Genomic DNA, 1,091,749 nt, shown 5'->3' with positions numbered 1-1,091,749 from the left:
CACTTGAAATGCCAAGAAAAATTAATTATGTTGTGTAAATTATGATTACAATATTCTTTGTCACTTATGTATACTGTATACAAGAATGTATATAACGAGTAAGATCATTTTTTTGTGAATTAATAGTAAAAAAAAAAAGATTTTTCAGTAAAAATTTTAAAATATAAATATTAAAATTTTAGAAATAAATATTTTTAATAAAGTCAATGTTCGATGATATTTTATAATCTTTAAAATTACAAAAAAAACTATGTAATTACGAAATTGAAGAATTCGACTTCATCAGCAAAGTGACATCTATTATATAATTCTTTATTAGACCAATAATAGCACATAAAAAATAAGGAATAAGTCCTGATTGAGACGATAACAAAAAATAAAATGTAAAATAAATTTAAATTACACAAAATAAACATTCACACTATAAAAATCGTTAAACAAGCAATAAATATAAACCACACACATACCATATTATTACGGATACTCAACATGTTAACCAACATCGCAACAAAACTCCTAATAGTTTTCACATCCTTAGATGAGAAAACCTTCAACCAAAATGACCCCTGGTCTTCATTGTCATTTAGTTCTGGGAAATGCTCCAATTTAGTTTGTGAATATTTTCGACAATCAACAAGAAAATGTTTAAAATCCTCACGCCGCGAATTACAAAATAAGCAGAGTTCTTTATTTGGTAATAAATATCTCCTCTTACGATGATAAAAATATTTGGAGTAATTGTTAAAATGGCGGATGCAAGCGAAAGATCTTTTAGTCTCCAAGTCAAGTCTAACAGTAAGATAAGATTGAGCTCCACTATTAAGCGAAAGAAATGGCCAAACCTGAAGACTACTCGACCGCGCTCTAGCCAGAAAATCCCTTTCCATCCGGTGATTACTATAAGTATGTAAAATAACATCTGTATTGTCTGAAAGATCCACAAGAGAAGAGGAAGACCACAAATCACTCCGGCCACATTCATCAAAAAAGTATTTTAACTTATGAAACCAATTTAAAGACGAGTGAACGCTTTCCACTCTCGCCACTTCTATAAGACGAAGAAGGCATACCTTGGGATATCGAGAGTCAGACATGGCATTAATTTTATTAATCCATGACAAAACCCTCTCTAATATCAGGTAAGAGAGAGACAACGTGCCCGTTTCAAGACGAACAGCGTATCCAGGAGTCATTTGTGGTAAAAATAGTAAACTCTTAAAAAAGGACTGCAAAATCTTTTCAAGAACTTCCAAATGACTAATTCCTCAAATTTCAATCGCATACTGAATCGAGCTTTTTACTAAACTTGTTAAAAGTTTCATATAAGTCGACCAGGAGTCACTTTTAGTACAATATATTATTCTCATTGTCGCACCAATCGCTGAGTTAGCTGAGCTGACAAAATTCTGGCATGCTTCCGAAAAAGAACAACGGTTAGAGAAGTTAACACCTAGGTAAACATATCCCTTAACGACTTCGATTCTACTGTTATCAACTCGAAACGATTTAAAGCGATTGACAGAGTTATTCCCACCCTTATGAAAAATTACAATCTTAGTTTTATTAATGTTTACAGTAAGTTGATTCTGTTTACAATATTTCCACAATGCTTTTACTTTCTGCTTAATTCAACGGGAGTATCAGCTTAATACTAACTCCCAACTTATTTAATTTATACCAAAGAATGTTATGGGCAACGGAAGGAAATGCACTCTTAAAGTCAATAAATGCAGCGTAAACAACCCTTCTGGAATCCAGATTGAAACTCAGGCAAAATATTGTTAAATATTGTTATCTTGTCAAACGCTCCGAAATAATCTGTGTAAAATTTTTTGCCATACAATTTTTTAAAGAAATAGGCCTATAGTTATCAACGCTTGCTGGATCACCTTTCTTTAACAACATACATGTAGTTATGTAGTTAACCCCAGTTTGTAGATACTGTTTCAGTGGTTAATATTTTATTAAATAAGTCTTCTAAATATATAAATACAAATATATAAATACAAATATATAAATACAATATAAATAAATATAAATACATGTATTACAATTATATTTCACATTTTAATTTGATTCCCATTCGATAAAAAAATTGAATTTCGATAAGACAAATTTTAAAATAATTTTTCAGTAACTTGAAACGTAACTTATGTTACTTTGTAAGTAACTGTAACGAGTTACTTTTTTATAAAAGTAACTGTAACAGTAACTAGTTACTTTTTTTCATTAAGTAACTTAAATGTAACGAGTTACTTAAAAGAAAGTAACTTACCCAACACTGGTAAAAGCATTGCGGAAAATTAGAATAGTCGGAGGTGGCGTTCGTAACGGGAAAAACCTGAAATTACCCATTTTAAGAAGTGCAATTGTAACGTGTGTACGTTTTTGCGGGAAAATAATTTTGTTATTTTTTTCTAATTTAATAGTGTTTAAAAATAGTGCTTTAAATTTGTTATATTGTTTTATAAATAAAGAATATTTTTTTAATATCATTTGATATATTTAAATTATTTTGTTACTGTTTTGGATATTTTCTATAATTAAGAAGGTAAGTAAACGGTTAATGTATTTTCAGTACACTATAATAAATGAAATGAAAGTTCATTTTGTAAACATTTATATTACAATGTACATTAAAGGGTTATACAAAATTAAAAATTAACATTTTATATATAATTATTTACTTGAATAAAATAATCTTTAGTAAAATATTCAATCAATGACTTATCTGAAGTTTTTGCAGCAACATTAATACCCTTGTCCAATGTCCATACGTAAATTTTTGTTTGCATAGTCTCTCTTGTTACAGTGTTTTGTTTTTATTTTTGTTTTTGGTGAATGTGGTACACTGAGTGTCTTGTGGTGATCGTTGGATACTTTCCTTGCACTCTTGAGTACTTTTTTATTTTTTTTATTTATTTTTGTACCATGGAAACGAAAATCGAGAAAACATTGGAGAGTCTTTCAGTGGCTATTAAATCCCTGACTGAATCCCATGAGCAGCTTAAGAATGAAATGAGAGCTTCCTGCAAGGCATCTGAGGAGGCTACTAATAGCATTAAGACTTTTTCTAAAAACATTGCATCAATTACTGAAGATGATGGTTTTCTAAATCGCGCAGAGAGAAATAGCAATATTTTAATTTTCAATCTGGAGGAAAAGGCTAAGAATGAGTCAGATCTGTTATCTAAGGTGTCTGCTGTCTTTCAGAAAGTAAATATTGTTATTCCCGATCTTGCCATCGCCGATGTTTACAGGATTGGAAAATCAACTGTCAACCGACCGATAATGGTGAAATTCATAGCGCCTCGGTGGGTTAAAGTGGTATTTTCAAAAATTAAAGAATTTAACAATATTGGTCTGGCCGTTTCCAACGATCGCTCACCACAGAAGACAAAGATTAGAAAAGAGCTTCTCGTTTATGCAAAGACTTTGAGAGAAAAAGGCTTTGAGGTTAAATTAAAGAATGATTTTTTATTAGTGAATGACGAAAAAGTCAATCTTAACAATCTCGAGCGTTTCATCTCTCGTTTGGGAAAATCGTCTTCTCGGACCCCACCCCCTATGGACGAGGATGTTTTCATCACTCCCACTCCAGCATCGAGAAAAGGCAAGAGAGGCCGACCTACCAAATTGGAACTGGATTCGAGAAATAGTAAGAGAGGTACAGGCTTGGACGAATTTCTGCTGAGTGGGGATACACCTCGTGCTTTGCCACTCACTCGCTCAACACAGGAAACGTCAAAGGCATAGCATGTGCTTTCGCAGGTAGTATCCCCGTCATTATCCACTTCAGGCCGCCTGGCTTCAATTCCGTTAAATCTTCAGAGAAAGGATTGAGGTGTTATTAAGGATTTCTTCTGGAATGTACATGGCCGTTTTAACATCGTTGACATTAAGGATCATTTTAAGCACAGAGACATCCTTTGCATCTGCGAAACATGGTCAACGTCTGCACACGCGCTCAACGCATTCTTTTTGAAGGACTTCATGATTTTTCACTCCAAGGGCGTAAAAAGCGCTGCAAGGGGCAGAGCTAGTGGTGGCCTGGCTGTGGTTATAAATAGAAAACATTATTCTGCGAAACTTTTGTTCAGCTCAAGTGAGTTAATTATAGTAAATTTAAAATCTCAATTTTTATCCTTCTTAGTTTATCTAGTTTATCTTACCCCGTCAATGGACATGACGCAATTTTTATGTACTTTTGGTCCAATCTTATCTTCGACCCGCGCAACTTATCCTCATCTGCCATTTTTTATAGGAGGGGATTTTAATTGTAGGATAGGAGATTTTAATAAATTGGATGTTAATATTTTTAATAATAAGGTGAACCTATAAAATTTAAGAATTTCACAAGATAAAGTTTGTAGTAGTAAAGGTCGTCAACTGGTGAGTTTTATGGAACAGAACGATTTTTTTTGTTTGTAATGGCAGATCAACATCGGATTCTCCGGCGAATTTTACTTATAATGGTCTAAATGGGAAAAGTGTGATCGATTTGGTTTGGTGTTCTTTGGGTTGTGCTGATTTAATATTGGATTTTGGGGTTTACCCTCTGTCGACTTTGTCCGATCATTTGCCAGTGTATATTTCTCTTCGGGGGTCATCACGGTAGCCTCTAATAACCCTAAAGTTAAACGCGACACTAAACTTGTTTTTAATTTAGATAGAATTGAGATCTTTAAAGATCATATAAGATGGAGGGATGAAATCGCATTGGAGACACTAGATGTTGACCTTTTAAATGATAATTTAATCTCAGTAATTAAAAATGCCTCTCATGATTTAAATTTTGAAAAAACCAATTACATTAGAACAGGCATCATCGAGAGAGGAAATCCCTGGTTTGATACGGATTATTACCTTGCGAAAAAGAGTCTTAAAATTTGCTACCACAGATTAAAATTGAACAACTTTACTGTCCCAGATACAAATTCTTATAGAGTTCAATTAAGTTCTTACAAAAAACTACTTAAAGAGAAAAAAATGTCATGAAACGAGAATTGTAAACGAACTGTCTAATTCAAATGATTCGAAAAGTTTCTGGAGCATTGTAGGTAGATTTCGAAAAAAACATTTAAGGGAGCGTTCACAAATTACGTAACGTTTTTTTTTATTAATTTTGACCCCCCCTCCACATGTAACACGTTATTGCATACATTAGCGCCATTTTTTCTGCTGTCCGTAACAAAGTTCTTGACCCCCCCCTCCCCCAAAAAATGTTACGTTATTTTTGAACGCTCCCTAATAACAACGCAATTGACACCCATGCATGGTACGTTTATCTCACGGATTGTTTTCCTCGTGTAACATCACAAAACCATTTGCTCCCGAATTCTTTCAACCCTTGGTTGGACGGTTATATTTCGCGGGAGGAATTGCTGCGTAATTTAAAAAAATGTAAATCTTCGAAAGCTGCGGGATTTGATGGGGTTGATTACAGTTTTTGAAATGTTTACCGAAGAACTGGTTAATCTATGTCGACGATTTGTTTAATAAACTTTTAACAAACGAAGTAGTATCAAAATGTTGGGGTCAATTAACCACGGTTATGTTATTTAAAAAGGGTGATCCCTCTACTGTCGACAACTACAGACCCATCTCGTTAATAAATTGTGTTGCAAAGATCTTTACCCAGATTATTTCGGACCATTTAACCACGTGGGTTGAAAAAAATAATATTATTCGGGAGTTTCAGTCGGTCTTTAGACGTGGCAGGGGATGCATCGACAACCTTTTTTCTCTTGAAGCAGCGATTGAATTGCATCTCAGACACCCAAGAAGGGCTGTCTACGCTGCATTAGTAGATTTTAAGTCAGCATTTCCGTCAGTCTCCCACGAGCTTTTATGGCATAAAATAAGTAAACTCAGTGTTAGCAGTAAATTAATTAATTAATACCCCAACTGAACTCTCCAGAAAATTAAATGCGCTGTGGCTCTATTGTAAGAAAAATCAGCTAACTATTAACATAGAAAAAACTAAAATTGTTATCTTTCATAAAGGCGGGAACAATTCGGTTAAGCGTTTTAAGTCATTTAAAGTAGAAGACAGTTACATTGAAGTTGTTAACAGTTATGTTTATCTTGGAGTTAAGTTTTCAAACAATTGTTCATTTTGGGAAGCATCCCAGTGTTTTGTCAGTGCGGCAAACTCCGCGATTGGAGCGACTATGAGCATTATTTACGGCACCAAGTCCGATTCCTGGTCGACCTTTACAAAACTTTTCACGGGTTTGGTCGAAAGCGCCCTGTTTTACGCAATTCAGATCTGGGGGGTCGGATATGCGGAGGATATTGAGAAGGTTTTACAAGCCTTTTTTAAGGGCTTACTTTTCTTACCGCAAGATACACCCGCGTATGCCGTCCGACTTGAGACAGGCAAACTCGCTCTTTCATACGTGATTTTGAAGAGAACTTTGGCTTGGATAAATAAAATTCTAAACATGGGGGAATCTCGGTACCCTAAGCTTTGTCTTCTTCGTCTAATGGAGGAGGCTAGGATGAGGCGGAATCGTTTCTCTCTGAATTGGTTTGTCAAAATAAAATATTTTTTTGATGTGTGTAAGTTGAGAGAGTTATGGTCCCTCGCTAGCTTAGAAGACCTCTCAACCAGTTCGCGGTTGATCTTGGATTCCTACGAGAACTACCTAATAGACAGGGATATCTCCGCCAGGAGTCAATCGAGCAGTCTCCGAGTTTGGCATGTTTTTTGATTTCCTACGGGAAGATTTGCATCACTTTTTAGCCGAAAATTGCCCGAAATATTCAGTGTTAAAATTAGAATACTTTCCAGACTTAAAAGATATAATCGACCAGGAATCGTACTGGATAAATATTTTGGAGTCTCACGAGGTTTTTTATTTTTATTTTATTTAAATTATAATTTTCTTAATGATTAACAAGAAATTAAAAATTATTATTTTTAAAAAAATTTTTTAATAGAAAAATTTTGTAGATACCGTTTTGTTTTGTAAATAATTGTAATTCTTCTTATTATCGGAACAAAAAAGAAGTCAACCCAGAGATGAAGAGATGTTTTTTTCATGCAACGGTTTCTTAAAAAAATTATTAAATTTAAATATACTTTTTTTAAATTTTTTTTTGTGCAAATAATATTAACTAACTTATAGGACGACATGCTACAGACATGGAGAGATGCAACCCCTTGGGGGACATAAACTTGAAAAAAAATGTTTGCGATCTTCACTTCTCTAAAAATAATGTTATAAGACATTATATATCTGATGTAGAAGATCCGAAACTTAAGATTACAGCATTGCGATCTACATTAGTAAAAGGATCAATTCCTTCAATTTTCCCTACGAACAAAAATAATGAAGAAAAAGAATCTAAAAAAATTATAGACATATTCAGTCAACCACGTGGAATTAAAAATTTTAATTTATAAAGTAACTTTAAAATCATTTTCAAAAACTGTGAAAGCGTTAAATTACCAAATGAATTTTGGATTGTTCAACGTTTCGAAAGTAGCATTATGTGGACCAATTGGACGGAGAATAAAACTGAATTGAGAAATAAAGTTGTATTAAATTCTGATATGTCAATAAAGGTACATTAACATGCTTATAAGTTAAAAACTTAAATATATTATTTATTTAAACTCATTTAAAATAAAAGTGTGAAAATTGTTTAATTACTTCCAAAAACTGTAAATTAACGCGGGCATCACACTTAATTTCACTTACAATTCTATCACTTTTACTTTACCTTTATTTCCATAAAATTCCATAATTTCGCTAATGGGCGAACCATCAGATTATTGTTCACCGGTTAGAATAAACTAAGAGTTAAACTATCACTTTTCTTTTCTTTACTTTACATAAAATGACACTCGGGGTTAAGTCCCCGATTTCACAATTCTCGGGTCGATCATCGACTTAAACATCCTTGAAGGAAGACATCAAGGGAAGTATTTTCTGGCATATATAATTGGACGTGAGTCCCAATTATTCAACATTGCCAGGAAAACGAAGATCCACTTTTAACCCCTTCGGTGTGTAGCTAAAATATAACAAAATGGTCCTAAAGTGTGTAAGACCTTCCCGCTAATAAATTTTTATGACACTCAGTACTAAGGGATTTTTTATGTCGCTGGTTACGAATTCGATATTAGTTTATAAAATTCAAAATGGCGGATCCAAAATGGCGTTCAAGTTTCAGAAAAATTAATTTTATTCGGCTAAAAATTGTTGCTCGGGGGTTTTTGCGGTCTCTGATTATGAATTCGATGTTAGTTTTTTAAAATTCAAAATGTCGGATCCAAAATGGCGGTCAAGTTTTAGAAAAATTCATTTGCTTCGGTTAAAAATTGTTGCTCGGGGGGTTTTGGGATCTCTGATTACGAAGTCGGTATTAGTTTTTTAAAATTCAAAATGGCGGATCCAAAATGGCGGTCAAGTTTTAGAAAAAATCATTTGATTTGGTTGAAAATTGTTGCTTGGCGGTTTTTGTGGTTGCTGATTACGCGCGCTATTGGATAAAAAAAATGCATTTTGAAAATCTGACTTCAGAATCCCCCAAAACCCCCTAGTAAGAATTTCTGCGATTATTCATTAAGTTGTTTTCTTGTTTGGGCCATGACGTGTGTACACGTCATCCACACTTTGGGCCACTTTTTTTCATGACGTGTATACAAAAAAATTAAAGAAAAACCAGTAGCTCCAAATAATGTTAAGAAAGATTCAGACTCAGCCATCAATAAATTAATTAACATGTTTAGTGCAATGTCCGAACAGATTGAGAATATCTCAAAAGGAAATCAAAATTCTCCTTCAGATTCAAATGCAAAGAAACAAAATAACTCGGGCAAAAAGAATCATGAAAATAAAAATCCGAATAAAAATAACGGTAAACCTAAGCGTACGGAATTTCGCGAGGAAGTTAAACAACAAGTTTTAATTGTCAAGGAAATGACCATCCGTGGAAAGAATGTAAAATAACTTGGAAGAAATTCTGCTACATTTGCGGTAAAGCAGGATTTACGAAATGTAACTGCGACTCTGACTATTGTTAGGGAAACTAGTGGTGGAGAGCAGACTTAGGGTCAATGCCCCTCCTTGTCCTACACTTTTGACCCTCACTGATCATAAACTAAAAGCAAATTTAAATCTTGACCTAAATTCAACATCATTATCGCCCAATTCAAGTAATTCTTTAATGGAACGTGAAAATAACAGGGACTGACACGGAAACGAAACAAAACGCCAAATCAATTTTGTGTAGTATCGTGTTCAATCACAAACACATTTAATAATTTATAATGTTTTCGTGTCCTGACCGGACACTTTTAAAAAAATTAAATGTTTTCGTGTCCGGACACGACACTTTTGAAATTTTAAAATGTTTTCGTGTCCGGACACGACACTTTTAGAATAATTAAATGTTTTCGTGTCCTGACCGGACACTTTTGATAAAATTAAATGTATTCGTGTCCAGACACGCCACTTTTAAAATAATTAAATGTTTTCGTGTCCTGACCGGACACTTTTGAAAAAATTAAATGTTTTCGTGTCAGGATCGGACACGACACTATTAAATTTTTTAAATGTTTTCGTGTCCGGATATAACCCACTTTCTCATTGTAAAATATTCTCATGAACAAATTTACTTGTTACGCCATATTAGATCCGCTACTCTGATTGACCGCCATCTTCTTTTGTTATAAATTAAATAATATTAAGTAATTTTTGTCAAAAATCGCGTTTGCGTATAACTTTCTCCTTTCAGTGACTAAACATAAAACATTAAGAAAGAATTATGTCTCGTGTTTAAACACGAAACGTTATTTAACACGAAAACATTTCTTTATATCAAAAGTGTCAGATACAAACACGAAACGATATTCGATGAGAAAATGTGTCGTGTTCTGACACGAAAACATTTATTTATTTCAAAAGTGTCGGGTCTGGACACGAAACATTATTTGACGAGAAAATGTGTCGTGTCCAAACACGAAACGATAATCAATGTAGAAATGTGTCGTGTCAGGACACGAAACATTATTCGATGAGAAAATGTGTCGTGTCAGGACTCAACACATTAGTCAATAGGGAAATGTTTCGTGTCAGGACACAACACATTAGTTAATGTATAAATGTGTTGTGTACACAACAGAAACGGAAACGACACGAATGATTCGGGCAGGTCCCTGGAAAATAACATTTTAAATAACGACTCAAGTAAGAGATTAGTTGAGCCACCAGTAAATCAATCGGAATCGAGCTTAACTGATTCAGAAATAACTTGTAAACTTTTGATTGACACGGTAAATGTTCAGGAGAAAGATACAAATAACTTGACCCAAGATTCGACACACTTAACGGGCCACGAGTCTGGTATTAACCTTGATAAATTGTGTGGAATTGGGCCTCACTCGAGACCATACATTAAATTGTTAATTGGTGGTGCTGAAGTTCAGGCACTGATTGACACTGGCTCTTCTAAAACTTACTTGAATTCTATTGGTAAATCAATCGGCGAGTTAAATGGTAATAAAATAAAGGATATTGAATCGGGTCACGTAATGTTGGCTAACGGAACTATTGAAACCATAGTAGGCGAGGCTACTCTGCCGGTCACTATCGCTGGAGTAACTCGCGACTTAGAAATTTAAGTAATCCCCGACTTAACCGATCAATGCGTGTTAGGAGTAGATTTTTTGACTAAATTCGGAGTAGTAATTGATACTAGTATCCAACGGCTGTGGATGGCTGAGAAACCTATTATTAGGATCGCGTTCTGTAAACCCAATAAACCAATTAACTTCGAAGAATGCGCAGGTCTCATGGAACTTTCCTCTGATGAACAAGCGGATGTTGACTCGCTAATTAAACAGTTAGTTCCCCCTCTTCAAGATAAATTACCAGCCGTCACGCTTGTGGAACACGGAGGATCATCCGCCCATCCGTCAAAAAAATCATCGAATGTCGCCGAAAGTTTGCGAATATTTCATTAAAATTTCAGAGAATCTTAAACGTCAGGGATTAATTGAACCATATAATGGTGAGTGGTGCAACCCGGTGTGTATGGTCAAACAGACGGATGGCACTTATCGCCAATGCTTGGATGTGCGTAAGGTAAATGACGTCACAGTTAAAGACGCTTATCCCATACCGTTCATGGCCGATATTCTTGATAAACTAAACGGGGCTCATTATATCTCCAAGATTGACTTGAAATTAGCTTACCACCAAATTCCCCTTAGTGCGAAAAGTAAAGCTAAAACGGCTTTTTTCGTACCGGGGAAGGGGTTGATGCAATACACTAGAATGCCATTCGGGCTGTGTGGAGCACCAGCCACCTTCCAACGGTTAATGGACAAAATTATAACAGTTAAAATGAAGCCCTATGTGTGCGCTCACTTAAACGACATAATAATTGTCACGCGAACGTTCAATGAGCACATGGAATGGCTGGAGTACGTAATTAAACTCCTTCTCGAGGCTGGATTTACCATCAGCGCTGCGAAAAGCCAATTCTGTGTCCCCGAAGTAAAATATTTAGGGTTTACCGTCAATACAAATGGACTATCTATCGATAATGACAAAGTCCGAACAATCTTAGATTTCCCACAACCTAAGAACCTCCGTCAACTCCGTCGTTTTATTGTTTCGACTTCGTGGTACCGACGGTTTATCCACGACTACGCTAAAACTTGCGAACCTTTAACTCGTCTTTTAAAGAAAAATCATCCGGTTAAATGGACTGATGAACAGGAAAACGCAATTTCAACCCTAAAGAAAGCTTTAACTTCTGCGCCGATTCTCGGTTATCCGGATTTTAATATCGAGTTTCACGTTCAAACTGACGCAAGTAACTGTGCTATCGGCGCCGTACTAACGCAAATTCAAAACGGCAGGGAACGAGTGATCTCCTATGCCAGCCGTGTACTCTCAAATGCCGAACGTAATTACTCTGTAACAGAGAGAGAGTGCTTGGCTGCATTTGGGCGATCAAAAAGTTCCGTTGCTACATGGAAGGTTATCACTTTAAAGTGATAACCGACCATAGCTGCTTCAAGTAGTTGAATAACTTGCGTAACCCGACTGGCTGGTTAGCCCATTGGTCACTTGAATTGTTGGAATATAACTACGAAATTTTGCATAGAAAGGGGTCAATGCACCACGTATGCATTGTCCCGCATGTTCGAAGACGAGACTGAGAACAAAATCGCCGCGCTAGAATTGACTAACGATGAATGGTACGAAATTCGTAAACAAAACGTGATTAATGACCCACGCAAGTATCATAACTGGAAAGTTACTGACGATCGACTCTATTACTATCGGAGTAACCCCCTGTTGGAAGATCTTTTAGAAGATCTTTCAGTATGGAAATTAGTAGTCCTCTTAGGAGACCGCTTAAAAATTATGAGAGAGGCCCATGAACATACCCAGGCCGGTCACTTAGGTGGCCAAAAGACTTACGATCGTGCATCAATCCAATACTATTGGCCAGGCCAGCCAATTAAATAAAACGGAATAAGCCAAACCGCGTGGTTTAATGACTCAACATATAGTACTTGAACCGTGGAGTGTAGTGGCCACGGACGTAATGGGCCCATTCCCTAAAAGCTCGAGAGGATTCGAATACCTAATTGTATTCCAAGACCTGTTTACTAAATGGGTGGAGTTGGCCCCACTTAAATCAGCGAATGCAAACACTGTTATTAACTCGTTTCGTGAACTTGTTATAAACCGCTGGGGTACTCCCCAGGTGTTGCACAGTGACAGCGGCACAGAATATAATAATAACGCGATAAAAGAATTAACCACCGCTTATCATATCCACCACTCGTTCAACCCATTATACCACCCACAAGCGAACCCAGTCGAGAGGACCAATCGAGTCCTCAAGACAATGATTGGTTCATTTATCGGCGATAACCACCGTAATTGGGACATTTTCATCTGCGACTTTCGTTTTGAATATAATACAGCGCTTCACAATACAAATCGAGTCACCCCGGCGTTCCTCAATATGGTGAGAGAACCCGTCCCATTAATATCGTTTTGTCGGCTTGTGGAGGGGGGAGTCGAGTTGTCACCTCCTGACGTCAATGAGTGGACAACTCGAATGTCTAGATTGAAAGACCTGAGAGAAAATATAATTAAAAACAAAGACAAAGCTTTTCTCCGTCAGGCTAAATACTATAACCGCCGTTATCGGGACTAACGTTTTGAAATCGGAGACTTGGTTAAGAAACCACTCCACGTCCTCTCAAATAAACGCGACAATATAGCAAGCAAGTTGGCCCCTGCATTTCATGGCCCCTTTATGGTAGTCAAAGTCATATCTTCAAATATTTATGAACTGGCGTCATTAGAAGGTCGTCTCGCAGGGAGATATCACGCATCTCACCTTCAACCGTATCATGCGGAAGACATTAGTAGCGATTCGAATGACTCGGAAGGAGGTGTAGGTAGTACACCAAAGAAATAAGACTTTAACTTTTCTTTGACAGAGGAAATATTATTGCGTCCAAGACAACACTTGGATGTGGCGGATCCTGACGTGGATCCAGATGTGTTGGTGGCTGCACGCCACCTACTTACCTGAGGGCGATTCCAATCCCAGGCCTCCCTTTTTACAGAGGATGATGGGATTCCTTTTAGCAACGGCGCTAAGTAGCGCATTGCATTAATTAGCACTAAAAAATTAATTTTTTTTTACAGACTTATTGTATATGATAATCAAGATCAACTCCCGTTTGAATTTTGTCAAAAAAATTAATTAGTGGCGTGTAAGATAAAAAACAAAGTCTATCGGCGCTACGAGTTAGCGAATTGGTCAAGATTTTGTTCCAAATCGCTACGGTGTAATCGCTTCGGAGCGTAGCGCAAAGTCACTAGCTATAACACAAATTCAAATTCAAAAAATCAAAATTTTTTTTAGTTTTCGTTACCATAATTATTTAAGATGGCGGTAAAAATTGTTTACAATGTATCCAAGGGTTATAAAAGGGTTAAAATAAAGTGGTTAACCCCTTGCCTGTTGAAAAGGCAAATTATTATTTCTCAAATGAGACTTGAGATTTGTCTCAATTGACGAGTTTTAAGTCACAATTGAGACAAATCTCAAGTCTTAATTAAGACAATTCTCAATTGAGACATGAGACTAGTCGCAATTGAGACTTGAGACTCGTGTCAATTGAGACATGAGACTTGTTGCAATTGAGACATGAGACTAGTCGCAATTGAGACTTGAGACTTCTCTCAATTGAGACATAAGACTCGTCTCAATTGAGACATGAGACTAGTCGCAATTGAGACTTAGGACTCGTCTCAATTGAGACATGAGACTTGTCGCAATTGAGGCTTGAGACTTCTCTCAATTGAGACATGAGACTCGTCGACACCCAACAACCACCTGTTGGGATCTCCTAGATGTTGTTGATTACCCTAGCAACGGTTGCTATGGAAACGGTTACCATAGCAACCGTTGTTATGGAGGTGGTTTAAAATAAATGTTTATGTTAAGCATGGAGATGATTGTTCGTTTTTTAGGGTTTCGTGGCCCATGGCCGAAAGCCTTATAGTTTCACTTTGGCGTCCGTCTGTCCGTAGTATAAACCCATTAGTTAACATGCCCCTATAATTGACATGTCCCAGTAGTTGACCTGTCTCAGTAATTGACATGTCCCAATAGTTGAAATGTCCCAATAGTTGACATGTCCCAATAGTTGACATGTCCCTATAGTTGACATGTCTCAGTAGTTGACATGTCCCTATAGTTGACATGTCTCTATAGTTGACATGTCCAAGAGTTGACATGTCCCTATAGTTGACATGTCTCTATAGTTGACATGTCCAAGAGTTGACATGTCTTAATAGAGGACATTATCGAATGGACATTTTACCTAATGTTTTTGTTTGTGAATCAAAAAAGATAAATGATAGAAGAAAGAACTCCACTCCACAGCCACTCTTTCTTTTTTCTTGACATGTCTTAGTTGACATGTCTTAATAGTGGACATTAAATTTAAAGCGCCACGAAACCCTAGATGTAGGCGCAATTGCGCCTAGTTCTTTTCCTATTTTTTTAAATTGTAATATAAGCCGCGAAACCCTGTGATAGAGGCGCTATGCGCTTGCTTCTCTTATATTTTTAAAATTCAAAATGGCGGATCCAATACGGCAGACGAGATTTTGAAAATTTAATGCATTTAGCTTGAAAATCGTTACTTGGGGGTTTTCGGGTGCGCTGATTACGAATTTTAGGTCCGTTTTTCAAAATTTAAAATAACGGATCCAATGTGGCAAAAATTTTTTTAAATTTATTGAATTTGATTAAAACTTGTCACTTGGGGGATTTCTGAGTTGCTGATTACGAATACGAGGTCCGTTTTGCAAAATTCAAAATGGTTGACTCAATACGGCGGACGATTTTTTTAAAAGGGAGAATTCACAAATGATGTCACGCTCTGGGAGGAGGGTTCTTCACCAAACGTGACAAAATATGACATGGGAAGGCAGGGGTCATCTTAAGTGTGACATCACTTTTATAAAGATTGCTAACTGAAAAATAAAAATGGCTTAAATGGTAATACATTGTATTAAATATTCATTTTTTTTATTATCCCTAAAAAAATTAAAATAAAAAATTAGGGGGAGTCATGAAATGTGACGTCCATTGAGGGGGTAGGGGTTTACTTGTATGTGACAGAGCGTGACAGGAGGGGGGTAGGGGTAAGAAATCTCGAAAAATTGCGTGACATCATTTGTGAACGCTCCAAAAGTTGATCCAATTTGCTTGAAAATCGTAACTCGGGGATTTTCAGGGTCGCTGATTCTAAATCCGGGGTCCATTTTTAAAAATTCAAAATGTTTTTTCTGACAATAATAATGTTAAAATAAAATTTTTTTTTGTACTGTACTGTGTTGTGTTGTGTTGTGTTGTACTACCCTGTTTTTAAGTTGTTCTTTAATTAGAAGAATCCGTAGCGTAGCTAAGCGAAGCGTAGCGTAGCACTACTTAGCGCCGTTGCTAAACGGAATCCCATCTGGAAAGTATCCGCCAAGCTATTGGTCGGGCTCAGCCCCTTAAATTGACGCCGGAGGAGGAACGGTACCTTCCGAGGGTTGAAAGTCTGGAGCCAATTCCCGATCAAGCAGCGGGGGTAGATCCCGTTGCCCCAGTACCAACAAATAAATGGACCCTGCACGTTGTAGTGCCGCAGTACTCTCAAGCCAGGAAGGCTAAATTCTGGGTGGCCGATAAGGCCCGTTAAATGAATATAAAATGTTGTTAAGAACCAAATTTGGGTGATAAATTATCTGACGGAAGTGACTCCTTGGGGAGAGCTCATCGGTTCGCCACGCCCCCCTTCCTTGGCTCACCCTTGGCAGGAGGGAGTTTTAACGCGGCATTTTATTGCCTGCGTTCAATATAAATAAATAGTATTATTTTAAAGTCAAATTAACGCCAGAGCGGGAATCACACTTAATTTCACTTACAATTCTATCACTTTTACTTTACCTTTATTTCCATAAAATTCCATAATTTCGCTAATGGGCGAACCGTCAGATTATTGTTCACCGGTTAGAATAAACTAAGAGTTAAACTAACACTTTTCTTTACTTTACATAAAATGACACTCGGGGTTAAGTCCCCGATTTCACAATTCTCGGGTCGATCATCGACTTAAACATCCTTGAAGGAAGACATCAAGGGAACCCAGCAAACACTGTTACATGTCAGTTATAGAGCTGTTACAAATTTTTTAAGAACATGTTCTGTAACTTGTTAAGAACCTGTGAGTCACTGGTTACGCAAAATGTCATACTCAGCGGATATGTAAGATTATGTAACAGATCTAAAACATGGTTACAAATGTATTTGTAACAGTTCTGGAACTGTTTTGTAATAACTATAAAATGGTATATAATTACTATTGCAAGATTATTACCTAAAAATACATGCAAAATATTTTTTATTCTTAATAAAAATATTAAAACTTGATGTAATAGAAAAAGGAAACTCTAAAATAAACATAGTTAGAACAGTGCCAAATTTCAAATGTTCTATAACAAGATCGCTCCACAGGCTAATACTCTAACCATTCCGCTACCCTCGCATGGGGATATAAATACAAAATTGATTTGATAACTTGAGACTGAGGAGGATTTAAAAACTGTATTGCTTATATAAAGAAAAAAAAACAAAACTATGTGATATATAAAAATTTTAGAGTTTTTAAATGTAACTACATACTTAAGTAAAATGAACTATTTATTTATTAATTCCATAGAAAATAGTTAAGGTACTTATGAACACTTCAAAATTTTTAATCTCAGGTACAAATATATTCCAGGAATGAACTTCATTAAAATTTTAGAACAGTTACATATCATTGTTCCGATATATTTCTAGATATGTGATGGAACATTAGTTACAGAAAATTTGTGACTGTAATGTTATAGAAATGTTATGTAACACTGTTGCAGAATTGTTCCGATTTGTAGGTACAAATGTCAACCAGAATTAATGTGCAACAAAATTTTAAAACAGCTACATAAAATTTTTTAGATACAGTTCTAGAACTATGTTGGAACGTCAGTTACAGATCATTTGTGATGATTGTGTTACAAAAATGTTACATTACATTGTTACTGAACTGTGAAGTTAGCATAATATAGAACAGATCGATAACTCCCTTGTAACAATGTTCTAGAATTCTGTTACAATAAGGTTATATAACAGATTCATAACCAGATTGTAACAAATGTTCTATAAAACTGGGTCCTTACTGTTATATAACATTTATAGAACGTGTTTGCTGGGAAGTATTTTCTGGCATATATAATTGGATGTGAGTCCCAATTATTCAACATTGCCAGGAAAACGAAGATCCACTTTTAATAACAGAGACCTGTCAAAACACTGGTCATCGCCATCTTCCAGACACATGTTATTGTGCAGCGTCCCTATCGGCGATTTATCGAACTTTCTTTCGACCGTCGATAATTAATGAAGTTACTATCTGACGCGCATCGATTACCATTTGTGGATCTTTTGTAACTCGGGCGAGACTTACCATGTAGACGATGTGTGACGAACGGTCGCGATCACGCTGACGAACAGTCATTTTATTCATTCTCGTTTTGGCGTTCGCAACAAAGGCAGTAGTCCCTATAGTTACGTATTAAAATTTGTGGTGCCAAGTGCAATTTAAATTATTAAAAAGAACATGAGACGAGGACTGTTAAGAGGGCGTCGGCGTATCTCCGGTGAGTCTCTCGTCCATTAAGTGTTAACTTTCGGCGGATTTGATCGCCTGAGAGGTTAATTTATAAAATTTTGTTCTCCGAAAATTTGTGTGTTTTCACAGGTCCCTTCAGGACATGTTTCAAATTATAATTAATGTGTTGTTTAAAAATTATTTTGGTGATTTTCCTTACCCACCCGCTCTCCTTGTTAACAGCTGGACTAGCATATTAAATTTATTAAATAATTGGTTTGGTTATTTTCCACAAAATAACCTGGCGTCTCGGGCAATAAATTAAAATAAACCAAATATAGCGGGTATTTTGCTTAAATCCACCATTAAATTAATTAATTAACATTAAAAATTTCAGTAAATTCAAATAAATAAATAAAAATACACGTTATAATATATACATACGACTTATTTAAATTCAGAATTTTGTCAATTACTTTATAAGAATTGGAATAGTTTTTACTTTGAATGTTTTAAATTATTGAATTTTATTTGAGTTTGATTAAAAAAATTTTATTATTATAATTATAGAATGTATCTAAACAATATTGAAAAGAACTTTTATAATTTTAAATTAATTTTTAAAGAAGTTTATTATAATGAATAAAATTAATTTTTAAAGAAGTTTATTAAAATGAATAAAATTAATTAATTTGTGATTGACTTGTTAGGTACAAATTATCATAATAAATTAATATTTATTCAATGTCTTAACTTCTTTAAAATATAAAATTTTTAATTTTATAATAATACTTTTCCTCATACAAGATTATTATGTTTAATGTATTTTACTATAAATTTATTCAAATTAATTATTTTCAGATTTTTTCAAAAAATAAAGAAATTTTTTTAGAACAGTGGCAATATGTTACAGATTTAAAGAGTATTATAGATATGTTGAACTATGTATCAGAGCTTTTACCTTGCGCAGAAAGCAATTTTGTAAGGTAAAAATAATGCTTGAATGTAAAATTTACAATTATAAATATTGTATAAGAATAAAAAAAATAAATTTTTTTAGATCTGTACAATGTCGTTGTTTTGTACTTCCCAAAAAAAATGGAACACTAGGAAAACAGCAGCAATTTTGTTTTCAATGTATGAAATCAAAAATTTCCCAAAATAAAAAATTAAAAAGAAATTATATGAATCTTAAACAGATTAATAATAATTTGTTAAGAGAAAAATTGATAGGAATAAATAAGAAAAATAAAAGACTGCAGGAGAAGCTAATTTTAATACTGATATAAGAAAAACAAATTTAACTTTGAAAGTATTAAGGCAATTGTATTTTAAAAATCTAATTTTCGTTCATTTTCATAAAAATTTATTTTGATATTTTCAATAAAATTTATTAAATTATTAGGTACAAAAGCTGAAAAAAAATATAGAATTATTGAGAGAAGAATGTTCAAAATCAGAAGAAGACATTTTGAACAAACGTTTTGCCCATCTATCTGAAAATGAACAGAATACTGGCCGAGCTATACTTTCAGCTTCAAAAGTAAAAAATTCTAGAGGAAGAAGGTACCAACTGCAGTGGATTTATAAATGCATCGTTCATCGCATTTAGAGTAAAAAAAAAATTTTACCTTTATCGTCTCTCCAAACTTTAGACAGATATACGAAGTTCATGAAAAGTCAATATGGCTTTCAAAGTAATGTTTTTTCTGGAATTAAAGAAAAAACAAAACACATGAAATCTGATGAACTTCACGGTAAATAAATTTTACGTATTTTTTATTAAACATTACACAGCCCCACAAAAAAAAGTGTCGTGCGCGGCAGACCAGACTAGTCATTTCCTATGTATTTTGACGCGCTGAACACGAATCCGAAGTCCGTTTTGCTCCATCACGTCAGGATTTTTTTCTAACCTCCAAAAACCTGTCGGATTTTGAGAGGTAGGCTATTTTTTTTAAAATTGATGGATTTACTTCAAAATTGGTATTTGGGGGTTTTTTGGGTCGCTGCTGACGAATTTGAAGTTAGATTTTCAAAATTCAAAATGGCGGCTCCAATATGGCGGACGAATTTTGTAAAAATTGATGGATTTACTTCAAACTTGGTATCTAGGGGTTTTTTGGGTCGCTGATTACGAATCTAAAGTTAGATTTTCAAAATTTAAAATGGCGGCTCCAATATGGCGGACGAATTTTGTAAAAACTGATAGATTTACTTCAAACTTGGTATCTAGGGGTTTTTTGGGTCGCTGATTACGAATCTGAAGTTAGATTTTCAAAACTAGAAATGGAAATTCTTATATACATAAGTAAAGTATTCACGTCTTTTTATGGTAGCGCACACTTTTGTCCTCAAAGGATCTGTGTAATGGTTTTCTTTTCAAATTGGTGCCTCCAGGTATAATATCCCTTTTCAGCATCCAACAGTAGTCGGCCATCATATTTATATCCCATCTTCCTTGATAACGACGCTCAAATTCTTTCAGATCTTGATGGAATCGTTCTCCTTGTTCTTCACTGTAATCTCCAAAATTTTCAGGGAATTGATCCCGATGCGTGTCTAAGTAATGCAACTTTATGCTCATTAAGCATCCTAACTTACCAAAGTTTTTAATCATATCACTAACTATTTGCTCCCAATTTTCACTCTTGTGATTACCCAGAAAATTTTCGACAACTGCTTTGAAAAAAAAAATCCTGACGTGATGGAGCAAAACGGACTTCGGATTCGTGTTCAGCGCGTCAAAATACATAGGAAATGACTAGTATGGTCTGCCGCGCACGACACTTTTTTTTGTGGGGCTGTGTTATTAAATGAAGAAATTTTGAAAATAAAGAACAAAATATAAATCCTCTTTTTATTATTAAATAAAAAAAATTATTTCTTATTCAAATTTAACAAATTAATAAATTTACCATATTCACTATACTACTTTAAATTATATCATGTTTATAACAGAATAATATAAAAATAATGTTATTAATTTTCACCTCAAAATTTGCAGGATGTTTGTTAATTGATGAAATGCAATTAACAAAATCTATTCATTTCAATAGAACATCATTAAAAATGGAGGGATTTACGAATCTGGGTGATCATACTCCAGAGCATCAAAAAGGTGAAGCTGGAGATCACGCTCTGGTCATAATGTTTCAGCCATTTAAAGGAAAATGGATTCAAACATTGGGGTGCTTTTTAAGCAAGAGAAGTGCGACGGGAACTGTCCTTCATAAAATAATTGTTGAAGCAATTATTTTAAATATGAAAATGCAGGACTTTACATTGATGTGGTTACGACAGATAAAGCGACCTGGAACCGTAATATGTGGAAGCAGTTTGGAATAACTGCTGAAAATATAAGTGTACAACATATTTGCGACCCACATAGAAGGCTCTGGTTTATCTCAGATTTTCCTCATCTAATAAAGTGCATAAGAAATTTTTTTATTAAACATGGTCTGCGTGAAGGAATTTGGGTATATAATTACTTTAAAAAATAATAACTATTTTTAACGACATTATAAAATTTTACTTACAATTTTCAGACACCCGATGGCATTGTAGCATTGCTTTTCTGGTACGCACTTTTAGAAGTGGAAAATCCAGAATGTTACAATGTCAAAGTTAATTTTAAATTAACTAAAGATCATTTAGAACCGAAGTTCTTTCAAAAAATGAATGTTGCTCTAGCCTTCCAGGTAAATGTTCAGTATAAAGTATACGCAAGTGAAACTTTGTTCCACCTCGTATGATAACTGAGAAAAAATCCAAATTCATTCTACTAAATTATTATAAAATTGTATCATTTCAGTTTTTTAGTGTAGCTGATGTTTTTTAAGTCTTCAAAAATAAACATTCGGAATTAGAAGACTGTGAACCGGCTATACAATTTTGCAAAATTAATACACCTTTTCATTAATTATAAAAAAATATGATGGTTTTTTATGTCTTAAAATACAATCGAACAAGTGGTTCCTTCTCATGTTGTTCTCCATTTTATATAATTATGAATATTTATTTACAGTTTACTTAAATATACAAATTTTTTTTAGATTGTTAAAGATTTCATAAAATATTTGGAAGAATGGCAGCTTCATGCTAAAATAGAGAATTACAATTTCTTATCTGAAAGTTCGTTCTACGGCTTGACAGTGACGCTGAAAGCGACTTTAGAAATTTGTAATTATCTCACAAGCTAATGTGGGTTCTCCCTCCTGATGACATCTCGTTTAAATCAAGATTCATTAGAAGTAAATACATTTATTTTAAATAGTATGTTTTTACAGTTTATTTTACTTCTATATATATATGTATATATATATTTTTAGAGATTTTTTGGCATGATGCGCGATGCTTGAAGTTCTAATGACCATCCTGAAGCGCAATTATTTATTCAAATGTATCGCCTTATTTCCACCTACTCTTTAATTCAACCACCAAAAGGGTCAAATATTAAAAGTGATGAAATTTTTGAAGTTTTATTAAAAATTAAAGATATTGAGAATGAAGAAGAAAGAAAGGAGCAGTGGGAAGCTCAAATTGATACAATTCTCGATCCTGGTTGTCAATCGGATGCTTTGACTGAAGCTACTGCTATACTTGAAGACCATAGGTATACAGAATCAGAAGCTTCTAAATTTGCAAATTCTTACATAGCTGGATATATAGCTAGAAAAGCATCCAGTAGATTTGCTAAATTTATTGAGAATAAAAAAAATTTATTGCAATGAATGTAAGACGAGTTTGGTATTATCTAAAGATGTTAATATTCCTGAACGATATAAATTAATTTCTGTAAGGACAAAAGGATACCTCCTGTATCCTTCATTGCATCTTTGTTCTTTAATTGACCATTTAGAACAAATAGTCATGGAAGTTGTTGGAGACGCAAAGGTTGAAGCTGACATTTTATTTGACATTACTAAAAAATTAGAAGAATTGACAATAATACCATATGTTGGATGTTAAAAACATTTTAAACAATTGACACATACTATCACAACATTTTACCTCACGACGCGAATGTTTTTTATTTCCAAACAATGGAATAAAAACAATAAAGATAGATTAAAAACAAAAGAGAAAAGAAAGTTATCAAAGATAACTAGTCAGAATGTTGACAAAGAACCCGCAGTACATATCAAAAAAAGCAAATACTAAAAAATAAATACGGCTTTTAAAATTAATAAACAAATAAAAATTTAATACAAAGATATAAAAAAATATACAATAATTTCATGTTTTATATTTTTTATCACTTTAAGTACAATACGAATTTATTAAAAAAATATTTTTTTCAATAAATCATAAATATCTCATTCTTCCCTTCTTATTTTTTTATTCTAAGGATACATTAAATAATGTATATAAAATTTCATAACAGAATTCAAATAATTATGTATTATAACTTGAAAAATATTCATTTTTATTATGAAATTTAAAAATAGTTTAATATATATAAAAATGTTACATTAAGAGTGTTCGACGGTCTGGTAAACTTTTAAACTAACACACTCTAACCTTATGTACATGTGAGGGGCCCCTTGAGATTTTATCAAAAATATACGGCACTGATAGGGAAAATGTCACTGTTTTAAGAAATGCAAATGTTTGAATAATTGTAGAAAAAAATGTAGAGCATTTTGAAAAAATCGGCGAACTTACCTTAATGTGGAATATATTAAACTGCTTGTGTGTTAAATTTGGTTTAATTTAATTTAGAAATGTTTCTTCAAAACTGGAAATACTAAAAAGAAATTTACGAGTTGAAATAAAAATGGCTGTAATTTGTCCAGTTCATTGTTTTTATTACCATGCGGGTGCGAGATATGAGGCGCACGCGAGTTGGTTACCATTGTGGTTGTGAGTGTTGTTATGATTCGACGGTGAGAGTGCAGCACTGTGAAATGGACAAGTGTCAAAATATGTGAAACGCATGAAAAATAAATTGAACCGGTGTTTGATCTTCAGGAAGATGTCTGGTAAGTACGAATTTATATTTATTTATATATATGTAATTTGTAAATAACAGAAAAATTTTTCCTAAAACAATGTTGTGAATTTTAATTGTTGTTTTTATTATTATTACTTTGTTTTAAAAAATCTATTACATGATTAATCGCATGAGCAAGTATTTTTATTTTTTGAGGAAAGATTTTTCTTGTCAAAATATAAAGAATTAGTTTATATTTGAAAAATTGTTTGTTTGTCGTTAGGATATTCTTATAAGTCTGTTTTTTTCAAATGAAAATGTATGTTTTTTATTTTTCATAATATGTTTTTGTCTGTTCTAATTTAATTATTGTCTGGTTTGTATATTTTGCCACGTGCTTTTTGTGTGAATTTCGCCTTTTTTTTATTTATTTCTTTTTTTTCATCATTAAATTTCTATGTTTTAATTTTATATTGAATTTTGGTTATTTAATAAACACCTTATTATAATCAAAATGACATTTTTAGATTTATTAATAATTTTTTTATTTGTCAACAGCAAGAAGAAGCAAATGTGGTGATCGTTGTGCAGGCGCGAGAGAGCCGAAGCCTACAAAAATGCTGTCGAAGCTGAAAAAGGTACATATAATTTATAACAACACAGAATAATCATAATAATAATTTTTATTATAGCAAAGGTGAGATGTCAGTTTTTAATTTTCAATATTAAAAATTAAATGATATGAATAATATCATTTGCTTCTTTCGACAGGAAACTCCTGTCGTTATATAGTGTCCAGTTGAAATATTAGTATAGATGTTAATGTTTTTAATTGTATAATACTATATTGTATAATACTACAATTTAAAAAATCCAAAAAAATTAACATCTATACTAATTTTTATTATATATATTACAAAGTACAATGTTTTGTCAATTATTAGATAACCAACGTGCAAAAGAAAATGGTGGAGAATTTTTGTATTTTTTTAAATGTATAGTTATCTGCTTTTCAATAAAAAGTGAAAATTTTTCAATTACAATGAAATTTCATGAAATCCATTTTTTAATTTTTAAGAAATTTTTCTTACTAGATCAGACATTTGAAAAAAAGTTATAGGTACTGCCCTTTGAGAAATAAAAATAGTTTTCTAAATTATAACTTTTGGGTGAAAAAATGTTTTAAAAAAAGTTATAATCTAAAAAATTATTTATTTGTGAAGACTTAAATTATAAAACTGCTTTGTCATATAGCCATAATAAGAATATATAAAAAATGCAAATTTTGCTTACTGTAGATTATTATAACTTTACTTTATATATATATATATATTATATTATCATCATATATAACGTTACTATTTTCAGATGATGTTGATGTGGTCGTAAATCCTCTTTTTAAGAAGAAACAAAAGGAAAAACGTCATAGTTAAAAATGCCTTATATTTTATATTTATCAGGAATGTTAACTAAAAAATTTATTCAGAATCTACAAACGCAAATGATTATTTTGTGATAAAAAGTCAGAAAGTTTAATTAAAAGCTAAATAACTTTTTAGAATTTCTATTTAAACTGAAGAACTTTTTGTTTCAAAAATTAATTAATTTTTTTTAAATTGGAGACGTAGTTGTTTTTGTTATTTTATTGTATTAATGTGTTGGTTTCTGACAAAATAATACAAAAAATTAATATGGTCTATACTAATATTCTGCATTATTTTGTCAGAAACTAGTATATTTATACGATTAAATAACAGAACAATAACGATGTTCTTAGTTTAAAATACATTATATTGATTTTTAAAACGTAAAGTCTTTCAGTGTAAGACAAAGTTTATCATCATAATAAATAAAACGTTTTTTATTATCTTTAAGAACTTTAATATTTGAATACCTTTCATTATTTTAATATTAAATATTTTTTATAAAAAGGTAATATGAATGTAGGTTAAGATTTCTGAAACGAATTACTAAAAATTTTCAAAGAAAATTAATTTTTAGAGTAAAATCATGAAAATTAGCCTCTGAAAATCAATAGACAAAGAATGTTAAAGTTATTCTGATTCTTAGTCATTCTTAGAGTAAGTATGTAATTTACAATAACTTGAAAATTTTCCAAAGAACGTGAAGAACACTGTTTTTATAAATTTGTTATAAATAAAATTTATAAAATAAAAATTTTGTGCCACGCATTATTTTTCAAATCGAAAAATCTCTTTTTTGTTTTCAAATTGGTCAATTGAAACCCGAGAGTAAAATTCTTTCATTTTAACAGTAATTAATAACTTTTGCAAAATCATTTTTTTAGACTTATAATTTCAGAAACTTATTTTGATCACATAAGGGGTAGGAAAACAATTTTACTTTGAAAATAAAATTTTTTAATTTTCTAGCCAGTTTTCAAAAATTTCATCTTCAATAAAAATTTTTTTTATTTGCTCAATTTAAGTGTATATATATATATATATATATATATATATATATATATAATAAATCATGTTCCTTATGTCAAGACGAATCGATTGGTATATATAAAGCATAGATTTGATTTAAATTAAAAAAAATTAATAAAAAATCAAAAATTCACATTTTAGCTAAAATCTTTTGTCATTATATAAATTTAATTAAATGTAAAATATTTATTATTTACTTACTTACTTACAATTTAATAGGAATATCAAAAGAAATTACAAATTTTTACTTTAAAAATATAAAATAATTTATTTCATTTATTATTTTTTATTTATTAGGGATGGTGAAAATGCAGAGCCTGCATCGAAAAAAAAATATATAGAAGAAAGAGATGTGTTGCAAAGAGGAAGAGGATCAGGAAATAAAAGAGGAGATATGAGGGAAAAGGAAAAAAGTTTAGCAAATGAAAGAGGACTTACGGAACAAAGAGGAAATGATGGACAAAGAAGAACAGGATCAGAAAATGAAAGAGAAAATACTGTCCAAAAAAGGAAAGAATCAGAACATGTGAGAGAAGATGTAGGACAAAAAAGAACAGGATATAAAAGAGGGGATGTGGGGCAACGGGATAAAGTAACAGGATATGGAAGAGGAGGTGTAGGACAAAGGGAAAGAGGAAATGTGGGACAAAGAGGAAGAGAAACAGGATATAGAAGAGAAGATATGAGACAAAGGGAAAGGGAGAGAGGATATGAAAGAGAAGATGTCGGACAAAGAGGGAAAGAATCAGGATATGGTAAAGGAGATATGAGATTAAAGAGTATAGAGGTAGATAATAGAAGAGGTGGTGGACAAAGTAGTAGAGGTAATGGAATGAACAGGGACGGGGGGGTGAAATATAAAACAGGGCATAATAAATTATATAACGTGTAAAAATGTTTTTATAACTAAAATAATAATTAATAAAATTTTAATAAAGTTAAGAAATAAAATTGTAAAATAAAATAAAATTTTTATTTTTGACCGTAAATATTCCTTTTTTCGCATAGTTGCATCTATATATAGTATAGAATTTAAAAATGAATTATAGAAAATGTTTTGAAGAAATAGGACAGCAATAATTGTAGTTTATGATTTTCAAGGATTATATAAATAAATTGTTAATTTGTAATTGTAAAACTGAACATTTTTCAGTGAAGAAAATGAAATTTTTATATTACAAAGAACTAAAAACTTTTACATGTTAAAAAAAATAAAAATTTTCATATTTTGAAAAACTGAAAAAATTTCCTGATTAAGGAAATAGACAAAAAATTTGTAAGTTAAAGAAGTTAAAAATGTAACATTTTAATTTTAACAAAAGATATTAGCTATTTAATGTTACAATTTTTTGTTTTTACAATGGTAACACAACAATTGGAGTTGCCTCGACAATTGGTTCCTTTACTCTATAATATGATTTTAAATATTTAGGACACCCTATACACAAATGTTTTCATCACTCTCCGGCACGCGTGGTTTTGTACAGTTGGTTTGTATGTCTTCCTAAACTATCAAAGCAAGGGTCGAAGATTCTTGAACACTTGCCGTTAATCCTGACCTGCACAATAAAACAGGTAACAGAAACGAGAAAAGTAAATTACCTATTATTTGAAATTCTTTATTATCAATACCGTATAAGAAGAGGTAATGATTATGATAATAAAATGATTTTTAAATTTCTTGGTAAAATTAATAATAAATAATTAATTGTGATTGTAATTTATTATTTTCTTCATAAAAGTAACTACTAGAAAAAAATTTTTATGTAAAATTATTTATTCTCTTTATATAACTTTATTATAATTAATTTACTTTTTTCTCTTTTAATATCTATATAATTATTTAATGTTTCGTAATTTTATTATTAACCCTCCGTTAGTCGCATCAAATTTTTTTCGCGGTCGGTCGCAGTTCAGGAAACTCCTCATCTTCACAATTCAGTAATATGATCTCGTAAAATTAAAATTTTTGTTGTCAGTTTAGATTGGAGATTATATACTTTTAATTTAGAGGTAAATTAAAATTTCTTATTATTTATTATGAAAATAAAAAATTATTAAAAAGTAAAATTGACCGATCGCGGTTGGCTGCATGGTGAGAAGATTGCTCACTATAATTCAAAAATTCATGACATTTGTTACTTTTAAATTGAATGACATGAAAATAATGCAACCAAAAAATATTAAAAACTATTTAAATATATAAAAGAAAATGTTTATGAAATATACTGAAATTATGAATTTTTATTATTATATATTTGAAGAGAAATTGAAAAAATATGAAGTGGGTGAGGAGTTTTCTCACCATGTAATTGACGGAGGATTAATAATATCATCGCATTTCTCAAATTATTTTACGTGTTATAACATTATTTTGAAAGAAACGGTAGTTTATTAAATATTTTTAACAATGATAATGTTACACAAATTATAACAATTATTTTATAGTTCTTGAAAAAAAATATTCTCAATTTTATTTTTTTTCTCCTTTGTGAAACATACGAAAATGAGATAAGTAAAACAAATTTGACAAATTTACGTTTATTTATATTTTTTAAAAATATTTTTAAAATATTAAATTTGATAGGATGATTTCAAAAATAGTAATGTAGGTAAAGAAGATTACCATATTAAAAAGATTATAATTCTAAGCGGCAGGGGGTAATTTTTTTGTTACTGTTGCAAATAGTGTGATCAGATCCATTTTTTCGAGATTTATACGTTGCAATATTATTGAAAATGGAAAATGAGAATAATGTAAAAACTACTTCTACCCAAGTCTTATCATTTATTTCCAAACGAAAGTCTAAAAGACGTAAAATGGCAAGAATGACTTAAGTAATTTCTATAATGTTTATTAAAAACTTTATGAGGTTAGGTTAAAAAAACGACATTTGATATATTTATTTCTTCTAAAGTTATATTAGACATAAAAAAATTACAGTTGAACAAAATTGACAAAAAAATTTGGTATCTTATTAAAATATTGCAATTTTTCACGTGTTGATTCTCACTCTTTATATATATATATATATATATATATAAAACATTGCATAAAAGTTATTTATTTCGGTTTCTAGTAAAGATAAAAAAGTAAACAACGGCTTATTTTAAAGCTTATATCCTCTAATTTAACAATATCCAAAAAAAGTATTGAGAATAAAACTTCTTTATTGTCTAATTGCATTTCTAAATGGACAAAATTTTCCATTTTTTAGTCAATTTCATTCTAATACATTTTGTATAGAAATCACTTTTAATACGCATATTTTGAAATTTTATTGTGATAATTTTTAACAAAGGTATGGTCAATTATTTTAAAAAAACATCCCTTTTTTAATTCTTAAAAACTTAAGAACGGTTAGTTTTTGAAAAAACAATTATCAGGTAAAATAGTCCTTTTTATATATAAAATTAGCCAGAGAAATATTTAACAATTTAAATCATATGTTAAAAAAAGTTTTTCCAAACAATTGTTAAATATTTGTTTGGTAATTCTATAAATAACAACAAAATATAATCTGATAATTTTTTTTTTCAAAAACCAACCGTTCTTAATTTTTTAAAAATTAAAAAACGGGTGCTTTTTTAAACCAAATGACTATTCATTTGTTAAAAATTATCGCAAAGAAATTTCAACATACGCGTATTAAAAGTGATAAAATTAGCTTTCAAATGCGTTGCTTGAAATTAACGTGTGATAATTTGTTTAAAATATACATTAGATTGAAATTGACAATAAAAATAGAAAATTTTATTTATTTAGAAATAAAATTGAACAATAAGAAAATTTTTTTCAATCCACTTTTTGAATTTTTTCAAAGCAGGGGATCGTAAAAATGTTTTTAGCAATGCAGAGAAAATTAATACAAGTAGAAAAGCGATTATTTTTTCATAACAACGTTTTGTTGACAGATTTTTTAATAAAAAATTTTTAAAATTAATTTTGGACACAGAATTGTTAATTAGTGACCTAATCCCCCAAAAACATTATTTGAATTTCATCAATCAAAAATTGTGCTAATCCAAGTGAAGAATAATAGGGTAAAGCACGTATCAACTATCTCTCTAAAAATTGTATCAACCGTCCCTTAGGTACATTTTATTACAATTTATTACTTTGTTAAAATACTTTTCACTAGATTTGAATACTTTTGATCATAAAAAACCAATGTGTACATGAAAACTGAAAATTTTTCCTGTTGGACCCCTTCTTTTGTATCAAACGTCCTGAGTTTCCCCTAGTAGTTACCCGAGTAGAAATATAGGCCCTGTTTTAAAGACAGAGCTACCAAATAGAACCTACTTTCATACTGTAAAACCTTTAGCACCTTTTTAACATCCATTTAGCCCTGAAAGTCGAACTTGGTTCCCAAGATATGTAAACTAGATCCTACTTTCATTCTTTTTAATCTATAAGACCCTACTTTAAATCTTTTTATTCTAAATTTATAAAATCTACCAGAACCTATTTTCAATCTTTTAATTGTACATTTATAAATTGACTCCATTTAAATTTTCAAAACCCTACATTCAATCTTTGTACTCTTTTCGTTTCATTCAATTGCAATTATTTATAATATATTAATAATTTTAATGAATATATGAAGGGTAGAATGACAAAAGGGGTCAAGCGCCAATTCACTGTTTTTACAGGAAGTAAAAAAAAAAAAAAATTTTGCAGGTCATTTAAAAAAAAACTGAGAAAACCGTTACGATATATTAGTATGTTTTAATAAATAAACAACAATTTGTTGAAATAAACCTACATATTAACGATAAAATTAAAAAAAACTGTGGTTCCTTGAGGTTATATCAACTGCGCACATTTTCTTTAACCATTAATTATAAAAAAAATATACAGTTTAAAGAAAAACTGGAAAATTAGTTTCTTTCTATGGAATCGACGAAATGAATAGAAAAAAAAATTCCTTTAAAAAATTGTTTGTTTTCAAGAAAATTACGAATTAATTGCTTGCTTTGGAATTGAGCAATACTTTCATCTTTAAATTCAATTGTTCACTTAGTATAACCATAAAAATATTTAAAAATTAATAACAAAATGATTTTAAAATTGTTTAAAATTGAAAATACATTATTATTATTATTAATTTTATTAATTAAAATATTATTAAAATAAAATTAAAATAAAATATTAAAATAAAACCTAAAAAAATAATATTTTTTTTTTATTTTGATAATATTATTGACTCATCACTTTCTTTTGTTTTTCAATCAGGTTGCAATAAAGTAAATTTGAGGCTATTTTATTAATTTAATTTTTATTAAAAACTGATTTAAATACGCAATAAAAAAGGAAATCCTTCTACAGAAATGTGTAAATGAATTTTCTTGATTTTTTTATGCAAAAACCTCATTTTCGATAAATTGGCGCTTGACCCCTTTTGTCATTCTACCCTTCATATCTTTGAAGAAATTAAATATATAATTATATTTAGTAATTATACATCATTTTATATTATTTTTCATAGCTAATAACATCAGAAATTAAAAAATTATTGTTCAACTTGTAACGTAGCGTTACATCATTTTTCAAAACGAAGGATTTCGGAAAAACAATCAAAGTATTGAAGCCATTGGAGCGAATCACTTTTTATAAAATAAATTTTTAAAAACTAATTTTCGAACCCAAGTGTAAAGGTAAAATATTTTTTATTTATTGAAATCTATTTTTAAAAACAATAAAACCAAAAAATTAATTTTATTGTTTTAAAAAATAGATTTCGATAAATAAAAAATATTTTATCATCACACTTGGGTTCAAAAATTAGTTTCTAAAAAGTTTTTAAAAAATTGATTCGCTCCAAAGACTTTAATGCATTGATTATCTCTCCGAAATTTTCTTATTTGAAAAATGACGTAACGATACATAACAAGCAAGACTACCTTATAGAATCAGTAGGTTGAAAGTAGGTTACACGAGGATTCAATATATAAGGTTTAGGAGCATGAAAGTAGAGTTCACGAAGTGTAAAACTAGACCCTACTTTAACGCTTTAAATGGAAAATTGGGAAATTTATGCTATCTTTTGGAGTGTAGAAAATTTATCTGGCGCTGACGTGCTGCTAGCTAGAATGTCCATTTTTCACTCTAGTAGCTGTTTAGAAAGTCTAGACTGCGGCTGAACAGAAGTGTAACGATAGGGCACGCTAGACTGTGAATAGATAAGCTAGATAGACAGAGTGACTTGTCGCTGGTCCGCTGCTAGTCAGAAATTTAATAAGCTAGCTGCTACTACTACAAAACGTGAATGACTATAAATTTAGACACAGTTTTTAATGGTACATGCACATCTTAAAGAATAATCAGTTAAAAATTTGGGTGAACGGTGGATATGATCATTAATATTATTATTTCTGAACGCTAACTAAGTGCTTTAATTAAAACAATAAAAAAATGTTAAAAAGAATCGCCATGAAGATATACAAATTGTTATAAGCTTTAGTATAGACTTCATTTGTTTTTCAATGTGAATTATGAATTCTTGACAAATAATATTTTGCAAACGTTTTTTAATTTAAATTCTTTCATCTTTTAAGAATAAATGGTTCACTCAAAAAAATTGTAGTTCCTGGATATATTTCTAAAATATATACCCATAAATAAAATGTGAGCTTGCAATTTAAAAATTTATATAATTAAATCGTAAGATTCCGTAGATTCGCCCATGTTTATACAAAAAATTGAAGCCGCCTGAAAATAAATTATTTAAACAAATTTTAAAAATTAAAAAGTCGTGGCTTTGAGAAGTCGTAATCTTAATGAGTCAATGTTTTAAAGAATTGACTACTGTCATAATCAAAGTATAAATCCTACACTGAGGAAACAATCTATTTAACTTTAAAGGAATCCTTTTATCTTAAGCTGATTTTCCTTTTAATATTTATTTGAAAGGAATTACTTTTAGGAGAAAAGGAAAGTCTTTTAAAGTATATCCTTTAACTATTAAAAGAATTTAGTTTACTATTAAAATGAAACGTTTTTAAAACAAAAATAAATAAATAGATTAAGTTTTAATTAATTATTCATTAGCATTATTAACAATTAATTAATTGTCATTATATATTAATTTAAAATAAATAATAAAATTATTAATTTAAATTGGTTACAATTATTAATTATTTATATTTCATATTATTATTAAGTAGTACTTAAATAATTTTTTAAATAAAACTCAAAATTTTCGAAAAAATAAAATTCTGTAATAAAAATGATAAACGAATAAAAATTTTTTATGTAATTTAATCATAATAAAATATGAAAGTATTTATTTAACTTTTTATTTGAAATTATTATTTTCCTATGTTTAAAACCCGAACAAAAACGATGAAAAGAAAATTTTTTAGGTTTTTATTCATTTTCGCAAGTCGTAAAACATTTAATATATCAATTTATATAAAATGACAATCCTTTTGTCATAAAAGGATTTCATTTAAAAAAAAAGAAATCTTTTTTTCTTTAAATTTTTTTTGTTTTGTCAATAAAAGTCTAACATTTTTAAATTTAAAAGATTCCTTTAACAATAAAACTAATTCTCTTAACCATTAAAGGAATCGATTTAAAAGGAAATTAGTTTTATGTTTAATAGATCATTTTTCTCAGTGTAGATGCTAAAATCCTGACTATAAACGATACTATTTTGGAATAATTTTAGAGTAGTCTGGAATCAGGACAAAATTTTAACTAGAAACTATATCACTGTTATTGAATACTCAAAATCAAGAATTATTTCCCTTGTCGATTTTTTCCAACTGTATTATGTATTTATGTAAACCTTTTTATATAAACTTATTATTGTATAATATATATATATTATTATTGTATACTTTTAATCACATAGTGCCGCAAGAACAAAGAAGAAAAACCTCTGTTCTATAATGTTAGACAATCAGGACGAAATGAATGAACGAGCAAAGTTGAACAACAGTTTTTCTTCAGCGAATGATTGTTGTGAAACTAAAGATAAGGTAGTCTTTTGTTTTGATGAGTGGATGGCGGAATTGAAGGAGTAAAGAATTCTGATTTCAAAAAATTAGAATTTAAAAATCAGAAATTGGATAAAGAGAGTGAAGAAAAAGAAGAAGAGAAGAGAGAAGAGGAGTTAATGATTAAAGATGCACAGGTTATGAGAGAAGAAGATAAAACAGGGGGGAAATATGAATGCAGGACAGAAATGAATTTTAAAATTATAAGAGGGCATTTTCACCAAGCCAATATTGAAAAATTCCCAGGATATAGCAATGGTAAACAATGCACAGCTAATGCTGCGGTAGCAATAGTGAAATGCAGCATTAAGGATCCAGATTTGTGGGTAGCAAATGATGTCAATAATGTGCTAATAATTGGAGATGAAATTTACATGGAAAGTATAAAAAATCGTCCACAGGTAAGTATGGAAGAGCGTAATCGGATGTATCTTAATGCACAAGAAGTAACAACGACAATTACTATTGGAGCGTCGAAAAGAAACATTCAATTAGAACCAGCTAAACTTGGACATCTAATGAAAAATATGTTTGATTGTATGAAGTTGGAAGATAGGCTACAAGACTTCCTCAAATGTGATGGATCAGCCATTCTTACATCGAATAGCATTTCGATAGCTATTGGAAGAAAAGATGATAAAATATGGATGTTTGATTCCCACTCCAGAGATAAATTTGGTAGACTAAATGCCGATCAATTTTATTTTGATGATGAAGATTGCGGTGCAGCGTGTCTGACACTATTTCCAGATGTCAATTCACTATTAAAAGTTATAAGTCATAACATTCCGTACATAATTGAAAATGAAGATGAAAATAATTGGTTTGAACTCCATCCTGTAAAAGTCTTTATCTCATTTCGCAATGACAATATGAAAATTAGTAATGTAAGTGCCCAAGATATTATTGAATATAAAGAACGCAAAATGAATATTACTTACAAGAATTCAATATTGAAAAAAGATATTTTGCAGCATGAAAATGTTCATGATTCGAAAATATTTGCTGAAACAAGTAAAACAGACAGTGGAATTAATGGAGATAGTGATTGTAAAGAAGTAAAAACACAAAAATTTAGAAAAACAATAAAGGCTAGAAATAAGAAGTTAGTTCAAGAAAATAATGAAGTGAGATCGAAAAATATGTTTAATGTTCTTGATAATGATAGTTCTGATGACAATTTTAAGAACATGATTTACATGGATGAAAAAATATTGCAAGAAAACCATTGTAATATCTCTGATGAGGATAGAGAAAGTCTCCATGAAATTGAGGACAGAAAGGAAGAAAGCACGGAAATTTTTCTTGACGAAAACAACGATAATTGCGATGACAATTTTGTAAATGAAGAACAGGAAAACAGTACCCAAAAAAAAGTGTTTAAAAGAATTGAAGACATGGATAGCACAGAAGTGTTGCTTTGTAATATGTTAACAATGTGGGACCAGCTGACTGTTAGGTTAGCTACTCATACAACTCCAGGTTGTTTAATTACTGATGTAAAGTTACGTAATCAAATGCGTGAAGGAAATCGAGTCTGTGTCACTTATGGTTGTGAAAAATGTATATGGATTACAAAAATTTGGACTATGGAAAAATGTGAAGAAACTTTAAATATTAATGAAGCTTTGGTATTAGGTGAAATCAACAGTGGAACAGGATACACCCAAATGAAAAAATTATTTGCTGCAGCTGGTATAAAATGCATGAACAACGAAACTTACAGAAATTACCGGAATCGTGCATACAAAATATTAAGGACTGCGATTACAGAAAGTATGAAGAATGCTGGTAAAGAGGAGTTTCAAATTGCCACAGAAAAAGGAAATGTTATAAATGGAAAAGGTTTAATAGCCGTAATGGCTGATGGTAGTTGGATGAAGCGGTCTTATAGGACAGGAAGTTATAATTCCCCAGCTGGATTAGTTTACATAATTGGCCAGGAAACTGGTAAAATTTTATGGTTAGAAGTAAAGAATATGTATTGTTCAGTTTGTGACAGCCCACAGAGCAGAAAGAAAAGCAAAAGATCACGAATGTTTTAAGAATTGGAATAGAGAAGATAGTTCTACTAGCATGGAAAGTATAGCTATTGGAGAAGGCTTTATGAAAAGTGAGGAAGATCACAATTTAATTTTCAGTACACTTATTTCGGACGGAGATAGTAGTGTCTATAACAGAATACTACAGTTGGACCCCTATTCTGAACATAGCATCGTTGTTGAGAAACTAGAATGTGTGAAACACTTGCGACGAACGTTTCAGAACACAATAAAAATAAAAGGAAAAAGTAAACCTGGTTACATAGGTAAACCAAGAAAAATTTTTGAAGAAAGTGGACCGAAATGTGTTAATGAATTGAATCGACTTTTAAAATACTATTGGAATGATGATCGGGAATACGACGACAACATGTGTGAAGAAGTGGGTAAAGCTATTGAGATTTTACCAAGACATGTTCTTGGAGATCACAGTGAATGTGCTGATTTTTACCCATTGTGTAATGGTATTTCTGAGGATAACGAAGAAAATCACATTCCTAGTTTGCGAAAATGGGAATTCCTAAAAATTCTTGATGATGCTACAATGCGATGGAGTGATAAAACATATAGTTTACTCATGAATTATGACACGAATCTAGTAGAATCTGCTAATGCAATAGTTGCAGAAAAAATTGGAGGAAAGCGAATTAATTACGCTTATCGTGAAGCGTATCTTACACGCGTCTTGGCTGCAGCATTGCAATTTAACACTCGGGAGGTTACTATAACTTATTACAAAGAAGCTGATAAAATAATTCCAAAAGTAACAGAATCAGTTGAAAAGGAAAGTAATATAGCTCATGAAAGAAGAAAACAAAATTATGGGAAACAGCCACGAAGAAGAAGAGCTAAAAGATATACCGACAAGGATTACGGGGTAAAATGCTTGAAGCCTTACAAAAAAAATATGGATACTGATACCTACGCTCTAAAATTGGAGCAACATAAAGAAAAAATGAAAACATTTATGTCAAATCGAGATGAGATTGAAAAAGAAACCCGAAATCAAGCAAACAGTGAAAAATGGTACAAGTACAGACAGAATTTTGTAACAGCTTCTTATAGTCGTAGAATATGTCGTAAAAGAGAAAATACTTCTTGTGGTAACATTGTACGAGATATCAGAATTCCAAAAGCAATAAGGACACCTGCTATTGAATGGGGTTTGACTAAAGAGCGTGTAGCAAAATTGCAACTGGAGAAAATATTAAAAGACAAAATTTTAAATATCAGCTTAGTTATTCATCCTTTTATCCCTGGATTAGCAGCAAGTCCAGATGGTGTATTGGAGAAAAGTGGAGATCTTGTTGAAATAAAATGTCCTTTTTCAGCTGTCCCCTACAAAACACTCGAAGAGGCTTATTTAAGTAAAGAAAAATCAATCTATGAGTTATTTGCCAATAGCAAATGTATGGAAATAGAAATGACACATGATTACTATTATCAAGTTCAAATGCAGTTACAAGTAACTGAAAAATATAAATGTTATTTTATGGTTTGGACTCCAACTGATTTTAAAATCATTCAGATAGAAAAAAATGACGCTTTTTGGAATTCTAAAATGTTACCACATTTAACAAAATTTTTTAATACTTGCTTACAACCAGAACTAGTTGATAGTTGACTTAGACGAGACATGCCGGTAAGAGATCCATCTCCTGTTGTTCAGGCGATGGCGGTACAAAAGAAATTAAAATTGCAAAAAAAAACAAAAAAGGAGAAAACTATGACTGTTAAAGAAAGTGTAAATGCAATTAATGAGATAAATATAGAAAATTATGAATATGCAGACAGTATGATTGAAGAGAGTGATACACACTGTTCGCTAGTAGACGAGATAAATAACGACGTTGTATATCAACCGATTAAAAAACGTAAAAACGTAAAAAAAATTACATAAAAAGAATTTAAGCAATGCCAACAAAGTGAGTCAAATGACGAAGAAAATATTTTTTTTAATAGCAATTCTGTCATAAATGACAATATACCAATGACAGGTAGACCAATTCGTCAGAAAAAGAATCCTTATTGGTTAAAAGATTACATAAATTATACAGAATAAGAAATTTTTTTACATCATTTTAGAAAGATCGCAAATACTAACAAATAATAGTTCAAACCAGCGCAAAACAAAGCTCTTTCAGTCATATCTTAAAAGTATAACTTGCGTTGAAAACAGCGCAAAACCCAACTTATTTAGTGATAGCCAAAAAGTATAATCTTGCGTTGAAATAATCCGAAAACTGAGCTTATTTAATGATAGCCAAAAAGTATATCTTGTGTTAAAAAGCGCCAAACCGAGCTCTTTCAGTGATAGCCAAAAATTATGTTTTAAATTGTAAACAGCGCAAAAGCGAGCTTATTTAGCGATAGCAAAAAAAGTATATCTTGCGTTGAAAACAGCGCAAAACCCAACTTATTTAGTGATAGCAAAAAAGTATATCTTGCGTTGAAAAAAGCGCAAAACCAAACTTATTTAGTGATAGCCAAAAAGTATAATCTTGCGTTAAAAAAAGCCGAAGACCGAGCTTATTTAATGATAGCCAAAAAGTATATATTGCGTTGCAGAAAGCGCAAAAACTGTGCTCTTTCAGTCATATCTTAAAAGTATAACTTGCATTGAAAACAGCGCAAAACCCAACTTATTTAGTGATAGCAAAAAAATATATCTTGCGTTGAAAAAATCCGAAAACCAAGCTTATTTAATGAAAGCCAAAAAGTATATCTTGCGTTGAAGAAAGCGCAAAACTGAACTCTTTTAGTAATAACCAAAAATTATGTTTTAAATTAAATTAAGCGCAAAAGCGAGCTTATTTAGTGATAGCAAAAAAGTACATCTTGCGTTAAAAACAGCGCAAAACCCAACTTATTTAGTGATAGCAAAAAAAAATATCTTGCGTTGAAAAAATCCAAAAACCGAGCTTATTTAATGATAGCCAAAAAGTATATCTTTCGTTGAAGAAAGCGCAAAACTGAGCTCTTTTAGTGATAGCCAAAAATTATGTTTAAAATTATATACAGCGCAAAAGCGAGCTTATTTAGTGATAGCAAAAAAGTATATCTTGCGTTGAAAACAGCGCAAAACTAAAAAAAACATATGGGGTGTAATATAGATCGCCTCCCCGTTGGTGCACCCTGGGTTACGCCAAATGATCTTTGTTCAATATAACACATTTTCGAGTCACGATAAGTGAACAAGTTATAATTCTCTGACGCTCAAATTCATTGAATTTTAAGTAAAAAATTTTTTTGATTAATTTTAGTTTTTTATGAGTATATTCCTAAATAATATAGTCAAAAAAAGGTGAAATTTAAAATTAATTTTCTCAAGACTGGACCAAATAATTCAAGATGCAGAAAATTTAAACCGGTTCTTTGATCGTGACCTTCAATTAAAATATCTATGTGATTTTTTATGTATTGATAAGGTTTCTATAAAATATTTAACTCCCAAACTTTGAAAAACCTATTAATATTCACTGCAAAATAAAACAATTTAAAAATTATATTCTGGATAGCTGCAGATCAAAGAAAAAAGTCATTAGAAGTTTATTAAATTTTTTATTTAAATTTTAAGATTCATAAATTATATATTGTAGGTTGACCTCTTTTTTAAAACAGACTAAATTTTTTTCTAATAAAAAATATTTTTATTTAATTAATAATTGTCAATTTATGTTTTTTAACATTTTTTAGTGAATGAGTTTCTTACAGTATTTTTACTAAACAAAGAAACAATTTTTTCAGAAATTTTAAAATCATATTAATGTTTTAAACTTAAATATTTATTATGAAACTTAAACTAGCATCCAGTTATCAGCACCACGTTCATTTTTGTAAATGTTTAGGTAAACAATAAACAAAAACAAAAGAACATCTATTTTATTTGAAACATAACATAGATAAAATAAAAATCAAATTAATAAATTTTCTCATTTTTCATTAATAAATGGCCTGAAAAACCAGAATGGTCGCGTCCCGCACTTATAAATTTTTTTACCACTCTCTTATTACCTAAAAAACGTCCTGAAATTCCAGGACGCATTTAATTATATTCAAGGAAAAAGTTAGGAATTTTTTTCCTAATTTTTTCGCTATTTTGGGAAAAAATTGCTAAAAAAACAAAAAAGGTCCCGTCCCGTGCTTTTTTATTTTATTTCTAATCTCTTAGTACGCAAAAATCGTCCTGATATTCATAGGAATTCTTTTCCTACATTTTTTGCTATTTTGGGAAAAAAATTGGCATAAAAACCAAGAAAGGTCGCGTCCCGTGCTTTTTTATTTTTTTTTCTAATCTCTTAGTACGCAAAAATTGTCCTGATATTCTTAGGAATTCTTTTCCTACATTTTTCGCTATTTTGGGCAAAGAATTGCCATAAAAAACAAAAATGGTTCTTTTCCTACATTTTTCGTTATTTTGGAAAAAAATTACCATAAAAACCAAAAATGGTCGCGTCCTGCGCTTCAATTTTTTTTGTCTAATCTGTGAGTACCTAAAAAATGTCCTAAAATTGCAGTACTCAGTTAATTTTATTCAAAGGAAAAATTAGGAATTTTTTTCTTAATTTTTCCGCTATTTTGGGCAAATAATTGCCATAAAAACCAAAAATGGTCGCGTCCCATGCTTTAATATATTTTGTCCAATATGTTACTTCCTAAAAAACGTCCTAAAGTTCTAGCATCCAGTTAATTTTATTCAAGGGAAAAATAAGGAATTTTTTAAAAACTTTTCCGCTATTTTGGGCAAAAAATTGCCATAAAAAACAAAAATGGTCATTCCTAAACTCTAATATTTTATGTTCAATCTGCTAGTACCTAAAAAACATCCTAAAATTTCAGAACATATTAAATTTTTTTTAAGGAAAAATTTAGAAACTTTTTTCCTACTTTTTCCGCTATTTTGTGCAAAAAATTTGCCATAAAAGTCAGAAAAGGTCGCGATCCGCGCACTTATATTTTTACATTATCTGTTAGTACCTAAAAAACGTCCTGAAAATCTAGCATCAAATTAATTTCATTCAAGGAAAAAGTTGGAAATTTTTTAAAAAATTTTTTAGCAAATTTGAGGAATAAATGGCTATATAAACCAAAAATGGTCGCGTCTCACGCTTTAATATTTCTTGTCCAATATGTTAGTACCTAAAAAACGTTCGAAAGTTCTACCACCCAGTTAATTTTATTTAAGGGAAAAATAAGGAATTTTTAAAAAACTTGTCCGCTATTTTGGGCAAACAATTGCAATAAAAACCAAGAATGGTCATTCCTGCGCTCTAATATTTTATGTTCAATCTGCTAGTACCTAAAAAATGTCCTAAAATTTCAGCACCTATTCAATTTTATTTAAGGAAAAAGTTAGGAATTTTTTTCCTAATTTTTTCGCTATTTTGGGAAAAAATTTCCAAAAAGCCAAAAATGGTCGCGTCCCGTTCTATTTTATTTTTATCCTAATCTATTAGTACTAAAAAATTGTCCTGAAATTCTTAGGAATTCTTTTCCTACATTTTTCGCTATTTTTGGAAAAAAATTATCATAAAAACCAAAAATGGTTGCGTTCCGCGCTCTAATTTTTTTTGTCCAATCTGTGAGTACCTAAAAAAAGTCCTTAAATTGCAGTACCCAGTTAATTTTATTCAAGGGAAAATTCAGGAATTTTTTTCTTAATTTTTCCGCTATTTTGGGCAAATAATTGTTATAACAACAAAAAATTGTCGCGTCCCGCGCTTTAATATTTTTTCTTAATCTGTTAGTACATAAAAAACGTGTTGAAATTGCAGCATCCACTTAATTTTATTCAGAGAAAAAGTAAGGGATTTTTTTCCCAATTTTTCGCATTTTTGATGAATAAATGGCCATAAAAACCAAAAATGTTGGCTTTCCGCGATCTACTATTTTTTCCTACTCTCTAATTACCTAGAAAGGTCTAAAAATTCTAGCACCCAGTTAATTTTCTATAAAGATAAAGTTAGGAATTTTTTTCCTAATTTTTCCGCTATTTTGTGCAAAAAATTGCCATAAAAATCAAGGAAGGTCGCATCCCGCGCACTTATGTTTTTTTCCAAATCTATTAGTACCTAAAAAACGTCCTGAAATTCCAGCACCCAGTTAATTTTTTTCAAAGAAAAAGTTAGGATTTTTTTCCTAATTTTTCCGCTATTTTGGGCAAAAAATTGTCATAAAAGTCAAAAAAGGTCATGTCCTGCGCACTTATGTTTTTTGTCTAATTTGTTATTACCTAAAAAAACGTTTTGAAATTGCAGCATCAAGTTGATTTTATTTAGAGAAAAAGTCAGGAATTTTTTCCCAATTTTTTTGCATTTTTAAGGAATAAACAGCCATAAAAACCAAAAATTTTGGCGTCACGCGCTCTAATATTTTTTTCTCACTCTCTTATAACCTAAAAAGTTCTGAAATTCCAGCACCAAGCAATTTTTTCGCAAGGAAAAAGTTAGGAATTTTTTTTCTCGACTTTTCTGATTTATTTTAATAAAATGAAATTCAAAACTTTTACATAAAATTAAATTAATTTTTTATAAATCACACTTTAAAAATTTAAAAACCTCATCCTTTTTACTTTAAATTTTGCATTATTATTCAATATTATTTTTAATTTTTATTAAAAAATAGAACATTATTTTTCAAAAACATACCACAACTGTAAAATACTTCCTCCTCTTCACTGGCACTATGTCCATCATCTGAAAATTAACGAAACGATATATTTATCATTATATTTATTATTTATTTAAAATATCATATTTAACTATTTATAAATACAAACCACAACTTAAATATTCGTCTTCCTCGCCTGCACAACGATCACCACATTTGCTTCTTCTTGCTGTTGACAAATAAAAAAATTATTAATAAAACTAAAAATGTCATTTTGATTATAATAAGGTGTTTATTAAATAACCAAAATTCAATATAGAATTAAAACATAGAAATTTAATGATGAAAAAAAAGAAATAAATAAAAAAAAAAGGCGAAATTCACACAAAAAGCACGTGGCAAAATATACAAACCAGACAATAATTAAATTAGAACAGACAAAAACATATTATGAAAAATAAAAAACATACATTTTCATTTGAAAAAAACAGACTTATAAGAATATCCTAACGACAAACAAACAATTTTTCAAATATAAACTAATTCTTTATATTTTGACAAGAAAAATCTTTCCTCAAAAAATAAAAATACTTGCTCATACGATTAATCATGTAATAGATTTTTTAAAACAAAGTAATAATAATAAAAACAACAATTAAAATTCACAACATTTTTTTAGGAAAAATTTTTCTGTTATTTACAAATTACATATATATAAATAAATATAAATTCGTACTTACCAGACATCTTCCTGAAGATCAAACACCGGTTCAATTTATTTTTCATGCGTTTCACATATTTTGACACTTGTCCATTTCACAGTGCTGCACTCTCACCGTCGAATCATAACAACACTCACAACCACGATGGTAACCAACTCGCGTGCGCCTCATATCTCGCACCCGCATGGTAATAAAAACAATGAACTGGACAAATTACAGCCATTTTTATTTCTACTCGTAAATTTCTTTTTAGTATTTCCAGTTTTGAAGAAACATTTCTAAATTAAATTAAACCAAATTTAACACACAAGCAGTTTAATATATTCCACATTAAGGTAAGTTCGCCGATTTTTTAAAAATTCTCTACATTTTTTTCTACAATTATTCAAACATTTGCATTTCTTAAAACAGTGACATTTTCCCTATCAGTGCCGTATATTTTTGATAAAATCTCAAGGGGCCCCTCACATGTACATAAGGTTAGAGTGTGTTAGTTTAAAAGTTTACCAGACCGTCGAACACTCTTAATAAATGTATTAATAAAGAAATTTTAAAATGTTTACATTTAAAATAAGATAATTGAAAGTACAATGCAATTCAATAATTAAGTTACTAATTACTTTAAAGTCCTATTTCTAATTCATCAATAATTTTCAAAAGATCACTTAATTCTTTTATGGTTGATATTTTTGTAAATTGTGGAAATGACATTATTTTATCATCAACATAATCATTTACCTTCATATTACTAAAAACTGCAACCCTTTTTCTTATGTCATAATTATCTTCAACTCTTTGAAGTCCAAAAAAAGAAGTATTTCCTCTAGTAAAACCCCACTTATCAAAAGGAAGTATTATGTGGTCCAAATGATTTTTTAGTTCCGAAAAAGTTATTTTCTTTTCCACATTATTTAAATTGTAGCATTCTGCGTTTACCTATATAAAAGAGATTGAATAATAATTATTATATAATGAAAGTCTTAAATTTATATTACTCTGTTTACTGTAATTCATATCTTTAAGTAGTTAAAATTATAGGTTAACATTCACTTAAAAAAAATTATAAATACTTACTGTGGTAATATTCTTATACATTATTGCGATTATTTTCTTTAAAATCAAACACTATATTTTCAAATATAATTTTTTATTACAATATAAATGCTTTTAATCAGAAACTTCGTGAACTTAAGTTAATTATATAAAAAATAATATTAAGACAACATGACACTACAACAACATAGCAGACGACTTTCCATAGGAATATCAAAAGTTTCAGGTTTTTCCCGTTACGAACGCCACCTCCGACTATTCTAATTTTCCGGAATGCTTTTACCATAATTGGGGACATTTTTCATCCAATCGACACATGGAGTGAAGACTCCTTATTCATACATCGTGTTTTGAATATAGAAAAGACTTAAATATCATTGGTTTGCATTAAAATTTAATCCACTTTGTGTATTTTCATTTCAAAATAACAAAATATAACCTATAGCTTCTAAGGTCCCTTTCTTCGCGACACGTCACATATATATATTTTTTTTATCACACATGCTCAAAAAACTCGCTTTTTTGCGAGGGGGAATTTACTCTGGTAGTCAAGTGTACACTTGCCTGGTAATACTCGGTAATACCTGTAATATCTGTAATATTTTGTAATGTCTTGTAATAATAAGTATTATTGTGTAATATCATGTCCCAGATAACAAAATGTGCGCATGTTAACTGCGTATAAGCCGGACCACGTGCAGATTGATGGAACTAACGTGCCGGCATTTGAGTAGCGCAATGTAAGTGCCATTGCTGGCGATATCACCCGCACGGTGGTCCGGCGCACGTTAGGGCGCCCGATGGTCCGATGCATATCTGCCTACATTTATTATACCAAAATGGTAAATAACTAAATTTATAAATTGTAAAAATAAAACAAATATATGGAAAAATATTTATTTTTTACTTATTTTGTATAATACTGAACACACTTAAAATTAAACATAAAAGTATTAATAAAATTAAATATAAGTTAAAAAAATAAAAGTAATTTAACACTTAATGTTACACAAATCTCTCGACAATTTTTTCTTTAACTTTTTTATACAAATTATTCTTGCATGTCCATGTCCTCATCATCATAGTTTCCATCATCTTCGTCACCGTCATATTGCTCGCTGTTATCATCTTCATCACCGTCATTACTGCTATTATCGTCTTCTACTTCATTTTGTCTTGGTAGTTGTAAACTTTTTTTAATTTTATTTCTGTATCGCTGCTTCGTGCTTTTTAGTACGTCTAACATAGATAACTTGTAAACCTCTTTATTGGCAGGCCCTTCGAATAAAGAACATTTACAAGCAGCTCCTATAAAGACATAAGAAAATTGTGTTTTTCATTATGCAAGAAAGTAACAATTTTTTATAAACAATGATTATTTTTTACATTTGAACTAAATTTTTAATACAATTTTTTATTTATGCACGCTTAGAAATTTTTTAATTATGTTTTAGAAAGTTTCGAAATAGATCTGATGAGATTTTTTATTTAACTGACTTTTTTTAGTAATACCTATATAATAAGAAATATGGTTTAAAAAATTTTTAAACCAAAAGTATTTTAGTTTGATTTTCTGCGAAAAACCAGACTTATATTTTACTTTTCTAAAAAGCTCATTTAAACATCAGTCTCATAAGGCTCACTGAAATTTTTTGCAATAAATTATTAATATTTTTGGGAATGTATAAAAGGAAAACTTACAAAAATCAGGGTAAAAAGTTCATTTGTTTATAAACATTTTTTAAATTAAAAAAAGTAATAATCATTAAGTATCAGTCTAAAAAGCTACATAAAAAGCCATTTCATGTAAAATTTTAAGTCGACATTCAAAATTTTTTTTCTTTTTAGAAAAATATAAAATTTTCTATATCTCATAAGCACGCAAAATTCGTTATTTTACACATCTAAAGATTGGATCTAAAGTTATTCATTTTTTGACCGAACGAATACGACGTTTTTTCGCACGAAAAATAGCTTTCACCAAACCCTGACTTCAGATTTAAGAAATTGCTACATTAGTATCTTTGGCTTTTAATGTTAACAAAGAAGATGTTTAAATACTCACGGTAAAATATGTTAGACACTTTAGTGTCTCCGAATTTTTCTGTTTCACTTGTTTTGTTCCAAGTAAACTTGGTTACCAGTTGGTCCGCCATTACCTCTTTGAGAGCGCAGCTCAAAAATTCTTTTAATTTAGATCCACCAAGTCTCACCAGGTGATCGTGCTGAAAAATGTAATGAAGATATATGCATGTTTTAAGGTATTGAATTCAATGATCATTTATTAAAATGCTTACTACTTTTTGGCGAATCTCTTTATTCTCATCAGCTTCTAAAGCTTGAAACTCTTCTACCGTTTTAATAGGGAAACCTATCAAAGGTTGATACAATGTCTCCTCTACAACTCGGTCAGAATCTGAACGCAACTGCAGTAAGTGGAGAATTTCTGCATTCTGATTCTCTAAATTGCTGTTCCCAAAAAATGATGGAAAAACATTAATAAAATTCTATATATAGCATTGCCTATGGAAGACAAACTCTTATTAACACTAACAAATTTTTAACTTTCTTTTTTAAGATTTTCTTGAAGATAATTTATATATTTTAGAAAAAATGTCCCTTTACAAAAAAATTTCCGAAAAATTTTAATTTTTATGCAAAGTTTTTAATATAAAAAATAATAAAATTACAATTTTTTATTGAATAAATCATTACATTTTTGAGTTACAAGTTACGAAGAAAATAACAAAAGTGTTCATTAATCGTTTGCTAAGTCTAAAAAATGTGAAATAAAAATTTTTCATTCTTGAAAAATAAATGTTTTGAGATTTTCTGTCGCTTCGATGAAAAAAAATATTTAAACATTTTTTCGTGATTAGAAAGTTGCACACTTTTTATATTTGTCTAGCGACTTCAAATCATATTTTTTTAAAAAAAATCGATTTCCTCTCTTTTACGCTTTTTAAATAAAAAATAAAATTTATTAATAAAAAATTTCAAATTGTTGTTTAAATAATTTTTTCAAAAAATTAACTCATTTTCTGGAAAGTTTTCCAAATGAACATTTTTCTTGAAATTGATAATTTAGCTGTTAAAAAGCTGTGGGTAAAAGAAAGATTTTCCAAACTTTCAATTATTATTAACATTGAAATTTTCTTGATTTATAAATAAACTCTTACAACATAACATTGAGGATATAATATGTTATAATTTTGCTACATATGTGTAAAGAAAATTTCAGATTTCGACTATCCCTTCCATAGGAAACGCCCTATAAAAATATTTTTATAATAAAATATTCCACTCACTCGAATCTCCGCAACACTTCATTTTTGAACTCCAAAAAATCGTTTTTAAACTTCAAATAATCGTTTTTGAACTCCAAAAATTCGTTTTCACCGCCATCTTGATTATTATTATCAAACATATTAGACGTTGAATCAGACAAAAATACTCTGAAAAATATTTTTAATTATGTGGAAAATATTTCTGTAAAATATTTTATCTATTTTTTAATAAATTTTAATAAAAAATTGAAAATATTAAATAAGTCTTGAATGTTGAGTAGAAAAAAAAGTGAAATAAATATCCATACTTTTTGTCACTCTGTAACTTATTTTGTAATAATTAAGATTTTTAACTTTGATGACCACCTATTAAAATTGGAAATTTATTGAGTGAGTGAACTCACTTCTGTAATTTAGTTTTACTTTCCTGTTTAAAAATTTGTGTATACTCTAATTTTGATTTATGTTGGAATTATCTATTTCTTAAACGATATACACATTTTAAAAAATTAATACTTACAATTCTGTAAGACCACCACTGTCATTAACTATTTGCATGGAATTTGGAGACATGGGCAGTGCGTTCTGTCTTAATGAGGTCACACTTCTGTTGGAAAATAATAAGTATGGTAATATATTTCACGTGAAAATCAAAAACAAACTGAAATGTGTTAGATATTCCACAAAGTTTTGATTTACAAATTTGAAAGAGGGATTTTCTGCTTTGGTTGGTATAAGCTCTGATATGCACCTAGCTGTATGCTTCCAGAATTTGATGTTCCTGCATTCTGATTTCCTGAATGCTGTACTTTGTCCGTCCTAGAATATAATTTATTACTGTTATTATTAAAATTATTTTTCGAAACAAATTAAAAAGTTTTATTGTAGATATTTCACAAAATTTTTACTCACTTTGAAAGATCAATTTTCTGGATTTGCTGAGTTGTGGTCTGATGTGCACCAACTTGCAAGCTTCCAGAATTTGATACTCCTGACTTCTGAACTTCTGAATGCTGCTGTTGGTCTCTTCTAAAAATAGTTAAAATGAAATTGTTTCTTAATTTATTATTATATTTAGTATATTATATTTATTCATTATTAAAAAAAGTTATTATCAACATTATTTATTAAGAAACACTACAGAATTTTCCTTACTGCTTATCAGTTTCTAGGTTTAAACTTATCGCCAGTTTTTTCAAGTTTTTTAAGCTTCCGGTGACAGTTTTTGCTTTTTTGGATATTTTCGGGATAGTCTCTTCGTCAGAAGTGCTTAAAATGTTCTTAGGTGTTGTAATTTTTCTCCCTGTACTGGATACTCTTAGGGTATTTTTAATAAACATTTTGTTTACTGTTTTTGATGCAACTTTTGCTCCTTTGGCTTTCTCGATTGCCTACAAAAAAATTTAATAACTTGTTAATCGTGTATCAAAAATTTTAATCTTGTTTTAATGCACACTGTATCATTTTGTCATGATTTAAATGACACACAATTTCATGAAAGTGGTAGTTTTGTTTTTAATTGTGAATACAGGGTTGCTATGTTTTGCCTCGAACAAAATTCCCTGACTTTTCCACGAAGCTAAACTACGCAACGTTTGCAAAGAAATTTTTTATTTTAAAGCTAAACATTTGGTTAACGTTTAAAATTACAAATACGTAATCTCGGCGAAATATTTAACTTATGAGGAACATTTTTCAGTTAAATATTGAGCCTAGATTACGTATACGTGTAATCTAAGCGTAATATTTAACTTAAAAAAAATTTTTTCGTTGATAAACGTTCCGTACTTCAGCTTCATACTTTTTCCTCGATTTCCAGGGCTCAAGTAATATTTTTCTATAATCTGTTGAATTAATTAATTTAACATTCCTTCGTTGACAATAAAGTTAGTTTAATTGAAATTTAAACTCTTTTGACAACATATATTTATATTAATAATTATTTTTTGCGTTAAAGTTGATAAAAAAAGTCTCCAGTTGTTTTAAAACTGAGAAATAAGACTTATTTTTTAAAAAAAGTTGCTAAAGTTTATTATTTCTTAAAATACCCTTAAAAAGATAAAAAAAAGAACGTGTCCAATTAGGTCAAAAATGAAAAATAAAACTTAAGAGGAAGGACCAACCATTCAAAATTTACATTGTTTTACATGCGTAAATTTTTTCTTGCATTGTTTAGGATCTGAAATTATGTAATTCAAAAAGCGTAGCAACCCTGGAATATTAATACAAAATTTAATTAAGTTAGCAGTTTCATATTACTTTTTTCAACTTAAAATGTAAAAAAAATTTCACTATTCAACTTTTCTTATTCCGATAATATATAGATAAATTAAATTGTATAGTTTTAAAAGTTTTGCGAAGAAACAGTATGTTTTCAAAGACTTGACCATATTGGTATAAAAGCATTGCGTTTCTGCATCGTGTGTCTTGTAATTGCTCAAAATTTTAAGAATAAATTCTTACAGTATTTTTAAGGGACATCTTTTTGACCGCATTAGGAGGTGCGTCTTTCTCTCTCATATTTTCCATGGCCTGTAAAGTAATTATACAATTTTTAAAACCATAGTTTTTATACTTTACTATATGTAAAAGTGTAATAATTAATAATATAAGTAAAATAAGTAATAACAAAAGCATAGAAAATGATTGAGTTTTTTATACACGGAAGTTGGTGATACATTAGTTACAAAAATTTTGTTTAACTTAATTTGAAATTTAACATTTTATAACTCATGAAATGTATTATTTTGTAATATTTTTGTTGCAATAATAGATACTTCTGCTTATTGAATTATTGCGTAACAAAAATTTACTTTTAGTATTAATTAAAAATTATGGCAAAATTTTTTTACTCACATGATATTATGTAGCATACAAGCTTTTCAAATGCTTCTACATAAGATATTAAATTTGAGGAATTTCTTGTTGACTGCATAGTACTGAACATACCCAGTCATTTTCTATTACATTTTCTTCTTGTCCTAGTGCAGTACTCCAACAAGGCATTCTGTAACATTTGTCTTTCACTTGATTGAGTGAAACTACTTCCATTGAATTCGACAAGTTTGTACACTTAAATACCCCAGCAACTTCAGATGATATTCCAATGTCGTATACACCATTCTTTGTTCGATAGGCTTGAAAAATGAGAGAGAATTCGTCTTCTACCTGCACAATGTTCTTTATTAATCCAATTCTTCCATCTTGGAGTTGGATACAGCAGTCACGTAAATTTTTAGCAAGTGTAATCTTTCCAATTATCAATTTCTGAAACTGTTGGCATGAATTATCTAGAATTTCTTGAGGAAGAGGACCTTCGGCATGAGGCAATGAAGGTTGTATGCGAATGGCATTATCAACCGGCACTGAATTCAAATGATTTAATTCCTTAATTATTTTATAATACTGTTGAAGAAGATGATTAGGCTTGCGTATTAACTTGCGAAATTCTGGCATGTTATTTTCGTATCCGAAAGAACTGTGAGAATCCAAATCACTAAGCTCTTGAACATCAGAGACTATGTGACACGCCGCATGAACATTATAAGACATGAATTGCAGTCCATAAAGTTCTTTGTAAAGATTTACGTAAGTTTCCATAGCTTCCTGACAAAATTTCAAGAGTTCTTGAGATATATTTTTGCGTACCAGAAGACGCAAAACACCGTTCAATATTAAAAAATGATTATAACATTCCTCTTCAAAAATACCTTTTAATAGAGATGGCATTGTGTATAATGCAATTTGCCTGAATTCTGTCGCTTTAAAACAATGAAAAGCAGACAATTTGTTTGGCCTTCGATTAAATTCTGTAGGACAATACTCTCGTAGCTGCATCATTCTACTATTAGCGATGTCTATTTTCCTGCCGGATAACCTTTGAATATTAAATTTTCCTTCTACGTTCGCTACTATTATTTTTTTGACATTTCCTATCCACATACTGTGCAGTGATTCAAAGGGTACTTGTTTTACTAAATTTATTAATCCTGATAATGGACTTCTTCCTTCATGATGATTCTCATCAGTCATATTTCTATATTCTTCACCAGTGCGCAGTGTGTGATTGACTCCCTCGTAAGTCATTCTATTCATAAAATGGACACCTTCTATTTTACATTTCGAGCAAGGTTTAGCCGAGTTGTGAGAGGAATGAGCTAAAATCATGGCCCGTGCAGGAGCGTCTGCAATGAAGCAATGAATTCTTAGAAAAGTTAGTTTATTGTTGATGATAATTTCATCTCTGCAAATTTGAGTGACTTCGTGAACAAATTCCTCAAAAAAGTCAAATGCATTTCCTGGCTTTCCATCACCTACAAAAACACCTGCAATTAGTGGTTTTCTATCTCCTATATTAAGAATTCGATACTGAATGGGCCAAAACTGCTTCGTACTCTTATTAACTTTGGCACCATCAGTGCTAAAGTCTATTAAAATTATTTCAGGCAACATATTTGCTGGGATATTTTTTAGCTTCTTCTCAAGAGTCGATCGGAAACCAATATGTAGGTATTCACCACCAGCCATGGGTCGAAGCAAACCAGTTACAATAACAGTAGGAGTCTGGAGAATTGTTCTACTATCTTTTGGAAGAAAATTTAAATTCAAAGGAAATTCTCGGAAACATTTTAGAAGGATGTTACACTGACTATGCTTTAAGTTGGCAGACAAAAATGCGTTTCTTATTGATCTTTTCTTTAATTCAGCTAAATTAATGAGAGGAACATCTTCATCTTCTGAAATAACTTCTCTAGCATTATCATCATGTTCTGAAAGCTCCTCAGATCTATCAGTAAATGTTTCGCTATCACTGTCGTTTTGACCTGAACTTTGACTTTCTTGATCATCATCACCCTGATCGTAATCTCCATTGCCATCTCTATCATTTTCCCCATTGCCATCATCGTTAACGTCATGTAAATAGTTCACTAGATGCAAGTCGTTATTTTCAGCTTCATTATTGTCATCTGAATAATTTTCGCTTTCTGTTGTGGAACCAGAATCGTCAATATTTTGTATGGAATCAGAAGCATCATTATTTCGACAACGCATAATACGTAATCGCTTTCTTTTTTGATTTGTACTAAGGTCAAGAAATCTCTTATTTTTATCTTTTTCCATAATTTTTCCCTCTCGATTTTACGAAATCTATGTGGTAGAAAAAATTGTTGTGTTAATCTCGTATTACTTAGAAAAATTATAAGTAAAGCAACTTAAACAAAATAATTTCATGCCTTGTACCACTTATTTAATGGATAATTTCAAGATACTTGTGAAATTTTCGAAATTTAATTGAGATAAAATTACTTAATATTTTATAAGACTTGAAGTGCAATTCAAAATTTTCGAAAAACATAATCAAAAGTTTTACAAGAAATCATTCCACATCATGGCTGATAAAAATCATAATTTTTTTAAAAGAAATAATAACATTGATAAAATAATCTCAATACATAAACAAAATAAACTATTTCGAGAAACTGAAATGAAATAAATATATTTTAAAATCAAATTACTTTCATGCAAATTTTAAAAAAGTAACACTTAAAGAATCAAAGATATTATACAAAATACCACAATACCAAAATTAATTGAACCAATACATCACCAAATTCCTAAAGACTATACGGATACTAGAGTAATATATGCATTTCCAACTCATACTACATTATACAGCAGTTTATTTTAGACTATCAATAAATTATAGCCAAAATTTCATTAACAAAAATTGTCCTTCTAGTTCTGAAAATTAATTAATTCTGAAAGTACAGAATAATTTTAAATCGATTTTCACAGAAGTACATCAAATAATAAGAGATGATTTTTTTATTATCTATTTCACAAAAAAGTTAATAAGTTTTATACCTACTTAAATAGGAAAGAGGCGTTTCACATAAAAAAGATTTATATGAATTATAAGCATGCGTTCCAAATTACTCTAAAATAATTAATTACTTAAAAATAAAATATTTTACGCTAATAAAAATATCCCAAAAGATACATGAAAATCACACTAAGTATTAGTTTTATATGTGCAAAGAGAAGAGTTACCACTATTTCAGATCTATATTATTTCAATAATTTTATCAAAGTTCCAAGTCATAAAAATGAAAATAACATTTTTATTTAGAATAATTTTTCGTCCACCACGAAACATTCTTTTATTCCCCTTTCCACGAAAAATAAAAAAATAATACGTTATTTTATGTCATGATGTATTATAGAAAGAAAGATTTCAAAAAAATGAAATAAACAGAAATAAACACAAATTATGTTTAAAAAATATAAAATTACATCAAAAAATAAAAAAACGTTACTAATTATTATTACATTTTACATTATACATTACCATTATTTTCAAAAATAAGAATTTTAATGAAAATTAATAAATGAAAATAATAAATTAAACAATTGATTTGATATATATCAGGATTGCCACAAAAATTTGATTATTATTTGATTCCCTGATTTCCAGACATAATTTTGAACTTTTTCCTTACCCTGATGAAAGACGTTCAAGAGGTGTTCAATTAAAAAAACAATTTTAATTATTATTAATTAAATCTAAAATATGTAATAAAAACTGATTTTATTGTTAAACAATTAAAAAAAACGTTTAATCAATGTAAAAGTGACATTAACATAACCTTATAATTATTAGCTTCTTAGGTCCCCTTTTTTTTGCGTGGCGTCACATATTTATAGAGTACAAGAAGGAAAAAAGACAAAATTTCTGTATACAAAAAAATATACACTATAAATAAATGAAATCTTAAAGCAAAATTAATAGTAGACCGCATGGCCACGCATGTCGGTCGCTAGAAGAAGAAAAACTATACAATTAATCTTAACATACTCACTTAATCCGAATTTAATTCTTCTGTAATAATCAGCACTGCACTACAAAATTAAAAAAACAAAATTCACCTCAAACTCAACCACTTGATGCATATATATCACATATAAATAAACTTGCAATAGTTGCAATTCGCGTTGTAACGAAGACGTTAACCTTTATGAAAATGGCGTGTACAAATGGTCGAAACCAACGTCGAAACTGAAAAAGACTGCGCAGCACAGAGGGAATAAAGGCCAACGCACAATAGGTTCGCGAAAGTCGTTCGCGACCGGCACAATGCGGCACGGAGAAAAATGGAAAAACGAATAAAGTAACTTTTACTACTTTAAAAGTAAAATTGGACCTGTCCGAAGTTTCTGCGCATCTCTGGCAACTTTTACTCGAAAAATAGTAAAATTGACTATTTCTGTAGTAAATTTTACTGTTTCCGTAGTAATTTTTACTATTTCTGAAGTAAATTTTACTATTTTTGGAGTAAAAGTTGCCAGAGATGCGCAGAAACTTCGGACAGGTCCAATTTTACTTTTAAAGTAGTAAAAGTTACTTTTTCTTTTTTTCCGTGGGGTAACTTTTGGTCGCGTTAAATTTTGAGCGGCACGAAACATGCTTAATAACATGCACCATGTCTGGCGACCGTCGGGCGGCTAACGTGCCTGGCACGTTTGTTATCTGGGTGTAATACTGTGTAATACTTGTAATATTGTGGTATTTTGGTGTAATACCTTAAAAATTTTTAAGAAAATCAAACCAAAAAATGTTAATAGAAGTAAAAATTTTAAACACTAATTCAAATGTAGCGCGGGAGTTGATGCTGAAGTATAACAACTTTGCCATAGGTGGCGGTATCGAATGTTTACAGAATCAAATCAGAAGATGGTTCTTTAGTAATTGGCCGAATTTTAGCTTTTAGCTACCTAACTGGAATAAGTAGAAAAAATCGAGTACAGTAAGATATCTGCTTCTGTAATTATACCGAAACAAAATGGACGAGGCTTAGGTAGTTTGTGTTCGTGGTTTAAGATAGCAAAAAACCAAATATTAAACGTTATAAACATGGATGCTCACGGATAAAATAATATAGAAAATTATATTTGTTCAGTTCCTCGTCCAAAAATAAAAACAAATAAGTTATATTTATCGTGTTCTTTAAAAGAAATTTCAAAATATTTGAAATAATAGTTATTTACATTTTAAAAAAGACAAAATTTATTATTTTCTTTTATAAGTAGGGTAAATGCACTAATTGCGGTGCGATTCGAGTCAAAACACCTTTGAAATAGAAAATTCGACATTTCTATTGTATAAACTCAATTTAAGACTTATTAAACTCAAATGTTATGTTATTTAGATGTTAAAAAAATGTTTAACTTTATAAAAATCGATTATTTAAACAAATATGAGAAATTAAAAATAATACCGTAATTTTCTATTGCGGCGCGTTTGTATATCAATGTCGGAGATCAAAATTACGTGTATTTTGAAAATACTTTACCCGCCGAAATTAGAGCCAATGGAAACATTAAACAAGGAGGGGGCCCTTTATGTTTATTTCATAAACATTTTGCTTCCTCATTGTGTGAAGCAAAAAATTTGCTTCCTTGTGGATTAATACAATAAATTTCTCCGATCCAATTGATTGATTTAAAAAATTTCGAGTTGAAAACTTTTTCAAATTAATTAAATTTTTTGAAAAATTAAGAAAATTTTAATTCATTTTGGGTGTAACATATACTTTATATATACGAATGTGAATTTTTGATTTTTTAACTTTCATTAATTCTATTAATTTCAATCAAATCTATACTTTATATATAAAATTTTTTTTGGGGGGTATTTTTACCCTACTGAAAATCCCTGTATAAGATCTTGTACAACTTCCTGTACAGGATCAGCAACTGAACTTGTACAAGTTCTGACCAGTTCCTGTACAGGAAAATGCATACGAATTTGGAACAAGTTCATGTGTGAGATCTTGTACAAGATCTGGTGCAAGATCTTGTACAAGAAAGATACTTGTACAAGAAAATGTACATGATCTTGTACAATTTTATGTATAAGTACTTGTACATGAACACGTTCATGTTCTTGCACATGAAATAGTTGTAAAATTTTTTTTTTTAATAAAATTTGAGATTTTGATAATTTTTAACCACTAAGATTCGTAACTCATGCATGCTAAAAACTATTGCGCAGCTGTAAAGGTAAAAGTAAACTATTGCGCAGCCTTTAAAGTTTTTAATTTTTAGTAAAGAAAAACATGAATTAACATGTGCAAGAACATGGACGTGTTCATGTACAAGTACTTATACATGAAATTGTACATGAACATTTTCTTGTGCAAGCATCTTTCTTGTACAAGATCTTGCACCAGATCTTGTACAAGATCTCACACATGAACTTGTTCCAATTTCGTATGCATTTTCCTGTACAGGAACTGGTCAGAACTTGTACAAGTTCAGTTGCTGATCCTGTACAGGAAGTTGTACAAGATCTTATACAAGGATTTTCAGTAGGGTAAAAATCCTCTCGTCATTTTTGAGAGATAAATGTGATAAATAAGCCTACCAATTTTACCCAAATCCATTAAAACCTGTTAAAGATATCGTGTTTACAAAACTGATCCACACACACAAACATCCGGACAATTCATCAGGATCTCATATAACATGTTTCTATATGGACAAATCTCTAGAACCTTTAACATTTGAATTAAAATTTAAAAAAATAAATTTTTGTGAGCACACATTTGATATTTATTGTACTGCATCTTTAACCGGAATAGATTTCATTTTTATTATAGTACAATCATTTTTCAGTTGCCCCCTACTTAAAAATATCACTTTTTTGAAATGAAAAATTGTAAGGTTATCTAAATTTCCAATGTAATAGGAAATTTGCAATTAATATGAAAAATTGTATTTTTACATGATAAAATTATAATAAATTGTGGAGTATAATATAATATGATAAATATAATAAATTAATATAAAATATATAATAAAATATCATGAAATGTATTATAAAACATTATAAAAATGATACAAATATCATATAATTCAATAAATATATATTTATTATATAAATGATTTAATAAAAAAATATAAATATAATTAAAGGAAATAAGAAAACAATAATTATTCACTTTTTATACAATTTATATTTTTCAGTCACCTGCTTGAATACATTATCAGAAAATGAAAATGTTGAATTTTTTTCTGGTGGATCGATAATTTTACATTAAATTGTACAAAACTCAATTGCTGGCAAGGTTTTAACACGCGGCCATCTAAATTTTTTACCTACACGAGACATACAATTGACTTTCAAAAAATCGTCTGAGCATTTTTGAATAGTTTCCACGTACCACTTTTCTTCTTTTACAAATGCAATCCATTCATTTTTTTTGTATTTGTACGAACAATTTTCTGCGCTTTTGTCATTATTACTAACATTAATTTTCTCTGTAAAATTAAAACAGTTTGGATTTAAATTATAGTGTTTGCACGGTGGTGAATATATACATTTGTTACACGACAGGTAAGATAGATAAAAAGATTGCGCTTCTTTGTTGCTCCAAGTAAGTTGAAAAATTTTTTTTGTTTGCGGTGCAGCTTTTAAATTATCAGGAATCATTTTATCGTGAAATTCAATATCTTTTTCGGAAATCGAGAACATTTTAACCTTTTCTGATTAGGTATTCACAAGAATTTTTGATGATTAATGCAATTTTATTGAAACCTTGTGAATATGTTCCTTTATTTGTACAGAATGAAAGCCCACAAACAATTTTTCAAAATTTTTTGAGATATCTCTAATTAAAAATTTATGTCATTTTTTTAAAAAAACATGTAACTTTTTTCTTGTTATTCAAATGAGATCAATTTTTTTCAAATTTCTCACAAAAAGATGCTATTTTAAGAAAAAAATAGTTCATGAAAAAAAAATTTTTTTTGCCCTGAAAAAAGTCAAGAAAAAATTTTGAATTCATTTTTTGAAAAAACTACCTCTTCGATTTAAATATTTTTTTTCTGCTTAATGCCTATGATGTTAAGAATAACTTCTCTAATTTTCATAATGGGACAGCAAGAACTTTGCGAAAAAATAATTAAAACGTCACGTGCGGCGCGACGGGACGCGCGCATCTTAGTTTTCACGTCCATTATATAGTATGGAAACATGCAAATATCTCGAAAAGTACGAATTTTCGTAAAAAATGTTTAATACAAAAGTTGTTCCAAACAAAAAGATCTACATATTTGAGACCAAAAAATTGGGCCGGGGTCCAATGTTAGGACAGAATTTCATAACGCTTACGAAATGAATGGAAACTAATTTTTTTACTCTGGGTCTCACATTGGGCCCCCAAAGATAAGATTTTTAAAAATTTATTTATTTATTTGTCAAAAAATGTTGGAACCAATCTCAGACATTGGGACCAATATTTTGGGCACTTATAAAACATGTCTGAACGCAGAATTTCATAGGGATTACGAACTTGATACTGAAAATTAGTGATCTTATTTATGAAAACCACTTTTTTCATTGTATGGCCCAACATTGGGCCCACGCCCAATTTTTTGGTCTCAAATATGTAGATCTTTTTGTTTGGAACAACTTTTGTATTAAACATTTTTTACGAAAATTCATACTTTTCAAGATATTTGTAAGTTTCCATACTATATAATGGACGTGAAAACTAAGATGTGCGCGTCCCGTCGCGCCGCACGTGATGTTTTAATTTTTTTCTCGCAAAGTTCTTGCTGTCCCATTATGAAAATTAGAGAAGTTATTCTTAACATCATAGGCATTAAGCAGAAAAAAAAATATTTAAATCGAAGAGGTAGTTTTTTCAAAAAATGAATTCAAAATTTTTTCTTGACTTTTTTCACAAGGTTTCAATAAAATTGCATTAATCATCAAAAATTCTTGTGATCACATCCCATGGAATTGCTCAAATGTTGTTTTGAGAGAAACGCGTTTAAAGTTTTCTTAACAGCTTGGTCGTAATTAACAATGATTAAATTAAAAATGTCCTATAATCAGCTACGCCGGGTCCATATAGCATATCATTTCTATGCCTATAAGGTGTACTTTAAGCAAACAAATTTTTTTCTGGTTTTTTAAAAATTTCAAAGTGGTGTAACCCCTTAATTATTTTCACCAATATTGTTGATAAAAATTAATTTTTAAATCAAAAATATTGATAAAGAAAAAAAAATTAAGTATTAAAAATATTCTTGAAAAAAGATTAACTTTTAAAGGAAATATTGGTTAAAAAATGAATTATTTAATCAAAAATAGTGAAGAAAATAATTTTTTTTATTACCCCTCCAAGTAGCACGATATATCAACCAGATGTCACGGTGATATCACCGGGGAATGTCACCGTGACATCAGGAAAATGTCCGGCTTACGGTGATATCACACGGTAACATCGAGGTGATATCAAGGTGATATCACAGTCATATCACAGTGATATCACCGTGATATCACGGTGATATCATGTTGATATTTTACAGGGATTTAAAATTTTTAAAAAATTATTATTTTTTTTTATTTATTATTATTTTTTAAAGTATTAAAAATTTTAAATCCCTGTAAAATATCAACATGATATCACCGTGATATGACTGTGATATCACTGTGATATCACCTCGATGTCACCGTGTGATATCACCGTAAGGCGGACATTTTGACATTTTCCTGATGTCAAGGTGACTTTTCCCGGTGATATCACCGTGACATCTGGTTGATATATCGTGCTACTTGGGCAAGTAAAAAATTCGGTAATATTGCAGAATAATTCTTTTTCTATAATATTACCAAATTTTATTTACGACCTAGATAAGAAATTATACATAAGACTTATGTTATAGTTCACTGAAAGAAATAATAATTCGTTGGTGCAGCTACATGGAAAAACATTTTATATTAAAATACAATAAAAATGATAATATATTTTGACATACTCGATATGAAAAGGAGGCTATTCACGGTTCGCTAAGAGTTATCCATAATGTTATTTGAATATTTGAAATTACGATATGGATACTTACTAGTGAAAGAAAATAACATTTAATATAGTATATTAAAAAAATTAATTTTTGTCGATATTAAATTTAAGACAAGTAATTTTTAATAGGGAACATAATGAAGAAATGTAACTGAAAATAACAAGAATTAAAATAATAGTTTGGGAATTTTAACATACTAAATATGAAAAAATCTTAAAACCATAGCCGCAGGTATATCGATGTGAAAAATTAAAATTTTTGCTTTAGAAGTTTAATATCGACCACTATTGATTATTTGCGGGCCCTAGCTTCGTAGATGATCGATAATATTGACGAATTTACTCGAATGAAGAATGAGCTTGCCGCGCGGGAACAACCTAACCAGACCTCTGTGCCAACCTCGTGGACACAAAGAAATGACATTGGCAAAAATGACTAAAAATGTGTAGTTAAAAAAAATCAGTTAAAAGTACCATATTCAGAACCATTTTAACTAAACTTAGACAGTTGGTGGTACTAAATTTTAGTAGTCAATTTCACTTAGTTAAAATTACTAATATTTGTAGTTGAAATAACTGTCATGTGATTTTAAATGGCTTTACAACACTTTAGTAGTTAAAACTACTGTTAAAAATCGTTATTTTTAGGATTTGTGTAGTTGAAAGAAGCATTTCTTATTAGTTGAAGAAAAAAATTAAACTTACTATTTTCATGTAGTTAAAATAAGTGTTAAAAATAGTTATTTTTATGATTTATGTAGTTGAAAAACCAATTTTTCATAGTTGCAGAAAAACAAGTAAACTTAATGTTTTTATGTAGTTAAAATAAGTGTTGAAAATAGTTATTTTTATGATTTGTGTACTTGAAAGAACCATTTATTTCTAAATGGAGAAAAACAATAAGACTTACTGTTTTCATGTAGTCACTATTAATGTGAAGACTGTCGTTCAAGTCTAACATATAATTTTTGTTGTAGAGTTAACTGTTATTTTGTAGTAAGTATTACTATTTTTATCAGTTGAAAAAGTTTATATGTAAAGTTTAAGAATTATTAATTAAAAGAAGATAATAACTATTAAAAGTAGTAAATTTGACTGCATTGGATAGTAAAATTAACTGCATAGTGACAAGAATGTCCTCAAATATCACGTAAGTCATCCTAGCGTGAGTGGTTAGTTGGTTAAGTTGTCGGCTTACGAATGTTTGGGTCGTGCGTTCAATCCTCAGCGTTTCGGGATTTTTCTCTGTTAGGTATATAGAAATTAATTATTATAAGGCATGTATAAACGGAAGTAGTAGGGTAGAGGATGAAAAAATGGATCTCAATACTAATATTAATAATAATAATTTTACTACTTTCAATAGTTTTTTTTACTAAATTTTATAGTTCATTTAACCGTTTTTACATAGTTGTCTCAACTACTTTTTGTTAATAGTCGCCTCCTGGAACAATGAAAATTAGTAACTGCAACCTAATGAAACAGTTAATGTGACTGACAAAAAACCATTGAAATAACTTCTTTATTTGGTTAAATTTATTGTAAAAGTGGTAATTTTTACTATACTTTACAGTTATTCTGACAATTTTTACATAGTTGTTTCAACTACTGTATGTTCATAGGCGCCTCCTAAAACTAGGAGAAATAGTTAAAATTTAGTAAAATTTACCATAAATTTTTTTTGAGTGTGGCGTTGTTATACATCGTCTTCATATTTTACTAAAATAAAAGATGTAAGCTTTATGATTGATTCTCTCAAAAAGGGCAAATCAAAACGTGCACAATTTTAGACGGTGTTTATGTTCAAAAACAATAAAATTAATTTCAATTAATAAAAATCTGCCACCTATACGATAAGATTTAACAATTTTCAATCGGATCACTAATGAAAATTTTAAAAAATATAATTGTTTAAGTGAGATAATTATATAATCATCGTTTCTTACAAGCGCAGAAAAATTCTGCCGTTTAGTATATAAGGAAAATTCTGCTTCACCTCTCAGCGTACTTGCGAGCGAGCGTTTATGTGTATTATGCGTATTTAGGTGTATAGGTACCGTAAAATGGGGTAAAGTCGGCGTTTGGGGGTAAAGTCGGCCGGCGCTTTAAATCATTTTAAAGTTTAACTATTACTTTTTTCCAGAAGAAATCCGAGTTTTATTAAAAATGTAGTTAGAATTAATGTAAATTAATAAATGAAATACAATATTTAAGTGTTTAAAGCGCCGGCCGACTTTACCCGCAAACGCCGACTTTACCCCATTTTACGGTAGTTTTAAGTTAGGCTGTTAGGTAGGGATGAATGTATAAATTGTGTGTCTCAATGTATTCGAGTTCTCCATCTCACTCAAAACCTCAATAAATCTGTCGTTCTTTCCTTCTTCATTTCCCCATTTTTATTCTTTTATGCATGACTTACCAATTTTTAACAGTGCCGATATTAAAATTCACTTTTTCGAAATAACTGTTAAATATTAGTATAAACTTTGTTGACTATGAATACTGTATATGTGAATTTTAGAATTATTGTGAATTGATTTACAGAATTAACAGTGACTATAGTGATTTACAATATTGTCCATGAATAGCCGCACTTTACTATAGTATAATTTTAAATTATGCTTCCAGTTTTATTGTTTTCTAATATAAAATGTTTTTCCGTGTAGAATTATTTCTAGTTTTCCCATAATGTATTGGTAAACAGCTATTTGGATACTGTCATATATAACGCTAATTTAGATGATTAGAAATATTAAGTAATAATGATAATAGATTCAAAATCTCGTACTTAAATTACGTATGATTTCTCTGCACAATATACCTTTCCACTATTTGTACTTACGATACACTCACTCGTTGAGATAATCCGCTGGAACAAACGCTGTTCAGTGCGACTCGAGTCAATAAATAAATAAGAAATGCACAATTAATCAAACTTAACTATTTATTAAAGATATATTTTACGTTACACATTAATCCTAAATTGATAATAGATTAAAAATCTCGTACTTAAATTACGTATGATTTCTCTACACAATATACCTTTCCACTATTTGTACTTACGATACACTCACTCGTTGAGATAATCCGCTGGAACAAACGCTGTTCAGTGCGACTCGAGTCAATAAATAAATAAGAAATGCACAATTAATCAAACTTAACTATTCATTAAAGATATATTTTACGTTACACACTAATCCTAAATTAATACTTTGATATTATATTGTTATACATCCCGAGTCGCCAACACACGTGCACTCGCAACGACAGCCCGAATTGATCTGCTAATTGATTACTGCGCGCCCTCTTCCTTCCTTCCCGCTGGTGCTTGATCGGTGACAATCCGGAAATATCTGGATTTCCTATTTCTTTGACTGGACAAACGAATCAACTATATTAAGGAAAACCGCTGACACGCAAATCACTCACACATAGGATCAAATCACACCTATGAGATTCTCGAAGCTGATACTAAATAACACGTGTAAATTCACGACCTAATAAATATTCTAAAGACTATTTATTATAACGAAATCTTCCATATACATATATTATATAGGCAGTTTAGCCATACACTACCGTCCGAAATTAATCAATCAATCATAAATAAAATAATTATACAATTAAAGTTTTGTAAAAATTAAAATATATTTATAATCATTAAACAATTTATTATTAAGAATCAAAAACCTCGTTGGTCAAATTGAATTTTTTAATAATGAAATATATAAGTTTTATTACATTTATTTAATTTTAATAACTGTATAATTAATTTATAACACAATTATGATATCTTTCGCGTTATACAAATAATTTATGTTCACAAAAAGGCAAAAATAATTAAATTAATGGTGCCCGGAAAGCGCCTAATCAAAATCCTCTGTTTCGGCCCTGGCGCACGAACGAAAGAGGCAGCGAGACGGGAAAATCGAGCGATTGACGGTCGAATTTTTTTTCGTGCACGCTCGTTCTTTTTTTCAATTACTGGCCAACCCGTCAACATTTTTTATTGTTTTTGGAATCAATGGAAAGCTTAGATTTCAAGGAATAATTATGTTAAAGGACAATTTTTTTCGTCGATTTTCCTGGACCATGCAAGAGGTTAAAGTCAAGGTAGGTAATAAGCAAAAAATTACAACTATTTTTTCAACTTTGTAACATGATATATTTAAACCTATTTAAGCAATCTCATTCAAATAGGTATCATTTTTTTCGAAATTTAATAAGCTTTCCAACGCTATAAGGGAAAAGTCTCTACGTTAATTTCTCTCAGAGTTATCTTTATTTTCACGCGAGTATGTTTTTCAATGACTCGCGGTGTAAGCGTTCGCACAATTTCGGACGGTAGTGTACATATTGGCGTTCTATATGTATAGATGTTTAAGTCAATAAAAAAGTGTGTAACATAACCTAACCTTTTCGCCAGTTCAAAACAAAACACCAGCCATATTTATTTGTCAGTTCCCCCCAAAGCATTCCTTTCAATGTTAAACCTTTTACATTGTGATTCATTTTTATTTTCAACAACAAATTAACAAACAAATACATAGTTTGGAAACTTGTACTAGTGAAAATTTAAATTAAAATATTATCCATTGTCTTTGATAGTTTTAGTTACACTAGTTAACTCTTATTGTTAACTGCTTTGTCTACCGTATCCAGTGAAGCCAATGCACCATCACCAGAAAAATGAAATTCTATTTCCATATAGTATAAACACATTGCAAGTTGTTGTGATGGTGTAAATTGATGATTCCTGTAGTTTCTATATTTATTCCGAATGTAGCTTACAGTTTTCTCTATCTTGGACCTGATAATAAAACAATAATATTATCATGTCACATGAAAGCTTTATGAATTTATCAAATATATTTAAAAGTGTAATTATTACTGTAGAAGGAGAAATTTAAGATCTGCAATCATCTTTGTTAATAGAAGTGTTAAAATTTATATTACAGCTAATTTGAGGCAAATTTACTGGAAAGTTTGAACAAAAATTGTATTTATTTATAAATTTCTAATATGCATATTGAATAAGTAGTGTGAAAATTTAATTGTAGAGCTTTACCCAAGCAGAAATTTTCCTAGCTTTGCTCAACATAAAGTGGTGAACCTTACATGGAAGCCATTTATAGTATATCATGAAGTCTCCTTCCACCAAAATCCATTGATTACGTCGAAAAGCAAGCATCTAAGTCAGTCTGTTCAATAGATTTAAATAAAGACTGCAATCTTAAAAGTCCGTATTTAAAATTGTATGCAGGGACCTTCATGAAAGTCGATTAATTTTCATTTTGTTTCGATATTTGTAACGAAACAAAAGTAGAATGTACTTTTAAGGACGTTTATCCACGGAAATGCAGACCTCCAGAAAAAAATTAATTAACATTTAAATAATTAAAATAATATTATTAATTGTACTTTCTGACATACATATACAAAAAAAAATTTTTCATGAAAAAAATTTAAAACCTTCAAAATTTATTTGTTCAAACAATTTGCATAGAACAAAAATTTTCTGTCATATTACTTCTACAGAATTTTTTAAAAATGTTTCAATTTCAATGTAATATGGCTTATTTTCTCCGGAAAATGATTCTCTATAACTTCCCCCTGAGAATTTACAAATAAGCAAGCCCTTTGGAAAATATGACTGTTTATTTTAAAAAATCCAAATTTTCCTTTTAAACAAATAGCCATATTTTCAAACGGCTTGTTTGTATAAAAATCCACACGGTGAATTTGTAGAGAATAATTTTCTGCAGAAAATATGCCATATTACATTGAAATGGAATCATTTTTAAAAAATTCTATAGAAACTATATGACAGAAAATTTCTATCCTATGTAAATTGTATAAACAACTAAATTTTTTAGGTTAAAAATTTTTTTTTTTTAAATTGATATTTCTTCTTTCAGAAAGTACAATTAATAACATTATTTTAAATATTTAAATGTCAATTAATTATTCTTTTTTTTGGAAACCTGCATTTTCGTGATTAACGTCCTTAATTCAGTTTGGTATACGAAATGAAAGTCGAATAGACTTTTAATTCGGTTCGGTTAACAAAACGAAAGTGAAATGTACTTTCGATTCGGTTTGCTAAATCGAAACGAAAATAAAATATTGACTTTTGATTCCGATAGTATCCGTCGCTATGTGACTCTAAACTTGAGACTTGAAACGTAAGGCTTAAGACGTAATAAATTAAGACATTTGATTTGATTCAGTTAGAGAACCGAAAGTAATCTGATAAACTTTCGTTTCGTTTAAAAAACGAAATCAGAAGTATACTCTACATTCGTTTCGTTCACTAAAACGAATCGAAACTAAGTTAACGTCTGATTTCGCAATTACATCCGAACAAACTTGACTTTTGATTCTGTTTTCGGAATCAAAACTTAAATGAACTAGATTTTTGATTCAAGTACCAGAATCAAAACTGAATATAGCTGACTTTTGATTCTAATTTCGGAATCAAAACTAAATAGAGCTGACTTTTGATTCTAATTTCGGAATCAAAACTGAACAAACATGATTTCTGACTTGGATATCCTAATCAGAAACAAAACAAAAGTGTTTTTGAATTTTATTTTGATTCCTTAAAGGTCACTGATTATATGTGACCGTCCACAACAAAACAAGGCTTAGCTCCCAAAAGTAAATTTCATAGGGCAAGCGATTGAAGTAGAAGCAGAAACAAGGAACACGCTTGACATGCCCGTCTTTAGAACGTTATAAAGTCAAAAGTAATTGACATAAACAATTTCTGACTTTTGCATGTGAAAGAGCAACTTAAAATCTATCGATTAGCATCAAAAACTCAAAATTTATTTTTTGGGAGCTAAGCCTTGTTTTGTTGTGGACGGTCACATATGTCGTTTCCATGATATTGATCCAAAAGGAAAATATTTTTTATTAGCTTCATTTAGAGCAGAAATGACAATTGCTCGGTTTATTATTCTGAAATCAGAGATGATATAATTAAGTTTGAAAAAATTGTTCTGCATATCAATCAAGTCTCTATTATTTTCTAAGTTTCTTTTGACAAAGAATCAAACCACATTGAAACATAAATTATTACTATTATCACATATTTCTTCCATACAAATTCCTTACAAAAATGAGCTGATTTGTTGTAAAGACACAGTGGTAATAAAACCATCTTTGTCTTTAAAATGTTCCCAAAATGTTTTCATAGAATGTATTATGTCTGCCAAATAACGAACTAAGAACGTTCAATGTTTTTAAAACGATTGAACAATATTAAATATGGACTTTTAAGATGGCAGTCTTTATTTAAATCTATTCAAATAAAAGCCTCAGATGCTTGCTTTTTGTCGTAATTAATGAAGTTTGGTGGAAGGAAAAAATTTTTCATTTATTTTTTCAAAATCGAAAAAATGGCTATTCTACATCAGTTAAGTACATAAAAATTTAGGGAAAAAAGTCTCAAATCTCTCTCATGTTAAAGTTACATACTTTAGAGGTAAATATTATATTTAAATTAATAATTCTATAAGGTTATTGTTTATTAAAAATAAATTATAAAGTGAATTGTGCTAACTCATAAGTGTATTCCCACCTATATTGCTTATAAAAATAACTACAATGGAGACAATGTCAACCAGTGAAAATAATTCGATTTATTCAGGTGATTTTCATGATCCAGAAGATGACAATCTTGGCAAGAATCCAAATGTGTTGCGTGGCCAGCATAATGGACGTGAACCAATAGTGATGAATGTCGAAGATTTAATTGCTGTGTCAGTAATGACAGCAATGGGAGGAATGAATTGGAACCCGGATGGTGAGAGACAACAATTACGACAGCCGGGACAGAATAGAGACATAGCACCTGGTATTAGTTTTCGGGATATTGCATCCTTGATTCCACCTTACAGAAGAGAGGAGGACGATGATGTGGAGCGTTGGATTAATCGTGTCAATGACATCAAAGCCTCTTATCGAGTTCCAGACGAGATTATTAAACCATATGCAACCCAACAGCTCAAGGGTAAAGTTTTTGACTGGTACAATGATTATCCAGGAATCATCGCTCGAACATGGGACGAATTGAAAATTGAGCTTACAAATATGTTTAAATGTCGGGATAATTCTCTTATAGGAACAAAGAAAATGGAAGCTAGGATATGAAAAGTTGGAGAAAAATTTTCTGTGTACTTCCAGGAAAAATTGAAGCTCATAAATAAATTGGGTTTGGCCGAAGAGAGTTATCTATTGAATATGTAATAGAAGGAATACCGGATTATATTTTAAAATCGCATGGTAATTATCAAAGGCTGGTTACTTTGTTGGAGGTAATGCAGCTTATCACTAAAAACGAACCTCAAAGAGACTTTAAAAAAGAGAAAAAATTACTAACGGAGAAATGAGCTGTCAAAGACGTCAAATCGGGAGACCTGTCAACTGTGAGGTGAAATGCGTGTCATGAGTTTAGACATTATTCCAGCGAATGTATAAATCAACCCAATTAAACTAAAGTTAAATTTAAATTCAATTCAATTATTACAGGATGAAATTTTTGAAGTAACTTTTGCAGTGGTGCCTAAAAATTCTATTTCTTATGATGGATTACTAGGTCGTGATTTTATTCGCAATACACCGGGTTTGACTGTTAATTTTTCATCTGAAATTTCTTTTACTTACGAGAAACCGATTTCGGAAAATTTTATTAATTGACGCAATCACCGAGTTTAGTAAAAATGTTAATTGTCGATAAAATACCTTTTAAAAAGATTGAGACATTAAAGGAAATTGTAGATCAATATTATGTATTATTACAGAATGCAGAGCGGATTGTTTACGAAATGGAAATAAATTTCATTTCGAACGAACCTTTTCATTTTTCACCGAAAAGACTGTCATGGAGCGAAAGACAGGAATTAAAAAAGGCAATTGACGATTTATTGAGACGTAAAGTATTTAGACAAAGCAACTCAAAATATTGCAAAAATTTTTGCATGGAATTTTTGAAAAGCTCAGTTAGAAATACACATTTTGAAAAAAATCTTAAAATTGATGCATTTTTAAGAAAGTTATGAGTATTCAAAAATAAAAATTATTTGGTTCAAGTAAATATTTATTTGATAATAGTCAAGTATCTCTTCAATTTTGAGAAAAATCACTTTGCAGATTTAATTGTAATTTTTTAGATGCTTCCCTAATAGTTACGTTAATTTTTATTTCATATTTAAAATATTGAAGATACATCGAACAAATTTCATATATAATATTATATTTTTCAGTTATTAGAACAGAGAATAACGCATTTCAAAAGTACTCTCCTTCTCACAACGTCAAACTTTAAAAAATAATAACTTTCATAATTTTTATCAAATAAAAAAATACGTATTTTTTTTTATTTTTCATGAAAATCTTGAAAAAAATTTTCAAGTAAAAATTAATTTTTTAATGAAAATCTCACGTAGAATGTCCTATATATTGTTTTTTATCTGTTAGTAGGACAGAGAAAAACGCATTATAAAATTAAATTAATAATTGTTTAAAAAACGTTAAATACAAATCATTTACGAATAAACAAATCACTTATTTGTAAATCATTTGTACTACCTCCTCCATTACATACTGCTCGTGAACATGTAAGAGATAGACCATTATAATACCAAAGTGTGGCGCTATTTTCAGTCGCTTTCACTGTGAACACGCTGCGCTGAGGACAGGGTATAAGAGATATTGTTGTTTTAAAAAAATTACTTATTAAATTATAAATAAGTTACTTTTGAAATAAAAATTTTATATTAACAAAAATTATTTTTAAATTTAGAAAAAATAGTATTTTTAAATAAAAAAATGTTAATTCAATTTTCTTAATTTATTAAATATTATTTTTATCTTTTTTGAAATAAATAATAATAATAATAATATAAAATAATATAATATAATAATAGAAAAACATGTTTACCATATTGGATACGCCATTTAAAATTTTGAAAAACTAACACCAGATTCGTAATCAGCGACCCCAAAAACCCCTGAGTAACGTGTTTCATGCAAATCTCGAATTTAGAAAAATATGTCCGCCATTTTGAATTTAAAAAAACTAATATTAGATTCGTAATAAGCGACCACAAAAACCAAAGTGCACACAGTTTCAAAAATTTTAGTGTTAAAAAAGTTTCTTAACATTTTGGACCCACATTTAAGATTTTGCTCTTCACAGCGAAACATATGTGTAGGGTATTCTCTGCCAAACGGACACATCCTATTGCCCAAAATTGGTTTGGTATTAAAAAATCATTCGATACATAAAATTGTAGCTTAAGATTTAAGATGTATAGTTTTATTTGCTGTTCGGTGTTTTTGAAAATATAAAGATGGACGATAAATATGGCGTCTGGAAAAAATGCAAACAAAATAAATATAATTGTTGTTGTAGAAGCTTCAAAAATTATTTGAATTATTCAGACACGCCATATTAAGGGCTTCTGGGGGTCACTTCTACGATTTTTTAGAACTTTATCAGATTTGACTGAAACTTTTTACTTAAGGTTAAATAAATAAAATTAATAACAAACGTATATTATTTTAAAATTATAGTTGCTATATTGGATTCACCATTTTAAATTTTAATAAACCAACTTCAAATTCGTAATCAGCGACCCCAAACAAACCAATTTTCGGCAGTAGGGAATGTCCGTTTGGCAGAGAATGACCTACGTCAAAATTTTTTTCATCTACTTATGTAATATTTACAATTTTTAGTTAATTAATTAGTGTTAATAAAAAATAATATATTTTATAAACAAATAAAGTTATCATAATTCTGACATTACTAAATGAAAGTTGACATAATTTCGCATGCAATGAGCCCTATATGAAGTAATTTGGATCAGTGGATTGTTAATAAACAATTGGCTAACATTGCAATTGTTTACAAAAAATCCTCTAATCCAAAATTGTTCATGTAGTGCTGGTTGGATGCGGAATTACGTCAGCTTTCAATTGGTAGCTTCAGAATTGCAATAACTTTATTATTTGTAAAATATTTGATTTTTTATTAACATTAATTAATTGATTAATTTATATCTCGAAAATAACAAAAAAGGACATCTTAATATTTTTGTGGTGAAAATACACATTTTCAGCTTTCAAAAAAAAAAATTACAAAAGACCGATCTTAAAAAAAAATTCGAAAAAATGTTTAATTTTTTAAAAAAAGTTTTTCATCATTCGAAAGAACAGGAAAATACCTTTCGAAAACATATAGGACAAATTTTTTTCTTCTTTCTGTTTAAAAATTACAAGTCTACAAAAATTCACTGTTTAATTTTTTTAAAAAAAATTCACCCCCCTCCCTCTCCGATAGTTTTTGAAAAAACCTAACAATACTTCGTGGTTAAAGTATTAACTCCTAGGGCTAAACTATGTGGTTTAACCCCTTAAACTTACAATTCTAGAAATTTATTTAGTTATCAGTTACTTTTTATTTAGTAATTACTTACACTGGAACGCCGGTTATTAGGACACTGGATTATTTGGAAAGCTTAGGCGCTAAAACAAGGTGAGGAGAAAAAGGGAAGTATCTCTGCACGCAGTAGCGCATCTATTAAAGAGTCCGTTCCCCGCCTTGAATTAATGTATTATTTTGAAATTATTTATTGGTGTTATATGAATATGATAAAAATTAATAATCTGTGTGACAATTTGCTAAGTAAAATTTGTTTTATTTCTAAAAAACAATTAATTTTTCTCACTTAATTAATATTTTCTTTTCTCATGTCTCATGCGCCTAACCTCAAAATTGTTGTTTAACTGTCAAACTTTGGTTATGTATTTCAATCGAAGGCAAAAAAACTTCTTACGGCCCTGTAAGTTTATGCTTTTTCGTCAAGGTGACCTTTCCAGATTATTCGGACACACACCCGAGTTGTCCTAATAACCGGCGTTCCAGTGTATTTGTAATTCTGTCAGTTCAAAATGACTTACTAATATTTAGATTTTTAGATTTTTAAGCAATTGGACATTCATACTTTGGTATTAAATCAAACTGATGCTTCTCACAATCAGTTCAGTTATCAGAAATTATTGATTTATACATTTATACTTAAACAAAAAATCTGAATTTCAATTTATATAAATCATAAATTTTTTATAAAGTTATTCTGTAGTAATAACAACAATAAATTACTATTGGTACTTTTTGTAGTTAGAGAATTTAACAAAGGTTATTGAGAATTAAATCTGGATAACCTGATTCTGCATATGATTTGTGAGTATTTAATATTTATATTTTAATTTGCAAAAAAGGAAATAAAAACTATTTACTTCTAGGCTTTAAAGATAAATTTTTTTTATTAAAAAAATATTTCATTACTTAACTTCTGGAAGTTAACAGTAAATGTAAATTTGAATCTTGCAAATTAACGAAGCGCCTTAATCAGGTCCTGGAACTCATCCCTTAATAATTATGTCTATACTCTAATGCATAGAAGTAAAAGATTCAGTTTTCTATAAAAAATTGTATAAATCTGAAGCTTAAATATTAATAGAGAAATCACTTTGTTTTATAATTATCACACTATACTGAATGTTTTACTCCTACTTTAAATTTTTAATGCATTTAGCATAATTAAAGAAAGAAGTTTTCTCAGACTACAGCAAATATTTATAAGGCAACATATTATTATTATTTTACCACACGGGGCACAAACTTTTTTCCTGCTCGTACCATGAGAACATTTATCTCGAAAGCTCATATTGAGCAAAAGTCTACTTGATTGACCAAGTATAGATTCTAGGAAAAATTGTTATTTCAATGTAAGTGGTGACTTTGCTTAGAAGTATACATGTAGTAGTACAAGGAGACCGAACGACGTATATTAAAAGTACTATCGGTTCAAAATGTAAAGACCTCTGTCTTTGAAAGCTCATAACTTGGATAAAAAAAATCGTACGTTATTAATACAACATGGAATAAGTAGCTATACTATTCCTACGTTTCCATACAGAATTGCAAATAACCAAAAAAATTTTTGTAAATGTTACAGATTTTTAAAGATTAAAAATACCTGGTTTTTTGCATGGTTTTGACAAAGGGCAACTTTGAAAGCTTGTAGCTCATTCAATTTATATGATATCCTTAAGCCCATTTTTTTAATAATATTTGATTCCTTCTTAAAGATATTGTATAAATAAAAAGTCATTATTTTATTAACTTTTCGCTGTTAATTAAAACAAAGATAAAAAGCTATCTCTATCAAAAATAAACGCACAGGTTTGAGACAAAATTTAAATTATGTAAAATATGAAATTGGTTTAAAAACAATAAAAAAAATATTGAAAAAAATTTTTTTCAAAGAATTATTTATAAAAATATTTTCAGTTTTTTGCTTTATTACCTCATTAAAGCAAGGTGCAGGCCGTCATAAATCTATTTCTCACAGGCGTAGAAGTTTAAAATTTTGAGCAACCCATTTTTTTAGAACCTACGCAGGTATACCACAGAAAAACCTCCATGTTAGTTTTCATCCATGAGTAAGAGGGAGACAGACTTATACGAAAAGCATACTTCCTATAACTTACCATGGAGGTTTTACCAAAATAGAATTCACGCTCAATTTGTTCTTTTCAATAAAAAGTGAAGAAAAAAATTAACATAACCTATTATTATAGTTATTATGTTATTATCGTAACATTTATATAAAAATGTGAAAAAATTTTGACCTACATATGGGGCATTCTATTTTAAAATTATACCCTTAGTAAACAATTGACAATATAAGACATTTTTTAAATAATTATTTCTCCCATTTAATTAAATCAAATTACTTTTGCAATGAGTGGTTTCGAAAGAGAAATTTCTAAACTCTACAATTGTAAAAAAATTTTTTCAAAAAAACATTTAAATAGTATAAAAAATTTAGTTTAAAGGTTAAACTTGTAAATATCTCAAAACACGTTGTCTCCGATTTTGACAAAATCTGTGCTTAAATATTCTATTTTTTATTTCCGTAAAGTTTATAATGGACATTTTCGAGAATTTCCAGAAATTAATTAAAATTCTCAGACGTTTCGGAGGTTAAAAAGGATTGAAATTTGTATGAATGGAGAACCATTTCTTTAAGAGCGGATTTTGTTTTTTAAATTTAATTTCCATTAACCTTACATTATTACATCACTTGACATTAGAGAAAAAAAATATTGTAAACAATAAATATATTGATCTTTAGCTATTTGCAATTAAAAATTTTTCAAATTTAAAAAAATTATTAAGATTAAAATTGAAGTTTTAAAATTTATTTATTTAAAAATTTCGTAAAAACAAATGCCGCTGTATTTGAACAGAGGTTCTCTATTCATGCAAATTTCAACCCTTTTTAACCTTTGAAACGTCTGAGAATTTTAATTAATTTCTCGAAATCCTCGAAAATGTCTATTATAAACTTTACGGAAATAAAAAATAGAATATTTAAGCTTTCTTTTGACACAGATTTTGTCAAAATCGGAGACAACGTGTTTTGAGATATTTATAAGTTTAACCTTCAAACTAAATTTTTTATGCTAATTAAACGTTTTTTTAAAAAAATTTTTTTACAATAATAAAGTTTAGAAATTTCTCTTTCGAAACCACTCATTGCAAAAGTAATTTGACTCAATTAAATATGAGAATTAATTATTTAAAAAATGTCTTATATTGTCAATTGTTTACTAGGGGTATAATTTTAAAATAGAATGCCCCATATATATTTTCAAAAAGATCTTTCGAAAAGTGCAAAAATTTTTTTAAATTTAAAATTTACTTTTTTTTTAAATCAAAAATAATGTTGACTTTTTTTTGTTTTTTCTACCTCTTAAAATAAAAGTAAAAATCTATACTTTTAATAAGCGTACCCAAGTAGCACGTAATATTACCGGATAATATTACAGGTTAATATTGCTGTAATATTACAGTAATATTACTGCAATATTACTGAATGTTACTGTAATATTACCATGAGGCGGACATTTTAATATTACAGTGCTATTACGTGCTAAATTGTAAAAAAAAGTACTAAAACAATACAGAAAAGTACTAAAACAGTACCGATTTTAAGTATCCAAATAGAACCAAATTAAGATTTAGTACCTGAAGTCAGTATTAAATTAATACCTTTCTTTTTACAGTGTACTTGGGTATAAAATAAAATGCCGTTTTCGTTGTTTTTGAGATATTAGTTAATTAATTAGTTAATATTAATAAAAGATAAAATATTTTATAAACAAATAAATTTACCGTAATTATGATCTTACCCATTGAAAGCCTATGTAATTCCGCATTTTAATACGGAATAACATTTTAATGACTTATTGCCAGCTATAATAAAGAACTACATTTAAATTACTTATTCCTAGCTATAACACAATTTTGAAAATTAGTTTTAAATGACTTTTTAAGAAGTTCAATTTCTTTGAAAGACGATTTTGTGAGAAATATGTTTTCGCAGATTGTACAATTTTAAGAATCTTAGTTTAGTTAGTTTCGAAATGTGGTTCATGAAACTGTGTTTATGTGCTGGAAATATAAAGTGACAATAGTTCATTGTCGAATTAAATTTTTTAGGAAGTTATTTTTATTTATAATTATATATAACCTTTAAATATGACTGGAAAAATAACAATTGAAAATCGTGATTTTTTTGTGACTGACGCCGGAAGTAATGGTGATTGTTTGTTTAGATGTATCGCTAAATATTATAAAGATAAAAATTATGCTAAGTATCGTCGAGACATTGTTAATTACGTTGTTTTTAATTGGGAAGAATTCAGTGAAGAAGCCAAACATGTATTAAATGTGAATACTCCACGATCATACAAAACTAAAATGGGACTTGCAGGATGTTACGGATCTATGTTAGAATGTTTTGATGTTTTTGATGATGCAAATATATATAAGATAAATATTAGCGTAATGCGCATGAATCAAGACGGTACTTTTTATGCGCTTTCATTTGATAACAATAGTGCTAGAAACAAACTTTATCTACTATTTACTGGACAATATCAGGTACAAGATCGGGATGGACATTTTCAACTTTTAACTCCATGCATGAATGAAACATCAGATTTAATGGAAATAGATGAAATAAATGAAGATATATTGAATATTATACATTTTGAAGATCCAATATTTGACAGAATAAATTTAATAGAAATGAATGGAGATTTGGTGAATTGTAAGAATTTCCAAGATTTAACAATTGAACAAAATAATGCACAAGGAGTAAATATAGTAATGTTGAATGAAATAAATGTTGAAAATAATGGAAATGTCCCAATGCTTTCAAATTCATCCAACTCAGAGTTCTCTAACAGTACTGACGATTTAATAATAACCAACGAGCTAGAAAAAATTAATTTAAATAAATGTTATAATGAACAAAATGAAAAATCTAAACACTATTTTTGAGAAGAAGAGAAAAAACTTATTCTTTGACGAAACATGGTGCGGAGCAAATCACTCAAGAAAGTTTGGTTGGGTTGAAAATTTGGTTTCAAGTGAAAATAATAATTTTGATTATTATCGCAATCACGTACAAGAAGTTTTCGGTCAACGAGGAGGATTCATAACTCCATCTGGATCAGGACAGCGAATTATTATTCTTCATATTGGTGGAAAAGATGGTTTTGTGCCGGGTTGCTCAAAATGTTTTATTGGTAAAAAAGGTACTAATGATTATCATGGTGAAATGAATGCAAAACACTATGAAGAATGGTTCCGACATGTATTAACAGTTTTACCGCCAAAATCAGTCATTGTTCTAGATCAAGCACCTTACCATACAATGCTTGATCCAGTATTTCGAAATCCTACAGCGGAATGATTAAAAGCTAAAATTATTGAGTGGTTACATAAACGTGGGGTACCAATACCTGATTTTGCAGAGGACTTTAACGATTTAACAAAACAATCACTATTAGAATTATCACGAAGTTATCGCTATCCTAAACAATATTTACTTGAAAAAATAACAAGAGATATTCGCAGCAATGAAGTTCAATTATTGTGGTTGCCTGTCGCCCATTGCGAATATAATCCAATTGAACTTATATGGGCATACGTAAAAAATTATGTTGCAAAACCTAATAAAGATCACAAAATTCATAATGTTCATAAGTTGTGCTCAGAGGCATTGGACCATGTGACACCATTACTGTGGTCAAATTGTGTTAGACATGCAGAAGCAGAAGAAGAGAAATCAAGAAAAACAGACCAATGTGTTGAAACGCAAATTGAATCCTTCATAATTAGCACTGGAAATGACAGTGATGATGAAGATAATAATAGAATCTATAGTAATTCAGAAGAGGAAATGTAAATAGGCAAGTAACAACTATTTTTAATCACAGAATGTATATAAATTTTTTCTTTTCTGAATATCCTATAGATATCTAATAATATTCATGGGACATCCAAAGGATATCCATAGGATGTCCGAAGAACAACCGAAATATGACATACAAGCATATGTCTGGAATTTATAAAAATATCATTCAGGCATCGCTAGGATATCCTTTACGGCGATAGTTTGAAGTTTTAAGGAAATCCCAGGATATTCTTGGAAGGTCCTGATGATATCTTGGGTATATATGTAGGATATCCTTTATGGAGATACTTTGAATTTTTTTAAGGATATCCTAGGATATCCTTGGAATGTCCTGACGATATCTTAGGTATATATGTAGGATATCCTTTATGGAGATAGTTTGAAGTTTTAAGGATATCCTTATAATGTCCTGAAGATATCTTGGGTATATATGTAGGATATCCTTTATGAAGATAGTTTGAAGTTTTAAGGATATCCTAAGATATTCTTGGAAGGTCCTGAGGATATCTTGGGTATATATGTAGGATATCCTTTATGGAGATAGTTTGAATTTTTTTAAGGATATCCTAGGATATCCTTAGAAGGTCCTGAGGATATCTTGGGTATATATGAAGAATATCCTTAATGGACATAGTTTGAATTTCTTAAGGATATCCTTCGAATGTCTTGAGGATATTTTGGGTACATATGTAGGATATCCTTTATGGACATTGTTTGAATTTCTTAAGGATATCCTAGAATATCCTGTATCATGTGAAGATATTCTGAGGATATCTTAAAGATATACTTTTGTAATTATTGTTTTTTTCACAGGTACTTGATATTTTATTATTTCTTGAACATTGACTGACGCTTTCATTGTAAGTTTGGACTAATATATGTTACTACAAGTATGCAGAAACACTTTCTAGTTTTACAATACTTTATTTATAATTTATTTATCTACAACTTCGAAATATGTATATAAATATGTAAATTAAGACAATAATAAATAATAATTTTTCAAACTGGAGACTCCATCCAATGTGACTCCATCCATTGGACACGTTGGTGGCGCGGCGCGGTAAAACGTCGGAGGGGGAAAAGTGGGCGTGACTAAACTTAGAAAATAATATTCAGTAGCGTCTGTTTAAAGTGTATCATTGACAAGTCCAAAGTCAAAATGGTCAATAAAATAAAAAAATTATTGTTGACGTTTCAACAGCACTGCTGTCCTCATCAGAAGCTAAAATATTTATTAATGGAATAAAAAATATTTATTAATAAATAAAATTTATTAATATTTTACGGTATCAGTGAAAGACCCCATCTTTTTTATTGGTAGTACAGCCCTGAATATTTACGGTTTTCGGCGTAGAGGTTGCGTCAAGTACGAACTCCATCGACTGGACTAAGACTCGAGCCCTCCAGTGGATGGAGTCTCCAGTGTAAAGTTTATTTTATTTACTTACTTTTTAATTGAAAGTTATAGGTTTGAGAGTAATGTCCTTCTGTCAGGTAAGGTTGACAAAAATATGCTTTACTCTCTACCCAATTATAATACAGTGGATAACAAAGAATCACAATAAAATTAAGGGAGGTCAGGTATACGGACTCGATGGTATGAGTTGAAATGCGATGAACGCATCTGCCCGAGTAGTGAGAGGAAGAGAGACAGAAGGTATGAAAATAAATGAAAAACTTCATAAAGCTGTAGCAAACTTTTCTCAAGTACATTTTGTCTACAATATTTTTAGTAAATTCAAAATATTTCAAGTTTTGAAATTTTTTTACCTACACCCTTGAAGAAACATTCGAAAAAACTCTTTTAAAGTTGTAAATAAATGGTAAGAATAGAAAAAAGTCAAGAAAAAGGTACGGTAGTACAATAATGTTACCGTGGTGTCTGCCGATGACAAAAGGGTTCAAGATGACCCGCACCTTGCTTTAATGGAGGTAATAAAGCAAAAAATTGAAAATATTTTTATAAATAATTCTTTAAAAAATTTTTTTTTAATATTTCCTTAATTGTTTTTTAAACAATTTCATATTTTACATAATTTAAATTTTGTCTCAAACCTGTGCGTTTATTTTTGATAGAGATAGCTTTTTATCTTTGTTTTAATTAACAGAGAAAAGTTAATAAAATAATGATTTTTTATTTATACAATATGATTAAGAAGGAATCAAATATTATTAAAAAAAATTGGCTTAAAGATATCATATAAATTGAATGAGCTACAAGCTTTCAAAGTTGCCCTTTGTCAAAACCATGCAAAAAACCATGTATTTTTAATCTTTAAAAATCTGTAACATTTACAAAAAATTTTTTGGTTATTTGCAATTCTGTATAGAAACGTAGGAATAGTGTAGCTACTTATTCCATGTTGTCTTAATAACGTACGATTTCTTTTACCCAAGTTATAAGCTTTCAAAGACAGGGGTCTATACTTTTTGGACCGATAAGTAGACAAAATTTCGGTACCCGCTTAGTTTCATGAAAATACGGAATAGAACACAAGCGCTCTCGTGGGAAGTATGTAAACAGTGGGAAAAATTGGAAGTACGTTGAACATAACCCAAAAATATATTGCTCCTTACTTTTAAAACTTTTTTTTGAGGTTTAGCGGGTAACGAAAAGTGGTCTACTTTTAACGCAGATTTAGCAAGGTCGTTCGGTCTCCTTATACTACTCCATGGAAGTATAGTAGGAAGACGCATCAATGACAAACCTGCCATTTATAAAGTATCAAGAAAAAGACAAAAAATTCAAACGAAGAGTGAAATAGAGCTAATAATAAATCTTTGAAGTATAAAAGTGTAAGCAATTTTTATTTCTTTGTTACTTAGTGTAATCTATTATCTACATATTAATATCTAGATCAACATGAATGATTCTGTTGGAGGTTTTATAGTTGAGATTTCTTTAGAGTATCATGAAAATTCTAGACTGCTATGGTAAGGGGTTAGGAAAACAGAAATCTCATTAAGAGGGGTTTCTTATAAAAAAATTGATTTTTTAAATTTACTCCTTAATATGTCAAAAAGTAACCTCCTAAAATTTTAAGTCGATCCGAGTGATAGTTTTTGAGATAGATCTCCCACTATAACTATAGTGGGTGTCGCAACCACTGTAACGTATAGCGCTATCGTGGCTTTAAACGTGTTTTTCTCAAAATCATGTTTTTTACGGTAGACACGCTTCAGAAAACACGAAGAAAGATATTGCCTTTAATTTTTTTTGCATATTGTTTGGCACACCTTTCCGCAGTTACTAAACTAGGATGAACTGAATCGGTAACCCCCCCACCTCCCCCGCTAGATTTAAGTACGAAATAACGTTGTTTTTTCCAATTTTTGATTCAAAAGTCCGCCATTTTTTTATTTTTTGATTTTCAGTAAAACCCCTAGGTTAGAAAGTCACCACATATGTATATTTTAAGAATCTTTTTGATTTTTTAATTTCCAGTGATTCAAAATGGCGGAATCGTGTCTACCGCAAAATGCTTTTTTTGGAGTCAACTTCACCACACTATAACAAACGTTTAATTCAATAATTTAAATGTAAAAAAAAATTTTTTTGTTTTAAAAATACTTTAATTTTAATATGTAATAAGATTTAGACCGATATTTTAAGAAATAAAAAAAATATTGCAAAAAAATAATAATGTTCATTTTTCGCCTTTTTCATGAGAAACCCCCCTTAATAAACTGAAAGAATTTTAAAATCTTACGCGATTGAAGTTTTCACGCATGGGCCATAGATACATCCAGGCATCAATCTCTACTTGGGTATTTAAACATTTTAAGTTAAATGCATCTAAAGATGCATGTAACATAAAAACTGAATAGATTGCAAAAGGTTAAAGTTCATCTTTATTGTCACTGTGTTTAATTTATAAAGTAGGAGCTAATTATTTTTCTGTTACATTACCTTTGATATAAAATGATGTGTATATTACTGCAAATAGCACCTGCAGTAAAATGGCCTCTTAAATATTGCAAGGAAGAAAACATTTGGCCCAAATCGATACGCGACCAATTTGGATTCTTTTTAAGTTCTGCGATTAAAGCTGGTCCTTGATTCAAAAATTCATTATCTAAGAATTTTGTTCGATTTATAGCATCGGTTTTATTATTTTTCTGAATTCTGAAAAAGTAAAAAAACTGTAAGTACTGTATAAATATTGAGTAAGTCAAATAGAAAATAAATTTAATTTATACTTATTGGGTTTGTATGTTGGGGCTATAATATCTTTCCATTTTATTGACATATTATTTGATTTTAAATGTGCTATTCTTTTTTCTAAATCATGATTTACATATAATAAATGTAAAAATCTAGGATGATTTCGAAAAAGCATTAAAGTTGGATTTTTCAATATCTTCTCTAACTTATTTATAGCTTCAATAGGATTTAATGTCAGAACTTCTAAACAATTTGTTATTAAAGACTCGTATAATTGATTTTTATGAAACCAAGTTAAAAATTGTTTAATATTATTCACGGGCTGAAGTGTTATTTTCGGACATGTACGAAGAACTTCTTGTATTGTTATTTGACCAATATTTTTTATTTCGTAACATATTCTTCTGACATTATTTATATCACATTGTACGGCATACTCATAGTCTGTCTGAAATAAATGTAAAATTACATATATTATAGTAGATTCTCTCAGCACTTCTTCAAGTGGACATATTGCTTAACCCTCTACCTGCTCTGGGTTATCCCCACTCCAACACTATAAAAACTGGCCAGGCAGAGGTTTAAGAGGGGAGTCTAGTCTATCCGCATGGTTGTCAGCTTCTTGCGGACTTTCAGCTTGAATACGTTGATATACACTTACACAGATCTTAAGAATTGACAATTTTCGCATAACAAGTAAAAATGAATTTAAAAGCAACGAATGAAAACAAAAATTGTTGATGATATACAAAATAGTTCGAAATTTACCTGACTTAGTTTAATAATATTTTAAATTATTATTAAATGATTTAATTGAAATTGCCTTAAAACAAATCCATTAATTAAAAAAATTATTAATAATTAACAATAATACTTATTATTAAATTCTTTTAATGATAGAGAACACGGAAAAACAGATTATTTAAAAGTCTCAAGGCGATATAATTTCTTAAATAAGAAATCTTAAAGATAAATAAAAAATAAATTAAAGATAAATAAGAATCTTAAATTAAAAACAAATTTTTAAAATAAATATGTTTCCAAGTGCATAATAAGCAGAACTCTATTTTAGAAAACTAATTAAAATTTTAATTTAATTTTAGTTTAATTAAAAGTACTTACAATTTTACTTGTGTAGCCAATATTGTTTCTCAAATAGTCAACTTTTTTGTTAACCAAGTGCCAGCTTCTAAGTAATAACAGGTTCCAAAGTTTTGAGTCCTCTTTAAATATGTTTGAATCAATGCCAAATTTCCAATATACATAGTGTGGTAATAGTAAAGAACGTAATTCAAAAACAGTCATATCTTCATTCAGCTTTGAAAAAATTGAAGATTTGTAAGATTTCGAAAACACTTTTTCGTAAATTTCTTTTACTATCTTCACTTCTTTTGGAATATTTAAAACTTCCTTAAAGGAATTAATTTTCAACTTCATCAAGCAGTTCAATCTACTGAAAAAATATATCTTTAATTTTAAAAAATTAAAATTAAAAAATGCATTTGGTACACTTTTTTTACATAGTATTGACTAGTGATTGAATGAAGAATTTTTTCTGTTGATTACAACCGATTTTATATGGTCTAAATGGTCCCAAAAATCGTAATTTGTGACAAAAAACTTCCAAAAATTCAAATTTTAATTTTTTTAAAAACTCTTCGTTCAATCACGAGCTATACTCATCTACTAATAGAAAATATTTGTTTTTTTTATAAAGCAGTCATAAGAAATATCGTGGTGAAATGGTATTTCAATAGTCAAAAAAAATTTTATTATAAATAATTATAAATTATTTGGAAATTATAAATTAATAAATATTAAAAATAAAATTACAATAAGAAATGGAATTAAAACTAGACAAATTTAATTTCTGAAAATAATAGAAAGAGAGAGAAGATATCTATAGATAACACAATGAAAATATAAACAGCAAAAATAATAGAAAGAGAAGGTAGATACAAATACGAATTAAGAGAATTATTAATTTAATTTAAATTAAAAATTTTTTTTTTATAAATAAAGTATTTTTACAGATTATTATAAAGAATAAATTTATTTTATATATATTTTTTAAAATATTTAGAAAATAAAAAAATAAAAATTATTTTAAAAATTGCTGAAATTAATAATAATTAAATAAAATTATATGTTATATTAAAGTAAAAATTATTTAAAAATTAATGGTAAAAGTTAAATAATTTTAAAATTATTATTTTTTGAGAAATTAAAGATTTTAGAAAATGAAAATCAGTTAGAGGAAAATGATTGACAGGTAGACAATGGCATTGTTCTTGTCGAGCGTTAGAAACGAAATTAGAGAGAGAGAAAAATAACTCTGTCCTTAGAAAATAATTTAAATGTAATTGGCTATCCGAAAATAGACGCCGCGAAAAATCCAAATAGAGGCAGAAATTGGCGGTAAGAAATACATGGGAGAATCGCCCTGCGTAAAGTGGTGAGGGAAACTCGCGGATTTTTGCTTAATGAATTTAAAATTTCTTACTCACACACTCGCACATTTTGAATTTTACTTACCACAGAAAATTAAGGGTAGGGACGCAACTATATAAGCCAAGTAAATGCACGTTACTGTCTCTTTGGTCTGAACAGTTTAATACTGGTAACAGCTTTCTTTTATATTTTAATATAAGGAAATCTTCAGAATAACAAAATCTACAAAGTCAAGTCTTTCAAACATGCGAAGTGCAGATTGTTGGGGGCTGTCTAACGATCTCTACCTAAACGATCTGCATCTCTGGGCGAGAAAGATATCAAAGATTAAATCGTAATTAAAAATAAAATTTATTTAAAAAATTGTTAATTTTAAGAGACCAATTGTTAACGATTTCTACCAGTACGATTGGTTCTTCTTAAATTAACAATTATAAATTGTCGAAGAGGAAAGTCTGTTGTCAGGAGCTTTCAAAAGATTTCTACCAACACAACTGACTTTCCAAATCTGCAATAAAATAAATTATTATTTAACAAAACGACAAAAAAATACCAACAAACAAATCTTCAAAGTCAAGCCACGGATAATTGAGGCACCCAATCGAACAATCGGTCGCGAGCTCAAGCCGGACGCTCGGAAGCCAGTCAGCGTACGAAAATGTCAATAAAATTGAAATTCAAAATTTTAATATTTTAAATATATTACCTTATAGAAAATTAAAAGGCGCATCTTTTTTTCCTTTAACTTTTTTTTGCATAATGATTTTTATTCAATTTTTAAATATAAATCGTCATTTCTTCGACAAATATTGGTGAATTTACTTGGAACTTGATATACACATGCATTTGGGTCTAGAGAAGATAATAGGATAATGAAAAAGTTAAAAATCATCATTTGTTAATTTATTTGTTAGTGTAAATGGTAATCGCGTGTTTTCACTTTCTATTAGAAAAAGTCTGCAGGGAATTTTAACTTTAAAAATTTTCAGTGAAACATTTTTGTTCCTCACATATCCAAAAAACTTCTTTGATATGTGAGGAACAAAAATGTTTCACTGGAAATTTTTAAAGTTAAAATTCCCTGCAGACTTTTTCTAATAGAAAGTGAAAACACGCGATTTTCGACAAGTCACCATTTACACTAACAAATAATTTAACAAATGATGATTTTTAACTTTTTCATTATCCTATTATCTTCTCTAGACCCAAATGCGTGTGTATATCAAGTTCCAAGTAAATTCATCAATATTTGTCGAAGAAATGACGATTTATATTTAAAAATTGAATAAAAATCAAGAATTTAAATCTTTCATTTTTTTGCCATTATTATCCAAGATACAGAATTATACAAAAAAAAGTTAAGCAAAAAAAGATGCGCCTTTTAATTTTCTATATGGTAATATATTTAAAAAATTAAAATTTTGAATTTCAATTTTATTGACATTTTCGTACGCTGACTGGCTTCCGAGCGTCCGGCCCGAACTCGCAACCGATTGTTCGATTGGGTGCCTCAATTAATGTCCAGGGGCTTTCTAACGATCTCTACCAACACTGTTGATTGTCTAAAAGTGGTAAAAAATGAAATCGTAATTCTTGTTTAATATTCATATATGCCATGTGCATTGCAATAGGCGATCCACATGACAATTTGAAAGATTAAACTATAGAGATGTTCCTGATAAACCCAAAATTTTACCAGAATAGGATATAATTAATTTACTCAAATTAATTATCTAGTAGGGTTTTACAGAGATAAATCTATTGAAGTTTAATGTAAGTGTTATAGTTTAACAATATATTGTTAAACTATGATGACTCATTAAAGTTTAATTTTTTATACCAAGAATAACAAAAATAGAATAGAGTTAGAAGAAACTAACCCTTTAAAGTTTTGTTAGGTAAAGTCTTATAATATTGTTAAAATAATTTATTTCATATTTTTTTGTAGATTTTCAAAAAAACATATAACAAATATTGCAAAATCGATTTACTAGTGATATTATCACAAAATCAAGGTGTGTTCATATTTATTTTTATTTGCTTATAAATATAAATATATAAATTATGCTTATAAATATAATATAAATATAAATATAAATATATATAAATAAATATAAATACTAAAACCAAATTTTGATTACTTAAATAAAAATTACTAATTCTTTTATTTATTATCATTATTTTCTTTAGCATCAAATTCTTTGAAACGAGAAACAATCAATTGTTTAAACAAGTAAAAGAATTTTGAAAAGTTAATAACAAAAGCTAAAAAACCAAATAATTATTGGAAAGATTCCTCTAATTTAGTTTCATTATATTGAATAATAGAAATTAAGGATATAATTTCCCTTTAAATTTTAACAATACTATTGTTTCTTTTATATTAGAGATAATAGAATGTGGGTGATACTTCCATAAACATTTATGTTTATAGTTTATCAGCCACATGTTTGAACTCATTTGCTTCTCAGAATCGACGGGTCACGTAAACTTAATGAAATAAGAATAAGAAATTATATAATATATTAATAATCCCCGATTATTTTCGCGAATAATAAAATATATAATTTCTTATTGATTAAATTAAATGACAGAGTAGATACCAGTATAAATATAAACAAAAGAGTTTGCGAAAATGTTAGACTTAATGTCGACTAGACTATAGATAATGTTTTGAAAACAATTGAAAATATTGAAAAAAAGTTAACTATATACACTTGAGTACAGAAGAAAATTTTATAATGGTAACAGATAATGAATTAAAAATTAAAAATATAACAGAAAATCAAAATAAAATTGAACAAAAAGTTAATAAAATTAAAAGTAATGATTCAGCATCCAGAAGTTTATGGATGAAAGATGTACCATTACCTAAATTTTCTGTCAGTACTCAAAAACGCCCGATGACGTATTTGTTCGAGTTAGAGGATTATATGAACTTTAATGATATAAATGATGTTAAATTTAAGTATTTTATTCAAGCTAGTTTAGAAGGAATTTCTAAAGAATGACACTTTTAAATAGAAAAGAGTTTGTCGAATCTTTACCTTCTAATTTACGCGAAGAATTATTGGAAGAACAAAAAGTAAATATTCATGATTCATTTCAGAAAATTTTTATGAAAAAAATATTAAAGTATTTGATGTCACGAACCAAAAATTATTAATTATAAAAATTATTATTTCCTATGTCCTGGAGGTACCAAGCTGCCGAAATTAAAAAAAATTCCGTTTATTTTTATGGGATCGTGTATCCTATTTTAAAAGAAACTGCCAAGTTACGTTACTCGAAAATGAATTAAAGGGATAAACACAATAAAACAATTAAGACCCTTTTATACATTTATTTTATAAAAAGAAATCTCGACTTTAAAAAGAATGCACTTACGGGTCCACCGAATCTAAACAGCGCAGGCACCACACGTGCGGACTGGCCGGTCAAAAAGACAAAAATTCAATAATTTAATTTTATTTAAATTATTGGATTTTTATTAAACACGACTTCCGTTGGACTTCATCGGCGTGAAGTATTCACTTTAAATTTTCGTCCGTCAAATTTTAATCACTATCTATGTAGTGGATTGTAAAAATTGAAAATCCGACTCACGGACGGGCTTAGTCCCGGCGTCTCAAAATCGTTTTTATGCCTCTGAAAAATTTCAGAGCTGACTCGCGAAAGAGAGTTGTACTGCAATTAATTGACTTCCGCGATGTTCTTTTATATGAACGTTAAGAGACTTCAGGTGGGAAAATTCTGTGGACTAAGGGTTTTTAACACGTGATAAAGGCGTGAGCTCTGGGCCTGTTACTATGCCAATAATGCTGAGTTTCTATTTTCTTTCAATGGTATAGCCAAATATAATAATATGCACTTGATAAAATCAAGCACGAGTTATATTGAAAAGCTTGTTTTCTCTTGGGTCTATTTTATGAATTTTCCTTATTGGAAAATGTTTTGGTTTTAGGTACATTTACCCTTTTTTTCCATTTGTAACAATTACAACTTTGATGTTGCATTGTCATAGGCATGTAAAATTGTTAGGCCCAGAATACGTAATAAAATAGTGCAGAAGAAGATGGGAGCTGAAGAATTTTTGTTCACTGAAAAGCTCATCGCGTAGATTTTATTTTAAGTATTATTTTTATTCAAAATTTTTATTTTATCTTGTATAATTTTTTTTTCTTTTTCCGCGAGAAGTCCAATTTTTAATGTGGTTCCTATGCCTATTTATAGGGGAGGATGGGGCAAGGATAGTTAGGTAAGATATTTTTGGATCTAGCCGTGAAATTTAAACTGGCATCGGAAAAAGAATAGTATCGTTGGAAAGCCTGTTTATTTAGCTACAATTTTGCTATACATTGTTTTCTTGTAGATTGCAATGCCTTCGAGATAATATTGGAAAAGTAAAAAAAAATTGTTAACTATCCTTGCCCCACTAGTGGGGCAAAGATAGTTGAAAATTTGTTTTTACTAAGAATGATACAAAAAATCATGAAATTTGATTTTCCATTGTTTCAAGGTATCGAATTATATTTGTCAAGAAATAACAATAAAAATTATTGTTCTAATTAAATCGAATCATGTTTAATACAACTTAGCAGTTAAGGATGATCATTTTTATCAAAAAAAACATGTTTTTTGTGAATTTTTTGAAAAACAAAAAAATTATTAAATCGCGATCCATAAAAAGCAATTAGCATTTCGTTTGCAATTAAAAAATTGTGTTAGCCAGACATTACCTTGTCATAAGTATTACAACAAGGCACTAACTAGTTTTGCCCCGTGAGCGCTTTTTTCGAATTATCACAAATTTTTAGTACAAAAAAAATTTTTTTTTAAAAAACGAATATGATATTCGTTTTCAGCACAAAATTTTACACCAGAAAACATTTACGCAACCAAATATATTTAATAAATTATATCCGCAAAAATAAGATTGAATAATAAAAATAAGGTGAAAATATTTTAGCAAAACTGAGATGTAACACAAATGGGCACGTAGCTTCTACAAATAGTGTCCCCGCAAGCTCAAATTTTTACTGTCATCTTTTGGTGTTAAGACGAGTGTACATGATAAATGACCCGTTTTTTTGACGAGCCGTTTCTGTATTAGAGCCACTAACTATCCTTGCCCCTTAACTATCCTTGCCCCATCCTCCCCTACTCATTTCGGACCTACAAGTGATAATAGCGTGCCTCACAAAATAAGGTATCTATTGTTATCATTTGCAATCAATAATTCCTGTAAATTTTAAATTATGAACATTGCCGCAACGTCCAACACATGCAGGGCGCTGCTGCAATGTTCGTTAACGCACTCGCAACATTCGCAATATTGCCGTTCGCTACTTTCTTCAATTTTAAGTGGGGAACATTGCCGCAACGTTTGATGCGCTCAGAACGCTGCCGCATTGTTCATTAACACATACGTAGCATTTACAGCACTAAAATTAAAGATTTTCAATTAACTATGTGAATATAATTTTTATTTTCCAATGTAAGTCCAAAAACACCTAGAGTTTTGAGAAATTAAACAAATTCTTTTTTTTTTGTTTTTTTTTTAATAATAACATTTTTGATAAAATCAAATCCATAAATAATACTTTTAATGAAAATTTTAAAGATCTTGAATAATTACATTTTTAATAAAAATGTTGAAAAATTATATTTTTGATAAAATCTTGAAAAATAATAATTTAAAAAGAAATGTTGAAGAATTATATTTTTAATAAAATTTTAAATGATAACACTTTTGATAAAAATCAAATCCATAAATAATACTTTTAATGAAAATTTTATTTAAGATTTATTTATTTATTTATTTAGTTAACAAGACCAGCCATTTCGTACATAGGTACTCTTAAAACTAAGTATGTTTACAATTTAGTAATATTAAGATAATTAATTTATAGCTAGATAGGAACATTATTAATATGATTCAATATTAATCTACGCAATAATAAGATGAATCTGGAATACCTGTCATCAAAAAAATCAATATCATTTGCAACTAAATTTGCCTCTCTACTAAGCCTTGAATAATTACATTTTTAATAAAAATGTTGAAAAATAATATTTTTGATAAAATTGTTGTCGCCGTAAGAAACAACTAATAATATTATTTTTGTGAGTTAGTTACTCAACTGAGAACAAACTCTACTTTATTTATTTAACAAGCAAAGTACAAAAACTTGGAGATAATCAATCCTTCCAAAGCTTCACTGAGTCTTTTTGGAAGACAATTTACTAACCGTGCTATCACTTTGAGTAGCGACTAATTAATCTGACCACACCTGCTTATGCATTAGTTTTAAAGGACTGTGCAATAGTCCCCACTCTTTACAATACACACTCATACTTATACTGTCGACAAAATCTTGAAAAATAATAATTTTAAAAGAAATGTTGAAGAATTCTTTTTTTAATAAAATGTTGAAAGATGACATTTTTGATAAAAATCAAATCCATAAATAATACTTTTAATGAAAATTTTATTACAGATCTTGAATAATTCCATTTTTAATAAAAATGTTGAAAAATTATATTTTTGATAAAATCTTGAAGAATAATAATTTAAAAAGAAATGTTGAAGAATTATATTTTTAATAAAATTTTGAATGATAAAATTTTTGATAAAATCAAATCCATAAATAATACTTTTAATGAAAATTTTATTAAAGATCTTAAATCATTCCATTTCTAATAAAAATGTTGAAAAATAATAATTTTAAAAGAAATGTTGAAGAATTCTATTTTTAATAAAATGTTAAAAGATGACATTTTTGATAAAAATCAAATCTAAAAATAATTCTTTTAATGTAAATTTTATTACAGATCTTGAATAATTCCATTTCTAATAAAAATATTGAAAAATTATATTTTTGATAAAATCTTGAAAAATAGTAATTTTAAAAGAAATGTTGAAGAATTCTATTTTTAATAAAATGTTAAAAGATGACATTTTTGATAAAAATCAAATCTAAAAATAATTCTTTTAATGAAAATTTTAAAGATCTTGAATAATTACATTTTTAATAAAAAAATTTTAAAAATTTTATTTTTGATAAAATCTTGAAAAATAATAATTTAAAAAGAAATGTTGAAGAATTCTATTTTCAATAAAATTTTGAGAAAATAGCATTCTTTTACAAAAAAATTTAAAAAAAAAAACATTTTTGTTTAAAAAAAATTTTGAGAAATAATAATTTTAATAAAATTTTGAAAAATAACTAATTTTAATAAAAATGTTGAAGAATTTTATTGTTAACAAAATTTTGAAAAATAAAAATTTTTTTTTTAGATTTTTTGTTGAATTTGATAAGTGGAGAGTGGCGCCCGACCGGGAAGACGATCGGGTGCCATGGCGATTGGACCCGATCCTAAGGAGTAGTAGCCCCCGAAAGCGATATACCCGGTGTCAGTGGTACCAGGAGTATTCCTAATGCGAGAAAAACCGGGTTTACATCTGTCGAGGTTTTTGGGCGCCTGTGAGTATTAATCGAGTTGTTAAGTTAAAAAAAAATATTGATAAAGAGAGAAAAACATATATATATGTAAAATTTTATTTATTTATTTAAAATTTTTTTTTTTAGCCTGGGTTTGCCGATTTCTCGGTTGTAAGGGATGCAGCGGGAGACCTGAAAGTTCTTTAGGGCTCGTGGGAGGCAGACAGGAGTCACCCAATATGGTGAGTATACAAAAGAACTATCTTTAATTATTCAATTAATATTCTTAAAATTTAACTCAAAAAGTTTAATTTTTATAAATACAATTTTTCATTACATCAATTTTATTACTGATTAAAAAAGTATTTTTTTGAAAGTCTTTATTCCAGCATGACAAAGGATAAACGTGTATAAATTTTTTTTTTTGGGAGAATCACCCATACAGAGTTCAAAATAGAGTCATAATTCTCTGTAATTTTGAAGGTGCAGAAGGAACTCTCTTCCCTTTTTGTTTACTTCAGAAGGTTCGGATCCCTCTAAGGAGGATTTGGCAGGAGGTTGGTCCAGAGCAAATGGCCATTTGCTAGATCCGACTGTCTAGCCTGCAGTTAACCTTCGGACCAGGGAGCCATCTTTCACCTCTTAGCGCATGAAAAAAAATAAAAATCTCTCTTTTTTTTAGTTTTTTATTTTAATCTGTAATCTTTCCTATCTATCTTTTCTTTGAAAATAAAATATTCGTCATAAGAATTTCCCTTTCTTTTTTTCATATCTTCTTAATTTCAGAAATACGAGCGATACTTGTTCCCCCTCCCCTTTAATAGAGAAATAATTAGATTTAAAACAATCAAACATTATGATAAATAAATCGGAACCTTAATCTTTTATAAACACAAAAGGGGGGGGGACCTTCAACGTTGGTGCTTCGATGCAAGGTACGTGGAAAGTGTTCTTTTCTCTTGTGTCTTTTATTTTTAAATTGTAATGATATGTATAATAATTGCTAAAGATAACAATAATTATATTAATATCGGGTGAAATTCGCCCGATAACACTATCAATTATCTTTACATGATTTTCCACGACCGATTTCTTCATCAACCAGGCACTGACCCAAAACTCCCACAAATCATTAGACAGGTGATGATGTCTCGTTAGAGCACATTTGCACCCAGTCCTTTAACAACGTGGTAGGATAGGATGTCTGGCAAAATATTGAGGGCGGCCCAAGTGTCAGTTCGGCGGTCAGACCATGTAAGCCTCCCTCTACAAGAGTTTTCTGTTCTTTTACATGAGAATGTGCTGAAATTGATTAAGGAAATCGATCGTTGGTTTTCATGTATATAAAAAAATAAAACAAGGCAAAACTAAACAAATAAAATAAAAAAAATTAACCAAACAACAAAAAAAAACTTTAGTCATATATATATGGGGCATTCTTTCTCAGTTTTACATCTATGCTGCCCACTATAAATTTAATCCAAAAAGGTTCAAATACCCCTTAAAATTTTCAGAAAAATGTAAGCTTTCGAATGGTGAGTGGCAAAATTTTTGAATTTTATATTATTATTAACAAAATTCAAAAAAACTAAAAAAAATTCAAAAAAATTGTAAATATTTAATTTTAGCAATTATTTATTGGGCCATATCGTCTTCTTATTAACGCAGTATTGTATTGACTACAATTTTGACGTTCTCACTAAAAAATTTAAAGTGATGGACCTAATATAAATCCTGAAAAAGAGGCAGCAGATTAAAAAAGTCAATTAAACACAAAATTACCGATAAACGGAAGGAAAAACTCTTAAAAGGTAGAGCTGAACAAATTATTATAAAATATTAATTGGTCCAGCAACTATCTTTAAAGAGAAAACCTGAAAATTTATTAAATTATTCTAAAGATACTATTCATTCTCATACTACGAACTTTACATATTTTAGGCACGTATACACACTATTCTATCATAATATTATTAAGTATCATACACATCATACACGCATTTACAAATAAACATACCTTCGTAATCACAAATATTAGTTATAATTAATTGTTGTTAAAATATTATTTATATAATTATTAATATTGTTAATATTAATACTATTAATTAAAACATGTTTTGTGGCTTGTTCACTTCACTTCACATAACAGTCACAAGTTACACTATTGACAATCTGGAATTAACGATATTGTTAAAAAATTTGTTACCAAAAAGTCGTATAGTGTCCAAGAAATTACAAAAATCATATTTGATTTATTACCTTCTGACTTTTTTATATTCTTATAAGAAAGAGTCGAAATATCCGAAGCATTTGAAAATCTTTTTATTATCAATTCGTTTTTATTTGGAATGAAACAGTGACTTCTTAGAATTTCTGGAACTGGTGGAGCTACAGCAAATCTTGCGTTTAAGAACCTTTTCGTTCTGTTATGATCTTTTTCATTATAAGACATAATTTCAGTCTTCTGTGAATTTCTCTTAGCCCAGTCAACAAGTTTTTCAAATGTTATGATGGAATCATGTGGTTTGCAAAGAAGACTTGCATGCATAGCATCCCTTTTGAAAACTGCTCCTACACCGTCTGAAGGTCCTTTACCGTGCGCAGTTGCGTAACAATTCCATTCCGCTGCAACGCCAAAATCTTCTTCGTGGTGCATAAGATTCAACATCTGGTATTTGTTTTTGAAGTGCTGCTTTGCTCCATCGCTAAAATAAATTATTTTTTCCAGCTGAGGAATGATTTTTCGTAATTTAGGAACCAGCATTTTCTGTGCAGTATATACAGCAGCTGTGTCATGAGTAGTGCTATTTGACAGGAAAATGAAACTTTTGTGTTCAAGTTTCGACTCAAATTTATAATAACATACAACTGGTAAAACGGTACATTGTGAATCATGATTTTTAGTTAAAAAAGTTTTTGTAACCTATTTGGATTAACAATTTTTAAACAAAAAATGTGTGAGCAAAATTTTTTTTATAATTTACTAAGTAAAAAATATTTCTATTTCAATCGTTGATCATAAACGTTGTGCACTTCACTTCACTTCAACAAAAAAAGAACATTTTCAATTTTATATTTTCATTTTGTTAAAAATCTTTAAAACAAAAAATTCAATAAACCTTTTTAAATTCTATTTGTAGTTTTTCTTTCTTCTTTTTCTCTATTTAAATACAAAATTCCACAATTTGCAATCAAATTATTTTTCAGCAGTTAGATATTCCTTTTTATTCGATCAATATAACCATTTAATGATGTCAAGAATTCAAAACTGTTGATTCTGATAGATCTAAAATGTTTTGAAAATTAATTTTGACGTTTAAAAAATTGACAATCATCGTCAGATCGTCTATTGCGATAGAATCAACAGGTGTCAATTATTATTTTAAATATTTAATAATTTATAAATATTTCTTTTTTATTACCGGTTTATTTAAAAAATTTATGTACTTAAGTCCAAAAAATTCACAAATAAATCTCAAAAAACTATTTTTAATTCTCTGTAGAGGACATCATATTTCTATTTGGTGACACAAAATATTTCAATTAAATTTTGCAAAATTCCGATAATTAGATTAATTTAATAATTTTTTAAATAAAATATTTTATTCACAATACGGTTTTAATCATAAAAGAATGTGAAAATACATAAATGACAATACTGCGTTAAAAAAAGGAAGATATAGCCCAATAAATAATTGCTAAGATTAAATATTTGACAATTTTTTGAATTTTTTTTGTTTTTTTCGAATTTTGATGTTGATAATATTAAATTCGAAAATTTTGCCACACACCATTCGAAAGCTTACATTTTTCTGAAAATTTTAAGGGGTATTTGAACCTTTTTGGATTGAATATAAAGTGGGCAGCATGGGTGTAAAACTGAGAAAGAATGCCCCATATATATGGGTGCAATGTGTACATAGCACACTCTTTTGTTTCTCAACTAAACTGGTTGAAGTTCTTGTATGGGTAATACGATTACCCTTTTTAGGCAGCTTTTCGCTGGTAAAATGACGCTAATAGCGGATGGTGATGATGTTGCTGATGATGTTTCCAAAATTCCGAAATCTTTGGAATTTAGTTGTCAGGATCCGGTTGTTGATGTAGCATTTTCAAGCGTTTCATGAGTCGATGGTTGCTGGCGTGACACAAGTTCATTGATTGTCGAGATCATTTCCAGGAATTCTACTCCTTGTTTCGAATTTACTGATGTTGATGGGATTTCCTTAGATCTCTGAACACTTGAGTATACGTCTTGATTCCTTAAATTGTGGCCTGTTTTCGGAAGGTGGTCGATCTCATCCCTTTTTAGTCTATTTCTACTAGTGATGATGTTGATCTTTTTGGCGATTGAGTCTCGGTACAGGAGAAGAAAGGTAATAATTCTGAGAAGAATCAATCCTCCATACGATCCGTAGACTAGGATTGACTGGTGGTTTTTCCATTTTCGCTGCATCGCAAAATTCTCCAATTCTTATTCCAATTGTTCCAGGGTTTTGGAGTTGGTATCGAAACTGGAAGTCTTCAATTTTGTTCGGACATTCTCTTCAACTTTCATCGTAGTTGTTAAATGGGAATAGGTAGAAAATATACTTGAAATCCGTTTTAAATCCAGGTGTAACTCGGGTTCATATAGGATCTCCGTTTGGCCTATCTGAGTTGCTGTTGCTGGGATGGTTATATCTTTTGTTTTTGCTGAACATCCTGGGGCTAACCTTATTATCCCAGTACCTGTGACATTTATTTTGATCGGATAAGCAGAGTGGCAGATTATCAGTAACACTTCCGGCTTGGCCAAGGAATAAAGCCAGGCTACTAAGGTCCGCAAGGGTTTCCAAAAAGATTGTAGACTTGAAGTAATTCTGATATCACAGGTTCTTAATACTTCGTTCGTGGGATTGGTCATCAGCGATACCTCACAGATTGGTCTATTCTGATGGTCGTAAATGGGTGATCCTTTCAGACATGCATGGAACGATGTCGTTGTTCTACAATTTTCCCAATCTTCATTTTTAATCAGGAGATAGGTTCTTTGCTCTTTGTCAACGATTAAGTAGTCGTATGTAGGATTCATGTATGCCCTAGCGGATCCGTTTCCAAGTTCACCTTGAAGGGTCAGCAGTGGATGTAGTTTGTATGCTGCATATTTATCTTGTTCCAGGAGAGGAATGTCTACCAAATTTTGATTTTGTGGTCCTCGCATAGAATACTGGTTGTGGCTACTTGAATCAATTCGTCAACGCTGACCTTGGGTCCAGGTATGGGGAAAATAACATCAGTGGCGTTATTTCTAATATCGTTGAGAATAGGTCCCAATTGTTCTGAAGATAAAATTCCAGGATGAAGATGTCCTCTTCTAGCATCGTGAACTGCGTCTAGCATTGTTGTCGTCGTTCGGATGTTGTGATCAAGTCCCAACTTTATGGCAGCCAAAGTTTTGTCCAGGAGTTTGGAGTATTCTAGGAATTCGGAATGTTTAAATTGTCCATTTAATTCCTTATTTAGGGCGTAAAAAGCATGGTGTAGTTCCTGCAGGACTTCGTCGTGATGCACCTGACTATGCAGACTTTCTAATTGAGACCTAACCACATGTGTCTGCTTTCCAACAAGGTGTGATAAGTTTGCTTGTGCTTTATTTAATTCTTGCATAACTGCTTCGTAATGTTCACCATCTTCGTAGTTTAGTACACCAGCGATGGGTCCTGCAATCTTTCCAAGGAATCCAAAAAGGGGAACACTGCGCCGAGCTCGAAATTGTGATGATACCAATATAAGAAGATTCTGGCGTGTTCTTTCTAGTTCACTTGTTTGCCGATGTCCAGGAAGATGCTGATCCTCCAATTACTGACTGACCTTCTTACTTCTCCCGAATATTCGTAATATATCCCACTACTTATGTCAAGTGGGGTAATCTGGTATCCGGGGCCGTCAATTGGTCCTATTGGGATTGGATTGATCTGCGCCTTCACGATTAGTGAGTTGGAGAGGTGCAAAATGACTAAGTATTGTGCCAAGTACATCTTTTCTTCAAAAAATTATAATGTATGTTAATAGCAAATTTTTGTGAAGGTGATGGTTAGAGATAGGTAACCATCACCTTGTCTTTGTGTTTGGCGAATCTTTCGCCATTGTCATCTTCTAAAATGACATTATTATTTTGGGTTAACCCTACAACAGTGTACGGACCATTAGCTTGATTGTCGAACTTGTTCGTCCTAACCGCTTTATAGGTATAGACTTGGTCGCCAACCTTGACCTTCGATGGCCTTGACTTTCGGTCATAAAATTCTTTGGAGCGTTGTTTTGCTCCTTTAAGTTTGTCGGCTGCCAGATTCTGAAGTTCGTGCAATCGGACCACGAGATCCTTTAGGTATGAACCATAGGTTTCTAATTCTGGTCCAAGTGGTAGGGAAGAAGGGATCCGGGCTACTCGTCCAAAAACTAACTCGAATGGGGTTAGGTTAGTAGCTTCATGAACTGACGTGTTATAATTGAGCATTGCAAAAGGAAGTAGACGATCCCAATCGTCAAAATCTTGAGCGTAGTGCTTAATATAATCCGGTTTCTTTCCAACGCTCCGTTAGTTTGAGGGCGGTATCCGGATTTCGTAAGTTGTTTTACCCCAAAGATGCTTTCAAGTTTCCGCATTAGGGAGCTTATAAAGCTACCTCCTCTATCTGTGAGGACGCATCGAGGCGATATACAGAAAAGAGGTTTGCTGCTATGGCATGGGCAATGGTGGTTGTTTTTGTGTCTGGTATGGGGACCGCAATGCTGAAATTGTCCTGCATTGTTAGTATGTGTCTATTGCCGTTGGGAGTAGTTGGAAGTTTTCCCACGGTATCTAGGGACACTTTGTCAAAGGGTTGCGCAGGGGTATCTGTTATTAGCATAGGTTCACGAGTTCGAGCCCTGGCGAGTTTATTCTCAGAGCAACTTTTGCATTTGCGAATCCGTCATTTTATTTTGAGGGAGTGCTCCTAGAAGGTCACCCGAATTGGCCATTCGGCAATGTTTCTGATTGTCTAAGGTCATAGCATGTCTGAAGTTTGTTAGCCCAGTAATTACGTCATTCCAATTGATTTCGTCAAAATGTCGCTTTTTTACAATATTTGAGTATACCTTATAGCGTCCACAGATAGTGACGTACACCTGTCCTTTAATTGGTTTACTGTCTCTGATGTCCTGTAAGTCGATCTTTTCGGTTGCCACTAAAAGTTTCACAATGGGGTCAACGGGTTCACAGTCTTCGGAAATAAAGTGGGCGTAGTTGTCTCGTTTGTAAGTTAAAGGTTCTGCCCATTGATGTAAAATGTTTGGTGGGTTTAAATGAGCACAATTGTTAGGGTTATCTTCTTCATTACCTGAGGAATCAGGGGAGGAGGAAGAATCACAATAGGGAAGGTTTAGGTCCATTAAGAGGTTCCTTTTTGTCTTACTTCCGAACTCACTTGTAGGGGTTAATCTACGGGGCGTGATTTGTGTTTTTCTTCGCACCTTTTCCTCTTGTTTTCCTTTATTGTAATCCGAAAACCTCAAAAATGGGGTGGAGTGTGCTTCGGGGATTGTTACCCGACCAGGAGTGAATGATGGCAAACTTGCGGCAAGGTTATGATCGATGTTAGGGGTTTCAAAAACTTCGTGGATGTCTTTAAAGCGGACTATACTCCTTTTTCGTGTGGGGGAGGGATTACTCGTTAGTGGGGTATCCATTGTGGTGGTGGGGAGAAGTTCAAGTTCCGGTAAAGGGGGTTTCTCACTTTCTTGAGTTTCAACGCGGCTCTTGTCTAGCTGTTCTAAAAAATTTTTTAGTCTTTCCTTAAATTGTGCATCATCATTCTCTTGACAAGGGTCCAGGGTTTTCAGATATTCCAAGTACTCATGATCACTATCTCCATCAGAAACGTAGAACTTCTTTCGAGGGGTCCTATCCATCCCTTCATGATCCCATGTTAAGGTTTGGTTAGTTTGATCTGAACGATTCTTTATGATTTCGTTGAACCTTTTGACCGATCGATCTAGGCTAGTTTCTGTCTCACACACTTATTCTTCGGCGAGAGAATGGAAACTTTCTTCACTGTCATGTCCAGGAACATGTTCCCAGATGACGTCCATATGTTTTAATGCATTGATTAGTTTCTTGTATACTCTTTGATTTTTTACAGGCTTGTTATCGTTGGTTTTCCAATTATTGGTTTGCCATTTTGGAACCCATCCTGTTATTCCTTGGACGAGAACCTTTGAGTCAGTTTTAATTCTTAATCTGTTTATGCGGCCATTCTTTGCTTGTCGGTTGGCGGTGGCTGCCGCTCCGATTTCGGATGCGTTGTTTGTTTGTCTACCTCTATATCTTCGTGAAACGTTGAGGGGATGATCCGGGCCGAACCAAACTCCTATACCTGCGCGGGGTCGTACACCGCCATTGTCACAGCACGCACCATCCACATAAACGTTCGTATACGAGTCTAACAACGGTGGTGTCCATGGACTTGGGGGTGAAACTGGTTTTGGGACGTTTTCGGGGGTAGGGTTGTTTGTTTTCACAATATTAGGTGGGAGGCTGGGAAAGGCGCTACTGCTTGATCGAAACACTGGGGGATCCGAACTTTCTTCATAATCACTGTCAGGAAAATTTTCTTCGGATGATGAACTGTCTTCTTTTCCGCCAGAAGGATTGTTGTTCGATTTCATTTTACGTTTCTTCAGTCGCTTCGCCACGCAGCTGACATCCAAGTCTATCAGATCAACTTTCAGAGGGGGAACATAGGGTTCGTCTCCATTTGGATCCTTTGTTTATGAGGATCCTCTAGGTCTTCCTCTTGGTCTCAAAGGAGGTTGTGAGGATGGTCCTGGGGTGGGGGAATTAACTGTACCTTGTGGCCCTGATGTAGATGGTACTTCTGACGGCCTCCGAAAAATAGTCTTGGGTTGCACTTGAGGGCCTATTGAAGGTTTAGGTTTACTGGGGCCACCTAAGGTTTTAATGGATGGTGGTACTAGGGGCGCCTTAGGGTCATATTTGGAAGGAACCGTGAAATTTGGGGTTGGCCTCAAGGAGGGTCGTTGCTCTAAGGAGTTTGATGATCTGGTCCTTGGATTCGTTACTTCCTGTGAGTTGCCTTTCTTACTTTTCCTTTCAGGGTTCGTTTGTACATTGTCCTTGCCCTTATTTTTGAAAGAGGACCGTGTGGTAATAGGGAGTGCCCTGAATCGTTCTGTTTTGAGTTCCGGATGCGAGGTATCATCTTCTGGATCTGATTCTTTAGTATCATCGGTCCAATCTGAGTCCGAAGAGGAAGTTGCATCCATTTTTGTTTCACTTCTTTGAAGGGGGTTATTGGAAAGTGACCCAAAAATTCTGTTGATCTTGCCTGGCTTGTATTCGAATTTATATTGATAGTCCTGGAGTATGAGTCACCAACGCATGAGTCTTGCTCCAGGATTCTCAACATAAGACATCCAGTGAACTGGTTCAAAATCACATGCTAGAGTAAATTCTCGACCGCATAGATAGGGTCGGAAATTTTCTACAGCATACAAAATTGCCAGACATTCTTTTTCGGCCTTAGGATATTTTCGTTCATTTTCATTCAATGTTTTTGAAAAATATGCGACGGGTAGATCGATCCCATCCTTTTTCTGGGTGAGTATTGCACCGATTGCGTACTCCGAGGCGTCAGTTGTCAATTTGAACCTTCCGGCGAAATTTGGTTATTGCAGAATAGGTTTGCGACACAGGTATTTTCTAAGCTTTAAAAAACTTTTCTTTTGGGGTTCGTTCCATTCCCACTTGCTGTCTTTTTTCAGTAGGTCAGATAGGGGTTTGGCTAATTTAGCATAATCTTTAATAAACCGGCGATCCTATCCACAAAGTCCTAAAAAGCTTCGAATTTCTTTTTGGGTCTTGGTATGTGGAAAATTCTTAATAGCTTCGATCTTATCCGGGTTTGGTTTTATGCCGTTCTCGCTTATTATATGGCCGAGATATGCTACTTCTGTTTTTAGAAATTCACACTTGTCGGTATGTAATTTTAAATTAGCTTCTCGAAGTTTGGAAAAGAGTCTTCGTGCTCTCTTATCATGTTCTTCGAGTGTATCCGAGTAAATTATAATGTCGTCGAAATACACGAATGCTTCCGTGTCGAGCATTGTACTTAGGACATTATTGAGTAGTCGCTGGAAAGTGGGGGGTGCATTTTTGATGCCCATAGGCATTCTTCGATACTCGAAATGTCCATTGCGTGAGGAAAATGCAGTTTTGTGTCTGTCATCCGGGTGTGTTTTAAACTGGTGAAAACCGCTCGCAAGGTCGAACACCGTGAAGTACCTAGCTTTACCGAGACGGTCAAAGATGGCGCTGATGTTGGGGAGGGGGAAAGCATCACCTATGACCTTTTCATTTAGGGCCCTATAATCGATAATAACCCTCCACTTTTTCTCGCCAGAGGCGTCAAGTTTTATAGGTACTATTAAAAGTGGAGAATTGTAATTTGAATTAGAATTCCCGATTATACCGCTATTAAATTGTTTAAGGAGCTGAGTGTCTATTTGCTCTAGGGCTTCATTAGGGGAGCGATATTGTTTTCTTCGAATAACCTGTTCATCAATTGTCGGGATTCTGTGTTGGATCAGATGGGTGCACGAAAGCATTTCTCCATTTAAATGAAAGATATCCGCGAAGTCCTCTGCCCATCGATTCACAAAGTCTTTTCTTCCGGGGTCAAATGGGACACATGTAGGGCATTTTTCACTTTCACTACGCGATCGGAGTACTCGGTTTCGGAATCGATTAAGAGACTTTCCGTATCGGAATCTGAAAATTCTTCTCCTGGAAATTTACAAAAATCAAAAGGAATTATTTCTTGCGGGGTAATATGTACATCAACGTCTTCCTCGGTAGTGTTGATTGCCATTGCATGGCAAACATTGTCTTTGTTAGATACCAAGGTATCCTTCACATTGTTCGGGGTGAGTAGTGTCTATTGCCGCGGGTCTTCTTGTCCTTGCTTTTAAACTAAGGACTCTGGCAAAAGGTTTTATTTGTGGTTTTAGAATCTCTTTCGCTTCCAGTGATTCTCTATCTATAAAAGGGATAGGGGTCACTGGTTTAGAGATAGTGACAAGAGCATTATGCCTAAATGAAATTTGGGCCTGCTCTAATCGAAGGTAGGGCCTTCCTAGAATTCCATGTGTAGAAATAGGAAAAATATTTCTAACTATGTGAAATTCTACACGAATGTCGAAGAGTGTGAGTTCGACAGTGCCCAATGTTTTCACGGTGTGATTCGTGATTCCAGTGATCTCAGCACATTTCCTTGTGTAAATGTGAGGTCAAGACTCAATACAAACACTTTAGTCAAATTTGTGTCGGATCCAGGATCCACCAGAAAGTTGACCTTGGGTATCCTGAATTCAGGTGCAGATAACTGCCCTAATGGGGAGTCTTCGGCTTGGGATCCTGCTCTAAAGACCTTATTTGGTTGTCCGCAAAGTGGACGCTCCGTTGACGCTGGGGAGTGGGACTTGCTGCCGCGTCTAAGCGTCGAGTCGGCTGAAAGTTTAAATTTCCTTGTGGAGAATTTGAACTTCCTTGCGGACCAGGGGATACCGAACGGGGTGAGGTGGCACTTGGTTTAAATCCTTAGTGCTGTCGGTTGTAGTTAGGTTGGTATCCCATTGCCTGTCCAGGGGTAGGTTGGTAGACTATGGGCTGCATAGGAGGGGATTGGAACGCCATCGGTTGAAGAGGAGGTTGGTAATTCATAGGTGGAATGAATGGAGGCATCATCGTCCTGTAGAAGGCCGCTAGTTGCTCAGGGGTAAACTGGGGTGTCTCATTATTTGATCCTCGTGATGATCTCAGAATCGAGGTTTCCTTTTCGCCATCGGATTTCCGTTTGTCCGAAGATGGTTTCTCGGCTTGTCTAGAATAAGAGCTGGGGGACCTTGGTCGTTCCTCGGATCTAGTAATGTGATACGAAGATGCCCTGGTTTTATCCGAGTATTTTTGGCGCTCTTCTGCGTGAAGGGTATGTTCGCAGGCCTCTTCTAAGTCTACGGGATTTCTAGTGTGAACGAAAATTGACATTTCTTCTGGTAGTCCCCGAATGAAAGATTCGAGGGCACAGTCTATAATCGGTTGTATTAGGAGTTCACTTTCAGGAAACACACGAGTACGCGCGTTGGGGACATTGGCTTCGCGAAATCGTCTATTATACTTTGCTTCGAGGACATGTTTTGTACCACTTAGAAGTCCGCGCAACCTATCGTTATAGTCCCGCACAGTTTCGGATTGTTTCATCCTTATTGTCATAATATTTTCGAAATACCATTGGTATTGTTTTGTAGATGCAAATCGTTTTTGCAAATGAGCGACAAGCTCGTCCACTCTATTGAAATGTTTATCTCTATCACTTTCCCTAGCCGCGCCCTTTAACTTACTAAGGACTGCTTTAAGGTGACCCGGTTCTGTGGCGTCGGTGGTGAATACGACACCATTTGCTACATCTTGTAGAAATTCTCTTAAGGGTGGATTCTTTCCATCAAAGAAAGGGATGTGGTATGTACTCTGTTGTAGGGTCATACATTCGAGGACAGATGCCATGGCGGCCGTAGTATCCTGATTGATTTGTCGAAGGGTCATATTGGCATGTTCTGCCTCTAATAGGGAGTGATTATTCCCGCCCCTTGCGCCGGGGTTATCTTCGAGATGGTCCGGCATTTTTGCCAAAAGGGTATTTATTTCAGAAATTTTATTTACCATTGCGATATTGTATCTCCAAAATCATGTGTAAGTATGTAATAATGTATGCTATTGGAATATTTAAACTGTCAATAAATTGAAGTAATTATTAAAAGAATAATGGAGCCATAGTAATTACAAACATGTTATTTATTATGTATGTCATCACAACACACATGGAAGACTTGAGAAATATACGTCAGCCAGATCTCACTCGCACACATTTTGCGGGAGAAAGAGACAGCATATGGCTAATGCGCATGCTCAGCTACTTTGGTGGTTGAGTACAATGCACTGAACCTGGCACTTATCGTACATGTTTTTCTAACATTTTCAGAAGCGCTACTACAGCAAGATCGGTCTCCTTACTATTCCTCCGTGGGTGATGATATGCGTGTTTAAATATATATATATATGTATATGCCTACGAACACATACACATATATTTGTGTGCTCTTTTATACGCAAACTTGGCAGTCTCTTCTTTTCGAGAGGGGAACAAACTATCTTTCCTATTTTCTTTTCTCTTACGCCACCGCGGAATATTCCTGCAAACTTGCTTCAAGGAAATTGAGCATGCGGAAATTCATAATCTATCGCGTTGGCTGATTTTGTTTGTGTCGCAAATGATGATACTTGATATGAAATTTTTGATTAGTTGAGCATAGTCGATGTAAAATCGGTTATTCGCTTTCTTAAAAACCAGTACTGAGGGGATGTTACAAGGCGACATCGACGTAGGTGTTAAATCTTTGAGTATTTTTTCAGTCAGAATAGGTGAAACCATTTTAGAAAAATTATTAATTATTTTCAATCCAAAATCATTACGTCACTGTCATATGCCGTAGTCTCGTCAGAGTCGTTTGAACTATCGTCTAAGTGTTGTTGTAAGAGTTCTATTCTGCGACAAGCCAATTCCTCCTCTCTTTCAAGGTCAATTACTCGAGCTTGTGGAGGAGGAACCTGGTGGTTACTTGGACCTGCTATAGGGAGGACAACTGGGGACAAAGGTTTCACTTTATTAATGGGTCTGATTTTTAATGTCGGTTCGGTGAGGTTATAATAAATTTCCGAACTCGGAACTCTTGTCGCTGGTTGTTTTTCTGTAATTGTGGGTGCACTCTTTTTGCCTGCAATTTTTCCCCACCTCTTTCCTGCTCTTTTTCCTCTAGGGTTTTTATTGGGAGAAAATCCGTTTATACTGGACGACATTTTGAAATATCCATTATCGAAAATTTTCCTTTCTTTTCACTGATTTTCATTAATTCCACGCCAGGAATTCGTTACATTTATATCAACTCAGCAAGTAAAACTTTCCTCACAGATAGATCGTACTAAGACCAGCGCTTCTGAATATGACGAGGTACAAAAGAAAATTGTATTTTCTTTCTATCTCGCTTTTCCTTATGGAAAACTATTCAGATGCAGCATAGGAATTTCCGATCTCGCGGTATCGTACCGGCAACAGCAATGGAGAGTAACTGGTTTTATAATGAATTTAATGATTTTAAAACTTCGTTCTGCCACAATTCTCCTAAAGGGAAAACCTCAAGTAGAAAAATTTTTAAAAGAAAATTTTAAACAGTATTTATAAATTTTGGAATGATAGTAATCCCAATTCAATGGCGCTTTGTCTGCCAATTATTCCCGTTGTAATCTGACAATCTTGCGAGAAGAAAGAGTCCACTACACAAAAACAGATCTCGATTCCATTTACTGGTAGAAAAACAATGCCTAAGATTTCTGCATATTCGTCGTTTATGCAGTCTCCCGACGGGAAACCAAGAATCGCGCAGTCTGTCTTAAGTTGTGTCTCACAAATATAATTAAGTTTAGTATCGTTATTGACAGGGATTTCTAAACTATTCCAGAGGTGTTCCTTATGTACTGTCACAGTTTGTGCACTGTTATATTGTACTCGAATAGTCATGGTAATTTAGTCATGACAAAAAAATATTTGTTTATGATAAAATTATTTTTCCGTTCAGTCTTTTAAACGAGAAACTGACCGTTTCTATTCTTCGAACTCTAAGGTCTTGTTTAGTCGTATAAGTAAGCACGTCAGCTGATCCAACAAGTGTGAGTGAGAGTCTCTGTAATTCTCGTCGGTTAACAATGCCTCCGTGGTGAAGTGGATGTTTTGGGTTATGTGTCACAAAATAATCTAATTTAATTTGTGATTCTGGTTTAATTCGTCTATTCAAGGGATGAAATTGATATTCTGATTTTACCGAAACTTGATTTTCCTTAACAATTTCGTTTTTAGCGAGGGTAGTCTCTATTTTCTTATCTGAATTTTCCGATTTGTTTTGAATACTTTTATTGCGTGAGTTAATTCGTTTTTTTGAGCGACCGCCACGGGGCCTAATTTTATTTGGCATAATTTGAATGATTCATAGCAAAAAAAAATGAAAAATCAATAGTTTTCAATTACTTCTTTAACAGAGTAAAGTGGCCCTTAAACAGAAAAGTTGAAATAAGATTCCTAATAATTTCGTAATTAGAGAGTGCGAAAAGGTGCCGATAGGTAACACGAAAGGCAATAAAACAAAAATTTCTACTAAAGACATGTTAAGTATAGAAGAAAAAAATAGGTTTCTTTTTTTTGCAGTGAGAATTTTTCTTATTTCAAAATGAAACAAATTTTTAGGACTTCGCTGTTATGAATTTTGATTAGTCATCATCAACGACATAGTTGGAGAGCCAGAATCAAAAATTGAGAATGAGTCATCATCAATGACCAAGGTCAGAGAGCCAAATTCACAATTTTTCGCAATTCAAACAGGTTGTCACTTAAATCTTTGAATACATTAGGAAATTGAAAATTTTCCTTTTGAAAAATTTTCTCTTCTGAATTCTCAAAGTAAAGTATGGGATCGTGTATCCTATTTTAAAAGAAACTGCCAAGTTACGTTACTCGAAAATGAATTTAAGGGATAAACACAATAAAACAATTAAGACCCTTTTATACATTTATTTTATAAAAAGAAATCTCGACTTTAAAATATTGAAATAATACAGTAAGATAAGAAGATGGAACGATACATGTTTTAAAGACTTACTCTACTGCTTATTATACCGTCGCAAGCTAACGAGGGCGAGGCGTCGAGCTGCTATCCGACGGGCGGAAAAATATACACACTTATCGAAGCGCGAAAATGTCAATTGGTAGCGCACAAGAATGCACTTACGGGTCCACCGAATCTAAACAGCGCAGGCACCACACGTGCGGACTGGCCGGTCAAAAAGACAAAAATTCAATAATTTAATTTTATTTAAATTATTGGATTTTTATTAAACACGACTTTCGTTGGACTTCGTCGGCGTGAAGTATTCACTTTAAATTTTCGTCAGTCCAATTTTAATCACTATCTATGTAGTGGATTGTAAAAATTGAAAATCCGACTCACGGACGGGCTTAGTCCCGGTGTCTCAAAATCGTTTTTATGCCTCTGAAAAATTTCAGAGCTGACTCTCGAAAGAGGGTTATACTGCAATTAATTGACTTCCGCGATGTTCTTTTATAGGAACGTTTAGAGACTTCAGGTGGGAAAATTTTGTGGACTAAGGGTATTTAACACGTGATAAAGGCGTGAGCTCTGGGCCTGTTACTTTGCCAATAATGCTGAGTTTCTATTTTCTTTTAATGGTATAGCCAAATATAATAATATGCACTTGATAAAATCAAGCACGAGTTATATTGAAAAGCTTGTTTTCTCTTGGGTCTATTTTATGAATTTTCCTTGTTGGAAAATTTTTTGGTTTTAGGTATATTTACCCTTTTTTCCATTTGTAACAATTACAACTTTGATGTTGCATTGTCATAGGCATGTAAAATTGTTAGGCCCAGAATACGTAATAAAATAGTGCAGAAGAAGATGGGAGCTGAAGAATTTTTGTTCACTGAAAAGCTCATCGCGTAGATTTTATTTTAAGTATTATTTTTAATCCAAATTTTTATTTTATCTTGTATAATTTTTTTTCTTTTTCCGCGAGAAGTCCAATTTTTAATGTGGTTCCTATGCCTATTTATACTCATTTTGGACCTACAAGTGATAATAGCGTGCCTCACAAAATAAGGTATCTATTGTTATCATTTGCAATCAATAATTCCTGTAAATTTTAAATTATGAACATTGCCGTAACGTCCAACGCATTCAGGGCGCTGCCGCAATGTTCGTTAACGCACTCGCAACATTCGCAACATTACCGTTCGCTACTTTCTTTAATTTTACGTGGGTAACATTGCCGCAACGTTTAATGCGCTCAGAACGCTGCCGCAATGTTCATTAACACATTCGTAGCATTTACAGCACTAAAATTAAAGATTTTAAATTAACTATGTGAATATAATTTTTATTTTTCAATGTTATATTCAATTATGAATGCTCGTAGAAATAATATTAGAATATATGCACATATTTTTATTGGTGATATTTATGACATTTTTTTTAGATATTTGTAATAATAATAATATGTGCATATATGACATTTCAAGAATAAAGCCCGAGTCCGTTCTCGTCGCATTATGCTGAGAAGTGAATTCTATTATCAATGTATTGTATTAAAATTTACGAGAAGTAAATTTCACTACAACACAAGGAGAAAAAAAATTCAAATTTTTATGTACCATCGTGACATTTGAAAATTGCCAAAAACTACCAGTAGTAGGTATGAGTATAGTAGGTGCAACCGGAGCACGTCCAGTTAAACTTAAACTTCAAATATTAGCAAAATTCAAAATGGGAGATTGGTTAGGACAATTTGTTTTTATTATTGTACCTAAATTAAATTGCGATTGTATTATCGGTTCAGATATGTTAAAAATATTAAAAAACTAAAATTGATTTTAAAAATGATGTAATTGTTCTAATGAAAGGGAAGGAGGAATTGTCTATGGTAATGCTAAAAGAAAGAATAAATAAAATGAAAATAATATATGATTAAAATGTATCAGAAAAAGAAATTGAAAATAAAATTCAAAATGAAAATAAAATTATAAATAATTATAATGATAATAACATTCATTTTAATCAATTTGTAAATTTATAAAATGAAAATCCGGGCGTAATTAATGACGTTTTTTCTATAAAAATATATGATGATCCCCATTCTGAATTTGAGCTAACTGAAGAAGAAATAAATGAAAAAATAATTGAATGTACTTTATTAGATATAGAACAAAAAGAAAGATTTTACAAACTTATATCGCGTTATAAAAACGTATTTTTGAAAAAACCGGGTAGAATAAATATATACGAACATGAATTAGAAGTGAAAGATGACAAACCATTTTTTAAGAAAACATATCCAATACCAATTAAATTGAAAGATAGAGTAAATCAAGAATTAGAAAAATTATTAAAATTAAATGTTATAAAAAGAATGAATACAAGATTTATAAGTCTAATTTGTACTGCGTTAAAAAAGGATGGAACGATAAGATTTTGTCCAGACGAGAGAAAATTAAATGGAATTTTAGTTGAAGAATTCGAGCGTGCGGAAACTACCAAAGTTTTATTTCAACGTTGTAGTAGAGTGAAAGTGATGTCTTCATTAGATTTAGTCAGTAGTTTCTGTCAAATTCCGTTGGCTGAAGATAGTAAAAAATACACGGAATTGGATTAATATAAAAGAAACTTGTTTTAATGAAACACACCATGAAACAACCGACTTTACGCCAGTCGAATTACACCTTAACAAAAAACCTAAAAGAGCATGGGAAAATTGGTTTAACTTTCCACCGATTCCGAAAAATATGGATTATGATAGGAAATTAGAATTAGCATACGATAATATTTGTAAGAAAGGTAAAAGAAGAGCTGAAAAATTTAACCATTTCGCATAAATTAACTGAATTTAAAGTTGGTGAAAAAGTCCTTATTAAATTATTAAATAGGTCGGATAAAGAAAATAAAATCATAGCTAAATTCGTACAAATATATGTAGGTCCTTACGAAATAAAAAAAGTAGTAAAACCGGGAACATATATTTTATGGAATTCTGAAACTAAAATAGAAAAAGGAATGTACCATAGTCAAGACTTAAAAAAATACATAGAAAGACTATAATAAATAAAATAAAAACGTGTTAAGTGCAGTAAATAATAATATAAAAACATATATATAAATAAATTAAATATAATAAACATTAAATAAGTGAACAATAAACAAATTAAAATTACTTATTATATAAAATGGTTTTAAAAACAATGTGTTTAAAATACTAAAAATAGTGCAAAAGAAAACAGTCATTAAAATAAAAGTGAATAACGTGATAAGTAGTTGTATATTTCAAATCAAAAGAAGAATGAAGAGGAAATATATAAGTGATAGAGACACTAAGATTTAATTCCCTTTATTCATGTGTTAAATATAATTGTGACAATTACAATAACAATAATAAATATAATACAAGTGCGAGTTACACTCGCACTGAAATCGAGGGTTCCGTACTCGAAGCGAACTTATTTGGTATAAAAACAAATGTTTAAAAAATATGTGTTGTATGTTAAATAATATATGTGATACAAAAAGGAACAATTAAAAAAAAATTTAAGAAAATTGTTCCTCCTTTGGAATAAAAACAAAAAAAAATTTTAAATATGTGTTGTATTTCAAATAATATAAGTGATACAAAAAGGAACAATTTTGTAAAATTTAAGAAAATTGTTCCTTTTGGTATCACTTATATTACTTGAAATACAACACATATTTAAAATTTTTTTTTGTTTTTATACCAAAGGAGGAACAATTTTCTTAAATTTTTTTTTAATTGTTCCTTTTTGTATCACATATATTATTTAACATACAACACATATTTTTTGAACATTTGTTTTTATACCAAATAAGTTCGCTTCGAGTACGGAACCCTCGATTTCAGTGCGAGTGTAACTCGCACTTGTCCGATTTTATTTTATAAAAAATATTTTACTAAAAAAATATAAGAAACATAATTTTATTTCAACTCGCAATATTTTTATTGTATTTACATTTTGCGTTTTAATTGAATTTAAATCACTTAAATGAGTTAAAGAAATTTATTGATTTCTCCGCGAGGAACCCAAATTTTTATAAAATGAACATAAAGATCCCCCTATTTTATTTTAGAGTTATAATGACAAAAGAAATAAACTTAAGCAAAAAGTCCACTGTTTCCACTTCTTATCATGTTTATTAAATTATTTCTATAATCTACACATAAAAATACGTAAAAATAGTAAATTTAAAGCCCTTTAGATAAAATTTTTACCGTTATTGGGAGAAAATTCATGATTTTTTCTACAATTATCAGTTTTTTCTTGACAGCTCCAGAAAAATCAACTCCAATCATTTTCGCTATATTTTTTTTGTAATTTACACGTAAAAATACGTCAAAATATATAAATTTGAATCACTTTAGATAAACTTTTTTCGTTTTTTGCGGAAAAATACATATTTTTCTTCAAAAATTTGATAAAAATTGATCTTCAACTCCAATCGCGCTTACATTTTTTCCCTGTATTTTTCACGCAAAAATACAGTTTTACAGCAAATATGAACAGTTTGGGTTGAATATTGTGTGCGCTAGGGAGAATAAATCATTTTTTTTGAAATTTTTTATTTTTCCTTGACAACGCTATGTAAATTGATCCGAATCAAGTTCGCTATATTTTTCCTGTAATTTTAACGAAAAGATACGTAAGTGTACCAAATTTGAGCTCTGTATGTCAAAAGATGTGGCCGCTAGGTGGGGGTACATAGTCATTTTTAGGCATTTTTCGTAAAAATTCATGGTTTTTCCTTGACAACGCTATGATAATCAATTCCTATCAGGTTCTCTATATTTTTCCTGTAATCTACACGCAAAAATACATATGTGTACCAAATTTCAGCCCTCCAGATAAATTCGTGTGGCCGCTAGGGGGGGGGTACACGATTTCAAAAAAACCGCTATTAATAGGGTTCCGAACCGAGTACGGAACCTTAAAAAAAATATCAATAAAAATAATTGTTACTAATAAAAAAAATATAATAAATAAATAAATATAAAAAAAAGATATATATGGGTGATTCCACGTCAGATTTTAGTTCAAATTTTAAATTCGTCCAAAACTATTTTTTTTCATTCTTCATAGTAAAAAAACGTATACGTATACGTATTTTTTTTTTTGTGCCCAAATTTTTGAGTTATGAATTTTCAAAATTTTGGTTTTTGAAAAGTAGACCTATTTTCAACGACCTACAACTTGAAGACTATTGAATTTAGAAAAATTTCATTAAGAGAAAAAAGTTTCGATTTTTTGTCGACTTTTTAATAATGTCAAAAAAAATTATTTTTGAATTTTTATTAAAAAAAATAATAATTTTTTATAAACAAATTCATTTTTTTTCAATTTGGACATTTTTTTTTTTAATTTTTTTTTTCATTAGATACCTGAAAATAATAAAAAACGTTTGCACAAAGTTTTGGAGTGGGCCTGATGAGTTTAATAGGTGAAAATGAATTTTTAAACTCTGCGTGCAAGTTGAGCGCGCGACGTACAATCCGAATTTTGCTAGTTTAAGTAGGAGTGTTTTTTTAAAGTTAGTTTTTAATTTGTTTTTTTTATTTTATAACATATCTATTACAATTAATACTTTAAAATAATAATACTGATAATATAATTATTATTTTGTTATATATATTCAGTTTATGTTTTACGTTGAGATTTAGTACGGAACGTCGCGCTTAACTTGCACGCAGAGTTTAAAAATTCATTTTCACCCATTAAACTCATCAGGCCCACTCCAAAACTTTGTACAAACGTTTTTTATTATTTTCAGGTATCTAATGAAAAAAAAAATTAAAAAAAATGTCCAAATTGAAAAAAAATTAATTTGTTTATAAAAAATTATTATTTTTTTAATAAAAATTCAAAAATAATTTTTTTTTGACATTATTAAAAAGTCGACAAAAAATCGAAACTTTTTTCTCTTAATGAAATTTTTCTAAATTCAATAGTTTTCAAGTTGTAGGTCGTTGAAAATAGGTCTACTTTTCAAAAACCAAAATTTTGAAAATTCATAACTCAAAAATTTGGGCACCAAAAAAAAAAAAAAAAATACGTATACGTTTTTTTACTATGAAGAATGAAAAAAAATAGTTTTGGACGAATTTAAAATTTGAACTAAAATCTGACGTGGAATCACCCATATATATAATAATTCTATATTTTCAAATTTGAAACAAATAGTGCCAAAATCAAATAAATAATATAATTGGTCAATTATCTAATTATAATGGAAACCAATTATATTAACACATTAAAAATAATCAAACGAAAATAGAAATATTAAAATTAAGTAAGAAAATATAAATTTATAAAATAGTAGTGTATAAACTGTCATTTATTTGATAACATTTTGATTATTTTGAATTACTTTTGAAATTGAAGATTCGAAAAAACCCGCGTTCAATTAATATCCAATGTCGGTAAGGTAGAAAACCATATTTTCCGAATTACAAGGTAAAATTACAAACAAAACACTGTTTTCACAATATTTTTAATGCAGACGTAAGAATTAGTAAGAATAATTGTTTTTTGTTTAAATGTACGTTTCTTTAATAAATAATCATTTATTTTTGCTTTTAATTTAATTTCCCATCGTTTATGCATCCATTTAATTGCTTTTTCTTGATTAAAATCCCTACAAAAGTCGTTCGTTTCAGTGCATTTATAAGCTTATGAGCATTTCGGATACCGAAAAGTGCTTGTATCCGAGATTCTCATGGATTAGTTTACCAGATATTGATCTTGTAACCGGAATCCGCAGTTTTTGAATCTTTTATTTTTTACTGGGTGGTGTCGATCAGTGTCGGTCGTTTTGAAACTTAATGTAATAACAAGATTATTTAAGAAAACGAAAATTTTTTACTGGTGTCGATTATTGTGAAAATTAGTGTAATAAAAATAAATATCTAAGAAAACGAATATTTTGTAGTGGTGTCGGTCGTTCTGGAACTTAATGTAATAAGAAGATGTATTTAAGAAAATGAACATTTTGTAGTGGCGTCGGTCGTTCTGGAACTTAATGTAAAGACAAGATTTATTTAAGAAATCGAACATTTTGTAGTGGTGTCGGTCGAAGTCGGTCGTTCTGGAACTTAATGTAATAAGAAGATGTATTTAAGAAAATGAATATTTTGTGGTGGTGTCGGGTCTTTCTGGAACTTAATGTAATAACAAGATTATTTAAGGAATCGAAAATTTTGTACTGGTGTCGGTTGTTGTGGAAATTAGTGTAATAACAAAATATATTTAAGAAAACGTAAATTCTGTAGTCGTGTCGGTCGTTCTGGAACTCAATGTAATAAGAATATGTATTTAAGAAAAAATTTTGTGGTGATGTCGGTCGTTGTGGAAATTAGTGTAAATTGTGTAAAGATATAAATGTCCCAATTAAATAATTATTCAGGAACGTTTCGCGCTAAACATTTATTTAGGTGGGACATTTAAATCTTTGCACAATTTTCAGTAAACATTGCAATTAAATATTCTGAACATTTCAAATAAAGTTTTAGGAAAGTTTCGGTGCTGTGGGGGGAAAGGATAGTTTACCATAGTCCACATAGAGTTAGGCCAATGAACAACAAACCATCGATCAACTGAAGATTTTATGAATATTTAAGTATTTTTAATTTTTAGAAGATTATGGTTTAAAACGGCCCTTAAGCAGTCGAAACGCCATTTATTTCAAATATTTTTAATATGTCTACAAAGTATTTTTCTAATATTAAAAAAATGAAAATTAATTATGCAACAATTTTATAGATTTTTAGAAAAATTAAACAACTCGTTTTTTTGTCTAAGTACTAAACACCAACGAAAAAGGCGCGCGCAGTCTACGTCTAGTGTGTACTAAATTGCAGTTCTTATCATATACAAAAATGTAGAAGTTAAGTTTGCAATTTTTTCGAAAAAAAGACCGATTTCTTTCCTTTCTAGTTCGTAACCATCAAATCCAATCGGACTCGCTATATTTTTCCTGTAATCTACACTTGAAAATACATGTTCGTACCAAATTTCAGCATTCTATGTCAAATACTGTAGCGGAAAGGAGGAGGGACACGTAGCTGGGATGGACGCAAGAGAAACAATCTTAAACATTTTTTAACATATTTCAGGAACTACAAAACATTTTTTTAGTTTCAAAAAAGCAAATTAAAGCTCAGATTTTAAAGATTGAGATAAAAATTTGAAAACTTAAAAAATGTTCAGTTGTTCCTGAAATATGTTAAAAAATGTTCGAGCATTTTTTTCTACAACCTAGCAGCGAGGCGGCGAAAACTGATGATCGACGGCTGAGTTGTAGAAAAACATGCTAAGACCTTAAATATTGTTTTTAAAATTGTCAAATATTCCCTTATATTATTCTAGAATATGCACGCACGTCAGGCGTACGGACAATTTCTGTCGGTAGTGTATGTTTTGAATAGAAATTATTTTTAATATTCAACATCTGATGTCATTCATTAATAATTTTAGAAAAATATTTTATTGAATGTTAAGTAATAATCACTATTTTAATTTATTGAATCATGCTTGATAGATAAATAGAGACAGGAATTTTATGCTTTTAATAAAGAAAATTTATGCCTGCAAAAAACTTGCATTTAAGCTCTAATCATGCTTCAAATAATGTAAATTATGCTATAATTGTACTATTAAGAGCGCTAACTTATGCTTTAATTATGCTTTTGGTGATAATAAATTTTAACTTATGCTTAATTTGACTAAATATACGTAATACATTTTTAATTGAGTTATTAAAACAAAAAAGTATCTACAATTTTAGATTACAATAAGGAAATGGAATGCATGGAAGTGAATGTTTATAAAACAAAAAATTTTAATCTGTTAAAGACGTTTACTCTTTATAAAAAAAATTAAGTTAGATACATTTAGTTATAGTCTTATAATTCACAAACAGTCTTGAAAATATAAACTTTTTGTAATTTAACATTATAAGTATTATTTAAGACGCACTTATTTAGGATCATTGAAGTAAAGAGAAAACATCAATTCTCCATTTCCTTCTAATAGTCTGCACTGCTTTTGAGAACCAACGTCATTATATGACGAGAAACCACGTTTTAGTTTCTTCAGCTAGTACAGACTTATCATCCGTCGCCGTTTTTACAACCTTGAAATAAGCATACAATTCTCTAATCTCTGCGTAGAATCGGTGAGCGGTTGGATATTTTGATCCCTCAAGTAATAACACTAAATCGTCAACTGGAACTGTTAGTCCTTAACAAATGTTGCTTCTGCTTAAATAATCGAAATATCTTTTGTACTAAGACGCTTAAAATAATTCATGGCCTCTATTTCCCCACTTAGAGTTTTTGCGTAAGCTGACACATCTACTACATATTCGCATACGTAAACAGCAGCATGTTTCCACGAGCTACACCTTGTGATAACTGGAAGTGGGAAAAAGTTTGGTACCTTTTCTTAGGTAAAACGGTACTTATCTTTCAGATAGTTCATGTACATATTTTTTCGCTTTCTTGAATTTTTGAACATTTCTTTGACATTTTTACACATTCATTGAGTCGTGACAACTTATTACTATTTTTACAAATCTTATCCAACTTATGGTCCTAATATTGAATGTGTTCAAATGAAGTGTTTAAGAGTTCCTTAAGCAAACGCACACAAAGGTTCATATAAGGTGCACTGTCAGTTGAAATTGCAATCACGTTTTCAAAATTAACATCATACTTATTAAGAGCCTGCAAAAAATCAAAACTATAAATAAAAACATATAAATGATTATTTTTAAATGTTAATTAAGTCTAATGAAAAAATGTTTTCAGTTTTAAAATTATTAACTTACCTGTATAATTGGTTTAGAACACGAATCGTCTGTGCAAATTTGTAAGACATTTACTGCAGCTACAACATTCAGAGGTTCAACGTGTGTCCCAGAAAGCAAAATGCGAAACAGAATTTGAAATACGGCTTCACATTTTCGATTAGTGGTTTCATCACATAGTATAACGATTTGCTTTTCCTTTAATAATTTTGTAATTTCGTGGTCACACTTTATCTTTACTTGCAGTAAATATTTTTCCCTTTGCCACTTTGCACTTACAATATTTCCACCTCCTATCACGTACAAAAGTATGAATTTATCATTGTAATTACGAGATTTAAGATTATAAACTTACAAAACAAAACATTCGAAATTAAATATAAAACGAAAATTACAAAAATATTTTACAATGTTAATCTAGCCTACCTTTTACATTTTCATTTAACCATTCTCGGAAAGCAGGGTGATCCAGTTTTTCAAGAGGAATATTAGTTTTTAACAAAGCATGAACAGTATTCATGTTGAGGTAATGTTTGAAGTCGTCATTTTCTTTGCTTGATCGAAACTGTCGTCCAATATCACTTGAAGCTGAATATTATTATTATTTGAAACACTTTTTTCAGAGTGGCATTTTGAATTGCAATGATTAATTATTGTAGATCTTTTGTCCCAAATAATAGTTCAGTTACAATATTTACACATCATTATCAAAGATTTCGAGACAGAAACATAGAGTCCTTCTTGTTTAAACTCACCCGCACGATCATAAATTGAAACTTTTTTTACTTCTTTTAGCACTCATTGCTGTCGTAGGCTTAGTTTTAGGTAACACACACCAGAAACGTGAAAAAGTTAAATTAATAATTGCAGTTGAAGTATTCACAAAATGCTGACTTTTGGGAAACACATAGTCTAAGATCCGAATAGGAACCGTTCTAAAAACTAAAATAGCGATCAGTTTTATAAATATTGGTAAAATGTAATATACATCAATCGATTCGTTTTCATGCCGGGAATACAGTTTTGACAAAGTTTATTAAAAATTTTCATGAAGAAAAAAGTTTTTTCAAAACATACAAAAATTTTTTTTTTCAAAAATTAAAAAATTTATTGATTTTAAGTAAAATATAGACTTTAAATAGGTTAATCAATTCGTTTTAATGCGAGAAATCTGTTTTTTGAACAAAAAAATTATTTTTACAGTGTTAAGAAATTTTTGGTTAAAAAACGTATTTTCGAATTTTCGAAAAAGTGTCATAAAAAAATTATCTGGATATTTTTGGAAATCCTTGTGTCTGATTTTAAATATTGATGACTGCAATAAGCCTACAAAATTTCAGAACAATCCATCGAAGAGTGTTGGAGATAATGTGTACACAAGATTTTGTGACATATACACACACATATTCATATGGACATTTGTTTAAAACTTCAAATATATGGATTCTAGATAAAAATAAGCCCATGCAACCCATTTTTAAAAAATCGAAAATCGTCACGAATACAAAGCTTCCTCGAGAGGAGAGGAAGCTAAAAGGAATAACTGCACTTTTAAATTTCAGTAAGAAAAATATGTTACAGTTTTAACCTCCTTTTCAAAAATGACAGTATATTATCTTGTCCAGAGGTCTAAGAGTTTTTTTTCGCGATATCACAAAAACAACTATATGTATATTTGTCCATGCATCTGTCAGAGTGCCTACTTTATTTTCCTATTCAAATTCCCGGATATTCGATTTCAAAATATTTAAATTTCATTTACTAACAAATGAATTATTAAACAACAATGCCTTTGACTTTAATTTAATTTTAATGTAGGGGAGACTGGGGCAAAGCGGCCATGTTAACAGTTTTAAGGCTCTAGTAACTAAAGAAACTAATGAAAAACCTTTTATAATAGTTTCTTGGAAAGGTCATCTAATTGCACAACTTTTTCCTAGAGACACATGTACCTTAAAATGTATTGTTTAGCTGCTGCATCAATTTTAATAAAATTTGCAAACTGGCTGGTTTGCCCTACTCCTAAGGTAAATCGTCCACCCTTCTGGGGCAAACCGGTCAGTTTATTTATTTTTGTTTGTTTAGAGAATTAATTGTAAGGAAAACGTCACTAAATATAAAAAATCAATAAACAATCTACCGTTACTCTGCAAGCAGTTTTATTGGCTTATTAATTACTAAATTTAAAAAATAAATATTAATTATAAAATGACAACTTACAATACTTTATTATAAAAACAACACAGAAAAAAAATGGTAAAAAGTGATTGTGGGTAGAGGGTAAAATGCGTTTAGGTACAGGGTAAAAGGTAATATTGTGATGGGTAAAAATGTTACCAAAATATTACTAGAAAGATGGATGCAATTTTTCAATCTGACTAATTGAAACATAAAATACGTGTTTTCATGGATTTATAACTTAATGAAAAACTTACAAAATGTATTTTTAAGATGAAAAATCCTGAAAATGTTGTAAATTTAATAAATTTAATTATTTTTGTAAAGAAAATGTGTTTGCCAACAATGCCAGCTGACACTTGTAAACAAACAGGTTTGGGAAGCAAGTGTTCAAAACCAGAGTTGGGAACGATAAAAAACTTGTCCAACAATAATTTTCGTAAAGCATATTATTAAATATATTGTTTTACAAAAACAAAAATCTTATAGATAAATAAAAAATGTTATAAATAAATAAATATTTTTAGGTTCATTAATTAAATTTATTAGATAAACCATAAAAGATAATCAATTACTACAAATTTTCTCAGGAATGCACAAAAAGATGCGCACAGATATATGGCGCGAAATTCAAATAATGTCAATTTAAAAAATCAATAATTTAATTTTTTCTCCATTTTTAATTCTTAGATTTTTTATAAAACAATATATTTAATAATATGCTTTACGAAAATTATTGTTGAACAAGTTTTTTATCGTTCCCAACTCTGGTTTTGAAGACTTGCTTCCCAAACCTGTTTGTTTACAAGTGTCAGCTGGCATTGTTGGCAAACACATTTTCTTTACAAAAATAATTAAATTTATTAAATTTACAACATTTTCAGGATTTTTCATCTTAAAAACACATTTTGTAAGTTTTTCATTAAGTTATAAATCCATGAAAACACGTATTTTATGTTTCAATTAGTCAGATTGAAAAATTGCATCCATCTTTCTAGTAATATTTTGGTAACATTTTTACCCATCACAATATTACCTTTTACCCTGTACCTAAACGCATTTTACCCTCTACCCACAATCACTTTTTACCATTTTTTTTTCTGTGAAAATTCATTAATATTTATAACAATATGTACAATGTATTCTGCTAATAGCACCAGTAATTCATTGTACGGCCCTGAGTGTTTATAGTATTCCCCGTCAAGGAAGTTTTTCCGTAGAGCGGACTAAGACTAATGCCGTACACTCTTGGAAGTTTCCAGTGTACATAATTATAAAAACATTTATATAGAAGATTTCCAAATCTCACGTTTACCTTGTAATAGAGCGTCCCACTTCCATAACTCGTTCGACGCTCGGACGCACACTCTACTGGTTGTCGGGTAGCATCAAGTGAGCCATTGACGCTCGCTGCTACCCGACTGCCAATAGAGCGTGCGTCTGAGCGTCGAACAAGTTATAGAATTGGGACGCTCAATTATGGTTCTTACAAAACTGGAAACAATGTAATATAAAAATATATTTCGCCAACGATAAAATTATCCGTACTTATTGACAGGAATGAAACGAAACAGTAATTTACATATTACGTCAACTTTCGTTTTGAACCTTTAACTAAAATGTAATTTACATATTCAGCACGGTGAGCTTGGACAAAGTTCATCCCAAAAGTTCTTGCTCATTTAATTTTTTTTCTCATATCGTTTGAGTGATGCCAAGCGATAAATTTAAGACTAAAACGAAAAAACTTTATCCATAAAATTTTAAATAAAATCATTTTTTTTATTTTTTTATGATTATTGTATGCAGTTTTATCAAATTAAGATCTACAAATTTCAGTTTGCCTTCAGATCTTCGTATTGACATTGAGGAAAACATGCTCGAACCTTTTTAACATATTTCAGGAATCACAAAACATTTTTTAAGTTTCAAAAATGCAAATTAAAGATAAGACCTTAAAGATTATGTTGTAAAATTGTCAAATTTTTCCATACATTATTCTAGATTATGGCGGGAGTCAAAAACATTAGTACGAAAGTAAGAAAATTGCATAATTTTTTCTTGAAATCTTTTCGGTGTTAAAAATACCAAAAAAAATGAAAAAAATTTTCTTGGTGTACATTCAGAAGCAGAATTATATCAGCTTTCCAACCATTTAAGTTAGAAGTTTCTAACTTTTTTCTAACTTAAAATATCTTGCTTTAAAGTCAGCACTAAATTTCCACTCCACGCATGTCAGCCGTACCGAAAATTTCCGACGGAAGTGTATTTATAAAGCATACATTGTACTTGCAAAAAGTACGCTCCATGAGCGCGTGACTTTTATATTGTACCCCGTTTTTTGATATGTTACCAAAGTTTCCAACCAAAATAATACTTTCCATAGCATTTCTACATACATCTACTACAAGAATATGCAGTTTTTAGAAAATCGATTTTTTTGAAAAAATATGTGGTACTAACCCCTTAAATAGATAAATATAAATTCTTGTTAATCGGCCTTCTGACACTTTTATAAAATTTAACTTTTCTAAATTGAAGTGAATATTAATCAATAGTGTTATTGTTAAATTCTGTCTAATTAATCACAGTAGTCCTCAAGCATCGCCAGGTCTTACTAAAATGGATCCAAAAATTTACTGAACAAGCTTTTAGAGGACTGTTCCTAGATGTAAAAACTGTTTTTTTATAAAATCCTAGCTGATCGTTTTTTCGAAAAAACTCAAAATTATGTTTTATGATTCTTAATATTAATATTTTGATTTATTCTTTAGAATAATCGGCCACTATATCTATAATATAATTATAATACCACCTTTAGCTTACCCCAGGACCAACGACGTGGATGTAGTGGTATAATAGTCACATTTTTCTTTTAAGTTTTTTTGTTTTTTTTTTTTGTCTTTTTTTATAAATGAACCTTCTAAACCTTAATTTAAATATGCATTGATGAAAACTCGACAACTGCCTTCTTCAGCCTCAATGAATAGGAAGAGTCAGTAATAATATTAATCTTGTACCTCTCCCAGAATTTTAAAAACTCGCGGTGGATTAATTCACCTGCTTGCTCAGACCATGTGCATAGCCAAGTATTATTTAAAAACTGCAATGAGTCTTTTAAATGTGCCAAGAGTACATGAATTTTTAACGTCTCTGAAATTTGTAAGCTCAATGGAAATTTTTCATCATTTAAATTAAAACTATTGTTGATAATTTTTTTAATTAGATTAGTTAACTTTTCGTTTTTGGTTTTAGTTTTTTTGGTTTAGTTATTTTCCATAAAATAATAATTAATATTTAATAATGATCAAAATTCTCCAACAAATGAGAAGGAATCTGATGTTTCTGTCGAGGATCCAATAGCCTAACTAAAAATTGGATTATTTGTTTACAAAATGACATGTTTTAAACATTTTCAATGTCAGCGTCTTAGCAAACACAATTAGGTGTTTTTTAGTCTAATATAGAGTTACATTCAAAATTTTATTACGTTAAATTTTTAATGCGTATTTTCTACTATTATTTATTTTAAATAATATTGGGATTTAGCGATTTTCAATACTAGAATAATTTTTTAAGAATACATAAATTTAAGTATTGTGTTTTAGTGAATTTAAGTAACATTTAAAATGTTATTCCGTTCTATTTTCAGTAGAAAATCATTCCAAAAATACTTAATGTAAATCATTTCATGCAATGTAAAGCTATATTTATATTTTTGATCCCTGGGATATCCTTTTGTTGTGTGGGAAATGACATGTTACAAAAATGTCATTTGACATAAATGACATTTATGAAAATTGTCATTTGACAATAATGTATAATACAATAATAATAATGTATAATGTACTGAATATAAATATTGAAGATAAAAATCAAATAAATGATATATATATATTTTTCTATATTATCTCAATTTCTATTCATTTTAGAATAACCATGCACGAACCAATTGGTTCTAATACAATTTCGTGGCCGAAGTCCCCCTTACGATCTGGCAGATTATGAATCTCTAACAATAGTTATACAATTTTCTGAGCAAGGTATAGTTGATAAATAGCATTTGATAAAAACAAAATTTATTGACATATGTCAATAATATTTAAAAAAAGAGTAATAAAACTTTACCTTACTACATTGTAATCGTTGAGGTCAACTGATCCACACTCTTGGAGTATACTGATATTATGCTGTAATCTTAATGGCGGCAAGGATAACAATCTCGCAGTATAATTTGGGGACATAAAGTTTATCTTGGACTCCTGAAAAATATTTTATATGCTAAAAAAAACCGAATATATTAAAATTAAATGAACTTTTAACATTTTAACAGTAATATTTCTGTCAAATCTTTTCAGAGTGTTCCTAGCAGCAGAAAATTCAAATTTAATCAAGTCAAGTGATGACAAAAATTAATTAACTAAAGAAATTTTTATTAATGGGAGATTACAGTGATTTTTTTCAAAAAGTCGAAATATTTTTTTTCATTTTTGGTTACTATGACTATATAAGAACACGGAAAAAATAGTTTAAAGTATTTCCATGGTCTAGAACTGATATAAATTGAGAATCAATATGCAACAACTCACCGAACGAGCGAACGCACGCGTTTATTCCTGTTGCGTAGCAGTAAACGGCTCAGAGGCACTCACTGCTACTTGACTGGCAATAGATTACTTGAAAATGATATTTTAGAAGCCAAAGAAGGATCTATGTATATAGCCAGTATCGCCAATTAAGTAAGAATCACTTTTTTGCTTAATTTCTACTTAAAAAACTTTAAATTGGGTTTTTCTCAAAACTGCATATTTTCAACTTTGTCACACTCTCATTTTAAAAATTATTCAACCAATTTCGGCAGCCATTTTTTATTAGATTGTTTATACAAAAAAAGAAACAAAAATTGTTTTCGACTTTTTAAAATGTATATTTTATCATAAGAAAATTGTAACTAATAAATATTTTTTTTACTATAAAAAAAATCTTTGAAAAAAACCTCAAAATCACCGTAATCTCCCCTTGATTAATACTTCAGTTTAATGAGCAGGACAGACAAATTCCCTTTTAAATTTAATTACCCTATACGTTTAGTGTGAAAGTGCAGGCAACAAAAACAAACCTTAAAAAACAAAAAAAGTTGTCATTTCTTTCAAAATTTTAGCAGCTTTTAGGAAACTAAAAGAAAAACAATTTCCATTTTTTAAATTTATTAACAATATTCAGTATTAAAATGACTCTGTGGGGAAAATCATGAGATTAGAAATGATGAGATTAGAAATGATGAGTGATGGAAAGAGTGATAAGAAGGGGGTTAGTCTCCACTGAGCCATGTAAGAAGGAAGATTCCACGGAAGATTTATTTCTGTTTTAATAAATGTAATTGCTTAGTAAATTATATTTGAACGTAGATTTTATTTGTGACACTTCATATAGCTCACTTGTTTAAATTCAAATGTTTGTCTTTCAAGATTGTTTAATTTTTTAGATACAGAACCTTCAAGAGTTTTTAACAGCACATTACCGTTGCCAGTATCCAATAAATGTTTTTTTCAAGATTTTTCATTTTATTTTCGAAAGCTCTCAAACCAGCATCGATTTCACCAATAATTTCTACGTTTCTATATGATAAATTTTGATTTATTTGTCTTTCAAGATATTTTAATTTTTCTCCCATAGAGTCTTCAAGATTTTATAAAAACACATTACCGTTATCAATATCTAGAAAATTTTGATTTTTTTGTTTCTTCAGATTTTGTAGTTTATCTTTTACAGAAGATTCAAGAATTTTTAATAATACGTTATTGTTTTCAATATCTAATCTTTGATTGTTCCCATTTCCCAATATAGAGTGCGCTAATATGTATGATCCCGCCCTTTCGTATTAGTATTCGCTTGCCAGATACACATGCAACTCCTCTCTCATTCCCTCTGAATTAAACTCCTCCTCTGAATATACATTGTTTCATTTATTTACGACATTACAATTTTGGCGACGAGTATGCACCTATCGTTATCGAACTGAAAGAACTTGCTGCTTCTGCAGACTGTGCTCTCCGTGCAGCTATTGACTGAAAACTAGGGTATTCATACATATGTCTCTCTACTTTTCGCCGTGACAGGTTAGCAAAATGATTGAAGAAGAATTCAAAGATAAACTTGCCGAGGTCACCCAAAGGCAGGCAAAACTGGTGGCAACGTCCACTAAAAGGGAAACCTCTTGATCAGGGTCGGAAGTGACTCGGACAAGGTAGCTTTTACCGCCGAGGTGATCAAAACTGTTGGCAGCATGGGTAAGGTGCAGATGGTGGATTGGAAGGTTACACTCGAGATCCGCGACCTGGATTCCTTACCCATGAAGCAGAAGTCCAGGAATCGCTGGAACGAGAATTCGGAAAGTCAGGAAACAGGAAGGTGACGGTCTTAGGACCCAACAAGCGAGGGATGACGCTCGCAGTTGTTGACACCGACCAAGAATAGGCTGCCAGACTGGATGAATTGGGGAGCATAAAGATTGGCTTTATGTGCTGCCAAATAAGAAACAGACCCATGGTCCTCTGGTGTTACCGATGCCTGGGTTACGGCCATCTAGCGAGAAGCTGCAAGGAAGCAGACAGATCGACTGCGTGCTTTAAGTGCGGGGAAGCCGATCATAAGTTTGCAGATTGCAAAAGCAGCCCCAGTTGCTTCTTGTGCAAAGCACACTTCCACGGCGCTGGAAGTGGAGCATGCAGAGTCTTAAGTTCAGCCCTCGAGGAAGCCAAGCAGACTCTCGCATAACCAAAGCCAAGTAGGTCAGTAAGATCGGCAACGGCAAGGGTCGCGATAGCGAGATCCCAGGGACCTTCACCTACGAAGTTTAAAGCTTGACGGTAGCTCCGTAATGTGAGGATTAGTCCAGCCAAAGAGTTCGGTTTTTAATGGCTCAACTAGAACAAAAACGGTCATCCCCACATAACCTCGCAGCACCGGGCTCCAGATATCTGCCTTGGATACCAAGGGTTATGCAGATTTTCCACTTCCCTCGTAAAAAAATTCAAATGTTTGTACCTAACAATAATTTTAACTAACGGTTTATAAAAAAAAGTATTCAAATAAATTACAAAAAGTGTTACTAAAACTTTTGAAATAACCCAAAATTCCTTCCAGCACTTGGCGTATAAATTATCTACATAGTGTGTAGACTAAATGCAGAAAAGATTTTATATAAATAAAACAATTAAAAACATTTTTTAGTATTTTTTATAAAAAAAACCAACTTTCATGACTCATGAGTATAATAGCCCCAAACAACGGGGATAATATACCCCCCTATTGAATCTCTGAATTTTTTAAGAATTTTTATAGGATGCCATATAAATACTTATAGGAAAATGAAATAGGATTGAATATAGGAAATGACTTAGGAATTATCATATATGTAACGCTCCGCAACAAAGTTACCTAAGCTCCTAAAAATATTTGGGCCGAAACGTTTACTATAATTGAGCATTAATTATTTGGACCCTCAAGCCTATTCAACAAAATCCTACTATTTATTTTTTTTACTATATGGGGCACAATCTTTTTCCCTATTCTCATCATAAGAACATTTATTTCGAAAGCTCATATTGAGCAAAAGTCTACTTGATTCGCCAAGTATAGATTCTAGAAAAAATTGTTATTTCAATGTAAGTGGTGACTTTGCTTAGAAGTATAGTAAGGAGACGCATCAATGACAACCCTACTACTTATGAATAGAGACTGAAACTTTATGCTTCAGCATAGAAGCATAAATTTCGAAAATGTTATCTAATATTAAAATTTACATTAAAAAGTATTAATTGACAATAATAATTTCAATTTGCAAAAGCATTGAAAAGCATAAATTAGACTTTAAAGCAGCATAATCAAGTCTGAGCATATATGCCGCATAATTTAGTCATTTTTTTCTTTTTTTTCTGCACAATATCAAACTCACTATCAGAAATAATATAATATTCACAGAATATTGAAGTATTTTTATAATATTGTATTTCAAAATATTTTACTTATGAAAATTGAAAATTTAACTTTTTCACGTTTCTGGTGTGTGTTACCTAAAACTAAGACTACGACAGCAATAAGTGCTAATAGAAGTAAAAAAGTTTCAATTTATGATCGCGCGGGTGAGTTTAAACAAGAAGAACTCTATGTTTCTGACTCGAAATCTTTGATAATGATGTGTAAATATTGTAACTGTACTATTACTTGGGATAAAAGATCTACAATAATTAATCGTTGCAATTCAAAATCCCACTCTGGTAAAAAGTATTGCAAATAATAATAATGTTCAGCTTCAAGTGATATTGGAAGACAGTTTCGATCAAGCAAAGAAAATGACGACTTCAAACATTACCTCAACATGAATACTGTTCAAGCTTTTTTAAAAACTAATATTCCTCTTGAAAAACTGGATCACCCCGCTTTCCGAGAATGGTTAAATGAAAATGTAAAAGGTAGGCTAGAGTAAAATTGTAAAATATTCTTGTAATTTTCGTGTCACATTTAATTTCGAATGTTTTGTTTTGTAAGTTTACAATCTTAAATTTCTTAATTACAATGGTAAATTTATACTTTTGTACGTGATAGGAGGTAAAAATATTGTAAATACAAAGAGGCAAAGGGAAAAATATTTACTGCAAGTAAAGAAAAAGTATGACCATGAAATTACAGAATTATTAAAGGAAAAGCAAATCGTTATACTATGTCATGAAACCACTATTCGAAAGGGTGAAGTCGTATTTCAGCTGCAGTAAATGTCTTACAAAGTTGCACAGGCGATTCGTGTTCTAAAGCAATTAAACAGGTATGTTAATAATTTTAAAACTGAAAAAATTTTTCCATTAAACTTTATTAACATTTAAAAATAGTCATTTATATGTTTCTTTTTAAAATTTTGATTTTTTGTAGGCTCTTAATAAGTATGATGTTAATTTTGAAAATGTGATTTCAATTTCAACTGACAGTGAATAATAGTATAGCAAGGCCGGTTTTGGGACAGGTTCTGATCTTCACAAATCTTCACAAAAGTACCAGCAGTCGGTAACTGATCAGTCGATAATGCAGATTTCTACTTTATCAGCAGTCGGTAAGGTAGGAATCTGACAAAACATTTCGACTTGGCCGATAAGGCAGGAAACTGTTTTACCGACCAAACATTGAAGTTAGTTTAACGACCACTCAATAGATGGAAATTGAAATCATCTAAATTTAATACATTTTGTGTATAGCTTTCTAGCCATTTTTGTTTCTCTAAACCTTTTACATAAACTGTTCGTGTACCCATTCATATTTCATTCAGAATTGGTTGTAAATCTTCATAGGGTATGTCACCAGCATTCCAATCAATACCATGATAATTAAATGCAGTCCATCGATTTTGACTCTTGCATCTTCTCGGTAGGCGGCTCCAGGCATATGGCGGCTCGAAGCGGAACACCAATGGATGAGCATCTTCTTGAAGTGGGATGATTGCTAGCTCTTTTATGATAAACTCGTTATAGGGTCTTTTGAAGCACTGGAAATCTACGACGTACGCCATGGTATGTATAACAGATGAATGACTTTAGCCTCTAAGAGTTGCTCTATTTATACTCTTTTACCCCCACCCTTTACGATGCTTTCTTCACAACATTACTGATGGGTGTGTATTGAATAATTCGATCATGAATAATTAAACAATAAGCTTCTGTATTGTCTGGGAAATTTTCACTAGATTCAAATTCTAGTTTCACATCCACAGAAGCTTGTTTAAGAAATTCATTTTGCTTGGAGCAATCTATGACAGCTAATGGTGCATAATCTTTAAATTCATTCCTGGACAGTAAAGGCTCAGGATCTTTATTATAGTATGATGATTGAAAATTACAATACATCTCATAGAGAATTGAAAATTGATTTTGATTAAAATTTAAATTACTATAAGGATAGTATTGTAAATTTAAAAACAGTTTTACATTTATGAGATTACAGCTATCAAAAGTATTTGCATATCTTCCAGGATGATCTTTTTAATTTATTTGTAATCCAAGGATTACATATCGAGGTTTCTCAACCTGCGTTGAAGTTTTTACAGGCCATACATGTTTTTGAGTAGTAGGTTACAGAGGGTATTCATACATATCCCACGATCTGAAGCGAATAGATATAAGAGGATCTTTTTCCACAAATTTTAATAATTCAATTTTTTGACGATCTCCAAGGAATAGATATGGTATCAACCATTTCACTTTATTAATTATAATCTTAAATTGCTCATGCTCTTCAGTTGCCGTAATATCAACTATAGCATTAAGATCTGTACGAGATCTTGTGAGGATAAGTTCATGTTTTGCATTAACAACAATCTTTCGATAGTTTTTGGCAAATCCAAAAATCATGTTTAATAGTATGTTTACATCAAAATAACCATTCGGATTGGTTATTCTAAGATCATCATCGAATTCAAGATATCCAGCATTTTCATCATAAATTAATTGATTGGGTGTATGAGAAACATAGGCTTTCATAGTGGTTGTGAGACCAACATTTTTACAGCGATCAATTTCCACTCCACTCAATTCATAACGAATCTCATTGAATAAAAAACTAACGCTATTACTAATTAACTTTGTATTAGTTACATTAGTAATATTAGCTTTTACTAATCTTTCTGTTACGTGTAATGTACTTTTTGAGGGTAGAATGTATTGATCTTGATTTTAAACTGGAATTCGAATTTCATCACCATTATTATATGCTGGTGAATTGTAGGGTTAGTGAAAATGAATCTCATAGCGTGCTAGAGAATCATCAAATTTAAGTGGTCTAAGAATGTTTACAATATCTTCCATTTCTTTTATAGAAACAACAGCAAATAAAAAATATATTTTTATGATTAGTTTTCTTTTCTTCGTTTGTTTTCTTGCTAAACTCGTAGACCGAGCTACTTTAGGAAACGTATGTTCTGAGGTGTTAGCCTCTTGCGAATTGATTGAAGACTGATTGCTTTTTGACATGGTAGCTCGTTTATATAGCTTCTACCAGTTTTTCTGTGACATACTATACCCATTACGTTGACTTAACGTGTAATCTAATTGTTATAGTTTCACCACGAAAATTTATTAAATTTCCTTCTTGATCAACTATTCGCACTTGAATATTATGTACTGTCTTCACGGCGATTGGAAGATAAATTACTTGAGATGGTACTTCCACGATCTTATATCCAGCTGAAACAATTGGAAAAAATTCATGAATTGTATGTACGTTTTTATTGTTAATATATGCACCAGTTCTAATGCTACATTCAATTCTAACAGCATTTACATTGAGAATGGAAACTGTGAAATCTGACGTATGAATTGCATTATCTTCGAGAATGTGTGCAGTGAATCCCAATAATTCACCAATTGAATCTTTATGTGTAAAAACAATTTCACTTTTAGTCATAACTTCACAGCGTAAGGTATTATTATTTGGTTTAATACTTATTATTTGCGATCCTTGCTGAATGGAATTTTAAATATATTTTTTAATATCTGCAATTTCATAGCTAACAGTAGGTATAGTAATCACATCATTACGAAGATAAAATTTATTTTTTCCTACATCAACCTTAGGAATTGAATTAAAAGTTAAAAGTTGAACAAGACCAAGAGCATAATTTTTATTTGGAAATAGTTCTATTGGTAGAAAATATTCTGCTTCAAGGATAGATGATTTACCTGAAATAGTTACACGGGGAAAAGAGAAACGTTGATTTAACAAACTGGGCCTACTTCACAGCGTTGGCATTGAATTGGCACAGGTCGCGCAGTTAAATCAACATACCACGATTCTGCTCTATTAGCAGACGTCTGTCGCTTTGCGCATGCGCAATACTCGAGTAAATATGGATGATCAGCTGCATTGACTATAGAAATATAGATATTGCGTTATTGATACAAAATTTTTTTGCATCATGGATAATATTGAGCATTCAAGCGAAAATAATAATCCAACGAGTCATTCGTCAAGTGATTGTTTAAATTTAAGAATTCAAGAAGAATTGAAAAGTGAGTGTTTCCGTTTTTAACTATTCTCTTAATCACGCGAATAATTAAAAATGCGAGTCAATTAATTACCTCGCAAATTCATCTTGAATTATTGTATATTAAAATATAGACTCCGAATATTGGAAAAAAGTGTTTGATCGTTTGGAGGGAAGAAAAGCGTTAGCTTTGAAACAAGCAAATCAGCCTCAGTGGCGAGATCATCTTGTCGGCGTTATAATACCAGTTGAGTTAGAGTCAAATTCAGATTATAGGTAAGTTCATATGTACGTATTAAAATTTTTTTCCAATTTTAATATTTATTATTAAGATACAAGTTATTTTCAGTATTTCGAAAATTCGATTTGAACAATTAAGAAACGAGATTTTGATTGTTTTTCCGAATGAATCTACTGTAGAAAATCTCGAATATGAATGTGACGGTGGTCTTTGGTACACACCTTGCAATGGATTATTAAAAGCTCGCGGAAAATTAAATAATAAATATATAAATGAGCGAAGAGATTTAATTAAATGCGGACTTATTAATTTAGTTAAAAATACTAATGTTGATCAAACAATTAATAACGTTTACATATGTATTTCAACATAACCTCAAACTTAAACATAATTTTTAACTTTTCAAAAAATATAAGCCTATATTACTAATTTTAATAAATTTTATAAAATCAAATTTTACAACCTTTAGAGATAACCTTTTTTGTTGAAATTTTTTATATGGATTTCAATTAAAATTTTGGAACTAAGTTCTTAAAGTTGAATATAAAAATAATAAATTTCCGAAGTGTTTTCAATTTAATATTTATTTCTAAAAAAATCACTATATTTACAATATATTCCAGCTGGAATCGAGAAATTGAAATTTTTTAAACACAATGTTGAGCCATTTGAAACTATTTCGGCAAAATGGAACGCGACATATGATATTAGAGAACGTGTAGGAAAAGATTGGAACATTCATGAAAAATTTTCTAATTTCAAGGCTCTTTCTCAGCCTAGAGGTTATTTGCTGGTATGTTTATATTTTGTTTTGCTTTAAAATATTCGTGATAATTATAATATAAATTTGTTTCTTACAGCTAGAGCATGACTTTTTTTTAAACATCCTATTGAACAGGATATTCTCTACAGTAAGTGGCCCACGATTTCTTCCAAAATAATTGCTCTTAGCAATTGTAGAAAGAAAGAAGCAAAAATTAAGAAATTCTTAAAAGATCATGAAAATCTGTTGAAAACAGGTATGAATATTAACGGTAAATACAAATACAAATTTCTTTTCCTTATAATAATAGCTTTTAACACTGTTTTATTTAATTCAGATTGTCGAGAAATTGTATCTCTATTTCTCATACCAATTTTACTTCGACCAAGTACAGCAAAAGTAAAATGTAATGGAAAACACTGGAAACCAAAATTAGAGGATTCACAAGAAACGTTCATTAAGATCGTAAAGGCAATTACTATTATTATTATTCAAAATTGTTAATAATAATTATTGTTTAATTAATAAATTAAATTATTTTCTCTTATTTTTTATTTCAGTCTGAAGAGGAATTGCAGGATTTTTTGAAAAATAAAAGAGAATTCTACAATCAATGCAACACATTTCTAGGACCACTCGCTTTCGTCGTTAGATCTCTTGATGAAATTTTGGATTGTTACGTCGCCGTTGATAAAACGATGTACCTTTGTAGTACGCCTCTAAACGCTATCGACGTTTGTTTTAAAACAACTCTAGCTCTCTGAAGTGAGTATCCTTTAGAAGGCCGTTATCCTTGGATTTTTTTAGAAAAATCTGTGTACGGCTTGTCTAATACCAAAGTTGTTCCCACTAAGGTTACAGCCTTAATTGCTGATTTAAATACTCAAAATTCAGAGGAATAAATTAAATTAGCAATAAGGCTTCGTTAAGCGAAGAGCAATTTACCAAAGAAAAAGCAAAATTCGCGAACTCTGTATATGGCCAAACTGATATTCCTCGAAATGCCATACAGAAAATTGTTGTTTTATTTTCTGCATTCATTACAACTGTATTTATTTCGTACTTAAAGGTTCAGTTTAATAATGCTTGTGATAGCATGGATACAAAGAGTTTGCAATTTGAAAAAATTTGTGAAGTTTTAGATGCTAATTCTAACCCTCTACATGATATCGTTTCAGAGTACAGAAGATTTAATCTTTTGGCAAAATTTAAAATGTCTTTCAATCCGAAAGAATACATTATAGGGAAAAAGTTTCAAACTATTGTAAAAGAAGGTTGAACGGTTAATTTATTCGAATCGGCCAAAGCTCATTGGATTCCTCTAAAAGAAACGATAGTGAGAGTTTTCAGCAATGCTGAATTTTTTAAATCTGTAAAAAGTTATGTAAAACAATTATTAGACGAAACAACAGTTTTAAGCAATTTTATTAAGGGGGAATATTGGCGGGAGAAATTAAAACAATACAACGATAAAGTTTTGCCACTAATTTTATATCACGATGATTTTGAGTCTGCAAATGCCCTAGGTTCTCATTGCGGAACAAATTCAATTGGAGTTCTTTATGCATTTATTCCTTGCTTACCACCTCAGTTTGCTGCACTCCTCGATCATATTTACACTGTTTTAATATTTAGAGCTCAAGACAGGAAACAATTTGGCAATTATAATACTTTTCGACACGCAATTGATGAAATTAACGACATAACTAGTAATGGTATAGAAGTTAAACACGAAGGGAAAAAACAAAAAATATTTTTTGAAATAGGCTTGATCACTGGTGATAACTTAGGACTAAATAGCATATTTGAATTTGTTGAGAGTTTAATACCTGATAAAAATGAATATTGGATTCTATATCTAAAACTTCGCGAAATCGTCGAAATCGTTACGTCTCAACAAATTTTACACGCGCACGTCAGTTATTTAAAAGTTTTAATCGAGGAACATAATTTTCTTTATATAAAATTAATTGGTCATTTGAAGCTGAAGATGCATTTCATTTTACATTATCACAGGATCATACGTAATTTTGGGCCACTGACACAGTATTGGACCATGCGTTTTGAGTCTAAACATCGCGATTTAAAACGTGTGACCAAAAATCTCGCTGGTTCATTAAATATTACAAAATCAATAGCTATTTCGCAGTGCTTTAAATTAAATCATCATGCTTCGAATATAGATGCATCAACAGAGGCACTAGGTTCTAAAGCTCCTCGTTCATTGCAATTATTAATACACCGACAGTACGTTTGCCCGGAAACCGAATACTTTAACTGGGTTGTCATCATAGGCACTAAATACAACTTAGGAAAAGTTGTCTTACTTGAAATGCTTGACGAATTGCCAAAATTTGGAAAAATTAAAGTAATTTTCAAATTTAATGGTTCATTAACCCCTTCGCAGTCCAGTTAAAAATCGCTGGTGGGCCTAAAACGGTCCGAAAAAAAAGTTTCCAAAAAAATATGACTTCATCATATTTAAGGTTTTTGTGGTCGCTGAATTCGAATTTGAGGTCAGTTTTTCAAAATTCAAAATGGCGGATCCAATATGGCGGACAAATTTTTAAAAAATCAATCCAATTTGCCTGAAATTTGTTACTCGGGGGTATTTGGGGTCGCTAAATTCAAATTTGAGGTCAGTTTTTCAAAATTCAAAATGGCGGATCCAATATGGCGGACAAATTTTTAAAAAATCAAACCGATTTGCCTGAAATTTGTTACTTAGGGGTTTTTGTGGTCGCTGAATTTGAATTTGAGGTCAGTTTTTCAAAATTCAAAATGGCGGATCCAATATGGCGGACAAATTTTTAAAAAATTTTTTTTATAAATTTGTCCGCCATATTGGATCCGCTATTTTGAATTTCAAAAAACCGACCTCAAATTCGAATTCAGCGATCCCAAAAACCCCCGAGTAACAAATTTCAGACAAATCGGATTGATTTTTTAAAAATTTGTCCGCCATATTGGATCCGCCATTTTGAATTTTGAAAAACTGACCTCAAATTCGAATTCAGCGACTACGAAAACCCCCGAGTAACAATTTGTGGTCAAAACGCATTAATTTTTAAATTATCCGCCATATTGGGTTGCCATATTGGATCCGCCATTTTGAATTTTGAAAAACCGACCTCAGATTCGTAATCAGAGACCCCGAAAACCCCTGAGCAACGAGTTTCATGTAAATCTGATAAATTTTAAATTTTCATGGTCGCCATTTTGGGTCCGCCATTTTGTTTTTTTGAAATCTGACTTCAAATTTGGATTCAGCGACCCCAAAAACCTCCGAGTAACAAATTTCAGGCGAATCAAATTAAATTTAGTATTATTTTTTTGCGATGGCCATATATGGCCACTTGCACAAAGGTGTCACGACTTTTACTGGACACATATGGGCCCTGGACTGTCAAGGGGTTAATGTTTGCTTTTCAACCTTTTTTCACTGAATGTTTTCACGAAAAGTACAACGCGTATGAGATCGAGAACGAGAACCTTCCTAATGATTATATTGTATCTTCCGAAAATTTTAATTGTTCGCCAATATTCCCACATTTTTATAAAGATGAAAAACTGTTTGTTCTCCAACGACACATGTGAGTTTATATTTCCTACACGGATAATGTATGATTTAAAGTAATGTTAAAATTTTAACTTAATAAATTATTGTTAATAATTATTATTTCATTCTAGTTTTATTTATATCTTCAACCCTCGTCTTCAATAAATTAAAATATCTATTTTAAAAAATAGAAACATTAAAAGATTTAAAAATTAATTAAATTTATTTATAAATTATAATTATAAAAAAATATTTATTTAATATTTATTTTTAATTTAATAAAATATAATTTTATTTTCCTTAAATTAATTAATTAATTAATTAAAATTAAATAAATCAAAAAAAAATTTTAATTAAAAAATTCAGAAAATATAAACTAAACATTACATAATTATGTATTAATTAATCAGTTTTAATGTTATATTATATATAAAATTTAATTTTAAATTAAAATTTTTTATAATTATATAATTTAAATAATTTTTTTCTAAAAAAGTAGTCATTTCTTGAAATATAAGTATGAATTAATTTGATTTAAAAGGGATTGATTGATCATTAATTTGATTGATCTTAAAAGGGCATCTTCATCAACCGATATACATTGCGCATTTGCCCTTTTAAAATCAGGAACTTCAATTATGCGATGTGGTATGTTGATTCAACTTCGTTTGGTGATATGAATCAACATACTCTCGCCTAACGGCAACTTTAGGATTTAATTTAACTTACAAGGTGAGATTAAAGCAACATGCATTATACTACAGAGGTCGCCTCTGTTGGACCATTACCGAAAAACTGTTCATCCAATCGGAAATCGGTATTAGACCAACGTTTCTCTTTTCCCCGTGTAGAGTAAATAATTCATCCATGATGATGACTTTTTATAGACTGATTGCTCACATATGATGACATGTATTTATAGAGGTTATATTTGTTAGAGAATTTAAGTTGATCGCTTAAAAATTTAAGACATAAATGTCCACAATGAAAAGTATCATATCTTTGACAACTGTCATCATTATATAGTATCAAGGTATTATAGCCTAAATAACTGATAAGCTCAAAAGTTAGTTGAAGGTTACCAAAGCTGTCAAAGTATAATGCTCTATCTTGAAGCTTTTTATAAGCAACCCAATGTGTTCCGGGACCATCCTTATTATCGAGATTAATAATGTCAGATTCATTTTTTCGAGGTCCTTCTATTGGCAACTCATTTCGCATGTATACTCCTCGAAAATGAGGGATTTTTAACTCTTTAGCGTATTTGAGCAAATCATAGTTAGTTAATGCTCGTTGAGGAAGTTTTATGAGAACTTTTTTTTAAACCTAAAGAAACATCTTCCATTACTCTATTGCGAAGATGAGCTTCTTTCAACTGTTTTTTTGCTGCATTAGCTTGTTGTTTACTGCTTTCGCTATACTTGCTGTTCCACCAGCAAGAGCTCCAAGAGCTCTGAGTCTGGCAAAAATTGGAATTAATGGAAAGAGACCATCAACTTTTGAAGGTACTGGTAGAATGCGAGGTGTTAAAATCTTACTTCTACCACCTGCTATTCTAATAGCTTTTCAAGCACTTTCAACTGCAGCTTTGATTGTAGATTGAGTATCATTTCCCGGAATAATGGAATGTCTAGCAGCATCAACAATTTTTCTTAATACTGCTTGTCTCTGCTTCTTCTTATTTTTAGATGTCTTTTTTCTTCTCATTCCCATACCTAATTTTGATTTGACCGTCATTGTACCAGATATAGCTAAAGAAGCAGCTTTTTCACCTACACTGGAATCGCCAGCTAAAACTCGTTGCCACGCCTTATCAGCTAAAATCCTATCAGCAGCGTTTCTTGCTTAAACGTTATTACAATTTTCTGAATTTGCAATATCGTGCTCTTTGCAAGCTTCGTCTAATAGATTTATACCTGTATCACCTCGTGCTAAACGCTTTATCAATTTAGTATCTGGACCGCAGTACTAATAACCAGGTGTGTGTAATTCAAATGGTAACTTATTTATAAGACTGTTAACTAAACCTTTACCTCGGGAGCGGTGGTGTATAATCATACCTCACTGTATGAAAGTTAAAAGTAGAATGACTCGTAAGGTATATAAGGGCTGTTTTTATACCTTTTGCGGCAGTCTATTTTAGAATGCGTTCAAGCAACAACAGCTTCCGGTCGTGAATCTGGATGTGATTGTAATACATCACGATAAGAAACAAGTGAAGCGTCATGGTAGTTTGTTATCTGGTAGTATTCGAGCAATTTTTTGTGGACCATCAAATTGTGGTAAAACAAATATACTACTTTTTCAAATTTTACATTCAAATGGTCTGAGATTTAATAATATTTATCTCTACTAAAAATCTCTCCACCAACCAAAGTACAAATTTTTGGAAAAAGTTATAGGTAGAGTTAAGGGAATTGAATATTTACCATTTAGCGAGCATGAGGATGTAATTTCCCCAAAAAGTACAAGGCCAAATTCTATTTTTATATTTGATGACGTAGCTTGTAAAAAGCAAGATAATATAAGAGTTTTCTTCTGCATGGGTAGACATGTCATTGTTAATTGCTTTTATCTCTGTCAGACATATGCGAAAATTCCCAAACATTTAGTAAGAGATAATGTTAATTTATTAGTTCTTTTTCGTCAGGATGAAACAAATTTAAAACATGTGTATGATGAATATGTTAATACAGACATGACATTTACCAAGTTTTGTGAAGTTTGTTCAGCATGTTGGAACTCTAATAAATATGGCTTCGTAGTCGTTGATAAAGACTGCAATCTAAAAGAGATTAGATATAGGAAAGGTTTTGAATGCTTCATAACACTATAAATAGAAGGTGATTGGTTGCGTGAGTATTAGTCTAGTGTACGTCTATCAACTAACATGTTTTGTAAGGAGAAAGAGTATCTCCGCCAAATTGCCAAAGCTAGTGAGGCTATTAGACTGAAACGTCGCATGTTAAAAATTGGAAAAGAAGCTGTTGAAAATGTGTTGAATGAAACTTTTAAACCAATAGTTCAACCCTTAGAGAAAATTGTTAACCTCTCTGATGTTAAACATGAAAATCATAAGATAGAAAAGAAGGAGGAGGTAATTAAAAGTAAAGATGAATTAGATGATGGAATAAATTTTATAAGTGCTGATGAAGATGAAACATCAGTAATTCAAGGCTTTGAATATGATAAAGTAGTTAATAAATATATATACTTGCTAGATTGTAATAGAAAGCGATGTTTAGATATGTTGTACGGAGTATATAAGGTTAAAAATGGTTCTCTCAAGATTGGTGATGAGCCAATAAATTTTAAAGATCACTTTATAAATGTTGATGATAAACGTTTTAATATTACTTCCGGTTTATTGGAACTGTTATTTAAAAATATACCTGAAATGTCCTACATTAGCGATGATGATATGAATAATTATAAACAAATTCTCATCATCTCCAATGCCCACAGAAAAAATTATAGTTCTTCTGAACCTATACGTAGTAGTAAAACTTTTAAATATGTCAATATTATTTTAAAACTTTTTCTTCATAATGAAACACCAAAAAGACGGTCGAAAACTGGCACTTCACTACCACATTTTATGATTGCAAAAAAAAGTTTTTAACCAGACTATATCTATTGGGATGATCCTAATGAATTGGTTGACCGTTTTCGATTGCTCATGGCATCTCAAGCAGCTGGGAATCCCAGTCACAATAATGAAATTATGTCAATCGTAGAATAATTACGTGAAGCGCAAATTATATATTGTAAATTATTTTTTCATTTAGTCAGGCTCAAGAAAAGTATATAAGGTGGTGTTCCATCAACTTTCTCTTAGTTTTAAGATGAGCATTGACGTGTTCGGACATCCTCTTAATGAAAGAGGACTTCCAGGTACACCTGGAATTGGTTTTAAAATTAACTCAGAAGGTCACTTCGACTTACAGGAGAGAAAAATTTCCAATGTTGCTGATGCAAAAGAAAAAACTGACGTAGTTAATTTACAAGTTGCACATCGTTTAGTCAAAAACAAGTTAAGACTAATATATTAAGTAACGTCTTCACTACGAAAAGAAATTGACAATAGCTATATATTATTAAAAATTTTCGAAGAGAATGGAATTGGCTGCACTACTTCTTCTTCATTCTGCACTCTTTTAAAATTAGCAGTCAAAACACCGTATACGATAATGGGACCATTTTGATTTAAGGCATCTAGAATGTGCTCTTGAAACAAAATGGCCGCATAGTTCAAAAACGGACCTATATATACATGCATAATATTTAATATGACATATGTGTACAATCGGTACTCAAACGCTGACTCACACATAGCCCAACGCACGCGATTATTATTAATGTTCTGGCAACGTATACAAAAATAATAACCAAAAAAAGAACAATAAATACAGTACGAAAAAAAGAAAAAATGAAAAATAAATAAATTAGTAAAGAAAGAACAATAAATAAATTTTTTGTTTTCTAAATATTCACTTCTATGCATTCCATTTCCTTATTGTAATCTAAAATAAATAAATAAATCCTTAAAGTTTTGATATACTTGATAAAACCAAATATATATTTAAAACACAAAAATGTTGATTTCTCGAAAAAGGAAGCAGTTACCATTTCAAATTTTGCCTATTTTGAACATCTAGAAAAACCCTTTACAACCTGATTTTTAATCCATTTTCATTACATTTCTTTTTCCTTTAAGACCACAGTGTAGGAGCGCGAAGGATAATTGTCCCGCTTCGTGGTCCAGCGGGCATTAAGTGACTATACACCGGAGTGAGAAGTGAAACATTCTCATGCGAAAGTGGGGATAAGGTGAGAAACTTTTCTCCTCTATGAGTGAGTAAAATAAAGCTTGACAACGCAGTGGAATTTCGTTAAGCGACGGCGCTACGAAGCGCTGATCTATTATAGCGCTGACTGCATAAGAGCGTCCGTGTCGCACTCGTGGATTGACTCATAGTTTAATTTTCTTATTATATATTATAAATATATAATATATACTAGGGGTCCTCGCCCCCCTGCGCGCTTCGCGCGCCAACCTCCTTTTTAAATAATAACAGAACATCTAATTATAATTTTTAAAAATTTACATTGAACTTTGTGATCGACGCTAAAAAAACCCCCGATAGGGGGCCATTCATTAATTATGTAAGGACGATTTTGGCTAATTTTGACCCCCCCTACCCCCATGTAAGGATGCATAAGATTTTTCGGACTCCCCTCCCCTTCTTACGTAAGTTTTTAACAATATTAATGTATTTAAAAAATTAATTACAACAATACAAATGGAAAATACTTGGCAAAATCTTACGTAAGATTAGCTTCTACCCCTACCCCCCGACGTAATACCATGTAGAGATTTTATAAACCGCCATATTAGGTAAACCATTTAAAATTTTTAAAATATGACTTTATATTGGTAATCAACTATCTCAAGAACACCCAAGTAACTAATTTCAAGTGAATCCGATTTTTTTACAAGTTACGTCCACGATATTGAACTAAGAAACATGTAGTACACGTGTGACATTTATAAGATAGAGGGGGATCTTGCTATCCTTACCATGAAATCAGTTGATAAACTGAATATAGAAAATTCCATCCACCACTACCTGAGTAATAATAATAATGTTATTTCATTCCCTCTAACAGAGGGAGATAGAAACTTCGCAATACCCGAATTTTTGAGCGTGAACCCTTAATGAAAAAGGTAAGGAGGGTTGTCGAAAGTTTTACAACTCTTATTTAATAAAGGTAATAAAAGTTTCTTCAAAACCTATCACATGCGTTATAAGACATAGACAGTCTTTAAACTTTTTAGCAAAATTCAAATGGTAAATAATTCTAAATATCCTTCACAACAAATGTCAACAAAAAAAATTTAGAATTTTTGGTCCACATAGCGCTAAATATAGAGCAGCGATATGTAGCGCCGGCACTTAACGAAATTCAACTAAAATGTTGGTAAGGTAGTTACTAAATTGTTTTCCTGCAACCCTTTTTTCAAAGTTTATGAAATTATTAAATTAGTTGAGGTAAGTATTATTTATTTCTTAAATATTAGTTTTTTTAAGTAATAATACATTTTTTTTATTTCAATTTAAAGAGATTTTATTTAACTAGTGAAAGAAAAAATAACATGAAAGGTAAATTGAGGTTAAGTTACTAATATCTATAAAGATTTTTAAAAATTAAAGACAAAAGTTAGTTCTTTAATTCTGTTGCTTACATTAATTTTTTTCAAACAATTTAATTTATTCTTTTGGAATGAAAAAAAGTAATCTAATTAAGGGGGATATTGCTGATCTGAATATGGTCAAACTTGTATGTTGACAGTACACTGTTTTTGAATTAATACCGAAGTGATACGCGTATTTTTTAGAAACACTGAGCATAATGAAAATATCTTGAAAAAATGAAGAAAAATGTGATTTTCTACTTTTTTTCCAAGTGTGTTCAATAGGTGTAAATTATTAAAAAAAAAGGTGAAAGCAATTTTTTTTGTCCACTGTTTACATAATATTTTGTGGTTTTATTTTTGAATTTGACCAAAAAATAAAAACTACACAAATTGTTGGTCTTTGTTTTAAAAAAAGGTGCATGTTCCGGTTGTGGGCATCCTTGTTTTTTTCAATTATTGTATACATTTAATTAATCTTTTAACACCGAAGAAATATTGATAGTAGGTATAAACTAATTAAACACCATACTAGGTGTTTTCAAAATCGCTGATTATAAATTTCATGTCAAATTGACAATTCGACAGTTGACAGCTGTTAATGCAACATTCGAAGTTTCTAAAAAATAATTATATTTAACAAAATTGACGTTATATGGGTTTTCGGGGTCGCTCATTACGATTATGATGTCAAATTGACCGTTGGCAGCTGTCAATTAAACTGTCAACTTTTCTAAACAAGTTGTATATTCAGATGTTCATTACATGAACATTTTGCTTCCTCGTGGAGAAAGCATTAACATTGAAATAAACATATAAAAATAGTATAATAATATAAACATTAGAGTACCTATACATTTGAGTAAAATTTAAAGAATTAATGGAAGTTAAAAAATCAAAAATTCATATTTTAACCGAAATTTCTAAATATCAATGAAAAATATTATATAATTTATAATTATTTACAATTATATCGATTCGTTTTAATGCAATGATCACAATTATTTTATATTTAAACTTGAATATAAATAAATATAAAATTTTTCAGCTAAAATGTGTATTTTCTATTTTTTAACTTTCATTAATTTATTAAATTTACCTCAAATGTAAATTTTATATCCAAAATTTTGAGTGTTATTCTCAACATGCATTATATGCTTTGGTTCCTGAGGACGTTTAACATCCTTGTTTGTCAATTTCTGCCAATGTGATTTCGAGTCATAATTTCGATCCTTACAATTTTATAGCTAACACAAATGTTTCTATTATAAACTATAACTTTCGCAGGGCACAGATGTCTGATTTATATACTTACCTCTCAGATATTGATTGGTCGAATCTTTATGATTGTAGGAATGTTAATGACGCGTATGATATTTTCAACACAATTATAAATAACGGCTTTCATCTTTTTGTACCGGTTTATAACATCGCAAAAAGTAGAACTCGTAAGTACCCTTTATGGTTTACTAAAGCCATTATTCATGATACTAATTGTAAGAATTATATGTTGAAAAAGAAGCGCAGGTTTCAGACCTGTTCATATGATAACGATATTAAACTTTTGAGTTCTATTATACATAAAAACATCAGACATGAGTATAAGAATTATATTATAAATACAGAAAAAAATATTCATTCAAACACCAAATTGTTTTGGAGATTTGTTAATAGGGTCAAAAAGGATTCTGTTCTTCCTGATGTTATGTATTTTGAGAATGATGTTATGAATGGACCTCAAGCAATTGTTGATGCGCTTTCGGATCTTTTTGCGAAGCATTGTACATCACATGATTTATATGCGTCTGGCTCTGTTTAGGAGCAGTCGATTATCAGCCTTGAAAGTAACTTTTTTATTCTTTCAGAGGATATTGTGTATCGAGCGGCGAGATCCCTCAAGCCATCCTTTACATCGGGCCTTGATGGTGTGCCGAGTTTCATTGTCAAGGATTGCGCTTCTGTATTAGCTGTACCGTTAACTATAATTTTTAATCTTGCCTTGGACTGTGGACAATTCCCCACATCCTGGAAAACTGCAAAAGTTATTCCTGTTTACAAGTCCGGAGATAAATCTATTATTAACAATTACAGACCGATATCACTGATTTCAAATTTTGCTAAAGTTTTCGAGTTTTCAGTAGTTAATGTCCTAAAATCATGTATGAAGCCAGTGATTTCTGCTGACCAGCATGGTGGTATGCCTATGAGATCAACGGTTACAAATCTTGCGTGTTTTTTTACATTTTATTAATGGTTGCTTGCAGAAGGGCATTCAGGTTGATGCGGTATACATGGATGCCTTTGATAGTATCGATCATCCTATTTTGGCTGATAAGCTCGACACACTTGATTTGCCTGTTAATTTGAAGCATACTATTTTGGATTACCTTCGAGAGAGGTCGCACCATTTTTCAGGACTACCAGTTGGCATAATTCCAAAATCGTTAATTTAAACTACAATCAGTTCTTTTCGGAAATACCAGTTTGCATAATTCTAAATCAGTGGCTAGATACATCCCCCCCAGTTGAAAATTCCGACCACGTTTACGACGACGTATTCTAAGTAGTTTGCGACGTAGTAAACGACGTAGTAAACGACGTAGAAAACGACATAGTAAACGACGTCATAAATGAAAGCGGAATTTGGGATAGCAAACTACGTCGTTTACTACGTCGTTTACGATGTTGCAAAAATTATTTTAATATTATTTATTTAGTAATTTAGTAAGTCCAATATCCAATATTAAAAATTTTAATAATAATTTTAAAAAAAATTTATTTTTATTATTTTTTAATAGTTATTATTATTATTTTATTTTTAATATTTTAATTAAAATAAAAAAATGGTCATCAAAATATTAGTGAAACCATTTCTTCCAAAAAAGAATTTGTCTCAAATCCAATAAAGGAGAGACATCGGGCAGAAAAAGATTTCGACAAAAAAAAAATTTTCGATCACTGCTTATATACCAATCTAATAGCACCTCAACTGCGAGAAACAGTTATGATGTTCGCCCTCCCTGTGGCGTTGAGCGAACTTAAGTCCAGAGCTGAGCCATCAGCGCAGCGCGGAAACATTTGAAAAATTTGATTTTATTAGATATTTTATTTTATTTTAAATATGACAAATAATTAACTTAATAAATAATTAATGTCATAAATAATTATTAATAACATAATGTCATACTTAATAATTCGTTAATTAATTATTTTTAACGAAAATTTGACAAAAAAAAAAAATTTGTTGGCCAAAAAAAATATTACCATTAAAAAATAATTTTTTTGTTAAATTTTCGTAGTAATAAAAATTTTTTTAAGACAATTATTTGTGACCTAAAAAAATATCACGATGAGAATATAATTAACAAAAAAAATTACTCGTAGAACAGAAAAAATTTCACCATGAGAAAATAATTTTTTTAAAATTTTATTTGTAAAAAATTTATTGGTAGCTCAAAAAAAATATCACGATGAGAAAATAATTTTTTGTCAAATTTTCTCTGTAAATAAATTAATTAACTAAATAACGTACCGTAAAACGGGGTTATTTCGCTCATTGCGGGTAAATTCGCTCACCCACTTTTATGCTTTATTTCAGCTTTAAAATAAAGTTTAATACCTTTATTAGCAGGTAAAAATGTTAAATTTGTTAATAGAAATACTAAATTTTAGTTTTTAATCAAATTTAAAGCAAAAAAATGGGTGAGCGACTTTACCCGCACTGAGCGAAATAACCCTGTTTTACGGTAATTATTAGTTACTTAATTTTTTACTACGAAAATGTAACAAAAAAATATTTGTAGTACAAAAATAATATCAAGATGAGAATTTTAATTATTTTTAAATTTTCTCTGTAAAAAAAATATTTTGTGGCCTAAAAAAATTATCACGATAAGAAAATAACTTTTTTGTCAAATTTTCTCTCCAAAACAATTAATTCACTAAATACCGTAATAAATCGTTGTTTTTTTTACTACGAAAATTTACCAAAAATTTATTCGTAGCACAAAAGAATATCACAATGATAAAATAATAATTTTTTTTCAAATTTTCTTTGAAAAAAAAAATTCGTGTTTTTAAAAAAAATCACGATGAAAAATAATTTTGTTGTAAAAATTTCTCTGTAAAAAAATTTAACAAAAAAATTGTACGTAGCACAAAAAAATATTACGATGAGAAATTTACTTATTTTAAAATTTTCTCAGGAAAAAAATTATTTGTGGCCCAAATAAAATATTACCATTAAAAAATAATTTTTTTTGTCAAAATTTCTCTGTAAAAAAAATTAATTAAATAATTATATAATAATAAAATGTTTGGTCTGTCTTTCTGTCCTAACTTGAAGTTGGCCTTTTCTGATTTCACGTGTTTTTTTGAATAGTAATCTTATGACGTGTCAAATTTTGACAATTCTTTTTCTCATTTTTGCCAAAGTTGTATAATTGTGTTTCCAAATTTCTTTAAAATAAAATAATAAAATAAGTTTCTTTAAAATTCCAAATTCGAAAATTCAATTCACGAAGCTGAAGTACACAACGTTTACCAACGAAATTTTTTTTAAAGTTGTATATTAATTTAAAAATTGTATATTGATTCAAAAATTGTATACAAATACAAAAAATTTATGATGAGAAAAAAGATGCGCCAGGAAATTTCGTACAAGATAGTAATTTGAAAAAAATTTATTTTTAAGGTACCAGGGGCCAACGATTACCTATTAAATATTAATTATAAAAACACAGGCCTCGAATCAACTTAAAGACACAAAACAGTCGTTTTAGTCGATTTATATTCCAAAAAAAAGTGGATTTGTTTTTCATTTTAACAAAAATATTTTACAGATTTTTAAATAAAACTTTTTTTTTTTTAATAATAATCCTTTTCGAAGGGTTAAAGTTGAAATTTTTAGAAATAATTAAATTTCAAAAGATATTGTTAATTTTCAAACAATTATTAAATTTTACAGAACTAAAAATAATTTATCAAACAATTTTTGGAAAACATTTTTTAAATTTAATTGAATTTTCAAAGATTTAAAATTGAGATTTTTGAAATTAATTGAAACTTTAAGTGTTTTGTAATTAAAATTTTAGATGATTTCACTAAAAATTTATTAGAAAATGCGGACAAAATACAATAATTTGAAAATCATTTTTAATTGAAAAATGGTTTCACATAGTTGAATTTTCAAAGAATATTATTAAAATAGTTAAAAATAATTGAATTTCCTTAGAGTTATAATTAAAAGTATTAAATTTCAAAAAAAAAAAATTTCGATGGAAAATTTTAGAAATTTTAGATGCTTTTAAATTCAAATTATTGAAAATTCAATTAATTTTGAATTCAAATTTTTGAGAATAATTAAATTTTATTTGATTTTAAATTTGGAAAATAATTGAATTTCAATTCATTTTGAATTGAAAATTTTGGGAAATAATTGAATTTTAATTGAAATTTTGGATAATAATTTAATTTAAGTTCATTTTTGATTGAAAATTTGGATAATTAATTTTGAATAGAAATTTTAGAAAATAATTGAATTTTATTTCATTTTAAATTGAAAACTTGGTAAATAATTAAATTTTAAATTGAAAATTTTGGATAATTATTGAATTTTAATTGATTTTGAATTAAAATTTCGGGTAATAATTGAATTTTAGTTTATTTTGAATTGAAATTTTTAAAAAATAATTCAATTTTATTGTGATATATTTTTTAAATTATAAACAATTGTTAAATTTCATAAAAATTTTAATTAAAAAATAATTTTGATATAATTGAATTTGTGATGTATTTAATTAAAATTATTAAAAATAATTAATTTAGTGAAGAATCATTTTAGTTCATTTGTTAAATAATTGAATTGAAGAAGATCTGAAGAAGATCTACATTTTATACAAAAAAAAATGTATTTTATTTACATTTCTTTCAAATGTAAAAAAAATGTCGCATTTTATTAAAATAAGTCGATAAAAGTCGTATTTTTGAAAAAAGTCGGAAAAAGTCGTATAATCCGAGGCCTGTAAACATATAATTTTCATTATTATCATTTAATATGTTATAATATTCTAATAAATTAAATTATTATTAATAATATTAATCTTTAATTTCTTTATAACAAATAATTAAGTTCTCAATTTGGCGCGCTTCCGCGCGTTTAATTTTGCTAGTTAGCTTGATAATTAGTTAATTAATTTTTTTACTACGAAAATTTAACCGGGTAATAAATGTATTAAACTTTATTTTAAAGCAGAAATAAACCATAAAAGTGGGTGAGCGAATTTACCCGCAATGAGCGAAATAACCCCGTTTTACGGTACGTTATTTAGTTAATTAATTTATTTACAGAGAAAATTTGACAAAAAATTATTTTCTCATCGTGATATTTTTTTTGAGCTACCAATAAATTTTTTACAAAAAAAATTTAAAAAAAATTATTTTCTCATGGTGAAATTTTTTCTGTTCTACGAGTAATTTTTTTTGTTAATTATATTCTCATCGTGATATTTTTTTAGGTCACAAATAATTGTCTTAAAAAAATTTTTTTTACAGAGAAATTTTGACAAAAAAAATTATTTTTTAATGGTAATATTTTATTTGGGCCACAAATAATTTTTTTCCTGAGAAAATTTTAAAATAAGTAAATTTCTCATCGTAATATTTTTTTGTGCTACGTACAATTTTTTTGTTAAATTTTTTTACAGAGAAATTTTTACAACAAAATTATTTTTCATCGTGATTTTTTTTAAAAACACGAATTTTTTTTTTCAAAGAAAATTTGAAAAAAAATTATTATTTTATCATTGTGATATTCTTTTGTGCTACGAATAAATTTTTGGTAAATTTTCGTAGTAAAAAAAACAACGATTTATTACGGTATTTAGTGAATTAATTGTTTTGGAGAGAAAATTTGACAAAAAAGTTATTTTCTTATCGTGATAATTTTTTTAGGCCACAAAATATTTTTTTTACAGAGAAAATTTAAAAATAATTAAAATTCTCATCTTGATATTATTTTTGTACTACAAATATTTTTTTGTTACATTTTCGTAGTAAAAAATTAAGTAACTAATAATTACCGTAAAACAGGGTTATTTCGCTCAGTGCGGGTAAAGTCGCTCACCCATTTTTTTGCTTTAAATTTGATTAAAAACTAAAATTTAGTATTTCTATTAACAAATTTAACATTTTTACCTGCTAATAAAGGTATTAAACTTTATTTTAAAGCTGAAATAAAGCATAAAAGTGGGTGAGCGAATTTACCCGCAATGAGCGAAATAACCCCGTTTTACGGTACGTTATTTAGTTAATTAATTTATTTACAGAGAAAATTTGACAAAAAATTATTTTCTCATCGTGATATTTTTTTTGAGCTACCAATAAATTTTTTACAAATAAAATTTTAAAAAAATTATTTTCTCATGGTGAAATTTTTTCTGTTCTACGAGTAATTTTTTTTGTTAATTATATTCTCATCGTGATATTTTTTTAGGTCACAAATAATTGTCTTAAAAAAATTTTTTTTACTACGAAAATTTAACAAAAAAATTATTTTTTAATGGTAATATTTTTTTTGGCCAACAAATTTTTTTTTTTTGTCAAATTTTCGTTAAAAATAATTAATTAACGAATTATTAAGTATGACATTATGTTATTAATAATTATTTATGACATTAATTATTTATTAAGTTAATTATTTGTCATATTTAAAATAAAATAAAATATCTAATAAAATCAAATTTTTCAAATGTTTCCGCGCTGCGCTGATGGCTCAGCTCTGGACTTAAGTTCACTCAACGCCACAGGGAGGGCGAACATCATAACTGTTTCTCGCAGTTGAGGTGCTATTAGATTGGTATATAAGCAGTGATCGAAAATTTTTTTTTTGTCGAAATTTTTTTCTGCCCGATGTCTCTCCTTTATTGGATTTGAGACAAATTCTTTTTTGGAAGAAATGGTTTCACTAATATTTTGATGACCATTTTTTTATTTTAATTAAAATATTAAAAATAAAATAATAATAATAACTATTAAAAAATAATAAAAATAAATTTTTTTTAAAATTATTATTAAAATTTTTAATATTGGATATTGGACTTACTAAATTACTAAATAAATAATATTAAAATAATTTTTGCAACATCGTAAACGACGTAGTAAACGACGTAGTTTGCTATCCCAAATTCCGCTTTCATTTATGACGTCGTTTACTATGTCGTTTTCTACGTCGTTTACTACGTCGTTTACTACGTCGTTTACTACGTCGCAAACTACTTAGAATACGACGTCGTAAACGTGGTCGGAATTTTCAACTGGGCCTAGAATAGAGTTTTAATCAATTTCAAGCGTTTTTAAAAATTTTGTCCGCCATTTTGGAATTTATTTTATATTTGCTTATTTAATAAAAATAACTTTAAATTCGTAATCAGCGACCAGGAAAGCCCACTAGAATAGAGTTTCAATGAATTTCGAGAGTTTTTAAAAAAATTTGTCCGCCATTTTGAATTTGCCAGTTTGGAATTTATTTAATTTTTGCTTATTTATTAAAAATAACTATAAATTCGTAATTAGCGTCCAGGAAAACCTTCTAGAATAGAGTTTCAATTAATTTCGAGCGTTTTTAAAAAATTTTGTCCGCCGTTTTGGATCCGCCGTTTAAAATTTAATTTATTTTTGCTTATTTATAAAAAATAACTTTAAATTCATAATAAGCGACCCAAAAAACCCCTGAGAAATAAGTTTCAAGCCATTTTGATCGATTTTTAAAATTTTACCGCCATTTTGAATCCGCCATTTTCAATTTTGGAAAACTAACATCATATTTGCATTTAGCGACCCCAAAAACTGTTGTATGATGTGTTTTAGATTGAATGGAATTCTTTCAGACGTTTAATTCACGAATTTATTTTAAAATTTTCGAACTTACTGCGATTTATGCGCCATATTGGAGCCGCCATTTAAAATTTTGAAAAACGCCACTCGGCATTCGAAAGTATAGAAATTTACGAATTTTTTAAGCCCTAGAGCATTGAAATCCGTCAAAACCATTTTTGGGCAGAAGCCTGTCCTTGTTGACGTGGAACATATATATAGCGCGACCAACAATTAAAAATTTTTATTTCGGTAATTTACGGAAATTTTCGAGGTAATTTATGGAAATTGATGCGGTAATTTATAAAATTTTTGTCTAAAATTAATAAAAATATGTAAAGCATAAATCAGAATTAAATATTATAATTTTGGTAATTACGGAAATTTTCGCAGTAATTCACAAAAACAGATATAGCGCGAACGACAATTAAAAATTTTATTTCGGTAATTTATGGAAATTTATACGGTAATTTATAAAAATTTTGGCTACAATTCAAATAAATATGTAAAGCATAAATCGCAATTAAAAATTTTAATTTCGGTAATTTATAAAATTTTCGCGGTAATATACAAAAATACATATAGTGCGAACGACAATTAAAAATTTTATTTTGGTAACTAGCTAAAACAAAACCCGCGTGTTTTTCTTTTCCCACATAGCATGACTTCTTGCTGTGAAGTTACTGTAAGGATATGAATAGGGTTTGTTAGGTTACCGTGTAAGCCTACAGTAAACTTGAGGTCATCTTAAAACTTCCGCCATTACAGTAAGTTTACACAGTAAAACTAAGATAAGCTTACTCAATAAGGTCGTGGTAAGTTTACATGGTAAGCTAATACGGTAAGGTTGTTGTAAGCTTACTGTAAGGTTACTATTACAGTCATATTAAAATATTGACCTCATGTTAATCTTACGGGTTAATATTACACGCTTATTTGGAATACACAAAATTTTAAAACTTTTTATGATAAACAGGCTTCGCACTCATTAGTCAATAAAAAAATAATAGCAAAAAGTAGCCTGAAAAGTAAAAAAAGTAGAAAAAAGTAGCCTACGGAAAAAATTAATAATATGTGTAGTTTATATATTAAATTGTATTTAATTTAAAAAAATTAAATTTCAACACTTAATTTACATAATAATTTGCATAATACTTTGTTTTTAGGGTATAAAAAATTAAAATTGTACCATAAAAGTAAAGAATTTTCGAACATTTAAATGGGAAAAGAGGTAATTACAAATTTTTGGCTCAATCCATTATATTTTATATCAAAAGTCGTTAAGGCCATTTTTAGGGTTCCGTACTCGGTTCGGAACCCTATTAATATCGGTTTTTTTGAAATCGTGTACCCCCCCCCTAGCGGCCACATAAATTTATCTGGAGGGCTGAAAATTAGTACACATATGTATTTTCGCGTGTAGATTACAGGAAAATTATAGCGAACTTGATTGGAATTGATTAACATAGCGTTGTCAAGGAAAAACCATGAATTTTTACGAAAAATGCCTAAAAATGACTATGTACCCCCCCCCTAGCGGCCACATCTTTTGACATAAAGAGCTCAAATTTGACACACTTACGTATTTTTACGTGAAAATTACAGGAAAATTATAGCGAACTTGATTCAGATCAATTTACATAGCGTTGTCAAGGAAAAATCAAAAATTTCGAAAAAAATAATTTATTCTCCCTAGCGCACACAATATTCAACCCAGACAGATCATATTTAGTATACAAATGTATTTTTACGGGAAAAATACAGGGGAAAAAAGCGGTCACGATTAGAGTTGATGATTAACTTTTTATCAAGTTTTTCAAGAAAAAATGACAATTTTAGGAAAAAAATGTATTTTTCCACCAAAAACGAACAAAATTTTATTTAAAGGAAATTAAATTTATATATTTTAACGTATTTTTACGTGTAGATTACAAAAAAAATATAGCGAGCATGATTGGAGTTGATTATCATAGCGTTGTCAAGGAAAAACCATGAATTTTTACGAAAAATACCTAAAAATGAGTATGTACCCCCCCCCTAGCGGCCACATCTTTTGACATAAAGAGCTCAAATTTGACACACTTACGTATTTCTACGTGAAAATTACAGGAAAATTATAGCGAACTTGATTCGGATTAATTTACATAGCGTTGTCAAGGAAAAATCAAAAATTTCGAAAAAAATGATTTATTCTCCCTAGCGCACACAATATTCAATCCAGACTGTTCATACTTGCTGTAAAACTCAATTTTTGCGTGAAAAATACAGGGAAAAAATGTAAGCGCGATTGGAGTTGATGATCAATTTTTATCAAATTTTTGAAGAAAAATGATAAATTTCAGAAAAAAATGTATTTTTCCTCAAAAAACGAAAAAAGTTTTTCTACAGTGATTCAAATTTATATATTTTGACGTATTTTTACGTGTAGATTACAAAAAAAATATAGCGAGGATGATTGGAGTTGATTTTTCTGGAATTAATAAACAAATTTTATTTTTTAGATAACTTTCGATTTTTCCTTGACAAGCAGCTACTAGCCTTATATCAATATCTTAAGTTTTATCTCTTTTTGACTTAGAAAGATAAAATTTAATATTTAATATATTTTTAAAATGTAAATACAATAAAAATATTGCGAGTTGAAATAAAATTATGTTTCTTATATTTTTTTAGTAAAATATTTTTTAAAAAATAAAATCGGACAAGTGCGAGTTACACTCGCACTGAAATCGAGGGTTCCGTACTCGAAGCGAACTTATTTGGTATAAAAACAAATGTTTAAAAAATATGTGTTGTATGACAACTAATATAAGTGATACGAAGAGGAACAATTTTCTTAAATTTTACAAAATTGTTCCTCTTCGTATCACTTATATTAGTTGTCATACAACACATATTTTTTAAACATTTGTTTTTATACCAAATAAGTTCGCTTCGAGTACGGAACCCTCGATTTCAGTGCGAGTGTAACTCGCACTTGTCCGATTTTATTTAAAAAAGAATAGATACTTTCCGAAATGATTCTGGATGATATTTAGACAACGAAATAAAAACAATTAAGTCAAAATTTTTATTATTTATCTTGAAATATGAGTTTAAAATGGAGAAGATATGGAAAACTCACTTTTTCAGCAATTAGAAAGATTATTAAAAATATTGACAACTCTTTTAAAATGTACAATGTATTTTACTGTCTCTTGTTCAGAATTAATTAATTTATTATCTTTTATTGACTACACAGCCTCAGAAAAAAAATTAATTTTGTCCTGCGAAATAGAATAGTCATTGTTACGAGGGGGAATTTACTCCGGTAGTCAAGTGTACACTTGCCTAGTAATACTTGGTAATACCTGTGATATCTGTAATATTTTGTAATGTTTTGTAATAATAAGTATTATTGTGTAATATCATGTAATACTGTGTAATACTTGTAATATTGTGGTATTATGGTGTAATACCTTAAAAAATTTAAAGAAAATCAAACCAAAAAATGTTAATATAAGTAAAAATTTTAAACACTTATTCAAATGTAGCGCGGGAGTTGATGCTGAAGTATAACAACTTTGCCATAGGTGGCGGTATCGAATGTTTACAGAATCAAATCAGAAGATGGTTCTTTACACGGAGGAATAGTAAGGAGACCGATCTTGCTATAGTAGCGCTTCTGAAAATGTCAGAAAAACATGAACGGTAAGTGCCAGTTTCACTGCATTCTACTCAACCACCAAAGTAGTTGAGCATGCGCATTAGCCATGTGCTGTCTCTTTCTCTCGCAAAAAGTGTGCGAGTGAGATCTGGCTGACGTATATTTCTCAAGTCTTCCATGCGTGTTGTGATGAAGGGGTTATGTGTTATTATTGTTATTATTTTAATAATTATTATTAATGTTTACCTTAAAATGTCGTACTGTGTGCCAGAATGTAAGAAAAATCTTTTTCATGACATACATAATAAATAACCCACATAGCACGACTTCTTTCTGTGAGGTTACTGTAAGGATATCTGTAGGGTTTGTAAGGTTACTGTGTAAGCATGCAGTAAACTTGAGGTCATCTTAAAACTTCCGCCTTACAGTAAGCTTACACAGTAAAGCTAAGGTAAGCTTACACAGTAAGGTCATGGTAAGTTTACATGGTAAGGTTGTGGTAAGCTTACACGGTAAGGTAGTTGTAAGCTTCCTTTAAAGTTACTGTAAGGTTGATGTAAGGTTACTGTTAATATAAAATAATATGAAAATATATTAAAAATAATTATATTATAATATATATTATATTATAAATTTTTTTGTATAAAAAATTATATATTTGGTAAAGTACTTTATGAACCCCAATAGGGTTTGTCAAATAAAAGTTACTGCGCAGCCGTATGTGCCATAGAAAACTACTGCGCATAAATATTAATAAATTTTATTTATTAACAACATTCTATGTTTACAGTAACCTTACATCAACCTTACAGTAACCTTAAAGGAAGCTTACAACTACCTTACCGTGTAAGCTTATCACAACCTTACCATGTAAACTTACCACGACCTTACTGTGTAAGCTTACCTTAGCTTTACTGTGTAAGCTTACTGTAAGGCGGAAGTTTTAAGATGACCTCAAGTTTACTGCAGGCTTACACAGTAACCTTACAAACCCTACAGATATCCTTACAGTAACCTCACAGCAAGAAGTCGTGCTATGTGGGAATATGTTTGTAATTACTATGGCTCCATTATTCTTTTAATAATTACTTCAATTTATTGACACTTTAAATATTCCAATAGCATACATTATTAAATACTTACACATGATTTTGGAGATACAATATCGCAATGGTAAATAAAATTTCTAAAATAAACACTGAACACTAAGATTTTTTGTGACATATATGTATATCGCATAACCACATTTTCATCTGTCAAAATTGAGGTCCAATGCGCATGCTCAACTACTTTGGCCAGTTGAGTACAATGCACTGAACCTGGCACTTATCGTACATGTTTTTCTGACATTTTCAAACGCAGAGATCGGTCTCCTTACTATTCCTCCATGGTTCTTTAGTAATTGGATGAATTTTAGCTTTTAGCTACCTTACCGGAATAAGTAAAAAAAATCGAATACAGTAAGATATCTGCTCCTGTAATTACACCGAAACAAAATGCACGAGGCTTAGGTAGTTTGTGTTCGTGATTTAAGATAGAAAAAACCAAATATTAAACGTTATAAACATGGATGCTTACGGATATTATAATATAGAAAATTATATTTGTTCAGTTCCTCGTCCAAAAATAAAAACAAATAAGTTATATTGATCGTGTTCTTTAAAAGAAATTTCAAAACATTTGAAATAATAGATATTTACGTTTTAAAAAAGAGAAATTTATTATTTTCTTTTATAAGTAGGTTAAATGCACTAATTGCGGTGCGATTCGAGTCAAAACACCTTTGAAATAGAAAATTCGACATTTCTATTGTATAGGGGAGGATGGGGCAAGGATAGTTAAGGGGCAAGGATAGTTAGTGGCTCTAATACAGAAACGGCTCGTCAAAAAAACGGGTCATTTATCATGTACACTCGTCTTAACACCAAAAGATGACAGTAAAAATTTGAGCTTGCAGGGACACTATTTGTAGAAGCTACGTGCCCATTTGTGTTACATCTCAGTTTTGCTAAAATATTTTCACCTTATTTTTATTATTCAATCTTATTTTTGCGGATATAATTTATTAAATATATTTGGTTGCGTAAATGTTTTCTGGTGTAAAATTTTGTGCTGAAAACGAATATCATATTCGTTTTTTAAAAAAAAATTTTTTTTGTACTAAAAATTTGTGATAATTCTAAAAAAGCGCTCACGGGGCAAAACTAGTTAGTGCCTTGTTGTAATACTTATGACAAGGTAATGTCTGGCTAACACAATTTTTTAATTGCAAACGAAATGCTAATTGCTTTTTATGGATCGCGATTTAATAATTTTTTTGTTTTTCAAAAAATTCACAAAAAACATGTTTTTTTTGATAAAAATGATCATCCTTAACTGCTAAGTTGTATTAAACATGATTCGATTTAATTAGAACAATAATTTTTATTGTTATTTCTTGACAAATATAATTCGATACCTTGAAACAATGGAAAATCAAATTTCATGATTTTTTGTATCATTCTTAGTAAAAACAAATTTTCAACTATCTTTGCCCCACTAGTGGGGCAAGGATAGTTAAGAATTTTTTTTTACTTTTCCAATATTATCTCGAAGGCATTGCAATCTACAAGAAAACAATGTATAGCAAAATTGTAGCTAAATAAACAGGCTTTCCAACGATACTATTCTTTTTCCGATGCCAGTTTAAATTTCACGGCTAGATCCAAAAATATCTTACCTAACTATCCTTGCCCCATCCTACCCTAAACTCAATTTAAGACTTATTAAACTAAAAGGCTATGTTATTTAGATGTTAAAAAAATGTTTAACTCTATAAAAATCGATTATTTAAACAAATATGAGAAATTAAAACTAATAACGTAATTTTCTATTGCGACGCGTTTGTATCAGTTTCGGTGTATCAATTTCGGTGACCAAAATTACGTGTATTTTGAAGATACTTTGCCCGCCGAAATTAGAGACAATGGAAATATTAAAAATGTTTCAATTACGGCGAGGGAAAAAATTTGATCTCAAATAATTTAATTAATAATTGTTTAAATGTGCATCTTCATTAGTAATTGTATCAAAAAAAGATTAAAATAATTTTTTTAATCATTTTGCAACAGTTATATTAAATATAATAGTAATAATAGTTATTTTTTATGAACGCGCCGTAATTGATGCACTTACCCTAATATTTAAAAATATTTAATTATTTATTTCTCTATTTCTTCTTTTAAAGTTTTGCTCTTAAATAATAATTTTAAGTGATTCCATTGAAAGTCCTATGTATAAGAAAGTGCTGTTTGACGTGTAATATTTTTTGTAATAAAGGGTAATACTCAGTAATATATGTGTAATACTTTGTAATACAGTAATATTTTGGTAGTAGTATGTAATACTTGTAAAAATTGTAATACTAAGGTAATAATGATAATATGTGTAGTTGTAGTCAAGTGTACACAATTTTTACTAGTAAATTCCCCCTCGTCATTGTTACGTCTTAGTTCTTAGAGATAATCGCAAAAATCTGATAAAAATCCTGAATTAGGGACACAGAAAATAGCTGGTGTTATTTTTGTTGCGGGTAATTTTCTCCAATGCTAAAACCCATAAGATTTAACCCAGATTTAGGGTAAAATTTGTAGCGTGTTATTTTAACACCAATTCTGGTGTTAAAATAACACTTTGTTTTTCCTGTCGACAAAGATAATTTTTTGCCGAAACACTACGATATTGTATTTCCATGTACATTGTACTTCTTTCCACTGAATTCGAATTCGAAATCAGAATTGAGAGATAAGCTTAAATTTTGGAGATAATGCCAAAAAACTGATTTTGAGTTTTTTTTAATTTTTGTTTATTGAGTTTTTTGCAATTATCTCAAAACATTTCAGCAAATCTAACAATTCTAACTTTGGATTCGGAATCAGTGACTAAAAATACATGGGATTACACTATCGCAGTGTCATACAAAAATTTTTTCACTTTTTGATTTTTTTTCTTTTTTAAGCAGTTTTTTGAGTTTATCTTAAAAATAAGAACCAACTTTTAAATTCTGACCCCGGATTCGGATTCAGTGACCCAAAATACGTAAGAATGACTAGTCTATTTTGCCGGACAAAATTTTTTTTGTGGGGGTTTGTTAATTAAGTGAATAAATGAAAATAATAGATAAAATATGTTTTCAAAGTTGGTCTGTGAAATTAAGTAAGTTTAAACCGCACACAAAAAAGACACAAAAATTAGATCTATAAGGTGCTAAATATCTTGCGATTACTTTAACCTAGCGCATTAACATTTATGTAAAACTGTGAAAAATATCCTGTTATCTATATATATTTCGGTGGTGGGGATAAATCACTCTATTTTCTTAATTTCTAGTTTTTTTATTTATATAGTTTATTTTTATTTAGATATTTATTTTTATCTAGTTTTTTATTTTCTTCTAATTTCTAGAAAATTTTAAAATCTTTAAGTTTTTTATTAATATTTATTTAGGCATATTTGAAATTTAAAGAACTGATTTAATACCAATTTTTCACAGTTTTTCATAAATTTAAATGGGTTAAAGTAACTGCAAGATATTCAGCACTTTATAGATCCAATTTTTGTGTGCTATTTAAAATTACTTAAGGGGGGAACACCAGTTGTAACTTTCGAAAAATCAATTTTTTTTTTTGTGCATTTTCTTAAAGTATACATATTTAGAAATGTGTCTGTAAATTTCAAAGTTGATCCGATGAAAAATAAATGAGATATACAGAACACTCCATCGGCGCGTCCCGTGGCTTCATACAAGGTGGCCAGCCATACCTGACCCTAACGACAGATGGCCTTTTCCTATGATTTAGAAACGGCAACCACTGCGGAAGAGTTATTATATGGTCCAGGAATCGATGACTCTTTGTAACTTGGAAACAAAATTTCTTCTGAACAAAAAAAAGTAAGTTGAAACTTTGAATGCGTTTTTCTCAAAATGACATTTTCCAAGTCGGTGACCACGATTACTCGAATACCATTAAACCGATTTATTTAAAATTTAGTGTGCTTCATTTACACATATAAGTCTAGTTCGTGATCGAAGGATTTTTTTTTTTAATCAAAACTTTTTTTTATATAGCTGAAAATCGACCGTATTTTTTTAACGAAAATCATACTTTTGACTTTGACAGGTCGCCATTTTGTCAAATTTTTTTTTTTTTTTAAATCCTTCGATCACGAACTAGATAATCTTATAATAAATGTAAATCAATTTCATTTTTGTATTTCAGACGAAGTATACTTGCAGAATGCTGGTCACCGCAATTCGCCTTTTTTCTTAAGACGCCACTTCAATGGCTCATATCTCCAAAAGTTTTTGTTAAAAAAATTTTTTTTTTCTTTTAAATTACAGCTTTTTACATGTACTTTTAACTAATAAATAGTATTCTTTAAAAAGATTCATTGTTCTTTTGGAAAATATTCTTGAAAAAAGCATTATTTTTTGAGTTACAACTGGTGTTCCCCCCTTAAAACCATATACAGGTTTTGAACTCATTAGTCAGTAAAAAAGTAACAAAAAGTTGTTTAAATAGTAAAAAAGTAGCCAAAAAGTAGCCAACCATCAAAAAAGTAGCAAATAGTAGCTTTTAGTCGAAGAGTGCGAAGCCTGGATAAAGCAAAAAAAGATAATAATTAATCAGTCAAATATTTTTAAATGGAGTTTGACTTTTTTGTAATATTACAATAATATTACGTGTTACATAGACATTTTCAAAGGTACACATATGTGACCGGGTCTGAGAAAACGGTGCTATCGACCAAAATCAACTTTTCGAGAAAAACTCGTTTAAAGTTTTACTACTAATTAAAATAGATTTCTTAAAACATTTTATATTTCAAAGGGTCTAGATAAGTGTTCCTTATGTATTTATTTATGCTGAACAAGATTTTTATAGTTTAATAATTTTTTGAACATCAGTGTTATTGTTATAAACAATATGTTTTGCAAAATTCAAAATATGAAATTTAAAAATTTAATTTAACCGACTTGCTGATGTCCTAAAGTACTGAAATTTTTTATGCACATTCAGAACTGACAACCACACAATAATCCATGGTTAGTTTTTACCTACAGAACTAGGTTGCCTATGATGGGTATACTTTAGGATCATTACCGAGAATTTAGCTCCAATTTTTTTTAATGGTTTTGGCATTCATATTTAAGGTTTGAGAAAATATCCTTAACACTTAGACAACCAGGTCGTCGATAACGGATATACCTGGAGATCATCTTCGAGGATTTAGGTAGAATTTTTCGTTAATTTTGGAAAATTTATAAATTTTTATTTTAAACAAAAATACCAAAAGTGATTTTTATCTTAGAATTACTTATATTTTAATTTAAAAAATTTGTCGAAATTTTTTTTTTTAATTTGTTTAAACAAATAAAATTTTTTTTTAATATTCAAGGCTAGTTGAATTGTATTTTTAGGACCTTAAACAATAAGAAACCATTATAGAAAAAATTGATTTTTTGGTCGATAACACCGTTTGCTCAGACCCGGTCACATATATATTTTCGCGTGTAGATTACAGGAAAAATATAGCGAACCTGATTAGAATTGATTATAATAGCTTTGACAAGAAAAAACCATGAATTTTTACGAAAAATGCCTATGTACCCCCCCCCCTAGCGGTCACATCTTTTGACATAAAGAGCTTGAATTTGGTACACTAACGTATTTTTACGTAAAAATTAAGGAAAAGTATAGCGAACTTGATTCGGATCAATTTACATAGCGTTGTCAAGGAAAAATCAAAAATTTCGAAAAAATGGTTTAATCTCCCTAGCTTACAAAATGTAGCAAAAACGATTGGAATTTATTTTTCTGGTGCTATAAAAAAAACTGTTTATATTAGAAAAAATCATGAATTTTCTCTTCCAATAAAGAAGAAAGGGCTTCAAATTTATACATTTTTACGTATTTTTATGTGTAGATTATAGAAATAATTTAATAAACATGATAAGAAGTGGAAAAGGAGACTTTTTCCTTAAGTTTATTTCTTCAGTCGTTATAACTCTAAAATAAAAAAATCGGATACGTGCTAGTTACACTCGCACCGAAATTGAGGGTTCCGTACACGAAGCGAACTTATTTGGCATAAAAACAAATGTTTAAAAAATATGTGATGTATATCAAATAATATATGTGATACGAAGAGGAACAATTTTCTTAAATTTTTTTCAAAAGTTTAACAATTATTAATCATTTCTGGATGAAAAATATGTAGAAATATTTACTAACAATATTAAAAAAAAATGTTATTAATTAATCATGATTGATTAATAATTAATAATTAATGTAAAAAATAATAAAAAATAACAAATTTATTAAATAAATTGGATAGGGATTTAAATCTTGTAACTTTACTTTTCCCTTATGACAACAACTACTAAATAATCTATCTGACGGTCTTCCACACAGAAAATGTAACGCATTATAAAACTTACATTCTGCATTCATCAAATCTAAATAATTCTGTGGAACTTTACTTTCATCGAAATCTTTAAAAGACATTATTGCAACTCCTACACTTCTTTTTTTATTCCGATTATCGTTTTTACATGCGAAATTCTTTTCTTGACGCACTTTCTTTTCAGCTTCCGTTTCAGTAAAAAATTTGTTCTTCTTACATGACAAATTATTTTCTTGACGCAGTTTCTTTTCATCTTGAGTTTCCATTGAAATTTTTCTTTTCCTACATGCTAAATTTTAATAATTAATTCCTATTATAAGACGTTCTTACTGCCGGAAAATGATTTAAGCGATTATTTTAAAACATTGACTTTAAATAGTTTCTCATTCTGTTATTATCAGTTTCATAATTTAAGCTGTTTGGCATTACGTTAAAAAATATACATGTTGCAAATGCTATTGCATATACTTCACACTCAACACAACCAAAAGGTTGTTGATCAACAGCTACAAAAACTACTGTAGGTTTAAAAGGGAACAATCTAATTAAATATTGTATTTAATGCACATTTAAACACACCTCATTAAGACTATCAAAAATATAAAGCCTTACTCCATCGTAATAGACACAAATCCAATGACCATAATTGAGGGGCCGGAAACAATAACAACCAGTACGCTCGGCCGGTCGCTTTGAAGCCAATCAACACCTCAAAATTGAAACTCAAAATTCGGATTTTTCAGAAGCACTACTTTATAGAAGATAAAAAAACATATCTTTTTTCTCTTAGAAACTTTTTTTTAAATCCAATATTTTTGATAATAAAAGCAAAAAGCCCAAAAAAAATTTTATCAAATGTAATGAAATTTTAAAATGTAAACGATTATTTTTTTCACAAATAGTATAATAAATTTGTTTACAACTTGGTATACATACTAAATTAGGTCTAATAAAGCCATTAAAACATTAGAAAAGGCAAAAAAAATTATTGTTTTATTATTTTTAATTAAAAATTGAAAGAGGTCGATATTCACATTTTCTAACTTTTGACGATAAAATGTCTGCAGGGAATTTCAAAACTGTAAGAACTTCTCTTATAATATTTATATTATTTATATTTATTTATATTATATTTATAATATGCGTATTTTAAATATTTACAAAATATCAAGTATGAATTATAAATGTTACTAATATTAATATTGTTAACAATTCTAATACTAATGTACATACATATAAGATACTGATCACAAAAAATAAACATAACTTTCTTCTTATTTCACTAATTTCTTATTATTCGAGCCGAAATAATTTCACATACTTCAAGAAAGAGTCTCCAGCGGGTTAAGTGAACGCGATGGGCTATCCGCTTTTTCTTGAAAATTAATTTTTTTAAAAACTATAACAGGAATTGATTTGGAATTTTGCAGAAAACTTCCTGAAATAGTAGTGAATAAATATTATAAGAGAAGTTCTTACAGTTTTGAAATTCCCTGCAGACATTTTATCGTCAAAAGTTAGAAAATGTGAATATCGACCTCTTTCAATTTTTAATTAAAAATAATAAAACAATAATTTTTTTTGCCTTTTCTAATGTTTTAATGGCGTTATTAGACCTAATTTAGTATGTATACCAAGTTGTAAACAAATTTATTACTATTTGTGAAAGAAATGATCGTTTATATTTCAAAATTTAATTAAATTTGAGAAAATTTTTTTTTGGGTTTTTTGCTTTTATTATCAAAAATATTGGATTTAGAAAAAAATTTCTGAGAGAAAAAAGATGCATTTTTTATCTTCTATAAAGTGAAGCTTTTGAAGAATCCGAATTTTGAGTTTCAATTTTTTCACCTTTTTGACGTGTTGACTGGCTTCAAAGCGACCGGCCGAGCGTACTGGTTGTTATTGTTTCCAGCCCCTCAATTGTTATTATCGATAAAAAGTATTTAAATATTTTTATCACCTTATCTAATTCGGACAATAAAATCAAGCATTTGTACAAACAAAGTACTTTGCATATTGAAAAAAGAATTTGAATCTTTTCTTAATAAATCTTCAAATTAGTACATAATTATGCATGTCATGTAACAATTCATTTCTATTTTCAATAATTTTGAAATCTTTATTACTTAAAATAACATCCTCTTTTATGTTGGCCATAGTATACTTCGTTTAATTTTTTTTTGATTCATGAAAATCTAAATACATTTAACCCTCTCTCTCACTTTCTCCAACATAACCAATTTTGCCTTTTATCCAATACAACAAATTTTTCCTTTAATCAAATATAACCAATTTTGCCTTTTATCCAATACAACAAATTTTGCCTTTAATCAAATATAACCAATTTTGCCTTTTATCCAAAATACTCCATTTTACCTTTAATCCAATATAACCATTTTTACTTTTTATCCAATATAACCAATTTTGCCTTTTATCCAATATAACAAATTTTGCCTTTTATTAAATATAACCAATTTTGTCTTTTATCAAATATAGCCAATTTTACCTATTATCAAATATAACCAATTTCTAATTTATTTTTTAATATAAATATCAATCAATTCGATTTTTTTCAATAGTAAATTGTTCAAGTAATTAATTTACAAAATGAGGTAAAGAATCAGATTAAAAATGTAACAGTACTTATTATATTACTTACTTAATATATTCACGAAGTTGACTTTATATTCACTACGAAGTTCACTTTATATACACAAGAGTCACAATATATACATTAAGTTTTCTTTACATTCACTCACATACAGTGAGTGAATTTATATATTAATTCAATGAATTAAAAATTAATGCACTGTAATACTGTATTTTTGAATCGAAAATATTCTACAAAATGCAATGTGAAGAACTTGAACTCGTCAGAAGGTGGACTTTTTATATACAAAGATGTACCAACCCTTGGACATTAGAACTTTTGTTAATGAGGATTAAGTCTGAGGACCCAGGTAATAATTTCTATTCTCCTACTTATTACATGCAAAAATAAAGATATACCAACCCTTGGACAATAGAACCTTTACTAATGAGGTAACGCTTCAGGTAACGTTTTTGATATCGCTTCAGGTAACGTTTTTGATATCGCTTCAGGTAACGCTTTTATTAACGCTTGAGGTAATGCATATCTTTCCTTCTTTCACCAAGGAATATAACTTATGAACTTTTTTTTTGTTTAATATTGCATTTCTCTATCTAGAGAATTTAAAATTTACATAAAAATATCTTCGTCTAAAAAAATCTTACTCTTCTTTCTTTCTGTTTTCAAAATAAAATAAATATACATATGCCTGCATATACCTGTATTAGACCCTCATAATAATTACCACAAACAATACCAACCCTTGGAGAATAGACCCTTTGTGAGTTTGTTAATGAGTATTAACCCTGAGGACCCAGGTAATAATTTAAAATTTTTTTAAATAAAATTTTGTGGGGCTCTAATACAGATATATATTTATTTTTATTTTCAAAACAAAAAGGAAGAAGATTAAGATTTTAGACGAAGATATTCTTATGCCATTTCGAATTATCTAGATAAAGAAACGAAATATTCAACGAAGAAGTGCCTATTATGTTATATTCCTTGGTATAAGAAATAAAGATATGCGTTACCCTATTCAGTTTTAGACTTTCTTTATAACTTTCTTCCACGTGATAAAGGGAGTAAGAAATTATTACCTGGGTGCTTAGAGTTATTATTTAATCCTCTTTAACAGATTGCAGGTCAAGCGAACCATCATTTGCAAAATAAAGATATATCTTTCTCTCTCCATAACTTGTTCTTCTCTCTGTCACCAAAAACACAGCACGGGTGCGGAAAGAATGAATGAATTGGCAAATTATTATATATAATTTATAGAAATTTAAAAAAAGGATAACTCAATTAGAAAATTGATTACTTTCTTCATGGATCAACTTAAGGAATATAACTTTTGCTGTTACTGAAGTAAAACTATATTAACATTTGACTTTTATATAAATAATTCAATGTTTAATAATAAAACGCAAAATAACACACAAAAATGCAGTCAAGTATAAATAGCAAAAAAAAAATAATTTTTTTTTTGATCAAACGTTTTTTTTATTCAATTCGACTACAATATACAATACAAAAATAGCAACAGAAATTGTATTTATTAGTGCACATTGCTAAAAATATTAACTTTTTTGTTTAAACATCCTATGGGGACAGGTCAAATTTTGACGTTTTCAGCCTTGAAAAACACTTTTCACGAAAAATTATAATGTTAAATACAAAAGTAACTTGGTTTTTATTTGTAATCACACAAATTACCTTTTTACATTGGAATCGAAATATTATGTGAACATTATTTGTGATTTTTCTTTCACAACATGAAATAAGCAAGTTTTGCGCTACGCAGAGAATCACCCATAAAGGAAATTATAATTGTGATAAAAATAACAAAAGAGGAAATAATAGGACAGAACAATACTATGCGAATTTATACGATTATGATGATTAAAATTTTACACAGAAGAAGAACTCGTTACAACAAAAAGAAAATTTCTATTTTAAAGAAAAATCATGGTGTGATTCATCCTTTAATCGAAAAAGAACTCCAATTAGGAAGAGATGAATATTCTAACCAAGAGAGAGCACCGAATAGAAGAGAAACTGAATATGCCATCACAGAAAAAGAAACAATAGTATGTGTCACTACACCCATAAGAAGTTCAGATGAAGAAAATGAAATTGAAGGTGAAAGAACTCTAACAAATGAAAAAGAATTATCAGAAAGTAAGACGAAAGAAAATATATTACCAGAAAGAGATTTTCAACAAGACATACTGAAAAGAGAGCTAGAATCTCTAAGAAAAAAAGATGCGTTAATGCTAGATGAACATTCTTATTTTGTGGACGAACACATGTTTGGAGAAATCGAAAATATGGAAAATATTGAGACAATAGAAGAACTAGATGCAGAAGAATTTCAAAAAGGTAAATATTGGGACGATAAACAAGACCCAAGATCAATGGGTGAAATAATCAAGGAGCCGCAAAATATGGATAACATGATACAAGGCTTCTCCTTTATACCAGAAGAAGAAGGAATAGATAAAGAAAAAGGAATATTTTCAGAAGATAGATCCAATAATCCACTTACGGCTATTGAAAAAGAAAATAAACCACGACTAGATATAGAAAATTGTAAAAAACATGTTGTACTGAGAAAAATAATAAACAAAGTAATAAAACACAAAAGACAAGAGAAAAAAGGAAACCCTCAAGGAAAATCAAAATAAAACTGACAGAAGTAGATGAAGATAATCGACCAATTGCTATACGATTAAAACTTTTTAACAACAATACAGAAAAATCAAGAAAACAAAAGAAGAAAAAAATTATTTTCTAACCGAACAAGCAACATCAGTGAAGAACTCAATACTAAAAAGGAAGATGTTTTTGAAAATAGTTTCAAGAAAGAAGAGAATAGAACAAATAAATTTTCACTATACCGTCGCAGCCTTTATAAAGTTACGAAAATAAATGAAAAAAATAACTTGAATTTAAGTGATGCAGCAAAAAAAAATTCCGCCAAAGCAAAGATCAAGTCAAACGAACGTATTCATGACAAAACAAAGATGAAGATTTTTTAAATGAATACAGAAGGATTAATCCACATCTATACCGATGGCAAACGTAAAAATTTAAAAATATCAGCAAAAAGGCACAGAATAATTATTAAACTGGTTGCTAAAACGGAAAAATAACGCCACATACGCGAAATACGTAATAATATTAATTTGAAAAAAGTAAGCAATATTAAAAAGGAATTAATAGTAGAATTAACTTTAAAAAAACCCGGTTACAATGGGATAGTAGGAAATAAAGAAGCAAAAACTAGAAAATTTAGCGTTAGTGTTAGAAATATTAAAAATGAATAAATAAAATAACTTATATACAGGTCGATAATCGGATATAACTATCATATCAATAAATAAATGTATAACAATATACAATATATTAGATATTTAAGACTATCTGCCCATTAGGTAAACTAGATGAGGGTTTTAATGATTACTAAAAAGGTATAAGATAATATTTTAAAAAAAGGGACTAGTAACGAATTGAATCATAAAATTTTTTTTTAAAAGTAATAGGGTTAAGAAAACTAAGGTTAAAGAAAAATAGAAAATAAAATAGAAAAATTGAATCAAATATGTATATACTGTAAAAACTGATTAAATATAAAATATGCCTTGAAATTATTTTATTCACTGGGAACTAAGGCTTAAAAAAAATAATTCATTCAAAAATTCAAAAAATATAACTTGATGATGTTGTAGATTAAAATTGAAAAAAATGAAAATAGAAAAGACGATATTTTTAATAATTGCATAAAAAATAATATAATACATATAAGGATAATAAAAAGTAAATAAATAAAGTAACAAATCACGATATATTATAATTTATAGAATAATAAGAAAATATTATGTACTTTAAAACTCATACAAAGTTCATTTAGTTAATAAAAAACAAATTTAATAGAAATCAAACAAAAAAGGGACTGATGAAAATTATATTATTAAAATATATAAAATATAACATCCAACATATGCTATTAACAACAGTAAACTATGTAAATCTACTCAAATTTGTTAAAATTTAGATTATATGTTCAAAAAAATTAAAGATTCTTTAAAACATTGTAAAAATATCTTAATAAGAATATTTCAGAAATAAAGAAAGAAGTACAGACTGTCAAGGGACGACAGCCCATGAAAAGAGTGGGGGGTATGAAGTACCACATTTATAAATATTTTTTTTGGTATTTCACAAAAAAAAATTTTATTGTATTTTTTTAAAAAAATTGAGACTTGGAAATTTCAGAAACTTATACTTTTTTTTTTGCTTAGGGACTATTGGGAAATTTGTATACAGATACCTTGGCTTCCGCATGCCAAGGTTATGTGGGGTTGGTAAAAAAAAGGAGAACACTAAACAAAATAAGCTGGCGAACTACTACCAGCCCCGATCCACTAAAAACCCGTCAACCCTTCTTGGGAGCCATTTTATTTTATACATGTTTAAAATTTTGATAAACAAATTTGTCTCAGACATATATACCAACAAAAAAATTAAAAATTTTTTTATTATTGTTTTTATGCACTTACTTCTTTTTATATATTATTTTGCTTTTTTTAATCTTGGAACTCTCTCCCTTTACTTCTGTTGTAATTTCAAGGGTAATAATTAAACGAGAATTCCAAATGTTAACCAAATTATTTACAAAAAATTAAGAATTGTAAGACATAATGCCAAAGAGGAAACAGAAAACACCAACAACATTCTGGAAAATAATACAAGACTAAAACGACAAAATTAATGTAATCAAGAGAATTTTATGCAATTTTTTTAAACAACTATTATAAAATACTGTCAAGGGACGACAGCGCGTAGAAGGGAGTATTTGTACATATGAATTTCGTAACGTCTTATTAATAAATTATTAATATTATTAATAATTCCATAATACAATACTTAAACATGAGAACACATTATGAAATACAAAAAACCAATAACACATAAGAAATGCCTTTAGAATTTCTTAGAGCTGTTCAAATAATTATATATTAAATGTTAACATTAAATTAATAACCTGAATTTTAAAGAAGACCTATTTAATTTTCATGATAAACTTGAGAAAATAAGTGATTTAATTTAATACAAGAAACAAAGGATGATGCAATAAAGACTGCTGCATCCGTGGTATGTCCATTCAAACTGAACTAGAATACTACCCCAATATTGCAAGGTTGCAATAAAATCATTGACAACAATAAAATTGTTAAATAAAATATACTTTTCCCCACCAAAAGTCAACTTAATAAAATCCGTTGACAAACGAAGATCGATTTGAGTTGATATTATTTGACAAAAGAGTATTTAATTTTGAGTTTAAGATTTGGTTTAAGAGTATTTAATTTTGAGATTTCAAAGAGTGAATAATTGAAGTTTTTGAATAAAGAGAATTTGTTTTAGAGTTTGATTAAAGAGTATAAAATTGGGTTTTTGAGATCACTTAGTTTTGATTTGAGATTGAAAAATGAATAGTAATTGAGAAATAATGTTTTAAGTTTTATATTGAGTTTGAAATTGTCATGATTGTTTGAGAAAAAGAGAATAGAAAATAACTATAATAAATTGGAGGTTTAATTTAATATATGAAATGTATTTATAATCGAGTGTATTTGAAGAAACAAATCTGAGGAATTCCAGAGGTAAATATCATAAGAGTCAAGAGACTCTAATAAATTTCACACACAACATTCTTACACATACAATACATTTCACACGTTTAAATTGTATTTGAATATAGAATACTTTACTATTGTATCACTTGTCTTTCTTTCTCAATATATATGGGGCATTCTATGGGGAATTTTCATTGAAAATTTTTTTTTGTCCGAAACATTTTTTTTCGAAATCTATATGAAAAATAAGGAAATACGTATTTTTTTATTTTTTTATTTGATGAAAATGAAGGAAGTTATGATTTTTTGAAATTTAACGTCAACAAAGAAAGTGTGTTTTTGGAACATTTTTTAATCTATTGTACTAAGAAATTAAAAATTATGCTATATATGAAATTTGTTCATTTTTTCTCAAATTTTTCAAATATGTGCTCAAAAATAACGTACCTATAACAGAAGCAACAAAAAAGTTGAAATTAAACTTATAAAGTAAATTTTCTCAAATGAGACACTTTCGATTTTTAATTTTTTTTTTGCATTACAATCTCTGATGATTGAAGAATTTTTTCCCCTACCTGCGAAAGTGGTACTTTTAGTTTTTAAATTACTATTTACAATTTTTAAGCTTGACGCAACGATTTTTAGTATGTTTTTATAAAAATTAAAAAAAACCAAATGAATGTTAATGGAAAAAGGTTATATTTGTAGAAAAAATGCTTAAATTCTGTGAGCCGTACTAAAAAAATTATAAATAGTAATTTAAAAACTAAAAATACCACTTTCGCAGATAGGGGAAAAAATTCTTCAATCATCAGAGATTGTAATGCAAAAAAAAAATTAAAAATCGAAAGTGTCTCTTTTGAGAAAACTCACTTTATAAGTTTAATTTCAACTTTTTTGTTGCTTCTGTTATAGGTACGTTATTTTTGAGCACATATTTGAAGAATTTAAGAAAAAATGAACAAATTTCATATATAGCATAATTTTTAATTCCTTAGTACAATAGATTAAAAAATGTTCCAAAAACACACTTTCTTCGTTGACGTTAAATTTCAAAAAATCATAACTTCCTTCATTTTCATCAAATAAAAAAATAAAAAAATACGTATTTCCTTATTTTTCATATAGATTTCGAAAAAAAATGTTTCGAACAAAAAAAATTTTCAATGAAAATTTCCCATAGAATGCCCCATCTTTATATACAACTATTTAAATATTTGTTTCACCTTTTCTTTTAAATATTCCTAAAACCAATGTTCTATTAATATGGAATCTCAACCAACTCACTGAATAATAGTGAGGTAAGGAGGGATCCACTACATATACAATTTATTTGTCGGAAGGGCAACGCGAGTTAAAGAATTAAGATCTTTTTTTGAGTATATTATGCTATATATGAAATTTGTTAATTTTTTCTTAAATTTTTCAAATATGTGCTCAAAAATTACGTACCTATAACGAAAGCAAAAAAAAAAGTTGAAATTAAACTTAATAAGTGAGTTTTCTCAAAGAGAGATTTTCAATTTTTCATTTTTTTTGCATTACAATCTCTGATGACTGAAGAATTTTTTCCCCTATCTGCAAAAGGGACACTTTTAGTTTTTAAATTACTATTTTTAATTTTCTTAGTTATATGTAAATTATATTTTAAATTATTTTTAGATTTTGTAATCTCTTGAAAAGGATGGTGGCTACCATCGAAACTTTGAGATAATAAATATAATTTGGAGTTAACAAAGGGTATAGGGGGTTAAGGATACAAAAAGTGCCGTTGCAGGTATTCTGTTCAAATTGACACCATATATTGCTACCCCTATGAATATAAAATTCGGCAAGTATGAACCCATAATTCGAATTTATCAACAGATAAATAAATTTTAGAAAATCGCATCTTGGAGGGATTTTGAGATCAAAGGATTAGAAATTGAGAATAGAGCCCGATGTAAGATTCTGCAGCCCAATGTGAGGGCCCAATATTTTTGGAATTTGTACCACAAGTCTATGCCCAGAATTTCATAACGATTACGAAATAGAAGAAAACTAACTTTTTTCTGCCTCACATTGGGCTGCGAAATCTTACATTGGGCTCTGTGCCCAATTTGAAAAGTAGCTTCGAATTTCTAATCCTATGACCCCAAAAACTACTAAAGATGCGACTTTTTAAATTTATTTATTTAACGAAAAATGTTGGGCCTAATCCCAGACATTGGGCCCAATATTTTTGTCATTTTTACTACAAGTCAAACCCAAGAAATTCATGGGGATTACGAATTGGATACTGAAAATTAATGGGTTTTATTCAAGACAACTAATTTTTTTTACCGTGGGCCTCACATTGGGCGGCGGAATCTTACATTGGGCTCTATGCCCAATTTGAAAATTAGCTTCCAATTTCTAATCCTGTGATCTCAAAATCCCTCCAAGACGCGATTTTTTAAAATTTATTTATCTGTTGATAAATTTTGAACCCAATATCTTGGATTGGGCCCAATATTTTGGGCACTTATACCACATGTCTGAACGCAGAATTTCATGGGGATTACGAATTTGATACTGAAAATTAGTGGTCTCATTTAAGAAAACCACTTTTTTCATTATAGGGACCAACATTGGGCTCCGGGCCCAATTTTTTGATTTCAAAGATGTAAATCTTTTTGTTTGGAACAACTTTTGTCTTGAACATTTTTTACAAAAATTCGTACTTTTCGAGATATTTGAAAGTTTCCATACTTTTGGAACACTCTGTATACTGCATCAGCACACTGTGCGCGCTGCGTCATGTAGCGCGACGATTGTTTTCGTTAAATTATTCAAAAACTACATTTTTTAAAAATCTGAAAAAAATATATGTTAAAGGGGATATTATAAGGTAACTTTTTAAAAAAAATTAAAGTGGTCACTTCAAAAAATCACCCCAAAAAAAATTTTTGAAAATTCCAAAATTAATTTTTTTTGACTTTTTTTCAAAAAAAAATTTTGAGATTTTTTTTTTTAGAATTGTCTTAGCGACATGTATAACATATTCAAAACTCATTAAAATCGGTTCATTAGTTTTCGAGAAAAATGGATTTCTTTATTTTCCTTTCCCCCACCATAACTCCCCCAAAAATTCGAATTATGGGTTCATACTTGCAGAATTTTATATTCATACGGGTAGCAATATATGGTGTCAATTTGAACAGAATACCTGCAAGGGCACTTTTTGTATCCTTAACCCCCTATACCCTTTCTTGATGTGCTAACCTTTTTTAAAAAATATTTGGATTTCCGACTAAAAATAAAATTATATTAAAATAATTTCAAAATCCAAAAACTTAACAATTTAAAAAAAAATTAATTAATTATTATTATATAATATTTATAAATATACAGTATTAATATTAAATATTTTTTCCTTCCATTATTCTGATATTAGAAATTGAGTTTTTTTCAATTAATGGAAGTATGAAATGAAACATTAAATCACTTGTTTGGCAACGTTTCGGTGTCTTGGTTTGATACCATCATCAGGCCACTTTATTAAACAAAATTAAAATAAATTAATCACTCACAAACTACATAGAACCTCTTATAAAAAATAAAAAAATATTAAAAATTACAAAATACTTATTTTTATATAAATAAATAATTATCTAGTTAAATTAATTTTAATTAGTTACATTAGTAACACGTCTAATTATTTGTCAAAAATAAAAACAAATTTTGAAGGCGAGGTATCACCCATGGAGTAGTATAAGGAGACCGAACGACCATGAAAATGTCGATTTGAAAGTGGACCAAATTTTGGTAACCGCTTAGTTTCAGGAAAATACGTAATGAAACAATAGCGCTGCTCGCGGGAAAATTCTTAACTATATACAAATATCATGATTATAACTGAAATCATGATCATTATTGATCATTGTAGATATGTTATTAAAGTGTTAACCACGTATGGAATAATTAAATATAATAAAAAATGTTTTTATTATCTTTTATTATATTATAACATTGTGTATTAATTTGTGAATACTAAAATGCAATGTTGTGGACAAGTGCCTTTCTTCAAATTTCATTTATCGAGAAAAAATTTCTTTTTTTTCCGCAAAAGTAAATTTTTATTTTTTAAACAGAAAATGTAATTTATTTATTGTTATAAAATGAGAAAGCTGATATTTTAATTTAAAAATATATCTTAATAACAAATTTAAAATTATTTTATTTCTGACATTAAAAAAAATAAATATACATTTTTTGAATTTTGGAAACCGTTACATTTTACTTATAATCAGTATTTATTAATAATTAATTTTTTAAAATATGCATTTAAATTGAATTTCATTGAAAATAATTGTATCTAATTATTTTGAAATTATATATAATTTTAAAATTTAATTGTAGTATAATTTGTTTTTGTAATATTATTTTAAATAGCAACGGTTTTATTGATATATTTTGTTTTGTTTACAAGTTTTGATATTGAACTAGACAAAATGAATAACAGAAATCGTTATAATTTAAATTAATATTTAACGTAAATTTTTTCCCAGTTTCTAAAATTGAAAAATTTTTTTAATCCCTTAAAGTAAATAATTTTAATTTTTTTAAATAATTTTTTATTTTGTAAGAAAATTTTAATTAATTAAATTTTTCTGAATTATATTTGCGCAGGATGAGAAGACATTAGAAGTATGGAGAAAAGTTGTTCCGACAAAAAAAACATTACAAAAAAGAAATGTAATTTGTGAAATGCACTTTAAAGAAAGTGAAATTGAAAAAAGTTATTTCACAACTATTAATGGGATTCTTTATGAAATACCTAAAAGAATAGCAACTCAGAAAGATGGAGCTATTCCATTATTTTTGTTCACTGAAAATAGTCAAAATGACATTAATGTGAATGAAATTGTTGATGAAAAAATATTTTTTTCAGATATTTTAACAAAAAAACCAGAAGTACCATTACCTTCTAAAAATAGTCTTTTGTTTGCGCACCAAATTTCATTGTATATTTAAATTGGACAGACAACAAAATGTTTAATAGTAAACGCATAATTTTATATCCGGATTTGAAAGTTAAGGTAATTAATTTTCTAACTTATTTTAAAATAAAAAATAATTAATTTATTAAATTAATGTATATTAAAAAATTAATAATAATTAAAATTTTTTTTTAATTATTTTAGGTGTATGTTAGTAAATATGAAGTAAAATTAGATATTCAAGAGGTACAGCATATTAGTGGTATGACTGCACTGTTTAAATTAATAGATAAGTTTATTCCATGTGGCAGTGTTGATTCTAACAAGTAATTTAAATAATGTTTCTTATTCATAAAAAATATTCATATAAAAAAATTAAAAATTCATAAAAAAATAAATGTTTCTTTAAAATATTTTTCAAATTTTTTCTTCAATTTTTTTTACAGATCTAAAACGTGTAAAGAGTATGTCGTGAAAAAAAATGTAAAATTAAGAGGTCGACAAATCATGTTCAGTTCCTCTTGTATAAAATTAAGGAGGAAAATAAATAGAGAGAAAAAAAACAAATAAAATGAAAGAGAGTAAAAATAAATTAATAAAACGTTTTAAAACCACTGATCGGCAATGTTCAAGACTTAAAAAAAAGGTATGAAAGTATAATTAAACATTCAATTACTATTCTGCAAATTCCTGATATTTCTTATATACTTTTTATTATTCTTTTTTTAAATAATAATTATATTTATTTTATTTTTGTAAGTTGACAACCTTAAAGAGCATATACAGACAATTAAAAAAGCGTGTTCTGAAAGTAAAGAGAAAATTATTGAGGAAGCAATTTCACAATTACCTTGTGAACAGTAAATTGCTACAAGGACGTGTTTTGCAGCTTCAAAAATATCAGACAGTAGAAATATGCGTTACACTAGTAACTGGATTTACGAGTATATACTTTTACGCATAGAAAGTAAGAAGACTTATGAACATCTTCGAAAAAGAGAAATATTAAAAATACTATGTGTAGATACACTCTCTCGATATCTTCGAATTTTGAAAACATCTTTCGGATTCCAGCAATATATTTTTGAAGGAATGAAAATTAAAGCAAATGCAATGCCTTCGGAGGACAGACGTGGTTAGTACTTTGTAAGGGTGTAATACTAAAATCAAAAATGACATCAATTTTTTAAAAATTTATTTATAAAACTTTCAAAGAATATCATACATTAAAAAAATTTATTGTTGTACCAATTATAAACTTTTATTAAATGAAGTATTTTTTACTTTTATAAATTTTTTTATTAAATTAATAACGTCTTTAAAAATTTGTTAGAAAATTAAGCAAAATTTTAAAAAAATTTATTTAAGTTATTTTCATATAAATGTTTAAAATATTTTATTATTAACGTTTGCAAAAATTTTTTCTATTAGGATATTATTATTAATCGTTCAAATATAAAGTTTGAAGGCTTCACGAACCTAGGAGATTGGACACTTGATCATCAAAAAAAGGCGACCATGTTTTAGTTTTTATTTTTCATTATTCTTACTGAGAGAAGTGGATTTTTGTGGATGCAGTAATAAATGATGGTGCAACTTGGAATCGATCTATGTGGAGTACATTCGGTGTTACAGAAGATGAAAAAGCGTTTTTCATCCGTGTTGTGATGAAAGAAGAAGATTATGGGTTTGTCTGACTTTCCTCACTTAATAAAAGCACTTCGGAACTTTTTAATAAAATTTTTAAAATACGCTATAATTTATGTGAGTGTTAAGGAGAGATATCATCTTTTTTTTTAATTTAAATGAACCATTTTTTTTAATCATCTTGGTATAAAATCATTAAAGGTTTAAAAATTTTTAATATTAAAGATTTTAGAGTTTATTGTACGCCTATAGAAATTAAAAAAAAATTAATTATTAATGAATTTTTTATAAACTTTAGCATTAATTTTAAAAAAATTTAATTTAAAAAAAAATAATTTAAAGTATGATTAATAAATCATCACTATGCAATTTTATTTTAATTAATCGTCCTTCCTGAGCACGAAGTTCCCTTCTTGCTTCCCTCTCTTGTCTGGAACGATCATTCGCTATTATGATCTTTTGTGCCTTGAATGCAGTGACTTTGGTGAAAACAAGTTTCACCCACCTTGGCGCAATAAATTTTATCAGGATCGGTTGATTGCTATTGCCCTTTCCCAGCTTGAAAACATCTGCTATCGCCAGGTCTGGAATGTCCAAATTAAATTTCCGGAATAATGAAGTGACGTAATCAATTAAATCAGGCTGGTCTTCATCGTCCTTCAGGCCAAAAATAATAATATTATTGGCTCTATCTTTGCGGTCGAATCTATCCTGGTTTGTTTCCATGGTTTTGAATTTGTGTGTTATAATTTTTAAATCCTCTTTAATTTCCTTGGACATACCGCATGAATCTCTCAATTCCCCTCTCAGATCGTCATGCGATTTTTTTAATTCATCCACTGATTTCAGCAGCCTATCCAGCAGGTCTTTCGTTACCAAGTCTGCCATTCCTTTAGTCCCGGTCGCTTCCGAACGGAGAAAAAGCACGAAACTCAAATGCGACAGTTCACTGCACTCACTTTTAATATATTCAGTAACTAAGCACGTATTTATTTTTGAGTAAGTGTTAAATGCACTTTTGAACTCGAAATAGTTGTTAAACGAGCAATATAATTGTTTGAGGTAATGATATTATTTCTATATTCTTAATTATCACTATCGTTTACAATACGTAAAATAAAATCTTCATTCAAGATAAGGAAGTTACTCCTGCGGATATTGATTTTCTGTTAACCGCCAAGAAGAAAAGGAAGGTTACTGAAGTGCAAGAGGATCCAGAGGAGGTGACAGAAGGAACTCCAAAGCATAAAAAAAAGGGCCGCCAAACAAATCGCGACCTTTTGAAAAATGACAAGAATAATCAAAGTATGATAGATTTTCTTGCAAAAGAAGCGGATACGCGCTCAGCCGAGTTCACTCAATATCGGGTTCAGAAGTCACCGACATAGGGAGACGCATCCTTTACTGAGACCAGGAGAGGAAGCGCGCGGGATCACCAATTTAATCTTATCTTTTGGAATATACATGGTTTTTTTAACGTGCCAGATATAAAAAGTTCGTACGGCCCGGCTGACATCTTGTGTATCTACGAAACGTGGGTGGAAGACGAACAGGGATACTCAGGAAATTTTTCCAGTGACATTCAACTATTCCATACACCGGCGTGGAGGGAAGCTGTCAGAGGCAGAGCGAGTGGTGGGATACTTATAGCGCTGAATAAGGGTATTTATACAGCTAAGTTATTACACTGTAATCGAAACTATATCTTTCTGCGTGTGAAATCGGCTTGGTTTGATTGTATTTTGGGAACTATTTATCTTTCCCCGTTGTCGGATATCAATGCTTTTATAGAAGAATTGGAAAGTGTACTGTTTTTAATTAAAGAAACGCAACCACAAGTCCCTTTAATTTTGGGGGGAGATTTTAATTGCAGAATTGGGGAATTAAATCAACTAGAAGATAATATTTTTTTAAATTGTACTAATTTTATAGCAAAAAGATTATCAAGGGACCCCATTTTAAATTGTAAAGGAAAAAAATTAGAATCATTTATGAACGATAGCGGACTTTGTGTACTGAATGGCAGATCCAAGAGTGATTCGCCGGCTCGAGTTACTTTCTCGCAGAGCAATGGGTCAAGTGTGATCGATCTTGTGTGGGTGACGTTGGATAGTTTTATTTTCTTACATGACTTTTGCGTTCTACCGATTACGACTATGTCGGATCATCTTCCTGTTGCAGTGAAATGTAATATAAATAACAAAGATAACTTATGTAGATTAAAACCCATTAACTCTCCACCTGTTAAAAAACTGATATTTTGTAAAGAGAAAATTATGGATTATGTAGAAAGAATAAGATGGAGAGACGATATAGAGTGTGAGGATGAAGAGATAGATAGATTGAATGATAATATGATTGCGACGATAATAGATATGGCGAGAGAGCTGGACATGGTTCGAATAGTGAGGGAAAGTACGGGAATAAGACGGAGAAACAAACCTTGGTTTGACGGGGAGTGTCATTTATTAAGAAAAGGCGTGGTTTCGATTTTGAGGCGGTTACAGGAGGGGGATAACGATGGGAATAAGCGCAAAGAGTATTTAGAGGCTAGAAAGAATTACCGTATTACTTTAAAACTTAAGAGAACAAACTATGAAAAATCCTTAGTAGATAAAATAGTACATGCGCATAACTCGGCGGATTTTTGGGACACGATTAATAAAAAAAAGAAAAAACCTTGTAGTAATAATTCAATTGGTAAAGATACTTGGTATCAGTTTTTGTTAAAAGCGTTCCCGAATATTAATACTAGTCAAGGTCCAGAAAATAAACAGTCGCACCCTTTGTTGGATGGTTTTATTTCTTACGATGAGTTAATTAAGAGTCTGAGAAAATGTAAAGCTGATAAAGCTGCGGGAGAGGACTTAGTAAATTATAATTTTTATAAATGCCTCCCAGAAAATTGGCTATGCTATCTAGAACACTTATTTAATAAAATTATTGAAATAGAAAGGGTACCAACAACATGGGGTAAACTAATCACTCTAATGTTTCATAAAAAAGGGGATGCTTCTAACACAGACAACTTTAGGCCAATCACTCTTGTGAATAATGTCGCGAAGATTTTTACTCAAATTCTAACGGATAGATTAACTTCTTGGTGCGAGTCACGCGAAGCTATCCCAGAATTCCAAGCGGGCTTCAGGAGGGGCCGGGGGTGCATGGACAACCTTTTTACTCTTCTTTCTTTAATTCAAATACATTTAAGACACCAGAGGGGGGTTGTGTATGCAATCTTTGTGGATTTTAAGGGGGCATTTCCCTCGGTCCCTCATGAACTGTTGTGGCGGAAGTTAGCTAAACTGGGGATAAGCTCTAAATTTATAAACATAGTGAAAAACTTCTATGAACAAGCATATGCATGTATTCGTACTGAACAGGGATGCACCGATTATGTAAGGGTAACTCAGGGGTTATTGCAGGGAGAAGTGCTCAGTCCTCTCTTGTTTTCACTCTATATCAGTGACATGGAGAGCTTCCTAATGGACCAGGGATGTAGGGGCTTAGCAGTAAATAGCAGTAAAGAAATATTGTTGGAAGCCTATGCAGATGATCTGGTCTTATTGGCAGATACTCCCATGGAATTGAATAGAAAACTCAAGGCGCTGAATACTTATTGTTCCGAAAATGGCCTAATAATTAATGCCAGTAAAACAAAAATTGTTATTTTTAGAAACACAACGGACTCTAAGATTAGCGCCTTGAAAAGTTTTAAACTGGGAAAGGAAAAGATAGAAGTCACGGACAACTACGAATACCTAGGTGTCATTTTTGATAAAAAATGTAATTTTGTTGAAGCTTCGAGAAAAATGATTTGTGCTGCAAAAGTAGCGGCCAGCGCCACCATAGGAATAGTAGATAGCCTCAAGCTGAATTACTGGTCAGCATACGAGAAATTGTTTGAAAGTTCTGTAAAGAGTACGCTATTCTACGGGATCCCAGTGTGGGGGCAGACCTGTCGGGAGGAAATAGAAAAGGTTCAATTGGGTTTTTGGAAGGAATTGATGCGCCTTCCGCGCTGTACTCCGAATTATGCGGTCCGTCTGGAAACAGGCAGACTCCCATTATCCTGCGCAGTCCTGGCGAGGACACTGTCTTGGGTGGAAAAAATCTCTTTAATGAACTCTTCACGATACCCAAGACAGTGCCTCGAGAGACTGATGGAGCTGGCGCGTTCGGGATCGGTGGGGAGGTGCGGCAATTGGTTCCAACAAATAAGGCCTTACTTCGAGGTATGCAACATGCAAAATGTATGGGAGGAGGCCTCCTTATCAAAACTAGTAAAGCATTCGGGTCAACTTTTATCAAAGTACATCGAGTACGAAATATACAAAGATAGTGAGTCTAGAGCCCGTTCAAGAAGCCTGCAGGTCTGGCCCCACTTGCCGTTAATCAAAGGAGCACAACCCTATCTGACGGGAAGTTTGAGCTTAAAACTGAAACGCGGAATGGCACAAATCCGCCTTAATAATTATCATTCAAAATACGTTCGATTAAATGGAGCAAAATTTAAAATTTTCAATCGGGAACAGTGTATTTTTTGCCTGTCAGATGGGGTGGATCTGAACCATATCCTGAATGAATGCAGTAAATATAGGGAAATTAAATTAAAATTTTTTCCAGATGTAGAATTAAGCAATGAACAAGCGCAATTTTGGAGAGAAATTTTGTCAACCGCTGTGATTAATAAATGTAAAAAATTCGTGGGAATGATGATGGAAATTTTATTAATGTCAGAGACTCAGGAATTGTAAAGAATACTGCCGCCCCAACAAGAATAACCGTATCTGCATTTAGGATGAGTCACCTACTTGCCACTGCCACTGCCACCAATAAGTGACTTATCCAAAATGTAGTTACTGCTACTCTTGTTGGGACGGCAGAATACTATACAAGAAATACTTATTTGTGTACTGTGTTATGTAATGGACGGACATGTCTCAATAAAGGAATATATATTTTAATTATTTTTTAATAAATTAACAGACCCCTGATGGCTGTATAAGCTTAAAGCATTGGTATGCTTTATTAGAGCTTTTGAACCAATATTCATACGATTTAAAAGTTAATTATAAATTACGGATTGATCATGTGCAACCGAAATATTTTCAAAAAATGAATGTGGCATTGGCTTTCCAAGTAAAATTTTACTGATAATAAATTTTAATTTAAAAATTGTAAAATTAGATATATAATATTTCCAATATAATTATGGTGACTATAAAACACGTTTAAAACCGTTATATATCAGTGATTTTTGTTTCTTTTTTAATTTTAAATATCATTGAAAAATATTTTTAATGTCTATAATTTACTTTAAATTTTTTTAGTTATAAATTATTTACATGAAAAATAATTACCTTTTTTTATTTGAATATTCTTTTCAGAAAAGTATATTTATTGTTATAATAATTATTTTAAAAAATGTTTATTTTATAATCATCAATTATAAATAATAAAAATTATGTAATGCATATGAAAGTTACTAAACAGTTTCATTTATTAATTAACTTACAGTTTTTTAATATTTATGATGCTTTGGACATATACGAAAATCGCCACATTGATTTAGAGGATTGTGAGGGAACTAACAAATTTTGCAGAAGAATAACATCTTTAATAAAGGCGATGAATATTCGGATTTTATATCAGTTTAAAATTTATACATTTATAAAATTATCGTCTCTTTAACAACTTTATCATTTTCATATAATAACGAATTTTAATTATTTATGTTTGTGTATATTTTATTTTTTTCAGCGATTTTTCTCGTTAATGAGGGATTCCTGTGGCGCAAACGATCACCCTGACAAAAGGCTGCAATGTAGAAGGTACAGAAATTTTCAAAGTATTGCTCAATTTAAAAGATGTAAATAATATTAATGACAGAAAGGAACAATGGGAAAGTATATTGGACACCATTATCGATAAAGGTTCGTGCAGTGATTTCATTAATGAAGATGTTAAAAAAGAACATAATTATTCCTACTCTGAAGCATCAGAATATGCGGTTACTTATGTAGCAGGATACGTAAGTAGAAAGGGATCCAGATTCGTCAAATTCATGAAGAATAATAAACCTTTTATTTGCAACGAGTGTTGCTCATGTATAATTATGGCTGATAGTGAGACACTTCTCGAGCGCCATAAGCTCATACATTTAAAAACAAAAGGCTTTTTGAAGCATCCTTCCCTAGATTTATACAAATTGATTTGTATAATTGAGAATGCAATCACAAGTGTTGTACATGAGACAGATATTGAGCCAGACACCCTTTTTCAGGTGACGCAAAAGCTTCACGATTTGTCTCCCATACCCTTCGTGGGATGTGTACAACATTGCGAAATTTTCACTAAGCGTATATTAACTTTTTATTTGACCACGAGAATGTTTCTCGTTTGCAAAAGAAAAAGTATTTATGATGGCGTAGAGAGAAAAAAATTTCAAGAAAAAATAAAATCTGCCAAACTTGTAGGATTTCCAAAAAAAAGAGATTTAAAATTTCAAATATGGACCCAGCAAACACGTTCTATAAATGTTCTATAACAGTGATGTCACAGTTTTACAGAACAGTTGTTACAAAAGAGTGACAGAACTGTTCTATATTATGATAACGTCACAGTTCTATAACAATGTTATGTAACATGTCTATAACACGAAAGTCACAAATGATCTGTAACTGACGTTCCAAGGTAGTTCTAGAACTGTGCTAGAAGAATGTTATGTATCTGTTCTGAAATTTTGTTGCAGTTAAGTTCTAGAAAACATTTGTTATTACAAAATGGAACAATTCTGTAACTATGTTACGTCACAGTTCTATAACACAATAGTCACAAGTGACCTGTAACTGACGTTCTAACGTAGTTCTAGAACTGTGCCAGAACAATGTTATGTAGCTGTTCTGAAATTCTGTTGCTGTTAAGTTCTGGAAGACATTTGTTACTACAATTCGGAACAATTCTGTAACAATGTTACGTAACATTTCTGTAACACGTTAGTCACAAATAATCTGCAAGTAATGTTCCAACGTAGTTCTAGAACTGTGTCGGAACAATGTTATGTAGCTGTCCTTTGTCTTAAATATAAAGTTAAATTTGAACAGTTTAAATTTGACAGTGCCGTATATGTGGTTTTATATCCAAGATAGTAGTTGCTTATCTTAGGTTTTTTCTTTTTCTATTAATTTACATTGAAAATTCTGAAACACTTTCTCCGAACCAAATAATTCATGTTAATGCCATTAAAAGAAAGTGACTCAAAATTAATCAAAATAATAGCTTCATTGTTATTCCACTTCTGCACGTAAATAATTAATTTGATGTTGAATGTGTGATGCATATTTTATACTTGTAAATATATGTGACACAGACAGTTAAAAGAGACCTACGGTCCGAAAAAATCGATTTTCATTTTTTTATTGATTCTTATAGTAAATAAGCCGCTCTTTCCAACGCATTAAACCGCAGCTTTCTAGCTGCATTAGTTTTTTAACAATTTCACTTCAAAGTTAGGTACCTTGACAAAAAAAAGTACAACAAAATCAAATTTGACAAACTTTTCTAAAATTAGTCAAATTCGCTTGAAACTCGTTACTCAGAGGTTTTCGGGGTCGCTGATTACGAATCCGCTGTTAGTTTTTGAAAATTCAAAATGGCGGATTCAGTATGGCGGATGGCTTTTTTAAAAATTGATCGGATTCGCTTGAAATTCGTTACTCGGGGGTTTTTGGGCTCGCTGATTACGAATACGATGTTAGTTTTTAAAAGTTCAAAATGGCGGATCCAATATGGCGGATGACGTTTTTAAAAATTGATCTGATTCGCTTGGAATTCGTCCCTGAGTAACGATTTTCAAGCAAATCCGATCAATTTTTAAAAAAGTCATCCGCCATATTGGATCCGCCATTTTGAATTTTTAAAAACTAACATCATATTCGTAATCACTGACCCCAAAAACCCCCGAGTAACGAATTTCAAGCGAATCAGATCAATTTTTAAAAAAGTCTTCCCCCATATTGGATCCGCCATTTTAAATTTTTAAAAACTAACACCATATTCGTAATCAGCGACCCCGAAAATCCCCGAGTGACGAATTTCAAGCGAATCTGATCAATTTTTAAAAAAGTCATCCGCCATATTGAATCCGCCATTTTGAATTTTCAAAAAATAACATCATAATCGTCATCAGCGACCCCCAAAACCTCCGAGTAACAAGTTTTAATTCATTAAAACGTTCACAAGCATCAAAACCAACTTGCTAAACTTCAAAGTCGTTTTTCTGGAAATCTTTTTTTCGGATCGTAAGTCCCTTTTAACTGTCCGTGTCACATATATATTTCGCCCTGATGTAAATTTGTAATAAAAAAAATTATTAATTTCATAATAAGACATGTTTTGTGTATTTGATATATAGTTATTTGAATATTAACTTTGTGAGTAACAATAGTAATAAAATTCTATTATATTAACAAGCATAAAGCATTTGTGCATACATTTGTAAGAAAAAAGCAGTATGTCAAATCAAATTAACTCGATATAAACATTTACATTTAATTTTTTAATGACATAAGAATGTGTTAAATATAAATTATATAACCTAATAACAACTTTATTATGCACCACAATAGTACAGGGTGTCCTAAAATTTTAGGGATGTCTGGATATCGCGTAATAATAGCCTTTTTGACAAAAAATTTAAAAATTTGTTCAGAATAGCAAAATATGTTAAAATATGCAATTTGATTTTGTTATTCTGAACAATCTTTCATTTAAGTTTCTTTTTCTCAAAAATAAGATCGTTACAAAATACCCAAATGTCTTGGAAATTTCGGGACAACATGTATAACAACACTAGATCGTTGTTACATTATACTGTTCTTCTCATTTAAAGAACTATGATACATATTCATACTGAAACAATGTTATGTCACAAATATAGATTTTTGTTCCTACACTGTGATACGTTTACGTAACACATATATAATATTTTTTTATCCTTGTTACGTAATTTAGTTACGTAACAAATACAGAACTCTGTTCCTTACTGGTTACATTCCTCTTTTCATAGTTGTTACAACACAGTTCTAGAACTGTTACAAATGACTTTGTAACCGCGTTCTAGATTTGTTACATATCTGAACATACCTGCTGAGTACGACGTTTTGCGTAACCAGTGACTCACACGTTCTTAACCAGTTACAGAACATGTTCTCAAGAAATTTGTAACAGTTCTAGAACAGATATATAACAGTGTTTGCTGGGGAAATGAATTGTTGCGAGGATCCAACAAAAATAGCTCTTAAAAAGAAAAAAACATATAAAACAGGGAAAAAAAATTCCTTGCCTACATATAGTAAAAGAAAAGATCAGTTAAAATAATTGGCTTATGATAAAAAAAAATTCATTTAAATAAATTATTATTAACATAATTATTTGCATATATATATATATATATATATATATATATATATACGTTAAATAGTAATAAGAATTGTTCACTTACATTTTATCATATTCAATAAAATAAAATATCTTTAAAAAGTTTAAAATTAATTTAAATATAATTCATATAAAAAATAATAATTTTCTTATTTAATATGGTCTACCATTTTTAAAAGATCGATGAACTCATTAATATCTTTAATATGTATAAATCTTGAGTATGGTGATATAGTTTCGTCTATCATTACTTTCACAGAAGAATCAGGAAATACAATAACTCTTTTTATCACTGAAGCGTCTTCTTCAACTTTAGCAAAAACCATGTAATCCTTGTCACCTTTTGTGTAGCACCATCTATTATTGGGTAAATATGCCTCCTCACACCGTGCCTGAACCAAAAAAAAGTTTGACTAAAATGGATCCAAAATCGGGTTTTTGGGGATTATTCTACATCATATCAGAAGTAAAAATTCGTCAAAATCAAAATCCTAGCTGCTCCTTTTTTCGAGATATCGGTATTTTCGTTGTTTATTTAATTTTGCGAATATTCTAAAAACACTCAGTTTGGAAGTTGTAACTACATGTAGGCAAACAAATCTTACAAAAAGTATCTTAAATATATTTTTTATATTTTAATACTTTTTGCACAACAAATTAATTTATATGATTTAGAAAGAACGAAACAAATTTTTTTATTACAACTGGTAGAGAATGATATTCGTAAAATATCATAAGCAAAATAAAGAAGCTGAATAAGTTTCAAACTAAACAATAGATTTAAAATTTTGAAACAAAAATGTATATAAATGGATATCTTGCATGAACTATAATAATCAGTATAATACAACTCAGTTAAAAGTAACGAAATAAAAATTCGACATTGTTCGCATAAGTCTCAATGCATGATATCCATTTATATACATTTTTGTTTCAAAATTTTAAATCTATTGTTTAGTTTGAAAATTATTCAACTTCTTATTTTGCTTATGATATTTTACGAATATCATTCTCTACCAGTAGTAATAAAAAAATTTGTTTCGTTCTTTCTAAATCATATAAATTAATTTGTTGTACAAAAAGTATTAAAATATAAAAAATATATTTAATATAAATATAAAGGGTTTGGAAATAGGTATGACCTAAAATATCAAAAAAATTCAAAATCGACTCTTAATTGAGCTCAATATAAAAAAACCTAATATATTGACAAATATTAACCAATTTTCTTCATTGAGTTTTTATTTTAAAGGTTTTTACATGTAATTACATATAAAAAGTGAGACGACTGCTTTTCCCCGAAAGGACAAAATGTCGAATGGACAAAACGTTGAATAGCAAAACGTCGAATGGACAAAATATCGAAAAGCCAAACTGTCGAATGGACAAAAAGGTCGAAAAGTCAAGACGTCGCATAGTCAAAACGTCGAATAGTCAAAACGTCGAAAGGTCAAAATGTCGAAAAACCAAGACGTCGAACAGACAAAATGTCGAATAGCCAAAACTTCGAACAGACAAAATATAGAATTGCCAAAATGTCGAATAGTCAAGAAGTCGAATGATTGAAACGTCGAATAGCCAAGACGTCGAACGGACAAAATGTCGAAAAGCCAAAACGTCGAACGGACAAAATGTCAAATAGCCAAAACATCGAACGGACAAAATATCGAATCGCCAAGACGTCGAACGGACAAAATGTCGAATAGCCAAAATGTCGAAAAGCCAAGACGTCGAAAAGTCAAAACTGCGAATGGACTAAATGTCGAAAAGTCAAGACGTCAAATGGTCAAAATGTAGAATGGACAAAATATCGAGACATTATTTTGCTCTGAGTTTCCCTTCTATATAATGCACACTAGTTTAACTGTTTAAAATTAAAAGTTTGTATTTATAAAGATAAAAACAATAATTATTCTCATGTCAAAAATTTTTTATTATTATTATTATACTATAATAATTACTTTACTACTATTATTATTATTATTATTATTATTATTATTATAAAAAATGTAAAAAAAAACATTAAAAACAATACAACTAGCGATATCTATCGAGTGTTAAACGCAACACAAACTAGTGCATTATATAGAAGGGAAACTCAGAGCAAAATAACGTCTCGATATTTTGTCCATTCGACATTTTGACCATTTGACGTCTTGACTTTTCGACATTTAGTCCATTCGCAGTTTTGACTTTTCGACGTCTTGGCTTTTCGATATTTTGGCTATTCGACATTTTGTCCGTTCGACGTCTTGGCGATTCGATATTTTGTCCGTTCGATGTTTTGGCTATTTGACATTTTGTCCGTTCGACGTTTTGGCTTTTCGACAGTTTGGCTTTTCGATATTTTGTCCATTCGACGTTTTGCTATTCGACGTTTTGTCCATTCGACATTTTGGCAATTCTATATTTTGTCTGTTCGAAGTTTTGGCTATTCGACATTTTGTCTGTTCGACGTCTTGGCTTTTCGACATTTTGACCTTTCGACGCTTTGACTATGCGACGTCTTGACTTTTCGACATTTTGTCCATTCGACAGATTGGCTTTTCGATATTTTGTCCATTCGACGTTTTGCTATTCGACGTTTTGTCCATTCGACATTTTGTCCTTTCGGGGAAAAGCAGTCGTCTCATAAAAAGTATATTTAAGATACTTTTTGTAAGATTTGTTTGCCTACATGTAGTTACAAGTTCCAAACTGAGTGTTTTTAGAATATTCGCAAAATTAAATAAACGAAAATACCGATATCTCGAAAAAAGGAGCAGCTAGGATTTTGATCTCAACGGATTTTTACTTCTGATATGATGTAGAATGATCCCCAAAAACCCGATTTTGGATTCATTTTAGTCAAACTTTTTTTTTGGTTCGGGCACGGTGTGTTCTGCATCTTAACTTGTAAGTTATCATAATTAAATAACTCTTTTAACTTATCCATTTCTTTATACAGGTGTTTAAACATGGTATTCATCTATAACAAAACATTTATATATACGTTTAATATAATCAACTAAGAAATTATTTTAAAAACTATATTATTTTATTTAAAAAATAAAACTTTACAATTACCTTTTATATATTATAAAAATAATTATTTATCTCTTTTGACAATTTATTATTTAGAATTATTATATATAAATTCACATAACTTACTGATATTATATACAACATATTACTTACTCTCAATATTTATACCATATTTTATCACTTTACACATACTTAACTTTATTTATTGTTTATAAAACAATATAGTTATATAAACTAACAAATATTTTATTTTATTAAACTGTATGTCAACATTCATATGCAATTGCAATATAGCATTTGACATGTTTGACAACAGTGTAGCAGACGATGGAAAAGTGTCACGTAACTTCCAATTTTTCCTGCGAGCAGCGCTATTGTTCCATTACATATTTTCCTGAAACTTAGCGGTTACCAAAATTTGGTCCACTTTCAATATGCGTCGTTCGGTCTCCTTATACTATTCCATGGTATCACCCATGTCCCATCGTAAAGTAAATTAAAAACTGAAATAAGAAGGTGACAATTCACACTACTAAAGGTCCAAAAAGTATAGACCTCTGTCTTTGAAAGCTTATAACTCAAGTAAAAAAATCGCATTACATTGAAACAACTAGGAATCAGCAGCTACCCTATTCCCTGCTTAAAAAATTTGATAGAAATGAAAAGAAAAAAAATTCTTTCCACTTCAATCCTGTTTCTGAATCCGAAATTTTCAAGAGTTTCTATAAGTTTCTATCAAATAAGTTTGATACAAAACCTATCTAGATCAATACTTCGTGAATCCAAAAATTGTCCCTTGTTGTCCCACTAATATGTAAAAAAATTCTATCAAATTCTATCAAAATGATTTATTAAAAATTTTTTCCATTCTTATCCAACTATTTGATGAAAATTTTATCAAACTCTATCATTAAAAATTGTTTCCATTCTTATCCAACTATTTGATGAAAATTTTATCAAACTCTATCATTAAAAATTGTTTCCATTCATATCCAACTATTTGATGAAAATTCTATCAAATTCTATCATTAAAAATTGTTTCCATGCATATCCAACTATTTGATGAAAATTTTATCAAATTCTATCATTGAAAATTTTTTCCTTTTATATTCAACTATTTGATGAAAATTCTATTAAATTCTGTCATTGAAAATTGTTTCCATTCATATCCAACTATTTGATGAAAATTCTATCGAAAAAGAATTATTTAAAACTGTTTTTGGGAGTAAAAGAACAAATTTTACTTTTTATACTATATTAAAAATTTTATTACATTAAACTTAATTATTATAATTTATTCAATATTAGTAATGATAATATTTACGAAAATAAAATAATATTAATACTAATGCTAGCTTAAATGTAATACTATAAACCAAATGGATCCAAATTTTCGTCATTATTTATTTCGCTAATTACACTCTCTCTATCTTCATCCGAATTTACTTATTCAATAAAAATCCTATCAGTATGCGAAATTTTTTCTATAATATTTGAACCCTTCTGAAACATAATTTTAAAAAAAGTTAGGTTATTCCATTAACTTTTCGAAATTATTAGAAACAAAGTTAAAAATTTATCTTTTTGACGAATAAACGCAGATTTGAAACAAATTGCAAATTGTGTAATAAAAGATTCTCTTTACGAAACAAAAGGGTATATCACGGTCAGCATCTTGCTTTAATGGGAGTAATAAAGCAAAAAACGAATAACAATTTTATGAATAATTCTTTGGAAAAATTTTTTAAACAATTTTTGATTTTTGTTTCGTTAAAAGAATCTTTTATTACACAATTTGCAATTTGTTTCCAATCTGTGCGTTTATTCGTCAAAAAGATAACTTTTTAACTTTGTTTTAAATAATCTCGAAAAGTTAATGGAATAAGCGAAATTTTTTTTAATATTATGTTTCAGAAGGGTTCAAATATTATAGAAAAAATTTCTCATACTGATAGGATTTTTATTGAATAAGTTAAAAGCTTTCAAAGTAGACCGTTGTCAAAATGGTGTGAAAAACCATGTATTTTTTATTCTCTAAAATCCATAAGTGATGCAACAAAATTTTCTGCTTTTTGCAATTTCGTATAGTAACGTAGGAATAGAGTAGCTGCTGATTCCTAGTTGTCTCAATGTAATGCGATTTTTTTTACCTGAGTTATAAGAATTCAAAGACAGGGGTCTTTACATTTTGAACCGATAGTATATATACTACACTGTAAAAAATTTTTCTTGTAACATTACCACTTTCTACGTACGTTTAAAACTTACCTACTGTGAAAGTGGCATAAGTACATAAAACAGTATAACAGCATCTAGAATGGGAAATTTTACTTTTAAAATTTGTAAATTTACATCTCGTAGTGTAAAAGTACACCACACGGTAATTTAAAAGATTATGCACTCAAAAAGTTCATGGTAAATTTGACTAAAAATTTTAACTAATTCTTCTAGTTCCAGGAGGCGCCTATTAACAAAAAGTAGTTGAGACAACTATGTAAAAACGGTTAAATCAATTGTAAAATTTAGTAAAAAAAAACTATTCAAAGTAGTAAAATTATTATTATTAATATTAGTATTGAGATACATTTTTTCATCCTCTCCCCTACTACTTTCGTATATATATGCCTTATAATATTTAATTATTGTATACCTAACAGAGAAAAATTCCTAAACGCTGGGTATTCCCAAGCCGACAACTTAACCATCTAACCACGCACGCACGCTAAGATGGCTCGCATGATATTTAAGGACATTCTTTCAACTACACAAATTATAAAAATAACTATTTTTAATACTTATTTTAATTACATAAAACAGTAAGTCAAATGGTTTTACTGTATCTAGGAAGAAATTGTTTCTTCAACTTCATAAATCATAAACATAACTTTTTTCAACACTTATTTTAACTACATGAAAAGAGTAAATCAAATTTTTTGTACAACTAATAAGAAATGTTTCTTTCATCTACACAAATCCTAAAAATAACAATTTCTAACAGTAGTTTTAACTATTAAAATGTTGTAAAGCCATTTAAAATCATATGACAGTTATTTCAACTACAAATATTAGTAATTTTAACTAGGTGAAATTGACTACTAAAATTTAGTACTACCAACTGTCTGAGTTTAGTTTAAATGGTTCTGAATATGGTACTTTTAACTGCTTTTTTTAACTACACATTTTCAGTCATTTTTACCAATGCTATTTTTTGTGTGCAATCGTATTAAAAACATTTTAATTGAAATTTATTTTTATATTTCAAAATTATTACTTTTCTTCATTGCAATGAAAAATATATGATACAAATAATCAAATTATATAAACATTTATTTGAAACAAATTATTATTATTTGAGTTACAATATATAATAATATATTAATATGTGTGACGAGATACGAATAAAAAGGAATATATTGAGCAAAAAATTTTAGGTTAAATTGCGTTTCATATCAGGTCACATATATATATTATATTTATAATTTTATTAAAAAACGAAAAGTAATTCACAACACCTAAGTATTATCATAACTACTACTTTTAAAGTCACAAATGAGGTATATTTACTTTTATATGCAAAAGTGAGAAAAATTGTATTTGTTTCATTTTCAAAGTTGAAAAACTACTGTGTTTTTTAAACTTACTATTTTGAGTGCGTTTATTTAATTTTAAAAAATGTAAATTTGCACAAAAAATATAACATCACAATTTTGTGTACTTGTACATTATAGAGTACTTTTGTCGCTTTCAAAGAGGGTCCATTTTCTTACCCTCTTGGAAACTCACACATTGTTGCAAATAAATTTATAAACAATGGTAGTTTGGTTCCATTTTTTTGTTTGGTCTTTGCCTAATTTAACAACAGAACTTAGGTTTTTGTTAACCTTTGGAATTGACAATAAATTATAATCTTTCAAGATGTTTGAAAGTTGCATATAATTGTTATTAAAAGGGATGCAAACTTTTGGTATACTATTATAAATCCATGATTTATTAATTATTTGTTTAGTTTTAGATGTTGTAGATTTAAACTTATATGATCTTATTTTTAGATTTTTGTTAATAAATTCCAAAGGATAACTCGTTCTGAAGATGAATCTGTGTAACTTTATTAACATTGTCACTGTGAAAAGAGTCATGAGATAACAATATAGCTATCAAATAAATTAAAAATAGTATTTCTCTTTAGTAGAATTGGATGACAAAGAAAATTTAGTTTTTAATTTGCTTTACGATGGGTGATACCTTGCCTTCAAAATTTGTTTTTATTTCTGACAAATAATTAGACGTGTTACTAATGTAACTAATTAAATTTAATTCAACTAGGTAGTTATTTATTTATATAAAAATAAGAATTTTTAATATTTTTTTATTTTTTATAACAAGTTCTATGTAGTTTGTGAGTGATTAATTTATTTTAATTTTGTTTAATAAAGTGGCCAGATGATAGTGTAAAAGCAAGTGATTTGGTGTTTCATTTCGCACTTCCAATAATCGAAAAAACTCAATTTCTAATATATAGTTTCAAGTGTAAACATTTCTAATAATGTCTGTTTAATAATTTTATATTTATAATGGTCCGGTCACAGTTAGAGAAAGGGAGACACAAATCAAATCGATTATTATATTATTGAATATTGATTATTGTATCCTATCATAATTATGAATATAAATTATACTTATAATATTTAACTTACTTTACATAATGCACAATTGTCTTGCAATATATTTACAGGAGTTTTTAATAGTATATTGTACTGGAGTAAAGTTTCAAATGAAAATTGATTGTTTTGAAATTCTTCAATAAGTCTACGGTAGACCACAACATTTTCCGATGTAAAATAATTATATTTCATTTTTCTTTGTGTATGAATATTTAGCTTTATTATCATACTCATACATTTTTGCCATTTGAACTTAAAACTAAATGTGAACATCATTTAATACGGTTTTGTGTGGCGATAAAATAAGTACATTACTTTTGAAACTCACTATTTAAAGGTTATATTTGTATTACACATGCCGCCACCACATGGCCGACGCACAATATGGCCATGAAGGAGCTTCTACAATAGCTCCGTTTGGCAACTCCAAGTCCAAGTCGGTTGGAGTTGGTTGAGCACGCATGGTGTTGCCAACTGTCGCCGAGTTGAAAATGAAAAAAAAAATTGTGCGTGATCTCGTGCTCACGAAATACATAGTTGAGGTTATGTACCTTTAAAGCTGTAAACACGCTGTAAAGTTTAATAAATTATTTGTTGTTGTTGCTGTTGATGTTGCCGCCGTCTCATCGTTTTTTAAAGAGAAGAAAAATATAAATTAAATTAAATTTTTCTTTTATAAACAACAAAATTTTTTTCCCCGAATAATACACACATGCAATGAATTTAATATTTGTAATATATAAATATAGTAATAAAGAAATATACAATAAATGAGATGAACTGTCAATACAAAATTTTTTTTATGTTTTTTATTGACATTATAATAAAAGTTTTTCATCATTTTGATTTCACAATATATTAAAAAGGTATTGTCATGAATATAACCTTACAATATTTTTTGCTTATTTTAATATTAGAGAATGCAGATAATTTTCAAAGTTTAATATTTTATGAATGAATTTTTTCGTCTAAAATTCATTGAATATAATTATACTATATGTGATAATTCTTTAAAAAGTTAATTTCTTCATGCGTTGCCATAATATTTTTGTAATCCAATTTCCTAAATTCTCCATTTTTCCATGTAAATAATAACTTTTTCCCTGACAAACAGATTTCTTATTAGAAGAAAAAAAAACATTTAAGACTCTACAAACATTTTAAACACTATAATCTAAATACTCTAATCTGAATTTAATTCTGAAAATAACATTAAAATAGTATAGTAAAATAATCTGTTAATGAGAATAATGTAATCTTAAGTTAAGTTATTTTTAAAAATCGTATTTAATTAAAAATATAATAAATATGTCAACGCACGTTTTCCATTATTTTTCAAATATTTTTAAATTTAATACCATTTTATGATTACGCCCTTCTCATGTGATGAAATGTAAAAATATTGTAAGGTTATGTTCATGAAAATACCTTTTTAATATATTGTGAAATCAAAATGATGAAAAACTTTTATTATAATGTCAATAAAAAATATAAAAAAAAAATTTGTATTGACAGTTCATCTTATTAATTGTATACTTTTTTATTACTATATTTATATATTACAAATATTAAATTCATTGCATGTGTGTATTATTCGGGGAAAAAAATTTTGTTATTTATAAACGAAAAATTTAATTTAATTTATATTTTTCTTCTCTTTAAAAAACGATGAGAAGGTGGCAACATCAAAAGCAACAACAACAAATAATTTATTAAACTTTACAGCGTGTTTACAGCTTTAAAGGTACATAACCTCAACTATTTCGTGAGCACGAGATAGTGTTTTAAAATTCTCGGTAAAATTAAAACCTGAGAAGGTAAGAAAGAGAATTGCGGTAAATTACCGAAAAAAAGAGAATATATGAGAATATTCATTTAAGTAATTGATAATTGCCTTTTTTAAATTTAAATATGTATTTTTATAGTATGTAAGTTATAAATAAACGACCGACATGTTATTAAATGAATAATTTGAACAATGAATATAATAGACTGTAAGGGTGCAGTCCCATGGAGCAGATTAGCAGAATAGATTTCAGCCAATCAAAAGTTAGTCTCTCGCGGCAAATTTTGCATTTCCGTTAGAGACTGTTTTTTTATTGGTCAACGTCTAATCTGCTAATCTGCTCCATGGGACTGCACCCTAATTTTCTCTGTGTTCTTACTGACAAGATGACAGTCGGGTATATATGCCTGCACTTTTATCATTGTCTAACACGTGCGTCGTCATGGCAACATGTGTGTTAAACAAGGATAAAAGTGCAGGCATATAAATGTACCTGATTCAATATAATAATGTAATATATTATATCAATATTAATATATTAATATATATATTTAATATTGTAACAAAGATATTTTTCATTATAATAATAATTGTACAGTCAGGAACATATGTCTGTACTTTTATCCTCGTCATACACGTTGTCATGACAACGCACGTGTCAGACAAGGATAAAAGTACAAGTAAAAATTCTCATAAATTCTCAGAGAAAAAACGATCCGGTAATTTACCGTAATCTTCTTTCTCTTCTTGACGTAATTTACTGTCTTTAGAACACTAGCACGAGATCACGCACAATTTTTTATTTCGTTTTCAGCTCGGCGACGGTTGGCAACACCATGCGTGCGCAACCAACTCCAACCGACTTGGACTTGGAGTTGCCAAACGGAGCTATTGTAGAAGCTCCTTGAAGTAGTATAAGGGGAGCACTCACTACTTGTTAAGCATAAAGGTCCCCTGCATGAGAATAAATCCGAAATTACATATCTCCGATTATGACGCCTCTAGCGGAAAAGCGGTGTACTTAGAAGTTTTCAAAATATGGCTGTGCCCAGTGACAGCTGTTCTCAATAGTAAACGTTGTAAAGTGATATATAATAATTTTAGAAAAAGTGTAAAGAAAGAAAAAAAACTATTTGACTTAACTTGAAAAGAAAGAAAAAAGTTACACACAAAAATTTTAAATAAAACATAAATTTTTTGAAAATATATTTGAAAATTGGTAAGTTTTTGCTTATTTACACGAATATATAATTTAGATTTTTAAAATGTTTGTTTTCAATCATGTTTCATAATGAAATAATAAAGGAATTGCAATATGTTGGCGTAAGTTATATAAAAATAATAAAAATATATAATTAATTTTGTTTCATTGTAGCCGTATAAGTTTGAAACGAAATTTCTTAATTTTTTTTTATTTTTGGGTTATATTTACATGTAAACAAACAAAATATAATGACAAGTTCAGCAAGTATGTATTTGTTAACATTCAAATACATACAAAATAATTTGTATCAAGTAAAGTTGCCTGGGTTAATGCTGATTCATTGATCAATTTAGCATCCCCATTTTTCACTTTTTTATTTATAATTACACAAAATTAACTCGTTTCAAACACATTTAAAAAAAAACGCTAACTGACAGTTATATACAAACACTTATATAACAATGTACCACGTGACCTGTAATTCCTCGCTTTTCCGCTAGGGTTGTTAGTATCGGGGATATGTAAATGCTTCTATTAAATCTGGAAAGGCTGGGGAAGAATTTTCAAAAACGGCCTATAGAGTGGGTGCTCCTTATACTACTTCATGAATATGGCACAATAGCTTCGCAAACGAGATGCATGAGATAGAAAACGATACGAATATATTTCTGTCCTTTTCTAACTCATGTTTCACGTTCGCGAACGTCTTTTGTCATAAAGGCCTTTCTCCAATATGTTCTAAATGTTTGTGTTGCGTGACTGACGTGTGGTTCGCAAGCGCTGTGACGTCATCAAAGCATTGATACCAATCGCGAACAAAAAGTTTGGTTTATGATTTTAAGACCCTGTATTTTTTAATTATAAATATTAAATAATTAAAATTATTAAAAGCCGTCGAGAAAAATTTACATTAAAAATTGTAAAGTTGGGAAACAGGTATAAGAGGAACATAAACCAAACTTTTTGTTCGCGATTGGTGTCAATGCTTTGATGACGTCACTGCGCTTGCGAACCAACGCGTTAGTCACGCAACGCAAATATTTAGAAACATATTGGAGAAAAGCCTTAGGCCGATTCCAGAATGGATGCTGATTCTACACTCACCTGAAACTGAGCGAGCGGTCCGCTTTTCCGTCACGCTTCCCATATTCAACTATATCTATATATATAAAAAACGTAATGCAAATGCGGACCGCTCGCGCAGTTTTAGGTGAGTGTAGAATCAGCAGGAGCCAAACGCAACGTGTACGCGACGCAACGCAATGCTAAGCAAATGGGGATGCGTCTGCGTTTGGCTCCATTCTGGAATCAGCCTTAAGGCTGGTTCCACAATGGGCTCGACGCAAGGTAAACGCAGCGATTGTGAGACAGATCTTATCTCGCTTCTGTCCCTAATGGTCGATGTATCTCCGAACATTTCAATAAACTCATGTGGTTTTAATCTAGAAGTCAAAATTAGTATAACTTTTGACAAATTCCAAGTATACTTAGAATTTGTGATTGTGAGGTGTACAACTGTAGGAATATATGAAGAGCTCCACGGAATAACGATCTATGGCAAAATTGAAAGTTTGGTTATGAGCTTTCAAAAAACGTAAATTTTCATGAAATTTGTAATAAGTATGTATATGTAAATTGTTATTTATTACACTTTTGGTAACTATTATTAATTCTATAAGTTACAATAATTCGCTTACAGCTATTAATTTATAAAATTTTTATATTTTTTGAAAGCTCATAACCAAGCTTTTCAATTGTGCCATAGATCGTTATTCCGTGGAGCTCTTCATATATTAAGGCCTAAGCACAATAGAAATGGCAAAGCAGAATAGGTTCGCGAACGAGATGCATGAGATAGAAAAGGATGTAAATATATCTCTATCCTTTTTTAACTCATGTTTCACGTTCGCGAAGCTATTCTGCTTTGGCCTTAACACATTCTTTCGTTTACGATTGCGATTGATATTACGGTTACGTTTCTATTCTGCTCAGGCCTTTATGGTGCGTCTCCAATGGGACCCTAATGCTGATTCTACACTCACCTAAAACTGCGCGAGCGGTCCGCATTTGCGTTACGTTTTTAGGGTTCCGTACTCGGTTCGGAACCCTATTAATATCGGTTTTTTTGAAATCGTGTACCCCCCCCCCTAGCGGCCACATAAATTTATCTGGAGGGCTGAAAATTAGTACACATATGTATTTTCGCGTGTAGATTACAGGAAAATTATAGCGAACTTGATTGGAATTGATTAACATAGCGTTGTCAAGGAAAAACCATGAATTTTTACGAAAAATGCCTAAAAATGACTATGTTCCCCCCCCCCCCCTAGCGGCCACATCTTTTGACATAAAGAGCTCAAATTTGACACACTTACGTATTTTTACGTGAAAATTACAGGAAAATTATAGCGAACTTGATTCGGATCAATTTACATAGCGTTGTCAAGGAAAAATCAAAAATTTCGAAAAAAATGATTTATTCTCCCTAGCGCACACAATATTCAATCCAGACTGTTCATACTTGCTGTAAAACTCAATTTTTGCGTGAAAAATACAGGGAAAAAATGTAAGCGCGATTGGAGTTGATGATCAATTTTTATCAAATTTTTGAAGAAAAATGATAAATTTCAGAAAAAAATGTATTTTTCCGCAAAAAACGAAAAAAGTTTTTCTACAGTGATTCAAATTTATATATTTTGACGTATTTTTACGTGTAGATTACAAAAAAAATATAGCGAAGATGATTGGAGTTGATTTTTCTGGAATTAATAAACAAATTTTATTTTTTAGATAACTTTCGATTTTTCCTTGACAAGCAGCTACTAGCCTTATATCAATATCTTAAGTTTTATCTCTTTTTGACTTAGAAAGATAAAATTTAATATTCAATATATTTTTAAAATGTAAATACAATAAAAATATTGCGAGTTGAAATAAAATTATGTTTCTTATATTTTTTTAGTAAAATATTTTTTAAAAAATAAAATCGGACAAGTGCGAGTTACACTCGCACTGAAATCGAGGGTTCCGTACTCGAAGCGAACTTATTTGGTATAAAAACAAATGTTTAAAAAATATGTGTTGTATGACAACTAATATAAGTGATACAAAAAGGAACAATTTTGTAAAATTCAAGAAAATTGTTCCTCTTCGTATCACTTATATTAGTTGTCATACAACACATATTTTTTAAACATTTGTTTTTATACCAAATAAGTTCGCTTCGAGTACGGAACCCTCGATTTCAGTGCGAGTGTAACTCGCACTTGTCCGATTTTTTATATATATATATATATATATATATATATATAGTTGAATATGGGAAGCGTGACGGAAAAGCGGACCGCTCGCTCAGTTTTCGGTGAGTGTAGAATCAGCATCAAGTTGGTTCTGCAATAAGCGCGTCGGACGCTTATGCGAACGTATACCTAACGAGAGAGGGGTATAGATGTATATCTTCGTACCCCTCTTTCTCATTACGTAAACGATCGCGTTCACGTCCGACGCGCTTATTGTAGAAACAACTTTAAGGCCTTTCTCCAATAGGATCCTAAACTCTTGCGTTGCGTATGCATTGCGTCGGTTGCTATTGGCAACCAATGCTAAAATCAACGCGTCAGTCACGCAACGCAAAAGTTTAGGTTCCATTGGAGAAAGGCCTTTATGTTCCTAAATGTTTGCCTTGCGCGACTGACGCGTTGGTTCGCAAGCGCCGTGACGTCATCAAAGCATTGATACCAATCGCGAACAAAAAGTTTGGTTTATGATTTTAAGACCCTGAATTTTTTAATTATAAATATTAAATAATTAAAATTATTAAAAGCCGTCGAGAAAAATTTACATCAAAAATTGTAAAGTTGGGAAACAGGTATAAGAGGAACATAAACCAAACTTTTTGTTCGCGATTGGTATCAATGCTTTGATGACGTCACTGCGCTTGCGAACCAACGCGTTAGTCACGCAACGCAAACATTTAGGAACATATTGGAGAAAGGCCTATATATCTGGAATGCTGTCCGCCATTGAATGTCGCGAGCCGAGAGAGAGGTCTAATAACTGTATTCCCTTTTTTGTCGGTACAGGTCAATTAGAAAATATATACGTGAATATGACATAACACAGTTAACAATAAACTTTTGGAACGTATTGTACCAAGCCTGCGCAATTTAACATGAGAAGGAGAGTGATACAGGAATCAGACCTCTCTCTCAGCTCGCGACTTTCAATGGCAAGGTGGTTCTACAATAAGTGCAGAAGGCAAGTGCAAGTCTAAAAAAACTACAAGTGCAAGAGAGATTGCTAGATTATCTATCTTTCTTGCACTCATGGTTTTCTTGAACTTTCACTTGCCTTTTGTACCTATTGTAGAACCTCCTGCAGACAGCATTCCAGATATAGAGTTCAGTGGCTGCGACCGTACCCTAAAATCGATTGTTATTATTCGATTAATCGAGAGCTAGTATTCAATTTCGATTTGACCATCTCAAATTCAGTCTTGTCTTGTAGAAATACCAGAACTATGTTCTGTTTATAGATGTGCTTTTATGTTTTGGAGTTCTGAAATTTGTCTCCAGTAATATCTGATATTAAATAAAAAAAATTTAACGTAATACAGAGCAATGTCCGACATTGACGCAAAAGTAAACATGTCTCTTGGTAAGTAGCCAAAGTTTGGGAAATTTAATAGTGTTGAAAATTATACTCCGTGAATGTATGTACACTAGTAATAACTTGTGCATAACAATATGGCGATAATATGGCATTTTGTTTTTTTTCAGACAAAAATATTATCCTACACTTAACTAAAACTCTATATAAAATATCACTATTGTATTAGTTGTAATTCTAATTTTATTACGTGCAATATAATGAAATTACAAAAATTTGTGAAAAACAAAACTTATTTTAAAATGATTTTCTTACAATTGTCAGTTGAGTAAATTTATAACTTTGAAAATGGGTCTTTCTTTATTTCGTTCTTAGAATAGATTCGACGGGAATCGAAATTTTTATTTTTGTCAGGAAGGTCATAAGTTCCATTGAAACAAGAGATTGTCAAAAATCGAATTTTTTTTACGTCAGGTTATAGGAATCAATATATTGCCGTCCTGTTTAATAGTCACTATTTACATTTTTTTCTTTAAAATGAGTATGTTAAAAAGTTAGATTGGTGGTGAAAATCAATATTTACTTTTGAATCAAAGCTGAAAATTGTTTATTTTTGCTCTCATTCAAAAATTTTAGTTTACTTTTTCACAATAATTATTAATTTCGTGCTCATAAATGACTTGTATGTTTTTACGAATAAAAACGTTTTTATCCTTTTATGATGTGAAGTAGGTTATGAAATTTTTAGAACATAAAATAATTATTTCTAAAAGTTATTAACAATGAAAATTTTTAATAGCAGAAAATTAAAACATGTTTTTTCCAGGGTAGCCACAAGACAGGAAAAAGTTTTTTTATCATTGAAATTTGGGGCATTAAATAAATTTACATAAAAAATCAATTATATACCTTTTTCACCTTTTTCTTGATTTGATTAATTTGCGGATGTAATATTTAAAAAATAATTAAATTTACAATGTAAAATGATTGATATATGTTCAGAAATGTTAAAAAGTAATTTTGTTAACATTCCTGAACGTATATTAATATAGAGAATACAAAATTACAGATTTTCATCGTTTATATAAATGATTCAATTGATCCAAGCTTGAATTTATCAATAGTTGTCGTCGATTTAAAAATTACTTAGTCTAATCTCCAATAAATCTAAATTTAAACTCAAATTGTAATCTGTTCAAATTTTAGTTCATCCAAATTTCAATTTAATTAAATTTTATTCGATTCTAATTTTAATTCATTTAAATTTCAATTAAATCTGGATGTTAATTTAAATTTTAACTGTCTACTGTCAATAAATTCTAATTTTTATATTGGTCAAAACAAATTTATTAAGTAATTAAAATTTTAATCACATGCGAATTCAATCGATCAAAACTTAAAACTAACGAAATTTAAATATATCTAAAGATTAATTGTTTTAAATTTCAAATTGTATACGAATTTTAATTGATTTAAGTTCACAAAACTGCTGCTAAGTTGAAGTATGAATTTTTTGTGTCAATTCACAAACACTTTGCCTCGTCACAGAGATTTTTTTACCAGTTTATGGTAACTTATTTAATATTATAATGATTTTAAGAAGGTGTTAAGTTGTAGTTTCTCAGCGTTTTCAGAGATAGACTTTTAACATGAATAACTAAGTAATATTTTATAATAAAAGGTACAATAATAGGTCAAATGATTTGTTTTTAATTTTTCTTTAAGTTGATTATTAAAATTTTAAAGTTATATAAAGAAATAAACAAATAATGCAAAAAAGCCGGGTTTTTCAAAAATTTTCAATTTTGCAAAGTTAATAACTCTGAATAAAATAATAGTAGAATATTCGCTAATAGATTAAAAGATGCATCCTAAAACAAGGAGGAGGTCCTTTATGTTCATTTCATAAACATTTTGTTTCCTCATTGTGTTAAGCAAAAAATTTGCTTCCTCGTGGAGGAAGCTATGAATTTCTCTAATTCAATTAATTGATTTAAAACATTTCGAGTTAAAAACTGATTTAAATTAATTACATTTTTTGAAAAATTAAGAAAATTTTAAATCATTTTGGGTGTAACATATACTTTATATATACGAATCGATTCGTTTTAATGCAAGGAATTCAATTATTTTATGTATTAACTTGAATTTAACCCCTTCGCAGTCCAGTTAAAAATCGCTGGTGGGCCTAAAACGGTCCGAAAAAAAAGTTTCCAAAAAAATATGACTTCATCATATTTAAGGTTTTTGTGGTCGCTGAATTCGAATTTGAGGTCAGTTTTTCAAAATTCAAAATGGCGGATCCAATATGGCGGACAAATTTAAAAAAAAAATTTTTTTTAATTTGTCCGCCATATTGGATCCGCTATTTTGAATTTCAAAAAACCGACCTCAAATTCGAATTCAGCGATCCCAAAAACCCCCGAGTAACAAATTTCAGACAAATCGGATTGATTTTTTAAAAATTTGTCCGCCATATTGGATCCGCCTTTTTGAATTTTGGAAAACTGACCTCAAATTCGAATTCAGCGACTACGAAAACCCCCGAGTAACAATTTGTGGTCAAAACGCATTAATTTTTAAATTATCCGCCATATTGGATCCGCCATTTTGAATTTTGAAAAACCGACCTCAGATTCGTAATCAGAGACCCCGAAAACCCCTGAGCAACGAGTTTCATGTAAATCTGATAAATTTTATGTTTTCATGGTCGCCATTTTGGGTCCGCCATTTTGTTTTTTTGAAATCTGACTTCAAATTTGGATTCAGCGACCCCAAAAACCCCCGAGTAACAAATTTCAGGCAAATCAAATTAAATTTAGTATTATTTTTTGCGATGGCCATATATGGCCACTTGCACAAAGGTGGCACGACTTTTTCTGGCCACATATGGGCCCTGGACTGTCAAGGGGTTAAAAAAACACAAAATTTTTTAGCTTAAATAGGGTAAGGGGTACAGTGACCGACACCCTGGGCATACTTTCAACTTTAAATGACATTTTATCGTAATTTATTAAAGATTTAGTTATAAAATAAATTTTAAATAAAAGATTTGGGTTAAAATTTATAGTACACAAGTTTAAAATTAAAAAACACCTTGATAAGAGTTTATAATATTAATTTAAAAATGTATGGTATGAAAACAGTGAACGACACCCTTTAATAAAATAAAAAATATTTAAACTTCTATTTAAGTAACATGATATTTATTAGTATTATCATAAATTTTATTATTCAGACTTAATGTACAAAAAAAGTTGCTTTTAAAATATAATTATTTAACAATTTTTTCATATTTATAAAATTTGTAATCAATAAAGCAAATTTTTTGAGGTTAGTTTTCTAGAAAGTATTAAATATTGAGGAAAATATAAACATATAAAATTTTGTATAAACTGTATAAGTTTTTAAATATTGTATATTAATTAATTTACTAGTGATATTTAATTAAATATTATTATTTTTATAGTTATTATCGTTTTTAATAGCAGGTGTCGTTCACTGTCTGGGTGTCGGTCACTGTACCTTTTACCCTATGAATTTTTGATTTTTCAATTTTTATTAATTCTTAAAATGTAAATCAAATCTGTACTTTATATATGGGGCATTCTATTTTAAAATTATACCCCTAGTAAACAATTGACAATATAAGACATTTTTTAAATAATTATTTCTCCCATTTAATTAAATCAAATTACTTTTGCAATGAGTGGTTTCGAAAGAGAAATTTCTAAACTTTATTATTGTAAAAAAATTTTTTTAAAAAAACGTTTAATTAGCATAAAAAATTTAGTTTGAAGGTTAAACTTATAAATATCTCAAAACACGTTGTCTCCGATTTTGACAAAATCTGTGTCAAAAGAAAGCTTAAATATTCTATTTTTTATTTCCGTAAAGTTTATAATTGACATTTTCGAGGATTTCGAGAAATTAATTAAAATTCTCAGACGTTTCAAAGGTTAAAAAGGGTTGAAATTTGCATGAATAGAGAACCTCTGTTCAAATACAGCGGCATTTGTTTTTACGAAATTTTTAAATAAATAAATTTTAAAACTTCAATTTTAATCTGAATAATTTTTTTAAATTTGAAAAATTTTTAATTGCAAATAGCTAAAGATCAATATATTTATTGTTTACAATATTTTTTTTCTCTAATGTCAAGTGGGTCAAGTGATGTAATAATGTAAGGTTAATGGAAATTAAATTTAAAAAACAAAATCCGCTCTTAAAGAAATGGTTCTCCATTCATACAAATTTCAATCCTTTTTAACCTCCGAAACGTCTGAGAATTTTAATTAATTTCTGGAAATTCTCGAAAATGTCCATTATAAACTTTACGGAAATAAAAAATAGAATATTTAAGCTTTTTTTTGACATAGATTTTGTCAAAATCGGAGACAACGTGTTTTGAGATATTTACAAGTTTAACATTCAAACTAAATTTTTTATACTATTTAAATGTTTTTTTGAAAAAATTTTTTTACAATTGTAAAGTTTAGAAATTTCTCTTTCGAAACCACTCATTGCAAAAGTAATTTGATTTAATTAAATGGGAGAAATAATTATTTAAAGAATGTCTTATATTGTCAATTGTTTACTAGGGGTATAATTTTAAAATAGAATGCCCCATATACCAATCGATTCGTTTTCATGCAGGGAATAAAATTATTTCATATATAAACTTGAATTTTAATAAACAACATTTTTTAGCTAAAATATAAATTTTTGATTTTTTAGCTTTCATTAATTCTTTAAATTTCAATCAAATCTATTCTTTAAATATACTAATCGATTCGTCTTGACGTAAAGAAGACGATTATAATATATATAAAATTAAATTTTTGTATTTTAAAATTTTTTCAATTAAAAAAAATTTTTTGGAAAAAAAACGATGAAATTTTTTTTTGGAGCTAGTTTTAAAAATCCTCTCGTCATTTTTGAGAGATTAATCTGATAAATAAGTCTACCAAATTTTACCCAAATCCATTGAAATCTGTTAAAGATATCGTGTTCACAAAAACGATCCACACATACATACATCCGGACAATTGATCAGGATCTCATATAACATGTTTCTATATAGAGGAAAATTTGTTTTCACTATTTTTAAAAATTATACAAAACTAAAGATAAATATCTACAGGTGACAATACATGTTTCTAAATTTATGGGCAAAAAACAATTTTAAAAAGAATGTGAAATGCAACAAAATTAGTTAATCTTTACTAAGGAGAGATTACGGTGATTTTGAGGTTTTTTTCAAAGATTTTTTTTTATAATAAAAAAAATATTTATTAGTTACAATTTTTTATGATAAAATATACATTTTAAAGAGTCGACAAAAAAATTTTTTTTTTTTTAAATCTAATAAAAAATGGCTGCCGAAAGTGGTACATTTCAAAACTTTGTCACACTTTTCCCCGGAACAGTTAATCTAAAATGAAAAAACCAAAATTTTTCTTAATCTAATTTTGGCTATCGTATAAACTAAAATAACTAATATTTATTGAAAAAAAAACGATTGGCAGACTTTTTATTAATTATTCTTACTCAATCGGCGACATCGGCTCCATACGTAGATCCTTTTTTGGCTTCTAAAAGATAATTTTCAATTAATCTAATGCCAGTCAAGTAGCAGTCCAGGTGCGAATTTTTGGTCGGCCCCAGTCGGCCCAAAGTTGACTCAACTTCTCGTGCCATTGGTTGGCCTAACCATACATATAATAACGGTTTACCGTCCTTTGGTGACGGTGGTTGGCCCGACAACTGATCTCAATGTCGGCCCAACTTTAAATGCGCATATTATGCCAACCATAATTTTCGAAGTTTGTCTAACTTTGCAATGAATGATCGGGCCAACCATTACCCAGAGTTTGGCCAACCAAAAATTTTAAGTCGTTTAAACTATGTTCCTTGTAGTTTTGCCAACCGTCGGGCCTACCATCACCCTGAGTTTGGCCAACTCTAAATGTGAATTTGACAGTGTCAAAAGTGTACACCCACGGCGGACATTTTTTTTAGTTCACTTTATGGCCACTAGTGTCGCATTGCAATTTTAAATCCCCAATACGTATATCACTCTATCGCTAGCGTTACGCGTCATCAAATACGTAATTACGTATCCCACTCTCTTGCTAGCAACACGCGTCAACGCAACACGAGCGCGTTTCATATATGTGGAATCAGCATCAGTGCTACAATTTTTTAAGGACGTTGTATATCAAAAAATCGCTTTACCCAAATATTCTACATATGTTATAGATGAAATTTATGGAATAAAAAAAAATTGATTTTTTGAACCTATCACACGAGTGATAACCCCCTTATACATTCTCCACAAATGTTCCATTTTTGTGTATATGCTGAGCATATTCTCGAGAGTATATGCTCCACATAAATTCTCGAGAATATAAGAACTCTGATTTTTTTATACACTTTTATCATAATTCTGAACAATCAATCGAATTGAATCAATCAATCAACCAATCAATTGAAAAAATTCAAGTTTTTCAAAAAATGAAACTTCTGAAAAATAAAAAAAAATTGTCAAATTTTTAAAAAATATATACTTTTTTTTATTTTTCATAGTGAATTATAATTTCAAGTTCTAAAAATTTTTTTAAAAATTGTTACCCCTAAACCAAACCAACTATTTTTAATTTAAGTTATATCAATTTTTCCTTAAAAAAACAACTTTTTCCACAATTTTTATTATTTTTTGTCGGTAATTTTTTTGTAGGCTTTTTTCATGATTCTGAAAAATCAACCGTATGGATTTTTATAAATTTTAATATTGTAAAAAAATAAAATTTCTAAAATGGTCAAATAATTTTTTTTTTAATTTTAATAATTCACAATAGTTTTAGATCCCAAATAATGTCAGAAACAAAATTGACACCACTTAACAAAATTAATTTCAATCAGTTGAAATTTCACCAGTCCCTCCCCTACAGATTTTTTAGAAATAAATTAAGTTTTGAAGATGTTTAAACAAAATTTTAAATTATTATTAACAAAATTTCAAACCGTAAATGAATTTTAGAGAATTTTAAATAAAAAATGTTATTACAAGTTCAATTTTTGAAGAATTGGATTAAAATGATTAAAATAATTAATTTAGCTGAGAGTTTTAGACTCAAATTTTGGAATGATGTTAAGGGGACTTAAGGGGTAACACCAGTCTAGAGGCAGAAAAATAGACCTATCTGTGATGATGTATTTTGGGTAAATGACAAAAGGAGTAGGATTCCTTTTTAGAATTCTTATTAACTGCATATAGAAGTGTAAAAAAATTTTTTACTTGAAATTTTCATACAAATTGGCGGCGATAGATGCCATATATTAGATCGACTACTCTTTTTTCAGACCATAATGGGCGGAAAGGTTTCTTGAGCAGTTTAAGACCTGGAACAAAAAACCAAGAGATTTCATAATCTATACTCTATTAGCTTTGGAAGTACTTATGGGTTTTTATATATCAATTTTTATAGAAATGGCACAACTTTTTAGTAATTTTTTCGATTTTTTTCTTAGATTAATTTACTAAAAAGTGTGCCATTTCTATAAAAATTGATATAAAAAAAACCCATATGTACTTCCAAAGCTAATAGTATATAGATTATGAAATTTCTTGGTTTTTTGTTCCAGGTCTTAATCTGATCAAGAAACCTTTCAGCCCGTTTTAGTCTGAAAAAAAGTAGCCGATCTAATATATGGCATCTATCGCCGCCATTTTCTAGTAAAATTTCAAACAAAAAACTTTTTTTTACACTTCAATATGTAGTTAATATCACCTCTTAAATTTTACACACCGAAAAGTGTGTGGAAAGAAGCTCTTTTTAAAACGGTGTGTAAAGTGCTTCACTTTACTTTAGACCATACAAAACCACAAAATTAAAGAAAGAACTTTACTTTTAAATTTATACACTACTGCTTAATTATATTTTTCCTGATCTTCGATTGATTTATTTAATTCTATTAAGTTCTAAACTCTAAACATTTTTCTCAAAAATTCGAAAAATGCCGTGTTTTTCGGTCAATTTACCCCCGTATAAAAAAACAGGGGGTAGAAATATAAAGTTTCAAAGATTTATTCAGTAGATTTTGAACTAAGGAATCTAATTGTTTTTGGTTTTTTAAAATCCGTTCAGTAGATTTCGAGAAAAGCCGTTCACCAGTTCGAAAAATGTGTTTTCAAGAAAAACGCCTTTAAAGTTTTCATAACATAATACATTGAGCCAGGACTATCAAACAATTTTTTTACAACTTCTTTTAACATATTTTCAAGCAAAAATAAAAACGATTTTTTTGGAATTCTAAACCAGAAAGTCCCCTTAAAGTATAGGCAATATTTTTAAAAACGAAAACTAAAATTTAATGAGTTTATAATAAGTATATATATGTATTATTTTAGATTAAAATTAAGATTATTCGGTGGTTTTTGAAAATTTGTACAAATTTCAAACAATAATCGAATTGTATTTCGCGCCTCTTCCTCAAGATAATATATGTAGTACTCCGCAATTCCATGCCGAAGCGCCACAGTTTAAAGGGAAATCAAAATGATTTCACCTATCTACTTCTAGTCGACTATCTTATGTGTAATTCTTTGTTTTTGTGCCGATGTAGTAACCACTGAACTCTATATATCTGGAATGCTGTCTGCCATTGAAGGCCTAAGCAGAATAGATTCTTGAACGGGAACGCAATCGTAAACGGAAACGTAAGAATGTGTAAGAGAAGGATAGCAAATATCTTTATTCTTCTCTCACCCATTCTTACGTTTCCGTTCACGATTGCGTTCCCGTTCAAGAATCTATTCTGCTTAGGCCTTCAAAGTCGCGAACCGAGAGAGAGGGCTGATTCTTGTATTCCCCTCTTTGTCGGTACAGGTCCATTAGAAAATATTTAACAGTATGTATACGTGAACATGACATAACACAGTTAACAGTAAACTTTTGGAACGTATTGTACTACGCCTGCGCAGTTTAGCAAGAGGAGGAGAGGGATACAAGAATCAGACCTCTCTCTCGGTTCGCGATCATCAATGTCAGACATATAGTTCTGACACTCGGCTAGGCCTAAAGTCATTTAAGAAGAAGAAGAAGAATCAATGTCAGACATCATTCCAGATATATAGAGTTCAGTGGTAGTAACATCGAACTCTTTTGTGTAAAAAAAAAATAATAATATCACAAAATGCCAAAAAATAAATATCAATAGATTCGGAAGTATGAGTTCTGAAAATATAGTAGATTGTGGATTTTTAAAGAAATCGAAAAATATATAAGAAAAATTATAATTAAGAACTATTAACGTCATAAGCTCTAACTTATGATGGCTACGGGCTGTAACCTGTATGCACACTTTTGACCCAACTAAGAGTAATTTTTACGTTGAATATTTTTTATTTATAGCATGTGCTATTTGATTATTATAACTTTGGTTATGTTTTAATAGGAAGTCGTGAAAGATATTCAGATAGCGATCGTAGAAACGATCGTTCTTTTAGTAAAGAGATAAGGCGTACCCGTCAGTCTCGAAGTCGATCAACTACACGATCACGATCAGCGACACCAAACGAGAATAGAGACAAAACAGATTCAGCGATTGAAGGAAACAATCAACCTCTTTCGGACGATGCAAATAACAATAAGGTGCCACCTTTATCTGATTTAACAGATAATAAAGTCAACAAAGACAACGAACAGTTAATAATTATCGAAGACCTCGACGCAGAAATATTAGAGGTTATCGGTAAAAGAGTAGCAGAAGAGAGAGTCTTGGACCCACCTATTTCTAAAAGCATTTGTGTTCGACTCGAGGATATTATAAAAAAAGGTCTTCCTAAAGACGAAAAAGAAAAATTGATTAAAAATAACGTTCCACCAAAAAACTGTATCTTCTTTGATCCACCTAAATTAAATGAGGAAATTAAAGTTTCTATAAATGAAACGTCTTTGAAACGAGATGAACTCATCAGTGATAAACAAACAAAAATAACTGCTTGTTTGTGCTTGTTGGGTACCTCTTTAAACTCTTTACTCAATGATAAGGGCCAAGAGAAAGAAAAATTATCGCCAAACCAGATTTCAGTAATTAAAAAACTGAGCGAAGCGTCACGCTTGTTAGCAGATTTACAGAGAGATAATACACTTATTCGTCGCAGTTTAATTCTCGCAAATATTAACCCATATAGGACCGAACAAACTGTTCGACTAGTCAAACACTAGTTTTCACATTGCAAATAAAATATTAGAATATCATACATTATTATGCAACTACATTTTTAACATCGACAAGTAGTTTACTTTCAAATTTTTAAAGAACCAAAATTAATAAACAATTACAATAATTATGCCACTTACATTTGTATGTGCGTCTCGAATTGTAGTGTTCGACTAGTCGAACAGCTGTCCAATATGGGTTATTAGCTCTCAAAAAGAAACCTTAGAAGCTTCTAAAGCAGACGAATGGCTTTTTTGTCAGAAATTAAATGAACGTCTTATGGCAGCAAAATCTTAGGGTAAAGCCAAAAAACTTTTTCGGCTCAAAAAACTCGAGAGGCCCGCCTCGACATCTTCCCTTCAAACACAAGACATCAGGCGGGTATCAGAATAGATTTCAGAACCATTTTCCAAATCAGATTCCACACCAGTTTCAGAATCAGTCTTCGAATTATTCTCAACGTTACAAAAAAATTGGGAGAATCAGAACAAAGAGAATCGCAGCAGTTCTCAGACAACACAGCAAAAGAAGACTTAGTTATACATACTGTAAGTAAATCGGCTGGTAGGCTAAATTTTTTTTAATCAATGGCGAAATAGTACCTTCGATTCCAGAATATTGAGCTGGTTAGTAGGATACAAAATCCCCTTTGCTAGACCCGTTTTCCAAACTTCGTTCCCTAAAGAGCCTTCTTGGACTAACCAAGAAAAATCGATGATTCTAAATCAAATTAAAAAATTAATTATTAAAGGGTCTGTGAGAAAATGTGTACCACAAAAAGACCAATTTATATAAAAAATGTTCTCAACACCGAAACCTGATAAAACTAGTATATTAGTACTTAATCTCAAAAAACTAAATGAGTTCATTGACACTCAACATTTCAAGCTTGAAGACTATCAAGTTGCTTGCAAATTAGTTACACTTAACTGTTTTATGGGTAGATTAGATTTCACGGATGATTTCTGTATGATTCCAATTGATAAAAATTTAAAAAAATATGTAAAATTTATTTTCGATGGAGAATTTTATGAGTCTAATTGCTTACCGTTCGGCCTTAATACTGCTCCATACGTATTCACAAAGGTTATGAAACCCGTAGTAAGTTCCTTGAGAAGTAAGGGTCGTGTCTCAGTTATTTACCTTCATGACTGTTTATTGCTAGTCAATTCTTACGCGGAATGTTTACATAACATAAATACTCTTCAAATCTCTTGACAAACTTAAGCTTCATTATAAATGAAGAAAAAAGTTGCAAAGTTCCTTACCAAAATTGCAGGTTTCTTGGTTTTATTATTAATTCTCATTTAATGACTCTAGAATTACCATCTGAGAAGAGAAGCAAAATTCACAATCAAGTAATTAAATTTAAAAAATTGTCGAGATGCAAAATTAATGATTTTGCACAACTCATAGGGTTATTGGTGTCCTGTTGTCCAGCTATATAATACGGTTGGGCACATGTCAAAAAGTTTTAAAGAGAAAAATACTTAGCACTTTTAAATCCCAATTATGATTACAGTGCAAATATGACTCTAAGTCTAGATAGAGCTCACGGTCGTTGGAATATTTCAGAAAAATCAGAAAATATCAATTACTTGGAGCTTTTAGCTGCCTTTTTAGGCTTACAATGTTTCGCCAAGAACCTAAGAAATTGTAGTGTCCTCCTAAGGATTGATAACACTACAGCGATTTCTTAAATAAATCGCATGGGGGGCGTTAGATTCGAAAATCTTAGCAAATTATCCCGAACCATCTGGGAGTGGTATGAGCAACGTGAAATATTTATTTTGGCTTCCTACATTTCATCAAGAGACAACACGAAAGCAGATTTCGAATCCAGGAGACTAGACGTAGAGACAGAATTTGAACTATCAAATTTAGCATTTCAAGAAATTATTAACACGTTTGGTAATCCGGAAGTCGACTTATTTGCATCCAGATTGAACGCAAAATGCAAAAATTATATTTCATGGAATAAAGATCCTGCTTCGAAAGCCATCGATTCCTTTACTATAGGATGGGGCAATTCATTTTTTTACGCGTTCTCTCCATTTATATTAATCCCAAGAGTTTTACAAAAAGTAAATTCTGAAAGAGCAACAGGTATTATTGTTGTCCCTTACTGGCCCAATCAACCTTGGTATCCCATGTTTACCTCAATGCTGGAATTGGATCAATTAGTTTTTAAACCTACACGGAGAGAAAAATCGAGCGTTTGTAGTATGGGAGCCCTGTATGTTATTTTTGTATGGACGTTCCTGCTTAAGAGGCGTGGCCTTATACTATAGTTGCATAAAACTATACCGAAAAAGCATAACTTCTTGCAATCGTAGTATGCTGATGTCCCATGCGTTTAAAGGTAGAACTTTCATGCTACAAACGCTTTATTTTTCTCTCCATGTAATTACGATCTTTTACTTTCCCCTGATAGAGAACCGCATCCACTTTGGAAGAAACTTAGCCTGGTGGCCGGGAAGTTATCAGGAAAGCCTACTTGTTCGAAGGGATTCCATAAAATTCAATAGCAATCACCATTTCTTCAATCACAGATTTTTTTATTAAACAGTATGACTGTGCCCTAAAAAAGTGGCGGCAGTTCTGTATCAACAAAAAAATGGATCTTTACGAAATAAAAATATCTGATGTCATAACGTTTCTCACCGAACAGTATCATAATGGAGCTTCTTACGGTACACTCAATTGCGCTCGCTCTGCAATGTCTCTTATTTCAGGCCCCGAAATTGGACAAAATAAGAATATAAAAAGATTTTTCAAAGGTTTATCCAATCTCAGTCCAGCTAATCCAAAATATGAGTCCACATGGGACCCTACTATAATTTTAGATTATTTCGCAAATTTTATAAGGGTAAAAATCAAAAAATCATCAATATTCTAAAATATGTCAAAAGTCATAAAACGCATGATCAAGGAACACTTCTCTGCTCAATAAAATTTTTTCTAATAATCACATATTTAAATAATTTCCATATAAAAAAACTATACAAAACACAAAATGTTCTTTTTATTTTTAATAACGACTCTCTTCACTCTTAAAAAAAATGTCTGACGGGACACGATGACAAAAATAATAAACACGAATTTTTAGTTTTGATATTACTCGAAAACTTCAATTTAGTTTCTATTGTACATTTACACAAATAAAATACATATGCTACAAAATATTTTTATGCGTTACTTACATTTTAAAAATGTTCTTCTTTAAAATAAACTTGAGGACACGATGAAAAAAAGAAGATGTACGTTTTTTTATAATTATTAAAATATTATTTTATGGATTTTTTAATTGATTTTGACACTTCTCTATGCTCACATATTATCAAATTGATATCGTACTTTATTTATTTCATAGTTTAAAAACATTTAATTATGATCCCAGTGGGAAAACCTGTAAATATATGTGCGGGGACACGATGACATTAAAAAAATTCCAATCTTGGGACACGTGGAAGATTCTTTATATTTCGTATTTAGTGTTATAAAAATACTTACCACTTTCTTACATTACATTTTACACATTGGAGAACACGTTCACGAAGAGAAATTTTAATTTAGATAATAAAAAATTTAATTAAAATTTTTTTAAATCTTAAAATGTAAATAGGGACAGGGGACACGATTACATTTTTAAGCATTTTTACGATTTTATGCCTGTTGTAGCAAGAAAAAATTAAAATTATATAATGGGGTATTGTAGAAAAAATCATACTCTGCAAGATGTTAGTATATTAAATTATGAATTTTTAAAAATCAAAGTATTATTTATTGAGGACAAGATTTCAACGATCTTTTGATTTTAACCCATAAATGATAAATTAACTATAGAAATGTTAATGAGCCTAAAGTTCTGAACGTTCATATGAACAAAATATTTTTTTCAATCTATAAATTATTAAAAATTATGATGACCATGTAAAATAAAACAGTTAATTAAACAATTATTAAATTAATAACTTCTTTTTAGATATTTTAAACAATATTTTATAATAAAATTCGTACTTAAAGAAGTAGCAAAACAAATTTCGTACATATGAACGTTCAAAACTTTTGGCTCATAAATGTTAAATAAAAGTTAAGGTCAAAGAATACAAACGCTCTCATTAATCAATGTTAACAATATTTGCGTGAAGAAAGATCTGATAGAAATTAAAATACCCGATAAACTAAAAACATCTAGGCGGGGGAAAAACAAATATTTAAACAATATTTATTTTTGTCAATTAAAAAGCCGTTTAAAAAAGTAACCACTTAAACACTCAGCAGATGGGTAAAAGATGTTATGTATAACAGTGGATTAGATACAAGTGTTTTTTCAGCACACAGTTCTCGACACGCGTCAACTTTTGCCGCTTTGGTTTGTAGCTGCACAACTTTTTGGCAGACACGCACCCAAAAATGTACTGCAGCAGCCCAAACGTATAGTCTTGTAGCTTACCAACAGAATGCTTCGCAGCCGCCTGTCGAAAGTCGGCTTCGGCTACTGTGCAAAAGGTCTCTCAGTGTGAGATAGTGGACTGGAAGTAGATAGGTGAAATTATTTTGATTCCCCTTTAAACTGTGGCGCCTCGGCATGGAATTGAGGAGTACTACATATATTATCTTGAGGAAGAGGTGCTTCATACAATTATGATAGAACTTCACTTATAAGTAAGTTCGTTTAATCATTTAATTTTAGAGAAGTTTGAATTAAAAAATGTTTTAAATATTGAATTTTCCAAGATGTGGATTAAGGTTATGTGACTGTTAGCGATCTGTAATGTTAATTTGTCCGTAACTTTTCTTGTAAAGTACTGAATGGATTGAGTTGAAATTTTATGGAGGAATTCCAAATATGATAAGGAATGGTTATGTCGAATATGAAAAGGTTGATATGGGGCATTCTACGAAAAATTTGTATTCAAAATTTTTTTTTGACTTTCACATTTTTTTCGGAATTTTTATGAAAAATAAGAGAATACGTATTTTTTTCTTTTTTGATTTGATGAAAGTTACGGGAGTTATGAATTTTTTAAAATTAAAGTTTACATGAAGAAGGTACTTTTCAAACGCGTTTTTCTTCATTAAAACGAAAAGATGGAAATGAAATGAAATTTGTTGGAAAGTTTAAAGGAAAGCTTTTAATGCTTTCCCAAATAATTAAATTTTTTATATATGTGTTATCGGCAAAGTAGGAAATCAGGAATTTTATAAATTACCTAAGCTTTATATAGATTTCCTGGTTGATGCAGGTAATGTACATAGCAAAATGGTTTTCTATACATTGCCTAAGCATTATATAAAATGCCCACTATGTTTTCGGCAAAGTAAAGAATACTTTATATCAATTGTTTGGTCAGGTTCCAAAATAAGTAACATTTTGTAAATATTACATATATAGGTTTATATATTATATTATTAAAGCAGAAATATAAATTTATTTATAAACGCATTAAATTTTTTATGTAATTATTTGTTACAACAAGGCATACACGAATGACACTTTGATTGACACTGAACCTTATTTCTGACACATAAGCATATCTGTTGCTTTTATATTTTGTTTTACAAGAGCATTTAACGAATCCTTTTCCAGTTCCTAAGGATTGTTGGGTAGGGACCGTCCTAAGGGATAATTCTTTTTCTTCTTGTATGTCATTAATATTTAAAATTTTTCTTTTGCAAGAAGAAAACTGCGACCTGAAATAAAATAAAAATGTTATTATAGTACTTATACTTATGTAGTACATAACTATCATAATATAGTATAGTACTGTAAACATTTATTAATTCGGTGCAACTTACCTGCTATATAACTGTTTAAGTATGCCATTTCTTGTTCCTAATCGATAAAATCCGTCATCAGTAACTTCCATGACTAAAGCTAATATGTTTCGAGCATCTCCACGACCCTTATCGACGTCAGGAATAGGGACTAGAACCGTTGACCCTTTTTCTATTACTGGAAACTTTTTATCTGACAAATTTTTCATTTTTTTTGCCTGCTGTCTGAGATTATCTACACATTCTTTCCGTTGAATGACTGAGTTTTTTGTTCTGTTACATAATAAACACAAAATTCGTGCTCCATAACCTTCACTGTCAGAATTGTTCACACCACAAATTACATGCACATAACAGTTGCATTCAGAACATCGATGTGCTCCCGAAGTATCCTTTGAACACACAACGCATTTCATGTCTGGAAAAATATATTCATCGTCATCATCATCGTCAGGGTGATTCATGTTTTCATTGTGATTAATATTTTCAGGCTGATCTGTAATTTCATTAACTCCAACAGATACCGATTCAATAACATTTTTTAATTCTTCTTCGGTTGTTATATTTTTTAGTGCGTCTTGAGGCAAGTCAGAAGTATTCAGACCAACTTTGATCTTCGTTCCAAATAAAGCCTCACAAGGTGACCGTTTAATTCCGGAATGATGCGCTCTATTTTTCATCAACTGCACGAATTTGAGACGTTGATTCCAATGCATATTTGCATGGTCTTGCATCCATGTAGTTAATATATTTTCGATATCTTGATTCGCCCTTTCAACACTACCTTGACTCTGACTATGCCGTGGTTTACCATGAACAATCTTTAATTCCGGCCAAAATTTGTTGAGTCCAGAAACAATGGAATTTGCAAATTCTCTACCATTATCAGACTGTAACACGGAAGGAGCACCAATTAGGGTAAAAATGTCAATTAAATTTTCAAGCTACTTCTTCTGCTTGTTTTGTTTTTAGAGCTTTTAAAAGAACAAATTTTGTTAAATGGGCCTGGTAAACTAAAAAAGTAAAGGTTTAACGACCACTCCTTTTTTCGAAGATTTTTGTTTTTGTAAACAAGGCTCGCAAACACTGAGAAATATTTCAACTTCACGATGAGAAATATTTTATAATTGTAAGTAATATACATATATGTATATTATACTAAGTATAAATTAAATATAATTTAAATAATTAAATAACAAACTAAAAAGTGTATTTTTAAAAACTCATGTTTAGTTTTCTAATTTTCATTCTACAATCATTACAAACAATAGATTTATTAACCAAAACATTTTTTTGGGTTATGATTGAAAGTTTGTTAAACATTTGCGCATTTAATTTGTGTAAATTCCTTTTAACAAGATGTGCTTTTAATTTGAATGGATTTCAACAGCGATCACGAAAAATGTTTATTGAAGACAATGAAAATAAATAATTTAAAATTACGTATTTTTATTGACAGTTTACACATCTGACAAAAAAAACATAAAAGTACTATAGAGAAAACAAATGACTTAGAATAATAATGGAGTGGAATTATGTTTTACATTCATAAAAAAGCAGTTTCAAGTTCTCTTTACTCAACTCGAAGATCTGAAATACTTCTTAGATTCCAAAAAACGCCACTTTCTAATATACGGGAAAAAATTCTTTATTTATTAGAGATTGTATTGCAAAAAAAAATTGAAAATCCATGGTGTCTCTCTTTGAGAAACATCAATATTTTTTTTTAATTTTGACTTTTTGGGCATTTCCACTAAAAATATATTATTTTTAATTGCATATATAAAAAATTTGAAAAATTTCCAACAAATTTCATATGGCACATTTTTTTCCATCTTTTCGTTTTAATGAAGAAAAACGCGTTTGAAAAGTACCTTCTTCATGTAAACTTTAATTTTAAAAAATTCATAACTCCCGTAACTTTCATCAAATCAAAAAAGAAAAAAATACGTATTCTCTTATTTTTCATAAAAATTCCGAAAAAAATGTGAAAGTCAAAAAAAAATTTTGAATGAAAATTTTTCGTAGAATGTCCCATATATTCTTAAAAAATTATTATAAAAAACACTTAAAAAAAATGTGGGGTTAGAAGTGTCGAATTTTCCAACAATTTTTATGCTTTTTATTATATTTTATTTTAGATAAAAATTTTAGAAATAATCTAATTTTAGAAGAATTGGAATAAAGATTTTTATAAATAATTGGATTTCAGGAGTTTTTTAATTAATATTTTCGTAGATTTGAATTACTCCAGACGTTTTATAAGCTTTAGAGAATTTTGGGTTGAAAAATGTTTTAAGTAACTGAATTTTTAAAGATCGTGATTATAGTTACCTATTAAAAATAATTAATTTAACGAAGAATTTTAAAAATAATTTTAAAAAATTCATAACTCCCGTAACTTTCATCAAATCAAAAAAGAAAAAAATACGTATTCTCTTATTTTTCATAAAAATTCCGAAAAAAATGTGAAAGTCAAAAAAAAATTTTGAATGAAAATTTTTCGTAGAATGTCCCATATATTCTTAAAAAATTATTATAAAAAACACTTAAAAAAAATGTGGGGTTAGAAGTGTCGAATTTTCCAACAATTTTTATGCTTTTTATTATATTTTATTTTAGATAAAAATTTTAGAAATAATCTAATTTTAGAAGAATTGGAATAAAGAGTTTTATAAATAATTGGATTTCAGGAGTTTTTTAATTAATATTTTCGTAGATTTGAATTACTCCAGACGTTTTATAAGCTTTAGAGAATTTTGGGTTGAAAAATGTTTTAAGTAACTGAATTTTTAAAGATCGTGATTATAGTTACCTATTAAAAATAATTAATTTAACGAAGAATTTTAAAAATAATAATTTTTTGTTTTTAATTAGATACAGTTTTCATTTTAAAAAATAAAAGTTACTTCATAACATTATGATTAATACATAGGTAAATATTAAAATAAAAACTTTTTAAAATGGAAACGACGTAAAAAACGACATCGATTCTGAAGTGGTTTCCAACTTCGTTTACGACGTCATTATTTTTAACTGGGTTAGGATGTTTATGCACGGAAATGCAAACTTCTAGAAAAAAATAATAAATTAACATTTAAATAATTAAAATAACATTATTAATTGTACTTTCTGAAAGATGAGATATCAATTTTCTAGAAAAAAATTTAAAACCTGCAAAATTTATTTATTTGTACAATTTTCATTGTATAAAATTTTTTTGTTATACCGCATCTACATAATTTTTTAAAAGTGATTTGATTTCAATGTTACATATATGAGGCATTTTACGTGTAATGTCCTGAGTTAAAAAATTGATTTCTCGAAAAAAAGTGAAACTTTGGGAAATTGTTGTCAGTTTTTCCCTGACACCGCCTACTATTTGAATTTTTTCTGTCTATAAACGCTATAAAATAAAATTTTGGAAGGTATGTCTTTTGAAGGTTTTTTCATGCTTTTTCCAATGGTGAATTTCGTTTTTTAAAATTTTTGAATTTTAACCTTGATTTTCTATAATTAAACATAATTTGCTATTTTCACTAAAATCGTTGAGTTTTTTTTTTAAATAAGTAATTGCAAACGAAAGCTGAGGTTTTTTGTGATCTGTATATAAATTTTCAGAATGCCGATTTTTTTTATTTTCGAGATATTAAATGTCAAAGATTTTATGTCGGCGCGTACGGCGAGACGGTCGACTCATACCGCGCTGCGGTAGCTGTTAACACTGGCGCGCGTGGACATAAAATCTTTGACATTTAATATCTCGAAAATAAAAGAAATCGGCATTCTGAAAATTTATATACAGATTGCAAAAAATCTCAGCTTTCGGAAGCAATTATTTATTTTAAAAAAACGCACCGATTTTAGTGAAAATAGCAAATTGTGTTTAATTGTAAAAAATTAAGGTCAAAATTCAAAAATTTTAAAAAACGAAATTCACCATTGGAAAGAGCATGAAAACAGGAAAAAATTAGTTTTGTTTCAAACCCGAAAAGAAGCTAGTTTCAATATGGGACACAAACTAGACCGATATAGTTTCTAACTCGCTCATAGAATAAGTCTTACTTTAAGCCTACTGCAGAGGCTAACAATAAGCTGCTTTTCGAAATAGAAAGTAGCCACAAGCCTGAACCTGGGCTTAAATCCAGCCACTGCGCGGTATAAAAATTAGCTAACATAACCTAAACTTGTATGAAACCTGTCAACACCATATTATTGAAATTTTACACAAGTTTTGAAACATCAAACAACATTTTATTGATATAAATCATACTGTATATATAAAACATAAGTCTTTTGAATTAATTCTTTTAGTTCCGATTAACTATAGACGCGTCCACGAAGTAGTATAAGGAGACGTAACGCCATGCATTCAAAGCAACCCCAAATGCGTGTCCTAGAGTTACTAAGGTTTTCGAATAATGCTCTTGTAGCGCCTCTACTGAGATAAATCGGAATCAAAATATGTCGTCTGCTATCGCGTAAACAACTGTAGTTGACAGCAAAAGTGTTTTGATCACGAAGTGGTTTTGATAAAATATTGTGTAATAAATAAATAATAAAATAAATATTGTGAAATATTAAATATTAGTGAAAGTAAATAATATAATATTAATATTGACGGCACTGCTCCTTTTACAAGGTCATATCTACCTCGTTTTATTTTGTGTACACTACCATCAGGTAACTTTGTGATATAATCTTTCAGAATATCTGATTCCACAAAGTGCAAATCACATATCTTATCCTTTTTTGTCAATTTTGGTTTTTTTCCAATGCCAACAATAGCACTCGACCAAATTAACAAACTTTCATTCTATAATAGGAAAGCATTAAAAAATAAAAAACACTTCGGAAATAATTAAAACTCTAATGATATAATATTAACAATAATAAAACAATAATAAATAATAAAAATTAAATACTGTTCTAGCTGAAAAAAAACTTCGATTTTCTCCATTTTTTTCTTCTTTTGTAGTTATTTTTGATCCACATCCTTTTATAAAACATGACATTTCACTGATAACATTAACAAAGCACAAAGTGCAAGCGCGAAACACCGGTTCAAGACAATTTGTCAGCACATGCGAGCACGTGATAAATTTTAATTCTCTATTTCTCCACGCGCGGCGTCCTCATCGCATTATTAGAAAAATGCGTAAACTCTAGGACACGATTTTGGGGCTCACTTTCACCACAATCTACTATGGGCGTTACGTCTCCTTATACTACTTCGTGGACGCGTCACATTTTTGGAAAGGCGTCCATGACACTTTACACTCGGGCACTTTCGTTGTGCGTCTAGTTACAACTCACTAGTATCTAGACCTCATGGGCTTGATTGAAGACTTTTAACGTCTCATTTCTAACGAATGAAATTTTGTATTGAGTCCAAGACCACAAAGGCTTGTTTTGAATCTAATAGAACTAAATATTTGTCATATTAAGGGGGGCGCTTACTTTAGAAGGTAAAAAACTGCGTACATTTCAGGAATTTTTTTCTCAAACACATTTAAATAAATCGATGCGAGATTTAGTTTATGTTTTCTTATATATTTAAATCTTTGAAATATAATTTTTTGATTAAATGAAAATAGAATTTAATAATAAAATAAACGCCATATATATAACGCCTCGCTGCTGAAATTTTCCCATTGCGTACAACCTAGGGTCCAGAATTCTTATCGAAAACAAAAAAACAAAATTTTTTCTTTAAATATACATTATTGCCTTCTGTATGAATTAAAAGATTTTAATAGAAAGTAAAAACTGACATTTTTACATGACTTTTTAAAAAAAAATTTAATTTTCGCAAAAAAAAATCTCATTTTTTCTTTAAAAGAAAGCACTAAATTTAACTCTATCAAAAACAAATTTAATTCATACAGAAGAGACACTTTTTATCTTCAAAACAAGCCCAGGTAGACCTTAATCGGTTGAATAGATTTTTGTCTATCGTGTACGCAAACTACAAAAACAGTGTTTTGAGAAAAACGAGTTTAAAGATTGAAAAACATATAAGTGCTGTTTATTAAAAACTTACGCCAGTCACAGGCTAATCGACAATGCCAGGTCCATACATTAGCCCTTCAGCATCCTCATAAAAATGGTACTTTTAATGGTAGGTGTAATAGTAGATAAGCGCAACAAATTATGAAAAGTATTAGAGACCGCGAGTGGAGTCGCGCACCAGGCCACGCGCTTTATTGCGTTCTACAAGCTGTAACTCGAAAAATACTTTGTATTTTGACGTAATATTTTAAGAGCATATTCTCTGATAGTTGTACTTTCAGTTAAGATAACTTTTAAAAAATCGATTTTTTTGATCCGATAAAGTAGGCGCCCCCCTTAATATCTTGTTTTTCATTAAGACCTCAACAGCTTATTTTTAGACCATTATTTGTGATTAATATTAGTTAACGGCTACTTTCTAATAAAAATAAAAAATTAGACTATGCTCGGAGTAAGACTTTTTTTTCCTGTGAAACTTTCAAAAGACATACCTGCCAAAATTTTTTTATAGCGTTTATAAACAGAAAAAATTTAAATAGTTGGCGGTGTCAGGGAAAACTGATAAAATTGACCACCCTCTATCTCTCCTAAAATTTCAAAAAAGTCAAAAAATTTTTTTTGGGATATTTTACTATCAGGTAGGACAACAATTTCCCAAAGTTTCACTTTTTTTTGAGAAATTAATTTTTTAACTCAGGCCATTACACGGAAAATGCCTCATATAGATTATTTTCTTCAGAAAATGATTCTCTACAACTTCACCGTGGAGATTTTCAAACAAGCAAGCCGTTTGGAAAAAATACAGCTATTTGTTTAAAAAATCAAAATTTTTCTTTTAAACAAATAGCTGTAGGGGAGACCGTGGCTGTTTGGCGCAGGGGTTGCTTGGCGCACTGAAGTTTATTCAAAAGTGTTAAGTTAAATTTATTTTTCTCTTCATGCAAGTTAAAGTACTTAATGAACTGTAAGTTTGCACAAAATTTCATTAATATTCATTAATTGAGGAGCTCAATCAAATAACTCGATTCGCGTTCGAAACATCGCCCTTATGCTATTTCGACGCATCAAAAATAGTGAAAAATTAAAATTCAAAATTTTAAGTTTTTGAAAACACTATCTTGTAGGGAATAAAAAAACACAACTTTTTTCCTTAATACTTTTTTTTGTAGAACCAATATTAATTAAATTAAAAAATAAAAACACCAAACATTTTTTTTTCAAATTTAATTAAATTTTTAAACATTAATCGTTGTTTTAAAGTCAAATGTTAATGAATTAAGTTGCAATTTTTTATACAAGTTCATTTGAGTCTGATGAAACCGAAAAAATCATAAAAACCTTAAAAATTATTTATTGTTTTATTATTTTTTATTGTAAACAATGAATTGTCAGTAATATATTTTTCTTGCTTTCGATGAGGAAAAGTCTGTGGTGAAGTTTTGAATTGATCAAACTTCCAGTGAGAAAGTTGTTCCTCGGTATTCAAGGAAGTTTTCTGGAAAATTTCAACAAAATTTATTAAAAAATAAAAAAGTTATGCAATTTTTAAAGAATACGCGCCGCGTGACACATTCGCTCCAATAGACAGTACAGTGCTATAAAGGTGTCACCTTTATAGCACTTTATATAATTATTAATAATTATTTATTATATTTATTATTAATATTTTTATGGTTAATATGTCCGTCATTTGTTTCCCTGTTTATACATGTGTTTTTATTTCATAAATTTTTTAATTTGTACAAATTTTCATGGCACACATTTTTTAGTATTTTTATCTTATACATATGTTTTTAAACCCTTTATTTATAAATATTATTTTTTAATTTTAGAAATATTGAAAATGACTCTGGTCAAGCTTGATATTAATAAAATAGTGAAATGTCACAATTATTATTAAAATAGTTAATAAAAATCAATTGAAAGCGTAACTAAAAAGAGTAAGAATGTTAAAAAAATTATGGAAAAAAGTAAAACTTTAAAAAAAAATTATTAAGAAAACTAAAAACCATTTAAAAAAGGTAAGAAAGTTTATTAGATAAGATAAAAATTTCTTATTTTAAAAATTTAGTTGAAATTAAAAGTTTTTAATTAGTGTAGAAAATGCAAATATTTTATTGTTATTATTATTAAAAAATGTGCGCTATGAAAAATTTGTACAAATAAAAAAATCTATGAAATAAATACAGATGTATAAACAAGAAAAAAACATGTGGAATTATTAACCATAATAATAATAATAATAATAATAATAATAATAATAATAATAATAATAATAATTTTTTGCGAAGGAATAATAGTTAATAACAATTTAATAAAAATATTAATAATAGAAAAAATAAATTAATAACAGAAAGGTGACTATAAAGGTGCTATAACCTTTATAGCACTGTACTGTCTATTGGAGCGAATGTGTCACGCGGCGCGTATTCTTTAAAAATTGCATACCTTTTTTATTTTTTAATAAATTTTGTTGAAATTTTCCAGAAAACTTCCTTGAATACCAAGGAACAACTTCTCACTAGAAGTTTGATCAATTCAAAACTTCACCACAGACTTTTCCTCATCGAAAGTAAGAAAAATATATTACTGACAGGTAAAAAATAATAAAAAATAATTAAACAATAAATACCTAATTTTTAAAGTTTTTATGATTTTTTCGGTTTCAGCAGACTCAAATGAACTTGTATAAAAAATTGCAAGTTAATTCATTAACATTTGACTTCAAAACAACGATTAATGTTTAAAAATTTAATTAAATTTGAAAAAAACATTTTTGGTGTTTTTATTTTTTAATTTAATTAATATTGGTTCTACAAAAAAAAAGTATTAAGGAAAAAAGTTGTGTTTTTTTATTCCCTACTAGATAGTGTTTTCAAAAAATTAAAATTTTGAATTTTAATTTTTCACTATTTTTGATGCGTCGAAATACCATAAGGGCGATGTTTCTAACGCGAATCGAGTTATTTGATTGACCTCCTCATATACTTTCTTTATATATATGTACTGTGTATTTTTACTAAAAATAATTAAATGATTTTCATTTTTTATTGTCGAAAACAATTTTTTCTTCAACTTCTGTACATTTTAAAAAAATACAACATATCTAACAAAATTTTCATTTAAGGTCATAAAAATAAGATTCAAACATTTTTTTTTAATTTGGAACAATTTTTTTTACTGATTTGGTAACCTCTAGTTGTAATGTGCATAGTTTTGGAAATGTTGAACACTTAGAAATAAAAAATTAAATTTTTTTATATAAAAGGTACAAATGTTGCATAAAAATCAAAATAGCGACCTCAAAAGGAGTCTAATTTCGGGTTAAGGTTTTAGAAAATCGAAAAAAAGCCTCCGGTGAAACACCCTATTCCGTATGGCTGTATTATCTATACTGTATGGCAGTAAATATACAGCAATACAATATGTGAAAATTTGACATAATACTGTCAGTATCAAAGAAATATTTCTTTCAGTTTAGTCTTCTTTGCGCATAGACACCCTCAAATATTTATTAAATGAATTAATTAATATCTCGAAAATAAAAAAGGAAATTTGTTGTACTGAATGTGCACATTTCACACTTTATAAAAAATTTTAATAAAAATTTGGAAAATGCCGATTTTGAGAAAAAGTGAAAAATGTTTTTAATTTTCGAAGGAAAGTTTAAATTTATTGAAATTGTTTTTACTCCATTCAAAAAAATAGGCAAAAAATAAACCTTTCAAAAACATAGGTAAATTTTTTTAAATCTTATTGTGCAATAGTTACGACTTTTCAATGAATTCTTCTTTCACACTTTTAAAGATGGATCACTTAAGAAATTTTGCTCTAAATATGTATATCTATCAAATAACAGATAAGTTGAAAATTGGAGACGAACGTGTCAGTACGTTAGTTTTTCATACGTAACGTGTTGAGTGGAGTTATGCTTAATAAAAATGTGATAAAATGGGAATTATAGGGTAAAAAGTCATGTCCCTAATGTAACTGCTAAGATCGTATGGTTACTGAAAAATCAACATTTTTTTTCAGATGAGATCATAAAGTTGGAGAAAAAGAAAAAAAAGAGCAGAGTAACTAATGTAAAAGCAGGAGCGAAGAAATTTCGTGGTGTGAAACCACGAATTGAAGGTGGTAATCAAAGACCAAACAGACAAAATAAAGCTCAATTTAAAAAACTTTTATCATGGAAGCAAGCATCTAGTAAACTTCGTGGAGGTTTTATCAGAAAAAGATATAATAAAAAAGGTGGTTTAATTAGATCTCGTAGTAACTTAACTTTGAACCGTAATTACAAAACAAATACCAGAGATGGATTCACTCTAAATCGAGGATTTGGAACTAAAAGAAGATCTGCAGACAATAGACTTGGATTAAATCGTAACAATAGTCAAGCAAATTTACCTTTTAGAAATAGCGGATTTGTTATTAATCGAAGCACTTTGAAAAGGAATTCTAACAGAATGTCTAATTTAAGAGATCCTAATTCAGTATACAACCGATTAGGATACCAAAGTCCAGCACAAATTGCGTACCGTAACAGAGTCAAAAGAGCTAAACAGCTTTTACTACAGCGACAAAATCAAAGAATGAATTTACAAAATGAATTCAAGGTATGTTTAATATAATATTATCTTTTCTGGTTATTGTTAATATCATATTTTTTGAATTTAGGAGATGTAAGTTTTTATAAAAACTGATTCTTAAATCTGATCCTCTACGGTAAAAGGTACCATTCATGAGGTTTTTTTCATGTGTGGAAAAAACTAAAAGTTTATTTTATTGGTCAAAAGTGAGTTACACTGCCCTACCTCTTTATAACTGTTCGAAGGGCGGTTAGAGAAAGAAATTAACAAATGTAAGGGGCCCCCACTACTACGTGTGTGTGAAGAGAATGTGTGTTAGGGTTTGGAACATCTTTAACCTCTGCACAGTGGCCGATTTCCCGAAAAACCTGGCCAAAAATCGAAAAATGATACGATTTCAACAAAAATTGGTATACCCATGTTTTTTGGCCTTCTGAATTCAAATTTTACATTGGTTGTGTCAAATTCAAAATGACGGATCCAAAATGGCCGTTTAGATTTTAAAAAACTTTGCTGAAAATCGAAAAATGATACGATTTCAATCAAAATTGGTATACCCATGTTTTTTGGGCTTCTGAATTCAAATTTTACATTGGTTGTGTCAAATTCAAAATGGCGGATCCAAAATGGCCGCTTAGATTTTAAAAAACTTTGCTAAAAATTAAAAAATGGTACGATTTTAACCAAACTTAGTATGATTACGTTTACTGGGTTTTTGAAATCAAATTTTACATTTGTTTTATCAAATTCAATATGGCGGATCCAAAATATTTGCTGGTATTATAAAATTGCGTATATGTGTTAGAGTTTATTTTTTTAAATTACAGACAGTGCTTAAATTTTAGTTTAAAGCGAATGCGAATGAAGAAAAAGTCAGTCTTTCACGTTCAGTTGCACGGCCGGCCGGTGCAACGCGCTGTCGGTAAACCACGCTCGGTAAAATAAAAAGTGATACCAAAACTGCAGGGGCAGCTTGGGGCAGCTGATTTCAATTAAAATGAATCAAAAATATATTCTTGTTTATGATAATACCAGGTAGAGCGCGGATATCGGTGGATTTCACAACTATTTTCATGATTTACGTTGATAAAACAATACAAAAATCGTAGCCATGAATAGCGATGTTTAATGTCATTTTTTAAAAACTGTACGTTTTAAATGTGATGATAAGTACATTCAACATATTTCATACACCTTTGTTAATAATTTCCAAAAAAAGATATTCAAAAATCTGCTGTATATTACTATATTTTTACTATTTTAACTGTGACGAAAATTTATAGTTATGAAACGTTCTGAGTAAATCTCTGGCAAAGATCACTTTTACTTGTTCACATAATAAATTGGTGATAAAAAAAGTGTAATTTTTTTTCGCAAAATTATGCAGTGAACCCTCCTTTATAATATTCAACAATAAAAAGTATAAATTTCTAAAAAAAAATTTTTGACTTTTGGCCAGGTTTTTCGGGAAATCGGCCACTGTGCTCTGTGACCATTTAGCTTCCTCATCCTGATACATTTATTTTCAAGACTAAAAGAAAGAGTACAACTAAAATCGCGATGAATTTTATAAATATTGTTAAAATGTAAACTTTAAATACATCAGTCAATTCATTTTCATTACAGGAATACAATTTTGACAAGAATTAATTAAAATTTCTATATAAGAAAAAGTTTTTTCAAAAAATACAATAAACGATTTTTTAAAAAAATGATTTAATCAATAAATTTCACTAAAATATGAACTTTATATAGGTTAATCGATTCGTTTTAATGCAAGAAATAAGTTTTTTACCAAACAAAATTAAAACAATAAAAAAATTTTTTGAAAAAATTGTAAAAAAAAAATTTGTGAATATATTCGGAAATCTTTGTTTCAGATTTTAGGTATTAATGACTACATTAAGCTTATAAAATTTCAGGACAATCCATCAAAACGTTTCTGAGATAATTTGTACACAATATTTTGTGACATACACACACATACTTCCGGACATTTGATCATAACTTCAAATATATTAATTCTAGATGAGAATGAGTCCATATAACCTTCTTTTGAAAAATTGAAAATCGTCACGAATACACAGCTTCTTCATGAGGAAGCAAAATTACAAGTTCTACGAGACTTGAGTTTTTTTATAGGTTATATTGAATAAGAATTTAATTCTTGAAAAATATTAACACTACAGCAATTACTATTTATAATGAAAAAGTTATTTTATATATATTTATATAATATATTTCAAGAATTTCTTACCAAATTACACTACCGTCCGAAATTGTGCGAACGCTTACACCGCGAGTCATTGAAAAACATATTCGCATAAAAATAGGGGTAACTCAGAAAGAAATAAACGTAGAGACTTTTTCTTTATAGCGTTAAAAAGCTTAATAAATTTCGAAAAAAGTGATGCCTATTAGAAAGAGATTGCTTAAATAGATTTCAATATAACATGTTACAAAGTTAAAAAAATAATTGTAATTTTTTCCTCATTTCCTACCTTGACTTTAACCTCTTGCATGGACCGGGAAAATCGATGGAATAAATTATCCTTTAACATAATCATTCTTTGGAATGTAAACTTTCCATTGATTCTAAGAACAATAAAAAATGTTAAAGAGTTTCCCTGTAATTGAAAAAAAAGTGCGAACCTGCACGGAAAAAAATTCGACCGTCTATCGCTCGATTTTCCTGTCTCACTGGCTTTTTCGATCGTGTGCCAGGGTCGAAACTGAAGATTTCGATCTGGCGCTTTCCTGGGCACCATTAATTTCATTATTTATGCCTTTTTATAAACATAAATATTATTTATATAACACGAAAGACACTATAATTATGTAATAAGTTAATTATACAGTTATTAAAATTAAATAAATATAATAAAAATTATATATTTTACAATTAAAAAATTTAATTTGAAAAACTTCAACAATTTTATTGGAAATTAATTTTACTTTTTCAAATTAATTATTTTTACAGTCAATAATCCAACATATAAATTTATTTTTAAATATTACATTATGTTATCTTAACATTACCAAAAAATTATATTGTATATTTATTAGAAATAATGAAATTAATGGTGCACGAACGAAAGAGCCAGCGAGACAGGAAAATCGAGCGATAGACGGTCGAATTTTTTTCCGTGCAGGCTCGCACTTTTTTTTCAATTACAGGGAAACCCCTTAACATTTTTTATTGTTCTTGGAATCAATGGAAAGCTTTGATTCCAAGGAGAAAGACTGAAAAATACCATGCCAAGTAGGTAGGCAACCACTACCGAGTTGTGCCGTGGGGTGCTAAAACAACGATTTTCAATAATCATCTGTTAATAATTTGGATTGTTAAAAATGTTATTTACACTGTTTTTTTGGCGCACAATTAGATGACCTTCCAAATAAAAAAAGAATTGACAATTTATCTTCATTTTTTCAAATGTTATTAATTACTTAAATAATTTTTATTAATAATTATTAATCTAACACCAGTTTATCCAAAATAGTTCATATAGGGTTTGTTGGATGCGGATTTCGATAAGCATTGAAATGGTATTTTTAAAATTATTCTAATTTTATTTGTTCGTAAAATATTTCCTTTTTTATTAACTTTTGTTAGTTAATTAATTAATATCTCGAAAACAAAAAATAATGCTATCTCAAAAATTTAACCATCGATTTATTATGACTTAAACAATATTCAAGATTTTTATCACGCTTCAAAATAAGGACAAACATGTTTAAAAGTTATAAACAAATTTTATTTTTTAAACAAACTGTTTAAAAATTACTATTTTTTAAAAAAATAATTTTTTTCTAAAAGTTTAAGGTCTTTTGCGTAAAAAATATTCTCAACATTTCTCTCTATTTTTAGTAGGGAAAAAGTTATGAGTAAAGCAAAAAAATATTGCTCTAATTTGTTATTGTAAATATCTCGAAAAATATTAAAAATTTCAAATTCAAAATTTCTACACTTATTTAGCACCACTACAATTTACCGAATTTTGAAAAAAATCCGAGATATGACCCTGTATTCTTATATGAAATGCCTCATATAAGTATATAGTTTACAATGACTTCACGCGCTACAAAAACTAAATAATTTTTTTCTCGGAAACTATAAGACATATCATCTTTTTCAAGGTCTTAAATTTTTCAGGACATTGTAGAGAATGTTCATGAATTTTTTGAAAAAAATCGAAGATACTTTTCGAATTATTTAAACAATTAACATTGTTTTTTTTAATAAAAATTAAAATTTTTTAATTTTTTTCAAAAAAATAAATTAAAATTAAAAAAATTAAGTTAAAAATTACGGAAGTTATAATAAATCAAAAAAAAAATTACAAAAATTTTAAATGTGCAATATTTTGAAAAATATTTTGAATTTTTTAAAAATACTTAGGATTTCTTTTTTTGGTCCTTAGAGGAACCCAAATTATCAATATTATAAAAATTTATCAAAATAGCCTGAATCGGTGCGATCACTTGACGTGGAGTCGCTCAATTTTAAAAGTAGGAGACTGTTTTTATTTACCCCTAAAAACTGGAAATTCGGGGTAAATAGGAACAGAAATTTATACTTATAATTAATTATTATTAATTATCAATTAATTAAATTTAAAAAAAACATAAATTAAAAATTTCCATTTGCAATGAAATATTTATAGAAAATACAAATAAACATTTAACAAAACACAACAACAACGAAGTGTGTGAAAAAACGAAAACGATATAAGTATAAATCTGCTCGTTTGTCATGGAGGCAGAAAAAGCCGAAACACTTCCGTAATTGAATTTCTGTCAACAGTGTAACGCCTTGAAAATGGTTAGAAAATATTTTGAATTTTATAACGGTATGAAATTTAATGTATTTTTGGATTCTCTTTCGAATGAGATCAACCCCGTCGATATAAGTATAACCGTTTTCATTTTATAAACGAAAAACGAGCAAAATGTCAACAGTCATAATTGTAATTATGGATAAATTAAAATCCATTAACTTTTGTCATAGTTATACGGATTTGAAAATGACAATGTTACCCTTAACGTCAAAACTTCAACCCCCTCTACTTTCTACAAATATTTTTTTAATGAGTTTATATTTTAGGGATTTATTACTATCATATAGGACAACAATTTACCAAAGTATGAAGGCAATCCCAGAACATTGACTTTTTGGGCTGGGGCGATTGAAAAAGAATCTCTCATATATGGCTTCAGTAAACGTAACAAATCAAAGAGGCCTACAAAATGAAACCTTTTTCTTTTATCCTGATATCAGAATGGTTTCTAATGTATTTTTGGGCGCTGAACACGATCCCGGATCTTAAAATTGCCTAGCATGTCAGGATTTTGAAAAAAGTGGGGGTAAAAACCCCCAAGAAACATGTTTTTAAGGGTGTTTAAAATGATTTTTTTCTTTAACCTGACGTGGTAAAAACTTCAAAAAAGTTTTAAATTATAGCATAAATCGTGTACTACATGACCCGTTCACGCAACCCTCCCCCCTAATTTTTTCCATAAAATGGGGTTATAACCCACCCCCAAAAATTTTTTATTTTAATTCTTTCGGCGAAATGAATAGATGTTTATTTGTTTTATGTTCATAATGTTTAAGGACATAAATTATGCATTTTGCCTATATAATTTTTAACCCCTTCGCAGTCTAGTTAAAAACCACTTATAGGCACTTATAGGTTCCAAACAGAGCTGTCAAAAAAATTTGATTTCATCGTATTTAAGATTTTTGGGTTTGTCTGTCATCAAATTCGAATTCAGCGACCGCGAAAACCCCCGAGAAACAAATTTCGACCGAATCGCATCAGTCTTGAAATTATCCGCCAGATTGGGTCGCCATATTGGATCCTCCATTTTAAATTTTGAAAATCTGACGTCATATTTGTAATTAGCAACCCAAAAAACCCCTATGTAACGAGTTTCAAGCAAATCGAATCAATTTCTAAATTTTCATGGTCGACATTTTAGATCGGCCATTTTGAATATTTTAAATCTGACTTCAAATTCGGATTCAGCGACCCCACAAACTTCAGTATATTTATCACTAGTCAAATCAAATTATATTTAGTATTATTATTTTATCAAAAATTGACAGACAAAATTTTTTATAAGATATGACGATTTCTGCCAAAAAAAACCTTCTGTCATAAGAAATATATGACTTTAATTTTGTGACCACTATTTATTTCGTTAATTTAACATGTTAAACTGCATAAAAAAATTAGTTTCAACCTTAAAATAAACATTTTCCAACTCAACTTTTCTGGAAGCTGAATATGACAATTTAAATGAAATGAGCCATATACATTAATCATAATTGACACAACATAATTAATTTTTCTCGGCATTTCAAGTGGCGGCGGTTATGTTGACTAAACCTAAACATCAAGTTTTATGATTATTTAAAAGTTTTTTTAAATTTCATCCGCCATATTGGATCCGCCATTTTGAATTTCGTGAATCTAACATCAGATTTGTAATCAGCGACTCCGAAAACCCCCAAATACCAAGTTTCATATAAATTCTTTGAAATCTTGAATTATAGCCGCTTTTGGATGCTTTCTGGCCCACTGTGTAGTGAATTGACATAGTCATAATTTAAACGAAAATCAATGAAAATAGAAAATTCCATACAATTAAAGGAATTGGAACAAAGAACATGTACATGAACATTTTCAAGTACATTCAAGTGTAGAATTTGTAAGATAGTGTACATGAACATGAACAAAAAAAAGTAATGTATATAAAAATATGAACATGTTCAAGTTCTTGAATCCAAAACTTGTCGCAAACAAGTACACTTGCATGTATAGTAGGATGCAAATATGCCTTCCCAGTTGGATCTTGTCGCACTCATATATTTCCATGGAAACATATGAGTGCGACACGATCTAACTAGGAAGGCATATATGCATCCTACTGTACCTGTACATTGTTCCAATTCCCTGTACAAGATCACGCGAATATGCATGTACACGATCTTGTACAAGAAAATGTACATGATCTTGTACAAGATTTTTCAACTGGGAATAGTATATAACCCTTTCTTTTATGTATAACAAGTTTGAAGTAAATAAAATAAATTGTTTAAGGAGAGGTTCCCATTGCGGGATTAAAAAAATATATTTTTTTTATTGCTTTTTTTGTAAGCTATATATGTGTGAAATGTGTGTGTAAAGCGATTTTTTGATCCGGAGAATATTTTCGTTTCTATAGCGTTTTGAACTCACTGACATTCCGAAGCTGAGAACCGCTGAGGTCGTATGTCTTCCGCCATATTGGATCCACTGTTTTGAATTTTGAAAATCTGATATCATATCCCTGTAGAAAATTCCGACCTCGTTTACGACGTTGTATTCTAAGTAGTTTGCGACGTAGTAAGCGACGTAGAAAACGACATACTAAACGACGTCGTAAATGAAAACGGGATTTGGGATAGCAAATGACTTCGTTTACTACGTCGTTTACGATGTTGCAAAAATTATTTTAATATTATTTATTTAGTAATTTAGTAAGTACCCAATGGGAAAAATACCATAGGCGTATTAATGGCCCAATAATGGGAGCCAGGGATGCCAATATAATTTCAATAATGGCACCCAATAATGGACCATTATTGGTAAAGTCATGGGCTGTCCACGCCGATGCCAATGATTGGCAACCATCATTGGCAAATTATTGGCAACCAATAATTAGCCAATATTAAAAATTTTAATAATAATTTAAAAAATCAATAATTAAAAAAAAAATTTTATAAAATTTTATTAAATTTATTTTAACTTTATCGTAATATTTTTTTTGGCCACAAATTTTTTTTTTGTCAAATTTTCGTTAAAAATAAGTAATTAACGAATTATTAAGCATGACATTATGTTATTAATAATTATTTATAACATTAATTATTTATTAAGTTCATTATTTGTCATATTTAAAATAAAATAAAATATCTAATAAAATCAAATTTTTCAAATGTTCCCGCGCTGCGCTGATGGCTCAGCTCTGGACTTTAGTTCGCTCAACGCCACAAGGAGGGTGAACATCATAACTGTTTCTCACAGTTGAGGTGCCATTAGATTGGTATATAAGCAGTGATCGAAAATTTTTTTCTTGTCGAAATTTTTTTCTGCCCGATGTCTCTCCTATTTATTGGGATCAGAAATCACGCGAAACTGACCCACCCCTAACTTTCTTGTGACAACCATCTTGGTTTTTTATCTCTTTCTTTTGTATATATTAGAGAAACACGGAATGAAAACATGGACACCACAACAAGGCTCTCACCAGATGGCGTATCGCAGTATTTCAGATCCCAATTGGATTTGAGGCAAATTCTTTTTTGGAAGAAATGGTTTCACTAATACTTTGATGACCATTTTTTTATTTTAATTCAATTATTAAAAATAAAATAATAATAATAACTATTAAAAAATAATAAATTTTTTTTAATTATTGATTTTTTAAATTATTATTAAAATTTTTAATATTGGCTAATTATTGGTTGCCAATAATTTGCCAATGATGGTTGTCAATCATTGACATCGGCGTGGACAGCCCATGACTTTACCAATAATGGTCCATTATTGGGTGCCATTATTGAAATTATATTAGCATCCCTGGCTCCCATTATTGGGTCATTAATACGCCTATGGTATTTTTCCCATTGGGTACTTACTGAATTACTAAATAAATAATATTAAAATAGTTTTTGCAACATCGTAAACGACGTAGTAAATGAAGTCATTTGCTATCCCAAATTCCGCTTTCATTTACGACGTCGTTTACTATGTCGTTTTCTACGTCGTTTACTACGTCGCAAACTACTTAGAATACGACGTCGTAAACGAGGTCGGAATTTTCAACAGGGATTCGTAATCAGCGACCCGAAAAACTCCCGAGTAAGGAATTTCAGGCATTTGAATCGCTTTTTAAGAGTAGACAAATATTACACATAAAAATGCTTCAAAATTTTCCCAAAACTTTAAACGCGTTTTTCTCGAAACAAGATTCTTCAAACTGGTGGGCATCGTAGCGTCTAAACTATTTGACCAATCAACTTCGGGTTTGCGGCTAATTAAAGGTAACTAAATTTTGCTGGAGTTATACCTTTAATATGATACAATTGTTAACAATAAAAAATTTTTACAAGAGGTCAAACATGAAAAAATAAGACAAAAAACGCAGTGTTTTAAAAAATTGGCCGCCATTTTGTCATTTGTTTAACTTTTTAACTATTTTATAGGTATAACCTATTCTTTAGGATGTCACCTTTCTAAAAAATGTTAAGTTTTTGTTTTAGACTTAAAATTGCGCATTGTAGAATGCCCATGGTTTTCCCTATTTAAAAAAACATTGTTTACTAGGTGCGCCATATTGGTCGCCATTTTGTTATTTTTTGAAAATGAAATATATGTTTTAAAAGTTCAAAGATGTACCTTTATTTAAGAAAAAAACTACATCACTAAGTCTTAACCGTTCTCCGTAAAAAATTGTCAAAGTTTGTGTTGATTTTGGCCTCCGCAATGGGAACCTCCCCTTAATTAAAAAAACTATTTGAAAAAATAATGAAGATGTGTTACTAACCCCGTTCACTCAAATGTTTCAATTATTTGAAAAATTCAAATACTCAAAAACACTTCAGTAGTGTAGGGTGTGTATGGTCTGCTGTTATGGGCGGGGGTGTAGAGGGGGAGCGGGGCCCTTGTCTAGTGGGACTTGTTGGTTGCAGCGGGGGTGTAGGTGGAAGGGGGGAGTGGTAATGACGTATATAGTGGTGTAAGTAGAATGTGTAGTGTAGGTGGGGGTAAGGTGTTATGGGTATTGTAGAGAGCGAGAGTCTATGTGTATGAGAGAGACAGAATATGGGCGGAGGGTCCATAATTTTCCCATGTGTTAGAGAGAGAGGTGTATATGAGAAAGAGAGAGAAAGAGAATATGGATGCGGGGTCCATAATTTTCCCATGTGTAAGGGAGTGAAACTTGTTGAGAGTGGGAGAGAGATAGAGAATATGGACAGGGGGTCCATAATTTTCCCGTGTGTTAGAGAGAGAAAGATACCCAGGTGTTGGAGAGAGAGATGGTAATATATACGAAAGTGAAAAGAGAGACGAGTTGGAAAGAAAGAGAGGGAAAGGTGTTTTGAGGAAAAGCAAGAGAGAAGAATGCTATGTATAGGAGAGAGAGAAGCTTTATGTAGATTTTAAATCCTATACATATATTATAAATAGAAAACAATACTTTTCTTTTATATTATAAAATAACTAAAATATTTTTAATAACAAAATAATATTTAAAGATAAAAAACAATTAAAAATTAAATAGTTTATTAAAATTATTAAATTATTTCAAAATATAGGAAAGGTTATAGAATAAAAAAAGTAAAATTTAATATACATACTTCATTTTTATTTTATATTTTGTAGGAAAAAAAATTTAAGCTAACTTAACACCAATGATATATACTTATAAGGTAAGATATGTTTACATAATAATCGAAATAATTCGTTACAAGTGTACTTTTTCCTGGTATAATTGTTTAGTTAAATGTATTAATAATAAATTTTTGAAACGAAGAAGAAACGCTCGGTTAAAAAAAATTTTAAACTAAGTGAGTAAATATAGTTACATTATATATGTTAAGAGAGAGAGAGAGAAAGTGAGACAAATTACCAAACGACGTCTCGTAAAATTAAATCTAATATAAAAAAAGTATTAATATAAAGTATAATACTGCCAGCCTCCAAATCGAAACAAAAGACACAATGATGACGTGAAATGTGATGTGTGAAAAAATTTTGCGCATGAGCTGCCCACTAGTGGTAACGCTTTGTACAAAAATGAAAGTAGCTGCTGCCTACGCGTCTATGAATCTGGTGTCAGATTTACTGGACCTGTGCTGCCCATGACCAACGCACACGCTGTACAGAATCATCGTTCAGTTGAATTCCCTACTACGAGTCTACGACTCGAGCATCACCTGTCTACGCGTTTCAGATATCGTGTGTTCATAGTATGGACGGCTCCTAACCATAAACTGGCCCGCGTCAACACACAGTCTACAAAGCTGCAGCTGCGCAGTAGTCAGTGCAGCTCATACGCAAAATATTTTCCCGTGTACGTGCTGTGCAGGTTTGTACACAATTTTCAAGGTAATTTTCTGTGTTTCGGCCGTGATAATAGAATGCACCTTGAAAACTGTGTAATTTACCATGCCATTTTTTAAAAAAAATTTTTTCATCTTTTTTATTTTTTTTTACATTTTTCATAAAACTAGTTAGCAATATAATCGTTTTTCACTAAGTCTTTAGTAAAAAGTTCAGGAAAACCAGGAAGGAACCACCATGACACATAAAATACAAAAACATAACACAAAACTGACCACACACTTGTGAATAGACACTTTGTAATTGTGTTGGATTCCATCTGTAGTAGGTAGAGTTTCTGCGTAGACAAGTAAGATGTTGAGGAACAAAAGGCGGTAACCCATAACTGTCAAAGTATGTTCCTGTGCCATTTCGATCGATATGTATGGCGATCCAGTGAGTTCCTGGTTTTGTGTGACCATCTGTATTAACAACAATGGCGCACGAGAGCATCAATACTGTTATGAATGTTGATGTTTCTTTGTCGACAACTCCGTCAATTCTATCCACCTCATCTATTGGTTGGGAATAAAGATCCTTGTAGTTAACTGTACGTGAACTTTCAACCGGTGAATAAATTTGACTATTCTCCTGATTTATTTGAGAGAACCATTTTTTGATTTTGAATGCATTTATTCAATGCACACGAAAAATTTTTATGTTGTTGTAGATCATGATGTAGACAATATTCTGTGCATGCATCCATTTTATTGAAACTCAGACATGGTGGTCCAATGAAGTTTCCATCTCGGCTTAAAACAGCTACTTCTTTTTCACTGAATTGATCATCCACTCCTCGAAATTCTTGGATATCGATTATATAATCCGTCATTTTTCTCGTATTAATAAAAATTCAGAGTTAGAAAATATAGAAAGTAGACGTTTAACGTCCGCATCTTGTGAATGCTATCAGAAAACTGAATGCAATCTTATCCATACATGTATAAATGAAAGTAGAATTTCTAACACAATCTTCTCTTATTTTTATTTGATTTTAAAATTAGATAATATTTTATGGTTTGAGAGTGAGTAATAAAAAGATTCCAAGAAAAATGAAAAAAGGTTATCTCAAACTTGAAAGATATGGTGCCTATCTAACCTCCAAAATCAACAATGACCTGCCTTGTCGAGTCTATTTCAAGAACATTATCGTATTCTCCGGAAACAATACAGTTTACAGTCTCTGTTAAAGCATTATTAAAGCGCACTTCAATTCTAAGGCTGCCGCTTCTTATCAAATTCCAGTGAGAATAACAGTTTGCCGACAGATCTGGTGTTAGGTCAAATGCAAACAGACAAAATCCATTAGGATAGCTAGCTCTCTCTATATCATTTCTATCGTTGAGAAAATGTATTCCGGTTCCAGAAAATAAAGTTTGATAACAATCAATATAAAGACCTTCTTTATTGAATTCAGGTTGTAAAGGTTTAGAAGGAATCTGCATACCATCAATATAAAGGGATAAGAAATTAATGTCATTGTATGCTTTATTATCAACAAAACCAATTATTACTCTTTTCGGTAGTTGTCCTAAAATGACATTATCTAAAGTTTCAGCGTGAACACCCCTATGTAAAGTGAATGTTTTAACCTCAACTCTTGTAATGGGATATTTTGCTGTACCATGCGAAAGAGCTTTTGTATGAGCAAGATGAACGACAGGACTAATTTTTGATCGCCGTACAAGAAGTGTTGCTTCTGAGATATGTAAGGAACACTGGTTTGTAGGGTCTAAAAGTGTAATAGTATTTTTTGAACGTACAAGTTGGAGTCGCATTTTAACACCATTCAAAAGAAATTTATTTTGATTAAATTCATCATAATGTAAATGACCAATCAAATCTACAACCCCATCTGGTTGTAAAAGAGCTCCTCGTGCTCCAAATCCTGTTGAATCTCGATTTACATCTTCCATATTTTTATGGTCATCTGTTTACCATAGTGCTGTACTTAAATGACTTCTTTTTGCAGCAGGACCGTAATTAAGTACAGTTTCAAGATAAGCTCTATATGCATAGGCTTTATTTGGCGGGGAAACATATTTTTGGTTGAAATACACATCTATTTGATTGAAAAGTGAGTGTAGTAAATTATTTGCAACACTGACCTTTGCTATAGTCTCTCTATTCTCAGAAGTAATTGTTGGTGTTATTTATTTAACACGAATGCTTAACATAGTATGAGCAAGATCTATGTATTCCTCACCATGGCCAGGGATAACAAATTCTATGGGTGAATCGTCTGCAAGTGACGAAATAGGCTTGTAGTGAATCCATTGTGAATTTTCTATTGAGGTTTGAGTAGGTGGCAGAGAAAACAAGTCAAGCTCCGTTTTCAAACACTCCCAAGAGTGAGAATGAAGAAAAGACATGATTATTTATTTCCAAAAATATCTAAGAAATTTTTATTTTTTCTGTTTGATTTTTTTGTTTTTCCACTCTTTTTCTTTCTTCTTACTTGTTTATTATTTTTAGATTTCCCTTTTGTTCTTTTTTTCTATGTGTTTCTTTTCTTTTTTCCAAGTCTCTTGAGAGTTATCTTTTCTCTTCTTGTTGTAGTTTTCCTTTTCTTACGTTTGACACTTAGTGTTGGAAGTACACCATGTAACTAAGCGCTTAATTTTCTTTTCGCAATCTTATAACCTGAACCATTCATTAAACTCTGAATGTTTTCAGTTGCTTTTCTCTTCAAGTTCTCTCGACTTTCATTAAAACGTATTTTCATCGCTTCTTTGAAAGGTACATTGTTTTCAACATCATCTAATGTATTAATACCTGCACGTAAAGCCTCTCTACCTACTGTCCTTGCACCCCTAGCAAATATTGGTGAAACACGTCGAAAAAGACCACCGAGAAAACTCCCAATTCCATGACCTCTTTGATATGGTGAACCAACATAAATTTTTGATATACCACCCCACCAACTTGTGATGTATAATAATCTTGATAATGAGACATTTTTAATACTATTAATCAATTTTTTAAAATTTAGTGTTAGCGTCAGAGTACCAAACTCAAATGGTATTGAATGTCCTACATGGTCCCTTATATCAATTTCTATAGTTCGAAATTGAGTTCGAAGAAGAGGTATATAATTTGGCGATGAAAGTTGTATAAGTTGAGTTGAGGAAAATACATAATTTTTACTTTCAATAGGTATAATTCTCAAGAGTGGTGATTGAACGTCACCGGTAATTTGAGGTTCACAAATGTCACAATATACAAACATTTTCTCAGGTAGTCCTCTTGCTATACTGGCAGGATGATTGGCGAAATACCCATTGTTTACAGGTATTAATTGTTCAAGAGCAAATCCAAGAATTTTGGAGACTTTCTCGCTAATTGCTAGAAAATGTTGTCCCGACATTTCACAATTTTCGTTACATACTTTTTGAACTCTAACATACGAGTCTTCTTCATCTTTAAAAGTTAAAGAAAAGCTAAACTTTAAAAGTTATGATTACTAATTATTGGCGTTTGATTAATTGTTATAATTAAATCTTGAACTTTTTTGTAAATTTCTGGACGTATAAAAGCAACATTCTCAGGTTTTAACCACCAAACGGTGGATGCTTGCTTTGTTTTATTAAATTCAATTTCATCAATTGAATTTGCCATCACCTCACTTGAATCTTTATTATCATAGTCGTAATCATAGTTATCACAATTGTTATCATCTTTATTACGTGAAGCAAAAAAGTATTTCATCGGCATTGGATATTTTTCAAGTAACTGTTTTCCATCATCAATATAGTAATCTTCTGTGCTGCGTTTTCTTCCATCTGTATCATTATTTTGTATAATTGACATTAAAGCAATACGATTTTCAAATTTATTAGACTTAAAATTTCTTATGTGTAAAAATGTGCAAGGAAACTGTATTTCTGTTAATGCAACCGCCGAACGACCATGTAAACGAATTTCATGTGGTAGTTGAGTGGTAAAGTGAGTTGTAGTATTCTTTGGAAAATATTTCATACTACTGTTACTTGGTAATACTAAATAAAATTGATCGGAATTTATTATAAATTTTTTAAATCAGACTCTGGAAGCCAAGAATTAAATTTATTAGGATAACCTTTCCACTTGACAAGTACTTGCTTTTTTCTACCTGTACCTTTTCTACGAATTACTTTTTTAACAATGTACTCAGTATCAGTCAGAAGATTTTCTTTTTTTTACAATTGATAATTCTAGTTCATAAAACAATCTCTCTATAAGCTTATTTGATAAATCTTTTAATTCGTAAACAACTGGTGAATGAAGTCGTTCATGAAAAACTCGTTTTATTATAAATATTTCTCCAGTCCATCCAGCTTCATAACCTTTCGCAAAGGGTCCTCTCTCTCTCTACTGATACGTCCCTACTGAAAATCCCCACATAGGCTCCTATATAGGAAGCTATATGGTTTCCTATACAAAATCGTATACGTAATTGGAACAGGAATTTGAATAGGAAATTAAGTAGGAATTATCATATGAATGCACATTATATCTTAATATCATACGCAGTAGTTTTCTTCAACTTTTTCCGCTGCGCAATAAATTTTTTTCATCTCTGTAGTCTATCAGGAACCTCTACTATTGAAAGATATATATCTTAGAGTTAAAAAAAATTCATATTATAGGAATTGAAATAGGAATGTACATTCCTGTGTGGATGTGGATTCATATGATAATTCCGACATAATTTCCTATTCAAATTCCTGTTCCAATTACGTATACGATTTTGTATAGGAAACCATATGGCTTCCTATATAGGGACCCATGTGGTTTCCTATATGGGAGCTTATGTGGGAATTTTCAGTGGAGGTACATAATCACCTTCCTTATATTTAACTTTCTTTCTACCATGTAATACTCTTTTTATTATATTTTTGTAAAATATTTAAACGTGCTGTTTGCGCATTTTATAAAGTTATCGATGAAGGTCTCATTTTTGTAGCAGAATGTTGAGCATTATTATAAGCGTGTATAATTTGTTGTAAAACATCAATGTAACGATGTGTATTGCGATACGTAAAATACCGCCACATACGTTCCTTAAGAGTTCTATTAAATCGTTCAGCAACTGCGGCTTTTGTGTTTGGATCTCTCACTGCGCGAAATCGTGTACCTCGTTTTACTAACATTTGTTGAAATTCACGAGCTAAGAACTCTTTTCCTCTGTCACTTTGAACACAAACAGGTTCTCTTTTTTTGTAACTATTGTCATCATTTTTATTTTCTAGAATACGATTAAAAGCATTCTTTACTTCTTCGACACTTTTATTCTTTAGAGGTTCTACCCATGCATATTTACTTAATACATCAATCACTACTAAAAGATATACATAACCATCATTGTAATCTTTTAAATTCTTTAAATCAACAAGATCAATTTCCCAGAGATCGTCGATATTAGTAACATTATAAAAAGCACGTTGAAATTTACGTCGTGTAGGAATATGTAAGTTATATGTATCTTGTCCTTGCAACCAATCAACTACTTTTTCACGCGAAACTTTTCCACGAGTAGCTTTTACAAGTTTTTCAATTCCTGAGAAAGAGGCTTCATGTGCTGGATTAAAATATATTTCTTCTAGTAGTTTCATATTAATATTTTATTTATATATTTATTTTAAAAACAGAGCTAACCATGTAGTATTATTATCACTTTCCTCTCTCTTTGTGTTATAAGTATCCTGTTTTGACCTGTCTAACCGGTTCGTACTTCGACTTCGATGTTTGTGTTCACTCTCGCTACTATTACTTTCGTCATCTGTCATTAAATCTATCAAAGATTTTTTCTCATTAACTGGTTTATTTTTTAAATTTGAAGATGATGTAATATTTATATTCTTTTTCCAATATTCTGAATTTGATACAATTTCACGTGATATCCCGATATCACGAAGAAAACTAGCAAACTGACCTCGTCCTGATGGGTTTACAGTTTTTCTATATCTTAAAGCATCATTAATAAGATCAATTATATTTGAATTTTCTACTCGTTTTCCATCAATAATAACTTTACCACGCAAGTCCCATTTTATGCGTTTACGTATGCCAGGTCTACGGATACTTTCTAATCAAGATTTGGCTTTTAATTTAAAAGTTTTTGGTACAGTACCAAGTATTTCCTCATTACTCATTATTTTATCTTCATTAAAATTATCATCACCATCATCATCTTCCTCATTTTCATTAGTATCAATTTCCTCATCATTGCTATTATTTAATATTTTTTTAGAACTGAACGGTTTGCGTTGTTGTTCTTGTATTTTATGATCTTGTACGCTGGGAATTAAAACCATTTTCTTTGCATGTTCCATATTAGAATTCAATGAGAAAAAAATGAGAGGTGAGAGGAGTTTTCTTGCAATCCTTGTCTTCAAACGGTTGTTTCTGTACTAATCATTACTTGAGAAAAGGTTAGAGATTATACTACCAATAATAGGTGCAAGTAAAAGCGGTAGAAATCCTCCACGTTTTTGAACAATGTAACGTTTCTTTTGTTGCGGAAACTCGCCTCCTATACGCTAGGTTGAGTCACCACCACCACAATCTCTGTCTCTCCCTCTCTTATACCTACATTTTCTTCTTCTCTTCGTGTAGAGTTGAGTGTAGTTTTAAATCATTTTAAAATTATTATTAATAACTGATGTTTAATGAAAATAGATTAAACTATTTCTGAAATGGTAGGAATGTTAAGAAAAAGGTAGAATAATAATAAATTCATACACACAAAATTTTCTTATAGAATATTTAGACATTTTAAAATTTTTTATTGAAATGATTATTATACAAATGAAAATCGTTTCAGAAATTTGAAACATGAATATAAAAAATGTTAGCAGAAAGTAGAGAAATATTCTTTCAGATTTATTAATTTTATTTTTTTTTTATTTTCTGGTTCATCTTCTTTATATAATTTTTCTCTTACCTCTGTACTGACAACAGGTTATACCTGTTGTCAGTACAGAGGTAGCAACCCAGTTGTTGCCTTTTTCGAGCATGAATTATTTAACTCGTAAGATGTAGCCAAAATTAAACGTCTTGTTCCTTCAGTAGTCAAAAGTATAGTCGATGCTGGAAACGATCGCCCCGTAGGTTAATTTTCAATTTAGATAAGTCAACCTCTGAAATTTCTGATAAATACCTATTACTGGTTAAATTTACTTATAAATCAATAAATGGAAATTAAAATGAATATCAAATATGATAGCACAAGCTTGAGCGTAAGGTTGTATGTTTCTATGATAGATAAATGACGAGGATATACTACTGTAATTATTATTTCAAAAAAATCATTCTGGTCAATTTCTGAATTTATAAAAATAACGGCCATTGTCACACAGAAAAAAACTGAACTCATTTTCGCTGCATCTCATTATGAGATGTGCATCAAAATGAGTTAACAGACAACTTCACGTTACTCAAAATGAACCTGAATAGAAAAACTGTAAAAATATAGGTTATATTCTACATTGTGATATTTTCATGTTGGTAAAAGGATCTTGTAAATTATAGAAAATAAATATTAAAGTAAATTATACTTAGATAATATTTATGTCTTTGATTCTTGTGTAATAAAATTTGTGAAAATATGAAAATTTTCTTCATATTTATATTTTTTTCATTACATATTCACTTTATTTTAACAATTTTTATATTAAGTGCCTTTTGCGCTCTGATACTTTTGCATTATATGATTGGCACTAACACAATTGTCAATGAAGTCAATAACGTCAACAAGATTCCTAACCTAAAAATTATATTATTTAATTTCGTTAATTTGTGTAAATCAACTTCAAGAATTAAAGATTTTTTAGTGCTATACCTTTGTTTATTAAAAACAATTATTTTATTTAATATTTTTTACATAACAGTAAATTATTAATATTATATTTTCTGTAAGGTGTTGTCCATAAATTACGTAAGACTTTTAGGGGGAGGGGGGGGTCAAACATTTCTTACGACTAATAGAAAAAATGCCGCTAATGAATGTAATGTATCTTACATGGGATGGGGGGTCAAAATACCCCCAATAAAATCTTACGTAATTTAAGGACGGCCCCTAATAATAATTACCTTACTTGTAAGTTTGAAATAGACAATATAAATGTTTTTCTTGTCGTTTTGTTGTTTATTATTATTTATATATTTATCTTATAAATAAAATTTTCAAGAAAAATTGTGAAACATCATAGAGTAAGGGAGAATAATGTCTATTAGTATAATAGAAAGTATGCAGTTTTTCCAAAAAAATTGGTTATTCGTTCATTATATATGAATATGTTTAAAGTTTTAAAAACTCTTGTATGTTTTAGATGGGAGGAGGTGTAAAGTCTTTGAGATCACTTCAACAAAGAGCCTTAGAGCGCAGACAACAAATTCTCACATCTCAACATCGATTTAATATTGGTGGATTAAGATCTGATCAAATAGTACGAGCACAAAGACGTCAGCAATATGAACAGAAGCTGTTAAGACTTAAGTATGATGAGTATTTATTTATAATAATTTTTGATTTAATGTACAGCTGATTCATTCTAGGAATAATTTTTAAAACTTGAAAAAATCAAATGATGTCAAAATTTTGACCTTTCTTAAAAAAGACAATGCAAGAAAAGCACATGAAAAATTATCGAACAAAAGTAAAAATTTTAAATTATATTAAGAAAAACATAAATTCTGCTTATAAAAGCATCTAAATCAATGTTCATTTTATAAAAATCACTTTAAAGTAGAACGGGGTGAAAAAGCCAAGGGGTTTTAAATTAAAACTATTAAATAGTTTTATCAAGCATTTAGAATATAAATTAAATTAGGTTTTTGTATTAAACCAAGTCCACTTCTGGGCCGAAAGGCTGAAGCTTAATTAATAAATAAATAATTAAATTAGGTAATACGCAACTTTTGATTCTAGTTTGACCATTGCCCATTGCACAGTGGGGTATTTCGTTAATTTAGCTGGCCAAAATTAATAGATATATTTTTCTTGTAAAAAAATGTTTTAAAATTACTATTATACAATTTTAAATAAAGATAATTGAGAAAAATGGAAAAATTCATCAAAATTTTACATTTATTGAAAAATTAACGCAAATTTTTGCACTTAATACAACTTTCTATTGAATACCTTACTTAATCTAGCATAGTTATTACAAATCTTTATTCTAATCTTCATTCTCGATTAAGTCTGCTAACTCATTATCATGATCATCCGGATATTCATCATCATCATTTGATGAATTGCTGGAAAAAGGTTCAGCAGAAAGCATCTCTTGAGTCTCCTTCGAAAATGGCAATGATTTTTTTTTTTGGACATGGTCTCATCCCTGTCAGAAGAGGATCTGAAGTTAGAAGTAATCTATTCATCACGTCTAAGTTGCAGGCAGTTCTAGAGAATTTTCTGGCAAAATTATCACGGTACAGACGGAAATGTTTATTTCTTGCTTCGCCTGCTTCTTCGGATAGTTGACCAATTGGCAATAAAGCCTTTTCGATTACAATTGCACCGTGAATAAGAATCTTATGTACTGTTGGAGACATCGGATACCAGTCATACAGGCCTACATACAGTTGAGCAGTTTCCATAGTGTAATCAGAGAATTTTTTGCAGTCAATTTTATGTCCAGAACATATAGTTTGTAATATAATCTTGAAACGATAGATGAGGTTTTGATCAATACCTAGTATCTCGGACGCAATGACTGGTTCACTAAAAAACCTTCGACTGGTGTTTCCATCATTGGTATTACCAAATCCGTGCTTAGGTACATCAACTAAAAGACCTAGCTTCTTTTTAAAGTCATATTGAATCTGTTGTTTTCTTTGCTTTATAAGTTCTTTTTCCCTTAAAGAAAGTACTGCGTGCCACTTTTTAACAGGCAGTTTATAAGCCACATGTAATAAGTGCTGAAACATACGAATCCTTGCATGTAAAGTCGATAGGCCGAATGACAACGAATCCGAATTAGGCTGTTTTGTTACATTTAACTTATTAAAATCTTTCGAAGTGACACCACAAATATAGCAACGCGAGGTAGAAGCTGTTTCTGTGGCAGCATTACAGACTTTTCCATCAACCATAGTTAGCATTAGCGTGTGTTTCACCCAAAAATCTTGATCAACCAATTTAATTTTTGTTTCCTTTAATATTGCTGCAGAATTCTGAACATGAGATATTTCCGCGGTAATAATATCAACACTTTCTTTAACAAATCTTATTCTTATAGGACGGCAGTACCGAGGTGAGGAGGGAGTTGGATTTTGCCATTTTATTTTATTGTTGTGATCACAAATTAATTGTAGTGGGACAAAGGAACTCTGAAATATATTTGCATCGGAATCTTCATCGTTAACAAATGATTGCTTATATTTCTTTTGTTGTGAGCCGTCACAACCCCACTTACAAATCAACCTCAACGTGTTACACTCCTCTTGCTTCAGACCTTGTAGAACGTCTTTTAAATAAATTAAGAAGCGCTTTACCGTGAGATCCATTAAATCTTGTAATTTAATTTCTGCACACGTTTCGGTCACCAGATAAGACGATTCGTTAGGATATGCTTCTTTTTTTTCTCTTTGTATTATAGTGTAACATGGGTAGTAAGATTTATTAGTACTCCTGACGACTTCATATTGATTTCTAGTCAGATTGCCTTCAACTATCATAGATAGACTATGCAAGGGTGACAACTGTTTCACATTTGGTTCCATCATTTTTGAGTATGCAATCCTATATTGATTAGCTTTACTAGGAGAACTGGTTAAATCCTTAACTACTTTAGACGCATTTCTTTGACCTTCTTCGTGTAGTTTCATTTTTGTAGCATAAGTCAAAACGTCAAGATCAGTGTTCTTCCTCAAATCTTCTGTTTTTCTTCTTTTACTTCTGTCACTTGACTCACTAAAACTTATAGTAGGTCGACCTGAACGATTTTTACAATTAGCAATTGGTAATGTAAACGATCCCAGAAGCCATTGCTCATTTTTCTTAACAAATAAATCACTTTTCTTTTGTGCCGCTAGCCATCTTCGTTTAAATTCTGACTTCTGATATGAAAACTGGTGTTTAATATTTTTCATTTATTCTTCTTTATAAATGTCATATTTTAATAAATAATTCTCGATAAATTCTAACTTTTCGGCAAAACTGGACAAATCTTGTCGTTGCATTATAGTAAATAATTCCAAGCGAGTAAATATCTTCACGCTTGATGAATCTAGAAGAAATGAAATAAAATAGGACCAAAAATAAAAAATTTTCAAATTTTTACAGTATCACAGAAACCTTATCAAAACTTCTAAAATCGCGGGTATGCGCGGATATTTGTTATTCAAGAGTCAAGGGTAAATAAAAATCTGTATAGTAGAGTGAAAAAAATTACAGGGATCCACCCTGAAGTATAACAAAAACCTTCGAATTGTCAAAGTTGGTTAAAAATAATATGATATAACCTGACAATTTCAAATGTAGTTCAATTCACTTAAAAACTATCATATTAAAAGATTAAAATATGAATTAAATGCACATTTACCTGATCTAGAACTAGCCATAATTCGTTTTTATAGAAATTAAACAGTTAGGCAAATATATCAGTCCATTATAACTATAACTTATCATAGATAAAAAACAGCGAATCAGCTTTATTTTGTTAATAACTTTTGTTTCTATGTTTTTCTTGGGTGATGTTTAAGAGGGGTACAGGGGGCTGCATATTGTTTGTGGAACACCTAGAAATACCTGTGCATATTTATTTTAAAAAGTAATAAGTTTTACAAAATCGACTTTTGGCCAGCTAAATTAACGAAATACCTCACTGTGCATTGTTTCGTCTTCGCTCGCAAACCCTCCCTAGATGCACAATATACTATTTCATCTGAAAAAATTTGTTAAATTAATATTTTTGTAAAATGTTCTCTTATTTAAAAAAATCACTTCTTTAAGGTCTTTAACAAAGATTTTTATGTAAAATTAAAAAATACACCTATTAATGCGCGTAATACGGGAAGCTGGTAAAGAATTGAAAAAATGTAACAAGAAAAAATAGAAACTTATGCCGACAACAATTAATTGTTAACATTTAATTAATCTATATTAATAAAACCAGAATCAAACTTTTGTCTGTACATTGCTCAAATTTTAAAATTTTTGACGTAGTTTGTCGTTATGAAGAACAAGTAGTCCAAAAATGTCCGTTAAAAAATTTGTGTCTGTACGTATGTCTGCAATATTTTGTTCCAGTATCATGCAAGTATCGTGAAAATTTTAGCCATTTCCGATTTAAAAATAATAATTTGTAAGTATAGAAGATTTTTAAAAAATTTGAAAAATCAAAAATTTTCAAATTATTCATTTCTTAATAGATTGTTTCTAAACTTTTTATACTTGAGTATTAATTGTTATTTAGTCACATTTTAGAATAATTTTTTAAAAATTACAAGCTAAAACTGAGATATAGTAATAAAACTGTATTTGGGGTTAAAAAATCGAAATAACTATTATTGTTAACCAATTGCTTTCAAATTTTATTCGGAGGTATTTTTAAGACCTCTGATTAAGACTTTCACGTCAAAATAATATAATTCCAAATTGCAAATTCAAAGTCTCTGGTTCAAAAATTCGAGAATCAAAAAAATGAATAATAAGTATTTGTAATAATTGAATTTATGCGTGCCAATTGATTTTGTTTGTACAATTCTGTAATTATAAATTATAGATTTGTACCCATACAGAAGCAAAAATTCGACGAATATTATAGAAAAGCCATAGAAAATGCAGTATATTATCGTTTATAATCATAGTATTCTTTTGAGTGTATGTATTTTTGTGATGGAATATTCGACAAGTTTTTGATGCTGTGTGGCTGAGATGTATGATTCATTACGTTTACGTGGTGCATCTTGGAAACAATATTATTGAAATGTTTAAATTTCATAAAAAAATTTAATTTGTTTAATTTTGGTTTTAAGGAGTTAATATAATTATAATATATTTTTCCCGAATCGCAAAGTGGCTTTTTCACCCCACCAGTAGCCCACGTTGGGGAGAGGGGGATCAAAGTAAATGTCCACGTGGACTAAGTAAAAATTTAATTTTATAGAGATGGAGAATGAAAATAAATTAAGTTCAAAGAGTGACTTTTGTTTTGCTGCAGTTGATAATCTTTCAAAATGGTTATAACACAACTATGGTTCAACGATGACAGTTCTCATCAAATATCTAATGAAGATTATTAGATTTATCGTTATATATTTATCGTTTTATAATTTGGTACCAAACAGATTATGTATTTTTCAAGATATTCCTGCCAAAGATATCTTGATACTAGCAAAGATATTAAGAGTAAACTTTATTATCATATCTTCTAAAAAATGATTAAATATTTCTAATAATTATTAAATATCTATTTATTTATCACTTTAAGATAAGAATCCGACTAAATATAGTTACAATTTTTCATAACATAACAAAATTATTATTTTTTACCAAAAGAAGTCCACGACCCCAAAGTTATATAACTTTGTCCTTTCATAGGATACGAAGATTGTCCGATCAGGATTTTGAAGCTGAAGAACTAAACTTTCAGAACCAATTTGAATTTCAAAAAAAAAATTAATATCGATTTTACAAATTACAAAAAGAAAAAAAAATCTTTTTCACCCCGTTCTACTCTATATTATTGTCCACATATTTTGCACAATTTATTTTACGGGAGGCATGAATATTCCCCAAATTAGACATGCCGGAATTTTTGTGGTGTTGAATTAAAAGTTATCGAATTTAGATTTAGTAGAATTTTAAAAAAGTAGATTTTATAATGAGTCCAATTTTTATATCAAAAATTTTTATTTAAAGAAATTTTAATTTTGTAGAATTTTTATTAAGAGCCACATCTTTTTTCAAAAAGATCGATTTTCTAAAAACTGTATATTCTTGTAGTAGATATATGTAGAAATGCTATGGAAACTATTATTTTGGTTGGAAACTACGGTAACATATCGAAAAACAGGGTACAATGCAAAAATCACGCGCTCATTGATCGTACTCTTCGCGCGCACAATGTATATATATATATATCTTCCTATATTGCAAAAAGATATCGCCGCCGTCTCCGCCGCTGTTTCAAGAATTCTTGACCTAGGAGGGGGATTCCCCCCTCCTAAATTTTGAAGTTATGTTCGTTTCCATAAACTCTACACAACTAAACTCAACACATTAAGATTTAGAATTAGAAAAATAAAAATATTTTTTTATAATTCTACACAAATAAATATTACATTAGTTAATTCTACACAGCTATAAAAAATAATAAATTAAATTCGACACAATTAAATTCAACACATGAAAATAATCTTATTTAAATATTTTTATTTGATGTGTAGAATTTGTAAATGTTGAGTTTAATTGTGTAGAATTTTATAAATAATCGGAAATAAAGAAAATATTATTTTCATGTGTAAAATTTAATTGTATCGAATTTAATTTTTTATTTTTTATAGCTGTGTAGAATTTATTAATGTAGTATTTATTTGTGTAGAATTATAAAAAAATTTTTTTCATTTTTCTAATTCTAAATCTTAATGTGTTGAGTTTATTTGTGTAGAGTTTATGGAGATAATTTTCTAGTTAATAGTTTATTGTGTAGGGTTTTTCGATGTAGTATTTAATTGTGTAGAATATATTTTTATTTTATTTTGTTGAAAATTGACTCGTGTACAGTTAGCGGTGCAGTATTTTCTTGTGTAGAGTTTATTTGTATTGAATTCGTACCGCCCCTTTATCCAGACGCGTAAGGGGGTATTTTCTTGAAAAAGGACATTTTTTCGTAATTTTCTTTTTTCTCAAAACAACGTTTTTTGACCTGGCAGACATCCTAAAAAAACTATTGCACCGATTAAGCTCAAATTTGTATGGTTTATTCTACACATATACCGCTATCGATGGAACTAAAATCATAATTTTTTATTAATATTTAACCATTTTTTTAAACAATTTAAGTTGGAAAAACAACTTCAGACAATAGCGACGACCTTACTTTTCAAGAAAATATCAAAAATTTAATTTTTTAATGACGTGAATTGAAGATATTGTGTCCGCCAATCACAAGTATCATAAAAAAGAATTTTTATTTATCAGAATCGTTCTTTTGTCGAATTTCTATTTATCAGAATATTCACTTAAAAGTATTTTATTAACCGAATTTTCAATTAAAAGAATTTCTATATAACAAAATTCCTATTTAACAAAACTTTTATTAAATAAAATTTCTTTTTGATTTAATTTTTATTCAATAGAATTGTCATTTAACAGAAATTCTACTTAGCTCAATTTTTAAGACAAAGAATTTTTATTTCACCGATAGTTTATTTTAAAGTTTTTTTAAATATGAATTTTGTTATATAAAAATTCTTTTAATTGGAAATTTGGTTAAGGGGAAAGTCTACTGTGACAAGGGAAAAAACAGGCCGATTTTCCGGATTTTTTTTCTAACAAAATATGACTCGTACATAAAATTAAAATTTAAATAAAACCGTAATCTTTATTATATGTACAAGTATTTGTAAAAAAAATTTCAAATCGAAATATTTAAAATAAGGTTATTCAAGTTGGGTGTGGGAAAGCCAAGATGGATGATTGCTGGTGCACAAACATCCGGCCTATCAGCCTATCAGCATTCATTCCCACGAGAAATACGTGGAAATGTGTGCTGATAGACCGGATTTTTGTGCACCAGCTTGGCTTTCCCCCACCCAACTTGAATAACCTTATTGCCGTCGTGACAATCCTTCAAGCGCAGGTCCGTTTTTTTAGGTGCCCAAACCATGTACACATGAAGTAGTATAAGGAGCACTCACTACTTGTTAAGCATATAGGCTCCCTGCATGAGAATAAATCCGAAATTACATATCTCCGATTATGACGCCTCTAGCGGAAAAGCGGTGTACTTAGAAGTTTTCAAAATATGGCTGCGCCTAGTGACAGCTGTTCTCAATAGTAAACAGTGTAAAGTGATATATAATAATTTTAGAAAAAGTGTAAAGAAAGAAAAAAAACTATTTGACTTAACTTGAAAAGAAAGAAAAAAGTTACACACAAAAATTTTAAATAAAACATAAATTTTTTGAAAATATATTTGAAAATTGGTAAGTTTTTGCTTATTTACACACGAATATATAATTTAGATTTTTAAAATGTTTGTTTTCAATTATGTTTCATAATGAGATAATAAAGGAATTGCAATATTTTGGCGTAAGTTATATAAAAATAATAAAAATATATAATTAATTTTGTTTCATTGTAGCCGTATAAGTTTGAAACGAAATTTCTTAATTTTTTTTTATTTTTAGGTTATATTTACATGTAAACAAACAAAATATAATGACAAGTTCAGCAAGTATTTGTTAACATTCAAATACATACAAAATAATTTGTATCAAGTAAAGTTGCCTGTGTTAATGCTGATTCATTGATCAATTTAGCAGCCTCATTTTTCACTTTTTAATTTATAATTACACAAAATTAACTCGTTTCAAACACATTTAAAAAAAACGCTAACTGACAGTTATATACAAACACTTATATAACAATGTACCACGTGACCTGTAATTCCTCGCTTTTCCGCTAGGGTTGTTAATATCGGCGATATGTAAATGCTTCTATTAAATCTGGAAAGGCTGGGGAAGAATTTTCAAAAACGGCCTATAGAGTGGGTGCTCCTTATACTACTTCATGGGTGTACATGAAATCTCACGTCTAGGTGATCTGAAACAAAAAATCAAAATATGTTTATCATCTACATAGTATTGACTCTCATCTGACAGAGGATTTTGTCGATAAAAAATTTTGGCGCCGAAAAAAAATTATTGAAATTTTTTTCTATTTTTTTGCCCGGGGAAAAAACTTTCAAAAATTTTTTTTTTCGGCGCCAAAATTTTTTCTAAATACTTGTATAGGGTCAGTTGGGGTAAATGGGGACAGGAGGTAAATGGGGACAAGAGGTTTTGGAGCTTAATTTACAGTTTTAAAATTAAGTTCAACGTCAATATTTTAACCTCAGATCACCTGCAAGAGGTTTTGAGTATGTCCAAGCTTTTATCTTGACAATTGGCAGCAAGAAAAAAAAGTTATCGCTCACTGCATAAAAACTTGAAAATCAAAGTCAAACTGTTTCAGTATTTTGTCTCGCATTTCAAAGAGAACAGACTTGAAAATCATACGAAATTTTTTTCTTATTCCTTATGACTCCTATAATAGAAATTCACTTGAATTTTTGATTTTTGTCATTATTAACCAAATTGACAAAAATCAAAAATTCAAGTTAATTTGTGTTATAGGAGTCATAAGGAATACGAAAAAAATTTGGTATGATTTTTAAGTCTATTTTTTTCAAATGCGAGACAAAATACTGAAATAAAAAAAAAATTAAAAAAAATTCAATTGGTTCAACTATTATATATCTACTACAAATTTTTTTCAAGTTTTTTCATCCCTTAATACAGTAATATACTTAAGGAAACTTTTTTCTTAAAACTTTCTTAAAAACTATACTGTCCCCATTTACCACAAATTTTATGAAATTTTCTAAATTTTGGGGTAAATGGGGACAGTCAGTTTCATGCGTTTAAAGCTTATCTAAATTTTTTTCTGTTGCATAAAATTAATCCTGGGAACGTAAATAACAACTTAAAAAAATATAAACCCGCAAATAGTACCTTTTAAAGGAAGAAACTTACGTAATTTGTGAAAAAAAGCGATTTCGTCCCCATTTACCCCAACTGACCCTATATAATAAAGATGACGGTTTAATTTAATGTACGAGTCATATTTTGTTAAAAAAAAAAATCCGGAAAATCGGCCTGTTTTTTCCTTGTCATAGTAGACTTCCCCCTTAATAAAATATTTTTAAGTGAATATTCTGATAAATAAAAAATCGATAAAAGAACAATTCTGATAAATAAAAATTCTTTTTTATTAAAATTTTTCTAGATATAAATTTTGTTAAATGGATGAGAAATCCTGAAGTGTCCTCCGTTTTGCCAAAGGTCGAAATTTTTTATCGAAAGTTCAGAAAAATATAGTTCCAGTATATTTAAAAACATCCCTAAATTTTTTTTAAAAAAATCCATTTGTTTATTTTTTATAAACAATTAAAATTTTATGCATAAAATTTTTCAAAATTGCATAACTTTGACAAAAATTGACGAAATTCTTTTTCCTTTTTTTTAACAGGGTTTCTACAAATTTCTCTTCGCGAAATTCCATGATCTTTCCATGATTTCCAGGTGATAAATGATAAAATTTCCATGATACTTCAAAACTTACTATAAACAGAAATTATGACGAATTAAAATACTCAAAATGGGTAATTTTGAACGAACATGTAATTTCGAGTTTTAGATCATGGAATTGAAAAAATTTCATTGTATGATTAAAAATTCCATGAGATTTCCATGATTCCATGATCCAAAATGAATTTCCATGATTTGTAGAAACCCTGTTTAAATTACTCATGAAATTCAAAAGTTTTTAAAAATAATTTTTACAACTCTGAAACTTTTCATTTGTTATAAAAAGAAACTTTATTTTATAAAAAAAAATGAAAAAATAAACGTGTTCTGGATGAATAGGGTAACTGTGGGTATAGTATACCTGTAGGAGACCCAATTGCTGCAGATTTGAGAAAGTTATTATTATTTACTATTAATGAATGTATGATTTGTTCAAAATGACGGCAAAAATTATTCTACATCTTACCTGATGAAATAGCCAAGAAAAATGTGCATTTCGTTAATTATTAATGTAATTATTTAAATGACTGAATTCCATGATATTATCAAATGTGTCACCTTAAGCCGAATGGATAACTTTAATTGTGTATTAAACAATGTTAAACGGTATTTCTAAACTAATAATTAATATTTACGAATAAATTAAAGTCTAAAGAATCATAATTAACTCTTGTTTTTTAAAAATAGTATTATTGTTAATAATTATTTATAAATAAAGTTCGGAACATGCAAATGTGTTAGTTATCGGCAGGGATGAAAACTGATTGCCTTAGTGATCGTTACGTGAAAGCATTAGTAATCGGCAGTAATATTAAAGTATGAAAACAAACTTTTTAAATTGATTTTCTTATATATTATAGTATAATTATATCAATTTACTGTTAGAAAAATCTGTATTAAATTTAATACATTGTATATAAAGCAAATATGCAATACTAGAACTGAAATTTAATATATATTTACATTCAATTTAAGGTTATGTGACTGTTAGGTATGTAATGTTAATATTCAGTAACTTTTATCGTAAAATACTGAATGGATTTAGTTGAAATTTTATGAAGGAGTTCCAAATATGACAAAAGGAATGGTTGTCAAGTGTGAAAATGTTGATATATTGTTAAATAATTATTATAAAACACTTGAATAAAATAATTCTAAATAATTAGAAAATGTAGGGTTAGGAGTGTCCGATTTTCTAACAATTTTTATGCCTTTTATTATATTTATTTAACAATATATCAATATTTTCGTACTTCACAACGATTCTTTATCATATTTTAAATTCTTCCACAAAATTTCATCTCAATCCATTCATCATTTTACGAGATAAGTTACCGACAAATTAACATTATAGACCTAACAGTCACATGACCTTATAATACACTTTACTTTTCTATAATAAATAAAGAAATATAAAATTCTTAAAAACGAAATAAAATAAATATTTTGAAAAAAAGAAAAAAATTATAAACAATCAAAAATATGAAATTATAAACAAATTTTTAATATAATAAAACTTATTTGATATTAACAAACAAAATTTTTCTTAATTTACTTTTTAATTAAATTTAATAATACTTCTTTTTTAAATTAATTAACTAAGAAATGCTACACAAAACTTACATGTTTTAGCTTTCGACAGCCTCCTTCTTTAGTTATCGTCATTAAAGAAAACATAAAATAACTTTCATTTCATCTAATTTTCGGTTGACGATAACTAAAATATATTAATATTATAATATACAAAATTCATTTTTACAATGAAAACAAAGGTTTCAACATCACTCAATAAAAAAAGTCAGTTGTTTATGTATTTTCAAATTTTTAATTATTGTCATCTCTGACGATTATTGACACACTGTGAATTTAGGGTTTTAGTTATCGTTTTCCTTAATAATAAAATAAAAATTTAAATATTAACTTTTTTTCAATCCATCAATAGTAGTTTCATTACTTTATGATAAAAACATAAGCTTAACTTTCAATTCACTTTACACTACTAATCAATGTCTTATTGGGGATAGCTTCAGTATGATCCCAATAGCATGTAAATAAATTTCCAACCCTCTAGAGGCTTCGGAAATTAATTTTTCTGGGGTAAAATTGACCAAAAACGGAAAAAATTTCTAAAAATCAGCAAAAAACCCCAAAAAATAAAATTTTTTCGACGCAGTATTGTTTCTTTCGATTGCAGAAGGTAATCTGCACACGTTCCAACCCATTAGAGGCTTTAGAGAAGTCGGTTTCCGGGGTAAAAGTGACCATAAACGAAATTTTTTTTTATAAAATCCTGAAAATTCTATGTAAGAACCCCAAAAAGTAAATTTTTCTCGACGCAGTTTTGTTTCTTTCGATTGCAGAAGGTATACTGCACGTTGCAACTCACCAGAGGCTTCGGATACACTTATATTCAAGATTAAAAGAAGGATTACAACTAAAATAGCGATTAATTTTACAAATATTAGTTAAGTGTAAACTTTATAATACATCAATCGATTCGTTTTCATGCCAGGAATACGGTTTTGACAAAATTTATTAAAAGGTTTGTTGTCGACTTTCGCCGGAGTTTGTATAGTAGGGGAATGTGGCGGGGCTAGTGCCCAGCGTGTAGGCGAACTATGCCAGACGCGGCCGAATATGCCTTACTGTACTACACGAGTTCAGGTTTTTTTTTCTTTTTTTGTGGGGGGCAGATTTTTTTTTCAGGCCTACCAGAACATCGGTGGGTTTAATGAAAATTTTAATAAAAAAATGCTGAAAAGTATAGGAGACCTTGAAAAATAGCCGCAGTTCAGGAATGCATATGTGACCTGGACAGTTAAAAGGGACCTTTTGTCCGAAAAAATTAATTTTTTATTGATTGGTGATTCTGATAGAAAAAAGTTTTCTCTATCAGAATCACCAATCAATAAAAAATCGATTTTTTCGGACAAAAGGTCCCTTTTAACTGTCCAGGTCACATATATTAAAATTAATTTTTTAAAAATTAATCCCTACTCTGGATTGATTTCTGGAAGCGTCCAGAGTGGGGAATATTTTTTAAAAAATTTAATTTTTCTCGATGTATTTCTGAACTTTAACCATTTTTCAAGGTCTTCTATATTTCTGAGCATTTTTTTTAATTTTCATTTATAATTTTTTTTAAAATGAATTCTTCTTAATTTTTTATTACGGAAAATGAGGAGTGTCAACGCATATCTTAATTATTGGGTGATACAAAAAAATTTTGTTTTCCTGTTTTGTTGAAATTTGAATTTATCTGAGGAACCGATAAACAATATTCGAAAGTCAATTTTTTCAACTAACAATAAGTTCTGATTGACATTTTAAAAAAGCAGTACTATTTGTGTATCATTGTATACATAAATTTGAGAAATTCAAGAGCTACGCTAAAAAATACACCAAAAAATTATAACAATATTTTTTAATAAAACTTATCGTTCAAAGTGAAAACACGAACAAAATATATAAAATACAAAATAAATAATTAATTCAGAGGCAATACTTGCTTAACATATCTTCGACATACTTTTTATCAAGTTGAGATGATGGTGGACAGTTTTTATTTTTATTTGCATAGCAGATTTTCCTAGTTAATGAGGATGAAGCAAGTTTCTTTTTTCAAAAACTACGTCAGCTACATCTAAAGTAAATTTACTGACACTTTATGTACTGCATGCATCGACTTTTGAAATTTTTTTCAATTTTTTCGAAAAAACCGATTTCTTTCCTTTCTAGATCGTAGCTATCAAATCCAATCCGTCTCGCTATATTTTACCTGCAATCAGGCTTCGCACTCTTCGACTAAAAGCTACTATTTGCTACTTTTTTGATGGTTGGCTACTTTTTGGCTACTTTTTCACTATTTAGACAACTTTTTGTTACTTTTTTGCTGACTAATGAGTTCAAAACCTGTATATGGTTTTAAGTAATTTTAAATAGCACACAAAAATTGGATCTATAAAGTGCTGAATATCTTGCAGTTACTTTAACCCATTTAAATTTATGAAAAACTGTGAAAAATTGGTATTAAATCAGTTCTTTAAATTTCAAATATGCCTAAATAAATATTAATAAAAAACTTAAAGATTTTAAAATTTTCTAGAAATTAGAAGAAAATAAAAAACTAGATAAAAATAAATATCTAAATAAAAATAAAAATAAACTATATAAATAAAAAAACTAGAAATTAAGAAAATAGAGTGATTTATCCCCACCACCGAAATATATATAGATAACCGGATATTTTTCACAGTTTTACATAAATGTTAATGCGCTAGGTTAAAGTAACCGCAAGATATTTAGCACCTTATAAATCTAATTTTTGTGTCTTTTTTGTGTGCGGTTTAAACTTACTTAATTTCACAGACCAACTTTGAAAACATATTTTATCTATTATTTTCATTTATTCACTTAATTAACAAACCCCCACAAAAAAAATTTTGTCCGGCAAAATAGACTAGTCATTCTTACGTATTTTGGGTCACTGAATCCGACTCCGGGGTCAGAATTTAAAAGTTGGTTCTTATTTTTAAGATAAACTCAAAAAACTGCTTAAAAAAGAAAAAAAATCAAAAAGTGAAAAAAATTTTGTATGACACTGCGATAGTGTAATTCCATGTATTTTTAGCCACTGATTCCGAATCCAAAGTTACAATTGTTAGATTTGCTGAAATGTTTTGAGATAATTGCAAAAAACTCAATAAACAAAAATTCAAAAAATTCAAAATCAGTTTTTTGGCATTATCTCCAAAATTTAAGCTTATTTCTCAATTCTGACTTCGAATTCGAATTCAGTGGAAAAAAGTACAATGTACATGGAAATACAATATCGTAGTGTTTCGGCAAAAAATTATCTTTGTCGACAGGAAAAACAAAGTGTTATTTTAACACCAGAATTGGTGTTAAAATAACACGCAACAAATTTTACTCTAAATCTAGGTTAAATCTTATGGGTTTTAGCATTGGAGAAAATTACCCGCAACAAAAATAACACCAGCTTTTTTCTGTGTCCCTAATTCAGGATTTTTATCAGATTTTTGCGATTATCTCTAAGAACTAAGACGTAACAATGACTACTCTATTTCGCCGGACAAAATTAATGTTTTTTCTGAGGCTGTGTAGTCAATAAAAGATAATAAATTAATTAATTCTGAACAAGAGACATCTTCTCCATTTTAAACTCATATTTCAAGATAAATAATAAAATTTTTGACTTAATTGTTTTTATTTCGTTGTCTAAATATCATCCAGAATCATTTCGGAAAGTATCTATTTTTTTAAAAAATTAGGCCTTAACGACTTTTGATATAAAATATAATGGATTGAGTCAAAAATTTGTAATTACCTCTTTTGCCATTTAAATGTTCGAAAATTCTTTACTTTTATGGTATAATTTTAATTTTTTATACCCTAAAAACAAAGTATTATGCAAATTATTATGTAAATTAGGTGTTGAAATTTAATTTTTTTAAATTAAATACAATTTAATATATAAACTACACATATTATTAATTTTTTTCGTAGGCTACTTTTTTCTACTTTTTTTACTTTTCAGGCTACTTTTTGCTACTATTTTTTTACTGACTAATGAGTGCGAAGCCTGTGCAATATACACGTGAAAATACGTATGTGTACTGAATTGCAGTTCTTAATATGCAAAAATGTAGAAGTTAAGGAGGAGACAGTTTCGTCAAAAAATTATTTAGGATATCGCTAAGAACAAAATTAAGCAATGCAAGAGGATGAAAAGGGAAACCCTTGCAAACTATAAATTAATAATAAAAATAACCTCGTTATTGAAACAGGTTAATTGTTAACTAAACTGTAAAACATGTGATATCTATCTAAAAGTATTTTTCAACAAATTCAAATATTATGTGTTAAATGAAATTATAATCAATGTTAAATTAAACTGCAATCTTTTATATATAAACATAGTATTTTTAAATTAATACTTTTTTATTTCGTTTGTATTTAGATTTGTATTTAGACATTTTTTCTATGTCATTTTTCAGTGTCGTTTTTTGAGTGTCATCGCGAAGTAACACTACACTCACAAGAATGACATTCATGAGTGTCATTTTTATCATGTCATATTTTTTCGTAAGGGATAGAGTTCTAAAAAAAATTGATTTTCCTTATTTTTCAAGCTTTAATACCGGACAAGAAAAATGAGGTAATTCGAAATAGTTAAATAACAATTTATTAAACAATGTTTGTTTTTTTTGTATTTTATTCATGAAGTATTATAAGGAGCACTCACTCTATAGGCCGTTTTTGAAAATTCTTCCTCAGCCTTTCCAGATTTAATAGAAGCATTTACATATCCCCGATACTAACAACCCTAGCGGAAAAGCGAGGAATTATAGGTCACGTGGTACATTGTTATATAAGTGTTTGTGTATAACTGTCAGTTAGCGTTTTTTTTAAATATGTTTGAAACGAGTTAATTTTGTGTAATTATAAATAAAAAAGTGAAAAATGAGGCTGCTAAATTGATCAATGAATCAGCATTAACACAGGCAACTTTACTTGATACAAATTATATTGTATGTATTTGAATGTTAACAAAATACTTGCTGAACTTGTCATTATATTTTGTTTGTTTACATGTAAATATAACCTAAAAAAAAAATTAAGAAATTTCGTTTGAAATATATACGGCTACAATGAAAAAAAAATTATTTATATTTTTATTATTTTTATATAACTTACATCAAATTATTGCAATTCCTTTATTATTTCATTATGAAACATAATTGAAAACAAATATTTTAAAAATCTAAATTATACATTCGTATATAAATAAGCAAAAACTTACCAATTTTCAAATATATTTTCAAAAAAAAAAATTTTCAAAAAATTTAAGTTTTATTTAAAATTTTTGTGTGTAACTTTTTTTTCTTTACACTTTTTCTAAAATTATTATATATCACTTTACACTATTTACTATATGATAACAGCTGTCACTAGGCACAGCCATATTTTTAAAACTTCTAAGTAAACTGCTTTACCGCTAGAGGCGTCATAATCGGAGATTTATGTAATTTCGGATTTATTCTCATGCAATGGGTTCAGGCGAGGAAGATCGTGTCTTGACTGTGTTGCTACAGTAGTAACTGATATTTCGCATGGTTTCCTGAGTGGCGAGGGTACACTTGCCATGGCTCTGGATATTAAGGGAGCGTTCAACAACCTACTCCCTGAAGCCTTGTATGAGAAACTTGTTGAACTTGGTGTGCCGGATAGAATATTGAACTTTGTTGCCTTTTTAACCTCAAAAAAACATCTATACTTTGGATCCTTAGAGGAGGGATTCAGAGTATCAGGAGTCGGCGTTCCTCAAGGTGGAGTACTCTCCCCTCTCCTATTTAACCTTGCTCTTTCTGGAATTGCTTCAATACTGCCGAGAGGTGTTAAATTCAATATGTATGCTGACGATATCTTAGTATAAGTCAGGTACAAAAACATCGTCAATGCGCTAGAACTCTTGAAACAAACTGTACAATCTCTCACACCTTGGCTGCTGGACTTGGGTATGTCGCTCTCACTTCCCAAAACTCAGATATGTGTATTCTCCCGTTCAAGGGAAAAATTTGACAGGATTAATTTAATGTTGGATGAATTTTCAGTCCCTGTGCAAGATAACCTTCTTTATTTGGGTATTTTACTTGACCGTAAGCTTACATGGCAAAAACATATTAAACTTATAGCTCAAAAAGCCCAAAAGTCTGTGAATATCCTTAAGGCGATCGCAAGAATCTCTTGGGGTGCAAGCTCAACTTCCATGTTAATGGTTTATAAAGGTCTTACCAGGGCTCACCTTGAATGGGGTTGCCCTCTCTTCATGTTTGCTTGTTCTTCACATTTAAAAATCCTTGATCGTGTTCAAAATTCTGCAATCCGTGTTATCCTTGGTTGTATGAGTACTACCCCTCGGAACTTTTTGCTGGCTGAAGTTGATGAACCCCCTCTTTCTCTTAGAAGAGCTATGCTCTCTGAAAGATTTATTCTAAGAAATTACTCATGGAAGTTGAACCCCTTGATTCCTAATTTACAGTATCGGACTCGAAAAGCGTCTTGGCCTCAGTCAATAATAGATTTAATTCTAAAGACTTGCACCAATTAATTCACGAAATTATTAAATACACAATTAAAATTATAAATAAAGGCTCAGAAATTAGTTTTCTCTGGATTCCAAGCCATGTCGGCATTAACGGTAATGAGATTGCGGACAGAATCGCTAAAAATGCCCTGGGGTTTGATTTTGGTAAGTTTCAAGGAGTTCCAAGCAAGGATCTCCTTGACTCGATACGTGATGACTTTAGATCCTGGCACCGTGATACTTGGCCTCCCTGTCCTGAACTTGCTTCTGGTAATTTATATTTTAGGATGATAGGAAAAAAAACCCCCCGTCCATGGTTCAAAGACTACCACGCAATCCGTAGGCACTTGAACCTTTTTACAAGACTTAGATGTGGACACGTATGTACAAGTGAACACTTTGCGAAATTGGGCTGGCAAATTGATGCTACATGTGTATGTGGAACTGGACAAAAGAGTATCCTACACTATCTTAGAGACTGTCCTGTCCTCTCTGCTTTCAGACCATCTCTTTATTCGTATCTAACCGATAAAATGATAAATTTTGATCCTGACATGCCAGATCTCACGCCATTAATTTTTGATCCGGATCCTGGATCGGTTCGTTGTGTCGGGAAATTCTTTGACGGTGGTGGCATCGTCCTGTAATAATTTCAGTAATGGTCGACATGAACAAATAACATTAAAAGGAAAAAGAAGGAAAGAGGATGATTGGGTGTTGATTGGGGGATCGTTGAACTTCGGGTAAAATGGGTAGGAGAATGATGGAGTAATGAATTCTGTTTTTTTTTATTTTTTTTTTTCTATTTTTATTTGAACTTTTATTTGTTTATTTTTTTTTCTCTTTTCTCCTCTTCTTTTTATGAGCGACTGTATGGAAATACTACTACAGTCTTTAAGTGTTATTTATACAGTTAACTTATAATGAAAAGGGATTTCGGTTCAAACAGCTTTATGCTGAATGAGAATGCGCATCCTTTTCAATGGAATTATTTATTTGCATGCCAATTGAGTGAAGATATGATTAATAACTAATTTAAAGGTATCATTTACACATTTATATTTATTTTGTACATATAAACAAAGAAAGAAAGAAAAACCTTATAATTATATGGATTTTGTTGGATTTTAGTTAACTTTGAATAACAATTATAAATTATACTTGCGCTTACTCCGGCTCTCAATGTATGAGAACCGTGTTCTGCATATATGAATATTTCTATTTAAATTTCCCGCGCAATCTTGTTCCTTCGTCTGTCACGACAGTTATGTGCATTTGACTTTAATGTGTCAAGGCTGGACCATGCTACTACATGATTGGTCCTATTTAGATCTACTGGAATATTTATCTGGATCACTACATTACATATATACATGAAATATCACACAGAATTACACTGATGTATCAACCTTACGTGAAATGTATTGGCTATTTGTCCGACTTGGACAAGAGGCCATTTAACCAAAAGAAAGAAAGATTCTCATGCAATGCTTAACAAGCAGTGAGTGCTCCATGGAGGAATAGTAAGGAGACCGATCTCTGCGTTTGAAAATGTCAGAAAAACATGTACGACAAGTGCCAGGTTCAGTGCATTGTACTCTACTGGCCAAAGTAGTTGAGCATGCGCATTGGACCTCAATTTTGACAGATGAAAAGTGTGGTTATGCGATATACATATATGTCACAAAAAATCTTAGTGTTCAGTGTTTATTTTAGAAATTTTATTTACCATTGCGATATTGTATCTCCAAAATCATGTGCAAGTATTTAATAATGTATGCTATTGGAATATTTAAAGTGTCAATAAATTGAAGTAATTATTAAAAGAATAATGGAGCCATAGTAATTACAAACATATTATTTATTATGTATGTCATGAAAAAGATTTTTCTTACATCCTGACACACAGTACGACATTTTAAAATAAACAATAATAATTATTAAAATAATAACAATAATAACACATAACCCCTTCATCACAACACGCATGGAAGACTTGAGAAATATACGTCAGCCAGATCTCACTCGCACACTTTTTGCGAGAGAAAGAGTAGTAGTAGTAAAGATTGACGTTGGCATTTATACTAGCTTTGCGCCATGTATATCCAGCCATGACCTGGTATTAGCGAGAGAAAGAGACAGCACATGGCTAATGCGCATGCTCAACTACTTTGGTGGTTGAGTAGAATGCAGTGAAACTGGCACTTATCGTGCATGTTTTTCTGACATTTTCAGAAGCGCTACTATAGCAAGATCGGTCTCCTTACTATTCCTCTGTGAGCTGATTACACTAGCGTAGTAAAAAACATGTTATGTGAAAAGCGAGGTTTTTCACCCTTCAAAAATATTTTTTATGATTTTTTACTGCAATGTAGTTAATTAAAAACCATCCAATGTGATAACCATAAATGTTTACGTTTCGTTCACTGACAACATAACCTTACTTTTCACACAACATGTTTCCTACTACGCTAGTATAATGACCTTCTGATCAATAACGAGAGCGACAACTTCCGAACGTCACGCAGCAATAGCAGACGTTTCAGAATAAATATAATACAAAAAAAACATTGCTTAATAAATTGTGAGTTGACTATTTCGAATCACCTCCTTCTTCTTGTGGGGTATTGAAGCTTGTAAAATAAGGAAAATTTTGATCTTTAAACCAATTTATTTTGTGGAGCAGAAAAATGTGAATTTTTTTCATTATTTATTGTTGTATTTTATAAATAAATAATTGTTTTTACATAAAGTGATTATTTTGGACCTTTATATTAGTAAATATTATAAAAAAATGTATTATTTAATTTGGAAAGGTTATTCCGAAAAGTGATAAAAAAACTCATGAAATGGCACCTATATATAAGGAAGATGAGTCAGTTTGTACTCGGGTGTCTTAGAGAACGGATTTATTGTGACCTGACAAATAAATTGTTTAATTTATTACATTTATTGTGCTTGTTTTATTAAAGCCATCTTCTCACATATTTATACAAATAAATCTTTCTTTACATTTACTTATTGGAATAATTTTTTATTTTATTAACTCTTTCAAATAGAATTTTTTCTGATTTTTCAGTTCTTCCCAGATGAATGCCAATTCAAACGTGAATTTCACTTGTACATTAGGTTCTCCATTTTCTCACGAAATTGTACAACAACCTTTAAATTTATCTCAAAGGCAAAACAGGGAAAATATTGGTAACCTTCATCAATTACCAAGAGGAAGAACAGCTTTTCGGCAGAGTATGCAAAATTTAAATATTGTAAGTTAAAAATGTGTTTGTTTATTCTTAAAAAAGAATTTATAAGTATCTTGATGTTTAACTAAACGCATAAAATAATACTACTCGACAAAATTAATTTTTTTTCAGGCCGCAAGATTAAAATATTGATTACACAGTCCGACTAAATTTTGGCGTAATTCAGAACTAACAACCAAACTATACTTTCCCGAAGCATTTTGACGTACTGAATTCGAATCTGACCTCAGAAGTTTATGTGTTGGTTTACTTTCTAGCGGCTCATATTTTAGGTCATGTAGCATGAAGAGATTTTTTTTACAGAAAAGTCGTTACAGCTTCTGGAAGTATTATTCTTACTCTTTAAAATTTAAAGTTTCAAAATGTAGTTTAAAGTGTAAGAATAATACTTCCAAATGCTGTTACGACTTTTTTGAAAGAAAGTTATCTCTTGATGTTACATGCCTTCAAATATGGTCCAAAACTGTCTTTTTGTACTTTCAGGTTAAAATATCTCGAAAACCTGATGTGCTGGGTCAATTCGGAGATCAGATTCGGATTCAAAAAGTCAAAATGCTTTGAAAAAGTATAGTCTAGTCCTTTGTTTTGAAGTATGTCAAAATTTTGTCGGTCTATGTTATTAATCTGTAAATGAAACTTTTCCATCACGTCTTAATTTAAAAAAAAAAACAGTTAAAGCTTCAAAAACTAGAATTTTTTGTATTTTTCGAAGCATTTTGTGTTACTCTACGCAGGATATCTAACAACTTAAAAGAAAAATTCCTTCTCTTTTCCATTGCGTTTCCCGGACTTATATTCAATATTTTCCTGATGATGAATTACATAATATCATATTGGTTCACAATATTTCAATTTGATTGTTATTAATAAACAAAACATATATTATTACTGAAAGTTTTACTTGTTTTTTTAACTTGTTTAAGGGGTACGTCACCCTGAATGGAAACACTTTTTACGGTTTTAAATGATTTTTTTTACGAAACTGTTAATGATACAACTTTTTCATGAATTAATGAAATACATGTATTCAAGTTTTCAAAAAATCAATGAACATTAAAAAAAAATTTAATTGGCAGAGATATGTTTATTCTTTTGAGACCATGCTTTTTTTAACAGTGGGCATGATAACTCAAAAAAATATTTGACCGATTAACTTCAAATTGAAACTCAATTTTTTAATTATGTTTTCCACAGAGTGACGTAGGGTTTTTTTAATTGGTTAATTTAAAAAAATTTTATGGACTTTTTGAACTGACTACTTCGATTCCGAAAACAAATTTTATTTTTCAAAGTGCTACCATTTGCATAAAAATGTTTTAAATAAAAACGGCTATGTCACTCTATGAAGAATATATTAAAGAAGTTGTGTTGTAATTTTCAAGTCAATCGGTCAAATATTTTTGAGTTATCATGCTCACCATTGCAAAAAGCATGGCCACACAAAAAACGATATATCTTCGCCATTTAAATTTTTTTTTAATGTTCTTTGATTTTTTGAAAACTTAAATATATATACTTTATTTTATTAATGCATGAAAAAGTTGTATCATTAACAGTTTCGTCAAAAAAATCATTTAAAACCGTAAAAATTGTTTGCGTTCAGGGAGGCGTAACCCCTTAAACAAATTATTATCTTTATTTGTCAAGAAACTATTAAGTATTTTCAAATTTTTAGTAGTTTACCAATAAGGTCTTTTACCTTATAAACAAATAAATGAACAAAATTTTAGAAATTACAAAAAAGTTATTTTAATTAATTGATCAGAAATCCCAATTCTGGCTACGTGATAAACTACGTGTTGTAACATCCATTAGATGCTCACATTTTTTTCAATTACTTTAGTATTTACTGTATTAGCAATCAACATTTAATGTGTTTACAGCTTGATCGAAATCAATCCTTAAGCCAACAAAGAAGATCTAGATCCCGATCAAGATCCCGCAATCGTGGTATACTCAATTTGGAATCATCTCTAAATCTTGATGATAGAAGTTTTAGTGAAGTTATGTACAGTCTATCAGGAAATCTTGGTGTAACTGGAAGAAGCCTCAATGATCGATTCAGCTTTTAAGGAATAACTTTTAAAAGAACATTATATTTTGAATTAATATTTTTAGACACTGTTAAAGTTACGAAAATATTTTTAAACACATGAATTAATTTTCAATAATTTGTCTTTGTAGTATTTAAATCTAAATATATATATAATGGCAGTTTTTTCTGTTAATTTTCTGACACTCATTTTATAAAATAATTATGTTAAATAATTTAGAGCTTAAGGCAATAATTTAAAATTCATGCATTCTTTTAAAACAAACCAATGTTATATTGAATGTTATCGTTAAGAAGTTAATCTTAAAGGCTAACTTTTGATAATTAGCTCTGAATAAATCATAATTTTTAATTAATTAAAGTTTTTTTTAGGATTCTTAAAAAGCTCTTTATAAATTCAAAAATGTGTAAGACATAACACTCTTGTTAATTCGATTTTTTTATTTTGTACTCGTCAACTAAAACTTTTCTTAAATATGATTCTTATTTTGAAGTTTTGTTGTTTTGAAGTTCATAGAGGTTTCATTTATTTAGTGTCGACTATATACTGTTAACGAATTTTAGAAATTATAATATTAAAAAATAAGCAATGTAGCATTAAGAAGTTAAAATCCTTCTTCTTTCCTTGCCATTCAGCATCACAGTGTAAAAATAAAATTCTTTTCTAACATTATTTATTAAGAAGTTTAATTTTTTAAGTTATGTATAATATGTTACACTTTTCTCATTTAAAAGTATAATAAAAATATTTGTGTGGACAATAATTGATTAAATTAATTAGATAAATTTATAAATAACTTAAAAGTTGTTAACTTTAACATTAACTTGTAAAAAAGTGTGAACTAAAAAATTATTAGAATGATTGTTTATTGTACCTCAATTCTTAATTAATCCAAACTATTGTCATTTTTGTTTGTTTACGTTTTTAATTTTATTATTCTAAATAGTTTAGAAACACTTGAATTCTGTTAACATTTTAATTTCATGGTAAAAAATAAAAACCAATCCAGTGTAGTTTAATCCTACACAAAATGAAATATGTTAAAACAAGAAGGGGGACGGAAGGGGTCCTTTATGTTTATTTCATAAACATTTTGCTTCCTCATTTTGTGAAGCAAAAAATTTGCTTCCTCGTGGAGAAAGCTATGAATTTCTCTAATTCAATTAATTGATTTAAAACATTTCGAGTTAAAAACTGAAAATTAAATTTTTAAAATAAAAATTAAATTAAATTAAATGTTTTGAAAAATTAAGAAAATTGTAATTCATATTGGGTGTAACATATACTTTATATATACGAATCGATTCGTTTCAATGCAAGGAATTCAATTATTTTATGTATTAACTTGAATTTAAAAAAACACAAAATTTTTTAGCTAAAATATGAATTTTTAATTTTTATTAATTTTTAAAATTTTAATCATATACCAATCGATTCGTTTTCATGCAGGGAATAAAATAATTTCGTATATAAACTTGAATTTTAATAAACACAACATTTGTTAGCTAAAATGTGAATTTTTTATTTTTTAACTTTCATTAATTCTTTAAATTTCAATGAAATCTATACTTTATATATACTAATCAATTCCTCTTGACGTAAAGAAGCCGATTATTTTATATATTACCTTAAATTTTTCTGTTTAAAAATTTTTTCAATTAAAAAAAAATTTTTGGAAAAAAGACGATAAAATTTTTTTTGGGGGTATTTTTAAAAATCCTCCCGTCATTTTTGAGAGATTAATGTGATAAATAAGCCTACCAAATTTTATTGAATCCATTAAAACCTGTTAAAGATATCGTGTTCACAAAAACGATACACACACATCCGGACAATTGATCAGGATCTCATTTAACATGTTTCTATATAGAGGGAAATTTGTTTTCACCATTTTTAAAAATTTTATAAACGAAAGGACTACAAAGCTTTCTCCACGAGGAAGCAAAAAGGTCCGAGTATGTTTTTCTACAACTCAGTCATCGATCATCACTTTTCGCCGCCTCGCTGCTGGGTTGTAGAAAAACATGCATGAACATTTGTTAACATATTTTAGGAACTACAAAACATTTTTTAAGTTTTAAAAGAGCAAATTAAAGCTAAGAACTTAAAGATTGTGTTAAAAATTTTAATACTTAAAAATTGTTTTGTAGTTCCTGAAATATGTTAAAAATTGTTCGAGCATGTCTCAAACTTTTTTCTAACTTAAAATATCTTGTTTTAAAGTCAACATTAAATTTCCTCTCCTCGCACGTCATCCGTTCCAAAAATTTCCGACGGTAGTGTATTTCTGAGACGTGGTCCACCAACTTAAAATTAAAGGTCTTCCCTCCGTTTGGATTCAGCGATGTCGTTTCTCCTGTTATCAGATCCAGCAAGTATGGCAGAGTAAAAGGCGGTCTTTTACTCATGTATAATAATTATATCTATAAAATTGTAAAATTAGACATTTATTTTTCCTATATTTTTGTCAAAGTTATATCTCATTTAGATTGTTTTATCTTAGATCTAATTTACAAACATTAAATCAATTCAATTCTAAAATTGTATCCTCTAAATTTTACCGTAATTGATCATCGCTAGATTCTGTGGTTAACGCAAGGGGAAGAATTCTTGTAAATAATATGGAGCTTGAGAACTTCGTTTTGTTAAATGGCCGCTCTTTGAGTGATTCCCCCTGCAAGCTAAACATTCACTGGAGCCCAAGGCTTTTGTGTGGTTGATTTGTTTTGGTTCTCGACTACCGCGTTCCTTCTCCTCAACGACATATTAGTATTACCAGTTGACATTCTCTCCGACCATTTACGAATTCTAGTATATGAGAGATTCGTTTTCAATCGCCCCAGCCCAAAAAGTCAATGTTCTGGGATTGGCTTCATACTTTGGTAAATTGTTCTCCTATATGATAGTAATAAATCCCTAAAATATAAACTCATTAAAAAAATATTTGTAGAAAGTAGAGGGGTTGAAGTTTTGACGTTAAGGGTAACATTGTCATTTTCAAATCCGTATAACTATGACAAAAGTTTAAGGATTTTAATTTATCAATAATGAATTTTAATGCATTTTTCACGTACTTTTCAAAAATGTATACGAAATTTAAAAAAAAAATTTTTTGACCCCTTTTTTTAAAATCAACCCTTATTTTTCGATTTTCACCCCTTCGGGTATTTTTTTTTTTTTATTATTATTTTCATTGGAAAGCTGAGGTTTTTTCCGATGAGCTATGTAAATATGAAAATGGGACAACAATAATTTTGTGAGAAACAGAATATTAAAGTAGGCGGTGCCTACCTAAATCCTCAAAGATGATCTCCAGGTATACCCCTTATCGGCACCGCCTACTTTAATATTCTATTTCTCACAAAATTATTGTTGTCCCACTTTCGTATTTACATAGCTCATGGGAAGAAACCTCAGCTTTCCAATGAAAATAAAAAAAAAAAAAAAATTCCCGAAGGGGTGAAAATCGAAAAATAAGGGTTGATTTTGAAAAAAAGGGGTCAAAAAATTTTTTTTTTAAATTTCGTATGAAGATTATTAGATTTATCGTTTTATAATTTGGTACCAAAAAGATTATGTCTTCTTTAAGATATTCCTGCCAAAGATATCTTGATACTAGCAAAGATATTAAGAGTAAACTTTATTATCATATCTTCTAAAAAATGATTAAATATTTCTAATCATTATTAAATATCTATTTATTTGTCATTTTAAGGTAAGAATCTGACTGAATATAGTTACAATTTTTCATAACATAGCAAAATTATTATTTTTGACCAAAGGAATTCCACGTGGACATTTAAGGGGGAGGGGGGGTTATCCAAAAGTCCACGATTGTCTACGAGGGGGGAGGGTCACAAAGTGATCAAAAATTGTCCACGTGGTATATGGACAACCTTAACAATCGCCAGCTTCAAAATTTCCAAAGCGTATTGAAAGGAATTTTTATGTAATTTTTATGTGAGAAATTTAATTGATAAGTATAAATTTTAATTTAAATTTAGTTAAAAATAAATTTTTTTGGAAAAATAAAATGTTTTAAAAAATTATTATTAATTTTTTAATATTATTTACAACTTTAAAAATAAAAGAATCACATATTTAAATTAGTTAAAAAAGTTACCCCAGTTCAAAAAAAGAAAGATCAAAATCCATCAACATGTCCCCCAAGTTATAACATCTTTTGTGAATTAGAAAGCTCGAAATCAATTCTGCCCGGTAAAAAGCGAATAATTGAAAAGAATTCATAGTTCCAATTCTGTTGAATAAGTGAATGTACGTTTTTATTCAATTCCTCGATGAAGCAAAAAAAAGTAGAAAAATCTATTCTTCTTAATTGGCTTGGCCAAAATTTATAAGGGAATAGTTCCGATTGTGAGCACCCATTTGTTTATGGCTTATAACTTTTAACCAAATGCATATTATGAGACTTGTATGTATCAGTGGCAATCTAGAGGCCTTAGGTAACTGTTTAAAAAAACTAAATTGATTCCTTCAATTGGAATGATTTTATTAAAAATTTAGTGAAGTAATCACTTTTAGTGAAAAAAGTAGTACCCGGTTGTGGGCACCCTAGGAGAATCCACAAAAAAATGAAAAAAATAAAAGAAAACCACCGTAAATGAAATGAAAATGATAATTGCTGAATAAGACGAGATATTCCAATTACATTCCTAAAGTATTCCATTAGAATATTGGGAATATTCTAAAATAATATTCCATTTACATTCCAGGAGCATAAAAATATCGACTTTTTGAAATAATTTTGAAATGGTGCACGAATATTTGGATATTTTTTAGGATTACTACTGAAATATTTCTTTAGAATATTGTAAGAATATTCCATTGAAATATTTTGGGAATATTCAAATAAAAATTTATAAAAATATTATAATATGACTGAGCCTAAAAAAAAATCAATTTTCTTCAACCTCAAAATTTTTACTTAATTAATTAACTATTAAGGTTAATAAAAAATGATATGTTTTATAAACAAATAAAGTTATCGTAATTCTGACGTTAATAAATGAAAGTTAATATAATTCCGCATCCAACGAGTCCTATATAAAGTACGTTGGATTTGTATATTGTTAATAAACAATTGGCTAACATAGCAATTGTTTATAAATAATCCTCTAATCCAAAATAGTCCATATAGGGCAAGTTGGATGCGAAATTACGTCAGCTTTCAATTGATAAGGGAAGACTGCCGGTTGTGGGCACCTTCCGGTTGTGGGAACCCCTACGTAATTTTTGACAGCAAATAGATATTGCTGATCTGAATATGGTCAAACTTGTATGTTGACAGTACACTGTTTTTGTATTAATACCGAAGCGATACGCGCATTTGTTTAGAAACAGTGAGTATAATGAAAATATCTAGAAAAAAATGAAGGAAAAAGTAATTTTCTACTTTTTTCCAAGTGTGTTGAATAGGTGTAAATTACAAGAATATTCCTATAATATTCCAAAGGGACATTCCAAAGGATTATTTCAAATAAAGCAATGGAATATATTATGGAATATTGTGATATTAATTGTTATAATTATTAATTATTATTATTTTTATTATAATGTATTAAAATATAATTTTGATTAATGAAATTTAATATAAAAAATAAATAATGCTTTTTTAAATATTAACATTTTTCAATGGGATTTCGCTTATTTTTTTCAGAATATAAAAGTATAATCATTTCTAAAAAGGGATTATTTTTAACAAAAATGATATTATAAAGGATTTCAGGGACGCTGATTACGAAGATGATGTCAAATTTACAGTTTTTCAGTTGACAGCTGTCAATTCAACAATCAACTATTCTGAACAGTGATTATTTTTAACAAAAATGACAGTATACGAGGGTTTCTCAGGGTTGTTGATTTCAAATATAATGACCAATAATTGTCAATTTGACATCATATTCGTAATCAGCAACCCGAAAAACCCTGTTATTGACATTTTCGTTAAAAATAATTACTTTTTAGAAAAGTTGACAGTTTAATTGACAGCTTCCAACGGTCAATTTGACATCATAATCGTAATGAGCGACCCCGAAAATCCATTCAACGTCAATTTTGTTAAATATAATTATTTTTTAGAAACTTCGACTGTTGCATTAACAGCTGTCAACTGTCAAATTGTCAATTTGACATTAAATTTATAATTAGCGATTTTGAAAACACCTAGTATGGTGTTTCATTAGTTTATACCTACTATCAATTTTTCTACGGTGTTAAAAGATTAATTAAATATACGCATAATTTGAAAAAAACAAAGGTGCCCACAACCGGAACATTTTTTTTAAAAAGACCAACAGCTTATGTTGTTTTGATTTTTTGGTCAAATTCCAAATTAAACCACAAAATATTCCATGTGATGTGATCACAAGAATTTTTGATGATTGGAGTAATTTTATTGAAACCTTGTGAATATGTTCCGTTATTAGTACAGAATGAAAGCCCACAAACAATTTTTCAAAATTTTTTGAGATATCTCTAATTATAAATTTATGTCATTTTTATAAAAAAACCATGTAACTTTTTTCCTGTTATCATATGAGATCAATTTTTTATCAAATTTCTCACAAAAAGATGCTATTTGAAGAAAAAAAAAGTTCATGAAAAAAAAATTTTTTTGCCCGGAAAAAAGTCAAAAAAAATTTTTGAATTCATTTTTTGAAAAAACTACCTCTTCCATTTAAAAAATTTTTTTTTTCTGCTTAATGCCTTTGATGTTAAGAATAATTTCTCTAATTTTCATAATGGGACAGGAAGAACTTTGCGAGAAAATAATTAAAACATCCAGTGCGGCGCGACGGGACGCGCGCATCTTAGTTTTTACGTCCATTATATAGTATGGAAACTTGCAAATATCTCGAAAAGTACGAATTTTCGTAAAAAATGTTTAAGACAAAAGTTGTTCCAAACAAGAAGATCTACATATTTGAGACCAACAAATTGGGCGGGGGCCCAATGTTGGGCCATACAATGAAAAAAGTGTTTTTCTTAAATAAGACCACTAATTTTCAGTATCAAGTTCGTAATCCCTATGAAATTCTGCGTTCAGACATGTTGTATAAGTGCCCAAAATATTGGTCCCAATGTCTGAGATTAGGTCCAACAGTTTTTGACAAACAAATAAATTAATTTTAAAAAATCTTATCTTTGGGGTTTTTGGGGTCACAGAATTAGAAATTCGAAGCTAATTTTGAAATTGGGCACGGAGCCCAATGTGAGATTCCACGGCCCAATCTCATATTGGCCCACAGTAAAGAAATTAGTTTTCTTAAATAAAACCCACTAATTTCCAGTATTCATTTCGTAATCGTTATGAAATTCTGGGTTAAGACTTGTAGTACAAATGCCAAAAATATTGGGCCAAATGTCTTAGTGGTCTTATTTAAGAAAAACACTTTTTTCATTGTATGGCCCAACATTGGGCCCCCGCCCAATTTGTTGGTCTCAAATATGTAGATCTTCTTGTTTGGAACAACTTTTGTCTTAAACATTTTTTACGAAAATTCGTACTTTTCGAGATATTTGCAAGTTTCCATACTATATAATGGACGTAAAAACTAAGATGCGCGCGTCCCGTCGCGCCGCACGGGATGTTTTAATTATTTTCTCGCAAAGTTCTTCCTGTCCCATTATGAAAATTAGAGAAATTATTCTTAACATCAAAGGCATTAAGCAGAAAAAAAAAATTTTTTAAATGGAAGAGGTAGTTTTTTCAAAAAATGAATTCAAAAATTTTTTTTGACTTTTTTCCGGGCAAAAAAATTTTTTTTTCATGAACTATTTTTTTCTTCAAATAGCATCTTTTTGTGAGAAATTTGATAAAAAATTGATCTCATATGATAACAGGAAAAAAGTTACATGGTTTTTTTAAAAAAATGACATAAATTTATAATTAGAGATATCTCAAAAAATTTTGAAAAATTGTTTGTGGGCTTTCATTCTGTACTAATAACGGAACATATTCACAAGGTTTCAATAAAATTACTCCAATCATCAAAAATTCTTGTGATCACATCACATGGAATATTTTGTGATTTAATTTGAATGAAGCACCATACTAGGTGTTTTCAAAATCGCTAATTATAAATTTAATGTCAAATTGACAATTTGACAGTTGACAGCTGTTAATGCAACAGTCGAAGTTTCTAAAAAATAATTATATTTAACAAAATTGACGTTGAATGGATTTTCGGGGTCGCTCATTACGATTATGATGTCAAATTGACCGTTGGAAGCTGTCAATTAAACTGTCAACTTTTCTAAAAAGTAATTATTTTTAACGAAAATGTCAATAACAGGGTTTTTCGGGTTGCTGATTACGAATATGATGTCAAATTGACAATTATTGGTCATTATATTTGAAATCAACAACCCTGAGAAACCCTCGTATACTGTCATTTTTGTTAAAAATAATCACTGTTCAGAATAGTTGATTGTTGAATTGACAGCTGTCAACTGAAAAACTGTAAATTTGACATCATCTTCGTAATCAGCGTCCCTGAAATCCTTTATAATATCATTTTTGTTAAAAATAATCCCTTTTTAGAAATGATTATACTTTTATATTCTGAAAAAAATAAGCGAAATCCCATTGAAAAATGTTAATATTTAAAAAAGCATTATTTATTTTTTATATTAAATTTCATTAATCAAAATTATATTTTAATACATTATAATAAAAATAATAATAATTAATAATTATAACAATTAATATCACAATATTCCATAATATATTCCATTGCTTTATTTGAAATAATCCTTTGGAATGTCCCTTTGGAATATTATAGGAATATTCTTGTAATTTACACCTATTCAACACACTTGGAAAAAAGTAGAAAATTACTTTTTCCTTCATTTTTTTCTAGATATTTTCATTATACTCACTGTTTCTAAACAAATGCGCGTATCGCTTCGGTATTAATACAAAAACAGTGTACTGTCAACATACAAGTTTGACCATATTCAGATCAGCAATATCTATTTGCTGTCAAAAATTACGTAGGGGTTCCCACAACCGGAAGGTGCCCACAACCGGCAGTCTTCCCTTATCAATTGAAAGCTGACGTAATTTCGCATCCAATTTGCCCTATATGGACTATTTTGGATTAGAGGATTATTTATAAACAATTGCTATGTTAGCCAATTGTTTATTAACAATATACAAATCCAACGCACTTTATATAGGACTCGTTGGATGCGGAATTATGTTAACTTTCATTTATTAACGTCAGAATTACGATAACTTTATTTGTTTATAAAACATATCATTTTTTATTAACCTTAATAGTTAATTAATTAAGTAAAAATTTTGAGGTTGAAGAAAATTGATTTTTTTTTGAGGCTCAGTCATATTATAATATTTTTATAAATCACTTATATATTTTTTATAGATAGTGAGAAAGTTAACGATTTTTTTATATACTTTTATAACAAAGGAGAAAAGATCACAATGATTGAAAAGTACTTAGGTGCTAAATTGTAGATGTGCCTTTAAAAAATGTGATTTTTTATAATGAGTTTCGCTTGGAAATTTAAAGTTTGACGTGGTCGCATTTTTTATGGATAGGTGGCACACATTCGGGTTAAGGTTCAAATTACTTCTTATCTTATAGGTAATGTACCCCTGTTGTGTGGTGTTTTAAAAACCAATGTTAAAAAAATTATCTAAGGTTGATTGCTGAATTGTCAACTATAAAAAAAAGTTATCTCGCAAGTTTGAAGGTAAATAATTTTATTCCTCCGTGAGGCACATCATTAAGTTAAGGATTTTTCATTTGTTTACATCCCCAAATACATCCACAAAAAACCACAGACCATAATAAAAAATGTTAAAAATGTTTCAGCGTTAAAACTGAAAAAATGTAGTGAGTTCGCGCACCAAAAACAGGCAAATTCACTACTTTTATTTACTCTCATTGTTTTTTACATATTTATAATAAGTAATAAACACTTGTTACATGTAAAACGAACAAAAATTTGTTGAACTGTGGTGTTGAAAAGTTATATTTAAAATATTTAAGGTATCATAATGAACGACAACATAAAGTTTAAAAGTTCTAGAACAATGCCCATATATGTTTTCCAAATGTTTTTTTGTGCTCTTTCGATTGATAAAAAAAAATTTTATAAAAATCAAAATTTGACACTTTTTTTCTGAAAATCAAAAATTTTTTTGACTTTTTTTTAAGTTCGGTCTTTTTTTTAAATTTTTTTTATTTTTTTTTTTTTGAAAGTTGAAAATGCGCATTTTTATCTCAAAAAATATTGAGATGTCCTTTTTTGTTTTTTTCGAGATATTAGTTAATTAATTAATTATTTAAAAAAAAAATTATTTAACAATAAAATTATGTATGTATATACAAAATTCCGCATCCAACGAGCCCTATATGAAGTACTTTGGGTTAGTGGATAGTTAATAAACAATTGGCTAACATGGCAATAGTTTATAAAAAATCCTCTAATCCAAAATAGTCCATATAAGGCTCGTTGGATGCAAAATTACGTCAGCTTTCAAGTGGTACCTTTAGGATTGCAATAACTTTATTTATTTGTGAAATATTCTGTTCAATTCTTGATGAATTGAAATTCAATTATGTGCGCGTAAAATCAGAGTGACGATAGTGACCGCGCGCAGCAGCACCTCTCGGCGGTGCAACCTTCGATTCGTTGTTCCGCGCATCGATCTTGTTCCTTTTCAGTACTAGAAGGATTTTTCGACAGGTGGTTCGTCTCGCGACGCATTAGTTAATAAAATCTATCTAAGTGCGAATAATTGCAATTATCTAACGTTTCTGTTTCATAATATCGTTTTCAATAATAAGGTGTATTTCTCAACGTAGTTTTATTTCAAATATAAGGTTAAATTCAATTTAAAGTCAAGGAAGTTTCTCACCAAAAAAAGCGTGTTCAGACCAGCATGGCTGCCGCCTGAATCTTATTCAAAGACAATTAAAAGGACATTTTAGGAATTTCTCATTTTTTCTCAATATAATTTTTTAACTTGGTTTAATAATAAATATCCTATTTTTTTGTGAATTTAAATTAAAACATTTGTCGCATTTTTTGAATGGACCTATTTTCACACGAACCAAGGCTCTTCTCGCAACATTTTTTGGTCCTTCGAGCCGGATGGTCCGTGCAAAAAAGTGCTAAAGTGTAAGTGTTGACCAAGTGACTTTCTCTCGGTCGTGCTTCACGGGGGTGACGAGCCTCGCGTTGACTTTCAGTGTGCGCCATATTGGTTTTTTCTTCCCATTTTCTAGGGACTACTCGGCCTTACTTGTGCGTGTTTTTTTTACTAAAATTTTCTCAAGCACGCTCGTGCATTCGCATTTTCGTGCAAGAAACTGTAATTTCTCTCTCTTTTTGTCTATTCTCTCTCGTTTTTTTCATCGTCTGAGAAATGTCGACCGCGGAGGACGATGAGGTGTTCAGGGATGCTACGGAAAATCCTAATAAGGACAATCTCAACAAGGATGTCGGGGAATTAAACAAAGAAAACTCAACCGATCAAACCAAGGTAATTTCAACTGATCCGACCAAGGAAAAGGTCCATCTCAATCCCAACGTCATTATCAACCCCCCATCAAGGTCACCCTCACTCACATCGGTAAATTCGGCTCTGACAATTGAATTCGTCCAAATGAAGTTGGACATTTTCCAAGAACACTGGGACGAGTTTTACAAGCTTCACGATGAACTAATCACTAGCAGTTCGGCTTAATTTCTGCGGCATCCGTACGTTCAAGACGGAATGTTTGAACGGTGCTTGCAGTCTTACAATAAAACAAGGCAAGCGATGCTTCTCCAAGTATGCAAGCTCAAACGTGCCAATGCCGCGACCGTTTCTGGAGCCACCTCTGTCACAGAAGTGAGATCAGCCAAGAAACTCCCAAGGATTTCTCTTCCTCAATTCTCTGGCGATTATTCATCGTGGCAATCATTCAAGGATCTTTTCTCGTCGACGATTAAGGACGATAATGATATTCCAGCCGTGGAGAAGATGCACTATCTCCGGTCCAGTCTCACAGGGGAGGCTGGCAAGTTGATCTCCAATATCCCTATCGCGGCTGATTCCTTCAAGTCGGTCTGGGATACTCTGGTTGCAAGGTATGAGAACAAAAGGTTACTAATCACATCTTATATGGATCAGCTCTTCGCAACCCAGGTTCTCCGGTCAAGGTCGGCTCAAGGATTAAATTCTCTTTTGACATCCACAACGGAAGCTCTCAACGCTCTTTCGGCTCTGGGGATTCCAATTGACAAATGGGATCAAGTGCTGGTTCATCATATCACTAAAAGGCTCGATTCTCACACCAGAGAATGATGGGAAGTCAAACTCGGATCAAAGTCGGACCCCCCCACCTACGCTCAACTTAAGGACTTCCTCACTGGTCGAGCTCGAGCTTTGGAGAGTATTTCAAGTTATTCTCAAGCGGCAAAGAGCCAATTAATATCCACATAATTATTTATTACTAACGTCGGCAACAATATAACGACCAGCCCGGTAGGCAGCGAATATGCTTCTGAGTGACGAATTTGTCAATCACACCAATTTCCTTATCTAATCACTCATTCACACACTCACACCTGGAAAAGGGAGATAGAGGGGGCCCTTAGGCGGTACCCCCACACTATTTTCCTTAGATAGAAGAGGAAAACCGATTTTAAACAAAGACATTCTTATGTTATTTTTTTGTGATAGATGAAGAAAGAAAAGTGTTAAATTTTTGCGTTAGATGACAGAGAGAATCTTATGCTGTTTTTAGGGTTCCGTACCCGAAGGGGGAACCCTATTAATGAGACTAGTGAAGCAAGGCATGTACCCCCCCCCCTAGCGACTACAGGAATTTATCTAGGAGGTTAAAATTTGGTACACATATGTATTTTGGCGTGTAGATTACAAGAAAAATATAGCGAATCTCATAGGAATTGATTATCATAGCGTTGTCAAGGAAAAACCATGAATTTTTACGAAAAATCCCTAAAAATGACTATGTACCCCCCCTTGGTGGCTACATTTTTTCACATAGAGAGCTCAAATTTGGTACACTTATGTATTTTTACGTGAAAATTACAGGAAAAATATAGCGAGCATGATTCGTATCGATTTACATAGCGTTGTCAAGGAAAAATCAAAAATTTTGAAAAAAAGCGTTTAATCCTCCTAGCGCACACACTATTTGACCAAGACAGTTCATATTTGGTATACATGCGTATTTTTGCGTATAGATTACAGGAAAAATATAGCGAGCACGTATGGAATTGATGATCATACCCAGTCGAAAATCGTAAGTTTCCATGAAGGGTTCACATGGCCTTCAGGTAACTGTTATGAAGGTTTTAAAAGCTTCATGGCAACTATTTATACATTAGACCTAAAATTCTGTGATATTTGCTTTCTGACTTATTAACGGGAAGCTTTTTCTACAGCTTGTTGAATATCTGTGGACAGCTTCTAGCAAAAGGTCTACCAGTTTGCTTGGTGAATGCTTTCCTAATGCCTGGTTTAATGTGTAAGAAAGCAATTCTATTTGCTTTTCACAAGTTGCAAATTAATATGTAATTTAATTACCTTTTTTACACTTTCTGAAAACTAGAATAATTTCATTAAATTAAACTATATCGAAAAATCATAAAAATTCTATAGTAATTTGTAAATCCGTTTTATACAATTAATAATTATTCTTTATATATTATATAAAAATTATTTTTCAAAGAAAACGTTTATTTTTAAACACTTAAATTATATACGAAAAAAATTATATATAACTTGAGCAAAATTTGGGGTTAGGAATACGAACACGGTGAAAACTTTTTATATTGAATAATGAATACAATTTCTTAAAAAAAAGACAAAATATTTAATATTTAAAAAAAAAGATTATTATTTTTATACTTGATATTTATTAATATTTTTTATAAATAATATATTCTTTATTCTTTTAGAATTTCATAATTTATGAAAATGAATTTAACAGCGTATTGTTATTTACAAATTTTGGTTGACAACAATATTTTTACGAGATAAATAAAGATGGAAAGAAAGGTTAAATTTAATTTTTGATCATTGTCATTTTTCCGCTGTTTCCTGAAACATCCATGACGCTTCATTTAATTTTCGCCACCTGAACGCTTTCTTTTTACATATGCAAAATCCTGCAACTCTTTGATAACTCTGTCAAAGCTACTTGAATGCTTTGTTTAAAACGTACAAAATTTGTTATTTTCAAGCTTTCCGTGGAAGCGAAAAATCGGCCATAACAGGCTTCCTGAAAGTTTTCTATAGCTAGTTATCTACTGTCTCACAATTCTCTAATGGTTATCTCAATACTTCAAAACAACTTTTTGTTCAGCTTAACATAGCGTAGGATTTTCGACTGGGTATTGTTTTTAAGGAAAACTCATATTTTTAGAAAAAATCATTGATTTTTCGAATAAAAAAAGAAGAAAAAATTATCTCAAGGGATTCAAATTTATACATTTTTACGTATTTTTACGTGAAGATTACAAGAAACTTATAGTGAGCATGATTGGAGTTGATAATCATAGCGTTTTCAAGGAAAAACTGATAATTTTCGATGTATGTGACTATGTTTCTATCTATGTGTTTTCATGCTCACATTACAGGGAAAATTAAGGAAAATTGGAATTTTTCCACCTGCCTTCACTCTTTAACTCCCTTAAATTTGAGGTTTAAGGGTACGGAACCCTCGATTTTAATAGGAGTGTAACTCACGCTTGTCCGATTTTTTTTCTAAATAGAGTGAGTTAGGCAATCCTATTTATCGCTACCTGAGTAAAGAGAGAGAGACTTCGGCTTCCCCTCTTGTGATTGTTCCGCAATACATGAGTTTTTGGGTGTCGACCGTCATTAAAAAGGGTCTATTGTTTTCTAGAATTTTAGAAAAACGTTGATCTAAAAATTTTTATTTTAAGTTTTATAACAACGTATGATTCCTTACTATGAAATGAGTAAATATGCAAATTAGGTAAAGGAAGACTTCAAAGAGTTAAGGAATGTCTATAATAAACATAGACATATACATATAAACATTATTACATTATTACTTTATACATACATAATACAGTTAAGATAATGCAGTTAACTATGAGCACGAGATCCCTCTATTCTTTCGGTTTCTTGTCAATATAATTTTATTATTTGTCATTAGCAACCCTACTGAAAATCCCTGTATAAGATCTTGTACAATTTCCTGTACAGGATCAGCAACTGAACTTGTACAAGTTCTGACCAGTTCCTGTACAGGAAAATGCATACGAATTTGGAACAAGTTCATGTGTGAGATCTTGTACAAGATCTGGTGCAAGAAATATACTTGCACAAGAAAATGTACAATTTCATGTATAAGTACTTGTACATGAACACGTTCATGGTCTTGCACATGTATAGTTGTAAAATTTTTTTTTTAATAAAATTTGAGATTTCGATAATTTTTAACCACTAAGATTCGTAACTCATGCATGGTAAAAACTATTGCGCAGCTGTAAAGGTTAAAGTAAACTATTGCGCAGCCTTTGAAGTTTTAAATTTTTAGTAAAGAAAAACTTGAATTAACATGTGCAAGAACATGGACGTGTTCATGTACAAGTACTTATACATGAAATTGTACCAGATCATATACATTTTCTTGTACAAGATCTTGCACCAGATCTTGTACAAGATCCCACACATGAACTTGTTCCAAATTTGTATGCATTTTCCTGTACAGGAACTGGTCAGAACTTGTACAAGTTCAGTTGCTGATCCTGTACAGGAAATTGTACAAGATCTTGTACAGAGATTTTCAGTAGGGAAGCACCATAAGCAAATGATAGTAAATCTTTTTTATGTGCAATGGTTATTTTCGAATACATAACGTCTTTAAGGCAATAGTTAAAATACTACTTTTATGTATTGAAAACTTTATACGCGTTTTTCTTGAAACGTATTTTTTCGCCCGCCGTGCAATATAACTCAAACAATTTTTAACTGATTTTAATCAAACTTACCACAAATATTTTTCATGTTACTGGCTATTGCATGACGAGCTCCTTTTTAAAAGAAATTTTTAACAATTGTTTTTGACCATTGTTTATTAAAAAAGTGATTTTTTTTAAACTGGTTCCAAATTAAAAATTTTTTTTTTCAGTTTTCTCTTCATTATGCAAAGCGTGTTTGCGTATTTTAACGGTAAAAATTTTGATTTTTAATTTTAGTGGAGATTTGGGACCTGTAGGCTGCACGGCTTAAAATTAAATATTAAAATTCCTGAAAAAACGTGCATTTACACGAGTTTCCACCACGGAGGAATAGTAAGGAGACCGATCTTGCTGTAGTAGCGCTTCTGAAAATGTCAGAAAAACATGCACGATAAATGCCAGTTTCACTGCATTCTACTCAACCACCAAAGTAGCTAAGCATGCGCATTAGCCATGTGCTGTCTCTTTCTCTCGCAAAAAGTGTGCGAGTGAGATCTGGCTGACGTATATTTCTCAAGTCTTCCATGCGTGTTGTGATGAAGGAGTTATGTGTTATTATTGTTATTATTTTAATAATTATTATTAATGTTTATTTTAAAATGTCGTACTGTGTGCCAGGATGTAAGAAAAATCTTTTTCATGACATACATAATAAATAATATGTTTGTAATTACTATGGCTCCATTATTCTTTTAATAATTACTTCAATTTATTGACACTTTAAATATTCCAATAGCATACATTATTAAATACTTACACATGATTTTGGAGATACAATATCGCAATGGTAAATAAAATTTCTAAAATAAACACAGAACACTAAGATTTTTTGTGACATATATGAGGCAAAATTCCTGAAATGTCCGAACAAAAAATTAAAAGTTCTCGAATTTAATCCATACTTTTCTAAAATGTTTTTATTGTTGGTGAAAGTCTAAAAATCAATTATTATTGAATTTAATAAAATAGTTTTTGAATTACAACGTTTTTAATTTTTGACTTTTGAAAAAAAAATTTTTTTTCAATGTACAATATTTATAAGTAGAATGCATAAAAGTTAACCTTGAATTCAAGGTCAAAATGTTAATTTACGTTTATCTCAAAATCGGATTTTAAAAAAATTTTTTTAACTATCTCAATGGAAAGCTTGACTAATTTCCTACAAAACATGTAATTTTCAGAGTGGGATCTTTTAAAGTTTTTGAGATATTAATTAATTAATTAATTAATGTTAATAACAAATAAAATATTCTACAAACGAATAAAGTTACCGTAATTCTGAAGTTAGCAATTGAAACTTAACGTAATTCCGCATCCAACGAGCCCTGTATGAAGTATTTTGGATAAGTAGATTGTTAATAAACAATTAGTTAACATTGCAATTGTTTATTAACAATCTACTTATCCACAATGCTTCATATAGGGCTCGTTGGATGCGGAATTACCTTAACTTTCAATTGGTAAGTTCAGAATTACCATAACTTTATTTGTTTGTAAAATATTTTATTTTTTACTAACAACAAGCATCCAAAAGCCCTATATGAAGTATTTTTGTTCAATTTTAGTTAAATAACAATAAAAAATGAAATATCTTACAAACAAATAAAGTTATCGTAAATCTAAATTAACCATTTGAAAGTTAAGCTAATTCCGCATCCAACGAGCCCTATATGAAGTATTTTCGATAAGTAGATTGGTAATAAACAATTGCAAAGTTAACTAATTGTTTATTAACAATATACTTATCCAAAATACTTCATACAGGGCTCGTTGGATGCGGAATTACGTTAAGTTTCAATTGCTAACTTCAGAATTACGGTAACTATATTCGTTTGTAAAATATTTCATTTGTTATAAACATTAATTAATTAATTAATATCTTAAAAACTTTAAAAGATCCCACTCTGAAAATTACATGTTTTGTAGGAAATTAGTCAAGCTTTCCATTGAGATAGTTAAAAATAATTTTAAAAAATCCGATTTTGAGATAAACGTAAATTAACATTTTGACCTTGAATTTCAAGGTCAAATGTTATTTAAAAAAAAAAAAAATTTATTAACAGCGTGTAGCCCGTCAAAAAAGCTTTAATAATCATTATATATATGTTAACTTTTATGCATTCTACTTATAGATATTGTACATTGAAAAAAAATTTTTTTTTCAAAAGTCAAAAATTAAAAACGTTGTAATTCAAAAACTATTTTATTAAATTCAATAATAATTGATTTTTAAACTTTCACCAACAATAACAACATTTTAGAAAAGTATGGATTAAATTCGAGAACTTTTAATTTTTTGTTCGGACATTTCAGGAATTTTGCCTCATATGTATATCGCATAACCACACTTTTCATCTGTCAAAATTGAGGTCCAATACGCATGCTCAACTACTTTGGCCAGTTGAGTACAATGCACTGAACCTGGCACTTATCGTACATGTTTTTCTGACATTTTCAGACGCAGGGATCGGTCTCCTTACTATTCCTCCATGGTTTTCTACTTGCACTCGCAAATAAGTTTGCATATAAGAACCATCGACTAAATTAAACAAGTTACTCATTATTAGCTTCAACTCTGGGTTCAACTATAACATCATTTAGAACCATATAAAATCTATGGACTTTGTCCTTAAAGGTACTTAATCTAGCCCGGCAACCATCATTCGCGTAAATGTTTAATAAATACATTTCTATAAAAATAAGAGTGGCTCCATGACTCTTTGGATAAATCCTATTAAATACATAATAAGCCGCTATTAAAATCTGCAATGATTGCAGAAGGTAGTTTCATTTTAATATTTTTTCGCCATCGACCACAAGCCAATATTCAGTTACAATATTTTCTCCTTCTAAACCGTCTGCATCGACTTGATGACGAATTTCTAAATATTTAAGAAATAAAAATATTACGGAATGCCAATTTAAAAATAGGGAACTTTTAGAGTTCTACGAAAATTACATGAAGATAAGTGTTTAATTTATAGACCGGACTACAAATTTGAAATATCTTTGAAATATTTTTGTTTTGCGAAAACTTATTTTGTAATTTTTAATTTATAAATTATAACGTTGTTATTATTATTATTATTATTATTATTTGTATAAATTCTTTATAAAATTTTTGTGTTTATATTAGTATTTTAATACTGACCTCGCATTAGAATGCAGGAATCTTTTGAAGGAGCCTTTAGCTCGTCATCAGGAGTTACACTCTGTAATTGTAGAAAAATTTATTGTTAAAATTTGCATAACATTGCAGCATTTGGAATAAAATATCAGAGTACCTACAAATTGGAGAAGACAGAAATAAATTTTCTCAACGGAAAATAAGGGAAACTGTTTTCTTTTAATTAATATTCTATTATTTAAAAAATCCCACTTTTAAAATTCTTCTAGAAATTATTTATTTCTTTAAAATTAAAATAGAATATATTTTGAAATAAAAAAGTTTCTGTAGCTTTTAGGAAATTTAGGACATATTTTATGACACACTTAAAAATTAAAATTGATATGGAAAAAAAAATTTTGAAACAGTAAAGTGGTCCACAATGTTTCACGTGCGTTTGCGCGCGTGTACTTTGGCTAGTTAATGTAGAAATTAATAATAATCTAAATTAATTAAATAGTTACCGGAAAATTAATTAATAAGGTGGCAAGGACTTCATTGAAGTGCTTGGCTACAACCTGAAGACCCTGGAAATATTGCTTTTCTTTCGGTATTTCGTCAGGATCCCCGCAATATTGTTTTAAAAAGCCGTGGGTCAAAATAGTTTTCACCTTTTCTTGGAATCTAGTAATTAGTGTTTCAATTTTAACGTTATTCATCCTTTCAAAATGCCAAATAAGGCAATATTGAGACAAAAGATATGGCCACTTTTCTTTTACGTCTTGTACTGTTGGAATTTTAGCAAGTTGATTAAAAAATAATCGCTGCGTAGAAAATGTTGCTTCCAGCAACTGATTTACAATGGGAACATCAGCGACGTGCAGTTGTGTAGCAAATGACAAGGAATTTAACAGCTGCTTTTTTTCCTCAATAGTTTCGTCTGTCTCGTTAGGTGGGATGTTTTCCGGCTGCCAATGTGCTGTACCGGTCGTCAATGTTTTTTTTAATTTCAACAATTTGGGAGGAATTTTCAACTTATCATTAAGAGATTTTTTCCGAGTATGCGGTCTTTGGAGATAATTTGCTCGGGTTTCTAATTTGTTTAAAGTGCTGTTAAAGCCATCTCCCAAACGATTCCTTCTATCCCCTCACAACAAAAGGATATTCAGGATATCCTTGGGACGTCCTGGGGATATCGATTTGTTTTCGGCGGTTTGGATATCCCTGGGATATCTTAGAGATGTCCATGGATATCCAGAGGATATCTTAGGGATATCCGAATCGCCAAAAGCAAATGGATATCCCCAGGACGTCCCAGGGATATCCTGAATATCCTTGTGTTGTGAGGGTCGTCTCGGTCTTCGAAAGTATTCGGAAACTTCTGCATCAATTTCTTAGCAATGTTTCTGCAGACTTCTCGTCCGATATTCTTATCATAAAATCTCATATCAGTTATTATCAAATTGACAATTCTTGTGCGCAAGGAAGGATCCGTGGAACTTCTATGCAACAATTGCAAGTCATGTGCAGTTACTTTCGAACATGGTATTTTTTAAGTAGCCCATCCTTGAAAATTATTTCGTTGTTCTTGCAGAATTCGATCGACATCAATATACATATTTTCGTTTTCTTCTGCTGGTCCTCCTCCTCCTTCTTCTGTTTCAAGATTGACTTCATTGTCATCTATGGAAAAAGTAAATTTAATTCTACGCTAATAAACGATTAAAATTAATTATTAAAATTGAGAAAAATGTAATGTTTAATCGTAAAAAATTTGATAGATTCAAGCTTAATTTAAGAAATTCAATTAAAAAATTCGAAAGAAGCTTAATACCAAATTTAGTATTTGAATACATTTTTTGTCGTTTAATAATAGTTTTAAAAAAGTATATGATTTAAAAAAATACAAAAAAATAAATGAGCAGGAAGAAACCAGGGTGGTCACTAAACTTTAGGAACAGAACTGAAGGTTATTTCGCGGGTTTTCTTCAGCTGTTTAAAACAATTAAGAAATATTCATATTGGCAAAAGTGTTAACAGAAATGCCTTCATTTTTATTTGAAAAAAAATTAACACCTCTTCTTCATTATATTATATTTTTGATTTGTGACTTAACATTTATTTTTGAAGATTGAAAGAACAAATACTTTGAATGATTTTAAATACATTGAATTATTTAAAATCGAAAATTATGCTACGTTTTCAGGAAGTGTTATTTGATAAGATTACAATAGATGTGATGAAATTACATTACAGAGTATAAAAAAATTTTGATCCTTAAGAAAAAAGACATTTTAAATTCAGTTGGGGTAATGAAAAAGAAACGTCTTAATTCAAATTCATGGTTTTTGAAAGCATAAATAAATTCACGTCGTTTTCTCGATTTTGAATTTTGCAAGTGATTTTTTCAGGGTACTATGGTCACCTTGAAAATAAGAGAAAAAATATTTCGGAAAAGCGTAGACAAATATATATATATGAAATACTATAGTATGAAGGTAAAAAATAGATTTAAAGTACTTATGACTGTTCCAATACCTTCTAAAACCAATTGCTCTCGGTTGTTATCACCATCGTGTGAAGTTGCAGCCTCGATATCTCCGTCGTCGTTTGTAGTGTTAGGTGTAATATTTAATTCATCAGAAATGGTAGCAGTTCCCCAAATTTCATTTGCCTCGAGTAAAAGAAAAACTTTTTTTTCGGTCGCATAGTAAAGAAGCACATCAGTATCGTCTACAGTGCTCCCATCCTCTTCTAGCACAAAAGTAGCACCTCTTATTTTCAATTTTACACTAGCTTTTTGCAGCAATTGCTCGAACAGATTTTCTGCATCTCTCACGCAAATTGTAGACTTGATTTTCCTATTTCCCGTCCACACTTTGAACACGTGCATCTGCAAATTATACACTACCTTCCAGAAGTATCTGGACTCCTACGTTGAACGCTATTAGGAAAAAGATTGCCTTTGAACTTGGATAAATCAGAAAAACGTTAAGCTACAAAAATTTAAGAAACAGATTTTGAAAGCTTATAAAATTTGCAAAACAGTGAGAGCTTTCCGAATCTAATAGTATTAATAGATTTTTAGTTACCGCGAGAAAAAAATAAAGTCATGTTTTTATTTTTTTTGACAATTTTTAACAACTTCTACTCTCTCCTTAAGCCAGAAAAGTAAAGGAAAAACTGATTTTCTTAAACTTTTCGGATATAGAGAGAGATTTAAAGTTGGGGTTAAAAATTGTTAAAAATGTTGTTAATTCTTTTTTCTCTCGCGATAATTAAAAATTTATTAATGCTATTACATTCGGAAAGGTTTCATTGTTTTGGAAATTGTATAAGATTTCCAAAACCTGTTTTTAAATTTCTATAGATTTATTTTTTGCTGATTTATCCAAATTCAAAGGCAGCCATGATTTTAATAGCGCTCGACGTAGATGTCCATATTTAATTCCAGTTTGTAGTTTAATACATACTGTTTAATAATAATTTTGAAATTTAAGTAGAAAAATGTGATATAAACCATGTAAAGATATTAGTTAATTATTAAAGTGCAGAATTAAGTACCGAATTCTAAGAAACTTTTATTTATTAATCGCAATTTCCAGTTAATGCATAAATGATTTAAGTTTCTTAAGAGTTGTCACAAAAATTTAATTTTGCTTCTTCTTGATTTATGGACAGAATTTTGAGTTTTTCCATGACCTCGATGAAAAGAAGCTTCAAGAGCTGTTCAAAATATCGAAACTCGATTACTTTTAAAAATTGTAATAAAAATCTTTCAAAATTTAATTATTTCCAAAGCAAAATTTTTAAAATTTTGAATAAAATTATTTGCAATGTTAATTATTTTTTAAGGAAATAGTAATTATTACTTTTCTAGAGCAATTCAGATCTTGAAAAACTTCAATTAAAAACTTTTTGAAATAAATTTATTTCTAAACATTGCATCTTTAACTCTTTCGTAATTCAACCCTGGCGGATTGGGAAAAAAAAATAGAAGAAATTTGTACTTCAGGTATAGGATCAGGAGATAATAAGGATGAGTACGGAAATTTGTATATTTTTTTTGCCAAATTCGTATTCTGCTCCACTGCTTTCGTAAACACCAACATATATATTTAGAATGATTTCCTCTTTGCATCCAATAAAATATATATTGGTAAACGAATTATCAATTAGGATGCATTTGATTCTGCAAATTTTAAATTTTCCGGCATCATTTATAGTTACACATACACACATGTTATTTTTATACTTAATTCCGCGGAAGGAAATTTTTTCGGATATAAAGAAATCGGTTACTTCTGTAATGTCGGTATTGACTGCGAAATTAAACTCAGCTTCGATATGTTTTGGACAATACTTAATAGCATTGTGCGCAGTAACAAATTTCGCATTATCAAAAGTTATAGCACCATCTTTTAACTGCTGTTTTTTTTCCAGAGAATGCACAACATTTTTGAAATTGCCTTGAACGCGCACTTGTTGTATGAATTCCTCGTGTTTACATTCAGTTTAATGTTGACACCTGGGAAAGGGGGCCAAAAATTTTTGTTAATGCTGCATAGTGTATAAGAAACTCATGTTTCGGAATTACAGGAACATTCGGAAATCAATTTTTTCTCAAATATAAGTAGTCTCTAATTTCCGAATTTAATATAGCAATCTTTCCCAAGGATATTGCAGGAGCACAAACTAAAGAGGATATCGTCCTTAAAAGTATCAACATCATCCAAACGGGGTCTTCGAAATCCTTGACAGTATCTGCCATTGCTGCAAGGAAAATCAAAAGTAAATGTCTCATTTGGTTTGCCGTGCCTACTAACTTAGTCTTCTTTGTTTTAATAAATGTAATTTTCGGAAAAAATATACTACTTTCGGAAAAAAATTTAACATCATTTAACCGAAAGTTTAATAAGCCTTCTCTGAACCATCTTTTTGAAATGAAATACTTTATAATCAACCACATGTCAACCTTTACTATTCCTTCGAATAAATCGTGAGCGATACACGGAGGTAACCCAGGAAATGCCACGTGATAAAATTTTAATGAATTTAAAGCGGAATTAAACTTGAAGCCTTTAAATATTTTTTTTATTCTTTCTGCTATTTTAGCATACAGATTGTAATCTTCAGGATTTCCCCAGGATCGAAGTCGAAAAAAGTTTTGGGTGAAATCTTTTCTTTCTATTAAGCAATACCGACAGAAGCAATTTACATTACTGAAATTTTCGTGAAACCCTCCACTTTGGTGGCTTCCTAAATTATCGCCAAGCATTGCAATTAGCGTCCCAAAAAAGATTTCTTCTCTTCCGTCCAGATTAACAGATAACCTGCGCGTTTTAAGAGACATTAAATCTTTTATGGGTTCACTTAGCAGTGACGACCACCCAAATTTTTTAACATTTTTTTCAAGGCATAGTAAAACTAATTTAATATTATTTCTTTTAGTACGTAAATATGGAGGCAAATTCCCCAACATCATGTAAAAGGCAATGATTTTAAATTTTGTTTTGGATGAGCCAAGCGGATTGCAAACCTCAAACGCGTCTTGAAATAAAAGTATGTATAAATTTTTTCTGGAAACTTCTAGCAACTAATTGACTTTTGGCGATTGTACCATCCATAATATTGAACATTCCTTTAGGGTCGATGGAAGAATACGGTGTTTCGCAGTATTTTCTTATGTTTTCATCTTGGAGCATCGAACTCAATGTTTGTAAAATGGGTACATAACTGTAAGAAGTCCCAGATGGAAAGCCGTCTTCATTAAAAAATTGGACTGCAACGGGTAATATAATATTCAAATTTTCATGATAAAACTTTTGACTTTGGTATGCATTTCTTAAGCAACCAACGTTTTTGTCAACTGCATTCGTTATACCCTGAAAAGACTGTTGAAAGGATTCCAATAAAATTTGTTGGTTTTCTTCACCTATATTCATTGAATTTAAAGAATTAAAAAATTGTTGTTTACATTGAGTAAAACATTCAGCTGTTTTTTCAACAATTTTTTGCATTGCAGTTTCTGTCGTATGGTGCTGCGTAGATAACTCTCGGCACAAATCTACGATAGTCTTTGTTAATTCCGGTATATCCAATGTCGATAATTTGGTTTCGATAGTGTTCCTTAACTCTGGAAAAAATTCTTCTTCTTCTTCTTGACCTTCTTCGTCAATATGGAATATATTTCGTCTTTCATCAATAGGAAATATATTTTCGTCTTCTTCAAAAGCTACACCCTCCATCGGAGTGTTTGTCGGATCATTTTCTTCCTCAGTACCCTCATTTTCATTAAAATGTCTTCTTGTCACATGAGTTGAAAAGCTCGATACATTGTAATACATTGTGCTCAAGGTTGAGCAAGAAAGAAAGGGACATTTTATAGCACTTGTTGGGTTCTGCAAATGTTTTTTAAAATGTTTTATAAAAATAAACCGATCTGTACCTTCAAACTCGCACTCTGGCACTTTACATTTGAAATAAACTTTCTCATGCACACGACCATGTTTACAGTATATATGAGTTTTGAATTTTTTGTAATACTTAAATTTTTCATTTCATTCTGGGTATAAACATACTGCTTCAAAATTACTGAAATTTCTGTGAGAAAATTGATGTTTATTGTACGTACTTAGTGTAGGTAATTTATATTGGGAAATGATGCAGGTGAACATTTTTGAGTTTTGAGGACAAGGTAATAAATATTGTGGAAATGGTGTGGATTGGAAAATATAAGGTAAATGCTGCAGTTGTTAATGATCCAATAATCATAATGGTCCATTAGACGTCAGTGTTCATTGTCATGAAACTAGAATAATAAAAATACTCACTTTATCTTTAGCATCAAAATGGCTTCGAAGCGTACCGAGACCAAGGGTTCTGTACACGAAAAGAATTTCTTTGCTATACAAAAAAAAATGTAAAATAAATACAAACTTTATATAGCAAACAGTCTAAGTATGTACAAGTAAAAATACGTATGTGTACCAAATATGAAAAGTCGACGTCAAAAAATGTGAGCTCTAGGGGGGGTCTTCACATATTTTTTTCGAAATTTTTAGTTTTTCCTTGACAACACTATGACCATTAACTCTATTCATATTTGCTACATTTTCCCTGAAATTTGCGCATGAAAATACATAAGTGTACCATATTTCAGCTTTCTAGATCAACATATGTGAGCGCTAGGGGCGGGGGGGGGGGTTACATAGTCATTGTTAGGCATTTTTCGTAAAAAATCATTGTTTTTCCTTGACAATGCTATGATAATTAAGTTCAATCGCGTTCACTATATTTTTCCTGTAGTCTATACGTGAAAATACGTATGTGTACCAATTTTCACATTTCTAGGTTCAAATGCGTGAGTGCTGGGGGGGGGGTGTTACACGATTTTGCTGCCAAAGTCTTTTCAATAACAATTTTTAAATTTCGATTAATTTGTTTTTTTTTTGTACAAGGGTAAGCGCGCATGATTCACAGAAGAAACAAAACCTGAATTTAGCAACAACTTAAAGCCAAAATGATTGAAAATCAGACAATTTTTTCGTTTAAAACCAGCCTAAGGTTATTTTTAGGCTTAAAATTAATAGGTACTGAAATCAATACTTTTTTGCACCTTTTTATAAAAAGTACCGTTCGTAACTTGTGTTAACAGTTGCAAATTTTTGAAAAAGTTTTTTTTGGGACGAGCTGTAGGCGAAGCTACTACAGCCCGTCCCAAAAAAAAACTTTTTCAAAAATCTGCTACTGTTCACACTCGTTACGAAATGTACTATTTTAGACTGTTATTCCATAAAAAAAATTTCACATAAATTTTTAAAAGTCACTCAATGTTTATTTCACATGCTTTAAAATGTAATTTAATGCATTCCGATCTAAAATTTTTGACCAAAAAATTTTTTTTTAACTTAAAAAATTTTTAAAGCGGAAATACCATGAGGGCGCAAAGTGTGAATTTTTAAAAAAAGTCACTAAATGTTTATTTCATATGTTTTAAAATGCAGTTAAAAGCATTACGAACCAAAATATTTTGAACAAAAAAAAATTTTTTTTTGACTTAGAAAACTTTTTAAGCTGAACAACCATGAGGGCAAAGTGTAGGGATTTTTTAAAAATGCACTCAATGTTTATTTGAAGTGTTTTAAAATGCAGTTAAAAACATTTTAAACCAAAATTTTTTGAACAAAAAAAATTATTTTTTTTGACTTAGAAAAATTTTCAAGCGGAACTACCATGAGGGCAAAGTGTAGGAATTTTTCAAAAAAGGCTCTCAATGTTTATTTCGAAGGTTTTAAAATGCAGATAAAAACATTTTGAACCAAAACATTTTGAAAAAAAATTATTTTTTTACGTAGAAAAATTTTTAAGCAAAACAATCAAATGTGAAAAGTGTAGGGATATCCTATATAATAAATCTTTAATCGATAAACTCTCGAACTTTTGTCACAGTAACCTGTATCCCATTGGTCGAAGTGTTATTCGTCATCTTCGTCTTTCTCCGTCTTACAAGCACGATTATCAGACACGTTTAGCCCGTATATACGAATATACACTCACATATGAATAAAAGCATTGTATGCGTTAGTTTCTTTCTTCATGCAAGCATGTTATGTATATATAATACATTTAGTCCGAATAAGGTTCTACTGTTGCATAAATATATTAGAAAATTTGTACAGCATCATAATCTTATAATTGTTTTTAAATAAGTTCTACTAAGAATAATGATTAATTAATTTTTATTAATAATGAAAATGTATTTTTTTAATTATTTCAAGTTTTAATTATATACTTACAAGTAAAATAAACGTAAATAAATATAATATGAAAAAATATTTTAAATCTCTGAATGATAATTTTCAATATAATGATTTTCAAATATTGGAACAACAAATTACAAAAAATTATTTGGGAGAAATGAACGATAAATGCATTCATTGTAATGCTAAACATTTTTCAGGAGAGAAAAGAGTTTATAAAGGATTATTTTCATTTAATGATTGTGTAAATAAAATTTACCTATCGGTTACATCTTCGGAATGTATTAAACAAATTAATCTTGAAGCAATGGAAACAAAAAAAATTTTGTCTGGAAATAAAAATATTGAAAAGAGAAAATATCAGGAGGAAAATGCGACTTCAAATAAATACCAAAAAATAAATTAGTTTCATCGTTTATGTTTTTGATATGAAAATTATTTTCAGTTACGTTTTAAAAAATATGTTTGACTATTCTTCATTCTTTTCAAATTTTATTAATCATAAGCGATACTTCGTTATATTCACTTTATTAATTATAACAAATAACAGCAATTTTTTGTTGTTGTTCATTATATCATTCTTTTATACTATTGCAAATTGTTTTATTGTAATACCTATGTAAATATATAATATTTTTCTGAATTATTTATTTATTAATAACAATTTTCATTATAAGTTCCTTTCATAGTGTAAATATTTCTTTTGGATAATATTTAAAATAAAAAAGTTTAACATTTTTGAAAATAAAGCATTTCATATCCTCAAAATTAAAAGAGTTAATTTATATTATAAATTTTATATTTCAATGTAAAAATACATATTTGTATTTATAAATATGAAACATTTTATGCATAAATTATTTTATTTAATTCTTTCTTTCACTTTCTATATACTTACATTCTTTTTCTTTAATATTTCTTTTAGATTGTTAATTAATACTTACAATTTCCACAAAATATATTAACACTTTTACTTCATAAAATTCGGTCAAATAAATTATCGATCATGGAGATTGAACTTTTGACTACATTTAAATCACAACACATTTTTACATTTAAAATACGAATATTCTTCAATTATTTCTAACAAAGTACAAACACAAACTTCAAAAGTTTAAAATGGACCTTAAGCAGTAGAAACACAATTTATTTAAAATATTATTAATTTGTCTACAAAGTATTTTGCTGATATTAACAAAAATTTAAATTAATTATGCAACAACTTTATATATTTATAGAAAAATTTAATAACTCGCTTTCTTTTTGACTAGGTACTAAACACCAACGAAAAAGGCGCGCGCAGTCTTTGTCTAGTACATGTATATATATGAGAGATTCTTTTTCAAACGCCTCAGCCCAAAAATTCAATGTTCTGGGATTGGCTTCATACTTTGGTAAATTGTTGTCCTATATGATAGTAATAAATCCCTAAAATATAAACTCATTAAAAAAATATTTGTAGAAAGTAGAGGGGGTTGAAGTTTTGACGTTAAGGGTTAAATTGTCATTTTCAAAACCGTATAACTATGACAAAAGTTAATGGATTTTAATTTATCTATAATGAATTTTAATGCATTTTTCACGTACTTTTAAAAAATGTATACGAAATTAAAAGAAAAATTTTTGATCCCTTTTTTTCAAAATCAACCTCTTCGGGTATTTGTTTTTTATTTTCATTGGAAAGCTGAGATTTTTTCCCATGAGCTATGTAAATATGAAAGTGGGACAACAATAATTTTGTGAGAAACAGAATATTAAAATAGGCGGTGCCGATAACGGGTATACTTGGAGATCATCTTCGAGGATTTAGGTAGGCACCGCCTAATTTAATATTATGTTTCTCACAAAATTATTGTTGTCCCACTTTCATATTTACAAAGCTCGTGAAAAAAACCTCAGCTTTCCAATGAAAATAAAAAAACATACCCGAAGGGGTGAAAATCGAAAAATAAGGGTTGATTTTGAAAAAAAGGGGTCAAATTTTTTTTTTTATTTCGTATACATTTTTGAAAAGTACGTGAAAAATGCATTAAAATTCATTATAGATAAATTAAAATCCATTAACTTTCGTCACAGTTATACGGATTTGAAAATGACAATGTTACCCTTAACGTCAAAACTTCAACCCCCTCTATTTTCTACAAATATTTTTTTAATGAGTTTATATTTTAGGGATTTATTACTATCATATAGAACAACAATTTACCAAAGTATGAAGCCAATCCCAGAACATTGACTTTTTGGGCTGGGGCTATATTCTAACTAAAATATACTACAAATAATACTTACTTTTGATTTCGATGACATTGACTTTACACTATTTACAATGAGTGGTTTAGAAAATATATTATGCACCAGTCTTTTTCGGCTTCAGTCTTCATTGAAATTAATCTGCAATAAAAATAAAAATTATTTTAATTAGGTTGATAAAGAAATTTTTTTTCCTATAAAAAGAAGAATTATTATTTTTAGATGGTTTTAAAAAACTTTAATATTATTATAATTTTAATTACAATAGTTACCTAAATATATGAATTTCACTATCGTTTTATAATTAAGATCGTCTATGATGTTCTGCAGTGAAGGCGATTTTTCAAAATTATTAATAAGTAGCCTTTGAGAGGCATAAGTGTTTTTGATTAATTGTGCAATTTCGCTGGAGGACATATTGCCGAGGTTAGGGCTATGGTTAACAGAAGGACCATCGAGATCAGAGATCTTGATGAGACCACTACCGAGGAGGATGTGGTTTGTGCCTTGAGGGGTAAGTTGGAAAAGTCTGACCTGGCTGTGGAGTGTCGACTTTTACCACGCTTTGGAGGAGGAATGGCGGCTTTGATCCGCCTTCCTGACGTGGACTGTGCTGCTTTACTCAAGCTAGGCAAAATCCATATTGGATGAATATATGCTCCAATTAAAGAGCACTTAGAAGTGGCGAGGTGCCAAAAGTGACGCGAAACTGCAATGGCCCCGACAGAACAAAAAACTGTCGGAGATGCGGCGAAGAGGTCACTTCGCTAAAAAGTGCGATGTGAAAAAGCCAAAGTGCTTAACATGCACTGATTTAGGAAAGACCGAAACGGACCATGTAAGTGGAAGAATTTCCTGCCCGGTTTACAGGGAGGAACTGGGGAAGCTTAAAAGGGCAAATCCTTAAAGCTTCTTCAGGTCAACCTGCATACAAGTAAGGATGCACAGGTCTTCCTAATGCAAACAGCCAGGGAAAATGAGATCGATATCCTGTTCTGCAGTGAGCAGTATCGAGAAGGCGATATCGCTCCCTGGTATCAGGACAAGGCGAAGAGAGCCGCAATCAAGGTGTGCAACCCAGAATTGCGGGTTGACACGTTCCTGGAGACGAGCAGTGGATTTGTTTGGGTGGAGGTGGCTAACATACTGCTTTACGCAGCACCAGCGTGGGCCCCTCCCTGAGAACAAACAGATGTTCAACCATCTGTAAAAAGATGCTGTCCGCACAGAGATGCATTACTTCACGTATCGCTTCTGCTTATCGGACAGTATCTACGAGCGCTGTGCAGGTCCTTGCAAGTGTCTCGCCAGCAGATCTTTTGGCGCTTGAGAGGGAGAAAATTATTCTCTTTTTCAAAGAGGCGAATTCCTCTGAAGAGGAAGATAAACCCAGCAAGAATTCCATCCGCTTCGAAGCGAGACACAGGCTTGTCGAAAAAAGGCAAGAAAGATGGGACGGGGAGGTAAATGGTCGATGGACTTATCGCCTTATACCGACACTCGCCACTTGGTTAGGTAGGAGCGATGGAGAGGTATCCTACTATCTAACACATGCGCTGACGGGTCACGGATGTTTTAATTCGTATCTGCAGCGCTTTAAAAAGATAGAAAGCGCGGAGTGTGCTTACTGCCAGTTCCCTGTGGTCAACGCAGAGCACACCCTCTTTGCCTTCAGTCGATGGGACTTGGAGAGGCACGCCATGTTCACCAGTGTAAAAGCTACAGTTACACCGGAGGACATGGTAGCGCTGATGATCCAGTCCCAAGAAAACTGGCGGCTCATCGAGACCTTTATCATCTCTGTTATGTTGAGAAAGGATCTCGATGGCCGCAAAAAGGCGTAATTAACAGTATCCACTTTTTATTTATTTGTTCATTTTATTATTTATTTTGTCTTTTATTGTCTTTTTACAATTTTCTGTTTATTTATTTTAGTCTTTTTACAGTTTTATGTTATATTTTGTGTGTTCATCTTTTTTTTACAATTTTATTTTTGACTTTGTTTATTTTACTGTTTATTTTATTTATTGACTTTTTATTGTTTTCTTTTCTCGTGTGCTGTTGATTCCGCTTGACATTGATTTTCGTTTTATTTTTAAAATTGATAACGCAGGATGTCCGCAGGAATGGACGAAGTCGCTCTTGCGACAGAGTATTGATTTAATAAACAATTTTATTAAAAAAATTATATTTTTAAAAAATCAATTCAAATCAAATCTTAAATTTGGAGACTTGAACATTTGATCACAGCAATTTTTTGGAAGCTTACCCTGCCGAAGTAAATTTTAAAAATAAATTTGGGGGGACTGGGAATCGAACGCGGGTTCGAAAAACGCAAACGCAATACCCAACCGATCGAGCTAAACGAGCAACTACACGGAGAGAAAAATCTAGCTTTAATAGCATGAAAATGATTCCTACCATTAAAGCATGAATTTTTCCTACAAAGAAAGCAAGAATTCATACGTTCTGAGTATGTTTGAGAAACACGCCTTCGTAGAATGCATTTAATACTTTAAATGCATAAGCGCCATGCGTAAATTGTATGAAACTGAAACCTACTACTATTGCAGGAGTCTCATGCTTTTTCGGTATTAGAGTCCTGCAACTGGCGATCACCAAGTTTAAGTCAAGTTAAAGTGGGCGGGGCTTAATCGCCAGTTGCCGGACTCTAATACCGAAAAAGCAGGAGACTCCTACAATAGTAGTAGGTTTCAGTTTCATACGATTTGCGCGTATTAAATACATACTACGAAAGCATGTTTCTCAAACCTTTTAAGCATGGACACCAATTTCTCTACTATAATAGCATGGAAAAGATTCATATATATATATATATATATAAAATATATAAAATTTCTAATATAAAAGTATCTATTTTGTCAATTTTAAAGCAATTAATGTAATCCATTTAAAAAAATTTCAAATAATATTTGTAGCTTTCAATTAGGTACAAAGAAAAAGTAATAGTAATAAAAATTTATCAATTTAGAACAAAAATTTATGAGTAAAAATAAAAATATACTTTAAAAACATGAACTATTATTGAAAAAAAGTTCCTTGAAATAATGTACTAAAATACTTTAAATTATAAAAATTAAATATTACTTATTTTCATTCTAATATTATTATTTAAGTAAATTTAAAATAGAATTTTAAGAATTGTTACATTTAAACAATTGTACAATTAGAATTAGTATTAGTAATTAATTAATTGAATAAAATTTATTTTATAATGAAAATTAAATATATATTATATTGGTAATTCTTCCAGAGAACATTACTTTTGCATGTCCTCATGTTTCTTTCAATATTTATAATAATTAATGAAATTGTCAGTGCATATTTTATTAGTTTATTACTTTTTCTAAAAAAATTAGAAGAAACAATTGTATATTTTAATAATTTACAGGTTAGCCAAGAAAGACTGATTTTAAAATTCCTGTTTTCTAAATTTTCCAGATCATTTTTAACAAAATTCCAAACCCAAATAATAGATCTATTTTAATGAATTTTTAGCCACTTCCCAGGTGCGAATTTCGGTCGGCCGCCAGAGATGGTTGGTTGGTCCATGGTCGGCTCAACTAGGGCTGCACGAGAGTCGGCCGCCCTAGTTTGCCGACTATGGTAAATATTGTCTCCCGAAGGTGGCCCGACTATGGCTGCCAACGTCGGCAGCCCTAGTTGGGCCGACTGTGGGGGATAATGGTCGGCATGACTTGGGCCAACCTTGGCAGCCACAATTGGGCCGACCATCTGGCACGACGGTCGGCAGCCACAGTTGGACCAACCTTGGCCGCCATGGTTGGGCGACTGTGGGATATAATGGTCGTTTAAATAATTAAAATATAAATACATGATAATAATTTAAACGCAAAATTTATTTCAAATTTACTAATTTTCTTATCTAAATAAGTTTTATTTTTATAATATTTTTTGCCAACGCCAAAGTGATTCGATATGAAATAAATTGTTCATTATTATTTTATTATGAAATAGAATATTTATTAAATGATTTGAAAAAGGCAATTTTTTTAAAGAATTATTTTGTTAATACTATAATATTAATTATTATTATATTAATTTATGATAATTAAAATTTAAATTCTTTTTTAAAATTTCTGAAAATACAGTCGGCAAAGTCCCCCATAGTCAGGCCAACTGTGGCTGCCATAGTTGGGCCTGGGTTACGCCAAAAAATGCAAAATATTTCAATTAAATTAAAAATAAAATATTCTGTAAATTAATTTTTTGTATGAAACCGCAAAATGAAATCATTCAAATTTCTAATAATGATTTTTTTCCATATTTCCATGTCAACAAGATCGAATTTCTATTTAACCAGATTTTATAAAGTAAAATTCATAATGAATGGAGTTTTCTTAAGAAAGAATTTTTGTTTAATTGATTTATCAAAGGGTTAAGGAAATTTCTATTTATCTGATTTTTCATACTTTCGAATTTTTTCGTCCTTTTAGCCCTACTTTAACCCTTAACCATCCTTCGATTGTAACATTTCAAACTTAAAATGAACCTTATTCGACCTTATGAGACTACTTGAATTTTTTACTGACAGTCTAATAAACTTTTCTGATTCTTTTTTCATTCTATTTGACACTACATTCGGCCTTACTCATATCTGTTTGGACCTAAAAGAAACTGGAATTGAAATTAGAGGTGCAGTATAGCTCGACGGACTTTAAAACATGTGGGTGCTATAAAAAGTAAAACTCTACGAACCCTTTTCAGCAGGAGGGCTCTGGTTACATTTAGGTACAAAATTAGAAATAGTATTTCCTTAAATAAACAAAATTATAAATTTCTTATTTTAATTCCATTGTTCAAAAAGGGTCACTTTTTGGTGTCCGGAAAAAAAAAATAAAAATCAAAGCAATCATAAAAGTGGGACCAAAAAGTACAAAGAGTCTCAAGACTTAAGTATTTACAGATGATTATGGGTTGATGAAACGGGTATATATAAATATATATTTTGTGTATATACTATAACATTTTGCCTATTTTTATTTATTCTTATTTATTATTATTGTTTATTAAGTCTTAATAATTGGATAATAATAATTATTATAAATTGAATTATACTAGAAAAATGTTATCTACACTTTGAGGTTAATTTTGAATTATTTTAATTTTATAAGGTAATAATTTATTAGCGCCAGAATATTTTATATAAAAAATACACAAAAGTTAATTATTTATTTATTTTAAATATTTACCAGACTAGTTCAGAAAAATGTTAGGAAAACTTCCTAGCAAACCGCGGAGAGGGGAGGTAAGGAGAAAAACACATTAATTATTTCACTGAATTTAATTTAATTGTAATAATTATTAAAGTTCAATATTCAATTTTATTATTAATTTATTACTTTTTTTTTAATGACATGTAACAAGTTTACTTAATGTATTCGGCCTATGGACGAACTTACAAGATTATTCCGCTTGCCATGCGGTGAGCAAACATCACTTAAATTATTTTCAAAACTTTAATTTTTATTTTATGCCAATCTGGCGAGAAATGGAAATTATTAGTCACTGGGACTCACCGTTAATTCGACGCCGTCCACGCATTGCGCCTCGTCCAGACATGGTCAACTTGATATAATTTTTTTTTACTTTGTAAACTAATTTGGCGTGCTACCTGATCCACCATCAAAACGAGAATAATTAAATGGCTGACCTTTGACTCTAGTCGGCGTCACCTTTCACGCTTTCTTTTTGATAGTGAGTCCCAGTCAAAGTAATTAATAACTTTCTATTTGTCGATAATCGATATATCACGCGTCGATAAATTTCATCGGTGTCGCTGGTAAGGTAAATCGCAACTCTACCAGAGGGCGTAGTGGTGTCCTCTATTCAAAATGGTTGCCCCCATTATTGTGACAGGATCAAAACAATCAATATTCTTTTGGCTTCCTGGTGCTCTTGAATATTCAGGAATTTCATCCAAATATGTGCACCAGGATGTACTTCCCCTGCTGACTTCGTAACAGATGAGCGACCATGGATTTGGATATTGTCGACAATTCCCTGTGATAACATGAAAACATTTTTGGAACGCGAGTATACAAATTTTATTTATCAAAATAATGCGAGAGTGATTCGACGAGTTGGCAGGTTTAATCTATTATTTTACTTTAATTTTTTTTATTACATTCAAATAATTACTTATTTTGTCTAATTTTTTATTTTATTTAGTTTAGGAAAAAGGAAGATTCCCATTTTGATGGGGTGTTAAATTAAATAACAATTAATTATTGTGTGTGGCAAAATGCCACGTTACAATACATATAATATATATGTATATACACAAAATATAGTTTTGGAATTTCCAATTTTTTCACTCAAAATTTGCTACAGTAAATACACAGGTATCAACAAGCCAAAAACCGTTTTCTCGCTAGTCTTTTGTCGAATTTGACAAAGGTAGTGCTGGTTTTTGTAACGCGTATATTTACGAGTGTTTTAAGTAACAATTTATGAAAATAATGGCAAAAAAAATAACTTTGTACTGGTGTGGTGGATAATCAGTAAAATGACATCTATAACGGAAACTTCGCGCCTTCCAAAGCCAAGCAACAAAAAAAAGTGAATGACGAAGTAACATTGGAGTGGGTGGACGAAAAAAAAATAAAACAAAAGAAATTGCAAGGATTTTAATGTTCGGAGGTAAGTAAGATTTATTTACAAATATTATAAATAAATAAAAGATTGTCTTAAATGAGAAATATCATCTCTCTCTCTCCCTCCCTGTCATCTTCACAATAAAGCAAGAAAATTATTATGTTAAAAAATAATTCAGTTTATTAACGTTTTTATGGAGGAGAAATTGAAAATTTTTTGAAATTAAAAAAATATTCGTTTTTAAATATATATTGTAGTTTTAATCAGACAAATAATTTTTAAGTGGTTATTTAAAATTTGTTATTATATTATTATTATTATTACAGTAATATTACTGTAATATTCCTCGTTTATTTGAAATAGTTTAAAATTTTTCAGTTTTTAATGATAAAAAAGAAAAAGATAATAATTAATTGGACAAACATTTTTAAGTTGGTATTGAAAATTTGTTATTAAATTAAATGAGCTAGATCGAAGAACCGACTCTTCGCTCGGACTGCGCGCCCTCATACCAGTCGGGTAGCAGTGTGTGGCCCAGAGGCGCTCACTGCTACCCGACTGGAATGAGCGCGTGCGGTCAGAGCGAAGAGTCGGTACTTCGATCTAACTTCTCAATTGTAATATTATCATGAGGAGATTTTAATATGACTGTAATATTACTGCAAAATTACTATAATATTACGTGCTACTTTACTATCATATATGACTACTACACAGTAAATTAAATTGGGATTATTTATTAACTTTCTTTAGAATTAACAGGAGCACAAATATATAAATGTTTTCATTGAGGTGTCGAAATAGACACACTGATACATACTGTTTGTAGTTTTGTAACTGGAATGTATAAAAAAATCACCCTTTCCAAGGCATCTATAAATATGTGGAACTAACGTACATTCATTTGCACTATTTGATACAGAAAAGGCTTCTCGAGACATTATAGTTTCGATGATAGCATAGTGTTCACTGATGCAATCGCAATTTCGTTGACATTCACAATTTAAAATTTTAAGAAAACAATAAATAGAACCTAATAATAACCTTTATCGTATTCATATTGAATATTAGAAGATACAGTGTGCAATTTTTTTCATATTCTTCAGATACAAATAGCTTTTTATCCTTTTAATAATCTAGAATATATAAATATCTTTGTTGCTGGTAGCAATTGACAAATTATTGAATTAATAAAGTTTTGAACATTTACTTCATAATTATCTAACATATTATATGTACCTACACTGTAACAGTTATTACATATTTTTTCACATATTTTATGCTTTCCTAGATTATTTAAACAGAAATCACTTATGGGGCCTAGAGAAAGTTCGTTTAAATATTCTTGCATTATTAAAGATCGATAATATGCATTCACAATTTGAGAATCTATAAATCTGGTTCCATGAATTACATTTAAAAATTTACCATTTAAGTCTTCATATGGGTAGCAAGAATAATCCCATAATGGTCCTAAAGTAGACACATGTTCAGGAATGTGTAAAATCAGATGCATATTGATTGAAGAAAATGTTAAATCGTATATTCGTATAAAATGTTCAAAAAATTCAGGCCTCATTACTTCTTTTAAAACAGGTAACGCGTAATGAAAATACCACATTTTTAATAAGGATGCTTTCCAATGTACGAGTTCTTCTACACTGCGGGGCATACGGTGAACAAATTTCGTAGGTTTAATTGCTATTAATAATTTATCAATTACGTTAATCACTTGGTACAAAGAATAATCATACATTTTATATTTGCAAACAAACCAAAGAGTAAGAAGCTTTTTATAACTCCACCATCAATTCCATGCATTCTATCGTATGCTGTTCCTACAATAAAATTAGGCATCATTTTCGCTAAAGAACATGGCCCTTTTACCCCATTAATGGGCATTTTTTTAGTTAATGCCTCATCAGAATCTTTTAGATATTGTTTAATTGTTCGCAGTTTAGGATTTTCAACCTAAGAATACGCACGAGTTTTCCCCCCTGAATCTAATAATATTGACTCACCGGAGCACAAACATAAAGGCAATTCGTTAATAGTTAAATAAAAAGGCCACATACTAACTTGTGACGAACTATAAACAGGAACGTCATCTGTATACCACGTAAAAGAAATATTATTTAAATTGTTAAAACTTTCTTCATTATACAACATTTTATATAAATTTTCATCGTACAAGTCGTACATATCATCAGATTCTGAAGCAGCAGATCTTGGAAATCGGTGTTGTAGTTTGTTATAAAAACCTTTCCTTTTAAACATTTTTTGTAACTGATCAAATATAGATAATTCAAGAAAGTATCTTTTCTTTCTTTTACTAATTTCTTTACAATCAATACAAAAATCATTACCTGAAGCTAGCCATTCAAAAAAAAGAACAATAATAATGTTTAATGTAGGCTTTTTATTCATTCTTATAAGAAGAAAAAATTTTTTTGAATTTATGTAAGCTATTTTTATATAAATTAGTTGAAGGACAATATAAATTAATAACGCTAATTATGTCAGAAATACAAGAAAGAGTTACATTATGTCTTAAAAAAATTGTTAAAATTAAAAGCATACTTTGTGCAATTGTTATTGGTGAACCATCATATAAATGATCATCATCATTTGCTGTTTCTTCTTCAGCATCTTTTTCCTCTTCGACATCTTTATCACCTTCATCTACTGCGCCATGTTCTGCTTCATCTGTTTCCATTGCGTTCTGTTCTTCATTTATAAGTTGTTGATTAAAATATGGATTAGAATAATCAACTTCCATTTCTTCTTCCCTTTCACTTGTATTAAAATTTGGCTGCACATTTTTATCTTGATTTGAATAATGTGTCATATGTTTATTTAAATCATTTTCAGCGTGATTGTTATCTCTTTTATGACAGTTAACCTGCACGTGAAAATTCATAATTATTACATCTTTATGTGTTAAAACACTACCCACTCTCTAATTCTCTAGAAATCTAATTTTATAACTCATTCTCCCCTTACTCACACAAGTGAGTTTCAGTAATATTTCAGTAATATTACGGTAATACTACAGTAATATTACAGTAATATTACAGTAATATTACAGTAATATTACTATAATATTACAGTAATGTCACAATAACATTACATTAACATTACAGTAATATCACAGTAACATTACATTAATATTACAGTTACATCACAGTAATATTATATTTTGGTAATATTACACGCTTATTTAAAATACTAGTGCAAGCTTGCGTGAAAATTTTGTTTCTCTAAGTCTTTAATGCTGCAGACGATACTTCACTATCCTGATTTTGTTCTTCGCATTGTTTCTGGCGCTGAATTTCTCCCTCTACAGTGATGATATTCTTTGCGTATATTTTTTGCCTTTTTGCTGACAAATCCCTAAATGATTTTCTTAATATTGTTAAGAAAAAGTAGATTTAACAAATATTTAAAAATTAATGATGTTTAACTATTAAACTTAAATGAATGCATGAATATGTCAATTTCGATGTTCCTAAACTGAATATTGTTAATTTCTAACTGACGTCTTGCAAGTTTTGATTTAGAAAGTAAGCAAGCAGGATTTATACCTGAAATACCTATAGAAATTTTAGTCACTTATACATTTTCGCTGCCTAACTTAAATTAGTATACCTTCAAGAACACCTAATGAGGAAGAGAGAGAGAGGGGGGGAGAGCTTAGGTAAGTCGGGATATGGTGGGTTATGCGCAGGCTTGAGACAGAGGGGAAGACCATCCGAAGGACGCGCGATTATTTGAAATAATGGAAAATGTAAACACAAATTTAAAAAATTTTTAATGCAAAATATTATGTACATGTATATGTATATATATATATATATATATATATTTATTTGCAGAATCTGTAACAGAATTGGAAAAAGTTCTGGCTGATACTACCCAAGTAGCACGATATATCAACCAGATGTCACGGTGATATCACCGGGGAATGTCACCGTGACATCAGGAAAATGTCAAAATGTCCGCCTTACGGTGATATCACACGGTGACATCGAGGTGATATCATGATGACATCAAGGTGATATCACAGTCATATCACGGTGATATCATGGTGATATCACCGTGATATCATGTTGATATTTTACAGGGATTTAAAATTTTTTAAAAATTATTATTGTTTATTATTTTATTTTATTATAATTTAAAAAATAATAATAAATAAAAAAAATAATAAAAAATAATAATTTTTTAAAAATTTTAAATCCCTGTAAAATATCAACATGATATCACGGTGATATCACCATGATATCACCGTGATATGACTGTGATATCACCTTTATGTCACCATGATATCACCTCGATGTCACCGCGTGATATCACCGTAAGGCGGACATTTTGACATTTTCCTGATGTCACGCTGACATTCCCCGGTGATATCACCCTGACATCTGGTTGATATATCGTGCTACTTGGGTAATAGCAATATTGGTGATAAAAACACAAAAGTATTCGAAAAAGAAGTTTTAGATGAAAAAAACGTCTTTTTAAATTGCAAAAATCAGTAAAGAAATCCCGACAAGATTCTAGCAAACAACTTCAACGGGAAATTAAAAACTCAGATACACTTTATGATTTAAAAATGAGTACTTTTATTGAAGGAGTTAATCATTCAATTAATTTAATAAAGAAAAAACCATCTCTATTAAAAATAGAATCTAAAAAAAGTTTATTAACGAAAAATAACACTATTTATATAAATAAGCCAGTAAAAAAGAGCGAAGTTATATTGCCTAAAACTTTTAATTTAACTTCTGCAACGGTAAATAAAGAAAATTTAAATAAAAATTACGAAACTACTTCCTCTCACTATATTTCGAACACTGATTGTACAAACTTCTCAACCCATTATGGTGTCAATAATAATAATAATTATAATGAAGAAATAAATGATGATTATTATTGCGAAGATTATTATCGTGATGATTGTTATCGTAATGATGATGATTATTCTACCGATGATGATGAATATAATATCAATAGAACGAACAACAATAAGGATGGCATTGATAAATATAATAATGAAAATAATAAAGTAATTGAAGACAAAAAAACCAAAAATTGTAAAAATAATGAATCCAATATAGCAGCTGCTGAATTTTCATTTTTGTTTCCCGGTGGTGGTAAGTTAGTTACATTTAACCGTGTGGGTATTTTTTTACTTTTTTGTTTTCATTATATATTATTTTCAGTTTCAGTAGAAAATATGATCTTTGTCAAAAGGCTTCTAGAACTGATGGAAAAAGTATACATTTCTGAGCAAAAAAATACATCAAACATAAATTACAAGGTAAATTAATTTATTTATTTATTAATATAATTTAAAGTCCTAAATTCTTTATTAATTAACTAATTAACTTTTTAGATTTCAGAACAATTTACGACTCCTAATGAATGCAAGGTAAATATAAAAGACGAATTATTAAGTAGAGAATAGAGGATAACTTAAATGTTTCTAATGTAAACTTCTGTTTATTTAATAAATAAATAAATTACATTTATGTGTTATAGGTAGAAATTGGTAGAGAATCGGGCATTTACATCAGAAGTACAACTAAAGCATATATTGAAATGAATTCCTACACTGACGGAAAATTTGATTGGAAAAAACTAGTCCGATTAATACTATTAGAAATCTACAGATCTGAAATAAGAAAATATAGCGCAACTGGAAAAGGAGTTAATAGTCGCCCAGCTATTAATTATCGATTATTTCAAGCAATTTTTGATAATAATTTTTTTTTTCAAATTATAATTATACCCAATATGAAATTAAGAACTGTTTCACTACATTTCTATTTAATATCGTAATAATAAAAATAATATGAAACTCATTTTTGGTTGGGTAAGATACGAATTTATTAAATACATTTAATATGCTTAAATTAATATAAATAATTTATCTTTTAGAGTGGGCAATAAGTTTATTAGACCACGGTGCAAAGCTAAATAAAGCAGACTATTGGGATCTGACATTCGTACACATGCCATCTGGTGTTGAAAAATGTAACTAGTTTTGGATAACTGTTTGTGTCACTTGCAATTGTAGTTCCGCTGTCATTGTTAATTATTTTATCATTATGAATGAAGCTACATTTTTACCGCGTGAGAAATCTTCCTGCAGAATTAAGTGTTCTGTGAGAGGCTGTGGTAGTACTGTAGCGAAAAATTTAAGCGTAATTTTCCATAAATTTCCGAAACCAAAACAACGAGTAGTGGATGTGAAAAATACGTTCGATAATTTTGAAAAAGTCGATCAATTAAAGGCCTGGAAAAATGCTTTAAAAATAAACAGTATAAAGTATGTTCTCTGCATTTCAAAAGAAGTGATTACATTTTGCCATGTAAGTTTAAGATTTTAAAATTTGGAGGTTATATAATCTTTCATATTACCCGTGCATGTGAACATTTTGAAAGTTAATTTATCACTAAAAACGGATAAATAAATTTTTTTTTCACTTCTTGTTAACAGACTTTTACAATGAAAAATGAAATACATACATTTATAAATTTTCATATAATTACATGAAATATAAAGGAAAATACAATACTTTTCTTGCACAAGTATCGCTGGATTTGAGAAAATAATTTGTATAAAAATAAGATTTCTTTTATATTTTTATTCATGTTTGTAAATAGGAATGTAAATAGTAATTTTGTATTAAAAAAATTCACTTATACATTTATTAAATTAAGCAATATTTTTTAAACGATTTTAAAAACGATTTTTAAACATGCATCCCATGTTATTCCTATGTAAATTCACTAAAAGTGTTACCCAATTTACGCCATATTGCTTTAGGCCCCGCCCCCATGTCAGATCCCAATATAAATTATATAAACAAAGTAGCTTCTAATAAAAGGAAATATGGGAAAAAAGGAACTACAAAACAAAAAGAAAGTAAAATTAAACGAGGAACAACATCAACAACAAGCACCGCTCTATGAAACTCACTATCAACAACAATTACAATCTTTATCTCCATCTCAGTTGCAATTTCAATCAAAATCTCATCATGATTCTAAACATGAAGATGTAAAAAAAACCTCAACCTGTCCATCAATCTCAATTTGAATCTCAAATGTATTTTCAGCCTCAATCTCAGACAGTTCCTAAATATCAACACCAACAACAATATCAACCCTTTTACCAACCTGACTATCAACCTCAATCTGAATATGAATCCTGCTATGAATCACAACCTGATCCTAAACGTCCAATGAGAAAAACATCTCAACCTCTTTATGAATATGAATCCCGCTCTGAATCACAACCTACTTCTAAACCCCTAGTAAGACAAAAACCTCTTTATGAATCTGAATCACAACCTGATCCCGAACCTCTAATGAGACAAAAATCTCAACTCCTCCAAGAATCTCAATCACAGCCTGAATCTCCAATGAGACAAAAATCTCAACCTGCCTATGAATCTAAATCCTGCTCTGAATCACAACCTGATCCCAAACCTCTAATGAGACAAAAATCTCATCTCCTCCTAGAATCTGAATCTCGCTCTGAATCACAACCTGAACCTCCAATGAGACAAAAATCTCAACCTCTCTATGAATCTAAATCCTGCTATGAATCACATCCTTATCCTAAACCGACAATGAGATCTAAATCTCAACCTCTCTATGAATCTGAATCCAGCTATGAATCACATCCTGATCCTAAACCGCCAATGAAACCGAACTCTCAACCTCTTTATGAATCTGAATCCAGCTATGTATCACATCCTGATCCTTAACCGCCAATGAGACCGAACTCTCAACCTCTTTATGAATCTGAATCTCAACCTGAACCGGTAATAAGACAAAAATCTCAACCTCCATATCAACATCAATCTGAAAATGAATTTAAATCCCACTCTCATTTACATCCTGTTCCTAAACCGTCAATGAGACCACAGTTTCAACCTTTTTACCAGTGTTGGGTAGTAACTAGTTATTAGTAACTAAGTTACTGAAAAAGTTACTTTACTTGTAACTTATAACGTAACTAAGTTACTTTTTTTAAAAGTAACTTGTAATGTAACTTAGTTACTATTTTAATAGTAACTTTTAATTTTAAGTTATTTCGTTACTTTCTTTGCACTTTTTTATTGCTTTAAAAACTGAATAATTTCGTATTTCAAACAAGCGCGCAAAGTGATAGCAAAAGAATATGGCCTCTGCGCTCGCATGCTGCGCATTGTACCGAGTGTTTACATTCTATTTTTCATGTGCTCGTGTTCCATTGTATTCGTTTGGTTTACTGTTGCAATATAGGGGATTTACCTGCATAATTTAAACAGTGTACAAGATTTTTTAAAATAAGATTTTAATTAATTAATTTAATTGTATTCGGAAGTTTTATATAGACTTTTATTTAAGAGTTTATGAAAATAATTTTTATCAATCCCGTGTCGAAATTGTACCTTATTAATTGATTTGTAAATTAATTCTTAAAATGGCAAACAAAATCCATGATTATAAAAACTAATTTTCTAATAATGATAATATTTTTAAAAATTTTATAAATAAATGCTTGGATGCGTTAAAGAATTAGAAGCAGCTATAGCGAAAGAAAAAAAAGAGAAAATTCGAAGAACAATTCTTAGATTCTTCATCACAGTCAAATAAGAAGCAAACTCTTTTGGAAAACTGGACTTCCGATTCAAAGCTAGTTACTCAAAAAATATTGGATAAAAAAATTATGGATTATGTAATAGAAGTGTTGTAGAAAAATTATCTTTTAAAGACCTAGTGTTACTTGGATTACCAGGAAATTTAAAAATTTTTACACGTAAAACTTTAGGGGAAAGAATAGATGATGCTTTTATTAAAATGAATGCAAATCTATATGAAGAACTTGAATAAATACATGTATTACAATTATATTAAACATTTTAATTTAATTCCCATTTAATAAAAAAATTGAATTTCGATAAGACAAATTTTAAAATAATTTTTCAGTAACTTGAAATGTAACTTAAGTTACTTTGTAAGTAACTGTAACGAGTTACTTTTTTCTAAAAGTAACTGTAACAGTAACCCCTATTGAAAAAAAACACGTATAATTATACGTATAATAATACGTATAATTATACGTATTATTATACGTATTATTATACGTATTATTATACGTATTATTATACGTATTATTATACGTATAATTATACGTATAATAAGACATACGAATTTGAAACAAGAATTATACGTATAATAATACGTATAATTAATTATACGTATAATAATACGTATAATAATACGTATAATTATACGTATTATTATACGTATAATTATAATTCTATTAAAAATAGAATAATAGAATAGAATAATAATAGAATAATTAGTAGCAAAATTGCGCTGAAAATTTTTAGAAATTTTAAAATGCAAATTAAATTTCACGAAAAAAAATATCGTCGAATGTCAATTCAAGCAGTCACCCATCCAAGTACTAACCGCGTCCAACGTTGCTTAACTTCTGTGATCTGATGAGAACTTGTTCCTTCGCCTTGGTGTTTCCGCTGTCTTGTCTTGATTAATAACTTTGTCGTATAAGTATCACTAAAAGTGAGGTTAGGTGCGATACAATACTTATACGACAAAGTTATTAATCAAGACAAGACAGCGGAAACACCAAGGCGAAGGAACAAGTTCTCATCAGATCACGGAAGTTAAGCAACGTTGGACGCGGTTAGTACTTGGATGGGTGACTGCTTGAATTGACATTCGACGATATTTTTTTTCGTGAAATTTAATTTGCATTTTAAAATTTCTAAAAATTTTCAGCGCAATTTTGCTACTAATTAATCTATTCTATTCTATTATTCTATTTTTAATAGAATTATAATTATACGTATAATAATACGTATAATTATACGTATTATTATACGTATAATTAATTATACGTATTAATATACGTATAATTATACGTATAATTCTTGTTTCAAATTCGTATGTCTTATTATACGTATAATTATACGTATAATAATACATATAATTATACGTATAATAATACGTATAATTATACGTATTATTATACGTATTATTATACGTATAATTAATTATACGTATTATTATACGTATAATTATACGTATTATTATACGTACAATTATACGTGTTTTTTTTCAATAGGGACTAGTTACTTTTTTTCATTAAGTCCCAGATAACAAACGTGTCTGGCACGTTACAGGCACAACGAGCGGCGGACCGTGTCCCTGCTGTAACGCACCTTTTGTGCCACCTACTTTATGACAAGACCGACTGTGCCAGCATAGTGCTCGCAATATTCCTGACATATTATCCGGATCTTTTGTCCAGGATATATCTGCCAATAGGCTTGTTTAAATTTCTGTTTTTGAATCTTCATTATAAATAAAAAAAGTATTACTTTCACTAATAAAATTAAATAATTTATAAATAAATTAATTTTTATTGATATTTTATTTTTTTGTAGTGATAAGCAAAACAAGTTTGCAATAATTTTTTTTATGGTTCAAAATATATAAAAATATAAATAAAAGAATAAATCTAGGGATAAGAGAAAATAACAAGATTTATTAAAAAATAATTCACAAATTTTTAAAAATGTAGAATACTTTTTAAAATATCTAAAAAATCATGAATACAAAATTTAAAAAGTAAAGTAAATTATCAAAAAGATGAGAAAAATATAAGCCAACAAATTTTTAATAAATTAAGCAGTTTAATAATTATAAAAATCCTAATAACTTAAGTTTTGTAAAACACACTATAGAAATGTTAAGAAAAGAAAATTCTTAAAATATAAGAAAGTTAAGAAGATTATTCATAAAATGAAGGAGTTTAAAAAATGTAAGAACAAAGCTTTAAAGAACGAAAAAAGCTTAAAATATTTAAAAATGCCCAAAACAAAAACTAAACAGCTTTAAATTTTAAAAAAATTATGAAATGTTAAAAATTGTATAAAATAAAATGTTGTAAGAAAATAGAAGAATTTATAAACGAATATAAAAAGAATCTGAAAATTAAAAAAAATTGAAATGATTTACAGAAATATTTTTAAAAAATTAAAGAAAATATTATAAGAGAACAAAAAACTATTGAAATATAGGAACGATTGGGAAATTTATAAAAATACAGGAAAAAATGCAAAAAAAACTGACTAGAATCTATTAAAAAAGAATAATATAAGGAAAAAGTTATTCAGTTTAGAGAAGGGACAACATTTCTAAGAAATGAAAAAATTATGAAAAACTATAAAATTTATTAAATGAGCAAAGAATGATAAAAAATTATAAAGGAACTTAACAACAAAATGAGAAAATAACGTATAAACACACACAGCACATGATATTTTCTAAATATTTCTGAAATATTTCATTGAAATTTTGAAATATTCCAATGTAAAGTCCTTGAAATATTGCTGAAATTAGGGAAATGTCCGCCTATAAGTAATATTGCCGGGTAATTTTGCTGAAATATTTCATTAAAATATTATAGAAAAATTCCAACTTAAATGATGCTAAGGACCCTAAGGTGTTGAACATGTTAGGAAATAACGATTGACTTCATATTTTAAAAAAGTTTCTAACTTTCTTTGAAATATTTTCTGAATATTGCAGAGTCTTCATTTGTAATATTGCAGGAGTCTTAAACATGTGTAATATTTCAGCAAAATTTCACGGCAATATTTCTTATAGGCGGACATTTTCCTGTTTTCATCAACATTTCATGAACCTTGCATTGAAATATTTCAAATCTTTCAATGAAATATTCATGAAATGTTTATGAAATATAATGTGATGTGTGGGAAAAAAAGAAAATCCTTAAAAAAATTAAACGATTAACTGAAAAGTTTTTTAAAAATTGTACTAAATATTAAACAAATAAAAATTCATAAAACGAATTGAATTAATTGAATAATAAATTGAAAATTGGATGGAATAAATTTTAAAAAAACTATGAAAACTTTTAATAAAGCTAATAAGTTTGACTTCGAAATATTTATTTTGTCTTACTTTAACAAAGAAATAAATTAATGAATTAATAAAATAAAGATGGATTTAATTATTAATGTTACATTGAGAATTTATATCGATGGCTCCTAAATGAAAACACGTTATTCGCGAGAGCAAACAAAAAACACCCTTATTTACGAAAAAAAATAGAAAACTCATCTGAAAATTTTGTAACCTAATTTTCTTAACTTTTGCTATGTTTTTATTTTAAGCCAATATCAAATGTCTAAATAAAGTAATTTAAGGATACAACGTTAGTTTGACACAACATAAACGTTTAAATTAATTTAAATTTTAATGTATCATTCATACTTTAAAAATAACCATTAATTAAAATTGTAACATAGCCTTCAAACAACTGTCATTTTGAATAAGATGTTTTCTATTTGTTTTTCTTAATAAAGTGTTTCCTATCTGCACTCGCGAAAAACGTGTTTTCATTTAGGGGCCATCGATATAATTTACAAGAATAATTTTAGAATTTCTTTTGTAACTTGTTTGCTACTTAAGTTTGATGAATTCGTAAATATAATTAATCATTAGTGAAAAATTTATTATTTTAATGAATATAATAATTATATATTGCATTTAACAATCATGCGATTATACGAATATTCTTAATAACACAAAAAATAATCATAGAATATCTTGAAAATTATTACAATCTATATAATAATATTCAAAATGTTTGATCTATTTATAATAAAAATAATTAATTCTAAGAAGAATATTTGAATAAATGAAATTTTGAAAAACAATAATTTTAAATAAAAGTATTTTATAGTTCATTTTTAGGACAGAATTCTTGTAAATAAAAGCAAGTGCGTTGATAGATCAGTTGGTTAAGCATTAGGTATAGTTTGCGTTAGGTCGCGGTTTCGATTCCCCTTGCGTGCGTGAGATAATTTAACTTTAAGATAAATATTGTAAATAATCATACTGAATTAAATATATGCATTTCCGTGATTAAATTCCGAAAACAGCTCATTTTTACTAATGAAATAACACTATTTTTTTAGCTATTTAATCAATGAGATGGTTGATTATCTGATAAAAAAAGTTACCAGAGCACATTTTCAAAATGTTAATCAGCACTTGTAATTTTTTTACTGCAATTGTTTAAATAATCATTAAACGTATCTACATAGACGCAGTTTCAATTTTTATTTTAGTAAAAAACATTTTCTGTACTTTAATGGATCGGACCGCGGGCGGGCGATATCGCCAGCAATGGCGCGTACATTGCGCTGCTTATGTGCCGGCACGTTGGTCCGATCGATCGGACTGAGGTCCGGCACACGGCCTGCTATTATGCAGGCATTTTGTTATCTGGGAGTAACTTAAATGTAACGAGTTACTTAAATGAAAGTAACTAACACAACACTGCTTTCTACCAACCTTACTACCAAGCGACACTTCATTCTGAACTTCAATCCCATTTGCATTCAAAATCTCAATTCAATAATCCTAACCTATATTCCCAAAATTCATACCATTTAACACACAAACCTTTTTCCTTTTCCCAACAAACAGATGCAGCTTTTTCCCACAATTCAAACTTTCCCCACTCACCTAGGTATAAAATTACTAACTTGAAATAGTTGAATTATTTTATTCGTATTTATTATTATGTTTATTTTATTTTTAATAATATTAAAATAAAAAATAATTTACTTATATTGTAAAAATATAGCATTATTAAAAAAATGTAAAAACCTGAAAAATACTATTTTTAATATTTTAGTCACCTTTTGATCATAAAATTATACATTTTTAAACCCCACAAAATTTTCCATATTGGAAATTTTTTTTATTAAGGCTTCAGGAATGAAATTGCAGGTACTATACTATAATTACATAATGTTTAATATCATATTTGAGACTATTAAATTTTTCTGATTACAACAGTATGATGTGTGACTTAAAAGGATGAAAAATAAATTATTGCTATTATTATTCTATACTTTTGAATATTGAATTGATATTGAATTTTTCATATTTTTAAGTCAAACAACCTACCGCTAGAATCAGTAAAATCCAACGATTTGAAATATAATATTAAATATTATGTAACATTAACATTTTCTAATATTATATTTTTACTATTAAATATAAAATACAAAATAGGATCATAAATCAAGTTTGGGACAAAAGTTTTCCGAAAATCTTTAGAATCGCTTGGTCTTTTGTCTCTTTTATGACCCTGTTGTAAATAAATGCTGGTAACATTTGTTTATAAAAATATAATATTAATAAATATTAATGTTACATTATACTTAATATTATATTTGAGATCGTTAATTTTTTCTGATTGTAGTGGTATAATTTATATAATAAAAAAATAATTTATATTCCATACTTTTAAGTTGCACAATATATCACCGAAATCAGAAAAATTCAAGGATCTCAAATACATTATTAAATATTATGTAACATTAATATTTATTAATATTATATTTTAACTAAAAAATTTCATCAGCATTAATTTATAATAGAATCGTAAATCAAGGAAGGGACCACAGATTTCCGAAGGTCATCACAATACCTATAATGATCCTATTGAGCCTAAAAACTTCTTAAACAGCCCTACAATATTCTTACTAACAACCCTCCTTTCGACCTTTTTGATACTGAAAAGGACCCCGCACTTTTTACATTGAAAATGGCTTTCAGCCATATCTTTTAAAACTCTGTAGTTTTGTAGTTTAAGGCTTCCTGAACAAAAAATCCTTATTCCAAAATTCAATCCTATTAGTAGTTTTTTAGCTACATCACTCTAAAGTTAAAAAATAATAAGTAAAAATAATGTATTTATGAATTTTTGCTTTTTCAGAAATGAATAAAAATCGCTCAAAATCTGTTAATCGGGGGTTTTCGGGGTCGCTGAGCACAGATTCGTACTCAGCGAAAACCCCCTATTAACAAATTTTGAGCGATTTTTATTCATTTGTGAAAAAGCAAAAATTCATAAATACATTATTTTTACTTATTATTTTTTAACTTTAGAGTGATGTAGCTAAAAAACTACTAATAGGATTGAATTTTGGCATAAGGATTTTTTGTTCAGGAAGCCTTAAACTACAAAACGACAGAGTGTCAAAAGATATGGCTGAAAGCCATTTTAAATGTAAAAAGTGCGGGGTCCTTTGAACCTACACTTACTAAAATCAACCTAAAGTAGGAGAAAATGGACGAAAGCGACACAATTTAGGCCGATTGTAGGCTCTTTAGGTCCATTTCTCTATTATAGTACCCTTTATAAAAAAAGTTTATGAGCTTGTCAGACAGCAGAGAATTGTAGGCTTAAAGTAAGGTTCAAAGTAGGCTCGGAATTTTGTCTCGGGAATACTTACTTTAAACTTTTTTTTTGAAGTGAACTTGCTCTTCTTCCTTAATTCGTAAGAATACTCCATACTAGCAAGAAAAAGTTTTAAACATTGTATGTGAGTACGCATGACTGCAAAGAAAAGAGAATTTTTTATAAATCACAGTAACTAATCACAGTTTTCAATAACAAATATTTTATACAACTATTTTTTTTATCATACTTTTCATAGGCAGAAATGACGAAATTTTTTTAACGCTTTCGGTGAAGTCTTCCATTTCAGATTCTGAAGAAGAACTATTTGATGACTCGTCATCAGATAAATCTGGAATTTCTTCACTTCTATCACACATTTCGACAGATCTGAAACACGTAAGTTAAAGTAGTTATTCAAAAATAAGTGAGTAGAAACAGTGGTAAAGATTTATTTGTTCTTTCTTACTGTGAATAAGTAGGTCTACTATTCTCATATTCTGCTGCAACTTTTACTTGATTATTTGCAGTAGATTGAATTGTTGCAGGTTGTATTATCCTATGCCCAACTGCGAAAGATTTATCGATGACAGGTCCATCTGACACAGAGCGAATTGTCCCAGGTCCATTTGTCCGTGATCGGAGTGTCCCCGGTTAAATTTCCCTAGTTCCAACTGTAATAAGTCTACCTGACTCGGATAAAATTGTCCTAGGTCCATTTGTCCCTAGTCGGAGTGTCCCCGGTTGAATTTTCCTAGGTCCAACTGTAATAAGTCTATCTGACTCGGGCAAAATTGTCCTAGGTCCATTTCTAATATTGTCTACCTGACTCGGTGAAAATTGGCCTAATTTCATTTTTCCCTGGTCGGAGTGTCCCTAGTTGAATTTCCCTAAGTCCAACTGTGGTAAATCTTTCTGACTCTTGGCGAATTGTTGTAAGTCTGCTTGTCCCTAGTTGGAGTGTCGCAGGATGTATTGTCTTAGGACCATATGTTCCAAGTCGGGATGTCCTAGGTTCAACTGTTCTAAGTCCACATTGAATAGACTTAGATTTAGGTGTCCAAGGTTGTAGTGTCCTTTGATCAACTGCCCTAGGTGACGCAATCGATACATATTCATCTTCCTCGTCTTCTTCTTCTCCTACAAGCTCTGTAAGTGTTTTTAATTCTAATTGTTTTAAATAATATTAAGTATTATCAATTCATAAAAATATATTGTTTTAAATAAAAATGAAATAATTGAATATATGTGACGCTCCACGAAAAAGGGACCTAAAGCTACAAAAAATTAATTTTCAGTTTTATATGCGAATCGATAGTATTCAAGTTGCTCTTTCATATAGAAAAGTCAAAAATTGTATTTTTAATTACTTTTTTTGTAATAAAATTTTAACATGACCATGTTAATCGCGTTTCAGCATGCACGGAAAAAAAAGAATTGCTTAGAGATGCAAACTGATGTTTGCTATCGGATCTAACAAAATTAGTAACCACAGCTAAATTTTTTGCTATGACAACGAAAGAGTTTTCTACATTGTCTTAATTTGTAAAAATTTACTGTCACAACAAAATTTTTCTATGCGTGTGGAATACGGAAACCATCCCCACCACCACTACTACTAGTATTCTTGTTGTATCGGTGAGCTGTGGGAACGATGTAGTAGGAAGGTAGTAACACTGATTTTCTCTGACGCGTCTCAGCCACTCAGAACGTTCGACTTTAAAAGCCTTTCCTGTAAAATTCTGTTTTGTCGCGGTAAGTCTCTTTTCTCGTGGAGCGTTACATTATAAAATTTGTATTACTTTCGTTCAAATTATTTAACTTCTGTCGCTTTAATGGAACTGAAAATAGTGACTGGACATTTTTAATGACTTCATTTATTCGGCGTACATTTGATTTTTTTACATTTTCCTGATATATTTTTTGTTTATTCAACACTTCTTTGGAAAAAATTTTGTTTGATGGAGGCACAATTTCACCTCTGGTAGTCACAACTAATTTATCAAGTATTCAGTATGTAATATTCTTAAAATTAGAATATATTCTTAGTATTAAGCATATATTCTAAATGCTTAAAATATATGGGTGATTCTCCGTGTAGCGCACAACTTGCTTTTTTTCACGTTGTGAAACAAAAATCACAAATGTTCACATAATATTTCGATTCCAATGTAAAAAGGTAATTTCTGTGATTACAAACAAAAACCAAAAGTTACTTTTATATTTAACATTATAATTTTTCGTAAAAAGTGTTTTTTAAGGCTGAAAACGTCAAAATTTGACCTGTCCCCACAGGATGTTTAAACAAAAAAGTTAATATTTTTAGCAATGTGCATTAATAAATACAATTACTATTGAAATTTTAGTATTGTATATTTTGGTGTAATTGAATAAAAAAACGTTTGATCAAAAAAATAATTATTTTCTTTTTTTTTGCTATTTATGCTTGAATGGACTTTCGTGTGTTATTGTGCTTTTTATTATTAATCATTGAATTAACTATAATAATTTTGGTATTCATTCATTCATTCATTCCGTCCGGACCCCTGCTGGGTTTTCGGTGACAGAGAAAAGAACAAGTTATGGAGAGAGAAAGATATATCTTTATTTTGCAAATGAGGGTTCGCTTGACCTGCAATTTGTTAAGAAGGATTAATTAATAACTCTGAGGACCCAGGTAATTATTTCTTTCTCCCTTTATCACGTGAAAAAGCTATAAAGAAAGTGTAAAACTGAATAGGTAACGCATACCTTTCTTTCTTACACCAAGAAATATAACATAAGTACTTCTTTGTTTAACATTGCGTTTCTCTATCTAGACGATTGAAAATGGCATAAGAACATCATCGTCTAAAATCTTAATCTTCTTCCATTTTTGTTTTAAAAATAAAAAAAAATATTCATTTATATGTATATATGTATGTAGGGGAGAGTGACAAACAGTGGGACACTTTTTTTCAAAGAGATATGTCAATTTTATATATTTTTGGACACTTTTTGGTACTACCATAAAATTTCAAGTTTTTGGAACTTGATACATTTTTCTTGTTTTTAAGGTTTGTGTTAAACAGTGGGACACTTATTATTAATTATTAAATAATGAATAATTGTTTCAATAATAATATTCTGCTTCATACTTTGTAAATATATATGTTTTGCATTAAATAACGTTAACAAATGTTTCGAAACACTCATAATTTAATAATATTTTAAATTTTTATAATTTTTTATTACATTTCATTATGTACTCCGAGTTAATCTTCATTAACAAAGGTTCTATTGGCCAAGGGTTGGTACATCTTTATTTTTGTATATAATAAATGTGAAAAAAGAAATTATTACCTGGGTCCTCAGAGTTAATCCTCATTAACAAAGGTTCTATTGTCCAATGGTTGGTTCTTTTGTGGTATTTGTTCCGGGGTTTTAATACAGGTATAAATACGTATATATGTTATTTATAATGAACTACTGATTACTCATATAAGAGTGTCCTTTTTGCACTTATTGGCTGATCAGTAGTTACTGATTCATAGTTACTCATAGTTCTCTCATTCTTTTGGATATTTGGTAGTTTTATTGGATAAAAGGCAAAATTAATTATATTGGATTAAAGTAAAAATTGGTTATATTGAATTAAAGGAAAAATTAGTTATATTTAGTAAAAGGTAAAATTAGTTGTATTGAATTAAAGAAAAAATTGGTTATATTTAATAAAAGGCAAAATTGGTTATATTAGAGAAAGTGAGCAAAACGGTTAAAGATATTTAGATTTTCATGAATCAAAAGTAAAATTAAACGAAGTATAATATGGCCAACATAAAAGAGTATGTTATTTTAAGTGATAAAGATTTAAAAATTATTGAAAATAGAAATAAATTGTTAAATTACATGCATATGTACAAATTTGAAGATTTATTAAGAAAAGATTCCAATTCTTTTTTTAATATGCAAAGTGCTTTGTATGTACAAATGCTTGATTTTATTGACCCAATTAGAGACGGTGATAAACATATTTAAATACTTTTTAGCGGTAATAACAATTATGGTCACTGAATTTATGTCTATTACTATAGAGTAAGGCTTTATATTTTTGATAGCCTTAATAAGGGGTGTTTAAATGTGCAGCAAATACAATATTTAATTAGATTGTTCCCTTTTAAACCAACAGTAGTTTTTGAAGCTGTTGATCAACAACCTTTTGGTAGTGTTGAGTGTGGAGTACATGCAATAGCATTTGCAACATCTATATTATTTAACGTAATGCCAAACCGTGTAAATTATGAAACTGATAATAACAAAATGAGAAACCATTTTAAGTCAATGTTTGAAAATAATTGCTTAAATCATTTTCCGACAGTAAGAACGTCTCACAATAGGAATTCGATAATAGAGAATGATTAGAACCGTCTTTTCATAAATTGAACTCAGAAACATAAAAATTATATTTTAAACTATTGTTCTGTTTTTAATACTTTTCCCAGTAATAACATTAACAGAGTTCTATTAACACAAGAGTTAAAAATTAAACATTCTTTAAATGACACTAGTGAAAAGAAAATAATTCGTACAACTTATAATACTGTGAACAAAATTTTACCACATGCATATTTAACAATGAAAAATTCTCTGAGTAAAGAAAATGATAAAAAGATAAATCGAGCAATTAAAGAGAAGGGAAGAAAAAGGAAGGCAAGGCGCGAAGTTACATATGAGCAGTAAATAATAAGACAGGAGAATGAGAGATTGAGAAAACGTAATCGTAATAATAATTGTAGAATGTAAGTTTTTTAACGCGTTACATTTTTTGTGTGAAAGACCGTAACATAGATACATCACGGAGGAATGTGCCCGTGAAAAGGACATTATGATATCGCCTGAATGTCACAAAAATATTCCCGGTTGATATCAGCTTGACATTCAAGCAATATTCCGTGCTACTTGGGTGGTAGATCCAATATAAAGAAATTTTTTTTTACATTTCTAATATTAAATTTTTTTGAAAAAAAATGAATAAAAAATATGGTTAATGCACACTAGCAACGTAGTCGGCCGCTTGCGGACGACAAAGTTGCTAGTTATTTAAATAAAAGTCAAATGTTAACATAGTTCTAGTTCAGTAACAGCAAAAGTTACATTCCTTAAGTTTATCCATGAAGAAAGTAATCAATTTTCTAATTGATGTATCCGTTTTTTACACATTTCAAGATTCAAATTTGTACAGGGTATCACAAAATCGTCTCCACCGGCATCCACCGACCCTTCAATATTTTTTAAAAAAATAGATTATAATTAAATAATAAAGGTTGAATAAAGTGTAGTTATATTAATTTAGTCTATATATATATGTGAAACATATGAAACCGATTAAAAATAAATGATAATTTTCTGAAAAAATTTATTAACGCCAGTTCCACCGGTTCCACCGACCCCAGGGTCTCCACCCGCCACAGAATTTCCACCGTCACTAGTGCAAGTTTAATACACAATGAAACAAACGAAATTAAAAATATTTATTATAAACTATCATAGCTCCGGTAAGTTTACTATAACTTACCAAATAAATTTCTATAAATTACCGTATAAATTTCCAGAAATTACCAAAATAAAATTTTTAATTGTTGTTCGCGCTATATATATTTTTGTAAATTACCACTAAAATTTTCATAAATTACCGAAATTATAATTTTTAATTGTGATTTATGCTTCACATATTTTTATGAATTATAGCCAAAATTTCTATAAATTATCGTATAAATTTCCATAAATTACTGCATAAATTTCCATAAATTAACAAAATAAATTTTTTAATTGTCGTTCGCGTTATATGTTTTTGTAAATTACCGCGAAAATTTCCGTAAATTACCAAAATTACCATTTTTAATTGTGATTTATGCTTTACATATTTTTATGAATTTTAGACAAAATTTCTATAAATTTTCATAAATTACCTCGAAAATTTCTGTAAATTACCGAAATAAAAATGTTTAATTGTCGTTCGTGCTATATATATTTTTGTGAATTACCCCAAAAATTTCCATAAACATTTTAAATGAAATTTCAAATATTTTATAGAATTCAAAAAGCAAAGAATTTTTGTTTTAATTTTTTTAAAAAAATTAAAAAATTATAAAAAATTTTTCCATCCCACCATGGATTTTTATTTTTTGACACTTTATCTTCAAAAATATGTATTGATATTTATCATTTCAATAAAAAAATATTTTTAAAGTTTCAGAGACCAAATTGTGCGCTACGCGGAGAATCACCCATATATCAGATACATTGCGTTGAAATAAAAATGATCTGCTATCCCATACAAAATTGTCTCCATTAGCATAAAAAACTTGTTTATTATCTTATAATTGAATTACTGCATAATTCTGAAGGGGGCATTCACATATATGTTGGTAGCAAAAACAATTAATAACTTTCAAAAAACAATGTACTAGGCCATTCTTAAGAACATTATTATCCATGTATTGTACTGCAAAAGAGTTAGTTTGCATATTTTCTTTGTATGTATGCGCCACATAAAGTTTATTATTTTTTAGCATTAACTTATAATTTGAGTTAATTTACCATTAATTACATTTATAGCATTAATTAATGAAAAATCATATGTCCTGTAATTTGTATCAAATAATAAAGTTAGTATTTTTTAACTATACCACCTTCAACCCCATGCACGCGGTCTATTGCCATTCCCTTTATAAAGTCAGGCATTAAAAGGGAAAGTGTGGTAGATCCTTTTATACCCACTACAGGTTCATCAATTGTTGCAGAACGTGCATGTAAATCGCATGATGCAAATGTTCTGAAATCGAATTGATTACTATAAGGATAAACATGAACATTACCACCTGTTGGTAAAAGAAAAGTTTCACCCTTCAAAAAACATGTTGGACATCCGTAGTCTCCGTTATATTGCGTAAAATTTAAACAAGCAGCTTTAGCTGATAAATCACACGTTCCCATTAATAAAATTCCTTTAACACTCACATTAGTATCTATTTGAGGAACATAAATCTTAATTCCATTTTTAAGTTCTTAAAATTCAGAATAAAAAAACATATTCATATTTGGCTTTTGATCACCATACCATAAGCCAGCAATTAAAATATTTTCTCTTTTTTTGGGGGGAGAGTAGTTCATTAATAGTTAAATATACGGGCCATGCACTTATTTTTGAAGACTTAAAACTGGTATTCCATCGGTATACCAACTAAGTGAACCCACACAGCACAGTATATTGCTGTAAGCTTACCTCAAGCTTACATGTAATTTTTGTAAGCTAACCCTGTAAGCTTCAGGTAAGGTCGAGGTAATATAAAAATGTCCGCCATACAGTAAGCTTACACAGTAAGGTCATAGTAAACTTACGTGGCAAAGTCACTGTAAGGTTACAGTAAGCTTACACGGCAAGTTTTCAAAGGTATCAATAAATAATTTTTTTAAAATATTTATGCGCAGTAGCTTTCTATAGCACTTACGAATGCGCAGTAAATTTTTTTAAGCAAACCCTACCGGGGTTTTTTATATAAATGACAAAATAAATGTAATTGTGCAAAACAATTTATTGTTTACTGTAAGTTGATAAATTAATACTTTGTTATTTGTTAGCAATTAATATAAGCTTACCGTGTAAGCTTACTGTAACCTTACAGTGATCTTACCTTGTAAGCTTACAGTGCCCCTACCATGTAAGCTTACCATGGCATTACTGTGTATGCTTACTGTATGGCGGACATTTTTATATTACCTCGACCTTACCTAAAGCTTACAGGGTTAGCTTACAAAAAATACATGTAAACTTGAGGTAAGCTTACAGCAATATATTGTGCTGTGTGGGAAATATTATGAGGATTAGATAAAAACCCATTTTGAATTCATTCATTATACACGGAACCATCATAGATATCTGAAGTATTAGGTCTATGAAAACGATATTGCAATTGATTATAGAAATTTTCACGCTTAAACATTTCTTTTAATTATTCAAGAAAAGACGGTTTGGACAAAATATGAATTTTTTTCCTCGGGCATGATGGACAAAGTATTGATGCGTTTTGTAATTCTCTCATGCACGTAGAACAGTAATAAATCTTGTTAACAAAATCATTTCTTGTTATTAATGAATAAAATTTTTGAAATTTATATAAGCTATTTTTTTTAAATTTTGATTTAGGCAATGAAAATTAATAACTGCAATAATATCTGCAATGCAGGATAATGATATATTATGATGTAAGAATACCCGGACAGCACCGAAACTTTCCTGAACCTGGACTGAACATCGCTTGACGAGGTCCGGGAACTTGAGTCGCGAGGTCCAAACGAGGTTGAGTTGATGTTTAAATGTCCGCGCATAATAAAGGTCAGTCACAGAGGTTGGCTGAATATTGGATTTGAATTTCTGTTAAATATTAAAATTAAAGATTCTTGGCATATTGTGAGGGGATATTTAGGGAAATTAAAAATTCAAAATTTGTTAAATGTAATCGTTAAGCAAATGAATTTAAAAACCCAACGGGAAAAATTAATAATTAAATTAATACAAAAAAATGGTCATCAAAGTATTAGTGAAACCATTTCTTCCAAAAAAGAATTTGTCTCAAATCCAATAAATAGGAGAGACATCGGGCAGAAAAAAAAATTTCGAAACGAAAAAAATTTTCGATCACTGCTTATATACCAATCTAATGGCACCTCAACTGCGAGAAACAGTTATGATGTTCGCCCTCCCAGTGGCGTTGTGCGAACTAAAGTCCAGAGCTGAGCCATCAGCGCAGCACGGGAACATTTGAAAAATTTGATTTTATTAGATATTTTATTTTATTTTAATATGAAAAATAATTAACTTAAAAAGTAATTAATGTCATAAATAATTATTAATAACATAATGTCATACTTAATAATTCGTTAATTAATTATTTTTAACAAAAATTTGACAAAAAAAAATTTGTAGTAAAAAAAATATTACCATTAAAAAATAATTTTTTTGTTAAATATTCTAAGTAAAAAAAATTTTTTCAAGACAATTATTTGTGGTCGAAAAAAATATCACGATGAGAATATTGTTATAGACGGATGTTAATTAACAAAAAAAATAATAAAGATAAATAATTCAAAGAGAAATAATAAATATTTTTAAAAAAATACTAATTTTTATTATTCAACAATTCCGCTTATTCGGAAAACGTAATTGCTCTTCGCTAAGCAAGTTAGAAAAGGGTAGTGGACTGTCACCCAGAGTGTTATTCATTCAACACCCCCGGATAGACGGTATTTTATTGAAAATGATTACAAAGAAAGAAATGAGACAAATGCATATAAAGGTGATTAAATAAATCGAAAATTGAATTACATAATATAAGATTACATTTATTCATTCAACCCCCAAATGATTTACATTTAGTTCCCCAATTGGTTTTAAAAAGAAAAGGTTTACAATTAAAATAATGTTTACTTTATGCTACTGGACTAACAACATCAAGTCTCACAAAAATGTCATTTATGACAAGTAAAAAAAGAAAAACAAAGAGATCAAATAAAAGAAAACTCTCAATAAAAAGAAAAACAATCTGTGTGTGTGAACTGTGTGTAATGATGCTTGTTTATCGTATTTAGGTTTTATACGTTTTAAATTAATATATATAGCATTGAAGCAACTCACCAGAATAATAATAAAATAAAGATACCGAAAAGTATCTAATTACTTTTCAAGTATGCGGAAGTATATCCTTTCTTCCTCTGTTCTCTAATAAATTCCTTTTAATTAACTTTTAATATTTATTGGATTGCGACAATTATTTTAATATTTCAAAGTCTGCTTATTAAAAATTCAGAAGTTTGGGTTCACCAAACCTGAATTTTCCAAACAGTTAGTTTTGAAATAAAAACAATTGTTGTTATAAACAAAAATAAAACACTTTCTGGATTTAATCGTAACTTGCACTTTTAACCTTTATAGCACTTTGTACTTGATAATTAATTTTACCCTTCTTTCCAAATTTAAGAAATTTTATATAATAAACGATTTTACAAATCGTGGAATATTCACTGTATTATTGAGATAATTTCGTAGACTCTACCCTTACTGAGGGGAGCAAACAACTATTTTCGACCACTTTTAGTGGGAACAAACTTTATAAATTCTTCCGCCTTTTTGCGGGCAACACAGCCGCTTTGCGGGAAAGACAATATGAGACTCCCTGAACAATAATTTGGTGGCAACGATCACACCCTGTTGGTATATAATTTTAAGTGGTGGGAGGGTTGATTTTGCAATCAACACCTCGTTGTTTCCATGCAAGTTTTATCAAAACTTGCATTTTAATCGTGGCGTGATCGGTTCAACCACCTGAATTATCGGTATACTTTATATGTTTGCTCATTTTCCCAAAATAATGTGTCAACTTCTATACAGTGTAAGTCCCACAACTTGTGCAATCGATCGACAATTTAGTTCAAATTATTTCGCAATATGAGGTTCAATAATCTGAAATAATTTGCGAAATAAACTTTGATTTAGAAGTTAAATAAAATAAAAAAAATGAAATTATAAATATTTATTGAATTAATTAGAAATATTATTTGAATATTCTAGTGTCCGAAACTTAGTATGTGTGTGTGTTTGTGTTGTATAGGTGTAGATATATAATTGACAAAGTATTTGTAACGTTAATTATATAAATATTATTTTTAATAAATAATATTTATCGCCCCAAAAAAAATTTAAAATATTACGGAAATCCGTCAGTAACAAATATAATTAACAAAAAAACTTACTCGTAGCACAAAAAAAATTTCACCATGAGAAAATAATTTTTTTAAATTTTCTTTGTAAAAAAATTATTGATAGCTCAAAAAAATATCACGATGAGAAAATAATTTTTTTAAATTTTCTTTGTGAATAAATTAATTAACTAAATACCGTAATAATGAGTTAATTTTTTTACTACGAAAATTTACCAAAAATTTATTCGTAGCACAAAACAATATCACAATGAGAAAATAATTGTTTTTTCAAATTTTTTTTGAAAAAATATTATTCGTGTCTTAAAAAAAATCACGATGAAAAATAATGTTGTTATCATATTTTATTTTTTAAATAACATTTTTAGTGACCGTTGTGTTCCCAACGGTGTTTCAACGCTATTCCGTTCAAATCGCGTTGAACCCATCCGCTAGGGTAATAAAATCAAATTTTTCAAATGTTCCCGTGCTGCGCTGATGACTCAGCTCTGGACTTTAGTTCGCACAACGCCACTGAGAGGGCGAACATCATAACTGTTTCTCGCAGTTGAGGTGCCATTAGATTGGTATATAAGCAGTGATCGAAAATTTTTTTCGTTTCGAAATTTTTTTTTCTGCCCGATGTCTCTTCTATTTATTGGATTTGAGACAAATTCTTTTTTGGAAGAAATGGTTTCACTAATACTTTGATGACCATTTTTTTGTATTAATTTAAATATTAATTTTTCCCGTTGGGTTTTTAAATTCATTTGCTTTCTTTTTATTTTTCCGTATTTATGCTCCTTCTAAATTTCCAGAATATTTAACGATTACATTTAACAAATCTTGAATTTTTAATTTCCCTAAATATCCCCTCACAATATGCCAAGAATCTTTAATTTTAATATTTAACAGAAATTCAAATCCAATATTCAGCCAACCTCTGTGACTGACCTTTATTATGCGCGGACATTTAAACATGAACTCAACCTCGTTTGGACCTTGCGACTCAAGTTCCCGAACCTCATCAAGCAATGTTCAGTCAAGGTTCAGGGAAGTTTCGGTGCTGTCCGGGTATGGACAATATTAATAGTATACTTTGAACAACTGTTAATGGAGCTCCTTGATATAAGGGTTCATTATTATTTTCTTTTAACAATGCATCTAATATAAAAATGACTAAAGATACACTTTCTTGAGTGAAAATGTAAGGAAGTATAAATGTCATTAAAAGACAATAAATTAGTACATGTCATTTTAATGACAAGTTTCCAGGAGCGTACTTGTTTTTTGGCATAAAATTTTAAGTGTCCTGAACTAGCACAATATAATAACATAAAGATTTTATATGAATTTACTATTTAACCAATTGTTTGAACAAATAATTGTTGGTATTTATTAACTTTTTTCATAATGTTTCAAGAAAGTTACAATTTTTTTCTAGTTTTGCAACTTAACAAGCATAATATGTTATAACGGAATTATTGAATTAATTAATATTGCTAATTAATAACTAATTAATTTTTGTTAATTTAACAATTTTTTTAACAAGTCACACTAATCGACTCTCAATTCTATTCCACTCACTTCATTTAAAATTTTCAATTTCTCAACTCATTGAAAATTTTACAAGTCGCAAGATTCCCTACTGCGCAAGTCACAAGTGTTTGAAATTTCTATCTTCTTCCAAGTCGAGAAGCATAGGTCTCAAATTCAAACACCGAGATATCACGTAATACGCATGCGCGACGAATCACATGGTATGGTATAATTAATACGCCGGCCACGTTGGAAGCAATTATTAATAATAAATATTTTTTTCAAACTGTAAGCACGCCACGGAGGAATAATAAGGAGACTGATCTTGCTGTAGTAGCGCTTCTGAAAATGTCAGAAAAACATGCACGATAAATGCCAGTTTCACTGCATTCTCCTCAACCACCAAAGTAGCTGAGCATGCGCATTAGCCATGTGCTGTCTCTTTCTCTCGCAAAAAGTGTGCGAGTGAGATCTGGCTGACGTATATTTCTCAAGTCTTCCATGCGTGTTGTGATGAAGGGGTTATGTGTTATTATTGTTATTATTTTAATAATTATTATTAATGTTTATTTTAAAATGTAGTGCTGTGTGCCAGGATGTAAGAAAAATCTTTTTCATGGTATACATAATAAATAATATGTTTGTAATTACTATGGCTCCATTATTCTTTTAATAATTACTTCAATTTATTGATACTTTAAATATTCCAATAGCATACATTATTATATACTTACACATGATTTTGGAGATAGAATATCGCAATGGTAAATAAAATTTCTAAAATAAATACTGAACACTAAGATTTTTATTGTGACATATATGTATATCGCATAACGACACTTTTCATCTGTCAAAATTGATGTCCAATGCGCATGCTCAACTACTTTGGTCAGTTGAGTACAATGCACTGAACCTGGCACTTATCGTACATGTTTTTCTGACATTTTCAAACGCAGAGATCGGTCTCCTTACTATTCCTCCGTGAATCGCACACAAAATTCCAGATAAATTCACTGATCCCGAGAAAAATCGATTCGTCAAAATCGGTCGAAAATTTCTCTGAAATTAATTCTTGAAAATTTATACTGCTAATTAATAACCCCTTTTTATAGTTACAAAAAGATAACCCAACGTGAAAATTGTTAGACGCCAGCCAATTTTTGGATGGAATTGGCAAACCAGAAAAATCACAAAATAACCCCAAAACTCAAAATCAAACAAAATAACTCTCACAGGAGATTCTGTAGAGAACACAGGTCGAGAAAAGGGACACGACCCTTGAGACACGACACAACAAAATTGGACTTACCCACGTCGAAACTCGGCTCACAATTTTGCTTCTGGTCTGTGACCTCAGCTGATGTCGGAAGACGCCGGTAAGGGGAATATGGCCAAACACACAAAATAGACAAAAACTCTCTTTTTGTACACTTTATTAAACCCACAATAATAAGTCGAGCCTCCAATCGACGGCTGTACAATAATTGTTATGATAACACCTCTCTTTTCAAAATTACCCTTTTACACTCTGAACAAAACTTAAAAGGACAAGGCACGAAAAACGTCGACGACTCAACACGCTCTCTGTGTAATCTCTCATTGATTTCCTCTTCGATCGCCTTTATCTCCGTCTCGTTCCGTAAATGGCCGTCGTGGTGGCGCCACGTTCTAGACACCTGCTCTGCTTGTCCACAAACTTCCAAACGCGCGAAACTCAACCCCAGTCAAAAATTGCCTTGTGACGAATTACTTCGTCACAAACACCTCCCCCCTAGGCCGTTACTACTCCCAGCAGTAACGCCTACCCAAAACCCAAGTCGAAAAATGTCCGTCCCTTGTCGACTACATGGAGGACAGCTTTTTGTCCATGGACCTTCTCCTCTCTTCTATCAATATGGCCGCTGTCGTTTATCCCTCTCTCTCTGTCTCTTACCACCCTCGTCGAAACTCCTCCTTTGATCTACAAAAGAAATAATCATTAGATACGGTCACTGATTTCGCGGAGGAAGGTATCGTTTAAGGTCGGAGACGTGGATTTTAGGGATACGTCGACTCTCCCTATCGAGTAGGACAAAAACCATAGGTGATAATTTCTCCACGATCTCGAAGGGGCCTTTATATTTTGCTGCGAGTTTTGTCGCGAAATTCCGTGTACCACTCGACAATTTGTGTGATTTATGGAGTACTAGATCACCCACTCCTCTCCACAGGATTAACTTGCGGGTGGTAGGGTGGTGTGGTGATGTGTTTGACACCATATTCCTGAAGCGTTTCCTTGAGGAACTTGTTGTCGAACTCCTTCCCATTGTCTGTTAATAAAAAGTCAGGGGTTTCCCAGCGGAAGAGGACCAATTCTTCAAATGTTTTGGCCACCGACTTTCTATCAGCTGATCGCAACGGCTTCACCTCAACCCACCTCGAGAAAAGATCTTGGAATGCGACGAGATATTTACACCTACTCTTGCTTGGTGGAAACTCCATCGTGTCCGCTGCCACTACTGCCCAAGGTCGCTCAACTATCCTCTGTCCCATTAGTCCTGCCGGTCCTGCTTGTGATGCCTTGTGAAGCTGGCACAGGGGACATCGAGTGACATACTGGTGGACATCATTCCAGATTCCTTGCCAGTAATATTCTCTCGCCACTCAGGTACCACCAGTTTCCAACCATCTTCGTCGCCAACAATCCGAAGGAGTAACGGGTCACTCCTGTGTCGCTAAAGATGATCGTTCTCAATTTTCCATCCAGGAAAACGCTCCGGGAATTGTCGAACTAAATCTCGTCGCTTAAGGTACCATTGGTCCATAATGGTATAAAAGGCATCGATCATCTCTTCGTCATCCTCACTCATCTTGGATAATGCATCTGGGACTTGGTTCAATGCACCTCTCCTGTGAATGATTTCAAAATCCCACACCTGCATTTCCAGGGCCCATCTCGCTAGTCGACCACTCGGGTCTTTCAAGTTTCTAAGCCACTTTAGGGCACTGTGATCTGTGATCACCTTAAACTTGTATCCCTCGATATACGGTCGCAACTTCTTAATCGCCCACAGCAGGGCTAAACACTCCTTCTCCATGACGCTATAATTCCTTTCTGCCCCAGTCAGAACACGGCTGATATACATCACCGGATGTTCATCGTCGTTAAACTCCTGAGTCAACACAGCTCCAATAGCAAAACTACTCGCATCACATTAGATGGTGAATGTCTTACTAAAGTCAGGACGGGCCAACACTGGCGCTGTCGTATCTTGATTTCACTATCGTTTTTGATAAATCTCGAATACCACCCCGCCATGCCCAAAAATCTCCGGAGTTGTTTGACGTTCTTTGGCGCTGGATAGTTTCTCACTGGCTCGGATTTTTCGGGGTCTGGTCGCAATCCTTCATTGTCGAGAAGATACCCCAAATAGGTAACCCTACAGCACCCAAACTCACATTTCTCTGGGTTAACCACAAATCCCGCGTCTGCGAACTTCTTCAAAACTATCACCAGCCATTTCACGTGTTCGTCGAAAGTATCTGTCACAATTATTATATCGTCGAGATAACCAAACACGTGATGTTCGAATTCTGGTCCGAAAAGAGCATCAATTACTCGTTGAAAAGTCATCGGCGCGTTAGTTAAGCCGAATGGCATTCGTCGATATTGCAACAGTCCTGAGCCGGGGATGGCAAAGGCCGTGTACTTTCTGCTCTCTTCTGCCATTGGAATTTGATGAAATGCCAATTTTAAATCGATCTTCGACAAGTATCGCGCCTCCCTTAACTTGTCGAGTATGGAGTCTATCGTCGGAATTAAATAGGCGTCCTTGACGGTAACCTTGTTGATAACCCTATAGTCCATGCACATTCGAAAATCTCCATTCCCTTTTCTGGCAATCACCGGAGCACTCCTCCAGTCGCTACTTGATGGTTCGATCACGCCTTGTCCATGTAGTTGAATCATGTGTCCTTAAGCCCACGTGATCATAATAGGTGACATGCGTCTCTGGCGATGCTGTACTTGTGTTTCGTCTGTAACCCTTATATGATGTTCTGTCAGATTTGTCACCCGCAGTACGTCAGATTCTGGAAGAACCAATCGGTTCACCATTTCTTGAATGATCTCTCTTTGTTTGTCCGTCAAGGCAGAGATTCCAGCGCATTCAGCGTAGATCGACTCATCACTCTCAATCCCATCCTTGACGCCAAAAACATGCCAGTCGCCATTGAAAACTCTCCATAACCCCAGTCCCAATTGCACCTCCATATTCCTGGCTTTACAGAAATCCACACCCAAAATTATGTCTTGTACTGATGAACTAAGGACCTTGACGCTAAACGGTTGAGAATGGCCATCCACCTCGATGTTCAAATTCAACAATCCAGCTGTCTCAGTTACTCCTCCAATGGCGCTTCTTATCGATGTATTGCAAGGCTGGATGCGGCTCTTATAAGGCTCAGCCACTCTGTCGCTAATCAACGAGATCATCGCTCCAGAGTCGAAAAGTGCCTCATAACATTTGTCGCCAATGGTAATTCGAAAGAAATAACGATTTTCCATACGTCTACATCCTTATCGAATAAGGGTTCTGGGTCAGCTGTGCCCGTCACAGCCTCTCCCCTCCCCTGGACTATTGGTACTGACTCCATTTCAATATCTTTAGTCCCATCTATCACCAACATGTTTTTGAGTGAATACTCTCCACTCATTTGGCTGTACCTGTGTCACAAATTTGAATGAATTCTCTTCATTTAATTCGTCAGTACCAACTCTCTCATCACACTGTTTAAGTGGTCTCTTCCCACTCTGTTGTCCACTGACTTGGACGCAATTCGGACAATTAAGGAAGTTCATGCCTGGTGATCGACAAACAAGACATGACTCTATCTGTACTTTGGTTGGGCACTGTGCTGCGAAATGACCACGCTGCTGGCAGACAAAACATGTCCTCATGGGACATTCCGAGACTCTGTGTCCGACCATTTGACATGTGAAACATGCCCCCACAAATGGCTTCGGCCCACCCGTCGCAATTTGTGATGTTTGTTTTAGCAAAAACTGACGCTTCCCCTTTCCAGCGGCCACTGTCGCAAAAGTAGGAGTAGGGTTAGAAGCCCGTATCGGAGTCGCGGATGGCTGAGGGCTTGATTGCTTAATTGCATTCACTTCTGTAGTCCCCTTCTCAGAATCAGTTTTCTTTGTCTTCTTCGACTTTTTCCCTTTACTCTTCTTGTTGACCACCTTCTCTACCTTGCTACCCGTCGCTGACTCGTCCTTCAAGGCCGCTATCTTCTTGGTCTCTTTTGAGGAAGATGGCTTTTTTTCGTCCTTTTTCGCACCCTTATAAGCCGCGGCGGGAAAACGCATTTTCTCTTTAGGGGGAGGGGGAACGTGTCTGTCGTCGAGATCTTGAACCTTTTCGAACTGTCGCAAATTTCTCTCTAATTTCGAGAGTGATTCTAACCCCGATGAATCGACTTGTTTCCGATAAGTGGGGGTAAGTCCCTTATACGCGATTTTAACCTGTTCTCTGGTCGACAATGGTTTTCTAAGATGCCCCATTATAAGTTGCAAACTGGTTATGTGGGAGGATATTTTCTCCCCTTTCGCTTGAGTCCTACTCCTCATCTCATCTATCACTTCGTCGTCATCAATGGTCGTTAAATACTCCCGTCGAAAAGCTTTTTTAAATGACCTCCACGAGCTGATTTCTTGGCGGATTGTTCGGAACCACCTACTTGCACTGCCCTTGAAAATACTAGCAAGTGTTTGGAGAAGATCTTCGTCTCTTATCATGGCGCAATCTCAACAGTCTTCAATTCTCTCCAGGAATTCTTCAGGATCTTCTCGCTCCTCACCAGAGAATTTAATATCCCAATCCTTTAAGGTCCTATTGACTTTAGTTAATCGAGAAGCTACACGATAATCTCTTCTCCTCCTGATTGGTCCTGATTAACCGAAGTTATTTCATCCCTTTCCCCTGTCGCAAATTCTACTGGATTTTGAGATGGCCGGTGAAAATTGCTATTATCCCCCACATTCTGACCCATACTAGCAGCCATTAAATGGTTATTAATACGGATCAGCTGTTGCAATTCTGGACTCAGGGTAAACTTGGCTATAGATTGTCGCAAGCAAATCACGTTAGGCGACATCGTCGGTGAAACCCTCATTGCCGGGGCTGAATTCACAGTGGTCGTTGGCGCGGAATTCATAGAATGAACAGCTGACATTCGTGGTGGGGAATTTGTGGGGATCGACGCTGTGGACATCATCGGTGGTGATTGTGGAAGGGTCGGTAAAGGGGACGGAAAGTCATCGGTGGTCGAACTTGGTCTGCTGTGCGATGATTTATCTCCCCACCTTTTTCTTATGGCCCCTTGACTTTGTTGATCTCCTAAAACTCCCAAGTCACGAATCGACCGTGAATTTTTCTCCTCGTCGCTACTCAAATAAAACTCGCATTCTCTTTTAAGATTTACATTGGATAATCATTTTTCTTCTGTGAATGCCTCAAACTGAAAAACTTTGACTAAGTTCCCTTTACCGCACTCGTCGCAAAAGGGTACGTCAGTTTCTGAGGGAAGCGCGAGTTTCAGTTCTGCCCGAATCAGTCGTTCTCGCAAAACTTGTAACGAGCCACTAATACATAATTGATTACTCAACAGGCACGTTACCACTTGTCCTATCGGCATTCCTAAAGTCACTTGCCACAATTCCTTCGCCTGTGGGATTGTGATCAAGTGACGCATCCTTTCTTTATAGCAATGCATTCGTTCTATAGCCTCTGAGTAGTATAGCTATGGGGGTTGTGGGACAGGTTCTGATCTCGGCTAAGTTATCCCCAGTCGGTAAGGTAGATTCCTATTTTTTCAGCAGCCGGTAAGTGACAGCCGAATTCAAACCCGGTTGGTAATGTAGGTAACTGTTTTTCCGACAGAGCACTTGGCGGGAAATTTAAAAATTTATTTGACAATTCAAATTTGCTTGGCCGCCATTTTGTTTTACCGACCAAGTTAATTGGTAGAAAACCTAACAGATGGGGCCACTGTCGATTAACACAATTGGACTATATCAATTTTTAAATTTTAGCGTGAAAATTGTTTATTGGTAATGAGCAGCCTATTTTACCGACCAAGTTAATTTACCTCTAGATGTCGCTACTAGTTTAACTGACTTAATATATTTAATGTGTGACAGATACCGTCACTAAATGTTTACTATTAAATTTTATAATTGTCATCTATTTATTTTTAGCAACTTATTTCCTATAGAGTTTAAAAAACATTTATAACGGTAAGTGTACTAATATATATATATATTATCTAATATATATATATTTGGTTAGTATGTTGAAAATAAATTTATATTTTTTGTTCATTATGTTCGTTATAGAATTATAATCTTTGTTTATTAAGATAAGTTGAATTCTTTTTAACTAATGTATTAAGATAGACTATAATAAAGTTAAGTTAAACAGTTTAATGTGTAAAAAAATAAAACATTTCCAATATGAATTTCGCGCCAATTTTTTTTATACTCTTGCATCAATAATTATCCAGCCCTAAGAGAATGAAAGTTTTCTTATTGGTTAATAATCTCTTAAAGAAAAAAGTGTTTAAATTTATAAAAAAAATGTATACTTTTAGAAATTTCAATTACAAGTTTTTTAATAATATATGTATAATTAATAATATTTATTTGAGATTTTTATTTTTGTAATATCCTTTTATGAGACTTTAGTGTGTGGTGGTAATTTTATTTAATGTATCAAATTTATAGTTTTATACGTTTATAAAACAAAATTTATAATTATCTTTTGTATATATAAGTTTTTCTAAATAAATTAATTATATAATTATTAAGAATTGAAGTTTATAAAAAAAATTGTGGAAATTGTGGGAGATTTTTTTGGAAAGTTACGTCCCTGAGCCGCCATATTATCACCTAACCTAAGCTTTGATATATACAAACCGGTGGAACGTGATACAACGTGCAAAACAATTTACTATGGTGAGTATTATCTTTTACACTTTTTAAATAAAACTTTATATTTTGTGTGAAAAATATAATTTAATTTTTAATAGGATCCAAACATTATACAAGTATCGTGTAACTGCAGGAATGAGAAATGCAGATTTCGAGATATGCGGCGAAGAAGACTAATTGTATGTATAACATGTCAACAATGGTTTTAGTCTAATCAACTTTCTTATTCAAAATTCTCTTTTTACTGTATTTATAACCTCATCTGTCAACAATTGTTTTAATCTAATCAACTTTCTTATTCAAAAGTCTCTTTTTACTGTATTTATAACCTCATCTGTCAACAATGGTTTTAGTCTAATCAACTTTCTTATTTAATATTCTGTTTCACTGTATTTATAACCTCATCTGTCAACAATTGTTTTAGTCTAATCAACTGTCTTATTCGAAATTCTCTTTTTACTGTATTTATAACCTGTCAAAAATTGTTGTTTTAGGGCTCCCAAGAAGGGTTGACGGGTTTTTAGTGGGTCTGGGCTGGTAGTAGTTCGCCAGCTTATTTTGTTTAGTGTTTTTTTTTACCAACCCGACATAACCTTGGCATGCGGAAGCCAAGGTATCTGTATACAGATTTTCCCAAAATTCCCTACGCAAAAAAAAAAAACCTCATCTATCAACAATTGCTTTAGTCTAATCAATTTTCTTATTTAATATTCTCTTTTACTGTATTTATAACCTGTCAAAAATTGTTTCAGTCTAATCAATTTTGTTATTTAATATTCTCTTTTACTGTATTTATAACCTGTCAAAACTTGTTTCAGTCTAATCAATTTTGTTATTTAATATTCTCTTTTACTGTATTTATAATCTCATGTGTCAAACAATATTTTTTGTATAACCAATTTATTAATTTTTTTTCTTCTTATTAGACAGTTTATTATTGTAACTATTTTTATCATTCTAATTACTTGTTTGCAGAATAATTTAAATATACAACTTGATGGAATTGAAAATATGGAGTATAATCCGGAAGAGCTGAGATTATTTGGACGCAGAAGCAATCATTACGATCAACCACCTATTTTACCAGAACTTCTAAATGTCCAAGTTGAAGAGATGCAGCACGTTAGATTGGAAGACATGCCAGGTATAATAGATGATCAACAAGATTTTCAAATAAATAATGATGATCTTGAAGGAGCGCTACCTAATCTTTCTGCAGCACCTGTTGAAAATCATTTACCTTTTGTCTTTAATGAACCGACTGATCTAGAACCCTGGATTAGAATAAGGACACGACCTCGTCTTGCAATACCGCCTCCGCCACCAGATCAGCGACCTGAGCCAGCAATTGCTCCAGAACCGGCACCGATGAATCGAAGAATTGCTCATATACCTCAAGCATCAACTGCGCGACCTGAGCCAGCACCGCGGCAGCCTAGGCCGGTAGCTGCACCGAGACTTGAAGCAGAAATTGCTCCAGAACCGGCACCGATGAATCGAAGAATTGCTCATATGCCTCAAGCATCAACTCCGCGACCTGAGCCAGCACCGCGGCAGCCTAGGCCGGTAGCTGCACCGAGACGTGAAGCAGAAATTGCTCCAGAACCGGCACCGATAAATCGAAAAATTGCTCATATACCTCAAGCATCAACTCCGCGACCTGAGCCACCACCGCGGCAGCCTAGGCCGGTAGCTGCACCGAGACGTGAAGCAGAAATTGCTCCAGAACCGGCACCGATGAATTGCTCATATACCTCAATCATCAACTCCGCGACTTGAGCCGGCACCGCGGCAACATATGCCAGTAGCTACACCGAGACGTGCAGTACAAATTGCTCCAGAACCGGCACCGATGAATCGAAGAATTGCTCATATACCTCAAGCATCAACTCCGCGACCTGAGCCAGCACCGCGGCAGCCTAGGCCGGTAGCTGCACCGAGACGTGAAGCAGAAATTGCTCCAGAACCGGCACCGATGAATCGAAGAATTGCTCATATACCTCAAGCATCAACTCCGCGAACTGAGCCAGCACCGCGGCAGCCTAGGCCGGTAGCTGCATCGAGACGTGTAGTACAAATTGATGCTCTCCCGCTGAGAGGAACAGCCCGTCAGCGGCTCACGAAGGCCATGAAGACCCTGTCCACAGCGTCTTCGAGAAAGAGGCGCTAGCTCATTTTTTTTTAATAACTTTTTTTTTCTTTTTATTTCTTTTAAATAATTTGATAATATGACAGGTTTTTCAATCGTTTTTATTTTGTCCTTAAAAAAGTGTTTTTATTTCTATTTGTTTTTATTTCTTTTAAATAATTTGTTATTATGACAGATTTTTCAATCGTTTTTTTTGTCCTTAAAAAAGTGTTTTTATTTCTATGTCTTTTAAATAATTTGATAGTATGACAGGTTTTTCAATCGTTTTTTTGTCCTTAAAAAAAGTATTTTTTTATTTAATCATATTACAGATTTTAATACTTTTTCAAAAGTTTTTTATAAAAATTCTTTTAGTTTTCATTTTTTTTTCAATCATGAAATGAGCTCAACTTCTTTATTTTTAATCATGACATGATCTCAGATTATAAAAGGTTTTTTTAATAGTTTTTTCCTTAAAATAAAAAAGAAAAGATGTTAGGTTATGTTTTTATAAACGTTTATAATGTGATTGTTTCTATTTATGTATTCTATGTGTCAAAATTTTCGATTTGAAAAAATGTTTTTTATTATTGTAAGCATGTAAATGGAAACTCAAGATAAAAATAAACGTTTTTTTATAATTAAACGCTGTTTATTATTGAGTTATGATATTTTTTAGTTAACGTAAACTATTATTTAATTAAGATTTAAAATAAATATAAAATTTTATTATTGCAATAGAAATTCTAGTAATTAATTGTTTAATTTTTAATAAACAATCGTACAGAATATTTCAATAAACAAAAAAAAGAGCTTGAGAAAATTATTTTTTGGATAATTTTGTTCAGTTATAATTTTAACCGAAAAATACACTTAAAACTAATTTTAATGTTATATGAACTGTCAGTATGTTTGATTTATAAAAGTAAGTATAATTCATCTTTATTTATTTATTTATTTAATACCATTTTATTTTTAAATATTTTACCAATTAATTTCTTTAAATATTTTACTAATTAATATAATTAGTAAAATATAAAATTATTATTCTATTTTCTCATTGGACTTGTAGCGCCATAGTTGTAGGTAGCTGCCACACGCTGTGGTGGGATGTATGTGCGTGGTGGGGTAAACGTGGTGGGGAGTGGTTAAAAAGTGTAGCGTCCCAAAGCGTCAGAGCTCATTTCCAGCAACAGAGCGGTAGAAGTAACATCGCTATGGAGAGCTGCTCTTGCTACAACTGCTCCGTGAGGAGGATGTCGCTGTACAATGTAAGTATTAACGATCAGGTTATTTATTGAATGGTGCTAATTAATTATTATTATTAGTTGCCATTCCCCACGACGCCTCCAGGAAGTCCACACAGGGTGCAGTACCCATGGCATCGTCCAGAGACGCCACCAGGGTATGTGGAGCTGGAGACTCTTGCGATACCGGAGGCCCCGACGCGACCAGAGGCCATTGTAAGACCATGGATTCGCCCAAGGTCGTCGACGCCGGAGCTCTGGATTGCTTCAAGGTCGTCAACTCCTCAGGCCCCTGTTGGGTACATCCTGGAAGTTGATTTGGAGTATCCGATAGACATTCATGATACTCATAAAGACATGCCATTCTGCGCTGAAAATAAGAAACCTCCATTGTCAAAACAGGAGAAATTGTTAACCACTCTCATGCCTAAAGAAAAATATGTTATTCATTATCGTACGCTCAAACTAGTTGTGGCAAACGATATTAAAATTGTGAAAATTCACCGTGCCTTACAGTTTAAGCAATCAACTTGGCTTAAACCGTACATGGACTATAACGCAATGATGCGAACCAATGCTAAAAGTGAGTTCGAAAAAAATTTGATCAAGCTTATGAACAATGCGGTACGGCAAGACGATGGAAGATGTCCGCAAACATGTTGACATTAAACATGTCACAAAATGGTTCGGCCGCTATGGAGCTGAAGCTCTAATCTCCCGCCCAAATTTCAAAAGTCGAGCGATTTTTGACGAAAATCTGGTTACTATTGAATTGTGCATAGTCGAGGTACTGCTCAACAAACCAATCTATGTAGGGTTAAGTGTGCTTGATATATCTAAGACTCTAATTTACGATTTCCATTATGGTCACTTGTTTAATAAATACGGCGATGCTTGTAAACTAATGTATACCGATACAGACAGTCTTATCTATGAAATCAAGTGTGAAGAAAAGACATGAAAAAAGATATTGACAAGTTTGATACATCTGATTATCCAGCGAATAACGTCTATGATATTCCGCAAGTCAACAAAAAAGTCCTAAGCCTCATGAAAGACTCTAATTTACGATTTCCATTATGGTCACTTGTTTAATAAATACGGCGATGCTTGTAAACTAATGTATACCGATACAGACAGTCTTATCTATGAAATCAAGTGTGAAGAAAAGACATGAAAAAAGATATTGACAAGTTTGATACATCTGATTATCCAGCGAATAACGTCTATGATATTCCGCAAGTCAACAAAAAAGTCCTAAGCCTCATGAAAGACTGCAACGGCAGAATTGTAACTGAATTTGTTGGCTTGCGGAGTAAAATGTTCAGTGTACGCGTCGAAGATAAAGATTTTATTAAAAAAGCTAAAGGTGTTAAAGCCGGCGTTGTTAAAAAGACAATTCAATTTGATGATTATGTAAAAGGTCTGCGAGATTTTGACATTCAAACTCGAACACAATATAATATACGATCGCGGCTTTACAATCTTGAAACTGTGAAGCAGGTAAAAGTAGCTTTAAGTCCGCAAGACGACAAGCGGTATTTGTTACCGGGGAGTACCGATACTCTACCGTGGGGTCACTATGCGATCCCAAATCTCGACGATTTGTAAATAGTTGATAAGTTCGAGAAAAAATGTCGGGAAATGTAAATGCTCTGATAAAAGAAATAAATAGAACAATTGTATTTTAATTTCATGTGTTTTTTATTTAAAAATTCCTTTAATATATACATTATAACATATGATTTAACATTGATTTAACATAGATTCAACATTGATTTAACATTGATTCAACATTGATTTAACATTAATTTAACATTGATTTAACATTGATTAAACATTGATTTAACATTGATTTAACATTGATTCAACATTGATTTAACATTGATTCAATATTGATTTAACATTGATTCAACATTGATTTAACTTTGATTTAACATTGATTCAACATTGATTTAACATTGATTCAACATTGATTTGACATTGATTCAACATTGATTTAACATTGATTTAACAATTGTTTAAATACTAGCGCAGGTAAATTTTTTATCCATACATAATGGAAATTCAAAAAATCACCGCCATCGCTTATTGATTCAACATTGATTTAACATTAATTTAACATTGATTCAACATTGATTAAACATTGATTTAACATTGATTTGACATTGATTTAACATTGATTCAACATTGATTAAACATTGATTTAACATTGATTTGACATTGATTTAACATTGATTCAACATTGATTTAACATTGATTCAATATTGATTTAACATTGATTCAACATTGATTTAACTTTGATTTAACATTGATTGGACATTGATTTAACATTGATTCAACATTGATTTAACATTGATTCAACATTGATTCAACATTGATTTAACATTGATTTAACAATTGTTTGAATACTAGCGCAGGTAAATTTTTTATCCATACATAATGGAAATTCAAAAAATCACCGCCATCGCTTATTACATATTCTTCATCACTCTCATCCGTATACATATCCGTAACGTATAAGAGATTTACATGTTTATCTCTTTTCTCCACAGTGAGGTGAAGAGGATGTACTGAGAAGTCCCCTTAATATTTTGATAAACCATAGACATATATCGAAACATCGTTTAATTTTTCAAATTTCGGGATATTTTTTAGTGATACTGGAAAATCTATACCATCGAAATTCAAGTTATCTTTAAATTTTTTATAACTAGGAATTGGATCACTTCTTACTACATTTGGATGTAAGGCTGAGAGAACCGCCCACTTAAAATATTTATTATCTTCATTTTTCAGGTTAATGAATTAATTTCATTATTTCTTTTAATTTGTGGAGGTAGATCAATATATAAGGCAAAATTCCTGAAATGTCCGAACAAAAAATTAAAAGTTCTCGAATTTAATCCATACTTTTCTAAAATGTTGTTATTGTTGGTGAAAGTCTAAAAATCAATTATTATTGAATTTAATAAAATAGTTTTTAAATTACAACGTTTTTAATTTTTGACTTTTGAAAAAAAAATTTTTTTCAATGTACAATATTTATAAGTAGAATGCATAAAAGTTAATATATATATAATGATTTTTAAAGCTTTTTTGACGAGCTACACGCTGTTTATAAAATTTTTTTTTTTAAATAACATTTGACCTTGAAATTCAAGGTCAAAATGTTAATTTACATTTATCTCAAAATCGGATTTTTTAAAATTATTTTTAACTATCTCAATGGAAAGCTTGACTAATTTCCTACAAAACATGTAATTTTCAGAGTGGGATCTTTTAAAGTTTTTGAGATATTAATTAATTAATTAATTAATGTTTATAACAAATGAAATATTTTACAAACGAATAAAGTTACCGTAATTCTGAAGTTAGTAATTAAAAGTTAACGTAATTCCGCATTCAACGAGCCCTATATGAAGTATTTTGGATAAGTAGATTGTTAATAAACAATTAGTTAATATTGCAATTGTTTATTAACAATCTACTTATCCAAAATACTTCATATAGGGCTCGTTGGATGCGGAATTAGCTTAACTTTCAACTGGTAAGTTTAGATTTACGATAACTTTATTTGTTTGTAACATATTTTATTTTTTATTGTTATTTAACTAAAATTGAACAAAAATACTTCATATAGGGCTTTTGGATGCTTGTTGTTAGTAAAAAATAAAATATTTTACAAACAAATAAAGTTATGGTAATTCTGAACTTACCAATTGAAAGTTAAGCTAATTCCGCATCCAACGAGCCCTATATGAAGTATTTTGAATAAGTAGATTGTTAATAAACAATTGCAATATTAACTAATTGTTTATTAACAATCTACTTATCCAAAATACTTCATATAGGGCTCGTTGAATGCGGAATTACGTTAACTTTTAATTATTAACTTCAGAATTACGGTAACTTTATTCGTTTGTAAAATATTTCATTTGTTATAAACATTAATTAATTAAGTAATTAATATCTCAAAAACTTTAAAAGATCCCACTCTGAAAATTACATGTTTTGTAGGAAATTAGTCAAGCTTTCCATTGAGATAGTTAAAAATAATTTTAAAAAATCCGATTTTGATATAAACGTAAATTAACATTTTGACCTTGAATTTCAAGGTCAAATATTATTTAAAAAAAAAATTTTATTAACAGCGTGTAGCTCGTCAAAAAAGCTTTAAAATCATTATAAATAAATTTTTTTTTTCAAAAGTCAAAAATTAAAAACGTTGTAATTTAAAAACTATTTTATTAAATTCAATAATAATTGATTTTTAGACTTTCACCAACAATAACAACATTTTAGAAAAGTATGGATTAAATTCGAGAACTTTTAATTTTTTGTTCGGACATTTCAGGAATTTTGCCTCATATGAGCTTGCACGCAAAGGGTTATACTTGTTTACATTAATTTCAAGTCTTATAATTGATTGGAGATTCCAATTTGAACCCTTTGCGTAAAACTCTTCAACGCTGCGCAAGATTGGTTGTTTGATGTTCTCATCGAACCAATCATCTAAGAGAGTGGTGGGGAAAATACTTTTAGCCTTAGAGCCAAAAGGAATAAGCTTAACGACCCCCTCACCATTCTCAACCCTTTTAAAATGTGCGATGAGAACACCATACACCAAAATGACGCCATGTTTGTTTAGAGCACCTCTAATGTGATCCTGGAAAAGTGTGGACGCATCGTCCAAAAACGCGCTAATATCAATATGCACAAGATTCAGGATCGCATTAGTGTACAGTCTACACGCAAAAGCACTCTTACACTCTTCCCAGCGAACGCGTTTATTAATATCTGGATCACCGATTCCAGGTCCAGAGCTTCCTTGATGAAAGGAATCGTGACGTTTACACTCATCGAGGATGGTCTTGTAGTTCGGATGCTTACTTGGTCCATCAGTAGTTGTGGCCTTCCGCTTCATCTCTGAAATCACAAGAAACACACTTACAAGCTAAAAAACTTAACCTAGAAAAAACACACTTACAATCTAAAATACTTAACCTAGAAATAAGAAAGATAAATACACTTAACCTAAGAAATACAAAAGATAAATACAATAAACACAATAAATATCAAAAAATACAATAAAAATCAAAAACATATATATATATATATACCCGAAATTTTGCTCGCGCATGCGCACAAGAACTTTTACCCCCACTCCTACCTTTGGCGCACCCCACTCTTACATTTACCCAAACCCATTCGCGCATGTGTTGGATAAATACATATTTATGTACAAAAAGAACAGACATTTATTAATTATTTAAATTAACATTAATATTAAAAATTAGTCGCATGGCGGCACACTGACGACGACGTCTTCTTCGTTGTGCCCTGGCCCTTGGTGAAGGTGTCTGCACCCTGGCTTCTGGAGACACAGCCCTGGCCTCTGGCGTCTGCGCCCTGGCCTGAGGAGTTGACGACCTTGAAGCAATCCAGAGCTCCGGCGTCGACGACCTTGGGCGAATCCATGGTCTTACAATGGCCTCTGATCGCGTCGGGGCCTCCGGTATCGCAAGAGTCTCCAGCTCCACATACCCTGGTGGCGTCTCTGGTCGATGCCATGGGTACTGCACCCTGTGTGGACTTCCTGGAGGCGTCGTGGGGAATAGCAACTAATAATAATAATTAATTAGCACCATTCAATAAATAACCTGATCGTTAATACTTACATTGTACAGCGACATCCTCCTCACGGAGCAGTTGTAGCAAGAGCAGCTCTCTATAGCGATGTTACTTCTACCGCTCTGTTGCTGGAAATGAGCTCTGACGCTTTGGGACGCTACACTTTTTAACCACTCCCCACCACGTTTACCCCACCACGCACATACATCCCACCACAGCGTGTGGCAGCTACCTACAACTATGGCGCTACAAGTCCAATGAGAAAATAGAATAATAATTTTATATTTTACTAATTATATTAATTAGTAAAATATTTAAAGAAATTAATTGGTAAAATATTTAAAAATAAAATGGTATTAAATAAATAAATAAATAAATAAATAAAGATGAATTATACTTAATTTTATAAATCAAACATACTGACAGTTTATATAACATTAAAATTAGTTTTAAGTGTATTATAGGTTAAAATTATAATTGAACTAAATTATCGAAAAAATAATTTTCTAAAGCTCTTTTTTTTGTTTATTGAAATATTCTGTACGATTGTTTATTAAAAATTAAACAATTAATTACTAGAATTTCTATTGCAATAATAAAATTCTATATTTATTTTAAATCTTAATTAAATAATAGTTTACGTTAACTAAAAAATATCATCACTCAATAATAAACAGTGTTTAATTATAAAAAAACGTTTATTTTTATCTTTAGTTTCCATTTACATGCTTACAAAAATAAAAATCATTTTTTCAAATCGAAAAGTTTGACACATAGAATATATAAATAGAAACAATCACATTATAAACGTTTATAAAAACATAACCTAACATCTTTTCTTTTTTATTTTAAGGAAAAAACTATTAAAAAAACCTTTTATAATCTGAGATCATGTCATGATTAAAAATAAAGAAGTTTACATAAGGACAAAATAAAAACGATTGAAAAACCTGTCATATTATCAAATTATTTAAAAGAAATAAAAAAATAGAAATAAAAACATTTTTTTTAAGGATAAAAAAACGGATGAAAAACCTATCATATTATCAAATTATTTAAAAGAAATAAAAAGAAAAAAAAGTTATAAATAAAAAATGAGCTAGCGCCTCTTTCTCGAAGACGCTGTGGACAGCGTCTTCATGGCCTTCGTGAGCCGCTGACGGGCTGTTCCTCTCAGCGGGAGAGCATCAATTTGTACTACACGTCTCGATGCAGCTACCGGCCTAGGCTGCCGCGGTGCTGGCTCAGTTCGCGGAGTTGATGCTTGAGGTATATGAGCAATTCTTCGATTCATCGGTGCCGGTTCTGGAGCAATTTCTGCTTCACGTCTCGGTGCAGCTACCGGCCTAGGCTGCCGCGGTGCTGGCTCAGGTCGCGGAGTTGATGCTTGAGGTATATGAGCAATTCTTCGATTCATCGGTTTTAGTTCTGGAGCAATTTGTACTGCACGTCTCGGTGTAGCTACTGGCATATGTTGCCGCGGTGCCGGCTCAAGTCGCGGAGTTGATGATTGAGGTATATGAGCAATTCATCGGTGCCAGTTCTGGAGCAATTTGTACTACACGTCTCGGTGTAGCTACTGGCATAGGTTGCCGCGGTGCTGGCTCAGGTCGCGGAACTGGTGGCGGAGGCGGTATCGCAAGACAAGGTCGTGTCCATATTCTAATCCAGGGTTCTAGATTAGTCCAGTCATTAAAGACAAAAGATAAATGATATACAACAGGTGCTGCTGCAAGATTAAGCAGCGCTTTTTAAATACAGTAAAAAGAAAATTTTGAATAAGAAAGTTGATTAGACTAAAACCATTGTTGACAGGTTATACATATCCTATTAAAAATTAAATTATATTTTTCACACAAAATAGAAAGTTTTATTTAAAAAGTGTGAAAGATAACACTCACCTTAGTAAATTGTTTTGCACATTAGTTAAAAAGAATTTAACTTATCTTAATAAACAAATATTATAATTCTATAACGAACATAATGAACAAAAAATATAAATTTATTTTCAACATACTAACCAAATATATATATATTAAATAATATATATATATATGGGGCATTCTTTCTCAACGGGAGAATTGCTCCCCCCAAAAATGGTTTGGACGAAAAGAGTTCAATTAGGTCTCAAATTTTAGGTATTTACGTCTATTTTGAAAAGCAAAGTGGCACTTTTTAAAATTCAAGATGGCGGATCTAATATGGCGGAAAATTAAAATAAAAATAGATTAAATTCACTTAAAATTTGTTACTCGCGAGTTTTTTGGGTCACTGAATATGAATCTGAAGTCAATTTTGTTCCAGCAAGTCAGGATTTTTTCCTAACCTCAAAAACATGTCGGATTTAATACAACAAGCAAATTTTTTAAAATAATCTGGAATTTGCTTAAACCTTGTTACTCAGGGGTTTTTGGGGTCGCTGATTTCGAATCTAGAGTCAGATTTTTAAAATTCAAAATGGCGGATCCAATATGGCGGACCAGATTTTAAAAAACTATTGGATTCTTATGAAACTTGGTGTCTTTTCTTTTTCATATTCGTGCATTTTGTAATTTTTGTAATTGGTTTCTTTAGAATCCTCCGTGAAAAATAATGTTTCATTTGGTAGACATGCTACCAATTTTATTGTTTGTATAAAGTCCCTGTATTTATGTTGGGTAATTGATTACTAGCTTTAATATAGTCTTTGCCTAAACATCTTTCACAACTTCAAGATAATTCTTTATATTTGTAAACTACCAACAGAAAACAAATTTTGATAAAATTTTAATTTCCTACAATGTTATAGGCCCTATAGTAATAATGACTACCCTTAGCGGTTTTTTTTCCTCAAGCTAGCAGAATTTGTTCTATTAACACTAAACTCGTGATTATTACGTCTATATTCTCAGTATACTTCAATCTTATCAGACAGAGCAGATCTAGATATTTTTCCATACCTTTCGAAATAGGTCTTAAATCATTATTAGTGTAACTGGAAATACCAAACGCTTGGTAAGAATTACAACATCTATCAAAGTGTCTTTTGATTTGGCAAACTGAGCCAGATATTATCATGAAAAAAATTTACGCTAAAATAAAACTATAATTGAATAGCAACCATAACTTTCAGAACAAAGGCTTCTAATTCTCCAGTCCGACATTTAAAATTTCGAAAATTTAATATCAGATTGGTTTTCAGCGACCCAAAACCCCCAAATGACAAGTTTCAAACATAGATGGTCAAATTTTTTTAATTTCTGCAATATTAGATACACCATCTTTAATTTTTAAAAGAGCCAATATGCTTCTCATGACGATCTATACCTTTTCAAATGTTGAAAATCTAACATCAGATTTATAATTAGCGACTCAAAAATCGTCAGATACTAAGTTTCTTAAAAATTCAAGTTTTTTAAATTCTCCTCCGCTATATTGGATCCGTCATTTTGAATTTAAAAAAATCTAACTTCAGATTCGTAATTAGTGACCCTAAAACCCCTATATATCAAGTTTTTTAAAAATTCACCATTTTTTAAAAAACTCGTTCTCCATATAGGATCCGATATTTTGAATTTTAAAAATCTGACTCTAGACTCGAAATCAGCGACCCCAAAAACCCCTGAGTAACAAGGTTTAAGCAAATTCGAGATTATTTAAAAAAATTTGCTTGTTGTATTAAATCCGACATGTTTTTGAGGTTAGGAAAAAATCCTGACTTGCTGGAACAAAATTGACTTCAGATTCATATTCAGTGACCCAAAAAACTCGCGAGTAACAAATTTTAAGTGAATTTAATCTATTTTTATTTTAAATTTCCGCCATATTAGATCCGCCATCTTGAATTTTAAAAAGTGCCACTTTGCTTTTCAAAATAGACGTAAATACCTAAAATTTGAGACCTAATTGAACTCTTTTCGTCCAAACCATTTTTAGGGGGAGCAATTCTCCCGTTGAGAAAGAATGCCCCATATATATTAATACACTTACCGATATAAATGTTTTTTAAACTCTATAGAAAATAAGTTGTTAAAAATAAATAGATGACAATTATAAAATTTAATAGTAAACATTAAATGACGGTATCTGTCACACATTAAATATATTAAGTCAGTTAAACTAGTAGCGACATCTAGAGGTAAATTAACTTGGTCGGTAAAATAGGCTGCTCATTACCAATAAACAATTTTCACGCTAAAATTTAAAAATTGATATAGTCCAATTGTGTTAATCGACAGTGGCGCCATCTGTTGGGTTTTCTACCAATTAACTTAGTCGGCAAATTTGAATTGTCAAATAAATTTTTAAATTTCCCGCCAAGCAGATTTGAATTCGCTAGTGACGCCATCTATTGGGTTGCTAGTAAACTAACTCGGTCGGTAAAACAAAATGGCGGCCAAGCAAATTTGAATTGTCAAATAAATTTTTTAATTTCCCGCCAAGTGCTCTGTCGGTAAAACAGTTACCTACATTACCAACCGGGTTTGAATTCGGCTCTTACTTACCGGCTGCTGATAATGTAGGAATCTACCTTACCGACTGGGGGTAACTTAACCGAGATCAGAACCTGTCCCAGAACCCCCATAGCTCGTCATTAAGAGAATTTTTCCCTTTAAAAATTCTCACGTAAAATGTCAATTAATTTTTGATAGGGCCCGTCGGTCCATTGACACGGCCCTGGTAAACAAAAGGAAATTAAACAATTACTTGACTTGTCGTTAAGGAAATTTCACGCGCTAAAATTTCCAATTATAATTAAAAATTTTTTTTTAAGATGACCGCCGCGATAATAATACAGTTCTGGATTAATTTTTGTTAATTTAACAATTTTTTTTAACAAGTCACACTAATCGACTCTCAATTCTATTCTACTCACTTCATTTAAAATTTTCAATTTCTCTACTCATTGAAAATTTTACAAGTCGCAAGATTCCCTACTGCGCAAGTCACAAGTGTTTGAAATTTCTATCTTCTTCCAAGTCGAGAAGCATGGGTCTCAAATTCCAACACCGAGATATCACGTAATTTGCATGCGCGACGAATCACATGGTATGGTATAATTAATACGCCGGCCACGTGGGAAGCAATTATTAATAATAAATAATTTTTTCAAACTATAATCACGCACAAAATTCCAGAAAAATTCACTGATCCCGAGAAAAATCGATTCGTCAAGATCGGTCGAGAAATGTCTCTGAAATTAATTCTTGAAAATTTCTACACTCGCGAAATTTTCTCACTTTATTCTCCCGTACACGACTCCTCAACCATGTCGCAAATTATAAATTTCAGGACAGGAACAATAAATGCATTACATGAGAAATTACAATCAGCAACAAAATATTTTCTGTCGAAAATATCAGGTCGAGAAAGTCACAAAAAACAAGTCACAAAAATTTGTCGTGTCTCAAAGTTTCTCAACGAGGCCCCACGTTGGGCGCCAATTTTTTATAACGAAATTATTGAATTAATTAATATTGCTAATTAATAACTCCTTTTTATAGTTACAAAAAGATAACCCAACGTGAAAATTGTTAGACGCCAGCCAATTTTTGGATGGAATTGGCAAACCAGAAAAATCACAAAATAACCCCAAAACTCAAAATCAAACAAAATAACTCTAAGAGGAGATTCTGTCGAGAAAAAGGACACGACCCTTGAGACACGACACAACAAAATTGGACTTACTCACGTCGAAACTCGGCTCACAATTTTGCTTCTGGTCTGTCCCCTCAGCTGATGTCTGAAGACGCCGGTAAGGGGAATATGGCCAAACACACAAAATAGACAAAAACTCTCTTTTTGTACACTTTATTAAACCCACAATAATAAGTCGAGCCTCCAATCGACGGCTGTACAATAATTGTTATGATAACACCTCTCTTCTCAAAATTACCCTTCTACACTCTGAACAAAACTTAAAAGGACAAGGCAGGAAAAACGTCGACGACTCAACACGCTCTCTGTGTAATCTCTCATTGATTTCCTCTTCGATCGCCTTCGTCTCCGTCTCGTTCCGTAAGTGGCCGCCGTGGTGGCGCCACGTTCTGGACACCTGCTCTGCTTGTCCCCAAACTCCCAAACGCGCGAAACTCAACCCTTGTCAAAAATTGCCTTGTGACGAATTACTTCGTCACAATGTATAATAGCAAAATTTAAAAAAATCTGCATCTTTCTAGGTGCAATAAAAAAAGTTAGTAAATAACAACAATACATTGTTTAAACAATATTGTTGAATTAATAATTTTACATCAAATCTATCATTCATTATATTCGGTTTGATAAATAGAAAAATTTGAAAAAACTGCGTTTTTTAGGTGCAATACAAAAAAGTTAGTAAATAGCAACAATAAATTATTTACACAATTGTTGAATTAATAATTTCACACTAAATCTAGGTTTTATTATATCCGGCTTGATAAATTTTAAAATTAGAAAAAAACTGCATCTTACTAGGTGCAGAAGAAAAAAAGTTATTAAACAACAACAATAAATTGTTTAAACAAATAAAAAATGCAATATAAGTTATTAATTTTAGGCAAAAATTTAAAAGGTATAACAGTTTCCATTCAGTCTAACCCATTCTAGGTGGGTATACCGTCCAGCGAAGGTTAAATTGGAAAGAAATTCAGAACTTAGAGAAATTTGTTTAAAAATTATAAGGATTTACATTCATTCTCTATATGGCATATGAGGCAAAATTCCTGAAATGTCCGAACAAAAAATTAAAAGTTCTCGAATTTAATCCATACTTTTCTAAAATGTTGTTATTGTTGGTGAAAGTCTAAAAATCAATTATTATTGAATTTAATAAAATAGTTTTTGAATTACAACGTTCTTAATTTTTGACTTTTGAAAAAAAAAATTTTTTTCAATGTACAATATTTATAAGTAGAATGCATAAAAGTTAACATATATATAATGATTTTTAAAGCTTTTTTGACGAGCTACACGCTGTTAATAAAATTTTTTTTTTTTAAATAACATTTGACCTTGAAATTCAAGGTCAAAATGTTAATTTACGTTTATCTCAAAATCGGATTTTTTAAAATTATTTTTAACTATCTCAATGGAAAGCTTGACTAATTTCCTACAAAACATGTAATTTTCAGAGTGGGATCTTTTAAAGTTTATGAGATATTAATTAATTAATTAATTAATGTTTATAACACATGAAATATTTTACAAACGAATTGTTTATAAACAATCTACTTATCCAAAATACTTCATATAGGGCTCGTTGGATGCGGAATTAGCTTAACTTTCAATTGGTTAGTTTAGATTTATGATAACTTTATTTGTTTGTAAGATATTTCATTTTTTATTGTTATTTAACTAAAATTGAACAAAAATACTTCATATAGGGCTTTTGGATGCTTGTTGTTAGTAAAAAATAAAATATTTTACAAACAAATAAAGTTATGGTAATTCTGAACTTACCAATTGAAAGTTAAGGTAATTCCACATCCAACGAGCCCTATATGAAGTATTTTGTATAAGTAGATTGTTAATAAACAATTGCAATGTTAACTAATTGTTTATTAACAATCTACTTATCCAAAATACTTCATATAGGGCTCGTTGGATGCGGAATTACGTTAACTTTCAAATACTAACTTCAGAATTACGGTAACTTTATTCGTTTGTAAAATATTTCATTTGTTATAAACATTAATTAATTAATTAATTAATATCTCAAAAACTTTAAAAGATCCCACTCTGCAAATTACATGTTTTGTAGGAAATTAGTCAAGCTTTCCATTGAGATAGTTAAAAATAATTTTAAAAAATCCGATTTTGAGATAAACGTAAATTAACATTTTGACCTTGAATTTCAAGGTCAAATGTTATTTAAAAAAAAAAATTTTTATTAACAGCGTGTAGCTCGTCAAAAAAGCTTTAAAAATCATTATATATATGTTAACTTTTATGCATTCTACTTATAAATATTGTACATTGAAAAAAAATTTTTTTTTCAAAAGTCAAAAATTAAAAACGTTGTAATTCAAAAACTATTTTATTAAATTCAATAATAATTGATTTTTAGACTTTTACCAACAATAACAACATTTTAGAAAAGTATTGATTAAATTCGAGAACTTTTAATTTTTTGTTCGGACATTTCAGGAATTTTGCCTCATATGAGGGCAGTAGTGAGCTGAATATATATAGCTCTCTCCATTACCAAATAATTTTAATAACTTAATGGTTTAATAACAAATTATATATATATATATATATATATATATAAATAATTTATATTTATGAAATAAATAGATATAAATATATATTATTATATATATATAAAGATGCTAATTGTTTGTCTATATAAATTCACATTTTATTTTTAAAATCAAAAGTAATGGGCGAAAGTTTATGTTTTAATAATTATAAAAATAAAATTTATATGTCCAACATTAGTCAAAATATTCTAAGTTCATCATTTAATAAAAATTTTCTAAGTTTAAAATAAACCTTACAGCGCAAGCGCAAGTAAAAAATCTACTATTGCCTCGTTTGTTCGTATAGTTCTTCCAACCCGAAATCAAGAGAAAAGTGGATTCAATGCATTGTTTACAAAAACTGGGCACATTTAAAATCTGTGAAGGGTAAAAAAAGGGTCAGTTATATGTGTGTCAATTGTAATTTCAATAAATGGCATTCGGAATAAGTATTCACGTCTTAAAAATTATTTATTAATCAGAAAGTAGAGTTTTTACAATTAATTAACGATTCAAATAATTATTTTAAAAAATATTTTAAAAGACTGACTAATTATGTAATTGTAAAATTTAAGTCAGAAATGTTTATTTATTTACAAAAATCTATAAATGCTACGATTGTTGGGAAAATCTTTTGAATGCTTATAATAAAAATACTTATTACGAAAACTATATTTTAAGTGATTAACTATGCAATTATACAATATAAGTCTGAAAATGTTTATTTGTACTTGTACTTACTAAAATTTAAAAATCTTAAGATTGTACCTAGAAACCTTTAAAAGTTTATAACAAATGATTAATAAATAATAGTAAATCATATATTGGCATTAATTATTTTATTTCTTACGCGTAAAATCATTTGCTTCAACTGAAACAACTAAAAAATCTGAGCGGCACAACCGACCCCGGCGTCAGCACAACTCTCCCCAGCGCGGAGTTCAACGTGCCCTTCGCTGCAAAAAATCATTTTTTACAAAAAAACTGTTCAAAATTATCCAAAAATAATAATGTATTTAAAAACTACATTAAATTTTAAAATAGATAGACTATGGATTAATATAAAAAGTTTTCATTTTACTAGCATTTTATTTAGTTTTCTCAAAATTGGTACCCTACTGAAAATCCCTGTACAAAGATCTTGTACAATTTCCTGTACAGGATCAGCAACTGAACTTGTACAAGTTCTGACCAGTTCCTGTACAGGAAAATGCATACGAATTTGGAACAAGTTCATGTGTGAGATCTTGTACAAGAAAGATACTTGCACAAGAAAATGTACATGATCTTGTACAAATTCATGTATAAGTACTTGTACATGAACACGTTTATGTTCTTGCACATGTTAATTCATGTTTTTCTTTACTAAAAATTAAAAACTTCAATGGCTGCGCAATAGTTTACTTTAACCTTTACAGCTGCCCAATAGTTTTTAGCATGCATGAGTTACGAATCTTAGTGGTTAAGAATTATCAAAATCTCAAATTTTATTAAAAAAAAAAATTTTACAACTATACATATGCAAGAACATGAATGTGTTCATGTACAAGTACTTATACATGAAATTGTACAAGATCATGTACATTTTCTTGTACAAGTATCTTTCTTGTACAATATCTTGCACCAGATCTTGTACAAGATCTCACACATGAACTTGTTCCAAATTCGTATGCATATTCCTGTACAGGAACTGGTAAGAACTTGTACAAGTTCAGTTGCTGATCCTGTACAGGAAATTGTACAAGATCTTATACAGGGATTTTCAGTAGGGTACTTTCAGCCCCGGTCTCCCCTACTAAAAATACTTTAGATTATAAAAATTAAATATTACTTATGTTACGTCGGATGCATAACGCAAGTATAAATTTCAGAGAATATTCGGAAATATTCTCTTGTTTTATGTTTCGAGTCTAGACTTGCGTCCACTAACTCAGGAACGATTCAAATTGATCAATATAAGTATATAGGGATTTTCGCGGGGAAATTAAAGGAATAATTACGCGATAAACGCATTAAAATCCTTAGGTAAGGTAATGAAAATTATGATAAATACAAAAATACGATAAGGAAATTGAAGAAATAAGAACACGATTAACGCATTAATATTCTTCGGAATTATTTAGAGATGACAAGAAAAAGATTTAGATGAAAGTTAGACAGCAATTTTAATATAAAACTTACTTTTATTTAAACAAATTGGCACTTGTAGACTCGGAAATTGGTTGAAGAAGTGTTGAATTTTGGCTCGTACTGTTGATGAATCGTGGGAATTTTAAATATAATTTAAACTCAACACTTGAAAATTTTTAGAATATTAAAAGTGAAAATTAATTGAACTTGAACTTGAATTTAAAGAAAAAGAATTTGAAGGAGAAGTAGTTTGAAATTTTTTTGTTAGAATTATTGTGACTGACTTCTCAACGGGGTTCGCATTTTTATATCATTGTCCCTACCTATTTTTAGGGATGGAACTATGTTTTAAAATAATGGGTCTCAAAGTGGAGGAAAAAGAGGTTGGGAAATTACAAGGATTGGATCCAAGGAAAGAAAATGGGGAAAAAACTGGTTAGGTCAGTGACGGTATTGGGCCCTTCAGGCCCAGCCTTGAGAGATAAGAAGTTGCGTGGGCGTACTTGAATTAGGGGAGTTTTCAAGTGGAAGGGGCTTAAAGTTTTGACCGTTTTCAAGAGATGGAGCCAAAATTCAGTTTTCCAACCAATTTCTGAGTTTTTCATAATTTTCACATTATTAATATTAAAAATTAATTTAAACATTATGAATATTAATATTATTAGTTAAAAAGTTATTAACAATAATTTTTAACAATAAAATGTAATTAATGATTAAAGTTTTAAAATATAAAGAATTTTGTATACTTAAATTGTTAATTAGTGATTAAAAATTAGTTTGAATAATTAAAAATAATTAAAATTTATTTAAAATTGTTTAATTTGTTTGTTAATTTAATTTTTATTATAAAAGTATAGAATATTCTTTATATTTAATGAAATTATTCTAAAACGTTTGAAAAGTAATTTAAAATAATTGAATTAAAAATTAATAATAATCAAAAATGAGTAATAATAATTCAAATGTTCAAATAATATTTATAAACAATTATACACAATGATTTGTCTGTGAAATAATTAATTTATAATAAAAACTTGAAATATTTTAAATAATTAAATCCAATTAAAGAAATCAAAATTAATTAAAGTTAATTAACAATAAAATTTAAACATTTAAACAATTATTACTCATTATTTATAATTAAATCACTCATTCTCATACTTTACATAAAAAATAGTTAGGTCTTGTTGTTTGCAAGAGTGCATCGGTGCTCGGGATATTTAGATAGTTACGCTAGATTATTCAACTATGCTGACTTTATTTACAGGAGATATCAGAATGATATCTTCAAAATACAATTCTTCTCTATTTTAATTTTCGGAACTGTTGATTTTGAGCTTAAGGTTTTGAGAATTTTAGACGTTTTAGAAATAATTGTTTTCTTGAAGAGAACGTTCTGATATCTTTTATTTAATTTAAGATTATTTACACTTGTAGTTTGTTTAGAAATAAACATTCAAAACAGCGACGAAGTGTGAGAAACACTTAAAATTCTAATTTTACCTAAACTAATCTTATTTGAACATTTATATGCTCAAAATATACACGGGACGTTACACTTATTTGCATTCTAATAATATTATTTAAGTAAATTTAAAATAGAATTTTAAAAATTGTTACATTTTTGGGGTTAGTACCACATTTCAGCGACTTTTCTTAAATATTTTTTTTTTATTACAAAATGTATTTTATTTACTTCAAACTTTTTATACCTAAAAGAAGGGGTTTTAAACTATTAAAAAAAAATTTTATTCCTTATTTATTATGGATTATCTTGCTGTCATGGCCACCTGAAAATACCCCTACTTGTGATTGGCGGACACGATATCTTCAATTCAGGTCATCGAAAAATTAAATTTTTGATATTTTCTTGAAAAGTAAGATCGTCGCTATCGTCGGAACTACAATAAACTATTTTCGATTAAAAAAACAAAATGGTGGAATTTTTTCATTTTTGACCTTGTTTTTTCAACTAAAATTGGTTAAAAAATGGAAAATTATGATTCTAGTTCCGACGATAGCGGTATATGTGTAGAATAAGCCATAAAAATTTGAGCTTAATCGGTGCAATAGTTTTTCTTTTATGATGTCCGCCAGGTCAAAAAACGTTGTTTTGAGAAAAAGCGAATTTACGAAAACATGCCCTTTTTCAAGAAAATACCCCCTTACACGACAGAATACATTATATACATGTAAATATTCTTTAATATACATATTTATATACATATATGAGGCAACATTCCTGAAATGTCCGAACAAAAAATTAAAAGTTCTCGAATTTAATCCATACTTTTCTAAAATGTTTTTATTGTTGGTGAAAGTCTAAAAATCAATTATTATTGAATTAAATAAAATAGTTTTTGAATTACAACGTTTTTAATTGTTGACTTTTGAAAAAAAAAATTTTTCAATGTACAATATTTATAAGTAGAATGCATAAAAGTTAACATATATATATAATGATTTTTAAAGCTTTTTTGACATGCTACTCGCTGTTAATAAAATTTTTTTTTTTAAATAACATTTGACCTTGAAATTCAAGGTCAAAATGTTAATTTACGTTTATCTCAAAATCGGATTTTTAAAAATTTTTTTTAACTATCTCAATGGAAAGCTTGACTAATTTCCTACAAAACATGTAATTTTCAGAGTGGGATCTTTTAAAGTTTTTGAGATATTAATTAATTAATTAATGTTTATAACAAATAAAATATTTTACAAACGAATAAAGTTACCGTAGTTCTGAAGTTAGCAATTGAAACTTAACGTAATTCCGCATCCAACGAGCCCTGTATGAAGTATTTTGGATAAGTAAATTGTTAATAAACAATTAGTTAACATTGCAAATGTTTATTAACAATCTACTTATCCAAAATACTTCATACAGGGCTCGTTGGATGCGGAATTACGTTAAGTTTCAATTGCTAACTTCAGAATTACGGTAACTATATTCGTTTGTAAAATATTTCATTTGTTATAAACATTAATTAATTAATTAATTAATATCTCAAAAACTTTAAAAGATACCACTCTGAAAATTACATGTTTTGTAGGAAATTAGTCAAGCTTTCCATTGAGATAGTTAAAAATAATTTTAAAAAATCCGATTTTGAGATAAACGTAAATTAACATTTTGACCATGAATTTCAAGGTCAAATGTTATTTTAAAAAATACTTCATACAGGGCTCGTTGGATGCGGAATTACGTTAAGTTTCAATTGCTAACTTCAGAATTACGGTAACTATATTCGTTTGTAAAATATTTCATTTGTTATAAACATTAATTAATTAATTAATTAATATCTCAAAAACTTTAAAAGATACCACTCTGAAAATTACATGTTTTGTAGGAAATTAGTCAAGCTTTCCATTGAGATAGTTAAAAATAATTTTAAAAAATCCGATTTTGAGATAAACGTAAATTAACATTTTGACCATGAATTTCAAGGTCAAATGTTATTTTAAAAAATACTTCATACAGGGCTCGTTGGATGCGGAATTACGTTAAGTTTCAATTGCTAACTTCAGAATTACGGTAACTATATTCGTTTGTAAAATATTTCATTTGTTATAAACATTAATTAATTAATTAATTAATATCTCAAAAACTTTAAAAGATCCCACTCTGAAAATTACATGTTTTGTAGGAAATTAGTCAAGCTTTCCATTGAGATAGTTAAAAATAATTTTAAAAAATCCGATTTTGAGATAAACGTAAATTAACATTTTGACCTTGAATTTCAAGGTCAAATGTTATTTAAAAAAAAAAATTTATTAACAGCGTGTAGCCCGTCAAAAAAGCTTTGAAAATCATTATATATATGTTAACTTTTATGCATTCTACTTATAAATATTGTACATTGAAAAAAATTTTTTTTTCAAAAGTCAAAAATTAAAAACGTTGTAATTCAAAAACTATTTTATTAAATTCAATAATAATTGATTTTTAGACTTTCACCAACAATAACAACATTTTAGAAAAGTATGGATTAAATTCGAGAACTTTTATTTTTTTGTTCGGACATTTCAGGAATTTTGCCTCATATGTGTAATTTAATATATATTAATTATTTCTAAAATTTTCCATCGAAAATTTTTTTTTGAAATTTAATAATTTGAATTATAACTCTAAGGAAATTCAATTATTTTTAACTATTTTAATAATATTCTTTGAAAATTTCAACTATCTGAAACAATTTTTCAATTAAAAATGATTTTCATATTATTGTATTTTGTCCGCATTTTCTAATAAATTTTTAGTGAAATCATCTAAAATTTTAATTACAAAACACTTAAAGTTTCAATTAATTTCAAAAATCTCAATTTCAAACCTTTGAAAATCCAATTAAATTTAAAAATTTTTTTCCAAAAATTGTTTGATAAATTATTTTTAGTTCTGTAAAATTTAATAATTGTTTGAAAATGAACAATATCTTTTATAATTTAATTATTTCTAAAAATTTCAACTTTAACCCTTCGAAAAGGATTATTATTAAAAAAAAATTTTTATTAAAAAATCTATAAAATATTTTTGTTAAAATAAAAAACAAATCCACTTTTTTGGAATATAAATCGACTAAAACGACTTTTTGTGGCTTTAAGTTGATTCGAGGCCTGTGTTTTCATAATTAATATTTAATAGGTATTCGTTGGCCTCTGGTACCTTAAAAATTAATTTTTAAAAATAAATTTTTGGAATTTTAAAGAAACTTATTCCGAAATTTGGAAACACAATTATACAAGTTTGGCAAAAATGAGAAAACTAATTGTCAAAATTTGGCACGTCATAAGATTACTATACAAAAAAACACGTGAAATCAGAAAACGCCAACTTCAAGTTAGGACATAAGGACAGACCAAGCATTTTATTATTATATAATTTTTCATTTTTAATTTAAAAATTTTTTTAAATATTTAAAAAAGTACATTAAATTTTTAAAATATACAATTGTTTAAGGGATTAGAACCACATCTTTTTCAAGAAAATAGATTTTCTAAAATCTACATATTCTTGTAGTAGATATATGTAGAAATGCTATGGAAACTATTATTTTTGTTACAACTTCGGTAACATATCGAAAAACGGGGTACAATGTAAAAGTCACGCGCTCATGGAGCGTACTCTTCGCGAGTGCAATGTATGCTTTTATAAATATATACACTGAGAGAAGTTAAACACAGATTTCGTACTAAACACACGTTCAGATAGTGTACCTAACCTTTCGAGCAACATCGGTTCTAAATTGTATCGCAGCTGCGCTTTTTGGTGGACAGATACTGTACTAAATCGTTTGTCCCACAAGTTAGGTCAGAATCAGTACTCAATTGGCGCTGCTGCTGTTCGATTTTAGTACTGCGTCTGCACATAATTGTGGTACAATATCTGTCCCTCAAAAAATGCAGATGTTGCGTTAAACTTCTCTCAGTGTACCTATATAAATATAAATATATATATATATATATTATAACAATTTTTTTTGCCTATTTTTATTTTTATTTATTATTAACAATTAGATAATGATAATTATTATAAATTTAATTATACTAGAAAAATGTTATCTACACTTTGAGGTTAATATATTTTTATTAAATTATTTTAATTTAGAAGGGAATAATTTATTAGCGCCAGAATATTTTATATAAAAAAATATACAAAAGTTAATTATTGATTTATTTTAAATTTTTAGCGGACTAGTTCAGAAAATTGATAGGAAAGTTTCCTAGCAAACCGCGGAGAGGGGGAGGTAAGGAGAAAAACACATTAATCGTTTCACTGAGTTTAATTTGACTGTAATATTTATTAATTTCAATTTTTATTACTATTAATTTATTACTTTTCTTTTTTAACTAAATGAAAATTTACTTAAAGTATTCGGCCTATGGCCGAATTTACAAAAATTATTCCGCTTGCCATGCGGTGAGCAAACATCACTTAATATTTTCACGTTATTGTTTTATTTCTTTTATTTTATGCCAATCTGGCGAGAAATGGACTTTATTGTTCACTGGGACTCACCGCTAATATGACGCCGACCCCGCATTCCGCCTCGTTCAGACATGGTCACTTATTTTTTTTTAATATTTATTTTTTACTACAAAAATTTCTTTGGCGTGCTGCCTTAATCACCATCAAAACAAGAATAAATTAAATGGCTGAACTTTAACTTTAGTCGGCGTCACCTTTCACGTTTTCTTTTTGGTGGTGAGTCCTAGTGAAAGTAATTAATTACTTTCTATTTGTCGATAATCGATATATCACGCGTCGATAACTTTCATCGATGTCGCTGGTAAGGTAGATCGCAACTCTCCAGAGGGTGTAGTGGTGTCCTCTATTCCAAAATGGTTGCCCCCATTATTATGACAGGATCAAAACAATCAATATTCTTTCGGCTTCCTGGTGCTCTTGAATATTCAGGAATCTCATCCAAATATATGCACCAGGAAGTACTTCCCCTGCTGACTTCGTAACAGATGCGGTACCACGGATTGGATAACATGAAAACATTTTTTGAAACGCGAGTATACCAGTTTTATTTATCAAAATAGGTTTAGTCTATTATTTTACTTTAATTTTATTATTACATTCAATTAATTAGTTATTTTGTCTAATTTTATATTTTATTTATTTTAGGAAAAAGGAAGATTCCCATTTTGATGGGGTGATAAATGATAACAAATAATTATTGTGTATGGCAAAATGCCACGTCACAATATATATACAGTTTACATTCCTCCATGCGCTTCTCTTGATACTTTCAGTTATTTTTGTCACATTCTCGAGGATACACTTGTTCCCTTATCGCATAATTCCATATGCATTGCTAGAGATTTTAACACGCCTTTTATTAATTGGAATCGTGGCAACAAGAATGAGCCATCATGTACGAGTAAACCAAATTGTTCTCTACGATTACATAGTGACATTGCCAGTGTTATTTCAGATACTTTGGATTTTTTAGATTTGACACAGTTTAATAATTTTCATAATGAGTTTGGTTCCATTCTTGATTTAGTTCTTTCTAATTTTTCTCATTTTTCATTGAGTTTATGTCTTGATCAATTATTACCTGTTGATAAATTCCATCCTCCATTAATGCTAAATTTATGTTTTGATTGCTCTACGTCTGTTAAGAGTAACTGCTCCTCTCTCGACAGTACATTAAAGTATAATTTTAAAAATGCTAACTATGCTGAATTTATGTCTTTTATGGATGATATCAACTGGGTGAATGTTCTTGATGTTCCTGATGTGAATGATGCAACTGAGATTTTTTATTGTTATATATACACAGGTTTTGAATTATGCATTCCTCTTAAGACTATGTATAGGTCGGATTACAAACCTTGGTTTACTACACTGAGAAAAAATTGGACGAACAGTTGCCTTGCTAGTGGTAGGGCGGCGCTACTTTCGTTCTTGTGAACATCTAAACCATATTTGGGCGACACGTTCGCCGAAAACAAAGTAGAAATGCTTTTCCAAGATTTGGGATGGAATTTGATTTAAAAAAGGAAACGATTCATGAGTATATGTAATTTAGCATTACTGTACTTATACACATTGTGAATTATGCATATTTTAACATTAAAACTGAAATCTTACATCACAATTAAAGTTTTTGTATTAAATTATAAATAGATAGATTGTTAACTTCTTCCATATTAATATAAATAGATAAATTTTAAAAATGAAATATCAATTTGAACATATTAATATCAATATCGAAATACTAATGTTAAATAATAATTAAAATATTTTAATAAATCAATTTAAATAGTTTATTTTTATTATTTTTAATTTATATTTAGAAAAAGTAAACTTGCAATTTATAAGTTAGGTGTGCATACAAGTATAATAATTAAAAGTATAAATAAAAAAATAGACAAACAATTTGGATACATATAAACGTGCTTAAAAACTTGATATTATTTTTTTATTTGTATTTAGAAAAACTAAACATGTAATTTATAGGTTAGCGGTATACATAAAAGTCTGCGTGATGTTTATGTATAGAATAGTTCACGTAAATGGAAAAAGTTATTTTGGCTTAAAAACAAATCCATAATCACAAATCATAATCCATAACCAATCAAACAAAAACACATTATTCGACGAAACACGCGTATAAATATATATGCCGCAGTACATACATAGGAAATTTGGAAACTAGAAACTGAAGCGCGACATCTATGCCAATAATAGGGTATGCATGTGATCGACACCTTTAGGCCTAAATTTGCACCACCAAAGTCGAACCGTTCTCCTAAATTGGGAGACACATTCGCCCAAAACAAAAGTTAGTGGTTCGCCTACTTTTAACCCAACGGTTGAACATAAAAAGCCAACCTCTCGCCCAACGTTTTTTCAGTGTAGTGAATTGAAAAAACTTATCCTTGATAAAAAAATTGCGCATACGAAGTTTAAACATTCTGGTTTACAATTACATTATGAATTGTTTTCGCGATTACGTGAGCAGTGTAAAATTTTGACCCGTGAATGCTATCAAAACTATATTCTTAATATCGAAAATTCGTTAATTAATAACCCAAAGAAATTTTGGGGTTATGTTAAATCTCTTAATAAAAAAAGCGATTTGCCGAGTGAAATGTTCCTTGATGAAAGTGTAGTAAGTGGTAACGTCAACATTGCAAATTCATTTGCTAAAAATTATAGCTCTGTGTATCTTAAAAACGATTTAATTAATTTTACTCCCCATTTAAAGTTTAAAAATACTGTTGACCTTGCCTCTGCTACATTAAGCGAAACTGACATTTCAAAAAAAATAAAAAATCTTAATATTAACAATGGTCCTAGAGCGGACGGTATACCTCCCTCTCTCATAAAGTCTTGTTATCTCTCTTTTGTTCAGCCATTACTTATTTTATATAATAAATCTCTTTCTACTGGATCTTTTCCTCGAGAATGGAAAAAAGGCATTATAGTACCTATTTAGAAATCTGATTCTAAACAAAACATTAAAAACTATAGGCCTATAACCATTCTATAAACAATTGCAAAAATATATGAAAGTCTTGTAGCTGACATACTAGGTCAAATTTTTTGTAACTTTGCAATTTTGTAGCTTTTGACCTCCTGAACAAAAAATGTTAATGGCAAAATCCAAAAAAATGGACAGATTTTTTGTAAAATGAGATTAAAGTTGAAAATTCGCAATATGATCCAGATGTATACAGTAAAAAAGAGTAAAACCCAAACAATTGAATTGACTAGCTTGAAACCGGTTACTCGGGGGTATTTGGGGTCGCTGATTACGAATAATCTGTCAGTTTTTAAAAACACAAAATGGCGGATCCAATATGGAGGACGACTTTTTTAAAAATATAACGAAATCACTTGAAACTGGTTACTCGGGGGTTTATTGGGTCGCTGATGACGAATCCGCTGTCAGTTTTTAAAAACACAAAATGGCTGATCCTATATGGAGGACGGTTTTTTTTAAAATACAACGAAATCACTTGAAAATGGTTACTCGGAGGTTTATTGGGTCGCTGATGACGAATCCACTGTCAGTTTCTGAAAAAATAAAATGGTGGAGCCAATATGGAGGACGAATTTAAAAAAAAACGAAATCACTTGAAACTGGTTACTCGGGGGTTTTTAGGGTCGACGATTACGAATTCGCTGTCAGTTTTTAAGAACACAAAATGGCGGATCCTATATGGAGGACGGTTTTTTTTAAATACAACGAAATCACTTGAAAATGGTTACTCGGAGGTTTATTGGGTCGCTGATGACGAAACCACTGTCAGTTTCTGAAAATATAAAATGGTGGAGCCAATATGGAGGACGACTTTTTAAAAAAAACAACGAAATCACTTGAAACTGGTTACTCGGGGTTTTTTTGGGTCGACGATTACAAATCCACTTTCAGTTTTTGAAAATATAAAATGGTGGATCCAATATGGAGGACGTTAGAATGAATAGCAACAAGAACGACACCGAAATGTTATAACCCTTTTGAAAATCTTCCTTTTAATAATAATTTTTTGTTTTTGCTTAAGGCGCAAGCAGGGACTGACACGGAAACGAAACAAAACGCCAAATCAATTTTCTGTAGTATCGTGTTCAATCACAAACACATTTAATAATTTATAATGTTTTCGTGTCCTGACCGGACACTTTTAAAAAAATTAAATGTTTTCGTGTCCGGACACGACACTTTTAAAATAATTAAATGTCTTCGTGTTCTGACCGGACACTTTTGATAAAATTAAATGTATTCGTGTCCAGACACGCCACTTTTAATATAATTAAATGTTTTCGTGTCCTGACCGGACACTTTTGAAAAAATTAAATGTTTTCGTGTCAGGATCGGACACGACACTATTAAATTTTTTAAATGTTTTCGTGTCCGGATATAACCCACTTTCTCATTGTAAAATATTCTCATGAACAAATTTACTTGTTACGCCATATTAGATCCGCTACTCTGATTGACCGCCATCTTGTTTTGTTATAAATTAAATAATATTAAGTAATTTTTGTCAAAAATCGCGTTTGCGTATAACTTTCTCTTTTCAGTGAGTGACTAAACATAAAACATTAAGAAAGAATTATGTCTCGTGTTTAAACACGAAACGTTATTTAACACGAAAACATTTCTTTATATCAAAAGTGTCAGATACAAACACGAAACGATATTCGATGAGAAAATGTGTCGTGTTCTGACACGAAAACATTTATTTATTTCAATAGTGTCGGGTCTGGACACGAAACATTATTTGACGAGAAAATGTGTCGTGTCCAAACACGAAACGATAATCAATGTAGAAATGTGTCGTGTCAGGACACGAAACATTATTCGATGAGAAAATGTGTCGTGTCAGGACTCAACACATTAGTCAATAGGGAAATGTTTCGTGTCAGGACACAACACATTAGTTAATGTATAAATGTGTTGTGTACACAACAGAAACGGAAACGACACGAATGATTCGGGCAGGTCCCTGGGCGCAAGTCTTGTTTATGGTTCAAGGCTTGCTGAAGGCTCAAACCTTATTTGAAGCTTAAAGCATGTTTATGGCTCAATGCTTGCTTAAGCCTTAAGGCTTCCTTAACGCTCAAAGCTTACTTGAAGCTCAAAGCATGGATTAAGGTACGCTTAAGGCTCAAGGCTTGCTTAAGGTTAAAGGCTTGTTGCAGGCTCACAACTTGCTTATAGCTGAAGGCTTGCTTGCTGTTCAAAGTTTACTTGAAGCTTAAAGCATGTTTAAGGTTCAAGGTATGTTTAAGGCTCAAACTTGCTTAAGGCTCAAGACTTGATTTTGTCTGAAGACTCGCTTAACATTCAGAGCTTGCTTAAGGTTCAAGGTTTGCTTATGGATCAACGCTTATTCATAACTTAAAACTTGTGTAATACTCAAGATTTACATAAGGCTCAAAGCTTACTTGAAGCTTAAAGCATTATTATGGCTCCAGTCTTGCTTAAGGCTCCAAGCTTAGTTAAGGTTCAAGGTTTGTTTAAGGCTCAAGAGTTATTTAAAACTCAAGGCTTACTTAAGCTTCAAAACTTAAAGCTCAAAGCATGTTTATTGCTCACGGCTTGCTTAATGCTCAAGACTTGTTTAAGGCTCAAGGTATGTTTTATGCTCAAGGTATGCTTGGTTAATGCAGCAAGGCTCAAGGGTTGTTCAAGGCTCAAACCTTGTTTAAGACTCAAGACTTAATTAAGGCTCAAAGCTTACTTGAAGCTTAAAGCATGGCTCAAGGCTTGCTTAAGGCTCAAGACTTACCTAAGGTTCAACGTTTATTTAAGGCTCAAGAGTAATTTAAAGCTGAAGGCTTACTTAAGGTTCAAATCTTACTTAAAGCTTAAAGCATGTTTATTGCTCATGGTTTGCTTAATGTTCAAGGCTAGCTTATGGCTCAAAGCTTGTTTAAGGCTCAAGGCTTGCTTGAGGCTCAAGGCGTACTTAAGAATCAAAGCTTACTTGAAGCTCAAAGCATTAGTATGGCTCAACGCTTGCTTAAGGCTCGAGACTTACTTAAGGTTCAACGTTTGTTTAAGGCTCAAGAGTTATTTAAAGCTCAAGGCTTACGTAAGGTTCAAATCTTACTTAAAGCTCAAAGCATGTTTATTGCTCATGGTTTGCTTAATGTTCAAGACTCGCTTAAGACTCAAGGCTTGTTTAAGGCTTAAGGCTTGCTTAAGGCTTTTAGAGCTTTTAGCTTCAAGTAATGCTTGAGCTTTTAGAAAACTTTGAGCTTTTAGAAAGGCTTTGGCTTTAGTCAAGACTTAAGCTTTAATAAATCTTTGGACCCTAAATAAGCATTGAGCTTCAAGCAAGCCAAAGCTGTCCTTGAGCCTCAAACAAGCCTTGAGCCTTAAGCAAGCCTTGAACCTTAGACCAACCTTGAACCACAAGCAAGCCCTGAGACTTTAGCGTGCCGTGAGCTACATACAAGCCTTGAGCCACAAGCAAGCCCTGAGACTTAAGCGTGCCGTGAGCTACATACAAGCCTCGAGCAATAAGCAAGCCGTGAGCCTTTAGCGAGTCTTGAGCCTTTAACATGCTTTGAGCTCAGTTGAGCTTTGAGACTTAAGGAAGCCATGAGCCTTAAGCCAGCCTTGAGTTTTACAAAAGCCTTGATCTCTACTAGGCATCTAATTTACTGCACTGAAATTCATTACGAACATACTTCTCTTGTTTAAAGGTGTTAAAATGTGGAGCAACAAAAATAACACCCTCTGGTTTACTTAATGCAAGTTTACTATTCGTTAAATGGAAAGATAGATTGACTTCCGTTAATGGAAGGAGGTGAGATCTTATTATTATTGCAAAAAATCCATTTTCTCATTTGTGGTTGTGACAACGTTTTACCGCTTACAATGAATGAATAATGTGAAATAGCTATTGTTAGATGTAAACCATTTCAAAGACCTTCTTTAGTCGTAACAGACTTAACAAGATTTTGTTTACTTGTGATTAATTTGTAACTAATAAATTGATTGAAATGGAAGACAATTCTTGCTATTTTTGACTAATGTCAAAAATATTTTGATTCAAACTGCAAACCATAGTTCTTTAGTAGGTAAAGGTGATGCAAATATCCATGGACTTACTCTTGTCTGTAGAATTGAAGCTTTTCACTCTTACATTATTCACGTACAGTAAAGTTCAATGAAGCCTTCCCTTTACATCGACTGTTAGATCATGTCGCACTCATATGTTTCATATGAGTGAGACACGATCTAACAGTCGATGTAAAGGGAAGGCTTTATTGAACTTTACTGTACTAGCGAATGTTAAATCTCGCGAAAACCATTTGGATTTTAAATCGAAGCTTCATCTTACAGCTTTTGTTGGCTGATTTACGATTCATTAACAAGCCTTACAGAATTATTATGCGAATGTTTCAACCACTTTTTAAGAGAGTACTCAATGTTGCTATAAATTGAATAAGTTTTGGAGATATTTGCACCTGGTCAGATAATGAAGAACAGTTCGAAGAGTTACATCCAAATAGAAAATAATTAAGTTTAGCAATCTCGACTGTCAGACAGTCATTAATGCTGCGATTTGTTTCGCAAAATATTGGTTTCGATGCAATAACGTTGCACAGTGGCCGATTTCCCGAAAAACCTGGCCAAAAGTCAAAAAATTTTTTTTAGAAATTTATACTTTTTATTGTTGAATATTATAAAGAAGGGTTCACTGCATAATTTTGCGAAAAAAAATTACACTTTTTTTATCACCAATTTATTATGTGAACAAGTAAAAGTGATCTTTGCCAGAGATTTACTTAAAACGTTTCATAACTATAAATTTTCGTCACAGTTAAAATAGTGAAAATATACTAATATACAGCAGATTTTTGAATATCTTTTTTTGGGAATTATTAACAAAGGTGTATGAAATATGTTGAATGTATTTATAATCCCATTAAAACGTACACTTTTTAAAAAATGACATTAAACATCGCTATTCATGGCGACGATTTTTGTATTGTTTTATCAACGTAAATCATGAAAATAGTTGTGAAATCCACCGATATCCGCGCTCTACCTGGTATTATCATAAACTAGAATATATTTTTAATTCATTTTAATTGAAATCAGTTGCCCCAAGCTGCCCCTGCAGTTTTGGTATCACTTTTTATTTCACTAAGCGCGGTTTACCGACAGCGCGTTGCACCGGCCGGCGGTGCAACTGAACGTGAAAGACTGACTTTTTCTTCATTCGCATTCGCTTTAAACTAAAATTTAAGCACTGTCTGTAATTTAAAAAAAATAAGCTCTAACACATTTACGCAATTTTATAATACCAGCAAATATTTTGGATCCGCCATATTGAATTTGATAAAACAAATGTAAAATTTGATTTCAGAAACCTAGTAAACGTAAGTATACTAAGTTTGGTTAAAATCGTACAATTTTTTAATTTTTAGCAAAGTTTTTTAAAATCTAAACGGCCAGTTTGGATCCGCCATTTTGAATTTGACACAACCAATGTAAAATTTGAATTCAGAAGCCCAAAAAACATGGGTATACCAATTTTGGTTGAAATCGTATCATTTTTCGATTTTCAGCAAAGATTTTTAAAATCTAAACGGCCATTTTGGATCCGCCATTTTGAATTTGACACAACCAATGTAAAATTTGAATTCAGAAGCCCAAAAAACATGGGTATACCAATTTTGGTTGAAATCGTATCATTTTTCGATTTTCAGCAAAGTTTTTTAAAATCTAAACGGCCATTTTGGATCCGCCATTTTGAATTTGACACAACCAATGTAAAATTTGAATTCAGAAGCCCAAAAAACATGGGTATACCAATTTTGGTTGAAATCGTATCATTTTTCGATTTTCAGCAAAGTTTTTTAAAATCTAAACGGCCATTTTGGATCCGCCATTTTAAATTTGACACAACCAATGTAAAATTTGAATTCAGAAGCCCAAAAAACATAAGTATACCAATTTTGGTTGAAATCGTATCATTTTTCGATTTTCAGCAAAGTTTTTTAAAATCTAAACGGCCATTTTGGATCCGCCATTTTGAATTTGACACAACCAATGTAAAATTTGAATTCAAAAGCCCAAAAAACATGGGTATACCAATTTTGGTTGAAATCATATCATTTTTCGATTTTTGGCCAGGTTTTTCGTGAAATCGGCCACTGTGCGTTGGACGAATAGTTGGACGAATATATTGAAAAACATGTCATCGAATTCTAAAATACCTTGTAGAATCCAGAGCCAAAGAATCCAAAAGTAATGACCATCACTGATCGTATCTATGAGTGTAGAATAAAGTATCAACTTGGGCACTTGAAGACCAACCTTTTCTGATCATAAAGGGTGTTATCCAGTTAAGCTTGAATTGAAAGTTTGAATGGGATAAAGAAAGAATGAGAGAATGGTTTTCAGAAGGTTGAATAATGATAGTAAATCGTGGTTGTAGAGATGTAATTGAAATATTAACAAGATGGGGTATTGAGTGGCTTATACCAGTATAATGAGATCAAGGAAAGACCCAACTTTCGACTGCAGAAGCAAACGAGTCTTGTTTCATTACAAAAATTCGATGAATTGTTAAGAGCATTAATGGACACATGAAACCCATTTTTAAATTCTTCTCCCAAGAAATAAGTATCACTTATTTGCTTAATCTACCGCGAATTCATATGAGCAAAGCAATTGCAGAGTTGTCGAGGCACATGCTAGGAAAATCAAGAGAACCCAACTTTGTGGAAAGTCACTTGTAGATGAAATAGTTTTATAGAAAAAATGTACAACGATGGATCTTTCTAGGTGCTGCACAAATCCCACGTTTTCCAAGATTGTCACTTGAAAACTTGCGAAACTTAATCTTCGGAGATCTATTCTACACAATGCAGACGTAGATCCACTTGAAGGGAGTATATAGGTAGACCAGGTGTACGTACATTAGGAAGATGTGCACATATCGCAAATGTCCTATGGTATATGGGGTACGCAAGTAACCAACTTAATATAAGGTACCCTTCAAAAGAGTTATTAAACGTCATACTTGATCCACCATATTAGATTTGACATTTTCGATTCTTCAAAAATGACATTGAATTCGTAATCAGCGACCACAAAAACCCCCCCGACTATTTACAAGTATTTACATATAAATAGAATTAAACGATATTAAAATAACGTGGAACAATATATACATGTGTCATAAAAGAAAAGTACGTACATTGAAACGAGACTACGTAGAACAGAATTTGCAACTATTTGCAAATGTTGAGAAAATGTCACATGCGCGATTGTCAATGGTAATAGTAATGGAATTAAGAATGAGATCATTTCAGATCTTTCTATTTTAAAAGCATAAAGCTTGATCACTCTTCTTATTCATCTTCTTCCATATGGTTAGGATTTATTGGTAATGGCCTATTAGCTGCATCGAGTATCACGTTCAATAATGCAGTTGAAGGATACCTTATATTTCGTTCATACTTCGCGTACCACATGTACCATAGGACACTTGCGATATGTGCACAAGTTCCTAATGTACGTGCACCTGATCTACATGTACAATAATATCCTTCAATTGAATTTACTCCTGCATTGCGTGGCACAGGCATTTGATATTTTATCCACAATTGATGCCGTTGTGCATTACGGAATCGTGAATAAATCCTGATTCTGATTAATCCAGGCATTACTTGATTATTTCGTGGTACTTCTAATTGAAATACTTCTTCGTTTTCCCTTTGGAGTTTATCTTGTATGTAAGCTGGTGACAAGTTTATTTGATATTCTCCAAAGGTTAGGTTTCGCAAGTCCTCAAGCGTCAGTCTTGGAAAATCGGGGATTTGTGCAGCATCGAGAAGAATCCATCGTTGTGCATTCCTTCTCTGCAGCTGTTCCAACTCCACGTAAGCTTGAACAACGTTGGCTTCCCTTGATTTCGCTAGCATCTGCCTTGCCAAATCTGCATTTGCATCACGCATATGAATTCGCGGATAGTACCGATTAAGTATTGCTCCACAAATAAGGGAAAAATCATGCAGATTACGCAAATGAGTAATACTTATCCTATGTGAGAGGAATTTAAAAATGGTTTTCATGTGTCCTCTACAATCCATCTGGTTTTTGTAATAAGACGAGACTCGTTTGCTTCTTCCGTTGAAAGTTGTCTCTCTCCTTGGTCTAAATATGCTGGCATGTGCCAGACAATACCCAATCTTGTGAGCAGTCCAGTTACATCTCGATAACCGCGATCTACAATCATTATTGAACCTTCTGAAAACCATTCTCTCATTCTTTCTTCATCTCTTTCAAACTCATTTCTCAACATTGAAGCATCATTGTTTCTGCTGTCTGCAAAGTAAGGACCTTGAATTGTTAAAATATAACCATCAGGAGCTACAATCATTCCAGGCTTTACTAGATGACACCCTTTATGAACAGAAAATGTTTGTCTTAAAGTGCGAAAGTTTTCACTTTTTTCTGAATACTCATAGGTACCATCAGCTATGGCTATTACTTTTGGAGTGTTTGGCTTTCGATTGTATAAGGTATTCGACAATTCGGTCACATGTCTTTCAATATATTCGTCCGGTGTCAGTGCCTCGAAACCAATATTTAGCGGAACAAATCTCAGCATTAATGACTTTCTGACAGTCGCGATAGCTAAACTTACTGATTGTCTACTTGGATACTTAAACATTAACTTTAAAAAATTGTCAGGAAGGCCTTGACGCATTTTGCATAAGAATGCTAAGAGATCCTTTCTTTGAACATATCTGTAGCCAGCTTCACGAGGTACAGGGACGCAGAAATTATATAACTCTTCGAACTGTTCTTTTGAAATAGGTGAAATTGCTTTAAAATCATCATCTGACCAAGAGTAAATATCTTCAAAACTTATTCGATTTATAGCAACATTGCGTAGACCCTCAAAAAATGGTTGAAACTCTCGTCCATTAATTCTATAAGGTCTATTAATAAATCGCAAACCAGCCAACAACGGCTGCAAGAGAAATCCCCGATAGTTCAAATGGTGTTCGCAAGATTTAACATTGCCTGGTATGTAAATGTCCCGAGAAAAAAAAACATTTATTCTACAATCAAGAGTAAGTCCATGAATATTATTAACGCCATTACATATTAAACAACTGCGGTTTGCATTTTGTGTCAAAACATTAAGTCGAAGACAGAAAGGATTTTCTTCTAATTCGACTATTTCAGTAGTCACAGATTGATTACAAGTGAAACATAATCTTGTTAAATATGTCACGACCAAAGCTGGTCTTTAAAATGCTTCACGTCTAATGATAGCTATTTCACGTTTATTATTATTTTCATCTTCGTCGATTCGAGCCATTTGTCTTGGGACAAATTCTCTGTTACAAATGTAACAAGGCAATCTATTTCTAAATGCCATTTTTAAACGATTTTCTTTTTATATTATTTTAATGCTACGATAGCAATGTCAGTTGAAATAAAAAAGTAACTCTGAAAAGAAAGGAACAAAAGAACTACTACAAACAAAAATAGTAAAAAAGTGCTGAATAGGAATGTCTATTTTTAAAATTGAACACAAAGAAACGCACAAAGAGATCAATCTCTTGATTCAAATACTGGAAAAGTAATTAATTGAAATATCTTTACTATTTTCCTATCAACCATCGAATTATTCTAATACCAAAACAGTAAATGTCAAATGAAATAAGAAACATTGAAAACAAAAGAAATACTAGCATTTCTTCTGTTTTCAAAATTGAGATATAAATACTAGTATTTCTTTTGTTTTCAATGTTTTTTATTTCATTTGACATTTACTGCTTTGGTATTAGAATATTTCGTCGGTTGATAGAAAAATAAGTTTCCTGTTTTCAGTTCATGTGAAATATTACATAAAGATGCCATGTTACATTTGTAACAGAGAATTTGCCCCAAGACAAATGGCTCGAATCGACGAAGATGAAAATAATAATAAACGTGAAAGAGCTATCGTTAGACGTGAAGCATTTGAAAGACCAGCTTAATCATGACAGATCTAACAAGGTTATGTTTTAATTGTAATCAATCTGTAACTAATGAAATAGTCGAATTACAAGAAAATCTTTCCTCTCCTCGACTTAATGTTTTGACATAAAACTGCAAACCACAGTTGGTTAATATGTAAAGGCGTTAATGATATTAATGGACTTGTTCTTTATTTTAGTATAAATGTTTTTCTTTCTCGGGATATTTTCATACCAGATAATGTTAAATAAGGCGAACACCATTTGGACAATCGGGGATTTCTCTTGCAGCCGTTGCTAGCTGGTTTGAGATTTATTAATAGACCTTACAGAATTAATGGGCGAGAGTTTCAACCACTTTTTAAGGGGGTACACAGAAATGACGCTATAAATCGAAAAAGTTTTGAAGATGTTTACTCTTGGTCAGATGATGATTTTAAAGCAATTTCACCTATTTCAAAAGAACAGTTCATAGAGTTACATAATTTCTGCGTCCATGTACCTCGTGAAACTCGATGCAGATATGTTGAAAGCAAAGAACTTTCAGTCTTCTTATGCAAAATGCGTCATGGCCTTCCTGGCAGTTTTTTAAAATTGATGTTTAAATATCAAAGTAGACAATAAGTAAGTTTAGCTATCGCGCCTGTCAGACCGAGATTAATGTTACCATTTATTCAGAAAATATTGGTTACAAAGCACTGACACCAGACGACTATATTAAAAGACAAGTGTAATAGTAAAGAAGTAATAATTTATCACAACCACCAATGAGAAATAGTACATTGCGTAACAAGTGTGAACTAGCGGCCTTTTTGGAACGAGCGCTAAGTTTTCGTAACGAGTCGGAGTTACGAAATAGTAGCGCGAGTTTCAAAATGCCGCCACACGTGTCGCGCACGATACTTTTCATAACAAAATCATAGAAAGGCGTCAAAAGCATCTAAATCAGTGACAAACGTACACCCCTCATAGAACGCGAGGGGGGGTTCGGGGGGCGAAGCCCCCTGACTGAAAAAACCAACTCAAAATAATAATAAGGGGCCATTCATAAATAACGTTGCACCAATTTTCGAGCTTTTTTGACCCCCACCCCGCCCCTTCGTTGCATTTGGTTACAAATGACAAACCCCCCCTGTAAATGTAACGTTGCAAAAAAATTTATACCCCCCCCCAAATAATTTTTATATATTAATTAAACAAATTAAATTCTCTTTATTTATCATTAATTATATTTTTCATTAATATTAATTAACACAATATAAATATGTATTTTAATATTAAAAAACTTTTTCAATATATAAAATATATTCATTTTTAAAAACATTTTTATTCTTTTGTCCAAGGACTAGTAAGCCATTCCTCTAAATTTTCGACTGCAGGCCAGGTAGTATTTTGCATATCATTGTTGAACTCGAATGCATTAATATCACTCGATTCTATCTCTTCAACATCTACCCATTCGGCGTTTTCCTCTTCTGTATCAGCATCTTGTACGATACACAAGGCTTCTTTGTTCTTATTAATTTTCAAAATTAATTTTGGACGAACTCGACTACAAATCATATTTTTGTCGGACTGAGTATGGAGTTTTGCTTTTAAATGACATTTCAGTGCATCTTTAGTGGCAAAATATAATTCACAAACTGTACACATGCGATCAAATAATTGACTGTAAATTGTTGGGCAATAACAATCGTACGGTACCTGAAAAAATTTTTTGATTTTTATATTTTAAATGCCCTGAATATTAAATATGTATTAAATATTCATAGAATATAAGTAAAACTCTACCTCAATCGTGCCAGGTAGTTTTGCTCGGATTGTAGACGCCAGCTGTGAAAAAAGAGGTAAAAATTTGCCCACATTATCGTTTATGTCGCAAGGCTCTAAAGCTCCAGTTTTCGACGGTTTTACTTTGACAGGAGGTGTCAAAAATCCATTTCGTAAAATTGTCCGGAGATTACTCCTATAGCTTCCGCAACAAGATTCATCCGTGCATTTCACAATTTGTAATAAATACTGTGATGATCTAACATGCTTAGCGAACCAAATCTGATCGATGTCTTTAGACACATTGGCTCCAGTGTCTTCATCAGGATCTACGTAGGTTGCATTAACAGGATAATCATCAATTTGTAACTCATTCCATAGATTACAAAGGACTTCTCCAGCATGCCTGAAATTCTTTTTCTCTAACTCTTCGTCGATTGTATTACGTTGGCCGTCCAAATGTGAACCGTAATGTTCGTGATCTAATACTACCCCTGCCAATGTGTAGCTCAATGGAGCCATTCTGCGCTCTACCCTTTTAATATTAAAAAATGTTAATTAAAAAAATATATAATATAATAAATAAATGTATTTATTCAATTTACTAATTAATTTAATTTATTTTATAAAAGTTACCTATTAAACGCGCTACGTCCAGGAGCATTGGTTGCTGCAAAGTAGGCATCGAGATTTTCTTTCATAAAACGCACAATCGCTAGTTTAATTACTTTTTGAAATCTCGGATTCTCGTCCGGACCTCCATCTGAATACACAATAACAACAGGTTTTGTTTTTGTTCCATCATCTGTTCGACAAAGAGTTTTAAAAGTATCACTTTGTAGTAAATATTTGAAATCATTGGCGTGACTTTCTGCACAGGAAGAGTCGTGTTTTCCACTCCTTATTCTTATCAAAGTAGGCCCCGAATAGGTAACGCAATTCTCATTACCTAAGCCAAAAGGTTTTATTGTGAGACCTGCATACACCGATGGAATTAAACAATGTCCTGCAGCTTTTACCCAATCGTGATCGGGTAAGGTGACTCTATAGTCCATATGCATAAGAAGCGACGATTGCTTCTTAGCTGCTGTGATACCTATTTTTACCTTAGCTTTGTCGTCGATTGACACGCAGAACACTTGCTCTGGTCCGAGAAAAGAAGCTAAAGTGTCCAAAGCTTTTATAGCAGCAGTAAAAAATTTAGAATCTTGATGACTCATATGTTCACTGGTTTGCGCTTTAATAAGTTTTACTGGCACCGTTTTTACGTGACGTTTGCCCTCTTCTGAATTAGAGCGACGTAGAATCAATCGTAAATAAGTTGCACTTCTACTCAATTCCTTTCCTAAATTTAAAAGCTCGATATGCAAGTCGTCTAGCGTTTGACAAGTCCGCAAGACTTCGGTCCTTCTCCTTCCATCCGCGGCAGCTCCTCGAGAAGCAATATCAATAATAAGTTTCAGAAGATCTGGCTGACTGTCTTTGATTCGCGGTCTGCCTTTTTTTGAGTTAGGTTTAAAAATCTCCGCAAGCTCAGGATTTTTATTGCACGCTGCTTCAATTTTCGATTTTTTAGTTTCTCTCGCTTTTACCATTCTTGCCTGACTACCTTGTAATTTTTTCAAGTGTAATTTTTCATTATTTAGCTCGACTTCTAATTTTTTTTTATATTCTTATGTTTCATTAGTGCATATCGGAGAATTTTCAATTTGCAAAATAGCTAAAAGTTTCTCTTGTAAATCATTTATTTTCTTTTTCGAGGCTTCTTGAGCTGGTGCTTCTCTCTTTAAGATTGATTTTTCTGGTTGCAATTGTGAAGATTTTTCTCCAATCATATTGTTTGATAAACTAATTGACATGCTAGAAGTTGCACTCTCTGATAGAGCCACTGCAATTACAGGTGAATCATTTTGTTCATTTAATTTTTGTCGCTTTGCCTGTAAAAAACCTGCTTATCAAATATGTGATCACAATAAAGCTAGAACTCGTATAAAAATTCAATAATTGTAAATAGAAATGTTTTTATATTCAATCACACCTAAAAAAATTATATAAAAAATAAGTTTTAATAATAGTAAATGATATAGAAAAATTTTAAATATTATAAATATTTAATACATATTGTTAAAAATAAACGTCAGCAAACATTTATGTTTTTTATTATAGCGATTTTTTTTTATTTTATCTGGGCGCGATTGATTTTATTTTTATCCTAAATTTATATAATTTGTATACATTAATTCAAATAGGTTAAGTTTCATTTTATTTTTTAAATAATAATAATATTATTATTTAAAACCTACTGGTACAAAATAGCTTGAAAGCTTGGCTCTTTTTCTTGTCGAAATTTTTCGAAGTCTTTTGATTTCAATACTCGCAAGTTCTTTCTTCTTTAAATTGTCATCTCCAGATTGCGATTTGATCTTATTCCACAGGACATTCGTTTGATCTTGACAATATTTCCCACCTTTATAATCTTTATGAGCATCGATAAAAGACGAATATAATTCGTCATATGACATTTTGTAATACGTGGTAAAAACTGACCATAAATAGTATTTGAGAAATTATTTTATCACACAGAGATACCAAGAATGGTCAACATCACTCAGACAGTAAAACTAAACAAGAACAGCTGATATCTGAGTTGTTATGATAATGCGTAAAATATACCTATGAATAACTTATCTACCGCTCATTCTGTAGCGACATCTGTTGCTGAGTTTTCAAAGTAACGTGTCAAAGACGGAAAATATAAAAAATTAAAAGGAATAGAAGTATAAGAAATGCGCAACGTTACATTTCCAAATCCCCCACCCTCCCCCTTGTTGCAACCAGTTGCAATTTTCCAACCCCCCCCCCCTCCCCTAATCGCGCAACGTTATTTATGGATGGCCCCTAATAACAAATTTTAAAATTTAACAAAAAAGCATGTTTTGAAGCCCCTGGACGCGTCTGGGGGCGGAGCCCCCCAAAACAAGATCGCGTACTTAAAAGAATAAAACCAAAAATAATTTCATACAATAAGATAATAAAAAAAAGAAAAATAATATTAAATAAAATAATAATATAAAATATAATGAAAACAAAAACAATTATAATTATAATCTACTAGATATTTATTTATTAAAATTGAAGTAAAAAAAAGTTTAACACAGTAAATTGAAAGTTTCTTCTTTTAATTGAAATAGAATATTTTATTTTATCACATTTTTAATTCGTAGTTATTTTAACTTTTTTCGCGGGATTAATTGCTATCGCAGACGACTTTTCCAGTATAGGACCGGCAATTGCAGTAGTAATTTTTTTCGCAGTAGTTTTTTTGTACTCCTTTGATTCTTCAACATAACTTATTTATTTATTTTTATTTTTGTTTATTGTATTATTATTATTATTTATTTATATTTATTTTTATTTAATTTACGTTGTTTCTTACTTTCATTGCTAAGTAAATTTCATCGGGAGCATTTTTCAAAAATGCGTTAACTTGATCAGGAGTGAAAACTTTAGCTTTCTTCCCCTTGTAAACACGCGAATTTTGACTTAGAAGTGCACTTAGTTCCTTGTAATCGCCGATAGATATTTTTTTATGAATCTGTATTGTGCTCTTCAGTTTTAAATAGGTTGACCATACGGTGGGTGGTTTGTATTTCTCAATAAGTTCTTTGAAATATACTTTTAGACAGTTCTCCGATGTAATAGCGTTATTTTTTGTTTTCCATTCGAGGAATTTCCGATAAGTTTCTTCGTATTTTTCCTTCGATAGCCTCCCCAGATAGCACGCAAGTTTGCTGCCAACTTGCGTTGCAAGTTTTGCAAGTTTGCACTGCAAGCTTGCAATGTCCCAACGTCCCAAAGCAAGTTTGCAGCAAGTCTGCTGCAAGTCTGCTGCAAGTTTGCTGCAAGGTTACTGCAAACTTGCAGCAAGCTTGCATTGGAAGATTATTAATTTATTATTTAACGTATTAATTAATTAAGTATTAATTTAATTTAAGATACAAATTCCCTTTACTATGTATTTAGCACTATAGCTGGGAGGTAAAAAAATTTACTGCGCAGCCCTATGTGCTATAGAATTGAACTGCGCATTGTTTTTTTGTTTATTTAAAATATAGTTTTGCAAACTTGCAGCAAACTTGCTTTGCAAGCTACGTTGGGACATTGCAAGCTTGCAGTGCAAGCTTGCAACGCAAGTCGGCTGCAAGTTGGCAGCAAACTTGCGTGCTATCTGGGTCGGTAATAGATCAGACGAAATTTCGTTCGCCTTTTCCCTCAAATCTGGCGGCGTACATTTTTCTACTTCCTCGTCACTTGACATTTTTTAAACAACTTCCACTTAATTAAAACGAACTAATTATTGCAATCACGTTTCTCATACAATTGACGTCGTCAAAAAGGTTAGGAACATTCAGGGTTTCACTGATCATGTGGAGGACGTTGCAGATGTAAAACCTGGTAATAGTAGGTAACTGAACGAAAACTTTATCACGCCTCTACTGGAGAAAATTGAAATCACTCCAGCGTTAAGAAAATACGGGAACAAGCCCAAACAAAGCTATTTTTTAAACTGAACTGTCAGTCACCGTATTTTCGTAACTACGTATTGAAACGGACAACTTTACATTCGCTTACGGAGGTACAAACAACGCCATTTTTATGATTGCGTTATGAAAATAGAGATTTGATATAGGATTCGTAATCAGCGACCCCAAAAACCCCCAAGTAACCAAGTCCGATTTTTTTAATATAATTCGAGTAAAACGACTTTTTTTGTGGCTTAAAGTCAATTCGAGGCCAGAGTATGTGAATCGAAAATTTTCAACTTTTTAAGTTGGCATTACAACTTTTCGGATTTATATTTAGTGCTTGCGAAAACACTACAAATTTCAGAAAAGACAATTCTATAGATTGTCATGTAGACTGTAAGAAAATTGTGTTTCAAACACACAAATTGGGAACAGCACAACCTGATTTGAGTTAGTACAGAGACATAGCGCATGCGCAACGAATAGTATTGTGACACCCCTACTGAAAATCCCCACATAGGCTCCTATATAGGAAGCTATATGGTTTTCTATTGGGATCTGATATGGGGGCGGGGCCTTAAGCAATATGGCGTAAATTGGGTAACACTTTTAGTGAATTCACATGGGAATAACATGGGATGCAGAAAATGTTTATTTCTATGGACAGTATTTGCGCATGGGCAGGTACAAATCCTGCTCAACGAAAATTTATTGAAGGTGAACGCGTTTTGCAATCCGGGCACATTATAAAGTGTGGTGTAAATCGTGTAATTTTGGTTTTGGTTTCGGAAATTTATGGAAAATTACGCTTAAATTTTTCGCTACAGTACTGCCACAGCCTCTCACAGAACACTTAATTCTGCAGGTAGATTTCTCACGCAGTAAAAATGTAGCTTAATTCATAATGATAAAATAATTAACAATGACAGCGGAACTACAATTGCAAGTGACACAAACAGTTATCCAAAACTAGTTACATTTTTCAACACCAGATGGCATGTGTACGAATGTCAGATCCCAATACAAAATCGTATACGTAATTGGAACAGGAATTTGAATAGGAAATTAAGTATGAATTATCATATGAATGCACATTATATCTTAATATCATGCGCAGTATTTTTTTTCAACTTTTTCGGCTGCGCAATAAATTTTTTTCATCTCTGTAGTCTATCATGAACCTTTATTATTGAAAGATATATACCTTAGAGTTAAAAAAAATTCATATTATAGGAATTGAAATAGGAATATACATAGGAATGTACATTCCTGTGTGGATGTGGATTCATATGATAATTCCGACTTAATTTCCCATTCAAATTCCTGTTCCAATTACGTATACGATTTTGTATAGGAAACCATATGGCTTCCTATATAGGGACCCATGTGGTTTCCTATATGGGAGCCTATGTGGGAATTTTCAGTGGGGACACTCTATAATATTTGTTTGTTTCCCAAACCTCAGCGTTTTGTGAATACACCAACCGGGATTTATAGATGGCGCTATAGATCCTGTTGATAACCCTAGAAATTTTTATCCGTGTAAAGTTGAAATCAACATGAAGTTTTTCACCCTTTGAGGACAAGTGTTGGTTTCATGCATAGTTTAAAAATAAAAAATCGTAATTTTTTAAGATACAAAAAAAAACAAAAAGTTCTCTTACATACTACGGTTCATTATTTCAGTACTTTCATTATGTATACCTAGTTCCAATTTCCAGTGAAACGCATCTTATAATTGAATTCATTTTTATTCAGCAAAATTTTATAAAGTGGAATTAATAAATTGATTCAATGGATTGTACAACTTTTTTGCCTTTATTCAATGAATGAGACTTTTTTCGCATAAAATGAGATTTATTTCGGTTTTAAAGTGTAAAAAATAACTGATCGATTTTTTTTTGAATTTTTATATGCTAAAAAAGACATAAACAAAAAAATTAGATTTAAATAATTATAAGAAATTTATTTTTGCGTTAGATTCCTGTTTAAAATTTTTATGAGTTAAAATATTGAAAGTTCTAGTAACTTAAAAATTATTTTTATTATTTGACTCAACAATTTCCCAGGAATTGACCTTAAATATAAGTTTTTATAAAACTAATTTTGAAAGTTTGTGACAATTTCTACTCAAAAGTTTTATAGAAAATCTGAAAAATTTTATAAATTTATTTTAAATTAATAAACAAATAAATAAAGCTTGAAAATGGTTCAAAAAAAAATCTTAAATTTTTTTAAATCTAAAGAATGTGACGCTCCACGAGAGAAGGGACCTATCCTTGAAATAACATTAGGCTCAGTTTTCCGTGCACCGTACATGAAAACTAAGCCTAATATTATTTCGGAGATAGGTCCCTTCTCTCGTGGAGCGTCACAGATGTTGAAAATTTTTCTCAGTTAAATTATGACTTTTTTGAGCCTTAAAGTCGATCCGAAGCCTGATCCAATTGAATTTTCATTTCATAAAGAGTATTTTTATGTAAGTGAATTCTATCTATTAATTAAAAATTAGTTGAAATAAAAATTTGGCTAAATAAAAGTTCTGATAAATAAGAATTAAGATTATTTATTTATTTATTTGGAACATAACGGGACATGCCCTTACGTACAAAAGTACTCCTAAATCTAAAAATTACAATACTTTATTTTACTAAATCTAGGTTGCCGCTTAAGAGAAGATATTTTAGTTTTCGTTTAGCAAGATATTACGTAATGATGATGTGAATCGTGTAACATTATTATCAAAGAAATTAATGTCATTAGCAATCATGTTTGCCTCTCTGCTAAGTCTAGCAATCAATGAGTTATTACCATAATTAGTTCTGTGAAATGCCACCGAAAACGATGTATATCGCCTAGAAAACATTCTAGGCACTGATAAATTTATCATAGAGAGAAGTGAGGGACAAAAGATAGCTCCGTTCATAAGTCTATACAAAAAAGCCATATATCTGCAAAGTAGAACCGTGAATTTAACAATGGTATATTTAATACCGATCTTAGTTCCCTGTAATCATGTGTATACACATCAAAGGGGATATTGAGCAATCTCGCAGCAAATCTAAGAAATTTGTTCTGAACACGTTCAATTCAGATTATATGGAAGACGTAGAAAGGCGCCCAAATGATACATGCATATTCTATAATTGTTCTATAATTGTAAATAAGATAAGTGAAAATTCCGTTACATATAAATTTTGTTAATCAAAAATTCCCTAAAGTAGATATAGTGCAATTCCATGGGATGTGATCACAAGAATTTTTGATGATTGGAGCAATTTTATTGAAACCTTGTGAATATGTTCCGTTATTTGTACAGAATGAAAGCCAACAAACAATTTTTCAAAATTTTCAAAATTTTTTGAGATATCTCTAATTAAAAATTTATGTCATTTTTTTAAAAAAACCATGTAACTTTTTTTCCTGTTATCCAAATGAGATAATTTTTTTTTCAAATTTCTCACAAAAAGATGCTATTTTAAGAAAAAAATAGTTCATGAAAAAAGTCAAAAAAAAATTTTGAATTCATTTTTTTTTTCAAAAATTACATCTTCGATTTAAAAAAATTTTTTTTCTGCTTAATGCCTATGATGTTAAGAATAACTTCTCTAATTTTCATAATGGACAGCAAGAACTTTACGAGAAAAAAATTAAAACGTCCCGTGCGGCGCGACGGGACGCGCGCATCTAAGTTTTCACGTCCATTATATAGTATGGAAACTTGCAAATATCTCGAAAAGTACGAAATTTCTTAAAAAATGTTTAAGACAAAAGTTGTTCCAAACAAAAAGATCTACATATTTGAGACCAACAAATTGGGCCGGGGCCAATTTTGGGCCATACAATGAAAAAAGTGGTATTCTCAAATAGGAACACTAATTTTCAGTATCAAATTCGTAATCCTTATAAAATTCTGCATTCAGACATGTTGTATAAGTGCCCAAAATATTTGTTCCAATGTCTGAGATTGGGCCCAACTTTTTTTGACAAACAAATAAATAAATTTTAAAAAATCTTATCTTTGGGGTTTTAGGGGTCACAGGATTAGAAATTCGAAGCTAATTTTTAAATTGGGCACAGAGCCCAATGTGAGATTCCACCGCCCAATGTGAGGCCCACAGTAAAGATACAAAAAGATCTACATATTTGAGACCAAAAAATTGGGCGGGGGCTTAATGTTAGGTCATACAATGAAAAAAGTGGTTTTCTTAAATAAGACCACTAATTTTCAGTATCAAGTTCGTAATCCCTATGAAATTCTGCGTTCAGACATGTTGTATAAGTGCCCAAAATATTGGTTCCATTGTCTAAGATTTGGCCCAATATTTTTGGCATTTGTACTACAAGTCTTAACCCAGAATTTCATAACGATTACGAAATGAATATTGGAAATTAGTGGGTTTTATTTAAGAAAACTAATTTCTTTACTGTGGGCCTCACATTGGGCCGTGGAATCTCACATTGGGCTCCGTGCCCAATTTCAAAATTAGCTTCGAATTTCTAGTCCTGTGACCCCTAAAACCCCAAAGATAAGATTTTTTTAAAATTTATTTATTTGTTTGTCAAAAAATATTGGGCCCAATCTCAGACATTGGAACCAATATTTTGGGCACTTATACAACATGTCTGAACGCAGAATTTCATAAGGATTACGAATTTGATACTGAAAATTAGTGTTCCTATTTGAGAATACCACTTTTCTCATTGTATGGCCCAACATTGGCCCCGGCCCAATTTGTTGGTCTCAAATATGTAGATCTTTTTGTTTGGAACAACTTTTGTCTTAAACATTTTTTACGAAAATTCGTACTTTTCGAGATATTTGCAAGTTTCCATACTATATAATGGACGTGAAAACTTAGATGCGCGCGTCCCGTCGCCCCGCACGGGACGTTTTAATTTTTTTCTCGCAAAGTTCTTGCTGTCCGTTATGAAAATTAGAGAAGTTATTCTTAACATCATAGGCATTGAGCAAAAAAAAAAAATTTTTAAATCGAAGAGGTAGTTTTTTCAAAAAATGAATTCAAAATCTCGGGTTTGCAAATATCTTTGGCTGATAAAACGTATTTATATATTTTCTAAAAATTATTTTCTTTTTGTAGATCCCAGTGGAATTTTTCGAATCCAGACCTGACAAGGTAAAAAAAATAAAATTAATTTTTAATTGAAATAATGTAGAAATACTTTTACTTCTTGAAGTTGGCAAATTTTTCTGTTTAATGTTATTTTATTAGATTTTTTATTTAATGCGTTTTTTTCAATTTAGGAGGAAATATCACCACTGTGTGGATTTTTCGTGAAGGCAGACTTATACAATTTCATTTTACTCAGTGCAAGGACATGTACTGGGTATGATTGGAAGGAAATTGTAAAAACAACCTTGGTCGAAATATATGGCCAAAGTCTCATACATTACTCGGCCAGTGGCAAAAGAAGCGATAAGTGATAAGTATACTAGTTATTCAAATCAATGAAATTCCACTGATTCAGATTAAGAGAGTATATTATTAATTATTATTATTTTTTATTAATTTTTAATTTTAAAATAATTTTTCACAGTGCAATATATAATTATCTTTTTTATTTTTTTAGGTTGGTCGAAGCAAGTTTCCAATGACGCAGTTAGTCACAAAGTTCTAAAATGCTTCATTAATAAATTAATTAATAATAAAATAAGCAGTATCAAGAAATCAATTAAATCACCTGCAACTAAAGGAAAAGAGTCAGGAATAAGTAAAAGCATCAACGAAAGCAAACCAGACAACGACAACCAGTTTGCGGAAATGGTCTTCTCAAAGGAAGATCAATATATAATTGATGAACTTGATTCAGATTATATATATTTAGAGAAAAACGATCTTTTATCAAATGAAGAACAAGTTTGAAAATTATTTCATAATTGGGGCGACTTTCAATTTTTTAAGTAATTTAAATTTTTTCTAACTTGTCAAATTACATTACTTTTTGTACTTTTATTGTTTGTAATAAACATATTTTACGCTTATAAAAAGTTTAAAAAATTTTATAAAATAACTAAAATTACTGTAGTTATTAGAATGTCTAACGTGATATCACATTTGTTAGGTATAGTCCAAAATTTTACTGAAATATAAATAAAAACAAATAGGTAGTACAAAAATTGTTTGTCAATATTTAAAAGAAGAATTATTTCTATGTAATTTCTAATATAATTTATTGTAATATTGTAACTTGAGTGGTAATTAATTTACATTCTGCGACTTTACCGGTCGAACCTACTGAAAATCCCCACATAGGCTCCTATATAGGAAGCTATATGGTTTCCTATACAAAATCGTATACGTAATTGGAACAGGAATCTGAATAGGAAATTAAGTAGGAATTATCATATGAATGCACATTATATCTTAATATCATGCGCAGTAGTTTTCTTTAACTTTTTCGGCTGCGCAATAAATTTTTTTCATCTCTGTAGTCTATCAGGAACCTCTACTATTCAAAGATATGAGGCAAAATTCCTGAAATGTCCGAACAAAAAATTAAAATTTCTCGAATTTAATCCATACTTTTCTAAAATGTTGTTATTGTTGGTGAAAGTCTAAAAATCAATTATTATTGAATTTAATAAAATAGTTTTTGAATTACAACGTTCTTAATTTTTGACTTTTGAAAAAAAAAATTTTTTTCAATGTACAATATTTATAAGTAGAATGCATAAAAGTTAACATATATATAATGATTTTTAAAGCTTTTTTGACGAGCTACACGCTGTTAATAAAATTTTTTTTTTTTAAATAACATTTGACCTTGAAATTCAAGGTCAAAATGTTAATTTACGTTTATCTCAAAATCGGATTTTTTAAAATTATTTTTAACTATCTCAATGGAAAGCTTGACTAATTTCCTACAAAACATGTAATTTTCAGAGTGGGATCTTTTAAAGTTTATGAGATATTAATTAATTAATTAATTAATGTTTATAACACATGAAATATTTTACAAACGAATAAAGTTACCGTAATTCTGAAGTTAGTAATTGAAAGTTAAAGTAATTCCGCATCCAACGAGCCCTATATGAAGTATTTTGGATAAGTAGATTGTTAATAAACAATTAGTTAACATTGCAATTGTTTATAAACAATCTACTTATCCAAAATACTTCATATAGGGCTCGTTGGATGCGGAATTAGCTTAACTTTCAATTGGTTAGTTTAGATTTATGATAACTTTATTTGTTTGTAAGATATTTCATTTTTTATTGTTATTTAACTAAAATTGAACAAAAATACTTCATATAGGGCTTTTGGATGCTTGTTGTTAGTAAAAAATAAAATATTTTACAAACAAATAAAGTTATGGTAATTCTGAACTTACCAATTGAAAGTTAAGGTAATTCCACATCCAACGAGCCCTATATGAAGTATTTTGTATAAGTAGATTGTTAATAAACAATTGCAATGTTAACTAATTGTTTATTAACAATCTACTTATCCAAAATACTTCATATAGGGCTCGTTGGATGCGGAATTACGTTAACTTTCAAATACTAACTTCAGAATTACGGTAACTTTATTCGTTTGTAAAATATTTCATTTGTTATAAACATTAATTAATTAATTAATTAATATCTCAAAAACTTTAAAAGATCCCACTCTGCAAATTACATGTTTTGTAGGAAATTAGTCAAGCTTTCCATTGAGATAGTTAAAAATAATTTTAAAAAATCCGATTTTGAGATAAACGTAAATTAACATTTTGACCTTGAATTTCAAGGTCAAATGTTATTTAAAAAAAAAAATTTTTATTAACAGCGTGTAGCTCGTCAAAAAAGCTTTAAAAATCATTATATATATGTTAACTTTTATGCATTCTACTTATAAATATTGTACATTGAAAAAAAATTTTTTTTTCAAAAGTCAAAAATTAAAAACGTTGTAATTCAAAAACTATTTTATTAAATTCAATAATAATTGATTTTTAGACTTTTACCAACAATAACAACATTTTAGAAAAGTATGGATTAAATTCGAGAACTTTTAATTTTTTGTTCGGACATTTCAGGAATTTTGCCTCATATATATCTTAGAGTTAAAAAAAATTCATATTATAGGAATTGAAATAGGAATATACATAGGAATGTACATTCCTGTGTGGATGTGGATTCATATGACAATTCCGACTTAATTTCCTATTCAAATTCCTGTTCCGATTACGCATACGATTTTGTATAGGAAACCATATGGCTTCCTATATAGGGACCCATGTGGTTTCCTATATGGGAGCCTATGTGGGAATTTTCAGTGGGGGAGTGTGACGTCAAGTTATACATCTCTGTAAATACAATAACTAGCAAAGCGCATATCCTGAAAATAGTAGACTCTACTAGTATATAAACAGGTCTTAATTATGTTCTGTATAAGTACTAAAGTTGTACTTGATCGGAAAATGTAAGATCATAAAAGAACTTACGTAGGTCTTGATGTAACATGGAGTAAGAACTGCATAAGTACTAATACGTACTACAAATTCAGTACTTAGTAGTTCCTACTCAGACTTTAAATTTCTACTCGGGTTATGGTTATGTAGCGACCCACACAGCACAGTATATTGCCGTAAGCTTACCTTAAGCTTACATGTAATTTTTGTAAGCTAACCCTGTAAGCTTTAGGTAAGGTCGAGGTAATATAAAAATGTCCGCCATACAGTAAGCTTACACAGTAAGGCCATAGTAAACTTACATGGCAAACTCACTGTAAGGTTACAGTAAGCTTACACGGCAAGTTTTCAAAGGTATCAATAAATAATTTTTTAAAAATATTTATGCGCAGTAGCTTTCTATGGCACTTACAAATGCGCAGTAAATTGTTGTAAGCAAACCCTACCGGGGTTTTTTATATAAATGACAAAATAAATATAATTGTGCAAAACAATTTATTGTTTACTGTAAGTTGATAAATTAATACTTTGTTATTTGTTAGCAATTAATATAAGCTTACCGTGTAAGCTTATTGTAACCTTACAGTGATCTTACCGTGTAATCTTACAGTGCCCCTGCCATGTAAGCTTACCATGATTTTACCATGTAAGTTTACCATGGGATTACTGTGTAAGCTTACTGTATGGCGGACATTTTTATATTACCTCGACCTTACCTGAAGCTTACAGGGTTAGCTTACAAAAATTACATGTAAGCTTGAGGTAAGCTTACAGCAATATATTGTGCTGTGTGGGGATTGACATCGGCACAACCAGCCCCAAGCGAAAGGCACAATTAACCTCGTTGCGTCGACACCCACTTTTTATCTAATATTAAAAAACTAGATAAATTAAATGTTAGGTTTCATGCACTATTAAATCCGTCGATAAATTTGGATCATTTAAAAAAAATACGTATCGATATCTTTAAAAATGCAACAAAAAGACCAAAAAGTGTGATCATGAAAACACCAAGTTACTAACAGCTAATTATTCCGTGAAGCAAACAAACTCAAAATAGTTGCCAAAGATGCGCATAAGTAAAACAATACTTCTCTCACTTCAACACGGAAAAAACAAACTAACTATTTTAGCACCACACTGCTTTATCCTTTAATAGTATATAATTTCGTTTACCTATTAAAGTATGAAATAATGCTTTTTTAGTTTAAAATAAGTCCATACTAAATAAGTATAATGGTTATACTCTTATAGTAATAGTGACGTACTTTAAAAGCATAAAATTGATGCCCGCGAAGTACGACATATAGTCTACCTAAAATAGCAAGAGCTTCTTCCTTTTTGGTGGATAAATTCTTGCAACCTGCGTTTTGGCCTATATCGATATATCGATATATCGATGGTTGGAAAAGGAGGGAGGCGTGGCTAAAACGCATGTTGGAAGAATTTATCCACCAAAAAGGAAGAAGCTCTTGCTATTTTAGGTAGACTATATGGCGTACTTCGCGGGCATCAATTTTATGCTTTTAAAGTACGTCACTATTACTATAAGAGTATAACCATTATACTTATTTAGTATGGACTTATTTTAAACTAAAAAAGCATTATTTCATACTTTAATAGGTAAACGAAATTGTATACTAATAAAGGATAAAGTAGTTTGGTGCTAAAATAGTTAGTTTGTTTCTTCCGTGCACTTTTTTTAAAAAAAAATTTGTTTTTGAGGTTTTCCTATCGGCACACGAAGAAATTTTGAGTATCACTTTTTGTTAAACTCATATGTATTTTTAGTAAATTGACTACTAAAGTGGGGAAAAAACGAGAAAAAGACGAAATTTCTTATTTAATAGAAGTGTCTTTAACAATATATGACCTCTTTTTTTCAATATTTAGTAGTCAAGTTAAGAAAAATTCGACATGGACAGTGTCGTAACTAAAAAGGGTTAGATGAAGCCCCGACTTAATCGCAACAATTATTAATTAACTTTTAATTGAATCATAAATATTATAAATGAGGCTTTACTTTAGGTTATTTTTCTTTTTCTGTGTTTAAAATTTCACAATCCGGTTAGATTATATACATCGAAAATACTTTTTTTTATGAAGTTAGGGGCGCTTAAAACATACAGTATTCTGCTGAGCACATTTGAGCTTGTCTATGAAACCCCCCCCCCCAAAGAAAAATATATCATGTCATGTACTTGTCTTATATCCAAGCTTATAATTCTTTTAATTATTGAGAATCAGTTTCAAATGAACACTATTTTTGTTTTTTTTTTGTAAAATTGAAATCTTATATATTCACTTACACATTTGACACTCAAGAGCTTAATTTTAGAAATTCATTCACAAAGTCATCCTTAACGCCATCTAGGGTTTAACGCGCGTATCACAGCTGCCGTTGATGGTAATATTCATATATATGGTAATTCAACAACTGTATGCACTGTACACTTAAAACACTTATTATTAATTAATTATATCTTTATTTATTATTATTATTGCATAAATAAGCACTCTAAATGTATATTAACCATTCCTAATAGTTATTTACTACATATTTCGTTGATTAACGATAATATTTCACAATGAACCGAAACGTAACCGAATCGTATAACCCAATTCGGTTACTACTCGGTTTTCCCAATCCGCCAGGGCCAATGCCAAATTTTAGTAGTCAGACTAAGAAAAATTAATATCGTTGCAGTTTTTCCCCACTTTAGTAGTCAATTTACTAAAAATACATAGTGAGTTTAAGGAGAAGTGATACACAAAGTTTCTCCGTGCACAACTTACCCCTGGCACTTTCAGCCCCGGTCTCCCCTACATTATATCAAGGATTTTTTTTTAATAATATTTCATATTTTTAAAGTATATTTTTAATTTTACTTATAAATTTTCGTTTTAAATTGATAAATTTATATTATTATTAATTTTTCTTTGTACCTAATTGAAAGCAACAAATATTATTTGTAAAATTTTTTAATAAATTACATTAATTGCTTTCAAATTGATAAAATAGTAAATTTTATATTAGAAATAATATGCTTCCTCTTGGAGGAAGCTTTGTAGTTTTTTCGTTTATATAATTTTTAAAAATGGTGAAAACAAATTTTCCTCTATATAGAAACATGTTATATGAGATCCTGATCAATTGTCAGGATGTATGTATGTGTGTGTGGATCGTTTTTGTGAACACGATATCTTTAACAGGTTTTAATGGATTTGTGTACAATTTGGTAGGCTTATTTATCACATTAATCTCTCAAAATTGACGAGAGGATTTTTAAAAATACCCCCAAAAAAATTTTATCGTCTTTTTTTCCAAAAACTTTTTTTTATTTGAAAAAATTTATAAATAGAAAAATTTAAAGTAATATATAATATAATTGTCTTCCTTATGTCAAGACGAATTGATTGGTATATATAAAGTATAGATTTGATTGAAATTTAAAGAATTAATGAAAGTTAAAAAATCAAAAATTCACATTTCAGCTAAAAAATGTTGTGTTCATTAAAATTCAAGTTTATATATGAAATAATTTTATTCCCTGCATTAAAACGAAACGATTGGTATATATAAAGTATAGATTTGATTTAAATTTTAAGAATTAATAAAAATTAATATATGAGATAAAAATTTTTGTGTTTTTTTAAATTCAAGTTAATACATAAAATAATTGAATTCCTTGCATTAAGACGAATCGATTCGTATATATATAAAGTATATGTTACACACAAAATGATTTAAAATTTTCTTAATTTTTCAAAAAATTTAATTAATTTAAATCAGTTTTTAACTCGAAATGTTTTAAATCAATTAATTGAATTATATTAATTCATAGCTTCCTTCGCGAGGAACGAAATTTATTGCTTCACACAATGAGGAAGCAAAATGTTTATGAAATAAACATAAAGGACACCCTCCTTGTTTTTGGTATATGGGGTAAAAATCCATAGCGAACTAAGTGAAAAAAACGTTGATCGGATCGGGCTGTAACTTGCACATAGTTTAGCCCTATGGGTGAGTAATTTAACCATGAAGTATTGTTAGGTTTTTTTTAAAAACTGAAGGAAAGGGAGGGGGTTGAATTTTTTTAGAAAATTTAAACAGTGAATTTTTGAAGACTTGTAACATTTAAACAGATAGAAGAAAAAAATTTGTTTTATATGTTTTCGAAAGGTTTTTTCCTGCTCTTACGAATGGTGCAAAAAAATTATCAAAAAATTTAAATTTTGACTCATTTTTTTGAAAATTAAACTTTTTTTCGAATTTTTTTTAAGTTCGGCCGTACTGAAAATCCCCACATAGACTCCTATATAGGAAGCCATATGGTTTCCTATACAAAATCGTATACGTAATTGGAACAGGAATTTGAATAGGAAATTAAGTAGGAATTATCATATGAATGCACATTATATCTTAATATCATGCGCAGTATTTTTCTTCAACTTTTTCGGCTGCGCAATAAATATTTTTCATCTCTGTAGTCTATCAGGAACCTCTACTATTGAAGGATATATATCTTAGAGTTAAAAAAAAAAATTCATATTATAGGAATTGAAATAGTAATATACATAGGAATGTACATTCCTCTGTGGATGTGGATATATGATAATTCCGACTTAATTTCCTATTCAAATTCCTGTTCCAATTACGTATACGATTTTGTATAGGAAACCATATGGCTTCCTATATAGGAGTCTATGTGGTTTCCCATATGGGAGCCTATGTGGGAATTTTCAGTAGGGGGGTCCTTTTTATTTTTTTTATTTATTTTTTTTGAAAACTAAAAATGTGTATTTTCACGATAAAAAATATTGAGGTGTCCTTTTTTGTTATTTTTGAGATATTAATTAATTAATTAATTAATGTTAATAAAAAATGAAATATTTCACAAATAAATAAAGTTACGGCAATCCTGAAGGTTCCAATTGAAAGCTGGCGTAATTCCGCATCCAACGAGCCCTATATGAACTATTTGTGATTAGAGGATTTATTATTAACAATTTCCATGGTAGCCAATTGTTTATTAACAAATTTTTTTTCTTCTTTCTGTTTAAAAGTTTCAAGTCTTCAAAAATTCACTGTTTAAATTTTTCAAAAAAAATCCACCCCCTCCCTCTCCGACAGTTTTTGAAAAAAACCTAACAATACTTCTTGGTTCAATTGCTCACTTATAGGGCTAAACTATGTGCAAGTTACACCCCGATCCGATCAACTTTTTTTCACTTAGTTCGCTACAGGAATTTTACCCCATATATATTTTTGAAATGAAACTTGTTTAATGTTATTAATATTTGCTTTTTAAAATGATAAAATAACTGAAACTTTATATATTAATTTATTAATAATAAAATTTTTTATTAAATTTTATTGTAATACTTCAAAAAAGCGCGCTCTTTTCCGTCAACCAATAAAAAAAATGTACCTTATAGGCAAGATTTTTAAAATCTTTTTAAAATCTTGGCAAATTTTATCCAATAATTAAGTTCGAGAAAATTTTTACTTTTGAAAAATGTTTTAAATGTAATTGAATTTTTGGGGAATTTTATTGTAATAAGTAGCGTTGTCAAAAGACGTTAGAAAACAATTTTTTTAGTATACTCAGACAATTTATTTTTTATACTGAAACTTGTCATTGGGAAAATAAATCTTTTAAAAATGTGTGGACATTATATTTTGTATGCAATGGTGCTAATATATATCCCGTCTTCGTTTGTAGATTTCTACTTTGAAAAAAATTGATTTAGTAGATAACAATTATTTCATTTTCTGTGATCATAAAAGCAGTTTAATTGTCTAAAGCAAGTATCATTAAATATATCAAGTTATTTTAAATTACGCTTTATAACTTGTAAAACGAAAGAAACTGGTATAGGATCAAACTTGTAGTTGCACTCAGAAAGTGTTGAACGTTATAGAATGTTCATTGAAGGTCGGATCGCTTGGTGAGTTTCAGTTGTGTGAGTGAATAGAGTAGAAAGACCCGCCTCGTAGACTTTCAAACGTCCAATGAGAATTCAAGTGGTCGGCCATTTTGGTCCATTCGGAGGCTGTGCTTACTGATGGAAAGCTTTAGAGAAGGGGAAGAGAAGTGTACGGAAAGAGAATATGATCAGCCCCATTGACGCCTTCGTTTCTCTTGCGGAAACTAACACTTGAACTCGTGTGGGTGAAACTCTATTGTAGGTTTCCGCGTGTTCGCATGAGACGCACTGTGTTTGTATGTACTTGCCGATTGCAGCGCTTCTTGCGGAAGTAGCATGAACCATTCAGTTAGTTATAAATTTCGTTTGAAGATAGTGTTTTACAAAATTTACAAGTTTCAGTTCTATTTAAAATTGAAAGTTTATTTAATTAGTTGAACCTTAAGTTTATTTTGTCGGTGAGAATTATGATAAATTCAATTTAGAAACCATTTTTCTTAACTAGTTTGTGTGTAAATATTTAAAACACAAAGTGTATTTCAGAGCTTCATAAGTTTTATATTTCAATTTTAAAAAACAGAATGTGTTTAGTGTTTGTGTAAGTGAAAATGTGATAGTGTTTGTGTAAAATAGGATGACAAAAGTTGAATATGTATCTATTTTTGTTAGTACAGGATTAACCATCATATTGTATAACAAAAAAGGCTCAGACAAGGTTAGTATACACCAAATTTAAAACTGGGATTTAAATTTTGAAAGAAATTACTATGATTATTTTAGCGCTTTTTGATACAATTTCATATATGGTATTAAGATTTTTCTGGCGCTACTTATTGTTATAAAATTTTAATTTTGTTTAAACTGCAAAATAAGGGCATATAAGAAGAAATCTTTCTCTCTTTACGTTACAATTCTGCGGTTTAACCGGAGATTTTGGAACCAAATCAAAACCATATCAATTTTCAAAATTCAAAATGTCTGAGCAACTCCCGAAATTTGAATTATTGTCTCCCTTTTTGCTTTTAAATTATTAAAATTTATAACTAACAGTAGAAAAAAATTTTTTACTATCTAATTAGTAAAATTTTTAAATTCAAATTTAAAGTAATATGACGAAAGATTATTTAAATTTTCATTAAAATTAATTTATATTTGTTTCACAGGGTTTTTGTGGTTGATAAATATACGAATCTTATGTCAAATTTAAAAAAAGTAGTATATTAAACAAGTACTTAACAAAAGGAATAGGCTCCTCTCTTTGAAAGTTTATAACTCGCAGGTAAAAAAAATCGAATTACATTGAGACAATTTGGAATCAGCAGCTACACTATTCCTATACGTTACAATGCATTCGAGCGTCATGATCCGAGAAACGACCAAGTTTATCGTTCTTAGGGTTCCGTTCACGCAGTGAAGCGAAACGGAACCCTTATGGTTTCACTCATGTCCGTCCACAAATTCATGTCCCCCTCCCTTTAAAATCTAGCCATTTCAACCGATTGAGCTCAAACTAGGTATGCATACGTATTTTCGCAAGTAGATTAAACGAAAATTATAGTGAATCCGATTGGAATTGGATTGCCTATAGTTATATTCGAAAAACTCGAAATTTCTGAAAAAAGCGCGTTCCCCCGTCTTAACTTTTACAGTTTAGGAACTAAGAAGCTGAAACTTGGTACACATATTTAATTTCATGTGTAGATTTTACGAAAAATATAGTTAATCCTTTTGAAATTGACTTAAATATTGCTTCGCTACAAAAACTCATAATGCCTGAAAAAAGCTTAAAATTCCTTTTTATTTTAACTTTAACAATTTTTTAGCCAACCATCTCAAAGTTTGTACATATATATGAATATATTTACTAGCAAATTGAAAGAAAATTATGGAAAAATTATTTTTTTTAAATAAATATAAACATTAAAATAATCGTGAACGGATTAACCCTAGGTAAGCTGATCAATTTTTATTTATTTTGACAATCAAACGATCTCCGAGATTTCTCGGTTTATATATAGACATATATATTTGAGGAGCAAATTTTCAAAACGTGATAAATCCATATTTTCTTATTTCGAGAAATTGAAACAAATGACTTTTCTCACATAACCACTGCAGTTACTTTTAAAATATAAAATTTGTAATAGTTTAATTCTATAACAATGTTTTTATATTTAAGAAGTTCTGTTTTTAATTAAACTTTATCATAATTTAATGATTTACAGGTATTGGTAATTTATAGGAAGCAAAAAAAATTTTTTTAATCTGGTGGTCATTTAAAAAACAAACCAAGAAATCCATTTTGAGATATTATATATTTTACTCAGCAAAAACAATTTGTTTTTAATATAATACGAAAAATGGTGCAGCTTTATTAGGTTACATCAAATGTGAAAATTTTCAAATATTTTAATTGTGAAAAAATATACCATTGAAAGAAATACAGGTACACTAAAACGTCAATCGAGAACAGACGAATGTGTAGTGCTGTTCTCGATTGACGCGATCTTTATCGCTCGAAAATAAAAACACTCAGGGCCGTATGAAGTGCCTTGAGCAACAATGTGAACTTTATCTAGGGAATTTTCACTAGTGGGGCACTGAATACACCTTATTTATTTATTTTATTATTTATTTATTATTTATTTAAAAAAATTGCTTAATTTCAAAAAAATTATATAATTTAACCTTTTGCTTTGAATTCGAGGAATATTCTAACTTTTAAATTTCAATGTTAACATTTATTATAAAAAGGAATATTTAAAAAATAATAATATTGAAATTGTTTTAATAAATTACTTAAGAAATAAAGATACTTCTCAATAACTGTCCAATTTGCAAACAAATTTAATAGTTATTATGACACTGAAAGAAATTTATTTTCATTTATTGATAAAATATGAAAGTTTAAAATAAAATGTTTCAATTTAGGGAAAAAGTGTACTTTTCATAATTACTGTTAAAATTCTTATCAAACTATATAATAAACATAAGAATAAATATTATTTGAAGAATGAAGAATATTAATAAAGATAAAAATAATTAATACAGAGTATGAAAAAGTATTATTTAAAATATAGAATTTGTAAAAATAAATATATAATTTAGCAAGCAGAAATATATATAACATTATCCAGATAGCACGTAAGCTTGCAGCAAGCTTGCCGCGCAATATTGACAATCTTGCACGGCAAATTTGTCTCAAGCTTACTGCAAGCTTTCAGGAGAAAGACTCGTGTAAATGAACGTTTTTTCAGGAATTAAAAAAAACAGGCGAAGTTTATTGAATTAAGGTAAAGCATACCTTAAAGTACACAATATAAGCTTAATAAAATTTTTTTTTATTAAATAATATTACAAAATGGCGGCGTTACAGGCGTTTGAAGTTGCATCTTTAATTTTGCGCCGTATAACCTACAGGTCACAAATCTAAACTAAAATCAAAATTTTTATTGTTAAAATACTCAAATACGCTTGCATGACGAAGAGAAAACTAAAAATTTTTTTTTTTTGAATTTGGGACCATTTTGAAAAAATTACTTATTTATAAACAATGTTAAAAAACAATTGTTAAAAAATTTTTTTTCAAAAAGGGAGCTCCTCATGCAATAGCCAGTAAGATAAAGAAGATTTATTGTAAATTTGATTAAAATCGGTTAAAAATTGGCTGAGCTATACATTACACGGCGCGCTAAAAAACACGTTTCGAAAAAAACGCGTTTAAAGTTTTCGATACATAAAAGTAGTGTTTTAACTATTGCCTTGAAAACGTTATGTATTTAAAAATAACTGTTGCACTAAAACCGCTATATACTATCACTTGCTTATGATGCTTGCTAATGACAATTAATAAAATTATATTGCCAAGAAACTGAAAGAATAGAGAGATCTCGTGCTCATCGTTAACTGCATTTGGTGGCATCTGAAGTGCTAAACTTATGTCTACTATCTGGGTATACACGGAGAGACCCGTAGGAGTAATTTTTATAAAATGTAACACTATGTTTTACTATTTTGCTTTGCATAGTCCAGAAATAATTGACTTTTTGTAATATTTACTATTTTTAGTACTAATCTATAAATATGTAACAAATTACTACGTTTTTTTAAATAATATCTAAAAGTAATAAATTTACCTCAACATTTGTTTGAAAAAATTAATAAATCCTATAGTAAAACAGTAAGACCATCATTTGTAACCAAATACTGTTTGTCATAAGAGCGACTCCACGTCAAGTGATCGCACCGACTTAGGCGATTTTGATAAATTTTTATAATATTGTTAATTTGGGTTCCTTTAAGGGCCAAAAAAAGAAATCTTAAGTATTTTTAAAGAATTCAAAATATTTTTCAAAATATTACACATTTAAATTTTTAGTAATTTTTTTTTTGATTTATTATAACTTTCGTAATTTTTAATCAATCGGGATGAATTTTTTTTTAAATACTCGTATTTAGAAGCTCTTTCATGAATAAAATTAAAAAAAAAAATTGAAAAATTTAAATTTTTATTAAAAAAATAATTTTAATTGTTTAAATAATTCGAAAAGTATATCTTCGATTTTTTTCAAAATATTCATGAACATTCTCTACAATGTCCTGAAAAATTTAAGACCTTGAAAAAGATGGTATGTCTTATAGTTTTCGAGAAAAAAATTATTTAGTTTTTGTAGCGCGTGAAGTCATTGTAAACTATATATACTTATATGAGGTATTTCATATGAGAATACAGGGTCATGTCTCGGATTTTTTTCAAAATTCGGTAAATTGTACTTTCGGTGCTAAATAAGTGTACAAATTTTGAATTTGAAATTTTTCATATTTTTGAGATATTTACAATAACAAATTAGAGCAATATTTTTTTGCTTTACTTATAACTTTTTTCCTACTAAAAATAGAGAGAAGTGTTGAGAATGCAAAAGACCTTATAAGTAAAGCAAAAAAATATTGCTATGACATTTCATTAAAAGATTAATTTTAGATAATTTAGATAAAATTAAATTTTTTAAAAATAATTGATTTATAAACTAGGTAATTAATTTCACTCACAGTAAATACAGATGCCAAAAGTTTCATTTCACTAAAGAACAATATTTAAATTGCATAAAACATTCTAATTATTCATAAATAATGCAAAATAAAAATAGAGTGTGCGTATTAGAATTATGCCAAATTAACTGCCAAATATGATGTGAGGCACAACTCCCCACTATCGCTGGAGCACAACTCCTTATTTTTTACATTTTCAAAATAGTCATAGAATAATTAATACATTGAATGTGTATGCGAATTTTTTTTGTATGTCGAAAAGTTACTGATGACAGCTAATTTTTATGAATTAAACATTGTGATCACTTTGAAAAAATTAGTGGAAATGACCTAAACATAAAGAGACAAAAAAACTTTTAGAAAACAATTTTAACTCACTATTTGCAAACACAGAAAAAAACTGAACTCAGAATGATGCGTGTAGGCGGCTCATTTTGATGTGCAACAAAAATGAACCAGGTTGGTGGCGCCACTGTCTATGTCGTTTAGCATTGGCTCATTTTGATTTGCATCAAAAATGAGACAAGGTTTTTTCTGTGAAGACATGAAAAATGTTTTCGAAGATAACGCACTTAAAAATTTAGTTCTTAACGAGAAAAGAATATATTCCAATATTTGAAAATTGTCATGCATATTAATTGACATAATAAAAAAATTAAGGTGGAGCACGACTCCCCACTCTCTCCTACTTTAATATAAAAAAGACAAAGTTGTCTATTTATTAGATAACTTATATTCTAGTTTTTCCTTTCCATAGTGGGCCAGAACGAATTTATATGAAACTTGATGTTTAGGGGTTTTTGGGGTCGCTGATTACGAATATGACGTCAGATTTACAAAATGCAAAAAGGCGGAACCAATATGGCGGATGAAATTTAAAAAAAAACCTTTTAAATAATCATGAAACTCGATGTCTAGTGGTTTTTAGGGTCGCTGATTACGTATCTGAGTTTAGATTTACGAAATTCAAAATTTTGAACCCAAAATGGTTGATTACTTTTTTTCAAATTGTTAGATAATCATTAAACGTGTTTTATTTATAATTAAAACATCTGCGGTTTGCCTACATAATCTGTAGTTTCTAGGGTCTACCACGAGGAGGTGAGGGGAGAAATAAAAATAAAAGAAGGATAGATATAAAACAAAAAGAGCATCGATGTACGTAGACCAAAATATTTCGTTGTAAAAAATGATTTTCAAGGAAAAAATTATTATTATTTTTAATAATATATATATAATTATTTTTAATTTATTATAAATTATAAAAATTAATTATTATTAATTATTAATTAAATTAATTAAAAATTATTAAAAATTATCCTTAAACAAGGAGGGGTACTTTGTGTTTATTTCATAAACGTTTTGCTTCCTCGTGGAGGAAGCTATAAATTTCTCCAATTTAATTGATTGATTTAAAACATTTCAAGTTGAAAACGCTGTTTTAAATTAATTAAATTGTTTGAAAAATTATGAAAATTTTAATTAATTTTGGGTGTAACATATACTTTATATATAGGGTAAAATTCCTGTAGCGAACTAAGTGAAAAAAAAGTTGATCGGATCGGGCTGTAAGTTGCACATAGTTTAGCCCTAAGGGTGAGTACCATATAGTACTGTTAGGTTTTTTCAAAAACTGTAGGAGAGGGAAGGGGTTGAATTTTTTTGAAAAATTTAAATAGTTAATTTTTGAAGACTTGTAATTTTTAAATATTTCACAAATAAATAAAGTTATTGCAATCCTGAACGTACCAATTGAAAGCTGACGTAATTCCGCATACAACGAGCCCTATATGGACTATTTTGGATTAGAGGATTTTTTATAAACAATTGCTATGTTAGCCAATTGTTTTTTAACAATATACTAATCCAACGTACTTTATATAGGGCTCATTGGATGCGGAATTATGTCAACTTTCATTTAGTAACGTCAGAATTATGATAGCTTTATTTGATTATAAAATAAATCATTGTTTATTAACCATAATTGTTAATTAATTAACTAAAAATTGTAAATATTATATAAGTAGATAAAAAAAATTTTGACATATATGTTTTCCAAATGTTTTTTTGTGCTCTTTCGGTTGATGAAAAAAATTTCAAAAAAATAAAAATTTGACACTTTTTTCTGAAAATTAAAAATTTTTTTGACTTCTTTTTAAGTTTGGACTTTTTCTTAAATTTTTTTTTTTTGAAAGTTAAAAAAGTGCATTTTTACCTCAAAAAGTATTGAGATGTTTTTTATTGTTATTTTTGAGATATTAGTTAATTAATTAATTATTGTTAATAAAAAATTTTATATTTTTAATAAACGATTAAAGGTATCGTAATTCTGACGTTATTAAAAGAAAGTTGACAAAATTCCGCATGCAACGAGCCCTATATAAAGTACTTTGGGTTAGTGGATTGTTTTAGGGGGGGGTAAGGTTAATTCCATGAAAAAATGCATATTTTTACGAATTTTTTTTGGCTATACAGAAAGAGTTAATATATTTATTAAATTTTTATATAATAGTACAACATTTGAACAGTATTTCACCAAAGTTTCATTGCAAAATATTGAGAATTGATCGAGTGACAGTACATTTCCTCTGGCTCCCCAAAAAAAAGTTATTTTGCGGTGTTTACTGTAACTCGCAATAGAATCATCTAAAACAAAAGAATCAAAATGGATTTGTTAAAGGAGATGTTTTTCTAGGGATCCCTGGGAGAGTTTTTTTTTTGTTTTATTTTTGAATTTTTTGTAGCACTTTGAAGCCAAAACCCGGCTGATTTTTTATAAAGAAAATCGGGTTTTTGGCTTCAAAGTGCTACAAAAAATTCAAAAATAAAACTACAAAAAATTCAAAAATAAAACAACAAAAAAACTCTCCCAGGGATCCCTAGAAAAACATCTCCTTTAACAAATCCATTTTGATTCTTTTGTTTTAGATGCTTCTATTGCGAGTTACAGTAAACACCGCAAAATAACTTTTTTTTGGGGAGCCAGAGGAAATGTACTGTCACTCGATCAATTCTCAATATTTTGCAATGAAACTTTGGTGAAATACTGTTCAAATGTTGTAGGGGAGGATGGGGCAAGGATAGTTAGGTAAGACCTTTTCAAATCTAGCGGCCAAACCTAAATATATATCAGCAATCGAATAGTATCTTCAGAAAACCTGGTTATTTGGCTATAATTTTGCTATACATTATTTTGCTGTAGAGTGCAATCCCTACGAGATACGAATGAAAAAGTAAAAAAAAAATTTCAACTATCCTTGCCCCAGTACCGGGGCAAGGATAGTTAAAAGAATCCAAATGCTAAAATTGTCATAGAAAATCAGTAAATTTTCGGTTTCTTTATTTTATTGGATTTAGACTATTCAATATTGATATATCAAGTATTAACAACATGTTTTGAACATTTTCTAAATATCAATTATTGCCTTAAAATTCGTCTGAACTAAAATCTGAGGTTTAACCAATTTTCTTCAGATGATCACCAATTTCTTGGTCAATAAGCTTCTTTTTTCGTATTTAATTACATACCATTATGTATATTAACATATAAAGAACAATTAAACATTTTTTTATAATTTGCAGTCGCATTAGCAGGATTTTATCGAGCCGTAATAGCCCTAACTATCCTTGCCCCATGAGCCCATATTTCAGTTTTTTCTAAATTTTAAGGAACGACGTTAATTAATTTGAAAATAAATACGATATTCGTGTTCAGCAGGAAATTTCACTCCGGAAAACACTTACGAAAATAAATATTCGGAAGCACTAATATAGAAAACAGTATGATAAACACTACGTTGACATTTTAGCAAAACAGACTTTTTACAAAAATAAACTCCTGACTTCGCAAATGGTGGCAGATTGACTTCCAATTTTTACTATCATCTATTGGTGTTAAGACGCAAATATACCATGAATGACGCGAATTTTGAGCAAGCCGTCTAAACATAACAGCAACTAACTATCCTTACCCCTTAACTATCCTTGCCCCATCCTCCCCTACTATTATATAAAAATTTAATAAATATATTAACTCTTTCTGTATAGCCAAAAAAAATTCGTAAAAATATGCATTTTTTTCATGGAATTAACCTTACCCCCCCCCTTTATAAACAATTAGCTGACATGGCAATTGTTTATAAAAAATCCTCTAATCCAAAATAGTCCATATAGGGCTCGTTGGATGCGGAATTACGTCAGCTTTCTATTGGTACCTTTAGGATTGCCATAACTTTATATTAAATATTTCATTTTTTATTAACATTAACTAAAGAATTAATATTTATCTCGAAAATAACAAAAAAGGACATCTCATAATTTTTTGTGGTGAAAATACACATTTTTAGCTTTCAAAACAAAAATAAATAAGAAAAATAAAAGGGACCGAACTTAAAAAAAAATTCGATAAAGGTTAATTAAAACAAGTTGTAAATTCAGATGTTCATTACATAAACATTTTGCTTCCTCTTTACGACCAGCAAAAAAATTTGCTGCCTCGTGGAGAAAACATTAACATTTAAATAAACATACATAAATAATATAATAATATAAACATTTGAGTACCTATATACATTTGCAAGCTAGCTGCAAGTTTCCGTGCTATCTGGGTTATCTTCTAAACAAAAAAGGGATCCACACACACACACTCATACACTTACACATACATACATCCGGACAATTGATCAGGATCTCATATAACATGTTTCTATATAGAGAAAAATTTGTTTCCGACACTTTGAAAATTTTTGCAAACGAAAGGACTACAAAGCTTCCTCCACGAGGAAACAAAATAATTTACAATGTCTAATAGCAACAATTTTGTAAATTTGTTAACTAACATTAGTTTCAATATTCCTAGTATTTACATTAAATAAAAATATGAGAGAAATAATTAAAAAATAAAGAAAAGAGCTATAAAGAGACTGAGTAAAAATAAAATTTTGTTTATATAAAATTGTTATTAAAAATATAAAAATTATTTAATTATTTATTGATTATTTAAAAAAAACTTAAAGCAAACCCAAATCTGAAACAAGTAAAAGCAGCGGTACTATGTATTTGTTGATTAAGGGTTGTTTAAACAATGCTATTTGTAAAAATTAATTAAAGTAAGTATTAGTCGTTTACCTTGACTAATAATATTGCACATTTCTCTCCATATGTTATTAATTTCGTAATAAGGAACTAAAATCTTTAAAATTGTTTAAACAATTGAAAATTTTTTTTTTTAAACAAAATCAAAGGCGTTATGTAGAATTATATCATCTTTAAATTAAGAGCAAGAACGTCAAAATCGGTTGAAATTGTCAAAATCGGCTCTATGTTAATTTGTTTGCGGCCCACTGTGTAGCGTAGCGCGCGTGGTGCTTACACGCAACTTTTAAAAATTCATTTAAACTTATTTAACTCATTAGGCCCATTCCGGCTTTTTTTGCAAAATCTTCTGCATATTTTCAGGCATAAATAAATCATAAAAAACAAAATTTAATCGGGCCCAAATTAAAAAAAATTAATTTTTTTTCATTAAAAATTTAAAAAAAAAAATTTTTTCTTAAATTTCTTAAAAGTTGAAGAAAAGACAAAACTTTTATTCTTTGGCAAGATTTTATCAAATTAAATATTTTTAGATATAAGCCATTAAAAAAAGGCTTACTTTCGCAAAGCAAAAATTCATAACAAAAAAATTTGGCCAATTTAAAAAATAAAAAAATACGTATTTTATGTTTTTCAACGAGAAATAAGAAAAAAATATATTTACCCGAATTTTAAACCTCGAATATAAATCTCACGTGGAATCGCCCATATATAACACAAAATAATTCATATTTATACTAGCACCGAAGTCTGTCGGCGAAGGCACTAGTATCTATAAAATATCATTATTGAAATGAAATAATTTTACTTTTTAAATTAATTGATCAATTTCGACACATCAATAATATTAAAAAAACAGATAGTTGAATTAAACTACAACAAATTCCTAATATTACATTACTTTCCTATTTCCAATATTGCAATTGTGTTTTGCATGGATTCGAATAATCTGTCTGATTTAAGAAATTTATAAGATAAGAATCCTTGGCATGTTGGACAACATTAATTTTAAATTATTAAACGAGGTTATATTTTTTTCTTGCATCATTTGGGTCCTAAAAACATATAAGGTGGTCAAAAAAAGATTTTAATTTTTGACCATTTTAGAATTTTTATTCTTTGAAAAAATTAATATGCGAGAGATTATCTATGCGAGAGATTCTGAAGAATCATTAAAAAAATGTGGAAAAAATTTGACGACGAAAAATACTTAACATTGTTAATGAAGATACATATTTAATAGGAGAGTACAATTATGTTTTAACTCATATTTTTCACTTTTCTTAATTAAAATTTTTGAAAATCCATGCGAGAGATTCTTTAGATTCACTATTTTTGAATTCGCCAGAAACAATATTTAAATTAAATTTTCCTTTCTTTTAATTTTTAAATAATTTAATCATAAATTATTAATTAATTAATAATTTTAAAAATTCTAAAACCTATCAGTTTGAAAAAATTGTTTCACTTTTATGGATAAAAATAAAAACACGAACCACTGCAGTCCACGTTAAAATACGTTAATATTATGTATAACCTTGTGTATGCCCAGGAGTAGGATAGCACACTAACCGATGTCTTCCAAACTTAATTTCCTCCGTTGGAGATAAGAAAATATCCGCATGAGCTCCACTCATATGAGATATCATTGAGAGACAACTTGGTAAAAAAGACTTCAATTTCCCTGATCCAGTAACATGATCTGCGTGCATGTGTGTGTTCAATAAAAAATATTTAATCACATGTTAGGAAATTTTTCTGCAGAGACAAATAATTATTTTTAGAGTTTTTAGTTACAGTAATGCATCCATTAGAGCTGGGTAAATTGCTTTCCTAGAAGAATTACTTTCCTAGAACATTAATAAATATTGTGATGTTGTAAAATTTGCAATTTTACAAATTACAAAAGTTTATTTTGTTTTTAATATATTAATTAACTTTTCTTTATTATTCCCGAAAAAAATCTTTTTATATCAAAAATTTGTATGTAATCCTTTTTTATTTATGTACTTTCGAGCCAACATTCAACTGAAACAAGAAATTAAGAAAAACTTCAGGATTTAAAAAAAAATTTGAGAATACCATTGACTTTGATTCCTGGCGAAACAATCAAGATTATTATGATTTTTGGAAGGCTTCTTTATATTTTTAAGTATTTATATTATATGTTATATTCATTAATATATATATGAAGTGAAAAAAATTGATCGGATCGGGCTGTAACTTGCACATAGTTGAGCCCTAGGGGGAGTACATTAACCACAAAGTATTGTTAGGTTTTTTTAAAAACTGAAGGAAAGGGAGGGGGTTGAATTTTTTTGAAAAATTTAAACAGTGAAGTTTTGAAGACTTGTAACTTTTAAACAGAAAGATTAACAAAATTTTGACCTATATGTTTTCGAAAACTTTTTTCCTGATCTTTCGAATGGTGTAAAAATTTTTTTCGAAAAATTCAAAATTTGATCCCTTTTTTAGAAAATCAAAAATTTTTTTAACTTTTTTTTTACGTTCGGTAACCTAACAATACTTCGTGGTTAAATTACTCACCTCTAGGGCTAAACTATGTGCAAGTTACAGCCCGATCTGATCAACATTTTTTTCACATAGTTCGCTACAGGAATTTTACCCCATATATAAATCGATTCGTTTCAATGCAAGGAATACAAATATTTTATGCATTAACTTGAATTTAAAAAAACTACATTTTTCTGCTAAAATATGAATTTTCGATTTTTCATTTTTCATTAATTCTTAAATTTTAAATCAAATTTATACTTTATATATACCAACCAATTCGTTTCAATGCAGGGAATAAAATTATTTTATATATAAACATGAATTTAAATAAATACAATATTTTTTAGCTAGAATGTGAATTTTTGATATTTTAAATTTTATTAATTCTTTAAATTTCAATCAAACCTATACTTTATATATGGGGTAAAATTCCTGTAGCGAACTAAGTGAAAAAAAGTTGATCGGATCGGGCTGTAACTTGCACATAGTTTAGCCCTAAGGGTGAGTAATTTAACCGCATAGTTTAGGTTTTTTCAAAAACTGTCGGAAAGGGAAGTGGTTAAATTTTTTTGAAAAATTTAAACAGTCAATTTTTCAAGACTTGTAATTTTTAAACAGAAAGAAGAAAAAAAATTTGTCCTATATGTTTTCGAAAGGTTTTTTCCTGATCTTTCAAATGGTGGAAAAAACTTTTCAAAAAATTCAAATTTTGACCTTTTTTTGAAAATTAAACTTTATTTCGAATTTTTTTTAAGTTCGACCTTTTTTTAGGGTTCCGTACCCAAAGGGGGAACCCTACACTGAGAGACCTTTTGCACCGCATCAGAACTACGTGTGTGACTGCAGCGCCACTATAGGTTTTGGTGCGCTGCATTCTAAATTTTGTATCGTGACTGCCCAAAAATGAAAATGAACCTTTCGGCCGTCAATTTTTTGGACAGCTACGCTCCAAAAATTGTACGGCTGCAGACCAAAAACGTAGTTTCATAGCTGACCGCTAGAATGCTCCGCAGCCGTCTGTCGAAAGTCTGTTACGGTGCAAAAGGTCTCTCAGTGTATTAATGAGACTAGTGAAGCAAGGCATGTTACCCCCCCCCCCCTAGCGGCCACACTAATTTATCTAGAGAGCTGAAATTTGGTACACATATGTATTTTAGCGTGTAGATTACAGGAAAATATAGCGAATCTCATAGGAATTGATTATCATAGCGTTGTCAAGGAAAAACCATGAATTTTTACGAAAAATACCTAAAAATGACTATGTACCCCCTCTAGCGACCACATCTTTTGACATAAATTGCTCAAATTTGGCACATTTACGTATTTTTACATGAAAATTACAGGAAATATATAGCGAACTTGATTCGAATCAATTTACATAGCGTTGTCAAGGAAAAATCAAAAATTTTGAAAAAAAGCGTTTAATCCTTTTAGCGTACATACTATTTGACCAAGACAGTTCATATTTGGTATACATACGTATTTTTGCGTATAGATTACAGAAAAAACTTATCAAGCACGGTTGGACTTGATGATCATATTGTTTTTAAGGAAAACTCATATTTTTAGAAAAAATCATGGATTTTTCGAATAAAAAAAGAAGAAAATTTTATCTTAAGGGATTCAAATTTATACATTTTTACGTATTTTTACGTGCATATTACAAAAAAAATATAGCGAGAACGATTGGAGTTGATTATATCATAGCGTTTTCAAGGAAAAACTGATAATTTTCGATAAAAATCATGAATTTCCTTCAAAAAACGAAGAAAATTTTACCTAAAGGGCTTCAAATTTATACATTTTTACGTGTAGATTACAAGAAAAATATAGTGAGCATGATTGGAGTTGATAATCATAGCGTTTTCAAGGAAAAACTAATAATTTTCGTTATATGTTACTATGTGTCTATCTAAGGGTACGGAACCCTCGGTTTTAATGCGAGTGTAACTCGCATTTGTATTTTTTTTATTTATTATTTTTGAAAGCTAAAAATGTGTATTTTCACCACATAAAATATTGAGACGTCCTTTTTTGTTATTTTTGAGATATTAATTAATGTTAATAAAAAATAAAATATATCACAAATAATTAAATTTATTGCAATCCTGAAGGTACCAATTGAAAACTGATAATCCCTTAGGAAGAGATTTGCGTTTGAAATTATACAGGGTGTCGCGGGCGAGCGCGAACATATTTCAGAAATAGATAGAAAATAAAATTTTAAGAAAAAAAGTCCTGAACAGTTTTTAAAATTTTTTGTAGTTTTTAAGTTATTCAAAAAGAAAAATCGCTCAATCAGACGCGCCAGACTACTGTGCGCCACAGTAGAGAGTTCTGAATGTAATCATGGAAAAAATTCCCCCCCAAAATTTTACCATGGTATTGTTTGAAACAATGCTAATTCTGGACATTGGTACTTCGGGACCATAACAATTTGGGACATTAGAAATTCGGGACAATATCAATTTTAGAAGTTGACAAATCCAGACATAGACAAATAGAGACATTAGAAATTTGGGACAATGAAAATTTAGGACATTGGGAGTTCGGGACAATGACAATTCTTAACATGTTCAATTCGTGACAATTACAATTCGTACAATTACGTTGACAATTTAAGACAATGAAAATTTGGGACATTGTCAAATTATGACAATAACATTTCGGGACATTGACAATTTGGGATATTGGCACTTTGGGAAATTAGCCATTCGGGACATTAACACTTTGCGATATTGACAGTATAGGACACTGGCAATTCGGGATATTCACCAGTCGGGACGTTGGCGATTCGAAACATGACAATTAGGGACTTCAGCAATTTCGGAAGATGACAATTCGGGACACTAAACATTTGGGACACTGGCATTACTGGCCATTGTCAATTCGGGACAATAACATTTCTTAAAATTTTATTTTCTATCTATTTCTGAAATATGTTCGCGCTCGCCCGGGACACCCTGTATATTACAGGTTGTGCGCAATCACGTGCACCAAAAAGGGACCTTTTATAAGACGCCACCTACAGCTAAAAAATTGAACTAAATACATTTTTAAAAAATTTAATTTTCTCTATGTAATGTGCTTATTTTTGCAAAAAATTCATTACTTAAAGTTGTCTAGAAAATTTAAATATTAATATTTCAAAAAATCCGTATCTATTTATCTAGACAATTATATCACAAACAAAATTAAAAAACACTAAGAGGATTGATTGAAATTTGTGTCAGCTAGAGTTTTTACTGGTGTCGCGGATGGTTGAGGAGTTGATTGCTTAATTGCATTCACTTCTGTGGTCCCCTTCTCGGAATCAGTCTTTTTAGTCTTCTTCGACTTTTTCCCTTTTTCTTTCTTGTTGGTCACCTTCTCTAACTCGCTCCCCGTCGCTGACTCGTCCTTTAAGGCAGCTATTTTCTTGGTCTCCTCTGAGGAAGATGGATTTTTCTCATCCTTTTTCGCACCCTTACAAGCCGCGGCGGGAAAACGCATTTTCTCTTTAGGGGGAGGTGGAACGTACCTGTCGTCGAGATCTCGAACCGTTTCGAACTGTCGCAAATTGTTCTCTTATTTCGAGAGTGATTCTAACCCCGATGAATCAACTTGTTTCCGATAAGTGGGGGTAAATCCCTTATACGTGATTTTAACCTGTTCCCTGGTCGACAATAGTCGCTATAGTGTTGGAACCCTCTTCTTTTAATTGATCCTGCTTAACCGAAGTTATTTTATCCCCTTCCCCTGTCGCGAACTCTACTGGGTTTTGAGTTGGCAAGTAAAAATTGCTATTAATCTCCGCATATTGTCCCATACTAGCAGCCATTAAATGATTATTAATACGGATCAGCTGTTGCATTTCCGGACTCAAAGTAAATCTAGTTACAGATTGTCGCAAGCCCATCACATTAGGCGACATCGTCGCTGAAACCATCATTGATGGAGCAGAGTTCAGGGTGATCGTTGGCGCGAAATTCATAGAATGTACCACCGTCGTTCGTGGTGGGGAAGTAGTGGGAATCGACGCTGTGGACATTACCGGTGGTGATTGTGGAAGGGGTAGAAAGTCATCGGTGGTCGGACTAGGTCTGAGGTGCAATGATTCATTTTCCCCCCTTTTTCTAATGTCTCCTTTACTTTGTTGATCCCCTAAAATTCCCAGGTCAAGAACCGCCCGTGAATTTTTCTCCTCGCCTCTACTGGAATAAAACTTACTTCCCCTTTTAAGATTAACATTAGGCAATAACTTTTCATTTGATTCCGTGAATGCCTCAAACCGAAAAACTTTATCTGAGTTCCCTTTATCGTACTCGTCGCAAAAGGGTACGTCAACTTCTTGGGGAAATGTGAGTTTTAATTCGGCTCGAAAAAGTTGCTCTCGCAAAACCTGTAACGAGCTACTAATATATAATTGATTAATAACATTAATCAACCACTTGTCCTAGTGGCATCCCTATGATCACTCGCCATAATTCTTTGGCCTGTGAGATTGTGAATAAGTGTCACATTCTTTCTTTGTAAAAATGCATTCGTTCAATAGCTTCTGCCATCTTGAACGTCCAAAAAATTTAAATGTCGAAAAACACAAAAAAAATTACTTGAACCGTAGCAAAATTTAATTCTTTTTTAATGAAAATTAATTTTTGGGTGCCCGTTCTCTACTAGACACGGCACTGGTCACTGTTAGGGACGGAATTTCCGTCACTTTATAATTTTTTTATATAATTATAAATTAATAATTTTTATCCGAATATTTATTATATTATAAAACACAACACACATTATTATTCTCATTGTGAATATTTTAATTATTATTTCAAAATCATTTAATAATTATGCCAAAGGTCTTTTCATATACTTTATTTATAATGAATCGTTAAATTGAAATAAGTTACAAAATAATAACATGATCTAAATTCTTATTATATCATTTAAATGTCGGTCTTCAATATATGACAGTTACTTAATTCCTTTGGAAGATTAAGTAATATTAATGAAAATTATAAGTAGAGTAGGTGATTGAATGTATCACTGCCCCAGTTAAAAATGCAACGTTGTTGAAATTGCATGAAAATAAGGAGAAGTCAGTTGCAAAATCAACTCTCCTTCTACATGAATCGGGAGTGATCATTGTCACCAATCTCATTGTTTAAAGGAGTTTAAATAGTCGGTCTTTCGGCCAGTAGTGATCGAATGATTAGTATTCGTTCAAGTGTTCAGTATCATTTCCCGCAAAGGCGGATGTTGTGTTGATTCCCGCGAAAGGCGGATGATTATATATTATTGAAGTCCCACAAAAAGTGGTTGAAGTTATTGATTATTCCCCGAGTAAGGGTTGATTTGTGATTATTAATATAAAGCACAAGTGTCTTGAAAATATACAAGTTAAATAGAAATTAATTGAGAAATTCATTATAAATAAAATAAATACGAGAAGACTTCCGCATACCTAAGTATCAAGTGACAAACAACGAGTAATACGATACTTTTCTGTTACGATTATAATTCTGGTGAGTCCATTTAAATAATTGACTTTAATAAAACAGTTTCTTCTTAAATAAAATTAAAAAACACACTATCATCCTATATAACAAACAGAAATTTGTATTTTTGAAGATAGAATCTACCTTATTGCTATTTGTGAGACTTGACGTAAGTCGAGTAGCTTAATTAAATTGATTATTGATTTTTGTAATAAACCTTTCTTTTCATGTATAAAACAAATATATTGAGAATAAATTGTAATAAATTGAGTGATTAATTTAATTTGACTCCATTTATTTATTTCACTTTGAATTACTTTGTCTCATGTTTCTTTTTAACATTTTCTCTTAAATACCGTCTATCCGGGTTTATTGAATTAATAATTTACTGAGAGGTAGTCCACTACCTTATTCTAAAATTGATTAGCGAAGAGCATTTACGCTTTCCAAATAAGCGGAATTGTTAAAGAATAAAAATTAGTAGTCTTTCTATATATTTATTATTTCTCGTCAAGTTATCTATTTTATTTTCTTTTGTTAATTAACTTCCGTCTTTAACAGTCACTAAAAAGAAATTCCGTTAAATAATCGAGTCGCCGTAAAGAAAATTTTTCTCCCTTTAAAATTTTCACGCAAAAATGTAAACTAGTTTTTGAAGGGCCCGTCGGTCTGTTGACACGACCCTGGTCAATAATTTTTATACATTTACTCGACTGGTCGCAAAGGAAAATTTTATTTCCTAAAATTTTTCACTTATTATCTGGAACTCTTGAAATTGGGGTGCTAATTCTTATAGGTACGGCCCTGACAATTAAATTCAGATTAAAACCACTTAACTTGTCGCAAAAATTAAATTTGGTAAAAAATAATTTTTTTGGGGCCCGCTTTTTGTTGGTCACGGCACTGTTCACTCGTAAAAATTCAATTTTATAATTGGGTCGTCATTAAGAGTATTTTTTTCCTTTAAAAATTCTCACGTAAAATGTCAATTAATTTTTGATAGTCCTGGTAAACAAAAGAAAATTAAACAATTACATGAATTGTCGTAAAGGAAATTTTACTCACTAAAATTTCCACTTAAAATTTTTTTTTTTTTTATAAGATGACTCAACCATGTAGCAAATTATAATTTCACAAAAGGAACATAATAAATTCAATACATGAAAAAAATAAAATAAGCAACAAAATATTTTCTGCCGAAAATATCAAGTCGAGAACGTCACAAAAATCAAGTTACAAATAATTTTTGTCGTGTCTCAAAGTTTCCCAACGAGGCCCCACGTTGGGCGCCAATTTTTATAACGAAATTATTAAAATTTAATAGTAAATTAATTCCCCTTTTATTGTTATAAAAAATGACCCCAAACGTGAAAAAAGTTAGACGCCAGCCAAATTTTAGATGGAATTGTCAAACCTAGGAAACCACAAATTTTCACAAGTTAACCCCAAAACTATCAAAAATCAATCTCAGAGGAGATTCTGTCGGAAACACAAGTCGAGAAAAGGGACACGACCTTTGAGACACGAAGACGACAAAACTTGACTTACCCACGACAACCAAATCAGCACACAATTTTTCTTCCTGGTCTGCCCTCTCAGTTGATGGAAAAGACGCCGGTATGCGAAAGATGGCCACACACACGCAATTAGTTAAACGGCAAATCTCTTTAACCACACTTTATTGTTGTTACAATCAGTCGAATATCTACGACCCTCTCTTTCTCTCTCTCTCTTGCACTCTATTCTCAAAACTGTATTACACTTTTTCTATACTCTACTCTAACTATAAAACTTCTCAAAAAATGCGACAAAGTGGCGAGTCAAAAACTCTCTCAGTCCCAGTGTATTGATTATTTCTTCGATCGCCTACGTCTCCGTTTAGTTTCGGAAAAGGCCGCCGTAATAGCGCTACGTCCCGGCATCCTGCTCTGCCTTGCCCTTAAAACTCCCAAACGCGCGAAACTCAACCCCAGTCGAAAAAAGTGTACTGTGACGAATTACTTCGTCACACTTGTTACTCGGGGGTATTTGAAATCTCTGATTGCGAATCTAAATTCAGTTTTCAAAAATTGGAGATGGCGGATCCAATATGGCAGACATATTTTCAAAAATTTAACCATTTTGCTTGAAACTTATTACTCGGGGGTTTTTGAGGTATCTGATTGCGAATCTGAAGTCAGTTTTTAAAAATTCAATAGGGCGGATCCAATATGGCGGACATGTTTTCAAAAATTAAACCACCCATACTAAAAATCCCTGTACAAGATCTTGTACAATTTCCTGTACAGGATCAGCAACTGAACTTGTACAAGTTCTGACCAGTTCCTGTACAGGAAAATGCATACGAATTTGGAACAAGTTCATGTGTGAGATTTTGTACAAGATCTGGTGCAAGATTTTGTACAAGAAAGATACTTGTACAAGAAAATGTACATGATCTTGTACAATTTCATGTATAAGTACTTGTACATGAACACGTCCATGTTCTTGCACATGTTAATTCATGTTTTTCTTTACTAAAAATTAAAAACTTCAAAGGCTGCGCAATAGTTTACTTTAACCTTTACAGCTGCGCAATAGTTTTTAGCATGTATGAGTTACGAATCTTAGTGGTTAAAAATTATCAAAATCTCAAATTTTATTAAAAAAAAAAATTTTACAACTATACATGTGCAAGAACATGAACGTGTTCATGTACAAGTACTTATACATGAAATTGTACAAGATCATGTACATTTTCTTGTGCAAGTATCTTTCTTGCACCAGATCTTGTACAAGATCTCATACATGAACTTGTTCCAAATTCGTATGCAGTTTCCTGTACAAGAACTGGTCAGAACTTGTACAAGTTCATTTGCTGATCCTGTACAGGAAATTGTACAAGATCTTATACAGGGATTTTCAGTAGGGACTCACGGTGGGCTTGAACTAACTTTAACCCAAAAGTACTAACCCATCTTGGCTCTCTTCAGATAATAATTCCACATTATTTTCTGAGTAATTTGAACCTAAAATGAAAGAAATCGGTAGAGGGATTTACGAATACAGTCGATTTTTATGTATTATTTATTTTCTATAGTACTTTTTTTACTTTGAAACTGTTGAATATATTAATCATTTCGATTTCTAATTATGAATCAATTCTTTCTGAAGTTGTCAAGTATTGAAAGTGTCAGAAATAATACTCAATGTTTCTTAATAACATTGTTTAATTTTATTACTGCTGGTTCAAAAATGTCAAAAGCTAGAATTCATGAAGAAAATCGTTACTGTGTTTGCCTTTTTTGTTAAACGTTAATAATGATTTCAATTAAAGGTGCAACAAAATGATTTTTCATGACTAAATCATTTGTTCCACCTCCAAAGTAGCACGTAATATTACAGTAATATTAAAATGTCCGCCTCATAATAATATTACAGGTTAATATTAATGTAATATTACTGTAATATTACACAGTACGGATTTTCTTCATTCTAGCTTTTTGATATTTTTGAGCGAGCAGTAATGAATTTATGGGTAATTCTCCGTGTAGCGTACAATTTAGTTATTGATATTATTCAAAATATATTTTTACTATTTAACAAAAATTAACATATAATGTAATTCCTACTAAATAACACACAAGTTTTAATGAAAAAATCTTCCCCATGACGCACAATTAATACTGATTTTTTAAACAATATATAAGCGATTTTCAGTCTATTTCGTATTCACGGTATTTATACTGGCTAAATAATTAATACAACTACATTTTATTTAACAGAAAATAAGTATTAATAATTATTGAATTTATTATATAATATGTGAAATCTTTTCCATGAAGATTCTGTGATTCCCCATGTAAAACTAGAGCTTTAAAAGTGTATAAACAGAAAATCAATTATGAAATTAGTTTCTACCATAATAAATCGACTTGGTGAAGTTAATTATTGCTTCTGCAATAGTATAACTAAGTTTTGTTTTGATATTTAGGGTTCCGTACTCGGTTCGGAACCCTATTAATATCGGTTTTTTTGAAATCGTGTACCCCCCCCTTAGCGGCCACACGAATTTATCTAGAGGGCTGAAATTTGGTACACATATGTATTTTCGCGTGTAGATTACAGGAAAAATATAGCGAACCTGATAGGAATTGATTATCATAGCGTTGTCAAGGAAAAACCATTAATTTTTACGAAAAATGCCTAAAAATGACTATGTACCCCCCCCTCTAGCAGCCACATCTTTTGACATAAAGAGCTCAAATTTGGCACACTTACGTATTTTAACGTGAAAATTACAGGAAAAATATAGCGAACTTGATTCAGATCAATTTACATAGCGTTGTCAAGGAAAAATCAAAAATTTCGAAAAAAACTGATTTTTTCTCCCTAGCGCAAACAATATCCAACCCAGACAGTTCATATTTAGTATACAAATGTATTTTTACGGGAAAAATACAGGGAAAAAAAGCGATCACGATTAGAGTTGATGATTAACTTTTTATAAAGTTTTTCAAGAAAAAATGACAATTTTAGGAAAAAAATGTATTTTTCTACCAAAAACGAACAAAATTTTAATTAAAGGAATTTAAATTTATTTATTTTAACGTATTTTTACGTGTAGATTACAAAAAAATATAGCGAGCATGATTGGAGTTGATTATCATAGCGTTGTCAAGAAAAAACCATGAATTTTTACGAAAAATACCTACTCTCTAAATTTGAATCAGCGGAATCTCGCTGATTCTCAGCTATAAGTATACCACTGATTCCAATCAGCTTATATGCACTGATGAATTAGTGGAATTTCACTGATTTTTCAGCGTATATCCGCTGATTGGTACCAGTGGTATACTTATCGCTGATTCAAATTTAGAGAGTAAAAATGACTATGTACCCCCCCCCCCCCCTAGCAGCCACATCTTTTGACATAAAGAGCTCAAATTTGGTACACTTACGTATTTTTACGTGAAAATTACAGGAAAAATATAGCGAACTTGATTCAAATCAATTTACCTAGCGTTGTCAAGGAAAAATCAAAAATTTCGAAGAAAATGATTTATTCTCCCTAGCGCACATAATATTCAACCCAAACTGTTCATATTTGCTGTAAAACAGTATTTTTGCGTGAAAAATACAGGGAAAAAATGTAAGCGCAATTGGAGTTGATGATCAATTTTTATCAAATTTTTGAAGAAAAATGATAAATTTAATAAAAAAATGTATTTTTCCGCAAAAAACGAAAAAAAGCGGACAAGTGCGAGTTACACTCGCACTGAAATCGAGGGTTCCGTACTCGAAGCGAACTTATTTGGTATAAAAATAAATGTTTAAAAAATATGTGTTGTATGTTAAATAAATTATGTGATACAAAAAGGAACAATTTTATAAAAAAATTTAAGAAAATTGTTCCTCCTTTGGTATAAAAACAAAAAAAAAATTTAAATATGTGTTGTATTTCAAATAATATAAGTGATACGAAGAGGAACAATTTCCTTAAATTTTACAAAATTGTTCCTTTTTGTATCACTTATATTATTTGAAATACAACACATATTTAAATTTTTTTTTTGTTTTTATACCAAAGGAGGAACAATTTTCTTAAATTTTTTTATAAAATTGTTCCTTTTTGTATCACATAATTTATTTAACATACAACACATATTTTTTAAACATTTATTTTTATACCAAATAAGTTCGCTTCGAGTACGGAACCCTCGATTTCAGTGCGAGTGTAACTCGCACTTGTCCGATTTTTATAAAATATTTCAGTTTCATTAAATAGCTTCCTCATGACGCACAAAACTGGGGAGAAGAATTAACATCGAGAAATAGATAAAAAAATTATATTTTTTAACAACCAAGTTTTTCTGAATTCTTTAAACTTGGACAATTAAAAATTGATACCAATAATTAATTTTATTATTCTATATTGCTAAAAATATTTATTTTCGTCTCGTAAATGACACTTGGGACAGGATTCCCCATTTCAGGTTGGCTCTTTAATTTGCATTTTAAAAATAATATTTAATTTAATATATTGAAGTTACTTTTTCACGTTGGATTCATTACAATATACCTATACAATTTATTTCTGAAAAATCACAAGGGACATGGAATTGTACGCTTTGTGGAGAATCACCCTTATACAAGATTATTAACAAAAATTGAATTTTCATTTTGACACTTCTAATTTGAATAGTCGCCAACTACAGAAAGAATTTATGCATAATTAGTCACCTATATGATTTGGAAAATTTCTAATTATATTTATTGTAATTTCTGAATATATTAGGTGCTTTAGCGCTAAAGAGCAATTTTATTCTCTTTTTTTACGCCCGTACATTGTTATTAAATAAATAAATGATTAGAAATTGAATAGATTAATATTCAACTGTTGCAAAGTAAAAAAAAACTATAAAAAGTTAAAAAATAGGTACACAAAAATCGACTATATTCGAAAATCCCTCTACCGATTTTTTTCATCTTAGATTCAAATTACGCAGACAATAATGTGGAATTAATATCTGAAGGGAGCCGAGATGGGCCAGTACTTTTGGGTTAAAGTTAGTTCAAGCCCACTGTGCACTTTGATTGGAACTTGTTAATCGGCGGTTTTTGGGGTCGTTGATTGCGTATCTAAATGCAGTTTTTAGAAATTCAAATAGCGGATTCATCATGGCGGAAATATTTTCAAAAATTCAACCATTTTAAGGAAACTTTTTTTCTTAAAACTTTCTTAGAAACTATGCTGTCCCCATTTACCCCAAATTTTATAAAATTTTATAAATTTTGGGGTAAATGGGGACAGTCAGTTTCATGCGTTTAAAGCTTATCTAAATTTTTTTCTGCTGCATAAAATTAATCCTGGGAATGTAAATAACAACTAAAAAAAATAAACCCGTTAATATTACATTTTAAAGGAAGAAACTTACGTAATTTATGAAAAATAGCGATTTTGTCCCCATTTACCCCAACTGACCCTACATAAATTTTTTATTGACTATTCTATTATATCAACGCCTCCTATTCATATAATGCTTATTGAAATAACAAAGCAAGATCGTCCTTATTAAATTTTTTGTGCAGTATAATTTTTACCGAAATTTTAGTGCAAGATAATTCTTATTTAAAACCGCGTGCAAAACAATACCTACTGAAGCTAGCGGCAAATAAAATTTGTATTCTAATGTTTATACAAAACAATTCATGTGTATAATTTTTTAGTTCTAATGACAAACACATAAAAGATTAATTCGGAATCTTTTCTGATTGATATCTTAGATCATACTATATTTTTAACATGTATTTTTATGCATTTCAGTTAAATGGGTATGTTTTTTAATATCAATGTATTTTAAATGAAACTGTTTAAAAATTTTATTTTTGGGCATTCTTTGTCAAATTTAACCCCCCCTTTGTCCATTACAGATTTAAACGAAAAAAGTTTTTACATGGCTCAAATTAAAGCTTGAAGTCTTTATTTTTGTTTGCAATGTGGCCTTTATAAGAAAAATAAAATTAACTGTCAATACATACATCTGAAGCAGTCGAGACACGTAAATAAAATTTATTTTTTGCTAAATAAATATAAATTCTGCAATTAATGTCATTCATTCTCATTCATTCTTCTTATCCGATCCAAAATGGCCGACTAAAACATACACTTTTGTTATTTTTTTCGAAACACATTATCTAAGGGTTTTGTGGGTCGCTGATTACGAATCTGAAGTCAGTTTTTAAAAATTTAAAAAGGGCGGATCCAATATGGCGGACATATTTTCAAAAATTCAACAATTTTGCTTAAAATTTGTTACTCGGGGGTTTTTTGGGTCGCTGATAACAAATCTGAAGTCAGTTTTTAAAAATTCAAAATGGCGTGGTCACAGGTGTTTGGTTTTGCTCCATGCAGCCTATTGGTCTCAAATCTCAACTTAAATCAAAAAAATTAAATTTATATCGTGAAAATACACGAATACGCTTTGTGTGACAAAAATAAATCTAAGAAATTTTTTTTTAATTTGAGATCATTTTGAAAAAAAAAAACAATTTCTTTTTTAATAAAAAATTTACAACAAACCATGTTTAAAATTTAAAACAAAACAGGTCGTCAGGCAATAGTCAGTAAGTTTAATAAGTTTTCTAGTTACCCAAGTAGCACGATATATCAACCAGATATCACGGTGATATCACCGGGGAATGTCACCGTGACATCAGGAAAATGTCAAAATGTCCGCCTTACGGTGATATCATGGTGACATCAAGGTGATATTACAGTCATATCACGGTTATATCATAGTGATATCATGGTGATATCACCGTGATATCATGTTGATATTTTACAGGGACTAAAAATTTTTAATAATTTAAAAAATAATAATAAATAATAAAAATAATAACAATAATAAAAATAATTTTTAAAAAATTTTAAATCCCTGTAAAATATCAACATGATATCACGGTGATATCACCATGATATTACCATGATATCACCGTGATATGACTGTGATATCACCTTGATGTCACCATGATATCACCTCAATGTCACCGTGTGATATCACCGTAAGGCGGACATTTTGACATTTTCCTGATGTCACGGTGACATTCCCCGGTGATATCACCGTGACATCTGGTTGATATATCGTGCTACTTGGGTAGTCTCATGAAAATCGGTTAAAAATTGGCTTAGCTTCATTGCACGGCCTGCGAAAAAACACTTTAAAATCACCGAGTAACATGATTCAAGCAAAATGGTTGAATTTTTGAAAATATTTCCGCCATGATGAATCCGCTATTTGAATTTCTAAAAACTGCATTTAGATACGCAATCAACGACCCCAAAAACCGCCGATTAACAAGTTCCAATCAAAGTGCACAGTGGGCTTGAACTAACTTTAACCCAAAAGTACTGGCCCATCTCGGCTCCCTTCAGATATTAATTCCACATTATTGTCTGCGTAATTTGAATCTAAGATGAAAAAAATCGGTAGAGGGATTTTCGAATATAGTCGATTTTTGTGTACCTATTTTTTAACTTTTTATAGTTTTTTTTTACTTTGCAACAGTTGAATATTAATCTATTCAATTTCTAATCATTTATTTATTTAATAACAATGTACGGGCGTAAAAAAAGAGAATAAAATTGCTCTTTAGCGCTAAAGCACCTAATATATTCAGAAATTACAATAAATATAATTAGAAATTTTCCAAATCATATAGGTGACTAATTATGCATAAATTCTTTCTGTAGTTGGCGACTATTCAAATTAGAAGTGTCAAAATGAAAATTCAATTTTTGTTAATAATCTTGTATAAGGGTGATTCTCCACAAAGCGTACAATTCCATGTCCCTTGTGATTTTTCAGAAATAAATTGTATAGGTATATTGTAATGAATCCAACGTGAAAAAGTAACTTCAATATATTAAATTAAATATTATTTTTAAAATGCAAATTAAAGAGCCAACCTGAAATGGGGAATCCTGTCCCAAGTGTCATTTACGAGACGAAAATAAATATTTTTAGCAATATAGAATAATAAAATTAATTATTGGTATCAATTTTTAATTGTCCAAGTTTAAAGAATTCAGAAAAACTTGGTTGTTAAAAAATATAATTTTTTTATCTATTTCTCGATGTTAATTCTTCTCCCCAGTTTTGTGCGTCATGAGGAAGCTATTTAATGAAACTGAAATATTTTATAAAAATCGGACAAGTGCGAGTTACACTCGCACTGAAATCGAGGGTTCCGTACTCGAAGCGAACTTATTTGGTATAAAAATAAATGTTTAAAAAATATGTGTTGTATGTTAAATAAATTATGTGATACAAAAAGGAACAATTTTATAAAAAAATTTAAGAAAATTGTTCCTCCTTTGGTATAAAAACAAAAAAAAAATTTAAATATGTGTTGTATTTCAAATAATATAAGTGATACGAAGAGGAACAATTTCCTTAAATTTTACAAAATTGTTCCTTTTTGTATCACTTATATTATTTGAAATACAACACATATTTAAATTTTTTTTTTGTTTTTATACCAAAGGAGGAACAATTTTCTTAAATTTTTTTATAAAATTGTTCCTTTTTGTATCACATAATTTATTTAACATACAACACATATTTTTTAAACATTTATTTTTATACCAAATAAGTTCGCTTCGAGTACGGAACCCTCGATTTCAGTGCGAGTGTAACTCGCACTTGTCCGATTTTTATAAAATATTTCAGTTTCATTAAATAGCTTCCTCATGACGCACAAAACTGGGGAGAAGAATTAACATCGAGAAATAGATAAAAAAATTATATTTTTTAACAACCAAGTTTTTCTGAATTCTTTAAACTTGGACAATTAAAAATTGATACCAATAATTAATTTTATTATTCTATATTGCTAAAAATATTTATTTTCGTCTCGTAAATGACACTTGGGACAGGATTCCCCATTTCAGGTTGGCTCTTTAATTTGCATTTTAAAAATAATATTTAATTTAATATATTGAAGTTACTTTTTCACGTTGGATTCATTACAATATACCTATACAATTTATTTCTGAAAAATCACAAGGGACATGGAATTGTACGCTTTGTGGAGAATCACCCTTATACAAGATTATTAACAAAAATTGAATTTTCATTTTGACACTTCTAATTTGAATAGTCGCCAACTACAGAAAGAATTTATGCATAATTAGTCACCTATATGATTTGGAAAATTTCTAATTATATTTATTGTAATTTCTGAATATATTAGGTGCTTTAGCGCTAAAGAGCAATTTTATTCTCTTTTTTTACGCCCGTACATTGTTATTAAATAAATAAATGATTAGAAATTGAATAGATTAATATTCAACTGTTGCAAAGTAAAAAAAAACTATAAAAAGTTAAAAAATAGGTACACAAAAATCGACTATATTCGAAAATCCCTCTACCGATTTTTTTCATCTTAGATTCAAATTACGCAGACAATAATGTGGAATTAATATCTGAAGGGAGCCGAGATGGGCCAGTACTTTTGGGTTAAAGTTAGTTCAAGCCCACTGTGCACTTTGATTGGAACTTGTTAATCGGCGGTTTTTGGGGTCGTTGATTGCGTATCTAAATGCAGTTTTTAGAAATTCAAATAGCGGATTCATCATGGCGGAAATATTTTCAAAAATTCAACCATTTTGCTTGAATCATGTTACTCGGTGATTTTAAAGTGTTTTTTCGCAGGCCGTGCAATGAAGCTAAGCCAATTTTTAACCGATTTTCATGAGACTACCCAAGTAGCACGATATATCAACCAGATGTCACGGTGATATCACCGGGGAATGTCACCGTGACATCAGGAAAATGTCAAAATGTCCGCCTTACGGTGATATCACACGGTGACATTGAGGTGATATCATGGTGACATCAAGGTGATATCACAGTCATATCACGGTGATATCATGGTAATATCATGGTGATATCACCGTGATATCATGTTGATATTTTACAGGGATTTAAAATTTTTTAAAAATTATTTTTATTATTGTTATTATTTTTATTATTTATTATTATTTTTTAAATTATTAAAAATTTTTAGTCCCTGTAAAATATCAACATGATATCACGGTGATATCACCATGATATCACTATGATATAACCGTGATATGACTGTAATATCACCTTGATGTCACCATGATATCACCGTAAGGCGGACATTTTGACATTTTCCTGATGTCACGGTGACATTCCCCGGTGATATCACCGTGATATCTGGTTGATATATCGTGCTACTTGGGTAACTAGAAAACTTATTAAACTTACTGACTATTGCCTGACGACCTGTTTTGTTTTAAATTTTAAACATGGTTTGTTGTAAATTTTTTATTAAAAAAGAAATTGTTTTTTTTTTTCAAAATGATCTCAAATTAAAAAAAAATTTCTTAGATTTATTTTTGTCACACAAAGCGTATTCGTGTATTTTCACGATATAAATTTAATTTTTTTGATTTAAGTTGAGATTTGAGACCAATAGGCTGCATGGAGCAAAACCAAACACCTGTGACCACGCCATTTTGAATTTTTAAAAACTGACTTCAGATTTGTTATCAGCGACCCAAAAAACCCCCGAGTAACAAATTTTAAGCAAAATTGTTGAATTTTTGAAAATATGTCCGCCATATTGGATCCGCCCTTTTTAAATTTTTAAAAACTGACTTCAGATTCGTAATCAGCGACCCACAAAACCCTTAGATAATGTGTTTCGAAAAAAATAACAAAAGTGTATGTTTTAGTCGGCCATTTTGGATCGGATAAGAAGAATGAATGAGAATGAATGACATTAATTGCAGAATTTATATTTATTTAGCAAAAAATAAATTTTATTTACGTGTCTCGACTGCTTCAGATGTATGTATTGACAGTTAATTTTATTTTTCTTATAAAGGCCACATTGCAAACAAAAATAAAGACTTCAAGCTTTAATTTGAGCCATGTAAAAACTTTTTTCGTTTAAATCTGTAATGGACAAAGGGGGGGTTAAATTTGACAAAGAATGCCCAAAAATAAAATTTTTAAACAGTTTCATTTAAAATACATTGATATTAAAAAACATACCCATTTAACTGAAATGCATAAAAATACATGTTAAAAATATAGTATGATCTAAGATATCAATCAGAAAAGATTCCGAATTAATCTTTTATGTGTTTGTCATTAGAACTAAAAAATTATACACATGAATTGTTTTGTATAAACATTAGAATACAAATTTTATTTGCCGCTAGCTTCAGTAGGTATTGTTTTGCACGCGGTTTTAAATAAGAATTATCTTGCACTAAAATTTCGGTAAAAATTATACTGCACAAAAAATTTAATAAGGACGATCTTGCTTTGTTATTTCAATAAGCATTATATGAATAGGAGGCGTTGATATAATAGAATAGTCAATAAAAAATTTATGTAGGGTCAGTTGGGGTAAATGGGGACAAAATCGCTATTTTTCATAAATTACGTAAGTTTCTTCCTTTAAAATGTAATATTAACGGGTTTATTTTTTTTAGTTGTTATTTACATTCCCAGGATTAATTTTATGCAGCAGAAAAAAATTTAGATAAGCTTTAAACGCATGAAACTGACTGTCCCCATTTACCCCAAAATTTATAAAATTTTATAAAATTTGGGGTAAATGGGGACAGCATAGTTTCTAAGAAAGTTTTAAGAAAAAAAGTTTCCTTAAGTATATTACTGTATTAGAAATGAAAAAACTTGAAAAAAAAATGTGGTAGATATATAATAGTTGAACCAATTAAATTTTTTTTATTTTTTTTATTTCAGTTATATGTCTCGCATTTCAAAGAAAACAGACTTAAAAATCATACCCAATTTTTTTCTTATTCCTTATGACTCCCATAACATAAATTCACTTGAATTTTTGATTTTTGTTAATTTGGTTAATAATGACAAGCTGTCCCCATTTACCCCAAAAATTTGAAAACTCAGGGTAAATGGGGACAGCTTGCCATTATTAACCAAATTTACAAAAATCAAAAATTCAAGTGATGTTTTGTTATAGGAGTCATAAGGAATAAGAAAAAAATTTGGAATGATTTTTAAATCTGTTTTCATTGAAATGCTCGACAAAATACTGAAACAGTTCAAAAATTTTAAAAAAGTCAAAAAAATTTTTTAGGATATTTTACTATCAGGTAGGACAACAATTTCCCCAAGTTTCACTTTTTTTCGAGAAATCGATTTTTTAACTCAGGACATTACACTAAAATGCCTCATATATAAAAACATACATTGTGCGCGAGAAGAGTACGCTCCCAGGGCGCGTGACTTATACATTGTATCCCGTTTTTCGATATGTTACTGAAGTTTCCAAACCAAAATAATAGTTTCCTTAGCATTTCTACATATGGGTGATTCTACAAACGAGGGAATTATGAGCGGTCAAGCTTATTTTGTATGTTAATTTTGAAAAAAATAATTTTTTTATGAAAATTGTAAATCTAAATGGTTTCTATTGTAGCACTAAAAACAAGCCGATGAAAAAAAATATTTCTTGCAAAAAATACACATCAAAGTACTAAATTCTCATTCGTCTGGCATGTCCCGCAGTGTAATTGACAGTTCATATTGTGAAAAATATTATTTTTCAAGTGTTTAGCGGAAAATTCATACTCGATTAGTAATTTTGATCTATTACACAGGCACACAAAAAAAAAAGTTGTCTGTTTCTTGAACTAGACATATATTTCCTATAGTATTTTGGGCCGCTGAAACCGAATCTGAGCTCAGAATTGCTCCATCACCCTCAGTTTTTTTTTAAATCGACCAAAACCACCCTTAAACGGACAAATTCACACTTCGGAGATAAAAAATAAATCAACTTATATTTTAAGAAAACCGAATTTTACATCTACGAAACTTTGCTCCACTAACTCAAAAACAAAGCCAGCATTGATCCAGCACCCCCTGAATTTTTTTAATTGAAAAAACTACCCCTAATCTGAAGAATCAAATTCAGGAGGTAAAACAATAAAATAACTGATTAAAAAAGTTTATAACCAGGTATTTTTACTCCAGCAATGCGGAAACAAAGCCAGAAATGCTCATTGCTGGAGTAAAAATACCTGGTTATAAACTTTTTTAATCAGTTATTTTATTGTTTTACCTCCTAAGTTTGATTCTTCAGATTAAGGGTAGTTTTTTTTATTAAAAAAATTCAGAGTGTGATGGATCAATGCTGACTTTTTTTTGAGTATTTCTGGCTTTGTTTCTGCCTTGCTGGAGTAAAAATACCTAATTATAAAATTTTTTAATCAGTTATTTTATTGTTTTACCTCCTGAATTTGATTCTTCAGATTTTAGGGGTAGTTTTTTCCATTTAAAAAAATTCAGAGGGTAATCGATCAATGCTGGCTTTATTTTTTGAGTTAGTAGAGCAAAACTACATACATGTTAGGTTCTGTATTTAAAAAAGCCGGTAATATAATATTTTTTTACTTCTTAAATTTGAATTTTACTATTTAAGTGTGGTTTTGCGATTTAAAAAAAATTTAGAGGGTGAGGGAGTATTTCTGGCTTTGTTTCTGCCTTGCTGGAGTAAAAATACCTGGTTATAAAATTTTTTAATCACTTATTTTATTGTTTTACCTCCTGAATTTGATTCTTCAGATTAGGGGTAATTTTTTCCACTTAAAAAAATTCAGAGGGTGATGGATCAATGCTGGCTTTATTTTTTGCGTTAGTAGAGCAAAACTACATACATGTAAGGTCCTGTATTTAAAAAAAGCCGGTAATATAATATTTTTTTACTTCTTAAATTTGAATTTTACTATTTAAGGGTGGTATTTCGATTTAAAAAAAATTTAGGGGGTGAGGGAGCATTTCTGGCTTTGTTTCTGCATTGCTGGAGTAAAAATTTCTTGTTATAAAATTTGTCAATCAGATATTTTATTGTTTTATTTCCTGAATTTGATTCTTTAGATTAGGGGTAGTTTTTTCAATTAAAAAAATTTAGGGGGTGCTGGATCAATGCTGGCTTTGTTCTTGAGTTAGTGGAGCAAAGTTTCGTAGATGTAAAATTCGGTTTTTTTAAAAAATAAGTTGATTTATTTTTTATCTCCGAAGTGTGAATTTGTCCGTTTAAGGGTGGTTTTGGTCGATTTAAAAAAAAACTGAGGGTGATGGAGCAATTCTGAGCTCAGATTCGGTTTCAGCGGTCCAAAATACTATAGGAAATATATGTCTAGTTCAAGAAACAGACAACTTTTTTTTTTGTGTGCCTGTGTTATTATATTAAGTTAACAAATTTCCGAAAGCGACACCGACACCGTGACCTCGACACCGTCCTTGGAAAATCTATTTTCACTTATTTTAAAAAAAATCAAAATACTTTGCCATATGCTTTTAGAAAATCTTACATACTATTTTTTTGTAACATGTTTTTTCAATTTTAACCCGAAAAAGGGTTATTTTGCAATTTTATGCACCATTTTTTTCAGTTTTTCATGACGAACAAGTTAGGGTAGGTCCGCTTTAATTTTAAAATTTTTTGTAAGACTGTGTAATTACAATAAGGAGTGGGAATGATTAATAAAAGCTATATGAATTGTAAATTAGGAAAAATAGATATTCACAAAAAGAATTTTGACTAGAATAATTATGAAAAGTAAAAATTGAAATTTCACATATTACACTCTGTTTTAAAAATATTACTATTTTTATTGGAAAGAAGCAGAGGTGCTAAAAATATTGCTCATCTTAAAATTGGTTATTGTAACATCTAAAATTGTTTTTTGAAAACATTCCCATTGAAAATAGTACTTTTATTTCTTAGTAGCATTCGATTGGTCGAACTTTACCGATGATGTACGAAAAATATCCGGTTATTGCCGAGTATAACCGATTGGGTTTCATCACGTAATAGTAATATTATCAATATGTATGTATTAAGTACATACCCTCACAATAAAAAAATATCCATAAAATATCCTATGGATATCTTGTCCCGATTTAAGGATATCCTGAAAACGTCCCCGTAGAGTCCAGGCATATCTTAAGGACATCCCAATAATATTCCAATTTCCCCTCTAAAATATATTCTACTAATATCAGCGGACATCCTGTGGACATTTCTATAGATATCCTGTAGATTTAGTTGCAATTTTTAATAAGGATCCTCTACAAGTATTTTAGAAATCTTACGGATATCCTATGTATATTTTGAGATTTCTAATAGTTAGCCATCAAACCTTTCTTGGTTTACCAGTGGATGTCAAATGGATATTTTATTTTTATTTTCAATTTGTATCTTTTACAGCATCAAGGTATTCAGGATATCCTACGGACATCTTTAGGATTTCAAAAAATTTCCAGAAACAATAATATTCTTGGAATTTCCTATGGATATCCGTATATATCTTAAGGATATCCTAGAGGATTTTATGGATATTCTAAAGGTAGGGCATCCGTAGAATATCTTGGAATATTCTTTGCTGTCTGGGGTTATCAGACATATTACCTTAACCGCAGATATTTCAAAACATCCGACGGATATCTTAGAAATATCAGGAAAGTCAGATGTCTAATATGTCCTGAGAATATACGCGAATTCCCTTGGATATCTGATAAATATCTTAATTTCTAAATATCTCTAAGAAATTTGAAGGACATCTTTTGAAATATTTAAAAACTGCTAGACTACAGCTATTGAAATTGTTTTTATTAATAGGATATACCATGAATGTCCGTGGAAATCCTAATATTATTAAGTACTATTCTGATATTTTGAGGACACAGGATTAACTTAAAACGTCTTTATTATATCCTGAATTATCTGGTGCAGTGAGGAAAGTACGTGTTTTTCAAACAAATTGTAATAATCCTACTGATGATGACCTGGGAGTATCAAGCGACAGATTTTCATAGTACATTCTATAGATATGCATTGTAATTTTTCCGTTCCTTGCGATATATTTATTATATTTTATAGCCACTATATTATAAGGCAAAATTTTAAGGATTGTTTTAATTGTCGGGAATACCACAATTAAATTATTTTTCCAAACTTATAAACAAAATTTTATGGTTTATTAAATATATGAATTGTCTTCTACTCCAAAACTAGCAAATTTAAAATCTATTATATTCTACGATTTTCCGACTAATTTTTTTCGCATTAAGGAATATAATGGTCGCTACGTATGGAAAAATACTAGATAGAATTTTATCAATAGTAAATCAACGCAAGCAAAAGTAAATTTCTTAAAAATTAGTAATAGAAAATAATTGATTTATAAAAACTAGTTGAATAAATAAAATATTTTTATATATAATTATTAGCATAAAGACTTTATTTTTAATAATTTATTACAAACTGCATACAAACTGCATAATAATTCTTGAATTAGAACGTAATTGAAATTTAAAAATTTAGAACTGACTGCAGAATGACCGCATTTCAAAAACACTTCTTGAAAAAGAAACTAAATTACCAAATATATTTATTCTGCAGTCGAACCATCAATATCATCCGCTTCATTGCCAGAGGCATCACCATCCTCAGAATCATCACAATCAGTGGAATTATCAAAATCGACGTTTCCAAGATTATCACCATTATCTCCAGCGTTGTCACCATAGTCTTCATTGTCTCCACCATTGTCTCCACCATTGTCTCCACCATTGTCTCCACCATTGTCTCCACCATTGTCTCCACCATTGTCTCCACCATTGTCTCCACCATTGTCTCCACCATTGTCTCCACCATTGTCTCCACCATTGTCTCCACCATCGTCTCCAAATTCACGTTCTTGATAGAGATGTTCCTGATTTTCAGAAAGCGAATCATTTCCAAGTCGTTTCTTTTCAGTGGCAAAGCGTTCTGGTGCGTGTTGCAACCAATCTTTAATTTTGTCAATTGCTGACCTCTCCGTTAAATTTTTATTTCTCAGTAAAGCTTCTAAAAAATATTTAGGAACTATTATTAATTTCTTTAAGTAATAAACAGGGATCACAGTAGCTTTTTCCTTTAAATATGAAAAAGGGGAATAATTTTTCAATAGAAGGTAACGAAGATTTTAATTGTAATTAATTGAAAATTCGCAGTTATAAATTTTTAATACATGTTTTAACGATCCATTAAAAATTCAATTATTTTTAAATTTTATCAATTGACAATTCAATTATTCCACATTTAAATCAAATAAAAAAAATATTCAAAATTTTAATCCATTATAATTTCAGATATTTTACATCCCTGTCAGATTCGATTTGCGTAGTGGCTACCTAACTAAGTAGTCGTTAGGTAGCCATTAGGTAAACATTACGAGAACGTCAAAAAAAGCGATTAAACGAATTATTGTTGTGAAAAAATTTGGTGGGAACAATAACTGGATATTTAGAGAGTTAATTCGTATAAGAATTTCAGCAATGAAAGCAATAAATAAATAATAATTACTTTAAATGCGCCCAGATATCTGCGCATGCGCACTCCAATAATATCTGCACATTTAAAGTAGTTATTATTTATTTATTGGTTTATTATTGCAATTCGTATGAATTAACTCTTTAAATGTCCAATTACTTTTTCTATAACTTTTTTTCACCTTATTAAATTAATTATTCGCTTTTTTTTCCATGTTTGCCTAATGGATACCTAACGGCTACTTAGTTAGGTAGCCATTACGCAAATCGAATCTGCCAGGGATTCCACTTAATTAAAAATTAAATTAGTCGAAGTTTTATCTGATTCATAAATAAATTACTCTCATTTTCAATTAAGAGGACAGTTTAGTAATAAATCAAATAAAAGAAGGCTTTTTAACACTTTTCTCTATCGCATAAATAGAGAACCTCTGATATCAAAAACAGATAAAAAATAAAAAACAGCACCGCCTAAAACTAATTTTTTTGAAAATCACATTTTTTAGTGTTTTAACATTAAAAAACAAAACAAGTGCAAGATAGTTTCGTACTCGAACCAAGAGTTCCATAAACGTAAAGAACTTATTTGGTAAAACCTGTGAGTTATAGGGGTAAGTTAACCACGTTTTTTTGGAAAATTTTCGAGAATTTTGAGTTTTTCGTGAAAAACACTATGTTACCACGTCTGAGAAAAGGGTGCTTAAGACCAAAAAAATTAAAGTTTTAAAAATGATGTTTTCTGATAGTATAATGCCTAAATAGTGCTTGTTGTAAAAAATAATAAATTATGCCAAAAATTTTGAATTTGGTGCAATGTACAGACAAAAATCTGATTAACTTTATAAAAAAATAATTTTTGTACAAGATAGTAATTCGAAAAACTTTATTTTTAAAAGTCTATTTTAGAGGCATTAGGGGCCTATAAATACCGCTGTAAAAATTTTATGTGTGGTTTTAAGATGCGAACGCGTAATTGTTGAAATTTCTAGTCAAAAATTTTTTGATTGTTTGCAATTAAGATTTATTGTATGATGAAAATAAATTTTTTTGGAAAATTTTAATTGTAAAGAAATAATTTCAAACGCTTTTAATTAGGACCGCAATATTATTTTACCTTTTCTTTAATCTGAAATTCAAATTTCAAGATTTGAACTTCAAAAAATTAAAAATAAAGTTCTAATTAAACAAATTTTCAACCTAATTTTCTTTTTATTTTAGTAAATAGGTAATTTTACTTTTTCAAGGCTGAATCCTGTTTTAAGGAGGTATAATACACAACATAATCTCAAAACTGGAAAATTGTTTTTAAGTAATTGAATATAAACAAAATTATAATAAAAATTAATTGTAAATTATTTTACGAGATCGTGTTATGTAATTTTTTTCAAAATAACAATGGCGAATCAAAAGCAATTCTTATAATTAGTATTTCAATTTTATTTTATTCAGTAAAACCTCTAGAATCGGTCTGCTTTTAATATTGTTAAAAGTATATTGTTAAAATATTTTATAAAATTTAAATTCTATTTATTAAATAATTTTTTTTAAACAATTATTTTTACTTTTAAAAATTTCTTACAGCAAAGCGAATATCGAGAATGTTTTACTAAATAAATAAGCCCATGTTTATTAAAAATGCATATAAAGCATTATTTTAACTTTTTTCTTCAGCTTAATAGCTGAAGAAAAAAGTTAAAATACTTTATTATTTAAAGAAAAATTTCAATTAAATATCGTTTTTCTGAAAAGTAAATAAAAAGATTTTTTAACATGATTTGCAATTGATTCTTTTTATATTTTTGTTTACATCAAATTGGTTTAAAAAATCCAGTTTTGAAGTTATGTTAAAGTGTATCATTCCTTTCTAAATAATTAAATTTTTAAAAATAGAACATATAAATTGCTGAATATTTTTAATCAATTTTATAAAATAATTAAATTTTAGAAAATTTTAAAATTAATCTTTTTAAATATTTATATTTTTGAAGTTTAGAATTTCAGTCATGCTTTAATGTAAATTTTTAAATCAGGTTTTTATAAAATTGAATTGATGAAGATTTCTTACAAATTACAGACAATAATTAAATTTTGACTATTATGAATTTGAATTGCAATGATTTTCAAACAAATTTAGACAGTAATTTAATTTTATAAAAATCTGAATTTAAAAATATTTAAAATAATAGAATTGCATAAAAAATTTAAAAAAATTTTTTTACAATTATTTAGCAAAGAATATTATATAAATTTTTTCCAAATAATTAAATTTCTAAATAACTACATTTTATTCTGATAAATTCGAATTTTCGAAAAAAAACTTACAATATCTGCTCGATACTCTTTGTCGACAAGATCATTTTCCAAATTTTCTAGGGCTGCAAAGTCCTTTAGCGGAAACCGTGCTTTTATAGCTTGCACTCTATCTGAATGTGTTTGTTAAGGCTCCGTTGCTCGGCATTTGATGTAAAATTGCTTTCATTTCATCCTGTTTTTCTTCAACACTTTCGAGGGTGTCGTTTACGGTAGTCCATTTGAGCGTTTCTTTTTGACAAGAACTCAAATTTTTGTTAATTGCAGAAGGTGAATTAAAGTGGCTAGATGAAGCAAGATTTATTTCCGCGTTTTTTTTACCAAAGAATTCAAATTTTCGTTATTTGGAGGCGGTGAAGGAAAGTCGCTGGCAGCAAGATCCAGTTGAGCGTCTCTTTTTGTCAAAGAATTTAAATTTTGGTTACTTGAAGACGATGATGGGAAATCGTTACCAGTAAGATCCATTTGCGGGTTTCTTTTAGGCACAGAATTTAAATTTCGGTGATTTGCAGTTGCCACTGTCGAATTTTCTTTTTCAGAGCTGCGTTTGGCATTTAAAGCTTTCAGACTCTTATTTCTGTTGTTTGTGAATTTTTCATGGAGTATGCTGACGGTTTACGATTTAACAATCGTTAGTTTTCTTCGTTGCAGTGGTTGAATTGTTTTTGGAACTAAAGGCAACCGATTATTTGCAGAGATTTTATTCTCTTTCTGTAGCAATGATGCCTTTTTTCAGTTTTCTTTTGCGATGCTGAAAGCTGCCTATAGTCAAAAGAATAAATAATTTCAATCAATATTTATAATATATATATATTAATATTATATTAATATTTATTAAGGATAAATAAATTAAATGACGTATAATTAATGTTCGCACTACTAACTGTATTTTTGGGGAAAGCTATCTTATGACTTGCAAGGAGCAAGACGACATGCGGGGGGGGGGGAAACCTGATTTTTAGACTGAGAATATATAATTTTTTAGATAAAATATATTTTTATTACAAATTAATTATTCTTTACAAAAGAAGAATGAAATTTTGTTTATGTTATGCAGAGAAAACGAAAATCAGATATTTTACAGTTGCTCAAATGGAAATTTAAGTTTTACAATTTTTCCATCTGGAGCTTGACTTACGATAAAGATAATACGAAAAATGTGGTAATTATAAAAAGTCTGTTTAAAGAAATTATATATTTATTTTAAGAAATTTTAGACGATAATCGGAAATGTTCGATTTAAATTTTACTTGTTAGTCTTTAGTTCATTAAGAACAATGTGCAAATTTGGACCGTTAGTAAAGTTAAAAGTAATCGCATGCTCGGGGTTTATTTTTAGGATATTATCACTTTCTGTGACAAGTTTTGAAGAAGAAGGAACATTTTCGATTGGTAATTCTATTTTTTGTCTTTTAATGCTGCTGGAATCTTCGGATATAATTGTATTTGATATTTTTGCGGCTATTTTTTTTTGTTCGACAAAGATTCTTCCACGTAGCTTTCGGCTACTGTGCTAGATTTCCAGCCCCATGTTTTTTTAATTCCAATAAGCTGGCTCCAGAATCTGCTAGAATAGTGGCTGAAGAGCGCCGAAATGAATGACCTGTATAAAGGTTACTATCTGGCAGATTTAAATAGGCAGCGATTTCTTGGGGAATACTTCCGAACTTGTGAATTCCAACTGGCTGTCGTTGACACTTGCCATTTTGATATTTAATAAAAAAATTCTGGAGAGTTGTATCCGCTGGTCGTAGATTTGTATATTTTTTTATAGTAGGATAAAATTCCTCTGCAACGACAAATGATCGAGGCTTGTCATTCTTTGTTTTTGGAATATCAATTTTAAACATGGAATCAAGATCCTTAACGTCGTTTAGTGTCATTTTATGAAATTCATCTCGCCTGCATGCTCCACTAACTCCAATGGCCATTACAACCTATATAAATAAGAATTACTAAACTCTGTTTAAAAGGATTATCATTTACTTAACTTCTAAATTTAGTTAATAATATAATTAAAGTTTTTTGAATTATTATGATTAATAAAATGAAACTAAAAATTATTTTTAATTACTTTTCTTAATAAATTTTGATCGTAAGGTGCTTGGCACAAAAATTTGTTGATTTCCTCTGGTGTGAATACTTTGGATTTCTTTCTTTCGAATCCCTTCGATTTGTTTTTTAGGAAGGAGTTTAACTTGTTAAATGTGCCAATATCAATCCTCTTATTATGATTTAATGTAGTTTTCAACATTGAAAAGATGGACCACAACGAAGAAGGTTTCATGCTTTTTGATAACTCGTCGAAGTACACAAGCATCACATCTTCAGAAATATGTCGAATGTCTTTTTGCGCTTTCTAAGCCATGAATTTAGTATACGTCGTCGTATAAATTTCCTTGGACTTCACTGGTAATAAATTTAGCGATATATTTTTCGCTGCATCAGTGATTTCTTGCGGGTTGGCATCAGACATTTTTTGTGTTTTGCACTTAGTCGACACTTTATTTACTGTTCAGATAACAGCTGATGCAAGAACAGGCATACCAACGTAAAAGAAGAAACGTTCTGCGCATGCCTTAGAGCGCGCTTTTTGAATTACATTATTTTAACCAATAAGATACTTGCTTTTTAAGCTCGGCACCACTGCAATGTTTTCATTTGGTGACAATCAGCTTTTTAACCAATTAAATTGCGGTACTGTATTTGCTTACGGGTCTAGGCCATTAAACCGTGCATTAAAGGTTTCGTAAATGTCCTATAATATGTGCTTATGGTAACAGTGTATTAAAAAATAATTTGTTTACTTGGAGTGAATGAAAAAAGTACAAAAAGTAATCTATTAAAGTATTTTTTAATAAAACGATTTTTCAAGCGTTTCAGAAAAGAAGAAATAGCGAAAGACAGATGAAAATGCTAGATTATAAATTTATTTTTTATTTGGAAAATAAATATGAATTTGGTATTCGTATATTCAAAAAAAATTTTTCTCATATTTGAAAGTTAAATGTGAGTAACTACCAACGTTTTATGCAAGCGTCAAAAATTATAAATTTATTAATGTTTTGATCAATAAAAAACAATTATAAGCATAAAATAAAAAATATTAAATTGAAATAAATATTAATTAAAATAAATTAAAATATTAAAATTGTTGAATTTTTGGTGTATTTTATTAAAGTAATTAAAATTTATTAATTTAGAAAAAAATCGAAATTTAAATTTTTAAAGTAATTGGATTCTTTTATAAATTGTCAGAATAGTTAAAGCAAAAATTTTTTCTTTGTTACAATAATTTTTTAACTTTAAAAAAATTTTTTTATTCAGTTTCCATAATAATTTCAAAACAAAATTTATATATGTCAATAATTTTTAAGTATTTGCAGTATAAAAAAATTAATTTTTTATATATCACATTAATAATGTTAAAAAAAATGATTTTTTTTTAAATTTACAAATTTAATGTTTAATCTCACATTTTATACGTTGGTGACATCTAAAATTTAAAAAAATTGATTTTGATTCACGAAATACAAAAGTAAAATTAATAAAAAAATTTAAGATAAGTTTATATAAAATACAAAAGTAAAAAATAAGATGATTGAAATAATATAGGTAGTGGTTGAAAAGTTATATAAAATGAATTTTGCCTAAGACTAAGATGTAATGCTACATTAATTATTAGATACATTTTTAGTTGATTTATCAATTTAAGAATTGAAAAAAAATTATTTTTATTTTTTTCTCGATATAAAAGAAATTATTAATTTGATATAAAAGAAGGTTTATATAAATAAAGTTTAAAATTATATATTGGAAGATCAGTGAATCTAAGTCGCGTAAAGGTGACAGAAATAATCAATCTGTATTAGTTCGATAAAAATTTAGAAATGAAATCCATCATGAATTTTGAACAATACATTTTTGTACTCATTTTATAAAAATATAAAAGAAAATTTTCAATCTTAAAGGGACATAAATAAATATGTAATTTGAAGATGACCACAGACAGGGTTGGAAAATTCTATACCGTCTATACATAAGGGTGCAGTCCCATGTTGGTAGAATAATGGAGTAGTGTAATAGAATTGACCAATCAGAGACGGTGTTTAAAGAATCCAATCATCTGATTGGTCAAATATATTCCATTATTCTACTTGATTCTACTATTCTACTAAGGGCGCGGTCACAGCTCGCAAAGCAAGCATGGTGCATGCATGCACAAGCAATCGGCCGTTCACAGCTCGCTTGCTTGAGCAACGTCGCCATGGCAACGTATAAGCGTAAGAGAAACAGAAAAATAAGAGTAATTCTTTGTTTCTCTCACTCTTATACGTTGCCATGACGACCTAGCTCAAGCAAGCGAGCTGTGAACGGCCGATTGCTTGTGCATGCATGCACCATGCTTACTTTACGAGCTGTGACCGCGCCCTAACATAGGACTGCACCCTAATGGTACATTTACACCTTCGGTTTGGAAAATTTTTTTTTCTAAAACAATCGAAATAGCGTTCACACCTCGCTTTCAAGTTGGTTCTGCAACATCTTTCACATGAGTTTTCTCTGTCTAAGGGTGTAGTCCCATGTAGGTGGAATAGTGTAATAGAATTGACCAATCAGAAAAGGTGTTGAAAAAATCCAATAATCTGATTGGTCAAATCTGTTCCACTATTCTACTATTCTACTCACATGGGACTACACCCTAACTCATGGTACATACATATATTTATGTGCAAGAGACTGTAGAAACAGCTTAAACTTCCTTTTCGTAATTTTTTTTGCAAACCGGAGGTGTAAATGTATCCTAAGAGGAACAAACAGGGTTGTGTTACATAAAGCATTCTTTGAAGGTGGTTCTACAACGGGAGCGGTCACAGCTCAGCATGCACGGCCAGTGCATGCAGGTTTCCATGGTAACTCACAAGAGTGAGAAAAACAGAACCTATTGGCTATCTTTTTCGCCCTTATAAGTTACCATGGAAACCTTGCATGCTGAGTAATGCGTATTGCACTTGGAAGCGTTGCCATTGACACCTTCAGAAACAAACCTGTCATATTTCAGATGCTTTACTATCTGTAAGCGCCTTTACGTTTTACGATTTCACTATGCTTTGGCTCTTTGGCCTTTTGCGTCGAATAGACACTGTCGTCTGATGATTTGTTGATAAAATTTTTGCTGTCTGATAACAAACAATAGCACCCTCTGTAACTAAACTTAGTTCAGTCATGATGAGGTTTATTAGTAGTAGTGGACATCTATTAATTGCTATAGCCTAATTTATAATATATTTAAAGATCTTATAAAAAGAGAATAAGAAAATTGAAAACTTGAACCGAGATCTGTTCAAAGCTTATAAAAATATACTAGTTGATTTTAAAAAAATTAAGGAATGTGATTATTTTCTCTGCTATTTTGGAGTGCTCTAAAATAAATATAACAAAATGTTAGAATCTTTTTCGATAAAGAATCAGCTATCATGAATAACCTCTTTTCTACTTTGTTTAAAATCTAGTAAGTACAATCATATTAACTGATATGTGATCGCGTCTGGAAATTCATAATATTTTATAAGAAAACATGAACGAACATTAGATTTTTTGGTCGTAAACACACTTTTCTCAGACGAAGTCACAAATAACCTTATAATTATACTTTATTTCTAACAATTTGTGTCTGTACATATACGTGTGGACGTCCTCATGATAAAGATGATTGAACTGACGAAGTCGGTTCTTTAATTTTTTAATAGCATGGGAACTGATGGTAGATTCGAATCTTGTTTTTCTTAAAAATAGTGTTTTGACACTTCTAACTTTAAATCTTAGGAACCTTACAAATTTTTCAACTAAAACGGTCAGAGACCACTTAAAATTTTCTAAATTTAGTACATACTTTGACTATGCAGATAAGTCCAATAAAAAAAGGAATCGACAATGTTTTTTAAACCAAAACAGGCGGAAGGTTTTTTCAAAAAGTTTAAGGCCTAAAACAAAAAGCCAAGAAATTTTATCTATATAAAAAAAATAGGTAGAGTACATAAAAAGTCAAAACATAACCCTAGATGTTAAACAAGATTACTAAATACGGGTATAAAATTTTGCTGCATGACGGTGATTTGTTGACATGTACAAAACAATGTTTTTAGATAACTTCTCCATGTTTACATTTCAATGCTTATTTGCAGGTAAATAAACTGTATTTATACACTTTTTAAAAATATTATTCTCTAAAAATTTCTTTAAAATTCTTAATGTCATAAAAATAAATGAGACACTAAAAATTTAGTTTCTCAAGTTCGATGTGAGAAAATCGTATTCACAGAGAGAAACAAATAGTACTTGGTAACATAATGATCATAATAAGGGTGATCATCTTTAATGCTAATCCATTTCTCTCAGTGTATTTTTTAAATATCTTGCTAAAACAGAACTTTTTTTCCTGCTTAAAAAAGTATATCATCATATGAAATCATATGAAACAAACTCTGCAAAACTACACATACTATGATATTTCTTATCATATTTCGACAAATTAGTTTAGGATGAAAAAATAATCAAGTTCAACCCGTAATTATCACACCTCGAAACAATTACGTAATGGTCACACGGGATCCAGCGGACCCCACACAGCAAAACAGTTGCTATTACCCTTCTACTTAATTTATGGGTTTAATTCCGTAACTGAACTTTAGTTTAAGGTCTAATATTCAAAATCCATTAGTATTTTTTCTCATTTAAAATATTTTGCATATTGAAAAAATGTAAACAAAAAATAATTTCAAAAATGCCACGTTTTTAAAATAATTCATAAAAAATTTAATTTTGGAGATAAATTAAAAACATTTTAGGTTTTAAATTCACTGGATATTATAATTTCAAGAAAAAAAATTTTTGGAATTTTTAAAATAAAAATGGAGATTTTTGTTTTTTATGACTGTGATTCGGTGAATACATCGTATCACAGAAGCCCATTGTCGATCTTCGTCAGCTCTTAGAACTTATTAAGTTGCTTGTCAGGAACGACGAATGGTACCGTAGGCTTCATTTTTAACGACCAATTTATAAAAATTAGACGCAATTTTTTTTGGGGTCCGTTAGACCCCGTGTGCCCATTAGGGTTTAAATAAAAAACAACATATTATTTTTAATTAAAAGACATCAAAATAATGTAACATTTGATAAAGTTTTTAATATATTATATATTTTCTAATTTTTATATAAAAATATCTACTGTTAAGATAAAAAAATTATATCAGAAGCAATACCATATTAATTTCCATTTTTTTCAGATAGAAAGTAAATCATGAAAAGAAAACACAGGCGAAATTTTATATATTTAACAAAAAGACAAAAGCGAAATCGAATATCAGACAGTCTACTCTTACACTCTTTTTTACAAAAAGATGTCCGTTTACATGATTGTTCCACATCCAATTATTCATCAGAAAGTGAAGAGCAAGAGCCTTTGGATCGTACCACATCCCGAAATGACTTATCACGAACTGAAAAGCAAGCACCTTTTGATCATGCCACATTCCATGCTGATTTATCAGAAGCTGAGAAGCAAGCACCTTTTAAAAATAATGAGAACTTGAACATTAGTGAAAATCATGTTGCAGAAAACACTGTGGTCTACCAGGCGAATATTATCATTCAAATTCTTCTAGAGCACGGTTTTACCCTATTCTTGGTGCTGTTAAACAATTTCCAGATGCTTTCATTATTGGCGTCTACTTTGGTCATGAGAAACCCAATTCAGTCGAAGATTTTCTTGATGATTTTTTAGATGAAGCGGAAGATGTGTGCACAAATGGTTTTGAATACTTAAGCAAAATTTTTGAATGTAAAATAAAGTGTGTTGTTGCCGATGCCCCAGCTAAAGACTTTATTTTGAACATCAAATATCATTCAGATTATTACAGTTGTCCGAGATGCACCATAAAAGGCAAATATAAGAAACATAGAGTTTGTTTTTCCTACATCGGCAAACGGTTCAAGAAAAGAACAAACAATAAGATTCGACATTTTAAGTATAAGAAGCATCAGTTAGGACGTTGCTGTTTACGCAGATTACCGAACTTCGACCTTGTAGTGAACATTCCATTTGATTATATGCATTTAATTTGTTTGGGTTGTACCAGAACATAATTAAACTTATATGTGACCATAAGAACCAAGCGTCGCCTACGACCATGGGAAATTCAGAAATTATCAAGACGTCTTGTATATCTGAGAAAATTTTCTCCTCGAGAATTCCAAAGAAAGCCGAGAGGACTGAAGCATTTAAAATTTTGGAAGGCTACTGAATTCCGTCAGTTTCTTCTTTACACTGGTTCAATGGTTCTAAGAGGAATATTAACGAATGAATTATTAAATCATTTTAATTGTCTACATGTGGCTATTCGAATATTATGCAGTGATTTCCTTGTCGATAATCTGGATAATTTAAACTATGTAAAAGAGCTACTTTATTATTTTGTCGAGAAATTTGCTTCGTTATTTGGAGAAAACTTCGTTTCTTATAATTTTCATGCTCTACTGCACTTAGTAGAAGATGTAGAAATCTTCGGGACATTAGATAATTTCAGTGCATTCAATTTCGAAAACTTCATGCAGTACCTCAAGAAATGGATGCGAAAAGGAGATAAACCCTTGCAGTAACTTGTCCGACGATATCAGGAATTTTTGAAGAATGCACCTCAAGAGCCCAAAAAAAACTTCTCAAAATTTGTATCCATCCTCAGAACATTATAGAGGTCCATTATTAGAAAATTGTCAATCGCCTCAATATGAAAGAATAATTATCAACAGATTTGAGATAAACATCACGAAAACAGCTGATCGATGCTTTGGATTGAAAAATGGAGACATAGTTTTGATCGACAATATTGCTCATTGTGCCAATAACAATAAACTTCTAATAATCGCAAGAAATTTTCGGACCAGACGTGATCTGTATACAACGCCTTTGCCCTCGTCTTCAGTAGGAGAGTATGTTGTTAAACATTTATCCGAGTTAAAAGTCTTTTCATTAGAAGATATTGTACAAAAGTACATGATTGTTCCTTCAGGTAAAAATGAATTCATTGTTAGTGCTTTGTTGCATCATCTGTAAATATAATTGATACGAATTCGTTTTATGTTATCAAATATGATATTAGTTTCTAAACAGTATATCTAAAATTCTAAGAAAAAAGTTGAAATTAATTAACTTATGTTTACCAAATCGATTAAATTATTTTATTTATTTTTAGTCGAATAATAATTTAAAATAATTAAATATTAGAATGATTTTTCTATGTTCATAATTTTTTTTGCAACCTCGTTAGTGATAAAATATGTGATGCAATTGTTATACATATGATTTAATAAAATAAATTATATGATGACTGTTTCTTTTTAATAAATTTGTTTATTCTTAAATTTTAATGAGGATAAAAAATAATCCAATTCTCGTAATATCTTTAAAATCAAATTTCTTTATTTGTAGGTATAAAAAACTATTATTGGCTTTAGTACAGACTTCATTCTTGACTTATGACAAATATGTGTTATCACATACAGCACCGCATATTTACAACAAATTTTCTGAAGCTTGTATTGGAAGTTTCAAAATATTAAAATCGAAGTTGAGAGAAAACCATAATGTTTTTAAAATTATTTAATTCAACTTTAAGAAACATTTTGTTTTAAGTCAATTCCACTGATTTTCTTGAAATTTAATTAATTAATTAATTTATTTTATTTATTTAAGAAAAAACAAGTTATTAATTCCTAATAAAAACAGATATTTATGGCACTTGAAAATAGGCGAAATATATATTCACAATCTATCATAAAATTATCTCTAAGTAACTGTATAATCACAGTTGTCAAAATCTTGCACGATATGTTACGGACGGATTTCCGTAATATTTTAAATTTTTTTTGGGGCGATAAATATTATTTATTAAAAATAATATTTATATAATTAACGTTACAAATACTTTGTCAATTATATACCTACACCTATACAACACAAACACACACACATACTAAGTTTCGGACACTAGAATATTCAAATAATATTTCTAATTAATTCAATAAATATTTATAATTTTATTTTTTTTTATTTTATTTAATTTCTAAATCAAAGTTTATTTCGCAAATGATTTCCGATTATTGAACCTCATATTGCGAAATAATTTGAACTAAATTGTCGATCGATTGCACAAGTTGTGGGACTTACACTGTATAGAAGTTGCCGCATTATTTTGGGAAAATGAGGAAACATATAAAGTATACCGATAATTCAGGTGGTTGAACCGATCACGCCATGATTAAAATGCAAGTTTTGCTGAAACTTGCATGGAAACAACGAGGTGTTGATTGCAAAATCAACCCTCCCACCACCTAAAATTATATACCAAATGGGTGTGATCGTTGCCACCAAATTATTGTTCAGGGAGTCTTATTTTATCTTTCCCGCAAAGCGGATGTGTTGCCCGCAAAAAGGCGGAAGAATTTATAAAGTTTGTTCCCACTAAAAGTGGTAGAAAATAGTTATTTGCTCCCCTCAGTAAGGGTAGAGTCTACGAAATTATCGCAGTAATATAGTGAATATTCCACATTTGTAAAATCGATCATTATATAAAAGTTCATAAATTTAAAAAGAAGAGTAAATTAATTATCAAATACAAAGTGCTATAAATGTTAAAAGTGCAAGTTACGATTAAATTCAGAAAGTGTTTTATTTTTGTTTATAACAACAATTGTTTTTATTTCAAAACTAACTGTTTAGAAAATTCAGGTTTGGTGAACCCAAACGTCTGAATTTTTAATAAGCAGACTTTGAAATATTAAAATAATTGTCGCAAGTCAATAAATATTAAAGGTTAAATAAAAGGAATTTATTAGAGAACAGAGGAAGAAAGGATATACTTCCGCATGTTCGTGAATCATATATATATATATATAAAATACAAAGTTCAAATATCAAACGTTGAAAAGTAATAAGATACTTTTCAGTATCTTTATTTTATTATTATTCTGGTGAGTTGCTTCAATGCTATATATATTAATTTAAACATATATAAAAATCTAAATACGGTAAAAAACATCAATTTACACACAGTTCACACACACAAATTGTTTTTCTTTTTATTGAGAGTTTTCTTTTATTGGATCTCTTTGTTTTTCTTTTTTACTCGTCATAAATGACATTTTTGTGAGACTTGATTTTGTTAATCAAGTAGCTTAAAGTAAACATTATTTAAATTGTAAACCTTTTCTATTTAAAACCAATTGGGGAACTTAATGTAAATCGTTTGGGGGTTGAATGAATAAATGTAATCTTATTTTATGTTAATTCAAGTTTTGATTTATTTAATTACCTTTATATGCATTTGTCTCATTTCTTTCTTTGTAATCATTTTCAATAAAATACCGTCTACCCGGGGGTGTTAAATGAATAACACTCTGGGTGACAGTCCACTACCTTTTTCTAACTTGCTTAGCGAAGAGCAATTACGTTTTCCGAATAAGCGGAATTGTTGAATAATAAAAATTAGTATTTTTTCTAAATATTTATTATTTCTCTTTGAATTATTTATCTTTATTATTTTTTTTTGTTAATTAACATCCGTCTTTAACACGATAAACTTATAAAACTTCTTGGATTAAAAATTTTTGTCATAAGTCCTGACTCTGACGGATTTAGTTTATTTAAAAACCACTAAATAATTGTACTTTTTTCACATACATCAAACTTTTATAACAAGACTGACCCAAACTTTCGCAGTTTATTTGTAGTAACGTCATGTTTTATTAGCAAAAAACTCAGGTATTATGGAGGAATTGGACAGATAATCTGAACAAAAGGAAACACATATTTTAATTTATTTTTTCAGACAAAGTGTGATTAAGTATATTTTAACAAAAATACCCAGTAAAAAAAAGAATTGGGAGTAAGCGAAAAGAATTGGTGGTAACTTAAGCTGAATGCGGTTTGGCGAAAAAACCGAATTGGAACGTTACGGTGAATTATTTTTTTCTTACCGTGAATTCTTTTTTCTTAAACATTTGAATTGACGTTTGTTTATTCGAGTTTGCATTATAAATGAATAAAATAAATGCTTCGAAGTCTAAAAAAGCCGATTTGGAATAAGAAATATATAATTTAAAAAAAATAAATGAAAGCGAAGTGTGACAGATTCACCGACGATTTTATCAAGTGAGTAGTGTTCATATGATAAATTTACCATATGAGTAGTACTCACATGGTAAAATTGTCGGTAAATCTATCACATTTCACTTTTATTTATTTTTTTTAAATTGTATATTTCTTATTCCAAATCGGCTTTTTTAGACTTCGAAGCATTTATTTTATTCATTTATAATGCAAACTCGAATAAACAAACGTCAATTCAAATGTTTAAGAAAAAAGAATTCACGGTAAGAAAAAAATAATTCACCGTAACGTTCCAATTCGGTTTTTTCGCCAAACCGCATTCAGCTTAAGTTACCACCAATTATTTTCGCTTACTCCCAATTCTTTTTTTTTACTGGGTAAGTCATCAAAAGTTGAAATTGGATGAAAGTTCAAAAAACTGGAAATTTCGAAATGATTTTTTAATTTCTGTTCAAATTGACAAGAATTTTTATCCAATTTCAATTTTTAATTGTTCATTTTATTTATAATATTATTCTTCACAGTTAGTCTGAAAAAAATTACATTAAAATATGTGTTTTCTATTTTAAAAAAACAACAAAATGCAGTTGGACTTATTCAGACTTTCAATCCAATTTCTCTTTAAATTTATTTCCATTTTATTTATGGAATTCGATAGATATCCGTAGGAAGTTCGTAAGATATTCTGAATATCCTGATACTATGAGGAGATGTAAAAACTATCAGGCTAAAACATTACATTTAGCTGGAATATAATATAGATTTCCTAGGGATATAGAAAAATATATAAGAATGACCTCTAGAAAGACATCTATAGAATATACGTTCTGGAGATATCCGGAAAGAGGGATATCCATAGGATGTACTATGGACATTGGGATATATCCTATGGATATCCCAGAGATATCCTAATTTCAGGATTTGAATAGGACTTCCGTAGGATATCCTCTAGTATCTGTTGTTGTCTGGGATTGGATATATTGAAATTTAAAGAATATCCTAGAATATTCAAGGGATATCAAGAGGACATTGGTAGGATATCTAAAAGATATCTTCAGGATATCCGAAAAAATATTATTTGCACATTATGTTATATGAGATCCTGATCAATTGTCCGGATGTATGTATGTGTGTGTGTGGATCCCTTTTTTGTTTAGAAGATAACTTTCAAAATTTAAAGAATTAATGAAAGTTAAAAATCAAAAATTCACATTTTGGCTATAAAATTTTGTGATTACTTAAATTTAAGTTTATAGATGAAATAATTGTATTCCTTACATGAAAACGAATCGATTGGTATATATAAAATTTACATTTGAGGTAAATTTAATAAATTAATGAAAGTTAAAAATAGAAAATACACATTTTTATAATTTTAGCTGAAAAATTTTGTATTTATTTAAATTCAAGTTTAAATATAAAATAATTGTGTTCCTTACATTAAAACGAATCGATATAATTGTAAATAATTATAAATTATATATTATTTTTCATTAATATTTAGAAATATCGGTTAAAATATGAATTTTTGATTTTTTAAATTCCATTAATTCTTTAAATTTATCTCAAATGTATAGGTACTCAAATGTTTATATTATTATATTATTTTTGTAAGTTTATTTCAATGTTAATACTTTCTCCACGAGGAAGCAAATTTTTTTGCTGATCGTAAAGAGGAAGCAAAATGTTCATGTAATGAACATCTGAATTTACAACTTGTTTTATGAATTTTTGGATATATACCTTTAAAATTACTCTATTTTTAAAATTTTACTTATAAACCATTTTTTATGGTTTTTATAGGGTTCCATACCCGAAGGACGAACCCTATTAATGAGACTAGTGAAGCAAGGCATGTACCCCCCCCCTAGCGGCCACACGAATTTATCTAGAGGGCTGAAATTTGGTATACATATGTATTTTGGCGTGTAGATTACAGGAAAAATATAGCGAATCTCATAGGAATTAATTATCATAGCGTTGTCAAGGAAAAACCATGAATTTTTACGAAAAATGCCTAAAAATGACTATGTCCCCCCTCCCTGGTTGCCACATCTTTTTACATAGAGAGCTCAAATTTGGTACACTTATGTATTTTTACGTGAAAATTACAGGAAAATATAGCGAACATGATTCGGATTAATTTACATAGCGTTGTTAAGGAAAAATCAAAAATTTTGAAAAAAGCGATTAATCCTCCTAGCGCACACAATATTTGACGAAGGCAGTTCATATTTGGTATACTTACGTATTTTTGTATGTAGATTACAGGAAAAACATAGCGAGCACAATTGTAGTTGATGTTCATATTGTTTTTAAGAAAAACTCATATTTTTAGGAAAAATCATGGATTTTTCGAATAAAAAAAGAAGAAAATTTTATCCTAAGGGATCCAAATTTATACTTTTTTACGCTATTTTACTTGTAGATTACAAAAAAAATATAGCGAGAACGATTGGAGTTAATTATCTTAGTGTTTTTAAGGAAAAACTGATAATTTTCGATAAAAATCATGATTTTTTCCCAAAAAACGAAGAATATTTTGTCTAAAGAGTTTCAAATTTATATACTTTTACGTATTTTTGCGTGTAGATTACAAAAAAATATAGCGAGAACTCCAATTCTGCTTGCTATATTTTGTTGTAGTGTTTTGCCATTCTTTATAATTTGCCATTTTTGCCATTTTGCCATCTAAAAAAATCATAAAATTGAAAATGTGAAATGATAAAAAAATTTTTAAAACTTATGATATGTATTTCCATGATCACATTACAAGAAAAATTAAGCAAAATTGGAATTTTTCCATCGACCTTCACACTTTATACCCCTCAAATTTTAGGATTAGGGGTACGGTTTTTATGCGAGTGTAACTCGCACTTGTCCGATTTTTTTTATTATTTATTGTTGTTTTTTAAATTTTTAGTTAGGAACCTATACTGCCGTGCTGATGAAGAAAGTCCGTACTTGCATTTAGAGTGTTTTCGAGATATTTAAAGAAACGCGTTTTTAACTAGCATAATTAATATATAAAAGTTATTAAAATAATTACAACGGTACTTAACTAATTTTGGCATGCTCTATTTAATGGCGCAAAAAAAATTTCAAAATTTTCATTTTTTATAAACAAAATGTCGATTACTGCCAAAAATTAATTTTGAAATCCTGAAAATACTGCCACAGAGTCCGTAAGTGCTCCTACGGCTCGATGACGTCACGACCATAGAGTCCGTACTTGCAGTCTATTACGTATATTCTATCTTGTGACTATGGAAAAAAGTATTAGGCTTTTATATTTTTTACAATTTTTGTTTGTTCTTATTTAAAAAAGTACAGAAGTGTAATAAATAATAATTTACAAATAAATTAATAATAGTTTTTCTTTAATTTCTTAATTATTATTAATTTATTGAACTGAAAGAAATTCAGAAAATATTAGACAAAATAAAATTCAATTGTCACTAAAATATAATATTTAATTATAAACAAATATATTATTATCAGTCATTTTGTTGAATTTATTAAATTATTTTAAATGATGTTGATTTTTTATTTTAATAATGGTTGTTTATAGTTGTTAATGTTATTGAATTAATTATTTATTATTAAATTATTGTTTAATAATATTAATAATAATATTATTGTTTAATTATTGTTATTAAAATATTATTTAAATTAAATTAATTAAAAATTATTATTATTAAATTAATTAAAATTAGTATTTTCATTTAAATGTTTATTTATTTTAGATTAATAATAAATAATTAAATTACTTAAGTTAATGTAATGTTATTTGTAGAAATGCAAGTACGGACTTTTTCCATCAGGAAAGTTGGTCCTTTATCGCCAGAAATACTTGAGGCAAAGAGTCCGTACTTGCTCTTACGGCCCATGGCATCAGTATTTCTAGTCAAGTCAGACCACATTTACTGGCAGTACTTGCCCTTGCGGACTCTGCTTCCAGTAAAGTTCGTAAATACGTCATCATTTTCGAGCAGTAATAGCACTTACCGACTATTTTTGCTTGCAAGTACGGACTCTGTCAAAATGATTTCGCGAAATCACTGTAATTAAACACTAATTAAACACTAATTAATTAACATTAATAAAAAATATTACTACAGCTAGATTCCTTTTTTCATAACGAATCCAGTGATATAAAAAACTCATTTTCGATAAAAATGTCGATTACCGACTTTCTTCATCAGCACGGCAGTATAATATTGTGCTTAATTTTAAGTGTCCTTGAAAACAATTGTGTTTAACTTAATAATTTTAACATTTCTTATTTTAAAACGAAACATCTTTCTTCTATTATATTAAGTTGACAAATTTCCAAAAGCGACACCGACACCGTGACCTCGACACCGTCCTTGGAAAATCTATTTTCACTCATTTTCAAATAAATCAAAATTCTTTGCCATATGCTTTTAGAAAATCCTACATACTTTTTTTTGTAACTATTTTTTTCAATTTTTTAACCCGAAAAAGGGTTATTTTGCATTTTCTTCCCCAAAAAAGGGTTATTTTGCAATTTTATGCAATTTTTTACGAATTTTTGGATATATAGGGTCAGTCGGGGTAAATCCGAACGGGGGGTAAATCCGAACGCTAATTATTTCAGCTTAATTAAAATTTTTAAAAATAAGTTCGATATGAGAATTTTTACCTCAGATCCTCTTGAAGAGATTCTAAGTATTATCCCGGTTTTTGTTTGTTAATTAGCAACAGCATAAACAAAGATAACAAGTATTGCAAAAAAGATTGAAAATCAAAGATGACACTCTTTCAGTATTTTGTCTCGTATTTGAAGAAAAAGAAGCTAAAAATTCATTTTATTATTTATAATTGTTTGTTATGAATACTAGAACAGAAACTATATTTGATTTTTGCCTTCTGTAAAATTTTATTAATAATATCAGACCGTTCGTATTTACCCAAGAAAATTGGAAAACTGAGGTAAATCCGAACGGTATTTTTAATAATTTTTTTTTACATCAAAGCCACACAAAATTGTTTTTATTTGATTACACTATTATTTTAACATTATAAAAGTACATAGAAAAAAGTTTTTCTTTCTATACGTATCCTCGTTAGTAATTAATAAGCAGAAACTTAATCTCTGTTCTCTCGAAGGAGTGTTTCAATTTTTTTGCCAAATGGTTTGTTGAAAAAAGTTTTTCAGGATCTTAATAAAATTTGGTATTCTACGGTTTTTGGGGTCGCTAATTACCAATTTGAAGTCAGTTTTTCAAAATTCAAAATGGCGGACGAGAATTAAAAAATTCATTGGATTCGCTCGAAAATTGTTACTCGGGGGGTTTCAGGGTTAGCAAATTTGATCATTTTTAAAAATAAGTTTTAGGAAAGTACGCCATTTTGAATTTAAAAAATTTCACTTTTATTTTTGTATTTACATTCAATCACTCCAAAATACTTTCTGTAGCAAGTTTTGCAAAAATCCGTTATGATTTGATAAAGTTATTGAACGTTTTAATTGTGTAATGCATTTTAATTTTTAACCTGTTTGATTTTTGTATTTATATATGATGCATTATAATCGGTTTATTATCGTATTTTATTGAGTTTTTATATAAGTTGAACAATTGCAATACTTTAAATTTATTTTCCCTAAGATTTTTCTGAAATACAGTGGCGTTCGTATTTACCCCCATATTTTAGGAAAGTTGCAAAGTATTGAGGTAAATACGAACGCTAAGTTTCCTGCGATTGTAATTTATCAAAAATTTTTTCTACCCCATAAAATTGTTATATGGAAGTAAAGTAACAACTTCATGCACCAGAATACCGGAAGTATTTTTTTTTAAAGAAAAAACTTATGTTATTGTTGAAACTTACTAAAAGCGTTCGGATTTACCCCGGTTGACCCTACCTTTAAAATCTCTTTATAAAGGTTTACTCTGGATAATAAATTAAAAACCGATATTTTAAAATGTTTTTGGATTTATTATGAACATTTTTCTAAAAAATTTGCAAAATCTCCATGTGTTTGTGGGGCAATTTACAGCAATATAATATATTATCTACCTATATTACAAAAAGATATCGCCGCCAACTCCGCCGCCGCTGTTCCAAGACTCTGAATATAGCCGCAAGTCAAGAGAAGGGGGGTAGAAGAGAAGGGAGGGGGGACTTGCGGCTATATTCAGAGTCTTGAAACGATCTTAACCTTTAAATTTAGGGTGAGGGAGGGGAAAAGGAGGGGAAGAGAGAAGGGGGATGGGGGTTGGGGCGCGAAGCCGCTGCCGCCGCTGTTGCACGACTCTGAATATAGCCGTAAGTCAAGAGAAGGGGCGTAGAAGAAAAGGGAGGAGGGGACTTACGGCTATATTCAGAGTCTTGAAACGATCTTAACCTTTAAATTTGGGGTGGGGGAGGGGAAGAGAACAGACTTTTTACAAAAATAAACTCCTGACTTCGCAAATGGTGGCAGATTAACTTCCAATTTTTACTATCATCTATTGGTGTTAAGACGCAAATATACCATGAATGACGCGAATTTTGAGCAAGCCGTCTAAACATAACAGCAACTAACTATCCTTGCCCCATCCTCCCCTAATATAATTAATATTGTTGTTATAATTGTAATAAATTAAAACATGTAATATTTAACAATTGTCATTTCATCCTTCAATGATACTGATCAAAATTAAGATAAGTTTTATACAATATTAATTAGATATTAATTTAAAACATAAATTATATATATAATATACATAAACTACAGTAAGTAAACAACAATAAGTACAACTATAACCGAGTGAGCGTTAGCGAGCGAGGAATACATCGCTAGTATGGAAATAATTATGATACCTCTATACCTTATTTATAAAATATCTTCTTGAATTTTGTCATCATTCGTCTGACAGTTGAAAACACGTTAAAGTTATTAGAAATCAACATTCTAATGAAGTTACATTTCGTTATTGTTGTTAATTTTGAGACAGGATATACATTAAGCACTAAAAACAGCGTAAAACTAATCATTTTTTAACAATTTTCGATTTTCTTGACTTAAAGTAATCCTCACTAAATTTTTAAGATATTACTAAATTCCAATCTTTAATTTTCATTTTGTATATTTAATTATATTAATATAAATAAACAAATAAAAAGTACTTTTTTCCTGTGAATCGTATGAATGTCACAACAAAATCGAAATATTTTTTATTATTAGACACTTAAAGTACTCCTACAGATTTGTGATTTGTAAAATTATGTTCTAGTAGAACTCACGTAATTTGTTATAAACAAATTACTAATTAAAGCGATACCTTTTATTGATCCTTGTAAAATTCGTTACTCGGAGGTTTTCGGGGTCGCTGATTACGAATCAGAGGTCAGTTTTTCGAAATTCAAAATGGCGGATCCAATATGGCGTACAACTGTTGAAAAAACTTAATATACTTGTCTGAAAATAATTACTCCGGGGTTTTCGGGGTAGCTGATTACGAATCAGAGGTCAGTTTTTCAAAATTCAAAATGGCGGATCCAATATGGCGGACAACTTTTGAAAAAACTTAATATATTCGTCTGAAGTAAGTAGCTCCAGTGATTTTAAATATTTGTCCGCCATGTTGCATCCGCCATTTTGAATTTTGAAAAACTGACTCCGGATTTATTTTCAGCGACCTCAAAAACCCCCGAGTAGAGAGTTTCAAGCAAATCCGAACGATTTAAAAAAAAGTCCGCCATATTGGATCCGCCATTTTGAATTTTAAAAAACTGACCTCGGATTCGTAATTAGCGACCCCGAAAACCCTCGAGTAATAAATTTTGAATAAATCCATCCATTATTTTTTGTGTTAATGTGAATTTTCTATACACGATCTTAATTTCCTGGATAAATTGTTTATAAACAACCATAACTTTTGTAATTCTTAATATTTTGTCTGGACACTTTCAGATATCTTTTTTAGTGTCATTGACTTGAAGTTAAAGTACTTTTCAGACGTCAAATGAGAAAAAAATGTTGTGTCCATATTTTCTTCATTTTCGTCCTTCGTTTGTAGAATCACCCATATATCTAATACAAGAATTTGCTGTTTTTATAAAATCGATTTTTTGAAAAAAATGTGGTACTAATCCCTTAAATAATCTCGAAAAGTTAATGGAGTAATAATGATTCTTTTGAATTATAATTAAATGTTTCCGAAGCGTTCAAATATTGTAGAAAAAATTCAGCATACTGGTATGATTTTTATTGAATAAGCTATCCCCCACAGCACAATATCTTGCTGTAAGCTTCTCTTGATTTTAAACCTAAGATTCGTTAGCTTACAGCCTAAACTTCAGGTGAGGTTAAGGTAAGCTGCAAATGTCCTCTCAATCATAAGCTGCAGTGTAAGATTGTAGTCAGCATACAGTTAAGCTTACTGTAGCCTTACTGTAAGCCTCCCATAAAATTTCTGTAAGTATCGTGTAAGCTTATATTATTATTAATAAACATTAAAAAATCGGATAAGTGCAAGTTACACTCGCACTGAAATCGAGGGTTCCATACTCGAAGCGAACTTATTTGGTATTGAAGGGAATCATTATCACTTATAATAAAAGTAGAAATACGGGGTTTCTCGGTCTTATCGCCTTGTGTCCTGAGAAGGGATTGATCGCACCATGCATATGTGTATCGCCGATGACACATAAGTAAGAATTTTTAAATTAATATTTGGTTTTATTTAAATGTAAATTAAATTATTTTATTAATAGTAAAGTTAATTATTTGGAAGTGTATATTTTGATAAAGTAAATTTTGTATGTAATAAAAAAACCGTTAACCTTTTAAAGGTGTGGTGTTTAAAATAAAATGGTGCTGATCTTGGCGTGAAGAGGATTGGTGATAAGACCGGTAACCCTATAAATCGAGGGATTTATTGTGACCATTATCTATAATATTTGAGGAGATCCTGACTGGATTCCACTTGGAATTTGAACCATATTAATTGACGTGACATTTATGCAACTCCGGATCTCCAAAATGGCTTCACCAATTTGACCGGTTTCAAACCTTCGCCACCATCTAAACGATGCCATTGTACCAAAAATCCGTCCAGAAGCGATAAGTTTTTGTTATTTTTATATCTATCCATTTACATTGATTTTACTGCCTGTCCATGATTTATTTATTGTAGTTATATTTATTGTATTTTTGTATGTGTATTCGCTCATTTGGTGTTGTGTGTATGTATGTGTGATGTGAATACATGAGACGCGTCTCGAGACTAATGAATTTGATTTTTTTATATATACGAAATATCAGTCAGTAAATATATTAATTAATTTTTTTTAAGTTTGTGAATTTTTATTTATAATTCGACATTATTTGATTAGTGTGTTTCTGTCGTCTGTTTTTGTATTTTTACATTTGCCTAGATAAATTGATTTTATTTCGTTCTATTATTTTTGATTTTATAAGATATCGTAAATATCAATTTATCTATCTAGTGAAATTTTATTATTATTTTTAAATTCATTTCTAAATTTATATTTTTCAATCTTGGTATAAATAATCGTTACAGTATAAAAATAAATCTTTAAAAAATTTGTGTGGTATGTCTAATAATGTAAGTGATACAAACAGGAACAATTTTGTAAAAAAAATTTAAGAAAATTGTTCCTCTTCGTATCACTTATATTATTTGACATACAACATATATTTTTTAAACAAATGTTTTTATAGCAAAGAAGGAACAATTTTCTTAAATTTTACAAAATTGTTTCTTTTTGTATCACTTATATTATTAGACATACCACACAAATTTTTTAAACATTTGTTTTTATACCAAATTAGTTCGCTTCGAGTATGGAACCCTCGATTTCAGTGCGAGTGTAACTTGCACTTATCCGATTTTTTTTAGAATTGTAACGACTGAAGAAATAAAATCAAGGAAAAAGTCCACTTTTTTCACTTTTTATCATGTTTATTTAATTATTTCTATAATCTATACATAAAAATACGTGAAAATAATAAGTTTGAATCCCTTTAGATAAATTTTTTTTGTTATTGGGAGAAAATCCACAATTTTTTCTAAAATTATCAGTTTTTTCTTGACAACACCAGAAACAAGGAGGGGGTCCTTTATGTTTATTTCATAAACATTATGCTTCCTCATTGTGTGAAGCAAAAAATTCGCTTCCTCGTGAAGGAAGCAATGAATTTGTCCAATTCAATTGATTGATTTAAAAAATTTCGAGTTAAAAATGTTTTAAATTAATTAAATTTTTTGAAAAATAAAGAAAATTTTAATTAATTTTGAGTGAACATAAACTTTATATATACGAATCGATTCGTTTTAATGCAAGGAATACAATTATTTTATTCATCAACTTGAATTTAAAAAAAACACAAAATTTTTTAGCTAAAATATGAATTTTCGACTTTTCAATTTTTATTAATTCTCAAATTTTAAATCAAATCTATACTTTATATATACCAACCAATTCGTTTCAATGCAGGGAATAAAATTATTTCATATATAAACATGAATTTAAATAAACACATCATTTTTTAGCTAAAATGAGAATTTTTGATTTTTTAACTTTCTTTAATTCTTTAAATTTCAATCAAATCTATACTTTATATATATCAATCGATTCATCTTGACATAAAGAAGACGATTATATTATATATTACCTTAAATTTTTCGATTTAAAAAATTTTTCAATTAAAAAAAAATTTTTGGAAAAAAGACGATAAAATTTTTTTTTTTGGGTATTTTTAAAAATCCTCTCGTCATTTTTGAGAGATTATTGTGTTAAATAAGCCTACCAAATTTTATCCAAATCCATTAAAACCTGTTAAAGATATCGTGTTCACAAAAACGATCCACACACACATACACACACACATACATACATCCGGACAATTGATCAGGATCTCATATAACATGTTTCTATATAGAGGAAAATTTGTTTTCACCATTTTTAAAAAGTTTATAAACGAAAGGACTACATAGCTTCCTCCACGAGGAAGCAAAATCAACTCCAATCATCCTCGCTATATATTTGTTTTAATCTACACGTAAAAATACGTCAAAATATATAAATTTGAATCATGTTAAGGTATTAGTCGCGTAAAATCATTTTCGTCAGATATTTTTTAAATTTTGCATGAGTGTTTCTGACATAATTATCTACAAAATAAGACCATTCTCATCGATTTTGACCGTTCCTAAGCTTTAAAATATCATTTCAAAGTTGATACTTTTTACATGGACGGAGCACCTAATGCATGTAAGGAATTTACTTTATAATTATTTAAATAAAAACCAGTCGTCAGATTTTAAAATAAAACTACCACATAATACATTCTCATGAAACGAATGCATACAAAAAAACTGAAATTTTTTGACCGTATTAAACTATTAATATATTAGTAGAAAGTTAACAAAATTTTAAATTATATGAAGTTCCACTGCTGGAAAGCAGTACACTTGGCAACGCTGTAGCGCGCGAATGCATACAAAATTCAAAATCATGCAAAGTACACAGTTAGAAAGTAGGAATATCTCATAGAGTAGAATAAAAAAATAATATATTTAAAATTTCACAACATAGATTAGTATTAAATAATTCTCAATTTTTTAAATTAAATCATATATTTTAAGAAAAATAAGAATGAGAAACGTTAAATTGGTTGGTTATATTTCAACAGTTAAGAAATAAAAACATTTTTTGATGAAATATTTATTTTTTACTTTATAAACCAATTTATAATACATTATTGATGTAAATATTAATTATAAATAATTAAAAATTAGTTTTCAAAGAAGCATACTTGAATTTTTTTTAATAATATTCACATCTTTAATTATTAATTATTCTTAGTAAGTCTCATACTTTTAAAAAGTTTAAGCATTTATATACATAATTATTAATCATAAATAATTCAAAAATAGCTTTTAAAGAAGCTAAACACTTTTTGTGACTCCAACATTCAGTAGCACTGGTACATTCAGATTGCGACGTTGCCGCGATCACAACTTTAGTTCTACACGTGCGAGAACGCGGCGCTCTGAGTGAAACTTACCTGTACCCTTCAAAAAGTTTGACTCAGAACTATACCTCTTGCTAAGCACAGACTGAGTCAGACTCAAGACAAACTTTTGGTTAGAGCCGGCGCGCGACTAATACCTTAAATAAACTTTTTACGTTTTTTGCGGAAAAATACATTTTTTCCTTAAAATTATCATTTTTCTTTAAAAATTTGTTAAAAATTAATCATTAACTCCAATCGTACTAACATCTTTTTTCCTGTAATTTTCACGCAAAAATACATTTAAACAGCAAATACGAACAGTCTGGGTTGAATATTCTGTGCGCTAGGGAGATTAAATCATTTTTTTGAAATTTTTTATTTTTCCTTGACAACGCTATGTAAATTGATCCGAATCAAGTTCGATATATATTTCCTGTAATTTTCATGTAAAAATACGTAAATGTGTCAAATTTGAGCTCTTTACGTCAAAAGATGTGGTCGCTAAGGGGGGTACATAGTCATTTTTAGTAAAAATGCATGGTTTTTCCTTGATAACGCTATGATAATCAATTCCAATCAGGTTCGCTATATTTTTCCTGTAATCTACACGCGAAAATACATATGTGTACCAAATTTCAGCCCGCCAGATAAATTCGTCTGGTCACTAGGGGGGGGGGGGTACACGATTTAAAAAAACCGATATTAGTAGGTATAGTATTAAAAAATTAATTCTTATCAAGATTATTTTTTAAACAAATATATCCTTTAAAAACTAATTTTTTTGTCAATATTGTTAATAAAACAATTAATTTTTTTATCAATATTTCCTTTAAAGATTATTGTTTGTTTAAACATATTTTTGATAAAATAGTTAATATTTTTAACCAACATTTTTTTTAATTTATTTTTTTAATTTTTGATAAAATAATTAATTTTTTTCATAAATGTCACTACAAAACTCCTTAGCATATCAAACACTATTATACGAACATCATACACTTTAAACATTATTTATTTAATAACACAGGCACACAAAAAGTAAAATGTGGTTTGGCCGAGACACTATACTAGTCTATTTTCATGTATTTTTTCATGCTGAATCCGAATCCGAAGTCAGAATTATCAGATTGGCTTTTATTTTTGAGATAAACTCAAAAAACTGCTCAGAAAGAAAAATAAAATCAAAAAGTTAAAAAATTTTTGAATCTCACTGCACTATCGTAGTATTTCGGCAAAAAAAAAATTTCTTTGAGCTAAAATCGACAAAAACTGATAAAAATTCTGAATTAGGGGCACAGATAATTTTTTTTGCCGAAACACTACGATAGTGCATTTTCACGTATTTTTTCATGCTGAATCCGAAGTCAGAATTGACAGATTGGCTCAAATTTTGAAGATAATTCCAGAAAACTGATTTTGAGTATTTTGAGTTTATTGTTACTTGCGTTTTTTTACAATTATCTCAAAAATTTGAGCGAATCTAACAATTCTGACTTTAGATTCGGATTCAGCGACAAAAAATACATGGAATTACACTACCGTAGTGACATTCAAATTTTTTTAACTTTTTGATTTTATTTTTCTTTCTGAGCAGTTTTTTGAGCCAATCTGATAATTCTGACTTGGGATTCAGCGTGAAAAAATACATGGAAATAGACTAGTGTAGTGTCTCGGCCAAACAGCTTTTTAGTTTTTGTGTGCCTGTGTAAACCATTGCATAAACCAATCACTGAATAGTTTATTTATTTAATTCAATAATACATTTTCACTCTTTCCACTGATGTTCTACAATATTTTAACTCAAAGTCAATGATACGCGAATGTCCCACGTATTCACGGCACATTCCATTTCGTCGATCCGCCAGGGAAGTGTATCAAATTTCGTAAATTTATTAAATAATAATTCGTAAGACATATTTCCGTTGTTAAAATTAGGAGACTCTTTTACTTTTAAACTTTGGAGGAGAATTTTCTTTAAAGTGAATAAAATAATTGAATTTATATATTATTATTTTTTTTGACATTCATAATAAAGTTTAATAATAATTTTAATAATAGTTTAAATTACAATTTTACCTTAGTTTCTTTAATAATATTTGAAAATTTTATAGCATTTTGATTCCAAGCCGTACAAGAAATTCGACAATCTTCATTATTGTTGAGTATAAATTTAAATAATTGATATTCCGTACATTGAAAAGAAAAGTTAATTGAATCAAGTAAATGCATTTACTTGAGGTACTTTACTTGAAAGAAGACGATATTTTCTTATTAGGAGAAATTTATTTTCTTGAGTCAAGTAATTTTGAGCATTGAGCAATGTTCTTGAAATAAGAAAATATGAGTTTCATACAAGTAAATATATCTTACTGTTTCAAGCGAACTGTTTTACCTGCGTCAAGAACCGAAAAAGTATTGAATCAAGAATATTATTTTCTCACGTCAAGTGATTTACGTTAAATATTTTATTTTCTTGGGTCAAATCGTTTTGTTGTTTCCTTTAAAACAACATTTTACTTAATCTAACACTCATAGTCTTGATCCAAGAAAATGGAAAGATGAATAGAAGTAGATACTTGTTTCAACTTGATTAAAAAATATATTGTTTGTATTAAACATTAATCAATCCAAATGTCTAATATACTTGAAGCATTTTCATATTATATTCTTTCAAGAACATTCAATTTCTCGAAATAATATTATATTATCTTAAATTAAATAATTTATTTTTTCAGTTGAAATAGTGATATAATGTTGAATGAAATCATTCTTTTGTTTCCTTGAAAATATTTTTTATTCAATTCAACGCTAATATAGTCTTGAGTCTAGAAAATGCGAATATTAATATAAGTAAATACTTGTTTTAACTTGATTAACACATAGTTTTTGAATCAAGAATTTAGTATTCGGCAGAAGTAAATATGTTATTATCGCAACACAATATTTTATTTCCTCGAAATACCAAAAAGTATTCAATCAAGAATATTATGTTCTTAAGCAAAATAATAAAATATTGTCTAAAGAATTTTTATTTCTTCAATCAAATAGTTTTATTCATTTGCTTTGAATTAATTTTTTACTCAATTGTGACAACCCGGAATTTTCGAGATTTAATTATTCGAGAATCAGATATCAATAACATAGGAACGTGGGTAGGACTCAAATCCGAGAGCACAAACCAGTTGAGTAAAGCTCCAGGTAGTTCCAAACAGGGTGAAGGAGCAAAAGCGAGACCAAGAAGACTAGAATAAGGAGGTCTAACTCAGGTAGTGGGGGTACGTAAAGAATTGGTTTTCGAGGTAGGCCGAAAGGCAGAGTGTGCGGTAGACTTCTGCGCACACCAATACATATACATTTTTGTTGCCTTGTCAAGAATTACTGAAACTTGTATTTTTTGGTATGCGCAGAAGTCTACCGCACACTCTGCCTTTCTCGAAAATCCGCCTACTGCAACTACCAATTTCATACGTATACTTACCATACCCCCACTACCTGAGTTAGACCTCCTTATTCTAGTCTTCTTGAGCGAGACAATCGAGCCAAGTGCGAAAAGAACGATTCAAACGACTTACCGTATTGCACGTGGAGAATGGCTCGTCTTTATGATGAATTAACGCCTGACAATCAATCGAATGATCGATGATAATTATAATCCTCCACTTAGGTGAATTGGTAAAATCACACACAAATAATAATAATTAATAGCGCGATGTATAGAACGAATGATATTTATTGTGCCAAAAGCAACTCTTTGAAAAATACAATTCAAGTCGCCTTCTCGAGCGCTCGCGTCTCTCTGTAGAGATGTGTTTGGTTATCGGCCATAACGTGCTTTTGTGGTCTGCTCTACAACGACGTGCGCGCCGCCCATAACTTCCGACGCGCGAGAGTTCAAATAAAAACAATAATAAAAATATATATAAAAACAAGGAGAACCAACGGCAACGGCGCATTTATAGAGAAACTATAGTAAAAAAATAATGTTGATCATAACACAATACAAATCCCGTATTCTTGATCCAAGAAAATATTTCTCTCCAAATGGATGTGAAACTTAAATAGGAGTTTTTGAAAATCGTCAATTGAGTCACGATGGCATAGAGGTCTACGTTACTGCTTCTCGTGCGCGCAACCTGGGTTCAGTTCCTCGGACCGTGAAAAATTTTCATTCAAGGTATACTCGTTTTAATTGTGTTAAGTATTAATCAAATATAAAGATGTATGTAAAATAAACATTATTTAAATAAATAATAAAAAATACGAATGTTAATAGTAATAAATAAAAATGTTTGACTTAAGAATTAGACATGGTGGGATGAGGAAGGGGTGTAGGAGGGAGGGGGTAATTCCAGTAAATATTTACTTGTATTGGAAACATATTTTTTTGGTTGAACTCCATAAGTTTTCTCAAGTCAAGAAAATATTTTCTTGATTTAATATATATATGATCTTGACTTAATATATTTTACATTTCTTAGAAGTTAATTAACTTCTTAGACGAATTCCATATTTTCTTGGACCAAGAACATGTATTCTTTTGACAATGTAAATAATATTTTGATTTAAATCTTTACTTACTTGAACCAACATTACGAAGATTTAAATCAATCAAATGCAATAATTGATTTGACTACAGCTATTCTTAGAACAAGAAAATGACCAATACTTTAAAATCATTCTTTGGCTTTTCGCTTTATCATAATTCTTAATTTAAAGTGATTAATGTCTTCTTTTCTTCTTCTGACCACATTTCGAACATTTATTATGAAATTCAGTGAAATTTTCATGAAGCCAAAGGTGACCATCATTGCACTGAATCCAGTCTGCAATAAGCGCTCTCGGTATGTCTGTCTCACTAACACAACAAGTCTACAAGGTATTTTTTTGAGATATCAGAGTGGTTTCCAATTTATTTTTTTCTCCTGAACACGATCCCGGGATACAAAATTGCGTATCACGTCAGGATTTTGAGTAAAGTGAGGGTAAAGTCTTCAAAACCAGTGTTTTTGAGGATTTTCAGTATTTTTTTTTTCCTTAACCTGACGTGATAGAGACTTCTATATAGGCATAAATTAAAGCTTATATCTTACACTTTAAGACTCATATGCGCAAGGAAAAAAAATTTGAAATTTTTAAAAAAAATTAGGTTCAAGTCACCTTAAAAGATTTTTGGGGTATCTACCCCCATTTAAAATTTTTTTTTAAATCCTGCGTAAATGAGTCTTAAAGTGTACGATCTAAGCTTTAATTTAAGCATATATAGATGTGTCTAGCACGTCTGGTTAAGGAATAAAAAAATAATAGAAACCCTCAAAAACACTGTTTTTGGAGACTTTACCTCCACTTTATTCAAAATCCTGATGTGATACGCAATTTTGGAACCCGGAATCGGATTCAGCACACAAAAATACATTGGAAACCACTCCGCTATATATATAAAAAAAGTCTTATTTTGTAGACCTTTGTTATGATTGTTTATAAACGTTTTTAAGATTTAATTACACAGTAGTGATTATTTTATTTGATCATATTTAAATTTGAAAACCTTTGTTGGAGTGTCTTGTTGTAATATATGTCATAAAAAATGTCATTTGCCACAGAATTAATTTTTTTTTATCGAACACACGAATCTCAAGGGTGCCAATAACTTAAACAGTATGGTCATCTCACTTAAAGTCCTTATAATTCAAAAAAATATTTAGAAAAACTGCTCCAGATTTTGTCAAAATATTTTGTCATATGAAAATTATTAATATATAAAAAACTTGTTTTATAATATTCAAAAGTCACGCATGTACATCTGTAAAGTGAAATATATATAAAAGAAAATAAATAAATCGTTATACCAGAGCTATACAAATCGGAGATCGCACACAAGAATATGTATTAAAATAAGTTTGGAGATCCACACCCGACTTTTTAATCGATAAATACTCAATCCTTGTTTCAAATATATTTTCCCACTGGCTTATTATTTCGGTATTCTCATATTGATCCTCATCTTCGTGTGTTAAAATATTTAACTGATTTTGTTTTTCTGTAAAGAGAGACAAATCATATTATATAATTCATTCTAATTATTAGAATTAATTCATTATTTAATTGATTTCATAATTTCTGCATGTTATATTTAATTAACATGTTTAGTTTTTAAAAAGAGTTAGTCGTAAAATTATAAATTTATTGTTACCTTCAATAGCGAGTTTTACACATTGTTCTTGTGAATCTTTTTCCTCTACTGTTAAAAGCCCGGACTCTTTTAATTGTCTTCTTATAAATTTGTAGGTGTTGTATAAACATCCACGTGCAGCAATAGTAAGATTTTGATTAATGGGATAAGGTGGCTCGTAAAAAATGTCACCGTCTTCTTCAAGAAAAATTTCCAGAATTTCTTTTCGAAGTTGCAAAAAATCTTCGACTTTTAATCTAAAAAAAATTAAAAGGAAAGTTATTAAAAAATTGTTACATTGTAATAAATAACTTCATTTATAATGTTGATAAATAGCAAAACAAGTTAGAGAAGAAGTTAGAGATTTCATACGTACTCATGCAGAAACCTAATTATAATTTCAAATAAATTTTTTGCAAAAACTAATTGCACAAATTTACATGCAATAAACCATCATATTATTATAACCTCAAAAAATTACATTCTGTAATATCAACGAAGACATGATTCTTAACCCTCCGTCCGACACATTGGTCTAACATACGATTTTTGGTAGCTTTATAAAATTTTAATAACTAACAATATGTAGAAAAACAAAGTAAAAAATTCAATTGAATAAAATGTTATAAGAGTAATATAAATAAATATTAATAATAATTAAAAATATTAATAATAGTAATAAAAAAACTTGATTTTCAGCTGGAAAATATGTGTCGGACGGAGGGTTAAATATGTAATGAAACTCAATATTAAAATTTATTCGTGTATGAAAATTGAAATAAGATTCAAAATAGTGATTAGATCACAGCAAAGAATTAAATAATTAAGCTTATCAAAACAAAATGAACACAGTTAAATTTTAATTAAAACACAATATAATTAATTAAATTTGTCAAAATCTTTGGTGGTTACAATTTACTCGCGGTCATAACGAAAAATCCGTCCTCGCTCTTACACATTCGCTAACTAATCCCTGTCTTTACGCAATTAATAAAAGAATTCATTCAAGAATAAGTCACGATGAATTGCAATGAGTCTATTAAGTTGCGAAATTGATGGGGGCAATTTCGCTTAAGCTTAATCGAATAGAAAATGCAATATCGCAGATTATTTCCAAATGAGTTCTATCCTGTCGTATACTGATCAATCAATAGCAAAAAAAACAATTTAGACCATACGCATATAAAAACAATAAAAATGAAAATAATGTCGGATAGTATACTTTACGAGTCAGGATAAGGAAAGAAAGGTCGGTGCACCACGATGATTGGATGACGGAAGGGGATGCTGGCCAACGGCTTGAAACGAGTAGATGGCCTCCTCAAGATAGATCTCCTCAAGGTAGATGGCCGAAGAAACCCTCGTCGTGTCGGAGCAGAACGGCAGCGAAGCAAACAGCAACCTCAAAATGTTGTCGGCTCAGAAAGGCTCGTTCAAAATTAATCAGCGAAACACAGTCGCCAAAATCCAAATTCCGGAAAGCACTATTTCGGCTATTCCTCGTACTTCACCAACGAGTAGAAGTCACAATAAGTACATTTACACGCGGACCCGCGCATGTTAAAGTAAACATCGACGTTTAAAAATGTATCAAGTACAAATTAACAGGTTAGAATTTCACAAGAGTTGAGAATTCAAGGGTTTATAGAATTGTGTGCTCTCTCTCGATTTTCCCGTGGATCCCCCACCAGGGCGCCCTCTCGTGACATCAAAATGCCAGCCCATGATTTTAATTGGGCCCACCATTTCCCGACTGATTCCCCACGAGCAATTTTCAAGCCTGCGAGATCCATACTAGGAAAACACCCGCAAAACCCGCCGTCTGGGATGCCAATATCCCCACAAATACTCAAGAACATTATTAGTATTTTTTGAAGTGCAATTTTATGTAAATTCTATATTAATTACTTAGAAAGAAACTGACTTGTAATTAACGGGATTGTCTTTTAATTTGTGTAAAACCGCTAGTCTCTTTAACCGGCCATAATCAAATTGTCGCGTTAATTTATATTTTCCGAGAATCATTTTGCCCTCTAAATTGCCCGATGACTTTAGAAACCGATATAACTCATTATGATTATTATTTGATAGACTTGTGATAATAGCTGGTGGTGCTGATGATGTGATTTGATTTAACGAATCATCAACTTCAAAACTTATTTCCATGTCAACAATATTTCTAACCTCATTCTCCATCATGCAAAACCAAATAAAATCTAACAGCAACAGAAAAATAAAGCGAAAGCATTGTACTTTTATCAACAATTATTGTAATATTTTAATTTTTAAACTCTTTATTTCGTACTAACAATAAAATACAGTTTCTATAAGTAAATTTTAACTTACTTTAGTCAGCAAACAAAACTTCTGTTCATTTTCATATGCTGCGTATACTTGACACACACAAATTGTACTACACACGCCTGGAAGATAGAAACAATTGTAACATAACCCAAAAGTCAGTTTCCGCTCGAAAAAAGGAGCCGCATCTCGCCCTCACGGATCTCTGTGCGCTCCCCTGTAAAGTTGGGCTCTAGCTCGCGATTTGGCTCAGTTGTAACACCTATCGGAGCCGCAACCTACCCAAAATTTTCTCATTGTAGGTGTGCCTATTTTACATAATACATAATGTAATATATAAATAGTACTGAAAAATGAAGTTAATGGTGATAATAATTAATATTAAATTAATTATACCTAATTATAATCACTAAAAGTAAAAAAAGATATTATTTAAAATATTGGCTGTGAAAAGTACATAGTTATTGATATATCCCCATAATCTGAAAAATTGTATCTTCTAAATTTTTTCAAGACTAGAAAAAAAATGTACTTTTTACAGCCAATATTTCTCTAAAATAATTTTTAGAAGTTTGGTTTGGAAAGTGCAATCTTTAAGGACTAATTTATTTTTCACTTAAAAATAATCATGTTTTTTATCTACTAATTTTACAACTTAAGATATTTTCATTAAATAATATATTCAATTTCACAAACCGCATGCAAATTCAATTAGTCCTCAAAGAGAAAAAAACGCACCACAAACTGTACCTCCAGGGTGGTGAGGAAACGGGTTTAATAATATATACACTAAAAAAATTTATTTTTTTCAAATAATCACTTACTTGTCTATTAGTAAATATATACTTACATATTTATTTAAACAAAATAATTATTGTTAGAATAAAATAAATTGTATTTGAGCCAATAATTTCCGTATTTGAAAGAAATACAAATTAATTAGCTAAAATGATATTTATTATTCATTACAAATAAACACTTTTATTATAATAAACAAGTAATCAATTATTTGAAACAATAAATTTGTTCTTTTAGTGTAATTTAATTATATGTTTAAATGTTAAAAATTAAATTTTGATTATTACTTTTATAAAAAAAGTTAAAAATTTTCAGTTACTAATAATAATAACAATCGTCCATTTACTACATTATTATAATCTTATGATTTTAAAAAATATCTTTTTTTACTTATAGTGATTATAATTAGGAATAATTAATTTAATATTAATTATTATCACCTTTAATTTTATTTTTCAGTACTACTTATATATTACATTATGTATATGTAATATATTATATTTATAATATAGTATATATATATATTGTAATGATCTGACTTTTTATTGCCAAAGGATTTGCTCGCCGGATGGAGTCCGGGTACCTATTTTGACTAGTTACTTTAAATCTCGGTAGATGGCGTGAAGCGCCATCTATGTTTCGATTAATTTCGGAACTATTTCTTACTATGATGTAGAGGAGAGGTGTAGTCATTGACGAGACTTTATTTTAACCTTCGAAAGAGAATATATTGTTTAAAATAAAAGAATAATAAAATATACAAAAATGAATTGTTACATAAAATAATATAAGAACAAAAGAATCTATACAATGCAAATAAAATACTAAACTCTAGAAAACATAATGATAAAAGAACTAGCTATTCTAGAGGAGCGTTTGCTGAGCTCCGATTTAAACATATTTCCCACGTTCGCGAAGATGTTGGTCAGGACGACGCATATTACTTTCGCGTGGGGTACTTTCTAGAATTTACCCCCTAGACGACGGTACGGACGGATACTAGGGTCGTGCACGCTAGGTCGATTATTATTCGTAATCGGGAAGAAGCTAGATATTGGATTCGGTTCCAATATTCATGCCCGACGCGAAGCGAGTGCGAAGTAATATTCACTAGGTGTCTCCTCCACCCGAGAAGCGCCTCGAGATGGGGAATCGGCCTAGTGCATCATCTTTGTCAAGAGAGGAGCGCCTCTACTTGACAAGGATGGTCCTGTTGGAAGTGAGTGGGTAACCTGGTTCACCAGTCTTCCACGGAAGCACCCATAGGAAGTCCGGTTCACCAGGTAGAAGGAGGGCGAAGGGTGTTACTGTTCCGCAGAAGCACCTACAGGAACAAGTACAGCTCCTTCTAGGAAGTGAGGAGGGCTCTGTTGTTCAGAGAGACGCACCTCTACTGAGCACCAGGTAGCCAGGAGTGAGTCGCTCCCAATCGTCAGAGAAGCACCTCTAGGCGAGTCGGAAGAAGACTGACGAAAAAGGTGCGAGGCGAAAGGTATATCACTAGCAGCTAGGTGACAGCGAGTGGTGGGGGAAGAGAGTGACACTACTACTTACGCTGTCTACTTTCTCTCTTTTTGCCGGACGACTATACTACGATACTCTATCGTTACAATATATAAGAGATTCTTTTTCAATCGCCCCAGCCCAAAAAGTCAATGTTCTGGGATTGGCTTCATACTTTGGTAAATTGTTGTCCTATATGATAGTAATAAATCCCTAAAATATAAACTAATTAAAAAAATATTTGTAGAAAGTAGAGGGGGTTGAAGTTTTAACGTTAAGGGTAACATTGTCATTTTCAAATCCGTTTAACTATGACAAAAGTTAATGGATTTTAATTTATCTATAATGAATTTTATTGCATTTTTCACGTACTTTTCAAAAATGTATACGAAATTTAAAAAAAAAAAATTTAACCCCTTTTTTTTCAAAATCAACCCTTATTTTTCGATTTTCACCCCTTCGGGTATTTTTTTTTTTTATTTTCATTGGAAAGCTGAGGTTTTTTCCCATGAGCTATGTAAATATGAAAATGGGACAACAATAATTTTGTGAGAAACATAATATTAAATTAGGCGGTGCCTATCTAAATCCTCAAAGATGATCTCCAGGTACACCCCTTATCGGCACCGCCTACTTTAATATTCTGCTACTCACAAAATTATTGTTGTCCCATTTTCATATTTACATAGCTCATCGGAAAAAACCTCAGCTTTCCAATGAAAATAAAAAAAAAAAAAAATACCCGAAGGGGTGAAAATCGAAAATTAAGGGTTGATTTTGAAAAAAAGGGGTTAAATTTTTTTTTTTTAAATTTCGTATACATTTTTGAAAAGTACGTGAAAAATGCAATAAAATTCATTATAGATAAGTTAAAATCCATTAACTTTTGTCATAGTTAAACGGATTTGAAAATGACAATGTTACCCTTAACGTCAAAACTTCAACCCCCTCTACTTTCTACAAATATTTTTTTAATTAGTTTATATTTTAGGGATTTATTACTATCATATAGGACAACAATTTACCAAAGTATGAAGCCAATCCCAGAACATTGACTTTTTGGGCTGGGGCGATTGAAAAAGAATCTCTCATATATATATATAGTATATTTATTAATAACTATCTATAAAAACATTAATAAACGTATATTTATATTATAAAGAATTCAAAAGTTCGCGCGTGAAATTAACCGGCTGTCGGTAAAAACAGGCATAATTGCTCAGCTGAAGCGGGCGAATATGAGGAAGACGAAAAATAGGCACACCTACAAGAGTAAGCGCACGGTTTATACTTGTGTGAGTGGCCGTATGGAGGGAGGCGCACGGGCGGCAGGTGGGATTGGAATTGGTGTGCAGTTTGGCATCACTGGTCTGACATCAGTCACCGGTGGGGGTAATGTTGCGCGTGATTGGTCGGTAGTATTCGGGAGCCGTGTACGCACGAACTCTATACTTGCCTGCTACACAAGTTGTATCGAATCTCGTGTGCAACCAGGCGAAAATAAAAATCATAAATTTACAAAAATATATTGTTTTCGTATTTAAATGTTAATATTATATTAATATCCGTCACAACATTCATTTATGTAATTAAAATAGTTTTTCGTTATGAACAACAAGGAGTCCAAAAATTGCCATAAAAAAATTTGTGTATGTATGTATGAAGGTATGTCCGCAATATTTTGTTCCAGCATCACGTAAGAACGGTTTGACTGATTGTAGTGAAACTTTTTCATTTTTTTAGGTATTAGCCTAACTTAAATTCTTAGCCATACCCGATTAAAAAATATTAATTTGTATGAAAGATATGCTGCTTTTTTTAGAATTCGAAAAATAAAAAATTCTCAAATTATTCATTTCTTAACAGATTGTTTCTAAACTTTTTATACTTGGGTATTAAATGTTATTTAGTCAAATTTCATCATAATTTTACAAAAATTTCAAACTAAAACTGAGATATAGCTATGAAACTGTTTTTTGGGTTAAAAAAGTCGAAATAATTATTATTGTAACCAATTGCTTTCAAACTTATTTCAGGTGTATTTTTAAGAGCTCTGATTAAGATTTTCACGTCATAATAATAAAAATGCAAATTCAAAGTATCTGGTTAAATATATATATTTATATAAATTATTATAATTTATAATTTCACTATTTTATCACTATATTTATTTACAATTTTAACATTATTTGTGTCTGTTATTTAGGAATTCTAATTAATTACTTTAAACTTTATCATTTTACTAATATTAACCAATTTCTAAATCTTCTTCTCCACTATGTAAAATAGCAGTATCCCTTGAAAGATTTCTATTAAATTCAGTACTGTCATTCTGATCTTTCTCGCTTTCACTATTATCAGACGAAGAACTTGAGATAATAGGAGGGCGATTCTGGAGTAATTTATCAAGATTTTTTAGTATGTTTCCATTAACATGTTTTCTTGTCTGTTCTCTTAGATTTTTCTCAATAGCATTTGCTTTCTGTTTATGAATAAACTAAATTAAAATTAGAATATACATTAAATAAATCTATCTAATACTCAATTTCTTTGAATACAGTTATATTTTATTTTGACTGTATACTTTGACCTTTTTCGCAGCTTTAGACTTTTTGGTAACACCATTGTCCGACGAGAAGCTCATTTTTCCCATGTTTGGACAACGACAACGCTTTACTTTTCTTTGGTCCTCTATGTCCTTTTCATTTGCTGAAAAAATGTTTAGACCAGTTACGGTTACAATTTTATATTATTTTTTTTCAATTTATTAATAAATATTTATTAGAAAAATTTTTAATATTAAAAAAATATACTTAACATTATTTTTCTATTTATAACCATTATATTATAACAAGAGTTAATTTTTTTAATACTTTATATTATATACAAGATAATTATTAATTTTTCTTAAAACAGTTTCTTTTTTTTTACTTTTTATCATAAAAAATAAAATAAAAATGATATGTAAAAATTAATTCTATTTTATAGAAAATGAATTAAATAATAGAGACGGAAAATATTTTGAATTTGAGAATTATTTTGATTATAATTACTTTCGCAGAAATTGAAATAATATAAAAAAAATTATACTTACAACCAGCTAAAAGTGCAATGGAGCAATTCCATGGGATGTGATCACAAGAATTTTTGATGATTGGAGCAATTTTATTGAAACCTTGTGAATATGTTCCTTTAGTTGTACAAAATGAAAGCCCACAAACAATTTTCCAAAATTTTCAAAATTTTTTGAGATATCTCTAATTAAAAATTTATGTCATTTTTTTAAAAAACCATGTAACTTTTTTTCCTGTTATCCAAATGAGATCAATTTTTTTTTCAAATTTCTCACAAAAAGATGCTATTTTAAGAAGAAAATAGTTCATGAAAAAAAAAATTTTTTTTGGCCGGAAAAAAGTCAAAAAAAAATTTTGAATTCATTTTTTGAAAAAACTACCTCATCGATTTAAAAATTTTTTTTTCTGCTTAATGCCTATGATGTTAAGAATAACTTCTCTAATTTTCATAATGGGACAGCAAGAACTTTGCGAGAAAAAAATTAAAACGTCCCGTGCGGCGCGACGGGACGCGAGCATCTTAGTTTTCACGTCCATTATATAGAATGGAAACATGCAAATATCTTGAAAAGTACGAATTTTCGTAAAAAATGTTTAAGACAAAAGTTGTTCCAAACAAAAAGATGTACATATTTGAGACCAACAAATTGGGCCGGGGCCCAATGTTGGGCCATACAATGAAAAAAGTGGTTTTCTCAAATAAGACCACTGATTTTCAGTATCAAATTCGTAATCCTTATGAAATTCTGCGTTTAGACATATTGTATAAGTACCCAAAATATTGGTCCTAATGTCGGAGATTGGGTACAACATTTTTTGACAAACGAATAAATAAATTTTAACAAATCTTATCTCTAGGGTTTTTGGGGTCACAGGATTAGAAATTCAAAGATAATTTTGAAATTGGGCACAGAGCCCAATGTGAGGCCCACAGTAAAGAAATTAGTTTTCTTAAATAAAACCCACTAATTTGCAGTATTCATTTCGTAATCGTTATGAAATTCTGGGTTAAGACTCGTAGTACAAATGCCAAAAATATTGGGCCAAATGTCTGGTATTGGGCCCAATATTTTTGGAATTTCATAACGATTACGAAATGGATGGAAACTAATTTTTTTACTGTAGGTCACACATTGGGCCCCCGAAGATAAGATTTTTTTAAATTTATTTATTTGTTTGTCAAAAAATGTTGGGCCCAATCTCAGACATTGGGACCAATATTTTGGGCACTTATACACCATGTCTAAACGCAGAATTTCATAGGGATTACGAACTTGATACTGAAAATTAGTGGTCTTATTTAAGAAAACCACTTTTTTCATTGTATGGCCCAACATTGGGCCCCCGCCCAATTTGTTGATCTCAAATATGTACATCTTTTTGTTTGGAACAACTTTTGTTTTAAACATTTTTTACGAAAATTCGTACCTTTCGAGATATTTGCAAGTTTCCATACTATATAATGGACGTGAAAACTAAGATGCGCGCGTCCCGTCGCGCCGTACATGACGTTTCAAAATTTTTTCTCGCAAAGTTCTTGCTGTCCCATTTTGAAAATTAGAGAAGTTATTCTTAACATCATAGGCATTAAGCAGAAAAAAAAATTTTTAAATCGATGAGGTAGTTTTTTCAAAAAATGAATTCAAAATTTTTTTTTGACTTTTTTCCGGCTAAAAAAAATTTTTTTTTTCATGAACTATTTTCTTCTTAAAATAGCATCTTTTTGTGAGAAATTTGAAAAAAAAATTGATCTCATTTGGATAACAGGAAAAAAAGTTACATGGTTTTTTAAAAAAATGACATAAATTTTTAATTAGACATATCTCAAAAAATTTTGAAAATTTTGGAAAATTGTTTGTGGGCTTTCATTTTGTACAACTAAAGGAACATATTCACAAGGTTTCAATAAAATTGCTCCAATCATCAAAAATTCTTGTGATCACATCCCATGGAATTGCTCAAAAGCGTTATATAAAAAGTCGTCCTTTCCTTTCGTTCCTTTAAGCCAGACTTTACATTTTCGAGGACGAAACTCTTCTTTAGTTGTATGATGAAGGTTTTCCCAATTAACCACGGGTACAATTTTAACTGGTCCGTTTTTAAAATGAACTAGCACACTTTTAATTCTAGTCATTTTTATACCGCATAGAAAAATCAATACTAATATTTATAATATTTCCAATATTGCAAAACAATAACATACGCGATTTAGGTTATTGTGAATAATGAAATAAGTTGAATTTATCAACACTATGGTAACAACGTTAGTCAGTTGAACATTTATAAACATTCTAATTTTTTTATTAAATGACATGTTAACTTTAAAATTTTTATCTCTTAAAATATACATGATTGTAAAATTTTAATAATTTTTAATTAGAACATCCAAATAATAAGAATATGACTAAACGCCGCCCAACGACCTACAAAAAATATTTGGAACCAGGATCTAAAGAACATATACCGTCATCTTCTCAGTATAAACTGAAGAGAATTAAGAAACAAAAAGTAAATAATACAAAATTTATAAAAAAAATATTAAATTATTATATTTCTGCGCTGTTTTTTGAAGTTAAATACATAATGCCTTTATTAAATTTAATTTTCTATAGAAAATTTTTAATTAACAATACAATTTAAAGAAAAACGAAATAAAAATTTTAAAAATATAAAGAATTTTTGCAGATAGGAGATGCTTTGATTTTCTCTTATTTCAACTTTTAATTCACTGAATTATACTTTTGCACTGCTTATCTTTTTTAAAAAAATTTATAAAAATAAATACCTCAAATTACCATTATATTGAAATTGAACAGTGTAATTGCAGTCTAAATAAGGGAGCATTCACAAATGATTTCACGCTCTTGGGGGAAGGGGGGGGGCTTCACTAAACGTAACGCAAATTATTCTTTCTATAAGAAAATATAGTAATATAGCGCGACAGTAGAGAAGGGGGGAGTAAAGATTCTTGCAAAATGCGTGACGTCATTTGTGAATGCTTCCTGAACAATGAAATTTACGAAATTTAATATTACATACTAAAATAATTAATATTATTAAGTAATGATAAATTTACAATGTTTTATGCTTTCAAGTTAATTGAAAGCGAATTAAAAAATGTTGATAATAACGAAATGAAATGTGACGAGTTTTACGATGCTCAAGATAATGTAACTGATGACCTAAATAATGAATTGCTTCCACCAACCATTGATCAGGAAATGCAAGAATCTTTTGGTTTATAAAGAACTTTGACCAAGAGTGACACAGAGAATGAAAACGAGGTTAATAAAGATTATTTATTCAATTTCTTCGTATAAATTTTTTTAGAGACTATCAATACTTTTAAAGTTTACATTTTATATGCCTCATTATTTATTTTTAAAAAATAGGAAAATAACTTTCGAAATCTCGTCTATATAATTGAATAAAGTTTTTTTTACTTTTTTCTTGTCTTACAAAAATCAAAAAGATAATTTATTTGTTTTTTGGATTAAAAGTTTTTTAAGAATAATATGAAAAACATTGTTCTTTTTAAAAAGTTTTATAATTAATTACAAGAATATAAACAAATATCTGTAAATATATCAAGAGAAATATGTTTCTAATCCAGAATACTTTTGGCAATATGTGTATATTTAATTGATAATTAATAATATTGCAGATGATTGATAAAAATGAGGTACCCTGCAACATTGGTAGAGGAGAAAATTTTCGTAATGTTTTGGATCTGCTTTGGAAAGATTTAGACGATATAGAAAATGATGGTTTGCAAACTCACGATATTTGTGATGACGTAAGTCATTTTAGAAAAACTGTCTTTTACAGACAATAAAATTAGTTAATTTTAATAATTTTTTAATGAGATTTTTAATGCAGTTAAGTGATGTAATTTATTTATGTAATGTATTTATTTATATTTTGTTAAATAAAAATTGTAAATAGCATAAATAGAGAAAAAAGTTGGTGCAATGTGGCACTAGAAATGTAATTTTTTACTATTGTGTGCAATATTTATATAAAACGCACAGAGACAATTATGTGCTAATTTATTTTTTCAAACTTACTTTGCAATATTTTGTTTTTTATAACGCAGTGCTTATTTATTTTAATTATTTATTTATTAAAAAAATAAAACTTTTTAGAGTTGTTACGTATGAATTTCGTAACGTATTATTAATAAATTATAAATATTATTAATAATTTATTAATAAAATACTTGAAAAAGAATACACATTAGGCAACACCGAAAACACTTGATATTCATTATAAGAAACGCCTTTAGAATCTTTTAGAGTTGTCCAAATAATTGTTTAAATATATATTAACTTTCATTTAATAACCTAAATTTCAAAGAAGACCTATTTAACTTTCATGAGAAAATTGAGAAACTAAGTGAACTAATTTAATACAAGATACAAAGAGTAATGCAATAAAGATTGCTGCATCCAAAGTATGTCCATTCAAAAGGAACTGGGACACTACCACAATATTGCAAGGTTGCAATAAAGAACATTGACAACAATAAAATTATTAAATAAAACATATTTTTCCACCAAAAATCAGCTCAATAAAACCAGTAGACACAAGTAGTGTCAGTCAGTTGTTGTTTGGGAGAGAAGAGAGAGTTCAGTGTGGAGCTTGGAGTTTTTGAGAGTTTCGAGTTTGAGTCTCTGAGTTGAGAGACTCTTTGAAACACATCTCTAGTTTTGAGGTTGTTTCCATTTGGAGTTTTATTCTGAGTTTTATCTGAGTTGTGATTTTTGAGTTGAGATTTTTTGACAAGAAGAGTATTTAGTATTGAATTGTGATTTGATTTAAGAGTATTGAGTTTTACAAAGAATTGATAATTGAAGTTTTTGAATAAAGAGAATCTAATTTATGAGTTTGATTTAAAGAATATATAAATGAGTATTTTTGAGATCACTTAGTTCTGAATTAAGATGGAAAATAAATAGTAATTGAGTTTATGTTTTCTATTGAGTTTTGAGATTTGTTTGTCATAATTGATTGAGATAAAGAGAATATTAAATAACTGTAATAAATTGAAGAATTGAAATAAAGTTTGAATTGAGTCACGAGGAATTCCAAAGGTAAATATACGAAAGAGTCAAGTTACTCTTAACAAATTACACACACAACACCCTTACACTTTCATTACATTCATACGCAAAATTGTATTGAATACAGAATACAGTACTATTGTAATATTTGGGATTTTACACAATATATATTTATATACAACTATTTAAATATTTGTTTAATCTTTTATTTCAAATATTCCTAAACCAATTGTTCTATTAATATGGAATCTCAACCAACTCACTGAATAACAGTGAGGTAAGGAGAGGATCCACTACCTATACAATATAATTTGTCCAAAGGGCAACGTATGTTAAAGTACCAAGATCTTTTAGAGTTTTTGATAATATCAATCTTTGATTGATATTGATAAAAACTAATTTTTCTAATTTTCAAAATTCATCTTTAACAAGAGTTATAAACTTATACTATGCTTATTAAACGTATTCTAAAAATTTTGTAATTCAATCAAAATTTGACTAGTGTATCCAGACTATTAGTTAAAATGTCTTTTAATATATAAATAAAATATTTGGTTCTCACAAGCAAATAATTTCGCTGAGCTAAATAAATATTTGATTAAAATTATTATTATTTCAAGATTAATTCAATTAGAATTTTGCTACACTGAAAGAAAATTCATACTACTAAGTATTAAACTCATATTAGAGTTTAATATAAATGTTACAATTTAGGGAAAAAGTGCACCTATATTGATTACTATTACAGTTTTTATGAAAATATATAATGAATTTAAGAGTAACTATTATTTTAAGAAATAAGAATTAGTATATTTATTTTAAAAATTAGTATTTTCTTTATGAATTCACAGAATACGAAATATTATAATAAATAATTTCACAAAATAGTAAGAAAAATAACATATATCCGTATATTTATTTCACATTTTGTAAAACTTTATATTAAAAGTCACGGATTTTCCCGAGAGACTACGAATTTAACCGAAGTTCTGTCTGTTTGCGGCTTCGTGTCCTACTCGAACTTCTACGACTTGATTCGATTTTCGAAAGTGTTGTTAACCAGCAGAACGTACCTAATTTATTTTCAATTTATAAAAAATGTTTTATTAAAGTTATTTAATAATAATAAATTTATTATTAATTATTAAATTTATTATTATTTTTATTAATTTTTATTTTTTGATGTCATCTTTACAATTATTTAATTTTTATTTGCAATAAAAATTTTTATAACAATCATAATTTTTAATCTGAAAAAAAAGAAAAATCTATAGGGGAGGATGGGGCAAGGATAGTTAAGGGGTAAGGATAGTTAGTTGCTGTTATGTTTAGACGGCTTGCTCAAAATTCGCGTCATTCATGGTATATTTGCGTCTTAACACCAATAGATGATAGTAAAAATTGGAAGTCAATCTGCCACCATTTGCGAAGTCAGGAGTTTATTTTTGTAAAAAGTCTGTTTTGCTAAAATGTCAACGTAGTGTTTATCATACTGTTTTCTATATTAGTGCTTCCGAATATTTATTTTCGTAAGTGTTTTCCGGAGTGAAATTTCCTGCTGAACACGAATATCGTATTTATTTTCAAATTAATTAACGTCGTTCCTTAAAATTTAGAAAAAACTGAAATATGGGCTCATGGGGCAAGGATAGTTAGGGCTATTACGGCTCGATAAAATCCTGCTAATGCGACTGCAAATTATAAAAAAATGTTTAATTGTTCTTTATATGTTGATATACATAATGGTATGTAATTAAATACGAAAAAAGAAGCTTATTGACCAAGAAATTGGTGATCATCTGAAGAAAATTGGTTAAACCTCAGATTTTAGTTCAGACGAATTTTAATGCAATAATTGATATTTAGAAAATGTTCAAAACATGTTGTTAATACTTGATATATCAATATTGAATAGTCTAAATCCAATAAAATAAAGAAACCGAAAATTTACTGATTTTCTATGACAATTTTAGCATTTGGATTCTTTTAACTATCCTTGCCCCGGTTCTGGGGCAAGGATAGTTGAAATTTTTTTTTTACTTTTTCATTCGTATCTCGTAGGGATTGCACTCTACAGCAAAATAATGTATAGCAAAATTATAGCCAAATAACCAGGTTTTCTGAAGATACTATTCGATTGCTGATATATATTTAGGTTTGGCCGCTAGATTTGAAAAGGTCTTACCTAACTATCCTTGCCCCATCCTCCCCTATAAACAATTAATAATAAAAATGAACCCAGCGTAACCTCTATAAAATTACACCATTGGCACTAGTAAACTATTTTTTATTATTAAGTTATTATAAGTAAACTTCTTTCTCGTGGTAAAAATATTCAGTAGTTAGTATATAAGAAAACGATATATGCCGACCCCCAGCGAAATTTATCGTTATGCGTATAGAATTGTAAGTGTAGGTTTCGTTGCGATCGTGTAATGTCTATGTATAAGCGAAATGAACGTGCGTGTTCATTAGTATGTGTATTAACCTGTATCATAAGTGTGAATGTGTTGTTCCTAGTCTCACTCCTCTTCCTCCCGAGAATTAACGGAAACGTCCGACAGTTTCCGCTTTTTTTCCCTTTTCTTCCGACATTCTGAATTTTTCTTATAAAGTTTTACAAATATTAGAACGCTACATTCCATATAATGCAACAACTCTATGAGAATTTAATATAATATTTTCAAATATTGGTAATCTTTTTACGTTCTTTCTACAATAATTATTAATATTTGAAAAAAGATTTTAAGTTGGAACTTTAATATAAAGTATATTGAATTTTAATAAAAAGTACACTTTTCCCTAAATTCTAAAAGAATATATTAAAATGTAATACGCATTTTGTTATTTTTTCCTATGAAATTTCTTTCAGTGTATGACAATTTAAAAAGTACCCAAAAAACGATTTTCTCCAGTTCTAATTCTTAATTCAACGTAAATAACAAATGAATGAGCATATAAACAATTAGATATAACAATGGTAACCGGTTGAAAACGCAAACGAATTTAATTTAACCCCATCAAATTAACATTTCGACTTTATTTTAGTTACTTTTTATTTTATTATTTTTGTTTTTCATCTTTTATTTATATTTTTATTTTATATTATTCATATTATGTTTTATATTCATTTTAACAGTTTAGGAGATAAATGTAATTTAAAAGGTTGTCGGAAAATTTTTAATATTTTGATAATGTAAAAACAAAAAATATGTATAATCATTAAATACTTAAAATTTATCGATTTTTTATTAAAATAGAGTGAAGAATATGAGGATGCATGAGACGATTTTTTTGCAGATGAAAAAGATAATGAATCGAATGACGACATTGAATCAGAGAATGAAAAATGTTTCAAATCACTTGATGACCTTGTGAACAGTTCAACGGCAAAAAAACCAATTAAAGTTCCCGTGAATAAAAGCGTTGGTGAGATAATTTTAATGATTATAAAATATGCCATCATACACGCTTTGTCTTTAACGGCAATCACCGATTTATTTATCCTAGTTGATTGTATTTTTGCAACCTCAATTTTGCCAACTACCAAATATTTAATTGACAAATTGTTTTGCCCTGTTGAAAATTCCTATGTGAGAACACATATGGGATCCCATCCAGGATCTCTTGTGAGTTCTTATGTGGGTTCCCGTACAGGTTCACACATAAGATCCTGTATGAAAAGGTTCCTGGGATGAACTTGCGTGAGATCAAGCGCACGATCTTATGTCTCTGTAAAAGCAATAACACAGGATCCCATGAGGTTTCCTGTGTAGGTTCCTATATGAACAACACGATAAATAGGAACACACATGGGATCTTATCCGAGATCTTGTATGAGTTCTTACATAGGTTCTCACATATAAGAAGATTAATAGCAGCTTAATAAGATTTTATAGAATGCTTTTATATATATGCTATTAATCTTCTTATATGTGAGAACCTATGTAAGAACTCATACAAGATCTCGGATAAGATCCCATGTGTGTTCCTATTTATCGTGTTGTTCATATAGGAACCTACACAGGAAACCTCATGGGATCCTGTGTTATTGCTTTTACAGAGACATAAGATCGTGCGCTTGATCTCACGCAAGTTCATCCCAGGAACCTTTTCATACAGGATCTTATGTGTGAACCTGTATGGGAACCCACATAAGAACTCACAAGAGATCCTGGATGGGATCCCATATGTGTTCTCACATAGGAATTTTCAACAGGGTGCCCAAGAAACTTCATGGAGCTTCATGCTACATGTTCAAAATGTGGTGCTTATGTAGGGAATTTCAAAAAGAAAGATAAGTTCATAAAATGTCCAGTATGTAAGACAAAAATTAATGTAAAGAATTACAAGTATCAAGATTTTTTTGTAATGATGGATATTTCATCGCAAATTTCAAATTTAATCGAGAGTAACAGTGACTATTACAGCTTTGTTTTCAATGACAGAGTTCACGAGAAAAATATTTTTTATGACATTTATGATGGAAAAATGTATCGTAAATTTGTGGAAAATCTAGACCCTGCTGATAAATGTTATTACGCAACATTAACTTTTAATACCGATGGTGCGCCTTTATTTAAAAGTTCAAGTTACTCTATTTGGCCAATTTTTGTCATGATTAACGAATTACCAGTACACATTAGACCTAAAAATTTAATATTAGCTGGTCTTTGGTTTCGCAAAGATAAACCAAACATAAATGTTTTTCTCGACCCTTTTGTGAAAAATATGAATAAATTTGCAAAAAATGGAATTGAATGCAATATAAAGGGAAAGGAATCCTATATTAAAGTGTTTACTCAAAATTGTGTCGTGGACACTGTAGCTCGTGCTCCAGGTCAGGGTTTTGTGCAGTTCGATGCAAAGTTTGGATGCAATCAATGTTTACATCCTGGGGAATGGGTGCAAAATCCAAAAACCACTAATAAGCGTCATTCTGGAAACCAAAAAGCATATGCGAAAAGCAGCAAAATTCACAAAACCTGTTTTTGGAGTTAAGAATCCATCGCATTTAATTAATTTAATTTTATTTCCTTTCATTCTAGGATGTAGTTCAGACAGTATGCACTTGTTTAGTGGTATAGCCAAGCAATTTGCTACCATGTGGTTTGGGAATTTCAAAAAAGGCGGATTGCTTTCTAAGACTCTTATTCCTGATATTGATAAGCTTTTAAATTCTATCAAAGTACCACATCAGATTGGACGATTGACACGATCTTTTTCAGAAAAAGAATTCTGGAAAGCACGAGAATGGGAAAACTGGATTCTTTTTTTACAGTTTGCCTGATTTCTAGAAAATTCTGCCAGATGACCTTTTCATGCATTGGGTTCTATTTGTGGAAGCTGTTTATTTATTAATGAAAGACAAAATAACTACTTCTGAAGTCGATTTAGCTGAAAAATTATTACATAAATTTGTTGCCCAAACCCAATTATTGTACGGAAAAAAGGCAATGTGTTCTAATATACATGCTCTTCTCCATTTGGTAGAAAGTGTCCATAATTGGGGACCACTTTGAGCTCACAATGCCTTTTGGTTTGAATCAGGAAATGGATATTTATTGAAACTTATTCACGCTGCAAAAGTTGTTCACCACCAACTTTGTAGGCAAGTTAGTTTGAAGTATACTTCATTATTCTTAAAAGAGAAATTGTATCCTCTTTGCTCTGTTTTAGTGAAAAAATTCTGTGATAACATTGGGACCAGAAATGGACAAATATCTTTTCAAATTTCCGATATAAAATATTTTGGATTTTCTTCTCCTGTGAATCAGGCTTGAAAACAACAATTGACGCTTTCAGATCGAGCAGTTTCATATAAAAGAATAGTTAAGCAAAGCTGTCTGTACATGTTATTATTGATTTCATAGTTGATAGTCACACAAAGAGTGAATATACGGTAGTAAAATTAATTGACTCGACAGATTATTTGATTGAAAACTGTACAATGTTAAGGGCAGTAAAAGAAATTCGTAGAGAAAGTACAGTTGTCCCGACTTCTGAACTTTCCAATGTATGTGTCCATATGCGTGAAATTATTCCCGGGAAACTCTCGAGAATTTCTCGGGAATCAACTCCCGAGAATTCCCCGGGAATATTTTAAATATTACGTGGGAATTTTAAAAAAGTAGAAATATAATTGATGAAAAATTTTGTTATAATCAATAAATATTTTGTTAAAATTAAGATATTATTTAAAAATTAACATTTAAATTCTAGTTATATCAATATAATGTGATTTACTTTGTATGCCTTGAAAAATGAACAATAAAAGTGATAATTGTTACCATGAATATAATAATTAGAGTTCCAGTAAAGCTGTTTAAAAGTTTATAATTTTAATTTAGCATCGAATCACTTCCACATTCAGTTCCTTATAGAGCATCGTTGTTTATATGGCACAATCTTCTAAGTATCTAAACTTTATTAAATTTGTCAATTCAAGTAAAATAAATTTCTACAAAACTTCTATTTTCAAAATCCTAATAATTATTGGGAAAAATTTATCCAGTTTATATATTCTAAACTTCACTAAAGTCTAGTTTTCCAATTCCCGTGTTTTGAAAATGTCAATTTTATTTTATGTTAAGGGGAAATTTCACTGTTTTTGAGATTCTCACATTTTTTTATAGTAAAAAAAATATTTAATACTTAAAACTTTTTATAATAAAATACGAAGTTTTAAAGTAATCGAAAACATATTTTTTTTTTGCAAAATAGGGTCTCAGAAATGGCTGCCAAAAGTAGTCTTCTCTGAAAGTTTGTCACACTTTTTCTCTGCAACAGTTAATCTGAACTGAAGAAACTAAAAAGCATTTTAATTTGTATCACTTTTGCTAGGGGGTTGACCAGAATCAGAAATATTTATTGAAAAATAAACGAATGATAGTCTTATGAATTTTTCAACCATAATTTTGCAACTTAAATTGTTTATCATTTCTTTATAACTTTTTTAAATATTAATGGATCTTAAAAATCTTAGTCGACGCGAAGACTTCCCATTCAAGGAACATACTGTCCAAATTTAAAGTTAATTAGTTCAATTGTGTTTGTGTGTGTGTGACAAACTTTCAGAGAGATTCACTTCCGGCAGCCATTTTCTGACATTCCATTTTTAAAAAAATTGCTTTCGTTTAACTTTAAGACTTGAATTTTGTTATTAAATAAGTTTAAGTAATAAATATTTTTTTTACTATAAAAAAAAATCTCTGAAAAAACCTCAAGTTGAGTGGAATATCCCTTTGAATACTTCACTTAATGAGAAGTTTCTGTTATCATAATATGATCTATTGAATAAAAATAAATAAATAAAAATAGATTATTTTATGTAATTTTCTCAACCATAATTTTTACATTAAAATTCCCCCACAGTACCGAAAATTTCCTAAAGATTTATTTGCAAACTTCGGAAACTTTAATTGCAAAGTTTAGAGAAAATTGTATAAAGATTTAAATGTCCAAAATGAATAAATGTTTGGCGTAAAACTTGACGAAAGATTTAAATTAAATTTTCCAGAAATTTTCGACGCGAAAATTGAGTGAAGATTTAAATTAAAGTTTCGTGAAATGTTTGGCACCCCATAATTTGTTTTCAAAAGTTCTTGCTCAACAAGCATGCAGTGCTTGATTCAATGTGAATCAAAGCAGAGCAACAATGTTTGTATATTATTTATTTTATTTTTAATCCCAGATAGTAAATTTTTTTTATTGATAATAATAATAATAATAATAATAATAATAATAATAAAGATCTATCTATCTATCTATCAATCTATGTATTATTATTATTAATATTAATAATAATATTAATACTTCTTAAATATTATTTTTGTATTTTTTACAAATATTTTCGTCCAACCTTTTCTGAAAATTTAATTTAAATTTTTAGGAAATGTTCGTCACAAAAATTGACTGAATATTTAAATTACATTTTCACTCAAATTTCGGTATAAATTTTTAATAAATATTTAATTTAAATTTTTAGTCAACTTTTACGCCAAACATTTCACGAAACTTTAATTTAAATCTTTGCAATTAAAGTTTCCGAAGTTTGCAAATAAATCTTTAGGAAATTTTCAGGAAATTTTCGGTGCTGTGGGGGTTGTCATTTCTATTTCTATTGTTGATATTAAAGCTCATCTAATATTAATCGTTTGGTTGAATAACTAAGTCATAAGTTTGACAATACACTAATTTTCCAAATTGAAAAAGTTAAATCTCAAAAATACCATTCATACATATATAAAAACACGATATTAGTAACTTGGCGCTTTTTTTGATTCATTAAGACTGTACAAAAATAGCTTAATTATTACTATTTGATATTTTCATCATAAATGTCACAAACTATTTCTTTATTCCATGGAATGATCATTATTATCTCTGTTATATAACAGGCAATTATATATTAGTGAGCACAAATTGCAATAACACATCCGCAGTTTGGTGCATCTAATGAAATATGAATGTTTATATTGTTAACTGCAATAATACATTTTTTCATTGTTTCGAGTTTAGAAATTAATCATTTTTTCAAATTGAATTAATGCAAATGGATTCTTTTATATTTTGAGGTATTGCATATAATAAATGTAAAAGTACAATCAATAAGCAAATAAAGAAACGAATTCCGTTCAAAATAAAGTGTAAAAAATGCATATTCTATACAATTATTAATAATCTCTAGCCACATTTTTATTAACTGGAAATAAGGTGTTTGGATTAATTATTTTGATAATTATGTCTTCTGCGAGTATTGTCCACAATGTAGAATTCATTCAAATTTTCATTTATTTTCATTTTACTAACCATTGATTATAATTATCATATCTCATTTAATAACACATTAACCATATTTATTGTTATTTTTCTGTAATTTGTTATTTGAAAATAAAATAATTTTTCAAATAAAATATTACTGTGATTACATTGCGTTAATTAATTTATTTTCAATTCATATAAAATTTTAAATTATGTTGTGAAATTTTTATTAAGGGGACCTGCACCTGAATTTTCAACTGCATGACAACATAAATAAAAAAATTTTTTATTTATTTTTTCTGATACTATTTTTAGTCAGTAATCAAGTGAAAAAGTAAAAAAAAATTTTTTAATTTTTTTTTGTAATTTAGGCATTGTAACTTTTGACAAAATTAAAATTTCACAAAATCCATGCCCTTAAGTGTAAAAGAGAGTGTAAGAAACCCAATAAAACAAGAACCATAAAAAAAAAGAAAAATTTGTGGAAGAAGAAGCATTTTTTGTAAATAATTAGTAAAACATTGAACATATAGTATGCATAAAATGTCAATATAATAAAAGAATCTTTTATTTTTTAATATTTTAATTTTAATGCTTCACAAACACCTTCTAATCCAACATTTTGAAGATAATATAAATATTAATTATGTAGCTAGTGTCTATAAAATAGGTTCGGACGTTTTAGTTTGTAGAGATGACAAAACTGTATAAAAAGAACTTTTCACATTTTCAGCAACATTAGACGCAAAAGTGACGCGTTATGTACTCAATGCAAAGTTGTAAATTTTTCGAAACACATGCTCAAAATAATTTGAATATTTTTCATTTATACGTAGCTATTACTTTCAATAATGCTATATTCCATTGTTTCTGCCATGTTTCGATAACTTTCAACTGTTCAAACAACTTCAATTAGAATGATAATTTGACAAATAAATGAACAAATATAAACAGTGACGGTTTTGTCAAAAAGTGTTCTCAAAATGCCGAGAAAAAAAAATTCCAATTATTACCGCAATAAGGCACAAAATAGATGGAACAATGTGAAAAATACTGTTGAATGTGAAACTGATGATAATCAAGAAAAAGATTCAAATTATTCGGATAATATCACTGAGATGGAAACATTGCAAACTAACCAATTAGGATCGCCAAAATTGAGTGTTCGTGTGAAGAACCTACCATCGGCTTCTAGTGTTGCTCAAGAGATGAAAAGTAATTTTGAATACGTTTTAGTGGATACAAGACTTTTGTCATCTCTACTTTCGAAAGTAAAGTGCCAGGATTGTGGTGGAACAAACTTGGTAATTATTGTTAGCGACGAAAAACAAGGCTTTGTTCACAAACTTTGTACTGTATGTGAAGATTGCAAAGACGAAGGTTTACAACATGTGAAATCAGAAGTTTATACTTCAAAACGTGTTTCCAATTCTTCTTCATCCAGACCTCCATTTGATTTGAATATGCGTATTGTTATGGCTTTTTCGCAATTAGGCAAAGGATATGCTGGTATTGAAAAGTTTGCAATGATCATGAACATGACTACATTCCAACGAAAAACTTTCGATACGAATACAAAGACTTTACATACAGCGTGCAACAAAATTTTAGATAAAATTTACGAAGAGTGTCGAGGTTATGTCAAAATAGCTAACGAAATTATTCAAGATGATTCTGAATCAGACGATTTAGTAAATATTGGCGTAAGCTATGATGGATCTTGGCTGACTCGCGGTCACAAGTCAAAGTATGGTGTAGGATGTGTTGTCGATATGGTTACTGGTTACGTAATTGACTCACATGTAATGTCCAAGTATTGTCCAGTTTGTACAATGTCAATAGCCGAGTTGGGAGAAGAATCTCCCGAGTTTGCAATATGGATGGAAGGACATGCGGATGAGTGTCAAGCTAACCATGAAGGTTCTTCTGGATCGATGGAGATTGCGGCTGCAACATCCATATGGATGCGATCTGAAAAATTCGGTTTTCGATATACAACAATGTTATCAGACGGTGATTCCAAAACTTTCAATCACTTGACATCGTTGAATGTGTATGGTACCACAATACAATTGAAAAAGGAAGAATGTTTCAATCATGCTTCCAAAAGGTAAGTCAACAACAGAGAAAATGTATGATAAATTTTGAATTTATTCAATTTTTGCAAAAATTGGTCAAGAAAATAATCTTGAAGATTACATTTATTTTACTAAAGGGCATACACTGGAATCAAAAACGCAATTACATTGTGGAAAGCTCGCAAAGTAACTCTCGGTGGTAGACGTTACGGTTCCTTGAAGGAAACTACCGTTCAGAAGTTAACTGGTTACTATAAAACAGCTTTGTACAGGAATAAAGGAGATATTCAAGTAAATAAGATAAATAAAATCATACATTCCTTGCAAAAGTGATAGCATACAATAGTTCGATTATGTTAGTCATAGTACACAAGTATGAGTGGAACAGTCTCATGAATAACGCATATGTTTTGCATTACAAAAATGTGCCTCTTTGACAACTGGAAAAAATAATTTTACAAAATTTTTATCGCATTTAGAGAGTAGTTATTTCCATTTGCAGGGTATGAAAAATGCAATTCTCGCCACTATTGAACATGCATCTTCTACTGATGACGATCCAAAACACAGTAAGTGCCCATCTGGCTCTTCGTCATGGTGTTTCTATCAAGCAGCAATTGCAAGAAACAAACCCCCTGGTTCTCATGCCGAGAATATTGGTACTCCACTAAATTCACTGTGTTACGAAAAAATTCTACCTGTCTATGAAAGATTGACAGACGAAAATTTGCTTCTTCGTTGTACTTTGGGTCTAACACAGAACAGCAATGAGAGTTTACACAGTACAATATGGAACAAGTGTCCAAAAGAAACCTTTGTTTCAAAAGTTAGAGTTGACATTGCTGTTGCTGAAGCTATTTGCGAGTTCAATGTTGGAGTAGTGAGAACAGTAGTTGAAATTCAAGGCGAACTAGGTTTAGAGCTTGGACACCGAACAGTAGAAATTTGCAAAAAAAGAGACAGCGAGCGATATAAACAAAGCGTTACTCAAGCTACTGAAAAATGTAAAAGAGCACGTAAAATAATAAGCTTAGCTCAAACGCGAAGAGAACAAACCCTAATTGAGTCAGAAGGCCCCACATATGGAGCAGGCATGTTTTAGTTTAAAAAAATGAAAGGTTATTTCATTATATTGAAGTTTTATGCATACTAAATGTTCAATGTTTTACTAATTTATTACAAAAAATGCTTCTTCTTCCACAAATTTTTCTTTTTTTTTATGGTTGTTGTTTTATTGGGTTTCTTACACTCTCTTCTACATTTAAGGGCATGGATTTTGTGAAATTTTAATTTTGTCAAAAGTTACAATGCCTAAATTACAAAAAAAATTTAAAAAATTTTTTTTTCTTTTTCAATTGATTTATGACTAAAAATAGTATCAGAAAAAATATATAAAAAATTTTTTCAATTATATTGTCATGCAGTTGAAAATTCAGGTGCGGGTCCCCTTAATAAGTTAATAATCAACTTATAAAAAATAATACTACTTGTATAAATAATTTACAGTAACAAAAATTATTAGAATACTTCAATATTTATTGCTTTAAATTAATTTACATAAATCGTTAAAACGAAATTAGATGGATACAAACTTTTCCACATTTTTCAGGCTCAGAAAGTTTCAGTAAAATTTAATATCTAATTTGTATGTCTAATTATTTTTAAATATTTAAATAAAAAAATGTAATTATTAAAACAAGTTTTTAAGTTGAGAAAATATTTTTAATTTGAAAAATTAAAAATCGCAATCATAGTTTATATTTTTCAGAAAATTAAAAAAATTTAAAATAGACGTAGAAGGATTCATAAATAAAACTATGAGAAAAATTAAATTTAACTTTCAATTGTTCGCATTAAATTATATAAATTAGAATTGTCAATGGATTGAAGAAGGCGGTTTACGTAATATATAATAAGCTTCTAATAACTTAAAAAAATTTACCACACTCTGGATCGAAAAAAAATGTCGCAATTAATTAAATTAAATTAATTAAATATAAGTTATAATTAAACTTAAATCAAAGTCATCACTGGTTATAAAGGATCCAAAGTGTAAATCAAATAATATAAGTATGAATTAATCCACGTCATATGTTAATAAAAACTATTCTTATTAATAACTTAATTTATTTAAATCAAATCTTTTTAAATTTTAATTGTACTTGGAAAAATGTTATATCGCATTTTTACTTTTAAGTAAAAATATTTAATTTTTAAAATAAATTTAATTATGCTTATATTTTAATTTAAAAAATTGTAATTTTAAATAAATTATATAAACAACGTTATCACACTCTGCATTGCAAACGACATTGAAAACGATGTCGGAAACGACACCGTTTCCGCTATCAAATTACGACATCATTTCCGGTAACGGAAATGGTAACAGGTACGATGTCGCTTCCGATGTAGTTTCTGCCACCGGTGCTGATGTAGTTTCCGATGTCGTTTCCGATAACGGTTTTTTCAAAAAACAAAAAGTTGTAGCTTAGGAAATTGTGAGAAAAAAAGGTTTATATTAAACCTATTGCCTCTAGAAACTCGGCCCAAAGGCTTTTTTTCTTACAGTTTCCTAAGCTACAACTTTGCTACAGAACATTTTTCTCTATCCTTTAATGTTTTCGAGATTTTCAAAGAAAAATTATTTTTTTACATTCTCATCACAGGAGAAGGTATTATAATTGGTCGAAAATTGACTTTTGCTAATTCCATGAAATCTTTACTTTTTGAGATGCTCTGAGTCGGAAAATCATGGTTTTAAGTTTTTATTCGGTCATCTGAAAATTTTAAAATAAAAATTGAATCAAAATTTAAAAACTTAAATGAATATAAAATTTTGTTAAGAACCAATTTTGGGTGATCAATTACACAGGCCAACAAAATTTTTTATTTTGTCAGACCCAGAAACCGGAATAGTCATTTCCGATGTAATTTGTCACGCTGAATCCGAAAATGACAAGAAAATTACTCTATCACGTCAGCATTTTGAGGTATTCTAACCTAAAAGCGTGAAAAATGCAGTTTTTGGTAATATTTGACACCATGAAGTAGTATAAGGAGACCTCACGGCAATGGTAGTAGAGGCAAAAGTCAGCCTACATTTGGGGGAATAGAGTTGTGCTAGTTCTGACAACGTTCAGAGGCAGCGCTTTTGCGGAGAAAATGTAAATTACAGAAACAGTTTTGGCGGTATTATGCTTATTGTGTACTACAGGTGGTTTGAGATTCAAGTGAAAAGTGTTGTGACAAAAAGAAATAAAAGAAAACAGTGCAAATGCCTACAACTTGCATAATACAATACAATTATTTTATTAATTCCATTTCATTTCCCAAGTATGTCTTTCCAGGGTTGCTGCAGATCAGGGAAAAGTCAGGAAGTTTTGTCAAAAAGACTGCAAAAATTTTTAAATTGTGGATTGGATACCAAAATTCTGGGTTTTTAATATTTTTATTAAAAAGTTCTGTAATTATAATTATGAAATTGTTTAGTTGATTAACTCGCTTCCTTGAATGAGACTTTACGACTGACTTTTTTTAAGAAAACACTTAATTTATTGACTCCTTAAACTCGTCTCAAAATATCAAAACATCTCTTTAAGCCTTTTTTATTAGGAGCGGGGAAAAAGATAAAACTTCGACTGGAAATCAGGCAACAGTCAGGGAAAAAATTGAATATCTGTAGCAACCCTGAAATTTCACTTTTTAGTTGTTACTGAATTTTCAGTATTTCATTAAAATTTGCCTAAAAATATTAAATTAAATTTCACTTTTCACTTGTTACTGAATTTTCAGTATTTCATTAAAATTTGCCTAAAAATATTAATTCCATCTCTATTCCATTTTATCAACAGTATATAATAATTTTGTTACTTCTTCTTCACTTCGTAAAGTTATAAAGCTTGAAAGTGGGTTCAGCTTTTCATGGAAAAAAATTTTTACTTCTAAATTTTTTAGAACAACAATCTTTCTTTCGAAACTGGCATCATCTCCCATTCTCACGAAGGCAAAGAAATTTTCACCTCCAGGAATTGTACACCACTACTTTGAAGGCAATTTAAAAGATTTAAAATTTTGTTGGCATTTTTCAAATGAAAATGCATTTTCCGACATGATCCCTGTAAAAATGGTAATACAATTTTTATAAATAAATAAATAATGACATGCAATAAAGTACACTTATGTACATTTATTTCAATAATATACCAATAAAATTTACTCATGTACTTACCTAAAATAACAATCTTTCAGAATTAATATATTTTATAAACCGCACTTATATACAGCTAGGATTTGAAATAATACTCAAGTTATGTTTACATCCGTTTAATACAGGTTAATATGTCAGGAGTAAGCAGACGATATTTCAGTACTAAATTTCAACCGCAGAGGCGCAACCTCTGAACGTTGTCAGAAATCGCACAACTCTGTTCCCCCAAATATAGGCTGGCTTTTAAGCCGCGTGAGGTCTCCTTATACTACTTCATGTTTGACACTCTATAAAATCGATAAAATTTTTTTTAATCTTTCGTCCAAATTTCAAAAGAAAGTATTATATTTCTGCTTTCAAAATTTTCTAAATTCGATCTGACCCAATTTTTTTTCTCTGAGATACAACCATTTGAGTTTTATATTATACATGAACTAAAATCCCTTTAAAAAATAAAAATAAATTGCGAAGTACTCATAGCACTGAAACTTGATTCTCGGGGGTTTTTGAGGTAGCTAATTACGAATCTGACGTCAGATTTTTGAATTTCAAAATGTCGGATCCCATGTGGCAGACAATTTTTAAAAAATTTATCGAATTTGCTTGTCATTCATTGCTTGGGGGTTTTTAGGGATGCTGATTACAAATTTAATGTCAGATTTTTCAATCTGATATCAGATTCGTATTTAGCGGTTTCAAAAGCCACCGAGTAACAATATTCAGTCCCATAAGTACTTCGCCATTTATTTTTCTTTTTTAAAGGAATTTTAGTTCATGCAATGTAAAACGCAAATGGCTGTATCTCAAAGAAAAAAAAATTGGATCAGATGACGCCAAACAAATTTTGAAAGGGGAAATATAGTACTTTATTTTGGAATTTGGACGAATGATTAAAAAAAAATTTTATCAATTTTATAGAGCGTCAAATATTACCAAAAACTGCATTTTTCACGCTGTTAGGTTAGAATACCTCAAAATGCTGACGTGGTAGATTAATTTTCTTGTCATTTTTTTCTTCACCGTGATAAATTACATCGGAAATGACTATTCCAGTTTCTGGGTCTGAAATTTGTAGGCCTGTTTTATCTGACGGAAATGACTCCTTGAGGAGAGCTCATCGGTTGGCCCAGCCCCCTTGGCACACCCTTGGCAGGAAGAAGTTGTAACGCGGCATTTTATTGCCTGCGTACAAAATAAATAAAAAGCGGACAATTGCGAGTTACACTCGCACTGATATTGAGGGTTCTGTACTCGAAGCGAACTTATTTAGTATAAAAACAAATGTTTAAAAAATATGTGTTGTGTGTGAAATAATATAAGTGAAACGAAGAGGAACAATTTTCTTAAATTTTACAAAATTGTTCCTTTTGGTATCAGTTATATTATTTGACATACAACAAATATTTTTTAAACATTTGTTTTTATAGCAAAGGAGGAACAGTTTTCTTAAATTTTGTTTACAAAATTTTTCCTTTTCGTATTACTTACATTATTAAACATACAACACATATTTTTTATACATTTGTTTTTATACCAAATAAGTTCGCTTCGAGTACGGAACACTCGATTTCAATTGAACGATATTTTTTATTTTAGAGTTGTAACGACTGAAGAAATAAATTCAAGGAAAAAGTCCACTTTTTCCACTTCTTGTCATGTTTGTTAAATTATTTCTATAATCTAAACATAAAAATACGTGAAAATCACGGAGGAATAGTAAGGAGACAGATCTCTGCGTTTGAAAATGTACGAAAAACATGTACGATAAGTGCCAGGTTCACTGCATAATTCTCAAATGGCCAAAGTAGTTGAGCATGCGCATTGGACCTCAATTTTGACAGATGAAAAGTGTGGTTATGCGATATACATATATGTCACAAAAAAAATCTTAGTGTTCAGTATTTATTTCAGAAATTTTATTTACCATTGCGATATTGTATCTCCAAAATCATGTGTAAGTATATAATAATGTATGCTATTGGAATCCCTACCGGAAGGGTGGTACTGGATTGGTACTGGGAAATTGGAACTGAGATCTCAGTACCAACTCAGTACTAATTTGGTGCATTTTGGTACTGAAATGGAACTGGGAAATTTACCTGCGAAAAGGGTCGAGTTACCGTTAATACCCTCATAAAAGTGAAAAGCGACTAGCTTTTTCAATATGTTTAAACTAAAACTTTATATTTATTTCAATATTATATTTGTTTTTCATGGATTTATATTATTTTCATACATTATTATGCATATGATATTTCCTTTGTCAGCTAAATTCAAAAATGATGTCCATTTTTTTATCAAACTTAAGGTATACGAGATAAATTATAACTTTTTTAAATGTAATTATTTTATGGTAAATTTTAGATATTCATAATCTGGAAATATTAACGAATCTGAATATATATTTTTTAAAGTTGAGTTATTAAAATTACAAATTTTTTAAGCAATAAAACTCGGGTTAAAATTTTAATCCTTCAACAAAGGACCTAGGGATCTATTGTTCAAGGAGGGATTGCAATATAATTTCCAAACTTAACAGAAATTTTCTACAAACTATTATGTTTTTTTTGCTGTTTTACACGTATATCATGAGAGACGGTTTGTTGATCTTATATACCTTTAAAACTATTGTTAAAGTACTTTAAAAATGTCTTCTTATGGATTATCAGGTAGTGGTACTGAAGTGGAACTCAAGCCAATCCGATTCAGTACCATTCCAGTACCACTCTTTCGGTAGGGATATTTAAAGTGTCAATAAATTAAAATAATTATTAAAAGAATAATGGAGCCATAGTAATTACAAACATGTAATTTATTATGTATGTCATGAAAAAGATTTTTCTTACCAAGAAATTATTAGTTTTCAATTTAATTGTCAAATATTAAGACAATGACATAACAATAACACATACGACATAACCCCTTCATCACAACACGCATGGAAGACTTGAGAAATATACGTCAGCCTGATCTCACTCGCACACTTTTTGCGAGAGAAAGAGACAGCACATGGCTAATGCGCATGCTCAACTACTTTGGTGGTTGAGTAGAATGCAGTGAAACTGGCACTTATCGTTCATGTTTCTCGGACATTTTCAGAAGCGCTACTACAGCAAGATCGGTCTACTTACTATTCCTCCGTGGTGAAAATAATGAATTTGAAGCCCTTTGATTAAATTTTTTTCGTTATTGGGAGAAAAATCATGATTTTTTCGAAAATTATCTGTTTTTTCTTGATAGCACGAGAAAAATCAACTCCAATCATCCTCGCTATATTTTTTTGTAATATACACATAAAAATACGTCAAAATGTATAAATTTGAATTACCTTAGATAAACTTTTTTCGTTTTTTGCGGAAAAATACTTTTTTTCCTTAAAATTATCATTTTTCATTAAAAATTTGATAAAAATTGATCATCAACTCCAATCGTGCTTAAATTTTTTCCCTGTAATTTTCACGCAAAAATACATTTATACAGCAAACATGAACAGTCTGGGTTGAATATTGTGTGCGCTAGGGAGATTAAATCATTTTTTTGAAATTTTTTATTTTTCCTTGACAACGCTATGTAAATTGATCCGAATCAAGTTCGCTATATATTTCCTGTAATTTTAATGTAAAAATACGTAAATGTACCAAATTTGAGCAATTTATGTCAAAAGATGTAGTCGCTAGAGGGGGTACATAGTCATTTTTAGACATTTTTCGTAAAAATGCATGGTTTTTCCTTGACAACGCTGTGATAATCAATTCCAATCAGGTTCGCTATATTTTTCCTGTAATCTACACGCAAAAATACATATGTGTACCAAATTTTAGCCCTCTAGATAAATTCGTGTGGCCGCTAGGAGGGGTACACTATTTCAAAAAAACCTATATTAATATTATTAATCTTAATATTAAAAATTATAACATTAATATAAATTAACGCCAGAGCGGGAATCACACATATTTAGTTTCACTTACAATTCTATCACTTTTAATTTACCTTCACTCATGTAAAACTTTAATAATTTTGATAATGAGCGAACTGTCAGATTATTGTTTACCCAGTTGTGAAAAAGGAGAGCGGGTGGATCGGGAAAGTCACCAAATAAATTTTAAACACAATTTAATTACTCTCTTGATTAGAGACTCACCAGAGATACGCCGACGTCCACGCATCAACCCACGTCTCATGTTTAACAATAACTTGATGCAAATGAAAATAATATTAAGAAATCAGAAATGACTACTGTCATTTAGCGAACGCCAAAATTAGAATGAACAAAAATGGAATTTTTTTTCGCACAATTTCCTAAGCTACAACTTTGCTATTGTAACGATAGACGTATCGTATGTATAGTACATATATAATATAGTATATAATATAGTACATATAAAATTATATTTTTTATGCAAAATTTAACATTCTGACCAAATTATCTCTAAACTTATTGCCTCTAGAAACTCGGCTCCAGAGGCCTTTTTTCTCACAATTTCCTATGCTACAACTTTTCTACAGAACATTTTTCTTCATCTTTTAATGTTTTCAAGATTTTTAAGGAAAAATTATTTACTTTTACACTCTCATCATATGAGAAGGTACTATAATTGGTCGAAAATTGACTTTTGCTAATTCCATAAAATATTCACGTTTTTAGATTCTCTGAGTCGGAAAATCATGTTTTGGCGATGGCGTCTTTCTGTAGGTCTGTATTTCTGTGTGTAAACACAACTGTTCTGGTCACCTTACTTTTGTAAAATACAAAAAAACAACTTGTCCTTTAATATACATAATGTTGGTATGAAAATCAAGGCTAAGTCCTTGAGGCAACTATTTCCGATCAAAAATAGAAAAATCGTACAAGTGCGAGTTGCACTCGCACTGATTCGAAAGTTCCGTACACGGACAGAAATAACCTCTTTTTCATAGAGAAATAAATTACAAATCATGTTAAGGGGGGTATCAACTCCAATCGTTCTTGCTATATTTTTTCTGCAATCTACACGCTAAAATACGTATGTATACTAAATTGCAGTAATTTTTTGCAATTTTTTCTCAAAAAGCAGATTTCATTCCTTTCTAGCTTGTAGCCATCAAATCCAATTGGTCTTGCTATATTATTATTGTAATCTCCACTTGAAAATACGTATGTGTACTGAAATGCAGTTCTTCTTATTCAATAATGTAGCAGTTAAGGGGGGACAGGGTAATTTTTTGCAATTTTTCTAAAAAAACGATTTCTTTCCTTTCTATCTCGTAGCCATAAAATCCAATCTGTCTGGCTATATCTTTCCTCTAATATGCACGTGAAAATACGTATGTGAACTGAATTGCAGTACTTCATATACTCAAATGTAGAAGTTAAGGGGGGAGACAGGTTCATTTTTTGTCCTTTTTTCAAAAAAAAACCGATTTCTTTCCTTTCTAGCTCGTTGCCATCAAATCCAATTGGTCTTGCTATATTTTTTTGTAATCGACACTTCAAAATACCTATGTGTACTAAATTGCAGTTCTTCTTATACAAAAATGTAAAAGTTAAGGGGGGCGAACACAGGTAATTTTTTGCAATATTTTCGATAAAATTGGTTTCTTTCCTTTCTAGCTCGTAACCATCTAATCTAATCGGTAACGCAATATTTTTCCTGTAATCTACACGCGAAAATAAGTATTTGTTTCGAATTGCAGTTCTTATATACAAAAATGTAGAAGTTAAGGGGGGGACAGGGTAATTTTTTGCAATTTTTTCGAAAAAAAACCGATTTCTTTCCTTTCTATCTCGTACCCATCAAATCCACTCTGTCTCGCTACATCTTTCCTGTAATATACACGTGAAAATAAGTGTGTGTACTAAATTGCAGTTCTCCTTATACAAAAATTTAGAAGTTAAAGGGGTGACTGGGTCATTTTTTAAAAATTTTTTCGAAAAAAACCAATTTCTTTCCTTTCTAGCTCGTAGCCATCAACTCTAATCTGTCTCGCAATATCTTTCCTGTAATCTACACGCAAAGATACGTATGTATACTGAATTGCAGTTCTTCTTATACAAAAATGTAGAAGTTAAGGGGGTGATAGTGTCAGTTTTTGTAAGTTTTTTGGAAAAAACTGATTTCTTTCCTTTCTATCTCGTGACTATCAAATCCAATCTGTTACGCTGTATCTTTCCTGTAATCTACACGTGAAAATACGTATGTATACTGAATTGTAGTTCTTATACAGAAATGTAGAAGTTAAGGGGGGACAGGATCATTTTTCTGCAATTTTTTCGAAAAAAACCGATTTCTATCCTTTCCAGCTCGAAGCCATCATATCCAATCTGCCTCGCTGTATCTTTCCAGTAATCTACACGTGAAAATACGTATGTGTATTGAATTGCAGTTCCTATATACAAATATGTAGAAGTTAAGGGGGGTGACAGGTCATTTTTTTCAATTTTTTTCAAAAAAAAACCAATTTCTTTCCTTTCTACCTCGTAGCCATGAAATCCAATTGGTCTTGCTATATTATTTTTGTAATCTCCACGTAAGAATACGTATGAATAATAAATTGCAGTTTTTCATACACAAAAATGTTGAAGTTATGGGAGGTGGACAGGGTCTTTTTTTTGCAATTTTTTCTAAAAAAACTGATTTCTTTCCTTTTTATCTCGTAGCCATCAAATCCATTCGGTCTCGCTATATTTTTTCTGTAATCTACACGAGAAAATACTTATGTGTACTGTATTGCTGTTCTTTATATACAAAAATGTAGAAGTTAAGGGATGGACACAAAGCTGGGACGTACGCAAGAGTCTTTTCATAAGGTTTCCTTCGGTACACCGAAGGTGTACGGAACCGTAGAAATTACAGCATTTTCAAAAATTTTAAATTTTAATTTTTTTAATATATATTGTTATACTTTAATTAATTACAAACAATTTTTCTGTTTATTTTGTTGCAATTAAAATTGAATTGAAAAAGTTACAGAGCTTCAAATATCAAAAAACATCAATAAATTTGATATTTTTGTTGATAATCAAATTATTTTGAAACAATATAAATTTAGTTCAAAAAATGAACACATTCTCATCTTAATGCAATCAAATAATATGATAAAATTAAATTCCTCATAAAAAGACTGTATGTACATATAAAATTATATTTATTTATGCAAAATTCAACATTCTAACCAAATTATCTCTAAACCTCTTGCCCCTAGAAACTCGGCCCCACAGGCTTTCTGTCTCACAATTTCCTAAGCTACAACTTTACAATACAACATTTTTCTCTTACCTTTTAATGTTTTCGAGATTTTCAAGGAAAAATTATTTATTTTTACATTCTCATCATATAAGAAAATATTTTAATTGGTCGAAAATTGACTTTTGCTAATTGTTGGCACCCTTTTGTTTATGGCTCATAACTTTTAACCAAATGCATATTATGAGACTTGTGTGTATCACAGAAAAAACCTGAATTCAAATTGAGTATAGATTCTATACTCAATTTGATTCGCAACAAAAATGAAACTGGTTGTCTCATTTCGAGTTCTAAGGTAAAAGTATCAAAATGAAACAGGCAAGTTTCATTTTGAGAAAAAGAAAAATGGAAAAATATTGTGAAATAACGAATAATTTTGCACAAAAACATGAAATATAATAATTACAAAGAAGTAAATAACACGCTAGACTTAATATATTTGATTAAAAATTGCTTGTAATCGCGTAATAAAATAATAAAGGAAATATGTTTTTAGGTTAGAAAAATGAAAACATGTGTTTTGACAACAGGAACGGTACTGCCAACTTAAATAATAGCGGTAAATTTAAAAACTTATGAAATTAATTATTATCTACGTAAATAATAATAAATAATTTTTATTTAAAAACTTCTAAATATTCGTACTGGTCAAAATAATCTTTCTGGTGTTGTTGAAATATTAGAAACAATAATTGAAATACAAAATTACTCTGCTTATGATGCCAACTTAGAAATCTGAAATTCCAGCCAATATCATTTTGAATAACATGAAGTTTGTCCCATACTCATTTCGATACCCAAAAGAAAATGAGTTGCAACAAAAATGAGTCCAAGTTTTTTCTGTGATCAGTGGCAATCTAGAGGCCTTAGGTAACTGTATAAAAGAATTAAATTGATTTCTTCAATTGGAATGATTTTATAACAATTTAGTGAAGTGATCACTTTCAGTGAAAAAAAATAGTACCCGGTTGTGGGCACCCAAGGAGAATCCACAAAAAAATGAAAAAAATGAAGGAAAACAACCATAAATGAAATAAAAATGATAATTGCTAAATAACACGACATATTCCAATTACATTCCTGGAATATTCCATAAGAATAATAGGAATATTCAAAAACAATATTCCATTGGAATATTTTGGGAATATTCAAATAAAAAATTATAAAAATACTATAATATGGATCAATATTCTTGAAAGAAATAAAAATTCCATCATATTTTTCGAAACTACAAAAATATCCCTATAATATTCCAAAGGGACATTCCAAAGGTAGGATATTTTTATATTCTTAGAACATCAATGGAATATTCCAAAGAATTATTTTAAATAAAGCAATGGAATATTATGGAAATATTCCAATGGAATATTATGGAAATATTCCAATGGAATATTATGGAAATATTCCAATGGAATATTGTGAAATTAATTGTTATAATTATTAATTATTAGGTATTATTATTTATTTTAATATAATATATTAAAATATAATTTTAATTAATGAAATTTAATATAAAAAATTAATAATGCAAAAATGCGTATAACTCTTTTAAATATTAACATTTTTCAATGGAATTTGGCTTATTTTTTCAGAATATAAAAGTATAATCAACTTTTCTAAAAAGAGAGTATTTTTAACAAAAATGATATTATAAAGGTTTTCAGAAACGCTGATTACGAAGATGATGTCAAATTTACAGTTTGTCAGTTGACAGCTGTCAAATTAACAATCAAGTATTCTAAACAGTGATTATTTTTTACAAAAATGACAGTATACGAGGGTTTCTCAGGGTTGTTGATTCTGAATATAATGACCAACAATTGTCAATTTGACATCATATTCGTAATCAGCGACCCGAAAACCCCTGTTATTGACATTTTCGTTAAAAATAATTTCTCTTTAGAAAAGTTGACAGTTTAATTGACAGCTGACAACGGTCAATTTGACATCATAATCGTAATGAGCGACCCCAAAACCCATATAACGTCAATTTTATTAAATATAATTATTTTTTAGAAACTTCGACTGTTGCATTAACAGCTGTCAACTGTCAAATTGTCAATTTGACATGAAATTTATAATCAGCGATTTTGAAAACACCTAGTATGGTGTTTTATTAGTTTATACCTACTATCAATTTTTCTTCGGTGTTAAAAGATTAATTAAATATACACATTAATTGAAAAAAACAAGGGTGCCCACAACCGGAACATGCACCTTTTTTTTGAAAAAAGACCAACAATTTATGTTGTTTTGATTTTTTGGTCAAATTCAAAATTAAACCACAAAATATAATGTAAACAGTGAACAAAAAAATTGCATTCACCTTTTTTTAATAATTTACACCTATTCAACACACTTGGAAAAAAGTAGAAAATCACTTTTTCCTTCATTTTTTTCTAGATATTTTCATTATACTCTCTGTTTCTAAAAAATGCGCGTATCACTTCGATATTAATACAAAAACAGTGTATTGTCAACATACAAGTTTGACCATATTCAGATCATAATTTATGCTCCCAAATTTTTACGTCCAGAAGAACTAAATTTTTTTTAGGAAAATATTATCAAAAATTACTATACTTTAAAATGAAAATCAAAAAATTAAATTAAACATTTAATAATTTATTAGTTTATTTTTTTAATTCAAGACAAAATTTTATAATAAACATCTGACTTCAGGCAGTAACAAACATTCTTCTTTCATTTGAAATTTTAAAACTTTAGGAACATAATAATTTTTAGTATGAAATAATCCATTTCAATTGTATGTCCGTTTTGGAGTGTATGAACGTCTTAACACAAAATACTCTTCGGAACGCGTGGAAAAAGCTTATTGATATTGTCCAACCGAATACTAAAATAACAACTGATGACAATCAACTTATTGATTTATTAAATCTTGTACCTGGAGGGAGTTCGTGTACTACAATTCACATTGTAAATTGGTTTCAGGAAGAGGACGAATTTAATTTGCTCGTCTTCGAAATCAAAAGTGATGAGAAAATTCTTAATACACATGCAGGATTAAATCTGGCATTACAAGATGAAGAAGAAAGTCAAGATTTATTTGAAGAGACTGAACAATTTAAAAACGAAGTTTCTGAATTGCCGTCCTTAAATTACATTTTAATTTCGGCACAGTGCATTGTTGATTGACGGCGAGAACGCACAGAACTCTCTGACGAAGAGCACCTCTTACTTCTTAAAACACGCAACATTGTTTTCAATTTACTATTCGAAATGAATTAAAATGTTTTAAAAATGGTTATAATATATATTTAAAGAAATTGATCTATACATATTTATTATATATTTGTTTAACCCTGTCGTTAATTTTAAATGTTTAATAACCGAAGTGATAAAATATTTAAAAAATGTTTATAGAAATAAGTTCAATTACATTTAATATGATATAAAATAATATTTTCATAAAACTAAGCACAAAAATGTTCAGTATTTTTATAATTTAAGAAAAAAAGTGTTTTAATGATATTTTTATAAAATTAAGCACAAAAATGTTGTTCACTATTTTTATAATTTTAAGAAAATAAATGTTCAAGTAATATTTTCATAAAAATAAACACAAAATACTTGTCTAGTACTTTTATAATTAAAGAGAAACAAAGTGTTTAAGTGATATTTTCATAAAATTAGGCACAAAAATGTTGTCTAGTACTTTAATAATTTAACAGAAACAAAGTGTTTAAGTGATATTTTCATAAAATTAAGCACAAAAATGTTCTTCACTATTTTTTTAATTTAAGAAAAAAAATGTTCAAGTGAAATTTTCATAAAATTAAGTACAAAAATGTTCAGTTTTTTATTTATATAACTAGTAGCTTTGTCGGCCGACTACGCTGCTTGTATGCATTGTCCATTTCTTTTATTCAATTCTTTTTTTTCAAAAAAATTTAATATTAAAAAAAAGTTTCTTCACATTGGATCTGCCATTTTTCATTTACAAAATTTTTTAAATTCGTCTTGAAATTTGTAATTAGCGATCTCTACAATCCTCTAGGAATTAGTTTGAAGGAAATATTATAAATTTTATGATACTTTTTGGCCTTCTTTAATCTGCCATTTTGAATTTCGAAAAATGAACATCAGATTCTAAATCGCATATAGTTTTAGTCCTAGGGGTGAGTATTTTAACCACGAAGTATTGTTAGGATTTTACAAAAACTGTAGAAGAGGAAGAGGTTTGAATTTTTTTGTTAAATTTAAACAGTGAATTTTTGAAGACTTGTAACTTTTAAATAAAAAGATAAAAAAAATTTGATCTATATGTTTTCAAAAGTTTTTTTCCTGCTCTTTCGAATATTGAAAAAAAAATTTCAAAAATTCAAAATTTGTCCCTTTTTTTGAAAATCCAAAATATTTTTCACTGTTTTTTAAGTTCGGTTTTTTTTTATTTATTTATTTTTTTCTAAAGCTATAAATATGTATTTTCACCATAAAAAAAATTTTTTTGTTATTTTCGAGATATTAATTAATTAATTAATGTTAATAAAAAATGAAATATTTCACAAATAAATAAAGTTATTGCAATTCTGAAGCTACTAATTGAAAATTGACACAATTCCGCAGTCAAGGAGCCCTATATAAAGTACTTTGGATTAGTATATTGTTCATAAACATTTGGCTAACATTACAATTGTTTATAACAATTGGATGCGGAATTACGTCAGCTTTCAATTGGTACCTTTAGGATTGCAATAAATGTATTTATTTGAGGAATATTTCATTTTTTATTAACATTAATTAATTAATTAATATCTCGACAATAATAAAAAAGGACATCTCAATATTTTTTTGTGGTGAAAATACACATTTTTAGAAAACCGATGATATAGATCGGACGATGAAGCGCACAGAATAGCGAAATTATACACAAAAGGTGCGTCAAGTACCTAGGAGTATATATAGACGATCGGCTAAAATTTAATAGACACATAAAAATAACATTGGAAAAAGCAAAAAACGCGTTTTTTAATTATAAACATCTATTCTATTCCTCGAAATTAAATTCAAGGGTTAAAATCATATGTTACTTAGTATTAATAAGGCCCATACTAACGTATGGTTGCCAAATTTGGTTTGGCATTTCGCCATCTGTCATGGAAAAAATAAGAACATTCGAGAGAAATTGTTTAAGGACATGTCTAGGGTTATATAGGGATCCCGAAACAGGCTTCGAGAAACACATATCCAACAGGAAACTTTATGATATTGCAAAAATCCCCAGAATTGACGATTTTGTTGTGGGCCTTATAAGAAATCATATTATAAGTTCCACAAAAAATGTCAATAACCCCATAATATCAGAACCTTTCATGAAGGATGATGAGGAACTAAAGAGGCTGATCGATTCGGGAAACCTGGCACCTGAGACATTTGTCTATTTGGACAAAAAAAAATATATCTTAGATAATAATAACGTCCCTATCATATACCATATATATAGACATTCACAAAACAGAAATATACAATATAATGCAGTAGACATTCAAAATAATCAAAATATAAAAATTAAATATTCAATGGCTGCCTCGACAAAGGAGAGAGACAAAAAAAAAAGTATTTTGCTCATCATTGTTGGTGGCTGCGTGAGCCAGATTAAATGGAAGAAAGATCGATAAAGGGAAAAGAAGGTTTGTCAGAAAATATAATCTAAGGTCAGATGATAACAATCTGTGAAGACATGCATGGGTGTATGGTAGTATCTATTTGACTCGTCTTTATAGAGAAAGAGGAGGGAATGATAAACTTGCACGGTAGTCGACATGTACATGTGATTCGCAAGAATGTAAAAATGTGATTATTTGAGATTCAAATATAAATTGTACAAATGATGGAAAACCTATTCATTTTCTTTTTCTTTTTTATACCACGACAAATGTATATGACTAGTTTTGTAATATCCGAACTCGGTATTTTTCTAGACAAAAATGTAAAAAAAATTGAATAAAGTAAAAAATCAAATGATTATATGATTGTATTAAATAGTATGGATGTGTATGTTAAATAAATAAAACAAAGATATGCGGAGTCGACGAGTACAGGCCAAAGCGGCCCGATCGATAACATATTATAAGAAAAAGTACACAACGTTGTTATTTCATTTATTCACGTTAGAATTATCAAATGTATATTATTGTTAAAAAAAATAAATGAAAAAAAAAAAAAAAAAAAAAGACGATGAAGCGCCTTGGCTTGTGATCACTGAGGTTAAGCACAGCTGAGTACAGCTAGTACTGAGATGGGTGACCGCCCGGTGCTCGCTATAGCCCTGGTGTTTTCACTGGGGGTCGATTACGTAACTTTCCCACTTCCCACATCTCACATCCTACATTTTACATCTCACTTCCCACATTTTACATCCCACTTCCCACATCTCACTTCCTACATTTTACACCCCACTTCCCACAACATCCCACATCTCACTTCCCTTTTTACATCCCACTTCCCACATTTTACATCCCACTTCCAACATCCCACTTCCAACATCTTACATCTCACATTTTACATCCCACTTCCCACATTTTACATACCACTTCCCACATCCAACATCTCACATCGCACTTCCTACATCTCACTTCCCACATTTCACATCCCACATCTCACTTCCCACATTTTACATCCCACTTCTGACATCTCACTATGCATCTTTCACATACCACATCTCACATTGCACAACCCACTTCTCACATATCATTACCCATCTTTCACATACCACATCTCACTTCCTACATATCATTTCCCACATTTCACTTCTCACATCTTACTTTCTACATTCCACTTCTCATATATCACTTCCCACATGTTACTTTCCGCTTTTCACTCTTCACGTCATGAATCCCACTTTTTGCTTTGTTTTTTTCACTTCCATTTTATAAAAATTGTTATTGTGTAGATTTAACTAGTTTCTGAAAGAAACTAAAAATTTTGCGATGCGTTAAACATAACACTAAAATAATGTCATATTCTTTCGACTTTCTGTTACTATTTACTAAAATTTTTAATTTAATTTAATACATTAATTTATGCTGATTATTTATGATACAAAAGTTTAATCGAAAGACTAATAAAAGGAATAAAGAGTAAAAATTTGAAAGTGAGATGTACGGTAATGAGTGAACATTGAGAAATGGGATATAAGATGCGGGAAGTGGAACGTGAGATGTGGAAATAGAAAGTGATATGTGAAAATTTGGAATTGAATTGTGGGAAATGGGAGAGATGTGAGAAGTGGGATATAAAAGGTGGGAAGCGTGATAAGAAAAGTGTAATGTACAATGTGAAATGTGAAAAGTAAAATGTGAGAAGTGGGATGTGAAATGTGGGAAGTGAGATGTGGAATGTGAAATATGGGATGTGGTATGTGAAAGGTGGGATGTGGGATATGAAATATGAGAAGTGGGATGTGAAATATGGGAAGTAGGATATGAAATGTGGGAAGTGAGATGTGAAATATGGGATGTGGGAAGTGGGGTGTGAAATATGGGAAGTGAGATGTGAAGTATGGGATGTGGGATGTGGGGTGTGAAATATGGGAAGTGGGATGTGAAAGATGGGAAGTGGGAAAGTTACGTAATCGACCCCCTGTGATCGAGACATATCAAGCGGGAAGTTTGACGTCGAGGATATGTTTGTGCATTTCGATGACTATTTAAATGTACATTCATAACTCGACAGTCAATAAAACCGGCTGTATTCAGTAGAGTTTTTCCGCAGTTTCCCTCTACTATGATCAAGGTGGTTCAGGCAAATGCGAATACTTCTAATAAAAGTCGGCTACGGACCGCAATTTGGGGACTTGGGGAATTTGGGGTTTTCAGAAGTGAGGTTAAAAGATGGGGGATACAGAGCGTAAAAACCTTAAGAAGGTGTACGTAGAAAATCTAAATAAAAAAATACACATTTTTAGCATTCAGAAAAAATAAAAAAAGAACGAACTTAAAAAGAAAGACAAAAATATTTTTGATTTTCAAAAAAGGGTCAAATTTTGAATTTTTTGAAAAAATTTTTGTAGGGTAACGGCACTAGTGAAGGAACTGACACCAGTGAAAGAACAAATTTCATGTTTTGCATTCTAATTAGTGTAATAAGCGATTTGGTATTATAAATTATATGTTTTTATGTTCCTTATTTAATTTACGTCTTTAGTATCTAAGATACCTAGAGAGTTAACACGTAAATTTTATAAAAAAATTTTTTTAAAAATGTTGTGTTGCAAATTTATCTTCAACAATAAGAACTCTTCTCTGACACGTTATTTCTTTTTTCACATTTAACTAATTTAAACTGCCTTAAATCGTCGGTCTTCTTTAAACTAAATTTATCTTGTGTATTAGAAATACTTCTTTTCATTTAAAAGCTAATAAAATATTAATTTGCCATAAGAAAAGCAAATTCCGTCATTGGGGGTTTTTTTTTTTTATTTACTAGTGAAAGAACAGAAATGTTTTTTCACTGGTTCCAATGCAATCCAATGAAGGAACACCTTCAACGAATAGTCTGAAGTCAAACAAAAAAATGACAAAATCAAATAGGTTAACACTGTTAGGTTACAATAATATTGTCAAAATAAATTGCAAGTAGATGATTGATTGTAGGTTATAAATGCATTTTCAATTAAAAATAAGATTCTGCAAACTTAGTTAAAAAATATTCATAATTATCATTAATTTACCTTTATTTTAGTATATTACAAACATTTTATTACTTTATCTTTGTTTTAATATATTTTAAATATATATTTCACATCGTTCTTTCACTGGATGCAGAAAATTCTTTCATTAGACAATTTGTTCTTTCACTGGTGAAATAGGTATGTTTTACTTATTAATTAAAATTTTAATTAACATCTTATATTTATGAAAATTAAATATGACCTTCGCATTCTACACTTAATTAGCTATCGAAAAAAAATTGGTAAAAAAATTTTCAATAACTGCATTCAAAAATAATAAATGATAAAAGTATGCATTTCCTTAAATGTTCTTTCACTGGTGCCGTTACCCTAGTAAAATAAATATTTACGTTGAAAGCAAGTAGTAACCAAATTATCAAATGCAAACTATATGCAGGAATGTATAAAAATTAATATAAAAATAATATTTTTAATCAGCCCATAAGTGCGAAAAGAACACTTTTATATAGGGTGTCCCAGTCATGGGTGTACATATTAAAGATTTTTCCACGGAAAAAAAAGACAAAAAGCCCTCTACAGTTTTTCAAAATTTTTTATAGTTTTTGCGTAAATTGCAATTGAAATTTTAAAAATTATGCGTCGTGACTGACGCGCGAGCTCAGTGGGCCGTTGGGCAGGGCATAGCGCGCCGGAACTTTCCTGATTTTGCAAGCGTGGGCATGTAGAGTTTACCCGATTACTTAAAATAATCCTCTGAAAAATACCTACGTTATGTACTTTTCAAAGGAAAAAAAGAGTAGTTAAAATATTCTTTTGAAAAGTACATAACGTAGGTATTTTTCGGAGGATTATTTTTAGTAATCGGGTAAACTCTACATGCCCATGCTTGCAAAATCAGGAAAGTTTCGGCGCGCTATGCCCCGCCCACCGGCCCACTGATCTCGCGCGGCCAATCACCACGCATAATTTTCCAATTTTCAATTGCAATTTAAGCAAAAACTATAAAAAAATTTTTGAAAAACTGTAGAAGACTTTTTGTTTTATTTTTTTCAGTAGAATATCTACCTTTAATATGTACACCCATGACTGGGACACCCGTATGAGTAATCAGTAGTTCATAACAGATTATATATATATCTATACCTATATTACAAAAAGATATCGCCGCCAACGCCGCCGCCGCTATTCCAAGACTCTGAATATAGCCGCAAGTCAAGAGAAGGGGGGGGGTTGAAGAGAAGGGAGGGGGGACTTGCGGCTATATTCAGAGTCTTGAAACGATCTTAACCTTTAAATTTGGGGTGGGGGAGGGGAAGAGAGAAGGGGGATGGGGGTTGGCGCGCGAGGCGCGCAGGGGGCATGGCCCCCTAGTATATATATATCTACCTATATTACAAAAAGATATCGCCGCCAACGCCGCCGCCGCTGTTTCAAGACTCTGAATATAGCCGCAAGTCCTCCCTTCCCTTCTTCCCCTCCCCCACTCTCCAAAATTGACGTTTTGAAACGATCTTAACCTCTAAATTAAGGTCTTTTTTGGAGGGTGGAGGAAGGGGAAGAAGAGGAGGGAGGGGAGGGGAACTTGCGGCTATATTCAGAGTCTTGAAACGATCTTAACCTTTAAATTTAAGTATTTTTGGAGGGTGGGTGGAGGGGAAGAAAGGGAGAAGCAGGGGCCGCAGCCGCCCTTGCCGTTTCAGAAATTTTGACAAGGATGCGTCATTCCATGTCAAGTGTACCCAACCCATGTTTTTGACATGGATAGTACAATAGTTGGTTACACTTGATATGGAATGACCCTTATGAATATAGCTGCAAATGACCTAAATTTTAAGGTTATGTTTGCTCAAGACTCTGAATAGGGCCGTAAGTCCTTCCCTCTCCCTTACACTCTCTCCGTATTTCCACCAAAAATGACATAAATTTTGAGGTTACCTTCATTTCAAGACTTTCAATATAGCCGCAAGTCCCTCGTCTCCCGCCAAAAATGACATAAATTTTGAGGGTATGTTCGTTTAAAAACTGAATAAGGCCGAAAGTCCTCCCCTCTCTCCGTATTTCCCGCAAAAGTGACCTGAATTCTGAGGTTATGTTTGTTTCAAGACTCTAAATAGAGTAGCAAGTCGTTCCCCCTTCCCTCATCTCTCTCCGTATTTCCCGCCAAAAATGACATACTTTATGAGGTTATGTTCAAGACATATTTCAAGACTTTCAATATAGCCGCAAGTGGAAGTAGATTTCCTGCCAAAAATGACCTAAATTTAAAGGTTATGTTCGTTTCAAGACTGTAAATATAGTCGCAAGCCCCCCCCCCCTCCTTCCTTATGTTGAAGGAGAGGTGGATTTTCTGCCGAAATTGAAATAAATTTTAAGGTTAAGTTATTTTGTCGGGAAACGACCAAGAAACAAACACAACCTAAAAATTTAGGCCAAAATTTGGCGCAAAAAGACAAAGAAACAAACATGACATAACATAAACAACAGCCTTGAAAATGGTTAGAAAATATTTTGAATTTTATATCGGTATGAAATTTATTGGATTTTTGGATTCTCTTTCGAATGAGACCAACCTCGTCGATATAAGTATAACCGTTTTCATTTTATAAGCGAAAAACGAGCAAAATTTCAACAGTGTAACGGTCATAAGTGTAATGCAAATTTGTATATGGGGCATTCTATTTTAAAATTATACCCCTAGTAAACAATTGACAATATAAGACATTTTTTAAATAATTATTTCTCCCATTTAATTAAATCGAATTACTTTTGCAATGAGTGGTTTCAAAAGAGAAATTTCTAAACTTTACAATTGTACAAAAATTTTTTCAAAAAAACATTTAAATAGTATAAAAAATTTAGTTTGAAGGTTAAACTTGTAAATATCTCAAAACACGTTGTCTCCGATTTTGACAAAATCTATGTCAAAAGAAAGCTTAAATATTCTATTTTTTATTTCCGTAAAGTTTATAATGGACATTTTCGAGAATTTCCAGAAATTAATTAAAATTCTCAGACGTTTCGGAGGTTAAAAAGGATTGAAATTTGTATGAATGGAGAACCATTTCTTTAAGAGCGGATTTTGTTTTTTAAATTTAATTTCCATTAACCTTACATTATTACATCACTTGACATTAGAGAAAAAAATATTGTAAACAATAAATATATTGATCTTTAGCTATTTGCAATTAAAAATTTTTCAAATTTAAAAAAATTATTAAGATTAAAATTGAAGTTTTAAAATTTATTTATTTAAAAATTTCGTAAAAAAAAATGCCGCTGTATTTGAACGGAGGTTCTCTATTCATGCAAATTTCAACCCTTTTTAACCTTTGAAACGTCTGAGAATTTTAATTAATTTCTCGAAATCCTCGAAAATGTCCATTATAAACTTTACGGAAATAAAAAATAGAATATTTAAGCTTTCTTTTGACACAGATTTTGTCAAAATCGGAGACAACGTGTTTTGAGATATTTATAAGTTTAACCTTCAAACTAAATTTTTTATGCTAATTAAACGTTTTTTTAAAAAATTTTTTTTACAATAATAAAGTTTAGAAATTTCTCTTTCGAAACCACTCATTGCAAAAGTAATTTGATTTAATTAAATGGGAGAAATAATTATTTAAAAAATGTCTTATATTGTCAATTGTTTACTAGGGGTATAATTTTAAAATAGAATGCCCCATATATGGCTTCAGTAAACGTAATAAATCACAGAGGCCTACAAAATAAAACTTTTTTCTTTTATCTTGATATCAGAATGGTTTCTAATGTATTTTTGGGCGCTGAACACGATCCTGGATCTTAAAATTGCTTAGCATGTCAAGATTTTAAAAAAAGTGGGGGTAAAAACCCCCAAGAAACATGTTTTTATGGATGTTTAAAATGATTTTTCTCTTTAACCTGACGTGGTAAAAACTTCAAAAAAGTTTTAAATTATAGCATAAATCGTGTACTACATGACCCGTACACACAACCGAATCGAATTCAGCGACCCCGAAAACCCCCGAGAAACAAATTCCGACGGAATCGCATCAGTCTTAAAATTATTATCCGCCATATTGGGTCGCAATATTGGATCAACTATTTTAAATTTTGAAAATCTGACGTCATATTTGTAATTAGCAACCCAAAAAACCCCTAAGTAACGAGTTTCAAGCAAATCGAATCAACTTCTAAATTTTCATGGTCGCCATTTTGGATCGGCCATTTTGAATATTTTAAATCTGACTTCAAATTCGGATTCAGCGAACTCAAAAACTTCAATATATTTATCACTAGTCAAATCAAATTATATTTAGTATTATTATTTTATCAAAAATTGACAGAAAAAAATTTTTATAAGATATAACGATTTCTGCCAAAAAAACCGTCTGCCATAAGAAATATATGACTTTAATTTTGTTATCACTATTTATTTTGTTAATTTAACATTCCAACTCAACTTTTCTGGATGCTGAATATGACAATTTAAATGAAATGAGCCCTATATATATGGGGTAAAATTCCTGTAGCGAACTAAGTGAAAAAAAGTTGATCGGATCGGGCTGTAACTTGCACATAGTTTTGCCCTAGATGTGAGTAATTTAACCACGAAGTATTGTTAGGATTTTTCAAAAACTGTCGGAGAGGGAGGGGCTTGAATTTTTTTGAAAAATATAAACATTGAATTTTTGAAGACTTGTAACTTTTAAACAGAAAGAAGAAGAAAAATTTGTCTTATATGTTTTCGATAGGTTTTTTCCTGCTCTTTCAAATGGTGCAACAAAATTTTCAAAAAATTTAATTTTGACCCTTTTTTTAAAATCAAACTTTTTTTCGAATAGTCCATATAGGGCTCGTTGCATGCGGAATTACGTCAGCTTTCAATTGGTTCCTTTAGGATTGCAATAAATGTATTTATTTGAGGAATATTTCATTTTTTATTAACATTAATTAATTAATTAATATCTCGAAAATAACAAAAAAGGACATCTCAATATTTTTTGTGGTGAAAAAATACATTTTTAGCTGTCAAAAAAAATAAATAAAAAAAATAAAAAGGACCGAACTTAAAAAAAATTCGAAAAAATGTTTCATTTTCAAAAAATAAGGTCAAAATTTGAATTGTTTAAAAAAAGTTTTGCACCATTCGAAAGAGCACGAAGAAACCTATCGAAAACATACAAGAAAAATTCTTCTTCTTTCTGTTTAAAAATTACAAGTCTTCAAAAATTCCGTTTTCTCGTGGAGCGTCACATATATACCTGTATTAGAACTTCGGAACAATTACCACAAAAAATACCAACCCTTGGACGATATAGAACCTTTGTTAATGAGGATTAACTCTGAGGACCCAGGTAGTAATTTCTTTCTTCCTATTATCACATAGAAAATTAAAGATGAAAGCCAAAAACTTAAGAGGTATGCATATCTCTCTTTTTTACATCAAGACATATAACGTAAGGACTTTTTTGTTTAATATTGTATTTTTCTATCTAGCGAGATCTAGATTAAGATTTTAGACGAAGATATTTTTATGTCAATTTGAATTGTGTACATAGATAAATGCAATGTTAAGCGAAGAAGTACTTATGTTATATTCTTTGGTGTAAGAAAGAAACATATGCGTTACGCATTCAGTTTTAGACTTTCTTTATAGCTTTTCCACGTGATTAAGGGAGAAAGAAATTATTACCTGGGTCCTCAAAGTTATTGATTAATCCTCTTTAAGAGATTGCAGGACAAGCGAACCCTCTTTTTCAAAACAAAGAAATATCTTTCTCTCTTCATTACTTATTTTTCTCTCTGTCACCAAAAACTCAGCAGGGATGCGGACGAAATAAATTAATGAACTGGCAAATTATTATAGTTAATTTAAGAGAAACAAAGTGTTTAAGTGATATTTTCATAAAATTAAGCACAAAAATGTTCTTCACTATTTTTTTAATTTAAGAAAAAAAATGTTCAAGTGAAATTTTCATAAAATTAAGTACAAAAATCTCGTCTAATTTAATAGAAAGAAAGTGTTTAAGTGATATTTTCATTAAACTAAGCACAAAAATATTCTTCAGTATTTTTGTAACTTAAGAAAAAAAGTTTTATTGATATTTTCATAAAATCAAGCACAAAAATGTTGTTTACTATTTTTATAATTTAAGAAAAAAAATGTTCCAGTTTTATGAATAAAACTATTCAATAAAACACATTAATATTAAACTGAGTTATATTTCATTCTATGTCAAACGAGTGACACAATATTCTTTAGGTACAGTAAAAGCCACGTATATCATATCAGCATAAATCGAATTCCCGCTTAATTCGGATATTTATTGTGTGTTCCTGGATTTTTATAACGTAACTTTTCGATCCGAGTGTATCGGAAGTTTTTCCAGTCTCCTGAAACTTAATGTACTTGGATTTTACTGCACTTAGTATTATATGTGACAGTCCCCGAGAGAAGGGACCTTAGCTCACCAAAACGAATTTCACAGGGCAAGCGTTTGAAGAAGAAGCAGAAACGCGGAACTCGAAGAGTGGGGCGGAACTTCTGAAAAGTCCCCCCACCACACTAACACAACGTTGTGTTTCTGTATACGTGAGCTTCGTCTACTTCGTGTATCTTCGGGTCTCACGTACGCGAAGCTCACGTACGCGAGAGTATAGTTGTGTAAGTAAAGTAGTGGGGCTGATTTCTTGAGTGCCACAATCCGCCTCGAAATGCGCTTGACATACCTATCTTCAAAATGTTATTGTATCAAAAGCAATTATCCTAATCAGTTTTTGACTTTTGCATGTGAAAAAGCAAGTCAAAATCTATCATTTACCATATAAAACTCAATATTGACCTCTGGTGAGCTAAGGTCCCTTCTCTCGGGGACTGTCACTATATATATATATATACATAAAAATTTTTTAACAATGTTGACTTTTAAAAAATTATTTTTTTAAATATATTCAAAATTAATATTAAGTTCTTAGTGATTCAAATTTTCGCGGCTAGATACACGGAAAAATAATTTATATTAGAAAACAATAAAACTGGAAGCATAATTTAAAATTGTACTATAGTAAAGTGCGGCTATTCTTGGACACTATTGTAAATCACTATAGTCACTGTTAATTCTGTAAATCAATTCTCAATATTTCTAAAATTCACATATACAGTATTCATAATCAAAAAAGTTTATGGTAATATTTAACAGTTAGTGCCCACACAAAGTTAGTGTCAAAATGCAGCTCAAGTTTGTTAGGCAGCAATTTTCATCAAAAAATGCAAAAACTGCAGGATTTTCCAAATTTCAATTTTTTCAAAAAAGGCTAAATACCTTAAATATCTATTAAAGTTATTTGACCTTTTTTGAAATTTTTATTTGTGATCCGATTGAAAATTGTTAAATCTTATCGTATAGGTGGCAAATTTTTATTAATTGAAATTAATTTTATTATTTTTGAACAAAAACACCGTCTAAAATCGTGCACGTTTTGATTTGCCCTTTTTGAGAGAATTAACCTAGCAAACACTGTTACAGGTCAGTTATAGAACTGTTACAAATTTTTTGAGAACATGTTCTGTAACTGGTTATGAACCTGTGAGTCACTTGTTACGCAAAATGTGAGCAGCATAGAAAGAACGATCTCGCCCCTTAGTATCAGGATAGGTCTGGCAGGGCAGCCGTGCAGGTGTGCAATTCTGCATTAATGATTGACAGGTTCCTGGAGACGAGCATTGGGTTTGTTTGGGTTGAGGTGGCGAAAATACGAATGTATAGCAGGCTATTTCTCTCCAAATGATCCACTGTCGGACTTCGAAGCAGACATTGAGAACTTAGAATCGAGCATGAGAGAATCCAGACTGGATGTTCTCATCACAGGTGACTTTAATGCAAAGTCTCCAGAGTGGGGAGAGACAAGGCTCGATAAAAGAGGTATAATGATAGCAGAAATGGTCTCCAGGAACAATTTAATCAAGAAAAGTCGTGGACTTTAAGAAGAGACACGATCGGATCAATTATAGAACTAACGATTGCATCGTCTCACTTACTGTTAGTTAGCCATATAAGCGACTGGCGGGTCTCTGAGGAATATACCGCAAGTGACCATCAGTACATCGAGTTCTCAGTCTCAGTGGGAGACACACGAGGAGGCAAAAGACAGGAAGTCCCTAGTCGAAAAAGCTCCTCGTGGAACACTAACAATAAGAGACTCGACAAGGAGAAGTTCGTCCGGTCCCTTGAAGAAGCCCGCCTCAGTGGGGACTTGGGCTGGGTGAAGAGGACGAACAAGGCGGGAGACTGGTGGCGAGTGTCGCCCACGCTAAGTTGCTTTACGCAGCACCAGCGTGGGCCCCCTCCCTGAGAACGAATAGATGTTCTACCATCCGCAGTAAGATGCTGCCCGCGCAGAGATGCATTACTTCGCGTATCATCTCTGCTTATTGGACAGTATCTACAAGCGCTGTGCATGTCCTTGCAAGTGCCCCGCCAGCAGATCTTTTGGCTCTTAAAAGGGAGAAAGTTATCCTCTTTCTCAAAGAGGCGAATTCGAGGATCGAAAATCGACCCAGTAATGATTGCATCCGCTTCGAAGCGCGGCACAGGCTCGTCGAAAAATGGCAGGAGAGATGGGACGTGGAGGTAAAAGGTCGATGGACTTATTGCTTAATACCGACAATCGCCACATGGTTAAGTAGGAACCATGGATAGGTACTATCTGACTCAAGCGCTAACAGGTCACGGGTGTTTTAACTCGTACCTGCAGCGCTTTAAGAAGAGAGAGTGTGAGGAGTGTGCTTACTGCCAGTTCCCTGTGAACAACGCAGAGCACACCCTCTTTGCCTGCAGTTGATGGGACTTGGAGAGGCAGGCCATGTTCACCGGTGTAAACGTTACAGTTACACTGAAAAACATGGTAGCGCTAATGATCCAGTCCCTGGAAAACTGGCGGCTCATCGAGACCTTTATCATCTCTGTTATGATGAAAAAGGATCTCGATGGCTGCAGGAAAGCGTAATTAGTAGGACACAATTTATTAATTTATTCTATTTATTTATTTATTTATTCATTTTATTATTTATTTTGTCCGTAATTGTCTTTTTACAATTTTATTTACGTTTTCTTTTAATTGTTTGTCTTTTTACAATTTTACTTTTTGACATTTTTATTTTATTTATTGACTTTTTCTTGTTTTTCTTATGTGATGTGCTGTTAGTTCCGCTTTGACATTAAAAATTTTATTATTTTAAATTTATAACGCAGAATGTCCGCAGGCATGGAGGAAGTCGCTATGCGACAGAGTAGGAGCGCCACCCTCGAAGGCAAAAGTCTTCACGACGGAACCGAGGGTGGATTAAGGGCTCCCAAAAATGGGTTGACGGGTTTTAGTGGGTCGGGGCTGCTAGTAGTTCGCCAGCTTTTTTTGTTTATTGTTCCCTTTTTTTACCAACTCTACATAACTTTTGAATGCGGAAGCCAAGGTATCTGTATACAGATTTTCGAAATGTCCATAAGCAAAAGAAAAAAAAATTTTATTTGCTTATTAGATAAGTTATTGAATTAAAATACAAACATTTTTAATAATATTAATGAAATCATATAAATATATAATAAATTAATAACATTAATAAAAAATTTAATTAATTAAATTAAAATTACGTATTTTGTTACTTATTCTGATTTTATATAAAATAAATAAGAATTATGTGAGTAAGAATTTCTGAAACGTGCCACGCAAAACCCCCTAAAACGATTTTGGAAAAAAAATTTTTTGTTGTTGTTATTAATAATTTAATATTTTTGATCCTTTTTTTAAAAAAATTAATTTCAAACAAATTTGTTGATCAATTTTGGTGATCTAAACGGCATTCTTCTTGTCTTGAACCATAGTTTTATTGATATTCTTTTAGTGCAAAAATATTGATTTTTATTGGAAAAAAAATTGTTTATTTATAAACAAATAGTAAAAAACCATGAAAAAAATCGAATTTCAAAATGAAAAAAATAGCTTCATATAGTTAAAATCCTTCTGAATAATATTACGTCGAGAAAAAAATGGCACACATTCGACAATTAGCTTATTTTAACATTTTTTCAAGCGCGCATGGTTCATCTAGTACGTAGTGACAGGCGCCGCGCTACGTTCAGCTAGAGTCTAATATAGGTATTCTATTCTACAAAGTTTGTGGAAGAATTAATTTTATTATTAAATTATAATTTTCAAATTAATATTAAATTTTTTTTCCTTCCATTATTTTGTATTAGAAATTGAGTTTTTTTCGATTATTGGAAGTGAGAAATAAAACACCAAATCACTTGTTTCGCAACGTTACCTTAGTAACACGTCAAATTCTATTTTTTGTATATTTAATTTGCTTTGCGATGCGTGATATCTTGCCTTCAAATTTTTTTTTAATTTTTGTCATACAAATTGACGTGTTACTAATGTAACTAATTAAATTTAATTTAACTAGTGGCCTGATGATGGTGTCAAACCAAGACACCGAAACGTTGCCAAACAATTGATTTGGTGTTTCATTTCTCACTTCCAATAATAAAAAAAAACTCAATTTCAAATTGAGTTTTGCGCTGTCAAAAATGATTAAATGAACCAATTGTCGAATGCGTGCCATTTTTTTCTTGACGGAATATTACTCAAAAGGGTTTTAAGTATATGAAGCTATTTTTTTCATTTTGAAATTGGATTGTTTTCATGGTTTTTTACTATTTGTTTATAAATAAACAATTTTTTTTCCAATAAAAATCAATATTTTTGCACCAAAAAAATATCAATAAAACTATGGTTGAAGACAAGAAGAATGCCGTTCAGATCACCAAAATTGATCAATAAATTTCTTTGAAATTAATTTTACTTTTATTAAAACTTATACAAAAAATAGTTCTGTAATTCTAGAATATTGTTATAGATCGGTTACAGAATTGTTATAGAATTAAAATTTTAAAAATTTATTTTGTTATAAAATTGTTACATATTTGTTCTAGAACAATGATCTAGAACATTGTTCTAGAATTATTACAGATGTTGTTACAGTTTTGTGCCCCCAGGGGACGACATTTTTACTGACCTGTTCCTCACCAGTTCTAGAACTAGTTATTTTTTGTTATAGAACAGTTACAGAACTGTTCTGTAACTTTGCACACTGGGCAGATTTTTTGTTCTATACATTTTTTCAAAACAATGCTTTATTTTTGAGATAAATGCGATAAACGACAAAACACCACGAATGTTTTTGCCACTAGGGATTTTCGGCCATATTCGACTCCCTCCCAAAGTTTTTTTAAAACGGAAGTCGATGTACGCGGCCGTCGGCCGCGGAATGTTATTCTCTATTGCGTTTTTAAGAAATTTTGGCGGTGGAGTTGGATATGACCAAAAGTATTTTGCGGACAAAGTCGGGTGGGATCCGCAGCAGCGACCCAAGTGACCGCGTAAATTTTTTTTCGTACTTTATTCTAATTTAATTATAATACGTAAATGACGTAAAAGACATTGTCCGCAGAATACTTTCGTTCATACCCGACCCCCCGTCAAGGTTTCTTTAAAACGGAAGCCGTTGTACGAGGCCTTCGGCCGCGGAATGTTCTTCTCTTTTGCATTTCAAGAAAACCTTGGCGGGGGGTCGGATATGGCCGAAGTATTTTACGGACAATATATTTTACGTAATTTACGTATTATATTTATATTAGACAAAATTGCGAAAAAAAATTACATGGTCACTTGGGCCGCTGCTGCGGATCCCACCCGACTTTGTCCGCAGAATACTACAACTTTTGTTAAAACTATTTTTTCATATTTTCCGTATTTACTGAGATAAATCCGAAAAACCGAATTTTTGAAGAATGTTTCCCATCCCTGACTTCCGGTATTTAACTTTTCCGAGCTCCCCCATCTAATTATTTATTTTCATGCTGAAATACGTCGGAAAAAATTTAGTCTAATCAAAAAAGATGAAAATTGAGAAAAGACGCATAAGTAAAGAATTACCCGTTTAATTTAGGCCTCTATAGAAGTCTCTAGCACGTCAGGTTAAGAAGAAAAAAAATACTGAAAACACTTACCTTAAAAACACGATATTTTGGTTATTTACCCCCATTTTTTTAAATTAAAATTTTTTTTAATCTTGGGTATATGGTTCTTGAAGTGTACAATCTAAGCTTTAATTTAAGCCTATATAGAAGTATCTAGCACGTCAAAGACACTGTTTTTAGAGGTTTTACCCCGCCGTCTTTTCTCAAAAATCCTGACATGATACGCAACTTTGGAACCTAGAATTGTGTTCAGCACATAAAAATACATTGGAAACCACTCCGACAACAAAAAAAAGTCTTATTTTGTAGACCCGTGTTATAGGAAATAATGTAGGAATTCACATAGGTTTCAATGTAGAAACAAAATCATAAATTTTTACATGAAATCATACACCAAATCGTGTCCCAATTTCATATATGATTTTACATGGGATCCTATCTGGATTCCTATGTGGGACCTAGGATTTCATAATGGTTTTTATAAAGGAACCTATATTAGATGTCTAACTCGTAGACAAAATTGAACCCTATTGAAAATTCCTTTAAGGATTCCTTAAAGGTTACCTATATAGAGAACTCTATACGAAGTCTATAATTCTGATTTCGGTATTACCCCCCCCCCCCGTGAAAAATTAGTAGAAATTTAATATATTTTTCTTACATTTAAATATTTTAAAAGTTGATTTTAAATTTAAACGTATTATTTAAAAAGAGATTAAGTCTTTTCTTAAAATTTTTATAGTAATTCCTTCACATATATGTAAGAAAAGAAAAATTTATTGGCGTTTTTAGTTAATTTAAAAATGGATGGGACTATATTTTAAAGAAGATGTTAAAATTTTTTTGAGTTTGTCTTTAGGTTTGGATTCAGCAAATCCAAAAACCTTACATTACCCATTAATTAAATATTCTCTCTAAATTTGGATCAGCGAAAATTTCAGTGAATGAAATAGTAGTTTGATATTTCACTGATGAATCAGTAACTTAACGGCTTTTTACTGATTAATTCAGTAGTTTTCAGTCCTGCGCTTACTGGGACGAATCAGTGAACTTAACGCAGGCGCAGTTACTGAAATATTTTAACCTGTAACAAATAATTGTTGTTTTTGAGTTCGATTACTGCATTTACGATATCATATATAAATTAGTGTTATCTGAGCGAGATAAATTTTATTATTTATTTATGAATATAAAATAAAAAAAAGATAATTATGATAAATATTTATCAGTGTGTGTAATAACTACTTTTCGTAAGTATTCCACTATTTATTTATGGGTGTACTTCCGAAGTAGGGTACCTCCGATCTTAAGGGGGAACACCAGTTGTAACTTTCGAAAAATCGATTTTTTTTTGTGAATTTTCTTAAAGTATACATATTTAGAAATGTGTCTGTAAATTTCAAAGTTGATCAGGTGAAAAATAAATGAGATATACAGAACACAGCAGCGGCGCGTCCCGTGGCTTCATACAAGGTGGCCAGCCATACCTGACCCTAACGACAGATGGCAGCAAATTGGCATTTTAGAATCGGCAACCACTGCGGAAGAGTTATTATATGGTCCAGGAATCGATGAGTCTTTGTAACTTGGAAACAAAATTTCTTCTGAACAAAAAAAAGTAAGTTGAAACTTTGAATGCGTTTTTCTCAAAATGACATTTTCCAAGTCGGTGACCACGATTACTCGAATACCATTAAACCGATTTATTTAAAATTTAGTGTGCTTCATTTGCACATATCAGTCTAGTTCGTGATCGAAGGATTTTTTTTTTATGCAAAACTTTTTTTTATATAGCTGAAAATCGACCGTATTTTTTAACGAAAATCATACTTTTGACTTTGACAGGTCGCCATTTTGTCAAATTTTTTTTTTTTTTTAAATCCTTCGATCACGAACTAGATAATCTTATAATAAATGTAAATCAATTTCATTTTTGTATTTCAGACGAAGTATACTTGCAGAATGCTGGTCACCGCAATTCGCCTTTTTTCTTAAGGCGCCACTTCAATTGCTCATATCTCCAAAAGTTTTTGTTAAAAAAATTTTTTTTTTCTTTTAAATTACAGCTTTTTACATGTACTTTTAACTAATAAATAGTATTCTTTAAAAAGATTCATTGTTCTTTTGGAAAATATTCTTGTAAAAAGCATTATTTGTTGAGTTACAACTGGTGTTCCCCCCTTAATGAAACTTGGTATACTAACGTATTTTGGTGCGCTGATTACGAAAATGATAGTAAAAATTGGCGCAAATTTGATTATCATGGTAAAAACCATAAAAAACGCCATAAAATCATGGTTTTTTGCGATTATCTTGTAAAAAACGCAAAATTTCGAAAAAAGTTATAGACAAAAGTTGTAGAGCTCAAAAAAACACACATTATTATTTATTTATAATTTTATTAAATAATAAATTGCTATCTTTGAATTTGAAAATTTTATACTTATTGGAAAGTTTGTAATTTATTTATTTCTTAAATAAGGTTTAATTAATAATATTTATAATAAAATAATATTGATTTTTATTTTTTTTAATCGATATTCTTAAGAAGAAGATCGACGTGCCTTGGTGCGAATACTGGTCTCTGAATTGATTAATGAATAGAAAAATCTGTAAGTATTGATATACAGTTTTTTAAATAAAATCAAATTATACAATTTAAACTACGTTTTTATTTTTGTTAAATTATTTACAATAATAAATATGGTTCTTATATTCTTTTAGATATCCTCCACATGGCGCAAAATGGGCTCTAGCTAAAGCTATAGTTAGGGAATTTCCTTCCTTGAGAAAACAAAGTATAGAGAAACATCAGCAGGATGTGTAAGTTTTCTGATTATTCTTCTAGTCTTTACTTATTTAACTTATTTATATTTAACTTTTGTGAACATATTATTTTAGGAACATTTTTTTGATAAAAATACAAGAAAAGGATTTATAGAGTTTAGACTGTGGAACGCTTGAAAAGTAGTCAGCCCTTCAAAAAAAATACGTTACAAAGAACGTAAAAAATTCTAAGAAAAATAATGCAAGTAATAAAGCTGCTGCAGTACATAACTTATTATAAGAATTAGAAGAAAAAGTACACACTATAAATATAACTCGTAACTTAAAAATTTGCCAATTTATAAACTCATGATGTTTTTTTAATTAATTTTTAATTCAATTCTTATTAGACTTTCATTTATAACTAGCGATGTATTCCTCGCTCGCTAACGCACGCTCGGTTAAAATTGTACTTATTGTTGTTTACTTATTGTAGTTTATGTATATTATATATATAATTTATGATTTAAATTAATATCTTATTAATATTGTATAAAATTTATCTTAATTTTGATCAGTTTCATTGAAGGATGAAATGACAATTGTTAAATATTAGATTTTTTTTATTATAATTATGACAACAATATTAATTATATTATATTATAATATATTTTTTTTATCTTAAATTATATTATATTATATTGATGTAAATTGTCCCACAAACACATGTAGATTTTGCAAATTTTTGAGAAAAATATTCGTAATAAATCGAAATACTTTTTAAAATATCGGTTTTTATTTTTATTATCTATAGTAAACCGTTATAAAGAGATTCTTCTTTGATTTTACATATATTACTAGTTCTCCGGAATAATGATGTATTTGAATTAAATAATGATGTTGTTAAACGAATGACAGGTGAACCTAGAGAATATTTAAGTATAGATTCATCTGAAGAAGATGAAAAGTGTGACACAATAACTAACTTAATACCAATTGAAGTATTAAATATTTTAACTCCAAATGGACTTCCTCCTCACAAATTAATATTAAAGATTGGTGCAATTGTGATACTTTTAAGGAATATTAATTTAGAAAGAGGTCTTTGTAATGGAACAAGACTAAAAGTTATTAAAATGGGTAGTTTTTCTATTCATGCACAAGTAATAACGGGAAATTATAAAAATGAGATTGTAATTTTGCCACGAATTACATTGTCACCGTCTAACGAAGAAATACCATTTCAAATGTCAAGAAAGCAATTTCCAATAAGGCTTGGATTTGCTTTAACAATCAACAAATCTCAAGGCCAATCTTTCCAAAAAGTAGGCATATACCTTCCTTCACATGTTTTTAGTCCGTGACAATTATATGTTGCATTATCAAGAGTAACTTCAAAATATAATCTTAAAGTATTATTATATAAAAATTCAAGTATTACACTTAGCGAAAAAGGAATAAAAAAAAGATAGGCAATGAAAAAGAAATTTATGTAAGAAACATTGTTTACCAAGAAATATTACAATAATATTTAACACATGTTTTAAAAAAATTCGACTACGAAGAAATCTACTAACTCTACTTTATAAATAAATTAATTCATTGAATTGGAAATGGCTGCGCTGAACTGTAACGGCAGCGCCATAAAAAAATATTATAATTATTATTATACTGATCATATCGCATAGAAAGGATTAAAAAACCATTTAAAAGAAAAAAATATATAAAATATAATCAAGTAATAACAAAAACTGTAAACTGGCTGCGCTGAGTAGTAACGGCTGCGTAACATAACGAAAATAATATAATAAATTATAATAATTTATTAATAACATCACTCATATGAAAATGAATTATAAAAAATTAATTTAAAAATTAATAAGAAATAAAACAACTTACGATAATTGCAGAATGGATGCGATGAATAAGTTAAAACATATTATAACTTTACATTATTGTAAATGAAAATTAAGTATTAAAAATAAAAAAAATCAATATTTTTCTAAGTCCCTAATTTTTTTGGACTTATAAAAAAAATAGTTTGTAAGATTTTCTAACAGCATATATGCAAAGTATTTTGATTTATTTGAAAATAATTGAAAATAGATTTTTCAAGGACGGTGTCGAGGTCACGGGGTCGGTGTCGTTTTTCGAAATTTGTTAACTTAATATAATAGAAGATGTTTCGTTTTAAATTAAGAAACGTTAAAATTATTAAGTTAAAAACATTTGATTTTAATGACACTTAAAATTAGACACAATATTATAGGTTACTAACTAAAAATTGAAAAAACAACAATAAATAATAAAAAATAATAATAAAAAATTGAAAAAATCAAAAAATTCTTAAAAAATTGCAAAATAACCCTTTTTCGGGTTAAAATTGAAAAAAGATGTTACATAAAAATAGTTTGTAAGATTTTCTAACAGCATATATGCAAAGTATTTTGATTTATTTGAAAATAATTGAAAATAGATTTTTCAAGGACGGTGTCGAGGTCACGGGGTCGGTGTCGTTTTTCGAAATTTGTTAACTTAATATAATAGAAGATGTTTCGTTTTAAATTAAGAAATGTTAAAATTATTAAGTTAAAAACATTTGATTTTAATGACACTTAAAATTAGACACAATATTATAGGTTACTAACTAAAAATTGAAAAAACAACAATAAATAATAAAAAATAATAATAAAAAATTGAAAAAATCAAAAAATTCTTAAAAAATTGCAAAATAACCCTTTTTCGGGTTAAAATTGAAAAATAACCCTTTTTCGGGTTAAAATTGAAAAAAGATGTTACATAAAAAAAGTTTGTAAGATTTTCTAACAGCATATATGCAAAGTATTTTGATTTATTTGAAAATAATTGAAAATAGATTTTTCAAGGACGGTGTCGAGGTCACGGGGTCGGTGTCGTTTTTCGAAATTTGTTAACTTAATATAATAGAAGATGTTTCGTTTTAAATTAAGAAATGTTAAAATTATTAAGTTAAAAACATTTGATTTTAATGACACTTAAAATTAGACAAAAATATTATAGGTTACTAATTAAAAATTGAAAAAACAACAATAAATAATAAAAAATAATAATAAAAAATTGAAAAAATCAAAAAATTCTTAAAAAATTGCAAAATAACCCTTTTTCGGGTTAAAATTGAAAAAAAATGTTACATAAAAATAGTTTGTAAGATTTTCTAACAGCATATATGCAAAGTATTTTGATTTATTTGAAAATAATTGAAAATAGATTTTTCAAGGACGGTGTCGAGGTCACGGGGTCGGTGTCGTTTTTCGAAATTTGTTAACTTAATATAATAGAAGATGTTTCGTTTTAAATTAAGAAATGTTAAAATTATTAAGTTAAAAACATTTGATTTTAATGACACTTAAAATTAGACACAATATTATAGGTAACTAACTAAAAATTGAAAAAACAACAATAAATAATAAAAAATAATAATAAAAAATTGAAAAAATCAAAAAATTCTTAAAAAATTGCAAAATAACCCTTTTTCGGGTTAAAATTGAAAAATAACCCTTTTTCGGGTTAAAATTGAAAAAAGATGTTACATAAAAAAAGTTTGTAAGATTTTCTTACAGCATATATGCAAAGTATATTGATTTATTTGAAAAAAATTAAAAATAGATTTTTCAAGGACGGTGTCGAGGTCACGGGGTCGGTGTCGTTTTTCGAAATTTGTTAACTTAATATAATAAAAGATGTTTCGTTTTAAATTAAGAAATGTTAAAATTATTAAGTTAAAAACATTTGATTTTAATGACACTTAAAATTAGACACAATATTATAGGTTACTAACTAAAAATTGAAAAAACAACAATAAATAATAAAAAATAATAATAAAAAATTGAAAAAATCAAAAAATTCTAAAAAAATTGCAAAATAACCCTTTTTCGGGTTAAAATTGAAAAATAACCCTTTTTCGGGTTAAAATTGAAAAAAGATGTTACATAAAAAAAGTTTGTAAGATTTTCTAACAGCATATATGCAAAGTATTTTGATTTATTTGAAAATAATTGAAAATAGATTTTTCAAGGACGGTGTCGAGGTCACGGGGTCGGTGTCGTTTTTCGAAATTTGTTAACTTAATATAATAGAAGATGTTTCGTTTTAAATTAAGAAATGTTAAAATTATTAAGTTAAAAACATTTGATTATAATGACACTTAAAATTAGACACAATATTATAGGTTACTAACTAAAAATTGAAAAAACAACAATAAATAATAAAAAATAATAATAAAAAATTGAAAAAATCAAAAAATTCTTAAAAAATTGCAAAATAACCCTTTTTCGGGTTAAAATTGAAAAAAGATGTTACATAAAAATAGTTTGTAAGATTTTCTAACAGCATTAATGCAAAGTATTTTGATTTATTTGAAAATAATTGAAAATAGATTTTTCAAGGACGGTGTCGAGGTCACGGGGTCGGTGTCGTTTTTCGAAATTTGTTAACTTAATATAATAGAAGATGTTTCGTTTTAAATTAAGAAACGTTAAAATTATTAAGTTAAAAACATTTGATTTTAATGACACTTAAAATTAGACACAATATTATAGGTTACTAACTAAAAATTGAAAAAACAACAATAAATAATAAAAAATAATAATAAAAAATTGAAAAAATCAAAAAATTCTTAAAAAATTGCAAAATAACCCTTTTTCGGGTTAAAATTGAAAAAAGATGTTACATAAAAAAAGTTTGTAAGATTTTCTAACAGCATATATGCAAAGTATTATGATTTATTTGAAAATAATTGAAAATAGATTTTTCAAGGACGGTGTCGAGGTCACGGGGACGGTGTCGTTTTTCGAAATTTGTGAACTTAATATAATAGAAGATGTTTCGTTTTAAATTAAGAAACGTTAAAATTATTAAGTTAAAAACATTTGATTTTAATGACACTTAAAATTAGACACAATATTATAGGTTACTAACTAAAAATTGAAAAAACAACAATAAATAATAAAAAATAATAATAAAAAATTAAAAAAATCAAAAAATTCTTAAAAAATTGCAAAATAACCCTTTTTCGGGTTAAAATTGAAAAAAGATGTTACATAAAAATAGTTTGTAAGATTTTCTAACAGCATATATGCAAAGTATTTTGATTTATTTGAAAATAATTGAAAATAGATTTTTCAAGGACGGTGTCGAGGTCACGGGGTCGGTGTCGTTTTTCGAAATTTGTTAACTTAATATAATAGAAGATGTTTCGTTTTAAATTAAGAAATGTTAAAATTATTAAGTTAAAAACATTTGATTTTAATGACACTTAAAATTAGACACAATATTATAGGTTACTAACTAAAAATTGAAAAAACAACAATAAATAATAAAAAATAATAATAAAAAATTGAAAAAATCAAAAAATTCTTAAAAAATTGCAAAATAACCCTTTTTCGGGTTAAAATTGAAAAATAACCCTTTTTCGGGTTAAAATTGAAAAAAGTTGTTACATAAAAAAAGTTTGTAAGATTTTCTAACAGCATATATGCAAAGTATTTTGATTTATTTGAAAATTATTGAAAATAGATTTTTCAAGGACTGTGTCGAGGTCACGGGGTCAGTGTCGTTTTTCGAAATTTGTAAACTTAATATAATAAAAGATGTTTCCTTTTAAATTAAGAAATGTTAAAATTATTAAGTTAAAAACATTTGATTATAATGACACTTAAAATTAGACACAATATTATAGGTTACTAACTAAAAATTGAAAAAACAACAATAAATAATAAAAAATAATAATAAAAAATTGAAAAAATCAAAAAATTCTTAAAAAATTGCAAAATAACCCTTTTTCGGGTTAAAATTGAAAAAAGATGTTACATAAAAATAGTTTGTAAGATTTTCTAACAGCATATATGCAAAGTATTTTGATTTATTTGAAAATAATTGAAAATAGATTTTTCAAGGACGGTGTCGAGGTCACGGGGTCGGTGTCGTTTTTCGAAATTTGTTAACTTAATATAATAGAAGATGTTTCGTTTTAAATTAAGAAACGTTAAAATTATTAAGTTAAAAACATTTGATTTTAATGACACTTAAAATTAGACACAATATTATAGGTTACTAACTAAAAATTGAAAAAACAACAATAAATAATAAAAAATAATAATAAAAAATTAAAAAAATCAAAAAATTCTTAAAAAATTGCAAAATAACCCTTTTTCGGGTTAAAATTGAAAAAAGATGTTACATAAAAATAGTTTGTAAGATTTTCTAACAGCATATATGCAAAGTATTTTGATTTATTTGAAAATAATTGAAAATAGATTTTTCAAGGACGGTGTCGAGGTCACGGGGTCGGTGTCGTTTTTCGAAATTTGTTAACTTAATATAATAGAAGATGTTTCGATTTAAATTAAGAAATGTTAAAATTATTAAGTTAAAAACATTTGATTTTAATGACACTTAAAATTAGACACAATATTATAGGTAACTAACTAAAAATTGAAAAAACAACAATAAATAATAAAAAATAATAATAAAAAATTGAAAAAATCAAAAAATTCTAAAAAAATTGCAAAATAACCCTTTTTCGGGTTAAAATTGAAAAATAACCCTTTTTCGGGTTAAAATTGAAAAAGATGTTACATAAAAAAAGTTTGTAAGATTTTCTAACAGCATATATGCAAAGTATTTTGATTTATTTGAAAATAATTGAAAATAGATTTTTCAAGGACGGTGTCGAGGTCACGGGGTCGGTGTCGTTTTTCGAAATTTGTTAACTTAATATAATAGAAGATGTTTCGTTTTAAATTAAGAAATGTTAAAATTATTAAGTTAAAAACATTTGATTTTAATGACACTTAAAATTAGACAAAAATATTATAGGTTACTAATTAAAAATTGAAAAAACAACAATAAATAATAAAAAATATTAATAAAAAATTGAAAAAATCAAAAAATTCTTAAAAAATTGCAAAATAACCCTTTTTCGGGTTAAAATTGAAAAAAGATGTTACATAAAAATAGTTTGTAAGATTTTCTAACAGCATATATGCAAAGTATTTTGATTTATTTGAAAATAATTGAAAATAGATTTTTCAAGGACGGTGTCGAGGTCACGGGGTCGGTGTCGTTTTTCGAAATTTGTTAACTTAATATAATAGAAGATGTTTCGTTTTAAATTAAGAAATGTTAAAATTATTAAGTTAAAAACATTTGATTTTAATGACACTTAAAATTAGACACAATATTATAGGTAACTAACTAAAAATTGAAAAAACAACAATAAATAATAAAAAATAATAATAAAAAATTGAAAAAATCAAAAAATTCTTTAAAAATTGCAAAATAACCCTTTTTCGGGTTAAAATTGAAAAATAACCCTTTTTCGGGTTAAAATTGAAAAAAGTTGTTACATAAAAAAAGTTTGTAAGATTTTCTAACAGCATATATGCAAAGTATTTTGATTTATTTGAAAATTATTGAAAATAGATTTTTCAAGGACTGTGTCGAGGTCACGGGGTCGGTGTCGTTTTTCGAAATTTGTTAACTTAATATAATAAAAGATGTTTCGTTTTAAATTAAGAAATGTTAAAATTATTAAGTTAAAAACATTTGATTATAATGACACTTAAAATTAGACACAATATTATAGGTTACTAACTAAAAATTGAAAAAACAACAATAAATAATAAAAAATAATAATAAAAAATTGAAAAAATCAAAAAATTCTTAAAAAATTGCAAAATAACCCTTGTTCGGGTTAAAATTGAAAAAAGATGTTACATAAAAATAGTTTGTAAGATTTTCTAACAGCATATATGCAAAGTATTTTGATTTATTTGAAAATAATTGAAAATAGATTTTTCAAGGACGGTGTCGAGGTCACGGGGTCGGTGTCGTTTTTCGAAATTTGTTAACTTAATATAATAGAAGATGTTTCGTTTTAAATTAAGAAACGTTAAAATTATTAAGTTAAAAACATTTGATTTTAATGACACTTAAAATTAGACACAATATTATAGGTTACTAACTAAAAATTGAAAAAACAACAATAAATAATAAAAAATAATAATAAAAAATTGAAAAAATCAAAAAATTCTTAAAAAATTGCAAAATAACCCTTTTTCGGGTTAAAATTGAAAAAAGATGTTACATAAAAATAGTTTGTAAGATTTTCTAACAGCATATATGCAAAGTATTTTGATTTATTTGAAAATAATTGAAAATAGATTTTTCAAGGACGGTGTCGAGGTCACGGGGTCGGTGTCGTTTTTCGAAATTTGTTAACTTAATATAATAGAAGATATCTTGCAGATATCTTGGATGCAACTTACTATGCCCCGAGCTGATAAAAAACGAGGATTATGCTATTGTTTAATGGAAACTTTTGACGACCGACGCAACTGGATTGTAAATGAGAATCCTACAATTCATGACATTATGTCAAAATATCCTCGCCTTTTTGATTTTCATGGAGAAATGGTAAACACACATCAAAATAATCAACGTTTAAAATATTAAAGAAGTTTTTTTACTTGCAAACTGAACGGTGTAGTAAAAAAATTCCTGGATAGAACTTAAAATTTATAAGTAGAAGAGTTTAAAAATAATATCAAATCTTTTTTAGATTGAATTGGAGTTTACAAAATTATTTAATGAAGAATTAAATAATAATTTTTTGGCACGTTTCCCTGCAAACTAAGCAGAAATTATTATTGTTTATTGTAAAGTAAAGCGTCCTGACATTTTTCGAAAAGCATCTATCTTAAAAGACGGTGAGTTTTTTATCTTATAAATCGAAATGTATATTCTACCGTTTACACTTTTTTAAATTACTTATTATTCTGATTATTTGTGTTTTAAAGAAAATTGGAAACCTTTGGCTATCTTAGATGCTTTGTTGACAACTTCAAATATTGCAGAAAAGAGGAAAGTTAATGAAGCGTCAAAAGGAAAAAAGAAGGTTAGGTATTTTTTCAAATTCTTTGTATTTCAAACCAATTGAGGAGCAATTTTTCAAAACCTGATAAATCTATTTTTCAAAAAAATTAAGATAAACACTTTAAGATATTAAGGATACCTTACGAATCGATTGGTCAAAGATGAATTTAAAAAAAAAATTTATTATCAAAAAATTTTTAATTTTAAACTCATTTGGGCCTAACCTAGATGATTTATAATTCTTTTTGCTTCCTTGTGGAGGAAGCTTTGTAGTCCTTTCATTTATAAAACTTTTCAAAGTGGCGGAAACAAATTTTTTTCTTTATAGAAACATGTTATATGAGATCCTGATCAATTGTCCGGATGTATGTATGTGTGTGTGTGTGTGTGGATCCCTTTTTTGTTTAGAAGATAACTTTAACAGGTTTTAATGGATTTAGATAAAATTTGGTAGGCTCATTTATCATATTAATATCTCAAATCTGACCAAAGGATTTTGAAAAATATCCCAAAAAAAAAATTTTATCGTCTTTTTTCCAAAAATTTTTTTTTAATCGAAAAAATTTTTAAATAGAAAAATTTAAGGTTATATATAATAAAATCGTTTTCCTTACGTCAAGACGAATCGATCGATATATATATAAAGTATACATTTAAGGTAAATTTAAAGAATTAATGAAAGTAAAAAAATCAAAATTTCACATTTGGGCTATAAAATTTTGTGTTTATTTAAATTCATGTTTATATATGAAATAATTTTATTCCTTACGTCAAGACGAATCGATCGATATATATAAAGTATACATTTGAGAAAAATTAAAGAATTAATGAAAATTAAAAAATCAAAATCACATTTTGGCAATAAAATTTTGCTTTCTCCACGAGGAAGCAAATTTTTTTGCTGATCGTAAAGAGGAAGCAAAATGTTCATGTAATGAACATCTGAATTTACAACTTGTTTTATTAGAGAAGATAACTAAATAACCTTTAAACTCCCTAATTATAATGGACTTCAATTGCAAACGATAAAATGTGAATTTAACAGCTATTGAAAAATTGTTCCGCAATTAAAACACAGTAAGTTAAATACGCGAGCAAAAGAATTTATAAAGTATTTTATTATTTACAAAAATTTTCAGGCTAAAATTTCAGAGGATCAAGTACAAGAAAAGCAAATTGCTGACGTCAGTTCTTCTACAAAAGTTTTTCCAAATCCTGATTTGATCAGAATTCTTCCGGTAAGAATTGTTCAATGATTCAATATTATATTTTTAATAAGGAAAATCGCCTTACATTAATAATTTAAAATAAACTTAAAAAGATTGTTAGTGATATGTGATTCCTAAAGAATAAATTAAAACAAAAAAATTAATAATGATTCAATTTATTTTTAAACAGAGTTTATTCGTAGGATGCAGTGTGATGTATAGATTTCACATAAAGAAAAATTTATTTTAGGAAGGAACAAAGGTAACAGATTATATTCAAAGCGTTATCAAGGAAGCGAGTGGATGTATTCAACCCTATGTAATATGTGTAACAGGACAAAAAATTGACACATATTTTATTCAACTGGATGGTAAACTAATTGAAATGGACCAATCATCGCTTTCGATATCTTTTTTAAATTACACTTCATTACAAATGTCCACTTTTCTGATTCACTTTTTTCTTCTACAATTTTGTAGAATATTATGTCTATAAAGGACAAGTTATTATTAAAAATTCTGTTGCATCTCTGCATTCGTCTCTTAATAATTTTAGAGAGCAATAATTTTTTTTTATTTAAAGGAGTTTGTTGTTTAAACGAAAAATAATGTTCACATGTCGAATTTTTTAATTGTTATTAAATAAATGTAACTATCCAGTCTTAATTTAAAAAATTTATTTTTTAAAGATTCTGACAAACAAAATATTACATTTTCTTGTTTTTAAATAAAAAACAATTTTTCATCAAAAAGTTCATTAGTAAAAGTATAGGCATTTTTATCTTTAACCTTTTAAATCAATAAAAGTTGCTTTCAACTATAAAAAAATTGTACATTTTTAAATGCGATTTTCCATGGTTGAAAATTATTCTGTTTACACTTGAACATTTACATTACTGGGGCCATCCGTGGAAGCCATCCATGGCCCATCTGAGTTTTGAAACCTTGCGCCGCACTTTTTCCCGACGATTAAAATTTTTATAATTATTCATTCAGGCAATACTCAGCAGCATTATTCGTCGCTCTAGTTGTCTGGAATGTTAAAAAACAAAATCGAAAGCACAAATTAAGCAATTGCCAGTTCAGGAAGTAAACCATAATTTATTTCTCGTTAAACTTTTTCCTATTGTGCTCTAAGTGCGAAAACTACGTCATTTTCGAGGAGTTTCGATAAATTAACATAATTTAACCCTTCCAAATCCAAATAAACTGTCGCCGTCAACCTGGCCACTTCCTATTGTGCTCTAGGTTAGAGGTCAACGTCATCTTCGAGGAAGTTTTGATAAAGTAAGAGAATTTAACCATTCCAAGTGCAAATTAACGATCGTCGTCATCCTGGCCACTTCCTATCTTGCTCTAGGTTAGAAAAGAACGTCATTTTCGATAAATGAACAGAATTTTACCATTCAAAGTGCAAATAAGGGATCGCCCTCATCCTGACCACTTCCTTTCGTGCTCTAGGTTAGAAAACAACGTCATTTTCGGGGAATTTTTGAGAAATCAACAAAATTTTATCATTCAAAGTGCAAATTAACGATCGCCGTCATCCTGACCACTTCATATCGTGCTCTAGGTTACAAAAAAACGTCATCTTCGGGGAATTTATGTAAAAAAATGATGAAATAAGGAATAATTTACGACGTTTTTGTGATTTTTACTTTTAGTTCTGATATAATTAATTTACATAACCTTATATTCAGATATTGTAAATAGTACGTGAATATAAAGTATTGTGTTTTTAGGAAGATTTAAAAAAGTAAATTAAAATATCGCTTTTAAAAAGTGAAATTAATTTATTCAATAATAATAACAAATTTTTACAATTCTTTTTAATAATTTGTTGAATTTAAAAGTTTAATTTTGATAACAATTAATGATACAATAAGGTGTTATAACAATGTTTTATTACTTTTGAAGATAATCGTTTTCTAATCAATTTATATTTTTTCTCACATACTTTTAACATTATTTGCATTAAGTCTTTTATATTTGTTAGATTTCTTTACTCTAAGCAATGCAGTAAAGGAATTACAAATACTCTTTCTTCAGTACCTTCTTTAAATTTAAACTTAATTTCATAACCTTGGAAGAAATATCGTCAATTAAACAAGCGTACGTTTTGTGAGATTTTTCCGGTAGAAGTTCCCACATTTTTAGAGTTGAAGAATTACAAGGATAATCAAAAATATCCTTTTTGTTTGCCCAAAATTGTTTTCCCAAATTCCATTTGTTTGCCTTCTAAACGTATTGTTTTTTCAAAACATGACATTTTTTTAATTTCAAAGACGGTGTCATTTTTCAAAAGGACTACGTTATCAGGAGAATTTAAACTAAGTGTGCATTGATCGTATTTTACTAATGTTATACCTGAATTTGATTCTTTTAAAACATTTGTTTTGAGAAAAACTTTTTTCTTTTGTTGATTACAAATCATAATTTCATGCAATCTCCGGCAAACTTGAGCCAAAGGCCTATTTGCTGATCGTAGAAGAGATTTTATTTTCCCAAGCATATTTTCAAAAGGAAAGCAAGATTCCGCTAATAAGTCACACTTCATTTTAACTGCATCATCAGCTACATGAATTAAATTGTGAGCATTAATTGTTTGACCTGCAGTCCCATACAATTCTTTCGCTGCAGAAAAAAAACTTCTTAAGTACGTTTTAGCAAATCTATTACACCGTTGAGAAAGACTTCGTGAGCATAAAATTCTGCTTGAAACGTGTAACAATAAAAAGTGTTTGAAAATGGAAACCCTAGTAAAAATATTTCTTAGGACAATTGAGTGCTTGGATACAATAAGGGGACGTACGCTCGGCGAGTCACTTGAAAGCCAGTCAGAGGTACCAAAAAGTGTAAAAAATGAAAATTCGAAATTTAAAATTTTGAAAAATACCACCTTATAGTGAATAAAAATGCGGATCTTTTTTTCCTTTAAGATTGTTTTGCATAATGAATATTTTAGATAATAATGACAAAAATGTCATAAATTTTAATTCCCAAAATTCATTGAACTTTAAACATAAATTGTCGTATCTTCGACAAAAATTGGAGAATTCTCTTGATATTTGGTATACAAATGCATTTGGGTCTATAGAAGGCGACAATATTATGAGAATGTTAAAATTAATTAACCCCTTCGCTGTCCAGTTAAAAATCGCTGGTGGGCCTAAAACGGTCCGAAAAAAAAGTTTCCAAAAAAATATGACTTCATCATATTTAAGGTTTTTGTGGTCGCTGAATTCGAATTTGAGGTCAGTTTTTCAAAATTCAAAATGGCGGATCCAATATGGCGGACAAATTTTAAAAAAATTGATCCGATTTGCCTGAAATTTGTTACTTAGGGGTTTTTGAGGTCGCTGAATTCGAATTTGAGGTCGTTTTTTTTAAATTCAAAATGGCGGATTAAATTTGGTGACTAAATATGTTAAATAATGTAAACAAGTAGGGTGTCCTTTATGTTCATTTCATGAACATTTTGCTTCCTCATTATATGATGCAAAAAATTTGCTTCCTCATGGAGGAAGCAGTAACACTGAAATTAATATACATAAAAAAATTGTGTTTGTTTAAATTCAAGTTTAAACATAAAATTATTGCATTCCTTGCATTATAATAAATCGATTGGTATGTATGATATATATTTAAATTATTATTATTATTATTTAAATTGAAAGAGTTAATGAAAGTTTAAAAAAAGGAATACAATTATTTTATATTTGAACATGAATTTAAATAAACACAAAATTTCTTTGTTAAAATGTAAATTTTTTATTTTTTAACTTTCATTAATTGTTTTAATTTAACGCAAATGTATACTTTATACATACCAGTCGATTCGTTTCAATGCAAGGAATACAATTATTTTATGTTTAAACTTGAATTTAAATAAAAACACAATTTTTTAGCTAAAACGTAAATTTTTTATTTCTTAAATTTCATTAATTTTTTTAATTTTAAATCAAATCTATACTTTCTATATACCAACCAATTCGTTTCAATGCAAGGAATAAAATTATTTCATATATAAACTTGAATTTAATCAAACACATCATTTTTTAGCTAAAATGAGAATTTTTGATTTTTTAACTTTCATTAATTCTTTAAAGTTCAATCAAATCTATACTTTATATATATCAATCGATTCATCTTGACATAAAGAAGACGATTATATTATATATTACCTTAAATTTTTCGATTTAAAAATTTTTTCAATTAAAAAAAAAATTTTGGAAAAAAGAGGATAAAATTTTTTTTTTGGGTATTTTTAAAAATCCTCTCGTCATTTTTGAGAGATTAATGTGTTAAATAAGCCTACCAAATTTTACCCAAATCCATTAAAACCTGTTAAAGATATCGTGTTCACAAAAACTATCCACACACACATACACACACACACACACACACACACATACACACATATACATACATCCGGACAATTGATCAGGATCTCATATAACATGTTTCTATATAGAGGAAAATTTGTTTTCACCATTTTTAAAAATTTTATAAACGAAAGGACTACATAGCTTCCTCCACGAGGAAGCAAAATGTGTTTCGGCCGAAAATCGTTACTTGGGGGTTTTTGGGGTCGCTGATTTCGAAAATTCCAAAAATCTCTAAAAAACGATTTTCGGTGGAAACACATCAATTTTCAAATTGTCTGCCATATTGGATCCGCCATTTTGAATTTGGAAAAACTGACCTCAAATTCGAATTCAGCGACCCCAAAAACCTCCGAGTAACAAATTTCAGGCAAATCGGATTGATTTTTTAAAAATTTGTCCGCCATATTGGATCCGCCATTTTGAATTTCAAAAAACCGACCTCAAATTCGAATTCAGCGACCCCAAAAACCCCCGAGTAACAAATTTCAGACAAATCGGATTGATTTTGCTTCCTCGTGGAGGAAGCTATGTAGTCCTTTCGTTTATAAAATTTTTAAAAATGGTGAAAACAAATTTTCCTCTATATAGAAACATGTTATATGAGATCCTGATCAATTGTCCGGATGTATGTATGTGTGTGTGGATAGTTTTTGTGAACACGATATCTTTAACAGGTTTTAATGGATTTGGGTAAAATTTGGTAGGCTTATTTAACACATTAATCTCTCAAAAATGACGAGAGGATTTTTAAAAATACCCCAAAAAAAAAATTTTATCGTCTTTTTTCCAAAAATTTTTTTTTAATTGAAAAAATTTTTAAATCGAAAAATTTAAGGTAATATATAATATAATCGTCTTCTTTATGTCAAGATGAATCGATTGATATATATAAAATATAGATTTGATTGAAATTTAAAGAATTAAGAGCATTTGAACCTTCGTGACGTCACAAATCATGGCGCATGACACGCAAACTTCTCAGGTATGTGAAAAGCACAATTTTGAATATTTTTTAAAAAACCTTTTGGAAAATGTTCAGAATAACATAGACTCTGTCTGTTATGTGCGGAAAATTCAAAATTTTGCGTTTAAAACGTTTTTTAAACAATGTTAAGGTCACAAATGATGGCGCATGACACGCAAACTTCTCAGGTATGTGAAAAACACAATTTTGAATATTTTTTAAAAAAACCTTTTGGAAAATGTTCAGAGAAACATAGACTATGTCTGTTATGTGCGAAAAATTCAAAATTTTGCGTTTAAAACGTTTTTTAAACAATGCCTACATATAAGCAATTCGTGTATTTTTCCTTACTTGTGACAACCAACTTAAACATTATTTAAAAAACGTTTTATACGCAAAATTTTGAATTTTTCGCACATAACAGACATAGTCTATGTTTCTCTGAACATTTTCCAAAAGGTTTTTTTAAAAAATATTCAAAATTGTGTTTTTCACATACCTGAGAAGTTTGCGTATCATGCGCCATGATTTGTGACCTTAACATTGTTTAAAAAACGTTTTAAACGCAAAATTTTGAATTTTCCGCACATAACAGACAGAGTCTATGTTATTCTGAACATTTTCCAAAAGGTTTTTTTAAAAAATATTCAAAATTGTGCTTTTCACATACCTGAGAAGTTTGCGTGTCATGCGCCATGATTTGTGACGTCACGAAGGTTCAAATGCTCTTAATGAAAGTTAAAAAATCAAAAATTCTCATTTTAGCTAAAAAATTATGTGTTTATTTAAATTCATGTTTATATATGAAATAATTTTATTCCTTGCATTGAAACGAATTGGTTGGTATATATAAAGTATAGATTTGATTTAAAATTTGAGAATTAATAAAAATTGAAAAATCGAAAATTCATATTTTAGCTAAAAAATTTTGTGTTTTTTTTAAATTCAAGTTGATGAATAAAATAATTGTATTCCTTGCATTAAAACGAATCGATTCGTATATATAAAGTTTATGTTACACTCAAAATTAATTAAAATTTTCTTTATTTTTCAAAAAATTTAATTAATTTAAAACATTTTTAACTCGAAATTTTTTAAATCAATCAATTGAATTGGACAAATTCATTGCTTCCTTCACGAGGAAGCGAATTTTTTGCTTCACATAATGAGGAAGCATAATGTTTATGAAATAAACATAAAGGACCCCCTTCTTGTTTTAAAAATTTGTCCGCCATATTGGATCTGCCATTTTGAATTTTGAAAAACTGACCTCAAATTCGAATTCAGCGGCCCCAAAAACCCCCGAGTAACAAATTTCAGGCGAATCAAATTAAATTTAGTATTATTTTTTTGCGGTGGCCATATATGGCCACTTGCACAAAGGTGGCACGACTTTTTCTGGCCACATATGGGCCCTGGACTGTCAAGGGGTTAATTGTTTAACAATTTTTTATTGTTAATATTGACCCTGTCGGAAAATATGTTTCCTATCTTTGGCTGCAAAAAGTATGCGGGGAAGTTTCAAATTTTAACAACTTCCAGTGAGACATTTGTTCATTATAATGTAAAGAAGTTTTCTGTAAAGTTGCAGAAAGATTGCTTTTTTATTTACAGAAATACAATAGTTGGGTTGGAAGGAATTGACAAATTTCTTGTAGAACGTGGAATTTTAAAGAGTAAAATTATTACACTAATTTTTAAATATTATAGACTGATTATATACAGATAAATAAATAAATAAATAAATTTATTGAATAGAAAACTCATCGAATCCTCCTGGAAACAGTAAAGATGAAGAGAAAAGAGTTGTGGAACCGAATACTTTAGCGAACGTCGCATTAGAAAAAAATTGTCGACTTTCTTTTGGATCTGATGAAAATGAAGGTTATAGTACTAACACAGAAAATGATTTTGATGATGTCAATGACAATGATTATGATGATATTGATGACGGTGAGGAAGAAGATGATTATGATGATGCGAGTTCACATGTGAGTCGAATGAAAAAACAGCTTACTGTACGTTCAAAAAATTGCGACAATTTAATTACAAGAACAATAAAAATCATTTCGAGACTACAAAATGTAGGAACTGTGACGCATAAAAAACGAATTTCAAAAAGTAAAGTGCTGATAAACCATATTTTAAAAAAGAATAAAACTTACTTATTTTAAGAACAATAATTGTATAGCAAAATTAACTTTCTAATTTTCACAGAATTGACTAAGAAAAGTAATAATAGTCCACAAGTTGTTTTAAGAAGCGATAATGGAGAAAACTTAAAAATTCTAATTCAGCTTCAAGTATCCGGTTGGAAATATTTCATTTACTTTCTTATAACAATTTCTTATATATTAAATATTTCATAACCTGTAAAATTATCAACTTTTAAAATATATTTTTTAGTTGAAAATATGGAAAAACGAATAGGAAAGGCATTATCTTCTATCAATGCTAAGATGAAAATTCTGAGTCAAAATCAAAGCAGAATAGAAAATTTACTTATAGCTTCTAGAGTTCTCCAAGCAGAAAATGAGTCACTAGAATTCTTAAAAAGTCATAATATTGTCGCACCCTTTGACTCTGTAGAAAATTTTAATTCGTTTAATACAAAATTGGAAACTGATAAAGAATTGCGAAGAGAATTCGTAAGCAAATTTAAAAAACTAATATTATATACTGAACATATCCAAGAGATATATCCTAATTTTTTAGAGTCTCTGGATACTCGAGTTTCATATATATTACTTGTTATAGTTGTTTTACTTTGAGTTATAATGTTGTAATTTTACCTTTTCTTTAGTCGAAATCATTACTGACACTGCTTGATCCAATTGGTGAATTGTCAAAAACTGTTACGAAAATCATTCGAACATATATGACTCGTGAAACCGCGTTATGCTTTACAGCTATTAAGCAATATCTGAACAATCCAATTTTGAAACCTACCACGTTCTGCAAAGTCATTATAAGTAAGAATAATGAGATCACATTCATTTCACATATTATATTTAAAAGATAAAGATTATTAAGAATTATAAAACAATACTATTAATTCAGATATGCTTAAGCAAGCGCTTGTAAATCCTTCAACAAAATCGCCCGTTACAGAGCAAAATATTTTAACTGCTCTGAGTAATACATTAGTGAATGCTAAAGACTGGGACGGACACAGAGCTTTAAGAATGCCCAAAAACAAAAAACAGGTTTTAAATAAGGTTATATAAATTTATAAGTTTTGAAATGCATTTGTTAATAAGAATAAAAGAGGTTTATATTCGTAATAGGAAAAAAAGTAATTATTACAATTATTATTAACAACTAAATCTATGTTTTAGCCTGATGATACCATAGCTGATGATATGTAAATTAAAGGAAAAACAATTTGTTACACCGTTATTGTATTCCATAGAAAAAAGGAGTTTTATAAATTAAAATAAATTACTCCACAAATATTGTTACAATTTAAAACAATGTTTAAAACCTTTTTTGAAAGTTATATCACATTAAATAAATTGAGTTTAATTGATAAAAGTATTCTTGTAATTTTATTATATTCAAGTTTCTGTATTCATTCACAGAGAAAGCTAAATAGTCAAACTTAAAAAATTAAAATTAAAAAATATATAGTTATTTTTATATATTTAAATATATGTAGATTTAATGGTTTATAATTTATATAACAATAACCGTGCACTAACAGTCTAAGGGATATAATTTTTTTTCCATAACTTCCTCGAAGATGAAGTTGATTAAACACCTAGACAATGAAAATAAGTGGTCAGTAACTTATTTGCACTCACAGAAAAAACCTGAATTCAAATTGAGTATAGATTCTATACTCAATTTGATTCGCAACAAAAATGAAACTGGTTGTCTCATTTCGAGTTCTAAGGTAAAAGTATCAAAATGAAACAGGCAAGTTTCATTTTGAGAAAAAGAAAAATGGAAAAATATTGTGAAATAACGAATAATTTTGCACAAAAACATGAAATATAATAATTACAAAGAAGTAAATAACACGCTAGACTTAATATATTTGATTAAAAATTGCTTGTAATCGCGTAATAAAATAATAAAGGAAATATGTTTTTAGGTTAGAAAAATGAAAACATGTGTTTTGACAACAGGAACGGTACTGCCAACTTAAATAATAGCGGTAAATTTAAAAACTTATGAAATTAATTATTATCTACGTAAATAATAATAAATAATTTTTATTTAAAAACTTCTAAATATTCGTACTGGTCAAAATAATCTTTCTGGTGTTGTTGAAATATTAGAAACAATAATTGAAATACAAAATTACTCTGCTTATGATGCCAACTTAGAAATCTGAAATTCCAGCCAATATCATTTTGAATAACATGAAATTTGTCCCATACTCATTTCGATACCCAAAAGAAAATGAGTTGCAACAAAAATGAGTCCAAGTTTTTTCTGTGCTTGGAATGATAAAATTCTGTTCATTTCCCAAAAGTTCTCCGAAGATGACGTTTTTTTGTAACCTAGAGCACGATAGGAAGTGGTCAGGATGAAGGCAATCCCTTATTTGCACTTTGAATGGTAAAATTCTGTTCATTTCTCAAAAATTCCCCGAAGATGACGTTTTTTTTGCAACCTAGAGCACGTTAGGAAATCGTCCTTAATTTGCACTTTGAATGATAAAATTTTGTTGATTTATCACTTTTTTCTAACCTAGAGCACGATAGGAAGTGGTCAGGATGAGGGCGATCCCTTATTTGCACTTTGAATGGTTAAATTCTCTTACCTTATCAAAACTTCCTCGAAGATGACGTTGTCTTCTAACCTAGAGCACAATAGGAAGTGGCCAGGTTGACGGCGACCGTTTGTTTGGATTTGGAAGAATAAAATTATGTTAATTTATCGAAACTCCTCGAAAATGGCGTAGTTTTCGCACATAGAGCACAATAGGAAAAAGTTTAACGAGAAATAAATTATGGTTTTCTTCCTGAACTGGCAATTGCTGAATTTGTGCTTTCGATTATGTTTTTTAACATTCCAGACAACCAGAGCGACGAATAATGCTGTTGAGTATTGCCTGAATGAATAATTATTAAAAATTTAATCGTCGGGAAAAAGTGCGGCGCAAGGTTTCAAAACTTAGATGGACCATGGATGGCTTCCATGGATGGCCCACGGATAAACCTGTGGCAAAGCTAGGGAAATTTCTACTTGGGTCAGTGATATTTCATTGCTAATCAGTGGAATTTCACTGTTTCAAATTTAGAGAGTTGTCTTAGTCCCTCACAGTGCCAGAAATTTCAGGATATCTCAGGGATATCCAAACCGTCGAAAGAAAAAATATATCCCTAGGACATTCCAGGGATATTTTAAAATATTTGTTGCTGTGAGGGATAATGTAAGTGTGCATCGCATTTCGGTTTTTTTTTTAAATGCTTGAAAAAAGCCGAGAAAAAAGCTTTAAAAAAATTGTTTTTGAACAAGAGATTGGTTTTATACACGGAAAAAATTTCTAGTCTTATCAGCAGGATCTTTAGCGATATCTATAAAACCCGGTTGGAGTATTCACAAAACGCTGTGGTTTGGGAAACAAACAAATTTCATAGAGTGTGTCACAATACAATTCGTTGTGCATGCGCTATGTCTCTGTACTAACGCAAATCAGGTTGTGCTGTTCTCAATTTGTGTGTCCAAGGTACTGTTTAAACAATTTTCTACTTTTTTAAAACACATTTAAATTAACGTCTATTTTTAATTAATCTAGATCAAATTTAGACCTATAGTCTGTCTTACGTGAGAAAGACCCTCCTAAAAACAAATTTTGGTTTTCTACGCGCAGAATTATATAAAATAAGGCGTGGGATATTTTTTCTTTAAACCAGTCGAAATGTCTTGTGCACAAAAAATATTAACACTAACATATACTCGTACTCCATGGTTTTCTGTTTCAAGGTCGCAGGCCTTTTGGATCCTCCGTTTATGATGCGCCACAAACATATGTTAAAATTGAAAAAAAAATTTTACTGTGACAGAAAATGCCTTTTAAGTACTATTGGCTATATTTTTAAAGAAAAAAATTTTTAAATTCCTTTTTTACTTTGAACTCTACCCTTTTAAAATACGATGCGCGAACGGCGTGTTTTTCTCTCGTGAGACAGAGTATAGACCTGTTTTCAACGACTTAAACGTCGATTAAACCTTTCATTTCTCGTTGGCTTAATGGAGGTTGCCTGCCTTCTCGGCATGATATTTTTCAGTCTCTCTTTTAATAACATTTGATAATTAATTTTCGATACTTAGTAATACTTATGTAATATTTTTTTTAACACAGAATTAGATGATCTTCTAAATAAAAAAAGAATTGACAGTTTTTCTTCATTCATTCAAATGTTATTAATTATTTAAATAATTTTTATTATTAATTTAACACCTGTTTATCCGAAATAGTTGATCTAGAGCACGTTCAATGCGGATTTCAAAAAGCATTAGAATGGTGTTTTTAAAATTTTTTTTATTTTATTTGTTTGTAAAATATTTTATTTTTTATTAACTTTTAATAGTTAATTAATTAATATGACAAAAATTTCACTATCGATTTATTATGACTTAAACAATATGCATGATTTTTTTCGCGCTTCAAAAAGAGGGAGAACTTCAAAAAGTTATCAATAAATTTTATTTTTTAAACAAATTGCTTAAAAATTAAAATGTTTTAAATAAATAATTTTTATCTAAAAGTTTAAGGTCTTCTGGGAAAAAAACATTCACAACATTTTCCTCTATTTTTAATAGGGATGAAATTATAAGTAATGCAAAATAATATTGCTTAAATTTGTTATTGTACACTGAGAAAAAAAATTTAGTGTTTGCAACAAAATTGTTTGATTAGGCAATTTTGGTTCTTGTAACCAAATTTTGGTTGGCTGAAACAAAGTCGTAGAGTTATCTCAACCAAACATTTGGTTAGGTCAACAAAATTATTTGGTTGAACATTTTTAAATTCCAACCAAAATTTGGTTACGACAACAAAATAATTTGGTTAACACAACAAAATAGTTTGGTCTAAAAAAACCAAATGATTGTTTGTTGTCCTAACCAAAATTTGGTTGCGACAACTAAATAATTTGATTGGCTCTCAGCTCATAGCTTAAGAAAACAGTTAGTTTATATCTCTCACAAGGATGGGTAGTCCAGTGGTCAGAGCTCCCGATCTTCAGTTTTAAAACAGAGGTTCGATCCCAGGCAGAGATGAGATTTTTCAAAGTCCACAAATATTTCAATTGGATAAATATAAATTCAATGTTAAATTGATAATAAATAAATAATGAAATGAATAAAAAAGATAAAAAGAAAAGAGATAAGTGTAGAATAAAATTTTTAATTTTACAAAAAAAACTGTTTGTTTGATCACCCAAACATTTTTGTTGACATAACAAAAAAAATTTGGTTGAGCTAACCAAACATTTTTGTTATGCCAACAAAAAACAATTAACCAAATTTTTTGGTTGACTCAAACAAATAGTTTGGTTGCTTAAATACCAACAAAATTTTTTTGTTGGCCGAACCAAATTTTGGTTGCTCTGACTAAACATTTTTCTCAGTGTAAATATCTTTAAAAATATTAAGAATTTTAAGAAAAATCCTAGACATGACCCCGTTTTTTTATATGAAATGCCTCATATATACTTCTACATGGAGAAATAAAATTTTTAAAGAGGAGGTCGAAGTCGACTTTGAAACGTCATTTCCTTATTGGTTGGTTTTGATATTATAAACAATTAATATTATAAAGTAGAAAATCATTAATTATTTTTAAGTCGTGACTGGGACTTTGTCAAGTTTTGTATACAGCTCGAATAAAAGATTAGAAATTCGATAGAAAAATATCATTCTTTTAATATTAGAATAACTCAAGATATTATTAAGAAAATTTTTATAAGAACATATATTATTGCAAATTTTAAAATACCCTTTTCTCGGTATGTATTTTTTATTTTAGCTAATTATTGCGTGCTTAGTGGAAAAATTAAAACATCAGTATCAGGAATTTTCTATATATATCGATGTATTGTTTTCGATGCCATATTACTATAAGCCACATATTCACACTTGAGCAAATGTTTTTTATTATGCCTGAATGATATTTATTCCAGTTAAAAATGTATTAAAACAACTCATTTTTAGAACTTCGGAAATCCTCATCAGTTTAAAAGTAAATCTATAAGTTCATGCAAAAATAATATTTCTTGTATCATTTGTTTAATGTTTACGTATGATCATAAATAACAACCCACACTTTAACGTTCAGAACCTTACATCGGTAGCACAATCGTTAATTAAGGGATGAGAACTCGGTGGCTCTCCAGACACAAACAACCTTCATAAATTTTTCTCCCAAACGTACAAAAAAAGTGGTTTCAAGGAAGTAAAAAAAGAAGAAAATTGATGGCGGTAAAGAATCTACCTATATTCTAAAGAATATAGAATCTACCGCGCCAAAAAATGATGTCTCTTGATCCAAACCAATTTCATATATTACAGAAATTAACTTTTTATATTAATTTTATTATTATAATTATATTAAATTTATATATATATATATGGGTGATTCTCCGCGTAGCGCACAACTTGCTTTTTTTCACGTTGTGAAAGAAAAATCACAAATAATGTTCACATAATATTTCGATTCCAATGTAAAAAGGTAATTTCTGTGATTACAAACAAAAACCAATAGTTACTTCTGTATTTAACATTATAATTTTTCGTGAAAAGTGGTTTTTAAGGCTGAAAACGTCAAAATTTCACCTGTCCCCACAGGATGTTTAAACAAAAAAGTTAATATTTTTAGCAATGTGCACTAATCACGGTTGGCCTGAACTAAATTTTATTCAAACTTTCAGTAACTCTAAATTTTTTTGTTGATTCTGAATTTATATTTTTTTTAGCATTATTTTAAGACAAAAAAGAAAAAAATCGGCGGAGGACTTTTTGAAATATACCATTTTAAAAAAAAAAATTTTTTTACTAAAAACTAAGTTACAGATTTATTTGAGTTGACTCGTTTTGTTTGTATTTTTTTTAAGCAGTCTAATAAATGTTAAGGTATTTAAAGGATAAGTAGGATTTCATAGCTGCAAAAGGTTTTTAATTTGACAAACAATGTACCGTTGACAAAAAAATATTTTATCGAACTAAATATTTGAAATATAATTTGTAATAAATCTGTAATAAAAATTACAATATTTTTTATACACATTTTAACGATTTATTAATGAAGTTAAATTTTAAAAATGTTTATGCAAAATATATAAACATGTAGCTTCAGATGTGCAGTGTGTCAGTATAATAGTTCGCACATCTGAAGCTACATGTTTATATATTTTGCATAAACATTTTTAAAATTTAACTTCATTTATAAATCTTTAAAATGTGTATCAAAAATATTGTAATTTTTATTACAGATTTATTACAAATTATATTTCAAATATTTAGTTCGATAAAATATTTTTTGTCAACGGTACATTGTTTGTCAAATTAAAAACCTTTTGCAGCTATGAAATCCTACTTATCCTTTAAATACCTTAACATTTATTAGACTGCTTAAAAAAAATACAAACAAAACGAGTCAACTCAAATAAATCTGTAACTTAGTTTTTAGTAAAAAAAATTTTTTTTTAAAATGGTATATTTCAAAAAGCCCTCCGCCGAATTTTTTCTTTTTTGTCTTAAAATAATGCTAAAAAAATATAAATTCAGAATCAACAAAAAAATTTAGAGTTACTGAAAGTTTGAATAAAATTTAGTTCAGGCCAACCGTGTAATAAGTACAATTTCTATTGCTATTTTAGTATTGTATATTGTAGTGGAATTGAATAAAAAAACGTTTTATCAAAAAAAAAATTATTTTCTTTTTTTTTTGATATTTATACTTGACTGCACTTTTGTATGTTATTCTGCGTTTTATTATTAAACATTGAATTATTTAAATAAAAGTCAAATGTTAATACAGTTCTACTTCAGTAACAGCAAAAGTTATATTCCTTAAGTTGATCCATGAAGAAAGTAATCAATTTTCTAATTGATTTATCCTTTTTTACACATTTTAAGATTCAAATTTGTACAGGGCATCACAAAATCGTCTCCAACGGCATCCACCGACCCTTCGATATTATTTAAAAAAATAGAATATAATTAAATAATAAAAGTTAAATAAAGTGTAGTTATATTATTTTAGTCTATATATATGTGAAACATATGAAACCGATTAAAAATAAATGATAATTATCTCAAAAAAAAATAATAATTATTACCGTTTGTTCCACCGGTTCGACCGACCCCAGCGTCTCCACCCGTCACAAAATTTCGACCGTCACTAGTCCAAGTTTAATACACAATGAAACAAACGAAATTAAAAATATTCATTATAAACTATCATAGCTCTGGTAAGTTTACTATAACTTACCAAATAAATTTCTATAAATTACCGTATAAATTTCCATAAATTACAGCATAAATTTCCATAAATTACCAAAATAAAATTTTTAATTGTCGTTCGCGCTATATATATTTTTGTAAATTACTGCGAAAATTTCCATAAATTACCGAAATTAAAATTTTTAATTGCGATTTATGCTTTACATATTTTTATGAATTATAGCCAAAATTTCTATAAATTTCCATAAATTACCGAAATAAAATGTTTAATTGTCGTTTGCTGTATATATGTTTTTGTAAATTACTGCGAAAATTTCCATAAATTACCGCGGAAATTTCCGTAAATTACCAAAATTAAAATTTTTAATTGTGATTCATGCTTTACATACTTTTATGAATTTTAGACAAAATTTCTATAAATTACCGCATAAATTTCCATAAATTACCTCGAAAATTTCCGTAAATTACCGAAATCAAAATTTTTAATTGTCGTTCGCGCTATATATATTTTTGTGAATTACCCCAAAAATTTCTATAAACATTTTAAATCAAATTTCAACTATTTTATAGAATTCAAAAAGCAAAGAATCTTTTTTTTAATTTGTTTAAAAAAATTAAAAAATTATAAAAAATTTTTCCGGCCCACCATGGATATTTATTTCTTGACACTTTATCTTCAAAAATATGTATTGATATTTATTATTTCGATAAAAAAATATTTTTAAAGTTTCAGAGACCAAATCGTGCGCTACGCGGAGAATCACCCATATATATCTACCTATATTACAAAAAGATATCGCCGCCAACGCCGTCGCCGCTGTTCCAAGACTCTGAATATAGCCGCAAGTCAAGAGAAGGGGGGTTGAAGAAAAGGGAGGGGGGGGACTTACGGCTATATTCAGAGTCTTGAAATGATCTTAACCTTTAAATTTGGGGTGGGGGGAGGGGAAGAGAGGAGGGGGTTACAACCCGATCCGATCAACATTTTTTCACTTAGTTCGTAACAGGAATTTATATACATATATATACATTATATACATATATAAATTCCTGTAGCAAACTAAGTGAAAAAATGTTGATCGGATCGGGTTGTAACTTGCACATAGTTTAGCCCTAGGGGTAAGTAATTTATCCACGAAGTATTGTTCGGTTTTTTCAAAAACTATCGGAGAGGGAGGGGGTTGAATTTTTTTGAGAAATTTAAACAGTGAATTTTTGAAGACTTGTAACTTTTAAACAGAAAGAAGATAAAAAATTTGTCTCATATGTTTTCGATAGGTTTCTTCCTGCTCTTTCGAATGATGCAAAACTTTTTTTAAAAAATTCAAATTTTGACCCTTTTTTTTAAAATTAAACATTTTTTCGAATTTTTTTTTAAGTTCAGTCCTTTTTATTTTTTTTATTTATTTTTTTTGGAGCTAAAAATGTGTTTTTTCACCACAAAAAATATTGAGATGTACTTTTTTGTTATTTTCGAGATATTATTTGATTAATTAATGTTAATAAAAAATGAAATATTTCACAAATAAATAAAGTTATTGCAATTCTGAAGATACCAATTGAAAGCTGACGTAATTCCGCATCCAACGAGCCCTATATGGACTATTTTGGATTAGAGGATTTTTTATAAACAATTGCCATGTTAGCCAATGGTTTATTAACAATCCACTAAACCAAAGTACTTCATATAGGGTTCGTTGGATGCGGAATTTTGTCAACTTTCACTTAGTAACGTCAGAATTACGATAACTTTATTTGTTTATAAAATATATCATTCTTTATTAACTTTAATAGTTAATTAATTAACTAAAAATTGTAAATATTATATAAGTAAGAAGAAGGTTCTGGGATTATACCCCAGCAGCGAGAAACGACCCACTTTTTTCAGAAACCATGTACGAAAAATATTTTTACGAGTTTCGTACATAAAAATTTGACTGTTGGTCAATTAAATTTCTACCTTATCATATATGATTGGATTAATGAAATACTTAATAGGAGACACTTATTTACTTATTTACACATCTTAACTGTATAATTTTTTATTAACACTAATTAATTAATAAATATCTCGAAAACAAAGAAAAAGGACATGTCCATATTTTTTATGTTGAAAGTATACGTTTTAAACTATCTAAAAAAATTAAAGAAAAAGAAGAAGATCGATTTTGAAAAAAAGTCAAAAATAATTTTAATTTTAAAAATTGATCAACTAAGAGTTACACTCGCTTACCTAGGACTTCGTTCACGATTATTTAAATTATTATGTATATTTAAAAAAAATTAAGATAAAAAGGAATTTTCTGATTTTGTAGCGAAACTATATTTGAGTCAATTTCAAAGGGGTTGGCTATATTTTTCGTGAAATCTCCACGTGAAATTAAATATGTTTACCAAGTTTCAACTTCTTAGCTCTAAAACTGTAAAAGTTAAAGCGGGGAAGGACACGCTTTTTCCTAAATTTCGAGTTTTTGGAATATAACTGGAATATAATAATAAAATAGTCGGATTCGCTATAATTTTCCTTTAATCTAAAAAAAGTATGTATACCAGGTTTGAGCTCAATCGGCCCTATATAAAGTATTTTGGATTAGTGGATTGTTAATAAACAATCGGCTAAGATTGAAATTTTTTATAAAAAATCTTCTAATAAAAAATAATTGGATTCAAAACTTCACTGTTTAAATTTTTCAAAAAAATTCAACCCCTTCCCTCTCCTATAGTTTTTGAAAAATCCTAACAATACTTCGTGGATAAAGTACTCACCCATAGGAATAAACTATGTGCAAGTTACAGCCCGATCCGATCAACTTTTTTTTCACTTAGGGAAAGATGGGGTAATGGGAGCTTTTTAATTTCAAGTACATAGAGACTTTGAATTTCGCGGAAATAACTATGAAAACTTGGACAGTCTTCCTGTATGTCATACCAAGACAAATGGTCACATTTCTGAAAGATTTGTAGAAACTAAAAGGAAAAATCAAGTTTTCGAGTTTTATTAAATAAATAGTTAAAATTTTATTATTTAATTATGTTTTGTGATTTTATTAGAGATAAATTTATGTAGATTTGTTTACATGAAATAGAATAGAGGTAATAATTAAATTTGTTTATGTTTTTCTTCTTTTTTTCAAATTGTGGCCTGTGAAAATTCATTGGGGTATTGGGAGAATTGTGTCAGCCGGCAGAATTTCGTTTCCTCGATGTGGCTATTCTTATTTCTTTGAAAATTGAACAAGATTCATTTATAAAATTTGATATTGTTGCATATTTAATTGCTGAGAATCCATATTTGTGGTTTATTGTCTAAAATGTGTTATTATTGGATATTTAAATACCAAAGAAGCTGTAGGTCTTTTTTATGTCTTAATTATTTTGTAAAATGTTCATCTGTTGAGAACTATTGACAAAATAAGAAAAATATCTAAAGAAAATATAAATTATATCATTTAGTTGAAAAAGTAAATTCGATCAATGGGAATGCAAGAGAACATAAAACAAGTTTATTAAATTTTTTGAAGTAGCGACGTTACCATGGTGTGGTTTACCATCCTCTTCAGGCTGAGTATCTAAGTCTTTCTTACTTTTTTAACTAAATACACTTGGAAGGGAATTTTTCTTCTTTTATATAAATGATATCATTTCATTGGAATTTGAAGTGAGAGGTCCCAATACTCCACAGGTGGGGTAATAAGAGAAAATGCATTTTTTAAAAAAAAATTTTTTCGGTTTTTTTTAGTGATTTTACTTAAGGGGCTCCAATTCCCCCACCTTCCCCTACTCTCTAAATCTGAAACAGCGAATATTCAATGATTCACAGCAAATATTCTCTAACAGAAAAAGCCATAAGTATACAACCGCGAATCAGCGAATATTCGCTTTTTTAATCAGAGAAAATAAAAATTCAATGGTCTAATTAGCGAAAATTCGATCAGTGAAAACTTTAATTATACAATTGGCTACAATTTATATCTTAATCAAATTTCTATTACAAAAGTATTAATTCAAATTCGTCTTAATTTGAATTAGTACTTTAGTTAATAGAAACTTGACTTTTAATTATTATTATCTTTTTAAGCATGTAAAAATAAAGAAAAACTTTAATTCCAAAGTTCATCTTAAATTATTCAAAATTATTATTTATTTTTTAATTAAATATACAGAACCCTTATTAATAAAACTGAAATATTTAAGAAATCTCAGCATCCTCATCCTCAGTCATTTGCAAGTTGCACAAATTTATGTAAACATAACTTTCCATAAAATTAAAAAAATTTTGCAAGCCAAAAAGGTAGTAAAGATTCAGAGCAAACTGAGTTTTAAAAAATAAACAAACGCATTAACGGGATCGTTGTTTAAAAGTTTAAAGAAATATCCATCCCCTTGAACGAAAAAAGTTTTTATGCCATTTTGCCCTTCTGAACACATGATGAAAGGTTGCACGTTTGTAGTAGCCTCTAAAATGTTCTTCTTTGCATCAGGGGTCAAGTTTGTACATTCCTAAAATAAATTTAAAAAATTATATTTTGAGAAAAAAATTTCAATTGTATAATACTTGAATACTTTATCATTTCCAACTATTTTATTTTTTATCTTTTAGGTTTATTAGCTAACGGTTGTCTGGAAAACATTTTAACCCTAAAGTGGCATCCCTTGGATAATTCCTATTGAAACTTGTTCAGGGTCCTTCACTGACCATTCTCCATAAATTAAATCCCCCGATCGCTTTTTTTAATTCTACTTTTTGTGTTTTTTATGCAAAATTCAAAAAAATTGGTTTTTATGATTACATTACAACTTGGTATTAAATGGTCCCATTTTGTTCAAAATATGTAAAATATCTGATTTTTATTATTATTCATTTTAATGAATTCATCAAAATAAAATATTTAGAGTCAGTTGGGATAAATAGGGACAGGGGGTAAATAGGGATAAGAGGTTTTGGAGCTTAATTTACAGTTTTAAAATTATGTTCAACGTCAATATTTTAACCTCAGATCACCTGCAAGAGGTTTTGAGTATTGTCAGTAAGTCCTAAATATTCGTACAGACAGCTGTTCCGTGCATGAAATATAATTAGATTTTCACATTAAAGTATAAATTTCTTTATTATTATTATTATTATTATTATTATTATTGCCTATTCAGAATTAAAGTTTGTTGACAATTAATACTACAATGTTCAATTCTGTAATTACCATGTTATTTTATTGAACAAATATAATTTACAAATTTTTTGTCATTTTGAATAAATGGAAAATTATATGTATTTTAAAAATGATGCTAATAATACATTTTTTTGTTATTATTTATTAACAAACAGTTCAACAGTTTCTTTGTATGTACATTGTTAATGTTAAATTTTTTTATTACCTTATATTTACTAATTTTTTCCAAATTTTTTTTTATTATTTCACTTAATTTCGATACATACACTTTATAATGATGATATATAAATACAGAAAGTATTACAAATATCTTATTAACTTTCTAAAGTTTATAAAACTGAACAATCCTAAAACCAAAATTTTATTTTATATAATTAAAATTGAATTTAAAAAAATTTATTTTACAGAACGTTAATTTTCCATTTATCCAAAATGACAAAAAATTTGTAAATTATATTTGTTCAATAAAATAACATGGTAATTACAGAATTGAACATTGTAGTATTAATTGTCAACAAACTTTAATTCTGAATAGGCAATAATAATAATAATAATAATAAAGAAATTTATACTTTAATGTGAAAATATAATTATATTTCATGCACGGAACAGCTGTCTGTACGAATAGCTTTAGGACTTACTTGCGCGTCGACCGCGCTTTCTTAAAACTTGAATAATTTTTAAAGTTTTCAATGAATTGGTTTAATATTTTACAGAAAACTTCCTTATATAGTGATAAACAAATGTCTCACTGCAAGTTTTCTAAACTACAAAGTTCCCCGCAGACTTTTTGTCGATGAAAGTAAGAAAACGTTATTATCAACTGGTCACAATTTTTATTAAAAAAAATTTAAACAATTAATGATTTTTTAATTTTTCATTATTTTGTCGCCTTTAGTAGACCCTATTACGTGTACATCTCAAATTTGAATCAAATTCATTAATAATTGTCGGAGATACGATGATTTATGTTTTAAAACTTAATTAAATTTAACAATTTAAATTTCTCAGTTTTTGGTCTCTAGAAACTAAAATATTCGTTTTATAAAAAAATTTCAAAGGAAAAAAAGATACGCCTTTTAATTTCCTATAATGTAGTACTTTTCAAAATTCAAAATTTTGAATTTCAATTTTCATCACTTTTTCAAATGTTTGACTGGCTCTACGGAGTCCATCCGAGCGGAGAGCGAGTTTTACTTTCCAGCTCCTCATATATCTACTACAAATTTTTTTTCAAGTTTTTTCATCCCTTAATACAGTAATATACTTAAGGAAACTTTTTTCTTAAAACTTTTTTAGAAACTATGCTGTCCCCATTTACCCCAAATTTTATAAAATTTTCTAAATTTTGGGGTAAATGGGGACAATCAGTTTCATGCGTTTAAAGCTTATGTAAATTTTTTTCTGCTGCATAAAATTAATCTTGGGAATGTAAATAACAACCAAAAAAAAGATAAACCCGCAAATATTACCTTTTAAAGGAAGAAACTTACGTAATTTGTGAAAAATAGCGATTTGTCCCCATTTACCCCAACTGACCCTACCTGTTTATTAAAAATATGTCTTTAAAATTTAATTAAAATTCTAATCTGCTTAATGAAAAATTTTAAACAGCAAACAGCAATATACTAATTGTACAAAGGTAGAATAATAAAAAGTTTTTTAATGTAAATGCACGTTTTTTCAAGATTTTTTTGCAAAAAAGTAGTAAAGTTTATTGAATTGAAATAAAGCATACCTTAAATTGTACAATATAAACTATGTATGATAATTTTTTAAATTAAAAATTTTAAAAATGAAGGCGTTTAAACTTAAATATTTCGTTTTGCGCCGTGCAGCCTACAGATCTCAAATTTCAACAAAAATCAAAAAATAAAATTTTTATCGTTAAAATACACAAATATGCTTTGCATGACGAAGAGAAAATTAAAAAAAAATTTTTGAAAAGAGTGATGCTAAATTTAGTTCATTTTTCGGACCGAAAATTTTGCAATCAAACATATTCTAAAGTACTTTACATGAATAGATAATGATTTCACTACTATTTTGAGTGGAGCATATCCTTTGTTTTTCGGATATAGTGTTAAAATAGGGTTTTAGAGGGGTTAAAAGGGGTAAAAGTACCCAAAAAAATATGTTTAGAATCGGATTCAACTCAGCTTCCTACTGATTCAAAAATATTGAATAGGTTTTTATTTCCTGGGCATGTCAATCTCACTGATAAATAATGTGTTGACAGTTTGTTTGGTTAAATGCGAATTGTATTTCTGCAGAATAATTGTATTAATAATTGTGTAATATTACAAAGTGTATATTTTTTGCAGACCAAAATCAAAGGTTTAAAACTTATAAGTTTAAAAAGAAAGAAGAAGAAAAATATAAAAAGATTATATATAAAAATTTAAAAAAATATTATGTATAAATACAAATATAAAAATATTATTTATATAATATAAATATAATTTTCCTACAATTTGTCTTTCTTTCTTATAAGAATTTTATTCTTTATCAAAAACACAGTAAACTAAAAGGTATTAAAAAACGTTGCAGATTAAAATAATACCAAAAGTATTAAAATAATCGACTATTTAAAATTAAATTTATATATGAATATTTTAATTATTTTTAATGGATTTCTCCTCTTTATTTCAAATGGATTTTTAACCTATAAATATGTACAAAACACGATACACAAACCGTATTTATCCAATTTTTTGTGAAACTTATCTTCGCTTCTAGAGCACCGTGAATATTTATTTGAGCTGAAAGAAAATTTTCGCGATAAGTAAAATAAATCTAGCTGCTTCAAAAATATCGTACTCACAAATTACCAAATAGTGTAAATTATTAAATTAAATTAATATAAAAGCGAATCAGCGACCTCGAAAACCCCTGAGTAACAAGTTTTAATCAAATTCAATAAATTTTTAAAAAATAATCCGCCATATTGGATCCGCCATTTTGAATTTTGAAAAACTGACTTCAGATTCGTAATCAGCGACCCCAAAAACATTAAAATATGTGGTGACCTAAAATTTTTGAATAATTTTTTAAAAGAAATTAATTAAACATTTTGACTTTTCAATTCTGCCACATTGCAATTGAAAGGGGATGAGTTTGACGAGTATTTTCATCTATTACATATTTATTTTTATTGCATAGAATTTTGGACATAGCTTTGGGCCGGTTGACGTGAAACGTCCAAATGATATGAATTACACATATATAATTGAAAGATATGCATTTTATATCCAAAAAGAATTAATTTTTTAAATATTTTGTTACAATTTTGTTGATTGCAAATAAAAGTAAATTTACTTGAGAGTTAATTTCTGGGATATAAATAAAATTGAAAATTTAAAGAATATATTAAAATTATATCTCTTTTATAAAATACTTCATACCATGGATTGTTTTTATAAGCACTATAATAAATGTCATAAGTTGTCACTGCAGTTTATTTTCACATAACCAACAGAACTTAGCAGTCTAGACATCGACCTTGGAAAATTTATTTTCACTTATTTTCAAATAAAAAATCAAAATCCTTTGCCACATGTATTTATTAAGTCTTACATGTTTTACCGTTTTAACATTATTTTGTAATTTTAACCATAAAAAAGTGTTATTTTCTGATTTTAACCCTAAAATATGGTTATTTTGCAATTATATGCAATTTTTTTTCCAATTTTTGGAAATATACCTATAAAATTAATCTGCTTTTGAAAAGTTACACAAAAACAAGTTTTTACAATTTTTTACTCATTTAAAAAAATTTTTTTTTTATTATTTAGTGTTGTTTTGCAAATTTTTGGTTAGGAACCTATAAGATCGTACCTAATTTTAAATGTCATTTAAATCAATTGATTTTAACTTAAAAATTTCATCATTTCTTATTTCAAACCTATAAACATCTTCTATAATATTAAGTTAACAAATTTCCAACAGCGACACCGAAAGATGACCTCGACACCGTCTTCGACATCGACCTTAGAAAATTTATTTTTGCTTATTTGCAAATAAAAAATCAAAATCCTTTGCCATATGCATTTAGAAAATCTTTCATGTTTTACCGTTTTAACATTTTTTTGCAATTTTAACAGTAAAAAAGGGTTATTTTGCAATTATAAGCAATTTTTTTCTCGATTTTTTGGTAATATACCTATAAAATTACTCTGCTTTTAAAAAGTCACTCAAAAACAAGTTTTTTCAATTGTTGACCAATTTTTTAATGTTTTTTTTATTATTTAGTGTTGTTTTGCAGCTTTTTTGTTACGAACCTATAATATTGTACCCTATTTTAAATGTCATTCAAATCAATTGATTTTAACTTAAAAATTTCAAAATTAAGATCATTTTAATACAATATTAATAAAATGTTAATTTAAAACCTAAATTATGTATAATATACATAAACATAATAATGTTTAGAAAAAATACTAATTTTTACTATTAACAACTCCGCTCATAGGTAAAGCGTAAATTGCTCTTCGCTAACAAAGTTAGAATAAGGTAGTGGACTGTCCGTTAGTATATTATCAATTCAATAAACCCGGATAGACGGTATTTTAGAAAAAGTATTAAAAAGAGAGATAAGATAAAGACTTCAAGAAGGTGACTAAATAAATCAGAACTGAATTAGCACAATAAAAAATACATTTAATCATTCAACACCCAAAAAGTGTACATTTAGTTCCCCAAATTAATCATTAATAAAATATTCACAATTAAAACGATATTTTCGTTAACCTACTTGTCTCGAAATTAAGTCTCACAAGAATGGTTTATTGCAATCAAAAACAAAGAGATCAAATAAAAGAAATTTTTAATAATGAGAAAACAATTTGTCCATTATAAAATTAGACGACAAATAATAAATTGTGTGTTTTAGAAATGTGTGTAATATGTTTGGTTTTCTTTCTGAGATTCTGTATTTTTTAAATAATGTATAGATATTCAGAGCAACTCACCAGAATAAAAATAATTAAAATGATATGGAAAAGTATCAAATTACTTTTCGAACTCTTAAGAGTTTAACACTCGTACTTGTCATACGATTTCCAAGTCTGCGAAAGTCGTATTTACCTTCCCTTATTCTTTATATTTTCGTTTTTAATAACCTTGTATAAATTATTTTCTTAAAACAATTATTTCAATACTTCAAAATCTGCTTTTAAAAATTCAGAGTATTGGGTTCACCAAACCTGAATTTTCCCAACAGTTAATTTGAGATATAAATAATTATGATATTAATGAAAGACTTTTCGATTCTAACTGGATTCTGCACTTTAGCATTTATAACTCTTTATACTTAATAATCAATTTTCCTTTTTCAAAGAATTTTTTATATTAATCAACTTCACGAATTGTGGAATATTCGCTTGTATTTTTATTTTTTATAAACAAACTCAATGATTTCAACCCTTACTGCGGGGAATAACCAATAATCTCAACCACTCTTAGTGGGAGTAATCCTTTATATTCATCCGCCTTTTTGCGGGAAACACATCCGCTCTGCGGGAAAGATAATTTAAGACTCCTCGAACAATAATTGGCTGACAATGATCACCCCCTCTTTGTATGTAATTTTGAGTACTGGATGGGTTGATTTAACAAACTTGCATTTTATTAGTGGCGTGGTCGGTTCAACCACCTCAATTACCTTTGTGATTTTTATATATTTCCTAATTTTCCAAACTAATGTGTCAACTTCTATACATTATGTAAGTCCCACACTGAGAGAAGTCCGGGAACTAAGATCTCCCGCTAGACGTCGTTCTGAGCTACTCTGGTTGTCGCGCTAGAGTTGTCTCGTAATCGGGTGCTGAGACGCCCCGACTGTGCTGTTGAACATTGCTCCCGCATTTGCGGGAAAAGATGTGTTCCGAATTGCGGATATCAATTACGTATTGAAATAATACTAAAAATAAATAAAAAGCGGATTCTTTTTCGAGTAGGGATTAGGAATAACTTATTAGGGATGCTTATCCCCGCAACATAACCTCAAAATTAAAAATAGTTTTTATTTAAATTAAAAATATATTAAAAATTAATTTTGCTCAATTTTAGAGGATACAGTTGTACAATTTTCAGAAAAAAATTATTTTTAGTTAAAATTTGTTATTAAATAATAATAGTTAATTCACTTTTTGTGGATTTTCTTAAAAATTACCTACAAATTGTAATTTTTAACCAATTTTTATAAAAAATAGCTCATTTTACACTGAAAGTTTCTTTACAATTCTGTTCGTTAAATTTAGGTAACAAAATTTTGTTCAAAATTTATAAATAAACAATTCTTTATTTTTTTAATAACTTTTGAACAAAATATTTTCAATTAAATTCAACGAACAAAGTTGGAGAGATTCTTTCAGAGAGTAAAATAAGCTTTTGTTTATTAAAGTTGGATAAAAATTACGATTCGTAGGTAAACTTTTAAGAAAAAACACAAAAAGTTAATTAATTATTATTTAGTAACAAATTTTAACTTAAAATAGTTTTTTCTGAAAATTGTACAACTAAACCTTTCAAAATTGGGTAAAATCAAATTTAAATATATTTTTAGTTCTTGTAGAAATTATTTTTTAGTTTGAGGTTATGTTAAGGGGATAAGTACCCTTAACCAATAAAAATTAATAGAAATAGAATATAAATAAAATTAAAATAAATAGAATTAATTAAATAAAATTTAAATTTTGCTAAAATTAGTTTTTTTTTATGATAAACTGGTGGCAAAAATTGGAAGTAGTCCCGCGCTTCGGGACGTTTTACACCGGGGCGTGAGACTTCCCGACTCGAAAGTTTACATAGGAACAACGAAAAGTCCCACTCAAGACTGGCACAGGTCGTCTTAGTTCCCGGACTTCTCTCAGTGCACAATTAGCAAAGTTGATTGTACTTTAGTTCATGTTATTTCGCAATATGAAGTTCAATAATCTTAATTCATTTGCGAAATAACTTTTGATTTCAGAATTAAAATAAATGTAAAATAAAATTAGAAATAATTATTAAATTAATTTGAAATGATAATTGAATATTTAACATTAGAACATTTATATGTGTGTGTTTTGTATATGTTGTTGTTGTATAATTGACAAAATGTTTTTAATACATAATAAGAAATATTATTTTTCACAAATAATATTTATAAAAAAAAATTTTTAATTTACGGAATTCCGTCCGTAACATAATTAATTAATAAATAATTATTATATTGATGATAAAAAATAATGACAATAAGGATATAAATATAATAAAATTATTAATATTATTATTATTGTTTTTCTATATTTAAATATGTTAAGGAAATTATTTTTTTAAAGCAATACAATTAGCCAAGAAAAATAAAGTAGCGTTTAGGTATACGTTCATTGGCAAATCAGGACGGTAAACGCAGCGATTTACAAGACGGACATATTTGACTTGAAACATTTTCAAATAAGACCGTCTGATTAGTCCATAGAGAGGCCCCTACCATACCGTCTAGACTAGACAGTCTTGTTTACTGCTGATCAGGAAATCATTGGACTCTAAACTTCCCAACATTTTTCCACACGAGTAAGCCTCAACTTTATACACGTAATATTGAATTACATTTACAATGTTCGCCAGTAACCATAAAATATGAATGACTAGAATTATTTTCCACAAAATTATGAATAGGAATTTTTATGTACTAACATTTAAATAAATTGACCGCTAGCTGCAGTAGGTACTGTTTTGCACGCGATTTTGAATAAGAATTATCCTGCACTGAAATCTCTGTAAGAATTATACTGCACAAAAATTCAATAAGAACGATTGATTTTAACGCCTGCAGGACGTATATGTCCCACTTGCAAAAAACCCTGTAACATATTTTTAAAGGCTTTCGAGGTCGTTGATTACGAATGTGATGTCGAATTGACAATTTGACAGTTAACAGCTGTCAAACCAACTGTCAACTTTTCTAGAAAATGATTATTTTTGGCAAAAATCACAGTATAAGGGTTTGTGGGGTCACTGATTACGAATATGATGCCAAATTTACATTTTGACAATTCACAGCTGTTAAAACAACTGTCAACTTTTCTAGAAAATGATATTTTTGTCAAAAATCACAGTATAAGGGTTTTCGGGGTTGCTGATTACGAATATGATGTTAGTTTCTCAAAATTCAAAATAGCGGATCCAATTTGCCGAACGAGTTTCTCAAAAATTTTATTTAAGCTTAAGAAATTCACTACTCAAGATACTTTGAAATATACTAAATACGAAACTAATGTCAGTTTTAAAAATTCAAATCGATTATTCCAAAATAGTGAAAAAAATTTAAAACTGTATTTGAGATCGTAAAAATAATTGTCTAAAAATTAACCATCTATTTATTATTTAAATTTTATTCATAAAATAATAGAAAAAATGTTGTTATTATTATTACGTTTAATTTCAAATTATTTAAATTATGTTAATTTAATATTTTTAAATTAATTTGTGATTTGCATTGTTATCATCATTTTCATAAAAACGCGCGCTTTACCTTGATACTTGATTAGCGCTTTGTTGACCTGTGTAGTCGCCAGGTATTAGCGCACTTTACATTGTAATTGTACTTTTGTACACAAAGTGGTGCAGGCGTAGTTAGGGTAGGTTCTTTCACAATCAAGACAAATTGAGAAGTATATAAGTACATACAAACTTGAAATAAAAATATTACGAATTTTTCGTATGTTCTTCCAGGTAGGTGGATATAAACAACCGAAACATAAAAATCAGTTCTTTTCAGAGCTTTTCTTTTTCTTTCTTTCTTATTTTGTCCTATTATCAGGTATTTTCAGTTGCTGTTTTCCTGCAAACCTGCAAATCCAAGCAAATTTAAAAATATTCCGCCATATTGGATCCGCCATTTTGGATTTTGAAAAACTAACATCGGATTCGTAATTAGCGACCACGAAAACCCCGAGTACCAATTTTTAAGCAAATCCAAGCAATTTTTAAAAAAAGATCCGCCATATTGGATCCGCCATTTTGAATTTTAAAAAACTAATATCGGATATGTAATCAGAGAACACGAAAACCCCGATTACCATTTTTTATGCAAATCCAAGCAATTTAAAGAAAAAATTCCGCCATTTTGGATTTTAAAAACTAACATCGGATTCGTAATCAGCGACCCCGAAAACCTCCGATTACGAATTTTTAAGCAAATACAAGCATTTTTTAGCTAAAATATGAATTGATTTTTCAATTTTTATTAATTCTTAAAATTTAAATAAAAATCTATACTTTATAAATACCAATCGATTCGTTTTAATACAGGGAATAAAATGATTTCATATATAAACTTGAATTTTAATAAACACAACATTTTTAAGCTAAAATATGAATTTTTGATTTTTTGACTTTCATTAATTCTTTAAATTTCAATCAAATCAATACTTTATATATACCAATCGATTCGTCTTGACGTAAGGAAGACGATTATATTATATATTACCTTAAATTTTTCTATTAAAAAATTTTTTGAATTAAAAAACAAATTTTGGAAAAAAAACGATAAAATTTTTTTTTTGGGGTATTTTTAAAAATCCTCTCGTCATTATTGATAGATTAATGTGATAAATAAACCTATCAAATTTTACCCAAATCCATTGAAACCTGTTAAAGATAACGTGTTCACAAAAACGATCTATACTCTGTCCATCGAGAGTTTTCCCTCGGTCGCGCAGTTTTTTTCTCTGAGGGCGTTGAAAAACTTAAAAATGGCGTTTCCGTAATTTTTTTTTCGGAAAAATAGCCAATGACAATCGTTTCGGTCTCCTACCTTTCCACACGAATCTTAGGCCCTCACGAGTAAAAGGGTAATTTATGACCTTTATACCTAAAAGGGACATTCAAATGGTAATGACTTAAGGTATCACATCGGTACTAATCGGAGTCAAAAGTTTGTAGCTCGCATTACTACTTCCCGCACTATACTTTCGCCCTCAACTCCCTATACTCTCAGCCCATACTGTACCTACTTCTACAAATACACTCGTACACGTATACCCCACACTAGCAGCGATTGGAAGGAGTAGGAGGTTTGACAACGTCGCTATAAGTCTCGCTTTGACTACTGTGGACTACTGTCTCTCTCTAACTAATGTTACCACCCTGCGATGTTGCCACATCAAAGTGGCGGGTGTGCTATATATTGCAAATGACGTCATGAAATAGAATTTTTAATTTATAATTACAAATAAACAACACGGTAAATTATAAATTTCTTTGTATATTTTAGTTCCAAATTGATTCGTAAATTCAACATTAGTTTTTGAAAAAAATTTATAGAAAACTTCTGATGATATTTATGAAAATGTACTTCTCCCCCATACATTAGTCCCGTCTCCCATGCAAAATAAGCAACTTTGATTGCTAATATCTCTGGTTTCGTACGGCGAAAATTCTTCATATTTTGCAAATTTGTCAAGAATGATAATAAGAACATATGGTAAAATTTTCAAGAAAATTTATAGAAAACGGTTTTACCGATGTGATACCTTAATAAAGAATACAGTTTTTTAATTTTGTTCTTACAAAATTAAAAATGTTATTTTTGAAATCCTCATTTTATTGTGATTTCAACAGTATGTTGTTTAACTATAATACATTAAATTTTAAATAATTCACAAATTCAGTGATTAATGAAATGTTTGTATGTACACATATCTTTTTAGAATTTATTATAAACTTTTAATTTAACTTAATTATTAATGTATGGTTGTATTTTTAATTATGATTAATTAATTGATATACATAATAAAAAATAAGTCATTCACTGTAATTAAAATTTTTATTAATTAAATAATAGTGCATCTTGAGTTTACACTTTTGATGTTATTATTACACTTATTACGAAGTATTACGACTATTACAAGATAATTGTGCACTAATACGCGAGTAAATACCCCCACAATAAAACATATAATTTGTTTAACATACAATATACACGAATCTTTTTCTTTATTCACTTTCTGAACTAGAATCAACTGAAACATTAATATCAATTGCAGGGATTCTTGTTTTACAAAACTATTACATATCATTAGAATCGTGAGAATTTGCAGATTCCGAATATATTGTTCAAAATTAATTATCTGTAAAACTAAAATGTTTTTAATTTTTTATTGCACTGTAACGTGCAGTTTATTAGGACCCTCATAAACTTGGGATTTGTGAACGTACGGACGACTGGGGATTAGAAGTGACAATTTAAACCATATGTTTGAACCAAGCCTAAAATTAACATAATTTTAAAAAAAGGGCGGTCCTTATTTCAAAACTCCGCCAACTCTTTCACTTTTATGATGTTCTACGCGAAAATGACTAAAACTCGTCGTTTTCCGAGGGCAAACTCTCGATGGACAGAGTACACACACATACAAACATCCGGCCAATTGATCAGGATCTCATATAACGTGTTTCTATATAAAGGAAAATTTGTTTTCACCATTTTTAAACATTTTATAAACGAAAGGACTACAAAGTTTCCTCCACGAGAAAGCAAAAAAATTCCGCCATATTGGATCCGCCATTTTGAATTTTAAAAAACTAACATCGGATTAGGAATGAGCGACCACGATAACCGCCGAGTAACAAGTTTCAACAAAATTTGTCCGGGTGGGTTTCCCGGAGGCACGAAAGTGTTAAGTTAGAAACAAATTAGGGACTTCTAACTGATAAAATTCGGCTTCTGAATGTATATCAAGAAATTTTTTTTTGCTTCCTCGTGGAGGAAGTTTTGTAGTCCTTTCGTTTATAAAATTTTTAAAAATTGTGTAAACAAATTTTCCTCTATATAGAAACATGTTATATGAGATCCTGATCAATTGTCCGGATGTTTGTATGTGTGTGTAGATCGTTTTTTTGAACACGTTATATTTAACAGGTTGCTTAGAACTTAAAAATTCATGTATAATTCTTCGTTTCAAGTCATAAGGATTCTAAAAATAGCATTAAAAAAAATTCTGTCTCTCTGTCTGCACAATATTTTGTTCGCCAATCACGAATAAACGGCTTGACCGATTTAAGTAAAACTTGGCAGTCTTTTAAGTATTAGACTAACTTAAAGTCTTAGCCATACCCCATTAAAAAATATTAACTTGAACAGAAGTTATGGCACTTTTTGTAAAAATCGAAATTTTAAAATTTTTTTCGCTTATTTTTACTAGACTTTTTTTTAGCAGTTTTTTGAGGTTAATTAATCGCATATTTACCTTAAAATTGAGAAAATAACTTAAAGATTTAAAATTGTGAAGAAAAATTCCAAAAATCAAATTTTTTAAATTTAATTTCTGTTAGGTATATTTTACTAAACCTTTTTTAGCTATGTTTTTGAGTCCAATTAATCAAATTATAACTTTAGAATTAAAAACATGACAAATATAAAGAAATGAAAAAATGTTTTTTTAGTAACAACCTTTTTATAATTATTGTTTTCGGGTTATAGATTTTTATTTTAATAATATAGTTTTAATAAGATTAAAAGATTTTAAGTTGTAAAAAAAGTATAAGAAATTAAAATTTGAAAATAATTATTTAAATAAAATTTTATAATGCTCTTTCGATTTTGTCTCAACTGATTATTTGCTAACTTCATTCCCGCAATTGACTTTCATATTTTGTCAACACGTTTGACAGATGATTATGGAAAGAAGCAAGGAAATCGATACAGATAAAAACAATTAATTATAATCGATAATAATTATTAATATATTATAATAATAAAATAATCAATTAATATTAAATGAAATATTTTAAGCCATCGACTAAAGGAAGATTATTTTTCAGGTATTTAAAATAAATAATTAAAAAAAATTTTGTCATTCATTTTGATAATATTTCTTTTTGTCATTTTATAATTTTTTTAACAAGCATTCTAATTATCTAATTTAACATCTATGTTAATTTTTTTAAATGTATTTTTGAAGATAATTAGAATGCTTAGTTTAAAAAGAAATTAATTTTTAAATAATATTTTTTAATTTTGTAATAATTTTTTATAATTATATTTCATTCTTTAAATATGTTTTTAAGATTGTGTATTTGCGAAATTTAAAGAAAATTTAGTACAGGTTTAAATAAAAAGGGTTTAATAGTAACCTATATTTTTTTGGGAATTTATAAAATTTAAAAAAAAATTTTAATTTTTGTGGTAATTTTTGATGATTAAATTTCATTTTTTAAATTAATTAAAAAAAAATTTTTAAATGATAATCTGTATTGTTTTATGAAATTGTATATTTTAGAAAAATATTTTTTAATATAAATTTTCTTAATTTAATATTAATATTTTTATTTAAATTAAATTTAATAAATTTAATATTTTTTAATATAATAATTAAAAATAGAAGGTTAGTATATTTTTAGTATGTGTTTTTTAGATTTAAAATTTTAAACATTTTTAAAATTAAACAAATTTGTGAAATTATTAGTTCAAGTTTTTAATAACAACCAACTATCCATACAAAAAATTATTTGCACGAAATTATGTTAGGCGCACACCACTAGATTTCGCTCCCGCCGAAGGCGGGTACGAAAGTTAGTATAATATAATCGTCTTCTTTACGTCAAGACGAATCGATTAGTATATATAAAGTATAGATTTGATAAAAATTTAAAGAATTAATGAAAGGTAAAAAATTCACATTTTAGCTAAAAAATGTTGTGTTTATTAAAACTCAAGTTTATATATGAAATCATTTTATTCCCTGCATTAAAACAAATCGATTGGTATATATAAAGTATAGATTTGATTTAAATTTTAAGAATTAATAAAAATTGAAAAATCAAAAATTCATATTTTTGATAAAAATTTTTGTGTTTTTTTAAATTCAAGTTAATACATAGAATATTGAATTTCTTGCATTAAAATGAATCGATTCGTATATATAAAGTATATGTTACACCCAATGTGATTTAAATTTTTTTTAATTTTTCAAGAAATTTAACCCCTGCATGTTTTTTTGTATTTGTAACACCAAAAATATTTCAAAAAAAAATTATGCAATTTTCCTACTTTCGTACTAATGGTTTTGACTCCCAGCATAATCTAATATAATGTGTGGAAAAATTTGACAAATTTACAACGTAATTTTGATGGTCTTAGTTTTAATTTGCATTTTTGAAACTTAAAAAATGTTTTAAGGGTCCTGAATTGTGTTAAAAAAGGTCCAAACAGGTTTTTCTGCAACTCAGCCGTTGATTATCACTTTTCGCCGCCGCGCTGGTGGGTTGTAGGAAAACATGCTCGAACATTTTTTAACATATTTCAGGAACTCCAAAACATTTTTTAAGTTTCAAAAAGACAAATTAAAACTAAGACCTTAAAGATTATGTTGTAAAATAGTCAAATTTTTCCATGCATTATTCTAGATTATGCCAAGAGTCAAAAACATTAGTACGAAAGTAGGAAAAATGCACAATTTTTTCTTGAAATCTTTTCAGTGTTATAAATACCAAAAAGAAGAAAAAAATGTTCTTGATACACATTTAGAAGCAGAATTTTATCAGCTCTTTAACCATCTAAGTTAGAAGTTTCTCACTGTTTTCGAACTTAAATTATCTTGCTTTAAATTCAGCACCAAATATCCACTCTTCGCACCTTCAGTCGTACCGACAATTTCCAACGGAATTGTATATATATTGTTTAATTTTCCTTACATTATAAATTTTATTTAAAAGATAGGTTAAAATAAAATATATTTTAATAAAACAGACATAATATTTTAGTCTGAAAAAACATACCTTTCAAAAGCAACAATGTTTTCTCTGCAACGCCAAGAGTTCGAAGCTTTTCTTTGTAATCAACATTTTCTTATATCGTGTCTTATTGTAGTAGAATCTAACCTTTTTTTAAACAAATACACATGTATTGGTGTGCAAACACTAAATCTACATTTAGTAAGCAAATAAATGTCACTGAAATAACAAATTAGTAAAATTTTGTTTTTCACGTTAGATTTCTGAATTTAATCGTTATAATATGTGAATGACAAATGCAATTGTTGAAAATTTCCTTTCCAAAATCAATTATTTATAGTTGAATCACTATACAAAGTTCTTTTTCTCACTTGTATCAACTTGTGAAATACAAAAAATGTCACAGTCCAAAACATTGAAGGAATTAATTTTATTAACAATTCGTAAGACTAATCTAACGCGCTAACACATGAAAATGTTAATATCAGAACTAAAAGGAAAGTGCATATAAAACCTAGTGAAAAGAAATCTATTTTCTTTTCGTTGCAGGTGTGTCTTCAATCAGCCAGCATGTTCTGTAACTTCTCTGTAAAAGATGGGTATGTGTTTTGCAACTACAGTTTTGAAACTTTTATAATAGTTTTGTAAGTCATAAATGTTTTATAATAATAATAATAATAATAATAATAATAATAATAATAATTTTTTACGAGGGAAGAGAAAAATCTGCATAACCCTGGAGGCCTACTTCCAAGTCAGATACCTGGAGGCCGTACTCTCAGGTTATGCCCACATAGCACAACTTTTTGCTGTGAGGTTACTATAAGGATATCTGTAGGGTTAGTCAGGTTACCTCGTAAGCTTGCAGTGAACTTAAGGTCATCTTAATAATTCTGCCTTACAGTAAGCTAACACAGTAGAGCTAACTTAAGCTTACACAGTAAGGTCGTGGTAACTTTTACATGGTAAGGTTATGGTAAGCTTACACGGTAAGGTTATTGTAAGCTTCCCCTAAGGTTACTGTAAGGTTGTTGTAAGGTTACTGTGAACATAAAGGAATATGAAAAGATATTAAAAATAATGATATTATAATATATATTATATTATACATTTCATTTACAAAAAATTATATATTTGGTAAAATACTTCATGAACCCAAATAGGTTTTGTTAAATAAAATTTATTGCGCAGCCGTATGTGCCATAGAAAACTACTGCGCATAAATATTAGTAAAATTTATTTATTAATAACATTCTATGTTTACAGTAACCTTACAGTAACCTTAAAGGAAGCTTAAAACAACCTTACCGTGAAAGCTTACCACAACCTTACAATGTAAACTTACTACGACCTTACTGTATAAGCTTACCTTAGCTTTACTGTGTAAGCTTACTGTAAGGCAGAAGTTTTAAGTTAACCTCAAGTTTACTGTAGGCTTACACGGTAACCTTACAAACCCTACAGATATTCTTACAGTAACCTCACAGCAAGAACCTGTGCTATGTGGGTGTGGTGACGACCACTTCCTATATAACACACATTTCGCGTATGCTTCTATCTCAACTCGGTAAAAATACTGGCCGAAACAACCATGACCCGACAACGCTACCTTTAGGCTCCCCATCGAAAGGTTTCCCATGCGTTCGGTGGCTTGGAGTGATGAGATGTTGATATATTGGCCAAAACTCAAACGTTTGTCTAACGTCACTTCCAGGTACTTCAGTTTTGTCCCCCATGGAACTACAGTTGAACGCGTTTCGTATGTCTATGGCTACGAGTGCGCAAAACCGCCTCTTCTTCCCTGATTTGACTTTACTTGCCTTCTCAACAACCGCTAAAATCGCGTGTACCGTTGACCGACCCTTACTAAAGCCAAACTTTTTTTTGGATAGGCTACTTTTGCCTACCAGAATTCTCTGTAGTCACTCCAGAATCATTCCCTCTAGAAGTTTAAATTAATTTTTTAGAAACGACTCTAAAAGCCAAACTCCATGAGTCATTTCCCGCTTCTCCGATTAGGTCCTTCCAACACTTTCTCTAGCTTTATGCCACTCTTTTTGCAGCAGGAGGTCTCCCTTAGAGTGGATATACTTCCTCCTTGCTTTATGGCATTCTCTTTTTAGCCGGGTTAATTCGTCGTTCCACCAGTACAGAGCTTTCCTAGTTTTTCTTTTCTACCTGCGAGGCATTGAGTTATTGCACACCGCGATAATAACTCGCCTCGCCTCACGCACTTTGTCTTCTAAGGTAATTGGCTTCGTCGTCTAACCGAGTTCCTGAATAAACTGAGACTCAGTTACAGACTCAGTCAATTTCTTCCTATTTAGTCTTCTGAGATTCCAGGAGGGCTTCTTGCTGTTATGTTGCAGTCTATTGTTCCCTCCCAGATTTTTCTCAGAGACTATAAACTGAATGTACTGGTGGTCGCTCATGGTTGTTTCGTCCAAAACGCTCCACTCTCTTATTCTACGAGCCACGCGGGGTGACGCAATTGTCAGATCGATGATCGCCCCTGCTACCCCGCGTCTGAAGGGATCATTTAGGGAGAAGTAGCAGTTGCGGATACGTACACCTGCCGCTTGATGTATCCTCAAACCAGAAAGAGAATCCCGGCTTCTTGTACTGCTGACTGAAAAGCAGCACGCCAGCTTCTCTTTCTCTCTGGTAACCTGCATCAAGAGATCATGCGCGACTCTTCCTTTCCCGAGGTTAACCTGGAGAAACCATAGCCCGGTCAGGGTGTTGATAATTTTTATGATTATAAAATGGTCAACATTTTAGTAAATATCTAATTTTTTCACACAAAAAATGACCATTTTTTAAAAAAATTCATAACTTTTTTATTTCTTAATATTAATTCTACTAATAAATTTTAATAGTGCACTACTACAAAAAAATAATTAGATACTTACACTACCGTCAGAATGTTTTTACTATTTCTTTTATTTCTCTGGCAAAAAATAATATTTTTAAACGTTCTTGGGCTTATTGGAATCGTATTTTGTTATATAATTAAAATTATTTAAAACAATTCATGTCCACATTCTTCCCTGGCGGATGCAAACCGTGAAAGTTGTCTGAAAAAAAATAAAAAAAGAGGTCAATTTTACAACAAAATTTAATGTTCAAAAATCAAGTAAATAGATAATCTTAAGCTCCTCTGATTTATGTAAGTAAATTTAAATTTTACATATTTTACTGATCATTTTTTGTCATTTAAATATTAATAATAATTTTTTGATTTTTTTAGCCATCTTTTACAGTTTGCATGCCCTAGGGAAGAATGTGGACATGAATTGTTTTAAATAATTTGAATTGTATAACAAAATACGATTCCAGTAAGCCCAAAAACGTTTAAAAATATTAATTTTTGACAGAGAAATAAAAAAATAGTAAAAATATTAAAAATTAAGTTTTTTTTAGATATCTTATTAAAAAATTAATATATTCTCTTTTTCAAGGTCTCATTTCTTTCAGAATTTTATTAGCCTTTATAAAATAAAAAGGAAAAAATTTTAGTTTTAATATTTTTGTAGATTTAAATCTCTTTATAGTCGTTGAAAAAGCAGATGTCGCACAATTTCCGACGGTAATCTATCTTAAAAATACATTTTTCTGAGAAATTCATGCAACAAGATGTAATAGACGATATCAATTTTTAGAGTATCTGGAAAATTCCTAGTAAAACTATGAAATTCCCGGTCACATTTTAAATTCCTGGTCATTTCCCGGTCATATCGCCATCCTGCGGGACTTTAGGTCCTGGAGCAGCTTCCATTAAATTGGACAAGCCCTGCTTCCTTGAAGGTGTTTCAGGTCCGTCATTCCACTTTCGGAACATGTAATGCATTTGGCTTTGCCTTTGTATTCCGTCTTCCGGTGCACAATTTTTAACTTCTTTGGAGTTCTTTTTGAGCATCCTGTCCCGCACTGTTTTCAGTGCTTGGACAGGTGCTCAACAACCTCGGACTGCTTCTCCAGAAATCCAAGGATGGCGCGACATCCTTCGAACTTTGTGGAAGCAGCCCGCAACTCCGAGTTCTCAATTTTTGTTATTATCAACGATGGTGACGGGCGGCTCTACGCTCTCCGTCCCCATATTTTCTTCTTCGCCTTTCCTCAGTCTCAAACTTGAGGCATTTAATGACTCATCGGCCAAGTCATCCACCGATGAGTCACTGCAGTGATAGGATCTCGACGCTCCAGGGCCTACTTTCGCATCCTGGGACAGGGCCGCCACTAGGGTTTCCGAATTCCCCTGTTGGGTAACTTTTTATTCTGAATTTAAACTTTCCATTTTTCATTTAAAAGTTGTATTTTTTATCGGGATTCCTTCCCCTAGCATGTAGGTGTGTGTCTTGTGTGTGTATATAGTGTCGTGTGAAACTTCCGCAATGTAGTGCCCCGCGAGGCAGGATGCGCGGAGGTCCGTGAGTGTACTGTAGTGATGTGTATAACTTACATGCGTGTGTAAGAGAAATGCAAAAAGTGTAAATGTTTGTGGAGTAACTTGTCGGCCGCAGAACGGAAACCTAGTGCTGAACCGGTCCAAAAGTCCTACAGTCCATTTTAGTGGAGTTGGATAACCAGATTCCCCATTCCGCAAGACCGATTTAACGGACATTCCTTCATAGGGTCGCTGGAACCTTCAGGCCACAGGGTTTTAAGCCCGTCCCCAGTGGACATTGCTCTCCGTTTGGGCACCGAGTGTCAAGACACAAGGTTTCCAACCCGCACAGCTAAGCTAATTTTACCCCTTTTCCTTTCTTTTCTTTAAAAATTCTTCGTGTGTACAAGTGGAGTCTCGGGCTTGGGACTGGTTCAAAGCGGAGTTAATAATAATAATAGTAATAATAATTCTGTTAGATAACTTTTCTGTCTTATTATAACAAGACTTCTCTCTTAAATTAAATCAGTGTTTTCCCTGACTGAATCAATATTACATATTTTCACTGTAAAATCAGTTATTACTTTTATTTTTACTGGTAAAATCAGTAAGCGACTTAAATTAGTTTACAATTGAAGTAAATCAGTAACTTAAATATTACAGGTACCACCAGTAGAATTTTTTAATGATTGAAACGATTCATGCTAAGTAACATATTAACGACGATTTGCGCATTCAAATATTTTCTTCCCATTATATCCAGCAAAAACTTTCTATAAATGCTCTATATCATTGAGGAGACAGTTTTATGAAACATTTGTTACAAGCCAGTTATGAATCTGTCACACAGAGTGATTTTTATGTGTCGGACCACATAAAAAATTTTGTATTCTGATTTTTTTGGTTTTTTAAACAAAAATAATGGATTTAAAAAATTTTAGGGAATCCGGAACATAAGAATCACCCTGTATAAAAAATACAATTTTGATACCATAAAACATAAAAGTCGAACTGATAATATTTGTTATGTCTTAAAAAAGCTTAATCTAATATCAGAAAAGAAAAAAAAACAACTGCTTGCATGTTTAATGGAGCGGTCACACCTCGCCTGCAGGAGCAGTTGCCAATGGCAACCGTGTAAGAGTAAGAGAGATAGAAGATTTTCCATCTCTCTTACTCTTACACGGTTGCCATTGGCAACTGCTCCTGCAGGCGAGGTGTGACCGCTCCATCATGCTAATGATTTTTACCTGTTTTTACTCAATCCCCTACTCCTGTTCCTCTGTCCACTTTTGCGCGTTTTCCACCTACTACGAATACTTTTGATGATAACTGCTTCTTCTTTGATGATATCTCTACAGAATCCTTACTTAAAGCAATAGCCGACATTGATTCCAACGCAATTAGACCTGACTATATCTCTATTAAAGTGATTAAACTGGCATTGGGAGTTATCCTTTCAGTCCTTTTACATATATATATGTATATATATATATATATATATATATATACTAGAGGGGCTACGCCCCCCTGCGCGCTTCGCGCGCCACCCCCCCTATTTTAATCATTTTTTTTTAATTTTCCATTGATCTTATTTTTCCAAATGAACCACCTATTTCAAAGAATTATTATTACAAATTCATTGAAATCTGAATAAATATTAGTAAAATTAAAATTATTAAATTTTAATTAATAAATTAATTAAATTAATAATAAATAAATAATTAAATAAATTAAAATCAACATTAAGAAGTTATTTTTAAAAATAATTTCAATGAAATTGCCTAAAAACCAATAAATTATTAAAAAGTTTTGAAACGAACATAACCTTTAAATTCAAGTCATTTTTGGCGGGAACTCCACCTCCACTTGCGGCTATATTGAAAGTCTTGAAATTTACATAACCTTAAAATTTATGTCATTTTTGGCGGGAAATACAGAGAGAGATGAGGGAAGGGGGAAGGACTTACAGCTTTATTAGGGTCTTAAAACAAACATAAACTCAAAATTTAGGTCATTTTTGTCGGAGGAGGGGAAATGAGAGGAGGGAGGGGGGACTTGCGGCTATATTCAGAGTCTTGAAACGAACATAACCTTAAAATTTAGGCTATTTTGGCGGAGAAGGGGAAATGAGAGGAGGGAGGGGAGACTTGCGGCTATATTCAGAGCCTTAAAACGAACATAACCTCAAAATTTAGGAGGGGGGAATCCCCCCCTCCTAGGTCAAGAATTCTTGAAACAGCGGCGGCGGTGGCGGCGATATCTTTTTGTAATATAGGAAGATATATAAAACTATACTCTCTTCAGACAGGAACCTTCCTTGACATCTAGAAAATGAGTAATATACGACCTATCCCGAAAGGAGTTACTGATTTAAGACCTATTTCGAAGATCTGTTCGTTAGCTTAGCCATTAGAAAAAATAGTATGCCAATAAATGACCACTTTTTTGAATAACAACAATTCATTTGAACCTTTGCAATCTGGTTTCCGCCAAAAACATATCACATGTTCTGCCTTATAAAATTTACAACAGACGTAAAGCTGGCAATGGATTCTAAACTTATTACTATAGTTGTTTTTTTTCTAAAGCATTTCCATCCACTGATCATTGCCTACTGATACGAAAACTTCATTCGTTCAGATTTTCGAGGTCGGTCTCTAATTGGTTTGAGTCTTATCTGAACTATAGATTTCAAAGAGTAATAGATGGTAATGGCAAACAATCAGAATGGGATAAGTTGAGGTGTGGTGTCCCACAATGTGCCTCACTTTCCTCTTTACTTTTTAATATGTTCATTGCTGAACTTGAGAATAATCTTAAATATTGTAAATATGTTAAATATGTTGATGACTTTAAATTTTATATTTCAGGTCCACTATCGTCTTTAAAAGAATTAATAGAAAAGATTCAAATTGATATAGATTATGTTGAACAAAAGGCAAGTGATAATGGACTTGTACTTAACTCTGATAAGACTCATGCCATGGTGATTTCTCCTCCTAATAGTGCTACTATTGAATCATTATCAAATTTTCCATCGGTTTTATTGAGAGGTAAACCGATAACATACAAGGAATCAGTAAGAGATTTGGAGTTGATTATAGATCGATCGCTTTCGAGGAAGAAACAAGTCTATAAAATTTCCCGTAAAACACACATTGTATTACATCAACTGAATAAAAGTAAAGATTCATTTCCTATATCTACACGTTTATGACTAGTTAAATCACTTATTCTCCCATTTTTTTTATTACTGTTGCCTTGTGTATGATGATATAAGTGATGAATTAAACAAGAAACTAAAAAGATCTTTAAATGCATGTATTTGATTTGTTTATAATCTGCCTAAGTATAAACATATTTCTCAATATCGATTTGCGTCGCAATTATTAGGTGTAGCTACTGCAAGACAATTTTTCATGGGAAATATAAATTATTTAATTTTTAACACTAAAAGTGCGTTATATTTGTATTAGTTATTTGAGTTTAGAAATCCTCTTGACTTAATTAATAAGAGACTTAAAAGATACAAAGTCGGTATTAAAAATACCATCTCACAGAACTTGCAGAGTACAAAAATCTTTCATTATTAGAGGAGCTAGATTGTGGAACAAATTAGCATCAGAAATTAGAGAGGCGACAAACTAGGATACCTTTAAGAGGTTATATTTGATTTCTTACTTAAACACAACAACGAAATGTTCAATATCACACATTGGTAAATTTTTCTTTTATTCTTTCTTTTATTTATTTAAGATTCAAATATATTGTTTTTTGCGATAAAAGCCTGCTATTTCGTTATTAATATTATCTAATTTTTTTTATTCTTTAATTCAAATATTTATTCTAAAAGTTATACTAAAATTCTTTTTTTTATTTTTTACTCGGCAATTTCTAATTACGTCTTCATTGAGAATTTTATTATATTGTTATAATTATTTAAATATGTTTAAACATGTAATTGTTCCTTGGAGACATGTTTAGCACTAGGAACTTCAATTATTAAATAAATAAAATAAATAATTTCATACGTTATATACGATAAATTAAAAAAGCAATCACACTTTTATGACTCAAGAGTATATACGTCACATAATATAATGATCTATTCATATAATCAGCATTTTATAAAAAAAATCCATATTGGAGCAAGATGTCTTGCACCACCTGTGGTGTATCTTACAAAAACTCGAAATATGTTTAAAAAATATTTGACTCAATATAACTATCATAGAAACTTTTGTTTTCAAGTGTACTTACGATTATAATTACGTTTATTGAAATCACAAACACATCGAAAGAAAAGCAAGCTTTTTTTAGAAAAATAGGCAGAACCAAATTTAGCATTTTACCTAAAATGCACTGATTGCAATTCTCAACCAAAAAATCAGGAAAAATAATGCGCGTTAATGAACTTGCGTACGGTTAGGTGTTCTGTTTAACTAACGTCATCCGTTATCAAAACTCATGAATCCCTAGAAATGTAAGAAATATATCGTATGGTGCATCTTGCCCCGTGGTGCAAGCAGCCCACTCTCCCCTAGTACCTTACGCGGCCTACATCATGTTACGTAAACTGGTGCTAATGATCTATCCAACTTTTTCCGCAAAATACTTAAGCCATATCTAACCCCCCCCCTCGACAAGGTTTCTTTAAATTATAAACTGAGTTGTATCTTTCGCGGCCGAAGGCCGCGTTCATCTCGTTATGTGAAATACTGCTGTGGATACCACCCGACTTTATCCGCACTATTTTTCCATCATTTTTATGCTAGTTATGGTTTTTTGGATATTTTTCGAAAAATTATCACTTGGTAAAAAATGTTTAGTAGATAAAATGTGTGTAAAAAGACCTACAACTTTTGTCTTAAACCTTTTTCGAAATTTTGCGTTTTTTACGAGTTAATCGTAGAAAACCATGATTTTATGGTTTTACCATGATAATCAAATTTGCGCTAATTTTGACAATCATTTTCGTAATCAGCGCACCAAAATACGTTAGTTTACCAAGTTTTATTTAAATTGGAGGTACACCTTCTTTGGAAGCATATCTAATTAAATTGTTTATATTTTTAACAAAATAATTAATATCAATCGAAAGCAGCTTTACTTTTAAATAAGCATACCAAAAATTAGAAAGTTTTATTAATCCGATTAATAGGAGAACAACTTTTTGTAAATTCATGTAAAAAAATGTTTTTAGCAATAACTTATATAACCCAGTAAAAAAAATAATTGGGAGTAAGCGAAAAGAATTGGCGGTGACTTAAGCTTAATTTCGTTTCTCGTATAAACCGAATTGGGACGTTACGGTGAATTCTTTTTTTCTTACCTTAAATTCTTTTCACCTGAATCGATTGAATTTACATTTATTGATTCGAGTTGATATTATAAATGAAAAAGTGATTGATCTTAAGTGTAAAAATGGAACAGGAAATATAAAATTTGGATAAATTGTGAAAAAGATAAATTTGACAGGCAGGCTGTATAGTGTTGATCTATTACCATATGATTTAGGCTGTTTTTGTGGTTCGCATTGAGAGCGCTGTCAGCATAAGTGAATCTTTTTAGAAAAAGGTAGAAAAATTTAACTCATTCACACAGCGTCCTTAGAGCGAACCTCAAAATCATATCACGTCCTAATTCGGTTTATACGCGAAACCGAATTGAGCTTAAGTCACCGCCAATTCTTTTCGCTTAATCCCAATTATTTTTTTACTGGAAAAAAAAATTTCACAAAACTGTTCAAGTTATATTTTTTATTTATTGTTTTGAATAGAAAAATGTGAATTTAATAAAAAAAATTCTACCTCTTAGAAAATGTCGACACATTTCACAAATTTTGCCTCATAAGCAATACAGTTTTTAAATCCTGTTAATCACGTTTAAAATATACTTTAAAAATTTAAGGAATAAAAATTATTTTAATTTTTTGAAGATAATAAGAAAAATCGTGTTCCTAAATGTTAATAAAAACAAAAAATTAAAAATGTTGACTTATATGTTAAATAAATTATTTATCATTAAAAATAAATTTTAATGCATTAAAAAACCGGTAAAATAAAAATAAAATATCAAGTAAGGATTTTTAAACAAATTTTCTGTTTCTTTATTATATTTTCTAAAAGTTTTAACATTTTGCTTCCTCTTGGAGAAAGCTTTGTAGTCCTTTCGTTTATAAAATTTTTAAAAATGGTAAACACAAATTTTCTTCTATATAGAAACATGTTATATGAGATCCTGATCAATTGTTCGGATGTATGTGTGTGTGTGTGTGGATCGTTTTTGTGAACACGATATCTTTAACAGGTTTTAATAGATTTGTGTGTAATTTGGTAGGCTTATTTATCACATTAATCTTGACACCGGTCACTGTAAAGGGAGTAACTGGGCAACAGCCAAATCTATTTTGCTTTATAGCCAATGGGGAGTTTTTCAAAGGTACAGCGAAATAGTGGCAAAGTAACTTTAAATTCATTAAAGTTGGGTAAAAAGAAAGAGAAGAGCGATTGTTTGATTGTTTAATTTTAAAAAAGAGAAAGTAGTTTGTACTCAAATATCGAGAGGAAACCAACTCGATTATGTGTATCTGTAGTGTAGCCGAGAGGAAAACCAGCTCGGTAATGTAGGTGTGTAATGTATCCGAGAGGAAAACCAGCTCGGTACTATGTCGCACAATATACTACTATTGAGAGGAAAACCAACTCGATATAGTAGTGATGTGTGAGAGGAAAACCAACTCGACACTGTTTATGTGTAGTGTAGCCGAGAGGAAAACCAGCTCGGGAATGTGGGTGTGTAATGTATCCGAGAGGAAAACCAGCTCGGTACTATGTCTCACAATATACTACTATTGAGAGGAAAACCAACTCGATATAGTAGTGATGTGTGAGAGGAAAACCAACTCGACACGTAGAGTATTTTGCGTTAGAGAGTGCCTGAAAGTGTAAAATGTTAGAGTCCGGGGGGGGGGCGGTAGCGTTGATTGAAACGAGTCAATGTATAGGTGATCGTTTATTTCAAAATTACAGTGTGTCCAAAAAGTTTAAGTCCCACAAGGGCGAAAATTTCTAAGTATCAATATCGAAGAAATATTATAAGTCGGAGATTCGGAAAAATTTCTAAGTTCGATGACTCGAAATTTTTCTAAGTCCAACAACTCAGAATTTTTTTAAGTATTGAGTAGTGTTAGCGGTAGGTCAGGCTAGGCAGGGGAGGAAACCAACCCCAAGTAAGCTCTAAGGAGAAGTGACGTTTTGGTCCAGCGCATCGACTTTTATCATCCGCGACTTTTCCAAAAACGGCAAAGTGGGAGAATTTTAAAGAGAGGGCAAAAATCAGCGTTCGCGTTTCTTACTCTCGACGCAATCCGAATGCGCGTACGGTTCACGCGTTTCTCTTGAGCCAAGGATCAAGTCGCGCGTCTTTTCGCGAGACTTGCGCTATCTTCAAGATTCTCTCACATCCCTGCTTAACCATTCCTAATTCACCTAATATATCTAATTAATAATTAATCTTACTTAATAAGTGTGATATATGACAATAATATATTTATAACAAAATATAGTTTATTAATATAATATGTTACAAATACAGATATGTATGTGTAACATATTACATATTTACTATAAGTTAACAATATAATATTATCCGTATTAACACACACATATATGTATATATATATATATATATATATAACATTATAAATTATAAATCACTATAACAATAATATCTACCATTAACAATTAACAAATTATAATTATTGTAATAACAATTATAATTAATAATTAGTTAATAATAATTTATTATGATACAATAATTATTTATAATAAATTATGCTATTAAAGATCTACAAGATATAAAAACCACATCTAACTTCGAACATAACCTTTTATTTAAATAAATAATTGAAAATTCGGCTCGGAAAAGTATCCGGCGAACAGAAGGTTAAAAGAAGTGTCGCGAGGAAAGCAAAGGGCCTGTCGCGTTAAGAGTGGGAGGTGCAAGGATGAATAGAGATGGGCCGTAAGGCGAAAGTGGAGAGAGCGAATAGGGAAAAGAGTGGAAAGCGTGAAATGAAAAGGGGCGCGCCGATGGGATGTTTGGAAAAGTGTAGAGAAAACACGTCACCAATGACCCGGCTAAGGACAAGAATTCATGAAGATGTAGCAAAGTTTTTGCATTCTTTATGAATTCTCGTTACCCCCATCAGTAACATGTATCAATCTCTTAAAAATGACGAAAGGATTTTTAAAAATACCCCCAAAAAAAATGTTATCGTCTTTTTTCCAAAAAATTTTTTTTGATGGAAAAAATTTTTCAATAGAAAAATTTAAGGTAATATATAATATAATCGTCTTCTTTACATCAAGACGAATCGATTAGTATATATAAAGTATAGATTTGATTAAAATTTAAAGAATTAATGAAAGTTAAAAAATAAAAAATTCACATTTTAGTTAAAAAATGTTGTGTATATTAGAATTTAAGTTTATATATGAAATCATTTTATTCCCTGTATTAAAACAAATTGATTTGTATATATAAAGTATAGATTTGATTTAAATTTTAAGAATTAATAAAAATTAAAAAATCAAAAATTCATATTTTACCTAAAAAATTTTGTGTTTTTTTAAATTCAAGTTAATACATAAAATAATTGAATTCCTTGCATTGAAACGAATCGATTCGTATATATAAAGTATATGTTACACCCAAAATGAATTACTATTGTCTTAATTTTTCAAAAAATTTAATGAATTTAAATTAGTTTTTAACTCGAAATGTTTTAAATCAATTAATTGAATTAGAGAAATTCATAGCTTCCTCCACGAGGAAGCAAAATGTTTATGAAATTAACAGAAAGGACCCCCGTGGACCTCCTCCTTGCTTTAAATGTTAAAAATTAAATAATATTGTAAGAAAATTAATTTTAACGAGAATAATTTAATTAAATGAATTTATTTAATTTATCCAATCCAATTTATTTAATTTATAATTTATTTAATGAGAGATTAGTTATTTTATAATTAATTAAATGAAATTAACAATAAATCCAGCTCTAACAATAAGCTGAATTGTCTGAGTCACAATTCGGACATTCGTACCAGGGTCTGCAGATTTTTGCGCACTTTAAATGCACTTCTCTCTGACAGATTTCAATTCTCTATTGATAAAAAAACAATTTCGAAGTAGAAAAAGAAAAAATTTCAATTATAAGGCTTAAAGCATTATTAAGAAACTGTAACATTGAAAATAAATAAAATTAATAAATTAAGGTGTGATGTCCATCTTAGGGCCACCAGACTGTCCATCTTAGGACCAATGACCCCATTTTTTTGGCTCAAATAAAAATTATTTACAAACACAGTGTTAACCGAATCATTTTAGAATACTATTATACGATAAATAAATGAGGTTATTACGCTATCCACATATTCGAAATTAAAAATATAGGTAATTTTACCGACTGAAATAAAAACTGTAACAGTTTTATTTTTCGTTTTAAAAAGTTTTGTAACAGTTTAACTGTTACAAAACTTTTTAAAACGAAAAATCCACGTGATATGTGTTACAGGTAGTGTTGCCGCAAGACGAGTCAAGACGAGATTCTGATCAATCTCGTCTCGCCTTGTAAAGTCGAGACGAACAAGTTTGGAAACTTTTTTTAAAGAATATTTTTTTAAAAACTTTTTTCTTATTATTTAAACCTTAGAGAATAATTTTCAGTAAGAAAACCAGAAGTAGCAGAACTTTTAGGTTAAACATAGTTCAAACGACTCGTGATATGATGTATTAAACCTCAGATAACTGACTTAATGTTTTGTCTGTATATTGCAAATAAAAACACTTATTCATATGTACCATAAATTTTGATATGTTATATAGCAGAAAAATTTCAATTACAAATAAAAAATCGATTATGCTACTATATATTGCTATACGAATAATATAATAATTAGAGTTGTGCAAATGTCAAAAATTCGATTCTCTCCATAAGACTTAACATGGACTCTGTTCGGTTCGAATTTCGAGTCCATGTGAAATTCGAGTTATTGCACACCTCTAATAATAATGAATATTGCAACCCAAACAGGCTAAGTAACAACAACATAGAATATCTTTTATGTTTGAACTCCTGGTTTTCTTCTTCTGTCTCTACTAAAATCAAAAATGAATTTAAAGAGAAGTAAAGAAATCTAAAAATTTTATAACAAATAGATTTCTATTATTTTAAATGTTCGTATTTTTAAATAATTAAAAAATTTTATTACGTGTTCTCTATATTAATAATTATTTATTTGTGGAGAAATTAAAATTTATGAGAATTAAAGTATTCATTTACACTTAACAAAGTTATGCGTAATACTTATTTTTCTAGTAATCAGTTTATACTCGAGACTCTTGGTCTGGTCTTGGTCTTGACACAGTTGATCTCGTCTCGTCTTGAATAATCGAGACAAGATAAATGGTCCGTCTTGTCTTGGTCTTGTCACCTTTAGTCTCGTCTTGTCTCGAAAAGTCTTGAGTCTTGCGGCAACACTAATTTTGTATTGGTCAACCTAACCTCAATTTTGATGTCATCAATAATTGGATATTTTTGAAGTTTATTATCGATTATTTGGATATATTTTTATTATTAAAATTTGGATTCTTGAATATTCACTTCCGATGTACCCATTAATTGGATAATTAAGAGATGCCAAGTATTTTCACGTTTTATGCAAATATCACCCTGAGAATATCATTGACTTCGTTTCCTGGCGAAACACTCAAAATTATTATGATTTTTGGAAGGCATCTTTATATTTTTAAATTACTGTTTAAAACTTCTATTGCTGCGGTTAGCCAAAGCCCATATGAAATATTTGATGTTTTGGATTTATGTCAATTTGAAGTTTGAAGATTTTTGCTTGAGTGTGGCATTATCTTTGTAAATTTCAATATTAATTCCGAATTCATTAATATTTATATTGGAGAAGAATCAAGGATTTACCATCATGCGTCGGATTAACGTATTAAAATCGTTAATCAAGAAGAAGTATTATTATTATTCAAAAAAACAATTTTTGTCAACAACATTTATTATCAAATTTGAATTTCGCACTTAATCAGTTTGGACCAATCAGCGTCAAGATATAGATGAAAATTTTTTAACCGACAGTCGAACTTTCTTTTTTGGTCCCGATCTTTTTATTTTTTTTAGATATTCATTTTTTTTGGTTCGTAACGAAAATCTCCTAGGAGAAAACAAACAACGTCTTTTTTATCATTCTTTAATGTGATTTCGTATAAGCAAGACGCTTTTATTATATTCTTTCGTCACTTTTATTTTAGGAATCTTAATTAATATAAAATACGTTTTAATCAATATTATAAAGGAAAAATAGAGGAAAAATAAAGAAAACATTAAAAATAAGAAAATATATTTATAAATCGAAAAAGAGGAATTGTTTGAATTTATCATTGAACATATTCGTTGCCATCAGCCATTTTGAACACATTGATTTTTTGGAATTCTCTGGTAAAATTTTATTTTCCATTTACGAATGATATCTCAAAATTATTTATTTGTTTGAATTTTGCAATAATGAATTTTCTTTAAATTTGAATTTAATTTAAAATGATTTCTTTTGAATTCAGTTGATTATTTTATTTATTTATTTACATATATATACGGGCAATGCCCTTTCGTACAAGAGTACTAAAGTATATAAAAAAAAAAAAGAACATAAGAAAAATGACAGTGCGAAACAATGTTTTGTTATTTCTCAAGCAGTATCAAAAATTTTAGAGCGTAGCTTACATACAAATTTACTTAAAGAAATACCATAAAAATCAAGGTTGTTATGGTACTCATTAGCTTCTCTTGTTATCCTATTTATAACAGAATTTATTACATAGTTTGTTCTTTGAAAAGACTGTCTGAACAGAGTTGGATTTCTGGTTGGTCTAAAAGGAACAGCAAAATTTAGCAAAGATAAGAGTGGAGGGCAGTTAATAATGCCGTTAATAGTTTTAAACATAAATAGTAAATCAGTAAATAAGAATCTGTTTCTTAATAGAGGAATACCCAGAATCCTTCTCAGTTCAGTATAGTCATGACTAAATCTATCAAATGGTATCCCCGTCTGCCTAGCAACAAAACGCATAAATTTATTTTGCACCCGTTCCAGTGCCATCAATAAGTATTCTTGGTAAGGTGACCAAATCAATGAAGCAAATTCAAGTATTGGTCGAACTAATGAAAAATATAAGACCTTTAACGCTATTATATTCTTAAACCGCGATGCATTTCTAGTGACAAAGCCCAACACTCTAGTCGCGTTATTGACAACATTTAAAATATGTTTTCCAAAATCCAATTCTGAGTCTAGTGTAACTCCCAGGTCACGCACCACTGATGCTCTAGAGAGAACATCAATACCAATATTGTATTGATACTCTTTAATTAGCTGAAGTTTACTGAAGGTAATTATACTGCATTTTTTAATGTTGAGAAGAAGTTTGTTATTTATTGACCATTTTGTTAATTCATTCAGATCTGATTGGAGATCAAGAGCATCTTGATCACATGTTATTGCTTTGTATAATTTAAGGTCATCAGCAAACAAGAGGAATAAACTATGTTTAAATATAGTGTTTGTGTCGTTTATAAAAAGTAGAAAAAATAAAGGCCCAAGATTCGATCCCTGGGGAACACCAGAAGTTGCTAGGAAAACATTTGAAAATTCATGTTCAATACGCACTGACGAATATCTGTCAGTAAGATAGCTTTTTATCCAACTAATTAAATTACAAGAAAAACCCAAAGATACAAGCTTTCCCACTAGAATAGCATGATCAACCTTATCGAAGGCTTTAGAAAAGTCAGTGTAAACAGTATCAACTTGTATTCCCTTTTCAAGATTCGATGATATAAAATTAGTAAATAAAACTAAGTTTGTTAATACTGATCTACGCCGCATGAATCCATGCTGTTCATCAATTATCAAATGTTCAACTTGCTCATAGATCATATCAAAAATTATACTCTCAAAGACCTTAGATACAGCACTTAGTAAGGTAATTGGACGGTAGTTAGTAACATTTTTTTTATCTATTTTATTGATTTTGGAATTATTTAAGAATGAATTTAATTCTCTAAATTTAATTTATAATTTTTATTTAAAAATTTATTGAAATGTCATTCATTTAATTTTATAATTATTGTATCCATTTCCATTTTCCATCTTTTTCCATTCCTCGAATTAAAGAATCCTTATTCTTTTAAAAAGAAAGAATAAGTAATTATTTTTCTTGCATTATATCGAGTCTTAACTCAAATTTTTATAATGTTTAATAATTTAAATAAAGAAATTTATTAACCTTTTGTTTAAAAAATCTCATATTTTATTTAATTTAAAAATTAAATCTTTTCGAATATGGCTTTTCCGAACCGCCCTCTCTACTGTTAACCAAGAATTGGGACTGTGGCAGGCCGAGTCAAAGGAAGACTATTTTAATTTAATTTGAATTTTAAATCATTTCTTTGTTTTGAGTTTCCCTTGATTATTGAATTTGACAGTCTTTGAGTAAAAGCCTGGTGGCCGTGTGTACTCTTCAGACTTTTTTGACAGTCAAGAATAATTTTGATTTAATTGACGAATTTGACAGTCTCTAAAATAGATTGCCTGGTGGCCTTGTGCATTTTTCTATACTAATTCAACGATTAAAGAAAAATTTATTTAATCTATTTAATAAATTTAATTCATTTGTCCCTTAATTATTTATTTATTTTTATTTTTGTCCCAAGAAAGGACTGGCGCCCAACAAACAATTTATTCGAGTCATCTCATTGTAACTTTGATATAATTAATTGATTTTTTTAACATTCAGCATCATTAAAAAATCATTGGTTACAATGTTTTTAAACAAATTAAAATGTTTTATATATGGAATATGTCTGGGAACATATACTGAGTGCCCCTCAAAAATATATACGTTTCCTACCCCCATAGATTTTTTTAAATAAACTTTTTTTGGGAAAAAATCTAATTTTTTAGAATAAAGTCTTGCTGCTGGTGTAACCTTATTTTTTTTAAGTTACCTTCGGAAGACTTTACTTTTGGGCGCCAGTCCTGTCATTAGACACGAATAAAAAAATTTAAAAAAAAGACTAAATTAATCACAAATTGAAAATAGAATCAAATTAATTTTCTTCCAGAAATAATAATTGGTAGCTCAATCCCGTGGATGGATAATGGTAGAGGGGGTGATTCGTTTCTTTTAATTATTTAAAGAAAATAAACCATTTAATTTATATAAAAAAATGATTTTAATATTTGAATTTTGAGGTTAACAATTTTAATGCAACTAAATTAAATAGAACTTATTCTATAAAGAATAAGGATTCTATATTCGAGATAAGACACACAAAAAAATAGAGTTGAATTATAATTTAAATTAAAATATTTTAAATTTTGATTTTAAATATAGTCCAAAATAGAAGAAAAATTCAGAAAGATTATTTTTAGTGAAATTAACAAAATTAACCAGAACAAATCCGATGAATCCCTCACAACAGAAGGATATCCTGAGGATATTCTAAACTAATGTAGGATATCCTGAAAACGTCCATAGGATATCCTAGGATATCATGACGATATCCTCAGAACATCCAAACCGCCGTTACGTAGGATATTTTAGGGATATCCTGAGGATATTCTAGGGATATCCCTGGGATATTCCAGGGATATCCTAGTGATATCGTGGGGATATTCTTGGGATAAACTTGGTATATCGTTAAAATATTCTAGAAATATCGCTAAGATCTCCCTAGGATATCATTATGATTAAATTTTGACTATTTGAGATAGCGATTTTTTGATACAAATAGGTTTCCCGTGATTGTCAATCACCTTTCAAATCTGGGCCTTAAAGTTGATAATTAGGGCATATATTTATGCCAAAATTGCGATTTTCGAAACATTAAATTCGTTTTTTATGAGACTGACCGAATGAAAATTTTTTGTTCTAACACACGCACCGAAAGTACACCATTTCTTACCTGTGTAGCAGGAGAAAAGTATGTCTTTTCCGACGAGCGGGAGGGAAAGTTACATTCCCTCCCGGTGATGTTATTATCAGGTATTACATATTAATCAAACTATGAACGTCTCAAACGTCTGTTACACCACAAGTAGTAACTATACTACTACCAGACACAATCATACCATCATCAATAGTATCAAAACTACCGCGTTTGTACTTTCGGTATACGTGTGTTAGAAAAAATAGTATATGCAACTCGGGAGGAAAATGATTTCCACTCGTGTTTTACAGTTCTCGTCTTCACTCGCAAACCTTCGCCTGCGGCTCGTGCGATCGCTACGCCTCGAACTGCAAACTACACTCGTGGAAATCAACTATTTTCCTCCCTAGATGCACAATATACTATTCTGGCATAATCTTGTTCAGTGACTATTTTGAACAGCAAATTAAAGATTCTGGCCACTGTGCAACGAAGCTGGGACAGGAGGAACAACTCGGCTGTTTGCATACATGGAGCAGTGGGCAAGATTGTGCCAAATAACATAAAACATGTACAGTTAAGCAATTGTTTCATAGTTAGCGCTTGAGTTGGCTTCAAGAGATTATTTCCGAAGATTTTCAAATAAATTCCAAATTGGCTTCAAGTCATTTTCTTTTTGAATTAATTATGAATTGATCTATAAATACAATAATCACAAAATTAATTATTATTACATTAATATTCAAATATATAAACTTTGACTTTAATTAATATTAGAAAATTATTATGTCTTTAATCAATGATTTCACTTTTTAGAATGAAAAAAATGATCTTCACTGAGAGAAGTCCAGGAACTAAGATCTTCCGCTAGACGTCGCTCTGAGCTACTCTGGTTGTCGCGCTAGAGTTGTCTCGTAATCGGGTGATGAGACGCCCCGACTGTGCTGTTGAACATTGCTCCCGCATTTGCGGCAAAAGATGTGTTCCGAATTGCGGATATCAATTACGTCTTGAAATAATACTAAAAATAAATAAAAAGCGGATTCTTTTTCGAGTAGGGATTAGGAATAACTTATTAGGGATGCTTATCCCCGCAACATAACCTCAAAATTAAAAATAGTTTTTATTTAAATTAAAAATACATTAAAAATTAATTTTGCTCAATTTTAGAGGATACAGTTGTACAATTTTCAGAAAAAAATTATTTTTAGTTAAAATTTGTTATTAAATAATAATAGTTAATTCACTTTTTGTGGATTTTCTTAAAAATTACCTACAAATTGTAATTTTTAACCAATTTTTATAAAAAATAGCTCATTTTACACTGAAAGTTTCTTTACAATTCTGTTCGTTAAATTTAGGTAACAAAATTTTGTTCAAAATTTATAAATAAACAATTCTTTATTTTTTTAATAACTTTTGAACAAAATATTTTCAATTAAATTCAACGAACAAAGTTGGAGAGATTCTTTCAGAGAGTAAAATAAGCTTTTGTTTATTAAAGTTGGATAAAAATTAGGATTCGTAGGTAAACTTTTAAGAAAAAACACAAAAAGTTAATTAATTATTATTTAGTAACAAATTTTAACTTAAAATAGTTTTTTATGAAAATTGTACAACTAAACCTTTCAGAATTGGGTAAAATCAAATTTAAATATATTTTTAGTTCTTTTAGAAATTATTTTTTATTTTGAGGTTATGATAAGGGGATAAGTACCCTTAACCAATAAAAATTAATAGAAATAGAATATAAATAAAATTAAAATAAATAGAATTAATTAAATAAAATTTAAATTTTGCTAAAATTAGTTTTTTTTATGATAAACTGGTGGCAAAAACTGGAAGTAGTCCCGCGCTTCGGGACGTTTCACGTTTCACACCGGGGCGTGAGACTTTCCGAATCGAAAGTTTACATAGGAACAACGAAAAGTCCCACTCAAGACTGGCACAGGCCGTCTTAGTTCCCGGACTTCTCTCAGTGTTGTTTATAAATCTCTAAGGAAAATTTGTTTCCAACCAAAAAAATGAAAAACGAATGTTAACAAATGAATCCCGAAATAAATTCGTAATTATTGTTGATTAATAAAAATCTTCTTCTCTTGAATGATGATGAAATTAAATGAATCGAAAGCAAAAGGAAATGTTGGATACTCTTCTTTAAATTAAATAAATCATTAATTTAGTTTGATGCCAGTTCTTAAATCGTCATAACGCTCCTCCAATATAATTTTTCTTGACATATACAAACATTATAACTGAGACTTCAAAGAACATTCTTAAATCCAGATTTATATAATTTTGATGAGTTAAACAAATTAAATGGGCTTTGTCTTCCACGCAGCAATTAAGAGTTTCGAGCGATTGCTCAAAAGTATGACGAAATCTTCCAAGATTGAATAAATTTTGAAATTGTTGTAATAAAATTCATAATAATCCAATATTTTCTTGGGTACAATCATAGAGTCCAACAATCAATTGAATAAGGTTAATAATAAATAGAATAATTTTTTTGAATCTTGAAATCTTCATATTTCATTGACTCGAACGGAATTACATAAAATTTAAAAAAAAGGGATTTACATAGATTATTTATTTTAAAAAAATGTGTGTCTTTATCTTGAATTTTTGTGAAATCATTGAAGTAAATCAGACCAGAATAAATTATAAATTTAGAAAATTTAAAAAAAGAAATTAAAAATTGACCAAAATAAATAATTAATGTGCCAAAATCAAATTTATATTCGTAAATGAGCAATTCCATGGGATGTGATCACAAGAATTTTTCATGATTGGAGCAATTTTATTGAAACCTTGTGAATATGTTCCTTTTTTTGTACAGAATAAAAGCCCACAAACAATTTTTCAAAATTTTCAAAATTTTTTGAGATATCTCTAAATAAAAATTTATGTCATTTTTTTAAAAAAACCATGTAACTTTTTTTCCTGTTATCCAAATGAAATCAATTTTTTTCAAATTTCTCATAAAAAGATGCTATTTTAAGAAAAAAATAGTTCATGAAAAAAAAAAATTTTTGCCCGGAATAAAGTAAAAAAAAATTTGAATTCATTTTTTGAAAAAACTACCTCTTCGATTTAAAAAAATTTTTTTTCTGCTTAATGCCTATGATGTTAAGAATAACTTCTCCAATTTTCATAAAGGGACAGCAAGAACTTTGCGAGAAAAAAATTGAAACGTCCCGTGCGACGCGACGGGACGCGTGCATCTTAGTTTTCACTTCCATTATATAGTATGAAAACTTGCAAATATCTCGAAAAGTACGAATTTTCGTAAAAAATGTTTAAGACAAAAGTTGTTCCAAACAAAAAGATCTACATATTTGAGATCAATAAATTGGGCCGGGGCCCAATGTTGGGCCATACAATGAAAAAAGTGGTTTTCTCAAATAAGACCACTAATTTTCTGTATCAAATTCGTAATCCTTATGAAATTCTGCGTTGAGACATAATGTATAAGTGCCCAAAATATTGGTCCCAATGTCCGAGATTGGGTCCAACATTTTTTGACAAACAAATAAATAAATTTAAAAAAATCTTATCTTTGGTGTTTTTGGGGTCACAGGATTAGAAATTCGAAGCTAATTTTGAAATTGGGTACAGAGCCCAATGTGAGATACCACGGCCCAATGTAAGGCCAACAGTAAAGAAATTAGTTTTCTTAAATAAAACCCACTAATTTCCAGTATTCATTTCGTAATCGTTATGAAATTCTGTGTTAAGACTTGTAGTACGAATACCAAAAATATTGGGCCAAATGTTTGGGATTGGTGCCAATATTTTTAGAATTTCATAACGATTACGAAATAGATGGAAACTAATTTTTTTACTGTAGGTCTCACATTGGGCCCCCGAAGATAAGATTTTTTAAAATTTATTTATTTGTTTGTCAAAAAATGTTGGGCCCAATCTCAGACATTGGGACCAATATTTTGGGCACTTATACAACATGTCTGAACGCAGAATTTCATAGGGATTACGAACTTGATACAGAAAATTAGTGGTCTTATTTGAGAAAACCACTTTTTTCATTGTATGGCCCAACATTGGGCCCCGGCCCAATTTATTGATCTCAAATATGTAGATATCTTTGTTTAGAACAACTTTTGTCTTAAACTTTTTTTACGAAAATTCGTACTTTTCGAGATATTTGCAAGTTTTCATACTATATAATGGACGTGAAAACTAAGAAGCACGCGTCGCGTCGCGCCGCACGGGACGTTTTAATTTTTTTCTCGCAAAGTTCTTGCTGTCCCTTTATGAAAATTGGAAAAGTTATTCTTAACATCATAGGCATCAAGCAGAAAAAAAATTTTTTTAAATCGAAGAGGCAGTTTTTTCAAAAAATGAATTCAAATTTTTTTTTTTACTTTATTCCGGGCAAAAATTTTTTTTTTTTTCATGAACTATTTTTTTCTTAAAATAGCATCTTTTTATGAGAAATTTGAAAAAAATTGATCTTATTTGGATAACAGGAAAAAAAGTTACATGGTTTTTTTAAAAAAATGACATAAATTTTTAATTAGAGATATCTCAAAAAATTTTGAAAAATTGTTTGTGGGCTTTTATTCTGTACAAAAAAAGGAACATATTCACAAGGTTTCAATAAAATTGCTCCAATCATGAAAAATTCTTGTGATCACATCCCATGGAATTGCTCAAATTGTAAAATTTTCAATTTACAACTCCTCTCTTCTTAGATAAACCAACAGGTTTCTTCTTTTTATAAAATGAAATAAAGAAATAAAATTCAAGTAAACCTTGTCAAATTTTGAAATAAATCAATCATAATTGATTTTTACAAATTTCAAACTAAATTCAAAATCAAAATAAATTCAATGAATTTTATTCAAAATTTAATAATTCAAGCATTATAAAATATAATATATATATATATATATATATATATACTAGAGGGGCTACGCCCCCCTGCGCGCTTCGCGCGCCACCCCCCCTATTTTTGGCGGGAAATACAGAGAGAGATGAGGGAAGGGGGAAGGACTTACTGCTTTATTAGGGACTTAAAACAAACATAACCTCAAAATTTAGGTCAATTTTTGGCGGAGGAGGGGAAATGAGAGGAGGGAGGGGGGACTTGCGGCTATATTCAGAGCCTTGAAACGAACATAACCTCAAAATTTAGGAGGGGGGACTCCCCCCTTCTAGATCAAGAATTCTTGAAACGGAGGCGGCGGCGGCGATATCTTTTTGTAATATAGGAAGATATTTATATATTTATATATATTATTAATCAATAAATTAACGTGATAAAGTAGGTAAAATAAAATGATTAACATTTTTTTAATTAATTTCAGTGTAATCAACAATCAGCAAATTTATGATTTCAGGTCTTGAACATGTACTTTGAAAGTTTTGGAGTTATCAAAATTAGTGATCTGGTAGACGGTGGGAGAAAGAATTTTACAAATTCTATATGGGCCAATAGATTTAGGGTTTAATTTAGCTGATATTTGTTTTTCTTTCGATGATAATTCTCTATTTCTAGTCAAGACTAAATCTCCTAAATCAAATTTCAATTGTCGTCGATTAGCATTATAATCTTTCTATTGTTTTTTTAAATGCTATCTCCAAATTGTTAATAAATAAATCTTTCATTGTTTGTATTTTTCGCATTCGATCATTCCATAATTCAACTGACTTGTCATTAATATTTAAATCTACATCATTTTTTGTTTTATGTAACATATTAATTGGTTTTGGATTTCGACCGAAATTAATAAAAGGTGGACTAGTTTTAATAGATGAACGAAAAGCAGTATTATAAGCAAATCTGAAGTCGGACAGATGTTCATCCCAATTTCTATGATCATTATTTATGAAGGAAACTATCATGGTTTAATTATTAACCCGTTCTACACGGTTCGCCTGTGGATGATACGGTGGAGAGATAGTGTGGACGATATTAAATTCTGCGGTTAAAGATCTAAATATACGATTAATGAATTCTGTTCCATTGTCAGTATGGAGAACTTGAGGAGTTCCCCATCTATTAATTATAAGCTCTTGAAATGATTCCTTAATCTTTTTGCCTGTTACAGAACGTAGAGGAACGCATTCCACCCATTTAGTAAACAAATCCTGTATAACAAGAACATAAAGAAATCCTGCTTTACTTCGGGGAAAAGGACCCATAATATCTGCCGCGACAACTAACCAAGGCTCTTCGACAATTCTATTTCCCATTAAACCAGGCGGAGCCTTTTGTTCCACTTCGCACATCTGACAGATTTCGCATTTTTTTACATAATTTTGCACATCTACAAAACATCCAGTCCAATAATAATTCATTATGATTCGTTTGCATGTTTTTTCACTACCTAAATGTCCTGATTGAGATGTATCGTGAGCTTCGGAAAGGATAGAATTACGCTGATCATCACTAGGGACCTAAATCCATGCATCCAAGTCTTTTACTAAATTTGAAATCAAAATATCAGGTTTATAATAATATGATTTATCATTAACTATTTTCCAATTTGGGAATTTTCCAGGTAAATCTTTAAATGCAATAAAACGACGAACATACCATGATGATTTCAGATCCTGAATTAAATTTATCTTTTCTTTTGTAGATTCAAACATTCGGGATAAGGCATCTGGTACATAGTTAGAAGAACCTTTACGATAAACAACATCAAAGTTAAATTCCGTGAGAGATAATGCCCATCTGGTCAACCTACCTTTAGGATTTTTCAAATTTTGTAACCATTTTAAACTGGCGTGATCAGTGACCACAGTAAAATGATATAATCTGACATAATCATCGAATTTATCAATTGCCCAAATTATTGCTAGACATTCCAACTCAGTAGTGGTATAATTTTTCTCAGCATCTATTAACGACCTACTTGCATACCCTACCGAAAGAGTGGTACTGGAATGGTACTGAATTGGACTTGGTTTGTGTTCCACTTCAGTACCACTACCTGATAACCCATAAGAAGACATTTTTAAAGTACTTTAACAATAGTAAGGAAAAAAATTTATATTTTTTCCTTACTATTCATTACACCAAGTGATAAATTCATTATTAAATTACTTTAACAACAGTTTTAAAGGTATATAAGATCAACAAACCGTCTTTCACGATATACGTGTAAAACCGAGGTAAAACAGAAAAAAAACATAATAGTTTGTAGAAAATTTCTGTTAAGTTTGGAAATTATATTGCAATCCCTCCTTGAACAATAGACCCCTAGGTCCTTTGTTGAAGGATTAAAATTTTAACCCGAGTTTTATTGCTTAAAAAATTTATAATTTTAATAACTCAACTTTAAAAAATATATATTGAGATTCGTTAATATTTCCAGATTATGAATATCTAAAATTTATCAAAAAATAATTACATTTAAAAAAGTTATAATTTATCTCGTATACCTTAAGTTTGACAAAAAAATGGACATCATTTTTGAATTTTGCTGCCAAAGGACATATCATATGCATAATAATGTATGAAAATAATATAAATCCAGGAAAAACAAATATAATATTGAAATAAATATAAAGTATTAGTTTAAACATATTGAAAAAGCTAGTCGCTTTTCACTTTTATGAGGGTTTTAACGGTAACTCGACCCTTTTCGCAGGTAAATTTCCCAGTTCCATTTCAGTACCAAAATGCACCAAATTAGTACTGAGTTGGTACTGAGCCCTCAGTTCCAATTTCCCAGTACCAATCCAGTACCACTCTTTCGGTAGGGTATGAAATTACATGTTCTACTCCATCTATTTTTTGTACTAAAACAGCTCCTAACCCAGAGGTACTGGCATCTGTTTGTATTTCAAATTCATAATTAAAATCAGGCCTTGAAAGAATAAGTGAATTCATTAAACAATTTTTTAATTGATTAAACGAGGAATTTTGAAGATCAGTCCATTCCCAACGCTGTTGCTTACGTAAAAGAAGATTCAAAGGGGCTACGATAGAAGCGACATTTTTTATAAACCTCCTGTACCAAGAGGCCATTCCAAGAAACCTCCTAAGTTCTTTGATATTTTTCGGAACAGGATAGTTAAGAATAGGTTCAGTTTTATTAGGATCCATGAGTAACCTATGTTCGTTTACCATATAACCTATATATTTCACTTGATGACAACAAAATTCACATTTATTAATATTTAAATTTAAATTTGCTTTTGTAATCTTTTCTAGTACTTTTTTTTAACCATTCGAGATGTTCATTAAAAGTTTCTGTGACAATTATGATGTCATCAACGTAGGCAAACACGTAAGGTTCCACATCCGGTCCTATTAAAGCATCAATTAATCTTTGGAAGGTAGCTGGAGCATTTGTCAGACCAAAAGGCATTCTAACAAATTGAAAAAGTCCGCGACCAGGTATAACAAATGCTGTTTTATCTCTACTATTTTTTTCGAGTGGAATATTTAGGAATCCTTTGTAAATATCTAATTTTGACATATATTTTGCTTTTCGTAATTTATAAAGAATTGAATCTATTTTAGGCAATGGGTAAGCATCTGGTGTTGTAATTTTATTAAGCTTACGGAAATCTAAACAAACTCTATAGCTACCATCAGGTTTCCTGACTAAAACAATTGGTGAGGACCAACCACTATTCGAAGGCTCAATCACATTATCTTCAAGCATTTCATCAGCTTCTTTATAAATGATATGTTGGGCTTTTGGTGAGACAGAATTCTGTTTTATTATTTAATTCAATTGGACATATTATTTTTTCTGAGACCGTTTGTATTTAACTATTTGCGACTTGTACTTTTCCGAAATTATTTTCTGCTTTTAAACCTAATTCTTTTAATAAATCCAAACATTTAGGGCCGACAAAAGATCTAGTCGCGCCACTGTCCACTAAAGCTTTAATTTCACGATCAAAAATTTTAATATTTAAATAAATTAAGGGTTCGGGTCCCGAAAAACAATTTGGTACGTAGTTTACTTCCGATAGATTATATAAAAATAAATTATCATTATCAAAAGGATAGGAATAGATAATCAGGAATAGATTTTTTTTGGTTTATTGTCGATATGAGGGATTCCACGGGTAAAACGAACAGTTGTCGGTGACAAATTATCGATTTGGCTCAAATTTTTTAGGCGTATTCTACCTCTAAAAATACTCAACTAGCCAAAGTTTCAAGCCCCTATCTCATAAAGAACACTTACAATCGTTAATTTCGTGAAAAGTTACATCTTTCAAAATGAAGATTGAAAAATCCATTTCTGCTCGAAAAAATGTTAATTTTGGTCAAAAAAAATTGAAAAGGTAATAGTCGATGGGAAATTTTCCAAAGAATCCAATGCCGTTGGAATTTTTGAGCTATCTCTAAACGCATGCGCAGTAGATTAAAAAACTGTTTTTTTTTTAAATTCATAACTCAAAAACACCTATTTCGATTTGGCTCTAATTTTCAGGAAAGACAGCTGAAAAGCTATACTTTAAAATGGTTATACCTAAAATTTGCATATTTTGAGTTTATAACCATTTTTATGCAAAATAGTGAGCTAATTCAAATTTTTTCAAAGTTTCCTTACAGTATTTGCTTTTTTGTGCGCATGCGCAGTTATATAGACAAAAACTAAGCCCAAATTCAAAATCCTCGGAAAATTTCCAATCAGTTATCTATATTCACACTTAATTTTTATTTATTCTAAACAAATTTTAAAAGAAAAAACAAATACAAGTTATAATTAAGAGCATTACAAATATGAGAGTATCAATCACAGTCGAGTTCGCCCCATCTAACGACTCTTTAGTTAGTTTCCCGAACATTTAGGACATTCCGGTCTAATAATGTCTTTTGTCCCACATCGAAATCAAAACTTTGTCCTAGGTTTAGTACATTCATCGAATCTGTGATCAGGTTCGTCACAATTCCAACACACAAGTCTTTTTAGATTTTTAGTAGGTGTCTTTTGATTATTATTTTCATTAAAGGGATTAGTTGAAACTTTATTTTTTTCAGTTGTTTTAGAATTATTCTGATTTTTTGATTTATTATTTTTAGGCTGATTATGTTCTTTTATTGAAAGGACATTTTCAATTAAATTTTCAGAATTGTTAGAAACATTTAAATAACATTCATCTAATAAAGGAATTAATTCTTTTCCTTCTCTAGGTCTGGAACGAGGTGGGTCTTTATATGCCAAATCAGGGAGAAGAGATCTTTCAGGAACCGGAGGAGGCTTAAAGGTCTTACTTACAAAAAAGCTCTTCTCTACTGAAATAGCAATTTTTTTGAAACTGGGAAATACTTTGAATACTATGACGAGGGATCACTAGCTGGAATTTAGGTAGAAGATTACGATGTATAAAACTAATTTCTTCATTTGAGGATAATGTAGGAATCACTCTATTAAATAAGCATACCATACAAGTGAAGTAATCGGCTATCGACTCAAATTCTCCTTGTGTTCTTTTGTATATTTCCTGTCTAAGTTCAAACTGAAAGTCTACGTCGCCAAAACGAGATCTAAAAGATTCAGAGAATTCCTGAAAATTTCTGCAATTATTTGTCATTCCATGAAACCATTGCAGAGCAATACCTGACAGAAAAAAAGGAAGTACTTGAATAATTACATAATCATCAACATGAATGACCGATCGTCCCTTTTCAATTCGAGTAATGAAAGCTTCAGAATCCTCAGATCTGGATCCAGAAAACTTCAATCCCCACTTTCTCATAGTTTCAAAAGCCTGAGAAGGACTTAAAGGATAATTTATTTTATTAAAACTAAAATTATACGGTGAATTAAAATCATTATGTTGGTGAATTTCTTATGTTCTGAATTTCTAAACCTTTTTGGGGATTCATCTCTATTCTCGAATCGATTAGTAAATTCAAAAGGATTATTCTGTTTATATCTCGAAAAAACTTCACATCGACGATCTTCAGATACATCAAGAAAATCTTGATAATTTAATTTAGACGAATTTTCAGTTCTATATTGTCGAAATAATTTTGAAAACGATCGCTTAAATGATTCGCGAAAGAAGATTCAACTTTTCCAGGAATAGAGAATTCATTTTGATCAACAAATCTAACCTTACGAGAATTTTTATTTGATTCAATAATTAAATTCGACTTTATATCGTGAATTATTTTGAAATTGAACTTCGTAACTAGGTTGTAAATTATTTTGAGTTTGTAAATTGTCTTTATATCGCGAATTATTTTGAAATTGAACTTTTTCACTAGGTTGTAAATTATTTTGAGATTGATTAAAATGAGGTAAATGTGAAATTTGATTTTCTTAATTATCAAATCTAAATTGCAATCTACGCGGATTTTCTTCAAGTGTTTTATTTCTATCCTGATTTTGGTTATTATTTAAATTTAGTTGTGGTAAATCATTATTTCTGGGGAAAATAAATTCCGATCTGTAATTCGAGAAATTTTCGCGGTAAATTAAATTTCTTTGATAATTATTAGTATTAGAAGAATTATAAATAATTATATTTTCTTTAGTAGTAGCGAAGTTTCGATATGTATTAGGTGGAATAGTGTCATTAGGATTTTTATGTTTTTCTTGATTAAAATCAATTAAACTACCAGAATTATCAATGTCAATCGTTTCTAACTCCATATTAGCGTTTGAATGATTAATATTTTCAAAATAACTAATATTAGGAAAAGGATTAATTTCAGCTGTCGTTGTTTGTTGATTTTAATTAATGGATTGTCATTCAATTGTTCAACTTCTGGTGAATCAATATTTTCTGACAATTAATTTCTCAAAAATTTTAATAATCTATTTCTTTTTGCTGCTAAACTTCCAACAGCAGTTAGACCTCTATTTCTCAATTCATTTGCTACTTGTAGATTATCCAAATCACAAATCCACGTGAAAGGATCATTAGTAGCCATATTCATTGGTTATCAAGAAATCAATTAACAAAATTAATAAAATTTAAATTTATAATTATTCAAAATATACTTTTAAGTATATGTGACGCTCCACGAGAGAAGGGACCTATCCCCGAAACAAAATTGCACCGTACATGAAAACTAAGCCTAATATTATTTCGGAGATAGGTCCCTTCTCTCGTGGAGCGTCACATATTTAAATTTATTATTAATATTTTATTTAATAATTAAATTATTTTTCCTTAAATAACCTTAACCTTAAATAACCTAATAATAACTATTAGAAATAATGTCTTTAAATACACAGGTCCACAAAATAAATTCGATGAAAGGTTACTTTGACCAAACCTGGTGTATTATATGTTTTTGGGGTCGCTGATCACGAATCTGAAGTCCGTTTTGCTCCATCACGTCAGAATTCTTTCCTAACCTCAGAAAACAGGTTGGATTTTACTTTGCAGACAACATTTTGTAAATATTGATGGATTTACCTCAATCTTCGTATCTAGGGGTTTTTGGGGTCGCTGATTACGAATTTGAAGGCAGATTTTCAAAATACAAAATGACGGATCCAATATGGCGCCCGGATTTAAAAAAATTGCATTTTTACAAAACTTGGTATCTAGGAGTTTTTTAGGTCACAGATTACGATTTTGAAGTCTGATTTTCAAAATCAATAGATATAACATGAGTTCAAGGTATGCTTCAGTTTGCTATTACCTACATTCAGCCGTACCCAGGAACAACGACGTGGACGTAGCAGGCTTCAGTTCCCTTCGGGGTGCTTGTTTATGGTGAGTCCCCTTGCCTCTCACTATTCTTAAAAGGAGATTGACTAAGGTCGTAAGTGGAGAATTAGCTAATAAAAATGTCCGATTTTTTTAAGCCTGCTACGTCCACGTCGTTGTTCCTGGGTACGGCTGAATGTAGGTAATAGCAAACTAAAGCATACCTTGAACTCATGTTATATCTATTAATTTTGAAAATCAGACTTCAAAATCGTAATCAGCGACATAAAAAACCCCTAGATACCAAGTTTTGTAAAAATGCAATTTTTTTTAAATCCGGCCGCCATATTGGATCCGTCCTTTTGTATTTTGAAAATCTGCCTTCAAATTCGTAATCAGCGACCCCAAAAACCCCTAGATACCAAGATTGAGGTAAATCCATCAATATTTACAAAATGTTGTCTGCAAAGTAAAATCCAACATGTTTTTTGAGGTTAGGAAAAAATCCTGACGTGATGGAGCAAAACGGACTTCAGATTCGTGATCAGCGACCTTAAAAACATATAATACACCAGGTTTGGTCAAAGTAACCTTTCATCGAATTTATTTTGTGGACCTGTGATATTAATATAGATGTTATTTGGCCTTGCCCCACGATGGGCGCCAAATTGTAACCTTATTTTTTTAAGTTACCTTCGGAAGAGTTTACTTTTGGGCGCCAGTCCTGTCATTGGACACGAATAAAAAAATTTTAAAACTAGACTAAAATAATTACAAATTGAAAATGGAATCAAATTAATTTTCTTCCGGAAATAATAATTATCATGTCTTTAATCAATAATTTCACTATTTAGAATGAAAAAAATGATCTTGTTTACAAATCTCTAAGGAACATTTGTTGCCAACCAAAAAAATGAAAAACGAATGTTAACAAATGAATCCCGAAATAAATTCGTAATTATTGTTGATTAATAAAAATCTTCTTCTCTTGAATGATGATGAAATTAAATGAATCGAAAGCAAAAGGAAATGTTGGATACTCTTCTTTAAATTAAATAAATCATTAATTTAGTTTGATGCCAGTTCTTAAATCGTCATAACCCTCCTCCAATATAATTTTTCTTGACATATACAACCATTATAACTGAGACTTCAAAGAACATTCTTAAATCCAGATTTATATAATTTTGATGAGTTAAACAAATTAAATGGGCTCTGTATTCCACGCAGCAATTAAGAGTTTCGAGCGATAGCTCAAAAGTATGACGAAACCTTCCAAGATTGAATAAATTTTGAAATTGTTGTGATAAAATTCATAATAATCCAATATTTTCTTGGATACAATCATAGAGTCCAACAATCAAATGAATAAGGTTAATAATAAATAGAATATTTTTTTGAATCTTGAAATCTTCATATTTCATTGACTCGAACGGAATTACATAAAATTTAAAAAAAAGGGATTTACATAGATTATTTATTAAAAAAAATGTGTGTCTTTATCTCGAATTTTTGTGAAATCATTGAAGTAAATCAGACCATAAAAAATTATAAAATTTAAAAAAAGAAATTAAAAATTGACCAGAATAAATAATTAATGTGCCAAAATCAAATTTATATTCGTAAATTGTAAAATTATCAATTTTACAATGTTACACTGCATATTTTTTTAAACAAATTATATTATTGCATATATATGCAATCTGTTTGGGAACAAATACTGAATGCTTCTTTTTCTTGTTTTTTTTTGACTTTTTGTTTTTAAAATATGGATACCAATCCTAACGAATATCTTTAAAAAAATTCGGAGGATATTAAAACATTAACGGAATCACGCAACTAATTGAAGAGTGAAATGCGAGCTTCCTGCAAGGCTTCCTCTGATACACTGTGTAGCATCAAAGATTTTTCTAAAAAGATCTCAGCCATTAATGGTGAAATTAATTCTTTAAGGCATACTGGAAGACAAAACAATATTTTAATTTTTAATTTGAAAGAAAATCTACAGAATAACTCTGATTTAATTTCTACTGTTTCAAAAATATTTGAAAAGATAAATATTGTTGTCCCTGACCTTGCCTTCGCTGATGCTTTTAGAATTGGTAGTACAGAAAAAAAATCGACCAATTTTGGTGAAATTTATCGCTCCACGTTGTGTTCGAGTTGTTTTTTCAAAAGTTAAAGAATTCCGTAATATTGGTTTGTCTATTTCAAATGACCGCTCACCTCAGGAACGGGAAACTAGAAAAAAGCTCCTTCGCTTTGCTAATATCTTACGAGAAAAAGGCATGGAAGTTAAGTTAAAATATGAATCTTTACTGGTTAATAATGAAATGATCCATCTCAATGACCTTGAGGAATATATAACATGTCTTGATAAACCTGTGCAATCACAGCTAACCATAGACAATGATATTTTTAATACTCCTACCTCAATTCAAACTAAGAAACCTGTTCGTCCGAGAAAGTATTTAAATAATAAAAAGAAGGGAAAAGTCGATCAGTTCCTGCAGTGTGGGGATTCTCCTAGAACCCCATCACAAGTTCGAGTATCTCAGGAAACATCAAAAGCATAGCAAGAGTCTTCCCGCGCTCCACCTTCCCTTTGTACCCCGTCTGCAGTGACCCTAAACTCATCTTGTGAAGCTGCGCTTGCTGATTGTAGGATTTTTTTCCCGAATGTGCGTGGCAGCTCCAACATTATTGATATGAAGGAACATTATGACTGTAACGACATTCTTTGCATATATGAAACATGGTCTACTTCATCAAATACAATTAGTAGTATTTTTTCTAAGGAATTCATTGTTCTTCACTTTGAGGGTGTGAGGGATGCTTCCAGAGGCAGAGCCAAGGGTGGTTTAGCTGTGATTCTAAACAGGAAAATTTATTCTGCAACACTCTTAACTAAAACACGTGAGACTATTATCGCCAAGGTAAACACACAATTTCTGTCTTTTATACTTTGTACAGTATACATCCCCCCTTCTGCAGATTTGTCAGTACTTCTTAATTCAATGAGTCATCTCTTCTCTTCAATACGCGAATCCTTTCCACGACTTCCTTTTTTTCTAGGTGGTGATTTTAATTGTAGGATTGGAAATCTAAATAATTTTATTGTAAATGTTTTTAATAATAATGTTAATTTGTCACATAAGGCTGCGTCTACAATAGATTAAAAAATGTGTAACGATCGTGTAGTGTAGTGTAGTGTAAAGTCGTGTATCTTGTATGACTTAGAATATTGCAAATTAACTGCTGTTAATAAACAAAAACATAACCTCAAATTCAGATTTTTAATATTAAAAATTAAAATTAATAATTAAATTAATTAAATTAATATTAAAAATCTGAATTTGAGGTTATGTTTTTGTTTATTAACAGCAATTAATTTGCAATATTCTACGTCATACAAAATATACGACTTTACACTACACTACACTACACGATCGTTACACATTTTTAAATCTATTGTAGACGCAGCCTAACAGATGTTCACTAGATAAAATTTTCAATAGTAAAGGTCGTCAACTTGTAAACTTTATGGAACAGAACGAATTTTTTGTCTGTAATGGCAGGTCCCCTCAAATTCTCCAGCAAATTTTACGTACAATATTGTATTGGGTAAAAGTATAATTGATTTGTTGTGGTGTCCCATAATGTATGCCGATTTAATATGTGACTTCGTAGTTTATGACCTGCCGACGATATCTGATCATCTTCCTATTTATTTTTATATCCGCAAGATAATTCCTACTTACTCTGATGAGAATATTTTAAAACTTGATACCAAATTTGTTTTAGATCTTAACGAAATAAATAAATTTAAGGATCATTTAAGATGGAGGGACGAAATTACATTGGAAGTTTCAGATATTAATATTTTGAGTGAAAACTTGACCTCAGTTATCAAGGACGTAGCTCATGATTTGAATTTTGTAAAGACTTTTTCTATCAAATCCGGCATTGTCGACAGGAATAAACCATGGTTTGATTCCGATTGTTATTGGGCAAAAAAAATCTTAAAATTGAATATCTTAACCTCAAGTTGCATAATTTTGACTCTACGCTTGCAAAATCTCATAAAATTTGTTTACGTTCTTTTAAGAAATTATTAAAAAATAAAAAAAAGTAGTTATGAATCACGTATTGTGGAGCTGTCAGCAAATTCAAATAATTCTACAGAATTTTGGAAAATTGTGAATAAATTTCGGAAAAAATCTTTACAAAATAATGTCATTAATTTTCAATCCTGGTATACGTATTTGACTAAGTGTTTTCCGTGTGTGCCTGCAGTGGACATTTGTTTGGTGCGCTCCACCCATCCCTTCCTAGATGGTTACATTTGAAGAGCTTATGTTTAGTCTTAAAAAATGTAAATTATCAAAATCACCGGGACTTGATGGGGTTGATTACAGTTTTTATAAATATCTACCTGAGAACTGGCTAATTTATTTAGAAGACTTATTTAATAAAATATTCACCACTGAAACAGTACCTACTAACTGGGATCAACTAATTACATGTATGTTGTTAAAGAAAGGTGATCCAGCAAGCGTTGATAACTATAGGTCTATTTATTTAATAAATTGTATGGCGAAAATTTTTACACAGATTATTTCGGAGCATTTGACAAGATGGGCTGATTGTAACAATATTTTGCCTGAGTTTCAATCTGGATTTAGGGGTGGTAGGGGGTGCATTGACAATCTGTTCACTCTTGAGGCTTTAATTGAATTGCAGCTTAGACATCCCAGAAGGGTTGTTTACGCTGCATTTATTGACTTTAAGAGTGCATTTCCTTTCGTTGCTCATAACATTCTTTGGTATAAATTAAATAATTTGGGAGTTAGTATTAAGCTGATTAATGTTATGAGAGATTTTATAGTAAAGCGGTCGCATGTGTGAGAAATAATGGAGAATATACGAGGTTTGTTGAAGTCACTAAGGGTGTCTTACAGGCCGAAGTCTTAAGTCCACTTTTATTCTCACTTTTCATTTGTGACCTTGAAAGATTTTTGGTGGACAGTGGTTGTCGCGGTATTTCAGTTAATAGTACTTTGGAAAATTTATTGTTAGCCTACGCCGACGACTTAGTTCTGTTATCGGATACTCCCGTTAAATTAAGCAGAAAGTTAAAAGCATTGTGGAAATATTGTAAACAGAATCAACTTACTGTAAACAATAATAAAACGAAGATTGTCATTTTTCGTAAGGGTGGGAATAACTCTGTCAATCGCTTTAAATCGTTTCGAGTTGATAACAGTAGAATCGAAGTCATTAAGGAATATGTTTACCTAGGTATTATCTTCTCCAACCGTTACTCTTTTTCGGAAGCGTGCCAGAATTTTGTCAGCTCGGCTAACTCAGCGATTGGTGCGACAATGAGAATAATATATTGTACTAAAAGTGACTCCTGGTCGACTTATATGAAACTTTTAACAAGTTTAGTAAAAATTGAAATTTGGGGAATTAGTCATTTGGAAGTTCTTGAAAAGATTTTGCAGTCCTTTTTTAAGAGTTTACTATTTTTACCACAAATCACTCCTGGATACGCTGTTCGTCTTGAAACGGGCACGTTGTCTCTCTCTTACCTGATAAGAGGTAAGAGATCCGGTTTTGTCATGGATTAATAAAATTAATGCCATGTCTGGCTCTCGATTTCCCAAGGTATGCCTTCTTCGTCTTATAGAAGTGGCGAGAGTGGAGAGCGTTCACTCGTCTTTAAATTGGTTTCATAAGTTAAAATACTTTTTTGATGAATGCGGCCTGAGAGATTTGTGGTCTTCCTCTTCTTTTGTGGAAATTTCAGACAATACAGATGTTATTTTTTTACATACTTATAGTAATCACCTGATGGAAAGGAATTTTCTGGCTAGAGCGCGGTCGAATAGTCTTCAGGTTGGCCATTTCTTTCGCTTAATAGTGGAGCTCAATCTTATCTTACTGTTAGGCTTGACTTGGAGATAATATGGACGTTTTCTACCCCCCTTAATTTTTTTTAAAACAACTTTATTTGGAAAAAAATCGAATTTTTTATAATAAAGACTGGCTGCTAATTATTTTTTTCAATAAATTAAATTGTTCAATATTTTGAAAATGTTTGGGGACATAATCCACAGGCCCCCCAAAATATAGACGTTTGCTACCCCCCTAGATTTTTTTTAAATAAACTTTTTATGAAAAAATTTCAAATTTTTCAGAATAAAGTGTGGCTGCTATATATTTTTTTAAACAAATTAAATTGTTTTATATATGTAATATGTCTGGGATCATATACTGAGTGCCCCCCAAAAATATAGACGTTTTCTACAACCCTAGATTTTTTTTAAATAAACTTTTTTTGAAAAAATTACAAATTTTTCATAATAAAGTTTTGCTGCTATGTATTTTTTTAAACAAATTAAATTTTTTTAAAAGGGGTAAGTAAAAACGATAACATTCGGACAAATGGATTTTAATTAAGTTTTCTCCAACGTTTCGAAATCACACCGATTTCCTCTTCAGGGAGTCTAGCAATACAAAATTATAAAAATTATTAAAAATTAAAAACAACAAACAAAAATACAAGGAAATTAAATTAATAAGAGACGAAGATTATCAAAAAACAAAAATACAAAAGGCAGTCAGAATATTAAATAAATAAATAAAAATAAAAATACATACATACAAAATTATACAAGAACAATTAACAAAATATAAATCAATAAATAAAATTAATTAATATATAGAAAAAAATTAGAAAATAAATAAAAATAATATGAATACAATAAATAAAATAAATAAATTAATAAAACAAAATACAAGTTACCAAATAAAAACGATGAAAACAATTATTAGTCAGTCATTTTCACAATCGTCAAAAATCGAATAAACAAAAACAAAAACACCCATACGATGGAGAAATAGTATCTGGAGTCAGAATTTCATTTCCTTGTATTTTTGTTTGTTGTTTTTAATTTTTAATAATTTTTATAATTTTGTATTGCTAGACTCCCTGAAGAGGAAATCGGTGTGATTTCGAAACGTTGGAGAAAACTTAATTAAAATCCATTTGTCCGAATGTTATCGTTTTTACTTACCCTATTAAATATATTCTCTCGGACGTTAAAGAATTATTAATTATTAAATTTTTTTATATATGCAATATGTCTGGGAACATATACAGAGTGCCCTTTTAAAATATAGACGTTTTTACCACCCTAAATTTTTTTAAAATAAACATTTTTTTAAAAAAATTTCTAATTTTTTTAGAATAAAGTCTGGCTGCTATATATTTTTTTACAAATTAAATTGTTTCATATATGCAATATGTCTGAGAATATATACTGAGTGTCCCCTAAAAATATTGACGATTTGTACCCACCTAGATTTTTTTTAAATAAACTTTTTATGAAAAAATTTCAAATTTTTCAGAATAAAGTGTGGCTGCTATATATTTTTTTAAACAAATTAAATTGTTTTATATATGTAATATGTCTGGGATCATATACTAAGTGCCCCCCAAAAATATAGACGTTTTCTACAACCCTAGATTTTTTTTAAATAAACTTTTTTTGAAAAAATTACAAATTTTTCATAATAAAGTTTTGCTGCTATATATTTTTTTAAACAAATTAAATTTTTTTAAAAGGGGTAAGTAAAAACGATAACATTCGGACAAATGGATTTTAATTAAGTTTTCTCCAACGTTTCGAAATCACACCGATTTCCTCTTCAGGGAGTCTAGCAATACAAAATTATAAAAATTATTAAAAATTAAAAACAACAAACAAAAATACAAGGAAATTAAATTCTGACTCCAGATACTATTTCTCCATCGTATGGGTGTTTTTGTTTATTCGATTTTTGACGATTGTGAAAATGACTGACTGATAATTGTTTTCATCGTTTTTATTTGGTAACTTGTATTTTGTTTTATTAATTTATTTATTTTATTTATTGTATTCATATTATTTTTATTTTTATTTATTTTCTAATTTTTTTCTATATATTAATTAATTTTATTTATTGATTTATATTTTGTTAATTGTTCTTGTATAATTTTGTATGTATGTATTTTTATTTTTATTTATTTATTTAATATTCTGACTGCCTTTTGTATTTTTGTTTTTTGATAATCTTCGTCTCTTATTAATTTAATTTCCTTGTATTTTTGTTTGTTGTTTTTAATTTTTAATAATTTTTATAATTTTGTATTGCTAGACTCCCTGAAGAGGAAATCGGTGTGATTTCGAAACGTTGGAGAAAACTTAATTAAAATCCATTTGTCCGAATGTTATCGTTTTTACTTACCCTTTTAAATATATTCTAAATTTTTTTAAAATAAACATTTTTTTGAAAAAATTTCTAATTTTTTTAGAATAAAGTCTGGCTGCTATATATTTTTTTACAAATTAAATTGTTTCATATATGCAATATGTCTGGGAATATATACTGAGTGTCCCCTAAAAATATTGACGTTTTGTACCCACCTAGATTTTTTATAAATAAACTTTTTTTGAAATAAGTTCAAATTTTTCAGACTAAAGTTTAACTGCTATATTTTTTTTTCAACAAATTAAATTGTTTTATGTATGGAACATGACTGGGAACATATAGTGAGTGCCCCCCAAAAACATAGTCGGTTTCTACTCCCCTAGATTTTTTAAAATAAATTTTATTTGAAAAAATTTCAATTTTTTCAGAATAAAGTTTGACTGCTATATATTTTTTTAAACAAATTAAATTGTTTTATAAATGGAATATGTCTGGGATTATATACTGACTGACCCTCAAAAATATAGACGTTTTCTACCAGTAGTAGGGCTGTGCTAGTTCTAAAACACAGGTTATGTAGGTATCTACCTTACCGACATATGGTAACTCTACCTTAGCGGATGTTAACGACGGTTGTCGCGAGATGGCGCTGTTGCTCGCGGGAATTTTTTAATTTTCACCACTTTTTAAAACTTCTTTTTTTGATGGTAAGTCCCTATTTTTCAATGGTAACTCTACTTTACCATAGATCGGTGTTACCAACTTTTGTCGCAAGATGGCGCTGTTTCTCGCGGGAATTTTTAAATTTTTAACCCGTTTGCATAAGTCCCTATTTTTCAATGGTACCTCTACTTTACCATAGATCGGTGATACCGACTGTTGTCGCAAGATGGCGCTGTAGCTCGCGTGAATGTGGGGATTTATGTACTTCGACGTTGCCCCCACATATAGTAATTTTAGTTATTTTTGTATTTCCTCTAGGAGTCTAGTAACCATAATTGGGTAATGTGTTTCGTGACAGCTGGGTCCCTTGATGAATTTATCTTTTTTTTTTATAAATTTTACGTCTGGTCTATGAGAGTTCATCGTTCGGATTTTTTTCCTGTTAACTCTGGATATTGACCAATTCTTGGGAAATTCATCTTAAATTGCGAGAACGGATGGAGTTGTACATCACACTCACCGGTTACATAGTCTATGAGGGACGTTTCATCGCCTATACATGTTTTATTATGTTTGTTTGTTTTTTGACATATCTGTTGTCATAAAAATTGTAAGTCATTTTCTTTTATAATTTATTTATATTAATTCATTTTTAAAAAATTTAACTCAAAAGTTAATTTTAGTTTTGAATAATTTTAATAGTAATTGAGAAGCATATTTATATTGTGTGTTTACGCGCGCTATTATATTACATGTTTTGAACGTAAGTCATTGTAAAGTATATATTTTGAAGGTTAAAATCTTATATTAACAGGTTTTTGAAAATTGAAATGATTTTCTTTTATAACTTTTAAATATTTTGATTCTGTCAGATACTTTGATTATCGACAACTTATAATGTGATTATTTTTACTATGAAGATAGTTTTAACAACTCCTTTGTGGGTTGACTATAACATTAAGTAAAATTTTTTGTCGATTTGTCTTATTGTTTGACATGTGTGAAATTTCGAGTGATATCTCGACTACTTGTTTTGGTCATGATTATTATTGATCGTTAAATATCGAAATTTTTTATTCGTGTGTTTTGAAAATTTTTTTTTGGCATATCCTCTGAGGTTATGAATATATATATATATATTTATATATTTATAATATAAAATTTTTATTGTATAATTGAAATATTCATTTTTCGCTTGTGTTTTTGTTTATCATTTTTCACAATGGCTACTCAGGAGCAAATTGATAATTTAAAGGTTGAGCTTAATGAGGCCGTCGCGCTTATTAACGAGCTTCACAGTAAGAATAATAGGGTTGATAGTTACCGTGTTCCAAAAATTCCAAAATTCTTCATAAACGATCCAGGATTATGGTTTATACAGCTGGAATCAGCTTTTTCAAATGCGAGAATTACAAATAATAAAACCAAAGCTAATTATGTGATAGCAGAATTAGACCATGAAGTTATTATAAGCATTCGTGACTTACTTAATACTGTACCTCGCCCGGATGATTTTTATAACAAAATTAAAACCCGGATAATGGATCATTTTTCTGTCTCTTCCGAATCGAGTTTACGGCAGTTATTGAAAGGTGATGTTTCTTCTGCAGGGAAACCATCGCAAATTCTAAGTAGACTAAATAATTTAAATGATAATCGGTGTAGTACAGATATCATTAAATCTATTTTTCTAGACCAATTGCCAATTCAACATCGTGCTATTTTAATAGCTACTCGGATTGATGATCTTCCTACTCTTGCCAATATGGCTGACAAGATTTCTGAAACAGTTGAATTGACAACCGTTAATGCGATTTCGTCTCAGGTTGAAGGGATGCATACTTCGAACCTTGAGAAGAAAATTGATTCTTTAATAGCTAGGATTGCTTCAATTGAAAGTCATTCGGGGGGTTACCGTGAGAGTCGTTCGTCTAATCGATCTAGATCTAAATCACGCCAGAGAAATCATTCAAGGTCTTCGAAATCTGATAAGAGATGTTTTTATCACAAGAATTTTGGAAAGAAGGCTAAGAAGTGCGTTGAACCGTCTTCATGGGTTGATTATGGGAAAAACGAGAAAGAGAGTGTATCGGAAAACTAAATTCCCATCTTCGTGAGGAGACTATCGGGATGGGGTTTTTTTCAAAACGTCTCCATGTTATCGATGTTGAATCTAAAGTGAAGTTTCTCATTGATACTGGTTCTGACATTTCTCTTTTGCCTGTTGACAAAAAAACTAAAATTGAAACATCAAAGCTCGTTTTGTTTGCCGCAAATGATACTCGAATACCTACATTTGGGGAAAAAAACTTAAAATTAAATATCGGTTTAAGACGTGTTATTTCATGGAATTTTTGCGTAGCAGCAGTTCCTTACCCTATTATAGGGGCAGATTTGTTGTCTCATTATGGTTTAGTGGTAGACTTGCATCGTCGTAAAATAATTGATCCTCTTACTCAAGTTGAGACTGTTGGTTTCTTAAAAAACGCATCTCTTTTTGACATTGCTACCACAGATCGTAAATCATCTTTTTCAAGCATTTTATCCGATTTTCCTGAAATAACCGGTTTGTTTCAGCCTCATCGACTATCATCTTGTGACGTATATCATCATATTATTACTCAGGGTCAACCTGTGTTTTCTCGTGCTCGTCGACTTCCTCCTGATAAATTTAATGCAGCTAAGTCTCGTTTTAAACAATGGGAGGAGTCTGGAATTTGCCGTCGTTCTTCAGCCAATTAGGCATCCCCAATTCATATGGTTCCGAAGGGTTTTGATGATTGGAGGATTTGTGGTGATTATCGTGGTTTAAACTCGATCACCGTCCCTGATAGATACCCGGTTCCACACCTCCACGATTTTTCGGTTCATTTGCAAGGAAAAAGAATTTTTTCGAAGCTTGATTTGGAGACTGCATACCATCAAATCTCAGTTGCACCCGAGGACATTCCAAAAACAGCAGTCATTACCCCATTTGGACTCTTTGAGTTTTTGGTAATGACTTTCGGGTTGCGTAATGCTGGTCAAACCTTTCAGAGGTATATCCATCGTGCTCTTGGTGATCTCGAATTTGTTTTTGCCTACATTGATGATGTACTTATTGCATCATCATGCAGGGAAGGGCATGAAAAACATCTTAGGATTGTATTCCAGCGTCTTAAGGATTTTGGGCTTCGGATTAATTTCTCGAAATGTGTTTTTGGCAAAGAAGAACTGGAGTTTCTCGGGTATTTGATCTCTGATCAGGGTTCTAGGCCTACTCCGGAAAAGGTTAAAGCAGTCATCGACTTTCCTAAACCAAAAACTATTATGGAGCTTCGCAGATTTTTGAGACTCGTCAATTTTTACAGGCGCAGTCTTCCTGGTGCTGCTCGTGTTCAACAGCATTTAAATTCTTCAATCATCTGATCTTTCCTTAAAATTGCAGAAGCTTTCTTGGGGTCCAAATGGTTGTGTGATATATTGTGAGTTGGGCGGTGGAACTCTTCGTCCATTTATTCCTAAGGTCTTTAGGCAGAGGATTTTTAAATTATTGCATGATCCTGCTCATCCCGGCTCGAATGTCACAGATAGAATTATTAGGAAGCGCTATGTTTGGCCAAAAATGAGTAAGGATATAAAGGAGTGGTGTCGGACATGTATTGAGTGTCAGCGTTCGAAGGTCTCGAGACACACCATCCTCAATCCAACTCAATTTGTCGCTCCGGAATCTCGGTTCAGGCATGTCCATATGGACATAGTTGGTCCTCTTCCTCTTGATAACGGTTATCGTTATTGTATCACTATCATCGATCGCTTTTCGCGATGGCCTAAGGCGGTCCCGTTGAAAGATATTGAGGCTAACACAGTTTGTCGAGCTTTTGTTGATAACTGGGTTGATCGGTTTGGTTCCCCGGAAACTTTGACAACCGATCAGGGTAGCCAGTTCGAGTCAAAGTTGTTTCAGGCTCTCCTTAAGCTTACCGGTTGCAAGAGAATCAGGACGACTGCTTATCATCCTGCTGCCAACGGTCTGGTTGAGCGCTGGCACCGATGTCTTAAGGCTGCGATAATGTGTCACTGTTCTCGTGAATGGTCTCGAATTTTGTCGACTGTCCTTTTGGGGCTGCGAAATAATGTTCTGGAATGTGGTTCGTCTCCTCCTGAGTTCGTTTATGGAACAACCTTACGTATTCCTGGCGAGTTTGTTTTGCCTGATGATTTTTCTCCTAACCCTCAAGTGTTTCTCGAAGAGTTTAGAGAGCACATGAGGGAGGTCCGTCCGATACCTGTGGAGCATAAGTATAGGCGAAAAGTTTTTGTTTATAAACAATTACCAAGTTGTAGTCATGTTTTTCTTCGAGCTATGGCCCGGAAGTCGCTTGAAAGTCCATATTCTGGACCTCACAGGATTGTCAGTAGACTCTCAGATCGTGTTTATGAGATCGACGTGGATGGTACTCATCGGAATGTTTCAGTCGAAAATATTAAGCCCGCGTTCTTTATTAGGGATAATAATGAGAGTTTAAATTCTTATACTGTTCCTATGATGAATTATGTTACTTTAAATGTTAAAAGTGGTAACATTCCCGATTCAAGTGGTCGAGATTTGAATGTAAATAGACAGCTTGGTTTGAGAACTTATTCTCGTAAAAACAAAAAAGTTACTTTTGCTGTTTAAATTTTTTATGTATTTATATTTATACGTAGTATGAATTATGTCGTCTATATTTATGTATAATTGTATACGATAGAATATTTTACTTTTACTGTATTTTCGAGTTAAATTTTTTTTTGTACGCTATGTTTATTAATTTTATATTTTATTGTAATAGAGAATGCTTAAGATTATGAATGATTGAACGAATTTTTGGGTTAAGGTTTTGAGCCAAATTTTAAAGATAATATTTATTTTTCATACAAAGAAAGTATTATTAAAATAATTATTTTTTCTAAGCATATATATGTTTATATATTGATATATTTATTTTTTATATATAATATGTTTTTATTTTATGAATGATACAAAGTTATGAGTTTATTGTTAAAAATTTTTTTTTTTAAGTAAAAAATGTTTATACTCCGGGGGGAGTACTGTGGGGATTTATGTACTTCGACGTTGCCCCCACATATAGTAATTTTAGTTATTTTTGAATTCCCTCTAAGAGTCTAGTAACCCTAATTGGGTAATGTGTTTCCGCGCGAAAAGAGAGATAATTTATTTGGCTGTAATAGAGTGTAGTCATATTTACCTTACCTCATAAATGTAATACTAAAATATATTAAATTTATATTATTAATATTATCTTGAGTTCCCAGTAAAAAAGGATTTTTTGAGATAGCAGTTTGGACAATTGAGCAAGCCGTTTGCTCAATATGCATTCGGACAATTGGAGTGTTTGTTCAATTGTCCATTGCATTATGCCCAATCATCCGCAATATTTCTCGTGTCTAAAAAGCTGCTAAAATAATATGAAAAACTATTGAAGCATTGAAAAAACGGTAGAAAATGCATAATTCTTGATAATATGATAATGATATGATGATATGATAATAATTATCATAATCTTTTCTTCTTTAACCATAAAATGTCAAGTACAGCCGTATACTGTCAGTTAAAAAGTGATTTTTCGAAAAACTCTTTCCTTTTCCTCGATCAAGGTATTTTTATACTTTCTTTTTCTGTATATATCAAGAATTATGCATTTTCTTCCGTTTTTTCAATGTTTCAATAGTTTTTCATATTATTTTAGCAGCTTTTTAGACACGAGAAATAATGCGGATGATTGGGCATAATGCATTGGACAATTGAACAAACACTCCAATTGTCCGAATGCATTTTAGACAATTGAGCAAACGGCTTGCTCAATTGTCCGAACTGCTATCTCAAAACATTCTTTTTTACTGGGTTGTCCGTTATTTTAGTGACCCGTAAAAATATGGGAAACCTTCTGGAGTCATAAATAAATAAATTAATTATAATTTCCCATATGAATTTTTAATTTTTTAACCCCATTGCACATGCATTTTTTGAAAATTCTACCCACTTTCCTCTTACTTGGTCACCCACTACCACCTACTCATTTGCTTATTTCTTTTTTAGCTGCCCTCCCACTTTACACCCTTTTAACAACCAGAGTGAGGTTTAGAGTATATGCTGAGCTGCATGTGGACTCCCTCTCTCTCTTTTCATCAACTTGCGTGCGCATTATTATAATAGAATAGGGATACAGAGTATATGGTGAGTTACGTGCGCAGTTTATTTTTTTTAAGTGGGAGTGAAAAGAAGTGGGAGAAAAAGAAGACTGGGGTTGATGGGATATAATGGAGAACACAAACCCAGAGATAGCATCACTGTTACAGATATACTGAAGCAACCACATCAACAGCAGCCACAGCATTAGCATCACTACTCCATCGTCTATAAGGTATATATTCTACTTTAACTCCTTTTTTTAACCCACTCCCCTCCCAGCTTAATTTTGATTTTAATATTAAAATTTTCCATTTACTTCTGCTAACAGATATAAAAAGAAATTATGGATTTACAAAAACTTAACGCTATTGGTCACATGGAAAGTTTCCTGACAACAAACCAGCTTGCTGAGTTGACTCCAAATGCTTTATATACTGTAACTAAAATAAAGAGGGTGCAGACAAAATTCGGAGATAGGATTGTAGCAGGACTAGATACTGCTTTCAACACTTTCTTCACAGCAAGGTTCGCGAAGCTGTTCGAAGCTGAACCTGCATCATTCACAATGATTGAAGAAGCCGCGCAATCTCAAGAATTACAATTGAAATATATCGGCGGAAAGTGTAATGTAATTGAATTTGAATATAAGTAATATTTAAAAAAAATTATTAGACTATAAAATAAAAGAATAATTGTAATATGAAATTGTAAATATTCAAAATGTGAGAAAAATAAATGTATAAATTTACATAAAAAATTGTTTCTTTTCTTATTTTACCTTCATTATTAGTCTTAATACTAAGGGTATAGGTTCAAGTTATAAATAGGCGTTTTTTTATTTTTAAAAACTAATAAATTAATTTATTGAGATAAAGTATTTAAAATTTATTATACATAAGATTCAGAATTTTCATAAAAAGATTTTAAAGTAGTATAAGTACAGTCCACTTCATCGACGCTATCTGAAAAATTTCTCAATTTATTCGATACATTCAGAAACTAATTTCGAAGAATCATAACAATGTTTACAGCACAATGGATAGTTTGGGTAATATGTTGCGTACATGTAGTTAACAATGATTCAGTTTTAATATTTTTAATCGCTGGACAGTCTATATGTTCTAAATTTTGTACATTTAACAAATATTTTTCTAACCACTGCTTTTTTTCAACACCATTCGTGTAGATAGTTTTTGCACCTCGTAATATTTCTTGTATAATAGTACGCAGTTCATCGTAAGATACATCTCCAGACATCTAGTGGATTCCATGACAATTGTTTGTTAGCCAGAGATTTTCACTTTTATAACGTTCAGGTAGTGAATTCCAAGCACATTGAGGTTCAAGGAGGTAAACTCAAGGTTGAGCATCAGCTTCAAGAGGAAGTATAGCCACCTATTTGAAAATGAAATCGTTGCAGGGTTTCTTGAAGCCTTGAACGTCTACGATGATTTCCATCCTGGAATAGAAATAAATTTCCATCCCAAGAACGTGAGTTATATACGTCTCAGTTCAACCCCCCACTACTTTAATTTTACCCCCTCCACTGCTTTACATCTTCTTAACTATACCGCTGATTTGTTTATACTGTACAATGCGATCATGTATGATGAGGCAATAAGCAGTTGTTTCAGCAGGTATATTATTTCTAGATTAAAATTCCATACGTACATCAACTGAAGTTTGCTTGAGAAACTCATTTTGCTTTGAACAATCAATAACAATTAGAGAAGCCAATGATTTAAAAGTTTCAAGCTTCAATATGGGTTCAGAATCTCTTCCATAGTAAGAAGATTGAAAATTCGCATACATATCATAAAGTATAGAATATTGTTTTTGATTAAAATTTAAATTTCCAGAAGGATATGATTGTGAATTCAAAAAAGAGTTTTACATTTGTAATGTCGCAGTGATCGAAATAACAGGCAGACTTTTTACTTTTATCTTTTCTTATAGATTCCTTCAGATTAATGGCATCATCTTTGGATAAATTATTGAAGCGAGTTAATCATTTGAAATATATGGGTGCATAGAGAGAGAAAGAGTGTCGATAAATAGAGAGAGATACAGCGAGACGCGTGAATGAGGTAGCGTTGGTGACAATTGCCCGCCAAATTCCTCGAATTCGGAATGTTTCGTAGAAATACGAGGCGCTACGAAGAGGCTTTTATATCATCTTATATGACACACGTTCTCCTCACTTCAAAATTGAAATTGATAGTGACTTTTTGCTGCAGAATAGGCGCGTCACCGACGACCTTATTGGTATGTAATGTGAAATTCATGCAAACCAGTGCGATTCTGTGATATTATGTGACAATTATTGCATAATTTAAATTTGTTTATAGTGTGGCGATTTTATTTGATGTCTGATACAAATGTAAAAGGAGTTTTCTTTCTCGACCTCGTGGCTGACTCGATGGCAAATGTACAAAGCGTCCGGACCGTTTAATAAATGTCAACAACCGTTGAGCAATCCACGTGATATCCAAGAGGAAAATATTCATCCACTGTTGCGGATTATCTCCTTCGAGAAACTCAGGAAGCGATACGTCCTATTTTTATATTGTAACTGTTATATGTCTCATTGTCTCAAAATTCTATATCTCTCTATGTAAAATTTATTATATTCCGCTATTTATTTATTAACTTAGCGCATGATGAGCTCATCTATTTAATTTTAATCTTTTTCGTGTTAATTGGTGATTAATTGTTTATAAGATTGGTGCTTGAATGATTATGATCTCGAATAATTTATTGACCAAAATATACGTTATATTTCTTTAAATTATAAATTTCATTTTATTTTATATGTTTGTGATGTTTCAAAATTGTTAATTAAAGTGTGACGCGTAGAAATAAAAAAAATCTTTACTCTCTAAATCTGAATTAGTAAAAATGTTTACTAATTTGAATTAGTGACTCACTTTTTGCTTCTGAATTAGTAAAATTTTACTAATTGTTAGTAAAAGTTACTTATAATTAGTAAAATTTTACTAATTCAAAAACAAAAATGGAGTCACTAATTCAAATTAGTAAACATTTTTACTAATTCAGATTTAGAGAGTACATTATCCTTTGTTTCTTTTCAAAATTACAAGTTGAAACATGTCTAGTCTGTAAAAAGCATACATTCTTTCTTTGTTCATTTTCAAAAAAGTTTAATCGCATTCAGTATATTAAAAGCACATTCTTTTAACTTTTCCAAAAGTTAACTTTAATTTTTTCTCCATTATTCAAGTTAAATCAATGAATCCAGTAACTTACAAACTGAAGGATTATCAAGATCAACCCATCAAAGGCGGCATTTATGAAGAAAAAATTCCCAAGGTAAAATTTACAGATATTTGTTTGGTAGAAAAAAGTCTTCAAAAATTGTCGTAATGAAGTCTAGGTAAATTGGCTTGGATTTGATAATTCTCACAATAGTTGGATAAAAAAAATCAGAAATGTAAAATTTGAAAAGTTAAAGTTAACTATTACAAAAGATAAAGTGAACTATTTGAAAAGATAAAGTTAACTATTTTAAAACTTAAAGTTTACTTTTACAAAAGATAAAGTTAACTATTTGAAAAGATAAAGTTAATTATTTGAAAAGTTAAAGTTAACTTTGAGAAAAGTTAAAGTTAACTATTTGAATAGTTTAAGTTATATTTTGGAAAAGTTAAAGTTAACTTCTGGTAAAGTTAAAGTTAACTTTTGGAAAAGTTAAAGTTAACTATTTGTAAAGTTGAAGTTAACTATTTGAAAGGTTAAATTTATTTATTTGAAAAGTTAAAGTTAAGTTTTGTCAAAGTTATATGTAAAAAGCATGTAAATAATTGAAAAGGTAAAGTTAACTTTTAAAAGAGTTAAAGTTAACTTTTAAAAGAATTAAAGTTAACTTTTGAAAAAGTTAAAGTTAACTTTTAAAAAAGTTAAAGAAAAGTTAAACTGACTTTGAAGTAATGTTAACCTAAAATGTAATAATGTATTGTATTTATATTGAAGTTATTTTTAAATAAAATTTGTATAAAAATGCAAACTATTTAGTGAATTTCTTTATTTCCTAACTGTTAAACTATATTAAGGTTCTATTAGATAAAAGTAGACAAAGTTTCAGAGTATATAGAAAAAATTTTTCATTTATTTAAAAATCAATGTGTATAACAACATTAATAAAATATTGATCAATATAATAAATAACAACAATGTAATACTTATTTTCTATTACAATAAATACTTAAATTCTATTTTATAATTCCATCATTTCTACATCATTTTCTATGACTTTATTTCTTTCTATAATATAATGACCCCATGAAAGAGTGTCAGTGTTGTGTTTCAATAAAAATCGTTTGTCATCGTAGGGTCTTAGGGCTATTTTTTCTGTTTTAAAGTAAGGACCTTGTGGAGTTTGGAGCGAATGGAATATTGAGTTCGAGATTGGATTTTAATATTTTTTAAACAATAAATGTAATCATTAAAAGTTATATGTTTCTTAACTACATTAGACTTTACACCTTTTGCCTATTTTAAGAAATCTTGATTATCTACACGTAAACTATACATTTTACTACGCAAACCAACAAATTCAGTGACAATCCTGCCATTGCATTCGTCTTTCATAAGACCTAACACTTTTTTGTTGGCTTGCGGAATGCCATATACATTATTCATGGGATAATCAGAAGTATCAAATTTGAAAATGTCTGCTTTCATATCAGAATAGACATCCTCACATTTGATATTATAAATAAGGCTGTCAGTGTCAGTATAAAGAAGTTTACAGTTGTTTCCATACTTTTTCCTCATATAATCATAATGGAAATCATACATCAGAGTTTTCGAAATATCTAAAACGCTAAGACCTATATAAATCGGCTTATTTATGTACACCTCAGTTTTCCTAAGTTTCACAGCTATCAAATTTTCACTAAAGATAGCTCTCATGTGGAAGTTAGGTTTAGCAATTAAAGCTTCTGCCCCGTACTTACCCTCCCACTTTGTCACGAGTTTTACGTTTACGTGGTTACGTACATTCTCCATTGTCTTACCATACACCGCATTGTTCATTAAAATTAAACAAGTTTTTCTCGAATTCATTTCTAGCCTTTTTTCGTTGACTAGTATTGAAATCGACATAATCTTTAAGCCAAGTTGACTGTTTAAATTGTAAAATGCGGTGGATGTGAACCAATTTAAGCCCATTGGCTAATGCTTGTTTAAGTGTACGATAATGGAGAATGTATTTTCGTTCAGGTTGGAAAGTAGTTAGAAGCTTTTCTTGCTTTGACCCTGGTGGTTTCAAGTGTTCAGGACAAAATGGGAAATCATTATGCATATTATGTAGTTTTGTAGGATAAACTAAATCAACTTCCAAAATATAACCTTTAGTTGCATCATCTGCAACGTTAAAATTAAAGCTATTGTCAAATTTTAAAACCCACTTGAAATCACCATAGGGAAGAGACTGTACCATGGCCCAACCATACCATACCCAACCAGATTATTAGCGTCTAAATATATAATGTAAGAAGTCTCCTCATTGACATTGTGCTCTTTCATATATTGATTATTTGCTTTGGCATAACGATTTGTACATTGACTAATGCCGCCTCATATACCACGTTCAATAAACATTATCATATCAATGTCAGTGAGAAGTTCAAGTTTTACATTTGTATATTTTAACATTGCATCCCAAGTAAAACCAGGTGTCGGGTAATAAATAGTGTGCAGGATCTAACCCGTATGCTTTTAAGCATTGTTCACGGAAATTTTCAAATACATCAGTAAGCAGCAAGATGTCAGTTTTCATATATAAATAAACATAATCACTAAGACTTTTACAATTAAAAAACTCCTTTTCCGGTTAACAAATGAACTTTATCATCACTATAGTTTGAAAAGTTTGATTTAACAATTTTATATTCATTCAAATAAGATGCTAATTTGTCTAAAGATGATGCCATAAGTCTAAATGAATCAATGAATCTAAATTTAATGAGACTTGCTTCAACATGTTTTGTAAAACTAATATATTTTTCCTTATTAATGGGAAAAAAGTCAACTTTACCTTCAAACTCATTCGCGATTGCTTTAATAATAAAATGTGCATCATAACCACTTAAATTATGGAAGACTACAGGAACTATTCTAGAATCTTGATAATTGACATTTAAATCTTGATGGGCTACACCTCGATACACCCCAGTTAGATGGCAATGATCTCTAACTTTTACTTCTCCATGCTTGATAGTTTTCATACAAATGTGCAAATATTAGCTACTTTAAATGCGGCTTTTTGATCTGCATTTAGAGTATCCATTGCAATATTTACCATAAATATAGGTTCAATTTCTTCCGCCAACTTTTTCAACTTCTTTGCAAACCATCTCGCAGGATCTTCTTCATTCCTGGTTGATGCCCTGTATTTATTTTAAGAGTCATCATAACTCTTTAAATAGAATCCCATGCTGAGAAGTTGATGTTGTTGAACTACTTCTGTGTGACATCCCATAGATGAAGAATTCTCCCCTGGAACTAGTAGACTCTCGCAATCTGCATATATGATGAATGGTACTTTTTCTTTATTACTAAAGTTCTTGAATTGAATGCTAATAGATCCGGGTTTTGGTAAGATGATTTTGATGTTATTCATTTTCTGGCAATCCTCAACGTGCTCGGTAAGTTTATCGTTGCTTCTGAAATAGTGAAGACAGCGATCGCAAATAAATAACGCATGCCCATCTGTTGAGACTTGGTTATTTATTAGACGCGATAAAGATTTTATCCAAACATAGTGGTATTTGTTGGAAATTGAGGAATCTTCTTTATCATCATCCTCATCAATGTATTGATCATCAACACGTAGAAGATTAACATGTTTGGATCGTTTTTGCGAGGTTAGGTGTATTGGCGAGACGGTGAATATCCCCTTTCGTTTGATTGAGTGCTACGGGAAATTTAATATTTGTAAAATTTAAATGATGTTGAATATTTTCATAGTTTTGCAAACGAGATGGGTTTGACGAAGCTCCATACAATGCCGAGAATATTGCCCACTTGAAGCATTCATTATCCTCTTCATTTCTGACATTGACACAGGCACGTTTATCTTTAATAGATGGCGGTAGATCAATGAAAGAACCAACACGCAAAGGATTGTATTCTTTAATATTGACATCTAATCTATGGATTGAATAGAGTTGCCAATTTGATTCTTTATCTTGAAAATCTTCAATTTCTTTAAGTGTTTTCTGCTTTACATAATCATTATACCAATCGCGCAACTCAGTTGAAGGGAAAATTTACTCTGACTTATTAATGAAATATTTTATATCGAATTTTGTAGCACCGCCAGGTAAAAGCTTTTTATATTTTGCATTGAATACTGTATATACTTTCAACGGACCGAACGTATCTAAGCAAGTTTTAATGTGATTTTCAAAAGGAACAAAGGCAACATCTTAAAATTCATTAACATCTAAGTGATTTAAATTAATGTCTGTACCGGTTTGTAGTCCATTATTAAAAGCCGAATCAGTTAGAGCCCATTTAATTTTTTCATTTGTTTGATGAAGTCTTGCACCGTGCTTCATTAGCGAATCAAAGTGGCATTTCACTGGTGGTTTAATAACGTTAAGAACCTATGTTTTTGAGGAACTGAGAAGCTATATTTTCTAAAAAATTTAATTAAAATTGCATAATTTTGTCTAGACTTGTGATGCCACTGAAACGCACTAATGAGTCGATCGTCACCGGATTTTCTAGAGTATAATTCAATATTTGCAGCATCAATGAAATTGCGCAAATTAGGGGGTGGTGGGTAGCCAAGAGGGGTGGAAAGTGGGTGGTAATATTTAAAAATCCGGCAGCCCCCTACGGGGGCGGCCACATTCTCATCACGCGCTTCGCGCGTAGGACGATCGTCCCGCTTCGCGGTCCGATATTGATGCTGACTCTACATTGGCTGCGCAAACGTGTACGTGATCGTGAACGTGCTGACGTTACAATGTTATTCAAATGGGTGACGTCAGCACGTTCACGTTCACGTACACGTTTACGCAGCCAATGTAGAGTCAGCATGATGCGCGCTTCGCGCGCATTTTCTTACGTTGCGCTACACGCTCCGTTTGTCTTTTACAATTAAATAACCTAGTATCATTAATTATTTTTTATCTAAATTGTATAGTTCAAAAATTCATGAATTTCATTTAAAACTTGTATTAATTATTCTATCAGAAAGTACTTGAATGACCCAAGAATCAGTTTGGTAGAATGAGATTTTGTAGTAGTTTCAGATTTTTTAGTTCATTTAACTAAATATTGAAGTGATACGTGTAATAGAAAGAAATTTTTTTTATTAATTTTATTAAAAAGAGTAAATTTAATTACACACAGAGTTTAAATAAGTACAAAAGTAGTTACTTTAAGGTGGAAGCTTTATGTAAATGACCTGTTTTGTATAATTTATTAGGAAGAACTAGTATTTTATATTAAAATGCGCTGAATTAAATTATACAAATAGGTGAGGTTTAAAGGTATTAGAATAAATTTTGTATCGAGAAAAAAAAGGGCAGCTGCAGTGGCAGCTGTTCAGACTTAGTTCGTTAATTTTGCGCCGTTGATTGGCCAGTTCTTTGTAATTAACGAAATCAACAAACCCAGATTATTTATTAAAATAAGTTATTCCTCTTCAAATTAATTTCTATTGAGTAAACGAATAAATTAATTGAAAATTTTAAAACATTATAAAAAAATAACTTTATAGTAAATCAATTTTTAAAGCAACAACAAAATTTAATTTTATAGGAGGTATCGCCCTTTTTTTTAATTCCTAAAAAATTTGTGTACAATGGATGTAAGTGAAATTTTTTAAACATTTAATTTTCTTAAAGTACTTTGACTTTAAGGATAACATTCTCATCACGGCACTCGCGTTTCACGCTCGAAAATTAGAAAAAAGCGATAGCAAAACTTGCAGATTTAGAGGAATTATTAAAGAAAATTCAAAATAGCATAAATCTAATCTTAAAGAGAAAAAAAATTCTTGATAATGTTGTTATCATGTCGAAATTTTTGGGGTGCATGAGGCCAATGGTGTTTGCCAATATTGCACCATTATAAGAACATTAATCTAAATTTTCTTCATTAAAATACCAATCTTTTATTTACGACGTGCACAATATTAAACAAAAAAGGTTGAAAAAAATAGTTTAATCGATATACACCTTCACTTTACATATAATATAACTGAGCTAGCTAAGATAGTTAAAATGTTGTACATAGAATTTTAATCCGAAAATTTTGATATATTTTAACGAAATTTGGATAATTTTATTGTTTTTTTGACGAAATCACCTGGCCATCGATCTCAGGCGACATTTTGGTACACTTAAAGTATATACCAAATTTGAAGTCGATTCATTAAAATTTATTCAAGTTATCGTCGGACCAAATTTTTTGTCTACAGACATTCATGCGTACATGACAAAGACAAAGACAAAGATTTTTGTATTGTGAATTTATTTTTTTAGGATTCTAGAAGTCTCAAAACGTGAAGATTCACTGGAATTATAGAAGGCTCAAAAGCGAGCAATTATAATAGGTGAGAGTGGGGAGTTGTGCTTCAGGTTTTGTTTTTCCATCAAAATGATTATATAATTTTTTTTTAATTTATTATATGAAACTTTTAGTAAATGTACAAACAACTTTTAGCATGATCGATTAATTAAAATTTAAAACGAAAATTTGCTTGTTTTCAAAAACACTGGTTTTCTTATTTTTCGAAAACAGTGGGAGATGACCTCCACCGCTAAAATTTGAAGAAAAAAACATTTTTTTTAGAATATTCTTTATTTAAATTATGAAATGTGAAAAAGTAAAATAACTTACATAGAATAAAGTAATAGATAGGATAATAAAAGATTAATTTTAGATAATTTAGATAAAGTTAAATTATTTTAAAAATAATTTAATTTAAATAGGTAATTAATTACATTTACAGTGAATACTGTTGTAAAAAGTCTCATTTTACTAAAAAACAATATTTAAATTGCATAAAACATTCTAATTATTCATAAATAATTTGAAATAAAAAAAATTTCCTCCATATTGGTTTGCAATTTTGAATTTTTTAAATTTTACCTTAAATTTGGATTCAGCGACTCCAAAAACTCCCGAGTACAAATTTTTAAACGAAACAAATCAATTTGAAATTATTCTGCCATATTGGGTCCGCAATTTTGAAATATTTAATTTGAACACAAATTCCGATTCAGCGAGTTAGTAATCGAAAACATAAGAAATTCTGGTATAAACAACGCAATGTAAACTATTTTGGAATAGAGGATTTTTTAAAAAACAATTGCAATGTTTGGAAATGGATAACAATGGTTGGACTTATAAAAAAAAACAAAAAAACAAAAAATTCGGTATTTTATGAGTAAGTTACTTTAATTTATGTTAATTTAAGGTGGATTAAAGAGAAATAATACATAGTTGCTCATATTTTCTCAAAATAAAGTAATTTTGCCCTGCATTTTACCCATTTTTCATCCGTTTTAGTCATTTTTTGTCTTTTTTTAAAAAAGTGGTATAACTTTTTTGTTTTAATCGCTATTAAAAATTGTCAAATGAAAAAAGTGTTTATTTTTAGTCGTAAATTTCGAAAAAAAATAGAAAAAATTTTTTTTCTGAAAAATGCGAATTTTAGGAATTTTTAAAAACTCAAAATTTGATTAATTTAGTTGTTTTTTGACGAAATTGTCTGCCCAACGAACTCAGGCGAGATTTTGGTGCACTTAAACTGCAAACCAATTTTGGGGTCGATTTATTAAAATTTGCTCAAGTTATCGTCGAGACAACTTTTTTGTCTACAGACATACATACATACATACATACATACATACAGACAAACATTTTTTTAAAACCTATTTTTTTGACATGAGGAAGTCTTGAAACGTGGAGATTCACAAGAATTAGAGATTGGTCAAAATCGGGCAAATGTAATACTTTCTCATTTTGATGAGAATGTAAAAACAAATTTTTAATTAAAAAAAAAAAAAAAAAAATTATAATTTTATGAGTAAGTTACTGTAATTTGTGTTAATTTAAGGTGGTTTAAACAGAGATAATACATAGTTGCTCATATTTTCTCAAAATAAAGTAATTTTGCCCTGCATTTTACCCATTTTTCATCCGTTTTTGTCATTTTTTGTCTTTTTTTAAAAAAGTGGTATAACTTTTTTGTTTTAATCGCTATTAAAAATTGTCAAATGAAAAAAGTGTTTATTTTTAGTCGTAAATTTCGAAAAAAATAGAAAAAATTTTTTTTCTGAAAAATGCGAATTTTAGGAATTTTTAAAAACTCAAAATTTGATTAATTTAGTTGTTTTTTGACGAAATTGTCTGCCCAACGAACTCAGGCGAGATTTTGGTGCACTTAAACTGCAAACCAATTTTGAGGTCGATTTATTAAAATTTGCTCAAGTTATCGTCGAGACAACTTTTTTGTCTACAGACATACATACAGACATACATACATACATACATACAGACAAACATTTTTTTAAAACCTATTTTTTTGACATGAGGAAGTCTTGAAACGTGGAGATTCACAAGAATTAGAGATTGGTCAAAATCGGGCAAATGTAATACTTTCTCATTTTGATGAGAATGTAAAAACAAATTTTTAATTAAAAAAAAAAAAAAAAAAATTATAATTTTATGAGTAAGTTACTGTAATTTGTGTTAATTTAAGGTGGTTTAAACAGAGATAATACATAGTTGCTCATATTTTCTCAAAATAAAGTAATTTTGCCCTGCATTTTACCCATTTTTCATCCGTTTTTGTCATTTTTTGTCTTTTTTTAAAAAAGTGGTATAACTTTTTTGTTTTAATCGCTATTAAAAATTGTCAAATGAAAAAAGTGTTTATTTTTAGTCGTAAATTTCGAAAAAAATAGAAAAAATTTTTTTTCTGAAAAATGCGAATTTTAGGAATTTTTAAAAACTCAAAATTTGATTAATTTAGTTGTTTTTTGACGAAATTGTCTGCCCAACGAACTCAGGCGAGATTTTGGTGCACTTAAACTGCAAACCAATTTTGAGGTCGATTTATTAAAATTTGCTCAAGTTATCGTCGAGACAACTTTTTTGTCTACAGACATACAGACATACATACATACATACAGACAAACATTTTTTTAAAACCTATTTTTATGACATGAGGAAGTCTTGAAACGTGGAGATTCACAAGAATTAGAGATTGGTCAAAATCGGGCAAATGTAATACTTTCTCATTTTGATGAGAATGTAAAAACAAATTTTTAATTAAAAAAAAAAAAAAAAAATTATAATTTTATGAGTAAGTTACTGTAATTTGTGTTAATTTAAGGTGGTTTAAACAGAGATAATACATAGTTGCTCATATTTTCTCAAAATAAAGTAATTTTGCCCTGCATTTTACCCATTTTTCATCCGTTTTAGTCATTTTTTGTCTTTTTTTAAAAAAGTGGTATAACTTTTTTGTTTTAATCGCTATTAAAAATTGTCAAATGAAAAAAGTGTTTATTTTTAGTCGTAATTTCCAAAAAAAAATAGAAAAAATTTTTTTTCTGAAAAATGCGAATTTTAGGAATTTTTAAAAACTCAAAATTTGATTAATTTAGTTGTTTTTTGACGAAATTGTCTGCCCAACGAACTCAGGCGAGATTTTGGTGCACTTAAACTGCAAACCAATTTTGAGGTCGATTTATTAAAATTTGCTCAAGTTATCGTCGAGACAACTTTTTTGTCTACAGACATACAGACATACATACATACATACATACATACATACAGACAAACATTTTTTTAAAACCTATTTTTTTGACATGAGGAAGTCTTGAAACGTGGAGATTCACAAGAATTAGAGATTGGTCAAAATCGGGCAAATGTAATACTTTCTCATTTTGATGAGAATGTAAAAAAGACATATGCAAATAAAGGGAGTAGTTGGTGACCAAGAGGGTGGAAAGTGGGTAGTAAGGGAGGTGACCAAACGGGTTAAAAATTTCAAAAATTTACGCGAGCAACAGCGATATCTCGCGAAAACGGTCGGTAACATCCACCCAGCCAAACAGGTTAAAATTCAAAAATTCCAGCGAGCAACGGCGCCATCTCGCGACAATGGTCGGTAACATCCGCCAAGGGTAAAGTAGAGTTACCATATGTCGGTAACGTAAATACCTACATTACCTGTTTTTTAGAACTGGCACAGCCCTACTACTTCTACCACCCTAGATTTTTCTTAAATATACTTTTTTTGAAAAAATTTCAAATTTTGGAAAAGTTTGGCTGCTATATATTTTTTTAAACAAATTAAATTGTATTATATGTTGAATATGTCTAGGAACATATGGGCAAATCCACGGAACCGTACGATTTAATGACACAAATATGAAAATTTTTAAACTACGAGCACGCATTTTATTTATGGATCCATATGTTAGAAATATATTCAGGAACTATAATTTTTCTGAGTGAACCATTTTTTAATGCTGAAAGAATTATAATTAAAAAACTTTTCGAAAATTTTATTTGTCAAAAATTCATATTTCACAATGAAAAACAAATGAAGACTACTAAAGTTTTCAATAATTTACCTATTTTCATGTTGATTCTTTTAACCATGAAAATGTCAAAAAATTGTGAATTTTTTTATTGTTCTAGTTGGAACACATAGTTAGCGTTTGTAAATAATAATGTTAATAATAATGTCTACCGTTCACGCAAAGTTTCAACTAATTATCTTTCAAGCTGTGAGTGTGCAATAAAAAAATGTATAAATTTAAAGTGATTCACGTTTGAAGGTATTGGCATAATTATTATTATATTATCTTTATTTTTGAAGGCACGCGGTTTAATTAGGTCTTAATTTAATCGTTTTTCATCAGCAATAAACTCGTTAAAAAAAATTTGAATTGCTTTACCGCTGAAAGCACAAAATGAAAAAATCTCTGTAACTTCCAGTTATTGAAAAATGTGAGTGACACTTTTTGAATTGTTGCCATTTGGATTTAATTAAGGGCACATGTTTTTTTCGGATTGTAATATATTTTTCATCATCTAAAGTTTCATTTATCATGAGTTTTAGATGATTTTCTCTTACGCTGAAAAAAATATGCTCATGAAAGTCGAAAAAGTTACCACAGTAACAAGTCGAACTTGACCTTTTAAGCTCTTAAATGATTTTTTATTTCACAAGAGCAGTATGAAAATTATGATTTTATTAGCTTTTTCTGTTAAATATATTATGAAAAAGATATTGATACCAAGAAAAAATTATATAATGTGATTAAAATAATTTAAACCAGAAGTAACATGAAATCGTACAGTTCCGTGGATTTGTCCATATACACTCCCATCCTCAATAAACATAATATTAACAATATACTAAAATTATTAATAAATAAATTATAAAAGTATTAAAGTGATAAAAAAATTAAATTGTATAAACAATTTTGGTAAACTAATTTTTACATTTATTATAATATTGCAATTATAAGATATATTAAGGTATTAATTATTTTAAATTAAAACTTTAGGTATCATATTATTTTGCTACTTTATACACAAAGTAACATTTATGTACAGTATTAGAACAAAATATTTATTTGACAAATAGTTTTATAAGTTAAAAAGTGAAAAAATGCTTAAATTTCATTTGAAACTCTTAAAAAAGTTTTTATTTTTGCGGTGTGTAAAATATCACTTCAGCTACTATGTAAATATCTAACAGACATATTTTCTCAAAAAATTTTCACTATCCCATTAGTATGCCACCACCAAAACTAAAGATACGAAGATTTGATTGAGTGACACCACTTTTTTAAAAAAATGCAATTCAACGTCTTCTTATGAAAATATCTATTACGCCGTTGGATAAAAATTAAAGTTCAATGCAATTCTAAAAAATGATGAAAAAACAGAAATTTTAAGAACATTAATTTTTTTAATTTTATTCAAATGTATACTTTCTATATACTAATTGATTTGTTTCAATGCAAGGAATAAAATTATTTCATATATAAACTTGAATTTAATTAAACACATCATTTTTTAGCTAAAATGAGAATTTTTGATTTCATCCTTTAATGATACTGATCAAAATTAAGATCAATTGTATACAATATTAATAAATTATTAATTTAAAACATAAATTATATATATGTGCCATTCCAGGAGTTTTTTAGCACTTTTCGGAGTAACCTTTCCAAATTAAATGAAACATTTTTTTATTAATATTTATTAATATAAAGGTCCAAAAAAATCACTTTTTAAGTAAAAACAATTGTTTATTTAAAAAATACAACAATAAATAATGCAAAAAATTTACTTTTTTCCTGCAACTCCAAATAAATTGGTTTAAAGATCAAAATTTTCCTTCTTTTTCAAGCTTTAATACCGCACAAGAAACATAGAGTCCGAGAAAATATTCAACTCACAATTTTTTAAACAATGTTTGTTTACTTTTTTGTATTTTATTTACTGTGAAACGTCTGCTAAAGCTGCGCGCGACGTTTGGAAGTTGTCGCTTTCCTTATTGAGTAGAAGCTCATTACACTAGCGTAGTAGAAAGCATGTTGTGTGAAAAGTGAGGTTATGTTGTCATTAAACGAAACGTAAAAATTTCTGGTTATCACATTGAATGGTTTTTAATTATCTACTTTGCAGTAAAAAATCATAAAAAACATTTTTGAAGGATGAAAAACTTCACTTTTCACCCAACATGTTTTTTACTACGCTAGTGTAATGAGCTTCTGCTCAATAAGGAAAGCGACAACTTCCAAACGTCGCGCGCAGCTTTAGCAGACGTTTCACAGTAAATAAAATACAAAAAAGTAAACAAACATTGTTTAAAAAATTGTGAGTTGAATATTTTCTCGGACTCTATGTTTCTTGTGCGGTATTAAAGCTTGAAAAAGAAGGAAAATTTTGATCTTTAAACCAATTTATTTGGAGTTGCAGGAAAAAAGTGAATTTTTTGCATTATTTATTGTTGTATTTTTTAAATAAACAATTGTTTTTACTTAAAAAGTGATTTTTTTGGACCTTTATATTAATAAATATTAATAAAAAAATGTTTCATTTAATTTGGAAAGGTTACTCCGAAAAGTGCTAAAAAACTCCTGGAATGGCACATATATAATATACATAAACTACAATAAGTACAACTATAACCGAGCGAGCCTTAACCAGCGAGGAATACTTCGCTAGTTAAAATTAATCTAACTTCATAAGAAATTGAGTGAAATACTGCTCGAATACTTCCTAAGATTGAATATATTCAATTTAAAGATCACCGCTTTAATGTTATAATAGACAAATCCACGAAACTTTTAACTTTCAAGAAAAAAAAATTTCTTTTTTTAATTTGTAGACACATTGATGTAACTTTGTATACACGTTTAAGTACATTTTAGCAATACAAATTCATATGCGTGATTCATTTTTAGCTCACGCCTTCAATGTTTAACTCTTTAAACTCTTTAATGTTAATAAATTACATATAAAATTGAAAAATTCAACTTTTTTTATTTTTGATATTGGAGTAGTTTCCAAAGTATTTTCGTCCTCTGAACACTATTTTGGCACCCAGATTTGCTTATCACGTCAGGATTTTGAGAAAAGAGGGGGTAAAGACTCCAAAAAAATGCTAATAAAATTTATTTCACTCAAAATCCTTAAGCGGCGTTTTTGTGTTTAAATATATGTGTGAGAATGTGTGAGAATGTGTGAGAATGATCAGACCATAGATTGACCTATTTAATGCAAAAATGCAGTTGTGCCTTTCAAAAATGTATAAATTCAAATGAAATCACGATTTTCATTATCATCTTTAAATTGTTGCCACAGGAATAAAATTAGAGGCACATCAATGAAGAAGGTCTTAAAATTTCTGTTTTTTCATCATTTTTTAGAAATGCATTGAACTTTAATTTTTATCCAACGCCGTAATAGATATTTTCATAAGAATATGTTGAACTGAATTTTTTTAAAAAGTGCTATCACTCAATCAAACCTTCGTATTTTTAGTTTTAGTGGTGGCACACTAATGGGATAGTGAAAATTTTTTGACAAAATATGTCTGTTAGATATTTCCATAGCAGCTGAAGTGATATTTTACACGCCGCAAAAATAAAAACTTTTTATAGTTTCAAATGAAATTTAAGCATTTTTTCACTTTTTAACTTATAAAACTAATTGTCAAATAAATATTTTGTTCTAATACTGTACATAAATGTTACTTTGTGTATAAAGTAGCAAAATAATATGATACCTAAAGTTTTAATTTAAAATAATTCAGATTTTTAAGAGTTCGATTCGAGAATCACAAAAGTTAAAAGTTTCGTGGATTTGCCCATATGTAATTTATTAACATTAAAGAGTTTAGAGAGTTAAACATTGACGACGTGAACTAAAAATAAATCACGCATATGGATTTGTAGTGCTAAAATATACTTAAACATATGGACAAAGAGACATCAACGTAATTAATTTAATTGTATTATATATAAATTTATTCATATGTGTTTAATTTATGTTGTAAATTAACATTGTACTAAATTCATTATTTGGTTTAAAATTTAGATTTATAATTATGTTTTTCATACAGTATACAAATATTAAAAATGCGTGTTCAGGACGCGAAAAAGATTTGTTTCAAAAGAATATTTGCAGTACAATAGGTTAATAATTATTTATATAAAAGCAATATAAGCAAATCAATTGCCAATAAATAAGCAAAATTTCAGTGCAATTAGTGAAATTAAAACATGTTTCACAACTTTTTTTTTAGATGTTGTGATTTAATTTTGCGAATTATTTCTAAAAATAAAAATTAAGGATAAGTATTTTTTATGAATTTTAGTCTTCTGAATGCGTTGATGGGGGTTATTTGTTTCGTGAGTTTTAGTTTTTTTCTTCCAAAATATTCACTTCTCATGAGAACAACATTCATATGTTGAGAGCAGCGCACAAAATCCATGGTTGTTACCAATGATTTTCTACTGATTTTAAGAATTACCTTCTTCATTTTAATGCATTTTTTAAAAATATATTGTAAGATTAATGAATTCAAGCAATTTGATAATGTTTCTCAATATCATTTTTTATTTTTCTTTTAAATGTTTAGTGAATAATTAACGTTTTTTTGGTTTGTATTATATTAATGATGAACGCATCATGTCATTAATAATTGTTTTTTAGCGGTTATTAATTCATTTTTTTATTTTTCACTCTAATATACATAAATGTTGATCTTACCCAAATACCAATAAGTATGTTTGATCTTGCTCCAAAGATTGACGTTACTGACATCATTACACCAGAAGGTAAAATGTCTAAAAATTAAGAAATTACTATGGCTCGTATAAAATCAAGCTACTCAATAAGAAAGCAGCAGCTCGCTTTCATACAAGTACTACAGATCCCAATATACTGCTCTTCTTTCTCATTCATAAAATATGCGCGCATATTTTGCTAGTTTATTATAATTTTTAAATATATGAGCAACTCCATGTGAGATTAAAGGGTCTATCCTCCGATTCCTTCTATACTACGTTTTTGGGTAGAGGTTATGGGTCTAATTGAGTAAAAAAAATATTGAAAAAATTTTTTTTTATTATTTTTCGACATATTTGCATTAAATATTAGTGCAACTTTTTTTCAATTATTCATAACTTTTTCACTTTTAGTCCTAGAAAACAGTTTCTTAATCATTTTTTGTTGAAAAAACATTGAAGTTTAAGAAAAAAAATTAATTTTGAAAAATTAAATTTTTTTATTAATTTATTTAAAAAATAAAATTTATTTTTAATTTTTAAACTTGTTACCGAGCTCCGTTTGAGCTGAAAAAATTTATGAATATTCCTTAAGGTAGTATTACACTTTACACCGTCAAAAATCGAATTTTTTTTGCATTTTCCTGTTCCAAATCATCTTGGAAATATAATCCCAAATATTAAATCAAAATTCGACAGATTCGACACAGCGCCAGTTTTGCGTTTATATTTAACGCATTTATTTACAAGTAAACAATTTGTTTACTTAAAAATTTACAAAATTTTCTTATGCACCATTCGAAAGAGCGGTTCTTGGCACATATGAAATGGCTATTGCAAACTTTTTTTTATAGAGTTTAATTGCGAAAATGCAGTGTCAAACTTTGATAAAAATTTTCACATTTGGGAGTTAAAACTTTAAACGCGTTTTTCTCGAAACGATGTTTTTTAAACTGGCGGACAGCATAATTCGGGTTCTATTCATCCAAAAAAAAGAAAAAAATACTTTTTTTGTAATTAAAGCCTGCAGGCATTATGCCTAAAACCGATTATCGCCCAGGCGCGAAGGGACGCTGGGTTCAGGCTTTTTAAAGACTCGTTGAACATTGGCCAATATTGACTGAGCCTTGGTCAGTCAGCGGGAATAAGACTCATCCGAGCTAGAATGTAACACCGATTCCGACCTGAAGCTCCACCCTTGATTCAGCATTGGTGACCAAGACTCAATCAATCTTGCCGAATGCTGATTCAGGCTCGCTCAAGACTGCTCCCACTGTTACTTACTATTCTCGCGTTCAATAATTCTTAATAATAATAGTAATAATAATAATCCTATTAATATTTCGTATTATTATATTTATAGATAATATTAAAACAACATTAGTATTCATTAAAAATATGATTTTAATTTATTAATAATAAGAAGATAAGTTGTATTTGAATCTTATAAGAGTCAATGCAACTTATTTCCTTTAATTATTATTAGTAATTTCAAAAAAAAATGTATTATTATTTAATTAATTTAATCCGAAGTTTTTTACTATTTTTGTATTATCACTTAAGATTAATTAACAACACCTGTCGAAATAACACCTAATCTAATTTGAAAAATCTGTCTCGCACTGGGCACCGAACCCACGACCTAACGCTTGCGCTCGCAAACCTACTACGCTAACCACGGGACCACACTGGCTACTTGGCGACATTCTGTTAATACCGGTGATGTTTTTGGCGCGCCTTTAAGCTAAATTTAAAATCGTAGAGTAAGGATTTTCCCTTCCGGAATGTTTAATAAAAAGTTGAGAAAAATTTGATCCTTGGAAGGAATAAAATAACATAAAAATTGTATGTTATTAATATTGTTTATTGTCACAAAACAAGAAACGACGTTTCGATGACTTGGTTCGTCATCATCTTCAGGTTTTTACTGAAAATACTGAAAATATAGACCGGTATCGTCAAGACTAAATTGAAAATACAAAATTTTTAAATCTAAATGAAATAGAGGAGTCAATGAACTTAGATGTAAACAGCACGTGCAAGTGAAATATTTTCAGAAAAATAGAATCACGAGTCTAATTTGGAAATTAAAGGGAAGTATATTTTGTTTACATACATTATGTCTTCTTTTTTGTTAATAGTGGAATCATTGATTTTTATGTGTAACATTTCTGAAAAACATCGTTTTTTATAATTTTGTTCACGGTCTAGTATAAGAACATTATCCCAGTCAAACTCGTGATTCAATTCCGATCGATGTAATCCTACTACTGATTGAGCCGATGTTTTATTTTTAATATTTTTATGTTCATTAATACGTGTTTTTAATGAACGTTTAGATTCTCCAATGTAAATCGCTGGACAGTTTTTACAATTAAATTTATAAACAATGTTTGTTTCATCCCACTTGTCAATAGGATCCTTACCTAATTTTATAATAGATCTTAAAGGTTTATTAACTATTGGAATAGTATGTATATTGTATGTTTTTAGAATTTTTGACAATCTAATGAAATTTGAGTTATTATAAGGTAAACTGACTTTAGGAATTTTTTTATATAAAAGTGCTTGTGAATTTACAATATTGTTAGAATTATTATCATTTTTTTTATGAAATTTAATGCTATTTAAACGAATTTTAGTATATTTTTTAATAAATTTAAGTGGATAATCATTGTTTTGTAAAATATTATTAATTTTCATTAAATTGTCATTGTGAAAGGAATGATGTGATAATAACATTTCTCGGTCTACAAGGTTATATACAATGTTTATTTTTTGTTGGAGTGGGTGATTTGAAAAGTAATTGATGAGTCTTCCAGAAGAAGATGATTTTTGATACCAATTATATGTAATGTTATTATTTTTTATAATAATGTGGATAATGTGGTGTTATAAATAAAATTATAAATATTTTCAGTAAATTTAACCTGAAGATGATGACGAACCAAGTCATCGAAACGTCGTTTCTTGTTTTGTGACAATAAACAATATTAATAACATACAATTTTTATGTTATTTTATTCCTTCCAAGGATCCAATTTTTCTCAACTTTTTAAATTTAAAATCTTCTTATCGTTAAATTACTTATATATTTTTAATATTATTATAAAATTATTTTAATTTATATATTGCTATTAATTTAAATAAATTATATTAAAATTTTTTTTATTAATGGAATAAAAAAACTTTGTAATGAATGTATAAACTTTAATTTTTATTAAATTAATAACTTATATATTTATAAATACAATAAAAATATAAAATAAAAGCATAATATAAAATTGAAAATATTTCAACTGTTGTATTTTCAATTACTTGTATTTTTGAAAATACAATTATAGTAAATATTATGTTTTTTACGTTATATTAAAGATTTATTATCTTCATAATGTATTAAATAATAATTCTTTAAATATTACAATATTATAGGTATATTATGATATATAATAATACATAATAAAGATGATAAATTATTATAATATAATCTTAAAAAACAAAATTTAATAAAAGAAATTATTTTCAAAAATGTGTTGAATATAATTATTATGATTTTTATTGTATTTACAAATATAATATTTATGAAATATTTATTTATAAAAAAACAAAGAATACTTTCATTGAAATAAATAGCAATATATTAATTTAAATAATATTAATTAATAATTATAAAATACCTATATTAAATTGTACTTAACAAAAATTGTAAAAAATATATTATTTAATTTATGTTGAACGTATATAAATAATTACTCAATACAATTGTATTTTATAAAGATAATAATTAATATTGAATTAAGCTGCGAATATTAAGTCGAAAGTTGATTCAAGATTGAATCTAGACTGGACTCCTAGGCTTTGCTCATGAGGATTCAACTAGTCTTGAATCCAGCATGAGACGAGCATTGGTAACCAATCTTGAACCAATTTTGATCGAGAGTGGTATAAAGGCTGCTTTCAGTCTGGGTTACCCACGCTGGGCGTTCAATCTACAATCAAGCCTCAATCCATTGTCAGCATTGGTTTTTCGCGCCTGGGTCTATTCCTTTTTGGTTTTTAGCTACGACCCAAAAACTGTCCAAAAAAACCTCTTTTTTTGCAAACTTTGTTGAATTCGCTGTCATTTTTAAATATTTTTTATCGGGCAAGGCACAATGCTTAACCACGTGTCTCAGCTTTAAAACGCTTTTTTTTGTTTTTAAATCCCATCCCAGTCGAAAATCGTAAGTTTCCCTGAAGGGTTCACATAGCCTTCAGGTAACTGTTATGAAGGTTTCAAAAGCTTCATGGCAACTATTTATACATTAGACCTAAAATTCTGTGATATTTGCTTTCTGACTTCTTAACGGGAAGCTTTTTCTACAGCTTGTTGAATATCTGTGGACAGCTTCTAGCAAAAGGTCTACCAGTTTGCTTGGTGAATGCTTTCCTAATGCCTAGTTTAATGTGTAAGAAAGCAATTCTATTCGCTTTTCACAAGTTGCAAATTAATATGTAATTTAATTACCTTTTTTACACTTCCTGAAAACTAGAATAATTTCATTAAATTAAACTAAATCGAAAAATCATAAAAATTCTATAGTAATTTGTAAATCCGTTTTATACAATTAATAATTATTCTTTATATATTATATAAAAATTATTTTTCAAAGAAAACGTTTATTTTTAAACACTTAAATTATATACGAAAAAAATTATATATAACTTGAGCAAAATTTGGGGTTAGGAATACGAACACGGTGAAAACCTTTTATATTGAATAATGAATACAATTTCTTAAAAAAAAGACAAAATATTTAATATTTAAAAAAAAAAGATTATTATTTTTATACTTGATATTTATGAATATTTTTTATAAATAATATATTCTTTATTCTTTTAGAATTTCATAATTTATGAAAATGAATTTAACAGCGTATTTTTATTTACAAATTTTGGTTGACAACAATGTACTAAAAGTTAAAATACCGAGTCTGACGTAAATAATTTTTCTTTAATTCTTCAATATTTAAATATAATAATCTAATACATAATATTTTTACGAGATAAATAAAGATGTAAAGAAAGGTTAAATTTAATTTTTGATCATTGTCATTTTTCCGCTGTTTCCTGAAACATCCATGACGCTTCATTTAATTTTCGCCACCTGAACGCTTTCTTTTTATATATGCAAAATCCTGCAACTCTTTGATAACTCTCTCAAAGCTACTTGAATGCTTTGTTTAAAACGTACAAAATTTGTTATTTTCAAGCTTTCCGTGGAAGCGAAAAATCGGCCATAACAGGCTTCCTGAAAGTTTTCTATAGCTAGTTATCTACTGTCTCACAATTCTCTAATGGTTATCTCAATACTTCAAAACAACTTTTTGTTCAGCTTAACATAGCGTAGGATTTTTGACTGGGATGCCCCTGAGAGGCTGCAGCTCGTCTGACGATTGACAAAATTTTTTTTTTTGACCTTGACTTTAGTGCTCTCTGGTGACCAGAAAGATTTAATAAAAATTTTTTTCTTTATTTTTTCTTGAAGAACTATTTGCCCGTAATATTGTACAGAAGGTTTCTTTTCTTTAAATAAAGTAATTAACGAGACAAATTTTTTTGTTTGAACTCTTTTTTTACTGCTTCTAAAGTGTAATACTACCATAATATGAGCCAAAGAAATGTGCCAAATTTGTCGAATACCTTATTTTTGGTTTTCGGGATATAAATTAATTAATTAATTAATAAAAATCGGACAAGTGCGAGTTACACTCGCATTAAAACCGAGGGTTCCGTACCCTTAAACCTAAAATTTGAGGGGTTTAAAGTTTGAAGGCCTAGATAGAAAACATAGACATATTCATAGACATAAACATAGAACATAATCTACGCATAAATTTGAAAATAAATTAATAAAACTAAAAAATAATAAAAATATCAAAAAATGTCAAAAGATAATAAAAATAGTAAATGGTAAAAAATAGAAAATGGCAAATTATAAAGAATGGCAAAACACTACAAAAAAATATAGCAAGCACAATTGGAGTTGAAAAAAAATCAAGAATTTGCCCCAAAAAAAGGAAGAAAATTTTATCTTTCTAGGTCAAAAATTGTAAAACTTAAGGAAAAAGTCCACTTTTTTAAAAAATTGTATGTTTTGAAAAAACTCAATTAAAAAATTTTTTTGGTGAAAAATCATGATTTTTATCGAAAATTATCAGTTTTTCCTTGAAAACGCTATAATAATCAACTTCAATCGTTCTCGCTATATTTTTTTTGTAATCTACACGCAAAATTACGTAAAAGTGTATACACTGCGACCTGAGTTTAGCGGCAGGTTTGGTGGGTCGTTCGCTAAACTCAGTAATGAGATTTCCCGAAATCGGCGTCAGCAATCAGGGCCGTACGAACTACTTGAAATACGAAATCCTTAAACTCTTTTTTTGAAAATTCTTCATCTTATAATACATAATATTTTTATTGCAATAATTATTATAATTATATTTTAATTTTTAGATTTTATTATAATTATAAACAGTAATAAGTAATACTTAAAATTACTTTTAATAAAAATTCAAATAATTGTACTGACATCAGACAAGAAAGGGGAAAAACTCACCATTTGCCTTATAAATTTTAAATTTATTTGAAATTAAATAATATAAATTTCATCAAATATAACATTGAGAGCAAATATTAAAATTAAGATTTTCATAAAGTAAATTTATAAATTTGCTGGGAGTGAAACCAAAAATAAAATTTGTATACATGTATATAAATAAGCTTTTATAATTTAACAAATTTTTTATTTAAAATTAAAGATTAAAGAACCTTGTACCTCCCAGACAAACGTTTCCGCTTGGTACTCATTTTCAACTAGAAGGAACCGCGTTCCCTTACTTCTACGCTCCTGCTCGAGTCGGAGCATCTTACGCTTACCACTTAATTACCATCCTATTGTTGCCGTTTCCGAGATTTCGCTAAACTCGGGTCGCAGTGTATATTTGAAACTCTTTAGATAAAATTTTCTTCGGTTTTTGAGGAAAATTCATGATTTTAAACGAAAATTATCAGTTTTTCCTTGAAAACGCTATGATAATCAACCCGAATCGTTCTCGCTATATTTTTTCTATAATCTACACGTAAAAATACGTAAAAAAGTATAAATTTGGATCTCTTAGGATAAAATTTTCTTCTTTTTTTATTCGAAAAATCCAGGATTTTTTCTAAAAATATGAGTTTTCCTTAAAAACAATATGATCATCAACTCCAATCGTGCTCGCTATATTTTTCCTGTAATCTACACGCAAAAATACGTAAGTATACCAAATATGAACTGTCTTGGTCAAATAGTGTGTGCGCTAGGTGGATTAAACGCTTTTTTCAAAATTTTTTATTTTTCCTTGACAACGCTATGTAAATTGATCCGAATCATGTTCGCTATATTTTTCCTGTAATTTTCACGTAAAAATACATAAGTGTACCAAATTTGAGCTCTCTATGTAAAAAGATGTGGCAACCAGAGGGGTCATTTACAGGGATTTTTCGTAAAAATTCATGGTTTTTCCTTGACAACGCTATGATAATCAATTCCTATGAGATTCGCTATATTTTTCCTGTAATCTACACGCCAAAATACATATGTATACCAAATTTCAGCCCTCTAGATAAATTCGTGTGGCCGTTAGGGGGGGGGGGTACATGCCTTGCTTCACTAGTCTCATTAATAGGGTTCCCCCTTCGGGTACGGAACCCTAAAAATGAAATATTTTACGAACAAATAAAATTAGAATAATAACTGATTGACAAATTTTATAACCAGATATTTTTACTCCAGCAATGCAGAATCAAAGCCAGAAATGCTCCCTCACACTCTAAATTTTTTTTAAATCGAAAAAACCACCCTTAAATAGAAAAATTCAAATTTAATAAGTAAAAAATATTAAATTACCGGTTATTTTAAAAACAGAACCTTACATGTATGTAGTTTTGCTCTTCTAACTCAAAAAAATAAAGCCAGCATTGATCCATCACACTCAGAATTTTTTTAATAAAAAAAACTACCCTTAATCTGAAGAATCAAACTTAGGAGGTAAAACTGATTAAAAAAGTTTATAACCAGGTATTTTTACTCCAGCAATGCGGAAACAAAGCCAGAAATGCACCCTCACTCTCTAAAATTTTTTTAAATCGAAAAAACCACCCTTAATCGGACAAATTCAAATTTAGGAGATTAAAAATTAAATAACTGACTTTTTTTAAAATAGAACCTTACTACATCTATGTATTTCCGCTCCACTAACTCAAAAACAAAGCCAGCATTGATCCATCAACCTCTGAATTTTTTTAAATAGAAAAAACTACCCTTAATCTGAAGAATCAAACTTAGGAGGTAATACAATATAATTATATTGTATTACCTTCTAAGTTTGATTCTTTGGTGGTTTTTACGATTTAAAAAAATTTTAGAGGGTAAAGGAGCATTTCTGGCTTTGTTTCTGCCTTGCTGGAGTAAAAATACCTGGTTATAAAATTTTTTAATCAGTTATTTTATTGTTTTACCTCCTGAATTTGATTCTTCAGATTAGGGGTAGTTTTTTCAATTAAAAAAATTCATGGGGTGCTGGATCAATGCTGGCTTTGTTTTTGAGTTAGTGGAGCAAAGTTTCGTAGATGTAAAATTCGGTTTTTTTAAAAATTAATTTGATTTATTTTTTATCTCCGAAGTGTGAATTTGTCCGTTTAAGGGTGGTTTTGGTCGATTTAAAAAAAACTGAGGGTGATGGAGCAATTCTGAGCTCAGATTCGGTTTCAGCGGCCCAAAATACTATAGGAAATATATGTCTAGTTCAAAAAACAGACAACTTTTTTTTTGTGTGCCTGTGTTATTAAAAATGTCTGTTTCAGCACCTCACGGCACAACTTGGCGGAGGTTTCCTACCTTCTCGGCGCGGTATTTTTCAGTCGTTCTCTAAATAACATTTTATAATTAATTTTCAATTATTAGTAATACTCAATATTTTTTTCACACAGAATTAAATTACCTTTCAAATAAAACAAGTTGTAAATTCAGATGTTCATTACATGAACATTTTGCTTCTTCTTTACGATCAACAAAAAAATTTGCTTCCTCGTGGAGAAAGCAAAATTTTATTGCCAAAATGTGATTTTGATTTTTTAACCTTCATTAATTCTTTAAATTTACCTCAAATGTATACTTTATATATATCGATCGATTCGTCTTGACGTAAGGAATACAATTATTTCATATATAAACTTCAATTTAAAAAATCACAAAATTTTATAGCCAAAATGTGAATTTTTGATTTTTTAACTTTCATTAATTCTTTAAATTTACCTCAAATGTATACTTTATAGATATCGATCGATTCGTCTTGACGTAAGGAATACGATTTTATTATATATAACCTTAAATTTTCCTATTTAAAAATTTTTTCGATTAAAAAAAAATTTTTGGAAAAAAGACGATAAAAATTTTTTTTTTGGGGTATTTTTCAAAATCCTTTGGTCAGATTTGAGATATTAATATGATAAATGAGCCTACCAAATTTTATCTAAATTCATTAGAACCTGTTAAAGTTATCTTCTAAACAAAAAATGGATCCACACACACACACACATACACACGTACATACATCCAGACAATTGATCAGGATCTCATATAACATGTTTCTATAAAGAAAAAAATTTGTTTCCGCCACTTTGAAAAGTTTTATAAACGAAAGGACTACAAAGCTTCCTCCACGAGGAAGCAAAAAGGACTAATTGTTTATCTACACTCCTTCGGATGTTATTAATTATTTAAATAATTATTATTATTAATTATTAATTTACAATCCGTTCATCCAACATACATCATATAGGGCTCGTTGGATACGGATTTTGATAAACATTAGAATGGTGTTTCTAAAATTATTCTAATTTTATTTGATCGTAAAATATTTCATTTTTTATTAATTAATTAATTAATATCTCGAAAACAAAAAATAAGGTATTCGCCAAATTTGGTACATTTCTGATTTTCCATCTTCAAAGAAAATGTTAATGTTTATTTTTATATTGGAGTAGAAAAATATAAAAGTAGTTTCTAAATATTAATAAAAAAAAATTATTTATTTATATTAATTTAACGAATTTTATAAATAAAAATGAGATATAATCGGATTAAAAATTGGAACTAATTTTACTTTTAAATTCTATTTATTGGTATGTCACAGTATTTTTTCAGTTACTTTAACAGTAATATATGAATACCCGGATCAAATAACTCGACCGACGCTCGGACGAACGCTCTATTACCAGTCAAGTAGCAGTGACAGCCTGTGTGCGGCTCACTGCTACCCGACTACCATTAGAGCGTGCGTCCGAGCGTCGGTCGAGTTATTTGATCCGGGTATTCATATGTATAACGTTTTCTTAGGTATAAAGTGTTGTGGGTAATAGAACTTCCTACTTTTCCTCATCTCCGTGATGCATATTTCATAATTTTGTAATCGCACCCGTCTTTAACGAAGAAAAAGTTGGTCCCCGATGCCGAAAAAAAACTCTGAATATTTTAAATCTTTTTTCTCTAAATAAACAAAATTTCAAAGATTCAAAATCGTAACCGATCCTTCTGCATGATTTTTTATGAATTTATTGTTTTTTATGCATTATAATGAAAAATTGCTTCATTAGGATGTGCAGTTGAAATTACTAGTGCAATTTTTTTATACTTATTAAATGTAAAAATAATAAGACAAGAGGTTTTGGAGCTTAATTGACAGTTTTGAAATTAAGTTCAACGTCAATATTTTAACCTCAGATCACCTGCAAGAGGTTTTGAGTATTGCAAAGCTTTTATATTGACAATTGGCAGCAAGATAAAAAAAAGTTATCGCTCAATGCATAAAAACTTGAAAATCAAAGTCAAACTGTTTCAGTATTTTGTCAAGCATTTCAAATAAAACAGACTTAAAAATCATACCAAATTTTTTACTTATTCCTTATGACTCCTATAACAGAAATTCATTTTTGTCATTATTAACCAAATTAACAAAAATCAAAAATTCAAGTGAATTTCTGTTATGGGAGTCATAAGGAGCAAGAAAAAAATTGGGTATGATTTTTAAGCCTGTTTTTTTCCAATGCGAGACAAAATACTGAAATAAAAAAAAATAAAAAAAATTTAAATTGGTTCAACTATTATATATCTACTACAAATTTTTTTCAAGTTTTTTGATCCTTTAATACAGTAATATACTTAAGGAACCTTTTTTCTTAAAACTTTCTTACAATTAGAAACTATGCTGTCCCCATTTACCCCAATTACTTACGTAATTTGTGAAAAATAACGATTTTGTCCCCATTTACCCCAACTGACCATATTACTATAATTTTTGGGTATAAAAGTTGGATGATCAATATTGTAATTTTAAATCCGTACTATCAACAAAAATAATAAGAGAGTATTTTCCACGAAGTGGTACATAGATATGCTTGTTGAGCAAGAACTTTTGAAAACAAATTATGGGGTGCTGGGGATTGAACCTACATTCGCCGCGCGCTAGCTAAAGACTCTAACCACTACACTACAGATATCTGGCTGAAAAAAAAAAATCTTCCACACACTCTACAACTTACTGATAGACAAGTGATCCTACTTATCGACTCAAAAGTCGATAATATAAAGTTGTAGAGTGTGTGGAAGATTTTTTTTTTTCAGCCAGATATCTGTAGTGTAGTGGTTAGGGTCTTTAGCTAGCGCGCGGCGAATGTAGGTTCAATCCCCAGCACCCCATAATTTGTTTTCAAAAGTTCTTGCTCAACAAGCATGCAGTGCTTAATTCAATGTGAATCAAAGCAGAGCAACAATGTTTGTATATTATTTATTTTATTTTTAATCCCAGATAGTAAATTTTTTTTATTGATAATAATAATAATAATAATAAAGATCTATCTATCTATCTATCTTTTTATCTATCTATCTATCTATCTATCTATGTATTATTATTATTATTAATATTAATAATAATATTAATACTTCTTAAATATTATTTTTGTATTTTTTACAAATATTTTCGTCCAACCTTTTCTGAAAATTTAATTTAAATTTTTAGGAAATGTTCGTCACAAAAATTGACTGAATATTTAAATTACATTTTCACTCAACTTTCGGTATAAATATTTAATTTAAATTTTTAGTCAACTTTTACGCCAAACATTTCACGAAACTTTAATTTAAATCTTCATTCAATTTTCGCGTCGAAAATTTCTGGAAAATTTAATTTAAATCTTCCGTCAAGTTTTACGCCAAACATTTACTCATTTTGGACATTTAAATCTTTATACAGTTTTCTCTAAACTTTGCAATTAAAGTTTCCGAAGTTTGCAAATAAATCTTTAGGAAATTTTCAGGAAATTTTCGGTACTGTGGGGGAAGGCATTTTCAGAAACAAAATTCATGCCTTTTTCAAGTAAAAATTTTACATTATAGAAGTAATGAATCGTTCTGGAATATACACAAATTACGACAGTGTCACTAAACAAAATCATATACACTCAGGTTCTAATAATGATAAAAATCTGAAATTTGGTATACTGATTAAAGTCAACAAAAAAATAATAGTCAGAAAATTTCAGCCCTGTAACTAGTCATTAGCGGGAGATACACTAGAACAAACATGCGCGACGGGACAATTTGTATCGTCGGTACACTGTTAGAAAAATCTGTATTAGATTTAATATACATGCGTATGAAGCGAATATGCACTACAGGTATTGAAATCTAAGATACATGTATATTAAATTTAAAGTGACAACATGGCGGCTGTAGATGCCTATTTCACCAAACGGTCATTATTTCCTTGATATTGAAAATTTATTTGAAATTGAAACAACAGTGCGTAATTCTTTAACTATTGTGTTGTTTATGTCCAAATAATGTTTTATAAGGGGAAAATTTTTCAAAAAAAACATTCTAAATACAAGAATTTTAATACTTATATGTGACATTTAGGTTAAGTACTATAAATGTCAAATTATATGCATTTTTATAATGTAAACTGATTTAAACTTGTATTTACATGAAAGAAATTACTTTGCTTTATTAATAAAAACCTTATTTTGTACACAAGAACATGTATAAATTGAGTAAAATGCAATTTTTTTATTTGAATTTTTTTCAATGACAAAATTTAATATACTTTGTATATGAATTACACTCTAATATACCAGTTTCTTAAATTTAAGTACTTTATGTATATTAAAACTACAAACATTTTTAACAGTGTAGTTCTAGTGTTAAATAAATGTTTGAAATGTTGATTTCATGAATAAAAAAAAAGTGTTATAATTTAGAATTATTTTTGGAACTGATTTTGGAACTAATATTAGAAAAATAAATAACTTGGTAAAAATGTACATTGGAAAAAAGAAGTTTTTGGAACTTTTGGAGTAGAACTTATTTTTTAAAAATTTTGACTATATACAATTTGCTTCTAAATAAAAAAATATTTACATTTTATTAAAGAACTGTTAAAATATTTATAATACTTTTTAACTGTATATAAAATGCCAATAACACTGATTTAATTTTTATAACCAATTAAATAATTTTATTTGTTGTTTTATAGTTGTATACATTTTTTGTAGGAAACTCTTCTTTCAATTAAGCATTATTATAAGTGAATTTTTATAAAAATTAATAAAACTTTAAACATACTTTACAAAATTTAACATTTTTTTTTATTTAGTCTTTCACTATTTCTGATAACTTTTTGGCTAACTTTTAGTAATAATGAATTACTAATTTTTTGACTTAGAAATATGATTTCTAAGAATTGAGTTGACAGATTTTTGTTGTTAAGACAATAAATATAAAAGAATTTAATAAAAAAATTAAAATTTCATAAAATATTATTTTTACTAATCTAATGTATTATTTAAATATTCAATTAAAAATTATAAAAAATTGAGAGTAATTTTAAATTTATATTTACAAATATTCTCATTCAGTTCACTAACAAGTAAACAGAATCAATTATTCTAAATCTTGTAGACGATGCGCCACTTTTTTTGTAGGAAAATGTGTAGCAAAACATAATAGTTATTGTTATGTTATGGAAAGTATACATTTTTTAAATAAGGTGATTAAAGTTAAGAATTAAAGATATTAAAGTCTGAATCTTCAAGGTTACAAGCAATATTAAAAATTCAGTAGCTAGTATTCTGACAAGTTTCGTATAAATTCTTGCTACCGGTTTCTGGTTCTAGAGAGGAATGTCATCAATTAGCTATGGATAATCAATTTATATGTATATTTCTTCATAGTCCGGTTACAATCTTTTTTTAGATAATTAATGTTTAAATATGATTTATTGTGAATACGACATTAAGATAGCTCTTTTGAAATTCAAGACACAGTTTGTGTTTACATATAGAAAATATATCTCGCGTACCTATTTAGTTTTTTTTAAATTTATAATAATACATAATTTTCTGTTCAAAATATTGGATTAAATTTTTATGCTTAAGTGAAAATTTTTAATTTTAGGAAAACATTACAAAACTTTTAATTGTATTTAATTAAAAATTATCTAACAAGGAGAGGCCACGAGATATTTTTCGAAAAAAATCTAATTCTCTACCAACTACTAAATATGTTTCATTTACGAAAACAGTTTAAAATTGTTTGCCTTTACAAGTAATTTACTGAGCATTTTTTGAAAAGCATTTGACTCTTTTTTATCTTATGTCTTTAAAATTTTTTTAAATTATACACAAAATGATTAACATTTTCTGCATTCGTCAACATTGTCAAATCATTAGCAAACGTAAGTACCAGACTATTGGCTGAATATTGGACCAATATTGGTTTACTCTTAATAATTTCCCACTGGGATCTTGTTATCTGGCTTCAGAATAGAGATACAGCATTCACGTAAAGTTTAAAAAATTAATTTTTAAGAAGTAAACGCAATTTAATAACTTTGACTTACAAATAATAAATTTTTCAAGTATTCGCTTTTGACTATTTGATCTTTTAATGAGGTACCTTTTGCAGCAAAAGAAAATAGGCAAAAAATGGTGTCACAGTGTGTTGGTCAGACATACAATATTATAATAAGTCACGCTTGGGCCTTGAAACTAAGAGATGTATAATTGAGTCAAAATTCCTCAAGTTAGTGTCACAAGTCCAAAAATGTAGTTTCTTGGATAGGGCTAAGATCTTCAGGAATAGTTGTTTGATTGACTAAGACTTCCGACACGGAGTATTTTTAAGTTTATTCAAAAATTGTGGGATGTGTAGGGGGTTGAATTTTTTTATTGTTGATGAACATCCACTTTTTCAATCTTCTGTAACTTTTTTCCTTTTGTATGCACAAAAATATCTTTAAAACGTTTTTTAGGTTTTTTAACCTACTTCTTGACGATAATAAAACTTTTTTAAAAAAATCAAAATTTGACCCCTTTTTTGAAAAATTGAACTAAAAATTCATGTTTTTCAACTTTCGACCCTTTTTATTTTTTTGAGAATATTTTAGTTCATAAGCTGAGATTTTTTCCTAAAAAATATGTATTTTCCAGGAGGGCGTTTTTTTGAGTAATTAAAAAGAGTAAAAAAATCCACAGGTGTTGTGACACCTGTCTATTCGTTAATGGTTTTCGCTTTAATTTTTTTTTGGGATATGCGTTTGTCTCCTTCTTGAATGAACTGAAATATGTTCTTGAACACTATCCAGCAAATGAAAACTAATTCAGTTAAATTGAAATAAATACACCCTGGGCTTCGGTGAATCCCGCTTAGCGACAAATTTGAATGGGAGCTAAATTGCAATTTTCCTGAATTCGCCAAAGCTGTATACAAATTCCAAACTCTCTATCCGTACTAATTCAATGAACAAACTTTTGAGCTTTAATTTTTTTCAATTCGTCAGCACGAATTCAATAGACGAGTTAGTCATTTAGTTTGAATTCTCAACCGAAGAAAACGCATTGGTACGAACTGAATTGAATATACAATATTATGAAAACTTTAAACGCGGTTTTCTTGAAAACACATTTTTCAAACTGGGGTGCTATTCTGTAACATAACTTTACTTTCACTTCACCTTCACTTCACTTACAGAATAGCACCCCTGGTTCACGGCTTTTCTCTAAATCTACAGAACCGATTTTTAAAAAACAAAAACCATTCGATTGCTTAGTTAAAAACTAGAGAATAAACCTTTGAAACTGCCCAAGTAGCACGATATATCAATCAGATGTCACGGTGATTTCACCGGGGAATGTCACCGTGACATCAGGAAAATGTCAAAATGTCCGCCTTACGGTGATATCACACGGTGACATCGAGGTGATATCATGGCGACATCAAGGTGATATTACAGTGATATCACAGTCATATCACGGTGATATCATGGTGATATCATAGTGATATCACCGTGATATCATGATGATATTTTACAGGGATTTAAAATATTTAATAATTTAAAAAATAATAATAAATAAAAAAAATAATAAAAATAAGAAAAAATAATAAAAATAAGAAAAAATAATAATTTTTAAAAAATTTTAAATCTCTGTAAAATATCAACATCGTATCACGGTGATATTACCATGATATCACCGTGATATGACTGTGATATCACCTTGATGTCACCATGATATCACCTCGATGTCACCGTGTGATATCACCGTAAGGCGGACATTTTGACATTTTCCTGATGTCACGGTGACATTCCCCGGTAATATCACCGTGACATCTGGTTGATATATCGTGCTACTTGGGTGTATATTTTTACCCCCTGCTTTTTTATACGGGTGTAAATTGCCTCAAAAAGCACGTCGTTTTTCGAATTTTTGAGAAAAATATTCATAATAAATTTAAAAAAAACCTTCTAAAAAATCGTTTTTTAGGTTCATTGTCCACACGGAAAAAATTTCCGCACAGTATAAGCCACCCGTGAACACCTTCAATACAAATTGCTGGAATATTTCGTAGTGTAGAGAAATGCACCGCTCCTGTGCCCCTGTAGTGTAAGAGAAGTGCTTGTAGCGCATCTCTGCGACAAAACTTGTAACTACGTCTATCATCGCACTTATTAACACGTTGTTTATCATGCAATAGACGCGTTGAGGCGTGCATTTAATGGTTAGTGCTTTACGAAATCGCAAGTGTAAATCTATATTAATATCTATTGATATTTATTTAAAAAAAAGTTTAAACAATTGTGATCGTAAAATGTAAGTATATACATTAAACACATATGAGGCATTCTATCTCAACCCGTTCCACCTTCAAAAGACGATCGCCAGCAGAGCGTTTTTTAAGTTAATATTTTTATATCAAAAGTAAATAATTGATATAATGTTACACACTATTTCGAAAGAGAATTTAACGACCTTTCGATTGGTCTTAACATTTTTTTTAATTTCTTACAATTTCAAACAGAAATTGCGTTTTGAAATATTCAACTCTTGATATCTCAAAACACCCCCCTTCAATTTTATTTTAATATATATGAAAATATAGCTTAGTTTTTCTAGTTTCAAATTCCGTTTGGTTTATCATGGACATTTGTGAGGATTTTTGGATAACAGTGATTCAAAATATGTATTTTGGAAAACTTGAACACGAAGTATGAAGTTGAATCCTAACCCGAAAATTTTTATTATTATAGGTTGCGATTTTTTTTCAAAACAATGAAATTCGTGTGTGACGTAGGTTGAATGCGGGTTAGGATTCAACTTCATACTTCGTGTTAAAGTTTTCAAAAACACATATTTTGAATCACTGTTATCCAAAAATCCTCACAAATGTCCATGATAAACCAAACGGAATTTGAAACTAGAAAAACTAAGCTATATTTTCATATATATTAAAATAAAATTGAAGGGGGGTGTTTTGAGATATCAAGAGTTGAATATTTCAAAACACAATTTCTGTTTGAAATTGTAAGAAATTAAAAAAAATGTTAAGACCAATCGAAAGGTCGTTAAATTCTCTTTCGAAATAGTGTGTAACATTATATAAATTATTTACTTTTGATATAAAAATATTAACTTAAAAAACGCTCTGCTGGCGATCGTCTTTTGAAGGTGGAACGGGTTGAGATAAAATGCCTCATATATACATATATATATATATATATATGAGGTAAAATTCCTGTAACGAACTAAGTAAAAAAAAGTTGATCTTTTTGCACATAGTTTAGCCCTAGGGGTGAGTAATTTAACAACGAAGTATTGTTAGGTTTTTTCAAAAACTGTCGGAGAGGGAGGGGGTTGAATTTTTTAGAAAAATTTAAACAGTGAATTTTTTAAGACTTGTAACTTTTAAACAGAAAGAACAAAAGAAATTTGTTCTATATGTTTTCGAATGATTTTTTTCTGCTTTTTCAAATGGTGCAAAATTTTTTTTTAAAAAATTCAAAGTAAAGCTGACGTAAATCCACATCCAATGAGCCCTATGTCGACTATTTTGTATTAGAGTATTTTTATAAACAATTGCCATAATTTGATTTGACTGGTGATAAGTATACTAAGGTTTTTGGGGTCGCTGAATCCGAATTTGAAATCAGATTTTAAATATTCAAAATGGCGACCATGAAAATTTAAAAGTCGATTCGATTCGCTTGAACCTCGTTACTTAGGAATTTTTTTGGGTCGCTAATTACGAATATGACGTCAGATTTTCAAAATTTAAAATCGTGTATCCAATTTGGCGACCCAATATGGCAGATAATTTCAAGGCTGATGGGATCTTAATACGATGAAATGAAATTTTCTGGAAGCTCTGTTTAGAACCTTATTTGGCCTATAAGTGATTTTTAACTGGACTGCGAAGGGGTTAAAAATTTTATAGGCAAAATGCAAAATTTACGTCTTTAAACATTATAAACATAAAACAAATAAACATCTATTCATTTCTCCGAAAAAATTTTAAAAACATTTTTTGTGGGGGCGGGTATATTTTATCGAAAAAAATTAGGGGGGAGGGTTGCGTGTACGGGTCATGTAGTACACAATTTAAGCTTTAATTTAAGACTTTTTTGAAGTTTTTACCACGTCTGGTTAAAGAGAAAAATTATTCTAAACACCCATAAAAACACGTTTTTTTGGGGGTTTTAAGCCCCACTTTTTTCAAAATACTGACATGCTAGGCAATTTTTTAAGACCCGGGATCGTGTTCAGCGCTCAAAAATACATTAGAAACCATTCTGATATCAAGATAAAAGAAAAAAGTTTTATTTTGTAGGTCTCTGTGATTTATTACGTTTACTAAAGCCATATATACTTTGCATTACACTGTTGACATTTTGCTCGTTTTTCGTTTATAAAATGAAAACGGTTATACTTATATCGACGGGGTTGGTCTCATTCGAAAGAGAATCCAAAAATCTAATAAATTTCATATCGATATAAAATTCAAAATATTTTTTAACCATTTTCAAGGCTTATGCGATGGTAAAGAAATTTTTTTGCTCATAAGGTAATTTAAATAGTAGGTTAAAATAGGAAATTCTGCCGGCAAAACATAAAAATACAAAAGTGGGGGAAACGTCATTTTCATTTTCTGGAAATTGTATAAAATAAAGTTCAATTACCAACACTTGATTTTCCTTAAATATAGAACTAATGCTTCACGAAACATTTTTTTAATCTTGTTTAAACACTATATTTTGAACATATCATTTATTTAAACCTTGAAAATCTCTCCAGGGACGCATTACACTTATGACATTTTGCCTGCTTTTTTTCTGTCAATATTATGAAACCCAGGTGCGAATTTAGGCTGGCTGCCAGAGTTGGATGGTTGGGCCTAGGTTGGCCTAACTTGGGCAAGCGAAGTTTGGTAACCAAAGTTGGTCCAACCTGGGTATTTACAAGTAACCAAGGTCGGGCCAACTTTGCATTCCAACTATGGCATGCTGAGTAAAGCCAACCGTTGGCCCAACTTAAACCAGAGTTGGGCCAACCGTCGGCAAAACTTCGGGAAACATGGTTTAAAAGACTTAAATGCTTCGGTTGCCAAACTCTGGGTGAAGGTTGGCCCGACCGTCGTCAAAACTTCGGCAAACGTAGTTTAAAAGACTTAAACGCTATGGTTGGCCAAACTCTGGGTGATGGTTGGCCCGACCGTCTTCAAAACTTCGGCAAACGTAGTTTAAAAGACTTAAACGCTATGGTTGGCCAAACTCTGGGTGATGGTTGGCCCGACCGTCGTCAAAACTTCGGCAAACGTAGTTTAAAAGACTTAAACGCTATGGTTGGCCAAACTCTGGGTGAAGGTTGGCCCGACCATCGTCAAAAGTTCGGCAAATGTAGTTTAAAAGACTTAAACGCTATGGTTGGTCAAACTCTGGGTGAAGGTTGTACTAACCGTCGGCAAAACTACGGGAGACATACTTTAAAAGACTCAAAAAGTTTGGTTGGCCAAACTTTGGGTGTAGGTTGGCCCGATGGTCGGAAAGTTGGTCCAGCTACCCAGGTGCGAATTTAGGCTGGCTGCCAGAGTTGGATGGTTGGGCCTAGGTTGACCTAACTTTGGCAAGCGAAGTTTGGTAACCAAAGTTGGTCCAACCTGGGTGTTTACAAGTAACCAAGGTCGGGCCAATTTTGCATGCCAACTATGGCATGCTGAGTAAAGCCAACCGTTGGCCCAACTTAAACCAGAGTTGGGTCAACCGTCGGCAAAACTTCGGGAAACATGGTTTAAAAGACTTAAATGCTTCGGTTGGCCAAACTCTGGGTGAAGGTTGGCCCGACCGTCGTCAAAACTTCGGCAAACGTAGTTTAAAAGACTTAAACGCTATGGTTAGCCAAATTGTTTTAATGCTGCCTAAGCTATTATTTTCTTCAGTCAGCTTTCAAATACATTTCTGAAAAATAATCCCATGTAAGCGTAGCGTAATGGTTAGCGTATAAGACTGCGATGCCTTAGGTTAGGGGTTCGATCCCAGCGAGCGTTAGATATTTTCAAAAATGTATTAGGAGATTGCGTTTAATATTAATAAGTAAGGACATATGTAAAATTCTTCAGAACTTACCAGTGTGCTAATTGTATAATTAATTCATGTTTTTAATTATTTATATTTTTGATACATACTTATTTAAAGTTGGTTCAACTCTGGGACAAGTTGTCGGACCAACTTTGGGATCAGTTGTCGGGCCTACCATCGGTGCCAATGGGTGGTAAACTGTTATCATTTCGCTAGTTGGTCCAACCTCTGGCAAATTGAGTCGGCCCACCCGCTAATTACAAAGTAAGCCAACTATTGAAAATTATAGTTGGCACGCCATAAACATTTAAGTTGGTCCGACTGTGGGACAAATTGTCGGGCCAACCAATGAGAATTATAGTTGGTACAACATACACTTTTAGAGTTGGACCAACCTTGGGACGAGTTGTTGGGCCGACCATCGATGCCAATGGGTGGTAAACCGTTATCATTTCGCTAGTTGGCCCACCCTTTGGCAGGTGAAGTTGTCCCAACTTTTGCAAAGTTGGCCTAACCATGGGCCGACGGAAAATTCGCACCTGGAAAATCACATTTATGTCCTTGTAAGTAGAAAAATTATTGAAAATAATTGCATTTTACTATATAAACAAATTAATTTCAACTAAGATTATATCAAATAATTTCTCTTGGCAAGGGACACGAATATGACAATTTAAGGGGTCTACCCACTTTAGACAGGCTAAAAAAGGCTATTTTCATATATTTTTTTTAGGTTTATATTACAAATATTGATATGCAAAAAAAATATTTTTGATTTTTTTTTAATTAATTTTTTTATTTAAAAATACATGTTGAAAAATATGTTTAAAAAAAGTACGCGCTGTTGATGAAATTTTTGACACGGATGGTCTGAAACAAAAAATTCAAAATGTATTAGATTCAGCATGTTGATAGCTATTGCGCAAATATCATACGATTTTTTTTATGCTAAATTGACAAAATGGCGGACATTTTTTGAAAAAAATGTAAAAAACGTTGTTTTTTGACCGTTTTTGGCCCAAAAAAATATTTAAAATCAAAATTTTTAAAATCCCTTGATATGCGCAAGAGCTATGGTCACAAAGAATATGTGGTAAAAATTTGGTAAGGATCGGTGGAGCCGTTTCCAAGATTTCATCAACAAGCGGTCGTAAAACGTTGATTTGAGAAAAAAGCATTTAAAGTTTTTGTTATAATTTTAGCGACCGATTTTTTTAAAAAGTGAAAATTTTGAAAAAAATAAAATAAAAAAAAATAATGTTTGTGTATAATAGTTTTCGGGGTCGCTGGTTACGAATCCGATGTCGGTTTTCAAAAATTCAAAATGGCGGATTCAATATGGTGGATGACTTTTTTAAAAAAAGTGTTGGATTTTTATGAAACTTGGAATCCGAGGGTTTTTTGGGTCGCTGATTAGGAATCCGATGTCGGATTTCAAAAATTCAAAATGGCGGATCCAATATTGCAGATGACTTTTTTAAAAAAGTGTTGGATTTTTATGAAACTTGGAATCCGAGGGTTTTTTGGGTCGCTGATTAAGAATCCGATGTCGGTTTTCAAAAATTCAAAATCGCGGATCCAATATGATGAATAAATTTTTAAAAAATTGTTGAATCAAAACCGCACGACGTTAAACGGTTAATAAAAATCGTTAAAGTCTTACCTGTGCTTAATCAGCGATGCCTGCACCGTACATTATACCCTCAGTTTCTTCATAAAGTTCGTTTTCGTTCAAAATAGCATTTCTTCGTTTCGTTCTAACTTCTTTGGAGGCATCGGTGCTGCGGCGGTCAGCAATTCGTATACGCTCGTTGTCACGTTTAACGACGAACTCTACGGCGGTCGGACCGATTTTGACTCCCATTACCTCCAAAATCTTCAGAACTGGTTGAAAACCTTCGTTAAATATACAAACAGCTGTTTGACAAGCAATCTCCACAATTTTTTTCCCGCTAAAAATGTGTTTAGGAGCCATCGACCAAACGCAATTGTTGAAAGATTCGTTGTTATTCTGTGTGTTTCCACCGAGACATCTTTCAAGTAATTTTTCCTTAGTCAAATCTTCGTAGATCAGTTTTAGAATCTCTTGAACGTCTTCAGCGAGAGCAGGAGGATATTTGAACTTTTTTACTGTTTTATCTCTCACGGCTTTTTTATATTTGCACCAAGATTCGGAACAGTATGAATGCTGCGGATTTTTATCAGTTGAAATTTTGTGATAATACCCCGCCCAGATCTCTTTCCGCATTTCGTCCACAGAATGGGGGTTTCTTTGAATTGCTAAACCATAGTTTGTTGACAGTTCTTTCATTAGCTTGATCGTTAAATCTTGAGTTTTGACAACAGGAGTTTTTTTACGACGGCCGTTTTCTTCTTCACTATAACTTTTTTGGCAGCACTTTTTTTATTTGATGGAGGTTTTTTCTCTTCCTTCTTCGATGCTTTTCTTGCCTGTGCAAGAATCTTTTTAGCTTCACTAGTACGTTTAAAAATTCTTTTTGCAACGTGTAAGACGCACTCTAACTTTTGGACAAAAAGTTTTCACCATACGGTTCTGTACTAAGCAACAATTTAAAAGTCTTGGAATCACCGTCTCCGATATAAAAACCATAACGAACAGCAAATTTTTCGAGAGATTGCCAAAACATTTCACATATACCGTCAACCTCCATTTTTCCAGCACTAACTGAGTAGATTAAAGAGACTATTCCAGTAAGAGACGAAAATCCTCTTTTTTGCCAGGAACCATCACCTGAAACGGTTAAAACATCTTCGGGTTCTCCGTGTTGATCATTCAAAAGTTTTTCTTCTCTAAGAGCTTTGAGCGTGACTATATCAAACACACTTTTTACAGCGATAGAGATCAAATTGATGATTTTATAATAAAGAGAGGAATTTAGTCCTTTTTCAAGTTCCATGAGACCGCAAAACATGTTGATACCACTCATTGTCAGTCCAACGCCAATCAAACGCATAACATACACTATACGACGATTGATCTCATATCCAGTCGAAATTAGCGGACACGAATTATATACTTTTCTCCGCAATCACATGTAACACAAACTTTAAAGCCGAGTCCTCGCTGTCCAGATTTTGAGAATGAAACATCTTTATCACACACTTTACATTTAACATACTGCTGCAACGTTGAGAAAACCAGGAGAAATTGAATAATACTGAACCCTGAACTTTCATCAATGGGTACATCGAAACTTCTATCTTTCGATTCTTTTAGCTTTTTTGCAGATGCACTACCACAGCTTTCGTTAGACTTAGAAGCATGTGGAAGCACGCCTTGAAATTTTCGGTTTTGTACATGGACGTCTCCATGAAACTTTTTGTTTCGCGCACTTTCTTTCAATAATTATGGAAAAATCACTACCGTAAAGTGGGATAACAAAGGGTCTATCTCCGATTACATAAAATTGTGCTTTAAGTAACTAACATTGTTTCCAATTACTATTAGAATTCGCTATTAAACTGTTTATAAATTAAATGGTATTATTAAGACTATTAATCTTATATTTCACTTGTCTAGATTAAATAAACTTGACGGTAGCGGATTAGCGTGCTGAAGTACCATAATAAAGGTTGCACAAAAGTGCAGACAGTTCCGATTTTAATAAAATTTTAGCATAATACCTCTAGATGTATTTACTTTCGGAAAACGTTTTTTATACAAATTCGGTGCCGATTTTTGCAAATTCAAAATGGCGGATCCAAAATGGTTATTTTGAATTTCGAAAAACTGATATATTTGTAATCAGCGATCCACAAAATCCCTGAATAACGAGTTTTAAGTGAATCCGATGAATTTTTCAACAGTGTCCGCCATTTTTAATTTTGAAAAACTGATGTAAGATTCTTAATCAGCGACCCAAAAAACCCCCGAGTACCAAGTTTCATAAAAATCCAACAGTTTTTGCTTCCTCGTGGAGGAAGCTTTGTAGCCCTTTCGTTTATAATAATTTTCAAAGTGGCGGAAACAAATTTTTTTCTATATAGAAACATGTTATATAAGATCCTGATCAATTGTCCGGATGTATGTATGTATGTGTGTGGATCCCTTTTTTGTTTAGAAGATAACATTAACAGGTTTTAATGGATTTAAATAAAATTTTGTAGGCTCATTTATATCATTATATATATCATCATATATCATCATTATATTAATATCTCAAATCTGACCAAAGGATTTTAAAAAATACCCAAAAAATAAAATTTTATCGTCTTTTTTCCAAAATTTTTTTTTAATCAAAAAAATTTTTAAATAGAAAAATTTAAGGTTATATATAATAAAATCGTATTCCTTACGTCAAAACAAATCGATCAGTATATATAAAGTATAGTTTTAATTTAAATTTAAAGAATTAATGAAAGTTAAAAAATCAAAAATTCACATTTTGGCTATAAAATTTTATATTTATTTAAATTCAAGTTTAAATATAAAATAATTGTGTTCCTTGCATTAAAACGAATCGATATAATTATAAATAATTATAAATTATATATTATTTTTCATTAATATTTAGAAATTTTGGTTAAAATACGAATTTTTGAGTTTTTAACTTCTTTAAATTTTACTCAAATCTATAGGTACTCTAATGTTTATATTATTATATTATTTTTGTATGTTTATTTCAATGTTAATACTTTCTCCACGAGAAAGCAAATTTTTTTGCTGATCGTAAAGAGGATGCAAAATGTTCATGTAATGAACATCTGAATTTACAACTTGTTTAAAAAAGTAATCCGCCATATTGGATCAGCTATTTTGAATTTTTAAAAACCGACATCGGATTCGGAATCAGCGACCTCGGAAACCCCCGAGTAACGAATTTCATGTATTTCTGATGGAACAAAAAGTGAAAAAATTAAAAAAGTTACGCTACTTGACGGTGGCATATTAGCGTGCTGAAATAGCAAAATAAAAGTTGCATAAAAGTGCACTTATACTGCTCCAATCTTTATAACATTTTAATATGATACTTTTGGATATGTATACTTTCGAAAAATCCAATAAAAAAATTAATTTTTTTTTTAAATTGGGTAGACCCCTTAAATGAAATGAGTCATATATATATATATATATATATATATATATATATATATATATATCTATCTTCCTATATTACAAAAAGATATCGCCGCCGCCGCTGTTTCAAGAATTCTTGACTTAGGAGGGGGGGAGCCCCCCCTCCTAAATTTTGAGGTTATGTTCGTTTCAAGACTCTGAATATAGCCGCAAGTCCCCCCCCCTCCCCCGCCAGAAATGACCAAAATTTTGAGGTTATGTTCGTTTCAAGGCTCTGAATATAGCTGCAAGTCCCCACCCCTCCCGCTCCAGAAATGACCTAAATTTTGAGGTTATGTTTGTTTCAAGACTCTGAATATAGCCGCAAGTCCCCTCCCCTCCCGCGCCAGAAATGACCTAAATTTTGAAACTAAACGTTTCAAAATTATTATTATTAGTTTTATTTAATATATTTTTAATTATACTTTAAATTTTTAATTATATTCAAAAATCGTATTTCCTATATTTACAGTAAATATAAAATTTTATTAAATACTTTTTAGTTTAGGTGAGATGTTAAATTGGTTTGTAATCAACTTTAAGTATTTAAAGTTTATTATACCTCCTCGTGGTACATCTTGGAAACAAATTCATTGAAAGTTAAATAAATAAAAATGTAGTATGAAAAAAAATATAGATAAATTTTCGCTTTCAGGGAATTTGGCAAAAAACCAATCAGTAAAATATTTTATATAAATGGGACGTTCTTTGTCAACCGGACCACCCCATCTCTCCATAATTGGTTTAATTTAAAAAAATGTTATCATATTGGAAAAATTAGCTTGGAATGTCTACTTTTTAATCCCGTTTGGCGCTTTTTGAAATTCAAAATGGCGACTTAAATATGGCGCCTAAACGACATAAAAAACACAAAAAATCCACTAATATGAAATATATTATTGTTTACAGCTTCACATATGACGATAAAAATAACCACAACATAGTTTACTTACAAACTGATTACGTATCTCCATTCAAAATTCAAAAATTCAAAATGGCGGATTAAATATGGCGGATAAAATTAAAAATTGAGCTAGACTCGTGAAAATTACTACTTGGAGGTTTTCGAGGTCGCTGATTACGAATCCGGTGTTAGTTTTCAAAAATTCAAAATGGCGGATCCAATATGGCGGACAAAAATTGAAAAATTGTTTAGATTCGACTGAAACTTGTTACTCGGGGGTTTTTGGGGTCGCTGATTACGAATCCGTTGTTAGTTTTCAAAAATTCAAAATGGCAGATTCAATATGGCGGAAAAATTGAAAAATCGTGTAGATTCGATTGAAACTTGTTACACGGGGGTTTTTGGGGTCGCTGATGACGAATCCGGTGTTAGTTTTCAAAAATTCAAAATGGCGGATCCAATATGGCGGACAAAAAATTGAAAAATCGTGTAGATTCGATTGAAACTTGTTACACGGGGGTTTTTAGGGTCGCTGATTACGAATCCGGTATTCGTTTCCAAAAATTCAAAATGGCGGATCCAATATGATGGACAAAAATTAAAAAATCGTTTAGATTCGCCTGAAACTTGTTACTCGGGGGTTTTTGGGGTCGCTGATTACAAATCCGTTATTAGATTTTAAAAATTCAAAATGGCAGACTTAAAATAGTAGCCCAAAATTTAAATAATTAAGTTAAACCCGTAAAATTGTTTACTGGGGGGTTTTCGGGGCCACTGATTACGAATCTGCGGTTACTTTTTAAAAATTCTAAATGGCTGACCAAAAATCCAAGAAATTGAGCTAAACTCGTTAAAATGTCTACCTAAGGGTTTTTCAGGACAATCTTTACGAATTCATCGTTACTTTTTAAAAAATCAAAATGGTGAATATAAAATGGTGGACCAAAATATAAAAAATTGATCTAACTTTTTTATATTGAACGTAAAAAGGTGCCATTTGAACTTATCAAATACAACGCCAGATAACTTTTTATGGAAATTACGTGAGGATTATTTAATTAATAATCACAAAACTAGCTTAATTTTTTAATTCTATCCGCCATTTTGAATTTTAAATAGAGATTTGTCATCAACCATTTAAAAATTTTTTAAAACTGACATTGGATTTGTAATCAGCGACCAAAAAACCCCCTAAGTAGACATTTTTACGAAATTAGCTCCATTTTTTCAATTTTTGTCCGCCATATTGGATCCGCCATTTTGAATTTTTGAAAACTAACACCGGATTCGTAATCAGCGACCTCGAAAACCCCCAAGTAGTAATTTTCACGAGTCTAGCTCAATTTTTAATTTTATCCGCCATATTTAATCCGCCATTTTGAATTTTTGAATTTTGAATGGAGATACGTTATCAGTTTGTAAGTAAACTATGTTGTGGTTATTTTTATCGTCATATGTGAAGCTTTAAACAATAATATAGATCATATTAGTGGATTTTTTGTGTTTTTTATGTCGTTTAGGCGCCATATTTAAGTCGCCATTTTGAATTTCAAAAAGCGCCCAACGGGATTAAAAAGTAGATATTCCAAGCTAATTTTTCCAATATGATAAAATTTTTTTAAATTAAACCAATTATGGAGAGATGGGGTGGTCCGGTTGACAAAGAACGTCCCAAATGTATATAAATATCACTTTAAATTCTAGAAATTCTTTTGAAAAATATAAGAAAGGAACGTATAGAAGTATGTAAGAACAATCATAAAGGTAATGTACAATTAATTAAATAAATGAAAGATAGGGGGGTTGGCGCGCCAAAAATGACCTAAATTTTGAGGTTATGTTTGTTTTAAGACCCTAATAAAGCAGTAAGTCCTTCCCCCTTCCCTCATCTCTCTCTGTAATAATAATTCTTTGAAATAGGTGGTTCATTTGGAAAAATAAGATCAATGGAAAATTTAAAAAAAATGATTAAAACAGGGGGGTTGGCGCGCGAAGCGCGCAGGGGGGCGTAGCCCCTCTAGTATATATATATATATATATATATATATATGTGTGTTTGTGTGTCACAAAATATTGTGTACTAATTAATACAGAAACGTTTGGATGTTTATACCTATATAAAGTTCATATTATACTAAAGTCTTCAGATTCAAGAACTTTCGTGTTCTTGAACTTTCCTAACACAAGTCTGCCGTCCAATGTGGAATTTAAAAAATAATATAAAGCATTTTGCGTAAATTGAAATTCATCTGCAAAAATGTGCAATATTTAACAGACACTTAAAGAAATAAGTAAATCAAAGTTTATTGGCGATTCAAACAGCTACACTAGCGCCACAGTTGAACTAATTTAGGCGTGACTCGCTCTGTAGCACTCCATGTGTTTTAAATTATTTTTTTTTATTTAACGCTTAAAAATAATTTTACAAACGCAATAAAAATATCAGAATAATTAAATAATTTGAAATAAACTGTCAAAACAGAGACTGCTTTAGAGCGAGTCACGCCTAAATTAGTTCAACTGTGGCGCTAGTGTAGCTGTTTGAATCGCCAATAAATACGAACATGATGGAATATAATAACAAAATAAATTTCTTGAAAAATATTAAATAACTTTATTAAATTAAGTTATTAATTTTTAAAATTATAAATTGAATACCGAACAATTGTTTGAATCGATTCCTGTCGATTAAAAATGTTAATAATATTTTATTAAAAATAATATGAGGAGATTTATACTCAAATATTTTTAAGAATAAATTTTCTAATTTTATGCTACACTAAACGACTACTACAGCATCTCTTAAAATTCTTAACTAAGAAAACATGTTGTTTTTTATGTACCAAATACACCAAAAATTCAATGATCTACATAAAAGAAGTAGATTTTATCACAAAAAAGGAATATAGGGCAATTCCATGGGATGTTATCACAAGAATTTTTGATGATTGGAGCAATTTTATTGAAACCTTGTAAATATGTTCCTTTATTTGTACAGAATGAAAGCCCACAAATAATTTTTCAAAATTTTTTGAGATATCACTAATTAAAAATTTATGTCATTTTTTTAGAAAAACTATGTAACTTTTTTTCCTGTTATTCAAATGAGATCATTTTTTTCAAATTTCTCACAAAAAGATGCTATTTTCAGAAAAAAATAGTTCGTGAAAAAAAAATATTTTTTTTGCCCGGAAAAAAGTCAAAAAAAATTTTTGAATTCATTTTTTGAAAAAAACTACCTCTTCGATTAAAAAAATTTTTTTTTCTGCTTAATGCCTATGATGTTAAGAATAACTTCTCTAATTTTCATTATGGGACATCAAGAACTTTGAGAGAAAAAAATTAAAACGTCACGTGCGGCACGACGGGACGCGCGCATCTTAGTTTTCACGTCCATTATATAGTATGGAAACTTGCAAATATCTCGAAAAGTACGAATTTTCGTAAAAAATGTTTCAGACAAAAATTGTTCCAAACAAAAAGATCTACATATTTGAGACCAACAAATTGGGCCGGGCCCAATGTTGGGCCATACAATGAAAAAAGTGGTTTTCTTAAATAAGACCACTAATTTTCAGTATCAAGTTCGTAATCCCTATGAAATTCTGCGTTCAGACATGTTGTATAAGTGCCCAAAATATTGGTGCCAATGTCTGATATTGAGCCCAACATTTTTTGACAAACAAATAAATTTTAAAAAATCTTATCTTTGGGGGCCCAATGTGAGACCCACAGTAAAAAAATTAGTTTCCATCGATTTCGTAATCGTTATGAAATTCTGTGCTTAGACTTGTGGTACAAATTCCAAAAATATTGGGACCAATCCCAGACATTTGGCCCAATGTTTTTGGCATTTGTACTACAAGCCTTAACCCAGAATTTCATAACGATTACGAAATGAATACTGGAAATTAGTGGGTTTTATTTAAGAAAACTAATTTCTTTACTGTTTTTTATAAATGACGCAAACACTCTTTTTAAACATAGTTTATTCCTCTTGTTTGCTGATGACCTTAAATTATACAAAGCAATAACATGTGATCAAGATGCTCTTGATCTCCAATCAGATCTGAATCAATTAACAGAATGGTCAATAAATAATAAACTTTTTCTTAATATTAAAAAATGCAGTATAATTTCTTTCAGTAAACTTCATCTAATCAAAGAGTATCATTACAATATTGGTATTGATGTTCTCTCGAGAGTTTTAGTGGTGCGTGACCTGGGAGTTACACTAGACTCAGAATTGGATTTTGGAAAACATATTTTAAATGTTGTCAATAACGCGACTAGAGTATTGGGCTCTGTCACTAGAAATGCATCGCGGTTTAAGAATATATTAGCGTTAAAGGTCTTATATTTTTCTTTAGTTTGACCAATAATTGAATTTGCTTCATTGATTTGGTCACCTTACCATGAATACTTATTAATGGCACTGGAACGGGTGCAAAATAAATTTATGCGTTTTGTTGCTAGACAGACGGGGATACCATTTGATAGATTTAGTCATGACTATACTGAACTGAGAAGGATTCTGGGTATTCCTCTATTAAGAAACAGATTCTTATTTACTGATTTACTATTTATGTTTAAAATTATTAACTGCCCTCCACTCTTATCTTTGCTAAATTTTGCTGTTCCTTTTAGACCAACCAGAAATCCAACTTTGTTCAGACAGTCTTTTCAAAGAACAAACTATGGAATTAATTCTGTTATAAATAGGATAACAAGAGAAGCTAATGAGTACCACAACAACCTTGATTTTTATGGTATTTCTCTAAGTAAATTTGTATGTAAGCTACTCTCTGAAATTTTGGATACTGTTTGAGAAATAACAAAACATTGTTTCGCACTGTTATTTTTCTTATGTTCTTTTTTTATACTTTAGTACACTTGTACGAAAGGGCATTGCCCGTATATATATATGTAAATAAATAAATAAATATTGTGTCCTTTCGCTGTGGACACATTTTAATAAGTCGCGACACTTCTATAGAAATGTGTATTCTGTGACGTATGACGTAAGTAATGTAAATAACGAAGCACAGCTGTCAAATTGAGATCGAACCTTCAGGTGAAGTAAATAAGAGTATTTTTATAAAAATATTAATAAAAATAGTAAGAATTTTATATATTATTTTTTGCTATTATTCATATCCAAATGTACTTTTGAGTACATTTCAAAAATACATACTGTATTTTTAAGACGTGTAAGACGTTTTATTTACTGTTTTTAACGAAAAAGGTAATCTTTTTTATTTCAAGAATTCAGTTTAAATTATTTCTCTTTTCTCCAATTGTTATTTTCTTTAGTGCATTCAAAATAATTATTTATTTTTAGATTTTTAATCGATTTATTTTAAAGTTTTGATTGATTACCGTGCTTTCCCTTTTCTTTACCTTTTTGTATAATTTATTTTTTTTATGAAGAAAAGATATATTTTTTTTGTTTAAAATTATGTAGGGTCAGTTGGGGTAAATGGGGCCAAAATCGCTATTTTTCACAAATTACGTATGTTTCTTCCTTTAAAAGGTAATATTTGCGGATTTATTTTTTTTAAGTTGTCATTTACATTCTCAGGATTAATTTTATGCAGCGCAGAAAAAAATTTAGATAAGCTTTAAACTCATAAAACTGACTGTCCCCATTTACCCCAAAATTCAGAAAATTTTATAAAATTTGGGGTAAATGGGGACTGCATAGTTTCTAAGAATGTTTTAAAAAAAAAGTTTCCTTAAGTATATTACTGTATTAAGTGATGAAAAAACTTGAAAAAAATTGTAGTAGATATATAATAGTTGAACTAATTGAAATTAAAATTTTTTTTTTTATTTTAGTATTTTGTCTCGCATTTGGAAAAAAGAAGACTTAAAAATCATATCAAAATTTTTTCTTATTCCTTATGACTCCCATAATAGAAATTTACTTGAATTTTTGATTTTTGTTAATTTGGTTAATAATGACAAACTGTCCCCATTTACCCTGAGTTTTCAAATTTTTGGGGTAAATGGGGACAGCTTGTTATTATTAACCAAATTGACAAAAATCAAAAATTCAAGTAAATTTCTGTTATAGGAGTCATAAAAAATAAGAAAAAAATTTGGTATGGTTTTTAAGTCTGTTTTCTTTGAAATGCGAGACAAAATACTGAAACAGTTTGACTTTGATTTTCAAGTTTTTATGCATTGAGCGATAACTTGAATTATCTTGCTGCCAATTGTCAAGATAAAAGCTTGTCAATACTCAAAACCTCTTGCAGGTGATCTGAGGTTAAAATATTGACGTTAAACTTAATTTTAAAACTGTAAATTAAGCTCAAAAACCTCTTGTCCCCATTTACCCCAACTATAACCCTAATTGAATATTTTTAAGTTAAATTGTAACTAATAAATGTTAAATATTATCCCATTTTTAATTTCATTCGTTTTATTTTTACTACATATTTTTATTACATTTCATGATTGGTAACTGAGTTGCTGTTGGGGGTTGATCATCTTCCTTGTAATCAGGAAAACACTGTTCTTCTGATAGCTATGTTACAGGGAGATACCTGAAACCAAAGGAAGAAACCTTGAAATAGAATCACAGAGAGAGTTTAAGTAATACTGCTACACATTAGAATATAATGAAAAAAATACATTTGGTAAATAATACTAAAATAAAACTTGAAATTATAAATTTGGAAACACTATTTACGATTAATATTATCTTTTATTGGCAATTTTTCTATACGCTTTTTCGAAATTTAAGAAAATTAATTCCAGAAAAAAAGTTATCGTGCTGTGTGAGATGTAGAATATTTATTTTTTTTAAATTAATGTTTCAATAATTGATTTATTAAAATTAAAAAATTCCCTGTGTAAAAAAATTAATTTTAAACAACTGAACACAATAAATTTTTCTAAACAATTGAAGGTCCGTTAAGAAATTTCATTTAAATGTTAATAACCAAAATTACTAAAAGTAAAGAAATTGCTTTTGTTTGCTCTGCAAAAGAGGTTGAGTTGTGTAGATTTGAGAGTCATAAAATTATATTTCATTTAAAACATTATCTTTAAACATGTTGCAACATCGAAACGCAAATCTGAGCGGTAAATGACTAAATAAAATACTTATTTTAAATAACCTAACTTATAACTCATACGCTATGCTAAAAGAAATAACTGCCAATTGTAGTTAATTAATTCTTCGTCAAAGAAAAAGTATAGAATTTGTAAGATTTTTTTATGGTTATTTTTTTATTTATGTTATTTTACTCCAATAGATCAAAAATGATATTTTTAAAAAGGTGAATCTGTGTGTAATAGCTTAAGGATTGATTTTTTTTTAAATTGTTTGTTTTACAAAAAGACATAAAGTGACAATATTTTCAACTTGATTAAGAGAGTCGAATTACATTTTTTTTTTAAATTTGTCTTTAAAAAAACTTTTTAATAATATTTTTTTAAAATATATTAATATTCCTATTAAGCTTTTTCTTTAATCTTATATAGCTACATAAAATTGATATTTTTAATTATTAGTGAGTATATTCTATTTAAACCAAAAATGTTTTTCTATTCTTTAAATTTGTAATTTCTGACACATTATCAAATCACACGCACATGTTGTAATTATTTCTGTCAAAAAGACCGCATTTTTATTGTTACTAAAGAATCAAATACGTGTCATTTATAACATCTGAATAGTTTGAACTTATTATTTTTTTCACAAAAATGAAAGTCGTTTCTTACAAGTTTTTAAATAATTTCTATGAAAACTAAAACCTTTTGTGAAATAAAGAACAAAAAGTTGTATGTATACATGCAAAGATATTATAACATTTTTATAACATTGCATGTATACATGCAAAGATATTATAACATTTTCAATATAAGCAATTATTATTGCTACGTTTAATTTAAAAAGCAATATATAGTGATAAGAACTTTAAGCTTTTTATCACAGCTATTGAATTATTGATAATTAATTTTTTCAATAGTCTGCGACGAATGGGGTCTTGGTTGAACCGACATGGTCTGAAAATGGCTGTCGAGAAAACCGAGGCTCTGCTCGTCAAAGACCGGAGAGCCTTCCGATTCCCGCGGTTGGAAATTGGAGGATCTGTAGTTTCATGGGGGACAAAACTGAAGTGACGTTGGACAAACGTTTAAGTTTCGGCCAACATATTAACATCTCGTCACTCCAAGCCACCGAATGCATGGGAAACCTTTTGAGGATGATGTCCAATATCGGTGGCCCCAGGGAAAAGAAACGTAGATTAGTGGCAGCTTTATGCTGCCCCTGTTTTGGCTTCGGCCCTAAAGTTCCACAGCATCTCTGACAGGCTCCTTGCAGTTCAGAGAGACCCGGCACGGAGAATTGTGTCAGCCTTCAGAACACTGTCTACTTGCGCTGTTCTGGTACTCGCTGAATTACCGCCAATGGATTTATTGGCGATGAAAAAGGAAGGAGATCTTCCATCTTAACAAAGATCTGGCGGGTACTTCAGAGCATAACGATAGACTCAAAGTGATAATACGCAGAGAGTCCAGAGGTAGACTCGTTCAGAAATGGCAGGAGAGATGGGATGGGAAGTCTAAAGGTAGGTTCCACAGGATGGACCTACTGCCTGATTCCCCTCCTCGCCACATGGTTAGATAGGAAACACGATGAAGTTGGCTACTACCTTACACAAGCGTTGTCAGGTCATGGATGTTTCGGTGGACTTACTGCCTGATTCCCCTTTTCGCCACATGGTTAGATAGGAAACACGGTGAAGTTGGCTACTACCTTACACAAGCGTTGTCAGGTCATGGTTGTTTCGGACAGTATTTTTATAGTTTTAAAATAGAAGCAGACGCAAAAAGTGTGTATTGCAACCGCCGTGGGCACTGAAGTCACGGCTGAAAATATGGTCTCTATTATGTTGCAGAGCGCTGACTCTTCGAGAAACATCGAGTCCTTCATTACACAAGTAATGAGGACGAAGGAGGACGACAGGAGGTGGTTAACTTGGAGAAATCCTACTGCTCAACTGGGTGCACGCGGAAGACGGGAGAGACTTTAATTCGCTCTCCTTCTTCTTTCGCTGGCACTCAGTTAAGGATTTAGGACTGAGAGCAAAGGTAAGGAGACTTCCACTGCTTAAAGCAGTTCCGTCAGTGGAGTTAAAGTCTCAAAAAGGGTGTGGTTTTAGTGGGTCGGCCAGAACAAGAGCGATCATCCCCACATAACCTGTGAGTACGGGTACCAGGTATCTGACTTGGAAGTAGGCCTCCAGGGTTATGCAGATTTTCCACTACCCTCGTAAAAAAATTAATTTTTTCAAGTCGCATAAATAATTTCATGCTGTTTTTTTAATTCTCAAAGCTTCAAGGTTGTATGTCTTGTTTAAAAAATGCTAAGAATTTTTTGCTAAAAAAATATTTTACAATACAATATTGAAACAGTTATTACTATGCTTTAAAGCTCCTGCTTCTAGGCAGAAATTTTTAATTTATGTTATTTGGCTTGTCCCGTTTATATATTCTGAAAAAATAAAGAAATAAATTATTTAATTTAAAAAAATTTATCCAGTGCAAGACAGAGGCCGCATTGTTGGTCTAATGCAGGCGGGATGGAATTCTGGAACAGTTGCGAAAGAGTTTGATACATCTGAAAAAACAGTTCGTCGCTGGTGGAACAAATTCCTCAATTGAGAAGATTTATCAGATCATCGAAAACATAATGTATGTCCGTTTAAAGTATCTGATCAGGAAGATTTAATTCGTGAGTATTTTGGAGATCAACCCTTCAACACTGTTCCCCAGTTCTTAGCTGGCACAGGTTTAGATGTTCATCCCAGTTCATTCCAGTCTTTGGAAGCTAGAAAGCAAAGAGTAGGGTATGCACTCCAATATTATTGTGAGGCAGTAGTGTTTTGGAAAAATGTGGTCTTTATGGACGAGAAGAAGTTTTCAACTACGGAGGATGGCCGGAGAAAAGTTTGGCGTAGAAGAGGACGATTTCTGTCACTGGAGCATGTGATTGCAGTCAATCGCAGCCGCAGAGTATCCTCATCCTTTTAGGAATTTATTACTTCCAAAGGTTTTGGCGAAATTCGTTAAGTCCCAGGAACAATGAATGTCCAAATGTATGTGGACCTCTTGGAAAAAGAATTTTTGCCCTACGTTCGGCAACAGTTTACTGAAGATGAATTTTCTGAAATCGGAGTAGTTCAGGATAATAGTAGAATTCATACTGCTAGAATTGTGAAAGCGTGGTACGATGATCACCCGGATTTAAAACTAATTCCCCATCCACTGTATTCCGATTAACGCCGGACATCGTAGTTAATAACGTTTACTCAATGCCAAATAGACTTAGAAAAGTATTAGATTCGGAAGGTTATTGGACTAAGTACTAACTTGAACTTTGTTCCTGAAATTTAATATTAATTTAGCCATTTTTACTATTTTTTCCATGATTCTCTTTTTTATATTTCACATAAATTATAAAACAATTTGCCAGCAGTATGCTATGTGTTAGGGTTAGAATTTGATGGGAAAAGGTTTTAGGTTTTTATTAGAAATCAATCATAAAACAAAAAATAGCTCTTCTTATTACAAATTCCGTTAGGCCAACAACATGCCCTTCGGATAAATTTAATTATAAAGGTAGTGGATTCCTCCTACTACCATTCTATTATTCAGAACGTCGATGAGATTCGTATTCTTATTGTACTCTTAATTTGATTAATCAGAAAAAAGGAAATATGAGAATGGTTCAAATATAGAAATCACAAATTTAAACTTCAAAGAAAAACATGTATTTTATAAAATAGAATAAAAATGATTTTATTACATGTATCAAAACAATGTGTTTGATAGTGTGAATGTGTGTGTGGTGTAAATATAATGTATTAAAACTCACCAAAATCAAATCAATAATATTTAAATCAATAGTCCTCAATAATCAATCAATATTCCAATATTCAAGAGTCGTCAATTCAATAATCAATATTCAATAACTCAATAAATCGATATTCCATAAATGACAAATCAATATTCAATATTCCAATATTTAATAATCCTCAATTCAATAATCAATATTCAATAACTCATTAAATCGATGAACCAGTATTCAATAAATGACAAATCAATATCCAACAGATCAACAATATAATAAACCAATATTCAATAATCACAAAATCAATACTTCAATAAATCAATCCCACTAAAAGTATTTCTCCACTTAGAGAATTCTTTTACAATACACACTTTGATCAACCCCAAACTCCGGGTTGTAACACCGTCTCCACTTGAGACCTTAAACTCTCCAAACCTCTACCTTAACTGCCCGTAATTTACAATTAAAATTAATTGAATTTAAGTATCTTTTATGTAAAATTGAAAATTTTAAAAAGTTACGAAATTCGTTCGTAAGAAATACCCCCCCTTGTAGCGCTGTCGTCCCTTAACAGCGTGGATTTGGTTTGTAATGTAGAGTTGTAGTTCCTTTCCAAGTGTTTTTTTTAAATAACTCTTGCCGGTTTTACATTAGGTTTCCTTCCTGACATTATGTCTTACAAATTTTTACGGTTTCTGAAAATAATTTTGTTTTATTTGAAATTCTCTATTCTTTACTACTCTCTAAATTAGAGAGAATATAACAAAAATTATTTTAAATGAAACACTCTTTTTTAGCAAAATACATAAATAAAAAATGTGGTATTTTCTGTTGTTAGTTATTTTTAGGGGGTGGTATATAATTTTTCTTCATTGATGTATTTTCAACATTTAAAGACTGCAAAAGATGGTGGATTTAGAAAAAGCAAAATAATATATGAATAAAATTAAGTCTGTAAAAATAATAATAAAAAAATGTTTTTTTTTGTTTAAGATGTAAATATCTGAGACACATTTTGTTTAAATAAAATTCCGATACGTGTAAGTTATTTTTTAAATTATAAGCATAAGTTTCTAAAAATATTTTTAAAGTCTCGATTTTTAAAGAAAAAAAATATTGGGAGAAAAAAAAATACAATAAAAATTTTTTTATGTGAAATACCAAAAAAAATTATAAATGTGGTATTTCATACCCCCCCTTTTATGGGCTGTCCTCTCTTGACAGTCTATATAATACAAAATTAAAAAATTAATATTGGGAATTTCGTTTGTATAAAAGCTTTATTTATAAGATGTGTTTTAGACTTGTTAGTGACCCAATAGATTATATATGTATTGCATACGCCTTTTTCTATATGTATTATATTTAAAATATGATTAATGTATTACACTTGTTATAGTTAATGAACTTTACCGTTTCATTAATTTATAATATTTAAAATATTTCTTTTTTTACTATTCCCTTTTATATTTATTTATATATATATTTTTGCAAAATGTGTTCCTATAAATGTCATTATTATTATTATTTTATAATTCTATATATTATAAGGTATCGTGGTTTATTACTTTCTTATATTCTAGATTTCTCCAATTTTAAATAAAATGATTTGTATCTAGCATACATGATTACCCCATTTGTTAATAAATTGCTGCATTATTTATTTATTTATGTTTTATATTTAATAATGATTATTATGGTTACTATATTAAATATGAGTTTTTAAATCCTAATTGTTATGAAGCAACTTTTACAAAGCACGGTGAGCTTGGACTAAGTTCAACCCAAAAGTTCTTGCTCATCCAATTTTTTTTCTGATTTCATTTCAGTGATACCCCACGATAATTTTAAGGCAAAAAAGAAAATAATCGGTCGATGAAATTTTTAATAAACTCAATTTTTCGATTTTTTTTAAGATTATTGTATACAGTTTTATTAAATTAACACCTACAAACTTCAGTTTGACTTAAAATCTTCTCAGTAATATTGAGAAAGATGTTCCATAATATAAAATGCTTATAATACTTTAAAACCTTAAAAATTTTAAAAATACATGTAAAAATAGTCATTTCTCATCAAGTTTTCGAAAATTCTTTAACTGTGATAAAAAAAAATGAAAAAAATGACACCAAGACGAATTAAGTACTTTAAATTCTGAGTAAAATAAAAAACTATATTGATCTATCTTGCATAGATTTGAAGATACGATCAATTATAATTTAATTTTAGCAAATAAGAGGTTTATTTAAAAAAGTATCATTACATCAACTTTAAAACTGAAAAACAAATTTTTAATTCATTAGTTTTATTATTATTGTTCTCAAAAGGAGTGAAGACTGTTATATTCACTGATAGCCCGTTCTAATCTCTGTGGATACTCAGAATGGTTTCGAGAAACTTTGTATTTTACCCATATTGTCTTAAAATCAGAGTGTACTGCCTCCATTGATTGTTTACTGTAAAATCCAAGACCTCTTTGGGATTCATCACAAAAATCAATAACGTGGTAGAAGACCGCATGAACTTTCGGGGTAACAGATATGCCTAGTTCTAAGTAACTTTTCTTGAAATCTGCAATTTTTTCTTTAAACGATGGGTCAAGATTATTTCCAAAGCAGGCATCTACAACCTTTTTAAAAGATTCTAAAACTTGAACGTATTTGAGACATCCCAAATTTTTACTCTTAGATCGAAGTATGTCAATTCTTTTCATTAAAATCCTGCATGAGTTACCATTAAATGAAGGACTCCCATGTGTTATGTCTTGCTGAACGTTGCACTCCTTTACCCACCTGAGAGCATCTTCTTCACATTCAGTCAATAAGTGCGAAAAAACAGTATTGACTACACCTAGCATCAAATGCAGTTCTGGAGGGGGGATCGTGTGAAGAAAAGTTTTATCTTCTTTAGCGACTAAAAGAGGAGAATGAACACAATTTTTATATTGTTTAGCTTTAAATTTCACAGCACCTGCTTCAGACCACTTCCGATAATTTTCAAGTGTATTGCCTACTGTTCTGAAAGAAGAGCTTTCTGTAAGTTTAGTATTTTTCGCATAACACCAAGTACATGGAAAAGTGCTGCTGTGTGACATGATACCAACAATAATGTTAGCAAATTTTAAATCAGTTGCAATGGTTCCCTCAAAGTCATTGATTTTTAAGGCCGACCACAACTGGGAAACGTTTTCGTAGTTTTCTTGACAACCTTCAGTTAATGCGAGAATAAGTAGTTTATTGACGCCTGAATCTTTGAAATGATTTGCGAGAATTCCTTGATCGTACTTTTGTCGAAAACCTCTTTGTTCATTGTTTTCGACAGTAGACTGAATCGAAAGACATATTTTTAAGAATCTTCCACCACCGTCAATACCAAACTTTAAATGAACTTCAGAGAGTTGGCGCTTTTGCTTGATGAAATGTGGAAGTTGAGACAATTTCGTTATTTTTCAAACTGACGAAATCAAAATTCTTTATCCCAAAAAATTGATCCAGACAGTGACTTTTCGCTGACAATTTTTATTTTAAATGAGGTTCAACGAATTTCGAACTTTTTGTAGCTACACGAAAAGCTTGCGCAATGCCGAGTACTTTTCTCTGACTAAGATGAAACCGAGTTTGAATTTTTATAAAATTGTCAACATTTAACGATTGTTTTAGACTGCTTTTGACTTCTGACTTTTGACTATTTTCACCAACAAGAATTTGTAGATTTTGACCCCCACGTGATTGAAGGATAGAACTGATTTATTCTCTTTATTTTCTTCTAGTTTTTTCTTTATTAGTGAAGACACAACTTGGTCAGTTACTTTCGGACCCAATTCAATCGCAGTCTTAGTAAGGTTATCCAAACGACTTGATAAATTACACTTATGAGAAATTCCTTTACCAATTAACGAAAAGCAGTAACTGCATCGACTCTCAACAGGAGAAAACTTAACTTTTTCTGAAATTTTTTTTTTAAATATTTTAGAACTCACAAAAGCTAAAATCTATTGACTATTATGATATGACAATTAGATTCTGTCTTTATAAATAACTATTAAAATAGTAATAAATCAATTTACTTTATTTTTATGATTTATGTATTTATAAATTTATATCTTTATTAACACTAGCGATATATTCCTCGCTCGCTAACGCTCGCTCGGCTGAAGTTTTACTTTTTTTTCTTTACGTATTGCAGTTTATTCATATGTATATTTATTTTTTGTTTTAAATTATTATTTCATTATAAATTATAATATTTCAATCTTTTTAATTTTCAAATTACTTTTTAAAAAAAATTTAATTTAATGTAATAAAACAAATTTTATATGTCTGTTGACTTAAATTCTGATTTTATTCTACAATATTGATTGTAAATTGTTTCTCTTTTTTTCAATTGCTACTAAATGCTATGTAAGGAAAACTGGTAAGGGCCTTACCACTTTTCCTAACGAATACCCTACTTTTTAATATTATATAGTATTCAAATTTGTAAATCTAAAAATATATTTTTAATTCAATATAATTAATTAGTACTATTAATTGATTATTTAATTAAATATATAATCGAACTGATCTTCGTATTTATCAAAGCCAAAACGCATGTTAAATCGTTTTAGCTATCTCCGTAATCAATGATTTAAAAATCTAAAAGGGTTATATCTTCGGAAGTGTGCATTGATTGAGTGCATTTGTGTAAAATTGGGAGTGACATGAGATGCTTTATTCTTTGTTTTTTAGAAAAATTGTCAAGAATTTATAATTTAAAATTCAAATTTTATAAATATTTTTAAAAAAATTTTATGGTGTTGCTGTTAATGAAAAATTATAATACAATGTAATGAATATAAACATGAAACATCAATTCAAAAAACAAGATTTATTGATTCATTATATCAAAAAAAATAAACATATATCAAATTTTAAATTATTATTGTTAAATAATAATTAAATTCTTAAATCATAAGAAGTCTTATTTGTGTCAAAGTCATTTGCGACGCCATAATTACAGTCATGCATGAAATTATTAACATTTTTTCATTTTCCATTTCCATTTTTTAATATTATATAATAAAGGAACCCAAGCAGCACGGTGTATTCCTTCAACATCCCTTGAATATCACCGTGGAATATTCCAATGATTTTCTAAGAAAACCAAAAAATATATATATATCCAAGCAATATTGAGGGAATATTCCAGTGATATGGATGAAATATTCCACGGTTATATTAAATTAAATTTTTTTTAATCTTCCTGATTATTTAAATAACAATTTATAACACAATTCCATGATTTCAACACATTAATAAAGTGGTTCATTTAATGAAAATATTTAGCTTCTTCATCTTGATTAACAGAACTTATACTATTAGTTTTAAAAAATTAAAAATTTTCATTTTTTGTGAAAAATAATGCCAGCAATTATATTCTGACAAAAAGTTATTTAAAAAATTCAATTAAAAAATAAGGATAAATGTAAAAGATATCGAAAAATGAAAAAAAAATTAAGAATGAAGAAATAAAATTACAAAATATTGAAAAATGTAAAGAATATCGAGAAAATTGTAGAAAAAGAAAATTAGAAGCAAATAATAATATTAATTTAAAATGTTTGAAGTTAGCAAATAATATAGTAATTTGGATGTTATTTGTTAATTTTGTCCAGCTAAGCATTTTCTTTCAGAAATGCCAGATGATAAAAAGTTTAGTACATGTTGTCATAAAGGCAAAGTTTTGTTAACTGAATATCCATTACCCCCGGTAGAATTAAAGGAAATAGTTTGTGGTCAAACTGCAATTAGTAATCATTATAAAAAATGTATAAGAAGCTACAACAATACAATAGCGTTTACAAGATTTGGTGCAACATATGCTTCTCTACAAAATAAAGGTCCTCAAGTCTTTAAAATGTGTGGTCAAATTTACCATAACACATATTCATTACATCCCAAAGAAAATGAATTTAGAAAGTATGGTCAACTGTATATAATTGACAATGAATTAGCTACACAAAGTCGTAAAGATATTAATAATATCTGCAGAAATGATATTTTATCTAATTTAGTTAAGTTGATCAGAAAAATTAACCCTTATGCTAAAGCGTACAAAATGATGTACGAAGTAGAAAAAGAAGAAAAAGAATTTGTTACTAATAATAATAATCTACCTCGAGAAATTAAAATGATTATGAAAAGAGATATTAATTTAGATAAAAACCGATATAACTCTCCTGTTACAAATGAAGTTGCTGTTGTATTTGTTGATGAAAATGATGAACCTCCAATAAAACGCGATTTTTGTGTATATTCTAAATTTGATAAACCAATTAGCATCCCTGCAATAAGTAGATATGTAGATCCAATGACATATCCTTTAATATATCCTGCAGGAGGTAGTGGTTGGATGCCGAAATTATTATCAAAAGATCAAAGAAACAATATAACAGCTTTACAGTTTTACTCATTTAAAATTAGTGTTAGAGATGAGTTTAGTCCATTTCTTAATTTAGGTAAATTAAGCCAACAATTTATTGTCGATGCTTTTGTAAAAATTGAAGGTGCAAGATTATATTTTATAAAGAAACAACAACATATCTTGAGAACTGAATTATACTCTGGATTAATGGATTATTTACATAAGAGAAAAGAAGAGAAGAAAATTGTTCAAATTCGTAAAATGTTTATATTGCCATCTAGTTTTGTTGGAAGATCTAGAGCATTACAACAAACTTTTACTGATGCAATTTGTTTAGTTCAAAAATATGGTAAACCTGATTTGTTTATAACTATGACATGTAATCCTAAATGGAAAGAAATTACTGATAATATTAAAAAAATGAAGATGTAATAAATAGGCCAGATATAGTTGCAAGAGTATTTAAACAGAAAGTAAAAGAATAGCTTCATAAAATTACTGTGAAAGAAATATTTGGTACTTGTATTGCTTACACATATGTAATAGAATTTCAGAAGAGAGGATTACCGCATATTTACTTATTACTATATTTACATATAGATGACAAAATAAGAACAACATACGATGTCGACAAATTTATTTCAGCAGAAATACCTGATGAAATAACTAATCCACGTTTATTTAATTTAGTAAAGCAATTTATGATTCATGGACCATGTGGAAAACAGAACTTAACTTCTCCTTGTTTGAACATAAATACAAACAAGTGCACTAAAAATTATTCTAAACAATTTAATGATAATACAGATTTTAATTATTATTATTATTATTATATACTTAAGTATATTAAGGAAATTAGTATTTTTTTATTAGGTAGCAATATAATTAACAAAAAAAAAATAAATTCAGTAGTGAAAATATTTTTATATTGCTTTATTACCCCCATGAAGTTGGCGTATAAAATTTATTTTTCGCCGAACCAAAATTGTCAAATCATTTTTAAAAAGGTTTTGGGTCCACATAATACCTTGAAAAGTATTTCTCAAGGCATTATTTGGATTGAAAATCTTAAAAAAAATAATTTGACATTTTTGGTCCTGTGAAAATCAATTTTCGGTGCTGAGCGTCGACGCCAACTTCATGGAGGTGCTTTATTAAAGTTTTCTTATTCTTAAGCATTTTATATAAGCGCGCTTTTTTCGACCTATAAGAGGGTTGTCGTAGCGCAAGCGCAGTAGCGTTTAGGAATGGTCATTGGCAACTCTGAATGTCATTTTCTCTCATTCTTATTCCGGTGTCCGTAGTGTAAATTTGGTTTTGTAAAAGTAGAATTATAATATAATTATAATTATAATTATAATCGCCATAACTTTGTGAAAAAATTTTTTTTTTAGCTGAGATTTAAAATAGTGACGTATTTTCTGTGTTATTATCGTAAAAAAATAAAAAATTGCAAAAAATTGCAAAAAAATTTTTTTGCAAAAAATCGCGCAAAAAAAAATTAGGCATTTTTTTTTGAATAGACATGTATGTAAGGCATGTGATTTCAAATTTTAAAGGAAAACTGTAAATAATTTCAAAAAGAAAACGAAAAAGTTGTTTTTGGTGTCGGTCGGTGTCGGTCGTTTTAGAACTTAATATAATAAGAAAGATATGAGGGAAATTGAATATCGCCATAACTTTGTGAAAAAATTTTTTTTTTAGCTGAGATTTAAAATAGTGACGTATTTTCTGTGTTATTATCGTAAAAAAATAAAAAATTGCAAAAAATTGCAAAAAATTTTTTTTGCAAAAAATCGCGCAAAAAAAAATTAGGCATTTTTTTTTGAATAGACATGTATGTAAGGCATGTGATTTCAAATTTTAAAGGAAAACTGTAAATAATTTCAAAAAGAAAACGAAAAAGTTGTTTTTGGTGTCGGTCGGTGTCGGTCGTTTTAGAACTTAATATAATAAGAAAGATATGAGGGAAATTGAATATCGCCATAACTTTGTGAAAAAATTTTTTTTTTAGCTGAGATTTAAAATAGTGACGTATTTTCTGTGTTATTATCGTAAAAAAATAAAAAATTGCAAAAAATTGCAAAAAAATTTTTTTGCAAAAAATCGCGCAAAAAAAAATTAGGCATTTTTTTTTGAATAGACATGTATGTAAGGCATGTGATTTCAAATTTTAAAGGAAAACTGTAAATAATTTCAAAAAGAAAACGAAAAAGTTGTTTTTGGTGTCGGTCGGTGTCGGTCGTTTTAGAACTTAATATAATAAGAAAGATATGAGGGAAATTGAATATCGCCATAACTTTGTGAAAAAATTTTTTTTTTAGCTGAGATTTAAAATAGTGACGTATTTTCTGTGTTATTATCGTAAAAAAATAAAAAATTGCAAAAAATTGCAAAAAATTTTTTTTGCAAAAAATCTCGCAAAAAAAAATTAGGCATTTTTTTTTGAATAGACATGTATGTAAGGCATGTGATTTCAAATTTTAAAGGAAAACTGTAAATAATTTCAAAAAGAAAACGAAAAAGTTGTTTTTGGTGTCGGTCGGTGTCGGTCGTTTTAGAACTTAATATAATAAGAAAGATATGAGGGAAATTGAATATCGCCATAACTTTGTGAAAAAATTTTTTTTTTAGCTGAGATTTAAAATAGTGACGTATTTTCTGTGTTATTATCGTAAAAAAATAAAAAATTGCAAAAAATTGCAAAAAATTTTTTTTGCAAAAAATCTCGCAAAAAAAAATTAGGCATTTTTTTTTGAATAGACATGTATGTAAGGCATGTGATTTCAAATTTTAAAGGAAAACTGTAAATAATTTCAAAAAGAAAACGAAAAAGTTGTTTTTGGTGTCGGTCGGTGTCGGTCGTTTTAGAACTTAATATAATAAGAAAGATATGAGGGAAATTGAATATCGCCATAACTTTGTGAAAAAATTTTTTTTTTAGCTGAGATTTAAAATAGTGACGTATTTTCTGTGTTATTATCGTAAAAAAATAAAAAATTGCAAAAAATTGCAAAAAATTTTTTTTGCAAAAAATCGCGCAAAAAAAAATTAGGCATTTTTTTTTTAATAGACATGTATGTAAGGCATGTGATTTCAAATTTTAAAGGAAAACTGTAAATAATTTCAAAAAGAAAACGAAAAAGTTGTTTTTGGTGTCGGTCGGTGTCGGTCGTTTTAGAACTTAATATAATAAGAAAGATATGAGGGAAATTGAATATCGCCATAACTTTGTGAAAAAATTTTTTTTTTAGCTGAGATTTAAAATAGTGACGTATTTTCTGTGTTATTATCGTAAAAAAATAAAAAATTGCAAAAAATTGCAAAAAATTTTTTTTGCAAAAAATCGCGCAAAAAAAAATTAGGCATTTTTTTTTGAATAGACATGTATGTAAGGCATGTGATTTCAAATTTTAAAGGAAAACTGTAAATAATTTCAAAAAGAAAACGAAAAAGTTGTTTTTGGTGTCGGTCGGTGTCGGTCGTTTTAGAACTTAATATAATAAGAAAGATATGAGGGAAATTGAATATCGCCATAACTTTGTGAAAAAATTTTTTTTTTAGCTGAGATTTAAAATAGTGACGTATTTTCTGTGTTATTATCGTAAAAAAATAAAAAATTGCAAAAAATTGCAAAAAATTTTTTTTGCAAAAAATCGCGCAAAAAAAAATTAGGCATTTTTTTTTGAATAGACATGTATGTAAGGCATGTGATTTCAAATTTTAAAGGAAAACTGTAAATAATTTCAAAAAGAAAACGAAAAAGTTGTTTTTGGTGTCGGTCGGTGTCGGTCGTTTTAGAACTTAATATAATAAGAAAGATATGAGGGAAATTGAATATCGCCATAACTTTGTGAAAAAATTTTTTTTTTAGCTGAGATTTAAAATAGTGACGTATTTTCTGTGTTATTATCGTAAAAAAATAAAAAATTGCAAAAAATTGCAAAAAATGTTTTTTGCAAAAAATCGCGCAAAAAAAAATTAGGCATTTTTTTTGAATAGACATGTATGTAAGGCATGTGATTTCAAATTTTAAAGGAAAACTGTAAATAATTTCAAAAAGAAAACGAAAAAGTTGTTTTTGGTGTCGGTCGGTGTCGGTCGTTTTAGAACTTAATATAATAAGAAAGATATGAGGGAAATTGAATATCGCCATAACTTTGTGAAAAAATTTTTTTTTTAGCTGAGATTTAAAATAGTGACGTATTTTCTGTGTTATTATCGTAAAAAAATAAAAAATTGCAAAAAATTGCAAAAAAATTTTTTTGCAAAAAATCGCGCAAAAAAAAATTAGGCATTTTTTTTTGAATAGACATGTATGTAAGGCATGTGATTTCAAATTTTAAAGGAAAACTGTAAATAATTTCAAAAAGAAAACGAAAAAGTTGTTTTTGGTGTCGGTCGGTGTCGGTCGTTTTAGAACTTAATATAATAAGAAAGATATGAGGGAAATTGAATATCGCCATAACTTTGTGAAAAAATTTTTTTTTTAGCTGAGATTTAAAATAGTGACGTATTTTCTGTGTTATTATCGTAAAAAAATAAAAAATTGCAAAAAATTGCAAAAAATTTTTTTTGCAAAAAATCGCGCAAAAAAAAATTAGGCATTTTTTTTTGAATAGACATGTATGTAAGGCATGTGATTTCAATTTTTAAAGGAAAACTGTAAATAATTTCAAAAAGAAAACGAAAAAGTTGTTTTTGGTGTCGGTCGGTGTCGGTCGTTTTAGAACTTAATATAATAAGAAAGATATGAGGGAAATTGAATATCGCCATAACTTTGTGAAAAAATTTTTTTTTTAGCTGAGATTTAAAATAGTGACGTATTTTCTGTGTTATTATCGTAAAAAAATAAAAAATTGCAAAAAATTGCAAAAAATTTTTTTTGCAAAAAATCGCGCAAATAAAAATTAGGCATTTTTTTTTGAATAGACATGTATGTAAGGCATGTGATTTCAAATTTTAAAGGAAAACTGTAAATAATTTCAAAAAGAAAACGAAAAAGTTGTTTTTGGTGTCGGTCGGTGTCGGTCGTTTTAGAACTTAATATAATAAGAAAGATATGAGGGAAATTGAATATCGCCATAACTTTGTGAAAAAATTTTTTTTTTAGCTGAGATTTAAAATAGTGACGTATTTTCTGTGTTATTATCGTAAAAAAATAAAAAATTGCAAAAAATTGCAAAAAATTTTTTTTGCAAAAAATCGCGCAAAAAAAAATTAGGCATTTTTTTTTGAATAGACATGTATGTAAGGCATGTGATTTCAAATTTTAAAGGAAAACTGTAAATAATTTCAAAAAGAAAACGAAAAAGTTGTTTTTGGTGTCGGTCGGTGTCGGTCGTTTTAGAACTTAATATAATAAGAAAGATATGAGGGAAATTGAATATCGCCATAACTTTGTGAAAAAATTTTTTTTTTAGCTGAGATTTAAAATAGTGACGTATTTTCTGTGTTATTATCGTAAAAAAATAAAAAATTGCAAAAAATTGCAAAAAATGTTTTTTGCAAAAAATCGCGCAAAAAAAAATTAGGCATTTTTTTTTGAATAGACATGTATGTAAGGCATGTGATTTCAAATTTTAAAGGAAAACTGTAAATAATTTCAAAAAGAAAACGAAAAAGTTGTTTTTGGTGTCGGTCGGTGTCGGTCGTTTTAGAACTTAATATAATAAGAAAGATATGAGGGTAATTGAATATCGCCATAACTTTGTGAAAAAAATTTTTTTTTAGCTGAGATTTAAAATAGTGACGTATTTTCTGTGTTATTATCGTAAAAAAATAAAAAATTGCAAAAAATTGCAAAAAAATTTTTTTGCAAAAAATCGCGCAAAAAAAAATTAGGCATTTTTTTTTGAATAGACATGTATGTAAGGCATGTGATTTCAAATTTTAAAGGAAAACTGTAAATAATTTCAAAAAGAAAACGAAAAAGTTGTTTTTGGTGTCGGTCGGTGTCGGTCGTTTTAGAACTTAATATAATATGAAAGATATGAGGGAAATTGAATATCGCCATAACTTTGTGAAAAAATTTTTTTTTTAGCTGAGATTTAAAATAGTGACGTATTTTCTGTGTTATTATCGTAAAAAAATAAAAAATTGCAAAAAATTGCAAAAAAATTTTTTTGCAAAAAATCGCGCAAAAAAAAATTAGGCATTTTTTTTTGAATAGACATGTATGTAAGGCATGTGATTTCAAATTTTAAAGGAAAACTGTAAATAATTTCAAAAAGAAAACGAAAAAGTTGTTTTTGGTGTCGGTCGGTGTCGGTCGTTTTAGAACTTAATATAATAAGAAAGATATGAGGGAAATTGAATATCGCCATAACTTTGTGAAAAAATTTTTTTTTTAGCTGAGATTTAAAATAGTGACGTATTTTCTGTGTTATTATCGTAAAAAAATAAAAAATTGCAAAAAATTGCAAAAAAATTTTTTTGCAAAAAATCGCGCAAAAAAAAATTAGGCATTTTTTTTTGAATAGACATGTATGTAAGGCATGTGATTTCAAATTTTAAAGGAAAACTGTAAATAATTTCAAAAAGAAAACGAAAAAGTTGTTTTTGGTGTCGGTCGGTGTCGGTCGTTTTAGAACTTAATATAATAAGAAAGATATGAGGGAAATTGAATATCGCCATAACTTTGTGAAAAAATTTTTTTTTTAGCTGAGATTTAAAATAGTGACGTATTTTCTGTGTTATTATCGTAAAAAAATAAAAAATTGCAAAAAATTGCAAAAAAATTTTTTTGCAAAAAATCGCGCAAAAAAAAATTAGGCATTTTTTTTTGAATAGACATGTATGTAAGGCATGTGATTTCAATTTTTAAAGGAAAACTGTAAATAATTTCAAAAAGAAAACGAAAAAGTTGTTTTTGGTGTCGGTCGGTGTCGGTCGTTTTAGAACTTAATATAATAAGAAAGATATGAGGGAAATTGAATATCGCCATAACTTTGTGAAAAAATTTTTTTTTTAGCTGAGATTTAAAATAGTGACGTATTTTCTGTGTTATTATCGTAAAAAAATAAAAAATTGCAAAAAATTTTTTTTGCAAAAAATCGCGCAAAAAAAAATTAGGCATTTTTTTTTGAATAGACATGTATGTAAGGCATGTGATTTCAAATTTTAAAGGAAAACTGTAAATAATTTCAAAAAGAAAACGAAAAAGTTGTTTTTGGTGTCGGTCGGTGTCGGTCGTTTTAGAACTTAATATAATAAGAAAGATATGAGGGAAATTGAATATCGCCATAACTTTGTGAAAAAATTTTTTTTTAGCTGAGATTTAAAATAGTGACGTATTTTCTGTGTTATTATCGTAAAAAAATAAAAAATTGCAAAAAATTGCAAAAAAATTTTTTTGCAAAAAATCGCACAAAAAAAAATTAGGCATTTTTTTTGAATAGACATGTATGTAAGGCATGTGATTTCAAATTTTAAAGGAAAACTGTAAATAATTTCAAAAAGAAAACGAAAAAGTTGTTTTTGGTGTCGGTCGGTGTCGGTCGTTTTAGAACTTAATATAATAAGAAAGAAAGATATGAGGGAAATTGAATATCGCCATAACTTTGTGAAAAAATTTTTTTTTTAGCTGAGATTTAAAATAGTGACGTATTTTCTGTGTTATTATCGTAAAAAAATAAAAAATTGCAAAAAATTGCAAAAAATTTTTTTTGCAAAAAATCGCGCAAAAAAAAATTAGGCATTTTTTTTTGAATAGACATGTATGTAAGGCATGTGATTTCAAATTTTAAAGGAAAACTGTAAATAATTTCAAAAAGAAAACGAAAAAGTTGTTTTTGGTGTCGGTCGGTGTCGGTCGTTTTAGAACTTAATATAATAAGAAAGATATGAGGGAAATTGAATATCGCCATAACTTTGTGAAAAAATTTTTTTTTTAGCTGAGATTTAAAATAGTGACGTATTTTCTGTGTTATTATCGTAAAAAAATAAAAAATTGCAAAAAATTGCAAAAAATGTTTTTTGCAAAAAATCGCGCAAAAAAAAATTAGGCATTTTTTTTGAATAGACATGTATGTAAGGCATGTGATTTCAAATTTTAAAGGAAAACTGTAAATAATTTCAAAAAGAAAACGAAAAAGTTGTTTTTGGTGTCGGTCGGTGTCGGTCGTTTTAGAACTTAATATAATAAGAAAGATATGAGGGTAATTGAATATCGCCATAACTTTGTGAAAAAAATTTTTTTTTAGCTGAGATTTAAAATAGTGACGTATTTTCTGTGTTATTATCGTAAAAAAATAAAAAATTGCAAAAAATTGCAAAAAAATTTTTTTGCAAAAAATCGCGCAAAAAAAAATTAGGCATTTTTTTTTGAATAGACATGTATGTAAGGCATGTGATTTCAAATTTTAAAGGAAAACTGTAAATAATTTCAAAAAGAAAACGAAAAAGTTGTTTTTGGTGTCGGTCGGTGTCGGTCGTTTTAGAACTTAATATAATAAGAAAGATATGAGGGAAATTGAATATCGCCATAACTTTGTGAAAAAATTTTTTTTTTAGCTGAGATTTAAAATAGTGACGTATTTTCTGTGTTATTATCGTAAAAAAATAAAAAATTGCAAAAAATTGCAAAAAAATTTTTTTGCAAAAAATCGCGCAAAAAAAAATTAGGCATTTTTTTTTGAATAGACATGTATGTAAGGCATGTGATTTCAAATTTTAAAGGAAAACTGTAAATAATTTCAAAAAGAAAACGAAAAAGTTGTTTTTGGTGTCGGTCGGTGTCGGTCGTTTTAGAACTTAATATAATAAGAAAGATATGAGGGAAATTGAATATCGCCATAACTTTGTGAAAAAATTTTTTTTTTAGCTGAGATTTAAAATAGTGACGTATTTTCTGTGTTATTATCGTAAAAAAATAAAAAATTGCAAAAAATTGCAAAAAAATTTTTTTGCAAAAAATCGCGCAAAAAAAAATTAGGCATTTTTTTTTGAATAGACATGTATGTAAGGCATGTGATTTCAAATTTTAAAGGAAAACTGTAAATAATTTCAAAAAGAAAACGAAAAAGTTGTTTTTGGTGTCGGTCGGTGTCGGTCGTTTTAGAACTTAATATAATAAGAAAGATATGAGGGAAATTGAATATCGCCATAACTTTGTGAAAAAATTTTTTTTTTAGCTGAGATTTAAAATAGTGACGTATTTTCTGTGTTATTATCGTAAAAAAATAAAAAATTGCAAAAAATTGCAAAAAAATTTTTTTGCAAAAAATCGCGCAAAAAAAAATTAGGCATTTTTTTTTGAATAGACATGTATGTAAGGCATGTGATTTCAATTTTTAAAGGAAAACTGTAAATAATTTCAAAAAGAAAACGAAAAAGTTGTTTTTGGTGTCGGTCGGTGTCGGTCGTTTTAGAACTTAATATAATAAGAAAGATATGAGGGAAATTGAATATCGCCATAACTTTGTGAAAAAATTTTTTTTTTAGCTGAGATTTAAAATAGTGACGTATTTTCTGTGTTATTATCGTAAAAAAATAAAAAATTGCAAAAAATTGCAAAAAATTTTTTTTGCAAAAAATCGCGCAAAAAAAAATTAGGCATTTTTTTTTGAATAGACATGTATGTAAGGCATGTGATTTCAAATTTTAAAGGAAAACTGTAAATAATTTCAAAAAGAAAACGAAAAAGTTGTTTTTGGTGTCGGTCGGTGTCGGTCGTTTTAGAACTTAATATAATAAGAAAGATATGAGGGAAATTGAATATCGCCATAACTTTGTGAAAAAATTTTTTTTTTAGCTGAGATTTAAAATAGTGACGTATTTTCTGTGTTATTATCGTAAAAAAATAAAAAATTGCAAAAAATTGCAAAAAAATTTTTTTGCAAAAAATCGCGCAAAAAAAAATTAGGCATTTTTTTTTGAATAGACATGTATGTAAGGCATGTGATTTCAATTTTTAAAGGAAAACTGTAAATAATTTCAAAAAGAAAACGAAAAAGTTGTTTTTGGTGTCGGTCGGTGTCGGTCGTTTTAGAACTTAATATAATAAGAAAGATATGAGGGAAATTGAATATCGCCATAACTTTGTGAAAAAATTTTTTTTTTAGCTGAGATTTAAAATAGTGACGTATTTTCTGTGTTATTATCGTAAAAAAATAAAAAATTGCAAAAAATTGCAAAAAATTTTTTTTGCAAAAAATCGCGCAAAAAAAAATTAGGCATTTTTTTTTGAATAGACATGTATGTAAGGCATGTGATTTCAAATTTTAAAGGAAAACTGTAAATAATTTCAAAAAGAAAACGAAAAAGTTGTTTTTGGTGTCGGTCGGTGTCGGTCGTTTTAGAACTTAATATAATAAGAAAGATATGAGGGAAATTGAATATCGCCATAACTTTGTGAAAAAATTTTTTTTTAGCTGAGATTTAAAATAGTGACGTATTTTCTGTGTTATTATCGTAAAAAAATAAAAAATTGCAAAAAATTGCAAAAAAATTTTTTTGCAAAAAATCGCACAAAAAAAAATTAGGCATTTTTTTTGAATAGACATGTATGTAAGGCATGTGATTTCAAATTTTAAAGGAAAACTGTAAATAATTTCAAAAAGAAAACGAAAAAGTTGTTTTTGGTGTCGGTCGGTGTCGGTCGTTTTAGAACTTAATATAATAAGAAAGATATGAGGGAAATTGAATATCGCCATAACTTTGTGAAAAAATTTTTTTTTTAGCTGAGATTTAAAATAGTGACGTATTTTCTGTGTTATTATCGTAAAAAAATAAAAAATTGCAAAAAATTGCAAAAAAATTTTTTTGCAAAAAATCGCGCAAAAAAAAATTAGGCATTTTTTTTTGAATAGACATGTATGTAAGGCATGTGATTTCAAATTTTAAAGGAAAACTGTAAATAATTTCAAAAAGAAAACGAAAAAGTTGTTTTTGGTGTCGGTCGGTGTCGGTCGTTTTAGAACTTAATATAATAAGAAAGATATGAGGGAAATTGAATATCGCCATAACTTTGTGAAAAAATTTTTTTTTTAGCTGAGATTTAAAATAGTGACGTATTTTCTGTGTTATTATCGTAAAAAAATAAAAAATTGCAAAAAATTGCAAAAAATTTTTTTTGCAAAAAATCGCGCAAAAAAAAATTAGGCATTTTTTTTTGAATAGACATGTATGTAAGGCATGTGATTTCAAATTTTAAAGGAAAACTGTAAATAATTTCAAAAAGAAAACGAAAAAGTTGTTTTTGGTGTCGGTCGGTGTCGGTCGTTTTAGAACTTAATATAATAAGAAAGATATGAGGGAAATTGAATATCGCCATAACTTTGTGAAAAAATTTTTTTTTTAGCTGAGATTTAAAATAGTGACGTATTTTCTGTGTTATTATCGTAAAAAAATAAAAAATTGCAAAAAATTGCAAAAAATTTTTTTTGCAAAAAATCGCGCAAAAAAAAATTAGGCATTTTTTTTTGAATAGACATGTATGTAAGGCATGTGATTTCAAATTTTAAAGGAAAACTGTAAATAATTTCAAAAAGAAAACGAAAAAGTTGTTTTTGGTGTCGGTCGGTGTCGGTCGTTTTAGAACTTAATATAATAAGAAAGATATGAGGGAAATTGAATATCGCCATAACTTTGTGAAAAAATTTTTTTTTTAGCTGAGATTTAAAATAGTGACGTATTTTCTGTGTTATTATCGTAAAAAAATAAAAAATTGCAAAAAATTGCAAAAAAATTTTTTTGCAAAAAATCGCGCAAAAAAAAATTAGGCATTTTTTTTTGAATAGACATGTATGTAAGGCATGTGATTTCAAATTTTAAAGGAAAACTGTAAATAATTTCAAAAAGAAAACGAAAAAGTTGTTTTTGGTGTCGGTCGGTGTCGGTCGTTTTAGAACTTAATATAATAAGAAAGATGTTTATAAACAATACATTTTTTAAAAAATCATTTTTCATTATTATAAAATTATTTATTTTATTTATTTTTAGATCAAAATAATTAAATTTATTTTCCTAAATATTTTAAAATTAAATACCTGAAATTTTCTTGTTTTTTATATCATTCAAGATATTTGGATTCGAAGAAATATTGTTAGACACAGGATTAGAAAAATTTTTGTGTCCTGGTTTTCTTGCAAGTTCACAAATATAACAAGAACACAATCTAGTCGTGGTATTTGTAATTTGCCCAAGCGCAGAAAAATATAGAAGGTTATTAACCAGATTTTCTTTCCTTTTTTCATCATATAAGATTCTTCGACAGTTATTCCACAGAACTTGAGGTAACCTTTCATCATAAACATCGTACATAAAAACCGATTCCAAGTGATCTTTTAACTTGCCTTGAATAAGACATATTTTCTCGTGCTTTTGACAACTTAGCAAACAAATTTTTAGTCTATTTTGCTCGTGCGTTTGCAATCCTATTCTCAACATGTTCAACAAAAACGGCGTGGAAGTACAGTTATTGAATCAAAAACAAATTTAATAAAGAGAAACTCAATTAAAACAAAACAGTTGTCATAGAAACCGTAACAATTTTTATTTTTAAAAGTTGTTAATTTATGGTTATTAAAAGTGTAATTTACATCGTAAATTGACTAAAGAAAACAGAAATTATTTTTATATGTTTGTATGTTTATTAATCTTAGAAGTATACCCAAAACAGTTAAAAATCAAGGTGATTTTTGTAAAAATCTACCATGGCGCAAATGGTTAAATGATCGTATCTTCAAATCTATGCAAGATAGATCAATATAGTTTTTTATTTTACTCAGAATTTAAAGTACTTAATTCGTCTTGATGTCATTTTTCTGTAAGATAGATCACAGTTAAAAAAATTTCGAAAAATTGATGATAAATGACTATTTTTTTATGTATTTTTTAATTTTTTTAGGTTTTAAAGTAATTATAAGCATTTTATATCACGGGACATCTTTCTCCATATTACTGAGAAGATTTTAAGTTAAACCGAAGTTTGTACGCGTTAATTTAATAAAACTGTATACAATAATCTTAAAAAAATCGAAAAATTGAGTTTATTAAAAATTTCATCGACCGATTATTTTCTTTTTTGCCTTAAAATTATCAAGGGACATCACTGAAATGAAATCAGAAAAAAATTGGATGAGCAAGAACTTTTGGGTTGAACTTAGTTCAAGCTCACCGTGAAAGCAGAATTAAACCAAAATTTATTATATTTTGTTTTTGTTAGTCTTCGTATTTATTATATCATTTTTATTTAAGTATAAATGTAACAATATTTTTTTTCTTAAATTCTTTAAAAAATCCTGTTTTATGTTTTATGCACACCATTATTAAAAGTTTTTTTTTCTTAATTAAATATATTTTTTTAATCATTAATTTCTAATTAAAAAAATACCATGACGTATTTTACATTTTATCAATTTTTTACCGTATTCAAATTTTTATCAGTTTTTTGTAAAATATTATCTTATATATTTTTAGCCACCATTGAACGTTTATCTAGTTCACCTAATATGTTCAAAAATATTGAATTTTTAGTGTTAACTCTATTCTTCACAACCCTACTGCCTTGCGTGCTAAAGATATTTCTTTGTAAAAAAAATTTATTGAGTTGGCATGATAGTAATATCGCATATTCAGCCTATAAGTTATTTTAATTACACATATGGTTCATATTAATATTTCAAGCACTATCGCCAATTTTTGTTAGTTTCTTTGCTTCTTTGTTTTTTACTATTTCACTATAACCAGTTTTTTTTTAAATTAATGTTTACCACTAACCCTTTTATAAAATTACTTATTTAAAAAAAAATAATGTTATTACATTTTTCGCGTTTATGGCGTCATTTTCCCATTTTAGCAACCAGTTTACTAATTTGTCAAATGCAAATTTAGAATCTGTACAAACTCAAATCTTATTTTATCGATGGCTTTGAACATTGCTTCAATTTTGCACTATCATTAGTTACTATGTTTTAATGCTATTTTAAGCATGCGCCCTAAAAAAATTTCCTTTTTATACGGTCGCCATCAGTATAAATGTAGATTAATCCTTTTTGGTCATTTTAAAAAATCTTCATTATCGTTCTATCATGAATACGCTCTTTTGACTTGATCCTTGCTATAACGGAACCTTTTTCTTTCTGCATTACTTAAATTCACGTTATTTTTTCATTCATTCTCGCAATATTATAAGGGCCACGATAGTATATTGAAAATCTCTTTGTTTTATTCTCTCCTTCCACGTAAGCATTTTCAAAAACGTCTTCTTTTTTAGTGTTTCGTTCTTTCTTGATGTCGCTTGATCGAATAGAAACTAATTCTCTTGTTCCTTTGTTTTTATGGTTTATTTGTACTATTGTACGTGATTTTAATCGTTTTGCAATTGGCCGATTATCTTTGTCTACTTCTGTCAATTTTATTTTAATATTTCCTGGAGGTTTCCCTCTTTTTCCTTGTTTTTTTGTGTTTTATTACTTTCTTTATTATTTTTCTCGGCGCAACAGGTTTTTCACGTTTTTCTGTTTCTAGTCCTGATTCATTTTCTTCTATGACGATATTGTATGTATGGGGTTAGACCTAGCGTTCGGTAAGTCTTGTTGTATCGTGGTGCAAGACGTCATTGATTTCATATTTCTTTTGCTAGCCGTCAATGGGTTTTTGGTTACTTCTTCTGAGATTATTTCTTCTTCTTCTTCTTCTTTCTTTATTTCCTTTTCTTCTAGTACAACGGATTGTTTTTGTATCATGTTATTCACATCTTGTAATTTTTAAACTATTTTATTTATTGACTTTGCTTCTGGTTCCTCTTCCCAATATTTATCTTCCTTAAATTCTTCTGCGTTTAATTCTTCTGTTGTCTTAGTATTCTCCATATTTTCGATTTCCTCAAACATGCGGCTGTTCCAAAAATAACAATGTTCTTCTAGTATTGAAGTGTCAATTTTTCTTGTAGATTCGTGTATTTTCTCTTCATCAGAATGATCATTCTGTTTCGATGGAAGGAGGAATCGTGTTGTGACTTTTCCGTAAAATGGGGATGCTCTTTCCTTTAATCGGGAATTCTTCTTCTGTAGATGCTACTTCTTTTACCAAAGAAATTGGTTCAATAGACTTGGATGATGATATTAAAATATTTAGAAAAACATCTATGCGTTCTTTTTCATCCTTTAAATATGGTTTTCCGAGTACCCCGTCAGCATTTATTGGAAAATTTTCTCTTACTACATGAAAAACGTGTTTGTTACCTATCAACTCTATTTTTACAGTTCCGAAGGTATGTATACGATTTAAGGTTACCCCAGTTATATATGATTTTTCCCTCTCATTTATTGGAGCACAGTTTTTTAGTGCTGAAATTTTAATGACATTTATGTCCGCGTCTGTACCTATGAAAAATGTCGTATTTTTTTTACAAAAATAATCCCCTTGTAATTTGGCTACAGGTGATTCTTCTGGCATTTTTGTTATTGTATAAAGGGCTGTTTGCTGACGAACTTGTGCCCAATTTAAATCTTTTCTTTCCTGATTATAATTTCTCTTGTATTCGTTTCCGAATCCTAAATCGGTACGATGACTATATCACTCTCCTATAGTCATAGCGTCTAAATTTTGTGCCCTATTATTTCCCGGGTTTCTAGGGGGTGTTCTATGCTGAGGCGCGTATGACATTTTTGAAATTGTTTTGTTACTCACTCAAAAATACATAAAAATACTATTATTTTCACGATTAAAAATAATTCTTACAGAAATTTTTTTTATAATCCGAAACTTGCGAAATATTTGTCAACTAAGGGGTGAGATATCCAACCATTTTCTCTTGCAGTTATCCAACCTATTACCGCTTAGGTTAAAATTTCTCCGGTAGGATGCAGTGGTTCAATAACCAAAAAATAAACTTCTTGATCATCAATTTCTAGTTCTATTCCCCCATTATGTTAACTTGCTTTCCTAAAACATTCTCCTCTTCTGCATCACACATTTCATAGTCTACATTCAAGAGTTCAGCAGAGATATAATTATGCTTTGCTTCTGTGGTTAAAATGATCTCAATACTACCTCCAACTAAATCAGGATTGTGAAAAACAACATTAAATACGTCTTGTACCGCCAACGGTATTAATTCATTAAACGCGAGGAAAGACATTCTTCACTTTTAATCTTTATCTGATACTCGTAATATATTTCACCTTTTTATTCGTCTATTTATCTATTTTCTTATTTCGGATTTTATTATCCACGAAAAAAATGTAAGTCTAATCAAAGAATTTATTTTAAAAAATCCGAAAAGGATTTCTAAATAATGAAATTAAACATTATTTTATTTGGGTGCACTTCCGAAAACCCCCCCCTTCCGATTTTAATGAAACTTGGTATACTTACGTAATTTGATGCGCTGATCACGAAAATGATAGTGAAAATTACCGCAAATTTCATTTTTATGGTGAAAACCATAAAAAACATCATAAAATTATGGTTTTTTGCGTTTAACTCGTAAAAAACGCAAAATGAAAAAAAATCGTTCTTATAAAAGTTGTAGAGCTTCTAAAAATGAACATTTTATGTCCTATACATTTTTTACCAAAAGTCATTAGTTTTCGAGAAAAATGCAGAAACATGAAAAGCACACTACAAAAATTACTAATACCACGAAACTGGAATTCCTATAAAGATAGTTTTGAGAGATCGCACATTAAATTTGATTCGTTTGAATATTATATTATTATGATATTATATTATATTATACATATATTATGTATATATAATATAATGTAATATACAATATGTAATTCTACAATATTAAATGTAAGGCAACGTCATTCTAATATCAATGACATAAGCAGGACGTCATTTCATTACAACGCTCTATACTAAACGTATGAGGCATATATGAACATAAATCTGAATTGACTGTTACAATTTCTTTCTTTGTAGCCCTGCACAGCAAAGAATGCAGAGGCGGGCGAAGCCCGCCTTCCCTAGTATCGTTGCTCTCTTTCAAAACAGACAGACAGTCAAATTCACATTCTTAATGGTACTGGAAGGTACGGAACCCACCCCGACCCCCCTCTTCCAAGATGTCTTCCCCTAAAAGGTCTTATGGAAGTAGCCCTGCACAGCAAAGAATGCAGAGGCGGGCGAAGCCCGCCTTCCCTAGTATCGTTGCTCTCTTTCAAAACAGACAGTCAAATTCACATTCTTAATGGTACTGGAAGGTACGGAACCCACCCCGACCCCCCTCCTCCAAGATGTCTTCCCCTAAAAGGTCTTATGGAAGTAGCCCTGCACAGCAAAGAATGCAGAGGCGGGCGAAGCCCGCCTTCCCTAGTATCGTTGCTGTCTTTCAAAACAGACAGTCAAATTCACATTCTTAATGGTACTGGAAGGTACGGAACCCACCCCGACCCCCCTCCTCCAAGATGTCTTCCCCTAAAAGTTCTTTTGGAAATAGCCCTGCACAGCAAAGAGTAGAAGGTTTTTTATTAAAAGATATTGTCCGTCACATAAGACATCTGCCTCTTGTGGATAATAGCTAGAAGTTGGTGATTTTCACCGTTTTTAAATATTTTGCATTTTTCTCGAAAACTAATGACTTTTGGTAAAAAATGTATAGGACATAAAATGTTCATTTTTATAAGCTCTACAACTTTTGTAAGAACGATTTTTTTTAATTTTGCGTTTTTTACGAGTTAAACGCAAAAAACCATAATTTTATGGTGTTTTTTATGGTTTTCACCATAAAAATGAAATTTGCGGTAATTTTCACTATCATTTTCGTGATCAGCGCATGAAATTACGTAAGTATACCAAGTTTCATTAAAATCGGAAGGGGGGGGTTTTCGGAAGTTTATCCGTTTAAGTCGAGGAAATTTCCCGTTTTTAAAGAAACTAGAGCTTGTCGCTACAAGGGTGGTTACTTTTCCTTATGTTCGACGTTAGCGAACAAAAAAAAATTCTACCTAGTCATCCGCACTTTAGCTAAATAATAATTTCCATTGAGATAGTTAAAAAAAATTTTTAAAAATCCGATTTTGAGATAAACGTAAATTAACATTTTGACCTTGAATTTCAAGGTCAAATGTTATTTAAAACAAAAATTTTATTAACAGCGTGTAGCCCGTCAAAAAAGCTTTAAAAATCATTATATATATGTTAACTTTTATGCATTCTACTTATAAATATTGTACATTGAAAAATTTTTTTTTTTTCAAAAGTCAAAAATTAAAAACGTTGTAATTCAAAAACTATTTTATTAAATTCAATAATAATTGATTTTTAGACTTTCACCAACAATAACAAGATTTTAGAAAAGTATGGATTAAATTCGAGAACTTTTAATTTTTTGTTCGGACATTTCAGGAATTTTGCCTCATATTTAATAATCCTCAATTCAATAATCAATATTCAATAACTCAATAAATCGATGAACCAGTATTCAATAAATGACAAATCAATATCCAACAGATCAACAATATAATAAACCAATATTCAATAATCACAAAATCAATACTTCAATAAATCAATCCAACTAAAAGAATTTCTCCACTTAGAGAATTCTTTTACAATACACAATTTGATCAACCCCAAACTCTGGGTTGTAACACCATCTTCACTTGAGACCTCAAACTCTCCAAACCTCTACCTTAACTGCCCGTAATTTATAATTACAATTGGTTTTATTAATTGATGAAAGAGTTGGAAAAATATAATGAAATTGTCTGTCGCTAAGTCGCTTCTTACAATCTTGCAATTTTGGGGTAGTGTTGTGATCCACCTTCGATGAGCCACTCCTTGTATGTCATAATTTTTATATTGCGAAATAACGTTTAACACAATTTTTATTTTTTCGCATAATCATTTATTCTAATTTATAAATAATCAAATTACCTTTCAACATAATTTTTATTTTGACGAATGACCATTGGTTAGAAGTTTTAAATGTTCAAATTTCAATTATCTAGAATTTTCATCTAATCACATATCCATTTAGTATAATTTTTATTGCTTCGAAATATTATTTTACATAAATTTCAATTTTCTAAACTTTATTTGTTGTAATTGTTATTCTTCTAAAATTCACATAAACAAAAAAAATCTTTATTTACTTTACCGACAATTTTAATAAAAATTTATAAAACACATAAACGGGAAACAACTGCTTAAAAACTAAGACGTGATATTTTAGATGAAATGAAATTTCTGTTGTTTGAATCATATGTTATTTGAAAATTCAAAAAAGGGAATTTATGTACAGTGACTATTATAAGAAATAGAGATTATGAAAAATTATATATCGGCAAAACAAAATTTAGGACATTTTAATTTTCTGTGTTTTGTGAATTATGTCAAAGAGCAAATAGTGTCAGTGAATGTTAGAAAAATAAGAATTACAACAAATAAAGTTTAGAAAATTGAAATTTATGTAAAATAATATTTCGAAAGAATAAAAATTATACTAAATGAATATGTGATTAGATGAAAATTCTAGATAATTGAAATTCGAACATTAAAAACTTCTAACCAATGGTCATTCATCAAAATAAAAATTATGTTAAAAGGTAATTTGATTATTTAAAAATTAGAATAAATGATTATTCGAAAAAATAAAAATTGTGTTAAACGTTATTTCGAAATATAAAAATTATGTGAAATGACATTTCAAAAACATGCAAATTATATTAAATGGCGATTAGTATGAATAAATTTTAGGCTATGTAATCATTCGGAGAATTAATAATTGTTACAAATAACCACCCTGGCGGATTGTGTGGACTATGTTTGGACCGAGTTCAGTCCAGTTCGGTCCGAGGCCAAATATCATAATAAATTAATGAAATATGATGAAATAAATTATTAAAATTGATAAATAAGTATTTAAAAATTAATTTGTGGAAAAATTTATTTAAATTAAGCTTTTATTAAACTTTAATTAATAATTATAGAGTTAGGTGTTTGCCTGTCAATTTAGATGTTATTTTTTTAATATTGCGATTGTAATAATATTAATAGTTGTAATATAATTATTATTTATAATATTATTATTTATATTAAGTATATTCATAATTCGTAAACTCAATTATTGCTTAATTACTATTAAAACTAATCAATTGTTATTGTGTTGTGTTTACGAAAACTCCCGAAAACACAATAACAATTGATTAGTTTTAATAGTAATTAAGCAATAATTGACTTTACGAATTATGAATATACTTAATATAAATAATAATATTATGAATAATAATTATATTACAACTATTAATATTATTATAATCACAATATTAAAAAAATAACACCTACATTAACAGGCAAACACCTCACTCTATACTCTGTTTCAGGAGAGATCGATATTTTTGAGGACGAATTTGGGCCCTTTACGCGCAGAGAACTATAAAAGGAGGCGTATGTTATTTTTTGTTTCAGCAAATAAACTTTCTCTTTCAATTTTTTTTAAATTTGATTGATTTTAGTCATAGGAAAAGCAACACATGTGACAATCGTTTTCATATAATTGGCTATATTTTGTTGAAAAAAATCCAGGAAACTCCTTTTTCATTTAAAAGTATACCCTTTTACAACAAGATGCGCAGAAAAATATCGATCTCTCCTGGAACAGAGTATATAATTAACTATAATAATCTTCGTATTCTTTTATTCTGTCCGCATCCCCACTATCTTTATGGTGACAAAGAAAAGAAGCGAAGGAGGAACAGATAGGAAAGTAACTTATATCTTATTGGTTAATAATAATTAATAATAATGATGAAAGGGCGTCCTGTTTTCTTATTGGCTATTCATCTCTCCTAACTTTCAATATGCATTTTATTCTCTTATCAACGTTAAATTGTTTGTTATTTGTTTATTGATGTAATAAAAAAAATTTATTTCTTCTTTTGTTTTTAATATATTTATTAAAAAAATATGAATATTAAATAATATTTTAATTTAATGATATTTGCTGACGAGAGAGAAAGAATAAAAGATGAAAAGAAACGCCTATCTCATTGGTTTAAAAAATGGCGACCTTTTTTTTATTAGCTTATTATTTTTCCTAACTTTAAACATGCATTTTATTCTTTTAATAAAGTTAAATTACTTGTTTTTCTTATTCAATTATATTAATATAATTAATTAATTTATTATATTTTTAATTCAAGAAAAAAAAATTAGTATTAATTTCTCAATGCAATATATTTAATAATAAAGATATTCAATGGTATAAGGGGACAGTCTCGATTTTCATTGTCCCCTCTCGCAGCCGAAAATTCTTTGCATAAGCAAAAATTCATTAAACGTTTAAGCGTATTTTGTGTAAAGAAACATAGGATTTTCAACGTAAATGATTATTCTGTATCTGTATCGTGTTATAAAGAAAATTTATTTCTTTTTTCTAATTTTTTGTTGACAATTTTTTATTTAAAGTGTTGTTTAAATTACAAAGTGAATCTACTTATTTATTTATCTTTTTTGATAATAATTAATTTCTTGTGTTTGAAGAAATTTTTTTTCTGGTTTAAAATTGTTTTTTTAAAGCAGCTAAAAGATTTTTTGTAATTTATATAAAATTATCTACATATGTTTATGATTTCATGTATTACACTGTGCAACAGATTTTCATTTTTTTTTATTTCTGAGACCGCATAGGGTGATTCTTATGCTTATAGGCTTTTCGACGCTGAACACGAATCCGTAATCAGACTTGCTCCATCACCCTAGGTTTTCGAGAAATTTGACCTTAAAAATTGAAAAAATGCCTTTTTTAGGGTACTTTTTGATTTTTTATTACGGTACCAAAATTTTTTCTTTTTTTGGATGAGTTATCCTGATTTGAAATTCGCGTTGCAACGAGAAACGGGATCACAGTGCAGGAGGCGTATAAAAAAATGGTTCAAAATCCAAATGTATTTTAAATCGCCTGTAACTTGTTACTCATGAGTTTTCGCGGTCGCTGATTACGAATTCGAGGTCCGTTTTTGAAAATTCAAAATGGCGGATCCAATATGGCGGACGACTTTTTCAAACTCGATCGAAATGGCCTGTAACTTGTTATTCGATGGTTTTCGAAGTCGCTGATTACGAATTCGGGGTAGGCAAAGCAGTAAGTCCAGACTGTTGAAGAGAGACAGAGAAAAAACCAGAGCTTCACGAGTCACCTTGAATTCGTAATCAGCGACCCCAAAAACCCCCGAGTAACAAGTTACAGTCCATTTCGATCGAGTTTAGAAAAAGTCGTCCGCCACATTAGATCCGCCATTTTGAATTTTCAAAAACGGACCTCGAATTCGTAATCAGCGACCCCGAAAACCACCGAGTAACAAGTTACAGACCATTTCGATCGAGTTTAGAAAAAGTCGTCCACCATATTAAATCCGCCATTTTGAATTTTCAAAAACGGACTTTGAATTCGTAATCAGCGACCCCGAAAACCCCCGAGTAACAAGTTACAGGCGATTTAAAATACATTTGGATTTTAGATCATTTTTTATACACCTCCTGCACTACCCTATTGAAAATCCCCACATAGGAAACCACATAGGAAACCACATAGGAAACCACATGGGATCCTATGTAAAATCCCATTCCCATATGGGAAACCACATGGGATCCCATATAAATCCTCATGGGAAATTGGGACAGGAATTGGCATAGGAAAATATCAAAAAAAGGTTCCTCATTTCCCATGTCATTTCCTATGTCAAATCCCACGTCAAATATCATGTTAAATACCATGTTAAATACTAATTGAGATCCTTTATCATTTTTTTGAAAAATTTTCCCATAGCCAAACCCCACGTCATTTCCCAAGTAAAAACCTTTATCATTTTTTTAAAAAATTTTCCCATGTCATTTCCCATGTGAAATCCTTTATCATTTTTTTGAAAAATTTTCCCATGTCAAATCCTCTTTCACCTTATCGAAAATACCCACATGGGAAAGCATATGGGAATCCACATGGGACACCATATGGGAAATGGAATACGATTTCATGTGCATTCTTCCAAATGATAAAACAAATAGATTTAAGCATAGGAAATCATATAAGATTTCATATAGATTCTGAAATCTCAACCTAAGATTTCACATGGATTTACATATAGGAAACGATATAGGATTTTATTCGGGAATTTCTTAGTTGGCTGCTTTATGCAGGCGGCAGTTTACAAAAAAAATTAATTATTTGATTAAATATCAAATAATAATAATGCAACTCATCTGAAAATAAAAAAAAGTTTACTTTACTTCTGCCTTAGACTCTCAGCTTTTATAGTATTCCAGACTGATCTCAACTGTGAGAGAAAATATTTTCACCATCTGGTGGCGAAACAATGAAACTATAATGACGATCAACATCTATATTGAAATTTCCTATGTCATTTCCCATGTGAAATCCTTCATCATTTTTTTGACAAATTTTCCAATGTCAAATCCTCTTTCGCCCTATCGAAAATCCCCACCTGGGAAAGCATATGGGAATCCACAGAGGAAATGGAATACGATAAAGGATTTCACATGGGAAATGACATGGGGTTTGATATGGGAAAATTTTTCGAAAAAATAATAAAAAATTTCACATGGGAAATGACATAGGAAATGACATTGGAAAATTTTTCGAAAAAATGATAAAAGATTTCACATGGGAAATGACATGGGAAAATTTTTCGAATAAATGAAAGAGGATTTCACATGGGAAATGACATAGGAAATTTCAATATAGTTGTTGATCGTCATTATAGTTTCATTGTTTCGCCACCAGATGGTGAAAATATTTTCTCTCACAGTTGAGATCAGTCTGGAATACTATAAAAGCTGAGAGTCTAAGGCAGAAGTAAAGTAAACTTTTTTTTATTTTCAGATGAGTTGCATTATTATTATTTGATATTTAATCAAATAATTAATTTTTTTTGTAAACTGCCGCCTGCATAAAGCAGCCAACTAAAAAATTCCCGAATAAAATCCTATATCGTTTCCTATATGTAAATCCATGTGAAATCTTAGGTTGAGATTTCAGAATCTATATGAAATCTTATATGATTTCCTATGCTTAAATCTATTTGTTTTATCATTTGGAAGAATGCACATGAAATCGTATTCCATTTCCCATATGGTGTCCCATGTGGATTCCCATATGCTTTCCCATGTGGGTATTTTCGATAAGGCGAAAGAGGATTTGACATGGGAAAATTTTTCAAAAAAATGATAAAGGATTTCACATGGGAAATGACATGGGAAAATTTAAAAAAAAAATGATAAAGTTTTTTACTTGGGAAATGACGTGGGGTTTGGCTATGGGAAAATTTTTCAAAAAAATGATAAAGGATGTCAATTAGTATTTAACATGGTATTTAACATGATATTTGACGTGGGATTTGACATAGGAAATGACATGGGAAATGAGGAACCTTTTTTTGATATTTTCCTATGCCAATTCCTGTCCCAATTTCCCATGAGGATTTATATGGGATCCCATATGGGAATGGGATTTTACATAGGATCCCATGTGGTTTCCCATGTGGGGATTTTCAATAGGGTGTGATCCCGTTTCTCGTTGCAACGCGAATTTCAAATCAGAATAACTCATCCAAAAAAAGATATTTTTTAAAAATCAAAATTGGAAAATGTTAAGGAGGATATCAGCTTTCATATGCATATCATGAAAACCTCAGAAAAAATTTTGGTACCGTAATAAAAAATCAAAAAGTACCCTAAAAACGGCATTTTTTCAATTTTCAAGGTCAAATTTTTCGAAAACCTAGGGTGATGGAGCAATTCTGATTACGGATTCGTGTTCAGCATCGAAAAACCTATAAGAATCACCCTATGCGGTCTCAGAAATAAAAATGCTGTTGCACTGAGTTATATGAGATTTAAGAATTAAGAAATCATGGCGAACAGAGAAAGGTATGTCACTTTAAGTATAAAGAATGTAATATAATATTATGGCGATTCAAATACACGGAGAAAATCTGAAAACACTAAGTATTTTTTCTCTCATCACTGGCTACTGTGGAAACCACAAAATTAAATTCCAAAACTCTGAATGTTTTCTGCACAGCACTCAATGCTCTGCAGAAAATAATCCTTATTTTTTGACAGTTATTAGAATTTCGGTTTATATTAATGGACAACAGAGTTTTCAAAGCTAGGAATATAGCAATAAATTCTTCGCTCGAAGTCGTGACTGCTTTCCTCACAGCTCTGAGTACTGTGTAGAATTATTTTTTAGGATTAAAAAAATATAAAAGAACTTTGATATTAGCTAAGAAATCTTAAAATCTTAAAACTTGAAATACAAATAAATATTTAAAATTTACCTATAATAATTCATTTTAAAAATAATTATTTATTATTTGAATATTGTATAAAACTTTATTTGCTATATAACTGAAGAATTAAAAAAAAGCGATAGTTTTTAAAAAGACTTTTTGAAGTCTTCATTTCTTTATTTATGTTATTCATTAACTGTTTATAAACATGACAATATAAAAATCAATATTTGAAAAGAAATAATAACCATGGCTATCTTCTTTTTAATTGGCGTTAAACGTTCCTTTGTTTTCTAAATTCTAAAAAATAATTCTACACAGTACTCAGAGCTGTGAGAAAAGCAGTCACGACTTCAAGCAAAGAATTTATTGCTACATTTGTAGTTCTGAATAATCGGTTGTCAACTAATATGAAACGAAACTCTTTTTACTGTCAAAAAAAGTTGTGATTATTTTCCGCAGAGCATTCAGTGCTGTGTGGAGAACATTCAGAGTTCCGAAATTTAATTTTTTGGTTTACACAGTAGCCAGTCCTATGAGAAAAAATAGTCATTGCTTTCAGATTTTCTCCGTGTAGGTAAAAGGCATATTCAAATACTTTTTAGTGGTAATTCGAATTGTGTTCATTGGATTTGTACTTATTTCGATAGAGAAAGACTTTATAATTTTGTTACTCTACATGATATACTCAGTTTATTCAGTCAATTTTTTTACCATGGGCGAGGGTCCCAAAATGAACAAAACCATTTTTATTTCAGTTAGTAAAATTATCTAAATTTTTCATTTCAAATTGAGATTGGTGGTCTAGTGACTTTTACCTACTTCTTCAGACATTTTGGTTTTTATTTCTCTTTCTATCGTGTTAATTAAAGAAAGTCGAAAAAAGAAAATGGTAGTCAGAAGTATGTAAACTCCAGATGGTGTATTGAAGTTTAGCCAATCCCAATAAGTTCACATTGTAATATCCTCATTTATTTATCATACAATAATATTTCAAAATGATTTGGTTAATACTGTGTTTATAAATAACTTTTATTGGCGTCCAGAAACTGGTGTCATTTGTCCAAAGATGGAGGGTTTTAGTTTTTGTTTTCCAGTCAAGCGAAGTTAACTTGAATTTGTTATTCAATTTGTTTAATGTCAAAATCTTGCAGTATTTTGTAGGATGTTGTTGAGTGGTGTGCAACATTTTTTTCATTGATCGGAAAACACCTTTAAAAATCAATTTTTTTAATATGTTATGAATCTATTGATTAGAGGAAGTGAAATACTATAAATCTGAATTATTAGATTTTCAGAATTTTGATTTGTCCTTAAGTTTTTCCGAAATTTCAAAATCGTCCGTTATGTCATTTTTAAAATTTTTTCGGGTGATGTGCGACACAGGTAAAATTTAAGTTAAAAATGAATAAATATCGACATAATTCGATTTAAAAGTTAAATTTGGGCTTCTGAAATTACAATTAATCGAAATCGGATGAAAAAATATAATATAATGTAATTAACCACTAAAAATTGAGAAGTTGAATAGTAGAACTCTTTGCTGTTTCCTATGTCTTCGAAAAAACCAAATGTCGGTTCTATGATCTAACTTCTCAAATAAAAATTCCACCCAAGAAAATATTTTTTTATTTGATTTTTTATTTTTTTATCTAGGGTAAGTCCGGGAGAGTTGGCCATAGTTTTTTTAAAAGGCCTGTAAAAATAAGAAGAAAGTGATTTATGTATTAACTTTTATCCAGTCTGCGATAAGCTCTCTCTGTTTGTCTGTCTCACCTACACAACAAGTCTACAAGGTATTTTCTTGAGATATCAGAGTCGTTTCCAATGTATTTTTATGTCCTGAACACGATTCCGAGTACCAAAATTGCGTATAACGTCAGGATTTTGAGTAAAGTGGGGGTAAAGTATCTAAAAACCGTGTTTTTGAGGATTTTCAATATTTTTTTCTCCTTAACCTGACGTGATAGAGACTTCTATATAGGCTTAAATTAAAGCTTATATGTTACACTTTAAAACAGATATGCGCAAGATAAAAAAAATTGAATTTAAAAAAAAATTAGGTTCAAGTCACTTAAAAAGATTTTTGGGGTCATTACCCTCATTTTTTCAAAATTTCAAAATTTTTTTATTATGCCCATATTGGTCGTAAAATGTACGTTTTAAACTTTAATTTCAGCCTATACAGAAGTCTCTAGCACGTCAGGATATGGAGAAAAAATTCTGTAAACACTCAAAAGCACAAGTTTTGGTGACTTTACCCCTACTTTACTCAAAATCCTGACGTGATACGCAATTTTGGAACCCGGAATCGTGTTCAGCACACAAAAATACATTGGAAACCACTCCGACAACTAAAGCAAAAAAGTATTATTTTTTAGACCTGTGTTATGATTGTTTATAAACGTTTTTAAGATTTAATTACACAATAGTGATTATTTTATTTGAACATATTTAAATTTAAAAATCTTTGTTGGAGTGTCTTGTTGCAATATATGTCATAAAAAATGTCATTTGCCTCAGAATTACTGTTTTTTTTATCGAACACACGAATCTCAAGGGTGCCAATAACTTAAACAGTATGGCCATCTCACCTTGAAAAAACATGGCCATCTCTCCTAATGTCCGGAGACAAATTGGCACAACTAAAATATAAATAAGTAAATAAAATTTTTGAATAAATGTAAAGTTATGACAAAGCTTGGGTCATGTACTTTACAAAAAAACATGAATTCAAAATTATTTTATAAAATAACATAACACCAGTGAGAAACGTAAACTCATCACTTTTTTTCAGAACTAGTCAAAATAACAAATCAGATTTTTACATACTTTTTCAATATTTTTCGTGAAGTTTTTTCTTTTAATTGTGTTTTGCCACAAAACAAAGCGACAAAGATGACAGTATGGGCTTCTGTTAAATATCGACATGCAGACCGGGAATCTTAAATGTTGCACATCCCCCCACAACACCCTATTTTTTTGTAAAATTTTAAGTAAAATGGTTAGAGAACTTGTATTTAGCAGAACACACCCTTTTTTACACATTGATGGTATCTGGAATGGTAATTGTAAAATTATTTGATTAAAATCTACACAATATCTTTAAACAACTTTTTGCGCAAAAAGAATTAGTTGGATAAAATGTTAATGCAATATAGTACGGTGGAGAATTGAAGTTGTGGAGAGATGGAGTAGTGGAAAAACTGTATTACTACTAGTCTTAATAAAGGTTGTTTAAAAGCGGATAAAAAAATATTTAAATAAATTAATTTCTTTTAAATCACCAGTAATTTTTGTAGCTCTTGATCAGCAACCAGAAGGCAGTGTTGACTGTGGATTATATTAAATAGCATTTACGTCATCTTTTTATTTTAGTGTGATTATTGCAAAAATAGGTACTTTCTTCTTTCTGCACCCGGTGGTGCAGAAATTATTACTATACTCTTGAAACTTAAGAACTGATATTTTTAGAAGTTGCATCAACTGGTAGAACAGCTAATCTTCTAAGAGGAAGACGAATCTTTCATTCAATTTTTAAATTTTCTTTATCAATAAATAAAAATTTAACATGCAATATAAGTGAAATATCAAAACACGCTGAACATTTGAGAAGTGTCAAAATTATTTGTATTAAAATGACAGTGGCTTCCACAGAATCTGATTTCCGATGGAAATTTAATTGACGAAATGTATTTATATATATACATACCCAGATAGCACGGAAACTTGCAGCAAGCTTGCGGCAAGTTCACCGTGCAAGCTTGCCAAGCTTGCTGCAAGCTTGTCTGAGCTAGCGAAATGTCCCACCCAGGGCAAGCTTGCCGTGAAAGCTTGCTGTAAGCTTTCCAGGAAAAGTTGCTGCAATCTTGCCATGAAAGATTTCTACAAGATTGCTGCACGGTTGCTGCAATTTTTAAAAAATACATTTTAAATTAAAAAAAAATTTATTTGTTTTTTTTTTTAAATTTGAAAATCCTTGTGACGTTTATTATTATTAATTATGTCCTGTTTATTTTCATTTGAAAACAATCTTACGTAGCAAGCTTACAGCAATCTTTCACGGCAAGCTTGCCGCAATCATTCTTAGTATGCTTGTAACAATCTTGTAGCAATCTTTCATGGCAAGATTGCAGCAACCTATCCTGGAAAGCTTACAGCAAGCTTTCACGGCAAGCTTGCCCTGGGTGGGACATTTCGCTAGCTCAGACAAGCTTGCAGCAAGCTTGCACGGTGAACTTGCCGCAAGCTTGCTGCAAATTTCCGTGCTATCTGGGTAGATATAATTTCTTATAGGTTATCTTGATCCATAGGATTTAATCACAATCATATTCGAAAATTGTATTTAATTTGTCAGAAGTTGACGGTATGTAGTTTTTTTATCGCATTTAAAATAATTTATTTTTAAAAAACAAATAATTTAACATACATTTATATAATAAGAGATTAATAAATTCTAATGAGGAAACAAGTACCGGTTTCGAAACGTTAAAGATGTTTTTTATATATCTTTCCTGCCCTAAAAAAATGCCCAAATTTTAAAGAAATTATAGTTTCTCAGATAACCAAGCGTACTAATCGTTATTTACGAGTATGGAGTACCAGTATTATACTAGTTTTATACAAGTACAAAATAATTATATATGTCGTACCAGTACGGTACTAGTACAATAAAAGTATGTCGTACTGTTAGAATTATAAAATATGATTACTCGATAAAAGTATAGTACTAGTACAATACCAGTACGTCGTACTTCTGAAATAAGAAGCACAACATACTCGTACGATACAAGTATAATACTGTTACGTCGTACTGGGAATCTTTGCTGGTAATGCCAACCCAACCTCACTTTTTTGACAATTGTCAAATATTGTCAAATATGAACGCGTCACTGAAAACGGTGCAATAAATGTTGGTAAAAAAAGTGGTTTATGATGCAGCAAAAGAGTTTTAACGTTTGTAACTTGTGCTTCTGTACTTATATTGAATAATCGAGATTAAATTTATATTAAATTATCGATCTTTATAAGATTTATATTCTTTTACTTTGCTATGCCGCTTTGTGCCATGGTGTTATTTCATTGAAAAACATCAAAATCTTTTCTTTTATAATCTTTTTTATACATTTATATTGAGAAAAATTCATAAATTCGGTCTTGATCATATTAATATATTTTTAAATTTAATTGTGTGTTATTTCGTTATAGTTTTTCTTATACATATAACATATTTATAGGTTAGGTTGTGATAATATGTTTTTCTTAACATCAAAGCAATTTTAAACATCCAAGTTTAAAATTCTTTTGAAATAATGTTTAAATGTAAACAAATAATCAATTAATATTTGATAATGTTAAGTAATTAAAATAATATAAAACCTCGGATATTTTAAGATAAGTGAGAATACAAGTTACATATTTTATATAATATATGCAAAGACATACATGATATAAATAAAAAAAAATTATTGAATAAAAAATTTTCTTTTCAATAATAAATGAAAATAATTAAAATACTATTGTGAGAAGAGAAAGGGGAGGGTATATAATATTTTATATTGTACATCATACTAGTATTGTACGAGTAGAATAACCGTACGATATACTGAATTTTTAAAGTCTTTTAGTACGTCATACTTTGATCGTACTAGTATTGTACCAGTACAGCGTAACAATACGACGTACCAGTACAGTACCTGGTACCCTACGGAGGTAGATGGCGGGTACAGTACTAGTACGCTTAGTACGCCGTACTCGTATTGTATTTGCATCGCACTAGTACGCTGGTTATCTGGGTTATTATTAATTGGGACAAGACATCAATGAAGATATCAATATATTCAAATAATGTATTAGTATACGTAGCATGTATTCATTCTTTAACTAACTCTAAAGTGCTAGATATGAATAAACGTATTGTGTCAAAAGAAGAAGTTCAAGAAGTCGTATATTATAATTTTAAAAACGCCCTATTAAAAATTTCTGTACAAGATATTGTACAAGAAAATGTACCTGTTTAGCAACTGAACTTGTACCAGTTCTGAAAAGAAAATGTACACGAAAATGTACAATTTTAGCACCAGAATTTGGAACAGGTTCTTGTATTAGAACTTCTTATACAACATAACAAACAAATAACATACCGTGTTTCTTAATGCGTACGTGCATGGTTTTTAAGAATTCTTAGTTTACTGTGCATCATGTAATCAAAAAAATTAAATGTTCTTTCTTGTAATGAAAAACATTTTAAATGTATAAATTTCATTCTAAATGTTTTGCTGCAAATAAAAAATGCTTTACAAAAATATTTCGAGGTTAGAGAAAAAAGAAGTCTGGCTGCTTTAAAGGGACAAATTAAGAGCGGTTCTTTTACACGACCATTGCCAGATAAGTTTGTTTTGAATGGAGGTACCAATGTATATTTTAAATTTCTAAACTTCCTTAAACTAATTAACCTAGCCTCTTTTTCAGAAAAGTTTGCAAGAACTACACGAGATAATGAAATACGATTTGTTGCCACCCAATCGAAAATCCAAAACTTCTTTAGAGTGTCCGGAAAGCCTTTGGGAAGTGTAAATTAAGCGAAAGCAGGTTTATTGGTTAAAAAAGAGTGCGTCATTTGAAGTGACAAACTTTTGACCAATGAGCACACGAAAAACAAAACCTCAAATTACTCTAATGACATAAAAAACAATGGAAGCGTTTAGAAAGCAAAAAATCGTACATAACATGCTTCCTGATAGCTTTCCCACTGCTATTTAACTACTTCTTAGCAGCTATCCTAACGCTTTAAATGGGCTTTTTACTCAACTTCATAAAGCGTAGGATTTTCAACTGGGCATTTATTCTAACATTTAAACTCTAAAATTATTACTTTAATTAATATTAATATTTACACACGCGACCTTAAAGCGTTCTTGAGCACAAGCCTGCAATAATTCTGCTACCAACTTTTTGGTAAAATTTTTTCAATTTAAATTGCCTAAATCAAAAAAATTGAATATGCTTTTATGTGTTATTAAAATCTGTAGATATAGACACGAGCTTCTTAAAAAAATTAGAAATATCTCATTTTAACAAGCTTCTTTCTAAAAGTAATTGACTTTTTATTATTTTTTGAGCATATAAATGTAGGTAGTATTTATAACCGAACTAAAACAAAAAATTATTGACCAAAATGTTGTAGTCGAAGTCATAGCAAATTTTTCTAACACCAAACGCGTACTTAAAAATATCTTAATTGAGAAGATGTATGGCATTTTTACGCGTTTCGAATGGCTTAGCTTAGCTTAAAGTTGTCTTGTAATTGAGACGATAAAGCGAGATGCAAACAAAAAAGGCACTACAATGCATGGCATTTTTACGCGTTTCGCGTACGCAACATGTGTTACCTTCTCAATGAAGAGACGATCAAAGGATTAGAAAAATGGACGCGCTCTTCGTCGCGCGTTAAGGGACCATCCATATATTACGTAACGCTTTTTTCCAAAAAAAGGCCCCCCCTCCCCCCACGTAACGCACCATCCAATAGATTAGCGCCATTTTTTCTACAGACCGTAACAAACAGCTTGACCCCCCCCTCCCCCAAAATGCGTTACGTAATATATGGATGGTCCCTAAGTAGCTAGTTATTAATTAAAGTTTAATAAAAGCTTCATTTAAATAAATTTTTCCATAAATTAACTTTTTAAATACTTATTTATCAATTTTAATAATTTATTTCATCATATTTCATTAAATTATGATATTTGACCTCGGACCGCACTGGACCGAGTTAAGACTGAACTGAAATTGAAATTTGGGGAATAATCATGCGCCCGCCTTAGAAGAAGTGATAAATAATATAATAATAACTTTTTTTATTTTTATTATATTTATTGTACTTTCCAAGTATAGAATTTAATAAAAATTAAAAACAATTCGAAAAAAAATTTATATATTTAATAAAAATTTTCTCAATTTTTATTTACTTAAATAATGGAAGTCACTTTTTGCAAATTATGCGAATTCAAATATTCAGATTATTAATTAAAAAGTGTTAAAAATAATTAAAATTTTGAAGAACATTATTAAAATATTATTTCTAATAATTAATTTAAATTAAATTATTAAATTAGTTTAAGTTTCTACAAATAATTAAATTTTTGAAGAATTACATTATTTTTTAAGCTACAAAATTGAATGATCAAACGAACTTACCTGTTGTGAAGTTCGATCATAATTATATGAAGAGTTTCGTTCGAGAGATTTACTATGTAGTACCGCTATTAAGTCCACGGTGTCGCCACGATCTTCAGCTAAAAACACTTTATAGATGCCACTACTTTCTCAAGCATCTCTACGTGCGCCATATTTTTTAGAGTTTTTTTTTTTTTGGGGTAGGGTAGGATTTTGTTATTTCAAAATATTTTTTGGGTGGGAACCAATCTCTCGAACGAAACTCTTCATATAATTATGATCGAACTTCACAACAGGTAAGTTCGTTTGATCATTCAATTATATTCCGAGTTTCGTTCTCAAGATTTACTATGTAGATGTTTAGAGGCAATATATTATTTAATTTGTAAATATTAATAACTGGGTTTTATTAATTTTCGAACAAAATTGAAATTTGAGTTTCTAAATGAACAGTTAATTATAGAAGTCTTAATTTTTCAGGAGAACAGATTTTGCAAATATTGATTTATCCGTAATGATTGGTCGATTATAAAATTTAGCAAAGACCAACGAGTCTTTTGACCAACCTGCTACACTTTTAATTATACTTATATCGATTCCCTTACTTGATGCAGCCGACGTTGCTGCATGACGGACGCTGTAAGGCTTATACTTATTACTAATACCGCATTTCACCAGAAAGGCTTTTATCCACCTTGATATCGATTGTGAACTGGCTGCTTTGTGTGGATTTCTCGTAGTAATCAACAAATTTTTCGTATTTCCTCGAATTGTTTTTGTTTTTTCAATATATGCTTTTAACGTACTCGCAACACACAACTCCGGTTTTTCTTCGAATTTAGGCAGCTGTAAACGCGGTTGATTTGCTCCGATGCGGGATGTTTTTATCAAACTGTCTATTTTGATAACAAATCCATCTCCAGATTCTTCTATGTTCTCCAATTTAATTTGAGAAAGGGTTTGCATTCTCTGAGCGGTTGCTAGGGCCAATAGCATAACTAAGCGATCTGTCATTTTTGCTAGCGAGAAAATTCCTAATGGGAACATCTTCACTATTGTTTCCAATACTGGAGTAACATCCCAGGTGTCATCATATCTGGGTTTAGGAGGTCTTAGGCGAAAGACTCCTTTGAAAAACCGTGTCATGTTTTTACTTTGAGACACTAACTCACCACATAATAATCCTATAACTGCTCTGCAATTATTAAGTGTTCCATACTGTGCTCCAGCTTGAAACAGTTCGGTTAACCAAGCCAATGTCTGGCTATCGTTTGCGTTGTATGGATCTATTTTATTTTGATCGCAATATTTTCTCCATTGTTTAATAGGGCCAGAATACTGTTTTATTGTCGAATCAGACAGAGATGCCGTCATTATTTCCAGAGTTTGTTCTGGTGCTTTTCTGGTTCTAAATGCTTCCCGGATATTTTCCCTGACATCAGTGTTAATGAGTGAGCTAATGGATGTTGTAGAGATCTGCAAGGTGAAAAAAGTATTTTAGGCGATGGTTCAAACATTATCGGTGGTTCCGTAAATAGCGATTCGATTAACGGGAACCAAGGTTGTGTACTCCACTTTGGAAATACAATGATACCTTCTGCTTGGTCTGATATTACTTTCCTGACTACTTTTAACAGCATTCAGAAGGGAGGAAAGGCATAAAAGTTAAGATCTTGCCAATTTTAGGTAAATGCATCCACAGCCCATGCTTCAGGGTCTCTATGCCATGAGCAATAGTTAACGCATTTTTTGTTACATCTCGACGCGAAGAGATCAATTGACGGTTCACCAAACCTTTGTGTAATGCGTGAAAAAACTGCGTGATTTAATTCCCATTCGGTATCGAGATTTTTGGTACGCGAACCTTTATCTGCCTCCACATTTTCTTTTGAGGCAATATACGAAGCAAATATTGATAGATCTTTATTTTCTCAATAATCCCAGATCATACGAGTGACTTCATTGAGATTCGGGAATTGTACGCCTCCCATACGGTTTATGTAGGCTATTGCTGTAGTGTTATCGACTCTCAGTAACACTTCACAATTTGATAGATTTTTGGTAAAACATTTAAGCCCGAAAAAGGCTGCCATCAATTCAAGATAATTGATGTGATTCTTTTTCTCGTAATCTGTCCAAAACCCAAACGTTGTCTCACCTTCGCAGTATGCACCCCATCCCGAGGTAGAGGCGTCGGAAAAAATTTTTTTTCGATATTGTCCTAATTGAATCTGATTCTTCGCTTGCGGGATTACGTTTTCCCACCAATTAAACTCAAATTCTAATACTTCTCTCAGTTTCATTACCTTATTATAATTTTCGTTATTATTTAAAAGAGCAAGGTATCTTTCACGTTCAAATGGTTTGGTATGTAGCCACCCATATTTGACTGCTGGGCACGCGGCTGTAAGCATTCCGACTAATTGTGCAAATTCTCTAATCGCGCATTGTTTTTTACTTTTCAAATTACTAAGTTTATCTAGTATTTTTTCTTTATGATTTTGTGGGAGTTCTAGACACATTGTTCGCGAATTTATGACAAAACCTAGGAATTGACAAGTCTTATTTGGAACAAGATGACTTTTTTCGTAATTAACTACAAACCCTAACCTTTCTAAGGGGTTTTTTGTTTTTTGAATATTTGTTAAGCACAAATTATAGTTTAGACCGAGAAGTAACCAATCATCAAGATAAACAACCGAAACATACCCCTGTGATCTTAAAAAATTTACAATTGGTTTTGTTATTTTTGTAAACAGCCACGGTGCTGTACACAGTCCAAATGGTAAGCATGTATATTCATATAACTCATTGTTCCATGAAAACCTTAAATATTTTCTATACTCACGATGAATAGAAATTAAATGATACGCGTCGCGAAGATCTAAACTTCCCATAAACGCGTCAGGAGACACCAGTTTTATCGCAGTGCGAATATCTTCCATTTTGAAATGAACTGGTGTTATAAATTCATTTAACTTTTTTGCATTGAATATAAATCTCGTTGAGCCATTTGCTCGTTGATTTAAAAAATATTTAGATAGAAACTGACCTGCGCAAGGTTTGCATTTTTTAATTGCCCCTATTGCTAATAAACGATTAATCGCATCGGCGTATTCAACAAATTCTAATTTGTTCAAAATCGGTTCCGGCGGTGGAACATTTTGATACGGCGTTTCGTCGAAGGGAATTTTGTAACCCTTTATGGTTTTTATTATGAATTTGTCGTTAGTAATATCACACCAGGCATTAAAAAATTTTTTAAGTCTACCTGCAATATTTTTTACCTCTAAGGTTTCTGTGGAGTTTGTTGTTGTTGTTGGTTGTTCTTCGATCTCTGATACTTCTGCTGATTCAAATCTTGTTGATATCTCCTCACGAAATTTTTGTTGGGATACTGGTAAGGACCCCTGTTGTTGAAATTCCTGGATTTGTATCCCGCCTGGAATTGACTGTGGTTCCTTCCGGGCGGAGCTCTCGAGTTTCCCGGATTAAAAGGTTTGGATGTAATCTTTTTTGTTGTTTGTTGCTGAGCTTTCAAGGTTAATCCAACCTTTTCCATGGATTTTGCCGTTTTTAACTTTGTTGCAAGATCCTGTCCGAATAAGAGCGAATCTGTTTTGGTTTTTTCTAAAACCTCTTTTGCTTTGCGATCAAGACTTGGGTAAATGAAAGCTTTTCGGGTCTTATTTGTTTGGTAAAATGATTCTGCCATTAACTTGCCAGCATTCAAAAAATGTTCAAGGATTGTTGTTTTATTATCGTCGTACTTATCACGTAAAATAAGTAAGAGACCCATTCCTAATGCCGACATAGCCGAACCCATCGTGTTCTGATCTGTTACAAAAAATTTATCCCGTTTCTTAGCCGAATCGTTAACCGATGCTTCCACTTCAGGATTCAGCTCGGGAGCCTCTAGTCGACAATTGCCTTCTCGTTTATATTTCCCAAGAAGTTTCTCTTTGTCCTCTTTTTTAATACCAACGTTTATCCAAACTGTCCAACGATCTGCTAATTCAGAATGCAAGCTGAGCTTGTTCATTGCGTCACACAAATCTGTTTCACCCATGAGTTTCAATGTTTCCTCATCTAAAGGCTCCTTTTCAGTATTTTTATCTTCGGTTTTTTCTTCATCCGATAATAATTTTGGTGACGGGGGATCTGCTATCGATTTATTCGATGGGTTGGAATTTACCGATCGAACAGTTTCACCTATAAGAATATATTAATGTTTTGATTATAAGCGCTTGACAACCAGTATTTATAAATTATGATATTACTCGAATATGGTAATTTTGGCCCCTTCTGTACCGACCAAACTGTGCGACATATTCCACAGTAGTCTGTAGACTTGACGCCAGAGTAGCACGACATGTCCCACCTCTCGTGAGGGCCCGTCGTCTATGAAAATCGCCATGTTTTATCTCATACTATGTATGAGCCTAACATGCTAAATCAAAAGAATTTACTTACGTTCACTATCAGATGCGTAATGGTAACGTTCGTCCTCGGAATTCGCGAGGTTCCTCCTTCGATATAAGTCGTTTTCGTAATATCGATCACCATTTACGTATGCCTGACTTGTCGAATTTGGGCTTTTAGACAATCGACCACGCTGCACTTCATCTCTCAATCGTTGCATCTCCTTTTGCAGCTCTTTTATATCATTGGCTCTACTACGAGAGCGTGAGCGTGACTTACGCTTTCTTTTCTTTGAATCTTTTGGCATTTTTAACAAATTTAATCACAAATTACTGACGATGTGGCGTATTGTGCACGAAAAAACGTTATGGCGCACGTAGAGATGCTTGAGAAAGTAGTGGCATCTATAAAGTGTTTTTAGCTGAAGATCGTGGCGACACCGTGGACTTAATAGCGGTACTACATAGTAAATCTTGAGAACGAAACTCGGAATATAATTATTATAAAATTATACAATTCGAAAATAATTCTATTCGATGAGTTAAAGCAGCTCCGAAAAATTATTATTATTATTATTATTTTATTATATTATAATAATCTTTGTATTCATTCCTTCATTCATTCACATTTTCTTAGCACTTGATATTTCTCGTTATTATTAGATTATATACATATACATCTTTGCTTTGATAATGGGGGTTCTCGAGGGTTTCTACCTGCAATTTGTTTCGTCGAAAACAGCCTTCGGTTGAGGGTTTATTTTCTATTATTGTTTATATAAGATGGTCGATGATCGTTTAATTACTGTCCTGTAAGGGGAAGTGGTATCCCTCATCTTACCAGCCGCGCCCGAGCTGTAACCATGTCGTTATATTGGAGAATCAAAATCAAGAAGAAAATCTTTGGTGTCAGCACCTTTAGGTTAAATTGGTTTAAAACACATCGTATAGGTTTATTGTACCAAAATTATAAAACTTTTGAATATTAACATTTATATTTGGAACAACATATGCTCGTAATCGTGAAATTCTGAGAAATATGTCAAAATATATAAAAAAAATTGAAAGAAAATTACAGGAAAATTATTTTATTTAAACATATATAAATATTTAAATAATCGAGAACGGAACCCTAGGAAAGCGAGTGTAACTCGCACTTATAAAATTTTTTTGAATTTTTCTTTAGTCATTAGTCCTTTTTGAGAGAATCACACAAATAAATTTTCTAAAGCAGGAAACTGAAATGGAAGATTTGTTTTAAAAAGTGACTTTACCAGGAGCTTGAAATTTGAAGAAGGTTACCGTGTCACACATAAAGGAGTATTTTATTTTAAGTAATAAAGATTTTAAAATTCGTAAATGAAAATTTAAATTATATGCATAGGTATAAATTTTAAAAATGATTGAGAAAAGATAAAAATTATTTTTTCATTATGCAAAGTACTTTGAATTTACAAATACTTCATTTAATTTTTCCAATTAAAGAAGAAGTTAAACATATTCAAATAGTTTTTAGTGGTAATACGATTTTTGGTTATTGGATTTGTGTCTATTACGATGGAATAAAACTTTATATTTTTGAAAGTCTTAATGCAGCGTGTTTGAATGTTCTTCCATGTATAATATTTAATTACATTGTTCCCTTTTCAACCAACAGTAGTTTTTGAAGCTCTTGATCAACAACCGATTGGTACAGTTAAGTGTGAAGTACATGAAATAGCATTTGCAACATCTGTATTGGTTAACAGTGTAAATTAAAAGATTAATTTATGAAACTGATAATAATATAATGAGCAAGCATTTGATAATATTTTTTGAAAACAATTAATTAAATCATTTTCCGGCAGTTGGAATGTCTAATATTAGGATTTCGATTTGTAGAGAATGATTGGAATTGTCTTTCCATAAATCGAGCTAAAGAACTTCAAAATGGTGGTCGAAACCTTTCATATTTTTGTAAGACTTTTGCCAGTAAAAATGACAACAGAGTTCTGTCTACTGAAACTGAGAATGAAAAGTAAATACCCAAAGAAAAAAATTTGTCATGTAAGATAAAGAAATTATCTACAGAAATTGAGGAGGTATTTACATGTTGATATAAATTCAGTATGCACAACAGAAAATAATGAGAAAATAATTTCGAGTCTTATTGTTAGTGAAAATTTTGATACCATGACATATCCTACAATGTTTCCTTATGGTGATCCTGGATGGACTGTTAACCTTAAGCATACTCAAGGTAATTGTAATTATATTCATTTACAATTTTATATGTATAGTCTTTCATAGAGAAGAAAAAAGCGGGGATTGCCACATATGCGTTTAATTATATTTTTACGTGCACAAATTTGCGATTCAAAAACTTTAAATAAAATGATATGTGCTGAAATCACAGACGACATGAAGAATGCAGTACTTTTTAACATAATAAAGCGATTTTAAGTTCATGGGCCTTGTGGTAAACAAAATAGGAATTCACCCTGCATGGATCCTGAGATGGGTCAATTAAATATATTGCTAACAATTCGACGATCGTAACATATAATCTTTATTTAAGTACAAAATTTAAAGGTCATATTGATTGTGCAATAATAGGTATTATATTATTATAACACCATAATGTTGAAATAGTAATACAGTAATGATTTCAAAAATAACATTATTAATTTTGTGAGATCAAAATTCCAATAACTTTTCGTCAAATAAAAATAAATTTTTAATTTATCATAAAAAATTACAGATACCACGCGCGTTTACGCGCGTTTCTTTTAGCTAGTACATAATATATTTTTCCATATAACATAATATTAAGTAATTATAAAAAAGCTATTTGTATATTTATGGATTACTTACAAATATTTTGAAAAAAGAGAAAAAAATACAAATTCTTTACTGTCAAATTAAGAAAATGTTTATTATCTATGTGTAAGTGTTGAACACTTTTCATTTGTTTTTTATCACCAAATACATTCAACTCATTTAAATGCGTCTACATGTATGTCAAGATGATTTACAAAGAACATGTGAAACTTATATTATCATCAATATATAATTTGAAAATTCTAATAACACTTGCAAATGTAAACAATAGTATAGAAGTACATTAAGAAATTTAATTGTTAAAAAATATATATGTATTTTTTTTCTTACCTTGTAGTTTCTATTTCAATTTACTATTTATCATTATATTATGTAAAAATTGTTATTAAACGCACAAATTAAATTTTTAAGTTTATCTCGTACTCTCTGTTGATAGAAATTTTAAACACAAAAATGATTCTATTTGATGTTTACTTTTATTAATAAATGTTGTTTAAGTAATTAATTGATCTTATTAAATAATTTTTATAAATTTTATCTAAAGATAAGTTGTACTTTTTCTTCTGAATATTGCATTTTTGTTTTCCACAAAAAGCACCCGGATAACAAAATGCTTGAATAGTGAAAACATAAAGAGTCGTATACGTGCTAATTAATTCGCACTCAGTGTTCTCATAGTTGCATGCTGATGAGTCATCCATGGACGATCCTATGCGTCTCTTACAAGAGTTCGCATTCAAGCGAGTTAAATGCGATCCTTGTGCTAGTACATTTGAGGTTAGAAACATCAATAGATCACTTAATACTTGTTATATAATACAATAAATATTATATTTCTATTAACATTTTTTACTACTCTAGTTTTTTATTAAAGTGAAGAGACATATTTATATTTTTCTTCTTCTAAGCCAAACTCAAAAAATAACCTAAAATTATACATGCACATGACCACCACTGATATCGAGGCCACGATTGGATCACTAATCTTATCAATAAATGTTGATTAATTGAACTTACCTCTATAGATCACAACACAAAGATATAAACACATTAAATTATAAATACGCACGATTTATATAAAAATATGATGTTATTTTTACCGTTTCTTATCTTATGAATTAGTTGACATAGCCATTTTCCGGCTGTCAGCTGACTCAAGTGCATTACGCGCCACCTACATTCGGGAACGTGAATCAGACGCAGGAATTTTAATCTATTCGATGAATTAAAAAAATCTAATTGGAAAGGAGGCATCAATTACTTAATTGATGAAATCGACATAGGCCGAAGTTGATTTCTGATACCACTCAAAACGATTGCTACTGAAATTTTATATATTCAAAGAATACAAAATTTTTCACGGAATTTCGTCACAGGAATTTTAATAAAAATATATAAATTCATAAGTTTGTTATAAAATTCTCATATTTTTAAAAGTCCATTTCATATAAATCTGATCAACAAACTTTATTATTAACTTTAATTTATTCTCTAAATCTAAATTAGTAGTTTTTTACTAGTGAAAAGACTAAATGATTTAGTAACAATTTAACTAACATTTAGTGAAATTTTACTAATTGTTAGTAGAATTTGACTAAAGAATTAGTCATTCCGCCTTATTAACAGTCAATAAAACAGTTTGACTAATTCATTTAGTCAGTCAGATGACTAGTAATTAGTGAAATAATACTAAAAAATTAGTGAATATTTACTAAAAATTAGTTATATTTAACTAATAAAAAGGAGAAAAGTCTTCCACTAATATTAGTCAAATTTTAATATTTGTTGGTAGTATTTCACTAATTCAGATTTAGAGAGTAATAATTATTTTCTTATTAACTTTTATTAATTATGATTTCAAGAGAGAATTTTCATCTTAACATAATATTAAGCATGTTTTAAGCTATTTAAATTAAATAATTTTTATTGTAATTCGCATACTGTGTGAGTTCATTGAAGGCGCATTTCAAATCCTCACTGAAAATTCCCACATAGGCTCCCATATGGGAAACCACATAGGTCCCTATATAGGAAGCCATATGGTTTCCTATACAAAATCGTATACGTAATTGGAACAGGAATTTGAATAGGAAATTAGGTCGGAATTATCATATGAATCCACATCCACACAGGAATGTACATTCCTATGTATATTCCTATTTCAATTCCTATAATATAAATTTTTTTTTAACTCTAAGATATATATCTTTTAATAGTAGAGGTTCCTGATAGACATGAGATGAAAAAAATTTATTGCGCAGCCGAAAAAGTCGAAGAAAACTACTGCGCATGATATTAAGATATAATGTGCGTTCATGTGATAATTCCTACTTAATTTCCTATTCAAATTCCTGTTCCTATTACGTATACGATTTTGTATAGGAAACCATATGGCTTCCTATATAGGAGCATATGTGGGTTCCTATATAGGAGCCTATGTGGGGATTTTTAGTAGGGATGCATTGTAGAAGATCGCAAACGTGAAGGCATAAAGAGAACTTCTTGCTAGCATGAATGCGACTGTAAGCGCATGCGTTGCATCAGCATACTGCTTTTGCATGCACCATAGGAGAATCACTAATTGTAAGTGCGATCTTAAATGCGCGCATTATTGTTATCTGGGCATTTTCAAAAAGTATAGTTAAATTATTACTGCAGGTGTCTTAAAAGAAATAAGAAAAACATTACCTGCTTATCCCTGAGGTTAAACTGACCTTCTAATTTTTTAGTAATAATTATCAGGATTATTATAACAAAAAACTTAAAAAATAATTTAATATTTTACTAATAAGTCTTTATTTTTACATATTTTAATTTTTATTTCATAGTTCTAACAGAAAGAAATATAAAAAAAAATAAACCGTGGATATGTCGAATGTTTGCAATAAGTATTGTTTAAAATTAATTGTTTTATTTAGTCAATTTTTTAATTTTAATAAATCAATTAAGAAAATTATATCTCCCACACAGCACGATATTTTTCTTAAAGCTTCTGGAAATGATCAGCTTTACGGGAAATGCCATGAAGGTTCTAGTGAATGTTGTTCTGGAGGCAATGTTTTCCTGCTTATAAGGAAGCCGGTCTACTCCCACGAGCAACTCAGTTTCCAATCATGAAATAAATATATACATAAGTAATAAAAATAAAACGAATGTAATAAAAAATTAAGACAATATTAAACATTTATTATTCAAAATGTAACATAAAAAATATTTAATTGCTTAATACTAAACAATAAGAATATATATTTTCTTTATAAATAAATAAGAACTAAAATTAGGGTACGTCCGGGGGAGTTGGCCATAGTTTTTTTAAAGGCCTGTAAAAATAACAAGAAAGTGATTTATATATTAACTTTTATTGCTAATTAAACATCGAACATTTAACTTACAAATAATAATAGAAATGATTCATTTTCTAAATGTAAACAATCTTAAAATTAACATTTTTTAAAAAACACGTTTGGACATCTCTCCCGGAATGTACGGGGGAGATGGCCATAGGAGTACGGGAGAGATGGCCAATACTTTAAAATCATTCTTTGGCTTTTCGCTTTATCAGAATTCTTAATTTAAAGTGATTAATGTCTTCTTTTCTTTTTCTGACCACATTTCGAACATTTATCATTAAATTCAGTGCAATTTTCATGAAGCCAAAGGTGACAATCATTGCACTGAATCCAGTCTTCGATAAGCGCTCTCTGTTTGCCTGTCTCACCAACACAACAAGTCTACAAGGTATTTTTTTGAGATATCAGAGTGGTTTCCAATTTATTTTTGTGTGCTGAACACGATCCCGGGTTACAAAATTGCGTATCACGTCAGGATTTTGAGTTAAGTGGGGGTATATATATAAAAATGTCTTATTTTGTAGACCTGTGTTATGATTGTTTATAAACGTTTTGAAGATTTAATTACACAGTAGTGATTATTTTATTTGATCATATTTAAATTTGAAAATCTTTGTTGGAGTGTCTTGTTGCAATATATGTCATAAAAAATGTCATTTGCCACAGAATTAATGTTTTTTTAGCGAACACACGAATCTCAAGGGTGCCAATAACTTAAACAGTATGGCCATCTCACCTCGAAAAAAATGGCCATCTCTCCTAATGTCAGGAGGCAAATTGGCACAACTAAAATATAAATAAGTAAATATAATTTTGAATAAATGTAAAGTTATGACAAAGCTTGGGTCATGTACTTTACAAAAAAACATGAAATTCAAAATTATTGTATAAAATAACATAACACCAGTGAGAAACGTAAACTCATTTTTTTTCAGAACTAGTCAAAATAACAAATCAGTTTTTTACATACTTTTTCAATATTTTTCCTGGAGTTTTTTCTTTTAATTGTGTTTTGACACAAAACAAAGGGAACTAATCTTTAATAAGCGATACCTAGCTGCTAATTCTATAAAATATTTATATTGGCCAACTCCCCCGGACTTACCCTATATAAAAAGGTAAAGAAAAGAGAAAACATGATAATCAATTAGAAACGATGAAAAATTTAAAATAAATTGATTACAATAATGAAAATAAATAATTAATTTTAATTCACTGAAGAAAATAACAATTGGCAGGGTGACCAGATCCTTAAACTGCAGTTATGTATTCAGAGCCATGAATTTATGGTACACTATTGTACATATTTTCAAGACGCATGCGCGGCGCGAATTTCAAAGTTAAAATAATATAAATATTTAAAATAATACTTTTTTTCAAATAACTAACGACATGACAATAGTAATACAACAATAATTTAAATTAAAAAATTAAAAACATGATTTTCAAACATTATAACTGAGCTGGCCTAAAGTTTTATAATATATAAATTTCGTAAGGACATAATTAAAGAAAATTAATAATTTAAATGACAATTTATTAATTTAAATTTTCATAACAAATATTTTAATTTACATATAACTTATTTTGAACATAAATATTAAAGACAACAATTTTATATAAAATCTTTTAAGTAAAAGTAAGTCTTTTAAGTAAAATATATTTGACAAATATTAACTAAGATAATACTGATTATAATATTTTTTGACGTTGGAACTTTCAGTCTAAAAAAGAATTAAAATAAGTTATATTCAAACGTTGAAACATAGTTTTTTTTCTATAACTATTAGTTGTTAAAAATATAAAACCTTTTTTTTAATCAAAAATTATTTCGCACTCCTCATCGACGATTTCTTCAACAGATGCAGAAGTTTTTGTTCCAATTGTTGGCTGCACAGCTGCTTGAATTTGATTTTTAGTTCCGTAAATATTACTAGCGTTCATATACGACAACATTGTTTCTGTTACTTGAAATTTGTCACAACCAGTTTGTGAAATATATTCTGACGAGCTTAATAAACTTTGTAATGTTGATGAGTACATCCTATTTCGTGATTTGCTTTTAACGTTGTTTACTTTAGAGAAAACTCTTTCGTAAGTCGCACTTGAATGAGGCAATGAAAAAATATCTAGTGCAAATTGCCCTAATTCTTTATAATCTTTTCTACCTTCTAGAGTCTCTACCTCTCTAACTTTAAACCAAAATGAATCGACTGTTGTGCCTGTTTGGGAATCAGAAACTAAAATCCACTTTTTAAAAACTTCTTAGAAAGGTAACCTTCTCCACTGGTCATCGATTGCCTGCATTAAATTTAAATCGTCAGGATTAACAATTCGTGGGACGGACTTCAACAGTTGTTCAATGCTGTTTGGTCTCGTGTTGTTCATAGAAGTTGCCACATCAGGATTTAGCCAAGCTATTTTTGAAAACAAATTATTCTCAGAAAAGTCATTACGCATTCTCATTTCCTGGCATACTTTAATCAAAAACTGTTGACAACGGTATAGAAAGTCTTGAACTTCTTGTTTTCTCGCTAAAATTTCACTTTTCTGCAATTCTTGCATAACTTTAATTCATAAGTACATTTGGTTTAATGGCAGAAATATCGAATTATTAGCAGGGTCAATGCGCTCAAGATTTAATCGATTTACTGCCTCGCGATTCATGTAAGCTAACAACAATTCAGTATATAGGATCTTCATTTTTCCATCTACATGCGTGAGGACTACTTTATCGCTCTGGAAATATTCATTTGCGCCAACAATTTTTTACAAAGCCCATTCTAAGAAAAAGTAGTACATTTTGATGATTGGATCGTTAAGGTCTTTAAATACGCATTCTGCAGAAACTAATCTTTCTTCAAACCATTTAGATGTGAAAAAAGCTCGTAGAGGTTCCCACTGTTGTAATATTTGTATAACAAGCTAAGAAATTTTTCAATCAAACGCTATTACAATAAATGTCAAATAATAATCGAAATTTTAATCCCTAATAAATATTTATTTGGGAGTAGATATCTAATTGATAATTAAAAATTATGAAATACCTGTCGAAGCGACAACCATCTTGTCTGCGAAAGAGCTAACATTTTATGAGGCTCTACTTCAAAAAAATGTTAAAATTCTACAAATTGTGCTTGTCTTTTGCAACTTAATTTGAAAAATGAATAAATGTTTCTTGCCAAGTCCTCACAACGCCTTGGTAAATATTCGCAAGCTTTGCTAGAACTTAAGTCCAACGAATGACATATACATTTGAATAATACGATTCCAGGCAATAAATTTTCCATTTTGGTGGCAACACCATTGTCCACTCCAAACATGGTGTTGCAGCCATCACTTCCAAATCCAATTATTTGATTAAGTGGTATATTATCTTCTTCGAAGCTATGAACTAGGCATTCAAATAAACTCCACGCAGTGGCACCTTCTTCCGCTGCATTAGGATCATTTCCATCAAATACATTCACTAATTTCCAAAATCGACTCTTAATAGATTTCTGAGCTTCGTCAAAGAAGCGAACACAGACGACTAAATTTTTCACAGCTCCAATGTCTGTCGATTCGTCAATTATTACACTGAATTTAACTTTTTTTTAGAATAAAACTCAAATCTTCAATACAAAATTTGCTAATGACATTTTTAATTATTCCGGAAGCTTTTGTTTTACTAAGTGTAATGGATTTCACTATTTTTGAATCATGGAAAGCTGACTGCAAAAGATTAGGAAGATGCTCGCAAGCTCTAAACGGAAAATTATGTTCCACCATATAAGCACATAACATAATTTCGGCTGATTTAACGTCATTCTCTTCTTATACTTTCTGGTTATTTTTTTCTTTGCATTCAGTAAAGACCTTTTGTATCGAAGTTCTGTTTCCAAGTCCTGTCAAATAAAATTCTTTATAAAATTCCTTAATGCATGTCTGTAATTATTTTTTACTTGTTTTTATTACTTTTGTAGTTATTTATTTTGTATTTTAATTTCTAATTTTAATTTTTTTCTTTAGTTCATTTACTTTATACTTTATATTTTATTGATCTATTTTTTGCATTAATTTTTGTAAGTTTTATTTATTTTTATGGATAAATCTTTCAAGCTTGAACCTCGTCTAATAATTTTTGTGTTTTAATTTTAACTAAAATATTTTAAACTATTTAACTTTTACATTAAACATTTTTTAATTTCTTAAACGTTTTATATATTTTAAATAGACGTATATTTATATACAATTGAAAAACAATTAAATATAAGAATTCTGCTTAAATAAATTGCAAAACAAAACGAAATTATTAAAATGGAAAAGATACCTTTAACAATTTGCAAATGATTTTTCCCATTGGCATGATTGTTAATCACAGAAATATCGGCCGTAAATTCTGTTTTGCACAATAAGCATTGTGCTCGTGTAGATTTTCCAACAACTGGTCGCAACCAACTTGACCCAGAAGATTCATCTTCCCACTCCCGTCTATAATTTTGTACGCGTCTCTGTCTTTTCAAATTGCTATCACCTCGAGCTTTTCTTTTATATTCAGGCGTTACGGATATTTTCCTTTTTTTTGTATCTTCGGAATCCATTTTGCTTTGACTGAGTTCAGGTAAGGTTAAGCGCGGTTATGTTTACACACACTGTAAAAAGACTTAATGGAATTTTACCACTTTGAAAGTGGGAAAGATTATTACCCACTATCAGAACGGCACCTTTACTGTCGATGGGAATAAAATTTTTAGGTTATGTAATTTTCCAGACGAGATGGGAAAATTGCCACGAACTGTACAGTTACACTTTCTGGTATTTTAAACGCAGGAGAAAGTAAATATACAGACATCAGTACTTTTCCGAAATTTTATAAAATATTAAATTTTTATGTTTAGAAAAAAATATAGGAATAATTTATACTTTTTATGCGATTACGATGAAGGTATTTACTTTTAAGTTATTAATATTCGCTAAAGAATTTTATAAAATAAAGAAAAAATAATTATAAACACAATTAGACTCTATATTTTATTCCTATATTTTTGCACAAGAAACATTAACATTTTTGTTTTTCATATTCAAGTTTAATTTAAATTATGAACAAAAACTTTTATGAATTGTCCTATGTAAGGATAAAATAACTCGTGTCGTAAAATTTTACCATTTTTACGTCATCTTTACAATCAAAAAGACAATTGTCGATGAATGCCGACTGCTGCCAGGCATTAACGATTGCACACGGCGCATAAATCGTAAATGTGTGCGTATATTATGAATTTCAAAATTTGGGAATTTTCCAAAAATTGTTAATATTACTTTTAAAAAATGGTAATTTTACACGCTAATGTATTTTTCTAAAGAAACGGGAATATTACCAACACTTGTGATTATACTACATTAAAAACAGGAAAAATACTACAGTGTGGAATTGTCATTTTTGCTTTAGTAAGGTTACGTTCGCCAATGGTAATTTTCCCATCTAGTGCAGTTTCACAGCCTTCAGTCATTTCGTCCTTTTGAAAGTGGGTAACATTATTACCCACTTTAAAAGTAGGAATTTCGCCGAGGAATGGAAAATCCCAATATTCGAAATAGTAAAATTACCAAATATTGTATTTTCCATTTTGGACCCTGTATTATTTCTGCATTTAATATAGTATTTGTGCCATGGATTCTTAAAAGTAAAATTCCTATCTTTGGGAAAATTCTGTTTGGACTTTTTACAGTGCACGAAGTGCCCCCCATTTGATTGGTCTTTCCAATAGAACGTTTCTGATTTGTGGACAACAGAGTCAAGAAATTTGATTTGCGAACTTAATTCACTTACAGCAGCCTATAGGATTGAAGATTTAAGTCAATAATTTCCATGCGGTCTACTCTCATTGGTTAATTATTGTACTATTAAAGGATATTGTACATTAACTATTGTACATGGTACAAGAGTCTTAATTATTGTACAAAAACATAATTATTGTACAGTCTGGCCACCCTGACAATTGGAGAAAAGAGTAATAATTTAAAACGAAATCTAGAAATAAAAAATATTACCTTTTACGTCAAAATCAGTAAATAAAACGTGTTTCACATTTTAAAAATACGGTGAAATCCTAAAAGTACATTTCCTATGGAAAGGACAATTATGATTTGCATATTTATAATGGCAAAAAAATAAAATATTTAAAATTCTTACTGTTTTTATTATTATTTTTACAAAAATACTCTTATTAACTTCACCTGAAGGTTTGATCTCAATTTGACAGATGTGCTTCGTTATTTTCATTACTTACGTCATACGTCACAGAATACACATTTCTATAAAAGTGTTGCGACTTATTATAATGTGTCCACAGCGAAAAGACACCATATATGCAGTTGAGTATAATATCAATTGTTTAAAATACGTGAAATGTTTTGTTAATGTTAATGTTAATTTTTAAATGTTAATTATAAAAAATGTATTTCTAACTTTAAAAATTTGACAAGTTATGGGTTATAATTTTTTTACACACTATTTATGACTTAAATAACCAAAATCTGCAATGAAAAAAGATGATTACAATCTGTAGATATAGACACGAGATTCTTAAAAAATTTCAAGTATCTCATTTTAACAAGATTCATTCTAAAAGTAATTGACTTTTGATTATTTTTTGAGCTTATAAATGAAGGGGAGATATATACAGGTTGAAACGAGTTTTGTTTTTTGGGAAAATTTTTAAACCAAAAACATTTTCCAAAATGTTTTATATGCCGTTTAAAAAGTACTGTCCACGGCTACAACATTGTCTAAGAAAGTAGCAATTTTTTTCAAAAATAAAAAGTTTACATTCTGATTAGTCCACGTCTGATTTTTCGAATATGGTATTTCTGTTCATAAAATAATTTGACATGTAGATTGAGACACACCTAGTAATGTTCATTAGGGGAAGATTGTTAGTGGTTGATTTTGATCGTATTGGGGTTGATAGTAATTGGAAAGTATTCTTGAAAATTTGTAATATCCTCGGAGCTTATAAACAAATTTTAGTTTATCATATATTAGAATTTATCACTTGGTAAAATATTGAAATAAATATATGGTGTGAATTTATCAATCTTCCATTTTCAAAAGTGTTGAAAATAAAAAAACACTGCATTTTTTTTTTTTGACGTTTCGACGGTACGACCGTCCTCATCAGAAACTATAAAAAATTATTTATTAATTAATAAAATTACAAAAAAAATCTTTACAAAGAAAAAAATTTATAAAAATTGTATAATGAAAAGAAATAATTAAACATTTTCTTTACCGTAAAATTTTAAAAGAAAAAGAAAAATTGTCTGTGGTCGACGTTTGGACAGACCACGATCAACTGACAAGACTAACAATATAGAAACAATAAGTATAAGTTATAGGAAGTCAATGAACTTTCACAAAAATAAAAGAGAAATAGCGAAGATGTACACTTAGTATATTACTATATATATTGAGAAAATGATCACTAAAATGATTCAGTAGGAAAAATATTGTTATTTGTGGAAAATCTAATGTTATAATTTTTTTAAAAAGTTTTTATAAAATTTGTTAAGATTTTTTGTATCATCTTTTTTGTTTAATGGTTTGTTTTGTGAATTTATGTGAATCATTTCAGAAATCAGTCTTTTTTGCCAAACAGGTTCGTTGTCAAGAATATTAAAGTTGTCAAAGTCAAAATTATGGTTAAGGGTATCTTTGTGTTTCGCAATTACATTTGTTTTAGATCTTTTATGTTCGCTTATTCGCTTTTTTAACATTCTCTTTGATTCGCCAATATAACACGCATTACAATCTTTACATTTTATTTTATACATTTTATTACTTGGAAGATTGATAAATTCACACCATATATTTATTTCAAATTTTAGTTTATTTGTTTCACTGATACTGACAAATTATTAAAATGTTTAGTGGGGGATCAACGTTAAGGGTTTACTTTTATCCTTTTAGGGTTGATAGTAATTGAAACATATTCTACGAAATTTCTAGTATTTATGGAATTTACTAAAACTTTTACTTATAGAATAACTGCCAAGGTAGTCGAAATAAAGTCTAGTAACTCTCCGCGTCTCTACCTGCATGTTCGAACGTGTCTCAACCTGCATGCATCACTATTATCTTTTGATGACATGAAATTTTTTATTGGTATTAAGATATGTTGAAAATTCCATTGGAATGTTAAAATAGAACAAAAACTGATATGAGAGATTCTTTTTCAATCGCCCCAGCCCAAAATGTCAATGGTCTGGGATTGGCTTCATACTTTGGTAAATTGTTGTCCTATATGATAGTAATAAATCCCTAAAATATAAACTCATTAAAAAAATATTTGTAGAAAGTAGAGGGGGTTGAAGTTTTGACGTTAAGGGTAACATTGTCATAGTTATACGGATTTGAAAATGACAATGTTACCCTTAACGTCAAAACTTCAACCCCCTCTACTTTCTACAAATATTTTTTTAATGAGTTTATATTTTAGGGATTTATTACTATCATATAGGACAACAATTTACCAAAGTATGAAGCCAATCCCAGACCATTGACTTTTTAGGCTGGGGCGATTGAATAAGAATCTTTCATAGGTAAATATTATGTTTACTTTTGTCTATCACTATAAAGTATACACTTTATTCACTGCACGAACATGATTTAAAACACTTCTATCTTAAACATCTTTGTTGTGCTCTGGTTCTTACACATATAACACGAGTTACAGCTTTTGTCATATATAAATAGTTTGCTACTAACGAATTAAAAAAATGCCCATAGGCAATTTGGTATTATTAGTTATGTAGAAAATAATATCTGACTGTCTCAACCTGCATACATCTCCCCTAGTACTTATAACCAAACTAAAACAAAAAATTATTGACTAAAAACTTGTAGTCGAAGTCATATCATATTTATGATATATCATATTATATATATCATATTGCTATATTATATATATATATCATTTATATATTATATTTTTTTTAAAAACAAGAGTTTTGGAAAAACGCGAATAAATATAAATAATTGATTAAAACAAGATGGAAGAAACTTATGACTTGATCACTTGTGACCACTTAGAAAAAGCATGGGATAATAAAATAATTTACTGAAAAGAATGGTAACGCTACCACCCACTTCAGAAGCTCGTGGAAGAATCGAACACACGATCATATTGGCGCGTCAATTAGGGGCCATTCATTAATTACGTAAGGGTTCTTAGGGCCAAAATCGTCCTTACGTAATTAATGAATGGTCCCTTACTCATCAAATAAAAGGATTCCTTTATTTCATTTAAGGGAGCACACGTATAATAACTTCTAGCTTAGAACTATGCAAAAAAAGAAAAATCGTTTTTTTCAAACACCAAAAGTGAACTTCCCCTTTAATATCGCTTTGCTTTAAGTTGTCTCGTAATTGAGAAGATAAAGCGAGATGCAGACACAAAACGCACTACAATTCATGGCATTTTTACGCATTTCGCGTACGCAACATGCGTTATCTTCTCAATGAAGAGACGATCAAAGGAGCCGAAAAATGGACGCGCGCGTTAAGCAGCTAGTTTTTAATATTTAAAAACAATGAATAAAAAGAAATCAATTATTCAATTCGAAACACGTTTGAATTAAAAAAATTTTGATGATTATCTTTTTATTTTATTTATTTATTAATTTACGCTATTATTTTATATACAAAATAGCAAAATAGAAAATTTTCTGCCAGCGAATTAGACTTTATCATTTCTCGAATTACAATCACGTCACATTTTCAACATTTTTTATTTTATTTAATACTGAGAAAATCACTTAACAAACAGTATTTTTCATCTTTATTGGTAAGCATTATCACATTTCATTGCATTTTAGTGCCCTATACAGCTTAATTTTCTTTATTTTCACACTTAAAAAGTTGTACGAATTAGACCAATACAATTTCCGAATTCAGAAATCGGTCCTATTCGTCAATTCGATTTTTTCGAATTAAAAAAACGCCGGTTTTTAGCTAAGTTGTTGTACATAGACTATCGAGTACTGTCCATTTTATTTACATAAGACAAGGCGGTAGTGTTGTCCGTTCTTAGAAGAACCTGACGATCACACTTGTCTGCTAATAAATCCTGTATTGCGAATTTAATTGCTAATAATTCTTTCAAATTTATGTGATACATTTTTTCTTTTTCATTCCAGAAATCAAGAATATTTTTTGAACTATTTGTTGCTCTCCAACCTGAAAGGAATAAAATAACATAAAAATTGTAACTTATTAATATTGTTTATTGTCACAAAACAAGTTACATTTACTGAAAATATTAATAATTTTATTTATAACACCACATTATCTTTTTTTTTTTTTTTTTTTAATAATAAAGTATAAACAAGTAATAACAATTACCAAAAAATTAATTGAACCGTTACATCTTAGCGTTAAAATTTTATTTTGCACAGACTATGCTGGCACGTCAGGTTTATAGACCAGTTTATTCTTATTTATTTAAAAAAAAAAGATAATTTGGTGTTATAAATAAAATTATAAATATTTTCAGTAAATTTAACCTGAAGATGATGACGAACCAAGTCATCGAAACGTCGTTTCTTGTTTTGTTTCATAAAAATATCAGATTTTCTTGAAAACAATATGATCAATTTGACCAATCGTGCTCGATATATTTTTTCTGTAATCTACACGTTAAAATACTTATGTAAACCAAATATAAACTGTTTTGGTGAAATAGTATGCGCTAGGGGGATTAATCTTTTAAAATTTTTTATTTTTCCTTGTCAACACTATATAAATTGATCCGAATCAAGTTCAATATATTTTTGCTATAATTTTCACGTAAAAATACATATGTGTACTAAATTTGAGCTCTCTATATGAAAAAATGTGACCGCCAGGGTGGGGTACATAGTCATTTTTAGAGATTTTTCGCAAAAATTCATGATTTTGCTGCCTCGTGGAGGAAGCTTTGTAGTCCTTTCGTTTATAAAACTTTTCAAAGTGGCGGAAACAAATTTTTTTCTTTATAGAAACATGTTATATGAGATCCTGATCAATTGTCCGGATGTATGTATGTGTGTGTGGATCCCTTTTTTGTTTAGAAGATAACTTTAACAGGTTTTAATGGATTTAGATAAAATTTGGTAAGCTCATTTATCATATTAATATCTCAAATCTGAGATTTTAAAAAATACCCAAAAAAAAATTTTATCGTCTTTTTTCCAAAAATGTTTTTTTATCGAAAAAATTTTTAAATAGAAAAATTTAAGGTTATATATAATAAAATCGTATTCCTTACGTCAAGATGAATCGATCGATATATATAAAGTATACATTTGAGGTAAATTTAAAGAATTAATGAAAGTTAAAAAATCAAAAATTCACATTTTGGCTTTAAAATTTTGTGATTTTTTAAATTGAAGTTTACATATGAAAAAATTGTATTCCTTACGTCAAGAAGAATCGATCGATATATATATATATGAAGTATACATTTGAGGTAAATTTAAAGAATTAATGAAAGTTAAAAAATCAAAAATTCACATTTTGTCAATAAAATTTTGCTTTCTCCACGAGGAAGCAAAATGTTCATGTAATGAACATCTGAATTTACAACTTGTTCATTAGACGATTCAAACGCATATTTTTTTGTGTTTTATAATAAAGCCAAGATATTTACATCGATTTGATGGAATTAAATTACTTTTTTATTATTTATCAAAAGACCTAAGGAACTTAGTAATTTTGTCATTTCTATAATTTTGTTTTTACAAGAATTATAGTTTTTGCCAATGCAAAGAATATTCGCTAAATAAAGGACAGAGGTTAAGCCCTTTTTTCTTAAGTAATATACGAAGAGTTTCATGAGTTTAGTAAAAATTAGAGAATATATATAAATTTTTACAAAATTGGATTTTGTAGCCTTTAAGACAATTTAATATAAATTTATTATTAGTAATTTTTTTCCATTCAGGTATAAAGTATTGTAATCTACCTGCGTGCTTATCTACATTTATTTTGGTCTTATCGAATTCTTCTCTCTGTTGGGGCCTTGATATGATGCTCTTGGGTTGAAAGGCTGCTTGGTCCTGAATTGCAGACGTTGCCAGGTCTGGTAGCCCTGTTGATGCCCTGATGTACCCGGAATTGACCATATTGCGTACGGGCTGTTGAAGTTTAAAGACTCTTTGGACATTGCAGATTTTTGTTTAGGTTGTTGTTTTTTGGTAGAAGAAGCTATATTATCCATCGCTTTTGCTTCTTTAATTTTTTCCATTAAGAAATACCTCGGTTGGCTTGTATTCTAACAGCGTTATGGTTTCTTTGTCGACACCCGCGAGAATAAAGGCAACCCTCGATTTTGTTTGACTATGAAAGATTTCGGTAAGTATTTTACCTGTATCATTAAGTGTTTCCATGAATTGTATTTTATCAATACTTTCAGTCTATTCTATCAAGGTTGACAAATCTGAACCAAGAGAAGTTGATGCTGCCCCTACTAATCGTTGCCTTTTTGCCATGTGGCTGTCTCGAGTTTTCGAGTGCTTAGCTAATTTTAATGTTTCTTGGTTGAGTTTTAGTTCCTCTAACCCTGACGGACTTTGATATTTTTGTAAACGTTTTTCTAAGTCGTCGTCTTTTGAACCTTGTGAGGCCGAATATTTCCACCTACTGAGAATGCCTGGGTCTAATTTTGAATCTATCGCTTTTGAATCTGTCGAACATAAGCCAAAGATTTCTGTGAAGTCTTTATTGATAGGAACTGGAATAGTGTTTGAATTCTCCGCAGCAGAGAAGTCATTCAATTTTTTATCATTAAGATCCTGAATTTCTGAAAGCAAAAAACATCCATATTTTGGTTACGTCTTGCGAGCGTATTGGATATTATGAGTTGGAGTTAATTAACTGCAGTATAAGTGGAAAGAAATTTTTTTCTTTTTTATTATTTTTATTATTGTTGCCAATGGAATTCTTAGTTATAAGAATATTTATATTTATTTATATTTAATTTATATAAAGGGAGGTAGAGATAAAGGGACACGTTTTACAGCGTGTCTATAAAATTTGTCTTTGACAATGGTCCAAGGTCCCTCTTAGGTCATGCAAACCTGAATGTAATAAACATTGTATCGAAACTATCAATGTGACCCTCATTACAAGAGAGACAATAATTAAATTTTCAAATAGTTTTGGAATTTAGAATTATACTTAAAATTATATTTAAAATTATTTTCAGAATTATTTTAAAACTTATATTTAAAATTACTTTCAGAATTATATTAAAATTATATTTGAAATTGTATTTAAAATTATTTTCAGAATTATATTACAATTATATTTAAAATATGTATATTTAAATAATATATTTTATATTTGACATTATTATTATTAGAGATAAAAGTAATTATAATATTTTAACTTACTATCTGATGATGATTGAGGTCCAGGATTTTCGGTATTCTCGTTGTCATCACTTATTCCTTCCGTTGCACTTCCGAGATCACTATCTTTCTTATCACTTAATATTTCACTCCCCCTATCATCGACTAAGTCATTCATACTATCTTGTAGTAATTTTAATTGTTTTTTTAAATTTTCTAATTCTTCTTTATTAACTCGTTTTCGCTATAATATTTTGATTTCAAAATCTCGTATTTTGGAAAACACGTATGACCTCGAGCGCACTACGAAAGAATATGAGTATCAATCGAAGAAGGAGAGCAGAGCAGGACAAAATAGGAAATTTCTTATCTATAGGTATACCAAGGTATACATTTTCTTTAACTGTAGTGGCCTCTAGTAGCACCGAAGGAAGTACTACAGTTGTAATCGAAGGAATCAGGCAAATGAAATATAATTATTGATTAATAGAGAATTGTACAGATTAGATATCCACTCTTTATTTCGCGATATCCCTGAGATAGCCCAGGAATATCTCACGAGATGGAAATTTGGATACCCCAGAGATATCACATGGATAACCTGAGTAAAGCTATATTTATATATTTGATGGAAAGAGAATTTAATAAAAAAGTAGTATGATTAGGTATAATTGTGCATTTCATAATTTTGTTATTTCAATTTTAAAAAATTTAAATGATCAATTTATTTTGGACAGTCAATATGAGATATCACGTCTCAGATATTGGATAAACTCCCGTATAAGATATCCCTGGAATATACAGCACGGGTTACCCACGGGATGAAAATTTACATATCCTTTTGTTGTGTGGAAATATTCTGTAATATTGCTGTACTATATTTGCAATATTGTAATTTAATATTAATGTAATATTGTTGCAACATGTATGGCTATCTGAGTTTTAACACTAAAGAAGGGTTAAAAATTATATAGGCAAAATGGAAAATTTACGTCCTTGAACATTATAATCATAAAACAAATAAACATCTATTCATTTCGCCGAAAAAATTTTTAAACAAATTTTTGGTGGAGGTGGGTATATTTTATTGAAAAAATTAGGGGGAAGGGTTGCGTGTACGAGTCATGTAGTACACAATTTAAGCTTTAATTTAAGACTTTTTTGAAGTTTTTACCACGTCTGGTTAAAGAGAAAAATCATATTAAACACCCATAAAAACACGTTTTTTGGGGGGTTTTAAGCCCCACTTTTTTCAAAATCCCGACATGCTAGTCAATTTTAAGACCCGAGATCGTGTTCAGCGCTCAAAAATACATTAGAAACCATTCTGATATCAAGATAAAAGAAAAAAGTTTTATTTTGTAGGCCTATGTGATTTATAACGTTTACTGAAGCTATATATACAAATTTGTATTACACTTATGACCATTACACTGTTGACATTTTGCTCGTTTCTCGCTTATAAAATGAAAACGGTTATACTTATATCGACGGAGTTGGTCTCATTCAAAAGAGAATCCTAAAATACATTAAATTTCATACCGATATAAAATTCAAAATATTTACTTTCCATTTTCAAGGCGTTACACTGTTGACAGAAATTCAATTACGAAAGTGTTTCGACATTTTCTGACTCCATGACAAACGAGCAGATTTATACTTATATCGTTTTCGTATTCTTCACACACTTCATTGTTGTGTTCTGCTGCTTATGCGATGGTAAAGAAAATTTTTTGCTCATAAGGTAATTTAAATAGCAGGTAAAGGTAGGAAATTCTGCCGGCAAAACATAAAAATACAAAAGTGAGGAACACGTCATTTTCATTTACTGGAAATTGATTAAAATAAAGTTCAATTACCAGCATTTGATTTTCCTTAAATATAGAACTAATACTTCACGAAACATTTTTTAATCTTGTTTAAACACTATATTTTCAACATATCATTTATTTAAACCTTGAAAATGTCTCCGGGGACGCATTACACTTATGACATTTTGCCTGCTTTTTGTTCTGTCAATATTATAAAACTAGCTAAAAGAAACGCGGGTAAATGCGCGAGGTATCTATAATTTTTTATTTTTATCTCACAAAAATAATAATATTATTTTTGTAATCGTTACTGTATTACTATTTCAACATTATGGTGTTATAACAATATAATACCTATTATTACACAGTCAATATGACCTTTAAATTTTGTACTCAAATAAAGATTATATGCTACGATCATCGAATTGTCAGCAATACATTTAATTAACCCATGTCAGGATCCATGCAGGGTGAATTCCTATTTTGTTTACCACAAAGCCCATGAACTTAAAATCGCTTTACAATGTTAAAAAGTTCTGGATTCTTTATTTCGTCTGTGATTTCAGTTTAGTTCATCATTTTGAAGTTCTGTAGCTCGATTTATGAAAAGACAATTCCAATGTTTCTCTACAAATCGAAATCCTAATATTAGACATTCTAACTGCCGGAAAATGATTTAATCAATTGTTTTCAAAAAATGATATCAAATGCTTGCTTATTATATTATTATCAGTTTCATAAATTAATCTTTTAATTTACACTGTTAACCAATACAGATGTTGCAAATGCTATTTCAAATCTGTGCCTTCGGCTTGACCTTTCGGAGATTACCTACCGCATCTATCAGGTGTATTTGCCCAAAGTTTATCTTTTGGTTGTTGTAACGTTCGTAATTAAAATTATTGTAGAGGAAGTTGTTAGTGCAAAAGCGGGAATCCGCAGTCATAACGATTCAGGAATAATCAAGCCAAGGTAAGTTTTAGTTCACATTTCCAATTAAAAATTTGTTCACAGATATGATCCGTTGACGCCTGAGGAGCCGCAGCCGTGGCAATTGCGCACGAACTGGCCGCGCCGTGGGCGCATGTGCTAATTGTACTCGCAGGCATTCCACCTCGAGTAAAATGTTTCGCAGATTTTTTATCTCAAACAAAGCACGCTTGCAGATATTTATCTCAATCAAGTTTCCACCACAAGCAAACTGATATCCCGAAAGGCTAACAGGAATCTCTTTTCGCAGATGGCAGAATCGACAGAATTTCTCACCATGAACGACTTTCTGGAGGAATCAGCCAATTCAGAGGACCTTGACAGAGTGTTAGAGCGACTGAAGCTGACAGCCCAGGAGACTCTACCAGTTGGATGGCTAAACTGGAAAACGGTAAATCATACGAAAGAGTACCTATTTGGAAGCGACGTAGGAGTCGATCCCCAAATCTTAAATAAAATAAGATTTGCTTTTCCTACAGTACAGATTGCGCGGGCATTTAACCCTACAATTGTAAGTCTGCCAGAGAAACAATATCGAGATTTCAAAATGCAAATGCTTGAGTGGGAGTTTTGCAGAGCATTAATTATGAGTACACCCGCAATCGTCAATAAAACTAAAGGTTCCGTAGCACAGACACAAATATTTTTGGAATCAATCAAGCCTTTTAAACACCTTTTCATTCCCCGTAAGCAAGCAGCTCGTGAACTCAGCAAAGATATTAGTGATCCCGAATCTGAAGAGGATGAGGACGAAGAAAGCCCCAGGAAACGTCACGGTTCACCTATGGAGAACTCGACACAACCAAAGAAACGATCAAGAGTAGAGATGCTTGAAGATCGCGTGGAAAACATGTTCAAAATAATGTGCCAAAAAATCGATCAAATTCAAAATAATAATAATTCGGAAAGAATCGAGAGCGATAGGTCAGAAGAATCGGATTCTGATTCTACCCTATTGAAAATCCCCACATGGGAAACCACATGAGAAACCACATGGGATCCTATGTAAAACCCCATTCCCCATATGGGAAACCATATGGTTTCCCATATAAATCCCTATGGGAAATTGGGACAGGAATTGGCATAGGAAAATATCAAAACGAGGTTCCTCATTTCCTATGTCAAATCCCATGTCAAATATCATGTTAAATACCATGTTAAATACTAATTGAGATCCTTCATCATTTTTTTGAAAAATTTTCCCATGTCATTTCCCAAGTAAAAACCTTTATCATTTTTTTGAAAAATTTTCCCATGTCAAACCCCATGTCATTTCCCAAGTAAAAACCTTTATCATTTATTTGAAAAATTTGCCCATGTCATTTCCCATGTGAAATCCTTTATCATTTTTTTTTTTAAATTTTCCCTTGTCAAATCCTCTTTCGCCTTATTGAAAATACCCACATGGGAAAGCATATGGGAATCCACATGGGAAACCATATGGAAATCCACATGGGACACCATATGGGAATCCACATGGGAAATGGAATACGATTTCATGTGCATTCTTCCAAATGATAAAAAAAATAGATATAAGCATAGGAAATCATATAAGATTTCATATAGATTCTGAAATCTCAACCTAAGATTTTACATGGATTTACATATAGGAAACGATATAGGATTTTATTCGGGAATTTTTTAGTTGTCTGCTTTATGCAGGCGGCAGTTTACAAAAAAAATTAATTATTTGATTAAATATCAAATAATAATACTGCAACTCATCTGAAAATAAAAAAAAGTTTACTTTACTTCTGCCTTAGACTCTCAGCTTTTATAGTATTCCAGACTGATCTCAACTGTGAGAGAAAATATTTTCACCATCTGGTGGCGAAACAATGAAACTATAATGACGATCAACAACTATATTGAAATTTCCTATGTCATTTCCCATGTGAAATCCTCTTTCATTTATTCGAAAAATTTTCCCATGTCATTTCCCATGTGAAATCTTTTATCATTTTTTCGAAAAAGTCCGTGTCGTTAGCCCCTCAAGTGAAGGAAAGCGAACCCCATATACCTCCACCAACACCTGAGATAAAAGCACAGGGTCTGAAATGTCAAAAGTTGAGAACTTCCAATTGGAATAAGATTCGGTACAAGGAAGTGCAGAATAAACTTCATGCCTCACTAGTTTTCAATTCCCTAAAAGTAAATTATCAATTAGAAGGATTGGCACAGAAATCCTATACTCAAACGCTATTGTCAAGGACAGATGAATTTACTGGCGCAGTAATTCATGGTTTATTACTGCAAAGAGAAAAAATCTCAGATGGGATGAGAAAATTGGCACAAAAACATCCAGATGCGTTCAACGATATTAAGGAAACCTTTACTGGTGAATCATCAATGAAAGAAATCTCTGACGATCTTCTTCACTTCGTTTACGCAAGAAGAGCAGAAATCATCGAATCACGAAGAAAGGCTCTTATACCCAAAGAACAACATCACGCCGCTGGATTAGCCGAAATTCCCCCTTCAGAATCTCATTTATTCGACGAAGAATCCTTATCAAAATTTTTAGAGCAACGCGGAGGATTCAATAAAGTATTCCCACAAAAAAACTTTCCTCGCAAAAACTTTAAAGAAAAAGATCCTTCCGGATTCAAGTTTAAACCTAACAATTCATCCAATCCAAGCGGAAATTCGCGAAGCCAGAAATCAAAATTCCCATCATCTTCAACGAGCAACTCTTTTCGAAAACCAAGCTACAAGGACTCAAGGAAAGAATCGAAACGTGGAAGTTCGGACAGAAAACATCCACGTCAAAGGAGATTCTGACTCGGAATTTCAGGGAGACCAACTGAATCGCTTTCTTCATCGTTGGCGTCAAAAAGAAGCACCGGCTTATATTTTAAAAACACTAACCGGATACAACATCCCATTCATAATGAAGCCCCCAGCAGTACCCTTTTCTGCAGAAAACAAAAAGAAATTCCAAACCAAAGAATCTGCACAAATGACCCTGGAAGTAAAAAATTTCTTAAAATTAAAAATACTCAAAACAGCACAATGGAGGGCAAGATTCATCTCCCCAATGTTTCTCGTATCCAGACCAAACGGGCAGTCTCGACCAATTTTCAATTTACGTCGACTAAATCAATACCTTCTGCCACAAAAATTCCGTTTGTTAAATCAGCAAAAAGTCCCACGCTTCCTTCAAAAGGAAGATTTCATGATAAAAATCTATTTCTCCCAAGCTTATCTTCACGTTCCAGTAAAGGAAAGTCATCAGAGGTATCTCTGTCTCTCGTACAAAGGCCAAGTTTACAATTGGATGTGTCTCCCCTTTGGTCTCGCAACAGCACCCCTGACGTTTTCCAGAATATCAAATTGGATGGCAAGTGTGTTGAGAAACAGAGGAAGAAGAGTCCTGGTTTATCTCGACGACTTTCTTCTAGTCCATCAAGACGAAGCAACACTCCGTCAACAATTAAAATGGGTGCTGAATTTCTTTCAGGAGTTGGGTTGGATCATAAATTGGGAACAATCAATTCTGACCCCAACGAAAGAGATCGAATTCCTGGGAATCAGTTGGAACACAGAGTCGAACCTAAAGTCTCTACCGAGGGACAAAAGAAATCGAATTTGGAACGATCTTCAACCGATAATATCGACAGGTCATTGGAATTGGTCACAAGCCACATCACTACTGGGAAGACTCAACTTTGCAGCAATAGTAAATCAATTGGGCCGCCTGTTTATGCGACATCTGCAAAGAGCGTGTCGCAAACTTCCTCAGGAAAAACCAAGGAAATCATTTCCATTGGCCTCACTAGCCTTGGAGGATTGTCAATGGTGGATAAAAAATGTGCATCAGACGAGTCCCATCTTCGAAGAAAAACCAACAGAATTCTTGGCAACGGACTCGTCGGGACACGGATGGGGTTTTCAAATGGGCAACCACATGCAGGCGGGAACTTGGTCCCCGGTCCAGTCACAATGGCATGTAAATCGCAAGGAAATGTACGTGATATGGCTAGCACTGACGAACTCCATGAATCAGATGCAAGGAAAAACGATCATGGTGCAATCCGACAACAAAACCGTGGTAGCATACATACGCAAACAAGGCGGAAGGAAATCGCAAATCCTACACAATCTAGTCAAGAAAATATTATTGCTAGCACATCAAAACCAATTTCGACTAGTCTCATTTTACCTGCCAGGACAATACAATTGCCTAGCGGATAGATTATCGAGAGGATTGCCTTTGACAGACTGGCACCTTCAGCATCCTTTAACGAAGATAATTTTTTAAAAATGGGGAACTCCGCAAATAGACCTGTTTGCCACCAACCAATCCAAGGTAGTACCGAGATATGTTTCGATAGATGTCAACGACCCAGAGGCGTACTTTGTAGATGCGTTCAGCAGATCATGGGAAGTACAGCTAGACTGGGTGTTTCCTCCCCCATCCTTGATACCGAGAGTCCTTCAACATCTGAAAACGGCAAAGGGAACTTTCCTAATTGTAGCACCTCGGTGGGAGAAAACATTCTGGACAGCAGACCTGAAGAACAGGAGTTTGTCAGCCCCATTTCAGTTGAGGAATCTGGAGAAATTTTTAATCGACATGGCAACAGGAGACCCACCACAAGGAGCCAAGGACTTGTGTTTGGAGGTTTGGAAGGTACGGGGTTGAGTGAATTACTGACAGGATTAGACGAGAAGGACATCGAATTGTTGTGCACAGCATGGAGAGAGTCTTCGTGGAAAACGTATTCATCGGCCTGGAAACAATGGGTGCATTGGTGTAACAATAACAACGTGATACCCAACAAGCCTACAGTCCAGCAATTCACCACATACTTGGGGTTCCTATACCAAGTTAAAAAGCAGCTTCAAGGACTGTAATCGCTGGTTGGGTAAAAACTATATTCTCAGACTTGGGAATCAACGCGAGTCCAGGCTCAGTCAGATCAGCTGTCGCTTCATACAGCTACGAGAACGAGGTCCCACTGGATACAGTGCTAAAAAGAGGAAACTGGAAAGGAGCAGAGAACATCTTTAAACATTATTGTAAATCAGTCAAAAAATCTAAAGTTCCTTCAAAAAATTCAGTAATTGAAAGTTTTGAACCTGTTTGAAATTGTTCCAGTTTACGTTCGTAGGTTCTCTTTCTTTAAAATTGAAAAACTAATATGTGTTGTTTTCATTAACAAAATTTAAATTTAATTTCTAAACATTAAAAATATGTTTTGTTAAATCGTTATATAATTTTTTACGATAAGTAATATTAGGAATCGTTTATTTCGTCGACATATTCCTTATAATTTAAAATTTTGATTCCGTTGAATCATTTTTGTTTTCATCTTGCCGAGGCTTGACCTGAGCAAGGCCTTGCCGGCTCTTTCGGAGTATGTACTGAAGTTAACGCGACCCTTCGCTCTAGCCGGCACATAGGCTTCCGCAAAGTGGGGGTCAAGACCCCCACTAGTTCCCAAAAGGGAACCAAAAGATAAACTTTGGGCAAATACACCTTAAAGATGCGGTAGGTAATCTCCGAAAGGTCAAGCCTCGGCAAGATCTGAAATACCCGTTTTCCTCCCTTCGGGGTAGAAAACGGATTATATTTCATATACTTCACACTTAACTGTACCAATTGGCTGTTGATCAACACCTACAAAAATTTCTGTTGGTTTAAAAGGGAAAAATCTAATTAAATATTCTATTTGATGTATTTTCAAATACCCTGCATTAAGGCTATCAAAAATATAAAGTCTTACTTCACCGTAATAAACACAAATCCAATGACCAGAATTGTTATTACCGCTAAAAACTATTTGAATATGTTTATCTCTTTCTCCAATTGGAACAATTAAATCAAGCATTTGTAAATACAAAGTACTTTGCATAATGAAAAAAGAATTTGAATCATTTTTTAATAATTCTTGAAATTTATACATATGCATATCATTTCGACGGGTACTACGAAATATAAACTATCGTTTTGTAACCGACACAAAACAGTCTATCGTCTAGATGCAAATTCACAACAGTCTAAGTTTTCGCTAACTGTGACAAAATGTTCTAACTGTCAAAATGCAATTTTTCAGTAGAGTAATTTGAAATTTCGAATTCATAAATCAAATCGAGAAATTCAAATTAATGAATAATTTTATAAAAAATGAAAAGTTATATTGTTATTTAAGTGAAATATATAAAAAAACATCTACACATCAATAAATATGGGAAAAAGGTTAATTTCTGGATAATTTTTTGGTTATGTGAAAAATAAAATTTCCTAATGTTTCAAAACCGTAAGACATATTAAATAAGCATAATAAATAAATATAACACAAACTAAAATATAATTAAATATATAAGAAAAAATTATGGATAATTAAAAAAATGTTTTAATGGCAAATTAGAATTATTATTATTATTGAATTATAACAAATATAATTTATTATACTTATTATATAATTTTTTATTATTACATAATTTTTAATTCTTTAAATAACTTTAACACAATTCAGTAATTATTAAATTAAATATATCACGCATTGTTTAATCTTCTTCGTCATTCTCTTCCTCCGTTTCGGAGTAATTTACTAGATCAGAAGTTTTATTTGAAGTCAAGGATTTATAAAATTCGTGATATTTGGAAGGAATCGTTCCATTCTTGCACAATGTTAAAAGATCTTGAAGTTTTTTCTTTTCGACCGGGATGCCACTATTGTATGCTTTAGGAAATTTGTAATTTTTAAAATTTATAGGACGACCTCTTTTTTTGTTGACATCCAAAATTAGCGGATCATCCATGAAATTGTATTTTAATTTGACAATAAACGGATCTTCATGAGTGACACTAATTTCACGTACTTGAGTCCAAGATATTTTTTCCCCGTTGATGTCTTTTTCCCAATTTTGAGCATTTACTAGAGGTTTAAAGTCCAAAATATCTTCCGTTTTAACTTCATTTATAATGTAAGGCTTCGACGTACTTTTAGCTTTTGCTATTAAATTGAACCACTCCTGCGGAACAAAAATAGTATTGTTTTTACTTCGTCTTTCAATTAAGGCGTGCATACTGTCCCCTTCATTTTGAGTGTGCCCTTTCTCTAAAAATCTGTGCGTGATTTTGACACGAAATTTGACTGCAACATACAGATACATCGCATAAATAAACCTGTTTTTATTTTGGCCTCCACAATTGTCAGAATATAGCTGAATTTCTTGAACCCCTTTTTGACTTCTATTTTCTATAAATTTTAATACACAGCTACCTATTTCGTTGGATCCCTTTTTAGCAATATTTTGACCCCATATAAAACAGAGTCCTTCATGGTTAGCACTGGTGAAAACTTAAATTTAACTCGCGATTAAAGACATCACGATATTGTCGCTCTGTAGCAATTTTGTCGTATTTTTCTTTCGCCCATTCTAAATACAATGTGCATTTTTCTAATTGAAAGGCTTTCTTCCAAATATTCTCTATTCGAATCTTTCCTCGTATAATGAGCTGGAACTTTAGGAAATAATTTAATGTGATCCCTAATTCCATTTTTTATGCCTTCTGGTACCTTATATCTATTTATCGAAAATTTTCCTCGCATATCAGGATTGACGGTTCCAGTGTCATTGCGTTTTTTAAATGCCGTAATAACCCAAGCAGAACTGATTCCCAACGTGTCTAAAAAAGTGGATTTGCAAACTTTGATTTTTTTTTCATTTACAGATAAAAAGTATTCTCGACTGAAAGTTCTTCGGTTTTTATTACTTAAAAAGTTTTCTGTTTGCTGATTATAAATTTGATGCGCAATTAAATTCTAAAACACCTATGGCTGCGCAATAGATTTTTATATTTTATTTTTATTTTAAGAACATAACGGGACATATTTGGCGGATATAACGCTTGATGTATTTTAAAAAAGAATTTGCACATATTAAATATATATTTTAATCATAATTACGTTTCCGTCTTCCAGTAAATTTAATTAAAAAATTTAAAAACTAAATAATCATAGTAAAATGGTTTTTTTATTTATTTTATTCATAATAATTAAGTAATGAAAAATATGAATACTTTTTTTAAATAAAATATTCGAAATGAGCTTAAACGATTTCGACCAATCAGGTGTCTCTAAAAAATAACAACAAATTTATTGGTTACATAACTTTTCACATTGTTAAAAGACATTAAAATCAATGCGCCATTTTTAATTTTTAAAAACTGACTTTAGATTCGTAATCAGCGACATAAAAAACCCCCTAAAACTCATTTTTATTAAAATCCATTAATTTTTTCAAAATTAATCCACCATATTGGATCCGCCATTTTGAATTTTTAAAAACGGACTTCAGATTCGTAATCAGCGCCCCCAAAAACATATAATTACCATGTTTTATATCAATCAAAAAATGTTTTGAGGTTTTCGGCACGTTTTCAGTATTCTGCCCCATTGTGCGTGGCTCAAAATGTAATACCATTTTTCTTCTTGAGAAGGTACTTTCCAAAATGAATTAAACACTTCAAATCTTTCATTATCTGTAATTTTCGATTTGCATTTTTGAATACAATTAGAGTTGCATCCTTCTTTCATACTGCGAGATTCAATTTCATGTCCATGACGATTAGTGTATGTTTCTCCAGCTTGTCTTGCTTTTAATTAATAATAGATTTTTATAATTCTTTAATTAAAAAATTATATAATTTACTTTTCCGGAATTTCGAATTCAAAAGGAATGTTTTGTAAACATGCAATACCTATAAAACAAAATAACAATTTTAAAAGAAAAATTTTTCTATGATTAGTTCAGTTGATAATAATTACATTACAAAATATATATTTTTAAAAATAAAATAAATTTAATAAATATTTATATTTTGTCCAGCATTATAAAACAAAATTATTTAGGTTAAAAATTTGTACGGATAGAAAGCAATAGATTAAAAATAATTAACCGTTTCAATCTTACGTTCATCATCATGATCCGTTGCAAAGTTGAAATCATTAAAATCCATTTTCAATACACTTATGTTCTCATGAATTGGAATTGTAGAACTATATTGCACATCTTTTTTGTAATATTTATAAATGTCAATTAAATTTTCAACATTGAAATGAACCAAAAATCTTACCGTGATGGTATTGCGCTATTCATTTTTTTAGAGATAGATTACTTTTCGTTGGAACAAATCTCATAAATTAAAAATTCGCCAATTTTATTTTAAAGTTTTAAAAATAATTTAAGTTTATATTAAAACAAGCATAGCAAAAATTAAAAGATCTTAAAATTCTAAATAATTTGACATTAATAACTAAATTACGCAAAAAAGACAGTTAAAATGTTTTTTAACAGTAACAAAATGTTAGAACATTGTGAATTTGCATCTAAAAGATAGTCTGTTTTGTATCGGTAACAAAATGATAGTTTATTTTTCGTAGGACCCTTCGATTTAACATTTCATTTACATTTTCAATATTTTTAAAATCTTTATTACTTAATATAAAATACTCTTTTATGTTCGACATGGTATCCTTCTTGAACTTTTAAACTGCCGATAAAGCCAATTTTCAAAACTAATCGTTTATTTTAGTTTCTTGCTTTAAAAAAAATTTACTTACATGTGTTTCACCTATAAAATATTTCATTAACTATAATTCAGCTAACTAATGCAACAATGATAGTTTTTTATGAACGTGAATTAGCGTTGTATAATCTTTTTCCACATTACATCATTTTCGATAATGATTACACAGCCCCACAAAAAAAAAAGTGTCATGTACTTTTGACCGGAATACCCTAACCCTATGTATTTTGACGCGCTGAACACGAATCCGAAGTCCATTTTGCTCCATCACGTCAGGATTTTTTTCTAACCTCAAAAAACATGTCGGATTTTGTGAAGTAGGCGATTTTTTTAAAAATTGATGTATTAACTTCAAACTTGGTATCTGGGGGTTTTTTGTGTCGCTGATTACGAATCTGAAGTTAGATTTTCAAAATCCAAAATGGCGGATCCAATATGGCGGACGAATTTTGAAAAAATTTTAAGATTTACTTCAAACTTGGTATCTAGGGGTTTTTTGGGTCGCTGATTACGAATCTGATGTCAGATTTCCGAAATTCGACATGTCTGATTCAATATTAAGGAATTGTTTTTAAAAAATTGTCAGATTATTATGAAATTTGGTATCTACAGGTTTTCTAAGTTGCTGACAAGTAACACTAGGGAAGTGCCATACGACGATTTTTCTGAGACTTGGCAGTTTTGTAGTTTTTTAAAAACAATTTGACACGTATGTTTTGTTTTTCCGCAAAATATTCGTAATCAGCGACCCAAAAAACCCCCAGATACAGATAATGGCGTATCTAATATGTCCGATAGAAGTCCATGTTGGATATGCCATTTTGAATTTTTCAAATCTGACATCATATTCGTAATCAGCGACCCAAAAAACCCCCAGATACCAAGTTTGAAGTAAATCTTAAAATTTTTTCAAAATTCGTCCGCCATATTGGATCCGCCATTTTGAATTTTGAAAATCTAACTTCAGATTCGTAATCAGCGACACAAAAAACCCCCAGATACCAAGTTTGAAGTTAATACATCAATTTTTAAAAAAATCGCCTACTTCTCAAAATCCGACATGTTTTTTGAGGTTAGAAAAAAATCCTGACGTGATGGAGCAAAACGCACTTCGGATTCGTGTTCAGCGCGTCAAAATACATAGGGTTAGGGTATTCCGGTCAAAAGTACATGACACTTTTTTTTTGTGGGGCTGTGTTATTATTTAACTTATTTTCCTCCGCACTTTTTATTAATTCTCAAATCAATATTCAACTCACAAACTATTATTTAACCCATAAAACAACTTCAACCCTTAAAACAATATTCAACCCTCTTTCTTTCTATTTGGGTGTTTTCGGCATTCACTCAGAGTTAACTCTAGAGTTAACAGTGGTGCTCAATGATATTATCTTTGAAAATTTATTTACCTAAATAAAATAATTGATTTTCTATTTTCATCACCCTGAGTTTGAAGTTAGTTGTCCTTGTTTGCTTACTTTTTTTTAATTTATACGTATTTTTTGTTTTTCATTTAAAAATGGAACATATTTTTGCTACCCATAAACGTGTTATTTTTTTAAAGTTTATAATTTTCAAATTTTTCATTATTTCCCTAACTTTAATTAATCTGAATTGTTTTAGAAACTAGATTATTTATTTTAATTAAAGTTGTTTTTTATAAATAAAAAGTTAAAATAATTTTTAATAAAAATAAATTATTATGTTTCAATTTACACTTTTCAAAACAAACAATCCGTTCACAAATTTTGTCGGCCATTAAAGGTTAGGGCTGACCCTTTTTCTTTACTCTCGCAAGAAGACAGAGTTAACTCTGTGTCATGTAGTAATAAATTTTTGGGGATTTTTATGAAATCTAGAAACAAAAAATTTTATTTTAACATTACATTACTAGAATAAAAGGCCCGTTTAACATGTTGTTACAATTGCAAACCCTGCGCCAATCAAAATGAATCGTCTATGCCAAATTGCCAATCAACAACTTTCACAACCAACAGACGAACTGAAAATCAAAATTTACATTTGAGCACCACTGCTAACTCTAGAGTTAACTCTGAGTGAATTCCGAAAACACCCTATAAATACTTTTCCAAAAGCCAGCATCCACTATTATCAAACAGTCAATTTTTTTTTAATTATCGAAATATATTCAATACCAATGTTATCCAATATCATATTTTATTATCCTTAAAATCCAAATATCTTTAATACCAATCTTATCCAATACCAAAAATTTTTTCCAAAAACCAACTTTCACTATGTTCAAATAATCAATATTTTTTCCAATATCAAAATATATTCGATACTAATGTTATCCAATATAATTTTTTATCCTTAAAACCCAAATATCTTTAATGCTAAAATTATCCAATACCAAAAAATTTTTCCAAAAGCCAGCTTCCACTATTATCAAACAATCAATATTTTTGTTGCATTATCAAAATATATTCAATACCAATGTTATCCAATATCTTTCTTTATTATCAAAATCGTAATAGCTTTAATGCCAATGTTATCCAATACCAAAAAAACTAAATGGATTGAAGTATTTTTTATATGAAACGTTTAAGACAACCAAAAGAAACAAATATCTTCTATACCAATATTATGCAATATCCATATTTTATGCATAAAAAAATTATTCAATAATCAATGTTTTATCCTCAAAATACGTATATAATTATTAATACTATACAAAAATAGGAATTTATTTTTTGGGACCAATACAAAAATGAAAAAGACAAATATAATATAAGAAGATTCAACACATGCAGTAAGTTATTGATCGACAAATTGCAGAAAAATATTATAAACTATATAATAATCAAGTTAAATTACTTGAGACTATAAGAAGCTTTTTTTTAGCGACACTACTACAAGGTTTTTGCAACGGTAAACGGTTGCTCTATGTTTATCTTAGATCAGCAGTAGCCGTTTCACTCCATGGAGGAAAAGTGTTATACCCCCACTCTTCCAACCCGGGCCTATATTAAGTTCTCGCGTGAGGCAGATACTACGGTAGGCCTGAGTAGCGTCTTCGGGGATAGGTGTTGGTAAGTTAAGTATGGATACACCACTTCCACTCACGAGAACTAAACGGTTATCATCTATATCAAATATACAATAATAAAAAAATTTTCCCTCAACCCAAGGCAGTTTGGACGAATCGAGCGATCACATATTGGGTCCTGTAAAGGGAAGTGGTATACCTTCACTCTATCGGCCTGTCCCGGGCTCAGACCTCGAGTAAGTCAATTACAGCGGTGGGCCTGTGTGGCGTTCTCGGGCTTGATGACAATATTATTTTATGACGCTTAATGAGTTTTTTAAAAAAATTATAAAATTTTTAAATATAAACATTGTTTAATTTATTTTGATATATTCGTTTTCCTCAGAAGTTCACGATTACGAGCATATATTGCTCCAATAATAATAAATGTTAATATTCAAAAGTTTTATAATTTTAGTTCATTTCAATAAACCTACATGATGTGTTGCAAATCGATTTTACCGAAAGGTGCTGGCGCCAAAAATTTTCTTCCTGCTTTTTATTCTCCAGTACATATAACCACATGGTGATTGTTCAAACCGGGCTGTTAAAGTAGGGGACACAACTTCACCTTTCAGGACAGTATTTAAAAGGTCATAGACCATCTTACGAACCCTCAACTGAAAGCTGTTTTGACAAAACAAATTTCAGGTAGAAACCTTCGAGAACCCTAATTATCAAAGTAAAGATATATATGTTTATATAATGTAATAATAATGAGAAAATTCAAGTACTAAGAAAATGTGAATAAATGAATACAAAGATTATTATTCTATAATAATAATAATTCACTTTTATTTCCTTGAAAGTATAGAAAAATTATTGAAAATTATTGCATTTTACTATATAAACAAATTAATTTCAACTAAAATTATATCAAATAATTTTTCTTGGCAAGGGACACGAATATGACAATTTAAATGAAATGAGCCATATATTGGGGGATCACGGGTGAAGTGATCAAGTTTCAAAAATTTTTTTCATATCATGCTTAAGGTTATGTGACTATTAGGTCTGTAATGTTAATTAGTCCGTAACTATTCTCGTAAAATACTGAATATATTGAGTTGAAATTTTAAGGAGAGTTCCAAATATGACAAGGAATGGTTGTTAAGTGCGAAAATGTTGATATATTGTTAAATAATTATTATAAAACACTTTGAAATAGTTAGAAAATGTTGGGTTAAGAATGTCGGATTTTCTAATAATTTTTATGCCTTTTATTATATTTATTTAACAATATTTCAATGTTTTCGCACTTCACAACCATTCTTTATCATATTTTAAATTCCACCACAAAAATTTAGCTCTATTCATTCAGAATTTTACGAGAAAAGTTACGGACAAATTAACATCACAGACCTAACAGTCACATGACCAATATTTAATCCAATATTTTTCGAGAGGGACGAGGTGAAAGTTTTGTGGTTTTACGGCACACCGCTTATTTTAATTGTTTTTTTCTTAAATATCAAAATAAAATTTTTTTATCAATATTAGTTTCGTAAAGTTTTTTGGATGCTCTTTCGATTGGTAGTAGGTATGCATTTTTGAAAAAAAAAATTTGACCAAAAAAATGAAACTCAAAAATTTGAATTTTTCGAAGTGAAACGTACGATTTTTTTTAAATCGTAAGCTGAAGTTATTCCCTACAGAAATATACAGTTGAAAAAATAGGACAAGATTGTTTTAATATTGATAATTAACCTTTTTTGGCTATTTTTAATCATTTTCGACTATTTTCAATATTTAAACATTCTTGTCCCATTTTTTCAACTAAATAATTTTATAGAAAAAACGTCAACTTTCGATTTAAAAAAATCATACCTTTTACCCCAAAAAAGGAAAATTTATTTTTGAGTTTCATTTTTTTGGTAAAAATATTTTTTTCAAAAATGTCAAACCCCAAAACTTTTACCCCTTTGCCCTCGAAAAATATTGGACCAAATGAAAAAATATTTTCACTAAAGATTAACATCTTTGAGTACTACAAATACCCCGAGTTTAAGTGTGATCGAAGAAATAATCATTTGAACCTTGATCACTTCACCTGGGGTGCTATTTTGTAATTTCAATTTGACTTTCGATTTGATAATGACTGACTTTTGACATTAACTTTGACTTTGACTTAAAAATTTATAAAACTACTATATTACGTGAAACGAAAATTAGGATATCCCTGAGATGTTTTACAGGTATCAAAAGAAGATACGATTGTTTAAGCTTCGGAATGTCTCATCGACGCCTACAGAGTAAACGTCTTAAATACCGAGTCACTAATTTTTGTTTAACCTAAGTTTTTTTAACACTAGAACTACCGATGGTACAAATTGTCCCGTCGCGTATGTTTGTTCTAGTGTATCTTCCGTTAATGACTAGCTAGAGCGCTGAAATTTTCTGACTTTTATTGTTTTGTTGAGTTTAATCAGTATACCAAATTTCAGATTTTTATTTTTATTAGAACCTGAGATCTGAACCGGCATACCTAGAACTACCAACGGGACATTTTGTACCATGGTTATTAATATTGTTAAAAACAATTATTATTACAAAATTAAAAAATAATCATTTTGCACAGTTATTAGAAAGTATAAACAATTATAATATATATGGAATTATGATTATTTTGTATTATAATTGCCGATATTAATATTTACAAGACAAGCGTTTTTAATACAAATCTGCATGGGAAGCAGCGCAACGGACGGTTAGTGTACGAAACTGCTGGTGAAACGCGCTTATCAAAAAAATCGTTTTTGGCAAAATCTCAGTTAAAGTTATGGGTTTTCCATATATATAATTTATTGTTGAAGGTTTATTTATTATTTTAAGGTCTACCGGAAGTTTGCAACTTTTCGGGATAATTTTCTATATTGCTCTAAAGTTAACATAAAAAAGGCCGTTTTTAATCACTCAAACATATTTTTAGTCAAAAATTAAAATGCTGAAGTATTTCCGACTTCGGATTTGTAATCTACGTGAAAAAACCTATGAAAATCATGTATGATTTAATTTTTCTAACTTGTAAATGTTAATAAAAAAACATAAATGAATAATGGGACAAAATGTACCGGTGGTAGTTTTAGGTATGCAGGATCTTCGGTAGTTCTAGTGTTGATGCAAAAAATGCTATTTTGTGTTTCTTTATACAATTTCATAATTCTTCTAAGTACATCAAATTCAAACAAAAAACGTATGAAAACGTTGCATCGCAACAATTTTGATGTTTTTTGTATCAGTGTTATATGTTGGAAATACTGTGTTAGAAACTAGAAAGAAATCAATGATTATTAAAATTTCTTGAATGTGAGTATTTTTCATGTGGATTACAGTGGACATAAAATAACTTGAAAACATTAATAGACGGAAATAGAGTTTGTTTGTTGTTTGCTTTCTTCTAATAATTTTAAGTAAATGATCTATTTGAAAGTAATTAACAAATAAATACACTTATTTTTTTTATGATTAATTTTTTTTTAATGATTTTATACATGCTGGAAAATATTATTTTTAACCCCTTCGCTGTGTAGCAGAAATAAAGCTTCCGTGCCCCGTATGTGGTAAAAAAAAATTTTTTTAAAAAAACTTGATGTTACCATACCTAAGAATACCCATTGACAAGTTTATCGTATTGTGTCTATTTATTTTTTTCTAGATGCTACTATAGCGGTCATACACACTGGTGGCACGATATTTTTATGCCTCTATAGAGGTCAATAACAGTGAAGGGGTTAAGAAATGGTAATTCCTAGGTAATGACAGAAAATCTTCTGCTTTGTCGAAATCATTCCCTCTTCAATTTCATCTACATTCACCACTACGTTATTTAATTCTTCGTTTCGAAGAATTATTTAAAATCGCCCTTCTACATTTTATCGTTTGCGAATATTTTATATTAGACAGCAAGAAATGTAAACATGTGTTGTGCTCTACAAAATATACGCAAACGATACAATGTAGATGAGCGATTTTAAATAAATCTTCGAAACGAAGAATTAAATAACGAAGTGGTGAATGAAGATGAAATTGAAGAGGGAAGAATTGTGTGAAAGAATATAATAAATACTTATTTTACAAACATTTAAATTATTAAATTTGTTCATTATTTAATCTTTAGTTTTTCAACGTAAAAAAATTATTAATTTACTCAGTTTTATTTAAATAAAATATTAAAAATCTATCTGGATTCAAATGTTTTTAGTAAGTTTTAAAAAAAGTATCAAAGTTAAAAACTATCCTTCCTTTATTTATTTATCGACGAATAGAATGGTTTCGACAAGGTAGAAGATTTTTAAAAATAATAAACGGACCTCAAATTCATAATTAGCAGATGAAAATCTTGAGGAAACCATTTTGTTTGATTTTTTTTAACATTATTATTCGATAATATTGCATGTTCTTTTTTTGACATGGTCCCCTTTGACCCCCTGTATTTCCGAAAGGGGGCATATGCTAATTTTGAAATTTTTCAGGGATTATTGGGTCATCATATGTTACCATTTCCCAAGAAGCACGTAATATAACCTCAATATCAAGGTAATATTACATGTAAGATTCCTAATATAACGTTGTAATATTACACTAATCTTACAGTGATCTTAAAATGTCCGCCTCAAGGTAATATTACCGGTAATGTTACTGTAATATTACGCGCTAATATTAAGGTAATATTACAGTAATATTGCAGTAATATTATACCATAATATTAAGGTAATATTACAAGAGAATATTACAGTAATATTATGGGAACATTTCTTTACGAAAAAAATCTACCCATCCAGGGAATCGAACCCCGAACTCAAAGCACCGTTAATATTACAGTAATATTCCCGGTAATATTACCTTGAGGCGGACATTTTAAGATCACTGTATGATTACTGTAATATTACAGCGTTATATTACGAATCTCACGTGTAATATTACCTTGATATTGAGGATATATTACGTGCTTTTTGGGTTGACTTAAAGAAAGTTTCAAAATTCGAGGTACGAAAAAGGTGCATTTTTTGCATGGGGCTTTATAATTGATGGATGTGACTAGCGATCACGGAGGGGAGTTTCCTTCCTTTAGGCATAGCCAAAATTTATTGATTCTAATATAAAAATAATAAATTTTATAAAAAGGTAATAATAGTATTTGCGATATTTCATACAAATAAAACAATATTCTAAAAATTATTAATATTATTTATCATTTATTTACCAGAACACTGAATTTACAGTGGTCACGGAAGGGAGTTTTTACACTATATAAACATGATTATATTCAATTATTTGAAATTTTCAATTTCTTTTTTATGAAATCTAATTAAATCCTGTTGATTTCTATAGTTAGGCCGGCAACATTTTCAATTATTATAATTATTTATTAAAAATAATGTCATAAACGTGTCATTTTAGTGAGAATGACCCTTATATTAAATGTATATTTTGTCTAATAGTCGAGTTTAACAATAATTTCTACATTTTAGAATCATGTAATATATTAATTTCGTTTTAACTTAAATTAGTAATAGAATATGATCTAGACTTATTTTACCATAATACATGCGACTCACATGCGTAGCATATGCACCAAGAGAAAAAATTTATTAGTTTTGAATAAAAACGTATATTTAATTCATTTTTATTTATTTCAAATAAATATTTTATTTAAATTAAATAAATAAATGTTTGTTTGAAATTGTCGTATATGTTTCTTACAAATAAACAATTTTATTAGTACTTTTTAAAAAGGTACATTGTGGCAAATAAATAATATATTTAATTCAAATAAAAGTTTATTCGTGTTCAACGCAAGCATGCGCAGAATACTGTATACTATATAACTTTAAAGATATCGGACGTAGTGAAAACGAGGTGACAGATTAACGCGACCAAGCAGTTGTTTGTACAAGGATTGATTATTATTTGATTAAAACAAATACTAATTTCAGGATAATTGAAGAAATGTTTATATTCGCGAGTGTTTATTAATTAAATCCCCCTTTCCTTTTATTTTGAGTGCCTTTCTCCCTGTTGTGTCTCAAATGTGAAGCAGAATTCAAATCAACTTATCATTGACACAGAGAAATGGAAATTGTTATGTTTCAACAATATCCACGGAACATACAAAAAATAACCACGAAATGTAAAAATTTAAGATTTTTAATTTGAATCATAAATTTTAATTATATCAATTCCAGAATATTTGGCTGAATACCAGGCAATTTTGCAATTAAACGGCGTGCGAGCTACATGTCTGACACTGTGAGCGCATTTTGCTATCTGGAAGGGTGGCCCTTATTTACCTGGTAGAAATTTTCAAAAACTTCCAAAAAAGTGATTTTTGGGACTTTTACCTACACTTTTCTCAAAATCCTAACGTGATGGGAGGTTTTCGTTGCCAGATTCGGATTCAGTGCACTAAAAATTACGGAAAATGACTTCTCGATCACTGACAACGGAAATTTTGTTTTTTTGCAGGCTTGTGTAATTAATGAAGTTAACATCAGTTAAAGTTAAAAAAATTTAACAACAAACTCTATGTGGGTTGAAAAGCCCTGCAACAAGATTGAATATAATAAGAAAGTCAATCGTCCTCAATTGTAAGAACACGATTGGGGACAATAGAAATTTCTGTCTTATTGTTTTCAATCGATTTTTTCTGGAAGGGCACTGAATTCCTTATTTCTCTTCAAAATGGCTCAAAAAATGTACAAACAAAGATTGTTCAAAAGCACAATAAAATGATGCCCAAATGTCACTGAATTTTAATTAATTCTTCCTACAAAAAAAATCCATAAAAATAAACCTCAGAATGTGGTTTTCCCCTTAATTTCGAATGATTTGTTTGCGAAATTTTCATCCAGCTTATCATATAATTAAAAAACTAATTAATTTATGAATTATTTTTTATACTTGAAAGTATTGTCTTTAAAAAATAATATTTTTTTCTTTTTCAGGTTGGAAGAAATGGAAGAGGAAAGTAAGTACGTTTTATCAATTATACTGTTTTGTTGATTACGTTTGTATTGTAAGAAGCATGATGATAAAAAAAGCGGTTATTGTAAAAATTAAATTAACTTTTTTTCATGAAAAATGGAGAGAATTATTGGGTTGTTGGAAAATCATGAAGAACTCCTTTGCATGTTTTTGAAAGGCATTTATTTTTCCACAGAACAAATAATATTAATCTGTAACATATTCATCGTTTTGTTCGATCACCTTATTGATGAATTTAAAAATAAATTATATGATTAATTCAATTTACACTCACGCAAGTTGTTTAAATGGCATGCATTGTTTTCGTGTCCAAGCTTTATTTGACAGTCTCTAAAGTCGTTGATTTTCAAGAATTGCAGTATGAGAACTTAATGTATTGAATTCACAGTAGTCAAATATTGCGTTTAAATTATACACGAAGAAACTTTCGTAAATTATCGAATTCAAATTTAAAAAAAAAAAAAAAACTTTTTAATTTTTTATTTTTTTTTTTTGTATTTTGGAAGTTCGATACATTAAATAGTCTGGAACAGACATACAACAAAACAAGAGGACATTGCAAAATGCAAAAGTACATAAAATATCAAATCAACTTGATCAGAGACAAAGACAGACATTATTTGTGAATACACGGTGTTTGAATTTAACAGACATTAAATAAATTAATGGGACTGTATGGTAATCAGTCGAAAAAAAGAAGGTATTTTAAAACTCGTATTTATCGAAAAGTATGTCTGCTAATCATAAAAAAAGTTTTATTTGAAGGAAATAATGCTTTTCTTTAAAAAAAAAATTGGTTGTGGTTATTGTTGTTACACCAAGCCTTATATTTACACAGAAAAAAATTTATTTACATGCATAAGAAAGTTTAAAATAAAGTTTTTCAATTTAGAGAAAAGTGTACTTTTGATAATAATTACTGTTTAAATTCTTAACAAACTATATAATGAATATAACAATAAATATTAATAGAAGAATAAAGAATTATAATTATAAAAAATTAGGATTATGGCAGAGTTCGAAAAAGTGTTATTTAAAATGTAGAACCTGTAAAAATAAATTTATAATGTATCAAGCAAAAATGTATATGGGGTAAAATTCCTGTAGCGAACAAAGTGAAAAAAAAGTTGATCGGATCGGGCTGTAACTTGCACATAATTTAGTCTTAGGGGTGAGTAGTTTAACCACGAAGTATTGTAAGGTTTTTTCAAAAACTGTCGGAGAGGGAGGGGGTTGAATTTTTTTGAATTTAAACTGTGAATTTTTGAAGACTTGTAACTTTTAAACAGAAGGAAGAACAAAAATTTGTCCTGTATGTTTTCGAAAGGTTTTCTCCTGCTTTTTCAAATAGTGCAACAAAATTTTTAAAAAATTTAAACTTTGACCCCTTTTTGAAAATTAAACTTTTTTCGAATTTTTTTTTAAGTTCGGTCCTTTTTATTTTTTTTAAAGCTAAAAATGTGTATTTTCACCACAAAAAGTATTAAGATGTCGTTTTTTGTTATTTTAGAAATATTAAGTAATTAATTAATTAATGTTATAAAAAATGAAATATTTCACAAATAAATAAAGTTATTGCAATTCTAAAAGTACCAATTAAAAGCTGACGTAATTCCGCATCCAACGAGCCCTTTATGGACTATTTTTGATTAGAGGATTTTTTATAAACAATTGCTATGTTAGCCAATTGTTCATTAACAATATACTAATCCAACGTACTTTATATAGGTCTCGTTGGATGCGCAAATTTATAAAAATTGTAAATAATATATAAGTAGATAAAAAAATTCTTTACATATGTGTTTTCCAAATGTTTTTTGTGCTCTTTCGATTGGTGAAAAAAAATTTCAAAAAAATCAAAACTTGACCCTTTTTTCTGAAAATCAAAAATTTTTTTGACTTTTTTTTAAGTTCAGTCTTTTTTTAAAATTTATTTATTTCTTTTTGAAAGTTAAAAATGTGCATTTTTACCTCAAGAAATATTGAGATGTCCTTTTTTGTAATTTTCGAGATATTAGTTAATTAATTAATTATAGTTAATAAAAAATTATATATTTTATAAACGAATAAAGGTATCGTAATTGTGACGTTATTAAAAGAAAGTTGACAAAATTCCGCATTCAACGATCACTATATAAAGTACTTTGGGTTAGTGGATTATTAATAAACAATTGGCTAACGTGGCAATTGTTTATAAAAAACCCTCTAATCCAAAATAGTCCATATAGGGCTCGTTGAATGCGGAATTACGTCAGCTTTTAATTGGTACCTTTAGCATTGCAATATCTTTATTTATTTGTGAAATATTTCATTTTTTATTAACATTAATTAATTAATTTATTCATATTTCGAAAATAACAAAAGAGGACATCTCACTATTTTTTGTGGTGAAAATACACATTTTTTGCTTTCAAAAAAAAATTAATAAAAAAAATAAAAAAGACCGAACTTAAAAAAAAATTCGAAAAAAGTTTAATTTTCAAAAAGGGGTCAAAGTTTAAATTTTTTAAAAATTTTGTTGCACTATTTGAAAAAGCAGGAGAAAACCTTTCGAAAACATACAGGACAAATTTTTGTTCTTCCTTCTGTTTAAAAGTTACAAGTCTTCAAAAATTCACAATTTAAATTCAAAAAAATTCAACCCTCTCCCTCTCCGACAATTTTTGAAAAAACCTAACAATACTTCTTGGTTAAACTATTCACCCTTAGGGCTTAACTATGTGCAAGTTACAGCCCGATCCGATCAACTCTTTTTTCACTTACTTCGCTACTGGAATTTTACCCCATATATATATTTCTGCTTGATACATTATAAATTTATTTTTACAGGTTCTATATTTTAAATAACACTTTTTCGAACTCTGCCATAATCCTAATTTCTCATAATTATAATTCTTTTTTCTTATATTTATTATATAACCTCAGATCACCTACAAGAGGTTCTGAGTATTGTCAATCTTTTATTTTGATAATTGGTAGCAAGATAATTTAAGTTATCACTCAATACATAAAAACTTGAAAATCAAATTCAAACTGTGTCAGTATTTTATCTCACATTTCAAAGAAACCAGACTTAAAAATCATACAAAATTTTTTTCTTATTCCTTACACAGGCACACAAAAAAAAAGTTGTCTGTTTCTTGAACAAGACATATATTTCCTATAGTATTTTAAGTCGCTGAAACCGAACCTGAGCTCAGAATTGCTCCATCATTCTCAGTTTTTTTTTAAATCGACCAAAACCACCCTTAAACGGACAAATTCACACTTCGGAGATAAAAAAAAAATCAAATTATTTTTTAAAAAAACCGAATTTTACATCTACGAAACTTTGCTCCACTAACTCAAAAACAAAGCCAGCATTGATCCAGCACCCCCTGAATTTTTTTAATCGAAAAAACTACCCCTAATCTGAAGAACCAAATTCAGGAGATAAAACAATAAAATAACTGATTGACAAATTTTATAACCAGATATTTTTACTCCAGCAATGCAGAAACAAAGCCAGAAATGCTCCCTCACCCTCTAAATTTTTTTTAAATCGAAAAACAACCCTTAAATAGAAAAATTCAAATTTAAGAAGTAAACAAATATTATATTACCGGCTTTTTTTAAAAACAGAACCTTACATGTATATAGTTTTGCTCTACTAACTCAAAAAAATAAAGCCAGCATTGATCCATCACCCTCTGAATTTTTTTAAATCGAAAAAACTACCCCTAATCTGAAGAATCAAATTCAGGAGATAAAACAACAAAATAACTGATTGACAAATTTTATAACCAGATATTTTTACTCCAGTAATGCATAAACGAAGCCAGAAATGCTCCCTCACACTCTAAATTTTTTTTAAATTGAAAAAACTCAAAAAAATAAAGCCAGCATTGATCCATCACACTCAGAATTTTTTTATTAAAAAAAACTACCCTTAAACTGAAGAATCAAACTTAGGAGGTAAAACAATAAAGTAACTGATTAAAAAAGTTTATAACCAGGTATTTTTACTCCAGCAATGCTGAAACAAAGCCAGAAATGCTCCCTCACCCTCTAAAATTTTTTTAAATCGAAAAAACCACCCTTAATCGGACAAATTCCAATTTAGGAGATTAAAAATTAAATAACTGACTTTTTTAAAATAGAACCTTACTACATTTATGTATTTCCGCTCCACTAACTCAAAAAAAAGCCAGCATTGATCCATCAACCTCTGAATTTTTTTAAATAGAAAAAACTACCCTTAATCTAAAGAATCAAACTTAGGAGGTAATACAATATAATTATATTGTATTACCTCCTAAGTTTGGTTTATCAGATTAAGGGTAGTTTTTTTTATTAAAAAAATTCAGAATGTGATGGATCAATGCTGGCTTTTTTTTGAGTTAGTAGAGCTAAACTACACGGAGAGAAAAAAAAAGTTGTAACTACTTTCCTTCAAGTCATCATTCTGATCATATGAAGTCAAGTAGTTACAACCGGGGAGCCAGGCCGTTTTGACTTGGCTCTTTCATTGCTACTACTGTGTTCTCAGGCAATACCGACCAAGCGATTGGCCTATTGCTTTGACTTGCCGCTTGGCGTTTGCTTCTACCGGTCTTCACACATGTGTAAAGCAAAGTAGAAGCAAACGCCAAGCGGCAAGTCAAAGCAATAGGCCAATCGCTTGGTCGGTATTGCCTGAGAACACAGTAGTAGCAATGAAAGAGCCAAGTCAAAACGGCCTGGCTCCCCGGTTGTATCTACTTGACTTCATATGATCAGAATGACGACTTGAAGGAAAGTAGTTACAACTTTTTTTTTCTCTCCGTGTACATACATGTAAGGTTCTGTTTTTAAAGAAACCGGTAATTTAATATTTTTTACTTATTAAATTTGAATTTTTCTATTTAAGGGTGTTTCTTTCGATTTAAAAAAATTTTAGAGGGTGAGGGAGTATTTCTGGCTTTGTTTCTGCCTTGCTGGAGTAAAAATACCTGGTAATAAAATTTTTTAATCAGTTATTTTATTGTTTTACCTCCTGAATTTGATTCTTCAGATTAGGGCTAGTTTTTTCGATTTCAGAGGGTGATGGATCAATGCTGGCTTTATTTTTTGAGTTAGTGGAACAAAGTTTCGTAGATGTAAAATTCGGTTTTTTTAAAAAATAATTTGATTTTTTTTTTATCTCCGAAGTGTGAATTTGTCCGTTTAAGGGTGGTTTTGGTCGATTAAAAAAAAAACTGAGGGTGATGGAGCAATTCTGAGCTCAGATTCGGTTTCAGCGGTCCAAAATACTATAGGAAATATATGTCTTGTTCAAGAAACAGACAACTTTTTTTTTTGTGTGCCTGTGTTATGAGTCCCGTAACAGAAATTCACTTGAAGTTTTGATTTTTAGGGTTTCGTGGCCCATGGCCGAAAGCCTTATAGTTTCACTTTGGCGTCCGTCTGTCCGTAGTACAAACCCCAATAGTTGACATGTCCCAGTAGTTGACCTGTCTCAGTAATTGACATGTCCCAGTAGTTGACCTGTCTCAGTAATTGACATGTCCCAATAGTTGACATGTCTCTATAGGGGCATGTCCCAGTAGTTGACATGTCCCTATAGTTGACATGTCTCTAATAGTTCATGTCTTAATAGTGGACATTATCGAATGGACATTTTACCTAATGTTTTTGTTTGTGAATCAAAAAAGATAAATGATAGAAAAAAGACCTCCACTCCGCAGCCACTCTTTCTTTTTTCTTTCATTTACCTTTTTTATCAATTTTGATTTTTGCCAATTTTTGATTTTCTTTGATTGCCATTTTTAGGGTTTCGTGGCCCATGGCCGAAAGCCTTATAGTTTCACTTTGGCGTCCGTCTGTCCGTAGTACAAACCCCAATAGTTGACATGTCCCAGTAGTTGACCTGTCTCAGTAATTGACATGTCCCAGTAGTTGACCTGTCTCAGTAATTGACATGTCCCAATAGTTGACATGTCTCTATAGGGGCATGTCCCAGTAGTTGACATGTCCCTATAGTTGACATGTCTCTAATAGTTCATGTCTTAATAGTGGACATTATCGAATGGACATTTTACCTAATGTTTTTGTTTGTGAATCAAAAAAGATAAATGATAGAAAAAAGACCTCCACTCCGCAGCCACTCTTTCTTTTTTCTTTCATTTACCTTTTTTATCAATTTTGATTTTTGCCAATTTTTGATTTTCTTTGATTGCCATTTTTAGGGTTTCGTGGCCCATGGCCGAAAGCCTTATAGTTTCACTTTGGCGTCCGTCTGTCCGTAGTATATTTTGGGGCACCACAGCTCCCAAAATCAAATTTTAGGGCACAGATCCCAAATTAAAATTTTGGGGCACCACAGATCCTAAATTCAAATTTTGGGGCCCCACAGATCCCAAATTAAACTTTTGGGGCACCACAGATCCCAAAATCGAATTTTGGGGCCCCACAGATCCCAAATTAAACTTTTGGGGCACCACAGATCCCAAAATCGAATTTTGGGGCCCCACAGATCCCAAATTCAAATTTTGGGGCCCCACAGATCCCAAATTAAACTTTTGGGGCACCACAGATCCCAAATTCGAATTTTGGGGGCACCAGAGATCCCAAATTCGAATTTTGTGGCACCATAGCTCCCAAATTCGAATTTTTGGGCCCCACAGATCCCAAATTCGAATTTTGGGGCATCACAGATCTCAAATTCAAATTTTGGGGCACCATAGCTCCCAAATTGAAATTTTGGGGCCCCACAGATCCCAAATTCGAATTTTGGGGCGCCACAGATCCCAAATTCAAATTTTGGGGCCCCACAGATCCAAAATCTCCATTTACTGAATGGACATTTTCCCGAATGGACATTACATGAATGGACATTACATGTCCCATTAGTTAACATGCCCCTATAATTAACATGTCCCAGTAGTTCACCTGTCTCAGTAATTGACATGTCCCAATAGTTGACATGTCCATATAGTTGACATGTCCCTATAGTTGACATGTCCCTATAGTTGACATGTCATAATAGTGGACATTATCGAATGGACATTTTACCTAATGTTTTTGTTTGTGAATCAAAAAAGATAAATGATAGAAGAAAGACCTCCACTCCACAGCCACTCTTTCTTTTTTCTTTCATTTACCTTTTTGAATTTTGATTTTGCCAATTTTTGATTTTCTTCGAATTTACTGTCTGGGGGAGAATTAATTTATAGAAATTAATATTTTATAATTTATAATTAATTTATAATAAAAATTTTGCTAAATAAATAAAATTTAATAGTACATAAAATTTATAAAATAAATTTTATTATTTATTTTTAAATTATTTATTTTTGATTTATTTTTTTTTTTAATTAAAATTTAAAGCGCCACGAAACCCTAGATGTAGGCGCAATTGCGCCTAGTTCTTTTCCTATTTTTGTCAATTTCCCAGTAAAAAAAAAAGAATTGGGAGTAAGCGATAAGAATTGGTGGTAACTTAAGCTGAATGCAGTTTGTCGAAAAAACCGATTTGGAACGTTACGGTAAATTATTTGTTTCTTACCGTGAATTCTTTTCTCTTAAACATTTGAATTGACGTTTGTTTATTCGAGTTTGCATTATAAATGAATAAAATAAATGCTTCGAAGTCTAAAAAAGCCGATTTGGAATAAGAAATATATAATTTAAAAAAAATAAATGAAAGCGAAGTGTGACAGATTCACCGACGATTTTATCAAGTGAGTAGTGTTCATATGATAAATTTACCATATGAGTAGTACTCACATGGTAAAATTGTCGGTAAATCTATCACATTTCACTTTTATTTCTTTTCAAAAAATTATATATTTCTTATTCCAAATCGGCTTTTTTAGACTTCGAAACATTTATTCTTATTCATTTATAATGCAAACTCGAATAAACAAACGTCAATTCAAATGTTTAAGAGAAAAGAATTCACGGTAAGAAACAAATAATTTACCGTAACGTTCCAAATCGGTTTTTTCGACAAACCGCATTCAGCTTAAGTTACCACCAATTCTTTTCGCTTACTTCTAATTCTTTTTTTTTACTGGGTTGGTTAACCCCTTCATTGTGAGGAGTAAAATCTTAAATGTGGGGCCAAAATGTTAAGAAACTTTTTTACCATCAAAATTTTTGAAACTAAGTGAACTTAGGTTTTTAGGGTCGCTGATTACGAATCTGCTGTTAGTTTTTCAAAATTCAAAACAGGGTATTCAACATGGCACACATATTTTTCTAAATGCGGCAGTTTTTACTTGAAACACGTTACTCAGAGGTTTTCAAGGTCGTTGATTACGAATCTGATATTAGTTTTTCAAAACTCAAAATGGCGGATCCATATGGCGGTCAGAAAAATTAAAAAGCAATCAAAATTACTTAAAACTTATTACTCAAAGATTTTCAGTGTCATCTGAATTCAAATTTACATTTTAGAAATTAAAAACAGTGGATGAAATATGGCGAAAATCAATAATTTAAATATTAAATATGAAAAAAAAACTATAAAAATCCACTTCCGCAATTAGCTAGTAAACAGTTTAACAGTTATCCACAACACCAGAGTGTACCACGTGAAGGTGTGCGGCAGGATTTTACACTCCTTATTTTTTTTGTATTTTTAGATTTTTTTGATTAAAATAAAATTGAATAAAATTAGAATAATTTTATAAATACCATTCTATTGCTTATCGAAAACTGCACCCAACGAGCCCTATTTGAACTGTTTTGAATAAGCGGGTTTTAAATTAATAATTAATAATAAAAATTATTTAAATAATTAATAACATTGGAAGAAATGAAGTTAAATCGTCAATTCATTTTTTATTTGGAAGATCATCTAATTCTGCGTCAAAAAAAGAATATTAAGTATTACTAAGAATCGAAAATTAAATATAAAATGTTATTTAAAGAAAGATTGAAAAATACCATTCCTAGTAAGAAGGCAACTTCTGCCGAGTTGTGCCGTGGGGTGCTGAAACAATGATTTTCAATAATCATCTGTTAATAATTTAGATTGTTAAAAATGCTATTTACACTGGTTTTATTTGACGCAGAATTAGATAGTCTTCCAAATAAAAAATGAATTAACTTCATTTCTTCAAATGTTATTAATTATTTAAATAATTTTTATTATTAATAATTAATTTAACAACCGTTTATCTAAAATAGTTCATATAGGGCTTGTTGGATGCGGATTTCGATAACCAGGGAATAGTATTTTTAAAATTATTCTAATTTTATTTGTTTGTAAAATATTTCATTTTTTATTAACTTTTGATAGTTAATTCATTAATATCTCGAAAACAAAAAATAATGCCTTCACAAAAATTTAACCATCGATTTATTAGGACTTAAGGTAGTATTACACTTTACACCGTCAAAAAAATCGATTTTTTTTGCATTTTTCTGTTCCAAATCATCTTGGAAATATAATCCCAAAATATTAAATCAAAATTCGTCGAAATAAAAAAGTTACAGAATAAACTGCAGCGCAGTGTATTCACCAGTGTTGGGTAGTAACTAGTTATTAGTAACTAAGTTACTGAAAAAGTTACTTTACTTGTAACTTATAACGTACCTAACTAAGTTACTTTTTTAAAAAGTAACTTGTAACGTAACTTAGTTACTATTTTAATAGTAAATTTTAATTTTAAGTTATTTCGTTACTTTCTTTGCACTTTTTTATTGCTTTGAAAAATTAATAATTTCGTATTTCAAAAAAAGCGCACAAAGTGATAGCAAAAGAACATAGCCTCTGCGCTCGCATGCTGCGCATTGTACCAAGTGTTTACATTCTGTTTTTCATGTGCTCGTGTTCCATCTTATTTGTTTGGTTTACTGTTGCAATATAGGGGATTTACCTGCATAATTTAAACAGTGTACAAGATTTTTTTAAATAAGATTTTAATTAATTAATTTATTTGTATTCGGAAGTTTTATATAGACTTTTATTTAAGAGTTTATAAAAATAAATTTTAGCAACCCCGTCTCGAAATTGTACCTTATTAATTGATTTGTAAATTAATTCTTAAAATGGCAAACAAAATCCATGATTATAAAAACTAATTTTCTAATAATAATAATATTTTTAAAATTTTTATAAATAAATACTTGGATAGGTTAAACATGGATGCGTTAAAGAATTAGAAGCAGCTATAGCGAAATAAAAAAAAGAGAAAATTCGAAGAACAATTCTCAGATTCTTCATCACAGTCAAATAAGAACCCAGCAAACACGTTCTATAAATGTTCTATAACAGTGATGTCACAGTTTTACAGAACAGTTGTTACAAAAGAGTGACAGAACTGTTCTATATTATGATAACGTCACAGTTCTATAACAATGTTATGTAACATGTCTATAACACGAAAGTCACAAATGATCTGTAACTGACGTTCCAAGGTAGTTCTAGAACTGTGCTAGAAGAATGTTATGTATCTGTTCTGAAATTTTGTTGCAGTTAAGTTCTAGAAAACATTTGTTATTACAAAATGGAACAATTCTGTAACTATGTTACGTCACAGTTCTATAACACAATAGTCACAAGTGACCTGTAACTGACGTTCTAACGTAGTTCTAGAACTGTGCCAGAACAATGTTATGTAGCTGTTCTGAAATTCTGTTGCTGTTAAGTTCTGGAAGACATTTGTTACTACAATTCGGAACAATTCTGTAACAATGTTACGTAACATTTCTGTAACACGTTAGTCACAAATAATCTGCAAGTGATGTTCCAACGTAGTTCTAGAACTGTGTCGGAACAATGTTATGTAGCTGTCCTTTGTCTTAAATATAAAGTTAAATTTGAACAGTTTAAATTTGACAGTGCCGTATATGTGGTTTTATATCCAAGATAGTAGTTGCTTATCTTAGGTTTTTTCTTTTTCTATTAATTTACATTGAAAATTCTGAAACACTTTCTCCGAACCAAATAATTCATGTTAATGCCATTAAAAGAAAGTGACTCAAAATTAATCAAAATAATAGCTTCATTGTTATTCCACTTCTGCACGTAAATAATTAATTTGATGTTGAATGTGTGATGCATATTTTATACTTGTAAATATATGTGACACAGACAGTTAAAAGAGACCTACGGTCCGAAAAAATCGATTTTCATTTTTTTATTGATTCTTATAGTAAATAAGCCGCTCTTTCCAACGCATTAAACCGCAGCTTTCTAGCTGCATTAGTTTTTTAACAATTTCACTTCAAAGTTAGGTACCTTGACAAAAAAAAGTACAACAAAATCAAATTTGACAAACTTTTCTAAAATTAGTCAAATTCGCTTGAAACTCGTTACTCAGAGGTTTTCGGGGTCGCTGATTACGAATCCGCTGTTAGTTTTTGAAAATTCAAAATGGCGGATTCAGTATGGCGGATGGCTTTTTTAAAAATTGATCGGATTCGCTTGAAATTCGTTACTCGGGGGTTTTTGGGCTCGCTGATTACGAATACGATGTTAGTTTTTAAAAGTTCAAAATGGCGGATCCAATATGGCGGATGACGTTTTTAAAAATTGATCTGATTCGCTTGAAATTCGTTACTCGGGGGTTTTTGGGGTCGCTGATTACGAATCCGATGTTAGTTTTTAAAAATTCAAAATGGCAGATCCAACGAAATTTTTGACTTTTACACAAATTCGAACAAATTTTAAATGTTGTCCTCCATATTGGATCCGCCATTTAAAATTTTTAAAAACTAACATCATATTTGTAATCAGCGACCCCAAAAACCCCTGAGTAACGATTTTCAAGCAAATCCGATCAATTTTTAAAAAAGTCATCCGCCATATTGGATCCGCCATTTTGAATTTTTAAAAACTAACATCATATTCGTAATCACTGACCCCAAAAACCCCCGAGTAACGAATTTCAAGCGAATCAGATCAATTTTTAAAAAAGTCTTCCCCCATATTGGATCCGCCATTTTAAATTTTTAAAAACTAACACCATATTCGTAATCAGCGACCCCGAAAATCCCCGAGTGACGAATTTCAAGCGAATCTGATCAATTTTTAAAAAAGTCATCCGCCATATTGAATCCGCCATTTTGAATTTTCAAAAAATAACATCATAATCGTCATCAGCGACCCCCAAAACCTCCGAGTAACAAGTTTTAATTCATTAAAACGTTCACAAGCATCAAAACCAACTTGCTAAACTTCAAAGTCGTTTTTCTCGAAATCTTTTTTTCGGATCGTAAGTCCCTTTTAACTGTCCGTGTCACATATATATTTCGCCCTGATGTAAATTTGTAATAAAAAAAATTATTAATTTCATAATAAGACATGTTTTGTGTATTTGATATATAGTTATTTGAATATTAACTTTGTGAGTAACAATAGTAATAAAATTCTATTATATTAACAAGCATAAAGCATTTGTGCATACATTTGTAAGAAAAAAGCAGTATGTCAAATCAAATTAACTCGATATAAACATTTACATTTAATTTTTTAATGACATAAGAATGTGTTAAATATAAATTATATAACCTAATAACAACTTTATTATGCACCACAATAGTACAGGGTGTCCTAAAATTTTAGGGATGTCTGGATATCGCGTAATAATAGCCTTTTTGACAAAAAATTTAAAAATTTGTTCAGAATAGCAAAATATGTTAAAATATGCAATTTGATTTTGTTATTCTGAACAATCTTTCATTTAAGTTTCTTTTTCTCAAAAATAAGATCGTTACAAAATACCCAAATGTCTTGGAAATTTCGGGACAACATGTATAACAACACTAGATCGTTGTTACATTATACTGTTCTTCTCATTTAAAGAACTATGATACATATTCATACTGAAACAATGTTATGTCACAAATATAGATTTTTGTTCCTACACTGTGATACGTTTACGTAACACATATATAATATTTTTTTATCCTTGTTACGTAATTTAGTTACGTAACAAATACAGAACTCTGTTCCTTACTGGTTACATTCCTCTTTTCATAGTTGTTACAACACAGTTCTAGAACTGTTACAAATGACTTTGTAACCGCGTTCTAGATTTGTTACATATCTGAACATACCTGCTGAGTACGACGTTTTGCGTAACCAGTGACTCACACGTTCTTAACCAGTTACAGAACATGTTCTCAAGAAATTTGTAACAGTTCTAGAACAGATATATAACCGTGTTTGCTGGGAAGCAAACTCTCTTGGAAAACTGGACTTCCGATTCAAAGCTAGTTTCTCAAAAAATATTGGATTAAAAAAATTATGGATTATATAATAGAAGTGTTGTAGAAAAATCATCTTTCAAAGACCTAGTGTTACTTGGATTACCAGGAAATTTGAAAATTTTTACACGTAAAACTTTAGGGGAAAGAATAGATTATGCTTTTATTAAAATGAATGCAAATCTATGTGAAGAACTTGAATAAATACATGTATTACAATTATATTTCACATTTTAATTTGATTCCCATTTGATAAAAAAATTGAATTTCGATAAGACAATTTTAAAATAATTTTTCAATAACTTGAAATGTAACTTAAGTTACTTTGTAAGTAACTGTAACTGTAACGACTTACTTTTTTATAAAAGTAACTGTTGCAGTAAGTAGTTACTTTTCTCATTAAATAACTTAAATGTAACGAGTTACTTAAAAGAAAGTAACTTACTTAACACTGGTATTCACGCACACAGCGCCAGTTTTGCGTTTTTTATTTAAAGAAACAAGTCTAATTTGTTTACTTAAAAATTTACAAAATTTTCTTATTCACCATTCGAAAGAGGCGTTCTTAGCGCATAAGAAATGGCTAATGCAAAATTTTTTTATATAGTTTACTTTCGAAAATACAGCGTAAAACTTTGATAAAAATTTGAAAATTTGGGAGTTAAAACTTTAAATGCGTTTTTCTCGAAACGATGTTTTTTAAACTAGCGGACAGCATAACTCGGGTTCTATATATCCAATAAAAGAAAAAAATGTCATTTTCTTCGTAATTATAGCTTGTAGGCATTATGCCTAAAACCGATATTATCTATCCCTTTTTGGTTTTTAGCTGCGTCCCAAAAACTGTCCAAAAAAACTCCTTTTTTTTGCTTCAAAATGCTTTTTTTGTTTTTAAATCCGATGCCCCTGAGAGGCTGCAGCTTGTCCGCCGATTGACCAATTTTTTTTTTGACCTTGACTTTGTAATAAACTATATATTTGCACAAAAAAAAATTATGAAATAAAAATAAAACATATAATTTAAATAAAATAAAATTTCACAATATAGATGATTAAATGGAAAATCGAAAATATCAATAGCATTACAAACAACAAAATAGATTTAACAGAATATATTTTTGCTCTCTCAAAAATCGACAACAAATTTTATTCTTTCTAATATAATTTTATTAAATGCTTCGTCAAAGAAAAAAACTCTTAGAAACGTCTCAAAAACATACATACAAACAAACATACATAAACATAAAATAATAAAATTATATATATATATATATATATCCGGTAAGAAAATAGTAAAATATCAAATAGAATTAGAGGAATAGATTAATACAATTGAAAAAAAGGTCAATAAAAGATTAGGTCAAAAGACCGTAAAAATTGGTTGATTAGTAACAATAAAAATTAAACAAAAAAAACTTATCGCTCGTTGGTAAGAGTATATGATGGCAGCGTCGGTTGGAGACAAACAGCAAGCGTGGCTCTACGAAGTTTGCGGAGAGAGGATCGTCAAAATAGTGCCTACTGAAAATTTCCTCTTCCATATGATTAGCACAATAAATATGTAGACCAATTGTCCTAAACAGTCGCAAGCATTTAGATAGCGTTTGTTTCCTGGGCTTTCTCTCCACATCGGCACGCGTCCCAATCAATTATTATGAAAAATCACCCACCATCAAATAAATCGCCACACCTTTATTTTGAACAATAAAAAAATACCCAAAATTTTAAACAATATTCAAATAAAATTTAATATAAATTACAAGAAATTTAAAATCTCAAAACAGATTACCTGTGAGTCATCGGCGATACGCACAAAAATGGCGTGAATCTAATGCACCACGAGTCCGAGCAATAAGAATGAGAAAACCCAGGAAATTTGTTTTATGATACCGAATTTTGATTCATCACCCCGCAAACCCCTATGAGCCCAGCAAGCTGACCGCTCTCATTTCTTATTGGAAACCTCGCTCAACTTCCTCGAATTACGTCGGTAATTCTCGAAATCGAATGACTATTTCCAAGAAACACCGATAGACATAGAATCTTTATTCGTATGAGTGAGAATACACCTCAACAAAGCTTATCTCTAATAAACACATCCATACGAACACACGTCACTCACAGACAATACATTTCACTAAATTAAATCAATATACATGTATGTATATATATACTCATCACCGATGATACTAAAATATAAATTATTATAAATAATATAAAAAAATAACTCCTTTCAACTTCAGTGCCCTCTGGTGACCAGAAAGATCCAATAAAATTTTTTTTTTAATTTTTCTTGAAGAACTATTTGTCCTTAATATTGTACAGAAGGTTTCTTTTCCTTAAATAAAGTAATTAACGAGAAAAAAAATTTTTGTTTGAACCCTTTTTTTTACTGCTTTTAAAGTGTAATACATACTACCTTAAACAATATTCATGATTTTTTTAGCGCTTCAAAATAAGGGAGAACATGTTTAAAAGTTATAAACAAATTTTATTTTTTAAACAAATTGTTTAAAAATGAATATTTTTTTTAAAAAATAATTTTTTTCTAAAAGTTTAAGGTCTTTTGCGTAAAAAACATTCTCAACATTCTTCTCTATTTTTAGTAGGGAAAAAGTTATAATTAAAGCAAAAAAATTTTGCGCTAATTTATTATTGTAAATATCTCAAAAAATAATAAAAATTTCACATTCAAAATTTGTCAGTTTTATGCGTTTAAAGCTTATCTAAATTTTTTTCTGCTGCATAAAATTAATACTGGGAATGTAAATAACAACTTAAAAAAATAAACCCACAAATATTACCTTTTAAAGGAAGAAACTTACGTAATTTGTAAAAAAAATAAGGAATCCCTAGGGCTAAACTAGGTGCAAGTTACAGCCCGATCCGATCCACTTTTTTTCACTTAGTACGCTACAGGAATTGTAATTCGTATATTCATATATGTTAGGCTCAAAAGCCGAAAACAGCCAATGGCCGAAAAAACTAGCCAAACCTAGTTTTGTCAATTATTATTGAATTTGATAAAATAGTTTTTGAATTACAACGTTTTTTATTTTTGATTTTGAAAAAAAAATTGTTCAATGTACAATATTTATAAGTAGAATGCATAAAAGTTAACATATATATTATGATTTTTAAAGTTTTTTTGACGGGTTGCACGATGATGATAAATTTTTTTTCTTAATAAAATTTGACCTTGAAATTCAAGGTCAAAGTGTTAATTTATGTATATCTCAAAATCGGATTTTTTAAATATTTTTTCAACTATCTCAATGGAAAATAATTTATTGGTAAAGTACTCACCCATAGTACTAAAGTTTGTGCAAATTTCAGCCCGATCCGAAAACCTTCAATTTTAAAGTTGGATCACTTCAGGAATTTTGTCTTATATACCTAGCAAACACGAATACGTAATGGTTATATATTTGTTATATAACAAGGTGTAACACGTTCTGTCACAAGCTTGTAGCATTTTACAAGCATGTTACAAGCAGGTTACGATAAACGTCAGCTCTGATCTCTGTAACAGATATGTAACAAATACATAACACTGTTACTATTGATTTATAACAGATATGTAACGATTATATAAATAAATTACAAATTTTTTAAATCCAGTAACAACATCTTGTATAACACATATGTAAGAAATATAGAACTTTGTTACAAAAAAATACAGTTAAAATTAATATAATAAATTAAGAGAGTGTCATATTTTATCTTAATTTGATGTTGATAATGTTAATAAAATAAAAAAAATCAGTAATCCTAACGCATTCTTGAAATTGTTTAAAAGGATGACTCCCGAGATTCGAGCTCTCGATCATCACTAGTGTACCTACACTGCAGGGCTCAACCGTACGGGGAGCTGCGCCTAGACGCGCTCGACCAAGGGAGACTATGAAGATTTTTTAGGAAATGTTCCTTGTAACAAACACATGAAATAGATAGGTTTATTATTTTGTAAAACCATCAAACAATTTTTCAGTTGTTTATTATTTATTACAATGAGTATATTAGCATATCATTTCTAAAATATTAATAATTTTTAACAATATAAATAATTTTTATTTGTTAATTCTTAAATATGTTAATTAAAATAAATGTACAAATTCTTAAATCTTTTAATTATTTTATTTTAGAATTTATTACCTTTTACTTTTTAATTTGAAAGAAAATAAATCTTTGCTTCAGTCAAGTGGACAGTACATATAAATTTCAATTTTCTCCAAAAAAGAAATTAAGTAAGAATGTTGATGCAGTAAAATTTTTTTAATTAACTAATATAATTTATATTACTCATAATAGTGATTTATATTTTTATTTAATATTTCCCAAGCCAATATTGAACCAATACTGGCATATGTTTGGGATGATAACGTTTATTAGTACTGGTCATTAGTAATGGCTTAGTACTGGCGTTCAGTACTGGTTCAATACTGAAATTTAGCAGTAATTATGTATTTTGCCAGTACAGGCAAAATTATAGTGACCAGTAATAAACCAGCACTGGTAGATATTCAAAATTCAGGGTTTTTTTTGCTTTTTACATTAATTGAGCAGCTGGATCGAAGAACCAACTCTTCGCTCAAACCGCACGCGCACATAGCATTAACTATTAATCATAATAAATTATTATAATAACTTTTAAGTTGTTAGGGGAAGGTGGGATAATGGGAGCTTTTAAACTTCAAGTACACAGAGACTTTGAATTTTGTGCAAATAACTCGGAAAACTTGAACAATTTTCTTGTATGTCATACGAAGACAAACGGTCACATTTCTGACAGATTTGTAGAAACTACAAGGGAAAATCAAGTTTTCGAGTTTTTTTTCTTAAATGGAAAATATTTCCGGAGGTCATAGTAAATGGCTTAAAATTTATTATTTAATTATGTTTTGTGATTTTATTGGAGATAAATATGTGTAGATTTGGATACATGAATAAAAATAGAGGTAATAATTAAATTTCTTTATGTTTTTCTTCTTTCTTCAAATTGTGACCTGTGAAAATTCTTTGGGGAAAATTGTGCCAGCCAGCAGAGTTTCGTTACCTTGATATGGCTTTTCTTATTTTCTTGATAATAAAACAAGATTCATTTATAAAATTCTATATTGTTGCATATTTAATTGCTACAAAACAATATTTGTGTTTTATTGTCTAAAATGTGTTATTATTAGATATTCTAATACTAAAGAAGCTGTAGGTCTTTTTTATGTCTTAAATATTTTGTAAAATGTTTATCTGTCGAGAACTATTGACAAAATAAGAAAAATATCTAAAAAAAATAAAAATTATATCATTTTATTGGAATTCCAGGGTGAAAATGCATTTTTTAGAAAGTATTTTTTTTTGCAAATTTCCTTTCTTTCTCTTAATTTCTCATTAATTATAATTAATGATAAATAACAAAAGGAGTAAAATATGACCGAAACAATATTTTATTATAAGGATAAGTCGGTTTTTTAGTCATTTACCTTAAAGGGCTCCAATTCCCCCACCTTCCCCTATTTTTACATTCTCATCAAATGAGAAGGTATTATAATTGGTCGAAAATTGACTTTTTCTATTTCCATGAAATCTTTACGTTTTGAGGTGCCCTGAGTCGAGAAATCATGGTCCGGCGAAAGTGTCTGTCTGTGTGTCTGTCTGTCTGTATGTATGTATGCATGTAGACACAAAATGTTGTTGACACAATAACTTTTGTAAATCGAAACAAATCGATTTGCAATTTTGCATACACAAAGTTAGTGTCAAAATACAGGTTAAGTTCGTTAGCCAGCCATTTTCATCAAAAAATGCAAAAACTGCAGGATTTTCAAAATTTCAATTTTTTCAAAAAAAAAAATTTTTCACTACACAGCTGTATAGTCCAGGAAAAAGAAAACAACTTTTTTAAATGAAATTTTTTGATTAAAATAAAATTGTAAAAGTTATAGTGGTGCAATTGTTTTCATGAAAAATTAAATTTTATTAATGGGGTGGAAAAATCAGTCCATAAAATAGACACATTCTCATCACAATATACTCAGAAAATATGATACAAGTGAATAAAATATCAATTTAGAAAAAAACCACTCTATATACATATTATTTATATTTTTTTACACAAAAATCAGACTTTCTGACTCAATTATCTTGTAATATATTCAGCTTGGCATAATGACCCCAGAGACTTTTTTCTTCAAAATTTTATTAGCTACAACTTTGTCATTAAACATTTTTCTCTATCTCTTTACGTTTTTAAGATTTTAATGAAAAAATCATTTATTTTTACATTCTCATCACATGAGAATGTATTATAATTGGTCGAAAATTGACTTTTCTATTTCTATGAAATCTTTACGTTTTGAGGTGCCCTAAATCGAAAAATCATGGTCCGGCAAAAGTATCTGTCTGTATGTATGTATGTTACAAATTGAGAAATGAATTTCGCAGTTCTCCACAAATCTCTGTGAGGGCATCTGTGGTAAGATAGTGCCACCGATCGTCCGGTCGTAATTAGGAGGGAAAAAGAATGAAAAATGCGGGAAAACTAACAGAATTGTTGAAAAAGGTGGGAAAAGACGGGGAGTTCTAGACGGACCTTCGACGGTGACACAATTGTGTCAAATTGTAATTTTTTGATATCACTCGATTTTTTTTTGTTTCTTGGAAAATATATACAAGTTTTTGTTTCCACTATTTTTTGTTGTTATATTTGTGTTATTTTGTCACACTGCATATTTTTACATTGTTGATTTTAACATTCTGGCGACCGTGACAGGACTGCAGTAAGTGAAAAATAGTGTTATAAGTGGATCTTTTTTAATTATCGAGTGTACACGTGTTTAGTGGCATTTTTTAAAATGGATGTTTGTAAAAAGTCTAGAACAATTAAAAGAAATTTTAATGATCTCTGTAAAAAAGCAAATTCAACGCATCTCGATAAGAAGATTGCTATGCATTTATTAGAGTCACGAATGAGTGAATTAGAGGAGGTGAGCTCCAAGTATGTGACGATGCTGTTCGAGGAGGACAGTACAGAAGAAGAAATCGAACAAGAAATTGAATCCAACGACGAATATCACCAGGAATTTCTAAAAGTGAAATAGAAATTTCCTTTCACGAAATTTCAAAAACTATTGGAATACATTCTAGAAAGGATAAAACAAATGTCGTAATTTTTTTTTTCTCTTAAAAGTTATGTTATCTTATAAAAAATTAGTTTATAAAATTTACCATATTCAAACGCGACGAAAGCGCGCGAAATCTCTCGTGACGTCACAGTTCACTATCATGTTATAAAGGTAATGCGTTTACCATGGAGGAAAACAATAATAATGTTCTTACAAATAAAACCGGCACATATAAATATTGTTTTGTGCCTGAATGCAAAAACACAAATATTAACAATCCTGCAAAAATATTTATATCTGTTCCAAAAGGTTCAGAAAGAAAAAAATGGATTAAAATTACTCGTCGTGCTCGAGAAACGTCTTTAAAATCAAGTTTTAATTTGCTGTGAAGATCATTTTAAAGTAAGTATTGTAATATATTAATTAGAAGTAATTATATAAAATAACCTTATATTTTATAAACATTTGCCATTATTCTGTATAAAATAGGTTTTGTAAAGTTATAATTATCTTTTAATAGGTTAAGTATCTATATGTGTCTACAAGTTGACAGTATATTTATTTATTATTGGATGAAAAGTTTTCTTTAAGAAACAACCATTAATTATTATTATCAATAATTATTTATTTATTAATAATATTTATAACCTTTGCTATTAAAATGTCTCAGATTTTGAGATTAAATTTCTTAGATTTTGTGGTTAGGTTCACAGAGAGTTTACTTATATATTTAATTTTATTATTAACAGTCGATATTTATGGTAATTATTTGATAGAAGAATATATCTAATAAAGCTCCATTTATTATACACATTCCATATTAATAGTGTAATATTATAATAAAATAAATATTTATAGTTTTTACGTTTTTATTTAGTTTATCTACCATATTTTTATAGGTGGAAGAAGATATCGAAAATTATACTCGGGTAAAATTAGACCCTGGAGTAAGAATATTTTTGAAAAAAGGCGTGCTGCCACGATTTTTTAGTTGTCAGAAAGACAGAAAACGTGCATTTCCAGATGTGACTCGCCCAGGGGCAAAAAAATTGAAAAAATACGAATCTTGGAAGATATAGAACAAGAACAAAATCAACAGTCTAATAATGATAATGCCAATAATGATAATGAACTTTCAACAATTACAGTTAATGAAAATGAAGCATTGCCCGTCAATGATACGAATTCTGCAACTGAACCCGTTGGTGACAGAAATCTTTCTTTCGAGTTACCCTCAAAAACTGTGAAAGATGTCGGTGTTCAAGTTTGCATTAAGATTAAATCGCATTATCGTAGCACTGGTATAAATTTCAATCTTTATGAAAACAACTCAGAAAGGAAAAATGTAGCCTGTTCACCAATAAAACCAATAAATAGGTTTTCGAGAAACATCATGATCAACAAAACAAATTCGAAGACGTCTAATTCACCAATCAAAAGTAATGATGGATTGCTTAGTTCAGAAAAATTTATACCCAGCACCCAAAGCAGTGACGAAACTTCTGCAGAAAAAATTCATCTCGTGCATAAGCAGCCTGCAGAAATGCGAATCAGTCGCATTTTAAAAAAACCTAAAAGTTACATTGGTGTGAACGAGGATGCTTTTTTTATCATCCGCATATTGTCGGAGGAATCAAAATTAAAATTTGAAAATATATGTTTAACACTTGAAAAAATAAAGCTTGATCTACCTTTTAATATTTTAGCTGACGAATATGGAATAAGTGTAGGTAATGCAAATACTATTTACAGAAAAACTGTTCCTGTTTTAGCTCATTTTTTAAAAAATTTTGTTTCTTGGCCGTCCAGTGAAACAATTAAAGCATCGTTACCATTGGCTTTTCGTGCTAGGTATAAAAATGTACAATCAATTATTGACTGTTTTGAAATACAAATGCAAAAGCCAACTAATGCCCTACATCAAGCCCTTACTTGGTCAGATTATAAAAAATGTAACACTGTTAAATATTTGATCTCATCTACGCCTGATGGAGCAGCAAATTATATTTCGCAAGGTTTTGGTGGAAGAGCTTCTGATCGTGTCATAGTTGAAAAAAGCGATTATCTTGAAAAATTACCACTTGACTGTACTGTTATGGCTGATCGAGGTTTCAAGCATATCGAACCTTTGCTAACGCAAAAAAATTGTACTCTTGTCAGACCCCCAAGTGTTTCTAGCAACAGTAAACCAACTAAGCTTGAAGTGATGGAAACGAAACGTATTGCAAGTTTAAGAATTCACATAGAACGTGTAATAAAAAGATATAGAGAATTTGCTTTATTGAAACCACACGCAACAGTCCCCATTCAATCATTAAATTTAATTGATGACGTTATTATCATTGCCTCTGCTTTAATAAATTAACAAACTCCTGTAATTGCTCAATTATGATAAAACAAAATACATGTAAAATAAATTTCGTTAATTATAAAACAACTGAAAAATATACAAATAAAATGACAAAGCTTTAATACTGTAATTTTTATTTTTACAAAGTATATTAATTCCTTTTACAAAGCTATTAAAGAGCAGCGTTATACAAAGTAGGAAAAATATTTTTCTTCCAAAAATCCATACTTTTTTCTAAAAGGTCCATTATGAATAATTCATCAAACTGTAAACTAACCATGGTAAAATTTTTAGTAACTTCAAAGTCATGGTGAGCAACGCAAAAGAAACCTCGTTTTTCCCAGTTACAAACATTTGTTAATATAATTTTTTTTAGCTTTCGCTGTTGTAGGACACTTTATTTCTACTACAAAATCTGGTCCTAAAGCGTCAGGAGAAGCTCCAACTATTGGAAAATTCTTATTTAAAAAAAATCCACAATTTTCAATTTTAATATCTTTCATCCAATATTTTAATTCAGCAAGAACTTCTTTCTCAAGTTCTCGTCCTCTTTTCATTGCTGCAGTGTCTTTGATTTTCGAAGCGCCTATTATTTGTTCAACCAAAACGCCTCGTTCGGTTTTTCAGTGTGCAATTTCGTAGATTTTAGATGCTGTTATACGACCATATCGCAGTTCTTTCCATAATTTTGATTCCGCCTGTTGTTTTGTTTCTGCTGCTATTTTTTCACAAACATAAATTGACAAAAATTGTTCAGAGAAAATTAAAAAATCATTAACGTCAACACTTCCAGCTTTAATAAATTGTAACAAAATTTGATGTAAAGAAACATCGAACAAACTTGGATTTAACAAAATACAGTGTCGAGATATTTGAAAGTTGTTCTGCTTTGATTGAATTTCATCAATGACACGTTCGAAAAAAGTATCACTAGATGGCAAGTTTGGTTTTGTCTTTGGATTATTAATTTCTCTAATTAACATATATTTTATATTCGATCCAACTTGAGATAATATTGATTTTTTCCAGTAACAGACTGTGGCAGTGGGTTCAGGTTCCTCACTCCGACGATGTAACCACATTAAAAATGCTATTGCATGCTTGCAACCACTTACAACAAGTATTATAATATATAATTCGGATATTAATTTTTAGACATAATTTTATAAAATTTATTATGATATATTAATATTTAATAAAATTTATAATATATCAATGCATATAAAATTTTTAATACCTGTTGACGCTGCACAGTCTTGACAAGTAATTTTTTTAATTTCATCGTCTTTTTCATCGACGGTACAAATCACGATGTAGGGTTTACTCCCAACTCTGTGTTCTGGACATATCCTGGCTTTAACAGTGCATAAATATCCTTCTCGTCTTACTTCAACATATCCAACAGCTTTGTCTCCATATTCTTCTTGTTTTGATCTTTATAATAATATAAATATTCATCTTATAAGATTATATATAATAAAAATATAAAATAAACTTATTATAGGTTAGGATTTTCTTGCTTATCCTTTTATTTATTTATTTAATTTATTTTGAATATGTCACTTTATTTATATAATAAATATAAATGCAAAGAGAGAAAATAGTTTTGACATTATGTTATAGGTTATGATACTCTCATTTGCGGTTGTATTTATTTTAAATATGTTTTGACACATTATTTATTGCAAAAAGAATGTAAGTACAAATACAAGAAATTATTTTTAAAAATAATTTTAATAAAATTTATACTTATCTTTTGAAATTTATAATATATGCATATTTATAATATATACTGACCTGTCAACTTTTACACCAGATGATTCTGCTGCATTAAAGTATTCCGAATTCGCAAAGAATTCTCTTACCATATCCACTGTAACTTTTGGCAAATTATCAGATTGAGCTTTAAAAAACCCGGTACTTATTACATTTGTCATTTTATAATAAAATATTTATCAAAAACAAGATGTTTTCACGTTAATCCATGTTAATACATTCGATTTCACTGAGTAAACATGAATTGTGACGTCATACGCAGTTCAACCAATCAAAGACCGTTTACTATGTTATTGTTAAAATCATGACTTTTTATTGAAAATTACATATTAAAAACTTTTTTAATAACAATTATTTTTGTGCACTTCGGATTTTATTACCATTAACTTTCATTTGCAAAAAGAAAAACAATAAAAAAATTTTTTTTGAAAGGGTCTATTCACTTATAACGAATTATCGACGGAACAAACTGGTGTTACTTCTGATCAATCAAGTGAGAGGACCGTTGAAGTTACACGTATAGAAAAACCTTTTAAGAAACCAACGCTTTAAATTCCAAAATTTAGTGGTAGCGTTGGAGATTGGTTGCAGGTTTGGTCTCATTTTAAAAAAGTGCACAAGGACAATACAGTTTCCACAGAGGACAAATTAGTGTATCTCAAACAATCCGTCGAGAAGGGATCGAAAGCTGATAACGTCGTGTCTGGATATCCAACCAGTTCTGAAAATTATAAGAAAGCATTGGAGAGTCTCAAGAATCGTTTTGATCGTGACGATCTTCTAGACGAGTATTACACTCGTGAACTGTTGAATTTGGTATTACAGAATGCGTCGTCTCACCGAACAAAAGTACCCGTAGCAAAAATTTATGATAAAATTTCAGCACTTATACGTGCTTTGGAGTCCCTAGGCGTTACCACAGATAAATGCGCCACGATGTTATATCCATTGCATTGGTTGAATCGTCCCTTCCAGAGGAGATCTTGAGGACTTGGCAACGTTCAGTTTCAATTAACCTAGGTGCGCAAACTCAAGAATCACAAACGGGAGAACGTTTGACGAAATTACTCGATTTTCTACGATCAGAAGTGGAGAACGAGGAGAGGATTCATATGGCAGTAAATGGGTTTGGTGTCTTCGGAGAGGGGGGTAAGAAGGAAAGGGCCAAGGGGAACAAGGAAACATCGTGGACAATGAGGGAACAAGCTAGTGCTAGTGTACTTCTAATTAGTGAAAATAAACAAAAGAAATATGTATGTGTATTTTGTAGTGGAGATCACGATAATTCAGAGTGTGAGAAGGTGAAGAAGATGTCTTACGAGGATAGAAAAATTGTTATTGGTAAGAATAGATGTTGTTTTAAATGTTTAAAACGCGGACATTGCGTAAAATATTGTAAAGTGAAGATCGTATGTTCTGTTTGTGGTAAACGTCATTCGGGTCTTTTATGTTATTTTAATAATAGTAATAATAATGTTTCGATATCTGATCAATTAGCTACTTCCACTAATAATAAAATTAAAGAGCAGAATTTAGCAAATTTTTGCAGTTTGCCGGAAGTTTATTTGCAGACTTTACGTGTGGTTTTATATTCAGAAAATAAAGAAAAATTAGATCGGGCAATTATTGATACTGGGTCTCAGAGATCGTATATTACTTCTCAAGTCGCTAAATTTTTGGAATATGAATCCATAGGCAAAAAGGAAATAGTACATTCTCTATTTGGTGGGGAAAAAACGAAATGTGAGTTTCATGATATTTATTTAGCTAGAGTAAAATGTTGTAATGGAAATTTTGCATGTCATTTTCAAGTAATGAATCAGGACGTGATTTGTCATGATATTCCCAGTGTTAAACAAAAAGATTGGATATTAGAGTTAAAGAAAAAAGGTATTCAGTTATGTGATTACGACTCGAATTCGCGAAGATCGGACGAATCTATTGACTTGCTTATCGGCGCTGATATAGTGGGAAAATTAATGACAGGCGGGAAATACGATTGCTCTAACGGGTTAACACTTTTTGAATCACGACTAGGTTGGACTGTAATGGGCAGAGTACCAGAAAATAAACGAAATGATGTTGCTATGACTATGTTTCAATGTTTGTTAACGAAGCAAAGGTCTCTGCCCATTGGAGTTTGGACACAATTGGCATTAGAGATCCTATCGAGAAATTAGATCGTTTAGAAAAAGAGAAACGTGTGAAAGAAAATTTTTTAAATACTGTTGTGTTAAAAGAAAATAATCGTTATACTGTATGTTTACCCTGGACTGAAGATCATGCGCCAGTGTTTTCAAATTTTAATGTTGCGAAAGTAAGACTTAATAATTTGGAAAGAAAGCTAAGGGCGGATGGTTTTTTCGAAGATTACGATAAAGTTATTCATGAATGGCTTGACGAAGACATTGTCGAAATAGTACCTGACGGTGAGGTGGATGGTGAAGCTCATTATTTGCCTCATCGTCATATAGTTAAATTGAATAATACGACAGTAATTCGTCCTGTTTTTGATGCATCGGCTAGTGAAAAGGGGCAGCCCTCCCTAAATCAGTGTCTAGAAAAAGGGCCAAATTTGATAGAGTTGATCCCGACTTCCTTACTTCGTTTGAGAGAGAACGAAATAGCCGTCATAGCAGACATACGAAAAGCCTTTTTACAAATTGAAATAAATAAAAGAGATCGAGATTTTTTGCGTTTTTTATGGTACGAAAAGGGAGAAATTCGAATTTTTCGACATAAACGAGTTGTCTTTGGATTAACTTGTAGTCCATTTTTGTTGGGGGCTGTTTTGGAACTCCATTTGTCAAATACTTTAAGAGCATTATCAGAAAATTTTTTTGAAGGCCGTTGGACAGAAACAACAATTATCAAATAAAAAAACTCATTTTACGTGGATAATTGTACGACAAGTGTTGATTCGAAAGAAGAATTAGATACTTTTGTAAGGGAGTCTAAGGAGATTTTGAATGAGGGAAGTTTTGATTTAAGGAACTGGGAATATACTAATGATAACGCCGGAAAAGATTGCACAATGGTCCTGCGCATATTGTATAACAAAATACGCGATACTATTTCTATAAATCCGAATGTTTTAAAAATTGAGATTGAGAAAGTCGTGACTAAACGAATAATTTTATCCACAGCAAATAGAGTATTCGATCCTATGGGTTTAGTTTTCCCAGTGACTTTATTTCCAAAATTGCTATTAAAAAAGATATGGAAATTAAAAATGGATTGGGATGTACCCGTAGATCCTGCAATTAACGATGAATTTTTTAAATGGATAAGAGAATTATATTATTTGGGTCATGTTGAAATTCCGAGAAAATTTGAAAGGGGTAATTTATCAATACACACGTTTTGCGATGCAAGTAAGCTTGCTTATGCAGCTGTAGTATTTTTGAGAAGAGAGAGATTGGAGGGTACAGAATTGAGATTTGTGAGTTGTAAAACAAGAATTGCACCAGAAAAATGTACGATCCCTCGACTAGAACTCCTAGCGGCCAATATCGGAAGTCGTTTGAAAAATGATATTGTTAATTCGTTGTCTTGGAAGAATGTGCCAGTTACTTTTTGGTCAGATGCAACTACGGTGTTGGCATGTGGAGACATGTGCCGGGAGAAATGAACCCCGCGGACCTCCCTTCACGAGGTTGTAGTGCGAAACAATTTCTCGATTCTCGGTGGTGGAGGAGCCTGCGTGGCTTCGCAATGGTGAGGAAAGTTGACCACAAGAAAAATGTAATATTGACGAATGCGAAGTAGAGACAGAGTTGAAGAGAACGACACAGGTCTCGATGGTCACGTTAAATGAAAAACAAAACACAAATTTAGTTGGCAGGTTTTCGTCTTACAGCAAATTGATAAGATTTTTTGCAATTATGTACCGATTTAAAAATTTTAAGCTGGGGATTGGGAGTAGAATGGGGAAGCAGATTACATGTAAAGAGTTAAAAGAAATCGAGTTAAAATTTCTGAGAACATTACAGTCGCAAATGTTTTTATCCAAGAATGATCCAAAATTAACGAATTTGCAAGTTTTGCTTCATACAGATGGTTTGATTCGGTTAAGAACAAAAATTATTGAACGTAAGGATAGTTTTCCCTTTTTATTCCCAATTCTGCTAGACGAAAAACATGAAATAGTAAAGTTGCTTATTAGAGAGACTCACGAAAAAATGTATCACGCGGGAGTACAAACTGTAATGTGTCAACTAAGAGAAAAATATTGGATTCTGTCTATGAGAAGAACGATTTAGTCAGTTATATCTGGGTGTGTGCGTTGTAGGAGATTTAATTCAAAACATGTTCAAGCAGCTCCAGCTCCTTTGCCAAATGATCGGGTTAGAGACGCAAATATTTTTGAAATTATAGGTGTCGATTTTGCAGGTCCTTTAATTTTAAGAGGACAGCAGAAGGGCTGGATATGTTTGCTTACCTGCGCGGTGTATCGAGCGATTTACCTAGAACTAGTGACTTCGTTGTCAACACAGACTATTTTAGAGTGTTTTCGACGTTTTATCAGTCGTCGAGGAAGACCATCTGTTATATACAGCGATAACGGGCTGAATTTTGTTGGTGCGAACAATGCATTTAAGTCATTAAATTGGAATTGTATAAATGGTTATTGTTCTGCTAGACAGATTGAGTAGCGTTTCCATCCCTCATCAGCCCCCTGGTGGAGAGGATGGTGGGAGCGATTAATAGGTATGCTTAAAGGTCTTTTACGTAGAGTTTTGGGAAAGTCTTGTCTTTATTTCGAGGAAATGTCTACCGTACTGTGCGACTGTGAGTCTGTGTTGAATTCAAGACCTTTGACTTATGTTTCGGAGTTAGCTGACGACTTGAAACCGTTGACTCCATCGATGTTTTTACACGAGATTAAAGAGACAGAAACACCAGACGTTGATGTTGTGAATAGAATTAAATTAACAAATCGATACAAATATAAACAAGAAATTATAGAACACTTGAGGAGACGTTTTCGTAATGAGTATTTGAGTCAGCTGATTTCGAGATGTGATGCGGGGAACTGTGGTAACGTTCAGGTTGGTGATGTCGTTATTATAGGTGACGATAATTGCAAGCGCATCGATTGGCCGCTGGGAAAAATTGACAAGTTATTTGTGAGTAAGGACGGTAATGTGCGAGTTGTATCGTTAAAAACAAAAGATGGTAGATTGAAATGACCGATTCAACGAATATACCCCTTAGAAGTGTCTCAAACTGAATGTAATGACTTGAGAAATAAGGTTGTTGATGTTTCAAATGATGTAATTCAAGAAATGAATGTTTCTGACGAAGTTATGAAAACGGATGTAGAAAGTATGCGGATGAATGACAAAGATAAAATAATAAAGAAAACTATTACACGAAGTGGACGTATTGTGAGGAAATCGAGTTATTTCCAAGGTTGATATTTATTATTGTGAAAGCAAAGGATTGAGCAAAGCAAGCAAGCAAGCAAAGCAAAGCAAAATATATTGAGAGAAAACGTGATTGCATGTAGTCGAGCCTGGAAACGATTAGTTTTTTCGGATAGGTTTATTTAACGCATTTTTTGTACCTTTTTTTCTTTTATAAGATTTGAAATTTATTTGATAATATTTAAAAAAAATTATTTGAGGTAAAACCTCAAGGTGGGAGGATGTTACAAATTGAGAAATGAATTTCGCGGTTCTCCATAAGCCTCTGTGAGGGCATCTGTGGTAAGATAGCGCCACCGATCGTCCGGTCGTAATTAGGAGGGAAAAAGAATGAAAAATGGGGGAAAACTAACAGAATTGTTGAAAAAGGTGGGAAAAGACGGGGAGTTCTAGACGGACCTTCGACGGTGGCACAAGAGTGTCAAATTGTAATTTTTTGATATCACTCGATTTGTTTTTGTTTCTTCGAAAATATATACAAGTTTTTGTTTCCACTATTTTTTGTTGTTTTATTTGTGTTATTTTGTCACACTGCATATTTTTACATTGTTGATTTTAACAATGTATGTATGTAGACACAAAATGTTGTTGACAATAACTTTTGTAAATCGAAACAAATCGATTTGCAATTTTGCATACACAAAGTTAGTGTCAAAATACAGGTTAAGTTCGTTAGCCAGCCATTTTCATCAAAAAATGCAAAAACTGCAGGATTTTCAAAATTTCAATTTTTTCAAAAAAAAAAATTTTTCACTACACAGTTTTATAGTCCAGGAAAAAGAAAACAACTTTTTTAAATGAAATTTTTTGATTAAAATAAAATTGTAAAAGTTAGAGTGGTTTAATTGTTTTCATGAAAAATTAAATTTTATTAATGGGGTGGAAAAATCAGTCCATAAAATAGACATCACATGAGAAGGTATTATAATTGGTCGAAAATTGACCTGTACATGTTCATGTACTTTGTTCCAATTCTTTTTACAGGTTCGTTTTCTGCTCTTGTACAAGATCACGCGAATGTGCAAGTACTTGAACTTGAACAAGAAAATGTACATGATCTGGTACAAGATTTTTCAACTGGGAATAGTATATAACCCTTACTTTTATGTATAACAAGTTTGAAGTAAATAAAATAAATTGTTTAATTAAAAAAAATATTTGACAAATATAGTGGAGATGTGATACTATCCCCTTAAATGTATTCGTTCGCTCAAATGTTTCATATATTTGAAAAATCCAAATACTCAAAAACACTTCTAATTCTGCATCATACATTCGAGCGTGAAACGCGAGTGCCATGATGAGAATGTTGTCCTTAAAGTCAAAGAACTTTAAGAAAATTAATCCTATATAATAATAATATAATTACACTGTGTGACAGCACAAAAAAACTTCGTATCGGACCTATTGGAGGTTGTAGGTCTCAAAAAACTGAAAAAAATGGTATATTTTAAATTGTCGAAACACCCGAAAATTTTCATTTTAGAGCCAAAAAACCATTTTTTCGTATGTTCAGGTATAAAAAACCTCGTAAAATGTTTATTTCTGGACCGATTTCAAAAATTTTTTTTCCCTTTTAAAGCTGGAAAACAGAGCTTTCTAACCAACCTAGAGTTTTTTTGTTAATATTAATATTTATGAAAGAAAATTGCCATAAATGTTTGAAAATTAGCGTTTTTTTTAGCAATTTTTCCACTTTAACGGTTATTTTAGGCTCGAATTTTATTTTAAACATATTTTCTCTGTCCATGATGTTAAAGAGTATTAAATTCTGCGTTCAACGAGACCTAGTAGATTAAAATTCATAAAAAATTAATTGATTTACTCTAGTTTTTCTCTTTGCAAGCATATTGCGATATATAATATTAAATGAAATTTAAATTATACCAAGTTTAAAACTGCTTGTTCAATCTTTTTCTTCTTAAAGTAGAATCGTTCTTCTGTCGTTTAAGGGGGGAACACCAGTTGTAACTCAAAAAATAATGCTTTTTACAAGAATATTTTCCAAAAGAACAATGAATCTTTTTAAAGAATACTATTTATTAGTTAAAAGTACATGTAAAAAGCTGTAATTTAAAAGAAAAAAAAAATTTTTTTAACAAAAACTTTTGGAGATATGAGCCATTGAAGTGGCGCCTTAAGAAAAAAGGCGAATTGCGGTGACCAGCATTCTGCAAGTATACTTCGTCTGAAATACAAAAATGAAATTGATTTACATTTATTATAAGATTATCTAGTTCGTGATCGAAGGATTTAAAAAAAAAAAAAAATTTGACAAATTGTCGACCTGTCAAAGTCAAAAGTATGATTTTCGTTAAAAAAATACGGTCGATTTTCAGCTATATAAAAAAAAGTTTTGCATAAAAAAAAAATCCTTCGATCACGAACTAGACTTATATGTGTAAATGAAGCACACTAAATTTTAAATAAATCGGTTTAATGGTATTCGAGTAATCGTGGTCACCGACTTGGAAAATGTCATTTTGAGAAAAACGCATTCAAAGTTTCAACTTACTTTTTTTTGTTCAGGAGAAATTTTGTTTCCAAGTTACAAAGAGTCATCGATTCCTGGACCATATAATAACTCTTCCGCAGTGGTTGCCGTTTCTAAATCATAGGAAAAGGCCATGTGTCGTTAGGGTCAGGTATGGCTGGCCACCTTGTATGAAGCCACGGGACGCGCCGCTGCAGTGTTCTGTATATCTCATTTATTTTTCACCGGATCAACTTTGAAATTTACAGACACATTTCTAAATATGTATACTTTAAGAAAATGCACAAAAAAAAATTCGATTTTTCGAAAGTTACAACTGGTGTTCCCCCCTTAAGCGACCAACAATATTCTGCAAGCATGTGGACTGTGCTTTTTTCTTGAAACCTTTTCTCAATCAACTCTATTTCTTGATGAAATCTTTCACCCTGCTCGTCGCTCATTTGTCCAAGATTTTCAGGGAAAAAATCCAAATGGGAGTGCAAAGAGTGAATTTTTATAGACATGTTGCAGCCCATCACGGAATAAGATCTCAAAAATTCTTCGATGACATTAACGTAATCAGGACTTTTGTAGTTTCCAAGAAAATTGTGGCACAAGGAAATAAAACTTTCCCAAGCTCGTTTTTCCACGGCATTAAGTTTCGTTGGGAAAGTACTAACTTTCATCATTTTTCTGATTTGAGGGCCAACGAATATACCTAAAAATTTTGTTTAATACTTTTTTCTTGGGGTTTCAAATTAAATATTTTATATGATGAATATCCAATAATTTTCATAAAAATAATTTATTAAAATTTTTTTTGAAGGTATACCTTCTTTGATTTTAGCATCGCTTAACTTGGGAAAAATGGTTTTGAGATATTGAAACGCTTCGCTGTCGACTAAAAGACGTTTGACGAATTGCTTCATGTACCCAAGCTGCAAATGCAATGAAGGCAAAATCATTTTTTCTGGTTTGATTAAAGGAACATTGAGAACGTTTTTCTTCCCAATTTGGAATGATGTTCGAGATGGCCAAACAGTTCTTTCATACTTATTCTTTGCCCGACTATCCCATTCGCAAATGTAACATGGGTACTTAGTGTACCCACCTTTCATTCCAAACGAAATCGTCAGTACTTTTAAATCAGCAACTATTTGCCATTGATGCACCGCGTAATTAATGGAACGAAGAATTTTATCCATTGTAGCGTAAGTCTCCTTCATTTTTGTCGAATAAGCTAAGGGAACTGATGGTAATTTATTTTCGTTGTGTAACAGCACAACTTTAAGACCTATAAAATATAAAGAATCTTCTTGTTTGTGATATGGTTGATGGTCCCATGTCATCGGAGTCGTAAATGAAAAAGGTGTATTTATATTTTTCGATTTACATCGCTTTAATGTTGAAGAACACGTTGAACAAATAAATTCTGGCTCATACCAGCAACTAGTGGTGTAGGAGCGATGAAAAATTTTATTATATTCTTCAACTAATGTTTTGTTATTTTCGAAATTCAATTGATGCTTTCTATCAACAAATAAACCGCAAATGTAACAAAACTTATTTCGATTTTCACAATTCATATTTTACAACGCTGTTTTTTTGCAACTGTCAGGCGAATGAAGTTACCTTATCAACGTTTTTTTCAAAACATTGAATTGAGGTTCAAAAAAACTTGAACGTACGAATAAGTCAAATCACAGAAATTGATGGAAACTTTTGTTTCATTTGCATTTTAATTGTTAATAAGATAAATGGACAAATTCTAATATACTAAGGGAGTGGTTGCGAAATGCAAGAAATTTTGTAATTGAAATCATAATCCTGCATTTAATTTTGTCTATACAATAATTCATTATATCTCAGTAACCAGCAAGATAAAAGATGATGACTGTTTTCAAGAAAATAAAGTCAACATGCCTTCCGAGAATTCCTGTTTCCTTAAATGCTACTAGACGACATTAGATAAAGAGGAAAAAGTTGTCAAAACTTGGTAAATGATAACTATAACAATTTGGAATGAAAAGAAAAAGATAAATCACATATTCATAAATTTAGCATTATGCTTGCAAAGAGAAAAACTGGAATAAATCAATTAATTTTTTATGAATTTCAATCTACTAGTGCTCGTTGAACGCAGAATTTAATACTCTCTAACATCATGGACGGAGAAAATATGTTTAAAATAAAATTCGAGCCTAAAATAACCGTTAAAGTGGAAAAATTGCTAAAAAAACGCTAATTTTCAAACATTTATGGCAATTTTCTTTCATAAATATTAATATCAACAAAAAAACTCTAGGTTGGTTAGAAAGCTCTGTTTTCCAGCTTTAAAAGGGAAAAAAAAATTTTTGAAATCGGTCCAGAAATAAACATTTTACGAGGTTTTTTATACCTGAACATACGAAAAAATGGTTTTTTGGCTCTAAAATGAAAATTTTCGGGTGTTTCGACAATTTAAAATATACCATTTTTTTCAGTTTTTTGAGACCTACAACCTCCAATAGGTCCGATACGAAGTTTTTCCAAATTTTTTTTTTGTAACACAGTGTTACTATATATATAATTTTTATATTAAAATATTATAATATAATATTAAATGTAGAGTCAGCATAACATTTGTTTAAATTACCGAAATCGAATGAAATTATTGGTTAAAATAGAGTTTATTTGATTCAAATATATTTTTTTAGTGTAAGCAAAATAATTTGAGAACTTCATTGATTACGTATTTTTTTTATTAAAAAGTTATAATATTACATTTAAATTTCATAATTCCGTTAACGAACGCATTGCAGTAATCGAAAAGAAGTTTGAAAATAATTTTAAAAAAACGAGAAAAGAAATATGTTTGTAAATTTAATTTCTAACTAACAAAATAACACAATTTTCACGTCTATAAAGTTGGCGTCGACGCTCAACGTCTAAAATTATTTTTCACGGGACCAAAAATAACAAATCACTTTTTAAAAAGTTTTGGGTTTACATAATACCTTAAAAAGTATTTCTTAAGGCATTACATATTTGGACCGAAAATCTTTTTTAAAAAAATAATTTGACATTTTTGGTCCTGTCAAAAATAATTTTCAGCGCTGAGCGTCAACGCCAACTTCATAGAGGTCAATTTTCATAATTTTGCTGGATACTGGCATTCGGTATTGAATTAATACTGACCGAGTACTGGTTTGCCATTACTGTCTCAATAATACTGGCAAGCCGGTATTGGCTTGCAGTATTGGCACAGTGCCAGTATGCCAGTATTGGTGCATGATTGCGCCTGTTGTCAATATCGGCGTTTGACAGAAATTTTTGCTTGGGTTAATATTAGCAATTTATATATATATATATATATAAATACTCTTTTACAATTGTGCTCCTCTCACTATCATAAACATGATATTTATGTTCATACTAAAAGAAATTTATGTAAACTATACAGATTTTTGTTCTTTTCCAGAAACATATTTACATGTACACTAAAAAAAAGTTCATTGATTCAAGTAAGTGCATTTACTTGAGGTACTTTTCTTGAAGCAAGACGATATTTTTTAGTCGGAAGAAATTTATTTTCTTGTGTCAAATAATTCTGAGCATTGGGCAAAGTTCTTGAAATAAGAAAATATGAGTGTCATACAAGTAAATATCTTACTGTTTCGAGCCAACTAAATGTATATAATAAGTACATACTTATTTCTACTTTATTAAAAATTATATTGTTTCAAGTAAACATTAAACAATCCAAGTGTTAATTATACTTGAAGCATTTTCATATTATATTGTTCCAAGAACATTCAATTTTTTGAAATAATATTATATTATCTTAATTGAAATAATTTATTGCTTTCTCGTGAAGGAAGCTTTGTAGTCCTTTCGTTTATAAAATTTTTAAAATTGGTGAAAACAAATTTTCCTCTATATAGAAACATGTCATATGAGATTCTGATCAATTGTCCGGATGTATGTATGTGTGTGTGGATCGTTTTTGTGAACACGATATCTTTAACAGATTTCAATTGATTTGGGTAAAATTTGGTAGGCTTATTTATAACATTAATATCTCAAAAATGACGAGAGGATTTTAAAAATACCCCGAAAAAAAAATTTTATCGTCTTTTTTCCAAAAATTTTTTTTTAATTGAAAAAATTTATAAATAGAAAAATTTAAGGTAATATATAATAATATATAAATGAAATATATATAAATAAAAATAAGTAAAATTTAATTATAATTTGAGAACTTCATTAATTATGTATTTTTTTTATTAAAAAGTTATAAAATTTATAAAATTTATAAATAGAAAAATTTAAAGTAATATATAATATAGGGTCAGTTGGGGTAAATGGGGACACAATCGCTATTTTTTACAAATTACGTAAGTTTCTTCCTTTTAAAGGTAAAATTTGTGGGTTTATTTTTTAAAGTTATTATTTACATTCCCAGGATTAATTTTATGGAGCAGAAAAAAATTTAGATAAGCTTTAAACGCATAAAACTGACTGTCCACATTTACCCCAAAATTTAGAAAATTTCATAAAATTTGGGGTAAATGGGGGCAGCATAGTTTGTAAGAAAGTTTTAAGAAAAAATTTTCCTTAAGTATATTACTGTATTAAGGGATAAAAAAAATTGAAAAAAATTTGTAGTAGATATATAATAATTGAACGAATTGAAATTTTTTTATTTTTTTTTATTTCAGTATTTTCTCTCGCATTTGAAAAAAAAACAGACTTAGAAATTATACCAAATTTTTTTCTTATTCCTTATGACTCCCATAACAGAAATTCACTTCAATTTTTGATTTTTGTTAATTTGGTTAATAATGACAAGCTAATAATGACAAGTTAATAATGACCATTTACCCCAAAAATTTGAAAACTCAGGGTAAATGGGTACAGCTTGTCATTATTAACCAAATTGACAAAAATAAAAAATTCAAGTGAATTTCTGTTATAAGAGTCATAAGGAGTAAAAAAAAATTTTGTATGATTTTTAAGTCTGTTTTCTTTGGAATGCTCGACAAAATACTGAAACAGTTTGACTTTGATTTTCAAGTTTTTATGCATTGAGCGATAACTTTTTTTATCTTGCTGCCAATTGTCAAGATAAAAGCTTGGCAATACTCAAAACCTCTTGCAGGTGATCTAAGGTTAAAATATTGACGTTGAACTTAATTTTAAAACTGTAAATTAAGCTCCAAAACCTCTTGTCCCCATTTACCCCAACTGACCCTAATCGCCTTCCTTACGTCAAGACGAATCGATTGGTATATATAAAGTATAGATTTGGTTGAAATTTAAAGAATTAATGAAAGTTAAAAATTTAAAAATTCACATTTTAGCTAAAAAATGTTGTGTTTATTAAAATTCAAGTTTATATATTAAATAATTTTATTCCCTGCATTAAAACGAATCGATTAGTATATATATAAAGTATAGATTTGTTTAAAATTTTAAAAATTAATAAAAATTGAAAAACAAAAATTCATATTTTAGCTAAAAAATGTTATGTTTTTTTAAAATTCAAGTTAATACATAAAATAATTGAGTTCGTTGCATTAGGACGAATCAATTCGTATATATAAAGTATCAGTGTTGGGTAAGTTACTTTCTTTTAAGTAACTCCTTACATTTAAGTTATTTAATGAGAAAAGTTACTGTAACAGTTACTTTTATAAAAAATTAACTCGTTACAGTTACAGTTACTTACAAAGTAACTTAAGTTTTCCAAAAGAGTTTGCTTCTTATTTGACTGTGATGAAGAATCTGAGAATTGTTCTTCGAATTTTCTCTTTTTTTTCTTTCGCTATAGCGGCTTCTAATTCTTTAACGCATCCATGTTTAACCTATCCAAGTATTTATTTATAAAAATTTTAAAAATATTATAATTATTAGAAAATTAGTTTTTATAATCATGGATTTTGTTTGCCATTTTAAGAATTAATTTACAAATCAATTAATAAGGTACAATTTCGACACGGGGTTGCGAAAAATTATTTTTATAAACTCTTAAATAAAAGTCTATATAAAACTTCCAAATACAAATAAATTAATTAAAATCTTATTTTAAAAAATCTTGTACACTGTTTAAATTTTGCAGGTAAATCCCCTATATTGCAACAGTAAACCAAACGAATAAGATGGAGCACGAGCACATGAAAAACAGAATGTAAACACTTGGTACAATGCGCAGCATGCGAGCGCAGAGGCCATGTTCTTTTGCTATCACTTTGTGCGCTTTTTTTGAAATACGAAATTATTAATTTTTCAAAGCAATAAAAAAGTGCAAAGAAAGTAACGAAATATTCGCATTTTCTTGACTTAAGACTATATTAGCGTTAAATTAAGAAAAATCTATTTTCAAGGAAACAAAAGAAAGATTTCATTTAAGATTATATCACTATTTCAACTATAAAAACAAGGAGGGAGTCCTTTATGTTCAATTTCTATTATTATTTTATTATTATTCGCTTGAAAATCGTTACTCGAGGGTTTTTGTGGTCGCTGATTACGAATCAAGTATGCGTTTTTCAAAATTCAAAATGGCGGATCCAATATGGCGGACAATTTTTTAAAAATTAAACATATTTTGAATTTTGAAAAACGGACACCGGAGTCGTTATCAGCGACCCCGAAAACCCCCGAGTAACGAATTTAAGCAAATATGTTTAATTTTTAAAAATTTGTTCAACATATTGGATCCGCCATTTTGAATTTTGAAAAACGCATACTTGATTCGTAATCAGCGACCACAAAAACCCCCAAGTAACGATTTTCAAGAGAATATGTTGAAGTACATGAAAAAAGTTGCCTGGGTACGATAGACCCAGCTAGTACGTAGATGCCTGCATCTACGTACTATAGAGATATAAAATAATGTAATAGAAATAGTTTTACATAAATATTGCTTTTTTTAAAAAAGGTACGTTATATCATCAGCTTATCCGATTTGATAACGATTTTGAAAAAAAAAATTCTTAAATAGAAGTAGATGAAAAAGCAAATTGTCTGGGACCGTTAGACCCAGCTCAGACACGCAAGGGTTAAGCAAAATAATAAAATATTGTATGAAGAATTTTCATTTTTTGAATCAAACAATTTTATTCATTTGCTTTGAATTAATTCTTACTTAATACAAATCCCGTATTCTTGATCCATGAAAATATTTTTCTCCAATTGGATATGAATCTTAAATAGGAGTTTTTGAAAACCGTCAATTGAGTCTAGGATGGCATAGTGGTTTACGTTACTGCCTCGGGTGCGCGCAACCCGGGTTCAATTCCTCCGATGGTGAAAAATTTTCATTTAAGGTATTCTTGTTTTAGTTGGGTTAAGTATTAATTAAATATAAATATGTATATAAAATAAACATTATTTACCTAAATAAATAATAAAAAATATGAATGTTAATTAAATGATAAAAATGTTTGACATCAGAATTGGACATGGTGGAATGAGGAATGTGTGTAGGGGGGGATAATTCAAGTAAATATTTACTTGTATTGGGAAAATATTTTTTTTGAAAATATTTAATATTTAATTGATTTAATATACATATATGATCTTGACTTAATATACTTTACATTTCTTAGAAGTAAATTAACTTCTTAGATTAATTTCATATTTTCTTGGATCAAAAACATATGTTCTCCTTACAATATAAATAATATTTTGATTTAAATCTTGACTTACTTGAACCAACCTTAGAATGATTTGAGTGAATCAAATGCAATAATTTACTTGACTATATATATTCTTAGAACAAGAAAATATTTTATTAATTTAATATATTTTATATTTCACACGAGTCGATTAACTTTTTGGTCGAATTTCATATTTTATTGGATCAAGAACATGTGTTCTTCTTTCAAATAGATTGCACCAAGTAAATGGTTTTCTTAAAACAATAGCATAATTGACTTGACCGTATTCAATCCCACGATTTTCTTGAACCAAGTTAAATTTTCTTGGTTCAATACTATTTTTTTCAGTGTATAATACACATATAATATTTTATATTTGGAATGTATTTTATAGTTATATAACTCATATAGAATTTTGTTCCTTACTTGTTATACAAAATTTATACAGCAGTTACAAAACTTGTAAAAATTACAATTACAATTGTATTATTACTACATCCCAACCTCTTTATAAACTACCTCTTTATAAGCTTCAAGGTCAGTTGAGTTCTCGACAAGATTCCCACTCGAAGTCAAAACAAATAGAATCAATAACAACCTCTTTATAAGCTTTTGATAATTTTTGACGTTCGCTTGCGTTTGCTTAATACGAAAGTGTCGCAGTAAAGCTTATAAAGAGGTTCCAAGCCGTAATATACATACACGTTGTATAGTGGGGGCCCCCTGCATTTGTTAACTTCTTCCCCTAACCGCCCTTCGAACAGTTATAAAGAGGTTGGGCTGTAATATTATTAATTATTATTTTTGTTATTATTATTATTATTATTAATAATACTTCAAGCTTTTCTGACAATCTGACAATTCTGGTCGACAAATTTTTATGAAACTTAGTATATAAGGGTTTTTGGAGTCTCTGAAGTAAAAAAAAAAATTTCGTGATTTTTATTGTTCTTTAATTGTTTATTAGTTAAAAATAATAAATAATTATTTAATTATTACTTAAGCAAATATCGTTGATACCTGTAGTGTGCGAATAACGATATAAAAGAATTTATTTTACAATTTGAATAGAAAATTTTATTTATTTTGTGTTAAGATGATTACGACACAACGTATGTGTCGCTGACATTTTGGGCCCCTAATTTCCCACGACACAGCGTATGTGTTGCTGACAGTGATGGGGTTAAACAATACAAAATAAAAATTCTATAATTATAACTAGTTTTCGTGTTAATAATTGCATAAATTTTTTGTAATTTCATTCAAAAGTAACAAATATCAGGATATTTTTACAATTTTGAAGTAAATTGTTCATTATGAGATGAACAGCAGACAGTTAGATTTGTTGTTTCTTTAAGTTTTAATAATAAACCTAATGATTTAACATTCATGTTCAAAGTTTACAACCACTATTTAAGTATACATCCTCCATGACCAATTTATTGATAGAATATTGGAAATATCTTGTACTGAGATAATATCCTACATGCCTCACATAACTGGATATTTCAGGATATAATACGGATGTCCAAGAGATATCCATCAGTTCCTGATAATTATGATATCTCTAAGATGTCCCCAAAATATTCTCGAAATTTTTAGGAAATCTAATAGGTCTTCTAATTTTTAAGAGTCGCCACGTCTTGAATATCGATTTATAAATAACTAGCAAGCATCCAGAGGAAAAAAAATCAGCAGCATATATGGAAAATATCTGAAAAAATTTGACGAATTGTTTAGGGCATCCGAAGATCATTCTGTAATGTTAATAAGAAATGCATGTTTATCCTTCGCCGTAGATCCTCTTACGAACGACGTAGGAATATTCGTGGATTAAAATATTTACAGGATATTTATATATCCACGATAACACATAGATTATTATTATCGAATGAAAATCCAAAACACAAGAAGTCGACAAATATTCTTAAAACGTCCGTAGGATATTTTGAGTATCCTGATAATATGCAAGTCTTACACATTAAGATTTAGGTTTATGATATAAAAAGTTTTGTTTATGAATGAAAAAATGTAACATGTTAAATTGCTTTTTCTTATAAATTTTAACCCTACAATAGCACATGGTATACACGTGTAAAGTGTATTTATATAATACTGTTATACCATCATTGATGTTAATTGGTAATGGAAAAGTATGATCGCGTTTTCATCTGAACATGAATATGATATTAATAATAATAATAATGTAATAATACTCGAATTCCTTGGTGAGATTGCATCTTTACAGGAACAGTGACACGCCTGCGTGTTTTGTTGTCCCACGTAACGCAGAACTAACTTAACTATCTGTCTACCGAGAATGAATAGTATGGAATGGGAAGAGGGAGGGAAGTTGTAGGACCACGATGAAACTTGTTCTCATTATTATGTTTATATTCATATGCAGACGCAAGAAAACCAAACCGACCTAACCATGTAGATGAAAGCAAAAAAGATAACGTAGTTCGACGGAACGCAATGCTTTATATAGATATAGCGATATAAAAATCTCTATAAAAAGTTAAAAAGTGCCGCCGTCGGAGCTGAGAGGCGACAATGGATGAAATATGCCGCCCTGTTTGACCTTACTGGATATTTTAGGTATCGGACTTCTTACATCTACATTCTTCATATGCTATACATTGAAGCCTTAGTGACCAATTCTATGAATGTATGAATATTTTTTCTTCACATATATGCGACTACTTTACCACAATCAAAGTATTATGTGTCTTTGAACCTATTTCAGAAGGGATATTTCTGTAAAAGTTGTTCACGTTTTCCAAGGCAAAACAAAATATTACACGGAGAAAAATAGATTATACGATTAAGATTATTAAAAAAAGATCATAATGAATATAATTTAAATAATACTTTTTATAATCTGAAATTCGGTTTTTATTGTTTTAAAATAATATACAAGGTATAAATAATTAATTAGAAATTTTACAATCCATAGTCGAAAAGATAAATAATTCCAGATGATTTCCATAATAACTGTTAATGGTTTGTAGAACCAAAAAATTCGTGGCAATTATGTGTCGTGAGCTACGTCACGCTATTTTATTCCATTTTTGTATCCCCCTCCCCCACGTAACAGATTGTTACATACTTTAGGAATCGTTTCAGGATTCCAAATTTTCAAGTCCGACAATCGTAGCTGCTTCTGTTTTTGAAATAACCATATGGGTAATTTGCACGTAACTGTATAATTTCAGGATCAGTTTTGAAAGAAAAAAATTTGTTTTTTTAATGTTAAACCTCACTTTTCCTCATCATTAGGGCACAATCGAGGCACAATATAGTTGTAATTTGAACGATTTTACTACAGCTATAAATATAAGAAAATTATAAGAAATTTTCGAAAATTGGCTGCCAAGGAGCTGATCAATCTATGCATTAAATTTTACTATGCATTTAAATTCCTTATTATAACATTCTTTCAACCGACTATATACATAACACAGGCACACAAAAAAAAAAGTTGTCTGTTTCTTGAACTAGACATATATTTCCTATAGTATTTTGGGCCGCTGAAACCGAATCTGAGCTCAGAATTGCACCATCACCCTCAGTTTTTTTTTAAATCGACCAAAACCACCCTTAAACGGACAAATTCACACTTCGGAGATAAAAAATAAATCAACTTATATTTAAAGAAAACCGAATTTTACATCTACGAAACTTTGCTCCACTAACTCAAAAACAAAGCCAGCATTGATCCAGCACCCCCTAAATTTTTTTAATTGAAAAAACTACCCCTAATCTAAAGAATCAAATTCAGGAGATAAAACAATAAAATATCTGATTGACAAATTTTATAACCAGAAATTTTTACTCCAGCAATGCAGAAACAAAGCCAGAAATGCTCCCTCACCCCCTAAATTTTTTTTAAATCGAAATACCACCCTTAAATAGTAAAATTCAAATTTAAGAAGTAAAAAAATATTATATTACCGGCTTTTTTTAAATACAGGACCTTACATGTATGTAGTTTTGCTCTACTAACTCAAAAAATAAAGCCAGCATTGATCCATCACCCTCTGAATTTTTTTAAATGGAAAAAACTACCCCTAATCTGAAGAATCAAATTCAGGAGGTAAAACAATAAAATAACTGATTAAAAAAGTTTATAACCAGGTATTTTTACTCCAGCAATGCGGAAACAAAGCCAGAAATGCTCATTGCTGGAGTAAAAATACCTGGTTATAAACTTTTTTAATCAGTTATTTTATTGTTTTACCTCCTAAGTTTGATTTTTCAGATTAAGGGTAGTTTTTTTTATTAAAAAAATTCAGAGTGTGATGGATCAATGCTGGCTTTTTTTTGAGTATTTATGGCTTTGTTTCTGCCTTGCTGGAGTAAAAATACCTAATTATAAAATTTTTTAATCAGTTATTTTATTGTTTTACCTCCTGAATTTAATTCTTCAGATTTTAGGGGTAGTTTTTTCCATTTAAAAAAATTCAGAGGGTAATGGATCAATGCTGGCTTTATTTTTTGAGTTAGTAGAGCAAAACTACATACATGTAAGGTTCTGTATTTAAAAAAAGCCGGTAATATAATATTTTTTTACTTCTTAAATTTGAATTTTACTATTTAAGGGTGGTTTTGCGATTTAAAAAAAATTTAGAGGGTGAGGGAGTATTTCTGGCTTTGTTTCTGCCTTGCTGAAGTAGGTTCGGGGATCAGAGTACTTTACCCCTATGTATTTTGGACTGCTGAACACGAATTTTAAGTCCACTTTGCTCCTCGGGGTCTGGATTTCTTCCTAACCTCAAAAAAGGTGTTAAATTTTTGGTGGTATAATTTGTTTTTAAAAAATTGTTCGATTTACATGAAACTTGGTGTACAGGGGTTTTTGAGGTCGCTGATTGCGAATCTGAAGTCAGATTTTTAAAATTCAAAATGGCGGATTCAATATGTCGGACGAATTTTTAAAAAATTCATTGAATTCGCTTGAAACTTATTACTCGGGGGTTTTCAAGGTCGCTGATTAGGAATCTAAAGTCAGATTTTTAAAAATTCAAAATGTCCGACCCAATATGGCGGTTAAATATTTTGAAAATTGGTGATTTTATAAAAAAAATTTTCTTAATGATAGGAATATTTTCATGAAACTTTCTTGTTGTGGCTTGATACTATACATTCGCCACGTGAAGGTGCCCTGAATGCAGACAAAAATAAAAAGTTATTTTACTACTACGGACTAAAACTAAAAACCTACTATTCATAGTAGGTAGTTCTTCTAAAATAGCACGACGCATACAATATACTTCCCAACAAGTAACAAATTTTATGAGAATATACCAATATTTATGAAAATTTCTTAAAAAATAACTAATTTTTAAAATATTTAACCGCCATATTGGATCGGACATTTTAAATTTTAAAAATCTGACTACAGATTCGTAATCAGCAACCTTAAAAACCCCCGAGTAATAAGTTTCAAGCGAATTCAATGAATTTTTTAAAAATTCGTCCGACATATTTTAATCCGCCATTTTGAATTTTAAAAATCTGACTTCAGATTCGCAATCAGTGACCTCAAAAACCCCTTGATTCCAAGTTTCATATAAATCCAACAATTTTTTTTTAATTTACACTACCAAAAATTTGACACCTTTTTAGTTTTTAGGAAGAAATACAGACCCCCAGGAGCAAAATATACTTCAAATTCATGTCTAGCGGCTCAAAATACATGGGGGTAGAGTACTCTAATCCTCGAACCCCGACATGTTTTTTTTGTGGGTCAGTGTTCTGGCACAATTTAATTACGACTTGAAAAATATTTACTATTTATTGTGAGTTTGACATAACACTTTGAAATTAGCGCATAAAACTAGTCGTATAATACAAGGTTAGATTTAGAAAAAAGGCTGTTTCAGAAAGTACCCTACTGTTATTTCCCTTATGAGATATTGTATAAAATCGCTTATGATTTCTTATACGATATTCTATACGAAATCTTATAAATTAATCTTGTAAGAAGAATCTCATTAGTAAACATATAGGATCCAATATGGGGTCGAAATTTGAAAAATAAAATTTGTGAATATCTCATAAACGGTAAGAGATACGCAAAATCTGACAAAATTTTGAGTTAATTTTATATAAAGCAAAAATATTTTTTGTTTAAAACCTAAAATACGTCTCATATTTTTTTAAAAAATAACAACTACATATTCCCATGTGGGATTCTATATGAAATCTCATATAGAATCGTATCTGGACATATCTATGGATATTTCTCAGATATTTATAGACATTTGAGGGACACCTTAAGAGTCGGTGATTGATATCCTATTAACGTCCCTAAGATATCTTAAAATATTAGATGTTAAATTAACCTAACGTCAAAAATTCATCAAAACCACAAATGTCAACGTATTTTACTCTGTGATAAACATTGTCAATTATTGATAAGTGTCAAATTTATTTTACGTATAGCATGTACGTAAGGGCAAGAAAACTGTGTTATTGAATTTATTAAGTGGACTTTTAAATTTTGAACAACATAAAAAGTGATTAATTTTAATTCTTCAACTTTGAAATAGATTCTATATTGTTGAAGAAAGAATTGTTAAGTGTTCTCAATGCTATACTGAAAAAAGAGTGACTTGTGAATATTTTATTAAAATAAAACACATTAGTGCATTTAGTAAATTTTCTTATCAATTTAAGAAATAATATTGATGTCATATAAACATTACCTCCAAATTTACGAATGTTTAGAATACCCAGAAAACTCGAAAGAAATATCTTCATAATAACTACGTTTCTCGTACCGTGTATGAAAACACTTGTTTTTTTAGCCAAAAATTACGATAACACTTTTTCTAATTTTAAAAACTTAATTTTCTATTAAAACACAACATAAAGATTTTATTTCATTTTCGTATAAAATTGTACTTACATACAATATCTTCGCACTTTGTACTGTTTATTCTACTATGTAATCGTTCCAAATAAAATTTTTTTATTATTTATTTATATTTGTAATCTATTCTTGACTAATTATAAATTATTTTCAATATATTTTTTTAAATATCCCAAATATATCATACAGATATCCACTACGGACATCCTAAGGATATCTTAGTAGAGGGAACTTTTGATATCCCAGAGATATCTCAGAGAGATCTAATATATCCTGTGGATATCTGTGGGATATCCATGATTTTTTCGATATATCCCAGAGATATCTATTTTCTGTACAGGGTGTTCCTTCGCATATTAAGGTCTTTTTTAATGGGACAACGCTTGTTGAAGCACTGTAATAGAAAAGAATACAAATATATCTCTCATTTTCTATCATATGCGTTGCTGTGGTAACTGTTAACCATGAATTGGCCCCTTTACACTGTACGCCACCTACCACTTTTTTGTACATTTTATATTTTTACAAAAAAGATTTTTTTTAAGTGTAGAACTTCTAACTTTATAACTTTTTTTACTGCTATTTATTGCTAATGGATCTTATTTTAGATTGTAATTCTCAGATAGCATTAAAATGTATCATAAACACTTCAAATATAGGAAAAAAATCTTATTACAGAATTGAAAAAAATGGTGGACAAAACTATTGTTATAGTCAGCAAATATATATATATCCCCTCCTGTATTGCTTTATATTTGACATGAGCTGCAAAACGTTTTAGCAATTCAGTGTTATTCCAACCTTTGTATGTAAAATATTATTTTGATAATAAATTGTCACTCACAGAAGTGATATAAAAGGTGGTTACTCTACGGATACCTTCGAGAAAGATACGTGCCACTAATTGAGATGTTCGTGTTTGTCGATCTAGACAATCAGATTTGAAAGAAGTCATCTTCTGGAGAAATTTCGTCCAATTGGAGATGCAGGCAGATACGTCAGCCACCAACTTGTGGATATTTTGCAGCAGTGTCTACGGCCACTCTTCACACATCACACGAATCCAGAAGAAGCAAATTACGTAAGAATAATTCAACGAATAATAAAAAATTGATTTATATTTCATTTACTATATGGTAGCTAGACTTCGCGTGTTAGTAAGTCTAAGTTTCCTTAATAAAATAAAAATATTTCTCTGAATAACCTTGTTGTAAGTGTGTAGCCACTTGAACAAGTGAAGAGAATTAAATACATTTATATTTCTTGTTACGCAAAACATTCATTTACACCCGACACAAAATAATTTTTATGAATTTGAAAATGCATCCGAAAACGAAAGTCATTTTGGTGATAGAGAATCACAAGGTGAGGTTCAACCCCAAACAAATAGAATAAACAATGAAGAAATAATACAAAATCAAAATTTAGGAAAATCGCAGCGAAAGATATAATCAGAACTATTAAGACATTAACAGGACAAGATGATCGTAGAGTTGAAGATTTTATTAAAAAACAATAAAAGAGCAAAAGGACAATGTTAACAAACAGACCTATTATCAGATTTTATAATTTCTGAAAAAATTACCGGAAACTCTGAAAGAGCAGTACGGTACTTAGATATAGACAGCTATGCAAAACTTTTCGACGCATTCGTAGAGACATAGGATTACAGATAAAGGCTCAACGACCGCTAAACTTAAATGAAGCTCAAATGCAAGTCACGGAATTCGAATTAAGGTATAAGGAAAGTAACATGCAAAAAACACAATTATCAAATAAAATTTTACCAAGATTTCCAATTAGATCTAATACATTAAATATAACATCGAAACTATTAACCAATTATAGACAGTTGATAAATAAAAAAATACACCAGTAGCACAAGAGTCAATTGTAAGACCGGTGTCGTGTTCCAAGTGTGGAAAGACCGGACATATGACAAAAGAATGTACAACATCAACCAATTTTCGCGACGGCTGGTTACAATTACACGCCTTTTAAAGTAAAAAATAATTTTGTATGGGAAAAGAAAAATATCAATCAGAATATGCTGTGCATTTAAATTATTTCGGCAAACAACAATTGTTTCACATTGTAGATGAAAATTTCCCTTTACCCGAAGATGGAATAATTGGATTACCGTTTTTACAGAAATATGAAAAATATGCTATTACACCAAAATTTCTTATCACAGAAAAATGGCAAACACCATTACACGAGGATGGATATTATGTGGAGCAAAATAAAATGCGGATATGTAACATCATAATGAATAAAGAAGATGGTAATATTTTAATAGAAGATCATCCAAATATTCCCACAGGACTTTATAAAATAGAAAACGGAATTATGAAAGCACCTGTTCATAATTATACTAATCAACCCTTAGAAATACCAAACAAAATTGAAGGATTACCTATAGAGAAAATTGATTCTGACATCACAAACAATAAAATATCCATAAATAAAGCAGAATTAAAATTTGAAAAACTACGTAAACGACTTATAGAATTGAAAAATAAAACGAGATTAGATCATCTAGACAAAAATACAAAAGATGATATTTGGAGAATAATTATTGAACCATCTGATACCCCATTAAACTCTCCTATATGGATAGTACCAAAGAAAAAAGATGCTAGTGGTGTACAAAAATAGCGTATAGTAATTGACTTTAGAAAACTAAATGAGGATACAGATCAAGATGCATATCCTCTACCTGTGATTGAGGGCGTTCTTTCACAGTTAGGAAGAGCAACATTCATTTCAGCATTCGATCTGTCTTCAGGATTTCACCACATTTCGATGGAAAAAGAAAGTCGTAAATATACAGGATTTAGCACAACTAGAGGACATTATTAATTTATCCGAATGCCATTTAGTTTAAAAAATGCACCAGCCACCTTTCAAAGAATGATGGATCGCGCTTTTTTAGGATTAATTGGTGATGTATGTTTTGTATATTTAGATGACATTGTTATTTTTGGATCTACTTTAGAAGAACATAATAAAAATTTATTCAAATTCATGGAAAGAGTTAAAATAATGGGATTAAAATAACAACCGGATAAGTGTAAATACCTTAGACCAGAATTAGAATATTTAGGACATGTTATAACTGATAAAGGAGTAAAACTAAATCTTCTAAAAATACAAGCAGTACAAAATTTTAAAGAACAAAAAAAACGTGACAGAAATACAATCATTTTTAGGACTAGTAGGATATTACAGAAAATTTATTAAAAATTTTGCACATGTAGCCAAGCCATTAACAAGATTAACAGCAAAGGAACAATTTTTGATTGGACAAAAGACTGTAGTACAAGCTTCGAATTACTAAAGGATTTGCTGTACAAATCACCAGTATTAAAATATCCAGATTTTAATAAAAGATTTGTTTTGACAACGGACGCGAGCAATGTAGGAATAGGAGCTGTTCTTTGTTAAGATGGACATCCTTGTTGCTATATTTCAAGAGTATTAAATAAAGGAGAACAAAATTATAATACTGCTGATAAAGAATTATTGGCAATCGTGTGGGCTACAAAAAAGTTAACAGAATATTTATTAGGACGGACAATTACTATTCAGACAGATCATAAAGCATTAATTTGGTTGCATAACGTAAAAAATCCTAGTTCAAGATTATTAAGATGAAGATTACGCTTAGAAGAGTTTCAATATGATATAGAATATGTTAAAGGAAAATAAAATAAAGCAGCTGACTGCCTTTCAAGGTTATTTCCAATACAAGACGAGGACATTAAAAAATACACATCAGCAGAAAATTCAGAAGACAACGAACTTAGTTCAACAGAAGAAGACTTGTCACCCGATATGCAGAGATTGAATGACACTCCACAAACAAGCTATAATAAAAATTATGACCGAACAACATATCGAAACAAATGTTTTAACACAATATTTTGAAGACTGGAAAAGGAATAAAGAAATGGGAAACGTTACAATTAAACCTAATTAAAATTCAAAATTTTGATTTTTGAAATATACTACGTTATAGAAAATAAAACGGCGCATCTTTTTTTCCTTTAACTTTTTTTTGTAGAATGAATAGTTTTGACAATAATTGCAAAAAACTAAATATTTTCAATCAACAAATTTTATTGAATTTTTAAACATAAATCGTTCCAGTTCCGACAAATATTAATGAATTTACTTCAAATTTGGAATACTCACGCATTTAGGTCTAGAGAAGACGATAGCATGATGAAAAAGTTAAAACCGTAAATTATTTAATTATTTATTAATTTAAATAATAACTTACCTGTACTCTCGCTTTCCGATCTTCGCCGACAAAAAGTCTGTGGGGAACTTTTTCGTGGAAAAAACTTCCAGTGAGACATTTGTTCCTCACATATCGAAGAAGTTTTGTGGAAAAAATCAGATCGATTTATTCAAAACTGACGAAGATACACAATTTTTAATGAAAAACGCGCAACGCCAATCAAAATAACTCCGCGATCCACGATCCAACACTGCCAGACGGCATTGTCGATAAGGTCGATGTTCAGCAATATAAACACACAAATCAGCCAAAGCGACAATATCGTCTGCCAATAGTAAGTTTCTTTTTGTTTGTCAGTCTAGGCAAATTATAAAATAATAATAAATCTCTGCATCTAAATCTGAACTTTTATTAACCGACTTATTTGTTTTTACTTTAAAAATTTTAGAAAATCATTCAAAATTAGATAAAAAGTTTTAATAAAAGGAATAAAAAATATTCACAACGTATTACTAAAAATATTTATTGCAATACTTAGAATGCATTAATCTCAAATTTTATTAACATAACCTTTTTTGTGTGTTTATATTGCTGAACATCGACCTTGGGTGTTTTCGGCATTCACTCAGAGTTAACTCTAGAGTTAGCAGTGGTGCTCAAATGTAAATTTTGATTTTCAGTTCGTCTGTTGGTTGTGAACGTTGTTGATTGGCAATTTGGCATAGACGATTCATTTTGATTGGCGCAGGGTTTGCAATTGTAACAACATGTGAAACGGGCCTTTTATTCTAGTAATGTAATGTTAAAAGAAAATTTTTTGTTTCTAGATTTCATAAAAGTCCCCAAAAATTTATTACTAGATGACCCAGAGTTAACTCTGTTTTCTTGCGAGAGTAAAGAAAAAGGGTCAGTCCTAACCTTTAATGGCCGACAAAATTTGTGAACGGATTGTTTGTTTTGAAAAGTGTAAATTGAAACATAATAATTTATTTTTATTAAAAATTATTTTAACTTTTTATTTATAAAAAACAACTTTAATTAAAATAAATAATCTAGTTTCTAAAACAAATCAGATTAATTAAAGTTAGGGAAATAATGAAAAATTTGAAAATTATAAACTTTAAAAAAATAACACGTTTATGGGTAGCAAAAATATGTTCCATTTTTAAATGAAAAACAAAAAATACGTATAAATTAAAAAAAAGTAAGCAAACAAGGACAACTAACTTCAAACTCAGGGTGATGAAAATAGAAAATCAATTATTTTATTTAGGTAAATAAATTTTCAAAGATAACATCATTGAGCACCACTGTTAACTCTAGAGTTAACTCTGAGTGAATGCCGAAAACACCCCTTATCGACAATGCCGTCTGGCAGTGTTGGATCGTGGATCGCGGAGTTATTTTGATTGGCGTTGCGCGTTTTTCATTATAAATTGTGTATCTTCGTCAGTTTTGAATAAATCGATCTGATTTTTTCCACAAAACTTCTTCGATATGTGAGGAACAAATGTCTCACTGGAAGTTTTTTCCACGAAAAAGTTCCCCACAGACTTTTTGTTGGCGAAGATAGGAAAGCGAGAGTACAGGTAAGTTATTATTTAAATTAATAAATAATTAAATAATTTACGGTTTTTAACTTTTTCATCATGCTATCGTCTTCTCTAGACCTAAATGCGTGAGTATACCAAATTTGAAGTAAATTCATTAATATTTGTCGGAACTGGAACGATTTATGTTTAAAAATTCAATAAAATTTGTTGATTGAAAATATTTAGTTTTTTGCAATTATTGTCAAAACTATTCATTCTACAAAAAAAAGTTAAAGGAAAAAAAGATGCGCCGTTTTATTTTCTATAACGTAGTATATTTCAAAAATCAAAATTTTGAATTTTAATTTTTTCGACTTTTTCATTCGTTGACTGGCTTCAGCGCTGCCGGTCTGAGCGTCCGTCTGGTTATTGCATTGTTGTCATCAAATAGTATTACCACAGCCAGTATATGAAATTAAAGATCTTGTAAAATTAATTAATAATCAACCAACTAATAAATTATCTCCAAGTTGGTTAGGACCGGGAACTATTACACAAATTTTGGCAACAATAATTATGAAGTATTATATAAAAACAAAAAAATCCGATTTCACGCCAATCAGTTAATGGCATTTTACGATTTTTCAGATGACGAAAATGATGATCAGTATAATTCTACTTATAATTATGAAGATTAGTCTAACATAAGGAAATATCAATATAACAGAATTGAAAGGAAATCTGTATATCGAAGACATAGGACCTGTCCACCAGTACCACTAAGAATGGCGATTAATAATCGGAATAAACATTACCAATGGAGACAATAGATTTTATATGATTGAAAAAACAATTCAAATAAGTGAAGCAGCATGTTTCATTTATTGTAGCTCTAAGAACAAAATTCATTTAATAGAGGGACGATTTGACAGGTTAAAAAGTAAGCATGATTTATTAAATAAATTATTAGGAGGACGTCGAATAAAAAGAGGTCTAGCCAATTTTGTGGGAGATATAGCAAAACCTTTATTTGGAGTTATGAATTATGCGGACTTAGTAGCCATTAAAAATCAATTTGATGAAGTTTGTGATGATCAAAATCAATTAGCAAATATATTAACTAATCATACGAAAATTATAAAACTGATTCATCTGCATTAGATCACGAACTACTTCAAACACAAACTAATCGAGAACTAAAATTAACTATGAATTTACGAACGACAATAAACGAAACTATTAAAGAAAATTTTATAAATTCAAAACTAGTAATAGTAACACTACTGATTGACGAACTAAACGAAGACATTAATATAGCAATAAACGCTATTAACGGCGGAAAACATGGAATAGTTCATCCTCAACTGTTTACACCACGAATACTAAAGAATACTATAGAAGAATTCGAACAAGTCCATAGAACGAGATATCATTTTGAAAATACTGAAGAAACTTATCAATATATTATTGACTTGAGTGAAGTTGGAGTAGCAATAATAAAAGGGTTATTGAGTTACATTTTGAGAATACCAGTAATTGAAAAGGAAGAAGGAAATATTATTCGACTAATATCAATCCCAGAAAAAATAAAGGACACCTATTTAGGATATACACCAGAACATGAATATTTCATAAAATACAAAGGATCATATACTCCATTAAAAATTAACTACCAAACCGATTGTAAAAACATAGCAGAATATAAAATCTGTAAAAGAAAACAACCAAATTATTTACTAGGCAAATCTAATTGATGTGATGCTACTTTGTTAAGGAGAGACCCTTTAGCAAATTGTATACTATCCCCATATTTATTACATCAATAAACATATATTTCTGTTACCAATGGATACATATTACTCCAACTCCGACAAATAACTATTGACCTTAATTGTGACGACGGACTTGAAACTATTACAATTCACCATGCTAGTTTAATACAAGGTTCAAGATGTAAAGTATTTTGGAAAACACGGAATTGTATCTTCCAAGTATACAGACACTAAACAAAATTGTTAACATTAATATAAGTTACGTATTACCTTTTGACAAAAATGAAATAGAAAATCTTAGAGATAGATTAATTCCGCTACCTCAAAAATTAGATCAACAGACATTAGCAAATGCTAAATTAGGATTATATAATACATTAGATTTATTGCAGCAAATAAAATCACGTACTCGAATCAATAATTGGATAGAAAAGGCTGTAGACGTATTACACATTGCAGGTTATTGCTTCATATTTGACATGAGCTGCAAAACGTTTTAGCAATTCAGTCTTATTCCTACCTTTGTATGTATAATATTATTTTGATAAGAAATTGTCACTCACTGAAGTGATATAAAAGATACAGTAAGTCTTTTATTTAATTGACCGTAACACTACTTCTATGGAATGAAATTTGTATTGAAAATTATTTTCATTTTATATAATATATAATAAATATATAATAAGTTTATTTTTTTATATAATATAAGTTAATATATAATTATATAATTTTATATAATAAGTTAATTATTCCAACAATTTTTATTTAATAAAATGTTAAATTCTAGATGAAAAATCGGAAATTTTTTAACAAAGCTGCAGGATAAAAAACGTAACATTAGGATATGATAGCCCAGTAAAAAAAAAGAATTGGGAGTAAGCGATAAGAATTGGTGGTAACTTAAGCTGAATTCGGTTTGGCGAAAAAACCGAATTGGAACGTTACGGTGAATTATTTTTTCTTACTGTGAATTCTTTTTTCTTAAACATTTGAATTGACGTTTGTTTATTCGAGTTTGCATTATAAATGAATAAAATAAATGCTTCGAAGTCTAAAAAAGCCGATTTGGAATAAGAAATATATAATTTAAAAAAAATAAATGAAAGCGAAGTGTGACAGATTCACCGACGATTTTATCAAGTGAGTAGTGTTCATATGATAAATTTACCATATGAGTAGTACTCACATGGTAAAATTGTCGGTAAATCTATCACATTTCAGTTTTATTTCTTTTTAAAAAATTATATATTTCTTATTCCAAATCGGCTTTTTTAGACTTCGAAACATTTATTCTTATTCATTTATAATGCAAACTCGAATAAACCAACGTCAATTCAAATGTTTAAGAGAAAAGAATTCACGGTAAGAAAAAAATAATTCACAATAACGTTCCAATTCGGTTTTTTCGCCAAACCGCATTCAGCTTAAGTTACCACAAATTCTTTTCGCTTACTCCTAATTCTTTTTTTTACTGGGAGTTCACGTAACTTAATTTTATATTTATAAATTTATTTGTAGATTAGAATTTACATATGCTTTATTTCTATGTTTTTTCGTAGTCAAAAAACTTCAAATTTCAAATGTCTTAAAAAAAAGAAAAAATCAAAATGCAACGAAAAAGGATTTTCAGTTGAAGAAATTTTAGAAGGTACAATATATTATAAAATATTTTTAGATTTGGTTTTGATTATTTTATGTTATTATAAATGCACTTTGTAAATGGTCAATGATTTATTAAACCTATTATTGTTACAGAAATGAATTTTTTATTCACTACAGTAAAAGGATTAAGTGCCTAATTAAATGAAGTGCAAAATGAATTGAATTATCAAAGAGGTTTGTTAGAACAAATTGCAACTAAATTAGGAGTTACCACCTCGATTAAAGGGTTCTTTGTTTTTAACAATTTAAATTTGCCATTTAAAAGCTTGGATGACTTTATGGATTTTGACAAAAAATTAGAAACTCATTGATTTCCAGAAGAATTTGTGAGTATATTCGTGAGGAAAATTTATTAAAGTAATGTTGCACGACCTTGAATTTTTCAATTGCGCTTCCATGCAAAAATTCACGGATTGCAACATGACCTTAAATAAGTAAAATAATATCCTATTATTTATATTAAAAATTGTTTAGAGATATCATCATTGTTTTTTCTGTTTGACTAGGAATTGAATAAAAGCAAAACAATTTTGAATATTTTTAAAAAATATTTTTCAAAAGACGTCGCAGCGAAATTCACAAATATTAAAAAAAAGATGATAAATATGTCTTAAAGGATTATAGAATCCATCAATGTATCACTGGTAAGAACGCCTATTACTATTATAATATTATTAATTCTAATGTAATAATAATAATAATATATTTATGTTATATTTTAGAATCTGTAGTAGCTAGTCACACTACATCCGAATTATCAAAAAATAGTACAGAAAAAGTAGTCATAGAAACAATGGGGAGTACATTGTTAGGAGTAAGAGATTGGGAAGGAGGGCGCAAGGAGAGAGAAAAAAAATTAAAATAACAAAATTTTCAATTATTATAAATTTTTATTTATATATATTTATATCAGTAGTATTTTATAGTAAATTAATAATTTTACATTATTAAATAATAAATAATAACAATAATAATTACAAACAATGAGTTTTTTTATTTAAAATAATTAATTAAAATATAATATTTTTCAATTCATGGGCCATAACAGGGCAGCCCAGCTGAGCCCCACCTGTCATTCTTCCCTGGTGGGCTATGCCTGGGCTGACCGTTTTAAAACTGAGGAATCGCCCACCTGGGCCCCACTTAAAAACTGTGAAGCCTAGCTGGGTCCCAGCTTGGCCCATGTCACTTTTCCACACGGGCTATGACGTTTTTTTGAATCTATATAGCTGCCAAATGTAACAGAATGAATTTATAAACAAATCACTTTGGTAAATGTTAGTTTCTCTATCACCGATTACAATGTACTACTTCTTATTTGAATATTCCAAAATCGGCGTTCCTGGCCCACTGTGAAACGTAATTATAATCGTAAGTACGCTTGAAAACAAATCTTTCTATGATAGTTATATCGAGTCAAATTTTGTTTTAACATTTTGCGAGTTTTTGAAAGATACCCCTCAGATGATGAAAGACGCCCCATCTGTGAGGCATCTTGCACCAATAGTGATTTTTTTAAAATTATAATAAATAAAATTATAATAGGGTCAGTTGGGGTAAATGGGGACAAGAGGTGTTGGAGCTTAATTTACAGTTTTAAAATTAAGTTCAACGTCAATATTTTGAGTATTGCCAAGACTTATTTTGACAATTGACAGCAAGGTAATTCAAGTTATCGCTCAATGCATAAAAACTTGAAAATCAAAGTCAAACTGTTTCAGTATTTTGTCTCCCATTTCAAAGAAAGCACACTTAAAAATCATACAAACAATTTTTCTTATTCCTTATGACTCCCATAACAGAAATTCACTTGAATTTTTTATTTTTGTAATTTGATTAATAATAACAAGCTGTCCCCATTTACCCCAAAAATTTGAAAACTCAGGGTAAATGGGGACAGCTTGTTATTATTAATCAAATTACAAAAATCAAAAATTCAAGTGAATTTCTGTTATGGGAGTCATAAGGAATAAGAAAAATTGTTTGTATGATTTTTAAGTCTGCTTTCTTTGAAATGCGAGACAAAATATTGAAATAAAAAAAATAAAAAATTTCAATTGATTCAACTATTATATATCTAATACAAATTTTTTTGAAGTTCTTTCATCCCTTCATACAGTAATATCACAGAAAAAACCTGAATTCAAATTGAGTATAGATTCTATACTCAATTTGATTCGCAACAAAAATGAAACTGGTTGTCTCATTTCGAGTTCTAAGGTAAAAGTATCAAAATGAAACAGGCAAGTTTCATTTTGAGAAAAAGAAAAATGGAAAAATATTGTGAAATAACGAATAATTTTGCACAAAAACATGAAATATAATAATTACAAAGAAGTAAATAACACGCTAGACTTAATATATTTGATTAAAAATTGCTTGTAATCGCGTAATAAAATAATAAAGGAAATATGTTTTTAGGTTAGAAAAATGAAAACATGTGTTTTGACAACAGGAACGGTACTGCCAACTTAAATAATAGCGGTAAATTTAAAAACTTATGAAATTAATTATTACCTACGTAAATAATAATAAATAATTTTTATTTAAAAACTTCTAAATATTCGTACTGGTCAAAATAATCTTTCTGGTGTTGTTGAAATATTAGAAACAATAATTGAAATACAAAATTACTCTGCTTATGATGCCAACTTAGAAATCTGAAATTCCAGCCAATATCATTTTGAATAACATGAAGTTTGTCCCATACTCATTTCGATACCCAAAAGAAAATGAGTTGCAACAAAAATGAGTCCAAGTTTTTTCTGTGATGCTTAAGGAAACTTAAACCTTTCTTAGAAACTATGCTGTTCCCATTTACCCCAAATTTTATGAATTTTTCTAAATTTTGGGGTAAATGGGACAGTCAGTTTCATGCGTTTGAAGCTTATATAAATTTTTTTCTGCTCCATAAAATTAATCCTCGAAATGTAAATAACAACTTAAAAAAAATAAACCCGCAAATATTACCTTTTAAAGGAAGAAACTTACGTAATTTGTGAAAAATAGGGATTTTGTCCCCATTTATCCCAACTGACCCTACACTAAATGAAAATAAATATTAAATTTCAATAAGTATAGTAGAATTTTTGGAAAATATATTAAAAATATATTATTTAATATTAATATAAATATATTTTTTAAAAATAATTAAATATTTCATATTAGGGTAAGTGCATCAATTATGGTGCGTTCATAAAAAATAACTATTATTACTATTATATTTAATATAACTGTTGCAAAATGAGTTAAAGAATTATTTTAATGTTTTTTGTTACAATTACTAATGCACATTTAAACAATTATTAATTTAATTATTTCAGATCAAATTTTTTCCCTCGCCGTAATTAAAACATTTTTAAAATTTCCATTGGCTTCAATTACATTGGGAGAAGTATCTTCAAATACACGTAATTTTGATTTAATATCTAAATAACATAAGCTTTTAGTTTAATAAGTCTTAAATTAACTTTCTACAATAATAGAAATGTCGAATTTTCTATTTCAATGGTATTTAGACTCGAATCTCGCCGTAACACAGGTTTACAAATATAAAATGTTTTTTTGACAGTCGAAAGAAACATTTTTTTTCGATTAATAGGTGTTTTTTGAGTAAGAAAAACATATTTTGTATTTTTTTCCTTCGTGTAATTTTGTTGAATCTAAAAAACAAATTTTTGCGGTGTGACGTCACTTAAATTCACCTATTGGAAAAGCAGCTAATAATAAATAATATACCACAATCGGATGAAAAATAAAAATTCTACACTACACGGAGAAAAAAATGAAGCGAATATAGTAGAGACAGCAACTATAATACTTTCGCGCGTGCGTTTTCTACGATATTCGTAGAACAACATACCCAATTTAAAGGGTCCTATACTATCGTAGATAGCACACGCGCGAAATAGTATAGTTACTGTCTCTACTATATTCGCTTCATTTTTTCCTCTGTGTAGATTTAGTACACAAAACAATTTTTTCATTTTTAGTAACCTCTCAAGTGATTTCGATCTAAAGCTATTTTGTATTAAAAAATCTATTTCTTTACTAAAAATTTAAATATTTTTGATTATCATGTGATAACGGTCCACAAATTTATTCTACTTTATAAACAAATGTTTTGTACAATAAATCAATACCAATTTCGTAATTGTAGAAATAAAAAAGAAAAAACGTTTGCAGTGAGATTTGCAGCAAAAATGCAAACTATAAAATAAAGTTAAGCTAAGGTTTTAAAAATCTCTAATCTAGGGTTTTTAAAGTAGCTGATTTAAGTCCCCTCTCCTACAGTTTTTAAAAAAAACCTAACAATACTTCGTGGTTAAAGTACTCACCCTTAGGGCTAAACTATGTGCAAGTTACAGCCCGATCCGATCAACTTTTTTTCACTTAGTACGCTACAGGATTTTTACCCCACCTATTAATCGAAAAATATGTTTCGTTCGATTAGCCCTACGAACATTTTTTCAGTAAAAAAATTGTAATATATTTTCTAAAATTTCTATTACTCGAGTTATTGAAATTTTATATGGACGATTCTCGGCGTAGCGCTCAATTTAATGTCCCTGGTATTTTTTAAGAAATCAGTTGCACATAATGTTATGAATTTAAAGACAAAAAACTAATTTCTATGTTTACAAACAAAAACCAATAGTCGTTTTCATTTAATATTTTATAATTTAACTTTAAAAGCGGTTTTCAGGTACAAAACGCTTGTCCCTAGTACCATTTATATAAAAAAATTGTTATTTTTAGTAAAATACTGTAATTAAAATAAAAACTATTGATAGTTTTCTATTTTATATGGGCAAATCCACGAAACTTTTAATTTTCAAGAAAAAAAAATTTCTTTTTTTAATTTGCAGGCACATTGATGTCACTTTGTATACATGTTTAAGTACATTTTAGCACTACAAATTCACATGTGTGATTCATTTTTAGCTCACGCCGTCAATGTTTAACTCTTTAAACTCTTTAATGTTAATAAATTAAATATAAAATTGAATATTAGACTTTTTTTATTTTTGATATCAGAGTGGTTTCCAAAGTATTTTCGTCCTCTGAAAACGATTCTGGCACCCAGATTTGCCTAGCACGTCAGGATATGTGAGAATGTTTCGATCACTCCATAGATTGACCTGTTTAAAGCAAAAACGCAGTTGTGCCTTTCAAAAATGTATAAATTTAAATGAAATCACGATTTTTATTATCATCTTTAAATTGTTGCCACAGGAATACAATTAAATGCACATCATTGAAGAAGGTTTTAAAATTTTTGTTTTTTCATCATCTTTTTAGAAATACATTGAACTTTTATTTTTATCCAACGCCGTAATATATATTTTTAAAAGAAGACGTTCAATTGAATTTTCTTAAAAAGTGGTATCACTCAATCAAACCTTCGTATCTTTAGTTTCAGTGGTGGCACACTAATGGGATAGTAAAAAATTTTTGAGAAAATATGTCTGTTAGATATTTCCATAGCAGCTGAAGTGATGTTTTATACGCCGCAAAATTAAAAATGTTAAGAATATAAACTTTTTTAAGAGTTTCAAATGAAATTTAAGCATTCTTTTACTTTTTAACTTATAAAACTAATTGTCAAATAAATATTTTGTTCTAATACTGTACATAAATGTTACTTTGTATATAATTTAGCAAAATAAAATGATACCCAAAGTTTTAATTTAAAATAATTAAGATTTTCAAGTGTTTCATTCGAGTATCACAAAAGTTAAAAGTTTCCTGGATTTGCCCACATGTTATTAGAATTGTGAAAAACAATTGCACTAGTGAAAAAAAATTTGTTTTTTTTTCATTTTTTTGAGGTTAGTTTTTGTCCCTTGTTTTTGCGTCATGGTATAGCCTTTTTATAAAATTGCATTATTTACATAAAAATCAAATCCAAACTTTACTGAACATTAGTAAAAAGCAACAAAATCTCTCATAATTGAATTTCTAAGACAGAAACTAATTTAAGAAACATTTTTTTGTTTTTTATGCATTAAAAGCATCAAACTTGCATAGGGAATCATAGAATCGTCATTATATTAGTTCAGTGAAAATAAATGAGGTGAATATGAAATAGAATGAAAATCGCTAATAAATGTTCTCCAACCCACCACGAATATTTCATTCTTGAGCACTAACATTGAAGATAATAATTTAATTTGTATTAAATTGTAAAAAATATTTTTTAATAATAGCAATAATTAAATTGCGCGCTACACGTAGAATCACCCATATTCATACAATATTTTATTTCAGTGTACATTCTTTACTTAATAAATTAATAACATTATTTATATATTTGCAGCATATCGAGAGTAGTGTTAAGAGAATGAAATTCTCTTCTTTTGAAGATGAAGGAAAAAGTCACCCTTTTGATTAAAAATGGGGAAAGTTTTACCATGTTGGTATCAGAACTACTTCACTCATTAGTTGATGACATAAATACAGTCGAAAAACAATTGCGTATTAAAAATGTCCGAATGGAGGTACTGTAAACAAATTTTTAATGAATTTTTATTAAACTCTTTAAGTCTACACTTATTTTTTAAAACGTTTTTGTCAAACCCATACCCATACTTCTGGGTATTGCTGCAAAACTTCTGGGGCGCGCAGCAGTCCTTAGAGAGCACGCAACAGTATATGGCTTCGCAGTGCCATGACGGCGCGAATGCAGAATGCAAAAAAGAAAATCATTCAAGTAAAAAAGATGGTGATCTTTTCCATTTCTTCTGCACTCATGGTTTTCTGCTTTGCATTCTCCATTCGCGGCGTCATGGGACTGCACCCTTAGTCATGTAAGAGAACTGGAACCTAAAGAAATAAGCCAAAATTTGTATAATCCTGAGCAAGTTTAGATAAGTTTTTTATTTTTGAATATGACAGAATATATTCTGAACTTTAAGCCGTTTAATTTCGTATACGATATTTTTTGTTGAATTTTATTATTTTAATAACTTTATTGATAAACATGATAATAATACTAATAAGAAAATGAAAACAACTTTTTCGAAACACCTCATTTTTCTGAGTAAAATTGCAATGTTGCAGCCAGATTTTGTTCTATTATTATGTAATTTTATTAAGGAGGTTTATTCACGGAAATGCAGACTTTTAGAAAAAAATAATAAAAATTTAAATAATTCAAATAATATTATAAATTGTACTTTCTGAAAGATGAAATATCAATTTTTAAGAAAAAAATTTAAAACCTACATTTATTTGTTTATATGTATAATAAGCAGAATTTTACAATATTTTCATTATATACAATGTAATTTGTCTACATTAAAATTTATCTTTATTTTAATTTCGCGTTTTATTATTTTTACACAATTTCTTTAATAATTCACTTACATTAAAAAATGGTTTTTATTGAAAGTGGGATTCTTGTTTTCAAAAAGTAATAACAATAAACTATTCATTAAATTTTAAAGGTAAGTAAGGTTTAAAATTTCAAATGTTAAATATTAAAATATTAACTTCTTTAAGTCCAGATGCTGTTTCAAAAAGGCACTGAATTAAAATAATGTCATTCTTGTAAATAAAAATTATTTTACGAAAAAAGTCCGTTTGAAAAATTGTTTAAAGAGTCTTGGAATATCTCTTATAGTCCCTATTAATCTTCAAGAAAAAAGTAATTGAATACCCGGATCAAATAACTCGATAGACGCTCGGACGCACGCTCTAATGGTAGTCGGGTAGCAGTGAGCCGCCCACAAGCTGTCACTGCTACTTGACTGGTAATAGAGCGTTCGTCCGAGCGTCGGTCGAGTTATTTGATCCAGGTATTCAATTGTTTAAATAACACAGGTCTGCGAGGGTGAGTACCTAAAATAGTTATAGGTGATTCTTGTAGATTTTTTTTTGCTGGAAATGAATCTGACCTCCAAAAAGGCCCATCACGTTAGGATTTTTAGTAAATGAAATTAACATTTTTAGTAATTTTAACACTTAACATAAACTTTGGCCATATATGGACACCTTAGAATAAAATATTAAACATAATTCACTTTTTGTGTCAATGAGTACAATAAGGTTTTTGGGGTCACTGAATCCGAATTTTTTGGTCAGATTTAAAAAATTCAAAATGGCGGACACAATATGGCGGCCAAAAAATAAAAAATTTTACCAGGTTTACTTGAAAATTGTCCCTTGTGGGTTTTTGGGGGCACTGAATCCAAATTTGAGGTCAGATTTAAGCAATTAAAAATTTGAATTCATAGACCCCAAAAAACCCCGAATAACGATTTTTGAACGAATCGAATCTATTTTTAAATGTTCCGCTATATTGAGACACCATATTTGGTCCGCCATTTTGATTTTTAAAATCTGACCTCAAATTTGGATTCAGCGACTAAAAAAATTTTTAATATGGTGATATGATATATTATTACACTGGTCGGATCTTCCTTTCTTCTTACCTTGGCTAGTCGGATCTTCCAATATTCTTACATTTACTGGTCGGATCATTTTCCAATCTTGCATTTGTTGGTCGGATCTTCCTCTGTTCTTACCTTTACTGGTCGGATCATCTTCCGATCTTACCTATGCTGGTCGGATATTCCTCTGTTCTTCCTTTCAGTGGTGGGTTTATATTCCAACCTTATATTTGCTGTTCGTATTTTCTTAGCTGATACCTATCTTCTTGTATTATTACCTTAACGTCGTATTTCCCTCTGTTCCTACATGCTTTCTAAATTATCCTCAGTTCCAATCTTTTTCTCTAGCTTTAACTAGTTTCATAAACCTTAGAAAAACAATTTTCAAGTGAATCTGTTAATTTTTTTTAAATTGCGTGTCATTTTGTATCGAATATTTAAAATTTTTAAAAACTGCCATTAGATTCTTGATTAGCGATCTCAAAAACCCTCATATAACGATTTTCATGCTAATACAATAATTTCTAAATAAATATGCCCGCCATATTGTACCAGCCATTTTTAATTTTTTTAATCTGACCTCAAATTCGGATTCAGTGACCCCAAAAACCTTAATATACTCATTGACACAAAAATTGAATTATGTTTAATATTTTATTCTAAGGTGTCCATATATGGCCAAAGTTTATGTTAAGTGTTAAAATTACTAAAAATGTATAAACAAATAGTATATACTATTTATACTATTTTATACTGTTTTGTACGTTTTAAATTTTTTTTCTTAAAAATTGATATCTCATCTTTCAAAAAGTACAATTAATATTATTTTAATTATTTAAATTTTAATTAATTACATTTTTCTACAGGTCTGGATTTCCGTAGATAACTGTCCCTAAATTCCATACCAGAATAAAATTTTCATAATTACTTACTACGAAATTGCTATATTATTTCATTATTACTAATGAAATAATGAACTTTTCAGTTTGGAAATGTCCATTTGGAAGAGATGGAGGAACTTACAAGCGTACCAGTTGACTTCTGGGAACAGTTAGGTCAACAAAATGAAGAAAAGAGTACAACTTTTTATAAGCTTCATAAATTTGTCAGCAGTAAAGATTTTTCGCAAAATATAAACCAACCTATTAATAAAACTAAGGGAGAACTTCTAATGATGTTTTTAAAATATGCTATAACATACTCCTTGTCTCATGCGGCTGTCACCAATCTTTTTTTACTAATTACATATCTGTTCGCATTTCCTATATTACCAGAATCTCGTTATTTAATCTACACTTTATTTAATCCGTCGAATAACGCCACTTTCCACGGAATTTTTCCCGAATTTGGTACATACATAAAGATGTCCAAATTTATGCAAATCAATAAACTCCGATTTATGTAATTTAGACATTCAAGTCAAAGGCACATCGTACAAGGACTTTTCTGTTTATTTTGACATCAATTTACAAATTTCAGAATTACTTGAATCAAATAGCGACTATAACTGTCACGTTATGAATGAAAGAATTCATGAGAAAAACGTATTTAAAGACATTTTCGATGGACAAATATATCAAAATTTGTTGAATAGTTTAGATGATGAGGAAAAACATAAATATTTAACAGTAGCGTTTAATACCGATGGTGCACCATTATTTGAAAGTTCTGCGTACTCGATATGGCCCATTTATTTGCAAGTAAATGAAATACCTTATAACGTTAGAACTACCGAATTAATTGTTTGTAGTTTATGGTTTGCGAAAAAAAACCTCATATAAATATCTTTTTGAAACCCTTTGTTGATAATATGAATCAATTGTCGAATGAAGGAGTCAAATGTAAGATTAAAGGTGAAGAAATATTTGTTAAGGTTTATACACTTTTTTGTTGCGTAGATTCCATTGCTAGGCCACATATGCAAGGTATGACTCAGTTTAATGGAAAATATGGCTACCCATGATGTCTCCATCCTGGACAATGGGTATCCAACACAAAGAAAGAAAATGACGGTAGCCATAAATATCCATTATTAAATACAGACGTTAATAGACGAAACGTAGAAGATACGCTTATCCATATGGAGACAGCAACTCCAAATAATCCTTGTTTTGGTATTAAAAATCCGTTTGTATTAATCAATCTTAACAACTTCAATTTTATCGAAGGGGTCTCTCCAGATCCTATGCATATTGTAAGCAATGTTTGTAAGCTCTTTGTAAATATTTGGTTCGGTTTTACAAATTCATCTTCCAGCTTCCTTACAAAAGAACAATTAAATAATATAAATTTCATAATGAAAAAAATTAAGGTTTCCTGTCAAATCAGTCGTCTTATCTGGCCTTTGGAAAATAAAAAATTTTGTTAGGCTAAAGAATGGGAAAACTCGTTATTATATTACAGCTTACCGATCTTTTCTTTGTTTCCAGATAGAAAATATGCCTTACATTGGCTTCTTTTTGTAGAGGCTTTTCATCTTCTTTCAAAAGAAGAGATAACAATAGATAAAATTAATTATGCTGATGAGTTATTGCATAAATTTGTATCAGGAACTGAGCAACTATATACAAATGTAACAATGACATTTAATGTTCACATTTTTTTCCACTTAGCTCGAAGTGTTTTTAATTGGGGCCCGTTATTTGCACATTCTGCTTTTGGGTTTAAAGCTGGAAACGCCAAACTTTTGAAAATTAATCAAGCAGGTAAAGGCATCCACCATCAGGTTGCTCGACACATTGCTTTAAATTTCAGCCATTTATACATAAAAAGAATCGTTTACCAAAATTCCTTAATTTAAATGAAACACTACTACGAAACCCATTTGGAACAAACTGTGTAAGCAATAGAGCGACAAACTATTTTTGCCCCATCCTCCCCTACTTTATATTTATATATATTAATAATTATTTCGTACAGATAAAAACGCTAAATGTCTTCTCAATAGGCTGACAGCCAATGGTTTCGATTCGCCAGGGTCATTTTACAACTTAATAAGGTAATAAATTTGGCACCGCACAAATATACCATTTTTCATCCGAATCCTTACTATGAAACGAGTAGATATTCAAATTAGGCAAGAGGAAGACATTCTTATGTTATTTTCATGGACAGAAGAGAGAAGATAATTGCGTAAAATTTTTAGACGAAAAGGGAATTATGCTATTTTCCTTAGACAGAAGAGGAAAAAATATTTTAAACAAAGACATTCTTATGTTATTTCTTTGTGATAGATGATGAAAGAAAAGCGTTAAATTTTTGCGTTAGACGACATAGAGAATCTTATGTTGTTTTTCTTAAAACAGAGTGAGGAAGGCAATCCTATTTATCGCTACCTGAGTAATAAGAGAGACTTCGGCTTCCCCTCTTGTGATTGTTCCGCAATACCTGAGGTTTTAGGTGTCGACCGTCATTAAAAAGGGTCTATTGTTTTCTAGAATTTTATTGAACGTTGATCTAAAATTTTTATTTTAAGTTTTATATTAACGTATGATTAACTAAGTAAGGAAATAAAAAATAAAATTTTTCTGTTAGAATTGAAAAATTTATTTAACCCTTTAAAGTGAAAATTAACTATCGTAATAATAATTCCACATTATATATCATTTTTAAAGTTTTTGGGATGCTGATTACAAATATGATGTCCGTTTTTAAAAATCCAAAATGGCGGATTTAATATGGCGGCCCAAAATTTAAATCTTCATCGGATTCGTTTAAAACAGTTTTCAAAGTGTGTGACAGAATATGAGCGGGGGGTCCATAATTTTCCCGTGTCTTAGAGAGAAAAAGATACCCAGGCGTTGAAGAGAGAGAGAGAGAGATGGTAATATATACGAAAGTGAAAAGAGAGACGAGTTGGAGAAGGCTATGCTTTGGTATAGGTTAGAAAGAGAGGGAAAGGTGTTTTGAGGAAAAGCAAGAGAGAAGAATGCTACGCAAAAGAAAGAGAAACTATATCAAGTTTTTTTTAAGTCCATAATTTTAGTAACACTAGACATATATATATATATATATATATATATTAGAAAATATCGAATATATTCATAATAAAAAAAATTAATACTTTTCTTTTACATTATTAAATAATTTAAAAAAATTTATAACATATTATTATTTAAAGATAAAAAGCAATTAAAAATTAAATAATTTTTTTAAAAATTAATTTACTGTATGGGAAAGGTTGTAGAATAATCGTAAACTTCATATACATTATTTATGTTTATTTATTTATTCACATATTTTTACATTAAAAATTAAGACAAATATATGAGGCATTCCACGTCAATGGAAGACCCCCCCTGTCCAAAATTGGTTTTAACGTAAAAAGCTTTATTATAGCTTAAAATTTAGCTTATTTTGTCTACTTTTAAATGCAAAGTGGCGATTTTTAAAATTCAAAATGGCGGATCCAATATGGCCGCCAAAAAGAAAAAAAACGAAAAAAAAGTAATCAAAAACTCTTAAAACTTGTCACTTGGGGGTTTTCAGGGTCGCTGAATACGAATCTGATGTCAGTTTTCAAAAATTCAAAATGGCGGATCCAATATGGAGGACGATTTTGGAAAAATCTGCGATTTACTTGAATATGGCGGACTTGGAGTTAAAAATTAACTGAATTCGCTTGAAAATTGTTACTCGGGTGTTTTCGGGGTCGCTGAATACGAATCTGATGTCAGTTTTCAAAAATTCAAAATGGCGGATCCAATATGGCGGACATGAAAACTAAAAATTGGTTGAATTTTTTTGAAAATCGATACTCGGGGGTTTTTGGGGTCGCTGAATACGAATCTGATGTCAGTTTTCAAAAATTCAAAATGGCGGATCCAATATGGCGGACATAAAGTTGAAAATTGACTGAATTCGCTTGAAAATCGTTACTCGGGGGTTTTCGGGGTCGCTAAATACGAATCCGACGTCAGTTTTTTAAATTTCAAAATGGCAGATCCAATATGGCGGACGAAAAAATAAAAAGTCAACGCATTCGCTTAAAACTCGTTACTCGGGGGTTTTCGAGGTCGCTGATTACGAATCTGATGTCAGTTTTTAACAAATCAAAATAGCGGATCCAATATGGCGGACATGAAGTTGAAAATTTACTGAATTCGCTTGAAAATCAGTACCGGGGGTTTTCGGGGTCGCTGATTACGAATCTGATGACAGTTTTTAAAAAACATAATGGCGGATTCAATATGGTGGAGATGAAGTTGAAAATTGACTGAATTCGCTTGAAAATCGTTACTCGGGGGTTTTCAGGGTCGCTGAATAAAAAAATAAGAACAAAAAAATAAAAATTAATTTTTGAAAAACTGACATCAGATTCGTATTCAGCAACCCTGAAAACCCCCGAGTGTCAATTTTCAAAGAAATTCAGCCAATTTTTAATTTTTATGTCCATCATATTGGATCCGCCATTTTGAATTTTTGAAAACTGACATCAGATTCGTATTCAGCGACCCCAAAAACCCCCGAGTATCGATTTTCAAAAAAATTCAGTCAATTTTTAGTTTTCATGTCCGCCATATTGGATCCGCCATTTTGAATTTTTGAAAACTGACATCAGATTCGTATTCAGCGACCCCGAAAACCCTCGAGTAACAATTTTCAAGCGAATTCAGTTAATTTTTAATTTTTATGTCCTCCATATTGGATCCGCCATTTTGAATTTTTGAAAACTGACATCAGATTCGTATTCAGCGACCCCAAAAACCCCCGAGTATCGATTTTCAAAAAAATTCAACCAATTTTTAGTTTTCATGTCCGCCATATTGGATCCGCCATTTTGAATTTTTGAAAACTGACATCAGATTCGTATTCAGCGACCCCGAAAACACCCGAGTAACAATTTTCAAGCGAATTCAGTTAATTTTTAACTCCAAGTCCGCCATATTCAAGTAAATCGCAGATTTTTCCAAAATCGTCCTCCATATTGGATCCGCCATTTTGAATTTTTGAAAACTGACATCAGATTCGTATTCAGCGACCCTGAAAACCCCCAAGTGACAAGTTTTAAGAGTTTTTGATTACTTTTTTTTCGTTTTTTTTCTTTTTGGCGGCCATATTGGATCCGCCATTTTGAATTTTAAAAATCGCCACTTTGCATTTAAAAGTAGACAAAATAAGCTAAATTTTAAGCTATAATAAAGCTTTTTACGTTAAAACCAATTTTGCACAGGGGGGGTCTTCCATTGACGTGGAATGCCTCATATATATATATATATATATATCATTACTATATTATAAAAAGATATGGCCGCCGCCGCTGATTCAAGAATGAACGCTAGGCGAGAACTTCGACGCTACGCGGGAGCTCACAGTACTCGCCTACCGTTCAACTCACGAAGTATTCAGACTCGCTTACCGTTCAGAATTTGTCTCAAATGAACACTAGGCGAGAACTTCGACGCTACGCGGGAGCTCACAGTACTCGCCTACCGTTCAACTCACGAAGTATTCAGACTCGCGTACCGTTCAGAATTTGTCTCAAATGAACACTAGGCGAGAATTTCGACACTACGCGGGAACTCGCTGTACTCGCCTACCGTTCAACTCACGAAGTATTCAGACTCGCGTACCGTTCAGAATTTGTCTCAAATGAACACTAGGCGAGTACTTTGACGCTACGCGGGAGCTCACAGTACTCGCCTACCGTTCAACTCACGAAGTATTCAGACTCGCGTACCGTTCAGAATTTGTCTCAAATGAACACTAGGCGAGAATTTCGACACTACGCGGGAACTCGCTGTACTCGCCTACCGTTCAACTCACGAAGTATTCAGACTCGCGTACCGTTCAGAATTTGTCTCAAATGAACACTAGGCGAGTACTTTGACGCTACGCGGGAGCTCACAGTACTCGCCTACCGTTCAACTCACGAAGTATTCAGACTCGCGTACCGTTCAGAATTTGTCTCAAATGAACACTACGCGGGAACTCGCTGTACTCGCCTACCATTCAGCACACAAAGCATACATATTCGCGTAAAGTATGCCTCAAATAATAAACCTCAAATAATAATAACAGCCTCAAATTTACGTCAAAGGTGATAGGCTCCTACTATAAATAGTTCATAAAAACTCCAATTTTTTAATATATATGTAATAATTTTCAATCTAACTATCTAATTATTTATTTAAAAAAATTTTTAAAAAAAAATTCTACAACTATAAAAAAAAATTTTTTTTTGCGTCAGAGTGATACTTTTTTTAATAACAAATAATAATAATTATTAAAAAATTGAATTAAATAGTTAATTATTATTTAATTATTCATTGATTAATTTAATTAATAATAATAATAACAAATGAAGTTAGTTAAATCTAATTTGAAATGTGATTTATAATCACATGTGAATAATTTTTCGAAACATAACATTCCTAATTTATTAAAATTATTTGTATAAAGAACAAATATTGAAATATAAATAAAATTATAACAGAAAATTATGGAATTTTGAAGGAAAAAAAATTTTTTGAAAAAAAGAAAATCATTTTGAAAATAAATAATCTTTCTACATATTTTTGAAAAACATGGTTATTCACATACAAAATAAAGAATAAAGTTTTTGTGTAAAGGGAAAAATCATATTGATTAAATAAAAAAATTCAGTAAGTATTTTTCTTTATTATATTTTTTGATAATTTGTTATTAATTTTTATTTTATTTAATCATTCATAATATAACCTGTCTTTCATACGAATTTATTATTATTATTATTAATTATTAAATATTTTTAATGAATGATAATAATTTAATTTTTTTATTATTGTCAGAAATTTTTAACCTAACATTTTTACTGAAAAAAATCAATAAAAAATAAATGTAAATATTAAATAAATAAAATTAATAAATTATTAAAAAAATTTATTGTATTGCTTCCTCATGGAGGAAGTATTGTTTTCGCGAAATTTTTCGAACTCATTTTTTTGACATATCTTTATGTTTTTTGACCTCAGGAATCCAAAAATGACATTTTTAGAAAATGTCATTCCGTATGTGTGTGTGTGTATATACATTACATTTTCATAAATATCTCAAATTCTATAAGAGCTTTAGGGCTGAATTTTTTTTTAAATTGTAGATCTCACTTGGGGACATAAAATGAGAAAACTTTGGGACAAATTAATACATCTTAACTATATTTTTTTTTACTTTTAAAATTTTTGAAAAATCGTTTTTTGCCCATAACTTGAAACACATGTTTTGAAAGTTGGGATGTTTTTACTTAATTTTGTAGAGTTTTTTAAGACGCATTTTTTGAGCTATTGACGAACAATCTGCTATCATTTTATCCAAAGTTATTGACATTTTAAAAATCATAAAAAATAGTTTTTTGCTTATAACTTTAAAAAAATGTTATGACACCTACAGTTTTTTTAGTTTCATTTTGTAGAGATTTTCACTTATTATTATATAAATAAATATAAATAAAAAATCGTAAACTGATCACAAAATATCTCCATGAGGAAGCAAAGTGTTCATGGAATGAACACAAAAATACATACTTCAACTTGGCAGCGGTTTTTTATTTATATTATTAAATTAGTTTGAAAATTTTTATTACACAATAATAACAATGATTATTATTATTCAGTATTTTTAATGAATAATAATAATGAATTTTTAAACCTAAGTTTTTAAAAATAATATAATAATAATAATAATAATTACTATTATTGTTAATGAAATATTTTTAATGTATTTACATTTTAATTTGTAGGTTCCAAATTTGATGTAATTTTGTAAAGTACCGATTAAAATTTCTATTGAAAATATATTTTATAATTAATATTTTTAACAGATTAATTAAAAAGTTGGGTTATTTAATATTAATAAAATGACTGGTAATAATATTCAAGTTAAAATAGTAGGAGATGGAAATTGTTTGTTTCGATCATTTTCGTATTTTGTGTATAATGACCAGGAAAAACACAGAATAGTTAGATTGAAAATTATTACATATATATTAAAAAATTGGAGTTTTTATGAACAATTTATAGTAGGAGATGAATCTTATAATCAAATTTTATCAAATCAAAATTTATACAAATGTTATATGTCGGAAAATGGTAATTATGGAGGTGAGGTCGAAATTCAAGCATTTGTAAATCTATACAATATTTATGTAGAACTACATCACAGTATTTTTAATAATAAAAGAGTATTTGGTGACAGTTGTAATAACAATAAACTGATCCTTTTATTATCGGGTAGTGTAGATAATGGTCATTATGATATTTTAAATTGCTTCAATAAAAATTATTCAAAAAATCATGAAAAAAATTACAATCAATTATACTATAAAAAAAATAAAGAGTCAATATTATTAAAAAGGCAAATGAATATTTCGAATGATTTATCTAAGGAAAGGCAACAGAAATATAACTTGGTTTGTAACATGACAAAGGATAGATTAGATAAAAAAAGAAGAGGAGATTTGGTAAAAAATATGGATACAGAAAGATTAAATAAGAAAAGGAAAGCAGATTTAGTTAAGAATATGAACTGTGAAAGAATAGAGAAGAAAAAACAGTCAGATTAAGTAAAAAATATGGATACAGAAAGATTATATAAGAAAAGGAAGGCAGATTTAGTTGAGAATATGGATGTGGAACGATTACATAAAAAGAGAAAGACGGATTTGGTAGAGAATATGGTTGAAGAACGGTTAAGTAAAAAAAGAGTAAAGGATAAAGCAGGTTACATGTTTAATGAAAGAGTAGATAAAAGAAGAAGAAATCAATTAATTTCAAAATATTGTAAATCAAAAGTAAATTTTTCAGATTTTGGGGAAATGGATTTTAAATGTCCTCATTGTGGAGCGATGTTTTGGTCTATCGAATTTTCAAAGAAAAGTTGTTGTCACGGTGGTAAAATAAAACTTTCACCCTTAAAAGATTACGATAAAAATTTAAAGCGTCTTTTATATGACAAACATTTTAGGGAATTAATTAGATATTATAATAATGCATTTTCATTTGTAACTTTTAATGCACACACGGTAAAATTTCTGAATAAAGGGGTTTATAATTTAAAAATTCAAGGTCAAGTTTATCATACAACACCTAATAGTATTTTTGTCAAAAAAGGAATAAGGCCTTCTTTAGGGCAAATTTATATTTATGATGATTACAACGCAACTTTAGAAAGATTAAAGAAAAATAAAAATTTTGTTAAAGAACATATGAAATTATTAACAAATATTATGAATAAAAATCCGTATGCTGTTAAATATAAATCATTATATGAGTTATCTAAAAAAAATTCGATTTCGGAGTATTTGTTATGTTTTGTACGTAAAATTAATTTAAATAAACATTTATATAATGAACCAAAAACTGGTGAGTGTGCGGCATAAATCGTTTCAAAAAGTGGCAAAATACCTTCAGAAATTGATTTGAAAGTTTACCCAAAAAAAATTTCAAGTGAAAAAGAGGAAGAAACAGTTTTAAGTAAATTATCATTTCATTTAGATCCGATGACATTTCCCGTTATGTTTCCATCTGGTGATTTAGGATGGAGTCCAAATTTTAAACAAAATTTTCGAAGTACTAAAAGATTATCTGCCTTACAATACTATTCTTATAGATTAGCTTTTCGGCCTCATTTAAAATTTAATCCAATTTTGTTTTGTGGAAGATTAACTCAACAGTATGTTATTCAGGCTTTTATAAATATTGAGAGTAATAGATTAAATTATTTTCGTTATAATCAAAATAAATTAAGGATAGAATGCTATCAAGGCTTATTTGACCACATTTCGCGGAGTGCATTTAATAATTCTGATAACTTTAGAAATAAAGAACGTTTGGGAAATATGTTCGTTCTACCATCAACCCATATTGGTAGTCCTAGACATATGCATCAAATATATCAAGATGCCATGACTATTAATCGAGAAGTTGGTAGACCAAGTTTATTCATTACAGTTACCTGTAATCCAAATTGGATTGAGTTAAAAAGAATTCTTAAAAACTTTCCACCAGGGAAAACTTGTAACGATATTCCAAATATTACCGTTCGTGTGTTTAATGCTAAATTGCGTTGCATAATATTAGATATTTTAAGTGGAACTGTATTTAATAAAATTTTAGGGTACGTTTATACAATAGAGTTTCAAAAAAGAGGATTGCCTCATGCCCATATACTATTTATTTTAGATCCTAAAAATAAATTAATAAATCCAGAAGAAATTGATAAATATATTTCGGCAGAAATTCCTGATAATGACAAAGAATTACAGGAATTAGTAATAAAACATATGGTACATGGCCCACATGAGAAAAATTCTCAGTGTTTCAATAAAAATAAAAATTTATGTTCAAAAAATTTTCCTAAAGATTTTGTTAATCATACTGAATTTGATAAAAACGGGTTTCCAAAATATAGTCGAAGAGATAATAGAGAAAAAGGTTATGTTTATAATAAAAAACTGGATGGAAAATTTGTAAAATTAGACAATTCTATGGTTGTATCATATAATTCTACTTTATTAAAAAAATACGAAGGTCACATTAATGTAGAATACTGTTGTTGTCCTACGATGAGTATTAAATATGTATATAAATATATGCATAAAGGTCATGATAGGGCTTATATAGCATTTAGCAAATGCAACAAAGACAATGAAATTTATGATGAAATTAAAGAATATGTTGACTGTCGGTACGTTAGTCCTATGGAAGCTGCGTGGCGAATAGAAGAGTTACCTTTATCAGGACGATCGCACTCTGTTATTCGCTTAGCAGTACACATAGAAAATCAGCAAAATATTATTTTTGAAGAAGATAAAGAATATGAAGCGATAAAAAAAAATAATGATACTACTTTGACTGCTTGGTTGAAATTAAATCAAAAAGATAAAAACGCAAATAAAATCAAATATACTAATATACCAAAATTTTATTATTTTGATTCAAAAAACAAGGTTTGGATAAAACGACAAGGATTTTCTAAAGCTTTAGGTAGAATGAATAGTGTCAGCCCAAAAGATATTGAAAGATTCCATTTAAAATTGATTTTAAATAGAGTACAAAGGGCAAAATGTTTTAACGACTTAAAGACATTTGATAATATTGTTTACAATTCATTTCAAGATACAGCTATAGCAATGGGATTAGTAGAAAATGACATTCAAGTTTTTAAAATTTTTGAGGAAGCATGTAGCATTATGATGCCCCGAGAATTAAGAAAATTTTTTGCATGGTTTCTCATTGCTGACAATGTTAATTTATCTTCTCAAATTTGGAATAAATTTAAAAAATACTTTTGTGAGGGATTTAATGATAATAATAAAAAAAGAGCATTGCAGGAAATTAATTTAATTTTCAATTTGGAAAATTTATCATGTTCAGATTTTGGATTACCAGAACCTGAATTTATTGAAATTGAAAGAACAGTAGAGGAAAAAAAAATTATTTTTAATTGAAAATAAAAAATTAGCAACTGAATTAATAAATCAATTAAACAGCGATCAGAAATATGTTTTTAATAAAATAATACAAAATATAAATTCAATGTTTTTTATTGAAGCACCTGGTGGAAGTGGAAAAACATTTCTATATAAAACATTAATTCATTATTTTCTAGGAGAAGGTAAAAATGTAGTGTCAATGACATGGACTGGGATAGCATCTATTTTATTACCTGGTGGTATGACCAGTCATAGAACATTTAGGTTACCTTTAGATTTATCGAATATAGAAACAACATTTTTGAAATTAAAATCAGACAAAGAAAAATTAAGGAATTGTGATGTATTAATTTGGGATGAAGCATCGATGATACCTAAAAAAGCTTTAGAAATCGTTGATAAAACATTACGAGATTGTTGTAAAATTGAAAATTTACCTTTTGCTGGAAAATTAATAATTTTGGGGGGAGACTTTAGGCAAATTTTACCGGTTTTAAAACATGGATGCAGGGACAAGTATAATTAAAGAATGTATTAAATATTCGCATTTGTGGAATAAATTTCAAGTAATGAATTTAAAAATAAATATGAGATGTTCTGATAAAAAATTTTCAAAATTATTGTTAAACATTGGAGAGGGGAAAATTAATTCATTTAATATACCAGAGAAATGGAGGACTAACGATATTTGTAAGAAAATATATAGTACTGTAATTTCGGAAGAAATTGATTTGTCGGACAGAGTAATTTTATCGAGCCACAATGAAGACATTTATAACTTAAATTATAAAATATTAAAAAAATTTAACAATAAAGAACAAATTTATTATAGTATTGATTATGCTAAAAGTAAAGGAATAGACCAAACAGATGATAATATACAACTAAATTATCCAATAGAATATTTAAATTCTTTAAAATTTCCAGGTTTGCCTATTCATAAATTAATTTTAAAAGTTGGAGCTATTGTAATGCTCATTCGAAATTTAAGTATTAATGATGGTTTATGCAATGGAACAAGAATGAAAATTATGGAGTTATATAAATATAATATTAAAGTTATGTTAATTACTGGAATAAAAGCTGGCACTACTGCTTTTATTCCAAGAATTACTTTAGATTCAGGTGAATTCTCTTCAATACCTTTCATTTTATATAGGAGACAGTTTCCTATAGTTTTAGCATTTGCAATAACTATCAACAAATCCCAGGGACAAAGTTTCGAACATGTTGGAATATATTTACGTAGACCTGTATTTTCACATGGTCAATTGTATGTAGCTCTTTCTAGATGTAAAAATCAAAATAAAGTATACGTTGAAATTGATTCAACAGAATTTGACAATATAGAAAATATTGTTTGGGGAGAGGTTTTTGAATAAATATTCGAAATAAATTCATTTGTCTGCTGGATAAAAATTTCAAGTAATGTAATGTCAAAAAATTTAAATTGATAATATTTGTAATATTTACATTAATTTCAAATACGTTTAATTTTTATTATTAAGAGCATTTGAACCTTCGTGACGTCACAAATCATGGCGCATGACACGCAAACTTCTCAGGTATGTGAAAAGCACAATTTTGAATATTTTTTAAAAAAACCTTTTGGAAAATGTTCAGAATAACATAGACTCTGTCTGTTATGTGCGAAAAATTCAAAATTTTGCGTTTAAAACGTTTTTTAAACAATGTTTAAGTTCCAAAAATGGCCTACATATAAGCAATTCGTGTATTTTTCCTTACTTGTGACAACCAACTTAAACATTGTTTAAAAAACGTTTTATACGCAAAATTTTGAATTTTTCTCATATAACAGACATAGTCTATGTTTCTCTGAACATTTTCCAAAAGGTTTTTTTAAAAAATATTCAAAATTGTGTTTTTCACACACCTGAGAAGTTTGCGTGTCATGCGCCATGATTTGTGACCTTAACATTGTTTAAAAAACGTTTTAAACGCAAAATTTTGAATTTTCCGCACATAACAGACAGAGTCTATGTTATTCTGAACATTTTCCAAAAGGTTTTTTTAAAAAATATTCAAAATTGTGCTTTTCACATACCTGAGAAGTTTGCGTGTCATGCGCCATGATTTGTGACGTCACGAAGGTTCAAATGCTCTTAACCTAACTTTTTAATTAATTATAATAAAACAATTTAATATTTATAACAAATTTTTAGTTTAGGTGAGATGCAAGATTGGTTTGTAATAAACTTTAAAGCTTATTACACCTCCCCGTGGTGCATCTTGGAAACAAATTCTTTAAAAATTAAAAATTTTTCTTAAAGAATTTGGCTAAAAACCAATCTTTAAAAATACGTTAAAACTTATTACGTTACTAATTACTTTATTTTTTAATTTCAGAATAAATAAAAATGAAGTTTACAGATGAGAATTAAAATATACAGGTCTATATAATTAAATATAATTTTAAATAATAAATAATAAATATTATTATTTATAGGGGGTTGGCGCGCGAAGCGTGCAGGGGGGCGAAGCCCCTTTAGTATATATATATATATATATATTATATATATAAGGCATTTCATATGAGAAAACGGAGTCATATCTCGAATTTTTCTCCAAATTCGGTAAATTGTAGTGATAGTGATGCTAAATAAGTGTACAAATTTTGAATTTGAAATTTTTAATATTTTTCGAGATACTTACAATAACAAATTGGCGCAATATTTTTTTGCTTTAATTATAACTTTTTCCCAACTAAAAATAGAGAAAAATGTTGAGAATGTTTTTTACGCAAAAGACCTTAAACTTTTAGAAAAAAATTATTTTTATAAAAAATATTAATTTTTAAACAATTTGTTTAAAAAATAAAATTTGTTTATAACTTTTAAATATGTTCTCCCTCATTTTGAAGCGCGAAAAAAATCATGAATATTGTTTAAGTCATAATAAATCGATGGTTAAATTTTTGAGATGGCATTATTTTTTGTTTTCGAGATATTAATTAATTAACTAACAAATGTTAATAAAAAATGAAATATTTTACGAACAAATAAAATTAGAGTAATTTTAATAATACCATTCCAATGCTTATCGAAATCTGCATCTAACGAGCCCTATTTGAACTATTTTGGATAAGCGGGTTTTAAATTAATAATTAAAATTGTTTAAATAATTAATAACATTTGAAGAAATGAAGACAAATTGTCAATTTCTTTTTTATTTGGAAGATCATCTAATTGAATTAACTTCATTTTTTCAAATGTTATTAATTATTTAAACAATTTTAATTATTAATTTAAAACACGCTTATCCAAAATAGTTCAAATAGGGCTCGTTAGATGCAGATTTCGATAAGCATTGGAATGGTATTATTAAAATTACTCTAATTTTATTTGTTCGTAAAATATTTCATTTTTTATTAACATTTGTTAGTTAATTAAATAATATCTCGAAAACAAAAAATAATGCCATCTCAAAAATTTAACCATCGATTTATTATGACTTAAACAATATTCATGATTTTTTTCGCGCTTCAAAATGAGGGAGAACATATTTAAAAGTTATAAACAAATTTTATTTTTTAAACAAATTGTTTAAAAATTAATATTTTTTATAAAAATAATTTTTTTCTAAAAGTTTAAGGTCTTTTGCGTAAAAAACATTCTCAACATTTTTCTCTATTTTTAGTAGGGAAAAAGTTATAATTAAAGCAAAAAAATATTGCGCCAATTTGTTATTGTAAGTATCTCGAAAAATATTAAAAATTTCAAATTCAAAATTTGTACACTTATTTAGCATCACTATCACTACAATTTACCGAATTGTATCGAATCCCACCGCTGCCACCAGAAAATTTGCTAACTGTTACGTTTATATTTAATTTTGAATGTAGGCGTAGTCAAAAGGTATTTTATACTTCAAAGTCGTTAGCAAACATTTCATACGAATGCAATATTCGTGCTTTATTTTTATTTATTTGTAGGAATGTTTCTTGCCTCAGCCCTATGGGGACTGTTATGAAATTGTTCTTACTTATTTGACAGAAAAGAGTATTAAAGGTTAAAAGAAAATAAAATATAAAGATATGCAAGATAATATTAGTTTATTATAATAAGAACTCAAATATAAAATCAAATTAAATTATAAGTATAATAAAGTATTACAACCAAGTATTATTCACAACTTACATATGTGCTTTCCTCGAAGGAATGTATACGTAATATGGTTGAATAAATTATGTGTTTAGATATTTTAACAATGTTTTGAATTGGTTGGAAGTCAATACGCGTACGAGATTTTGGTTATCTTTTTATTGAAAGTAAAAATACTCGAATGCCGATCTTTGACCAGATTTTACATCAAAATCCGAAAAAAATTATACCGAGTACAATGGTTCGTATGGAACATGCCATATAATTGTTTATTTTGACAATTAGGCCCGAATCCGCTTTCGGAATAAATAAACGAATCTATTACTGATGGGATAAATATTAAATTACAGAAAACCGAAATACAGACAACTGTCTGAAGTAAACTGTCGCAGAAAAATGTATCGGTTCTGGAGGAGAATTTCCAGGCTTTTATACACTTTGGTATAGGGGTGACGGGGCAAAGGTGACGTTGTGACGATTTTAAATAGCCAATCAACATATTAAATAATATATATCCTCACTGTTACCCTATCTGAATTAAATTGCTTTATATTGACCAATAGGAATTCATCTGATGTGGAGGTGTCATTGTTGTTTCTTGGTAAAAAGTGGGGAAATGCACTGGTTCTTCTCCTCCAGACAATTCTTGGAAAATTGATCTTATTACATGACTTATATATATTCCAGTTATTTTCAGTTAATTAAGATATTAATAAAAATATTAATTGTTAATAATAAATAAATAAACATGTAAGTCATGTAAAAGGTCCTATTTTTGTGAAATTAATAATAAAATCATACAAACATTCAATCATACAAACATACACTAGTTTTGTATAATGGACTATAATAACAATAATACTAATTAATTAAAAATAATTAAAAATTAAAAATTAATAATTAAAAATTAAAAATAAAAAATCTTACATAGGGGTTGGAGGGGGTTTAAATGACCAGAAGAAAGTCTTACGTAATTTATGGACGACCCCTGAAGAGTCATAATACTTGAAATAACAGTTCTTGACTCTGGGACGAACAAACCCTACAAAATAATAGACCTTCTTTAATGACAGTCGATGCCCGAAAGTCAGGTATTTGAAACCTTAACACAAAAGGAAAATAAAATGTTCTTTGCTCAGGTAGCAGTAGATAGACATTAATATGTCACTTATTCTTTCTTTCTTTTACAAGGAAAATGACATAATTCTTTGTTTGTCAAGTAGCGCTTAAAATTTAACACTTAATTTAACGCTCTCATTTTCTCTTTTCAGACCAGAAAAATAGTATAACACTATCTTGCTTTAGCTAATTTACATATCTAATCGTCTCATAGTAAGGATATTCTTGAACAAAGTTAGAGTATGTTTTGATATTATTCCGGTGCAAAAATTTCAACAATTAGTAGTACTGTGATATTTCGTTTAGAGAATTTTTAAATTTAAGGGGACTTTCTGGTTTAGAATTGACAAAAAAGACACGCTTTAAAACTTTTATTGTGACTAAACTATTAAAGAAATTGCAAAAATTCTTTTTGTACATTGTTTCACATTACGTAGAGAAAATTTTTAAAAAATGTTTAAGTGTATTTAATTCAATTTCGTAGCTGTAGGTGGCGTCTTCCAAAACGTACCTTTTTTGGTGCACTTTATTCCGAACAACCAGTAATATATAAATTCAAATAGAAATCTCTTCATAAAGGTTTATTCTAGACTATAAACCTAAAAAACGATTTTTTAAAAGGTTTTATTTATCATGTAGGGGAGACTAAGGAGTTGTGCCTCGTGGGGAGTCGTGCTCTACCATAAATTTTTTAATTACGGCAATTAATATGACAAATTTCAATTATTTGCATATAATATTCCAGTTAAGAACTAACTTTTTAAGTGGTACTCGTCATCTATGGAAGCATTTTTCGTGTCTTTACCAATGGTAATTTAAAATTTTGTTCGAAAAGTTTTTTGTCTCTTTATGTTTGTGTAATTTCCACTACCCAAGTAGCACGATATATGAACCAGATGTCACCGTGACATCAGGAAAATGTCAAAATGTCCGCCTTACGGTGATATCACACGGTGACATCGAGGTGATATCATGGTGAGATCAAGGTGATATCACAGTCATATCACGGTGATATCATGGTTATATCACTGTGATATCATGTTGATATTTTACAGGGACTTAAAATTTTTTAAAAATTATTATTTTTTTTTTTATTATTTTTTTTATTTATTATTATTTTTAAAAAAATTAAAAATTTTAAGTCCCTGTAAAATATCAACATGATATCACGGTGATATCACCATGATATCACTGTGATATCACCTTGATGTCACCATGATATCACCTCGATGTCACCGTGTGATATCACTGTAAGGCGGACATTTTGACATTTTCCTGATGTCACGGTGACATTCGCCGGTGATATCACCGTGACATCTGATTGATATATCGTGCTACTTGGGTAATTTTTTCAAAGTGATCACTTGGATTTACCAAATACTTTTAAAATATAATTTTACATGGATTTTTGAAAATTGCAGCTTAAAAGTCAATATTTTTAAGGTTCCTTTCGTGGTCACACCGCCATACTTTTTCAAAAACAGTAGGTATATTAGAGCTATAAAAATATGCAAAAAATATAATTTTTTTGCTTGCGCTCTATTTCAAAATGGCGCTGGAATAAACACAGTAACAAATGCCCAAGTACAAAAAACCACATAGGTAATTCTTGTGATTATGAGCACTTAAAACTTTTTAATCAGGAGTTTTTGAGGTCGCTGATTACGAATCCAATGTCAGATTTTTAAATTTCAAAGTGGCGGTTTCAATATGTCAGACATTTTATAAAAAATCGTTTGGATTCGCTTGAAACTAATTGATAGGGATTTTTTGAAGTCGCTGATTACGAATTTGATGGCATTTTTAAAAAATTTGAAATGTCAGATCCAATATGGCGGATGACATTGTTAAAAATTAATCAGATTCACTTGAAACTTTTTACACGAGGATTTTTAAAGTCGCTGATTACGAATTTGATGTCAGTTTAAAATAATTCAAAATTGTGGATCCACTATGGCGGATGACATTTTTAAAAATTGAGCAGATTCACTTGAAACTTTTTACCCCGGGCTTTTTAAGGTCGCTGATTAGGAATTTGATCTCAGTTTTTAAAATTCAAAATGTCAAATCCAATATGGTTGCACAATTTTTCAAAATTATTCGAAATCGTTTTAAAAATCTTCACCCGAGAGTTTTTGGGGTCGCAGATAACGAATTCAATGCGAGTTCAATGCCAGCTTTTCAAAATTTAAAGTAGTATACCAAAAAAATTATCATGTATACTGAAATCACTATAAAAATTAATTACAAACTAACACTCAATTTTTTCTCATCAAAAAAATTATCATGAATACTGAAAACACTGTAATTACTCTCATTGAATAACAAACTGATACAAAAATAAACAACTTTTTCAATAGTGCTATCATGTGCCTACCGCCACCAATTGCACAGGCTCTCATCCCCTCTGTCATGTTTATTCTATTTATGCACCTTCATTTCTACAAATGTTTCAATTAAAACTAATGTTATTTAAATACAAATGACCTTCAATAAATATAATTTAGGCATATGTTGTATAAATTTTTTTCTTTTTATCTTTTGTGATTACATAAACCTGGAAACTATAACTGAATTAAAATGATATGACTAAACAATGGTGAAAGTTTATTTATCTTTTTAATGGATTCGCATCTTTATTTGTAAAATATTTATTTCAAAAAATGTTTGATTTAATGCGCTTAATGCTTCATGCAAAATATTTATTTTTTAAAAAATATTAAATTTTATTTTCAAATTAGAAAAATTAACCAATAAAAATTAAGAAGAATGTGCAAAATAACCAATAAAGAAAGGTGTCTACACTTGAAGTTAGCTGCAAGTATCTGATGAAAGTATGTCGTCAGTTTTGACCAATCACAATTCATAATTTTGAATTCTACCAATAAGGATAGGTGTCTACACTTGAAGTTAGGCAATTACACGTCTCGTTTTTAAGATAGGAACTTTAGAGCAATATAGAAATTTATCCCGAAGTTGCAAACTTCCGGTAAGCCTTAAAATAATAAATAAACCTTCAAGAATAAATTATGTATATGGAAAATCCAAAACTTTAACTGAGATTTTGCCAAAAACGATTTTTTGATAAGCGCGTTTCATCAGCAGTTTCGTACACTAACCGTCCACTGCGCTACTTCTCATGTAGATTTGTATCAAAAACTCTTGTCTAGTAAATATTAATATAGGCAATTACAATACAAAATTAGCATAATTCCACTATATTATGATTGTTTATACTTTCTAATAACTGTACAAAATGAATATTATTCAATTTTATTAGAATAATTGTTTTTAACAATATTAATAACCTTGGGACAAAATGTCCCGTCGGTAGTTCTCGGTATGCCAGTTCAGATCTCAGGTTCTAATAATGATAAAAATCTGAAATTTGGTATACTGATTAAACTCAACAAAAAAATAAAAGTCAGATAATTTCAGCCCTCTAGCTAGTCATTAAGGCCAGGTCCAAGTGGAGTCAGCTGTTCCTTTGAAGTTTCAATGGAACAGCTGACACGACTTGGACCTGGCCTTAACGGAAGATACACTAGAACAAACATGCGAACGGGACAATTTGTGCCGTCGGTAGTTCTGGAGTTAATCCGAGTTTGGCCCAAAAATCGGCCTCATTAAACTCCTCCTTTATAGAATTCATTTAATACCCGTTAATTAGTTAATTTAATTGATAAAAACGAAGTACCTTTATTGAAACTCTTCTGCAGGTAAGAAAATTCGGAGAAGATAATAAAATAAAGAAAATATACCTGTCATTGCTATGATAGAGCACTACGTAGCGATGGCACTTAACGGAATCCCACTGCAGGTTCGTAATGAGCGAGCCTGAATACCCCGTAGCAACAAGTTTCATATAAAACCGTCTAATATTTAATATTTTTTCTACAATATTTGAATCGACATTTTAAAATTTTGAAAACAGACATCTTATACGTAATTCGAGACCTCAAAAACCTTCGACTAGTAATTTGTAAGATTATCTGCGCTTTCTGAATTCATTTTTTAATCATATTGAATTTTTTTACCATGCAATGTAAGAATATATCTGGCGAAAAATATTTTTTAAAAATAGTTGCATGTTTTTTTTACTTAAAACTAATTGGGATATTATTTTTAACACCCTAAGGGACCATTTAAGGAACAAAAAAAAATTTGATTTTTTGAAAGTATTTGGGTGATGTTATCGCTTAAGAAAGCGCAGGATTTTCGACTAGGATGAATTGTAAATGTAATTTAAAATGCGTTTGAAAGAAATTTTTTTAATTAATTGTCATTTTTTCTATTTTTGTAGGTTTTGGATGCACATTTCAGGCAGAAATAAGGGTCGCGAAAGAGAGGGGATTTGCTAGAATTGGTAAGTAAAGATAAGAAAATTTTAACAAAATACTTCCCTATAAAAAATGTATTGGGAGGGACCGATTTACGCATTGGGTATCACGGTGAATGCGTAAATCCAGGAGTCCCAATGCGGCAAAAATTTTAAACATTAAAAAAACAAAACAGCTTTACAATAACAATAAATAAGTGTGAGCTGTAAAAAATAAAAGGTAAAAGAATGAAACAATACTAATGGTGAGCGGAAATATGAAGATTCAATGAAATAAAGTGAGGTGAAATGTCAAATACGAGTCCAATTCGGCATATGGTGGTTTCAATGCGGCGCAGAGTCGGTAAGTAGAGCGCGCAGCACAGCGGCTATTTCTTTTTTATCGACAGCGAGTTCTTTGTATGCAGATAATAATTTTAAAAATAATGAAATTTTAAATTTAATATCTTATTTTTTTATTTTAAATATTATGAAATAAGAATTTTATTACAAAAATGATAATAAAAAGTAATTTTTTAGTAAAGGATAAATATCGATATAAAAAAATGGTTAAAAATTAAATATTAAACATTTAGAATAAAACTATTTATCTATTTTTAATAATAATTTTAATTAATTCAATATCTTTATTTTTTGTAGTTTATATTACTAATTTAAATAAAAGTGCTATCATGCCCGTGATAAATATTATTAATGTTAATTAATTGCTGACATCCATATATAATATTTATAATGAATAAAAATATGAAATTAATTTAACTGTAAAAAAAAAGAATGCGCCGCTGTGCTGCGTGCTCTACTTACCGACTCTGTGCCACAATGAAACCACAATATGCCGAATTGGACTCTTATTTGACATTTCATCTCACTTTATTTGATTGAAACTTAATATTTTCGCTCAACATGAGTATTGATTAACTCTTTTACCTTTTATTTTTCACAGCTTACACTTATAATTTGTTCCCGTAACGTCGTTTCGTTTTTTTACAGCTTAAAATTTTCACCGCATTGGGATTCTTGGATTTACACATTCACCGTGACACCCAATTCGGTATTTCGAGAATACCGCAGTGGCAGGTTGATACTCCCAATGCGTAAATCGGTACCTTTCAATACTTTTTTTACAGGGTTATAGGGACAGTTAATGCTTTTCGGTATATGTGTCTATTATTATTATATAGAAAATTTTCAATAAAATTAAGAATACAGAATCACTGTCACACAATGATCATTCAATTCAAACTATGATAAACTTATCCCTTCGTCTCACTGTATAAATTTAAAAATTCGATTGTCGCTAATTTGTAACAAAACTCTCTGTCACAGGGATTCGTCAAGACTTTTCGGAATTCATGACAACGTGATTTTATAGCAATACCTTCAGTATCCACAAAATTAGCTTTAAAAAGTTCCATAATCGTTATAGTTGAGTAGTACACTCTTATAAATATAAGATTGGAAATACGATTTCCTATTTCAAAAAGGTGCTCAAGTGTATTAAAAGTAAAACAAAAATAAATACACAGGGGAAACATTTTTATCCCTCTAGTTAAATAGAATTTTAGTATATCTAATGTACTCTAACTGCTTACCTGTCAGTTAACTTCCAGTAAGAACTAAAAGATTTAATAGAGATTTCTTGACGTCTAAGAAGTCTATCGAAATGGCGTCTAAATGAAGATCTACATAGACATCAAAATGTTGCGCCACAAGACGTCTATATACGTCGAACTAAGAGATAGATTTGTAGTTTATTTTGTTTGCCAAAAAATATCTTAAAAAGCTGTGCTGCGTCTACGCACAATTAGTATTCTCAAAGCATTGTACCGGAACAGCCTTTCTTACCGGCTATTTTGCGATTAGCGAGCAGTTATCAATAAATCAATAATCATAGTTATTCCCATTTAATTAACTCAGATCGGTTCTACTCAAAATAATTGTGTTCTTAAAATTAAACTTTAAACTATCGGTAAAAACTCAACTTAAATTATTTTGTGCTTGACAACAGCGTGGTCACGCTATTTTTGCACTTGTGTACTTAACTTTTTTAATTTTAATAAACGCTAGAATTTTTGTAATTTTACATAAAATGAATTTATTTCCTCCACGCACTCCTCATGAATAAAAAACGGCAAATCTTAAACATCCGTCCTTCGAACCGGATGGTGTCTGGTGTGAAGCAGTTGAAAGGTGCAAACTCAAAAAGTGTAGTGAAAGGAAGGTAGTGCAATTTTTGTTGATTTGGCAGTTATTTGAAGAAAAAGTCGATTTTTAGGGCGAAATTTTGTTAAAAAAATCTATTACCAAAAAAAAAAACAATAAAAAATCCGCTACGTTCTCTAAAGCATTAGTAAATGACAATAAAAAAAAACTTTGGCCGACGTCAATCCGATTAAAACTGTTCGAGCTAGATTGGCCACCGTTTTAAAAAATGTCACTTTGAAAAAAACGCGTTTAAAGTTTTGACATATGAAAACTTATAAAGTTATGACATTAATATTAGCTTCATCTTCAGCCTTTCGAGCGGCTGTGAGCGTAAAAGAACGCAATTGTTACCACGGTAAAAGACAAAATAACCGATAGCACTAACATGCACCTTTTGCAGATTTCGATTTTTTACATAAAATAACTTCGAAAGCGTTTTTGCAGATATAATTTCTATTCTACACATCATAAAGTATTGTTTAAGAAAACAAAAAAAAGATTTTTTTTCGGGTAAAGGTGTCTCTCCTCCTTAAGTGATCCATATAAGATGGATGATGGTTTTAAACAAACAGTCAAGGTATTTAAGGATGCTAAAACATTTCTCAGGACTCTTTTGGATTCATTTGTCTCATGATTTCTCCTCATCAAATAGAATCTACTTAATCTCAAAGAAGGCAACTTCCTGAAATCTCACTTCGACAATTTGCCGGCGAATACTCTTGTTGGATTTCATTCAAGGATTTATTCTCATCTTTGGTAATTAGCAATTTGGACATCTCAGGCGTTAAAGAAATGCATTATTTAAGGACATTTCTCACTGGAGAAGCGGCTCAACTTATTGCTAATTTACCTTTATTCACGGACTTATTTAACTCTGCCTGCTTCTCGTCACGAAACCAAAAGATTACTCATTGCCTCTCAAATGGATAAATTATTCAATTCGTCGGTCATCTCAAATAAATCGTCGAGTGAACACAAACACATTACTCACAAACAAAACGGAAGCAATAAATGCACTCCAGTGTCTCGGTGCACCTGTCAAGTCATAGGACTTGGTACTTGTGCATTTCATTACTATAAGGTTGGATTCTCATACAAGGAAAGCATGGGAGGTTCTGGCCTCTCTCATCCAGTGAGGATTCTCTTAGACTCTGGTTCACAATTATCATTTACTTCTGAAAAACTCAAAACTCAATTAAATATTACAAGGCAATACTCAACTATTCCAATTATTGGGATTGTAGGAATAGCATCTTGAAAAACTCTAGGAATGGCTTCTATCAAACTTCAATTAATTCATTCTGCTTGCTCGCTTTCGCTTAATGCTTACATCTTTTCAAAACTCATCATCAAGTCAACTTGGCGACTCATATATCATTGTTCAACGGTGTCTTTAATCATTATTCAGGCGAATCTCAAAAAATCAATATGTATCACTCATTTCTACAAGAATTTGAGCAACTCAATCATATGACTCACGCTCAATCAACAAACTCATCATCACCAATCTACTATCTACCTCATTATGGAATTCTCAGGGAACAAAGTACAACATCCAAATTAAGGGTTGTTTTTAATAGATCATCGGCAACTAGCTCAGGAATTTCACTCAATGACATTTTACATACTGGGTCGAAATTTTAGAAGGACATCTCAGATGTATTGCTCTGGACTAGGAAGTTCAGATTTATCATTTCAACTGATATTATTAAGATGTTTCGCCAAATCAAGGTTCATTTACTAGATTGGTATTTACAACAAATCTTATGGGTAAACAAGGATCAAGAAGAGGTACCATATCACCTCATTGCGGTCAGCTATGGTACAAAATCAGCACCATTTTTATCAGTTAGAGTAATTCTACAACTCATCGAGGACGAAGGTCATGAATTTCCTCTAGCGATACCAGTTCTCAAATATAGAAGATATGTGGATGACATTTATGGAGGATCTGATTAATTAGATGAACTCATTCTCATAGCTTAACAAGTCGAAGGTCTTCTCAATCGCGGCGGATTCCTACTGGCAAAATGGCAAAGTAATCATCCAGAATTAGTCAACATCATTTCACCAAAGGACATCTCTGAAAAAACTCATTCATTTGAAGACAACATGACAAAGGTACTTGGTCTCTCATGGTGTACTCAAAACGATTGTTTCAAATTCACCACTCAACCATCATCCCAATCATCAGAACGAATCTCAAAAAGAATCATATTATCAGAAGTGGCTCAACTATTTAATCCTCTAGGATTTCTCTCACCTTTTACTGTTTGTGCCAAGAGGTTATAACAGGAGCTCTGGATCGAAAAGGTCGGATGGTATGACTCATTATCACAATCAACTATCAAAAAATGGCTCAAATTCAAAAAGGAATTTTCTCAACTCTCATCAATCTTAATACCAAGGTGGCTCAATCTCACTCCATCATCAACAGTAGAATCCCATGGCTTTTCGGATACATTTCATCCAGCAATAGAGGCGGTTATTTTTATCAAAGTTAATATCTCAGGGCTCGAATCAAAACTCAATCTCATCTGTGGAAAAACGAAGGTTGCACCATTCAAACGGATTACAATACCAAGGTTGTAACTCGGCAGCTTAATTATTAACTCGACTCATGGCCGATACTGAACGGGCGCTGGATTTATCTCATTCCTCAATTTTCATGTGAACGGACTCACAAGTAACTCTCAATTGGATTCAAAGTCACCCCTCAAGATTAAAGGATTATGTACAGAATAGGGTCTTATTTATACAAGATCATTTACCTCATGCTCAATGGCGGTTTATTAAAGGAACTGAAAATCAAGCGGATTGCGCATCTCGGGAATTGGCAATCTCTAAAGGCAAGGATCATACTCTTTGGTGGAACGGACCACCATGGTTAAAGGACTTATCGGATCATTGGCCATCTCCTAAGGTTAAGGAAGATTACTCATCTCAACTTGAAGGCCAGGATCCTCACTCGCAACTATGGAACTTAATAAATCGGTACTCATCACTTAATTGGCTGTTGAGAATCACGTCAATTTGCATCAGGGTCATCAATCATCTCAAACAAATTCCACAATCAAAACTTAGATATCCTCTCACTCCTGGCAATCTCAATTCATCCCTTCGATACTGGGTTCGAGCTACTCAGGGAACGGACTCTTTTATCATCTCATTCTCTCACTCGCCTGACTACTTATATTGACAATCAAGGAATTATCAGAGTCGGAGGAAGGCTCAAATACTTAAACTATGAAAATGATTACAAACATTCCATGATATTACCACCAAAATCAGTTCTCACCAATCTCATCATCATGGGCCAGCTTTCACCAGAACGAATCACTCCATCAAGACCATTTCCTATTACTGGAGTGGACTACGCTGGACCTATCTCAATAAAGGCATAGAAAGGAAGAGGTGCAAAATCAGAAAAGGGTTGGATTTGTATTTTTGTCTGTTTCTCAACTTCGGCTCACAGATGACCCTGTAGATTTCTCAGTGCTCACATTAGCTCATTTTCTCATTGGGAACTCATTGGCAACATTACTAGAACCATCTCGTATAAATTCAACACTCACAACATCGGCAAAGTGGTAACTTATTCAACAACGGCTACAATGTTTCTGGTCAAGATGATCTGCAAATTATTTACAAAAACAACAATCAATCACCAAATGGCTTTATCCCTCAAATGTATTCACTGTAGGTTCTATTGTATTTTTCACCGACGAAAGGTTTCCACCATTAAAATGGCCTTTGGCTCGTGTTACGCAACTTCACACAGTACAGGAAGATCTTACTAGAGTTGTCACCATAAAGACAGTCACATCAACTATATCACGACCAATTCACAAATTGTCAATCTGGACAATCTCACCAGAACCACCAGCGGAAGATGACTGACCATAACTCAAGGACAAGAAAAGGTTGTGAAATTTACAACTTCACAACGACTACTCACAGACGATCTCAATCAAGGCTGCTGATAGATCCGGACTCAGTCACGCGCCAACACTGGGCCAACATCGGTCACTTTTCCGTCACAATTCACCATCAATCAAAGTTGACAATATCGGTCGATTATCAACTATCATGAAGGAAGGATGTCTCAACTATATTATTATCAACCAGTTCATCACTCACTCACCAACCACCATCTCAACCTACAGTCATCGACAACTAGGTAGTCGATAAGGGGGAGAATGTTTTCGGTTCTACTCAAAATAATTGTGTTCTCAACATTAAACTTTAAACTATCGGTAAAAACTCAACTTAAATTCTTTTGTGCTTGACCACATCGTGGTCATACCATTTTTGCACTTGTGTGCTCAACTTTGTGTGATTTTTAATAAACGCTAGATGGCAACCATATTTTTCTCCCTGTATAGGTGCACCTATGAAATAGTGTTGAATGCGCTGGAGATCCTCAAAAGAGAGTTGAAGCAAGTCGAGCTGATCTGTGATTGGTATAGGGTAACCGGAATCGGAAGTTAATCCAAAATTTATTTGATTGGTTCGAAATGAGCGCAGTTGTTTGAAATGGTTCTTATTAAGAGCAGCGTCTACAATAAGCGCGTCGGACGTGGACGCGAACGTGTACCTAATGAGAGAGAGGGGTACGCAGATATGGGCAAATCCACGAAACGTTTAACTTTTGTGATTCTCGAATCGAACACTTAAAAATCTGAATTATTTTTAATTAAAACTTTGGGTATCATATTTTTTGCTAAATTAAATACAAAGGAACATTTATGTGCAGTATTAGAACAAAATATTTATTTGACAATTAGTTTTATAAGTTAAAAATCGAAAAAATGCTTAAATGTCATTTAAATTTCTTGAAAAAGTTTATATTCTTAACGTTTTTATTTTTGCTGCGTGTAAAATATCACTTCAGCTACTATGGAAATATCTAACAGACATATTTTGTCAAAAAATTTTCACTATCCCATTAGTGTGCCACCACTAAAACTAAAAATACAAAGGTTTGATTAAGTGATACCACTTTTTAAAAAAATCAAATTGAACGTCTTCTTATGAAAATATCTATTATGGGGTTGGATAAAAATAAAAGTTCAATGCATTTCTTAAATGGAGATGAAAAAACAAAACTTTTAAGACCTTCTTCATTGATGTGCCTCTAATTGTATTCCTGTGGCAACAATTTAAAGATGATAATAAAAATCGTGCTTTCATTTAAATTTACACATTTTTGAAAGGCACAACTGCATTTTTGCTTTAAACAGCTCAATCTATGATGTGATTGAAACATGTTCATACATATATTTGAACACAAAAACGCCGCTTAAGGATTTTGAGTGAAATAAATTTTATTAAGTTAAGAATATGCTGAAAACACTTTTTTGGAGTCTTTACCCCCTTTTCTCTCAAAATCCTGACGTGCTAAGCAAATTTGGGTGCCAGAATCGTGTTCAGAGGACGAAAATACTTTGGAAACCACTCCGATATCAAAAATAAAAAAAGTTAAATTTTCCAATTTTATATGTAATTTATTAACATTAAAGAGTTAAACATTGACGGTGTGAGCTAAAAATGAATCACGCATATGAGTTTGTAGTGCTAACATGTACTTAAACGTGCATACAAAGTGACATCAATAAGCCTGCAAATTAAAAAAAGAAATTTTTTTTCTTGAAAGTTAAAAGTTTCGTGGATTTGCCCATATACATCTATACCATTTAAAACTTTTGAAAACTAACACCACATTAATCAGCGACCCTGAAACACCCGAGTAATAATTTACAAGTGAATCTAATGAATATTTTTTAAATTAGCTGCCATGTTAAATCTGACATTTAAAATTTTTAAAAACTAACATCAGATTCGTACTCAGCGAGCCTAATAACCCCCAAGTAAACATTCTCAAACAAATTCAATGAATTTTTAAAAAAAGTTCGCCATATTGAATCTGACATTTTGAATTTTAAAAAACTGACATCAGATTCGTTATCAGCGACCCCAAATCCCTTGAGTGACGTTTTTCAAGTAAATCTAATAAATTTTTTACATTCTCATCATAATGAGAAAGTATTACATTTGCCCGATTTTAACCAACCTTTAATTCATATAAATCTCCACGTTTCAAGCCTTTCTGATGCCAAAAAAATAGGTTTTTAAAATATGTCTGTATGTATGTATGTCAGTATTTACATGAAAGTGGGGGAAAAGTCTTAAAAAACTGTGTTTTTGATGGTTTTCAGTATTTTTTTCCTTAACTGGTCGTAATAGACTTTTATAAAGGTTTAAATTAATTTTTATATCTTACACTTTAAGACTGTTATGCGTAAGATAAAAAAATTTGGAAATTTTGAAATAAGTTAATTTCAAGTCACCCAAAAAGTTTAAACTTTAATTTAAGCCTATATAAAAGTCTCTAGCACGTCAGGTTAAGGAAAAAAATACTGAAAACACTTACCTTAAAAACACGGTTTTTGGGGTATTTACCCCTAGTGTTTTAAAATTTCAAATTTTTTTAATCTTGCATATATGGGTCGTAAACTAAAGGAAAAAATTATTATTTTGCAGACCTGTGATATTAAGCTGTTAAAATTGTTAATTGCACAAACAATTTTTAGGGATAAAAATCATGAGGGGGAAACCTAATAATTAATTTAATTATTTGCAATTTTTTTATTGCTTTAAAAATTCATTTACTATAAAGACATTTTTTAAAATAGGAGGACCCCTAAGCCCCATATTTTGCCCCCTTGGAATTTTAATTTAAATGGTTGAAAACTTTTTCATAAGGTAGAAAAAGTAAGTTTTTATTGATTTTAGGTGAAACGGGGTTGTTTTAGTCAAATCAACCCTTAGATTTTAGGGGTTCTTTTCAAGAAGACTGTCAAAAAATTATTCAAAAAATGTTGTTCAATTGTTGGGCAATTGGCTTGAAAATCTTTACTCGGGGGGTGACGTCCACCATTTTGAAAACCTAACATCGGATTCGTAATTATACAAAGTAGATAAAAAATAATTAATGAAACTAGGTGTTTTAATTGTAATAGATAAACGAAGCGCGTAATTTTAAGTTCGTCACATTACATTGTAGAATATTGTCTACACTGTTAAAAATTCGGTGCGAAAATGTAGAAATAACCTTATTCCGCACCACGAAAAGTGTCAAATTAATAAATTGAATTTTTTATACTAAAACGGTGTGAAAGTTTATCCGTTATCAAAATCGACACCAACCTAAGTGTTAGTTTACCCTTAGTCATACACTGAGAGACCTTTTGCACCGTAGCTGACTTTCGACAAGCGGCTGCGGAGCATTCTGTTGATAAGCTACGAGACTATACGTTTGGGCTGCTGCGGTACATTTTTGGGCGCGTGACTGCCAAAAAGTTGTACAGCTACAAACCAAAGGTGGCGTCCCCACTACTTCGGTGAGCTACTCACCAACATTTTGGACAGTCACGCTCCCAAAATTGTACCGCCGCACACCAAAACCATAGTGGCCCTGCTGTCCCTTACCTTGTTTCACTGCAGTCCAAAAGGTCTCTCAGTGTACCAATAGGTGTTCTTTTTATTTGCGATCACATAACACGCATGCGCTACGTATGTGATTGCTATTTTCTTAAGCGTTGTACTTTTCTTTTCATTCCTAATATCCCAAATATATAAAATCAAATTATCGTAAAAATGGATTCTGAATCAGTGAGAACAAGTGAATAAAGAAAGGTGTGTTATAAGGGATGTCAAGTGAAATGGTTCAGATATACCTTGTGTGAAGGTTCCGATCACTTGTAAGGGATTTAATTGTGCTTGTAAGTTGTAAAAGTTTTTAACCCTTGTTAATATTATTAAAGAATTTTATCTTGTATTGTATATTCTCTTTAAATCAAATATTTCATTTTGTAGCTGAAAAAAAGTTTAACGATACAGATATCGTACTTAAAAACGAAGATGGAGTTATTATAGAAGAAGACACGCAAGGTCAGTTTACGTTAACTTAAATATATTTACAAAACTAAATATTCTAATATTCAGATAATTTATTTCAAATTTCAAAAAAATCTTCTATATTTTAAAAAAAAAATTATTTGTATTAGCTGTTTGAGTTTCATAACCTAAAATTTAAATTTTTTAAAATAATAAAATAAATAAAATAAATAAAATAAATAAAATAAATAAAATAAATAAAATAAATAAAATAAATAAAATAAATAAAATAAATAAAATAAATAAAATAAATAAAATAAATAAAATAAATAAAATAAATAAAATAAATAAAATAAATAAAATAAATAAAATAAAATAAATAATAGTATAGATGATAATTTTTTTGGATTTACATAATTTCGTCAAGATGTTAGTTGTTTTTGGTAAAAATCCACATTTTATTTTTAAAAATCTTATTAAATGAGCTTTCGGCCGTCAACGTCGGGCCTCATCAGATTTAAATACTGAAATTAAATTTACATTTTTTGAGTTTGTTATAAAAATAAAATTTAATTAAATTGATAAACATAACTCAGTTATCAACTCATGTGAACATTATAGATTTTACCTCATTAATCATACCCATAAATGATAAAGCAGATTTTTAATTTTTTAACAAATTTAATTTCTTTTAAACTTATATTAGTATCCGTTGAAACACGTGTCTTGCAGAACACATATCGACACATAAACATCGTACAACATAATTTGAATTATGTTTGGTTTCACGGAATTTTTGGGAAAATTATTTTTCTATTATAATTTTTATATTTTTTTTATTTAAAATTATTAAATGAGAGTGGAAATCCATATTGGTGAGTTTGAGGTTATGTTTATCAATTTAATTAAATTTTATTTTTATAACAAACTCAAAAAATGTAAATTTAATTTCAGTATTTAAATCTGATGAGGCCCGACGTTGACGGGCGAAAGCTCATTTAATAAGAATTTTAAAAATAAAATGTGGATTTTTACCAACAACAACTAACATCTTGAATAAAATAAATAATAATAATAAATAATCTATTTGTAACATGGAAGAAAATTATTCGAAGAAAAAATTACATTTTTTTTTTAAATAAAGTTTTTTGGCAAAAGTTTGACATCAATATACTATTCTTATTTTTTAATCGAATAAATTGAATTTTTCTAAAATATAATAAAAACTAGTGTTTTTTATGTAAAAAAATAAAAATAGCGTTTGCCATTATTTTCAGATTTATAGGTGTAAGAATTTATTTTTTCATTGTTAATTCAATTTGTACATATTCCTATTATACAACCTGTAAATATTCAATCCTCTGATGTTCTTGTTAATCATTGGAATGAACTAAAAATCGAATCAAATAACATCGATAATGAAGGAGACAATGATAATTTAGAGTCTGATTAATTAGTAAGATAATATTTATAAAATGTACGTAAATTTTACTCTCAATTATAATTAATTATGCCTTTTTGATTGTTAAAGAAATTACGTGCTAAAATTGAAGGCGTGTCAGGAGGAATTGAAATAATTAGAAAATTTGATGAAACACATGACATAGATGTGAATGACAGAAAAAATTAGTTAATATTGTTGTCTTCCTTATGACCCAGCAATGTGGAAAAAATTCCTAAAATTGAGAAAATTAAATATGCAAAGAAATTAGTGGAAATTTTTCCAACTCTTAAAGACAGACAATTTTCTTTGACAGTAAGATTTCTATTCCACATTATATTATTCATTTTTTGACTTGGTGTTTTTCACAAGAAATGAAATATTAATTTTCTTCAATTTATTATAAATTTTAAGAAGCATTCTACAATCCCGAAACAGAATTAGGATTTTTTACAAATCGTTTATAAACTATTAACCGATCTAAGGAGAAAAATAAAACAAATATTGTTGATAATGCACCGATTGTCGAACATGCAGACCATGTAATACCGATATCAGATGAAAATTTAGAAGCAAATTTAACATTCCTACATTTCGCGGAGCCAAAAACTTAATATTTAGAGATTGCGAAGGCAATGAAAAAAACTTTTTTCGTCCGTAGAGAGAATCCTGCAAAAATCTTTGAATTCCGAGATTTTTTGATACACCAAATTTGGTAATATTTTATTTAAGATATTTATTTACTACAAAATAAAAAAGTGAAGGATTTATAATTAAATTATTGAAATTTTTTATTTAAACTGGTGTATTCATAACAATAATTAAGTTTTTAGACTTCTGTTATTTAAATATTTAATTATTTTTACAGATAAACGTTGACTTCTCTTTAATGTATTCAAACACACAAATGAGCAATAATTTTTCCTCTGTAAGAATATTAGAGAATTTTGGAAGTAACGTAAAACCATCTGGAGTTAAAAGTAAGAAAAGGAAACTTTCAACGCAAACTGAAAATATAGAAAATGGTTAGATAATTGAAGTTATATTTTGAATTTTGAATTCATAAGTATTATGTAGAAACGTCATTTGTAATAGAATCATTTATATTATTAATTTTTTGTATACTTTTTAAGATTGGAAAACAGAAACAAAGGCAATTTTGGCACTTTTAAGACAACTGCCACCGGCTTCAAGAGGACGAGATTGTGAATATATAATATGAATATATAGTCTATTTTTATAGTTCTTATTATTTCTTAAATTTTATATTTTAGAGTGGAACAATTTTGAAGAACGTTAGGTTGTTCACCACTCAACCTTGTTTGGTAGCAATAGGCCCGCAGAAATATATAATCACTTCTTACTATGTGACCTTCGAGGGACATTTTATTCCAGTTGTTGCCAAAAATGCTATTGAAGCTTTAGATCAATTGTTTTAATGTCACTTTGTTTTCAACACATCATATGATGAGGATTTAGAAACTTTTTTTTAATTTATCGACATCGTTTTCTACAATTTAACGAAGGATATATTTTTAACACCACGAATGCGAGAAATTCGAACAAAACTTCTGAGAGAAGAATAATTTTATAATGATTTTTAATTGCTTTATCTGTAAAAGTGTTTTACATTCAATCGATGATACATGCTCTCATCTTCGTTGTCAACACGGGCTCTTTGATGGACAATTTTTAGTTTTAAAATGTTGTTTTGATTCTTGTCAATTAGATTTTCGAAATTATAAAGACTTTCGACAACATTTACGTACACATTTGATTCGTAAAGGAGTACTTTTTAATAACTGTTCCGATCCAAAAAAACAGCGGAGAAAAAATTGTTCACCGCGTGTTTCAGGGAATATTTAGAAAAATGATACACAAGTTTTTAAGCCAAAAGAAAAATCATCGGTAATGATTTACTACGAAACAAAGTCATGTTCAAGAGAAATTCAAAATTCTGTTGTCATATAGGATAAATCAAATCCACCTAATAATTTAAAAAGTTCCAAGAACCAGGTTTTAAACACTGATGAAATCGATGAAGTAGAAATATTATCAACTTGTCCAATATCGTCAAACACAGATACAATTTCGGATAATAATTTTGAATGGAAAAATGACTTTACAAATGAAGTTAAGACTACAAATTAGTATGAAAATTTGCTTTGAATTTAGATACGTTGTCAATATCAAAAGCGGTAGTCAAAGGAATGGTTAATGATTCGTCAAAGATATTTAATGAAGTATTAAATAAAATCTCTGAAATTTGTCTCGAAGATGGTGTCGCACTTTCTATAAGACCTCAGGAATACATAACAGATAGAAAAAAATCAATTGTAAAATTGAATTCAGCTTACAAGAAAACACAAATGCGTTCAAACCATGTTAATTTCGTTGCACCAAAATATTACTCTGTAGGTACACGAACACATGAATACTTTGATCAACATTCTAGGATGTATAAATCTAGACCTGTTCCATGTATAGTTGCGTACGTACCACTACTTGAAACAATTAAATTTATTTTATTAAATGGTTCTATTAGAAAAGCCATGTTGAACAATACTGTCGGTCCTTCGGGAAATATTAGTTCATTTAGAGATGGGTTATATTACAAAAGACACCCTCTCTTTAAATCGAATGATTATAATGACGCTTTACAATTATACTATGATGATTTCGAAACCGTCAAACCTTTGGGGAAAAAAACTAGCGGACACAAAATTGGGGCAATTTATTGTACGTTACGAAATTTGCCGCATGAAGTCAATGCTCAATTAGAAAACATCCACTTAGTAGCTCTGTTTTATTCTGCAGATGTTAAGTAATTTGGTATAGATAAAATTTTAACACTGATAATTATTGATATAAGAACATTGGAAACCAAGGGAATAAAAATTAAAGATATAATTGTGCGTGGAACAATAGCCGCCTTTTCTTTTGACCACCTGAGTGGTAATACTCTTTATAAATTGCCTCAATCGTTTTGGGCCACGAATTACTGTAGAATTTTTACGGCGACTTATACAGAAGCTCAAACTATGATTTTCGAAAAAGATGATTATTTGAGGTTGCAAATTTTGAATGATCGTTCTGATGATAAAGATTTTTGTAGGAGAGCTGGATGTAACAGTGAGACAGTTTTTAGTCAGTTATTATACTGTGATCCATTCGAGTGCCCTACAGTTGACATTGGCCATGACAAACTTGAAGGCTTTGAACAGTTTGAAGCAAAATTTTTTTTGACAGAAGTGGTGGAAAAACAAAAATTAATTACATTAGATGACCTGAATGAAAGGGTTAAAATATTTAATTATGGACACGCTTAAATTAAAAATAAACCTAGTCCAATAGCTTTAAATAAAAGATATTTGGTAGGTCAACGGGCGACACAAGCTCGCTGTCTATTGTATTTACCTCTCATTTTAAGTGACATCCTGGAAAAAGCGCAGAAGGAAAGTAGTCGATTATTTCAACAGTTACATTTTCTTCAGCTTCTTTCTCAAATATTAAAAATAATATTTTCTCCTGTTGTATCACCAACTATGATAGCTGAACTTCGAGCATTAATAGTACAACATCATTCAGACGACACTAAAAACCTCTGAGTAATAAGTTTTAAATAAATTCGATTGATTTTTAATTTTCCTGTCCAACATATTTGACTCACCATATTGAATTTTAAAAAACTAATATCAGATTCGTAATCAGTGACACCAAAAACTCCCTGAGTAACGGGTTTTAAGCAAAGCCGACGAATTTAAAAAAATATGTCCGCTATATTAGATATGCCATTTTTAATTTTTGTAATCGGACTTCAGATTCGTAATCAATGGCCACGAAAACCTAAGTGCTGTAACACGGCATTTTATTGCCTGCGTTCCATATAAAGAAAACTAATTAATTTATCGTCAATTGAACGCCAGAGCGGGAATCATACTGTACTTCACTTCAATTTTGTCACTTTTATTTTACATTTATTTCAATAAATTCCCCAATTTCATTATGGGCGAATCGTCAGATGATTGTTCACCGATCATATAAAAATTAAGAATAACACTAACACTAATAATAATACTTTTAGTAAATTCAATTAAATAAATAAAATCAATTAAAATACACGTTATAGTGCATACAGTTTCAAGAATTTTGGTACTATAAAAGTTTCTTAACATTTTGGACCTACATTTAAGATTTTGCCCCTCACAGCGAAGGGGTTAAATATAGTTTAAAATATTTTTAACTTGTTTTATTTATATTATTTGACATCATCGTATATAATTTTGTATAAAATTTAAATATATAATTTCTTTTTTATCGTTATATCCATAACATGTACTCCAAAAATTTGAAAACAATAATCTTGATAGTTGTGACGTAACGCACGAGCTTACCTCCTCCTCCCCCATATCAAACTTTGTCACGATTCTTGGACCCCCTCCCCTCTTTAGCTGCGTGACGTATTATGTGTACGGTAAATTAAAGATATTTGGATTTTAAGGTATAAATATGATAGTGGATAAAATTGGTTTTGAATATTTAGTTTGATATTGGAAAAAAATATTCTTTGATTGATAATACTGGATGCTGGATTTTTGAAAATTAATTAAATAGAAAAAAGCGGGCTGAACATTGTTTTACTGGTTAAAATTGTTTTCTGGGTTAAATGATAATTTGTGAGCTGAATATTGTTTTGAATTTTTTTTTGGTAGTGAATAAGATTGGCATTAAAGATATTCAGATTTTGAGGATAAAATTGGTATTGAATATATTTTGATATTGGAAAAAAATATTGATTATGTGATAATAGTAGAAGCTGGCTGTTAGAAAAATTTCTTGGTATTAAATAACATTGGCATTAAAGATATTTGAATTTTGAGGATAAAATTGGTATTGAATATATTTTGATAAAGGAAAAAAATATTATGTTTGATATTAGTAGAAGTTGGCTTATTAAAAATTAATTACATAAATAGAAAGCGGGTTGAATATTGTTTTACGGATTAAATAACAGTTTGTGAGCTGAATATTGATTTGAATATCAATTGTTAATTTGAGAGACAAAGAGATTTTAAATATCTGATATTTTAAAATATCTGGTGCTGTAAGTGTGCGTCGCATTTCGGTTTTTTTCTTAAATGCTTAAAAAAAACTTTAAATGATTTAAAAAAATTGTTTTTGGACAAGACATTGGTTTTATATTTTCAAGGTACTGTTCAAACAATTTTCTACTTCTTAAAAACACATTTAAATTAACATCTATTTTTAATGAATCAAGATCAACTTTAGACCTAGGCCTGGTTTCAACGTCTTAGACGTCGCTTAAACCTTTTATTTCTCTCTGGGAACTTTCACAAAATTATTTAAGGTCGAGGAATGTATAATGTAACTTTAGTAGTGCGTTACATTTTTTGTGTGAAAGTCGGTTAGATAGATTATTTAATAGTTGCTATCACAGGGGAAAAGTAAAGTTAAAAATTTGTCATCCTTATCCGTTTTATTTTAAAAATTTGTTATTTAACATAAGCTTGTATTCATTAGTCTTCGCCAGCATGGGAGCAAAATCAGATAAAAGGATATGGTTCTTATCTTTTCCATGTACACGGACAAGTGTTTCATAATAATTATGCTCTTCATCCTGATGGTGATGATAATCGAAACTATGGTCAGTTGTACATTCTTGATACCAATGAAGAAGTACTGGAACGATTAAAGAATAAATCTTATAAGAAATGGTTATCATCATTAATGGAAAAAATAGATAAATCATTAAGGGAAATTAATCTTTCTGCTATAGCTCTTAAAATGATAAGAGAAGTAAAATTAGAATAAGAAGCACTAGCAAAATCTAAAAATGAGCTTCAAAGAATATTCAAATGTGTATTAAACGCGAGAGATCATTGAGACAAAGCAAATTTAATGTTTTATCTTGTATTGAAGTAGTTCTTGTATTTGTTATCGAAAATAGTGAACATCCTATGAAACGCGATATATGTAGGATTGAAAGAGTACTGCAATTTCTAGTCTTATTGTTAGTGAAAATGATTATCCCATGACATATCCTTCAATGTTTCCTTATGGTGATTCTGGATGGACTGTTAACCTTAAACATACTCAAAGTATTTGTAATTTTACTTTTTTACTATTTTATATGTAACGTCTTTCATAGAGAAGAAAAAAGCGTGGATTGCCATATGTACGTTTAATTATATGCTTACGTACACAAATTTAACATGAAGAATCTTTAAATAGATGATATGTGCTGAAACCCTAGACGAAACAAAGAATCCAGAACTTTTTAACATTGTAAAGAGATTTGAAGTTAATGGGCCTTTCGGTAATCAAAATAGGAATTCACCTTTCATGGACCCTAAGATGGGTCATTCGAATGTATTGTTGACAATTCAAAGATCATAGCATATAATCTTTATTTGAGTAAAAAATTTGAATGTCATATTGACTGTGCAATCATTGGTTATGAATATGGTAATTAGCAAATATGTAATGTGATGAAATTGAACATTATTTAAACACACGATATGTATGTCCACCAGAAGCTATGCACAGATTATATTTATACAAATGTACTAAACTATTGTATTATATTATGACATCATAATGTTAAAATAGTAATACAATAAGGATTTCAAAAATAACATTATTAATTTTGTGAGATAAAAATTCCAATACCTTCTCGTCATATAAAATACATTTTTAATTTTTCGTAAAGAAACGATAAATTTTACGCGCGTTTCTTTTCGCTAGTGCCTTATAATCTGTGCCCATTTCTATAAATTCGTCGTTTACGAATTTATCTAATTCCGCCCTACATAGCACGACTTCTTGCAGTGAGGTTACTATAAGGATATCTGTAGGATTTGTAAGGTTACCGTGTAAGCCTACAGTAAACTTGGGGTCATCTTAAAACTTCCACCATTACAGTAAGCTTACACATAGCCATAGAAGGGTTTACCGCGTTTATTTTGTTTTATCACACTAGATCCATCTGTCTTTGTATGTAAGTATTTGTTAGCAATGTCAGCGAACTTTTCACATACGTTGTAGTGAAGTGTGCGATCAATAAAGACGTATTATGCAAGTCAGTGCTGTACGCTCAACAAAAAACTTTTTTCTTGTTTCAAAAGAAGACAATTAAGTGCAGAAAAAATATGTCAAAGACAAAGTAACTTGACTAAAATTGTTCATTAAGATGTTATATGAAGATGTGGAACGTAATATGGTGTTTGGATCACGCATTTATTTTTGTGTGTGATGTGACGCTAATGACGCGTGAGTCAGGGTTGAGCCACCAAAAAATTTTGCAATTATGAAGGGTTCTTGCAATAGAAATGCATTTGTCGACTTAAAGAGGTGTCAAAAACTTCATTTCCATTGGAAAGAAAGGAATTACAAATTTTTAATAATTTTTTTTCACTTTTCAGACCAGCTTCGCGATACAAGCGTAAATCTGAAAATTACATAATAAGGGCTTTTTATTTTAATTTCGTGGTTCCTTTACACATTTGAAGTGTTTTTGAATCCCATTTTATCATTTAAAGGTATTAATCATTTATCTGCACATTTTTTATTGATTTTCTACAGTGGATCAACCCTGACTACCTGGTTCAACCCTGACTACTTTTTTTTTTAATTGATTATAACTTCGAAACTTTTGGTTAAATATTTTTACAATGTTCAGCAAAAACATTACATTTTAGTAGATCTTTCGAACCATATGCAAGAAATCTTAAAATTCGGGTTACAGGGGAAGTTATAGAGAAAAGTCAAAAATAAGTCCAAACCTGACTACACTCCCCTATTTATTTGTTTTATTTATTTATTTCACTGTTTTGTTTATTTATGTTTTATTTATTTATTTGTTGTTATGTTTTATATATTTATTTGCATGTTTTGTTTATTTAATAAAGGTTGTTTATTCTAGTTTTAATTTTATTTGCACCTTTTTATACATTTGAGAACAAAATTTTTTTTTATTTAAAAGAAATATTGTGATTAATTATTTTGATTAATTTTGTGTAAATATTTTTCCATTTCTTCTTGATTATTTTTGCGGTGGCTTTCCCACTCTTTCTCCTCCTCTTGTCTTTCACCTTATTGTGTCCCTAGTTTCTCTCCAAAACCATGTCTCTCTTTCAAAGGATTACGGTTTATGGTCGAAATTGACCATCTCCTTGAATTCTTCTCCCATTTCTTGTTCCAATATTGGCCTCTCTGATTGTTGTTTCCCAGATGGGACCACTGTGATGAACGATCCTTCTAGTTCTTCCTCTGAATTTTCTTCTCCGCCGTTCGATAAATAGTTTTCGATTTCTACTTGTATTTTTTTAAGTTTATAATTTTCTTAATTATTTACTTTTGCTCTTCTTTTTTCCCTTTATAATATTGCTTTATTCTGCACATAGCGTCCAAAACTAATTTTAAGTCATTTTCCTCCTCATCTATTCTTTTTTTAATTTCTTTAAGGGGTTAAACCACTCTAGAGCGTCAAAAAAAGGCCTAACTTTAGAAATTTTTTTCAAGAAAAGTTTAAATGTACTGAAAAATATGTTTACATATCTTTATTAGGTACACTTTAAAGAGAAAAAAAATATACTTCATTAATTATTTTTTTTTAAAATATCAAATTTACAGGTACGTGATAGGAACCCTTTCTGAGAGGAATCACGTCGCGGCCGGAAAGGTTTTAGCTCCAATTTTCATCCTAGAACAAAAAACAAATTTCTTTTTATTTTTACATCTTAAAAGCTAGAGAAAGACGTAGGGGATTTTTTTTCAATTGATTTTTGCAAAAATGGCGAACATTTTAAGAAAAAACCGAGTTTTTTACTTAAAAAATTGACACTAAATTGTTTATAACAAAAAAATATGCAACATAAAAAAAATCCGTACGTCTTTCTCTAGATAATGTTATTGAGAAGCTACAGTTTAATTTTTAAGTAAATCGGTTGAGATTTGTAAAAGTCATGTTTCCGGCCAGCACAAAAAATGTAGTTTTGAGAAAAACGAGTTTAAAGTTTTACTTACGACTTTTTGGATATACCTTCAATCTGCAATGCCTGCGCCGTATAATTGACCTTCCAAATTAAAAAGTGTTTCGACTTATAATTGATATTGTTTCTTATTCTATACACCCTTAGGCACCTTTTAAAGCAAAAAAAATTTTTTTGATTTTTTGAAAATTCTAGAGTGGTTTAACCCCTTAAGAAGCTGGTTTTCATTCTTTTCGGTTTTGGTAGAAGTTGTTATAATTTTCTGAAAATAATAGTGTTATAAATATATGTCTCGTTCATTCGTAAAAATGTTTGTTTTTGCTGTTTTGTAACTGTCAAGTCAACCTAATTTTTGATTTTTTTCTATAATTACTTATTTGACAATTTTCCTTTAATTTTCTGCAAATTTCCCTAAATTTTCGCATTTATTTTCGAACTAGTTTTTTGTATTTTTGATTAATTTTCTATATATTTTCGCAAATCATTTATGTTCCAAATTCCTAGCCATGCTAAATCAATATTTTTCTGGACCTCGTCTTTAATTACCTGTAACTTTCGTAATCTTTCTGTCCATTTATCTACCTCTTGGAAATCAATTTCGTCGGGATTTTCAATATCATTTCTGAGAATTTCAAAGGGTTGAAGCTCACTTCCTAAATTGAAAAAAGCTGGGGTGAACCCTGAGAAGGAATGTTTGGATATAATCAATTCAAATTGAAAATTTTCGATATTTTGGTCCCAAAGATTTTGTTTTTTGTCCAAATACGCTTTTAGGACATTTTTAATTGATCTATTTGATCTTTCGGTGGGATTTGCTTAGGGTATGTTATCATGATTTTCGATTAACACCTGTTTCCGTAAATTTTCCGGTATTACTAATTTCCACTAATTTTCATCTTTCAACAATTCTGATTTTAACGGTTCTGATCTGAAAAAATAAAGTTGAACATCACGAATTCGCCAATTTTCATTTTCGTGTGGTTTCGAACTAACAATTCCCATTTTCGTTTTATACCACGAGTTTTCCGTTTCCATTTCTTGATTTTTAATTTCCGCTAAGTCTTGTTTCTTTTTATTTGTCCGTAACAAAGCATCTGGTACTACATTTGCCAATCCTTTTCTACAGATAGCCTCGAAATCATGTTCTGACAGTTTTAACGCCCATCGTGCTAAACGTTCGTTAGGATTCTTCAACTTGTGAAACCATTTGAGTGCCTGGTGATCGGTTATTATTTTGAAGTTACTACCCTCAAGGTACTGTCTGAATTTTCCAATAATTGTTTCCCTGGCGGATTCGATTTGCGTAATGTCTACTTAACTAAGCGGACTTTAGGTAGACATTAGGTAGACATGTAAAAAAACGTATAAAAAAGCTATTAATCGACTTATTATGATAAAAAAAAGTTGATAAAAGGGTAAATGAATGTTTATAGAGTAAATTCGTACAAAATTTGTAATTAATAAAGCAATAAATAATTAATAATGAATGGAAATGTGCGCGAGGTACCTGATCAGTTCAGCTGTACAATTATTTTCGTGCTATTTTCATGAAAAGAATATAAATTAACTGCAAAAACAATTGATATTTATAAAAAAGTGTAAAATTGATTTAATTTTATTGTTTGCAATACGAATTATTAAATAATAATTAAGTTTTTATCAAATGTGAATAGTGTTGTGAAAACCTGTGAAAACTAATGAGTTACTACATTACCGATCGCATATGAGAGATGGCGCCACCAGTTTTTACAATACAGTGCGAGCATGTTTTCTTCCAAGCTTTTGCTTTGAAAGAAAATAAAAAGTGAATTTTAAAAAACAGAATAAAGTTATACAAATAATTATTGATTTCATAATTGTTTCTCGTCCAAAATTACGGACATGATTGCAGCTTTTTTGTTACACTCATCGAGAACTTTTTATTATCATATGCGATCGGTAATGTAGTAACTCATTAGTTTTCACAACACTATTCACATTTGATAAAAACTTAATTATTATTTAATAATTCGTATTGCAAACAATAAAATTAAATCAATTTTACACTTTTTTATAAATATCAATTGTTTTTGCAGTTAATTTATATTCTTTTCATGAAAATAGCACGAAAATAATTGTACAGCTGAACTGATCAGGTACCTCGCGCACATTTCCATTCATTATTAATTATTTATTGCTTTATTAATTACAAATTTTGTACGAATTTACTCTATAAACATTCATTTACCCTTTTATCAACTTTTTTTTATCATAATAAGTCGATTAATAGCTTTTTTATACGTTTTTTTACATGTCTACCTAATGTCTACCTAAAGTCCGCTTAGTTAAGTAGACATTACGCAAATCGAATCCGCCAGGGTTTCACCGCAAAACACTCTTTTTTCGTGGTAGAGTATTTTCTTACCGTTTCACTCAAATTTTTGCTTCCGTAAGCAATCACAACCTGTTTTCCATCTATTTTCTGATAAATAACAGCACCAAGAACTGTATCACTAGCGTCCGTTTCCACACAGAGAAAAAAAAGGAGAACTGCTTGATTTGGCAATTGTGAGCTGTTTTTTTTTAACCTGAATTTTTTAAAAAAAATTTATATGGTTTCTCAGTTTCGTCTAAACTTTGGTCCATCGCTAAAATTTCATAAAAATTGGATAAAGGAATTTACATTAATTTTGGAATTTGATTAGGGTTTGTTTGGGGTGATTTTTTTAGATCTTTGGGAAAATGGCATTTTCGGAATTTTTTCGGATTTTTTATTTTCAACCATTTTTTCTGGTTTTGTCACTGATGAAAATTTTCTTTTATTTTCTTTTTGTATGCTGGACCATCCAGTTTATGTAGATTTTTCCTGATTTTTCTTGATTTTTTATTTCCTCTGCGTGATCCGTATTATCATTTTGGAACAATGTTTCTGTTTTTGTTCCCATCGTGTGCTCTTTTTCTGGAGAATCTGCCCAATACCATAAATCTTTTTGAAATTCAAAAAAATTCCAATTTTCTAGGCATGTCGATACCTAAAATTGCACGTCTTCCTATTCCTGGGACAATTCTGAAAGTGAGATCTTCTGTTTTTTGACTAATCGTTTTAGGTATTTTCACTTTTCCTATAATTGTCAAAGTTTTGCCGTTTGCGACTGTTACGTTTTTAACTGTTACTGGTTCCTCTGTGACTCCTAAGAGTTGTAGAAATGTCGAGTATTTCGTTCCCATAAACGAATTTGTCGCACCTGTGTCTACTAATGGTCCCATTATTGTATGACGGAATTTAAAGGTTAAAAAATGTTTTAAATCTTTTATCATTGCTTCGCAACTTTCTAGGCAGTCTAGATTTTTTGTCGAATCAACTTCTAAGGGTATTTTGGAAAAATTTTCTTCCTTTGGAATTTCAAATTTTCTGGGGATACTATGTTTTCTAGTATCCCTTCTATTCGTTTCCCTGATTTTCCGATAAAATTCTCTTCTAAATTGACATATACCGCCACAACTGTAACATTTTTTACTAGACTTTGAACTATTTTAAAAATTCTTCGAATTTTCCGGATTTTTATTTTGAGTTTTTTCGCTCCCTGCAGAAGAACGATTGCTCACAACTACCTGCATATTATCTTTAGTTTCTGCTTTTTGTTCTTCAGAATTTTCTATTATTTTGCTGGCGGTACTACCGTCTGTAGAATTTCCTGCTGAATTATTACTCTTTTTATTAAGGTCACTATCTCCTTTTTCTGTTATTATTTGTAAAAATTGTCCACGTATTTTAGATGTTTTCATTTCCATTTCGAATTCTTTTCCTAAGCTTTCTAATTCCTCGAAGGTTTCGAAATCACTACGCTGAATATACATTTTATATTTTATTCGCAAATTTTCGTAAGTTTTCCTAAGTTCCCATTGTGAACTTCTCCTAGGATATAATTTCGCAAATAACTTTCTTACTCCGATTGAAAAAGTTTGAATTTCTTCGCCTTCTTTTTGATTACAGAATTTAATTTTCGTCGCTATTTCCTCGGAAAATGTTTCCTCTAAAAATATTCGAATAAAATCTACTCTAAAATCTTGGAGTGAGAACCAATTATTTTGAATTGTTCTACACCATTCTAATGCCTCGTCCGCGAGGACAGCGTCAATGTTCTCCAAGACATTTTCATCTGAAATTTCATAACCTCGCTTAAACCTAAACAATTCATCTAAAAATTGCGCGGGATTATCTACTTTATTATTATGAAATTTCATGGGCCAGTTTGACATGATTTAAAATGGTGTTTGTATCATGCCAAAAGGAAAAGGGTTTCTATTGTTGTTATCGCACGGTCTCGAGTTTACATTACTAGTCGGCCATCGTTGCTGACTTTCTTAGATAAATTGCCTATTTGCGTTGTATTTTAATTTTACCGATTTTTTATCTTTACTTGTTCGCACCGTAAATCGTTGTATTTCTAATTTCAATTGTTCTATTTCTTTTAATAAATTAATATTTTAATTAACATGGGACAATTCGTCATGTCGAAATTCAAAACTTGCTTCGGAACAATTTTCATCGTCGAGAAAATTGTTTTTATCAAGAAGAGAATCATGTTTTTCTTCTGAAAAAATTTTTGTTTATTTTTCTTTCATGCATTTTTCTTTATTTTTTCTAATTTATCGAAATTTTTGTTCGCATTTTTTTCAGGCCATTCGTAATTTTCCTGAATTTTATCCAATTTATTTTTCCTAAAATAAAGTGATTGTTTATTATGTTCATTTTCTAACCTAATTTCCTCTAAATATTTATTCATAAAATTTTCTGCTAAATTTCCTTTTTCATTATTTTCTAATTAATTTCCTTTAAATTAACTATGCGTAGAAGGTTTGTATTAACTAACTAACTAATCGCTTGTGTTCTAATTCTAACACTTTTTGTTTATGACGTAACTTTTCTTTTTCTTTCCGCAAAAATTCGTAATATTTAATTAATTTCGTTCTTTGACATTTCAATTTGTTTTCCATTATTTATAGCGGTTTACTTTATCGCTCCTAAATAATCTTGAAGTATTCTACTTTTCCCTACTTCTAACTGAATATCTGCATTTGACATTGTTTGGGATTGTTTGTACAAATGCATTTTCAGTAATGACTTGTTTTTCTGGGCATTTCTCGCATCGCTATTAAGGGGAAAACTTTTGATTTTAAATTAATATTTGTTAATTTTTTCGGGATATCACTTCTAAAACTGATTTTAATTGTTAGTCCTTTTCGCTCAAAACCGTTAGGAGGGCTTGTATATGGGATTGTTCGCTCGCTTTTTGTGCTTGTGGTGGGGATTGATTAACAGGTGGGGGGTCGATTTCACTTTCTGAAATTCGTTCTTCGAAAAAAGTTTCACTACCTGAGCTAGTACCTTTTTTCGTGATATCCTTTCTCATTTGTTTTAATTTTCTAGTTGTTGACCGTGTCGTTCTACTCGATTCTATTTTGACAAAAAATAAAAATTAATAAATTGAATAATTATTTTTAAATTTAAGAAAAAAATGATTCGTTAATCCAAAATTTTCTAAAAAATTTTCCGTTAATTTCTGAAAAAATTGTTTCACAAAACAATATTCAATTTTATTATAATAACTTTTCCGTTCCGTATAACAAATTATTGTTCACTAATTCGTAATTATTTCGAAATTCATTTTTCAAAAACTAAAAAAAATTATTTTCTTTTTGACACCCTATATAACCTAATTTGTCCTAAATACGTGAGGAACAAATTTTTCTAACAAAAATAAAATTTCAATTCAATCGAAAAAAAAAATAATTATTTAAATTATTATTCGTATCAATAATAATAAATTAATCCGCACTTTAATTTTTAAATAATTCACGAATTTTAATTGAAAGAAAAATAAAATTCTTTAATTAATCAATTACACTTGTATTCTCAATTTCCACGAAACATATGTCATCAATCATAATTTTAATATTCGCAACATTTTGGTCACCCGGTATAAAATTAATATCAATTTTCGATTATATTTTACCTCGAAATTTTTCCCCACCCTGTATATGAATTTATTTTTCGAAAATTCACGAAATTTAATTTCGATCACTTCTTACTGTCCGTTTGTTTACGTTTAAGGATATTGACTTTGACGTATTGTAAGCTGACCTTGCGCGCGGCACAACACAAGCTACCGGCGTTTTTCTATAATGAAAAAATGATGCTATCTATCCAAATTTTCACTAAATTTAATTAATTTTCTACAAGTCAATCAATTTGTCATTGTCTATTAATAATTTCCTTAACTTTTTTCGTAATTTTCACTTCAAATCAAATTCATTTTCTCGTTTTTTCCACTAATTTTCCGCGATTTCTAGTAAAAAAAACACGCACTGAATTAAATATTTACGCACCGTGTCAAGTGTTCTTAACTCAGACGTGAAGAAATAAAAAATGATCGAATTTAGTGTTAGTTTGTAATCACGTCTTACACCGGAATCTTTACTAATGATTTTTAATTTTAACGTTTCTTTTACTCTATTTGCAATATTAGCAGTATTGTTATTTTCACTTAGTTCATTTAACTTTAACGTTTGTAATTCCTTTTTAACTATTTTTGAAACGGCTATGTCAAACACATCACTTCCCAACGAATTCTTCACTTCTCTTTCTCTTCTCACTTCACTTTCTAAAATTTTAATAAGCTCTTCATTGTTTGCTTTCGCATCTGTTAATTCTTTTTCCAAATTAGCGCATCTTTGTTCTATTGCATTTCATTGTGGTATAAATACTTTTCTATGTTTCTCAAATTCTTGACTTATTTCTTTTTGTCGGTCTGTTTAGCTTTTTCATTCTCCGTTTTTAATACTCTATCTTTGCTCTCGTTACTCTCATGTATCTCATTTTCTTCTCTGATTACTTCTCTTTTCTAATTCTCATTTCTAATTAACTTATCCTCATCTCCGGTTGTAAAAACATATGATTCCTATTGACGGCTTTTCACTCCTGGTATAACCACCCAAGGACCTTCTTCTTCTTGACTCTGGGTCCACTCATTGATTGCTTTCCACTCTGTCATGGTCATTGTGCATTTATCTGTAAAATTTATATATTAATAAATTACATATAATTTGAAATTTTTTTATTTATATATACAATTTTGTTCTATTTTATACCTGGAGTTGTGCTTCTAATGTAGTTGCCTGAACAACAAGTATAGCTAGATTGAAACGAGCAACTACACATGTCATCCGGACACAAAATTACACATGCAATGTATATTCTTAAATGTGTCTGATTTACAATAGTAAATCTAAATCAATCTACAAACATCTGCTTGATGTGCCACATCTCTCTTTTCAACATGGAATAATACTCTCGTTTCACTAAGACTCAGTGCTATTAACTCTTTTTCATGATTTGTATCAAACTGAAAAATATCTCTGAATCAATTCACTATTTTTTTAAAATCATCCTCGTCTCGTTTTTCTATAAAAAATAATTTGTAAAATTAGAGTTTCTTTTTATATTATTGACATTAAATAAATAAATAAATTTAAATAAATTATTGACATTCTTTTAATCAGTAATCTAAAATAATCGGCATTTTTAATTAAACATATCTCACATTACTCTTTAATTTTTCCTTATCTCGGAATTTATTTTGCCGTCATCTTCTAATTGCGCGCGCTCCCCACTCACGGTTTCATAAACTTTATTTTCTCTTGATTCCTCTAATCAAAAATTTTAATATCTTTTTCTCTACCTTCTCGCTTTAAAACAATTATATGAATGCAATGACAGCATTCAAAAACAAATTTTTTATTATTATTATTTTTTTTGTCTTACAGCACCGGATATTTAAGGACATCCTAAGGATATCTATTTGATTCCAGCAGTTTCGACATCCCTAGGATATCATAGGATATCATCTAGATATCCTTAAATATCCGGTGCTGTGAAGGTTAGTTTAAACAAAATTGAATTCGAAAATTGGGATTTTCTCCTCCCATGCGTACATGCTTCTAATTTTCTCAAATCGACTAAATTGGGTTCCCAATCAATATTTATTTATTATCATTTCTCTATTAATTTAAAATCACAATTTCTCAGTGTAATTATTATCATTACACAATTTACTCTATTTAGGATCTTTCTTTGCTTGGTTATCAATAAAATTGTTCATCGACGCATCATTACTGGACACTTTTATTTCGTTCAGATTTTCGTTCTTTACTCTTTTTAGACACTCGAATGTTTAGTGCACTATATAACTCGCGCATATGAAGCATTCAGGGCTCATAACTTGTTGGAGTTATCAATGCCCAGACAAATAAAACTACAATTATACTTTTAAAAAGAACACAGATTTATTAATGTAAATCAGAGACGTCGCTCACTCAACGTAAAATGGAAGAATAACATAAGTGTTTTCGACGTGCTCACAGATTATAATCCGGACCACTGAATCGGTTTGAAATATGAATTTGAAGAACCTATAATTTTAATTGGCTCATAATTTTGGGGAATAATATAAAATTCCTAAAAACTTTTTCACTGGAAGATTGAAAACATAATCTCCTTTATTGTCGGGAATACAGACTAAATTACTCCGGATCGCACTGGTAAAGAAAAGAAGATAAAAGTTATGTATACCCTATTGAAAATCCCTGTACAAGAAAATGTACATATTCAGCAGCTGAACTTGTACCAGTTCTGGTGCGGAAAATGTAGGCGAGATGTATGCAGGTTGAGACAGTTTTTGTTGTTTGGGAAAATTTTTAAACTATTTTTAAACATTTAACAAAATGTTTTATATGCCGTTTAAAAAGTACTGTCCAGGGCTACAACATTGCCTAAGAAACTAGTAAATTTTTTCAAAAAGAAAAATTTTACGTTTGATTTTCCGAAGATGGTATTTCTGTCCATAAAATAATTTGACATGCAGGATGAGACACATCTAGTAATTGTAAAATGATTTTAAAAAAATAACCACGTCATTTTTTAAAAGTTTCTTATTTATTTATTTATTTATATTAAAGGTATTGAAGAATAATATAGTTTAAAATTTTATTAATTTTTGTCAGAATTGGCATCTGATTCACAATTTTGTCTTAAAAATTTCTAATATCCTCGAAGCTTATAAAAATTTTTTAGTTTATTTGTTCCACAGTTTCTGCCAATTTATTAAAATGTTCAGTAGAACCTATTGTCATATTTCAGTTTCTTCCTTACAATTACTAATATTTTATCTAAATGTTCATTAGGAGAGGATTGTTAGTGGTTGATTCTGATTCTATTGGAGTTGATAGTAATTGGAAAGTATTCTTGAAAATTTTTAATGTCCTCGGAGATTATAAAAAAATTTTAGTTTATTTGTTTCATCGTTACTGACAATTTATTAAAATGTTTAGTGGGAGATGATCGTTAAGGGTTGATTTTCATACTTTTCGGGTTCATAGTAATTGAAATATATGCTACGAGATTTCTAGTAATTATGAAATTTACTAAAACTTTTAGTTTTAGAATAACTGCTCAGTTGTCAAAATAAAGTCCAGTGACTCTCCGCGTCTCAACCTGCATACCTCACTGTTATATTTTGATGACATGAAATTTTTTATTGGTGTTAAGATATTATATTCACTTTTTTATTACTATAAAATATACATTTTTGTTGTGCTCTGCTTTGAACACATATAACACGAGTTACAGCTTTTTTCATATATAAATAGTTTGCTACTAACGAAATAAAAAGAAGCCAATAGGCAATTTGGTATTATTAGTTATATAGAAAATAATATCTAACTATCTCAACCTGCATACATCACATTCAAATTGCAAATTCATGTGCAAGTATTTACACATGAAACCGTTCATGTTCTTGTACAAGTACATTTGAAAAAAAAATTGAAAAAAATTAGAGATTTTAATAATTTATAATCATTAAAACTCTTCACTTACGCATGTTAAATATTATTGCGCAGCTCTAAACTCCTAATAAAACTACTGCGCAGCCGTTAAAGTTTTTAATTTTTACTAAACGAAGACGTAAATAAAGATGTTAAAGAAAATATACGAAATCTGGTGCAAGATCTTGCACAAGTTCTGATACAAGATCTTGTTCCAAATTCTAGTGCAAGAAAATGTCTATTTTCCACACTAGAACTGGTATAAGTTCAGCTGCTGAACATGTACATTTTCTTGTACAAGATCTTGTACAGGAATTTTTAATAGGGTAATTACAATATTTTAAATTTTTTAATTGAATGCTTTATTGTCAATGAATTAAGTTTGTCAATGAATTTTTAATAGTTTTATCGATTTGTAACGAAACAAGGATACCGAAAATTTAATTTTAAAATCTAACCCGTACTAAAGAAAATCTGCCATTCTAACTAATTTATTTAATACATATTTTACCACTTAATGTAACCTAATTTCAATTAAATTGCGAAATTCGAAATAGGAATGAGAAGAGTCAGCAGCGTCAACATTTCCCTTTATTGAGTGGCTTTTTATTTAAAAATTATTACACATGTTCTTTTTCAAATGTTTCAATGGCTTAACTCAGCATTATTTAAGTCAATTTATAAGTAAAATTAGTAAATATTGATTCCTGATAAAATAATTTTCTAATCCATAAGTATTAAATTGTATAGGCACGAATCTAGCATACGGTTCGACAATTGCAGTTGCGATTGTGTTTGCCAGTTTTGTTGCATTTTTGAGGAACATCACCCCCCCCATTCCTATTCACCCTCAAAATTACCTACAATAGAATCATTTCATAAATGATGAGTTAAAGTGAATTCAATTACTCAAAGAAAATGCTTTTAAAATTAGCTCCAAATAAAAGTTGCAAAGGCTCTTATTGCGTCAAGGACCCAATATGAAGTCTGTTGAAAGAAAATCAGAATGATGGCGCTCTGAGAAGTCTTGCACATCGAAAACAAGTTACGAAATCACACTTGGTAACTAAAACTGATGAGTTAAGCTCCGTTGCATTGCAACAGAGTGCATTGGCATTAAAGAATTCTCAATTTCATCATAAATGATTGGTAAATTATTATATTTAATTTCTGCACTTCCAATTCCAATGCCTCCAAAATCACCACACCCCGACCTCAATTACTTGTAATAAAACATTTGTGAACCATTGACAACTTGCTTCTTCGCGGTGATTCTTCATGTTCGTCGGTTATTCGCGAAGTCGACCGTCTACGTGATTCGGACGATTCGGAAGTTCGCCACGGGCAACGGGATTCGGGCAGACTTAAATTAAATAAGAAACGATCGGGAGATCGTTATTTCTTCAAATCGTATCGCTTGTTAAAGTAACGTAATTTAAGTAATTATTTCCTCTGGAATTTTTGGGTCTTTTGAACGAGGTATTTTTATTAACAATAGCTATTCTAGACTATTTCACGTAAATCCAAATTGCTGTGAAATACAAGATCCAAAGAGGACGAGATAGGCCTCTGTAAATCAAACCAAAAGCTATAGTAATTGCCCGCCCTGTGAAGAAAGAAATTGTTCGCAAGGACTCTTCTCGTCCCTGCAGGCGGTAGGAATATAAGGACTTCGATTTGTAAGTAAATGTATTGTTCAAAATTATTGTTTCAATTCATATCTTTTATTAAAGTCCAATCTTTGAGTCTGGTTAATGTTTTTCTTTTTCTAAATTACTGAATAGTTATAAATATTGATTGTTAAAAAGGATTAAATTCGTAAATCAATAAATTGTATTGATTATTTGGATTAAGTGAGGTTTATTCATTATTGCTACCTTTTGTTTAATAATCCTTATTCCTGACGAGATATACCGATTTGGAGAGGGTTGCGATCCCATTTTATTTAAACCAAATAATACTTGATTATTTGGGTTGTTACGAGATCCGAAGAGTAGAATAAATAATTACTTAATTATTCTAATAAAGCAATTAACAACGTAACAGATTATAGTCCAAGTCAAAGTTTCGTCTTTGTTTACATTTTCATAACTTCAAATTTTTATATTTTAAAATAAAAATTACTGCCGGTTCTAAAAAATAAATATTATTTATAATTTAAGTTGATATAAATGTTTCAAAATGTTTGGATAAATTATTTTAGACGCAGTATTACAGTAAGAAAAATTTTGATGTCACTTTTAATTGCTTAAATTTGTTTGAATAATGTATTTTTAAACCACATTCGCGTACGACTTTCGCGAAGCTATTCTGCATCACCACTGACAAGAAACTCTAGGTAGGTGTCCCCCTCCGATTTCGTTCATCTTAATATATGTTGTAGTACTCGAAAAACTAATCAATACGTATATTTTTTTATCGGCAATGGTGAACATTTAAGGGGTGAAAACAATATAAAGAAAAATTTAATAAAAAAAATTTTTTTGATCAATAATACTTTAGCACGAAAAATGGAATTAAACAGTAGCATTTTCACCACCAACCCCCATGAATTTAGGGCTAAACACCCCCCAAAAATGAACTTTTCGTTCAAAATTATATAATTCCTCGCTTTATATTTTATTTTTCTGTGCAAAATAATTAGATATAAGAGTTGTAAAATATTAACAAATGTAAAAAAAATTGTCCAGGGGGTAGATAGGGGTAAACAACTGCTTAAAGTATATTATTTCAAATAAAAGACTATCAGAAAAAAATTTATTTCTTCTGCAAAAATCATCTATATAATAAGAGGGATACTTTCTACTTATTTTGAAAATATTTTTAAGACTGGAATTTTATTTTCCGGGGTCAACTACCCCTACAAATTATTTTTTCATTAAAATAATACTGTTTCACGATTTTAACTGTATTTTTAAATGCAAATTAAGAACGTTTGGGTCCTGAAAAATCATTGCAATTATCTTCATATTTTGTTCGTAGGGTGGATTAGGGTAAACAACCTCTAAAAACATATTGTTTCAAATAAAAGACTTTATCAGATAAAAATTTATTTCTTTTGCAAAAAAAATCGATAACATAAGAAGAATACTTTTTTTAATTTTGAAAATATTTTAAAAACTGGAATTTTATTTTTCGTGGGTAACTACCCCTAGAAAGTATTTTTCTGTTAAAATAATACTGTTCCATGATTTAAACTTCATTTTGTCAATCAAATTAAAAACGTTTTTTTTTTGAGAAATTATCGCAAAAATCAGCTACAAAATAAGAGGGATACTTTCTTATCATTTCAATTTTTTTTAATTTTTAGAGGCAGTTACCCCCTAGTTCCAGATTTGAAAATATTTTCAACATAAAAAGAAAATATCTCTCTTATTTTGTAGATGAATTATGCAGCAGAATAGTTATATATGTGGCAAGAGCGCAAAAGTTTTTAACTGCCTATAACTCCTAAACTTCCTGTCCAATTATTTTCCAATGCAAAACGTTTCATTTTTAAAGAGCTTCATCGGTAATCATATGTCAAGCCCAAGCCCATGTGTAAAAAGAGGGAAGTCTTTCAAGACAAACAACGTGGTAATCGAGTGGTGGTAAAACAATTGGCCGAACGACATATTCGCCTAACGACATATTTGCCGAAAAACGTTAACTTCACAGTGAATATTGAGTAAGGAGATTAAAGAGTGTCGATGCACTACGTAGATTCAGCTTATGTCGGTAAATGTAATAAAGGTTAATTTAAAAAACGTCAAGGAGATGGAGCTCCATTTCTGATTTGTGGTCATAAATGTCATAATATTGTAAATATTATGTACTTGATTCTTGATATATTTGTAGACAATTAATTTTGTGATGAAAATAGTTTGTGAAAAGTGTTGTAAAACAGTAAAAGAAGTGTATATATATATATATATATATATACTTCTTTTACTGTTTTACAACACTTTTCACTTTTCAATATATATATATATATATATATATATATATACGACTTTATTTATTTATTATGCGGGAATGTGGATACCAATTTTCAGGTTAGTTTTGTTTTAATTATATTAATAATAAGGTAATTTGTGATTTATTATTATTATTATTATTATTGTATATTAGTGATTTTTTTTTTTGTTTAACATTTTAATTTGAAATTGCATTTTTATTTGCGTAAAATTTAAATTAATTAAAATTTTAATTGATTACCTAAAGTTTGGAATAATTTAATTGTTAATGGGTTCGAATGTGGAAGAATGAAATTTTTAATTGATTAAAATTTGAAATAATTCAATTTTTAATTAAAATGTGAAATAATTGAATTTTTATTTGATTGGCATTTGGAATAATTGAATTTAGAATTGATTACAATTTCGAATTATTGAATTATTGAATAATTCATTGCTCATCCTTGGTTCTCATAATATAGAAACACTCATCCTTCTAGGAGGAAATAAATTTTTTATTAAATTACATACAATATTAATATTTAATATGACATATAAAAAATAAATTAAAAAATATATTTAAAATAAAATACTAATATTATTAGTAGTCATTGTTTTATTCCTCGCCGCTGTCAGAGTTGGCTGTCTCATAAATACTTTCAGTATCGTCGGAGCTGACATCATAATCCTCCTCCTCCTCCAGTTCTTTGTCTGCATCTATAATAATGATTTCAAACATTTTAGTCGAGAAAAGTGGATTAATTTTTAAAAATTTCAATTTTTTTACTGACATTTTTTTCTATGTTTATTTTTTAATTTCAAACAACTTCTTGTATGGATTTCATAAAATATTAAAATTTCAAAACAATATTAATTATAAAGTGCTGATAAATAAAAAGAAAAATTTTTGACCACCCCACATGTTTTTAGGTGAAACATAATTTTAAACCCTCAGGCTACTAACTGGGTTAGCGTAAACCAGGCGAAATATAAAAGTTGCTCTATTTTTAAAAAGTCGTTTATATTTTCGACTGTAACATTTGTAAATAAAAAATATCACAAATCTGACAAAGTCATCGCATTTCTGAGAAAATTTCCGATTGATTTAAAAAAAATTGTTTTTATTGATTAATTTCAATCCAAAATGCAGTCGAGCAAAGTTGCTGGGTTAGGCTAACCCAGTCAGTAGCGTCTGCAACTTTTTTATAGTCAGTACCCTGAGGGTTAACAAAATTATATAACCCTCTTTTGGTAATTTTAATTTAAGGGGTTCAAAATAAAGGTGGTGTTCCCTCTTAAATACTTATCCAATAAAAAGAGTGTTCTCGAGCTCGCGATTTGGCTGATTTAACAAGCTGTCTTCTCGATTGTTCAAACAGCATTTGGACAATTATTATGGTGGTTGTTCAATCATTCAAAACGTATTTCCAGGTAAAAAGAAGAAAGCAGAACTTAAAACTTGCAGAAACTTTAAGGAAAAGGATAATTATAAAGAAATGCAGGAGAAGAAAGTATAAAAATACCTTTAGAGAGCAAAAAGGAAAGACTTTTTCTGAAATATTATTATTCCGTGAAAAAGTATGATAAAGATTAACGCTTTTTTATGGATTTTCGCTATTTATGAAATGAGAACCTATATAAAAAAAGTAATTATAAGCTTCTATTTTTTAATATGGGAAATATATATTAATTATCTTTGCTAAAATGCTAATAAACCACTTGTCACTTGCCCTAATAAAAATTTCATCCACTCTGCTATAGTTTATCGAACTGGAAAATATCAAGATCTTTACTTTTATCTGCTGAAATTGATGTAAAAATAACATTTCAGAAAAACTCTTCATTTTTGTTATCTAAACATATTTTTTATACTTTCTTCTTCTGTATTTCTCTATCTATATTAATTACGAATTATTTTGATTTACAAAATGCAAATTTTTACCATGAATTCCCTGATACATTTCCTCCATTTTTTGTTTTATTGACATTGACGGAGATACGGAACTTATTGCTGGAACGTGATGCTTCAGCTCTTTCCATATCTCCGTCAAGTCCGTCACGGCTTCAGCGACGTTCTCATCCCTCGTGAACATTTCATTTATGTCTTCCTTGGAGGGGGGATGCAGCTTTTTCTTCCCGAACTCCATAACAGATTTTCGCAGGTAGAACGCGCCCACTGCTCAAACCATAAAGGCTCTATTCCTCCTTTTCCTCCTCCACGCTTTCATCATACATTCGTACTTGACTGTATAGTCATCTGCAACAAATTTAAATTTTAATAGTTAGTAAGGAGTAGATTATTATTATCATCATCTCATGTTGAATATGTAATTGCTTAAAAGATATTTTGTACCCACCTTCCCGTGATTTGCATGGGCATATCGTCTTTCGTGCTATTTCTTCCTCTTCATCATCTAGCCCGATGAGGCATTTTTCGAAGATTCTTCCTACCAGGAAATAATATTTCATTTACAAAACAAAATGATAAGATAGAAATATTAATTATAAATTTTTTATAACAGATGTATCTTTGTAAGATTCTACATAAAACAGTTGGAGGGTTTTATACATTTTTCATTGTAGCAATGAACAAAATCCCACACAGCACCAAATTTTTCTGCAAACTTCAGGGAAACTTCTCCGGAAGATAGGCGAGACTTAAATGGAAGCTTCCAGGAAGATTTGGATGTTCGTCTTACAGCAAGCTTCCACCGGAACCTTACAAGAAGGTGCCACCGAAATCTCAAAGGAAACTTCCATTAGAAACTTCAGGAAAGCTTCCATTGGAATTCTTTTTTGAAGCTTCCGCCGGAATCTTCAGGGAAGCTTCACTATACCTTTCAGCGGAAGGTTTATTGTCATAATACTTTCGATGGAATGAAATTTCTCTGTTATACTCAGGGACTTTCACGAAAGTCGATAATTTTGATTCGGTTAAATAACAGAAACGAAAGTAGAATTTAATTTTGATTCGGTTAAATAACAGAAACGAAAGTAGAATTTAATTTGGATTCGGTTAAGTAACAGAAACAAAAATAGAATTTAATTTTCGGACGTCAGAAGCAGTCAGAAGTGCATATAATTTTGATGGTGGGGAATTACGGGAATTTACCCTCCCCTTCTAAAAACTATTTTCTAATATTTATTTTTTATTTATTTATTTGTTAAATAAATTAATAATTTCTAATATTAGAATCAAAAGTAATTTAGATAAGTTGACTTCTGATTCTGATATCGAAACCAACACAAAATAAAGTTGACTTTAGATTCTGATTCCCTATCCGAATCAAAATAAAGTAGACTTTTGATTTCGATTCCCTATCCGAAACAAAATGAAGTTGACTTTTGATTCTGATTTCCTATCTGAATCAAAATAAAGTTGACTTCTGATTTCGATTCCTTACCCGAAACAAAATAAAGTTGACTTTTGATTCTGATTCCCTATCCGAGTCAAAATAAAGTTGACTTCTGATTTCTTACCCGAAACAAAATAAAATTGACTTTTGATGATAAATAAAAAAATTACTTTAATGTCATAGAAGTCTATGCGTTTAAAAAAAAGAAATTAAAACTAACCTCAAAATGTAAACTTGAAAAATTTATTTGCACAGCGCATTCCAAAAATATTAAATAATAAAAGGGTAAATTAAGTAATTAAATAAACAAATGCGTTTAATAAATGATTAATTAAGCACTAATTAGCAAAAATTAATTCAACATTATTTGCATTTAAAAGTAAATGTTCATAAAAAAAACAAACAACAATATGAACTTTAAAAACTGTAATCATATAATAATAAACAATTTCAAATTAAAATGTTAAACAAATAAAAAATAAATCACTAATATACAATAATAATAATAATAATAATAATTAATCACAAATTTCCTGATTATTAATATAATTAAAACAAAACTAACCTGAAAATTGGTATCCACATTCCCGCATAATAAATAAATAAAGTCATATATATATATATATATGAGAGATTCTTTTTCAATCGCCCCAGCCCAAAAAGTCAATGTTCTGGGATTGGCTTCATACTTTGGTAAATTGTTGTCCTATATGATAGTAATAAATCCCTAAAATATAAACTAATTAAAAAAATATTTGTAGAAAGTAGAGGGGGTTAAAGTTTTGACGTTAAGGGTAACATTGTCATTTTCAAATCCGTTTAACTATGACAAAAGTTAATGGATTTTAATTTATCTTTAATGAATTTTATTGCATTTTTCACGTACTTTTCAAAAATGTATACAAAATTTAAAAAAAAAAATTTTTGACCCCTTTTTTTCAAAATCAACCCTTATTTTTCGATTTTCACCCCTTCGGGAATTTTTTTTTGTTTTTTTTATTTTCATTGGAAAGATGAGGTTTTTTTCCATGAGCTATGTAAATATGAAAATGGGACAACAATAATTTTGTGAGAAACATAATATTAAATTAGGCGGTGCCTATCTAAATCCTCAAAGATGATCTCCAGGTACACCCCTTATCGGCACCGCCTACTTTAATATTCTGTTACTCACAAAATTATTGTTGTCCCATTTTCATATTTACATAGCTCATCGGAAAAAACCTCAGCTTTCCAATGAAAATAAAAAAAAAAAAAAAAAATACCCGAAGGGGTGAAAATCGAAAAATAAGGGTTGATTTTGAAAAAAAGGGGTTAAAAATTTTTTTTTTAAATTTCGTATACATTTTTGAAAAGTACGTGAAAAATGCAATAAAATTCATTAAAGATAAATTAAAATCCATTAACTTTTGTCATAGTTAAACGGATTTGAAAATGACAATGTTACCCTTAACGTCAAAACTTCAACCCCCTCTACTTTCTACAAATATTTTTTTAATTAGTTTATATTTTAGGGATTTATTACTATCATATAGGACAACAATTTACCAAAGTATGAAGCCAATCCCAGAACATTGACTTTTTGGGCTGGGGCGATTGAAAAAGAATCTCTCATATATATATATATATATATATATATATATATATATATATATATACATACACTTCTTTTATTGTTTTACAACACTTTACACTTTTCACAAACTTTTTTCATGACAAAATTAATTGTCTACAAATATATCAAGAATCAAGTACATAATATTTACAATATTATGACATTTATGACTACAAATCAGAAATGGAGCTCCATCTCCTTGACGTTTTTCAAATTAACCTTTATTACATTTACCGACATAAGCTGAATCTACCTAGTGCATCGCCACTCTTTAATCTCCTTACTCAATATTCACTATGAAGTTAACGTTTTTCGGCAAATATGTCGTTAGGCGAATATCTCGTTCGGCAAATTGTTTTACTACCAATCGAGTTTGTTTTTCTTCACAGGAAAAAAAATTTATTGTTGCATTTTTGTTATAAAGAAATGGAGCAAATCATTATAAGAAATCATAACTTTTTGAAAAAAATAAGATATCGGAACGTTCTAAACGTGCAATTAAAGATTGATAATGCGGCTTTCAAAAAAAAATTTATTTTATTAATATAATATGCAATGCCTAAGTCTGGATAACTAAAGAGCCCAGAAATCATGTATTATGTATTAGTAAAAACACAATTTATTTTTAAAAAATTATCAAATTATTATTATTTTATGAATTATTTTATCTTTTTATTTAATATGTAATAAAAAGACAGTTTCTCCCTTCTTTTTCAACTTTAGTTATCGAAAAAAACACTATGAAACGGAAAAAAATGATTTTGCTTTTTTGCGAGTCGAGTACACGCCGCACAGTGGGGTCCCAGCAAGAAATGAAAGGATTAATCGACGTCTAACCGACATCTAAGACGTTGAGAACAGGTCTAGGTCTAAATTTGAAATAGACGTTAATTTAAATGTGTTTTTAAGAAGTAGAAAATTCTTTTAACATAATCTTAAACATGTAAAACAGACCTCTTGACCAAACAAAATTATTTTAAAACTTTTTTCAAGCATTTAAGAAAAAAACTGAAATACGATGCACACTTACATTACCCCTCACAGCACCACATATATTATAAAATATCCCTGAAACCTCCTAGGGATATATATTTTTATCCGGCGGTTTGGATGTCCTGAGGACATGCAAATCGCCTCCCTATATAGGTATCCTTTAAGGAACCCTAAAAGGAATTTTCAATAGAGTTCAATTTCGTCTACGAGTTAGACGTCCAATAGACTCCAATTCAAAATGGCGGATCCAATATGGCGGACTCATTTTTGAAAAATAGATTGGATTCTTTGAAAATCTTTGTTCAGGGGTTTTTGAGGGTGCTGATTACGAAGATGATGTCACTTTTTAAAAATTGAACATGGCGGATCCAATATGGACGATTTTTTTTAAATTTAATAGTATTTGCTTGAAACTCGTTACTCAAGGGTGTTTGGTGGCCTTCATTACAAATCCAGAATTATTTTTAGACGAAAATTGCATAATTTTCTTGATTTGGGAGTCATACAAGAAGCAGCACAACTTAACAATTGGCGGCTATTTTAATTGGATATATTAAAGGAGATGATACTCTGTCTGTCAAAACAAAAATCATACCGGGGACTCACTGGGAAACATAATAAAAACGCTTTTATATGTCAGAGTTTATAGAAAGTATTAAGAAATAACTTTACAAACTAAAACATAAATTACTTGAGTCAAGATGTTAGTTGATTTTTGGTAAAAATCCACAATTTATTTTAAAATTTCTTAATTAAATGAGCTTTCGCCCCTCAACGTCCAGCCTCATCAGATTTAAATACTGAAATTAAATTTACATTTTTTGAGTTTGTTATAAAATACTGATATTATTTTCACAGAATTGAATCACAAAAAATAGTATTTTTACATTAATTGTATTATAATTGATAATAATAATTGATGTTAATGCTGATCATATTAATGTTTAATTATTATTATTGATATTGTTATTATTGTAATTTTAATTTAATTTTGAATTACACGCATTAAAGTGATATAGTAAATCCCTCAGTTATCAACTAATGTGAACATTATAGATTTTATATCATTAATCAGACCCATAAATGATAAAGTGGTTTTTAACTTTTTAACAAATTTAATTTCTTTTAAACTTATATGAGGCAAAATTCCTGAAATGTTACGGTAACTTTATTCGTTTGTAATATATTTCATTTGTTATAAACATTAATTAATTAATTAATTAATATCTCAAAAACTTTAAAAGATCCCACTCTGAAAATTACATGTTTTGTAGGAAATTAGTCAAGCTTTCCATTGAGATAGTTAAAAATAATTTTAAAAAATCCGATTTTGAGATAAACGTAAATTAACATTTTGACCTTGAATCTCAAGGTCAAATGTTATTTTAAAAAAAAAATTTTATTAACAGCGTGTAGCTCGTCAAAAAAGCTTTAAAAATCATTATATATATGTTAACTTTTATGCATTCTACTTATAAATATTGTACATTGAAAAAATTTTTTTTTTTCAAAAGTCAAAAATTAAAAACGTAATTCAAAAACTATTTTATTAAATTCAATAATAATTGATTCTTAGACTTTTACCAATAATAACAACATTTTAGAAAAGTATGGATTAAATTCGAGAACTTTTAATTTTTTGTTCGGACATTTCAGGAATTTTGCCTCATATTAGTATCCGTTAAAACACGTGTTATGTAGACCAGATATCGACACATAAACATCATACCACATAATTTAAATTATGTTTGGTTTCACTGAATCATTACCTTTTTGGGAAAATTATACTTTTGATAGGATTTTTTATTTTTTTATTTAAAATTATTAAATGAGAGTGGAAATCCATATTGGTGAGTTTGAGGTTATCTAATCTAATTAAATTTTATTTTTATAACAAACTCGAAAAATATAAATTTAATTTCAGTATTTACATCTGATTGAGGCCCAATGTTGACGGGCGAAATCTCATTTAATTAAGAAATTTTAAAATAATTTGTGGATTTTTACCAAAAAACATCTAACATCTTGACTAAATTATATAAATTCAAAAAAATTATCATCTATACTATATAAATAATAATTACCGTGGATGTACCAGTTACCGTCCATGTCCCAGTATCCGTCCATTTTACAAATATCTCGTATAGTAATTTAAATTATTTTTTAACAATAATTTATTCCTTTTGGCACGCAATCGACTTATTAGTTTAAGTAAACAAATAAAAGAAAATAATTTTTTTATTAATGTTATTTTGAAAATTAAACTAGACGGAAACTAGGTCTTAGGTGGACGGCAAGTGGGACATCCACGGTAGTTACAGAAATATTTAAAGTTTAAGGGAGTAAACGAAACCATGACAAACAACAACGAATTTCATTTATACAATTCACCAACTTCACGCGTCTGCGCAAAACTTAGAGATAATTTTAAGAGCCTTGGGGGTCACATCTTATTAATGAGCTATGTCTGTAAGCGTGGGTCAAATCTTCCCCATCAAAAATCTTTATGCTTACTGTAGCTGCCAATAAGTGACTAGGATCGACACATTCTAGCGTTCTTATCAAGTCATGCTTTCTTATTTACAAACGCAGTACTTAATTTCTTTACAAGGAGCATCACTGATGCCGGAAGTATGGCCTCAGTACTTGCAGGCACGCGAAACAGTCATACTTATGACATGATATTCGTATAGTCGTTCAATCTCTTCATACTACTCCCTAGTTTTGTCAATGCTATAAGACACAATTAAATTGCGACAAATAAACTGGTGAGAATATTCCGACATGTAATTCATCGCTAAAGACGAATATAGTTTAATTTTGTATGTTTATTACGTTTTCGCTCAGTGAAGCATTAGAATTTGCCCTTCATGCTGAAGAAAGAGATCTCTACACCGAACACACAAGAAATTCCTCCTTTAGAATTTCGAGAAATCAAGAACAGGAATATCACTCATTGGGGAAATCAAATTCTAATCACAAGATTCTCGAACACCGTGATAGATCCAAATTAAATGACGGATTAGCTGCAATGAAAAAATCTAGTGTAAATGTACTTCCTTATCCAATGCAATATCCACCCATATTTTATCTTTATCCACCTTATGCTGGATATTTTCCAATTCGACCTTATATGAATTATCCCTACCAATCAAGGGAACCACCCAGACAAGGAAATGTCACCCCCTCAGATCAGCATCTTTTGTCCCAACAAAACATTTAAACTTCCAGTCGGTTCATCAAACGGACGCAAAGATGAATCAGCACTAATACGAGCGTCCGAAGACTGTTCAGTTTCAGACTTTCGTCGAGTCCTTAGGGCAGGAACGGAACTCAAAGGCTCCCGGACATCTAACTAAGAGCCGATTAATTTATAGAATGTTAAAGACGGATGTTAATTAACAAAAGAAAATAAAATAGATAACTTGACGAGAATAATAAATATTTAGAAAGAATACTAATTTTTATTATTTAACAACTAGCAACTTTGTCGTCCGCAAGCGGCCGACTACGTTGCTCGTGTGCATTAACCATATCTTTATTCACTTCTTTTTTTTCAAAAAATTTAATATTAGAAATTTACAAAAAATTTCTTCATATTAAATCTACCACCCAAGGAGCACGGAATATTGCTTGAATGTCAAGGTGATATCAAGCGGGAATATTGTTGTGACATTCAGGCGATATCATAATGTCCGCTTCATGGGGACATTCTACGGTGATATTCTTGTGAAATTCGCGTGATATTTGTATGGTACTGAGGGAATATTCCCGTGAAATTCACGCAATATTAAGAAAATATTCCTGGGATATTAAGGGAATATCCCTGTGATATTGAGACAATATTCCTGTAATTTAGAAAATTCTAAAATGTTGTTTATTTTGAATATTTAATTAAACAAATAAATCAATAAAAAAAAATTGAAATTTTGTTAGAATTTTATAAATTATCTTATTAATATCACTGGAATATTCCCTCAATATCAGAGGAATAATTCACTCAATATCACACAAATTTCACGGGAATATTCCCTCAATATCATACGAATCACACGTGAATATCACCGAGGAATGTCCCCGTAAAGACATTATGATATCGCCTGAATGTCACGGGAATATTCCCACTTGATATCAATGTTACAATCAACCAATATTCCGTGCTACTTGGGCGCTTAACTTTACTTTTCCCTTATGACAGCAACTACTAAATAATCTATGTGACGGTCTCTCACACAGAAAATGTAACACATAACAAAACTTACATTCTACATTCATCAAACCTAAATAATTCTGTGGAACCTTACTTTTATTGAAAAGTTTAAGACATTATTGCATCTCTTACACTTTTTTATTTCGGTTATCGTTTTCACATGCCAAATTCTTTTCTTGACGCACTTTCTTTTCATCTTCCGTTTCCGTAGAAAATTTGTTCTTCTTACATGACAAATTATTTTCTTGACGCACTTTCTTTTCATCTTGAGTTTCCATTGATATTTTTCTTTCCCTACATGCCAAATTTTTATCCTTGTGTATTTTCCTTTCATCTTTAGTTTCTATAGATAATTTCTTTTTTTGCAAGTCAAATTTTTTTTGCGTTCTTTCTTTTGTATTTCTGTTTCTGTTTCATTACGATTACGTTTTCTCAATCTACCATTCTCTTGTCTAATTATTTTCTGTTCATATGTAACTTCGCGCGTTGCCTTCCCTTTTCTTTAATTCCTAGAATTATTTTTTTATCAATTTCTTCACTCAGAAAATACTTCATTTCTGAATATTCAAGTGGTGAAATTTTGTTCATATTATTATTAGTTGTACGAATTATTTTCTCTTCACTAGTGTCATTTAGAGAATGTTTAATTTCTAAATATTGTGTTAATAGAACTCTGTTAATATTATTGCTGGGAAAAGTATTAAAACAGAACAAGGGTTCAAAATATTATTTTTAAGTTCCTGAGCTCGATTTATGAAAAGACGGTTCCAATCATTCTCTATTATCGAATTCCTATTGTGAGACGTTCTTATTGACGGAAAATGATTTAAGCGATTATTTTCAAACATTGACTTTAAATGGTTTCTCATTCTGTTATTATCAGTTTCATAATTTACGCTGTTTGACATTACGTTAAAAAATATAGATGTTGCAAATGCTATTGCATATACTCCACACTCAACACTACCAAAAGGTTGTTGATCAACAACTACAAAAACTACTGTTGGTTTAAAAGGGAACAATCTAATTAAATATTTCATTTGATGCACATTTAAACACCCCTCATTAAGGCTATAAAAGTATAAGTACTTTGCATATTGAAAAAAGAATTGGAATCTTTTCTTAATAAATCTTCAAATTTGTACATATGCATGTCATTTAACAATTTATTTCTATTTTTAACAATTTTTAAATCTTCATCACTCAAAATAACATACTCTTTTATGTTGGCCATAGTATACTTCGTTTAATTTTATTTTTGATTCATGAAAATCTAAATATCTTTAATCCTCTCGCTCACTCTCTCCAATATAACAAATTTTGCCATTTATTAAATATAACCAATTTTGCCTTTAATTCAATATAACAAATTTTGCCTTTTATCCAATACAACTACCAATATCCAATAGAATTAGAGAACTATGAATGAGTAACTACTGATCAGCCAATAAGTGCAAAAGGACACTCTTATATGATTAATCAGTAGTTCATTACAGATACCATATATACATATATATACACTTGTATTAAAACCCCGGATTAATTACCACAAAAAAGCAACCCTTGGACAATAGAACCTTTGTTAAATAATCAATGAGAATTAACTCTGAGGACCCAAGTAATAATTTCTTTTCTCCCATTTATTACATGGAACAATACCCTTAGATAATAGAACCTTTGTTGATAAGGATTAATTCTGAGAACTTAGGTAATAATTTTTAAATTTTTTTATTAAAATTTTCAGGGACTCTAATACAGGTATGCACATATATATATATATATATAGATATATATATTTATTTTTATTTTCAAAACAAAAAGGAAGAAGATTAAGATTTTAGACGAAGATATTCTTATGCCATTTTGAATTGTCTAGATAGAGAAACGCAATGTTAAACGAAGAAGTACTTATGTTATATTCCTTGGTGTAAGAAAGAAAGGTATGCGTTACCTATTTAGTTTTAGACTTTCTTTATAGTTTTTTTAGTGATAAAGACAGAAAGAAATTATTACCTGGGTCCTCAGAGTTATTAATTAATCCTCTTTAAAAGATTGCAGGTCAAGTGAACCCTCATTAGCAAAATCTCTCCATAACTTGTTCTTTTCTCTATCACCGAAAACCCAGCAGGGGTCCGGACGGAATGAATGAATGAAGGAATGAATGAATGAATACCAAGATTATTATAGTTAATTCCGCTTATTTGAAAAGCGTAAATGCTCTTCGCTAAACAATTTTAGAATAAGGTAGTTGACTACCTCTCAGTAAATTATTAATTCAATAAACCCGGATAGACGGTATTTAAGAGAAAATGTTAAAAAGAAACATGAGACAAAGTAATTCAAAGTGAAATAAGTAAATGGAGTCAAATTAAATTAATACTCAATTTATTACAATTTATTCTCAATATATTTGCTTATACATGAAAAGATAGGTTTATTACAAAATTCAATAATCAATTTAATTAAGCTACTTGACTTACGTCAAGTCTCACAAATATCAACAAGATAGATTCTATCTTCAAAAACACAAATTTCTGTTTGTTATGTAGGATGTTGGTGTGTTTGTGTATGTTTAATTTTAAGAAGAAACTGTTTTATTAAAGTCAATTGTTTAAAAAGACTCACCAGAATTATAATCGTAACAGAAAAGTATCGTATTACTCGTTGTTTGTCACTTGATACTTAGGTATGCGGAAGTCTTCTCTTATTTATTTTATTTATAATGAATTTCTCAATTAATTTCTATTTAACTTGTATATTTTCAAGACACTTGTACTTTATATTAATAATTACAAATCAACCCTTACTCCGGGAATAATCAATAACTTCAACCACTTTTTGTGGGACTTCAATAATATATAATCATCCACCTTTTGCGGGAATCAACACAACATCCGCTCTGCGGGAAATGATACTGAACACTTGAACGAATACTGATCATTCGATCACTACTGGCCGAAAAACCGACTATTTAAACTCTTTTAAACAATGAGATTGGTGACAATGATCACTCCCGATTCATGTAGAAGGAGAGTTGATTTTTCAACTGACTTCTCCTTATTTTCATGCAATTTCAACAACGTTGCATTTTTAATTGGGGTAGTGATACATTCAATCACCTACTCTACTTATAATTTTCATTAATATTACTTAATCTTCCAAAGGGATTAAGTAACTGTCGTATATTGAAGACTTACATTTAAATGATATAATAAGAATTTAGATCATGTTATTATTTTGTAACTTATTTCCGATAAACGATTCATTGTTGAATAAATTATAAGAAAAGACTTTTGACATGATTAAAAATAAGTTTGAAACAATGATTAAAACTATTCACAATAAGAATAATAATGTGTTTTATATTATAAATATTCGAAAAATAATTATGAATAAATAATGATTAAAAAAATTATAAAGTGACGGAAAATCCGTCTCTAACATAGAAAAAATTAATTTTCTTATCGATTCAGGTTCAGATTTTAATGTGATAAAAATAGAAGCTTTATAACCGAAATTAATTGTAAATACCAGAAGGAAAATCCTGATTACTGGTATAACTAGATATGTAGTAGAAACCCTCGGTAGAGTAGAAATAAAATGTTTTGGTTGCAATGTTCAATTTAACGTGATTAAAAATTCATTTCCAACTTCAGCTCGAGGAATTCTTGGTACGCCGTATTTACGACAGGAACAGACTCAATTATCTTTCCGACATAATAACCTAGTTACTATAACTAACCCTGTAGCTCCTATACTTTTCATCGACGAAGAATCTAAGCTAGCCTTAAAAGAGTTAAAGCATGAAATCAAGTCTCTTAAGCGAGCCCTTACAATAAGAGTACGATCTCGCCAACCAGTTGCAATCAATACAATCTCTGATCTAAGAGAAGGTTACTTGCCAAAAATTAATATCCCAAATGGAGTGTATCTGGGAGAAGCATTAGTTACTGATCGGAAAGGAACCTGTTTCGCAATGGCCATCAATACGAGTGATGAAGATGTACGTATTGAATTGGAACCACAGGCATTAATCCCATTTGAACACTGCCAGTTTTCTTGAGAAGAAACATGACACCCAGACAGAAATTTCTATTGTCGCATCAATTACTTACAACCAAAGGATTGAAAAGGTTAAGGAAGCCCTTCATACCTCACATCTATCTAAAGAAGAAAAACAACATGTCATAAGATAGGCTGAAGACTACGCCGACATTTTTCACCTCACAGGGGAAAAGTTGCCTTGTACACATCTTATTCAACACCGAATTCTAACTGTACAATGCAGGATTCTTAGGAAACTCGAATTCGACGATTAATTCTCTACTCCTCATCGTACCAAAGTAAATGGACAATTTCGGAGAAAGAAAATGGAGGGTAGTAATAATTGACTATGGTGTGCTTAATGAGAAAATGTTAGGAAACTTTTTTCCCCTCCCAAACATCTCGAAGATATTTGATCACTTAGGCAACTCCAACTATTTCACTGTATTCGATCTTGCAAGTGGTTTCCATCAAGTAGAAACACACCCCTACGATCGACATAAACTGCTTTTTCTACTGGACGAGGCCATTACGAATACAACAGAATGCCCATAAGTACACTGAAACTCTCAAAGGTGAGAATGGAAAAGACTTGATTCTCACTTTCAGAGTTCGACCTTCAAGCCGTTTGGCGGTCAAATATTGTAAACACTCAGGGCCGTACGTAATATAGTATAGAGGAATATAATGTGTCCTTGGAATTTGTAGTACTTATGTACACAAAAATTGATACATTTTGTGTTTTGATTATAATTAATATTTATTTACTAACACAAGTTAGTTTGTTGGACATTTTTTAAACATGTTTACTACATTCTCAGAACATAATCCTTTTTCGGCGAATAAGCCCATAAGGATCAATATATATGCCCAGTAATCGCGATATACTTTTTTTGTCTATTTAGATTCTTAAGAGCACTTCGGTGTTGTGGGTCGTTTGGCGTTTAAGACTTAATACCCTTTACAGTACGCGCTCTTTAGCCTATGAAGTATACATAATTTCAACGTAACATTCATTTCGGTTATCAAAGATTTTGTTAGTATGGATTTGTTATAAAATTATAAATGTGTTAGAAACTAATTACAAGATACATTGCGAATGTAAAAGATAATAAAAAATTGATTATATTTATTTGAAAAAATTATGAAAGATTTCACTATAAAAAGTTAAAAATAAAATATAAAAATTAGAATTGTTTTGTAAAATACATATGAAAACGTGCAGTTGATCACAAGATTATGTGTGTATAAATAAAATAAATTGATCGTGTAAAAAACAAAATATGTAAAAATCGTAAAAAAATAATTTGATTAAAAAAATTCCATATTATCAAAAGGAAATAATGGATATTAAATTAAAATAGTGTATAGAAAAAATTAAAATAGTACATAAAATATTTTTTAGAAATTTTTAGAAGATATGAAAGCTTATGTTTGAAAACAAACATAAACATATTAAAAGAATGTATTTGGTGTATATAAAAAAGAAAAAGATTGTGTAAATATAAAAATCGGACAAGTGCGAGTTACACTCGCACTGAAATCGAGGGTTTCGTACTCGAAACGAACTTATTTGGTATAAAAACAAATGTTTAAAAAATATGTGTTGTATGTTAAATAATATATGTGCTACAAAAAGAAACAATTTAAAAAAAAAATTTAAGAAAATTGTTCCTCCTTTGGTATAAAAACAAAAAAAAATTTAAATATGTGTTGTATTTCAAATAATATAAGTGATACAAAAAGGTACAATTTTGTAAAATTTAAGAAAATTGTTCCTCTTCGTATCACTTATATTATTTGAAATACAACACACATTTAAATTTTTTTTTTGTTTTTATACCAAAGGAGGAACAATTTTCTTAAATTTTTTTTAAAAAATTGATCCTTTTTGTATCACATATATTATTTAACATACAACACATATTTTTAAACATTTGTTTTTATACCAAATAAGTTTTTTTTAATTCTATTTAATTATTAAAAATATACTTTTCCGTAGTTTATTATATGTATACTAATTTACTTATCATTGAAGTAAATGAGGTTCATTTGAGGTAAATTTAATAAATTAATGAAAGATAAAAAATCAATAATTCGCATTTTGGCTATAAAATTTTGCGTTTTAATTGAATTTAAATCATTTAAATTACCTAAATGATTTAAATAAAATTATTGCCCAATGGGAAAAATACCATTGGCGTATTAATGGCCCAATAATGGGAGCCAGGGATGCCAATATAATTTCAATAATGGCACCCAATAATGGACCATTATTGGTAAAGTCATGGGCTGTCCACGCCGATGCCAATGATTGGCAACCATCATTGTCAAATTATTGGCAACCAATAATTAACCAATATTAAAAATTTTAATAATAATTTAAAAAATCAATTATTTAAAAAAAATTTTTTTTTATTTTTATTATTTTTTAATAGTTATTATTATTATTTTTTTTAAATAATTAAATTAAAATGAAAAAATGGTCATCACAGCATTAGTGAAACCATTTCTTCCAAAAAAAAGTTTGTCTCACATCCTAATAAATAGGAGAGACATCGGGCAGAAAAAAATTTTAGATCACTGCTTATATACCAATCAAGTGGCATCTCAACTGCGAGAAACAGTGATGTTCGCCCTCCCTTTGCGGCGTTGAGTGAACTAAAGTCCAGAGCTGAGCCATCAGCGCAGCGCGGGAACATTTGAAAAATTTGAATTTATTAAACATTTTATTTTAAATATGTCAGTTAATAATTTATGGCATAAGGAATATAGTTTTCTAAGTTTTCTATTTATTTTATTAATATTGTCAATAAATATATAAAATATAAAATAAAAAATATAAAACTTTTCATTGTTAGTAACTTTAATATTTAAAAGTATAAGTAATTTATTATTTATTTAATATTTTAAGGATATAAAAATGTTAACTGCCAGTGAATGAAATTCCTCAATGGCATAGATAATATTTATAAAAAAATTTGAATATATAAAAGCTTTTTACAAATATATAGGTAAGTAAATTAAAGGAAAATAAAGTGTTGGTAATTAAACTTTATTTTATACAATTTCCAGAAAATGAAAATGACGTGTCCCTCACTTTTGTAATTTTACGTTTTGCCGGCAGAATTTACTACTTTTACGTGCTATTTAAATTACCTTATAAGCAAAAAATTTTCTTTACCATCGCATAAGCAGCAGAACAACAACGAAGTGTGTGCAGAAAACGAAAACGATATAAGTATAAATCTGCTCGTTTGTCATGAAGGAAGAAAAAGCCGAAACACTGTCGTAATTGAATTTCTGTCAACAGTGTAACGCCTTGAAAATGGAAAGTAAATATTTTGAATTTTATATCGGTATGAAATTTAATATATTTTTGGATTCTCTTTCGAATGAGACCAACCCCGTCGATATAAGTATAACCGTTTTCATTTTATATGCGAAAAACGTGCAAAATGTCAACAGTGTAATAGTCATAAGTGTAATGCAAATTTGTATGGGTGATTCTCCGCGTAGCGCACAATTTGCTTTTTTTCATGTTGTGAAAGAAAAATCACAAAAAATGTTCACATAATATTTCGATTCCAATGTAAAAAGGTAATTTCTGTGAATATAAACAAAAACCAATAGTGACTTTTGTATTTAACATTATAATTTTTCGTGAAAAGTGGTTTTTGAGGCTGAAAACGTCAAAATTTGACCTGTCCCCACAGGATGTTTATACAAAAAAGTTAATATTTTTAGAAATGTGCGCTAATAAATACAATTTCTGTTGCTGTTTTATTATTGTATATTGTAGTGGAATTGAATAAAAAAAACGTTTGATCAAAAAAATAATTATTTTCTTTTTTTTATATTTATACTTGACTGCACTTTTGTGTGTTATTCTGCGTTTTATTAATAAACATTGAATTATTTAAATAAAAGTCAAATGTTATTATAGTTCTACTTTAGTAACAGCAAAAGTTATATTCCTTAAGTTGATCCATGAAGAAAGTAATCAATTTTCTAATTGATTTATCCTTTTTTTTACACATTTCAAGACTCAAATTTGTACAGGGCATCACAAAATCGTCTACACCAGCATCCACCGACCCTTCAATATTTAAAACAAATAGAATAAAATTAAATAATAAAGGTTAAATAATGTGTGGTTATATTATTTTAGTCTATATATATGTGAAACATATGAAACCGATTAAAAATAAATGATAATTTACTCAAAAAAAAAAATTATTAACGCCAGTTCCACCGGTTCCACCGACCCCAGTGTCTCCACCCGCCACACAATGAAACAAACGAAATTAAAAATATTTATTATTAACTATCACAGCTCCTGAAAAGTTTACTATAACTTACAAAATAAATTTCTATAAATTACTGTATAAATTTCCATAAATTACCGCATAAATTTCCGTAAATTACCAAAATTAAAATTTTTAATTGTGATTCATGCTTTACATATTTTTATGAATTTTAGACAAAATTTCTATAAATTACCGCATAAATTTCCATAAATTACCTCGAAAATTTCCGTAAATTACCGAAATAAAAATTTTTAATTATCGATCGCGCTATATATATTTTTGTGAATTACCCCGAAAATTCCCATAAACATTTTAAATCAAATTTCAACTATTTTATAGAATTCAAAAAGCAAAGAAATTTTTTTTGTTTGGTTTAAAAAAATTAAAAAAATTTTCCGGCCCACCATGGATATTTATTTCTTGACACTTTATCTTCAAAAATATGTATTGATATTTATCATTTCAATAAAAAAATATTTTTAAAGTTTCAGACACCTAATCGTGCGCTACGAGGAGAATCACCCATATATAGCTTTAGTAAATGTAATAAATCACAGAGGACTACAAAATAAAACTTTTTTTTTATCTTGATATCAGAATGGTTTCTAATGTATTTTTTAGCGCTGAACACGATCCCGGGTCTTAAAATTGCCTAGCATGTCAGGATTTTGAAAAAAGTGGGGCTTAAAACCCCCAAAAAACGTGTTTTTATGGGTGTTTAATATGATTTTTCTCTTTAACCAGACGTGGTAAAAACTTCAAAAAAGTCTTAAATTAAAGCTTAAATTGTGTTCTACATGACTCTACACGCAACCCTCCCCCTAATTTTTTTCAATAAAATATACCCGCCCCCCCAAAAAATTTTTTTTTAAATTTTCTCGACCAAATGAATAGATGTTTATTTGTTTTATGTTTATAATGTTTAAGGACGTAAATTTTACATTTTACCAATATAATTTAGAACCCCTTCGCAGACTAGTTATAAATCACTTATAGGCCAAATAAGGTTATATTAGGGTATTCTGTCAAATTTTTATATAATTCAATGAAAAGTGTTTTAGATATGATTTTTTAATAAAAAAAACAGTGAAAAAGTATTCATTTATTATTTTAAAGCATTTGAAAGGGTAATAAATAGTGAAAATTAATGTGTTTATTGTGTATTATTTGTGTGTATTAGACATTGTTTATCGACAGCAAGTTACAGGTTACACCGGGGAACGCCGGATAGCAGAACAGTAAACAATTAATAAGTCTTTGATAAGAAAAATATTTAACCCACTGAACGTCGATGATGCATCTAGACACAAATAAAAAGAAATGCTAAAGACTTATTGAATATTCATAAAAAATGTTACTGGGGATTTTCGGGGTCGCTAATTACAAATTTGATATCAGATTTCCAAAATTCAAAATACAAAATAAAATATAACGAATAGAAAAAAAATAAAACATAATCAAATTCTCCATCAGCTTGTTACACGGAGATTTTTGGGTTCGCTGATTACGAATATAATAACAGATTTTCAAAATTCAAAATGGTGGATCCAATATGGCGGTTCAAAACAATTAAACATTAATCGAATTCTCTCAAAGCTCGTTATTTGGATGTTTTTGGGGTCGCTGATTACGAATCTGATATTAAATTCTCAAAATTCAAAATTGCGGATCAAAAAAATTGAATATTAATCGAATTCTCTGAAAGCTCGTAACTCGGAGTGTTTTTTCGGTCACGAAATACGAATCAGATATTAGATTTTCAAAATTTAAAATGTCTGATCAAAAAAATTAAACACTAATCGAATTCTCTAAAAGCTCGTTACTCGGGGGTTTTTTTTGGTTACTAATTACGAATCTGATATTAGATTTTCAAAATTCAAAATGTCCGATCAAAAAAATTTAACACTAATCGAATTTTCTGAAAGCTCGTTACTCGGGGTGTTTTTTCGGTCACTGAGTACGATTCTGATACTAGATTTTCAAAATTCAAAATGGCTGATCAGACAAATTAAACATATTAAAATATAAACAAATTTCTGCTGTTCAAATTTGAAAACTTTTTATTAAATCGTCGATTGAGGGCAGAAACACGCTAATTCAGACGAATGTTGAGAAACATGACAATCTAAAAAATATTAGAGAAACCTGCCACCCGGCTGAAAAAACTTGTACAAGAAAATGTACAAGTTCTTGTACATGTTCATTAATGAACTTGTACATTTTCTTGTACATGTTCGAGTAATGTTCTTGAACAAGTTCAGCATCCGGAATTGAGACATGTTCTTGTACCAGAACTTGTACAAGATCCTGTACAAGAAGATATACTTGTACAAGAAAATGTACATATTCTTGTACATATTTTTTTGTGCAGGTTTCATATACATTTTCTTGTACCAGATGTGGAACATGTTCTTGTACATGTTCACTTATGTCTTTTAAATTAAAAATTAAAAACTTTAAAGGCTGCGCAGTAGTTTTTTTAAGCCTTTACAGCTGCGCAATAATTTTTAGCATGCATAAGTGAAGATTCTTAATAATTATAACTCATTAAAATTTCAAATTTTTTTCAAAAACATTTTTAAACAAATGTTCTTGTACAAGAACATAAACGTGTTCATGTAAAAGTACTTGTACATGAAACCTGCACAAAAAATATGTACAAGAACATGTACATTTTCTTGTAGAAGTATATTTTCTTATCCAAGATCTTGTACAAGTTCTGGTACAAGAACATGTCTCAATTCCGGATGTTGAACTTGTTTAAGAACATTACTTGAACATGTACAAGAAAATGTACAAGTTCATTAATGAACATGTACAAGAACTTATACATTTTCTTGTACAAGTTTTTTCAGCCGGGCATTCCAGTGAAGATTTCAAAAACATGCCATTTCAGATGTCAAATTTTTGTTGATTGTTTTAGGTTGGTAACACTTTCTTGAGAATGTTATATTATAGTTAACAAAATTTTATTCTTGAAATCAATATTAAAAATTAAGAAAAGTATAATTATTAATAATAAAATTATTAAAGGTTCTACCGACTTAACCATCAATATTCAAGAAAATATTAATTATTTTAACCCATCAATTTTTCGTTTACAGTGTTACCAACCTAAAACAATCAACAAAAATTCGACATCTGAGATGGCATGTTTTTGAAATCTTCACTGGAATGGCAGGTTTCCCTAATATTTTTTAGATTGTCATGTTTCTCAAGATTCACCTGAATTGGCGTGTTTCTGCCCTCAATCGACGAAATATAAATTAAATCAAAATAATATTTAATATCTTTAGTAAATTTAAATAGTGTTCATTCTTGAATCTGCGGCAGCGGCGATATCTTTTTATAATATAGTAATGATATATCTCTATATCATAAAAAGATTTGGCTGCTGTCTCCAGTATGGGTCATTACATATGAAACGGTACCCAACCTTTTTTTTGACAAGGTTAGGTTAGGTAATTTTTAAGGTTATGTTCGTTTCTTGGTTAGGGGTGTTTGAGGTTATGTCAGTAAGACATAACCTATGTTTCGAAACCTATGTTTTTAGCAAAGTTATGATAGGTAATTTTTGAGATTATGTTCGTTTCTTGGTTAGTGGTATTCGAGGGTTGCGACTATGCTCAAGGTTAAAAGTTATATAAATTTTGAGGTTATGTTCGTTTGTGTGTGGGTGGGAGATATTTCCCGACACAATTTGAGCTAAGTATGAGGTTATGTCTGTCAAACATACCCTCCAACCCAGCGGAAATCATGGGACTACAGCACTGAAATTGACCGGAAGTATGTTAGGGCAAATGGAGATTCAGTAAAATTCCGATTATGGCATATAACGATTCGAGAAAATAGAGATTATTATAAATAAATATTAGGGGAAATTAAAATTATGTTAAATGGTAATTCGCAAAAGAAATAATTCTAATATTAATAATTCGTTAAATTTAAAATTCGGAAAAATACTAATTAGAAAATTTAGAAATTACGTGAAATGGCAATTCGGTAAAATAAAAATTATAGAAAATAGCTAAGCGTAACTTTTATAAACAAAAAAAATATAAATTTGATAAATTATATTTTGAAACAAATAATTGTTCGAAAAAAGATTTATTATACAAAATGGTAATTCGAAGAAAAAAAATTATAAGAAATGGTAATTATGTAAAAACAAAAATAGTATAAACTTTTATTTGGAAAAATAAAAATGATAAAAAATACTAATTCGCTACAATAATAATTATGAGAAATGATTATTCGGTAAATTGACAATTCAATAAAATATCTCAACGTTACGTTTATAATTAAAAAAAATTTAAATTTGGTAAATTACATTTTGGAACAAATAATTGTTCGAAAAAATATTTATTATACAAAATGGTAATTCGAAAAAAAAATTATGAAAAATGGTAATTATGTAAAATCAAAAATAGTAGGGGAGGATGGGGCAAGGAGAGTTAGTTGCTGTTATGCTTAGACGGCTTACTCAAAAATCGCGTCATTCATGGTATATTTGCGTCTTAACACCAATAGATGATAGTAAAAATTGGAAGTCAATCTGCCACCATTTGCGAAGTCAGGTGTTTATTTTTGCAAAAGTCTGTTTTGCTAAAATGTCAACGTAGTGTTTATCATATTGTTTTCTATATTAGTACTTGCGAATATGTTCTTACGTTAGTGTTTTCCGGAGTGGGATTTCCTGCTGAACACGAATATTGTATTTATTTTCTAATTAATTCACGTCGTTCTTTAAAATTTAGAAAAAACTGAAATATGGACTCATGGGGCAAGGATATTTAGAGCTATTACGGCTCGATAAAATCCTGCTAATGCGACTGCAAATTCCACAGGTCAACACTGATTTTGGTGCGGCAAATGTCAAAGCTGATTCTGATAGGTTTTTTCATGCTTATTTTGAATCCGTAAACGAAAAGTTTCTATCAGCTTTAGTTTTTGATAAAAGCGGGTTTAAAATGTCAAGAAATCACGTTTTTGGCAAACTTTAAGTACCTCTAGCACTGAAACAAAAGGTCGTAGAACTTGCCCTGGTACCGGGGCAAAAATAGTTAAAATTATTTTATTACTTTTTCATTCGTATATCGTAGAGATTGCAGTCTACAGCAAAATAATGTATAGCAAAATTATAGCCAAATTACCAGGCTTTCCAAAAGTACTATTCGTTTGCAGATACAAATTCAAGTTTAGTCGCTAGATTCGAAAACGTCTTACCTAACTATTCATGCCCCATCCTCCCCTATAAACAGTTTTTTGGAAAAATAAAAATTATGAAAAATACTAATTCTCTACAATAATAATTATGAGAAATGATTATTCGGTAAATTGAAAATTATAAAAAATATTCTTTCGAAGTTAAAAAATTCTGTCGAATAATAATTCGAAACTATTTATATTATATAATCTGACGATTCGAATTGAGAAAATTATAGTCAATTCCTTTTAGATAAAACGGTTTTCGAGAAAATAAAAATTGGAAAAACAAATTTGGGGTTTAATCATTCGCCTCATTAAACAAACATTTTTTATAAAAAACAACCTTAAATTCCCTTAACCAAGAAATGAACAAAACTTTAAATTTAGGTAATAATAGACCGCGGAAAGAGGGGATAAGGAGTAACACCATTAATGAAACAGAAGTTAACAATAACACAATTTATTAATATTCACTTCAAGTTTTAAAAAGTTAAGAATCATGAAAATGACAGAAGGCCTATAGAACAAAATTTATATTATATTTATTTAATTTTTAAGAAATAATGAGATCGACTCGGAAGGAAGACGACTCAAATAATTATTTTGAGACTCGCCGTCCAGCTGATAACGACAAAGTCGCCTAGTCACACAATTTATAAATTTTACATTTTTAATTTACTTTTACAAAACAAGAAAGAATAGAGGAGAAACACAACCTCACTGAACTGACACCAGGATGACAATGAGAGTGACTTCAAATTCCAATGATCAATTGTGTTAAAGTTTTTTTTATGATTTATAATAAATTTATTTCAAAAGTAAATTTTATTATTTTGAAGGTTATGGACCAGGATCAATTATTCGGTCCACACAGCATCTTTACAGAATCTAAATTACATTTAATCTTTAAGTAAATCAGGTCGATTTAACGACTATTTATCTAAATTTACATTGATTTAAGTTAAATAACCGCCATTTTCAGAAAATTAATGGTCACTTTTTCACAGATTACACAGCCCCACAAAAAAAAAAGTGTCGTGCGCGGCAGACCAAACTAGTCATTTCCTATGTATTTTGACGCGCTGAACACGAATCCGAAGTCCGTTTTGCTCCATCACGTCAGGATTTTTTTCTAACCTCCAAAAATCTGTCGGATTTTGAGAGGTAGGCTTTATTTTTTTAAAATTGATGGATTTACTTCAAACTTGGTATCTAGGGGTTTTTTGGGTCGCTGATGACGAATTTAAAGTTAGATTTTCAAAATTCAAAATGGCGGACGAATTTTTTAAAAATTGATGGATTTACTTCAAACTTTGTATCTAGGGGTTTTTTGGGTCGCTGATTACGAATTTAAAGTTAGATTTTCAAAATTTGAAATTGCGGCTCCAATATGGCGGACGATATCGACCCTTCAAAGGTGATAATTCCGCCCTTACACACGAAACTAGGAGCAATTAAACAGTTTGTCAAAGCCTTAGATAAAAAAGGAAACTGTTTCAAATACCTGGAACAAAAGTTTCCAGAAATCTCTGATGCGAAACTAAAAGAAGGGGTTTTCGACGGACCACGTATTCGCAAATTGTTAAAAGATGAGCAGTTTATCACCAAGATGAATAAAAAGGAGAAAGCCGCATGGCTTAGTTTTAAAGCAATTGTCGAAAATTTTCTGGGTAATCACAAGAGTGAAAATTGGGAGCAAATAGTTAGTGATATGATTAAATACTTTGGTAAGTTAGGATGCTTAATGAGCATAAAGTTGCATTACTTAGACTCGCATCGGGATCAATTCCCTGAAAATTTGGGAGATTACAGTGAAGAACAAGGAGAACGATTCCATCAAGATCTGAAAGAATTTGAGCGTCGTTATCAAGGAAGATGGGATGTAAATATGATGGCCGACTACTGTTGGATGCTGAAAAGGGATATTGTACCTGGAGGCATCAATTTGAAAAGAAAACCATTACACAGATCCTTTGAGGACAAAAGAGTGCGCTACCATAAAAAGACGTGAATACCTTACTTATGTATATAAGAATTTCCATTTCTAGTTTTGAAAATCTAACTTTAGATTCGTAATCAGCGACCCAAAAACCCCTAGATACCAAGTTTGATGTAAATCCATAAATTTAAAAAAAATAGCCTACCCCTCAAAATCCGACAGGTTTTTGGAGGTTAGAAAAAAATCCTGACGTGATGGAGCAAAACGGACTTCGGATTCGTGTTCAGCGCGTCAAAATACATAGGAAATGACTAGTCTGGTCTGCCGCGCACGAAACTTTTTTTTTTGTGGGACTGTGTTATTAAAGACTTATTTTTGAATTATTTACAGAATCTTCGTGCATGAAAACTACTATAGACTATTCAAAATAAATTTTCAAAGTCAAAATTCGTGAGATGAATAGTAAGTACAACTTGACTAAGAAAAAGTTCAATGAAATCCGAGGGGCTGTTCACTCTCGAATACCCGATTTGTAATGTAGAGAATATACTAGGTATCTTCCGAATATTCATCAATTAACATAAGAAAATGTAAATTTCTTGATTCTGAATATGTTGTATTTTAATTGGAGATTACCGACGATTATTGAAAAGGACGTTCGAATTTGTCGAATACTATGCGAATCCAAACGAATCTCGTCGATTCCAGTAAAATTCTAAATCATGCAGTAAGAATTGTTGCGAGTCACGAATGGTTACGGAGACATACGAGCGAATTCGGCGGCGAATTATACAATTAATCTATTTTTCTTGCAATCTTACTCTTGCAAGTAATTACTGCAAATAAAATGAAAGCACTATTTCCCTTAATTTCAAAATAGGAATTACAAAAATGACTAGCAATCCTTAAAAATCTTTAATGAATTCTCAAATATTGTTAAATTGGATTTTCAGTGAACAGCCCCTCGATGAAATCAGATGCTTTATAAAGAGCCTCGACAAAAAATGCCCCTTTTATGTACCTCGAATTTTGAAACTTTCTTTATGCCAAATGGTAACATATGATGACCCAATAATCCCTAGAAAATTTCAAGATGAGCATATGCCCCCTCTCAGAAATACAGAGGGTCAAAGAGGGCCACGTCAAAAAATGAACGAGCAATATTATCAAATAATAATGTTAAAAAAATCAGACGAAATGGTTCCTTCAAGATTTTCATCTGCTGATTACGAATTTGAAGTCCGTTTTTAAAAATTCAATATGGCGGATCCAATATGGCGGGAAACAAATTTAAAAATCTATCCAATTTACTTGAAGATTGTTTGCTCGGGGGGTTTTTGGGGTCGCTGATTACGAATCTAAGATCCGTTTTTAAAAATTAAAAATAGCGGATCGAATATAGCAGACATGAAAATAAAAAATCGTCTGAATTCGCTTAAAACTCGTTACTCGAGGGTTTTTGGTAGTTTGGTAGTTATATAGTTTTAAAACTATATAATTGGCTTCAAAATCGTTAATTATGAATTTTCGAGGTCGGTGAAAACAAATCTGATTGTGAACTCACATTGAAAAGCACTAAACATTTTTTGTTAGTATTCTTTTTCATCCAAGATAGAAATCTTGCGAAGGCAAGATGTGATAATCGAACCAACAAAGGTAAAATGGAATAATGTAAACAACGAAGGCAAGTTGTAATCTGCAACCCGATTAACAAAGATAAGGTTTGATGATCCAAACGACAAAGGTAACACGTAGTAATGCAACCAACAAAGGCAAGATGTAATCGAATTCCCGATCACCAAAAAAGTGCTTTTGTTTTGTAATTATGTGCTTTTGTTTTAAGGGTTTTCTAATGTCTGCTGAAGTCTTTCAATAATTTCAGACTTTTAGAACTTCAAATAATTTTACTTGTAACATTTGCAAAAATGCAATGCAAATAAGATGTAGAATGGAATAGAAATAAATGAATTGATGATCTACTGATCGTCTTTTGTATTTAGGGTTTTGGAATGTAGGCTGAAATTATATAATAATTACAGACTTCTAAAACTAAAATTAGTTTTCTTATATAACATTGTCAAGCTCACATTTAAATAATATGTTTTGAAATGATGTTTTAAAGTTATGAATATTTCTAGAATGATTTTTTTCTATCTTGGATGAAAAAGAATACTAACAAAAAATGTTTAGTGCTTTTCAATGTGAGTTCACAATCAGATTTGTTTTCACCGACCTCGAAAATTCATAATTAACGATTTTGAAGCCAATTATATAGTTTTAAAACTATATAATTACCAAACTACCAAAAACCCTCGAGTAACGAGTTTTAAGCGAATTCAGACGATTTTTTATTTTCATGTCTGCTATATTCGATCCGCTATTTTTAATTTTTAAAAACGGATCTTAGATTCGTAATCAGCGACCCCAAAAACCCCCCGAGCAAACAATCTTCAAGTAAATTGGATAGATTTTTAAATTTGTTTCCCGCCATATTGGATCCGCCATATTGAATTTTTAAAAACGGACTTCAAATTCGTAATCAGCAGATGAAAATCTTGAAGGAACCATTTCGTCTGATTTTTTTAAACATTATTATTTGATAATATTGCTCGTTCATTTTTTGACGTGGCCCTCTTTGACCCTCTGTATTTCTGAGAGGGGGCATATGCTCATCTTGAAATTTTCTAGGGATTATTGGGTCATCATATGTTACCATTTGGCATAAAGAAAGTTTCAAAATTCGAGGTACATAAAAGGGGCATTTTTTGCATTCTGAAAATTTATATACAAATCGGAAAAAACCTCAGCTTTCGTTTGCAATTATTTTTTTAAAAAAACGGACCGATCTTAGTAAAAATAGCAAATTTATGTTTAATTATAGAAAATCAACGTCAAAATTCAAAAATTTTTAAAAACAAAATTCACCATTGGAAAGAGCATAAAAAAACCTTCAAAAAACATACCTGACAAAATTTTTTTATTGTATTTATAGACAGCAAAAATTCAAATAGTAGGCGGTGTCAAGGAAAACTGATAAAATTGACCCCCTCTATCTCCCCCAAAATTTCGAATAAGTCAAAAAATTTTTTGGGGATATTTTACTATCAACAATTTCCACAAGTTTAATTTTTTTCGAGAAATCAATTTTTCAACTTAGGACATTACACGTAAAATGCCTCATATACGCGCATAAATAAATAAATTATCATTATTATTTCAACAATCGTGACAAATGTCCTATTATACGTATATAATTTAAAGATTAATTTTTCATAAAGTATTAAGTTATCCAGTGCGGAAAAGTGATGGGGGCCCTTATGGATCGCCCTCATGCCATGAGGGGCGCATATGGGTGATCCATAGGGGCCCCTCATGGAAACGACATGCTCATCGATGAGGGCGCCCCTATGCGCGCCCTCATGGGACCTCACGTTTGCCCTCATCTTGCCCTTACACAGGTGTTTGGAAAGAAAAAAAAGTTTGCCTACGATGCCAAGAAAAATCATTGTTACCTGGTGGTTCCTTAGCACCCCCTGAAACGAGAAAACTTAACCCGAAAATCGTAGCTGTTCATTTAGAGAAGTTTCGAAATTTTTTCAAAAAATTTGTTTTCTAAGGGTCAGAGATAAGTTTTAAATTATATTAATGATTTTTATTTATGTGGGTGTGTTTGAAGGATCTCATTTTCTAGGTACAAGTGATTAAAAAATTTTTTAATAGAAAAGAACTCGAATTCGTAACTTTTCCTTTATGTAGGTGACGATTTTGGATGATTTAATTAGTAAATAAATAAATCGTGTTAATGAATTTATATCTATAGGGCGAAATTCCACCACGAAGTGTTGTTAGGTTTTCTCAAAAACTGCCTGTAGGAGACGGAAGGAGTTGGATTTTTTGAAAAATTTAATAAGTGAATTTTGATTTTTTTGAGAAGTTAAAAATGTGTATTTTTACTACAAAAAATATTGAGATGTCCTTGTTTGTTATTTTCGAGATATTAATTATTTAATTATTTAACGTTAACAAAAGATAAAATATTTTATATACAAATAAAGTCATCGTAATTCTGACGTTACCAATTGAAAGCTACCGTAATTCCGCATCCAACGAGCCCTATATGAAGAATTTTGGGTTAGTGGATTGTTAATAAATAATCGCATAACAACATTGCAATTGTTGATAAAAATCCCTCTAATTCAAAATAGTTCATATTAGTCTCGTTGGATGCGGAATTACGTTAGCTTTCAATTGGTAACGCTAAATTACGATAACATTATTTGTTTATAAAATATTGCATTTTTTATTAACATTAAATAATTCATTAATTAATATCTCGAAAATAACAAAAAAGGACATCTCAATATTTTTTGTATTGAAAATACACATTTTTAACTTTCCAAAAAATCAAAATTCACTGTTAATTAAATTATTAAAAAACGTCACCTATATAAAATAAAAGTTACGAATTCTAGGTTTTTTAATAAAAAAATTTTTAATGGCTTGTATCTAGAAAATGAGGTCCTACAAACACATTGACATAAATAAAAATCATTAACATAATTTAAAACTTATTTCTGACCCTTAAAAAACAATTTTTTTGGAAAAATTTCAAAATCACCCCTAGAAATAGGTGAAACTTCTCTAAATGAACAGCTATGATTTTTGGGTTAAGTTTTCTCGTTTCAGGGGGTGCTAAGCAACCACCAGGTAACAATGATTTTTCTTGGCATCGTAGGCAAACTTTTTTTACTTTCCAGACACCTGTGCTTAAGTTTGCCTTAATGTTTTTTAATCAACAATATTAATAATAATAATAGTTAATTAATATTAAATAAGCTTCAATTATGAATAAATAACATATTTATTTACTAATTCTTCCATTTTTAAATTAAATTCTTACTCAAATTGAATTTATTAATTAACATTCTAATTAATTAACTGTCGGATATAGATTAAAAGTAATAATAAATTAATTAAAAAATATGTTATGATCGGATATTTTCATTTTTCAACTAATTCATACATAGAATTAATGATTAAAGGCAAACCTGAGAAATAAATAAATCTAACGCATGGGGGGAATCGAACCTACGACCTACGGACTATGAGCCCAACGTTTCACCAACTACGCTACACACGCTACGTGAAAACGAATGCTAACTTTTTGATGGCATTTAAACTTGCAAAATACCTAACTCAGAAAAGTGCTTAACATCATTTAGTTACAGTTAAGATATTAAATTATATTTTCCAATCAAATGCAATATATAAAATATAATTAATTATATGCTTTATGATTATTATCATGAATCATCCCAGGTGAATTTTCAAAAAAAGTGAAAATATATTTTTATTAAAAACGCGTTTTTCATTGTTCTGAATCATTGTAAACATTAATTTTTGATGATAAAAAAATATATGACTTTTGGACTTAGAAAATTTTGCTAATCGATCATGAAGGCGATCCATGCGGGCCCCTACGATGACCCTTATGGATTTAGTCAGCCCTCATGGGCCCCCGCCGGAGACCCCGAAGTCTTGGGGGCAAGATCGTGGCTTTTTCCATGCGGGATGTCAAAATTATAAAAAAATTTCTATTAATACTTCTACAAAATTCTGTTTATGTACTAAGAAAATGTAAATATAGTAGAAATAATAAAAAGAAAACTAGGACAACACTGCACTATAATCTGAATCGTAAATTAAATAAAGCAATATCATAAAACTTACTGCAAATTATCCAATAGCTTAGACTCAGTGGTATCATTTAAGTCTCTTCTTGGTTCTTTTATAGAGTTGGAATTATTGTCAATTTCCAAGTCCGCGTTTGCGGAACATGCAGACTTATTTTACAATTGCTTTTCTCTAAAACATAAGTATAATTATTTTTATTATTCATATTATTGCATTAGGTTAAAAGTTATTAATACATTTGTGATCGCGCTCCGCCAACTACGTGCTACTCCGCCACAGTGGGACGAAGAACACGGCCGAGGACAAATTAACATAGAGCCTACAAATTTCAACCGATTTTGACGTTCTTGATCTTGTTTTAAAGATCATAAAATTCTAAATAACATCTTTGATTTTACTCTTTGAAAAAAAAATTTTCAATCGTTTCTTTAATGTTAAAGTTGAAAAAAAAAATTTTTCCTCTTTAAAACTAGCGAAACTTTTTAAAAAAGGAGATTATTCCCCATTTTTTTGTATTTGAGATGCAAAAATAATTATCAGTTCAATAGTTATTATAAATTAATTATTTGTAATTGTTTAAACAATTTTTTTGAACAATTTTGTTGATTTAAGTTCCTAATTACGAAATTGATGACATATTACACATAGCATTGTTTAAACAACCCTTAATTAACAAATACACAGTAGGGGAGACCGAGGAGGAAAGTAACAAAAATCAGTTTTTTTATGCTAGCATTAAAAATATTTGTCGGATAAATTTGTCCAATATATTAAATGAAAGCTTGGACATTCACCTTTTAAATAAAATTTGAATTAAACATTTATAATAAATTGACAGTTCACAGTATAACTTTTACGCAAGCTCTTCATCTGTTACTTTCCTCCTCACCGAGGAGTTTTTTATTTTTAGTACCGACTAAAAATATGTTTGAACCATGTCTATCCGATAATTTGTTTAAAAGTTATAAGCTTTGTTACTTTCCTCCTCGGTCTCCCCTACCGCTGTTTTTACATGTTTCAGATTTGGATTTTTTTAGAGTTAATTTAAATATAATGTATTTTTATAATGATTTAAAAGTTATAAATCTTCAAAAATTCACTGATTACATTTTTCAAAAAAATTCAACACTCTCCCCCTCGTAAAGTTTTCGATAAAACCTAACATTACTTAGTACTTACACTGCGGTTTTTAAAAATCTTATTAACTACCAGAATATATTTCTAGGTGAATAGGTTAAAATTTTTCGCTCTTGTTGACGGAATAATCGCCTTTTTTAAAAAGTTTTGCTAGTTTTAAAGCGGAAAATTTTTTTTTCAACTTTCATATTAAAGAAACAATTGAAAAAATTTTTTTCAAAAAGTAAAATCAAAGACGTTATGTAGAATTTTATGATCTTTAAAACAAGACCAAGAACGTCAAAATCGGTTGAAATTTGTAGGCTCTATGTTAATTTGTCCTCGGCCGTGTTCTTCGTCCCAGTGTGGCGGCGTAGCACGTAGTTGGCGGAGCGCGATCACAAATATATTAATAACTTTTTTACCTAATGCAATGTACTGACTTTTCTTTTTTTTCAAATACTCGTTATAAAATAGGGAATCATAATTGACAAAAAAAAAACGAAATTAGGCGCAGAAGTTTATTTTAGTTTCATTTGTTTATAATAATTGTTGCTATTTTAAACAAATAATGGACAAAATCAAACTAATTTTTTTTGTTTGAAAGCATGATTATTGTATATTACTCATACAAAATTTTATCGAGATTCATCAAGTAGAACCGTAGAAAAGCTTATTTTACTAATAGGGTGCTTAAAAATTGTTTAAACAATAACTCTTAAAATAATTAAATATGGCATATAAAAATCTCGCCATCGAAAAATTAGTGGCTCATTTCAGAAATTTTGAGCCATATACACATATTTTTTAATGTAATATAAAGTCTTGTTCAAAAAAATATTTGTTAAAACTCATGAGTATTTTACGATGTAGAAAAGAATATTATTAAATTTTAAGTAATCTAAAAAAATGTATAAAAATCTATAATTTCATACAGAAAATGTAAAAAATGGTGTTTTTAAAAAATATAGAATCATTTTGTGAAAGTTAAAAGCTTATAAGTTTCATATTTCATGACAGAAAAATATTTTTATAATCTATTTAACTTTAATAATTTGAAATTATATTTAGTTTGCCTGTTCTGGAATAATAGTGATAAATCCATAAGTTATTGTACATTAAAAAAATATTTATGAAATAAGTAAAATGCATAGAAACGCTAATTTTTAGTTTTTTCATAACAAGAACATTGAATAATTACTAGTTTCATAAAAAATGTTTCAAAAAAATCATAATATGATAAATATGTAACAATAAACTTACGGTATAAATTGCATGTTGCAGATAAGTAAATCGGAAATTTTTTAAAGATTTTTAAAGGATGTTTATGTTGTCAAGTAAATAAAACGGTGATAATACTGAAGCACATATCCATTCATTTTTAACGACACTCTCTTCATCACCTTCTATGTTACTCCACTTTGTCATGATACGATGTACATTTTAGATTTAGTATCTGTTAATTGAATTGTTATTAAATCTTCTTGTAAATTTGTACAATCATAGATGTTTGATATTTATATATTTAACATTACGCGGTACGGAAATGACTAAGTTAAAACTATAGAGGGCGTAATAAGCGCTTCCTTTTCTTCTTCAGAAAATAAAAATGGCTATGATTCTGTTAACACATAAAATTAGCCTCTCTAAAAATTGGAATATTACAGTTTTTTAATGATAAGTTCACATTATGTATAAGTACTTTAATAAAAGTTTATATTAAAGTGTTCATGGTGAATATATGTATTTTATTGACAGTCATCACAAAATCCAGTTTTCATAAAATATTAAATTGATGCTGTGGCCACATGGCGTGGCAAGAATCTAAAGTCAATTAAAAGTTTCGTGCACATAAAATATTGACAAAACCCTAAACATTTGGCGATCCTGCCAGAATCATAGCATTTTACTGTGGAAAATATGAAATTCAATATTGATCCTTGCAATTGTGAAGTCGATTCATTATCCGCCATGTTCTTTACAAGTAAAACTTATCGATAAAGTAGTGTTCTTCACGATCTAAATAAAAACTTTAAAATAACCTGTCCGAGAACCTGTCTAACTCTAGTGTCAAAAATACAGGGCAACCTAACCTCACTTATGTCAACAAGACAAAAAACCATAAAATAATTCAAAGTGCGCGACGTTTATGTGAAAATAAATAATCTATCTAATTTATTATGATATGTCAACCGATGACAAAAGTGAATTTAATGATACACGATTGAGTGACCTTTTAAGTGAAATTCATACTCGAGTCATGGAGCCTAATTTCGAGCAACTATTAACAACTCAATACGCAGACTTTAAGTCTATTGAGAGACATTTGAAGTATATTGAAGATTTAGAGCCGCAACGTAAATCTGCACTAGTAATTCGCAATAGATGTACTCTCGTCGAATCATTATGGAGAACCTGCCGAGATCGTCACGCTTTAATGACGCATTGTGCCAATCTAGAGCAGAAGCAAAATAAATACTTTGCAGAGGATGAATTTGGAGAAAAGGAGATACAATTATACAGTAATTTGGATATCTACGCAGAACTTCTAGCTGAAATTCAACCACCAACGCTATAGTGATATTTTGGTTAATAGAGTTCTTTCCTTGTTAGATCCGAAGACGCAACGAGATTGGGAGTTAAAATTATCATCGACAATTGAATGTCCAGCTTATTTAGATTTAGAAACATTTCTTCTCGAAAGAATTCGCGCATTAGAAGCATTGCCTGCTGTCACAACAAATAATAGTATAGCCCAGCATAAAAATAATGATTGTCCGAGTAAATTTACATGTACAAAGTGTAAAAGGCGACACCACACTTTACTTCACCGCGAAACCAAGTCCGAAACAGAATACGAAAAAGAATCGAACGACAATTCGAATCAAAGTAGTACAGGGTTTCAAGTAATAGAATCGTCTAAAATTCAGTCTTATTTTTCCGCACCAAGCGCAACAAAATCAAATAACGTTTTACTCGCTACTGCACGAGTATGGGTTTGATCTCCTTCAATGCGAGCTATTCGTGTTCGGGCATTGTTAGACCAAGGGTCAACATGGACCTTTGCGATTCAAGACTTAACAAAAATGTTAAATTCCAAAACTATACCCATTTCTGCGTCACTGTCCGGCCTAGGGGGTAGTCACGCTGGAAATGCAAATTCTGCTGTCACGATAAGGATTTCATCAAGTCCAAATGGTGATCCTGTTTTAAAGACGCAAGCAATTGTTATTCCAAAAATAACGTCTTATGTACCTCAATCAAATGTCAATTTTAAACAATGGCCTCATTTGAAAAAATTAAAGTTAGCAGACGATCCTTATAACAATGATCCTATCCACTTACTCATTGGCGCCGAGCTTTATGGTTCTATAATTTTGGACGGATTAAAAAAAGGAAAAGCGGGTGATCCAATTGCTCAAAATACGATATTTGGGTGGGTTTTGTCCGGATCTTTGTTGTCATTAAATAATCAAAATGAATCTAGCGTTCAGATTCATCACTGCATTTCAAATAAAAGTCTCGACTCGTGTTTACAAAAATTTTGGGAAATCGAGGAAATAAATTCGAAAGAAATCATGTCTATCGAAGACGAACTCTGTGAGGAGCACTTTCAAAAAACTCATTCGCGAACACCCGATGGTCAATATAGTGTCAATTATCCGTTCACAACTGACAAACCAATTGGCATTGGTTATACGAAAAAAATTGCCGAAAAATCTTTAAAACGTCTCGAAACTAGCCTCGAGAAAAATCCTGTTCATAAAGAACTTTATAGTGACTTTATGGAAAAATATGAAACATTTCATGACATGCGAAAAGTTGAATCTCTAGAAAATCCTTCTAATCAGGTGGTATACATTCCTCATCAACCTGTGTTTAGGGAAGCTAGCCAAACAACAAAAATGCGAGCAGTGTTCAATGCTTCAGCCCCATCAACCAACGGTACCTCTTTAAACGATCATATGAGAATAGGGCAAAAACTTCAACCGAATTTGTTTAATGTCTCGGTTCATTGGCGTGTATTTAAATACGTTTATACTGCCGATATTGCCCGCATGTACCGTCAAATTTTAATAAATTTGGATGATGTTGATTATCAGCGCATATTGTGGCGTTCGTCGCCAGATCAACCAATTAGCGAATACCAACTTCGGACCGTGACTTATGGAACACGTTCAGCCCCTTATCTGGCGTAACGAGTCCTCAAGCAGTTGGTGATCGATGAAGGCTTGGCGCTTCCATTAGTAAAAAAAAACTTTGTAATTTATTTGTAAGTTTATTTTGAATTCCCGATGAATTCAAGGCCGGCGGTACTGTTTGATATTTATATATTTAACATTACGCGGTACGGAAATGACTAAGTTAAAACTATAGAGGGCGTAATAAGCGCTTCCTTTTCTTCTTCAGAAAATAAAAATGGCTATGATTCTGTTAACACATAAAATTAATCTCCCTAAAAATTGGAATATTACAGTTTTTTAATGATAAGTTCACAATATGTATCAGTATTTTAATAAAAGTTTATATTAAAGTGTTCATGGTGAATATATGTATTTTATTGACAGTCATCACAAAATCCAGTTTTCATAAAATATTAAATTGATGCTGTGGCCACATGGCGTGGCAAGAATCTAAAGTCAATTAAAAGTTTCGTGAAATTGTCTTTGCATATAAAATATTGACAAAACCCTAAACAATAGATGTTTACAGAGATAGATAATATTCCAGCTTCATAAAATTCATCAGTTGATCGGAATTGTTGTACAATTAAGGGAATTTGATTTTCATGTTAGATGATGTTTCTTACAATGAATATTTTTGAATTTTTTAAAAAACAACAGCAGTTACGCAGTGCTGTAGAAAGTACACATTTTCCAATTTCAATTTTATTAAATTGTTGGCTACAGTTTGAATCAATGTCTGCTGGTAGAGGACAATCGTTATGCCTAAGTGACAAGTGAATTCGAATATTATGATCATAATTCTGTGGTTGAAAAGCATAACAGCACAACTGCATTTGTCACGATTTTGAGAAAAATGAGTTTTAATATTCATTTAGCTCTGTCAAATCAGAAAATCAACGGATGTGTTTGGTATTCGGCATTTAGTCTCATTATTTAATGTATTTTTAAAATACGTTTATCACATTTAATAAAACGCACGAATTCATATGAAATTTAATATATTCTTAGTCAAATTGAAAGTTTTTTTGCAGTTATGTGTTTATGCTGTTCAAGTTTAAATATGTAACCAACTTCACTCTATTTTTCATGTCATAATAAATTGTCAAAATGAATTTAATAGCGACGTACGAATCTGAGTCTGAAACAAATATATCTGAAGGAGATGATTATAATCAAGGCAAAAGAATAAAATTATTATTTATGTTTATTGTATCTATGAAAAAAATCAAACGAATATTTTTTAAAAGTATGTTATAAAATTGGTTAGGTTTTATGTTTACATTTCCGTAATTTCTCAAATTTAATATTTTTTGTGAAGATATCGAGAAGAATGAAGATACCTGTGATTCAAAAGAATTAATGAAAAGAGAAAATCGAAAAATTAGTCAAACTAATAAAAAATTTTATTTTTTCTGAAATTCCTTATTATAAGATAAAAATAAATAATAAATAAATAAATAATATTTTTATTTTAAAATATTACTTTAATTTTGTAGATTACGTCAATTGTTTTTTTATTCTGAATGCAGTTATGCGCTTATGCCTATCGCCTATTGCCAAAAGTGCAGTTATGCGATTAGGTTTTTCATCATTTTCTACTTAAATAGTTACATAAATGATTTTTCAACTATGAATCTTTGGAAAGCATTACTAAATGTACTAGAATCTGGTGTTATCTCAAATTTGATAAAAATGTCAGTTAAGCTGTTATGCCTTTCAACCACAGAATTCTGACTTAAATAGTTTATATGGGCCTGACGTTTTCTAAACAGTAACGATTTCTCACTACGTTTTATTTTTTTGTAAAAAGGGTTCCAAGAGAGGTACCAAGGCCACTCAAACCCAGCATATAACTCTATTATGTTAAAAAAGCCATTAAATTTGAAAAAAAAAATTTTCTATATTTTTGGTATTATTGATATGAAAATGAGATATTTGGAAGATTCAATTTTTCAGGATTCTAGACATCCAAAAAAATTCTATAAATAGTTAAAAATTGAAAAATTAAATAGTTAATTTCTATGAAAAATTTTCAAATATGTATTTGAAATCCTCAGGACAATTTTTTTTATTTTTTTCAAACCGCTTATTTACTTTTACCTACTAAAATTTACATTTTTTTATATATTCCCTTTTTCCAATAGAAGGGTCCTTTCGAGGGTCCATCAGGTTTTATGACTTTTTAATGCAAAATAAAAAATTATTTAAATTTAAATAAATATTTTTTTAAATGTTATATTTGTAATTTATAGATTTTAACGATTCCAATGATATAAAACATTATGTAAAAACTCTAAAATTACATAATGATTATACAATAAATACTCCATTAATTAAAATTAATTTTCAATAATTTAAAAATATTTGCCAAAAATGTTATATCGTTGTAATTGTATTAACATGTACATTACAAATATAATATTTAAAAATTATTTTTTTCAAATGCAACAATTTTTAATTTTGCAATGAAAAGCCATAAAACCATAAAAGATCCTTCTGGCCTATACTTTTTTTTGTTCTTTTCTAACGTACATATAATATACATGGAATCACGTTTGTAAGACAGGGACAGAAAAGGGAAGGCGTCAATGACTACGACTATACTTTTAAAGTCCCTACTTCAAATTTGTATTTATTATTTTACAGTAAGCTAGTTTCCTTACATTTAGTTATAAGAAAGCAACATATGTTGAAAACCTATTCTTACCACTGGATGAGCAAAAACATTCTGGTCTCTTGTAAAATAGAATATATGAATTGATTGCTCAATCAATCTCTGAGCGAATTTGATCCAGTTTTCACTCAATATAAATTTGATTTGAACCAAATATTGCATCTAATTATAGTGCAGTATGCTAAAAAGAGAAATTAAAATTAGTAATTATTTAGTTGATTTGTGGAAGAATTATGTTAAATTGAATTTTAATAATATAGTAATTAATATATGCATTTTAATTAATTCTTATCATTATAATTAATTATAATAGTAATGAATGAGCGAAAAACCTGATAAAATTCGCTCAGAGTTTACTTGAGACAATCCGACAGTATCTTATTATTCTAGACTATTTTATTTCTATATTACACATATTCTTTTAAGTTCGAATTCAAATAATATTTACATACGAATTTTTTGTTTAATTAAATATTTGCTAAAGCAAATTTTATTAATTGAATACATTAATATATGATAATTTGACTAAAAATGTTTTTTGATCAATATAAGAATATACCTATTTTAACTTTACTTGTTAATTTTTAAAAATTATAAAATTTTTTTAAAATAATAATAATAATCATCAACAAAATATGTTGATAAAATTGAAAAAAAGTAATAAGATCTTCTATTTTCATAAAACCCTATTCTATTTTTAAGATCTCAGTTAGGTTACTTTAGCTCAGGGGTTAGGTATTCGGTTTGCGTTCGTTAGGTTGTTTGTTCGATTCCCTGCGTTTGCGAGATTTTCTTCGATAGGGGTAAATAAATATAATAAATTGTAAAAATAATAATTGAGTATGTGTAACGTAAAGATAAAAAAATGTTGTACGATAAATGATTTTTATTTATTTTTTTAATTAAAAAATATTGATTTTTTTTTAATTTTTAAATATTTGTAGTCAGAATTCATGAGAAGTAAGTCAGGAATCTTGAACACTATTTTATAGAAAGAAATGTCATTTAACATCACAAATAGTCACAGGGTTTAATGATTTATAGTATGGCCAAAAAAAGGGTCTCCGACCCTCATAAAAAATCTGACTACTATTGACGATTCTTTGACTAAATCTCACTTATTGTGGTGTGCTGTGACTGCAATCGTAACAAAAACAGTCTCAAAACGTCAGAGATCCTGACCAATTTTTTGACGTTCTGTGATTTTATTCTTAGCAGGGATATTCGTAATCAGCGACCCAAAAAACCCCCGAGTAACGTACTTTCATAGAATTTGTTTTAAGTTTAATTTTTTTTGTTTCGACATTTTAAATTTTCAAAATTTGTTATTATCATCATTGATAAAAATTTGACAGAAAACCCTAATATAACAGTGTTCCATATTTTATCTTTTATTTCACTTATTTCGTATTAAATTGATACAAATAAGGTCTTAAATTATACTCATGAACACTTTTTCTACAAATACCAATAAGTACTTTATTATATTTTATTGTTTAAGTAACATTTTTAGTGACCGTTGTGTTCCCAACGGTGTTTCAACGCTATTCCGTTCAAATTGCGTTGAACCCATCCGCTAGGGATGGTACACTAAATAATGGTCGAAGCATCAATTAAAAATGGTTGTCACATCCATATTAGCATTTGTATGTTTTCCAAATATATGGTTCCCACAGCCATATATTCTAGTTGTGCTAACAATTTAAAGCTAGCTATTTAATATGGCTGGAGCAACCGGAGGTATGGTTGGGACGTATTTTTCAATATAATATGGTTGAGACAACCAAAGGTATGGCTGTGGCAACCATTGATTTTTTTCCGTACGTTAGTCTTAAAATTTGTTTTCGTTGATAAACTTTATGAACTTTAACGACATAAATTCGGAAGATAAATATTTGAGGTTAAGTTTGCTAAAATTAGATTAATCAAATAAAATGACTTACCAAAAAAATATACTGAGTACAAAACTCCATTCACTTGTACTTCAGAAAACGTACCGTCGCTCTACTACTTACAATAATAAAATATTTTAAAATTAAAAACAATAATATAATATTAATAAAATAATAATTTTAAAAAAAACTTATATCTGATCTGGTCCATCGGGTTTGGTTAGGTCTTGCCACCAAGGCCCGGCTTCTATGACGCATGAGCAGAATTCAATACAAACCACCTCATTAAAGTTGCGCACATTTTAAAATACTTAATAAATGCACTTTTTAAGAAAATAAGACTCAATTAGAAAAAATTAATTAACAATAATTGTTTATTTATATAATAATTGAATCATAACAATAATTAATATTTATTGTAAATATGATGACGTGTAAGGAGCGTATGAAGAAAATAATAGTAACACTGCATAGTTTTTCGCATGAAGAATATAAATTATTATGTGATTGTTCAATTATTATGTATTTAATTAATTATATTGTTAAGTAACTATTTTTCTGATTTAGTTTTTTTTCATAAGTGTTTCACATTCAGAGATGTTAACAAAACAATTTATTATTTTTTGTTAGGACAAAAATAAATTAACATTAAAAATTTAATTTTTTAATTTCGGGTGATCCGTTTGGGGAATCCTGACACAATAATATAATATATAATATAATATATTAATAATTAATAAAAATATTTTAACATTCTACACGGAGAGAAAAATCTGCCTTTTATAGTATAGAAAGGTTTACATTTAATGCACAGAAATTTTCTATGCTATATAGGCATGAATTTTGAGTAATTATAGTACAATCGTATGTCTTTTTAGCATGAAACTTGTCTATGCTAATAAAGTTTGTCATATAGCCTCTTATTACATACTTATTATACTTTTAATCCAACGGCGCCATGCGAAGATCGCACATAACATCATCCTACTATGTTTGCATAAGTTCTATGCTTTTTCGGGGATAGACTCTTGCAACTGGCGATTAGGCCACGCCCACCTTTACTTAATTGGAACTGCCCTAATCGCCAGTTGCAAGAGTCTATCCCCGAAAAAACATAGAACTTATGCAAAAATAGTAGGATGATGTTATGTGCGATCTTCGCATGGCGCCGTTGGATTAAAAGTATAATAAGTATGTAATAAGAGGCTATATGACAAACTTTATTAGCATAGACAAGTTTCATGCTAAAAATTCTCAAATCTTTGCTCTATTAGTATGAAAAGTTTAAAGAAAAATAGCAGCAATCTATTTCATACTATAAAAGGCAGATTTTTCTCTCCGTGTAGGGACGCGATAACAGAATATTTTACCACACACCATGCCTTCACGCGTGCGATAGTCTGTGGTAGCAAGCATGCTAGCACTGTGTACCTCAACAGCACCGTTTATAATTCAAAACTATAATATTGAATTAAAAAATTATTTCTTTTGCTGATAAAACATTTTCAACTGTTTATAGAAAGTAAAACAAAATTTAAAAGACTAAATATAATTTTTTCAAAAAAAAATTAATAAATAACAATATTATATATATAACTTTGTAAAATATATTAAGAACCCCGCACCATATACATGGGAATTTGGGGTCCGGTGAAATTTCTTGCAACTTTGTAATTTTGTAGTTTTTGACCTCCTGAACTAAAAATATAAATGGCAAAATTCAAAAAAATGGACAGATTTTTTAATAATAAAGGTTTAATTTTAAAAAACAGTGTTAAAAGCGAAAATAATTCAAAAATGAGTAAAACCAAAAAAGCTAAATAAATTTTCTTAAAACTCGCCACTCAGGGGCTTTAGTAGTCGCTGATTTAAAATCCGATGTCAATTTTTGAAAATCCAAAATGGCCTACCAAGTTTTTTAAAATACATCGAATACACTCAATTCTTGTTACTCGGGGGTTTCGGGGTCGCTGATTACAAATTCGACAATAGTTTTTTAAAATCCAAAAAATACTAGATGCAGTATAGCGTTAACGTTATAACGTACCGCTTACATGCTCATTCTGGACTCAGCTTACGATACAGCACGACACGTTCTAGAAACGTTTCATATTAAATTAAGAAGGATAAAGAAAAACCCTCATTATACAGTTGAAAAGTACATGATAAAAGATAATAAAAATATTATACCCAGCTACAAACTATGTTACAAACTGAAACCAAATTTTTAATCACGAAGACTGAAAAAGTCGTTTAGTAACAAGTTTTAAGTAAATAAAAATAATTTTTAAAAATTCTTCCACCAGTCTGCGTCCGGTATTTTGGATTTTGAAAAACTGTCATCGAATTCATAATCAGCGACCCCGAATACCCCAGAGTAACGAGATTCAAGTGAATTCGATATATTTTAAAAAATTGGTCGGCCATTTTGGATCCGCCATTTTTGATTTTCTAAAATTGACATCGAATTCGTAATCAGTGACCTTTTTCCGCTTTTAACACTCTTTTTTAAAATTAAACCTTAATTATTAAAAAATCTGTCCATTTTTTTGAATTTGGCATTTAGGTACATTTTTTGTTCAGGAGGTCAAAAACTATACAAAATTACAAAGTTGCAAGAAATTTCACCGGACCTCAAATTCTCATGTGCATATGGTGCGGGGTTCTTTTGAAATAATGTATAGAATAAATAAATAAAAAATTTTAATAATCTAATATTTTTTAAAATAAATGAATTTTAAAATTGTTACGAAATATCATCGAAAAATATGAAAAAATTTGTGAATCTGTTATTTTGAACTATAACCAAGAAACAAATAGCAAATAAACGAATTAGTTAAATACATTGTAGTTGCTTCTCTTAACTGTTAAATGTTTTATTTTTTATACGTAAAATTATAAAGAAAATAATATTTTAAATAATGATTTAACCTTACATTGTGTAAAAGTTGTAATTAAAATTATATTGCACAATTACTCGTATTTCGCCAACTGTAATTAATAAAATAATTCCTTATTAACGTAACTTAATGGTGAGAATGCGTTCCACCATAATTTTAATCTTGATTAAATAATTAAGTATTCACCGTTAAATGTAATTGCTCAAATTTGACGAAGTAACAAATTAAACATCAATTATTTATGTTATTGACACGGAAATATAACCTCAAAACGAAAAGGTTTTTATTAATAATTGGAAATGGCTGAATTTTATGATGAAATCTTATCATCATCTTTCGAAGATGAAGAGGTTATTTATCGAAGGCCAAGAATTATTCGCGAACGACAAAACTATTTTGAGATTTTAGACGATGTAGATTTTGTTGTACGATTTCGTATAACAAAAATAACTGTGCAACATATATCATAAGAAATTTGACATGCATTAGAGCATGGTATTGACCGGTAAGTGGAAAAAATGTTTAAATTTTTAAATCAATTGTTAAATTTTAAGTGAAAAAATTGCTATAAATGCGTCATTATTTACTTTTATATATTATTTATTTTTATATCACATAGTCACTTCACCTTTTACATTTACCTATTTTGATGATTTGTCACTTTTGTTGTTCAAAATTTGAAATCAGCTGGTTTTATATATATGACTAATTTGTACCAGGAAATTAAATTATTCGTATGGTTTTCAATTAATTAATTTTGTGATTATTATAAATATAATAAATAACAAAAATATAACATATGAATTTTCTTAATTCTCATATAGATGTCAAGAAAAATTTTTTGACTAAAATTGAATTATATTATATAAATATTACTTTAGAATAAAATTATGCAGGTGGAAATCAAGCAGAACTATATAGAAATAGAAAAGGGTACAGCTCCGTGTAGTTAGCACTACAACCATAAAATAACCATACTTTTTTTATTGGAATCGTTTGGAAATGATTGGAAACCACTTTTTATCGTTTGGAACTCAAAAATCAAAATTTTATAGAAATTTGAAAAATGTAGTGCTATTTTCACGTTTGCACTACAAATTAAATATTTTTCAATAATTCTTTTTGGAATCGTTTGGAAATTGATTGTAAATGATTGGAAACAACTTTTCGTCGTTTGGAAATAGCAATTTCAGAAGATATTACAATTTCTAAAAAAATCATTCAAGATGCGCAGTAGTTTCTGCGCAAACAATTCTGGCTGCCCGTACAGTCCTGGCGCGAAATTTGAATGTTTATTGTGATTTGATTTGCACAATTAATTAAATAGTAATACTTTTAAGAAAAATTAAGCAACTATAAGCGCAACAGTTAAATAAAACTTTTCGTTTATTAATTTTATTGCATATTTGGTTCCTTTTTACTATATCGAGTAGAATAGTTAAAATTTTATAAATTAAAAATTGAGGGAACTTAATTAACATAGTTATTTGGTGATCATTTGAATACAAAAGGTGTAAGTTTATTATGTTAATATATTTAAAAATTAACAATTATAAAATAATTATGAGTTGCGTATTAATTACTCTTGGACCTGAATTTTCCATCCATTCACTTTAGGGGAAAAATAAATTAAAACATTTAGAATATTTCAATCGAATATTAAGGGACAATTTCATTTCAATTTTATTTTAAGATAATTTATTAATTTTCTATAAATTAAAAATAAAATGGAATATTTTTCAAATATATCCAGGTATGAGTAAATGTAACAAACTTGAGGTTTAATACGTATGTTACATGTGTTACTTACAATGTAGATTTAAAATAGCTAAAAGTTTTTTTTAATATGTGTAGATTCATGTAACATGAATTAACTCCTCAGATTTATATTGAATTTAACTATTCATATTATGACACCCACATTGTCCTAGCTGATATATATCCCAGTGGGCAAATCAATTCATCTGCAATCTGACAAAAATTTTTAATCAATTATTATTTAAACATGATAAAATTTTATACTGTTTCCATTATTTCTATACTTGCAGAATAAAGTAATTTTGTAATAACAAATAATTTCTAATACTACATCTTTTTTTTCGGAATAATCATAGACTTTGTGACAACCTAGCAATTTTAATATACAAATTAATAAAATAATTTTACTTATATTATATACAGATGCCGCGGGAATCAAAAGTATCTCATGAAGATGCTAATGCTGCTATTCTTTTACATGGTACAGAATTAGTTGAATTTTACACCAAAGAAGGAAAGTTGCCACCTCGCAGAACAAATTTTTATGAAAATGTGAGTAAGACTTTAAAAGGTGAATGGAATTTCCATGACATACACAGAAATTTAACAGCAGATCGAAACAAGCTTCGAACCCATGTTTTTGAAAAATTAAACATAGTAAATGTTTTCTTCTGTCGTACTTTTGAAGTAGATTTTGTTTCCATAACTTCTCATAGAAATGGAATAAATGAATTTGAAAGCAAATTTTCTGAACAGTGCACCAAATGTTCCAGGAATGTTCCGCAAGAAGTTCTCTACTTTTTGTATTCTAATAATTACCAAATGATTATGTAAAAGAATAATTCCTAACCATGTTAATTAAGTTCCCTCATTTTTTAATTTATAAAATTTTAACTATTCTACTCGATATAGTAAAAAGGAACCAAATATGCAATAAAATTAATAAACGAAAAGTTTTATTTAACTGTTGCGCTTATAGTTGCTTAATTTTTCTTAAAAGTATTACTATTTAATTAATTGTGCAAATCAAATCACAATAAACATTCAAATTTCGCGCTAGGACTGTACGGGCAGCCAGAATTGAATGCGCAGAAACTACTGCGCATCTTGAATGATTTTTTTAGAAATTGTAATATCTTCTGAAATTGCTATTTCCAAACGACGAAAAGTTGTTTCCAATCATTTCCAATCAATTTCCAAACGATTCCAAAAAGAATTATTGAAAAATATTTAATTTGTAGTGCAAACGTGAAAATAGCACTACATTTTTCAAATTTCTATAAAATTTTGATTTTTGAGTTCCAAACGATAAAAAGTGGTTTCCAATCATTTCCAAACGATTCCAATAAAAAAAGTATGGAAGCTGGAGAATTTGGTGATGGTTTGATTCTTGCAGATGGAGGATATGCATTGAATCCTTATTTGATAACTCCATTACCAAATCCTCAAACCGAAGTTAAACGGTTGTTCAACGAATCTCAAATAAGAACTCTCAACCTTGTTAAACGAGCGTATGGAGTTTGGAAACGTAGATCGTAATAATCGTATTGTAATAATCGTATTATTACAATCATCGTTGCAACAGCAGTTTTGCATAACGTTGTACTTATGAATGGAGAGCCACTGCCAGAAAATGATCCAGCTTTTTATATACGATGGGATATTATTTTTAATGAAGAGCTTCATAACAATGGTCCTCAAGATCCCGACCACGGAAAAACATGTGAAATTCTTCTTCATTATTTTCAAAGGTAAATTTAAAAAAAATTCTTTAATTTTAATCAAAATTAAATAAACCCCATTCTTTTGTTTTTATTATTATTTAAAGTCGTTTTACTTTTTTAATAAAGAATTTAGAATCTGCATTTAAATTTTTGTTTCAGCTTATTGTGAATAACCTTCTTCAGAGCACACACGGAGACGTGAACAGATTACTGTGTTGAAGAAAAAACAAAAAATGTATAAATTTCAAAAAGTATTTATTTTTCGAAGATAACAGAAAATAATAGTCTTTTTTATCTTACTTAAAAACTACATCAGTCTTTCTCTTATATTAGTGTAAAATCACAGTAGTATGAGATAAGTCTTGATAATGATAATAATATTATCTTCATTAAGCGACAATGTTGTCAACATTTAGCGGTAATCAAATTCTTAGATTAATTTTCGTCAATTTCAAAATTTTGAAATGATCCTTCTGCACCTTAAAATAAAAAAATCATTTTTTTCCTTTAATTAAAGGATTACTTTTTGTACACTAGAAAAGAATTGATCGTTCACAACAACAGTGTCAAAAAATATTATGGATATACTTATACTGAAAATTGAAAATAATATGTTATATATGGATTATAACTCATAAACAAAAATTTATTGTAAATGACTGAATAAGGAGAAAAGTAAATTCAGTTGTTTTTCTCTAATTGTTTGCGTAGAAGTGCTATTTCCAATTCCTGCTTTATTACTTGTTGCTGCGGTAATTGTTATTTAATATCAGCTTTTTCTCCAGCTTCTTTTTTCAAAAAATTCAAATAGTCCATTTTAGTTTCAACTGACGCATTAGTGTCAAATGTTCCTTTTTGACAAGGACTTTTACTTTTTACGTTTACGCATTTCTGTGTGCAAGAGATCTTGTTCTTTCCTTTTCAAGCAGGAGATTAAGCTAGTAGAAGCCACATAATCCTCTCCTCATTTTTGTGTAGGCTTTTCATCGGTTTTCGTCTTAAAGAAACCAAAACTTTATCTGTAACTCTTGCGAGTTATTCAGAATATTTCCTGTTTCAAGTAGAACATAGTATCTTCAGTACCTAGTGTGTCAGCATTAGTATTTTCTGTGTTGGCGTTTAGAATTTTACCGTCTTTGCACAGAACAAATTCTTCGAGTTCTTCGTTACTAACAGATCCTGCCAATTGTTCTATATCTGAAATATATAAGTACCTCAAATCAAAGTTAAATTTTTATCAAAAATATTTTATTAATTTATAAAAGTTTTATATATTTAAAAAATTTATTTATTTTTCTAAACATTCTTAAATTATTATTTGTTAATAATGTACGAATTTCATTTACATACCTGATATTGCGTCGCCATCAAAAGGATTTTCAACTGGTGCAATCATAGGTCCTATAACTCCTTTTACTTGTAATAATAAAGCGTCTTCCATAACTTTATTGGCGCTTTCTCCTATTAATAATTTTTAATAAATTTTTTCTCCTTTTGTACACATCAATTTGTAACATTCGCTTACATACATGGTCCTCAAGTTCTGAACGTTCAAATGAATAAATTTTTTTATTATATTTTTTAAGTTTGAATTTTAGTGTAAAATTAATTTACACATTAAAAAAATAATTATTTACTTAATAAATGTTGAATTTATTTTTAATTTCTCATTAAAATACAATAATAATTTTGGAAAATATCAGAACAGAAAATTTTTTGTTCATTTGTACGTTCAAAACATAAGAGACCTTCACTTACCAGTACGATATATTTCTCGTCGCAGTTCACCAAAATGCTTTCGAGTCAGTCGTTTTAAATTATCCCTTAGAACTTTTAATTTTTTCGCAGAACATTTATTAGACGAAACACTTTTTGCATTAAATTCTACGCTCAATTTTTTCCATGCTACATTCTTGGCTTTTGTGGTTAGTGCGTCCGTTTTTAGGGTTCTGTACTCGGTTCGGAACCCTATTAATATCTGTTTTTTTGAAATCGTGTAACCGCCCCCCCCCTAGCGGCCACACGAATTTATCTGGAGGGCTGAAATTTGGTACACATATGTATTTTCGCGTGTAGATTACAGAAAAAATATAACGAACCTGATAGGAATTGATTATCATAGCGTTGTCAAGGAAAAACCATGAATTTTTACGAAAAATGCCTAAAAATGACTATGTACCCCCCCTCTTTAGCAGCCACATCTTGACATAAAGAGCTCAAATTTGGCACACTTACGTATTTTAACGTGAAAATTACAGGAAAAATATAGCGAACTTGATTCGGATCAATTTACATAGCGTTGTCAAGGAAAAATCAAAAATTTCGAAAAAATGATTTATTCTCCCTAGCGCACAGAATATTCAACCCAAACTGTTCATATTTGCTGTAAAACTGTATTTTTGCGTGAAAAATACAGGGAAAAAATGTAAGCGCGATTGGAGTTGATGATCAATTTTTATCAAATTTTTGAAGAAAAATGATAAATTTAAGAAAAAAATGTATTTTTCCGCAAAAAATGAAAAAACTTTATCTAAAGTGATTCAAATTTATATATTTTGACGTATTTTTACGTGTAGATTACAAAAAATATATAGCGAGGATGATTGGAGTTGATTTTTCTTGTGCTGTCAAGAAAAAACTGATAATTTTAGAATAAATCATGAATTTTCTCCCAATAACGGAAAAAATTTTATATAAAGGGCTTCAAATTTACTATTTTTACGTATTTTTATGTGTACATTATAGAAATCTTCTATTATATTAAGTTAACAAATTTCGAAAAACGACACCGACCCCGTGACCTCGACACCGTCCTTGAAAAATCTATTTTCAATTATTTTCAAATGAATCAAAATACTTTGCATATATGCTGTTAGAAAATCTTACAAACTATCTTTATGTAACATCTTTTTTCAATTTTAACCCGAAAAAGGGTTATTTTTCAATTTTAACCCGAAAAAGGTTTTTTTTCAATTTTTTAAGAATTTTTTGATTTTTTCAATTTTTTATTATTATTTTTTATTATTTATTGTTGTTTTTTCAATTTTTAGTTAGTAACCTATAATATTGTGTCTAATTTTAAGTGTCATTAAAATCAAATGTTTTTAACTTAATAATTTTAACATTTCTTAATTTAAAACGAAACATCTTCTATTATATTAAGTTAACAAATTTCGAAAAACGACACCGACCCCGTGACCTCGACACCGTCCTTGAAAAATCTATTTTCAATTATTTTCAAATAAATCAAAATACTTTGCATATATGCTGTTAGAAAATCTTACAAACTATTTTTATGTAACATCTTTTTTCAATTTTAACCCGAAAAAGGGTTATTTTGCAATTTTTTAAGAATTTTTTGATTTTTTCAATTTTTTATTATTATTTTTTATTATTTATTGTTGTTTTATCAATTTTTAGTTAGTAACCTATAATATTGTGTCTAATTTTAGGTGTCATTAAAATCAAATGTTTTTAACTTAATAATTTTAACAGTTCTTAATTTAAAACGAAACATCTTCTATTATATTAAGTTAACAAATTTTGAAAAACGACACCGACCCTGTGACCTCGACACCGTCCTTGAAAAATCTATTTTCAATTATTTTCAAATAAATCAAAATACTTTGCATATATGCTGTTAGAAAATCTTACAAACTATTTTTTTTTATAAGTCCAAAAAAATTAGGGATTTAGAAAAATATTGATTTTTTTATTTTTAATACTTAATTTTCATTTACAATAATGTAAAGTTATAATATGTTTTAACTTATTCATCACATCCATTCTGCAATTTTCGTGAGTTGTTTTATTTCTTATTAATTTTTAAATTAATTTTTTATAATTTAGTTTTATATGAGTGATGTTATTAATAAATTATTATAATTTATTATATTATTTTCTTTATGTTACGCAGCCGTTACTACTCAGCGCAGCCAGTTTACAGTTTTTGTTATTACTTGATTAAATTTTATATATTTTTGTTAATGAGGGAGCATATTTTATATATTTTTTTCTTTTAAATGGTTTTTTAATCCTTTCTATGCGATATGATCAGTATAATAATAATTATAATATTTTTTTATGGCGCTGACGTTACAGTTCAGCGCATCCATTTCCAATTCAATGAATTAATTTATTTATAAAGTAGAGTTAGTAGATTTCTTCGTAGTCGATTTTTTTTAAAACATGTGTTAAATATTATTGTAATATTTCTTGGTAAACAATGTTTCTTACATAAATTTCTTTTTCATTGCCTATCTTTTTTTTATTCCTTTTTCGCTATGTGTAATACTTGAATTTTTATATAATAATACTTTAAGATTATATTTTGAAGTTACTCTTGATAAAGCAACATATAATTGTCACGGACTAAAAACATGTGAAGGAAGGTATATGCCTACTTTTTGGAAAGATTGGCCTTGAGATTTGTTGATTGTTAAAGCAAATCCAAGCCTTATTGGAAATTGCTTTCTTGACATTTGAAATGGTATTTCTTTGTTAGACGGTGACAATGTAATTCGTGGCAAAATTACAATCTCATTTTTCTAATTTCCCGTTATTACTTGTGCATGAATAGAAAATCTACCCATTTTAATAACTTTTAGTCTTGTTCCATTACAAAGACCTCTTTCTAAATTAATATTCCTTAAAAGTATCACAATTGCACCAATCTTTAATATTAATTTGTGAGGAGGAAGTCCATTTGGAGTTAAACTATTTAATACTTCAATTGGTATTAAGTTAGTTATTGTGTCACACTTTTCATCTTCTTCAGATGAATCTATACTTAAATATTCTCTAGGTTCACCTGTCATTCGTTTAACAACATCATTATTTAATTCAAATACATCATTATTCCGGAGAACTAGTAATATATGTAAAATCAAACAAGAATCTCTTTATAACGGTTTACTATAGATAATAAAAATAAAAACCGATATTTTAAAAAGTATTTCGATTTATTACGAATATTTTTCTCAAAAATTTGCAAAATCTACATGTGTTTGTGGGACAATTTACATCAATATAATATAATATAATATAATTTAAGATAAAAAAAATATATTATAATATAATATAATTAATATTGTTGTCATAATTATAATACAAAAATCTAATATTTAACAATTGTCATTTCATCCTTCAATGAAACTGATCAAAATTAAGATAAATTTTATACAATATTAATAAGATATTAATTTAAAACATAAATTATATATATAATATACATAAACTACAATAAGTAAACAACAATAAGTACAATTTTAACCGAGCGTGCGTTAGCGAGCGAGGAATACATCGCTAGTAATTTAATAAACATGATAAGAAGTGGAAACAGTGGACTTTTTGCTTAAGTTTATTTCTTCAGTCGTTATAACTCTAAAATAAAATAGGGGGTTCTTTATGTTCATTTTATAAAAATTTGGGTTCCTCGCGGAGAAAGCAATAAATTTCTTTAACTCAGTTATGTGATTTAAATGATTTAAATTCAATTAAAAGATTAAAACGCAAAATGTAAATACAATAAAAAATATTGCGAGTTGAAATAAAATTATGTTTCTTATATTTTTTTAGTAAAATATTTTTTATGAAATAAAAGCGGACAAGTGCGGGTTACACTCGCACTGAAATCGAGGGTTCCGTACTCGAAGCGAACTTATTTGGTATAAAAACAACTGTTTAAAAAATATGTGTTGTATGTTAAATAATATATGTGATACAAAAAGGAACAATTTTTAAAAAAAAATTTAAGAAAATTGTTCCTCCATTGGTATAAAAACAAAAAAAAATTTAAATATGTGTTGTATTTCAAATAATATAAGTGATACAAAAAGGAACAATTTTGTAAAATTTAAGAAAATTGTTCCTCTTCGTATCACTTATATTATTTGATATACAACACATATTTAAAATTTTTTTTTTGTTTTTATACCAAAGGAGGAACAATTTTCTTAAATTTTTTTTTAAATTGTTCCTTTTTGTATCACATATATTATTTAATATACAACACATATTTTTTAAACATTTGTTTTTATACCAAATAAGTTCACTTCGAGTACGGAACCCTCGATTTCAGTGCGAGTGTAACTCGCACTTGTCCGATTTTTTTACATTCTAAAATATGTTTATATTTTTCAACTAAGGTTGTCAATGTAATTTTTTCAATCTTTGTAAAATTGACGCTTTTTTTCTTCGGATTTTTCTGTCAATAATTATAAGGTTTTATAATATTTCTTTAAAACACATCTTTCTTAAAGTTAGACATTTTTGTATTTTTAGGTTATATTTCCTTATAAATGAAAAATAAATGTAATATACATTTTTACGGGGTACTTACGTCTTTCAACTTTTCAGACATTTTCACAGATCTTTTTAGTTATTAATTTATAAACTTTTTATTTATATACACTTTTTGTAATATAATATCAGAGAAAGCAGTCAATTAACGACGATTCGCTCCGGCAAACAAAACGAAAATAAAGAGACAGAGAAGATGTTTGTTAATAAAATATGTTCAATAGAAATATATGAATTATTTGTAATTGAGTATATGCGTGATTAGGTTAACATCGATAAGAAATGTATCATAAAATTTCGTAGAACAGAATGGAAATTAACAATTTTTAATTGTCGATTAAAAGATAAACATAATTATCTAACCACGACTTTAATCCGGTTGCTGAAATCTGATTAGTTGTTAAGAACTTTCTTGTCCAAAGATCTTCTCCTGTCCCTGTTTATTTTTCGCATTTTTTTGTCGTTAACCATGTTCATGTAACTACTTTCTTTAATCTTATCTTATAACTAATTGTAACTGTAAAAATTTATATTATTGACTTATTTGTAACTGGAGGAAATATAAGCTAAAAATAACAATATTTGTAACTTGAAGAAAGACATTGAAAATAACATTGACAACTCTGAAAAAATATCTAGCGAGAAAAAAACATTGAAAACTCTAAATTAATAAAAATTCTCAAATGATGTTACAATATCTCATTGGCCGAAGCGAAGTAAAACGGGCTTATTTGAAATAATGTAATTTGAATATAATTAGTAACAATATAATTAATAATTATATTGTCGTTAATTAAAAATAATGCTAATATTATCAACGTGGGTGTAGTTCGTTCACTATGGGCTATAGGGGTGCTAGTGAAAATTAAAGAAATATTATCCAATGTTCATAGACAGATGCAAAAACAAAATAAGCTGGTAGAAAGATGTTAGGGGCTATCATTTTTAGAAAATAAAATCGTTTACCTATATAAAAATAAATATTTTTCTAAAGTTATTAACTATTTTTGTTATAAAATTTAATTAAAATACTTAGCAATTTCCAATTATTAATAAAAACTTTTTCGTTTTGAGGTTATATTTCCGTATCAATAACATAAATAATTGCTGTTTAACTTGTTAATTGGTCAAATTTTGTCAATTAAGCTAATCGATGATTACTTTTTTTTAATCATGATTAAAATTATGGTGGAATGCATTCTTATAATTAAGTCACATTAACCAGGAATTATTCTATTAATTACAGTTGGTGAAATCAGCCCTAAATATTGCGTTATTTGTATTAAATAATATACCCTAATAACAAAAGGATGTCCCACGGATATCCGTGGGATATCCACATCAAATGTTGGATATCCAGATATGATCCCAGGGATATCCTGGGATATCCCAGGGATATCCCTGGGACATCCAAACCGCCGGTGATTGGGATATCGTGGGATATCCCTGGGACATCCCAGGGAGATCCCAGGGAGATCCCACGATATCCCAAGGAGATCCCAGGGATATCCCAAGGAGATCCCAGGGATATCCCTCGATATCCCAGGGATATCGCTGGGATGACGCTAGGATATTTCATGAATATTATATTTTGTTTATATTCTATAATATTGAAAATAAAAATTTTTAAAATTATAATATTACTTCAATCAAGTTTTACATCGGGTGGATATTGTAAATATCTGCTGAATATTAAATACGTTTAATAATTGTGTGCAGTATATTGTAACAAATATGCAATATTAAATGTATGTACGTTTCTTATAACCATGTTATAGGAATCTGAAAAATTTATGTTTTGACGTATTACGGTCTCAGGGAAAATTCACTTAAAAAAGACAAGGAACTAAAGCAGTGTTTCAGTGTCGAGGCGACAGGACCAAGGCTTTTTAGAGTTGAAAGAGTCCTGTAAAAACTGTTTCAGTAATAAAGTTCAAGACAATAAAGCAATCAAGAATGTTAAAAAATTAAAAATCAGAATTTTTATTTTGAAAATATACAACCTTGTAGAAAGTAAAGAGGATCATCTTTTTTCTTCGACCATTTTTATTATACAAAAACTTTAAATAAATGCAAAAAACTTTTTAAAACAATATTTTGTTACTGGCCATTATTGATAGTTAAAAATTGTTAAAATATTGATGATTTAATTAATTATCGTTTTTCCTAAATAGAAATGCGTTTATATATATAAATGAATTTATTAATATTTTATAAAAATACGACGCTTTAAGTTTACAAATTAAATAAAATTTTTTAATTTTTGCATTTATTTTTGATAGATTTTGTTCCATAATAAAACTCAAAGATAAAAATTTACACCTCGTCATTTCCTACAAAGTATAATATTTTAAAAATAAAAATTTTTAAAATCAATCCCTTTAATTTTTTGGTCACTTGATTGGCTTGATAACTTGCAATTAAGTGCTTAACCGCATTGACACTCAATTCTACGAATAGTTCAAGGAATTAAATCTTAAACGAATAATTGATTATTGGAATAATAAACTTTTTATTCATAAATTTCAAATTAAATATTTGCATTTCATTTGTATTTATTTTTAAAATCAAATTAATAATCAATTTATTTCAACAAACAATAAAAATAAATTCTCTGTTTAAGTTTGACAATGTCGGCTGAATTACAGTAGTGATACAATAATGTCAAGCTTATTGAAAATAAACTTTTCACCATAAGACAATAATTAACTATTAAATAAACGCAACATCTTCAACTTATTCTTAAAATGTAATTAACAAAAATCGATTGACCTCACACTCGATGATGCAGATTATTTAAGACTATGATGTAAAAACATAATCATGCGAACAAGAACACATTTTTTCGAGGATTAATGACGTCGGTTGTGTTGCAGAGATAAGTGTAACAATATCGAACATGTTGAGAATAAAACGTTAACAGTATAATCTAATCGACATTTATTAAAAAGTATTCGTGTTTTTTTGTAGCAAACAATAGTTAATCTCTCTTTTATTTACACGTATGTGCTTCTTCGCAGATAACAAAGCTAATATTTTTTGTTATAATAAATTAATAATATGAGACTATTCAATTTACATTTCAAGGCAAAGACAAATTAATCTTTAAGCGAAACTGTACATTTTTTTGTTTGCATCGAGAATTCTGAGAAATAGGTCGACAATGAATACAGGATCATAAAATTTATTTCTAGTACAAATGGCTTGCCATTAAAAATGCCCAGAAGAAATTTATTCAATTTATGTTATTTATTCTCAATATGTTTATTCTAGGCAAGGGCTTACGACGATTATTGAATGAGAAAATTTATTTCCGATATGATTGACTTGTCATTAAGAATTAACAGAAGGTTAATTAATTAAATACTAATAAATTTAATTTATCGCAAACATAATTCAGTCTCTTTCTTAAATAAAATCAATCGATGTGCAACAATGAAGACACTATATATTCATTTTTCTTTGTCGGGATGATTAGATATTTTCGTTTTACTTCCTTCAGCGGCCACATTTGTAAATTGGACAAGTCTTTTACTATAAATTCATTTACTACAGAGGATTTACATGGTTTCGTATAAAAATCGCCAACAGTTTTAAACTTTTGTCCAATTACAACTATTTCTTTGGAATCCGCAGAATGTGCAATATTGGAGATTAATATAATGTCTTTGTTGTTGAGACCGAAACAAGTGTCACCTAGTTTTGAAACATCCAATGTTAATCCTTCAATTGTTAATTTTTTATACTGAGGGGTACAACATCCATCGAGCAAAGGACCGTCGCAATGTTGAGAACAATCGTTAATTATAATTCCCTCCTTCGGTGCCTTTGTCAGTTTCGTACAATTTTTTTTAAATTCCGAATATCTTCTCACAAGCTGCTGTAGGGGTTTGTCACCTTTCCTCATCCATTTTTTAAGGTACTGCATAAAATTCTCAAATTCAAACGCGCTGCAATTGTCAAGTGAACCTCGCCTTTTGGCAACATCTGCTAAATGCAATAACCCATGCATGTTGTGAGATACACTAAAACTTCCGTATAAAATAGTAAGGGACCTAACGAAGTGTGACAATAAGTCATCCGCATAATTCGAGTATCTTTTTTTCTTTGCCAAATTTTTACTACACAAAATTCTGATAGCAACGTGAAGTGAATTAAAATGTACATACAATTTATAGGGTAAAATTTCTTTCAAAAGCACGCTGCCTGTGTATAAAAGGAATTGCCTGAATTCTGTTGCTTTCCAAAACTTTATTACTTTTATAGAACGAGGTTTCCTAGCGAATTCTGTCGGAATATACTTTGCTATTCTGAGTAAACGTAACGAGAGTTTGCTTATTTGCCATTTTCGTAAGCGACATTTTGAACGTACAATTACCCAAAAGTACATTAATCTTTTCATGCAACCAAGACACACGAGATGCATATAATCTAGTGGAATATCGTTAACGAGATCGAAATTTGGAATGCGGCGCAAACAACAATGTCCCGATTGGTGTTTTTTATGTAATTGATTTCGGATGTCTGCATCAGTTCGTTTTTTATGGAATCTGCCTGTGTGAGGAAAACATACTCTATGTTTACTCCACTTTCCTCTGATGATACATTTGGTGCAACTGTGATAACCGGTGTGTCCTTTGACATTTAAAATGAATGATTTAGCCGGTGCATCACAAATAATGCAATCGATTTCGCAGTCGAGAATTTTTTCTTTGAAGTTAAAACCATCAATACATAAATCTTCTACTTCTGACAGAAAATCTTCAAGAAATTCCTCTTCATATGTAGGTTTCTCATGTCCGAAATAAACACCAATTATAAAAATGTCTGGAAATGGTCCAATAGAAGCTAAAATTGGCCAGAATTGTGCTGTTGAAGATTTAGCTAATGGAACACCATCAATTCCTATTTTTATTTTAATATTTGATAACGGATAATTCTCATATTTAGTGAGTATCTCTTCAATTGCACTTTTTATACCAAAATGATAATAGATTCCTGGTCGAACTGTTTTTATAACTGTCTTATTTCTAGGGGTTTTAAGTAATGTTCTTGGATCTTTAGGAATTTCTTCTTGGAAACATGTGTGTTCATTCAATTTATGTAATAAAGGTTTAAGTTGAGAATGTGTTATATTATAATCTGCAGCCCAGGTTGCTAAAAAAGTTTTCAAATTTTCAGAGTCTTTATCCATTTCATAGTTTTCATTTTCATAATAAATGTTGTCCAAATCAATTCTCAGATCATCTTGGACATTCAAGTCATCTTGATTGACGTTTGACGAGTTTTCACAAAAAACTGGTTCAGAGGTTGTGGATTCATTGACAATTTCAATTTCATTATGAACTGATTGACTGGTTGAACTGGTCGACTGATTTGAATTACTTATTACTACGTTCAACAAGTTATGTGTCGTATTATCTACTTCGGCTGTATTTGGCAAAGTAACATGTAAGAAAGAATGCTGTAGCATATCTTGGGAAACCCGATGTCGCAGTTGACGTTCAGACAAATCCATTAATCGTTTTCTCTTCATTGTTTAAATTTTACCTGAAAATAATTTTTCTATGTAAATAAAAATAAATAAATTGACAACACAACACAATACAAATTGTCGAATAGCGTTAATGATTATCCGACTGAAAATAAAACAGTTTAAATACGACTGACTTTTTCAATATCTGTGTCGTATCTCTTTTGCTAAATTGCTTAATTATTATATTTTTTGTAATATTTTAAAAATTGATGAATTATTTTCGTTCGAATAACAAATGGAGTTCAATTAAAGAGGATTCACCATGACATATAATGCAGATTGATTAAACATTTATCTTTGATTTTAAAAATCTTATATAGGGTAAATGTAATAGTTGGACATTTGCAAGTACAATCTTATATTAGGTGTTTTTACTCTTAAAATTACAAAAAGTTACAATTTCTTCAAGTAAAAGTGAGTTGAGTGTAATTGTCCTGATTCTCGTGGACGGTACTTTACACAAAGATTTAATATTCTTCATTTTTGTCATATCTTAGTTACATTTTCTGCAGCTCGGTTTTTGAGAGCAACAAATCTCACTTAAACATAATACTTAAAAAAGGGATTGCAAATTTGAAATTAGAAAAAATTTTAAATAAATGTTCTAATGTTTTGAAGTTATAAAATTAGTTAATTTTTATTTTTGCAAAAAAATATATGAAGGATACAAAATTACTTAATTTAATTCATCATAAGCATTGTAAAGAGAAAAATTTAAATTAAAAATAGGGTTCTAAAAATCCGTGTCTCCCAGCTAATGAATGTATAGAAAATAGAGGTGTGCAAAAAGCCCGAAACCCGACCCGAAAATTTCGGGCTTTTTCATTATCGGGTCGGGTCGGGTTTGGTTAATTCGGGCTCGGGTCGGGTTCGGGTTGGGCTTTTTCAAAAACCCGAATGTTGTCGCGTACCCGAATGCATTCGGATTTTTAACATTTTTTATTGTTTAAAAATTAATTTAATTTATTATTAAAAAATATTTGAGATTTCGAGTACTGGAATGCTACACAAACTTTCTTGATACATCCAGTGCTCGAAATTTTTGAAAAAATCAAAATTTTTGAGAAATCGAGTTCTTTCAATAACCCGAAAAAATTCGGGTAGCCCTAATTTTTCGGGCTGCCCGACACTTTCGGGTTACCCGAGCCCGACCCGACCCGAAAAAATGTCAGCCCGACCCGACCCGAGTTTTCGGGCTTTTTGCACACCTCTAATAGAAAAGAATACAAAACTACACAAAAGAAAAAAGTTCAATTAATTCATGGTGGATAATTAGATTGTATAATAAGCTTATTAGCAGTTTATGGTATTACCAAAATTTATCTCTTATGGTATTTCCATCACCAAAACTTTACCATATGATGATTATAAGATTACGCATACAAATTAGTCGCTTTTAATATATAAAAATAAAAAAATCAATTATAAAATTAGTTTTTATAACACCTTGCGTCAAAAACTCGACTAAAGCGCAGTTTACGCACTGGTGTTTAAAAGGAGGGGAAATCGTACTTCTACGCACAGTGGCTCCTTCCACAACAGCACTTCAGTCGAGTTTTTGACGCAAAATGTTATATAAAAAATTATTTGTGTGGCATGGGCGCAAATAACAATTTTGTCACAGTGAATCTCTTCAAAGAACTAAATTCTTCCTAATACTAATGTATAGCTATACTGTTAGTTTTGTTGTAAGGCGTCATTTGAGAAAAGCATCTTGTTGATTTAATTTATATTACAAAAAATGCAATTCATGTCTTTATTTGTTAACTTTAAATTTGATTGTCAAAAATTGATGCGGTATTCGTAAAAGTGCTAATTATTAATTACATTTAAAAGCTCAAGAACTATTTGAAATTTTGAAGAAACCTTTCTTTTGTTATACATGTTTAATTTCAGCTTGAATCAGCAAGATATTTCCCTCAAATGAAAAAAATAGGATTTCAGTGATTAGATTAAAAAGGAATAATTTGAGGATAGTTGACCAAACAAACCTTTAACTTTGTCTCATAATATATTCGAACCCAGAATGATGTGGAAGCAGTCAGAGCTCTTGCTCATAATGTAGTTATGAAATTATCTATTTGTATTTTTTGTGCAGGAAACCATGACGTTATTAAATCTGTCAGTTTTGAACACTTTTTGAATTAATCACTTTGACATTTATGTATGTACTTTTAATCTGCATTTGAAAATTATAATACAATCAAGTATAGTCGTGTGTAACAACGCTTTCCCTAAATAAAGGCATTAATTTTCAGTGGTTTGCTTATTTTAAATAACTCCTAAGTGACTCATCGTGATTGATAAGTGACATTCATAAATAGTAACTCATGTCCCACTTGTGCAGGAGTCAATTATGAACCACGATGAGTCATTCAGGAGTAGAAATAATTTACTTGAGAATCATTGCATATTATAAGAATGCAAAAACCCTCTGATTTACCTATTTTCGATATGATTTTTAAAATGAACCAATTGAAAATCGAAATTTTGTCCACATTCAACAAATTATATATAAAAAAAAGTAAAACATCAAATTAGTGAGTATTCGAAGTAAAACCTTATTATTTTAAGCCAAGATAATAGATGAAAAAGATGGTATTGATCTGTGGCCTAAATGGATAGTTTTATTTGATACATCAAGAATTCATTACGCATTTCGATGTTGAATTCAACATCCTCATCAGAACATAATTTCAGCAAAAACTAATTTTTTTCATGACATTAAGATGTCAGAGGTACATTCGATGTTATACAGTTTTAATATACATACCAATGGAAATAAAACATATTAAAGACGACGGTTTTTAATGTTTTATTTCCTTGCTTGGTATGTATTAAAACTGTATAATATCGAATGTATTTGACATCTTAGTGTCATGAAAAAAATTAGTTTTTGCAGAAACTATGTTCTGATGAGGATGTTGAATTCAACATCGAAATGCGTCATGAATTCTTGATGTATTAAATACCAATCTTTTTCACCATCTATTTTCATATCAAATGAGGGAAGGCATCGTTACACACAACTGTAAGTCAAAATAATGCACTTTAATGTCACAGTATAAAATCAATCTTTTTTTGCAAAAAAAAAAACAAGAAACACAATTTTAAAGTCTTATAGAAATTAATCAATTTAAATATTATTGGCATCGTCATTTTCGTCTTCGTCAAATTCGTTATTGTCGTCTTCGTCAACGGCATTTCCATCATCGTCAATTTCGTCATCGCCATTTTCGAAATTGGTTTCAGCATTTCTTTGGGGTTCGGCAATTTCTCCCTCAACAATTTCTAAATCATCATTCTCATTTTCAAATAGATAATCATCATCATTGCTTGGGTTCCAGTCAAGCTTTTTGTTTTCAGTGTTCAAACGTTGTGGTGCATGACGCAACCAATCCTTAATTTTTGCAATGATCGAATTCTCCGTCCAATTTTTATTTTTCTGTAGAGACTCTAAAAAATAATTATGTACCTTGCAGACTTTAATTTAAACATTCTAATAACATCTCTAACTTTCGAAGAACTCGTTAAAAACAAGCTTAAGTAAAATTTAAATTTTTCTACAGGGCTTGTCCAATAAGCTACGAAATGACCAGATTTGATAAGTAGTATATTATTTACCGCCAACTAAATACTGAGTACTTATTCTAGAACTTGTTGAATGATTCAGTAAAATGAAAAAAAGACTTAATTTATCCGGTTGAAAATATTCTTATTTTGTCCTCTTGCGAGAGCTACAAATTATACCCTCCCAGAAATCATAGGGTTGTTTCGATTACAACCTCGAGTTCCACCTTAAATATATTTATAGAAGACTCCTTAATGGCAGGTAAAACGACGCGTTATTGATCAACACAAAACAAACAAATAAATGCAATTATGTCATCGAAACAGAGATGGGTTTTAATATCTAATATATATATATATATGATTCCACGCCAAACTTACATATCATCAAAATTGAAATTTTTAAATTGGCTCAAATTTTTATACTCGATTTTTTGAAATTATCAAAATTGAGTATTCTCTCATGCAAACCTCAGATTATTTTGGTACTACACATTCCTATGTATTTTTATGCGCTGATTATGAAAATCATAGTCACAATGGCAGATCTCATAAAAATACATTTTTTATGTATTATGGTTTTTTGCCAAAAACTAATAATAATGTATAAATTTGTTTTTTAATGGTGATTTAAACATTTTTGGCATTTTATAAGAAAATGAATAAGTTTTAACAAATTTAGCTGTAGCACAGAAATTATTCTATTTTAAAACTATTTGACAAGGAAAAATATTATTTTAACTTGACACTTACTTGAATTAAAATTTTTTATCTAATTATGAAACAAAGTTGTGAAAGTAGCGTTTATATGTATGAGTATGTATTTAATTTATTAATATAGATTACTTAAAAATATTAATTAAAATAAATATATTATTTTGAGAAAGCATATTGTACGCTTGGTTCAGTTGTTATTTTATTGTATTGTATTTTGAGATAACATTTTTTTGAATTTAAGAATAGTTAAGAATAATATTGTTTAGCATTAATTTTCGAGTTAACTTCGTATTAAATTTGTTTTTAAGATACAATTATATTGAACTGACATTTGAAAAAACATTTTCCTGACGACAGGTGTCGACACATAGAAAAGTTATTTGACATAAAACAAAGTTAAAGTAATTATTAGATATATTTCTAATTGCAAATACAACTTAAAATATAGATTAAATACACATATATTTAAACAAAATGTTTCGTTAGTAAAAAAATCCAACTTTTAAAAAATATTAATATTTTCCAAACATAAAGAAGAAAAAAATTTGTAATTGGATGTAGTCTAATCCAATGATCTTTTCAAAATACTTCCATAATATTGGATCCATCATTTTGAATTTTTGAATTCTTACTGTAGGTTCGTAATCAAAGACCCCAAAATCCCCTAGTACCTCACCATATATAAAGATTTAACGTTTCAAAAAGATAATAATATTTTGATCGGTAAAAACTCATTTTTATCAGGTTTAAAGATTCAATGATTTAATGTAATTTGAAGACCACACACGAACTTTAAATGCAATTTTTACTGGTCTTGTGCTAAAATGTAGGATAAAGGGTATATTTCGATAGAAGATATAAATATACCATTATAGATGTAGACTAGTACTGTCATTTGAGAACCCAACCTTAAATAGGCGCCACAAATATTCTCCACTTAAATTAAGTGGGAAATATTCTTAAAATAAGCATAATCTTATTTTAAGAATATTTTCTACTTAATTTAAGTGGAGAAATCAGAAAATCAAGATTAAGTTCAATTTCTTATTATATAAGCTTGTTTTAAGAATGTCTTTTAAAGTTAGAGATTGATTAAGTTAATTATTACTAGCGATGTATCCTCGCTTGCTAACGCTCACTTGTGTGAATTATTTTTATATAAAATAAATAAACAAATTTTAATTAATAGATAAGAAATTCAATGAATCTCTAATTTTTAATGAATCATAATTTTAATCGAATGTTAATATAATGTAATAAATAATACGTATACAATGTTAAACTAGGGGTGTAACCAAAAAAAAGTTTCGGGGGGGGGGTAAACCCCAAACCCCTCCCTGAATACGCGCCTGAATTAAACTATTATTATAATCGACTAATTTCCTTTACACTGTTAGAAATCGCTCTCCAACTTTACACCATAAAGATTGAAATAATATGTTCTCAATCTCGAAATGTCTAAACGACAATTGGATAATTGGACTGGTTACTCAATCATCCAATGTATTATGTCCAATCATCCGCATCATGTTTAGGGGCTTAAAAGTGGAAAAACAACTTTAAAGTGGCAGAAATTTTAATTTGTACATAAGTTTGATTATATAAAATTTTTTCTTCTTTTTTGAATTTTGGTTTTTATCTTAAATTTAGTGCATTCTTTGTTTTCTTTTCAAATAGATTTTAAGCTTATAATTATATACGGCAAATTGTTTTTATATTTTTTACTTTGCGATAGGCTTTTTAACCTTAGGAACATTATTTAAAAATAAATAAATAAAATAAAAATAATATTTCACAAAAATTTTGTTTTTCTCAATATACAGATATTTTCATAATTTGATTTTCTATATAATATTTATCAATAAATATCCTTTTGCTTAAAGTTTCTGCCACGTCTTTGATAAAAATACGCGTCCAATTCTCTTAATTTTTTGGGAAAACTAATTAAAGTTATGAGATGTATTGAAGATCGGTCTTTTTCTAGCGGCCCCGACCGGGTTCCTTGTTTCAAGCGGCTTTGAGGCTTCCCAGCCAGGGCCCAGCCACAATATCTGAGCAGGTTTAATTGAGAAACAGTAAAATTACAAATAAATTGTTTCGATTGTCTATCTGAGTTTTTCTCACTTCTGCACATCTTTAGGTTTTAATCAATACGTAGTATGTTGTTCAACTATAATTTTCAATCATATTTAAAATACTATCTAAAATTTTGTTGCTTTTTTATTTCATCTGAAAATCACACTTGGTCAACAGGAATGGAAATTTGAAATTGAGCAAAGGCAGAATTGTAAGGAGTTATAAAGATAAAGTTTCTAATTTTTGTAATTGTCAAAAATATTCAAAAATTTTAAACTCACCCATCATCAACTTGGTAATTTCCAAATCACAGAACTTGTATTTTCCATGATATCCAATCCAACTAAAATCAGTTGCGACTTTGTTACAAAACACTTTTTGTAACATGCAATAAACAGCTTCTTTAACACTTTTCCCTCCAATTTTGTTAAGGAAAAGAAGCTGAAAATTTTATATATTCAAAATATATTATATTTTCACTTTATCTATGTTTTTACTAACATAATAAATCAGAGGCGTAGCCAGAAAAAAATTTCGGTGGGGGTTTTATAACTATAACTCAGAAAATTTTTTCAGAAAAAAAGAGGGGTTAAAGAAAATGTAAGATTTCGGGGAGGGTTTAAACCCTGTACCCCCACCCTGGCTAAGCCCCTGTAATAAATTCAATAATAATCAAATTAATTAATTTGAGAAAATATTGTGTTAATAAGAACTAAATAAAGTTAAAATACTTAATTTTCAGTTAATAAAATAACTAGGTGCTAGCTTCAGCACAATAAGAATGCAGAAATGTTTTAAAACTTTTTCTTTTTTCTTTGCATATGTTAAAAAATCTCTTAAAATAAATATTATTGTCAAAAAAAAAAATTTTTTTTGAACCCCAAATCCCAACATCGCAAAATCAACATTAGAATTAGGTATTACTCTATTCATTCGGCAATAATGCATGTAAATATATGGAAATTAATCCTTGGAGAACATTTATTTTTTAAAGCATATCGCAAGTGAAGACGTAGAGCAGGTGGCCCTACAAATTTTTCCAATCATTTTGGCGCTAATTTTTAAAATTAAATTCACAAGCAAAAAATCATAATTGACAGAAAATTAGAAAAAAATTTGACTTAAAAATTTTTAATGAAAAGGGAATTTGTCGGAAATTAATAAAAAATAATTTACAGAAAACTTGAAAGTATATTGTCAGAAAATTAGAAACAAAGAAAGCAGAATTAAGAAAAGGCAGCATAGCAAAGGAGACGGTCCTTTACGGCCGGCGACTGCTCTACAAATTCGACAAAATTTTAAAGAGAGAATTAGCAGGAAATTTTGGAAGAGAATTCGTCGAAAATTTAAAAGAAATTGTCAGGAAGTTTGGAAGTAAATTGTCAGAAAATTGGAAAAAGGAAAGAAAGATATCAGAATCAAGAAAAGGCAAAGCAGCAAAGGAGACGGCCGCTTGAAAATAAATGTTATTTTGGAAGAAAAGTCATTGTATTATATTAATATTACACATTTAAAGTGACACAAAATTGGTTAGGTCAGATTTAGTCCTTTACCAAGAATCTGTCAAATTTGTGCCACAACGTTAACCTTTCTCGAATTTTTTAAAAATAAATCGACATCTTTGTTACATTTTTTAACATAGACAATTTTTATGAAAGAAAACTGCTCCTTTTTCATGTAATGAATACAAAATTTTGAAAGTAGACAGTCGAAATTATTATTTTATAACCGACAGAATAGCTCAGTTGGTTGGGGATTTTTTCCTACAGGTGAGCTTATTCTGAGCGGAAGGTTTGACGTCTAGGTGCTATGGTATGAATTTTTTATTATAATCCGATGCATACCGCCGAAACTAGACTGTCGATAAACCGTTTGTACTCTGGAGGGTTTTTCACTACAGTTTTTTCCTAACTGTCCACTGGCAAGAATACCCAATGGGTGGCCAGGGAAATGCGAAGTACACCTATATCTTCGAAAAAAGTCGCACTGTAGGCGCAGTAGGTTAACTTTAAGAAAATTTGTAGAATGGTTATATGCCCAATAGGGCAGGAGTATAAACACGAGAAAAAAAATGAAAAATGAAAAAATTATTTTATAAGGTTGTTGAAATTGCCCTCACTTTTTCCGAATATTTAAAATTAACAATTTTTATTAATCTTTGACAATGGATTTTTTTAAGAGTGTCGGAATTACCCCGATTTTTACATAAACATCGAAAAATTTAACTAATAATATTTGAACTTTAACATAAAAATATTTTGAAAACACTTACGACATCCCGGCGAAATTCTGCTGTCGTGAGATTATTTTCGAAATTTTCCAGTTCTTGTAAGTCCTGAATTGGGAAAATTGCTTTGATATTATTCATTTCATTTGGATTTGATGTTACCGTTCCATTAACACCATTTTCTTGTAGTACATTTTTTGTTTCGTTTATATCACTTTTCAAATCATCAATTCTTTCATTTATAGATGAAAGTAGGAATTTCAACTGAGTTAATGATTGCATCACAGCCTTACGAAACTGAAAATCTGTAATAAGTAATGTAATTTATTTACTTATTTATCTTAAAGGCGAGCTTAAAGACTAAAATTTAGTATCTTCGGATTCAAACCAAAAAATTTTTATGATAGATTTTTTATTTTAAATCTTTGTCTACAAGAATGTATGTTATTTTTTTATATCAACTTGTAATAGACAAAAATTTAAAGGATATAAAGTGTTATTATTTTATGCTTGACAATTTATTAATTATTGGGAATCGTTGATGATAAACGTTGTAGACGATCTCGGGTTCCAAAAACAACAAAAAATTTTCAAGCAAAATTATGTTTTTATGCTTTAGAAAAAAGTTCCTATCTTTATTTATGAGATGACATTTAAATCATCTTCTGAGCAGAATATTTTTTTTTAATTTATACAAAAACAATATTGAAACTATAATTTACAGAAATAAATTCAAAAACGTATTTAAAATCATTGCAATAAGTTAATTACCTTCATTATTTTGGTTTGTTGGAGTATTATTTTGAAGATCAGCAACTGGTTTTCTTTGCAATGATACGTTGTCAGAAGCATATATATTTCGTACAATTGGACATTGTTTTGGTCGCGAAGAAAAATTAAATCCTTTAGCACGTTGATTTAACGCCGGTACAACTTGTGCAGTGTGTTTGGGAACCCTCAAATTTGGTCTATTCAGTGAACTCAGCTCTTCAGTTGCATTTTTTTGTACCAAAACTTTTTGTGGATTGGCAGACGTACCATATGGCTTTCTTGTAGGATCAATTGTCAATGAAGTATCTTTATTCATATCTGAATGAACAGGACTTGCGATGACAGGACTTGTGCTAACAGGATCTGTGATAACAGAATTTTTCGTAATAGAATTTTCCACAGCCGGATCTGGATTTGTTGTCACAGAATTTTTCGCTACAAAATTTGTCGGTTTCAACGATGGATTTCCATAATTTCCTTTCTTTTGATGATGGTAAGGTAATGAAACCCTTTCAACTCTCGAAACAAATGGAATTTTTGATCTTGGTAACTTTAATTTAGGAAATGGTGGTAAATTTTCCTTTTTACGTTCGTCGATAGGAGTAACTTTAAAATTCATTTGCATGTTGCTGTTTGGAACTTTATTTCCTCCATTTGAATCATATTGAAAATCACTGTCAGAATGTCTTTTTAATTTTTTAAATTTTCGGTTCGACTTGGCGTCGGGGTCTGTACTAACATCTGAACCTTTTTCATATAACTTTAATTTTTCCATAGCTCTTTGAAAAGTATCTGCAAATTAAAAATTGTTAGCCAAAAATGTGTTACATAAAAAAAAATACTCTGATGTAAGTACGAAATAAGCAAGTAAAAATTATCTCAATTCTTGAAACAATATGTGAAATTTAAGTGAGCGAATAAAAGTGTATTACTAGATTAAATTTTCTATTTACATATCATTAAATTTGGATGTAGTTTTACACTTTCATTGAAATTTCCAGGTGTGGAATTTCAAACCAGAAAATTTCCCAGGTGTGGAGTACTTCTTCACTCCACACTATCTCCGTCGGCCCTGGATGAAACTTTGTATTTTTCCCTGACTCAAATAAAAAGATTTGAAGAGGTTTTTACTTATAAAAAAATTTTACAGAAATTTTTTCAAGTCAGTATTTGAATTAAAATTTGCGAAAAGCAGAATTTCCATTGCACTTCCTGAATTTTTCAATTTTCCAGTACTTTTGATAAAATTCCCTGACTTTTTCCCCTGATTTCCCTCACCTGTGTCAACTCTGACACTATATAAAATACATTGTCTAGCAGCAATTCACGTGTAAGGCATTAATAGATCTTACTTTACATGTAAAAAAAACCATTCACACCAAGTTTTTTTCAACAGATTGCGATAATAATAATTTTAGTAAATTCAACAGAGAGTTAAATCATCTAAGTAGGTCCCATTCTGAAAGTTTCTTTCTTAAATTTTTAGCATAATAAAATAAAAAATTTCAAAATTTTTTTGGATGTATTGCAATATTCTTCATTATGTATCAAGCTTTGATCCAATTGATATTATCTGCGAGTTTCAGGCGAATCGGTTAAGAATTATTGACTCCAGGTGTGAGCAAGAATCGAAAAATAGTTTATTTTTGTTTTTTGAGCATAATTTTTATAATTTCTTAAAAACCTTAAAGTTTTTGTGACAGAAGTTATTCTTTTGACATTTTTTACTTGGCAAAAAAAATTGAACGAAATCAGTAAAGAATTTTTCGAGATATGCAATTTTGGTCGAAAATAGATTCGCGGCTTTCTTTTATGTTTCTTTTCTTTGTTTTATGTTTCCTTTATGTTTTTTAAAAATTTAATGTGAATTAATATTTCTATTCTTTAATTTAAAAATGAAGAAATTAATTAATATATATTAATTAATTAATTAAATTTATTAAATTTTATTTTTTTTTATTTATTTTTTTTATTATTTATTATCAATAAATTTAATGGATTAAATTAATTAAAATTTATTAATTAATATTATAGTCATCAATTTTACTTGTATAACTTTTATTTCATTTCATAAATTGTTTCGATAATTGAGATAATTTTTATCAGACACGACTTTTTGCATCGAAAATTTTTTCGTTGGGCTTTTAAAAATAATACAAAAATTTGACTTTTATATTATACTGCTATTACTCAATAATTTTTGTGACATTTATCGCCTACACATCAATTGCTTTCTATTTTCAAACAAATTTTATGTCTCTTAATTTTTCTAAAGATATAAAAAGAGTAATATTTAAAACATCTAACTTTCATACCGCCTTTTTATTTTTTTATTAATTTTATCCAGATAAAGAATTATTTTCTAATCGTTTTATATTTGTTCCCTACTGACATATTTATACCAAATAAATTCTCTGACTTAGAAATAACGTCAGTGTTCAATGTAATGACGAAATTAGTATGTATTTATTGTATACTGATTAGAAAAAAAATTTCATGTTTCATTATAATTAAACCAGTATTTAGATTCTTACTGAGAAAAAAAAATAAATTAATCATATTTAAAAGTCGCTAAACACCTTGTATTAAAATTAAATTGTCTTCTCAAAATAGGTTAATTAATTTGTTTGAAAGAAAACAATAGTTTCTCCATATAAAAAAGTCGAATAAAAAAATTATTAAATTTATATGTAGATGAACGGTTTTAAAAGTATGAATTATGTATATATCAAAATTGATTTACTGTAAAGTAAAATATTTATTAACAAAATTAAAGAATTATAAATTATAAAGTTATAAAAAAAGATTTTAGTAAATATTGTAATACTTTTTCTCACCAATATTAAAAAAAAAAGAACTCAAATTTTTCGAATAGCATTTCTTTATTTTATTTTTTTTGTTTATTTCACTTTTTTAATTTTGCGTTTAGAAAAAAAAGTTTACGGGTTGTTGAAATAAAATCTTTCTAAGCCGACAACACTGCGCGAGAAATAAATTTTTCAGAGCTTTTTAAAAATGAGCAAAACGATTTTTTTTCCATTATCTTTAAAATGTGATTTACATTACAAAAAAAAATTGAAAAATTTACTTACCTGCAGATGCAATTTCTTCTTCTAACTCGATTTCAATCCAATTTGACTCTGGTTCTTTTTCCGATTCAACGATTTTGTAAAAATAAGCCATACTCTTAAATGTTGGCCAAAATACAGTATTATTTTCACTAACCCAGTTTCGCGGTATAACCTGAGCTCCATCTTTGAAGTTAATTAACAAAAATCTCTTTTTTGTTGCCGACATTTCTGCATTTGATACAATATGTATCACACATAAATTTATTTCCGAAAAAGCGTTACTACACTAAGCGTCGACAAAATGGCTTAAACGTATACGTTTCCGTTTTGTATTTTCATTTGTTTGTTAGCAAATTGCAAATGTCTGTTATGCATAGTTACCAGCATTTCTTCTTGGTTACGATCAAAGACTATAAAGAAAATATATAGATGCGCGAACTTATCACACCAAACTTTCTACCCAATAGACCTTAAGGGTGCAGTCACAACTCGCATTTTTTCATGGTTTTATTTTTAATTATTATTATTTAATTATAATTATTTTTTATTTATTTTATTTATTTATATTATAATTATTTCATTATTATTATTTTTAATTATTAGTGTGTAATCCATGTGAAAGAAGAAAGCACAATTTCATGAGAGTGTGAAGGATAGCGCTATCTTCTCTCCTTTACACTCTCATGAAATTCTGCTATGCTGAAGGCAGAGATGGGTAAGTATCATACTTCATGTATGTTACCTAAGTTTGCTACGTATGTTACATGTGTATACAACTTGTTCAGTTTGCTACACAACGTTTGTTACATTTTATGACGTAGGCACTCGTAATGGTCAAAAGCAAATATAACCTCAATCTAGTTGGTTCCCGCTATGTGTTTAGTTTTTGAATATTTGTTTGATTCGTTTGATTATTGCTTTGTGGACATTCTTTTTAAAAATGAATCGAGGTCAACATTTTATTATAAATTTTTTTAAAATAGAATTACTAAGAGTTTTTCTGGTAGGCGGCGAGTAATTCGGATTTAAAGTTTTGACAAACTTTTTAAAAAAATTGGATTCGACAACCGCGAATGGAATAATAAATCCAAAAAAAAACATCCCTAGTTGAAGATCTTTTTCTGCTAAATTCAATATCTTCGAAATTTCATCCGCTTCTTCCTGCTGTTTCTAAAAATCAAAAAGATCTTTATTTAATTTTTCAGAAGAGTAAAGAGTAAAGACATATAAAAACACTTATTAACTTAATAAAAATTATTAAACTGAAGTGCAATAAATTATTATTTAAAGAATATTTCATCTCTTTATATTTATCAGTAGATCTATTTATCTGAGTTGCCTGAGATATTATAATTTATCTGTTATTATGATGATGACTGATGAGGCGAGTTGACATCCGAAAAGTGAGGTTATATTTATAATTTGGTTTGCGACGTTTGCGACAATTTGTTACGTTTACTACACATTTTAGGTATCATACGTAGCAAACCTTGAGTTTGCGACATTTACCCATCCCTGGCTGAAGGTTTTCTGCTCAGGGTGAAAAAACATGGATGAGTAAAAAGTAAAACGCAAGCAGTTTTTCATGAGAGTGGAAAGGATAGCCTATCTGTCTATCTCACTTGTACTCATGAAAAACTGCTTGACATTTTACTTTTTACTTCTCCATGTGATTTCACCCTCAACATGGGACTGAACCCTAAGGGTGAAATCACACGGAGAAGAAAAAGGAAACAGAATTTCATGAATGCAGGTAAGGGAGCGGTCACAGCTCCGCCTGCACGGCCAGTGCAGACGGGTGTCCATGGTAACTTAGAAGAGTGAGAAAGACAAAACAATTGTCTATCTCTCTCACTCTTGTAAGTTACCATGGACACCCGCCAGCACTGGCAGTGCAAGTGATCTTAGGGTGCAGTCCCATGGATCAGATTAGCAGATTAGATTTTAACCAATCAAAAACATTTGCCGTAAGGGTGCAGTCCCATGGAGCAGATTAGCAGAATAGATTTCAGCCAATCAAAATGTAGCCCTTTATGGCAAATATATTTGATTGGCTGAAATCTAATCTGCTAATCTGCTCCATGGTACTGCACCCTAAGGGACTACATTTTTATTGGCTGAAATCTAATCTGCTAATCTGCTCCATGGAACTGCACCCGTAAGGCCAACGCACAATAGATTCGCGAATGTCGTTCGCGAACGAGGTGCATGTGATAAAAAAGGACACACATATATCTCTGTCCTTTTCTAACTCATGCTTTTCGTTCGCGAAGCAGTTGTGCTTGAGCCTTCAATGGTTAAGTGCTCGGAAAAATTCTCACGAGCACGAGAATATTCTCAAGCATATTCTCGACATCAATGTGCTCTGTCTTTTTTTGAGAATTTATGAGAACATATAATTATAATATAAATATGGTTAATATTGGTAAATGTAATCTATTGAGGTTAGTTTTTCACACGATGTCTTATAATATGAAAACTACTAAAACTACATCAATTTTCTCATAACGCGGTGTAAAAAAGGCACTTTTTTGCACCTTGACATGAAAAGTATCGTTCGTAACTTGTGTGAAAATTTGCTGATTTTTGAACGATCACTTTTTTTGGAACGAACTAAACGAAGCAACTGTCCACACAGGTTTCGAAATATATACTTTTTTATTCTTAAAATTGTTAAAGAATAAAATTCTTTTTGTTTCTTTCGGAAAAATATGAATATGTCCTAAATAAGCATAATACATGTAAACATTTGAATTTAACAAATGCTCGAACATAGCTCGAACGCTATGCATGTTTAATGTTCTTACCAGGTGGCGAATACGGGCTTCCGTAGTATATTCAGTTGCTGAAAGAAAATATTAGTGATATCAGTGCATTTATTCTGTATATGTGAATAATAATTCAATCATATATTTACAATAGCAATTTCTGAGACGTAAAAAATGTTTAAATCATTTTCTACTTTTATATCCTATTTTTTCAGTTCACGAATTCAATTATAGCTTTCTAAATGTACTAACATGTATTGACCCAGTGGGCAAAAAACCATGTTCTTTCCAAAAACGTCCTTAAGGTTATGTTATTCAGTGGACACGTGCCCCATATACTTTACTATGGAAATACGTCACACTGAATAACATGACCTTAAAACGTTTTTAAAACGTTTCATGACAGCCAAAAAATGTACCAGAACATTGTTTGAACATCCATGTTCCTAAAATGTTCTAGAACATTATTTGGCGGACATGAAACGTTTTAAAAACGTTCTTTAAACGTTTTCAGAACGAACATGGTTTTTTGCCCACTGGGGAAGTATCTTGATACATTTTATTTGTTAACATTTATAAAATTTTCATTTTACAGTTATATTTGCTGATTAGATAATAAAAATTAATTAACTATGTTCATTTTCTTGTAAAAAAATTATGACTGAAGTGTGGAAATGTTTAAAAGAATATGCACGTAAATAAATTATAAAGACTAAGTGGGAGAAATAAAATAAATATCCCAGGGATATCGGAGGATATCCCTGAGATGTCCCTGGGATATCGCAGGATATCCCTGAGATGTCCCTGGGATATCGCAGGATATCCCTGAGATGTCCCTGGGATATCGCAGGATATCCCTAGGATATCGCAGGATATCTCTGGGATATCCCTAGGATATCGCAGGATATCCCTGGGATATCGTAGGATACCACAGGGATATCCCTGGGATGTCCCAGGGATATCCAAACCGCCGGTGTTTGGGATATCCCGATATCGTCCAGTGGATATCCATGGGATATCCCAGGGATATCGCAGGATAATATCTGGATATTTCGCGATATCCCGTGCTGTTAGGGATAGTTTACTTGAATCAATAAAATAAATTTATTGTGTAAAATAATTTTTATTTGTATCAAAAATTCAAATATTAATCTGAAGTAAATTAATTAATTGTTTTAAAGAATTTATTATTTGTGTAATTTAAACAAATTCATTTACCAGATTCACTTAATTATTTACTTGAACCAAATACAATTTATTTTTTTTCAAGTAAGTGTTGATCTAATAGTTCAAGTTTTTTGAATCAAATGAATGCTAGTTGTTCCAGAAATGTGACAACTACAACATTTATTTATTTATTATTATGAAAATTAATAAAATTAAAGTATACACAAAAACTGATTATAATTAAGTTTTGGGGTAAATAAAAATGAACTTGAATTTTTCTTGTTAATCCTTTCAGGCATAAATTGATTTGAAATGACCTAAATTTTTTTAAAGGCTGTAAACATGTTGCTAGGTGTCAGGGTTAGAATTTGATGGGAAAAGTTTTAAGGTTTTTATAGAAATCAATCATTAAACCAAAAAATGACTTTTCTTATTACAAATTCCAGTAGGCTAACAACATGCCCTTTGGACAAAATTAATTATAAAGGTAGTGGATTTCTCCTGCTACCATTCTATTATTCAGAATGCCGTTGAGAGTAGTATTCTTATCTGTACACTTAATTTGATCAATTACAAAAAAGGAAATATGAGAACTGGTTTAAATAAGAAATCACAACTTGAACCCCAAAGAAAAACATGTATATTATAAAGTTTAAATAGAATCAAAATACTATTTAGTATATACCTAGATGAAAATAATGTTTTTAATAGTGTCAATGTCTGTGTAGTGTATATATATTGCATTAAAACTCACCAAAATCAAATCAATAATATTAAAATCAATAATCAATCAATATTCCTCAATAATCAATATTCAGTAGATTAAATAATCAATATTTCACAAATCTATATTCAATAATCAATATTCCACAAACCAGTAATCAATCTTCCATAAATGAATATTCAATAACCACAAATCAAATTCCACAAATCAATATTTCCCAACTCAATAATCAATATTTCAAACCAACTAAAAGAATTTCTCCACTGAGAGAATTCTATTACAATACACACTTTAAGCAACCCCAAACTGCGGGTTCTAAACTCCGTCTCCACGCGAGACCTCACACTCTCCAAACCTTTACTTTAACTGCTTGTATTTTACATTTACAATTGGTTTTATTAATTGATTAAAAAGGGTGGGAAATTATAATGAATTTGTCTGTCTCTAAGTCACTTCTTGCAACCTGGCAATTTTGGGTAGTGGCGTGATTCACCTTCGATGAGCCACTCTTTGTATTGAGCAATTATGTTGCTCAATTTGTACATTCATTTATGAAATGATTGAACTTTTATTTACGAAACTTTTATTAAAATGAAGTATTTTTTTCTATATTGAGTTTGTTTACCTTCTTTTTTATAATATTCTCGAAATTACTCGAATAATTACTTGAATTTAAGTATCTTTTATTTAAAATTGAAAATTTTAAAAAGTTACGAAATTCGTTCATAACACTAGGATTTTCTTTTTCTTTATGTTTTTTTAAATTAACAAATTTTTTTTCTTTGGTACGCAATTTTTTCACATCTGCACTCGACAAAAAACTGCTAATGACTAACTGCTTGTTGCAAAAAGCAAAAAACAAAAAATTGAGGCAAAAATTTTGAAAAAGTATTTTTTACTTGTCAATTTGCAATGTTGTCTGTAGGCAACATTGGGCATGAAAGGGTTAAAGAAGTTTTTCAGCGTAACTATAATTAAGGTTTTTGTTTCAAAACCAGAGTTTGAAATTGGAAATTTATTAAGACTAAATGCAAAACATTTGTTGAATATTCAGTTTTCAAAATCAAGGAACTCATGTATGAGATAACAAAAAAAAGTTCATGTTGCCTGAAAGCAACACGGGTCCTCAAAGGGTTAATAATTAAAAGCACAATCTTTAATATAGGTAAAAATTGATACAATTTTAGAAACATTAATTCAAACTGTAGTCTCTAATGGGAAAGCTTCCATCTTTATTATTTGGACAAATTATATGGAAGAAATCTTGATAATTAATGTTAAAAATACGTTTTTTCCAATTATAATGCAAACGGTTTTTTTATTATAATATGACTTCACAAAAAATACCAATTGCGAATTGCGATTCCACGATCTCTGAGACAAATGCAGTCTCCTTTGTTAAATCAATTTTATTTCTATCATGTTGTGTTTTTGCACCACTTAAACCTTTAATCGCCCATTTCTCGCTATCGGAAATTTCTGTTGCATTCGCAAGATTTTTGTTAATTTCTATACGATTTCACAATTTCTGAGAATTCCGACTTTTAAAAATATTTTTCTAATTATTTTTCGGTTCTTACAATGCACAGTGGCCGATTTCCCGAAAAACCTGGCCAAAAGTCAAAAATTTTTTTTTAGAAATTTATACTTTTTATTGTTGAATATTATAAAGGAGGATTCACTGCATAATTTTGCGAAAAAAAATTACACTTTTTTTATCACCAATTTATTATGTGAACAAGTAAAAGTGATCTTTGCCAGAGATTTACTCAGAACGTTTCATAACTATAAATTTTCGTCACAGTTAAAATAGTAAAAATATAGTAATATACAGCAGATTTTTGAATATCTTTTTTTGGAAATTATTAACAAAGGTGTATGAAATATGTTGAATGTACTTATCATCACATTTAAAACGTACAGTTTTTAAAAAATGACATTAAACATCGCTATTCATGGCTACGATTTTTGTATTGTTTTATCAACGTAAATCATGAAAATAGTTGTGAAATCCACCGATATCCGCGCTCTACCTGGTATTATCATAAACAAGAATATATTTTTGATTCATTTTAATTGAAATCAGCTGCCCCAAGCTGCCCCTGCAGTTTTGGTATCACTTTTTATTTTACCGAGCGTGGTTTACCGACAGTGCGTTGCACCGGCCGGCCGTGCAACTGAACGTGAAAGACTGACTTTTTCTTCATTCGCATTCGCTTTAAACTAAAATTTAAGCACTGTCTGTAATTTAAAAAAATAAACTCTAACACATATACGCAATTTTATAATACCAGCAAATATTTTGGATCCGCCATATTGAATTTGATAAAACAAATGTAAAATTTGATTTCAAAAACCCAGTAAACGTAATCATACTAAGTTTGGTTAAAATCGTACCATTTTTTAATTTTTAGCAAAGTTTTTAAAAATCTAAGCGGCCATTTTGGATCCGCCATTTTGAATTTGACACAACCAATGTAAAATTTGAATTCAGAAGCCCAAAAAACATGGGTATACCAATTTTGATTGAAATCGTATCATTTTTCGATTTTCAGCAAAGTTTTTTAAAATCTAAACGGCCATTTTGGATCCGTCATTTTGAATTTGACACAACCAATGTAAAATTTGAATTCAGAAGGCCAAAAAACATGGGTATACCAATTTTTGTTGAAATCGTATCATTTTTCGATTTTTGGCCAGGTTTTTCGGGAAATCGGCCACTGTGCAATGACTGTGTCTTTAGCCAAAGTTAGCAAGACTTGAACCATACTTTTTAACAATAGGTAAACCATTGCTTATGTCCGTTTCCCATGGTCTATAATCAATGTAAAACATTGTCATAAGCTAATCAAACATGGACAAAAACACAAATATTTTAAAGTGTGAAAATTTTTAACATTTGAACCACAGACGAAAGCTTATCAACCATGGGCAAAAAAAATATTTTTAAATGTGGAACTTTTGAACTACAACTGAAAGTTTATAAACCATAGGCTAAAAAACAATATTTTTAAACACAGAAATTTTGAACTATGTCAAAAAACTTATGAATCATGGGCAAAAACAAACTTATTTTTAAACGTGTAAATTTCACAGGCAAACAAATAAAAGTTATCTGTTTCTTGAACTAGACATACCAATCCTATAGTATTTTGGCCTGGTGAAAACGAATATGAAGTCAGAATTGCTCCATCACCCTCTGATTTTTTTAAATCTAAAAAAACCACCCTCAATCGTCAAATTCAAACTTAAGAGACAAAAAATTAAATAACAGATTTTTTCAATAAACAGAACCTTCCACCTACGTATTTTTGCTTCACTAACACAAAAACAATGCCAGAACTGATCGAGAACCCTCTGATTTTTTTTAAATCGTAAAAAACCACCCTTAATCGGACAAATTCAAACTTAGGAAATAAAAAAATTAAATAACAAATATTTTTATTAAAACAACTCTACACCTACGTATTTTTGCTCCACTAACACAAAAACAATGCCAGAACTGATCCAGCATCCTCTGGATTTTTTTTCCTTTCTTAAAAAAGACAGTACATGCAAAGCACATGAAAATGTATCGAAATATCTCGATGGTCGAAAAAATCGAATGTAAGAAAATATAAACATTGCTTTCCAGAGCATCTAAATCAATATTCATTTTATAAAAATGACCTTAAATTATTGTTCCACATATATATTTTGCATAACTTACTTATTTGCAATAAATATACACTTGCAAAGTATTTATTTGTTGTAAATATTTGCAGCTGTCATGAATCAAACACGAACATAACCTACATTTAGTTCAAATCACTTCATTAGCCCAAGACAAAATAGCGCGCGCTTTTTTAAAATAATGAAATTTATTAAATTAAAATAAAATAATTGTAATAAATTAAATTATTATGAAAATAATATTACCTTAAATAAAAAAGTGTTTTCAGTTTAAAAAAATAATTATTCAACAATTATTATTATTTACAGACAACTTTTACAAATATAATAGATTATTATTTTTCTGTTTGAAACTTTCTATATAATTACATGCCTTTTTGCATTTTGTTAACAATATTATTAAATATTTAATAAAATAATTGTAATAAATTATGAAACATAAATTGAAAATTAAATTAAATGGACAAAGAATAGAAGCAACAGAGGCCGTCGGAGGCGCTATAAATCTAAAAAATAACCCTTAATCGGACAAATTGAAACTCAGGAGATAAAAAAATTAAATAAACGATTTTTTTAACGAACAAAACCTTACACCTTACATTATTTTTGCTCCACAAAGTCACAAACAAAACCAAAACTGATCTAGCCGCTTTGATTTTTTTAAATCGAAAAAAACCACCCTTAATCGGACAAATTCAAACTTAATAGATTAAAAAAAATTAATTAACAAATGTTTTTATTAAAACAGAACACTACACCTACATATTTTTGATCGAGTAACACAAAAAGAAAGCCAGAACTGATCCAGCACCCTCTGGATTTCGTTTTAAAAAAATCTGAAGATACTGGATCAGTTCTGATTTTATTTTTGTGTTAGTGGTGCAAAAATACATAGGTGTAACGTTATATTTATTAAAAGAATCTGTTATTTAATTTTTTTATCTCCTAAATTGAATTTGTCTGATTAAGGGTGGTTTCTCGATTTAAAAAAATCCAGAGGGTGCTGGATCAGTTCTGGCTTTGTTTTTGGGTTATTCTTGCAAAAATACATAGGTGTAAGGTTTTGTTTAAAAAAAACATTTGTTATTTAATTTTTTTATCTCCTGAGTTTGAACTTGTCCGATTAAGGGTGGTTTTTAACGATTTAAAAAAAATCAGAGGGTGCTAGATTAGTTCTGGTTTTGTTTTTGAGTTAGTGGAGCAAAAATAAGGTAAGGTACCCCTGACGGATTGGAAAAACCGAGTTGTAACCGAATTGGGTTACGATTCGGTTACGTTTCGGTTCATTGTGAAATATTATCGTTAATCGACAAAATATGTAGTAAATAACTATTAGGAATGGTTAATATACATTTAGAGAGCTTATTTATGCAATAATAATAATAAATTAAGATATAATTAATTAATAATAAGTGTTTTAAGTGTACAGTGCATACAGTTGTTGAATTACCATATAAATGTATATTACCATCAGCGGTAGCTGTGATACGCGCGTTAAACCCTAGATGGCGTTAAAGATGACTTTGTGAATGAATTTCTAAAATTAAGCCCTTGAGTGTCAAATGTGTAAGTAAATATATAAGTTTTAAAAAAATAGATCAATTTATTAAAACAGCTTTTTTGATTTCTACAAATATAAAAAAAAAATTTTTATAACGAACAAAAATTTTTTTAATGAGAAAAAGTTTTTTTTGTGTCAAAATTAATCTTTCTAATTTTATTGGGATCAGAAATCACGCGAAACTGACCCACCCCTGAGCCTTCTTGTGACAACCATCTTGGTTTTTTATCTCTTTCTTTTGTATATGTTAGAGAAACACGGAATGAAAACATGGCCACCACAACAAGGCTCTCACCAGATGGCGTATCGCAGTATTTCAGATCCCAATTGAGAAAATGAATTTTTTTATTCAAAAATTCAAAAAAAATTTATTCAAAAAAAAAATGAGAAAGATTAATTTTGACACAAAAAAAACTTTTTCTCATTAAAAAAATTTTTGTTCGTTATAAAAATTTTTTTTTATATTTGTACAAATCAAAAAAGTTGTTTTAATAAATTGATCTATTTTTTTAAAACTTATATATTTACTAACACATTTGACACTCAAGGGCTTCATTTTAGAAATTCATTCACAAAGTCATCCTTAACGCCATCTAGGGTTTAATGCGCGTATCACAGCTGCCGCTGATGGTAATATACACCCAGACAGCACCGTTTTTCGCAGGGAGTTCGCGGGGAGTTCCCCGTGTTAAGTTCGGAAACTAAGTTGGGGAGCTTCAGGGGAAGTTCAGGCGAGCTCTATATGTCCTCGGTTTTATAACTCGCGGTGCGAAGTTCAGGATAGTTATCCGATTAAGTTTGCCGAAAAATTGTGGATAAAAGTTTAGAAAATATTAAATTTTGAGTTTTACAGAAAGGCCGTAGCCGGATAAGCAGGGTCCTGCGGCCCTTGCTCAAATTTCGTCGATATTTACAGGATCAATTAGTCTCAGTATGAAACTCTTTTTCGCCAAGTTTCAACTTCTAAAAATAATTTTGAAAAAAGTTATGGCATTTTTAAAAAAAAATAAAAAATTGGATTTTCTCTTAATCGTTTATAGTTTTTTAATCGGGTAAAAAATATGTTATAGGGGAAGCAAAAATGCATCTAACCAAAATTTTGCGACCATTTTTGTGTAGTGGAAGGGGTAAAAAAAATTTTTTTTTACTTTTTATATTTTTTAAAAATATTAATTGACTTGGCACAATCACCATATTTTTTTCCTTCATTCTTTAACATCCAAGAAGCAACATATTTTTTTGGCAGCTCGATCTGAGGGGTACTTGCCCGTTAAAATTTAAAAAAACTTATTTTTGGCCCCTAAAATGTATGGTATCCCTTGAAAATGGGAGGCCAACATCACCGGGCAAAGAAAATGTTAAAAAGGAAGCAAAAATGCATCTAACAAAAATTTGGCGACCATTTTTGTGCAGTGAAAGAGGTAAAAAAAATATTTTTTTAATGTTTATATTTTTTAAAAATATTAATTGACTTGGCACAATCACCATATTTTTTTCCTACATTTTTTAACATCCAAGAAGCAACATATTTTTTTGGCACCACGATCTGAAGGGTACTTGCCAGTTAAAATTTAAAAAAACTTATTTTTGGCCTTTAAAATGCATGGTATCTCATGAAAATGGGGGGCCAACATAACCGAGCAAAAAATATGTTAAAAGGACTGCAAAAATGCATTTAAAAAAAATTTGGTGTTCAATTTTCTGCAGTGGAAGGTGTAAGAATATATTTTACTTCTTACTTTCTTTTAAAATTTTTAATTGACTTGGCACAATCGCCCTATTTTTTCTTCCCTTCTTTTTTACATGCAAATGTGTGCCTTCTTTTGGCAGCTTTATGAGTGAAACTGAACACAGTAAAAAGAGAATCTTATTTTAAGGGCGGAATTAAGTTTTATTTTAAGACGCAACATTTTTAAGACAAGCATTGTTGATTTTAAAAAGGGAGTATGTAAGCTGATTTTCAGAACTTTTTATGTGCTATATTGAAGGCAATTTTTTGGTAAAAGCAGCAGCCCCAAGCTGAATTTAAGACTTAGCTTTTATAAATTAAGGCTCAAAGGGAGTTGAATTTCAAACACTCTGTAAATTCAGATTTATGAGTACCTTAAATTCATACAAGGCTCACTTTAAATTAAGACTATGTTGATTTCCAAGAATCATTTAATTTAAGATTAACCTTAATATAAGATTTACTTTTTACTGTGAAACATTAAGTAAAATAACAGGCAATTATTAAAAGTCAAGTGTATTTTTAGTGCACGGCACTTTTTTCATTAATATTATAATTATATAAAACTATATTAACATAAGTTTAGTATATCTAACTTATCATAAATGCAATAACATTTATTATTCGAGTACTTTTCGTTACTATTACTAGTTCTGCAACACTCTTAGTGCACAATCATATGCACAGTATTCCGCCAATCTATTCGATTCAATTATAACAGTTTTAGAAGTGGAGGATTTATATTACTATGTATATGAAATTATGCAAGGTATAATATATCAAATAAATTATGTTATTCTCTTCATTTTGTTTACTTTAGTCACACTCCTTGAGCATTCATTATACATAAATCTAGCATATCTAATCTAGGTGTAAAATATATGTCTACGTCATTACTGACTCTTTATACCCTTTGTGCATTCATTGGACGTATAAGTCAAGACTTATTGTTTCTTATATATAGCAGATATACTAACAGTGCTCAATATATATATATATATATATATAGTTTCGTCACACTTTCCTTCTAACATATTTTTTGCCCGGTTATGATGGCCCCCCATTTTCATGAGATACCATGCATTTTAGGGGCCAAAAATCAGTTTTATTAAATTTTAACTGGCAAGTACCAAAAATCATGGTGCCAAAAAAATATGTTGCTTCTTGGATGTTAAAAAATGTAGGAAAAAAATATGGTGATTGTGCCAAGTCAATTAATATTTTTAAAAAATATAAACATTAAAAAAATATTTTTTTTACCTCTTCCACTGCACAAAAATGGTCGCCAAATTTTTGTTAGATGCATTTTTGCTTCCTTTTTAACATTTTCTTTGCCCGGTGATGTTGGCCTCCCATTTTCAAGAGATACCATACATTTTAGGGGCCAAAAATAAGTTTTTTTAAATTTTAACGGGCAAGTACCCCTCAGATCGAGCTGCCAAAAAAATATGTTGCTTCTTGGATGTTAAAGAATGAAGGAAAAAAATATGGTGATTGTGCCAAGTCAATTAATATTTTTAAAAAATATAAAAAGTAAAAAAAAATTTTTTTTACCCCTTCCACTACACAAAAATGGTCGCCAAATTTTTGTTAGATGCATTTTTGCTTCCCCTGTAACATATTTTTTACCCGATTAAAAAAATATAAACGTTTAAGAGAAAATCCAATTTTTAATTTTTTTTTTAAAATGCCATAACTTTTTTCAAAATTATTTTTAGAAGTTGAAACTTGGCGAAAAAAAGTTTCATACTGAGACTAATTGATCCTGTAAATATCGACGAAATTGGAGCGGGGGCCGCAGGACCCTGCTTATCCGGCTACGGCCTTTGCTTTGTGAATTTCTTTAAAACTATCTCCGGAAAGTACTCTAAAGATATATAGACAAATTTCCTGTAAAATTAAAATGCAAGTTTTCAGTGAATTTTATAAGGTAAGTTAATAATATTTATTAAATAAAAGTAAAATTAAAAAAATTTATTTTTCTCTTATTGCGCTTTATTTTATTTTTCCCCAACATTAACGGCGCAATTTTCGGAAATAAATTTGGAGGAGCTGGGGATTGAACCCGGACGCGCAACACAACAGCCAAGAACCCTAACCACTAACCTAACCAACGACCTGAAGGTGGGTAACTTTCGGGTCTTTATAAGCTGCAAGCCTTGTCGTCATCAGTTGACACGAATGGCGGGAAAATTTAAAAATGTTTTCAACGAAATATTTTTAAATTCTATTATTAAATTAGTGTCATAATTAAAAGGGCATTGAAATAATATTGCAATGTTAATATTAATATTATTTGTGAAACTAGCAGCTATATAAAACGATTTAAGGTAATTCTTTAAAAATGAAATTTATTAAATACTGAATCTCGTTATAAAAAATTCTGGACTTGTCAAATTTTTATTAAATTATTATTCAATTAAAAGTAACATAACTAGAAAAACTTTTTGAACATTTATCAACGTATGTTTATGGCTTTTATCATTAATTAATTAATTAAATTTACCGAGATGTATGGTGGACATTTAAATCGTCAATTTGTAATTTGATAAATTAATTTAAAAATTAAAATATCTGCATTTTATAATAAATATTTATAATTATTTGTCAATAATAATATAAATTATTTATAATAATTGTAAATAAATTTCTTGCATTCTTTAAATCAAAATTTTTTATACAACGCAATGTTTTTTCATATTTTTTATAATAAAAAAACATATCTGTATTAAAACACAAAACACACTGTAACAAGTCGTATAATATATATAGTAATTTAAAAAAAAATTGTTGTGTTGCGCGTCCGGGTTCAATCCCCAGCTCCTCCAAATTTATTTCCGAAAATTGCGCCGTTAATGTTGGGGAAAAATAAAATAAAGCGCAATAAGAGAAAAATAAATTTTTTTAATTTTACTTTTATTTAATAAATATTATAAAACATTTATAATAAACTTACCTTATAAAATTCACTGAAAACTTGCATTTTAATTTTACAGGAAATTTGTCTATATATCTTTAGAGTACTTTCCGGAGATAGTTTTAAAGAAATTCACAAAGCAAATTTCTGTAAAACTCAAAATTTAATATTTCCTAAACTTTTATCCACAATTTTTCGGCAAACTTAATCGGATATCTATCCTGAACTTCGCACCGCGAGTTATAAAACCGAGGACATATAGAGCTCGCCTGAACTTCCCCTGAAGCTCCCCAACTTAGTTTCCGAACTTAACACGGGGAACTCCCCGCGAACTCCCTGCGAAAAACGGTGCTGTCTGGGCATATATATGGTAATTCTACAACTGTATGCACTGTACACTTAAAACACTTATTATTAATTAATTATATCTTAATTTATTATTATTATTGCATAAATAAGCACTCTAAATGTATATTAACCATTCCTAATGGTTATTTACTACATATTTCGTCGATTAACGATAAAATTTCACAATGAACCGAAACGTAACCGAATCGTAACCCAATTCGGTTACAACTCGGTTTTCCCAATCCGCCAGGGTGTAAGGTTATGTGGGTGAAAATTTCCCAACTGGGCCACCTAAAACTGACTTTTAAAATTTTTAATATTTTTTTCATAATCTATTGCAGGAAGCCGAATTAAAAACATTCCTGAAATGCGTTTTTAAAAAATTAATTTTTTAATTATTTATTAACAATTGAATAATTTGTTACCTTTCCACTAAATTTGCAATTACTCTGTTACTTGTTAGTGAAATTTAATAAAATTTGGTGAGTATATAGAAAAATGATGTCTTCTTGAAATGCAATAGAAATTTCAATTAACTCTGTTATCAAATGATACTCATTTATACTAATACTAAGTTGGCTAAATAAAAATTTGTTTTAGCGAAAATTTAATTAAATAAGTATTTGGTTAAATAAAAATTAGACTTTAATAACAATTCTATTTAAAAAAATTCGGTTAAATAAAAATTCTTCTAAATAAAAATTCGGTTAAATAAAAATTTGGTTCTACGTTAAATTAATTTTCTAAAATTCAAACTTAGTACACATTGAGCCCCCCATTTAAAATCTTTTCGATGAAATAACAAATTCATAAAATTAATTTATAATTTAACTTTTTTTTTTATTTTTTATAAATATAAGAACAAATTTTATTTTATTTTAATTAATTTTAATAATTAATTTATAATAATTTAATAATTTAATTTATAATTTAAAATTTTTTTTTAGTTTTTATAAATATAAGAACAAACTTAATTTTATGAATTAGTTATTTCATCGAAAAGATTTTAACTGGGGCGCTCAATGTGTACTAAGTTTGAATTTTAGATAATTAATTTAACGCAGAACCAAATTTTTCAATAGCAGAATTTTTATTTAACCGAAACTTTATATAACTGAATTTTTTTAATAGAATTGTTATTAAAGCATAATTTTTAATTAATTAAATTCTTCTTTAATTATATTTTCGCTAAACCAAATTTTTATTTAGCCAAATTAGTTTTTTTTTCTTGCGCAAGGGCAAACGTGAAAATCTGCTACACCAAGGAGGGAATTGCAACTCCATGGATCAGACCGTTTCGGAGGCGCACTCTTTTCTTCGAAGTGTGCGGGATTGACTTACTTCTACACTGAAAAAACGTTGGGCGAGAGTTTGGCTTTTTATGTTCAACCGTTGGGTTAAAAGTACCCAGATAGCACGGAAACTTGCAGCAAGCTTGCGGCAAGCTTACCGTGCAAGCTTGTCAAGCTTGCATCGCCACCTTGCTGCAAGCTTGTCTGAGCTAGCAAAATGTCCCACCCAGGGCAAGCTTGCCGTGAAAGCTTTCCAGGAAAGGTTGCTGCAATCTTGCCATGAAAGATTGCTACAAGATTGCTGCAAGCATACTAAGAATGATTGCGGCAAGCTTGCCGTGAAAGATTGCTGTAAGCTTGCTACGTAAAGTTGCAGCAGAATTTCAACAAGCTTCTGGAAAGGTTGCTGCAATTTTTAAAAAATACATTTTAAATTTTAAAAAAATTTATTTTATTTCTTAATTTGAAAATCCTTGTGACGTTTATTATTATTAATTATGTCTTGTTTATTTTCATGTGGAAACTTAACGAGAAAATTTTCGAAACAAATTTGAGGGGACTGGGTATTGAACCCGGGTTCGACAGACACTAACCAAAGATCCTAACCGAGAACCTACTCGACCAACTATCAGGGAATAAAAAAATCTTGCTCTTAACCCTCGACTGTTTTTATGAGTTGAAAAACAGTACAGTAATGCTAAATTACATATACTCATGAAGTATAGCATCGTTTCCTTTTTTAAATCAAATTCCATCCCAAATCTTGGAAAAGCATTTCTACTTTGTTTTGGGCGAACGTGTCGCCCAAATATGGTTTAGATGTTCACAAGAACGAAAGTAGCGCCGCTGTATTAATTAAAATTAGTAAAAGGGTTTACGATGTCGCTGATCTCGAATTAGATTTTGAATTGAAAATTTTACATTTATTTATTAACAATAAAATATTACAAAAAGAAAATAAACAATTACACAGGCACACAAAAAAAAGTTGTCTTTCTTGAACTAGACATATATTTCCTATAGTATTTTGGCCCGCTGAAACCGAATCTGAACTCAGAATTGATCCATCACCCTCAGTTTTTTTTTAAATCGACCAAACCCACCCCTAAGCGGACAAATTCACAGTTCGGAGATAAAAAATAAATCAACTTATTCTTTTAAAAAACCGAATTTTACATCTACGAAACTTTGCTCCACTAACTCAAAAACAAAGCCAGCACCCCCTGGATTTTTTTAATCGAAAAAACTACCCCTAATCTGAAGAATTAAATTCAGGGGACAAAACAATAAAATAACTGATTACAAAATTTTATAACAAGGTATTTTTACTCCAGCAAGGCAGAAACAAAGCCAGCATTACTCCCTCACCCTCTAAATTTTTTTCAAATCGAAAAAATCACCCTTAAATAGAAAAATTCAAATTTAATAAGTAAAAAAATATTAAATTACCGGCTTTTTTTAAAAACAGAACCTTACATGTATGTAGTTTTGCTCTACTAACTCAAAAAAAGCCAGCATTGATCCATCACCCTCTGAATTTTTTTAATCAAAAAAACTACCCTTAATCTGAAGAATCAATCTTAGGAGGTAAAACAATAAAATAACTGATTAAAAAAGTTTATAACAAGGTATTTTTACTCCAGCAATGCGGAAACAAAGCCAGAAATGCTCCCTCACCCTCTAAAATTTTTTTAAATCGAAAAAACCATCAAAGAATCAAACTTAGGAGGTAATACAATATAATTATATTGTATTACCTCCTAAGTTTGATTCTTCAGATTAAGGGTAGTTTTTTTGATTAAAAAAATTCAGAGGATGATGGAACAATGCTGGCTATATTTTTTTGAGTTAGAAGAGCAAAACTACATACATGTAAGGTTCTGTTTTTAAAAAAACCGGTAATTTAATATTTTTTTACTTATTAAATTTGAATTTTTCTATTTAAGGGTGGTTTTTTCGATTTGAAAAAAATTTAGAAAGTGATGGAGCATTTCTGGCTTTGCTGGAGTAAAAATACCTGGTTATAAAATTTTTTAATCAGTTATTTTATTGTTTTACCTCCTGAATTTGATTCTTCAGATTAGGGGTAGTTTTTTCGATTTAAAAAAATTCAGAGGGTGATGGATCAATGCTAGCTTTATTTTTTCGAGTTAGAAGATCAAAACTACATATATTTTCAATATAACCTTCTGTTACAGAATCTGACTTCCATCCACCGTGCCTTTTCAAGGTCGTGATGTTAGCTCCTGCATCTGCCAACAAAGTTGGAGACGTTCGCCTGAAGCAATTTCCCGTGTACAATTCCACGTTATCCAAATTTAAATATTCAGCGACACTTTGCGGTATTTTCGAAATTTTATTAATTCCTATCACTTGAATTGAACATTCACCATTTTGGTAATTCAAAAAAAACCGTTCTGTCTGCGTGTGTGATGGGCGAAGTTGAATATATTTCCGTACGTAACCAGAAAATTCCTCTGTTATTGTAAATGATCGAGAAACAGATGTTTTAGTTTTCGGTATTTTTACAAAATTCATTTTACCGTGAGATTCGACATCTTTTAACGTGACATTCACGAGCTCGTGACTCCGACAACAACCAGTAACACCAAAGATAAGAATAACCTATACGCATAAAAAAAGAATTATAGTAAAAAAAATAATAATATTATAGAAAATACTCGTTTATTTAATTATAAAAATTACCTTAGATGCTAAATATTCAGTGTCCGAAGCTTCAGTTAAAAATTTATTCACCTCTGTTGGAGTAAGTACTTCTGACTTCTTTGCCTGAAAACCTTTGGAATTGCTTTTCAAAAAAGCTGTGACCTTATTATACGAACTAATATCTATATTATTTTTTACTTTTAAAGTTGTCCGAAGCATCGAATATTGAGCCCATAAGGTAGATGGATTCAAGGTCTTTGATTTGTCATTAAAATAAGCGAGTACAACATTCTCTAAAAAAAATTCATAATTCCGTAAGTTTGAACAGTAAATATTTAGATTTTAAGGTTATATTTTTCTAAACAAAAAATTTCATAATTCCATGAGTTTGAAGAGTAAATATTTATATTTTGTTATACAATTTTTACTAAATATAATTTTAGTTACAAAATTTTAAAAGTAAAATGAGTAAAACTAACCTGAAAATGATCCTGTACAACCATTCTTCTCGCGATACTTATAAAATGTTTGATATGCAGTATCATATTTTGCTGCTGATTTTTTTGGAATCAAATGACTTTCAGCTTCTAAAGCTTTCAATCGAATTTCTGGAGGTGTTAAATTGGACATAGTCTCTTGTTCCATTTTTTAAATAATATAATAAACTTAAACTGTCAGAGTAAAGCAAACTAAGCAAAGTTTTATTGTAAATTAATGTTAGCAACCGGTAGGTGTCGCCAGTGTTGCAATTTTATAAGAGTTCACTGCTGAGTGACTGCTCAGTGCATGAATACAATTACAGTGCAACGTCTGTTATGTGAGGCTTCCCCTACTTTAATCTTTTTGTCTCTGAATACCCCAAATAAGGAATTAAATTTTATAATAATTTTGACGGTTATGTTGACAGCTTCTAAATTTCAAAATGCTAAATTGAAATCAAATTCGAGATCAATGACAAAAAATATCTATCTTTAATTTTATCATTTTTATTATATCTTTTATCTTTTCTAAAGATAAAATATTAGTATATTATATAAATGTATATATGAGGCAAAATTCCTGAAATGTCCGAACAAAAAATTAAAAGTTCTCGAATTTAATCCATACTTTTCTAAAATGTTGTTATTGTTCGTGAAAGTCTAAAAATCAATTATTATTGAATTTAATAAAATAGTTTTTAAATTACAACGTTTTTAATTTTTGACTTTTGAAAAAAAAATTTTTTTTCAATGTACAATATTTATAAGTAGAATGCATAAAAGTTAATATATATATAATGATTTTTAAAGCTTTTTTGACGAGCTACACGCTGTTTATAAATTTTTTTTTTTTTAAATAACATTTGACCTTGAAATTCAAGGTCAAAATGTTAATTTACATTTATCTCAAAATCGGATTTTTTAAAATTATTTTTAACTATCTCAATGGAAAGCTTGACTAATTTCCTACAAAACATGTAATTTTCAGAGTGGGATCTTTTAAAGTTTTTGAGATATTAATTAATTAATTAATTAATGTTTATAACAAATGAAATATTTTACAAACGAATAAAGTTACCGTAATTCTGAAGTTAGTAATTAAAAGTTAACGTAATTCCGCATTCAACGAGCCCTATATGAAGTATTTTGGATAAGTAGATTGTTAATAAACAATTAGTTAATATTGCAATTGTTTATTAACAATCTACTTATCCAAAATACTTCATATAGGGCTCGTTGGATGCGGAATTAGCTTAACTTTCAACTGGTAAGTTTAGATTTACGATAACTTTATTTGTTTGTAACATATTTTATTTTTTATTGTTATTTAACTAAAATTGAACAAAAATACTTCATATAGGGCTTTTGGATGCTTGTTGTTAGTAAAAAATAAAATATTTTACAAACAAATAAAGTTATGGTAATTCTGAACTTACCAATTGAAAGTTAAGCTAATTCCGCATCCAACGAGCCCTATATGAAGTATTTTGAATAAGTAGATTGTTAATAAACAATTGCAATATTAACTAATTGTTTATTAACAATCTACTTATCCAAAATACTTCATATAGGGCTCGTTGAATGCGGAATTACGTTAACTTTTAATTACTAACTTCAGAATTACGGTAACTTTATTCGTTTGTAAAATATTTCATTTGTTATAAACATTAATTAATTAAGTAATTAATATCTCAAAAACTTTAAAAGATCCCACTCTGAAAATTACATGTTTTGTAGGAAATTAGTCAAGCTTTCCATTGAGATAGTTAAAAATAATTTTAAAAAATCCGATTTTGATATAAACGTAAATTAACATTTTGACCTTGAATTTCAAGGTCAAATGTTATTTAAAAAAAAAAATTTTTATTAACAGCGTGTAGCTCGTCAAAAAAGCTTTAAAAATCATTATATATATGTTAACTTTTATGCATTCTACTTATAAATATATATATTAATAATATATTAATAATTTTCTTAACGTAGGACTCTAAAAATTAAAAAAGAATTAATCGGAATTCTATCGGAATCCCATCGGAATCTCATTGGAATCCCGTCGGGATTTCATTGGAAATTCTTCGGAATTTAATCGGAATTCCGTCGGAATCCCATCGGAAATTCTTTGGAACTTCGATTAAATTCTTTGGAACTTCGATGAAATTCTTTGGAATTCCGTTGGAAGTTCCGATGGAATTTTGATGGAATCTCCAGGGGGCACTTTCCGGGGAATCTTTTCAAGTGGGTATCCCCACTCTACTCTCAGTATTTCTCACTCCTCCACTGGACAAACCACTAGTGTACAATAGCACAATTCCACCGAAGGCGTTGGACAAAAGTACTTTGTTCAATAAATCTAGTGCAGAATTGTCATTTTTTATCCGAGCAAGGTTATTAAATATATTATTAAAAAAAATTTTAAACTTGCCTTTTTTTGATTGTTTGGCTTTAAAAAAATTAGCGAAAGTTAGACAAATGTCTAAAAATCATTAAAATTTGCTTGAAATTTGAACTTTGATCGACTATAACTCTGAAAATTTTGAATGGATTTTATTGGTTGACCAATGGTTTAAGAGGTAATTTAATTATCTTCCAAATGGAGATTTATTTTTTACATTTGGATTAACTGCTTTCTCTACCGGTGACTTTAAGTGACGTCACACTTGGAAAATACATAATTTGCTGTTACAAAAAATTACAGGAGGGAAAAAAATTTTAAATATGATTTTCTTACTCAAAAAACACATATTAATCGAAAAAAATATGTTTTGTTCGAGTGACAATTTCACTGTAAACCTGTGTTAGCAGATGACGGATCCATACTGGATTCATATTGGAAATCCGATACTGGATTTACATTGCAAAATTGATATTGGACCGGTATCAATATCATGTTGTTTTTGCAGTACTTTTTCTATGTTAATTAGCTGATGACGGATCCATACCTGATTTACACCGGAAGTTCAGTACTGTTTTTAGATTAATTAGCAGATGGCGGATCCATACTGGATTCATGTTGGAAATCCGATACTGGATTTTCAGTAGAATATTGATATTGTACCAGTATCAATTTTATGTTTTTTCTCCAGTACTGTTTTTAGATTAATTAGCAGATGACGAATCCATACTGGATTTATATCGGAAGTCCGATATATGATTTACAGTAGAAAATTGAGAATAACCAATATTAATTTCATGTTGGTTTTGCAGTACTGTTTTTATGTTAATTAGGTGATGACGGATCCATACTGGTTTCATGTTGGAAATGCGATACTGGATTTACATTAGAAAATTGAAATTGGACTGGTATCAGTGTCATGTTGGTTTTGCAGTACTGTTTTTATGTTAATTAGATGATGACGAATCCATACTGGATTTACATTAGAAGTTTGATATTGGATTTACAGTAGAATATTGATATTGGACCGGTATTAAAATCGGTTAAAAATTGACTGACTTACATTACACGGCGCGCGAAAAAACACGTTTCGAGAAAAACGCGTATAAAGTTTTCGATACATAAAAGTAGTGTTTTAACTATTGCCTTGAAGACTGTATGTATTCGAAAATAACTATTGCACAAAAACCAAGATTTACTATCACTTGCTTATGGTGCTTGCTAATGACAATTTATAAAATTATATTGACAAGAAACCCAAAGAATAGAGGGTTCTCGTGCTGATATTTAACTACATTTGGTTGCATCTGAAGTGCTAAACTTACGTTTAGTATCGACATTCATACATGTATACTTGCTTTATCCACAAGTGCACCTTCGTTGTTTTTCTGCATAAGTTTCTCACCATTAAGAAAATTTTTATCCATAAAGTCATTTTTTTTTAAACTGTTACATAAACTTCCTCGAGTGTCACTACAACTAGATAAACCACTGACTACAGAATTTACATTATCTGTAAAATTTTTTTCAACAATTTCATTCCGTATGTTTAAATCAAGAAGAACATCATCATTTTTACATTTTTTTAAAGCTCTTTGCTTTTCTGTGTAATAACGTGACTTTTTTCTTTTACAACGATCACGAGTATAAGAATACATTTTGAAACACTTTTGCAACTAAGAAGGACAAAGTAAAACTGACTATCAAACTCAAATTATAGTGTTCTTTTGTATTAAATATTTATTTTCATAGTAAATATACAACTCTGGAATGACATCAGTTACATATCAGAAAAAAAGTATCGGATTTCCAACATGAATCCGCTAACAAAAGTATGGATCCGCCATCAGCTAATTAACATAAAAACAGTATTGGAAAACCAACATGTCATTGATATCGGTCCAATATCAATTTTCTACTGTGAATCCAGTATCGGATTTCCAATATGAATCCAGTATTGATCCGTCATCAGCAAATTAACATAGATACAGTACTGGAGAACCAACATGAAATTGATACTGGTCCAATATCAATTTTCTACTGTAAATCCAGTATCGGATTTCCAATATGAATCCAGTATTGAACCGGTATCAGCTACTTAACATGAAAACAGTACTGGAAAACCAAGATGAAATTGATACTGGTCCAATTTCAATTTTATACTGTGAATCCAGTATCGGATTTCCAATATGAATCCAGTATTGATCCGGTATCAGCTACTTAACATGAAAACAGTACTGGAGAACCAGCATGAAATTGATACTGGTCCAATATCAATTTTATACTGTGAATCCAGTATCGGATTTCCAATATGAATCCAGTATTGATCCGGTATCAGCTACTTAACATAAAAACAGTACTGGAAAACCTACATGAAATTGATACTTTTCCAATATCAATTTTCTATGGTGAAACTAGTATCGGATTTCCAATATGAATCCAGTATTGATCCGGTATCAGCTACTTAACATAAAAACAGTACTGGAAAACCTACATGAAATTGATACTTTTCCAATATCAATTTTATACTTTGAATCAGTATCGGATTTCCAACATGAATCCAGTACTGATGTAATATTGATTCCTTACTGGAAAACTGATACTGGATTTCGGTTTTGATTTGGTATTGGTCCTACTTAATTTCTACTGTTTATCCAGTACTGATATTCAGTACTGGATTACGATATCGATTTGGTATCGTTCCGACTATTGGTGTCGGAAAACCCTACTTGGGCGTATGACAATATATGAAAAAGGGTTATCACAAGTTGCGATCTTCGTTTATTTAAACATTTCAAACGGCTACGCGGCGTTCGTTCATGCAAGATATTTTGCTACACGCTCGAATAAAATATTTAATTACTACTAACGTCATATCTTCTCTCGCTAACGCTCGCTCGGTTGAAATTGTAATAATTATTGTTTACTTAATTCAGTTCATGCATATGTATTTATTTTATTTCTTAAATTAATATTATATTAAAAACTTTAAATTTTATATTTTAAAAAAATCTTTAATACTTTTCATAAATAAATATCACAGGCTTGCGATGGTGAGTACCTAAAATAGTTCTAGATGATCCTTGTAGATTTTTTTGTGCTGAAAACTAATTTTACCTCAAAAATGGCCCATAACATCAGGATTTTTAGTAAATGAAGCCTAAAAGGTCAAAAAATGGCTACTTTAGCCATTTTTGATAATTTTTTTTAGATAGAATTTTTTTTGCAATTTTCGACAATACTCTTCAGCTTTAAAAGCCATTTTTTAAAATTATTTTACTATTTATTTAACAACATTTATGACATTTTGAAATTAGCACTTTTAGTAATGTTAAGGGGAGGTTCCCATTGCGGAGACCAAAATCAACACAAACATAGACAATTTTTTGCGGGGTACGGTTATGACTTACTGTTGTAGTTTTTTTTAAAGAAAGGTACATCCTAGAAGTATTAAAACATAGGGTAACTGTGGGTAATTCTGATGATTTTCAGTGTAGATTAACTTTGCAAAGCATGTCTGAGCACATATTTAAACCAAATGTCGTTATTTCAATTACTAATGAAAGTTTTATTATAAAATTTTGCTAATAAATTAAAGTTAGGTTTATTGAGCACTTCCCGCATTTGAAAATATCAATTAAAAAATAATTGTAAATGAGGGTATTGCTGTTGAGATGTCGGTATTCCTGTGTGGCAATTACTAACAACACACCAATTCCTGTGCAGGTATAACTGCAGAAAGGCAGGCTGCTCATGACACAATGATCTGAGTGACCGGTAACGTCAACAAAGAAGTTAGGTCTTTGCGAAGAGTTGCGCAGTGAACGTATTTAAAAATGGCAGGAATATTCACAAGCAATGAAAATATTGCTGGTAATACAGTTTTAAGGAATATTAGTTATAAACAAATAACACAGGCACACAAAAGAAAAAAATTTCAATTGCCAGGACTGCCATATGGTAGATTTTCTTCCTTAAGTGGTATCTAAAGAGAAAAACGTAGTCCGACCTAAAAGTTAGTTCGTGTTTTCTTTTTACAGGCATGGTGGAGGGGTGCTTGTTGAGAAATTTATTTCTATGGAAATTTACTCAATTTCTATATCTAAGACTGAATTTTTGCTTCTTCTGAAAGTTGATTTGAATTCAGTGACTTTAATAATATAAAAATTGGATATATAAAAAAAATTAAAAATGGTGGATCTAAAATGGTGAATTTTTTCAAAAAATTGCTCGGATTTCTTTGAAACTTGCTACTGAGGGGTTTTTGGGGTCGTTGATTACAAATATGATGTTAATTTATAAAAATTCAACATAGCGGCCATAATAATTTTGAAATGAATGAAATTGATTGAAACTTGTTACTCGGTGGGGGTTTTCGAGGTCGCTGAAGACGAATCTAATGTTAGATTTAAAAAATTCAAAATGGCGTATCCAATACGGCTTACGATGGAATTGTTTTCAGATTTTTTTGGTTCTAGTTACTTAGGTGTTTCCTGGAGGCGCTAATTTAAATAGAACCAAAAAAATTTGAAAACAATTCCATCGTAAGCTGTATTGGATACGCCATTTTGAATTGTTTAAATCTAACATCAGATTCGTCTTCAGCGACCTCAAAAACCCCCACTGAGTAACAAGTTTCAATCGATTTCATTCATTTCAAAATTATTTTGGCGGACATATTGGATCCGCCATTTTGAATTTTTATGAATTAACATCATATTTGTAATCAACGACCACAAAAACTCCCGAGTAGCAAGTTTCAAAGAAATCCGAGCAATTTTTTGAAAAAATTCACCATTTTAGATCCACCATTTTTAATTTTTTTTATATATCCAATTTTTATATTATTAAAGTCACTGAATTCAAATTAACATTCAGAAGAAGCAAAAATTCAGTCTTAGATATAGAAATTAAGTAAATTCCCATAGAAATAATTTTCTTAACAAGCACCCCCCCCCACCATGCCTGTAAAAAGAATACACGAACAGTTACCCTATATTTCACTTTCAAAAATTTCAAAATGGCGACCAATATGGTGCACCTTGTAAATAATGTTTTTTTTAACTAGAGAAAACAATGGGCTTTGTACACTGCGCAATTTTGAGTCTAGAACAAAAACATAAAATTTTTAGAAAGGTGACATACTAAAGAATAGGTTATACCTATAAAATAGTTAAAAAGTTATACATCCCACATAGTACGATTTCTTGCTGTGAGGTTACTGTAAGGATATCTGTAGAGTTTATAAGGTTACCGTGTAAGCCTACAGTAAACTTAAAGTTATCTTAAAACTTCCGCCATTACAGTAAGCTTACACAGTAAGGTCGTGGTAAATTTAAATGGTAAGGTTGTGGTAAGCTTACACGGTAAGGTTGTTGTAAGCTTCCCTCAAGGTTACTGTGAGGTTGCTGTACGGTTACTGTAAACATAGAATGTTATTAACCCATTAACGCCCAAAAACTGAAAATTCTTTGTACACATTCAGGCTACGTTATTTTAAATAAATCGGTCAACATTTTCTACGAGAGGTACATTTCCTATAGGTCTTGAGTGTGCTCTTTCCGATTCCGGTATCAAAAATTAATTTCGTCTAAGCCGAAATTAAATATGGCGGTTTAAATGTCAAAAAACAAAAAAAAATTCATTTTTTTCAGTTTGACATTTTTTTTCAATCGGAAAAAATGTAAGAATAAAATTAAATTGTCTACCATAGGTGCATAAAAGTTGTGTACGTAAAGTAGAATAAAAAATTTCAAGATGGCGGACCAAATATGGCGTCAAATTCATTGTAAAATGTGAAAATTTTGTGCAATATTGGTCAAATTGACAAAATGTAACTGGATTTGCCTGAATTTTGTTACTCGGGGGTTTTTGATGGTCGCTGATTAAGAATCTGAAGTCGGTTTTCAAAAATGCAAAATGGCGGATCCAATATGGCGGATGAAATTTTATAAATGCATTCAATTGGTCTGAATTTTCATACTCGGGGGTTTTCGGGGTTGCAGATTACGAATTTGAACTTCATTTTTACAAATTAAAAATGGCGGATCCAATATGGCGGATGAAAATTTTAAAAATGCATTCATTTGGTCTGAATTTTCATACTCGAAAGTTTTCGAAGTTGCTGATTACGAATTTGAACTTCATTTTTAAAAATTCTAAATGGGAGATCCAATATGGCGGACTCAAAAAAAACAATTCATCGTATTTACATGAAATCAGTTACTCGGGGGTTTTTGGGGTCGCTGATTAATAATCTGAAGTCGGTTTTCAAAAATACAATATGGCGGATCCAATATGAAAAATGAAAAATGTAAAAATCCGTTCAAATAGCCTGAAGGGGTTTTCAGTTTTTTTTAGCTGCCCATTTAGGCGTTTACCAATTCTTACCACGTGGAGGTAGACAAAATTAAAAATGTTATTTTTTTTTATTTTTTTAAATATAATTTGTTTATTTTAGATTTAATTATTAATACTGAATTAAAAATTTATTTATTCAAATATCTGAATATTTCTAGTGACATACACACAGAAAGAAATAGTTAGTAAAACTTTCATGAACTAGATAGTATCTTCTGGATGGGCACGAAGTTAGTAAATTTTTAAACTTTTTCGACGAATTCATCAACTTTTTCTGTGCGCATGCGCAAACATTGGATTTTATGGAGATAGTGGTTATGGATCCGCCATTTTGTATTTTACAAACCCGACTTGAGATTCTTAATCAGCAACCCCAAAAACCCCCGAGAAACTGATTTCATATAAATACGATGGATTTTTTCAAAATCCGCCATATTGGATCCGCCATTTTTAATTTTTAAAAATGAAGTTTAAATTCGTAATCTGCAACCCCGAAAACCCCCGAGTATGAAAATTCAGACCAATTGAATGCATTTTTAAAATTTCATCCGCCATATTGGATCCGCCATTTTGCATTTTTGAAAACCGATTTCAGATTCTTAATCAGCGACCCCAAAAACCCCCGAGTTACAAAATTCAGTCAAATCCAGTTACATTTTGTCAATTTGACCAATATTGCACAAAATTTTCACAGTTTACAATGAATTTGACGCCATATTTAGTCCGCCATCTTGAATTTTTTTATTCTACTTTACGTTTCTCGAAAGTACACAACTTTTATGCACCTATGGTTGACAATTTAATTTTATTCTTACATTTTTTCCGATTGAAAAAAAATGTCAAACTGAAAAAAATGAAACTTTTTTTGTGTTTTTTGACATTTAAACCGCCATATTTAATTCAGGCTTAGACGAAATTAATTTTTGACACCGGAATCGAAAGAGCACACTCAAGACCTATAGGAAATGTACCACTCGTGGAAAATGTTGACCGATTTACTTAAAATAACGTAGCCTGAATGTGTACAAAGAATTTTCAGTTTTTGGGCGTTAATGGGTCAATAAATAAATTTTATTTATTTATTTTATATTATAGTTTTCTATGGCACATACGGCTGCGCAGTAAATTTTATTTAAGAAACCCTATTGGGGTTCATGAAGTACTTTACCAAATATATAATTTTTTATAAAATAAAATTTATAATATAATATATATTATAATATAATTATTTTTATTATATTTTCTTATTACTCTATGTTTACAGTAACCTTACAGCAACCTTACAGTTAAAGCTTACCTTAGCTTTACTGTGTAAGCTTACTATAATGGCGGAAGTTTTAAGATAACCTCAAGTTTACTGTAGGCTTACACGGTAACTTTACAAACCCTACAGATATCCTTACAGTAATCTCACAGCAAGAAGTCGTGCTATGTGGGATATGACAAAATTTCGGATACTTTCTTAAAACACTGCGTTTTTTGCCTTATTATTTCATGTTTGACATCTTGTAAAAAATCTTTATTGTTAACAATTGTTAACAATAAATATTAAAAGTATAACCCCAGCAGAATTAAGTTTTTTTAATTAGTCGCAAACCCGAAATTGATTATTCAAATAGTTTAGATGCGACCATGCCCATCAGTTTGAAAAATCTTGTTTCGAGAAAAAAGCGTTTAAAGTTTTAGGAACATTTTGAGGCATTTTTATGTGTAATATTTGTCTACTCTAAAAAAATTGATACAATTTGCCTAAAATTCGTTACTCGGGGGTTTTTGGGGTTGCTGATTACGTATATTATATTAGATTTTCAAAATTCAAAACAGCGGATCTAATATGGCCGACAACGTACGACCTCAGCGGTTCTGAGCTTCGGAACGTCGATGAGTTCAAGACGCTGTAGAAACAAAAATATTCTTTGGCCAAAAAAATTAAAAATTTACCAGATTTACTTGAAAATTGTCCCATGGGGGTTTTTGGGGTCACTGAATGCAAATTTGAAGTCAGATTTAAAAATTTTAAAATAGCAGACACAATATGGTGACCCAATATAGCGGAACATTTAATAATATATTCGATTCGTTCAAAACTCGTAATTCGGGGATTTTTGGGGTCTATAAATCCATATTGTGTGCGCCATTTTGAATTTTTTCAATCTGACCTCAAATTTGCATTCAGTGATCCCAAAAACCCCCAAGGGACAATTTGCAAGTGAATCTGGTAAATTTTTTATTTTTTTTGCCGCCATATTGTGTCGGCCATTTTGAAATTTGTAAATCTGACATTTTATGCTTCTTATTTGTAATCAAGGAGCATAAATACATGAAATTTTATACGTTTAAAAGTAATTGATGGGTTTTTAAGATTTTTATCGACGATATTATTGAAAGATTTTTGATTTTCGAGCATTGTATCTAATGTATAGGGACGCCATTTTGAAATTTTTGAAATCGCCATTTTGCATTTAAAAGTACTTGTCTGTACGAACATTTTGAGCCATATAAGACCTTATTCTGTTGCGCTCAATTTTGGGTCTGCAAGTGATCCGGTTGACGTGGAATATTCCAATATAAATTATTTTTTATTATATATTTATTATTTTATTATTATTATTATATTATTTGTTTTAAAAAATTTTTTTTAAACTTTATTTATTACTTAAGATAATAAACATGAAAATTAAATTTACAAATATAATAAAAATAAAATTTAAAAAATTAATTATTTCATTTTCTTCCTTCATTTTTGCCTTAACTTATGTTAATTTCATGCGTTTAAAGCTTATCTAAGTAATTTGTGAAAAATAGCGATTTTTTCCCCATTTACCCCAACTGACCCTATTGCAATTACTGCAGACAATTTTATAGATTATATTTCGCCGCAGCCGTCGCCGCTGTTTCAGATATTTTGACAAGGATGGGTCAATCCATGTCAAGTGTACCCAACCCATGTTTTTGACAAGGTTATGTAAGGGTAAGCTAACCCATGTTTTTGACATGAATAGTACAATAGTTGGTTACACTTGATATGGAATGACCCACATGAATATAGCTGCAAGTCCCCCCTTCTCCCCCTCCCTCGCAAAAAATGACCTAAATTTTAAGGTTATGTTCGTTTCAAGACTCTGAATAGGGCTGCAAGTCCTCCCCCCTCCCTTACCCTCTATCCGTATTTCCACAAAAAATGACATAAATTTTGAGGTTATGATCGCTTCAAAACTGAATAGGGCCGAAAGTCCTCCCCTCTCTCCGTATTTCCCGCCAAAGGTGACCTAACTTCTGAGGTTATGTTTGTTTCAAGACTCTGAATAGAGCAGCAAGTCGTTCCCCCTTCCCTCATCTCTCTCCGTATTTCCCGACAAAAATGACATAAATTTTGAGGTTATGTTCATTTCAAGATTTTTAATATAGCCCCCCCTCCTTTCTTACGTTGAAGGAGAGGTGGATTTTCCGCCGTAATTGAACTAAATTTTAAGGTTAAGTTATTTTGTTAGGAAACGGACAAGAAACAAACATAACCTCAAAATTTGACTCAAAAAACAAGGAACAAACATAACCTTAAAATTTAGGTCAAACTTTGAAGGAAAGTGACCAAAAACGAACATAATTTTAAATGTAGGTCAAATTTTAGCTGGAAAATTTAAAATATTAGATAAATTTTGTTTTAAAAATTAAAAATAATAAAAATTATTGTTAAAAAAAATCTTTAAAAACAATTAAAGAAATAAATAATAAAATATTAATAATAGTTTTAAATTCCAGAAAGTGTCTAAACATCTACAAAACCAATAAAAAAAGGGGGTTGGCGCGCAGGGGAGCTAAACACCCCTATTATATATATATATATATATATATATAAACATTATAAATTACAATAAATTATAAATAATTATAACAATAATATTTATAATTAACAATCAATAAAATAACAATTATTATAATAACAACAATTATAATTATTAATTGGTTAATCATAATTTATTATAATACAATAATTAATTATAATAAATTATAAGTTATAAATCATATATATAGATTAAAAAACATTATACCTCGAACATAACCTTTTTTATAAATAAATTAACTGAAAACTCCGCTCGGAAAAGTATCAGGCGAGCAGGAGGTTAAAAGAAGTGACGTGCTGACGTGCCGGTGGAGTTTGGTTTGGAAAGCGCAGCCGACCCGTTACCAATGACTCGGCCAAGGACAAGAAATTCATGAAGAGTGAGCAATTTTGGCTATCTTTATAAACAAAAAAAACCATTGGTAAAAATGGCTGAAAATGTGTTGTTAAAAAAGCAGTTAAAAGTACCATACTTAAAACCATTTAAACTAAAGTCAGACAGTTAGTAGTACTAAATTTTAGTAGTCAATTTTACCTAGTTAAAATTACTAATATTTGTAGTTGAAATAACTGTCATATGATTTTAAATGGCTTTACAATATTTTAATAGTTAAAACTACTGTTAGAAATTGTTATTTTTAGGATTTGTGTAGATGAAAGAAACATTTCTTATTAGTTGCAGAAAAAAAAATTAATTTACTGTTTTCATGTAGTTAAAATAAGTGTTGAAAATAGTTATTTTTATGATTTATGTAGTTGATGAAACCATTTCTTCCTAGATGCAGTAAAACTATTAAACTTACTGTTTTATGTAATTAAAATAAGTATTAAAAATAGTTATTTTTATAATTTGTGAAGTTGAAAGAATGTCCTCCAATATCATGCAAGCCATCTTAGCGTGCGTGCGTGGTTAGATGATTAAGTTGTTGGCATGCGAATGTTGGGGTCGTGCGTTCAATTCCCAGAGTTTAGGGATTTTTCTCTGTTAGGTAAACAAAAATTAAATATTATAAGGCATATATAAAAGAAATTAGTAGAGTAAAATTCCTAATTCTAGATGCTGTTTTACTGTTTTATGTACTTATGTTACTTTCACAGTAGGTAAGATTTTGGTTATAGTTATAGTTTTCAATGTCAAACTTGACGATTTTCTAAATCAACAATTTAGAAATTGTCAGGTTTCACGTTGTTAACTTTAGTTTAATGTAATGTTACAAGAAAAATATTTTACAGTGTATAAAAGTGATGACAGGGTCACTTTAAAAAATGTAAAAAAAAATTATTGTCACAATGCCATTGGTGTCGCTTTTCAAGCGATTCTAACAAAGCAAAATCAACATTTGTAGACACCAAAAATGTAAATTTTATTATCATCATCCATACATCGCCAAAACAAAATAACAAAGTTTTTGCAAAAAACATAAAAAAAATTCTCGACCAAGTGACGTCACGAGGACGACAAATTTAACTTTTTAATATAACAGGAGATATTTGAAAAATTTTAAAATCACGATATCTTTATGAAAAATGAATATTTTTTTATGAAATTTGAAATTGTGACACATTTCACATGTCAATTGCTAAAAAAAAAGTAGCAAAAATTGAAAATTTTTTTTGCAAAAAATTGCACAAAATGTGAAATATGATTTTTTTCTAATTCATATGTTTAAATTACACTATTCAATTACAACAAAATTCTAAATTAAGATTTTATTAGAAAATTTTCATTTTGTAAAATAATTAATAATTATTTTATTTAAACAATTTTTACTAAATTTTCTTTATTCTACAATATTTCGAAATTCGTTACAACCAACCCCCAGGTCCTCTACAAAAAATTACGCATAAGCACAAAATAAAAATGAATGTTAATTTTAACTGTTTTTTGACATCTAGAAATATAGTGATTATTATTATTATTATTATTATTATTATTATAAATATTTTGAGCACTTGAAAAACCCAGTACGGAGACATTTCTATTGTAAAAATTGTTTTAATAATTTAGAAGACGAAAATCAGCATTGCCCCAATTGCATAGAAGAAACTCAAGTCAGTTATTTTATGATGATTTCCATAATTTCTCAATTTAGTTCATTATATAGTAGATGCGGTTTTCGAGAGAAATTTAATTATTAATACAATAGAAGTAAATTAGTTGAAGAAAATATTGAAGAGATTTATGATGTAAACGGAAACAAATAGCTAAGTCAAGATAGGCAAATATTAACCGATATGAATAATTTACCTTTCTGTTGGTATACGGACAGTGTAAAGGTTTACAAATCGTCAAAGTTTTCTTTTTGGACATTATACCTCGTAAAAATTTTACTATCCTTGTCCCAGTACCGGGGCAAGGATAGTTAAATGAATCCGATGACTAAAAATTTCATAGAAAATCAGTAAATTTTCGTTTTCTTTATTTTAGTGGATTTAAGCTATTCAATATTGATATATCAAGTATTAACAACATGTTTTGAACATTATCTAAATATCAATTATTGCATTTAAATTCCTTCGAACTAGAATCTGAGGTTTAACCAATTTTCTTCAGATGATCACTAATTTCTTATTGTTAGTCATTTTTTTATAATTTGCAGTCGCATTAGCAGGATTTTATCGAGCCGTAATAGCTCTAACTATCCTTGCCCCATGAGCCCATAGTTCAATTTTTTTAAAGTTTAAGGAACGACGTGAATTAGTTTGAAATTAAATACGATATTCGTGTTCAGCAGGAAATTCCACTCCGGAAAACACTTACGTAAATAAATATTCGGAAGCCCTAATATAGAAAACAATATGATAAACACTACGTTGACATTTTAGCAAGACAGACTTTTTACAAAAATAAACTCATGACTTCGCAAATGGTGGCAGATTGTCTTCCAATTTTTACTATCATCTATTGGTGTTAAGACGCAAATATACCATGAGTGACACGATTTTTGAGCAAGCCGTCTAAGCATAACAGCAACTAACTATCCTTGCCCCATCCTCCCTTACTGTGATTTTTTTTTAAAAACTCGAAATTATATTTTTTCATTTTTGGTTAGTATGACTATTTAAGAACACGAAAAAAATAGTCTAAAGTATTTCCATGATCTAAAACTGATATAAATTAAGTAGCAACATGCAACAACACACCGAGAGCGCGATCGCACGCGTTTATTCCGGTCAGGTAGCAGTAAACGGCTCAGAGGCACTCACTGCTACTTGACTGGCAATGGATTACTTAAAAATGATCTTTTAGAAGCCAAAGAAGGATCTATGTATGTAGCCGGTATCGCCGATTGAATAAGAATCACTTTTTTGCTTAATTTCTACTTAAAAAACTTTAAAAGTGTTTTAGTCAAAACTGCATATTTTCAACTTTGTCACACTCTCATTTTAAAACTATTCAACCAATTAACTTCAAATTTAGACAGTATGTTCCTTGCATGTTTAGTTTTCATGTAAACTAAGATTTTTAAAATCCATTAACATTTTTAAAAGTTATAAACAATTTAAGTTGCAAAATTGTTGTCAAAAAATACAAAAAGTCTACCAATCGGTTTTTTTTCAATGAATATTTCTCATTCTAGTTTACACGATAGGCAAAATTGTACAGATTAAGAAAAATTTTGGTTTTTTCATTTTAGATTAACTGTTCCAGAGAAAAAGTGTGACAAACTTTTAAAATGTACCACTTTCGGCAGCCATTTTTTATTAGATTGATTAAACTAAAAAAGAAACAAAAATTGTTTTCGACCCTTTAAAATGTATATTTTATCATAAGAAAATTGAAACTAATAAATATTTTTTTTACTACTAAAAAATAATCTTTGAAAAAACCTCAAAATCACCGTAATCTCCCCTTAAGTAAGGTACCTCCGAATTGTTCTGACATAGGGTACAGATACAAAATTGTCGTAAATCATTATGTACGTTACTGGTGACCGCATGTGTAACAGAAGACAGAGGATAAACCAATGATCTGAATACCTTCGACCTTTTGCACTTATAACTTTCGAAGCTTTTAGAATTTCTATAATGGCTAACTGATCATTTGGGCAAATATTTAAGTTTTCAGATAACATTTTATCTATACAATCGTCAAAAGTTTACTTAATTTCTCTCGTGATTCTCTTACCGTTGCTTTTAATAATTGAATAGTAGCTTGGGCTCTTTCCTTCACTCGACCTGTATTTTTATAATTCCTGTTTCTTCAGCGAAGAATAATTTTAGTATTTAACACATATCCTACATTTTTACAATAATTGCACTGATTTTGACGACATTTTAGCTTTAAACATTCTGGTAGTATAAAAGGAGAGCATTTATTTCTTAAGATGTTGATACCATTAATAAACATAAACAATTACAAAAAGCTCACATTAATCCGATTATTTTCTATATTCAAACTGCCTTGACAAGTTTGACATTTGTCCACCGTTTCAAGGACATGTAATAAATATTCTTCACTTTCACATTTATTGCTTTCACAGAAAATTAAAAGGCATTAAAATAAGCTGCAACGCTTATTATTTTAATCTAATTTTGCTTATTTTAATCCATTTTGGTATTAAAATAAGCAAAATTGGATTAAAATAATAAGCGTTGCAGCTTATTTTAATACCTTATAATTTTCTGTGTTCAAAAACAGAATTAACATTTTTCATGTGTCTGCCATTTATATATGGGGTAAAATTCCTGTAGAGTACTAGGTGAAAAAAAGTTGATCGGATCGGGCTATAACTTGCACATAGTTTAGCCTTAGGGGTGAGTGCTTTAACCACGAAGTATTGTAAGGTTTTTTCAAAACTGTAGGAGAGGGAGTGGGTTGAATTTTTTTGAAAAATTTAAACAGTGAATTTTTGAAGACTTCCAACTTTTAAACAGAAAGATAAAAAAAATTTGACCTTTATGTTTTCGAAACGTTTTTTCATGCTCTTTCAAATGGTGCAAAAAAATTTTCAAAGAATTAAAAATTTGACCCTTTTTTGAAAATGAAAAATTTTTCGACTTTTGTTTTAAGTTCGGTCTTTTTTTTATTTTTTTTTTAAAGTTAAAAATGTTTTATTGACCACAAAAAATATTGAGATGTCCTTTTTTATTATTTTCGAGATATTAATTAATTAATGTTAATAAAAAATGAAATATTGTACAAATAAATAAAGTTATTGCAATTCTGAAGCTACCAGTTGAAAGCTGAAGTAATTCCGCATCCAACGAACCCTATATATGAACTATTTTGGATTAGAGGATTATTTATAAACAAGTGTAATGTTAGCCAATTGTTTATTAACAATCCACTAATCCAAAACACTTTATACAGGGCTTGTTAGATGTGGAATTATGTCAAATTTCATTTAATAACGTCAGAATTACGATAACTTTATTTGTTTATAAAATATATCATTTTGCTTCCTCGTGGAGTAAGCTTTGTAGTCCCCTCGTTTATAAAATTTTTAAACATGGTGAAAACAAATTTTCTTCTATATAGAAACATGTTATATGAGATCCTGATCAATTGTCCGGATGTATGTATGTGTGTATGTATGTGTGTGTGTGGATCGTTTTTGTGAACACGATATCTTTAACAGGTTTTAGTGGATTTGGATAAAATTTGGTAGGCTTATTTATCACATTAATCTCTCAAAAATTACACTACACGGAGAAAAAAGGAGAACCGCCTAACCCGCCGGTCAAGCAGTTCTCTTAAACGAGAGTCAGCTGTTTGACTGCTGCGATAGTGAGCCGTTCGCTTCTCGAAGGGTGAAATATTCATTGTTTTAATTTTTCAAAAAAATTCAACCACCTCCCTCTTCGACAGTTTTTGAAAAAACCTCACAATACTTCGTGGTTAAATCACTCACCCCTAGGGCTGAACTATGTGCAAGTTACAGCCCGATCCGATCAAAATTTTTTTCCCTTAGTTCGCTACAGGAATTTTACCCCCTATATATATATTAGGGGGGCTTCGCCCCCCTGCGCGCTTTGCGCGCCAAGCCCAATTTTTTATTGGTTTTCTAGATGTTTGAGTTAATGTTTAGACAATTTCTGGAATTTAAAACTATTATTAATATTTTATTATTTATTCATTTAAATGTTATTTACGATTTTTATTAACAATAATTTTTATTATTTTCAATTTTTAAAACAAAATTTATCTAATTTTTTAAATTTTCCAGCTAAAATTTGACCTACATTTAAAATTATGTTCGTTTTTTGGTCATTTTTCTTCAAAGTTTGACCTAAATTTTGAGGTTATGTTTGTTCCTTTGTCTTTTTGCGCCAAATGTAGACCTAAATTTTGAGGTTATGTTTGTTTCTTGGTCGTTTCCAGACAAAATAACTTAACCTTAAAATTTAGTTCAATTTCGGCGGAAAATCCACCTCTCCTTCAACGTAAGGAAGGACTATATTCACAGTCTTGAAACGAACATAACCTCAAAATTTATGTCATTTTTGACGGGAAATACGGAAAGAGGGTAAGGGAGGGGGGAGGACTTGCGGTCCTTTTCAGAGTCTTGAAATGAACATAACCTTAAAATTTAGGTCATTTTTTGCGACGGAGGGGGAGAAGGGGGGACTTGCAGCTATATTCATGTGGGTCATTCCATATCAAGTGTAACCAACTATTGTACTATCCATGTCAAAAAAATGGGTTGGCTCACCCTTACCTTACCTTGTGGATGGGTCATTCCATGTCAAGTGTACCCAACCCAAATAGTAAGAAAGAAAGTAAAACAGAACCAGAAGAAATTTTAATAAAATAGAAATTTACAAAAAGCAAATAAATAAATAAGAACAAAAATTATACGTATTACAATAACCGCGGTCGTGGTAACAGCTGGAATGGTTATGGTCGTGAATGCAACCATAATTACGACTTTTATCAAATTGGTCTCCACTTCCCACCAAACTACCCATTAAATTACCAAGAAAATTCTTATGCGATGCCACCACCTCCAGGTCCGCATACTTTTCCGCATCCTTTCATGACAGAATGGTTTGATAACACTGGTCGACACGAAAAATGGTTCAAAGATCGGACTAGGCTATTCTTATAGGATTTTCATCGCTGAACACGAATCAGACCTCCAAATGCTCCCATCACGAGTAGAGAATGATGCCGAGGAGCTAGAAGTCTCTAATTAGTCTTAAATTAAAGCTTGAACTCTCAACTATAAGAATCAAATCAAAAAAGCTCTGAACCAATAAAAAATTTTCATATAGCACAACTTTTTCATGTGCGCTCGGACTCTACTTGCACTCATAGAGCGGTACACAATGGCACACTTCTTATTAATTTTATTTGCGCTATTTATTTCAAAATGTCGGACATAAAATTTCAAAAATTGATGGATTCGACTGAAACTTGGTATGTAGGGGTTTTTGAGGTTTTTTTAAAAATAAAAACCTTACATTCAATCAGCAATGTTCAGCGAACAACCCAAAAATGATAAATAAAAATAAATAGCGCAAATAAAATTAATAAGAAGTGTGCCATTGTGTACCGCTCTATGAGTGCAATTAGAGTGCGCGCGCACATGAAAAAGTTGTATTATATGAAAATTTTTGATTGGTTCAGAGCTATTTTGATTTGATTCTTATAGTTGACAGTTCAAGCTTTAATTTAAGACTAATTAGAGACTTCTAGCTCCTCGGCATCATTCTCTACACGTGATGAAAAAAGGCCAAAAACAAAGTTTTTTGAGATTTTGAGTCCATTTTGCTCAAAATCTCGACGTGATGAGAACTTTAAAAGGTCAGATTCGTGTTCAGCGATGAAAATCCTATAAGGATAACCTTGTCCGATCTTTGAACCATAAAAAAGTTATTTTTTGTCGACCAGTGTAATTTTAATAGCGAGTTTCCTCCTTGCAATGAAAATTCGCCCAATCCATTCTCATCAAAAAACGACAAGGATGCCAGGCGAAAACTTAAAAAGCAATTGCGATAAAAATAGACAATCGATAACGGAAAATTCTAATAATGTCGTCAATTTAGTTAACCCCGATAAAGTGCATTCTTACAGAACCTCGAGCGTCAGCCACGCCACCCAAGAATCAACATGCATCTCTCGAAATGCATTAACGCTTAGTTAAGCGTATGCTGGTACAGATTACACAAGTGATTCAGAAAGTGAGTATGACGACGCGATTTATTCGGACTCTGAGACGGTGCGCGGTACGTCATCGAATTGATTGGTGAAACGCCATTAATGTTAAAACCATACCGACGTAGCGCCAAAGCAAATAAAATTATTAATGACCAAATTGATTAATATTAAGAAAAGAATTTTACAGAAAAAAGTAATGGTTGTTACGCTAGTTCCGTCGTATTGACATATCGCAAAGATGGTAGTCCAAGAGTCTGTATAAATTACCGCAAATTAAATAAAAACACAAAGAAATCGGCATACCCATTACCGCGAATGGATACAATTTTGGATGCACTATCCGAGGCAAATATAGTACAATAGACCTCATTGATGCTTTTCATCATATTCTGATAGATCTAAAGTCGCGAGAGTACACCGCTTTCGTAGTGCCCGGTCGTGGACAATTCGAAAGGGTTCGAATGTCTTCGGATTCGTTAAGTACATTCGCGATAATTATTTGCCAGAAAGATTTCCGTTCAGGTTCACGCGTATTTAGATGATTGAATAATCATCTCGCGTACATTTGAGGAACACCTCCTATTAATAGACATTGTGTTCAATATTTTACAGGAAGCTGGCCTTTCGATTAATAAAGACAAGTCTTATTTCTAAGACTATCCTTGAGCGTCCGATTCCTAAAAATCGAAAAGAATTACGACAATTCAACGGTTCAGTAAATTGGTACTATCGCCACCAAAGTAACATTGCGCTAGTGCAAGGGCCGCTCAACTAGTTAGCCAGCCCTAAAGTGTTCTAGGACTGGACTGTAGAACATGAAAAATCTTGGAAAAAGGTGTTAAAAGAAGATGAAATTATCCCCATTATAAAAGAATTTCAAGATGCTCCGCAGTCGGCGCATCAAGGGATAAATAAAACGTGCGATTCTTACTCTTTACTATTGGCCTGGTCTGCGAGAGGATATTAAGCGTTATATTAGCGTCTGAGATCTGCTTTAAATGCAAACTTAAGAATTATCTCTCGCATGGTTTAATGTACCCCAGAAAAATCAGAGAACCATGGGAAGTAGTGTCCCTCTATATTACAGGTCCTCTTTAGCGATCAAATTCTGGTAAGCGATTCGTTTAAGTATATGAAGACACTTACTCGCGTTATATAGAATGCTTTCCACTATCTGCAGCCAATGGACCAAAAATAGTAAGGTTATTAAATACTCTTATGCATCGATGTGGAATCCCAAGAGTTTTTCTAACCGACAATGGGACGGAATTTATTGATCGTAGTATTACTAACTTCATGAGTAAGATCAGGTCCGAACAAAGAACTACCCCAGTTTATCATCTGCTATCTAAGCTGGAGGAACGCGTAAATCGCAATCTAAGAACTATGATTGCCAGCCTTTTAGGAGACGACCACCGCGAACGGGATTTTCTCCTGAACGAAATACAGTTTGCGTATAATGATACTAAGCACTCTTCACTTGGTGTTAAACCCGCGTATTTCAACCATATTCGTGAGTTGAGACGCAGCGGTAAGGAATCACTCGATATTAATATTGACGATGTAACTTCAATTGACACCGCTAATGACTGGCTTGAATGCTTAAAACAAATAAACGCGCTCCGTGCGAAAGTCGAAGCAAAAATGCTCAAAGCTACCAAGATAAAAAGTAAAGTTTATAACAAAAAAAAAAAGGTCAACAAAATCCGTATTCCGTTCCTAAATTTACAGAGGAATCCACAGAACTTGTTGCAATCCACAAAATTAACTTGCAGAATTTGTAGAATTACATCGACTCCTAATTCACGAGTTCATGTATGACAGCGACCACCGCTATTTTACACGATAAAATTGCTGCCCTCAAAGTTTCAACCGTTCCTGATGCCTAGAAAGATGATGTGAAGCAACATAAAATCATCACCGATCTTGTACTAATTACTGATTACGATGAACTAGAAGAAGAATATTATCGTCTGGTAAACAGAACTACAGACAATGTCAATTTCTCCAAAATTCTTCAAAGTCACCAATGTATAAAAGATTAAAATGTAAAAATATTTTTTCTATAATTAAAATATATAAAAAAAGCTTTGACATATGTTTTCTTCTTTGAAAGTATTCTATAAGGTGGTTTAAAAAAGTTCTTTAAATTAAAAAATATAATTTCTACAAAAATATTTTTAAGAATTAATTAAAAGCATTAACAAAATATTGAAAATCTAATAAAAATCATTTCTAAATGTTTTAAATCACTTTGAAATGTGAAATTTTAATCAATTTTCTTAAAAATTTCAATATTACCCAAAAAAAATGTCATGAATTTAATATTTTAAGGAGCTATACCAGTGTAATCCATGAAAAATTATGAGATTGTTGGGAATTTTATTAAAAGAAAGTACTCGATAGAATATTTTGAAGTTCTTTGGACATAATAAGGTATATTTTCAGTTATATTTTAAGAGTTTTTTTTAAAAAAATATTGAAAAATAACGCAATTATGTACTGTCTTCGGAGGTGACAAAAAAAATGTTCCCTAACTGCTGACACAATTCCGGCCAAATGAGTAAATAAAACAAAAAAATTCAAAAAGATTCTTAAAGTTGAAGGTATTTCCTATACAAAGATCTACGATTTTTAAAAAATTCCAAAAATTAACAAAATGGCGTAGTTTTGAAAAAAAGTTTCGTTTTTTGGGGTAAAATAATGGTCGTTTTTTAATGACAAATTGACAATTTTCAACCAATCAAAAAGATCTTTGATCATTGTATAGTAAATATATTTAAGATAGCTCAATTTCAATTTGAAGTCAATCGGTCAATTTCTCGTTGAGTTATGATGTCAGCAATTTTGAAAAATGTCGTTTCGAGAAAAAAGCGTTTAAAGTCCGTCTATAGGCAGGTGGAGCGGCTTATAGCAGAGAGCGGTCGCTGTTTAGAATGCTGCCATTCGAAACCTATTCAAGATATGACCTTGCCGCTTTCACAGGATATTTTTGAAAGTATAAACTATCGAATAAGCCAAAAAAATCGATTTTTTGAAAGTGTCACACTGGTATAGCCCATTAATTATTTAAAATTAATAATTTTAATTTAATTTGGGATTTAATATAAATTAAAATTAATAAATACCCATTTTCTAGGCGTCATTCTATTCAATTAGTTATTAGAATATTAAATTTAATATTTTTTGTAGTTTATTTTCACAATTATTTTCAATCGTCGAAAGATAAAATTTTTATAATTTATGATACTTGTGTGAAACGGTAGTAGTTAGAGAGAGCAATGCCCAGTTCTACTTTGCTGATAAGAAATAATCAGTTGTTAACTCGGAAATAGTCAACATTCCTTACAAAAATGTAACAAAAACTAAATCATGAAATTTAACACTTTCGTTTCCAAAAGCACCTCAGAAAAAGAAAATTGTACGGTTTCACCTACAAATCAGCAAAATTTAAATAAAGTGCCTAAAAGAAACGCACAAATGGATGATGCTGGTAACGATTTTCCTACATTAATTCGAAATTACCAAAAAGTTTAAAGAAAAGCGCAAACGGATCATCGTGGTATGAATTTTCCTGCATCGCCTTCAAATCATCAAAATTTGAAATATGTGCCCAAAAGAAATGGATAAATACTTTTATTCAGTTTTGAATTTATCAAGAACTGTATTCTTGAATCAGTTGACCGAACTGCAAGTATGGCTGACTTAGAACAATCAGATACGAGGTGATCCGCACATCAAGAACACTTTTATATCTAATCTAGGATGCTTATCAGTGTAGTACCGAACATCACGTACACACTTAATACAAACAAAATTAAATTAATTAAAGTTTCTTCACTTGTTTTAAAAAATAAACTATTGTCAAGTGGACATCTCTTTCTTCAGGAAGGATTTTACATAGATAAGGAGTAATTTTTGTGTGTGTAACAATTGAATTTGTTTCTTATTTAGACACTGACGTATTTTTTAATCCACTGGACCTTTACAATCATTTAAATAAATTATTGTCATTGACTCGATCGGTTCAGATGAATCTTCTTTTAAGTGAAAACATCCTTCAGAAATCGATAAAGGAAAAGAAGGAAAAAAAAGAAGAGGTCGTCCCAAAAAAAATTCCTTGTATGTTCCGGCAGCACAACTGGGTGAAATTCGTCGTATCAGTTGGAAAGATTACAGGAAAGTTTCACCAAAGAGATGAAGTTTATGGAAAAAATTCTATTAGATATGATGGCACGACGTCCAAATACACCTGTTGTATCATTTTCAAATGTAACTGATTCTTCAGGGTTTGTAAAAATTATTTTGTCTATTTGTTTGTAACATCATATAATTTGTGTTTGTTAATATTAAACATTTTACATTGTTATCTGTTGCAGAGCTGGAACCTCTAACTCCATTTTTGTTCTTGAGGTCGAGTATTTTCAAGATCTTTTACAAATACTTAATGTTTGCGTGTGTTGATTCTTGGTAAAGGAACATTTTAGGGATGGTAAAATCGAAATCGATTATAAGCAAAAATCGAATAGTAGGTGTCGATTAATCGAATAATAGAAATCGATTAGTAAGATATACTAATCGACAGTAGTCGAATACTCTATTCGATTAATCGGCAAAAAAGCGTGGCAAGTTTTGGAAACACATTTTGGCTCACAACATGAGCGGTTAATCGTCCCTGCCACAATCAGATTCTACAACGACCGTCAAATGTCTATTAACGACTTTAATGGTTAAACTGGTTAAACTAAGAAGACAAGTGAATGATAACAAAGCTTTTACCCATGTTTTACCACAGTGGTGTTTGCCAAAATTTTTAGGTAAGTATATTCTTAAATACATATAAAAACTTTCGAGAAAAATGTACACTAATAAAATTTAAACTTAAAAATAATAGGTTATCGGAATTATGATACATGCACTTTATTATTAAAATTGGTTAGTAGAAACAAGAAATTATGAAAAAAAATCAGTCAATTTTTTTCAGATTTTTTTTTCGAATATTAACTAAATAATTTTATACTTTTCAGATTTATTATAAAAAATTATTAAATGTTAATAATTTAATTTTATAATTGTTTGTTGAAATAAATGCTTTCTTAATGATAAATTATGAATTTATTTATTGAAAATTTTTTCGTTAACGCAATTTTTTTACCTATTTGAGAGATTCTTTTTCAATCGCCCCAGCCCAAAAAGTCAATGTTCTGGGATTGGCTTCATACTTTGGTAAATTGTTGTCCTATATGATAGTAATAAATCCCTAAAATATAAACTCATTAAAAAAATATTTGTAGAAAGTAGAGGGGGTTGAAGTTTTGACGTTAAGGGTAACATTGTCATTTTCAAATCCGTATAACTATGACAAAAGTTAATGGATTTTAATTTATCTATAATGAATTTTAATGCATTTTTCACGAACTTTTCAAAAATGTATACAAAATTTAGAAAAAAAAATTTTTGACCCCTTTTTTTCAAAATCAACCCTTATTTTTCGATTTTCACCTCTTCGGGTATTTTTTTTTTTATTTTCATTGGAAAGCTGAGGTTTTTTCCCATGAGCTATGTAAATATGAAAATGGGACAACAATAATTTTGTGAGAAACAGAATATTAAAGTAGACGGTGCCGATAAGGGGTATACCTGGAGATCATCTTTGAGGATTTAGGTAGGCACCGCCTAATTTAATATTATGTTTCTCACAAAATTATTGTTGTCCCACTTTCATATTTACATAGCTCATGGGAAAAAACCACAGCTTTCCAATGAAAATAAAAAAAATAAAAAAAAAAATTCCCGAAGGGGTGAAAATCGAAAAATAAGGGTTGATTTTGAAAAAAAAGGGGTAAAATTTTTTTTTTTAAATTTTGTTAACATTTTTGAAAAGTACATGAAAAATGCATTAAAATTCATTATGGATAAATTAAAATCCATTAAATTTTGTCAAAGTTATACGGATTTGAAAATGACAATGTTACCCTTAACGTCAAAACTTCAACCCCCTCTACTTTCTACAAATATTTTTTTAATGAGTTTATATTATAGGGATTTATTACTATCATATAGGACAACAATTTACCAAAGTATGAAGCCAATCCCAGAACATTGACTTTTTGGGCTGGGGCGATTGAAAAAGAATCTCTCATTTATGGATTTAAAAAAATCGAATAAAGTCGAATTTATTCGAATTTTAGTGTCGATTAATCGACTTCTTTTTACTGTTCTAGAAGATTCGATCGATTAATCGATATTCGATTACTTCATTTCGATTCCCATCCCTACTTGGTACATGGATTTTTATTCATGGCTTGCACTAGAGGCGCTGTTGATGTTTGGTTGTTTCTTTTGAGTATTGAAATTTTTATTGGGTTATTTTTTTTGTATTATGTCCCCCCCCCTTACTGTATCTATTGTCCCTAATGGATTTATTATGATTTTAAATTGATAATTGTTGATTTGATCGGCGTCTTGTCATGGTTATGTCTGTATACAGAATATATATATTATAACGTAAATATTGGAATAATTAAAAGTTTATTAATTAACCTCCCCTTTTTAATTGTTATAAAAAGAAACCCAATCGCGAATAGTTAGACGCCAGTCAATTTTTATTGGAATTGACAAACCACATTCATTTATCGAACTTTATTAATTTTTATTACACCAACCTATTACATTTCCCAAAAAATAATCTCAAAGGAGATTCCGTCAAGACCAGTCAAAAAAAGGGAAAATGACCTTCTGAGACACGACAGGAAACAAAACAAATCTTCACTTACCCACAACTCTCGTTACAAATCGATCAATTCAAAGATGTCGACAGGTCAAATCAATAACTTGGTCGATTTACTCGTTAATTTTCTTTTATTCTCCAAACAATTATTACAATAAATGAGCCCCTCTTGGTCACTCGACCAATTGCTCAACCACAAATCCAACTTTTCTCACAAAACTACAAAACTGTCGAACTCTCGACCAACAAATAATTCTTTTCACTCCTCTCTCAAATCTATACACACAAATTGTACTGCTCACTACAGTCTCTATCGTAATACTCTTGACGCGAACATCTGATTTCGGCGTCCCGGCGGCTAGCTACACCTTCTTCCGTTTGGCGGCGCCACCTCCTGGGCCCGACAATCAAGCGCGTCATTTTAAACAGGGGATGTCTGACGACCACTTCGTCACAAAGCCCCTCTCCTAGTCCGTGTTACCTCCAGATAACACGTCAAAACCAAAAAGAAAAATCAACCGAACCTGTAACAAACTCAAAAAAAAAGAAAAAGAAAAACTCAAAAGCAAACCATCCCATCCCATGTCAAAATAATTATCGAGCAGCTCCAATCACTCCTCTTTTCCACTCGAGTTCCTGCGCTCCTCGATCAATTGGCGAATCGCCAAGTTGATGGTTTCCATCGGTAGTCCTGCCATCAACTCTGTCAATTCTCGGATGGCCTCCGCCAGGTTCTTCTCCTTTTTCTTAGGAGCTGTCACGTCATAATACGCTGGAGGGGGAATATCGACCAACAATGGAGTTTCTCTCGTCGGAAGCAGTTCCACAATTGGTGGTTTGGCCGGTACCAACTTTGATTTGGGCGCTTCCTTTGAAACCTCTGTCAGTTTGGCCTCTGGCATGTTAAACTTCTTGCACAGCTCGTCATTTCCCTTCCACTTGTCTGGCAACAGCGCGCTGCCCTCACGTCGTGGTATTCTCCTAGTATCTCCCGTCAACTCCCCAGTCAATCCTCTGCGTGGCATGTCGTACTTTGGTAAATGCGGTACTGAACGATAGTTCTCTCTCCGCCTTCGCTTTGCCTTGTCACGACTCCTCTCACCTCTGTCACTCGAGTCAAACGTCCTTTCTCGTTTCCAACTCCTCTTTCCCTTGTCAAAATTACTCTCTCCGATATCTGAAATTTTAAAATTTATTAGTACGGAATTAGGCAATTTCGAGGGGGTAGATATTTCTTAAGGTCGGTGACATGGACTTTGGGGATTCTGCGACTATCACTAGCGAGCAATACGAATACCGTTGGGGACAATTGTTCGACAATTTCAAAAGGTCCCTCGTATTTTGGTGCAAGTTTTGTCGCAAAATTTCGGTTTCCGCTAGATAACTTATGGGTTTTGCGTAGTACCAAATCTCCTACTTTAAAGGGCACGTCCTTGCGGTTTCGATTATAGTACCCAGGTTGTCTGTCACGTTCCCTGTCAATGAACTTCTTCACCAAGTCCCGCAACGCGTCTAAACGTTTCACTCTGTCAGCCCACTCTTCTGGTTTTATCAGAACTACCTTGTCTTTGGCCTCAACCTCTCGTCGCAAACTTTTAATTAATCGGGGATTCCTACCATAATTCAAGTAAGCGGGGGAAGATTTGGTTGTTGCTTGGGTCGCCGTGTTCATCGCATGTCGAAATTCGTGAACATGGAGGTCCCAGTCACGATGGTCACTCCCAATAAATGCCGAAATCATGGTTTTTAAGGTCCGATTACTCCTTTCTACCGGATTGGCTTGAGGGTGATATGGAGGTGTAGTAATATGCTTCACTCCATATTCCTGAAGTGCGTCCTTGAGATACCGGTTGTCGAACTCCTTCCCATTGTCAGTTAACAAAAAGTTGGGTGTCTCCCATCGGAAAAGTATCAACTCCTCGAATGCTCTAGTCACCGACTTCCCGTCAGCTGATCTTAAGGGTTTTAACTCGACCCATCTCGAGAACAAATCCTGAAAAACCACCAAGTATCTACATCTACTCTTACTGGGGGGGAATTCCATCGTGTCAGCCGCCACGACTGACCAAGGTCGTTCCACGATTCTCTGTCCCATCAATCCTAAGGGACCAGCCTGAGAGACCTTATGGAGTTGGCATTGAGGACAACGAGTAACGTACTGATGGATATCGTTCCAGATTCCTGGCCAGTAGTACTCCCTAGCCACTCGGTTATAAGTCTTCTCCACTCCTAGATGACCCGCTGATGCGACTGTATGACCGTCATGTAGAACTCTGTCTCTATATTCCTCTGGTACGACCAACTTCCAGCCATCCTCGTTACCATCAATTGGAAGAAGCAAAGGATCGTTTCGATAATGATATAAGAGTTCGTTATCAATCATCCAGCCCGGGAATCGTGTTGGAAACTTCTGGACCATTTCCATCCTGTTTAGGTACCATTGGTCTTCAATAGTCTCGAACGCGTCAATTCCCGTCTCGTCATCCTCAGTCATCCTAGACAATGCGTCAGGAACATTGTTCAGTGCACCCTTCCGGTGAACGATTTCAAAGTTCCAACACTGCATTTCTAGTGCCCATCTCGCAAGTCGTCCGGTCGGGTCTTTTAAATTCCTTAGCCATCGCAATGCGCTGTGGTCCGTGATCACTCGGAATTTATATCCCTCAACGTATGGCCGAAACTTCTTAATTGCCCATAATAGTGCCAGGCACTCCTTCTCCGTGACACTATAATTTCTCTCCGCCCCAGTCAACACTCGACTAATGTAGATAATCGGATGTTCACCGTCTTCAAACTCCTGAGTCAAAACAGCGCCAATAGCATAGTTGCTAGCATCACACTGGATGGTGAACGTTTTGCTAAAGTCAGGACGGGCTAGAACTGGAGCCGATGTTAATTTCTTCTTTAACACGTCAAAAGCTTCCTGTTGCTCGTCACCCCATTCCCATTCGCGACCCTTTTGAAGTAATTTGAGGAGTGGTACTTTTATGTCACTGTCATTTTTGATGAATCTAGAGTACCAACCTACCATACCCAAAAATCTACGGACTTGTTTGACGTTTGTCGGAGCTGGGTAATTCTGTACCGGTTCCGTTTTCTTCGGGTCAGGTCTTAATCCCTCGCTATCCAGAAGATATCCCAGATATCTGACTTGTGAGCAACCAAATTCACACTTGTCAGGATTAACCACCAAACCCGCGTCAGCCAACCTCTTCAACACTAATTCTAACCATTTAAGGTGTTCGTCAAAATTATCAGTCACAACGATGATGTCGTCAAGATATCCGAACACGAATGGTTCACATTCCGGTCCAAAAAGGGCGTCAATCAGTCGTTGGAACGTCATTGGTGCGTTCGTCAAACCGAAAGGCATACGGCGATATTGTCAAAGTCCCGAGCCAGGAATGGCAAATGCTGTGTACTTTTTACTATCTTCGGCCATGGGAATCTGATGGTATGCCAACTTTAAGTCAATTTTCGATAGGTAACGGGCTCTTCTAAGCTTGTCAAGAATCGAATCTATCGTCGGAAGTGGATACGCGTCTTTTACCGTGACTTTATTCACGTCCCTAAAGTCCATACATAGTCGAAAATCATTATCGCCTCTATTTGTTATAACCGGAGCTGTCCTCCAATTACTTCCCGACGGCTCTATTACCCCTTGTCTGTACAGTTGGACAACATGACCCTGTGCCCAAGTGATCATAATTGGGGACATTCGTCTTTGTCGGTGCTGGACTGGAGTCTCATCCGTCATCCTGATGTGGTGTTCCGTCAAGTCTGTCATACCCAAGGTCTCACCCTGTGGTAGAACTAGGCGGTTAACCACCTCTTGCACGATATCTCTTTGTTTGTCCGTCAACGCAGAGATACCTGCACACTCGGCGTATATCTCTTCTTCGCCCTCTATAGTGTCCTTTACGCAGAACACGTGCCAGTCACCACCGAAGACTCTCCACAACCCAGGTCCCAATTGGACATCCATCTTCCAAGCCTTGCAAAAGTCAACGCCTAAAATGATGTCCTGAATCACTGAGCTAAGAACTTTAACAGCGAATTTCTGGGAATGACCATCCACAGTGATGTTCAAGTTTAAAATTCCTGCTGTTTCGGTAGTACCTCCAATAGCACTCCTGATTGACGTATTGCAAGGCTGGATTCGATCTTTGAAAGGCGCTGCCACTCTGTCACTGATTACTGAAACCATTGCTCCAGGGTCGAAAAGTGCCTCAAAAGAATTCTTACCAATGTGCATACGGAAAAAGTATCTGTTTTCGCATCGGCTACCATCCACATCCTTGTCAATAATAAGGTTTGGGTCAACTGTGCCCGTCACAGCCTCTCCCCTTCCCTGGACCATTGGTACTGACTCACCTTCAGTACCTTTTGTCCCGTCAATCATACTCCCTTTTATGAGTAAGTACTCCTTACTCTTCACCTCTCCTTTACTTACTTCCCTCTTACTCTGGTCAACAACTTCATCCCCACTCCACTGCCAACTGCAAGATGCTCCTTGGTTGACTGGGAATGAATTTAACCCTTTCTTTTTCTCTTTAAAATTTTCTGACCTCTCTACCCCAACTGTCAACGACCTCTCTACCCTGTCATAAGAAATCTTGTCTATTGATTTCTGGGGGGATTGGAGGGGGGTACAGACGCGTTCTGTGCCACCCACAGGCTGTTTCCCAATGCATTACGCACGTGGATACATGTGGGACATGTCAAAAAATTTACCCCGGGAGTCTTGCATACCAGACAAGATTCCAACTGCTGGGCGCGGGTGGGACAGTGTGCTGCAAAATGCCCTGGTTGCTGACACACAAAACACGTTCTTTGTGGACATTGTGTAGAACGATGTCCTACCATTTGGCAAATGAAGCATATGCCAACAAATGGTTTTGGTGTCCCAGGTGTCCCTGGTTGTCCCACTGGTACTGTCCCTGTACCAGCCTGTTTAGGTTGGAACCTCTTGTTCCCTTTGTTCGCCGTTACAGCCGCGTACGTCGGCGGGTTCGGTACCTGGACTGGGGCGGTGGGAGGGGTGGGGGTAGTTTGTTTCAAGGCTTCCACCTCCACTTCCTCAGAATTCTTTTTCGTCTTGGACTTTTTCGTCTTTGACTTCTTAGTTTTCTTTTCCGCCTTTTTCGTCCCGCTGGTCACTTCCGCAATACTCTCTTGATCAGTGGTACCTTCATCCTTTTCTATCACGGCCACATTTTTCGAACCCTTAGTCGACTCTTTCTTTGCCCCTTTGAACGCTGCAGCGGGGAAACGCATCTTCTCTTTTGAGGGTGGGGGAAGATACCGGTCATCAAGGTCCTTCACCTTCTCATACTGACGCAAATTTTTCTCCAACTTGGAGAGAGACTCCATTCCCGACGCATCCACCTGTCGACGATATGTTGGGGTCAGCCCTTTATACGCAATTTTAACTTGTTGCTCCGTTGACAATGGTCTTTTTAAATGTCCCATTATTAACCTCAAACTTGTCAAATATGCAGAAATCTTCTCCCCCTTAGCTTGAGTTCTACTCCTCAGTTCGTCAACCACCTCGTCATCGTCGGTCGTAGTCAAATATTCGCGTTTGAACGCCCGTTTGAACGATTTCCATGATTTGACGTCATGTCGCAAAGTTCGGAACCAACGACTCGCGTTTTCTCGAAAAATACTCGGAATTGCTTGCAGGAGTTCTTCGTCATTGAACAACTCGCCTAATCGACAATCTTCCATCCGCTCCAGGAATTCTTCCGGGTCTTCACGCTCGGTTCCGGAAAATTTAATGTCCCAATCTTTGAGGATTTTTGTAACTTTAGAGCGCCTCTCTGCTTCTCGGAAGTCACGTCTTGTCGGTAATGTGTCGCTGCTCTCTGATTCCGAGTCACTAGATGTCTCGTCGAAAAGAGTCCTCCTAGCATTTGTTTTCTTTGTATTTCTACCAGATCGCGCTCTGTCACTGTCCCTATATGGACGTTGTTCCCTCCCACCCAACACCGATCTCTTGTCAAACCTCGATTCTTCTCCCACGTCAGTGCTCTTCTCACTACCATCAGTCGCTAACCTTGAAATTCTTTCTTGTTTTGAAATGGGACACTTAAAATTCTCAATAGTCCCAACGTTTGGGGTGGGGTGATGTGAATTATTTCTCTCGTCAGTTTCTCTTTGTAGGGGTGTATGAGAAACTTCATTCTGTTGATTTTGGGGTGTGCTCTGAATTGGCATTTGGTGGGTTACCCCAGAATCAATTACCCCTCCCAAGTCAAATCCCGTTGATAACTCTGTAAAACGTTGGTTTAATAAAATAAGTTTTCTCATTTCCGGACTCAGGCTAAAACGAGCGACCGATTCCCTTAAACTGAGGACACTTGGTGCCATTGTGGATGACACTATCGTTTGGGGTGCTGTCATTATCGCACAAGTAGTTGTGGAAAATGATTGGGACATCGTGGTGATTACCGAATTTGTCATGATACATGCCGAAGTCATAACCGGGGGTGGTAGGTTGTCATTGGTCGGACTGTGTCTGCTGTGTGACGCGCTATTTCCCCCACTCCTGTCCATTCCCAACATTCCCAAGTCACGAGGTGAACCACGTCCCGCTTCCTCCTCACTGTCAGAATTTTGCCCCCCTCCTCTGTTTAAGTTGATATTTTGTCTTTCCTCGTCTGTTGGGAAAGTAAACGCTTCTACCCTGAATATCTCTTGAGATTGTCCCAGGTCAAATAGTTCAGAAAAGGGGACTTCAAATTGATTGGCAAAATCAATTCTCAGACTAATTCTGAATAACCTCTCTCTGAGTACCTGTGCACTCCCACTAATGCAACACTGATGTTGTAATAATGTTGTCACAACTTGCCCTATCGGCATGCTTAGAATTGTACCCCATGTAATTCTCGGTTGTTCCAACAACATCAAGTTGTGCATTTTCTCTACGTAGTCATTTATTTCAACTAGTGAGAGTTCCATTGCGAATCACAAAAAAATTCCAAAAACTAAACGCAAAAAACAATTATTTAATCGCCGACCAGAAAAATTTTGAAAATTTATCAAAAAAAATTTTTGGGGTACCGTAACTCCGTGATACGGGCCTGGTCACTTTAAATTTTGATTGCTTTGGTTGAGAGTCAACAAACAAAAATTAAACAAATTAATTCTTTATTTATGCAAAATGGCACAATTTATTTTTGGGGGCCCGTCTCCTCTAGATACGGTCCTGGTCAACAATAATCGTAACAATTTGGTTGACTGTCATAACGGAAAATTTTTCTCCCTTAAAAATTTCCACTCAAGTATCAAAATTTCTTTTGGTTGGGCCCGGTACCCTTGTCATACGGTCCTGACCAAATGTTTAATTTAATAAGATAATTTTCTTGTCAAAAAAAAAATTCTTAATTTTATCAACACAGTAAAAATTTCTTGCGAATTGTCAAAATTAATTTCCACGGGGTCCCAATATGTCAATACGGCCCTGAAAATTTGTTCATAATTTTCTCAAAATTTTAACAATTAAAAAAAAATCTTGACAATTTACGATAAATTGTTACAGTTCTTAATTTCGATTTTTCTATCGCTCTTATCCGTGATCTCGCTCGATACTCTATCTCTTTCTACTCTCACTGTACTTCTTTCTGTTCAAAATTTCCAAGTCCCGTGTCATGCGCAATAACAATGTTCTCTTAGAAAATTTTCACGATCCGCGAGTGTATGTGCACCGAGATTCGAATTTTAAACTCATGCGAGGTTTCTAACAACGCATGCGCGTACTATCACGTGAGGCTTGGAATTTTCCACGGAAGCCGGCCACGTGGGGAACAAAAAGTGAAAATATAATAATTTTCATAAAAATAACTACATCCAAAAATCAAAAAAATTCACTGATTTTATAAAATTTTTTATTTTAAAAATCTGTCAGGAATTTTCCGCGAAATTATGCTTTGAAAATTTTCGTGATGAAAATGGCGTCGCCTCGTGGACGCGATAATTTTCACAAAAATTTTCTTTAACGCGCACTGATTCTACACACCAAAAATCTCCTCGCCCATGTCACAAAAAAAATGCACAAAACATGTCAAATAAATTTTCAAGTCAACAATAAATAATATCATAAATTACAAGAAAATTTTATAGAACAAATTAAGTCAAATACCACAAGTCACAATTAAATTTGTCGTGTCTCAAATGTCTCGACAATGCCCCACGTTGGGCGCCAATTTTTATAACGTAAATATTGGAATAATTAAAAGTTTATTAATTAACCTCCCCTTTTTAATTGTTATAAAAAGAAACCCAATCGCGAATAGTTAGACGCCAGTCAATTTTTATTGGAATTGACAAACCACATTCATTTATCGAACTTTATTAATTTTTATTACACCAACCTATTACATTTCCCAAAAAATAATCTCAAAGGAGATTCCGTCAAGACCAGTCAAAAAAAGGGAAAATGACCTTCTGAGACACGACAGGAAACAAAACAAATCTTCACTTACCCACAACTCTCGTTACAAATCGATCAATTCAAAGATGTCGACAGGTCAAATCAATAACTTGGTCGATTTACTCGTTAATTTTCTTTTATTCTCCAAACAATTGTTACAATAAATGAGCCCCTCTTGGTCACTCGACCAATTGCTCAACCACAAATCCAACTTTTCTCACAAAACTACAAAACTGTCGAACTCTCGACCAACAAATAATTCTTTTCACTCCTCTCTCAAATCTATACACACAAATTGTACTGCTCACTACAGTCTCTATCGTAATACTCTTGACGCGAACATCTGATTTCGGCGTCCCGGCGGCTAGCTACACCTTCTTCCGTTTGGCGGCGCCACCTCCTGGGCCCGACAATCAAGCGCGTCATTTTAAACAGGGGATGTCTGACGACCACTTCGTCACAATATATAATTTTTTTAAGATGATTATTGCTATAAGTAGCAATAATATTTTAAAGGCTATACAACTGCTTCGGTAAGGTATCCGATGATTAGAATTTCCATCTGAAATTAGTTTATTTTTATTAGTATTTTTCTTAAGTTATTTATTTAATTGATTGTTCATAAAAAAAGGAAAGAAGTTTATAATTGAATTCGTATTCATAGTCTCTTAATTTTAATCTCCATCTTACTGGAATATTGTTGCCATCGTAAAAAAGAATATGCATAATCTCTTGTTGTAATGCAAAACATTCAGCCATTGAAGTTACTATTGCGTCACTTATAGTTCTATTAATAGTATTTTCTTCTTGATCGTGCGACATTGTGCTTGGTTGTTTAATAATTTTCATAAAGTTTAGAAAAATCTCTTGTCTCGTTTATTATATCAAATTTAAAAGGTAATCCTAAGACTCCAGTTATATTAGTGAATCCTGTATATTCTAATGTTTGAAACTCTATGATAGTTCGATTTATGCAAATGTTTGTTCGTTTAGTTGTAATAATAGTTGCGTCTCCAAAGGAGTAGTTTTGAAGGTCTATTAAACTGGCACCACTACTTTAATATTTTCAAATATAAACTGCCACAATTTAGGGCTAATTACCGCTAGCAAGCAAAAATTTGCCTGTCCTCATTTTTTTTTAAAAAATGCTTGTTGGTGCTAGCTTAACGTTAACCTTTATGAGACTGAAGAAAAAAACACCTTCTATGGGCGGACGAGGCACCTGGGTACCTATGTTTAATTTATTGAAGATTTTGTATTAAAATAAGCAGTTCAATTAACTTTAAGTGTAGTGGACGTTTCAATGAAAGAAATAATCATATAATACGAATATACTATAAAAGTAATAATTTTTTCATTAAAAATAATAAAATTTAATAATAAAATAAATGTCATATATATAACGCCTTGCTGCTGAAATTTTCCCATTGCATTTTCCCAATCTAGGGTCCACAATTCTTATCAAAAACCAAATTTTTTCTTCGATAGTACATTATTACCTTCTATATGAATTAAAAGATTTCGATAGAAAGTGAAAATTAACAATTTTACATGACTTTAAAAAAAAGAATTTAAACAGTGAATATTTAGGCAGATTATTTATGAAATCAAATATAAAAATGTAAGAAGTTTATTTTTTATTATTTAAAATTCATTTTTAATACAAATTAATGCTATTCAAACTTCAATTTTACGGTAATTTTTAAGTTAAAAACTGACGAATTTTTATGAATATTATTATTTTACTATAGTAACTAAATTACATATTTTATAAAAAAAATTATGTGCATTACTATAAAAATTAAAAAAAATTGTTTAATGTAGGGGAGTGTAGTCAGGGTTGGATATAGTTTTGACTTTTCTCTATAACTTCCCCCGTAAGCCGAATTTGGAGATTTCTTGCATATGGTTCGAAAGATCTACTAAAATGTAATGTTTTTGCTGAACATTGTAAAAATATTGTACCAAAAGTTTCGGAGTTATAGTCAATTAAAAAAAGTATTCAGGGTTGGCCCACGGTAGAAAATCAATGAAATATGCAGATAAATGATTAATAAGACCTTCAAATGATAGAATGGCATTCAAATACACTTGAAAATGTGTAAAGGAACTACGAAATTCAAATAAAAAGGCCTTATTTTGTAATTTTTAGATTTTCGCTTGTATCGCGAAGCTGGTCTGAAAAGTGAAAAAAAAATTATCAAAAATTTGTATTTCCTTTCTTTCCAATGGAAACGAAATTTTTGACACCTCTTTAAGTCGACAAATGAATTTCCATTGCAAGAACCATTCATAATTGCAAAATTTTTTGGTGAATCAACCCTGACACACGCGTCGTTTAGCGTCACATCACACACAAAAATAAATGCGTGATCCAAACACCATATTACGTTCCACATTTTCATATAACATCTTAATGAACAATTTTAGTCAAGTTACTTTGTTTTTGACATAATTTTTCTGCACTTAATTGTCTTCTTTTGAAACAAGAAAAAAGTTTTTTGTTGAGCGTACAGCACTGACTTGCATAATACGTCTTTGTTGTTCGCACACTTCACTACAACGTATGTGAAAAGTTCGCTAACATTACTAACAAATACTCAAATACAAAGATAGATGGATAAAACAGAATAAACGCGATGGCTCAACCCTGACCACTGTCCAACCCTGACTACTCTCCCCTAATTTTTCATAAATTTTCAATAGAAATTTCTACATTTATCTACATGAAATGTACAGAGGTACCCGGGTACCTTGTCCCCCTTTTAAGGGTGAAGAAACATTGTTTATTATTTGCGAAAAAATAAATAAAAAAGGTACATTATAAATAATAATAAAACACTTAATATGGATAAATTTGAGATGTCAAAAAACCTTAGGTCGGTACGATTTTAAAAATTACGAAAAAAACCAATTTGAAAATGAAAAAGGTACCCGGGTACCTCGTCAGTCCCATAAAGGTTAACTAGCATCAACAGCTCTATAAACTCAAAAAACAATCAAAAATTTTCATATGCCATAATTTAAGGCTCATTTAGGGCTCTCCATTGAAAAAGGAAAAAATTTCAAAAACGCAACCCTTCACCCAAAAAACTTCCCTTACCAATATGAGTCGATACAAAAGTTTTAAAAATCATGATTTTTTATCCAATTCATTTTTCCTGTCCTGGATATTCCGTATACAACCCTGTAAATTATATTTAGGCACCCTGAATTAAAAAAACCACCCTCACTAATTCCCTTTTTTAAAAAAAGAAGCGTGTTAGTGCAACCTCAAAGATAGCCTATCACAAATAGTTGCAAATTTTCAGTAAGTATAATTAAAAACCAAGAATTTTTAAATGACATAATTTAGGGCTCCCAATGTATCCAGAAAGAATTTACCAAAAGCAATCCTTAATCCAAAAAAGTGTCCAATTGTTTTTTAACAATTTAATTAGTGCAAATAGTTATCTGGAGTTGTTTAATTTTTTTTCCAATTTCGACAGAATTTAAGGCTCTAATTGGTCTAATTAGCGCTAAGAAGCAAAACTAAACAGCTCCTTATTTTTTTTAAAAAAGAAGGATGTTGTTGCTAGCTTAATATTAAGCAAGCACCAAACTTAAAAATAAAATGAAAAACCAAAAATTCTTTAAGGCAAAAATTTAGGGCTCCTTTAGGGCTCTCCATAGTAAAAAGAAAAAAATTCACAAACGCAACCCTTCACCCAAAAAAGAAACATTTTTTGATAATAGAATAGCAGATTTAATAAAACGAGGGTGGTATGATGTTTAGTTTAGTTAACCACTTTGATGTGTATTTTTTCAAAAAATATTATTTTTAATCGGTTTCTTTTTATTGACATAATAGAAATTATTAAAATTTACAATTCTCATTAAAAATAAAATTAATATACTACAAAATAAGCTTGATCGAGCAACATTCTCTTGTTTGTAGAATCACATATATTATAGAAAACACAAATGAGCACTTTACACCTGCTTAACGTAAGACAATTTTTTGTATATAATGCTCTTAAATTAAAAGTTTTAGATATTTATTGTTTTTCACGAAGACAGCAAAGTCCAATACATATTTTTCAAAAGAAAAATGTCGTTTTGTAAATTAGAGAGATAAAAGAATTTTTAAAAATAAATAATAATTCCCTAATAACAAAAGGATGTCCCACGGATATCCGTGGGATATCCACATCAAATGTTGGATATCCAGATATGATCCCAGGGATATCCTGGGATATCCCAGGGATATCCCTGGGACATCCAAACCGCCGGTGATTGGGATATCGTGGGATATCCCTGGGACATCCCAGGGAGATCCCAGGGAGATCCCACGATATCCCAAGGAGATCCCAGGGATATCCCAAGGAGATCCCAGGGATATCCCTCGATATCCCAGGGATATCGCTGGGATGACGCTAGGATATTTCATGAATATTATATTTTGTTTATATTCTATAATATTGAAAATAAAAATTTTTAAAATTATAATATTACTTCAATCAAGTTTTACATCGGGTGGATATTGTAAATATCTGCTGAATATTAAATACGTTTAATAATTGTGTGCAGTATATTGTAACAAATATGCAATATTAAATGTATGTACGTTTCTTATAACCATGTTATAGGAATCTGAAAAATTTATGTTTTGACGTATTACGGTCTCAGGGAAAATTCACTTAAAAAAGACAAGGAACTAAAGCAGTGTTTCAGTGTCGAGGCGACAGGACCAAGGCTTTTTAGAGTTGAAAGAGTCCTGTAAAAACTGTTTCAGTAATAAAGTTCAAGACAATAAAGCAATCAAGAATGTTAAAAAATTAAAAATCAGAATTTTTATTTTGAAAATATACAACCTTGTAGAAAGTAAAGAGGATCATCTTTTTTCTTCGACCATTTTTATTATACAAAAACTTTAAATAAATGCAAAAAACTTTTTAAAACAATATTTTGTTACTGGCCATTATTGATAGTTAAAAATTGTTAAAATATTGATGATTTAATTAATTATCGTTTTTCCTAAATAGAAATGCGTTTATATATATAAATGAATTTATTAATATTTTATAAAAATACGACGCTTTAAGTTTACAAATTAAATAAAATTTTTTAATTTTTGCATTTATTTTTGATAGATTTTGTTCCATAATAAAACTCAAAGATAAAAATTTACACCTCGTCATTTCCTACAAAGTATAATATTTTAAAAATAAAAATTTTTAAAATCAATCCCTTTAATTTTTTGGTCACTTGATTGGCTTGATAACTTGCAATTAAGTGCTTAACCGCATTGACACTCAATTCTACGAATAGTTCAAGGAATTAAATCTTAAACGAATAATTGATTATTGGAATAATAAACTTTTTATTCATAAATTTCAAATTAAATATTTGCATTTCATTTGTATTTATTTTTAAAATCAAATTAATAATCAATTTATTTCAACAAACAATAAAAATAAATTCTCTGTTTAAGTTTGACAATGTCGGCTGAATTACAGTAGTGATACAATAATGTCAAGCTTATTGAAAATAAACTTTTCACCATAAGACAATAATTAACTATTAAATAAACGCAACATCTTCAACTTATTCTTAAAATGTAATTAACAAAAATCGATTGACCTCACACTCGATGATGCAGATTATTTAAGACTATGATGTAAAAACATAATCATGCGAACAAGAACACATTTTTTCGAGGATTAATGACGTCGGTTGTGTTGCAGAGATAAGTGTAACAATATCGAACATGTTGAGAATAAAACGTTAACAGTATAATCTAATCGACATTTATTAAAAAGTATTCGTGTTTTTTTGTAGCAAACAATAGTTAATCTCTCTTTTATTTACACGTATGTGCTTCTTCGCAGATAACAAAGCTAATATTTTTTGTTATAATAAATTAATAATATGAGACTATTCAATTTACATTTCAAGGCAAAGACAAATTAATCTTTAAGCGAAACTGTACATTTTTTTGTTTGCATCGAGAATTCTGAGAAATAGGTCGACAATGAATACAGGATCATAAAATTTATTTCTAGTACAAATGGCTTGCCATTAAAAATGCCCAGAAGAAATTTATTCAATTTATGTTATTTATTCTCAATATGTTTATTCTAGGCAAGGGCTTACGACGATTATTGAATGAGAAAATTTATTTCCGATATGATTGACTTGTCATTAAGAATTAACAGAAGGTTAATTAATTAAATACTAATAAATTTAATTTATCGCAAACATAATTCAGTCTCTTTCTTAAATAAAATCAATCGATGTGCAACAATGAAGACACTATATATTCATTTTTCTTTGTCGGGATGATTAGATATTTTCGTTTTACTTCCTTCAGCGGCCACATTTGTAAATTGGACAAGTCTTTTACTATAAATTCATTTACTACAGAGGATTTACATGGTTTCGTATAAAAATCGCCAACAGTTTTAAACTTTTGTCCAATTACAACTATTTCTTTGGAATCCGCAGAATGTGCAATATTGGAGATTAATATAATGTCTTTGTTGTTGAGACCGAAACAAGTGTCACCTAGTTTTGAAACATCCAATGTTAATCCTTCAATTGTTAATTTTTTATACTGAGGGGTACAACATCCATCGAGCAAAGGACCGTCGCAATGTTGAGAACAATCGTTAATTATAATTCCCTCCTTCGGTGCCTTTGTCAGTTTCGTACAATTTTTTTTAAATTCCGAATATCTTCTCACAAGCTGCTGTAGGGGTTTGTCACCTTTCCTCATCCATTTTTTAAGGTACTGCATAAAATTCTCAAATTCAAACGCGCTGCAATTGTCAAGTGAACCTCGCCTTTTGGCAACATCTGCTAAATGCAATAACCCATGCATGTTGTGAGATACACTAAAACTTCCGTATAAAATAGTAAGGGACCTAACGAAGTGTGACAATAAGTCATCCGCATAATTCGAGTATCTTTTTTTCTTTGCCAAATTTTTACTACACAAAATTCTGATAGCAACGTGAAGTGAATTAAAATGTACATACAATTTATAGGGTAAAATTTCTTTCAAAAGCACGCTGCCTGTGTATAAAAGGAATTGCCTGAATTCTGTTGCTTTCCAAAACTTTATTACTTTTATAGAACGAGGTTTCCTAGCGAATTCTGTCGGAATATACTTTGCTATTCTGAGTAAACGTAACGAGAGTTTGCTTATTTGCCATTTTCGTAAGCGACATTTTGAACGTACAATTACCCAAAAGTACATTAATCTTTTCATGCAACCAAGACACACGAGATGCATATAATCTAGTGGAATATCGTTAACGAGATCGAAATTTGGAATGCGGCGCAAACAACAATGTCCCGATTGGTGTTTTTTATGTAATTGATTTCGGATGTCTGCATCAGTTCGTTTTTTATGGAATCTGCCTGTGTGAGGAAAACATACTCTATGTTTACTCCACTTTCCTCTGATGATACATTTGGTGCAACTGTGATAACCGGTGTGTCCTTTGACATTTAAAATGAATGATTTAGCCGGTGCATCACAAATAATGCAATCGATTTCGCAGTCGAGAATTTTTTCTTTGAAGTTAAAACCATCAATACATAAATCTTCTACTTCTGACAGAAAATCTTCAAGAAATTCCTCTTCATATGTAGGTTTCTCATGTCCGAAATAAACACCAATTATAAAAATGTCTGGAAATGGTCCAATAGAAGCTAAAATTGGCCAGAATTGTGCTGTTGAAGATTTAGCTAATGGAACACCATCAATTCCTATTTTTATTTTAATATTTGATAACGGATAATTCTCATATTTAGTGAGTATCTCTTCAATTGCACTTTTTATACCAAAATGATAATAGATTCCTGGTCGAACTGTTTTTATAACTGTCTTATTTCTAGGGGTTTTAAGTAATGTTCTTGGATCTTTAGGAATTTCTTCTTGGAAACATGTGTGTTCATTCAATTTATGTAATAAAGGTTTAAGTTGAGAATGTGTTATATTATAATCTGCAGCCCAGGTTGCTAAAAAAGTTTTCAAATTTTCAGAGTCTTTATCCATTTCATAGTTTTCATTTTCATAATAAATGTTGTCCAAATCAATTCTCAGATCATCTTGGACATTCAAGTCATCTTGATTGACGTTTGACGAGTTTTCACAAAAAACTGGTTCAGAGGTTGTGGATTCATTGACAATTTCAATTTCATTATGAACTGATTGACTGGTTGAACTGGTCGACTGATTTGAATTACTTATTACTACGTTCAACAAGTTATGTGTCGTATTATCTACTTCGGCTGTATTTGGCAAAGTAACATGTAAGAAAGAATGCTGTAGCATATCTTGGGAAACCCGATGTCGCAGTTGACGTTCAGACAAATCCATTAATCGTTTTCTCTTCATTGTTTAAATTTTACCTGAAAATAATTTTTCTATGTAAATAAAAATAAATAAATTGACAACACAACACAATACAAATTGTCGAATAGCGTTAATGATTATCCGACTGAAAATAAAACAGTTTAAATACGACTGACTTTTTCAATATCTGTGTCGTATCTCTTTTGCTAAATTGCTTAATTATTATATTTTTTGTAATATTTTAAAAATTGATGAATTATTTTCGTTCGAATAACAAATGGAGTTCAATTAAAGAGGATTCACCATGACATATAATGCAGATTGATTAAACATTTATCTTTGATTTTAAAAATCTTATATAGGGTAAATGTAATAGTTGGACATTTGCAAGTACAATCTTATATTAGGTGTTTTTACTCTTAAAATTACAAAAAGTTACAATTTCTTCAAGTAAAAGTGAGTTGAGTGTAATTGTCCTGATTCTCGTGGACGGTACTTTACACAAAGATTTAATATTCTTCATTTTTGTCATATCTTAGTTACATTTTCTGCAGCTCGGTTTTTGAGAGCAACAAATCTCACTTAAACATAATACTTAAAAAAGGGATTGCAAATTTGAAATTAGAAAAAATTTTAAATAAATGTTCTAATGTTTTGAAGTTATAAAATTAGTTAATTTTTATTTTTGCAAAAAAATATATGAAGGATACAAAATTACTTAATTTAATTCATCATAAGCATTGTAAAGAGAAAAATTTAAATTAAAAATAGGGTTCTAAAAATCCGTGTCTCCCAGCTAATGAATGTATAGAAAATAGAGGTGTGCAAAAAGCCCGAAACCCGACCCGAAAATTTCGGGCTTTTTCATTATCGGGTCGGGTCGGGTTTGGTTAATTCGGGCTCGGGTCGGGTTCGGGTTGGGCTTTTTCAAAAACCCGAATGTTGTCGCGTACCCGAATGCATTCGGATTTTTAACATTTTTTATTGTTTAAAAATTAATTTAATTTATTATTAAAAAATATTTGAGATTTCGAGTACTGGAATGCTACACAAACTTTCTTGATACATCCAGTGCTCGAAATTTTTGAAAAAATCAAAATTTTTGAGAAATCGAGTTCTTTCAATAACCCGAAAAAATTCGGGTAGCCCTAATTTTTCGGGCTGCCCGACACTTTCGGGTTACCCGAGCCCGACCCGACCCGAAAAAATGTCAGCCCGACCCGACCCGAGTTTTCGGGCTTTTTGCACACCTCTAATAGAAAAGAATACAAAACTACACAAAAGAAAAAAGTTCAATTAATTCATGGTGGATAATTAGATTGTATAATAAGCTTATTAGCAGTTTATGGTATTACCAAAATTTATCTCTTATGGTATTTCCATCACCAAAACTTTACCATATGATGATTATAAGATTACGCATACAAATTAGTCGCTTTTAATATATAAAAATAAAAAAATCAATTATAAAATTAGTTTTTATAACACCTTGCGTCAAAAACTCGACTAAAGCGCAGTTTACGCACTGGTGTTTAAAAGGAGGGGAAATCGTACTTCTACGCACAGTGGCTCCTTCCACAACAGCACTTCAGTCGAGTTTTTGACGCAAAATGTTATATAAAAAATTATTTGTGTGGCATGGGCGCAAATAACAATTTTGTCACAGTGAATCTCTTCAAAGAACTAAATTCTTCCTAATACTAATGTATAGCTATACTGTTAGTTTTGTTGTAAGGCGTCATTTGAGAAAAGCATCTTGTTGATTTAATTTATATTACAAAAAATGCAATTCATGTCTTTATTTGTTAACTTTAAATTTGATTGTCAAAAATTGATGCGGTATTCGTAAAAGTGCTAATTATTAATTACATTTAAAAGCTCAAGAACTATTTGAAATTTTGAAGAAACCTTTCTTTTGTTATACATGTTTAATTTCAGCTTGAATCAGCAAGATATTTCCCTCAAATGAAAAAAATAGGATTTCAGTGATTAGATTAAAAAGGAATAATTTGAGGATAGTTGACCAAACAAACCTTTAACTTTGTCTCATAATATATTCGAACCCAGAATGATGTGGAAGCAGTCAGAGCTCTTGCTCATAATGTAGTTATGAAATTATCTATTTGTATTTTTTGTGCAGGAAACCATGACGTTATTAAATCTGTCAGTTTTGAACACTTTTTGAATTAATCACTTTGACATTTATGTATGTACTTTTAATCTGCATTTGAAAATTATAATACAATCAAGTATAGTCGTGTGTAACAACGCTTTCCCTAAATAAAGGCATTAATTTTCAGTGGTTTGCTTATTTTAAATAACTCCTAAGTGACTCATCGTGATTGATAAGTGACATTCATAAATAGTAACTCATGTCCCACTTGTGCAGGAGTCAATTATGAACCACGATGAGTCATTCAGGAGTAGAAATAATTTACTTGAGAATCATTGCATATTATAAGAATGCAAAAACCCTCTGATTTACCTATTTTCGATATGATTTTTAAAATGAACCAATTGAAAATCGAAATTTTGTCCACATTCAACAAATTATATATAAAAAAAAGTAAAACATCAAATTAGTGAGTATTCGAAGTAAAACCTTATTATTTTAAGCCAAGATAATAGATGAAAAAGATGGTATTGATCTGTGGCCTAAATGGATAGTTTTATTTGATACATCAAGAATTCATTACGCATTTCGATGTTGAATTCAACATCCTCATCAGAACATAATTTCAGCAAAAACTAATTTTTTTCATGACATTAAGATGTCAGAGGTACATTCGATGTTATACAGTTTTAATATACATACCAATGGAAATAAAACATATTAAAGACGACGGTTTTTAATGTTTTATTTCCTTGCTTGGTATGTATTAAAACTGTATAATATCGAATGTATTTGACATCTTAGTGTCATGAAAAAAATTAGTTTTTGCAGAAACTATGTTCTGATGAGGATGTTGAATTCAACATCGAAATGCGTCATGAATTCTTGATGTATTAAATACCAATCTTTTTCACCATCTATTTTCATATCAAATGAGGGAAGGCATCGTTACACACAACTGTAAGTCAAAATAATGCACTTTAATGTCACAGTATAAAATCAATCTTTTTTTGCAAAAAAAAAAACAAGAAACACAATTTTAAAGTCTTATAGAAATTAATCAATTTAAATATTATTGGCATCGTCATTTTCGTCTTCGTCAAATTCGTTATTGTCGTCTTCGTCAACGGCATTTCCATCATCGTCAATTTCGTCATCGCCATTTTCGAAATTGGTTTCAGCATTTCTTTGGGGTTCGGCAATTTCTCCCTCAACAATTTCTAAATCATCATTCTCATTTTCAAATAGATAATCATCATCATTGCTTGGGTTCCAGTCAAGCTTTTTGTTTTCAGTGTTCAAACGTTGTGGTGCATGACGCAACCAATCCTTAATTTTTGCAATGATCGAATTCTCCGTCCAATTTTTATTTTTCTGTAGAGACTCTAAAAAATAATTATGTACCTTGCAGACTTTAATTTAAACATTCTAATAACATCTCTAACTTTCGAAGAACTCGTTAAAAACAAGCTTAAGTAAAATTTAAATTTTTCTACAGGGCTTGTCCAATAAGCTACGAAATGACCAGATTTGATAAGTAGTATATTATTTACCGCCAACTAAATACTGAGTACTTATTCTAGAACTTGTTGAATGATTCAGTAAAATGAAAAAAAGACTTAATTTATCCGGTTGAAAATATTCTTATTTTGTCCTCTTGCGAGAGCTACAAATTATACCCTCCCAGAAATCATAGGGTTGTTTCGATTACAACCTCGAGTTCCACCTTAAATATATTTATAGAAGACTCCTTAATGGCAGGTAAAACGACGCGTTATTGATCAACACAAAACAAACAAATAAATGCAATTATGTCATCGAAACAGAGATGGGTTTTAATATCTAATATATATATATATATGATTCCACGCCAAACTTACATATCATCAAAATTGAAATTTTTAAATTGGCTCAAATTTTTATACTCGATTTTTTGAAATTATCAAAATTGAGTATTCTCTCATGCAAACCTCAGATTATTTTGGTACTACACATTCCTATGTATTTTTATGCGCTGATTATGAAAATCATAGTCACAATGGCAGATCTCATAAAAATACATTTTTTATGTATTATGGTTTTTTGCCAAAAACTAATAATAATGTATAAATTTGTTTTTTAATGGTGATTTAAACATTTTTGGCATTTTATAAGAAAATGAATAAGTTTTAACAAATTTAGCTGTAGCACAGAAATTATTCTATTTTAAAACTATTTGACAAGGAAAAATATTATTTTAACTTGACACTTACTTGAATTAAAATTTTTTATCTAATTATGAAACAAAGTTGTGAAAGTAGCGTTTATATGTATGAGTATGTATTTAATTTATTAATATAGATTACTTAAAAATATTAATTAAAATAAATATATTATTTTGAGAAAGCATATTGTACGCTTGGTTCAGTTGTTATTTTATTGTATTGTATTTTGAGATAACATTTTTTTGAATTTAAGAATAGTTAAGAATAATATTGTTTAGCATTAATTTTCGAGTTAACTTCGTATTAAATTTGTTTTTAAGATACAATTATATTGAACTGACATTTGAAAAAACATTTTCCTGACGACAGGTGTCGACACATAGAAAAGTTATTTGACATAAAACAAAGTTAAAGTAATTATTAGATATATTTCTAATTGCAAATACAACTTAAAATATAGATTAAATACACATATATTTAAACAAAATGTTTCGTTAGTAAAAAAATCCAACTTTTAAAAAATATTAATATTTTCCAAACATAAAGAAGAAAAAAATTTGTAATTGGATGTAGTCTAATCCAATGATCTTTTCAAAATACTTCCATAATATTGGATCCATCATTTTGAATTTTTGAATTCTTACTGTAGGTTCGTAATCAAAGACCCCAAAATCCCCTAGTACCTCACCATATATAAAGATTTAACGTTTCAAAAAGATAATAATATTTTGATCGGTAAAAACTCATTTTTATCAGGTTTAAAGATTCAATGATTTAATGTAATTTGAAGACCACACACGAACTTTAAATGCAATTTTTACTGGTCTTGTGCTAAAATGTAGGATAAAGGGTATATTTCGATAGAAGATATAAATATACCATTATAGATGTAGACTAGTACTGTCATTTGAGAACCCAACCTTAAATAGGCGCCACAAATATTCTCCACTTAAATTAAGTGGGAAATATTCTTAAAATAAGCATAATCTTATTTTAAGAATATTTTCTACTTAATTTAAGTGGAGAAATCAGAAAATCAAGATTAAGTTCAATTTCTTATTATATAAGCTTGTTTTAAGAATGTCTTTTAAAGTTAGAGATTGATTAAGTTAATTATTACTAGCGATGTATCCTCGCTTGCTAACGCTCACTTGTGTGAATTATTTTTATATAAAATAAATAAACAAATTTTAATTAATAGATAAGAAATTCAATGAATCTCTAATTTTTAATGAATCATAATTTTAATCGAATGTTAATATAATGTAATAAATAATACGTATACAATGTTAAACTAGGGGTGTAACCAAAAAAAAGTTTCGGGGGGGGGGTAAACCCCAAACCCCTCCCTGAATACGCGCCTGAATTAAACTATTATTATAATCGACTAATTTCCTTTACACTGTTAGAAATCGCTCTCCAACTTTACACCATAAAGATTGAAATAATATGTTCTCAATCTCGAAATGTCTAAACGACAATTGGATAATTGGACTGGTTACTCAATCATCCAATGTATTATGTCCAATCATCCGCATCATGTTTAGGGGCTTAAAAGTGGAAAAACAACTTTAAAGTGGCAGAAATTTTAATTTGTACATAAGTTTGATTATATAAAATTTTTTCTTCTTTTTTGAATTTTGGTTTTTATCTTAAATTTAGTGCATTCTTTGTTTTCTTTTCAAATAGATTTTAAGCTTATAATTATATACGGCAAATTGTTTTTATATTTTTTACTTTGCGATAGGCTTTTTAACCTTAGGAACATTATTTAAAAATAAATAAATAAAATAAAAATAATATTTCACAAAAATTTTGTTTTTCTCAATATACAGATATTTTCATAATTTGATTTTCTATATAATATTTATCAATAAATATCCTTTTGCTTAAAGTTTCTGCCACGTCTTTGATAAAAATACGCGTCCAATTCTCTTAATTTTTTGGGAAAACTAATTAAAGTTATGAGATGTATTGAAGATCGGTCTTTTTCTAGCGGCCCCGACCGGGTTCCTTGTTTCAAGCGGCTTTGAGGCTTCCCAGCCAGGGCCCAGCCACAATATCTGAGCAGGTTTAATTGAGAAACAGTAAAATTACAAATAAATTGTTTCGATTGTCTATCTGAGTTTTTCTCACTTCTGCACATCTTTAGGTTTTAATCAATACGTAGTATGTTGTTCAACTATAATTTTCAATCATATTTAAAATACTATCTAAAATTTTGTTGCTTTTTTATTTCATCTGAAAATCACACTTGGTCAACAGGAATGGAAATTTGAAATTGAGCAAAGGCAGAATTGTAAGGAGTTATAAAGATAAAGTTTCTAATTTTTGTAATTGTCAAAAATATTCAAAAATTTTAAACTCACCCATCATCAACTTGGTAATTTCCAAATCACAGAACTTGTATTTTCCATGATATCCAATCCAACTAAAATCAGTTGCGACTTTGTTACAAAACACTTTTTGTAACATGCAATAAACAGCTTCTTTAACACTTTTCCCTCCAATTTTGTTAAGGAAAAGAAGCTGAAAATTTTATATATTCAAAATATATTATATTTTCACTTTATCTATGTTTTTACTAACATAATAAATCAGAGGCGTAGCCAGAAAAAAATTTCGGTGGGGGTTTTATAACTATAACTCAGAAAATTTTTTCAGAAAAAAAGAGGGGTTAAAGAAAATGTAAGATTTCGGGGAGGGTTTAAACCCTGTACCCCCACCCTGGCTAAGCCCCTGTAATAAATTCAATAATAATCAAATTAATTAATTTGAGAAAATATTGTGTTAATAAGAACTAAATAAAGTTAAAATACTTAATTTTCAGTTAATAAAATAACTAGGTGCTAGCTTCAGCACAATAAGAATGCAGAAATGTTTTAAAACTTTTTCTTTTTTCTTTGCATATGTTAAAAAATCTCTTAAAATAAATATTATTGTCAAAAAAAAAAATTTTTTTTGAACCCCAAATCCCAACATCGCAAAATCAACATTAGAATTAGGTATTACTCTATTCATTCGGCAATAATGCATGTAAATATATGGAAATTAATCCTTGGAGAACATTTATTTTTTAAAGCATATCGCAAGTGAAGACGTAGAGCAGGTGGCCCTACAAATTTTTCCAATCATTTTGGCGCTAATTTTTAAAATTAAATTCACAAGCAAAAAATCATAATTGACAGAAAATTAGAAAAAAATTTGACTTAAAAATTTTTAATGAAAAGGGAATTTGTCGGAAATTAATAAAAAATAATTTACAGAAAACTTGAAAGTATATTGTCAGAAAATTAGAAACAAAGAAAGCAGAATTAAGAAAAGGCAGCATAGCAAAGGAGACGGTCCTTTACGGCCGGCGACTGCTCTACAAATTCGACAAAATTTTAAAGAGAGAATTAGCAGGAAATTTTGGAAGAGAATTCGTCGAAAATTTAAAAGAAATTGTCAGGAAGTTTGGAAGTAAATTGTCAGAAAATTGGAAAAAGGAAAGAAAGATATCAGAATCAAGAAAAGGCAAAGCAGCAAAGGAGACGGCCGCTTGAAAATAAATGTTATTTTGGAAGAAAAGTCATTGTATTATATTAATATTACACATTTAAAGTGACACAAAATTGGTTAGGTCAGATTTAGTCCTTTACCAAGAATCTGTCAAATTTGTGCCACAACGTTAACCTTTCTCGAATTTTTTAAAAATAAATCGACATCTTTGTTACATTTTTTAACATAGACAATTTTTATGAAAGAAAACTGCTCCTTTTTCATGTAATGAATACAAAATTTTGAAAGTAGACAGTCGAAATTATTATTTTATAACCGACAGAATAGCTCAGTTGGTTGGGGATTTTTTCCTACAGGTGAGCTTATTCTGAGCGGAAGGTTTGACGTCTAGGTGCTATGGTATGAATTTTTTATTATAATCCGATGCATACCGCCGAAACTAGACTGTCGATAAACCGTTTGTACTCTGGAGGGTTTTTCACTACAGTTTTTTCCTAACTGTCCACTGGCAAGAATACCCAATGGGTGGCCAGGGAAATGCGAAGTACACCTATATCTTCGAAAAAAGTCGCACTGTAGGCGCAGTAGGTTAACTTTAAGAAAATTTGTAGAATGGTTATATGCCCAATAGGGCAGGAGTATAAACACGAGAAAAAAAATGAAAAATGAAAAAATTATTTTATAAGGTTGTTGAAATTGCCCTCACTTTTTCCGAATATTTAAAATTAACAATTTTTATTAATCTTTGACAATGGATTTTTTTAAGAGTGTCGGAATTACCCCGATTTTTACATAAACATCGAAAAATTTAACTAATAATATTTGAACTTTAACATAAAAATATTTTGAAAACACTTACGACATCCCGGCGAAATTCTGCTGTCGTGAGATTATTTTCGAAATTTTCCAGTTCTTGTAAGTCCTGAATTGGGAAAATTGCTTTGATATTATTCATTTCATTTGGATTTGATGTTACCGTTCCATTAACACCATTTTCTTGTAGTACATTTTTTGTTTCGTTTATATCACTTTTCAAATCATCAATTCTTTCATTTATAGATGAAAGTAGGAATTTCAACTGAGTTAATGATTGCATCACAGCCTTACGAAACTGAAAATCTGTAATAAGTAATGTAATTTATTTACTTATTTATCTTAAAGGCGAGCTTAAAGACTAAAATTTAGTATCTTCGGATTCAAACCAAAAAATTTTTATGATAGATTTTTTATTTTAAATCTTTGTCTACAAGAATGTATGTTATTTTTTTATATCAACTTGTAATAGACAAAAATTTAAAGGATATAAAGTGTTATTATTTTATGCTTGACAATTTATTAATTATTGGGAATCGTTGATGATAAACGTTGTAGACGATCTCGGGTTCCAAAAACAACAAAAAATTTTCAAGCAAAATTATGTTTTTATGCTTTAGAAAAAAGTTCCTATCTTTATTTATGAGATGACATTTAAATCATCTTCTGAGCAGAATATTTTTTTTTAATTTATACAAAAACAATATTGAAACTATAATTTACAGAAATAAATTCAAAAACGTATTTAAAATCATTGCAATAAGTTAATTACCTTCATTATTTTGGTTTGTTGGAGTATTATTTTGAAGATCAGCAACTGGTTTTCTTTGCAATGATACGTTGTCAGAAGCATATATATTTCGTACAATTGGACATTGTTTTGGTCGCGAAGAAAAATTAAATCCTTTAGCACGTTGATTTAACGCCGGTACAACTTGTGCAGTGTGTTTGGGAACCCTCAAATTTGGTCTATTCAGTGAACTCAGCTCTTCAGTTGCATTTTTTTGTACCAAAACTTTTTGTGGATTGGCAGACGTACCATATGGCTTTCTTGTAGGATCAATTGTCAATGAAGTATCTTTATTCATATCTGAATGAACAGGACTTGCGATGACAGGACTTGTGCTAACAGGATCTGTGATAACAGAATTTTTCGTAATAGAATTTTCCACAGCCGGATCTGGATTTGTTGTCACAGAATTTTTCGCTACAAAATTTGTCGGTTTCAACGATGGATTTCCATAATTTCCTTTCTTTTGATGATGGTAAGGTAATGAAACCCTTTCAACTCTCGAAACAAATGGAATTTTTGATCTTGGTAACTTTAATTTAGGAAATGGTGGTAAATTTTCCTTTTTACGTTCGTCGATAGGAGTAACTTTAAAATTCATTTGCATGTTGCTGTTTGGAACTTTATTTCCTCCATTTGAATCATATTGAAAATCACTGTCAGAATGTCTTTTTAATTTTTTAAATTTTCGGTTCGACTTGGCGTCGGGGTCTGTACTAACATCTGAACCTTTTTCATATAACTTTAATTTTTCCATAGCTCTTTGAAAAGTATCTGCAAATTAAAAATTGTTAGCCAAAAATGTGTTACATAAAAAAAAATACTCTGATGTAAGTACGAAATAAGCAAGTAAAAATTATCTCAATTCTTGAAACAATATGTGAAATTTAAGTGAGCGAATAAAAGTGTATTACTAGATTAAATTTTCTATTTACATATCATTAAATTTGGATGTAGTTTTACACTTTCATTGAAATTTCCAGGTGTGGAATTTCAAACCAGAAAATTTCCCAGGTGTGGAGTACTTCTTCACTCCACACTATCTCCGTCGGCCCTGGATGAAACTTTGTATTTTTCCCTGACTCAAATAAAAAGATTTGAAGAGGTTTTTACTTATAAAAAAATTTTACAGAAATTTTTTCAAGTCAGTATTTGAATTAAAATTTGCGAAAAGCAGAATTTCCATTGCACTTCCTGAATTTTTCAATTTTCCAGTACTTTTGATAAAATTCCCTGACTTTTTCCCCTGATTTCCCTCACCTGTGTCAACTCTGACACTATATAAAATACATTGTCTAGCAGCAATTCACGTGTAAGGCATTAATAGATCTTACTTTACATGTAAAAAAAACCATTCACACCAAGTTTTTTTCAACAGATTGCGATAATAATAATTTTAGTAAATTCAACAGAGAGTTAAATCATCTAAGTAGGTCCCATTCTGAAAGTTTCTTTCTTAAATTTTTAGCATAATAAAATAAAAAATTTCAAAATTTTTTTGGATGTATTGCAATATTCTTCATTATGTATCAAGCTTTGATCCAATTGATATTATCTGCGAGTTTCAGGCGAATCGGTTAAGAATTATTGACTCCAGGTGTGAGCAAGAATCGAAAAATAGTTTATTTTTGTTTTTTGAGCATAATTTTTATAATTTCTTAAAAACCTTAAAGTTTTTGTGACAGAAGTTATTCTTTTGACATTTTTTACTTGGCAAAAAAAATTGAACGAAATCAGTAAAGAATTTTTCGAGATATGCAATTTTGGTCGAAAATAGATTCGCGGCTTTCTTTTATGTTTCTTTTCTTTGTTTTATGTTTCCTTTATGTTTTTTAAAAATTTAATGTGAATTAATATTTCTATTCTTTAATTTAAAAATGAAGAAATTAATTAATATATATTAATTAATTAATTAAATTTATTAAATTTTATTTTTTTTTATTTATTTTTTTTATTATTTATTATCAATAAATTTAATGGATTAAATTAATTAAAATTTATTAATTAATATTATAGTCATCAATTTTACTTGTATAACTTTTATTTCATTTCATAAATTGTTTCGATAATTGAGATAATTTTTATCAGACACGACTTTTTGCATCGAAAATTTTTTCGTTGGGCTTTTAAAAATAATACAAAAATTTGACTTTTATATTATACTGCTATTACTCAATAATTTTTGTGACATTTATCGCCTACACATCAATTGCTTTCTATTTTCAAACAAATTTTATGTCTCTTAATTTTTCTAAAGATATAAAAAGAGTAATATTTAAAACATCTAACTTTCATACCGCCTTTTTATTTTTTTATTAATTTTATCCAGATAAAGAATTATTTTCTAATCGTTTTATATTTGTTCCCTACTGACATATTTATACCAAATAAATTCTCTGACTTAGAAATAACGTCAGTGTTCAATGTAATGACGAAATTAGTATGTATTTATTGTATACTGATTAGAAAAAAAATTTCATGTTTCATTATAATTAAACCAGTATTTAGATTCTTACTGAGAAAAAAAAATAAATTAATCATATTTAAAAGTCGCTAAACACCTTGTATTAAAATTAAATTGTCTTCTCAAAATAGGTTAATTAATTTGTTTGAAAGAAAACAATAGTTTCTCCATATAAAAAAGTCGAATAAAAAAATTATTAAATTTATATGTAGATGAACGGTTTTAAAAGTATGAATTATGTATATATCAAAATTGATTTACTGTAAAGTAAAATATTTATTAACAAAATTAAAGAATTATAAATTATAAAGTTATAAAAAAAGATTTTAGTAAATATTGTAATACTTTTTCTCACCAATATTAAAAAAAAAAGAACTCAAATTTTTCGAATAGCATTTCTTTATTTTATTTTTTTTGTTTATTTCACTTTTTTAATTTTGCGTTTAGAAAAAAAAGTTTACGGGTTGTTGAAATAAAATCTTTCTAAGCCGACAACACTGCGCGAGAAATAAATTTTTCAGAGCTTTTTAAAAATGAGCAAAACGATTTTTTTTCCATTATCTTTAAAATGTGATTTACATTACAAAAAAAAATTGAAAAATTTACTTACCTGCAGATGCAATTTCTTCTTCTAACTCGATTTCAATCCAATTTGACTCTGGTTCTTTTTCCGATTCAACGATTTTGTAAAAATAAGCCATACTCTTAAATGTTGGCCAAAATACAGTATTATTTTCACTAACCCAGTTTCGCGGTATAACCTGAGCTCCATCTTTGAAGTTAATTAACAAAAATCTCTTTTTTGTTGCCGACATTTCTGCATTTGATACAATATGTATCACACATAAATTTATTTCCGAAAAAGCGTTACTACACTAAGCGTCGACAAAATGGCTTAAACGTATACGTTTCCGTTTTGTATTTTCATTTGTTTGTTAGCAAATTGCAAATGTCTGTTATGCATAGTTACCAGCATTTCTTCTTGGTTACGATCAAAGACTATAAAGAAAATATATAGATGCGCGAACTTATCACACCAAACTTTCTACCCAATAGACCTTAAGGGTGCAGTCACAACTCGCATTTTTTCATGGTTTTATTTTTAATTATTATTATTTAATTATAATTATTTTTTATTTATTTTATTTATTTATATTATAATTATTTCATTATTATTATTTTTAATTATTAGTGTGTAATCCATGTGAAAGAAGAAAGCACAATTTCATGAGAGTGTGAAGGATAGCGCTATCTTCTCTCCTTTACACTCTCATGAAATTCTGCTATGCTGAAGGCAGAGATGGGTAAGTATCATACTTCATGTATGTTACCTAAGTTTGCTACGTATGTTACATGTGTATACAACTTGTTCAGTTTGCTACACAACGTTTGTTACATTTTATGACGTAGGCACTCGTAATGGTCAAAAGCAAATATAACCTCAATCTAGTTGGTTCCCGCTATGTGTTTAGTTTTTGAATATTTGTTTGATTCGTTTGATTATTGCTTTGTGGACATTCTTTTTAAAAATGAATCGAGGTCAACATTTTATTATAAATTTTTTTAAAATAGAATTACTAAGAGTTTTTCTGGTAGGCGGCGAGTAATTCGGATTTAAAGTTTTGACAAACTTTTTAAAAAAATTGGATTCGACAACCGCGAATGGAATAATAAATCCAAAAAAAAACATCCCTAGTTGAAGATCTTTTTCTGCTAAATTCAATATCTTCGAAATTTCATCCGCTTCTTCCTGCTGTTTCTAAAAATCAAAAAGATCTTTATTTAATTTTTCAGAAGAGTAAAGAGTAAAGACATATAAAAACACTTATTAACTTAATAAAAATTATTAAACTGAAGTGCAATAAATTATTATTTAAAGAATATTTCATCTCTTTATATTTATCAGTAGATCTATTTATCTGAGTTGCCTGAGATATTATAATTTATCTGTTATTATGATGATGACTGATGAGGCGAGTTGACATCCGAAAAGTGAGGTTATATTTATAATTTGGTTTGCGACGTTTGCGACAATTTGTTACGTTTACTACACATTTTAGGTATCATACGTAGCAAACCTTGAGTTTGCGACATTTACCCATCCCTGGCTGAAGGTTTTCTGCTCAGGGTGAAAAAACATGGATGAGTAAAAAGTAAAACGCAAGCAGTTTTTCATGAGAGTGGAAAGGATAGCCTATCTGTCTATCTCACTTGTACTCATGAAAAACTGCTTGACATTTTACTTTTTACTTCTCCATGTGATTTCACCCTCAACATGGGACTGAACCCTAAGGGTGAAATCACACGGAGAAGAAAAAGGAAACAGAATTTCATGAATGCAGGTAAGGGAGCGGTCACAGCTCCGCCTGCACGGCCAGTGCAGACGGGTGTCCATGGTAACTTAGAAGAGTGAGAAAGACAAAACAATTGTCTATCTCTCTCACTCTTGTAAGTTACCATGGACACCCGCCAGCACTGGCAGTGCAAGTGATCTTAGGGTGCAGTCCCATGGATCAGATTAGCAGATTAGATTTTAACCAATCAAAAACATTTGCCGTAAGGGTGCAGTCCCATGGAGCAGATTAGCAGAATAGATTTCAGCCAATCAAAATGTAGCCCTTTATGGCAAATATATTTGATTGGCTGAAATCTAATCTGCTAATCTGCTCCATGGTACTGCACCCTAAGGGACTACATTTTTATTGGCTGAAATCTAATCTGCTAATCTGCTCCATGGAACTGCACCCGTAAGGCCAACGCACAATAGATTCGCGAATGTCGTTCGCGAACGAGGTGCATGTGATAAAAAAGGACACACATATATCTCTGTCCTTTTCTAACTCATGCTTTTCGTTCGCGAAGCAGTTGTGCTTGAGCCTTCAATGGTTAAGTGCTCGGAAAAATTCTCACGAGCACGAGAATATTCTCAAGCATATTCTCGACATCAATGTGCTCTGTCTTTTTTTGAGAATTTATGAGAACATATAATTATAATATAAATATGGTTAATATTGGTAAATGTAATCTATTGAGGTTAGTTTTTCACACGATGTCTTATAATATGAAAACTACTAAAACTACATCAATTTTCTCATAACGCGGTGTAAAAAAGGCACTTTTTTGCACCTTGACATGAAAAGTATCGTTCGTAACTTGTGTGAAAATTTGCTGATTTTTGAACGATCACTTTTTTTGGAACGAACTAAACGAAGCAACTGTCCACACAGGTTTCGAAATATATACTTTTTTATTCTTAAAATTGTTAAAGAATAAAATTCTTTTTGTTTCTTTCGGAAAAATATGAATATGTCCTAAATAAGCATAATACATGTAAACATTTGAATTTAACAAATGCTCGAACATAGCTCGAACGCTATGCATGTTTAATGTTCTTACCAGGTGGCGAATACGGGCTTCCGTAGTATATTCAGTTGCTGAAAGAAAATATTAGTGATATCAGTGCATTTATTCTGTATATGTGAATAATAATTCAATCATATATTTACAATAGCAATTTCTGAGACGTAAAAAATGTTTAAATCATTTTCTACTTTTATATCCTATTTTTTCAGTTCACGAATTCAATTATAGCTTTCTAAATGTACTAACATGTATTGACCCAGTGGGCAAAAAACCATGTTCTTTCCAAAAACGTCCTTAAGGTTATGTTATTCAGTGGACACGTGCCCCATATACTTTACTATGGAAATACGTCACACTGAATAACATGACCTTAAAACGTTTTTAAAACGTTTCATGACAGCCAAAAAATGTACCAGAACATTGTTTGAACATCCATGTTCCTAAAATGTTCTAGAACATTATTTGGCGGACATGAAACGTTTTAAAAACGTTCTTTAAACGTTTTCAGAACGAACATGGTTTTTTGCCCACTGGGGAAGTATCTTGATACATTTTATTTGTTAACATTTATAAAATTTTCATTTTACAGTTATATTTGCTGATTAGATAATAAAAATTAATTAACTATGTTCATTTTCTTGTAAAAAAATTATGACTGAAGTGTGGAAATGTTTAAAAGAATATGCACGTAAATAAATTATAAAGACTAAGTGGGAGAAATAAAATAAATATCCCAGGGATATCGGAGGATATCCCTGAGATGTCCCTGGGATATCGCAGGATATCCCTGAGATGTCCCTGGGATATCGCAGGATATCCCTGAGATGTCCCTGGGATATCGCAGGATATCCCTAGGATATCGCAGGATATCTCTGGGATATCCCTAGGATATCGCAGGATATCCCTGGGATATCGTAGGATACCACAGGGATATCCCTGGGATGTCCCAGGGATATCCAAACCGCCGGTGTTTGGGATATCCCGATATCGTCCAGTGGATATCCATGGGATATCCCAGGGATATCGCAGGATAATATCTGGATATTTCGCGATATCCCGTGCTGTTAGGGTTTATATAAATATATTTTTTCATTATAATCGATAATAATAATAAATAAATTATAATTAATCCCTACTGAAAATACTTATATAAGATCTTACATGGGATCCTATATGGAATCCTATTAGAAAAAACCCATATGAAATACCACGTTGATTATAGGAATACATATGGAAATCCATAAAAAACCGTAAGTAAAATTGGGACACGAATTTGAGTAAGAATTCATGTGGGAATTTGCATTTGTGTTTCTACATAGAAATTCATCTAGATTCTAATATAATTTCTTACATGTTTTTTTATCAATTTCCAATGTCCCACATAAAATCGTACAAAAAATATCATATGAAATCCTAAAGGTTTCATTATATAAAATTTTACATAAATGGATTAATGTAGAAAACCAAATGGGATTTCATATGGATTCTTACATATGATTTCACATGGGATTAAACATAAGAAATCATATAGGATTTCATGTAGATTCTGAAATATCAACATAAGATTTTACATGGATTTATATAAGGGAAACAATATAGGATTTCATATGGGAATTTTCAGTTGGTTGCTTTATGTAGACGGAAGTTTTCAAAAATTAAAAATTATTTAATTAAAAATCAAATAATATTACTGCAATTGACCTGAAAAGAAAAAAATGTATGCTTCTCAATACACCTTCTAAGTTAGAGTCTCAGCTTTTATAGTATTGAAGACTGACCTTAACTGTGAGAAAAAAATTATAACCATCTGGCGGCATAAGTGTGGAACTATGATGCTTTACATCTATATTGAAACTTCCCATATAATTTCCTATTTGATATCTTATGTGGACAACTAGAACAGTGAAGTCCACACATGAAAACTCATATGTATTCCTATATGGTAAATTCTTACATGAGATCCAATGTAGGATTTCATATAAGAACATATGTAGGAACCTACATAAGATTCTATCTGGACTTTCATATTGATTCCTACATACATGAAGGAATCTATATCTCTGATAAAGAAATTAAAAATGTGATTTTGGAACGAAGAAATTATATTTTTCTTAGTAAAAAAAATTAAAATCGAAAACAGATATTATATGTCAAAAACTTTTTGACGATGTAGGGGGTAAATTAAGTGCAGCAACATTCTATTCAAAACTGCGATTTGCAATTTAAGAATAAAGTTTTTGGACAAAATATAAAACGCGTCCATTCTCAACCTGACGATTCCTTGGATCATTCCAATGTAGAAAATGACACATCCATTTAAAAAAAAGATATTGAAGTTTGCTATCTTTGCAAACAAAGACCAATTTAAGAAACTTTTAATTTCAAAAGAATTCAATATTAAAAAGGGTGTCAAATATGGCTACCGTTTAGAACCTGGAAGATGGGAAGATACAAAATTAAATGTAATAAGTCTCTAGTAAAATGATATGTTTTTTTGTGTATTGAAAAAAATTTTTTGACGTTAAGCGTCGACGCTAACTTTATGGAGGTTAACTATTAAATTTCGAAAATTTGTAAAATTAATATTTTAGTAGATTGTCAAATATGATTTTATATTTACTATATATTTCTGTTTTTGAGCTTGGAACGAAATAAGATTTCTATATATTTCTGTTTTTGAGCTTGGAACAAAATAAGATTTCTATATATTTCTTTTTTTGAGCTTGGAACGAAATAAGATTTCTATATATTTCTGTTTTTGAGCTTGGAACGAAATAAGATTTCTATTTATTTTTGTTTCGTTCCTCGGCTCGTTCCTTGGAATCGTGCCGGGACACAAAACAAATTTCTTAAGTAATTTAGTTTCATGCCTCTGGCACGGAACGGATTAAAATTATAATTCATTTTAGTTCCGTTTCCGGACATATCCCTGATAGTAATACATTTACGTGTCCTGACACGTTACTAAATAGACTCGGATTTTGTTTTGATTCTAAATACTCTATTCAACATTATGTAAACATTACAATCTCATAAATTCCGAGAAATGAATGTTTATCTAATTCTACAGTTTACTTCATTACTAAGTTTAAATAAAAATACTATATAAATTTCAAAAAATGAATATTCACATCATAAATGAATTATAATAATATTAATAATATTAACCCTTTCATTTATATATTTTTCTACTAAACAAAGTTTACAGATCATTATACCCTTAAGGGTTTTTGGGGTCGCTAATTAAGAATCCGATGTCATTTTTTAAAAAATTCAAAATGGCGGAACGAATATGTCAGACGATTTTTTAAAAAAAATTATCGGATTTACATGAAACTCGTTACTTAATTGTTATTGGAGTCGCTGATTACGAATCCAATATCAGTTTTCAAAATTTAAAATGGCGGATCCAATATGCCGAATAATTTTTCAAAATGTTATTTATTATTAATATGAATATTTTGATTAAATCTGTTGAATATTAATTATTTTTTATAATGTACGTGATTTATAACCCAAACAGCATCCGGATATTCAAGATATCCTGTGGACGTCCTAGAGATATCCGGAAATTTGGATATCTCTAGGATGTCCTCAAGATATCTATGGATATCTCTAGGTTCAAGAATATTTTATGATTTATATATTTTCCTGATAGTACCCGGTTATGATACACCCTGTATATTTAGTCTATATCTGTGACGCGATTTGAAGAAAGGGACCTTAGAAGCAAAAAATCAATTTTCGGATTATTGCAGTTTAAGGTTAATTAAAGGTTCCTCTTTCATTACCTGAAGTCAGAAAACATTTTCGTTAAATAGTTTTTATATAATTACAAGTTAAAGATCAGCTGTTCGTCGAGATACTTGATTCTTTTTCTCCATGACGTATGCACTACTACTCTCACGCATACTGAATCTATGAGGCGCTCGAAGTTCGGGTCAACTCGGCTTTGAGAGAGAGACGCCCTGACTGAACCGTACTATAGCATTTCATCTCAGTTAACCTGTAAACACGTGCTCGAGACCGTTTGCCGGCAAAATTCGATATCGATTTCAAACGTTTTTGTACTTTATATATATAAATTCTGTTACTAGTTCATAAATTATTTACAAAATAGTATGGATCATTTAATAATAATAATGACGAAATAATAATGATTTTTTGGATGAAGTTAAAGCCAGCCGCTACATTTTATCCGATACTTATTTATATTTTTAAAAATCTTTTAATGCTTAAATATTTTAACACAATTTTCAAATCTATATTAAAAGTAATTAACAAAAAATAAGATTTACACAACTTGACAATATATATAAATAATATTTAATAAAGTAATTAAAATGGTGCTGCCAAAATTAAATATTCGAGTAGAGAATATTATGCCTATAACAACTGTCACATATCGAAAGAGTAGGTATAGTCAGTGTATCTCTCTGGACGGAAACACCGATTTGCTTCTAAGGTCTCTTTCTTCAGATCGCGTCACAGATATTTTATTTTAATTAAATTTCTCGGAAATCTTATTTAACATCTAATAGACTGTCAACGTGTGGATAAACAATTTTTATTGTTTGCGACTTATTTATTTTATTTATTTACTATATATAAAATTTCCAATTCCTATGAAATCTTTGAATATAATATATAATATATTATATCTAATAAGGACACTTAATGTAAACAGACCCAACAATCTGCTCCCATTTAATGTTGTTTACGAATTTGGAACGAAATCAAATTCTCAAATAATGTTTTTTTCAAAATTTTGTTTTATATACATATAAACAGTAATAATTTCAATATTTTAGGTAGGCGTTTAAAAAAATATATATATATATATATATATATATATATATATGGCCTTTACGCTTTTTATTTTTTATATTACGAAATTTCCAGTTTACTGTACTTAAAAATGAATAGTTACAAATTTCAGAAGAAATATCACATTTAAAATATTTTTTAAACAAAAGAAATTGTTGATGAATTTTAAATGTAATTTAAAATCTTTCAAATTCTGTTCATATAATTTCAGTAAATGACAATTATAAACAATAAATTTCATTATAAAGGATACAAAGATTTCAAAAAAATAATTTTTCTTAAAATAAGACATATTGATTGCATTTTTACATTTAAATTTTAGAATAAAATTATTCTTATTAAAAAAATCATGAAATTTCAAGGAAGTGCCTGAAATTTTATAACATTTTCAAATTCTTAAATTCTGTTTTCAAATGCATTCCTTCTGTAGGGTTTTAAGGTTTTCAAGAGAAACAAATTGTTTATATACTGTAACGGGATTTCCATTTTTTGTATTAAAGATTTTGCTAACAATATCCCTAGCAACTTTTAATCTAAAATTCTCGCCACGTTACTATTTAGTAAAATGAAGTTAATTATTTTGTTTTATACTTATCTGGAATTTCCTTTTTAAATTCTTCGAAATTTCCGGTACTTTGGATCTTACCGGAAACTTTCCAGATGACGAAAATTCTATTTTATTTAAAACAAAAGTGAAATACCTTGAAGGTCACGCTCTTCCGACCTTCAAGGTGTAACCTCAAGAAAACTCGTTATTTATTCTAAAATTATTAATTTAATAATAAATCAAAATTTTACGGGCGCCAGGTGAAAGGAAGTTTCACCCGAGCTTCCGACCTATTACTTTCACTTGAAATAAAATAAAATATAACTCGGCTAATTCAGAAAACTATTGAGACTTCGTATTTCAAGGTGTGGGGGAAATACTCAATTTACTGAGAGAGAACTGTCATTCATTACAATGTTTCAGTTTATTCAAATAATTTCTAATCTAAGAAAACATTATATAAATTTTCCAAAACCAAAAAAAAGTCAAACAAAATCAGTTATTTTTAATAAAGGAAGAAGCGAATTTTAATCTTACATATTATTAATCAATATCAAACAAGAAAAATCTTTATTTACCATGACTAATACTTGAGAAGGGAGAATAGCAAATGGACTTACTTCTGGTTTGCTGTGGAGAGAGAGAGATAGAGAGAGAAGACGTTCGCCCCTCCTCGCCAGCAATCCACGCCGGAAATTTCCACTAAGAACGTCCTCTTACAATTCATAAATTGTTATTCTTTATGAATAAAGCCGTGTCTCAAAGTAGCGAAATTTAATTAGAACAATTCCCTTCCTTTCAATCTTCACTCTGGAATCTTTATTACTCGCGAAAAACACTATTTTACTCGAGTATTCACAGCGTGGTGTCCGGCGAGGGAGGCGTTCTCCTTAATCGCAATTTTCATACTTCTGTTGTGATTTTCGATAATTTGACACTGGTGACGAACTAACCTCGGAGTCGATTCTTTTCTTCTTCTAGAAATCTCCTCGACATCTTTACAGCGGTGATTGTACTGCAATTTTCTAGTTTATAAAACGCAACTGTGATCTACACACCACGAGGACCACCAAGAACAATGCCTATCTCAATTTTCCAGGCTTCCTTCCTTCTTGATCGATCCCGATTTTACAAAGTATGTAAGCATCATAAAGTTGTCCGCGCGCATCATTCTGGTTGGATGCCGCGCGCGGAAAGATTCCAAACTTCTCGTCTTGTCCCCGGTGGCGTCTCTGATTGGCTGATTCCACCGGAAAATTGGACAACGACCCTGCTGTGGAAATGCGTTAGCACTTTTATCGATGTGAAGTTGGAATTGATTATTTGTCGTCTGCCCCAGTGTTGTGACAGGCAGACGAAATCTTGTATATTGAAAAACTATGGAAGATTGTCGATTAGAAGAGAATTAAACATTTCGCGGGCTCGTTCGTCTCGTCAAATGTTTAATAATTGCGGCTGACAGGATTCTCGTTGTCTTCCTCGTCGATATCAACTCTCTCTTGCTCTCTCTCAGTCTCCGTTCTCACGTATTCTAACCTTAGAAAAAGGTAAACAATTCAAAATAATTAATGAAAATATAACAAAAATTGAAGGTTGCTCCTGGTGGTCTATTTTTCTGTTAAATTAAAACGTGAGTATTAATTTTATTCGAACAAGCTTCGGCGAAATCCAAGGAATAATTATTTCTTAACGGGGATATAAAAATCCACGTTACAACTCCCCCGGACCTAGCCGAAGCTTACCCCGTTCAAATTCTTCCGCGAGGCTCGTCCCTCACCAGTGCATCAGTTCAATTTTATCATCTATAAATCAACATTTCTCTCTCTATTATTCTTGCCCGGTTTATACTTAATTGCCAACTCTGTCTGTCTTTAATTCTTGGAGTAACAACCTGAATTGTTCCATCCACTTACCTATTTTTGTCATTCTTTGTGGGATCACGTCTCTTAAACTAATTATCTTAGGAGGAACTCTACTATGAAATCTTATCTCTTCACTCCGCGAAACTTTCTGATTGTAAAGAGGAATTCAGGTGTCAGATAAACTTTGACTTAAGTATAAGGGGTCATGTTAATAAGTAAGAGACTGAAATGTTCAATAATACTGGGGGGATTGGCACCTCTCTTTATTTCAAAATATAAACTATAGGCTATCTAAAGCCACACCCCAACAAAATATATAAATTCCCTTTTTTTTCTTATAAAAATACAAAAATATATTGATAATAATCAAAAAAAAAATATACCCTACTCTTTGTTTTAAATTCAACTTTGAGAATTATTATATTTTTTTTTCTTTTATCTAGTGGCATCTGTTACCACCAGTCTTTACCTCCATCTGACTCAGAATCTTCTTCCATTTGCCTGGTTCTTTTTGTGGCTATTTCTGGCTCCTGAAGAGTCACTTCCCTGGGAGCTTCTATTTCTTCCTCCGCGATTTTCAACTCCCATTCTGCGCGTCTTAAGGCTTCTTCGGCTTCCCTCTTTCTGTCTCTTGCCGATTCTGCTATGCGGATCTTTTCTTCTCGTTCATGGCGTTTCTTTTCCGCTTCTCGCAGTTCCTTTTCGTGCTGTTCTCGCGCTCGTCTCTCGGTCTCTATTTTCCAGCGCCTTTCTGCTGCTTCCGCCAGAAGGGTTCTTTGGCTCAAACTTGGGGATGGTTTACCTTCTGGTGGGCTCATTGATTTAAAAGAGGCATTGTCCGAGTTGTCTTCTTCAATTTTGACCGCTTGTCTTTTTTTTCCTCCGCCTCTAACCTCATCCGACGTCCCTCTTCTTTGCCTGCTAACTGGGCCTCTAGACTCATGATCTGCCGTCGATACTGCCTTCTCAAGAAGTCCTCTTTCGCAGTTCTTGGAGAGGGGCCATCTTCTGCTCCATGTCTGGCGTTCCAATCCCGAATGTCCTTTGGAGGTCTTCCCGCCTTCCGTTTATTTATTGGATTTGATTTGTTTAGTACCAAATCCTCTGGTCTTTCATCAATTGGCGTTCTTGTTCCGTCTGGATGACACTCCACTAAACGGATTGGTTTTCTTACTCTTTCTGGCTCCCGTTTTGTATCATTTGGTAGATACCTTGTCCAAGATCGTTGTCCCGACTGTGCCGTCTTGGGTCTGGCTCCGCTATAACCAGCTGGTACCATTCGCTGTTCTTGGTATTGGTTTGAAGTGCCAGCTGGTCTGTCCTCTCTTCTTCCTTCTGGAATTTGATGTCTTTCCGGCGGTGTTGCGCTGTCTCTGCCTCCGCCGGATTCTCTAACCCTCATTCCTTGAATATCAACAAGCAACTGGTCGACCTCCTCTATCATTCGCCTTCGATTTTGTACTCTTTGTTGGAAGTACTCTTGTTCCGCTGTGGATAGAAATTACTGACGCTAACAAAAATGTAATTTGAATGTCTTTCATGCTAATTGATACAAGTAAAAGAAGCTGAGAAAGCATATCAAGCAAGGAGTTGTTTTCGGTTTTAAGGATTAGGTATTTTCCCCCTCCCTAGATTCGGGTTCTCGGTATGGAATTAGGAGTTTAATCGGGAATCTACCTATCAATTGTCCATTGACATTACCTAATTCATAAACCGAGGGTCCTACTACGCAAGTGACCACGAACGGTCCTTGATTTTTCCCCCCAAAGCATCTAGTGATCCCCTTCTTTGTGGAGGATGTAATCTGACCCTTTTTCATGACTTTGTCTCCTACTTTAAAGACGGCGTGTCTTCTTCTACGGTCATAATACTGTTTTTGTCGGTCAAACGCGTTTTCGTGGTGTAAGGATACCAAGTCCTGTAGGTCGGTTAATCGATTCATTCTTCTGAGCCATTTTCCTGTCTCTGGAGGGGGTAATTCGTCCACGTCATCTACGGTTTTTCTCAAACTGTGGTAGCCTTCCAATTCTTTTCCTTGATTGAGGAACGCTGGCGTCGCTCCCGTGGTGCTGTGTACCGTAGTGTTGTATGCAAATCGGAATTCTTTCAAATATAAATCCCACTTCTTGTGATCTTTTCCGATATATGCTGAGATCATTGTTTTGATGACTCTGTTTACCCTCTCCACTGGGTCTGCTTGTGGATGGTACGCCGGAGTGAATGAGTGTCGGATTCCATATTCTTCTGTTAAAGCTTCAAAAGCTTGATTCATATATTCTGTACCATTGTCCGACACTAATACTTCCGGAGCTCCCCAACGATTTAGTATTGCATCTTCAAAGACTTTGATGATGCTTTCTGCGTTGGCTTTCCTTAGTGGTGCTAATTCTATCCATTTTGTATATAGGTCTTCAAAAATCACCACGTATTGAAAGCCTAACGCTGTCTTTGGCCATGGGCCCATTACGTCTGATGCGACAACTGTCCATGGTTTCTGAACGACGCGTCGGCCCATTAGTCCTGCGGATGGTCTTTGGTCTGCTTTTATCCTTTGGCAAGTCTCACATTCTCGTACCCACTTTGACAAATCTCTGTACATTCCAGGCCAATAATATAACCTGGAGGCTCTTCTGTATGTTTTGTCAATTCCCATGTGAGCGGCTTGTGGATCTGTATGAGTTTCCTCAAAAACTTGTTGTCTCTTTTCTGCTGGTACCACAAACTTCCATGCGTCAAGGTCTTCCATTATTGAGTCCAGCAGTGGGTTTGGGCGGTATCTGTATATTTTGTTGTCTATTGTTTTCCAACCTTGCTACTTATTTGGGAATTCACTCACATCTCGATGTCGCTGGCGATACCATTCGTCTTCAACGGGCTCTAGTGCTGCAATTGTGTGGGCTTCGTCCTCCTCATACATCCGCGACAGGGCATCAGGTACTACGTGCTCTGAACCTTTGCGGTGCATTACCTCAAAATCGTATTCCAGGAGGTCCAATGCCCATCGGGCAAGTCTGCCGGTTGGATTGCGGAGGTTGTGTAGCCACCGCAACGAACTATGGTCTGTAATGACCGTGAAGTGAAATCCTTCCAGGTAGTGTCGGAATTTTCGTACTGCCCAAATTATCGCTAAGCATTCTTTCTCCGTGACGGAATATTTTCTTTCCGCCTCGGTCAAAGTTCTGCTTGCGTATGCGATAACTTTGTTCAATTTTCCGTGTTTTTGCGTCAAAACCGCTCCAGTACCAAAATCACTCGCGTCGGTATGTAGTTCGAATGGGATTTTAAAATCGGGATATCGCAAGGTCGGGGATGTAATTATTAACTCTTTTAATATTGCGAATGCCCTTTCTTGATCTTGACCCCATTCCCACGTGACTTTTCCTCTGAGTAGTTTGTTTATTGGTTCTGCGAGAGTGGAAAGGTTTGGTATGAAATGTCTGTACCACGACACCATCCCTAGAAAACGTCTCAATTGTTTAATGTTTTTTGGTGCAGGGTATTCTCTTAGTGGTTCGATTTTCTGTGGATCCACTTGTAGACCGTATCTATTTACTCGGAAACCTAGATATCTAACCTCTCTTCTACCAAATTCGCACTTCGCCGGATTTATCGTCAGATTCGCGTTTTGTAGTATTTCGGTTACGCGTTTAATCCATTGTAAATGGTCGTTAAATGTCTCATTTACTATGACTATGTCATCTAAGTATGCGTACACGTTCGGTTCCATTTCTGGGCCAATTAGGGAATCTACTAGTCTTTGGAATGTTGCTGGTGCCCCTGAAAGGCCGAACGGCATTCTTGTGAATTCGAAAAGACCCATGCCAGGAACTGTAAATGCCGTGTATTCCTGGCTCTTTTCGTCTATGGGAATCTGATGATATCCCCATTTTAGATCTAGGGTCGTAATATACTTTGCGGCCCATAGCTTTTCTAAAATAAAATCCATTTTTGGAAGGGGATATGCATCTTTTTTCGAAATTTGGTTTAGTTTCCGGTAGTCAATGCACATTCTGTAAGTTCCGTCTGCCTTACGTACCATCACTACCGGGAACGACCATGCACTATTCGATTTTCTGATTATTCCCTTATTTAGAAGCCGTTTTGTTTCTTCGTGCATTGCTTTCAATACTACTGGGGATACTCTGTATGACCTTGTCTTTATTGGGGAGTGTCCCTGTACGTCTATTGTATGCACGATTCGGTTTGTTGAGGGGAGGCCGTCTGGCGGTGGTTTTATTAGATCTTTTATTAATTTATCTAATACGGTACGTTCCTCCGCTGAAATGTCCTTCAACCCACAACAATGTTCTACGTTTATTTCTTTGTTACTATCTTCTTGTGTATCTTTTTTCTGATAGTTCCCTGCATAACTGTGTACGTTTTCGGGGTACTCTGATAGATACCACATACGTTTACTTCCGTCATGTACTATGCCGAACGTGTGCATGAAGTCTATTCCTAGGTAAACTTGTTCTTCTAGTCCCGGGACTATGCTAACTTTCATCACGCGTGATATTCGGTCTATCTGTATCGGGAGGTAACAAGTAGCAACAACTTGTTGTATCGTGCCGTCAGCTGTCATTATTGCCTGGTTGTTCGCGGGGTATAGTTTTGCACCATAATGTTCCGCGATCGCAGTGCCTATTTCACCTAATACCGTACGTGACGCTCCACTGTCCAAAAGTGCTCGTATGTTGGGAGTGTTACCGATTTTAATATTAGTGAAAGCACGTAACGCGAGGCCTTCGTCTTCTGTTGGAGGAATTGATATCTCCAATTCTAACGGACTTTGTTCCTCCTCTGATTTTAAGTGGGACAAAATTATCTGATTTCCCTTCCAAGGGTCTTCCACACCTTCCCCATCTGCGTTTTCTTCTGAGGACCCTTCGATGTTTACTTGTTTCGATATCTCGTGTTTCTCAGTGTTCGAGTGGTATGTTTCTTGGGTGGCTGTTTGTAAGTCGTCTGGTTGGGTGAAAATTTCGTCTTTTAGTCCCTCTTGTTTGTCAGAGTTTGTGTCTCGTTTACTGTCTGGTTTTGTCGATTTGGAACTAAACACAGTCTTTTCTCTGATGTTCGTATTTTAGGTCTGAACCGTTTGTTCATATCCCAAAACTTCAGAGGTTATGTTTGTTTGAGTCTGTTCCGTCTTGGGGGGAGAAAAGTTGACTCTTACTTTTTCTCCCTTTTCTGGTTTCCCGGACAGTTTTTACACGTCTGTGTTGTCGTTTCGTCTTTACCACAACGCCTACAGTAATCTTTTCTGCGTCCTTGTGAGCAACCGATTTGGAAATGTCCGGTTTGTTTACAATTCCAGCAGATTACTTCTGTCTCCTCTTTGTCTTTGCTGTCTGTCGAAGAGTCAGTTTTGTGTGGTTTGTCTGTTTTACGACTCCCTCCGGTGGATTTTAACTTTTCTTGTTTACTCGCAAAATTATTTTTCTTTCCACCGGAATTGTTATCTTTATTGGGCGTCTTAGAGAATTTATTTAAATTTTCGCTTCCTAACGCGGCCAATAATGTTGTTATTTGTTGCTCCAGCTGGGTTACCTTGTCTTCTTCCGTATTTATTTTCTCAGCTGGTGTTATTGCGGCTATACTTGTCCCTGTTTTCTTTCCGTTCGACTTAGATTTGAACGCGTATTCGGGAATCAAGTATTTTTCTGGGGGTGGGGGTGGCTGATCATCGTCTACTATACTATTTGCCCGTTCTACTTCTCTAGCTAATGTGGACAAACTATTGTAATCTATAAATTCGTGTCTACGAATAGCGCGTCTATATTCTGCTCGGAGATTGGCGTGTACGCGATTCATTTGAAGTTCCATGTCAATAGGTCGGGTGGATAATTCGTATAACCCGTACATGCACGTTAAATAATCCGCTACTGGTTCACCGGGGTACTGTTTTCGCGTGATTATTTGATCTTCAAGTTTTTCCTGGTAGAACTCTTCCCCAAAACGATTCTGGAATAACATACGGCACTGGTTCCATGATGTTATTCTTGTTCGATTTAATCGATACCAGTGCCACGCCATGTCTTTGAGTAGAAAAGGTAGAGCTACTAACATCTCTTCGTCTGTTAAGAACGAAGCTGCTCTTCCTTCTTCTACTCTCCACAAGAAGTTATCTACACTTGCGCCCTTTTTACCATCAAAACAGATTTCCCATCCTTCAACTATACGAGCGATATCTCTGGTTCTACTATTGTGACCAGAGAATGTTCTCTGCCAGTGTTGAGGGGAATTCTGGTGGTATGAGGGTGGGGGTGGATAGTTGGCGTGAGCGTTATACCCATCTAATCTCGCGTACTGGTTTGGCAGTTGGGGTGTATCGAACATATTACTTCTATCGTAATAGTTTTGGCTAGTCCCTATATTGCCTTGTAACGCGTGATAGTTTCTAATTTCATTTTGTGGCATTACCACAGGGTTTCTTTGGTCTGTGCATCTATTGTTGTAACCCTGTGGTACCATTCCACAAGTGTCAGTATTCATTGAGTATCTTGTGCTTTCGAAATTAATCCCTAAATTTTGTGTCATTTGTGTGGGATTATTTGACGGAAATAAACTATTTTCGGTATCCCGTCGCTGGTTCGTGTTCGTCGCAAATATTCCTGATTCCCTATTTATCGCATTTACTTGTTGATTCTAATTTTCGCTTTGTCTAATTGGAATTCTTTGATCCCACCCCCCTCTTATCGGTTCTACATATGAAGGCTGGTGGTGGGGGTAGTTATCAAAAATCGTTTGTCCCATTTGCCTTGGAATTGAGTCTGTCCTAACTTGTTCTTGTCGACTAAATTCTTGTGTTGAAGGGACGGTGGATTGCATGTTAGACAATTCTGGTCTATGCCGTATTGGTTCGTTAGTCGGATAACGGTAGTATGGGTAAGAATTGTTTGTCGGTACCCCATATTGTGTCCATGTCACATTCGTTTCCCAAGGTCTATATGTTATGGCGGATGTTGTGACGAGGTTTGCTAAAGGGTCTCGGAATGTATTAATAGTCGAACTGGTAGGTGGATACATCGGTCCACTTATTCGACTTTCTGTTGTTTGCGCCTGTGTGTTTGTCTTTGTTAACCTGTAGTCTGTTGTTGGTATTGTTGACGCGTTACAAGTCGGGCATCTAATCATTTGTGACGCGTTACTACCAATTTGTCTGTGTGAGGTTCGCGATTGGTGGGAGTGGGTACTAGAATCATCACCCTCCCCCCTCTGGCCTTGATTGGATCCGTAATTTCCTCGTTGTGTGTTTACATGACTAAATCTTTGATCCGATTCTGGGGGGAGGTAGTCTGAAAGTCTGCCGTCCCATCCCCCTACTGCACCTTCTAGATTTTCCCCCCCTCTATCTGTTTCCCCCTCCTGTCTTCTATTTAAATCAGGCGGGGTTATCACAGATTGAAATTCGCCCCCACTCCTACTAGATCCATGTGGGGTGGTTTCTTGTGTCGTATAGGGGTTTCTAAAAGTCAAGGTGCGTCGATTATCAATGGTGGTGTCGTTGTTTTCATTTGAGGTTTCTACGAGTTCCTCTCTTCGTCTGTTAGGAGCTACGTCTTCCTCAAACCATGGTATGTTATCTATACCTGCTGTTCTTGCATAATATCTAGCTAATCTCGCAAAAAGAACTTCATCTATTCCCTCTTCGCTTAATTGTAATTCGGACATATGGTTTCTTAAATCATTGCCGGCCAATTGTCTAACCCATGTCGGAATTTGTTCAATTAATCTTTCGATGTTAAAGCCTGTCGTGCTTAACCTATCACCTGAATTATCTCGACTACCCATTTTTAATTTTCAAAATGTTTCGCGTCCAAAAGATATTGAAAAATAAAAAAAAATTTTGAGAAAATGAAAAAAAAAAGTTTCTAAAAAAAAATTTTTATTTTTAAAGAAAATAATATTTTAGAGTTTCTCCTAAGGGTATTCTTTAATTATTGAATTCTTTAGAATTCAATTTCAGGGTGGGTAAGATGGCTTGTGGGTGGGAACAATGCAGGTTTATTTGCTGAAAAGAAAGCAAGCAAAGCAAAAAAAAATTTTTGGCAAAAGCAAAGCATAAACAGAGCAAATTTTCAAATCAAATTTCAAATGTCCAAAAAAAATAAATTATAAACAAGCAAAAATATACATCTTTTTTTTCAAAATAAAATATCAATAAAAGAAATGTAATATATTTTTTTTTTTTTTCACAAATTTACCTTTAATTCTCTCTCTCCTGTCATTCCCAGGTATTTCTAAAAATTTCACTGAGTATTTTCACTTTAGAAAAATTTTCAAACACCAAAAAAAAAATTTTCTTGACTGACAGAACTCTCTCAGGGCCCTTTTAGTTGGGTGCCATTTGTAACGGGATTTCCATTTTTTGTATTAAAGATTTTGCTAACAATATCCCTAGCAACTTTTAATCTAAAATTCTCGCCACGTTACTATTTAGTAAAATGAAGTTAATTATTTTGTTTTATACTTATCTGGAATTTCCTTTTTAAATTCTTCGAAATTTCCGGTACTTTGGATCTTACCGGAAACTTTCCAGATGACGAAAATTCTATTTTATTTAAAACAAAAGTGAAATACCTTGAAGGTCACGCTCTTCCGACCTTCAAGGTGTAACCTCAAGAAAACTCGTTATTTATTCTAAAATTATTAATTTAATAATAAATCAAAATTTTACGGGCGCCAGGTGAAAGGAAGTTTCACCCGAGCTTCCGACCTATTACTTTCACTTGAAATAAAATAAAATATAACTCGGCTAATTCAGAAAACTATTGAGACTTCGTATTTCAAGGTGTGGGGGAAATACTCAATTTACTGAGAGAGAACTGTCATTCATTACAATGTTTCAGTTTATTCAAATAATTTCTAATCTAAGAAAACATTATATAAATTTTCCAAAACCAAAAAAAAGTCAAACAAAATCAGTTATTTTTAATAAAGGAAGAAGCGAATTTTAATCTTACATATTATTAATCAATATCAAACAAGAAAAATCTTTATTTACGATGACTAATACTTGAGAAGGGAGAATAGCAAATGGACTTACTTCTGGTTTGCTGTGGAGAGAGAGAGATAGAGAGAGAAGACGTTTGCCCCTCCTCGCCAGCAATCCACGCCGGAAATTTCCACTAAGAACGTCCTCTTACAATTCATAAATTGTTATTCTTTATGAATAAAGCCGTGTCTCAAAGTAGCGAAATTTAATTAGAACAATTCCCTTCCTTTCAATCTTCACTCTGGAATCTTTATTACTCGCGAAAAACACTATTTTACTCGAGTATTCACAGCGTGGTGTCCGGCGAGGGAGGCGTTCTCCTTAATCGCAATTTTCATACTTCTGTTGTGATTTTCGATAATTTGACACTGGTGACGAACTAACCTCGGAGTCGATTCTTTTCTTCTTCTAGAAATCTCCTCGACATCTTTACAGCGGTGATTGTACTGCAATTTTCTAGTTTATAAAACGCAACTGTGATCTACACACCACGAGGACCACCAAGAACAATGCCTATCTCAATTTTCCAGGCTTCCTTCCTTCTTGATCGATCCCGATTTTACAAAGTATGTAAGCATCATAAAGTTGTCCGCGCGCATCATTCTGGTTGGATGCCGCGCGCGGAAAGATTCCAAACTTCTCGTCTTGTCCCCGGTGGCGTCTCTGATTGGCTGATTCCACCGGAAAATTGGACAACGACCCTGCTGTGGAAATGCGTTAGCACTTTTATCGATGTGAAGTTGGAATTGATTATTTGTCGTCTGCCCCAGTGTTGTGACAGGCAGACGAAATCTTGTATATTGAAAAACTATGGAAGATTGTCGATTAGAAGAGAATTAAACATTTCGCAGGCTCGTTCGTCTCGTCAAATGTTTAATAATTGCGGCTGACAGGATTCTCGTTGTCTTCCTCGTCGATATCAACTCTTGCTCTCTCTCAGTCTCCGTTCTCACGTATTCTAACCTTAGAAAAAGGTAAACAATTCAAAATAATTAATGAAAATATAACAAAAATTGAAGGTTGCTCCTGGTGGTCTATTTTTCTGTTAAATTAAAACGTGAGTATTAATTTTATTCGAACAAGCTTCGGCGAAATCCAAGGAATAATTATTTCTTAACGGGGATATAAAAATCCACGTTACAATACTTAAACTTTCATTTTTTGTTGAGATAGAAAAAACTGTTTCTAACATGAATTATGAATTGTAAATAATAAATAAGGAAATAAATGAAATAATTTCCAAGACCAATAGAAATAATAATATCAATAAAAATAAATATTTTAATAATAATGAGAATAGTAATAAATAATAAATAAATAAAAGAAATGTACAGAACAAATTTTATTTAGTTTAAACAATGAATTATTTAATTGTTATCAAAGAAAGACTTATTAGAATTAAGTAATTTATTAATTATTTAAAATAAATAAACTGTATTAAAACCGATTTATTTTTGTATTTAAATCAAATAATATTTTCTTGTATTAAGTAACATTAACTGAATAGAATAATGTATATTAATTTAATAATATAATTAAATAAATCAAAATTTTTTTTATATTTATTACTATTGAAAAATTTCTTCAACAAATTTTTTTTCTAGCACACTAAAAATTTGCATCACTGCGAGGCAAGTGCACAATGAAAAGAGAAACAATAACTTTTTTGTTAACATTTTTAAAATAATAAACAACTAAACATTTAACTGTTCATTTAAGCATATTTCTGAATGTTCAGATTTTTATTTTTTTTTAAATTTCGAATATTTATTGTATGAAAATGTTAAATCGTTATGAAGGAGAGAAATTTTTTATGGGCTCAATTTAATTGGTTTGTCTGGTAATTTGTTTCAAATATCAGGGTCAGTAGAATGTAAATGAATTTTTGAATTTTAAAGAAAAAAATTTATGAAAAAAATTGTTATTTCTCTTCACACAGGATATATTTATGGGCAGAATTTTTTTATACAGCTTCTCAGTTTTTGAATATTAAAGAAATACTAAATTTTCTTAAACCACCATAATCTGAGAAAAAAATTTTCTTTATATGGTGTCTGTTGAATTCATTGTGTACAAACCCTTAATACTAACCTAAAATTTCTTTTTCTACTGTTGTTTTGCACTACGCGTATAAAGTTTCTGTATACCTAACTATTTAAACATTATCATTGCTTGGATACTATTTCAATATTATTATTAAATATTATGGACATAGTTCCAATTCAATTTACTTGCTTGTCTTTTTCAAGAGTTTTAAAAATGTATATTGAATTAAAGAAGAAAAAGAAGCGCTTTCGCAGATGCTGGGTAAAACCACACATCAATATAAATGTGCGAAATACCTACGGCTCATATGCAACTCTGTTCAATTATTTTAAATTTCACGATCATGAAGAATTTCATAAAATGTATATAATGACAGTTGATCAATTTTGTAAATTGCATGAAATGTTAAAATCCAATCTGGAGAAGTCAACCTTCTTTAGAGAACCTATATCTACTGAATTGCAATTAGCAATCACTTTGCAGTAAGTATTAATTAAATTTATTTTTATAAGTTTTTGGGATCTAAAGTTTAATTAATTTTTACAATTATTATAAATATTTGTACAATAAGAACATATATTTTCTTTTGTATTAACTTAAATGAATAGGATTTATCGTGAGCCAATAATAAATGTAAATGCGTTAATAAATTTTACATTACAACTCTTTTTACACTTCTAAAATTATACATTCATTATTTTTATTGCAGTTTTTGGGAAAAGCTGACAGTATATTTACTTTGTCAAAAATGTACTTATTAGGTCAATCTACTTTGTACAAAATCGTATGTGAAGTCTGTGTACAAGTTTGGGAAATATTGTCCCCAATATATCTTCCTGATAAGCAAGTTCAAGATTGGCTTGAAATAGCAGAAGATTTGAAAGTCGTTGGAGTTTTCCTAATTGCATAGGTGCTCTCGACGGCAAGCACATTAGAATTAGTAAGCCTCCGGGATCAGGTTCTGCTTTTTTTAATTACAAGAAATATTTTAGTTTTGTTCTCATGGCAATCTGCGATGCGGATTATCGGTTTTTATGGATTGATATAGGCGACTATGGTAAGCATTTCTTGATAGAAAATCTTTGTTCCTTCTTATATTTTAAGAAAATAAATTTTTCTATTTTGCTTACAAATATTATAGGGTCCTTAAATGACTCGAGTGTTTTCAACGCAACAGGATTCAATCAAGAATTGACAGCAGGAAGATATCCTCTTCCTGAACCAAGATTATTGCCTGGAGCAAATGATGAAATTCCATATTTCTTCATTGGAGATGAAGGTTTTGGTTTGAGTACTTACTTAAAGCGGGCATATTCGAAACGATATTTAAAAAGTGATATGCAAAAATTATTTAATTACCGGTGAGTTTTTTAATTTTCTAATTAAAATGTTTAAAAAGTAATTGTAAAGTAGCTTATTATTAATAAACATTCACAGATTGTCTCATGCCAGAATGACAATTGAGGATTCTTTTGGAATCCTTACAACTGTGTGGCGAATCCTTTTAAAATCCTTAGATTTTAAGCTGGATACATCAATTAACATTGTAAAATGTCTACTATGTCTCCACAATTTTTTATTGTCGACTGAATTGTATGAGCCAAATGAGAAAAAAACATATGCTGCGGAAAATTTATTGAAAAAAAACAGAGAAAAATTTAACTTTAATGAAAACGTAAGCTTCGATAATGCCGATGATGATGAGGAGGAGGAGGAAGAGGATAATGATGAAAATAATGATGATAATGAATTTGATGCGGATGACAATATAAATGATAATAATCAAGAAACGGGAAAGAAAAAAAGGAAAACTAAAAAGGCAGTTTGCTCACAAGAACAAAAAATTCGAAACAAATTAGCTGCTTATTTTAAAAATTAAAATAATATAGTTTAAGGCTTTTTGAAAGGAAATGTTTGCAAAAAAGAACGTTTTTAACAATTGTAACAATTCTTTATGGATAATCTTATAATAAAAGGATTATTTAGAGTGTACATATTAGTTCAGGTTTACAAAGTGTTTTTAATCTTATAAATATGTTTACTTTTTTCAATAATGCATTTCAATACTATCTATCATAATATCACAAACAAAGTATTGTACAACATCTTAATATCATTAATAATTATGAAATTGTTTAGAACAAAATTAAATTTGAAATAAAAATTTAATTATGTATGACCTGTTATGCATATTCATTTTTAATAAACATATGTTATTAAGAAATTTGCAGTATAGTCTAAGACATGTTCCATTTTTTCGTAATGACGGTACTTCATAAATGAAGTTATAATAAAATGTTTTTTTAAACTATACATATTTTATGTTTACAAACTATTTTTAATCTTATAAATATATTCGTTTTCTTAAATAAAAATTGTAATACTTTTTATTGCAATATCACAAAAACTTAAAGTATTGTTTCACATATCATTAATAATTGTAAAACTGTTTTTAAAAAATTTTAATTCTTTTAAATAGAAATTAAATTGTTTTTCACCTGTTATGACAGGTTTCTAAGAGGATTCTGTTCTTAAAGAACATCACAATCGTCTAAAATGTATTCTAATCTTTCCATAGCCATTTCAAAAGCCTCTCTTTTTCTAAACTCTGGTATTTTTCTAAAGAAGTTTATCAACTCTTCCTCATAACCATCTTGGAATGGAGATAGCATTACCGTTTTTTGTGGAATATTTTTCTCCTTAAAATTTGATTTCTTTTTGTAATAATTAGTTGCTATTTCTGTAAGAGATTTAAATGTATTTATAGCACCTTTCAATGCCCCCTCACAATCTTGTATGTCTCTTCTTCTTTTCTTTGCGAAATTATCAAGAGGCGGATGAGTACTTGCTTAAAAATTTAATAAAAAGATATTGTTCATTCAGCTTATAATAAGAGAAACTTTTTATCTTACTTTTATGTAATCAAAATTTTTTGACTTGAGACATTTATCAATTAATAATTATTCTTAGTACTTTCTATATTAATGAAAATCATTTTAATTAATTACTTTGTGTAATGAGAAATTAGCCTTATGCATATTACATTAAACAAACTTTGAAGCGTATTGATGTAAATCAAAGAATTCAATAAAATATTTACCATTTGTTATATTATTTTTAGCATTACTGCTAGTTGCCTGCTCCAGGTTTTGAAAATTATTCGTAACAGATCTATTGAATTTTGTTGCGTTTGCAGGTGGAAGCTTACGCTTTAATGGTCATTTCTGTAACGTTGAGACATATGTGATTTCATTTTTTGTAATGTCACTGTCAACTATTTTTACTGACTGAGAAATTTTTTGAATATTTTTGATCATAGGTTTCTTTCTTTTAGTGTTTAAATCAGTTGGTTTTAATAGTGTTTTCTCTTGCAATTGATGATTAGGTTCTCGTTGTTTTGTTTGTTGTTCCTGTTGTTCTGTTTGTTGATCCTGTTGTTCTGTTTCTTGTTGTAGTACCCGCTCAAAATAAATTACATTTTGAAAATGAAACCTAGAATCCATTTGTTTCTCATTGTTGTTAAAAGAGTTATAATCCTGCTTCTTTTGATTTTCATTATTAATATTAGTATCATCTGACACATGGTGTTGCTCATTATCTGTTAAAAAATGTCAATTCAATAAGGATAATTTTAATTAATAATATAAAAAATTAATATTATGAATTTATACAAGTGTTCTGTCGAATCACATATTTAATAAAAGAAAAAAATTTTATAAATTAAAAAAAATTATATATAATTCAAAAGTTTTACTTATAATATCTTTCAATTGATTTACCATTATCGGGAGGAAGAGGAGGAGGTAATTCTGCACTGTTGACATCGGAAACTGTAGCCTGTCCTGTAACACAATTTTTTTATAACCATGTAGTAATTATTGTTAAATTTGCGTTAATAAATTAATTTACTACTTATGCATTTTATTTACCACCATCGCCTTTCTCAATTGTATCCGTTAATTTTGTAACTGGTGCTGAAGGTGCAATTTTATTAAGAGATACAGATTGTGTAGAAAAATCGGAAATTAAATGAACATTTAACGTGGTTCATTAATATTGCTTGTTTATTTTTACTGTTAAAAATTTTTGGAATTAAGATATACCTATATTAATTGTAGAGCAACTTGCAGAATCAATTGAGTCATTATCATTTTCATGCAAAAGCAAATTTTTAATTTTTTGTGACGTTTCACACTGCAAGTTTAATTGAAATATAATTATTCAAGAAAAAAACAAAAATGAAGGTGTATTTTACTTTCTTTTAATCGAAAAATACTGAACATGAAATTTTCGACTTCTGGAAGAAATTCTATTCCCATCAGCCCTTTTATAAGAATTTAAATTGCTTTTTAAACATGTTCTTTAGTCTAAAATAAAATAACAAATTAATGAAAAGAAAAAGTATATTCCAACCTTTTATTACTACTGGTGTGGCCAATGTGGGGCTTCAAAAAATGCAATTGGTCTTTATATTTATATTTAACATTTTTTCTATCAGCTCTGACAAATCCGTCCCTAATCGATGTCCATCGCGTTTGCAATTCTTCTACTATAAAAATAAACAAATTTTTTGTGGAAAATGAGTATTAGTAAACTTAATAATTTGTCAAGATTTCTATTTACCTGTAATGTCTTTGTATCCCATTTTCTTCATATCTTGTAAGATTTCATTCTATGCCTTTGATTTCGCTTCAAAGTTTCGACTTTGATTCTTGTCGTAAAGACACTCTTTTTTGGAAACATTTTCTATTAAATGAAGAACTTTATTTATCTGTCTTCCAGGAATAAATTTCTTCTTATCACTCATGTTAAAATAGATGTATGTTAACGAATAAATATAGGTAACAAACAGTATTCAAAAAACAATACTGTAAATACTTTGAAATCACGAATTAAAACAAACAAGAAAATTAATTAAAATAATGAACATTAATAACACAAAAAGGTTTAAATAATTTGAAAAGACATCACAAGGCAGATAACTACCCAGCAAACACGTTATGTAATGGCTACATAACAAACAGATCACAATGTTATGTCACTCTGTGACAATATTGTTATGTAGCCATTATATAACGAGAAAGTAAGGGTGTGATATATTAGTGTTACTCTATGGTGATATAACTGTTATATAATTTTTAGACATATTTGTTATATAGCAGTGTGATGTATTTATTACATCATAAGGTGACAATTTATTATATATTACACTGTTCCATAACTATTATGTCACATTTATGAAACTGTGTGACATAGCACAGGCATATTTTTGTTACTGTAATATCCATATATATTTTTTCTTTGTATAATTGGCTATAAAACAATATGATTTTATTTATTGTTAGTATTATTTTTATTATTATTATTTAAATAATTTTCTCAATGTGTGAAGATATTTTTAAAATTTTATTAAATTATTGTCATTTGAAATTAAAAAATATATGACTCAAGAAATTGATATAATTATCAATTGAGGAATAAATTTAATTCAAGAGATGAAATTACAGAAATTTTTATTTATATTCTCTAATATTAATATAAAACATATAAAGTATTTTTATGATTATGCATTTAAAACGTACGATAAAAATATACTGCAAAAACCAAACTTATGATTTAACTTAATTTCGATCTTCTGCCGCATCCAGATTCTCTAAAGCCTTATTCTTCCTATAAATTAAAATAATACATTATTATGCGTTAAACATTGAACTTAAAAAATAAAAAAAAAGTATTTTTAAAATACAAAAATTGTAAATTTAGAGGCGCGATATTCAAAACTTTTAGTATATTGAGTCAAATTGTAAATTAGTAAACATATTTTTTCATTAATCATTTTTTTAAGTATTTCAAAATATTTTTTGTGTTGAGAAATATATTCGAAAATTGAACTTACTTTGCTCGCTCTCGATCGTAGCGCTGTTTGGCTAAGCGGAACCATTCAGAAGCAATTTGATTGAATATAACAATCGTTAATCCCATGCGAGATTCGCACAGAGAATTTGAAATTATAAATAAAACTTTTTTAAAACTTTATTCTATTGGACATATTTGATGCAGAATAGTAAAAACATACCTCTAATCAATGAAATAAAACGTAAATTTTCTGCTGCTGGCTTCGCTTTGTATCCTTTCCAAGTATATTTTTTTCCGCATTTGTTTTTCATTGTAGCTGCAAGTGCATTGTTGACTGCGTCTTTATCAGCTAGACCTCCAATACTTAACACGAGTTTTCGCTATAAAAGTATCTCACAAAATAATAAGCATTTATAGTTATATAAACTAAATTTCAATTACATATTACCGTGTTTATTTTTTATTCTCTCATCAATATTGCCAGAAAATCAACTTATATAATCTCTTTACTCTTAAAATGACATATACTCACAAAAGCAAAAGCCAGATTTTCATCCTTTAATTTCTCGTTCATTTCTAAAACTTTGGATGGCTTTGATAGGGGCAAAAGTGTGTTTAACCACTCCCTTTCATCATTAGTGATGTTATTATTTGCCTGAACAATTTTCTCGATATTTGAGATTCTTGTTCCAAGACTTCGCACCTCAAATTTAAGATCTGTCAATTGTTTTGATATCTTACTATCATTTTCATTTGTCCTCCTATCATCTAAAACAAAGTAAATCAGATATTAGTAATAAAAAATAAAAATGAATTTAATCAAATTTGTGGAGAAATATAAATATTACACGTATTATCACATACCATTATTATTCGTTGGTCGCGGATCCGCCATTTCCTGATTCAAATGATTGGTTTCTAAGATGATAAACAATACAGATATATATTGTAGACCTTTTTTACTGTAATGCAATAAAATATAATAAAATTATGTCAATTATACATGGGGACTACAGTACTTTGTTCCTTAAAATAGGATAATAATTTTCCAAAAAAAGGTGATCAGAAACTGATAAAAATTGTTGCATAAAATAATTTAATGCATATAAAAAACAAACTTGTACCAATTAAGGCTGGATTAAGCAAAATTTGAATAGATGAATTTCGCATAACTGATTAGAATGATTAGAAATTTAGATCATTACAAATTTAGGCGAACTACATTTAAATTAAATTATAATATGAAAATTTGACTTAATAAAATTGTGATTTAAGTTTGGAAAAATTAAATTTTTAACAAATTAAAATTTTTATAAGCTAATCTTTAGGTTTAAAAATTTTTAAACACGATAAAAGATAAACTGTGGAAGTAGCTTGAAGAACTGATAATACCTTGATGATTTAGATTGTTTGGAGAGTTCATGCTTAAGTTATCAGCATTTCGGACAAACAAATTTTCAGGAACCTCCGGCATTTATGTAGTAGTCTCTGATTCTGATTCAGAATCGGTTGCCGTTCTCTTTCGTTTTTGTGTTTTCTTTTCTACAAGAAAACAATACGTACATTGAAATTTCTCTGATTAATAGTAAAACATTGTTTTAAGATTTTCTAAAGAAAAATGGTTAAATACATAGTAAATGAATCTTACGTTTAGCAGACGTCTCGTTTTCCTCGGACGATTCCCTTCTGGTAGAAATTTTCTTGCGATTTCCTTTGCCGAGGTCATTATCGTCTGTGGTAACATAATTTTCGTTTTCAGCCCTTTTTCTAGCACTGCGGTAGGTTGCTGAAATTAAAAAATATAAATGAAAATTAAAATTTGGATATAAAAGCTACTATAAAAAACTTTTTATTTTCAAAACTAAACACAGTAGATACGAAAGTCAGTAACAAAAAATAAAACTCACAGCAAAATTTATCCAACTCAATATCAACTAGATACCACGTTTCTGCATTCGGCTTCTCTCTATTAATGATTTGTTGAGAAATATTTTCCCCTGTTTTCGGCCACCAGCACTGTTTGTATTCTTCATTGACCTCATGCAGCCAATTCGAAGGTATCTCTGAGTAGCAGAAACCATCATCCTCTCCTTGCATTTTTACGACTGCATATTCTTTAAAACTATCTACGTGACTCTATTGAAGGAAAAAAAACATTTTATATATACACATATATTACTATAAATTATGATTCGACTTTGAAAAATAAAAATATATTTTCGGGCCACCTGCTGCAAAACATTTTTTGCTAGGTTATTTTATATTTCTATTTTATCATTTCATTCAAAACACTTTCAACCCTCACAACACAAGGATATTCAGGATATCCCTGGGACGTCCTGGGGATATCCATTTGCTTTTGGCGATTCGGATATCCCTAAGATATCCTCTGGATATCCATGGACATCTCTAAGATATCCCAGGGATATCCAAACCGCCGAAAACAAATCGATATCCCCAGGACGTCCCAAGGATATCCTGAATATCCTTTTGTTGTGAGGGAATACTTACTTGTGACGTAGCCATGCTTGTTCATTAGTAACTGAAGTTATATTAGATCCAAAATGCACCTTTAAATTAAATTATTTGAAAATTAAAATATTGCGATGAAACCCGAATTGTTTACACCAATTGTGGAAGCAAGAATAAACACGCTCACAAAATCACTGATCGAAACATACAATCGATAGAACAGGAGGAGAACATAGAATACGTATTCACTTACGATTTGAGAATGCTTTTCATTCCGGTATTAAAGCAAGTCTGTGATTGGCTCTTTTTCAAATGCTCAGTCCTGTATTTGAAATTTTTGCTTCAAAGTCAGATCTGCGCATCTGAAATGGTCAGTCATGGACAATATTGCCGTATGGGCATCGGAAGGGGAAATACATACGCTGCAGTAAATGTATGCGTGTATGTATGCGTATAAGTTGCAGTTCCAAGTGTAGCATTTTCCGTATAATTTTATAACTGAAATTTGTATGGATATTGACTGATTATTTAATAAATTGTGCAATGTGTGTGTTTATAGTCATGGTCTAGTCCAATAAACATATAAAAAAGTATGTTCATTTGAAAAATTAATTATTATATGGATATATACACATGCAGTAAAAGTTAACCTCAAAATAGTAAACCACGTGCAGGTTTACTAATATTTGCAAGGTAAGTAAATTATATTATATTTAAATTTTCAATCTTTAAGTCTGACAACAGTTTCAGAAAATTTCTATGAAAGTCAGTTTTGAAATATTTTCTATAAGAAATTTGTAAATAAATAATTAGAAATTTTGTGATGGATTCCAATTCCATATTATTATAACTTATTTTTTATATATATAATGTATACAAACATATATACACAAATTAATAATGAATGGAAACTGGTTAATAATATTTCTCCTAATATAAAGAAATCTGACTTCTTACGCATTTTAAATTAATTAATCTACTATTTGTTATTAACTTGATTTAATAAGTTCATGCGTGCAAGACAATAATTCCTTTGAACTCAGAAAAATATAATTCAAATATTATTAATTTAAAACTATCACCATACTTATTTCGTTACTGTATTTTTCATTTACATTAATTAGTTCAATATTAGTGCAGAAATTTTTTCGATTCAATAAAAAACTTTTTTATAAATTTTTTTCTTTATCTTAAACAAATAAAAATTTTTTACTAAATTATTTAGTGATCAATGTGACGTTTTTACAAAATATGAGGCGTTAGTTGAGAAAAAATTGCCAATAAACAAGTTAAATTTTTTTATTGATTCAAAACTGGACTTGTTCTACTTTCTATACCAAACGATACAATTTGTAACACTATTTATATTTTTTCGAATTACATTTTGCGTATATTAATTTACATATAATGTCATTTTCAATTGCATTTATTTGATATACAGAAACGCACAATAATTATTACCAGTACGCTCACCAATAATAGCAAACAAAACAACAGATTATCAAAATTAATATGGAATTAGGTAAACTTTATCTTTGATACCGGATTGCAAATTTTTCTTTAAAAAGTAAGTAAATAATAATAATAATAATAATAATAATAATAATAATAATAGTTTTTGAATGTAAACTCACATATTCACAAAATCGGGAAAACAAAGTCGAATTCCATAAAGTTTATCATCAACCATTGAAAAACATTTTTTAATGCAAATAATAATATTTGTTGTCTACAAATTTTTTGAAAGTTTTTGATAAAAAAATAAAAAAAAAATCTAAACGTTGTTGATCAAGATTCGCGGTAGAGAATCGACGCCAAGTATAAAAACCGCGAATCCCTTTTCTCAAAATACGGCATTTTTCTGCCTAAAATTGGATATCTTGAAAAGTTTTTTACCGATTTCATTTAAAGCTTTTTTGCCGGGTAAAGAATGTAACAAAAATCATTTTTGTTGAGAAAAGTTTATAGTTTTAAAAAATGTTTAAAATTAAGATCAAAAACCCGAAAAATTAACGATTTTTCGAATTTTGCGCACACCTGGAGCCCACAATTCTTTATCGTTTCGTTTTAAAAGTCACACACAATATAACTTGAGTAAAAATCTCGATATGTAATGAAAAATATTGCAATAAGTTTAACAAATTTTGAAATTTTGCTTCCTCACAGGAGGCTTTATAGTGATCAAAATTTTCGAATTTCTTGAAACCAATTTTTCTAATAAATTTTTATATGGGGAATATATATTTCGACATGAGGAACATTTATCCGGATGTATGTGTGTGTGTGGCATCACTTCTTGTGTACAAGATATCTCAAATACGTTTTGATGAATCGTCCTGGAATTTTGCAGGTTTATTGCTTTCATTAATATCTAAAATCAGACACAACGATTTCCAAAAATATGCACACAATTTTTTTAGGGCACTTTTCCCAAAATTCAAAAATTTAAATTGTTACAAAAAATTTTTTTTGTGCATATAATTCACATTTTTTATAAAAAAAAACGTATTCCTTACATTAAGACGAATTTTTTAACCTTTATTAAGTCCATACTTTACATAAATTCATAGATAAAATCACTGTTCTTAGTTTTTTAAAAAAAGTCAATTTTGTTTTTTTTCCATAAGTTTTTTTCTTATTAAAAATTTTTATAAAGTGTTTACAAAATTGGATTTCTTACATCAAAACTTATCGATTGATCTATATACAGTATACATTTTACTTAAATTAAAAAAATTAATCGTCTTTTTAACTTGAAAAAAATTAAAAATTTTTTGAAATTTTAAAAAAATTCTTTTTCTTGAAATGGCTTTTAATATTTACTTTTTTATCATTTTTAATACCAATAGCATTAAAAAAAATTACAAAAGTAAAAATGCCAATTTTAAGGTAAAACAGAAAAATTAACTTATTTTCTCTTTCTGTGTGAGGAAGCATAATGTTCGTGAAGTGAACATAAACTTTTTATAAAGAAGGAACCCCTTGTTTAATTTTTTATACTAACAAATCGATTTTTTATTGTTCCCATTTTCCCAAGTTTTCTTGACTATCATTTCACAAATTGTTTTGATGGTTAAGAAAATTTTTGCTTGGAGTAACTTTTTGCATCCAAGATGTTTTGTTGGGATTTTACAATATAAACGTTATGTAGTTCAACTTCGTTCAGTAATCACCTTGATTTAGGGTAAATGTCCCAAATATCAACTTTTTAAAACTTTAATTATTGTTTACGGTTTCTTGAGTTTCAGAATGCCAAAAGAATATCATCACCTTTCAAGGCGGCAAAAATTGCGTTTGGTGAATAGAGATTTATCAACATGTAATACCGAAGAACCACCTGAAGATCCAATTCCATCTACTTCTGGTGATTCTGGGAACAGAGCTATTGCTGAAACTTCCGAAAGAAACGAAGACAGAAATTGTAACGACCCAACCAATTACGATCTTTTTTCTAATCGACTTATTCAACCAGCACAGAATGAAGTAGGTATTGATGATCTAACTCGACAATCACAGGAAAATTCTTCCGCACGCGATGATGACAGTTTTGATAATTCTTTTGATAGCGATGTAGTTCTCAGTGACCTTTCTAATGAAGACTATGATAATAGTAATTATGAAACAGGCTATTTTGGGTGCCCAAGATGTGTTCAGGAAGGTAACTTCTTAAATGGACGAATGACGTTTCCCGAAATTGACTCAGCCTTAAGGACTGATACTTCTTTCAGACAAAAATTACAAAGTGAGCATCACAAAAATTACACTTGTCTAGAAAAGTTGCTTGTAGACATGACTTTACAAATACCTTTTGACTATATGCATAATGTGTGTCTTGGAATAATGCGTCGGTTAATTTAGTTTTGGGTTAGGGGTCCATCAAAAGTTAAATTGTTACCTGATGTAATTGAAAAACTTTCGCGTAATTTAGTAAATCTAAAAAAATTTATAACTGCAGAATTCGCACGTAAACCGAGACCCTTAACTGATATCGATAGATGGAAGGTTACTAAAAGCAGGCAATTTTTTTATATACGGGAATGCTAATCTTGCGAGGAGAACTATCTGACAAATATTACAATCATTTTCTGGCCTTAAGTGTTGCAATTAGATTATTGGCTGACGAGAAGTTCTCTAGAGATGAAGAAAAAGTTAATTATGCAAAAAGTCTTATTAATTGGTATATTGAAGAGTATAAAGTTTTGTATTATGAACATTTTGTAACATACAATGTTCATGTGACAAGTCCCTACTGAAAATCCCTGTATAAGATTTTGCACAACTTCCTGTACAGGATCAGCAACTGAACTTGTACAAGTTCTGACCAGTTCCTGTACAGGAAAATGCATACGAATTTGGAACAAGTTGATGTGTGAGATCTTGTACAAAATCTGGTGCAAGATCTTGTACAAGAAAGATACTTGTACAAGAAAATGTACATAATCTTGTACAATTTCATGTATAAGTACTTGTACATGAACACGTTCATGTTCTTGCACCTGTATAGTTGTAAAATTTTTTTTTTTTAATAAAATTTGACATTTTGATAATTTTTAACCACTAAGATTCGTAACTCATGCATGCTAAAAACTATTGCGCAGCTGTAAAGGTTAAAGTAAACTATTGCGCAGCCTTTGAATTTTTTAATTTTTAGTAAAGAAAAACATGAATTAACATGTGCAAGAACATGGACGTGTTCATGTACAAGTACTTATACATGAAAATGTACAAGATCATGTACATTTTCTTGTACAAGTATCTTTCTGGTTCAAGATCTTGCACCAGATCTTGTAAAAGATCTCACACATGAACTTGTTCCAAATTCGTATGCATTTTTCTGTACAGGAACTGGTCAGAACTTGTACAAGTTCAGTTGCTGATCCTGTACAGGAAATTGTACAAGATCTTATACAGGGATTTTCAGTAGGGGTCACTTGCCGGACGATGTTAAGATACATGACTATCTTGATAATTTTAGCACATTTAAATATGAAAATGAAATGCAAAACTTAAAAAAGCGATTTAAGCCTGGTAGTAGAGTTTTAGAACAAGCAGTTAATAGTACCCTGCAGGAGACTTCGACGCCAGTCAAAACAAAATATTCTAAAAAGTATCCTATTGTTAAATACAAAAATGATTGTAATCAACAGTCCGACAAAAAAGAGATTGTTTCCTTACAATTTTCAGGCTTTTTGGTTTCATCAGAGAAGCCTAATAATTGTTGTTTTGTAAGGGTTGGCTCGGTAATTGTGGTAAACAGTATTTTTATTGAAAAAAAGGGATATCTTTAAAAGTTCAGAAATTCAATAATCCAGAACCTATCTTTTTAAAACCACTAGATTCAAGAAATTTGAATATCTGTGTTGTTTTTGATGAAAGGCTTAGCGTTGTAATGGAAATTGAAGCGTCGCAAATAGAAAAAAAGTGTCTTAAAATCAAACACGATAATTCGTATCTCGTTATCCCTTTGCTGCATTGTAATAATTAGTTTGGCAATTCCTCTTCAATTTACGAAGTATTAATTAATATTAGATATTTATTGTTAATTCCAACAAATGTATTAAAATAGCATTATGTATATTTAGAAAATAAAATAGATAATTTTTTTTTTTAACTCTCATTTTTAATTTACAATTTTTATATTTCATTTTATATAAAGTTAATATATGACAAGAAGGGTTAAAATAAGGTACCACATGGTTCGAAAAAATCGATTTTTTATTGCTTAGTGATTCTGATAGAAAAAAGTTTTCTCTATCAGAATCACTAAACAATAAAAATCGATTTTTTCGAACTGTAAAGGATCCTTTTCACTTTCTGTGTCCGAAATATGTACACGGAAAAACGGTATGGTTGGGACAATCATATATATTGATAAATACGGGATATCAATTTTTATGGATACCACATCCATTTTTTAATTGACACATCCATCTCTATGGATATGCATACCATAGAAATAGATGTGTCAACTCAAAAAATGGATGTTGTATCCATAAAAATTGGATATCCCGTATTCCTCAACATATATGGTTGTCCCAACTATACCGTTTTCCCGTGTAAAATTAATAAATAATAATTACGTAACAATATTATAAAACAGTGACGTAATATTGTTACATAGCTATTACGGAACACAGTGAGGTTGTTAACAAAACTTAACAATGCTATATCACTATTCTATCACAAATAAACTTAGCACAGAATTACGTAACAGTTACATTATTTTAAAACGGTCCAAGAGCAGTATTACATAATTGCTATATCACAAATTACTTAGCTCCAAGTTACATAATTGTTACATCACTTTAACATGAAAAAATAACATTGTTACGTAACTATCATATCACAAATAGCTTGTTACGTAATTATTATATCACAAATTTCTTAGCACAAAGTTACATAACTGTGATATCATAGTGATAATAACAGTTACATCACTGTGACCCTGTAGCTACGACATTTTCAATCACATGTGATATCACCTGTGATTTTTTGTTATGTAATTTCTACATAACTATTATATCACAGTGTTTGATGGGTAAACGTTGTACAACTCAAATTTACGTAAACAAGTGCGAAGTTAGGAGGTGCACCATATTGTGCACTGTTGCCAATTGCAGGAACTGTCATAAGTTATCAGGGTGCAGCATTTTCTATGTGTCTCCTTTTAGCACATGTCTCGTTGCTTATGATGGAAAAAGACAAAATAAATAAACGAAAGAACATTGACACAAAATACTCATATTTTATATCATTATTTTATATAATTATAAATCATGTAGGAATAAAACTCATTTACAATATTGTATTAAAATACTAGAAGCCAATCAAGATAATTGTGAACATAAGTTTATCTTTTTACAGGTTTCTATAATAACATAAGAGTAAGAGAAAGAAAAAATTCAAATTTTTTATTTTTCTTCTCTCTTATTCTTATACGTTACTTTGAAAACCTGAAGATAGCTGAACTGTATAAATGCTCCCACTTTACGCATGCGTTATTGTCATAACAAAAGTGTTACATTTGGTAAAAATTAGTGTCCTAACCTCTACTTTGTAGTAGTGATTATTCTATTTACGGTGCGGTTTTTTTACTCATATTTTGTAATAAGTATTATTTATTACGATGACAGAAGAAAAAAGGCAACACTTGAATGAAAATTTATGTATTATAAATTTAGTAGAAGCATATCCTTATTTATATGATAAAAATAATGAATCTTATAACAATAATGTGCATAAACAAAAAGCATGGAAAGAAATTACTGAAACATATGCTTGTACCTTCAAGGAACAGAAATTAATTGGTAAGCTAATAATTTTTCTTCTGTAAAAATTTAATTTTATGTCCTTATTAAAAATACAAATTTTGTACAGTAAAAATCTCTGGATAAAAATCTTACTAAATTTAAAAAAATGTTTTTTTTAACATTAATAAACATGAAAGTATAACAGTATAATTGTAGACATTACTTTATTATTATATTACTATGTCATTTTTTACAGAAGAGGACTTAAAACAAAGATGGACCTCATTAAAAAAGGAGTTCATGAAGGAACATAAAATCAAAAACAAATATATTCCGAGTGGGTCTGCGGCAAAAGCTAATGATTCGGCTTCCTTTGATTATTATTCGGAAATGATGTTTCTGGATAAACATGTAAGACATCATAGGTATGTGAATATTGTGCGTATGGAATAAATATTTTTACAGTTAATAAATAAGTAAAATAAATCTTTTAATTTAAATTTTAGAACTGGGTGCAACTTTAAATTTGAGTCTAACAATTCATACGCATTAGATGAGGAGGAATGGAGCAAAATTGAAGCTGATAAGAATAATGAGGGTGAAATTTTTCATTTTTCTTTTACAAACTTAAAGGAACAAGAAAATAATTTAAAAAAACAAATGTTATTATTAATTGTTTAAAAATTTTGCAGACGATAATAATTTAAAAACAAATAAAGAGGTAAACAATTGGGCAAGAGAGCTATTTGGAGAGAGTTACCAAAACGATGATGATGATGATAATGATGTTGAAAAATTAAATGAATGTGCTCACCAAATGGACAATATTTTACAAGCAATTTCAAAAGAAGATGAAAATATTATGTGCCTACACGGATACGAAAGAGAAATCATTAAAGAATTTAGAAAATTAGCGCCATCAAGGAGGAGGAGAACAAAGTTCGACAAAATAATGAACATTATTGCCGATTAGGATTAAATTTTAATTTATTATTTACATTTCTACAATGTTTTAGTAAGAAAAATATAATTATTTTCATTTCACACCAAACATTTGCTGTCTATTATTTTCGGGTGTTAAAATTTCCAATTTTTTCCTAAAACATTTCCAGCTCCTTTTACAATAAAATTACAATTTATACTATCTAAAAAAAAATTAATAACCACGGACCAATTTAAAATTAAAAATAATTTTAAAAACAAATTTGTTTAGTATCAGGACATATCAAAAGCATAAGTCAAGTCCACTTATTTTTGTTTTAGATGTTTAAATAAGAGAGAAATGATTTTTACTTTTGTTTTTAACATCATAAATAAAATTTAACTTTGCTCAATTTCGATTAAGCTATTCGAATTAAAAACACATTCCTTATAATTTTGATTCAATATCCGAATAGAATTGAATGTAACTTTTGTATACTTTTATCATTTTACATATAGAAATTAAAAGTAGGAATCACTTAAATTCCTATTGAATAATAAATTTAAAATTAATTTCAAACACTACAAATGAATATTTATTAATATTTTCTGTTAAAACATTATTTGTTTGTGCGTTACTTAAAAGTATATTTTGTTCACAAAATATGACATTTAACATTGTCGTTTTTATATGCAAACTAGAATTCAGTATCATTTATGTTAAATATGAGACTTCTGTTTTAATAATAAGTAAGAAGTAATATTCTATTCACCGAAAAAAAATATTCTGAAACTTATATTAGAATATATACTTGACACCTATTTTAGAATATTTTATACTTAAATTTAGTACGTGTTATTTTTAAGATAAGAATATATTCTTACCGTTTAGTATATATTCTTAGCAGGTAGAATATATATTAAACATTAGAATATATTCTTACTTTGAGAATAATATATACATACTAAATTTAAGTATAAAATATTCTAAAATAGGTGCCAAGTATATATTCTAAGTTTCAAAATATTCTATAGAATCAGAATAATGCAGAATGTAAATAAGGAATTTCGATAGTGGAATTATACGTATTACATAACGTATGACGAAATTCTCAAATTTTTATGTTGAAAAAAATAAATTTTTTTGAAATCTTTGAATCTCTTGTCATGAAATTTATTGACTATAATTTTTGTCATTTACTAAAATTATATGAATTTAATTTAAAAGTTTGTAAATCAAATTCTCATATTTCATAATTTTATGAACTGTAAAGCAAAAAGAAATTGCATACAAACTGTATAAGAAATAATTCTTTCAGTTGTATAACACTCATTATTAATATTGTAATTATAAATTATTAAAATCGGTATTTGAAGCATGGAAAAATGTAAGTTGTAAAATTTTTAAATTATTTAACATGTTATTGTAAATTTTTGTATTCCAAAAAGTGCCATTTAATAAATTTATAAGAAACACATGTTTAAAGAAAAAATTCATTCCTAGCAATGAATTAAAAAAAGTTTTCTTTTAATTAAATAATAATTAATTCAATTAAAAAAATTTAACAATTAATAGGTACTTGATTAAATGTCACATTAAATTAAATTAAATCATCACAAAACTTTCTTAAATGTAAGATGTGTAAGACATATAAGATTAATTATTTATTATATTATAATAAATTAATAATTAATTAATTAAATTAATTAATATTTAAAATTAAAAACATTAATTACTAATTAATTAATAATTAATAATAATTAATAAAAAATTCAAAAACTTATATTAAAGTTTCTCACAAAAAATTGTTTTAATTATAATTTAAAATAATATATTTTTTTTTAATTTCATTTTAATTAAATTTTTTTTATATTAATAATTTATTTATCATATTAACGATGATCTAAACGAGAAGTATTTAACTGAGAAACAATCACTTCCCCTACGCGCAGAGACACTGGAGGGGGCACGACGCGTCGTGTCGAATCTCCAAAAGGTTCAAAAAATTAATTTCCAGTTTTATATGCGAATCGATAGTATTTGAGTTGCTCTTTCATATATAAATGTCAAAAATAATATTTTTCTAATTACTTTTTTTGTAATAAAGCTTTATACATGACCATGTCAATCGCGTTCCAGCACGGACTACGGAAACCATCCCCACCACCACTACTACTAGTATGCTTGTTGTATCCTTGAGACGTAGGAACGATGTAGTAGTAAGGTAGTGGGGCGGATATTCGCTGGCGCGTCTCAGCCAATCGGAACGTTCGACTTTAAACGCCTTTCCTGTATAATTCTGTTTTGTCGCGTTAGGTCCCTTTTCTCGTGGAGCGTCACAAATGTACAACCATTTTTGATCCGTTCGAACTGAATATTTAAACATGTTCTACAGAAAAGTAACGAAGTATAGCAAAATTATAGCCAAATAACCAGGCTTTCCAAAAATACTACTCGTTTGCAGATACAAATTCAGGTTTGGTCGCTAGATTCAAAAACGTCTTACCCATTCAAGTCCCATCCTCCCCTACAAATTATCACAGAAACATTTTTATGTTTATACCTGGCTCAAAATTTCTGAACTGAGGCACTAATTTTTTGAGGGCGAGATTTTTATATGTCATATCAATAATTTTTGTAGTATTTTCGAATCAAAATAAGATCCTAAAGTTGTTTGGTAAAATTTTAATTTTTGTAAGAGTTATTGTTTAAACAATTTTTAAGCATCCAAGTAGTTAAAAAAGCTTTACTACGGTTATACTTGATGAATCTTGCTAAAATTTGGTATCAGTAATATACAATAATAATGCTTTCAAACAAAAAAAATTGGTTTGATTTTGTCCATAATTTGTTTAAAATAGCAACAATTATTATAAACAAATGAAAATAAAATAAACTTCTGCGCCTAATTTCGTATTTTTTATTGTAAATTACACAGCCACACAAAAAAAAAGTTTTGATCTGGGTGTCTGATATGCCTACTTTATGTTTTTTGGGTCGCTGAATCCGAATTCGCGGTCCGTTTTAACCCATTAGATCAGGATTTTGAGATAACCTCAAAAAACCAATATGACGGACACTTTTTCGAAAAATTCATCGGATTTGCCTGAAACTCGTTACTCGGGGGTTTTTGGGGTCGCTGATCACGAATCTTGAATTTTTTAAAACTGACTTCAAATTCGTAATCAGCGACTCCGAAAACCCCCGAGTAGCGAGTTTCAGGCAAATCCGATGAATTTTTCGAAAATGTGTCAGCCATTTCGGATCCGCCATTTTGAATTTTGAAAAACTGACATTAGATTCGTTATCAGCGACCCCAAAAACCCCCGAGTAACGAGTTTCAGGCAAATCCGATGAATTTTTCGAAAAAGTGTCCTCCATATTGGTTTTTTGAGGTTATCTCAAAATCCTGATCTAATGGGTTAAAACGGACCGCGAATTCGGATTCAGCGACCCAAAAAACATAAAGTAGGCATATCAGACACCCAGATCAAAACTTTTTCTTTGTGTGGCTGTGTTATGATTCCCTATTTTATCACGAATATTTCAAAAAACAGAAAAGTCAGTATATTGCATTAGGTCAAATGTTATTAATATATTTGTGATCGCGCTCCGCCAACTACGTGCTATTCCACCACAGTGGGACGAAAAACACGGCCGTGGACAAATTAACATAGAGCCTATAAATTTTAACAGCTTTTGACGTTCATGGTCTTGTTTTAAAGATCATAAAATTCTACATTACGTCTTTGATTTTATTTTTTTAAAAAAAAATTTCAATTTTTGTTTTAATGTTAAAGTTAAAAATATTTTTTTTCCTCTTTAAAACTATAGCAAAACTTTTTAGAAAAGGCGATTATTCCGTCAACAAGGGCGAAACATTTTAACGTATTCACCTAGAAATATATTCTGGTATAGTTAACCCATTAACGCCCAAAAACTGAAAATTCTTTGAACACATTCAGGCTACGTTATTTTAAATAAATCGGTCAACATTTTCTACGAGAGGTACATTTCCTATAGGTCTTGAGTGTGTTCTTTCCGATTCCGGTATCAAAAATTAATTTCGTCTAATCCGAAATTAAATATGGCGGTTTAAATGTCAAAAAACACAAAAAAAATTCATTTTTTTCAGTTTGACATTTTTTTTCAATAGGAAAAAATGTAAGAATAAAATTAAATTGTCTACCATAGGTGCATAAAAGTTGTGTACGTAAAGTAGAATAAAAAATTTCAAGATGGCGGACCAAATATGGCGTCAAATTCATTGTAAAATGTGAAAATTTTGTGCAATATTGGTCAAATTGACAAAATGTAACTGGATTTGCTTGAATTTTGTTACTCGGGGGTTTTTGATGGTCGCTGATTAAGAATCTGAAGTCGGTTTTCAAAAATGCAAAATGGCGGATCCAATATGGCGGATGAAATTTTATAAATGCATTCAATTGGTCTGAATTTTCATACTCGGGGGTTTTCGGGGTTGCAAATTACGAATTTGAACTTCATTTTTAAAAATTCAATATGGCGGATCCAATATGGCTGATGAAAATTTTAAAAATGCATTCATTTGGTCTGAATTTTCATACTCGGGGGTTTTCCGGGTTGCTGATTACGAATTTGAACTTCATTTTTACAAATTAAAAATGGCGGATCCAATATGGCGGATGAAAATTTTAAAAATGCATTCATTTGGTCTGAATTTTCATACTCGAAGGTTTTCGAAGTTGCTAATTACGAATTTGAACTTCCTTTTTAAAAATTCTAAATGGGGGATCCAATATGGCGGACTCAAAAAAAACAATTCATCGTATTTACATGAAATCAGTTATTCGGGGGTTTTTGGGGTCGCTGATTAATAATCTGAAGTCGGTTTTCAAAAATACAATATGGCGGATTCAATATGAAAAATGAAAAATGTAAAAATCCGTTCAAATAGCCTGAAGGGGTTTTCAGTTTTTTTTAGCCGCCCATTTAGGCGTTTACCAATTCTTACCACGTGGAGGTAGACAAAATTAAGAATGTTATTTTTTTTAATTTTTTTAAATATAATTTGTTTATTTTAGATTTAATTATTAATACTGAATTAAAAATTTATTTATTCAAATATCTGAATATTTCTAGTGACATACACACAGAAAGAAATAGTTAGTAAAACTTTCATGAACTAGATATTATCTTCTGGATGGGCACGAAGTTAGTAAATTTTTAAACTTTTTCGACGAATTCATCAACTTTTTCTGTGCGCATGCGCAAACATTGGATTTTATGGAGATAGTGGTTATGGATCCGCCATTTTGTATTTTACAAACCCGACTTGAGATTCTTAATCAGCAACCCCAAAAACCCCCGAGAAACTGATTTCATGTAAATACGATGGATTTTTTTCAAAATCCGCCATATTGGATCCACCATTTTTAATTTTTAAAAATGAAGTTCGAATTCGTAATCAGCAACCCGGAAAACCCCCGAGTATGAAACTTTACACCAAATAAATACATTTTTAAAATTTTTATCCGCCATATTGGATCCGCCATTTTGAATTTTTAAAAATGAAGTTTAAATTCGTAATCTGCAACCCCGAAAACCCCCGAGTATGAAAATTCAGACCAATTGAATGCATTTTTAAAATTTCATCCGCCATATTGGATCCGCCATTTTGCATTTTTGAAAACCGATTTCAGATTCTTAATCAGCGACCCCAAAAACCCCCGAGTAACAAAATTCAGGCAAATCCAGTTACATTTTGTCAATTTGACCAATATTGCACAAAATTTTCACAGTTTACAATGAATTTGACGCCATATTTAGTCCGCCATCTTGAATTTTTTTATTCTACTTTACGTTTCTCGAAAGTACACAACTTTTATGCACCTATGGTTGACAATTTAATTTTATTCTTACATTTTTTCCGATTGAAAAAAAATGTCAAACTGAAAAAAATGAAACTTTTTTTGTGTTTTTTGACATTTAAACCGCCATATTTAATTCAGGCTTAGACGAAATTAATTTTTGACACCGGAATCGGAAAGAGCACACTCAAGACCTATAGGAATTGTACCACTCGTAGAAAATGTTGACCGATTTACTTAAAATAACGTAGCCTGAATGTGTACAAAGAATTTTCAGTTTTTGGGCGTTAATGGGTTAATAAAGTTTTTAAAAACCGCAGATTCAGTACGAAGTAATGGTAGGTTATATCGAAAACTTTAGGAGGGAGAGAGTATTGAATTTTTTTGAAAAATTATAATCAGTCAATTTTTGAAGATTAAACCATTATACCAACTTTTAAACCATTATAAAAATACATTATATTTATAATGTATACCAAATGTTAACTGTCTTGGTCAAATATTGTGTGCGCTAGGGATATTAAACCATTTTTTTCGAAATTTTTGATTTTTCCTTGACAACGCTATGTAAATCTATCCGAATCATGTTCACTATATTTTTCCTTTAATTTTCACGTAAAAATACATAAATGTACCCAATTTGAGCTCTCTATGTGAAAAGATGTGGCCACCAAAGGAAGGGGGGGGGGGTTCATAGTCATTTTTCGTAAAAATTCATAGTTTTTCCTTGACAACGCTATGACAATCAATTCCTATGAGTTTCGCTATATTTTTCCTGTAATCTTCACGCCAAAATACATATGTGTACTAAATTTCAGCCCTCTAGATAAATGCATGTGGCCGCTAGGTGGGGGGGGGTTCACATGCCTAGCTTCAGTAGTCTCATTAATAGGTTTCCCCCTTCTGGTACGGAACCCTAAAAATGGGAAATAATCGCCTTTTTTAAAAAGTTTCGCTAGTTTTAAGGAGGAAAAAAAAATTTTTCAACTTTAACATTAAATAAACAATTAAAAATTTTTTTTCAAAAAATATAATCAAAGACGTAATGTAGAATTTTTTGGTCTTTAAAACAAGACCAAGAACGTCAAAAGCGGTTGAAATTCGTAGGCTCTATGTTAATTTGTCTACGGCCGTGTATTTCGTTCCACTGTGGTGGCGTAGCACGTAGTTGGCGGAGTGCGATCTCAAATATATTAATAACTTTTGACCTAATGCAATATACTGACTTTTCTGTTTTTTGAAATACTCGTGATAAAATAGGGAATCATAATTGACAAGAAAAAATTCGAAATTAGGCGCAGAAATTTATTTTATTTACATTTGTTTATAACAATTGTTGCTATTTTAAACAAATTATAGACAAAATCAAACCAATTTTTCTTGTTTGAAAGAATAATTATTGTATTTTACTCATACATAACTTTAGGATCTTATTTTGATTCGGAAATACTATAAAATTATTGATGTGACATATAAAAATCTCGCCACCGCACAGTGGCCGATTTCCCGAAAAACCTGGCCAAAAGTCAAAAATTTTTTTTTAGAAATTTATACTTTTTATTGTTGAATATTATAAAGGAGGGTTCACTGCATAATTTTGCGAAAAAAAATTACACTTTTTTTATCACCAATTTATTATGTGAACAAGTAAAAGTGATCTTTGCCAGAGATTTACTCAGAACGTTTCATAACTATAAATTTTCGTCACAGTTAAAATAGTAAAAATATAGTAATATACAGCAGATTTTTGAATATCTTTTTTTGGAAATTATTAACAAAGGTGTATGAAATATGTTGAATGTACTTATCATCACATTTAAAACGTATAGTTTTTAAAAAATGACATTAAACATCGCTATTCATGGCTACGATTTTTGTATTGTTTTATCAACGTAAATCATGAAAATAGTTGTGAAATCCACCGATATCCGCGCTCTACCTGGTATTATCATAAACAAGAATATATTTTTGATTCATTTTAATTGAAATCAGCTGCCCCAAGCTGCCCCTGCAGTTTTGGTATCACTTTTTATTTTACCGAGCGTGGTTTACCGACAGCGCGTTGCACCGGCCGGCCGTGCAACTGAACGTGAAAGACTGACTTTTTCTTCATTCGCATTCGCTTTAAACTAAAATTTAAGCACTGTCTGTAATTTAAAAAAATAAACTCTAACACATATACGCAATTTTATAATACCAGCAAATATTTTGGATCCGCCATATTGAATTTGATAAAACAAATGTAAAATTTGATTTCAAAAACCCAGTAAACGTAATCATACTAAGTTTGGTTAAAATCGTACCATTTTTTAATTTTTAGCAAAGTTTTTAGAAATCTAAGCGGCCATTTTGGATCCGCCATTTTGAATTTGACACAACCAATGTAAAATTTGAATTCAGAAGCCCAAAAAACATGGGTATACCAATTTTGATTGAAATCGTATCATTTTTCGATTTTCAGCAAAGTTTTTTAAAATCTAAACGGCCATTTTGGATCCGTCATTTTGAATTTGACACAACCAATGTAAAATTTGAATTCAGAAGGCCAAAAAACATGGGTATACCAATTTTTGTTGAAATCATATCATTTTTCGATTTTTGGCCAGGTTTTTGTGGGAAATCGGCCACTGTGCACCGTAAAATTAGTGGCTCATTTCAGAAATTTTGAGCCACCTATATAAAGTTCATATTTTACTAAAGTCTATAAATTAAATTATTTTTTTGAATTTTTGAAAAAAATCATTTTTTGTATTTTTTGAAATACTTTTTCTTGTATAGAAATTTTAATTGATTCTTGTGAAAATTGTATTCCTGGCATTATTTTTCACATAAAAATAAAATTTCGATCTAATGAATCAATAAATCTTATTTTTTTGAATTGTTGTTTCATTTCATTAGATTGTATTATAAGTTTTCACCAACAGCAACTAAAAAAATAAAAAATTATTAAATGTTTACAAATTTTAACTTTTAATTAGGGCGATCATCGATTGGGGCAGTGTCCAAGTTAGCCCCGTGAGGGGAAGCACTATACCCCCACTCTACCGGCCGGGACCGAACTAGTGCCTTGAGTGAACAAGGCACCGCGGGAAGCCTGAGCAGCGTTCTCGGGCCTAATGACATTTTATATTTATGGCCCCTAATGAGTTTTTCATGAACATTATAAAATTTTTTAATATTAACAATTTTTAATTTTTTTTAACATATTCACATTCCTCATAACTTCACGATTACGAGCATGTGTTATCCCAATTAAAAACGTTAATATTTAAAATGTTTATAATTTTTATTGAATTACTAGCGATGTATTCCTCGCTCGCTCGGTTATAGTTGTACTTATTGTTGTTTACTTATTGTAGTTTATGTATATTATATATATAATTTATGATTTAAATTAATATCTTATTAATATTGTATAAAATTTATCTTAATTTTGATGAGTATCATTGAAGGATGAAATGACAATTGTTAAATGTTAGATGTTTTTTTTATTATAATTATGACAACAATATTAATTATAATATATTATAATATATTATATAATATAATAATATATCATATTATATTATAATATATTTTTTTATCTTAAATTATATTATATTATATTATATTGCTGTAAATTGACCCACAAACACATGGAGATTTTGAAAATTTTTGAGAAAAATGTTCGTAATAAATCGAAAAACCTTTTAAAATATCGGTTTTTATTTTTATTATCCAGAGTAAACCTTTATAAAGAGATTCTTGTTTGATTTTACATATATTACTTGTTGTCCGGAATTAAGTGCACCAAAAAAGTTCCTTTTGGAAGACGTCACCTACACCTACAAAATTAAACTAAATACTCTCCAACAGTTTTATAAAAAATTTTCTACATAATTTGCAACAATATTTAAAAGAATTTTTTATTTTTAATTTTTTTGGCACAATTACAATATGACAGATGATTGTAGTCCATGTAAAAGCGATAATTGTGCTATGTGATACAGGTGTCCATCTATGTTTTGAGAATAATTTCAATTCTATGAAAAAAAATAGAAAAGCAGATAATAGATTTGTTGTGCCGTATAATCCTTATTTGCTATTACTTATAGAGGGTCACATTAACATTGAACCAGTATCTTCATCCATGCATTTAGTCAAATATTTACATAAATATTTTTTTAAAGGACATGACTGTGCTTTAATTGAAATGAAAACTGTGGATAATGATATTATAAGTGAAAATATTAAATCAACTAAAGATTCAAATGATGTAAAAATTAATAAAGAATATAATGAAATAAAACAATATGAGAATACAAGATATGTATGTCCTCCTGAAGCAATGTTTAGATTGCTTGAATTTAAAATACATGTAATGTCACATACAATTTATAGATTAGCTGTTCATATTGAAAATGAACCAAACGTATATTTTAAAGAAGGTTCAGAAGAACAGTTCTTAAAGAGAAATAATAACACAACATTTACTGCATGGTTTGAATTAAATAAGGTAGATTCAGAAGCACGAAATGTACTATATGTTAATATTCCGCAACATTATGTTTTTTGTAAAATAAAAAAAGTTTGGAATAAAAGAATTAAAATAAAGAAACCTATTATAAGTAGAATGTGCATACTAAGTCCACGTTATCGTGAAAAATTTCATCTTAGATTATTGCTCTTACATGTAAAAGGTGCTACGTCATTCAATGATTTAAAAACATTTAATAATATAATATTGCCAACATTTTTTGATGCCGCGAAAGAAAGACAACTAATTTCATCATATGACGAATGGGACAAATGTCTTAATGAAGCTTGTGAAACGCAATTTCCAAGAGCAATATGTGAATTTTTCGCCTACTTATGTATATATCATAATCCAATTAATGCTTGTGAATTATTTGAAAAATATAAAATGCACTTCTATCATCCAAAAATAAATCCTGAGCAAGGAGAAATTTGTGCTTTAAGAATAATAAGGAATATTCTAATAATGAATAGTTTATCTTTAAAAGATTTTAATTTACCAACAAATATTGAATTATCTTTCCCCATTTGTTACTTAGAACCATCCATTGATCGTGAGATTAAACCTAGAGAAAATGGGTCCTCATTGATTATGGTCCTGGAGGCAGTGGTAAAAGTTATTTACTAAATGCACTTATTGAATTCTTCAATGAAAATGAAATTTCAATAATGTCAGTGGCATGGACAGGGATAGCAGCAAATTTATTGATGAATGGCAAAACTGTACACACAACGTTTAAATTACCATTGACGATAAATAAACAAACAATATGCAATATAAATCCTAATACAATTGATGGCAAAAAAATTAAAAAATGTCAAGTAATAATTAGGGATGAAATAACCATGACTTCAAAGCATGGTTTTGAAGCAGTAGATAGATTGTTAAGAGATTTATGTATAAGTACAGAAAGTTTTGGTAATAAAATTATTATTGCATCTTGCGATTTTAGACAAACTTTACCAATTGTTAGACATGGAAATAGAACATTGACAGTAAATAATTGTGTTAAAAAAAGTGAATTATGGTCAAATTTTAAATGTTTCACATTAACTGAAAACAAAAGAGTATCTAATAATGAAAAAGAATTCAAAAATTGGCTTCTACAAGTAGGAAATGGAAAATTTCACAATACATTTGAAGAAAATAATGAAGTAGTAAAATTACCTAATGAAATAATATGTAATGATGATATAATTACTGAAATTTATGGAAAATCCATAGATTCAAATGAATATGATATTCAAGAAAAAGTAATATTAGCACCAAGAAATAATGATGTATTTGAATTAAATAATGATGTTGTTAAACGAAGGACAGGTGAACCTAGAGAATATTTAAGTATAGATTCATCTGAAGAAAATGAAAAGTGTGACACAATAACTAACTTAATACCAATACAAGTATTAAATACTTTAACTCCAAATATTAATTTAGATAGAGGTCTTTGTAATGGAACAGGACTAAAAGTTATTAAAATGGGTAGTTTTTCTATTCATGCACAAGTACTAATGGGAAATTATAAAAATGAGATTGTAATTTTGCCACGAATTACATTGTCACCGTCTAACGAAGAAATACCATTTCAAATGTCAAGAAAGCAATTTCCAATAAGGCTTGGATTTGCTTTAACAATAAACAAATCTCAAGGACAATATTTCCAAAAAGTAGGCATATACCTTCCACCACATGTTTTTAGTCACGGACAATTATATGTTGCTTTATCAAGAGTAACTTCAAAATATAATCTTAAAGTATTATTAAATAAAAATTCAAGTATTGCACATAGCGAAAAACGAATTTAAAAAAATTGGCAATGAAAAAAAAATTTATGTAAGAAACATTGTTTACCAAGAAGTATTACAATAATATTTAAAATATGTTATAAAAAAATTCGACAACGAGGAAATCTAATAACTCTACTTTATAAATAAATTATCTGATATCGCATAGAAAGGAGTAAAAAACCATTTACAAGAAAAAAATATATAAAATATGCTCCCTCATTAACAAAAATATATAAAATATAATCAAGAAATAACAAAAATTGTAAACTGGCTGCACGGAAAAAATTTGTCGCTTAGAATTTAAGCGACTAATCGAGAAGTCTCGGATCTAAATGAATATTTTGCTCAGATTTTAAAAGTTCTATAACTTTGACAGATACAGTAGAAGAAAGTCGAAGACTTTTTAGAAACCTAGTAGCGGAAAAAAAGTCGCTGAATTATTAGTATTATTAGTATAACAAGTGTTTTAGAAACTTAGCGACTTGGAGTAATTTTTAAGTTACTTTTGTAATAGAACTTAAAACTGGGCAATAGATAATGTGAATCACAGATACTTGTCAACGAGTCGAGGAAAACGGTACGCGGAAAGTATGCGCAATCTCTCAAGCGCCAAACGAAATATCCCCCCTGTTTCTCGCAAGTGGTAAAGAATCACTTCGTTTAATATATAAGGACGATGAGAAAGTACATTTCCATCGAGCGAAACTGCGCAAGTGTCGGTCCGTCGATGTTATATTAATGTATATGCGTGCGTATTAGTGCTAAGTTCGTATTAGGTTAAAATGTGTGAGGTAGGGGTAATATATGTGTTTGGTTTTTTAAAAATAGAGTAATTTTGAAGGTATATATCCAAAAATTCGTAAAAAATTGCATAAAATTGCAAAATAACCCTTTTTCGGGTTAAAATTGAAAAAACATGTTACAAAAAAAAGTATGTAAGATTTTCTAAAAGCATATGGCAAAGTATTTTGATTTATTTGAAAATAAGTGAAAATAGATTTTCCAAGGACGGTGTCGAGGTCACGGGGTCGGTGTCGTTTTTGGAAATTTGTTAACTTAATATAATAGAAGATGTTTCGTTTTAAAATAAGAAATGTTGAAATTATTAAGTTAAAAACAATTGATTTCAGTGACACTTAAAATTAGGCACAATATTATAGGTTCCTAACTAAAAATTTAAAAAACAACAATAAATAATTTTAAAAAACCATAAAAAATTGAAAAAATTGTTTATATTGTGACGAAGTGGTCGTCAAGCATCCCCCGTTCAAAATGACGCGCTCGACTGTCGGGCCCAGGAGGTGGCGCCGCCGTTCGGAAGAAGGTGTGACTAGCCGCCGGGACGCCGAAATCACATGTTCACGTCGAGAGACTGGTAGTGTCTTGAGAGAGAGTTGTAGTACAAGTGTGTTGAGATTTAAGAGTATTTTTGTTAAGTAAGATTTGTTGGTCGAGAGTTCGACAGCTTAATTTTGTTGCTAGGATTTGGATTGTTGTTAAGCAATTGGTCGAGTGACCAAGAGTGGCTTGTTTTTGTAAAATTGTTGGAGAATAAAGAAAAAGTCACGAGAATATCGACCAATTTATTGATTTGACCTGTCGAATATCTTTGAGTTGATCGATTTGTGACGAGAGCTGTGGGTAAGTGAAAATTTGTTGTTTCTGTCGTGTCTCAGAAGGTCTTTTCCCTTTTTTTTACTGGTCTTGGCGGAATCTCCTTTGAGATTATTTTTGGGGAATTGTGATGAGGTTTGTGTATTAAAAATTAATAAAGCTTGACATTTGTGATTGGTTTGTCAATTCCAATAAAGATTGACTGGCGTCTAACGATTCACGTTTGGGTTTCTTTTTATAACAAATAAAAAGTGGAGGTCAATTAATAAACTTTTAATTATTCCAATATTAACGTTATAAAAATTGGCGCCCAACGTGGGGCCATTGTCGAGACATTAGAGACACGACAAATTTAATTGTGACTTGTGGTATTTGATTTGTTCTATAAAATTTTCTTGTAATTAATGATATTATTTATGTTTGACTTGAAAATTTGGGTGCAGTTCCGAATAGCACATACCTCTGATTTCGATAAAACTTGGTATCCCTACGTAATTTGGTGCGCTGATTACGAAAATCATAGTGAAAATTGGCGGAAATTTAATTATCATGGTAAAAACCATAAAAAACACCATAAAATCATGGTTTTTTTCGATTATCTCGTAAAAAACAAAAAACTTCGAAAAAAGTTTTAGACGAAAGTTGTAGATCTCTAAAAAACACACATTTCATGTTTTATGCATTTTTTACCAAAAGTCATTATTTTTCGAGAAAAACGCAAAATAGTAAACACGGCCTTCGGCCGCGTAAGGTACTGCTCGCTTCTCTTTTTAAGAAATCTTGGCGAGAGGGGGTGGATGTGTCCGAAAGTAATTTGCAGAAATTATCATATTCACCATTACTCAGGATCCAACCAATTCCGCAAAATACTTTCGGCCATATCCACCCCCTCTCGCCAAGGTTTTTTTAAAAAGAAAAGCGAGCAGTACCTTACGCGGCCGAAGGCCGTGTTTACTATTTTGCGTTTACCGCTGCTGTAGACTCCACCCCACAATTTCTGCAAATTACTTTCGGACACATCCACCCCCTCTCGCCAAGATTTCTTAAAAAGAGAAGCGAGCAGTACCTTACGCGGCCGAAGGCCGTGTTTACTATTTTGCGTTTTTCTCGAAAAATAATGACTTTTGGTAAAAAATGCATAAAACATGAAATGTGTGTTTTTTAGAGATCTACAACTTTCGTCTAAAACTTTTTTCGAAGTTTTTTGTTTTTTACGAGATAATCGAAAAAAACCATGATTTTATGGTGTTTTTTATGGTTTTTACCATGATAATTAAATTTCCGCCAATTTTCACTATGATTTTGGTAATCAGCGCACCAAATTACGTAGGGATACTAAGTTTTATTGAAATCGGAGGTATGTGCTATTCGGAACTATATCCGAAAATTTATTTGACATGTTTTGTGCATTTTTTTTGTGACATGGGCGTGTCATGGACATTTGATGTGTAGAGTCAGTGCGTGTTAAAGAAAATTTTTGTGAAAATTATCGCGACCACGAGGCGACGCCATTTTTATCATGAAAATTTTCAAAGCGTAATTTCGCGGAAAATTCCTGACAGATTTTTAAAATTAAAATTTTTTCTGAAATCAGTGAATTTTTTTGATTTTTGTGTGTAATTATTTTTATGAAAATTATTATATTTTCACTTTTTGTTCCCCACGTGGCCGGCTCCCTTGGTAAATTCCAAGCCTCACGTGATAGTTCGCGCATGCGCTGTCAGAAACCTCGCACGAGTTTAAAATTCGAATCTCTGTGCACAGGCTCTCGCGGATCGTGAAAAGTTTCTAAGAGAACATTGTTATTGCGCATGACACGGTACTTGGAGATTTTGAACAGAAAGAAGTACAGTGAGAGTAGAAAGAGATAGAGTATCGAGCGAGATAGGAAAATCGAAAATTAGAATTGTAGCAATTTATCGTAATTTGTCAAGATTTTTTTAAATTGTTAAGATTTTGAGAAAATTATGAACAATTTTTCAGGGCCGTATTGACATATTAGGACCCCGTGAAATTTAATTTTGACAATTCGCAAGAAATTTTTACGGTGTTGGTAAAATTAAAAATTTCTTTTTGACAAGAAAATTATCTTGTTAAATTAAAAATTTGGTCAGGACCGTATGACAAGGGTACCGCGCCACAACCAAAAGAATTTTTGATACTGAGTGGAAATTTTTAAGGGAGAAAAATTTTCCGTTATGACGGTCAACCAAATTGTTTACGATTATTGTTGACCAGGGCCGTATGTAGAGGAGACGGGCCCCCAAATGTAAATTGTGCCATTTTGCGTAAAGAAAAGAATTATTTTGTTTAAATAAAATTTTTTTTTGTTGACTCTCAATCAAAGCGATCAAAATTTAAAGTGACCAGGCCCGTATCAAGGAGTTACGGTACCCAAAATTTTTTTTTTGATAAATTTTCAAAATTTTCTTGTGGACGATTAAATAAATTTTTTTTTGCGTTTGATTTTTGGGATATTTTTCGTGATTCGCAATGGAACTCTCACTAGTTGAAATAAATGATGATGTAGAGAAAATGCACAACTTGATGTTGTTGAAACAACCGAGAATCACATGGGGTACAATTCTAAGCATGCCAATAGGGCAAGTTGTGACAACATTATTACAACATCAGTGTTGCATTAGTGGGAGTGCACAGGTACTCAGAGAGAGGTTATTCAGAATTAGTCTGTGAATTGATTTTGCCAATCATTTTGATGTCCCTTTTTCTGAATTATTTGACCTGGGACAATCTCAAGAGACATTCAGGATAGAAGCGGTTACTTCCCCAACAGAAGAGGGAAGACAAAATATCAACTTAAACAGAGGAGGGGGGCAAAATTCTGACAGTGATGAGGAAGCGGGACGTTGTTCACCTCGTGATTTGGGAGTTTTGGGAATTGAGAGGAGTGGGGAAAATAGTGCGTCACACAGCAGACACAGTCCGACCACTGACAACCTACCACCCCCGGTTATGACTTCGGCATGTATCATGACAAATTCGGTAATCACCACGATGTCCCAATCATTTTCCACAACTACTTGTGCGATAATGACAGCACCCCAAACGATAGTGTCATCCACAATGGCACCAAGTGCCCTCAGTTTAAGGGAATCGGTCGCTCGTTTTAGCCTGAGTCCGGAAATGAGAAAACTTATTTTATTAAACCAACGTTTTGCAGAGTTATCAACGGGATTTGACTTGGGAGGGGTAATTGATTCTGGGGTAACTCACCAAATGCCAATGCAGGACACACCCTAAAATCAACAGAGTGAAGTTCCTCATACACCTCTGCAAAGAGAAACTGATGAGAGAAATAATTCACATCACCCCACCCCAAACGTTAGGACTATTGAGAATCATAAGTGTCCCATTTCAAAACAAGAAAGAATTTCGACGTTACTGACTGATGGTAGTGAGAAGAGCACTGACGTGCGAGAAGAATCGAGGTTTGACAAGAGATCGGTGTTGAGTAAGAGGGAACAACGTCCATATAGGGACAGTGACAGAGCGCTATCTAGTAGAAATACAAAGAAAACCAATGCTAGGAGGACTCTTTTTGACGAGACATCTAGTGACTCGGAGTCAGAGAGCAGCGACGCACTACCGACAAGACGTGACTTTCGAGAAGCAGAGAGGCGCTCTAAAGTTACAAAATTCCTCAAAGACTGGGACATTAAATTTTTCTGAACCGAGCGTGAAGACCCGGAAGAATTCCTGGAGCGGATGGAAGATTGTCGATTAGGCGAATTGTTCAATGACGAAGAACTCCTGCAAGCAATTCCGAGTATTTTTCGAGAAAATGCGAGTCGTTGGTTCTGAACTTTGCGACATGACGTCAAGTCATGGAAATCGTTTAAACGGGCGTTCAAACGCGAATATTTGACTACGACCGACGATGACGAGGTGGTTGACGAACTGAGGAGTAGAACTCAAGCAAAGGGAGAGAAGATTTCTGCATATTTGACAAGCTTAAGGTTAATAATGAGACGTTTAAAACGACCATTGTCAACGGAGCAGCTAGTTAAAATTGCTTATAAAGGTCTTACCCCAACATATCGTCGACAGGTGGATGCGTCGGGAATGGAGTCTCTCTCCAAGTTAGAGAAAAATTTGCGTCAGTATGAGAAAGTGAAGGACCTTGTTGACCGGTATCTTCCCCCACCCTCAAAGGAAAAGATGCGTTTCCCCGCTGCAGCGTTCAAGGGGGAAAAGAAAGATTCGACTAAGGGGTCGAAAAATGTGGCCTTAAAGCAAACTACCCCCACCCCTCCCACCGCCCCAGTCCAGGTACGGAATCCGTTGCCGTACGCTGCAGTAATGCATTGGGAAACGGCCAGTGGGGAGCACAGAACGCGTCTGTACCCCCCTCCAACCCCCCCAGAAATCAATAGACAAGATTTCTCGTGACAGGGTAGAGAGGTCGTTGACAGTTGGGGTAGAGAGGTCAGAGAATTTTAAAGAGAAAAACAAGGGGTTAAATTCATTCCCAGTCAACCAAGGAGCATCTTGCAGTTGGCAGTGGAGTGGGGATGAAGTTTTTGACCAGAGTAGGGAGTACCCATTCAAACTGAGTAAGAGGGAAGTAAGTAGAGGAGAGTTAAATGAGGAGAACTCATTTAAAAATTTGACTTGGGGTAAAGGAGAGGTGAAGAGTAAGGAGTACTTACTCACTAAAGAGAGTATGACTGATGGGACAAAAGGTACTGAAGGTGAGTCAGTACCAATGGTCAAGGGGAGGGGAGAGGTTGTGACGGGCACAGTTGACCCAAACCTTATTATTGACAAGGATGTGGATGGTAGCCGATGTGAAAACAGATACTTTTTCCGTATGCACATTGGTAACAATTCTTTTGAGGCACTTTTCGACCCTGGAGCAATGGTTCCGGTAATCAGTGACAGAGTGGCAGCGCCTTTTAAAGATCGAATCCAGCCTTGCAATACGTCAATCAGGAGTGCTATTGGAGGTACTACCGAAACAGCAGGAATTTTAAACTTGAACATCACTGTGGATGGTCATTCCCAGAAATTCGTTGTTAAAGTTCTTAGCTCAGA

At 29.9% G+C, this 1,091,749-nt stretch overlaps 15 protein-coding genes and 6 long non-coding RNA genes across 30 annotated transcripts; 11 read left to right on the top strand and 10 right to left on the bottom strand.

The window, feature by feature from the left end:
* The first annotated feature begins 19,613 nt into the window (after window positions 1-19,613).
* LOC127279868 (uncharacterized) lies at window positions 19,614-21,581 on the top strand. The gene is made up of 2 exons (XM_051302514.1): window positions 19,614-19,959; window positions 21,210-21,581. The coding sequence occupies exons 1-2, from the start codon at window positions 19,875-19,877 to the stop codon at window positions 21,548-21,550; spliced, it is 426 nt and encodes a 141-aa protein (XP_051158471.1). The 5' UTR covers window positions 19,614-19,874; the 3' UTR covers window positions 21,551-21,581.
* A 2,041-nt stretch (window positions 21,582-23,622) lies between these two features.
* Window positions 23,623-27,661, top strand: LOC127279867 (octapeptide-repeat protein T2-like). Its single transcript, XM_051302512.1, has 3 exons — window positions 23,623-24,186; window positions 24,696-24,775; window positions 26,888-27,661. The coding sequence occupies exon 3, from the start codon at window positions 26,985-26,987 to the stop codon at window positions 27,480-27,482; it is 498 nt and encodes a 165-aa protein (XP_051158469.1). The 5' UTR covers window positions 23,623-24,186; window positions 24,696-24,775; window positions 26,888-26,984; the 3' UTR covers window positions 27,483-27,661.
* Window positions 27,662-44,994: 17,333 nt separating this feature from the next.
* Window positions 44,995-55,329, bottom strand: LOC127279863 (uncharacterized). Of its 4 annotated transcripts, none has more exons than XM_051302506.1 (10): window positions 55,171-55,329; window positions 50,774-50,842; window positions 49,466-49,701; window positions 49,223-49,339; window positions 49,010-49,147; window positions 48,831-48,917; window positions 48,332-48,478; window positions 47,321-47,492; window positions 47,089-47,248; window positions 44,995-46,331 (listed from the first exon to the last, which is right to left on the bottom strand). In XM_051302506.1, exons 2-10 carry the CDS (start codon window positions 50,837-50,839, stop codon window positions 46,075-46,077), a joined length of 1,380 nt encoding a protein of 459 aa, XP_051158463.1. In that variant the 5' UTR covers window positions 50,840-50,842; window positions 55,171-55,329; the 3' UTR covers window positions 44,995-46,074. The 4 variants fall into 4 exon arrangements, with proteins under 4 accessions (XP_051158463.1, XP_051158460.1, XP_051158464.1 ...); XM_051302503.1 differs by lacking the exon at window positions 55,171-55,329 and adding an exon at window positions 51,167-51,866 and having other exon boundaries at window positions 44,996-46,331; XM_051302507.1 differs by lacking the exon at window positions 55,171-55,329 and adding an exon at window positions 51,167-51,862 and having other exon boundaries at window positions 44,998-46,331; window positions 49,010-49,129.
* A 3,084-nt stretch (window positions 55,330-58,413) lies between these two features.
* Window positions 58,414-195,486, bottom strand: LOC127279862 (transcription termination factor 5, mitochondrial). 3 transcript variants are annotated; one of them, XM_051302502.1, is made up of 6 exons: window positions 195,106-195,486; window positions 124,482-124,615; window positions 83,821-84,151; window positions 82,734-83,146; window positions 82,444-82,659; window positions 58,414-58,630 (listed from the first exon to the last, which is right to left on the bottom strand). In XM_051302502.1, the coding sequence occupies exons 1-6, from the start codon at window positions 195,346-195,348 to the stop codon at window positions 58,621-58,623; spliced, it is 1,347 nt and encodes a 448-aa protein (XP_051158459.1). In that variant the 5' UTR covers window positions 195,349-195,486; the 3' UTR covers window positions 58,414-58,620. The 3 variants fall into 3 exon arrangements, with proteins under 3 accessions (XP_051158459.1, XP_051158458.1, XP_051158457.1); XM_051302501.1 differs by lacking the exon at window positions 58,414-58,630 and adding an exon at window positions 65,677-65,992 and having other exon boundaries at window positions 83,821-84,148; XM_051302500.1 differs by lacking the exon at window positions 58,414-58,630 and adding an exon at window positions 65,677-65,992 and having other exon boundaries at window positions 195,106-195,485.
* LOC127279866 (uncharacterized) lies at window positions 117,246-118,835 on the bottom strand. The gene is made up of 3 exons (XM_051302511.1): window positions 118,602-118,835; window positions 118,197-118,468; window positions 117,246-118,092 (listed from the first exon to the last, which is right to left on the bottom strand). Exons 1-3 carry the CDS (start codon window positions 118,693-118,695, stop codon window positions 117,961-117,963), a joined length of 498 nt encoding a protein of 165 aa, XP_051158468.1. The 5' UTR covers window positions 118,696-118,835; the 3' UTR covers window positions 117,246-117,960.
* Window positions 132,558-133,844, top strand: LOC127279880 (uncharacterized). Its single transcript, XR_007842731.1, has 4 exons — window positions 132,558-132,657; window positions 133,246-133,415; window positions 133,483-133,641; window positions 133,723-133,844. It is a non-coding gene; the product is annotated as an uncharacterized LOC127279880 (long non-coding RNA).
* LOC127279874 (uncharacterized) lies at window positions 176,025-184,646 on the top strand. Its single transcript, XR_007842725.1, has 6 exons — window positions 176,025-176,398; window positions 176,504-176,625; window positions 176,746-176,945; window positions 177,060-177,434; window positions 177,731-177,986; window positions 183,710-184,646. It is a non-coding gene; the product is annotated as an uncharacterized LOC127279874 (long non-coding RNA).
* A 7,061-nt stretch (window positions 195,487-202,547) lies between the features above and the next one.
* On the top strand, window positions 202,548-272,301 carry LOC127279864 (uncharacterized). Its single transcript, XM_051302509.1, has 5 exons — window positions 202,548-202,718; window positions 228,726-229,306; window positions 248,748-248,914; window positions 269,904-270,090; window positions 271,971-272,301. Exons 1-5 carry the CDS (start codon window positions 202,682-202,684, stop codon window positions 272,157-272,159), a joined length of 1,161 nt encoding a protein of 386 aa, XP_051158466.1. The 5' UTR covers window positions 202,548-202,681; the 3' UTR covers window positions 272,160-272,301.
* An 11,610-nt stretch (window positions 272,302-283,911) lies between these two features.
* LOC127279886 (uncharacterized) lies at window positions 283,912-284,484 on the top strand. Its single transcript, XM_051302526.1, has one exon. The coding sequence runs from the start codon at window positions 283,912-283,914 to the stop codon at window positions 284,482-284,484; it is 573 nt and encodes a 190-aa protein (XP_051158483.1).
* Window positions 284,485-315,798: 31,314 nt separating this feature from the next.
* LOC127279885 (putative cyclin-dependent serine/threonine-protein kinase DDB_G0272797/DDB_G0274007) lies at window positions 315,799-316,678 on the top strand. Its single transcript, XM_051302525.1, has 2 exons — window positions 315,799-315,966; window positions 316,025-316,678. Exons 1-2 carry the CDS (start codon window positions 315,799-315,801, stop codon window positions 316,676-316,678), a joined length of 822 nt encoding a protein of 273 aa, XP_051158482.1.
* Window positions 316,679-341,131: 24,453 nt separating this feature from the next.
* Window positions 341,132-342,268, bottom strand: LOC127279884 (uncharacterized). The gene has a single exon (XM_051302523.1). The coding sequence runs from the start codon at window positions 342,266-342,268 to the stop codon at window positions 341,132-341,134; it is 1,137 nt and encodes a 378-aa protein (XP_051158480.1).
* Window positions 342,269-346,259: 3,991 nt separating this feature from the next.
* Window positions 346,260-346,631, top strand: LOC127279883 (uncharacterized). The gene has a single exon (XM_051302522.1). The coding sequence runs from the start codon at window positions 346,260-346,262 to the stop codon at window positions 346,629-346,631; it is 372 nt and encodes a 123-aa protein (XP_051158479.1).
* Window positions 346,632-403,648: 57,017 nt separating this feature from the next.
* Window positions 403,649-978,474, top strand: LOC127279870 (uncharacterized). The gene is made up of 5 exons (XM_051302516.1): window positions 403,649-404,125; window positions 577,860-577,909; window positions 766,645-766,667; window positions 853,093-853,155; window positions 977,748-978,474. The coding sequence occupies exons 1-5, from the start codon at window positions 404,045-404,047 to the stop codon at window positions 977,924-977,926; spliced, it is 396 nt and encodes a 131-aa protein (XP_051158473.1). The 5' UTR covers window positions 403,649-404,044; the 3' UTR covers window positions 977,927-978,474.
* Window positions 533,464-539,795, top strand: LOC127279872 (uncharacterized). Of its 3 annotated transcripts, XR_007842722.1 has the most exons (5): window positions 533,464-534,168; window positions 534,569-534,938; window positions 536,477-536,846; window positions 537,616-538,754; window positions 539,154-539,795. It is a non-coding gene; the product is annotated as an uncharacterized LOC127279872 (long non-coding RNA). The 3 variants fall into 3 exon arrangements; XR_007842723.1 differs by lacking the exon at window positions 536,477-536,846 and having other exon boundaries at window positions 537,246-538,754; window positions 539,524-539,795; XR_007842721.1 differs by lacking the exon at window positions 536,477-536,846 and having other exon boundaries at window positions 537,246-538,754.
* On the top strand, window positions 539,822-541,675 carry LOC127279875 (uncharacterized). The gene is made up of 4 exons (XR_007842726.1): window positions 539,822-539,983; window positions 540,129-540,276; window positions 540,367-540,464; window positions 541,582-541,675. It is a non-coding gene; the product is annotated as an uncharacterized LOC127279875 (long non-coding RNA).
* Window positions 772,050-773,036, bottom strand: LOC127279877 (uncharacterized). Its single transcript, XR_007842728.1, has 3 exons — window positions 772,606-773,036; window positions 772,190-772,571; window positions 772,050-772,155 (listed from the first exon to the last, which is right to left on the bottom strand). It is a non-coding gene; the product is annotated as an uncharacterized LOC127279877 (long non-coding RNA).
* Window positions 798,560-799,332, bottom strand: LOC127279878 (uncharacterized). Its single transcript, XR_007842729.1, has 2 exons — window positions 799,055-799,332; window positions 798,560-798,727 (listed from the first exon to the last, which is right to left on the bottom strand). It is a non-coding gene; the product is annotated as an uncharacterized LOC127279878 (long non-coding RNA).
* LOC127279860 (uncharacterized) lies at window positions 944,022-955,749 on the bottom strand. 2 transcript variants are annotated; one of them, XM_051302499.1, is made up of 3 exons: window positions 955,575-955,749; window positions 953,584-953,743; window positions 944,022-946,953 (listed from the first exon to the last, which is right to left on the bottom strand). In XM_051302499.1, exon 3 carries the CDS (start codon window positions 946,937-946,939, stop codon window positions 944,822-944,824), a length of 2,118 nt encoding a protein of 705 aa, XP_051158456.1. In that variant the 5' UTR covers window positions 946,940-946,953; window positions 953,584-953,743; window positions 955,575-955,749; the 3' UTR covers window positions 944,022-944,821. The 2 variants fall into 2 exon arrangements, with proteins under 2 accessions (XP_051158456.1, XP_051158455.1); XM_051302498.1 differs by lacking the exon at window positions 953,584-953,743.
* A 27,966-nt stretch (window positions 978,475-1,006,440) lies between the features above and the next one.
* LOC127279869 (uncharacterized) lies at window positions 1,006,441-1,014,797 on the bottom strand. The gene is made up of 2 exons (XM_051302515.1): window positions 1,014,609-1,014,797; window positions 1,006,441-1,007,299 (listed from the first exon to the last, which is right to left on the bottom strand). Exon 2 carries the CDS (start codon window positions 1,007,145-1,007,147, stop codon window positions 1,006,734-1,006,736), a length of 414 nt encoding a protein of 137 aa, XP_051158472.1. The 5' UTR covers window positions 1,007,148-1,007,299; window positions 1,014,609-1,014,797; the 3' UTR covers window positions 1,006,441-1,006,733.
* Window positions 1,014,798-1,020,024: 5,227 nt separating this feature from the next.
* Window positions 1,020,025-1,031,752, bottom strand: LOC127279859 (uncharacterized). Of its 2 annotated transcripts, XM_051302497.1 has the most exons (3): window positions 1,031,578-1,031,752; window positions 1,029,587-1,029,746; window positions 1,020,025-1,022,956 (listed from the first exon to the last, which is right to left on the bottom strand). In XM_051302497.1, exon 3 carries the CDS (start codon window positions 1,022,940-1,022,942, stop codon window positions 1,020,825-1,020,827), a length of 2,118 nt encoding a protein of 705 aa, XP_051158454.1. In that variant the 5' UTR covers window positions 1,022,943-1,022,956; window positions 1,029,587-1,029,746; window positions 1,031,578-1,031,752; the 3' UTR covers window positions 1,020,025-1,020,824. The 2 variants fall into 2 exon arrangements, with proteins under 2 accessions (XP_051158454.1, XP_051158453.1); XM_051302496.1 differs by lacking the exon at window positions 1,029,587-1,029,746.
* Window positions 1,031,753-1,045,859: 14,107 nt separating this feature from the next.
* Window positions 1,045,860-1,054,861, bottom strand: LOC127279865 (uncharacterized). The gene is made up of 2 exons (XM_051302510.1): window positions 1,054,767-1,054,861; window positions 1,045,860-1,046,872 (listed from the first exon to the last, which is right to left on the bottom strand). Exons 1-2 carry the CDS (start codon window positions 1,054,807-1,054,809, stop codon window positions 1,046,199-1,046,201), a joined length of 717 nt encoding a protein of 238 aa, XP_051158467.1. The 5' UTR covers window positions 1,054,810-1,054,861; the 3' UTR covers window positions 1,045,860-1,046,198.
* Between the last annotated feature and the right edge of the window lie 36,888 nt (window positions 1,054,862-1,091,749).

This window comes from Leptopilina boulardi, unplaced genomic scaffold (assembly GCF_019393585.1).
Source record: "Leptopilina boulardi isolate dan_hultmark-lab unplaced genomic scaffold, ZJU_Lbou_2.1 LbouV2_224, whole genome shotgun sequence".
Taxonomy (NCBI): domain Eukaryota; kingdom Metazoa; phylum Arthropoda; class Insecta; order Hymenoptera; family Figitidae; genus Leptopilina; species Leptopilina boulardi.
The sequence above is the reverse complement of the archived record's forward strand: the minus strand, read 5'-3'. Positions and strand labels throughout refer to the sequence as shown.

Bases quoted from the DNA above. Each gene is read 5' to 3' on its own strand.
- LOC127279866 (XM_051302511.1), bottom strand. From the start codon at position 118,695: ATGAATACTGTTCATGCTTTGTTAAAAACTAATATTCCTCTTGAAAAA. The intron at 118,469-118,601 runs GTAGGCTAGATT...TGTACGTGATAG, and splicing joins GTTAAATGAAAATGTAAAAG to GAGGTGGAAATATTGTAAGT. The intron at 118,093-118,196 runs GTAAGTTAATAA...GATTTTTTGCAG, and splicing joins GTTCTAAACCAATTATACAG to GCTCTTAATAAGTATGATGT.
- LOC127279885 (XM_051302525.1), top strand. From the start codon at position 315,799: ATGGGAAAAAAGGAACTACAAAACAAAAAGAAAGTAAAATTAAACGAG. The intron at 315,967-316,024 runs GTAAAAAAAACC...ATGTATTTTCAG, and splicing joins ATGATTCTAAACATGAAGAT to CCTCAATCTCAGACAGTTCC.
- LOC127279865 (XM_051302510.1), bottom strand. From the start codon at position 1,054,809: ATGTCGAGGAGATTTCTAGAAGAAGAAAAGAATCGACTCCGAG. The intron at 1,046,873-1,054,766 runs GTTAGTTCGTCA...TTCTATCCACAG, and splicing joins AGAAAAGAATCGACTCCGAG to CGGAACAAGAGTACTTCCAA.
- LOC127279868 (XM_051302514.1), top strand. From the start codon at position 19,875: ATGAAAAGTCAATATGGCTTTCAAAGTAATGTTTTTTCTGGAATTAAA. The intron at 19,960-21,209 runs GTAAATAAATTT...CAAAATTTGCAG, and splicing joins GAAATCTGATGAACTTCACG to GATGTTTGTTAATTGATGAA.
- LOC127279883 (XM_051302522.1), top strand. From the start codon at position 346,260: ATGCCAGTAGCTACACCGAGACGTGCAGTACAAATTGCTCCAGAACCG.
- LOC127279864 (XM_051302509.1), top strand. From the start codon at position 202,682: ATGTCCGACATTGACGCAAAAGTAAACATGTCTCTTG. The intron at 202,719-228,725 runs GTAAGTAGCCAA...ATTTTTTTTCAG, and splicing joins AAAAGTAAACATGTCTCTTG to ATGAGATCATAAAGTTGGAG. The intron at 229,307-248,747 runs GTATGTTTAATA...TGTATGTTTTAG, and splicing joins ATTTACAAAATGAATTCAAG to ATGGGAGGAGGTGTAAAGTC.
- LOC127279869 (XM_051302515.1), bottom strand. From the start codon at position 1,007,147: ATGCCACGCAGAGGATTGACTGGGGAGTTGACGGGAGATACTAGGAGA.
- LOC127279867 (XM_051302512.1), top strand. From the start codon at position 26,985: ATGAGGGAAAAGGAAAAAAGTTTAGCAAATGAAAGAGGACTTACGGAA.
- LOC127279860 (XM_051302499.1), bottom strand. From the start codon at position 946,939: ATGAAGAGAAAACGATTAATGGATTTGTCTGAACGTCAACTGCGACAT.
- LOC127279870 (XM_051302516.1), top strand. From the start codon at position 404,045: ATGACAAAAGTTGAATATGTATCTATTTTTGTTAGTACAGGATTAACC. The intron at 404,126-577,859 runs GTTAGTATACAC...TTTTCGTTGCAG, and splicing joins ACAAAAAAGGCTCAGACAAG to GTGTGTCTTCAATCAGCCAG. The intron at 766,668-853,092 runs GTAAGTACGTTT...CTATTTTTGTAG, and splicing joins GGAAGAAATGGAAGAGGAAA to GTTTTGGATGCACATTTCAG.
- LOC127279884 (XM_051302523.1), bottom strand. From the start codon at position 342,268: ATGATAAGAGACGAAGATCTTCTCCAAACACTTGCTAGTATTTTCAAG.
- LOC127279859 (XM_051302497.1), bottom strand. From the start codon at position 1,022,942: ATGAAGAGAAAACGATTAATGGATTTGTCTGAACGTCAACTGCGACAT.
- LOC127279862 (XM_051302500.1), bottom strand. From the start codon at position 195,348: ATGATGTTCACATTTAGTTTTAAGTTCAAATGGCAAAAATGTATGAGT. The intron at 124,616-195,105 runs GTAAGTTAAATA...AATATTTTTCAG, and splicing joins ACAATTGTGCATTATGTAAA to GAGTCCAAGATAAACTTTAT. The intron at 82,660-82,733 runs GTATAAATTAAA...TTACTTTTTCAG, and splicing joins CCAACATACAAACCCAATAA to AATTCAGAAAAATAATAAAA.
- LOC127279886 (XM_051302526.1), top strand. From the start codon at position 283,912: ATGTTTGAACGGTGCTTGCAGTCTTACAATAAAACAAGGCAAGCGATG.
- LOC127279863 (XM_051302506.1), bottom strand. From the start codon at position 50,839: ATGGAAAATATGAGAGAGAAAGACGCACCTCCTAATGCGGTCAAAAAG. The intron at 47,249-47,320 runs GTAAGCATTTTA...TACATTTTTCAG, and splicing joins AAGAGATTCGCCAAAAAGTA to CACGATCACCTGGTGAGACT. The intron at 46,332-47,088 runs GTGAGTATTTAA...ATGTCTTTATAG, and splicing joins AGTGTCTAACATATTTTACC to GAGCTGCTTGTAAATGTTCT.